Source organism: Cavia porcellus, unplaced genomic scaffold, assembly GCF_034190915.1.
Source record: "Cavia porcellus strain 051 isolate PalLab524CR breed Dunkin Hartley unplaced genomic scaffold, mCavPor4.1 scaffold_4, whole genome shotgun sequence".
Classification (NCBI taxonomy): Eukaryota; Metazoa; Chordata; class Mammalia; order Rodentia; family Caviidae; genus Cavia; species Cavia porcellus.
In genome coordinates this window covers 14,910,686-16,064,118 of record NW_026947487.1, presented here as the reverse complement: position 1 = coordinate 16,064,118, position 1,153,433 = coordinate 14,910,686, and the positions used below count along the sequence as shown (strand labels likewise).

Below are 1,153,433 nucleotides of genomic sequence, written 5' to 3'. Positions count from 1 at the left end.
TAATCAACTCAAAGCAAACTACTCCTTATATCTATATAGCATGGTCAGTATTTGATTTCATGCAATAGCAATTAATACATTTTCACTGCTACTCTATTCTCATAGAAAGTATTTGTATGCTCAGCTAGGTTCTATGATTTATATATTCTCTTTAGATTTATGACTATTAACTTGTTTTGCTTCACTTTCTTTTCATCTTTTCTTGTGGAGTGTATACCCAAATTTTTCTGCACACTATGGAATAAGGAATTGAATATTTGCTATAAAAAGGGGAGAACATCAATTAAAATTAACTTTCAAACGATTTTACAAGACATTGTAGCTTCCATTGCTGATTTCATACCATCATGCTGTGAAATCCAATAATGGTATTATTCTTTGTTCAGAGTGGTTTTAATTTGTTTTGCATTGTTTAATTTCAACATACATGAAAGTATGGACAGCAATTTTGAAAAGAACAAGAGCCATTATGGCAGTCATTGTTGATTTTCTTATTGTCTGGTTTTGAAGGCCTGTAATGCTGCCTTCATTACTCTGTTCTGATCAATTTTATACTATTTTGTTTTGTATGAATTTGTTTTGTGTGAAGATATAAACAACTATTTAGAATAAAACAAGAGACATTATGTTAGCCATTGAAGATGTCCTGTTGTCTTGCTTTGAAATCTGTTTCACTTATATTGTTTTCTTCTGATCTACTTTGTTCTGTTTTGCTGTTTAGTTTTAGTCTCTTTAAAATTTAAAAAAAAATGATTTTACAAAATGACCACACTTCTGTAGATTTCCATTGTTCTTTCATTCACAAATACCTATTATTTTCATAGTTCTGTTTGCCAAATTTTCAAGTAATAATTTTTCACTACAGTTTTATTTTATATTTCCTTAGTTAGCAATGTAAATTATGATAATAGATCCATAAACAGTTTAGGTTTCCTTTTTTTGAAGCATTATTTTACATCTTTTGGCCATTTTCTTTCAGGTCTTTTGATTTTATTTCAGTTTACATTTTTTGTTACAATTAGAAAATTTCTTTATAGAGCTTACACAATGACTTTCTAACAGATATGTGTTACAAATACTGATTATACCTTATCATTTTTAGATTTAATAAATCTATGAAAAAAAACTTATAATGATCAAGTCCAGCCATAGTTACATTTAATATTTCTGAGAAGACATGTTTTCTACCAAGATTTAAAATTGATTGTAAAACAGCTGCTCATAATTTCTAATTTTTAACAACTTTTCTATAGTATTTAACTCCTCTGTCCATGTGTGAAATTTACTGGTTTCTGGCTTCTCTCTAGAGAGCTTATCATAGTCTCTGATCCTATACTTCATTTTTACAGGCCCTCACAGTACAGTACTTTTTTGGTTGTGTGATACATTGTGAATCATATGCTATGTAAATATTTGTTTTATGTATAGTCTTCTCATATGTGATATATCCAATACAGAATGTGTGTAAGGTTTATGGTGTGCATGATATATATGTTGTGTGTATCTATGGGCTGACTTTCTGCTCAGACATTTTAAAACTAAATATATCTAGAATATATAAGTATACTTTTTCCAGGAAAGGCCAGAGATACAGTTTAGTTGCAAGGCATCTGCCTGGCAAGTGCAAGGTCCTGAGTTCAATGCTAGGTTCAAAAAAAACAAGGTTTCATTTAATTTTGTTGGATATTTTGGGGCATTACAAGTCAACTTGTGTGATTTCAGAAAAACAAAATATTAGTAAATATTCAGGCTATATAATCTGTTGCAACTGTCTGTCTACAAGCAGAGTTCTGGAATTATACAATATAAAACTTGGTAAACTATATCTTATAATTGTTTGTAAGTTAATGATAAAAATGTGCTCTAAAGGATATGGTGCAAATAAATATTGGCCTTCAAAGTGTTCATACATAACTTTTCCTTAAATGATAACCATTTTGTCAAGTTAACAGCTAAGGAACTCTTAATCTAACAGTCAAAGTCAAATATAAAACTCATAAAGTTCAATTCTCTAAATTGTTTTTACCAAAAACCCTTATTTATCAGAACATATTCATAGAAATGCCTTCTATCCATGATGCCCAATTGTCTATTTGCAACATTGGGAAGAGTGGGAACAGGAGATTTACAGAGGGAAAGAAAGTTTGGTCAGCCTCAGAGTGAAACATATTTCTCTTTTCATAGAATGAGAAAAATTTGAAATCCTTTGAATATGAGTATGGTATATATAGAAAAACATTAAAATTGCATACACAATTAGATATATATTAGAATTGGAAATACATATTATAATGATTTCTATTTTATCTTATATAAAGTTTTGTTTCTTTTACGCCTTTGCCTAAAGCTCCCTTAACTTTCTACACCTATCATGCTTTGGACACAATATGCAAAGTTAATTTCAATGTAAACTATTTTAAATAATTCATAGAAAAAATATTAGCAGTCACTATGTAAGTGACTCATATGAGATTTTGAAAGTATTTTTTAACCTTTTCATCTTCTAAATTGCAGCTTGTCTTGTTTAAAAGAAAAGCGTTTTCTTCCTTTCCTTTTTTTTCCATTAAAACTCTAAATGTTATTTTAAAAAGGAAATATACCATTTCAAGCAATTCAGAGATTCTAACTCTGAGGACATGACAGGGAAAAGTGATGTTCATTTCGTATGCAAAGTGAAAGATGAAATTTATCCACCTTGTTGAAAATTGTAAAAGAAGAAAAGGTTCTGAATGCCATAAAAATGGGAAAAAAATAAGTATTTTTATGAATTCATTGACCTTTCCATTAATATCATAACACAGCATAATCACTAAGGCTTTTAAATTAGCAAGGTAGCTCAATACAAAAGGATGGTTTGAGAAATCTCAAGGGCTAGTATTGCCAGAACAAGACCTGACACTAAAAGTAAAAGGGTAAATGAGAATCATGTTTAGTGATGACCTTTTGGGTCCCATGGCTGCTTATCATGTATCTTGTCTCATTGCCCTACTGTTGCATTTTGCCTTATTAAAATTAATTGTGTTTTATTTTAGATGTTAGAATTTTTAAATCATGGTCTTTGCTTTTGAGTGAAGAGCAACATTTCTCTTCTGTTACTGAAAATGCATGATGGTAACCAATTTCAATTATATAATTAAATAAATGTTACAAAAGAGATCTTGTTATTATTTGTTAGAAATTTATAAATAAAAATAAACTGAAATCACAAGTTTCTCTAAAGAAAAGTATTTGAAGCAACAAAATAATAATACAAACCAAGCTTGCACAACAAACGTATTTCCTACAATATACAATAAATGCGCAACATTTATGAAGAGGATTTTTTATATTGAATTCACATTTTCTAATCATTATACTACATAATCAGACATTACTTTGGTCATAAAGTTGAAAGCATCATTAGAATTGTTTTAATGGTTTATTTCACAAATAATTAGCTAGTTATTGGGAAATGTAATATTGAATCTCTGATGTAAAATTCAGTACATTGTATCCCTTTATAAAAATAATAGCTTTCTCATAATTTATCCACCTTGTCAAAGAAAACTGATATTTAACACATATATACAACTATTAATTGAACTAAGAATTTTATAATAATGTTTGACAGAGATGACATTGTGTATTTGTTGTGTACATATGCACAGAGTCTGTGCTTTTCATACTTATGACATATGGAAGCATTTAATGATGTGTTTTTTTCTTGATAGGTAAAAAAAAAACTGGGCAGAGAATTTTTATTCCTTGAAAACCTGTTAACTTGAGAACTGAGAGACATAATTTTCCTTTAAACCAGGCTACATTCAAATGTAACTGGTTTAGCAAGCATAACTAGAAGTGCCAAGGGAACCAAACACATGTTCACTTAACCATATATATTTGGTAGAACTGGAACCGAATTCAAACATTTAGACAGCACAGGCTGATTCTTTAAACTTCCCAACTGTCTCCGAACCTGTTACCTCCCACTCACTAGTCATTCTGTGCCGCTGCTTTAGTTTCACCTAAAGCCCAGCATTTTGAATGGCGTGTTATTCCTAGGAAGAATGCTTTATCTTAGGGTTCACCTTTGAGCTTGCAAGAAAAACCTCAATACAACTGAATTTTCAGATTTAAATTCTGTTACAGAGGAGAAATAATGGACAAGAAAAAGTAATAAACCAATCAAACTGCAAGCAGAGAGCACTATGATACAGCAATGTGAGGGTTTAACATTAAAACATAGTCAAACGTCCAAAAGTAAACACTTAAAATGATATGTCAAAGAAAAATTGATTGGGGAAACACAGCAAATGTGAAGGCTTTGAGGTAGAAAATATTTTGGAATGTGTACAGAACTGAGCAACAATGTGAATGTAGCCAAGTAATTTAAAAGGATAGAGAATAAGTTGAGGTTAGAGACATTGGCAGATGTTTTAAAGGCACAAGGAGATACTTGATTTTACTTTATTGCTCTTTAAAAGCCTTTGAAATGTTTTAATTATTTCATTAGAGCATGTTTGTTTACTATTTACTATGAGTCAAGCACTGGGTTTAATTTATATAAAGAATAATTAATGCTGCTGGGGAGTGAGAGTGGTTTATTTAAGAAGTGTTCAGTGCAGGCTCCCTTAAGAAAATCAGATTTGGGTAAAAAGTTGAAACTGATAGGTAGAGACAGGAAAGTCTATCACAAAAGCTGTCAAATGTGAGGATACCTAATGTATTCTGGGATAATTAAGGATGCCTGTGTTTCTGGATCAGTAGAAAGGGCCAATATAAGAGGGGCTCAGAGGGACCATGAAGAATTTTAAAAGCAGATAGCAAAGCTTAGAACTTTGCTTTAATTAATCCGAGAACTAAGTAGGCATGTTAGAAAAAGAGGTAAAATTATCTGATATTTATTTATTCACTTTTATCTATTTCTTTATTTGGTACTAGAGATTGAACCCAAGCCCTGTATAGTGAACTAAAACCTCAGGGACATTACTGATATTGTTTGCTTTTAGTTTTTGTTTCTTCATATTATGCTTTATATCTAGGAGATCCCCAGAGGCTCATGCCCTCATAGGTGAAAATTCTGGAAGGCAATTGCATCATACAGGTCCTATAGCTAATTTTCCTGGGCAGGGTGGAGCCTCACTGGGTAAGACAGGAGTTGTGATCTAGAAGAATGCATCACCCTCTCAGCTCCATACGTCCATTTCTGCTTCTGGCTGTCATGACATGAGCACCTTTCTTCTGCCAGACACCATGTATTCCTGCCTTGTACCCAGCAAAATGGGGACTAAAATAGACCTCTCTTCCATTAGTTTGTTTGGGTTGGGTATTGAAGCCCAGCCATGAGCAAGTGACTAAAATAGTTTGGGACAGGGTCTCTCTAAATTGCTAATTTGTCCAAGATGTGCTTCGATTTAGGAATCTCTTGCCTCAGCCTCTCAGGCTGCTTGGATTACAGATATGCATCATCACCCTGGCTGATGCATATTTTTAGAAGTTTACACAGATTTCTGGGAAAAGTATACAGCAAAGCAGGGAGGGTGTTTAGGCAGCTGTTGTAGCAATCCACTTGAAAATCTGGTGTCATGGAGGAATGGTGAAAGTCCAGTTTTTAATGGGACTTGAAAAGTGACACAAAATTATTTGTTGTAATTTGGTATACAATATAAAGGAAAGCAGATTTCTCAGTTGGAAACTGAAAAGGATAAATTTTCATTAGGTTGGTTGCAGATGGCTGTTTGAAGTAGGTTTCCTGATCTATGTAAGATCAGGAGGTGAGAATCAGATATTTTTTAATACTTACTAGATACCTGAGAAAATGTTAAGTATGAGATATATACTAATACGTCAGGAAAATGTTAGACAAGTAGGTGGAGATAGAAACCCATGTGAACACACATGAGAATATGCATAAACATGATGGTTGATAGTACATGAATAGTATCCCTTGAGATATCCATAAGAGCTTGACTTCCTATGAAGACAAAAAGACCATGCGCACTGCAGTCTGAAGGCAGCAAAAGCAGCAGACATTGGCAAGAGTGACTAGGGAGGTAAAAGAAAAACCCAGAGCAGTGGATCATAGAAGAAAATGATGGCTGTCACACACACACACACACACACACACGCACACACACACACACACACACACACACACACACACACAAACTGAGGAATGAGAGATTAGGGACTTTGTTTGCCATGACTGGCAATATTTTCATGAAGTTAGAAAAGGAAAAGTCTGATTGGAGTTTACTACACTTTAAACAAGATTAGGAGAGAAATTCCATATAGCACAGTGAGAAAACCTGATATTTTCCAGGACTTTTGCTCCAAACAGAAGCAAAAGATAAATAAACAAACAATAGATGGGGAAAAAAAACTGGATAGAAAATATTTGGTAATTTTAAATTTGTTTTTTTGAATATGAATAAACAAGAAATCTACAAGAGGAAAGAACTAAACTAAAATAACTTGATGAGAAGAAAGAGGTATGAATTTTTGGAATAATTTAATTCAGTGAGAGAGGATGAGATTTATGCAAATGTTTTGAGCCTGATTGGCTGCAGAGAGAATCAGAGGCAGGTTCTACGGGCACAGCCATGGTAGGTAGTTAGATATGATGATGGTGAATAAGGGGAATTTTACTCAGCTACCTTCAGTTGTCATAAAGAAATAAGGTCATTAATAAGATTGTATTTATAGAAAAGGTATCTGAGGCTTACGCAGGCAAAGAAGATATAAAACAGACACTTAGGTGATTAGGAGGTAAAGTGCACAAGGAGTTTTATCAAAACTGGGAACAGCCCAAAGATTGCATGATGTTTATTATGACTCCAAACTGAGACTAGTTTCCATGGTTGCCTGTTTTTCACAAAATCACATTCAGCTGAGTAGCTGGAAACATGGGCTAAGTGGATAAGTGGTTTTAATTGGTGAGGAGCTTTGTAAATAAAGCACAGAAAAAGCAAGAGAGAAGTAAGAACATTGTGATTCTATTGATCAATTAGAAAATTAATATAAGTTTTCAGGAAAATATATGATGGAATGACAAAAACAAAATTTTAATGAAGCTGAAGAGACATTGGAAACAGGTAGTTGCCCTGAGCTAGAAAGACAGAGTGTAATGTTTTGAGTACACAATATATTAAATAAAGTTCATGAATGGACTGATACTTAGGCAATGAAAATTTCCAGAACATGCTTGTGAAACTCACAGAAATAAACTCTAAAATGAAATAAGTAGAAGAAGGAAGTTAAGAAACTGAATATTCAGGTATAGTAAAGAGAAACTGAAATCACTGAAGAAAGCCATCAGAGTAGCATGAAAGAACCCAGCTCAGACATTTAAAATGCTGTTTCTAGGCGTGCTAGGGAAATAACAGTGGAGTCAGGGAAAGACTAAGAGCAGGAGCAGGTTGACCAGCAGTTTCAGTTGTGAACTGATTAAATGAGATAAAAAGGGCATAAGTATTCATCACCTGACTCCTATCAATGGGAATCAGGAATGTCGATGATCCGCAGTCTGGTTTCGATGGCCAGGGCAATCTCTGGGTACTCACAGGATAAGGAGTGGTCTCACCAAGAGCGTATGCATCCCTTGACCCTGTTGTAGGGATGCGGAATGTAGAATCAGGTCAGACGGTAGACCAAGCCAGATACCACAGTGACCTTGTAAATGGAGTTACAAGGTGGCAGGGTATAGTTCTATTCTTGCTTTTGTAATAATAGCATGAACTGATTTATTTTTGTCAAATCTCATTCTACCTGCACAGTAGAGGACTGATTAGAACCAAAAAGAAAAAGAGAGTGAGGGAGATCATTGTATGTCTGCAAATGATGGTATATTTTATGATGTTAAAATGAAAATAGAAAATGGGTTGAATATATAAATATGATATGTATTTCTATATAAACTATCCCTATGTGTATAGTCATCTATTCACGTATTTATATAGCCCTGTATATTCTTATATTATATTTATATATATATATTACTTGTTTTATATAATAGTGAAAGATTTAATATATAGCCATGAAAACTAAGTATATACTAATCTTTAGTTGATACAAAAAAATACTGTGTCAAAATTTTAAAATCTTTATTGAAACAAGATCTCTCATACTATCATTTATAAATGCATAAAAAGGTACAAAAAATAAAAGTACTAGAACTAAAATAAATAAAAATGTTTCAAGATGTATTATAAAAACTAGTCATTTGAATGTTGATTATTTCCTCATATCATGAATTAAAACACTGAGAAAATCTCTTTGCCCTGTTGAAAGATCAGATTTCTTCTAAATTTGAACCAGCACACATTTTTAGCTGGTACCTTCATTGCCATGAATCAACCCCAAAGGGTCTCTCTAATGTGCGGGACTTTTGCTGGGTCACTTCGTCAGTGCCATCCTCAGCCTTTTCATAATGACACTTTTTTAATTTATGTCAGTGGATTTGTCTTCACTGAAATCCTGTGACTGCATCCCTGATAACTCTCAAAGGCCCACCATCAGCTGTGTCTTCCATAAATCATCATATTTGAATTTCATGTTCATGCTATCACCTTATACTTCTTTGCAGCATTTTACTTTTTATGGCAATTCTTTCTTTCTACTATCACTGAAAAAAAAAAAAAATAAACGCAGCATAGATTTACCCGTAGGAGCCAAGGAGACAGCACTACTGTATATTTTGCTGTCTGAGAATGAACTGAATAACCAATGGGCAGTGAACTGCTTGATACAGGCTTTGTAAGAGGTTGATTATTCACTGAATGTGAAGCTCATCTGTTATTTATGTAGCAATTTTTAGACTAAAGAGCTAGCAGCAAAAACTGTACTGTATGCAATTACTCAAAGTTAATACACCATGATAACTAACTTCAATGCAAATCAGAAGTATGCAATTAGGAGAATGCCTGAGTTTCTCTCCCCCCCCCACCTCTCTCTTTTTGTGTGTGTGTTATACATCCTATTGCTGTGCTATTATTAAAACCAGAAATATAATTTAAGTAAGAAGGCCTGAATGAAATTTGAATTAAAATACTTTAAAAATCCTTTTTAGATATAAGCCTAAATATAGAGATAATGAGATCATAATAAATTTCTGGATATCTATTAAGATATTGAGTTGAAATAATTAAAATTAGTTTAAATGAAGTTTCCTGAAAATAGAGTAAAAATTCAAAAACTCATTGGAAATGAATACCAGAAACTTGAATTTTTTTAAGGAGCAGAAACTAGCAAAGTAGCCCAGACTTTATTAATCAGGGAGGCAGAAGATTAAATATAGGAAAGCATATTTTTAGTCATCCCAAAAATGTGTGAAGCAGAGTTTCTTCCAATGATGTGCTCTAGAGAGAATGATATTAGAAACCATCCATACAATTTCTCATAATTTTGTTTAACAGGATTACGTTCTAGCTATCAGCTCATAATAAACTAACATAATTGAATTTCTGTAACTTTCACTTATTTTTCTCAAAGATTACCATGTATCAACCCTTGATATCTGCAGCAAGACTATCCTTCCTAAAATCTAAATGCAAAAATACTTGAAGATTATAACATATTAAAAGATATAAAGAAGAGTCTGTGAAGATATACCCTATAATATACATTATTTTATAGGTCAGACAAGATTTTTGAAAGCCTGAAAGTCTTCTCTCATGTATATACATATATATATATATATATATATATATATATATATTTAAATTTTAAATCACATAATGCATTGAATTCAGGTTAGCCCCCTCAACTAACATTTTATGCATCAATCCTAACCTTTCCACAGATAACATAAAGGTTCATGCCTACGTACGGGGAAATCCAGAGATACAGTACTATGAGCTTCAAAGACAAATGTCATTTTATTATTCCAATACTTTCAAGGTTTTCTCCTTCGAATATCCTTTGTGTGATGGTTGTAACAGTTCTATGCCCCATTTTTATACATGAGAAATGAAGAGGGGAAAAACAGGCTTAAAATTCCCCCCTATACTTTACTGGGTTAATTTGGGTCACGTATGTTTTAATCATCAGAAGAAAGCTATATTGAATTTAGTCAGGGATTCCAGTCAGTCATTTACTATTAAGAGGATAAGATTTGTATTTAAAAGGATCCATATTTGGAGAAGAGTCATGACCTCATAAGCATAGTAGCTTCGCCATGATAGAGAGATTGAAGGTGTGTTAAGTTAATCATCCCACTATGCTTTCTACAACCAAAGTCTGACTCCATGTGAAGCTGTGTCATTAACTAACACATTATTAAATAATATAATAAATTGGTTCTTCAGTGCTTAATGTCTCTTTAAAATGACTGTCACTCTGAAGTATCTCTCTATTTGTGTGAATCCATAGCTTTTTAGTTCAATTTATTAGACTCCCATAATGCCTTCAACATATGTTCAGGCATTCATGGATTGTGATTGTACCACTGTGACCTTTAATTGTGATATATCACTTTTGACTAAGCCAAGAAATGTCTAGCAGATTAGTGAAACACACTGCTGGGCATCTTTCAGTCATGGTTGGTGTGCAGGTACCAAACTGATGGAGGAGCACCCTCCCTGACTTGGTGACAGGATCCAACAGCCTTGTAGCTAGATGGAATGAAACGGAAAGAAGGCAGATCTGATGCACATTTCTGAGGCTCCGTTCTGTTTAAGTGGAGGGTATCTTTTGCTCCCACAATTACTTGTGAATTTCAGATTCCAATTTCTTCAGTCATTAAACACAGACTTATAATACAGTCTTTCCCAGAAGCTCTAAACCTTCTGTTTCAAAGTAGTGCTACATCTGGATCCCTCTTGTTTTGTGGCATTCAGCCTCTTCCTCTGAACAGTTACTCAGTCCTCTGACAGCCATTGTTAAATTTTCTGCCTCTGATCTTAAAGCCTGCCTAATTTTATATTCTGTTCCTATGGAGGACCATAACCAATTTGTCCATCTCTATGTAGAAAATAAATGTTCTGTCCTTAAATTTTTTTCCATTAGAATATCACCTCCTTAAAATAATTTCTCAGTACTATTCTCAAGCTAAATTTTTTCCTCTGATAGAAATCTATAAATTTCCTCCACAGAAGTTTTTGTAAGCTATTAACTAATTAGTCATTCAAATAGTTGCTTCAGGCGGGTGCACCTCACCTGGCCTATTTTAAGTGTCATAAAGGCAGTGTCTTTTCTGTGTCCATTGCTGTGCCAGCATTTCATGCATTCACACTTTACTTAGATTTATGGAAGACAGGGATGACAGTCAAAGAAGAAATAAATAAATAAGGGAAAGAAAAAAGCAGGGAGGCAGGAAAGGACGTTTGGGAAGTAGGAGGAAGGGAGACTGTGACAGAAAGAGGGGACAACATTGATTCCCCATTGCACTACTTTGGGGTGGTAAGGAGATCACATTTACAACGATAGTGCATTAAAAACAGTAGGTAAGATTGATTTTCGCTGTATTCTTATTATCCCTCCATTCTGCTATTTTCACAAAAAGCAATATATTTGCAAATATTTATTGTTGGTCATTTCCATTTGATTCCATATTGCCATTTACCAATCCATTTCCAGGGTCTACTACTCTGTCTGTCTCCTCCTCCCAAAATGAAATGAATTGACAATCAATAAATGATCTACAATCTTTTGTATCCAGGGGATTAAATTGCCCACTCTGAAATTAAATCCTTAGTTAAATATTAATATGTGGTTTCTTAATCAAGTGGGCCCTCCGGGGTTTTCAGAGTGACTGAATGAGTGACGGGGCACTGTAACGTCCTACACTGCTTGTGTCCAGATTATCTAGTAGCCATCTCATGCACTGTGCATTTGGAAAGATGTATGTGCAGAACAATTTAATCAAGTTTCAGCAGGAGAAAATAGGGACTTAATTTTGCAACTTTGTTCACATAAACAAGTTGGTACTTTTAATCTACTGTCCCCTTCATCTGACACATAAACTTTGAGAAACGGAGCAGTAATGTTCAGAGATTAAGACGTTCATTATCCTTTTTGCTTATCTTTGGTGGCAAGTTTTTCTTTTCTTTTCTTTTTTCTTTCTTTTTTTTTTTTTTTTTGCCTCTTTTCAGGAGAAAATTTTCCTTGTGGCAAGCCTGTTTATTTCGCACAGAGTTCTTTTAAAGCAAATGTCATATGGGGATATCACCAGGTAACCTTAAAGCAAGGCTTTCTCACCACAACTTTATTTTATAGAGTGCTTTTTGTGGCAAAGCCATCTCAAAGCACTGTCAAAATTGGAAACAAAACAAAAGTCACACAGTCAGAAAAATCAATGATCTTTCAAATAATCCAAGATTAAATAAAATCAAACTAGCTTTCAGTTTAAACTCTGAAGCCTGCCAAGAGTTAGCTTACCTGAGAAGCCCATAGACACTAAATTCCAGACACTTTTGTTCCAATGGGAGGTAACCTCTGAGTAATAATTAATGATTTATCCAAAGCCTGAGTATACACTTAGAAAGATGTAGTGTTAGTCTGAACTAACAAACAGTGTTGTAAAATTGTAGAGTCTAAATATTTTTATAACAAACAAAAAAACTTTCTCTTTATTGTAGGGTTGTACATAATGCAATTTAGAAAGAATTGTCTCAGTTCCAAAGAGGCAAGCAAGTGTTTTTAGTTTAAAAAAAAAAATGTTGGGCCTGGTGGCACATGGCTATAATTTCAGCATGTGGGAGGCTGAGACAGGAGGATGACAGAGAGTTCAAGGCCATCTTGGGCTATACTCTGCACTACATAATGAGACACTGTCACAAAGAAAAAAAAAACAGAAAAAAAGAGCAAAAAAGCTGTTTTCTTCAGTAAAAACAGTTTTCTACATGCAGTGCAAAAAAAAGCAAAAAGAAAAAAACATTACTGCAACTTAAAGATTTGTTCATATGCTATTGACAATTCTGGAATATAAGCTAAACCTATAGTCCTAAGCTATAGTTTCAAAAAAAATCTAGTTTCTTTCAAACTAAATAAATTTTCCATAGAATTAAGTAGAACTTTATGTATTGCCAATAGGACCAGAATTATTTTTATATTTATATATTTAGTTACATTATTTGATCTGCATTCAGCAATATAGGTCTGTGGTAACTTAATTCAACATGAGAGTAGATAATAAAGAAATATTCATAACAGATATATTTTCTTTGAAACAATATTTTGCACAGCATAATACCACAACTTATGCAATATCAAAAGATATTTATGAATATGTTTGTGAGAATATTTTCATAATCAACTAATGCCAACATCAATAGCTTGATTCTTTTTCACTTCGTTGACCTGCCTTTCCTAATATTTCACTTAGCCATATATTATCTCCAGTATAGAATTGAATTTGTGGGCCAGAATTAGTTTAGAACTAAGTAACAGTTTCAAATAGTAATTTTGAAAGATACACACTGTGTTAGTCACTTTCCTATTATTGCAACAAAATACCCAGCAGATAAAATTTGAAACAACTTATTTGGGCTTACAGCTCTCTGAAGATTGAGTGTGTGTTTGACTGGATGTAAGGCAAAAGCTCACAACAGGAGGGCCTGGTGTAAGAAAGCTGTACATGTGTCCAGTAAGCATAAGCAGAATGAAGGAGAGGGGATAAGAATAAACACTTCCGGGTCACATCCACGTGGCCTGCCTTCAATCGGGTACCACTCCTAACAACAGCTTTAGCCACGAACTCATCAATGGCTGAATCCATTAGTACATCAGACGCACACGCTTAAATATTGAATACTCTCTCTCATATGAGAAGCCAAATGATAAATAATTTTAAGAATAAAATAAAATATGACTGACAAGAAATGGAGCTAGATCTTTTGCAGATGGGAAGGATACCAAGAAATGGAATAACAACAGAGAAGAAGAGGGGAAGGGAAAGTAAAAGAAATTAAGATGTGTTACAAACACACACCAACTCCCCACAAAGAGAGTAATCATTATGTGCTGCAAACAACTGCTATCAAAAATTTTAAAAATAAAAAATATAGGTCCATGACACAACTGCCTTTTAAAAGTATCAACCCATGACACAATTATCTTTTGAAAGTATGAGACTTTTGGGGGAACATCCTAGATCTAAACTATAATATAAATTTACTGTAAAATATTTGTAAATACTGTAAAATATTTTTATATGTGTATGTGACAGAGAATCATAATAAAGATGTCCAAATCTAACTGCCCTAGTAAATGTTAACTTACCGAACACAGGTAATTATGAATCTTGAATGGAGACACAGTTCTGATTTTCCAGTGAGTCCAATTAATTATAGATGTCTTTTTAAGAGAGGATTGCTGGTCAGGGACAGAATTAAAGACCTCACTGCTGGCTTTGAGAGTAAGGAAAGAGCCATGTGCTAAGGGATGCAGATTCTGAACCTCTAGAAGTTGAGAAATATAAGAAAATATATTCTTCCTTCAAGGCCCCAGTAATAATGTGATCCTAATACAGTTCAATTCTAGTCAGTGAAACCCATTTAGGCCCTGTGTTTTCTGGAGATAACGAAGCCACTAAGCTTCTAATTTTTTATAGTTTCATAATAGACTATTACAATTGCCTTATGAAACAGAATAAAGTGGTAAGGTGGTGGAAAGAATATCATGATTCCTATATGCTAGAAATTAAGCACTTTGCAGGAAAAATTTCATTTGCACAGTAACGCCAAGATTCTTATTATTTATTATTGTACCCATTTTACAGATAAGATTCATCTTACTGAGGGCAATACACAATTAAGACCTTGGATAAATCTTCAGAGAATTGGATTTATGTCCATATGAACTCATACTTTTATGACAAAGTACTACAGTTTGAGAATAGAAGAAAATTCTACAGATGTCCTCCAGTCTGAAGTACATTGGGCTTTTTTTCTTCCATGTATTTTTCTTAAAATATTTCAGATACAAATACAAAAAAAAATGTTCTAACTAGGAGGAATAGATGAGTCAGTGAAGGAAAACTGAGTGTAAATCCTTTGTTTTCATATGACATGTCCACAGTGAGAAATCCAGATCACTACTGGGGAGTGTCTCAAGATAATCACATTTGTGGTCAGCTCTTGTCCCCCAAGCAGACACTACTCTGGGGCCACATATTTCCACACTCCTCCAGGCATCTAAGTGGTCCAGAGCTACTCAACTCAATCAAACAGTTAAGGCAGTTGATCATTCCAGATCTCAAAATTATACAGTAAAAATATACCTCATCCTTCCTAAACATGGATTCAAAGAGGACTTACTGGTTTTACCTACATAGGTCAAAGAAATAGAGAAAGCCCTTCTGGGAACAGTGAGAAAGAAGACTGTACGTGTAGATGAATAATTTTGCAGATGGAAAAAACACTAAAATTTTACTAGTCCCTGATTTAAGTAGATTACAAAGATAAGGAATACTATTAATTGTAACTTCAATATTTTACTAATTTATCACCTTCCTCTTTGATTCCATCAGATGCCTTCATAGTGTATAGCAAATTTTTATGTGTCTTTCAGTGGACATCTTATAAAACTACTAAATTTATATCAAATATTATGCCAGATCCCAGACACAATATTCTTCAGAGAGCTGAATTTCTAATGCAGTTAAGACAATATTTTTAAAGTTGGTATTTTAAGTGACATGAAGAAAGTAGAATTTACCAATATATTTGGGTTGTCAAAGTACCAGTATTACTCTCTGCAGTTTCAAGAAATTAACGTTCACCACTTTCCAATTGTCAATATTCCATTTCACTTTCCTTAAGGCAGATGCACAGGATAAAGTTTGAGGATTAAACATGTTTAAAATCTGGTATTGTGTGCCTCAGTTTTTTCCAATTATAATACATTGTAGTTAACCATGACTGTGGCATGTTCCTAGATGCCCCTAAAGCCTCTGCCCTCACTCATAGCTGGGAGTTTCGACGGTTGACTGGGTCAGGGTGTGGGAATGAGAAACAACAGTGTCATCCTGGGATAACTCGTGTAGATAATAAAAGCCGCGCCTGAGGATGGATGGCATCAATCAGTAGGCTTCTGGATGGAACGTAGAGACAGAAAGAAGACAGGCTTGCTGATGCTGCTTCCTGCCGGCCATGCCATGGACTGTACCTCCTCTGTGGCGCCCTCTGCCATGCCCCCCTGCCTTGAAGCCAGCCAATTATGCACTCAAATGGCTACAAACTGTGAGCTGAAATAAACCCTACCTCCTTAACTTTGGGTGTCAGGCATTTTGTCTCAGCAATGAGACAAGTAATTAAGACAGATTTAAACCTCCTATTATGTGCTTTAACTTATTCCCAATATTATACAGTTAATCATATTCACTCATCAGTTTTCCAATTATATTTCTTCTATTTGATTAATTTGCTCATTAGTGTAATAATTGCTGATCATAAAAAATCATTTTCTTACCTCATTACCACAACATATAACTCCTGCTGCTTCCTTATCACTGTCTCTTGTTCAGGCTCTAATCACTTTACCTTGAAAATAAGTGTCCTAGAAATACTGACTCCATATATTTCAAAAAGACCGCAAATGATATAAAAGTGTATTTCATTTTATATGACTGTCCTAGGACCTCTTTTCTGGCTTCTTCTCAGGCTTCATAATTTCATTTTGATATACCTTTGAAGAAGGAGGGTGCAACTTTGACACTGAATTCCAATTTTCCTCTTAAAAATATTTTAAAATATTACAATATGGTGTTTATTCCAAAAATGTAAGGCTTATTCTTTTGCAGTAATAGAAAATGCTCATCCTTTAGATTTTCAGTCTCAGTTGCTCATCATACAGGTCCCACTCGCATTTCTAAACATTTTCCCCAAAACTGGCTGTACACATGAGCAAAATTCATAGTTGTGAGGCGCCCAGGCTTTCCCTCGCTGCTGACCAGCTGTACCTTGTTGTAATCTGTCTTTTAGACCACACACCACATGCAAATATGGGTCCGAGTCATCTGTTGAATTTTTTTTCTACAAAGCAGATTTAACTATTGTGATATGGTGTAGCTTTTATTTACTAGTAACACCTACCAATTCACTATATTGAATGTAGTTAGTGAGCAGTAACTATTTGATAGCACAATATCTTTCTAAGACTCTCTAGCATTCTCTAACTTTCTGCATTATCTGGACTTAACTTCCCCTCACTTCTCATCTGTTCTTGGTCACCACGTTGCTAGTTATTTATCACTGTGTCTATATAAAGAAACATACAGCAATAGATATAACACTAAGTATTTATTTTTAGAATAAACAGAAGTTAAAATTCAGTTTTTGACTCAACCATAGAAAGCAAAGCTCTGTGCTGGTAATCTTTTTTCACTTTGGGAGACTGAAGCAGAACTACTACGTGTTCAGGCCTACCTGGATAATTTAGTGATTTAGCAAGACCTAGTATCAAAATTTAAAAAAAAAATGAAAAGGAGGGGGCTAGGGGGTAGCTCAGTGTGAAGACTCTGGGTTCAGTTCTTACTGCCCCCCACACATAATCTCTATGTCCTGTGTATAAGTGAATCTTTTTATTTTTAACAGAATGCCTACTTATACTGTAGAAGAAAGCAATGTGATGGTTAATTTAAGTTCAGCTATACGTTTATGCAAATTTTATTTTTACACAATTTATTTCCCAATGTCATTGAAGTGTAGTTCATCTATAATCATATCCTTTATTTCTGCATAATCAGTATTAATTTTAGTATAGCGGAGACTAGTTCAGAAAGATCGAGCTTGCAAAATTTTGATTCCATCATATCTTATAGGCTGTGGTTGTTTACTTACCAACCAAAAAATGAATTTTCTATTTACTGAGTGGTGCCTTGGAAGATTGTTGCATATGGAAAAATAGTGATCTTATTTAGTAAGAACATTAAGTGGAGAATTATAATGTGGGTAAGTGTTCACTTTCTGACCAACTTCCATTCAGACCCACAGTCTAATTCTTCACCATGAAGAAAAAGTGAGGTTAATATGAACATATAGACAGCCCTACATGGCAATTATACTTCTAAGTGTATTTCAAGGAAAAGGAATTCCTGTATTTAAAAAAAAACAAGCTTTAAATATCTATATTAACTCTATTTGGATAGTCTAAAATTTAAGCTACATAAATTTCCATCAAAAATAGAAATCATAAATTACAGAAAGATATAAAACATGCTAATTAGACTAAAATAGGCACTGCTTCATTCAATAATATGTATAAATATCAGGAATGGTACACAATTTTGAGAGAAATTTGTCATACCCAATAATTCATATATTTTGATTCAATCAGTCACTAAAAATAGAAGATAATTAAAAAATAAAAGAAATATGAACTTAATTTATGTCAGAAGTCTGGATAATATTATTGCACATGGACTTTAAATAGTAAGGTGAGCTACTCTAACTGAGTTTTAGAAATGCCGATGATGTTCTAGTTCCTGGATCTGAGGTGCTACTGTTGATGGGAACGTGTTCAGCTAGTGGAAGTTTATCAAGTTCCACAAGGATATGCATGTATTTATATATACATACATAATATTCCAGGAAAACCTTAGAAATCTTAACTAATAGCTAACATCTGCTGCAACAGCAAGTAAAAACATTGAAATGATACCCAGAATTTGGAGGCAAATGTATTTATTTCAATGGGTACAGATCAGGATCATTCCCAAACTAAAAGGCCCTGATTTCGGGTGGTGTATGGCTTATATGAGATGAACAAACAGAAGTACAGAGAGGCAGAATGGCTTATCAATTGGTTCTTACAATAAGCATCGTTGTGACCAACTGTGCATCACAGGGAACTACCATTTCTAAGAAACAAAAGTAGCAGGAACTGAAACCAAAACTATTACCTGGCCAACAGACAGGGCTGGGGAACATGGAGCCGTGAGGGTTTTTCTGCTACACTACAAGTTATAATAGAAAAAGTATTCTGATTTTATTGCACACATCTATATAGTAGCTTTTCTTTTCTTTTGTATTTTCAAGGTACAAATAATATGCATGTGCACTACCGAGCAAAAGCTTTTCTCGGCTTCATGCGTCATGTACAATGTCAGCACTTCTAGGACAGCATAAGGAACTGTGTCGGGATGAGCTCTTCATAGGTCTGGCTCTCCTAAAACAGAGCTCTCAAGGAAAGTAGAAGCCTTACACACCCTAGTTTCGTTTGCGCTTGGAAAACATATATATATGTATATATATATATATATATATATATATATATATATATTAAAGATAACCTCCAAAAAGATTGGAAATACATGCAAAGATAATAAAGTCACCCTGAATTAAATCATGTAGCAAAGAACTATCAACATTAGCCACACTTTTATGTGGTTGTTTTAGAATTATTTTCACTCTTTATTTGTCCACTGTCCTAATATCAGTTCACAGACAAGGAGGCTCCAGAGAACAATGCTCAAAACCTGAGACTGCGCACTGGCATGACTCAGTGGAAGTACTGTACATCAAAGGTTCCTTCTGCAGTACCACGCAGGCATGGGAACATCAAAACAATCTCTGTCTGACCTTAGCTACTGGCATCATTAGCTTTGTAAGAAAAGTGTTTTATATTCTGGATATTTGAAATCATCCTATTTATAATATAACTCTTTTATGCATTTTCATGTTAAAAATGTCTGTTATAATAATATTCCAGCAAATATTCAGAGTCCTAATTCATTTGCTTTATCTAAAGAAAACATCTGAATTGAATCTGGAAATAAGGGCCTCTTTGCAAACTGACTCCATTTCATCTAAAGAGGTGGAGAGAACTAGGTGTGATGGATCAGGCTGAATCTCAGCACTCTGGGAGGCTGAGAGCAAGAGGCTTACAAATGGGGGCCCAGCCTAGAAAAGTCAGTGACTTAGTAAGAACCTGTCTAAAACGTAACAAAATAAAAATTTGTTTAAAAAGGCCCAGGATATGGTTCCGTGTGAAGGCCCGAGTCCTATCATCAGTACACTAGTAGCACACAAAAAGTGAAAAAAAAAAAAAAAAAAAGTATGTGTGAAGAAGCATTGTAACTACACAGCAGTGTGGCAGGCATGTCTAAAAGAGAGGAAATAGTGGCTGATGCAGAGAAAAAAATACATATTAATAAAAATATAAACAACTAAATCTTACTGTTTCTTCCCTAATGTTTTACATTATTAATTTCATTGAATCCCAAAACCATGCCTTTGACAACTTAGCAATAGTCTTTGACTTACTGTTCTCATTACAAATCAGCAAAGATTTCACAGAAGTTAATTGTGTTGCTAAATAGTACGGAGAAATGATTTGTAGGGCTGGGTTTACAATTGGCCAGAATGTTCAAGGCATTACTCTTCAATGATTCTAGTACCCTCATGAGACAGACATATTGAGTACCAGGAAAATACATGCTGTGTTGTGCTTGCAGTTCTTAGGACTGAAACAAAATTTCTAATTTCAAAAACTATTTCATCTTTGCTCAACATATTTATAAAAGTATCTTAATTGATTTCTCAACTAGTTGAGGTAGAATTCATGAATAAAAATACAAACAACATACACTAAGAAAAAATGGAAACAAATATGCAAGCATTTCCAGTCCTACAGATAGAAACTGCTGAAGACAAATTGAATACATAGATACTTAGTAAATAACTAGGTCAATTATTGTATTATTACATTTAATGTAGTTAGAATTAAAAATATAAGGACAGTAGGAGATCACTAAAAACTTCATTGAGAAAACATATCAAAATATTTATTAGAATTTATTTGCAATTAAAGAAAATAAAATGTTTTAAAACTAATAATAATAATTTCTAATAGCAACCAGCAATGACTTTGAAAATAATAATTTTAATGTTAGAAGAGTATAACCTAACATAAACTTTCTAAATATGAATTTATAATATATATAAATCCTTTATAACAAAAAGTAAGAATTGTCTTCCTAAAAAAACAAACAAACAAACAAAAGAATCAAATTATAGTGGTTTTCCTCACAAAAATGACCTTTTTTTGCCAACATTTCATAAAACTGAATATCAAAATCAACTTTAATATTGGGCCTTAAGGTAATGTATGCCCAAACATACTTATATCTACTAAACATTTTAAGTTGTCTAAAAGTGCTTTTATCATTTAAACACTAAATATAACATGAAATAAATAACATAATACTCAGCTGTTAGTCGGCTTCATGTTACCATATTGAAATGCCTAATGAACCTATAAAAGTTTTATTTAGCTTTCAGTTTTAGCAGTTCCAGCCCATGAGCAAGAGTCTCCATCAGGAGTGCTGGATTGCAATGGTGGGGAGCAAGTGGCAGAGAAAAACTTTTGCCATCATAAGCAAAGCAGAGAGAATCACTGCCTGGTCCAGAGTCTGAAAATCACAGCAGCGGCTTGACCTACTACCTGATGACCTCACGTTAGGTCCACTTCCAAAAGAGTGAAATTCTTAATGTTCTCAGTGACTGGATTAGTTATCCTTATTCAGGTGGGCACAAAGCTTTGGACTTTCCTACTAGGATCAGTCATCTTCCCTCAGAACAGGGCATGAAGGCAAATAAATAGATGAAAAGCTAAGTAAAGCCTACAGGAAAACTGTTCACATATGAGAAGTCACTTCCATAGTGTTTAGTCACATTCATCTTTTTATTCTATTTTAGGCCTAATTGTATTTCAAATAGTTAATATTTATTTGACAAACTGTAATTAACATACACATTATTTCATCTTTAATTTTTGTAATATTCCTCTCAGAGAGCCATATTACTTTTTCTCCATTTAACAGTAATGAGTATAATGGCTAAGGAGTGTAAGTTGAAAAGAAAAGGAAAAAAAAAATATCCAATAGTTTAACTCTCAGTGACCCCAAAGCTCACCAAGGAGGTGAAGTCTGAGCCATAAAGAAAAGTAGGAAATGGATGAAGTTTGAGTGAATTCAAATCAGTTGACAAGAAACAGCATAAAACCTGAAATTATTTATAGCCTTCCAACTGAATATTATAATGAATTAATATCTTAGAAAAATTAACTTGATAAGAGTCAAATGGATCAAAGTAGATATCAAAGAATACTCAAAATAACTTCATTGTTTCAGATGTGACATGATGAAAATGTAAATTAAACTAAGAAGGAAAAGGAAGGAACTAACCAATCACTGACTCACTAGAATAGCTCACACAATAGATAACTAACTTCATAAGAAAAAAATATAACGAGACAATGATGATTGATATTTGAAAGTACTATTTTGCTATATTAACATATTTTCAAGCTTAGAATATCCACTGATGTACTGTAAATAGCTACCAATATTGTTTATGTTCTAATAAATTTCATTGCTTTTTCATACATGGTTTATTTAATCACATTGTAATCTGAGGAGTTAATGGGAAAAACCTCAGATTTAATTTAAATTCTTGACAAAGGAAAAAGCTTTGATACAAAAGAACCACACAGAAGTTGAATTTGAGAAATGACTGAATTTTCAATATAGCCTCACTGATGATGAAAGTGAAGTCTTGAGTGTTCTATAGTTGTGTGAATCTAGCATTGGTATTAGTGTAAACTACATAATTATAGTTAATTCAGTATAGATTTCTAATTCTTAATACACATAGATGTCATTCATTTCCAAAGTACTTCACGAAATAAAACTATCTTTACAAACATTTTTCTAAATGTTATAAGTGATTATATATTAGCAAAAATGATCATTTGTTTGCCTTGAGGATTTTGTGCATTTTCTGTTCCTATCTGAGAACAGACCACTTGTGTGTGTGTGTTTTGTTTTTTTTTTTAATTTCCTATAGCTAGTGGAAATGTTTAATTTAAGTTGAAATCAATACTGATTATATTTGGAGTATATCTGTAGAACTATAGTATTTCCGGAACGTTGGCTCTGGCTAGGAAGTAGAGGATCTGTATTGTAATGAGGCAAATAATAGCATTTGGAGGCTTAGATGAACACTTCAGCGAGTCAATGAAATAAACTCACTTAGGAGAGAATCTTATCCTTCGGAAATTAGTGAAGTCAATTTAGATAAAAGATATTTTCTTTTGGTAGCTTAAAACTTCAGAAAGAATTTGAATTTTAAATTTCCCACAAAACACTGGGAACCATGAATTAACTTATTTTAATCTTTCCAATCCTGGCATCATATCAAAGTTGACTGCAGTGTTCCTTGCATTATATAAGTAAGGCACTTAGTAAACACAGATCCCATTTCACCTTAGCTAAGCAGAGAGCTCACTTTGATACAAACACAAATACTTACCCATTTTCACATGGTATTTTTGAAAGAAAATTCTCCCAAAGCACACAAGTTGATTTGCTTCTTTGCTTCTTTTCAAATTACTGTCAATAAAACTCTTTAAAATAAATCACTGATTGAGCTAGTGGGCTCTGCACATGTCCTCGTGTTTGGAATGGAGTAGAGGCCTAATTTATCCACCAGTCCAGTCCAGAAGAATGTAAGTCTGATTAGTCCTTGGTCCCCCAAAGTGAGCTTTACACAGTATACCTTGAGCACAAATATACAGTGTAAAGCAGAAACAAAAGCAAAACAAAACAAAACAAACAAAATTTAAAAAAAAATATGGCCTCCTATCTGAGAGTTTGCAATTTACTTTTTCATAAGTTGGTGACTTACTATAACTGATTCTGTGCTCACTGGCATGTTTTGAAATCCTATACTATAGAATTTTCAATGGAAAAAGGCAAAAAATCAAACTAAAAGAAAATTAGTAAAGGCTGGGGACATAGTTAAGCGGCTCCTGAGTTCAATTCCTGGTACAAAAAAATATAGATATAGATATAGATATAGATATAGATATAGATATAGATATAGATAGATAGACACACACAAAATTAGCAATGGAAAAAGAGTTTGAAGTCAGTTATGTAACATGGATGGCATAAATGAACAAATAACAATAAATATTGGGAATAAAGAAACTATTAACCCGTTGCCAAGGAAAGTCTCACAGAAGGTAGGGGGGGTACATGCTGAAGAGCTGCACTGAAGCGGGGAAAAGGAATCTTAGACTATCTCACCGCTGGCTTCTTCTCTGCCCAGGCATCTGCGGACAACTGATGAAACTTACTTCTCTTTCATCTTCACACTTTCGGCCTTGTAGATCTTTTTCTCAGACTGTATCCTGATGCTCTACCAGACAATGGTTTGCGGTGAGGATAGTTCTGAGTTTATCCTCTACAGCACACAGAGCTGACTTTAGACGGAGATACAGCTGATAGAAAACGCCAACAGATAATCCAGGTCAGCACATCCTCTTGCCAGCCAAGGATCCATAAATACATTTTGCCTTACTAAACTTGTCAGTCGAGACATTATCTTGTTGCATTTCTACCTAAGTTAGTGACACTAACTGCTACCAGATGCCCACAGCCTCTCTCCAAATGGGACAGAATCTCTTCCGTCACTGCACCAGTCCATTTGCAATGTTCGGCTCTTCCCTAGCTCAATCACAACCTCCCTTACATGTTCTCCAATTTAAATCTTGAAAAATAAGTTTGTTCTCTAACATTGCTTTGATAAATTGAAGAACACTGCAAAACGAATAATTAATTTAAAAATGTATAAAGATTAAAGCAAAGAAGAAAAGGCACATGGGTATTTCGGGTCTCACTTCTTCAGCTTGTCTTGTGCCATTTGCAAATTATTTCCTCCTGTGTTTCTATAAGCCATTTTTGCTCAGTCATCACACTTTAGTATAGGAGTGACTTAAATTATCATTCCACAAAGGTCGTGCGTCATTAGCAATCTAACCTTTATGTGATTGCTATATTCTTGTTTATATTTGTTAACTTAGGAGTAATATAAAGAATCCACTCTCTTTACACATGTTTAGTCTTTACCAAATTTTATGTTAGTAATTGTATACCCTCCAGATCATCAGATCTATCATCCCAACCTGTACATTAAACTCTTTACTGTACTGGTCAGTTTAAAACTGGTTAAGGGGAACTCTCTTCAATTCTATATAATTTGTACTGACTCTCCTAATGAACAGTATCCTATGTTGGGAACTTCAAAGGCTCTGAGTTGTAAAGATAAGAAACCAATATTTTGAAATGAATTATTATAGATAATAGTAACCAAAATTCCTCCAATTTCCACATTGACTCTATAACATACATATCCTTGTTATTGGAGAAATAACACCCACATATTGATTACTGATTTAGTGCATATTAAAGTTTAGAAAAAATCATTGCCTTGACATATGTTGTCACCTACCCTGTATAATAATGGACTTTCTAGTAGTCATTACATTGTCCACTAGATTTATGGTTGAATAATGTATGTTATAAAACCACAAATAAATTTGTTGGCACAAATATACTGCCATACTTATCATAGTAAGTGAAAATCATGGTAAGGAGGTATACAACCCCACGGGTACACTAATATCACAGTGGAAGAACCATTGTGAACTGTGAATTGCAAATTGTGAAAAGAAACACATATCCTGGGAGACAGAAATTACTATTCATGCCATGAAACATGATATTATATTAACATCACTGAATTGCATTTATACCTTTTTTGATAATCAATTAACCACATATCTATTGATCTATTTCTGGACTTATTTTTATAATGTCTGATTTTTATAGAATTACGAGTGTTAAAATTAGAAAGCACCCCAGCTTTTTAAAAATTATTTGTTATTGTAGTTCAAATGATCATCCATATAAATTTTAGAAAAAACTTGTCAATCTTGTTATAAAATTGTAGTAAAAATTTGACTGGTATCAAACTGAAGCTAAAGCTTTATATGACTAAAGAAATACACAAATAATATGTTATCTTTTAGTGTATAGATATAGCATAATTTCCAATTACTTTTTAAATTCTTATCATCAATAACTCTTAGTCTATAGCATGTGTTTGTTATAAATTTTAGATGCATACCTAAATATTAATTTTTTATTATATCACATGACAAAATCCAAACACACAATATCCCATGCCCAAAAAGCCAAAAATATACTTACAAGAGACTCATTTAATAGTTTTAATAGACTTTATGGAGAGTTCATGAAATTTTCCATGAAAACAATCATGTTTCCCTGGAATAAAGACTGTTTCATTTAAATTAAAGAATTTAGTGGAGTACTACTCTTTTATATACACTATCCAATTATTTAACAATTTTGTTTATTTCCTTTGATCTTTAAGAACAAAGGTTCTATCTGGTACTATTTCCTCCACATTGAAAAAACTTCCTTTAGTATTTCTTTTAAAGCAAGTCTTCGTAAAATGAGCTTTTATTTTCTTTCTTGTACCAATTAATTTATTTGACTTCTTCTTTGACAGAATTATATAGAAATAGGTGATACAGCTATAGATGTAGGTATAGGTGATATGGAATTCTAGATTTTATTTTCAGCTGTTTAAATGACTATCAACTATCTTTCGGACTCTTGGTTCTGACGAAAAAATTCACGGTCACCCAATCACTGTATTCTCATGTAGAGACTATTACTATTTTCCTATTTGTTTAAATTTTTCATTTTGTAGCTTTTAGAGTGTTAACTATGATGTATCTAGCCTTTTGTTTTCCTTGTTTGAAGTTTACTTCGTAATTTGAACTTCTTTAGTCTGCAAGTTAGTGCTTTGCCCATTTTTGAGTACACAGTTTTATATCTGAACGGCCCCGAAAGCAATCCCCAGTACCTATCCAGGAAAAACTGTAAGTGTAGTTTTACATGTTATTTTAATATTGAGTGGATTTCTTAGCTTCATTTTCCTCAAAAATTGTAAATTCTAAAAGCTTTCATCCACAAATTCCTCCCAAGTAACTCTGTGTGATTTTAAGCCAATGGAACATGACACTGATTTATCTTTGTACATCTTTTACTAAATAAATTTTTACTTGTATTTTAAATACAAACTAAAATTTAAAATAGGCTAAAGGCTAAAGAACCGTTAGGATTAAAAACGGAATCAATAATAAAACTGACCTTGCTATTCAAAAGTCAGTACTGCAAACAGAAAGGTAGAAGCACACACATTTTATAAAGCATATTCTACACCACTTTAATCATACCTAAGCCACATCTTATCAATCTGCTCTCTCACATTATCACACTAATTCCTTAGAAGAACACTGAAAGAGTTATATCGTTTCTAACGCTCTACCAAATAAAGTCCGCTTCTGTAATTAAGGATATGCCTGCTTTGTTAAATCTTTGACCAACATACTGAAATTGCTTCTCCTGTATCAAGTGACTGTTGTTGTTGTTGTTGTTTCGGTCACTGTCTGTCCCCTAAGCCCTGGCCCCGTGGTGTGGCCGCAGCAGCTGCCTCTTCTTCCCAGACAGACCACATGTCTGTCTGTCCAGTCGTCCCTGGGGTCCGTCTGCACACCTGCTGCACGTAGGAGCAACAGGAGTTCGCAGGTACTGTGCATCTTCTGCCAAAAACAAGTGGAGACATAATTTTGCTCCAGGATAAAATGTGATGAGGATAGAAATGATTTTTACTGGCTCCAAGCCCTCCCCTGTTTCCTCTCTGCACAGCACCGCTGCTGGCCTGCCTCTTAATTAAACCACACTTCGGTGTTCAGCCTACGAGAAGGAGCATAGCATCCTTTGCCGGAAAAGGGCCTGCTCGTTCTTTGTTTGCCACAGTCCTAATACGAAATATGATGAAGTTACATGTACAGTGCGTGACAGAACAAGAGAATTCAATTTCATTCATTCTTCCCACGAACCTAAAAATACTTGAAAAATCTGAATAAGACAGCACAAAATGTGTGTATTCCTTCCCTTTTGAAGTATTTAAAAACGTGAGTTCATTTCATTTTATAGTTCTTCTGGAAATACTTGCTAATTTTGTAAAGTAATACTTGGAATTTTGAGAAGAAAAACCAAAACACATTACACACAAACAAAAGATGTATTGTGATTGAGAACTGATAAAAAAATCTTTATATTTTCCTAGATGATGGGAGATATCCAAAACATGCTAATATAACAGTATATAATTTATAAAACACATACTTCCTTGAATTACAAAAATTTTACGCTTATTTAAATTAAAAAGGAGCACAATATATAAAACTCACTCTGTAATAGCTGAGCATTAAAAGTGGCAAAGGAATGTCCTTCCTCACTTATATATGTCACTTGTATCCTGAGAGATCAAATAGTGCATATTTTAGTATAGACATTATCTGTGTTATTAGTTAACAATCTACACGCAAATAATCATACTGTAAGCTTATTTGTGATTTGTGTGTATATTTAATAGAACATTTTAAAAAATAAGTGACCATCTCTAATTCTTCTTAAACACTATTATACTCCATTGTTTAAATGTTTTCCATTGTAATGCACACTTAACTCCTTTCAAGATATTTAATAAGATATGAAATATGTAGCATCATAAGATCTTTGTGCATATAATTTTGATTGTGTTCTGTTTTTGTATAACAGAATATTAGAAGTGTAACTAGAAACAACTTGGTTTGCTATTTCATACAGAGATATCATTAAGTTGTTCTTTGAATATTAATAATAACTTACAAATCTACTAACACTATTTGAGGTTACTATTCACCAGGCATATTCATAAATAGTATATTTATATAGTATTTTATTATTATGAATAATTTGCTTATTAATTCAATATATTAAGGTTAACTGCATCATCACATTTCTCTGAGCGAACTTTTTATTTCTTCTGTGAATTGGTGGTTCATATATTTGGCCTTCTTTTACTAGTATTATTATATTTGTTTATAGAACTAATTTATAAATTCTGTGCAGTCATATTTATTGCAAACCTGATACCTGTTAATTTTAAGCGCTGTTTATATTAAAATCTAAAATTAAATAAAACATCAAAATAATATTTGTGCAATTCTCTTTAAGGCCAACTTTCCTAGGCATACTTCCTCCATCCACAAAATGTACAAATATTTCCATTTTGTTTTGCTTTCTTTTTAGCTATTTCATAATTCAAATTTAGAATTTTTACTATATGGAACTTTTATTCTTTTGTCATGAAATGGGTTGATATTTTAATAGAAATTAAAAAGCCTAGCTCCATTTGCCAGTTCATTAGATATCTCTGTTCCTTCTGACTTGAATACACCAAAGAGTCTCTACACTTCCTTTTCTGCATTAATTTGTTGTTTTCACATTTAATACCCTGAATCTAAATGTATTTTGATAAACACACGTGAATTTTCCTCTCATTGTTCTTCCTGCAGTTTCCTAATATGATGGGTTTATTTTTAATTATGCTGCAATTTCAATTTTAGTTTAGTTTATTTCAGAAATAAAGAAGAGAGGTAATAGAGTTAATTCATTATGTGAATCTTATTAATTTTTTATATTTTTGACTTTAGAGTTAAAGTCATAAAGTAAGCATAATCTCATTTGAACTTTGTAAAAAACTCTATTGTGCACTCCATATTCTGCCCACTAATTACTGTTTTTCTCTTAAATGCTGTACTGTAGTAGTATAGGATTTTAAACTCTTTTTGAATGAACCTCCTATATTTGCTTAATTTGCAGTTAATAAGTAAGGTTTTTGTTAATAAATGTCAGTTTTCATACAATTTCAGAATAAATGCTTCCTACAGTGTATCTTCTAGAACACTAAATACAGAAAATTTCATCAAAATGGTGCTCTATGATCATAAGATTCTGGGAAATAGTATAACTATGTCCCATATATAATATTATTTTATTTATAAAATTATTTATGTACAAATATGGAGGTAAATACATTCAGGGCCTTGCTTAGGATTGTTTCATTCTGTTGACTATCATTATATATGCACAACACTATTATGCAATAATCTTATCTGTATATGACTTTGTGTATTTCAAATCCCTCTTTGCCACTTAACTTGTATCTTACAAAGTTATTATTTAATTTATTTGCTCAGCATAATTTGAAATTAATAGGGCACATTTTATAGGTATTATTTGCTTTAATATATACTATTTTCTATTGTATATTGCTTTCATAAAGCTGTTTGAAACTGTTTAAACAGAGTTTTCATACTATCTATAATTCTATTCATTTACTTGGAAGGTTAGTTTAAAAATTTATTTGGTATGTTATTTTGTAATTGTGAAAATTACTTGACAAATGATATTACCTTGTGATTAAGAGAATAATAGAAGATATTTTTAAAAACAGTATTCTGGCTATTTTATTTCCTGAATTTCCTATTCTATGATTTTTTTCCTGAATTTCAGTGCTAAATAATTACATTAAAAATAATATAATTCAGGTTTTTATTGTCTAATGACCAAGCTGAAATTGCTTTTTCTTCAAAATAATGAGATCCCCCTAAAATTAAATATTTTTTTTCAAATTATGACTTAACGGCTTTAATTCAGTCAAACTGGTCAATTTATCAGCAACAAAGATGTACACTTCCACTGAAACTAACAAAAACTCTCTATGTTTTTTTCCATGTTAGTCTTTTTTTCTCTTTTGAATTATAAAAAGCAAATATTGGTGAGCCCTAATATTTGTGCATAGTTTAAATCCTTTTAAACTAGCATTTCTTCTTCATGTTTAACTTGTTCAACTTTTATGGTGATACCTAGTTCTTATGTAATAATTTCACACAATAAATGGGCCCAGGAATTTGATCTTGAATTCTTGAAAATGATCATTTCCTCGTTTCCTCTAAACCCAAAAACTATCATGGTTTTTAGATGATGATCTAAGTTAATGTTTTTTAATTGATAACGGGCTATTTGTGATCATTTTTAAAAATACATGTCTCTTAAAATAGTTTAGAAGCTATTATTTACTAGAAGATTCATTGTTGAACCTAAAGAATAATGTAACTTCCAAAAGTAAAAACATTCTTCCAGGGTATAGCTTACATGCTGGGAACATTCTTCCTCATTTCTCTGATGATGTTAGTAGATAATAAAGCAGGAAAACTTCCATCAAGATATAACTCTGTGTCCTTGGATATAACAAAAACAACAACAAAAGAAAACGATCACTTTTCAAAATGGTAAATTGACTTTTAAATATATTTCTTAAATTCACTGAAGTTTCTGAACTAGAAATGAATAAGATAAACAATGACCTGTAAGAGAAAAATCAAAGACTAACAGCCACCGCTGCTCTAATAGGTGCTACTGCTGTTAACAAGCCACCTATATCCATCAAAAGTTGATTCGCAAAGATTGAACGCAAGGTCTCACCCCTGATTGAAATGAAATGTCAGCAAGGATAAGAGAAGAAAGATGGAGATTGTATTAAAAAGAGAATCTATGTTCAGAAATAAGCTTTGGGACATACAGGAATCTAAAATGGCATCTATATCCAGCAGAGCAAATTCATGGGGTCTGGAAAACTAGGTTAGTTTGTCTTTTTGAAGCACTTGTTGAATTCAGAGTTGAATCTGAACATAAATGGATTTAAAAGAAAATCCTTTTTATTGATTTTCAAGGTAAGATGACATATGAAGAAGAGAAGTAGAAAGAAAAAAAAATTGCTAAGGCTGAAATAGCTTGTTATTTTCTTCCTTAAAATTCTCACTCTAAGAATAAATTTTATATATTAACCTACTTTAAGGGTGGTTGACAGAATATCAAACTGAGAAAACTGACTATTTATTTCATTGATTACCACTGTCTTACCAAAATCAGTGTGAAGTTTCCTCAAAGAACTAGGATTAAAAGTCCCATTCAACCAGTTATTCCCATTCTGGGCATTTTCCATACCACAAAAATTTTCATGGAAGTGTGGAGAACTACCACCATGTGATATGTTACTGTTTTTAAAGCTACTATATTACTATTCATTAAGTATTGAAACTTTCAGTGACTGACCTTGTAAGGCCTCTTCACTTTCCTGTACATCATTCATTAACCCCACTCCTCTGCTCAACTCCTAGTAAGATTCATAGCAATCCTGTATCCTCTATGTGATTACATTTGAAATTATGTTGTAATTTTATATTTTGCTTAAATTGGCTAGCAGGTTGCATCCCTTTTGTAAATAAGGAATACTTATTTTATGCCGCAAATCAAATTCCACAAACTAGTAAAAATGTATTCTTTCTTTTATTTACTCATTTGGAATCTATATTCCCTGTTATTAAAACAACACAGAGGAATGAATGTACAAAAACAATATATATATATATATATATATATATATATATATATATAACATATTGTCTATCAGTTATGTGCTAAAATAGTAAATATTCAAAAGTATAATCATGAAATTCATGTTGGAATTTGAAACAAATCTGAATTCCACATAAGTAACATAAGATTCCATCTCACCCCAAAAAGAATGGTTCTAATCAAGAAATCAACCAATAATATGATGGAGGAGTTGTGGAGGAACAGGAACGTCTCTCCCTGGTTGTTGGGTGTGTAGACTAATGAAACCACTGGGAAAATCAGTGTGAAGTTTCCTCAAAGAACTAGGATTAAAAGTCCCATTCAACCAGTTATTCCCATTCTGGGCATTTTCCATACCACAACAATATATGTGCACCCATATTTCTAGCAGCAAAATTTGTAATAGCCAAATCTTGGAAATAACCCAAATGCCCTCCAACTGAGGCATAGATAAAAAGATGTAGTGTTTTTATGCAGTGTCATTCTATTCAGCAATAAATAAGGATAAACTGGATAGTTCTATAAGTAAATGTATGCAACTAGAGACCATATTCATAAGTGAAATACATCACACTCTTATGTGTAAATATCATACTGTCTTCCTAGAGTAAGACACTGGAAGAATGAAAAAGATCTAAAACTGTATGATAGATATTTTGAAAGAAAGAGAAGCTGCTCAAAAGGCAATAACAACTGGATGGGAAGAGGGAGAAAAGAAGGAAGGGGGAAGAAAATCATATATATATATATATATATGTTTATAAGATAGTTAAGATAATAATACTACTAATTTTTATTAGCTCATTGAAAAAAGCTGTGCTTATATGGTTTGATCATTTTGCATGCCCATATCTTATAATTTGAGCAACTACTTTGAAGATAACAATATATGATATATTACTAACCATTGTTAATCTCCTATTATGTTTTAGATTTCTGTATCACTGATTTTATTTTTTCTCTCTCTAAAATAAAAAATAAAATTATGCATACAAGAAAAGGGAAAAATAAAGGTACAGAAACAATTAGTTCAAAACATTAAAAAAAAAAACTAATGGTTGATATCTAGGAATTATGCACTGCGCTGTTTCAATCTTACAATTATTTCTTCTGAAATTTACATATAGAAAGAAATTGTATTTAATGAAAAGGAAATTAAAATAAATATAATTTAGAACTTTGACTGGAATCTGAAAATAATCTTAAGTGTTCATCTACAAGGTATTGTAGAACAAAGTTAGGGAATTTTGTTCTTAAATCTATTTTATTCACTAAAATGTGATTTTTACATTATCTATTTTAACTGTTGTAGCTTGGATCAAAAAAGTTGCTAAATATAAAAGCCCATTAAAATAACTGCAGCTAATGCTTGTTATACATTACAATGTTCTATAAACTTCCCTACCTTCCTTGACATGTATCATTTGAAATTCATAAAGTTTACTATTTTTATCATTATTGAATCAATCCCGCCAACCAAGAAATACATATGTGAATGTATGTGTAAGAGACAGAAAGAGAGAGAGAGAGAGAGAGAGAGAGAGAGAGAGAGAAAATGAATGCATACTTACTGATGATTGAAAATTTTGTTATAACCAAATCTTCACCATTGCTCAATGGGATGGAACTTCTTGTTATTTCCAGAAGAACTTTCAAGGTGCCTTTGCTTTTTCACTTTTTAATTTGTCAACTTTTTGTCACTGTGACCAAATACCTACAGAAAACAACAGAAAGGATAAGAGATTTATTTTGTCTCAGAGTTTCAAAGGCTTCAGTCCAGGGTCACCTCACTGCACTGTCCTTAGTGTGGAAGAACAGCTTGTCAGCAAGGACGTGGTGATGGTGAGATGAAGATCTCCCACCAGTCAGGAAGGAGAGAGACGCCAGAAAAGCCAGCACCGTGAGAACACTGTACAAACAGGGAAAGCAAAAAGAGGCGGTCCAGATAATGAGGACAAACACAACTGCTCATCAGCTCCTTATTAGACGATTCAAGCAGGGTATAATACACACAATAATGTGAAATTAAAGCAACATCCTTTTTATAAGAAATGATAAATGTACAGCTCTGAGGGAAGCTGCCCAAGTGGATTATGGGCTGTCCAAGTCAATGTGAAGAAGAGATGAATTTAAAAGATGGCAATACATCAAGAGCTAAATGGCATAGAAAATACCGTCTTTTTTATGTAAACTCAAACTACATTCAGTTTTATTTCTAGCAAAGTATTCCCTAGGAAAATTCTATTTTCTTCTCTCATACTACAATTTTTTACATTTTCAAAGATTCTTAAAATTCTTCCCTGGTACAAAAGACCATCTGTAATGTTACAGTTCCACTAACATTTTAAAATAGAATTACAGCCCACAGTGCCACAGATAACCAAAAAGCTCTGAGCATTCCACTGGGCTTTTACTTTACAATGAAATAAAAGTAAACTTCTACCTTTTTGTCTTCCCAAGGAATATGTGAAAAATGTGTTAAAGTGATATTAATTCAACCAATATGTGATTAATTTTCCAATTATTTATAACCATCATCGTCATTTACACTTAATTCACATTCTGTTCTGTGCTGTATAATATACACTTAGTGCCTCATCAGCTGTTTTTCTCTCTGAATGCCCAGAGTTCACTGTGTACAAGTCTCTAGAGTAAAATTTTTGGAAAAACAGATGTGATCAATAAGACTTTTTAAACTATGCACAAAAAAGAAAACCACAATGGTTTTTGAATGGTATCTACCAAAAGCTCTTATTTGTAAATAACCTTTAGTCTCAAAATTCACCTTTTTCTAAATTTGAGGTCTCAAAACAGATCAAAGAGACAGAGATTTGATTAGATTCTACAAAAGTAAAATCTAATAAGAAGGTGGGAAATGAGGAACTGTTATTTGTGATCATTTTTTAACAAAAATGAAAGAAACAGAGCTTTGCTAATATCCAACATATTGGCTAGAATTAATGTTTTGTCTTATTCAATGCTTCTGATGTACTCTCTAAAAGGCTGGCTTTTTATCCTTTAAAAAAGTTCAGTTTTATTGCAGATAACTTTTTGCAAATTTAGCATTCATTTTCACTCTATTACGACTTATTGCAGTTATATGTGCCCAATTAAGTAACTTGCAAATTATTCTATTTAGCTTTAAGAAAACTAACCCTCACCAACTGATTAAAAAAAAAAGAAAAGAAAAATTGTCTTTCTCTTCCATGCAAAATGAGTTAGTATTAAGTATACAAGTTTGAGAAAATAACAACCAAAAATGTCAGCATCAACAGATACTTAGGTGAAAACAATTGAGTAAAAAATGTCATTTCTAATATGCTGTCATTTGTGAGAACATGGGTGTGACTAGAGATCGTTACATTAAGTCAAATAAGTAGGACACAAAAAGACAAGTTCTGCATAGTCTCCCTCGTAAAAGATAAAAATCAATTTCATAGAAATTGAGAGCTGATTGTTGGTTATAAGAGGCTGCAGTAAATAGTGGATAGGGGGAGAAAGGGCAAGATTGATCCGTGGTCATTAAATCACATCAAAAGGAATAAGAATTTCAGGTATTGTACTGTATGATATGGCCACCATTTGTAATACTGTTAATAAGAATATACTGTATAAAATTTTAATGGTATGAAGATTTCAAATGTTGCATGATAAAAGTAATAAATGTTTGAGAAAAAACTAATCTGAATTAAACAATATACTATATATATATATATATATATATATATATACACACACACACACATTACATAGTCCTCATTAAACATATATGCTTCTTATTTTAGGTATCATTTGGAAATCAATTTAATCTTAAAAGGAAAAGAAAAATCTCATAAAAGGTGCAATAATGTTAACTGAAGCATTGTGTAATTTCATTCTAATGAAGTGTTGTGTAATTTCATTCTAATGACTTGACAGTGATTTGCCCAGATAATATTATTTTTAGTTTACATATGAGGAAAGATAAAGTTAGGGCAAATGAAGAAACTATATAAAGTCATTGGGAAAAAAAGTTTTTACTTAAAAAAAGAAGGTCCATATATGGGCAAATATTTTAAATGCTTGTCATTCTGAATATATAAATATATACAAAGCACATCACAGAGAATCAGTTCACAATTAATTAGTTGTCTTAAATGTAACAATATTTATACTATTTATCAAATAGGATTAAACTATAATATAGTTGAATATAATCATGAAGTCATCTAAACATTAAGCATATAGCCATCTTACTAATAAAAGTCATTTCAAAAACATTTATGAAAAGTTTACAGATGTCTATTCTACATACATACATTTCTGAAAATGACTTGAGAGTAAAATAAATATAAGTTCTCTCTGCACTGTGCTATTGTTTTTTTTTTTCTTTTAATATGAATAATGACATGTAAGTCTTCCATCTTTGGAAAGAAATAGTGAATGATATTTTATTAATAAATAATTTCCATCCCATAATGCCAGTGATGCATAAGACATGTTTGTTTAACATATTTTGTCTAAAAAATGCACCTAAATTTGATTTTTGATTAATAATATCCTTATTACAAATAATTTAAGTAGTAATTCAATGAATATCAAAATATATTTAAAAATGTATTAACAAGTCTATGATTTGTAACACTTGTTTAATTATAGCACAGGCTTATTCAGATATAACCCAAGAGAAAAATTGTTAAAAGTGGTTGCCTAGCACAGGTGAGATTATAACTAAATGTCACATGAAATTATATAGTAAACCAGGACAAACTGTAAAGTGGTAGCTTAGAGAGAAATTGTCCTTGGGGAAATTGTCTTTTTTAGATCTGTGAATATACTGCCTGTGCATCCTTGTTAAAATACATTCACATTCTTCCCCATGAAATAATTTTGAGATTAACTGCTAATCAACAAATGTCTTTTTTTCTCATTTTTCTCTATCAAATTATCATTTTAACTGCTTATTATGATTCATTATAAAACTTTAATTACTTATTCTACTGCATTCAAACAAAAATATGTTCTAAAGATGATTATTTTTATTAATACTGTGATATTCCTACTGAAATCTAGTAGGAAAATATAAAAAGAAGATAAAATGCTCTGTAAGATCAACCCTCCAGCATTTATTTACAATGCACCACTAAATAATAAATCTTTACCTAATATATCCTAGATCTCTGTGTAATGGTTCTCTGTCTTGAAACTTCATGTTAAGTTTCCCTTCAAAAATATGAAATAAACTGTTAATTGATCAGTAAATGCTATCACCTTGTAGTTTTTTATTTGTCCACAGCTGAATTTCTGAGATGTGGATGACTATTCCATCTGTCCATTTGTCAGGCTGACTGTGCTACAAATGATAACCCATTTAGAAAACTTAGCTCTGAGATTCAGTCTCACCTTACTATCTGCTTATGTTTAAATGACTAACATTAGGGTCATTCATAAATTTTCTTGATTCATAGATATTTTCTTAAAGTCCTCTTGAAAGTATTCAAATAGTTTTATATGTAACACTCTGAAATATAAAATGCCATATTTATTCAAGTAGTCTTGTAACTTTGATCTCTTTTTGAAGAGTAAAAAGAAAAATTACTTCATAGATATGAGCCATAGGTGTAAGATGCTTATGTTACAGTGTTTGCTTTACCCATGTAACAATTTTCACTTACTGGTTAAAGACAGTTATAAGAAGATTTTGCTACTAATCTTCAGTTATATTATTAAAACTGTTTCTAGTGGTAGAATATTTAAAAAATGAATTAAATTAAATTAAAATTGATATAAACTATTACCTAAAATTTCCAGGGTATTTGATTTGCTGCTAAAATAATCATCATTGGAAATGAAGCAGTATCGGTGAGTAAAATTTATCATAAAGATTAATTAATTTTAAACATAAAATTTTCACATGCAATCATTTTTAAGGAAAATTATGTTTCCTTTTTTAAACTGAATAAAACTTTAACAGATACAAGCTCCCTACAGAGTACACTTAAATATCTCTATGTTGATAAGCCTGGAGCAGAGTATTTACCACTTCCGTTTCTTAGAGGAATATCTTGACATCTTCTTCCTAAAATAAATTCACAAATGTGTTTCTCTTTCACAATTTACAGTGGAACTGAAGAAAGTTTGTCAATTTGTCCTTTCTGCAAATCATATTGATGCTGCCTGACCTTTTTAGTTATATAAATGAACAGTCACCATTGCCAGATTTTATGAAGATTAAATTACTTTGAACAAATTGCCTTAAATATTAGAGAATAATTTTGAATATCATGTATAATTGCTTAAGTGTTTTCTCATAGGATTTTTGATGCATAAAAGCAGTTTCTTGAAAAATAAAGTCTTATATAACATTTATCCAGTGCATAATTGCATATCATACAATATTGCATCTTATAATACCAAAATGTGGCAGTCTGATCACAATAAAGTTTTTATGGATGTTTGTTTTAAATCTGACATTTATTAAAGACTACCACATTATTATTTGTTAGTTAGTGCATCAGTCAGATTTGCATTGCTAGGACAAAATATCCAAAACAGCAATCTAAAAGTGGAGCAAATTATTTTGGACCATGGTTCAGAACATTTGGTCCATAGTCACCTGATTCCAAGGCGGAAATTTCAATGTAGAAAGTCATGGCAGAGAAAATTTGTTCACCTCCTGACAGCCTAGAAACAGAGACAGAGAAAGAGCTAGAGACAAAGGAACCAGTGACCAGATATAGTAACTAAGGTCATGCACCCACGACCTCTTTCTCCAATCAGGGTTCACCTCCTAATAGTTCATTCAACTAGAAACTTATCACTGGGATAGATGCCATGTTTGTTCCCTTATAATCCAATCACCTTTCAGGAATATCTTAATCCATTCAAGTTGACAATCAAGATTAGCTAGCACTCGTAATTACAAATCCAAAAAGTAATAAAATATTAGATTTTAAAATAACATTTTATTATATTACTTAGTCACATATCCAAATAACAGGAATAAAACGTTTGAATTTTAAAATACTGTGAACCTCATTCATTACTAGTTCAATGGAAGGCGAGACATTATCATAGCACATGATATGACATGATATTGCAACGTATCTGACAATGATTTTCAAAACTGTACTTATAAAATCTAAGTAACTGGTACAACTGTTTTGAAAAGAAAATCACTTTTGGAAAGTTTTCATTATTTTTGATTGACTTCACAATCTGAAGTGATATTTTGTTTACAACTTTCAGACCTTGGTTCCCTAATCTTCCTCACAGTGACTGGATGTATACAGCTCACTCATATACTTTCCTGCTCTGCAGTTATAGTTTCCTCTTTCTTTTTGGTCCCTCTTCATTTCTACTTCTATGAAAAAAAAATTTTTTTACTTCTTTTTCAATTCCCAGTGGTTCAGATATGTACTCTTGTGCTCAAGATTCTCCTTCTCTCCTCCATGTCACAAGATGGTAATCTCACCAACTATTATCCCTTCCACATCGCCAATCCTAACACTTTTTCTTACTCTTTTCCCCTCTTTTAATAAAGCAATATTAAAATCTATGACTATGAAAATTAATCAAATCCTAAACTATTATTTTATATTTTATGGTGGCATTTACTTTCTGGTAGATTAAGTTCTTTTGGGTAGCAGGAAGAAACAGTTTCATATGATGAAAGTTTATTGAAAGTAAGTCAAAACTATTTAGATTACTAAAAAAAAGCTTCTACATATCTACTGGTAGGCTTTGTGGATACCAGAAATCAATTTTGTAGAAATTCAGCAGCATTGGGACCTAATGACAGATCAGCATTAGAAGCAGACATTCTTTGCTCTCTTAAAACAAACAAACAAATAAAAATACTCATGAATCTGCTCAGATTTATAGATTTTTTTTGTCTCAATTATGTTCTCTTATAACTTTGTGAGTCTTTGTTATTAAAATAAATCCACTGGTTTAAATAACCATTGTTTAATCTAGTCTACATGCACTTCCCCATGAGCTATCTTTTCATGTTAGGCTACTGCATAATCAAAGCTCTTACTTTCCAGGATGTATATAATTTACCTTTGTTAGAGCTCCAATTGCTACTTAAGCAACTGCAATAGAACTGTGAAAAGAAAGCATGAAACATATATATGTAAATTCACTGGCTACTTTACTATAGAAAATGATTTGGAAATTGACATGGTACCCTAAGTTTCAGATAATTTATTTTTAGAAAAGCATTCATTTGACTTCTTTGTTTACCTTCTGTTACTGAATTACAGTTTGAGACTAAGTTAAGCAATTATTAAACAATTTTAAAAGTCAGAATGGTTCTGAATTAGCCAGTCATGGTGGTGCAGTGCTGAATCCCCAGCATTTGAGAGGCTGAGGCAGGATTTCTACAGCTCACAGCCAGCCTGGGCTGTATAGTGAATCGAAGGCCAGCCTGAACTACACAGAAAGACCTTGATTTTAAAAAAATGTTCTGAATTAAACTCTTTTTAATTAGTTAAAATCAATTTATTTGGGAATGTAGTATTTAAAGTAAAATCAGAAAGTAACAAATGTCCAATTCTCTTTCACAATGTCCAGAACAAAGATTCTTTGGTACAAACATGTTTACCTTAGACATATTTGGCTATTTAAGACACAATAACAAGGCTCTATTGATAATGTGACTGATTATTAAATATCTTTATTGTTTCTTACTCTTGAGAAAACAAAAAGGGCAATATTAAATCATTGTGATAAACATATGATCTTATTAATTTAATCTAGGCCTTGTCTATGCATCCTATTTACAAGATTCAAATTATTAATAGTTTCTTTGCCATTTTGGGGGGTGAACATATAATAATATTAAAACTGTCTTCCCCAACTCACCATCTAGGGTAGTCTATATAATAGATAGCTATTTTTGTCATTAAATCAAGACAGAACATGAAATTTAAATTATATTGGTTCAATAACTTTATCTTACTTGGAAAGTCAATTTTTAACAAATCAGATCTTTCCCTTTCTCAGTTATACTGCTGAAGAAATCTGATCTTTGGTTACGGTTGTGAGACCAAACTACATAAATGGAAGGAAAAACACCTGGAGTGAACACTTGGCTGAATTCTCTTCCCTTTCTTCATTTCAAATGTCAGAATGACTAATTTCACACAGAATTGCAAAGGATATATGCAACATTCTATTCCATGCTTGTACATCTCTTCTTTAAAAAAAACATATAAAGATGTTTCTTTTTTTTTTTTATAGCTGATACTGCGAAGCCTATTGATCATGCTCTGTATTCTTTCCAATTGGTCATTTTGTTATGTTTATATTTCACTATCCACAGTGATTCTTATGCTCCATGAAGAATATAAGATTCTTTTAGAGTGTTTATATGCAGTTTGCTTGTTTTTCTGAATATAGGTCATTTCTGTTTTACAGGATTTAAAATATATCAAAATAATTACACAATGTAGAAGAATATTTTGTATACTCCAGACTACTACACAAAATAAAGAGTTTATTTTTATCTTTCTGTCTTAGGTGATTGCTAATTACCCTGCAGTAAACGCATTTGCATACTAGGGAAGACCATGTCCCATGAAGACTCACTCTCTGACCTGTTTGTTTATGTAAAATGAGGGTTGAAATCCTCCCTGGAAGTCACAGGTGAATAGCAGAGAGAGACAAAGACTATGAAGGTGAATGAGTACCACATAAAAACAAAGAAACCTGACTTACTGTAAATTCCTTTGTATTTTGCAAGACATTAGTAGGGCTTAACTATTTGCCTACATAGCTCGTAATGTTTACTTTGTAAAAGGAGTTAAAGGCAAGACTGACGGATACGGACACAGGGTATACTGGAAGAAGTTGACATTTGTACTCTGCTCAAGAACTGTTTATCCTCAAATACATCCTTTGTGCTGCTGTTTGACAGGATACATGTGATTCTAAATTTAGTCAGATGGTGAGTTCAGACAGCTATCAGAATTCTTCATTCAGCTAATGTGGTAGAATTACATCCAAATTAAAATTAAATATGTAAGGACATAGCAGAATGAGCCATAGAAAATGAGTCTAACTGTGCTAATTGTTTCTTGCTTTATGGAGAAATAGTTCAATATTATTGTGAAAAATTGCTAGGATATCAGGCTTCGCAACCATCACTGTCTTCGCAGTCTCGGTCTCAGAAGCAGGCTTATATGTCAACAAAGAATTTGATCTACTGATATTGTGTAATCACCAGAATTATTAAATGATAAATATAAAATTCATAAGAAAAAGTTGAATAGTTAGGAGAAGATGGAAAGTTAACAGTTGAGAGAGAAATCATTATTTAAAGGTAGCCTTTAAATAATCGCACAGAATACCTGCACTTTGTGCTTAAGAATCAAGTTTTCAGATCATCAGCAATTAGTTTTGTCATAAAATACCAAAACTTGTTTGGTTGGTTGTATCTGTTTATTGGTTGTTTGATGTAACTGATACCCAGTCATATTTTTTCTGTGACATTTAAATGTGATCATAAAGTGGCTTTAAATTGGAAAGTGCTTGCCTTTTTGAAATTTTGCTCTCTGCTACAAAATGACAACATAGTGACAGTCTGGCTATAAATATACTATTGAATAAATCTGAGAATATGTGTTTTCAATACTAACCTAGATTTAAAAATAGACACTAAATACATACAAAAAAGAAAGAGAAAGCAAATAGCAGAGCGAGATGTACCCAGTCTTTACATTAACATTCGTAGCACAAACAGTTGACTAAATAAAGTCTAACATTTGATTCCACATCAGTCCTGAAAGTGTAGTTACTGGTTCATATGTCTTGCTTGTTTTGCAATTTACCATGATCTGAACATGAAAATTATTTACTGACACATAAAAAATATGAAACTTACTGAATAACCTTCATAAATAGCATTTCAGCTACTAATAACCTTAAGCATAACACAGAATATAAGACTAGCAACAAAATAATAAAAACTTTGCAAAGTGGCAAATACTCATCAATGTAATCATTAAATTTCATTAAAACTTCAGGTCAAAGTATTTACTTCCATGCAGCACAGAAATGTAATACATGCACACATATACATGTAACATAAAAAAGTTTTTATTTAATATCCATGATTTCTACTTAGTCTGACTTCAACGCTGTTATTTTATAAATTGATATGATCTCAAAAAGTTGGGGACAAAATTCTTATGATCTTGAAAATTGTCTTTAATTGTATGGATAATATTTAATATTTATATTTTAAAATGCAGAAATCCCAGGCCTAAGTATAAGATTAATTTAGCTTGTTATTACATAAAATTATAAAATGCAAGTTCCCAAAGGGTTCAGAAAATGAAAAATCTCTGTTTAAAGTTGACAGTTTCTTATGGAGACAGGAAACTAAAATCTATTGTCACTACCTTCAGGTTGTCCCAAAGTGCCCACCAACATTTAGTAGTTCTGTGTGCATAAAATCTTGTCAATAAGGCTTTTATTTAAAGAATAAACCGCTTTTGTGAAATAATAACTTATGTCTAAAACTATACATATAGGCATGATCTCGGGAAAGGAGCCAGGCACCATTTTGTGACTCCAAAGGCACCAAATTTGAAGGTTTAAAAAAAAGAGAGAGGGGGGAGAGAGAGAGAGAGAGAGAGAGAGAGAGAGAGAGAGAGAGAGAGAGAGAGGAGAGAGGAGACAGAGAGAGAGAAAGCCATTCAGTTTTAAAGTTGTCCCGGTACTATGTATGAATAAACAGCCAACTTGACGTCTGGTTGTTTTTCCCCTCTCTCTATGACTCAGATGTAGCCCAAAAATGCAGAACTTTTTACTCAGTTTTTTTTTTTTATTTCTCCTTTCTGTAACTTACAGTGATACAGATATATTGATTAAATGTTTTTAGTTAAATTTCTAATAGGTTTTTCAACATTTCCCTTCAGTATTTCTCTTTTAATCTTTAAGAATAAATGTGTCAGGGCTGTGGTTATAGCTCAGTGGCACAGTGCCTGCCTGGCAAGCACAAGGCTCTAAGTTTGGACCCAAGAGGCACTCCCACAAAAAAAAATTTGAAGTATCAATTTTATTTTAAAACATGACAGCTCCTGAGCCTAATAATTCAATTGATTTAATTTTATTAAATAAAAATTATTCTGTATCATTAAGTTACGAAGCAATAATATTATTAGTGCTCAATGATCTAATTTTTGGGATCACTTTTCAAAGTTCTGTTTAGATCAATACTACTCTAAGAATTTGTGTACATAAAAGTCAGTGCTGAATTATTCATCAGTGACATTGTTGCTTAACTCAGATGTTTCCAATTAAAATTTTGAGGCTTTTTAGTTTTTTATGTCTTCCTTGAAATCATAAAAATGAAATGACTATCAGATTATTTGTAAATCTACAATATTTTATAATTAATTTCACTCTGGGAGGCATGTATTTTAATATTGCTTTTTTAGTATAGTCACAATTTATTGCACCATGAGTTATTAAAGTATATGTAATTATATGATGAATGTGTGCAAATTTTTTAATGACAGAAATTCAGAGATTAAATTTAATTAATATATGCAGCATCTTCAATGTTTGGCTCTGGCAACTGTCACTGACTATAAAAGTGCTAGTAAGGTTTGTACCAGTAACTCCAGGAAGACCTTTTGAAGCACTTTGAGATAACCTCAAAACCTCTGACTTGAATAGTTCTGAACTCTAAGAGGAAAAGTAGAGAAGTGCCTTGTATGAATTGCCTTTTGATAATGAGTATGGTTAGATCTATAGAAGGTGAGGCAAGAAAAATGTAACTGAAAACTGCCATCCTCTTTTATGTCTTGAAGCCATATTCTTTATCAGATATAGTAGGAAGTCTAAATCAGATATGAGAACAAAGCTCAACAAATAGAAGACAGTACGGAGAATTGAGATGATTTGTTTCAGCTCTAGAACTGCTACATTTCTTTTCATGTTGAACATACACAAAAAAGGAAACAAAAATTCATGGAAATTGTGTTGAGAATATTTATATGGTACACATTCCAGTCTTACAAAAAAGGGTATTTTCCCATGGACTGCTACAATTCTAAAAATACACTGTTTTACAAAAAGTAATCAAATAGTCTCCAAAATAAGATGGCCATGAATCTGAGCTTCTAGTCATCATATAAAAATAACAACACATTAATGTGTTTGAGTCAACAAGAAATAAAGATAATTAGAATGCCAGCAGTTTTGAGAAGGTATGCATCAGACACAAGACAAAATTTCCAATTTTATTTTTCTATTGAATAGATTTATTGGTATATTTTAGATATACATTTTAATCATCTTCATCACAGATAATTTGTGTTATATGATGTATCTTGATTTCTTTCTTTCCCATTTCTTTCCCTCCCTTCAACCCCCTTTCTCCTCCTCATTACAAAGGCTTTGTTTCCATTTTTCTTTTTTTCCTTTGGTTTTTTCTTTTCCTTTCCTTCTTTTCCCTCTCCCTCTCCCTAGTTCTCATTCCTATTTGAATATTTTCTTCCTTTTTCATTATATCTATTATACTTTTTGGTCCTTATTTACACCTTTTATTTCTCACAACAGAGAAACAATGAGATATTTACGTGGTGTATACAACTTATTTCACTTAAAAGTATGTTCTCAGGGCTCGAGATTTAGACTGGGAGAGTAAGCGTCTACCTAGCAGGTACAAGGTCATGAATTCAACCCCTGGTACTATATATATACATTCCTAATGTATAGTCCTATATATATATATATATATATATATATATATATATTCCTAATATATGTATATATAATCCATTTACATAGAAATGTCACATTTGTAACTGTTTATAGCAGAGTAGTTCTCCATTACATATCAAAAATACACATCTTCTTTTTATATTCATTAATTGATGGGCATTTGGACCGTTTCCTAGATTTTGCTATGTGTGCTATGGTTTACTAAGTGTGCTATGTATCAGTGTGGTGTGAGGTTTCAAATTCTTCTGGAAAAATATCAAGAATGGGAATATATGGGTAAAATGAAATCTCTGGTTTTGAATTTTTGAAGAATCTCCACACTGATTTTCCAGTCAAAGTACCAGTGATGTTGAATTTTTTTCATATATTTATTTGCTGTTTCTATTTCTTCATTTGAGAATTGTCTGTTCAGATGTTCACTTTTGGATAGGGTCTTAAAATTTGGGGGTATAATTTTTTGAGTTCTTTATTAGACAATCTAGCTATTATTGCTTGGTTTGAGAAACAGTTGGCAAAACATTTTTCCCACTGTCTGGGTTAGCTCTTCTTTTTTTTGCGGGGGGGGGGGTGTTGTTCCTTTTACTGTGCAATTGCTTTCCGATAAGATAAGACCCCCGTTGCTAAGTCTTTGTAATACTTCCTGTGCAATTGAAGTTTTGTTCATAAAGTTTCTGCCTACTCCTATACCTTCAAGAGTTCTGCACACAGAAGTGGATTAATGATCCAAATATTAAAACAAACACTAAATCTGCTGGAATATTTTAAAATTTTAATTCCATAATTTTTTGCTCGATTGATTCTTTTTGAAAGAACTATGAGTTAGCCTTTCAAACATTACACATATATGTTTATTCTTTTATTTTTTTCACCGTTACTTATGGTCCATTCTTTCATTCATTACTGAGCCCTAAAGATTGAGTGCCCCTGGGGCTGGGGATTTAGCTCAGCGGCATAAGCGCCTGCCTTCCAAGCAGGCAGTCGTGAGTTGATCCCTGGTACCGATAAAAACAAAACAAACAAACAAACAAAAAAAGACAAAAAACAAAGATTGAGTGCCCCTTTAACTTTTAGCTTGTGGTTGCCTCCAATCAATGAAGGCATGATGGTTTTTCTTTTAATTTTTAGTTTTCATTATTACATGTTTGCCAGATGCAATGGTCACATTCCTTGGATAGAGATGGTACATGCCTATTTCCTTTTTTGTTCCCTGTCCCTCCTCTCCTTCTTCCTTTCCTCGTCTGCCTTAATCCCCCTCCATCTCTTGATCATTTTCCCCTTTGAAAAATATCTTTTTTCCACTTCCTTAATCTATATTTTATTTTACTCTTCATTCATATTTTGGTCTCTTATATAAGAGAAAATATGCAATATTTAAGCTTATATGTTTGACTTCTGTGAGGTATGGTATTAGTATATTGATTGAGATTGCATTAAATTTGTATTACAATTTTAGGAATATGAACATTTTCACTATGTTGGGTCTTCTTATCCAGGAGCATAGAATCTTTCCATTTTTGAATATTAGCTTCAGTGTCATTTTTCAGATTACTGTAGTTTTCAAAGTAGAGATTTTTGCTTCCTTTGTTAGATTGATTCCTAATATTTCATAAATTTCAATACTGTTATGAAAGATATAGTTTCCCAAAATCTCTTTCAGGGAGTCTGTTATTTGAATATAAGAACTTTATTGATTTTTGACTGTTGCTTTTGCATACAGCTGTGTGACTGAATTTGGTTATTAAATCTACAAGTCTTTGCAGTCTGTTATGTAGAGTAACTTGTCATCTGTAAAGAGTAATAATTTAACCTTTTCCCCCTGTCATTATTCCTTTTACTTCTGTCTCTCATCTAATTGCACTGGCTAATGCTTTCAGAACCATACTGAATAGAGATGGTGTTAATGTTGTCTTTTTCCTGATTTTAGGGTGAAAGCTTTCAGTTTTTTTTTACCATTTAATACGATATTGGCTGTTGGTTTGTCATAGACAGCCTTTATCAGGTTGACATAAAAGCTATCTATTCCAGTTTTCTGCATATTTTTATCATAAGTGGGCACTGAACATTGTTAGGTGCTTTTTCTTTTTCTTTCTTTTTTTTAAAAGAATGACTGTCAAGAAATCTACCAATAACAAATGCTGGCAGGGCTGTGGGAAAAAGCAACACTTCACCACTGGTGGTAGGAATGTAGACTGGTGCAATCACTGTGGAAATCAGTGTAAAGATTCCTCAAAAAACTGAAATTGGAAATCCCATTCAATCCAGCTATTCCCTTTCTGAGTGTTTACCCACAGAAAATCACAAATGTCATACTACAGTGATATATGTGCACCCATGTTTATAGCAGCACAATTTGTAATTCTAATCTTGGAAACAAGCCAAATGCCCATCAATTACAGATGGATAAAAAAGATGTAGTATTTTTATACAATGGAATGTTAGTAATAAAGCAGGATAATATTGAGGCTTTTCAAGACAAGTAGAGCCTACTTGAGACCATACTCATAAGTGAAATAAATCAAACTCACACTTAATCAGGGCTTTTTCTGCATCTATTGAGATTGGCATGTGATTTTTGTCTTTGGCTCTGTTGATATGATGTATTACATTAATTGGTTTGTGAATGTTCAACAAAAACTGCACCCCCAGGATAAATCTAATTTAATCATAGTATATAACCTTGATGATTTACTGCAGTGTTTGCTAGTATATTATTGTGGATTCTTGCCTTTATGTATATTAAGGAAATTGGTCTGTAGTTCTCTTTTTGGGGTGGTCTTTTCCTGTTTTTGTTATCAGTGTAATATTTGCTTCCAGAAATGACTTTTGGACTATTGCTCCCCTTTCAATTTCATTAAAAGCTTGAGGAGTAGATGTATTAGATCTCTAAATTTCTTATAGAAGTAAGCATCAGTACCTGGGCTTTTGTTTTTGTTAAGTTTTTGCTTATATCTTCAATTTCATTGTCTGAGCTTATGTTATTTAGAACTTTTGTTCTAGATTCAGATTTGGTAATTCATATGTATCTAGAAATCTGTCCATTTCTTCTGTATCTTCCATTTTATTATATTAAAAGTTCTTAAAATAGGTATTAATTATTGTTATGGTTGGTGTCTCAGTGTTCCCCCAATGTCTCATGTGGTCATGGAGGGCTGGCTTTGCAGGGGTGGTTAAATCCAGAGCTTGTGATGGATTTATAGTTCAATGCTGAGATTAAGGCTGTGAGTGCGATATTTGCCCTAGGACTGGTAGCCTGAGCACAATAAAAGGGACCAAAAGAGGGTTGCTTCTACCACTTTTATTGTCTTTGGCTGCCGTGAATTGTTCCCATTCCACCATGTGCCACCTGTCATGCAGCTTGCCAATTATAAATTAAAACCTCTACAAGCTCTGAGATAAATAAATGTTTCCTCCTTTAACTTCAGATGTCAGATATTTTGTCTGGGCAATGAAAGAAAAATAACTAAGACAATAATCTGGATTTCTGCAGGAACTGTTGTGACTTCATCACCATTTTAACTCCTGGGGCATGGATTTCTAACTTTTCTTTCCTTTTTTGATAACGTTGACTAAGGGTTTATCAATTGTATTTAACTTTCAGACAACCAACTCACTTCATAATTCTTTGTATTGTTTCGTTAGTCTTGTTTGCATTAATTTCTGCTCTGGTTGTGATAAGTTCCTCCCTCATATTATCTGTTGGCTTGCCTTGTACTTTTTTGTAGAAGTTTAAGGTTCAGCATGAGATTGTATATTTGAGCTCATTCTTTTCCTGTAGTAAAAGTTCATAATTACAAGTTTTATTCACAAGACTGCTTTCATTGCATCACAAAAATTTTGGTATGTTATATCAGCACTATCATTTAACTGCAGAAACTATCTAAATTTGTGTTTAATTTCATCTGCGACCAGTTGGTTGTTCAGGAGGGTGTTAATTTTCACGTTTATGCAGTTTTTGTGGTTTCATTTGCCATTTATTTCCAATTTCATTGCTCCAGGGTCTGATAATATGCATGAGATACTTTCAATTCTGTGGGATGTATTTTATTATTAGCTAATTTATGGCATATTTTGGAGAATATCCCATTTACAATATAAATTGTGATGGGATGGTATATATATACCCACCCATTTGTTTACATGTTTGGTTATCTTCTGGTTTTTGTTAATTTTTTGTGTAATTGATCTGTTTATGACAGTGGGTATTGAGGTCCCCAGTTACTAATAGTGCTTATTTGATTTTTTGTATCTGTTAATGTTTATTTTATATAGTTTAGTGTCCTGGTATTGGGCACATATATATTTATAATAATTATCTCTTCCTCTAAGAGTTTTCCCTAACCAAGTATGTGGTCTTCTTCTTTGACTCTTTAGACCAAATTTAGCTTGAAGTTTACCTTGTCTGCCAATAAAATAGCTACCCCTGCTTTTTTGTGGATTCTTATCCCATGAAGTATTGTTTTCAATCCTTTGATTTTTAGTCAATGAATTTCTTTTTGAGTTAAATGCATTTCTTGTGTGCAGAATATTCTTGGGTCATGTTTCTTGTTCCATTCCACCAATCTGTTACTTTTGATTGATGAATCAAGACCATTTACGTTGATGTTTATAACTGGTACACATTGGCTTATCCTTGTTATATTTTCTTTTGTCAGTTCTCTGTATTTCCCCTCTGTTTAACTAACTTCCTTGGTGGAGTTTTTGTTTGTTTGTTTGTTTGTTTGTTTTTCTTTCGTTCTTTTTTCTATTGATGTTCTTAGAATGTTAGTTGCTATTATCTTTTGCTAAAATATTCTTCAGAATGTTTTGGAGAGCTGGTTTGGTGGTCATGAATTTCTTCAGTTGTTCTTTGTCATGGAAATATCTTGTTTCTACATTGATTTTGAAAATTATCTTTGCAAAGTGTGTCAAATTTCTTTCATGAAATGAAATACTTCATTTCAAGCTCTCCATGACGTAATTTATGTTAAAGTGTCTACTGTGATTATGATGAGCTTTACCTTATAGGTGATTTGTTTCTTTTCTGTAACAGCTTTAAATATTTTGTTCTTATGCCCACTTTCTGGAATCTTTATTATATGCCATGCTGTACATTTATTTTGGTCATGGATAATTGCATTTCTATATTCCTCATTTACCTGTGTAGCAAATTATTTTTCGATGCTTGGGAAAGTTTCTCTCATTATTCTGTGGACAAGTTTTATACCATTTATGCTGCCTCCTGCTTTTTCATTGACTTGTCAATCTCATATTGTTCTTCTTTGCATCTACATGCAACTATTGGATTGATTTTCCATGCTCCTTGGTATTTTCATGAAATCTTTCTCATGAACCCAATCCTTACATATCTAGATCTAGTATTTTGTCCCCATCTTGCTTCATTTGCCTGCATATATCTTCTACAGAATTTTTAATCTCTTGAAGATCTGATTAAATCTGTCAAAATCAATCAATGGACTGATTTAGTAACCAGCAACCCTTACTCCTCTCACCTTTAATTCTAGAAAGGCAGTATGAATCAGTCCAATGTTCTAGATTCAGTCACCTCTAAGCCTCTCTGATCCCCCATGACTGCATGAGATTTGGGGGGACCATCTAGACACAAGCTATAACATTATTCAATTAGCAGCAATCATTATGAGCATCCTAGTCTCTCCTGCCTCATAATACTTTTGTTCACCGACCAACATAATCCCTTATTTTCCTAAGCCTTTGATTAATGCCTTATAAGCATTGCTGACCATACCTGCTCAAGCAATTTATTTTCCAAATTTCTGCTGTTAATTGTTAAAAACTAGCAACATTTAAAAAATAAATTTTAATTTTATAAGTCTTCACTGTAAAATTTAAACAAATTATAGAGATATCTTTTGTACTTCCTACCCTCACACATATGTAACATTTTACTTAACTAAAAGATTATCTGATTGACTTGAGTTCCCAAATAAGTAACTTTACAATGCACAATATTTAAATCTTCATAAATTCTCTTTTGTCTTCATATTCTCACTAGTATTGATATTCTGCTGCTTAGTATGGCAAAATTTTCCAATTCTATTTCTTTCTTCATTCCCTGGGAAGCCATTCTTTTAATTATCTCTGCAAATGGTAAAATATTTACCTGCAGCTTTTGAGTGGTCTCTGACTTTCACTTTCCTATGTTACAGGCTTTGAAGCATCTTTGTATGGCACTCTGATTTCTTTCTCCTTTCATTTTTCACTTCCAAAATTTTCAAGCAAGTAGTATGTATTAACTGCTTCTATTTAAACATTAGCTCTCATTTTTAAAGAAAATATAAAATACTTTGCTTTGAAGAATATGTGTATTTCAAAAATTACCAATTATTACCCTTTATCCTCATACTAGAAGTTCTGTAAAACCTTTCTTCCCTTAAAACTGCCTTTTGCATTCAACAATCCTTTAAAACAGTCAGAGAAGTGACTTAAGAAAAGACATAAAAGCAAAGAAATATCTGTATTTGAGAACATATACAACTTCAGCCCCAAAAGTTGCATGAACCAGCTGAAAGATTAAAGTGACATGTAGGGAAGAAGAGCAAACATTTACAAAATAAAAATCAGTTAGATTAAGAAAAAAAGAGTTTCAACCATGAGATGTCACTGTTTAAATACTTATTGTGTATGAAGAAAGAGATCAAGCTTTCATTTAACCTGGTGATTTGTGTATGAGTGAAACTGGAACAATTAGCTCAAATCAACAGACTGTGCAGTCATTACTAAGCTGGCTGTTTTCTTCTCTGTGATTTCAATATTATTGATTAAAACAGCAAACTAAAATGGATGTGAAGAGGCTTGTGAATGTGGCTAAACACAGCTGGAAATATGGTAGCAGTGAGTCATAAGAAAAATAAAACATTCAAATACTGTTCATGGAAGTATAAATGCATCAAACAACTCTTCACAGTAATTGATTACCAGCAATTAATAACATCATATCATACATAAGCATTCAGTTTATTCTGTGATTTTGAAAGATTTCTTTACAATTAAACAGAACAAGAATATCGTGAATAAGAATGAATTTTAGTAAAATAGGCAAAAATTTATAAGCCAAAAATGAGTCCCTTTTATTATTAGTCAACATAGAATATAAAACATAAATGAAATCTTTTGCTCAGTGATCAGGACATTGAAAAACAATGCCCTGAAACTTCTTGCCAAGGAGTATTTATATATAATTCTTTATTCATAAACAGAGTTATTCTGCACCCTAAAAGAAATAGCACTATTGATAAATATTAGCATTAGAATGAACTATTCTTAAAGAATGAATAGAAAGAGTGGCAAGATGTGTGTAAAGAAATACAAAAGAGGCAAAATTTGAAATCCATGCAAAATTAATCTATTAGTAGAAGGATAATAAATACTTGAATCAGTAATTATATATGCTTAAAATTGTACTTTAGGCATGAAATTTTAAATGCAAATAATAGAAAATAATTGTAACCTAGAACCTTAAAAATTTTATCAGATATTATAGATATCGTGTCTCTAGAATTTTTCTACTTCATATTGTATGTGCACTTATAGTATTATCTAGTATTATTTTAAGTGATACTGAATGTACTTCTTTCTTAGCATAGCTTAATACGAAACAATAATTTAGATGAATATATTATTTTCACATAAGATACTCATACACATTTTCTATAATTTATTGCAATAAAATATCTGTATATTTTTAAATGTATGTCTATACAGTACCTAAAATTATCTTAAGATGTAATTATGAGGAAAAAAGGAAGAGTGACTCTAAAACCTTATTTCCACAGATTTAATGAAACAATTAGTTAACAGGTTAGATAGCAAAGAACTGTAATTGTAACATTAAGGAACACATTTTAATTTTAATATTTGATATTTTCAAATTAATGTCCAATTGTGACTTCATGACAAGTTGAATTAGGTGTAATACTCAATTTTTTCATTATTTATTAATTACCCTTTATTTTCAACCACTGTTAACATTCTAATCTCTGTCATCACTAATAACACTGCTGCGTTTAGAAATGATTCTTAATATCTAGTGATAGGATAAAGTTCAGATGTCCTACTTGCTTGGTTCTATTAACCCAGAAAGCATATTGTATGTGACATTACAAGAGTGGGTGATGACAATGGCTGTAAAATAAATCTAGAAGCATGCATAATACCACGCCATTGGAGGACAAATAACATGAAATTTTAAAAAAATCGAAGTACTTCATAGTGTGATTTTTGTTTTCAAAGTCAACCCAGCATATATTTATAAAATAAAATCAACCTAATTTAAAGGTAGCCTTGAGAAGTTGTCCAAATGAATACACTATTGTATCAACTCCCTTCAAAATCTACACATTTTTACAGTCTTCATTTTTTCCTACTCAGACTTCTCAGTTAGTACTCTACTTTTCTATGCTAGAATTACACATGAATGAGATTTCATATTATTTTGTCTAACATGGAATATTTTGCCTATTTTGGCATTTCACATAAACATAACTATATAGTGTACAAATATGTGTGTATAGTTTGTCATTTTCAACTTAATCCTCTTGAGGTTCATTTAGTGTTTGTATATTTTTATTGATGATTGGTATTCCTTGTCACGATATATCACAATTCCTTTAAGAATTCACTTTACGGTGAGCAATTTACATTTTCCTAGTTCCCAGTTCTTGAGAACTCGTTTGTGTTCTTAATCTTTTGATCTATTACAGTGAATGTGCAGTGGTATATTACTAGAGTACAATTAAAATTTCTTTTATGCTGACTTACTTTGAACAACTTTACAAGAGTCTCTTTTATAGTATTTATTTTACAGTCTCTTACAGAAATTTTAAATTATGCTTGGTTATAAGTGTCCTTCATATATTTTAGAAAGAACTCTTTTAAATATCAGAATTACAAATATTTTCTGCCACAGTGTTTTATATATTAATTTTATTAATTGAATAGGCTTTGGAAAAGGAAATTATTTTAATTTTGAAAAAGTTCACTTATCAATATTTTTACTTAAATTTTGCTTAACCCAAGTTAACAAGAATTTTTTCTGTTTTCTACTGTAAATTTTGGTTCATCTTTTATATCTAAGTTTACAATCCAATTAATTAAACCATGTATACTTTTCAAGATACAAAGCCAGTTATATATTGAGATATAAAATTATATAACATATTCAAAAATATCACTTGAGTTGACTATTCTGTTCCCATCTCATGTTTTTGAAGAACAACTTATCATTTTTGTGTGAATATATTTGTGTCATCTCTGTTGGCATTTATCTTATAACAAATGTCACAGTTTCCTGTTTAATTTTATAGTAGTCTTAAAATCAGAATGTTTCATTTCTCCAACTCTGTTTTTTGTATGACAAAGTATGTAGTCTGTACTAGTTCACATTAAAATACTTACAGGTATTAGAAACAACTTGTAAAATTTTAAATCTCATACACACATACACACAGACATACACACCCCACAATCATTACTGTAATCACATGGAATTTGCAGAACAGTTAGAAGATAAATTTCATTTTGACTATATGGAAACTTCCAATTTATAAACATAGCATATGTCTGTGATATTTAAATTTATATGTCAACTTACATAATGGTGCCCAAGTGTTTAATCAAACACCACTCTGAATATTACTGTTATTCAACATTCAAAATAATTTACTCTTAGTAAAGTATATCACATTTCATAATATGTGTGCACCTTGTCCAATCATAGTAAAAGAATGACCTTCTCTGCAAAGAAAGAACTCACAGTGGTTCTTATACTCAACTCAGCAAAATTTTCCAGCACGACAGCAGCTTTGCATAGTGTTCAGATTTGCCAAGCCACAATTTCATCAGCTAATTCTTTGAAGTGAGTTAATTTATACAGATATTACTACTTTCTTTCTAGATTATCAAAAACATTTATCAGTGCTCACTCTCCCTCTCTCACTCTGTCTCTCTCTCAAGTATGTTCTTCAAAACTTACAAGAAAACAATTTATTTGAAACTATTGCAGGCAAATTTTAAATGTAAAATAATTTATGTGTTGATGTTATTTTAAGTTGCATTTTATCTTAATTTTCTTGTTGCCGGCATAAGAGGAACAAATTAAGTTATATTATTTTCAACTTGAGTAATTCTACTTTTTAAAATTACCTTGTTAATCTCATATGTTTAAGTAAATCACACATGATTTGTTTATGCTAGTGAATATTTAATGGGTAAAAATAGGGTAAAATATTTCTTTACTTCCCAATTGTATAGTATTCATTGATTTTTCATGCCTCATTTATAAAATTTAGAAAGCCTTAAAAGAAAAAAATAGTTATATACAATGCTACAAAAGTTACCAGAATTTATGCCAAGATGAAAGAGAAACATAGAGGCTGGGTATAATGGAAGTGGCCTGTAATCTCAGCACTTGGGAGGCTGAGAAAGAGGATTACTCAGAGTTTAAGGTCAACCTGGGCTACAAAGGAAATTTAGGTCAGTTCTTCTTAAGAAACTCAGTCTCAAAAAGACAAAGAAATGACAGGAGAGGAGAGGAGAGGAGAGGAGAGGAGAGGAGAGGAGAGGAGAGGAGAGGAGAGGAGAGGGAGGGAAGAGAAGAGAGGAGAGGAGAGGGAGAGAAGAGAGGAGAGGGAGGGAAAAGAGAGAAGAGGAGGGTGGAGGGGAGGGGAAGGGAGGGGAGGGGAGGAGAGGAGGGAGAGGAGGGAAAGGAGAGGAGAGGAGAGGAGAGGAGAGGAGAGGAGAGGAGAGGAGAGGAGAGGAGAGGAGAGGGGAGGAGAAGAAACCTGGAGACATTTGGTTCTATACACTGCTATGACTTTTCCAACACTTTAGTATACTAAAACAAAATAGGCAGAATCAGAACAATACTTCTGTAATAATTTCAAGCAGCTTCATTATATTTTCACAGACTTTTTAAAAATGCATTTCATCTGTATTAAAATTAAAATATTTACCAAAATAAAATATTTATCATAGAAAAGCACTCAAAAAAGAATATGTATTCTTTCAACTTCTGAGAACGTTCCAAAAATAATATATCAGCTTGATAAAAGTCAGTTATAAAGAAAGCACAATCTTTTTGGCATGATTTTCAAAGATGAATAGTCATCATCACGCATTCCAAAAAAGCAATGTACCACAACACAAAGAGATCAAAATAGAAAAAAGAAGTAAATAATGACTGTTCACACATCTTCTGTTTTCATCTGGTTTCTAACAATTACAAGTTCGTTGGAACTGGGATCTACAGTTTAAGACAGCATGTCACACACACTAGAGCCAAAATATCTGTATTCAAATTTCCTCTCTGGGACTCTGTGATCACCATTTGTTCTTTATGTTTAGCTTCTCTTTGCTTCAGTTTCCTTCATCTGTAAAATTAAAGCATTCTAATAGGATCATAATGAGAATTAAATGAGTTGTTATTTGTAAATGATTTAGATGAGTGTCATACACTTCTGAAGCTGTGTTTGTACATGTGTGTGTGCAAATGTGATGCATTTAAATACAATTTTAAACTTTTTTTCATTTAAGATGAAAGCATATTATCTTACAGACCTCAAGGCAAAAACGTACTTATCTGAAGAGTAATTCTCATGACCAATTCAAAAGTTACACATTTCATTATTAAAAAAAAAAGATGTTAACATTTACTTTACAAAACATGTTTATGTAAATGTTGTAATGAAAGAGGAACTTTATGAATATGTTTCATGAGTTAACAAAAAGCTAGGAGTGTCCATCAACAGTCTGTGTTCTTTCTTCCTGTCACTATTAATTACATCACAATTTTTACTTTTTAAAATAAGAGCTAACCTGCCACTTTCTCAAAGAAGTCTTCTCTGATTCTTTCTTCTAAGTTGGGTGCCTGATACATATCCTAATGAGTCAGATGTTCTTGCATTTATCTACTTCAAACAATTTTAATTAAATAATTATGTCTTAGAAAATCCTGTGATACTTCATGTTGTCTATCACTAGATTTTAAGCTGCTCCAGAACAGAAGCCTTAATTGTTCTAACAGAGTATGGCACAGAGTATCCCCAGGTCATTGAGAGGAGAGAGAAATTCTTTTTTTTTTTTTTTTTTTAGTAGTTGAACAAATCAGCATTGCAACAAACACCTCTTGTGTGAATGAATAACTGTACCTAAAATAAAATGAAAAGTTGTTATTTTTGAGTGATAAATCATTTAAGGATATGTTCCTACAAAGATGAGATGTTGACTTGATACTGTACTCTGAAAAGATTTCTTTGAATAACTCTCTGGCACATAACATTATAATTAACTTATCCTGCATTTTTAATGGTCATTAAAGACTGAGTGGTAGGTACAATGTTATGAGGATCCAAGAATCCTACAATTCTGATTTCTATTATACATATACCTTGTTTTAGTTATCCAATAAAATAGTAATCTAAATGTTGCTCTGAAAAGATTTGTAGGGGCCAGGAATATAGCTCAGTGACATAGTACCTGCCCAGCATGTAGAAGGTCCCAAGTTTGATTCTAGGTACCAAAAAAGCAAAACAAAAATTGTTTACACATTGTGATGATAATTCTTACAATAGGAATATGGTATGGGTGGGTCTTATAATTATTTAAGTCAAGGTTTACTGGTTAGGTAAGAAGAAATTAGACTTGGAAAAAAGTTTAGACAGGAAATTCTCTGTTTCTGACTTTGAAGATGGTGACTAAAAGTTTCAAAGAATACAGACAGCCTCTAGAAGCTGTGGGTAACAATTACACTTGAGTTACAAGTACAAAGAAAAGTTACACAGAGTTCAAATGAATTCTATTCTTGACCATCATTAAGCAAGTATGTTATGTTATTGAAAACATCCTATATATAAGCTTCAGTAAACTGATGACATAAGTGGCAAGAAAGAAGACTGCAAACAGGACTTTTCAACAGATACTGCACACGTAGCAGGTGTTGTACTGCTTATGCTTTGGTACAGGATGCATTCTGACTTGTTTATATATGGCCGAGGAAGATGATTTAGGCTTATGAATATTGAAGGATTTGTATGCTTCAGCATCAGTTGAACTTCATCATTTTTATTTCATATAATTATTGGATCTCTGCTACTTCGTGTGAAAATCACAAAGGGAAGAGAAAAATGATGGCCCCATTGTATTTTAAGACTGGATCTGTTCTATGTTTCTGTGCCCTTCTCTAAAAGAAGTGACGCTGCAGCTCAGAGTTTACAATGACAGTCCTATCTCTGTATAGTGGAACAACTGAAATTTTCTCAGTCAGGAAACGGGCACATGGGAAACCAAGTAGAAAAGGGCAAGATGAGGAGGAACTTCTGATTTTCTTCAGTAGCGCGACAGCTGCTGTGTCAGATTGTACAAAACTCCCAGAACACATAATGTGCTGAAAGCAATATTGAGCATCCGTAGTATATCTGAGTCCCAAGCATTACTGTCTCATGGTGCTTTATTACCATAATAACCTTGTGAATCATAGTAACTAACTCAGTAGGGCTCCTATACCGAATTCATTTTCATAATCTCTCTTGTTGTCACAAACGTGATCCGAAAAGATGCCAAGTCAGCAGTTCCTAACTGCTTATTAATACAGCACATTACAAACATTTATTTTAAACTTCAACAGATGTAATATAATGAAAGATTTTACTTGTAATTACAATTATGCTACCAGTTAATAATAATTGGGCCATTGTGCCTATATTTCATTTTGCTTTAAAGACAATTAGATCATTGCAAAAGTAGATAAACTCTCAGCAAGTATGCCTCTTAAAAGTCGAACGTAATCAAGGAAGACTAAAAAGTGGAGATGGCAAAAGCAACAAGTGTTCAACCATAAAAGTTAAAGGGATTTGGGGATTTAGTTATTGTAGTTTTGGGGGTGTTTGGTTGGTTGGTTTTGGTTTTTGGTACCAGAAATCAAACTCAGTACCTTGCACTTATGAGGCAAGAACCTGTACCCCTGAGCTATATTCCAGGCCTAGAATTTAGTTATTCTTAAAGAGAATGTAGAATTGCAAAATAAAAACCAAGAGGCTCAATATAATTAGTGGAAGTAAGAAGTATTGAAAATGTATTTTGTGAGTAAAAAAGATTGTTGGAGTCAATGAATATAGAAAATCATGTCAGTATAAGCAAGCTATTTATCAAGTTATACCACCAAATTTATTCCAGAACACAGTAAAAACAGGGACCCGCTCTGCATTAGAGATTATCATAATATCTATGTCCACTGTAATATATTTAGCTGTTGCAACAGAACTTACTGTAAATATGATAGCAAAATATTAGAATACACCAAATATTACCATGAGACATTCATTAATCAATAATTACACTTCTCTAACTATAAAGAACACATTTCAAAACTACCTCACAGTTTAAAACTTTTGAGCTCAGAGTGAAACACAGAATTTTAAATTGATTTACATAAATGATACTGTGATTCCACATTTAATTTTAATTTTATCTCAGTAAAAATTTATAATTCAATTACAAAGATTAAGTAATAGCTAATAGATACTTAGTGGCAAACTATCCGAAAAGTAGAAATGTACAATTTACAAAATGTACAATCTACAAAAAGATATGCAATAAAAACATATAATTATAAGTTTTGATAACTACTGAAATTTTAAAAAATGGGTAGAGGCATGTAGCGGAATAGCTCAGGGAGCAGATTTCAGAATGAGTGACGGGTAGTGAGAGCTCTCACAGACAGCTGTTACAGCTGAGGCCTGATTGCTAGAAAGCTAGTTTGATTGGAGTGCATTGGAGGAGGTAATTCAAGCCTGAGGATATGCACAAGGGTTTGAAGGTGCAGGTCAGTGTAAATTTAGCAGGTTGTGAGTGGTATAGAACACGGTTAGAAACAGAGGGAGCATATAGCTGATGGGAAATCTTTTAAGGCAAGTTAAGAAATTTATAATTTCATTTTAAATATATAGCAATGTTGTGAAAGTACTTTAAATACATGAAGGATGATAACAAATTAATTTTTCAAAAGGTCACTTCACACATTCTGATGCGATAGAACAATGAGGAGGAAGTAGGAGGCATAAGTTACACCAGGGAGATCAATTCTGAGGCCACGTAAAATTCTTGACGAATGAGGATGATTGCTCAGACTGAGAATTTGAAATCGAGTGTTTGGGAACAATATCCAGGCACTGAGTCTCTAAAACTTTACAAGGCATGAGAAACATTACACTTCCAATAATATAATATTATGCTTATTTATGAGCTTATGAACTTTTGTGTCCTGATTTTTGCACAGGATTTTAATGTATTTTTTATTAAGGATACAATTAAACAAAAACAAATCTGTGACAACTCAAGAACTTAGATCACAAAAACAAAAGGTGAGTTCACTAAAAGTGTGCTAAATCCATAAACAATGGGATCTTGAACCTTAACTAGAAGGGAAACAACTTTCTTATCAAATTTCTAGAAAATTAATGAAAGGAAACAAGCATACCTTCAGTTTACAGAATTGAAATATTTTGAAAATGTAAACAATCAAAACTGTTTAAAGTTGGAATAAAATAATTCTTGATAGTGATATGCAGTGAAAGTTTCTCTAACAAAATCTCCAAATGGTAAGATTGTGCTTAGAAAAGAGTGGCCACAACATCTTAGTTCTTATTCTGAGGTATTACGCCAAGGTTGAGGCAAATTCTTCAAGAGAATTAATTTTTAGCTTGTTCCATCTGTTAATGCAAATAGTCTCGAATTTATGCAGCACTAAGTCCAGGCGCTGCTTTTAACATACACCTTAGTCCATTTCGAATTCAAGCCAATGGTCCAATACTGAGAGAAGGTCAGAAAAAAATTATGCACAGAATCATCATTCCTGTCAGGCTTCTGCACACTGCACTGAAGCTTGTAACTGGTAATCTCTAATGAATTAACTCAATCCAAAACTACCTCTTAATCGTGTACAACAACAGCCTGAACATCAGGAAGACCGCAGTGGTGCCCGGGAGCTGGACATGTTAGAGAGACCAAGCGCTAGGCTCGCGAAGGGCTCAGGTTTGACTACTGACTTTGTGCTCATCAACATTTTAAGCTCGCCGAGCCTCACTTACCTGGTTGTAAAATGCTGACAGTACTGACTGAACATAGCTGTACTGAGGATTAAATGAGATGATGCATGGAAAGCATCATTACAGTGTCTGATGCATGATAAGCACTTAACACATAATGACTGTTTTTCTTAACTTGTTTCAAACAGAAAATAAAACTTATTTAATGTTGCTTCCAAAGGCTTGATGTCTGCAAAACTGATGCCTGTAAAGTCGCTGATGTAATGAAAGTGATCGGTAGCCAGGCATTTAAATGACAGTACAAGTCCAGAGACCAAGAAAGTAGATGGCAACTTACAATGCACAGCCTGTCCACTGATGGATGCAGCAGTTTCTGCAAAGTATCTGTCTGAGCAGTAGCAACCCCAAATGTTCTCTTCACTAAGGGAGGCCTAACAAAGAGATCTCAGCATGTGGGTGTTGGAGGGCTAGATTAATTCTGAAACGGTAAGTAAGGAACTCATACAAAGATGTAACAGTTGTGATTTTTCTTTCTCTGTTGATATTTTAACACAGATTCATTCATTTTAGGTACCTAGGAATTTCATATACTTATTATATGAAAGAACTGTACAAGAAAATAACTATACCAACTAGCTTTTGCTAATATTGGCAAAGAACCTGAACTACTCATTCGTTCTGAAAACCTAAAAGTCCTTGGTTCCCAGAACCTGAACTTTAACTCTATATACCATTTACAATTACTTTAACTCGATGTACATTTAAAGTACTTGGCTGCAGATTTCACAAGCTGGCTTTATTTACATTTTATCCTTCATTTACAAATAGAAGGACATGCAAGATAATGCAAATTCAAATTTGTAAACTCTGTATTTCAACATGCTTTTCTAAAGTAACATTATTTTGGAAATATATAAACTAGTAGGATACAAGTTAATTTGCAATAACAGACTGCAATTTTCATCCTTCTGTTCTACTAAGAACACCAAGAAAGGAATGAAATCCAAGAGTTAGGGTCAGTGTTATCTTATGGAGAAATTCGATTTGGTTCTCATCCAGCTGGGCTTGAGATCAGAATCATGGAAAGAATTACGTTTGTGAACTAAGGTACCACTCTATGTTATTTAATACTCAGAGGTAAAAGTGTCATCAATTCAGAAGAGTTTTCCCTCAATCACAGTAAATGAGGGAAAATTCAAACTAATAATCTTTAAACAAGTATAAATTTTGTTGTCTTGTTCATATTAATCTTGTGCGGGGAAAACTGGAAGCAAGTGTTTCTAAAGATACATTGTGATATTAAATAGTACAGCTAGCAGTTAGTGGTGCAACGTTTTCAAATTTTCTATTAAATACTTGCAAAGATCCCAAACATCCAACAAATTTTTTACTGGAGAGCCACCGAAATTCATTCAGCCTTTTATCAGGATGTGGGAGAAGTTTTCCCAAAGCCTGTAGAACTGAATTGAATCATGCAAATAGGTAAATTAATCAGAAGACACTCTGTTCACTCCATTTTCTGATTTAGAAGTATACTGTGAACAACTGAAAACTTAGACCTCTGACCAACCGTTAATCTGGTAACGCTACTCTGGTCAAACTCTCCGAAATTGCCATTGTCATGTAGCAAAATGCCTGAGCATTTTTCAAGTACAAAAAGTAGAGTGGAATATTGAATTTTGTGACTTTTTATTTTTCAAAGTAGTATGTTGTTGGAAAACAGAGCAACAGCACTGGTAAATTAATTACTCTGAGATCCCATATGCTGTATCCATACCAGAACCAGAAAAGCAAGAAAAATGGGCAGATGGAAGGAGTCGCACTTTGTCAGAACTTCATGGGTAAAGCCCTTAGAGAGTAGAAATTAAGCCATATGCTGGTACACGTTGACCTAATGTGTCCAAGTTTAGTTCAAAGAAGTTTCAAAAATAAATAAATAAAATAATAACAACGAAGAGATGAGATTTAAGCCAAGTGAACACCCAATATTCATTTGGTAAGAATTAGATTATGACAGAATTCTCAGCTTCTGGATCTGTTAATGGAGGAAACCCAGGATTGAAAAACAAGCTGTCTTCTCTATCCACTAAATCTTATAGCACAATAACTGAAGCAATCAATACCTTTGGTGTGACATTCTCGTAGTGCCCTCTACTGCCCTTCTGGCTAGCTTGGTGGCAACAGGGTGGATGGAAGCTGAAGATGGACGTTCAAGTAAGTACCAGGGGACAGAAGGCAGGTTAAAAATAGCAAGTAGATTTCTTTTTCACATGTGTTTGGCTAATACATTTATTTTAAAGCCATCGTATATCTTAAATGTAGTATTTCTCGTCTATTCCCCAGTCAAATATCTTTCACAAGTTATCTCTCAAAACACTGTATCCAGAGAAATTTTAAAAAATTGTTTTAGTCAATTATTAAATTATCTAAAATGCTTTCTAACACATAAAATAGTCCTTTATTTGATGTTGAGATAACAACTGAAAGGCCAGTAAATTCCTGCTTCAAAATCTTAACTGTGTAAAATTATGTTTCCATTGCAGATTATGGACTACAAAAGCAGTATTCCTCCCATTAACTGTTGACATTATGATTTTGTAAGCCATTAAATGATGCTATGATAGTTTTTATAATTGAGAGAGGGAGGGGACATAAGGAGAAGATTACAAAAAATAAAAATTTCAGAAAATTGTAAAGAAAAAATAAATAAGAAATAATGTTAAGTAAAACACAAGTGGAAACAAGTTTTTTTTTTTCCATATCACCACAATTATAATTACAAAACTAAACTGATACATCTCAGGAATTTAGAATGACATATCAAAATGATTCAGAATGCAAAATAAAGAATTATTCTGCACAAGTTAACATGTCATAATATTTTTAGTCAATTTCTTTTAAGAACATTCTGTACTTTGTCAATGTGAAATAATACTTAAATGATTCACAGGTTGATTTAACACTGAACTCATGACTGAATCCAGTATCACAAGTCAATTTTGTAACACAAAAGCACCATAGAAGATTGTTTTATTGAGGTTTGTTTTATGTCAAATAGCAGTTTAATATTTATTTTATAATAATTACAGGCAAAAAATAATGACAAAGTAAAAATAGCTTTTTATCTCTTTGTGACAATCATATAAATTTATCAATAAATATTAAAACAAAAGTTGAAATACACCAATTTGTTCTCTTTCTAAAACAGAAATGGTAAATCACACAAACACATAATTTGTTTTGTTCTATATTGTAAAGGTTATGTTTATACTATAAGCTGTGAATGAGATTAATGAGTTTTCTCAGCACAGTAAACCTCCTCCACAGAAACACAAGCTAAATTGCAATAAATCACAAGTTTATGTGCACGTATTTATGGGAAGAGAAAGATTTAGAGTTCCTCAGTAGAAAAAACCATCCCAAAGTAAAAGAGAAAATTATGGCTTCTGTAGCATAAAGGTAGATAAACTGGGGCAAGTTTAAAATTGTGCATTCAATACACTTGAATGATGTCAGTAATTTATTAAAAGTAATTATCAAGGCACAGTGTCATGTTCATACTTCACTAAAAGTGACAAAATGCTAGTTCAATATGTTGGTTACCTTCATATAATTATGCATGAAGACCAGTTAAATTAGAGCCATGATTTTCTACATTTCTCTGAAAACCCAGTAATGTTTTTACTTCCAAAAGAATTGTGTGATTTGATCTGATTCACTCATTGCAAATAACCTTTGAATTAATAACTCAGTTGTACACTGTATCATGAAGATAAATTCTTTTTATTTATTTTTTTAAAAAGAACCCACTAATTGTATTTGACAGCTTGATAATAGCCTGGTAATAAAATGATTTTATATATATATATATATATATATATATATATATATATATATATATATAGAAAGAGAGAGAGAGAGACAGAGAGAGACAGAGAGAGACAGAGAGAGAGACAGAGAGAGATTTAGTCCAAATTTTGTGGACAAATTGATCTTGAATAAAATTCATTTAAATATTTTTTATTAACTATCTATCTATCTCTTTAATTTGTTTCACTTTCCTAGAAAATTAAACTAAAATCAAGTACAAAAAGATAGTTTTGGTAATATAGATCCTGATGCTAAGATTCAACTAAAAGTTGCTCTGCCTACGTCTTTAAGAGAAAGATGTGCTATTAGAAAAAGTTAAAGGATCTTTCTACTTAGTATTTTGCAAAGAAAAATAAAACAATAGAATGTGCCATATATCTTACTTCTGAAAATGTCATTTGATCAGATCCAAACACAATGTGATGCTAAGGAAAGAGAAAATAGGGCTGTTTTGGAAAAAACTCAAACTCATTTCAAATGAAATATTGGTAAGAAATTTCTTGTGCTATTATTTAAATTTTTCTCTAAATTCAGTGTATCAAATATTTTATTGCATACATAAAAGTAGAGTAACATGACATAGAAAAACAAGGAGTTTCTGGAAATAATGTAAGACTAGGAGGTAATATAACAGAAGTTAGCTGAGATATATGATTCCTTTAGTTTTAAATGACAGAACGGTTGTCCAGATGATGAATAATAAAAGAGAAATAACTCAGTATCTACAAGGTGACTTTATTTAGAAGGAGGTACATTTATTAGGAAAAATGTCTACGCGAACAAGAAGTTAAGATAATCTTAGGAGTTCAGTTTATAAGTGATTTTCTTTAATGCTGTATGTCTAAAAGAACACTGAATAACATATAAGAAATGTTAATCGTATATATGTAAAATCACAGTCCATGTTATAAGTTGTAAACACTTTCAAAAAGAAATGTCAGTTACCAAGCTTTTTAAAGCATTGGACATAATGTCTGACCTTTGAACATACTATTTAATCATTAAATTATTTGATCTTTATTTTAACCTTTTAAAGATGATTTTGTTTTGAATTGAGTGACTTCTGTTACACAATAAACACTGAATTTTGCAAAAAGTGAGCTTTGCAGATGTTTTTTCAGATATATTTGAACTGATCTCTTGAGATCTAGGCCATTTCTTATATAATGAGTTGCTACATATATTTGAAATATCAGAAGATGTGCACAAGATTGCACAGGCTTTTCATAAAGTCTAACTTAGCATGCTGTCAAAATTTTAATTCTACACACACTGATTTATGAATAATCACATTAGATTTTCTTGATTTTTTTTTTATTTTAAACCTTGATCTAGCATTCCTGTTAGGTATATTTTTTATGGAATGTTAAACATTCTAAAACTTTAATACTTATAATCATATACAAATAAAAGATCATTTAATGTAAAATATTAAAACAGACTCATGATCTTGAATATTAATACATTTATACTTAGATGCATCATTGTTTACAATGGAGTTTATAAATGTGGTACAGTTTTGGCAAATTAAGAAAGTCACAGTAAATGCTTCATAAATGTTGGTGATAGTATATATAGCTTACAGATTAAGGAAAAAATTCAAAGTACATTACCTGTATTTCATATGGAAAACATGGAAATACTTATGAAATAAATATAATGCTCCTTGTATTTGTAATGAAGAATACTGCCTTATAATTTCTAGTTTTATACAGCTATATATTTTAGTATTAGTTGCTATGATGATCTTTGATAATGATATTATAATCTTGTTTTTTCTTTAGAGCCACTGCTTTTATTTATTTTAGTAATGGCTTTTTGAGCAATGAATATGAATAGAAAACACAAAAAGTATTAATAATTGTTAGATTAAAGTTACATTAATAAAATATTAATGATTGATGAGTTAAAATGCATTCATGTAATGTCTAGGATACTTATTCATGTACCCAGTTTTTATTACTTAATTTATGTATCATTTCATCATGATATTTATTCATATAAAAATACCAAAACAATTGATTAAAGACTGATTTCAAAGACACACACTATATATTGTGTAGGTAACTACTTCAAATACGCTTTTGAATGAGCAAAATGGCAGAAAAAAGACAGAACCTATATTTACAATATCAGTAACAGTGCTAGCAGACACATTGGACTGCTTGAAATTCATTCGATTTTAAAAAGGTGATTCAGGAAGCCAACAGTAATCAGTAAAATGATCTTTAATTGGAAAAAATACAAAGGAATTGCTTAATAAATATTTAGCTATTTTAAACCAAATATTTTTCCCCTGAACACATTAAGAAAAGGCTTCCTTGATTTCCCAAAAACATCAGACTTCTATCTAATGAAAGGATTTCCAAAGTATTCCTTCCCTCTCTTGCTACTAGACCATTCTGTCTTGTTTGGGCAAGATCTTTATAAGACATAAATCTAGGGCCAGGGATAAAGCTTAGCAGTGTGGCGCCTGCCTGACCCTTCCTGAGTGTGATACCTGGTTCCAAAAAAAAAAAAAAAAAAATGTTTTTTAATAACTCTAATACTTCTGCAATTCTCCAATAATATACTTTTTTTTTTCACTTGGATAAAAGTCTGACCTCTTACCGGGCTCTACAAGGACCAGTACAAACTGCACCTTGACTATCATTTTTCTGGTTTTCTCACAGAGCTGCTGGTCCTACTGCTTTCTTGTAGTGCAGAAAATGTATGTGTGAAAATCTGAGGGAGGACTCAGTTTAGATGATCCAATTTTACCATCAACATTAAAAAAGTAGAAGTTAGTCAAATGTATGCCTTCTTTATTCCTTCAGTCCTGATCAAGACATTGGCCTTGACTACACTAACACCCTACAGCCCTTCACAGTCTGTCTGCTTTAATATGTGTTGGCCTTGACAACCAAAATTAACACACGTTCTCAGTTCTTCAGTGCAGACTCAGTGATCAGGTAGACATTGAGGATGGAAGAGTGGTCAAACCTGCTTCTCCTGGAGGCACTCATCTGAGGCTATGAGGGCTTTCTTTGGAACCGCAACTTCTTGGGTTGCCAGAAATGGGTAAGAGGAAGATTCTCCTTCTCTTATGGCAGTGAATGGCTTTCCCAAAGCCTTCTTGGCTTTCACTTGGACTTTGGGAGAAGGTGCAACTTCTCGCTTTACTTTTGACCCAATCTTGTTGAAGAGTACTTCCCAAACTTCTTTACAACTTATCTTCTTTCTGATTATCAGATAAGGCTAATTCAATAGTGTTTGAGATTGTGGCAAGGCTTCTTCTGCTTCATGGAAGACTTTACCAGGTTCATTCAGGCACCTTCCTAAAGGGATTCACTTCTGCAACCCAAGCACTCTAAATGATTCTGCAATTTATCATTTTCACAGACCTTGCTGGTACATGCAATAATATTTGTAATACTACCTTCTATACGTTGGTCATTTATACTTCCTAACTACAAACTTTTAATAATATGCCATGATCCAAGAAACAGACTCTTGGCTGTTGTGTAATGGCTATAACCTGGTACCAAGATGACTGTCTGGTCCAAAGTCATCATTCAGTAACAAGTTTTAAATGATTAAAAGAATGGAGAACAAATATAATAAAACCTGAGGAAATAGTTCTTTGATTTCCTGAGTAGTTTGAGAGCATAAATGAAATTTCCTTAAATGAGTAATTTTCAGATCTCCAAATCAGAGATTTCAGCAATAGGGTTCAAACAGTCAGGGAAGTTGCAAGGAAGAATAATCGTGGCTGCCGTTAGTAGTGTATTCACATTCCTTAAACTGAGGACATCTTTTTAAATCTGCTTTAGTTCTTTAAGATCTGTGTTAAGACTTTTAGACAATGAGGTTCCTTCCACTTATTGAAAGAACAACAATAAAGTAGTATCTTAAGAACCTTGTTCCAAAGGAATGTGTTCAATATTCATAACTTTGAAGCAAATTTCAATTATTTTTTTCCTTTCAACTATAATTTAAAAGCCACTGGGCCATACTATATTCAGGATTTCTTTCCTGACAATTTCCAGCAGTGAAATTTTAATATGTAACCTTTCACCCGGAGAGTCATAAGCCTCAAGAGCGAAGTCACTGTATGCATGTATATAATAGTTACTGAAATTGCTTTCATATGTAAATTATATAGTAAATCCATACATTAATAACTGACTAAAATGAAAGATCTTCCCACCTTTGTTAAAATAAGGTGAAGAAATATAAGATGATAGCGTCAATTTTTTTTAATGTTTTCTTTTTGGTACGTGGGATCTATCTCATATTTCACTCATATCCAACTTCCACTTTCCTAGTCAGAAACTTATATGTAATAATGCAGATTAATAACTCAAACTATGGCGTTCATTACTTTTTTTTTGTTTGAAAGTCAACAGATGATAATCTTTGAGAAGTATAATTTTATCAAATACTTTCAGTAATTTTGTGAAGTTATTATTATTTGCAATTTAGAGGTAGCTCATATAGTCTAAACTTTGAAATCGTGTTCCTTACTACTTTGTTATTACTTCATTTGCATTGTTAAAACATAACCAATTCTAGTCAAGGTAACCAAGTTAGTAAACCTGTTCAATAACTATTCTACATAAACTTTTGAAAAGTTGGACCTATAGTTTTTTCCGTAAAGCAACTTTGACTCTAACACAGACGAATTGGATCTTATTTATGTTATTTATTAGCAAGAATATTTAATTAATTCAACAAATATAATTAAGGACTGAACTCACCAAATTGTATTCACATGTAGAGTTATAAGCACACACACTATGCATATATGCTCATCCACACACAAATATAAACGATGTGTTGAGAAATATATTAAAAATGATTCTCAGAAGCATTTATAAGGAATTCATTGAGGTAATGCTATGGGACCTCATATTTATGGTAGCAAAAAGATTCTGAAGAGAGGCAATTACTGAAAATCACTAATGATTATATGGCTTAAGGATGAGCTTTTAGGAAAAAAAAGATTGAAAAAGTCTAATCCACTGTAAAATAATTTTATCATCATTTTCTGCATTAAATTCTTGTGTGAGAAATACTGGCATCCACTCTGACCTAAGCCTACCATTTGAATGATATTACAATTAATCAATAGTTTTTAATTTTGTATTTTTTCCAAGGATTTCCTCATAGCAAGTACCTTTCCAGCTCTGAACTGCAGCTGAACGGAGCCTCATCCAGATGCCAAGAGGGTCTTCTAAGACACAAAACTGAAATGAGGCCAAAAGTGCCAGGACATAAATTAACGCTGCTGAGGTTTCCCACTGCAGTTGCCAGCACATCAAGCAGCTTCTTTGTGGCCAACAGACAGTCCGAGAGTGAAAGAGGTCCAGAGAGCCACACTCTGCCAAGTACTCAACTTCATGACCTCACCTCAATCTGCAAAGCCACATCTCTGTCCCTGGACCTGATAATGAAACGCAGCTATGGAGGAAGAAAGAGTAAAAGAGCATTAAATCTGACAGAGTCATTTTCTTAACTTCAAATTGAATATTATTTAATGATCAGTTCTCTATGTTTTAAACTATATAGAACCAAAATTCAATTTTTAAAAAATTTTACTTATGAGTTTAGGAAAAAAATACAAGAACAAGAGTGTTTTTTTCTTTCTCTCTTTTGTGTGTATGTGTGTGTGTGTGTGTGTGTGTGTGTGTGTGTGTGTGTGTGTGATTTCAAGACAGGGTCTCACTATGAAGTTCAGGCTGGCCTTATGCTCATTTTGTAACTCAGGATGGTCTTGAACTCACAATGATCTTCCTGCCTCAGCCTCAAAGTGCTGGGACTACAGACATGTGCCACCATGCCCTGCTCAGTAGATTAAAACAATAGTAAATATGCCACAATTTCCTTTTATAAATAAATTTTTGGTCTTTCAAAACACTTGTTATAAATTATTTGTAAGTCCTCATTTTGCATAGTTTACTTCATAAATTCAACCATAAGCAAGCTTTCTTCTAAAATATCATTATTGATTTTGATATTATGTCAAATGTTAATGAAATTTTAACATTATTAGTATAGAGCAATGCCTCAAAAATATTAAAAAGAGGCTGGGCACGGTGGAGAACACTTATAATACCAGAACACTGGCTACATACTAAATCCAAGGTCTAAGGCCAGCCAAAATTATAGAATGAGACCCTCACTCAAAAAAAATCTAAATAATAATGATAATATTGATAATAATAATAAGTAGTGAAATCAGGCTATACAGAGAAGTCCCCAATTAGTTTTGTGTGTATTGTGCAATGGGCATATAAGAAAGGTAATCTTTAACACGACATTTTAGTTATCTTCTAATTTCCCACATGAAGCCTCCAAGAGTGACATTCATTCTTTTCATATACATAATGTTTATTAATATTATATTGTGTACAAGACTGAAAATCAAAGATAAAGATAAATGCAATTTTTTTATACTGGGGATCGAACTCATGACGTAGTGCTTGCCAGGCAGGCGCTTATGCCACCGAGCTAAATCCTCGGCCCAAAAAAATACGAAATGCTTCATGAATTTGCATGTCATCCTTGCTCAGGGGCCATGGCAATCTTCTCTGTATAATTCCAATTTTAGTATATGTGCTGCCAAAGCAAGCACAAATATAACAAATATATAGTCTCAGAGGACAAGTGTTTCTGGATATTATTCACAAAGTTGGGCAAATATGAATAATACAGTGGAATAAATTCGGCTACAGAGGGAAATTCAGAAGTGTTTTGAGGCCAGAATGGGTAAGTAACAGTACTGTTTTGGCTGTTTGGAGATGGTATTAGTGAGCTTTCCCCATGCTGGGAAAAATAACCAATATACCTAACTTAAACAGTAGGAGGTTTCTTTGGCTCATGGCTTCAGAGAATCCAGTCTTAGGTGTTTGGCTCCGAGGCAGAAACAAGGGTGTGCTGGAGCAGGGCTGCTTAGTTCCCTGGCTGGGAAGCAGAGCGGAGAAGCAGAGCACCAGCAAGAGGTCTGTCCTCCCACAGTGCACCCCATCAGTCACCCCCTTCAGCCGGGCCAACTGAGCAAAGGGGGTGCTTACCTCAGGGGACTGATGCTGATGAATGCATCGCCCCCATGGCCCAATAACCATGCCAGGAATCTCACAAGTAAGCTGCATGTCACAAGGGTACTTCAGATGTTAGCGATTTCCAAGTAGTATCTGAAAGGGAAATAACATTTTGGTAGCCTCCAAATTAGAGGAATGTTATTTCACCCTATAAGTTTAGCTTATACACAGCCATAACACCATAAAGATAATGTAAATTTATACAGTTCACATAATTTCAGTGTGGCCAATGCATAGAAGTCATGGTAGTGAGAGACATGTGCAATAGAACCTGCTGACAGGAGGTGCTCAAATGTGGAACTGCAAATCAGGACTTTATTCATTTATGATTTGGTACTGGGAATCAAACTCAGGACCTTGCACTTGCCAGGTAGGTGCTTATATCACTGAGCTTTAACCCCAGTCCCTGCAAATCAATACTAAACAAGCACATGGATTTCTTTTATACATAGTGCTGTTTTGATCTCCTGCAAAGTGTTTTTGTTCTTTCACAAATATAAGATTCCTAAAACATATACAGAATTTGCTTTTTATCTTATTACTCCTAGGTTGAAAAGAGTTTATAACCTTCCTAGCACGTAACACATTTCCACACTCTCCTGCCTTTCTTTTTTAACATACCCATTAAAACATAAACATTTGCGTATTTATTGAGTGCCAGGTGTTATGTCACCACATGTCTAGAGTGTGTGATGTCCAAATATATCTGTCTTCTCAATTTTCTGTTATTTCTTTATGGTGAAGCATTATTGACATCTCTAGTTCCCCCAGTATGCAATAGCACACAAACTTCTTCTTATCTAACTATAGCTCAGGACACATTGCTCCTTTGTGTAGATGATAGGGCTCTTCTCAATTTGGTCTGGTCAGTTTTCTGAAGAACTACTCACATTTCTCTCTTATACATTCCTCTCTTCCCTTAGGGGAATCTGCCTTTCTTGTCTACATCGCAGCTCAGTCTAATTATTGTTTCTTCTTTTAAGCTCTTTCCTGGTGCCTTTAGGCAGTCAGTCCTACTCCTCAGTTTGCTCCTATGAAAAGAAATAATTGGCTGTCATTCAGAGGTCTGACTGATAGTACACCAGTACGGTGACTGGGGCTGGATTAAATAAACTTAACGGCCATTTCCAACACTTTATTACTTTTCTACAAGCTATTATATTTTCATAAACATTACCCACATCAGCAAGCACAATTACAGCTGAAGTTCCTAGATTTCAGATATTTGAATAAAATAAAATGATTCCTCATCTAACCTAACAATCATACTTTTTACTTTGTGTTAGAATCTTTTGTCTTTCAGAAAGTTGGCACTACATTTTGTATTGGATAATTAGGTAGCCAGATCAGTATAAATATATTAGTATTAAGTAGAGATATATCTATATTTTTATTATGCTACAATGTAGCAAATTAATTGGCTATGGCTAATGTAAAGTCCTACAAACTACATGGTTAAAAAAATGAAAACATCTTGTCTCACAGTTCTAAGGCCTAACATTTTAAAATAAAAGTATTGGGAGGACTAAGTTTGTGAAGAATAATCTGTTTGATACCTGTCTTCTGTGGTGTGCTGGTCACCTTTTGTATTGTTTGGTTTGTAGAAGCACCACGTAATATCTAGCTTCATTTTCATTTAAGCATTTCTGTTACATATGAATGGATTCAAATTTCCCATTTTTATTATAAGGACATCAGTTATATTAGATTAGAGAGTCACCATGCTCCAGTATGACCGTCTCCTTTTTTTAACACTTTTTTTCCGGTACCAGGGATTGAACTCATGAGCTCACACTTCCCAGGCAGGCGTTTGTGCCACTGAGCTATATCCCCAGACTCAGTATGACCTTATCTTAGCTAATGAAATCTGCTTATTTTTACACTAGGTAATATTTTGATGTGTTCATGTTTAAGAATTCAGCCTATAAAATTTGGGAGGAACACAGTTCAACCCATAAGACACAGACACGCTATTGTTTCATTGCTGGTATATTATTCGTCTAGGTAATATGCATCTATACTATTATGACATTCATAAATACAAACATGGTACAACGCTTTTCTATTCGTACATATTGTACTAGATAGATATATTCAGCATATTTTACATAACATAGCTACAAAATAATTGCTAGATCTATCATTACAAGAAAGACTTCATTGCTTATTAGTCTATTTCCACCAAAATAAATAGACTGATTTAGTTATGGAATTCTCTGAAATACTTCTCAAAACCAATTTTTTCTTTCAAAATTTTCTAAATAATAATTACTTAAAAGAAAAACCAATTGTTGTTAGAGTTTGTAAGATTTTAAAATTATCTAAAGCACTATGTTTGTCTAAAGAACAACTAAGTCAAAATGTTCGTCTAGGTAAATTTTCATTTGGACATGTAATTTAATACTATAACTTCAAAGTCATAATTCTATAATTATAATTTTTCAGGAAGCTACAATAATTAAACCTACTTATGAATGTAATACTATTGTTATATAAAAACTGTGAACTGAAAATATTTGTCAAAGTCCTATCAATACTGTTTCCATTTTTTATACTGGTAATTATTCCCCTAGAAGCAATTTTAAATACAGCATAAATGAACTAATATTGAATCTTATGTGTGTGAGTCTGTTTACATGTATATATGTTATCATTTGCAAAATTCTATTTTGCTAGATGTCCAAAAATTAGTACTCACATGCAAGCTGACACCATTTCAGAATAATTGAATGTTAAAAACTGACAATGTTTTTTCTACTTTTCTTTTATATTCATAAGCTGGGACTTTCATTTCCACATGCACATCAAACTGTATTCTGACTTAATCAGAGTTTGGAGGATGTTATGATTTACATCTAGATGTTTCCCCCGTCTCAGCACTCATAGGCAGAGCTTTGAAAAGGTCATTGAATTACGAGGGAACTACAGCTAAAAGTGATGTGATAAGACAGGAAAATGGTAGGATCACAGTGGATTATGACCTGGAACAGTATCATGCCCTGGTTCTACTATTTACAATCTGTATCCTGGGTCCCAGGACATGAAAGTGGCTTTCCTGCACACCGGACCCTTCTAGCATGACACTCAAACTTCAGAAACAGCCAAAATAGATCTCTCTTCATTTAAGTCGTAGCTGACAATTACTTTGTCCCAGCAAGAAGAAAAGTGCCTTAGATTTTACTGCCAGAGAATTGGAATCATTGCTGTGATGCTAGTTGACCAGATGATTCAAAAACCTTTGGAACTAGTTCACAGGAGGAGTTTGGTAGTTTGGATATGTTACCTAGAGAAGCAATCCTAGAATGCCATAAGCCAAGGTTGACAGGAGATTCGGATTAGAACTCAGAAAATCAAACTGGAACTCTGAAAATTAGATCAGTAGAAATTCTGCAGATAGAGGTCAGATATAGGCTCTCTCATTTGGGAACAAGGATTTGAATGGCAACTGGGCTACTGACCATGTGTGGTTTGCTGTAGCAGAAAATTTGCCTACATTTTGTTAATGTCCTAAAACTTTAGGAGACACTCACGGTAAAAGAATCAAACTAACCTGGCAGAGGAAAATTCAATCCACATTAAGGCTGTAGCATGGCTACCACTTGCCTCTTGAGGGAGATCTACTGTGAGAAGTAGTAAAAAAAAAAATGTAAATCTAACAAAGGTTTCTGTGTGGCAAGAAGAAGGAGCCCACAACGATGTAAAAGGGGAGAGTTTGACTGAAAAAGGATTAGTATTCTTTTTTAAAAGGTCAAATACTTTTAAAACAAGAGAATGGGAAAAACAGTTTGAGACAATGACATGAATCAGCAAGACCTCTAATTTCACAGGCTCCAGGTTTACCAGGCTATAAAGTTTCCATTTGAGAACTGAGCCCCAGAGGACAGTGTTAGAGCCACCTAAGGAATGTGTTTGCAGGGTTTTCTTTCATAGTACTCAGACATACAGGCACTCAGAGACCTCTGAAGTCATGGCCCAAGAGGGACTGGCTACTGCCTCATCTGGCAGCACAATTTGGTATTGTCCACATGTACTAGTTTTATAGACATGTAAAAGACAAGAGTTGTGGGTGTCAGGAAGGGTGAAACCCAGATTTCAGAAGAAAACCTGAAAGTCAAGGCATGTACTCATGGAAGGGCAGTACATAGAGAGTGAGACTGAAGCTAACCCTCAATGGAGACCACAAATGGAGCTGTACGCAGTGGCACAAACCTCTGATCCTCGCTACTGGAAAGACTAAGGCAAGTAAATTGTTTGAGTCCAGAAATTCAAGGCCACGTTTGGCAGCAAAATGAGATCCATCAAAAAGGAAACAAAATAAATAAATAAATAAATAAAATCTGGTTTTGTGCTTTATGTATATCAAGTGATTATTATGTTTATTGATACTCTTCAGAAACCATATTTTCTAGTTCTTTGTCATTGGTACTAAAAACCATTTTGACAATTACCTTGCAAACTAGTTAAGAGAACTACTAGCATAATAAAGTGAATCTCATACTCTCATGGAGTCTTCATAAAAAGGTTAAAAGCTTGAAATTTTTTCTGCCAATTGATGAATATTTTGCAAGTAATTTGCAAATATAGTTTTATAATGAATTGCACTATTGCTGAAATATAAAAAACATAAAACCATTGCTTCATTTGATAAACTTCCAGTAAATTCTTTAATTTGGGAACAAAGAATTTTTGATGCGCACTGATATATGTGCACGTTACTCTTTCTTCCCTTTCCTTCTTTCCTTCTTTTTGTTCTTACGACTTTCCTTTTCCTTCGACATTCTCCTTCCTTTCATCCCTTTCTCCTTCTCTCTTTTCTTCATTTTTTCCCAGTTTCTCCTATTATTCTTTAGATTTCTGTCTGCTTGTGATTTTAGCGACCAAAATTAAAAATATCATTTATTAAATTGTTTCTGAAGTTTTATAAATATTGTTATGTTAAAGCAAGCCTTAAATAGAAATGTTTGCATTTCAGAAATCAACTTTTCAAAAACTTTTTAACAACTGCAAGGAAAATATTGAAAGTAATTTTAAGTATATTCAAAGAGTAATTTTAAATGTCATTTTAAATGTAAAATCACAAAAAGTATAATTGTATAAAATTAATGAAGCTTATTTTGTGCATCAATAGCTAATTTTTAAAAATAAACTTTACATTTTTAGCTAATTTTTTAAAAATCCCAGCAACATTAAACTAATAATAATATTTTGTACCAAAGACCAGAATGATGAAATAACAGATCACAAAGAAAAATGAAATAATAGTAAGATTCTATTTAGGAAGGACTAATACCAGCTGATGGAAATTGAATCAATCACTAAACTGATTCAGCAGAAATTGATGACAGAAAAACTATGCACTTAAACACATTTTTAGTTCACAGAAAAAGGACTATCACTAGTAATGACACTTATAAGTAGTCATCAAACAAACATACTTAACTGTTCTATGTTCTAAGTGTTTGTCTTCTCAAATGCATATATTGAAATTAATCACCAATGGAACACGAGTGCAACATAAGCGTTCGGACGTGATTAAGTCACTGATGCCAGCTCCTCATCCATGGAATCAGAGCTCTCCTAAAGACAGCTGCCCAACTCTTCCCCATGTGAGGAAAGCGCAGGCGGCCTCCGGTGAGGAACAGGAAGCAGATCCTTAACAGGCTAACGTTTTCAGCATCTTCCACTTGGAATTCTTCACATTCAGAGTTTTGGGAGACACATTTCTGTTATTCGTAGGCCACAAGTTTGTGGAATTCTATTGTAAAAGCACACACTCATTAAGACAAACTAGAAGATCAGAGAGGAAATGCAATGTGCCAGTACTCTTTTGTGTCTGTGTGTGTCTCTGTGTGTGTCTGTGTGTAATTTTATTTGTACTTTTTTGATATATATATATATATAAGGATCACACTCATCATAGGGAGTTCAACCTGTTCATACTATATCTTGCTTCTTCTTTTTTCCCCTAATCTCCTCCCCTTTGCCCTCCTAATTTAGAAAAGTTTGTTTTCTTTCATTCTCTTTTTCTTGTCCCTTCTTTCCTCTCCACCTCTCTTGGTCCCTTTCTCATTTGAACATTTTCTGTTTCCCAGTATCTATTATACTTTTTGGTCTCTATTTATACTTTCTTATATCAGAGACACAAGGCAATATTTAAACACATGTGTCCAATTTATGTCACTTAAGAGTGTGGTCTCAAGGTGCATCCATTTAACTAGAATTATCTCAAATTTATCCTTCTTTATGGCAGAGTAGTACTTCATTACACAAGGAAAATATCCATTCACTGGTTGATGGGCATTTGATTTGTTGCCAAGATTTAGCTGCTAAAAATGTGCCACTATAAACACGAACATGACTAAAATACTGTCACAATATGTTTTTAATTCTATCAGGAAGATACCAAGAATGGAAATAGCTGGGCTGCTTCAAACCTCTAGTTCTAGATTTTCAAGGAAACTCCACATTGATTTCCACAGTGACTGCACCAGTTTACCACTTTCTCACCAGCAGTGGAAGAGGCTTCTGGTTTTCCTACACACCTGACAGCATTTGTTGTAGGTCAACTTCTTGATAATTGGCATTATTTCTGAAGTGATGAGGAATGTCAAGCATTGTTTTAATTTGCATCTCTTGAATAACCAGTAATAACATTTTTTTCTTATATTTATTTGCCATTTCTATTTCATTATCTGAGAAATGTATATTCATCTCAGGTGCTGACTTGGATTGAGTCCTTAAAATTAGGGAATAGATTTTTTTTTTTTTTTATTCTTCTAATGTTCTAGACGTTTGTCCTTTGTCTGAGGAACAATTGGCTAAACTTTTTCTCCATTCTATGTGCTGCTTCTTCACTTTGTTGGTGGTTTCTTTTGCTGCTGTTTAATAAGATGATATCTCAATTATTGTCTCTTTGTGATATTTCCCGTGTGATCATTTTAAATACAGATTTAATTCAATCCTGATCAAAATAGTAATAGCATACCTCACAGAACTAGAAAAAACAATCTTAAAATTCACTTGGAACCAGAAGAGACCTAGCATATCAAAAGAAATTCTAGGTAATAAAGGCAGAGCACAAAACATAACAATCCCTGTTTTGAAATTATACTACAAAGCTACTATGATAAAGCCAGCATGGTACTGGCAAAACAAAAAGAGCTCCAATGTTCAATAGAACAGATTAGAAGATGTAGAAACAACTCCAAACATACTCAGCCACCTTATCTTTTAAAAAGCAGTTAAATTCTTTTTCTGGACAAAAAGAGCCTCTTTAATGTACAGTGCTAGGAAAACTGGCTTTCCACAAGCCATAGATTACAACTAAGTCCCTGTGTTTTACTATGCACTACACTAAGATCAAAATGTATCAAAGATCTAAATATTAACCCAGTACTCTTTAGGAGGAGGCACCAAGCTTAAAGTGGCAGATGTATATATAAATTTTAAATTCAAAATTCTACAGAGAGACAAACATGTTCTAAGTTTACTTAAACCATAACTTTTTAAGAATTATAAAGAATAGTTTAAATTTAAATTGATGGATATTTATGCCTTTGAGTAAATTATTAATTGCTCAAAGAAAAGCAGTGTTAGAAAGCTCTAGGGTTCTTTACTCTTAAAAATATATTTAATTCCTAAATTAAAATCTATCTTTATTTACTAATTTTTGCAATGTTTTATACTTTATTATGGTAGTTCTTTGTTCTAAATCCTGTGAATATTTTAAACCACTGGCAATACCATAGAGTTGGCTTCCAAATTTAGGTAAGCCTCTACTCAGGTTTCCTGACAATCTCAAATTATCAAATACTCTGCTGAGGATTCTAATAAAGAGGTTGGAGGTTTAGATCAGAGGCATAAGTGCCTGCTTGGCAAATGTGAGGTCATAAATTCAATCCTCAGTACCTAAAAAGTTCTAGTAAAGATTGAAAAACGCAATTTAAAGAGGCTTTTTTTTTTTTTTTTTTTTGTCTTTTTCCTTTTTATCGGTACCAGGGATCAAACTCAGGACTGCCTGCGTTCAAGGCAGGTGCTTATGCCACTGAGCTAAATCCCCAGCCCCAAGGTGTTTACATTCTCTTTCCCTGCTTAGTGATCACTTCACTTGAGTCTGTAGCCAACCTTACAAGGGTAATGTTTCCTAAATGTTCTATAGTTTTTGTGTGTAAGTTCACTTTTAGCAGTGACAGTTTTTCACATGTCTCAGTAGTTTCCTTTCACCATGTCTTTTGTTGTTGTTTTGTGGTTGTTGTTGTTGTTGTTGTTTTCTGGGTAATAAAGGCAGGACAAAAATTGTAAACTAGGAAATTGTAAACTAGTGCATACATTTGTTATTATATGAGAAGTTTTAATGGCAGTGTGAATTCAGGTACTACCTAGTTTAAGTTTAATTTGCTTTTTTACGTAAAATTGACATTCAATGTTGCTTGTGCTTTCAGTTGTTTAATGGTTCAGGCTGTGTAGTAAGTAACTTTCTTCAGGTAAGGGCCTAACACAGAAGACAGATATGTTTTCAAGCATTACAATTCCTTTATGACCTCTAACTTTATTCAAAGCAGTTTTAAACATGAGTGCTATGTCAATTTTAAAGCTTATTTCTTAAAATCCATGTTTTTACCTTGTGTCTTTCCGGGCATATGAAATTAACACTTACAATTTAGTATATTCTCTTTTTTTCTGGTAAGTCTGTATCTTCTTTTTTTTTATTTTTGAACATGACTATGTGGTAAAAGTTTCATGAATAGTCTTTCCAAAAGAAAGTAGGATATTGCAGCATATTATTACTCAGTTAGCATGTCTGGAAATCTCAAACACTGGTTCATTAAATACTCTCTGAAATGAAATTTGTTCAGTTTAGTAAATAAACTTTGCATAAGTTAGTACTGAAAGCCATAGATTCTCTTGACAAATTAAATCCTTAATGGTACTATGGTACCGTATATGTGACAAACCAGACTCCTGAGATAATTTAACACATTTTACTCATATTTAACTACTTTTAACTGTATTTAATACATTGCTGGAAATCTTTCAAATATTACAATATTCTCTAAATGTGATCCAATCTTTAAAATATAAAATTTGAAATCAGATGTCATGTGCATTGTAACTATGAGTTATTAGAGGTATAATTAAGCAAACAAAAACTAACTAGTCAGGGGCTGGGGATTTAGCTCAGTGGCATAAGTGCCTGCCTAGCAACTGGCAAGTGTGAGGTCATGAGTTCGATCCTGAGTCCCCCCCCCCCAAGAAAAAAATGACTAATGTCTTTTCTCTTGGGATTGTTTATCTTAGATATCTAAGTTTATTTTTATAGTACAAATCAGCCCTTGAGATTGCTATAGTAATGGTCAAATTACAACCAGAGATGATATTTTTGAGGTGAAACAACATGAAAAGACTTAATTTGCCCAGAATGAGCGTGCTTTCTGTTTTGTTCTAGAAAGAATTCAAATACTACTGTTTTATTTGTGTTAAGATGTTAGAAGATCCTTACTAATTCTAAATTTGCATACTACCTAAAGATTTTAGCAATCCTCATTTGTTAGAAATATTATTATTGTTAATCTTAAATTGGATTTTAGTTTTCAAATTTCTAAGATCTTGTTGCCCTAGGTTATTGTATTTCTATATAATGCATCTGTATACATTTGAAATCATAAAATTGTGTAATAATTTTATTAATTCTGTGAACACTTATGCCTCTACGTATATCCTCTTTGCAAATGATTTTTATATTAGTCTTTCTCTCAAAGAGTTATTCTAAGCTAATATGGTTATATTTAATTCATAAATCTTTTCTCCCATTGCACACTCCTATTTCTTCATTTCTATCTACTCATTTCTTATATGTGTTGTTTTCCTGTGAAGGTAAACACTACATCTCCCTTCAATATTTGTTTCTCAATAATGGAAAGCAACAAAGCACTAATAATTTTAAAAGCAAGGGTCACATTTCAAAGGCCAAATCTTAGCTTGAAAAGTTGGCAGGACTGCTTTCTAGTTCTGATAGTCTATCGTACTTTAATAGTTTTAATTGCCTAATTATCTGTGCCAGTGCAATAATTAAACGTCTTAATGTTTCATTTTCTAGTACAGGAAGAGTTTTCCAGTCTGTGCTAGAGAACCTTCCACCCTTTGTTGAATATGAAGTTGAAGTTCTGTAATATAATCTTGTACTTTGGTGAACCAGCTCCATCTGTCACGACGTCACTTTTATTCCCTCCACCTCCCTCTTTACCCAAATGTTGCTTGTTTATTCAAGGAACACCTCTCTTTCTTCTTTTTATCTTTTTCTCATTGGCAGCCCTGCTTTTTACATCTATTTTTATACTCTTCAATAAATGTCTCTATGTGTTTGATTGTTAATGCCGGCAATAACTTCCTTTCTGAATCTTACGTGCTCCCCATGCTTCTGAAGTTTTTCTCTTCTTCTGGATCTTGCCATTAGCACCTCTCTTAATCTGCCAGTCTGTGCTGTGCTGAGTAGTTAGGAGAGAATCAATGCTTCTTTTCAGGCACTGACAGGAGGAACTGCCTTGGGCACACTCAGCAGAACAAGAGAGCATTAGGTCAACAACAATAAGAGGATTTAAAGACAACTTCTAGGTACTAAATTCCTACTTAGGAAATTCTATGATACATTTCCCATGTCCATTATTGAACAGATCAATCTAAGGGAAATAATTCTCCTGAGAAATGTACTTATAATTTATCTAAAAATTTTTAAACAATTTTTGTATACTGAATACAGAAGGCATTTCAGAAATTTACACATAGAAATATCATCATGGATATTCAAATAGTATTATTTTTGCATTCAAGATGAGAACTCTTAATTTCTAGTTCCCATGCTGGTTTCAGTCCTTCAGCCTATCCCTTATTCTCTATTTAGGTATTACCTACTTGTTCTAAAATGTTTAAACACTTTGCAAATGAAAATGTTTGGTTTTAGTTTTATTATAGGACTACAAAGGAACAGGAATCAAAGCCCCCTCCCCCCCGCCACCATGATGTTCATATTATAATCAGCTTTGGAAAATGAAAGAGTTTTAGCCCAGGCTGGACACTGTAGCTGGAAAAGCCTCAGCCAGAACCAAGGAGCCCAATCTCCCCCACCCCTAGGAATCTACCTCTGGCTCCAAACTAGTACCAATGGGCTACCTGTGCATCCTAATGCCCCCTCAGGCACCACCCCTAACCTAAGCTACATATAGGCCCCCACTCCACCTGTTCCACAGGGAGAGATTGCAGGGGGGGTACTGCGCCTCAGGGGATCAGGGGTATCTCTCCCCACATTCTCAAAATAAAACTCATTTATATTTCATACTTATCTTTTCAGCCACCGCTGGTCCACCACAGTTCTATCAGAAAACACTTAAAATAATTTTCTTCTCATGGCAGAAGACAATTTTCATGTAAGAAAATTGATATGCAAACAAAGCAAAAATATTTTTAATATAGCTTATTTTTTGACATAAATGCTTCTTCATAGTCCATGCTTTATAATTCCCTGAAAAACATTAAACTTAAATAGATTTTCCTGACTAATCCAACTACTCTTGTTCTTAAATACAATGTGTTTCAATAATATATCTCAACTGGTATTAACTATGCTACTGTTCCCACTTAATTAGTGATTAAGAGAACATTCAGATTTTTCTATGACTTCAGGCAAATAACTAAGAGTAAGACTTATAACATAAACCCACAAATGATCTAAAACTTTGATTAATTTTATGTACTGTAAGAATAGAATAGAGATTATATTTTTCGGCAGCTTTTTTTTTTTTTTTTTTACAACTAATTTATCTAAAGAGAAAGTTTTATAGGATGCAATGTTTAATGCTAACAATGTACTAGGTCAGGCACAAAATGTTTAATGCACCATATTTTCGTCATTATTTTACAGACTTGTTGAAAAACACTAAGAATATAATTCATTTGTATTTTCCAAAAGACTTTGATGAGAATTTTTGTAACTGGCTCAAATTAAAAATGATCTAGAAATAATACAGAATGAAAGACCGATCAAATAAGGATTTTGATAAATAGTGGGCATTTGATGTGAAATTGTTTTCAACAAAGTTTTCTTGATCAGAATCCGTATTAATATTCTCAAAACTCAAGATTTGACAACATAAAGGTTAAAATCTAAACAAGATAATATATATTTAGATATATTATGATAGATGTTTATACATCTTTTCTTTGAAACTGTTTTAAGCTGTTAATCTTACAGGAAGTTACACGGCTGTGCTATATTTCCAAACCATCTCTGTTCCAAAATAAGTAAATGAATTGAAGTAGTTTATTTAATTAACATGTTTATTGATGGAATTAAAAGTCACTTAACATATATGGGCTATGTTAAATCAAACTCTTTTAAATGAGTAAAGATGAACCTTTTTAAATGACAGTCAAGTCCGTGATCAATTCTAAAATTATGAATTCCTTAAGAAATTAGACTTATAAAGAAGATTATAGAGCTGATACCTTAAAGAACTAAACTATACTTAGTCTGACCAAAAGCATGACAAATCACTTTTGTGAGGTTTTGGGTATTTTTTTTAATTAATTAATTTTTTTTTTTTTTTTTTTTTTTGTATGTTCACTTGTATTTCTAGAAGAGGTTGAATAGTTAACTTTACACCTAAGCCAGTCTGAGCTGCGGGTTGGAGTGGTCGCTAAGCAACCTTACCAGGAGAACATTAAGTACCAGATTTTTCTCATTTAAATCTGCTTGAGAGCTCCAGAAGTGAGAGATTTTTATGGGCAGAACTTTTCAAGTTGATTTGGCTAAACTAAACAGGCTGCAATTTGTATGCCTGAAATCTTGTCAGATTGGCAAAAGCCGAAACAGAAATTGCTTGAAGAAATTATGATTACTGCTGTGAAGAGGATTTTTCTTTAAAATGTAAACTCAGTTTTGTTCTTAAATGAAAAGACATGGTTTTTAAGCACTGTAGAAACTTCATATTTGGTGTTTTGTTATTCCAGTCCCACTTGGTATTCTGAAGATATTTATTTTAAGCTAAAATATTATAACACTAAAATTAGCCCAAACCTATCTTAGAAGTAATTAAATGGGAAAAAAAAAACATTTTTTTTATTTAGATTTGAGCAGAAAAAAATTTCAATTACTAATAGGTTCCTAACATTAACAAATCAAAGGGAAGAATAAAATGTATATGAACAATTCTTTGATTACAAATGATGATTACTTTCCCCTTCTATTATGATTTTAAATAAGTATTTTTTGTTCAACTGTCTAATTTTTAACTATGTATGCATCCTGACTATCAGAAGACAATCAATATAATTATTTAAAAATGACTTATACTTTATTTTGAGGTTTATATTAATAGTCATACCATATATTAATTCAGAAATTCTTTCTTTACGTGAATAATAAGCTTTGAATAAATCTGATTTTTTAGTAAGTCACAGTTAACTAATGTTATTGTATATGATTTCACTGTATAAATATTATTCTTGTAATTATTTGGACCACATTAAAACGCATAAATATTAATAATGCATTCATTTTATTGTTAACATAAATTTAAGCTATTTCTAATTTGAAGATATTAAAAGCAACATTTCTAAAATATACTTGTATGTGTCTCCCAGTAAACTTGTGAAAGTACTTTGCTGTATATTTCACCAAATAGAAGTCATTTTATAATTTGCAATATACTAACAAATTTCTTTCCAAAGTATTTCTAGAATTAGCACTCCCAACATAGCATATGGGCCCCTCAGTTTTCCAAATCATCTCCTCGTTCTTTAAAATTGCATATTTTGCCTTCATGACAAAAAGAATGAGTTTTATTTAATGTTTCTTTTCTGAGATATAGTTTGGCAGATTGGTTTTAGGAAGGCTTAAAAATCTCTGTCAAGACTTCAGGTGTACCTGAGGTATTCTTTGTAATAGATTTTATTTCTCTGTCCTGTTTAAACTCGGCAGTGGTTAGTCAACTGTTGTCACCAGTGTAATGAAAGTGTCATTTCTGGGCACAATATTAAAAAGTCACCTTTTAGTTTTGTAATGCATGATGGGTCTCTGAGAAGTCAGTGCCTCAGGATGGGCAGATAAAACACACTGGAAGCCAACCACTGTTTATTAGCCAGTGTAGGGGAGGAGGTGGTGCTTTTCCTGCAAGAGCACAGAGGCTGTGTTAAGAATGGGCAAGTTTAATATCATAAAGGAAATAAACCAAGATCCATCCCCACTTCTGGATGCTAATCTCACTGACCAAGAGCAGAAAATTATTTCTGCATTCCAAAATTGGCCCACAAGACAGGCAGGGTAAGGAGAGCACAAGAGAATTACTGTGTCAATTTACAATTCCTAGTCCCCAACACATCCCCCTTTTGTTTTTGTAATTACAGGGGTTGAAACAACATTTGGTTATAATGGTCATCATCAAACAGCAAACATATTTTTAGAGGTTTGTGGTAAGTTCGGTTGCATCACCAGCATGAGAGTCTCTTGCATTGTCTTAAAGAGTTAACTTGTTGATTTCAAAATTCCTTACCTTTTTTCTTAATAACACTAATGCTCCTGGAGGGTTTTCTTCAATAGCCTGTGTCCCAAAGTAACTCCATAAAGCCATGCGTGCATTCAGCATGACTGAGAAATGCTGTTTTAATCCTGTAATGATGCTGAGAAGTCCTAAAATAAATTCTGGCCATGATTCCCTTTGAGATTAAAGTGTTAAAAATAAAGTATCTCATGCCATTTACTCTGATAAGTTGATGGAAAAATATAGAGTTAGACTAGTTTACCTAATTTAGCTTTTCTATAAAATTCTGTGTAAGACATCATTATAATCTAAAGAATTCCTTGTTTGGCTCTCACATTTAAGCAGAACTGTATTATAAACACAGCAAATCACAAGTTTTGTAGCTTGTTTGTTCATTTGGAGAAATAATGTTGTTTTAGTTACTGAGTGACAACATCTAGTTTTCTTTGAGCTTTTAATGTATTTTAAGAAATTTATCCGGAGTCTGAGAACCAGTGACATGCCCAGGCCACCATCAGACTGGATCAGTGAGACTCCTGCCTCTCCCCATGAGTCAGCATGGTTGTTCACTGACCTGGGGTAGAGAAAAGAAGACCACAGCAAGAAGCAAGCCCAGTCTGGCAACAGCTTTGCGGGATGCAGCCAGACTGGATCAGTCAGACCTCAGCCCTTTCTGGTGCACAGGCTGGCAAGCAAGAAGTATCAACACCCCCCACCCCACGCATAAGCAACCAGCTTATCCAAAGAATGTGATGATAGCTATGCTGTGGAGGTGAAATGCACTTGGATGCCTGTGGTGCTTTGGTGTTTCACTAACATTGCAGGTCTAGGCCAGTGGTCTGATCATAGGTTCAGAAAGCAGTGGTAGGCAGTTGGTATCTAGGGAGGAATCGCCTTCTGAGGGTTGCAGCAATTGTTGATTCTCTATGGTTTTGTTTTGAAATCCTATATCATTTCCATTGTTTTGTTAGGTTGAGTTTGTTTCTTTCATTATGTTAAATCTAATGGCAAGTGCAGCTATTTCAAAGATAGCAAGATATATTATGGTAGCCATTTTGGATTTACTATTGGCTTGTTTTTTTAAGTCCTTTATTGCATCCATTGTATTGTTTTCATTGTTTCTATTCTATTCTGTTCTGTTTGATTTTTACTACATCCAAAGTTATCGGCAGCTATTTTGAAGAAATTAAAAGGCATTTTTTTGTGTGTGTTATTTCTTATGCTTTTAAATTCTGACGTCTCAATTATGGATTTTCGCAAGGCTCCAGTGAAGCTAGACCAGTGCTCTAACACTGAACCATCTCCAGACCTGCAAGTTTCTGGGTATAATGTTTTCATTATCACTCAGTATAAAATAATACTTTCAATTGTGAGCTCTTTTCTGACATTTGCATCATTTGGAGGTATATTTTACTATTTCTAATCTTTTCTTTCTTTTAGATATTACTTTCAGATTTTTATTGCGTTTGATAACAAACAAATTATTTGAATTATGTTGAGACATTATACATAGACTACATATTGTTGAATTTGAAAATATGCTTAAATACTATTTTATCATTCAGCTCAGAGATAAATATAAAGGGTTGGACCAATGCATATACTTCTGTTCACCAATTTTTCCTGTTCTCAATAATTGAAATGGTACCAGTATATTTCCAAATATAAATCTATGTCTATTTCTACTTTTCTTCACAATTTTTACTTCATTTATTTCAATAAAAATTGTAAATGTTTCATTTTACTATCTGTCTCATGCTGTTTTGTGGTACATTTTTCAAATATTACTTCTCAAATAAGTTTATAACAAGAAGTGTGGCAGCAAGCGTGGCAAGAGTGACAATGACATACTATTTCTAAAATGTAAAAGTATACGATTGTGAGGTAAGAATTACACAGACAAAGACTTTTTCATGAATGTCATCCAAAAAGTTAAATTTTACTCTCGACAACTTTTCTTAAAGGAATACTAGAATTTAAGAGTTAAGAAACTTATTCAAGACTTTGGAAATTTGATAAATAAAATTAATGGACCAGAATAATAAATGATAAATATGTAGGTAAATATAAATAATTTCTAATTAATAGTTCTAAAGCAATGCTTCTAATTTAGTTGTATGTGTTCTTCTATCTATATACACTAATGCATTAAACACAGCAGTTGTTAAAAGATTTTGATTAAGTTTACTCACAGTGTAGGTAAGAATATCATATATTTCACAAGTTTGCTTCTGGAATATGACTGAGTGTATCTTGTGAGTTCTTGGGGGCAATGAATATAGTACTACCTCACTTCAGTAACATTTTTGTTTCCAAAAAATTCTACAAAAATTTGACTTTGTTTCCAAACTCTGCATTGGGTGACAAACACAACCAAGGTCATTTTTCCCAGACAAAAAGAAATACGGTCATCTTTTCCAAAATTCTAGAACAAATTAAGTTTGTGAAATGAGGTATCACTACAGACACAGGCACGCGTGCGCGCGCGCACACACACACACACACACACACACACACACACACACACACGATGTATATGTGTGTCTATGTGCATGTATAATCTTTGTATTCCTGATGAATAGATTTATCTAAAAGGTAGCACATTCTCAATGACTAGTATGTAACTAACTCATTTTATAATTAAACTGAATTACCCAGTCCATTTCTCAATATCAGACTCTAAACTATTTAATTCTGGTTTGATTTCCTGGGATATTACTCATGAAGTATAACTGATTGATATTAATACAAGAATTTGCAGACTTTTTCAGCTTCGAAACGTACTTGTTTATAATTTTTTAAAAACCTCAACACCATAGATAAGTATAGCTAGGTCAGGGAACTGAGAATTCCAATAATGACTAAAAATACAAAACCACACACATACTAAGGAAAATGCGATCTTGTAAGTAATGGAATCTTTGGGTGAACTCATTGGGAGAACACAAAAATTACTTAGCAAAATAATTGGTAAAAATTCTGTACTTTATGATTTTGAGATAAGAATAGAAACAAAGCCTGAAAGTGTTAGTCATGAACAAAAGAATATAATATAGTACAGCATGACATTGAAGAAAACAGCACAAAGAAGAAAAAAAAAAAAAAAACAGCAGTATTTAGAAGATTTAAGAAGAAAGAATACAGAAAGCCAAGCGGAGAAGGAGAAATTAAGAAATTCTAAATATTCTAATATAAAATTTACCCTTTTTCTAGTGAGTAATTGAAGAAATCTATATCATAAAGCCAATATATATTACTTAAACACTTTGTTTTCCTTAAGTTAACTCTATGGAATACAGGTTTTACTTACCCATCCATTTGTTCATGCAGTGAAACTATATTTTATGAACACTAATGACCAGACACCTGAGAACAACATAATGAGTTTCTAAATATTTTAGTATTTGTTTTGTGACCTGTAAAATAGGAAAAAAAATTTACTTCATGAGTCATTATAAGGATTAATTCAGTTACTTTACCGCAAATACTTAGAACAGCTCATAGAATATAGTGAGTACACACAAAAAAATGAGCTAGTATCAGTGATATGGATGAGCAAAATAATTGGCTAAGCCAAGGAATACCAGTGTGTACATAATAATTTTTGTTTATCTTTCAAAGTCAAATGAAAATCAAAAACTAAAAATCAGCAGCTGATAATTATGAGGGGGGAAAAAGGGTAAAAATAAGCATCCCGTCCGGTCTGTAATCTATTCACGTATTGTTTTCCCCCTTTTTCCTTGGGACAGTGTTCTAGTGACCGAAGAGAACTGTCACCTGTGTATAACATGTGAGTTTAGGGCCTCCTTAATCATACTCAAAATAATTTTATTCTTTGACAACTTATCTTGTAACACAGCCACTTTAATTTCCTCATATTGGGGAGAATAGAAGATATTCCAAAAATATGAGAGCATACAGATTTTGAAAGGAAACATAAGTGCTTCTTACATGAAGGAGCCCAAATATGCGATCCTGGTCAGCAGACATTATGTGAACCTCAAACCACTCTGTTAGGGAGTAAAGAATAAAAGTCATGAGCTTTGTTAATAATAAAAGGCTTTGAAATTATTCCTAAGTAGGTTTTAATTACATATAAGATGGCAGGGAAAGGGAAGAGAAACACTTGCTTTTTAGCAAGTGTGGGTTCTTGACAATATAACATAAGCATCAAATGTTCCTGTTGCCAAAAAGAAAAGAAAGAATTGCAAAATAAGAAGAGTAATGGAATTTTAGCAGTGTTGAGTTCAGGGTCCTGAATCTTAAATATGGTACATTTGGAAGAACCTATGTTATCAAGAAATTCCATAAAGTCTATTAGGAAAGGTAGAAGACATAATTATCCCTTTATTTTGTAATGCATCTTCCATTAGCAATTAGAGAATTCTGTACATTGCTCCAGCAAATGGTTTATATTACCTTCAATAAATAAGTAACTCTTCAGTTCTTTCGAGTGACTTTTTTTTTTTTTTCTAGCTGAAGTTTCTGATCCAAGCCTAGTACAAGATCATGTTAGTGCATTGTGTCCTAACTGGTATTAAAAACAGAACAATACAAACAAAACAAAACATACAAATATTGCAGAGACCTATTATTTTCCTAATCACATCCTTGGGAATGATCAGCTACACCCTTTCGTGTATCTATTTGCATACATAATATTCTAAAAGAACTGTGGTCATCTAATGTTAGACAGAACTGGCCAACTCCTGCTGCAAGTACTTAACAGCCTTAAGGAAACTCCATCAAATGAGCCAACCTGAAGTTAGTACTATCAAAAAAATGCTTATTCCTCCCAAGATGCAAAGAAAAAGATGTAAGATTTAGGAAACCGAGACTTATGGGTTCAAAAGTACGAGGTTTATAAAAACCTGGATAGATTTGGTCGTAAGTATTGATGGAAATAAGAGAAAATATTGACTCTCACAGAATTTGAGGGTTTCAAAACTTGGTCTGAAGAAAATGGAGTAAAAGAAAAAGAAAAATTCATGGCTCATACCTCGATTCCAAAGGAGAAACTCGACCATCATGAAAACAATTTAAGATAAGGGGAAAATAAACAGAAATTAGGAGCATTTTTATTGTTACCAATATTTTATCATATATAATTTGAGTTATTAAAAAGATAGGTTGGTCGCTTTTTGTAGGAGTGTTGGAATCTATAAAACTCTACCGGAAACATTTTTGATTTTGAAACACTTGGTGGTTATCAGCCTATAAACATGGTCATTTTGAAATCAATCTAAACATACAAAGTAGCTCAGAGGATACACAGCAAATGTTTTATATAAATTTTAAACACTGATTTAAACAACACTATTGATAATAGTGTTGAAATAAGTGACCACCTTCCAAGACAACTATTTGGAAGACATCATTTGGACAAAGAAGTTCTAACATAAATTATTTAATTTGCAAAATATAAAATTTACATAAATTTAAAAAACAGTATAAAAACAAAAGTATGAAAATATTCTTAAGATTTGTTTTAAATGACAAAAAAAAAATTACCGCTAAAAATAATGGCACTAAAATCTTAGACAGAATTCAGAGTATTTTAGTGGGGATGGAGTTATATCTTAAGAAATATATTTAATTAGACATATGGAGAGCCAGAATTACTTTCTCTGATAGTCTCCTTACAAGCATATCTCTAGCAAATTTATCTTGGAAAACTATATGAAAATGGAAATGGCATTTTTGTTCAGAAAGCCAGCAAGATGATACAGAAAAATGAAAGTTAAAAAATAAATTATGCTGTATCAATGGATTGTGGAAAGAAAATTAGCTAAATTGGATAAACGAATAAAACTAAGATCATGTCCAAACTCTAAAATGATATTCACCCTGAGATAAAAACAGTACGCAGTGTGGGACAGCCTCCTAGCTTGAGTGGTAAAGTGAAAATATAAAACGTTTTTCAAAAACAATTACGGCAATTTCACAGTCACTAAGTGAATGAAGGAAAAAAGCAAAATCTTCAGCCCTGCATGTCAGCTACATAGGGAAGAGCGGGTTACTGTGCCTGCCATGATCGCAGGTTTTACTCTATTACTGTCTGATATATTCGTGCATACCAAATAAGTATAAAATGATAGTAGATGACCCCCTGTGGGATTCTGTGCACAGAAAATAGAGGATGAATCAGCCCGAATTGAATTGTGTTTCTCTCTCCCACAGATAAATATTGCATACTAAATCAGTTTCAGTGTACTTGCATCGCTTTCCTTTTAGCTTAATATATGCAGTGTCAAGTTATTTCAAACTGAGTACCATTTGACTCTATGTACACAGTTTGTCTAAGGTAAAAATTGGAAACAATTTAAAGTATAATCAAATTCTCTTCCCACTCTGACAATTTTTCAGGAAACAGTGAGAAAAAAAAATCTGTGAGCTAGAACACCAATTTAACTGGTATTTCTAATACTACTTAATGGCATGAAAAAATCCTACCCTGCACAGTATAACAGAAACTACTATTATTTCATTTGGAGAATTCTGTACACTTAGGCTTTCTTTAGACACTATCTCAGTCAATTGGAATACGTTGAATTAGGTCATATTTTCCTGTAAGAGTTTCACTGTGAAACTATACTCCCTGAAACTATCTATGTATCTTGTACTGGAAATACAGTTTTTGTATTTTCCCTGTCCCTGAATTGTGTGTGTGTGCATGCATGTGTATGTAACATATGCACTTTGTAGTTAACAAGCAAGTAAAGGTCATTGTATATAAAGTCCTATATGGAGGACACGAATTTGACATGAATTATCCTATGATACAAGAGTGATTGTGACAATATGACACAGGACAGTCTATTTCCAGTAGGTATTTTAGCCTGCATCTAAACAAAACGTAAGGGACAGGAAGGAAGGAGATTGGTGACAACTTGTATAGAGATCTACATAGTAAATTCAATCCACTTATTTTGTTAGGACTTCAGATGGGCTGCGTTAGCAAAGAATCAGAAAAACAGTGGTTTAAAGAAAATGGATATTTATCTCTAGTGCAGACCCAGTTCCATACGGAAATTCTCTCATAAATTGGTTTATGATAGAGGTCTATGCCTTCTGCTTTATTGACTATCACCCTCTAGGAATAATCTGCCTTGAAGTAATATAAAATTTCCACATTGTTAAAGGGGAAAGATTGAATAAGACTGCATCATATTTTTCATTAAGGGAAAATTCCTGAATTTATTTAAAAATCCATTTAAATCAAACTGGTCAAGAACTAGGCTTGTGCCTCATTTACACTCAAGAATGATGGGAAATGCAGCCTTTAGTAACACAAGCTGCAGTCGGAGGCCAGAATTCATAGTAAACAATTCTAGCAAGCTTACAAAAATATCTATGCAATTGTTCTCTATTCTCTTTATTCTGGTAAGACTTACATTAATAACTCAGGTCAGGAACACTTCTGTTTGCAAGCAATTCAGTCCAAAACAAAAGCATAGGGCAACATTTGCTTCCATTTGCAAACTCTGGATCTGGTTACAAACACAGCCACACTCATCTTCTCGACACAAACACAAATGCAGAGATCTTTCCCCAAATATTAAAATAAATTAAGTTCATAAAGTGAGATACTACTACATATACTTCAGAAGAAGTGATATGACTATTTATAACACCACTTCTAAAGTAATATGCATTTGGTCTAATCATGATTCTAACACTTTTTTTTTTTTTCAAGAACTTTCTATATCTCATTTTTCTCATCTGGGAAAATGGGAATAAACTTGATCATTGTAAATATAAAATATATTTTGGATGCATGCACTTAGAACAGTACTAGTATTTAAGAATTCAATACATTTAGCATATAGTATCTGCTTTTCTGTAGTATGGTGAGTTTTATTTTTGTTTCTTTTAAGGCCTGTTAAAATACTTTTATTTTATTGAAATCCATATTTTCATATTACTATATAATATAAAACTAAGCCTGTGACTTTCAAACATTGTGAGTTTTAATAATTTCTAACAATTTTTTGTACAAATCATGACTGCATGAATAGGTAAAATAGTTTCATCAACTGACCTTGTATTGCATATATGTTAATATAATTTTAAATTTCAAAAGCATTGCATATATTTTTAAAAAGCTAAAACAGACTGTTTTTGACAACCAAAAACTAATAATTCTTTAATCTTTCACTTCAAGCATACCGCAATAATAAAGATTTGTGGCTGCCGACACAGCACAAAACAGCTTGAGGAATACAGCCGGAATGTTGAAGGCATTCTGATTAGGGTCAGATAGCATTCTGTAAATTATGTGGAGTATAAATTATAAGCAAGCATTAAACACAACAGAGCCGTGTCAAGTTACTGGTGTTCTGCATATGCACAGGGTTAGGCGCTCGTAGCAGCTTGTGCAGTTTGTGCTTGTGCATGCGAATGTACTGCTATCCAAGGGAAATGTTAGTGCCCACTTTGAGGGATCAACAGCGCCGAGATCTTATAACTAAGGACGGAAGAAACCGAACACATGTGGGGTAGAAAGAGAGGGAAGGGAAAGAGGGAGAATAACACGGTAAAGACGATTAACCATGTTTGATATAAGCAACTGTGGGTGTGAGAGAGGAAAACAGCAGCTATAAAATAGAGGGAAAAAAGAAAGATGGAGGAAAAGGAGAAGGAAGGGGAGGAGGAGGATGGAGAAGAGGAGCAGAGAGAGGGAGGAGAAGGATGAAAAACCTCATTCAAAAAGAGCCTGAAAACAGAGCCTGAGATGCAAAGCTGGTATCACATAAAAATGGCCTATTTTTTTCCAGATAGTGACTAGATCTTGAAACTCTTTCTTGTCTATATGCTCAATCAGAGTTGTAATTTGTGTAAGCCCCAGCACTATGGCGAATTCCTTAAGTATGTTAGCACCCCATGGGGTGGATATTTAGCTCAGCTTCCAGCAAGCACAAGATTGTGAGTTTGATCCCTGGTACACCCCCCCCCCAAAAAAAAAGGAATCTTCTTCATTTGCACACAGGTGTTTTCTACAGCTCGGGAATACGGTGAACCTCATTTCATGGTGCTTACATACAGTTCTTTTGCTATAGGCAGATCAAAATTGAAGGTAGGGCAAAAGTTAATTCACAAGCAGAGACATTTAATTAGTACACTAACATTTAAAATCTAGAGTCATGTAGTCCAGTTAGTCACCAGTCACAAATGTCTATTGAATATTATCCCAAACTGAGATGTTCTACATGTTCAAGTCACACACTGGATATTGAAAACTTAAAATCAAAATATATAAATTTTCAAACTGGCTACTATTATTGAAGTACTATATTTTGCTAATATTGATCTTATAATATTAAATCTCAATTTATTTTTCTTTTTATTTGAATATATACTAACAGGTTTAAATTAGATATATTTTAAAATTATATTTCTATTAACTAGACCTCTCAACCTTATAATTATATTGCACAGCTCGGTGTATGATCCAATGCACCAAAACACATAGTTGCAGTAACCACGTACAGTCTCTATGTAGGTGCCTTATCTAAGGGCTTTCGGGTACATACTGTCCAGCTTTCTTACTTTTTATACCACTAAAATCACAGTTTAAATATTTTCCCTTTTTTAGTTACTTTCTTACTGAAGGGACAAAACCCCCACGTCCCTCAGTTAAAGCTGGAGAGGTTTATTTTGTTTCACATTCTCAGCCCCTGGTCAGCTGGCATCGAAGCAGAAGGGCCGGCCGGAAAGGAAAGCTGCTCTGCTCAGGGCTGCCAGCTGCAGAGGAAGAGAGGAGCCGGAAGCGAGATTTACCCTTTAGGGAACTGTCCCCCTGGACCAGGCACCCCCTCTTAACAGCAAACTCACACATACTGGCTTGGGATTCAGTCACCTCCCAAAAACTCATCTGTGAACATGTCGGTTTTTAGGGGACATTTCAGACCAAATGGTAGGATTCTTTTACTAATGATAAAAGCACAGTTGTTGGATGAAAATCATAACTTACACTGTTGACCATCTAACAGTAGGAACAAAGCAAAGAGTTAATCGTCATGGAAAATTAGGGTAGCTGACTTACTTATGGCAAGGGTAGAATTTAATGTGTTTATTTGACATTAAATACCTGAGAAGTCAGTACTTGATCACCACGTCACTCAGTAGCAAGAAAGCTCTGCAGTAGGTCAAGCACTGTATTTCATCCATTGAAAGTTGCATGTTTGTTTTCCACATTTTACATCTTTTGAAATCAAGATGCATCTATGATTGATGGCATCCTATGATTTCTGTCCAGCAGATAGCATTGAGAAACAAATATATCACTGCCTGTGCATGAGAAGTGTCATTGTTATTGTGACATAAGACCATAACTAAAAGGTCTACATTGTCAAAAGCAAGCTATCTGAGAACCATCTGAAAAAGTCGTGTGTGTTCAGCTTCTTCAGAAAATACTTTCTACAGACATACCCTAGTAAGATGAGTGGAGCACCAGCAACAAGTCTTGTGTAACTGGTATCCAATCAGAGAAGAATGAGAAAACATAGAGCAGAATTCATCTATCATTAACTATTTGATGAGTCAGGGAAAAATATATTTTTGAATAAAAACCAGCATGTTAAAAATACCACGAGGAACAATAACTCAGACTTTTCATATAGAATTTAAAAATATCTAAATCAATTTATGTCATCTTTATTTCCCATTCTATATGATGGTATATGAAAACACTATATATGCATGTTTTATACATTTGATATATCTTTCAAAAATATAAAATTCTAATTTACAGTAAAGAACTTAATTATAGTTAAATAGGTTTTCCCTAAGGATATAAAATAACCATGACTTCAGTTTATATCTTCTTAGATTTAATAAACTGGAGAGCTTATACAGTAAAGTTTAATAACAACACATATTATTTAGTTTTTTAGTTCACCAACACTGTATTTAGAAAATTGTAGTAATAAATAAAAGTTGAATACATTATTGACTTCATCTTACTTGATCATATTTAGATAGCATTTATTGATTTTCTAAATATAAGAAATAAAAGTATAGAGAATTTTTCCTACCTGTTGTAATCCTTTCCTACTAACTTTATTTTTGTGTGTGTCCACGTTTCATTCCTTTACCTAGTTACATACATGTAAGATCCAGTCTTTATTCATAAACTATCAACAGTGCTTATTGACTCTACAAATGATTCTTCATTTCTACTTTTTTGAAATTCTGTTTTGTCACATTATCCAAGTATGTTTTCTTAAACTGTACTTATATACTTAAACTATAATTCATATACTGTTTTCCTTTATGTTGATTCAATAAACTAAAAACCCAGTCATGCACTTCACAAAACCAAACACCAGAGTACACCAAACTATGAGATTTACATATCATTCTTAGCTATTTTAATTCAAGTTTATATAATATGATTGATTCCATAAAAACAAGTAAAAGCAAATCAAATGATCCATTTTTTGGATTGCTTTACAATCACACTAGAGTCATAATCTGGTGTCTAACAGCTTTGTATTAAGTTCTGGAAATGTTCTAAAGCAAAAATGTTGTCTCAATCCTTACAGTTTATTTGGCCTTTGAAGTGGGAATTAGAACTTGACTATATTTGATTGCCTCCTCATTTTTTAGCCTTTCCAGCCAAAAGAATTTGTTTGGAACGCAAGGTCCTTAGAGTACGAGTCTTGCCACCCAGCACCAATCAACAGTAAATACCCAGATAACACTATACATTTTTTCTGACAGATGTATATTAAAATATTTTCAACTAGGTTTTCTTTCTGTCAAGTTTTACACTACTACTTCATCTTGCTAAAAGTAAATATCTTGAAATTATAAATTTCCTTAAAATGTGGTACAAAATACTGTAGGAAATATTCTTTATAGATGCTTCATATTTGTTGATCCAACTTTAACATTCAGTATTAAATAAAATTCTACTCCTGGGTTTGGTTCACTGGTTCATTAATCCTATAGCATTCTGATTTTTTCTTTGTGCATCTATATACAACTGCAAGTACCCCTCCTGCAAAGAATAGTCTGTGAAAGTTAAATATTATGAGATGTGTGTGTGTGTGTGTGTGTGTATGCTTAAAATTTTCTTTCTTTTTTCGTCCTTAAACTTCATTTGTTTGGTGTTACAAAGTCTGTGACTGGCTTATTTAACACCCTTTTCCAGCTCTGGGTTTCCTTGCCAACCTCTAATACAAAGCCTCAGGAGAGTGAAATTCAGTTTCAATACTCAATTCTCAGCTTTCTGACGACTATAGGTGGCCAAGAAACATAGTGGTGTTTGGTGACCCTAAGTGAAATTCTGCTAGCTGAGAGAAATATATAAAAGAAAGAAACATCCTTTGCTAAAAATAAATGCAAATAAAGACTTGGCTGATGTATCTGGCCTTTCGCACCCTTCTAAACCATGTACATAACTGGGAAAAGCACTCAAGAACAGTAAGAAATACCTTGTGATAATCAGGCATTGAAAATAAGGATAGTGCTAACATCATAAGCAGAGGAAGATTAAACACAGAAGAAGAAAAGTGACTCAACTGAAATATTAAACTTCTGCCCACTTTTAAGTGGACAAGCAGTTTATAAATACTGAAAAGGTACCTGTCTTAGTTACTCATCTCTGAGACAAAATACCTGGTGCCCAAAGTTGGGAAAGGAAAGGTTTATTTCTTAGTTTTTCGAGGTTTCAGTCTATACTCAGTTGGCTCCAAAGCAGGCTGGCATGGCTGGGCTGCAATTCATGGCTAAAAAACTGCAAGGCAGAAATGGTCAAAAGAGCCAGAAACGCCTTCTTCCTGCCATTACATCACATCCTGGCTCCACCCCTAGGCCAGTGTAGCACCCACACCCCCAATCCACGCACTAGACAATGAACCAGTCGCAGATGCATAATGCAAATGCATGAGATCTGGGGGCCACAGACATAAACCATGACAGTAACTAAAACTGTTATTGTTCCTTGACTGTCTTGCTACATGCTTACACATTTGGTTAGGAAAATGACAATGAGCTCAAGTGACTTCCAAGGGTTTCTTACACTGTATAAGCCAAGACTCCCACAGTGTCAGTTCCCCACATCCTTACTTTCATAGGCTGGTCCTGAATGAGAGGGACTAGATAACAGATGCTAGCAATTAGTTTCAAAGGTAAGGGGGTTTTCATACAAATAGTGAATACAAAGCAAATTCCATGCCTCATCAGACACAAGGAAACTAATGTGAATTGATTTTGTGTAGTTTTTCACAAACTGTCTAGACTATCATTTTCCAGGAAGAATCAGCAGGGATTACACCATACCTGTGCTTCTTAGTGCGGACACAAAAGGCACCAAGATGCATGGAGGAGCAATTTCCTGAGAGGTATTTACTACTTACAAAGCTTTCTATATGTAAGCTGATCACAGCCTGTTTTTCTCTTATTTATAAGTAAACTATTCCTACCTGATTTACTGCGCATAGAATTTTAGATTTGAATTTAAAAATTTCCTTCTGGACCAGGAAGATGTCACTCTGCCTAAAGTCTCTGTAAATCAAGATTTCAAAAGTTAAACTAATTCTAATCACTGGTCTAGTAATGTGAGTTTGGGGATGGAATTTAAGAGTTTTCTTTCATTAACCTGTAAAATCCTGTTATGTCATGGAACTTTTCTCAAACTTTTTAGCCCTTTCAGCCCAAAAGCTATTTTAATTTGTGTTTTGAAACTTTTTATAGCTTTGAAAAGTAATTTTCCCACATAACTTTATCTTTTTTCCCCAAAAATTATATTAAATGATTTATATCTTGTAAAACAATTGCATCTATTAACTTTCAATTTTTTCAACTGATATCTTTTATAAGTATTCTGGAATATATATACTTGGTTTTGTCTTCTAAATAGCTGATTCAGCCTTCAATTCTGTGCAGTCTGCTAATCATCTACTCCTTAGTTAACCTTTATTCAGTACTTTAATGTTTGCAACAACTTTAATTTATTCATATCAGTTATGTTATATAATCCTCATTTATTCATTTATTGGTTTTTGAAACAGAATCTTACTATATTGTTCAGGTTGACCTTGACCTCATTATGTAGCCCAGGCTGGTATTGATGTCATGGAGATTGTCTTGTCTCAGCCTTCCACATGCTGAAGTGATAGGTATGTGCCAAAACTGATTGACTTTTTTTAACATATCCCACTAAAGAATATTTCTGAGATTACTAATTAGAATTTACACATTTTTCTCTGTTATACTATCTTTTAGGATTCATAGTTTGTTCATACAATTTAGATGATTTCTTATTAGTTTTCTTCAAATATTTCTTAATTATTCACTGTTCAAATTCAAGTACAATCTTCATGATGTATCACTGCTGATTTGCATTGCAATTCCTGGATGCACATGTGTTCAAACAGAAGGACCAACTGTGGTTTCAGGGTCAATGCACAGTCTTAATGACAACCAGGTTTCCCTTTGGTGTTGTGATCTGCATAATTATTTCCTAACTAATTCCTAATTATGATTTTCAACAAGGTCAAGTATTTTAATAGTTTCTGTGCTTCATAAAGATACATATGCACCTCTAATACATTTGTTTTCTTATTTCAGGACAATTTGGAAGGCAGTCACCTAAGCTATGTTCTATCTTTTTCCCCCTCCAACAGTAAAAATGAGTCCTCACAAAAAATAAAAATGACCATTTGTACTCTTTTGGGGTGGTTACTTTGTCTTCCTGTGTCCTAGAACAGTCACATATAGCAGGGTTTTTTTAAACAATCATGTAAAATATACATGTTAATATCCTTATATTACTTTACTTTTACCCTAGGAGAAAGAAAAGACAAAGAATATGGAAAAGCTACCTGTGCCAACTTGAAAATTAGTCTTAATCATTTTAATTGAGAATAGGAAAAATGAGATAAAAGAAAAAAAAAAAAAAAGAATTTAAGTCCCTCCTTCCCAACTGGTACATTACGTTTCCTTTATTAGTAGTAACGTACATTAATGTGTACACAATTGTTTAAATTAAAGACAACAATACAGATTAAATATGATAAACATAAAATTTAAGACGTTACATACAAGCAAAGAGATAACGAAGGGCATTTGAATGATTTTTCCTAAAATGCTAGTAGGATGTTGTATGTCTGTTTAAAGTACGCTTAGAAGTGAAAGACTTTCTTATGCAGAAAATGAAAGACTTATAAACACAGCCATATAATTGTGAATGATATCTTATCTTCACAGTCTTTTTCAGCAAAATACATGTTTACTGTTTGACACAATGATTCAACTTTAAAAACTTAACCTATAAGTAGCTTCACAGGTAAATGTGAGTAAAGTTATATGACCAAAATTTTTATTATTGAAATATTAAAATATAAAATTACTATAAATAATGTAAATGTCCATAATTAGAATTATTTCATCAACTCTATATACATATATCAATAAATACATTATGTAAAATTCAGAAGAATGAATTATATGTACAGGTGTGAAATGATGTCAAAGATACATATATTTTGAAAAGTTCAAGGTCCACATTAGGTATACCATTCTTTACTTTCTATATGGCATTTTATATACCTACACATATAAATTTAGAGAAAAATTTTGAAATGTTTAACAGTGATTGTCTCTGAGAACAGATTCAGAAAACTCATAATAAGACATGGAAATAAGACTTTACAATCACTGAGCAATATTTTACATATATTGCTAATTTTATCATCTATATACAATTATTTGTTATAAAACATATACTTGTGATAACAGAAAAACAGCAAATATATGAAAATTATTATCTTCTTGTATAGTTAAAGTAAGTAATTTTAGGGTATTATATCCCTCAAAAGCTATATGTATGTATGCACATGTGTGGATATGCGAATGTCTGTGTGCCTGTATGTTTGTGTCTAATCATTTTCTGTGAAAAAGAATAATATGAGTAATTTAAAGTCTGGTTTTCAGATAAATCAAAGGCTACCTTACAATGTTATTCCAGAGCAAAATGCAACAAGTAAAATGGCCAATTATAAAAACAAAATTCTTAATATGTTTTATGTGAAAACTTCTTAAAAGTGTTATACATATATATTCCAGTTTTTCTGTAGTTTATGTGTACAAGTATTATTGTCCTCTTTTAGAGATAGTTAAATGAAAAATGAATTGTAATTTATCAAAAATGACACAAGTGCAGTATGCTTTGATTTACTTGATTTCCTGGAATTAAACACCATGCTAATTTTGTGTGGAAAGGTTTGGGAAATATAAGAAAAGACAGGCTTGATTCAAATAAGGAATACCATTTTCTAATGAATACCATTGTAAAACATCAAAGCAAGCAGTGGCTAGACCTTAGTATTTCAAGGGACATAATTATACTAAAGTACTTTCTGCTGTTTTGCTGAAATTCTAATTGAATGAGATATTCTTTGGTGATTGGCTAAATCTGATGACACTAAGTGAAACACAGACTTATATACTCATAAATGAGAGATAAAAGAGAAAAATGTTCTCTTGTGCTCACAATCATAATTGGAATTGTTGGTATTTTAAAAGTACTGTACAACTAGACTGAATGAATTAAGGAGTTGTGAGTGTCCACTTGTGGATCAGGTCAGCTCCAAGACACTTTCAAAGAATTGAGATTTTGGAGAAGTTGAAGCAGAAAGGGTTTTTGTTGTTTGTTTGTTTGATTCTGCTTTGTTTTTTGTTGTTGTTTGTTTGTTTTATTTTAATGAAGAAGAGAAGTAATAAAAGGGTACAGTGGTGTTTAAAACATCCAGCTGGTTCAGTAGGGGAAGGTAAATGTTGTCCCCATGGAGAGGGTTCTGAAAGTAAACATTCCTTTGTCAAATGTACCTTTTCCAGAGTAATTTATATGAAAAGAGGGTGGTATTAATATGCAGTCAAATGTATTTGGAAAAAAAGTCAGCAAAATGGAGAATGGTAGAAATCCGTGATGTACACAATGAATAAGAACTCATGTTCCCCAAAAGATAAAACCACAAACCCACAGAACATTTCTTGAGGATGTGGAAAGGACTGTGGTAAATTTTATTCTGCTTGTAAATAGGCATTCTGATTTATTGAGTTTATAGATTCTGGCCGATAAAAATAAATCTTGTTAACATTGTCTCTTCCTTCAACTAGGCTTAGGATTTTGTTTGTGTGTGTGTGTCTGTGTGCACACATTCATATAAATGCCTGTGCATGGGCAAGTTGGGTCACCATTAATTATACATAGAATTACATTCGGTGTATGCAGAGATTTATAAACTATACATGCCTAAAATTAAAAACCATATTTGTGACTATATGTATATAAAATTATATATACACATGCCCAATGCATGTAAACCTTTTTAGATTTTTTTTTAAAAAGAAGTTTCAGATACAAGCATATTACTTTAAACTAGAGAATTCTTTCCTCTCCTAACAACATTTTAAAATCAGGATATATGAAAGATCTTCAGAAGAATGACCCTTTGTTTTGCAGTGAAAGAAAATCTTCAAGGTTACCACCCTTGCTGCAAAATATCACAGAGCCTGTGAAATAAGAAAGTCAATATGTATTAAGCAAAGAAAGAGAAGAGTGTATGGAGAATGAACAGGAAACCAGTGATGAGGAAACGGCAGGGGTGGCTTGTTGAGCCCAGTGACCTTTCTCTGTTTTTAATATACTGAAGACTGTGCAGATCACCAAAAAGTATACATTCTCTAATTCTCTATTTTACTACATACAGGTAAGGATTTTTCTCTCCCGTTTCTCCTATTTAACTTTGGTAATATTCCCCTTGATGTTACTATGTTTGAATTTCAACACAGCGTAAGCTAAATAGGAGAAAATAAATATCTTGAAGTTTTTCCTAATGCTATTTATGGAACTCTTCAAGAACTGCTAGTATTTTTCCCCTAACAAGTAATACTATATGCAGTAAGGGAAATGAAACAGAGCTTAGAGTGAGTTTTGCAGCCTATTAAACATTTAATAAGTCATAAGACTCCATCAAGGTGTGGACTATTTTTTACGTATTACAACAGTGAGGGTCATTTCCCAATTTCAGCTCTAGAGAAGCAAGAAAGGTGAAAGTCACTGTGATAGAAAAATCAGACATAAAGTGACTTAGAATAGCTGATTAACTGTATATTTCATTCATTGAAATGAACTTTTGGAACTGAGTCATGTATGTATATAGTTTTGAGCCATTGACGACATGTATTTATTACTGGCACAAAAATCTTTAAATATTAAAGTGCTATTTCTTTTCCAGTGTCATGATAATTGTTTTGAGTCATTCGTTGTTCAAATCTGGAGATTGCAATTTGTCTTCTCTGGCACAATCAGGGACTAAAATCATTATAGCAAACACTGAACATAATCTGATAATTTGGCATACCTCCCACAGTCTGATTAAGAAGACGGGTTAATTTCACAGGGTGAAAGTTGTACATTTCAGTGGTAGCAAGTTTAGAAGATACACAGAAAAGGTATCACCTACCTCTTCTTTACTCCACCTCCCAAATCTAGTCGCTCTTCCTAGGTTTCTGTGAATAACAAATTTTTCAAATCAAATTGCCCTCCCATGTTGAGACCATTTGAGAGAGTAATTTCTAGGCTTCCGACATGAGGGGAATGTGAAATAATATATGAGTTATTTTTTACCTCATTATTAATTTGTTTTGGAGAAATATCAAAGCAGTACAAGTAGCTTCTAAGGCAAGCTCACTTTAAAATGAATTGAAAGTGCTGACACTGTTTGTTTTGTTTTTAGAGAACATATTTTTTAGGGGAAAGAAAGCTTATTGGGGGAAAGAGAGCTTCTGTTGGAGAGAAGTACAGACATGTCCTGAGTGGGGTTGCCTGACTGATACTATTTTGAGGACCCTGGAAAGCTTGGAATGAAGAGTTATGCTAAGGCAAGATCTTAAACCATGTTGAATGCATTTTACATATTGAATAACAGTGGTGTATGTGACCGAATAAATGATTAAATTTAATAAATACACTGTAGATTAAGGATCCTTTTGCTATACACTGACTTTTTAAATTTTTCAAATAGTATTAGAAGCATTATTAAAGGTCATTCTTCAGACATGAGAAACATAAAGCAGGGATTTTAAGGAATATTGCTGAGGTCCCAACATTAATATGTGTCAAAATTTCTCTTTAATCACTCTACCTATATTAAACAGAAATGTTAAGAATGTAAATGGAAGGAAATGCATTTTTAATAAATATTCTGATTAATGAAATCAAAGAGGAAACAGCATTAAGATAATCACTTTTGAGGCATGTTTTCTTGGATCCTTTGAGTTTCAATTTCTTCATCTCTGAAATGAAATTTAGGACAATAGCAACTGACAGAGGGAAGAACAATCACATAAGCAGACCTATTGTAGAATGACTTTAAAAATGGAAATGCAGTTTTGAGATTCCAAGGATTTGAAAACATTTTTATATATTGTCTTCATCTAAACCTACAATCAATAAAGAAAATAAATTCCTATTTTAAATGGCATTATATTTTTTATAAGCACATTCTGTATTCTCAGGGGAAAACATTGTTCCAGGTGAAGAATTTTAAAAACAATATAATCAATTGTTCTGCAGGAATTTAAGTCTTCAAATCTTTTGGTCATGCTCAAATGTTTTCTTACCTACTTCTCATAAAATAACAAAGAAACGGATGTTCATGGAAGATAATAAGAAACACACCTTCTAATTTATCTACCAATGTTAAAATTTCAAAAGCAATCAAAAGCACTCAAGTATATTAAGGAAAGGCCTGGGTGATTTCTTCAAAGGTCTTTAACCTTCTGAAAAGAGGACAAGATAAACTTTTTCTTAAATATAAGAAAAAAAGTCATTCAGCAAATAGATTTTTTAGACATTCTTACTGAAATAAGTTTCTCATCAAAAGTAAAAATGGAAACATCATTTTTTATATTACTTAAAGAAAAATATTAAAATAGTCACTGAAAAATAATTTTTCTACCTTGGAATGACTTGGTGTATGACAATAACTTACAAATTTAATTTTTATTTTTCTAATTCTGTATATATGTTCAGGCCTGGTAATTACTTTTGAAATTTCCAAAAGGACTCATTTCCGTCATTTACTCAGAATAACTCCAATGAATCTTGAATAAGACTTTCTGACAGACACACTTAGATATGAAACATCTTGCAGGATGATTGACAGATTCTCATTTATACACTAGAGCTTGAAAAAGTAGATGTCATTTTCTGGGACTGTAAACAATGAGTTTAAGATATTTAAAATTAAATTTCACTATCAATTTTTTATAGTCAGATAAATAAGTATGTTTATAAACTGGTTAATGAATAATTACTGATATTGTATTCTACAAAGGGGAGAATACAGTTTTTTACTATATATAATTTAGTTGTTGTTTTTTGTTTTGGGGGGCTTGTATTTTTGTCCCCATGTCTTGAAAGTATCTGTAGAAACTTTGCAATTTTTTAAGCACTTGCATTTTCCTCTTTTCCGTAATTGTGTTTAAAAATACAGATTATTTCAAAAGAATCAATAAGGTCAAATTCTTATTTATTTGCTGTATGTTCAAAATTTATACTATCCTACATCTTAGTACTATTTATTTAGTATATTAAGTAACAAAATGACTTACTAATCCCCAACATTAAATTTATACAAGATGTGTTTAGATAGTTTTCATACAAAAGAGAAATTTTTATTTTTTCTTTGATGTCTGAATCATCTAAAAAAATTCTACCAATACTTGCACTTAAAAAGTAACAAAGAAATTGTGATTTTTTTAAATCTGTCTATATTTTTGAGGGATGGAACTAATGTAAGATTAACCTTATGATAAGAAGGCATGAGATAAAGACATAAATGCAAAATAGGAAGTTTTAATTTTCACAGAAGTATTTGAGTGAGACAGATGAGCAGTCATAGGCTTCTGTGTCTCTTAGAAAAAAGTAGAAAAGCAACATGGATTCTGTCTTGAAAATAGTGTGTGTTGACTGTACATTTCCACTGACAAGACAGAATATCAACATTGCTATAAACTGCATTTAAGTGAAAGTGATCCTGTGGCTAGAGACACAAATGTGAAAAATTAGAAATACTTTGAGTAAAATATTTCTCATATTTAAAATGTCTAATATTTTATTAGGTGATTTTCTAAATCTGCTAGATACAGATTAGAAAAAAATTTTAATGATTAATATTCGAGGGATGAAAAAATGCATTTAAATTTATTATACCCAAGCAGATGATTAAAAAAAAAAAAATGCAAAAGGATACTATGGAGAAAGTTGGTGAAAAGTTTATATAAAACTAAGATCAATTATATAAACACTAAAGAGTCTCCTGCAATAATTAGCAGATCATTTTTCCTTGACAACCATTACTTAAAAGTCTCTGCCACAAGGAGAAATTCAATTAGGACTTGAAGCCCCATTGCCTGAGCAGCAGTCACACACACCTGGTCCCTGTCTCAGTGCTTGATGTTATCTACACGTGAGTGACAGAGAGTCCACAGCTAACAAAGGCTCACTCTGTTCCTGTCAGGAAGTCCTGGTATATCTCTTTTATTAGAACCCAAGAGTGTTCTCTGGAGAAGTAGAGTCCTACAGTAGGTAATGGCTTTTTCTGTTATTTAACCATTTACATTCTGGAACACAAGCAGATCTCTCCCTTTATCATGGAAATGCCTGCCCCCTTTTGGCCAAAACTCAGGAATTAAATTTACATTCAGAAAACACAAAATCTAATGGCTTCTCTTTCTCCATGTCTTTCTGTCTTTAATTATCTATCTGGTAGGTGGTTATCAGAGTACAAGAAAATTAGCATGATATGGAATTTCAGTTTCAAGAGAACTATCTTTTATTGTTACTCACAAGCAAGACTTTGGAATTAGTACATGATTTTAACCTCTGGACAAAAGAAAGGAAGAAAATATGTTCAAAGTAGTTCAAGCTTAATTTGCATGTTGCTTGCCATCACAGGGATATTACTTCTTCCTGAACTTAAAAAATTATAATAGCATGAAGCATAAGGCTTAATAAGAGTTCAAGTTAAATGTCAATGCTAAATATTATACTCATTTAAAAAATGACTTTCATACGCTAAAAGACCTCGCAAAATTATTGATAAGAAGAATAAAACATGCATCTAAAAAAACTCATTTTATCACTTGCTTTTGATATTGTGATCACTGAATACTGTTGTCCAAAAAATGCACCATTGAATATGAAGAAGAAAAATTACTTAGGGGCAAAAACAGCTGATGTAATCATGAATATGAATAATCAAAAAATGTCAAAGAGGTGAAATTTTCGCAAAACGTAGAATAACTGAAAGTGTCTGGTTGTTCAAATCCTCGCTTTTAACACTATGATTAGGAATGAGAATTAGATTGCAGTTCCTAGTGCAGAGAGAAAAAAAGCACTTCTTAGGTTTGCTCTGAAGAGGTGATTATTTAATCAAAAACATTTTGTTTACTAGCACTGCGTTTGATATCATTTTTGTAGAGAACAATTGAAAAAGAAGTAATACTTAAAAAAAAACTTACTGGCAAAACCTATAACATGTTGACAAAGCCATATCAGTATTTTTTAATTTTTAGTACAGTAATTTATTGATCAGTTTTAGTACACTTAAAGCAACTCACATGTTCAATTTCAAGTACTTGCCTTCATGATTCCCTGTTCTTTCTTGTGTTCTTGTGAAATTCAAACTTTACTTATTTGAAAGCATCCAGCACACACACACACACACACACACACACACTCACAAATCCATACACTGATCTTTTCACACATACACCTTGTACTCAGAACAGTCTCTCTTACTTGGAACAGTAAGAACTGGATTATCACCCTCATTCTAATTTACAGTGTTATTATCCAGAGCTAAACAAAATGGCAGGATTGGCCTATGGTTTCCCTCTGTTTGACTGGAATTTAAATAGTCTTCTTGTCCCTGACATGCTCTTTCTTTCAGCATTTAATATTACTAAACATTGAACTGTAAAATATGTATCATCCTCCTTTGAAATGTAAATCGTTCAAAAATATTTCTTTAAGATTTTCCAAACCAGGAACAACTTTCTTAAGGACTTGAACAAAGAGGCTAGAGTCCCTCCCTGGCATTGTCTGTGGGAGAGAATGAACTAAACTTCAGTGGTGGCCTTGATTAAAGTTGTGAGACAGCTTCTTCTTGTGAAGATAAGGAAAGTTTGCTCTTCCTGTAACTCAGTAAACAAAAATAGGCAGAGTAAACTCTACTCCGGAGCTTAAGAAAAACAAAACAAACTTTGTCTCAATGCGGTTTTCTGCTTTTCTCTCCTAAAGCAGTAAACAAAATAGTTTTCCCTGCATCATTGTTGTGGCTATTGCAATGTGTACTATGACAGAGCCAAATTTGTGGTATAAGAAAGTATTTTTGTGTGTGTGTGTGATGTAGAATGACGCCATCATTTATTATGCAAATTCCCAATTAGTATTTTTCTGAAACTTTTAGTTTATACCTAGGGATTTCTCTTGATTTTTATGCTGTTTTGAATTTATTCCTCACGTAGAACAATAGTAGCTCATATGTATCGAACAAGTATTTAAACTCCTTTGTACTGGGACCATATTAATAGCCTGGTGAAGTCCACAAATCTTTTTAGAAATAAAATGCATTTAAATTAATGAATTAAAATACATAGAGTTACAAAGGAAGTCAAATTATATTAAAAACAAAGGAAGTCAAATTATATTAAAAACAAAGATCAAACCCATTTAAAATTATATGTAGCAATATATTTGTTTTGTCACAAATTAATTACTTGCAGCTTATCAACAAAAACATAAACATGGTTATAAGTGATATTTGAAAATATCTACAACAATAAGAAAAAAATGTGTGACCTTTATTGATAAATATCAAAAGATTTCCAATACAATTATGCAGTTTTGAGATATTTTCATAACTGAAAGAAGTGTTAAATTTTCACTATCAAATAGTGACTAATCAAATAAATGCATTTTCCTATTCTTATGTATATAGATTTCCTAGTCAACAATAAAGGACCATAAAGAATGTTAATTCTAAATGAAGTATGCTGTTATGCTTCCTCCTGTATGCTATTCAAATACTTTATGAACAAGTCAATTGCTTTCAGTGGTATTTTTGCAGTATGAAATAGGTAGGAAAGAGCTCTAAGAAGGTTTCAGGTAGGGCAGAGAAAAATCAAGGGCCCCTCAGTTCCAAGCTGTTCCCCAATGTCTTGAATATAAAAACCTATAAGGCTTCTCCTGTAACACTATAAAAAGCTAGGTTTATTTGCATCATAAAGTGATAATACACAATTATCTCAAATGTGAGTTACTTTGCAGTCTCCCTGTTGCATAGAATTCTGTAATAATAATTTTAAATACATTTATAAACTTTACACATATACAAAATTATCATACTCTATCCCACATATGATTATTTTATGTTGATTAGAAAGTTTGACATTTTTAGATTAATAAAAAGATAGAAGCACAATTATTCTGTATAGTGTTACATTTAAAACCTTTTAGAAGCATTATATTTTACATCCATTTCAAGTTGACTGATTAAATTCTTCATTCTGCTTCATCCTGATACCAGGAACTGTTATCATTAATGATAACAATATAACTAACTATTTAAATGCTATTTAATCAGCTCTAATAATCATAAACAACATTTCCCTGACACATTCTAGATCTCAAGAATTCATTTTACAATATTTTCTGATGTTTTGGTGAAATTCCAAGCGTTATTTATTTGATAGCATCCTTCATTACTCAAAAGCAAAAGTAAAAATAAAGGATTCTATAATACAAAATAAAGGTAGAATTATTAATTACCTAATAATGGTTTATTAAATACAGGGACATAAGACATAATACATTTAATTACTACATATGCTGCAAATTCTATCAAAATTTCCATTATGAACCTTAATATGTTTTTTCTTCTGTATTTTTAAATCAAATTTTAAAAAATCTTAGCACTGAAAATTGCTAAGAGGAATATAAGCAAATAACTTAATCAATATTTATTATATCAATCAGATAAGCCTACCCACTCATTCCCATCAAATGTCATTATTTTTCTCTGAAAATAGAGTAATCTGGAAATATAAGATAAAGTTATCTCACAAATCATTGTCAAGGATTGACTCACCAACAATTAAAAGAACTGGCCAGTGGATTTACCTGTTTTTTCAACACTCCTTAGTTTGCTTAAAGCACAGTAGGGTTAGAGTAGAAAACCAGAGGGCACTTTTGGTACTATGGCCTACTCTGCAAACAAGAGCATTTTGCTCTTTGTGTAGAGAAATGAGGGTCTAGCATATGCATTTTGATGAGACCTCTCATATTACCTCCTGAACTAATTCTAGTCAATCCAATGGCAGTGTCTGAGGGGAAGAATTATTATTACAAAAACAAGCAAATAAAACTGCATGATAGTACTTTCTGTAGAAAACACTCCACTCTACCCTGTGACTCTATGACGGTAACAGTGATAAGTAAATAAAGGGGAAATGTTCCAGGGAAAATTACAAGACAGAAGCGTTTAGAGGTTCTTCTCAGGCAGACTCATTTACCAGACTGCTGCAATGGTTAGGTAGTTTTGGCTTCTAACATATCCAGAGATGTCACTCAGGGACTGATAGCATGCTCATCCTTAGACATTAGCCATGAAAAGTAAAATAAAGAGGAAGATAAAGTTCAGGAGGCTAGCAACAATTTATCCAAGGGGCACGTTGCCATGACAGTTGAGCAACCTCAATGCTGAGTACAAGAGCCGGGGCAAAGCAGGTGAGTGTAAGAGTGCACTCGTGTAATTCCAGGCCAGTCTGGGCAACTGAGACACTTACTGAGAGTATGTCTTGATACAAAAAATAAAAGATGAGGCTCAGTATGAAAGCCTTGGGTTCATTTCCCAGCAAGAGGGATGGGCAGACAAAAAGCAAAGGGAAAAAAGAGAAACAAACAAACAAACCAGCAAAACACTAGAGACAGTTCAACAGTTTTTGTCCTCTAGACTCTGGTCATGCCCTGATTTGTAATCATGCTGAGGTCACTGGCTTAAGTAAATCTTGACCTAACTCGTTTAAATCTGCATCTGTTACAACTATAATAACAGATGTTTCAGCGTTTCCAGTTAAGTGAGTTCAGAATCCACAACTTACTTAGACCTAAATAACATTGCATTAGAATTGTTAATTCAGAAACTAATATTTACTTTTACTTACGGTATCAGCATGGCTCACCACTTCATAAATGAGGCAATATTTGAGTTAATGATCTATGTAATATCTATAAATAAAATTTCAAAACTATAAAATGTACTGAAAACATCTCTTCCCTCAGTGGCATTTAATTTAAAGATATGATACTCACAACCCAATGACTTAGAGACAAAATTAAACTAAAATATTTGTATCCTTGATCTAAGAGGATCAATACAATAATCTATTATCAAAGGATGTAAATGAACTTACTATTGAAGTGTGGAACTTTCTTCATCCACATTGCTCTATTAGCTTTCTGAGAAGATGAATGTCTTTCATCTCATCAAAGTCCAGCACAGCGCCTGGAACACAGCAGGAGGTCATTAATGCAGTAATAAATGGGAAAAGTCAGTTTGTAGTAGACTTTTCCCTACCAGAGCCATTTCCCTTATCAGTTACTTACACATATGAGAAACTTAAATATCACCAGGGAAATTAGTCTTGTACCCTAATTTTCCTTAACTTAACATAAAAATGTCCAAATGCGTATTTTAAAATTTCATATCACTGCGGTATAATTTTTATATAAAGAAGCAGTCTACTAATGATATTTGCTTTGTTTTGTGGTGATGTTGTTAGTTCAAATTATTGAAGTCCTACTTCCTTTAAAATTGTACTCTAAAGCAAAATAAGCAGATTGTTTGTATATTAAAAAACACTGAAAATACAATTGGCATTATTATCAGTCAGAAAAAAGGGGAATGAACTAAAAAGGCTTTCCCTTTAAACAGATTTATTATTTAAGAGACTATCAAAATGTTAAAATCTTTAGTGACATTTTCCCTTTATTGGTCATGCCATTTGTTTGCATTCCTATACAACAAAATATTTTAAATTACCTTTTCCAGTTTATGTGCCTTTCTTCTACATGAGGCATACACAGTGTGATAAAGGAAATGCACGTTACATTTTATTTTAAAAGCAGCATCTTCCTTATGTGCAATAAGAAGTTTCTCTTTTTTTTCTTTTGAATTTTTCAGAATTGGAATTCATCTTTATATTTGGCAGAGTGGAGCCTCTCTAGACAGTTCAAAGTTTTCCTAACCTTCCAAAAAGAGACTGCTTACATAGATGTTGCAGGCCCTGGTAACCATCTCCACCTTTGCCCTGTTCATGTGTATCACTTTCCATTGAGTAACAGTCTATGTCATGTGACAGATTCTTTGGTTCCTCAATAAAGGCTCTGTTCCGATCTCAAATATTGCTTTTATAAGTGCAGTCTCATTTAATGAAACCATTGCCCAGGCCTTTCATTTAATTTCATAGAAAAAATAAAGAGAAGTTATCAATGAGAAATATAACCAACTGTTATTTTTTCTCTTATTCTTCTAGCAGATTAAAAGGTCACAGAGTTCTCTCTTGGTGTTTCTTCAATGTCCCCTCCCCACCACAAATGCCATAGCAATCACTTTACTGCACAGTGGATAACAAATCAGAAAATATCCTGCAGCACCTATCTTCTTAAAATCTTCAGCAGTGGCTCTGCACTTAACATTCTTTTTTTGTTCCTATAACAAAATCTTTCTCATTTCTCTTGTTTCTCTATCTCTCTGTGATTTCTCTTTTTCTGCTTTTCATTTGCTCTATTTCATAAATATTTATTTTTCAAACTCAGAAGGAAAATTGCAAACTGCAGAAATCATTCACAGCATATTTTCTTCTATGTAACAATAATGTTCATAACCAATGAGAACCTCCTACAAATACTGACTTTGAAAATAATGCAGTTTACTTTACATATATTCCCATACATACCCTTCACTAGTATTAACCTAAATTATCATTTCTTTTACCAGAAATATCAAGAACTCCCTTTCTAATTATTTTCCCTAAATATTCTGTGGCCTCATCTAATCTATCTTACATTTAGAAACCACAGAAATATGCAAACTAGAAAGTGCAAACTAGACATGCTCTGTATATATGCATATGCAGATGCACATTGAACTATTTTTCAAAGGATAAAGCCCAACATCCCTAAGATGGTCTTCAGTTTGTCCTTTGGTTTTATTTTGTCGTCTTCCATACAACTTCCCTGATAGCTTGCTGGATTCTAGAAGTCGTTGGTTTACTTTTTAGTTGTTTTAATGTAGTCAACATTTTTCCCATCATCGAAAGTTTTGGTAATTACTGATCTTATGCTAGAAATATTTTCTCCCTTTTTTTGACATACTTATCTCTTATTTTTCATTAAAATCTTAGTTCTCTTATGGCTTCTTGAAAGTAGCCTCTCTACCATGATATCTAATGTTAGAAGTCTTTACTGCATGTAGATAGAAGTGTTAGCCCTACCTATTCTTTGTTCATTTCAATATTATAATTCATAAACTTTTGCATTTTTTTGAGAAAAAAAATATTTACCTGACTAAGCCAGAAATTATTCAAGAGAATGCTCCTATATCTTTCAATTCTTAATTTCTTTCAAATTTTGCAAATTCTTTCTACAAGTATTGTGAATTTTCACAAAGAGTGCCTTTCTGGATTAGTAAATATTTACTGTTTTCATTCATAGACATTTCATTCATAAACATTTAACTTAATTTCTGCTCCTTAACCAACACAAATGATATTTCTAAAACGTAAACCTGATCTTTGTCCCCAGTTAAATTAGTTCAAAATTTCACAGAAAGCGCCTTTGAAAATTAGACAAAATATTTGTGGTAATAGAGTACATATATTTAAATATTTGAGAAAATAGTAGTTCCAATAATTAAGCTTTAATAAATTTAAAACATAGTACAAAGACTTGAATTCATAGTTCATAGACTAAAATTGAGAAGATTTTGGATCTAAGGTTTAAAGTCCATGTGGTATAGAAAATTTGTAAATGAGATGCACTGTTAGATTGTAGGCAAATTTACATTAATGAGTTTAAGAATGTAGGACTCTGAAAACATCACACAGCCGCATTTAAATAAACATTACTTATATTTTTTTTTCTTAGATCATAATACAAATCACTGAATAGAAGTTGCCTTCATTGGTTGTTGGGACATACGACCACACTTTGGAAACAGGTAGGCATTCTCAAGGATAGTATCAGCATTATTTATGGCACTGTTATTGCGTTCTTCTATGTTAATGATAAATACTTCTGGGCAACCCACTCAGGACACTCCTGCTTCTCAGGAGCTACTCCTATCCTGCTCCGTATTTTCCTAACTTAAAAAAAAAATAGATACCTTCATGCATTGTAATTTATTCCTGATTAAATTTGATTCTCCCCAGGTTTAATACAGATATAATAAAATACAGATTAAAGTATTATTTATAAAGAATATTTAATATATAATTTTCTGTTAGGTAGTAGTATATTTTTTGGCAAAAATTATAACAAAACATTATTCCTTGAAACTTATTAGATTCTACATTCTAATTGAATGACAAAAGATTTTCCTCATAGTATAACTTTCCACATAAACCCTCCATCTTTTACTTTCTCTCCATTCTGGTATTTATTTTCCCTACTCCCTAGTCAATATCACAATTTCTTATAATTCTAAAATAAATTGCTCTCTTACAGAGACCCAAACTTTGAAATTTTCACACTAAAGATATTGTTCTCAAAAGTATAGCCAGCACATTTACTAATGGGAAAACACTGTAAGTCTATTATCTCTTTTATTTAATTCTGACTCAGGGTTTCAAGCCTTACTGGACACAGTATGGTAATTGTAATAAAAGGGTTCTGTACATTTTCAATTCCACTTAATTCAAGAGATACTTACTCATTGCCTATTGTACTAAACGTCTATCACATGGGTGAGTGAGTGCTGAGAAGTATTAGAAAAAGGTATAACTTTTCATTTTGAGAATGTTCCTCATGCTAGGTGTTCCTTATATGAGTTAAAATAAAAATTAATGGTATTTGACCAAAGCTAGAAAAGAAATAAAAAGAACAATGCTTGTGTTCTGATAAGAGAATTGATGAGTAGCCCTTCACCCAGCGTGGCCTGGGCTAGCAGTTTCCTGAGAAAACAGTGATTCCAAATAGAATGGCTTCAGCAAGAGGAAAGGTGATATGAAGTAGTCTATTGTGTATGAAGAATTATGAGTGTGTTCATTGCAGCATGAGAATTGAGTCTGAGCAAGTAAGGAAAAGACTGATAATAGAGGGATATATATACCCACTTTGAAAAAAGAAACAAAAAGTATTAGCCAGGCATGGTGGCTCAGGCCTGTAATCCCAGCACTCAGGAGGCTGAGGTGAGAGGATCATTGCAAGTTCCAGACCAGCCTGGGCTACAAAGTGAGCTCAAGGCCAGCCTGAATTGCATAGAAAGACCTTGTCTCAAAAAAGACCAAAAAAAAAAAAAAAAAAAAAAAAAAAAAAAAAAAAAATAGAAAAAGTATTATGAGCTTCATGCAAGGGGAAGAATTTAAACCAAATATAATGAAACTGATAAGAAATTTTCAATGTAGATGCACAGCAAGCAGTAACATATGCAGTTTTGAAATGGAAACTTGATATGTGGGTAGAAAGTAAGGATCTAAAAAATATCTTTCTATAGGAATAAATTGATGCATGGCTATAGATACAATTACTTACCTATTGAGGTAAATGAGGCAATACATAAGGAGAACTTTAACTGTTCAAAGGCATAATTGTTAGGAGTACAAGAGATAGTAGCATTTTGAAACACCTTTAAAATGGCAAAAGAATTAAGAAAACCAAAAGCTGATAGTATTATAGAAGAAAAAATGACATTTCATGATGCCAGTATAGACAAATTCATTAAAAAAAAAAAAATCGTTAGAAAAAACACTGAATATGCATGTGCTCTCTAGTTATGTTTTCTAAACTATGTAAAAGTAAAAAAAAAAAAAAAAGTAAATAAAATACACAAAATTAAAGAGAACATACTTTAAAAGAGTAACTAAAATACAAAGCAATTATTTCTCTGTAAAATTGCAATATAACTGATTGAGGAAAATATTCCAGTAGAAAGGGGTACTTGCCAGCATGGAGAAGAAGCCATACCCTGCGGCCAGGCGCCAGCAGCCCAGAGAGACCTGGGAAGGCAGAGTGGCTGGAGGAGAAGCCACGCCGCAGGGCCACCACCACTGCGGGGACTCTGATGAACCGCCACCCCTGCATCGGAGGAACGCAGGTACCTAGTCTAATCTGCTACACGGAAGGGCTGGCAGTCAATGCACAAAGCACCCATGGAAATTAGAAGTCACACACTTGAAATTTCAGAAATGATAACAACTGAAGAAGTAATTTAGTTCTTACACTGTTTGGTTAATTTTACTTTTTTATGTCTGATGGTATGGGCAGCTATTTTGAAGGTAACAAGAAGCATTATGGTAGCCATTGTTAATTTCCTATCATCTTATTTTGAAGTCCTGTATCATTTTCATTGTTTGAGCTTACTCAGTTTTGCTTTGGTTGATTTTATTATGCCTGATTTGGTATGGACAATTATTTTGAGTTGATTTCCTATTTTTTTATTTTGAAGTCCTGTATTGCTTTCATCGTTTGTTTTGACTGACTTTATTCTGTTTTATTTTGTTTGTTTTTATTCTCTTTAAAATTAAAAAAAATTGAAAGGATACAGATGGCATGAACTAATATTCACAGATAATAAAATACTAAAGTTAAAAAATATTTTTAAAGCACTCAAAATTACCAGATAGCCTCAAATTAGAGAAAAAATGAAGTAATACTTTTACATCGAATTTAACAGAATTCTGCATTGCTACTTAGCTTGTGAGGGGATAAAGAACCCCCAAACATTGAAGACTGACAGAAAATTGATAAAAATGCTGAAAAGTTATTTGGAAAAATTTATCAAGAGTCAAACATAAACATCTATTTTGTTCTAATTTAACTTACAAATAGTATGGACATTTAGGAATAAGTGTAGTCATTTTGGGATTATTGATTAGCAAATAATAACTAAATGAAATGTAGGAAACATGTCTTAACCACTTATGTAAGAAATTATCATATATTCATATGAAAGTATATTTTTAGAAATGAAACATACTTTGCTAAACTTTATCACTAGGTTTGCAATTAACTAGGAAACATAGGCAAATATAGTGTATATTTTAAAATTATTTATAGACTTACTTTTAGAAGGTAAAATGTATATTCACGAAGAAGCTCCAATTGAACTCTTTCTCTTGACAGGTTATAAAAACATCTGAGACCAATGAGAATAATTTTAAGGTAGTTCCATAAAGAGATTGCTGGGAAATAACCCAATTTAAGTGAAAGAGAAGAATAATGGAAGCTGAAAATTTGGGGAAAAATTTCTTTTTAAGTTTTAAAAAAAGAGTTTGTTGGTTATTGTTTCTAAATTGATATTTGCTTTTATTTTTTTTCTTCCATGGACTCATATATAGGCCCTAAAGTAAAACTATTACCCAAAATAAGTATTTTAAGTATGCAAGTAACAAATTGGAAACAATTTGGCCAAGTGTCCCCTGGAGAATAAATAACGTTCTCTAGACTTTGATATACCTTTGATGCATTAACAATATGATTCCAAAATTATAAAATGGTTTCTCATACTATAAATTCATCTGCCATCTGAGAAAAAGAATGGTATCAGGGCAGAAAAGGAAGAATAAAACAGATATTTTAGGAGGTTTATTTGTGCACAACGTGTGAACTACATTCTGAGGATTCCTAGTAAAGACTAGAATATTTAATTTCAAAATCAAAGATTCTGTAAATATCTACAAACCAGTTTATAGTAATTACTTATTGGTGCTACAGCAAGTTACGTATTAATGGCATTCAATAACATGTATTTTCTTATAATTTGGGAAATCAAAGTTGACATGGTTCTCATTACACTAAGATAAAATTACTAGCAGGGTTGCATTTCTTCTAAAGGCTCTAAGGAAAAATTTCTTATCTTTTTCCATATTCTAGAGGGTTCCACATTCTGTAATTCCTTGCCTTTTCCTTATTTCAAAGCCAGCAGGTGTCTGTGGAGTCTTGCTCAGAACATCAACCATCTCTCTGTTCGAGTTGTATTAAAAACTTTAGGGATTAAGTTGGGTCTACTTGGGAAATCCGAGATTATCTAAACCATTTTGCAAAATTAATTTATTTTTGCCGTGTAATATAAAATAGTGTCAGGACCTGCAGATCAGAATTTGTCATTGGGGAAGAAATTTATCAATAGTATTTCATCTACTGTACACTGATCTCATATTTTATTTAAACTATACTTACTGGAGTAAAATAAATGTTTTTAAAGTTATGCTTAAAGGATAATTTTTGACTGGGATTTGTTAATAATAATTATATTTTATATTTTATATTTTGAAATCATTATATTATATTTTGAAATCATTTTTAAATAGCTTTAGTTTTGCCAGATATTACAGAACTTTGTATGAATTTTTAGGAAGGACATGTAGGGTAGGTAAATGGAATCAGGTAAGTGGATGTGTTGATGGGAAGAAGGTGACAATTCCCAGCTTTGGGAAGGGGAGATATGCTTTTTTTTTTTTATCGGTACCAGGGATCGAACTCACGACCACGTGCTTGCAAGGCAGGCACTTTTACCATTGAGCTAAATCCCCAGCCCCAAGATATGAAGAGGAATATGTTGTATAGATATTCTACCATCAAAATTTCCATGGGCACAAAGCTTCAACTGCTATCTCCAGCAATCATAGATTTTCAACTTATGTCATTAGAAGTTAATATTATGTAAGGAAAGGAAGGATGATAGCTACTAAAATACAAGTTCATTTGGGTTAAATGTAAATAATACTTCCAAGTTTTTGACCCTAAGTGCTCCCTGAGTGCATTAATAATGTATTTTTCTTTGCTTCAATTTGTACAGTGAAACATATTATACGTGAGATTAGAGAAGACTTCTCAATGTTACCTTACAGAAATTTTAAAATAATTTATTCTATGTTCACTTATTGTCTGTGTTTTATATATTAATGAATATGAAATTTATGATTTACTATTAAATTAAATTTATTGTTAATAATTTTTAATACTAAATTCTTATACACTATTATAAAATTACTCTAAATTTTAAAAAAACTTTTGTCTTTCAAAACTTCATTTTTACAGCCCTTTAGGGCATAGTTATATATATATATATATATATATATATATATATATACAAATACTTAATCCCTATGGACTCATATTAGAGTTAACAGTTTGAGCCTTGGGATGCAGGTTAGTAGGACCTACTAGTTAAGTATATCATAATGACATTTATCTGCATTAGCATAATGTATGACTCTCATTAGTTTATTTCTGTAACTTGTGGGCCTCTTAATATATATATATATATATATATATATATATAATTTATTTATTTTTTAAGTCTGCAACTTTAGGTCAATTTAAGCCAACAGTTGATTGTTATTAATAAAATTTTAAAAAATATTTTTCTCCTCTCCCACAGAGAATGAAGTTACATTGTAAAATACTTCATCACTTATATATATATATATATATATATATATGTATATTATGATTACATTTCTGTAATATGAATTCTCAATAAAATTAATTTTATCTTCTTGTTTTAACAGGCAGCTAAAATAGTATACTGCGTTTTGATAAAAAGTATTTCATTATTGATTTCATTATGGTGACCATTTACTTTGGATTTGTTCTTTTAAAAATGTATAACCAAAATGAGATGATTTTGTCAGTATAGTAAAAACATTTTAAAAAGCACAAGACATAATTATTTAAAACTAATTCCTTCACATGTAGTCAATAGATATGTTTTTATTTCTTATCTCCAAAAATGTGCAAAAGAGATTTTTCCTTTGAAATCATCAGGAACAAAAAAGTCATTTAAACAGAATAAATTTGAGACTCATATGACAAGAGATGATGGCGTGCATGTTGGGCAGGTGAACAGGTGTATATGTTTAAATATTCATACTGCTATTAAAGCTCAGAGTGTGATGAAAATAAATTCTACTAACTGGTTGTGGATCTCTAAAAGACACCATGAAATAACGTTGCAATGTTGTGTCTCGCATAAAAAAGGTTAATTCGTGTCTCAAAAGAATGATTTTGGTAAAGAGACTCCTTTACCAGAGGGTCTACTATTTTACCTGACATATTGCTTAAACCAACTGTCAAAGCAACTAAAAAGTAGTTGGAACCTTTACCCGCTTATACTTCAATGTGCTAGGTTGTTTTTTATGATATTTTACCTCAAAACATCAAGTCCACTCAATCTAGTCACAAAGATCAACGATCAACAAAATCTCTTCAATAACAGTGTTGCAGACAAAAAGCATTTCTTGCATTTGCAACAATATAACATTCATTACTTAGACAACATCAAAAAATAAATAAAAGCATGGAAAAATTTAACATTAAATTCTGAGCTGCAGTGTTTCAGTGTTTCAAAGTTATCAGTTGTTCCTTAATTTATAACAAATTAAAAACAGAATAAATGTTATTGGAAAAATTCATTAATTGTTTTCTATGCTGATTTTTGAGGAAGATAGGGGTTGTAATTATTTATATCCCAAATATTAGCGATGAGACATGACTATAAAAACTACAATATGTAACATTTAGGGCACTGACTTATTCATCAACTTGATACAATTCCCAGTACCTTTTAAACTGACATTTTATTCATTTTTAATTTGAATTATCTAAATTAACTTTTGGTGCTGCTGTGTCTTGACTCCAGGAACTCACATACACTGCTGTTGCTGTATCATTGAGCTACATCCTCAGCCCAATCTTTTGGATTGTAATAATGATTTCAGGACAGTAAGAATTAAAAGAAAATAAACTGAAAGACCAATGGTAGAAATACTTAAGTAATGTGCCTTTGCTTCTTTAACATTCAGTGTGTTCGCGTTTTCTCTCTCTTTGTCTGAAACAAGGGCTTTCTGTAATGTAAGTTGACACACGCTGTGTAATTAGACTGTGCGACAAGAAAGTTCAGATAAACACAGAGATATCATAGTCAAAGCCAGATGTCATGCATTAACATTGATGTTCTTTCATACTAGTTTCATAATTATGCCAGAAGAAACTGCATTTGTTTTTCAGTTTCAAATCATAGTAACCTATGAGTTTTTTGAACTAAATGGAAGAGAGGCAGAGAAGAGTGAGAATAAATCCTTGTAAACCAAATCAGCACATAAAAAATGTAAATTAGAATTAAATTGTGACTGTGCGCCTGCACAAATTCAAGGATATATTTTCAACCCGATATTAACTTGTCATTTACTGTGTTGCACTGAAGTCTACAGTAGCAGAAGTATTAGAGGTTCACACAGTGCCCATGGTGCATGCAAGACATGCGCCCGGCGGGTGTTCAATAAGGACTAATTATTGCTGGTGTTTCTTAGGCGGCTTTGGAACATTGTATAATCAATGGAAAAGAATACAAATTACATTAGTGGATTTCCTTTATTGCCTCTGGGTAAGGATGGCCAGGAGTAAATAGAGAGGGTACCCACCGACCCAGCATTGATAGAAGAGAACTTTCAGGAAAGCATGCCCAGCATGTCTATGTCAGGCTCCGTGCACTGCAAACATTCTCCAATCAGCTCTGCCTAAAGTAGTCCATGTCTCATATACCACACAGGCAAATGCAAGCTCTTATTCTACTTTTCTTTGACTACTGATAGGATAATTAAGACTACAATCAAAGATAAAGGAAAAAAATGTAAAATTAAAAGAATATTCTTTTGGACTGACAGTGTTTTTTGAGATAGTGAATGTACTGGCCAGGGTGACAGATGTCACTGGCTCTGGAGGGAGGAAGAGTCTTCCTTACTGCGAAGGTTGTTTACGTTCCTGGCTCTGTCTGTGATAGCATCAGTGTGATGTTGTGTTCCCTGTCTGTGAACAAATTGGCTGTAAACACATCAAAATAACCCAGATCGAAGACTCCCAGCTTTAAAAAAGAACTGAAGGACTTTGTTCCTCGTGGTGCTCTTGTTAAATTAAAAATATCCAAAGGATAAATGACACGCTACACCATTGGTTCTCAATTTTTGCTGAATATTAGGAACCTCTAGGAAGCTTTAATACTCCCACTTCCCAGGCTAGCGCCCATTTGATTATATCAGATGTGAAGAGGTGGGACTCACAGTATTTTCAGAGGTCTTCTTCAGGTCTATCATTTTAATGTAAATCACTCCAGTAAACTACTTTCTACCTGAAACCTCTATTATTATTATTATCCTCAACATCATTATTATTTTTATTGTCTTTCTGAGACAAGGTCTTGCCATCACAGTTTAGGCTAGCCTTGGGCTTCCTTTGTAGCCCAGGTTGGTCTCAAACTTGTAAACAATTCTCCTGCCTCAGCCTGCCAAGTGCTGGGGTAACAGGAGTGTGCCAGCACACCTGGCTAAACCTTTATTACTGATATATCCACAAAACCAAGACAAAATTGCATTACCTTCCCATTGGAGGGTCTGGAATTAGAGTTTTAGTGGGAGAAAGAAAGGATGTTATCAGTTTACAAATCGCCTACCATTATATCAGAATTGTTTCATTTCATATACATAATTTACATACCTCTAATACTTAAAGTTACTTTATTATCACAAATTATTCTTCCCTTTTTTTTTTTAAATGAGGAAATTGAACATTTGATAATTGACTCTAAGAAGGTCTCCTGACAAGCTGGAAGGTATCTACTTCTTTCTCTTTCACGGCATGAAATAATTTTACAAGAGATGAGACGTCTACACCAGGGTCTGTGACAAGGGCCAGGTTAGGGAAACTGTTCTATTAAAGAGAAATTACAGGACAAGAGGAGGCCAGCTAGAGTCCAAGTTGGCCTCTGGATCAATAACTTTCACATTTAAACTTGGTTTATACAATCAGGTGTCAATAATAAAAGTTTATCAGGTAATAAATTTAAAAACAAATATTGAAACATGAACATGAATTGTATGTTTAGTTTAGTTTTGTAAGTTTAGTATGAGCACAATATTAACTTTTTAGCACTTTCAATTTAGAGCAAGTTTATAATATGAAAATTGCAATTAAAAGCCAGATAGAATTCCTAAATATAAAGAAACAAAGTCCTAACTTTCTTATCTCAAAATGGAAGAGACTTATCTACTATGTAAATTGATGACTAGTGTGGTGACAACAGATGATGTGATATTACAGGAATACTTCCTCATGAAAATAAGTCCCTGAGTAGGGTAGTTGTATGTACATAGATATACCTCATTGTCATCCATTCTATTGAAGCAAAGAGGAAGAATAAAAAATTTTAACATTCACTCACATGAAAGAAAATAAAAATCCACAGACATCTTTTAATTAAGTCACTGTGGAATATCACCTCACAATACAAAATAGGCTGTGCTACTGTGCTAATTAAAATAAAAATCAAATGATATATTTTGTTTCTTTGACTTCTGAGTTATAGATTTAAAGACTTTTTTGCCAAAATATAATATATATGTACATATGTATATGTACATATATATGTGTACATATATATATATATATATATATATATATGTTTATTATTTCTCCACAACAAATGCCACATATTCATACCAATATGTTTTGACTGCAGGTACTTTAATAAGAATATACTTAAATATTAAAGTTGCTGATATTTTTGCAAAGCATAAGTCAGTAAATTATATTTCATTATTTAGTTCCTTCTTTGTTTTGCTTCTAAGAATTATTTGTGAAATCTATAAATAAAATGTAAACAAGAGTTATGGGTTTTATGTTACAAAATAATCATTTGCTCAGTATGTTATTTTAACATATTATGTAAAGTTTAAATGAGCAAGTTTAAATATCTAGTTACAAGCATATTTTTCTAAACTTAAAATATTTCCAAATATATTAAACAGCATATTCTAAATATCTACAAGAAAGTAGCTGGGAAAATAAATGACCTATGAGGACCAGCTGCTGGGATAGTAATCAAATCTGTAATATTGTGTCTTCAAAAGGAACCATGGGCTGCATACTAAATACCTGACATTATTTTTCCTACTCCCAGAGAGAATATGACTTTCCCTGCAAAACATTTAAATTGTAGTTTGTATCCAATGCACTCAGACTCTCAAATTGTTTAAGACTTTAAAATTTAATCAAGGGATTTCTTAATGGAAGCTAGGAAGAGCAACACCAGAAATACATTTGACAAAAGGGTAACAAATTTCTACTTAATTATTTACAATGGCCATATACAGCTACAGAGACAGAAAAGTAGTCAGACTCCTGTGCGTCAAACTCAGCTGTCTGAAGGAACAAGGACATCAATTCGTCCTCACACCATGCAAACAGTTTTCAAGATTGCATCTTGTTGATCTTGATGAAATTACAAGTACAGGATCTGCAGCGGCATGCTGGTAGTTTATGGCCACAGGTCACTCTGAATTGAACGTTTTCAGAGTACAGAAAGCCTGCTTGTCATTACCCGCATCTCATTTTGTCACCTGAAACATGCTTTTCATCATTGCTAAATACGAACATTTTTTTTGATTTCTCTTCTCTTTTTCTCGTCTCTATCTTTACATATTACCTTTTTAAGATAAAGCAGGCATGTTTTCCACAGAACCTAATATAATAGCAATACCAACATTAATTGATAGATTAAAATAACTTACCATAATAAAATTAGGCAAGGGGTTTTCATTTTTTTAACTGTTTGCTGAACTAAAGTCAGAGTTCTAATCAAATGTTTTATTCTTTTTGCTGGTAGCAAATATCCAATATCTATCATAGTTTTGATTATCCATTTATTTCTTCCACAAATGGTTGTCTGGGTTTTCTGCTACTGAGAAATGGAGATCACTTTTCAGACCATATCTTCCATCCATGAAATTTTCAGTATATATTTACTAGCCTTGATAGTCTTACATTTCACTACTAAAAAGAAAAAAATGGGTAAATTTTGTATTCATTTATGAGTTATAGGCTCTACTTCACTAAGCTAAACTGTCTAAATAATCAAGATTCTGATAATTTATATAACATGGGATACATACCTTCACTGAAATGCCTCAGTATATTTTGAAATTCATTTTATCTTTCATCTTTTGCCAGTCAAAAAGCTGTAGAACTTGTGTCATCTTAAAAGCAAGATGATACCAATGAGATACTCAATTTTGTGACAGATAAAATATAACATGTAATTATATTTTTGGTAGAACAAGTATATAAGTGCAAAGATTTTTGTTGTCAAAATTTTCTGTATGTTACAAAAGCATCAAGACATACAGTTGATAAAACATCTAAGTAATATTATTCCATCTAATAAAAAACCTCTTTTACCACATTCTACACAAGTGGTCACTGAATCAGTAAGACATTAAATATGAAAATATAACTCAGATGCAAAACTCAGCCTCTTTTTTCATTACCGTAGTCAATTTTAATTGTATCTTGCTGAAGAAAATAACAAAAGTCCTTCATGAAGTACACTTCATGAAGTTTAAATCCCACCTATCCAACTGTTAAACTTGATATATTTTAATATTGAGCTTGATAGAATGAAATTTTTTATACCAGATTCAACATTTTATGTAGAGTATATAAATATTCAGTTGTCATTTTCAAAATTGATTTTCAAGCAGTCAGAATTATTTTATGTTACTACAATTTCCTTTGCCACATTAACCATCCTGGAAATTCCATCTCTCTCGTTTTAAAATTTGCTGTAAGATAAAGTTTGAGGGAAAAAAAAGCCAATAAAATGAGGGAGACTCATTCACACAGGGTCCATTTTTGACTACACTCAGAACTTCAAGCCTTCTGTTATCCCAGGAACCCTCAGGAGTTTCCATTAGAATGAATGGTAGTACAAGATATAAAAACATAGACTTACCAAAAAATGATAGGGAAAGATGGATCATTTTATATTTCAAGAACTGTGCAGAGTCTGACACCCTACCCCACGTGCAAGATAACAATATGTTGTTAGCCTGCCACAAGATGACGCTGGAAGAATGAATGTCCTGGGTCAGAAACAGAGGACTTTATCACTCTGTTATGCTGTGTGGAGCAGATGGTATATCAGTTCTCTTTGCTCTCCAAGTGCTACAAAGTGGAAGCGTAGCTCAGTAGATTTGCTCACGGAAAGTTTATGTCTCGGCCGAAGAACACTGAGCTTACGGAAACCCTCATCTTTTAAAAGCACATACTTTGCCTCACTATTCTTGAGGAAGACTCTATCACTTCTCTACTGTCCACCAAAAAATTTGTCTTCGACTCTGGAGAAAAGTACTATTACTGTCTTTCTTTCTTTCTTTTTTTTTTTAATTAATTAATTTATTTTTATTTATTTATTTATTTTGTCTTTTTCCTTTTTATCGGTACCAGGGATCGAACTCACGACTATCTGCTTACAAGGCAGGCACTTATGCCGCAGAGCTAAATCCCCAGGACCTATTACTGTCTTTCAAAGCTGATTGTTACACATATTTCCTTGGAATCAGTACAAGAAAAAAGTCGATAGAAATGCAGAAATGAAATTCCATAGACAATTGTCTGCTAATGTGAATATGTGACATTATGCTTCGTTGTAACTGCAAGATTTCAAAATTAGCAGAAGCAGGACCACTGCTAGCATAATCCAAAGAAAGCCAAACTCTTCCCATGTGTTTCTAATTAAGGGTTACCAAAGCTTTCTATTAAACTTAGCTGAATTTCTATGGTTGTAATAGTCTTCTGGCTTCATGGCTGTCCTGGTACAGTAACAGGGTCAGTAGAACAGTTAGAAAAGGTTTCTAAATTGAAACATCCATCTATGTTGTATGAATTTTGTCCTAGTTTTAATTAAATTTTTCTGAAATGTTTTCAAAATTAATACATAGTTTTTGTTTTCAAATGTCATTTTTCTCTCTCTCTCTCTCATGCTCAGCTTGACTGTCCTGCAGACAAACACACAAACACAGGGGAGATTACATAAGACTGGATAAAAGGTAGAAACAAATAAAGGAAATGGTGACACAATGGCTAAGTACTCTTTGAAAATATGCTCAGAAAATTTATTATTATGTTATGATTTAATGTTACAATTAGTAACTAGACAAAGATTTGCTTTAAAGAAATAAGCATCAACATTGTACCAATAGAACATATTTACAATATATATAAAATCTTTAGAAGACAAAGGAAAATACTGCAAGTTGCAAAATATTGTGTTACAAAATGATGTGGTATAAATAAGTTACAAAAATAAAAGACATGATAGAACAAACCAATCTGAAAATTATGTACATGTCCATCTCTGTCTGTCTGTCTGTCTCACGCTCTTTCTCTCTGAGAAACATAAAAAGATTTAGTGTTGGTAAAATCCACAAAAGAAATAGTAATTTTTTTTTCCTTTGAAGAAATAATGTGTTAACAAATGGTTATATATTTATTACTTTGGGTCATAATTTACACATATATCTAGCACTCTGTTTGTGCCAACTGTTTCACAAAAGATGGGAGTGGAATCGGATTGAATTTGTAAACCTGACAGAGGAATGGAATAGTAGACATCTGATACTATACTACCTACTCCTGCAGACAAACACACAAGCACAGCGGGGAAAGATTTTTGTCATATTTTGTTTGTTTGGCTTACTCAGTGAAGTGGTTTCCACTCACTGATACTGTATAATGCTTAGCTACATCTTCCACATTTAATTCTAATTTTTGTCAAACAATCTATGAATTTTCTTAAACTAATTGTTAATGTGCTTTTTTTATTCTTAAGATGCATAGATATATTTTCTTTCCTTAAAAAAAAAAAATATATATATATATATATATATGAAAGAGCAAGAAAGTCACTTTATATACTACTATAATAATATGAAGGCATTTAATACATGTGGAATCATACAAATGGTGTATTTCATTTCTTAGCTAATAAAAATGCACATATTTTATTTCCTTCAAGAAAAAATAAATCAGTGCACAAAAATAATTCAGCATCTTTATCTACATTTTTTAATAAAAAATCTCTCTAGTAATTTAAAATTATAGAAATTTATGGGAAACTGTGTGCTTTTTTGCAGCATACACATACAGTGAGTAGTGTTCAAATCAAAAAGCATAACCATATCTTGTTATATTTAAATTTTCTTCGTGGTGCATTCAAAACCCTTCCTTTCTAGTCCATTTCAGAAATACATGGTACTTTCATTGTAATTCTTTAGATAGAATTGCAGTTTGAGGAATAGTTTCTTTTTATCATGGGGCCACTTTTGAAGCAATTGATGATTAGATAGCTTACTGTAATTCATCCTCTCATGTGATTTACTTGTACCATTGTATATTTATTCGTTAAAAATGACTTATCATTTAGATTCACAGCATCATTTTTTAAGTGGAAAACATTTTTGTAATCATTCCTCCCTATGATATCTCTATGCTACATTAGTTTTTAATAAAGAATAAGTAAAACAGTAAAGAGCTTGGGTTTCACCAGGCTGTCTACAAGGAGACAAATACTTTATTCATCGTTATCAGCTTAAAAAATGTCGTTTTAGATTAAATTAAGTTCTCCAAGAAAGTTTGGTACAGTGTTGATACTGTTGTACAATGCATCTGTTTTATGAACTAATTAATTATTAACCACTGGATTTTTAAATGAAAGTCTTACAAAGCTCCATTAATATTTCATGAAATATTTCTGAATTTTGTGGTATCTGATACGTGTGTTTCTTTCTCTGGGATACATGGATTATTGTTTTAAAAACACTCTACTAATAATACTTTTTTAGTATACTAATGTTAATTATCATTGGTTTAGAAAGTTTGAAGCTCAAATTACTACATCACTGACAATTTTTTAAATTGTAAAACTCAATAAACTATAACTAGATTTCTTTTTTCAAAAAATATAGAAATCAGTATCTGTAAAATAATTTATAATCCATAGAATTTTTATTTACTCATTTATTTCCAAACCTAGATTAAAATCAAGGCTTGTTTGATACGAATAATAGCTGAATTTAAAATTATTTTACATTAGGAATTTTTGGTTATACCCTAATATTTAAATCAAAATATATTTTCTATGCCATCATTATCATAAAATCACATATATTCGCCAAAAGTAGAAAGAAACTCATAATTAAACTATAATTATTTTTCAGTTAATGACATTTGTAGCTGCAAAATAGACTACATGTGTATGTTTATTAACTATTCATTACATAGAAAGATTGTACTCACTCTGAGGCCTTTTTTCAGAATTACAGAAGTAATGGTTGCAATTTGAATGCAGAAAATAAGTCATTGAAATTTATTTTCACTTTTACTTAATGATCATTTTTACTGGTCAATACATATGATGATAATAAAATATAAACCATTATTTTTACACTCAAAAATTTATATATGTGAGTAACTAGATTACTTTTTTAAAACATGTAAGTATATGCATATTTATGCTTGTGTATGTATGTTTGTATATATGGACTTTGAACCATGACTATATAGAGACATGGGTACATATATGATAATGAATAATCTTAAAACTTTTCTATGATTAATATGTTAAAAAATAGACATTCCTGAGCTTAACTGTTGTGTTACAAAACCAGAATGATTCCTATAATTAGTTCACATCTACGGGCACTTCCTTTCCAATTATTTCACAACTGCATTCTCTACATTTCTTCTTGCTTTTCCTGCTGGAAAAAAAAAAAGCCTATATTATTTTTTTATCCCTTTTTTAAACAGTAACTCAAAAGTTAGCTCTTCAAACTAGTGCCCTGATCCTAATACAGGAAGAAAGAAATGCTCTCTTTTTCTTCAAAACCTCAAAGTTATAACATTCACTCCCTGCCTTCATGCTATTTATTTTTACAACGGTTAAAATTCATACAAGTTTTTGTTAAATTCTGGATCTCTTTTATTGGGCTCAAAGTCCCCTGTAGGCAGAGTCTTATTCATTTTTATATTAATAAACGTAGTACAGTACTTAAATAGAGCAAGCAATAATATCCAAATATAGGATGAACTAAAAGAGCCACACAAAACATTGAACATGAGATTTAACAAAATTATACAGAGGTAACTGAGTTTGTTTTTATCTGTTTATATAATTTTATGTGATGGTAGTCACACAATTACATAAAGGCTAGACACATAAGGTATTCTGAAGTGCTTGTTAGAAATGCAGATTCTGGGGCCCTGTGGGCCTAAAATATCAAAATTTGGTGTCCCAAACTATACAGCTTTAATTAACTCCCAAATTGATTCCAATGCCCTTTTCAGTACGGAATAATTTTTAAAATACATTTCTGCTGATTTTAGAAATGCTATTAGTTAATAGATAATAAGTAGATTAGGATGTGAGATAAAAACTCATTGTGGTTTTTATAATGATCGGAGTTCAATTATAGTTTCATTGGTCAGTTTTAGCATGAAAGTGTGCATATAACATGTTGCTTTCTGGTTATACTCAGCAGAAGTCAATTAAACATGTATACTATGCTATCTATATTATATATATAACATAAACATGTAAAGTAAAATTACAGAAATAAGTAGACAAATGTTGAAACTTAAATGTTTCTGAGACATGAACTGATAGTATATGAAAAATATTCTCCCAACTCATACTTAAATCTGATTCAAGTTCTTAAATATAATTACAAAGATATGCTCTACAATTGCATGTCCAACAATAATGGAAAAAATATAACAATAGTCTCATAAGATTATGTTTACGCAGGAATATTGCAGATATTTTAGTTTGTGGAAGTACACTCTATAAGATTTTCATGACAGTGAAATTGCCTTACAATGTTTCTCAGAACATAGCATATTCTTAAGTAATGAAAGATTGAATGCATTATATAATTAATCGTATAATATAAGCTAAATATGCACTGTTTTCTTCACTTATTTAGTCTCTTTCCTCAATGAAATATATAATTGCAAAAGTGTTTGTGTTTCTGTGTGGAAATTCATTTATATACAATTTCTTTGGCCATATGGCCTCTTTTTAAATCTTTTGTCATCCAGATTGTATAGACTTTTACTATTGATTTGGCTTATCTAATTCATTTTCGGAAGTGAAGTGAGATCTCAGATTAACTTGACTCCTTCTTAAATGTATAGATTAAACGCCCCTTAATGTGTCTGCTCACATCTGGTATTCCAGATGTTTGCTGTAATAATCATGTGAAAATCAACACAGCATTTCCAGGGACACGAAAAACACTTAAAAATGAATGAAGGCAGAATTCTGTCCCTTTCTGTGTCTCATTTTCAAGAAACTGGGCATTCAGCCTTTGTACCATACCAACAAAATCCAGTGCACCAAAAACCCAAACACAGCTATGTCAGCCTTAAACAAAGGGCATAGAAAAAACCTCTGAATGATTTTTTTCTGAGTAGAGAAAATTTTTTCCTAAAACAATTACCAACAAGAGGCAATTGGAAATATTTCCTTTGTCATAGTTTCTGAATTTTCTTTCTTTTTAAATTGAACTGGGCTTGAGGGGCTGTGCTGTAGCTTGAGTCAGATGACACTGGCTAGAAATAGACAGACACATGGAGGCCAGCTGTAAAGGAAGATGCAAGCTGCATGCATCCAGGAGAGATACTGATACTAGGTAATTATCATATCGAAGGTAGATAGCATCAGAGAAGTGGTTAGCACCCGATGCAGTGGAGCACCATGAATGCTTCTAGTTGCATGTAAAGCACCTTTTTATGTTTGGTTGTAGGACAAGGTCTCCTAGTACTTCTTTATCAACAAATAAACTGAGACATACCATTTCTTTTTCAACTTACCTGAATTAATATCGAAAATTTCCAAAATTAATGTTGGCAGAAACTTCTGTGTTTATGGCTTTATAAAAGGAATACAGTGAAAACTACTAGGTAATTTTACAGTTACTTATATTTAGTAATAGTGTTTTGCATAAAGTCAAACTATAGTGTACAGTTGACAACTTTTAAATATTGTAATTTCATATTCTGACTTGTGAAAATGGACAGAAATAATCAAAATGAAATTAATGCTTAATAGTAAAAGTATAATTTATGATTAAAATAAACAGGGTAGCAGATACAGAATGAGGAATACACAATATTTTTTTAAAAAGCCTATGAAAAATAAACCTATTCTAATAGGTACTAGTATTTATTTGGAGTCTCAAAATCTAACATTATTAAAATATGTAAGAAATGATTGCTTTTAGGCCAGGTGGAACACTATCACACCATGTTATAGATATCTTTTATTCATTTCTGAAATCTATGCTAAAAAGCACATTGGAAACCAGTTACCTGTTGAAGTAAGCAATCAGTTCAATTCAGTTTAACACATATTGATATAATTGATAACTTGCCACACACTTTAATAGATATGATAGAAAAATCACGTATTTTATAAGAAATATGATTTGTAAGAATGGAATAGTAGTGGAAAACAGAAAACTTCATTTGGAAGTCTGATTCTGAGTCAGACCACTGTGTGCATCAAAGAGAGGGTGCCCAAGTACTGATAGTTATTAAAATATATTTAATACACATTCAGCTTCTGTACTGGTTAGAATTCTCTAAAGGAAGAGAATCAGTGGAAAATAAGGGAATTTATTAGGTAAACCTACATATATTACCAAGGGGGAAAGGACCACCAAGGCTATCTGCACTCTAGAAAGCTAGAGATTCCAGTAGTGAAAACAGAACACTGTTTCACACCCTATGGTGAAAAAGAATAAAACTGAGACTGAAGGATGTAGGATGCAAGCAAATTTATTTAAAATATAAAGGCAAGTGCTATGGCTTGTGTCTAGATGTCCTTTCATTGCCTCATGCAGTCATCAGTAGGGCTTTTCAGCCCTACTGGAGCTAGGGTGTGACACAGGGATTGATTCATGCTGCAACATTAAGCTTAAGGATACTATGATTAAGCATGTGGATTCTACTCACTCTAAGTAGCCTGGATAAGATACAAGGGACAGAAAGACCACTGTTTCTTCTCTATGACCCCCATTTGGTACAGCACCATGCATTAAAACAAGTCAATTATGGACGGAAACCACTAAAATCTGTGAGCTAAATATACCTTTTCTCCTTCAACTTTGGGTGTGGGGTATTTTATGTCAGCAATAAGAAGAGTAACTAAGAAAGAATTTGGTACCACAGAAGTGGGGGTAGTTGTGACTATACCTGGCTATGTAGCTCAAGAACTTGGTACTGGCTGGTGGGAAGATTTTGAAAAGGTTTGGAAAAATCAGAGCTGGAATGCTTTAGGCAATACTTAATGGAAAATTCTAATCAGAATTCAGAAAATCATAAGGTTACCTGATAGAAATCCTGCTGGTAAATATCAGGTCCTGGAGGTTTTGGGGGGAAGAATGACTTCACTGGCTATGCAAATCTAGGTGACAATCAGTGTTATGCCTTCCCAGGAAGTTTGTCTGTATTTTTCTTGAGCCCTTTTATACGTTTGAGACTGAGATTAAAAGTGGCAGACTAGTTAGTCTGGAAGAAGAAATTACAAGGCAGTCTAACGTTGAGCTGGTGGCAAAGCTAATATTAGCGGCTTTAAACCAGGTTTATGTTGAGAATCAAGAGCAAAGAACCCAGTAGAATGATTTACACATTGTGAGTTTGGCTAGAAAGTAAGCCCCAGGAGAACTGGGGGCTGCAAAGATAGAGCACAGGAGACCTTGATTGTTGAGAAGGAAGAGGACAGTAGGAAAAAAAACAAAATGGCATGAGGCAATCACAAGAAATAGCAGGACTATACCCTTTCAAACCTCAGAACTGCAAAAGTAAAAGACTTTGCTTTGAGAAGAGAGCCCAAGAGCACCATATTCCAGACTGGCAGATGGCCAGGGAAGTTGTTCCTCTGGATTTGGTTCATAGGGACTGGAACCCTACAGCCAAGAGACAAGGAAGCCTGGCTACTCTTCCACCTGGCAGCAAGCTTTGATGTCACGCACACTTTGCCAGCTTTAAATACATGAAGAATACAAGAGTTGTGGGACAGGAAAGCTTCCACCCAGATTTCAAAAGAAGGCTTGAGGCATCCACCAGTGTGCCCCAAAGGGTAGTATATGAAGTTGTGAGTGTGAAACCCAAGGTGCAGTGGAAACTCCAGAAAGCTGGCTAAGCCTGGAACATGAATTGTTCAAGGAAAGCTGAAAGGAGTGAGCAAAGCCAACCAAAGAAGTCATAAATGCTACAATCACCAGCACTGGCATAACGGCCTAGCCAGCCACGCCCTCTAGAGTTCACAACTTGCCACAGATTGCCAAGGAAACTAGAAGTGGACCTCTGGGATTTCATGGTTGTCCTGCTGAGGTTTGGTCTTGCTTTTTTCTTATTACTTGATATATCCCTGTTTGTAACATTTGGAATTTAAATGTCTATCTTGTGCCACTGAATGTTGAAAGTGTTTATCTATCTTTTCATTCATATGGGGCTTGCAGCAAAGACATTGCCTTAAATCTCAGAGAAGACTTTGAACTTGGACTTTTTAAGCAGTGCTAAAACTGTTAGGACTTTGGCAACTCTTAGAGAATTATTAAATGTCTTCTTCATAAAGGTATCTGCATGAGTCTTTGGGTAGCAAGGATAAATGTTATGGCTTATATATAGATGCCCTCCCTCCACCCCACAAGTCTCTTGCATTCGTAAGTAGAATTTTTTCTGAGGTGGCTGCATCTACATTGTGTTATGCTGGGATTGATTCATGGTGCAATATGAAACTCAAGGAGTAGGATTAAGCCTGTGAGTATCACCCCTCCTAAGTAGCCTAGGTAAGATATAAGTGTCAAAAAGACCATTGTTAGGCTGTTGCTTGTTTGTCTTCTCTCTTCTGCCCACCATGCACTATTTCTCCTGTGTGATGGTGTCTGACACACTTCCCTGCCTTGGAGCCAGCTGATTATGGATTGAAACATTTACAAATGGTGAACTAAATAAACCTTTCTTTCTTTAATTTTGGGTGTCAGTTTTTGTCTAAGCAATGAGACAGTGTAACTAAGACAGCAAAGAAGTAGAGCTCCTGCTAGCCTGGAGGGGTTCCTGGGCAAAATACCTGTGAACATCTCTGTCTGGGAATCTTTAAGGGGGTTAGAGGGGAGATCTGGCTCTACAGTGAGAAATACAATGTCTACCCTGCCAGCAACTATTTACATTTTTTTTTAGAGTTTAGACTATGTAATTCACATACGTTTTCCATGCAGGAGCCTAGTGGCCATAAGCTGGTCTCAGTAAGCTAAAGCATATCTATCAGATGCTTTTCTAAGAGCTCTATATGGTCCTGAGCAGACTTCACTGTGGGGCTGTTGTCTTTACTGCCTAGTGGAATCTTAAGTCTTGTTTCACTAAATCTTTTTGTAGTAGTAGCTCAGTTCAAGAAGATGGAAGCTATGAAACAAGAGAGATTAAGGATAAAGTATCACTTCAAAGTTGAAAGTTTGGAAACTTGTAGAGTTGGCAGTGTGAGTCTGAATGGAAGGCCAAAAAAACTAGAAACTTATGTCTGAAGATCATGGAGAAGACTGGAGTTCTTCCAAAGTGGAAGCATTTACTTCTTTCCCTGTTTAGTCCATCCAGGCTACGAGTCTATTATTGGTGTCACCACAGGCAGGGTGGATCTGTCTTCCTCAGTTTGCTGATCTGTATATTAGTTATCCACAGACACCCACAGACCTGTGCTTTACTGATCCACTAGGCATTTTTTTTTTTTTGGTTTTTGTTTAAAGAAAAGGAAACAAAAAAATACATGGCAATAAAAAAGGGTAGAAATAATACAAAATTACAGAAAAATAAATGGTAAGAAATCGCTATAACTAGTATAGTATAGTATAGTATAGTATAGTATTTCAGAGCTATCTATACTAATAAGTTTCTAGTTTTTTTTGCCTTCCATTCAGACTCTGGTGCAGCAGGAGCAACCATAAAGGAAATATAAAGAATATTCACAGATACATTAAAGCAAAATTTCCCATGTATAGCAAAAAGAAATGATATCCAGATAAAAGAGGCATATAGAATACCAGCTACCTACAACCAAAACAGAGCTACGCTTAGACATATAATAATCAAGATTCCAGAAATCTACCAAAAGAACAGAATATTAAAAGCATCCAGAGAAAAGAAGCAGATTACCTACAATGGGAAAATTATCAAAATAACAACAGACTTATCAACACAAACTCTTAAATCAAGAAGGGAATGGGGAGAAATATTCTAAGTCCTGAAAGAAAATAATATGCAACCAAGACTTATATACCTGTCAAAACTCTCTCTCAAAATTAATAGAGATCTAGAACCTTCCTCAAGGCCTGGATTATTTCGCCCCATGCTCTTCAAGATTTGATGGTTTGTGCTGAGAAGTCTGCTGTAATTCTGATGGGTGTTCCCTTGTAAGTGATCTGTTTCTTGTCTCTGACAGCTTTTAATGTTCTGTTTTTCTATTGGATTTCTGGAATCTTGATTATTACATGCCTGGGTATAGTTCTGTTTTGATTGTAGGTGGCTGGAATTCTCTATGCCTCATGCATCTGAGCATATTTTCCTTTTACTATGTTTGGGAAGTTTTCCTCAATTATTTCTGTGAATAGCCTTTTCAGTTTCTTTGTTTGCACCTGTGTTTCTTCATTCACATTCTTAATTCTTAAGTTATAGATCCTCTTGCCATCTTCCAGCCTTTGTATTGTTACTGATTGTTTCCTTGTTATTTTTAAGAAGTTTTGCCTTTTATGTTCCCACATTACAAATCTATCCTCCAGTTCAGATAATCTATCCTTAGTTTCTTTCAAGCAGTTATGCCAGCTTTCAATAGAGTTTTTAGTTTCCTGGAAATCTCTTTGAACCTGTTTCATGTATTCTATGTTTTCTCTATTTTCTCATCAAATAATTCTCCCCTTTTTTTCTGTTCTTCCATTCCACCATTTTTTCTTGGGAGGTGCTTAGCATTTCTTTAACTATTCTACTTATATCTTGCTTTACTTGGTTAAATACTTTACTTTTGAACTCCTCTATGAGGTCCTGAAGATATCGCTTTATGTCTATTGTGCCATGCCTGATATTGAATGTTTTCTGTCCTCATTCTTCTTTGCATTTACCTTTCTTAGATCAGTGTTCTCAGGATTGGGGACTGAGGACCCTTTCTTGTTGCCTCCTCTTCTCTTATTTTTTGTTCCTTCCATACAGGCATATATAGGAGGCCCAGTTTCTTTCTTTGTCAGTTTCAGTTTATCTGAGGCACGCTGACTAGGTGGTTCTTCCCACTGCAGTGTACTAGGAGGTACAGACCAAGGCAGCCTATGAAGGGCCCACCCCTCCAGGTCAGTCACCTTGCTGAAAGCTTCACTGCATTAGGATGCGCTGCCAGGTGCAGGACCTGGTTCGGGCTAGCCTATTGGCCCTCAGTCTGTGGTGTCATCCAGGTCAAGCACTCCCCAACAATCCCTCTTGAGAAGGGAATATGTGACTGAAGTCACTGCAGCACCCTGTTTCTGGCCAGTCTGCCTAGTCCCAAAATGTCCTCTGTTGGAGCCTCTTTGTCTATGGAAGGGTGGGTCCCTGTTCCTCTCACACACTGCAGGTCGATGCAGCATTCCCTGCCAGCTCTGCTCTCAATTCAGTTTGCCGATTCCCGTTCTCAGTGCGTTCACGTTTCTAGTGAGTTGAAACTAGCGGGCTATTCCATCTGTGCCGACTCAGGCGCAGCAGAGGTAGGGTATTCAAGCTGCAGGTTCCAGCTGCGACACCGAGACTTTAGCTGTTCCAATCATAGCACTGGGATTGCATTTCTGATTGTTTTCTCTCAGCTTAGTTCATTCCTGGGTCAGCAGGGTATATCTCTCTCGGCTTAGGACTCCCCACACCACACAATTCCTGGCTATCTAGCTGGCTATCTCAGAGAGCCTCTGTGGCTTCTGTTATCTATCCACCATCTCTCCACCTCCAAGAGTTAGTTATTTTTAACATTGCATTCAAAAAGTTACTGTGACACGAGATTATTTCACCAGGGACTTGTTTTGATATGTAACACAGCTATAGTAATATTATACTGTCCTATTTTAATTTTATGTTTCCTTTTCTTCCAGAAATATTCTCTATTACTCTGATCTTTTAAATGATTTAATATATTAACAATATCTTGTGAAAGCCTACAGTGTCTTTTCTGATACTTTGCCTGAAATGGTCTTACTTGTAGAAACTTTATCATTCATTTTATAGCTTCAATCTCTACCATCACTTAAATTATTTTATGGTAATCATTGTCCTAGAAAAAGCCATTTAGAGGTGACATGTATCAAAATAACAGGGTTGATATGTTAGTAATGTACACTTTACTGTCTACAGTTTTTCTAGGTTTCACTGAAATATAGTTATTTTGTGCCCTCCATTTTGTGTCATGAAACCAATGCTGTGTTTCTCAGCACTCATTTATTTGGCCCAGTTTACATGAACTGATTAATTTAGGAACATTTGATAGAATAGTTGTTGTCAAAATAATGCTACATAAAGAACACACAAACAGATTATTGAACGAAAAATGAACTGAAATATTTTTAAGTTCTCAGTGATGATGTTTGCAGCAAGAGAATTAAATTTCATGAAAATCAAGTCACCACTCTAAACTACATGTTGTAATAAAACCTGGAGAGAAAAATGTAAGTTGAACTCAATTTCTCAGACATCTCCATGAGTGTAGATTCACATCCTGCTGTTCTGCGAACAACTGCCATGCCTGGAGGGAACGGAAAGAATGCTGGCAGCTATTGGTAGATGGGATAAAGGGCTCAGCTCATTCTCCTATCATGAGACTTACATGCCATATGTTATAAACTCATACATTAAGTGGGCATAATGAGGAAGATAACACATTTTACCACTGCTTGCTTACAAAGTAAAAAGGATAACACCATTATATAAATTGCTTGTAATTCACTGAATGTCTTTTTTCTTACAAATCTTAAAAATGTAAGAAAACATAATGCAGAAAATATCCCAGTGGAATGTAAAGTGCATTGAACTTTGGCCTAAAATGTATTTTCACTGTTTTCTGTTGTAACTTGCAACCTGCATGCTGGTGAATTTGATTTTTAATACTATTCTTTGTGTATCTTTTTAATAAGGTAGAACAGTGCTTAGGAAATGAAGGTATGATGCCAAAAAATCTTACTTTAATAGGTGTCTTATTCATATAAATATGTTTAAATCGTATAACTTTGGCTTCATGTTAATGTTATTATTATTGTGTCCCTTATAAAATAGATATATACAATGTCTGGCATGGTTTAGGGTTTAAGTCAAAGAGTCAGTGAAAGCTTAACAGTTGATTGACAATTGGTATATAGGCTAGTCACAAACCAAGAATTCAGAAAAACCAACATCAGAGAAACTGAAGTGAGACTGTACTGGGTCAGGATAATGGACAACTGCCTTAAATGAAAAGGTAGCAAATTTAGCATCTCTTTTCTGTTACCTCTGCCAGAAACTCCATGGACAGCACTGGCAATGATAAATGATGTAAGGCCATCTAGAATGATATAGAATGATTATTATATCCTGAGATATAATATTATATGAGATGTAATATTAGAATGATGATTATTATATCCTGAGATATAATAGGAGATGTAATACTTGAAAGATAAAGAATGATTGTTATCCTGAGATATAATATCATAGGAGATATAATATTAGAATGATAAAGAATGATTAGTATGTCCTCAGATTGCTTATCAAACCAACACCATGTCCTTCATTTACTCATGCACTATAGACTATTAAATGAATTTTTAAGGCACTGAGTCTGTTTTCCAAAGAAGCTTAAAAGTCAAATTCAGTGCCTATGTGCCTATATAAGTAGAGTTAAATACAAAGAATGAAAGGTTAAAGGAACACTAAATGCACGTGTACATGAGAGGGACCAAATTACTCTAGGACTCCAGAAAAATTGGAGAAAAGCTTCCTGCAGTAGACAGATATTAAAGTGACCCAGAAGCAAAATATATCATGTACAGGTACAAATTCTCTATGATGTTATTATTATGTATATCTAAAATATACCAGTAAAATAAAAAATGCAAAGAAAAGCAATCCATAAATGAAGTGAAACATACAGATAGATAAGGAACAGATGCCAGGGAATACCATGGGAAGACAAGCCAGAATAAGCAATGAACATACTTTATTTTAGGGGAAAGAAGTGGTACAGGTGATGACATGTCGAAGAACAATTTGATTAATATTTGGTAGGAAGAAGTAAATAACTCATGGAAAATATTGAGAAAGTACAGATGTTTAGCCTTGTTCTATCAGATTATAAGGAAACACTGAAGAGAACACAATTTCATTCAAAGCTAATGCATATTAATGTAATTCCTAGCTAATGCCTGGCCATTGTGCAGGAGGTTATCTAGCTAAAATAAATTCCCCTGCTTTATAGCTTAAAAGGAAAAAGGAAGTCTCCAGGGGTTATATCTTCTAAGATTGTTCAGATAGTGTTATTTTTATGATAAGTTATTCTATTTGTGTCAACTTGAATAAGTTTGTGAGTTTTGTAAATATTTTAAAGTTTAGTCTTACATATAAAAAGTTAAAAATAAAATATGGAATTCATACTTAATATAACTGTTATTTGATATTTTGAAACTTTTATATCTCTTACAACATGGCTTTCTATTAACATGTGCTTTAATGGCTGATTATATATATATATATATATATATATATATATATATGAATATTTTTAAATCCAATTAAATGAACATTTCCAGATAGTAGATATAGAATGTAAATGTAAGTCAGTGAGCAGAGGGTAGAATCATCTACTTACTAAGATATCAAATACATGTAATAACCATTTACTAAGATAAAGTGCTTCATTTGGGTCACAGCTTAGCATGGCTGGTGGGTCCTGTGGTTTGGAGGCGCGGAGCACAACACATCCCAAATGGAGTGTGTGGCAGAACACAACCCCTGGCTCGTGACCAGGAAGCCACTGGTGCAGAGAAGATGGAGGTGCTACGGTCTCTTTCAGGAAAATGCCCTAATCACCTTAAGACACTTAGCTTAGCTGTGCCTGGCCTCTTAATCTCTTCATCACCTCGGGTGTGCCATTCTGAGGTCCAACCCTTCAACACTGGGATCACTGGGGGGCATTTAAAGTCCAAACTATAAAGTGCAGGGTTTGGGATCTCAGTATCGACTGAGAATGCTTAAGTTCACTTTGTATAAGTAAGAGAGGTGAAAATTACAACATTTAATAAGATACCAGAGATAGTTTTACAGCTCAAAACAGGGCTTATGAGGATTCCCATTCATGATAAAAGGAAATAAATAAGTTAACACTAAGTGGGGACTATACTTAGAGAAGATTTAAAATTTTAAAACTTGGGAGTGGATGGAAAAAGGCCTGTGTAAACCGGGATCAATGCAACTCTGGTCTAGGATTTGAATTAACAGTTTTCCAGGCGTCCTAGTTCATTCGAGCTGCCATAATAAAGTACTGTGAATCATGTTGCTTATAAACTACACAAGCGCTTTTCATAAGGATGTGGAATTTGAGACTTGCAAGAGCAAAGCCAATTTAGTGCCTGGTATAAGTGTCTACATTCTGACCGAAAAATGGCTTTTTTTTCTTTTTATCTCTAACATCTGGCAGAAGGGGCAAGTGAGTTCTCTAGGTTCTCTTTTTATAAAAGCATTAATCTCACTCATAAGAATTTAGTCTTTCTGCCTTAATTACTTCCTAAAAGTGTCATCTTTGTCTACTATCACCTCGGGGGTTAAAATTTTAATTTAATGAATTGTGAGGCATAAGCGGAGTGTGGTGGTTCATGCCTACAATCCCAGCACTCAGGAGGCTGAGGCAGGAGGATCCTTGGCAGTTTCAGACCAGCCTGGGCTACAAAGTGAGCTCAAGGCCAGCCTGAACTGCATAGCGAGATCCTATCTCAAAAGAACAACAACAACAACAAAAGATGAATTGTGAAGCATAACATATAGTAAGACTACAGCCACCAGCATCATTGTAGCAAAGTTTCAATTTGCTCTCACGCTGTGAGAACTGGCCATAGGTTGGGGCGTTCATATGTTAAGCAGAAGCATCAAAGGTGGGTTATGTAAAATAGAATACAATCTGTGCTCTAGTCATGCCATGGACCACTTGAAATGAACCTGAAAAGTTAAAATTCCACACAAAGAATAGAAAATAATATTATATTCTAAGTGCAATCAGTTATAAGAAATGAGGGTTTAATAATATGTATATTTAAAAATTATATTTAATTGAGGAAATCGTATGAAAATTTTGTTTCTGCAAAAAGTATATAAATGTGACACTATTAGATGGCTATGAAAATTTTATTATAAATATTTGAAAAAATATGACTATGAGAAAAAATATCAGGGTAAGACAAACTTTAAAAGCTGTAAAGGCATAGTCCATCATGTTGATTCAGTCAGATGGCAGGGTCAAGTACACTAGAGACTTTGCAAAATGCAAGATGAAATGAAGGTAAGTTTTCATAAATAAAGAAGTTGACATATCAGAGAAGATTTTAGGATTTAATAATATTAGGCACACCAGGATATCTTTTGAATCAGCTGTTCTCAAACTTTAGTGTACATTAGTATCTTCCTCAGCTTGATAAATATTCTAGTTGATGCACAAAATTTATATTTTTAACAAATTTACAAACACAGTATTGAAAAGCTAATTGGCTCTTAAACAAGCATTGGTGGCCTAATTGTTTGTGCTAAATAAGGGAAACTGGAGCCAAAATTGTTTGCTAAAGTAAGGAAAATTGGAATATTTGACAGAGACAACTGCCTGTACTTGTGAAATCGAGTACAAAACATAGACATGCGAGCCTCATGTTAATGCTCACGAGAAAATAATGTTAAAGCCTCAACAATGGGAGAGGCAGGGTGATCTTTCTAGCAGGTGCCCACCAGTCTTGCTTCTAACCAACTTTCACGTGGGTCCAAGAACAAAGAGTAGCAGGAGTACAAGCCCAGTATGGGTTCAGGAATTTATGTTTTCTTCGTTGTCCATAAAGCTGTCAGCAGAAGCAAATACTCTTAATCCTTTATCTTAGCACCATTCCTCTAAGGGATGTTGAGGTGCCAGATTAAATATATTGGACCTTTTCCATTCCAGAAGGTGAAACAATTCATTCTTACTGGAATTGGCATATACTTCAGATAGCAGTTTTTCTTTGCCTGCTTCTTTCTTTCTGTAAGCTTTACCATGTTAATACTAAGAGAATCTTGCTATTAAAAGGACCTCTGCTTTACAGCAAACTAATACAACCATTGTGGAAATCAATATAGAGATGTTTAAAAACTGAAGCTAGAAATTCCATTTGACCCACCAATTTCTCTTCTAGGTGTCTTCTCCAAAGAATTGAAGTCTTTATATTAGAGTAATACGTGCATACCAATGTTTATAGCAGTAAAATTCACAGTATCCAAAACATTGAATTGGCCAGGATGTCAATCAACACATGAATGTGTGAAGAAATATGATATTTACACCCAATAGAGTACTACTTTACCATAATGAGGATAAACTTGAATTGTGTTTGAAAATAGGTGTACTTTGAGATCATACTTTCGCTAAATAAATCAGATAAGATTAAATGTTGCATAATTTATCTTATATGAGAAAACTATAAATGAAGAAAAATGTAAAATACAGATAATAGGGACAGAAAGATATAGCTTTTGTAGAAGTAAAGGGGACCAAGAGACGGGAGGCGAAGGGAGGGGAGAGGAAGGGGATTTAAAAAAGAATTTAGATGTGTTATGTACATGTACCAACTGCCCATGAGGAATGTAATGATTTTGTATTGGTGCATATACTAACAAGAAATAAAAACTGAAAAAAAAAAAACCTTGTATGAATTTGCCTTCTACCACAGGATAATTTTTATGGCAAAAGATGTATGACACTGGGCTCCTAATTAGAGAATTCACTTCTCCAATATATTCCACAGTACACCACATGATTGACCCGGCAGACTGGAAGAATGGACATTGCAGGTCCCACTCTCAAGAATCTCAGAATAATATATATATATAGTGAATTTAAACACAATTTTTCTAAAAATTCATTGAACTAATTGCTTATATGTAGTTGATAGAATTCTCAGATCCTATAACCATGAACAGAAGTAGGATTGACTTATTTAACCATTAATACCAGAGATCTTCTTGGAACAAGCCTACTGATGTACATTTTGAAGAGAAATCTACCAGACCCAAAGACAATGTACTATTGGTCCTGACTGACAAAACAGAGTACATGATAAGCTCAATGACAATACTGAGTTTCAAACAGTAATTTATAAATTTTTACTTATTAAAGCCAGGATAATTTTACACATAAAATGTAAAATTAGATTATTTCCCTCCCTCACATAACAAAAGTAATGACAAAGACATGATCACTTAAGTGTAAAAAAGTAAAAAATTAACACTGGAGAAGAAAACTTAAGATGAAACCTCAGAATACAGAGCAATATTTTAAAGTGTGCACAAATTTGACTGCAATAATTTAAATTTTCCTAAGCAAGCAAAAAGATCACTCATAGTCCTGGAAGACAGTATTTACTGGGCATATCTAAAAACAAATATTTAAATATTTTTATTTTTAAGAACAGCTGCTGTAATAATAAGCCAATGATTAAATGATAGTTTAATGAGAAATTCATAATAATGTAAAAACTTTAAATAGAAAGAGCACAAAATCTAACATCACTTGTAACCACAGAAATAAATACTAAAATAATATTGGATGACGTTCTCACATTAAATAGGAAAATTTTGAAATATTTGACAATTTCAAAAAGCAGCAATTTAAAATTATCTCACACTCTTGATAAAGGTGTACAGTAACAGCAGCATTTTGGAAATCAATTTGGTCCTACCTACAAAAACTTAAGAGGTGTTGTACCATTAGGAACATACTCAGGTAATAAGTAACTGGAAACAAAATTACACTGGCTTAATCGTGCAAGGACTTTAGGTCAGACATGAAAATAAAGCTTATCTGGACAGGCAACAAGGGGTTTGAAATAGCAGCTAAAAAAAAGCCTGCAGGGAGCTGTCTTTGTTACTTTTCTCCTTGCTGACACAAAATACGCAACAAGTAAAGTTAAAAGGGAAAAGATTTAGTTAGCTCACCATTTGTAGAGATCTCAGTCCATGATCAACTGGCTCCAAGGCAGAGTGGCACAGCAGACGGGCATCACTGAGGAGGAACAGATGAGGGTTGGCAGAAGCAACAAGGAAAGGACCTCAACAGTGACTTTCTGCCCTTTTATCTTATTCAGGCTACTCAGGAAGGATAGCATTCATACCATTAATCCCAATGCCCTTTATCCTAGCATTGCAACATGAATCAGGGCCAGCATCACACACTGTAGATCTAGCCAGCTCTGAAAAAGTCTCACTTGTGACAGGATGAGGATTTGCAGGGACATCTAAACACAAGCCATAACAGAAAAAAGACCTATTTTGACACTCAGCCTTCCTTAATGTGCAGCAGGATCATCACCATCCAGACAAAATAAAGGTTAAGAATGACTGAGTCCTCACCAAAAGTTGGTGCTTATATTGCACTGGCCAGAACGTTATCTTAACTCAGCTACCTGCAACTCGTTACAAATAATGTTAGGCTTGAGAACAGTTTGCATTTCAAACTCTCAAGTTGATATTGCCACATGCAAAGGGATATGAGCAGTCCTGGATGAGCCAATCCTACAATATTTATTTCCTAGGCATGCATAATTCTATTATATACATCCTAATGCATGGCCACTCACAGTGTGTTCTGTTTCAGGTGAATGGAAGCAAAAATGCTACAAGTCTACAAGTCTAATGTACAGCTATACTGGAACAAAAGTCTTTGATGGGTCCATATGCAATTTAAAGTTTGAGAAACATTGCCATGGAGAAAAACCCCCTGAGGATTAGCGTATGATGTATTTTACATGCATTACCTAAAATTCCATCAATAACAGAATTCATGATGACTGATTTTGCTTTTAACAAACACTAGAATTATAATATTAAAGAGATGATGAATATATTGAATCAAAAATATGATACAATTTGTGCATATTTTTGAAAATAAAGCAATATATCTTATATATATCTACATATTATTATACGAAAGATATACTGTTGGAAGATGATCACCAGCTTCATATGAAAAATTGTAATTAAAAAGAAGATAGTATTCTTTTTATTATATCTTATAATTATGAAAATACTGAATCAAATATGGCAAAATATTAAGATTTCCATGTATTTCTATGCATCACCATCTGCAAAATTCTGCAATTTCAGAAATATTTTATGAAACATTGTGATGGTTGATGTCAGAATGTCCCCTCAAAGCCTCAGTACAGTCACAAGTGAGGCTTTTTCGGAGGTAACTGAATGTAGAGTGCATGATGCTGGACTGATTTGGGTACAATGCCAGGATTAAGGGCACTAGGACTGAGGGTCTGAGTGCTGCCCATTCTGAGTAGTCTGGATAAAATGTAAGAGATAAAAGAGCTACAGATTTAGTTTCAGTGGTGTAAGCACATGCCTGGCAAGTGTGAGCACGATATTGTGAATTTGATCCCTAGTATGAAAAAAAAAAAGGCCTGGTCATCCCTCGCTTGTTTGCCAATTTCTACTCACTATGAACTGTTTCTCATCTGTAATGCTGGAATGCCCATCTGTCGGGCCTCCTTGCCTTGGAGTCAGGCAATTATAGACTGAAATCTCTACAAACTATGATCTAAATAAAACTCTCTCTGACTCTCTGTCTCTCTCTGTCTCTCTCTCTCTCTGTCTCTCTCTCTCTGTCTCTCTCTCTCTCTCTCTCTCTCTCTCTCTCTCTCTCTCTCTCTCTCTCCCTACCCCACCCCCCTTGTACCAGAGATCTTAACTTTGGACATCAGGTATTTTGACTCAGCAATGGGAAAAGTAACTAAGAATTTTTTAAATATAGAATGAATACAGCTATTTTTATGAAGGGAGAGCAATGATGTAACTCTTTATACTGGTGATTTGTCCTTAAATGATTTAGCAATAACTGGGTAAAAGAATAAATTATTTATGAAGATTAAATAAATCAGCATCATAGTAATACTTGTAACTGATTTTTTGATAGTAACTCAAGAATATTTTTGTGAATCTTCAGCACTCTCCTGGTAATAAGAGTGGGAGAATTCAAGAATGTATCCAAATACGTGCATACATATTTATTACAAGCATACTTCAAAACTGCTAGAGATGAATGGAAAACATGTGTTGAAGTTGAAAATTATGCCTGTTTTGAAAAGAACTAATACCCTTGGACCTATCGGCCTTTCTGCCAGACTCTTGTCATCTACTTTTCTATTACTTTCCTTGACTTCCTCTCTGACATTTATTATATGTTTACCCTTTTCAAAACATTACATCTGCCTGGGAAATTTGCATCCTAGTTCTTGTCAAGATGCTTGTTTCATTTTTAGTATGCGTCTTTGTGTTTTCAATGTTTAACATTAGCATTGGAAATCACATATTGTTTTACAGTGTAGGAAAAATATCTTAGCATATAATGTTCTTGGACAGAAACATGTTTTGGTGATAAAAGGAGTACTTACTTGTATCTTTGCTGTTCTGCACTTTCATGTTTGTTAAACATAAGATAAGGAAACTAACAAGGAGAAAACTTCAGTGATATACTTGGAGGAGGCACACAAAAAAGGAGAAGAACCAAAGTTTGAAACAATCCCTATTTTTCTTTTCACTCTGTTCTCTTTCCATCTTTCACTGTCTTCAGACTGTCTTGAAATTAAGGCCAGAGACTTGCAGTTTCCTACTAAAATATAAACATTATTCCAACATGGCTTCGTGTATTATTCGTCGCCTTCTGCTATAATAATGAATGTCAAGATATCTGATTTTATGAGAAGGCAATGTCTGGCCTTTTGGCCATTTTTACCTATACACAGAAGTGCCTAAAGCTGGAGCACTCAGAGGATGATTGTGTATCTAGAGCTGGAAAACTTTTAAACTAGCAAATTAAAAAAAAAAATGAAAAAAAAAACCTAAATTGTCATTAGTTTCACAAAATGTATTTCTATTCCTAGGAAATGCAGAAGAACCACTTAAAAACTAATAAAACTAATGAGTGTTCAGTGAAATAACCAGATACCAGGAAACATACCAAAATAATAGCTTCTCCAAATGTCAGCAATAATCAATTAGGAATGCAAACACACAAAGAATTAAAAATAAAAAAGCTTTTAAATATTTGGGAATAAACTTCTCATTTCAAGAAAAATAAAATTTGCCAAAAACACCAAAGCAGTAAAAAGATATTTTAAAGGCAAGGCTATAGTCTGGATAAAGCTTGAGCATCAGCTGCAAGCAATGGTGTGTTGGAGGGTGTCTTCAGTACGAAGAGACTGGAATGTGACAGTACTACTAGGAAAAACAGCCTACTAGAGGTCACTGAGAGCATGGCTCTGTGACGGATTGAGGTGGTCTATGGGGAACCTCAGGTTAGTTCTCCAGAAAGTGGTTACTGCTGTTACAAAGCCTGAAGCTCTCTTATGACATTATTTCTTACTCCCATACATGTTCACACCATAATGTCATCTGCTGTTAAACCTTAACCCTTCAGGGCTACAAAAATAGTCATTATATCTTGGACTTATAGCCTCCAAAATTGTGCACTAAATAAATAAAACCTAAAATGCAGAAACCATAGAAACAGAGTAATATGGTAGTCGCCAGAGTTTGGAGGGTGGGGCATTGGGACTATGTAGATCATAGAATAGAAAATTTAAGTTAAACAGGAGAAATAAATTCAAGAGAACTATAATAATTCAAGTTGACTGGGGATAATAATATATTGTGCACTTGAAAATTGCTAAGAGAGTAGATTGTAAATGTCCTCACAGAAATGTGAAATAATGAAAGTTTGATTAATTGATGCATTCTCCAGTGTATATCAAAGTATCATGATGTAAAGCATAAATAGTTTTTCATTACCTATTTTTTAAAAAAGAGGATAAAGACTCATGTCAAATAATGAACACCAAAGTTCTTGACATATAAACACTTGTAAGCTATGGATGTGTTACCTTGTACAGTAAAGGAGACGCTCCAAGTGTGCTGAAGAATTTTGAAATGAGGATAGTGTTCCTAATTATCCAGGTGGGTACAATGTAATCATAAGGGTCTTTACAAGAGGAAATCAGAGAAAGATTTGATTATAGAGATGAGAAGCAGTCAGTGATGAGGACATGTATTGAAAACCTCTAAGGTATCATAGCTTCTAAAAACCCAAAGATCCAAGAAAGAGATTCTCTCCTGGAACCTCTGAAAGGAATCAGCCCTGTTAACGTATTGATTTTAGTCTTGCAAGACTGAGTTTAAACTTCTGACCTCCAGAATTCTAAAGAATATATTTGTGCTGTTTGAAATCACTGAACGTATAGCAATTTACTACAACACCAACAGGAAAAGAAATTTAAGCAGGAAAAGTACATTGAGATAAACCTGTTAAATAGGGTAAGCTTTAGATGTGGCAGAAACCCTATAGGTTGATGAGATTTAGTAAATTTGGTGGTGCAAACCCAAAGGGAAATATGTTCGCCACAAATGAGAACTAAGAATTACCATTGTGTAGATAGAGCCACAATTTAAAACACAAGTAGAAATTTAAGTAAAAGCCTAAGAAAACAGTGCAAATAAATGACCAAAATGATAGTTGCCAGATCTAGCATCAGTCAGTTAACAAGGGGCATCAGGTGTACATAATGCATAGATCTGGAGATGGGCGTGTCAGTCACAAGGAACACATTATGCCTTTCTAGCATCTGCAATCATAAAAAACTACATGTATTTAGACCCATATACGATATTACCATTGCTTTGTAAAATGCATACTTGGCAATGTTGATGGGAGTTAGGATGAAATTATGCTAATTCAAAGAAGGACATAATTATGAACCACACGCAGAACTCATAGGTAAAGCCAATATCAGAATTCAAAAGGGTGACCTCAAAACAAGTATATGGGTTAGAGTTCAAAACTGAATTGCAGCTGTCATATTGGAACCTGAAAGGGTAGACTAGAGCCTTGAGGAGGAGCCTCTATCTCAGGAGGAAGGCCTGGAGTTGCAGGTGTTTCAGAAAGAATGTCATTTTCATTCCTCTGAGTAGAGCATTAATCTCATATGAGAAAAAAGAATATATCAAATACATCAGTGTCAAACTATACTCATTGCCAAATTAATGTCATTCTGCTTTGAATTATGCCCACAACAGTATCAGTGATCTACTTCTAAATCACATAATGGAGAAATGAAGAAAACTGTGCAAACATAAGCATGCATATTTGCATACTTGTACAGTATTTGGTATTCTATTAAGGATTTGGAAAGATAATCTGGTATTAAGTACTCACATTTGTTTTCGTCTATAATATCAGTTTTAAAGCATAAAATGTTTGAGATAAGGGTGGTGTGGTCTTGTTAATCTGCTCCAAAGCTATTTCAGTGTCATGCACACAGTTTACACTAATTGGATTCCTGATGCATCTTTAAAAACTAATTTCAAAACACTAAGTAATCAGAGGCTTTGTCTTCAATACAAGACATTGCATCAGCAAAAAGTGTTTATTACTCAGCCACCTGTGTTCTGCACAAAGCAATTTAAGCAGACACAGTCCCTGCCCTGAGGAGCTGTCTAAAGCTAGTGCCATTGTACCATTTAAAGACTGTCACACAACAGAACTAACGGCAAACACAAACCACTAACGTTATTAAAAAATAAAAGCACCCCTCATAATGTGCTTTGAATCAGAAGAAGAGATAATATTTTCATATGAAAGAAAGTAACATAAGAATTTGGTAAATAATCAACATTTTTGACCAAATAACACATACTAAAATCATATTTAGAATCTAGAGATCAAAAATTAAAACACAAATATGATTTCTTGATTACAGTATATTATATATGGCATGCATATAAAAATGGGCTTTAGATCCTTTACTCTCTAAAACCCAGTCCTAATGTATTCTATTTTTTTTTATAAATTCCATTAGATTTTGACCTTCTTGAAGGTGGATACCCAGAGATATACTTATTTATGAATCAGTTTTCACCACAATCTCTGGCATAAAATACAGAGCTTACAGAAATGGTGAGTATGATTATGAAGCAACAGTATAAAATAGAAACAGAACAGATTTTCTATGAGAAGTTCTTGTTTATATTTTCTCCTTACCTAGCTCATTGTTTAACATTTGTGGAGGGTTTTGAATGCATTCAATTTGTTAGTGAAAAGGAAATATTACATGACCTTGGATTTTACTATCACACTTTTTTATATATTTTCTTTCTTTATGTTTTATCTTCTACAATCAAACTTTTTTTTGCCAATGGCAGAGAGTTTAAATAAATTTCTATTTTAAAGTAGTTGAGCACCTTTAGTAAAACCAAAACTATTAGATATGGCACTCAGAATTACTGCAGGATTCCAGGGACCCCCATTTGTAGACATATGAAAATAATTGGAAAAAATATCTCAGAGTTGTGGACTGTGGTGGCCTTGGAGAGTTATGATAGTATACATGGTTCTCAGGACAAACAATGGCCACTTCTTTCCTGCCTTATACAAGTGTTCTTTCAAAACCTAAAATTTACTTTTTCTCCAATGGGAAAATAAACAAGTTAGCACAAATACATTAGGATATTAATGGAATCTTTATAAATCAGTTCTAGACAAAAACAATTAGTGTATTTCCATCAAGCCATAGAATAATTTTGTTCAATAAAATTTAGAGACCAAAAACTTATAAAATTAAATGACGTTGTTAAAATGTATTTTAGAATGTTGATAATAATCTAAAACCAGATATGTATAAAATGAAATGTAGAAGAAATATCCAGCAGTTTCTGCATTTAAAGAGCTTTTTTGGCAAAGTAAGAATTATGAAGTACATTCAGTGAGGCCTAAACTGTTCAAGGAAGAAAGCTTTTAATAAAATTGTCCTGTAACATATAAGAAAGCTTTTTGTATATCATTTACATTGCCTGATATTCACAAGTTACGGAGTCATTTTAAAGGAGGTGGAGAGGTAAAGAAAGGAAGGGAACGGAATCAAAATGGACAGGAAATAAATGTTTCATTTTACGTTTTCTGTAATAGGTTTACTAATGAGACACATAACATCATACTCTGCAGAACTTTTAAATGGTAATATATTTGTAAAAACATCTTTGCAGATGATTTATTAAACAGCTGGGGAGGTTATGCTAGATTATTGGGATGGTCCTTATGCAATCATATGCACCCTTATAAAAGGAGGTAAAGTAAAGAAGAAATAGGAGAGAGATACAAAGACAAAACAGAGACCTGCAAATGCGAGGATTGAACTAAGAGGGAGAGTAAGACACCCTAAAAGTGATGAAAAAGCTTTTTCTCCCTAAAGTTGCTGGAGTGACAAAGTCCTGCCAACACTAGGATTCTGTTCAAGATGGAATACATCTTGAACTTCAAGCCTCTAGGACTGTTGAACAAATGTGTATTATTTTAAAACCTTAAGTTTGTTGTTTTTGTCAACACAACCGTAAGAACCTACATACCTACCTTCAGAAACAGTGTGAAGTTTTAAAAAAATTTACCGAATGATTTTGCTCCTTAGAATTATTAAATGCAGAACCTTTATTAAGGCTTAGTAAATTAGTCAATAAATGTCCATATTTTTGATGTATTCTCAGGCTGTTCATTATATCTTCCTTTAACTTCAGGTTTACACTTAAATTCTAATCCCACCTGATCTATACCATTGGCATATCTTCTTGAAATTCATTTTAAAAAAATAATTCTACAGGTCATTGAATTTTCCCATAAGGTAAATTACAGATATGTTTATCTAATTTTCTAATATCAGAATATAAAATCTAAATGTATTAGTTTTTATGCTCTTGCTGTTAGAACATATTTTCACAAATTCAGACGCTTCAGTACAAATTTAGTATTTTAATATTTTGTAATTTAAGAAGTCAAACACAGGTCTTACCAGAATAAAATCAGAGTGATAGTAGAAACAGTTTTCGTTCTTCAGGATTTAGGGTAAAGTCTTTTCTCACCACTTTTGTACACTCTGGAGTCATCCCACACTGCTTGGCTGGTCCCTTAGCTCTACCTTCCTGGCCAGCTGTGGCTCCAGACCTTCCCATGGTACCTACTCGCTGGCTCTCTGACCACAGCTGTGAAAGATTCTTCTTTGAAAGATACACGCGCATAGATTGAGTGCACCTAGATATTCCAGGACACTCTCATCCTAAGGTCAGTCAACAAAGTTCGTTCTCCATGTACGATCATATTTTCATAGGTTCCAAAGATTATGGGTGGACATCTCTTGGGCAACATTATTATGTCTAACACACAAACCTGCTGTATTATATATGCATTTATTAAACTATAAAAAACTAAAATACCTTGACCGATGGATATTTTAATTAATGTCATTCCAACACAAACATTTTGCATGTATTATTTTATTTTATCCTTAAAGCAATTTATAGATGACTACAAGAAAAATCAGAAAGTGTAAATGATTAGGACAAGGTTATTATAAAAATTGACCCTCTTTCAATTATATTATCTCATACATGAAAATCAGGTTCTCATCATTTAATTATTATGTGCTCAGATGAAACCATGAGTTTGTTGTTTTAAAATGCTGGGTGGGCTGGTGTGTACTTTCAGGTGGGGCTATAAAGATGACCTCCGTATTATGAAAATAAACCTGAAGAAAGTAATGTGTCTCACATAAAAATAATTAAAGTCAACTGCATAGGGCAATCAATGGCAGTTTGCAGAGGTAACTTGGTCTTTCAGAGCCCTCCTGTTGCTATACTGTGATGGCCATAATGCCCCTCAATATGCCTGCTACAAACGATTTATTATCCTTTTCATGCAAATATAGTTCAATATGTAAATGCAACTTCAAGGTCAGTACCTGTTTCAAAACAGACTGTTACTTTCTATAACTCTTATTTAGAACTTCTTGAATTGACAATGAAATTATATATCAAATTGTTACATGAGATTACCAATGTTTGTTTTATTTTTTATTAAGAATTGATATGAAAGCCATTTATTCACATTGTAAATTCGGATATTTGCATGTCCTGTAATAAGGGTCAGGAGAAATGTGTCAGGTGACAGTGAGATTCAGAAGCTGAGATTTATCAGTACTTTTACTAATTACCCAGAGACAAACCTAACCAATACACCTGACTCACTTTATAATGGTAACTTAATCATTTACTTACCAGTGCAGTGCAGTGCAGTGGGCATTTAAATTTTATTTAAATTGAAATCTCTAAACTTTTCTTAAAATGGTTTTAAGACGACAGTACTGTGATCCAGCATTAAAATTCTCTTTCACACTCAGAAAATTGCCTGTCACATAGGAAGCAATATAAATCAAAGATGGCAGAAATTCCCAAAATTCTTAGTATGAAACCCATTGAAAGCTGGGAGCTCATAGTTAATATATTCATGCATGATTAAGAATAAGACACAGATGCCAACTGCTATCAAAACAAAGTGTTTTGGCAGAATTTCAGAAAAAGCTGGTTAACTTTCAAAAATATTTAATTCAATTACAAAAGAAACAAAACAAGTATTTAGCCAAGTTGCAAGTATAGACAGGATAATCCTATTCTTTGACATGACTGAAAATTATACACTGAGGTTTAAGATTCTCACATGTAGTGCAGCTGGACATGGTGGCCCATTCCCGCAATCCTTGCACTTGAGAGGCTGATACAGGAGAACACGCATGAATACAGGGCCAGCCTAGAAGTCCTAGGAAGACTCTGTCTCAAAAAAAAAAAAAAAAAAAAAAAAAGAAAGAAAGAAAGAAAGAAAGAAAGAAAGAAAGAAAGAAAGAAAGATTCTCGCATATAGCGATGTTGGAAGATACAGATATGTATTAGAAATAGAAATATGTCATGATAGGTGAGTAAATGTCAATTTACTGAGTATAATTTCACAAAAATCTTCATACTCTGAAATTGAATTAGATATAGAATCAAATTCTGATTATAGTGGTTAACAAAGAAAGTATGTGAAAACAGTAAAACTATCATTAAATTCATAAAAATTGTTTTAAACTGGGTACAGTGGTGCACACCTTTCATTCAGGTTCCAGGAGGCTGTGGAAAACAATTTCTAGCTCATTTCGAGTAATTTAGGAAGTCACAAAGATGGTGTTTCAAAATATTAGTACATTTTAGAAATACATAAATAATCACATTCATATAGAGGTCTTGTACGTATACATGATATATTTTGATTTCGCTTTTCTTCCCAATCCCCTTTCCTCTCTTCAATCACTCTTCCCTCCTTACTTAAAAAGCTTTGTTTTCCATTTTATCATTTATCATATTTTTCTTTTCCCTTTCCCCATCCCCCACCCTAGTTTCTCTTTGCTTTTGAACAATTTCTTCCCATTTCACAGTATGTTTTATACATTATTTACTCTCAGTTTCTCGTGTCAGGGAGACAGTGCAATATTTACACATGTGAGTCCAATTTATTTCAGTTAAAAGTATGGACTTAAATTTCAGGCACTTACCTAGAAATGTCTCAAGTTTTACCATCTTTATGGCAGAGTAGTATTTAGTGGTATAAAAAAAAAACACATCTTTTTCCAAAAAAAATTTTTTTAAATGCTAAGGAAAAAGCTCAATGGAAAAACCCCAAGTTCAATCTCCAGTACTACTTGAAAAATTTTATACTGTATAATTATCAAAAATTGATTTACTATAATTAAGTGGTATGTAATAGTTAAGAAAAAAGTGACAAAATCAAGGTTAAACTTTCTAACTAAATTCCATCAGTGTTTCAAGGAATTGGGGGCTGTAACTCACTGACTTCTGCTTGGTGCTATTGTGAAAATCAGTGAGAATTTATCCAAGGAAAGATGGTCTCATGAAAAGGGAGAGTTCAAGTTCAACCATTACTGCTAATAGTATACAGCTGTAGGCATTAAGTTTTGATTTATTAAGTAAAATTAATTTTTTTCCAGAGGTTTATTGAATTGATAAATGCCCATATGATTCCAAATGTCATGTGCATCGGTGTTCAGAATATCATTTTAAAAGGGCCATAGTTTAGTTCTTTCAATAGCTAAAGAAACTGTTAGAAATTGTCCCATCCTCTGAAATATGTTTATTATTATTCTCAAGGACTTCTAGGCAGATACTGGGGCCATTTAGCATTCAATTTCCCCAAATTGAAAACTGTCTTTGGACTATATTCACTTCAACCGTTTTCTATGGCTCAGGAAAGGAATACTTCTTAAGCTTTGGAATTTATGCACACATCAAACAATTAGTTGAGAATGAAAGACTGCATATTTTGGATAGAGAATTGCATAGGTTTATCAAAGATTAATTACAACCAGCTATAACTATTAATTGCTATTAATATTAGTTATTATTACTCTTACTATACTTTACACTTACAGTCACTTTCTCCTCCCCAAAATGCTAGGGCAACAGAATTTGCTGGAAGAAAATCTTTACTTAACCCTAGTCAGAGGGGCCTCCTGTGGTTTCACATCTTGATCCTGTCATGCTTGTGTGCAAGGTGCTTTCACGACAGGAAGCAGGGCTGTAAGACAGTGGACACCTGGGCTGGGACTTCTCTGGTGTGCACTGGGACAGCTTGCTCTTCAGGGAGGTTCTGGACTCTCTGTTGTATCAAAACTAAACCAGACCTTACCCCCTGCAGCCAGCATCTATGTGTCCCTTAACACACTTTCTTTTCTGCAAGTCTAGTCACATAAACTAAGGAGAGGAGAGAAGCTTTACCATGGTTTCTTTGTAGAAATTAAAATATTAGGAACCATGTTGAGAAGTTTAGGAGTGGAGGAGCTTTATTAAAAACTATTTTTTTTTTTTTTTGGAGAAGGCATATCAGTTACATCAGTGTCTAGGGAAATATTTGTCAGAACATTTAGGCAAGTGTGATGAGGAGTAAAAGCTTTAGTTGGTCTTTATTCACCATGGAAGAACTGCATTGTCTCTTGGCTGTTGTATGATCCATGCCATCTTACCTATGCCATATTGTTTGAGGATAGTGCGTATTACTTAATTTCAGCGAATTTCTTATTGTCATCACAATGAATAGCAGACATAAAGTTACTAAGTTATATATCAACACTTACTGTATTAAAATCTGTAAACCTATAAGTCAACTGAAGTAGGTACTTGAATACCTATGCCAGCAAATCTTTGCTGCAAGATCATGAAATCTTCAGTGTTACAGATAAAGTTGATATTTTCTCATCCATGGGGTCCATGACACCTCCTTTGCATCCTTATCTCTCCATGTGTCCTAAAAAACTTTGTATCTTACTAAGTAACACAAAATATGTAGTATTTTCATCAATCCTTACAATTACATAACTATGTACTCTGAAGTTATGGAAACTTCATCTTTTCATAGGTATTATTGAGCTTGTGCCAAAAACTATCTTACATAGTCTTTGTCTTTTGTTTTTCTACTCTTTAAAATTATTTTATTTTTAGATAAATAATATATACATCAATTAAAACCTTTCTATATCAAAGATAGAAAAGTCATTATGAAAAATTGTGGCTTTGCTCACCTTACATTCCATACCTGCTTTCCAGAAGCAGCAACTTCTTTATTGTATTATTCAATAATTCATCAAAAAAACTCACCATTGCTGATTTCATTTTATTTAGTTTTTAAAATTATTTTCCTGATATTGTGACAGATTAATTTAAATATTAAATGTTTGAACTTTACTCTTCTTATACTTATACACATAGCAAGTGAAATTATTCAGAGTCGTCTTTTCAGCTTCTTTAGAGAGTTCCAGAATATTCACTAGAGTTTCCTGCTTAGCAGGATAGACAAAAGTAACTTTGAAGATCATAAACCGCCTCATACAACACCCTCAAATGAACATTGCCCAAAGTATGCCAGCCTTTTTATACAGCAAGGGCAAAATTTCTGGTTATATTGATTTGTCCGTTGCTCTTATTACCACTACTCTTGAATGCTTGATGATGATATGTGCAACTAAACTTCATAAAATAGTAGCATATTATTTCCTTTCTTATACATATTATTTCCTCACATGGTATAATTATTTTTACCTGATGAGAGATTCTGTTTTATGCTAATGCTTGCTTAAATTCTCCTACAGAAATAAATACCCCTTTATGTCAAATATATTGAAATTTCTATTGTTTTTTTTTTCTTGGAGAAATTTTTATTGGAATCCTTTGTGATTTTGGTATTTCATTTTCCAGGATCTTAGTTTCTTATATTAAAACTTCTCCATAAATTTGTCAAATTCCATGAGTCTCAGATGCTATAAACCCCACGCATTAGGTTCACTAATTAATGGCCATTAGAGGGACTCTCATCAGCCTACCTGAGTACATGTAGATGTTCATTTCCAGGTTTCTAGATTGTTTCTTCAGAGAAAATTGCTGCTGTATCAAAATGGCTGCTCCAAACCGGAAGCCAGTTAGGAAGGTCAGCAGAACCCTGCTCATTATGTGGACATTCCTTTAATCCTATTCTGTGCCCATCAGGTGTATCTTCACGTGAACTTGTGAAGAGGCTTCCCTACAAATTCTTTACAGGGGACATTTCTAGAATATTTGCTAGTGTTTCCTATCTGAGCACAACTGTTGAACCTTGTAATACAGATTTTCAGTCTTCTGCCTACTAATGACAATATCACCTATTTTATAATCTACTCACATTCTTGAGACTTTCCATGACTACAATATTTCCTATACTCCAGCAAATTTAAGAGTCAGATGACTGCTCTCCTTAGTTTCACTCCCATTTTAAGTTCAAAACTTCTGTTGACATATCTCTTACTAAAATTTAATTTTCAGAGTTTATATGCTTATGACATTTAAAAGTTCTTAATTGAAATGTTGCCGAGTTTCCAGAGAATCTGTAGTTAGAAACATGGGTTCGATTCACTGTTTAAGTCACTCTCTGCTTCTTTTGAAATCAGTTTCTCATTAGTGAAAATTTCACCCTAACTATTGTCCTCATTAGACTGAAATGCTCCTCATTTCTTCCTTACTGTAAAGTCTTGGTGATTTCATCTCCTAGGAGATAGACAGTACTTTTGTGCAGTGTCATGATCCTCAACACTGACTGTTCACCTAGTTGAGTATAACATCATCCGGAATTAGCAGTTTTTGTATCTGAAGCCACCTAAATAGGAATGTTATTTAAGTAGTGCAGAAACTGTCATTTTATTTACACTAAATAAACAACTCTTTCTCACAGCCAGTAATGGCTTTAAATCACTTATTTACCTACACAGAGTCTATATACTCTTTCTCCAAAGAACTTTTCTAAAACCTGTTCTGTTGAGTCTTTTTTGAAATCTTTTTGTTTTTGAATTTCTACAACCCAGTGGCTTCTCTTTTTTCTCTCAAATCTTCTTTTTGCTGCTTTACATGAGAAAGAAGATACTCCCAGCACTATGATGAGCTTCACAATGCATGAACTTGAACTGCTGCATCAGAATTCCTCCTATAACTAGGAGGAATGATTATTCAGCCAATTGCAGCACCAGAATTATATGAAGAAAGAACAAATTACAAGCTCTAGGTTAGTAACAAAAAGTATCATCTAAACTGCTTAGCATGAATCAGAGAAGAATTTGTTTTAATGAAAGCTACAGAAGATTGGAAGAGAAGTCAGCAGAGTAGAGATTACACTGAACATAAGCAAGTTAATGCAGTCTGGCCCTGAATTTTTAAGAAAGTGGAATAAAAATGAAATCAAGAGAAATTATAATCAATTCCTTAATTCTATTTTTAATGTTTCATTTCTCAAAAAAACCTGAATAAAATATGACTAAATGTTAACATATGATAAATTATATGAGAGGCATACAAGTATTTATGAAATTTTCCCCTACATTTTAATGCAGATTAAAATTTCTAACAATTTAAGAAAAGAAAGGACAATAAAAAATGAATACCAACTGGTACATCTGAGTTTGAAAGTCACATACATATTGCAACTTAGAGAACAAGGCTTATGGTTGTAAGTTTCCAAATATCAACCTAATGAGGATTTTCAATATACTCTTTCCTAGAGCACACTTTAGGATTTATCCCAATATCTGGTCCAAATTAGACCTTTTATCATAGAGATAACCTGAAAAAGACAAATCAATAAATTTGTATACAAATAGCAAATTATCCTCTATAAGAAAAATAACAACAGAATTATCACAGTTGTATAAAAATGGACCAAAAGTAATGGAGCAATATCTCTTTCCATGTAACAATATTTCTTTCCACACTATTCTGTAAAAGCAGATTCCATGACTATGTTCTACTCTCCCAACTCTTTATTTGTGCCTTGATATTTTTGTTTAAATTTTTTTTATGTCACACACTATTTCTGATGTATACATTTAAATGTCTTATAATCGTAAGATCATGTAGTTCGTAAGTCTTTTAATATAGCTTCTGGTATGTCCTTCTTAACATAGAATTTGCTAAACAACTGAGGATTGGAAGAACTTTTTTTTTTTAAAAACATGGGCTCTATATTGTCATTCTGTGTAGTAGTATCCCACGGAATGTACCTTGAAAATGATAGATGATTCCCTGAGGTGTATTCAAGAACTAATATTAAATGATTTAATCATTTCCTTGAAATATTGGCCCTTCTCTACTTTGGTGCATGTTCTGCTGCGGTTTATAAACAGCAGATGCTTAGATACTCTGCTGTCACCCAGGGAGCAGGTTTATTGTGTAGCAAGTGACACTTCCAGATGGTGGACTGGATGCAGTCTAGCAAGCTGTTGATGGAATGGCTGAGGATATGATGTGAAGCATGCATGGGCAGTCCAAATTCCACTCAAAATTATATATTAACACAGTGCTTTATACACTCAAGTAATTTGGACTTAATGCTAGGGTTCTCTATTAAGTTTGTAGATGTCATATTTTATCATTAACTCTGCAAATGCTACATCACAGTATTATCTTGTTGCTCTGTAGCACCTGATTCATTATCTGAGCTTGTATACAGTATTCACTTCTGTTTTACAAGTAAAAATTTGCCATATTTATTATATCCATGGATATAGGAGCTGTTTCTTTAAGACTGAGAATGTGTAGAACGTATATGCTCTAACCATAGAAAGCTATAGCTTTGTAAATCTTAGTTTTAGTTTTGAATATGTCAAAAGAATTACTCATGAACTTTTTTTCCAACTTTAAAGTACTCATTTTAAAATAACAATATTTCAATTTACACAGGTATTTGCATTAACATACAGACCTATAATAACAGACAAAAATATAAACACTGCTAAACTGAAAAAGTATGATTTTATAAAAATAAAGCCCAAAATAAATTATTTTATAATCTGTGTTGTTCTGAAACATATATAGCCCTGGAATAATTTCCTACTTCTTACCTATCTGCTTGGCATGAATGGGATTCTATAATTATCTCATGGCACACGCTTCTAAATGACTTGTATTGGGCAGTGTCCATGTTCTCACTAATTACATTGTTTTAATTTTCCACAACCAAAGCACTCAGACAAAATACCAATTTTATCTGAGAATCAGGTTTATCTGAGAATCTATGTTACTAATTACGCTGATAAAGCTATGCAGTGTAATACCATCTACTTTTGAAAATGAGCTCTGTCCCTATTTTAAAAAAAAAACTGTAAAACTAAAAGGAAATATTTAACATTAACTAGAACATATTTAGTTGTATATTATTGTTAAAAATTACTCTAAAATTATCGTGTTAAAACAACAACTGCTTATTATTTTAGTTTCTATGGTGAAGATTATGCCCATAATCCATCCTAGTCTTCTGGTTTGCATTCCTACCTAGACAAAATGGAACTGTGGGGCAGTTCTTATCAAGGCACCTGTAGTTGCCATGCTTTGTCATAGGGCTGGTTCTCTCTCATGGTTAATGATCCAAGAGAGGTTACAAAGGATATTCAATGAGGAAAACACAGTCTCCTTTTATCAGCTACCCTTGAAAAGGATATGGCAACCCTTTGCCATATTTTATTCCTCAGAAGGTAGCCCTTAACTTTCAGCCCTGATAAAGAAGAGCGAATTACAGAAGAACGTGCTTACCAGAAAGCAGTGGTCACTGGGGGCAGTGACAAATGATAACAACCCCAGCAGATTCTTAATTTTACTAATCATAATAAATATAGTTTTGGCTGCTTGTAAGTGTTTTTATTAAAGCAGAAATGTAGCAGGGCATCACTAAGGCATTTGGGTCTTAAAAATTTGGGAATAGTAACTCCGGAAAGGGTAAAATCTGGTAGCATTAGTGAAGCAATTTTCCAATTGCTTATAGACATACTTCTAACTATGAGGTTGATAATGAGCTGGTATCACAAAATTCTATAGAAGGAAGATGAAACTGTCTTTTTTTATTTAAAAAAATATTAAGATAAAAGAGTATATAGCAAAACAGGTCAGAACAGAAACTGTCTTTTGATAGGAGACAATCATATACCCAAAGGGAAAATGTATGCATATGGACATTAATGCACATATAGCTTTATAAAAAATAATGAAAAATCCATTTGATAAGATACCTTTATGTGATTTTTGAAATGATACACTAATTTAAATATTATGAAGCAAAGGAAACAAAATCTAGTACTGTAAAAGTTTAAAGGCTTTAAAACATATGTTTAATATTTATAGCATAAAGTTTCTAGCAAATTTAAGATTTGTATTGGTATTAATTTACTATTACTATCATATTACTATTATTACATTACTATGATTTTATTAACTAAATCAAAAACTTTTTTCTCTGAACAAGGAACAATGAAAAACAGATTTTAATCTACCTCTGCTTCATAAAAGCCAGTAATGAACTGGCAATGAGAATTGTCTCTGGTTTCCTCTCTTCGAGGTCATATTTTCTGTTATGTTTATGACTGCCATTCAAATTTTAACGTATATATTAATCATTCACAGAGTATAAAGTGAAGTTATTTAAATGCAGTTGAAAATTGAATTTGTTAATTACCATTTTAATTTAACAATATGCATAATATAAAGTAATTCAACAGGTTGATTCATTAGAAATATGTAGAAAATATTTGTTCACACTTTGTCCAAAATCAATATACCCACTTATACTGCAGATTAACACTCACCCTAATTCAAATAATCCTAATTACCATCTCATATCCAAGCATTGAAATAGAAGCTTATTTCTGATCAATATTTCATGATAGATATCTTTAATGATAGCTATTCATATCACAGCTTTTGTTTGTTAAACTGACATGAAAAATTAGCTCTGCTTTTTCTTGCTTATCATTTGCACTTGTACATGAACCAGATGGCAGTCAGAATAGGATAAAGGAATAATAAATGTAAGCCAGAGAAATTAAGATTGTTCAAAACAACATATCATTTCAAAGATATAAAAACCCTGATGGTTAAATCCTTTTCCTTTTGCTCCTTGCACGAGCTGTGTAATGCATTTATTTCCATCCACCTTTATTGGAGAATCTGTCCATTAAATTAAACCACGGAAATGCAGGGCAGATGAGTCTTCGTTCAGGGAACTAATAAGCCCACTAAGTCATGAACAGTACATCAGATGAGCTGTAGTTTTTCACCTTTCTTACACACCTGGGAGGCATTAAACAATTTTTGCTCTGAAGGGGACTTTTTTCCTTGTCCACTGGAAATACTTTTCTTCCACAGACTCTAAATAATGAGGCACTTTAAGGTAACTCTGTGTAGAGGGACTTGGGTAGCCGAAGTACATCACAGGATGTATGCCATTAGAAACCAAAGCTTATTACTTTGATGTGCCAAATGATGCCACAATTCAAAAATTCCTGAAGCTCTATCTGTTCGGCATGCAGTGAGAGAAGCAAGTGACAAATAAAGACATTCTGATACAGCCTTGCTGTCTCCACATCAAGGCCTGTGCGAAACAGCAATCTGCCTCCTCTGAAGAATTATTTTGAGACACTTGCGTGAGCATGGGTCCGCAGGGAGATTATAAATATGTCCTTATTGCATTAGTGTCTAGCTTTAATAGCAGATTAAATATAGTTAATAAAAAAGTTATTCTGACATAGATGAAAACTGCATAAGATGTTGGACTATTGAATTAAGAAAAGCAAAAGATAAAAACATCAGAGCACACTCATTTCAAATTAAATGTTAATGAGATAAGTAGAGCTATTATTCATATGTTTATATCATGTAACCCCTGCATATGAAAAACTGCATATACATGAAAAACTAATTTAAGTGAAAGAAAATATTTAAATTATCTTCAAATTGGTTAAATCAATATTTTTGTAAATTGGCCACATGCTACAAATAAGAAATTACCTTATAATTTTTTTACCAGAGTAAATGGGAAATGCTAAAATGCCATTTTCAAACAAACCTGGATTTTTGTAGTACAATTTAAAATGGGAATTCACTATAGTTCTGTGAAATAATTCTTACATTTTTAACAAATAAACCTATTAAAGAGGCAGGATGAACTGTACATGTATCTTTTAAGTTTGCTATCAATATTTGTGTGTGTGTGTGTGTGTGTGTGTGTGTGTAAAGATTAAGTTAAATACTGATAAGACTGAAAAAAGAAGCCCAGTAGAAACTCAAAAACATGCAGCTTCAATCTACATGTATTCATCTTCAAATATCATTTTAATACAATTGATTTCTAGTCATGTCATTAATAACAGTTTTAACATACTGCTTATATAAAAATTATACTGATGAAATCATCCTGAATTGACAGTTAAAGGCCTGGAATTAAATGTACTTTGTTCACCAATAACAAACAAAGTTCAGTGCTCCTTACTATCATAAGACTTTGGTGCAATTAGACATAAAAAACCTTACTTGTTCCTCCTTTATTTTATTTGTTTATTTATTTATTTATTTATTTGTTTGTTTATTTTTGGTACCAGGGATCAAATTCACATTTAAACATTTTAAATACACTGTTTAAATAATGGAAAGTGTTCAAGAGTCCTTAAACTTACTAATTAATAAACTTGAATGTCCATTTGGACTCTATTAATAGTTGCAAGTTGGATGTGGTGGCATATGCCTGTAATCTCAGCACTAGAGAGGCTGAAATAGGACGATTGTCATGAGTCTGAGGCCATCCTGGGCTACATAAATGCATTCAAAGCTAGCCTTCACTACCTTGAAAGACCTCATTTCAAAATAATTAAGCAAACAAATAAAAAATCAATATTCGTTGTAAATATCATATATAAAATTCATAAATGATTCGGTAAGTCTTGACCAACAGAACATACAAGTTCATGAAGCTCTTGGGGAAAATTGTGTCCAAATAAGGAAGGTAGAACTACAAAATAGCATTCCAAGCTCCTAGCATATTAACCAGGTAGAAAGAATACAATATGGACCTTTCTCATCACTGGATGCTAAATAGTAATATATTCACTTATTTATCAATACCATTCGAAATAACATTTGCAGAAGACTTCAGTGCATAAATTGTGTATCAGTGTGTTCCAAACTACCAATATTGTTGGTGACTTTATGAACTTCAACCCAAAGGACAGATCCTATCAAGTGCATTATGGGGAGGAATTCTTCTAGTTCCATAAAGATATATTGAATTCCTTAACATTTACTGTTTCACCTTTGAGGAGCTTTGATTTTCCACTTAAAAAATCAAAAGCAAGACAGTCATACAATTTTTTCTTTGATTGCCTTAGGAATAATAAATGACCTCATATAAACAGGAATTTTTCATTTTATTTTCTTTCATTCAATTTTTTTCTTAAAAATAATGATGTGCAAAAAGTTCTATAGGTCATATAACTTAAGTGTGCTAATTCGTCTCTTTCATTTGCAGCTTCTGGGCTGCATGTAGTCACTGTCTGAGACATAAAGGAAGCCCAATTGAAGATATCCTAAAATGATGCTGTTGGGCAGAGAAGCCACATCCTCAGTCGAAGTTTACCGTGGATTGACTCCTTAATATGTTCATAAAGTTTAACTTGGAGCCTTAAAGATAGGCTGCAAGAAACAAGTTCATCTTTTGATATTTAGAATTTTAAAAAGTTGGTATTTTAATGCTTTTAGAGCCCAGATTATTGGTTTCTCTGTCAATGTGATTGCTGATTGTAGGCAAAGATTGCCTTTCTGAGCAGTGCTATATTTTCTTCTTTATAGGACTGCAAAAATTATCATTTCTTGCCTAATCTCAGATTTTTATGTAATTTTGCTAAAACAGCAAAGAGCAGCCTAAACACATCATTATTCTAAATTTCTCTAACAAATTCTAGAAAACCACAGACGTCGTAAACATATGGTCTGACTGAAGTCATCAGAGGTGACAGTAGTACAAGTGTCTTGCCACATCCTAACATAAGACATCACCTTTCCAGTGAGAACTAATTCACATTCCGTTCTCTCGTCCTTATAGTAAGGCAGTGCCACATTATCTGAGTTTCTTTTGGAGTATATTTCCTTTTCTAAAGACCAAAAATTAGGGTAGTTTATGCCAGAATAATACGATTACATTGACATGAATTTGGAGTGAAGTGATGAGAAGTTTTAGGATACTTCTTACCACTTTAGATTTAGATACAGATAAAAAAAAAAACTATACTTGTAAGCAGGCAAATAGGATACACTGTAAGATGAAGGCATGCATTTTCTGATTGTCTCTCACATACAGGATGAGAGACTGGAGATTGGTGTGTATCCCTGGAATTCTATAGAGAAGCCAGAATGCCCTCTCTTTTTGTTGCTGTTTTCTCCTCTGTGCTATTGATTTCAATCATTTATCCACGAAGGGTCATTTTCAATTCATGGTTCAGCTATGGGAATGGAGTAAACACATGAGAGACAAGCAACTTTCATTGGAGCAAGAGATCCATATGTCCATATGCTCTCTATGCCTCATATTCTATTAATGATGACTTAGTCACTTGGCCACAAATTGCTATAGGTATGATAGATAGATGACTACTCAGTGAAGGAGCTGTTGAGACTGGTTCTTAGAGCATCGTTGAAAACTACATTTCAGCATTAGTCCTCTGAAGACTTGTGATTGCATATCACAAGATGGAATTGAACAAACACTCCTCTTGATTATGAGTTTACCTGAGTGAGTAGCTTGAACTACGACAGTGTCAATGCTGAATCAATGGGTCAGAGCATGCCAAGTCTTGCAGTCCCCCATGTATGCATTTTAGTTCATTTGCTATTAGAATTAAGGATAAATTCCATCCCAGAACAGTCACTGTGGGGTAACTAATCCAAACGGAGATACAGAAGCATGACTTGCACATCAAAATTGACAACAAATCCAGTCACATTCCAAAGCCACCCACTGACTCAACCATGGTTATGTTGGGGATAACGCTTCTCTCTGACTGTGCTTTGTTTGTTTTCCTGATACCAGAGTTGACCCCAGGGATCCACCTTTACACTTAGCTTGTTTACCTAAACTCCATGTTAGAGTCAGCTTCCCAAGGAAGCCAAAAAACAATGATAAGGCATATCACTCAGTTAACGCATAGATAGCATTACAGATTTCTATAATTTAGCTAGCTACTCAAGTACAAATTACAAATTTTGTACATGTATTTCTCTTCTGGTTCAAACTCATATTAAGATGGAAAATTTTCCTCCATAAGAAAGTTCATCTCATGACTACAGTGTCAAATATATTCCAAGCAAGGAAAACATATATATCTTCAAGCATTCCAAAGTATCTTCCAAAGCTTTGCTAAAACATACTTTTATATCGGTATCTAAAACTGTCTGCCTGATAGGTGTGAAAAAGAAAGCTCCTCATCACGTCATGCCAGAGTCATGTGATTTAGTTGGTGATGGTACGATCCTTTGCATCTGTGCTTCTTAGCCTCAGGTTTCAATTAAATGGGATGCAATAGTATCAGTGCACTGAATATCACTAAAGATTAAATGAGGGTGTCATTGGTCAGTCTAATAAACAATGCTTATAAAAAAAGAAATACACATACACCAAGGAATAGAAGGTTTATGAAGGTTTCACAAGAACAGAAAACCATTATCTGCTCCTTCTCTTTCCTAATGACAGAGTTCTAGGTGGGAGGTGTCATGGGACATAGGAGTGACTTTTCTTTTAAACTATGAGAAAGATGTTCCCCAAATTGTGTGACAAACAAAGGCCATAAATTCCTGTTGGTTGAAAGATAAACCTTCATTCTAAGTAGCTGTGCCATTTCTTTCCTGCCATTTCATGTTTTTCTTGAGTCAAATGAAGGCCAAATTTTTAATACATTTCTACACTACATAAATTACCATAGTATGTTTTGACCTTTTCAGCATTCCTTCTATAATTTGATTGGGCAGCTATTATACTGGCTTACTGTTTACAACATTTAACCTGAAAGGAAGAGAGATATTGAGCCAAACAAGCAAAACACTAAAATAACACAGAGATTTAATTAGAGGTATAATGTACTGCAAGTCAGGGGACCAAATGCCAGCAAGCTTGAAACTGCCTTGTGAATTTCTTGATTGACAGAGGCAACATGAGAAAGGAAAGGGGTAAGTAAAGTGAGGACAACCAAAACCATTTATTGGAACTATTTAAGGATCATTTAGATTTTAAAAATCCTCTAATATAGTACACAAAATGACACAAATGACTTTTAAAATAAATTCATAGTTAAGGAATGTGCAGTGGGCCAAGCTTACAGTTAGAAATGTTTAGATAAATAAGATTTAGCAAAAGAAATCCATCTGGTGAAATTGCTTGAGCACCTTAGAATGGACAACTCATTAAGTTAGGAATTGAGTGCAAATAAATATAAGTTTCAAGCAGCTAACAATCTCCAGCTGAGGTTACAGGCGATAAGTGTATACTGACAGAAATCCATCCAATTGTGTGATTTTATTCTAAGGACATACAGAAACTTGAATTAAGATACACAGGTGTTGGACAGTGCCATTAATTAAGAGCTGGATTTTGCCAGTCACATGGTAGAAAGACTGAGGGATGATAAAGCTGCGGTTGCTTGTAAAAGGCTTTTTTTTTAAGTGAGTGCTAGGAGTATGATGAATGGAATATAGTATATGAACAAGGGGAAGAAAATACAGTGAAAAGAGGATATATGGTGTTGAAAGGGGTGAAATAGAGACGAGCTGGGAAGTAAGTGTAATAGAAATGGCATAAATTTAGGACCGATATTTCTGGTGTTGAACAAAATGTAGAGCTTTTAGAAATGATAGAATTAAGTAATTTTAACGTTATGAGTATAATAGTGAGAAGATTAGTATTCTGGCCTGTTTTTCTACTAGCTAACTATATGACCTTGGCCAAGTTATAGAAACTCTGCTGTGTCTTTAGTTTTGTTTTCTTCATTTTCAGAATAAAAAGGATGAGCTAAATGAACCTTCTGCCCCTCTAGACTTTTAAAGGTGTTTTATTTTCAAACATTGCTCAAAAACTGCTCAAGGATTTCTGAGCTCAGAATACAACTATCCTATTTCAAAGTCTGAAAATTATTGTATATATTCCATCTGGTGTGCAGGAAGCATTCATATTTTTGTGGATTTGGTTTATGGTTCAAATTATGTTTCTCTCCATAAAACATATTACAAAATCTTAGCCATTAAAAATCTTAGAATATGATGTTATTTGAAAATATGATCATTATTACCTAGTTAATTTATTTTTTAGAGGAAAAAATACTTGAATATAGTAGGTGCTTAACCAATGTGATCTATGTCCTTATAAGATTGAATTATGTAGCAGTCAGAGATCCCTAGTGCCATGTGACAACAAAATCAGAGATGGAAATGATGTGACTGCAAATTGAGAAGCAATGATGGCTACCAGGAAACCACCAAAAATTCATACAAGGCAAGACTCAACAACCAATTCCAGAGGGATGACTCATTTATCCAGGACTTGTCTTCACCAGAATTGAAATGAAAGGAATTTGTATGTTTTTATCCATCTATAACGCATTACTTTATTAGATTTTAGTGGTCTCAAAGTTTTGGGGATCAGAGAATGGTGTCATTGAAGACAATTATTTAGCACACAGATTATGAGCATGAATGGGTTTGGAATTCGATTTTTAAGCACTGTATGTTAAATGGATCCCTTGTATATCTGCTTCACAGTGGTGTTCACACTCCTATGAGAATCTGTTGCTGCTGATCCTCTGACAGGAGCTCAGATTGAAAGGCAAGATACAAGGAACAGCTATAAACAGAAATGAAACTTCACCTCTGCTCACTTCCTGCTGTGTGATTGGTTGCTAGCAGACCATGGAACCACACCAGTGTGGAGCAGGTACCTGGTGCCAGGCAATGAACACACACAGGATGCACATTGCTTTCCGAGCTCTGCTCTTTTTGTTATACCATCTAAGACATACTTATCCATGTGCTTCAGGAATTAAGCAAGATTTAGTTTCCTAGAATGTAAATTTTGAATAGTGAGATTCATTTCAGATTTGTGAGTTAAATTACAACACATGTGAAAATGACTAGTCTCTCAACATAAAAGGCATTCAGAAATGTCATGCCTTATTATTTATTTTATTTGTGCCCAAATTTGAACTCCAATGAAGTTTTAACATAAAAATCCTTCCAAATGTATGGTTACCAAGTATACTTATAAATGGTAACTCATTATTTCTTTCTTTGTCTGCTAAGTTCTATGACTAACAATCCAAATACGACCTAAGCCTACTTCCCTTTCTGTAAAACTCTTAGTTTACTGTGGTAGAAGTTGTCTCATTATACAGCACATCTGCTTCAGCAAATTGACTGCTTTGAGAAAGGATGTAAACAAATGCCCAGGACGTCAGTGGGAGACATAAGGAGAGGCTCTGTTCTGATTCCTTTTCATTTCTAGACCAGTGTCAGTCATTGGATCACCCTCACACACCTCTTCAAGGAGGACACCGCGTGTGAACTGTATACCATTTCTAAAGTGGTCACAATAACATATTACATAGCATATGTTCTTCCACCATGTAAATCTGCCAGTCCCATTTCAAGTGGTAGTCACCAAACTTTAATATGAGTTTACCTGAGTAACTTGAAGTAAAACACTATTTATGACAACATAATAGGCCCAATCGGAAGAAATCTTGAATCTCTCACATATTTCTCAGATCAATTGTATCAAGATGTTCTCTTTTAGGATTCAGTCATCAAACCAAAAGCACCTGAAGAGCACATGTGCAGACATCACAGCTATCATTCCTATGAGAATTTCTACTATTAACTATTTGTCCAATTAAGTGAGCTATTGATGCTATACAGCCTTTTGCAGACTTAGTACACCCCAGACTCTGCCTGGATTCTCTACATAGCCAATATAAAATTCCTAATGAGGACACTCCAGTTAAACAACATCAACCAACAGATAATAATAATTTGTTTAAATCATTTAATTTGATGTTGATATTTTGTGCAGCAGCAGTAAGTGACCAGAGGTTTAATCCAAACACTTCATTGTGTTGACTGCAATTTTATATGTTGCAGAGAATTCCATAGCCTGTGATATCATGCCATGGGAATATTTCTTTTGTATAAACAAAAACTATGATAGAATTAGAAGATCTCCATGGTCACACACATAAGTCACTCCCGTTGTATGGCTTACATGTAGTGCAGTGTGTCATAATTATGTAAGTGTATCAGATATTCTAAATACTACCAAGAGGTGGCCATAGCAGAGGTAAGAAAGGCAAATTCACATGCAAAATGTACATTCTGCATGTTTAGTTTTAGTGAAAAGAAAAAATCTGTTCCCTTCAGGAGACTGACATAATCTGCCTGTCACTAGATGGTATCCCCAAGTAATAGTGCTATGTTCCAGAGCAAACACTGGTATTTACTTAAGGTTATTCTGCAGTAGATAATTCAGCTGTAATAGGCAACTCATAATTTTAGACAAATACATAGTTAACATCTATGTTATCATAGCTATCATACTCATTGGCTGATTTCCTAGGTAATTGGATGGCTAAGGAAAGAAATTTGCTCACATGCACACCACGAGTCATCCTGTCCACCTGGTTTCACAGAGCCTGCTATGTGGTGGAAGGTTACAGGTAGAAATTAAAATGAGACATGCAAACCAGCATAATTAGTACCCTGTCGATATGTTCATCCATTTAACTGTTCTGTAGACTTCAGTACCCCCAGTTGTTACTTCCAAGCAGTTATTTAACATACAGAATCCCATGCTTATCTATATTTGAGTTATCACTCGATGTAATGTGTATGACTGAATGTTTTGCTCACAGCTTTGCACTCTGACATAATTTGATTTTAGTAATGAATTTCAAAGCGACCCATGAGCATGGGTGTTAACTAGCAACAGCCCTTTTACTGATAATACCAACATATTGTGGTGCTGCATCTGTGAGTTTTAGGTGTTTACTTCCTCTGTAAATTGGTCAAAACTTAGGCTCCATAAGGACATAGCTGTGACTTGAAGGATAAACACTGACTAAACAGAAGTAAATGATGACTGAATCTGGACCATCTGTTCATTTAATTTATTTGTGTTTTCTAGATCTGCTTCAGCCTACTCCTAAATGTGTCACTTCAATCAAATATTCAATTGCCACACCACCTGGGTAACCTTATGACTAATTACATTCAAAATGATTTAGTTTATGGTAGAAAATTCTGGTTATAAAGTCTTTGATGTTCCCTGATCAATGCTAAGACAAACTCAAGGAATAAGATAAAAGTAGTTTTTGGCACATGTAGGAGGACAAAAAACAAAACAAATATACAACTCACAATGCTTTCCAATGGAACATACTCACTCCAGGACCCTTTAGCATTACCTTGTTTCAGGAGATTCAGCACAGGGTCCCTATAGAACAGTGACCTCAAGCATAATTTTGATCTATATATACCACACTACAACTGCAAGATAGCGTGCAATGAAGGCTGAATGCCTGAATCTCACTCTGTACTTAGTGTTCAGAATCCCCAATCACTGGTGTGGAGCTATTTTCTCAAGTTATGCACTAGCTCCACCCATGACACAAAGAAGTTGATCAAGTAGGATAGCTGTTTCTGGTTATGCATTGCTATGAGCAACAACTTATCTTTACTGCCGAGCAGTTTAAAATTTCCAGATTTTTAAAATCCTAGAAACTTCAGGCCATAAAACAGCTTTTCAGGCCATACATTTAGTATCTTTAATAGTGAAAACATATAATCAGGCTTTTGGTCTGATTTTTAGCAGAGTGTCTTCTGTCACTAAAGAAGTCTTCCTAAAGCCTACCATAGGTACCCTTGGGATTTGACAGTCTACCTTATATAAGCTGAGAATTAGTGTTTCACATGGTCTGCAAAGCCATAAAGTAACTATGTCACATCATTAAACATTTAATTATAATTGGCCTTATACTGTTCATTGTACTTGCCTTATACTTCAAGGGAAAATATAGCTATGATATTTTAGCACCTCATTTTACATAAAGATAAAGGAGCTCTTTCACTTTCAATGATGCCTACTCTAAATTTCATCTTAGGGTCAAATTGTCAAGCCTGTCTTCAGTCATATTAAGCAAAATCCCCTTGAAATGTGGAAGATTCTGTAATTTTTTAACAAAGAACTAAGATTGGTACCTAAGCATTTTATTGGTATACAAACATTTAATGTAGTAAGTGAGAAGCACAAATTAATGTACAGCAAAGATGGAGAAAAACACAGGTTTATTATCAGACTGGCTCCAGCTTCACGGAGTAGTAGTACTTGGGGTTAGATTTGGGACCTGCTGCAACTTCTACTGTAGTCAGAATGATGGAGCCTGGCTAGTCGTTAGCCCAAGAGATATGACACATACCTCTGTGTTTCCGAATGAGGCAGAGGAATTGACTGAGATCATGGCTTTCTACTGACCATGCAACAGAGACGGAAAGTGAAAGTGTGTGTATAAACTGAGTCTGTTAACATCTATGATCATGTGTAAATGTTATAAATTATAAGCACTGTATAAATTACATCTTTATATTATATTTTGATTTTACTATTAGATTACTCTTATTATATCTGGATGAATGACAGTAATTAGTATTATTTTTAATAGCCTATATATCAGGAATTTACAAACACTTTCTTTAATGCTTTGTTACAATAGTACATACATTATTTCCAGGTTAGAGAAGCCATAACTAAAACTCAGTGATGAAATAATATCCATTACCAGACAATCAATCTTTGTGATTCCAAAGTAAGTCTGAATCTAAACCCCACTCTTTTTCTACAGCAGCATGACAACTCAATGAATATAATTAGTAAATTGCTTCTTATTCATTGCTCTGTAGTATAAAATAGTGATGAATATGTATTGTGCCCCTTTAAAACCTGTAGAAAAAGTATTGGACACATTATTACTCCCACTGTACAGGAAAGAGATCTGATGCTCTACGAAGTTAAATATCATTTCTAAATTCATATTCCTGGAGAGCAGAAGATTAAAGAAATACTTATATAACCAATCTGAAAATTCAATAAGTCACCACAATGACTCCAGGAAACAGAAGCATTGTTAAAATGTGGTATTGCATGGTAGTATTGTTCATTCCTAATTCTCCCTAACTTTGTTATTTTAACTTTATTAAAAAGGAAGCAAAGCTCTATGTAAAGACACCCTAGATGATACTGTACTTCGACATCACTCCTATTAATTAAAAACCACAGAAAAATATAGAAAGTCCTAATGTCTAAGAGGTGAAAGATTCTATAATTTTTTCACAATGCCTGATAAACCAGTTTTCTCTTCCCACTCTAGTAACAAGTTCTAGATTAAACGGGGAGGTCTGTGGTAATAAAAAGTGCATCTGCAGCTTGGTTTTCAAGTGAGGCTTTCAAGTATGAGAATGTGCACCAGAGGCAGACAGACCTGGGATCTAAACCCTGTACTCACTTCATAACTATATAAATTAGGCTTTCCCATCTCCACTTTCTAATATGAAAAAATCTAGATCTTCAACTTGTGTCTTTCAACATTTGAAATAAGTTTAGTAGGTGCCTCATTCCAGATTTCTCACCTGGGAACTCTATAGCTTAATTACACTATTTTATACTCCTTTTTTATCATTTATACACTTCATAAAATACAAGGATCCATTCAATTTACTGTCAGTCCTCATATAGTCCCACATAGTTACACACTAATAAGGTTAACTCTCAGTTGCCAACTAATTAATTTGAAATTGCTAAATACTCACATGAACAAAATCCTTGTTTTCATCGTGACTCACTAAAAATGAAGCACCATTTAAGTTTCTGTAAAACACTGATTAATTATCTTTCGAAATAAGAGTGCAGGGATATTTAAACTCTTTGCATGTCAATAGGAGAGCATTTAACTCCAATTACTAAACTCAGTCATTTTATGGTTGAAGATAGAAAAAGAACAAAGCTCCTGACTATGAGAAAGGAGCAACAACACACAGGAGAGTGACCCTATTCCCGTTTTTGAGACAGCATGTGGAGTGTGATGCTGGGAAGTGAATGAAGTCACATATGGGGAGAGGCAACAGCTGTCTCCATAAAGCTTTGGCCTCCTCCTGCCCTCCATCCCAGCGGCAGACATGGTGGCTGATGGCTGCCCACCATGCCACGCTTTATAGTTTCATTGACCATGTAGTGAATGCCGACAATAGTTTACAAAAGAAATTATTTGATTCACTCAAGTTCCTCTGCTATCATTTCAATGTCTTGTATGTCCTTGGTTAAATGGTGCCCTTGTAAAATTGCACAGCAAAAAAAATAAAAAGAAAGAAGTGTTTTCCCTTAAACCAAATAGATATAGTGCTGCGATGCGAAATTACTGGAAAAAAATGAGATTTGGGGAAATTACAGTTCCTTGTTTAGTATGTACTGTGCATGCCCTACAGCTTTCCCTAACCAGTAGCTCCCAATTTCATTTAAATTGTAATGATTTCCTTTAAGGACAATTAAGTTGCCTAAAAGCAAAGCATGCATACTAATGTGGCAAAGGCAAGGCTCAGTGTAGAAGAGAGTAATAACTGTTTATTAATATGATAATTAAGTGTTAATGCTTAGCAACCTAATGATATCTGTTAAATAACTTACATTCTAGAGACAAATCCTAGCAAATAGAATTCTACTAAAAATAACGAAATGCAGCCCATGTAAAAATAAATGATGCTAATCTGCCATTAAATCACATATATTTTCTGATTTGCATCTCATTAGAAGGAAATCTTCCTATTTGTTCTTTTTTTACCAAATACACGAAGCCAGAATAATTATCCGTGTACATTTCAGTTTTTTATGCTTGTGGATGTTTATGTATTTTAAAAGGAAAGAAGTAATAGAAAGTAGAGATGAAGATATATACTATGTTAACATATCTTTTTAATGCTATCTTTTTAAAAATATACATATTGTAGATTTTCAAAGAAATTCTAAAATGAGAAGATAACATATACAAAGCAAGGTATTCTAAATTTTGAATTTTTCTCGGATGCCTCATTTTCTAGCCACAGTTCCATAAAAATAAATAATTCCATTTTCCACAGTATTATCAGATATTTTTCCTTCAAAATGTACTTCTGAATTTTAAGATGTAAACCTAATTCATTGTTATTATTGCTACTGATATATCAGTTTATAAATATATACATTTGAAAGTGTCATTATCTATCAATTCTTAATTTAACATAGTTTTAGCCAGGTTAAATGCTATGAGAGTAATCAGAAGTTGTTGATGGTTCCACAAAATGAGAAACAAGGTTTGCAAGTGCAATTGAATGAATAAGCTTTTTGAGCATCAACATGCTGCTTCCTTTTATAAGCTTTTGAATTCATTAATTTTTGCTCTCTGATCTTCATGCTGAACAATAGAATGATGAAAATATCTAACAACAGTCAGATTTCTAAAATCATAATGTTTACTTATTTTTGTACTGTCAGAAATCTCCACTATCACCCACTCATAAACTGAGTCCTTTGAAGAAAAATAGTTTTCTTATGTCCTTTCCAACAGTGATATCTGCAAATGCATATGAAGGTAGAGGAACCAAAAGCTCCACTACATTTATAAATGCAATATTCTTGGAACTTTTTGACCTAGGTCATACAACAATGTATATGAATTAGATTAAAGGTCAAACAAGTTAAAACAACAAATAATTTTCATGAGGATTGGCTGGAAGAGGGAGAAGAAATACAGTAGCCGAGGGGAAAAGATACAATTAGCTGCTTTTTCAAAGATAGAAAATACGTTTAGTGACTATAATTGGTTGTTCAGTAGTTTGTCAGGAGAGTGGTTGAAGATTAGAAGGAATGATGAAATAATAAAATGAGAAGATTCGATATTGCTAGCACGATTATACAATCCACAATAGTGTATAGATTCAATGTAATGTCCATCGTGATTAAAAAAAAATTTTTCTTCACAGATAATAGAAGAATAATCCTAAAATTACTATGTGACCAGAAAAGACCCCAAATAACCAACATGATTTTTGAGGTAGGAGTAAGGAAAAGAAAGAGAAGAGAAGGGAGGGGAAGGGAAAGGAGGAGAAGGGGAAGGGAGAGGAAGGGAGGAAAGGGAAGGGAAGAGAAGGGAAGGGGAGGGAAGAGAAGGAAGAGAAAGTTGCTGGAGGCTTCACATTATCAGACTTTGAAACATATAACAAAGCTTTACTAACTGAATTAGCATTGTAGTGGTAGAGACACAACAAAACATAGACCAGTGAAATAGAAAGAACATAAAGAACCTCCATATTAATCCCCAACATATAGCCAACTAATTTCTTAAGAAAGGAACTAAGAGCATTCACTGTAAGTCTCTTCAATAGATGGTGTTACCAACTCAGACATGCATATGCAGGAGGTTAAAATTAGATGCTTTCTTACATGCTAAAATCAAAATGGACCAAAGACCTAAATACTAACTCCAAAACTATGAGATTGCTACCAGAAATCATGAGGAAAAAGTTCAAGACATTGGTGTAGGCAATGCTTTTTGAGGTAAGATTCGTAAGCATAGATGGCAAAAATTTAAAAAAAAATAAAATAAAAAATAGACAAGATTATACCAAACTAAGTCTTCTGCAAAACAAAATAATTGGTGAAAATGCAAGACAACCTACAGATTGGGAGAAAATACTAGAGAACTATTCAAACAACAAAAGAGTTATATCCAGATTATATAGGAAATTTAAAAGAATTCAGTGTTAAAATGGGCTAAAGAACAAAACAAGATTTACAAATGAATAGCAGTTCATCAAAACTTCATTTCATTAAATACCAGTAAAGTGCAATGTGAACTACACTGAGATACCACCTCATCCTGATTTGAATGATTGTCATCAGAAAGGCAAAATAATAATAATGTTAAGTAGAGAATAGAAACTCTTACACATTATTACTGGGAATGTCAATTACCATAGTCATGAGAAAGAGTGTAGAGTATAGAGAATTCTTAAAAAAAAAAAAAAAAATGAGGGAAAGAAAGTGTTCAAAGGACACAACTGCAAGTGTGTTTAAGTGTGTAAGACAGATGACCATATTACTAAGTTTTTGTTGGATCATTGAACACAACTGTTTGCAGTCTCACTGTTTGAATGTCCACTTTGTATGCTTTGATACTGTGACTTGAACAACTATCTCTAGGATGATAATGTATAATCTATTAAATGAGGATTTCTTACTGTTTTTTTTTGCAGTTCTGTATTACTTGTACCCTTATACTGTTTTGCTTTGTTCTGTTTTTTTCTCTTTTTCCTTTTAAATAATTTTTTTTTTAAAAAAAGAGAATTCTTAAAAATCGACAAATGTAACTACAATTGGTTCCAGCTGTTCCATCATCGTTTGTATCCAAAAATAATGAAATCATTATGTCAAAAAGATCCTGCATGATCATGTTTCTTGTAGCATGAGCTAAAACATGACATCAACTCAAATGAACTTCTGGAGATGAATACGTCATAAAAATAAGCTGGTTTAGTTACACAATTAAAAAGTATTGAGTTGTTTAAAAAATGAAGTCCTGTTCTCTGTTGCAACACGGATGAGACTGGAGGTCATTATATTAAAGCACAATAAGCCAGATACAGAAGACTACTATCACACATTTTTACTCATTTGTGAAAACTAAAAAGTCAGTCTAACAAAAGAACTGAATGAGATGATCAGCAACCAGTGCAGACTAGGAAGGATAGAGTGAAGGGTGGATAGAAAAGACTTCAATGAGAGGCATAAAATACAACTATAATGATTCTTCTTTAGTGCAGTGGAACGACTACAGGTAAAAACAACTTACAGTGTTTTTCAAAATAAAGATAGGAAATTCTCAATATACAACACTGATTTGATTTTTGCACTATACACATACAGTGAATTACCATAATACATCCCATGAAGACAAATATTATGTCTCAGTCAAATAAGAAAAAAGGAGAAAAAGATGATGAAACAGGGTCCTTAGAGAAGTAGGAGATGAGACTTGAGTACAAAAGCAGACACAGATCTTGAAACATATATGAATACCTGTCTATAACAGAAAAATAATGGACTGAAATAATTGTATTTGTAGTTATAATTGGGAAATCTCATACTGAATTTATTCATATTTCTCAGTGAAATTTTAAAAACTTTGTTATCTAACCTTTTCTTTACTACAAGCTGTTTCACAGTGTTTTTCTACAAAACACTAAGCAGTAGAGTTTTCAAATACAGACTCACAAGCCCAGCTGTCATTATATTTCTTTAGTCTGCAGACCTCTCAACCTTGAAGGTTGTAACAGTCTAGTTAGTCTTTCCTGTTTCCAACTTCTGGCCCTAGTTATTGTCTTGAGCCTCTCTTTGGACCTCTAGGGTAGTAGGATATTCTTTCCTAGTTGGCCCCAGGTTCATCCCTTTGGCTTCCAGTGTAAACTATACTGACACACTGTGTACTGCTCTGCAAACTTGCCTGATAGTCATAATGTAACTGGAGAAAATTTCTGTCCTTCGGCTAACAATTCTTTTAGAAAAGGGGCATGAGTCCTGCTCCCTCTATTAAAGCATGCTAGACCTTCCATTTTTCTTTTTCTGTCTGACTTTGGCTATTCATATGGTATCTTTTATAAAATATAATAAAAAGGCAAGTAGGAATGTTGATTTTGCTATAAATTCTAGCTAGCTCTTTGTGCTGGAAAGTTTGGATTTTCATTAACAGTCTGAGATTTTTGAAGTCATTTGTTCTTTAATGCGTGTCTCATGAGCAACAAGTGAAAAAATAGAGCCTCTAGACACAGAGATAATAGTTTGAGTAAGCTTGATATTGAATAACTTGTTTGACTGCATGACTGAATAGAATAGAATTTTGTGTGTAGGATTTAACCACATAGAAGTAGTAAAAACAACAAACTCTGGGAAATATATAATGGTGGGATTTTCTATCTTTCATCTCAGAGAAAGCTAGAAAACTAGTAGATCTGAGCCAACATAATATATAACTCCAGCATTTTCATCTGTGTCCAATGGCCACACCCACGTGTCAAGGGTTTGTTAGAGAGAAGGATACTCAAAAGATGAGCTTAGTAAAAGATGCTAAGAGTACACAAAAAATTTATCCTTTAGTTACAAATATTTGTGTTATATTTTTGTGTTATTACCTAATCAGATTTCCTAATGTGAAAATTAGGGAAATGTCCCTAATTGAAATAAATTGCATGAACTCTCAAAGTGAATGAGGTAAACTATTTTAACTAGATCAGATTGAAAAGAAGACATTAGACAATACATTTAAAAAGCTGCATACTAGTAGGATCACCAAGGACATTTTGATTTTTGAAAGGAAATAAAGACAATAAGCTATTGATTTCAGATATCAAATAAAGCCTAGATATTTTTACTCAAGCGCCAATAGAAATTATCAAGTACTTCTGATAGATTCTATAACAAGGCTAGATACAAGTTAGTGATCTCAATAGAGCAAAGTATGAATTGATTTGGGGAATAGAGGAATTAAATAGAATTAGAGTAGGGGAAAATCCAATCTGTTTCATGCAGTAGAAGATTTCATATATAACAAGACAAACATAAACAGATGAACCTAAACCTCCCACCAAAATTATCAGTTTTAATTTTCATCTAACATGTGAGCATAAGCTTATGTATGTATCGTATGTGTATCCTTTCATACTGACTATACTTTACATTCTTAGAGGTTACTTGGCAAAACAAGTGGCAGCACCAAGTGGAGCATCCCATTCAGAACAATCAGTGAAACATTAAATTGTATGTACTGGCTTATATCTAGATATCTCCCCAAAACCTCAGGTGGCCAGAGGTGGGACTTTTCAGAGGTAGTTACATCTAGAGTGTGTGATGCTGTAATTAAGGATGCGACCCTGGAATTGCTTCATGGTGCAAAGCACCACGAGAGAATCCCCCCGCTTTGGTGTGAATACGAGTAGCCTGGATAGAATATAAAGGACAGAAGGAAGGTTGTTGTCACTTGCTGCTTGTGACCGCTTCTCTGCCTGCCTTGAACTATTCGTTCTCTGCGATGCCCTCTGCCTTGCCAACCTGCCTTGGAACCTACCAACTATGGACTGAAACCTCTATGAACTGTGAGCTACAATAAATCTTTCCTCTTTTAACTTTAGGTGCAGACCTCTCAACCTTGAAGGTTGTAACAGTCTAGTTCCATCTCAAGAGTGGAAAAAGTAACTAAGACATTTGTGCCTAGTCTAATAACAAAAGATTAGGGGGCGAAAGCCCTTTGGTAAGCAATACTTACTCCAGTAAGCAGAAAATTCTTGACATTTGTTTTGTATGTGTGCTACTCATAACTGCATTTAGACTAAAAGACATTCTTAACAACCCCACGGACAGGAGATGCAGGAGTTTATTGCTCTTGATTGCTACACAGAGATTAAATCAAAGACTAAAGAATTCCTTAGCACCCTTCTCACTATCCACAGTTGGAGATTGCATTCATAAATAAAATTTGACTGTGATTTTCTATCTTCATAGACTAGCAACCTATATAAGGATTCATTTTCAGAATTACCCATGCAGCAGAGAATTCAATGATAAGTATTCTATTAGTCAGTTTTCTTATTACCATAACCAAATACCTAACACTCACGATTTAAAGGAGAAGAGCTTTAGTTGAGCTCATGATTTCAGGGGGTTCAGTTCACAGTCTGTTGTCACCAAAGCAGGATCATCATGGTATAAGAGCACGATGGAACAAAGATGCTGAGTTCATAGAATGTGTAAAGCAGAACAGAGCCAAAAAAGGAAAATTTAAGGGTCTGTATATAGATCCCAAATTCACATCTCCATGACCCACCAAGACATACCCAGAAATATGCAGCTCCCAAGTCAAAAAAGTTGACAGTTAAGTTTCAACATAATTAGAACCAAAATGTTTATGATGTTACTCAGAACAGGTGAACCAAAGCTTAATGTAGTGCCGTACCCCCAAAATCAAAAGTATCATGGTCTCTGAAATCATCATAGTAAATTTGAAGATTTACCAAAAAAGACCAAATAAAGCAAAACAATTAAGTGCTTAGAAATTTAATAGCCCTGTTTAATAAATCAAGATTCAAAAATTATTCAAATTTAAACTATAGACATTCATTATGAGAGGACAACAGAAGAAATGAAAGACAATCTAGCCCTTAAATCGGCACTGTTCTAGAACTCTGTACCTGGTATGGAGTGCCAGAGTCTAAAGCACAGTTCAAAACCTGAAGATTAATTCAAGGTCTATAATTAGAACACCATGTGTGCCACCATCCCCTATAAAGAAAATTTTAAAACCTACAGTCTAACGCTGTGTTCAAGGATGGCACAGGAAGGTCCACCCAGTTCAGACTCAGGAAGCCTCAGCATGTCCCTGTTAGCTGCAATGTGTCAGATAAATGTCACTGAGCCACTAAGTACGTCTCGTTGTGTTAATTTGCTTCAAGGTCACAAAGCTCAGGTAAAGACAAATATTAATTCTTCCTGCTCACCGAAGTTCCTGACTTTAAGAGCTCCCTTTCAGCCCAGAACAAGTCTGCCTGACAACGTATGTCCCAGCTTATGCAACAATTCTAAAATAACCTGCTGTCATCCTTTTGTACTTCCTGCCTGAAACACATATAAGTGTCTGTTTAATCCCAAAAAGGGACTGGTGATTTGGATCTCAGTTTCCCCAGCCCACTAGCTCCCCAAATCCTTGATACCTGCCTGTCTTTCATGCAATTTGGTCCTGGTTTTTCCACAACACTACCATTATGAACACATACAGATGTACGCACACACACACACACACATGCACACACACACAGAGCACATTTTGGCAAAAGGGGAGTATCTCCTATCTAAAGAAAATGAATATTAAACTGAAGTAATTGCAAAGACTTCTAGTAAAGTGTTGTAATTTCAGAATCAAAACCTTTGTTTAAAGGGTCATTAATGTTTGTTTATTCACCCTAAAGTAAAAACTTCCAACCTCACAATTTTTCCACACATGTGATGCCTGCACACTTCCCAGTCAGGGAAGGAAACGAAGTAACTACACGCAATTGTTTTGCTTAGTGCTGAGTGCAAAGTCAAAAGCACAATCAAGAGATACGACAGTGAAGAGTTTTTACTTGTACCAAGTATGACCAGCACTGTGGCTATTGTCAAATCAATGTTCTTCATTAGGAAAAGAGCAACAGGAATTTTATTATACTTATTTATTTAGCAAAACATGTTTGGAATTGGACAAATTTCTGAGCAAGCTCAGGTATGAAGGTCACAGTTTAAGAAAGAAAGATAATAAAAGGAAAGGAAAGCTGGTGAAGTTCCTAACATGCTCAGTTCATGGTCACAGGCCACACATTCAAAACGGAAGCTTCGTGGCTTGCGTCTAGATGCCCTCCCCTGACCTCTGCAAAGTCTCCTGCCATCATAGCTTTCTCAGAGGAATCTGAATGTAGAGTGGGACAGACTCGTGTTGTAATGCTAGGATTCAGGGTGCTAGGATTGAGGGTGGTCATCAGTCCACTGCTTGATCTGGCACTGCTCTAATCCCAGGAGCCTGGATACAGTTTAAGAGGCAGAATGAGGCTTGTCTTAGAGCCCTGTCATTGCCTGATTTGCTGCCTGCTGCTTGCCATAAACTATTTCTCCTATATGTCAGCCTTCTGCCAAGCCACCCTACCTTCAAGTCAGCTGATTATGGACTAAAATTTCTGCAAATTATGAGTTGAACTAACCTTTTCCTCTTTAACGCTGGGTGTCAGGTATTGTGTCTCAGCAACAAGACAAGCAACAAAGATGAGCAAGACGGAGGAGCACACAATGCTTCTGGGCATGCTCATTCAGGGCCATAAAGGATAGGAACGCTCAGTTCCGCTGCTCAGCTCAATGTTATATGCCGACTTCTCCAGGAGTCCTGAAAGAATGAATCAGAATGGCTCAGTGTATTTGGGTGGTTTTCTGTAATTTCTTCCCAAAAATATTAACCAAAACCACCAGAAAAAAAAAAAAAGGTACATTAATGCCTGAGTGTCACAAAAGTGCCTTCTCAATCAGTTGTTAATAAATTCACTCCCATGTATACATCAGAAGAAGAAACTCATACAACCCACTCAGTACTTAATTATGAAATGAAAAACCCAGATTATCACATGCCTACATAAAGAAGACCAGGGCATGAAAAAATAACAAGATCAACAAAACAAAAGCAAACTTCTAAAACAATGCATATTTCAAAAGATGATAGGAAAAAATAAGTAGATTCAGAAAAATTGTTGAAAAATAATTTCAATTTTAACACGAAAGTAAAATGGCAAGAGAGGAAAAGTATCAGAGGACAATTACACTAAAATAGAAAACTTTTGTGTGAAAAAATATATTACATTTGTCAATTCACTCATTTGATAACCGCTTATGAAACGTTTGCTATGTTTCAGTGAATAAGACATCTTCCCATCCTCTCCTCCATTTGAAAATTGGTCGATTCAAAACTATGCTAAACATTTAGGCTTAAAATGCTATCATCACCAAGCATATGGTGCATTTCTGTAATGCCAACTACATTAGACTTATGACTCATGGAGATCATAAGTTTTAGTCCTGCTTGGGCAACTTAGTAACACCGTGTCTCAAAATAATAAAGTAGAATAAAAGTCTGGAAATGTAGCTGTTTGGTAGTGTCCCTGAGTTTGTTCCCCAGTACTGAGTTGCAAAGGAGAGCTTATATCAATGAAAAATATAGGAAAATGTCTATAATACCTATTAATGTTCAAATGATAAAAGTCAAAATTTTAGGTAAGAAATTCTGGGCATTAGAGGGAGTAGGGTAAAATCTTGAGGCAAAATACAGAAATAAAATAAGGAAAGAATCTCAATACTGAAAAAAATCTACCTAAACCCAGCAACTTGTGACGCTACAGATGAATTTGATGATGAGAAGGCTGGCAGAAACATTTCTCTTATCTCAGCAACATCTTCAAATTTCACTGCCAGGCCAGGACAAATGTCCAGGGTGCGGGCCTACGAAAAACTTCTGCTCCAAACAGGAGCCCAGGAAAGGGTGAGTGGGTGGGCACAAAGAAGATGCTTAAAACCTCAGCATGGAAGAGGAAAAGAGCTTAAGCTCCAGGGTCAGAGAAATCTCCTGGTAGGCTGACTGACGGGCTGCTCCCTTGGTGTGGCCAGTGGGCCCTGCTTCTGCATTTCTGCTCTCTGATGGTAGTCTCAGGATTTGAGATGCAAACTCTTGAAATAAAAGGTATGATGGCTGTGAGTTTAGTTTTCCTAACCTTCAATTTCTTCTTTAAAATAGAGACACCAATACTTACCATGGAAGTATTGCCATGCCACTGTGAAATTTCATTAAAATAACCATGTGAGGAACAGTGGGCATTCCACATGGGGAACTCACTAAAAGGGAACAAACTCTTGATAATGAATTTCACCTCTTAGTAACAAATATTAGTGTTATGTAATAATTCTTTTCTGTATGAATACTAGTCATGTTGTCTTTTCCTGAAAATATTAAGAATGCTAATATGAATATAACACCACAGCTGGTATTTTATTATTGCAACTGAGGGCTCTTTCTTTAGTCAGTTGTTGATATGAATACAATGTCTAGGACAAAATGCTTAAAATGAAGCATAATGCAAATTAATTAAACATTTTTTCTTTAGCAGTAAGAGAAAATAGATTATGTTTGACAAAATTTAAAAGGTATGAGAACTACCAGGAAGGATTATGAAAAATGTGGACTCCTCTCCCCACAGTTTCTGATTGGGGTCCTGGAGTATTTCATTCATGCCCACAGTCTCCCAGTTCTGTACTTGGGGTTCAGTCCTTGCATATAAACTGTTGAGGAATTAAAATATCTTCGCCTGTCTCTGAGTCAGCTATTTCTGGTTGAGCCATTTATTATGTCTTAAACTATTAATAGAGTTTAATATCCCTATCTTTACTCTTACTTTAATTCAAAAGGAAGAGACTTCTGCTGTAGGGAAGTCAATTAAACCACTCATTACTATAAATATGATGAAGGTCGAAATTTTTATATTACCATAACTCCTGTGAGGTACTGACAGGCATATTTAAATAAAAAAAGCTTAGGAGAATATGCTGCATCCAACTTCACAGGTGTAGACTGTTAGTAAATATCCATGTGAGGAAAATGATTAGTGCTAGTTCTGTGATGGGATGTCTCCACACACGGAAATGGTCTCGAATAAATTAAGACAGAAAAAAAAAAAAAAAAAAAAAAAAAGAAGTGAACGTAGTCAGGCGGCCAGTCAGGTTCCTGTTAGAGGATCTCTAAAAGCAAAGTCATTCACTTTGACATTCATTTGTTTGTTTGGCTATCCAAAAGCCATTAGCTCAATTATTAATGCAGTAAATACTAACAGGAGTCTCTACCATGTGTCAAAAAGGTTATTCTATTCTTGCACCAAGGCTTTTAGTGAATACATAGACTTCAATATTTTGATGAACTAAGAGAATAACATTGTTATTAAGAGGCAAAACTCACTATGATTGTTTTCTTCTTAAACCTTTTTCAAGTTATATTGAACCTCTGTCCCCAAGAAAAGCAAGTGAGTTAAAACTGGTTTTAGTTTTATGCTTATGAACCTCAGCCAGTTACACATAGATTATCAATTCATAAAAACACAAAGCCACAAAAGTGATTTCATTCTAATCTGTAGTTTGATTTGCTTATCAAAGGATTCACTCTGTTTTAAAGATTCAGGATTCTTTTATCTCCACAGGCTGTCTTGGAGAGGCCTCCAGGAAAAAGTCTTCTCACACATGTCCATTATAATTACTTACTAAAAGGCAAAAAAAGTATTTCAGAACACTCTGACATAGTAAAAAAAAAAAAAAAAATCATCTCTTTCTCTTCTCAGAATGAGTATGCCTAGAATTACAAAATGAGAATTAACTATGGTAAAATACATCTACTAAGCCAGCACTAGATCATATATAAAGTAAAATGGTATGTGATTGGTAAACTAGTTCTACTAATAAACTTGTAAAGATCTAGTATTCAGACTGTGAAAAATTATTGATACTGAACTAAATGCAAATATATGAGCACTTCTTTTAAAAATTCAGTGCCCGGGGAAATGCTTCTCCATTATTTCTGTAGGAAAATCCAGTTTGATTTATATCATCTTGACTTAAAATAACTTTTATGGGTCTGTAATCCAACTTATGTCAAGACTATTTTTGCTTAACTTTTTTTTTTTTTGAGGAAACTCACTTCAACAGTTTTTCAAGTATATAAACCTTACAAAAACTACATCGTCTGAGGAAAGCAGAAAGGGAACTTTGAAATGACCTCAAAGATTACAATGGCATCCTTAATTCAGTATAGTAAAACCAATAGAAAAAAAGAAAGGAAATGGATGGGGATACAGATAGCAGTCTTTTAATGGAAAAATATATAAGTTTGAGAATATATAGGAGAGATAATGACAGCTAGAGTGAGTGAGGCCTGACGGAGAGACAGCAGCTTTAATGACCAGTTCATGTGGTAATTAGAACTCCTGATTCTGAAAAAAGCAATCACATATCAACACAGAGAAGCTGACAGCTGGATGGTTGTGTGGTCCCTAAAAGATCACCGTTTTGATTATAAACAGTCTGTAATACTATCTTTTACAGTAAGTATGAGATTAAAACCTGAAAAACATTCATGAAAAGAATTAATGTGAAGGAGACAAAATTTTACAGACACCAAGTAGATGAGAACTCTTTCAAAAATAAAAATTCTGCAACCCAAGTGCTAGAAAGAATATAATATAAATAGTTTAGTGTACTTGGTGTTATAAAGAACGGTACAACATAGTCAACCCAATTTATTTGATCCTTGCATCCATCAAGTAAGAAAGATGAGAATAAAGTGATTCCTTTTTTGTCTGACAGAAATTGTTGATATTCAGAGATTAAATATTCAGCTTTGTGTTTATCTCTGTAAATTCCTGTCAGGGACTCTTTTCCTTTTAAAGATTATCTCTTCTCTCATGCTCTTTTTTAAAAATTCACTAATCTGTGTTGCAGTATGGAATGTTTCTATTTCGTGCGTGGAGCTGGTTTAGGCACGTAACATACCTTAATTCCTTTCTATCACCCTGTATCCCTTCCCTCCTCCACCTTCCCTCCATCGCTTGATCCCCTCCTTTTTGACAAGATCTAGCTCCCTACTTCATATTGTCTACATGTGGTCTCTTATAGCTTCCTTCTAGCAGAAAAAAACTAATTGGCCCTAGAATTATTTGCATATGTGTGGTAGAAAGCACGCTTAAAGTCATGCTGTCCCCGAGCCACTACACACTATAATCCCCTCTGAATTTTGAGGTGAGGAAATTTTTCCTCTTTTATTTCCACTGAACTTTCTGCTGAGTGTTGAGACTACTAATAAATTATTCCCTTCTTCCAAACTTCTGTACTAATTCAGAGGTGTAAAATGGTAGTGTTCAAACACTAACAGAAGTGCTAGAAAAAGCACTTCAGATGAGTATAAATTATTGTGACCCATGATCTTGGTAAGGCTCATGGAGGATAAGTTTCAGTTTGAGAAGCTGAGCTACTGGCTGTCTCTGACCCTGGACCAGGATGCAAGGAAGCCTCCACTTAGGAATGTGGCTACATTGGTGTATTCAACGTGGTGAGGAGTAAGTAAGAAGACAGGAGAGTTTCTTCTAATTGATGGACTTCCACCCAAGAAAACAATTACTTCAAGTGTGAGAGAATTCAAATTATAGCTATATTAAAAACTTAAATTCTTTGTCGTTGTATCTTATAAGCAGTACAGGATTGTAATACAGTTTGGGTCCTAAATGACCCTGTCATTTTTTACTTGAATCTACTTTTTTTTCCCCTCACAAAAGTCCACCATGCAGTTCAAGAAAATTCTAGCTTTGGGCACTAATTCCAACAGAAAACAGAAACAGAGAAAGAGGAGGAGAGGATTGCATGCCCAACTTTAAAGGACTTTCACCTACAGTTACACACACGGCTTCATTCACTAGCACACTAGTCAAAAGTCACTGGTTCCCAGTTCTTATTTGTAAGAAGATTAGTACATGCAGCCTTTATCTTATTGCTTAAACTCCAAATTAAAATTTAAGCTTCTGTTTTGGCTTCTAGAAAGACGAGAATGTACAGTGAAGACAAGCTCTACTGCCGTCACCAAGAACTTACACACGAACTTGTTCCTAGAGGAGTAATGTTCATGTATGTAATCATTTTCCTTGTAGTCAAAAATCTGAAAGTATCTAACTATTGTTTTTACCTTTTTCAAGAATGACTGATGCTAAAATATTCTTTGCAGCTTGTATTTGGTATTTTTCTTGCTTGTTTTGTTAGGTTTGCGGGACAGCAGTGCTCTGATCCTGTGTTTACTCTGCCATCTAGTCTTGTCAGCCTTCCTTAGTTTATGTCATTGTGTTCACTCAGGATACTTTCTAGTCTCAGCCACCTGAGCTCATCTCTCATCATATGGTTGTTAGGGAAGACATATTTATACAGTGGATTCATATAGGTTCCCTTATCATTCCAACAATGATGAAAACTATAAGAAGAGACTTTATACATTATTAATTTAACTGGTTCTCCTTGATTTTTTTTAAAGCACACAGGTTTTGTCTCCTGTTCAATCAAAAGCTCCTTATGGCATAAGTCTGTGTATTTTTAATTTTCTAAGCCACATTACTGATGTATACTCACATACAAAAAAGTGTTCATACTAATTTTGTGCAACTTGATATGCATGAATATAGAAATAAATATATATCTATGCCACACGCCTATCACCTCAAAGGTTTTCTACTATATTTTTACTATAGTTTGTGGTAAGAACACTTAAAGAGATTTACCTGTTGACTAAACTTTTAAATATTGAGGTATTGTTAATTGTAGTGTCTACTGGTACAATCCATCTCTAGGCCTGTCACTTCATATAATGGAAACTTTGTACTCTTCAATTAACAGTTGGTATACATCTTAGTGCCTGACAATCACCATTCTACTTTCTGCTATGTGCAGGATAATTTAAACGTGTCAGAAAGGTAGTGTCATATAGTTAGCATTATTTTTAGTTTTTTGAGACACCTCAGTACTGAGTTCCATAGTGGGTACACCAACCACTTTCACATCAGCAATATATAAGATTTCCTTTTTTTCCACATGTTGACAAATGTTGCTTAGCTTTGTCTTTTTAGCTTTGATGATAGTTATCCAAACAAATATGTGAAAGATGATACATCACTGTGGTTTTGATTTGCATTTCTCTGGTGATTAGTGAGCAACTTTTCATATACCAATTTATTGTAAACCCAAATATCTAGTTCAGCCATCCAAGTACTGTAATCCTCTTTCTAGTTTTTCTCACAATCCAAAAAGTTATATTTAATCTCATTGAGATGTTATTGGAATCCCAGCCAGTTAATTCCAATATACCACCACCAATTCAATCCATGGCAAGAGTAAAAACACCAAGACATGTTCCAAGTTAAGGGTAGCCAAGGGGTCCTAAGTCCAATCCTCATGAGGATGTGTGGACAAAGGCCTTGATCCTAGGCCTCTCCCAGCAATTATTATATTTTAAAGAAGCAGGGTGGCTCAGGGATAAGTGACAGTGAGGATGGTGGAAATTATATGAGTAACTTGAGTTGGCTGGCCAGGTGCAATAGTGGCATCTCTGTATATTGCAGAGATAAAGATATGCAGAAGGATCCATTTACATTATCTAATTAGGGCAGTAATGGAATTGTTTGGGGAGGCTCTTGCTTTAGTTTCTGATATGCAAACTCTTGTGCTCTGGGGAGTCATAGCCTCTTTCTCTTGAGGCTTCTACCTAGTTGACATTCCTGGAGCAGTTGGCTCTCACATCTCACACTCGCTCATATCCTGTACATATTCTGTAGGAGAACGCTATGCCAGGAAACAGGACTGTCTGTTGGCTTTAGAAATTACATAACAGTACCGTGGTGAGCCTTATTTGCAATGCTCAGAGCCAATTGAAGAGAGAAATGAAAGGCTTTTGGCCCAGACAAGACACTGTAGTCAGTAAAGCCTTGGAAGTGGAACCAAGGAGCTCCGTCTTCCCCACCCCTAGGAATTTACCTTTGGCATGAAATAAATACGAATGGGCTACCTGTGCATCCCTAATGCCCCCTCAGGCTCCACCTCAAGCCTAAGCTACATATATGCCTCCACTCCACATGTCTGAGGGAGAGATCACCCACTCTGGGGAGATGGCAGACCCCAGAGGGTCGGGGGTCTCTCCCCGCATTTTTAAAATAAGGGTCATTTATATTTCATACTTCTTATCTTTTCAGCCACACCACATTTCTATCAAGAAGGAAATACCCTAGCCAGCTTTTTACATATCAGTATAAGGAAATGAGTCTCCAACTAATCAAAGTCACAGTAATTGTTTTGCATTAAAAAGGAGTCACTGGAGTTGTCTCCCACACCAATTGGTTGTTTGAATTTCTTTTTTGGATAAATTTTTTTTAGTGCTTTCAACATTTTTAAATCAAATTCTTAGTATTTATGTAAGTGACTGTTAGGAGCTTCTGATTATTTTGTTTATTAACACTTGATCAGAATTATGACATGAAATCATTTTTCAGTTCAACAGGTTACCTTTACATTTTATTGATTTTTCCTTTGCTATGGAGGAAGGGTTTTGTTAGATACAATTCTATTTGTATTGCCTATGTTTTATGTCAAATATAAAAAGTTATTGCCAAGTCCAATTCAAAATGTTTTTTTTTTTTCTATATACTTTCAACCCAAGTTCTTGGTCTTTTTAAAAATCCATTTTGATAGGTTTGTTTTTTTGGGAATTAGTTTTGTATACATTACAAGGTAGGGATCCATTTTCATTCTTTTGCCAGTAGACATCCAGTTTTTCCAAAAACAAATGTTATTAAAGAGTGTTATTTTTCTATTTGATATTTTTGGATCTTTTTTAGAAGATCAGATACACATGAACGAATTTATTTCTGGAATCTCTTTTCTTTTTCACTAGTCTATATGTTTTTATGTTAGCATCATATTGCCATAATTTTGTATTGTATTTTGAAATTGTATAGTGAAAGTTTGTAACTTCATTGTTCTCATTTAAATTTGTTTTTTTTTTGTTTGTTTGTTTGTTTGTTTCTTGAGATTTTTGGAGATTCCATTAGAATTTTTTTCTGCGAAAAAATGAATCTGACAGAATAATTCTGACTCTACAGAACATTTTATCATCACTCATTCTTTAAATTCTTAAATGCAGGATATCATTGCATTTATTATGTCTTTATTTTTTCATTGTATTTGATAGTTTTATGTGTACAAGACTTTTAATAAGTATGTGTAGACCTAGGTATTTTCTTCTTTTTAATTCTATTGTACATGGTACAGAAAAGCAATTTTCATGGTTCATGTAATTTTTCTTAGTCTCAAACTCTATACATCTAAGTAAATATACAGAAGGAAAATATGTTTGCAGATTTTGAAAAAACAATAAAAAATTTATGAAAAGTTCATTCAGGTAAAATGAAGGAGAAAGTGAAGAAGATGGCAAAAATAGGTGAACTACTTCGGTTTCATGAAATAGAAGTATTTAGACCTTAGAGAAGTCCAGGATAGAGCAGCATTAGGATTAATGTAGAAAAAAAAAAAAACAGTGACAATCAACTTAAAATGTCTATATTACACATCAACTCAAAATTATTCATAATATATTACTGAAAACATTGTTAAACATGAGATTTCTTAGTGAATATAAGCAAGAAAATAACACATTTTTATTAACTGGTTTCTATAGCTGCTAATCAAACTGTTTTCTTTTAATGTGAGTAAATTCGTATCTCATGATTACATTAAAAGAACAAATAATGCTACCCCAATAGAGAATTTTGAATCATAATACCAAAAGAAAAACATCAAAATTATATTACTGGTAGACAAGCAATATGTAAATCAATTATGGTTAAGTAAACTTCAAGTCTCAATGATTTTTAGTGTAAATTATTTTATCAAACTAAAATATACCCATCACAACTCACATACCCACACACACCCACACATACTATATATGTATTTGTGTGTGTCTATGTATATATATATATATATATATATATATATATATATATATATCATATATGCTATTTAATTAATACTATCTGTGACTCCCTTGAGACTTATGTTTTCTTGCCATAGAACTGATGATAATACATAATAAAAGAATCTCTGCCATTTTGTGACATATGAGTAAAGACAGGCATTAGGAAGATCAGAGACTTGGACATGGTGCCTAGCTGAATTATTCAGTGAGGTGAATGTTAACTCTATGAAACAGTTTGAAGGCTATTAAATAACAATTCCTTCAGGAAGTGATACGAGATAAGTGAGATTTCTTCAATTATTTTTCTACCATTTGATTGTAACCCAACTTGTGTTTCCTTTTTATGTATAATCTCAGATTTTATGTTGAATATGTGTATTATCAATTATGATAATCGTATCATATTTGAGTGCTACTTGACAAAGGATAGCTTCAGTGCAATGCCTGATATTTACATTCTTTGCTACAGGAATAATAAGAATTCTATATTCTACAAAAGCGTGTTAGACAAGACTAACCTTATTAAACAATTAAGAGCTCTTGATGTGTTTTGAGAATTACAAGTATTAAATAAGATATAAGCAAAGTGAAGGAGAAATGAGATAACCATTGGTACCTTACCAGAACTTCACAATGGTCTACACAAAATCAAAATTTTTGTAAAATTAGCTATTTACTTAATGAAGGCTAACAAAGGTAGAAGACTTCGAAAGCACTGTATACTAAAAACTGAGACTAAATAATTTGGAAGGCATCTGATTTTACACAGTGGCAAGCTGTAGTTTGTCTATGACAGGTGTGATGAATTCACATTCCAGAGTTCAGATAGCCCTAAAAGGCAGACCTCAACATTACAGGATTGAAAAGTAAAGGTTACAAACTCAAGACCGATCTTGGTGTGGTTAGAATTTTAAGACACAGTCCAGTTCTATATACAAAACCTCTACTGTAACAGAAATGGAAAAATCTGACTAAAGAACAAATGATCCGAACCCCATTTGTCTATCTGTGAAGCTCTAACCTAGGTGTAGGTGTGAGCCACCAAGGCTAAAGCAACCATGAGAAAGACTCTCAGGCAAGCCTGAGGTGGCAGAATATCTGGAGCTTAGGAAGGGTCCTAAAGAAGGCATAGCTAGAGGAAATAAGGTAAAAGTTGGAAAGTGGGGGTGATGGCCGATATTTATCGTCATTTTTGTGCAAAATAAAGATCGCTGACTTAGACCAAAAAACAGAAATAGAAAAAGTTTTAAGATTTAAAAGAAATGCTAAAGAGAAAAAAAAAAAATGCTCAAGAGAACACCTATTTCAAACAAAGACTTTTCAAATCAACTTTATGGATCTTGACATATCTAAGCTGAGAATGAATAATTAACATTGTAATAGTGAAGAATTAAATTATGATGTACTTTGTAGTTCTTACAGACTTCAAGGGGCTATGCTAATTGTGATTTGGGACTATGATGTGCAAAAGAGACACTACGACATGACAACATCAGTAAATTTAGGGCAGTCTTCAAAATTTGAGTTGTAATTTCAAGCAAGACTGATCAGGACTTCATATAATGAAGGTACAATGCTAGAGAAAAAAGGAAGAAAGAGATACAAAAATTATATGAGCAATATTTGGCCTAGAACTATTTAGCAGGGGTAACTTTTATTTTAATTTTCATTATAACTTAACCTTCTAAATGTCTTTTTATACCTCAATATAGATGCTAATGTTTAATATTTATCATTATTATCCAACCTTGCAAATCTTCTTCAGCTCTACTCAGGCTTTCTGAGCTGAGGAAATCTCAGCTTTATAGTCATTAGTGATCATTATCTTTAAATGAAAATGTACTGGAAATAGCATCTCTTTTTTTGTGTCATTCTTAGGGGTAATTTAAAAATAAAAAGGGAATATTAATGTTGAAAAGAGCAGTATAATAGATGCAAAGCCTACTGAAAGGTGAATTACCACAGAAGGAGGTGTCTTTTTCTGATAACTTCATGTAAACTTTTCTTTATTTCTTAGCAGGTAAACAACAACAATAAAAACCTTGTACCTGCCATCTAAAACCAAGAGAATGAATGCCAACAAATAAAACATTACCAAGTGTCAAGTTTGTTCTCCATGGTTTGAAATAAGTACATTCTGTAATTGACAAATGAAATTATGAATAAATATCCAATTCATTCTTTGATTTACTACAATTTTCTGTGGTAATTTTGTGTAGTTTTTATTGTTTTGGTTTTGGGGGTGTGTGTGTGTGTGTGTGTGTGTGTGTGCGCACAAGGGATCCGACTCATCACCTCAAGATTGCCAGGTAGGTGCTTGCACCGTTGAGCTATATCCCCAGTGCCCTAGACTCAGGCTTATCAAAACCTTATAAACCTGGAGTCTTGCTCACTAGCTAATGCTTTGCTATTCCTCAGTAAACAGACCACCCAAGGATATTATAACTTTGTGGTACTCCTGAAATCTTGTGTCAACAGTTGATAAATAACTTTCTGTATTTAAAGCTTGTGGAAGTAACAAAACACTGCCAGACCTGGTCACAAGAAACAGAACGAGGCACTTCCTGTCCAGCTCCACTTAGACTCAAGCTATACAGCAGCTATTGAAGTGATGCTAATGCCAGTCTAACCTTCTCCCAGACCAACTCACCGCACCTACTCTGTCATAGTCATCTGAATTATGCTGCTTCTGTCAGCCCTAGGGTACAGTATGTATCAGTCAGAGACTCATTCTGTTCGTATCTCTCATTGTTGTGGCTCTTGAGGATTGTATGTTCCTCCTGCCCATTTGTTCCATTTTCAAATTAATTTAAACCTTTCTAGTTCTTTCTACCTTGTATAACCATACAGCACTGCATTTCAAAGGAAGCTCATTGTGTTCATAGGCTATGTATAGAAACCTCCTCAAACTGAAATCTGAATTTTCCCTTTCTCGATATTATATTTTGATGGGTCATTTGTTCACATTCACTCATAAGTTAAACTAAACTAAAGTCTTTGACATCATCCCAAGGCCTGCTCTAATGCTTAGCAATATGCATGTCTATTTCTATATGCATCAGGCTGCCTAGTTGATTTTAAAATTTTCTCCAAATTCCTCCAATCAGCGACCTCTATTGCCACTCTTGTTGGCATCTCATTTCTAACAGAACACTTTAAACTTTTTAAAATTTGAACTCATTATGTTAATTTCTCACTTCAACTTCTTATCCTTTTGTAACGTCATTTTAAATAGAATGGTACATGGTGAATGTTTCAGAATGATTGATTTTGGGATATATCTTTAATTTTGAGGAGAACATAAATGTCAGAGTGAATTTCTTCAAGTGGTAGAAATAAGAAATAAACATTTAATTTAATTTTTTTTTCAATAGAATAAAAAATATTAAAGTTCCTAAAATCTAAGTTATGGGATAAAGTGGGATTAAATGGAAATATTATTATTGGAATTAATCAAGAAAAGAAGTCACAATTAAAAGTAGATGTGCTTGCACACAATAAGATTTAAATAGATATCTGATATCATGTGAAATGCAATGCTGTACGGTTATACAGGGTAGAAAGAATTAGAAAGGTTTAAATTAATTTGAAAATGGAACAAATGGGCAGGAGGAACATACAATCCTCAAGAGCCACAACAATGAGAGATACGGACAGAATGAATCTCTGAGTGATATCATGTATATCATATTAAAATCTTAGACAAATGAAATTTCTTAGTTAGAGCTTACTGAAACTGACTCAGGAAATCAAAGAGAGACTGAAATTATCATAATCATTACTGATACTGAACCAGTGGCTGAAAGCGAATGCTCTACACACAAAGAAAACACACTAGGCCCACATGATTTGTGTTCCTCCACATTATATTGCTGATTTTCCAACTCCTAAAGCAAATATTCTGAAATAAAATTTTAAATCGGTATAATTTCCCTAAGTACACTTTCATCTTCTTCCATGTATGAGTCTGAGAAGATAAAATCCCCACTATTTGCAAAGGAAGAAAAATCAGGAAATTAACATGTTGAGCTGCAAGGTTGAGGAAATAGTGCTTTCCCAAACCGTTCCAGTTACTATGGCTCACAGCATGCACCCCCACACCTCAGTGACTGAAAACATCCGTCTTGCTCATGGATCTGCTACAGGGAGAAATGTCAGAGAATTTATAGAAACATTGTAAGGCATTATAGTAACCGAAGACTTGTGTTTTTAAAAGGCAGGAATGATAACAATAAATGAGGTGCAGACTTAGAAATGAGACTAAAAGAGAATAATCCAAAAAGATTTAGAATCTAAAAGTTCTACTCTTGATAAAAGATATCAGAGACAGACAGTTACCCAAATGCATCTGTGTTACCCTGCATTACAGACAGTAAAACATGTCATGTTTCCTTTCTTTAAGAATTCGTGACTGCTGATTCAGCCCCAGTTTGAGTTTGGAGTCTGATTGTGGTGAACAAGTTCAAAATTTTGAAATGTATATTGTAAAATGAATACAGTGTCACTGATGCAGTCATTTGCCACCAGCTGGAGTAGTAGCCAGTCCCTTTTGCATTTGTTAGCAGCTGTAGAGACCTCCAAGTGCCTGAATGGGGGGCCAGGCAGGCTATATCTCCTGAAATTCTAACTCTTTTGACTGCTATTTTTCTAAAGCATGGTGCCCTGGGGCTCTCTTTTAAAGAAAAATAAAGCTGTATTACAAATGGGTACAAATTCCCTATTATGAATATCACCAATAAAATAAATGTTAAAAACTAAAATATGTAACCATTTTTTTTAAAAGAAAAAGTCTTTCAGTTTTCTTTCTTTCTTTTTTTTTTTTTTTTTTTTGGGTGGGGGGGGGTACCAGGGCTCAAACTTGTGCTTGCCAGGCAGATGCTTAAGCCACTGAGCTAAATCCCCACCCCCAAGTCTTTCAGTTTTCTACCTTTGAATCTGTAAAGTGTGGAATCATGCACAATTCCTCTCATATCCTCAAGGTATCCTTTATATTTTCTACATATAAAGCACTTGGTTGTTGTTGTTTTTTAATACTAATCTTTTTGTTAACTAAACTCTCTTCTGCACCATCTTCACAGGCCCAAACTTTCCTGGAGCTTCCTTTCTTGCTAAACTAAAACTTCTAAAATAATTCAGCCATCGCATTTCCTCTTGATCCTCAACATGAATCTATATGAATATCCCCCAAAATTTCTGTGCTATACTTTCAATGTTAAGTTTCCTAGAAATTTCCTGTCAGTTTAATGAATCAGCTCCTCTTAGTCTCAGACTCCCTCAACGTTTCAGGACATGAGCAAAATGTAAGTAGACTTTTCACCAGAGTATAATACACTTGGTCTGGAGTGCAATTTCCAATGAAGTCCTTTTTCTACCAGAAATTTGCTAAACCTGTTCTTTTCTGCCTGCTTTTCTATCAGAATTCTGATCTTCTGGTCTCATACCAAAATTTCCAATCAAGCCAATTTATATCATTCTAGAAATGTTTCTCCAGGCAGAATTCCAAATCTTTTCAGATTTATCAAGCAAACCACTTCCAAGGTCATCTGAACAATATGTTCTAGTAATCGTAGCACAATGCCAGTACTCTGGTATCAAAATATGTCTGAGTTACATTTTTGTCAATAGACACAGCATATGATATCTACAACTTACAGAAATAAAGGTTTGTTTTGGGTCACAATTGTTGAGGACTAAAAATTATAAATCAAATCCAGAGGATGTCTGAGGCTGTCCTTGTCCTTCCCTGTAAGCCGGATTGGAATGTAGAAACTGTCCACTTTCTTCCAGTCACACTTGAAGCCCTACAACTAGTGATGTTGTGTGCTCACAGGAAGAGATAAGATCTACTGAGGACAACAAGAGTCTTTAAAGCAATGTAGCAGCGGTGGTAAAGATTTTCCTGGAGAAAAACAGTTTCCTTGTTAGCCTTTGTCTCATCCTTGCAAGAATGCTTTGTATTTTCACTAGCTCACCACCATTATCGCCCTATTGTAAGAAAAGTATACTTACCTTTGGAAATACATGTATATGTTGAATACTGGCAAGCTTGGAGAGTCTTTGTCTTTGTCTGTCCTGAGGTACTGACTGTCCAGCCCCCTTTTATGTATTACTGATTTGTCGATGTCTCTTATTTCATTCTTCACCACACCACTCAGGCCAGGTTCCGGACACACAATTTTTAGAGGACTTAGTCTACAGTCCCATTGGCTCCAGGGCAGGAGGGCGTGGCAGAAGGACATGACAGATGGGAACCTAGAAAATTACCTTCATGGTATGAAGGCAGGAAGCAGAAAGTGTTCAAGGAACAGGGAGGGAGATAAGCCCTTCCAGGTCATGTACTCAGGGACCCATCTGTTCCAAGCAGGCTTTACTTCCCAACATCATCCTATAAACTCATCGGTGAGCTTATGCACTAATGAGTATCAGGCCTCCATGATCCAATAACTTCCTGCAAGCCCCATATATTATCTCTGGAGTCTCTGATGGGACATCTAGATAAAATCCACAACAAATTGGTAAGTAGTGATGAACCCAGGTTAAGATACCTTCTTCAAGTTCCTTTATAGATATCGGTGGCCATGATTATCTTGTCCAAGTACAGACTGTTAAATCAGGATCCCAAGTCTTCTTATAAAAGAGCTGATTCAGCCCCACTCTTCTACTTCCTGTCTAGACAGCAGATGTCATGGCTAGAATTGGTGAAGTCATTTTTGGAGCATGAAGATTTGGTTCATAATTATTTGCTTTCTTTAAATCTTTTACTTCCTCTCTCTAAACAACGTGGTTTTACTCTCTTCCTTTTCTTGTTCCTCCATTCCTTTTATCCTTATTTAGTGTCATACAGGAGAAAAAACACAACAGGCCTTTTAAAAATTACTTTACCTAACCAACAAGAAATCCAGGATTCGGACTGGGGCCTAAAATATCCTTGGTGCTTCAGTCACCATCCGCCTTTGGGATCTTTGAAATGTGACTTTGATCCTCAATTGAATTCTACTTTCTGCACTGCAATATATCACAAAAGCATTAGAGAAGGTAAAAAGAGAAGGCGGTTTAGTACAAGGGAATGGCTGCTAAATTTGTCTCTTTTAAACTAAGAATAAACAGCTGCCCTTTGAGCACTATCTGTCACTGTTCCCCTACATTTTTATCAGCCAGAAATGTGCCACTGAGGCCACACTTAGATGGGAAGCAGTTTGGGAAATCAAGCATTTATCTGGGCATGTCGCAAAATCAGTCAGAATGTGGTTTCTCTTAAAAAAAAAAAAATAGACTGAATACTGAGTGGAGAGCTAACATGCATAGCATGCATCCCCATACCTCGAAATTCTGTTCTTTAGTTTTTAAATTTTGTGTGTAAAGCCAAAGTGATTGTAATGCTTTCAATGTAAACCAAGTTAGAAAAATGGATGTGATTTTCAAAGTAGGAAAAACAGTTTTGGAATTTAAGTGGCAACTTTAATTACTGTTACTTGTGGACCGTTTGGCAGATTTTTTAAAAGAGTCACATTAGTGTGTGGCAGTGTTCACATTGCCAGATTTATTTGCCTGTAAATCAGCATGCTAGCTAAATTTATTAAAGGACAGCTAGAATAACTTTTTCTAACTTTGCAGTGAAACCTTGAATATTATTATACTCTTAACACAAATGTCCTTATTATAGTTTCCTCCGGCGTTGAGCCATTTTGTTACCTCTTACAGCAGCAATAATTCTCTATTCCATAAAAAAATAGAACTTTACAAGCAGGAAAAACAGTTCCATAAATTAGGAAGAATACCTGCCTATTCCAAACAAGGCATTTCTTTCTTATTCATACTTTTGTGATGTATTTGTCTTGGAATCACACTTTCATTTTTCTTAAATTTACAGCTTCTTTTTTATGGGTCAAAAATTCAGTGAAAAGTTGGTTGATGCCTAAACTACCAAGCAGCAACAAAGGTATAAGAGAAATTCATACTTTAAGATATCTGTATTCTCAAAACATGAATCTCCTCCTAAAATATATTGTCTAGAATAAAATTTTTGTTTCCCACATGCTTTTTAAAAAATTGAATATAATGATTGTATACATTGCCATGGTAAATTGTGACATCTCCATAAATGTGCATATTTGTGAATAATCAAATCAGGATATTTAACATATCCATAGCATAGTTCATTTGTCAATTCTATGTAGTGAGAACATTCAAAATATTTTCTTCCAGCTATTTTGAAATATTCTGTAAAATATTGCTTGCCATGTCAATTTGCTGTACAAAACAGCACCAAATTAACACTGCCGAATCTAAGCTTTGCAGTCCTCCGCTGATCTCTCCCTAACCTGTCTCCCTGCCGCCCTCTGAGCCCCCAGTAGCCACTGTTCTGCTTCTATTTCCATGAGATCGGTGCATTTATTTCCCACATATGCATGATATCATGATGTATTTTCTTCCCGTCTATCTCATTTAATTTAACACAATGTCTTCTTGAAAGTACTGAGAAAATTAGAATAATTGTGTTCTACGTAATGGGAGTTTCTCAAGAGGAATTACTGGCAAGGTGGCTTTTATTACATTTCTATAAATTTAAGCATTTCACCATATATTTCGATCATACATCATAGTATCTCAAGGTATATAAAAATGTATGCATTTATCAGTGTGCTTCTCAGGGATTTTGCATGTATGCATATCATAGGGTTTTTTGTTTTGTTTTTTGGTACTGGGGATTGAACCTTGTGCTTGCTGGATAGACACTTAGGTCACTGAGCTATTTACCTAGTGGGATATTGTGTGTATAACAAATAGACACACACATGTGCCTGTAATAGGAAAATTTTCCTGTTGTTGTTTTTTTTTTTTTTTTTTTTTTTTTTTAGATCGAGTAATATCTTAGGAATAATATATTGTTTCTCCGCAAGATAAAGTCTATTATTAATCTAATTTTATCCATGATGATTGATGAATAAAATTAAATTGTAGAAACAATAGTATAGAAACAATAACAACAATTTGCATTTCAAAGGACACTCATATTTTAATTTTTTCACACAAAAGCTAGAGAATTGCATCATAAGAGGTAAATGCTTTTCATAATTTAAAGTTGAGTTATACAGTTATTCAGAGTCAGAAATAGACTCTAAGCATTTTTACAAAAGACACATCAATAAATAGTGCATGTACTGAAAATAACATTTATAGATGTATTCCTTTCCAGCATTTATTTTTCCCCATATGAACTGAATTGGATTCTACTATTCAGCTTATTAAATGTTAAGAAAAAAGTAGAAAAAATTCAAAATCACTTAATTTCTTCGAATCATGTGTAGCTTAAGAATTTAAAGATTATGAATATTTCTCTGTGATATAATGTAAAGACTATCTCTTGACAAAATCCAATAAGTATTTATATCTTTATAAATGTATATTTAATATAGTTGAACTTACATAATTTCTCTACAATTGGACCAGCTTCATTCATAAATATGAATTAAACAACTACTACATGCAGGGCCCAATTTGTAATCATTCATAAATAGATTTGTAGGAGGAAAAAAATTAAAATTAGCTATACATTTGTATATCATATAGCTCTTCAAAAATACAATGTTTTATGCTTTGTTTCTATTTCAACCAAAATGCAAAGTTAGCACTGCAAAGAACACTTACAAGACTTTCCAAAATTATACAATGATGGGGTCTCTTCATTCTACAAGAATAATCAGTCGCCCAGAAATATCTAGGTATTTAAGCAGATATTAGTGATAACATGTGTGATGTAATTTGAGTATTTAAAATTCAATAGGCAAAAACCTGTAATACAAAGCACAGTGGGGGTGGGATTAGTTTCTGTTAAGGAGCGAAGAGAGTAAAAGGGTAGTATAAATGAGAGGAACAAGATGAGCTTTTCCTTCAGGACATCAGGAAATGCTCTGGTCCTTATGACTGACTTAACAAGGTAGACATCCATAGTCTCGCTTGTTGAGAATAAGTAAAAAGGTCAATGTGCAGTCTCCATCACTTGTGCCTCAGACATTCTGAAGCAGTGTTGCAACTCCTCTTTGCCCCATCCCATTCCCACGAGTTCCTGCACTGACCCTAAAGTATGAAAAAAATCAACACTTGTTGAGTTATGTAATTTAGATTTTAGGGTTTCTGTTACTTAGGTTACTTACAACCTGACATGATAGCAAAGCTGTTCTGAGTCCAACAATAAATATAAATGAGTATGTCAAGAAAATAAGAGAGAAATTTACTTTGGTCAGAGTATGACTGAGGATCTAATAATAAAAATGAGTAGAGACTATATTATGAAAGTCTTTCTCATGCCTGGTAGGGAAACAATGATACTTAATTTGGTAATGGAAGTTATAGATTTTATACTGCAGGCTCAATCACACCATATGAAGATCAGTCATAGTATTACATAGAAAACAAAGACTGATAATCAAATGAATCCATTGTTCCATATTTTGAAGCAGTTATCTCTATTAAGTGGGTACCAAATTTTTTTTCTAAATGATCTTAATAAAAGACACAGATGAGATTACTAAAAAACAATTACACTGAATAATAGTTTGAAATAAATGCCAGTTATACTTACTAGATAATCAATACATAATAATTTTTTTTGTAAATATTAAAAGTATTTTATACTAAAAAAAGCATTTTATACTGTTGAACATAGGATGTGTTCACCTAACAGATCATCAAAGTCCAAAGCAAATTTAGGCAAAGACATAACAGTTTTCCCTGGTTATACTTAAAACCAATCTACCCATAATTTGTATACAGTAAGAGTGTCTGGTTACTCTCTGCTGTATAATACATATTAAAGGTTGCTCACGTCTCACATGGCTGTTGGCTTTGCAATGAAAGATCCTTACATTACAGAAAGGAAAACCTGAGGATGTAAAGCCTGGAATAGAAACACAGAAAGAAAAAAGGAAACAAGAAAGAAAGGAGGAAAAAAGGAAAGGAGGGAGGAAGGGATGAAAGAGATGGTACTCAGTGATTGGTAAGCAGTCACTTATAACACTGAAGACAAGTCACTGTTCAAACAACAGTAGGAAATGTGGGTGAGGGATTTTTGAAACTCAGGAAAAATGATACATGCAACAAGTTGGGAAATCATAAGAGGTGTGTTAATCTGTGATTGTGTTAGGGATAAGAGATAGTAAAACTACCCGGGCCCATGAAAATGTTACAGAAGTGACAAGAAGATGACCTTTGAAAGAGGACACTAGCAGCATTAGTAAATGTCAAATATGATAGAATGTCTAACATGCATGTCTCTCAGCCCCAGCACCTGCACTGCACAAATATACGTACAGCATCTTCACCTGTTAAAACTTCCCTATATATTATATACTATTCCAAGACCTCTGTAATAACAACAGATGATTAAGAAATATCATTATTAAACCACAGTCTACATGACAAAATGTACTCCTTTTTTTTTGTAGATTTGATATGCTTTAAAATTAGGAAAATGATTTTAAAATTCACCTGTGAAAAGTTTACTAATTTGTATATTTTATTCCAAAGAACTTTTGGGTCATTTTCCAAAAACAACAAATCGTTATTTGACTGCCCTTGGAACTGCTGTATAATCAACTCCTCTCCTTTGTCTTCATAATATAATGAGGATATTAAGACTTTCAGCATATCCCACTGTAATGACATATCTTTATTTTGATTTGAGTTAAACAAACTCATTTCCATAGGGAAAATCCTTTGCAAATAAAATTGGTAACTCACTTTAACACCTATTTGGTAGTTGATAGATTAGAATGCTTTAACTAATATAATCAACTTTCCACTTTCCAGAGATGCCATGACTGACTATATTTGTTTCCTACAGCTGCATAACAAATCTCAAAACTATTGATTTAAATCAACACTCATCTGTTAACTCATGATTTTGAACATCCGTAGACTAAGCACAAGGCTGTTTTCACCTGCAGGCTGAACGATTTCTTCAAGCCTGTTCCTGATGTGGGCAGCATTCTGTGCTTGTGCTTGGGGAGCCGATCGAGTCCCTCATTCTTGTGGAACGTTAGCCAAGGACTGCTGTTAGTCTCAGGAAGCCTCTCTTGAACCCTTGACCCAGGGCCTCTTTACTTTCTCTAACAACCGCCTTGGCGTTGAATCTCTTATTTGCCTTAAATCTCTCTAATTTCCTTATCAGTGACCATTTCCCTACTTTCAAGTCAACACAAGCATGAACCCACATGTGCAATTCGTGGATTACACACAGTATGTGTCTTGGGAGGGGCGGTAAATCTTCCCAGGCCTCTTAGCATCCTGCCTTCTCCAGAACAGCACGTATGTTGTACGTGCTGTTCCATGTGTTATAGGACGGTTAGCAGAACCTTTGTCTTCAGCTTGCTAAGCCTCACTAGGAGACAGTCACACCTTCCGCTCCAGGTGTCACAACTTGTCAAATGTGGCTTAGGGTTCAAAATTGCCTGAAGTTGAGGATCTCCGGCTACAGTCTTTTTCATTACATTAAACTCAGTGCAAAATGAAGAAATGCATAGCCTTGCGTTTTAAAAATTCCAGGCAAATATGGATTTTATTAATTTATTAATATAATTTTGTCAGCCTCTCAGACTGATTATTAAGAACACTGTGCCAACATCTGAACAATGCACATTTTCACCCACATGTAACAGCAGCATTGGTTTAGGTTTCAGTTGAAAGACGTCTCTAATAAATCCCAGTTCAAAAAATTCTGCAGAAAAGAGGCAGAGTTTTGGGAGTTGCGGAACTTCAAAGAAATTGGACTGTACTTAAAATATTAATAAAATCTTAGAGTCATGTCTATCTTTACGTCCTAGTTTTCCTTCAATTGGTTACAGATCTGCCACCTATGGATTTTTTTGCTACCCTCAACAGATTTATTTATATCTTCAACATGGAGAATTTTCAGGGTTTTAAGTTTCACAGTTTTACAACTAACTCTGTGAAATAGAAGTGTCTTTTATTAGTTCTAAAAAGTATCTTTTGTGAGTTTCTGGGGACAGCCTCTTCAAACGGCCTCAGATTCCTGAAAATATTCATGCCTATCTTCTCATATTTTCAATTTATGGACTTTGTAACATTCCTTCTTGACTCTTATTTTTCCGGGTTGAAGAGTTCTAATTTTTCTAAAAGATCACTACTGATATGAAACAGTTTTGCCTCCGTAATTCATGAGGCCTCTGCTTTTGTGACAAGAGGACCATTTGCTGTTTTAGAGCTGTGATATCAGGGCTGTGCAACGAAGAAATGAAGGCTATCCCAAGTGATATGCTAAGCCACTTCAGATGCCTTAAAATGGGACTTCATTGTCTTCACTCAAACGTAGGAATTATATCAACATCATTCAAAATGATAAAAATGTAAGATATAAAAGTACAAGGGCCTAATTACAATTTTTAGATGTGAAAGGCTCTGGTATATTTATTTATTCAAACTTTATTTATTTATTCATTTGAAACTTTTATTCATTGATTTATTCATTTCAAACTTCGAAAACTACCATTTAGTGACTGTTGGATCTGAGTATTTAGAAGCTGAAACACACACATGCATGCTCTCTGTTGGCAAACTTTGGTGCTCTTTGGTCTGGTAACTTTCATGCTCTGATTTGATGAGGGAGAGGTGGACAAAAATATTGACTGCATTTTTCTCACCCTGCCTAATCCAATTTTAGTAAGAACTACTAGGAAGCAATAGGTTGATGGTTTATGTTCTGTGATCATCTTCTGTGGGGGCTTTACTAAATACCGATATGTAGCCCATACCCCATGATGCTACAGCTCACTAAGGTTAGAGTCTGGAGTCAGAATGCTCAAAAGGAGTCATAGGTAATTTAATGCATAATGAAAATCTAGATGTGAATGAGGGATTTATGGCTCTGAACAGCATCGCCTAGTAAGCAATTGATTAGGAACTGATGACTTAATTTTAGTGCATTGCAGTGGACTTTTCTCATGCTAGCAATTTGTTTGCTATAGTTCCTATTAGTGGACATACTAATTTAGTTTCAGAGATACTGTGTTGTATATAACATTCCCCATTTAGGACTTTCTATGTCCAGTTATATTGTGATGATATATTTAAGGCAAAGTGCATAACATTTTTGTGCTGGAATCTGAGTGACTTAAATAAACAAGTTAAAAAAGGGATTTTCATGCTGTGAAGTTCGCAGGTTTCTCACTCACTCGTAGCATTTCCCCTGATATCTTTATTTATTTATTTATTTATTTTTTTTTTTTTTTTTTTTTTTTTTTTTGTCTTTTTCGTTTTTATCGGTACCGGGGATCGAACTCACGACTGCCTGCTTCCAAGGCAGGCGCTTATGCCGCTGAGCTAAACCTCCAGGCCCCCCTGATATCTTTAGATTTGATATACAAACATCATTTCATTCTCAAGAACATTAAATGATATGTACACATACAGCAGATTTACTCATCACTTTAGAAACATTATTTCTAAATAAGATTAGAAATAAGTAAAGAATTATAATCTCATAAACAAGTTTAGAAATTATTTTATTCACATCTCATCTGCTCTACCTTTTTTCATTTACTTTAACTCATTTTTTAAAATCTATAACCAATTGTTTTCTGATCTCTTCTAATCTTTTTTTTTTTGCAACATTGAATTTCATTGCAAAATACATAGTGGGTTTTGGTCTTACAGTTCTCCTATTCCTAAAAACAAATAAATGAACAACAAACAAAACAATATGTCAACATCTGTCCAGATTTTAGTAACAGAAGTTTTATTATGTTTTTCTTACTCTACACAATTCCGAAAACATGCCCAAATCCTATCTATTTTTGCACCCTACACAGCAGAAATAAATGTTCAAATTAGACTAACTCTTATTCCACTCTGGAGAGAAATTAATAGATATTGTTAAAGATCTTATTTTTTAATTATTTGATAATGCATCTTCATGATATTTCTCTTACATTTTTTCTCCAAATTCTTGATATTTGCCCACTTATTCATCTCTAATATTTTATTAAAATACTATCATTTAATTTTATATATATATAAAATATATAGAATATATATATTAGATATATGTATATTAGATATAATATATATAGAATATATATATATTAAAAAAAAAAATATATATATATATATATATATATGTTTACATAATGACCAAAAGAATGTCCTAATTAAGGATGATCATCAAATGTATCTGCTTACTCCACATTTCTCTACACATTTCGTGGGTATTAGTTTTAGCCAAATGTACAGCTTGAGTTTTAGCCTAATGTACACCATGCCTATATACCACTAAGCTTTCTAATAGACATCCAAACTAGATTTGATTTTTTTCACAAAAATGAAATATCAAATTCCTTTTACTTCTAGCATCTTGAAACAATGAATACCCTTTTTAGATGCAAAAAAAATGTTTTTGCTTTGCCTAGTGTTTATTATTTTACAATTACTGTAAAATGCTGCATTTTCTCTAAAATTATAGAAATATGATTGTGATTTGCCAACTTCTGAAGTCTCTATGATAATGGACACAGTTGTAAAATAAGAATTCTAAAGTAGGTAAACTTTCATTTAGTTAAGAACTTTCGGCTGTTACTACATGCTAAAGACACTATAAATCATTCACTTCTACAGAGATTATTCGATGCAAGAAAAGTTTGAAGCTTTCTTCTTTAAATATACAAAGGATCTGCTGCATTTTCTGGCTATTAAGAATTATTTCCAAAAATACATATTTTTGAATTGGAATAGCTCATACATAAAAAAAGAAGCCTAAAGTCAAAAGGTTTGAATATTTGAATATATTTGAATTTACCAAATATTATGTGCTAGCTTATGTAATAAACTGTTACATACATTTTATTAAGTGTAACTATCTAAAAAAATTGCTATTCTCACAAAGGGCTTTCTTAATATTCAAGATATTATATTTTATTTAGTTAAAAATTAGAACTCAAAATACATTGACAAGAATACAGCACAATTTTAGCAAAACAAAAAGAGTATGTAGGAATAATAGCAATGAAATTGAGGCAGAAATATCAAAGTACTTGCTAAATTTTGTCACCAGGTAAAATAGAAAACATTTGAACATTTTTCAATCTACTTGTGATATTCTATCATAACACACACTATTTGAATAGCAGAAAATTTATGGTGGAAAAGCAAAGAGGGCAATAAAATACACATAAAAATGGAAACTAAACTATAAAAATAACAAATACAAGTAGTTACATTTTTGAGTTTCTCTATCATGTTATTTGAACTATGTGGCTGTTCCTTTTGACAAATTTATCAATCAATAAATATCATATGCACAGTACTAGCTATTTTAAACATTTCCTTAAACATTGAGTAACTATCCTCTGAAACCAAAAATTTAGTGAAAGAATAACATGTAAGCTGAACATCATTTGTTAAGTCAATTGCCACAAATATGGAAGGCAGTCCGTTTTAAAGAAATAGCCTATACTCTGAAGTGATGATGAAATGATTTTGAATCCATGCTCTGTTATCAGCAAGCTGTATTAATTTGCCACGTCACTGTCTCTCTACATAAAATTGTTCATCTACAAAATGGAGATGTTCGTTCCTAGAGGTGTGAAGAGGGTTACTCAAGAGATGCTGTATGTGAAGTACTTAGTAAAGTGCCTAGTTTATTAGACATTCAAAACGTGGTTGCTATTGTGTTCAGTAATGAATAATTTTTCTAAAGGGTGAAGCAAGTGAGAAAGCACAGTAGGAAAGGTTTCAATAGTAAGATATTTTTGAAATGACATTGAATAATGGTGTTTATAGGCAACCTGTCCATAAGTAACATTAATTTGCTCAAAAGCTTATTTTGTTCCTGACCCTTTCAATCCCTATGCAAAAGGATATAACATAAAAAACATACAATTATGTTTATTTAGCAGTTACACTGGATAGGGAAAATCAAAATACAGTAAACTTTCAGTTTGTTTAAGAACAAAAATGCATCCAAAATACAAGTTCCAATAATGGATTAACAACTTTGAACTATCATCTAAGTTCTATCACCTGTGAATTATGAATTGCTTCAAATAAACTTTATTTACTTAATAAAATTTTCTAGCAAACAGCACGAGGAGTTACGATGCAGAGTCAGAGCTTGATTGGCTCTGAGATTCACCCTGAGGATTGGTGGATCACTCCACTGGGTAACAATGGGTAGGTCAAAGAGAGATGCCCAGAAGATCCATGACTGGTCCTTTTCCCCTTCTTCTGTGATACTGTTCCTCTGCTTATATCCTGGCTGGGATGATCTAAAGAACTTCTCTCTGCGATAGCCTTCCACGATGATGTTTCTTCCATGGAGCTAGCTGATAATGGATTCAGTGCCCTTAAAAATGTGAACCAAGTTACCTTTTTCCTTTATGTTGTGGATTTTGGACATTATTTTTCAGCAATAGAATAACTCACTAATAGAGATAATTGCTACCAGAAAAGAGAGGTCATAACTGTATCTGTATCTAATCACATGGTGCATACGCCTTTGAAATTCATTTGTGTAAAGATGTAGGCTAGAGAAAGTCTTATTTTGCGATATATAGAGCTTGATGGATGAATTTGGTTGGTGCTCAGAAGCCCACAATTCTGCTATGGAAATGCAGACAACCAGTAAAGGCTAAACTTACGAGGTTCACAATAGAAGGGAGGACTCTATTGGAGACCAAACTGAAGAACATAAGTGTGTATCGTCAAAGAGTTTATCTGTGTTTTGCCCGTGTCCAGGACACGTGTAGGACATAGTGCCAGGTTGAATTTAAAGGTGGTTAACTAATTGATCTGGCAGAGGATGTTTCAAGAGTGCCCAACATTTAGACAGTGGCATAAATAATAATTACTACTTTTAATCAAATTTATACTGAAAATTGAGGACAAAAGCCAAACAGAAACATTTGAAAAACTTAAATTTTATCCCAGATAGAACCGTAGTAAAGTTGGGGCCAAAAACAAGTTGGGGCTGAAGAAATTATGATCATTAAAAAGAAATAAAGTACACTATATAAGGACAAGTACAAAGATGCCTTTGGGGCATTTTAGAAATCAGCAAAACCCTATCCATCCCAGGATCAAACACGCAAAAGTATAAACCTTCCATCTGAATAGAGTCCCTGGTATCCCTGCTTGAGAAAGGTTTCATAGGGAACTGGTTCTCCAGGATTCATTTCAATTTTCTCAAACATCCAGGTGCTCAGAGGCTGCCGTAGTCCTGCTTGAAAGCAACCTGACTAAGGTACTTGCTGACAATAAGAGTTTGGCATTAACTATCTGTGGCTGCTTTTACCAGCACTAGAATGCAAGTGTTGTTGAATAAGGGAGTTCTTCCACCCAAACTTCAAAGGAAGACCTGAAGAATCAGGCAAGGAGCCTGTAAGAAGGCAATCTAAAATACCATAGCAGTCTTGGCAGAGGTACAGTAGTGGCACCAGAAGTCAGGGATGCCTGTATCTGGAACTTCTGCAAGGAAAGCATCTCATCAACATATGTCCCATTTACTGTACTTGGAGCTACAGAACTTCATGTTTGCTCTGGTACATTTTGGTCTTGCTTTAGCTGCTTCTTTTCTATCATTCTATTCCTTCCTTTTGGATTGGGGATATTTACCTTACAGCATTGTACCTTGTGATTATGAAACTGACCTGATATTTTTACAGGAATTCATAGCTAAGAATTTCCCATCTGTCATAGAAGACAAAAATCCAATTGGATTTTTGAAAAACGCAGCAATTATTGAGAGTCTGAGGAAAGTACAGTGTTTCTGTTGTATGAAGGATAATTGTATTATATTAAGTAAAATTATGAACTTATTATTGTCTTTGCTTGGAATTAAGTATGGTTTAAAAAGAGGCATTTTTTTTACAGTGGTGAGGTGTGGCAGTTAAATTGAAGTGTCAACAACTTAATTGGCTATTATATCTGCCTGAGGAATTGATGAACACACTTCTGGATAGTCTGGGTGGGTCATGTAAGGGTGGCCATGGGGTGCATGTCTTATTCCTTGGCTCTTCTACTGAGGCACTGTTCTCCTGTTTGATTCTAGGTTGACAGGAATGAAGAAGCTTTGTTCTGTAGTACAATTCTATCACAATGGTTGGAACCTGCAAATTAAGCCTCTCCTCCTTTAAGCTGTAGATAGCAGGAATTGTCTCAGTATAAGAAATCTGACAAGTACACATATTGATAGGTTCGAGATTAAAAAAGTGACCATCTCCTGATCCTTATTTCCATTTTATTAATTGTTCAGATCTGTTGTTAGTTTATTTATGAATATTTATCGCATTCCTAAAATTTCATTTTCTGAAACATAATTGCTGTCTACAAGGTGCCTAGGACTGAGAGAGGAGCTATAGGACATCCAAAATAAAAGAAGATAAAGCAGTATATTCCTCGCCTTTCAGAAAGTACATTCCCTGTCTTAATATCTTTTCTCTTTTTGTCTAGACAAAATATCCAAACCTACAAACTATCCTAAGAGGAAAGATTTATTTCCCCAACCGTTTGTAGAGGTTTCTTTCCATAGTGAGCTGGCTCCACGGCAGGGTGACATGAATAAAAAATAGCAATGCAGGGAAAAATACTACGTTTTAAAGAAGATATAAACTACTATGTTTAGGATGACCTTTGAACTGATTAAATAAATGCCTAACATCTCCAATTAACTTGTGATGAGTTAAGTAAAAGTTAAAAATAAATTAACATTTTTGTCTATCATTTAATAAAATGAAGAATGATCATAATGTGTTTGTGCATCTGTTATTGCTACGTGGTCATATTGGTATCTATCTGTAAGACAATTTGGAAATAAATTATAGACATATATATGACTGGGCAATCTCAGGTCACAATAGACAGATGCATGTATTTTAATTATCAATATAGCTTTAATTTTTCAGAGAAAAAATGAAATGTATGGGAATAAATTTCTTAATTTTTAACATATAATAATATAGCATAATTTTTATGAAAATTGTATACTAGGTCCATAATTCTAATAGTTACAATATAACACTCTCACCAACACTGATAAATAGAGTTTCCATAGAACAATTTCTATTTAAAAATACAAATATCGGTATACATATTTGTGCAAGTATGTTGTGAGATATAAAAAGCCTGAGAGTTTCTTGTTATTATACACTGATCTATTGAAGAGTAAAGTGGAATTATATAGAAAAGATGGTGTCAGAGGAAACATTCTGCCTGTATTTTACTGTTTAGATTTTTTCCTGCTGAAAATTTTGTGTACATTTTATAAAATAAGAAGGTATTTCAAGTTTTAAAAATCATTTTGAGAAATGAATAAATTTGCTGGAGAATCAAGAATATTAAGAAACAGATTAAATTTAAAGTGGATTTTAATCACTAGTGTAAGAAGGAACTATTCTTTTCATATCATACTAAATTGAGTAATCAAGTGTCTTATCTTGCTTTGTTAAAATGTTTGCAATACCTTTGCTTAAGTTATTGGAAAAAATTACTAATTTTCAGAAATGTAATGCATTTTATTAGGGATTTGAATTTAAATTGGTAGATTGATGAATTTAGGATAAGAAGTAGTAACTGAAACCAAGGAAATCTTATGGATATCAGAATTATAAACAGCAAGTATAGTATATACAGATAATGTGTTCTCAAATTCAAGAATAGTGAAAATATTAGTAAAAATGATCAAAATTGAGCACAACAAAACCCACATATGTAAATCATTGTAATATTTTAAAAGTAATTTGAGACATACAAATACCCCTATGAATCCTTTAAACTATAAAGCCCAAATAATAACTATACATATAATTTGATTTAATTTAATTTAATTTATTTTTTGGTACCAGGATCAAACTCATGACCTTGCACTTGTCCGGCAGACATTTACACCATTGAGCTAAATCCCCAGTCCATAATAACCATATATTTCAGAGAATTACATAGCTTAAGCATACATAATTCCTGATTTCTCATTCTAAGACATTAAAAGGCATTTGGAAGAAATAAACCATCTCCATTCTGGGGTGATTTAGGTCTCATAATCTGTAGAATGCTAGAAACCTGACAAACATATGTATTTATTTTACTACAGTAATCTGATTTGATCAAATTTATAATTCTGTGTTGCAACAGAGATGCATGTGGAATTTAGGACTGCTGGGTACCATGTGGCAGTGTCACACATGTCATGGATCTCGGCTCAACCTTGAAACTTAAGCAAAATCACAACAGGCATCATAGTAGGCTAACTTTACATTGTAAGTCGGCTGTCTACAACACGCAATGAGGTTTTAGATTTGGTTTTTGCTTAACAACACAGAAAGTTACTGTTATTAAAGATAAAATTACAGTTTAAAATTATGAATCTGAATTAAGGGACAATGTGAGAAATATCTGTGCACCAAATTTAAAAGCCAAATGATTTTGTTTTCAAATGAATCTGAAAACCACTGCAACTTTGTTCTGCATATTCAGGCTGCTATAGCAAACTGCCACGAGCTGAGTGACCAAACAACTGTTTGTCTCACAGTTTCACAGCTGTTTCTCACAACTCTGAAGACTACAGATTCTGTTTGGTGTCTGGTAAGGGTCCATTTCATGGCTAGTGACATTTTTGCTGTAAACTCTCCAGACAGAGATGACCATGAGTTCATTGGGGCCTCTTTTATAGGGACATTAATCTCATTCATGTGGGCTCAGCTCTCCTGATTCAGTCTCCCAAAGGTATTCCTAGTAATGTCACTTTGGGGATTAGGATTTCAGTCTCTGAATGAGGGGGAGGGGCTAAATTTAGATACATTACAAACGCCATCAGCAGGTTTTTCAGTATTTATGAAAAAGAGGAAGAGGAAAAGAGAAAAAGTAAGGAGAGAAAATAAATGGGTGACTGACTAGCAGCTGAGCCAACACACAGCAGAAAAGGAGGATTCCACCAGTTCTGGGTTGTAGGAATGTTTCCCTGAAAGTGCATTTTAAGAGGATAAACACCCACATCCTATGCAAATTGAATTGAAGAACAAGTAAAAACACACAAGACACTTAACTTAAGGTGTATGCAATTGATTCACGTTCTTGAACCACAATTTTGTCCAGAATCAGGTCACATGACAGCATCTGAGCCCCGTTTTACTCTATAGTTTAAAGCTAACTGTAAACATGGGTGGGTAGAACAGAGCAAACACCCTAACACACAGGTAAGAGGCGGTTTTGGATGCCTGGCAAGCAGAATGAAATTCTGCACAGTGTGAAGACATTAGAAGAACCAAAAGGAAAACCAGGCAAATGTAGGACGGGCAAAGAGGTAGACACAGACAATAAGAGGTTGAGCCCTGCTAGGTTAGGATGCTCCAGACTCCCCATCCCCGGGGGTATGTGCTTACTGCGCAGGGTGGTGGCAGACCCACCTGCCTCCTGTCTGTGTTCCCAACTCACCAAAGTCATTCACGTTGGCTTAGGGCTGGGTGGGCTGCTGGCAGCAATAAGGACTAGAATAAAAGAAAGAAGAGCAGCACCAGTGCTGCAAAGGAAATCCCTTTGGAGCCCGGGAGACTTGTTTGTTTTTATTGTTGTTTATTTATTTGATTTTGCTTTGTTTTGGCTTTGTTTCTCTTTGTATCTGCTTTTCCAAATATGAGCATGAATCCTTGCAACTGAAACAGAGGCAGAGAGATTCCATTTCTTAAATCTTTTCTTCAAAAGGCTTTGCAAATGGTGACACTTACCTTGAAGTGAATTTATTAGTTCAATTATAAGATGACCTTTTTCTTTTAATATTTAATTTCTGCTGAACAGTAAAGCAAAGAAAACTGCCTCTCTACTCAGATATTATGACTGATGACTACGTTTTCTGCCAAACAACAAGATGGATATCACTTTTCAACCTGAAGAAACGGGATAACTGGTATCTAGAGAGAGAGTGCAAGGAACCATGACAGAGCCCTAGGTGAGATTTCAAAGAATGTTTTCTGAACCACACATTTTAGATGCAAAACGATGGAAAAAATTACAGACGTGATGCACTTTTTTTCTTAAAGCAAAAATAATGAGATGACTGGAGTCTGTTTGAAGGGATGTCAGCCCAGGTGCTACTACATTTGTTCCGGGTAAATAAGAAAATTAATTTGGGGACTATATTTCTATATCTGAAATATACAGATTATACTTGCAGCCACTCATTGGTATTCAAAGGGGACAAGTCCTGGAATTTCTTCATAGATATAAAATCTTCAGATTTTCAAGTCCTTTATATAAAATTGCACAGAATTTGCAAACCACCTATGTACTTTCTTCCTTGTATCTCAAATCACTTTGTGGTTACTTGTAATACCTATACAATGTAAACTGTATGTTAACAGTTACAATATTTTGTTTGGGGACTAATGATAAAGAAAAAAATGACTGCATGTTTAATATACCAGACATTTTTCTGAATATTTTCCATCATTATTTGGTTAATATATGGAGGCGGTGCACAAGGATATGTTGTGTTTCCATATAAAAATGATTTCTCTGTTCAGAATTATTCCATGTTTGCTTCTAGTCTCTTAAAAATTGCTCTCATGATGAAAGTAAACAAAGACAGCAAATAATGTGAGTGCAAAGCATAAAGGAAGCTAATAAGCAAACGTGCAATTTCAATTAATTTTGGAAAATCAACAAAGAAAGCATATTTTTAGAATTAAATTTTTTTGAGAGTAAACCTAAAGAAATCCAAGAGTCACAAGAAGTCCAGGAGTAAAACAGTTCATTCCTAACAGGTACTCACAATCAAGGACCGGCTCTGGGAGCCCGGCTTGCTCTTCTGGGTCTTGTTCATCTCCACACTCAACTCAAGCTGAAACCAAAAACTAAATGGTACACTCGGAATAATTGAAGAAAAACTTACATGCATTCAAGGAGTAAGAACAGGAAACAATAGAAAAAGAGCCAACAGAAAATGTAAAGGAGACCAGAGATACAGCTCAGTGGCACAGCCTGGCAAGTGCAATCCCCTGAGTTCAATTTCTGGTACCAAACAAAACAATAAGTAAAGGAGTGCCTGGAATTGACAAATATGAGTGACACTTAATAGTCAAAGAATTACAAAAGGGAAGGTTTGATCTTCTCTACTGAAGAGTCTTGTTTAAGTAAATAATAAAGTTACAAAATTCTTTCTTTGCACCTTGTGATGCAATTATTGATTCAGAGATTCATGTGAATATCTTCAGTGACTGTCAGGATCATACGATGTCAAATCATCGATAACAGAGCATTCATGTAGAGCCCTTGCATCATCCTGCAGAGCATTTGGTATTTGGAAGGAAGAGTTCTCTACAGTGGAAAAGATTGTAGTCACTCCCTTAATAAAACTACTATATGCACCTCTGACATTACTGTTTCCCTGGTATTAATGTGACAAATACAACCTCACTTATGAACAGTTATTGCACAGAAAGTTATTTACTCAAAACTTAGTCACGTGCTACACGGTATGGTGGTCTCAGGAGGAGTGAGTGGTCTAAATTAAGATGTGCTGTAAGTGTAAAATCGTAGACTTTTGTACAGCATTTTTATAAAGAAGGTCACATATATTATGAACTTTTAAAAGTAGTGGTTGTATAGTGAAATAATGTATTGAATTGAACTGAAATTAAAATAATCCAAGCATGGTGGTAAGCAACCATAATCTTAACACCCTGAAAAGCTGAGGTAAAAGGATCACAAGTTTGAACCCAGGTTAGGCAATTTGCTTCAAAATTAAAACAAACAAACAAAAAACAACGGGTTAGGTAAAATATAGTTCAGTACAAAGACCCTAAGTTAAATCCCCAGTACCAGGAAAAACATATAAAACAATTTCACCATATTTTTTTTTTTGAAAATCACTATTAGAAAGTTAAAATACTGTTTAATGCATAAATTGTATTTTAATGGATAGGACTGCTATATATCCAATTGCCAATTTATAAACTACTGCTGACAAAATCAATTTAGTCACTATTAGAGGAAATGATTAACAAAATATAGATTGTAGAGAAATCCACCTATCTGTCTTAGTTTCTTTTTACTCCTCACTGAGACAAAATACCTGATGACCAAAGCTGGGAAAAGAAAGGTTTATTTCTTACAGTTTTTGGAGGTTTCAGTTCATACTCAGTTGGCTCCAAGGCAGGGTGGCAGGGCAGGGTCACAGTTCAAGGCGGCTGCAAACAGCAAGGCAGAAACCCACAAGAGAGCAAGACACACCTTCTTCCTGCCATTACATCACATCCTGGCTCCACCCCTATGTGGGTGGAGCACTGACACCATCAATCCAAGCACTAGATAATGAACCAATCACAAATACACAACGCAAACTCAAGAGGCCTGGGGGACACAGACATAAACTGTGACAGTATCCTAAATGCATTAGGAAGTTAAGGAGATGAAAAAAAAAAAAAAATAGAAGATTTTTAAGTAAGAAACTGAAGAAACAGAACAATAAAAGGCAATACAGCTAGACTGAATTTAGAAATGGGGGCAAAAGAAGTGGCTCTTAATTTTAAGTGTGATAATGATATTGAAGTTATATAAATTATCCATATTTGAAAATAATCCATATTTGAGATGTACTGTGATGTTACAGCAATATGGCCTACATCTTATTTTCAAATATTTAAGTATGTGAGAAAACTGGACAAAATATTAACTTTTAAATCTACGTTGAGGATTATTATATTTCTCTATAGAAAAATTATTTTTCCATTAAAAATGCAAAAGTCCAAAATTAGAGTCAGGTAAGGATTGTTGATGCTTTTGTGTTTTTCTATTTTCTATTTTATTGTCTTCCACACATATTCTACATAGAGATAAATACATATAACATGTAAACTTATAAAATGAAACTATAAAAGTGATTAGAATTCTTTATAGGTAAAATGTCTCACTCATGTATATGGATATTAATTCAATTCCTTCCTTTCTCCTTAGAGATGAATTACAATGGAAACATCAGAACTGATGTGATTATACTCATCAACATTCTGTCACTATTGTCAACAATGTATCTTTACTAATTCTATTTAAATAAAATTGTGTCAAGTGCTAATGAATATTAATTGGAATTAAAGCATCAAATTATGAGGAAAATAAATAATTTTATACTAACTTGCCAAATTTCTTCCTTAAATAGGTAACTTTATGCATTTATAAAAGCAGTAACATAATTGTACTTTAATACTACTCATCTGTTTTGTTTGATTTCATTTGAAATTTGCACTTCTCTTTCTCACTTTAATCACAAAATTAAATTTATGATTTCTAATTATTTAAGTGTAGATCAGCTTTAAAGGGGACATTATGATGGATTGTAGCTATCTGAAAGTGCAAAGATGCATAACTAGTTACAAATGGTAAAAGTTTCATAAATTTCAATAGTTATCAAAAAGAACACTTAAGGAAATGTCACTAAGTAACATTTCTATTGAATTAGCTACATTTATTGTTACTTAACTAAACATTGGATACTATTAAAATCCTTAAAATTATCATAAAAATTTGCCTTTCACTATTAAAAATATTGTGCAATGGAAACTTCATAAATGCATGCTAGTATTTCTATTTAGAAAGGCCACAGAGCCAAGTAGTTCTCCCTTTACATTATGTTTGATCTTGAATACCCCACAGGGTCACAGCCACCACTGGTTAACAGCCCCCAAGAAATGGATCTTAGAAATCAGCACATTGCAGCAAGCACGAAAAACCTGATATTAAAACTAACAAAAAGAATGCATAACAGGAATAGCTTATAATTTTGTTGCTTTTCTGAAATATTTATTTTAAAGGCTATAGATCATATATCATACCAACTTATTCTTGAATCTCTTCTAGTTATTATTTCTTTTCTTCTGCAATAATATAACTCTTTATTATCTGAGAAATAATTTATTCGAGTTACTTGTACTACTATCTGATAAATGTGATCATGTAAAACATGGCTAAAAGTATTTCATTCAAATAAGTTACTTGACAATACATTAGCCTTGATAATTTAAATAATATAAAATATTGCTTGATTAGTTTTTCTACTATGGTAATTTTGTGGGGTATGAACATTATTGTTAAATTTATGAAATTTGTGAAAAAAATATTACAGAGCAGGTCTCTGTGCACCTTTCTCTTTTCCTAGCATTTTCATTTTGATAAGCATTACGTAAAAAGTCCTCCAGATGGCACTGTTTACCATGGATAGAAATAATTTTAGCAATTTTTTAACTCAAAATGACATTCAACTGAGCTAAATAATAGTTATTTTATAACTATATATAGTAAATAGTATATATAATAAAGTGGGTTTTTCTTGTACTCAACATTTCTTCAGTATTTTTGCTTTGCTGTAAGTAAATGCTTAACCTAATTCGGCAAGTTTTGCTCATTTATTAGGTCATTATTGCCATTTAATTTCCAAGTTTCTAGAAAACACTAAACTGACCCAAAAATTTCAGAGTAAAAATATGTGATCTGTATCCTTTGGAGGAATTAAATAAAGTTACTGAGACTATGGTAATGAAGATGAGAAAAATCTCAACAACTAATTATACTTTTTTTTAAAACTTGTGCATTATCCCAGACTGGAATGGAGTTATAGACAATTTATTAGAATTTAAAGTCTTGGAAGCAAAAAAGGTTCTCATTGTCTACTGAAAGCAATTGCACTTTTAATTTTCTTATAATGATGAGCTTGCCAAATTAGATGAACAGCATAATCTAGGGCAGTCTGCCAGAAAATCTAAGGATGGATTAAATTATTTTTAATAATGAATTTATAGAATCATAAAAGTATGATATAACTTGAATTTTTCAACTAGATACATTGTACACTGCTACAGAACATATATTGCACAAAGGCCTCTCATATACATTGAAAACTTTTACTTCTTCTGAACCTAAAGATGGACACATATGAGGCAGTTTTATCTTTTATGACTGATTGCAGATTTCCTGTAGTTTCTGAAACTATAGAACATTTGCCTCTAATGATTATGAGATTTCTTTCTTCAGATTTCAGCATGTGGTTCAGTAACATTATTCCTATATGTACAAATGCAATCCTGTTGTACTTTAATTTTTGATTTGACAGATTAGAGACTAAGATATAAACGATGAAATAAATAAAATATTAAAATACACCACTCTACACAGCAGGGTTCTCAGCCATGGTAGTTTCTCCAGCCAGGTTAAGGTAACTGTTTGTTGCTCATGTTTTTATTTGTATGTGTTGGGAGAAGAGAAACTTCCTTCTCTGAGATACAGAATAATTAGCACCATCCCTGGCCTCTGCTCACTAAACACCAGAGCTCCCACCAGAACTCCTGCCGTGCTTCACTGTGGCAATCAAAGTGCATCCAGATACTGGTAATCACTCCTCAAAGGACAAAGCTACTTGCAGGTAAAAAGTACAAATATAAGCATTTGAGATTTTAGTTTTTCTTTTTCACAATTACAAAATGTCAATTAAATTATTACCACTCATAATTTAGTCTTTCGTGGATAAACTAATCAGGAATACAGTCAAGTGAGTGGTTGTTGGAAGGTAAATCTTCCATTGGTTACGACTTGAAGGTAACAGTTCTAAGAGCTGCTAAGGTAGCTCTTGAGAAATGATGGCAAAAGCAAGCTAGAGTGAGGTACTCAGGCTCCGGATTGGGGAAGTTGATCTTTATTTTTTTAAATGATCGTTGAACAATATACACCTTTTGCTGTATTGATTTTGAATTATGTAATTAGATTGATTTTGAAGTGTCTGTTGGAGACCCAGGTATTTTTTGGTGAAGAGGACTACAGGCGCACCTTTAACTCAGTGTCTTCATAAAGGCAACCAGCTCATGACAGGAATCCATCAACCCCCCACGTGATAACGGAAGGCCACACTGTGTGAAAAGAAGGAAGAATTCTTATAAACTGAAAATCACACAAAATGTCTCCTGTGCGTCTGTTTTCTTTCCTCCAGTCAATGCCTTCCACCTACATCAATGGTCAGACAATTCCACGCTGTTCAGTAAGTGCCCTAAGCCCCCTGATCTATGCAGTCCTGTCTTCCCCTGAAAGGTAACAGGGTCCAAGCAGATCCAGTCCCAGCTCAAGGTAAAATTGCACTTTGACTCTAAGCATCTCATTGCTGTGAAGACAGTGAAGGTAGTTAGTGTGTTAAGAGTGGATACATTTCTAGATCCCCTGAGCAGTCCTTACACTGAGAGAATGCTTACTATAAAATTAATTGCTCTACAAGTAAAATAGTAAAATTATTTCTCCTAAAGTTCTTTTTTCCACTAAGAGCCACGATATTTGGTATTTAAAATACCTTTTAGGTCTTTGCTGGTTCAAGTGTGATCCACAAATCCATACTCACCATCCTCTGAAAACAGTTTAGAAATGCAGGACCTCAATTGCCACCAAGATCTAATATTCTGAACCTGCATTTTAATTTAATAAGATTGGGGAGACTTTTATTCACATTAGTGCCTGAGAAAGATGAAATCAAGTGAAATTAGATATCCCCAAATGTTATTTAAATCATACAGTCAAGTTGAAAGTATTATTACATTTGCAATGCTAAGCTCAGGAAACAATCTAGAAGGTGGGAGCTTGTGGAGATAAGAAGAGAATCTGGGAAAAGGTTCTAAATTTTTTTGTGGGGTATTTTAATGTAGTAAGACTTTGAAATGAATTTTTGAAAAATGAATAGATTTACAACTTTAAATTTACCATTTATGTGTTTTACAAACATGTCATTCTTACATTTATTCCTACTCACTGTAGTATTAAGTTGAAGTATGACCTGGTCTGTAGGTCCTACTTACCTGTTGTAACATGACAAAGACCATTAATTTTCCTCCTAATATGATGAGGGAAAAAATGATATTCAAAATTAATTTTATCCTTTTCTTTCATCATGCTCATTAAAAATACCCCCGTTGATAAAGTTATTGTAGACATTAAATAAAATTTGCAATTAAACCATCGATATAAAACATACATGCCTATTTATTCTCAAAATCCAAACAGTATCTTAAATTTTTAAAGAAATGAAGATGTTCATAATCTTTTCAAAATTACCACAAAAATTTTGCTTATAGTACACAAATAATGTTCTTTCTCAGAAACTTTTTTTCCTATTTAGGATTCCTTATTAATTCCACCTATATTCCTTAACAGTATGCATTTTTTAAATGAATCCCACTTAGGTCATATCTTAGCTCACATTATTATTAGTGGTAGTATTATTATGGGCTGTACTGGGAATCAAACCCAGGGCTTTATGCACCAGATCTTTTCCATTGAGACGTACCCTCAGTCTTCGGTTTGCTTTAAAGCAGACCAGTATCTTTCCATTCAGCCACAAAGTTTCTCTGCACCTCTGCAGATACCACAGCACAGTGAATTCATGAATACCACAGCCCTATGATGAAGCGACAGTGCCTTTTGGGGTCTTTCAAAAGCTTGTGTTAATATACCCCTCAGAACAAGCTTTCCACTTAAATGTACATTTATGTGTGTATAGAGACGCACAATCATTGTAAGCAGGACACTGATTTAAATCTCAGACAAAGCACAGACTTCTTTCAAAGGGTAAGCAATCTGCATCTCCCCTACCTCCTGGGTGGTGAGCGGCATGGAGAAGTCAGGGCTGCAGAGGTCAACAAAACAGTCTCCCTGCTCATCCTGATTCCGGTAGGGGGAGACTGTTTGAAACTGGGTTCCTAACAGAGAAGAAAGGGATGTCTCTACCTGCTGTATATTTACTGTGTATGTGAACATTATGTAGCAAATTAAGCTTCTAACAGAGAGAGCTTATTTTTTTAAAAAGACAAAATATTATAGCGAGGCAGAAAAGAATAGGGAATGGAAGGTCTTAAAATGTTGCTTCAGATACTATGAAGTTCCCCTTATGATACTTTTTAGTGAGACTCTTAACAAAAGCCACTTTGAAAAATATTGTACTAGGGGCTGGGGATTTAGCTCAGCGGCATAAGCACCTGCCTTGTAAGCAGGTGGTCGTGAGTTCGATCCCCGGTACCAATAAAAAAAAAAAAAAAAAATATATATATATATATATATATATATATATATAGTACTAAATTTAATTTTTAAAAAATATTAGGATAAAAAACTTTCTAATCATTGTTGGGCAGACTTGGTTATGCTTAAAATGTGTTCTTCTATCAACATTTTTGTGTTTTTTAAATTGTAAATAGAAGTTTTTCCAGACAATGTGCTTGTTTCTTTATATGGCTAGGCATTTATTATTTATACAACTGAAACTCAAGTACATAACATCTGATATTATTCAACTCTTATCTACAAGAATAAGTATCATTTAGTTCCAAGAAAAATTTTTCGTATTTCACTTGAAATCACGACCTTAATGAAATTATTAAAATTTAAACATGATACATATTGGTATATTTTCAATTATAATAAAATCAATTTTCTCTATTTCCCAAAGGTATTGAACCCTACTGGTGATTTTGCAGATATTTATTATAAAATCTACACTCTAATTTTATGCAATCTGAAATCTTAAATAGGCAATAATAAAACCCAAGATTCAATATCTTCTTTATATAATAATCATGATAAAATAGTGGCACTGGCAAATGTCAGTTTATATTTTGGTAACTGTTAGAGCTACAAACCTGACATCTGTAATCTGTGAGTCATAAAAATACAGTAAATTGGTATAAATTTAGTTTAGTCATTCAAAAAGAATGAAGGTTGTCACCTGCCTTCCTTTGTGACTTGATCATCTTGGACTGTTTTTGTTAAAATATAAAAAGAAAAAAAAAAGATATTCCAAAGGAAAGAGCTAATAATAAATAGTGAAGCAAGACGATTAATCAAGGAGCTTACTATACTTTGCCAGTTTGCACAGTCCTAAAAGGTGTTAATTTTCTTTTTGGGGTGTTAAAATTCTGCAAAGTCATTTTTAAAAAAGTGATAATACACACAACCCTTCGCATTTTTACACCAACCCCAGAGTAGTACAACAGTCTAGTCTCTTTTGTAAAATGGGGACAATAATACCTGCTGTGACAGGAGAGTCCCTGTAATTGATTGATTAATGTCTGTTAGACACAATAAGGCATCTGGATTAAAGGAACTTAAGAAGTAATGAGCACAAAAATGTTTTTCAGTTACTACTCTGGTTGCAATACAAAACAGGTACATTGAAGTTGAAAATATTACTCCTGAAGTCCTGGAGGAAAAAAAGTTCATTCGAAATACTGTGGTATTTCGACAGTCTGTGTCTTCTATAGAGTGTGTAACTTACAGAGAAAGCTTTTACAAGTTCCATGTGAAGTGTAATTTCAGGATGTTGTGTGCTAACTAGAAAATCTCAAAAAGAATCCAATTAACAAACAGTTATGCTTAATAATTCAGCTTACTAAATGCCATTACATAACAATACTTGTTTAATGTATAAATAGAACGTTGTTTTTGAAATATAATTACATAACTCAACGTCTGCTTCTATATAAATGTTCGATATTATTTCTGTCTTCAACTAATAGACCAAAGGTGACCTAGGTTTACAAATATCCCATGACCTATTTAAGCAGCAAAGAACAGGGAAGCAATTTTACTATGGCCCAGGTGATTTAATTCCTAAAGTGCTAATCAGGTACAAGATAGATAAGAGCATCCTATGTCTTTGTTATACAAAATATGCACTGACAAAGAGGTATATGGATTACAAAGGTCTAATTGGAAACCTAATACATACACTGTATTGAAATATCTACAATGCATGTCAAATGTATATGTAATGTTTTATTTTACATTCACTGAATAAAAACTGATAAAATGCAGCTGGAAAACCAATACCTAGTCCCTTACAAAAGCTATTTCCTTAATTCATAATTTTACCCAAACAACTTTTCCTAAAAAGCACAGCAGAAGTGGATGGGAATAGTTCCCATACACATGCCTTATGTAGTGTTTTGAGCAGAAGCTTCAATTTACAAAAAAGGGTTAGGAATATGGGACTTTATATTTAACTTTCTTCTACCAATATTAATAAAATCTCCAATAACCGCACTCACTCAGAGTTTAGTTATCAGAAAATATGGCAAATAAGTTTCATCTACTGTAATAGATACAAGGAATTCTAATAATTTAGGTCTTCCAAATAAATACCTAGCAGACAGAATGCCCTGAGACAGTAGGTCTATTTCTACATTTTATAAGAATCTAGACATATCTCATTCTGGGGTTTTGACCTGTGGTCTAATTTACTTGAAGTCTGTTAGTAATAAATTTGATCATGGATTATTATTTTTTTTTCTCTTCTGTAATCTCCATCCTCTGTTCATACTAAGGTTTCGGGTTCTGCCAACAAGTCAACCTTCCCCTTAGCAAACAGAAATAATTCCACTTGGTAATGATGTTAAACAATTATCCCTAAACGATGTGCTCCCACTGTATGACTTTAAAAGGACTAAGGTACAATTAGAATATAATTGTAACATTTATGCAATGAACTGCAGTAGTTGTGCTGCTATATTTTTTGTAAATGTAACAGAATAATGGTTCATTTATTTGAAAATAGTCCAGAGCATAAATTAGGTGACAATTGGAGCAATATACCAGCTTTAATTGTAAAATTTCTGAATGGCAAAATGTGGAAAGATAAAAGAATCCATTAATTGACCCTCATTATTGTATTGGGAAATATTGTACTGTTGACATTTGGATACTACTGCAATCTCTTATTCTTTAATTTTTATATATTCTAATCATACAAAATATGATTAAAATAGTTGGTTGTATAAAAACACTATCATCGTTATTGCCTGATAGAAGGCTTTTATATTTTACATGTAAGGATTTGGGTGATATTGTATATTAACGGATTTTTACAGTAAACTTATCGGCCCAGTAAAAACAAAATTGTGAATATTCAGCTGAAGAAAACTTTAAAAAAACAAGGTCTTACATTTTCTTGCAAAGAAACTATACGAAACAATTATTTATTCAATATATAGTTTGGTAAGGCTTGGTAAGTGCTTTTTTAAAAAAACTTTTAAATGTCTAAAAACAAATGCTCACATTTAGAAAGAAAATGACTGTTTTACAAAAAAAGATATTTTTAATTATGCCATCAGAGTGCAAATATGAAGACCCTCTAATGCCCTTACATCCGAATACAGTATAGAGAACACAGAGGTTTAAAATAAATGTCCTTTACTCTTCCCAAGTTAGGACGAGTTATTCAATCATGCATCAAGACCTTCTCAGGCAACCTTTACAAGTTATTCAGAAAAATAAAAATTTCCCCAAGTGAACTGTTATGTTAACGCCTCAAACTTAAGTATCTGGCTTTTACCTAAAACCTTACACACACCGTCGCGGTTTACTGATTTTAAAAGATGGGTTTCACACCGACACTGCCGCAGGGGCCAGCGTTAAAGGTGGAAGTTAATCCCGTCCGGAGCCACCGCACCGGGCTCTGGAACCAAACTCAGCAATGTGTGAGGAGTGCTACCGCGCTGGAGTCGGGGAAATGAATTACATGGAAGGAAAAAAGATATTATAGAAGAGCTGGCATCAGCGGAAAGTGCAGAGGAGAGAGGAAGCGCTCCCAGCCCGGGAGCAGCTGCTTGGGACTCCTTCCAGCGCGGAGGCCGAGTTCGCGGCGCGGGCGGGCGGGCGGGCGGATGGCGGCCGGGGCTCCGCGGGAGCCGAGCCCGCCACTTGCCTTCCCGGGCACTTTCCACGCCCTGGCACGAACGAAGCCTTTGGACGTTCTTCCAGGTCAGGACTGAGACCTGCGCCTCCGCAGCGGACGTGCGCGGCCCGAGTCTCGCGGCGGGGAGGCACTGCGGCTCTCGCCCCGGTGCGCTCGGCCCCTCCACTCAGCGAACGCAAGTAGGAAACGTGCAGCACCGCAGGAACAGGCGCTCGGTGACCCCGCCCGCCCGCGGCGGCGGCGTTGGAGGCTCCCGAAGCACGCGCCGCCCCTGCTGGCCCGAGCGCCCGGCTCCGCAGCTCCCGCCTGCAAGCGCCGGCGCCGTCTCCCCACACCCCTCCCTCGCGGACCCTGCCGCGCATGCTCAGTACGCGTCCCGGAACCCGGCTCCCCCGGGGCCGGGATCACTGCTCCGGGTTTTCGCGGCTGCCGGGCGGCGCTGGGGAGGCGAGGCTGGGAGACAGTCGGCTCCTTGTTCGGTACCCCTCCCTCGGCGGGCTGGGGCCGCCCGCTCCGCAAGATGCGGACCAATCAGGGAGAGGGGCGGGACCTCAGTCGTCACGCCCTCCCTCTGGGCTTATTGAGAGTTATATCAAGAAATTCAGTTCAGAGAGAGGAGAGGGAGGAGAGGGGGCAGAGGAGCAGGCAGAAAGGGAGAGCGAGCACGCGAGACGGAAGGAGCGCCTGAGACTAAAGCACGAAGGAGATCACCGTTTAGGAATTTGTTGGGTCACTGTCACCCAGGAAAGCAGCCAGAAATTCAGCATCACCCCAACTCTGACGTTTTCTCCAAGAAGTTAGAGACTTGAACAGTATTGACATCAGATGGGAATGGTTGCTTGATGCTGTGGAAATACTCCTGAACTGAAGAAGTACAACTGGATGTTGTGTACGCGTGTTAAATACCAGAAGAGCCCAGACCCAGTGGGTAACACTGACGAAATGTGGAGAGAATGACTAACGACAAATCTGTGAATTTGTTCTGGGGAGTTGCTCATTTGCCAGCCCGAAGCCACACATTTTAGAAGGAGGAAACGTTTTGCTGCTTCTGATTTCTCCCCAAAGTGGTGCTACCAGATGCATGGCTTTCTGTGTTGGAACAGATCATTCCTAACTGCCGCATACGCGGAAAGGGGAAAGGTTGAGGCAACTAACGTAAGTGTAAAGTTTCGCATACACAATTGTAAATTCTGTGTTCGGATATGTCCTCGGTGTAGATGAGGGATGTTTGTAATTGGGCAAACGGTTGGGGCAGAGCTCTCCTGCTCGGCTGTATCTGCAACCCTACCTGCATCACTCTGCCGGAACTAATCGCGGGCATCAGCTACCGTGCAGTCTAATGCAGATAAGATTAGAGTCTGGGAACTGACCAGTCCTATTCAAGTAGGTAGTGCCTGGAGCCTTTGCACCCGTTTAAATTGCAGTTAGGGGAGCATGTGAGCAGAAGCCTTTTTGAGTGCACTATTGGATTGCAGTTATTTATGTGAAGCAAATGTTACTAATATAACCAGAGACCAGGGTTAAGAAACTGCATTTCTTTCCTGTAGAAAATATTGTGGTGTTCTGTGGAAATGTTAGCTGCGTTTCACTTACAATTTCAGCACTCTTTCACCTCTACGACAAGAAATCTGTATATTTCTACATTTTTAAAAGTTTTAATGTGTTTATGAATCTGAATGATGATAATTTGGCAAAAAGGAGAAAGCAGAGCAGGCTCTGGGTAAGAAATTTGAAGTCTTGGTATTGTGCTTTTAGGCAATAAGAATATGTAGTGGCCGGTGACTATTGCTTGTGATGCCGCAGCAGCATGTCCGGGTGCTCCTTCCCCAGTAAGACTGTATTAGAAGGCAGCTGAGGATCCGGGAGGGAAGAAAGAGCTGGTCTTTTTAGAAGAAACAGATGACTCAGTGTGGCAGAGAAGAAAACACATCGTATTTGACATGTGACAAAGCAATTAACAAGAACCATAGCTAAGCACTTAGGATTTTTCACTTGCACCTAAAGCAACTAAGGGAGGTGGGTTAGAGGCCAGGAGGTGGATAAGACAAGAGGAGGGGAGAAAGAGAGGTAGAATGCATGTTTTGAATTAGAGAGTATTAAAAAAAAAAAAAAAAAAAAGCAGATGGGGAAACATTGGTAAAAATAGCTGCTCTCTTTAATTCAAAAGTAGATAATTTCATTTTCTCTGGGCAAATGCAACAAGCAGGGATTTTTGGTGTTTTTTGTTTTGTTTTGTTGGTATTTTTTTTTCCCCACAGAGTTAACTTGCAAACAGTAACAGAGCAAACTGCCATGTTTACTAATATGCAGTAGAAAATCTGGTTGGCTGTTTTGTGATTGTGCTTTTATTTACTGAAGAATAATATTGTCTGTACGATTGTGTTGACAGTGGCTGTCTCCAAATAAGCGATGAGATGTAATGCATCCTCCAGCCCAGGCACACTTCCTCTTACAATCTGTGCATCATTCCTCAGTGGAAACCTTTAAACCCTAAAATCCAGGAAAAGAAAATAAATACATTATCATGGACCTAAGGGATTTTTACCTGTTGGCTGCTTTGACTGCCTGTTTAAGGCTGGATTCCGCAATAGCCCAAGAACTTATTTACACTATTAGAGAGGAATTGCCTGAAAATGTGCCCATAGGAAACATACCAAAGGATCTGAACATTTCTCACATCAATGCTGCCACAGGGACTAGTACCAGCCTTGTCTACAGACTGGTTTCTAAAGCTGGGGATGCACCTTTGGTGAAAGTATCCAGCAACACTGGAGAAATTTTCACAACTTCCAATAGAATAGACAGAGAGAAACTCTGTGCTGGAGCTTCTTATGCTGAGGAGAATGAGTGTTTCTTTGAACTTGAGGTGGTGATCCTCCCCAATGACTTTTTCAGGCTGATCAAAATAAAGATAATTGTCAAGGATACCAATGATAATGCCCCCATGTTTCCATCTCCTGTCATCAATATTTCCATTCCAGAAAACACTTTGATCAACAGCCGCTTTCCAATTCCATCAGCAACAGATCCTGACACAGGCTTCAATGGTGTACAGCATTATGAATTGCTAAATGGGCAGAGTGTTTTTGGACTGGATATCGTGGAGACTCCAGAGGGAGAGAAGTGGCCACAGTTGATTGTTCAGCAAAACTTGGATAGAGAACAGAAAGATACCTATGTGATGAAAATCAAAGTGGAGGATGGAGGTACTCCACAGAAATCCAGCACGGCCATACTGCAGGTCACAGTAAGTGATGTAAATGACAACAGGCCTGTGTTTAAAGAGGGCCAGGTGGAGGTGCATATTCCAGAGAATGCTCCTGTGGGGACCTCTGTCATCCAGCTTCATGCCACTGATGCAGACATAGGCAGTAATGCTGAAATTCGGTACATTTTTGGTGCCCAGGTTGCCCCTGCAACCAAAAGACTCTTTGCTTTAAATAATACTACTGGGCTGATTACAGTTCAGAGGTCCTTAGATAGAGAAGAGACAGCCATTCACAAAGTGACAGTGTTGGCCAGTGATGGCAGCTCCACTCCTGCTCGAGCAACTGTTACCATCAATGTCACCGATGTAAATGATAACCCTCCAAACATAGACCTCAGGTACATTATAAGTCCCATCAATGGCACAGTGTATTTGTCTGAGAAAGACCCTGTCAATACGAAGATTGCCCTAATTACAGTTTCAGATAAGGACACAGATGTGAATGGCAAAGTGATCTGCTTTATTGAAAGAGAAGTTCCATTTCATTTGAAAGCAGTCTATGACAACCAGTATTTGTTAGAGACCTCTTCTTTGTTGGACTATGAGGGCACCAAAGAATTCAGCTTTAAAATTGTTGCCTCTGATTCTGGGAAGCCCAGTTTAAATCAAACTGCCCTGGTAAGGGTTAAACTTGAGGATGAAAATGACAACCCACCAATTTTCAACCAGCCTGTAATTGAGCTGTCAGTTTCTGAAAACAACCGACGTGGGTTATACTTAACAACTATTAGTGCCACAGATGAAGACAGTGGGAAAAATGCAGACATTGTTTATCAGCTTGGACCCAATGCCTCCTTCTTTGATCTGGACCGAAAGACAGGAGTTTTGACAGCCTCCAGAGTGTTTGACAGAGAAGAACAAGAAAGATTCATTTTTACAGTAACTGCCAGGGACAATGGGACCCCTCCCCTCCAAAGCCAAGCGGCTGTGATAGTTACTGTTCTGGATGAGAATGACAACAGCCCCAAGTTTACTCATAACCATTTTCAATTTTTTGTGTCTGAGAACCTGCCAAAGTATAGTACTGTGGGGGTAATCACAGTGACAGATGCAGATGCTGGAGAAAATAAAGCTGTGACTCTTTCCATCCTAAATGACAATGATAATTTTGTGTTGGATCCCTATTCTGGAGTCATAAAGTCAAATGTCTCATTTGATAGAGAGCAGCAGAGTTCCTACACTTTTGATGTCAAAGCCACTGATGGAGGACAACCACCCCGCTCCTCTACTGCAAAAGTGACTATCAATGTCATGGATGTCAATGACAACAGCCCAGTTGTCATTTCTCCACCATCTAATACATCCTTTAAGTTGGTGCCCCTCTCAGCCATTCCCGGGTCTGTGGTAGCAGAAGTGTTTGCGGTGGATATTGACACTGGAATGAATGCAGAACTGAAATATACCATAGTGAGTGGGAACAACAAAGGCTTATTTCGCATTGATCCAGTAACAGGTAACATCACGCTGGAGGAAAAACCAGCACTTACTGATGTGGGTTTGCACCGTTTGGTGGTCAACATAAGTGACCTGGGGTACCCCAAGGCTTTGCACACACTTGTGCTTGTGTTTCTCTATGTGAATGACACTGCTGGAAATACCTCCTTTATCTATGACTTGATCCGCAGGACTATGGAGACACCACTGGATAGGAACATAGGGGACAGCAGTCAGCCCTATCAAAACGAGGACTATCTCACCATCATGATTGCCATTGTTGCTGGGGCCATGGTAGTCATAGTTGTGATCTTCGTCACTGTTCTGGTGCGCTGTCGACATGCATCAAGGTTCAAAGCCGCTCAAAGGAGCAAACAAGGTGCCGAATGGATGTCTCCAAACCAGGAGAACAAACAAAACAAGAAGAAGAAAAGGAAGAAAAGAAAGTCTCCCAAGAGCTCTCTTTTGAACTTTGTGACTATTGAAGAGTCCAAACCAGATGATGCAGTTCATGAACCTATCAATGGGACAATAAGCCTGCCAGCCGAGCTGGAGGAGCAAAGTATAGGAAGATTTGACTGGGGCCCCGCACCTCCAACAACCTTCAAGCCTAACAGCCCTGACTTGGCCAAGCACTACAAATCTGCCTCTCCACAGCCTGCTTTTCATCTCAAACCAGACACTCCAGTTTCCGTGAAAAAGCACCATGTGATTCAGGAGCTCCCTTTGGACAACACCTTTGTCGGGGGTTGTGACACCCTTTCCAAACGCTCTTCCACTAGTTCAGATCACTTCAGTGCCTCAGAATGCAGCTCCCAAGGAGGCTTCAAGACAAAGGGTCCCTTACACACCAGACAGGTAAACGAGCACTTTTACTGGTCTATAAGTACTGCATACAAGTGCCCAGTCAACCAGTATTAATGTGCCAGTGTGTCTATTGTTTTGGTCTAACTTTAGCTTAGTTCTAAAGAGGAAAAAAAAAAACTTGACCCCTTTTCTGTTCCTCTGGGGCTCAGTCAAGAATTTTTAGAACAGCTTTGAAATTTCTGAGTTCTGAGAATTATTTAACTTCCCAGTTTCCTTCAAATGGCAAAAGATGAAAAGAGGAAATTATTCCAAAGTGTCCCAAGATAATGTTTGCCGCAAAAGAAGACCCATCCTAATACGCCAAATTCTACTCTGGGGGTTTCCAAATTGACTGACTCAAGGTTTTCACATTACCATTTGATCTGAAAGTCACCTTCAAATCTCATGTTTTAAGTGATGTTTGAAGGTCTGATGTCAATTACGTTGGAGCTGTGGTTACTAAAGGGGTTAAATTTTTTTGGTCTCGAAACATGATAGTAGAATATCAAATGTACATCAGCTGTGAAGCACATGATTGTTGATAGATTGCAACTACTTGTAAGCCATATAGGAAGTCTTTTTTTTATTTCAAATTATTTTATTGTAATATAGTAAATTGGGTCTTTATTAGAAAGATTTTCAGTGTCTATAATGGCCAAATACTCTTTAAAAAAAAAAAAGTAAAAGAAAAAAAAAAGAAGAACAGGAATGCTTTCTTCCTAAATATAACTGATTTGTAGAGAAATAAATGAATCCATTGTAAATAGTCTCTCATCTTAGTAATGCATAAGTGATCAGTCATAACTCATTTTAAACTGTGAAATATACCATATGAAGAGGGATTAAGAAGTTGAGAAACTCATATATCAACCAAACCCAGAATTAGTTTTTCTTAGGTCTAATAATTCCTTGCTAATAAAGATTTAAATGCGGCGCTGTCTAATTTATTTCACTGGTGCTTGTCTGTTGCCACAAATCTGAATGTTGATAATAGCCTGTAGATGGCACTACGGTATCATGTCACTTGTGTTGGCCAGGTGCCCATCCTGCAGCAGCAAGGAAAGGGTGGGGGAGGGAAGGATCAAGCTGGTAGTGCAGCCAAAGATACCTTTTATTTAATGATGGTTGCTCTGGAGCACCTAGCATTTAAGTTCATTTGCTTGCTCTTTTGTGGTTAGCTCTCACCACACCAACTTTCTAGGATTTTGTGATCCAAGTTCTGTCTTTACTGGTATGGAGTCCATCTCTGGTGATGGCCCTTCTTTATTGTTAAAGAGCACATGGATTTCAGAAATTCAAGTAAAAGTGAATTAGATTAGAGAATTTTGACAGTTTTTGATGAGTCTTTAGAAAATTTAGAGCTTTTCTTTTCTGGGGCTAGGGTAGAGTGGGGTGTCTTATTGAAACTCTGTTTCACTCTTACCATCTATTTTTTTTAATTGCCAGGCACTCCTTTAAACTCCATGAGAATAAAGTATTTGTAAAAGTAACATTGACAATGAATCACACAGATACTCCCAGAATGCTAAGTATCATGCCAATTGATGTACAACTAAAACTCCACTTAGAATATAAATATCCAGAGCATTTTAGAAGTACATATGCTTAGAGTTTAAATGCACATTGTGAAAGGATATAAAATAAGTAATCAGCATTTAACCCTTAGCACAAACCATGAGATTATAAGACATAAATTGAATTATAATGATGAGTTATTTTCATGTTAGCTTTATCAGTATTTGAAAAGAAATTCATGTTTTAATATTTGGTAATTAACCAAGCTTATCAAAGATTGAGAGTTGTTAAATATGATAATAAAGGTATTTGGCAAAACTTAATGGGCTTAATTAAGAAGTTGCTATTTTAATAAAAAATCAGTTTTAGTGTACTTTTATTATGAAAGTTGTTTACAATATACATGTGATACTCTATGATTGGAAACATACTTTGAAAAAAACTAACCTGATTTAAAACTTTTAACATGCCATCTGACACTTGTTTTCTGAGGAAATGTATTGATATGCTTCTCACATCATCATTTTTTTCATGGAGCGTAATGGATATTAGCTTTGAGGTACAGACCAACTTCTTCTGATTTCTCCCCAATAGTTGAATTTATATGTGGTGAGGTAACATAAATGTTAAGTGCATTTCAGTAAAACATGGATAAGACCTTTTATTGAGGCTTAGTCATAAAGATACTTGTTCGAATGAGGTAATCTTTCAAATTGGATGTTGAGTAATTCTTTAACTGGAACTATCGTGCACTTTAGACATTCTTTCTGACCATGAGTCACTTTGCAGTTCTCTGATAGGCATTTGAGTGTTCAATATAGCTATAATTTTCTGTTATGATAAAGAGCTATGAAATAGGTTTCTTACACCTTGTAGAAATTTTCATGCTGCAAAGCGAAAATGGTAGTATTGGAGAAAAGGAATATTGGAAGTAAGGAGAGAGGTGACAGCAAGCAATATGTACAATTTTAGCAAAAGGAAGCATATTTTCTATGAACGAAGAACATAAATTATATATGAGCCTTTAAAAATGTTTTTCACTGAAGACGAGAAATGTTTCATGTATATGAAGATGTTTTAGCTAAGCTAAAAGCAAAAGTTGTTATTTTTGTCTCGTTTCCACTAGTGGCTTTTTATACAAAATGCATTCCTGAAACTATACAATTTTGAAAAAGTAAAGTTTATTATTGGAAAAGCTTTCAAAGTTATTTATAAACTAATAGTCTGTGGATATTTTTAGTTAGATGAGCACAAATGCAATTAGTGGTACCACTTTTTCTCTTTATGGTGCTAATTGATACGTGAGTAAAATGTAAGATGCTTTAGTAAAGGGTTACTCACTTATGTATGTTAATTTATATTATCTGTACAGTGAAAATATAATGTCTGAGAACACCCACACTATGAGTTTGTTTGTGAACCTGTTTTGCCTTATTTCTCCCCCCTTGCTGTTTTCTGTGGTTTCAACTTGCAATGAATGTAGCAAACAATTGTAAATCATGTTCCTCATTCACTTTGTCTTACTGTTTTCTTTTTCTTAAATATACCACATCTATCACTGAATTTTTGACAACTATTTTTCACAAATTTTGGAAATGCCTTTAGTATTCACAGATTGATAATTCACATTTTAAAGTAGAAGACTATATCTTAATACTGATTTTTAAAAAAAAGCAAGGTTTACTGCTCTAGTGTTAAGAGGATGATGGCATAATAAATTCTGAGAGGGCTTTAAATGCTACAGTTCATTGATGTGTTCGTCTAAAAGGAGAAAAGTATTATTGATGGTTATGATTTTTAAGTATAATGTTAGCCTTCAAATTGTGTAGCATTGCAGGATCATTTGGGACAGCTCTTAAAATGTGAGTTTTTGGGCCCCATCCAGAGATATTCTGGTTAAGTACCATTTGGTCAGGCCTGGACATTAATATTGCTGCTAATTTCCTAGTTAATATTGGTGCTGCTAGTTGAGGAACCGCACTTTGAGAACCTGCCTTAGCACGTTAGAACAGTACTTGACAGCCACGTTCCTTTTCGTATTTATCATGTCCAGCAGACCTGTTTTTGCACAGCCCAACTCTCAGCCCATTTATTGACAGCTGTTTTATTGTAGCTGGAGGCTTTACAGTAAGCTGTTTATTGCTATTTCCCAACTCAGCTGACAGCATTTGGGGAATTAATTTTCCTGGCCCCAGTGTGATTTTTTTCAAGGGGGTGGTAATAAATGAAAATGTTAACATAAAAAGTAATGATCTATTTACATTTGACAAGTTCTTCAAGTAATAAAACAATCCGAGAGAGTTTCACAAGAATCTGCTTTGAGTAAACAGTCATGTTTAATATTCTAAATGAAATGTTCATTTTATAGAGCTTAGACATCCTGACCTTAACTTTTTACAGTCTAGAATATTTGCTCATGTGTATATTTGTATATAAATTAAAGAAATTATATCTTCAAAATATGTATGTATGCTGTACTCAAGTGTTTACACATGCTTTTACAGTTAAAAAGGGAATTACTTCAATTCTAAAACACATAGAGAGACTACATTGCAGTTATGATTACTTTTCATTTTTGAATAATCCACTAAAGTCACTACTGAAGTGTTATTATGTCATGCAAAAAGCACAAAATCATCCCAGAACTGATACTTAACAGTAGTCAGAAAGAGAAATGCAACTGACAGGGAAGGGAGCAAATGTTATGGATTGTGAGCCTAACAAGAACTTTAAGATATTTTTAACTAGAAATAAGTTTTTTTTAAATCGGTACCAGGGATGGAACTCGCTACTGCTGCTTGCTTCCAAGCGGGCGCTTATGCTGCTGAGCTAAATCCCCAGCCCCTTAACTACCAAATTTTAAAGTGTGTGGATAGTGATGGTTAAACATAGGTGGCACATCATAAAAAATGCTCCTCAAAATACACATTACTTTAATAGTGTTATCTGTTGTGACTTTAATTTCTGCTCCTTGAGTAAGTGTACTAATGATCATGAAGTCAGTTTTGAAACTTTTAGGAGAAAGAAGAAACATAAAAACCCTAGCATATTGTAGTTTTTAAAATGAGACTGGAGTGTATCTATTCTAGTTAGTTGCATTTTCTCTTGAACATATTTGAGCGTCAAATATGTTTTTCATCTTGATACTTAACTGTAAAATTTAAGATATATTTTGCTATTTGTTCCTAATAACGTTAAAGAGAACTGACATGAAAGGTTGCTTTGACCTTTCTGTTGATTCCTGTTTTCTGTTGATTCCTAAATATACTTTGACATAAAAAATAGTTACTATACTTAAAGTATCTTATTCTCTTATTTTCAATTCTAGATTTCAAAACAATACACTTCAGTGTTTACCTTAGTTTCAGATGAGTCATCCTTGTGATGTGATACAACACACTTGTGCATCATTTGACTTACCTTGCAAGGCTAGGGGTGTAGCTCCGTGGTAGAGTGCTTGCCTATCACAGAAAAGGCCCAAAAGCTTAATCCCCAGTACTGCAAAAATCAATAAATAATCTTACACAGTTTAACTTTAAAATATGTTACATTCTTACATGTGCAACTCTTATTTAAATAATTGCTAGCTCTTATTTATTTTCTAATGGCACAAATCGCTAACATGTATGAAGTGGAAAGTAGAGAATTTTGATTTAATGCAAAACCACAGATATGAAGTGAGACTTCCTTTAATCAGTGGTGACTTATTTAAACTCAACATTTAGTTGTCATATTGAAGTTCATAAGATATTTATAATTACACCCAAGATAGTTGATAAGGCTTCGTAATGTATTATTTTTCATGTTGTTATGCTACAACATGAGATATGAAGGTGACACTTTCAAATTCACATAATAATTTCTTGTAAGCTTTCTTTTTGCAATATTTTCATTAATTAGGTGCTATAATTTTTTTTTGGGGGGGGGGGGTTTAGAATTTACCAAATGCCAAAAGCTACATTTCAACTGTGTTGGCCCAGATATGCCATCCTGTATGTATGGAATTTCAGAACCAAGTGAAATGTCTAGATTGTTCTGTCTTAATACTTCTCAGTTTGACTTTGCAAAAGGTGAGTTTTTTTTTTATGTGTAGGTCAAAACTGTAAATGTAATGGGCTGTTTATTTTTACTTAAAATTATCAGGGTAAGTTTTCTTTAAATTTACACTACTGTTCTCATGTAAAGGTTTCTTTATTAAAAGTATTAATTAGCCTTCTGAAGAGGTTAGCGAATCAGTTAATATCATATATGTAGCTTAATTGAAAAACAATTAAGAATTATAGAATGGGAATTTTTTGACACTCAATTTCACAGTGTTTTTTACATAATTTGTATATATCATGCTCCTAAAATTTATAAAATATGACTACAGTCCAAGGGCAGACATTAGTGAGAATTTAGAAATGCAGAAGGGGAAGAGGCATTCTCTAAAGTTCCATTAAGCTATAGCAGTGAGGCATTTTAATTAATAATGCCTGTGTCTCCTGGTTTTTTCAATAGGCCCCCTCACATTTGTGTCATACTACAGAAATAAATGCAAAAGTTATGTAAGAATATTATCTTTCACGTACATAGGGAGATATACCCCAGTGTTTAACATTTCATCAGTTGTTATTTCAGAAAACTGTTGTATCTGTCAAACATTTCATTTGGAAAGGAATACATGCTTTTTGCCTTTGTTTAATACAAACCCATTGGGCTGTCAGTCATCAAAAATACAGAACTTGAAAGTTATATTACTGTGATTGACATTTTGCTTTTCATTTATTTTTCTTTTTCTTAAGCCAAGATTAAAAATCTGAAATTTAAAATTCTCATATAAATTAGACAAATGTCCTACTTAAGAGTAAAGAGCAATGGTGAGAATAACTGAACAACAACTTACATTTTGCCGCTGTGATATTTTGTCCTATAGTTTTTCTCCTCTAGACAAGAGTGGCAGAATCAATAGGACTTTCTAAGATATAACTTTAAGAAATTCAAAACTTAAGGACATTTATTAAAGGATCTATTTTTGCTATGTACCCTTAAAAGTGACATTCAAAAATATTTTTTATTGATCTTTGACAATTTGATTGTTTCCCGTGCCATAAGTACTTACCAAATTTAAACAGATGCAGTTGGTACCACATGCAGTATTTCTAGAAGTAGGTAAGATGTGAGCATAAGCTAGATCTTTGAGGATTATATAATTCATTTTTATAGTCAAACTGTAATACTTATTCCTATACGTTTTAAAAAATGAAAGCAGAACCTTCCTACCTAAAACCACCACCTTTTAATTTATTTAGATTTTAAATTAGGTGAGCTATAGGGAAAATGGAAATGTGGGCATGTTTATCTTGTTTGCATAATATGTTATACTTAACACTCTTCCACAGTTTGTCTATCTGATCATCTCTGCATTTTAGTATTGCACTGGTTGCTAATATGAAGTCTCTAGGCCTTTTTCAGTCTGTTAGCAGTTGATTAAGAAACTCTAATCCCTTTTAGCATATTGAGGAACTAATGGGTTGCAGAGTATTTGGATCCTTAAGCTTCCATTGTAAATGGTATGAAGAATTGTCATTGAGCTGGTATTTGCATATATTTCTCCCAGTGTTAGTTACTTTGCTTCCTTTTTTGTCCCCCTAATCTTCAGCTTTCATCCTGAGAATATTTATTTTAGTCCGAAATAAGCATGCCAGTGATAGAAATTTGGGATTCACCTCCAAATGAATGCCATCACAGACAGGGAAGAGCTGGCACATTTTGCATAGATCTGTATGAACACAGTGAACCCTTCATAAGCTGTTAGATTGCAGGAAATCAGTGCTGAAAATTAAGTGGGGTTTTAAAGATTTGCAAAGTAGAGAGCTTTGTATAATGCTGGTATTGCAGGTGCCTATTAAATATGAAGTAAAGGCTTTGTAATACAACTAGCTAACACACTTCCCTCCACATTACAGTGATTTATAGCCTAGGGAATTAGTCTTGTCTCTTTTTTTTCCAAATGCAGAAACACTGGATATATCTGAAAGAATAAAAATCTTAAATATATGCCTTAAAATGGGCAGATTTTCTCTTTGATGATTCTAATTATTGAAGAGATAATGGGAGCCTGTCTTGTGTTGCTTCAGAAGCCGGTGGTCTACGCTTCACTTCTTAGGAGAAGAAACTCTCAATTGTGCATGCAGACTTCCCTCTGAACATAAATCAGATTAAAACTCCAGGTATCTAGAAGACTATATAACATTACCATAATGAAGAAGGCTGGGTACTGAGTGCTTTTATCCTCAGAGGAATTGCTGTGGATTCATTTCTCAAACTATATTTAGAATTTTTCTGTGCTTCATTTGTAAATAGTATATACTTGTAGCACAGCATTTCATTTCAAGCATGCATACTTTCATTATATTTAGCTTCATGACAATGTTCAGTAAATGCCTTGCAGTTCTTTAATGCTTAATGTCTTTGACTGACCCTTAGATAAAAATTGGTGGGAATTGCTATGTCTATTTAAAGTGAATTTTAAAATCCTGTATTTTTGCAAGTGCATAATCCTTGGGCAGCCTACAGTAGGCACAATGTCTGGTAGTCATCATAAATGATAGATTTTGAAAACAAAACATTGTTTCATGCAAGACAATAGCAAACAATTCAGCAAATGAGGCTTTTTTCCCCTCATTACACAGACCTCAATAAGAAGAATGGAAATACAGAAGAATTTATGAAATGCAGCTCTTTTAGAAGAAGAAAATGTTTTCTAGCTGTAGTTCTCTAGTAGATCTTTCTTGAGGAAAAAAAAAATACTGGTGTTTTTTTGGATTAGGAAAATGCAGCCAATCTGTGCCTCTGTGTGATAGCAGCTGCATGCTGAGGACATTCAAATACACAGCTACGTAGAATTCTGCAGGACAGCTTTTGTAAAAGGTGCAAGTGACAAATGGAGACAAAATGCAGTGAGTTTTGAGTTGTAAGCTGATCCCCCCTCCCATCATATATTCATGTCATTGAACCAATTTTCACGTTCTAAGTCTAGAATCACAATAGCCTTTCCTCTGGGTGTCCACTGGGAACACACCTGGACTGCCAACTTTTCTTTGCTCCTTTTGTTGTTATGCACTAGATGTTATTTGTTATACATCTGGTTTCAGAGTTTCTCAGTAAATTTTTAAATATATATATATATATAATAAAACCATATACAGTGAAATCATATATATATATATATATATATATATACACACACACAGACGTCTGTCTTGCTGAAAATAGCAAATCTCTATTTATTCTGACTACTTATGTTTTCAGATAATGTATCTTTCTGATGCTATTTTAGTCAGAGTTTCTCTTTCTGATGTCATTTACAAAGTTGAGGAATATTATTAGGCTTTGGTCTTCTAGGATAATAATGTTTGAGTGCATTTCCAACCCACTCAGATTTCTGATATTAAAGATGATAGAATTGATATGAAAACAAATTGAGAAAATGTATTTGCCTCAAATCTGAAGTGTCAAAAATGCATTATACTATAGTAAAAACAGGCAAAATATTTAATGTATTTTAGAATGTGAGCTCATTTTCTTTCTCGGTCCCAACAAGCAAAATATTTTTCCAAACAGGGGCAAGAAAATACGTTGAATCCATTGATTGATTTTTAAACATGGCAAAAATTAAGCAAAAGCATTTTGGCACCTAACATCTCTGTTTTAGACAGTTAAATTGTGCTTTAGGTAAGGGTTATTGACTTCTGGATGATACTGGGAGCAGCATTCCCTCGGGTTTAAGCTATTCCTGCTGGACCATCTGTTATTGGCAGGATTGTGCACTCTCTCCAGCTGAGGCAGGGTCAGCCCTAAGCAGATAGTCAGGATTATTCAAAACATAGTCTTGTTCCTGATGCTCTTTCAGTTGCAACTGGCTACTCTGACAAGGCAAACATTGGTGTATTATAATAGCACAATAATAAAAAAAGAATATAAGAAATTTCCTCAAAGGAAGAGACTTTGTCTTATTTATCTTTGTATACTCAACACTGAAACTGCCACTGTGGAAGACAGTGAACTTAGTGGACATTCAGTAAGTGCTGATCAAACCCAAGAGACTGGCTGATACTGGACTTACAGTTTACATAGCTATTTTTCGCTAGTTTGATCTCTGTAACAACCATATAAAGAAGGCACTATCATTTTTAGTTAACAAGGGCTCTTTCAACACTTAGAGACATTTATAGTTTCCATTTCCCTTTCCTATTTTTATGCAGCATTGTTTTCCAATCATACCACATTTTGTTAATATTAGGGTATGAGAAAAGAGTGAGCTAAATAAAGCAGAGTCAGATTCCTCCTCTTCCAAGCCTCCTCATTCATGGTTTTTATCTAAACCTTTTATTATTTATGTTACTGAGCAGTCACTTGTGAATATAATGATCCTGTACCTTTTAAATCCATTCAATAAAGATGTGTGTTTTGAAAGGAAAGAAGATATAGCATTGTTTCCCTTGATAGATGTTTCAGCCATCCAGACTAGAATCCAGTACAAATTCTGTAAGATATCAAAATAATAACTGAATAATACTTAATGTTCTATCTAGATACTACATTAAATTTTAGAAATATAAAATTGGTGCCTAATAGAACTCATAAAACTGTTTCATGTTCTCAAGATTCAAACATACCATTGAGATTATTTGTTCTATGTGATTCTTTTTCCAGCTGAAGAAATAGAAACTATGAACAAAGTTTACTATTTAGAGTAAGAAAACTGACTTGGTGAACTACTCTATAAAAAGTGTACGACATTATGCACAACATTTAGATGTATGAGGGGTCTTGATTTCTTTGTGTGAAATGGAGATATAATTATGCTGAATCCACAGAGTTGTCATGTGACCAAGTGAGTATCTGTAACAGTCTGGCTAACAGGTAGATACTAAGAAAATGAACTATTTCCCTATCCTGATGGCCACAGGATATCAGCCTGTCATGATAGAGATGAATGACCACATTCACTAGTGAGATTTAGTTTTGGTGGTTTTGTTGGCTCTTGTTTTCAGTATATCATTTTGATAATTAGATAATTTGTGTTTGACTGGTTTTAGTTTAAAATACTATCGTGTTTTGGTTTTTTAAGAGCAGCATCTGAGTACAGCATATGGGATATTTGGTTATGATCTTATTTCCTATTGTTTCATATTTGAATAATTATTTCACCTTTGATTTTGTATATTTCCCTATTGTATCTGTATGACACATTTTAAAGTTATTCTATTCTTTTTACTATTGTTGCTGATTTAGCTCCTCACCAGTTACCCATAGGAGCTCCAGTTGTCTGGGAATTTTTACCTTATGCATCACTCCTATTACAAAACAACATATAAGAGAGTGAATCAGTTTCACAGCCAGTACTTAACATAGCTGGAATCGTTTGAAACCTGCTGACTTTTGCTTCCAATTATTCCATAGGCTAGAAAGAATCCCTGTTGAAGTAATGGCATCCATGGTGTAATCAAACTCATTAAAATATCTTAGGGCATATGGGTTATATATCCGGGATTCATCAAATTGATGCTCAAAGCATAATACTCAATGATTTTTACTATTTTTTTTCTTATGTTAAAATAATGTACTTATGTACTGACAAGAGAATTGTCAATTCTACAATTTTATAACGTATCAGTGTATATAAAATAGTAACATAGATGAGATCTACAAATAGGAATGTAACACAATGTGATTGCACTTGAAAATTAGTTTTGTCAAAAGCTTGTGGCAGACATCACTTCCATTTGTTGGAGTAGCTGAAATCATCCAAGATTAAGTTTCTCACCAACTCTGGTGATGCATGCCTGTAATCCCAGCACTGGGGACTGAGACGAGAGTCATTGCAAGTTCAAGACCAGCCTGGGCTACAAAGTGAGCTCAAGCCCAGCCTAAACTGCATAGCAAAACTCTGTCTCAAAAAGAGAAAAAAAAGTTTCTGATTAATTTTTAAGTGGAATACAACACAGATTTACACCTCACACAATTGTCTATTGACTAAATAAGAAGTAAATACAGTCAAGTTTCCATTGGTCTTATTGTGACTCGTATTATATAAATATTTTAAAATTCTGGTGACCTTTGCTACCCTCTTAATTCATTTTAATTTTTGTTGGATTGGCCCTTGTTTTCATTCTGGTTTTGTATAAGACAATGCCTCAGTAAAAATACTGGACTTTAAAAGAAAACAAAATGACAACTATACTTGTTCTTTGAGCTACAAGTTTAGTAAAACAAAATCTGGGAAAATAACATGACTTCATTTAAATTCTTCCAGTCTTACACTAAGAATTCATTTGCATGTTACAGGGTCAGGTTACTGAGCAGAGCAGGCATGATGTGTAGATGTTTCCTGGGTACCAGATCACACTGAGGTGTTCACCTGCTGTAGCATGGCGTGTAATAAATCTTCAATAAATTCGATTATATCCTGCTATGTAAGTGCAGGCAAAATGACAGTAAAATATACTGTAAGTGGTAAAGCTCAGACTTTAAAATTTGAAGTTATTGTTTTACTTGAAATATATTGCATTACCATGACATGAATTACTATATCTATGTACTTTACATAGCTACATATTTGTTATTTATAGCTTAACATAAATTAAGATAGCTTAATCTGTGTTTTCCCTATTGGTGATATCTTCTGTTAGCTCTAATAATGAACAGTCTCATTAATTTCATGTTGATTCCAGCACAGATCGCCAATATTAGATACCCAATGAAGATAGGTATAGTTTCCGCATTGTACCTCTCATATCTCTTCCAAAATAGGGTTCACTTGGTTTTCCCTCTTAGCATGTTGAAGAATTTTTCTTACTAATGAAGACTTACTTAATATAAGTGTGACAATTAAGTGATATCCAAACTTATTATTAGACTAGTGAGCCATATTATCTTTTTTATTTTTTTTGGTACCAGGATCGAATGCACAACCTCGAGCTTACCAGGCAAGCACTTGAGCCACTAAGCTAAATCACCCGCCCCATAATGTTTTCTTTAGTGGGTATTAAAACTTATGCAAGAATTTATTCTTTAGTTTTAAATTTATATTTTTTAAATTATCTGATACACATACATGAAATCATCTACCAGCAAAATTTGTCATAGTGATCCTCTGATATAGATACAAATTAGTCATTTTTATATTGTATTCATTTGTTATGCAACACACATCTAATAAGTAATTGCTGTGCTTCAGGAATGGCATAAGACAGTGAAATTAAGATATTATATTTGCTGTCAAATATTCCTATGAAGTTTAGACTTTTCTTATTAAAAATACCAATGCTGTCTTACTTTTAAATTGATGCTATCATTACCCAAAGATATATTTTATAAATCCCCCCCCCCCGCTCTGCTCTTGGAGACTTGCTCTTTCAATGGATGCACTAATTGAATTGTGTGATCTATTACTCTTGTTATAAGTATGTCAGAATTAAATTCTTTTGTTAATTTAGAGTGATGCACTTTTTAATCCTTAAACCTCACACTTTCTTCAGACAAATGTGAATAAAATAAAATTTACAAGTAAAACTTCAATTTTTGACTCTCTGAGATTAGCATATTTGTCCTATTAAAAATAACTTAGAAAACATGGAACACATTGATAATGTTGAGTAATCACCCAAGTCAGAATAGTCAGTTGTTCTAAAAATGTAGTTTTACACGTGAGGGATCTTTTTTGTTTAGAATATTTTGAATCAGACAGTCTGAAAGAATGGTTCACTTTTCACTCTTTAGGAATGCATAAGCTTAATAGAGACATAGAATGTAAATATTATAATCTAATTGCCATAAATGTTTGGTTTAATTGGGTTTACCCCAGATGTTTTTGATTTTGGGAAATTCATTTTCCTATGAATATTTATTATAATATTTTAGGAAATCAGTGTAATGACATAAATATTGAAAATAGAGATTTTTATTATACATATTTTTCTTAAATTGAGAAACATGCATATTCCTTCCCAGTCACCATCAAATTTGATTTTTATTCAAATAACAAAAGGTTAAAGTTGCAATATATATTTTAGGCAAAATAGGCCATGCTGTGTTTAATTCATTCATTGCTAAAACACTACGTAGAGAATATTTATTTAGCAGGTTTCTCCAGATTTCAAAATCATTTTTAAATGATCTTTGTTTTTGAAAAATAATACATATAATGATGCACCTGCATGTACTTGTGCAAATGTATTTTAAGAGAAAGATCTGTACTGCCGGGATATGTAGTGTTTTAAGTGAAGTTAGATTACTTTAAGAACCATCAAGCTGGTGCCTACCTCTAAAAGGATCTTCCCAAATATTCTGTGATTGCTTAGACAACTACCACCAAGAAATTACGATAAGTAAATGAACTACAAAATTGGAATTTAATATATGTGAACTTCAGGAATAAAATGTGAAATAGTACTTAAACGTATCAATTAAAATATAGGTAATTTTCAGAAATTATAAATGAATTGACATGAGCAGTTATAAGTAAATTAAATTCATTGTTCAATAATATATAATTATTGACAGTGTGCTAAGCTATTTTAGAAATAAATGACAGGATCGAGTAAGCTTAGTAGAGTGTTGCCCTCTTTGGTGTAACCATTTTTCATAGATAGTCAGAAATGTGGCAGTTGCATAATTCTTCACAGTAAGAATATAGCTAACTTTTTACAGTATTCTGCATAACTTTAATTATTGCTTATTTTTCTTTTCATAAGTAACTAAGGAAAGCAAACCAATAGTGGCAATTGAAATCAATATTTTGATTTTTTCATACTAGCAGAAACTTATTATATCATATTTTCTCATTTAGTAGCAGGACAATGTTCAAAACATTTCTAAAATTTCATGTAACATCTAGAAAGTTTAGTCTGAAAACTAAGTGATTGAATTCACAATGTTTTTCATTTCTATTATTAAAAATTGAACTGCAGCTTTCCATGAATCATCATGTAGGAAGCATCATTCCTCGCCAGGTTTCCTCTTGCCACCAACATCCCTCTGGCCTACTTCTTCCAGTCATCAGCTGATATATCCTCAAACAGATCAAATCGTTGTAACATAGGCTTAAGAAAATCAAGTACAATTGAATCCCTGGCTCAGTGTCCACTGACAGTGGACTTGCAGTATGCCCAGTTAGTCCATTCTCCGTTATCTTGCATTAATGATGATAACAGAACATTCCTTTTCCCTTCTTTGAGATTCTGCCTGTTTCTACTTTCTGAACTAGAAAATTGGGGGGGGGGGTTGGTCCCAAATCAGAAATTACAAAACAAAAACTAAAATTTCAGACTATTGAGTTTTTGAGTTTCATTGGAAGACCATGAATGTGAAATTATTATGTAACTGTCATAATTTCAACAGTTACGATATATTTAGGTTTTCCTGTGGTGAGGCATTAAGATAAATTGAATATTTCAACAAATAGGGGCCAGGGATTTAGCTCAGTGGCATAGGCACTATCTTGTCAAGTGCAAGGTCCTGAGTTCAATCCCCAGTACAAAAAACAAAAAACAAAACAAAACAAAAAAAAATCAACCGTTTGCAGTTAATATATAAATATATGATAAAAATTTGTAAAACAGCGAAAACTTTAACTGATGATATCATTCATTCCTAGAGTAAGTCTTAGAAAAAGTTTAAATTAAATAATGCTTATTTATGTAAAACAGTTGGTTCATTCAAAGATAGGGTACAATTGGAAAAATAATATGAACAGCCAGAATTACCAGTCTATTGCTAAAAAAGCAAAATTGGAATTAAAAAACTGAACTGAAAATGAGCTGAAATAGCCTTCAGATATATACCTGCATATCAAATAACTGAAAATTGATAACATGAAATAAAGTTGTGCTTTGCCATGAAAGAACTATACATTCTTTTTAAAATACTGCAGCAACAAGGACTCATAAGAGGACTCTGACACCCAAACAGCGTGCCTGGAATCCTAACCCCGGTAACACCTCAGTCACTTCAGAGTCTCTTAGTTTGATTGTGTTTATTATTGCTCACTGTATTGTACTCTTCAGTCTTGTAAAAACTGTAGAAAAGCCCCGTATTTTGAGTGTTTCGTGGATGAAACATAGTAAAGAGATTATTTTACACTGTTGGTGAAGGGCTTTAAGTGTTACTGTGCAAGTTTGAGGAGCTTACATAAATGGAAAAGGTCTGGTTCCAGAAATGCCACATTTTGGCCCAAAATACTGTCTATTAAGGAACATCTTGTAATGCTTGTACCCTGAATGTGTTTTAGGCATTTCCATTTTCAAAAGGGCTAAAACTTAGACTTGAAAGATGAAGGATTCAAAGAATATTAATTCAGAAAAAGTTTTTCTTTGTATGTTATATGCTTAAAGTCTACCAGTAATATTATTCAAACACATGGTGCTAAAATGGGGCATTTTGAGTAAGTTTGTAGTCTCAAGACTGTGGTACTGGAGTTTTATTACATACTACTCATCAAGTACATTGTGTGGGTTTTCAGTACAAAACTATAAACTCAAGGAGTTTTTTTAGAGTAAGACATGAGTTTTCCCTAACTAAAATGTCATAACCAAAACAAGAAATGGGAAAGATATACAAAACTGCTTATGATCTAAAGTTTCATTTAAAAGAATATTTAAATAAAGTTGTTTTATTCTCTTTGGTAATGACCAATGACCAGTGACCAATGTAGTCATGTTGGCACCAAATCCAGATTTTAATCTCTATCCCTCAGCTTCTTTCTACGCATATTCCTTCAAGTGTGCACACTAAAGATCTATGTCCCTATTAGTCTTTCAGTAGTGACTGCCCCTGCATGCCTTTGTTTCTGGTTGTATTCAAACATGACCAATTTCAAATGTACCCAATTTTTTCAACCAGTTCTTTTCTTTTCCTGTGACAAGAATAAATGTCTTTATAGTATCAAAGAAAACGTGAGCAATAAATTTGTAGTGTGAAATTATTTAATCACTGTTTGAGTCAGTTTCCTCATCAAATGCTTGAACATAATCTAACTTTTGTGCAAGATTTTCTACTTATGATGCAAATTTTTCCTATAGTTTCAAAACAACATAAATATTATTACTAAACTGCATTAATCTATTATTGTGTGTTGACATAATCATATGACTCTATGGAAAAACTATACTTTCTAAATATTTCTTTCATGAATATATGTCATCAAGCAGCTCTAAAAATAAAATCACAAAATTCTTAAGTATTCCTAATGTATGTGGTAGCAAATTATGAAGCCTGTGAAGTCATATGAAGCAAAGAGATAAATTTGTGTCAGTTGAATACCCCAGGTATTTTGCATAAGCTACTTAGCTATTTGGGTCAGTAATTGGTTGAATGAAATATAAGCAGTCTCTGGCAAGCCGGGATGCTGGACAGGTCAGGATTTAAAATCTAGTGAGTTTATGGAACATTTGTCTGTGTGAGACATTCTAGGAACAATGCAGCAAATCACAGCTATTTGATTAATCACATCAGTTCTCTATTGTAAAAGTAGAAAGATGATGTCAGTGGGATGTGATTTAGAATTAGTTGCTTGCAGATTAATGAACTTGTATAGATTATGCTTTCCAATATTTTGCCTGGAAAAGAAATAAACTTGTTAGATATTTGAATGAAGCAGAATAGAATTAGAGAAATCTATGTAAAGGGAAAAGCTAGTCTTAAAATAATAAACTGGGTAATAGCATGTTACTGAAATTGAAACTTACTATTAAGTATTTTAAAATAATTAGTAATTACATTAGTACATAAAATGAATATACTTTTAAATGTACATAAAAACCTATGGCCAGAGTAATCTGCAGTACCTTCTGAAAAAAAGCAAATGGTTTCAGGAGACTTGGAAAATATTTTGGGCTTTGTAAGACGATCACAATATTCACTTTGGCATATTATCTCTTCATTTCTATAGACTCAGTTTGTAATGGTTTGAAAGCAGGATTCCAACACTTATCAGATAAAGACAGTAGCTGCCATTTACTTAATAATTATTGTGTGCCTGGTATTCTTCTCAGCACTTTACATGTATTGAGTAATCAAGTAAGACCTATCACTTTAATACAAGTATTATTACTACTGTTGTGGTATACTGCAGGAGAAGCTAAACAGTTGCTTCAGGTTACCATTCTAGGAAGTAGAGAATATTCCAAGGTTCCAACCTATGATTTCAGTATTCAAGATATCAGACACTTCCCCCTTAGGTACTAAGCAATACCCTTCTTTCACTGAATGTTTATTTAAAAAAATAAAGTTGTGTATTAGAAATAATATTATGCCAAAATAAATTTTTTGTGAAATTGATGATTCAGAATAACTTAAGTCTAGTTTATTTTTTTAAAACTTATTCAGTATATAAAGTTTGTACACAGATCATGAAGATATAACACAGATTCTTTACAGTTCACAATGAACATTCTCTGACAGGTCACAGTAAGAAAAGTAAACAGATTTGTATCTTTTAGGTCATGCAAATCAAGATGTTTTTCACAAACAGTAAATTTTATCAATGAATATAAAGTAATTATCTCATCTCAAAAATCGAACAGAATTTGTGATTATTCTTATATTTTATTCTTCATATTAGAAAAGAGATATACAAAGCAGAGAAAGGTGAAATATTAATGACAACAAATCTCAGTGCTCTACCAGACTCTGACAATAGTTTCCATTTTTTAAAAGCCTTTACTGCCGTCACCTTACCTAAATGGTTTAGAAGCAACAACGACCCTCCACCTCTGTAACCGATGAACCAACTAAAATCAGCCTGGGCCTTTCCCCAGTCCATATGCTAGGAGGACAAATCTGTTTGTCTGTTTAGCAATATGTATAGTAATCTATTTTACTATTGTTTATAACCTTTTCACCCTCATAAAATAGGACCTTCCACTTTTATTATACATAATCACAAAAGTTATTCAGTTGTATAACAACTTTATGAATGTATCATGTAACTGGCAGCTTAATGTCTTGCTTGCCTAAACCTTTAACAATATGTAGTAAAAATTTGCCAACCATATGTTGAATTTTAAATAGCCCCCTTATGCCTGAGAACTAGAAAGAGACATTGTAATAGTATGGCAAAATTATATTTTTCAGCATAGATTATTATAATGGATGCATTGTGATAAAACTACTGGGTGAGGGTGTTACAGATATAATTTAAGGTGAATTTGAAGCTTAAAATGAAATAAAATCATGAATGCATAAACTCTGCACTGCTTACATTTTAACTGTGAGAACTCAGTTTTCAATTTTTTTCTAAAGCTTGTTTTGAAATCTATTTTGATGCTGCAGAAATTTTATTATCTTGGTGATTCTTACTGACAAACATTACTAGGCAGAGATCTGTCCATTTCTGTTATAGAGAAGAATTGAACATATTAACTGAAGGTAGTTTTATGTTATTAATTAGACAACACAATTTGTTAAATGCACAATTTTAATTGACCATTGATATGAAAATAAAAATTTCACCTGTTTGTCAATAAAGTGAGATTGCAAGATTTCTTTTAATTTTTAAGCTAAAATGTTGAAAAGTCATAGTTTTCAGATATTAACTGAAATGTAACCATTTATGTTTACTTTTGACTGTGACACTTGCAGAAAATAGAAATCATTGTGTGGGGGACGTGGGAAAAGCTACATTGTTTGAGTCGGGATTAGAGAAGTACATTTTAAAAATGATATATCCCTTTTGGTGAAACTCAGATTTAATTAGACCAAACATAAAAACAAACGCTCCAATCTTACTTTAGCAGATTTTGGTGGAACACTTGCCAAACTGTTTTAGTTTTACAATAGGTTACATGTCTTCTCATAGAGAATTCCTAGTAGGTGGGGTGTGGAAACATAACCTCTGTTGTGCAATCATGAAAGCAAATGCCTATCTGTGTGGAGTTAGCTCCTAAAAATATAGCTAGACTTCCCCTTTATCTAGAGACTAAATATATATGGTTTTGTAGAAAATTAAATTAATTTTGCATTGACATTCTGGATGTTGGTGATAATTTATAGCGACATTACATCTATTGGTTATGATTGTAACAGGCAGTCCAACTTTAAGGGTCTTAAAGGGTCTTAGCATTAGAAATTTCTGCCTCCAGGAGGACAGCTTTTCAGCATGTTCATTGCTGTCTTTACCCACAATTACAGATTCACATACATCAATTTTTAAGCAGTGGAGGAATGCCGTGCTGATTCATGGGACTGAGCAACATTATAGTAGTGGAGTGAAAATTCTTTACTGGTGTTGTGTAGTGATGTGGTAGACAAAGTACATGGCACCATTTTCTAGTGTTTGCATTGAAAACGAAAGTGGAAAATGGCTATGTAACCAAAGGTGACATGATACTTTTCGTCAAATACAAATAACTTTTGAAGAATATCAAGAATTACCTTAATTGACTAGCCTAATATTGAGTGCAGCATATAATTTTATCCACTTAATTGTAAGCACTTTTATTTTTAAAAAATATTTCCAGAAAAAGAATGCTTAATTCTTGACTACAATAAGAAAATTACATTACATGAAAAAAGTATACTAGATGCAAAAATCCTGTACACCAAAATCTCAATTAAATTCACAATTTGCTTCATGAAATGTTCCCAAAATTAAAATATTTATCACTATTTTAAATGTTTATAAAACATTTTAACTTCAGTATATTTAAGACTCTACCAATTCCATTTTCTGGTTTTTATTTTTCCTTCTACATCGCTTGTGTATCATGTTTAGAAATATAGCATTATTTACTGTTATTGAGGCTGTGTAGATTTTTTTTTCAAATGATCTAAAAATCTTTACTTACCTCTACAGGAAAATGGTTATTTCCATAGTTGTGCTTTAATAAAATTATTTTTTCCAGGATTTTAGTATGATAAGGACTTGCATGTATTTTTATGTAGTGTTCTGATGGGGATGGTAATCTTAAATGTTTGACTGTGAGTTTTTTGATATGTCCCATATATTAAGGTAGACTTTTTTCCTTAATTGCATGCATTCTATTTTTAACTGCATAATATATTTGAATACTGTACAAAGATTAGCAAAAGGGAGCTACAGTGATATTAAAATGACTCACTTGATATCAACTTACAAACCCATATTACTTAGGTAATGACATTCTATAATTCACCATACTTTTAAAAGCTTGCTTTTTTAATTACCTCTTGAATCAATAATTTTCAAATAAGAGGATCAGGGCTGTACTGAATTTAAGATGCTTGAATTGAAAAAAGACATCACAAGATTGTTAATCATGCTATGTTTTAGATGATTCTAAAAGAATCTTTTGATTATAACATGACATCAAGATAGAATTGAAAAGTCTGTTAACCATAATCATGAAGTTCTAAATGCAAATAAAATAAAATGATTAAGTTTTTCATGAATTTGTTTCCAATTCTGGAAAGATTTGTAGCTTTTGGAATCTGTTTATATTTATTTAACTTTAACAAATTAAAGAATATTTGAAGACCTGTTTAGTTTTTAACATCATGAGAGAATGGTCAGATATGTTAATTTAGTGGAAATGTATATTTATTTTATAGTTAAGTGAATCAATGCATTAGGATTGTCAAATTCTTAAAGCACAGCATTGAGAAAACATAGCAACTTGTTAATTAACCCCAGTACATTTTTTCAGGGAAAAAAATAAGATATTCTTTGGCAATCACATGTTACATAAATTCTATCTAGTGTTCTTATGGCCCTGGAAATATACAACACCCACCACTCACACAGGTTCACACAAGGATGACTTTAAACACACACACACACACACACACACACACACACACACACACACACACACTGCAAATTTGGACAAGAGGAAACTCCAGTAATAAATTAATACATTTCTTTTTCTGAACATAATGATATTATCTCTGATGACGTTTTTCTTTATCTGAAAAGGTATGATGTAAGGCAAAGTGATGCTTCACAGCTCATGTTTTGTCACTAAAAACAGACAACATCTTTATTTGTGTGTGTTCTTTACATAGTCTACCTAATATTAATTGGCTTCTGGCCAAAAGAGTATGTGTTACTTATTTTGATCAATAAAAATCAATTTGGTAATTATGTAGATTGATTGGGTACTGGCATATTATGGCACTACTTCATTCAGCCAATGGGTGTTTGGTACTGGAATGGTAAAAAAATTTTAATTCATTTTGCCTGAATTTAGATATGCTTTTAGATATAGTAATATCTTGATATTTTAAAAATATGGAAATAAAACTTACAATAAGTTTCCCTGTAATGTTTTTGTGGTCTATATGTAAAAAAAATAACAATTATAGTACCTTTCATCTAGTCATTCTATAATTGTGTTCTGTTATTACCTTGCACTTTTCAAATATACCCTATTAAGTATATTGTTCATTATTTGAATACAAAGTCTATCTTTTCAATGACTATTTCCTAAGTAATTTGTAGAGAATGATCATTGAGTGGGTCCTCTTACTTCGCCAATCCAAAATAAGTCTTTCTTTCTTTCTTTTTCTTTCTTTCTTTCTTTCTTTCTTTCTTTCTTTCTTTCTTTTTCTTTCTTTCTTTCCTTCTTTCTCTCTCTTTTTCTCTTTTGTTTTTAAAAATCCTGTAGAAAATAAATCATTTACAATTAAAATTCATAAGGAAAAACTGACAATTTATATTTTGTTTCTAGAAAATGCCACATTTTTACATACTACAAATAAATTGTCATGTGCAACAATATGCTAAAAATGATAGCTATTACTAAAGATATCTCACTTATATTGTGTTATGATAAATGAATAATAAATGTAAAACATTTGCCATCATGTTTTCTATAGTACTATTAGTCTGTAGGTAGCATTTACAGTAAAGTATATTTGATTGCTACTATGTGAAATGAATTTTTGAAAATGTTATGGAGGTACTATATAAAGCATTATTATTAAAGAATTATAGGGAAAATTTTTCTGATTGCAAGCCTATAATTGAAAATGTTATTTAAATTGAGTACAATGTAGAATAGACAAAGAGCTCAATATAGCTAAGTATTTATATTTTGATTTCAAATAAAATTTTATTATGCAGAAATATTGGGCTCAAGAGTTGAATGATATATTTAGAAAATTTAAAATGTCCAAAATAATGTTGAAATGTGTTATATGAACAACTTATCAATCAGAAGTATTACTGTTAATTATTGGTAGAATTCTTTCATCCCTGTGATACTGATTTAATTTCAGTGAGAATTTAGTAATATACAGGGATACACCTTAATATCTATATTGCCAAAAAGTGTTAAAAACACAATTGAAACTTGTCCTTATTAAAGCAAATTCTGTAATCTATAATTTGAATTAAACAGTGAATATAGAAATTATTTTAAAATTTGTATGCAAAATGTGTAACATTTCATTTTTGGTTATATTTTGTAAAACATTTTTGGTGTAATCAATATGACTCTCACTTATGTCAAGCCAAGTATTCTACTATTTATTTAAATAGATATATAGCTAATGTATTTAGAAACATTGCACACATATAATTGTATATATTGTGGCTTCAAAATCTGTAATTATTCTTGCTTTTAAAAAGTAGTATATGCATTTCTTTCCACTTTATTTTTAATTAATTATATTAAGGATAAAATCCTTTACTAAATGTACTTTAAAATTCACAATAAAGTTTCTGAAAATGTTTTGTACAATGTGGAGACTTTGTGTTGAATTTGTTGTGAACATTCCTTTTATTCTTTTCTTTCTTTCTTTTCTTTTCTTCTCTCTTTTTTAAAAAAATTGTGCTGTGGTTCTAATAAGGAAATCTTCAAATGAGTCTTACTGATAAAATGATGTGTTAAGATATGTGGTTTGATAAATAAACAGTCCCTGTTTGATTTGGAGGATATTCACCTAAGTGACAAATTGCCCACACCTTGGAAACTTGTCCAAATGCCACCATCTGGGATTCCTACCCAGAGATCCCTAATACTTCAACATGTTCACTTTCTCCATTGAGATTTCAACAATCCACACTGTAACTGAAAGTTCTAGGCAGCAGAATGCAAGAACAGTGAAGCAATGTAGAGAAAGTATATGCAGGTCTGTTAGACACTTTTATTCTGGAGTTGCAGAAGTTAAACAGATACTTTAGGAATACAAGTTGGTGAATTTTCCCTTTGACACGCCATAGAGGAAAGTAAAAGTCGTCTTTCAAATATAGTAAATATAATTGCACGTCTCTGATCCAAACTGGCTCATTGAATTTTCTATCAAAAGTCAGATTTCTGGACTGAGGACCAGTCATGTACTACCACGGATCACCACAGAATTTACTATCAGTCTACAAATCCTTTGGGATCAGTCATTGGCATGTACCTCTATACTGCTGAGGAAGGATGTAATTGCTTATGCTATGTTTTTTGATTCTCTATGAAAAGAAGCAAGAAATTGAATTAAATTTATATATAAAATAGTCTTTCCATTTTCAGATTATTTTATTTATATACTTTTAAAAACACAAAACAAAAACAAAAACCGTGATGTAACTGAAACAATCCCAATTTTTTCATGTGAAAAGGGTGTCTTCATTTTGTAAGGATAGTCCTTGTAAGAGCCGAGATGAAAATTTAAGTGATTCTTTATGTAGAATGAATGATCAGAAATTGTTATTGGTCTTAAAGTTAGTCTAACCACAGATATTTAGCCCATTTTGGCCTATTTACTAGTTTTATTTTAGTTTTACTGATTTTTTTTCTCTCCTTAAAGAGAATTAAGTCCATTCAAAATCTGGTAGAATAAAAATATTACCAGTTTACTTTGAGGTTCTGCCATGACACGCAAAACAACAGCTCATCTTCCACCTATTAATTAAAATAATTTTCAGATGCAAGTGAGAAATGAAGACTAAAAAGAACAAGGCAAGAGGTTTTTTGGTATATTAGCTACATTTCAAAAAGCTAGGAATTACAAAATTTTTCTATTGGAAAGAAATGATTTTAAATATCATATATTTCCCCTTTGATTAGGTTTTGAAATTCACAGAATTTAATAGTATCCACAATTTCTATCCATTTCTGTCTTATTTTTTCATGAGATACAGTTCTTTGTCAAGTCCACATTTTATTAATAAATAATTCATATTTTGTCAACACATTAATGCATTACCTGATCATTTTTTTGATTTCTAAAATGTATGCTGATAGTAATTTAAAGGGTCACATATGTATTATGAGTCACATTTTAAAGGAAGCTAGTGATTTTTAAAAGAGAAGAATTGCGATGGATGAACTTATGCCCACTATGCGTATATTTTGCTACTCAATATCCCCTAATTTAGCTTGTACTACTAGTTTAACTATATGATCTCTGGTAATAAAGTCTTTAAACTTAGAGTTCTATATGTGTATACTTTTATTACCAGACATAAATACATATAATATGTATATTCATATGAATAGGATACATTTATGTACATATACACCAGTTATCAAAATATTACTTCTCTAGTAAACAATTGAAATTTGTGTTATTTGATACTATTAGTTATATTTTACAATAAAATTTTAATATATATGTTACTCAATACAATTATACAATGTGATAATTTTCTGTTTTAAACTTTTGCATTGACAAAAATTATTGTTAATGTTTTTATTAATGTAAGCATCATATGCTGAAGTATTATTTTACTACAGTTGATTCTACACCTTAAAAATCTTTTTTAAAAAACTATCACCACTTAATTTTTGAAAAGGTACAATTAAATATTTATTATAAACATGTAGATAAATTCAAAATTCTAAAGTGAGTTTAAATGTTTTATTATTTTATTATTTAAATGTTTTATTATTTATTTTTATTATTTAAAGTTTATTATTTTAAACTTTTTGATCACATTAAAATATTGTGACTAGTCAATAAAAGTTAATTTCACATTTCATTTTTTGATTGCCTGTATCCTGATATCATCTGTCATGTGACTTACACATCATATGATGTGTTTCACTTGCTACACTTAACTTTCTAAAGAGAATTTTTGTAAGGATAAAGTTAGAAGATGTGTATATTAAAGGAGATTTAATAACATGCTACAAATTCAAAAAACTTGACAGTCTTACTAGCATATATTATATACTTATTAAATATTTTGGATAAACGAAAAGAGAAGATTCCTTCTGACACATTTTTTCAATGTATATCTGTGACAATAATCTACGCTTTTTTTCCAAACAGAATTTCTAGTAGCCTGCTCATAGAATAAAATGCATACCAGGGTTAATTTAACATTTTGTTTATTCTTCCTTCTGATATATTTTCAAGATAGAACAAAGTATGTTCCCAATGTACTGAGAAAAATAACATTTAACATTTAAGTTTTGTCTTCTTATATAAAATTGGTACACAGCATTTTAAATTAACTGTGTAGTCATTATAGTCTGAAAATGTCATCAACTATTTCATTCACTATTTTCTGTAAGAATATATTTAATATCACACTGTTCTATTTCTAAAATATCAAACACAATACTAGAAAGAATTTCTGTTTTTATAAGCCTGTATTGCTTTCTTTGCATTAACTCATGTCTTGTACAGTTGTGTTGAGTTCTACAGTTAACTCACTTATCAATTCTAACTTAATTGATTAAACTAATAGGCTTTTCTTAAATATATTTATTAAATGCATGTATATAATAAGGTCACTGGATAATTACTTACTTTAACAATTTTGGAAATATTCAGTAATCTTAAGTATTTATATGATTATCAATGCAACAAATGTAATTGATATTTTAAATGTTTCATTGAAGACTAGGAGTTCATAAACTTTTTATGTTTTAGACTCTTTTAATGTCATTTGAAAGCTACAGGCCCTGGGGGCTGGGGATTTAGGTCAGCGACGTAAGTGCCTGCCTTGCAAGCAGGCAGTGGTGAGTTCAATCCCTGGTACCGATAAAAACGAAAAAGACAAAAAAAAAAAAAAAGAAAGAAAGAAAAGAAAGCTACAGGCCCAATCTCCACAAAATTTCATGTCTACATATATTTCTTTAAAAATTGCAAAATCAAATTTCTACTGACTTAATGTAACTCATCTATTAAAATCTTTGAGCAACGTGTTGCTCTGGGTTATAGCCAAATATTAAGTCATTTAACTTTCAATGCAACTCTTAATAAATATGCTTGCAAAATAGCTTGCAGTGTTTCAAATAAAAGGAATTTAATATTCTTTTCCCAGCACTCGCTACTTTTTTGGAAAATGAACTTTTCTTTGGAGCCAGTTTTTCTCATAATAGTGGCTAAAACCTAGAAAGGTTTGCTTCCTTATCTTGTGCAGTAAAAAATGAGGCAGTATGTTAAAGACATACATTTTGCCATGGGAATGAATACATTGATCACATCGATGAAATGTTCTTCATCAAATACATATAATTGTTCCTGTTAGCAGGAATGCAAATAAGCAGCCAGACAGAGCTAGCTAAATGGAATAGGACAGCTTTAAATTTAAACCCTGTTTGATGTATGAATATCTATGTATTAAATTTGATTTCTTTTTTTCTGTTTTGTCCATTGTTGTCAGATAATCCCTATGGAAAGACATGGCAAAGGTACAGTTGCCTGTGCATTTTCACATTTCAACCTAGATTTTGCCAGACACCATTCGAAGATAATAAAAACAATGTTTTAATTTTGCCAATAGCCTCACAGTTTATAAATTAATTTCACACGAAATAATGCTTGAACCCCACAAAGTATACATTTTTATTCTATTGCTGCATCTGTGAAAGTTAAAACTTAATATCTGAAACTCTTTCAGGGCACAGAGCTCTTATTTGGCTCAGCCAGAATTTTTAAATATTTAAACTTGTAACACTCACTCCAAGAATCAGGAGGGATCCGAAAATGAGTCAATCTGCATTTTAGAGACAATGAAATCACATGTTTTGCATAAGCATCCATCAAATGCAGTTGCCTAGAATTGGTTTCTGAAAAAGTACAAAGCTTTATTTTTACATTTTAAAAATATTTCTTACATATACAGAGGATATGTAAGTTTTGTCAGTACCTTTTCGTTATACAAATTTCCTCTTGCTCGATCAATGAAAATAGTTTCAAACTCAGAAAAACAATTTGATTTTTTGCTTTTATTTTTCTGTGAGTATACTACAAGAATTTAGATATGAGAGAAATTTCTTTCCTAAATCAGATTTATGTTTCTTTACTCACCTCCAGTTATAATTACTCTCTTGTTTGTAGATGCATCTCAGTATTAGGTCTATTGTATCTACTATCTTATTCAACAAATATGTATATCCTATACATTCTTTTGTTCATGAATTTTTCTCAGAGAGCCCTTTGGAGCAAATGTCTTTCTTTATCCTCCGTTTATGGATGAAGATGCTGAATTCAGAATCACTAGATGATATATTCAGTATTTGTTTAAGCCTTCCAGAAAACTATCATGGATTAAGTGGAAAATCACTTGAATGCCACTTTCTCTTTAAACAATATGGATTTTATTTTGTTTTTACGAGCTTAATGGAGTCATATTGTTTATATTTTATACTAAACATTTATTTTGTTTTGTTATTTTCTGGGTTTTTTGTTTGTTTGTTTGTTTTGTTTTTTTCAAATCAGGGTCTTATTATGTAGTTCACATTAGTCTTGAACTCTTATGTAGTCCAGGCTTACTCCTCTCTCAGCCTCTCAAGTGCTTCCCAGGAAGCCCAGCAACACACATCTAACGTGTACGATTCCATACTATTTGGAAAGTTTACCAAGTGGAGACATCATCACAATCAATTTAGAACATTTGTACCCCTCCAAAAGGTTTCTTGCACTCATGTATTGTTAAATCTCTGTTTTCATTCCTTGCCTCAGGCAATCAATTTACTACCTGTATTTTCTGGACATTTCACATATGCATACACAAAATCATATAAATAACATTTTATATGTTATTTTAATAATACAAGTCTATTTTTAAATGAGCACATTTATCACTGCAGTAATTAGTATGATAGAAACGTAATAATGCCTTCTTATGTTTCTAGGCACATGAACCATTTCTTCCTACAGCTTTTCTAGTCAACATAAATCTCATCTTGGCTTAAAAACTTCTAAAATTAAATAACTAGTCACAAACAAAACAAATTCTCATTAAAGTCAAGAGATATTTCCATTCTTTGCTACTTATTCTGTATCAGATTAGTTATACTTAATGATCTCAAAATACATACAAATAAACTGTACTCAAGATATTATTAAACCCCCAGGGAAATTATATTTATTGGGCATTCATGCACATTTTTGATAGTAGTTTAAATGTGCTTATTAAGATGTCCTCTCACAGAGATTTTTCAGGTGATTAAACTTGCTAAATTTCCACTGTGAATGAATTCAATAATTCTTCCTTGATGTATAATCCACTAGTTTTTGTTACTTCAAAAGACTTGTAATTAGTAAACATTCCCTAATTTAGTAAACGTCTCCTACTTTTACCAATTCCTTCTCTCTTATTTGCCTGAAATATTTTGATTTTTTTCTTTATTTCCTTCTGAATTTCAGCTGGTACTCTAATTGTGCTCATCATTTATACGAACATAAAACTTTTAAATTCTACAATAAACTGAATGAGTAGAAACAAGGACTCACCATTTCCTCTCAAATGTTTATAAAAATCATCAAAAATCAAGTTGAAAATGTCGAAGTATAGTTATTGAAGTAATTAAATGTTCATAAATGAGAAACAAAGGTAAAGTAACACATAATCCAAATTTTATTTTTTAATCTTACAGCATCTTTGGATTTGGGGGTGAAAATCTGATTCCACAATTGTGAATTTTGAGCAAATGTCAAGATGATTCTATTTTGTGAGCAAATATTGAAGAGAATGTGGGAAACAAGAACTAGCCAATATCAAAAAGTAGAATCACTGAAGATTCATGGTATCTATCTCTCAAGAATCAAGAACAAAATAATAATAGACATGAAAGAGGAGTTGCAGATCTCCTCATACTTCTCTGTCATGATTAAGTTTTGTCTTTGGCCTTGTTTTAATTATGAGACAATAACTTCCTGAGTGTCTCAGTGTTTGTAAAATCTGTAAAAAGTCATTGTGTTAAAAATTCTACAGCATTTATATGAGCACATAATGAGCAAGTACGTATTCATAGAATTGTGCCTAACATCAAGTAAATATAAAGTCATAAATAATATTGATAAAACTCCAAAAAATTTTGTTCTCCATGAACCTTATAAACTGGTTTTGCTCTGACATTCTTCTGTCCACGCACTTTTAAAAAGATTTCATCTTGATTTATGTAGTAGCTAAAACCTGCACTGATCAATATATATAAAATTTGGAAGTTACATTACTTCTTTTTGTGTCACTATATGACTTGAGTACTAGTGACACTGAAGTTAAATGTTAGCCTTGTTTGTCTAATGAAATCTGATTTAACAGCAATGTTTTGAGCTGGTTTCAGTTCCATAGAAATATAGACATAATTAGTAAAATGTCGTTTCCATGGGGATTTCACAAGACTTTCACATTGAAACTTTTAAAAAGCCTCTCTTTGAAGCTTCTATAAACTTACAACTGTAACTCTTCTCTTCAATTATTAGTTGTAATTAAAGTCCCTCCTTCCAGTTACTTTTGACTGATTATAGAAGCTTCCATTAGCTTCTTTTACAAACAAGTAAAAGTTGCATATGCTTCTGGCAGTGATTTAATAGACAGGATATTCACCTGAGTGACTTTAAAGGCACAGCTTTCCACTTAGAAGTAAGAAAAGGACTATCCCTCCTGTGATTGTATAACTTTGTCCTAATCTCTTGAGAATTTTGCTCTACTCACTATGAATTCTTCGCTGAAATTAGCCACCAATGCTTATTCAGCCTTCCTTCCATTGTAAATGATAGCCCACGGCCTTTCTAAATTCCCTTCTAATACCACTCTTTTCATTTTGCATGTATTTTTGTTACATCTGGATAAATATGTTCTCGCCAATTGGAATTCAGAGATTTTAAAAGCACTTACAAACACATGAGGCAATATATATACAGCCAAAAAGTATTATAAAAGTATTAAATATTTTGATTAACATGGTCAGTAAACATTCGGAGAAGACATTGAACCTGGAAAGAAATATGCCAAATAAATTTAAGTCAATAATAATATATTTATATGAATATCTGGATATAGATATATTTCTACCATACAATTAGCATTAATGCAATTAAGGTTAAAAGATGGAATGTATACTATGGAATGAATACATTTTAAATTCTTAATATGTCCTAAAAACTTTTAATCTCATTTTAAGGGTTTCAGTAATATTTTTTAGTTATAAATTGTCTTGCTTCAAACTCTAAAATTGATTTTTTAATTAACTTTTTGTTCGTTTGTTTTGTTTTTGACACAGTCTTGCTGTGTAGTTCAGGCTGACCTTGAACTCATGCAAGTTAGGCTGGTCTTGAGGTCACAGCAATCCTTCTGCCTCAGCCTCTGGAGTGCCAGGATACAAGAATGTACCACCACAGCTGCCCTAAAATTGATATTTTATTGACAAATGAAATTAGTGCATATTTGTCTTGCACAACAATATTGAAATTATATATATGCTAAATCAAGCTAATTAATATATTCATATCCCAGTTTTTACAGGTAAGAAATCAGAGTAGTAAAGCGACTTGTCTAAGTTCGTATCAAAAGTCAATGGTTCAATTCTCACAAGAACCAAAATTTTTGATTTAGGTATGTTTCTTTGTCATACAATTTCTTGAAGCTGATTAACAAGGTTTCAACAGAAAGAGGAGGGAAAAAGAGTACTCTTGAGAGTGGCCTGGCATAGGGCAGGCAGAGGAGACAGATCTCACATAACAGAAGGCAAGTCCAAGCGAGGGTGTTGATAGTTTCACCTGCTGAGCTTTTCAGGAAAGCAGTCAGACTCACCTGGGTAGCACGCTGATGGTAAAATTCAGGGCATGCATGAGAACTTTTTGGTGTTTCTGTTGTTTTCAAAGTTGGTTGTGAGAATGTTTTCTCACCTTTATGTAAAGTCATATTCCATTCTATTTTTAAAATGTTGAAATATTTATTAACAGTGGGAAAAGCATTCAAGATGGTGAGTAGGAAGACATGAAAGGAGATGTTTTATATTAATAAATTTTTCCAATTCATTCAATTATTCATCAAATATTTATTAAGAGTCTAATAATATCCTGGAATCTAGGATGAACAAGTTGAACAGGACATATTGTCTGTTTTCCAAGAATATTTTTCCTAAGAATATTTTCCCAAGAATATTTTTTTCAGAAGTGTACATTATCGCGGGAATCAACATTGCATACAGTGAAATACATTCAATACTTACTGTAGTTTTGTAATGTGGTGATATATATTTCTATCATTTGAGAAATTAGAATTTGTTTATATTAAAGCTTACAGGCTTCAGACAGTGAATTTTTGTCTTTATAAACTATTTTCATGGCATTAATCAAAGTATTAGTGGATATGCAAGCATCAAAATATATTTCATTGCTATGAGACATTCTGTTGTAAGAAAATACATATATGTAACATGGAAACTGAGGCCTGAGAACATCTTATGCAACCATTTCTTAGCCTGATCGTGTATAAGAATGCCAAGTGAAAGGTTAACTTTCATTTAACATTTTTAAATACTACTAGGAAATATCAAGAATTTAAAAGACATAGAAGACTAAGAAGCAATGTGTGTATTATATGAAAAACAAAAATACTATTTACAAGGCCTTTGATATGTTTAAAAATGTATCACCTGATCTTTCAAAACATTGAATATAAAATTGCAAAATAATTCATATCAAGAAAAAACATTTATTGGTAAATTTTATCATTTAATGTATTTGAGTACGCCATTCTATGATTAAGTTGCTAATTCACATTAAAAAGGTTTACTGAATACAGATCAAGCAGCATTTAAAAAGTGAAAATCCAAAGTTCTACCTTGGAAACTACCTTCTTGAATTCTGAACATGACAGATTAACTGTTCTATATCCTTGCTCTATTGAATACACCATAAGTATTTTCTCTTAAATTGCCAGTCTAAGTAAATTTACCATTAACAGGTGTAGTGGTCTTTGATTTGGGAAAAGTTAAACTTACCCTGCCAAATTATCTATGCATGCACTTATTAACTTAACAGACATTGATGTTTTCCATGATTGGTATCTTTGTGTGTCTCATTTTCAATGTCAGCATTTTGCTGCTTTAGAGAGATGAAGGATAGCACCACAGTATAGAAAAAGTCCTGAACACTAAAGGAGAAGATACCTTTCTTTATATAACTTATGAAAATTAGAATACAATTTATCTTAGCACAATTGACATATTTCATTTAGTGACACCATACATTACATGAGGAATATCTCACTTGACAATTAAAAACGTCTTTAAATTAAGGTAATTTCCTGTAATTACATGAATATCAGTCTCTAGAAGTCTCAAAATGTTTATTTAAAGAAACTTCACATCAGCTTCATATTTTTAGGTCTAGTAAAAATTTAGAAAAAGGTTTTAAGTTATAATTGAGAATGTCAAAAATCTGAAATGGATGCAGACAAATTTATATCATATACACTAGATATTTTTTATTTCTACCTAAAATTGAAATTTATTACTAAACTTTATCTAATAACTTACTTGTGAAATTTGTAAGAGTATTTTTAGTAATATTTTAATACAGAAATTCACTTACTAATCTGAAACAAATTGGTCTTTAAAAATGTGTGTATAGTTGATATAGTTGCTTTTTTCTCATGTCAAAACATGTCATTCTTAAATTTCATTACAATCAATAAATACTTGCTTATGATGTGATCATATTTTTATTTCCCACAGTTCTATATTGAGTATTATAAAGTCTGTGATGCACTTCCATAAGAACGTTCTTTGATCACTTATACTTTAAAAAAACTGAATTGTGTAGCTATACCATTTAAAGATGTTAGAAGGTCTTCTGCTGGAAATAGAAACTCCATCTAAGGAAACCCATCATCTAATCCTCACAGGTTATAGCAATCCATACTGTGTAAATCAAATCTATCCTCGGACACTTTGGTGCACATTTCTATACTTTGTGTTTCCTTTATCCCCAGGGGTTGAACAAGACATGAGGAAAGACAGTTATGATTGTTTTCAGTTACTGAAGAAAGAATCTTTTTATATTTGCTGGGAGGATCAGAGAGGCATTCTGTAACCTGGAGAGCTCCCTTAGCTCCAGGTTTTAAGTCATTGGGGTGTGTTTGTTCTTTTGTTTGTCTTTCAGAGCAGCTTGGAAAAGCATGACCATCATGTTCAGCTTTGATAACTGTGGGAGATAGGATAGATATAAAACACACTACAGAGAAAGACAGATGCTTGCTGTATTTGTATTGAAAAGTTTAGAAGCAAAATGTTCAAATGGCTTGAGTCCACATACTTTGAAACAAACAAAAAATAAACAGAAATACTTATAAATTGCGTAGCAAATTATCCCTCTTTTAATTATAAAATGTCTTATTGAAATTGGTCGTAATATTCTAGGCTTTGCTTTACAATAATACTGCCTTTCTTGTAGGCCGTAACAATTGAGTGTTATAAAGCAAATGAATTTTCCATATCTCGTTTACTAGAAAGCTAAGGAATAAATTTATTTTAGGATGTGGCAGACCAATATATTAAAAAAATAAACAATGTATAGCAGTAGTTAGAGTTATTATCCAGTTGATTTTCACTGGTGTAAAATAAATTTTCCTTTCATTTTTCACTTCATTCATCCTAACATTGTCCTCTTGTGATCAAATTCTGTTTAAAATCTTGCTACTCATGATGGTATAGTGTGCCATGAACCAAAAGAATCTGGATCATTAGAGAAACTGTTAGAAATGCAGAATTCCTATACTCACTGGATTAGAATCTGTATTACAATAAGGTTTCCATGAGATTAGAGAAAGATTCAAAATTTGAGATGAAGTATTTTATTGTAGGTATTATGTTACAGTAAAATATTTCCTTTGTAAAATTTTGATTTCTGTGATTAGATTGTTTTCTACCATATAAAATAATCAAGTTCTAAGTTTTTCACTTCATAATAACCCAGCATACTTAAACATAACCCAGAATAACCCAGCATACTTGAACATAAATTATTTTCAGATTATGCCCATCAAGTTACATATTGTTAAAGATATACTTCTCAAAATTCAAGAAACAGTGAGATACATAAACTCTTTTGAACAGCATATGATTTAATATTCAGTATTTTTATTATGTTTTCTTCAACACTAGAACACATTTTACTTTGTAAAAAATCTTAAATATTCGATGAAGATAAAAAATCTTAAATATTCGATGAAGATAATTCCAACTGTAGTTAAAAAATGAATATCAGTGGTAGAGGGTCACCAAAGCAAGGTTTTGCTGTTGTTTGGTGTCTTTTTTCTAAGAACATTTCAAATGTATGTTCCCACTATCATGTCTTTAAAAAGTCTTAGAAGTGTGAAAACATGAGCAAATGATTGATATGACTTTATCAATTTCATATTGTTAATTGCGTATGTAAAAATTAGTTGTTTTATGTTAAAGCTCATATTATAGCATACACTTATTTTATATATGATTTCTTATATGAGCTGAAACATGAAAATATTAATAGTTTCACTGTGGTACTATAATCCTGTTTCATATCATATCTACTCCACACACTCATGAAATCATATTTTAGTCTATTCTTATGTGCTTCTCTTCATCCTAATTTTAGCCACTTAATCACAACTAACCTAAAAAGTCCTTTGTTGTTTCATTTTAGCCAATGTTTTCTACTTGGACATCATTAATATATTAAGTATTTTTAATCCCAGAAAATATTAGTGAAGGACTGCCACTTCAAAGTGTGTATCAAGAACTTCATTCATAATAAAGCCTTCACTCAATAAGCATTTTTGCATAATAAATTAAATATTTTCTGGGCCATACATCTTTACCCATAAAACAAAGTTGCACTGACTTCTCAAAGTATCATACTGTATTAAATAGGAATTCGGAGCTTATAAAATATTGTGAGGCTGAACTTGGGGCAGGGGAGTGCTGGCAACTTCTGCAAGAGGGAAGAATTAGCTACTAAAGTGCTGCTGAGTGTGCATGAGAGTGTTAGAAGTCAGAAAATTGACCACTGGAGAATAGGCACTGTGTCTTGAAAAGAATGATCCCAAACTCATTTTGTGTTAGATTTTTAATGCTATTTCATTTATATTCTGCATTTAGTGACAGCATTTTGAGTCACTATCACATCCTTTTGGTGACTTCAAAAGAACAGGTCAATTACTTTGCCCTTACTTTCCAAAATAAAGCCACTTTACTCCAATTTTATACCTATTTATGGCACTGGTACACAGTGTAATTCGTTTAGGATTCTTATATTGAGTATGTTACACTGCCTCCATAACCTTGTGACTTTCAAAAATTTAAAAGTCATGTCATTCAAACTAGTTAAAAATTGGTGTTCAGCACTCTGTTTCTTGCAGTTGTATTCATAGTAATTTCATGAGTGTAGTTGAAAATCTCTGAACTTTTTCTAGATATGCCCCCTTTCACTGCTTGTCAGACTTCTGGTGATATAAATTTCCTCTATAATTTATGAAATGTTTTTCTTAATGATACTGATTTTTTACTAGACACTAAAACCAGTGACTTTTATAATTTTTATTCCTGTGAACCTACTGTATGTAGGGAGTTGAAAAAAACATTTGAACTGTTTGTAAGTTTGATTTACCATGACTGAAATTTCAATTATAAATCCACAGGAACTCCTTTTTTGACTTAAATTTTTTTTAGGGACCTGGACCAAAGCCACTGGTCTAGAAAACAAGAAGTATACTAATGTTTTTTTTATAGGGACAACTCCTAAAATGAAGGCCGAGCTGATAGTCTCTGGGTTCCTACGCATATCTCACTGTTAAATTTCACATTAATTTGAGATTGATTTTTGGTAATTAAAATCACGGCCTCTTGACACAGATTTAAAATGAAGAGCTTTAACTTTATAAATGATAACTTTTTGTGGCGCTGGTGTTAAAAGGTAACAATACAACATTTGGAGTTACTAGCCCTGAACATGAGCCAGCCTCATAATCTGCTTATCAGTGAGAAATGCTTAGGGAGTGTGAAATTCAACAAGACAAGCCAAAGAAAATTAATTCAGACTTGCCTCAGAAACGCCAATTGACCTAATCTCCCCAATCTATTAATTTTGAAGGTAGAGAGAGCAAGGGATAGAAAAGCCTAATGGGCAATCCAGTGACCAGGACATAGAAGCAGCTTACCAAGTCAGCACCTCTCATGGACACCAACTGGGAATTCTGAAAAGTTGTGGGATTTTTGTTTTGTTTGTTTTTAAATGAGCATAGGCCATGCTGAGACTTACAGATCAAAAGCAAAATCCAAATATCAATAATAAAAAGAGAATTATGGAATTAGAAGACATAAATAATGTGATGTATTCAGTGAATACAAATGGTGCTTGGAGTTGGACACATTCTGAAATAGAAAAATCATGTCTTCCTGTGAGCCATTGCAAGAATCTAACAGCTTCTTTAGCAGATTTGAAAATAAAAAAATCTTTGAATTGTAACACTTATAAAATGATACAATGATAAAAAGTGTCTTGTGAACTAGACATATAGCATGCAGACTGGTTAAATTAAAGTTTGTAAGCATCAGGCACTGTAGCTGATGCATTCTTGCATTCTCTATTGAAAATAATAAAACTGAATATATCTATAATTAAGGTGATGCAACTGGTATTTTAGAAAATATAACTCAGTAAAATGTCTCTCAGTATATTATACTTAAATCAAATATGCATTTGTTCTTTCATTATAACCCTCCAAGGTAGCAAACTGTACAGGAAAAATGTATAAGAAGTAATATTTGTTGGTAATATGGTGTTTTAAAACAATATCTAATTATGAATAATTGATCCTAAATACAAGTGGTGAATAATTGATCATAAGTACAAGCAACAGTCAGTGAATTTTAGTTTGGTGTTTTCTTGGGTGTCTGAAATACTGACTGTGGCTTTTCTAGCAAACTGTAGGTTTAAGTCAGTATCACAAGCAATATCTGCCTTTGTTCTACTTCTCTTATCTCTTCCTCTTAACCTTGATATTGAAATAGTTTAAAGAAGTTGATAGAAATAGATTCCCAAGAGGAGTAATGAGGGCACATCCAAGAAATTGAGCAGAAATAGTGTAGTCTGTCTTGATTTTTAAAATCACTTATCTCTAAAATAAGAAGTCTTAATTAGAGATGAACTAGTAATATTTACTTAATAATTGGTGAATTTTAAAAGACCTCTAGTATTGTGAGCTTCAAATCTGTATGAAAAGCATACAGTCTGACAAGCATAAAAACTAAATTTTATATCAATAATCATACTGGTTAACACTAGAAATCTGTTTTTGCTTATTATGGTTTGTTGGGACATAGTCTTGATTGGACCTATAATCTTCTTATGTTCATACTTATTTCATATTCATTTAGCATTGGTTCACTGAGTGGGATTTGGCTGATGTCCTGTGGATAGATTGCTATGGATAGAGTTAGTGACCCTTTTGGAAAGCACTTTCACATCCCTAACCTGGAATAATCCCATTATAACTACTAGATATGCAGATGTCCAAATCAAAAGGTGCATTTTACTTATGGAATTAGAGTTCTGAGTTTTCTGAAAGTGAATACCTTCTTTCAAAATTACCATGGCCACTGGAGAATAACAGTTGTGTTATTTTTCCATCTGCAAAATTAGTTTCGCTCTAATTTATAATGGTGAAAGAATGCAAACTCAAGACCGTACTGGGGCACCTTAAAACATTCACTCATACAATCATCTCTAAACAAATATTTACTGAGAAATTTTTATGCCATAACTATTCATTTGGAGACACAAGCATAAACAGACAAATTTATATTAAAGTCCCTGTTTTCATGGATTTCATAGAAGAACCAGGAAGAAATCTGTACAAAACTTTGCATTGTATTAGTTTTGTTTAAAATAGTATACTAACACATTTGTAAGCCAGAATATCTAATTATCGCTGTATGGAAATTCAGGAAAATCTTTCTCCATTGTAGATGGTTTTTGAAGAATATAAAGATGAAATTGTTTGTATAAATCTTTACTCAATATCTGGTACAAAGCAATCATACAGCAGATGTCACTTGCTATCTTAACATAAGGTTAAGGTTCTCAAATTAGCAGGATTTAACATGCAAAGGTAAAGAGAATAGTTATTTAGGAAATTACAATCCCGTGGGCAAAGCCTAGGGGTAAATAAGCTAGGACTGTTTTTAAAACTGAAGTATAACAATTGTATGACAGAATAAAATTAATAGAATCTTTAGGTCTCAAGTTATGATGAAGCTAATTATAAACTAAGAAAATGTAAAAAATAGAGCACAACATGTTAATGTGGGCTTAATTAAATACAGAAGTCACAAAAATAACTTTGGACTGTTAGAACAAAGAATTTGTATCTGAGACAATCACATGCATATCTCATTCATTTCTTCCAATGTATTATTCATTCCCATCTTACAGTTGAAGAATTAGAGACCTCCAGAAATAAGTGATTTCCTAAAAATCATACAGCTAAAATGATAAAAATGGAATTCTAACATAATTCAATTTGACCTTTATTGTCTATGGAATATTTTTGCTCTTAGTAGTGACATAGCCAAACTTTTCTAAGTGTATTCAGTGTTAAGATATGAAAGAACAGCAATACGAATTCAAGAAGCAGCCAAACTTAGTAACTAATGCACATACTTGGAGTACTCGGGGAGACTAAGGCAAGAGGATCACAAGTTTGAACTCAGACTGGCCAAGTTAGCAATTCAGGGGCACACTATCTTTAAAATACAAAATCCAACAAAGGACTAGGGATGTAACTCGGTATGAAGGCTCTGATACTGAAAAAAATTCAGGTTTCGCCACTTGGATTCAAATAATTGCTGTGAAATAAAGGGGAAAGAGCAAGATAGGGAAATATTTAAAGTAAAAAAAAATATATAAAATATTTAATTGTAAATTGTGTTAGAGTGAGAAAGGTTCAAAGTTGGCCTCCACACTTGACATGGGCAATTGAATGAGCATTGCTTCCTTTTGTTAAGCATGGGGCATGTATAGATGATTGATTTTAGGAGTAGACATTACAATTTGTGGGTTCAACTTTGGATGTGCTGACAATGAGACATCTAGATTATGCCCTAGCTGAGAGGTCTTCTGGAATAAAGTATGTCTTCACGTGGGAAGGTAAAAACGTGAGGACAATCATTACGTATTGGTGAAAAATGGGATTTGGAGCTTTGCACGCAACTGTGTAAAGGAAAGAAACGTCAGTATAGGAGACTGAACAGTAGTTTTTAAGGACTGTGCCGAGAAGCTAGATTAGACTTATGCATACTTAGAGATGGACAGAGGAATATCATGAGTTACGAGGTGTACATACAGGGTGAAATGGAAAGGGAGAGGGAGAGGGAGAGAGAGAAACTACAACGGCAGAATGTTACTATCAAATACTGCCAACATCTGAGGTGAAGCCTCTTTTAAGGCAAGTTTCAGCAGGATAAGAAATCTCAATCGCAGTTTGGAAACTGAATAGAAATGGAGAACGAATGGTAACAACTTTTGCAAGAATGTAGATTCTAAAAGGAAGGACAAGCTATAGAAGCTTGGAAGGGTAAAACATGGCAGGTGATTTTATTCAAAGGAATACATATTCTTAATAAGAAGTGATAGATGTGTCCAATGATTAAAAAGTTCAGGACTGAAAGTAGTAAATAAACATCCGAGACCATGTGCAAGTCTCTGAGTAGTCATAAAAATACTGCAGGATGTTTACTGATACTTGATATGAGCCGGGCACCATAATCATTCCACATATAAACCTATGAAGAAAAAATGATTGTGTCTTCGATTTTTGGGAGGAAGAAACTATGGCTCAGAGAACAATAATTTAGGGACCAAGATAATTTAGCAACTGCGCCGTCTTTACTATCTGAAAACAAATGTATATAGAAGATATAAATTTAAATTTTATTACATTATTATCATAAGAATAACGTCTTTATTATATAAGACAGATAAGAGTAGTTAAAAAATCATTGCAAAGTATCCTCCAGTGACTTAAAAAGGGAAATATTAATTATTTAAAATTTAAATATTAATATATTAAGAAACAACCCCCAAAAGAGAATTTAGCAAATACTGAACTATATAATGCTAAATAAAGGGCAGGGTAAATTATTATCATGTAATGTCTTGCTGTAGATGTATTATTTCTCTAGGAAAAGTGAAGCTCGTGGGCAATATAACTGAAGTACTCCTAAATATGTTTCTTTAGCCCTAAAAAAATTTCTTTTCATTTTCTGTGGTCTTTTTTTGAAACTATGTAAGAGACGATTTAATAATAATGATTTAGATAGTAGAATTATTTTTGTCAAAATCTTTAACATGAAAGAATCTTTTAGTTGAAGAAGAAACAAATGAAGAACAGGGAGAGAAGCATGTGCAAAGATACAGTCAGATCATCTGGTTAAGCATGGGGGACTGAACCTGAAAAGATTTATGGGGCATCAAGTAATTTGCTTTATGCTGGTAATAACTGCAACACCACTTATTCCTACTTCGCTTATTAACTTTCTCTGCATCACTGCTCTTTTGAGTTCATCTATCTTAATGAAATATCCATCTTGTGTCTTTGCTTTCTGCTTCGCATTTTAGACTTTTTAGGGGATTGAAACTAGTTTTCTCAGCTGGACACGCTCAGTAGCCAGAGGCCAACTTCTCTTCCAAGGTAGACTCCATGCAATTTCCCCCATTAGGCGTTTGTTTCATTGTCTACATGAGAGCAATAAACTTATCAGCTAGCTCAATCAAACACATCAGCTGGAAACATCTTCTTGCTGGGAATGAACAGACCAGTTTCAAAAAAAAAGAAAAGACAAACAAAAAGGTTTGCTTGAATCGTGTTGATAAAACAGTCTGTATCTGTTCAAACATTTTATGTTTCTTCATATCTGCATTTTTATTCATTTCTACAATCTAGTGAGTGCTGACATTTCATAGAAGTAACACTATCATAACTCTGGTTACAGTAAGTGAGAACGGGATTGGAAGCATGAGTCATAGGTAAATTTTGAATTACGGAGATCAGTATTTTTCACTCTATATCCAATTTCATTGATGCTTGCTTTCCATTCTCTACGTATGGATTTAGGTCTTTCTCAGTCACTGAAGGCGTTCTCTGAATCATAAATGGTAGGATCATTGCAGGAGTATATTGTGCAAGGTAGAGGCGATGTGAAACAAACATCGCTGATGGATGCATATATAAGATATTTGTGGCTTTTATTTGATTGGGGAGGGGCTTTTTATATCCAGGCTCGTTGGAAGCCTGCATATGGTTTCTGCAGATGGATGAGTTGGACCATGGCTGAGAAGATTGGTAGAGGAAAAAGGTCAGACGACTTACTATATTGGGATGACTTATTTATGACACGTTTTAGATTATAATGAAAGAAACTCAGCAAAGATCCCTTTATTTCTGGATAACAATAATTACTTTTCAACAATAGTAACAATTACTTTAGTTACTGAAGTGTTAGGTTCTTTGAGGAAGGTCATAAATTTATCAGGCATGATCATTTTATTTTCTAAGCTTACAGGGTCATTATGTACATGTCAGGACAAATTTAATGAGAGTTGTCTGCTTCTGTTTGTAAGTGTATATATCGTGCAAAAATGTCCAAAAGCAAATTAGCCTGCAACCTTTCGGTTTGTGGACCTGGCCCTTTATCGAAGCACTTTTAGCTTTGTTTAGATCAGTCAAGAAATAACTGTTTTTCTGACACAAAGGAGACTTTAATTTCTTTTTTAAATTTATAATGACTCAGATCAGTTTGGCATTAGATATCAGTTTGACATTAGACTTGTTAAACATCAATTTGACATTAAAGCAACAATAAATTAAAAGCCAGTTTGAGACAGAAATACATTTAGGATGGGTCATTATGCTGTTATCTAAGGCTATTGCAGAGGTCCTCTACAGAGTCTCACTCTGCGTTAGTCATTTTGCTTACCTAAGGAACACAGCTTCGGTTACTGCATCAATGAACAGATAAGATTACTTTGAACAGTTTCATAATTGACAGCATTCAGATTCCATAACACACAGTGCAGCATTCTTAGCTGAGCTTCCAAGAAATACTGTTTTAATAAACAACAAATTCCTCCATTCTTTCCCTCTCTCCACATCTATCTACAAATTTTCTAGCTGTTAACAATTATATGTTTTGAAATTATTATTTTATATAGCAGTACATAAGGCCAAGTTGTATGTATATTTGGAGTTTTGTGTACATAAGAGAGACATATAATTTCCTTATAAATTGTCTATGAATTTATATCCCCACAAATAAATATTAATCTTACTTTAATCTATGTTTTGTCATGCAGACTATCTGGTCTCTGAGGGTGTAGTTATATATTTAATTTTTTTCTTGATAAAATAAATAACATCAAATCATAGGAATACATAATTATAAATGATAAAAAATCGTAATTAATAAATGTGTTTTCCACTTTTAATAGTTATATTTGGAAGCAAAATCTGTCCTCTAAATGTTTGAAAAGACAGTTCTTGGTTTTGTACAAAATGATTTTTAAAAAAAAAAGCACAAATAATTCATGCATGAAACTTTACAGATCGAGCATCTTGAAGGAGGTTTACAGTTTGATAAGAGGGTGGTGGGGTTCTGTTTTATTTTTGTCTTTTAGCTGGAGGCATAAAACATCATTTTCTGCCGGTAAAATGTTCTCAGAATTCAATATTCAAAGCATATCCAGTCACACACTTCCTGCTGCCTTGCTAACCTATTTTCCAGGGTCATTTTCTTTCAAGTGCAGTTAAATTTTTTCTCTGTTGAACTGAAGTATGTATCGGAGGCTCATGGGATTTGACTTCACCATCCCAACTTTTATCTAGAGCAGGTAGCCTAAGTGAATTTTCTGTCTTGTGAAACTCCTGCAGTGAGAACGCAGAGGAGAAAATGGAGCTAAGTACTGACAGATGAGCCACAAGTTCCTATGCTGAGAATCAGGGTTGTAGTTGGAGAAAAATATATATAATTTGCTGATCCTAAAGGATATACCTTTCAAGAGTCTGAGCTATTCAACCCTATATTTTCTGTTTAATATGTTTCACAGGAAGGTGTTTTCAATGCCAGTAAGCCTCAGATATCCCTACTTCCATTATTTTTAAGTAACAAAGCGCAAAATCTATTTATTCAAGATCAGGGAGGGAAAAAATCTTTCATGTAGATGGCCTTCAGTCCTCTTTCCTGCCGTTCCAGTTTCTTTTTGGTCTATCTCTATAAGGCAACAAAGTTGACCTCAATTTTTACTCCTTTCAGATAGTTTTAAATAAATATGTCTTTTATGGATATTTTGAGTTTCCAGTAATGTAAGAACAAGATTCCAGAAACTTTGAGTGACTTTCTATTTTCCAGACTGAATTCAACTGCATGTGACTGAAAAGTTTGGAGTTTCTGCTTGGCTTTGCTTTGGTTCTGTGGTGTTTTAATTTTTTAAAATTAGTTATCAGTAAAATAGAGTAAGAAATATTCACTCTGATCAAATATTTAGGTGAACTGGCAATACCATCCCTGTATTAAATGCCTACAAAAACCTTCTGGATAGCTGGGCACGGTGGTACACACCTGTAATACCAGCACTCAGGAGGCTGAGGCAGGAGGATCACTGCAAATTTGTAGCCTGAGCTACAAACTGAGCTCAAGGGCAGCCTAAACTGCATAATGAGATTCTGTCTCAAAAAGACCAAAAAAAAAAAAAAAAAAAAAAAAAAAAAAAAAAAAAAAAAACCAACAAAAAATCCTCTGGAGCATAACCCATGTCATTACTTTGGTAAGTGCAGACCTCCTCAAATTTGAATTATTCCTACCACTGCTTATTATCCCATTGCTTGAGTTAATCCCCTGTTGCCATGGTTCATCTTATTGCCACCTTAGCTTTACTGATGTAGTTTAGCTACCCATTCACATAAGTACTTCAAATTTGCTGATCATTCTATAAGAAGAGAACAGATGTTACAAAATTTCCGTCAACTCTTGTGACTTACTACAGGCCATGTGAAGATCCGTGTTTAGACTGATTCTGGAGACCGTGTTTAAACTCAGCAAGTTTGTCTCTGGTCCCATCTGCCACAGAGGGCTGTGAGAACAACCATGCTGCATATAGTTGATGTACACTCGAGGTCTCGAGGACCAAAATAACAGTTGAAATGATCCTGTGGCAGCAATTGAAAGAGAAACTGATATTTACTGAGAATTTTCTGTCAGACAGATTCAAACAACTGAAGGATCTAGGATGTGTAATAATCCTTTTGGCTCCAATTTACTAATAAGGAGTTGAGATTCAAAATCTTGTCTGATGGAATAAAGCAGGTGAATGATGGTGATCATCACTTTTGACTATGCATCCCTTCCTTAGTGATTTGAGAACTTTTTCATCTTTGAGAGAACCCAGTGAAATGCAGATACCTCTAGTGATGAAGCCCTTCGGGAAATAAATGCCACTGTTCTCATGTATTGAAGTTCATGATGTGCCTGCCATGCTAGGTATTTCACATAGGTTATTTCATTTATCTCTACAATTCCCCAGTTTGCAGGGATATATCATTACCACTTTACAAAAGGAAAAAAAAAAAAAAAAGAACAGAAAAAATCAGGTTCAGTGGCTTTCAGTAAAGCATCCAAGATCACAGAATCAATAAATCACGAAGGCAAGATTTATATCCAGAGGGATAATTTATCAAATGGCTAGTCTCACTCCATCATTTAGGTGTTAATGAAAAGCCAGAATAAAAATGCAGGACTAGTGTAACTAGCGATAAAACAGTAACTACATAATTTTGCCTGGATTTAGTCCCTTAAAGTGAGATTGTAGACAGCTGTGTCTCGTGGATCAAGTTATCCAGTCTAATTCTGACATGTATGGAAGATGTGTATCAATTTAAGATGACATGGAATGAAAGTGATCGTCTCAGTGAACAATGGTCTGCAGCTGGTGTCCAAATGGTGCCACCAAAAGCACCTGCTCTAGAGGAGAACAGATCTCAAAGTCCCGTTCTGATAGGAAAACATGGTCTTTTGACTGAGTTCTTAATTGTTTTAACTAAAACATTAAACCTAAATGAAAGTAACGCAATCGGTTATTATACACACACAGATTTTAGAATATTGTAGCTTATATTTCCTAGAAAGTGTAATTTCCAGTATTTGACAAAGTCATGGTTGCCTCTGTTGTGACTGTGATCTTTATTCTTTCACACAGAGACATTGATCTGTTACAATGATGCTAAGAAATGCAAGTGTTGCCAGTATGAGTCAGATAATTTTTCTAGGGGCTGGGTTGTAGCTCAGCAGCATAAGAACCTGCCTGGTCATGAGTTCGATCCCTGGTACAAAACAAAATAAGTTCTCTAAATTTAAATAATTTTCTTGCCTTTTGTATATCTGTCTGTTGGGAAATGTACATACAATATATATTGCAACTATTTGTTCCACAAACATTAAACATCTAGTTTAATTCGGAATAATAAAATGAATCTGGACTTAACTCACAAAAAGGCTGGAAAATCATCAAAAGAGTTGTAGAAACTCAGAGAAAGTTGCTCTGCTCTTAATTACAGACTTTGAATGTTCATATACTGCAAGAATTTTGTTTGTTTGCTAATTTTGGTACCGGGGATCAAATTCCAGGACCTTGTACTTGTAGGCAGGCACCTGTGATGGCTGAGATTTGACAGTCATTTTAGGGTATTTTTCTCATGCATTTTTTCTCCCCTTGTCTTAGAATCACTGCACTCCTTTTAATACTCTTTGTATAAACATAGTTCACTCTCCATGTCTCCTCCTCTCCCTTCTATGTCACCATCTGATAAACATTCTACACCACCTTTTGCATCAGTGATCTTGACTGCAGCAATGTAAGAAGACAGCGTGGTGTTACGACTGAACAGAGGCCTTATACAGCGAAATCATTTCCCACTCAATTATCTTACACTTGGAAGTAGGGTGCACGTATACGGGTCTTGTCACAGCTTGTCACACATGTGAATGGGGGTTCCCACTTGGATAGCAAGTGATTTTATAGAGACATTGTCCGTGACAAGTTTGCCTTCATCAGATTACACTTCTCATTGAAATATGAGCTATTTCTATCTGTTGCTGTAAACCAAACAATTCGTTAAATCTTGAAATAGTGGAGATGTTACATAAAACTCTGGGAAACAGATATTTCCTTTTCCTTTTTTTCCTTGGCTGTATTACAAGCCACTGTGTTTCTGACTCTTTCAGGTAAATCCATATCATAATGCTATTGCTAACATAGTGGCTATAACATTAGAGAATCTATTTAAAGTTTGATCACAACATAATAATTATAATTATTGTGGAATCTTTGATAAAAGATTATCAGACATCATGGGCTTGGATGGTCAGCATTTTTCAAACACTGTTGAAACCAGATTCAAAATGAATAGATGTTGAAACTGGGCCTCAGTCCATTGTTTAAACAAGTGACTCAAGATGTTGATTTTTCTATTATAGAGGAATGTCAACACTTGTAAAGAAAATGATACTGACTTAAAACAAATGAGTCAGAAGACCACATCAAAAGCTTTTCTGTGGTTAAGTGAAAACTTGATGAAGAGTGGCTTGTCTTTTTATGAAGCTCACTTTGATTTTATGTACTAGTGAGTTACACAGTCTGTATCACAGACAGGTAATGACATTATTGATTCCTGTGTTAAATCTTGGAGCCTAGATCACATTATGATGTGAATATGATTATTATTCTTATCATTTTAAAATAAGGTAAACAATTCTTAAAATTTCAAATAATTTTCTGAGAGTCATGCAGTCATTAAACAACAGAGGTACACTAAATTTTGTATGGTGTTGTCCCAGATTTTTTATATTGTAAGCATTTCATTATATTGTTAGCTGCTTTACTGAGGACACACATAGTCTCTTAAAAATCAAATAATATAGGCTAAGTATTTTATTCTTAGTTTTTACTAGTGGTTTAATAAGTCTATTGAATTTTCTGAAGTTATGACTGCAAGATAAAGAATGGATATTATTGTAGGACAAGAAACCCTAAATAAATTATGCAATTCCTACTCACTGTTTATGCTAAACTTATATGGCTGCCAACACATGCAAACTCCCTTTCCAATGTCAATTTACCAAAGAAAAATATTTTCTATGTAATTGGGAACAATGACAAAGTTGTGATCTTGTAGGCAAATAAAATGCACGTAAACTTTGTATATTCACAGCAGACCATTTTATGTAGAGAGAAGGAGCTTTATTTTTTATTACCATTATAACTGCACATCACTGAATAGAAAATCACAACAAAATAGTAAAAAAAAAATCTGCCAAAACTCTTACAGTCTTATTGTTCAGTGTTTGTCTATGTGTATTTTAAAAAGTCATTTTAATTTGACAGAAAATATCAATTGTGTTGTGCTACCAAGCTAAAAAAAAATGTTGTAGTCAAATAATCTATATAAACTCATTAAGTTGTCAGAATTTAGATGCGTAGTAAAATGTATACATTTTGTCTAAAATGAAACTAAGTTTTCAAAAAGGGTAAGTGACTTGTTTAAGGTTAAAACCTTTCTGGAGCCAAGACTTCCTGTCGGAGTAATTTCACAGGTGGATCCATTCTCAGCTGTCACTTTGACACATGCTTAGGTTGTACACTGGAGGCTAGAGATGTATCGTATACTTAAAGACTGTCCTCCTGGAACTTACCCAGATCTAGTAAAAAGGAAACATATGTACATTGTCTGTTAAATGCTTATGAGAGAGAGATTTAACTCCATCCCCTGCAAATGCATATGTGTTTGCACATGATGACCTGGGATCATGTTTATTGGTATACAGTTTTCCTGACTACAAATAAAGAAAAGTGAAAACTAAGTAATTGATTATTACTGAAGAATTATATATTGTGAGCACTTTAGCTTAAAGTTATAAATGATCATGTATTTTTGACAAACATTATGTAGTGTTTACATTGAGTTATTTGACACAGCAAACTTCAGGATTAAAAAATAAATATCTTTCTTGGATTGCTTCTTGCAATATGAATAACTAAAATTAGAAAATGTTAGTTACTGTCTTCATGCCTTACTGGATAATCATAAGATGTGGATGTCAAAATGATTTGAATTTAGGAAATTTAGTGTTTGTTCATGATATTCTTATAGAGAACGTATTCAGTTTTTTAAAGATATTTATTTGTTAAATCAGCTCATAAATATTTTTTTGAGACATGTGTATACTGAGGAGTGCTCAAACAGCAATAAGCATCTCTATCTCGGCAGACGTTTGTTATTTCTTTGTAGTGAAAACACTCAATTCTTTCCTTTAGTTTTTTTTTTAAATATATAACACATAATTATCATTGGTAATCACCTTACTCTGCAATAGAAAATCAAAAGATACTTCTTCTCTCCACCTATAATTTAGTACCTGTTGACAACCTTTGCTTCATCCATCTCCTCTCCTATCATTCTCCTCAGCCTTTAGTAACTACCATTTATCTCTAAACTTCTATGAGAGCAAGGTTTTGTATTTCAAGGTTTTGTAGGTAGAACATAAAGTGATAACTTAGTTTTCTGTGCCTAATACATTTCACTTAACAGGATAAATTTCAACTTCTTGCATATTTTATAGATAATAGGATGCCTTCTTTTTTATAGTTTTGTGAGACTTCATTGTAATACACAAGGAAGTATCACCAGTGTAATTCATTCATTGCCTGACAGACTCAAATTCTTTGCTTTTCTGGTTATTATAAATAGTGCTGCAATTATCATGGGAGTGCAGAAGTCTCCTCGACATAATGAATTCATATCCTTCAGCCATGTCTCCTGAAGCGAGATTGTTGGATCCAATGGTAGTTCTAGTTTTCTAAATTTGTGAGGAAGCTCCGTGTCATTTTCAGAATAGCTGTGCTGGTTCACATTTCCACCATCAGGGCGTCAGAGTTTCTTTTCCTCCGTGTCCTTGTCAGCACGTTTTTGTTTTAAATAGCAGTTACTCTTACTAAAATAATGTCATATTGTGGTTTGATTTTTATTTTCCTGATGATTAGTGAATTAAATAAAAAAGTGAAACTCTTAGTCATTTGTATGTTATTTTAAGAAACATTTACGTAGGTCTAGTGTTCATTTCAAAAGTCAAATTCATATGAGGGTTTCTATTGTTGTTTTTTAGGGCTTTCTGTTTGTTTTGTTTTGCTATTAGATGGTTTTCACTCCTTAAGCATTCCAGATATTAACTAATTGTCAGTTGTGTTGTTTACAATTATTTTCTTTATTCGGTAGGTTATATCTTTCCTATATTGATTGCTGTACAGAAGTTCATCAGTTTGATATTATTCCAGTTCTGGAATTTTGAATGCTTGAAACACAGTGATAGTTAAGACATATCACCACAGTAATGTTAGGGCACATATTGCCGATTATCTTATTTACTATGTATGATGAAAGAAATTAAAATATCTAACCCATAGTCTAAAGGCATCTTCAAAATCCCATACAGTTTTTCAAATATGGGCTTATGAAAACTTTTTGAAATGTATACTTCATATGAGATTCACTTGGTCCAACTCCCTTAAGCATTGGTACACTGATACAATGAGTGAAATTTTAATTGAAAACGACAGTCTTTACTTTCATATTCTTATTGTTGAAGGCTGGTAATATCCGTATATACTTTCTTGCTTTTGATTCTCATCCATTCACATGAAGTTGCTACAGTAAGGAAACAGGAAAGCCTAGAGTAACTTACTTCTCTGGGTTTATAAGCCCAACTTAAAGTGTTGCTATGGATATATGGCAGCTAATTAATTGTCCTAACTACTCACCATCTAAATGTGGGAGAGCCAGTAGCAAATCAAGGACTGTGGAAGAACATATGAGATTTTGCCCATATTTTCTCATTAATTTGACTACTAAATTTAATGACACAGTTAAGAAAGATTTTATCTTTTAGTGATTTCCAATCAAAGAGTTATGCTTTTCAGTTCACAGCAGGGTAATTTTGTATTTGATAGACTGTTGTGTACTCCACAGCCTTTTCCCCCCTCAATTCATTATTACTGAAATTGTAATGTCTGAGGGTACCCACTCAGTTTTTTTTTCCCTGTGATGTACAGAAAGATGTTAAAAACTCTGAAACACTTCATATTCCCCACTCACTCGTGAGCTTTAGAAAACAGCCTTGAAGTACAGCCAATTTTATTTTCTGATGTAGACTCCTGCAGGCCAGGAACTAGGTCAAAGCCTGCTGACCTTCTGTGAAGAATTTCTTCTGGTATCAGTTAGGAAAGGCTTTTGATGGTTGTTCCGTGAGTTAGGAGTCCAACAAGTGGAAGTCAACACAGATTGTGGTATTTGCTATGTGGCATAAAAGACAGACTTATATAAAATTATTTTAAAACAAAATTCCCAACAGAATAAATCTAGTCCAATCCATCAAAATGTTGAAACTAACGTTTTGAAGAAAATATTTCAGCAAGTCAGATTCTTTAAAAGTCAATACGTACTGAAATACCTGTAATTCAGTTCAAAAAAACAATCTGACCTATCTTCAGACTTCATCAAACTTTATAATACAGAAATGTTAGTTTTGTGCACATGTGCATTATTTAGGATAGCTATTTAGGCCAATAAGCACTAATAAATGGAAGGAATAAAGCCAAGGAAAATTTAGCCTGAATATAAAAAATTAATAACACTAAAATTATTGGCTTTATAACTGCTTCCCAGAAGATATAGCAAAATTCTACTCCTCGTGTCATTTGAAAGGCTGACTTGAACAAAATACTTAGACTGTAGATTAGGCTGGCTAGTAAGTTTTGGCCCTTTCAGTTCCCAAGTGCTGTTGATTGTACATCGAATGTCACAATTACCACTTTGGAAAGTCCAGAGAAGGGCAAAACTCTTTATAATTCTCAGGGGGATTGAGTTGTTGCTATTATTATCTCTCATTTTTAAACTAATGGGAAGAGGCACAAATTACAGACATTTAGCCAAGGGAAATAGCCTCCTTTTCTATTATTCTCCTTATTAACTGCTAATTCCCCTCTCCCAACTCACATTAGCCTTGCCTGGAAGTCCCTAGGAACTAAAGTGTCTGGGTCCTGGTCTTCTCTACACTGTCAATTCTACAGTCAGCCCTGCCTGTGAGTCTGTGACTTACAGAAAGTTACCTACTCCTCTTGGAGCTCATGCTTAGAAAAACTGTAAGTGTCTTGGACTCTAAGGTAAATTGTGTTTAGATTGAGAAGGAAGACGGAGATCGAGTTGCTCAGAAGAGGCTGGAGTCAGAGGATGCTAAGCAAGGTGTTTCTGTCACTGAAAAGCTGGAAGCATGGAAGTTGCTGCAGAACAGCCAAGCAGACTTCTGAATAATTCATCCTTGCCCTACGCTCTACTGAGACCATATTCGTATTTGTCAACATAGATTATACTCTTATTGATTGCAAACCTCACATAGGCATTTCATTAATTATGAGATTGTCTGTTTGCATATGCTTTTTTTGTGAATTTCCTTGTATCTGAACAGAAATTTATAGGGGAAGTAAAATTAAAGAAAATTGTCTAACAATCGTTACTCATTCTGAGATCAGGAAGGGAATTGGCAATGTTTTCCTCTAGATACACAGCTTGTTCAATCATTTTATTCTGTTAATTGTACTGTGATCTGGAAGTGTGATAAAAACAACCTAGGATTTATTCTTTCTGAGAATGGTTCTACCTGCCTTATTTACTACTGTTGCAGATGGATTATTTGCAATTTCAAATAAATTTCCCCATGGTGCTTAGGTTTCAGATATGCTTAAAATATCTAAGTGACTAATAAAATTGTTTAACTGCTCTACGAAGTAGTTCCTAACCATATTAACTTGAAAGGTGTGATAATTCAGTGATACTCAAGTTCAGATAGGAATCCTAGATCTGACTCAGTAAATCAGCTTGTGCTTAGAGACTCCTGTGAACAGAAGTAGCCCATCTTAAGAGTCATCTCATCTGTATGATGCTTTTGGATCATTACAGAGGCAAATGTGAATAAAATACTGGATTAGAGGTGACAGACTAAATGTTGTCTTGAACATTGTTAGTCAATTGCAATCTTTCTGAGAAGAATAACATTGGTTTACATAAGTTTTTTATTTTTAATCAAAGCTCAAATGTGAAGAAAATTTTCTGTTATAGGTAAAGAAATAAATACGATTTTTGGAGTATTTATGTTACATTTTGTGGTTGTGGGTGATGACTTACTAGTTTGATTTCTAATGACTGCTGAGAAATGAATCACAAAAGTTTAGAATTTTCCAGATGGCAGAGATCCATACCCAAAGAGTCTCTCCAGAAATTTGTTGAGGCAAAACAGTTTGACACTGGTAGAAGTAGAAAACAAGTTCACATCAAGAATTTATTCATCTTTGTAGTTGCAAAGAAACCCTGAAAAAACTAATGAATGCGTAAAATAGAATAGAGAAATGCAGGCATGGTGGTGCACACTCATAATCCTAACAAAGGAAGGGCCGAGTTGGGAGGCAAGTTAGTTCTACAAGTCCCTCTCTCATTAAACAAAAATAAGCAACAAATGAACAAACAAAACAAGAAAGAAAAGAAAACAGGCTGAGGCTACTTTCTTTTAAAAAAAAGAAATATTTTCGGTGGAATAGTTTAATTTTTATTAGTATAATGTTGATTTTCTTTACACAATTAGCTACATTTTCTTCAGTGTTAGAATCATCTAATCAATGACTGATCTTTTTTAATTTAACTAGTGAATGATCAATTTTATAGAAATTATGAGGTCTTTTGTAATGCCTAGAAAAAATTTCACCACCTACCCCTTTAATATTTCTCCAGTTTTCTTTAAGATTTTGATGAAGATTTTTAAACGATTATTAAAATTTTTATTTATAAGGGGATAAATTAAACACAACAAAACAGAACAAAATAGGACATAAGAAAGCAATGTAAGGGATATAAATTTCAAAGCTAGATGACCTGAGATCTTCACTGTCTGTCATATGTCTCTGTTTTCTTCGAAATAGTTGTCCATGTCTTCACATACTGAGAATTCATACAAAACAACATAGTATGAAACTGATCTGAACAGAATGAGGAAGGTGTTTTAGGTCTTCAAAACCAGAGTATAGGGAAGTCACTAATGACTGTCATAGAGTCTCTCATTCTCTTCAAGATCGCTGTCCATACTTTCATGTACATTGACGTTCAACAAACAAAACAGGCAAGAGGAAGGGGTTGCTTGGTTTCCTGGGGTTCCAGGTCCCAGCATGAAGTGGGACCCAGTAAACACTGGTGGCTCCCGTCCAGGACCACCAGAACCTGCCACGCTCACAGCCGCTCACAGGGGGGAGGGGTTGCTTCAAGCTGTTTCTTTCTAATGAACTGACCATTTCACTGCCCAAGTTCTGAAATGGCCAACAGACCATAGAAAGACATCTCTTTAGGCGCCTGCTTGAAATCAACCACATGAGGAAGCTGCCGGCCTTGATTCAGGGCCAGTTAAACAAATTTTGAGACTCAAATAATTTTGTGTGTTTTAAAAAAGCTTTACTTCAATTTAGAGGGTCCATTCTGCTTTCTATGACCCCATACAGGTATTTCTTTCTTGAAGCCAAGCACTTATCTTCCTATTTTTATTTATCTCCTCATTGGTTGATCAGTTGAATGAGACAGAAATTCTGTGTTTCTCAGTTTGAGCTACTGTAACGGATCTCCAATCATTGGATAATTTAAAGGGAATTTCTTACAAGCCAAGAGGCTAAGGAGTTCAAGACAAATTGAGTGCCTAGTGAGGACAATTTCTGGTTTGGGAGAGCCTTTTCCTCACTTGGCTATGAAAGTGGGAAAGAAGAAGCAGGAGAAAGAAGAATAGGAGGAAGAGAGAAAGATGTTTTCTTTTTTATTTTTTATTTCTTCTTAGAAGAGCACTAATTCCATTCAAGAGGACTCTACTCTTACTGTCTAATCACCTCTCAAAATCCCTACCTCCAAATATCATCACATTAGGGACTGGACTTCAACAAGTGAACTTGCCAAGAACATAAACATTCAAGCCCTCAGGCCATCACAGTACCCATGCTTTGGGGCCTCTCATCCATTAAAACAAAGAGAAGCCTAAGGTGAAATTCAGCACTTAACAATTCTTGCTCTCAGTTTACAAGTTACATAAATCTTCAAGTCAAGGATATATAAAATCAAATAGGCAGTATGTTCTTTTACATTGTGTTATATGGTGCAGAATGAGCTTTCTTTCTTTCTTTCTTTCTTTCTTTCTTTCTTTCTTTCTTTCTTTCTTTCTTTCTTCTTCTCTCTTTTAACCTGAAACAAACACTAATATTTACACTCTTGTAACTTTTTTCTTAGGAATATTAGAAGATCTATTAATACCAGTTGTATAAATGGAATTTAAAAAGCTTGTATATGAGCTGCTAAAGAAAGGTATTTTAATTACCATGATTTAAGAAAAAGTGTTAAGATTTTGACATTCAGTTACCTTTGTAGAGTTTACGTTTAAAGTTGCTCCATCTGATTTGGCACCTAAATTTGCCGCAGATGCTTTATGATTTTCCGGTTTTAATTAATGTCAACCCCCCAGTTGCAGAGAGAGAGTTGTCTTATATGCCTGCCAGAGCCAAGACTGAGAGAATTATTCTGGCAATAAGGAAATGATGATACCCATTAAGGTTTCAAAGTAAAGTTTCAAATTTTCCAAGAATCTGTGTCTGTCAATGTGCTATATTTAAAGTTCTCTTTTGCTAAATGCTCTTCTAATCCTAGAGAAATGTACTTACTACATACTTGGCTAAAATTGATGACATTAAAAATATTATTTCTATTTCATTAAGTCAAGTGAATTACTTTTGTATTCCTTCACATTTCCTTGCATGCTAAGTTTTCTGTTCCATTTCCTATTGAAAAGAAATTATTTGCATGATTCCGTAGCTCAAAATTGATTCATGGACCTTCGGTTACCTTGAACATGGACCTGTTGCAATCGCAGCTTATCTTAGTAAATTGAAGGAGTATAAGCTACCAGAAGAAGGGAAAAGATAATTTTATTTAAGTAATTTATTTGAGCAGTTAGTATATGTATGTCTTAATGGCATAACTGTTTCAAAAATACATGAAAGAAAAGCTAAATATGAATAAATTTTCAGTTTATTAGGGAAGAGTTTATATATACATATACCTAGATATGACACATATAGATATATATGGATTTATAGATAGATAAATATATGATATATATATGTATATATGTATCATACATATCATAAAGAAAGACAAGAGACATGGTACACTTGAGATTGATTTATGCCAATGAAAAATGTTCATTTGTTCATTTAATCAATAAATATTAAATACTTACCAGGCACTGATAAAGTACAAGTATGCAGGTGATAATAGGAAAGATGCAACTTAAATAAATCAAAGAAAATAAAGAGGTAAGTATTTTCACATATTATCTGCAGAAAATATTGAATACTCTGGGGAAATATTCTAGAGAGTGAGAGGCCAAGAGTATATATTATAGGACTAATGTCTTTAAAAGTAAAATAAGTAGACATCTGAAGGATGGAATTGGCTAGACATGTGGGAATCAGGAAGCTGAATATTCCAGGAGGAAGAGGAGAAAAAACGAGGTGTGGAGGAGCACAGCTTGGTAGCCTGGGTGTCAAGGTAGGAATAGAATTAGTCACTTATGCAGAAAGAGATCAATATTTATTTTAATTTTTTCATTCAGATAAAAGAATTTCCTTTTGTTGGTTTAGAATGAGGAAAATGTTTTACTCCTCTTTGTACAGTTATTACAGTTTTGGATATTTCCTCTAGGGCATCTAGCTTCTGACAACAGTGAGTAATTCCTCAGCAAATATAGAGGAATAAAGGAGACAGGCCCTGGGAATTAAAAAGAGATTGGCTTTTTAAAAAAAAAGGAATCTAATGGAACACATCACACATCACCATATGTTCCAGAAAACACAAGAATATTTGTTTTTTATGTGTTTGATAATTACTGCTTAAGGTTACATATTTCAGTGCAAAAAAAGTGTTTTCGATGCCCTTCTCATTTAGAAATCTTTCCATGCTTATGTAATATCCTAACCTCTGCTACAGTAATATCAAGTAATCACTAAACCAAAGCCTTATAACTAATTTTAATGTATGAGAAAAGCCTGAAGCATTGAACTATTTCTGAAAAGCCTGCATGATTTAAGAATGATCCCAGAATTGCTTGAACCTGCTGGCCCTTCACACTGAGTTCCAGGGAGTTTCAGTTTGTTTCTGAAAAAGAACTGCTGTGAATTTATAAAGGCGAGTAGGTGAGAAATCGTGAAATACCCGATAAGCTGAGATAGGAAGACAAAATAGAAACTTGGAAGTCATTTATACAGAAAGTGAAACTACTTTGAAAAAAGATACATAGTAAGGGAATGCAATAAAAATTAGGAAAAAATAATGATTATAGGATAAAATTTCTTAACCCAGCATAAGTTACCAAAATGAGATAAAATCTCTTTTTGTTATTCTATTATGCGAATTTATTTTCTCTACTGTCATATCAAAATTATGGTTTGCCATTTTAAATATCCACTGACATACACTCTTTACTTTCTTACATTTATTTTCAATTCAATGCACTGATTCTGTTTAAATTGACTGCATAAAACAATAATTGCCTGGAGCCAATTAAATTCGGAAACTGAACCGTGTCTTAGGCATACAGGTGGTTAAGGGGAAAAGAGACAAGAAGAGGAAGGTTTGTCTGAAAAAGAAAACTAGAGGTCCAGGGGAGAGGGACAGGTTTGGAAAGTGTCTGAAATGCTGCACTGGGGCTGAGACACACCCACGTACAAGGCAGGGAAATCCTCCTAGACACATTTTAGAAAGTAGGCATTAATTCCTTGAGATCCCAGCATCAGGACTCGTACCAGCCTAGAGCTGTACTTACTAGGTATCAGACACATATCATCTCCCTTCTCATCTTCTCATCTCCTTTATTCTCACTTGTTGCTCGTGATTTTATAAGAAAGCCTCCCTCCAAAAGAGAGTTAAAGTAGTGTTAATCATGACTCTTTCTTCACATCTATTTATATCTTTACCTTTTCTGAAAGATACAAAAGGGCACCGTTTTGTTTTAAGGCAGAAGGATAAGACCCTATCCTTAAACAGAGTCAGCATTGCTTCCTTTATTTGAGGACATCAAGTGTTTGCAGCCACAGACACTTTCTTGAAATGGCTAGTTCTGTTGTATCTATGGGATTTTGATTTAATCAAAGATTTAGAAATGACCTGTGATCTATCGAAGAGATGCTGATTTACTATTCTTTTAAAAGTAAAGAAATGTTCAGAGATTTAGCCCGGAAAACATGTTGTTCATGATTTTTCTTCATCAGTAAGGTAAAATCAGAAGTTTAGAAATGTCTTCTTTAATTTTTTTTTTTAATTCTGAATGGTAGGGAGAGGCCTTAGGCACAAGTGGATTTCTGGAAGTAGTAGATTCCATAAATTTGAACTAAATTGTGTCAGGCATGGGATGCTGCCAAATTCTGATTCATTACTTCGCTGGTTGGCAGAGTTCCTTTTCCTATCAACAATAAAACATACAGGTTTATTCTAGGGATGTAGAATGTTCTCGCTTCCAAAAGTCCTCTAATGCTTTTACTTAATGTAAAATTTACAATTCTTAGAACAAGCATAACACAAAAAGTCTTACAAATTCTTTGGTTATAAGAAGATAAAATTTGAAGGAATTTCCAAAATATTATTGCAATTTCTCTCATAACTTGGAATGAGTGACAAAGTATCCTTCACTATCTTATAGTTCATCCATCCTGCAACAAAAATAATTAGCTCCCTTAAACAATGATAGGAGAGAAAGCTGAAAGCGTCTATACTACAAAGCCTTGACAATGAGTGTGTCCAGAACTGAGTGGAGACAACTCCTACACCTCTACTGGGTTGTGTTTCCCTGCACCTTTCCAAGGCCTTAAAAGCATGAAGTCCCTGAGCATAATAATATTTTTGTCTTCAGATTGTGATATCCCTCAGTTTTGATCATTGAAGAAACGAACTTTTTTCTTCTTCTAAGTTTTGAGCTTTGCAAGCTTTCAGAATAGTAGTCCCGTGATTAGCTGCTGTATGAAATGGAGTGCTGGATCCTAAGAGGCCTTATGGCTGTCACATTATAGAATTGTAGGATGAATTGAATAACAAAGAACTGTAGAATGCAGTAGAATGAATCCTGGAGGATCCCCTAATGTATGACCATTTCTTTCACAAGTAAGAAGTTGCAGCTATTGGTTGACCTGTAGAACCCAAATTCGCATTCACAGAGAAGTCTTCCCACCCCTAGAAGCTCATTAAGAGAGTGGTACAGTAGTCAGGAAGTAAGGTCATGTTCCTCCCTTTGTTACATACTAGTGTTTCTTACCCAGAAGAAATAAGGGCATAGATAAGTGGAAAGAAAATACAAATGTTCCTTTATCAGAAGTTTGAGTCCACCTCAAAAAGCCTAATCTCAAGAGAATTCAAAGGTAAAATCTACAAATGTGATTTTCATAAACAAAAAGCAGTAATATAAGTACTCACGTGAAAAGGGTTCCTTTGTAAAATAACCGAAGAGACCCTTGAGAGAAATGTAATGCTTCACTGGACTTTGAAAAATATAGAGGCTTCTTCTCATCTAAAATAGATAAAGAGAAATAAAAAAAATAGTATGAAGAAATAGTCACATATAGCACATGCTGAATTAATACATACATTAATTTTATTAAATCAATGGAACATAGGAAGCAATTGGCAGTGCATGGACAGGAGAGTCTCACAATTAAAACTGGTTAAATAAAGCTAATCTAGTTGCACCTCATAAAGTGAATTAAAAAGGATTAATTGCTAACTGTTTGCAAGTGGAAGAGAAATGGAAAGATACAGTCTTCCTGGAGATCTATTAGGTGAGTGAATCACTGGGGTTACAAAGGGCAAGGACTAGTTTTCTGTTTTCCAGTGGTTCAACTGGCAAATTAAAAACAAGGAGGCATTAGCTCTAAATGTTTTTTTTTAATTTATTTACAAATAATTGCTCTTCTTAATAAAACTTATAATTTTTCCATGGCATTCCTTTGCACTTATTTATGTACTGTGTTCAAGAATCACATGACTTAACACATTGATACTTATAAATTGAGCAAGTTACATGGTCATTAAAATGAATATGAAAGCCAGTGAATTTATTTGAGATTGACATTTGTTAAGCACATCACAGTTCCATCATTTTTACTAGCATTACAGTCAAAATATGGCTTTATAATGTAAGAGTCTCTATTAATTCTAAAACTTTTCACTTTATATGTAAAACTACATTTTGGGCTTAACTTTTAAAATTCAAATTATGTTTCGTTACTAAAGTATTGAAGACAAATATTCCTGCTTCTATATGCCTGATAAAACCTTTCTTTTTAAAAGGTACATATCAAATAACTTTGACACTAAATTCTGTTAGTTTGAATCAGGCTATTTGCAAAATGGGGATAAAATTATGTACGAGTTGGTAAGTATTAAGTAAGTAGTTTGTATAAAGCTTTCCAGCTACAAAAAAAGCTCAAAAAATTCAAACATTAGAAAGAGTATCCTTATTATTGCTGCCATTATGTACTTTTAAAGTTAATGATGTAAGATTTTTTTGAAGGAATCTTTCAAAATTATTTTTCTACAAAGAAGTAGAAATCATGCTTCCTTTGTGATCTTTGTGCCTAAATAATTATTACGAATAAAATGAAATTTTATGGCAATCAGCACTCTATAGTTGATCTGCTTTTTAACCGTTGGTTTGTTTTGTGTGAGAGATCTGTTTTGCTACATCTTTTTTTTTTTTCCCTTTAAAGTTAATGATAATGACAGGTATAGTAATGAATATTTAGCAATTGTGCTTGACACTACTTAAAATAAGACGCCAAATTTTCATCACAACACTCCACAAGATTTATATTTAGATATTTGAAATGTCATATAAAGTGTGACGTGACCAGGGCGTGAAGTGGACTCCCAGCCTGGGTGGTCAGCCACAGGAACCCACGACCTTGCTGTCCTAAGCTGGCTCTTTCACCCTTAGTTTGTTTGCTTTGTTTGCTTTTGTTTCTTAGTATATGTTTTTGTTTCTTAGCAGTCCAGTGATAGCATCCTTCCGGGGAGTTGTTACATGTGGGTTACACATCTTAATCCTTTGTGTATCCTTTTCTCCTTTCCATCTGTCTCTGCTCCCTTCTTCCATTTCTTGCAGCAGGTTTTCAAAGATCACAGATTCTACGTATCTATCTTGTATTTTTCTCCACGCAATTACTCCACGCAATTATAAAAGATTGGTGTCATAGAGCACATTAAATCAGGGACTTAGGAACCTAAGGATGATTTTAAAAAATCAGAGACCACAAACCTAGTGATGGAAATACACTGAAATTATATCCCATAGATGCCTTCCCTTATCTTGCAGTAGATGCTCAATAAAAGTTTGTTTTTTCTTTGGTTTCGCATTTGTTTTGCTTTTATTCCATGCTCAGCCACAAATGACAAGGTTGTACAAAAGTTCTATGTTATAGGTATGATATAAAACTTAACATATTTCTGCACTCTCCTGACACACACTGTCCCTGTGTGGCCCAGGTTGGCTTTGAACTCTTGATAAAGTGGTCCTTCTGCCTCACTCGCACAGCTAATGGGACTACATGAATGTGCCTGCACACTGCCTACGATACATTACTAAAAGACCTAAGTAAATTTGTCCATCTATTACATTCAGAGTTTTCCATGGCATTCCTTTGCAATTTAATATGTAGACCAGAACATTTGAGAATAGGAAAGTTCAAGGCCTTGATCAGCTTTTTCTCAAGGCTTTGACCGGTAAATAAAAATGTCTTTGTGACATATGTAAAGACTGTGGAAAAGGACTTCAAAGGACATGAAGGAAAAACATACTGAAGTAAAAAATGCTAAGCCTTAAATTTAAATGAATATGTTGATTGATTCAGAAAAGCGATGATTTTAAAGAGAATGTTGGCTTCTTTTTTCTCAGTCTTGTCATTTAAAATTAAAACTCGCACGGGTGTTCTAACCAAATGCTGGTTATTGCATATAACAAGGAACAACATAATTACTCTTTTAGTTTCTTTTTATTCCCTATGTCTCCCTGCACATGTGCATGCTTCTGTTACCTCGAATAGAAATGAGTGTACATCAGCTGTAAAATTCCCAAGAATATAAGAATCCCTATAATTGGTCCCTAACTGTCTGGGGAGAGCTGCTCCACACAAAGAAATGGTCTTGAACAAATCTCATTCAGGAGAATGATTCCTTCAAATCACAAGGAGGGAAAATACAAATTCCAATTAATGTAATTTTACAGGGGGAAGAAGACATGGATGATATCTTTAACATCCTAGAAATGCTTATAAATTCTCAAAGCTACTGAGACTTAGTGACTTCTAAGGACTTAAAGTATGTTAAAAAGATAGACCTGCATTTAAATGCTGATCTCAACTTTTCACTGGGGACCACTAAAAAGCCTTTCAGAAGAAAATACTGGGATCAGCAAAACATGAAATTATTATAGCAGCAGATTTTCTAGGTCTGCTTCATATTATATGTTTGGAAAGCACATTTGTTTAAGGCTATGATAGTTTTACCCTGCATGTAATGCACACTCATTGACTGGGGTAGAGGCTGGGAGAAGGACTGAGTGCTTTGGGAATGAGGTCACAGGCAAAAACAAAGGGAGATCAGTCCCAGAGCCCAGCTATTTCCTAAGAATTCGTCTGCAAAGGCTTTCTCCTAATACCCAATGAGATGAAAAATCAATACTATCATTATTTGTTTTGAAAAATTAGTATTAGACATGGAAAATGTGCCCATGAAATACAAGAAATGATGTTGTCAGTGAAAAGGGTGGCAGTTTTAGAAAACTCTCAGATTTCCTGACTTTTTTCCAAAAATCACTCTATCTCAATTATTATTGTTTGATTTAAAAAGACCTGATGTGGTACCCTCTTCAAGTCTATTAGCACAGGTGTGAAATTAACCAAAGAAGTCACTTTAAAGTGAGGTAGTGTGGATTCTCTGGGGACGGTATGGGCTGCCTGAACAGAGAGCAGGCGGTGCCGTGACTGCACCAACCAGCCTGTGAGTGCGGGCCCAGCAGCTTCATGTTGACTGATTTATGTTTGTCCAGTAAGCTCCCTGTCGTTCATTCCTCCTGCTCCATCAACACACCTGATGGTGAAAAATAAAATATCATGCTGGGCATGTAGCTCAGCAGCACAAGCACTTGCCTGGCAAGCAACAAGGTCCTGAGCTCGATTTCAGGTATCAAAAACTAAATAAATAAATGAAAAAAAAAATAAAATTACAGCAGTAGATTTGGGTAATTGCAATGATAAATCCATTTTATTTCTTAAAAAATATTAATCTCTCATTCAAAAAATGAAATTTCAATAGAAAGTTTAAGTGTTTTCAGCTGCTGAGAAGATACTAGATCTAAAAACAATGACTTTTGATGCCCTTTCAGATGAACTGTAATATTTGCAGACTACATAAAATGCTATAGGTTAAAGGAGATAAGCACAGAAATGGTCCATTAGAGCATCTTTCCTACATTGTTTATCTACTTTGCATTTATAAAACAGTTCCACTCACCTTTGGTCATCTGTATAAAAAATTCAGAACCACAAATGAATAACTAAACTTCAAAGAGACTCTCAGATCTCAGTTATTTCTTGACAAACTTGAATCTCACTTCCAAAATGGAAAGAATTGTGTGTATGTGTGTTGGGGAGCAGCTTCACTATTTACCTTATGAAAGTGCTTTAAAAACCATTGTTTTGACAGGAGTAGGCTTTCTGCAGACCACCTTTAATGAAAGAAAAAGAACTTGCCAGTTATCCACAAGCATTGAAAGCATTTTAGAAATGAAGACCCCTCCTAAGTTCTTAATGTAACCACTGCCGCTTCGAAATGTGAACAGTCTCAAAGATTCCTGGAAGGAGCTATTTTGGATAGGGTCATTTTCTTGATTCTGATGTTTCATGCATATTTTTGTGCACTTTACAAAATTTACTGAGCAGATCATGTTTTTCAAGCTTTCCATTGACACAAATAATGGAATGAAACCTGAATCAGATATCCATCATAGCAAACCAAGGACAATCATTTTGGTTTTTTTGGATTTGTTTTATTTTCAGTGTATGTGGATTCAAAACTGTACAGTTATATTCCTTCCTGTTGTAGGAAAGAATATATGACATGTGTGATATTATCCATTTCATGTATCATCACATATTTACATATGAACATCATATGTACTTTATATATATATTTAATCTTGCAACATCTTAATTTATAAAATAAATTAGCCTGAGCATGTAGCTTCATTACCTAGAATTTTGGCAAGAACTTTACTAAATACTAGGATCTTCTCTTATTAATAACAAGTGACAGAGAGTATTTACCATGAAATTCCTGGAAACATCTGAAGACTTTTGAATGTCATTTTATGTTGACTGAAATGGAACATGGATTATTTCCTCAATTACCTACCTAAATCATTCCGCAAAAAGAGGCCTATTAAATCTGAAGATTAAAGGCAAGCCAGCTTTATGGCAGACAAAATTAATTCTTAAACTTATTGCCTTGCAAGTTAAGAGGAAAAGACTTTCTGATTATAGATATTAAGACCCTATAATGTCATCTTTCAAAAGCAAGTGTTAATGTAAAATCATTATAAAATATGATTTTGGTGTCACTTTATTGATAGATATATCACATCTTCTGAAGCCTGAGAAATGTCATTGAGGTGACTTTCTGAAAACTTTAAGACTTCATTCATTATGCTAGTATATTTTATATGCTGTAAAAATACACAGTAACTATCCAGGACTAAGTTTCATTTGAGATGGACTAGATGAATTAATACTTCTCTTATTCTTTTTGCACTAAAGATTCTTGTTGCTTATCATGAATTTAAAGTTACAGGCTGTGCATTTTTGTGTATGACCGAAGCTTCGAAAAGCTTTTTCTGTAGCATCCACTGTTTTGCTCTACAGTACCTATAGTATAAACCATAGTGAAAATGATATTAATTTAATAGGATAAAATATGTTTTCCTGTTAAGCATGAATAATCTCTTTTTGTTACTGAGAAATCATAATTTATCTTACTTAAGACTCTTGAGATTTGGTGGTAATGAAAATTCCTCAGCTTCCCTACAATGTGAGAGGAAGGAAGAAAAATGTTGACAAGGTAAAATAATTAATTCAGAATACTTGGAAGAAATCTAAGCATCTTAACAGGAAGATTTTTCATTTACAAACATCATATTTAGCTTGTGTCATGGGTTCTTGAAGAATTCTAATTTTTGGTGCTTGATATTTAGACGAGTTATCCAAAGAGAGGTATGGATAAGCACAATGGGATGCACGTTGAGAAAGGAATTTTGGACCAGTTTTGCATCATATTATGGTATGTAAAATATTTTCTCGATAAAAATTAGGGAGAAAACGTATAATTTAAGACAACTTTCATTTTCCATGTATTTTTATGTCAAACATCAAAAGATGATAAGGTATCTGGAAGTCTGGGAATGTGTCCAGGTCCTAAGTCAACCTATGAGTGTTCTTATAAAACGGAAACATTTGTGTAATTCACTGTCCAAAAAGAAATCATTGGAGGAATTAAGTGGGTCCAAGTGGCAGGTGGTAGCTACACACTGACTGTCATGAAAGTTCTTAATCCAAAGAGATGGAATCATTGAGACAGCATTTCCCATTTCATCTTACTTTTTCTTTCTGTATAATGGAAATAGAGAAATACAGAACATTTAAAAGTACTGTTGGCATTGTTTTCTGTAACCCATCCCATACTGATTTTCTGTTATTAGCTTTAAAGAGTAAGCAAATGAGTCATGAGGACCACTGAATATGAGAGAATAAATTCTGGATAATATATTAGCACTCTTTAGTGGTAAACGATAAAACTTATTCATATAGGGATTTAGGATACTTGACATTTTATTCTGTGTCAATTTATTGTATAGCAAATTGTAATGTTTTACATATTTAATGCATGTACTCATTCCCAAATCTGTATTTATTTGTATGACTATTTTGTAAATGTGTAAATGTCTCATTAGTTGACTGATATGGTTCAGAGTTAACCCACTTATGCCTATAATTCCATTTTTGGAATGCCATAAAATTTTTCTTTTGAAATCCTTGTTCCTTGAAGTTTTCTTAATATTCTATATGAATTTATTGCCAAAAATCAAAACAATGTAAACTTTGGCATAAATTCATTTAGTTAAAAATATCAATGATAAATATATACAAGAAGCCTTTCTTTTTACCAAAATACTATTAATTAAAATAAAAAGTAAGAATGGAAAAACAATACTGTTCTTGGAAAACAGTTACAAACTTCACAAAGTTGTAGCATCTTCTTCCATTTTCATTTAAAACAGTTTCATCCTTAAATTTTTCTTTGGCAAGTAAACACACAATCATTAAAACAAATTAAAAATCTCTGTTGGAAATTATGTAGCAACCCGGGAAATGGGAATTGTTATTCTAAAGAGTTCAGTTTGTCTTTTCTCTTTGTATAATTTTTCGTCAGAAAATCTCTCAAATGTACCTTTTTGCCATTCTTAGACTAAAGGGAGTTTCCCTGTGATAGTTTTAAATGCTCTTTCGGGAGATTCACAACTTCATTCCTCAAAGGAAAAATGGCAAGCATGTCCTTTAGTAGTGTTGTTTATTCTTCTAAAATGTGTAAGTCCATAGCGCTTGTGACTCACCTTATTATCTACAAGTATGTGTTTCTTTTTTGATTCCCTGCTGTAGCCTATATTCAATGTATGTAACAGCCAATTAAAATTGAAATAAAATGATATTTTACATAGGATTTCAGAAGGAATTGTCACTGAGGAGGCCCTGTTTTCTCTCTTTTCTCCAAGACTCACCTGTTGTAGGCCTAAACAGGGCTACATTATCCATTTTTTTTAGATTTTTGCAATGCTCCTGAAGTTGCAAGCCTAATAGAGAAGGGATATGTTCTCAGAAACATCTCTCAGATTTTTTGCAATTTAAATTCTACAGATCTATTTTCTTTCTCGATAATTTGGAGGAAAATTTTGAGGACGACCGAAGGTTACTATTCAGTTTATTAATAAAAGCAAATGTACAAGATCTGAGAAGCCTGGTGTGAGATCCATGTCACCTCATATTCATCACATGAAGTCAATGCGACCAGAGTCATTTTTTTTTTTTTAAATAACTAACTGATGTAATACTATACAAAAGTCAAACCTGGAGCACAAAAAATGCATACAGTAAGTTTTTAATTATAAATTTCAAATTTCTTAGCATTAAATCCTCTGTGAACCACATGGGATTTTAAGGAAGCAGATTTTGAAAAATTTGTGGGACAGCTTAAAGAGTAAAAGATGCAAAAGCAAGTTATTAAAATGATTACATCCAGTAATGTTGCTGTCCAAGGTACCAACAATGCATTTATTGAAACATATTGATTTCAATATATTCAGTTTATATTTTAGAAAAGAAACATAATTATTTAATGTATATTTTTCATTTCATTTGATCACATAGAATTTATCAGTTTGTATTAATGTTTTATGAGAATTTCCTTTTCAGAAACCAACCAAATCTAAGCTCCTTACTGAGTCATTTATTCTTTCTCATTTTTATTTTAATTTACTTAATACCACTGTAAATTACCAAATCTTATCTTTGTTCTTTGTTTATCCTATTCTTGAGCACACACTATATACCACATACTTTTAATCAATAGGAAGAGAGAAGTGAACAAAGTTATCATTTTTATTTTCATTTAATATTCAAACATCACCTATGAATGGGACCATTGAAACTGTTTCTGTTTGTAAAGGCAAAAAACAAACTGTAAATTATATTTGCCAAATTACCAGCTTTTGAGTGAAAATACTTTTGAGCCCTTTTTCTAGGTTTTTGATGTGGAGGAATTTTGCTTTCATATTGAGACAATACAAGATCTTCTCTGAAGCAACTAATGGTGATAAATGGAGCCAGATAAAACTTTATTAAAATTGATGAATTTATTAGACCATGCAAATATTGTTTTTGTTTTTTAAACTTATAATACTAAACAATGATACAAGTAACTAATTATAATACAATATATTCTGACTTTTACATGTATCTATCTTTCTATGTTTTTATATCTGGGAAACGGATGGTAACATAACACATTATTATCAGTGTAGGACTGCCATAATGTTTCATAACCCTAATTGTGCTTGAGTTTTACCTGGAATTATATAAAATTTCAAATTCTATGTTTATAAATGGCAGGCAATCCTCACTGAAGACTTTTGTCACTGAATTGGCTAAATAGTCCATCAACAGACACTGTAAATAATTCTTGATGCAGAACAGACTCCGTGTGACGTGATCACAGAATCTGAAATGGTAAACACGACACAATGTCTAGGTTGAGAATCGAGATTCTGATACCTTATACATGCCACTGCTGTCTCCTGACCTTGCTTATTCCCACTATTAAACTTCTCAGTTTTTTCACTCTCCTTTCTGTTTTCCACTTGGAACCTTTTCTATTGCATTTCTCTCTTTGTTATTTTTGTTCATCTTCAAGAAAATGAATTCTTAAAAAATAAAAACAAAACAAATCTATTCTACAGTGTTTCTGTAGATTTAGGATTCATTACATTTAATCATATAACTTATTTTTCTTCTTTTCTCATTACCTTTTTGATGTCACATGATGTTCTGCAAAGATAGCTTGTCATAATACATAAAGCAATAAACAAGTAAATATTAAATGCAAAGGGAAAATTCAAAATTAAATTAAAAAGGTTCATACTATAAAAAGGATTCAGAAAATATTGCACATCCTGGCACCCAATGAACATATTATAATGTTTATGTTTAACTTAAACATTGATTTGGCCAAGATAATGAAAGAAATGAGTTGACCATCATTCATGATATCCAAAACATGTCTTTTTCAAAATAAAAATTGTTTTTCACTCTAGGGAAAAAATCATCCTCTCCTCTTCCCATAAGATCTTAGACTAAAGAGATCAATGGAGAAAGCACATTGTAATTAACTAGGGACTTTTAAGAAACATGAGTTTCTTAGTTATAGGCTTAAACTCAATTAAATTAGACTCTTTCGCGGTAGAAATCAAGAATTATTATTTAAAGCACTGAAGGTAATTATAAAATGCCCTCAGGTTTGAGAGCACCTGATTTGCTCCATTTCTTTGAGAAGGAAATCTGTTTTCTTTTGTTTTTGAAACAGTTAAACACAAGCCATATGTGTTTTCATTATTATTCCCAAGTTTTTTCTTCTTCTAACTGAATTGATTTGAATTGGTTTCTTTAAAGGGTCTTTGAATTTTCAATACACATTTTCTTCCGCATTATTCAAACAATGGGTTAACTTTTACCTTATTACTAACAGCTTTCATGTTGTACATTTTTCAGAAAAATCTAAGATATACATGGATTGCTACCTGTGACCATCATAATTAATGGTCAGTTATGGCAACCAAAGCTAGATACTTGTATAACTGAATTCTGGACCACAGGAGGTACATTTAATCTTTCAGGCAATATTGACTAAAAGTGCTCTTGTCATAAATCAGTAGCCACTGATGCTAGAAAGCATGCTCTTTTATGATTTAACCCTTTGTTAATCTCAAAGAATATTGTTGTTTTAAAATACAAGATCACGGGAAGTAACCAGAAAATAATACTTTCCATAGCAGAAAGGAAAGCAACTGATGGAATTAGCTAATCAAGAATGCATTTTGGATAAAGAAAAATATTCAGTCTTGTCAGGAAAATAATTCCAAACACCAAAAAGACTGCTTAAACATAATTCAGTTGGCTTAATCATTAACAGCCTGTCGTTTGTGACCAAATATAAGCTGATGGGAACTGCTTTGCAGTTAATGGAAGCATAATTACTTTATTTCAAAGGTTCACATGCAGAGTCAGACTGGGTACCGCAGAGCAGATGTCGAGCTATGGTGCAACCTGAACTTATTACCACGATTGCCTCTCAACTGGGTTGGGTAGCCAGATGTACAAGTTATACACTTTGAAAAGCAAACTGGCTAATTGTTGGGAGCTTCTAATTATAAAGTAATAGTAGTACATTTGGGTTATATTTAAGTCTTTCTTGATAGTATATATTGATAGTCACTGCAAACTCAAGAAAAGCTTATAAGTAAGTTTGTTCTTGATTTTGTTTATTCACAGAGAATTGGGAGGAAGGAGACAGAGAATTTTGCATTATCATGCTGCTAGTTTCATTGGTAACTTCTGTGCTGGAATCAAATGGGGAATTTGCTCTGATTGCAGTATCCAACTGTGTTGAATCTCTGAGCGATTAAGATGTGTTAAAAGCAGTGACGAGTCAATAAGGCTGCTCACAGATTCCAATGGCAATGCTCAGCAGTCAGAACAAAAACTAAATTATTTTAATGAAGCAAATTTGATTCACACATAATGTGACAGCCAATGTCAGAAGAAAGTCTCCCATTAGTATATTGGATGATTGTGCTACTAGTTGGGTGATGTGTCAGAATCCAACAAGGCTTATGCAAAATAAGACATGGCAGATGTCAGGGTGGAAGAAGATGCACATGTGACTTCACTGAGTTCTGCCCTTGAAAATTGCAGAAAGTGGCTTTTCCAGATATAGATATAGATATAGATATAGATATAGATATAGATATAGATATAGAGATAGATAGAGATAGAGATAGAGATAGAGATAGAGATAGAGATAGAGATAGAGATAGAGATAGAGATAGAGCTATAGATATAGATATAGATATAGATATAGATATAGATATCATCTGAATGATTTCCATCTTTATTCTGGAAGACCCACTTCCTCAGTCACACAGGTATACATGGACTTGACATTGTTTCCTATTATTTTACTTTGAATTGTAACTGTTTCACTTCATTTTGCAAAAGGGCTTTGTGTGGCTTGATCAAAATATTTACTAGCTATGATGTGTATGGGTCATTTGCAATACTGTATTAATATATTAGAACTGAGTTTAATAAAGTTTTGCCAAAAGATGACACAGGCTATAATGAAAGCATTAACAAGTACAAGCCATCATAATCATATTGTAAATATTTCATGCAACTAACCTAATTCACATAAATAATACATGTTATACATGGAGTGTTTGCTTTGTACCAGACAGTGTGTAAACAGTCCTAATATTTCAGCCCACTTGGCCATCCCTACTCAATGAAATAGGAGTGTATTATTTTGATGTCTATTAGTCAAATAATCTCACAGAGGCGATCTAACTGATGATCAGTTAGACTATCTGCCTATGAATCTCTGAAATACATTATAAAGGTAGGATTTAAAACTACTTCCAATGGAAAAGAAGTTCATGTATTTTTCATGCAGTTAAAGTGGATTTCTTCCCAGTCTGCTTAAAATTCTTACATCATGTAGGTAAGAAATCTGTCTCTCCCTCTCTCTCTCTCTCTCTCTCTCTCTCTCTCTCTCTCTCTGTCTCTCTCTCTGTCTCTCTCACTCTATTTCTTTTTCTCTCTGATAAATATTGCTTTTTTAACATGATCTATGCATGAACACTGAAACTAACACTAGTATCATGTTGTTTGTGGGCATTCCTTTCAGCTTCAAAAATTTTTAGAAAATTTTGACATGACACCAAACATTTTCTCTCCCTTTTGGATGTAATTTTGAGTTATGCTCTTTAATAAAAGCCAAGTAATCAATTATGGACAAAGCAGCTCAAATATTCCCTGTAGCTGATGACATTTTTAGGCCAAGCCATGTTTTTAGTAGCTGGAAGAGGCCACCAGTGAAGAAAGAATTTCCTTTCAAGCCTGTTATAAATAGCACATAAGGAGCTTTAGCAGACTGTGTAACAATAGCACTACCTCTCACAATTGCACACAGAGCTGAAACACTGCAGATAGGTTAAATGTTTTAAAATGTATTATAAGATTACATGTCACGGCAGCTGAAAGCCAATTTCCATTAAAACACAGATTAACTGTGTAAAAGTTGAGTCATCTCTATTTTGGTAACCCTCTTTATCAGCAAAGATAATTCATGCTATATTTTCATCCTTGTGATGCAGGCACGGAGATCTTTCCAAAGTTTTGACCTACAAAGTCACACTTGACAAAGCAGACTAAAGAAATAGTAATAGATACTCTGATGATTTCAGTGAGATTTCAACGAGAAGATTTGATTTAAACAGATTACCAACTAATCGTATTTCTTACATTCTTACCTGAATATGATTTGTCTTACATGCATCAATTCCTGACTCTTCATTGGCAATGCTAGAATATTTACTGAATAAAACAATTGTATGAGAAGTTCTAGCTTCTTACATTGCTATAATACTATAAAATAAATACACATTATTCATTTCCTGTCAACTTTATAGAGCTTTCTATTCATAACCATGAGTCTATTTGATGACAGAGAAAGTGAAGCCCAGGTATTATGATATTCTCTGTTATATTATCATTATTATTAAACATTTGTAAAATATAAAATTAATGTACAATTGTTTGTTCAGAATGCAATTTTAGCTTCCATTTCAAGAGATTAGATAGTGGTAGCTCTCTAAGATTAAATCTTGGATTTTTTTGTTTATTTGTTTTTGTTTCTGAGACAGGGTTTCACTGTGTGTTCCAAGTGGTCATGAACTCACTATGTAGTCCAGGTTGGCCTCAAATATGTGGTAATCCTTCTCCCTTGCCCTCCTTAAGATTAAAGGAATGGGTCACAACACCAGGCTAGCAACAGCATTTATATAGACAGTATTGCTAAGGTTTATTGTGCAGACAATGAAATACAAGGTGTTGTGCTCTCAAAGTACAAACAGTCTGTTTCCCTAAAATTTCTAGCTTTAGAATGACATGATGCAACAAACTCAAAGGATCAATCACAGATCTGTAATATGCTATCATCTGGAACATGAATACTCTTGAAGAGGAATAGGTACTCTGGTGAAGGACCAATTATTTCCCATTTTTATTGCTGCTACTTAAAGGGTTAATAAAATACAGTACAGGTGAAGAGGAAGAAATGGTGCCTGAGGAAGCTTATAAAAGACATATCAGAGACACCCATGCTTTGTTTTCCAAGAGCAGAAAATATCATATACAACAGTAGAACAGATTCCTGAAATCAGCTACCATCTCACTAATTGTCTCATCTTCTAAGAATGTATCTGAGAAATCTTAGAGAAAAATACGATAGCCCTACTTTCCACTCAACAAATGCACTATGATTCTCCAACTTGCATATTTGGCAAGTGTTTTTGCTTTTCCTGGACTCCTGACACGCATTTCTGGGTTCTTTCTGTCCATTCTTATTGTACTTGTTCCTCTCAGAACAAGTGTTGATATTTTTACATTTATGTGAGAATCAATGTGAGATAAATTTTAAAGAGAAAAGACAAAAATTCTCCTTATAAAATGAATTTTATGGGGGGAAATGGAAAAAGGTACAGAACGTGAAAACTGGCTCTACACGCATCACTTTAGGTATTTTTTCCTGAATTCTGAAGCCAAATATAACATTGAGCTGACTTTCACACATTCCCAGCACCTTCATCATCCTCTGTTTTTAAACAACAAATAAAATGAACAAAAACATTTTTAATAATATATTTCAACAATGAACAATAGTTTGAAGTTTCTTAGTTTGCTGTCTTGTAATCAGTGATATCTTCAATCTGAACACAATTTTAATGACATGAAAGCCTAATAAATCATATAATAGATAGTGATACAGGATCAATGAAGTACATTACTATCATTATTAGAGAGAATAGTTTATGATAATATTTCTTGCCCTGATATAATTTTGCAAGAATCTGTGCACTTATATATAAAGAGTTGGAAATTTTTTTATTCTTCACATTTCGTTAAGAACTGCAGCTTCTTTCCAGTTGCTATGGCAAAAAGTTCACTGAACACAACAGTTGTGTTCTCTCTCTCCCTTTAGTAATTTGTTGTTTGAAACAGAATTGCACATGCATTTGAATGAAGAGTTCAAGGAGTCTAACTGCCACCTAACACATTACAGATACCACTTTTGCATTGTTTTCAGTCACCAGAGTTCATTTACAGATGACTTGGCTGCTCCAGGGTATGTCGCTGGGTCTGTATTTGATGCTGTTTGACAAGAGTTTCCAGACCTACTGCGGCAATGAGTCATCTGACAACGTGACCTTTTACTTATCACCCGTGCTTTTGCATTAAAAAGAAAAACATTAAATGAAGAAAAGCTCATACATTTGGAAAAAATGCAAGAGAATATTATTTATGATAATAAGATTTCATTGACCAACTCTTCCAGGTCACACGCAATGCTTGTGATTCCGGGTCACCTCGGTGTGACCATGTATATAAACCATGGTGAATTAGTTTACCAAGAAGAATAACCTTGTCTGCATTATTAAAAAACTAATTCAGTGATAAAGAGTAACATATCACTTATTACAAGTTTGTGTTTTTATCTAAATAAAATGACTTATATTTAATAACCAAGGCAAGTGTACTGAATTTTAAAGATTTCCAGTGTCTGATCTTTGCTATGCTGAAAATGGAAAAAGAATAGGATATAAATATTAGGGCTTTTTAAAATTGAAACATTTTGGTCTACATTGGCTTTCACTATTAAATACAAAAAATTTGGAGGCCCTCTTAGAGAGTCTATGAATAATAATTTTATGAGAAGTTAGACTTGTTCATCATAAAATGTAATTATTGGTTATCTGTAATTTTAAAGTTTCAAAATTCAATTGATTCAAAGTTGTTTATTTGAGTCTTCAAGACCAGCTTTAATAAGATTTTGGTTTTATCTTTTCCAAAATCTTTCTGATTATGAATATCCTAAGTATTTTTAGGCTGTGAACATTCTTAAATATCTTTGGGTAGAAGACTTTCCCATCCCTCTTTCTGTTTAGAAATACATGAAACGTTCACATATCTATAAACTAAATCAATATATGAAGTAGTCTCACTCTTTCAAGTATTGCTGTTGGTTAATTCATTGTATCAAAAGTCAAACCTTTATTGTTAAGACATGTTTTTACTAATGTTTTTTATAACGTTAGTTTTCCACATGAGCAACAGAAGTGCCAAGACAGTCATTTAGATAAAACACAAACTGCCTGCCAGGAAATCTGGGTTTGTTCCAGTTCTCCTCTTAGGCAAATCTTTTATCTCTCTTTGAACAGACCAGGATTCTATAGAGCACTAAACTAATGAAGAGGGATAGTCTTTTTCTCTAATGTTATGGCATAAAATTTAAATTTGAAATTATAGAATCGTAGACTCAAAGACTTCCTATAGTCATGTACTTCAGCTTTTCAAGTAATTTAAGAAATCTACTTTGAAAGTTCTCTATGAGGCCACTTAGTCTCCATATAAATGCAGCCCATAATTTTTAAAGGAAACTTATAGACCAGGGGTTTCATTTGTAATTATTCATAAGCTAAGATCTAACGCTCTGTTATTTTTATTTGTCGTAACTAATTTTTGGTTTTGCATGTTTTTAACTTCAGTGCTGTATCTTAACACTGAACTACATCCCCAGGCCTTTTCTTATTTTTTTTTTATTTTGAAACATGCTCTTAGTCATTATACTATCCAGGCTTGTCTTCAAATTGTGATCTTCCTGCTTAACGGCCCAGAAATCTGGGATTAGAGACAAGCTTTTGTGCCTATTTTACCCAGTGAAACAAAAGTGGATTGGAAACATTTATCCAAATAAGGAATTGTCAGATTCTGAAGTAGTTCTTTTTCTTCTTGTATTCCAAATTTGTTTAATATATTGTTTTATGAAATCCTGTATTTTTTTCTTTCTGAATCTCATTCAGATTTTATATGGGCACAGAAGGCTTATACATAGTCTAGCTGGCACACAATAGTTTGCAAATCTTTTTTCTTTTTATTTTGTGTGTGATTTGAAAACCAAATCTGTGGATTTTTCTTTTAATGTACCTCACTGGAATATGTTATAGTTTAAATGCTAGTACACAAAAATTAGTGTTGCAGGGATTTAAAAAAGCAATGAAGATAGATTTTCTGGATATAATTGTATCTGTATATGAAGAAATGAATAGAGTTTTAACTAGAAAAAAAGGAATAGTATATTTCTTCTGTCTAAATTCGTACTTCACACTGAATTTTATTGACCTAATAATATAATAAAGATATAATAGTTTTGATATATTCTTTGTCAACCTTTTCTGTGGTCACACACCTAAATTCATGGTGTACATATACTTTTCACATTTTACTTTAAATTGCTGATTAAAACTTGGTGAAAAAAGGTAGATTTTTTTGACTGCAATAAAAATTGGTGTAATAACCCTATTTTATTGTTACCATAGAATGAAGATCAATTTTAAATTTCCAATTTTCTAATTCCCAGTACTTTCCTAGAACTTCCATTATATCTATTAGTCCATAAAGGAACTTGGCAGACAATTGAACTAGACTAGGTGTTTGAGTCTATAATTCTTGTGAAAAGAGAACATCTGCTTTCTGATAAGTTCCTGGGAGACATCTGACTCTCTTAATGTGGAAATCACGTAGTCAAGCATGCTTTTGGATGTGTGCACAGGAGGCAAATTCATACTGAAAGATGATGTATAAGTCAGCTTTCCACTGCTGAAATGGAATGCCTGACATATAAAATTTAAAGGAAAAATGTTTGTTTTGGCTATGGTTTCAGAACTTTCAGCCTGTGGTTGGCTGACTCTGAGGCAGAAACATCATGGCAGAAGGCCATAAAGCAAGAAAGCTGATTACTGCAAGGCAACCAGGCAGCAGAGAGAAAGGGAAGGAGCTTGAAAAGAGCTGTACCCTTCAAAAGCATGCTTGCAGCGGCCTGCCTCCTCAGCCCAGGCTCTGCCTCCTGAAAACACATCCAACTCATTCGTGGATTAGTCTGATGATCAGCTAGTGATGTCAATAGCCTTGCAATCCACTCACTTCTGTAGTCCCAGCTCTGAATATGGCTGAACTAGAGATGAATGCATAAGCCTTTGGGATCCACTTCATATTTAAACCATAACAGCTGTCTTTCATCACCAGAGCAATGATGAGTATGCATGCAATCACAACACTTGTTGGATCTGAAGACATATATTAGTCATATCCACAATTCTGTTTCAGAAGCAATAGTTAGTGGTAAAATCCTAAAGTTCACATCCTCTGCACTACAGTAGTTGGAAATAAAGTAGAAACAGAAAACTGTGTGAAAATAATATGAAATCATGGACTTGATGTGTTTGGATGGTATTTATTTTCCCAACTTCCTATGAACCCTCACAATACTTTCTTGCTACAGTATCTCGTAATCTTTATTAAAGCTTTCTTATAAGTTGTATTGTAAATAACATGTTTCTGAGATGCTATAGTGAAGTAAATTTTTCTTACCTGCTTTGATCTTAACTACAAATTGTAAGTTTAGAAGTCAAGATATCCAAAGTTTAGAAATACAAATAAAAATTAGGAGGATTTGCTCTGTTACATTTTGTATATATATATATATATATATATATATATATATATATATATACCTTTTAAATATAAGAAAGGATATTTGTGAAATATGCCCTTATTTTGCTTTACAATAATTGTGTATCCTCTGGAATGATAAACCAGCCATAAAGAGATAAATTATCTTCCTTGATTAGTGGACATAATTGTATTTTACAATGATTTTACAATTCAAAAGGATTCCTGTAAGAGAGCCATATCTCCTCACTACTATAAGCCTTACTTTGTAATAAATTATAACACATTGGAGATCAAAGGGACAATTACAGTTTAAAATGTAATTCTGTATTTCATTTTAAATTAGAAAATGTCTCAAACTATATGTAAATAGTAATCCATTTGATTGACCTTGAGCACATATGATTTTTTGTTGTTCTTGATATTTCTGTATTTTAATCTGTATTTTATTATTTTTTAATTAATGTCATCTATTTCTTTCACTAGAAAAGGTATCACAAAATTTTAAAACTGTTTTAGTAGCCCTTAAGCAATATAAAATTTTGGAGTATTTAATGTATTAATTTTAGATCTTTATATATGAACAAAAATGAAAAAGTACTTTGCTAGAGAATTAAGGATGCATATAAGATAATAAAATCAACTTAAAGTCTTCATTTCTTTGTTTTGGTGTTAAATTTTTATTCATATTTGCTATGTACCATTTCTAGCAGTAGAAAAGTATCAGAGATATATTGCAATACCCTTTACTGAAGAGCTGAGTGACTACATCTGTCTACTGTTTCTTTCTTTGTGTGTGCAGAAAGTAAAAATGTTCATTTATTATAAGAAAATGTAAGTCTGCTAGGCACCAAGGTTTTAATATTTAATTTTCTACATTATAAAGCAGACTCTTCTCTTCCCATAAATGCAGAAATGGATAAGATTAATTAAACATTAAATCATTATTCTTCATGAAAGAAAAGTCCATTGCTATTAGGTTTGATATACTTTCTTTCTAAGGTGATCTTTCCCAAGTCTTTGATTTCTTGCTGAAATTTTTAAAAATAATTAAAAATAAGGAATACAGTCATTTTTCTCCCGCATTTTTCTTACATTGTGGTGAAAGATTTTAATACGAATTGTGGATTGAATCCAGAACGGATAATTTATTTGATATCATCAGGTCTAGTACTTGTTCATTTATGTTTTCATAGAACTGTCTAGCAGTAAAAGAAAACATATTTCTTTCCTAGGCATTTTAGCTATAGAAAAGAAAAATACATTTACATAAACACAATCATATATTTGATTCTAAAGAAGAGCGAATGTTAGAGCCCTTAAAAGGTAATCATTTTGAGACTCAAGATTATGCTATTTAAACAAGTGACTCATATCTACTGTCTCATAAATTCATAAGGTAAAAAGTCAAGAAACATTGGGCTCCAGATATAGAGTTTAAGAATATTGGTTTGAAACACACACATATTTTTTCATGCATATAATTTCTATTATGTCTTGTTACCTTCTAACACATAAAAACTTATTCATAATTTGTTGCAATTTTAGAACCATAGGTCTAATAACCATGAATATAATTATAGCATTTCTAGATTCTCGTCATTGTAAAGAGATTTTCTTTTACTTTGTTCTTTTTTTTATTGGTTAGGCAAGGTTATTCTGAGTGAGATGATATACCCTTTTGTACTTCATAATGATATAGAGTAAGACTCATAGAAACATTCAACATGAAATAGAAATGTAACAAATTGCTGGTGACTATTATTAACGATAATGTTACAAGGAGAGGTTCTCAGAGTACTGCCTCTGACTTGAGATGAAATTCAAAAAGAAGAAACAAAGAGTTGGGGAGATGTTTTCTGTAGTCAAGCGAATAGTACAGGGCAAGAAAATGTGTCTGCTATGGGAAGAGACAAAACAATTAAGAGTGCAGGATCAAACTTACCTCCCTTGCTTCTTTTACCCTTTCTAATGATACGTAGAGTTACAATAAAACAGTAGATTCATGTACTGTTGAAGATTCTTTGGACAAATTTCAATCTCTCATCCCCCTTGCTTAGGAGGGGCCTCCTGTTGTAACATCACAGTAGAAGCTCAAGGTCTCCTAAGGGAATTTAAGCAGTGAAAGCAGATGTAACACCACCGTTTATCTTCACAAGTCTTGCTAGCAACAGACTCTACTTCCTCCCTTCTACACATTAATGAAAGTAAAAGTTTACAATGAGCAGTATAACCCAGGGATAAATGCCAAAGGGAGTACACAGGGCGATAGCAATCCCACTGGATTGTACGAATTAGATTCAATAAATAAATCAATAAACTGAGGAAGGCCTTTGTGGTATGCAACTGCCATAACTTTGACTAACCCTGCTGTGTTTTAGCACCAGGTCATGCAATCCCTTTGACACCATTTCTTTGACATGTCAGTCACATTTCAATAACTTTTCAGCATGGGCTTGTAAGTCCTGTCACTTCATTGACTTTGAATGAGACCAGTTGCTTATGAATGCAGCTTGAAATGTCAGTCAGAGATACTTGCATTGTGTTATCTTTGATTGGCATGTCTGAGAGTTGTGGAAAAATTCCAGCATATCCAAATGTGCTTCTCTGAACACTGAATATCTTTACATCAGTGTTTTGTCCAAGAGAACTGGCTCATTCATACCCACATGATGATGATCTCTTACTGCGGTGTTTTCTCTCACTACAGATAAGATGCATCCTAAAGTGATAGTTTCATGGGACTTGGGAATTCAGTCTGTTTCCAATTGTGATTCCCAGAAGCCTTTGGGACTGTCATTTAACTAATGGATCACATTAGCTGCCACCTGCAGAGCCTAAGAACCTAATTACTTTGATGAGAATACCTGTGTGATACCCTCCTACTTGGCAAAACAAGTGGTGCTAAAAAGATCTCCAAACATCTAGTTCATTGAAAAAAAAATTAATAAAAGCATCTCCTTGAGTAACAAATGCTAGACATATCACTGCTTTGCAAATTATTCTGTGTCCATAGTGCTCATGTTGTAAATATTGACTTCCTCACAACAGATGACATGTATTAATGATGTACATAGTAGTGCAATTATAAAAGCATGATTTGATACAAAAGAGGGATACATGGATATATATCTCAAAATACATAGGGAAGTCCACTCCAGAGTAGTTTGACATTCCGGCAGTTCCCACCCTTCTACATCACAAACCTCTGTCTGTTCCAGTCAGAGCATAACACACACACACACACACACACACACACACACACACACACACACACGCGCGCGCACGCGCATGCACACACGCACACATCTGCTATGCTCAAAGTCAGTTATACCATCTTTTAGACACTGAGTGCCCAAACTCAACCTAAAACGCATCTATTTATCTCAAAGTACCAATACTGCAATTAAAGTTGTATACTGAAATTTTAATTTAGACAAAACAAGCTTGTGTCTTAAAAGAAAGATAGAATAACAGAGCTTTCAATAGCACAAACAGTGCACTATGGTATGTATGTGTAGGTTTACCACCACTGTCCTAAATTCTCAAGAAAAGACTCATTACTAAGTTACTTTAAAATGATATCATCTCAAAGGAAAGAATGATTGTATTATGCATAGCTAGATCAGTCACAAAAGAAAAATATGGCCAATGCAATTAAGGACCAAAGCACAGAAATGTCTACAAAACTATGCACAAGCAAAATTTAACATCCCGAAAGTGGCCTTAGGCAGGGATGCAGTCACAGAACACCCTGTCAGCCTGTTCTTCCTCTAACTTCCAAGGTCAGCTGAACCAGTCTCTGGCGTAGCTGTTAAAAGCTGGCAGGGAAAAGCCACTTCCAATGACTGTCTGGATTTTTCTCCTTTATTTAGAGACCAAATTTTACTAATTTACTATTCATCTCAGGAAGGAATATATTTTCTAACATAAACATCTCTGAGTTCGTCATGGGGCAACTGTCATTAATATATTAGTATCTGCATAATTCCATAACACATATAACACATATCAAAGATCAATTGATTTCAGGAAACACAAAATCTTGATTGCCATGGTAATGCAATATCATAGGCTAAAATAGCTTGAGGGCACATAGAGATATTCAGAAAGTGCCAAAATTATATATCAGTTATTTAAAAATTCTGTTCTATGTCAGACCTATCTCTTATTAAGATAAAAAAGAAACTTGTTTGTTCTCTTTCTAGTGATGAATACAAGAAAACCAACTCCTTAAGGATCAACTAATTAATAGTGGGTCAAACATTTTGTGAACTATCCTAAACATCTTGTCATTATGTTTTACTTTATTTCTACAGTTAAACAACTGACCTAACAAATATTTTAAAAACACATTTGCAAATTGATGTTTCTGTTACAGGGACCTAGTAAATGCTTACTTAAAAGAAGTAAAGTTCCATTGTATTTTTGAATGTATAAGTTTACTAACAAGTCCATGCGTTAAGATAGTTAAAAGTGAAGTAACATCAGTATGGTCATCAAATTATATATTGTAGTGTACAAGCCAAATGGAGAGGTAGGTAAGATACTAGTGACATACTCTAAAATAGCTCTTATTCTTACACATGTCTCATCCCATGTCCACAATGACACTATGATTTTCTCTCCTGGAGCTTAATATTGCTTTCAGAAAGGGGAAAGGACAGAGTTCGCTTGCCTTATGTTTTTTTTTTTTCTCTCCTAGGCAAGGTTAAATGAGGAACTCTTGTTTTAAACTGTACCCTGCATACTTATGCAGGGTATAGGATAAGGATTAATGTTAAAGGATAAGGCCAGCATTACACTATTGCTCAGAAGTAACACTATCTTTCAGTAGACAGCTCTAACTCACATGCTCCAAAGGCACTGCGCTATATGGCATTGTAGGCTTAAAGTAAAACTGTAGCAGTCTTGGTGGTAAACTGTAGATACTGCTGATCTAGAAGAAGAAAAAACCGGTGAACATTGATGATGTCTACTCTGTATCAGGTAAAAATACTTTTCCTGTATTGTCCCATTAAATTCTCAGACAACTATGAACCTTGCGTCAGAAAGGAAACAGCCTACTAGACTTGTCCCCAAACCAGAAGTCCCACAAATGGCAGAAGCCAGGGTCTATTCTCCACATCCACCCCATGAGGCCTGGGTTCTAGTTCCAGGCTCTTCACAGACTGTGTTAATCTAAGTGAGATTACATTTGAAGGTGCTAATTTGGAAAGTTGTTCCTGGATCCATTTGGATTGCGAGACCAGCCAATCCAAAAACCCAGTGAGCTGGATCTAAATGCACTCTTGTCATCAACAAGAATGTATGACATAAAAGGGAAAGAGAAATCTGTTTCTTCATGCCATGAAGCCATCTTACTCCTCGAGGGTAAGATTTCTTGGATATCTTACGCTTCTGCCAGGTCAGCCAGAATCTAATTCAAATAGCAATGACTATAAGGAAGAGGGCAAAGATATAAAATCAAAGAGATTCCAAAATTTCCTCTGGTACCATTTGTTCTAATTTACTGTATACTTTTAGACAAGATTCCTGTCTCCTGTCTCCTGTTCTTCCTCTAATAATTCAATCAAAACAGAAGAGACTTACTTGCCTCCTTGTGAGGTCAATGATCTACATCAACAAATATGCCATAAAATGGAATAGCGATACACTAGTAGGTATTAGGTTATTAAATTTAATAAAGCATAATGTTGCTTGAAAATTGCTTTGGGTCTGTCATAAATTAATACTGGGAAGCTAACAATACGTTTATTGTTTCATTGCAAAAAACCTGATTGAGAAGACCCATAGGACCTTCCATCTTGTTAAATAATTAAATTTTAACATGCTTTTCTACTTACAAGATTGCAAGCTGATTGAGGATAAAGTGCAGGTTATTTACTTACTCTTATTTTTAAAACATACAAAATATTCCTGCATGCGTATTGGGAACTCCTCAAGCATATATTAAATTCTTCAAATGCATATGTATGTTTGCTACATCTATGTATTTGAGATTAGTATTTTCCTTGATTTTTTATGGATGAATAGCAATGTTAAAAAGTCTAGCAGGACCAGGGATATAGCTCAGAGGCCTGAGTTCCATTCCTGGTACCAGTCCCCCGCCCCCTGAAATCTCTGTAAGATCCTGTTTCCAGGTGATCTCAGTTTTACAACTTCTCTAATGATATTTAGCAAAGAGAGCATACCGATTGCTTATTTGAAAGGATGCATGTCGATTTGTTTCTTTAAATGCATGTAATCATGAAAAACTCTTATTCAGTCATGGCTACTTATGATAGCAAGCATTTTTTTTTTCCTTTATTCTTCAGATGAAGCATATTTTGAGAATTTAGATATTGTTTGGAGACATAAATATAGAGTGTCCCACTGCTTAATCAAAACCAATTTTGAGTAATAATATATACTAGATATACAAGTAATAAATACTTTTTATCTGTTCTTTCAAGGTCATTTGTAAAGTAAAAGTAAAATCAATATTTGGGGATATTCATAATTTCTTCTTTATATTCAGAACTAGTTAGTTCTTTAATACCTTACACTTTATTTAGATTTAACAGTAATGAGATGATCCAAACTCTCTCTTTAATTATATTCCTATCATTTAATAAACAATATTAACCAATGCTGGCTATAATAAAATTACTTTAGTAAGCCCTATCTGAATTAAAGAATGAAATTGGGCGTTCAGCTAGGGCTTATGCTCAGTGAAATAAAAGTCAACGGAAATTTTTCTCTTAACCAATGTGTGTGTTTATAAATGCTAGAAAGCATTATTTTTGTCTTAAGTATGTGAGTGAGTAGAGTGGTGTGGAGGAAGAGTAAGTCTCGTTTTGCCGTAACCCCATATATTGAAAGATGGAAAGAAGAGGCTTTGAGGGGTTACATTTGTCAGTATTTGGGTAGGAAAAATGCTACTACAAACATCCATCTGAAAGTACAGCAGTACTTATAAATTAGTTTTTTGCTCTTAGAAATATCCTTTGTAAATCAAGTAAGAATGTAAGGATGGGTGGGAAAACAATCTTTGCCGCAACGTCTACAAAAGTTAGTATATTTTGTTCTTCCAAAAGCAGAAGGCACAATCAATTGAATTTTCAAGGGTTTTCATTAATATATCAATAAAACAATGAAGGAATGAAAGAGAAAGCCTAATGCATACTTGAGAGACTTTTATAACTTTGATTGGCTCCGCACAATAACTGTTTCTAATGTCAGTAACAAAATAGCAACAGATTGTTTCTCTAAAAGTATAAAGTTGGTTTCATGTACAAAGTAATCTATATATTAAAAATAATATTGTTGATCCAATTACCACCTGAGCCTGGTTTGATGGAGCAACATTTCGCCTCAGAAGATTCCTTGTAGCAATACGTTTGGGTCAGTGCCAGCTCTCTCTATTGTGAAGTGAAAACCAGGAGACGCTTATTAAAGTCACTACTAGGAATAATCTAGAAATTATATGTAAGAGGTCAAAGAATTCAAGAGAACCTTTTCACAGACATCTGTACCATAGGAGGAAAATGTTTAAGCTTATATTGAAGTACCACAATTTATTTATTTATGCATTAATTTCTTTTATTGGTGTTGGGTTTGTCATATCTGTTATTAGTTATTCACTAATAAGAAAAACAAAAGAAAAAAAAGCTTATTAACGAAGAATATAGATCAAATAAAAGAATTTGGATAAAAATCTAGGCATTAAATTCAAGCCATTCTAAAATAGATGTGTGTTATCATTTAATGTACTGCTTCCAGTGTACACTGGTCATGATAAACCATATACCATTGAAGACAGAACAAAACAAAGAAAAAATCTGCATCTGAGGAAATTGAGACCCAGAGTATTTTCATGTCTTTGTAAAATCACATACTGTTATTTAAAGGAAAAACACAGACAGTGACACATCTCTTTTACTAGCAAATGTAAACCACATTTCCCTTTGTAGAAAAAGTTTTCTTTTGACACAGGAAAAGTCATATAATCTCTTATTAAGAAAATGCTATTCACAGCTCTTAGAAGTATTTTGCTAAGTATCAATTCTAAAGGGGATATATATGCGTTTGTCATTTCCTTATATTGCTGATAATATGTAAAAAATGAGAAAGTGTGAAAAAAAGTAAAGTAGAAAAGGCAAGAAAAAATAATTCTTCTATATGCTAATGGAAAGAAAGCCTGAGATACCACGACAAAGACACTGAAAGTTACCATTGCTCCAGGCAATAACATGTTGTAATTCTCTAGCAGAACGCAGAACAGATTTCCCCAACCCCAGTACAGAACCTCATGGGGCCTGCAGGTTTAACAGTTGCAAGTGACAGCTCAGGCTCAGTGTCTGCTTGTGGGACAAATAGTTGAAGCTTCCAAGAGAAGCAAGAATAGAAGCCTGTGTGTCCCACACTCCACATATAACCAACATAAATTATATTTGCAAATCTTTTAATGTATACTGATTCTTATACATCATACCAACTCTTTAATTTTAAAAATAACATTATATAAAGTGATACCCTAAAAGAGATGACATTTGATTCCCTATAGATTTATTTGCTTGTGACTGTCCCACCATTTTCCTTGTCATTAATTTATATCTTCAGAATCTTATAGCAGTGTCTGGTAGAAAGTCAACACTTGTTAAAGAGATCGATAGAATTTGGTTGACAAAGAAATGTTTCTTCTCCATGGAATACTGGCTCTGTTCCCATTTCCTCTTCAGTAGTGTAAGTAATTTCCTCTAAAATAAGGTGTTTTTCAGCTGTTTTTAAATGTATATTGGCTCTTTCTTCAAATCTATATTTTTGTGTCATTGACATAAGGGAAAATAATTTGAAAACTGAGTAATTTGAAACATGAGTGGTGTTGAATGTTATCAGTTCATTTTAGTAAATATTTAAAGAGGACATGACAAATGCCACCACCGACTATATGTTAATGAGGCCTAAACTGTGTCACGCTGGACGAAACAGTCCTGTGACTAAACAACTGATAGGATGTGATCTCACTATGTGAAAAGCATGTAAACAATAGTGAGAAAAGAAATGCATTTTTGTAAAGGGGAAAAGTTAGACATAATTATGAAGAAAATAATATTTTGAACTGAATTGAAGACTGAGTGTTGTAAATGATAAAAACAGCAAAAGGAGGGGCTGGGGATTTAGCTCAGAGGCATAAGCACCAGCCTTGCAAGCACGCAGTCCTGAGTTCAATCCCCAGTATTGATTAAAAAAAAAAAAAAAAAGCAAAGGACGAACGACTAGGTCGGTAATGCAAAGTTGTGAATGAAAGAAAAAAAATGTAAGGGCTCATTCCTAATCTCTGATTTCAGGGATAAGCTATGTAAATAGGTAAAGATTCAAAGTGTCAGCTTCCACAAGGGTTGTTCTGTGCAAAAAAGAGATACCTGTATTGCACATTTGATGAGTAATTGCATGTAGACCCAAGTAAAAACAATAATACACCTGTAAATGCCTTTTCTTGAAGAACCATGAATCTGCATTAAGACATTTACGTAGACGTTTATTATTATCTCTTAATGTATGGACACAGTATGCAGCAGAGTTTAGAAGACTTATTTTTAGTTCACATACTGCATACATTTATACACTTGGGAAACAAGTCATGTATACATGGAAAGTCAACATTCTTTATTTTAGCATACTTTCTGTTCTTAAAGATAGTAGGATTTTAGTAAAGAAGTAATGTATGAATTATAAAATCTGGGAATGACAAACATGTATTCAATGTTTTCTGCACATATTTATCTCTTTTCTGAAACAAAAAAAACCCAAACAATGGAAGAGTTCACAGTATGACACAAATGTCACTAAAGTGCTTAAAATTCAGTATTTCTAGCCCAGTTTGCTCATGCTACTTGATCTAGTATCTTCCTAATTATTCTTTTCCACCAAGTCCAGGCCACTCCTTTGTGCCATATCCTCAATGTTTAAAAGCTGTCTCTGGGAAATTTGGCATACACATTTCTAAAATGTATGAGTTTCTGCCTCTCAAGCTACGCTGCATCCTGTGACAAATCAGTGCCTTGCTCTAAGAGCTGTTCCTGCAATCTGGAGAAACAGTGAATTTGTGTACTTCCCTTTTTAAGCTGTTTGTACTCTCCAATTGTACCCCTTCCGGTGTCTATTCAAGTCTTTCCCTCCAGGACTCTTTTCTGTTCTACTTTATGTCTCTGCAGCAAGTTCTTCATTTACCTTATATTGATAATATATGCTAATATAAAATCAGAAAGATGTTTTATAGTCATTTTTAATTTTTAAAATGAAGTAAAACTTGATATGGAAATAACCTTTCCCCACTTGCTGAGGTAGTGTTAATTTTCATGATGCTGAGAATGAGGCTGTGTTGATTCTAACAAACCTTCTACAATGACTGCTTGCAGACAATGTGTAGCTATGTCATACATCTTATACTGGGTTAATATAGTAATGTCATATATTTTATTCCAGGTTGAGAACAACAATATCCAAATCCATTTGATTAAAAGATGATAGTAAAAAATCAATAATACTAAAAACAGCCAAAATCAACAAACAAACACACAAAAAAGAAAAATTAAGCTTCTAATTTTTGTAGCACTTTAGCCTCCGTGGATTTTAAAATGGAAGTTTTAAAATTTTCTATCTACTGAAGCCTTGTTGAAAGGGGATTCTGTTTCTTTCTTGATGTATTTTAAACATGATTTTAAAGTTTGTGTTTTACACCTGCCACTGCACAGAATATGTTTTAAATCTGCAGCACATGAAAATTAATAATCATATGATGCATGCCAGGTCATATAGCATTTTTAAGCAAATAAACTAATTTAAATAAGTCACTTGTTTTACATTTGGATGCTGACCCTAGTAAATTATGGTGACATCCAGAAAATTACTTATTAGGAAAAGAAATTTAGGACAAATAGGTTGTAGTATGAAGGTGTTGCAGTGCCATAGATATAAATATTTAGGAAGTTGATTAAATTTAAATTCTAAATTCAGGCCAATCTTCAATTGAATAACATCATATTTTGTTGCTTCTTGGTTTGCAAAAATCTATGGATACTTAGAAAGTTAATTCAAAGGTATACATGTTTAACTTTCTTTGCTTCCCAAAAAGTTGTGTTAATAATAGATTTTACACAGGAGAAAAAACATTGAGAGATCACTTTAATGAAATGCAGACAAACAAAATCCATTGTGCCATATGGCAATTATGTCATATAATTGAATGTATTACCAAATAAAATCGTCGTCTTATACATATCCTGGTTTTTACTATACGTGTCCAGTGTTTTTAGGCACTTTGTACAAGGTTGTTTGCCCAGATTTCCACAAAGCCATAATAAAACTAAATTAATGAAAAAAATTCTCTCGTTGCAAGAAATGTAGAAGATATAATCAAGCTAGCAGAGTGAACAAAAATACAGGCAATTTCTTTTCAGGCTCATTATAACTGCTAAGAGCTTGAAGACATTTAATCTAATGAATGCAGTGTTTGGTTTGATAGGTACCTCTTTGCAACCAATATCTACAACAAAGCATTCTGTAGTATGAATATTTTACTTCATAAAGAGAAAGTAGTTATTTTCTTACTATAAAGTGATTTAACTTTGACCATGTGAAATTTTAACTGCCAGTTAGGCTGCAAAATTTTATTGAGTTCAGACTATCAGTCTTGAATAGTTTTGAACATTTAACATCATTTTTCATTTATAGAAAGTATTATGTTTCTCTTACTATTTCATATACTATAGTCCTGACTATCCAGTCAATGTATTCCCATTCCTCATGGAAAGTTTCATGCTGTGTGCTTTTCTTCGGGACTCACAATGCAATTCTTGTGTTTGATGTGGATTATTTTCAACTCCTCCAATAAGTTATGTTTGAAATTTGACATGTTATGATCCAAAATCCTTTTTAATTTATACCCTTAATTAGGTCATATGAAGCAAGGTGCTTTTAAAAATCCAATGCATCTATTCATTTGTGAAAGTGGGCATTTATATTATTATTTCAGTTAAGATTACTGCCTACTTCAAAACTCCTGGTGCATTTAACAAGTGCAATTTCATTGCACGTGTATTTTAGAAATATTCAGTGTCATTTTTATTTAGGATACAAATTTTTGTTTTACTTTTTTCCCTTTCTTCGCTCTGACTTCTATACATCTCTTTTTCCTTAAGCTATTCTCCATGTTAGCTTGAACTGTAATGCTGTGTAATGCGTGTGGTTAGGTCTCATCTCAACGCTCTCCCCTAAAATTAAGCTAAGCTAGGCTGGACGTGAATCCCTCTTCTACTTCCATGTGGAAATGCAATTTGACTTTCTTAGTGAAGTTGGCACAGATCCTCCAGTCTGAAAGGGAAAGAGGACAATAGTACTTTTCTTTGGCAGGAGAAAAATATGCAAGAGAACACAATTAATTTCCTACTCTTGCCTTCAATGGCTCAATTCAGCTGGGCCCATTTAGCAGCATTTTCAGTGCCTTCCATGGAAAGGAAGACAGAAAAACAAATCTACAGATTTGCTACTCACCAGAGACAACTCACTTATCTATAGTCTGTCAAATTTGCCTCCAATTAGTGTCAGTAATACAAAATTGATCAAGATACATTTTCTCATGTTTTAAATGGCTCTGGCTTAAGATCATATCCTTAAAGTTCATATTCCTCAACTATATATTTCTTCCTTCGGTAATGAATAATGTAAAAGTATGATAATATAATGATGTGAATTTAATTTTTGTGGAAATGGAAATTCTTTGAAAGCCAACATTGACAATTGTTTAGCACTAGAGTTTCTACAGTGGGTTTGATGCTTTGATTGCATATCTGAAGTGCATCTGTTGTTGCTTTGGGTATTGTATGTACATTGAGTTCAGTATAGAATTTTGAATCACCCTCTTTCTTCACCTTGAATATAATGACTGAGATAGTATTTTCTTGTATATTTATTCTGTGGGGCTGTGTTGCCAACATGACTTGGTTGTTCTTAGCATCAATTTAACTAAATAAAATATCATTATATTATTTTTAAAATATATAGTTTGGGTCTTTCCATGAATTTCCTAATAGAAAAAGAAATACAATAATTTTTAGTATTGACCATCTAAGAGAAAGGGTTGAAAAAATAATGTCTGTGGTAGCCATATGATATCACTTCTCCCAATCATGCAGCACATGCAATCATGTTGGGAATCAGGCAACAGGAAGAGAACCAAACATATACCAGCAAATTAAAGTAATTCCGATCCCACTGCCGCTCCCACTGCTACTTGAAGTAGTTCCTAATATTTCGCTCCAACCATTCATCAGTTTCAGTTGATTTGCGTATATTTTCTCATTTAGTCTTTTCAAAATTACATAAGATGAGACCTGATATATTCCCATTTTGTTTGCAGAAAACAAGAGAACATTGATTTCAAAAAAATATGGGAACACTGTATTATGCAATATCCTTATTAGCTGATAAAAGGATACTTGGGGGATGTATTATAATGCAGCCAAGATCACTTACTTGGAAGTGACATCTGTATCAAAACTCAGACAGTACCTCTTGTCACAATGATTGAGCTGCACAGTAACTGCTGATATAAGCTGATATATCGTATTGCCATCCAGATACAAAATGAAAATATGTCAAAGACTTGATTTTATTTATTACTTAGTGAAGGAATCTATAAGCACATATTGCATCTAATCCAAAGTATAACCCAAAATGCATACTTGGATGCCAGAAAAGGAACGATGAAATAAATTGACATCTGGGAGGATAATCAATTGCATTCCACTCCACTTTGAAAACAGGTGTTGTTTGCATTACTAACTCTAGTAAATATGATTTATTCATTTTAAATTGTGAATTGCTGAAAATACTTTAAAGAATTACTTTCTTTTATGGAGCACTTTTATTATGGGCAAAAATTACAGAAGAGACACATATGAAGAATTTGCATTGAAAAGTATCCAGAGCTACAAGACATAGTATCTTTGTCATCTGTAATCCTAGAAGGATTGCTTAGGATGTACCTGTGCCTAGGAATTCAATCAGTATTGGCATATTGGCAAAACATCTCTGCCAGGATGCCCGAAGTCAGCTCCCAGTGAGGGGTACACTGTTCACACAGCGACATCCCAGTTATTACTTGTAGTAACCTTTGAAATCTCACCTCATCTTTTAGCAGAATCAGAGGCAAACTGTAAATCTAATTATTATTCTGAAACAAAGCTAAGTGCTTGATATATCCTACTGTAAAACAGCATATGAACCTAATGTTACAGAATATCATCGACTAATAGTTAAAAATTCACTAGTATTGAACCAGAGACCATAAAGATTAAGATGTGGTCAATCCAAACCAGCTCAAATTAATTTATGCTTTGTAACATCATTTTTCTATAATTCAAATTCTGTAGTTAAAATCTCTACAGAGCTTTAACAACAATCAAAATGGCACAAACAAAATCCTAAGAAAGCATAAGGATGTAACAGTGAGAAGGAGATAAACCAGATGGATACCAGGGCATCAGTTAAAATCAAAGACTTTTATAATGTTTTAAAAATAAAAAGCACTCAAAAGCAAGAATTTCTAGCACAACACCTGCCTGCACCATCTAGTTCCAGAGTTTGATTCCTAGTACAAGAAAAATAGTAAGAATTTCTACACAGAACCACTGTTCTCAGCTATACAGTAAAACAATTCAGGTGAATTTCTTGTTTTTATTTAGCACACTTTTTTTATACATGGACACTCATATTATTGAATTATTTGTTTCCTCTCCTAACTTTTTAAAAGATTTAAGTTCACAAAGATAGAAGATTACACCATTAGGTACTATTGCATCATTATAGAGCCGATTTTAAACATTAATTTTAAACATAATTGAGTTTCTCTACTTAATTTGATATTTATGAATACTTTGTCTTATAGAGTAACTGTGTAATATACTGCTTTAGATATTTTAACATTTTTCTGTTTTTCTTCATTTAAAATTCTTTCTGTAGCAAACTGATAACAGCTTAAACTGTATGACTGGAAGATGCCTCAAAGTGTCAATTGTACAAAATATATTTTTTACTTGTGAAATATATATCTTATAATGTGAACTTTGAGTTTGGTGTACTGTATACATTATCATTGGGGAGATATAGCCTCCAATGATATTAAAAATGATTCCTGGGAGGAAAATGAAGAAAATAGTGTTCTTTGTATACACAAAGTACAGATATATATGCAATATGCCGATGCACATTTTATCTGTGGTATTAAAATTTTGTGGAGCTGAAAATTAAGAAATTACATTTAAAAGGCGATGAGGAGCAAAATTTTAAAAAACAGAGTCTTGAAATAAAGGTTTTCTGTAGTTCCAAGATAATAAATGATCATGTAGTCAACTGACCGCACCACTTTTGCAACACAGAACCAATTGTTTTAACTTCAAGCAGATTTGCTCTTTTTTTTTTTTAAAACTTTTTATTGGTACCGGGGATCAAACTCACGACCGCCTGCTTGCAAGGCAGGTGCTTGTGCCACTGAGCTAAATCCTCAGCCCCTAACTTCAAGCAGATTGAACTATAACTTTTCTGCTGAGTTTTACTGAAGTTATGTAACATTCTCTAATTTGATTCCAAAAAGTAAGTGAATAATGTTTAGTTTACATTATAGGAAGCATTAGTTTTTGTGATGTTTCAAAGAGAACCCTTAGTTTTTAGTTTAACTCTATTCGGTAAAGAAAGTACAAATTGTTGCTCAAGTCACTGACTCCATTCTCATTGTCCTCCAGGGATTTGGTAGCCTACTCCAGCCCTATGGTATCAGAAGAAAACATGTTTTGACAGTGCATAAACTAATGTGAGGTGTTATTTCTGATACCATATAGGACAAAAGTACTTCCTGTACAAGATACTGAAGATAAATCATGTGGTTTATGGAGAATATTTCTTAGAGCTCACAGGATTGTGGTTGACATTATGAGACAAGGAACTTGAAAGTCATCTGCATTAGAAATGTATTCCACGGTCTAATGCAAAAGACCATATTCACCAATATTTTTGTGGTTTTAATTTGAATGTAGTAATATTTATGTAATTTAGATTGCCAACTGCTTTGATCTGTGTCACTATATCTGAGTGCTATATTCAGAATTGCATTGTAAATTTGAAATTAATTCCAACAAATTCAACCTGGAGGCACAATATTAGTGAGGAAATAGGAAGTAGGAAACAAAATCACAAAAAGTCACTTGTGTACTGAAAGACAAGTTAAATGTTAGTATTAGACCAAGATGGGACTAAGTCACGAGAAAAAGAAAGCTGTTACACATATATGCCATTAGCTATAGGGAGGTACACACGTTTTTGTACTATGGTCGAATTGTAAAAGATAGGTTATTTAGTTCTTTAAAACGTTTAGAAAGTATTTAGCTGCATCATTTAGGCTTTTAATTCATTGACAGAACCTGTGATAGTCTGTATACCCTCAGAACCACAGAAGGACAAGAGCAAATCAACTCCCTTTCCTAGAGGAGCTATGCGGCTGGATGTGAGACAGAGAGCAATGTACACAGAGAGGTGCTTACTTGAGTGCACCTGCTGCAGGTCACAGCTTTTTGGCTGCAAGCAGCAACACATGGACTTCGCTGTGATGCAGTGGTTTACATTTGGATCTTCCACCCCGTAGTGATGAGTCCCGGCCAAAGATTTTCTGCATCAGTTAAATCATAGTCACAACACATTTGCAACAAAAGTTTGCTCTGAAGTGTGTAAATACATATAAAGTATCTTAAACATCCTCCCTACCATACAAAAAGTTTTGCAAGAGTGTTTAATATTAGCTATCAGAAAATGATAAAAATGGTCTTCATAGTCATTTTATGTAGAATGTTGTGAGGAATATGGAACAGGGGAACGTGTGAAAGTTGGAACTTGCATCCAGCAAGCCTATAACAATTTAAGTGTAGAAAATAACATCTCACAGTCGTTCTGATTCCAAAATTGCACTGTTAAAATATTTACAAAAAATGTGCTTGTTGATAAGTTGAAAAATACAGTAATATGATGTATCAAAGGGATAGATAAACTAAATGCAAGTAAAAGTACATGTGATTTTCTTGAAATATATTTTCAGGCTATGGCAATAGCACAATTACTTAAGTAAAATTATTAATTTTAATATAAACCACAATGGAGACCTAAGAATTTAATTAATGTACAAAGGAAAAAGTTACACACAATCTGTCTGGTTACTTTTCTCTGGTTGCTGGGACAAAATACCCAGCACCCAAAATGAAGGAAGGAAAGGTTTATTTAGCTTACAGTTTTTGGGACTTTCAGTCCATAAATTAGCTGGCTGTAAGTCAGGGTGGCATAGCATTGGGTCAATACTTCAAGGCAGCAGCCAGAGCAAAATGAGAAGAGAAAGAACCTCTTTTTCTCTCTTATATTTAACATAGGCCACCCCCACACTCCAGGGCAGGTCTAGCACTCACAAAATCCCCTTGTCCTCCTCTTGAACAGGATCAGGATATTTACAAAGTAAGAACTTTGGCCTCCTGCTGAGTCTCTCAGTTAAATTTCTGAACTTCTGAAGTTGACACAATGTATCCATCATAACACAGACACCTTTTTGTAGCCATTTCATTTTGTTTACTTTTCCAGTGGTTTCATCTGTGCTGCTCAAAAAAATAAAAGTAAAAAAGGCTTTACATGCTAATTTCCAGTGACTATCCTGCACACATTTGAATAGTTTTAACTATATCTTTAGAATAGTAAGTGGCAAAATCATCTTGTGAATTTTGTATGGGTAATTAAAAATAAGTAAATGACAGTGAATTTTAAATTTCTTTAAACTTATTTTTTAATTGGTGATAGGTTCCAAGTTTAGTAACTGTTTTTATGCTGAATTATGACTTGGCTGGTGTTGATTATTTAGCCCTTGCTTAGCCCATATGTGTAGTTTTGCCTTTTGGTCTCTTGCTCATGTACCCTGAAAGCAAATGTTTGTTAATTTGCTTTATACAGCCTGAGGGATCACTTGTCTAAAAGAATAATGTAGAAAATTGTGGTGTGTTGTTATTGTAGAATGATAATGACTATATTTTAATTCTACATGTTACTAGACTCATTATTGCTTGTATCTTTTGTCAAGGGTTATGCACTTACTTTGACCTTTGTTTACTTTACAAAAAGTGACTTAGAATATTATACAAGGACACTTAAGAGAATTCAAATTTTACCTCATTTTGGTTGAAGAAATACTATTCTAAGAAGCTGTCTTGTTGAATTGCATGCCGTCTAGCAAAAAGAGCTTGAGATTCAGTCAGTTCAGGATTCATATTTATTCTGAAAGTCAACCATTATGCATAAGCCGACACTGTGTTGTAAATGCTAGAATACAGAAGCATTGGTTTCATGGGCTTTGCATTCTAGTCAGTGTCTATTGTGCAGGAATAAACTGTGTAATTTTTGATAGCAATGCTTACTATAAAGAAAATGAAGCATAGTAGTAAGATTGGAAAAGACTGGGGACACTTCTTTATTGACTAATTAAAAAATAAATATGGCCTTATTGACAGAGAGTTAAACAGACATATAAATAATAATAATAAATAATAATTCTTATTCATTTTCTTGGTGAGTTTATTGCTTCCATTCAATAAAACTCTGTTTCCTTACTTGAAAAATGAAGATCACACTAACCTTGCAGTATTGCTTTAAGATTGTAAATATTCTGTTTATAATCCCTGTGTACAGGAGGCCTTCAGTAATTGTCAATCATTTATAATATATAATGAAAACCTCACAGGTATATTGTCTAATTATATTTTTTCGTCATTTTTTTTTCAGAATTAAATTTTTAAAAAACGTCATCAAAAACTATGTAGTCACAAGTTTGTATTTAAATTTTAATTCTCAGTGGAAATGTAATGATTATTCTGTTTTCATGACTCTTTGCTCCTCTATAACAGGAAGAATGTGAGACCATATACTTTTTGGATATTTTCGGAAATTATTGTTCCCTGATTGCACGTCATATCCCTGGTTTACTTATCAGGGACTACCTCGTTTATCACTTACACAACTTCATGATGTAACTTTCAAAAATTATGTCTGTCTCTAATTTTTTTGTAGATGAATACTTCTGTATAAGTTACTGCATGGTGCGCTTGAACATATTATGATGCAAAATGTTTGCTCAGATATTGCTTTATTGTCTATTTTTTGTTAAATTCTTTCTTGTATGTATAGCGACTCCTCTCCTAAATTAAGCACTTGAAATCAAGAGTGTCTTTCTTTAAAATAGTGCAGGAATACAGCACACTAAATGAGTTTTATTTTTATAGTAAGTGTTTATTTGTAATGCTTAAATACAATGAGTTTGTCCCCAAACCAAATAGAGAAACATAATAAATGTTTGACCAGTTATTTTTATTAGCCTGAAGAACAGTCTTTATCTAAAATAAAATATTTTGTTATTTCTAAAATAGCTTGAAAGTCAATTTAGCCTTATTGGGGAGGTATTTTCAAATCATTCTTATGTCGTTAGCATAATAAAGACCATAATTTACTAGAGGCATTTATTTAAATGATTAGCATAAATATTGATTATGATTAGAATGCATCAAGCATTCTAATTTTAGAGAAATATTTTAAAAGTCAGTAATTGTCTTAGTTACTTTTTACTCGCTGCTGAGACAAAATGCCTGATGACCAAAGCTGAGAAAGGAAAGTTTTTGGAGATTTCAGTCCATACTCAGTTGGCTCCAAGGCAGGGTGGCATTGCAGGGCTGCAGTTCATGGCAGCTGCAAATGGCAAGGCAGAAACAGGCAAGAGAGCGTGACATGCCTTCTTCCTGCCATTACATCACATCCTGGCCCCACCCCTATGTGGGTGGAGCACTGACACCATCAGTCCAAGCACTAGACAATGAACCATCACAAATGTACAATGCAAACTCATGAGGCCTGGGAGATAGACATAAACCATGACACTAATAAAGGTTTGGGTGTGTTTGTGAATTAGTGAAGATGTCCAGACTTGGCCTGAATCTACATAAGCCTACCAACTGATGTCATTTGAAAAATAAAAGATGATAAACTATGTAATTAGGTTACATGACTGACTTATGGAGAAAAATTAATTCATTGGCAAAATAAAATTTCAAAATAAATTAAGACAATAGTTGGTAAAATAATACTAGGTTATGAGCCTAAACTGGGTAGAGAATAGAGAAAAGAGAAAAAATGATAACAATGATAGAAAACTCAATTTCAACAAGTTAAAAACGATGTGTTAGTTACTTTTGTATCATTGCTGAGGCAAAATGCCCAGCACCCAAAATTAAGGAAGGAAAGGTTTACGTAGCTCACAGTTTGTGGAGGTTTCAGTCCACAGTCAGCAGGCTCCAAGGCACTGGGGTGTGGCAGAGGAGCAACAATGGCACAAAGGGAGGAGCAAGGACTCTGTCTGCCCCTCATACTGTACCTAGGCCACCCCTAGTGGGGTGCCTCGCCCTCACCCGGAACCCCCACACTGAACCAGCCATCATTCACAAGCTCTGTAAACTCCAGAAGGCTGCCCACCACGACTGCGTGAGGCTTCCAGGTTTCAGATAGAAACCGCAATAGATGAGTTTTTTTTTTTCTTTCTCTCATTTTTTTTTTTCTCTCATGAAACAAAACCAATCTCTCTTTCTTTTATTTTCAGGTTTTTGAGAATTTGCATTGGGTTAAGTCTTGCTGAAAAATATATTATAAAATGTGCACATATCACTGTAGTGTGTATAGATGTTTCCCAGGTACTGGGGTTTGACTTCTCACATCATTTTTTTGTAAGTTTCAAGATTTTAATTAAAATTATGTGAATATTACAAGGCAATCATGGACTAGGGTGAAACTGTTGAAATATTTTTATAGCCTGTTTATAGTTTTGTTTTATAAGTCCATAGTGTAATGGTGTTTTTTCAACAATATTAATATAAAACATAGGGCATCCAGATAAGCTTCAAATATGTACTCACTAAAGTTATCACATATTTACACAAATTTATTATAATGTTCAATTTACCCTCATCCCAGTTACTTAATATAATGATTATATTGCATTTCACTAAAATTGTGAAATTATTTTACAGGAAATGACAATTTTCATGTTAAGCATGAGAATTCATTCAGTTTCTTCTATAGGTAATTATTTTTATGATAAATGTTTAATAGACTAAGTGCTATATAATATTAATGGATTTCAAATTTTCTTTAGATGCTATTTTCAACCCTGAAAATAAAAAAAAAATGAGTTGTTCAGCACTTTAGCTTGGGTCACTTTTTGAGCATCTGTTATGATTTAAAACATTATTAGTTACTTCTTGTGCATAATCTACAGTTCTGTAAAGCTGTGTTATCTCTTAATAGTTAATGATCTGTGTGTACCATTAAGTTATTTTAAACAAAAGTGGAATCTGAATCAGAAATGCATTACCATCAGTGCAGCATAATACAATTAAATTGTACACGGCCAAATTAACATTTCATAAAAGAGGAAATCATAACTGAGAACCTTTTGTTTCACTTAGAGATGATCTAATCATTTGTTATATTAGATACAGAAAATACCAAAACTACAATTAATACTTAGATAGCTTTGACACATTACATTCATCTTATATTTTATATAGAACACTTACTCTTTCAAAATATAACACTTATACAACTAGCAAAGACAGGTTTTTATCAAGTCTATGTTAGATGAGTGAACATACTGAGAAACAGAAAACACACATAACATGTACATATTAAATTTAATCTTCAGAAAAGATAAAATAAGCAAGCGTCCTGATTCTTACTACTTTGCAAGTGAAGGCACATAATATACTTAATCTACTTTACCTCTAACAGCATTAACTTGATTTTTATTTTAAAGAGAAAAAAGCATTAACATAGTAAAACAGTTTGAAAACAGTAACAGGAGAGTAATAATTAATCCATTGCATGTTGTTATCTTCATAGTACTTACACAGAGTACAAGACATAGACATAAAATATTGTCCAAACATTAGCACAAATCTTTCTTTTGAATGAACTACAAGAAACTAGCTGTATTATTATCTTACATTACATATATATTTTCCTTTTTTATTTTCCCTTTCTTTCTTCCTCCTTTCCCCCATCAGTTTCTCTTTTCTTTTGGACCATTTCTTCCCAATTTACAATATCTTCTATACAGTTTGGTTCTTATTTGCTCATTCAAACTCACACACTAATGAAACAATACAATGCTTACACATGTGAGTCTGACTTATTTCACTTGTTAATTATGGTCTCAAGCTGTGTCCATTTGCCTATTAAGTTTATCTCAAGTTTATCCTTCTTTCTGACTATATAGTACTCCATTACATTTTTAAAAACTTTTTTCTTTATCCATTCCTTCATTGGTGAATATTTGGGTTGTTTCCAAGATTTAGTCAAAAATCATGTCAAAAATCATAATGTCTTCTTTGGAAAATGCATTTTTTGCTTTGTTTTGTTTTTATTTTTGTTTTCCGGTACCGGGGATTGCACTCATGACCGCCTGCTTGCAAGGCTGGTGCTTATGCTGCTGAGCTAAATCCCCAGCCCCCTGGAAAATGAATTGTTAAAAATAAAAATTTATTTCCCTTCTAGTTAATGCTTATTGAGTTAATTTATGTGATTTTTTTGACGTGGGGGGCACAAGAGAATTTGTGGCTAGAATTGTTTATTTCATCATTTTCTGTCAATGGCTTATTCTTTTCCAGCAATCTAGAGTATGTCCTTAACTCTGTAGCCAAGAGTGTAGTTTTTATGTGCTCTGATTCTTAGGTTTTTATTTCCAAGGGTTAGAACGTTTTTAACTAACAGAGTTGCTTTGTCATTTTAATTTATGAAATTACTGACAGACTAAAAATAACTTCCTATCTTACCTAATTTTACACTTAGAACAAAAAAAATTTTCTGTCCCTTGTACATTTTGTCTGTTACCAAAAATGTACTGGCAATTTCACATCATCTTCTTTCCAAATCTATGTGTGATACAACTAGAGAAAAGGAACACAGACTATTGAATGGAGGAGACTGGTTTTAAAATAGTGAAGTTTCAATTTTGAAAAACGGTCAGTGGCCAGGTACGTGACTACAGTTGAACGGTAGCAGTGGGAGTAAAGAGACAAAGGATTTGTGTTCAAAACTAAGATTATTTTGTAGAGGAATTACATCTAAAGATCATTTTGGGAATGAAGATACAGTTTTATGTCCATGAATTGGAAATGGTCTAAAAGTGAGATGAAGTATTCTTTTGCAGACAGAAGGTTAATACTATCTTTCTGTATAACGAGATACGATTTACATGTTTAGTTACCTCTTAAAGTGGTCATGTTTAAATTATTGTGGCTTTGGTAGGGGTTAGGATTATATAAGGTTGTAAAAATAGCCCCTATCATTGATATGGCAAATCTAACAATGCTTTAAATATCCAAGACCCCATTAAAATTTATGTGACTTCATTATTTTCTCATGGAATTGTGAAATTTTTGAGTTATCATTAGCTCACTTCACAAACTCACTGGTAAGAAGTAACAGTTACTCTTATTAGCCTCACAGTTAATTGTCAAAAAACCAGTAAGACAGGCTGAAACCCTAGGATCCAGATTGTGGATGTGGAGCTGGAGGTTGGTTCTTTACAGGAATCGTATCAAATTCATGCACTTTCTTTTCAAGAGCTGAGAGGATATTGTGCTATGATATGGAGTTGGAGCAAGGCTTTCCTCTAGTATCCAGTGTGAGTGGCATTAATTGGGTGTAGATATTAGATTATCTTGGAATCTCTGATGTTGCATTGTTATGACCACTAAACACGAAGTGCAGCATAACTACTGTAATCTGACTGCAACTGCCTTTCTGTAACAAGATGCAAAGTTCTTCGCTTCGCTCTGCACATAACCATCAAATTGACTGTGAATTCCCTGCTCAGAGAACTGCAATGGCTCCCCACTGCCGACTCAACGACACACAAATTCCTTGTCAGGCATTTAAGTCCCTTTGCACTCAGCTGCTCTCCGATGTGTTGCACGGTGCAAACAAAAGTACTCCTTGCTTGTCCTACATCATCGCCTGTGAATTAACCCAATTTATACCAGTTGTGTTACTGTACACGGGTACTAGGTTTTCGGTAGAAGATTAGGAAAATGTAGAACAAAAACTATAAACTTAAAATTCTTTACTCTTCCACTACTTTAAAAAAATCAATATTAATAGCTAATTTTATAAATTTGATTGTATTGATTTAGAAATTTATGCTCCTCTAATGTGTATTTGTCACCTTTATAGAGTATTGTTTTGGTGGTCATCTCTGATAGGTATTTATAAATATAATTATTAAAGTGAAGTGACAAACCTAAGGCAAGAAGATACACAGCTTTTCAATTATGTCAGTACATTTACCTACATTCCCTCTGATGTAACTTTCCACCAGACAAGGACAATGTGTCCATTCTCCAATTCTTTTCTTAGATAAGTTGACATTTCATATTTGAATTCATGAATATTTTATTAATAATTGTAATTATTTTCATTATTGCATTTTAATATTTTTATTGTTTAAAAGTATCTTAAGTATGTATAACATTTGGTCATACATATAGTGTGACATTTACCCTAGTTATTTACTTAAATACTGTTTCATTATGACCATTTAATGATGTATGTGCAGCAGAAATATCTGTTATGTTCTTATTTTATCCTAATGCTTAGAAAAAATTTTCAGGAAAATATTTGCTATATTTTACTGCATATTTTGGGTACCATTGCCCTGTTTTTTAGATGATGAGAAGTAGAATTATAATGCTATTGCTTTCAAACAAATTTTTCTTTTGTAAATTAAAGGTTTTTTCTATCACTCTAATTTATTGGATAATCTCATATTATTTTAATTTTATCTGTCAATCAATATTTCAATTGTACAATGGGCTCATAGTACACTTTATATCTAATTGTCCAGTTCTAATTATAGCTTTCATTTTGTTCATGAAAAAATAAAAAATTTTATAATCAAATAATGTGAGGTTAAGTACAATTACTACATTATGTATCATTATCTTCAAAATATTTATTCAACATACAAGTGTGAAACAAAAAAAATTTGTCTTAAAAAGATTATAATATTGTATACATATTAATCAGTTTAATTTATACTACTAGTTTATCCTAATTTATTAAAGAACAAAATTTGAATTATAATCAGTATCCTTTTTCAAATCATGCTTTATTTTCCTAGCATGTTCCAGTTATTATGAATAATTTAATCATTTTAATTTAATATTTTTGAATGGCTATGTTTTATATTTGTGCACCATTACAAGCATAACTATGCTATAGATTGTAAACACAGTTTGATAATTTAATAGATGAAATCATTATGATTAGAAAGATTTCAATATTCCAATATTGAAAAGACACTAAAAAAGGGCTCTTGTACAGTTTTAACACAAAGCCTATAATTATTTTCATACAGAAACTCATAAGAATCAAAAGACCTACCGCTCTGTTCTGGTACTTCAGTATTGCAGTGTAAAACCTCCCTCTGTCTCTTATATTTTTTGTATTTCAACTGAAACTCTGATCTTTTAATATTGGAGAATTAAACTTGAAAGTGTAGCTCTCTAAGTTTTTATGATATGGAAGGTTCATTACACTCAGATGTATACTATGGTTACTATAGAAATAAGCACTTTCACAACGACTTATCAGTGGAATTTAAATTTTGTGAAAATTAAGAAATTTTCAATTATTGACCACCACTTTCTGTGGAGGCCTGACGTCACAGCAATGTTCTGAAAATTCTTCCAGGACGACTTTTATTATTTTTCTTCCCTGGAGATTTTTAAAATCTTTGTTTGTCCTGCTGCTTAGCAGCACTAATTGTTAAAAATACATTCGTGTTTTAATGTTTTGTCACTGTTTACTTTTTCTTTCTCATGCATTGCTATTTCCTGCAAACCGTGTGTCATGATTAAAGATCTTGCAGCATAAATCAAATGTTAAAAGTTAGTAGATACTCAGTCGCATAAATCCTCATTGAATAATATACACAGAAATATCACTTGTCATGTGTACAAGAGCATAAACAAATGATAATTTTACATATTTATTGTTGTCCTGTTGTGCAGTGATCTAAATTTTCAGTTTTCTGGATATACATTAGTGTACAAACATGATATGTATACATGTACTCAGTTATATAAATTTACATGTGTTTTAGCAAGTGATAAAAACATGAGGAATTTATATTTTACTTCATTGACACCTAAGGAACCTACTTTTGTATGTTTTTAACAAATTGCATTAATCATTGTATTGCATCAACTCTTACAACAAAAGTTGCAATGTAAAATCCCACAAGCTTGCTATTCACATATGAAATATATTCCTTGAGTTTCTTTATTCCCAGCTGTGCAGAAGCAGACTCAGTAAATGTCAATGGAAGGAAAATACACAGGATAAATGCAATTTTTGGAGTGCATGTTCTAGTTTATAATCACACTGCATCTAAAGTCTTTCTAGCCGAAAGCATGAATGAAAATGTGGGAAGTAGTGTTTGCAGCTTTGTTTTACGTGAAAAATCTCCTGGCTGGGTAGAAATGGCAAGGGATAAGCAGGAAAAAGAACAGTGCTCTAGGAACAGACAGACTCTCGTCATCAATTGTCCTGCCTTCTGCTGACTGGTGGCTTTTCCAGTTTAATGGCCATCACTAGGTGTCTGCACACACCCTTCGGGCACAAATCAGGCATTCAGTTCATGAGCCACTCTGCACTCTGGGGAAATTTTTTTGAGTGATCGAATTTCTTTTCTAGCAATTTCTATATTAGCTCTGTTTGTACTTTGTGCTGTTTCTTGAGAAGCCCTTTCCTTAGATATCCTGTGAACAGCTCGAAGTACTGATGTTCAACCTCAGCTAATAGGTTGAGGAGGAATGAGCTGCTTAAAGCAATTTTCAAGCGACCAAGCAATGACATTCTCATTGTTTGCCGATATTAGACAAAGGTAAGCCAAAGATTGTGAGGATGGGGGTGGGACTGTAAAGATAAATCACCAAGGCAGAAAAGACAATTAAAGGTCTTTCTGCAAGAATCTTTTGGTAAAGCTTAAAGAAGTTGCACCTTACTTTTTGTACTTACGTTTGAAGTTTCGTAAATTAACTCTTACTCTGATAACAGTTCTTATATAAATTTGATTCATGATGGGAATATTTTCTTGTTTCATAATATTTACATTAAAAAACATTGAGTGATTCAAGATATTTATGTTTCTTATATGTCAAGAGACTACACTTTGCATCCATGTTTAAGTGTGTTGCTTTCTGTACTATAAGTATCTTTAGCTTTAAAGAAAAAAAGCTAACTGATCCATATAAGATCATTATAGTCCTTGGTACATGCTGACATTCAGCAAAGTAGCTCTTTTCAGCTTTATTACAATGTTTCCTGTATTAATTAAAAGTATAATTAGGATTATAAAAATGAATAATCTAGTCAACTAATAAATTGCCAGTTAGCTGGTCGAAAGTGCATTAAAACCTTAAGCAAAACCAGGTTCATTAGACACTGCAAAGAAGCTTTAAAGAAGATGTCAGCCACTTCAGAGGGAAGGGCAAAAAAAAAAAACACAGACTTAGTGACATGTCTCCTCTAATGTTTCCTTTTATTTTCTTTTAAATATAGCTCAGTGATTTAAAATCACTGGCAAGAGTGTGTTTGAACCCCTAGAAATGTGTAATAGATGTTATACAGTGCCACAGAGCGTAGGGACCCATTATTATATTTCATTGTCTCCTTTAATACCTGAGGGTAAGTGCAGGCGATAGAACAAGGTGTCAAACTTACTTTTAACCTTTGCTGGAGGAAGAAGCTAGTTGAAGGGTTGAAAGGCATTTCGAAGTTATTATCCTTAGAGACTCTTCACTTCCTGTCCCTTTGCAGTTACTGAACACGAATGTTACACAGGCTTTGGTGTCAGCTGCACATACTCTGGTCTACCCGGTCCTGTTGTGTTCTCTGTGGGACCCTTCACCCGCGTGCCTCTGCTTTATGTAATTCATTGTAGATGAGTTGCTTTCCCCACTGTGCAGGCTAGTCACATCAATTGTGCTTTAAAAAAAATCTTCATTTCTGAATATTTATAAAAGTTATTTCTTTACGTTATTACATTTTGGATATTGTAGATCAGTTGCCAGACTTACTGAATGCATTACAATCCCTTAAATTGAATACAGAAGGTCTGGTCAGAAGTTAAAACGAAGTCATTGAAATTTACTTCATTTATTTGGATTTTTATGAAACACTGGCAGGTTTTCAATAGTCCTCTAACATTTGATTTGAATTACTGGTTTCATGTAGACCGTATTATTTGTTCGCTATATAGTATGTTTTGAACAGAATAGTTATTGGGAGCTGCCAATCTAGAATTTTCAGGCCACTTCTCCATCCTTTCTACAACAAATACCACAGTGGTGTACAAAGTTGCAGTGTAGAAATTTTGACTAATGGAAACTATAGTATTGATAGTATTGGCAACATTTTGATGTTACATTGAAATTGATTCTACATTTTAATGATTTTGTTGTTGTTCAGTTGACTGGAAGGATTGGAGTGAGAAATTTATAACTTGAATCTATGTTTTGTTACAAAATTTGAACTTTCAGAGGTTCAATGTCTGATCGTATTCTCACAAAGGATTGCCTGCAAAGACATTTAGTGAGACTAGTTTATTGCTGAACATCCATCTCCCTTGTAGAATTAACTTGGGCAACTAGTCTACCAAAACACGGAGTCCATTTGTTTTTGTTTAATTTTGAGCTACTTTTTCCATGTAAATTATATTGATTTTCTTTTTAAAAATTAAGTTTGGAAGTACAGTTTAGAGATACATAATGATCACATCTATCATATGAAACTTGTATCTATAAATTATATACTCTGATTCTTATTTTTTTTTTCTTTCCCATACCACTCACCTCCCTTCTGCCTCTCTTCCCTTTATTTATGGAAGCTTTGTTTCCATTTTATCTTTCACCATTTTTTCTTTTCCCTTCCTTTTACCCTTCTCTTTTACTTTTGTCCCTTCCCATTTGAGCAGTTTCTTCTTATTTCACAATATCCCCAAACAATTAGAATCAGACACCTCGGTGATATATGTGCATCTATGTTAATAGCAGCATAGTTCGTAATATTCAAATATTGAAAATAGCCTTAATGTCCATCAACGGATGAGTGGATAAAAATGTGGAGTTTCTTTTATTTGCTTTTTGTTTTTTTGCTTATTAATGGAGGATAAACTTGAGACATTTGTAAGTAAATCGGATATCTAGAGACCATACACTTAAGAGAAATAAATCAGACATACATGTATTATTTTCTTATTCTACAATATTCAGATCTCTTTACATATATTCTTAACAAAGATATTTTAATAGTCCATTCTCTGTCACTCAACAATTATATGGCTTCTTTATCAAGTAGGAGTGGATTATGCAAATATAAATTTTTGTTTCTCATGATCACATTTTGAATTATTCTTGTTATGTTCTAGAAATGTTAGCATTTGAAAACTATGAAAACTACGAAGCATACATTTTTAAGGTTAAAAAATTTAATAAGATATACCAAAATTCTAGATGTTTAGAATAAGAGATCTGTGAAATATTTCAGAGCTTAGTCTCTTACTTAACAGATGTGAAAGCTCACAAAACTTCATGAATCAGAGATGATGCAAGTACTTTGACATTCTGCCTTTAACATTCATTTATTGCATATCATTCTGTAAAATTACTTAATTTTGTTTTTAGAGTCATTTGTTTTCCTGTGGGGTTTTTTTTTTTTTTCTGTTATTTTTGCTACTTGTTAGTTTTAAATCTTGGCAGTGACTCTTTTTGAGCGTTTCAGTGCTTTTCTTTGGAGTCAAAATTTAGTTCTTTGTGAGAGTGATTTTTTTTGTATATATGAGTATGCATTTGTATGTTTAAGTCTTCAAGAATGGTTTTAGAAAAATCTACTTTAGTTTCTGTGGCCTTATTTTTAAGCTTTTATTTATAATTGTGGATAACTCCAGTTTCAGAGGAGGTTAGCTAATCACAATTAATTAGCATACTTTATGTAATTCTCTGAAATTCTTATCTGATAATATGCCTAACATTGGTAGATGTTTTAGTTTTTTGTTGGTTTTCCCTGTCTCTGTCAGATCTTGGAGTATAGAATTCTTTATATCAAAAACATATAACTGTTTTTTACCATCTTAAACTTGCATTAGTTCATGTTCTAGAATGTTAAAATTAAAATTATTTTTCTTTCTTTTTAGAAAACTTTACCTCTAGATCAAATGAACCTTGGATGAAAAATTTTACTCAATTGTAGATTATAAACATTTTTGTGCAAATTCTATCATGAAAGGCCTGTCACTATCACAGCAATACTGTACTCTTTTTCCCTGAGGGTAACTAGTTTAATAAATAAACTGTGTTTTCCATGTTATTGTTTTGTTTTGTTTTAATTCGATTTTTTTTTTTTTTTTTTTTTTTTTTTGTCTTTTTGAGACAGGGTCTCACTATGCAGTTCAGGCTGGCCTTGAGCTCACTTTGTAGTCCAGGCTGGTCTGGAACTCACAAGGATCCTCTTGCCTCAGCCTCCCGAGTGCTGGGATTATAGGCGTGAGCCACCACATCCGGTTTTAATTTGCTTTTATTTGATGTTTTAGTTTTAAATTAGAACTATGTGTATAGTTCATTTGTGCTGTAAGGAAGGAATGTTTTCAAACTGTCCGCAGTTTTTACCAAGTTAAACATGAAAAGACTTTAGTAGAACTTTTAGTTTACCACATATTTATATTTTGAAATTATTTCAAATATTTTTAGTTTTAAAATGTACTTAATTTTTAAAAAAGTGTGCCAGTCAAGCATTTGAAAATAAAAACAAATTACAGGAAAATAGTTTTATATCAGTTTTGCTTTTTATAATTTTTAATGTAATTTATTTTGGAGAACAATTTTAGATTCACAACCAAATTAAGAAGAGATCACTGTAATTATTCACGTATTTGTTGCCTCAAAACATGCAGAATCTCTCCCCCTGTCAGCACCCTACACTGGACTTCTACACACTTTTTATACTTATTCTTGAAAGAAAGGAAACAGTAACGGAGGAATAATGCAGAAACACAAAGTCTTCGACATTATTTTATACAGCTGTTCCACAGTATTTGTGCACCATACTGGTGATATGAAAGAGAACTTTTTATTTGTTCTTTATTTTGTCCTTTTTATTTGTTCATTAATAGCTTCCCTATGTAGATATTAAAAACATTCTTTTCTCAAAGTAGATTAACGTTTGTACTCTAGTTTCTTAAAAACTATTTTCCATAAAATAGTTTTGGCAAAAAGAAAAAGCTGTCTACTGTGTCCCTTCCTATCTTTACCAATATGAGTGTAATTGATAACAATGAATACTATGTTTAGTCTGGAATGATTACAGTTTCAGCTTTGGCATAGAAGAATTAAATTTGCCTTTAGCTTTTTTATTTAATTGTGGCATGTAATAGAGTACAATAATTCAAATTACAGTTGCTTTTACCTTCTTGTTATATAATAAAGTCAACAGTTTAAAATAAAGTATTGTCTAAGGCCTTGTTTCAGACTCACTTTGCTGTATAAGGGAACTCATAATTTGTTTATGGCCTAATCAGCAGGTGACAAGTACTATGATAGGCCTTTTTAATATATTATATTATTTAATTCTTGCAGCTAGGAACACATTACAGCGAACAGCAAAGAGAAAGATAATAATGCATTTAAAGTCGCACTACCATAAGTAGCAAGGGTAAAATTTAATGAAATACTGCTTTATTGACTAAGTAGGTAAATTCATCTGTGTCAAACATGTATCTTCAGCATTAACATAGAGATTGTCATTCTGGCTATTTTAATTTGATGTTAATAATTCTCTGATATTAACAATTCTTTCCTAGGAATTTGTGGTCTGACCCTAGAATTTCAATTAAATTACCATTAAAACATATTTTCTAAATTTGACAATGTTCTTAGGTAATTCATGCTTTTGTAAGTAATAATTTAGAATAATCCTAAATTCAGCTCCAGACTGTAATGGTTAACATGCAATCCAAATAAATTCAATTGTAGTATAGAGCGTTTGTTAAGAAACTCGGGAATCCTTGTTGGACACAGCTGTATCCCATGCTGTCTGCGTAATTGGAATGCAAGTAACACTTGATTGAATCACACACAAGCCAAAGACTAATGCATACTTCTGTGCTATTCATGCTTCAGTGAAAATGGTAAGAATGAACAAAACAATCTGAAAGGATATTTGTCATTTAGAAAAAAATGTTCTCAGGCTTTTAAATCAAAATATACATGTCATAAGGAGAGCCAAATGTTTCACAGTTTTCCCGTAAGGCAAGAGAGACAACTTGATTTTCATCTATGGGATACAGTTCAGTTCTTAAAATATTATGGACTCTTGATTTAAGTCTGAGATTTTGGCCAGATTCTGGAGCTAAGAAAATAAATTAGTAAGTCTACTGAAAAGATTGAAGCACTCTTAGTTCTAAAGACAGTATGTTAACATGGTTGGGTTTCCCTAAGATTTAAATTCAGAAAGTTTAAAAGATTTGGAAATTGAATTAATGTTCGTGATCTAGAGAATGGGATTCATATTCAAAGGAAAGAAGGAGAGAAGGAGGGTTGAAAGGAAGGAATGAGAGGGCTGGGGATTTAGCTCAGCGGCATAAGTGCCTGCCTTGCAAGCAAGCAGGGGGTCGTGAGTTCCAGCCCCGGTACCAATAAAAAAGAAAAGGACAAAAAAAGGAAAAAAAGGAAGAAAGGAAATATCTTATTAAATGTGTTTTTATAGCCAAAAGGAAGAAGAGAGACAAAAAAAGGGAATTTGGGGAGGAATGGAGAGGGCTGGGGAGGGAGGGAGCACGCAGCTGTGAATGTGACTCTCTTTATAGGTGACAGTGTTGGCAATCAGTTTATTTCTTGCTTTCTCAGTTACCAGTGTCACATCAGACTTGCTTCTTAAACTCATTTCCATCAACTATGAAATAAAGACAGACTTCAGGTTGGGTCTTGAATTCCCTGAAAGGTCCAGGTGTCAAAAGTTTGATCACCAGTTGCAGAACTCTGGGGGAGACGGAACCTTCTGCAGACCCGGCCTGGTTTCAGGAAGTTAGATCACTGGGAGAAGGACCTGAAGGGGATTCTGGCATGTGGCTTTTTCCTGCTTCTGCCTTTGCTTCCGACATGATAGCTGCCTTGTCAGGGCTCCAAAAGCAAAAGGGCAACTGACCTGGAATGAAAAATCTCTGAAATTGTGAGCCCAGATCAAAATACTAAACTACTAATACTTTACCTCAAGTATAGTCACATGTTCACTGTTGTAATTTTTATAGATACTATAAGTACTGTCTTATTCTGTTGCTGAACACTCAGAAAAAGATGTGACTATTTGGAGATATTAATGCATTTCTCAATTTCCTATGACAATATGCTAGCCACAGGCTAAAGAAATAGGCAAATTTTCAATTATACATTAAATGTATTGTTCATAGTCAGTAGGAATATATGGAGAGGGAGAATAGAATACTTTTTCCTTCTTATTAAACCAATCATTCCTTATCTGGCACCTTTCTTCTTCCAGTATCTTATTTTCCAATTCTCTAACTTCAGAAAGTAAACTTGCCAAGATAAATTATCTGAGTAACACTGAGTCAACTGAGTTAGGACTTCCATGCGAGCACAGGCCTGACACTGTGCCATCAGTGCGACAACGCTGCCTTTTCTCAGTAACCTCCAACAGGTATAATGGGCAGAGCCCCAGGCACGCTTGGTGTAACTGTGTGGCCGCTTTGCAGCAGAGATTGACTACTGTAGCTGGAGTCCCAATGCTCAATGTGATGGGAGCATCAGTCATCTAAAGACACAAGCAGGACGTGGTAGTTTTCAGTTAAAAATTTTGAGTATTTTACCTGAATTCCAATACCTCAAAGTATTTTTGTTTGCTTGGTTGGTTGGTTGATTGGTTGGCTGGTTTGGGTTTAGAGAAATAAGATTATATTTGACAATGTTAATTTTGCTATTTAAAAAAAATGGAAATTAAATTTTATTTTCCATTAACTGATAAAATTAAATGTCTCTTCAAGCTGTTTCTTTTGGGTGTCGGATAGGAGCAGCTAACATTTGTCTTGAAGGGATGTGTTCACATTTCCTATCAGTAACACCATATAGCTACTTAGTTTCCAAACTGCAAATTTTTTCTCCTCACCTAATAGTAATCTACAGCATTTAATAAGTGAAATTTTAGTCAGTATATGCATATGATGGCTGAGTGGGCATTATGAATGCGTAAGCAGTATGGGGAACTGATTTGTCTTGTGCACATTATGATGTTTCTGAAAGAAATTTAAAGATGTTATAAAGCTATGCATTACAGTTAGGGAGTAAAAGCTCTGACTCCAGGGCTATTTCTTATTGTGCTTTTTATGGGAGAAAAATGAAATAACACCGAGAGGAAACTGTGTGGCTTAGTGCTGCGGAGACGTGAACTTCAGCAATCAAGGTGTGCTACTGCCCTGGAAGCCTGAGCAGAGGAGGCATTGAAAGTGTCTCCCAGGCAGAGGAAAGACATGACAGGGGCAGGGAGAGTTGGGGTAGAGCAGAGGCTCAAATCCTAGGGGTCCCTAAAAAGGAGACATTTTGCTTTTTTCTCTTAGATTTTTACCTGGCATCTAAGTCTATAGACTTAATAGTTGAGTGCAGATTTACCAAAGAAATTAATAATCAACAACATTTTTTTACTTTGCCACAGATTTGGTACTTTTATTTATTTAACAGAGTGGAAAGCAAATTACAGAAAACAACAGTAATTTAGAAGTCGGCTAAGGTTTGAAGACTGGAATCATATATACGTACATACCATTTACATATCTAATATCTTAAATCTTGTTACTGTACTTTTTGTTATTTCTGTGTTTTAGAAATGATAGTAACATATTCTGCCTTAGAGTATCTTAGACAAACTCATGCAAAAATTATGAAACAATTTTTTAAAAAATTGAACCACATTAAAGTCCATGAATTAAAACAAAGAAATTTTACCGATGATAGTAGTACTTATTTCTTAGAAGTCATTTGTGAATTGAGACTATAAATAATATCAAGAAATAAAAAAGAACAAATTATCTGTGACATAACTAAGGCAAAGGTAATTTGCTTCCATGATTAGAACATGCCAGAATTTTCAACTATTGGATTCCTGGTATATTTTGTAGCTTTAATGCTTTTATGAGTGTAAACATTTAATTATGACCATCAGGCAAATAATAAGGATACAGCACTATCAGCTATGAGGAACTTAAACTCTAGTGCTTTTACAGTGTCATACAGTCCTCACAGAAAATTCTAAATCAACTCAAAGGTTATGGCTACTTCTCAGATTCTTCGGATGTAAGCTCAATTCTGCAGATAACAGAAAGAGAACAACATTGGCAGCACGTCCCACAAGACACAGCAAGCCACATATTGAACAAAACATGATAATATTTGTAGTTGGAATTTCATAATCTTCAGCTTTTGTTACTTATGACATTGTGAATTTAAGCTTGCAAAATCTACATACTATTAGCTTCATCTCTTGCATTTTTCATGTAGATTTTTGTGTAGATAAAACATAAATTATATTTTGCATTTCAGTTTTACGTACATATTTAAGTCATTTAAATAAAGAACATATGTGAGCTTAAATTCTGTTTCACCAAAGGGATGGAGAATTCATTTAAATTAATACTTGAGTTCAAACATACTATGAATTTATAAATTCATTGGAGGGAAAACAAAACGAAGCATTTAAAGAAGCACAGAAAGAAGAAAGAAGTTGAAACTGAGTCATCTCTTGTAGCCTTCCAACAGAACATAAACGTTTACGAAAGAATACAATGCAGTTCTAAAAATGAAGACACACTGTAGATCTCTAATGTCAAACAAGAATAATTTTGGTGGATTCTGGGATGAGATTTAATATGTAATACTGGTTCCATCAGCTTCTAGCTCTGACCTAGATCGGATCATTTAATCTACCTGTGACAAAACACATTCATTTATAAAACAGTCTGTCATATAGGCATTTATTAACTATAAGAGTTAACTATCATTATTTTAAAAATTGAATGTGTGAATACAATTGACTCAAGTCTTCCTTTGGTTGTAATATACCCTTATTGCAATACCACACCTTGGTTTATTTTTCAAAAGTTCCTCCGCATTTTAAAACTTCATTACAATTGTATACAATCTAAGCTTTGTGGCTAGTGAATTGTTCCATCAATCCTATTTCTTTCCCTTTTGATGATTTACAACATTTTTATTCAGCTTCAATAATTTTATAGATTTCCAATTATTATGGAGATTGCCACACATGAGTGTATAGAAAGTACAAGGAGAAACAGGTCTCATCGGTATTTTTGAGCTTCTCATAACTTTTGAATCCATGCTTTCACGGCCTGAAAACATATATTCAATAGTGAAAATTTACAATGTAATTCCACAGTGTTTTACAGATGAAGGTAACGTTCGTCTTGATTGGGAACTTAGTGAAAAAGCAGACGATTGGGTCTCACCTCAGAGGTAAAGCATCAGAATCTGACTTTTCCCAAGCACCACCAGTGATTCATATGCATATTAAAATTTGAGGAAGAATCCTCTCAATCACTTTCACCCACTGACATCTTCAGTAGTAATCATTTAGTCATTCATTTAACATGAAAGAATGCCTTAGTTTTTGTTTCCTAAAATCTTTCATTCTAATGATTGAGGTATATTATATAGAGGGACAAAGGCTGATTTTGAATAATCATGCTAAAGTCTTAGCACATAATAATTCCTTACTTTGGGCTACAAAAATTTTTGAAAAACTAAGAAAAATAATGTAAGGAAATACTAGATGGCTTGAGGTATTATTATATAGTACATAATAATTATTACTCATTTAACTACAGATATTAAGCACTGGCCCCATTAAAAAATGAAAATATGAAAATAAATTTATAATATGTAGTATTTTGGCCCAGTGATATCTGTAAGAACATTTGAAAAGGAGAAAAAAGGGATGAGTGTTGTAATGAAAGAAAGTTTAGGAAGTATTTTTAATTCTGTTGATTGATACCTACAGATTGACCCCAGAGCCTTTGCCCTGGGCTACATTGCCAGCCGGCCATTTATTTATTTACTTACTTATTGTTATGTATTTATTTGCTCAGTGGCTAAGATTTGAACATCTGATTCTGTAATCGATATTCATATTTCTCACAAATTATTTTTTAACCCGAGGTCGTTTTTAAAAATGATTCCTCATGCAATTAAAATATTTTATTTATAACAGACAAATAAATATTTATATTTTGGAAGAATTTTATCTGTCCTAGTATGATACATTTTATTTTAAGAATTAACATATTTTAAGAATTAAATATTATATAGAATTAATATATTCTATACTGATTGAAAACAGAGTGTAGATTTTGTATATCTTTATTTGTGTAAATTAATATAATATGTGAGGTTGGTTTGGGAAAAAAGAAAGAGAAAGAAAGAAGAAAATGAAGGAGAAACAAGAGAAATAAAAAACAGAAAGACATCTGTATATTCAACAAAGGTGTAATATATACGTGGAATTTGAAGTCAGTGCCATAAACTGCTATTTCTCTAATAAGGAAAAGAACATTGAAGTTACTGTCTTGACTTCTATTAGTAACTAGTAAATTTATTCAAAATTCAAAGAAAATATGATTTTGCATAATTAGACAACACATGTTAGTACTAAACTATCACAAAGGCTAAAAAAGTAATATTTGAATTGTTAATTTTGCACCCTCTCACAATATCCTACATCTTAGGAATGTGTATTAAAAACGATGCTGACATTAATTAATCAATATTTAGAAATATGTAACCTGATACAACCTTCAAACTTCCCTGCATGAAAAAACTAATTCTGATAGACAAAGTATATACAATCAAAATATGACAGAAGTGTTTGTTTAAATGCTTTTCTAAAAAGTAAATTGTATGATCGACCTTAATATCTTTTCTAATCACGTAGCTCCCACACTTAGTCTTCTTTCATGCCACAAATTAAATATAGTTCTATTGATTCAAGTATCAAAGACTTACACTGAAATCATTGACTTTCTTGCAGAGTTCTGTTCCTTGAAGTAAAAATAGAATTGTGTCTTTAAACTGCTCAGTAGTACTGTGAAAACATGTCTCTGTCAATGGAACAGATCTTGCAGGGGTTAAAGCTTCTAGTGCTAAACTCACACACTCTGAACTTGGATTTATTTATTTATTTTATTTGCCTCGATCCATTAAACATGTTTCCCCAATAGATGGAGCAGCAAATCTCCTAAAATCTCCCTAAGTCCTCCAGAGGAAGACCTCTTTAGGTCAGTCGAACAGAAGATTAAGCCTCATTAATTGAGATACTTAGATCATTGTAAGGGTTTTCTTACATTTTGCTAAAAGTCTGTTATTTTCTATCAACCATAATAAGGGAAAATTTAACAGACCTGAGAGAAAAAAAAAAAACCTGTTTTATCATTAATGAATTTTCTGTGTACAATATATCACTGGCATATATAGTAGATGCTTAGTGAAACTTGATGAATGAATGGGTGACCTGCAGAGGAGTCCTGATGTAAAACTGCATCTCAATTTGCTTGCATAATCACGTACAGGATCCGGATAACATTAAACTGCAATCTAAAACAGTGTGAGAATTTAAAGACAATGGTTAAGGCTAAGCATTAAACACACCATGACCTCATTGAAAAAAACTAGAGATAAATGTCACAAGAGCCACTCAAGCAGAAATTCTTGTTCTTTAGGCAGTAACTCTGAGAGACTAAAAAACCTTTATGAAATAGACCAAATCCCCTATCTTTCACATTGCACAGTAACAGCAATTCCTAATAGTGTGGCTCAGCAGCTTTCGGGCTGATCAGGCTATTTTGGTGCTATATCAAGAGAAAATTTTGACAGTCTTGGCTTGCAATTTAACCTCCTTCAGAAGTGTTACAATCTGGTGGAGGAATATCCATAGAATACTAAACGTCTACCTCGCTTTAAAACCAGCAATTCTTTTATAAATAATAGCAGTATTTCATGCATGATCCTCTTTTTGCTCTGTTGCTACAGAAGCAGCCAACTAGGCAACAAAGGAGGCAAAAGTAAACTAACATATTCCCAGTTCTCTTGGCATCACTGATGAAAATGTCTATGACGCTTAAGATGATCCAAAAGAAATAAAAAGAAAAAAACATGTTGGCCTGCGTTGTATAAGGAGAGTGTGTGTCACAGGAGGATGGGGCCAGGCAGCCAGCGTTTCCGATGAGAATAAAGCTTGGAGGGGCTTGTTTTACAGTGCTGAGGCACGCTGCAGCTCTCGGAGGCTAAGATATGAGCATTTAAAATATTTTTTAACACTCAGAACTTGCTTTTACCATTTATCTGCTAGTAATGGTTGAATTACTTGCTATATTAAAATTTATTTCTTAAGGAAGATTAGAAAGTATAAACCTTTCTCTCTGTAGATCAGAATAAAATGAGGTTTGTGACATATTTGTAAAATTGGAACTAAGAAGATTTATTCTTGTATCCTTTAATCTTTGCTCTCATGGAGCATATCAAATACTTTCCAAAGGCCTAAAACTCAGAAGCCTGATGACGAGTTCCAGCACACAGGTTTTCTGGGAGAAACAGTTCTTCCTTGACATACAGACAGTCTAAGTGTGGCACACTGTTACATACTATGAACACTAACTTCCAGCAGAAACTGTGGAAAGAGATTTCAATATTTGATAAAAGTTAACAGTTTTCCCGGACCTTATCTTTTTCCCAAAACATTGAAATTCTCCTCATGTCAATTAAAGGTACACAGAAAAAATGAGCACATAATAAAATTAATAATTCATATTACATTGCAATTTGTAGCACTGAATATTAAAATTTTGTTTTCTTCATAAAACAAGCTTATCAAGAGTAGTCTACACAACTTTTGCCTTTTCGTGTTCAGGTAATTTTATGGAGCTTGCATCTTTCATAGGCACTGGAGAACTGTCATACTTTTCTGGGTTTGGATCAGCTTGCAGTATTTTATCACTTGTAGTCCCAGTGGTTCTCGGTATCTCCAAGTTCCTTTGTCGTGAAGATTTTTGCTGGCGTCACTGCCTCTGGGGCCCTGTCGTCTTTTGTCATCACTGGCACTTTCCTCATTTGTATTGACAGCTTTGCCTCACTAAGTTTCTCAGTGCGAGATTTAGACTCTGTTAAACAGCCAGTGTCCACCTCCCATCTCAGACTTCTCACGACACAGCTACTTTCCATCCAAATATTGCTTCTGATGCTATCATTTTTTTTTTTTTTTAGTTTCTTTGCTTTTCTTTTATTTCTATTGGCCAATTACAACTTTAAATTATCCATTTGGTAAAGTATCCAGTAGGGTTATCATGGGAAGACAGGAAGCATTGAATTATATTCTTTAAAAGAAATATCAAGATTGGTCATTGATATTTAACTAGTGATTTGTTAACTGAATAGCTAACAGTAAAGTTTGTACTGTGTAATTGCATAGACTGTGAAGCACCCATGGTTAATACAGTATGGTAACTGAAATTTGAACCATGTTACGGGGAAAATGATATTATTTAAGCCATAGTAATTAAAAGTCATATAAGATATGTGCAAATAACAAACATGCATTTATAGATAATTTGTTATTGAAATATATGTTGTTTCTTTCTAGCCAAAGAATAATATCCTCTTAGATTATTTATCTAAAAGAAAAACACTGAGAGTTTAAAAAGGATAGGCTTTGTCTACAAAACTTACAGAAGTTTTTTACAGTATTAATATTTGTCTTGCCTATAAATGTAAACTACAGGTTATTCCAACTTTGTTATCAAAGGATTGCCTAGAAGATTCTTTTAAGTCAAGCATTTTTTATTTTTTACCTTAAGACTACCTTTTTAGTTTGTTTGTATATGTGATGAAATTGCAGATAATTTATTATTTTTCACTTAGGGTAATAAAATAGTAATATATATTCAGATGCTTTTCTACTTTTTACTGGTCATTTGGACAGATTAATTTTTTGTCAAAAGTCAAAGTCTGTTCAAGCAGTGAATGGAGTATTGCTTAATGGTGACAGAAATAGAAACTATGTTAAGTACCATGGCACTTTTTAATCAGATAAGCACACTAAATCAACTTAATCGCCCTATATGAGAAATATTTCTCCTAAGGTCATAGGTACCAATTTTTAGAAAATGAATTCTTTGTCTCCTTTGTTGGTATGGATTAGAGTTCCCAATACTTACTTGTTAACACTGTTTATAAGTGGCCAAAATTAATTTATAATGAATTGATTAATTAGTTCAAACAATCCCCATAGAAATACTTACATTTTATGTATTTGAAACTGGATAATGTAAGTGAAATTTAAGGTGCTCCTGTATCTGTCTATTTCTTCATATATTAGTGTTTTTTTAAGAATCTTCCTATAAGTACATAAAATTTTGATTCCTTAGAGGTTATAAAGCTCTTTATTTTTCTCATTGCAATATTCATAGATTACTATGTTTATTGTTTTTGTACTGGAAATTGTTCCATTGGGAAACTTTTAAATCTCAGATTTTCTTGTGCATTAATTTATTGGTACATTTTAATATACATAATGATCATATTCATAGGAAATTTGTCTGTGTATATGGTATATCTGATTCCTCATTTTTCCAACCCCATCTCCTCCAACCCCTCTTCCCCTCCATTTTCACAATGCTTTGTTTTCATTGTATGCTTCTACTATCATTTTCTAAATTGTTTTTTCCTTCCTTTCTCCCTCCTCCCTAGTTTCCTTTTCTGTTGAGCAATTTCTTCCTATTTCACAACACCCTTCACTGTTTCTTATTTCCACTTTACATTTATCATACCTGAGAAAAAATGTAATATTTATACATGTGTGCCAATTTATTTCACTTAAAACTATGGTCTCAAGGTGCATTCCTTTACCTAGAAATGTCTTACAGTTATCCATATTTATTGCTGAGTAATACTCTATCATCTAAAAAACCCTACTTTTTAAATCCATTCCATAGTTGATGAATATTTGGGTTGTTTTCAAGGTTTAGCTATCGCAAACTGTGCTGCTATAAACATGGGTGCATATATTGCTGTGGCACAGTGTTTTTAATTCTTCCAGAAAGATATCCAGGAGGAGAATAGCTGGATCAACTGGTACCTCTAATTCTCATTTTTGTGGAATCTCCACATGGATTTCCACACGGTGGTTCCACACTGCCATCAACATTGGAGAAGGTTTCATTGTTCTCCACATTTGCTACTGGTTGGCTTCTTGATAATAACCATTCCTTCTGGAATGAGTCAGAATCTCAGCATTTTTTAAACTTATATCTATTGAATGACCAGTATAACGGACATTTTTCATATATTTATTTGCCATTTGTATTTTTTCTTCAGAGAAGTGCATGTTCAGCTCAGGTACCCATTTTGGATAGTGTCTTCTCAACAACAAAGACAAGACAGGGGGATATCACAATCCTTGAAATTATCTTACAAAGCTACTGGCAATAAAACAGCATGGTACTGGTATAAAAAACCTGAGGAATAGTAAAACAGATTAAAAGATGAAAAAACAACATCAAACACACTCAGTCACCTTATGTTTGGCAAAAAGGTTAAACACATTCACTAGGAGAAAGCCTTTTCAATAACCAATGTTGGAAAAACTGGTTTTTCACATATCAAAGACTAAAACTAGACTCATATTTAATCACCATGCACTAAACTAAAATTGAAATGGGTCAAAGATCTAATTGTTAAAATGAAACACTAAATCTGCAGGAAGAAATCATCAGGAACTCCTGAAAATACTGATGTAGGAAAAGATTTCATGAACAAAATCCCACTCTGCAAAGATTTCATGAACAAAACACCAATGGCACAGGAAATAATATAAGGAATCAACAGCTAGGATCTCACCCTAGTAAAAAGCTTTGCACAGCAAAGAAACTGCCAATAGAGTGAAAAGACAATCCACAGAGTAGGAAAAAGTTTAGCCAGTTGTCCCTTGGACAAGGAACTAACCTAGAACATATCAAGTGTTAAAAATATCAGGAAACTACTGTAAATTACTGGTGTAAAGCTTCAATTTATAAGATAAATCTTATCTTCAAAGGAAAACTAGAAATGTAAAGTTTTCTTATTTTGAAACCTAATAGGTAGGCTGTTACTAAGATTTATAGTTTCTAATTGATAAAAAATGTTCCCAATATAAGTTTAAATGATAACACATACACTAACCAGTGAGGCAAAGGCATATTCATAAAATTTTAACCCGTGCCCTACATTTAGATGAAACTTGAGTGAGCTGGAAAATTAAAGCAAAGTAAAAAAGTCTTATAACTGAATTGTAAACACGTTTCAAATTTGTTTCTAGGACATGCTAATTAAATATAGTATGCCCTTATTAGCAGTTTCATAAAAGCAGTTTCAACAACAACCCTCTCTATTATTTCAGGACGGCAGGTCTCAGTATATCTTGTACAAACAGGATGTATATTCTGACATGTTGCATTTAAGGGGTCCTTTGTGCTTCATGCTAAGTTGTATACTGACCATTCCCTTGTCGATGTTCTTTTTTCTTATTGCTAGAGGAATGACACTCTTAATTAATTAAAAGGATAAAACAGTTATACTCATGAGGTCTTAAGGATAAAAATATTTATAATGATAAAGATATTTATAAGCTTAAACTTGAGAACTCATTCAAGTCATAATGCTATTATATTTCTGATATTACTGATATTTAGAAAGTTGATGTTGTAAACTTATATAAACCCTCTTTTTATAATAATACTGAAGATACCCATTTTGTAGCTATTATTTAAGGGTAACATAAGAATTTTCTTACTAGACACCATCAAATGACACCTAACTAGACACCTAACCTAGTTATGTTTCCAGGATGACTTTTTTACTATAATGTGATTAAAAATGTACATTAATTATAAAAACTGTATAAATAAAATTAAGCAGCGATTTAATTTTTTCCAGAATTAGCAGAACACAATATCCTTTTTATTACTTTTATTTCAACTCTATAATCTAATTTGAATAATCATTTGATAGACTGAAAATTTTCATAGTTATTTTACTATTTTTTAACTTTGCTTTACATTTAAGACAGGACAAAGAGAAATCAATATTAAAAAATAGTTTTAGAAGTTTATTGTTAATTTTTAATGAAGCATAGCAATATAAGAAATTTTGGTTTATTTAAGAATTTGTGAGTAGATCTGTGAGTATAAGTAGTTTTGAAATAAATTGACATGTTTACAGTAAGAAGTTCCATTGCTATATATAAATCTGTAGTTGGACTTTTTCCTTCAAAATGATTATTTATCGTGTTCATACCCCTTTAAGCTACCTTTCCGTAACCTGCACCTCCTCTTCTCATCAAAGTACACTCTACTCATTGCCGAACCCCCAAAACAAGCCCAGTGAAATCAGAGGGACAGTGCGGTGAGGAAGGCTCATATGAAATGATTCAAAGTATGCTGTGTGCATGCACAGATCTTCTGGAATGACCTCATTAATCTTTAGGCTGTAATAAATAATGTGGGAAAATTTGGAGAGGAAATAAAAACTGGATGTCTAGAATGAAAGATAACAGAACATAAAGAGATAAAGCAATTAGTGCACTTTCATCTTAAAATTTCAACTGCAAGTAAAAGAAAGTGAAGATGGTGACTGTATGATCGTATAAGACCTCAATTATGGCTCAGCCTCGCAAGTTCTGGGATACAGTCATGAGCCACCAGCCTTGGCTTATAATATATTACTTGTTATATGATGGTTTTTATTCTTTTTTTAAAATTTTATTTAAAGAAAGACTAAACAAAACAGAAAATTTGTTGAAATAATACATACATTCAGAGAAAAAGATAAACAGTAAGAAATCACTAGTTGATGTTTACATACTGTCCTCTTACAAACAGTTCTTCAACATGTAAAGTGGGAATTCAAACAGAGAGACTGCAGACAGTTTGTTCGACTGTCCAACAAAAACTTAGTAACATGGTTGTCAATCCTAGACACTTAAACATACATGCAGTTACCCATATCTTCATTTATGTTTAGATTAAACAAACTAAAGCTGGTTAAAATCATTCTGAACAAAGAATAATACTATTGTGAGATTTCACATCGTGGTACTCTGTGACCAGCACTGGGTACTGTAGTGTCTTTTTTTTTTTTTTTTTTAATTTAATTTAAAGAAATACTAAACAAAACAGAAAACGGGTAGAAATAATACATAATTTCAAAGAAAAAAATGAACAGTAAGAAATCACTAGGTGATGATTACGGATTTCTTCTTACAAATAGTTACTCAAGATAGTAAAGTGGAACATATAAAGTGGAGATTCAGACCGTGAGGTTGCAACGAGTTCTGTTCAACTACCCAACAAAAACTTAGAAATACGGATATCAATCATATACACGCAGTTATCCATATCTTCAATTATGTTGAGATTGAACAAACAGAAGCAGGCTAATATCACTCTGAACAAAGAATAATACTATTGCTGGGTTTCACATTATGACAATCCAGGATCAGCACTGGGTATTTTAGTGTCTCTTTTTCTTCAAAATATTTGTTCATTTCATCATGTGTCATGTGATCAGTTCTCATAAACTGTTTATAGGTTCTACACATGCATGAGTCTTAAACAAAATAAAGCAAGACAAAATAAAATATATTCCCATAAATACATGAAATAAAAAAAAATATAAGACCATTGTACAAGGAGTTCTACCATGGTTCCTTTGTTGTCTCTTGTTATCTCCAATAGAATTGGCTATATCATCAGACATAGTATAATTGAGTATATCAGTACATAACAGTATTAATAAAAACACAACTTTGTATATAGTATAGAACTTCAAAAACCAGCAGTTATCAAACCAGAATGTGCATCATAGAGTCTTGTCATCTTCAGTGTAGTTGCCTATACTCTCAGACTTGATACTATCAGTCATATCAGTTTTGAATAAAATCTTCTCTGTCTCATTTCTGTTATGCTCTTTTTTTGCCATCAGTTGTCTGCTTATCTTCTTCATTCTGCTTTCTGCTCCATTCATTGAGGCCTCTCTGCCACTGTTTCTGGAATCCTAGTACTTTTCTTTCTAGAATGCCCTGCAGTATTCTCTGTAGAGTTGGATTAGTGGTTGCAAATTTCCCAAGTTCCTCTTTGTCTTGGAAGCATTTTGTTTCTCCATTAATTTCTAGAGACAGTTTAGCAGGGTATATCAATCTGGGATGGAGGTTATTTTTTTCAGGGCTTGGAATATTTCGCTCCAGGCTCTTCTTGACTTGATGGTTTTTGTCAAGAAGTCTGCTGTTATTCTGATGGACCTTCCTCTATAGGTTATCTGTCTCTTGTCTCTAATGGCTTTTAATATTCTGTTCTTATATTGAATTTCTGGGATCTTGATTATTATATGCATGGATGTAGCTCTGTTTTGGTTGTAGGTGGCTGGAGTTCTGTATGCCTCACATGTCAGCATATCACTTCCTTTACCTATGTTTGGGAAGTTTTCCTTAATTATTCCTGTGAATAGCGTTTGTAGTTCCTTTGTACCCCTGCTTCTTCATTCACATTCTTTACTTTCAAGTTATAGATTCTTTTGTCATCTTCTAGCCTTTGTATTGTTACTGCTTGTTTTCTTGTTATTTTAAAAAAATGTTTCCCTTTCATACTCCCACATTGCAAAATTGTCCTCCAGTTTGGATAATCTATCCTTAGTTTCTTCTAAGCTGATTTGCCATCTTTCCATAGAGTTTTTAATTTCCTGGTGATCTCTTTGAATCTGCTTCATGTATTCTATATTTTCTTTATATTCTTCATCACATGGGTGGCTCCTTTTTTTGAGTTCCTCCCTTCTTCTGTCTGTGTCTGCTTGAGGGGTACTTACTATCTTTTTTATTAATCTTCTTATATCTTGCTTTACTTGGCTAAATATTTCACTTTTGAACTCGTCTACGAGGTCTCGAATATATCTCTTTATGTCCACTGGTACTGTGTGTCTGATACTGCATGTTTGCTGTTCTCATTCTCCTTTGCATTTACCTGTCCTGGTTCAGTGTTCTCAGGGTTTGGGGCCTGGGGACTTTTTGTTGTTGCTTCCTCTTCCCATCTTTTTTGTTTCTTCCAGGAGGCCCCAGTTTCTTTCTTTGTTGGTTACAATTCTTCTGAAGCATGCTAGCTAGATGACCCTTCCCACTGCAGTGTGCTAGTGAATTGCAGACAGGGGCAGTGTGTGCTGGCCCCTCCCCCCTGGATCAGTCAAGATGCTGTGGCCTGCACTGTATTACTTTGTGTCACCTCCCCTCTGGATCAGTCAAACTTATGAGGCTTCACTGGGTTAGTGTGGTTAGTGTGCGCCACCGCTGCAGGGACTTGTCCTCAGATAACCTATTAGGTCTCAGCCAGGTCATGTGACCCAGGCCTAACTCAATCCACCAATCCTGTTCAGGAAGGGAATAACTGACTGAAGTCACTGCTGCCCCTTGTACTTGCCAGTCCTGCAGGGACCCAGAATGTCCACTGGAGCTCCCCTTTCTGTGGAATGGCTCCACTCTGTCACACACCACAAGTCGATGCAGGCACCTCACCAGCTCAGCTCTCTGTTCAGTTCACCAGCCCCCATACTCAATGTAACTGTGCCTGCAGTGAGCTGAAGCCGTGGGACCTCAGACGGCTCAGCAAGTCACCTTGGGACCTCGGATGGTTGGCAATTTGCCTGCTGCGGCAGGAACACTGAACCTTTAGCTGTTCCAATAATAGCACTGGGACTGTTTGTTTGGTTGGGTCTTCTCACCTTAATTTCTTTTTGGGATGAGAGAATTCATCTCCCTCTATTTGGGGCTCCCCACTCTGTGTTATGTTGAATTTTAAGTTGACTATCTCAGGGAGCCTCTGTAGCCAGTTGTTGTCTACCCGCCCTCTTTGCTCCTCCATGTCTCGCATGACTCTGCTGGCTGCTGCCCGCACCAGGGACCACGGTTCAGCAAGGCCAGGCACCCCAGGCTGCTGAGCCCACCTGGTCTGCCGTGACCGCTGATCTGCAGCGCTGGTTCCTGCCCGATGATTTTTATTCTAAATGCCTTTTCAAATTTATTCCTCAGAAATCCATTCCAAGCTTCTCTTATTCTCTGTGTGTGTGTGTGTGTGTGTGTGTGTGTGTGTGTGTGTGTGTTTCATTTTTATCGGTACCGGGGATTGAACTCACGACCACCTGCTTGCAAGGCAGGTGCTTATGCCGCTGAGCTAAATCGCCAGCCCCGCTTCTCTTATTCTTATATCTACTATTTATCTAAAAAATTATGATCATATTGATTATACTACTTAACTGTTTTTTACCTTTTTAACCACCATGAGGCTTGAATTTTTGTCAGTTAGTTTCCTAGATTCTGATTTGTGGACATTTCCAAAGTGGAGTCTGCATGGCTGTAACAGAGAATTGTTTCTTGATTTATTGGACTGTTATGAAAGCTTTAGGTATAAACATGAGAAAAGGTTCTAGATAAAAAATATTGCTTTGTTTTGATGTATTAGTTTTATTCTTTTCTAATAAGAAACCTCAAAAATTAATTTATTTAACAGGTAATGAATTTCTGGTTTCAGGTTTCATACCTTATGAAGATAAATAAGTTATGGTTCCTGGTGTCAGGAGGCTTGAACTGTTATTTGAGGATAAAATACTGGGCAGGGAGAGCCATCCTACATGACTTATTTATGAAACCTTTCAAATTGGAGAGATTACTGAGAGAATATGTACAAGGTACAGTTACGCTCTGAGCATTCCACTCTGTGGCCACAGCATACTGAGAAAGATAGAACAAGATGCAGGACATTGGAGGGAAGAATCGAAGCAGGTGAAAATCATGAAAATTCTAGAGGAACAATGTGTCAGTTCAAATCCTCCAGCGGTGGCAGTCTCAGAGAAAGACTGCAAGAAATGTTTATCAAGAGTGCCTGGGAGGGATCCAGAAAACACAAGGGGAGCCTTGTAAGTGATACAGTTCTTCTACCTGGGAAAGAAGAGGTAGGAAAGGAAGGACGTTCGAGAGGTTCGAGACTCAATGCAAGCCTAAGAGAAGCGTGGCCAGGCTGTGGGCACAGCTGAGCCAAGAACCAAACACAGCACCCATTCCCTGGGGCCAAGGAAATCATGGCTTTAGTATTAATGGGTGGCCTGATGTCTGTGCTCAACTGGCTTTTACTGCAGGTCTGAAAGCAGTCTGAGTAGCGGATGTCCTTCAACTTCACCTTGCTTTTCAGAAATATCCAACAGAAATACACGCACAGAATATAACACAGGCAAGCAGCTGGAGTTAGACTGTAAGAGGTCAGAAGCCGTGATTAGGAAAGTGCACTGTATCTAAAGGTGAGGCACTGGAAAGTTTTAGGCTTTCATAGGTAACTGTCTCTTGGAGAGAATTATTATTTAGGACTGTATCTAATCCATGTATGTATGACACATTTTCAGGAGTGCGGCTTGCCTGCTCAACCCCACTTAGTGTCTTTTATACTGATTCATGTGAAAAATGACTTAAATGCTGATAGCAGTGACCGAGTACAGTATCAGGGAAAATACTTCACAGTGGAATCAAACCTTGGTGAAAAACATAAGACGGGAGAATGGAAGTCATGAGATTCTACATTTAAGTCTAGATTTTGTGAACAATGTTTTGTCACTCTTTCAGTCATTCTAAAAATATTTATTTTGTTATGTGTAAAATACTATTTTAGACTTCAGCGGTATGTGTACAACAAAGAAGAGGGTTTTTTTTTGTTTTTTTTTTGTTTTTTTTTTAATCCAAATGAAAGACCCCTTTTTATTGGAGTCCACATCTTAACGTGGTGAAACTGGGGGAAAATGTAAACGTGGTGTAAAGCAGTGTTGTGTGTTATGAGAAAACTAAACAGAAGTTGCAAGAGCAAAGACAGCCAGGGAGGTGAGGAGAGTAGGTGCTGCTTTCAGTGGGGCTCTCAGGGGTGCTCCATGAAGATGACTGGAAATAATCAGAAGACGGAGAGGAAGGGTCACAGAAGAACCGGCGTGGCCAAGCGCCAGGCAGCAGTGGTTCTCAGTCCCTAATACGCTGGGTGAATAGCAGAGGGAATCGTGAGTTTGGAGAAGACATGGTGGTGAGACAAGAGGGAACGAGTCCCCGGATCTCTGGGTGACAGTGTCAGGGTGCAGGACCCAGTGTCTTCTAGTCAGTGCCAAATTCAAGGTCAGATTTTGCACAGATGAGTGATAATTCCTTGGCTTCAGTCTATTCTGTTAACTGGAGGGGAGAATATAAGTGTGTAGATTTGGAAACTGGAAAACCTGTGAAAATCCTCATTTGTTGTTCAATAGTTTTCAGAAAAATTACTTTTTAATGAAATTTTATGATCATTTTATTAATAGTTTTTATAGAAGTTAAGGGCATTTTGCAGATGCTGAGCCATCTATCAAAAGTGCTACTTCCCTTCCTGCACTTTGGTTCCTGGCTGAGGCACGCTTAGCCTGGTCTCCCGACTTAGCACCCAGCACACACTCCCGCTGGCCATTTTGTGTTCCTGCTGTCCTTTCTCCTCGCCAGCCCTGACTCTGGAGCTTTGTGCTTCCTACTAATTTAAACTTTTGATTTCTCTGTAGCTGAGCTGCCATTTTCATGGAATTAGATTTCTTTTTCTGCTTCATTATACTGCTATTTGATTTACCAATTAATGATGCATGTTTATAGTTATTCACATATTAAAAGGGCTTAGCTCCTCATAAATTCACTGAACCATAAACATTATCACAAGTTCAAATGCCCTACTGTGCTAAACCGTTTTCTATGAACCTTCTCCCACGTAGAGAGGTTTACATTTATTACCATTTACGAAATATCTGTAACCGAAATAATGAAAGTAAATACAGTGTCTGGCATATGCTAACACTCAATATGTTTTTTAACACTCATACTATTACTTAGTGATCTCATCATTTTTACATAATGATTAAAGCAGATGTTATAAGTCGAATGCTTCAGATGATAAACATACTTGTTTATTTCTAATTTCATTTTAAAGTCGACTAAATATTTTATATGAAAATTAGGAGTGAAGCCTCAAATGTACATGTGCCAATGTACATGAGGTATATCAAAAGTTTTCATAATTCAGGAATACAAACATATTGTTACCTTTCAATATTTTTGTCAATTCTTTCCAAATCCTTTCAGTTTTTAAACCTATACCATTGAATAATAGGGTGTCACTGTTTAAATGTATTATAGAATATCAGAATTTTTATTCATAATTATAACTTTTGGCATTCAATTATTCTTTTCTCAATAAGAGAAAAAGCACATATAATAATTCAAACTTGATTAATTAGGTGAGATTTTTTTCCCTTTGTTATTAAGGACAACAATGAATATCTTTACAAGTTTCTGTGCTTTGTTTCATTTTCATACAAAACGTTGTATGTATTGGTTTATGTGAAACAATATAGAACAAAACAAGTAGAAATCGGTTGTCACAGAATTTAAGCCAACATGAAAAGAGAAGGAAAATTTAGGAGTCTTTCTGAAAAGTAATTATAATTAAGACTGATGACATTTTAGTCCTGCAAGAAGAACAAGTTGGTGCAGGAGAGAGGCTAGAAACCGGGGTGCAAAGACGTTTGAAAGGCTGGCTTCTCAATTTGACTCCCCCATGATATTCAGATTTTTAAAACCAATTTTCTCTTTAAAACAATTAATTGAATTAAGCCAAATCTTAGACTAGAAAAGTGAGAATTGAAAAATAGGGAACAGGTATGTAAGGGAGTGCCTTAGAGTTCCCTTGTATCCCACATACTGAGCATTAATAAAAAGCTACATCTGTCAGTTTCTTTCACTTTCTGTTTATGTCAAATAAGAATATTCCCAGCACTGCTGCTTCTCTTTATCTCACTCTTTCATAACTGACCTAAATAACCTTCCTCTTTATGTACCTACAAGAGGAACAATAATCTTGTTCCCTAAAGAAAAACAATTGTACTAGATTTAGGATTACTGAGAAGTTTGCAACCGAACACACTGTTCCAAGGAAAAGAAAACATGCTGATAAATGACAGATGAGTTGAATGATATTCCTTGGAGTCTTGAAATGGTTTCATCATTTGGCTATTTGCTTCAGAGGATTTTATTTCACACAAGGAGCTGCACTATGTTTTTCCTGATTCTGCTCACACCAGCACACGAAGGGACTGCAAACAGGAGTATTTAAGACAACTCATTTCTCCCCATTGGGACAACACAGGGCACCTAAAAACTGTCTGTGCTTAAAAAGAGCAAATCCTGTCTCCAGCCCAAGTTTACACAGTTTATGGTTAAGGGACCAGGGAATTCCCCTGCTTTTAAGTGTTAAAACAAGGGCTCAGGATGTAACTCAGTGTTAGTCAGCATTAGTTAGTGCTGGTTCCAACACCAACACCATAACAAAACAAAACAAACAAACAAATAACTCTCAAATGTAAAGATAAAGTAACATAATAAACTAGTGTATGTTAACACTGTAAGCCTCTTTCCATTCTACATTCTTTTATTTCAAAAGTCTTTTGCATATTAATCATTTGTATGTTTATATAATTCCTTTTTACTAAACAGATTATAAATCACAAAATTAAAGATTCATTAGACTACAACATGTCTTTTAATCTACTCTTTTATATTTCTAGAATTGAGTAGAATTAGAACTGTTCTGTAGCACTTAAGTTATTTATCTTGTAAAGAACATGATAAATCAGACTACTTCCTGAATGATACTTCCAAAAGTATCATCCTAGATTAGTTGAAGATAAAAGTATCCTTTCTTCTGTAACTTTTGTTACGACTAAAGAGAAAGAGACAAAGGGAGAAATAGCACGTGAGTGTATTTCAGCTGCAAAAACAACAAAGTTTATGCATTCCTACAATTCTTGGTGTGAGCAGCATCCATGCAGGCAGAGTCAGTGTCTGTTGCAGATGCCCCTCTCTGTTTTATAGATTTCTGTCTTCTCTCTGTGTCCTCTCATGGTGGAAGGCAAGAGAGCACTCTTCAGTGTTCCTCTTACAAGGGTACTAATCTCTATTTACAAGGGCAGCTCCTTGACACAAAAGGATCTACCTATAATTCTATCACGTTGGGTGTAGGATGTAATGTAAATTTTAATATAATTTTTAAAGCACGCATTTCATCTAAAATAGTCAAGACTTTCATTTAAGTGGTATAAAATTAAGGTTGTGGAACTTGGCCTGGCAATATGGCACATGCCTGTAATCCCAACACTCTGAGAGTTTGATGCTGAGAACTGCAACTTCAAGCACGCTCTGGAAAATGTAGTGACTGTGACTCAGTCTCAAAATAAGAATCACAGAGGGCTGAGAATATATAGCTCAAGCCAAGGCATTGGATTCAATCTCTAGTACTCATTATATAGATTAGATGGGTAAATATAGATAGAAAGGTACATACAGACAGACAGACAGACATGCATTACGGAGGCAGTAGTACAAAATTTCATTAGAACCCAGAAACATAATTCCTCAGGCTTTACCACTAAAAATTAAAGCCTGTTAAAGCAACTGCGGAGATGGACTTATAAAAGTCCTTCAGTATAGAGAAAATTAAAATATACATTCATTGGATGTGGTGCCACACACCTATAATCCCAGAACTCTGGAGGCTGAGATAGGTAGATTCCCACGAATTTGAGGCCAGCCTGGACTCCATACAGAGTTCAAATCCAGCCTGAACTACACCGATATATCCCATCTCAAAAAATTACTTGCATGTTGAAAACCTGCATGCTTATTATTTATTAATAGCAAAAATAATGGATACCTAGTTAGTTAGCATCCAAGAAAACTATTGAATTTCAAAAGTATGTTCTTTTAGAATTAAACATTTTGTCATACATAGAATAGTTTTGAATAAGAGACTGGTTAAAGATATTAAGCTATGAAATGTGAGAATTTAAGAAATAATTCCCTGAATTATTTTGCTGAAATTTTTTCTTTTAATCATCTTCTCCAACTTTATTTTGTAGCTTTACCTGTGTGTTGTACTGCTTTCATCAAAGTAGTTCCTGGTCTAATAGTTTTCTTCTTTTCCATTATATTGCTTGTAAAAATGCAACCGTATTTTCTTCCACTGTATCTCTCTTCCCACTTAACGGGTAAATTCACTTGGAGGTGATGAGGGGTAATCAACAGCAGCACATTCTGTGAGGAAATGCAGCACGATGGTGTTATTGTTCTTCATGGCCACCTCTGCATTTAGATGAGTTGAACACGTACATTTCAATCAAAGCAAGTGAGGAGTATTTGAGAACGTGAACCAAAACCAAGCTAACTTTTTGAATATGAATTTTCATTATTGCTGTTACATCTTGTAGACCAATATTCCTGTGGGGAGTTTTTTTTTTTTTTTTTTTTTTTTTTTTTTCCTGTGACAAGTATTTGACAAAATTTATGTGGTCGATTTTGAAGAGCCTTACGTACACAGTGGGCAATTTGACATTTATCAGGTATGTTCCATTACCATTCTTTCTGCTGAATTTTGGAACTCTAGGGCATTTATTTATAGAGTTTCATTATCACTGAAGATTTACTATTATTGAATAGAAAGCAATGTCAGTAAAACCTTCTATTAAAATTTTCTAGACCCATTCACCTTAGCTTCTCGTTATGTTTCACCATTCAATATTTGGGGCATACACAGCAATTCACAATTTTAACAAGCTGCTGTGTGATTATTCGGTGCCTAAAAGCCTGGCCTCACCTGCTATATGACCTGGATTTCAAGATATCAACTGAGCATCTTTAAAATTGGTTTTGTAGAACAAAACTGTTTTCTTCAAGATAATGAACAATTCATATCTATATGTGACCAATTGTTATTCCAATGTTTCCTTTGTTGTAAGATCAAAACGGTACTAAAATTATTCACCCTTGAGATTCATCTTCTACACACTGTTTAGATATTTCCAACAATAACAGCTATTTTTAATCAAATACAGATAATGAGATTTTATTTTTAATGCTACTGATCATTTTGATGTTTTATATAGTGGAACACATGCTGTTTGAAGAAATTTGGTGTATTAACCAGAATGTCATCACCAATTTTGAAAATACGCTGCATAAGACATTACCTTTTATTTCCTGGTTTCCAATATATAGAATTTCAGCCTCCTCTGTCAACAGTTTGGGACTGATACCTATATGAGTGTGGTACAGAGGAGTAAAGTAATAATGTTAACTCACTCACACAAAGCCTACGGCTGGCAACCTACAGCAAGGATAGATTAGCACAAAGAAAAAGTTAACACATTTATTGGACCAGTTTTTTACATGACAAGGAAGCTTTCAGAAATAAAGACACACAGATCCTGAGAAAACTATTTTTTATTTTATGGAAAAAGGTAAAACATAATTTTGTAACAACGTGATAGGAGAATAACAGTAGTTAATATTGCATGTTACTATCTTCACAGTAGTTGCCCATGTATTAGTTATGGGCATAAACTTTCTCCAATTGGTATTAACACAAACCTTCCTTTTCTATGAACTGAGAGACTTAGTAGTATAACCAGTATACATTCTTTCCCCTCTCCCTTCTTTCCTTTCCTTTTCCCCCATCTTAGTTTCTTTTACCTTTTGAACAGTTTCTTTCCATTTCACAATATCTATTGTGTACACTTTAAACCTTATTTACTCTTTCAATTTCTCACACCAGGGAGACAGTAAAATGTTTACACATGTGAGTCTGATTTATTTCACTAATGAGTATGGCCTCAAGCTGCATCCATTTACCTATAAAATCTCAGGTCTGTCCTTCTTTATGGCTCAGTAGTATTCCATTGTATAAAAAATACATCTTTTATATCTATTTCTGTTGATGGGCATTTGGGTTGTTTCCAGAATTAATATATTACAAATCACACTGCTATAAACATGGTTGTATGTGTATCTCTGTAGCAACTGCTGTTTTCAATTTTTCTGGGAAAATACCCAGAAGGGGAATAGCTGGGTGAAATTGAACATCTAATCCTAGTTTTTTTTTTTTTTTTTTTTTTTTTTTTGTTGTTTTTTTTTCTGTTTTGAGAAATCTCCACACTAATTTCCACAGTGGTTGCACCAGTCTGCATTTGCACCAACAGTGGAAAATGGTCCCCCTTCCCCGCCCCCGCAGCCCTGCCAGCATTGGTTGATTGCTTGTTGAGAGTCATTCTTTCTGGGGTGAGAGGAACTTTCAGTGTTGCTTTAATTTACACCCTTTGAGTGATCAGTGCTAAAACTCTTTATGGGCACACGCACCACAGTGAAGTACAAAAGGATGGGGTGATTAGGGAAACTGGCAAGCCTGTTTTCGCAGGCTTTTCTCATCTCTCTGTGCTCTTTCTTCTCAGCAGAAGGCGAACCCTGCAGACCTGCTGGGATGCGTTTCTGCCGGGCACTCAGGTCAATGTGTTTGCGGCTTGCAGGCGCCTCCCTGATTGCGACCCTTCTGGTGCCACGGTTTTTCAGTTTTCTTCAGATTTAGAGTACTCAGTCTGTGGAAGTGTCATATTTTGGAGTATTTTGTTCTGATCCCAAAAGAGATACCGAGATGTCAGCCCCCCATTTCATCTCTAGTAGAAAGAAAAACCTTTGTGTAAAGCTCTACGTTTTTCACGTGGAACCCCCTCACAGTGAGCTCGTTGTGACTTTCATACTTTTTAGATATTTATGAGCATGTTGAACTGGGGGCTTACTTAAACGTTTGCTTTATATTGAGCACTTTCTCTTAATTTTGTTTTTATATGCTTTTGATAAATTTGTTTCATTTCTATAGAAGAATTATTAAAAGTAAGCTTCCTAGACAAATATGAAAATTTTAGCTTGTAGAGATACTTCCAAATTCCTTCCACCATGCTATCAAGTCTCTACCAAGGGTGGAAATTATTAAAGAACTTATATATTGCTTACATTTATGCCGATTTAAAAACCATATGCTGTGTTGCATAGTGATACCTGTTTGATTTTTAATATTATCCAGTAAGTCTACTCTTTGATTTTTTGTGTGTGTGATTTGGAGGACAGTGATTTTTCATTTGGATGAGAAAATATCATTTCCAGTGGTTAAACATGAAATCCAAATCACCAAACTATTAAATCTCATTATTCTGCTATTACGTAATTGGGCTCTTCCTGTACCCTATTACATCTGGAGTTTGGAAGTTAGCAGGGAGGGTTGAATTTCTTTAATGAGAAAATTTTCTCAGGAGAAAATGTTTTCTGTTTGAGAAGTCAGCAAGGATGAAAGGAAAAGTCTGAGTGCTTTATTATTGCCGCAGTTCGCTTTTGTCTAAATAGATGGCAGACTGTGCAAAATTTAGACTCCTGATAAAAACAGACAAGTGTCCCAGACCTTTTGAATTAGAATCATTGCAGTGTGTGTGTGTGGGGGGGGGGGGGCTATAAGTAAATTATGCATACTTTGGGGAAAATATTAAAGAGAACTACTTTTTATGTAATTATCAGACTTCTCATTGAAGAACCAAATTGAAAAAAAATAAAACAAACAAAAAAAAAAGAACCAAATTGAAAAAATAACTAGAAATATTTGCTAAAGAGCACAATGTTTATGCAAAAGAAGAGCTATTAAGAGGCATAATTTCCACAGGAAACGTACATTAAACCTGAAAATAATGACTTTGGATGTCCCTGTATAACTTAACTGGTAGCAATTGGAATGTTTAGATGAAATGGGAAGGTTCTACATGAACAGTTGGTTTGCTTGCTCTCTGTGATCACTGCAAACAAGCACGGCAGGTGGCTTACTGAAACAATTGTAGGTCTGAAGAGGATAATTTTTTAAAATAGTGAAGGCCTTTTCCATGCAAACAGCAAGGTGTTAATAATTCTGGACTGAACAATGAGAAACATGCACTTCAATGATTTCAGAAAACTCACATCTATTGACAGATTTGAATGAACTTTTCTGGGACTCTGCAGAAGAAGGAAGTCTCACTTTTTGTTTATTTAAGTTACACTTGATAATATTTAACATCAAGGGGAGTTCAAACCTTGTGATTATTGCCTTTAAACTTTTGTTTTTCTTTGGACAGATATTCACGATCAAGGGATTGTGAATTGTGTCTTTTTACTTTAGCCTGTAATAAAAGTGAAGTAGAGATATATTAACCATTGGAAAGTTGTACATGAAAATATCTTACTTTATTAAAATACATTGTTTTGTATCAAAATGTAACAATTTAACCTGTGTATCCTAGTGGCAGATTTGGTAAAAATCAAGAAGCTGGTTCTCTACTCTGGATGTTGGAAGCTTAATACACTCTGTCAAAAGACTTTCTTGGCCTTTTTCTCGGTGTGACACCAAGGATGACATTTACATTCCCAAAATATTCTTACGAATGTGTCATGTGACCTGATTTTGATTATCCCTGAATTTTTTCTGCAAAATAGAGCAATTAACACCACAGATTCTTTATCAATTCATTTGCTTAAATCTGTTCCCATTAGTACTGTTTATTCTTAGTCTCTATATGAGTAAAAAGACACCAATTTAATTGGTGAAAATTTCCTCACAACAAATAAAAGTAATGATTTTTCTTTACCATAAATAACTTTTGTCATCTGTATAAACAAGATCAGAAAGCAGAAGGTCTATTATAGAGTGTGAACAGCACTAGGGTGAGATCAAGAGGCTTCTTCTCAGCATGGGCTGGGAAGCCAGGAAATGTACCAGACCGGCCTGCAGCTGGTCATGCAGGACAGGGGCACCTTATCCTAAGACTCTGATCCAATTAGTGGGTCATGATTTATGATATATTCGAAAATAAAATGTGAAAGAATTACAAAGCTGTATAAAATTCCAGTTTTATTTTTGGTTAGGTATAACTTCCTTCACCAATTACTACAAATGCAGGATGTCTTTTCAAGGCTCTCCTTTGCTGAGAGAGAATTTATTTTTGGAGAAAGTATATTTATGAATATTCTAGAAAAACATTAGAGAATGACTAAAACTTTAACATCTCTTCTCTAAAATTGGTCATACAAGGCAAATGTTATCAAATAGGTACCAATGTGGAAAATTAAGTGATGGTTTTTCTTATTTATCATATCTTTTTCTTTAGCTGGAGAAGCACTGATTGTAACCTAGAATATTAATAACACTAAAACATGAAAGATTTTTGTGACTTCATTTACGACTTTATTCCAAATTTTTTTATGCTTGTACTTCAGAATGTACATGCAAGAATGCATATGATTTTGATTCAGATTTAAGGATACATTCTCTTTGAGTTTTAAAATTGACTGAACTAATTATATGGCCTGTTTTTTTTTTTTTAATAATAAGTATTCCACTGAGTTGATGGGCTAAACATGCATTTATCATTTTCATTTTTAAAAGTTTATGGAAAACAACACTTGACCTGTGCATCATTAAGCATACATCATTTTAAAGTACATTTCTTATGGTATAGGTACTTAGTGAAAGAAATAATATCTCGTACCTTGATTTGTATAGTTTCTAGAAAGTCTGTGTTAGTTTTCACTTATCTAGCAATGTATGAAGCCAACTCATTATTTTCAAACTACAGTTTAAATTTTAGTTTTTCAAAAATATATACTGATTTTTGTTCCTAATCCAATGGCTAAATATTGTAATTAATATGCAACTTTAAAGTGTATTAATTAGAACTTTCATTTTTTCAAGACTAAAATCAAAGTACAATTGAAGGAATGAAATTATTTTTGTTTATATTAAGTGAAAGATCTCTACTTCTACGCCATAGTCTTTACAATTTTCATGTCAATTATTGAGTCAGTGTTTCTCATTTCCAAAACACTGGTGGGACTAGCTGGTATTTATCAGTGGAATTCTTAAATTTACAAATTAATCTTGGGCTAAAGCTGTACTAGTATTTGCTAAACCACATCATTAAGGGGTCATTAATGGAAATGTGTATAAGGATATTGGTTAATCTTCTTCCAAATTTGATTCTATCTCATTAAATTTTATCAGAGTAGAAATTCAGTTAATGTCTGAAACTAGATTTAAATTTTAGGTGGTTGAAAAATTTGAAAAAAAAATTTTATGTTTAATTTAAAGGGGACTACTTCACATATTATTTTAAAATTATACTAATAAAATAAGCATTATTTTGCAAGTGAATATTGCTAAACACTTGGACTGTACTCTTTAAAAATAGTTCAATGTGGCAGATGGGGTAAGGGGAACATTTACTTGATTTTCTTTTCATTCTGATCTGTCACCATTTAATGGCCTTACAATAAAAGAAGGATCAAATGCGTGATTAACATCATGTAAATATGTTTCACTGCAGTTTTCTGACAAGATTCAAAATCCTCTGAGTTTATGTGAAAGGAGTCATCCCAAGATTCAATGTCAGCGTAATTCCCCATGACAGCTTAAACATTTATCATTCTCTCTTAAATCAAGTGATCTCTTAGGTTTAATCTGATTCTCTATATACAGATACACCTATCAGTATCCAACTATTAATCTATTATCTGCTTATCTGGCTATCCTAACGTATTTATTATTTTTCTTTGCACAAGTACATAAATACACATACACAAAATGCGTATTTTTCCTTCTATGTATCCTCAGGGAGTGTTGAAATGTGTGCAGTTTGTTTTGTCTTATATTTCTTTAATGATACACAGACAATTGTGTGTAAGGTCACAAATTATACCTCTCAGGAACAGCTGAAACTGGAGAAAACATGAAGGGGAGAGACATTTGTTTTGATTACTAGACTCCAGTCTCAGTAGGCTAGGATTATTATAAGTAAAATTGATTTTGTTCATGATTTGATTTTAATCTAGTTTAACAGAATCATATCCTACAAGGAACAGATATTTAATTTAGTATATTATGATGAAAAGACTTCAATTCAGAGAAGTTTAATGCTTGATATGATAAAAGCACTGATTATTAGATTTTTTAAAATAGTCATTCCTTGTCATCCTATACAATTTAAATACTTTTCTGTACTCAAAATATTTATACTATATATAGAAAATATTATGGGTTCTTGTGTTGATACTCTAGCTGATTGTCTACGTAAAGCATAATAATTTAAGAATAAATAGGATTTAAAACTAGCTATACAAGTTTTTTTTTTCTTTCTGATCTAGAGAATTTTCACAGAAACCACTTGTCATAGAATGAGTTGGAGCTGTCTAGTTACAAGTTACAACTGTAAACAAGGGTCTATGGAAACCAATCTCCTGTAATTTTCCAGTCTACTGTTTTCCAATATCAAGGAGTTAGAACAGTTGGCAATTTTGTGGGTGCAGCTCAACAGAGGTCTCTAGCACTTTAACAGTTGAGACCAGATGGGACTATTTTCTGAGGTTAACGCCCAGGCCACAAGGACTAGCCAAGCAAAGAAAAGAAGTGAAGGGGAAAGTCAGCAGGTAGGGTAAAACAATTCATTTTCTATTTAATAATTTATGCAAAAGTTTTTCATCTATTTTTAATAGGCTAGACTTGACACTTTATGTCATTGATGGTATTTTCTACAACTTTGTAATATATATATATATATATATATATATATATATATTTGCATTTTAGTGTTGTAATAAATAGTAAGCCTATTCATTCTTTGTGTGTTTTGATTAAAGCTGTTTTTCTTTTCCTGTAAATAAGCAATCAAAGCTATCTTTCAATTCTATACTATTAATTCACTTCCAATTTTTTTCATGCAGACTGTACACACAATGTACATTTTAATATTGATTTTAAAGTGAGGAAATAAAAATTACACAAGACTAATAGGCAAATTAGAAAAGGGAGGGTGACTTTGTCAGACAGTACTAACTTTTTTGCTTTGAAAACAATATTAAATACTGTAGGCCTCAGGTTCATTTAATAAGGTAAATGGAACCTTAATATCTACTTGTGAGCAACATGGAATATATTACAATTATACAAAGTAGAGAAAGTCCTTGCCAAACTTAGGGCACAGTTGGCCCTTAGTGAAGAGTAGCTGCTGCTTCTAGTGTATGTGCTTCGTAGCTCCCTTAGATGATCCTTTTATGAATAGCACACTCAGTACACATAATACATAATGAATTCTTCGTGGAAGTGAGGTTTATCCCTGCTGGGCTGGAACACATTATTGCTTCTGGGAATTTGTCTAGAATTCTATATTTTCCTACATTGTGGCAACCAACAGTATTATAGGTAACACTTGATCTACCAGCTAAAATCCCAAAATGAGTATAACACAGACCAAAGCCTCCAGCCATCCTGCGAAGGATGGCTTGTGATATGAATATTGAATGCACCTGCTTTTCTTTAAACCGTTATGAACTTGAGGCTATTTACTCCAAGAAATCCAGCCTTCCTTGATTTGCATAACTTTACATAGATATGGAGTGGTAGTATGAGGATAATTCCACATTTTTGCCTCCATATTCCCGTTCCACTTTTTAACAGTGAATGTGGTCTTGATTAGAAAACTATCATGCACGTTTTCTGGATTACTTCTCTTAAAAAGGCGATGAATGCTGTATATCCTTTTGTTCTCAAACACATTTGGAAGACAATCTATATCATATTTTTAATTAAAAGTTGCATTTTTCCCCTCAGTTTTCTTAGGACACAGGTTCATTTCCAATATTCTTCATTTTAGAATAATTCTGAGTTCACTATATTGCTATATGAAATATATCTGTGTACAATTTTGCAGGCAAAAATAAAGAGGAATAGTGCTTTACAACCACTGCTCCAGATGTTGTACAGACTACACAATTGTTTTTGCTTCCTGATGATTATCTTTTCCTTCCTTTTCAACGTATATCTGCCTCTGCAAATGCGAGCTAACAATATACAATGTGCAGTATGCAGTCATACAGTGAAATAGCAGGAGATGCGCTTGCCTTTTATATTATCTAAGATGGTTAACATTGTGAAAAAGGAATCTTGCACCCTCGGCAAATTTCTCTCATACCGTTCTTGGGAACTGCAAAGGAGGCTTTTCTTTTGTTAGATGACTCAGTAGCACGCTTGTGCTCATTCAGATAAACGCTGGAATTTTTCCTGCAGTATGTGGAGGGATTTGAGACACAGGTCACATGCTTGAATGTGCTGTTTTTCTGGTCTTCTAATCTGTCTATCTAATCACTCCAATTTGTTGTTTATATTTCACTATCTATTTAGGGCAAATAATTTGATAGTGGTACCTTGGTTCCCTGTCACTTGGGGCTGGGTGAATCACTGTGAGATACATCACCCAAGCTGAATCAAGGGAGCACTCCGTGGGTCTAAACCTTATCAGGAATCTTTGACTTCCACCGGCTGGAGCTGCTAGACTGCTTCACTCCATCTCTTCCGGCCTCCAGATCTGGAGTAATGAGAATTCCCCTGCCGTTACTGCCTGCAAGTCCTGGACTGAGATTACATCAGTTCTTTTAGCCGGAGCGTTTCAGGCATTCCTTGGCAGGAATTGATTTCCTTATTTTGGTCCCTTTGCTTTTGGATTCTGCCCAAAAGACAAATTCAAGGAAGTGAATTCTACCCTTACAAAGTCTGTTGCAGATAATTACCTGAAAATGCTAGAGAATATAAGGCAATAGGGAGCTTGTCTGCCTTTATCTGTAAACCCTCTAAGAACATGTCTATATTGCACTTTTAAAAAATGCCTTTCTTCTTCAGAATTTGTTGAGGAGTAAAATACATGAAAAAAAAAATTAAAAAGGTAATTGATTTGCCTTTCAAATAGAGTTATTAAAAATATTTTAAAAGTTTAAGAGTCCTGAATTATATAACACAATAGTAAGTAAAATCTACCTGCATATATTAGACATTTAAATTTATATATGTGAAACATCTCATTTAAAGTGAATCCTTTCTTCACCAGTAATGATTTCTTTTCAAATATTCTTCTTGCCAGTTTTTAAGCCCCAGCTTCACTGAGTTTGAATTAACAATTATTTTACAAGAATAGACTATATGTATACAGAAATATGATCAAAACATTGTCTCTGCTCTCAAAGACTTCTCAATTTGTTAGACACAGTCAAATGAACAGAAAACCACTTTCTGTTAACTTCTATGATTGAAAGAAGCCCAGAGAACTGTGAAGAATCTCTGGGCAGCATAACTTACAGTTATAGAAAGAGGAGCTGGGGTAAAAACGCTTTCTGAAAGGGGCAGGTTTAACTTTTTGTTTTTATTGTTGCAAAACAACACCTCTTTTTTTCAAATTTCATCTGACGTAGTCTAACTGTAAATGACTGTAATAACTGTAATTAAAATATAAAAAGTCACAATTTGTCAGCTATAAAAAAGATAGCTTTATTTAGTTCTTTTATATTTAAAAAGTAGGACAAACAAGACCTGAGTTGCCAACAAATTACTCTTTTTTTTTTTTTTTTTTTTTTTCAAGTAAAATACTCTTAATTTGTTCCCAAAGATACCACGAGGCTCCCGGGTACAGAGGGTTCTAGTTTAAATGATCTTAATGGAAAGCATTAACAGAACACATCACAGAAAATTGAAACACCATTTTGGGTCACTTCACTATAAGAATCCTTTTTGGCAAGTGTATCATTAGGCAATTTTGTTTTTGGTCACACACCGTAGAGTATACTTACTGAAGCTTAGTTAGTACAGCTTAGAACATTTGGGCAATGCGGCAGAACCTATTTTTTCTCAAATCTGTCTTGCATGGGGCTGTATGGGTAATTGTAACATGAAGATATTTGTGTATCTATCAAGTGAAAAAGAAAAGGTGCAGGAAAATACAGTATAAAATACAAAATTGCTACACGTATATAGGACATTTACTTTTCAAGGAGCTTTTGGACCCAGAGTCGCTCCAGATGCATTGACTGTAAAGTGAATGTAACAACCTAGCACATGACGGTATATGGCTGCAGGTTTCATACGCCATGTATGCTATGGTGACACTAAATTCATTTAACTCTGTTTACATTAATAAATTGGTTTAGCTCACAATAACTTTTTATTGTTTTTTTGTTTGCTTGCTTTTTTGAGACAGAAACTTACTATGTAGTTCAGGATGGGCTTCAACTCACTCTGTTGCCCAGGCTGGTCACAAATTTATGACAATCCTCCTGAATCAGCCTTCCAAGTGGTGGGATTCTGTAATATTTTTATTTCATAATTTTTTATTGTTTACTTGGTTTTTTGTTTGCTTGTTTTAAAATATTGTTTTAAAGAGAATAAAATCAAATGATATAAAACTTAATAAAGCCACTAAAAATAAAACAACAAAAGTGGTAGAGGAACTCAAAACAAGATAATAGAAAATCAGTAATGCCTAACATAATGCTTCTTGTTATGTTCAAAATAACTGCCCATACCATCAGACATAATCAACCAAAATGAAACAGAATAAAACCAATCAAAATAAAACAATGAAATCAATATGGGAATTCAAAACAAGAAAATAGGAAATTGACAGTGATCACAATATGTCTTAGCTTCAAAATAACTGCTTATACCATCAGACATAATAAAATCAAATGAAACAAAACAGTGAAAACAATACAGGACTTCAAAGCAAGATAATAGGAAATTAACAATGGCTACCAAAGGCCTCTTGTTATCTTCAAAATAGCTGTCCTGACCATTAGACATAGGCATGTAAAGTTTATCAGTCAGTACAAGAACTAATTTGCTTCTTTACTTCAGTTGTCATCTTTTCAGAAATGTCAGGTGTGTGATCTCTGATGTCTACAATGCCTGCCTCTCCTGAACTTGTTCTGTGTGGGTTGGATTCCTGCGATTGTATATTGCTCCTTCATCTTGATATTTTCCTGTGGTTCTCAAAATCAGCCCATCGCTGTATCTCAGGTACTTCCTGTATTTGCTGCCAGTCTTTTGGTGCAGGAGATTGGGCTAAACACCTAGTTTCCTCACATCGGGGGTTCCCGGAGTAGTGGAGATGAATGAAGTGGTGCATAAATGCTCCCCAGAGGGCCGCAGAGCCTCGGGATGCGGCTACATCTCTGAGCTGCGGGTGGTTTGCTGGATCTCCTTGGTCCTCTGGCTCCTGACCTCTGGACATGGTTTGTTTTTTCCGGATGCAGATGCTGGCTGGGCTCACCAGATGTTTCCCAACTGCTGTAGTGGGGCCTTGGGGTGTGGCTTCTTCCTGTTAAATCCATTTCACAGGTTTGGTTAGGCTCTGATATTTCTTTGCTGATTATCTGTCTCTGTGACAATGGGAGATTAAGGTCTCCCATTACAACAGTGTTATCGCTTATTTCATTTTCCGTGTCTTGTATTAACTGTCTTACATAGTTTGGTGCTCCTATATTAGGTGCATCTAGATTTGATTTTCAAAGTATTTATGCTGTCTCCAGCTTTCTCATTGACCCCAATCAATATTATGTTATTCCTTTTTGCTTCATTTTGTAGCTATTGGATCGATTTCTCATGGTCTTTTGCTATTTTTAGGATATACTTCTTTTCATGATCACTAGCTGCAATTCTGTCTTCAAGACCTGAAATTCTATTCTTTCTAGTATGTTGCATATACTTTCACTGGAGATTTTAATCTCATGAAACTCTTTTTGTATCTGTTTCATGGATTCCGTTTCTCTCCTATGTTGGCCATTTTTTCTCTCCATGTTTTTCTAAGCTTATCTAATATTTTTGATTTTGAGCATCCTTTCTTTTTGTACCTGAGAGGTCATTATCCCTGTATAGCGTTTTCCACTTCTTTTTTCACTTCTGTCATTATCATTTCAGGAAGTTCCAGGGTTTGACTTCTAACTTTATCCATCTCATTGAGTTCCAGGCCTCTCCTGCGGGGAGGGGGCTGGGGGTCTGGGGCGCCTTTTTGCTTTTATTTTGTCTTCTTGGTTGATGTTCTACCATGAGCATAGAGGCCCCTCTCAAGGAGGAAAGGAGATGTTCTTGGCTCAGGAATGTCCTCCATATATAGTTGGTTCTTTATAACTAGCCAAGAACCTGCGTCTTCTGGTGCTTATTGTTCTATAATAATGTCTATGTTACATCCCAGAGATGTGCTGAGTATGGCGCCAATTTAGGTCTCTGGATGTGGGGCTTACAATGGTCTTTTGTTTGTAGAGTTTTCCAGGGTGGGACTGCTGCCCCTCACTGCTGTCTCAGGCACTTCCACTTATTGGCCTCACCGATTACTTCACCCTCAGAGGTATGTGGACATCTGTGGGCCTCTGGGCTGGGCTGTTGCCTCCAGGGTGCAATGGAGGAGGGTGCAATGGAGGAGGGTGCAATGGAGGAGGGTGCAATGGAGGAGGGTGCAATGGAGGAGGGTGCAATGGAGGAGGCCCAAATTGCAAACTCATTGTCTTCCAGCCAGCCCCATCATGGCCTAGAACGTGGATTCCCTTCTTCCAATGGGGCCGCCCCCCAGGATGTAATGGAGGGGCACAGAGTGTGGACTCACTCTGTGTTTGATTTTGAAACAGGGTGTCACTGTGTACTTTAGGCTGACCTTGAACTCACTATGTACCCCAGGCTGGCCTCAAATTCACAGTGACCCTCCTGCCTCTGCCTCCTGATTGGTGGGTGGGATTACAGACATGTACCAGCATGCTCAGCTACTTCATAATTTTTTTTACCTAATTTTAACACTTAATTTAGAGCCCAAACTCATTGTACAAATTATGAAAATACATCTTCTTATATCTTTATTTTGTATTTTCCATTTTTATGTTTTTGCTTTTTAAAGATTTTGGATGAAATTGTGATACAAATACATACACAGTAGCCTATATTATACCTGCATCAAATTGTCAATGTCATTCTCTTGTACCTTTGTCATTTCCTATGATAATTATGTCTTCTTCTGGAATTTCTCCTGTAGGTTTTCCTTGAATCTAGTTTAAATTTAGCATTATTTTTTAAGTGAGAGGAATATGCTCAGAATAACGATTAAAAAACTAGAGTATAGCAAATTCAAACACCAATAACAGTCCTTTATTATCATTATCAAATATTATGCATTATATGGTTACATTGCCACATATTTGTTCATACTATGTTTCCTTATAACAGCATCATCACAAACACGTGAGTATGCATTGTGCTGTGTTGTTAGGAGGACTAGAACTTCTCTAGTTGACAAGAATATCTCAGCTCTTGTACAATTTTATGGAACTGTTCTCAGACACGCGGGCCACTCTTTGCCAAAGCATTGCTATGTGGTACTTAAATGTACTCAGTTCTAGGAGGAATTCTAAAAGGAATATATTACTTTTGTCGTTCTATTTGGTTTAAGCCTGTGAGTGTTGATTTCACAGTGATTCATGGATAATAATTTAGGGAGAGAAGAGGAAACAGAAACTAAAGGACTGATTTAAGTGCCATCATGTTTCTGTTACAGTGATAATTATCAGAATTGTAATGTTAGCAGTGAGAATGGAAATAAAGGAACTGACAACAGAATCTCTTTAAAAAAAAAGCAAAAACCATATCTAGGTATTAGGGAGTTTTAGTTATGACAGACAGGTGAGAAAAGAATGGAAACTATCTGAAAAGTGTTATGACACAGCAAATTTCAAAAAAGAAACAAAAATGATAAATGTGTATGGTTTTAAGTTCCTAGATTTGAAGTTTGGCTCCTTTCCTTTATGATGTGATTATCTGAAGAAATAACCTAAATTTTCACAATTTTCATTTCCTCCTGGGAAATGAAATGGGAGTAGTAACACCTCTTTAGAGCAGCACTGCTATAAAAATGTTATGGAATGAAGAAGAGGAAATGCTAACCATGGATGAATGTTCTCCTTTGCCCCTGCGGAATGCCAAGCAGGCCTCACACACTTCGTGTAACTGACCTCATGAAATCTTTCCAGCAATCTGTTGAGACGGTTACCTCCTTTTATGACTTAACCACAGAGAAAGTCAAGTGATACAAGCAAGCTGCCTAGAGTCACAGAGATGATGAATACCACCAGTGGAATTCACCCAGGTCTCTGACTTGAGGGCCACACTCTCTCCTCACAGCTTGTACTCAGAAAATGATATTTGTCCTTTTACAAACAGTGCTATGCTTTGTGAGTATACAGTGAAGGTAGTGGGCTCTCATCACAGAAGAAAAACAAAGAAAAACAATAGATATCAATACAAAGGTGCAAAATGTTAGTATTATGAATGCTCTGTGCCAGGGAGGAACACTGAGAAGCTTTGATGAAAATCCCTTTAAAGTTGAAAACAGTGTGCATTAGAAAAATCAATGCAACAATAAAAATAAATGTACCACTCATTTAGAAATATCCTCTATTAAGGTTTCTATTATTGTTTGAAAAGGCAAATATTTGGAAAATTCACTTACGTCTTGAAAGATTCCTATGTTTAGAATCATTTTCCTGGGCTCTCTCTCAAGTAGCTCTGCTCTATACTCCTTCTTGTATATTTGGGGTCTCTGCTTAGACATCAGGCCTGATTTGACTGCCTCATGTGTGACCACTCTCCACAGCGCGCTGTGTTCCATACCCTCTGGTGGTATTCTTCCTAACTCTCAGAATTACTTGGCAGTAAATTTTGCTTTTCGTGACATTTTTCCTGTCTCTCCCCAGGAGAATATGGCACACAGGACAATGCTACCCAGCAGGCAGTGAACATATGTTACAGGAGTGAACGGGAGAGTTTAGGTAGTAGGACAAAAGTCTACTTCAGGTAAAGGTGAAAAGAACAGGAAAGAGAGAGCAGAACTATGACAGAATTTTGGTTCAGGGTTTTTTAGTGAGCTTGCAAGAGTTCAGATTCCGTGGACAACAGTTGTCTAAGGAGAGGGAGAAGGACACAGCAAGAATGTAAGTGTAGATGCAATTCCCTCATTTACGATATGGTTATCTAGCAAATTCCCCTTAATAAATTTTGACTAAAGAAATGTTGAAAGGCACTTTAAAAAAATCTACACAAAAACAAGTAGATTACACGTGTTGACAGTGATCAGAGAGTTAACATAGATTTGCAGTTTAGCTGTGTCCAGTTAGCTTCAGGATGTGGGTTTCTCTGGCTCCCGTGTACCTTCATCTCCAGCTAAAAGCCCTTTTCAAGGGTATGCGAATGTACAGAGAACTATTAATACAATTATTGGTTACTGTTTGCAGGGCAGAGGTGAGCCAGCCCTACAGCATTTCTATTTAACATGGCTCATAGGCATGCTGCCATTGTCCTCTGGTTAGGCATGTTCTTCAAAGCACGCAGCTCTGTTTGCTGTCATTTACAGCAAACTTGTGCGATGGGAGGAAAGTATGCTTTAGTTACAAGTGCAGTTGCAGCTCCCGATGTATCAGTGGCAGTGCTCTGGACTGGACCATGGCCTTGACGAGGGCAAAGCAGTGAAAAATGAGGATCGTGCTGAGTATAATGGAAACTTCAAATGAGATTGGGTTTAAATTCACAGCTGAAACTTGTATAGTTGGCACAAAAGAACCTCAGGTCAGTGTAGAAAGATAAGGAGTGTTCAATCATAGCTAGCAGTGACGCTCAGATACTGGGTTTGTGGCTCTCATTTAAATACCTGAAATTTTTTTTTTTTGATGATTTATGGTTTTGATGTGAGTGTGTATGTGTACATATAGATACCCAGACATGTGTGCACTGCACAAGCAAACTTGATTACATAGTGAGACACACAATTTCTAAAATCATAAAAATTCCCTTTCCCATAGCCTAGAAAACAATCTTTTACAACACATTTCAATAAAAAGAGAAAATATCAGGTAATATAAAATTTAAAGTTTTAGACATAATATTTTCTGGTGAATTTTCAAAAGCTAATGTTTTAGCAATTAAATTGAATATATAATAAAAGCATAAGAAAAAATCAATTTGTAATTTATAAATTTGTAATTACATAAGTTCACCATATAGTTATTTAGCAAAATAACTAAAAAACAACTGAGTCAGAAAAACAACAGCAACCTAAAAATGTAGACAACACAAAACAGGCTAGAAAAGGAAACACCACAGTGGTGTTGCTGGTTTTATTAAGTGCTGGGTAATAGTGACCGACCATTTTTTGGTGATTGTACTATACAAAAACTTAAGTGTCATCTTTATTTTTAGAGGAAAAAAAAAAAACTAATTTCTAACTCATTGGATAATTGAGCAAGAGTCAAATTGGTAATCACTTGTAGAAACATCATTCAAACATGGCTCTTTCTCAATTCACACTTCACCATTTGGTCTTATGTAATTTTTCTCAATGTATTTTTCTCAAAGTAATGTTATTCTTCTTGAATTAGTTTCTTTTGCACAATTTACAAACAATTACAGAAGGGTTATCAAAGAGTAAGCTTAATTTAATGCTAAGAATGAATGAAAATCTCTGAGACATAGAAAATACTTAGTAGGTCAAGTTTAAGCACATTTTATTTCTCATAGCCAACTGTGGTGCTGATACGTGACCTGTTTGTTCAACATTTGTTGTTTCCAAGAATTGTCATGCTGCGATTTCTCTTCATAGTCCTTTCCCTAGATCAGTTTCCAGTGGTTAAAAAGTTGCTGTTAATCTAAGAAAAAGATTAATTATAAAACCACTGTGCTTCCCTTTGCAGTTCTGTTGTTTATTTACTCATTCATTCAACAAATATGCTGTTATGAGTGGTAAAAATAGTAGGCTAAACATTGACCCGATCTTTTTAGATCCCAAATAATTCTATGATCAGGAACATAAATTTGTAGGCAGGTAATATGAAAAAGAAAAGTGGGCATTTGGGATCACTTTATAATTACTGAACAGATAGATACCTGCCAAACGTAGCCTGGTATAGCTGTGATTAAAAACTTATCAGTTGGTACCATGTATTGACATAGCACAGTATGATCTGAAATATAATTTTAAGGGAAGAGAAAATATCTTATACTTTTATTTGAAATTATTCATTTAAAAGATTAGCAATTTTTTCCCCACCAAAAATCGAACTCAGGAACTCATGTTTGCCAGGCAGGTGCTCAGTCAGTGAGTTAAATCTTTTGACCAGTAATTTGTTGTTTCTATGTTTTTTTTTTTCTTTTTGTTTGTTTAACTATGTAGTGAAAACACGTTTAGCTAAATTCTAACACATTGAAATCCATCATCTACAGATAATATTTTTAATATACTCCCACTATTATATATTGAGTTAGATAATGTGACAATGTGTAGAATTTAGGTGGTAATATTTGTCACTCATACTGTTTGTTAAGCAAAGTAAGAGAAATCTATTCATATAACAAGCAATTGGTGAAGACCAGTAATGGCCCACCTATGATCAAAGTGGGAAGGAAACTTTTATGAACACCTTGTACTGACTGTCAGGTCAATACTGTTGGCATTTTCCATTTCTTCACTGATGAAGGAAGATAACATAATGAGATACAGCATATGTGGCTATATTAGAAAGTATATGCCACTTTAAAGTAATGGCAAATCCTCAAATAATCGTTGCCTCAATGATATTCTTGCAAGACATTGTACAAGATATTTAAGCTTGCTGATCTCTGGTTTTTTATATATACAAAGAACCTAGTGATAAAAACATTAGAGAGCATCTGAAGTGTTATGTGAAAAAATATACATAATATTCATTGCATTGGTTTTTGCTAACTGATGTTAGTACTACAGCTACTATTTTATTCCTGAAGTCATACTCTGTCTCCTATACCTGCATAAAGCTTGTTCTATTGATGATATTGAATTGTTGGAAATCAGAGACAGAATTTTTTTTTCCCCATATATTTGGTTATTTGTAAGTAGTCATACTAGTTAGCTCGCTAGGCACCTTAGTAAAGGTCACACTTCTCTGTGAGTGCAAAATCAGTTTTAGAACCTCTTTTGAGATTCTACAAACCAGATTTTGGCTGCTCCGTGCCCCATTAACTCTGTTCACCAACAAATCAGCCACTACTATAAGGAAATTAGGTTTTAAATCGTCGATTTCAATCTGGAGAACACAGATCTGAATTCATGGGTAGCTTTTTTAAAGCTACATGAATTCTCAAATGTTAAGACCCTTATCAGAATAGCTGGTGTCCTGAGATAAGAACCCTTCATCTTCAAATAAGCCAGTCATCAACCAGAAATGTGAAAAAGACAAAACATCAAATGCACAGATATGACTTATATCTTATTCATCAAGTCTATGCAGTCATGAACGTAAGCCTATAAGATGAATAAATGAGTACGATCATTTAGGGAGGTGTCAAATTGATTGCCATGAGGGTTGCCTAGGCCAGTGATTGTGAACCTTTCAAGAGTTTTTCAAAGACAGTAAACAGCCGCTGCAGTATGCATGCCATAGGGTCACCCCACTTGTCTAGGGAATTAGTAAAGCACAGTGGTGAGTGTGTTTTGGGTCATGAATGCGTGACATTTGGCACTGTGTCTTGTTCCTGGACCCTTTCTCTCGTGCACTGTTGCCTACTCTACTTCCCAGCTGCTATGAACTAAACAGCTTTGCGATCCCTGTCCCTTCTGCCATGATGTTGCTTTCGCCTTGGAACCAACCCACTAACTATGGAATAACTGTCTTCTGAGACTGTAATCCTGGTTAAATAATTAAAGCCCCCTTTCTTTAACTTGAGTATTTTGGGCAGTTTGTCCCAGAAACAGAAAATTTGACTAATACAGGTAGTACTATAGCTATAGACTAAAATTTAGATTGTTCATCTTTGTCATTCAAATACTTATACAATGTATATAAAACTGTGTATGTGTTATCAGTACTGTTTTTAAAAATATGAATCTGTTTCTTATCTGTGAGAAGCAACAGTGCTGATGAGGAATGCAAAAGCATTCATGACAGCAGGTACCAACCAGGATCCGCATGCAGTTCTTTATATATAACTGTCGTAACACCCCAATTTCATAAATAAGGTGGCACCTTTATCCTCACTGAACAGAGAAAGAAAAGAACAGAAGGAGAGGTTAATGTTAAGGTTTCCATTCTACTATGAAGCCATGATTTATAGCTGGGTCTTGTGAATTCAGAAAATTTGTCTCCTACTAAGAGCAAGGAACTATTACGAGGTTCAGAGCCTTATTTTAATGATTCCCCAAAGACACGTTTGCATCAAGAAAACATCTTTATCTGTAATACTGAGCCTCTGTCCTTTTAGTATATAGAATTAATAATTTACTGTGGCTTTTATTGGGAGCAGCAATCAAACACAGAGATGCAGAAATAGACATAGTTATATACAGACAGATAGTATTTGGTCATCTAGCTAAATAGTACAGATTAGGGATTGAATCCAGTAATATAATCACATTTTATTAACTAAACCTTCAGTAGTGTTTTTATGTGTCATTTATTTTTCTACACAAACAAATATTTGTCTCTTAAATAAATAAATTGCAACTGTGACCTCATTTAATATATTAATTACTTATGAGAATTGGTAAGACCTAACATACAATATATACATTTCCACAATTTTTCATTTTAAAATAGCATTCAGTTTTAAAGATTATGCTAACAATCTGTATTTATGCATGCTGTGTCATAAGATAGTCTATTTGTGGTTTCTAATGATACTAGTAACATTATTTTTCTTAGAATATGGCCTCACCCTTTCATGGTGATCGAGGATACAAAATTCCCCTTGAGTCTCCCTTAAAATAGGGAGCACCGTGCATCAGTGAATGCTGACCAGATGACCAAGGAGTGTGGCCACACTATTTTCAGGTAGATCAATTTTTTTTTTTTTTTAATTTTAAAAATTGCACTAGACATTTCAGAAAGGCTGATACCTAAAAACTAGAACTACTGGGGCTGGAGATTTAGCTCAGCAGCATAAGCACCTGCCTTGCAAGCAAGCAGTCGTGAGTTCGATCCCTGGTACCGACAAAAAGGAAAAAGACAAAAACAAAACAAAACAAAAAACTAGAACTACTGATTCTTTTTACCATATGTCCTATGGTACCTACTATTATCGTATTTAATATTTTCATAATATACCAAAAACCTCATACAGTGAAGAATAATTTTAAGTAAATGTAGTGTTTTCCTTAAAAGGGAGGAGAGTCAAAATGGTCAGCTTTCTTTTATTGTAAGAAAATAACAGAGAAAGTGGATTCAAGAAGAGGAAACAGTGTTTTTGTTTTGTTTTGTTTTTCTTTCAGTTTTGGAGGTTATAGTTCGTACTGGGTTGGTTCTCAGCACTTTGGGCTGGGGTAAAGCAATACACAGGATGGAGCAGAACACAGCAGATCCACTGGCCTCATGACAGCATCAAAAGAGCCATCAAGAGAAAGGAGTAAGGTCCCACTGTGTGTCTGAGGGCACAAGTGAGGGAACTCAGTTCCCACACAAAGGGCCATTTCTAAAGTCCTCCTGTCTCCCAGCAGCCCTTTACACGTGGGGCTCTGGGAGATATTCCAGATGACAACATAGGGGTAAGCATAAGCAGCAATGAGATATTATCCACCACAGCAATGAGATATTATTCTCCACAAGAAAATGGAGTTTCGTAAATGGTCCTATTTTAAAAGGTTTTAGCAAAAATTCAACCCCTCAGGATACTTTTAGAGTCATATGTTTCTTATCCGTATGGTAAATAGAGATTTGCTTGTTTTATGGTTGCTCCAGCAAACACATTCACCGCTTACCCACTCCAATATGTATCTCTGAGTATTTACTGAATACAAATTAGAGTGCTGGATATTATGACAGATGCAAAGACATAAACATACCTGATTAAAGATTGTGGCTTTTCTCAGAATGAATTTGGTCTTGTTATTTCTACTTTTAATCTTTTAAGCTGCTTTGATTATAACAAGTTTCTTAAAGACATTAAAACATTGCAATTTTTTTCTTTTCTGAGGTGTTGAATGATAACACAGTAACTCTGTTAAAAAAAAAAAAACAACAATTGTGTATCCATGATAAGTACATTAGAAAATGTTTAAACAACACTAAAATTTTACCAATAATAATTTATTTGGCTTTTGAAATTACTAGTTTTGTCCTTTAAAGCTTTTAAATAGATTATTTTCAGACAGAAGCAGAGCGTTCAGGAGAATCTATAATAAACATCAAAATGCTTTTAAAATATTATGTGCAAAAGCTCACATATTTCAAGTTACAGTAAGCAAATATTTTTATCTCCCTTTTTCTCTATCTCTCCCTCTAACTCTGTTTCTGTCTCTGTCTCTCTCCGAATATATATTATGCTTTTAATTTCAAATTAAAATGTATCAAAATAAAAATAGTACAACATCAAAATGGTAGCTTTTATATGAATTATTATTCTAACAAAATGCGTATTTTCAGGTAATGTAAACTATTATATATATTTTGAGGATTTTGGTAATCACAAAAATATGGTCAAAAGAACATTCAACTTCAGTATTTTTTCTTCTCTTTTTTTCCTCTTTTATTTAACAGTATGTCTTCTACAGCTAGTTTTCTTTCTTTTTTCCCCAAGATGTATGCATGATGGAAAATCAGAAGTGTTCTCTGTCATTAATAATTCTTTAGAAGTTCCATAATTTGAAAATCTTTTAGAATTAGAAGATTATATTCACACAATAATCATATGTAGCACATAGTTTAGATGTGTATTCAGTGAGTTAATAATTTTACATTGTTTAGAGTAATGATTGGCATAAGGGTAAGTTCTAATAAACCAATGTTAAAGTGTAGTGGTTTAGTTATTCGAATAATCATGAACTTTGTTTCAAATATAGGCGTGAATAAATATCAGAATAATAAATACCATCATCTGCATCATCAAGATATGCAATGTAAATCTTTTGGCTGAAATGTCTAATACACATAGTATAAACTATTCAATCAGTAATACCCAAAGATTGTTTTTGTTGTTTTGATACAAAAAATGGAAGAAGAAAAATGCAATGTAAAGATAACTTCTTTGAGATACTTTATGATCTGGAAAATAAAGATATTCTCACTCTTTCTCTCTCTCTCTCTCTCTCTCTCTCTCTCTCTCTCTCTCTCTCTCTCTCTTTGTGTGTGTGTGTGTGTGTGTGTGTGTGTGTATGTGTGTGGGTGGGTGTGTATGTGTGCACATGTGCCTGTTCCTCTCTGACATTAGAGTAAATTCTTATATCTTCTACTTGTGTTTTAGTCTCTGTCCCTCTTTGGTATGGCTTGTGTCTGGATGTCCTCCCAAAGTCTCATGAAGTTATGTGGGTGGTGCTTTTCAGAGATGACTGAATCTAGAATAAAACTTCCTTTTCTTAATTTGGGTGTCAGGTGTTTTGTCACAGTAATAAGAGAAAAACAACACAGTTTTAATATGCTTTATGGTTTTTCTATGCTGTTAAATGATATTTCCCACTGAAGACTGCCATACCCTTCTCTCTTCATTCTGATACATTTGCTGTTTTCTGTCCTAAGTCCTGTTTCCGCTGTGCTATTTGTGGTTTCCCCATCCTTATGCTGCTCCTTTGAATTCCGAGTTTCCTGGAGGATGCAGCAGAAGTAAAGTTGTAGACATATGTATGGCACTTACTTGGCACACATTTTTGCACAAAGCATGGGCAAAAACTCCTCTTTCTACTTTTTACAAATTGGATAGGGTAACCCAGATAGAAATTCTTCTTTTCCTTTCTCTTACAAATTGTAACTAATATAAATTGTACTTAAATGATCTTTATTTTCCCTGCCGTGGTTTTTCTCCTTGCAATGTTTTCTCTGCCACAAGCTACTACGTAGTGCGTAACTGCACAGTTGTTATGTTTTGTTTTGTTCCGTTTTGCAGCGAGTGGGGCACATCTCTACACCACTGACCCTTTTCCAAGCTCTGATAGAAAGTTTGTCATTATGGTCATACGGGCTGCCCACAGAGACATCTGCAGTATAGCTCATTAATCCAGTCTAAAGCAGGACAGTCCACTGCTCTGCAAAAGGGTTTGTCTTAGCTGGAATCACATCCTCAAACCAGAAACCTCCAACTCTCTTCTGATCTCCCACTCTCTACTTACACCATCAAGAATTTACAAAGCTTAGTTATTTGTGCCCAATGCTTAGATGATAACAAATTGATATTTACATAAATTTGCATACAATTTATTTAAGTACCTCAGTTTCTCTTCTCCACATTCATCCCCTCCTCCTCCAGCAAATGTACACAAACTTCTACCAATCCCATTCTTCCTGCCTGGCTAGGTGAGTGTACTCTGATTTAATGTATGGTTTTATATTTTGTTTTGGTAAAGGCTGCTGCTGGAGCGATCTTTCATAATGTAAATGTGATCCTTTGTGTAAAACTCTGCATGGATTTTCAGTTACCCTTCAGATAACCTCCTAAAACCTTAACCAGTCTCACAAGGTGATCTGAGAGCTGACCCCTGCAGACCTCTCTTTTCTAAATTCTTGGAGCTCATTAACCTCTCATTTTTCTCCTCGCCTAAGGGCATGCATTTCCCCTGCCTGAAATCACCCCTTTGTAAAAGACTAAATTGTACTCTCACCTCAATGTCATTCTCCTAGGGTATCCGCATTGACCACCATGCCTGAGCTCTTGACTGTACTTGCTTTCAGTATCTTTTTAGTTTATTGCTATCTCCCAGTACATAACAACACTCAAATCATTATTTTGGAAGGTTAGTTTTCACTCCCACCATATCTTTCTTAGTTGAGTGGCTTTTTGTATGCCATTTAATTTTTCTGTGTCTTTCTTCCTTGCTGGGCTAAGTTATAGTAATATTTTATAATTTAAACTTTTCCTGGTGTACCTTAACACACCGTGTATTTTAACATTTATTATCTGAGTGTTTCCAAACAAAAAATTTTCAACTTTCCAATTAGTTTTCTTGTGTAATCTATTCATCACATCTATGAAATATGTGACTTAGCAAATAATAGGAACATTTAATGTTTAAAGAAGAGAAAAAAACTGAAAGATAACTCTTTTTGGTTTTGCTTTTTTTTTTTTTTTGTCTGCCAGTTTTGAAAGAATGATCAATTTTCTTTAAGCTTTTAATTTTTTTTTATTCAGCATTTTCACCTTTGCTTATAATTCTTATGTTGTTTTTACCCTTTCATATTACTTCAATTCTTCTTAAACCTTAGGGTAAAAGTCACAGATCTTTGTGGCAGACCAATTGACCCATCTTCTCAAAAAACAGTGTTGCAAAGATAATGAAAGAATCAATGAGAATTTCCTATTCATTTCCCTTGCTATCCCAATGTACATGAGGCTGGGTACTTTGAAAAAATGATTTTTTTTCTACCAAATATACTTGTCTATCATTCTTTAATTTCTGCCTCTACAAAACTCTAGGTTATAAACACAATGCAATCAAGTTCTTCATCATGGTCTATAGGAATATAGTTCTTCATCATGGTCATATGAGTCTATAGACATATAGGTTTATGGGTCTATAGGTCAATTTTGAGTAGGATCCTGATTTCTATCTGAGACTTGTTCTGCTGTGTCCACGTGTCCTGATTCCTCCACAGAATCATGTCTTTATTGTACTTCAAGTATTTAGACGTTTTCTAGCTTGCGCTCCTCCCTATTCCAACACATGCTCATTAGTAAGGGATACTTCAAGCTTTTCAATTTAAAGTCTCTTTTATATTGCTATGAAAAAATAAACAAGTATGGGTAATTTATGAAAACAAACAACAATAAAAACCAGTATGCAGTACCTATGTCACAGGTTTGGAGTCTAGAAATCCAAAGTGAATGGGTCCATTAATTCAGTTTTGATGAAGATCCCCCAGAGTGACATGAAACATAAACACTACGTGGAAACTGGAAGCCAGAGAACAAGGGAAGGCCAATCGTTAGTTTTTGTTGTAATACTCTCACATAATCCAGTCAAGTCCCCTTAAAAAGCACCCTAATGACATTAAAAGCCACCCTTCCCCACTTGATTACATAACCTAATGACCTCCTAACAGGGCTCACTTCATGAAGATCCTAACACACTTTAACATCACCACACTGGGAATGAAGCTACCAACACATGAGCTCCAGGGGGATAAATTACATCCACATCACAGCACTAGCTTAAAGCTGCCTGTCACTTTACTAACGTGCTTTTTTATTTGACAAGCATATTTTGAAGATAAAATAGCTTAACCCAAATACTGTACTTTGTTATTCTAAAAAATATTTTGGAGGGAGTTGTATTTATGGTTATGTTTAAACAATCTCTGAGCATAGTCTGACTTCTAATGTTACTGCATTTTCATGTATAGACATTAATCCAACTCAAAACCCAAGTGCAGAAATAGCATTTCTAATCCCCTAAAGATCTATATCTATTGCTTGTTGAGCTTTTAGCTGTATATTTTATTACTAAATCTTGACATGTTTGTATATGCTGAAGATTTCAATTAAAATAGACAGCAGGGTGATATCGAATCAATACTTGTTGTTTTATATCTAGGGAAAAAGAAACAAAATGAAATATGGAAATTATAGGAATATAAATGTACCAGGCTCTGCTGTGAGACATACTCTCCTGCTTGTCAGACAGACATGATTTTAGAGCAGGGAATTTGCTGGCTTCAAGAACACAACTTGCCACTTTCATTAGTTTTGTATCTTACACTAGACAGAGTCACTGTTCCAATCATTAAAGTAGCTATCCTAAGCTGCCATTAAGCTTGATCCAAATGACAGCATGTTTTAGAGATGCTTTGTACAATAACAGTAGTTGTATCTACTGCTTATAGATGAATAAACTTGTGATAACTTTATTATACAATGAGCTCTTCTTTTATTCAATTTGGAATAACTTTAAATTTCTTTCTTTTTTTTGTTTTTGTTTTTAGTACCAGGGATCAAACTCATAACCTTGTGCTTGCAAGAGAGATGCTTACACCACTGCCTTTAACTTTAATTTTCATTAGCTTGGCGAGTACATTATTATTAGTGATTCTCATAAATGTCTACTAGCAATCACACTGAAAGAGAGTCCTTCTTAGAACTGTGGAATCTTTGTAAGCATAAAGTACCAATATGTAGGAATCACCCATTTTTATTTTGGTAGAGTTGAAGTTTCATTTCCTGTCTGCTAAGAACTATGTGGAGAAACCAAAAAGATTAGAAAGATCAAAAAACCGCTCAGATATTCTCAAGAAATACTTTAGAATAAATGTTATCAGATCATGCTCTATTTCTTGCAACCAGGATTAGGATGTGAAATTCATCTGCGAAGAGCCATACCATAATGAAGAAAACAAAATGTTTTCATTTTTAAAACTAAGGTATTTCATTATTTTATGCCACACTGTGCACTCGACTTAGTATAAGCTTGAAATTCAGAATAAACTGAAGGAAATTTTGTGGTAAACATTTAAGGTCAACTAAATAACATTTTCATTCCCTGTGATTCCCACTGAATATACAATTGTTCACTCTGAAGTCATTGTCCTCTGAAGGCAAGAAGCAGAACAAACACTAACTGTTGGATGTCTTGTCTTGTTGTCTATCTGTAGAATTTTTAGCTGCTTGAAGTTCTTCAGAACATAGTAGAAAAAAGTATTTATGTTTACACATTTTGAGCATTCTCTGAATATATCATTTGCCCACAGACTCAGTTTAAATTTTTTAAAATGCTACTGTACCAGAATTTCTCAAATTGGCAGTTATTTCTTCAACTGGAACAGTAAATATGTATTTTGTTTTAAAGTTAACCTTGAAATAGAGATGTGGATACTTGGCAAACTATCACTAAGTGCTAGTGTTTTACTTAGAAGCACATGGTTCCTTTATAGTCATTCTCAGGCACCACAGATTTCTGCAAATGGTGTTAATATGCTCTTGATATATATGCCTACATCATCTGGGCTTATGCTCCACCAACAGTAAGGAGATGACTAAAATAATATGTCCCTTGAGAAACTGTTCATTACCAGGAAAACCTGACTGTGTTTCTGTAACGCTTGAAGTACGTTTGTCCCTATTTATGATAGATATCTAAGGATGAAACAATGTAGCAGTTGATTTAAAAAAAAAAATGTATAGTTTCCTACTCTTAGCAACGTGGTTCAAAAACACAATTCTATTAAATAATCAGGACCATAAAACTGATGTGTTTAAAAATCTTTTTGAAGGAGTATATTGGGCTTATGAACCAATTAATTCCGTGTTGTTCATATATTTTTGGTTTTTCACTTATGCATATGTTTTAGTAGGCACAGAGAGGACAGTCTAAAAAAGTCACCTTTCATTAAAAAAAGAAATACTTACTAAGGAAAGCTAAAAGTTAAACACAATAGACCTTTTAAATTTTTAAATTAGAAATAGCTGAGTATAATACACTCACAGCTAAAAAGTAATTGACCTTTCCAAGGTGATCACAATTTTTGGTTTTCTAAGGCTTTAAGGTGTTCACACCACACCACACCTATTCCACTCTGACTGTATCAGAATCACCTTTTCTCAAGTGTTATCAGGATGCTAGTATCTTTCAGAAGTTTTATTTTCAACTCAAGCTGTCATCTTTGCCTGTTAGCACAATAGCAGTCCCTCAGCAGAGGATGCGCTTCCAGGGCTGAGCTATGAACACCTACTGTGTGTTGTGCAAAACTGCGTCAGTCATTAGATAAGAAATATCTAGGAGTAAAGCAGAAGCCCTGCTTACAAGATGCCTGAAACCTAGTGAGGCAGGAGCAGGCTTTACTGAGTTTCAATTAGACACAGATAGCTTCCGAGCTGGCCGGCCTAGCAAAGCTCCATTCAGCATCTAGTTGTTCTTCCATTCCCCATGAACTGCTATTTGTGTTTTCCTATGCAGTCTGATTTCTTCTGTTGGCCTGCTTCTTTCTAGGCTGAGATATATATATCCGTGTGGGAGTAAATGTCTTGAATCACTGAACAACCACATGAAAAACAACAGAAGAGACAGGCAGCATGCTCTGCTTTGAGCAGCAAGGCTTTGTACCCTTCACTCCTGACAGTGCCACTTGAGGCCCTGAACATATGGGCAAGGGCTTTTCTTCAGAGCCACTTATGGCACATATACAAGATTTACTGTAGCTTCTTGGAAAATGCAGTGTTTGTGAACCACTTGGGAGATGGATTGATTTATAGATAGGGGAAAAATACACCCAGTCAAGCTATTAAACACTGGTTTCCATGCAATTTCTAGTCACCAGGATATGAGCAAAGAATTCTCATGTTCTACTACCAAATGAGCAAGTGTTCGAATCTTTTTGAAATAAATTGCTTGTCAAGATCTCTTTTAAAAATCAGTCAATTTTACTATTTCTGTTTGTAATAATACAATTTTAAGTTCACTGATCATAAATAGGCAATAAAAAAGTTATTTCTGTTATTTCAAGAAGGACTGTATCACAATCACCTTTTCTCAAGTGTTAATATTTCTAAATTGATTCTTCAAGGAAATCTGATTAATAAACTATACTGTGTTTTCGTTAGTAGATAAACTGTTAGCATATCCTATGTGCCTTTGGATAAATAATCTTTAACTATTAATCCATGTATATCCTTAAGTTAACCTTCCAATTGGCATTAGCATTCCCATTTACCATGCAAGATATTTTTAAAATCAAGAGACTTGGCTTTTGGTATAGCCAGGCATACATTAAAAAGCCACGAGCTTAGTGGCATGCTGTTAGATCTTGTTTTACTTAGAATGGTAATGTACATTCCCATTAATATATTTAATTTTACTAAATAGCATTACATTCACTTATCTGAATTTATCAGTGAAACTATCAAGAATACTTCATGGTGAAATTGTGAACTCAGGTTGATAGACAGCAAGGTTGGGAAAAAAACAGAACACTCATAGAGATCTTCTGCATGTCAGTTTCCAAAGAACAGAAGGAGGGAGCGTCCTTTGTACATAACTATATAGTTTGCATCACTTAACCTTTAAAGTGTTGTGTGATTTATTTATGTATAAGAAATCAAAATGAAAATGCCACTCTTTTCTATTGCAGATGTCATTCTTGCTAAAGCTATAATTAGAAACATACAACTTGAGTACATGGAAAATTTTTAACATAGGCGTGGCTTATGGGAAGAAAAAAAAAAAAGGCACATATGCCTTTCTGCAGGTGCTGCTTACATATAACTCTAAAACTGTATCTCCATGAAGCTTGTGTGCTACTTGGCCTTTGGAAAAAGGTGTTAGAATGGATGCCAAAAATCTGACTTCAAGAAGTTTTGCCCAGATGTGTAACCAAATGCCCATCACTGGTGTGGGCCAATTCCCCCACCCAGCCCTTCCTGGCTACCGCTTCCTATGTCAGGTGTGTGTCACAACCCGCCTGTGTCTCCAGTTACTGTGCAGACATGGCAGTCAGTCATCTCTGCACGTTGCCCTCATGAAACATGCTTTTGAGAAATGTGCTAGAACATATTGAAATTGTCTCTTCAGGAATCTAAATCACTTTGGTGACAAAGAATATATCTTATTGTCATATTAGCTGATTTGTAGGGTTTGTAAAATTGAACTAAGCAAATAAGGTGACCCTTACATATGTCACTTCTAAAGACTTTTGGGGGGCTCTTTTCATTTTGCCAAGTTTCAACAAGATCTTATTTCATCTTCATAAGTATACAGAGGGTTTCTTTAATATTTTCTTTGTTTTTGTTACCAGTATGAAGTCATAGTTTTTGGTACTTTTGATATAGGTTTCCTCTTTTATCACAGTCACTGCTATTTCTCTTTTATATTTATAGATTAAATGACTCATATACACTGAACATTCCCTCATAGAGTGAGCCCAGTGAAAAACTAAGTGGAAAAAAATAGATTCTCAATCTTATGGCACATGAAATATAGTGGAGCCACAGTTCTTACTAAAATACTAATCCTTAATTTGTCTTTGTTAATTGACTTCAAAATTTTTTTTACAAAAATTATCCTTTTTTGGCACAAGGATAATTTTTGGCACAAGTATTTACATGGGAAGTTTATTAGGTTTTTTTTGTTGTTGTTGTTGTTGTTGTTGTTGTTTTTTTTTTTTTTTTTTTTTTTTTGTCTTTTTCGCTTTTATCGGTACCAGGGATCGAACTCACGACTGCCTGCTTGCAAGGCAGGCGCTTATGCCGCTGAGCTAAACCCCCAGCCCCAAGTTTATTAGTTTTATTGAATAGAAGAAAATGTGTTTGCTAGAACAAGGTTTGTTAGTCTGTCTTTATCTGTTCGTCTGACAACATCTCTTAAGAACTCTTTCATGTAAAGTAGTATTAGTGTATCTCTCTTAAAGCTTAGTGTAACATCTATTAAAAGCCCACTCTGAAGCTAATTGCAAGAATGTAATCTTGGCAACATTTTTATAACTGCTAATGAAAGTTACATAGTAAAGGGATACTTTGTCTTATAATAACATTCTCAGAATTTTTTTCTTGACATATTGTAGTAGTATGAATAATAGCATGGGTCACTGGCCAATGATGGAATTGTAGCCGAGATGATGATATCTTACTAGTATAAACTAGGAAGTACTTTATATTTGGGCTGACTGGGATGAGTTACATTTAATTAAATAATCTATGTCTTTTGTTCTCTTTGACACATAAAACACTTCAATGTTACTCAAAAAGAGGAGATGACAATAAAGAAAAGTAAAAAGAATAAAGAAACATAACAAATACAAGTACAAAAATAATTAAGGAAAGCAATATTCAAAAACTGGGTGAAAAACAAAGATTGATTCATTTTGAAAAGTAACACTGAACCATAAAGTATTCAATTAAGTGTTAGTGGTAAACAAAATAAAAACAGAATAATAAAAAATTATTAATTGATGCTAAACTGATAAGATTTCCAACTCAATGGTCTAAGTGTCATTTACAAATCTAGAATAAAAAATAAAATAAAAATTTAGCATTTTAATTTGAAAGTGATTTGAGCTTTTTTCTTAAGCTAACAAAGTAGAGTTTTCTGTTTATTTATTTATTTTTTTTTTAAGTAACCCAGCTTCACAATCAAGTAAGGAAGCAGGCAACATAAACCAGAGTGGGAAGGGAGAGACAAACTTTTTGAGGCACTTTAAAACACCGGGTATGTTTGGCTGGACACTTTGAGCAGGGAAGCATTCAGAATATCACGGAGCATGCAGGAAGGGAGACAAAGACTCTGGTGAGACGCTGAGCAGGGCACTGTCTAATCCGACTGCCCACAGACTTGCTTAAAAATCTTAGTCATGCTGAGGAATAACTCAGACATTTAGCTAAGAACATCACCACACGGAGGTTTATGGTTCATTGTTAGGCAATAAAAATGCCAAAGACCCTTGTCAGTGTTGGAGATCAAACCTAACCCTTATTTTTGTTTCTAATCTTACTTTTCCCAGATTTCTGTCAAATCTTCCCTTCCTGGAGATCTGAATAAACTAGCCCTAGCTTCCCACTTCTCCATATTCTGCATAGTCTCAACATTTTGCCGTAATTTGTGACTTCCCACAGCATAATGTGGCCCTTCCGTTTCTCTCTGGGCTGCTTCCTTCTTTCTGTGCTCCAGCTCCACTCTGCCCTTCGCCTAGGAGGATACAGATTCAGCTTCCCAGTGTTTCCACCAAAAAACGACATTAAATGTTTCATATTTTTAGTAACTGCTGAGGGTTTGTGAGGTCATGCTCCTAAATTTCTTCTCCTTCACTGCCACCCTCTCACATCATTCAGACTATTTCCTCTGCCTTTCTGAAGCTCTGATGCAACCTGACATCAATGCCCTGAGGGAGTCCCTACCACCTTCGTGAATTGGCTCATATTCTTAAATTATTAATGTTCAGTAAGATTTAGTCACTGTTTTTTCCTGTCTCTGAAACTGTGGTGTAGAGTCAGCAGCCGTTGGAAGATCCCAAGATATAGGTTAGCATCTGCTATTCCATTTCTGATATTCCATTGAAAGAATTAAACTTGTTTTAAAGAGATGGCCTGAAGCAAGCTCAGGGCATAATTCTCCGGGGACTAAAGGAATGAGTGAGGTATTGCCCTTTGTACGTGGATGTGCATACATCGGGCACCAACACACGCTTTCACACACGTTAGAAATGCGATGAACACTTCTGAGAAGCACCAAGTATTCCAGGCGGAGCTGGCATTTGGGTGTCATTTTGATAGCTATTCAGAATGTGAAGTGAATTTCAATCTCTTCCCCTTAGTCAGATCATTGGAATGTTGTTACCGGGTTATATTTCTTACTATCTTCTGAAGCTAATAGTATTTTAAACTTTTGGGGGGAACTATTCTATTCTCTCTCTCTCTCTTTCCTTTTTTCATTGGTTTTCTCACCATTGGTTAAAACCTCAGGATAAAGAAATTTCAAAACACCCTAATTTCTTTATTCCCATCAATGCTGTAGCTGTATCCCTAGTAGTATATGTAACTCTGCTCTTTACTACAGTTCAACCCTGTACTTGGTGTCTTCCATTGTTCCCATTGCTGGTCTAGGGCTGGACCACTGTTACTAGGAGCTAATATTGTTAACTTTATTCTTCTTTCCCTAGATTAGGTAACAGTTGGCCTAAAAGAGTTTGAGGTAATTTAATGTAAGGTTTACCATTTCCATTTTGGAATCTGTTTGCCAGATTCAGCAGTACTCATGACAGTTCATAAATACCAGTATAAATACACAATCATGATTATTATGTGGGGAGCCATCCTGACTGCACAAGATAACAAATTTATGATTTTGTACAAAGTGCAGAAGAATCAAGAGACTGGTCATTAGTGGCTTTTTTCAACCACAAAATCAATCAACTCTTTATCTAACTTTGAATTTTGTTAGATCACCAAATACTTTCCAGACAGTTGAAGCCATTATTTCATTTCATTCAGCCAGTTTGGATGTGTTCCTGTTATTTGGCTCTGTAATTTCACTTATTGCATATTTTAATCTCACTTTATGTTGTGTCCTATAAATCCTATAATTTTGGTGAGGCTTTGGATATAACTCAGTGTCTCACTCACATACAGCAACCACTCTATTTATCCCTGAGTTACATCCCTGGTCTTATAATTGTTATCATTCTTATGATTATTATGACTATTATTTCCATGTTCTGTTTCTTATATGTTTAATCATTGTGTTTCACATTACTGTGCACTTTGTCTCAGAGAAACAAACCAATGAAAATATTCCTTTTTCCCTTTCTATAGCCTCCTGATTTCCAAATCTTGAACTTCTGAGTCCCTCTTAAATTCAAATCCTTCTATACCTTCTTCAGAAGGATTGCTTCAAGCTTCAATCATTTTTTAACATGGGTTGTTGCAACAGATACCAGTCACTACTCAGCTTCACATCACTTCCTCCAACAATTCAATTTTCAAATTGCTTCCAGGAAAAGTTTCTAAATGAAAATTTTGGCTTCTAAAAGAAAATCTCACCTTCCAGTTAAAAATTTGTGAGCATTTTTCTGTCCCCTGAGCATAAATTCTTTTTCACAACTTTTAAAGTATTTTTTCTTTTCCTTTACATTGACTAGCTAACTGCAGTATGAATACCATGTCATAAAAAATTCTGGATAAGGCTTGTTTTCTCACAAACTGATGGTTTCAATATACTCCATTCACATTTTTTTTTAATTTATAGGATTTTGTATACAAATTAGTTTTTATCTTTTAACATGTCAGGGCTTACCTTTTAATAAAACATTAAGTTTTCTCTATAGGTTTCCACAGTGTTATTCCACAACTTGTTTGGCATAGATAATCAAATTCCAAGAGATTACTTTCTTGTCTGTTTCTTACTAAACACTCTGAACTCTTGGAGCTAAGCACCATTTGTTATTGTATTTCCGAGATCCTCGTGGTGCCTGGTACACAGTAGACAAGCAGTGCTTGTCTCCCAATGAACAGTAATTAAAAATAAAATTGCTAATTCAAAGACAAAAGGGTAGCTCTATGTGACATCAGTTCAACTTGTAAGAAAGAAACATCAGAGAGCTAATTGTTTTTGTTTCCAATTGTCTTTTTGATTACACATGACCAGTTCCATGCTTATTTTGGTGGTTTTGCTTTTAAGTTAGATATTTCAAATGTTGCTTTGTGGTTTTGCATTGCGTTGCTGCTCTGGAATACACAAGTAAAAACTCAGTTGGGTTAAATAAGAATTTAAAGCACTAATGAGAAAACTGAAACTAAAATCTCATTTTAACCATTAAATATTAATTACTTAATATTAAAGGAATGAAATTTCTGGTTGATTAGAAGAAACAACACAACTTAGAGTGATCCCAGAATATGGTTTACTATGGTTTATTTTTGGCAGATAAGGTATAGCAATTATGAAAACATAGTAGGTCATGTGTTAACAAGACACGCATACAGTAATACCTTAGTTTGCTAATACTTTTTTTTTATTTTACCAACAGTTTGGTTCACAAACAGAAACATTTGTCAAAACTGTGTTTCTGTTTGCAAACTGAAAAACATGACCACAGTCATGTATCCCTCAAATACAGGAGCACAGCCATCTTTTCCAAAACTGTAGAACAAATTAAGTTCATGAATAAAAGTACTACTGTATTTTAAAATCTCAGAGACATAACACTAAAAAAACTCTTTCTCACTCATATAAATCACTTGCTTGTGGAGCACCTGTATCCCACACAGCCAGTCAGCTATCCAGTGTGACAAACACTCCTATCCTGGAGACGTACTGCTAGGACCTGGAGACTCAGCAAGAACTATAACACAGAGATGATGGAAAATTGAACATGGAAATTTGTAACCACAGATCCAAGCTGACGTTCTTCATTTTGATCATATTTAGTGGCCTAGAGTAATTACACGACTTTGCCACACTGTCAGGGAGTTGGAAACAGGGAATAACAGGATGGTTATGGAGCATTTTCTCCACTGACAGTCTTTTGGAAATGATATCTCGGCTCTGTTTCTAGAAATCCAGTTTTTCAAAAGTTAGAAAATTTCTTGAGGCATAAGAGACAGTAAATGCAGCACTTTATTTCTTTCCAGTGAGTAAAATCACTTTCATTTGAGACAAGATTTAGGAGACATTTCATATATATATGACAGTTATATATTATTTATATGTTATATATTTATATTATGTATATTGAATTTTATAAAGAATATTAAATAAAATAAATAAAATTTAAAGGCTGCAGTATACAGTACACAGCTTTGTTTATAACACAGAAAGAACTATTGTGTCATACAGAAAGCTCAGACTTAGTTGAAACTGACTTCAGACCCAACTGTACACTGTTGCCGCCCTGAAGCTATCAGGGGCTGCAATATGTTTCTTTTTCCTTCTCGAGATGAAGTTCTCCTCTATCTGAGCTTTATTTCTAGGGAGGTTGTTGCAGCACAGTGTTACTCATCGTCTGGCTACCTTTCCACCCATTCGGCTTTCCTGTATATCACAGTAGGTGAGGATATTAGGTGACTCTTATTAGTTAATGTATGAGTGTCTAGAAGAAGGCTCCACATTGAGAGTCATCATATGTGCATTTGCTCTTGTGATGGTTAATCTTGGCTGTCAAGTTGACTGGATTGAGAGTTGGCTATATGCCTGGTGAAGCACACATCCAGTGCATCTTTGAGGGTGCTTTCAGAGCTGACTGACCTGTGGATCAACAAACTGATAGAGTGTTATAGTCAAGGCTTGCAAGAACACTTATATACAGCATATAAAACTTATAGTATTATTTACAATGGTCACCAAGGAGTCAAGTACAAAGAAAGTGCAGGAAAACTGTCCAGAACAATAAAGACCTAGAAAATCTATCCAAAGGCCTGGATCCCATGGCAATAACCTGCATGAGTTCAGCTGAAAATCTAGAGCCCACAACAATGACTTATGCAAGTCTGTTTCACAGATCTATGCTGAGAAGGCCCAAAGGTCCGCGGTGGAAGCTAGAAAGTCTATGCCAGTGGGATGAAGGATCTGTGCCAGCAGGTTGTGGGCTGTGAACTGGAACCAAAACCTCTGTTCAAAGTAAGGGTCAGAGCTTCCCCCCAAAAATTACCACCTCCATCCTCAGTGACAATGAGGTCTTGAGCTCCTCCAACAATAACAGCCGAATTCATATCAGGAATCCAGAATGACAAGCTTCTGCTGGTGATCAAGTAGCACATATCTTCCCCCCAGACCAGGAATTGATGTTCAAAGAAAGGACCAGAGCTTCCCCAAATTGAACAGCAGCCATTTTCTCAGTAACAAAGTCCTGAGCTTCTCCAGTGATAACACCCGAGTTCATGTCAGGGAGGCCAGTATGACAAACTCCTCCAGGAAAACAACAGCTGCAAAAGAACTAAGAGCTCCAAACAATAACACTCATTTTGAAGAATTCACAATGCTACTCTTCCTCTCCATGTCTCAGTTTTATGCTGGCAACTTTCCGTAGGTGGGCCATCTGCATTCAGCACCACACTGGCCCAGTTCAGCTGGTGTTTAAGTTGACCACCATTTTAATCCATCACATGGGGGAAAAGACTCAGTCTGAATCCAGTCACCTACATGGCATAATTAGCAAAGAAGCAATTTTGCATAGGCATCTATGCTCAGCTACTCCTGAGCAGGTGTGTATGTGTGTGAGTGTGTTCATTTATTTTCTTATTGTGTGTGCTTGTTTGTGGGTGGCACTACAGATTGAAGCCCAACTTTTCAGACTGAGCTACAAACCCAGCCTTTGTTAAATTTTTATTTTGAGACACACTCTTGCTAAATTACTAACTTGCCCTAATTTGTGATCCTCTTGCCTCTGGCTCCAACAGTGGTGAGAGTTCTAGCTTGCACTGCCACACTAGCTTGAGTACATTTTTACTGTGCTCTGTTAGACTCCAGGTTCCTCAGCCTTTCAACACAGACTTTAACCAGTAACTCTCCAAGAAGTTTCCAGGACTTTAAGCTTAGAGCTGAATGCTTGCTCTCTTTCCTGGATGACCAGCTTCTTGAATCGCATCTGTACTGGTTTCCCTGGGGGCAGTTTGCAGATAGCCATTGTATGACTATATACTCTTTCATTCTGTAAGCCAATCTAATAAATTGTCTCTTGTGTATGTTTTATTGGTTATATGCTGCTGGAGAATCCTGGTTAATGCAATTATACCATACCTGCCTATCATTTCTGTAAGGATTTTAAACAGGATCCTTTTAAAAAGGGTTACCTGGGCGCCTTTTGACTTCTCAAGTTGTGCCTAATTAAAATGTTTGTTAAAGTAAGTGATGTGAATGATGTGGCCTGGGTCACAAGCCCAACCTTGGAGGAGGAAAGGATGGGTTTTAGTCAGACTCCTTAGATATTCGGAGACTGATGGAAGAGAAGATTCTTTCAATGGGAAATGGACTTAAGGGAGACAAAACAAATATCCACTGTGTACAGAATTTCAGTATAAACACATGCATATTGACTTGCAGTTGCACTTACGTGTAAATAAGGTATACTGATAAACTCTCATTTAAAATACTTTCAAATGCTTTTATAACTTCTAATTTACTATTTAAATGAAATTTATAATGTCTATGACCATTTTTCAAAATTTTTCAAATTTTTCAGAAAAATATGTCTATGAATATTTAATATTTTTACAAACACCAGTTATAATGGAGGTAATTTCAAAATGAGTACTACATGCTCTAATGAGCAAATCATGAAGAAATAGAGGTTTTCCTGATAAAACATTTTTATTATTTAATATTTAATTATTTAATCAAACCATAATTTATTTTTTTATTTATTTGCGATTATTTTTTCTCAAGATGCAAATATTTTACTAGTAGAAATAATTAGAAATTTCTTGCTTTTAGTATCTTTGCTAATCACTTCCCCTTTAGGCTGTACTACAAGTTTTAAATTAAGTGTCCTAGCCTATTTGGTGCCATCACTATTGAATTCTGGGTGAGATACTTTTCCATTTTGTAGACAGTTAACATTTCTTTCTTTTGTTCTTTCTTCTTTTCTTCCTTCCTTCTTTTCTTTCTTTCTTCTTTTCTTTATTTTTTCTTTTATTTATTTATTTATTTATTTATTTATTTATTTGGCATCTTCACATAGCAGGGAGGAGACAGGAGAGTTCTTGGGGATTTCTTTCATAAAGGGATTAAGCCCATTCATGAGGGCTTCACCCTATAACTTACCTACCCACCAATGTCCCTACCAAGTAATCCTATTACCCTGGGAGCTAGATAAATTTTAGAGGGAACATAAAAATACTTTCCAGAATACTTAGTGAAATGATTATTAAATTAATTACTCTGGACTTTTGAATGGTCCAAATGTCTACTTTTAAATAAATCATTAACACTTTACAATAACATTATTGTCAAGTGTTTTATCATTATGCCCTGTTTTCAGTAACATTTCTAACAGTTGCTTCTTCCCACATCCTTGAACCAATTTTTCTATTTTCTCAGTTGATCCAGCTGAGAGGTCTAAAAATCAATTTGATCTGACACTAACACCAAGTCTTCCAGATGAGATGTTTAGTCTTACTCTCTGACCCTACTTTAGACATCAATCACAAGTACTGGAGGCCTAAGATACCCACGCTTCAGTCTAATTTGGCTACAAATTTCCTGTGACTCCCCTCCTAAGTTTCCTTAATGTAGCAGTACAGCTTGTAAAACTCATAGAAATATTTTGCTTATTATTGTTTGTTCACTATAAAAGCTACGATGAGGAATGTAAGTGATTAGCCAAATGAAGAAGTAGACAGAGAAAGTGGTAGAGGATCCTCTAAAATGGAGACTTTTGTTTCTTTAGAATCAGAGTGTTTCACCACCACAACGCATGTGACATGTTCCGTAGCAAAAATTCTCTGAACACTATCTTTCACGAACATTCGCTCTGTGTGCCTGCATATTAACCATCTGGGGTGCCACTCTTCCCTCCCTGCAGGTGGTAGCAGGGGAAAAGGGTCAAGAATCTCATCATAGTTTGGGTTTTCTAGACAATAGTTTGTGATAGCAAATTATGAAGTTTTACCTCATTAGGGCAGAAGATTCTTGTCTTAGTCATAAAATTTCAAGTTATATAAGAGCTCTGTGTCAAGAATCAGGGCAAACGGGGGCTGGGGATTTAGCTCAGCGGCATAAGCACCTACCTTGCAAGCAGGCAGTCGTGAGTTCGATTCCCGGTACCGACAAAAACGAAAAAGGAAAAAAAAAAAAAAAAGAATCAGGGCAAACACCAAATATATAATCAAGATACTCTTACTCCCGCCAACACTCAGGAAGTACAAGGCTGTAAGGAGCCTCATGGAAAGATTGGTGGGAAAGACCAATCCTGTCATACTACTTATGATACTATAATATCATTAACAGTATGGAGAGAATGGATTGTCTGGATAGATACTTTTAAGTATTTGATTTATAATTTCATCAGGAAATTTGGTACAGTTTTAGTTGAAATCTAATTAAATCTGAATTGATAAATATGTACTTTTTTGGTCTCTACATTATCATCTTATAAGCAGTTAATTAAAAGTAATACTTTGAACATCATACTAGATTACGTTTTAGGAAATCTTAAGTACACACACATGTAAATGTATATACATATTTGGATTATTATGCTTAACTATAGTAATTATGTTTATAGTCACTTGATTCTTAATATCTCAGGTCTAAAATAGTCATAGAATACCTCTTTTTAAAAGTTTGACATTTCTGGCTATTGATGTTATAGTGTTTTCAATCCAAAAAATATTTATCTTTAGTTATATAAGGCTAATTTTATAATATTCCAAAATGATTTCTGTATAAGTACCATGCACTTTTCAGGTGTACTACTGGATCTCCTCCAAAATGATTTCTTGTACTGCCAACATCAAAAGCTATTTCCTTGGATTGTAGGTAAATTCTTGGTTCCAGGTGAAATTTGGTGCAATTTATTTTAAAGCACTTGTGATTTCTGTTTCTGTTCTAACAGACGCTTATTTCTTTTATACAAGAATTGTTATTTATGTTTTAATGTTAAACTTCTAGGAATGACTTGACTTCATCGCTTTATAAGTATATTCTAATAATTATAATCTTCCTCAGCATAACTCTTCTCATTTGTTCTTAAATTACCTTTTCATTATTTTTATTTCCAAAAATTATTTTATAGAGCAACATTCAGATTCTCTAATTACTAAGGAAAATATTTCCCCTCTGTTCATGTTCTGATGGGGTAAATAAAACTTAGTTGATCTTCTTTGCCATAAAGTCCCACTGATTTCTTGTTGTAAGATATTGTAATACAACCATAGCAGATTTTCATTTCTGCCATGGGCCAGTCCTGTACCACGACTCATGTGAGAACTTCTAGCCTTCATTCTTATTCTCTCAGGAAGTCTTGTTGGCACCAGAGAGGAGGTTTTGAAATATTTTTTTTTATGTGAAAGCCACAGAATAGTTCTTGCAGAAAGTATTTTTCTAGTAAACAGTCACATTTGCACAACAGAGCAAGAACTCTATTGTGTTTTCAACATTAACATGGAAATTTCTGTAAAATGGTATGTGATCATAACAAAATACCCTCTTAATTTTGTACTTATTCTCTGCCATTTTGGACCCTAGCAGTTTACAAAAATGCTGCACCCATGACTAAAAAACCCATCTTTAAAATAGCATTTTTTAGTATTTAAAAATGACATCGAACTTTTACATTTGTTCATAGGATACATATATTCAAATTACAGAAAGTAAACATCCCCAGGTTGAGAGCTGAACTTGTAAATGAAGAAACCAAGTCCAGAAACTATTGTGATATTGGCCAGGCAGGTGATATCACTGCAAGATTTAACACTGACAAGGTCCACTTCCAACACTACTTAACCTGGAATGGAAAAAGGATTAAATGAAAACCCCCAAACCTCTCCTGAATACATCCACATACCCCTGCCACCTGTGAAACTACAACCAGAAAATAGTGTAGGATTTTGTGGAAAGTTGAAGGGGATGTAATCAGGGATTGAGGGGCATTCTAAAGCTGCTTTTAAATAAGTCTGTGGGGTAATCTGAAAACTAGGTCCAGCAGCCTAGTGCTGGGTATATTTTAAACCCCAGTTTTAATTTACAACCTGTAATATAGTTTCCTTGGCAGTGATTCATAAATCTCCATTTCACCCGAACGACTGCTGCATGGTAATGGTGCTTTCTCCAGAGCAGCTTGTCTCTTACTAAGCCTGCTTCTCAGACCATGGAGGCTTCCGCTTGGAGAATACCACCCAGTGCCAGTCTTAACAAATGCACAGCTTTATTGAAAATGTGCTGGTGCTTCACATTGTTATGCAGGCCCATGGTCATTAAAATTTTATCATATAAACCCTGCTGTCTGCATAGAAGAGGAATTGAAAATGTTGGCAAGGGATGATCACATATTTTATCAGAATCTCCTGAAAGGGAAAACCAACATGTTTAGAGCAGGAAGGAACCAAAATAACATTGACTGTAATTTAAATATAACAAAATGTCAAAAATCCTGAAACTGACATTTATCTACTGCAGTTCACTTTCACATTTCCCTTGAATGTCTCAGTTTCCCAAAGTTGTATGACAGTTTGATCCAATTGCACATGATATGATTTTCATGTTTCTCCTGGAAAGCGGATATTAATCAAAGGATGCCACAGAGGTAAAGGCGGCACGCTACTTATAGCAGTGTTGACTTATCAAAGGCGCAGGAGATCAGTGTGGTTAGAGCTCTGTGTAGGAATAAAGATCTGAATGGCTGGAACCTGATTTAGCTAGTGTGCTTTAGCTTATGAAAGCAGATAAAGTATGAAACAGTAGGGGAAAAAATCCCACAGTACCTAAAATGTTCTCTTCAAATGCCTGTGAATTTTCCCAACAAAATGTCCCTCCCTGCAGTTGTGTCTGACAACATTTCATTGTGAGCGCTTTGTTTTTCTTTTTTGATTTAGGACAAACTGTGACTTTACTAGAATGCCCATATGCTGTTCCAATTTCGGTCAGTGGCATGAGTAATCATTTTGAAAAATGAAAATCTATCAGAGTTTTGAAAATATATAGGAATTGCTCTTTCTTGTCATATTTTAACATTTTATTGTTTGGAACAGTTTCAATGATTTATGTCCGTAGGTTTTCAAGGTTAAAATCAGAATATGGCCAGATAACTTTTTAAGGAAAATGTTGGATTAAAAACAATTCAATAATTATATTATTTTTTATGATTTTTGATTTTTCACAAAAATGTTCTAACTTGTGTTTGAGAAATAGTGATGGATTTCTTTTCATTTATCTTTTCCTCTTCAACATTTTATACTGTCATGGAGGTTGGAAAGGCATTTCCTTGATCCTAACCAAGTTAATTAATCAGTGTTCAAAATTACCCAGAGGTGTTTTTTTTTTTTAAATATTTTTCCTAACAAATCAGAAATTTATATTTTAATTTAAACTATATAGTATCAATATTATTTAACTTTATTATAAAATATTATATATTTCTTTAATCAGTTTCTGTTACTGAACAATATACAGTTTAATTATACAAAGTTTATGGGTTAAAAGCCAGATTGTCATGAATAATTACATGTGTTCCACTTAGAAATTGAAAACTATATGTCAGTTTTATAATCATTCAGCTAAATGGAAATTCTGAGAAAATATATTAGGAAGAGATGAAATGTGCATAATAAATGTATAGATTTATGATACAGGATAGAGTCATATAAATGTTACATAGATACACAAACACTACCTGATTTGCAGACATAGGAAACTCTATACTATACTTGCATGCCATCACCATATCAAAAATCTCTTCATAATTGAAGTAATTAGTAGTAATTAATTGATATTCCATTTTCCCTAAGCTTTATATGACGTGGAAGTCCATATAGAGCTACTCACATATGCAAAAATATAAATATATGTACTTGTACCCCAATAGCGACATGTATATACATAATCACATGTATGCAGACACCACTGCATACTGCTATATTTTACTGCCATTATGTTCATGATGTTGCGTAATTCTTTTCTGTATTGCTTACCTAGATTTAAAGAGTTGTGCAAATTATTTACATTTTCAACAGTGAGAGAGCAGAAATTGTATATTAAATCACATTTCTAGTAGTTAAAAAGATTCTTGAAAAGCTAAATTTTGATAAATAATACTTTACATAAGAAAGATAGACCTACCGAATGCCATGGTATTTTTTGCCAAAAATGTTAATCATGCTCCAGGGTAAGAACAATGCTAGTCTTTATTCCATTGTACATTGCTTTATTTTTTTCATTTCTTCTTTCATTAACTGAATGTGCTAGAAGATTGTCTATGAAAACCCATCGCAACTAACTATTAAAGCTCCTTTGTATAAATGACAAAAGCATGATCAATATGTTCAAAATTTAAAGGATTGTCCTTGGATTGGTACATATAGACAAATGGAATTTTACATTTTGTTACATATATGTGTCATTGTTTACATATGACACATTCAGTTTTGACTCACTGTTTCTTATTCATATAAACAAAATCACAATGCATTTGAAGTTTTAATGATGATTTTCTGGCAAAATAATTTCAGAAACTGACTTTTTTTCTGACTTTTGCAGTCTTCAGTGATTAAATAGTTTGTTTCACATTGCTGAATTGGAATGGATGTGAAGTGTTCATAGGATACTTAATATCCTGTTTCTTGAATTACTAGAGGATAATTCCTGGTATTCTAAATATTTCACCAATTCTTCACAAGTGATACAATTTTTAATCATTTCATATCACAGAAAGCAATAAAGTTGACAGTTTGTGAGTTGAATAATACAGTGATGTAAATTTAACATTTGAATTCAATACATTTTGATATATTTTAGCATCCCCTCAAGGTTACAATATGCCTGCCACAGAACCAGCCATCGTTTCCTCATTCCATTGTTCCACACAGAAATTACTCAAGCAATATAACATAATTAGTAAAACTTTAAATACAGCTCCAACATTTACATTTTCAGAGATTAAGAAAATTTCTTTTTGTCATTATCATATTATATTTGCCTATCCTTTGTCAGTATCACATCTATGATATATGAACTCAGGCTTTCTCTTAAGTTTGCACAAATACTTCCAGAAAGATCAATTATTTCTCCTCTGTTCTATTGTTACTAACTTTTCCTTGATTGTCTGGTACTATTGATTACTCTTAGGAGCAGTGATTTTTCACTGAAGAGACTCACAGCTCTGACCATGTAAATATTTTACTCTCTTGCTTCAACATTTAATAAAAAAGATAGAGGTACATTTTGGTGGCTTGTAATCACAGTGAAGAAACGAAGGCATCCTAGTTTTTTCTTGTGTGAAGGTGACTGTTATGGTCTCCTAACTATATATCATGTAGAAGGAATATCAAAGAACGTGGACAGAAAATCAGGGAAGTGACTTTAAGATTTCCTTAGAATCTCTAAATTTTTTTTTTAAATTAACTACTCATTACAGAAAGAATGAACTTGCAGTTTAGAGAAAACTTAACAAGCAGAATAAAACTATAGGCCAATATTAAACATCAGTGACTCAGATTTTTGTAAACCATGGAAACCAGACTTGTCTATCTGCAAATAGTACATGATTCTGACTGCTGCAAAGCAGGTTTGTTTGTGTGTGTAGGTGGCCAGGTCTTCAAACCTTTTCTCAGATACTTTCACAGAACAACACCGACTTGGTTATTTGTTAGCTACGATCTCAAATGGCATAGCATATATATATGCTATGATATAGCATAACTAGTGACACCCATGTCTCACAGTTTTGATTTCAAATAATGAGTAGACATTTATCCCAACAGTCTATTCATGGGTTTCACTCAATGCTATGTTAGTAACATGTATAATCTTCCTGATTTTTCATTTGCATCTTAGGACAGAAAAGAACGTTTTAATATTCAACAGAATTTTCATACAAACAACTCTGCCCTTTCCTGAGTTGGATTTATTTGTTTATTACATTGTCCTATTGAGACTGAAGTTTTAATTATCAAAGTCACTTAGCCTTTGCCCTCATGTCTGTAATGACTGCTGGCTTTTCTAACAACTTTCATTGCAAGCTTATGACTAACTGGAAATCCCTATTGGGGCAAGCAAATCTGTGGATTTAGATAGATATATACTCCTCTTGATAATACTTATTTAAACATTTGGAGGGAGTTTATTTCCTTTACTTACCATTGGCAGATTTCCGCACCCTCAAATGAAATCTGTGTGAAACTTCAGAAGGCTATCTCTTTGATAGCCATACTTTCAAAGATAACTTCTCTTAGTACTATAATAATATCTTCCATACAAAATAAACATTTTCAATGCTTTAAAAAGTGCATTAGCCAGGCAAATCCATCAGACATAAGTAATGGAAAAATAAACCAAAACATTTTAAGCAATAAAAAGTCCAATACATTGTAGAATTACATTATAAAGATAAACTAATGGACATTTGGGAGGGATGTGTTATGTGATTGTAGACAGGAAAAGAATGAAGAGTTCTGAAGAATTTATTACTATAAATTGTAGCAAATATAGGTAACTTTTAACTTTATTATATATATATATATATATATATATATATTAATTTTCAGAAATTGTTTACTTTCTTGTTTGTTTGCTTATTGCAAAATTATGGGTGCTTGAACCATAGATTGTAGCATGGTTTCATTACTGGTTCTTTTCTTAACACCTGCTTTCAAAGTTGTTTATAGTTGGAAGAATGGGAGGCAGCATTTCAGCTATCTCAGAGCTTTCTATAAATGATTCATTTTTCCACTCATTTGTGCTTTGAATACAAAGTTAGTTGGAAGCAAGAATTCTTTTTCTTTAGTTTGCTCTCAAAATGTCGTGTTTAAAACCATAGCATATAATTACAGGGCTAGTTATTCTAAGTTTCCTGTATCAGTGTATAGGAGTAGGAATAGATTACTGCTGGTGGCTTGTTTATAAGACTAAACTAATTTTAATAACTAGACATTTTAGAGTGCATATGCATTTGTTTATATTTTACTCTAAAAATGCAAAACACAGTTTGTTAAGTCTTAAGATAATACATTTACTCAATGATGGGAGAAAGATGAAAGGAAATTTAAATACATCTAGTGAGAAACTTGCAATCTTGAGGACAGAGGTATGTGTTAGCCAGCTTTCCATCACCAAAACAAACACCCTGAGACAATCAGCTTACAAAAGGTTTATTGTGGCTCACAGTTTTGAAGTAGTGCAGGAACAATGGGCCCTGTGTTTTTGATGTGTGAGGAGGCATTACATGATGGGAGTACCTGGCAGGACAAGATTATGCACTTTAGTCTGGTCTAGAAAACGTAAATGCGATGTGGACTTGGAGGCTCACTATTCTACTCAAGGTTCTGACTGCAATGCCCTAAAGACCTTCCACGAGGCCCCTAGCACCTCCTCCTGTGCTGCTATGAGGGACGAACTTTTAACACATGGATCTTCGGGATACATTTAAGGATCAAACTACAGCAAGGTGTTAAGTGAATACAGAGAGTGAAATATTCTTTTCACAATGAGAGCAGAAAGCACCCGTGGCAGATACATTCTGTTCACCTCAGGGAAAGCTATCCCACAACAGGAAATAGTACTGCGTCTCAAGAGACTTCTCCAAGTATCTGAAATTCCTAGGACAAATACCGTTTCTACCATGCCCATTTGTGCACACCAGTGGTGTTTTACACTTTGTTAGATCACAGTTCCAGAGCTGGGGAAGACACTACTGTCTTTCTTCACCTACTCCCTCACACTGTAAATGCAGTCTCCTTCTTACAATGGAGGCAAATGGCTAGGAAAAAAATGAATGGCTCAGATATTTTAAAGTTGGGTTTTTCCAAGGTTTTTGCTAGTTTTTACAATAATATGACAAGATGATAAAAGGGTTCAGAATTGTTTCAAAGCATTGATACATTGAGATATTTACTTGAAAAGAATGAAATGATACAGGTAAGAAAGAAACTTAAAATCTTTGAATTTGGGAACAGCGAAGGGAGAGTAATAAGTGAGTGCAATGAATAAGAATTATTATTTATGTTTAAATATTCTTGCCGGAATATTGATGTGTTTTCCTGATGGAAAAAGTGATGAGTAAGCACAGTTCCATAATGCGTATTGATCATTCAAAAGCACATTGCAAACTAAAAGACAAAGCAACTTAGTCAGGGCTCTTAAAACACATCCAGGGAATTGTGCCAGTAGAGGAAGCTGCTTTCTAGGGAATGGAGGGATGTATTAGCTTTTGAATGAACGGTTAACCACCGGAGAGCTCTTTTTGGAAGAGTTAGGGAGAGAAAAAAAAAACAGATTTCAAAAAAAGATAAATAATTCACCATCATCAGAAGTAAGACTGGTATGAAAGCCTATGCATGGTATTTTACAGAACCAAAAATAGAATCAAGTACTTGAAAATACTTTATTAATATTTTCAAGTAACTATTTTATGTTCTTATGCTTCTTGGTTTGCATAACCTTTCGCATATAAGACTCACGTAAGAACAAGCTACAAGTTACTACTCAATTCTACTCTTCTGGTGAGATTAAAATTTTCAAGAATTTTGAAATATTTTATTAAAATCATATTTTAATTTATTTCAGCTGAAAATTATGAGATTCTTAACAGCAAATCATACTTTTCACTCTTTTTTTTTTTTTTTTTTTTTGCATAGCCAGTGTTCAAGTCCAAATATTTACCGAATAAAGAAATTGAGCAGGATATGTTACGGGAGTTTTTAAAAATATGGAGGGCCTACTGGCTATTTTTAGAAACTGACCTGATTTCAGGCCAATTTGATTTTACCAGAATTACTTTTCCGATACAATTCAAGGATAACAGTGTATATTAAATTAATTAAGAGTAAGAATCTTTTAAGATGGCAAAGTATATTCTAGCTCTAATGTTTGTATTTGGGAGTAATCCATCAAAATTAAAATGCCTGTTATGCTAAAGTGTTAATGTGTACATTATATAGAGGTAGGATATTTAAATAACTTCACATGTAGATCAGAAATACGTTTTATCAAAAATTAGAAGAAAGTTTATTCAGAAGAAAAGTTCAAGAAAAAAGTCTGAAGATTGGAGTCTCATAAGTCTTGAATTCATTAATTTTTAATATTTGAATATCTTATTTCTATATGTACACAATTTAAAAAAACAGAATCATTGCATATAAATAGAGTTTTCCTGTTTAAAATGTAGGGTAACTGTCATGAAAATATGTTTATTATTTCTTAAAAGAACATAAAAACAAAAGAAAGTACAGACACGGTAGTTGCAAATTGAAAAAAATATATATATATACACACACACACACACATATATTTAAACCTTACCTTGCTCATTTTAGAAATTTTGAAATAAATGAACTGTGCTACAATTGACATGGAATAAAATACACATATTGAAAATGTGATTTGATAACTTTGAAACATGAATATATTTGTGACACCAGCACTATAATCACGTTCTTAGGCATATTAACACCAACAAAATTTTATTCAAATTACCTCAACCATTCCTCATCCTTCTAGTAATTTTAATTTACTCTTTTGCAAGTGATTGGCTTTTAATTTACCACATAGTAGTTATTGAACAAATGGAAATTAAGCAAATCAAAAATAAATTCATGGTCCAAAATTGTTCTTTACAGAACAGATAAGTTACTTAAATTTGACAACAGTGGTATGGCCGTAGTTTCATACTTTTTTCAATGAATACAACCTCAGAGACAAGAGAGAAAAGAAAGATAAAAGACAATCATCAATAATGAGAAAAACTTTGAGCACTCATTGAAAAGAAAGGAAACACATTCATATTAATTTTCTGGAATATCCCACTAATTAGAGCACAAATGATTTATTGGGTGTTTCATCCCATTTGACTAGTGTTTGAATAAGGATGTAACAGATAGCCTCTCTTTTCACAGAAGAACTTAGAGAAAATGTACTGCATCATTTTCACTCAATAATTTAGAAGGAGCAAACTATTAGAGTATGGTATCACAAGTGCTATACTTTTCTCTAGCAAAAACACAAGCATGTGCACACAGTTATGCCCAGGCATTCGCTATGCATTTTACTGATATAAAAATACCTATACACAAAACGCAAATATCATATTCTTCATTTTAAACTATATAACCAATTGATTTTTGCCTAATGCTTTTATTAGTTGATAGTAAATGAAAAGCGAGTATACTTGTGAACTTATTGTTGGTTCATATTATCACTTAAGTTGGTAAGTAAAACAGGGAAGATCAGTGTCTTCATTACTTTTCTCCTTGCTCAGACAAAATACCCCACTCTCAAAGTTAAGTGAGGAGAGATACATTTAACTCACAGTTTGTAGCGGTTATAACTCATAATTGACTGGCTCCATGCAGGGTGGCTTTGGGAAGGAGAACACTTCATCGGGCAGAATGTACAAAACAGCAAAGGACTTTAACAGCATCATCTCCCCTCCTTTATACTGTATCTGTATTGCTGGGATTAGGGTGGTGCCAAACCCATCAGCAGGATGATTTCAGTAATCACACTCCCTTAATCCTAGCGTTACGTCCTGTAGATCCAGTCCCTCTGAAAAAGCCCCACCTCTGGCAGCGTGAGGTTTTGGAGAAACACCTAGACCCAAACCATAAAATTCCACCCCTGAGCAACCAAAAATCCATGTTAAATCCCTTGTGTAAAAGGCATAAAAAGTCACAACAATTTTAGCATTGCAGAAAAATAAAAGCCCAAAGTCTCCTCTGGGATTTAAAGAAAATTCTTAGCTGCAAGCCCTTGGACAAATGAAAAGAAAGTGAACTATTTCCAAAATTTAATGGTACAAGATAGACATATTCCTTGCAAAAGTCAGAAACATGAGTATAGCAAGGAATGGGAACACAGCAAGAAGTCCTGAAGGGCAAACATAACAGCCCACAGTTCCACTTCAAGTGTCCCTGGCAATCTGTGACAAGTTGTGAACTCCAAAACGCATGGATGGCTCCATCCCTGTGGCACTGCTGGGAGCTGTAGCTCCCAGGGCTTCTCCCACACAGCTCGTTTACTGTAGTTTTCCTCAGGTAACCTTCTCACAGCTTCACACACTGCCTTCGCTGGGGCACACTACCTGGCCTCCCAGGCTTTCTCCCGAAATTTGGGTGAAAGCCCTTCTGGCCCTACAACTCTTGCAATGTACCTAACCCCTGCAGCATGTGAATGATGCTGCTAGCTGGAGCAGTAGCCAGGCATCCTTCTCTATCGGCCATAGGGCTTCAGTTCCTATGAACCGAATCCCGAGGAACAACTTCCTTCTACTGATGCCATTCTGGAATATGGTACTATGAGGATCTCTTCTCAAAGCAAATTCTTTCACCTTCGCAACTCTAAGACTGCTAAGAGTGCTGCCCTGCGACTTCTCATGATTCCTTCCAGACCAGCTTTTCTATTCTCTTATACTGTCTCAGCAATCAAGATCGCCTCTGTTCTAACTTGGCAGTCTACTGTTTTATTGGAGCATTCTTTCTGGACAAACTCACAACATTTAGAAACATTCTGCTGGGTTCTTCACTCTTGATTCACAACATGTATCCGGTTAAAAGCCTCCAACAGTGGCCATGCTACCACCTCAACATTAGATTGCTTTGAAAGTTCTTCTGCTAGATTAGTCCACTGCCTCTAATCTCAGCCTCAGGCAAAGTCTTTGCACATACGTAAAATGCAGACAAACTTTTGCTGACACATAACACACATTGTCTGGAGTCCAGGAGCCACAACAGTCCTTCCAGCACAAACCTCCTGAACCTGGTATTTATTGGCTTTCTGGTCTGAGCTCTGACCACAATCTCCCATACAGTACACAGTACAGTATATGGAGCCATTTTTAATTTTTCAGCCAAGATCTCTGAAATTTTCCAAACTCTTCCTACAAGCCATTCCCAAAGGCTTCTGATCCACATGGCAGTTATAGTCATAGCAACAACCAGCAGGGTGGCACATGGCAGATGGGCAGCTGCTATTCATGGCAGTGGAAGACAACAAAAGAACAAGAGACCATGTCATCATCTTTCTTTCACTTTTGTAATGTAGCTAGACTGCTTGGATTAGAGCAGTACAAAACCAGTCAGGGGACTGAATTAGTAGTTACACACCCTTAATGTCAGCATCATATACTCTAGAGCCAGCCACCTCTGAAAAGCCCTTCCTGTGATGTATGAGGCTTTAGGGACACATCTAGTCCCAAATCATGACAGTCTGTTTGAGAACTTCATACATTCATCAATGATATACCTCTTTGTTGGATCAGACAATAATTTTCACATCCTGGGTGAGTATTTTATCAGTTTACTTCTGCAATTTGCCCTGTAAAAACTACAGATATGACATATTATTAATTTTATCTTGCATGATTAATATTTTTTTCTGTTACCGTTTCCAGTATGACATGCAGTCTTTGCCAAATTTTTTAAAGGCAAGCTCCTCCATGATGGCCAGTTTCAAGTTACTCTTGCGTTAACTATGAATATGGACTGCAAAGGGAATGCACAGTGTAAATCAAAACAGTTGCCTCATACAAATTCAACAAACAAAAAATTCAAGAGATGGACAATAGTAAAAGAAATGAAACTTATTAAATTATGAATTCACATATATAATGTTCACAATAGTCTCATTTAAAAAACGACTCAACATTTCTGAAAAATGTCAGGTTTATTAACTGCTACACTATACTATTACCCATAAAGTTCCCATGATCTGGACGGAGAAACTCTAACCAATAGCCAGTGAATATTACAGTAGATATGCAACAGTGAAATGATGCCTTGCTTTTTAGGGATAATCTGGTTTGGGTCAATCCTTGTTAATTTAAATTTTCAGTGCATCATAGAATTTTACATATTTTGATCTGAATCACGGAGTGTTTTCCCATTGTCTGTTTAAATTAGAATAAAGTGATTTAAGGCAAATATCCTAAACAACTTCTGCTGGCTTTCTGCTGAGAGAATGTAGAGTAATTCTTGAGCACACAGAGGGATGCGGGTTTCATTTCCTGAAGTGCTGAGGCATGAAAAACAATTATGGCAGCCATAGCTACTACTCTTATTTCTCTCTTTTTCTCCATCTTTTTCTTCCAGATGAAGACCTTATAAAATGGAACATCTTACAGTCTGATTTGTTGTTAAAATAACATAATGAATTTTCTCTCTTAATATTTTTCCTGGTAGAGCACGTCTTTGCTTAAAATTACATTTAGATATGCACTCTCTCTTCTTCAACTTGTTTTTTTAGCAACTAGTTAAGCAGATTTCCCCCCACTTTTTAGTGCTTATAGTCATAGGAACAACCCCTGGGTTAGCTGCAGTGAGCCTCTTTTTCCAGAAGCTTGGGAAAGTTTGATCAAATCCAGGGATATATGTTGATTCAAAACCTTAAGCATGTCCACTTATTTGTTCAGTCTTCAATATAAATTTAGAGTTATTCACTTGTCTTCTTGCCTTCAGACAAATTGTGTTTTGCTTATTTGTTTCAAATTCTTGACTTTATTATTGGGTGTCATTTTGAGTATAAAAAGGATTCACTTCAAAAAACATGCCTGTTTTGTGTGCTTTTCTATCCTGGAAGTTGCTTATGTTAACTTACATAGTAGCAGTTTTACTGTAGAATTTCTGGTACCTCTTTGAAGTTCTGAAATTCTGTAACAATGCTAGTAGGATTTTTTTATGGATAAGGAAAAGCAAATGACAGTGGGGGAGAGAAAAAGTGCTGCGGGGACTGAAGCACTGATTTGGAACAGGTCTGGATCATTTTGTAGTTGATTCAGCAGTGTAACTGTAAACAAATGGTCTTCTAAAAGAAAAGCTCATTGCTAAAAAGGTTCAGAGACAAGTTTTCCATGACAGCCTCCCTAAACTCCTCACTAAAAAAGAAACGTTACAGTAAAACACACATTTCAATGTGGTTAAAAGTGGTTGGTTGGAAATAAAGAGCTGAAAGAGAAAGCTGCTTTGCGGTGATTGGTTTGATTTGGTGAATAAATTGCTATTTTCAGATTCAATTTGTATCAATCGGCAAAAGTCTGTACACCTGCAGAACCTGTCACACTCAGTATCTAGGGCTCTGATGCAGCCAATCTTAAACAATGGGTTTATATTTTGACAATAATTACACCTCCATTCCTGAAGCCTCAACACAGAAGAGGAGCCTTTGATGTCTGATCTTCACTCAATGCTCTTTTCTTTCTCTAATGGAAGGAACACCACCATTTGTAAATTTAGAGAGTATCACGAAAAAATGTGTCTCTTTGTTTTTCAAATAGCTGAGGCTGTTGAATTGCTCCAAAGATTCTTCTTTATTAAATGTGACTGAATACTGGAAGTGCAAGATGCTGTTTCCTTTAAAATAGTAAGGAAATTATAGCTGGGCTATTTAAAATGTCCAGTGTGGCAGGCTGAGTTGCACAGGTATTCATGAAAGCAGTGCACTGCTCCTGTCTAAGAAAGAACGAAAGTAGTGAGATGATGTTACATACTTTTCACCTTGCAAAGTGAGGGTTGAGGCACAGTAACTTAGTCTTGGGAGGGTTTGAGTGAACACTTAATTAAAAGACCATCTCCTCCACTACCTGTGTAATTAGAGGCTGGGCCATTCTTACCAAATGAAAGAATCTTCCATTCTAACACCCTCATGTGCAGAAGTTAATTGCTTTAAATTTTCTAAATGAAAATTTTTCTAATTGCTTTAAGTTATTACGTACTTTACATGGTGAATATTTTAAAAATCCAAGCGATATACTTAACAGGTGTTTAGATATATACTTTATACATACACATACATAATATATACATAGGTGTATATGTTATCTATTCATATATAGTGGACTTTTTCATTTAAAAATGACCTCATAATTAGTATAAAATTGTCACTTGTGCATTCTTAGTACATTCATAGACACATAAATTTAAACCCAGAGGTGTGAGAAAAATACATAATTTATTTCAATGATACTTTTCTAGTATCAAAAACTTTTATGGGTACTTGAATAAAATAAAGCTATAATACTTGTCATATAAGTATGGATTCAAGTATTTAATGATTTCTTTCCTCTATTACGTTCATTTATTAAATAATTTTGAGTGCCTAATGCTCAGGTACTATAGTACATGGAGAGGTAAAGCTATGAGTGGTGCTTGCAGAATTCCACTTAATCTTTTAAAGAGGACTTTCAGGTAGAGCAAAATACTATTCTTTTCTGCTAGTTGTTGTACAGTACAACAATATAAAATGAGCAGTTGTCTCTTGCTTCTTGAATTTGAAGCTTGTCTGCTGTTTAGAATGAGTTGTACACTGAATGACAAGAAATGTAAAGGGAGACTCAGGCTGTTTTTAAAAAAGGATGTGTTTGAATTATTTCACATAGAAAAAGAAAAAGTAAGACAATAGAAATGTCAAGTTATGAATCTCATATTACAAAGATATTTGCATTTAATTATATATTTTCTTTGGTCTTGAGTGTACCTCAACTTTCTAATTCATATTTTCATTGATGTTTTAATTAGTGACAGAAATTCTATAAATTCAGATTTTACAGTTTCAAAGCTCTGAATCAAGGTATGTTATATAGTTCCATATGATTTATATGAACAGATAAAAGTTACGTATTTAAACCAAACACATTATTATTGGTGCTAGGATTATTCTATTGTCATTACTCTGCCTCAAATATATTAAAACAGGATGGATTGATTTATTTGATCTTTTGTCAGATATTTGTTTACTGAGTGACATTATTCCCTGTGGGAATTTAGGTAGTATAGAAAAGAAATATGCCAACCATGTATTTTACGGCTTTGACTTTTCCGGTTGCTTTCCTGCTGGGCAGTCTGTTTGTTATTTTTGTTTTATACCTTTAAATCAATTGGGAAAGAAGGAAATATTGTAATTTATGTGCTACTCTGGAGATTCCTCTTCAGGAGCTGAGTTTTCTCTGACCCAGAGTCTGTTTGTTTATCAATTCAGAAAGAAATGAGTAATCCTTGAGTTGCTAGGAATTTAACAATAATTTTGCTTGTCAATATCCTGCAGGTTCTGTGGACCTGCAACTTGTCAGTAAGATGGCAGGTGGTTAGATGCGTAGGTGTTAGTTACACATAATATAGTCTAGGCAAACTGGAATAAGCATCTCACAGTCAAATGATTTCAAAATTTTCTTATTTTTGTCCTGTAATTTTCCCTCCACAGAAGTGTGTGGTTCTTACATTTCAGAAAAAAGAAACACACTTGATATATACACAAATTTAATATTGTATAAAATGCATCATTAAAATATATTAATAAAAAGATAATTTGAACCTATATAGAGAAAATGACCATACTCCCAAAACTGCTATACAGATTTAATGAAATCTCAATCAAAATACCATTTGCATACCTTAAAGATCTGGAGAAAACATTTTTTAAAATTCATTTGAAGCCAGAAATGACCTAGAATAGCAAAAACAATTCTGGACAACAAATGCATGTCAGGGAGCATCACAATCCTGGACCTGAAATTATACAAAAACGCTATTGTGATAAAATCAGTATGATATTGGCAAAGACAAAAACAAACAAACAGGCCTGTGAATCAGCAGAAAAGAGAAGATGCAGACACAAAGCTGAAAATACTCAGCCACTTTATCTTCGACAAAGGAGTTAAACATGTTCTCTTTAATAAATGGTGCTGGAAAGTTGGTTTTCTACATGTCGAAGACTAAAACTAGACCCATGTCTATTACCATGCATTAAACTGAAGTCAAAATGGATCAAAGACCTGAATGTTACAATAGAAACACTAAATTTAATGGAAAAGAAAATAGATAAAAATCTCAGAGTCATAGGTGTAGGCAGAGACTTCATGAAGGAAACCCAGACTGCATGGGAAATATTACAAAATCAACAAATTGAATCTAATTTTACTAAAGCTTTTGCACAACATAAGAGATCACCAACAGAGTGAAAAGACAACCCATGTAGTGGAAAAATATTATAGCTAGCTGTATCAAAGATAAAGGACTTATTTATGAAATACATAAAGATTTGAAAAAAATCAGATCTCCCCAAATCCAAAACTCCAACCCAAAAATAAGCATTTGAGATAAAAGCCTATTTCTCAGATGAAAAAATGTAAATGGCAAGTAAATAAATGAAAAACTGTTCACCATCACTGGTCATTTAAAATTTATAATTTAAAACAACACTGAAATTCCATCTCACCATGGAAAGAATGGCTATCATCAAAAACTCAACCAATAACTAATGCTGGTGGGGCTGCAAGGGAAAAGGAACCGTTCTCCTTTGTTGATGAGAGTCTGTACTGGGGCAACCACTGAGAAAATCTATGTAGAAATTCCTTAAAAAGCTAGGATTAGAGCGCCCATTTTATACAACTCTTCCCCTTCTGTGTGTCTTCCCAGAAGAATTACAAAGATCATACCACAGAGATATATGTGCACCCGTGTTTATAGCTGTGTAGTTTGTAATAACTAAGTCTTGGAAATAACCAAAATGTCCATTTTCCTAGAAATGGATAAAAATGGATAGATGTAGTATTTCTTAGCCACAAAGTAGTATTTCTTACTACTTAGCCACAAAGAAAGATAGACTGGAGACTTTTATAAATGGATGAAGCTCTAGACAATAAGTAAAATAAATCAACCCCATATTTGTGAACATTCTATTTTTTTTATTAATGTGACAAACAGAATGAGTAAATAAGTACATAAGTAAATATGTAAAATGTACAGTACATATTGTGAACTGGAAAGAAACTGTACAAAAGAAAAGACCAACTGAGATGAGTGAAAGATAGAAAGGGAAAAACAAAAAAATATATATACCCAAACTAGTTACCATAGTTATACAGCTAGTCTCTATTAATTCAAAGAAAGTTTTGTGTTAATATTGTTTGGACAAGGTATCATGCCTGTATCTCGTACTGTGAATAACTACTACAAAGACAGCAATACACATTTTATTAATTACTGTAACTGTCCTACTACCTGTTTTGAAAATATTTTTGTTGTTTTATTTTTTCTCTTTAAAATAAAAAAGATAATTTGACATATGTTCAGTATGAAATGCTAAAGATACAGAAAATCAAAGTTTTTTTGAGAAAACTTTGAGAAAGCATTTAGTATCTCAAACATAAAATCTGTCTTTGACTAAAGAACTCTCAGTGTGTGAAATGGAGAATTTAACCAACAGAGCAGATGATGAAATAAAAGCCACTTCATCCAGATTCCTTCGGATGGTTCTTTGTCCCAATTAACTGGCCAAAAGTGGAAACCAGTGGCTCCCTGTCAGGGCCCTGGTGCCTCCTTAATCCTTTCCTCTGACTCTGATCCTTTGCTCTCTCCTATTAAGAAATTTCTTTTCTGCCTTCCAGATCATCTCCATTGTTGTCTACTGTGAAATTTCCCTCACCCTACCATACTTTGAAGTTTATTTTTTACTCCTTAAGCATTTACTCAGAATCTAATAGAAACAAGTTAAGTTTAGTTTAGGGGGCACATCAGTGAAATAATGCATTGCATTTTCTCCATTAAATCATTACAATAAAAACAGGCAAATTGTAAATAACAAGGAGCAACTTGTAAAGATATTAAGGAAATTCTCCCAGGCAAATATTTTAACTGGCATTTTTTAAGGAGAGAAAGATTTTCATGAGAGTGTTACATAAAAAATTGTAAGAAAACAGCACTACGGATAAAGAGGCCTTTCAGGGAGATGCAGGTAGCTTATGGGAGCTGTAAATGTGAAAATGTAGGGAGGTTGGTAGTGGTAGTTAAAAGAGTGAGTGTGTGAAGTCTTAAGATTAGAAATGATCTTATTTGTCAAGTAATATTTGTTTTTAGTGGCAAAAGAGGATGCCGTAGTCATTTTGAAATTTCATAAAGAAAATTTATGATACTGGGCAGAATCCGTTATTGGGTACACCGGCAGAGAGACCAGAAGAAGTGGTGCTGCAATGAATGACAAGGAAATCTCTCATGTAGGTTGTTAGGAGAGAACACTATTCATATGTGGATCCTGATCACGTATAGAGAATGCATAACACAGAAGGGTTTAAGAAAGGGCTGGCAAATGCATGCTGAGTGTCACCGTGTCTACGGCTTACCCTTGAGCACATTACAAATCAAACAGGTCTTTTTGTGTCCTGACCCTCAGCTGTGGCTGAAGAACATAACACTTCAGAAAACCACTACCACTCAAAGAGAGGGACCAATGGTGGAGATGTTCTTTTGGCCATTAGTGAGATAAGATGGTTCAGTTTTTGTTTTTTTTATTTTTTTTTCTCATAAACTAATCATAGTAATGATTTTCTTAAATTCCCTGAGACTTTGCAACTTGTTTTGTAGGAAGTTGCTGCAATAGTATCATTTTATCTTTGGGAAATATTCAAGTTTTAATAATACTAAAAAAATAAATTGTTTAAATATGATTTATCTGATTTATTCTTCATAATTAGACAAAAATTAAAAAAATAGATTTCATCAGTAAATGTGGTCTACTGGGCACTTAGTAACTCATGGGTCCCTGTCTTTCTCCCTTCAGGGTCCACTTCTACTTGTACTAATCAGCCTTATCCTGATAAAGAAGAGCCCATTGAAATGTAAGGGAATATCAATGTGTGCAAATTTCTCAGAAATCAGATTTATTTAGATTCCCAAAAGTGATGGCATAATTAACTTAAACTACAAATTCATTTATAGTGAAACTGAATGAGCACTGAGATACCTAAAGTGTTTCGTATTGTTTAAATTATAGTTTTTGATCTGTAAGAGCTCCTTCTCTTGGAGCAGAGCTCACTTATGAAATCAAATTGAACTGTACTCTGTTTCTGTTTAACAGATCATGCTTCTCCCTAAATGAAATCATGCTATTTTTCATAACACTGGAGAGCAGAATGTTAACGGCTTCGTCTGGTCTATGTACAATTCACACTTGCCCATATATCAGCAGCTTCTCTGTACTCTAAGGCTATTTCAATAGCATCCACAGTGTTAAGTTCAGAAGTATTGGAGGTTGTACACTGATTGTATTGGCCTTCTGAGAGTGCTAGTAATGCTCTCAGAGGACAAAAAAATGCCTAGTAGAAAATATCATTGAGCACTTAATGGGTGCCCTTGGGTCCTATGCAGTAGGTGCTATTATTGAAAAAGACTGCAGTGCAGAAAGCACATTTTGAAGGCTTCTACAGTGAATTCTCATGTACAACCAACACATAAATGTAATAATATGAAACAGCAAATGCTTTTATATCAAATCAATATTTTATATGACACTATTGTTAAACTATTAGCTATAAAGCAAGTCAAATGTACTTATATTCTGATTTTGATAAGCAGTTACTTTGGTGATGTAATGGGTCAGTGAACTATTGGAGAGAATATAGGGAAAGTACAAATAAAATTTACTGGATTGAGACCAAATCTCATTTTGAAGAAGTTCATTGCTGAGCTTTATAGGAGATTCGTCTGATTGTAAAACTAGAGGTAAATTGGCAAGATGATGGGGAAAATGACACAATAACTTCCTCTGTTCAGAGGCTTTGAGCCAAGGCACTTATTTGTGAATCCAATTTATCAAATTCATCTCTTAAATTATATAGCCTGCTTTTCTCAAGTAGCTCAAATTGTTTTACAGACATTATCTCATTTGTCCTCATAAAGAGATGGGAAGTTGCTATTGAATGAATGCCTCATAGAGTGAATATGTTAATGAATGGAAATTTAATGTAAGTGTTTTTAATCCCTGCTGTATCACCCATTGGTTTTGGGACAATGGTAAGTTTACCTCTAATAGTTTTATCTTTTTCTCTAAACCATGGAGAAATATTCGCGCTTTTCACTTAATATTGCAGAAAGTAATGACAGTGATGTAGATACACAAAACAACTCTTGAAATTCTTTAGAGGACAATCTCTACATTTTAATAAACATAAAGTTATACTAACGCATGCTTAACTGTTTAATTAATCACATCACAAGACAAGATATATTTACAGTTTATCCCGATCATGTGAACTATGAAAAATCTGTTAAAATGTTAATTATTGCATCAAGCATTTATGATGAACATTCTGTATTGGAGGAATATGTGAAGTGAATTATAACATCACAGCTTTTCAGGAAATCTAATCTAACTAGGAAGTCAGACATGCAAAAAAGATAATGATCTACAACTTCTGCTACAAAATATAAGCCATGCTACTATAGATACAAGCAAGATTAATTTTGCTTGGTGGAACAAAGACAACAAACTATGCTGAAACAATCATTAGAAAAAGATCTGGGGTCAAAATATATATGGTTTGAAAAGTTAATCCTGTCAACATAACACCAAAGCTGTTAAGCTTTAGAACCTGGTCAATATGTTTATGTTTAAATTATTCTGTGTAGTTGAAAGATAATTGTAATGATGTTAAGAACAGTAGGATAGAAATGAGTCAAGAAATAGCAACAAAGGAGGATAAAAAAATAAGATTTGATGATTTCTACCCTGACTAACTGGACAGATGTTGCAACTATTGAACAAATACAAAAATAAAGAAAAGCAAGAAAGTATAACTTACCAACTATAACCTTTGTAAATTTTCTCATATCTTCCTGTGTTGTACGTCCAAATTATCATTTAAAAGTCAAGTCTTATTCTTCACCAAATTTAATAATTTCATGCATTTAGTAGATAACAGTGAGCCATGGAGGCCAATGAAACTGTCCTGGGGGTAGAAGGAAAAAGAAGAAAGAGAGAACGGAGTAAATTCAAGTAAAAGTTAAGAGTTGGTCCCCAAAAATCATGCCCATGAAGAAACCAGGAAAATATGGTAAATGATGAGTCAAAAGTAAACAATATTAAGCAAATGCAAGAAGATCTCAGTACATGACTGGTATATTGTTAAATGATTTAGTGAAGTAAAGGGAGCATTACTGGAATCAAAACTCATTTTAATTAATTAATTAATTAACTTATTTATTAATTAATTTTTTTTGTATTTGGGATCAAACTCATGACCTTGAGCTTGCTAGGCGGATACTTGTGCCGCTGAGCAATATCCTTGGCTCAAAACTCTTTTTAGAAGACCAGACATTGATCTTTGGAATTAATAATTACAAATTAACTGTGGAGTTTGCAGCAGTAGCTATATTATGGTAAAAGGAAAATAAGGGTAGACAATTCAAGAATTCTGAAATGTAGAAAAGGAAGTAGGATACAGCTTTTTGAAGATGTGCAAGGCGTACAAGAGGTCTTTCAACACCCGGGGTATTTTATCCCACTAACAACCTCAGAATGGTGAACAGAGGCAAAGGAAATTTAGCAAAGAGAATATCGCATTCCTAAATAAAAGAAGCAAGAAATTGGAAAGTTATGGCATCAAAAGTGCAGTTTGAAATTAATTGAACCACTTTTTCCTGCAGGATTGAAAAGAAGTTGTCCAGTAGTGTTTCAGAAATAGGCTACCCTCGGAAGGGTTCATTATGTGCGTGTGTGGGAAAGGTGGGAATCGGAGTACAGTGGTTGTAGCCCAGAAGATTATTCAGAAAAAGAGAAAGGAAGCAAAATAGGTGTCATTAAATAAGAGTGTTTCTGAGATAACAGAAGTAATATTCTCAAGGGAAATTCAAACTTCAGATAAGAAGAGAAATAGAAGGAATGTTCTGGGAGAGAAAATAGATTTTTTTTTCCTTAGCAAGTGAATAACAGTTCTAGAGGACCTCATCAACAAGAAAAGATACTGCTCATATAAAGGCAAGAGAGAGTCCAGCATGGAACTATACATGATCTACCCATGACAATTCCTACCTTTACAAATGACCAAATTTTTGTTTATAAATAAGGTACATCAATAAAAGAAAATCTTAATTTTAGTTAGCCTCAGAAAAGCTGTTTGGGGTCAGCATTCTAGCAAGAAGTATATGCTGGAAGTTATTATTAGTATATCCTTAGTCCTTTTTAATCGGGAAACATACATTACTTAGATTCAGTACAGGCAAAAGGGTTAGATAGTTCCAACTGATTTCAGATTTTAACAGAATCACACATAGTTTGATCTGGCCTTTAAGCCCTTAAATCAGAAGAAAACAAATATTTCTGAAGAACAAGCAAGCAGAGCTGGATTTCCAGGCCATTGGAGTGCACACTAACGATCAGTATGCACCCATGAGACCCAATACCCATTTCCCTCATGATGGTAACACTTTTCTTACTGTCTTAATCCACCTTCATGGACTTTTTTCTCTTAGCTGTCTTGTTACCTTGGATTTTTCATAGTCAAATTCAACATTCTTTTATTTTAAATCTGTTATTTTCTCTGATCCCAAAATAGTTTTTATCCAATACATTATTTATCATATTTAGCCTTTTTTTCTTTTATTATCCATGAGCATAAACAAAGGGCAACCAATCAGAGAGAAGCGAGTCTAATATTTGAATAATGATTATTGAATGCAATCTTTGTTTACATAATAGGTTACAGAGCTAACATGTGAATTTCCATGATTTTTAAATAACATATTTTTGTTCTAATTATAGTCTAAAAATTAAGAATCTTGATCTACATTAGACTCTGTGCAGTTTATAGTAATGAAAAAAACCCAGAAATGTTGGAAAACAATTATGTATTATTATGTTTATGATAAGTTTATCAGATAAAGCCATGTTTTTAAATAACATTTGATTATGAGGGAGGATGTGCCTATGCTATAAATTTAACATAACATAAGTTATAGAAGTATGAGCCATATTTTAGGAGAGAAATGTATGAACTTGTGAATGTGTATGTCCGTCTAGGCCTATATGATTATATTATATGAAAAGCAAGCATATCTTTAGGAAATGCCTAAGAAAAGTACAACAGAATTTTAGCATAGGTTATTTCTGAGAGTAGATTTCATAGGTGATTTATGTTTTCCTAATATGTTCACCTAGATACTCTAAAATTTTTACAGCAACCATGGACCATTTTTCTAATCATAGAAATGCTCTTAATAAAAATGAACACTTAGGAGATCACAACCATAATTTTGTTATGCCACAATTTTCATGATACACACATACTTTTGACACATTGTCAGTTTTTTAAATGAATACAGTTACTTCACCTGGTAATTGGACCTAATTATCTCCTCCAGGCCTAGGAAGTATGGCTTTTTTTTTTTTTTTTTTTTTTTTTTTTTTTTTTTTTTTGTGATGTTGTCTAATGCCAGCAAATTCACACCTAAATCCTCTACAATTGATCTTTGAGTGCTTTTATGATAAGATCACACTTTAGGATTTTCTCTACAGTGCAAAGCTTTAATCTTTCTAGATTAAAATGGGAGTATTTTTCTATTTTGAGTGTTTTAGCATTAATCACTTGACTAAGCCAAAGAGGGGTGTGCGGAACCATCCCAATTATGGGTCAGGAGTTGAAAGAATCAGAGGTTGTCCCTGCAGTTCATGAGACAGTAACAATGTGATTCACTAACCATTCAATTTATTTGTAGTCTTCCTGTTCATAAGTCCATGAATAATATTAAGTGAGTAAAACAATGATACAGAATTTTATCAGTGTTCATTCAACAGAAGAAATCTTGAGGTTCGTGCTTTCATTTGCTTTTTTTTTTTCTTTCTTGCATGAATCAATGATAAATTAGAAATAGTAATTAAATACTATGGTAATAACTTGCTTGTTGTACCCTGAAAAAGAATGTAACTCATTAGAGAAAATCTGGCAGCCAGGTTTATTCTTATTCTTTCTTTATTTTGCTAATGCCTACCCAGTAACCCACATACACATTAACTTACTACCTGAAATGTATGCACCTTTGTTCTGATGTAGCTACAGTACAGATCTTTAAATTTCATGATATGAAATAATAAGCTACTATTAATAAAAGCACTATTAGGTAAGTGTTACGGAGACCCAAATGTAGGCCAGGTGCTATAAAAGTTGATACACATAAATAACTCATTGGTGATGGTTCTTGATATCCATCTAACATTTCTAGGGTACAACTTTTATTTAGCAACTTCCTAAATGAGCTAAATTCATTTCATGTGTAATAGCTTAATATTCTGACATATAACAGGATTATATTAAAATTCTTTTAAATTAATTATTTCAAAATATTTCACATATTAGCTGTATAAACAATGTGGTGATTTCAACATTGCAAAGAAAGAAATAATATAAAAGAGGGAAGGAAAAAGAAAGGAATTTGGGAAAATAGAAATGGAGAGAGGAAACAGAGAGGAAGGGGAAAGAAAGAAACTAACTCTGCATAGGAAACTGCTCCAAGGAAGTTCCTAAGGAAAAATAAGAATACTTATTTTAATGATTTAATTGATAATTTAACTAAAATATATTCTCCCTGTAAATCTATAAGGAAATTTTACCATGATGTTTTTACTAAGCAAAAATATGGATTTATATGAAAATATTCAGTTATTTTGAGTACCGGGTAGCTAAGATATTAGTAGCTACATAATCTTATTTCCAAAGCAGAGAATGTCTAAATGTGAACACTTCTTTCAAAACCAAACTGTTTGCAGAGTATGGTGCCGCGTGCCTGTAATTCCACCACTCAGAAAGCTGAGGCAGTAGGATTACTGTGAGTTTGAGGCCAGCTTCATCTACAAAGTGAACTCAAGGTCAGCCTGAACTGCATAGTGAAACTCTGCATGAAAATAAAATAAAATAAAGTAAAAACTACTTTGTAGGATAAGTTCAGGAGGACCGGTTAACAATATGCAGCTCTTTAATGAGCCTGCATGACTCTAAGTTATTTAATTTATTGGTAGTTTTATATTTAATTTGCTTTATATTTTAGAAGCTTCTATTATTAATGTCTCATAAAATGTCTCATGTCTCATTACCTTGTTCTAGTGATGTTTTATACGGGAATACATCTCTTACATGACTGTGATGGGATAATGTACAAGGTATTTTATTACTGGCATAGCAACAATGCTTCTCAGTAGTAGTTATCTTGAATCTATAAAGATACACCATCAGGTAACTAATAGGATGCATTTTTGGAAACTTTCAATCTTCTAAGATCAAAATACAGTGTTTTATTTAAAAAAAAAACTATTCACCCATTTTGAAGTCAATTAAAAGTTCTTAGTGAATGATAATTTTATAGTTAACTTTTTAAAATATTTTCTATTGGATTTTATATTGCTATACTTACAAGATACAGAGATTTTTCTGTTCCCTTACAACTACATTGAATATAGTATGTACACTGAGTATAACGCCTAGTTTTTATGAATTATACCTATATTGGGCATTATTTTATCATAAAGTAGATTCAAATAATAGCCTGCTTAAACAGAGCAAAAAGAGTTATATGTGATGGAAAGATGCAAAACTATATTAAATAGAGTCAGAAATTGTAAGTTTTTATCTGCATGTTGTACATATGTTTTAAAAGCCATTTTCTTTTGTTTTGTTATAAGGAATTATATTACTCACCATTTAAGTTATATCATTACAATATATATCATACTGTCAGTGTAATTCTTTTGAGTACACAGAAGAGTAACTTGCCTTGAATAAGAACTAAACATCTGTTCTTTCTGGTTCAGAAAAATAAATGTCAAGTAGTCCTACATATTACTTCCTTCACTAATCCTGTCTCGTGCCAAAAGTGATGGATCTGCACTTGATTTACTTTCCTACAAATTGGTAAAGTCCAATAGAAATGTTCATATGCCCAGAGGTGTGTTTCTGTCACTGGGGATGAGAAATAGCTGCATGAGTGAGGAGTTGTCACAAATTGGGCAATAGATTCGCAATTAAGGGAAAAAATACTGGAAATAAAAAGGGGAAATCTATTAGTAAGGAGTTCTAAGGCCAACAGTACCTTCATCAAAGTAATAGTCATCATCACAATCTGTTATCTGGTATTTTATCGATAAGACTATAAAAAGACATTTCTGATATGGTTTACTATCATTCTCTTATCTTTTAAATGCACTTATTCTATTTGGAATTGTTGTGTTATCATGCTGTATGGCACACTGCAATGTAGCTTTCTGATCCACAGGCTTTGGAAGGCAACAAAAGGAAGATAAATAATTGAAGCCTTTCTCACACCCATTATACTTGAACATACTGAATAACGGCTTCTAATTTAGCTGATCAAGAAAAAAGGCTTTTGTCCCCTGCAGTTTGGGATTTGAATCTATATTATGTCTTAGCTAAAGGACTTTGAACAATTTATTAATCATTCTAGGCTTCGGTGTTCTCTTAAAACAGCAACAACCATCACAGCAATAATAATCACCTGTGTTACAAAAATGTGAGTTTGAACCATAATGATACATGTCAAGCTCTTAGTAAAGTACCTACCACTTATTTACACTTCAACAAATAGCTGCTCTTATAGGTGTTTTAATTAACCTGATTTACTTGTTCTTCACATTCATATGACATCAATTACTTGGTAAGTATGTAGCTTAGCAAAACAATATTAAAAAAAAGAGTTTCTATTTACTCTATGAAGAAACATATATGAAGAACTAGCAACCATACCAGGTAATTGAGAGTCAATACAAAAAGAACTACATTAACATGGAAAACCAAAAGTCACATATGAGTGGAATTTGCCAAAAAGCCCATTGAAATGCAGGGTGAAAGTGCAACATACAATAAAGCACACAAAAGAAAAATAAGGCACACAAATGAAAAAGAGTTTAACTTTCTGTTAAGCAATTAAAAATTCTACATGTTTTGAAGTAGTGGGGCGATCCAGGCTTTGCGTGACTTGTGTCATATGTACTTCTAGGGCTGCCTTTAAACAAAAATTACAAATTAACTAGAAGGCCTCCTGCAGGGCCTATGCAAATGTTGGGCCTTGATGCTTAGGTATTAATTTCATTATCATCCACATCAGTCTACCAAGGGAAATATGTACTGCATATAATGAAATGAATCTGGTGACCAGATTATGGACAACTGTGAAATTCTAGATTTGTTTAGAACTGTCTGTTTGGGAACTCATTATCAAACTCTGGCCCAAAGTCTGGCAGGCTTGAATTCATACAGGAACTTATTAGAAAGACTAACTAGGAAAGCTGTAACTCTAAATATGCTGACATAGAAACCCAGAGGCCAGCAGATTGTGCTTCTACAAGATTAGGTCACGGAGGTGTAAACTAAAGTTTGATAATCACTGCTTGGAGGACAGGAACTTAGCTGTTGATAGTGAAGACCTAATAGGCAATAGCACACTGAATTGGAAGGATTTAAGCTCATGATGGAATACTTAGCATTAGTCAGTTTAGAAGGAAATAGTTGATGTTGCAGTTACATCAACAAGTATATAATTCATGCATGAAAATATCTAAGAAAAAAGGACTTGACCAGATTCAGTACAAGGTGGATAGATGTATAGGTTTTAAGAATGAGGGCAGGTTTACAGTGAAAGTAAGGAATGGTCATTTGATGGAGGGAGAAGATTAGATTGATAAATGGAGAAAGATACATAACATTCTGTGTTGAATACTGACTGCTATATCAAGAGGATATCTAAATATAAATTATATAGCAGCCATGGGGTAAAGCTGACTGAGGCTGAATGCCAGGATTAGAAGTATAGAGTTAGTACAGATCCTGTTTAGCAATGTAAGACAAAACAATACATAATTGTGTACCATCTTCTCTTCAAAAAAATAAACCGACGATTTTATAGATTGTGCACTAGCTGATTTCTCCTTGTTCAAATTGTTGACATTGAAAAGAAATGTGATACAGTTCTTTTCCCAGTGGGTTGCTAATACCTAAAAGAAATTCTACTGTTGGTTATAGTGCTTTTTACTTCCCAGTAACTCTGAATAGGCTGTAGCAATTTTTACTGCTATGAACAATGTAAACAGAAACAGAATTTGTTGGGAACATTTCATTATTCTGCTCCATGTTATTACAGTTTTGTTTCACCCTCTTATTCTAAAATCTGTGCTATTATATTCAATCCTAATTGGGACTTCTAAATTTAATACATCTATTTTATTTATGCTTTTTTGGTATATGCATAATAAATATATTGGAATTTCTTGTTGGACACTAATATGAAGTTAGAGGCCTTCCCTTTGGGCAAAATCACTGAAGACTAGAAGCATTTTCGATACGCTAGCTGCTCTAAAAGCAGTTGCACAATACTATTATGCCTTTAATGATGTAAAAGCAATGTACAGAGGATTACCTAAACTATTCCCTAATCAGCTATTCTGTATGTTAGCAAAGACTCTTCAATAAAAGTGTCAGCTAAAGGCTCAAGGGCTCAGAGACTGGTCACAAAAATTCCTGATCAACACTTGCCAACATGAAGAACACAGAAACAAAATAAGACATCACAGATATGTACACAATTCTCATTAAAATTCCACTACACCCTGAACATCGTAGATAGCCAAGTACTTTGTGCTGAAATAGTGAATGGATATTATAAGCTCCTTCCTATCTATGCCCCGTTATTTCAACTGTGCAGGACAGCTAGGAAAAGAACAATGATTTTGTTTATGCCACAAATAATACACTCAAAAGTTTCTAACAACAGTAATGTTCGTAATTTTACAGAAGATTTACATTAAAACATTCTATTAAATATTTATAGTGAACTTTATATTTTAAAAATTAACACTTATAACCCTTATAATCTCACTCAACGTATTTTTAACTTCTTTTTCTTTTTGCACGTATACATAAGTACTTTTACACACTTATTAATGACATATGGAACTCAATTCTTATTTATACTCAAAATTAAATTTTAAATATTAGCAAATGTTTTAATATTCTACTATTATTATTTTGATAGCTGTATAATATTTAATGTGGTAACACCGCATTGATATTCTAAAATATATTTTCTCAGTGCAAATATTAGATATTGTTGCTTTAAGACATTTTTTTTCTGATTAGCTCTTCTGTCATTTCACATATAGAAAAATTATCCAGAAAAACAGTGTCTCAGAATAACTTTTGCTCTTCTCTGCAATATTTCAATATAATACATTCATATATGAGTGATAATGTTAGATAAATTGGAGACCAAATTAGTATCTTTCTTTAGAAATTTTCCTTTTAAATCATATAATTTCCTTTTGAAACTGAATTCTATATCATACACATAAAATATAATATTAAATTTCACCTTAAAATCATAATTTATAACATTACAAATACATCATAAGTAAGTTATTATTTACAGCTTTTAAAAATGCTATATTTTGCCAAGGATTTAGTTCAGTGGCACAAACACTTGCCTGTCAAGCGCAGAGTCCTGAGTTCGATCCTCAATACCAAAAAAAAAAAAAAAAAAAAAGTTATATTGCTAAAAATTGTACACATATATATCAACAAAATATAATATATAAGTAATAATATTCACAATGTAACAATGCAATAACTAAAATTTTTACACAAATAAATGCTTTTAGCTGCATGCTTTTGTAGAGTAAATGACCTTTATCCACCTAATACAATTAAAAGAAACATCACTGCTTGAAATACTGCCTCCACTGTTCTGTCTCTTTCTTGCTTATGGAGTTCTAAAGGATATTCCAGGAGCTATAATGGAAAGATCTTCAAAAATTACCAAAGATGGATAAATATATCTATTTCCAGATCTTATCAATTAGATTTTTAGGTTGAAGATGAGGATTTAGTGTTTTTAATAAATTCCACAGGTAATTGTTTTCCATATAGGCTTCAGAACCAATAACCAAGACTTCCAGAGATATGCAATCCCGTCTACTCTGGCTGGATATGATTTACACCCCTCTGTACTCTATCCTCCATGCTTCAAATAAACCTTATTAGCATACAGCCAGAATTAAATTATGGTTGCTTTTCTTCTCATAGGATCCAATTTTAATCCCATTGTCAATGATGTCTCCTATAGCTTTATGGATTTATCATATAACTTCTCTTAATTTAAGGGCATCCCGGATATGGGCATTACAGAAGTATATGTTAAATAAACAGAATTATATTACTTAAAGGGCAATGAAACACCTATTTTACTCTTTGCTTTCACTATGAGAATGTAAGTCTTACCTAATCGAATTAAATCCTACAATTTAAATATTAGAATGTACACGTTTCCACAGAAGCTACACCCAAGTGCACTTACTGATCATATTTCTGTGGTTTAAATTAACATACTTCCACTGCAAGGAGAATCATAGCCTGAAGAGGAGTGTGATGACAAGGAAAACAAGTCAGTCATAGCACAGGGAGTAAGCGGAATGCTTGAGGAAAGTAAAATTTTAAAATTTTATAGTGTGTAGGAAAGGTAGCTTACCAGTTTGTCACCTTGACCCTGGGGCAAATGAGGATGAAACACAAATAGCCACAGAGTTAGTTCAACATATGGCCAGTCAGGGGGCTCTTTCCTCTAGTTGGCAGAGAAGCCCTGAGCATCCTGTTTTACTCACTCAAACACGGGTACAAGCAATTAAAGTAACATGAGAATCATTTGCCTTCCATAATTCATGAGTACATATCCAGTAGGCAACGATCTCAGCTGTATTAACTTTTCCCTAGAACTGGCAATGCCGCCATCCCCGAGTTTTGCCTTTCTCCTTCGTGCTCACAGTGGAGGACAGTTAGGCCTCAATTCTCATCTAGTCTCCCATGGTGGTGTGATGGTGATATATGTGTGGAGGGGTTAGAAAAAAAAAGGATATTCTAAAATGCACAGAGAGAGTTGTACAGAAAACGTTTTATGTAGCAAACTGCTAACTAAACACACTTGCTCAAAACTTCAGACTATAAAAATCAAGAATTTTAAAAATGCAAATAAAAGAATACTTCACTAAATCAGCTCTTCCTTAATATTCTTATATAGTACTTTTTTCAAAGAGATTTTAGGTTCAGGGATGTGGGGCTTTTACTTAATCACTGGGAAAGGCAAATGATAGAAATATCTGTGATTCTTCTTGTCTTCATTTTTCAATATTTCCTGTAATTTCTCAACATAGTTTTTATACTAGAGGATAAACCCAGGACCTCAAACACTCTAGGCAGTGGCTCTACTACTGAACCTCATCCCCAGCCCTTTTGATATTCTTCTGTGACAAGGTCTTGCTGTACTCTCTAGGCTGGCTTTAATTTCACAATCCTTCTGCCTTAGTGTCCCAAGTAGCTTTGATTACAGGTGTGCACCTCATGCCTGGCTTCCTTTAAGATTTTAAATAGGAAACACCTGCACATGAGAGTGTCACCTTTTCTTCCTATGTTCATCTTTCCCCAGAGGGATCTTCATTTCATGTGCGAGGAAAAGCACTAACAATTTGGAAAGGAATATTTATTTATTTATTTATTATAGATAAACCGTGTGTTGCAGTTCTTTTCCTCCTTTGGAGAAGGAGAAACAATTGATTTAAGGGTTGGTTGGACAATTAATAACAAAGTTTTATTTATCTGTTATTAAGTGTCATGTATAACAAGGGCCCTAATTACAATATTACATAATCATCCCCCAAATTCCATGAATTCATCACAATATCTTCTGAATTATATGCTACAAAAATTGAAATGCAAATAGTTAAATAGCAACTACAAAATCACAAGTGAGTTACCAACCAAGAGAACTTGAGTCCAAAATGAAACCCACAGTAGTCTATAGGCAACTTAGTGGTGAAACATTTTGAAAAATAATTTTAAAATTATATTTTATGTAATGAAAATTCATACCAAAATGCAAGGTATAGATTTTTCTTCTCAAGTTTTTAGAAAATGGTAATTGATATGACAAATATAATATCATGAAAAAGTTTTAAATTTGTAATGTAGCTCCTAACCATACAATTTCATTAAGCATATATATGTATGTCTATGTCTACACCTATAAGTCTAGATCTACGTCTAGTCTATATCTATAAAGTTAGTTTTTCCTTCTGTGACCTACTCCCTTCTATGGAATAAATCGGGACCCAAATAACACCATCCTACAGCATAACATTTTTCACAGGCATTTTTCTCATTTCAGTTTCTCAAAAATATCATCGAAACTAATTGGACTCTAGAGAAGATTGATCAGAGGCTTGGTCAGGTCTATCAGATCTCCCCTGCTAGTAGATATGAATACATCCATCTGCCTTCCCTGGGGACTAATGGGATGGAGAAATCATGACAGATATTATACGTTCAAAGAGACTATTTTTAAATAAAGTCTCTTCCTCTTTATGCTATGCTCTAATAATGAGTAGCAATCACTAAGATAATACCAATAAAGTGTTACTTAATTTTGCAGTTATAATGGATAGAATAGCTAGTTAAATATCTTGGATATATCGTGACTAATTTTGCATTTGGGACAAACTCTTTGGCAGGATATGAGGTAATGAAAGTTCCTGCTTTAAGCTATATTGGTTCTCTTTTAATCTTCATTTAAATATTTGGATGTGGTATTGCAAAGTATGTTCCAACTCCAGAAATGCTGTGTTTATCTGATCATAGTGCATCCATCAGGGGCTGGTTACAATTAAGAGAAATGCCCATGGATAGAACATTAAAGTGTGAAAATAAACTTCTATAATTATTACTATCTAAAATAATATGGTGATACTATGTTAATAATCATACTTTAATGTGGATTTATAAATGACTTGATCTATTTTTTCTTTTTTTGTTCTTTAAAGCATTGCTTATATTCAAATTTTTGTTCAAAGTCCAGTGGACGGGAACAGAATTTGAACTTTTTTTCTGATCACAAAAAGATTCTTGGTATTTATCTAAAGTCATTCTTGAATGAATTTAATTATAAGGTTTATTTTGAACTATATCCTAGTGCTTTGAGAAGTATCTATGCTATGTGTATGGTTTTCTAAATCATCAGGCCTCGCTGTTTATAAGTGTGTGGGTGTAATGGCAAAAGAACCCCTGAAGGGAGCCAGTCAATCAGGCTGACGGGGAGGCCACTGCAAGCAGTCTGCCCAGGCCAGTGTAGCTCCATGCAAATGTGATTTTCATATTTAATAGTACAAGCAACAAGAGAGGCTCTATCTGCAAAGACACTATAGAAAGCTCCAAACATAGCTGGATAAGAATGAATGATGAGTAGTCTAATAATTAATATGTCATTTTCCAAACCATTCGTAATATTTCCAAATGGAGCCAACAACTTAATAAACCTGATAATTAAAAGTAGAGTCACATGATAAATCAATAAATAAGGACATTCTGAGGTTAACCAGCTTCAGAAAGGGGAACTCCTTTGTGAAATTGAATTTTTGAGTAAAGAGGTTTACTATGTCACTAATTTTATTTAAAAACAAAGCTGGAAAATTAATACTGAGATAGCAAACTACTAGTAAAGCAAAATTATAGACAGCAGATGTACTTGCCAAACAAATAAAACTATACTTACTATAATTGACAAATAAAATAATATAGCAAAAATGGTAATTAAAAATTAAAGAACTGGGTATCTTAGTCATGATTAATTGTAAAATTAGTTTTAGAGCAGAATAGTGACTCAAAAATTAATAAAATCAGGAAGAAAAATAGGATAGAAGAAAATAGAAACAAAGTTTTTGTAAATAGGGAGAGGACAGGTCTTGAAAAAGAGGAAGAGATAGGAGAAAATATAGAGGCAAGGCATATTATGTACTGGTTCCAATTCCCTATGATGAATGCCCTCATTATGAATACTAAAATGTACCAATAAAATTAATTTTAAAAATATTTGCTTAAACTGGATGTGATGGCTCATGCTTATAATCCTAGCACTTAGAAGGCTGAGGCAGGAAGATCACCATGCTTTCAAGTCCAGCCTGGGATACATAAATGACTTAAAGGCCAGCCAGCACTAGGTAGTGAAACCATGCATCAAATGAATAAATAAATAAATAAAATATTTGTTTATTATTCTTATTACAAAATGTATTTTTTGTATCCAACTGTAGAGTAAGCATTTTGGCATAAAAGCATTGATTTTCAAAGCAAGCATTTTGATATGAAACTTTATTGTCTGTTGTTTTGTGTTAAATGAGAAAAATATTGAGCAACATCAACTTACCGTAAGTAGCTTAAAATTCTATTCAAGAAATCTAAGTATGTTTCATATTTAAGTTCACTGACATTGAAATTAAATACTTAATGATAATTTTTTTTATGATTACTCTGTTGCTCATATTTCAGGAACTAATAATGTGGTTCCACATTAAAATCAATGTTTTGAATCTTTTACAATTTTTATTTCAAGAAATTCTGAAGACAAAGACATTCAATAGGGAAACCTAAACTACCTTATTTTCATAATATTAATGAGTTTGTTACTATTAATGTAACAATTGGGAACAGGGAACACATTTTATTCATATTACTTACCTAAATAGCTAGCTATTCTACAACAATGAATGTTATAAGTATACAATTTTGTACAGGAACTTTGAAGCATCATAATTGAGCTAAACAAGAATTTCTTGAGTATTTCTAAATGCTTAGAAGATTTATGCCATAGGCACTTGAAATGGTGGAAATTAGAATGTAGACAATAAAAAGTAAAAGACAAAAAAGCTTAGTTTATCAAACATGATCAGGTTTTTGGAAAACTAAATAGTTGTTCAGCTGAGCACCTGAGAGTCACTGCTGCCTGTCATGGGGAGCCCGCCTGTCCCCTCTGCTCCACCAGCAGTCCACAGCCTGTGTGTTCCGCCTGCTTCTCTGATCCCCTGCTGCTCTCTCTCTAGCTTTCAGTCACAGCCAAACAACACTGGTCCTAATTAAACCAAGGGGATTGACATTCTCTCCTAGGTACTTAGAATGCTGTACCAAGAGCATTCTCAGACCATGCCAGCTAGGGAACAAGACGCTGCTTTTCCCATTTTGGGATTTCTTTCTACCCTTGTTTTGTAAGCAGGGAGAATATAACAAACTAAACCTTGCATTCCCACCAGCACAGCAGAGCTCCCTCTTTTACACCTTTATGATTGTTGAAATAACTTTCAAGGACACAATTCAAAAAAAATAAATAAATAAAGATTTTATTGCACAATTTTAAGGATACATACTTTGGAAAATATTTTGGTGTTTTGTATTAATCAGTGTAGTCAACAGAAGCACACTGACTACATTTGAATCTTTGTTCAGACATCGAATTTCCTTTTATTTGTGTTAGGTGATTATAATAACTAGATTATTAACTCCATAGTTAGAAAATAAACATTTGATTAACAGAGATCAATTGTATATTGAACTTAATAGTTATGTGACTTCAGCAAGATCGTTTGACTCTCTAAGTCTTAGTTTAATCTTGAAAATATGAGCAGTTGCAATTGCTGTCACAACTGTCATTTTGTAATGACACTTGTCATTTTATAAATGAGGAAAGGATGTTAAGTACTTAGGAAACTGACAAATTCATACTAAGCACTCAGTAAGTGCAAATCAGTAACGCCAAGAATGATTTTCTAAAACCGAATATGCCACTTTAGAATCATCAGGAAATTAATAGTTTTAAATTTAAGAAAATATTTTAATAATCATTTTTAGCTTAAACCTTTCAAAAAATGTTGTGAATAAAAGTAATTGTTCTTGAAGTAATACTGAAATTCATTTTTAACATGGATAAAAATAAGAATGTTGTTAGTTTGTTTCTATACAAAGACCTGTTGATTTTTTTTTATGAAATTTATTTTTTCAGAAATAAGACTGATTTTTTTATGAAATTTATTTTTTCAGAAATAGGACTGAAGAACAGATGATGGAAATAATCTAAAATTATTTATTACTTTCGTCATTGAATTTGCTTAGTTGGAAGTACAAAGGATGCAGAGTTTGAAAGCACAGGCTTAGAAGCTCAAGTGCATTTGTTTTTTCTTCCTTCAGATTTTTTCTTGCCTCCCATCATTGTGAATATCCTTATTACTTGCAGCTGAGCATCTCAACCTTGTCTGATATCTCGGCTTAAATTAATTCTATTTAGAACTTACATGAACTGTGTCTGAAGGGTAAGTAGGAGTTTGTCAGACTAGGTAGAAATGAACAAAAACTATAATTTTAGCAAAGGCAGAGAGGTGGGAAAGAATCTAATTTGTGTAGGGAACAGAGTCTTCTAAAGGGTGATTGGGTGTGGAAATTGTTAACATTCTTGGGTTGGGAGACTGGCTTATGCATTGAAAATTGTCTCCTTTTAAGGACTTTATTGTTTGTCTTGACTTACATTATAATATTTGACGGCTGATTATTTTGTTGCCTTTTGCTTTGTTTATATCATAACATTGATAATCTAAGTTATTTCATTCTTTTTTGGTTGGACACTGGATAGGGACCACATGGGCAATAGTAGCAAAAATGTTCTGATGACAAACGCAACATAAATGGAAGCAGAATAACTAGGCTTTACTTATGACACTAGAGTGGGTAATTACTGGGACTTGGATCTGAGAATCGAGGAGTTGGTTATAACTGACGATATACACACCACTGCTAGACTGTTGTGACTGATTGTCATGTGACTGAACGTGGATCTGGTTAACTGTGGAGAAACACAACATTGCTGTATTTTGTTTTGTTTCAGTTTGGTAATTGTTAGGGTGAAAAAATAGTTCTTTTACTAAAATAAGAAAAAATTGTGCAGTGGGGGAAAGTACAGGGCTAATTCAAGAAGATATTGAAGGTGGTATATATGCAAATTTGAATCACATTAGGCAGTCAGAATGTGAGAGTTTGACTCTCAAGCAACTAAGAAGAGTAAAAAATAATGAAATATATTAGAAATTTGTTGACATTTAAGACATGATGCATTCTTGTACTCACCTATTAGTATACATATTACTATGTTTTCCTTAAATACAGAAATTTCTTAAACTAATAATTTCTAAATTATCATCTCTTAAACTTCTTGATTCTTCACTCAGGCCCTGTCACTGTCTCTGCTCATGAATGGACACCTGCTACTCTTGGGCCAGAATGATGCTTTTGTATTCTTAAGGTCTTCTCTGGATGGCTCTTTAAATATTTAAATCAAAATATAGCAATACCATTTTACATTATCAGTCTATAATATTAGTTGTAAAACGTATACAGTATGTATATCTGTGATTACAGGTAGTTTCAGAATAAAAGCTATCTAGCTGTATCCTCATTTTGCTCTAATATTGTATATAATCTAATCTAGATATTTTCTTTTTCTTTCTTTCTTCTTCTTCTTCTTCTTTTTTTTTTTTTTTTTTTAATTTTTTTTTTTATCGGTACCGGGGATCGAACTCACGACTGCCTGCTTGCAAGGCAGGCGCTTATGCCGCTGAGCTAAATCCCCAGCCCCTCTTTCTTTCTTCTTCCTTCCTTCATTACTTGTACCCTTCCTCGTTTTTTCCTTCCTTTCTTCCCTCCCTCCTTTTATTCATTATTTGCAAGTACATTACTCATTTCTCAACTCAGATAAAACTCCTACAACAACAGCTTAAAGAAGGAGAAGTTTATTTGGAGCACAATTTCATTAGTTTCAGTTGTGGTGACCGGCCCCAAGATAGAAATGACATGCTTAAAGAGCATGGCGGAGGAAAATTGCTCAACCTATAATGCCCAGAAAACAGAGAGAGAAGACAGGCACCCAGATCAAGAATATAGCCTCATGCACTCAGGGAGCCACCCGTTCTGACCAGGCCTCGCCTGGTAAAAACACTTAGAACTATGAATTGTTAATGGATTAATTCCCTGTTAAGCATAGCACCTTAAAAGGTGTCATCACCTTCCAAAATATTTACCTCTGAACACATGACTATTTTGGTGGGACATTTTAGATCTAAACTATAATGTAAAGTAAATAAAATATTAAATACACTAATGGAAAAGTTTTCTTTTAATATATACCAATTTTCAAGTTCCAATATGATAATTGCAGAGTAAGATTTGGTTAGTGTTTAAAAAGAATATTGAGTCTATTAAAGACTTTTCATATTAACCGTCTCTTCTGTCTTTAATCCCGTTCACACACCACTTTGAAACATATCTCTGGATCTGGAACCCACTCCTTTTTCCTCTCTTTTCTGTTCTAATTGAAAATGTAAACTCTGAGACTCCAGTAAAATCCTTTACTTTTGAATTGAGGATAAGACATTTGCTTACATTTTTTAACTTTTTCTATGTGACTAGGACACTATGCAGTCACAGGGACCCACACACATTTAAACAAACGCACTTACGATTTCACGATATTGTCCATCTGAGCAGACACATATATGGTAGTGTCCATGACCACTTCATCAAGGTTTATGGGCTCTCAGGATAAATATCAGCATGAATTATAATTTTGATGTTACTTCCCTCTTTCAAGCGCTCTCCCCTATCAGAATTGCTTATTAAAAATCTTTAAATGTCAGCTTGTCACTGAGCCTGTCTCACTCACCCTCGCTAAAATTGTTATCATTCATTTATGTGTGGCATTTCAAACTTTAAATAAGCTCCCCTGCTTCTCATTTTTATCCAGATATTCATAATTTAACATACCATATAATGTACTGACTTATTATGTCTGTGTAATATTATCTGTCTGTCTGTAGTTGAATGTAAACTCATAAGGATAGAAACCTGTGACCACTCTAAAATATATCCCAATTTCCTGGAAGTAGTAACATTCAAGAAATTGTACTGATCATTTTATATCATTGTGTTAATTCTTTTGTTCATTTTAAATTAAAAAAAATAAAAATCACAATTGGGTAGCACCCAAATTCACAGATTGATTTGAGGACTTAATGAGATAGATACATACAAAGTATGCAAAAGGTAAGGCCTCAATAAATGCTGGTTACTTATTTTAAAAAACGCACTGATCAACTCTGAGCTCACGAACTGTACTTTACATAACAGTTTTCTGTGCCTCTCATGGACCAACCAGAACTTTCACCTTGTTCTATCTTTTTATTAAATAAAGAGCTCTACAGTGTTAGAAAAGTCTTGTTCCTATTTGCTTCATCCATTGCATTTAGCTCGCTAACTTAATAGCAAATAATTCTGAAAACAATCAGCGAGGATAAGATACTGTCCTGTATCATAGTGAAAAGATGTTCTTCATCTTTTCTTTTTAAATTTCGTGGCCCAGTTTGACCTTTATAAGTCTACATTTGGCTCATTTATTTGGCTATTAAAGTTTGAATTTAGTGTACCAGACAATACCCTAAAATTAGTCATCTGGGTGATTGTTCTGTCTGACCTTGCCAACGGTTGTTTAATGTGAACCACTTTCCAGTGATTTTGCATAATGAGATAGAACTTAGAAGAAGGGTTCAAGAAACAAGGATTTGCTACAGGAGAGACCACGATATCACAGTTATTCTTAACTTCTTTAGGGTCACAAACAAAACCATACTAACTTTGTAAAATTAAACTGTAGAACTAAATATTGAACAATTCTCCTAGCATCCAAACTGAGATAAGATGGAAAAATGTGTGAGGGAGTTTTCACACACAAAACTATGCTTTCTGTTTCTCCAGCTCCCCCCCTCCTGTAGAGGCGGACACTCCTATGCACCAGCACTGAAGCAGAGCCTCGGACTCCAGGTGCATTTGCCATTTTTGGACTGTGCTGCCCTTGTTTCCTTAGCCTCAGCATTTTCAAAAAAACCTCACTTTGCCCGTGGTGCTTGTGAATATATCACTGTCCACCTCTTTTGCCTTTTGTATTTACCGTTGTCTTATGCTTCAGCGTTTCGGATGCCCTTGAGAAGCCATAACCAGCCTTTACATTTGAAAGAGTGCCAGCTCATTTAATCAGGCTGTGTTTGAGAGGCATGGATGAATTTATTCTATCTAACATTTAATAAAAAATAAATTAAAAATGTGACTTATGCCATGACACGCTTAGCATTACCCTTCTAGGTTTAAATCTGAGAGTTGTCAGGGCCCTCCCTGGTCTAGAAACTGACATGTTATCAATCTAGTGCGTGGGTGACAAGGGCTGTGATGTCTTCCCAAGGCTCTTGTTTAATAATTAATTTTTCATTGCCGGCATGTTCAATAAATGGATTACAAAACTTAAGCCCGTTTAAAAGGTTTTAGAAATTCATTATTAGTTTTAAAAGATGAATGCACAAATTAACCATCCCCTGATAGATGAGCCATACCAAATATAGCCAGGTCCTCTGTGGTTTTAGCCTATATATATAAACACACAGTGCAGAGAAGGATGAAAAGCCAGGGCAATTTCGTACATAAAGTCATTGAATCGAGGAAGCGATTCTTTTCAAAGGAGTCTCAAAAAAGGAGATCAGATGACAAAATTGGGCTTTGAACATTTCCTCTTTGCTGTCACCCTCAGAAGTCCTCTCTCATCCAGCCTCTGAACAGGCCGGGTGCCATTTCTGGAATCAGCACCTCAGCTCCAGTTTTTCCACAGAGTAATATTGTGATTGAAAATGAAAAAAATCTTATCACTGATAGCATCTTGATTTCCTTGATTACATTTCATTGCTTACTATTAAGCTGTGCTTGTCAGTTTCAAACTCAACAGGTTCCGGAATCCTTGGACTGTGGCTGTGTAAACTGCGCATTCCCTTCTCAGCTGGCTTCACCTTCTTCCTTTCCAAGTCACCAGGCATTGGCACTTTGTTCAGCCCCCAGATGTTTCCTTAGGAGGCTGTGCTGGTTTCTTTTTGCATTTGTGGGGTAAATCTCACCCATCTGTTGGAGTCATCAACAGTGGCCAGGTGCTGCTGTCTTCCCAAAAATCTGAGTCAGAATCCTCTGGGTCCTTCTGTCTGATTCCTAACTGCTGATAACCCTGACTCTTTCCTTTGTTTCCTGAACTGTACAAATGTTGATTCCTTCTCACAATTTTTCATAAGTATGTCACATCAGGACTTTCTTTCCCCTTTTCCTTATCCCAACCTTTTTACTTGTACCTTTACATTTCTAATACCTGATAAGCAATTACATGTATCAAATTCTCTGGTAACAACTACCATGATTTCTATATTTCCAACAAGATTGGTGCTGGAACAAGAACTGTAGAATATCAATCAATCAATCAATTTGTCTACTAATTGGTAAGTCCAATTTGTCTACAGATTCTACAAGGACTTAATTCAATTAAACAGTTATAGAATTTTTATCTATTTAATCCTTGGTAATCAGAAGTACTATACATATATTTATACTATTATAATATTGATAATTATTTTCTGAATCAGATTTTTGACAGGTTACGTTCCAGTTTACTAACGTATTAATTACTTTCTAGTTTTCCTATGTTTCTTTCGAATTTTAAGCCAGTGTGTGAGAAAGGAGTGTATTGTAGTAGGTACATGGAGAATTTCTCTCTCTAATAGCTGCCCTGCAAGAGAGGGAGTATGCTATTATAGTCTCACTCCTGAACCTTCACACAAATGAGAAATTCAGAAAAAACCATCAGGTAAGTTACCACCTCTCACTAATTTCTTAAACCAGTAAAAACCTCACTGTGTCACATTCTTGCTGTGGCCGTATAGGAATGTCTCAGATTATTCTTAACAATGGCAGAATTGTGTAAGTTTTCTCAAATGAAATTAAGATGAAGGAACCATCTCTAAATACATAAAGAATGGTTGATGTTGCTTACGTATTTTATATGCAATATCCAATATAGTTCAGAAAAGTAATTATTTTCCCTAGTTAATCATTGTATATAGATACATAGAAATTGAACTCAGGACCTTGTGCTTGCCAGGCAGGTGCTGGGCTGCTGAGCTGTATCTCACCCAATATATGTGATGCGTAAGCCGGGTTCTTGCTGTAAGTCTCACCCAAGCTAATCTCAAACTCCAGTCTTCCTCCTTCAACCTCTCAAATATTGATATCACAATCATTCTGGTTTTTTTTTTTTTTTTTTTCTTGTCTTTTTGAGACAGGGTCTCAATGCAGTTCAGGCTAGTGTTGAGCTCTCAGAGATCCTCATGCCTCAGCCTCCCTAATGCTGGGATTATAAGTGTGAGCCAGCACACCCAACCATCTTTTTGCATTAGTACATGTTTGTAATTCATACAGTTTACAATCATCTTGTGGAGTGGTAACATGTACGTATTACAGCTTGCTTCTTGTTTTTAAAAATCCCTTTCTCTTTCCTCCTCCTCCTTCCTTTTCCTCCTCTCCATCTGTCCTGGTTTGTGTACTTGTTGAGGTTGTCTTATCTCACATCTAGGGTTTACATTAATTAGGAATAGTAGGTTGCTGTACTGGGCACATTTTTACTATTTGTCCCCGTCCCCTCCTCCTCACCCTGTACCCTTGTTCCCTTGGACAGCTTTCCTATTGCAAAGGATCTGTCCTCCTAATGGTGAAATTTACAGGATGATTTTTCTTTGCTGTTCTGTTTTTGGCCTTTTAATCAGTTCAGTCTGCTGGTATGACTAGTCCAGGCTTGCTCTGGGTTTTGTATCTGGAATTAGTCATTAATTAGCCAGTATTTTTGTACCACCCACTATAATCATCTAAGAATGTCAGGGAGTTGTGAAGTGGAAATCGAAACTAGGAAAAGCTCTGCCGTTTGAAGAGCTGGTCTTTCCACAGGACTGTGGAGACAGTATATTAAAGAATAAACACATCCTGTCACAAACAATTGACAAAAGTCAAAGAGAAGACCACTGCTTAGGTAAGAATCAGATTGTTCACTGCCAGGAAAACAATTATATTTCTGAAAGATTTGTGTGAATGTCAGTTTACCACACTTTTAATGGAGGGAACACATAGTTTCCCCAAGTAGATTCCTATCCTGTCCTTGAAACAGGAACATTTCCTCCATTCCAATCCCACTGCAACAATAGGGGGTAAAGCCTAATCTATTCAGAAAGTAACTGATGATAAATGTATCAGTAGAGAAACATTTGATTTTGTTAAGAGGATATTTTACTACCTTCTTTTGATTTCTCAGGTTATAATCTGTTCACTGCTGGATCAATCAAAAGTCATACATTTATGTTTAGGCTCATAATCACTATTTTAATATAGTTCTCTAAAGTTTTGGAGTTTCTGACACTATTTTAATCATAACATTAGGCAAAAATATTTATTCCATTTAAAGCAGATTTAAAAACTCAATGATTTATAATGTATGATTATAATTTAAAAATATACATTTAACAATCTGTCATTTCATTCCTTCTGAAACACTGAGCATTGGATTCTATCAAGAGCTATTCTCCATCAGTTTTTATGTCACCTTTTCCTCTCCTTTGTTTCCATTTGTATTTATGCTAATGAAACTAATCCTTTAATGGAAACAGTATTATTTTCTCTTAAGGAAATACTTTAATTTCTTCATGAAAATATTTTTCAGTTTACTTCTGAAATAAATTATTTGAATTTTGGGGGGAGTTTTATTTGTTATTTGTTTTCTTTTTTTTAAATTTTATTTAAAAGGAAAAACAGAAAAAACAAAAGAAAACAAAGTGGTGTAAGGGTGCAAGTAATACAGAACTACAAAACAAAAACAAACAAACAAAAAAAAACCAATAAGAAATCACCAGTTAATAGATTGCACATTATCATCTTAGAGATAGTTGCTCAAGTCACAGTATCAAAGCATACAAAGTGGACATTCAAACAGAGAGACTGCAAACAGTTGTGTTCAATGATCCAACCAAAAACATTAATATGGTCTGCTATTTAACACCCCTAAACACACTTGCAGTTGTATCCCTTAGAGCACTTCTTTTCCCTCTCTTTTTTACAATAAAATTTACACATTTTGGGTTTTATTACTCCTTAGTTCTTATTACTTTTTTTTTGGAAGAGAATACAGTCAAATATGGCAAAACAAAGCTGTCAGTCAAAACCAAGGATAGACATAGTACATGATGTAAAAACAGAGTACAAGTCTCATTCTTTGTGTTCACTTAAGTTCACTTGAGTTCAGATGAGAATGCTAGTGGGATTGAGAAGCAATTAGATGGCATTGAAAATTTAATTTGCAAAAAAACCCAAAATAGGCATGCCAGTTTATTAAAGAGGAGTAAGGCAAAATTATGCTTAAAGGTAATATAATACAAAAAATAATTTATTTGAAAGTTTCTCTCTCTCTTTATATATATATACATATATATGTATATATATATACACACACATATATATATACATATATATGTATATATATACATATATATATATATGAAAGTTATTCTTACATATCTTCCTACATATCTTCCTAACAATATCTTTTCAATTGCATATGCAGAATATAGTTAATTTTGATAAGATGATAGTAATCATACACTTTGTCTTGACATAAGTGATCATAGCATCAAAAGATTACTAAACTTCCCTTGTGTCTACTACAATGAGAAAAATGTGCTTTTATTAGTCCTTTTCTTTTTTATAGTGTTTAGATATTTAGTAGATTATTCTTATAGAACTGAAATTACAACTACTCGTGTATTGTAGTTCCTCCTTGATTCTGCCATATATGTACAGATAAACTGTAAACCAAAGACATGATTCGGGCCTATTTTCTAGAGAAGTGAAAAGAACATATAAATAAACTTCAGCCCCGCCTACACATACAGTTGGAAAGTTGAATCATACTTAAAAGCTGACATACTTAAAATGAGCATTAATATTGTTAATCTTCATCTAAGTCTCTGGAAAAGAAAATCAACATTAAACGATAATAAAAAATTCAAACTTCAGTGAGTGGTAATATTCATTATCTACTTCCATAAATATCCTCTGTGGTGAATTTGCTTTTGTCCTGACAAAATAATTTTCTGTTATAAATGTGAATTTTTTGTCACTCATGAAATGGAATGGGGAAACATATTAGTTATCTGTTTAAAAACAAATATGTAAATATAAATAAATGCTTGGTATTTTAGTATAAGTCCACTTTCACACATCGTCCCTCTTCAGAAGCATGAATTCTCTTTGAGTATGTGTGTGTGAAAAATTGCTATCAATTTTGCTTGGCACTAAATTTTTCTTTATACCGATTTCTTTTGTTTCTTACATTTGACTAAATGTTATGTCCTTCTGAGGGAAAGATAGAGCTGCGGGACTATGATGACAATACTGTTACTCGAATTTTCATCAGCCTGGCCAGCGTTAAGGCTTGGAGCTTGTTGTTTATAAGTGTTTAAAAAGTACTGCATTGCAGAACTTTATTGTCCAGCTATGCCTCATATAGAAATATACAAGATTTTTATTTTAAGCTCCTTCACTTTAGCTATTAATTTCATGGAGGCCCTCACTGAACTGTCATTCAAAAGTGCTAACGGAGCTAAAAACTTGCAAACAATTATACAAAAGCCCAAACAAGCAAACAAAACCAGGAAACTCGCAATACTTTTTCCATCTAAAGTAATTATCTTTTTAGCTATGAAAATTACTGGTACATTTATAATAGTGTTACCTCCTGATAAATATATTTATTTTTTTTACCAATCTTTGATATGTGATACTTCAGAGTGTTTTATTCTTTTTTTTCCCCTAAGAAAATGGCCTAGGTTTGTAGCAGCCCAGTAATTTTGAATTGTTGTACAATGCAGGTAAAAATGTAGCCTTCTTGCTCAATTTTTTATGTCCCCATTGTGCTAATGCTTCCCTCCGTTCTTTAATATTCTGTGAGAGTCTGAGGAAGTGGCTGCTATACCAAGTGCATAGTCAATTAGACCCTCTGTCACATGAAGTGTGAACGTAAATTTTAACAATAATTTAGATATCTAAAATAATTCACAAGTACACAGGATTGTTAGTTCATTATTCATGAATACAGTGATTTAGAACTGAAGCTGAGATGAAAGTCTTTCTGGTAAAGAGGTTGAATAAAAAAAGACTTAGGGGCATAGAGTAATTTCATAAAGTGCTATTTCTACCATCAGGAAGTGGCATTCATTACTTGATAAAATTAGTTGAGGGATAAATTTTATTCTGTTTCTCAAATAAATGTATTTGTAAAATCACAGGAAGGGAACCATTTGAAAAATAAAATTAAATTGCACTCTATTTAATAGTTGCGGTTCCTGTATTGAAAACTTGTCTATTCCTCCTCAAGACTGGCAAGGTCATGAAATAAAAAAGACTGAGATATTGGCACAGACAAGAGGACGTGGCGACATCTGTCACTGGAGCTCAGGACATAGCTTCTGTCTACTAAGACAACAGTGACGTTCTGATTTTATTAAATCGTGTGAAGTTTGGGCTGGCAAGCTATGAAAATATCTCTAGATAAATTAGCAGGTGATATTCATAAACTATGGGCACGGATTTAAAATATTTTGCATTCTAATTGTTCTGTGTTCTTTTTATTTCAAATGATAGTCACAATCAATTGATGATTTGTAACAACTTGAATATTTATACCAGCACTTATTTATCATGATTGAGAAACAAAGATCTTTAATTTCATCTTCCTAAAATCTTCCTCACTCATGCATTATCTTTGTAGTCTCATTATAGTGCATCAACCAAATTTGTCACCCACGAGAATTTATTTTAGTTTGGATATCATTTGTTTGTCCAGACTGGCTTCCCGTAATCTTCTTTGGAATTACAATCAGTCACAAAGTTTTGGATAAAGTTCTCATTATTGCTCTACAACTAATGCTAAAACTATGCACAAGTCATTTTATGATCCTGGACGTTCATCTCATCATTGAGAACAGATATAGGAATGGGTGAATATTCCCATTGGTCCACATCTGAAATTATAATTCACAATAACCCTTTCCTCATTCTTTCATAGTTTCTTCATTTAAAGTGCATATGGGTAATACTGTTTTTGTTCTTCTTTCTAACCATTTTTGAGGACTCAGTACTATATAGAATAAAACTCTTTAATAATGAAATTCCAATAAATGTCTCAAAAATCTCTGTCATCCTTTTGTGTCTTGGAATGTTATACCTTGTCCAAATTCATTTTGAGCATATACTTCACAAACTGTCACCTAAGAAAGAATTCATTACATGAGTTCTTTTAAATTCCTTTTTCTTAGGGTTTGAGGGTGGACCAGGAATGGGAGACAATTGCATGTGACTTTCATTGTATGAACATCAGACTTGTGCTCAGAGGTTATCTTTGAGATGCAGAATTTTATTTTTATCTATCCAATAACCAAATCCTCATGATCTAATCTGTCTGTCTACCTGTCTATCTATCTATCTACTTATTTATTCTCTGGTAAGTTTCAATCTCTAGGAAAAAATGGTACTTTATTCAGATTTTAGAAATAAAATGTTCATTTGGAAATATTTTTGAAGGTAAATTCATGATGTTTTGGAACACATTCTTAATTTATTAGGAATTTTTAACTAAAATATTCATTTAAAATTTTAACTCACTTCTCTTGTTTCAAATCACACACACACACACACACACACACACACACACATATACATATATATATATATATATATATATATATATTCCAGCCTCTTCAGCTGTATTATTTAAAAGAAAAGCACAAAAAATGTGTAGCATCTCTTCCAATTGTGATGTGCTAGCATCACAGTTTTGAGATTATGCAATCCTTTGCAATGTAAATCCCAGCTAACAATGATTAGGTTGAATTAAAAAAAAAACTAATGAGGGCCATATTATCTGACTGTCTTTTCATTTTGTGAATGTATTAGTATAATACACATTATGTAGGTTATTGAATGTGGTAATTCACTAGAAAAGTGCAAAACAAGGTCAAATTGGAATGCAGATGAGGTTGTAAACTTTTAAAAGAGTCAATAAAGCAATTAATGTATCAACAGCATGTGCGATTAAGCAGTAATGTAATGATGCCACTGATCACACCAGGGTCCTCTAGTGTTTATAAACAGGCAGGGAAGCTAAGTTTGTAGGCATTTCACATGGCTGCTGCAGAAAAATACCACCATTTAACCTTGGAACAATTAAATCCATTTCAAATATTTCCAAGAGACTCAAAATGTACATATATGAAACAACTTTGAATGATGAAACATCCAATGTATAAATCAAAGCCATTTTAGTTTATTTTCTAAATTATAAAACCAGTACAAAACATTGTAATATATTTAAGTAAAATTGAAGAGTAGAAGTCAAAATGTCTGTTCTTCCCACTATCTGATAGAAATTAGCCTTGGTTAATTATTAAGTTTAAAGTATTCCTGTCTGTGCTATGTATTCCTATACAATGTAAATGATACAGCCATGGTTTATTATATAACATAGATATTATAATAAAAATCATTGTTCAGCAGATTATTTCTCTATATCATTCAGTCATGTTTTCTTTTACAGTTAATTTGGAATACTTCATATATTGCAGCTAAAACAAATTATTTGGTGGAACAGTTTATGCTAATGCTTAGTGCATTTAAACTAGCTTAATGTTTAGTGTATTTGAAAATATCTTACTACATGTTTTTATGCACTGTAAACTGTCTTGGATTTAATACCCTTAAAAAACTGTTGGAAAATCACTATTGAAGGTCATTACACAACGTTTTAAAAGAAGCTTAGTTAATTCAAATTCCCAGAATAAAAATATGCACCTAAATGTCATTCCTTTCAGCATTAAATCTGTAAGTGGACTACTTTGTATTTGGACTTCATTTCCAAAATGACATTTTAAAGGAATATCAAGTCGTCCTGAATTCTATGATCCAAATAAAGGATATGTTATTCAGTTGCATTTGTTTTTTCATGATTATTTATTCAAAAGAAAAGACAGGAAATTCTTGTTTCCATTTTGCCCAATGTGATGAAATGGTCTTACAATAAAATAGCCATTATGTATGTTTGTGAAGTTTTACATCACATACGCAACTAAGAGATAAGATGTAATGTCTATTGACCTCTGGTTGTTTATGGCTAGCATCATTTTTCCATGTATTTTTTCACAGATTGTATACAGAGTGCTGCACTGCACTGAAACTAAACTCCAACCACAATATGCAAAACACACAGTTGCACATTCAAACAACTATTTCACTAATTTATATACTTTTGTAGTTGAAAGATGATAAGCTACTGTCAGTCACCTTGTAGCTTTTTTTCTTTAAATAAAACTTGAACAGCACAGCAACTCAGTATTCTGTATGAATTGTGTACTTTCAAAAAATTGTATCTGTCATGCAAGTAAATTATGTTGATAACTGACAGGAATCAAAAGAAAACTATAGCTTATGAATTTTCATATATTCAGGGCCAAAGACCCAACTCTAGACTTGCTAGCACATAAAATTTTAAATAATCTTTGAGGAAAAATATACATAATATATTGTTAATTATCTATAAAATGTACTACATAAAATGGCTATTATATTGTCAGATTATGAGAGCAACCTGTGTAATATAATCTGCCATTATTTATGTTAACTTTTATTAACATTTTTGTAATTATTTAGGGTCTGTATTGTTCTAAATGCCCAAATGTATTTTTTTTTCTTTCTTTAATAAAGGTAAACTCTGTTGAGCAGGGCTGATATTGAAACTATAGTAAAAAAGACAAAAATTCTGGTCAAATTCTTAAAAATCAATAAACAAATGCATATAGAATCCAGACAACTTCATCTTGTACTAATCACATATACAGCATGTAAAAGATAAATTTGAGATATAGTGAAAACTATATAATACAAAATAATATATTAAATCAATTGGATACAGTTTTTCAAGAATGTGATGGTAAAACTGAGATAGGAATGAACCAGATAATTATTAGAAGAAATAGTTAGTAAAAAATGTAAATTAGCTAGGACAGATATTTTGTTGGCAATTTGGGTAACAGGCAGCAGCCATCACAGTGGGACCAGGAAAATGAGCTAAACGGGGCTGCACATAAAACCAACCCTTGAAAACAATGTGGAAGCAGTTTAAAAACCTAATTATTGTTAAAAACAGAAAAAATAGTCTGTTGTATGAAAATATTTATATTTTTTTTGCTAAATGAAGATATTTAATGCTATTTAGTAAAAACCATTTTGATGGTAAATTTTAACTATAATTTAATTATTCCTAGTTCCCTTATGTAGTCAGATTTTCTTTTTATTATTTACGTTCTTGAGTCCAAGCAATACTCATGTTAGACTTAAAATGTTGAAAAATCTTAGCATTGATCAGATCCAAGTATTTCCTCTTTTCTAAATGTGAAAAACAAAAGTTACAAAATTTAAATGACTTGTTCTGGGTCAAAGCATTGATAGAAGAGACCCTAGAATTCACATCTAAAGAGGCTCAGGCTGTCCCTCCCTCCAGTACAGACAAATGTCTCACTAACAGAAGAGGCGGCAAAGTGTTAGGAAGTTAGACTCTCTATCTCCTAATAGCTTATGACAATTTTATGAATACTTTAATGACTGAGAGGAATAGTTCTTAAAACAACTCTGATAAGGGGCAAACACTATTCCAGTCACTTATAAAGTACATTAAACACGTACGTTTTTGTTATTCATACAGATACGTGGATTCTGAGTTAGTAAACGTTTCCTCAGTCTCATGTTGAATAAAGTTAAAAAGCTATTTACATCTGTCTTCATGAAATTTTGAATTTTGTTACTTAGTTTAAATATTTAGTTTTACAATATGAATACAAAAAGGGATATAAATTATGCACAGGATATCTACAATGATGAATGTTTGTATCTTGCTTGAATTGTATTTAATTGGAATAAACGCAAAAAGTAGCTTTTCAATACAATGTCATATTTATTTTCATTACATTATATCAGTGAAAACAAGAGTGAGTATATGAAGTAAAATTTTATGATTTATTTTGCCAAAGTACACATTAAACTTAGGTTTTAATTTAAGAATATTTTAGAAGCCATCTGCTGTATCTCTAGTCATTCTGAGAATGTAATCAGTTTCCAATTACCTTCTCAAAAAGAGAAGAAAGTAAGCAATGAATAATCCGAAGACTATTTATATTTGCCTAATTATCTTCCTATTTTCTTTTTTTCCTAAATTTTCTCACATAAACACCTCTTCTACACTCACTTTTTTCATGCTTAGGAAATGAACCTGTCTTTCTTTTTTAAGTGACCTAGCTTCTAAATGCAGAAGGAAAACAAATATTTCTATCATTTTAAGTAATCTACAGATTTAATTGTACAAAGCTACATTTTAAATTTTGATAGATTTTTCTTCTTTAAAAGTAAGAAGATCTCTGGTCAAAATCTTCAGCATTTAGAAAAAGAATGAACTCATGGGAATAAAAAAAGCCACACCATTAATAAACAACATGGGGTCAGTTTGTTTTTACTGCTTTATACGTGACTCTAAGGTAACAGGGTAGGTATCACCACACACGTGTGCTATTTATGTCTCTGTCATGACTGCACTAACTCTGCAGGATTACCATCTGTGTTATGTCTAAAATTAATACCAAAATTTTAAAGTGCACCTATGTAGAAAACCCACAGGAAGTCAGATTGGTGTGGAAAAAAAAAAAAAAAGAAAAAGAAAAAGAAACCACAGTATTATAAACAAACAAGAACAAAAATATTTTGGCTCTCACATTAGAAAAACATTAGTCTTTCTTCATATACAAGCTTTCGTCGTCCCTTAGGGATTCTGCTCAGTTTCTATGTTATTTTCAGGGTTCATCATTCCTTTGTTTTAACATGATGCATTTTGTGACTGGTTCCTTAACTAAGCAGAGCTGCTATCAAAGTGCTTGAGTTCACATCCAGTGCACTAGCTGTAACACTCCACAACAACTCTTCAACTTCCCTCTCTTTGGACCAGTGTGTTCACTGGCTCATCCTGAAACTACAGTTGATGTCTAGGGAAATGCCATGCATCATTTGGTTAAGCTAGGTTTCACATTTGTCCTTAAACTGACCAATAGGCAAAGAATATGATTATATAGATTGGTTAAGAAGTGTCTTGGTTACTTTCACTTTTTTCTCATTGCTGGGACAAAGCACCTGACAGCCAAAATGAAGAAAGGAAAGGTTTATTTGCTCACCCTCTGTGGAGGTTTCAGTCCATAATCAGCTGACTCTAAGGCAGGGTGGCACGGGACTGGGGCAACACTTCAAGGCAGCGCCAGAGCCAAGTGGAGAAGCAAGCCTCTTCTGCTCCCTCGTGTTGTTCACAGGCCACCTCCACACCCCAGGGCAGGTGTAGCACTCACACAATCTCCTTGCCCTCCCCTTGCCCAGGATTAAGATATTTACAAGTAGGAATGCTGGCTGCAGGCTCTCAGTTGAACTTCTAAACTTCTCTAGTTGACACAATGTATTAAGCAAAACAAGAAATTAGTGTCCCCGGATTTGGGCCAACTTTTGTAAACTCTGACAATACCATCTCCAATAATGTGACTTATTAAACCAGTGAAAAACTATCAGAAGTACATTCATGGTGATAAAAATGAAGGGAATTTTTTTTTTTTTTGCTTTTTCTGGTTAAATGGTTTTATAAATTTTTTTATGTATAAATACTTCATATTTTAAAAAGCTCAATTACCATCCATCAGTCCTGTATTATTATGAAGTAAAAATGATAGTGAAAGTTATTTTTATATTTAATATTCAATGATATTTTATAAATTAAATTTTTAAGATTGAGAATTTTTATATTTTCTCAAATAAAAATGTAGAAAACATTTAATATCAATATTATCATATTCAATATAGAAAATATTAACTTCATACCTTATGTTGCAGTAATAATTTTGATTAAATATCTTTTAACACCATATATAACATATATAATTCTTATTAAAGATGATTTAATATAAAACTATTGGTACTACATTTTTTCATGGAGGTTCTTTTAAAAATAAATCTGTAAAAAACTCCTCTAGGTAGACCTGGTAGCCCACAGTTAAAATTTCAGCCCTCAGAAGGTTGAGGCATAAAGATTGCCACCCTCTGAGGCAGGCCTAGTCTACTAGTGAGTTCTGTTTCAGTCTGAATTGCACAACTTGGCTGTCTCAAAAGAAACCAACTAACAAAAAGAGAATGTAGCTATATTTTATTAAATATTTTTTGTAGCTTGTAGCTTTTTTAGTAATTTTTAATTTTTTAATTTGATGGTTTTAGAATTTCTAAAAGTTTAATGCCACTAGGTTTTTGTATTAATCCAGGAAATATTTTCAAATCCTACCATATGCAGTATTTAAACGAAACATTACGAACAGAGAAAGTAATATCATTCTTCCTTGATTTCTTATTCTGTTGCAGAGACAAACAATAAACGCAACAAGTAATTGAATATCAATCATTTTATGTGCCAGTAAGAAATAAAGGGCACTGGGGCTGGGGCTGGGGATTTAGCTAGGGGCATAAGCGCCTGCCTTGCAAGCAGGCAGTCGTGAGTTCTATCCCTGGTACCGATAAAAAGGAAAAAAGACAAAAAAAAAAAAAAAAAAAAAAAAAAAAAGACACTGACTAGATAGAGAACAGGATAGTAGGTACCAATGAAATCTGAAGTTATAGCAGAAATGAAGAAGAGGAAAAGGAAATAAGTAAAAGGAAGGAATCTTTAGGTAACCAGGGGAAATTCTCAAGATTTAGGGAAAAGTATGGGTACCATGACCCAAATCAGGAACACCCTTGTGATTTAAAAAACCACAAAGGGGAAATTAGCCCATATTCTAAGCATTGAGCTTAGAGTCAGCAGAAACCAGAACATGGACCAGCATAGGAGAGCACATGCAGGCTTCAGATTCCATTTAAAAGAACCTTTTGTAGAACTTGCAACCAGAAAGCGCTGTGATATGAGAAATACGTAGTATGTGTTTGAGGAAGACTATCAGGATTGCTGGATTGAGAACAGGGATGAATATACAAACATTTATGTGTTCCCATGGATTCTCACAGCTTTACCTGCATTCCCTCGCCTAAATTCTGACAACAACCCTCTGAGGTAGACACTATTTTTACTCCTAATTTGTACTATGGCAGTAAGTATGAGTGAGGTTAAGTGAGTCTTTGATGCTCAAGCAGCAGAACCAAGTGTTACAGTGTAGGTGTGGCTGCTTGACCATAATGCCTGAATTTGAAACCGTGGTGCAGCCTTTCATGCTGTCTTATCCAGCCACCGATGCACAATTCATTAAGACCTGGCCAGGAGACTATTGGAAAAAGGTAGTGCAAATTTAAGGGACAAAACCAATCATTTTTATTTTATTAAATATTAATTTTTGAAAAGCATACTTTTTTAAATAAAGCAAATAAAAAAGACTTTTAAAAATACAGTTTAGGGCCAGAGATTTAGCTCAGTGGCATAAACACCTGCCTGGCAAGCGTGAGGTCATGAGTTCATTCCTCGGCAACAAAAAAAATAAAAATAAAAATAAAAGTAAAAATACAGTTCAAGGGAGAATATGAGAAACTTTTAAATTAGGAAACACACTATACTTACTTGTGGTTAAGCATCATAAAGTTAAACATGAATATGTTACTATAAAAAAGTAAATAATTTATGGCTTATGAAATCTAGAGGATACTAAAAATTAAATAGTAATGTACTCAGAAAAAGCTTAAATGAAAGTCTCATAAATTTGTTTTCAATTATATTTAGGTAAATTTTTGACTGCTCATAAAATATTAATATTTGTCATACATGTGTAAGCATATGGAGTAGAGTAAATACCACAAATGTTTAAATGACAATTTTCCCCTCAAAGTTGCTTACTGAATATACACTATGGCAACTTTCACAAGGTAGAAGATTTTTTCGTGCTTTGAAAACTATTTTCTGTCTTCAAAGTTGTATGTACGTGCTATGACACTCAATTTGAAAATTGAAATGCTAGGAATTACCAAGGTGATTTTTTAGGTCACAATTTTCTTTATTTTTTAAATAACTCCTGAAGAATTGTGGCTGTACTTTTAAGGGGCAAACTTTTGCTGCTTTAATGTTTGGATCCATTAACACAAACATACACACACATTCTAAGCATTTTGTAAGTGTATAATTTGTCATGAACTACAAAATCTCACAGAGAAATGCGACCAAAACCGTCTTTTGAGGAATATCTACTTTAATACCAATAAAGCGATTGAAATTCATTTAATGTTCTGACTTTATTTACTTTCATCAATTCAGGCGTTTGGTCTATTTATTTATGTAAAATAAACTGAAACCAAAGGAGAAAAACATAGTAACAAGTACACTATAAACCCTTAATCAATCAACTAAATGAAGAGACTTACTGTTAAAAGGATTGTAAACCCTAACCTGTCTGATCTCAAAATTGTGATCTTCTAAAATATGTAACTTAAATGCAAAACCATGAAGGACAGAGTTCAATTCAAATAAAATTAAAGGAGAATGTAAAGACGTTGCTTGATTTGACTTATGTAAGAGATATAACAACGAATTTAAACTTTCTGATAAAGAATGGGAGAAAAAAAGTCATTTTTCCTGACTGCTTTGAGTAGGAACACCTAATGTTGACTTGACTGTCAGAACATCCATATACATAATTGACAAATACAAATAACATTTTTTTCTTACAAACTGTTCAAAGGCAAAGGCTAAATGAAAATTTCACTCTTGAAAAAAAGAACAAACAATAAATTTTAAATGTAAGTTAAGACAAGACATTCCCATTGTTATTTAAAAATTTTGTAAGATAATTTTGTTGAAGTGTTTTTAAAAATAATATTGTAAGGAATATTGGAGAATGTAATTATAACTTTCTCTTTTCTGGAATTTCTGCTTAACCCATATGGACCCTCTGACTTTTCATATGGCAGGCTTTGAGGAGAGCAGAACTCTAAGTAGACCAGTTTCTGTAGAGGTACTAGACACACTATTCAAGGCATTTCTGGGGATGAGGAACTGGGAGGCAGGTGAGTAGGGAAATATCCTTATTGGGGATAGTTTTATGAGAGGCATGTTAGACAGTTTTCACACATTGTACAAATTTAATCAAAGCAGAATTCACTACTTTATAAACAAATATTGGATTGTAATATAGTTTCCTATGTCCAAATACATACTTCTGTTATATATGTTGTGCACATTTGGCTATATTCAGTGTATCTTAGGAGCACACTGTACTGGAAAATTGATATTTTAAGGAGTTAATATTAAGAAAGTGATTATTTTATTAGGCATTTTTGCTAGTAGTAAACACATTACTATTGAGATAAATTCTGTTGTTATTCTTATCTTTGTCAGAAATCATAGATCAAGACTCGTGTTAATTTTCAAATGTTCATGTTTCAGCTTAAGAATTTAATGATGTTTACCATTTACAATATGAGAAATCAGATACCTGAATGAAAATATGCTCTATTCAGATAGTAAAGGCTTTACCTTGCAATATATAAATAATTTAGTTCATAAGGAAACCAAATAAACACTTTTTTCTTTTGTTTAAAAATTATATAACACCCAGGGAATTAGCTCAGCAATATAACTGCCTGCCTGGCAAGTGTGAGATTGTGAGTTTGAGTTTGATCTCCAGTGTGTGTGTGTGTGTATATATATATATATATATATACATATATATATATATATATCTTTTTGATCTTTGTGGTATAATTTATATTGCCATTAGTCTTTTTTAACCATATTTTGAAAATATGGTTTATGAATTTTATATATCCCGTTAATAAACGAAAGACATAAAATATGGCACAGTTTAAAATAGTCTGTTCATGGCAAGACACATGGAATTTACTTCAATAAGCTTTGCACCAAGCCTGACTATGATGGAACAAATATAGCTGGAAAACAGCTTGTAACCAATATGTGTGTTTTATGCATGTTTTGTTTATGTTGTTAAAGATTTATATAGATACTCACCTTAGTGCTCCCTACTACTTCAAAGGTATTTTTAGAAAACTTATTTAGCAAATATTTAGGAAGCACCTACTAAATACCAAATAGAAAATAAATAAATAGCCCTAAAAGCAAGCAACCTAGGTGTCATGGCAGTGCCTATTCTAGATACCAGAAGAATCACAAGTGCCAATTTGAATCAAGATGTTGCTTCAAATAAATAAATAGATAATACATAAATAATAAAAGGGTTGTGGACTGAGGACATAGCTCACAGTAAAGGGTCAAATCCCAAATACTTGAAAAAAAATAGATACAAGTGTTACAATTTTCAAAAAATAATGAGCAATGAAGTTTTAATTGTGTGAGTATACAAAAGAATATATTACTATGAGTTATTCAAAGGATAGTAGTTCAAAAATACGAAATATGAAAAAGGAACCTTCACGAACCTAGATTACATAAAATCAAGAAATATAATTTATAAAAAGTAGCATTATGGTAACCATTGTTGATCACCTTGTATTATGTTTTTACATTATCTATTATGTCCACCCTTTTGACTTGACCGATTCTGTTCTGTTATGTCACATTTGGTTTTACTCTCTTCCAAAAAAGTAATAAGACCCGTGGGACCAATAAAACCCAAAATGTGTAATAGTCATGGTACAAAAGAGAGGAAAAGAAAGTGCTCCAAACTATATAACTGCATGTATATTTAAGTGTATAAGATAGAAAATGATATCACAGAGTTTTATTGGATCAATGAACAGAACTGTTTACAGTATCATTGATGGAATATCCACTTTACAAGCTTTAATTTTGTGACTTGAACAACTATTTCTAAGATGACAATATGTAATCCATTAACTAGTGATTTCCTACTGTTCATTTTTTTTCTGTAAATCTGTATAACTTGTACCCTTTCCCTGCTTTTTTTTTTTCTTTTCTCCTTAAATAAAATTAAAAAAAAAAAAAAAAGTAGCATTCGGTGGCCAGGGATACAGCTCAGTTGCGTAAGTGCCTGCCTGGCAAGTGCAAAGTTCTGAGTTTGATTCCCAGTACCAAAATAACCAAAAAACAAAAAAACCCTCAAATTAAGATATAGAGGATGTTTAGAAATTTTCAGAAGATCGTATTGAGATTGAACAGATTAAAATCTGTGAGAAAACATATTAAGCAAGCACATGGATATTTTTCTTATTTTAAGTGGGAATCCAGTTTAAGTAAATGGGTATTTAATTCAGTTTTTTCTTTATAAGATTACCTTGTCTCACTGTTGAGAATGTACGTAAGACTTGAGTTACTGAGAAATGGTGTGTGTTGCAGGATGTGGGAGTTACATATGTGAATACATGTTGTGTTGTGATTAAAGTCACCCCTTGTGAATTAGATGGGCTGGCATGTATGGTGTAGGTTTTGAATGGCTCTAGTTTTGGAACTTGAGCAACTAAATTATCATGTGTTGTGAGCTGGGAAATGAGATGTAGAACAAGCTGATTGGAAGAATGGAAGTTAAGATAGGTAAATACACAAGTTAAATGAGGATCGCTGTCACATATGTACACTGGTAGCAATGAGAATAGAATATATCAGTTCGAGAAAAATAATGGGAAAAAAAGAATCAATCAGAGCCAAGGTGTGAGAGGTGTCAAGTCAGTGGTTAAAAGGAGAATGAGATAGGCAATAATGAAGCGGGCAAAGGAACACTGGAAAATAATGAGCACACGGCAGAGTGAGCAGGGCCAGAGGAGAGAAAAGAGAAGGAGGAGAAAAGAGAAAAGGTTGGGAAATCCAATCATGCTGTGCTCAGCTGAGCAAAATGAGAACCGAAATGTACCCATATGATTCGAGAACCATAAAAATATTGGTGGTTTTAGAAATGCAGCTTTCTGAAGTCATGAGGGAAAACATGAGATCGACTTAGATGGTTCATTCAAGCATTTTGAACATGATTGAAAGAAGAGAGATTAGATGTTATTCTGAAGATGACCGGATTTGGTCGCTTGTGTTAATACGAGTTACTGTTGACTGTGGGTTGTTGGGAGACTGCCATCGAGTGAAATGCTGACGATTCAGAGAAAAGGCTTTGAGACAGTACAGGCCGTAGAAAGGGCTAGAACGCGGTCCTTTCAACTTTCATCGGAAAGAAGTGTGTTTCCATCATTGTTAAAGAGCACGATATAAAAAAAAAAAAAAAAAAGACCATGAAATGTACAGACTGTGATAGTAAACTGTGAAAGAGTATTGCCTGGCCATTTTCTCAGTAAAATGTGTTAAAAGGCTTGCTTTTTCAATGGACTTCATATAAATTTATGAATATTGACTTACAAAACTGAAGGAGTTATCTAACTGTTCTCACATGTAGCTTCATGACATGGATATATTTTGAGAAATGCATTAGGAAATTGATGCAGATATCACAGAGTGGACTTGCACAAAGCAGGATGGCTTTGACAATACCAGGTGACATCATCTCATTGAGATCTCTGTCATATATTCAGTCTGTCATTGAGTCAAATATTGCTATGTGGGGTATTACTGTGTAGGAAAGTTTGCCTGTCGTTCATATTAGTAGGCATTGCAAGTCTAAGAAACATAAAGATTGTGAAAACTCTTGGTTTTATAACTATTTTTTGTGTACATTGAAACCTCTTTTGTGTAGACTGAAACCAAGTCAGTATTTGCAACTTGTCCGAAAAGTTCTATCATTATATCAATGCAAGACAAGTAGATAGTCAAAGTAAGAATAATGAAAATTTCTGTTATTGTTCACATGTCAAAAAATACATTCTTTATGAGTTTGGCATATATATATGTATATTTCTCAAATGAGATGAAAGCATTCAGAATGTGCATTAATGTTTAATCCGTTAGCCACAAACTTACCTAGGAGGAATTGATAAATATGTTTTATGTGGAAAAAGTAAAGTAAGAATTTTTGATAATCTCATATAAATTTTATTCTATAAATATAAATATTTGCACAAAGATGCCTTTCAGAAACTTATGATATAAAATGTTCAGTAATAGTGTCTGTTTTTCTTGTAATCATGCAAAAATTGAAATAGTTTTAATTTGATAGATGGACAATGCTGAGAAAGGAGAAAGTTAGTCCTCCTATATTCTATCTTTGATTTTTGAAGCTGATTTACCACAATGGTCATACAAGAGCAATCTGAAAATAACCATTTAAGTAGACTCCTCCTGAAAATAATCATTTAGGTAAACTACTGAAAATAATTGTTTTCTTATGATCAATAGCAACAATAAAAGCAGTGATACCACTCTAGAATTATTAAGAATAATAATTGAACAAAAAATCAATAGCCTGAAGGTATATATTTAATATATCACTCTCAGGTTTTGGAGAATTCCTTATATTTAGGCTATGATAAAGATTTAGAGTCAAGTACTCAACAGATATGAACAAATGCCATATTTTTCTTACGATTATCAACATATATCTGTGTTAAGACTTTCTTCAAATACTGCAATTTTGTTTTTAAAACTAGGGTTATTTTATTAGATGATAGCTATGATGATAACATAGCTTTTCTATGGTAAATCTGGTGTCAGGGAGTATTTCCAGTTGAGGAGATCAGATTCCAGCAGAAGCACTATTTCCCAGCACTTCTTTCTGCTAGAAGCTGAGTTCCTAGTGGAAATGTTGCTATGATTAGGATGATCTGAGGTGCTCTGGAGAGAGACCTTCTGCTCTGTTACCATTCAAGCTGGAGCCTGCTATGACAGTTGTCAACAGTGCCCTTTTTGATGTCTCCCAGTTGTGTTCCATTTAGAATAAGCACTTAAAGAGACACCTGCCAGGAAAGCCAGAATAGATAAGCTGCATGATTCTGGCAAACATATGTAGACAATAATAGCCCTTTCCTACCTTGGGCAATGACTTAATAAAGCCTTTAAGACAACAGAATCTTAAGTAGTCGTCCTTTTTGTTGTTGATGAGAAGGGGGGAGATGGATACCAGCATCAAAACTTTCTTTGTGTGCCTACAGCTGGGATCTGGGCACTGCCATGTTATCCCGCTGCTATGATGCTCCAGCCATATGCTCTCATTTATACTCCAGCCTATGATTCAGGATGCAATGCTTGTGAACTTGGCATAACGACTGTCATTACTGTACTCTAAACATCTTGCAAGCCAGATTTGTCTTCTTTCTATGAAAATTAGACAAGATGTCCCAAGTGTCAAATACCTACATGACATAAATTCTAAAGTCAGAATTGATTACCACACAAGAAGATCCAAATAATATTTATTAGATTAAGTAGTACACAGGGAAAACAGTGATCTCAAAAATTAGTAGAATAATAAGCAAAATGATACATGCTAAGCCTATATAGGTCTCTGGTTAATAGAACTCCTTTACACATGACTAGTATGATGATTCAGGGTAGAAAGGAGTTCATGCTCAGATTTGGGGAAATGTTTCAGTAGAATATATAAATGAAATAGGTGCCGATTTTTTTTTTTTTTTTTTTTTTTTTTTTGCCTTTTTATCGGTACCAGGGATCGAACTCATGACTGCTTGCTTGCAAGGAAGGGGCTTATGCCGCTGAGCTAAATCCCCAGCCCCTAGGTTCCGATTTTTAAGAGAGATGTGTGATTTCATGATTTTGTTTTCTTCTCCAGACTTATATAATGAAACATGGTAATGTAGGTTCAAAGGTAAGCAAAGACAAAATCAATTCTTTTAACTCCCCTAAATATGAAACGTGTCCTGTTTCTGTTGATTACAAATAAAATGTAATATCCTGGACTAGGTATAGGTCATACAAATGACAAATTACAGCTTTTATTTGGTTTTTCTACTTTCCATGACTTCCAGCTTAAGAGACCTTCTTCAACCTTAGCAGTATCTGCCTTGCCTAAATATTGACTCCTGTTGTCCATATTGGTCTTGAGCTTTGCTGACTTTACTAATGCGCTCTTCCAATAAAAAACATTGTGTATGGGTATAAAGTGTGTGTTTTACAGAGGAATATGTACGGTTTGTTCATGAAAGATGTTTTGAAACTCGAATTATTTTACTGGAAAAATTCAAGTTCTAATAGAACAGAATAAATGAGTTTAAAGAATTTATGTACAGTCCTCTTCAGATCCTACACTTAAAAGAGGCACCTAGCATACATTTAAATGCATCTGTAGCTCATCTAGTTTGACTACTTCTAAATGACCTTGTAGTATACATTGTAGCTACTATTTCCTTAAGAAACACTAAATATTTTTCTTCTAATAGTTTAAACAAATAAAGGCTTGTAATTTAAAAACAATTTTTCAGTGAAAGAATTTTAGGATTGAAGGCATCTATTCATATTAACGGAAAGAGATACTAAACAACAGTCTCCTTGCATGTTTTTGCTCAAAGCAGAAAATAATACTGTGTACATGCCTGACTTTCAGAAGAAATATTTCCACAGTGCCTCATTTCTCTTTTCCAATCTCAGTTCCTTAAAAAAAATCCTCTTCTTATAGACCACTTCATGTAAGTAACTATATCACACCAATTACCAAATTGTTCTTCCACATATTTTCACTTAGATAAGTACTACTTATCATTCATTATAAAGTTGCTTTTGGAAGGAGATGATAGCATAACACTACTTACATAAATATATTACTTCTCACCATACCATGCTGCAATTATTTCTGTTCCTTCAATGTACTGAGATCTCATCAAGGTCAAGTGTATTATTTTTGTATTCCTTATATTTTCTTTAATTCTTGGCATATAGTGTGCACTTGATAGGTTTAGTAAATGAGAACTTTATTAAATACAGAAACAACATGTGTGCAATTCTAGTTCTTTTTTCCCTTTACTAATCTATATCTCTTTAGCATTGTTCTGAATAACAATGGTCAGCAGCAAATAAGAGTCTTTGAAGTTTTCAGAAATGATTCTCAATTTGCTGCACTGTTGTTATCCTGTATCAGCAAAATGGTCAAAGTAGTGTTCAGTTAGCAGTGCCTTATGTCAATAGTTGTGTGCACTTTGGCAATTTACCTGAACTTTTAAAAAATACAAAATGAAAATAATATCTTTCTACTCAGTGGCATGGTTTTGAGATTAACTGATTAGTTAGATTCGGCATTTAGGCTAAACCACGTCTATCTAACAAATAGTATTTTGTCAAGGTTAACCATTAGTATTGATTCTTAACGAAGATATATTGAAACAATAAAGCATTATATTAGATTATTTCTCCCTCTCCAAATACTGTATGCCTTGAAAACTTTTCAAGGTAGCAAATTCTATAATATTGAAATAACTCTGTTAAAATTTACTAATTTGAGACTGTATTGTTTTGCTTTCTGAAGCATGGCTTATCTGTATCTTATGTGTTCACTATGAGTTCCCTGAGGATAGACACGGATGGTTTGTGCTCCTGGTGTAGATATGGACTTTTTAATGGAAATTTTAAACCTGCAATTTTCTTTATTATTTTAGTGTCACAATTAATACCCTCAAAATAAACAAAGTAGCAAAAGCCTAAGTATTTCTAACATCAGACAGGCTCTTATTAGTGTCATGTTGGAAGTCATTTAAGTACTATGTGGTTAAAATTGTCTTATTGAAACCAAGTTATGTCATAACACTGCTGCAGAGAAGGTGAATAGTTCACATTGTACTTAATGTTCAGTCGTTCATAATTAAACTTCACAATATAAAATTTTGCTAGACAGCTGCTTTAGACTTCTAATTGGCATAAGACCTGAAAAAATCTTTATATGTGCAATTTGCCATTTATAAAAGGGTTTTCTTTCCAAAATGTGTGGTGAGGGTCAATTGTTTGAAATTAGAAAGATATTGTACTACAGAAACAATGTGTTGAAGAAGTTAGGTACTTAATCTGCCCCACAAACAATCTGACTATAAATTACCACAAGAAATAGTTCTATCGAGTGTTACTAATGCATAACTATTATGTGGAAAAATACATCCATAAGTTAAAAACGGAATGTTAAATCTGCCTCACCCTCACTTCTAGACTATAATTTTCCCATTTCCTTGCTTCTTCTGTAATCTTGCTTTTATTCAGATGGAGTTAAGCCTCCTTTGTCTCAAGCCGATTGTTTAAAGCTGAAACTCAAACATGGAAGGCATTGACATGACTCTGAGAAAGGCTTATAAGTATAGAGGAAGGAAAATAATGTGATTGGATTATAGAAATCAACTGAAATTTTCCATCCCATAATTCTTTGCAGCTATTTCTTTGCATCAGTATCCTTCAAAGTGGGAGCATACTCTCCAGTGGCTGTCACAGGAAAATCTCTGAATCTCAAGTATCTTTTTATTAAAGATAAGTTATAAATTTATCTTTATGGTATGTAACACGTGGATAATACGTATCTCACTAACGGGCAGTGTGGTCGCATCCTGCTTTCTGAGTTACACACAAAAGCATTCCCAAAAAGTACAGAAAATGTACAAGGGAAGAGAGAAGACTCCAACATTTGTAACACAGAAGGCTGGGAAGTGGTGTTCTTAATCACACATTTGCTTTCATTGAAATATAGCATGTTCTGGTTCCTGCAGTGCTGTGAAATGAAATGGCAGTTGTGATATTCATGTATGACTAGATATACCATCAGCAAGTATACATGCATCCCTTCTCAAATAGATGCTATAAAAACAAATGTAACAGGCCTGGGATTTGGCTCAGTGGTGTCAGTGCTTGCCTGACAAGGGCGAGGTCATGAGTTCGCTCCCTAAGACACACACACACAAAACAAAATGTAATAAAAGCAAACATCAGGAAAACAGCATATCTACTGCTTTAATAATGTACTTTAAAATACCAACTACTACTTCTGATACAGTAAGAAGTAATGCAAAAATTAATTTATGTAAGATATTTAAAATCAGATGGTAAATCATTATTCTGGTATTACTGATAAATTTTATCAGAGGTGGGCATTGTACCTTGATAGACTAGATAAAAATGAAAATGCATAAGTATAATTAAAATGGATAGGTACATTTAATATGTTTATCTCTATAATCAACAGAATTTGAAATCCCCGATACAGGCCACCATCCTGATAGCCTCTTTTTTTCTTTCTGTGAGTTTCCCTTATTACTCTTCTCTTCCATGCTGTACATCACAGGTCCAGTCTTTCTCATTTATTAGTTGAATATGGAACACAATTTGGTCTCACGTGCTTGTCTTTTAATTAAGTACTATTGGTGTGAATTCTTGTTAATTGTTGGTTTGCTTTGTTCTTGCTTGTATCAACTTTCTGGGGAGCTCTGGTTTACATTGAGTGTTGCTTCCTGGCTCCAGTGAAGATCCCACAGCCTACTGGCACAGATCCTTCATCCTGTGGGCATAGACTTTCTAGCTTCCACTGCTGACCTTTGGGACTTCCCAGCACAAATCCATTAAGCAGACTTGCATGGGTCTTGTAGTGGCTATAGGCCTCTGTTTGGCTTTGGGGGTCCATTTTCATTTTGAGATCCCACACAGGATATTGCATGGGATTCAGGACCTCAGTTGGATTCTGTGGGGTCTTTAGTATGTGGAAAGATTTCTTGTACTTTTGTGTTTGACTCTTTGAGTGACTATTATAAAACAATACTATAAATTATATATCAAGAATTAAATTGTTTTCTTTGCAAACACTGACTACAACATAGGTGGATATACTAAATGGAAAAGAAAAAAAAATCCCTAAAAGTTACTTGGCTATTTATCTAATAGAGGAGGAATTTCTACACATACAGCATAGAATGAAAATACCCCCAAACTAGTGTTCTACTTAACTTTACTTCTATGTCTTACAGCATTTTAAAATACTTGAGAGAAATAAAGGCAAGACAAGCACTTGTATGAGTCAGAGTTCAGTTTGATTAGAGTTGCCAGTGATTCAAGTGGGTCTTGAGACTCTTCAAAACCAGTTTCAGAGTTTCTCTATCAACATAATAAAGATTAAAAATGTGTCAAAACATTCTTGTGAAAAAATAAATGAGATAGTAACCCAGTATTTTCAATGGCTATATTTGGAAACTGCCATAGATCTGAATAACTGAGCCACAAGTCAATTATTTCAGGATTTATTTAAAGATATTCTCCAGTATTTTGAGGGAAAAAAAAGAATCAAGAAGTGCTATGCAAATGGTCTTGTGGCCATGTATTTTTAATCCTGGTGCTCTGTGTGCAGAGATAGGTGAATCTTAAAGTCTAACCTGGGCAAGATTTAGGGAGGGGCTTGTTTCAAAATAAAAAATGAAAAATTAGCTGGGAAAATAGACTTAGTATGAAGATTCTGAATTCAATCCCTAAGATCCAAAAGACAATAAATAGCACAAAATATGATGAGTTAGGAGGAAAATTCATGTCTAAAATGGAGGAATGACTGTTAATATGTAATTTATATAAATTAATCTATGTTATCTTTAGCATTCAACAGTAAGTAATAGTGTAAAGTACAGAAAGGTCCACAAATAAAATAAGCATACAAAGATAAAATACTGTTCTTTTTTTGTCTTTTTGTTACAGTCTCACTATGCAGTTCAGGCTGGCCTTGGGCTCACTCTGTAGTTCAGGCTGGTCTCTAATTTGCAATGATTCCCTTGCCTCAGCCTCCCAAGTTCTGGGATTAGAGTCGTGTGCCACCACGCCCCACTTCTAATGTTCTTCTTTTACCAATATTTATATGTGTGAATACATTTGTTTAGATGAACAATGATTGCACTGCTTAATACAAAAGAGAATCCAGATTTCAATATATCTTAGTAAATTTATTTATAGAATTGGAGTGATTATCTCATGTGAGTATTTTGATTTCTTGCATGTAGCGGATACCTCTGTGTGCATGGGTTTGTAGTATACGCATGTGTGTGTTTGTGTGTGCTAGCAATACATTCAGAAGGATTTATCAATTTTGGAATGGTATAAGTTAGACTGGGGAATAAATAGTTGTAAAATCTCAACTAAATTTCTTTCTTTGTTACTAAAATATTTGTGTTAAATGGAGGTAACACACCTAAAATAGTTACAATAGCATTCATTATATCAAGATCATATGTAATGATCTGGTTTTTTTTTTTTTTTGGTTTAGCATAACATTCTATAAAAATAGCTTGAATTTTAACATAAGTAGAATTATGCTTTATGAAAATGTGAAAGAGCAAAGAGCTTTTCATTTTCACTTCCTTTAACTAAATATCTGTAGAGATCCTAAAGTCTCTGGGATATAGTATTGGAACTAGATTCTCTCATTTTATCATTCTTGTTTTTTTCCTACTCTTCATCAGGACAAACACATGTTCAAGGACATATTTGAAGGTTAGAATTTATGGGCTGTGTGTTCCAGTGAACATTAGATTTGCAGTCATTGAATAAATTAGTTTAAGCAATTAAAAGAGACACCATATAAACCTTACACAAGCACATAATGATGCCAGGAGGCAGTGATATCCTTGGGAGAATATAAATCAAATAATCAGAATAAGATTTTATTTTGGTTCCTTTTCAAAAATGCAAGAGAGAAAGAATAAACTTTTCCATGCATTCATCTTTCATCTTACTTAATGTCTTTCAGGAGACAGGAAAAATGTGGTTTTATGAAAGGGATTTTAAGGACACATCAGTAAACATTATTCTGAAGGTTTGCATTTAGTTTTGTTTTTATTCCCTTGCATATTTTGGACTGCTGTTTGCATAATAAGACCACTGTTATTTCTAGTCAGTCCATGGGCGATTACACAGATGAATAACACAATTGTGTATCTTTGTGATACACATTATTGTAATCTATGAACCTGTCCTGACAATTCTTGGCACTGATGATCAGTGAATATTGCTACAGAGCGCAAGATGACAATTTGAGTTTTGTACTGCCATTTAAGAAACAGAAAAGAATAAAAACACACATACAACTTGTACAAATATGCTTCAAATATGCAGTGCTTTGATTTGAAAGCTGAGCTTATGCATGGTTGCAGATCTAGACAATTTGGCCTCCTCTGATCAATATCTATGACTTGTATGGCTGACACAATTGCTCAGTGATCTGCATAGATGGTCAAACAATTAAGCTGACTGCGTGGGCAGTAATTTTGACATTGACCGTCACAGGCTAGACATAAGGATTTGGTATAGGTCAACCCCTTTTCCTTTTCCTTTTCTTTCTTTCTTTTTTTAAAGTAAAAAAATGCCCTCAGAGACTGATAATATAATGGAGGAGAGAGTGGCATGGGGAATACTGTAAACCTCATTGCCCGGAGCACGCTTACTGCCCTGTAGAAATGCTCAGTCCTTTGCACTGAAAAGGACCTAGAATGAAAGCTCAGAAAGAAGCTGGTTGTGTGCTAGAAATAGTACTAACTTCCCTTTTAAAAAAGTGTTTTAATTTTTTCTTAAGGGCTGCCAAAAACATGACTCATAAGCCTGTTATTCTCAGAATGCATGTAAACCTGCATAATACTGCACCTTTCAACAAAATTTTTAGGTTCTTCTGCAGTGAAAATTATGTGAGCATAATAATCATCACACTATCCCTAGTGTTATGCCTAGATTTTTTGAAATTCTAATCAGAGTTTCAAAAAGCATCAACCTGGAACAATTTCTCTAGGTGTGAGATGAGCTAGTTTCCCTGTTAAAGAGTATATAAGGCAAGGTTGCTTTTCTATTTCTTATCCTTTAAAAGAGTTTGCATTTGTGATTACAGAAAATAAAAAAGGAGAAATCCATCTAGAGTAATATATATACACATACCTTGGAATTACATCCAAGGATTAAAATGTGGTTATCACTAATATGATTATTTTAAGACCTGTGATTTTTCTGGGGATGACTTTGGTATAAACCTTTACTTTCAAAAAATAAAATGTAGCTAATTATGTCTCAAATCTATGCTTACATATATATAAATAAATATATATATATATATGTATGCATGTATATTTCATATAAAATCATGTTTATTCAAATAATTTATCCAAATAAAGAAAGCCTATTAACTGGTAAAATGGGTTTAGTTTCTATAATTAGTCCAGTATCTTTCCATGAAAGTAAAATATTTTGATAAAAATCCATTTTTGAAGCTTTGAGTCTGAATTATTTGCAACAAATTCTATAAAGGAAAATCAACGCTTGTTACTGGTAAGCGGTACTAAAGGGAGGATATTTAATTGACGTCCTTTATCATGATTCATATGGAAAAGTACTAAGCAAAAGAATCAGACTGAGGTTTCTTAATCACATTATTGAAATTCAAGAGTACACTATTCTTTTATCTTAACAGTGTTTTATTGTGAATACAAGCTCTGGACTATAGTGGCCCACTTTATTATTATGAGAGATACATACTTTTTGTCATGAGAGGTAAATAATTCATCCACACATTAATCTATGTGTGGGAATAGGGACTAGATTTGCTGATGGAATCAGAGAGTCTGGTCATTAGGAGCTCACCTAGAGGGTCTACCCCCTGACTCCTTCCTCTCTCAGTTTTCTGACGACTATGACCTGGGCAGCTTGTCTCTAGAGCAGGCCCTCCCACCATCCCATTTCAGTTTGGAGCAAGCCCATTATGAACTAAATCATGAGCCCAAATAGGCCCCTTTTCTGTTAAATTGTTGATGTCAGGCATTGTGTCTCAGTAACGAATAAAGCAACTAATACAATGCTTCTAAATGTAATAAATGGCAATAAATTTTGAAATGGAAAGTTTCTACATAAATCACTTGCCTTTTTGAAATACTTTCCTTTTTTTTTTTTTTTTTTTAACCTGGGGTAGAACTCACAACCTTGCGCTTACAAAGCAAGCGTTTATGTCGCTGAGCTAAATCCTTGGTCACTTGCTTTTTTTGGAAGGGATTTTTTGGGAGGGTGTTTTTAAAGTAATGGATTAATACAAATAATGATTAATGGATTTCATATTGCTTCATAGAAAAATATGAGACTGAAAATTAGGAATGTTGTAAATGGTTAGAATAATTGGAATCAATAAGTATTCACAATAGCAAGAATAAAAAGTTCACTTTTAATGCTGAAATAATCATTAGCAGCTTACTGGAGTAATATGGAAGTAAATTACCGTTGTACATCTTTTAACAATCTTTGTTTCATTTCGGTAAACAGAATAGAGAACTACACTCTCAGGGTTAAAGTGAAGAAAATCCAACTGCACTTGAAAGGACTCTCTGTGCAATGGGCAGATTTTAAAGGATATTGTTGGCATTGCAGTTGGCATTGCAGCTATGACAGTGTCTTCATACAGGGCATTTAGTCATTCCTAGGGCCTTTTCTCTGTGGAATGAGGATAATGTATTTAAATGGGCTATTGAAGAGTTAGAGATCATAGATATGGTTTCTAAAATATAATAAATTATCAAAGTAGTATTATGTAAATATCACATTAGAAGGAAGTTTTTGGTGTTGTATACTGGCATTTGTCCTTGGACTAATTTTAATCAGTGATTTTGACCTACATATATAGTTTATGCTTATCATATTTTTATTCAATACAAAGCTGAATTGATTGGTAATATACTAGAAGACTGACAGAATCAGTGTTGAAAATCCTGACTGATGGAAGCAGGATACTTAAGCCAACTGCATGAAATAAAATTTTGGACTCAGACCCAAGAAACCAACTAGAAGAACCAAGGACGAAGGAGACATGATTTGACAATACCTCATCATAAGGACTTAAGGACTCTTAGTTGATTGTGAGTGGATTATGAGTCATTCTGTAATGAGAATGCCAAGAAAAGCTAATGGAATTCTGGGCACCATTAATAAAAGTACACTATACCAAACCATCAGGGGCCGTGCACGGTTCTCTGCACTGATCAGAGCAGCTGGAAGTTGGACATTCCATTTTTTAGGACATTGTAAAATTAGAAAAGGCCAAAGAGATGTCTAGAAATGATGCCTTATGAGGATAACTAGTGCAGTGCGTTAAGCATTATAGTTACCTGTAGGTATTTCTGACTTTTGCAGGGAAGAAGAAATAAGTTTCTTTTAAACTTTTTTCTGACAAAACATAAGATTAATGAAGGTTATATAAGCAGGTAAATTTGGATTTTCTGTAATGAAGTAACTTCTTTCTAAACTGAACTGTTAAAAATGGAATGCTTTCCCTTATGAGGTGGTAAATCTCTTGCCAAAGTAAGTGTTGAAGCAGATGCTGAATGATCTTCTGTTAGAACTGGATGAGAGACTCCTCCAATCCACAAACATGTGCTGAATGCAGGCGGACTACCAGTGCCACAAAACTGATAAACAAGAACACTAAATAACGAAATCTAAAAATAGTCATACGTTCCAGGGTGTAAGATAGGAGCATCATACTGTAAACCCTCTAATTACCCTGTAAATGTGAAATTCTATTAAGTTTTAACAGGTAAAATTGAAATAATGAAATTAAACCCTTGATGCCAAGAAAGTTTAGTTTGATCACATGCTTAGGAAAAATGTTGCATTTTAATATTTATATTGTTTTTAGAACACATTTAGTATTATAGTTATTGATCTTATATATGACTTCTGTCACTAATAAAATATGTACTAATGTCTCAGTATTTAGAAAAATTGTATTACATTGAAGTCTAAAGAACTTTGTGCAGTGATGGAAATATTATCTTTGCTGATCAATATGATTGCAACATGTGTTTTCTGAGCATGCTAAATCTGAAGTGCAAATGTAACAAACTAATTTTAAAATTTTGTTTATTTTTTAACTGAAATTAGTTACAAAGGCAAGTAGTAGTATGTTTAGCCAGTCCTTTGAACAACGAGATTAATTTGATACTATCATAAATAATTTCATTTAATAAGGACATGTATGAATACCTAAAGGAGCTATTTGTTTTTATAATTATTAGGACTTAGATACGTGCAAGTATTTTGAGTAATTTTTTTCTAATATAACTTGGAATTTCTTGTCTTTGAAGCGTGTAGATAACCTGGGACCTGAATCATCATCTTTTTATTGTCAGCTCAGTAACTGATTTGGTACAGTCCTTCAGGCTTAATATTTTTCTTTTATATAAGTCTCCTAAATGAGACATTGAAGTTTTCTATTTTGTTCATATACATAACTTTTATTTTATCACTTTACTTATTGCCTTTTCATTTTATCAGCTCATGCCTCCTGATTCTGTTACTAACACCTCTATACTAAAGATTTTCCAGGTTTTTATACAGTTTCTGTCTCATTCTTTCATTTTATCACTGAGTTCATTTCTAAAAAATCTACTAGATGTGCACTGTGTCTACAAACCGTTGTGCCCCCATGACCTTGCTGCAAAAGACGCCAGGCTCTAAAATTATTGTGAAGTTTTCATCTCAGTATAAAAGCAGCCTAAATTTTTTATCTTAAACTTATAGACTTACCAGATAATACTTGAATCTACTGCTTTCTGATGAAACTGCTTTTAGTTTTGTTGCTACTCTTTCTAAAAACTTACTTTAATATTTCCTAGTGAATGATTTTATTTTCTCAAGAAAAACCTCAGTATTGACAGCCCCCGTGAAATATATAATTTATAGCCAGCAGCAGACAGAATTTGATGTATGCTTTTGTATTTGACTTTGGCTCTGTTCATGTAAGGAACTGTTTTTACACATACTTCCTGGTGCATCACTTCTTTCTTATTTGGGTTAGTACTTCTGTTTGTTATAAAAAATTTTGATGTTATCTGTTTGACACTGGAAACAATTTAAGCAAGTGAAATATCAGGGTAGTCACTACTATCTCTATTTGCTAAAAGAGAAAATTGAAGCTCAGAAACCCAAGAGATTTGTCCAAGACTCTGTGTATCAAATTATACCCAAGGAAGACGAACTCCTTTTCTCTTGCTTAAAGCTTCTAATACCCTTGTAAAGAAATAAGATGAACAATGTAAACATACATGTTACACAGTATTTAAAGCATACCATGCAGTTCAGTTATATTCTCATTCATTTGTTAATTTAGCAATAACAGTAATTTCTAAAAGTTTTAGGTAACCCAAATTTAATTGTTAAAGAGAGAAAGCACACTTTGACCTTGAATTTCCAATTCCGTTAGGTAGAGGCCTTTATGTGTAAGTATTCATATATCTGAAAAACATTCCAGGTAAAATTTGCATCTCTTTTCACAGGTTTTAATTCTCTTTAATGCGTCAACTACATCTGACACATCAGAACGTATCCTATTAATATGGTAATGTTCTCACCTTTGCTGTGTTATGAACATAATGAGTTGCTGTGATTAAAAATAATCATCCATTCATAAGCAATACTATAAATAAATTATAAAGCCCTCTGCAATCGATTAATAATAAATTTCTGATCACGGGTGTGATTGCCCTGAGGAGGAAATGAAATAAGACATTTTAATATAAATAGGAGAAATAGAGATTTATGAAAGGTCATGGTTAGAATGTTTAAGCAGGTTGCTTTTTGGGGTGTAGGGAGGAGGCTGCAATAGCTTCAAGAGTGTAATCTGGAAGACTTCCTAAGCATATGGAGTGGTGAGAAAAAGTGGCATAGAAATGCCAGTGAGGAAAGAAGAAAATTGGATAATTCGGGGGAAAATCCTGGGGGAAGGGAAATGCCTGAAGGAAAGAAGCGAGAACAGATGTCTACATGGCCATTGTGGGATTTTTTTTTAACATCATGAGATTATTTTGAGTATGCTTTTTAAAAGAATAAGCTCCTGTAATAGTTCAAAAAAGGGCTGAACTGGCTGGAATAGTTAAAGAAGGTTTTATGTAAAAGCATTTCCAGTTTCAGCATATTGATTGAAGTAGATTTTAGAATTAAAAAGGCCCAATAATGGGTAAACTGGAGTTTTTCATTTTATGTGCTGCATGCCATCGCAATAATTTTATTTTATAGTGTCCATTATTTCCCTTCTGAATGTTAGGACATTTTACAATGTCTTCAAGAATTCAAGTGTTTTCTGCCTCTCATTTCTATAAAGAAATATTTATTTTTTTCCAAATTATGCAGAAACTTATTTGCTTGTTCTAATTATTTAATGCATTATTTCTAATAAATGAAAAACATATTTAGCATTTCACAATTGTAACTGTTGATTTTTTGGTAGCTGCTACTGCATACTTCTGCAGTGCCCTTGAGTTTACATGAAATCCAGATCTTTCACTCAAAAAATTTTACAACATTGACCTTGTATTTACAAGGTACACTTTAACCTAAAAGAATATTTATTTGTAAATGCTTTTTTCAAAAACTTGAAGGGATATTTTTGTAATGACATGTTGTCTATCATTCTGAAACTTAACAGAAATTTTGCCAAGAAAGAAAAGAGATTAAATAGAAAAATTTTCTTATTTTGGAGATTTATTAGAATCCCAGAAGATAACCTTTGTGTCTCCCAGGAAAAAATTTCATTGATGATTTAAATTTATATATTAACATATAAATAAATTGAAGCAAAATTGCATAGTAGACTCTATTGCTTTGAAACAAACATTTTAAGGAAAAAAAAAAAAAAACAGAAAACAAGTAGACAATTTGACAGTGGCCCAGTAAGCCAGGGGATATACCAGCTCCAGGAAAGAAGGTTACACTCCTTTGGTTGTTGTTCTTCTTTACTTCTCCTTGCTTAAAATGTGCTATCATTAAAATTCATTTTCCTGTGTTTATTAATCCTGCTAGATTCTTTCTGTCTTCATTTACTATGCTTAGCCTGTCTCAGAGGAAGCAACACACAAAGCCACAGAGAGAATCACTCCAATGGAGCTTAATCTATCAGGTACCATTTTATTCTCCAGAAGGGGCAGAGAATAAAATCTCATCACATGTCTGCTTACTGCTCACCCTATTGTCTATAAAAGGATTTGTGTTGCCCTGATATTTTAGCATAACCTGCTGCTATGTTTGCATCACTTGTTGATTTTATACAGCAATAAAACTCATGGATTATCAACACAAGAGATGGAGGATTATCTTCTTAAATCTAACAAATATACATTGTACGCACATCATTACTCGGAGTTTTTGTTTCCTTATAGCCTTAATGTGCTACTGAATGAAAAATATGAATAAAAAAGTTGTGCCAAGGAAATATCTAATCTGTTATATCTTTTCTCAAAAAACTTCTTGCTTAAAATTGGTAATGTAGAAAAGACATAGAAGAAAATACTGCAATTTTAGGTTAATGAAATAGATCCCTGTGTGCATTGAATTGTGTCTAATCAAACTAAGTTTTAACACACTCTAAAAGAGGAGCAAATGCACATCTGGAGTTTTTATATTTTGACATATTTGTCCAATAAGTGCATTTTTTATCATTATGTGTATTTCATATACATCAATAAACTTAAAAGCAAAGAATTTAACTCCAACCCGAGATTCACCCACCAAATCAACTTAGTTGAGATCTTAAGTTTCTGATGAGAACAAATTTCAGGAAATACATCATTTGCCCATTAATTAATCAATTAATTTTTCATGACTGATTTTTAATCTGCACACAAGTCTTTATTAGGTTTTAGAGCTATATAATTAAAATAGAACTCTGACTAGCCAGGAACAGTGATACATGTCTGTAATTCCAGCACTTAGAAGGCTGAGGCAGGAGGATTGCTGTGAGTTTGAGGTCAGTCTAGACTACATAATGAATTCAAGGCCAGGCTAAACTATATAGTGAGACCCTGTCTGCAAGGAAAAGAAAAGAACAGATAACTAAAGAAAATAAAAGAAAACATCTGACTTCAAAAAAAGCAGTAATTGTAACATCAATGGGTACAATATTATGGATTCTGAAGAAACATTGCTTATAATCTTAATTACTAGTTCATGTAAAATCTAAAGACATAAATAAAAATATAGCAGTGACTTTCATTATTTCTTTGACAGAATTTAATTAACAGAAAACCAATTTTTCCAGAACACACTGCAGCCTTTGAAATTTATTAGACTACTTGTTCATTGATTGAATTCTTACCATAAATTCTTTATACAATTTACAAAATTACTGGAGAAAAAAAGTAGATAAAACAAATCCAGATGTATAACTTATGTGAGGTCAACAAGCACTTTGATACACACAAAGTCCAGTGACATGGAATGGCTTTGAAATGTTTAATTATGTGTCACTGTTTAAAATTAAAACAATTCTTTTGTGTTTATTTTCTTTTAAACTACACCTGAAAAATGTTCATAAGACACTGACACCTAATTTTGGCTGATAATCAAAACTTCAGTTTATAAGTGAATGTATTTTTAAGTGAATACAAGGTCACAGAAGCATATTGTTTTCAGTTCAGTTGTAAAATTATAAAGAGTGACTTTAATTGATGTGAATCAATTCACAAACAAAACTTTGAGAAAATTTCCTGAGAACTTGTACTCTATTTTGCTTAGTGTTAGTATCTTTTCCTAATAATTACAGTTGGCTATTAAAAACATGGATTTGAACAATGAAAATCCACTCACAGTGTTTATTTTTTTAGATTTGTGAGAATTTATTGAAAGAGAACTTTATCTATTGGGAGGATGACAGTATGCAATATAGCAAATATGGGTATTTCTTTCTATCTTGTCTTTATAATATTGTTCTCGTTGTTATATTATGTTCTGATTAATTGTTTTGCTTTATTAAATGTTCTGTTGTGATTGGTTTTACTCTGTTTTGTTTTGATTTGATTTGCTATTCTGATGGAATGGAAAACTATGTGAAGATAAAAAGATATACTGTGGTGGTTACTGGTGTTTCCTAGTAACCTGTTTTGAAGTTCTGTACCAATTTTGCCACTTTGTTTTGATTGGCTTTGTTCTGTTTTATTTTGTTGGATTTTATTATCTTTAAAATACAATAAAACTAAATATCATAAACTAGAGATACTGAAACAGTTTGGCATGTCATTAATGCAGAGAATACATGTATATAATAGTCTATGTTATTCCATAGACTACTGTAGTTACCATTTATCAAAAAGCTACATATGCAAACTCTTACTTACCATACATGGCACCATTCACAGCGTAGAAAAATGTAAAGTTGTAAAAACACCAAAGCTAAAAAATTGACTCTAGTACATACTGTAGTAGAGTACTAATTGTATAGTCCTGTCTTGTTATCCCTGAGGTGAGTTTGAGGATTGAGTGCTATTTTAAAACTTTGTGGTGCTAAGAATCCTGTGAGCCTGAGTGATTCATCTCTCCAGTAGACTGCCCCTCACAGCAGATTTTCACTGTACATAATAAATATAATAAACAAAATAAATGTCAATCAACTTTATGTTATCGGTGAGGCTTTGGTCTACAGCAAGCTAATTGCACTTAGTGTGGTGTATGATAAAAATTATAGGAAGACTTTGGAATAGGAGTGTTTTTGAAAAGGATTCCAGTGACTCCAGGGCAGACCCAGAGCCACTGCCAAATGCCCTAGTCCTTGTCACACTCCAGGAGGAGCAGAGGCGGCTGTGCCCGTCTCCAGTCACCATCACTGGAGCCCTGAGCTTCTCTAGAAGACCAGCAGCTGCTTGCAGCCTCCGCTCTCAATCCTGCCTGTACTAAACCAGGCACCACGGACAGCAGCACAGGAACCAGTGTTTAGGAGGCTTCCCATTGGTTGTACCTGTCATTGTAAAGACATTAAAGTAACTACACTGAGAGTTTTAAGGAAAGCAAGATGTTTCAATGTAAGAAATGTACACAGTTTTATCATCAGAATGCCACTAAGGAAGATAATGTTTTCATAACCTGATTGTCATAAAGGAGTATAACCCAGGAAATATCTCCTCAGTGTGGAATTTAGAGAAAGTGTGATTTCTTGATGTTGAAGGGAAAGGGTGTGTGGGCTTTCGTGTTGGAAGCACGGATGAAGTTCCAAATCAAGGCAGTGAATATGCTAAAGACAATAACCATTACAAAAGCTATTGATATCATAGTGACTTTCCACATAGTTACTGGTAGAACTGCCAGTATCTTAAAACTAGGAAAAAGAAAAAAGTTTTAGTGCGCACTCAGAATTCCAAACGCAACAACACTGTCTCTACCACGACTGAAAGTTCCCATCTAACTTACTGCATATTGCTGTGGGCACGTCCCGCCATATTCCAACCTGCCTGTGTGGGGAAGTGATGGAGGTTCTGACAGCCAAGGCGGAAGAGAACACAGCAGAACAGTGAGAAAAAACATGAACTGCAATTATGGACATTAAGTCCACAGGAGCCCTCACTGCCAATGATGGCCTAGCGAGGACAGCAAAGAAGAACATGAGGAAAGTTACGTCCCAAGGTCAGCAATATTAACATGGCCACAACCACAGCTATCTCTATAAACACACTGAAAACCCCAAATAACGATTAAAGTAGAGATAAAAGCAACTGAAATTCTTTTTTCCGGGACTAAGTGGCACAGGGCTCAGTATATATCTGCTTACCACCTGTACTATCACCTGGTCATCCAGTAACAAAAAATGTCCATGAAACCCTACCAGTACAATGTGAACAAAATTTTTAAGATGGTGTATGAGCTTCCTTTTTTCCTCTGCATTGTTGGAGACATGACTACAACTATCTGCAATATCTGTGTAGCATAAATTTTCTTTTGGATTTAGGTAAAGATGCCTCTTTTGGTAATGGCGAGCATTTTTAAGGCTGTTTCACATTGTTATTTTTTGCAAACACGTTAAAATTATTTTATAACTGTTCAAGTTAATTTTTAAAACTTTATCTTTAATTTTAATGAAATAATTTAAGAAAGTTAACCTCTACTGCATGACCCTTAATTAAGAATGTAAGTAGTGTTTTTTGAAAGTTCTACTGGATACTTCAGGGTTAACTGTTTCATAGTATTCAGTGATTAAAGAAGTAAGAAACTGTTTCCATTAAATTAAGTGAATTCAGAAACCTAGCAAAACTTTTGACGTAGAGTTTCAAGCACTTTAGAATATTACGATGATTTTTAGCTTATTACAGCTCAATGACTTTATGGAAAGATGGGCATAAATTATTATGAGGTCGCTTTCCAGGAGAACATGGCAGACAAATAACAGCAGCCACAGAGGCTCTCTGAGATTACCAGTTTAGAATCCAGGAGCGGTGCCATATGAGGAGTCCTATGCTAGGGAAGATGTACCCTGCTGACCCAGGAATGAACTAAGCTGAGAGAAACCAACTGGAAATGCAGTCCTGATGCTATAAAGGAACAGATAAAATCTCAGTGCGGAAGCTGGATCCTGCGCCATTGGAAGCCTCAATTTGAATTTCCTGCTGCCGATACTGCGTCCCAATCTGCACGGCAGGGAGAGAGACGCACAAAAGCTCTGAGAGCTGGAATCTGCAAACCAAATGGCATTGAGAGCGGGACTGGCAGGGAGCCCTGCAACAACCTGTGGAGAGTGAGAGAAATGGGAACCCTTTCATAGACTAGGAGGCTCCAAAAGAGGACATTTGGGAATGATCAGACTGGCTGGAACAAGACACTGCAGTGACTTTAGTCGCATATTCCCCTCTCAAGCGGGAGTGGTGGGGAGCACTTGGCCTGGTGACGCCGCGGATTAAGATCCAGTAGGCTAGCCCAAATCAGGTCCCTGCGCCTGGCAGTGCACCCTAGCAGTGAAGCATTCAGTACGTTGACCTGGAGGGGCGGGCCCAGCAGAGGCTGCCCAGGTCTATGTCTCCCTAGTACACTGCAGTGGGCAGGAACAGCTAGCCGGCAAATTCAAACAAACTGTAACAGGCAAAGAGAAAAAAAAAAAAAAAAAAAACTGGGCCTCTTACGGACGCTTGTATGGAAGGAACAAAAAGTATGGGAAAAGGGAGCAACAAGAAAGGGTCCTCAGTCCCCAATCTTGAGAACACTGATCCAGGAAGGGTAAATGCAAAAGAGAATAAAGACAGAAAACATGCAATATCAGAAACGGTATCATAGACATAAAGCAGTATCTCCGGAGCCTCATAGATGAGTTCAAAAATGAAGTATTTAATGAAATAAAGCAAGAAATAAGTAAAATAGTTAGAGAAATGCTAAGCACCGCCCAAGAAAAAACAGATGGTGGAATGGAAGAACAGAAAAAAAGGGGAGAATTGTTTGATGGAGAAAATAGAGAAAACATAGAATACGTAAAGCAGGTTCAAAGAGATTACCAGGAAACTAAAAACTCCATTGAAAGCTGGCATAACAACTTGAAAGAAACTAAGGATAGATTATCATAACTGGAGGACAGATTTGTAAGGTGGGAGCTTGAAATGAAAAACTTCTTAAAAATAACAAGAAAATAAAGAACAATAATACAAAGACTAGAAGATGATAAGAGGATCTATAACTTAAGAATTAAGAACATAAGAGAAGAAGTAGGGACTCAAACAAATGAACTACAAAAGCTATTCACAGAAATAATCCAGGAGAATTTCCCTAAAAGTTAAAGATACTCAGATGTATGAGGCATACAGGACCCCAGCCACCTACAACCCAAACAGAGCTACACACAGGCATATAATAATCAAAATTCCAGAAATCCAATATAAGAACAGAATATTAAAAGCTGTCAGAGACAAGAAACAGATCACTTACAAGGGAACACCCATCAGAATTACAGCAGACTTCTCGGCACAAACCATCAAACCACTAAGAGCATGGGGGGAAATAATCCAAGCTTTGAAAGACAATAACCTCCAGCCAAGATTGATATATCCTGCACAACTGTCCCTAGAAATTGATGGAAAAACAAGGTGCTTCCAGGATAAAGAGGAACTAGGGGAATTTGCAACCACCAGTTCAACTCTACAGAGATTACTGTGGGATATTCTAAAAATGAAAAATACAAAGAATCCAGAAATAGTGGCGGGGAGGCCACAATGAATGGAGCAGAGAACAAAATGAAGAAGACAAACTGACAACTAATGACAGAAATAGAACTCAACAGAAATGAGGCAGAGAAGGTTGGATGGTAGGAATAGCCATTTTGGAGAAAACAAGACATCATAATAGGTAGTGCTGATTTAATATCCTCTTGTTTTGAAGTCCCATCAAGCTTTTGTTCTTCTGTCTCCATCGGTTTTAACGTGTTGTATCTTATTGGATTTTATTATACGTGATAATATAAACAAAAACTTTTACAGACAAGGAGATTATACAGAAACCATTGTTATTTTCTGTTAGTTGATTCTAAATACCCTGTAATACTGTCATTCTGTTGAACGGTTTTACATTGGCTTGATGTGTTTGACACTACAGTACACGAAGTTATACCCAAAGATTTTAAGGGAAGACACATTATGGTAACTACTATTATGTCGAAATTATCTTGTGGTGAAACACTATTTTGCTTAAATGGCTATGTTTTGACCTGCACTGTTTTGTTGTTATGCCCTCTTTTTTTATCTCAATCTCCTTTTAATTATCTACTTTTTCATTTTTATCCTTTTAATTAAGGGCAAATAAATAAAAATAGCAGGATATATTATAGTAACCCACTTTGATTTCCTATTAACTTGATTTGAAACTCTGTATTGCTCTCACCATCTTGTTTTGACTGATTTTCCTCTATTCTCTTATGCTTGATAGTACCAAGTTTGAAAGTATAGGCAACAACTATGAAGACAATAAGACTCATTGTGACGCCATTCTGGTTGACTATTATCTTTGAAAGTCCCCTCTATATGCTTTAATTTTGTAACTTCAACAACTATTTCTAAGATGACAATATGTAATTAACTAGTGATATCCTACTGTTTATTGTTTCTGAAATTCTGTATAATTTGTACCCTTTTTCTGTTTTTTTTTCTTTTTTCTTCTTAAATAAAATTAAAAAAAATATTATGAGGTCAAAATATGACTTAAATTAGTAAATTTTAATTGATATTTTTATTATGGACAGTTTACCATTGATCAAATATCTTGGGAATGTGTTTTTATTTATTGAGAAAATAAATTTATGCAATGTTTTATAGTTGTCAAGACAGATTTATAGAAATGAGTGATATAAAGTATCATTTGCTACTGTTCAACTTTCAAATCATGGGGATTTGATGGGCACTGCCTCTTATATGCACCCCGTGTTGTATGAAAATAGCTATATTAAAAGAAGTTTTCTGGGGTTGTGGGTTTAGCTCAGCAGCACAAGTGCCTGCCTGACAAGCACAAGGTCGTGAGTTTGATTCCCAATACAAAATAAATAAATAAATAAATGAAACAAATTTCTATCATGATCTTTAGAAATACCTTGTGATTAATTCCAGAAATTTTGTATAGGAGGCCATAAGTCTGTTACTCAAAGTATATCAACCTGTGTTCTCTTATGTTCTTACTTCAATATGTGCTAACATGCAATCAACACATTTTTAAGTGATCATTTCAAATTAGGTCTTAAAAGTGAGAGAATTAGAAAAAAATGAATTTAGTGTAGAAAAAATGAATTTAGTGTAGATATGACAACAAGTTTTCAAAGAAAAACTATGATTAGACAAATAAAATGGAAAATTTAAATACTTCATTTCCGAGAAAAAAATGTCTAAGTATAAAGCACAGCATGACGAATCTCTGTAGAGAGAACCACCTCCTCACTAGCGTGGGTACTCAGCTGAGTGACACTTCAAGGGAATTCGGGAGAGCTCCTATTTATGTTTAACTTAGTTTAAAAACAGCAGCAAAGCTCTGTTCCAAATATAGAAATGCTCTCAGAATAGCTAGCTCATTTCATGAAAAAATAAAAGAACAAAACTTTTCAAAAATGCATCAATGAATAGCATTTACTTGGAAGGGTATGAAAATGAATAGAGATTTATTTTGTAAAATCCTGCATAAGAAAACAAACATGAGTCCTAAAAATATGATCTGTTATGTAGTATAAGATGTGATCCAAATATACAGCAGAGGCTTAATTTTTTTTTTTAATTACAGTGAAAGTCGCTTTATTCCTAATACCTGTCAGAGTTCCTAATACTGCCCCTGACTTCACACTCATGCCATCGTTCTTTCCACTTTCAAAGACAGTTCTGGGAGACATCTGCCACATGTTTACATGGTTTGGTCATATGTTTGATGAGTGGTGTTGCCTAGTGTCATTCAGTGGAAAGGCAGGCTCATGAAAACGTTGCAGAGTGTCTTCATCCCCCTTATTTACCAGATCTGGCAACTTGTGACCTGGCTTCTCCAAATCTGAGTGCCATGAAAGTTAAACTTTTAGATTAAGACATTCATTTAGCCATCACTGGCAACCATAAATGACAACCAGAAAAGAGGATTTCCAGACTCTTTCATAGAGAGGCAAAAATGATGGGATAAATTGTAGTTGGAGTTTCTTTGGAAAGAATTAAGGCAATATTTTCTACTAAGATAAATACTTTTAATTTAAATGTTTATTTTCAATCACGTGTCATATATTTATAAAATTGAAACCACTCAAATCAGCATTACTGATTTCCCATTTCATTCTATTTTATCTCTAGCCTCGCAAAATTTAAGATATTCTGTGAAGTAGACAATCCTGTATTACTGCTACTCTTAGATATATTTGGTCATCATAAGCAAGTACCTACTTTATCTTTTTCCAGATTGTGAAATTAATCCTTGAATTCTATAGTTTTCATCCACCCCACCTTTTAACTCTTAATTTCTATGCATTCCATTTCTAATGGTCAATATTCAGGATTTTTCTCTTTATTACATGCTTTCATTTCAATAAGTTGCTGTATTTCATCTATAAAGCCACAAAGGGTTGATACTTTTCAATTTTTAAAAGTTTTATTTAAAGAGAAAAAAACAAAAACGGTAGGAGTAATACAGAATTAAAAAAAATGAACAGTAGGAAATCACTAGTTAATAGATTACATATTGTCATCTTAGATATGGTTGTTCAAGATACAAAATTAAAGCATATAAAGTGGACATTCAAACAGTGAGGCTGCAAACAGTTCCATTCAATGATCCAACAAAAACTCAGTAATATGGTTATGTATCTTATATGCTTAAATATACATGCAGTTATATCCTTTAGAGCACTTTGTTTTCCTCTCTTTTTTACAATGACAATTACACATTTTGGGTTTTATTACTCCCACAGTTCTTACTACTTTTTTTTTAAGAGAATAAAACCAAATGTGACATAACAAAGCAGAGTCAGTCAAATCAAAAGGATGGACATAGTACACGATGTATAAAAGCAGAATACAAGGTGATCAACAATGGTTACCATAATGCCTCTTGCTATCTTAAAAAGAATTGCCTATATCATCAGTTATAATAAAATTGAACAAAACAGTAAAGAACAAAACCAATAAAAGCAAAACATTGGAGACATTACAGACTTCAAAAAAAGATAATAGTCAAACCAGAATGGGCACCATAGTGATTCTTATTGTCCTCAAAGTTGTTGCCTATACTCTCAAACTTGGTACCATCAAGCAAAACAAAATAGAGTAAAATCAGTCAAAACAAGATGTTGAGAGCAATACAGTGTTTCAAATCAAGTTAACAGGAAATCAAAGAGGGTTACTATAATATATCCTGCTATTTTTTATTTATTTTTCCCTTAATTAAAAAAAAATAATAAAGGAGATTGAGATAAAAGATGATATAACACAATTTGTAATAGCCAGATCTTGGAAACAACCTAAGTATCCATCAACTGAGGAATGGATAAAAAAGTTGTGGTATTTTTATACAATGGAATACTACTCAGCTATAAAGAATGATAATATTGAGATATTTATAAATAAATGGCACAGCTTGAGACCATACTCATAAGTGAAATAAATCAAACCCACAAGTGTAAATACCGAATAGCTTCCCTAGTGTAAGAAATGATAACAATATATAAACGTATATGGTAATCATGATTCCTCATTATATTGCTTTGAAACCTTATAACGCTTTCATACATTAATTGTAATGGTTTTATTCTGGGCTGTTTGATTTTATTGTCTGTGATAGTATGAACAGCTATTTTGGAGAAAACAAGGCATCATAATAGCTAATGCTGATTTAATATCATCTTGTTTTGAAGTCCCATCAAGCTTTTGTTCAGTCTCTATCTGTCTTAACATGTTGTATCTTATTGGATTTTATTATATGAGATAATATAGGCAAAATCTTTTATAGACAAGGAGATAATATAGAAACCATTGTTCATTTTCTGTTAATTGGTTCTAAATACCCTATAATACTGTCATTCTCTTGAATGGTTTTACATTGTCTTGATATGTTTGATGCTACAGTATACGAAGTTATACTCAAGTATTTCAAGGAAAGAGACACTATGGTAACTACTTTTATGTCGGGGTATCTTGTGGGTTGATATTTTTTATCCTCATTTAGAGCTATGGCCAATACACCTATTAAAAAAAGACAAAGTAGTAAGAGAAATGCATAGCAAGTTTATTTAATCAGTCTTATGAGGCACGGCAAATGTCAGAAGTGTCCAAAGACTCCAAGTGTCTCCTTTGTGCTTTTACACAGTGACCTGAGGACAGCCATGCAGAGATGTGATTGGATGAAAAGGATACGTGTGATCCAATGGTATGTGAGAGATTAAGTGAGGAAACCTAGCAGAATATTCACACTCTTCTTCGTCTCTCAGTTGAAGCATTTCTTCCGCTGAGGTCAGAGTACTTATCCATGGGCCAGTATAAGAGAAAAAAGCAGGGAAATGTTAAAACAATAATTCTAATTTTTAATGCATGACTTTGGAGAAAAGGAGCCCTAGTTTCTCTAGCTCACTTTGAGGAAGAGGAGCTGTACTTGATAGGACTTGCTTTGAGAGTGAATCATGGGTGAGAGACAGGGGAGCAAGTGTGGGCCAAGGAGACTTTGGTTCTGGGGCTGCCTCTGAGGCTTTCTAGTGTTCTTGGTTTTACAGTGAAGCACCACACTTCGTGTATCATTTTCTGGGCTTCAGTACAATCACACAGTCATACTCCAAGGTCAGTTTTAGTGTTTTGATTGAATTTGTTTCTTCTGCCTTCAAGCGGGAGAAAGTTTTTTATCTTGCCCAGAGTTTTGTGTGTAGTTTTTCATTTTTGAAACATAAGTAGTATTTCTCATTTTTGAGATGAATATCTATATATAATTATATACAAGTGGTATATAACAAATGTTTTCTCTATCTTATTAATTTTATCATCTTAATGCATTTTGTAAATTAAGAAACCTCTGACTTTTTACTAATAGCAAATTTGTATTTTCCTTCCATGTTAGTTAGCATAACAAAATAACATAGCCTGTCTAACCTAAACAAAATACTTTATTTCTTAGCACATTCCTGGCATTTAGACACAAGAGAGTACCAGTCTGGTTAGGTTCTTTGAGGGCTCTCTTTCTAGCAGATGGGTGGCTTCCTATTTTTGTCTTTGCAAGATAGAAAGAAAACTATGTAGTGTCTCTCCTCATATGGGGATGAATCCATATTGAGGGCCACCCTCTTATACCTCATTTAAACCTCATTCTCTCGCAAAACCCATGTGCAAGTACCAAAGTAAAATATAAATGTTTTGAGTAAGGGAGACACAATTCTTCCAGTGACAACTTTGCAGAAGTATTTAACACCACCTTCTTTTAAAAGAGGATCTGTTTTTTTGCTTCGTGACATCCTGCCTTTACATCTATATTTGCTTTCTCTGTTAAAAACTCCAGTGAGGTCACAGATTCCTAATAAGCTTCACATTTTCAGGTAATGTAAACTTGGAAGTGTAGTACTTTGTTAGAAGACTATCTTGTAAGCTCAACAAAAGTAAGAGTAACAAATAGAATTCATTGCAGTTACCTATATAATTATGGTCGGAGGATTATGCAGCTTATCAGCACATGTCAGAAAGATGTTGGGATTTTAGTTGCAAGAAGTCTCAGTATTAGTCCATAGTGTGATGTGACTGCCAAACTGCAAATGCAATTTTAAGCTACTTTAGTCAACATACAGCTTCCAAAATAAGGGAGATAAAAACCTCACTATATGCTTTATCTAACTACAAAGCATTGTTATATTAAATTCCGAATGCTACATTTTAACGATATATATTAAGGTAAATCAAAACCAACCCTTTTATGTAGACTCCATGGAAACAGAAAATTCTTTCTAAAGAGACATGGAGTTGTAATTCAAAGCTTCAAATTCCTCACAAATTGAAATAAAATAGCATTCCAAAGAGGGGGAAGTCCCTGCTTTCTTGAGATATAGAAGACAATGGTGGCCTATCTAAAAAAAATCTAGCCTTTTGGGGATATAACAGTCAAATCTTTACCTAGTTTGTTTAAATTAAAATTATAGCTTTTTGCTATTACATCGTAGCAATATTTTTAAAAACTTAATTTAAGCTTCATTACCATCAGTATCTTATTTATTAATAAATTCACTTTGGGACCACTCAACAAGTCACTTGCTTTTAGTTATTTGAGAGATGGTAGTGTTTGAAGTTGATAAACTTTCCAGAAACTCTTATATCACACAAGTATCCATATCTGAATGTCATCTCTTTAATCAGCACATGCTGTCTGTTTATTTTCTCATTGCTAGGTGCCTGTATAGGTTAATAGGGATAACTTCCTGGGCTACAGTAGCGAAGCCAAATTGTTATAAACTAGTTATGAAGCCAAGCTGACTACTTGCTAAACTTCTTATTAAACGATGTTAAACACTTTATCATTTCTTATACTGATTGACCTCTAAGCATCTAAAATAGGTTCAGTTACATATTCTCACAGATGCATCTGTCTTCTTTAAACAGGGCTCGTAAATGAATTAATCTTTAAGGATCTAATATAATAAGACTCCTTTTGTTCTGGATTATATTTGGGGGAAATATTGCCTTGCATTTAAGCATACATGATACTTGATGAACTTTAAAAACTATAATATGTGCTTAAAAGAGAAATGGTAAATCTCGAAAATGTTTCTTTTTCTAAAACCAATTTTAGGGAGGCATATCGCTGATCATTTTGTTCGCTTATATCATTATATTCTTTCTTATATTATAATACTTTTAGTGCTATAGCTAATAAACTTGCTCATTTGGAAAGTAAGTTTACCATCCCTGGAAATCCTGAAATAAAGCTGAATGATCAACATTAGGTTGCCAGATATCCATGCTCTACTGGTGAATTTTAATGACCTCTTACTTCTACTTTTTTATATTATTTTGGACCTTTGGCTTCAAAATTAATCAGGTCATTGATAGTGACATATTGAGAAAAAAGAGGTAGTCACAGTTTTGATTTAAGACTTTTGATCTGAGGGAGAACACATTTAGCAGGAGGGTTGGAAAAGTTCTTGGTCTGTGAGAAACAAGTGATACGATTTAGCTTTACTGTTTGTGCCCAGACCATGAACAGGGTCTACAAGCTGAGACCTGCGGCGATCTGTATCTCACAGGCTCCTTTCAAGACACCAGGGGAGAATCCCGATTTCCCTTTGCCAGTGTGCTATGGCACCGCGGATATATGTGATAATTTGATTTGATACTTTTCCTGCAACCACCTATAAAGCAGATCTCTTATTTTCACCCTATCTAATATTTAGACTAAAAATATTTTAAGAGCAATGCAACGAGTGGAGAGAAGTGGGCCAGTTTGAATCACCATTTCTGTAGTTGCCGGCAGGTTGGGATTGTGCAAAGGACTAGTTTTTCTTAATATTAGTACAAATGATGGGGGAAAGTAGTGTTTATCCTTGAGGAATGGTGAGATTGTATATGTAGCATGTGTACATATGTGTACCTATATGACTGCATATGTGTAAGTACATGTATTTAATATATAAATATATGTATAAGCTAATGCATATGCTGAAAATAAAAATGTGCTATTTATATATTTTAAGTACATATATCAATATCTATATATCTAAATATCTATTGAGAGAGAAATCATAATGTCAGACAGTATGAAGTAAAAGAAATTGTAGATTTTTTTTTTTGTCTTTTTCCTTTTTATCGGTACCAGGGATCGAACTCACGACTGCCTGCTTGCAAGGCAGTTGCTTATGCTGCTGAGCTAAATCCCCAGCCCCAAAATTGTAGATTGTTAAAATAGAAAACTATGCTATTTTAAGATTCCATCAGCTCCTGATATTGGTGTACATTGCTGAACTTTCAGGCTTATCTAATTAGAAGTTCCTTCTCATGATACTGTGCACTGATCAAATTTAGTTCACTGTCATGTGTCCCTAGTTGTCACATGTCCTTGAAATTTTCGGTGCTCTGTTGAACTACAGAATTACTTTATCCCAGTTAGAAGCAAAGAATAAAGGTAAAGGTGACTGCTATGTTTTATAGTAACTGAGCAGGAAATAGGATGTTTTACTTGGTCTTCTATGACTCAGATCCCTCATTCTCTATTTAATGTAATCTGTCTCAGTAAAATTTTGGACTACTAAGCACAATTACTGTAAAGAAAGCACTTCAAAAGGTGCTACAGGTCTAGTTTGTTGGTGAGGGGAGTGGAAGGGACACATAAGGACACAGTGTAGCACCCACCTCTCACTGTTAATACTGAGTATGCAGTAAGCTTGTCATGAGGAAAGACAAAAAAAAAATACTCATTGAGATAAGGGGAAATAACTTGCATAATTTTTTGTAATAAGTCTAATCAATGTGCTACTTACTGAGAAATTTTTGGAAAAAAATTTGGTGTGTATATGTATAAGAAGCAAACAAAAATTGCAATAAAGTCTCATGATTCAGAGATATTGTGGATGTTCCATTCTCATTCAACAAATATTCTTGATTGTGTACTTTTCCCAGGTTTTATAGGCCCTGGGGATACAAATTGTCTGGGCACTTGACTCAAGAGAATGTATAGTAAATAAATACAGCATTCTAACATATGGCTCAATGCTAACATTTTCAGGTGGAAAAATTTTAAAAATACATTCTCACATATGGACATTTTTCTTTACAAATAGACCTTTGTACAGATGACTGCATACACCATGTATTTCTATGTGTGTATTATGTACACATATTCTAGTTTTAACTTTAAACTCCTTACTCTTCTGAGCATGTAGGTGCAGTGTATACCTGTAATCATAACTAAGGTCAGAGATTGGCAAGTCTGAGCCCAGACTGGACAGCTTAGTATTTTAGTAAGCCCTGTCTTTCTAAATAAAACACAAAAAGGCTTTGAGCTGGAGCTCAGTGAGAAGGTCCTTGATTCAATCCCTAGCACCTGAAAAAGAAACCATAAATGTGGCAACACCTTGTGTCGCTTCCTTCCTCTGCACTGGGAGATGAGTAGACAGGAAGTAACGTAGGGTACAGTATATAATTGACTGCTTTTAAATCTGTGACCTTCAATTTAATACTTTACATTTCCTGGCCTCACACTGCGTTTATTCTCTAAGTAAACTATTTCACTCTGTTGTGAGGAGGAGTTCATTTTTCAAGAGATGAATCAGAAAAGCAGGAGAAAAAAAATCAAAAACTCAGTCTAGACCACCTATGATATCCTAGGTACTTTCATGTATTTGAAACAAAACATCAAACTGGATTAATTTTTAAGCATATTTATGAAGCTGTTCAATAACACCGATGTGGGAGATATCAGCTTGAATAATTAGAACAGCGTTACCGTTGATGAGGGAATTTGAACCTCACTGTACACACGCACAGAGAAACAGGATTTGTATCAATTATTGCCCAAGGTGCCTTGCACAACACTTGGTGCTTTTGGTTATATCCTACCTTGCACAATCAGCACCCTGCTAATTCTTGAAGGGGAAACTGGCCTGTGTATATCCACATGAGAGGTTCATCTCTACACGTGTAAGAGAAGTAACTGCAAAATTCAGAGAAATAATTTACAGACTTGAGTTGCCAGGCCTTTGGTAAAGCCAGCTTGTTTAATTCAGCACAGATGCTCACCCCTACTTTAGCAAAATCATCTCTAGTAACAGATGAAAATTACAACACACCCCATGTTTATTTTATAGGGAGTGGATTAACATACAAATTTACCCTCTCCTTTGAAATTTTCTTTTAAACAGCTAGATCCCTGCAGGCACTTAGAAGATAGAAAGTGTATCTACATATAAAAAGGAATTGGAAAATCGCTGCTGTTTTCAGGACCCTGTGACCTTCAAATTACCCTCTGTTTAAACAAATGCTCTAGAAATTTCAATGAGGCAGATGTAGATAGCACCAGGAATCCTGTCCTTCTTCCTTGGAAATCTGTCTTTGGTGCCTTCACATCTGCCCCACTCTGAATACAGATTCCCAAGGAGGCCGGGGCTCGGGGAGAATGTGTGCTCAGGGGTGCACTTTTTTGTTCTTTTCCTTCCAGTTCCCACCTCCAATTTTTAAAGTGATCAGACAGGTTGATTATACATTGAGAATCAGATTTTAATGACAATTTCATTTGTAACTGCAGTTTAATTCTCATTTAAAGTTAGAATTCCAATTATGTCATTATCTACTCTTTCTGATATGACTCAGAGAAATCTGCTTCCTTTGCTTCACCTTCTAGAGACATCTTTCATTCCTAGGTATCTGGAACACTTGACTTCTTAGCATGCTTACATTGTTTCTATTTATCTTAACTGTGTTTGTGTTACCCTTTGCCATCATGGTTAAGTGAGGGGTGTATATTTCTAGTGCATTGAAAAATGAAAAGAGAGAGGAGTAAGTCAATACTTAAACCGGAATCTTTTACTGCTTTGAAGCTTGCCTTCATTTGTTTGTGTGTGCTCCTGGAATGGAGGTTTGATTAAGCTGCTTAAGTGCACACTGCCCTATGCACTGCAGCTTTACAGGGCGAGAGGGAAGACGTTTAACCCGATACACACTGAGAGAAATAAATTAAATAATAGAATTCAGTATTTTGTTTTGTTGCTTAGAAGCCAAGGGTTAAATGTATCTGATAGAAAATTCACATTCAACCAGCTGTCCTTAGTAAGAGAAAAAACAGATACACAATGGGAAAACCTGTCCAATGCCGTATGACAGATGGATAGATAGCTTATGGAAGCAGAACTGTTTGTTGTTAAGTAGTCAACTGTAAGCAACCCACGTGGCTTTATTGTTTTAAAAAGTCCACACGCTCACCTGTCTTGAATGTTTATTTGCCTTGTCAGGGTGTTGGCAGGGCTGACCTGATATATTTTTAGCACAGTATATTTTATGTAGAGATACCTTTTGGTCACCTGTTTTATTTTTTAATTCTGCTAAGCATTAAATGAAAAGTATTTTCTTTAGTATATAGTGTTCAAGGACTATGTATAAAAAGAAGAGAATAGTTTCCTTGAAGAAAAGCTATTTTTTTTACTTAATAATATTAAAAGTTAAAAATATTAAACAAATCCCTTTATAGACAACCTGCAGTTTATAATCCTTGGCATTTTACATAATTTACCTCAAATCTTTAGAAGACTTCTGCCTGTTATAGTTTAACAATAGTGATATTACAGGTGAAGCAATTTATGTTCCTAAAGGCTAAATTAATCTCACAGCTAGTAAGTGATAGAATCTGGGTTCAGGTCTACTACGGCACCACCTTGAACATTACTGATCTTGTCCAGTCTCAGAGCAGTGCAACGTTGGCCAGGTTACTACTTGCATGAGAAAATCTGTTTTCAAATCTTCCTTCTGGTCTTAGTCCTTTGCTACATGAAATGTCAGATACAGGAAAGAAAACCACCAGCTTCTGAAAGAATTTTGTAAATTAAGTGCAGCACACAGAGACAAAATGTAGCTATAGCTGAATCTCATTTTGCTCCCCTATTGTTATTTTTTCACTATATGCAGCATCTAATTTGTTACGTACTGTGGTCCTTTGATAAGCAGTATTGTTTTCTATTTATTGTGATAATCTTGTTTAGTGAGAAAAATAATCCCCCCATAGTGATCTTTAATAGTGAATATGCTGGTAAGGAATATAGGTCTCAATGTCCAAAACATTTCTATCTTCTGATTTCTTGTCAAAATAGCTTAAAAAGCATTTTAATTCTGAGTTTTAAAGCGTTTCTGTGTTTTGTGTGTGTGTGTGTTTTTTTTTCCTGTGTACTCATTTACTTAGAATTGATTGCAGGTAAAATTGTGAAATACAGAAGTTCTTTCTTATTGCTAGATCTTCTGTAACCTGCCAATATGACTTTCTCCTTTATCTTGTTTCTCTACTTACTTTTTGAAATCTCTATTCTATTTCTTGTTTCTTTCCAACTAGTCAGCTAAGATATGATAGTTGATAAAAGATTAAGGCTCTGCATCTCCCAGCAGTATTTACATTTTAATGGGGGTCTCTTACTGATCAAAAAAGCCTCCAAGATGCAGAGGAATGAATTCTAAAGGTAACAGACGGAGAGATATTTTTAGATAGGAGCATCTGGCTTGCCCCTCTAATCACATCCCATAAGCTGCCTACTCCATTTATTTGTAAGACCTTGGCTTTGCTGTTTACAGTGAGAAGGTTCGCTGTAATTGCACATGCTTTTTCAAAGGTTTAAATCCTGTTTTAGAGATGGTGTGACACTGGTACCTCAATATTTATTTTCTCTCCTACCTCCACATTTTTGATGACTGAAACAAATTCTGAAATGCTCTTTAATGATGATGTAAGTCCTTGAACAAAATGAAAATCTGTTGTTTTAGTATATTTGGAAGAAAATAATTCAGCTGTCACAGAATGAAAGACTTGTCTGAGAATGCCACCTTCCCTTCACTGTGTTGTGATGTACACCTAACAGGGAAATACCATTTTGGATAAATGCTAGTGTTCTCTGAGGAGTAATAAACAGAATCCATACTAAAGTGCCCAGAAAGCTTATTTTCTTGTTTTTTTTTTTTTTTTTTTTTTTTTTTAATTCACCTGCAGAACACTCTTTAAAACATGTTAAACCAGGCTAGTTTGTGTACTCATTTTATCAGCTGGAAGAACTGAAAGATTAAAAGTAAGTTTTTCTCTGAAGCATTGATTTAGTATACATGCTTGATTAAATTGGGTGTTTTCATATACTCACTTTCTATGCAAAATGAGACACCCTACAAGGTAGTTTCAAACCTAAAATGCTGAATAATTTTCCAAAGCCTTAGTAATTAAATGTGATGATAATGCATTAAAATGAAAATGAATTACAGGAGGCTTTCAAAAATGTTCTTATGGTAAAGAGATGAAGAAACATCCTGAAAAGCTTGCCCGTTTCATTGGGTCATTTAATTAGCATCCTACTATTTTTAAATATAACATTACTTTTTAACATAAAATTAGCATTCCCTACTCAATTTAATATTTGTGTAAAACTATCTAATCATTTACCTATTTCCTGTTTTACATTATTAACTATTTGATTCTGAGTTTGACTTTGTATGTTGGAGCTTATTATTGAGGACATTATTTTCCGTGTTAAGCTTTTTATTTTTTTAATCCTGCACCATTAAATATGCTAAAGAAAGAAGATGAAAAAGACATACATGTGAACAGTAAATACAAATTCTGCATTCCCAACTTACTTTCCAAGCAGAGATATGAATAACTGTAAGTAGTTTAAAACAAATACAATATCTCAAAGTAACTCAAGTTTTTGAAAAATCTTTAAGTGTTATTTTGATTTACTGATTAATTATTTATCACTAGCAGTCATTTAAAATTTCTACTGAATACTAGGAACTGTACTGGTATGAACTGCATCAATTTCTGAAGTCCAAATGAATATTAACATTTATTAGTCTGGGGATAACCTGTTCCAAATACGTAAGAAACCGATTTAAGTCAATATCATCATTGCTTTCTGCCTCACACAACACCAATTTTTGAAAGTTTCTTTGAAATTTGCTTTAGCCCTCACGAACTGCATCTGATACACCTTGACAATTGTACTTCAGTAACATCTTTCACATTTTTTTAACATTCTTCAATTTCTCTGCCATATTCTATTTTCTCCTGCTAGGTAGTTCCAATAGTTATTTGATTTTCTCCTTTCATCCAGCGCTTTCTGTTCAATACTTCCAAATCACCTTGTTACAAAGCATGTCTGATTTTGTTAGACTTTCACTGTACTGCTTTCCACTTAAAGCATGAGCTCATTAGCCTGGGCCTGCATAATTCTGTGCACTTTCACCCTCAAACTATCTTTTTAATCTCGTCCCAAATATCTCCCTTAAACATAACCAGTTTCCTAGTCAAATAAATGAGTTAGTCCTTCTGCCAATAAATAAATAAATAAATAGTACCTCTGGAAATGTGATAATGCTCTTTCAATCTAATTCAATTCTCTAATCCTTTCAAATCCTTGTTCATAAATTCTTTGCATCCACACCTCCATCCACCACAAACAAAAACAAAAATAAGAGATAGCAATATATTATTCTTTAAACTCTTCAACGCTCCATCTTTGCTTTTTTTGAGGTAGTTACATTTTTTTTTTTTTTTTTTTTTGTATTGAAGTAACCTGTATGTGTCGTAACACTCATATGAAGACGTATTTTTTCTTTTTGGGTGTAAAAGCAGGATAATCAGGTAAGATATACTCTGTATTCATTTTTGAAATAACAATCATTTTTTGTTCAGTAAAATTTATAAAAAAAATTTACTGTGTCTGACCACTGGTTTCCTCATCTGCAAAATGGGGACAACAATTTATTATCACTGCTGTCTTCACAGCTAAATAAGGTAACAGTACATGAAAGTATGTTAGCACAACTCTGTTTATTTTGGAGTGTACAAAAACATTGAGGTACCAGCATCACACTCTCTCATTTTGGAGTGTACAAAATGATTAGGTACAGGATGAAAGTTTGAAAGTTCTCTGACCCGGAATCTTCCTGCCATTGAATCCTCTCCTGCTGCTGTGCAACCATCTGCCTGCAAAGAAATATTTTGGAAAAACAAACTTGCAATTGAACACACTTGAATTCTATGAAATAAATTAAATCTAGCATGTATTACACTGCTAACATTTTAGCTCTGTATGCTAATACATTTTTCTAAATTTAATTTATCTTTACTTTAAAATCAAGGTTTATTTTGAAATTAAGGAACAAAGATTCACAGCCAAAGTACAATGTATTTATTTAACAAATATTTTGTGAAATGTGTGTGCTGAACTTCTTTTTGCCAAAAAGTATAATATTTTGAAGATTCTTGAAAGATTCATACTGACTATGTAGTGTCCCATTTTGGCTATGAAAATCCAATGAGGATTTTCACTTGTAGAAAGGTCAGAAATAGAAGAAGAGATATTTTTTCCATAGGATCCACAAAGACTTTATATTTTTGAGAAGCATAACCACTTGTGAATTCTTCAGGTTTCAAAAGCTCTTATAGGATAGAATTGTGTATTTATGGGACTCATGCTATGTTCCATTTTTAATCAAGTATTTCTAGTAAATATTTAATACCCTAATATATATATATATATATATATATATATATATATGTATATCACTTTAATGGGCATTTGGTATGACATCTTGGAAAATATTCTAAAGGTAACAAATTGGACTTCATTTGACTAATATTGGACTTCAATATATACTTAGTGTAAAATTGTAGTATTCTTTGTTTTTTATATGGTTTCAGTATAACTTAATTATATTGACCCTCCATGCATGCTTTTTGAAAAAATATTTCTTAAGAATTGTACTTTTACTGAACAGGTACAGTCTTTTTTCTTGTCATATTCCTCAAAAATGTAGTATCAACTATTAACAAAGCATTTACATAATACTGGATATTACAACTAACACAAGGTGACAAAGATATGAAAGATTATGCATAGGTATTTTGTGCTACTTACATGATTTTATATAAGGGCTTGAAGGTTTATAGCTTTTTAGCACTTATACAATCCTTGCAAATATAAAAGATTAATTACATTTACTTAGTTTTCCTCATCACTGTAATAATAATCTGCTTTTTAAAATTGTATATGTTTACGTTATAACGAATTTATTTATCACATGTTTAAAAATTAAGTAAGTATTGGTGATCACAAAAAAATTATGAGAAAGCTAGAGTATATTTATTGAGCATACATTTGTGTAAGAAATGTATTGTTTTATTTGGTAAAATTAGTATGGTTTTGAGCTGCTCTTAATTATCTGTAGTAACATCACCATATACCTTTCACAAACTCTAAGCTTACTAAGTTGTGTAGATACTTTTCAAAGTGATTTAATAGTTATTGTTTCATTAGATTCTCATAGTAGTTCTGACGTATAGACATAGAATTATTATTATTATCTTCAAATAAAAAATGAGTTTCTGAATTTTTAAGAGATAGACTCAGGATAGTGCACTTTATTGTTAAGGTGGCAAAAAATAAGTCAGTTTGTTGGCTCTGTAAATTACATATTTACTTTTCTCAAACAAATTTTTTGGTTCCTGAAAATGCCATTCAAACCAATAAAGCTATTCTTTTATTTTCTTTCTCCCTATGTCAACATATATTAGTTGGTTGAAGTTTACTCATATTCCAGATAAAGACAGAGACACAGACAGAGACAGAGGTAGAGATAGAAGTAGAGACAGAGACAGAGATGTAGAGTTGTAGAGTCGTAGAGATTTGTAGTACAGAGATAGAGATGGAAGGCTGCTGCTGAGTGCCATCCAACAGAAAGACAGGTTCTGAAGAGCAATCCTATGTGTTCTCATCTATTTTATTTACTAGATCTGGCAAAAAGCAAATTCTGGTCTTCCTCAAAGTCAAAATGGCTATGAAAGGTAGATGTAATGAATTGATTCAGAATATCAGAGCCTGACAGTGAATCTAAAGAGTGTCCATGAAAGAGAACTTCCTGAACTGCTTTCAAAAGTGACAAGAATGACGGGACAAGTGTGCTCAAAGCAAAGTGGAATATTTTTAGAGAGATTACTGAGAGTTCCTTTCACTATAATTTTTAAGCACTCACTTATATTTTTGTTTTTTTTTTTACCTCTAATTTTATCATTAGTAAATTTCTTTTTTTTTAAATTTTATTTAAGGAGAAAAAAAAAGCAGAGAAAGGGTACAAGTTATACAGATTTACAGAAAAAAATAAACAGTAGGAAATCACTAGTTAATGGATTACATATTGTCATCTTAGAAATAATTGTTCAAGTTACAAAATTAAAGCTTGTAAAGTGGACATTCCAACAGTGAGACTGCAAACAGTTCTGTTCAATGATCCAACAAAACTCAGTGATATCATTATCTATCTTATACACTTAAATATACATGCAGTTATATTGTTTAGAGCACTTTCTTTTCCTCTCTTTTGCACAACGACAATTACACATTTTGGGTTTTGTTGCTTCCACAGTTCTTATTACTTGTTTGGAAGGGAGTAGAACCAAATGTGACATAACAGAATAGAGTCAATCAAATCAATAATAGATAATGTAAAAGCATAATACAAGGTGATCAACAATGGTTACCATAATGCCTCCCGCTATCTCTAATAGAATTGCCTATATCATCAGTTATAATAAAATTGAACAAAACAGTAAAGAACAAAACCGACAAAACCAAAATATTGAAGACATTATAGGTCTTCAAAAGTAGATAATAGTCATCGAGAATGGGCGTCATAATGAATCTCACTATCTTCACAGCTGTTGCCTAAACTTTCGAACCTGGTACTATCAAGCAAAACAGAATAGGGGAACATCAGTCAAAAACAAGATGGTGAGAGTAATACAGGGCTTTAAATCAAGATAATGGAAAGTCAAAGTGGGTTACTATAATATATCCTGCTATTTTTTTATTTATTTTTCCCTTAATTAAAAGGATAAAAATAAAAAAGTAAATAATGAAGTGGAGATTGAGATAAAAGAGGGCATAACAGCCAAACAGCGCAGATCAAAAATAACCATTTAAGCAGAATAGTGTTTCACCACAAGATAATCCTGACATAAAAGTAGTTACCATATTGTCTCTTTCCTTGAAGGCCACTCACTATCATCAACCATCGTAGTCATGGTTTATAAACCTGTTAATAATGATACTGTATTCCATTTGCTACAATTTTCTTTTAATACTTGGATTTATTTTCAGGAGGGACTTATTGAGTTTTGGTTGTTTCATCTTTTCTTTTTCTAGTTTTATTATCAAAGTAATGCTGACATCATAGATTTAGAAATAATATACTCTTTTATTAAGCATATTCCTTAACATTTCAAAGGTAGTTGAGTTTATAGGCATTGAGTTTTACATAGTAATTTTTCTATTACCAATCTGAATAATCTGTTATTATGTCACCTTAATTCCTGCATTTTTTTTCTTGACCCACATAGGACAGACTTTTATACATCTGAAAAATGAATGAATTCATTTACTCATCAAAGAGTGTTTATTTTATTTGCTATTTTTTCCTAATTCACTTTATTTTTGCCAATATATAAACTTTTTGTCTGTTTTTCCTAACTTTGCTTTTCTCTCCAATTAATTTACAAGGAAACTGTTTTCTTTAAATGTTGAGACAATGTTAAATTTTCAACAAGGATTTTATGTGCAAAAAGTCTCAAAAGTGCTGATCTGAGATACTCCGAACATTTTAATGTGCTGTATTTTCCTTTGGTTCGTATTGACTTTTAATTTTCCATTTTGTTTCTTTGAAACATGGGTTATATTAAAATGTGGTATATAGTTTATTGATATTTGAAGATTTTCCAGTGATCTTTTTTTACTTTTTTTTAGTACTTTAATCCCACTGTGATTGGAAAACATAATTTGTGTATGTTACATATTCATTTTAAAAGTTATTTTATGACTCAAAGAATGGTCAATCTTTTTACATGTATCAGGCATATAAAAAGGGTTATATATTGAGCAATTTGTAATGTGCTATTTAAAATCAATTACCTTCAGTTTATTATGTGTTAAAGTCTACATATGTAATAAATTTCAACTTACCTTTAGTTCAATTAGTTTTTATTTCATGTTATATGAAATTCTGTTAGTTTGGTACATAAATGCTATTTTTTATTCATAATAATATTTCTTCTCTTGAATAGTTTGGTGTGTAAATGCTATTTTTTATTCCTTACAATATTTCTTCTATTGAATTTTATTTTGTGTGCTATTACTATACATAGTCTTTCTTTTTAATAAGTTAACAGACTATATTTTCTAACTTTTCACTCTAGGTCTCTGTGTCTTTTATACTTAAAGTACATGTCTTGTATTAATTATATATTGCTTTTTATTGCTTATGGAGTTTTTTGAGGTGTGTTGGTACTATTTACATCTAATGTGATTATAATAGGTTTAAAGATATCATCTTGCAATTTGTTATCTATTTGTCCCATCTCTTTTTACTTTCCTCTGTTTTTCTCCTTCAGTGCTGTTTTATATTGATTACTTTTGATGTATTGTTATATGCATTGCTGCAGCATTAACGCTAATGTTTCATTCTGGTATGTTATTGGTTGCTTTAGAATTTACTCTAAACAGCTGTGACTTGCCACCTTCTATCTCCAAGTGACACTGTACCCATTCACATATAGTACAGAAAATTTCTAAAGGTATACTTCTGTGTCATAAATATTCTAAACATCAGTTTTATCATCAGAAAATATTAAAAGTTAAATTTTATTTACTTTTTAATTTGGAGGGGTGCATTCACCAGAAAGTAGAGCAGAACCTCTATAAATTTCCTTCTAAACATAAGAACTATGAATAAATCTTTTTCACAGTCAGGTCAGTTTGTCCATAAGAGCTTTAGAACCCTAGATAGTAAAGAAAACGAATATGTGAGACAGTCTCAAAGTAATCACACCTTGTAAAGACACAAAAGAGGACTTCCAGAACAGCTTCATGCGACAAAAATAATGGCATACGTGAGTTCAAAGAAAAGGCGAGCATTTTGAAAGGCAGTGCTCATTTTTCTTTAATTTTATCTTACACAAATTTATTTATTCATTCATTCATTTATTTATTTTTGTACAGGGAATCTAACTCGTGACTTTGCACTTGCCAGGCAGGTGCTTTTTTGATCACACCTTTGTATTCTGAAATTTCGGAAACCATTCTTTAAACATTCTGGCTTTTTCATCACCTCAAATTACTATCAACATAGAAAAAACTTACTGGTTCTCTGAAAGAATTACTGACACACAGTATAATGTTTTTGAACAACAACATATTTTAGTGCTGAGATGATTGTAACTAGAAATTCAGCAGGAAAAATGTCTTTTCTCTCGTGATGTGTCTTAGAATAAGTGTTAGCAAACTATTGTATGAGTGGTTTTAAATTGAACAAGTTTTCACTAAAATAAAAGAACTAGGGCATTGAAAATGGGATTAGAATTAAAGGGAAAAATAGAATACAACATTTTTCTGCAAAGCATTACAATTTTTTATACAAAGGTTTAAATAGGCTGAAATGCTTGCAAAATTGTATGCATTTCCTCGTCTATTTCAGCCTTTCTTACAAGCACACTTATTCTTCATTTCCACCAAGCAGGTATTGTGCTTCATCAGAAAATAAAAAAAGACAATCAATGTTCAAAGTCAAGGAACGTAATGAAAAATCTTCTTAAAGAATGTCTGAAAAGAAGGTTTCTTGGTTACTTTTCTCTCATTGTTGAGACAAAATACCTCATGCCCAAAATGAAGAAAGGAAAGATTTATTTATCTTATAGTTTTGGAAGTGTCAGTCCATACTCAGCTGGTTGCAAGGCAGGGTGGCGTGGCTGAGGGGAGCCATTCATGGCCACGGCAAACAGCAAGAGCAAAAGGGGCACAAGACAGAAAACATACCTCCTCCTCTCCCTTAATTGTATGTCAGCTCTCAATCGTATGTCTGCAGGTGCAGAGTTCACACTGCCAATCCCAGTGCTAGACAACAACCCAATCACAAACGCTAGATCCAGCTGCCTCTATGATTGTGCAAGACTTGGCGCCACCTAGACACAAACCATAACATTTCACCCCTGGCACCCAAAGACTCGTGTACATCCTTCATGCAAAAGACATTTAGACCATCTCCAAGAGCTGCCAGAGTCCTCATCGTTTCAGCACTGCTGAAAAGTTCAAGTCCCAAGTGTCCTCCGAGATCTAAGGCAAACTCTTAGCTGTAACTCTATGTGCAAATGAAAACAAGTTAAACCCCAAAGTTAAACCCAACAGGTAACGGCACAAGATAAACATTACCATTCCAAAGGTACAAATGGAATGCAAAGGACTGGAACCAAAGGAAGTCCAAAATCCAGCAGGGCCAACATTAAGTCCTGGAGTTCCATGCTTAACATGAAGCAATCTGGTTGTGCACTCCAAAGTCTTTGAATGAGTCCACCCCCATGGCACTTCCAGGGCTGTCAGCTCCATCAGCTTCTCTCTTAGGCCCACTCTGCTCAATCCTTGCAGCTTTCCTTAGATCATCCACACTCCTGGCTGTTTCAAACTGTTTGAAGGTTTGGCTTCACCCTCACAGCTTCACATTCTGCCTCTCAGAGGCACACTGCCTGGCATCCCAGGCCTTCTGCATTTAGGGTGGAAGCCTTTTTAACTTCAGAACTCTTTCATTCTCCTTGCACCTAAAACCAGCACCACATGGATGATGCCAAGGTCTGCAACCAGCCAGGCTTTCCTCTTTCTTGGGTGTAGGGGTCGGGTGCCTAGATTGCTTGGCATTCTGAACCTGATTGTGAAGAGCAGCTTCTGTATGCTGCCGCCATTCTGTAATCCGGTGTGGCTACCACCATTTTGGAAGCTCCTGTGGCCCCTGCTGCCATTCTGCACCATGGCACTCTGCAGCTTTCTCCTCCGAGAAAAGTCTTTTACTTTTACAGTTTTGAGGCTGCAAAGGGTAGAAATCCACTGCTTCCTGGGTTGCCTGCAGGCCAACTTTTTTATCTTTCTGTTCATGCTCAGCAAGCAAGGTCTTAGCTCTATTTGTGTAGTACACAGCTTTCTGGTCAAACTCACACCATTTTGCACCATCTTGCTCTTTTGCCCTTTCTGTCTTGCCGCTTGCCACTGCCATGAATGATTATCACTCAGCCATGTCACCCTGTCTTGGAACCAGCTGAATATGGGCTGATGCCTCCAAAACTGTAAGATGAATACTTTCTTCCCTAATTTTAGCATCAGCTATTTTGTCTCAGCAATGAGAGAAAAGTAACCAAGAAAGAAGGTATACATTAAATAGAAAAGCATTATAAAACAATGCATAGTTAACTCCCTCATTTTCAATCATTGTCTGGTTATGTGGCTATGTGATAACTACTCTCTGTAAATAACGTTTCTGTAGTCTTGGAGTAATCATTTTTATTCTTAGTTTTAACTTAATAATGTTCCAGTTCCAATTTATTTAGATTTAAATTGAAACTATTTCCTTAGGAAATAATTACTGCATAAAAAATTATCCCACGAGGTTTTCCTTTGTTTACATTAATATGTCCAGAACACAAATGTCCAGAACAAATACTTATTTTAAAATATAATATTTGGGCCAGGGATTTAGTTCAGTGGCTTAAGTACCTGCTTGGTAAGTACAAAATCATGAATTTAATTCCCGGTACCAAAAACAAAATAAAACAAAACAAAACAACAACAACAACAAAAAACCCACTGTAGGGGGCTAGGGATACAGCTCAGTGGAACAAGAGCCTGTCTGGCAAGTGTGAGGTCATGAGTTCAATCCCCAGTGCCTAAATAAATAAATAAATAAAAATATAGTATTTGACAGTGCAGTCTTTATTTATTATATTTCTCTTGTTTTTTCAAAAATAGTACAAAGTAGTATAAGTAAGTTTCAATTAATGACTTAAAATTTTTAAAAAAGGGAAAAACATTGTGTCCACATGCATGTAAAATTATTATCATACAGTAACTCATCACATATTCTTAAATCAATAAATCTTCCCTTTTGAAATAAATAATCTGCTATTATATTTTAAAATAAAGAACTACATTAGTAGATATTTCTAAATTATATTGAATAATGAATGCAAATTTTATAATTCTATCAGAATTATCTTGCCTGTGATAGAAGAACACATGGAAGTCAAGTGCAACATATTTGCATAAATGTTATTTGTATTTAAATGGAAACACCCAAAATACAAATGTTATTCAGCTCACAAGAAAAATAAAAACATTCTTTATTTAACTAAATGAAATTCTTGGCCTTTCTTAACTCGCCCAGGGATGATATACTTATTTATGTGCTTAAGGTAAGACAGAAAAGGAGGAAAAGGTGAAAATTAAAAAGCAAACTAGTTTTATGGTTTTTTTTTTTTTTTTTTTTTTTTTTTTTTGGCTTTGAAATACAATGTTAAGATTTGGTTTTCAGCATTTTAAAAGCCAGTTTTTTGGTACCATTTATTAAAGTGGCTTTCTTCCAATGAAGGAATTAGATCTGTTTGCCAAAGCTAAGGGGATTGACTTGTGTTTGGAGCTGTTTCTGCATCTTCTCACCTTTTCCATGCATTCTCGAGTCTGCTTCACTTTCGTCTTTGTCTTTGTTTTTACCTGTACCATACTGCTTTTAACACAGAGCCTTGTAGTATAATTTTAAGTCAGAGTTTGTGATGTTCCCTGCTTTGCTTTTGTTTCTCAGAACTGTTTTTGCCATTATAGGTTTCTTGTGATTTCAAATGAATTTTAATATTGTTCTCTAATTCTGTGAGCCATGCGATTGATATTTTGATCAGGATAGCATGAACTCTGTGTAGTGGCCATTTTCATTATGTTGGCTCTTGTTATCTAAGAGCCAGGTGTGTCTTTCCATTTTCAGGTCTCCTTTTCAATTTCCTTTTTCAGAGTACTGTAGTTTTCAATGCAAAGATCTTTCATTTTCTTTGTTAGACTGATTCTTAAGTATTTTAATGGTATTGTAAAAAGTGTGATTTTCCTATTTTCTGTCTTAGTGAGTTTGTTATTTGTGTTCATGAATGCCATTGATTTTTGAGTGTTAACTTTGTATCCAGCTACAAAAATGAATTTTGTTATTAAATATGAAGTCTTGTATAGTGGATTTTTTGAGTATCTTCTATGTTAGGGTATCATGTCATACACAAATAATTATAATTTAACTTTTTTCCTGTCTTTATTCCTCTTTCTTATCTTTTTGCTCTGGCTAAGATTTTCAGAACTTCATAGAATATAAGTGATTACCATGTTCCTGATTTTAGAGACCATGTTCATGTTTTTCACCATGAACTTAACTAAAATCAGAATGGATCAAATATCTAAACACTAAAATAAAAACACTAAATCTGCTGGAAGAGAGAAAAAGTAGAAATTATGAAGACATAGGTATAAGCAAAACCTTTATGAACAAAACTCACATCACACAGCAAATATTATGAAGAATCAATAACTGTGATTTCATATTATTAAAAAGCATTTGCTTATCATAAGAAATCCCCAGCAGAATGAAAAAGACAACTCATAGAGTAGAAAAAAATTTGCCAGCCATTTCTCTGATGAAGGACTAATCTCTAGAATATATAAAGAACTCAAAAAAATTTAGTCCCAATTTTAAAGGCCTAGTCCTAAAATGGTCTTCTGAAATGAATCAACATTTCTCAGAAAAAGAAATACAAATGACAAATAAATATAAGAAAAAAATGTTCAATATCACTGGTCATTGGAAAGTTACAAATTAAAACAATGTTGAGACTCCACTCAAATTTAGAGAAAATGGCTAGTATCAAGAAATCAGTCAACACCAAATGCTGTCAGCATTTTAGGGGGAAAGGACCCCTTCTCCACTGTTGGCGGAAGAGTACACTGGTACAGTCACTCCGAAAATTGGTGTGGAGATTCCTCAAACAACTAAAACTAGAGGTTTCATTTTGCTCAGCTATTCCCCTTCTTGCTATCTTGCTGAAAGATGAAAACCTCATACCACTGTGATATGCCTGCGTTCCCAGTGGCACAGGTAGTTATACATTTTGGAAACTGCCCAAACATCTGCCATCTAAGGAGTAGATAAAGAAGATATGTATTTTTTTCATATAATGGAGTACCAGTCAGCTACAAAGAAGTTCTTGAGACATTTGTACATAAATGGATGTGCCTTGAGACCATACTTCTAAGTGAAATAAGTAAGACAGATGTATGCATATTGCATTGAATCTCTGTGGTAAAAACCGACGGTGCAAATAAGGACTAAAACGTATGATAAATACCGTGAAATAGGAAGAAAATGTTCAAATGAGAAGGCGAACTAAGGAAGGGGGAGGGGAGGAAGAAAGGAAAAAGAAAAAAGTGAGAATAGTTGGAAAAAATGGAAACAAAGTTTGGTAAGAAAGGAGAGAAAGGGATTGAAGGGGGAGGACGAAAATGGGAAAACAATCTAAATGTATTATGCACAGGCACAAAATTCCTATGATGAATGTGATCATATATGTGTGTGTGTGTGTGTATATATATATATATATATATCTTAATCACACTAATTAATTAAATTATTTAAATAAACAACAGAAACAACAAAAGACAGTGACAGTAAGAGTATTTCCCACATGACGTTAGGAAATGACCAAAAGGTAATAAGGTAATAAAAATACCTTATGATCAACATTTCTGTAATTGACTTTGAGAGCATTAATACCATTTTATTACAACATAACAATTATTTTGAGTTAAAATTTGTTTGCATTTTTTTTCTTAAAGGCTACATTACAATCACAACAATGTGCTCCAATTAAACATCTGTTGTGAAATAATTAGGCACAATAAAATGTGCTTTTTCATCATTTCACTGGAGTTAATAGTAATTTTTCACCCTAACAGAGTTTACTTATTTATTTTATTTGTCATGTTTTTATATCACAAAGTAGAGGAGTTTATTAAATTAAAACTAAATAATTTAAAATTACTTTGCAACATAAAAATAAATTTAAAAACAAGTGATTAGTGAAATGTAAAAAACACAAACAAGAAACTTGAAAAGAAATTTCAGAGAAAATATTATCATCAAAAAATAAAATTTCCTCACCATACAGTTATTCTGATTTTTGCTTTATCTCCTTTTACTCATATCTCTTACTGGGGTTTTATACTTTTTGTGCACAGAAAATAAATTGATGAAAATCGTTATACACTAGACAGTTTAGTGAATCGTTGTAATGTCATAATTACCAAGTGATTCTACTGAGTCAAGGCCAATTTGAGATCCTGAGCTACAAAGAGGTTGAATCACACTCTCCAGCTCAGTCACAAGGAGGCAGTGTCCAGGCAGAGTGCAGGTGCCTCAAGTGGTATTTTTCTATTTCTCTGTTTCTTTTTTAATCAATGGATTTGTATTTATGTGAATTCTGAAATTTTAATGCTTTTTGGTAGTGTGATTACATATAAATGGATCTTTGTCTTTTTCTCTTTGCTTATCTAGAAATCAGTGTTTTATTTTACCACAGTTATTTCTGCCTACCTTTGTTTTAATAAAGTTAGTAGATTTTAAATGTTCCATGTAGAAACAAATGTCATGTTTTGAGCTATTTAATTAGAGTAGAGGCAAAGTAATACAAGTTTTCTAATTACTATTTACAAAATCTAAATTGCATCATGGAATTCTGAGATTTGATTGATGACATTTTTTCTTGCCTTGTTTGCCTGATATTCAAATTGCTGAAGGTCTAAACATAAAAACTGAATATTTTCCTTGACAGGAAACAACTGAAAAATATCTGTTATCTTGATAATGTGCTTTTATAAATCTTACCTATAGACCAATGAAGACATTCTTACTCCCAACTTAGATACTGCAGCCTACTAAATATGATTTATTACAGGAACAATAACAAATCTTGAAATATTTTTCTCAGAGTGTGCTAAATTTGGCTATTCTATTTGGGTTATAAAAGAACACCAACTACAATGTGTTAACATACACTACTGATAATTAATCTTGTTAGCATTTTGTCACTTCCTGTTGAGATTTACAAGACATTTGCTTACCTTATTTGCCTGAGAACCTGAGAAAGTTTTCCTTAAATGATTCTGTAAAATCCCTTCAGATACAGTACTGAACATTTGCTAACATTATTGATAAAAGACATTGTAGATCTCAGATGATTAATAAAAGCAACCTTCATAAAAGTGGCATTTGTTTTTCTGACCAATGTTCAGGTAACATAAGAAACCACACATATCTCAGGTATATAGCACAGGACTTATCAAATCAAAATGTTGTTTGAATTTACTGTAAATTTGAATAATTAGTGTTTTTTGTGTGATGATGTATAAAGCCCAATATTTCTAAAATCTTGTGTTTAAATATGCTTCTTATATAGGTCAAAGAATATTTCCTTGTAACTCAGAACAACTAATCACTTCAATTGTTTATGTATCAACATGTAACACCTTATATGCATATTTCTATGATAGTATAACCTCAGAATAACTATTTTAACAACTGTTTGTTGACTGAATTTTTGTGAACTAATGAGTATTCCAGAAATGTGTTGTGTACATAATTTTTCCATTTTCATTTTATATATTCTGAATTTGCAATATGTAATTTAAAAGAACCTCATAAATTCATATATATATATATATATATATATATATATATGAAACTAGATTGTAAGTTTTTCTCTAAATTTTTCAAAGTAAGAGATGTAGCTTATGTTTTCATGAGCAGGAGTTAAGAGAGTATTAAATTAGACTGCTATATCAGAAAATATTTCTCTGCCAAAGTTTCCCTTTTCAATTCATTTCCCTGTTTTTTTGTTTGTTTTGTGCTGTTTTGTTTTGAATATTCATTTGATTTTGCAGTTATAGTAGAAATCAGTTTGAAACCAAAGAATTATGAAGGATCTCAAAAGTTCATTGCTTAAAAATGATTTAGAATCGAATGCAACTGAAAGAGTGTTTTTAGCTGACTCTGATACAGAGGAAGAAACTTAGACGCAGAAATGCTAAGTGAATTTACTTTAATATTAAATACCTAGCAAGTGGCAGAGCCAAGATTTTTACTCCAGGCTTCAACAGCCTATGAATCAAAAGTGCCCTGGTACTCTTTCAAGACAGAAAGATCATGAATTATTCTGTAAGGTATCCAGAAGGACACATCTACAATTTCCTTCCTGTGTGAAAGCAGGTACTAATATTTGTGTCCATTAGATGAGTGATTTCTCCCTCACTAACGTCTGACATGCCTCATTTCTGGTAAAATCAAAGTTGAATTTCAACCAAGGAAGCAGAAGCATATATCCATACATTAAAGCACATACATGCATTGTATTACTTTATCCAAGTCAGGTACATACTTGGGGGACCCTCTTCCTAAGGGTACCAGAAACAAATTGCATTAGAAACCAACTAAGTGATAGCATTTTTATATTTGATATATTTTGTGCATTTGTGTGTACAGTTGTGTGAGTTCTTTTTTTGTGTGTCTGAATTTAAAGTAAAATTAAATAATCTACATATTGTATATAATTCACATTCTCTTATACAGTATAAATACAACACAGACCATCTAATTGACCATAAGATTATTTTTCTGAAGATCTTTACCTATATATATATATTTTTTTTAATTTTTTTTTTCCTTTTTCCATTTTTCAGTATCAGGCGTTGAACTCACGACTGCCTGCTTGGAAGGCAGGCACTTATGTCGCTGAGCTAAATCCCCAGCATCCAAAATATTTTCAAATCACTGAGCAGGGCCAGCTGGTTAGGTTAGTTTTAGTCTTTTCTTAATACTTGTTCAGGTATATCTCATATATTGTGAAACTAATTTTATATTCCTTACTTTTTACTACATGGTTAGCTCATCTTTGAATATTACATGAACAAAAGAAAGACACAAGTTAGCCTTTATAATGAAATAGAGCTCATAAGTAAAATATAAAATATTTTATTAATAATGATGCAATATTTACAAAGCTCTAAAGTGATCCTTTTGTTGGAGTAAGGGAGATGGAGATGATAGTCCGGTGAGCTACAGTAAAACAGAAACATTGCCTGATGGGAACAGAAAAGACAGGTTTCCCTTCTGAAAATTTTAAAACCCTGAGCACATTCAGTGTGCACTGACACTTAATGTATTGTTCAAGTATTTCCTGCACATCCAATTTTTATGAGAACCTTAAAAGGCTTCTTGTAGACAATTTAATCACATTTCCTCTGACCACTTGTGCGTGTGCTTCCTACGTGGAGGTCACTGTCATAAAAGGAAACTTGCTTGGTTTCTCTGCATGACTGTCAGATTTGTGTTTGGAAGGAAAGACAGGAGATGTGGAAGCCTGAAAAGCACAACAAAGCAGTTCACACCGTTGTACTGCTGCTTGCCAGGGCCTGACCTGTTAAAGTCTTTAATGTGCACGAAATACAAATTTTTATGTCTCTACCTTGGCTCTAGCTTCTTACCTGCCTTATAAAGCAATTAACAATCATGATCATTAATACGTGGATATTAATGTTCATAATTTCTGATGATTTGGTAAAATTTTCAGGCTTTGAATTTTTCAATTGCTTTTGTACCAGGTATCCTGTATTTATAGTTTAAAATTGTATGAAATTCAAATTGAACTCTGAAGCAAAAAGAAAAATATCCTTGCAGGGTCTTACTTTCCAGTTGTAAATAAACTTTAGTTGAAGTTTTAACTGCCCCTGTCACTAACAGGAAATAGGAAAGTATTAGATCAAAACTACTCTGCTAAGACTGTATTTTAGAACAAGAACAATGGAAAAAATAATTTTTGGTCATTTTGTGAAAACTGCTCAAAATGATCCTTAACATTACCAATCATGTAATGTTTCTGAATGACCGTAACCTTGAGCAGAATACTAAATAACGCTACCTGCAGGTAAAGCAAAAGTTCAGAGAAGAACACATTGGTTTGAGCCAGTATTCTCATAGTCTGTACCACAAAAACATCATTCAATAACAGGAACACTATTTACCTCCTGCACTTTTTATGGTGAGTAGCAATCCTGTGGATTATGTAGCTAATCAGAACAGAGATTCAAAATCCTCATTTTAACTGAATGATTGTCAGTGAGCAGTGTGCAAATATATGCTTCACTTTGCCACTAGCATTATTGACCCAAAAGCCCACGCTCTTATCCATAATTCAGGAGCTAAGATGAGTATGAGAGCTCTTTCACATTTCTACCTATTCTGCTGCCAGGAATTAAAAATAATATTGTGTGATACAGCAAAGTTTCAAAATCCTGTCTCATATTCATCATGATGTCCTATTACATCCTTTATTGTGAAGGGTAAATAAGACCAAATATATATATATATATATATATATATATATATATATATATATATACTCAATCATCCAAAAAAGACATCAAACATTGCCATTATAAATGAGCATGTGTATCTATGTGTGTGCAAATTTTTATGGTATTGAACAAAATTTAAACTATGCAAAATTTTCTCTAGGATTTTAAATTTTCACATAAAAATTAAAAAGTCTAAATTAATGAGTCATTTAATTTTATAATGAAGCTAAGATTTATGAAGTTATATGTTATAAGGCACCTAGACATGAAACAATATCAAAATGAAACAAGGAAATTAGGAAATATTCCTCTAAAAGATTACAATTTGTTCTATGAAATTTGACTGAAATATGTTACCAGTCTATTTTTGATACCAGAAGTTTCTAAAGTTTTGCATATAATTTTTATAAAAGAAGAAGCAATCTTCTTTAGTTAAGACCTAACCTGATTTTAGGTAAAAATAGTTAAACTGACATATTTATGTCCTATGATTCATTTATTCCAGATGAAAATTATTCTCCACTTAAAAATAATTTTTTTTTTAGCACAGAAAATGGTAGTCTTTGTTTTTGTTAACTGTATCAACTATGCCTGTAAAACTGTATCCTACTTCTCCCCTATACATACATTTCATGAACTGTGGAGAAATAAATCCAATTCTTTGCTTGACCTTTGTGTCTTAGACTTTTCTAGTGTTTGCAACAAAATATCTTAAGATTGAGGACATATAAAGGTACTTGTCACAAGTAAGACCCGAGAAGTCCAACTCAAAGGTATCAGCACTATCTGACAAACTTGCTTTCTCCTTGAGAAATAGCACTTTCCTGCTGTGACTGCTCCAAGGGAAATGGAGATTCCTCAGACTTCCTTTGACTAATCACCTCTTCAGGACCCCCTTATCATTACTGTACTGGGAGTTAACTTTTAACACATGCATTTTTGAGAAACACAAACATTCCAAATATAGAAATATGATTTTAGATTTCTTCTGTATTTTTATGGACTCTTTTTGCATATCAAAAAAGTGAAGGATACTTACTTGATAGCTCATGCCTGTAATCCCAGTACTCTAAGAGGTAGAGGCAGAGAGATAACAATTAAACCAAGTGCAAACCCTATCAGGGTAAGATCATATGTTAATGAAACAAAAATAACTAACATAAAATTAAACAAAAAACAACACAATAACATAAAAGGGGCTGGAGTTGAAACTCAATACAGAGGCTCCGAGTTCAACCCACAATAGTTCAAAAAGAAAGTCTTTACTCTTGTAAAATGGGAATTATAGATTAGAATATCAAGACCTCTAAAGCTGACCTGCCAAGACTCCATGGCAAGCACCAAATGTAGTGAACTGGGAAATAATCCGTGGGTTAGGATTTCCAGTTTAGTGTTCTTTCCATGTGGTTAGGTTTGAAAATAATAAATATTACATATGTGTTACTTGCCTAACTCTCTGTCCTTACAGTGATTGGCAGGGAAGCTATCAGAAGGATATAAATTCAAATAAGACCTAAGATTAATGAACTGTATTCTATCAATAATGATTACTGTGGCTACTTATCTTAGTTTCTAACAAACATGCATTGAGTAGGTCTAGTGGACTGAATTGTGCTCCACTCAAATTCATTTGTTCATATGTGATTGTAGTTAGAGATTTCGAAAAGGAAATAACATTAAAACAAGGTCATTTGGTTGGCTCCTACTTTAATATGATGAGTATCATTTATAAGAAGAGATTAAACTATAAATATATGTAGAGTAAAGGTCATAGAGGGGTGGAGGGAGCCACCATTAAACCAAGGAAAGATACTTCAGAAGAAACCAATTCCATCAGTGCCTGGATCACTGATTTGTAATCTTCCAGACTTCGGGAAAAAAATTGAAAACCATTTATTCTGTGGCACTTTGTGACAGCATTTCAGAAAACTACACTAGACACTATGCATGCTTTCAAAACTTTATTTACAGTGACACTCACAGGTGAGATTAAAACCTAGTCATTTCAGCTTCAGTGGAAACGTGAACACTGTATCTATAGTTGAAGACTGCTATTTTCCTTGGAATCCTGACCAACCGAGAAGGGAAAATAGTGGTGCCTGGAAATCTCTTATTAACAAACTGTACTGTTACCCTAACACATTTTCCCAGTCTAGTTCCCTAAAGCTTCCTATGCCTTACTGTGAGATCTCTTAGGAATCATTTTAGGTTATGTTTTACTGATTATGTGCCTCTAATTCCAAAAAGAATGTAAGCTCATGTGAAGTAGAAACTCTACCCCCAAACATTTGGCCCAACAAATTATTTGTGCAGCACACACAAATTCATGGCCAATGCTTGTGGTATTACCCTGAAATCTCTTCATAATTTGCTCTGAGTACCTAGACTATGTAACTGGCTGACTTGTTTATAACAGTCTTATAACATGATCTTTTAAACACTCTGATAATTAAAAATTTTTGGATGGTCTCCAAGAGAGACTTCCTCATGCTAGTGTTATTATAGTGAATTCTAGAATGGCAATCCAGGTGCTTGATTATAGAGATCATCCTAGTACCTACAGCTAATTAACATAGCAATACAAATCTTAATCCGTGAAGCTTAGAAGTAGAAAATCCAATTAAGCTGATGTGATGTTAATAGTGAAACCATAAGAAGATTGGACTGAGAGTCCAGTGACAGTCCCAGCATCAATTTGCAGTATCTGTGAGTGGCCTGGGTGGTCAGTGAAATGTTGTCCACACAAGGCAGTATTACTTCTATTGCTACAATGCAGTCAGAATTTTTGGCCATTATTTCAAATATTTTTTTAACTTTTAAAGAAGGAAGTTACTACACAAAATCCTATCTCATCCAGGTGTGGTGACCCATCCCTATAATCCCAGCACTTAAGATACTGACACAGGAGGATCGCCTGAATTTGAAGCCAGCCTGGGCTGCAAAGTGAGTTTAAGGCCAGCCTGAATTACATAGTGAGAGCTTGTCTCAAAATAAATAAAATAAAATCCTCTGTCTGTCTGTCTGTCTGTCTGTCCCTCCTCCTTCTCTTCCTCTTCCTCCTCTTTCTTTGTAGACACCGTGTATCAGACTAGCAGGGAAAAAGAGGGATTGCAATCTGGGAAAATTAGTTAATGAACACCAGGTGCCTCCATTGCTAGGACATGGCATGTGTTCAAAGGGCATTACAAATCCAAGTGAGAAGACTTATTTTTATATTTAAGCTTATTATTTTGATTAGTTGCATTTCTCTGGGAAAATATAGTTTGAAAAACAAAGTAAACTTTGGAAACATAACAATGTAATGCAGATATTGCTTCTGTCATTGCCATTTTATTCAAATGATTATGTGTAGATAATAAGTACATGAAACCTTGCAATGAATGAATTAGTATTAAATTACCATAACCAGAGGCAAAGATTCATTTTAAGGAGCATCATAGAAAATTGCTAGGGAAGTATTTTATGCTATTACCTATTTATTTTATTACATGCTATTGTATTATAACACATTTGTATATTATAAATGTTTTGATAAAGGAAATATAAATAATTTAAAAAGCAAAAATATGCTATTAACAGGAGACATTGAGAATGTAATAAGAATAAAAATAGAATGTATAAAATCAATTTGACAAGGTTAAACAGAGGATCAACAAATAACAATTGAAGATCACATAAATATATCAAACACTCAGAAAAGAACAGAGAATGGAACTAAGATCTTTATATTTGGGAAAAAAGGTTTGGATTCTAGTAGTAGGACACTTAAAAAGAATACATACTAAATTCTTAAAATACTAAGTGAATATATTTCAGGGAAAACATTTTTGGATGTGTGTTTCATAAATGTAGGAGAGACACAAATATAAATGAAAGCTTTTAGGACACTGATCATAGAAAAGTGAGTTATTTTCACCATCAAAAGCCATTTGATTTTTAAGAAGAATATTTCAAAATCACACTTTCAGTTCTCTGAATGAACAATCATCTGCTATTAAGACACAATATCTCACAGCTTTTTAAACAGATACTTAAGAATAAAATGGAGAAATAAGCAGTGTTGACAGAGAATAGTTTTAAATTTCATTTTTGAGCCATATATGACTTTTGGTTTATGATTTATGTTTTTCCTATTTCCAAATTGAAAACTTCAGATCATTTGCTGAGATATTTAATGTTATGTTTGCAAAGACAAGGTATATATTTGTTCCATTCGCCTATGTATTCATGCTTTTTGTTAGTCCTGAAAAGTATTAAAAACTTGTATTTTGTATCCCAGCATGCTCATTTGCCCTGTGAGATTCTGCCTTCTACTAGTCCAAATCCTATTAACTGAAATAATAATGTAACTATATTAGATAACTTGAATTTCTAAACATTCTAATTCTCAATAAAATATCTTTATAATGTTGAATATATATGTAGCTATTTCTATTTTTCTTTATCTGCATACTTGATGCATATATGCTTATGTCTGTATGCTCTTTCACAAAAATATTAATAATGTATGTACTTTTTATAGTTTTGAGGCTGATTACACACATTTCCATGTTACATTTTGACTTTTTTAGTACATGATGAGATCTCCTGTACATATTCTTCAATTTGAAGAGTTTTCTATCACCTTTAAGTACAGGTAAAATCCCACTTCAGGTTGCACTACTCACTACATAAAATTCTCACCTAAATTCAGGCCTAATTTAAAAATGAGTTGACTGAGAATATATACAAAGTGCACAAATATGGTTTTACATTTCTTTTCACAAAAAGCATGCTTAACTATGTAACATTTGAAAACAATAAAAAATAGGGAAAATAGTTTAAAACTTTACTATATTAAAAACACTACTTCTGTCTGTATTGAGGGATTCCTAAGATGAGTTATAAATATATCTCAGAATATAATATTGGCAATTTGAGTCGATGAAAGCTGAGTGGCTTACGAATTACAAAAGATGTTTTGAACCATGCACTTTCATGAGATAAAAAAGATTAATGATTTACCTAGAGATTGATTGCCCCAACTGAAATCTCACTAAAAGAAATTTGAAGAATTTAAAAATAATACAGGTTGAAATTAACTTTGAATATGGCAATGAATAGGCAGTATTCAGATATGCTGAGGATGTAACAAAATTTAGGAAGAGCTGTTTCAGGTGTTAGGCATAGGGGATAGCTTTTCACCCTAACACTACTTTCTTGTCTTGGGCCTCATGTTTCCTATGTAATTCTGCACCAAAATAAATGTCCTTTTGGAGTCTGACATCAGAATTGAAGCTCACACAGGAGATCTCTATGTCTTTAAGCTTCTGAAAAACATAGTATTTTTAAATTGTCTTAATATTTCATAATATGTTAAACATTGGATTGATATTTCCATGATATAGGTTACAATTAGTACAACAAAAGAATTGTAGTAATAAATTGTCTTTGTTATCCCTAGAAAGCACTTCACACTCTTTAGTAAAGCAGTAGGACAGAGCAGCGGCCAGAACGGGGCCTCGCAAGCACACCAAGCCTCTGCATCGCGGATTTTAAACAAATGACCTTGATGGCATTCAACAAATTATCATTCGATTGCTATGTATTCAGTAATATTTTATATTAAAATACATGCAGGTTGTAAACATTCTACTGGGTAGTGATGAAAATTTTTACAGAAATATATCTATTTACCTATCTATCAATCTAATGTATAACTATGTCTGGCACATAGTAAACCATGTTACTTATGATAGAAAGTTTTTTTTAATTTTTACATGATTATTAAAATAGTCATAATCATACAGAAGTACATGTTCTGGATTTGGGATTTAGCTCAGCAGTGTAATAAGTGACTTGCCTGGCAAGTGCAAGGTCCTGAGTTCAATCTTCAGTATTAAAAAAAAATAGAAGAAGAAGAGAAATACATGTTATGTGTCTTGGTTAAAATGAAGTCTTTATAATTCAACTTATAAAATAAAAACGGTTGAATACAACATTTCTGTTTTGAAACAAAGTTTATGTATAATTATGTACATAATTAAAAAACATACTCTTTTTTTTCTCATTTCACTAATTCTGTACAGAAAGATTTGTTATATATAAGTAGCTATCAAATCTGTGCCAATTATGCAATTGCTTATGTGTATTAACCAGGTGTAGCATAGCTTATAAATTCTGTGAATCTGAAGAAGTCACATAAATCATACCTTTATCATATTTTCAGAAATTTGGTAAATTTTTTTGACTATCTACTCATCAGATACTAATTTTTTTAATTTTTAAATTTCTTTTATTTACCTATATAATGTTAGTTAGGTTATTAATTTGAATATTAATAGTCTTGTCTGTTTCATCCTCTTGTAACTATTCTATAAAAGAAAGTTATAATGAACAGAATACAAGTTATATTATTTATTAAACAATGATGTAACACTTTTTAAAGATTAAACCAACCAATGAATTAGGAAAGCTGAGTACTGCAATAATAGTAGTCTTATTAGCAATATACTTTTCTAAAGGCGAACGTAAGGGAGATGAATTTTGATATGCTCTATTACATGAAGAAAAGCAAACTGTAAAAGTGAGAAGAAATGAGCTCCCCTGATCTAATAAAAAGTGGCAGATTAAAATTATGCCATAGTAGTAATAGGAGCAGATTACATTATAAATTATTATATCAATGACAGACAATTACATTCAGAACTTTCCAAGCATGAGGCAGTGATAATGTTTGTCTAACAACAAAGTTAGTCTAACTGAAAGCCTGGGGAGGGTGTGAACATAGGGAGTTACTTCCAGGTGACTTGCTGGGCGGATACTGTGTCTCCTATTACCTTCCTGCGTCACATTTCTTATAAAACCATGAAAATGAAGATAGAAAATGCCTGCACACACTTTGAGTCAGCGATCCCGCACATGTAAAGGCAATTCAAATGTACTATCTTTCCCTCTTTCATAAATTGGAGTGAAGGAGATATATATATATATATATATATATATATATATATATATATGAAGTCAGGCAAGTAGTTCAGGAACTGAAGAATTAGCTGATAATTTTTTAAAGTTTAAATACGACACTATATTTTCAGCTAGATTTATATTTTTAAATATTTGTGAGCAACATTAAGTGACAGTTTGAAAAATTTATGTTTATATCGCATTGAACTTCTGCAGCATTTAATCAGTGCACAGTTAATAACAAGATTAACTGTTAGTTTCACTTAGGGAATTTTTAGTGCTTCAATACAATAAATTGAAAAGATAAAATGATTAATCTCTACAAAAACAAAATAAATGTTGATATTAGCTATACAAGAAATAAGATGACATAATAGCTCATCATCTCATTATTATAGCCTACAGCTGATAAAATTTACTCAAATATTTTGTACTCTCAGCAATGATGTTAACCATTTGACCTTAACTATCCTATATATACTCCAGTTATGTAGAAGCTGCCAGTGATGTAAACACTTGCACATCTCTGACCAGTTTAAATATCTACTAGAACAACTATTCTTAGCATCATTTACAGGCATACAGTTTTGCTAACCACTCGTTTCATCTTTGCCCGGCTGCACTCAAAATAGGCAACATTCACATAAACACAAAAGGAGAGCAAAACTAAAAGCATTATATTCCTTTGTGGTGTGATATTCTGTAAGACAAGACATTATGTTTTGGTGTGCTCAATTCTCCCAGTGAAGTTTGAATGTGCGTTTTGCTGCTACTCATACAAAAAACATAAATCCTTTACATAAGTGTATTTGTATACATGTAGCAAAGATGAGATCTATTAGGACTTCCAGTGTAGTTGATGCTGGCTTTATATATTCTTCATAAAAATAAGACTACTTATCTAAAACATGAGGACCACATGGAATGGATACAGTTCTTCACCTTGGATTGTCAACTGGAAAAAGAAACAGGACCACTTGAAGATGAGAGTTACCAGTCTTATGTGCAAAGCTAATCTGGCTTTTACTGGGTTTTTTTTTGTCTTTAAAAACTTATACTGCTTCTATGTAAATACAATCTCTGTTTTAATAGCTACTTTAATTAAAGTTAGTTAAGAATATTGAATTTTAGAATTCTATCCAGTATTTCCAACTTACTCAGTTTGGGCATTTGCCAATGATCTAACTGCTTTTGTTAAAGTTTCTCTGTTTAACCAAATAATTTCCCAGCATTAGTCTGTATTCCAGGATTAAGTTTTGCAGGTTAATATATTTTGAGGAAAAGTAAGAGCTATGTCAGTTCATCAAGGATATATTTTTGAATCTTTATGAATTTTGAAATTCAGTGTAAGCATTAATCATCCTCAATCAAAAGGGAAGCCTCCATCCCTAAATTCTGAGAGTCACTCCAGGATTTTTATGTAATGGTAGTTTTGCAGAATATAATAATAAGCTTATAATCTAGCTTCACTGTAATTTCAGAGGCATTCATATGAAGAAGAATTTTTAAAAGACTGAATAAAAATATACAAATATTCAGGAGGCTATTGTTTTAGGACGTTTTTGATTTTTGAAGGGAGTTACTTTTTTACTATGAAAATTATGGCTCACTGGAAACAGGCATTCACTCAATAGAATTGATTTGGAACACAAAATGCAACATAATTTTCAATATATCCATGCTACCTAAGTGCAAAAGGCTGCATAATTTTACATTACATGGGTTGAGGATTGAGGATTTGTGTTTGTTTTTGCTTCTACAATTGCCTGTAAGAAAAGATGATGAATTATGAGGTGGTTACAGGCTTTAATTTTTTGATTGAGTGGATGTATTGTATTTATAGAAGGTCATTCACTCCTGCAGGGAAGGTTGTTAATATAAGAAGTTATATGCTGAGGTAAACCACCACAGTCAGATGGTGAAATCCATCATTCGAAACTTGTTTAGGAACATGCAAAATACACTGTAAATTGACTCTCTCACTTATACGGGGCTTAATGCTATAAGTAAGGAATTTTCAGAAGGTTGGTATAAGTGTTCTGAGGAATAGTTACAGTCATAATACAACTAGTTTTTCCTTTATGTAACTGGAGACCAAAACCATATTCAGATATCTCCTTTCATTCTTTTTCTTTGAAAGTGCAGATGAAAATATTTATTGCTGTCATTTCTTAGTAAAATTTTTAAATAATCATGTTAAAATAATTGAGTTTTTTAAGTCAAACGTTCCAAGTGAATGAAAACAATGTTTGGATATTTAGGTTACTGTCTTCTGAATAATACTGTGCCAATATTCATTCTTTGCGGGGTTATAAAGGTAACAGATAGTACATCATTCAGATTACTGCAGAGATAGAGACATTATCCATTATGTGGATACCTTCAAGGAGAGTAAGAGTATGAAAAATATTGTTCTAAGTGTTTTTTTTTTTATTTTGTGTCTTAAGAGTTTTAAAATATAATAAGGAACAGTAATGACAATATTAGTATTAATATTATCATTATTTAATTCAAATAATTGCATTAATTAAAAGAAATTGACTTTGTTTAATCACTCACATCTTTCACACTTCTCTACATCTAATTATTTCATTTGAGTTTCTTAGTCATCTTTCTTGACAGGCATAAAAGGGGTTATTTTACCCAAGGGATACTGGGCCTCAGTATTATGATACCACGTGCCAGGGTTTTAAATTAATCAAGTTTCCTTTACCAGCGCAGCACTCTAAGGACGTTTCCTCCATGTAAGTTGTTGATACAATCCCAAATATTCATTTTTTTCCAACTAGCCATGGCAATTCTGTGCCACTTTATGTATGGCAATGTAATATATGGTTGCACAACAAAATCAGAAATTGAACTGAATTTACTTGAAAACAATCTTAATAATGAATAACCTGCCAGTATCCATGAAAATTATGGGAAAAATAGAATCAAAAACAAACATCATGTCACAAAAGAAATGCTTGTTAAAGAAGTTATAGTTACTGTGAATTCAGATGGAAAAGAAAACTAAGCAAGGTAAATATAATGATTTAGGTTTTAAATGTATGGAAGTGTGTATATTTAGCCAAAATTACTTTTATTTTGATAAATGAAACAGAACAGTTGGTTCTGAAGCAGAAAGTTTGATATTTTCATATATTAATTATATAGAAAAGAACTGAAAATATGAAATTGTTTGATGTTTTCTACAGAATAATAGCAAAAAGATACAATAACTAAAAATACAGTTTAAGGAAGCACTGATTTAAAAGTATTTCCAGTGGAAAGGGAACACTCAAAGATACTGGAAGGAACATAGATATTAAAGACTGGGAGATTAGCATTATGCAAGATAAAACAGTGACTCCAACAGGCAATTGCCCAATACTAAGAAAGTGTGTATCATGGTTTATGTGGGTGGCCCCAGGCCTCATGCCTTTGCATTAGGCATTTGTGATTAGTTCATTGTCTAGCGCTTGGATTGGGGGTGTGAGTGCTACACCAGCCGAGGGGTGGAGCCAGCATACAATGTAATGGCAGGAGGAAGGTGTGTCTTGCTCTCTTGCCTGTTTCTACCTTGCTGTTTGCAGCCACCATGAACTGCCGCCCCACCGTGACACCCTGGCTTGGAGCCAACTGAGTATGGACTGAAACCTCCAAAAACTGTAAGAAATAAATCTTTCCTTTCCCAACTTTGGGAAATAGATAATTTGTGTCAGTAAAAAATAACTAAGATGGTGGGAGAATAATTTTGGAGTCTAGGAAGATGGAAAGGGAAGGAGCACAGTACTCTAAATGAAGTCAATGTGCAATGAGAGAACATGTCAAATACACAGTGTTCAAAATGCCAGTGAGTTAATTACCTTACGTTCTGTTGAGACATAAAATATATCATGTGGCCACAATTCACTTAATTTTAAGTAATTGGCAATTGCTATACCTTTGTTTCCAAAGACTAGTGATATGCAAAAATAATAACACAAGGGAAATAATTTGATGGTTAGGTTAGTGTTACAACTCACGAGTAATGTCAAGGTAAGTGTCATATCTCCAAGTACCAGCAGAGAATATTCTCTGGGCAAAAGGGAAATAGAGTATAGTCAAATGTATTTTAAAATGATCAAATCCCAGTTCACAAGTCTTTTAGAAAATATATGACAAAACTGTATTATTATTTAGACTTAAGTGCATGTGAAACAAGGAATATTTAACAGTCTTATTATGCCAGTGTAGAAATAGTGATCATCATTTGATTCCTAGGCACAAGTTCTCCTTTGCTACTTATTTTAACAGTGATTATAAAAATTGTTAAAATGTTAAGTTAAAATCTATTCATTTTATTTTTATGTTAGTAATGCTAAATTTGAAAAACTGTTTCCCTTTACTTTTGTTGACCTTATCTTCAAAAAAATTGTAATAATGTGCTGGGTATGGGTAGCTCAGAGGGAGAGGATGTACGTGAGTCTCCAGGCTCAGTCTCTAGCAAAAAACAAACAAACAAACAAACAAACAAACAAATGCAAAAGCAGTTTAAAAAAGTAGTTTTAATATTATGTAATAATAATTGTATACAATTACAGAGGTTGATGATGAAAGCTTTTTTGTTTTAATAAAGAAAACATAGCAAAATTAACACAATGATTTCTTGTATTAAAGTATCAAAATAAAGAGAGTTAACACTTGAGTTTGAACTTAAATTGAAACAGTGACAAATGAGGGATTTCTCCATCCTCTTTCACTTTATACTTGGTTTCTACAAATTTCTGGGCACACAGCTTACTTCCTCTATACTGTACGAGAGTCTAGTAACTTGTACAGTGCTGTGTCTGAGTCCTGGAAAACCCTACACTTCAATTTCAGGTTCAATCACCAAATGAAATTTTCTTCTCACCCTCTTATTTTCCATTTCTTAATAAACATTGGGCAAGACTGACTCCTCTTTGAGCATAGCTATTTACAGTTCAAAACACAAGACACAGGTCATCCTAGATTTGTCTTTGTAGTATCTAAGGCAATTACTTCAGTTTCCCAATGTATCAATAATGCAGGGGAGAAAGAATGAGGTGATTGCAGCCTGTATGTATGGAAGTCTCGAGAGAAATGGGATATAGTAGGGGTCTATTTTTAATATTTTATCATATACATAATGTTAAAGAGAAAACACAAAGTTTGAAACATGCATAATTGTCCATATAAATAGAGGGTACTATTACTATTTTACTAAAGAGAGTTAATCTTTTTAAACTTTTAATTGGATTAAGAGGAATCTTCTGGTAAATCCTGTCTTGCATCCATACTGTTTACATTGTATTTTCATACTAAAAACCTGTCGCATTTATGTACACTTATTTTACAGTAATGCACAATGGATGTCAATAAAATACATGTCACACCAACACATTTATTAGACTGGAGCTAGTTTGAGATAGTTTCTAAATTTCCATCAAGTCTGTAGTGATTAGTGTGTCTGATTATTGTAATCAAATAACTCATTGTCAGTTATGTTTTCAAAAGAAATTAAAATATAATATGGTGAGTTATTTAGCTCAAGCTTTACAAGAATGGGAAAAACTAAAATGACAAATTTGTCATTTACTATCATGTCTTTAAAAATACATTTATAAGGCATGTGGGTCCCGCTTTTACAGGCAACATATTCCCAAAGGTTTTGTTTTCAGGCAGTTCATTTAAAGTGTGTTCTTGCTTATACATGAAGAATAAATTGAGCAAAAGTTGTTGCCTTGCCTAAGTTGACATCAACATAAACCATCAAATGAGTGGATAAAGCTTCCAGCAAGTGAAGTGTGTGTTTTATTGGTTGGTATTCAATAAACAAAATAGGCAACTGAAGTAAGGGAAAGAAGTACTGACTTAACTCTTCATTTGCAAGCAGTTTCAGTTTAATGAGCAGAGGAAAACAAGGTTTTCTTATTTTTATGTGTATTTTATACATCCTGTTTCAGTTTGTAAATATTTGCTAAATGCGCCCTGTATTAGGGTATATGCATATATATGTGTGTGTGGGGGGAGGTGTTTTTCCCTTCGTAGGCCAGCTTCCTTTGTTGTGTTTAGCTATTTATTTTAACAAGACTGTGAACGAATCTCTAACTTCTCCATGCTGTGGAAAACTCACTAGAGAATAAAAATGGAAAGAATGCTCTGTATCTTGAGAAGATATGTACAATGTCAATTAACGTAAAGATGTAAAGTACAACTTAGTGAAATTTATTCAAACTTTGCTCACAGTCATTTAAGCAAAGACATCTAAGTTATAATGGTAAATACACATACAGTTGCTGTATGTAGAATCATATTTTGGGCATACTGAAATGTGTATTTTTCAGAGTATTTGATTTCCAGTTTGTCAGACTCTCCTTTTAAGCTGATGATTTAGAATATCTAATTAGTTCTTTGAACCTCAAAGATGCTGGGAAGGGGGCATTTCTGGCTGACTAGACAAAAGGTGTATTCAGTGATTACATTCGAATATTGAATTAAACAGTATTTTCTTAAGGTTTCGTTAAAAGTGCATTCAAGGGGGAGTTTGTCCCTTCTTTTAAACTGAAAAACCATCTGGCTTGAATGAGCTAGAGGATTTAAATCCAGTCCATATGTAGATCTTTATTGCTATTCTCTTGCATGTCAATTATTAAAGATGATTAACACTCTGAAAATTTATAATGTAAAATGTGGGATGGAGAATATGTTTTAATATGTCGTTTCACCTATGTCTTAAAAGAATTTTTATCCTGTCATTTACTAAAATAAAACACATCACTGATTGAGCTCTAAATATTTCACTTTGAATCAGTGTCTCTTTTAATTTTTCCATCAATAATACAAGTTAAGAATAAATCTCCAGTGTCCCTCTCAACTTTAATATTCTCTGGATGAGTCAGCCAAAGAGAAAGAACTTACCACAAATCTTTGCTTACAGGCAAAATTTTCAGTCAGATTCCAAATCTTAGCAGAGTTTCAGTGCCACAGAGGGAGAGAAAAAAGATGTAATAGAACTTAAAAAGAACCAAGGCTGAACAAAGGCAAAGAGGGACTTGGAGCTACTAAATTCAGTATCTGAACTCGGACTCCTATGAATTATTCTGATTTCCTGTTTCTTTTTCATGTTCGGTCTCAAAAGAAGACAGCTGCCTTATCCAGTTGCTTCCTTCCTCTCTAGATCCATAGAAACTGCTGGCCACCATAATGTGGAGAATGTCTGAGTTTGTTTTTTTTAAACCTGTCATGTAACTTTCTGGGTGATTTCAAAAAGCTGGCCTTATAAAATTAATTTAAAAGCACCTTTTAAGACAAATAAAAAACCAGCACAAATTATTTTTAATGTTCTCAATGTCTGTCCATTTTAAACTTCTTGGTAGTCAAATGGTAAGAAATTTGTACCACATGAGTAATCTAATAGAGTATTTTCTTTTAATCCATTGAAAAAGAGAAAAATTACACTCGGTCACATCCTAATCATGTAAAGGTGGGGGTAAAAGCTGTTTATAATGAGCTTGAAATTGTATAGTCTTGTACAAGATCAAAAAGAACCATACTTCAGTGGTATTAAATTTTAAATTGAGACAATATTCTGTATATGTATATCTATACAATATATGTACATATTCTACAATATTCATCTTCATTTGGAAGTACATCAAAATCAGCATTATTACTAAGATAAATGTTTTATGAAATGTTTTTATATATTTTTTTAATCATAATGAAACATCATTCTCCTCCTCCAAGTCTTAAAAACTGTCATGAACTTATATATTAGTGTTTCCTTAGCTGGAATAAATACATTATTGTAATATATCATTGTAATATTGCAATCCAACAAAGTGCCATCATTCTATTTTTTCTGAAAAAATACTAGATAGAAAAATAAAACAAATGCCACTATCAACTTCTGTTATTTTCAGATTTTATTCTTTTCCCATCTATCCTGAAATTTTAAAAATTATATTTACATATGCTGATTGAGTACATTTTGGACACATGATACATTAAATATGCTGTCATCTCTCTAATGACAAGATTATTTCCTATTTTGTTTTTAGCTAAAATATTATAAAGTGATTGAATGAATAGATGGATAGAGGAATGAGTGCATTTATTTTGGAGAATCTTCATAAGATTTAGAATACTTAATATATACTTCTTGCTAAAGTATTTTATCATTGGTTACACTTCATATTCGTTATTGTACATTTGCAAAAAGATTTCTCTATAAAACATTTCTGGTTTTTTTTTTTTATACCTCCTTTCAGCAGGGGAAAGGAGGACAAATCAGAGAAGTGTTAGTGATCTAGAGAGCCATGTAGGTGTTAAAATTCTGTGACTTGGGGATTAAGAGAGAAACAGTAAAGTTGTTTTGCTGGACTTATATTAGTTTGGATCTTGGAGACAAAGAAGACAGTTCAACAGACAATTCTACTAGCAGCGACTACATCATCAAGCATTTTTCTGTTTTTAAAAGTATGTTACTTCAAGGATGCTTTGCATAGTTCTATAAGAAGAAACATTTTAAGAGATTAAAAGTGAACATGTTTCTCATAAGCTTTGGTTTTGTTCCTTAAAATACACAGAACTCTAATTTTAAAAATAGATTTTTAAAACACTCTAGCCTTTTACACATTCACAGTTAGATTACAGATTTGTAGAATTCTCATCCAACATCACCACTATTACTTCATTTAGTCTGGTGTTCCTGATTTTAAAATACTTTAAAAGATACTGGAGGCACCAACTCATGTTATAGAAAAAAAGGAGGTATTGTCGATAAATATCAGAACTTTGAGTACTTTTCTATTTGTGAATAACTATAAATGGAAAATGAAAGCTAAAAATAATAATTTAGTTTTAATTGAGTAATACATATTTGGAAAACATCAACAGAGAAAGAGTAAATGATTATAAAGGGAGTATTTCACTCCCTTTACTCACTAAAAATTTTAGACCATTTTAATGAATGTTTAATTTAAAGTTGATTTAAAAATTACATTGAATTTCAGATAGATATAAGAACATCCTTAAGTATATACTGCATTTTAGCTTTGGAGAGGCTAGTGAGTACTTTCTAGAATATTCTGGAACATCAGTTTTGGTAAAAACTATTACTTTGAATGTTATATATTTTCACTTAAATTTAGATGCTGTACACTTTGCATAAATCAATTTAAAATAAAAATAGAATTCAAGAAATTTAGAAGCATTTGAAACCATGCATTCAAAGTAGATCTTATTGTTTTTAGCATTCAGTAAGAACAAAAGTATATTTTCTTCTCTTGCTCTTGGTATAGACTATTATGGACACAGGCTCAAGCTTCAGGGTCAATTTCAAAAACTTCTATGGTAAAATAAGACTGAATTTATTTTAGAATTTGCCTTGAAAAGGCATATTCAAATAACTGGAAATGCCTTGAATTTTAAACTCACTTTAAAGCACTCTAGATTTGAATCTTTGAATTTATTACTCTATTTCTTGGCTGAGTTGCAGACTGTTGTTTCTAAAGCTTGACATGTGGATTGCCAAAGCTGAAGGTTTATTTTTGGAAGTTATTTTTTTCATGATATTAAGACATAATTGAAAATTGAAAGTTTATGTCTTTACCACAAATATTTTAAAAATATGAGTATAATTTTCAGTGAGACTATTTTCTCAGAAGCATTTAAAATTTAGGACACGTTTCTGCTGGACATTGCATGTACTTCATATAGTATCATGTTTATATGTAGCACACTTATAAATTTCTAAGTATTATATGTTTTGTAATTACGCTTATGTTTTGGGATAAAATATGTCATGAAATGTTATATTCAAATCAAAATTAATGAAGCCAGTTTATTAAATAAACACTTTTTCAATGCAAATATATGTAGTTATCTCCATGAAGTCTTTATTCATAAGTGTATGCTTATGCTTGTGTATGTGCTCTATCAAAAATGTAATTTTCACTTGGCTGCCTATACAGAGATATTACGTCATAGAGAGCTCATCATTACCTACATCTTGAACTCACACCCATCTGAGGATCATATATACGTTTTGAATGCAGTTAATAGAATATGTTGCAAATTGTATCATTTTCTGTGTAAATTCAGTGCTTTTACTTGACATTCTTTTGGAACTCTTTAGAAATTTTAACTGATTCAAAAGTACATTGGTTCACTAAAATCTTTTCCCAGCTTGTGGGTTTTCTTTTCACTATGCTGGAGATTTCTTTTGACATGCAAAAACTTTTTAATAAGAAGTGGTCCCAGTTATTGATTCTGGGAAGTATTTCCCGTGCAGTTTGAGTCCTATTCATGAATTCTCTACCTACTCCTATGTCTCCAAGGTTTCTACCCAATTTGTCTTCCAATAGATTTAGCGTTTCTGTTTTAATATTCAGATCTTTGACCCATTTAGATTTTAATTTAGTACATGGTGATAGACATGGGTCTAGCTTTAGTTTTCGGCAAATGGAGAGCCAGTTTTTCCAGCACCATTTATTAAAGAGACTGTCGTTCTTCCAGTGAACCTGCTTGGCTCCTTTAACAAAGATAAGGTGGTTGAGTGTGTTTGTAGTTGTGGTTGTATCTTCTAATCTATTCCATTGATCTTCAGCTCTGTTTTGATTCCCATACCATGTTGATTTTACTACTGTTGCTTTGTAGTATAATTTCAAGTCAGGGATTGTGATGCCTCCTGCTTTGTCTTTGCTGCTTAGAATTGCTTTTGCGATTCTAGGTCTCTTCTGGTTCCAGATGAAATTTAGGAGTGATTTCTCTAGATCTATAAGGTATGTTGATGGTATTTCTATTGGGATTGCATTGAATCTGTATAAGAGTTTTGGGAGAATGGCCATCTTCACAATGTTTGTTCTTCCTATCCATGAGCAAGGGATGTCTTTCCATTTTCTGAGATCATCTTCAATTTCCTTTTTCAGTGTATTATAGTTTTCACTGTATAAGTCTTTCACTTCTTTCGTAAGAGTAATTCCTAAATATTTCATTTTTTTGCTTGCTAATGTGAATAGTCCAGTTTCCCTTATTTCCCTCTCTGTGGTTTTGTTGTTTGTGTATAGGAATGCTATTGATTTCTGAGTATTGATTTTGTATCCAGCCACATTACTGAATTTATTTATTGTATCTAAGAGTCTTTCAATGGAGCTTAGGGGGTCTTCTATGTAGAGTATCATGTCATCTGCAAACAATGACAACTTAACTTCTTCTTTTCCTATCTTTACCCCTTTTATTTCTCTTTCTTGCCTAATTGCTCTGGCTAGTACTTCCAGTACTATATTAAATAGGAGTGGTGATAAAGGACATCCTTGTCTTGTGCCTGATTTTAAAGTAAAGGTTTTCAATTTTTGGCCATTTAGTATGATGCTGGCTGTTGGTTTGTCATAAATGGCCTTTATTATATTGAGGTAAAGACCATCTATTCCAATTTTCTGTAGAGTTTTTATCATGAATAAATGTTGGACCTTATCGAAGGCTTTTTCTGCATCTATAGAAATGATCATGTGATTCTTATTTTTGGCTTTATTGATATGGTGGATTACATTTATTGATTTGCGTATGTTGAACCATCCTTGCATTCCTGGGATAAATCCCACTTGGTCATGGTGTATAATCTTCTTGATGATTTGCTGGATCCTATTTGCCAATATTTTATTGAGGATTTTTGCATCTGTGTTCATTAGGGAGATCGGTCTATAGTTCTCTTTTTTAGTTGGGTCTTTCTCAGGTTTTTGTACTAGAGTGATATTTGCTTCCAGGAATGACTTAGGAAGGATTGCTTCCCTTTCAATTTCATTGAATAGTTTGAGGAGTGTCGGCATTAGGTCTTCTTTGTATTTCTTGTAGAATTCTGCAGTGAATCCATCTGGGCCTGGGCTCTTCTTGGTGGGTAAGGACTTAATTACATTTTCAATTTCAGTAACCGAGATTGGGTTATTCAACAATTTTACTCTTGTCTAAAACATATAAAGAATTAAAAAAAACTCAGACCTCCAAAATTCAAAGATCCAATCCAAAAATGGGCATCTGAGATGAATACGCAATTCTCAGATGAAGAAATGCAAATGGCAAATAAATACATGAAAAAATGCTCATCATCATTGGTCATTAGAGAAATGCAAATTAAAACCACACTGAGATACCATCTCACTCCTGAAAGAATGGCCAGGATCAAGAAAACCAACAACAACAAATGCTGGAGAGGCTGTGGGAAAAAAGGAACTCTCCTGCACTGTTGGTGGGAGTGTAGAATGGTACAGCCTTTGTGGAGGTCTGTCTGGAGGTTTCTCAAAAAGTTGGGATTGGAAATCCCATTTATTCCAGCTATTCCACTTCTAGGCATATTCCCAGAAGAACTGAAAGCATCATACCACAGGGATATATGTGCACCTATGTTTATAGCAGCACAATTTGTAATCGCCAGATCTTGGAAACAACCCAAGTGTCCATCAACTGAGGAATGGATAAAAAAGTTGTGGTATTTCTATACAATGGAGTATTATTCAGCTATAAAGAAGGATCGCATTGAGATATTTATCAATAAATGGGCGCAGCTTGAGACCATACTCATAAGTGAAATAAATCAATCTCGCATGTATGAATACTGAATAGTTTCCCTAATGTAAGTAATGATTCAAATATATAAAAATATGTGATAATCATGATTCCCCATTATGTGGCCTTGAAGCCTTATAAAATTTTCACTTATTAATTAGAAAGGCTTTATTCTGGGCTTCTTGATATGAAAATATTTGAAGCTATAGTATATGAAGTTTTATCCAAATATTTTAAGGAAAAGGACAGACACTATGGTAACTACTATTCTTTAAAAAAATTATTTAGCTATTTCTTATGTTTATTTTAATTAAGGGAAAAATTTAAAAAATTAGGATATATAATAGTAACTCTTTTCGATCTCCTATTAACTTGTTTTGAAGTCCTGTAATACTCCCAAGATCTTGTTTTGACTGATTATACTCTGTTCCATTCTGTGCGATAGTAGCAAGTCTGAGGGTATAGGCAACTAATTTGAAGGCAATAAGATTCACAAAGATGCCCATTCTAGTTTGACTATTGTCTCCTTTGGAAGTCCTGTAATGTTCACAATGCCTAAGTTTTATTGGTCTTGTTCTCCACTGTTTTGTCCAACTTTATAATATCTAATGAGATAGACAATTCCTTTTAAGGAAACGAGAGACAATGTTGATAACCATTGTTAATAACCTTGTACTCTGTTCTACATCATGTGCTATGTCTATCCTTGGTTTTGACTTACAGCTTTGTTTTGCCATATTTGACTTTATTCTCTCCCCCCCAAAAAAAGTAATAAGAACTAAGGAGTAATAAAATCCAAAATGTGTAAATTTTGTTGTAAAAAAGAGAGGGAGGAAAAAAAAAAAAGAGCTCTAACGGATATAACAGCAAGTGTGTTTAGGTGTGTTAAATAGCTGACTATATTAATGTTTTTGGATCATTGAACACAGCTGTTTGCAGTCTCTCTGTTTGAATGTCTACTTTGTATTCTTTGATACTGTGATTTGAGCAACTATTTCCAAGATGATAATATGTAATCTATTAACAGGTGATTTCTTACTGTTATGTTTTTTTTTTTTGTAGTTCTGTATTATGTGTAACCTTACACTGCTTTGTTTTGTTTTGTGTTTTTCGCTTTTTCCTCTTAAAAAAAAAAAAAAGATGAGACAAAAGGAAAGACAAAAAAAAACAAAACAAAAAAAAAAAAAAAAACAAAAGTACATTGGTTTGTCCATTCTCAAGTCTTATTACCTAGAATAAAAATTAAATGTACCACTGTAATAAGAATTTTAAGAACACTTTCAGTCAATCTATTCTGGTTTGTGTAAGAAATTTCAGTTTTAGTTTTTCTTCTAGGATATAAAATACAGTGTAATTTAAAGTGCATGGGAAAAATTGGAGGGATTTTATATCTGTAAATGTTACAATGAACTTAAATGATCTGCCAATGGCACAGAAAAAAGCCTGTTATTTCACTCATTTGCATATATTCGGGCAGAAGTTATCTCTTTTTAAATGTTGGGGAAATTCCAAAGTCCTGCATTCTTTGCGTCATTTATTTGAAATGCAGAACTATGTTACAATATGCAAAACAAACTGCATTAAGAGAGCTTTGCTCAAGCAATATAACATGTAATCCTTTGTAATTTAAAAACTTTCCATGCAGCATTGCTCTTGTGAAATGACTTCACAGTAAGGTAAAAATACAAGAGTTAGATGGAACAGTGAAGACATTATATGGTTTAGAGTATTAGTATTTGAAGTATACTTTCTGAGGAAATTTTACTTAAATGTGTACCTATTGCAACAGGTCAAAGGAATTGCTAAAACTCTAATATAACTTCCATGAACATTTAAGGAAAGGTGTTATGATGGTCACAGAGAGAGTTGCAATCTGTGATCCTTATGAAGGTGGTTTTTGCCTTGTTTTTCGTTGGTGAGTAATGACCTGCAATTACATCCAGTTTACCTGGATTAATTTACAGAGGCTGGTAGTAACTGCTTATGAAGCAGTTTATAGCAGGATGAGAGAAAACATATGGACTTATTCCTGTATTTATTTATTTATTATTTAGCAAAATTGAATTCACTCTCTTATGCCCAGACCCTTAGCACCTTCATCAACACTCTGGCGTACTTAATGTGCAGTTCCCAGATATCTGTTCTATTTATTGCACACTTAGAGGAAAACTGCCTAGTAATTCTGTAACAGACTGTTACTGTTAAGTTCTTCATTGGATTACAAAAACTTCTACAAAAATATCCCCTACTTTCCCCTGGCACTGGATATACTGAGTAAGAGAGGTAAAGGGCAGTGGACAGTAGTCCTCTCTAAAGTAGAATGATTATTTGTTTTTCAACTGTATCTCTGTTGCTTGCTCTCTCTTGATATCTGTCTCTTTATCGGCATTTGTCAATAGCCCCTTAATAAAGGCTTTGAAAGTCCTGCATAGGAAATAAGAACTCACATTCTCATTAAACAGACAGTAAACTGAGTTTCTAAGACTTTAGAGTAACTAAAATATTTGTAGAAAAGATGGCTCTGAAATACTACTTAAATTACACACTCTACGAGTAAGGTATTTCGTGGTTAATGGTGCTCAACACCTATACATTTTATTAAATTGTTAGAATTGCTAGAATTGTTCAGCCAGTCTATGATAGAGACCATTAAATTTGGAATCCAACATACATGTGGGACTTCCAAACAAGAAGGAAAGTTTCACCATATGCTTTAATTTAGAACACTATTAATTTGTTCAGAAACTTAATTCCACACTCTTAGAATTTTTTTCTGCAATTCTTTTTTCCTGTATATGATACTTTCACATACAGTTGCTGTTTACAAAAATACTGCTTCTATCTATCCAACTACTAAGTTGTAAATTTAAATAACCATTACACTAATGCTTTGAAAATGACCAACTTGTAGCAATGAAGTGCAGATTAAAAATGTATCTTTTTATCTGTTAATTTCACTTGATCTCAGGGAACAATTTGAAGAAAATCAACTAAGCTATTTAATGGCCTGTGTCAAAGACTGTGTAAAATCATCCTTTGTTTTCTCATAAATCCCACCTGAAATAATCAACTCTGTGCTGTTCACTGAGCAGTGACTACCTGCATCTGGCTAATATCTGTGCTAACAGAGGTGAAAAATGGAAGGTTCTGCTAGAACAGAGGTGAGAAGGAAGTACTTTTGAGGAGAAGAAAGTAGAAGATCTATCTCTAAGGAAGATAGATTTAGGAAGAAGGGAGCGGAAAGAATGATTGTGCAATGCAAGGAGATGCGAAATAAGGTTGTGAAAACATGAAAGAGAATTTTGATGGAAGCAAGCGTAATTATTGGGGTTCTGTTTGTTCCCATTGCTTCTTTTATTGTTCCCAGTGTAAATACAGCCTCAATCTACAGCAAGAGTGTGTATTATTTTTGTGGTAATATATGTGATACAAATTGTAGGTCTTGGAAATGTGAATGTTGCAATCAATTCATTTAGTGGGGACCAAAAATAAGAACTAAAAATTGATTTGTCAACCAGAGATATAAAACCAAAAACAGTCGAATTTAAAGCTTTTTAAAAGAATTGTAAAAACCTTTCATTTCCTTTCTGTTCCCTTCAAAATATCTGAAATACCTACTAAAGCTTGCTGGCACTGTCCAACATGCTGAGAATAAACTGTCAACAGAAGTGCATATTTCTTTTTGAAGTGAAAGAAGGCAAAAGTTCCGTTAAAGGAGGAAGAGAAGCTATTTAACCATCCCCGCCGTAGGAACAAGGAGACCATGGAGTCCCTGGACTAGAAAGGAGGGGATACATCTGAGGAAATCAGAAGGGGCCTAATACACACAGGGCTTCTTTACTTCTGAAGATGCATGCGTTCAATATTTGTAGTTACGAAAACCTTGCAAAAACTTACTGATATTCTGGTGAAGGGAATGTAACAAAATTGTAAGAAAACCATGCTAATTCTTTCATTGTGTTTGTGAAGTGTTTACAAAATCAGTAAAGGTTCAAAAGAAATAAGGAAAATACAGATGCTCCTCATCTGAAAGTGAAAGTATCCTATGTTTCGGGGTATTGCTATCTTGAGTTAAAAATACTTAAAGAAAAGTCAAACAATCTTAAATAATACTCATTACATAAAATATACATTCCCTGTTTCCCTTGTATTCTTTTAGATTTATCTTTTTTTCTTACTTTACATAAGTAAACTGTATCTTAAAATTGATATGTAAAGCACTGTGCAGTGGAGTAGCCAATGAGATTTATGTGGGATGAGATTATTGCTAATTAAAACTGATGTGTATGGTAGCCTTCTACATTTCTATGATCTGGTTAGATCTTTTGGCTTTAAAATTTATCGCACTACATTTGCTTTTTAAATCAAAATACATATGACCATGCTGGACATCAATGAAATTCAATAAGCAATTTCACTTTGTATTATAGTTATGATTAAAGATGATGGAACAATAATCCAAAGAAGAAGGTTACGCCAAACATTTTACTGAGGAAGCGCTAAGAACAGGTCCAAAGTTTTCTGATTTGAGAGAGATTAAGTTTTGGAACATTAATGATTAGATAAGTTTATAAGAATGTAAGTTAAATATGTGTTATGATATAATAATCCACCTGAATATTCAGTTATTTAATTGTCTGTGGATTAATAAGGAATTTCTCACTTACATCTGAAAAGGTATTTCAGTTAGAAACTGTCGATGTGTACATCTTTGTCATAGTGATAATCACCATTGAAGGAAACATATTTTGAAGAAGTGCATAAATTTCATTCAATCTAGTCTCTCATTTTAATAAAAATCTGCATGGCTACATGACCAGAAAAGGTATTAGAAGAAAGAAAAGAGTATGTAATATTTTTGGAGATGAGTGAAAATAAAAGGCAGGGAAAAAGCTCAGGGCTGTATTAAGTTAGCCAATGACCGGAATTGATCACTGAATTAGTGATGTGAAAAATAATTGGTGGCCAAAAAGAGTAATTTCAGTGATGTGAAGGTGGAGGAAAACCTGATACAGGCAGATTTTCCAAAGATTTTGTGGCAAGAAGTTGGATACACTCCATATAGGCAAAATTTATTACTACAGAGTCCTTTCTGTAAATGTGATATTTTATTAACTTCTAGAATTTTTAAATCAAAACTTTCTTAACATATTATAATTCTTAATGAAAGGAATCCATAGTTTATTAAGATGGCAGAATAACATTGTAGTGGGAGTTTTGAACAAATAATATTTTTATTTAATGAAGCCTATTTCACAAAAATACATGGCTATTGCCTCTATAGTGATTGCAAGCATTTTATAACAGTGCCATTGATTTTTAGCAAACAGCTTTGACTTTGTAAGAAGGTAGGAGGAGTAATAAAATAACAGGGAACTCTGCTGCCACACTACAGTTGGGGGGAAAATGCAAAGAAGTCCTTTCTTTAAGCAAAGAAAACAGCCGTGTCTTATTTATGTTATGCGATTTTGCATAAACCTTTTGTTGGTTTGATTTTTTCCTCTTGATATCATGACTATGAAGTGATTTCTTAAGAATTTATGTCAATAACGAAAGAGCTAAAATACCTGCTTATGTGCCAAGAATGAGTGGGTATTTCTGTAGGTAGAGAATAACAATTTTCTCAGGAAGTACAATGGATGTTTTAGAGAAGCAAGATTTATCTACCTATTAAAATACAAGCTATCTGTTGCACGCAAAAGAAAGCACCAAATGGATTTTAAAACATAAAAAAATTAATCACAGTGATTCTCATTTAATATGATTGCTGTTGTTGAGTTGTGGACCTTTCAAGTTGGACTTTCATTATTCCTTGTGATATTAAATCTGATTTCCAAACACATCTTAACTATATTTAATCACAGAATCATTCATACTAACTGACAAACATTAAAAATCTTTGGAAAAATTTTGAAATAATTTAAAACATATCTTTCTGTTTAAGCAGCAAATCTCCTTAAGGTAGACACTTTTTAAGAAGGATTCAGGATTAAATTATTTTCCTCTAACCATCTTTTGATCACAAATATCACAAATATCATTTATGTTTTTTTTTCTTTTTTGCTTGGATTCATAGATTTATAAATCCCAGAGGCAAGTTACATCGTAAGAGTCCAAAATTCTAAAAGATGAGGAAATAACTGTTGGTTAAAATTTTCTTTTGGTGTTATTTACTGTTCTACAAGGAGAAACTGAACCAGAACTAGACACAGGAGGAACTTTGGGGCAGTTTCTTGTTGGGATGAAGCACTTGCCTGGGTGTCACTGTCCTAGTCCAAATGTGGGCATTTTGCTCAGAATGTATATTGCCTTGTGGATATTTGGAGATAAGGAATTATAAGTGATGAACACCTTTGTACTACCACTGTTAAGAAAGAGTATATCCTGGCAGGCACTGCTATATTAAGTTTAATTCTCTAACTCTTCATCATTGGTTCTGTTATTGTATCTAGTGAAGTATGATTTCCATCTACCCTCAATTCAGTCCTCACACACTCCATGGTTGATTGACTATCAAACTGCCCACAGCTTGGGGCAATTCACCTCTTTGCCTACGTAGTTCCTTCTGTCTTACACATATCCAAGACCATGATTCTCCCATTAGCCCATCTCTCAAGTTTTGGCCAATGAATTAATACCAGGAATGTAGCCATTCTCTCTCCTCTATCCCTTATTAAACTGCATGATTTATACATAACACTTTTATGTATCTTTGTGGTTGTTTCCATGCATGATTTACCTACTAAACTATGAATATTATAGAAACTAACCGTCATATTTTGGTGAGGCACTAAAATCCTTATGTAACATACACTCAGCAAGTGACTAATCATTAAGCAAATTAAATAAAATGAATGAATGAACAGAAAACAGCAGGTCCCATTAAGAGAAATATAGCAAAATAGAGACAACCATACCTTTTTACTTTGGAATGGTTTTTTGGGCAATTTTTATTCTAATAAATATTCAAATGCTCAAATGTTCACATATTTTTGAAACTGTCTTTCATATCTGATAAAAGATTATTTCTGCCCATTTGGAGAGGGTTTGATTAGATAGTACGTAGATTATGGTATGTGAATTTATACAGTATTATGCAGCTATAGGTCTCTTACAGGTGCAATGATAGTGTGACACATCAGTGAAACAAATAACTCAGAGTGTGACGGGTTAATAAAGAAAGGGAGGGTAAATGCTGAGGGAAAGCTATCAGTTTGAGAGAGGACTTCAATTCTCAAAATTGTCTCGTGGCCAGACAAAGTAGTCTTAACCTTAATCCAGAGATTTAAAATTCTGTCTGGACAATAGAATGACCTGTGTGCTAAAAACCTAGTTGTGCCTAAGCTCTTAACCAGATGAGGTGGGAAGCCCAGGCACTGACCGTACTGAAAGGCACTCTGGGGGACTCTAATATATAACCAGGGTGAAACCAGGAACAAGGGAAATGGGAAATGGGAAACTGTTTCTTAGCACAAAATTTCCATAATATATGGGATTTTAAAAAGTATTAATTGGCTGGAATATATATATAAGAACAGGATGGGACAGAATTGAGAGATAAAAATGTTCAGAAATATCATGGATGATCTGTGGACCAATTTTTTCAAGAAAGCTAAAGACGAAGTCGATATTTCTATAAAAGCCATTTCAGTTAATTATGTAGTTATTCAGCAAACAGGTACATTCACAGAATTGATATTAGCAAAGTAGCCCTTTCTAAACTACACATAAAAGTTACTTAGGTTTCAAGCGGAGTTAAAATGTAGAGTTCCTAAAAGAGATAAGTTTTAAACAGAATTGAAATCATTTTTTCTGTGGTGACAACGGGAATAAAACATTTTTTCATACTAAAAGGCTTTTAGGGTGGTTACTGGGTTTAAAAGTCATGGCTTCCTAGATACCATATAGCTATTTATTTTCAAAGTAACTGATAATTGAAAGCTGTAAAATGTAATGATAGCTTTTAAAAACATATTTAAACATGCAAAATGGTGCTTTGTAAAGAAAAAATGCACCGAATTCAATATATTAAACTTTAAAGTTATTTGCTTTTAAAGAATGTATATTTTTGATATTTTTTCATCTAGATGGGAAAATAGCATCTTATTAATGAAAGAAAAATACAGCATAGTAGTTCCAAATAAATAATTTCTTCCTGATAGACAAACATATGTGTACCATTTCAATGATAAGTGTCTTCTGGAAGGACTATAGTATCTTTTTATTCACGTGAAAAACTTAGAAATTATAATACCATGCTTAATGAATGGCCACACCAAGGTACTTATAAATATTCCACGACTTGACTCTAAGAAGAGTTTTTGGAAAGAAAGACATGAGAAAATGTGAAGCAGATAATATCTTATTGTCTCAGGAAAAATTCTTGGGAGGAATATGAAAAGTAGCCATTTTAGTATTTTCATGGGAAAAGCCAGGATAATTTAATAGCTTATGTTTTATAATCCACATTCATTATCAAGAGAATTATTTAGCTACCTTCGTTTTTAAAATGTTTTCTACTTAGAACATAAAAGAGGACTAATATTTTAGGACTCTAAATTTTAAGTTGAACAGTGTGGTCTATGCTAGGTGTACCATTTGTGAATGCAGATTGTGTGTTAGAGAAGAATATAGGTGATGTAGAAACACAGATTTGGTAGGTTTGTTTTCCTTCTGACTCCTTTGTAAGTGGAGATAGTGATACTCATATCAGAGGTTAATATTTGTATAATACACGAAGGATTTAGCTAATATCTCCCACAAAGAGGAGAACTTTTATCTACTGATGTCATAAATACATAAATACTTTGAAAAGAGTAAAAAATTAACATAACTCAATCTAAGTTTCTTCACTTTTGGTAGAAACATCTTGATAATTTATCTTGACGATTTGTTTTACCTTTTTGATAAAGGCTTGGTATTAATGCATGTATCTATGAGTGGGACCCTCATAATGGCATTCCATTATTGGGCTCACAACCTTGTCTCTCCGTGGACACTCGAAATGTGGAGTAGTTTGTCACCATTATTTGGTAATCTCTTTCAGTGTAACTCACACAACAAAAGTGACATTATTCCTGTCACTCCTCAGAAATGTCCCAGCTCTGCGGGTTTCCACATTCAAGAGAATGAAGAAAATCATTATGAGGTATGCCATATCTCTACAGAGATCATGCTAGTGCTGAGCGTTTGTAGTTTTTCTCATGGTATTAGGAACCCTATGCTAGCAGCTATAAGTATTTTCTTTGTTGGCCTGTGTTATGGTCATATTTCTATACTACTTCTTTAAAGTAGCTTTAAATAATCTTAGGATTAAAAAAACAATGATAATCTTGGATTATCTTTTCGTCTTGGATAATGGTCCATCTACTAAATACATGCTCATGGAACTGAATAAGAAGTTTTAATTTTATCTATTTTGAAGAAAGTTTGAGTAACTCTCTTTTGGGTTAAATGTTCCTGATTAATATATATTTATTAATTGAGTAAAGGATATGCATTTTATTTATTGAAATAAATTGTTGAATTTTCTCAGTTTCTGTGCTCAGAGAAGATGCAAAAACAATGTTATTAAGTACGACATACTTAAGTTGTAATTTACGTTTTCCTTCTTAATGACTTTTTCTCTATTTGATCTATTTCCTGCATGTTTCAACTTAAAATATGATCCATTACATTTTTGAAAAAAAGGAATTCATCCACAAGAAAATGTGTAAAATTTGTATTTTTTATTGGGATGATTATTCCACTATTAATTACAGCACTATGGGTGGATATAGAATCCTACCATCTATCATTCTGTTTTTTTTAAAACTTGCATTAAAACTATACAATATAAATTTTGCCCCTAATGTACTTGAGGAGGTTAGTAGATTTATATATATTCATGTTGTGCAATGGAAGAAGATCCCCATTTTTAAGAAACTATGCTTTAATAGTTACATCTAAACCAGGCATGATGATGCACACTTATAATTCCATCACTCAGGAGACAGGCAGGAGGATTTCACACGTTTGAAGCCAGCTTGGGCTGCATTCGAGGTCAGCCAGAATTACAAAGCAAGATTCTGTCAAAAAAAGAATTAAGTCTAATATTAAAACATATATTTTACCTATTTTCTATAATCATAACATGCAGGTGACAAACAGATAATGTACATATGTGTGTTTGTATCTGCATTGCATTTTTTACTGAATGTAGATTTTTTAATCACCACTCCCTTAAATGTATTGAAGAGTTTTTATAATCACTAACAGTAAAAGGTTTTGTCATAGTCTTTGCCTTTGCCATCTAGAGGAATCTCCTATTTTCAAAAGTTCCTAAGTAATGTACATTGAAGAAACTATTTGATTAATACAAACTTAAGTGGTAAAGCAAGTTCTTTTGGAATAAATTAAAACTTGATACTGTGTACTGTTTCAACCTCTAACTCATATTTTTCTTTTTCTTTATGTGGCTATAAATACTCAGAAACTTAATTTTAATCTTCAGCATTCTTTCTTCCTCTTTTGTTTTTACTTTGTCTTTCTCTTCCTCCCTTGAAGTACTAAATCTTTTAAAATGTTGAAAGAACAGTAGCTGTTTAATTTTTTCACCTGTCTTCCGCACCGTCTATGATTCAAGCATCCAGGACAATGGTTTCCCTCTATCAATAAACCTTAGCATACTAGTCTTGACTTTATGGTAAGACAAAAATTTTATTCATAAAAGCAGATTTGAGTAAGTCGTAACACATAAGATAATCTACCCAGAATGTTGTGGATGTCATGGAACACTAAGAAATTCTCAAATTTCTACCAGATATGGTGGGGCACCCCTGAAAAACACCGCACTCAAAAGTCTGAAGGGGAGGATAGCAGAGCCTTCGAGGCCATCATACATAGTGCATGTAAGGCCACCTTGAAGCACACAGAGACCCAGTATCATCAAAAATCTAATTTCTGAGAATTTTATGTTTTTAAATTTTATTTTATCAGTACATTTTTAAAAATTCATGCATTTTAAAAACATCTTGGAGTGTTGTACATTAACAGTGTCTTAAAATCACTTTCCCTCTCACTCCTTCCACTTCTAGTTGCGCTTTTTATTCTGCTGATATTGCTTATCTTAGTTCATATTGGTGGCCTGTAGCGTACACTTCCACTGAGATGAGTAGGACCTTGTACCTGGTGCATCTTCACTCTATTTCCTCCTCCCCTCACGCATACCTCTCACCCTTGGTTCCCTTGGCCTCTTCCCAACTGCAAGAGATCCATTACTTTGTCTCTGTCTACTCTTCCTTTATTCTTATCTTAGTTTGTACTTTGCCTTATTCAGATGAGATATGACATACGGTATTTAAGTTTGTGTGTCTTATTTAATTCATGCAAATTATATTTTCTAGATGCATACATTTTCCTAAAATGTTTTAAGTTTTTCCTCTGTTGGAGTCAATAGTATTCCATTTAGGTAGCTAGAACAATTTCTTTTGTCCAGTTGCCTGTGGATGGGAAAATAGGCTGTTTCCAGGATATAGCCATTATGAATTGTGCTGCTATAAACACTGATCTGTGTGTACCACTACAGAATGATGTCTTAGATTCTTTGGGAAATATGCCTCCAGGGGAATCACTGGGTAATATTTCCCATGTACTCTCATGTCGGTGTCGCTCCCGGCCGGCAGGAAAGACACACGACAAAGTCTGGCTGTGTGCAACCTTGCCTTTATTTGTCTCCGCGTGGGCCCCGCGAGGCCTCCTCTCTGCCACCAGTCCTTTCTCGCCGGTGGACTTTCTCTATCTCTCTCTGTGCTTTCTCTCTCGTGGCGGGAGAGGCATTCACTTTTATAGGGCAACAGTAGCCAATCAGTTCAAAGCGCGCGATGCGGGCTGACTGGCTAACATCAGTTGTTGCTAGGCAGACTATCTTACAGAGCGGGTTGTTTAAGTCGCCAGCGCAATCAGGGGGCAGGAAGCAGGCGCCAACTTGGCTCACTCGATGGGAGGGGCAATCTAGCTCAGGCTCCGCTCCCACCCACAGGCCCTACGTCCGCCAAGTAAGGCGACCGGCGTCGGCCGCGGCTCCCAACACTCTCATATTAATATATTCTCATGTAATCTACATATTAATGCTATGAGGAGTAGCTGCATAAACTTTTTTCTCATTCTGTAGGTTGTCTTTTCACTTACTTATTGATTGCTTTTCTGTAGAGAAGACTTTTTTTATGATATAATCCCATGTGTTGACTTTTGCTGTTATTTCTTGTGTGGTGTGGGTTCCATTTAGAAAAAATTTCCTACATTTATGTCTTCAAGTGTTTTACCTATTTTAACTTTCGGTATGTTTACTGTTTCTATGTTAATGCTTAGATCTTAATCCATTTTGATTTTAATTTAGCATATGGTAGGAGATACGGTCCAAATTCAATGTTCTACACACAGATAATCAATTTTTCCATCGTCACTTGTTGAATATGCTTTTAGACGTTTGTCAAGGATCCACGAGCTGATTGTGTTTGGGGATGATTCTGTATCCTTCGACTCTTGCCCTTGATCCACATAGCTGTTTAGATATAATACAAACCATTTTTATTGCTGTTGCTTTGTAGTACAGTTTAAAGTCTGATTCTAGAAGGCTTCCTGCTTTGCTCTTTTTGTCCAAAATTGATTTAGCCTTCTGGGTCTCTTCTGGTTCCATAAGAATTTTAGGATTGTTTCCTCTAGCTCTGTAAAGTGTGTAATATGTATTTGGATTATAAGATTTCATGCTAAAGCATACTGACTGAAGTCCATACTCCTCACCAAAGCTCTTTGATTACCAGTGGCAGTTTGGTAAAGATATTATTTATTGAAGACTCTTTAAAAAATCTTTGCAACAAAGTTATGAAGTTAGTAAAAGAGCTACAAATAATTTTCTATAAACAATACTTTCCCTTAAATCTTATAAAAACACAAAGCATGAAAGGGCTGTTTATACTAAAGTTTTAGGGAACTTGAAGAAAATGAAATGCAGACTTCTGGTTTTGCTTTATATTATTACTCTGTCAGAGAAGAGTGGAAATAAATCTGGTTTGCCATTTAATAAGTTTAGAAAACTTTCATTTTACAAATTTGTATTTAAACATCTCACTTGAGAGTCATTGAAATCTGAATGTTTGAAAACTATATTACCTATAAGATTTTTTGAGTCTGTGTCATGTTAAGTGATGATGCTATCAACATATACATTTTGAAGCTGGTGGTCCACCTTGGAGTATTTCAAGGGCTTTCTATGGATGGTCTCTCTTCACTTGCATCTTGTCCTTAGATACTTTAATTTTCTTTTGATTGTAATACAGTATATATAATTTTAAGAATTTTATTTTTACTATATACAGAAATACACTGTCTGGGGCTGGATTTTAGCTCAGGGGCATAAGCACCTGCCTGGCAAGTGTGAGGTCATGAGTTCGCTATATATATATATATATATATATATATATATATATATATATATATACACACTGTCTGGTTTGTTAATACTTTTATTTTATTAGTACATGTTTGTAGTACATGAAGTTTATATTCATCTTGACAAGTAGACTCGTGTACAGACACAGTTCTTCCTTCTTTAAACATCTACTTTGCCTTCCTGCCCACCTCCTTGCCTCTATCTCTAAATCCCCATCCTTGTTTTCATTCAGTTTTATTACCATTGTTACCTCATATGTCTTTCATATGGTGCTTATTCACTGTGGCTCTTTCTTACCTGTGCATGGCATATTGGAAACTGTCTTACTCCCCTCGCCCTCCCCTCCTTCTCCTGCTCTCCACTTCCTGGACTCCTTCCCATCTGCAAAAGATCTCTTTCTTTGTTTCCTCCTACCCATCCTTAATGTTGCTCTTTGTACTTTGCCTTATTCCAATGAATGTACCACACAGAATTTACTATTATACGTCTGATTTATGACCCTGGACATTATATTTTCCAGGTGTATCTATTTTCATACAAATTTCTGGAATTTATCCTTCTTTATAGCCAGGTAGTGTTCCATTATGTGTAGATTCCACATCTTTAGGTTTTCCTCTGTTGATATACATGCAGGCTGCTTCCAGGGTTTAACTTTTATGAATTGTGCTTCTGTATACAATTCTATACATATAAAACTATAATATGATGTCTTTAGATCTTTTGGGAAGATACCTAGAAAAGGAACAGGTTGGCCAAATGGAATTTCTATTTTTATTCCTTTGAGAAATCTCCATACTTATTTGGATAATGGTTGTACTAGTTTACACTTAGAGGTCTATAAAGCATTGAGAGAGAGTCAGGGTTTCTGTATAAGTACTTAGTATTTGTGCATCAATAAAAAGTGGCTAACTTTGCTACTCAGTTTCTTAAAAATTATTAACCTGGTGTTAGTCATTCTTGAATACTATTAATGAGAAGTAATTAATCTATGACGTACAGAGATAGGAGCTGCAGTGTCTTTAAAATTATCTTCAAAAATTATCAAATCTTGTAAATGTATGCATTTTGTAAAGTTTTTTCTCAGAAGATGTACTACCATTCTTTATTAATGTTAATAAAGTAACATGGAAAACATTCGTTCTGCCTAACATAGAGAGATTGTTAAATGTATGAAGCTATATTGTTGATAAAGTCATAGTCTGCATTAGGTAATATTCATTCATCTAATGTAGGTTATTAGATGTGTTCTGTGGCCATAGATGCAAAATAAAACAAAGACTGTTGGCACTTACAAGATTTCTAATCATTATTAACTTATCCTTCTTGAGCTATCACTGGTAACTTATGCACAATTAGTGCTCAATTACACAGATATGTTAATATTAGTGATTGAAATGTTCTTGTCTCACATACTATTCTAAGCACTTTATATATCTTGAAATAATTCCTCTAATCAATCACTGAATATAAAACATGTGATAATTTTATGTACTGCTAGAGGAAAATGCAGTCAAGCAAATGCTGGCAAGTGCTTATTTATGATTTAATATTCACCCTGCTTCGGGATATGTTAGAAAAGTGGAATGTTTCATAGTTGTTGAAATACAGTTTATTGAATCCTGATAACTTCCCATTAGATAGGTATATTTTTTCTTCTTATTTTATAGCTGTGGAAACTGAGTCATGGTAAGATTTTGTAATTATTCAAGTTCACACATTCATTAACAGTTTGAAATGCAGTGGATAGCTGCATGAGTTAGTAGACTGTAAAGGGAAGGTGTGGTATTGTCTAAGGAAAAACAAGAGAGACAACAGAAGGGTTGGGGAGGTAGCTCAGCAGCATGAGCGCCTGCCTGGCAAGTGCAGGGTTCTGAGTTGGATTTCTGGTACAGACAAACAGAAAGAAAGAAAGACAGAAAGAAAGAAAGGAAGGAAGAAAGAAAGTAGGAAGGAAAGAAAGAAAGCAGGAAGGAAAGAAAGAAAGGAAGGAAGAAAGCAGGAAGGAAAGAAAGAAAAACAAAGAGAAGAAGATGAAGAAGAAGAAGGGAAGGAAGGAATGAAGGAAGGAATGAAGGAAGGAAGGAAGGAATGAAGGAAGGAAAGAAGGAAGGAAGGAAAGAAGGAAGGAAAAAATAAAGAGCAAGCAAAAACTTCTTTGACAGTGAGGGTCACAGAGACTACGTATTCCCATTGCCTAAGTCTACAGTGAACCCAGGGGAGATGCAGATGGAACAGGTCACCCCAGGTCAGAGCGCTGTGGGCTGTTCACAATTAGACCTTGGGTTTCAGTCTTGGGACATAAGAAGCAGTTTTCCGAGTAAGTATTTAGGAAAACAGTTCATTTCTGAAAAGTTTCCCTTAAATTATGGTTCAAATGAAGTGTAGGACTTACTCCACTATGATGCATAAATTTTATTTTCCAGAATCCGTTCATCATGTGATACAGAACCCTATAAGAGTTAAAATAGAAACACAGAAAGGAAAAAAGTATGGTGTTTTCATACCCTAAATTTACACCGCCTTTTACTAAACATCTTGATTAATACATTTAACGTCAGTTTCCACCTATTATAACCCATTTCTTTAGTCTACCAAACAGCATAGCATACAGATGGGTAGCGCGTTCAGTGTCTGTAGTCTTCTGCACGTAGGAGAATGTCTCTTAGCTATTGGAATTCACACAAGACTGCATCTAAATCTCAGTAGCTGTTTCTTGTCACTTTTTTATGCTTGAGCTAAAGAATTTTTACAAAATGGTTTAGTGTTCAGTATATGAATTTTTGAGATAAGACTTCTCTTGTAGGGAAGTAATCTGAAAATCAATGTCAGAAATCGTAGCTTGAAGAGTTAGGGAGATTGGTGGACGGTTAGTGTGAATTTCAGCTGCCAGCCTCTGGAAATGCAGCAGTTGCTGTGAGTGTGAAATTCATAGGTGCAGATGGTTGATTAAGATATGCCAGAATGGGCTACAGCTATAAATCACCCCTGCAAAACTGAGAAAACCATTTGGATGGGGGAAATATTTTTGACTTTTTAAAATTGACTATATAAATTTATAACATAAGTTTTGTGGGATTCATAAAGGTGCAATTATCATCAATTTGATGAAATTTCCAATCATGTCAAATGTTGTGATGGCAATATTTAATACATTAAAAATACATTAAATGGTGATAAAAGGATGGCATGGGAAGTGATCTAAAAAGTATTCAGTTATCACTATTACTATATGACATTTTATATTTATAACCTCAGTTCTGGACTAGAGGCTTCAAAATAAATATAATACCTCCTGTTAAAAACAAAGTTATGAGTGAAAATTGAACCTAGCTCACCAATCATGAGGACACAGCCAGAGTTCAGGGTTTGCATCACAGTCTTGGCTCTAAGATTTAAATAATAGCAACAGGGGCAGGCACAAAAGGAGAACATTAGACCAGGAGCGGTGGCGCACACACGTAAACACTGCACTTGCGTGGCTGGGGTATGAGCACTGCCATGAGGTGAAGGCCAAACCTTTCCCAAAAAAGAAAAAAGCGTATTACTTTCAAATTTCAAAGATAAATACATTACAAAAGAAGAAAGATGTAAACCCAAAATGTGCTTTGTCTTAGTTTTATTTTGGTTCTGTCTTATTTTACTTTTTGTTTTCAAAAACATTTATGTACCAAACAGGATTTAGTAAGTAAATATTATTTTCATATAAACATATTCTTATTTTGGCTATATTATGACTATTATACCATATGCTTGCATTTTTTCTATTCCTGGTATACTGGGAGACCATATTAACCAGTGCAGTTAGCTTTAGATAAATATATGTACTCAGGGCGTAGGGTTATAACTAGTATCAGCTTATAAATTTAAGTAATTTCTGGGCATGTTGGTGTATACATGAAATCTCAGCACTCTAGAAGCTGAAGCAGGACAATCAGAATCACAAGTCTAGGCCAGCTTGTGCAACATAGTGAGATCAAGGCCAACCTCAACTACCTAGTAAAACCTTGTCTCCAACAAAGTAAATGAATGAAGAATACATTTAAATGATATATAAGTAAATCATTTTACAATGTCTAAAAATTTTATGTTGAATATTTGGATATAACAATTATTTTTAAAATGATATAGTTTCACCAATAACTCTATATTAGTTCACAAATTACTTTACTTTCATTTTCTTTCTCCAAATTAACAGACCTTTCTTGAAACTCCAAAAGAATTAAAGCATATAGGCAAGGATACAATTTCTCCTATGCACATTGTATTCATATGTTCTTGCATACATAATTCCTAACATAGAAAATTATTTAAATTCCTGGTGGCATACACTTATCCTCAAATATGCAGTGGGTTAGCTGGTGTTGGTGTATACCTGTAATGCAAGCACTGTAAGAGGCTGAGTCAGAAGTATTGCAAATTCAACCTTAACAGGGACAATTTAGCCAATTAGGGAGAAAAAATAAATAAATAAAAGTTGCTATGTAGCTGAGTGCAGAGGCCTTGGGTTGAATCCCAAGGACCACATAAAACAAACAGATTGCCAAAACTGATAAGTAGAATGTTACTTTCCAATTACTGTAAATGACTGCATACATAACAATAAGTAGCAAAAAACATTGGAAGATAGTCTGGTTCACTCACTGTGTATGTAACATTTTCTACTACTTTGTCATATAAAAGTCAAACTCTTATCTCACCAAATAACAAAGAATGTCCCTTGTGAAATAGAGTTTTTAGAGTTAAGTTTTCATGTATCCAACAGTGAAAATCAAAAGTCTGTACTGTTTCATGTAAGATCAGCCTTTTAAGTATTAGTAAATGATGGTACAATTACCATCATTCTAAAACAGTATCTAAGAAGTGTCATAATGACTGGTTGAAAACTCCATTTGATATGAATATGTCAAGTATAATTTATATTAAAAAGAAAAAAGATTTTTGCTGAATTTATTTAAAGTAGTTGTTGGGCATATATTATTTGCTAAGTAAGCATATAAATTTTAAATAAAGACTCAAATAATTTATAATGTTAGCAAATATACATTTCATGTATCTGTCATGATCTATAGGAATTTTTTTAAAAACATGAATATTGAATTCATACTTTTGAACAATTTTCAAAAAGTTTAAGACTAATTTTAAGGGGAATGTAAGCAAATATAAAAAAATTAGTGTCTTTGTTTAAACTTATAAGACATACTTCTGCTGATTAAAGAGAATAGTTTTAGTTTTTACAAAAGGGCCATATATACATACCTCAAATCAAGTAAATGGAGAACAAAAGTCAGACATTCTTTTCTCTTTTTCTTACCTAAAAATATGATGTTGAAGTTGTCTTTTGAGGGGAAATAAACTGTCTATTACTTTTAATAGTAATATGGAAACCAGTCTATGATTCATAAATTAATAGTTTCTTCCTGCATTCTCTTTCATTTCACTCTCCTGCCCTCTTACCTCTTTCTTTCATTCCTTTTACCAGGACATGATTTTAGAGTCAACACGATGTGTTAAGCATATTACGCTGAGAAAGCAGACGTACTTTGTTATGCTTCATCTCTTGCAGTCTATGTACACACATTTATACCAATGTTCTCATAAAGTGTAAACACTGCTAAAACAAGAGATGTTCAAAATGCAAAAAGAACACATAATAGAAGCAATTTACTCTCACATAGGAAAAATATAACATTAACAGAAGACTTGAAGTCTACCACGTGAAGTTACAGAGTGGGGTGTTGTATGGTGGTAAAAAAATTCAAATTTTAAAAAGCAGTGTATGTGAAAGCCAAGTATCAAAAGAAGGTGCCAGAGATTAGAGAATAATCTCTATATTCTGTATCTTCTCACTTTACATCTCATTCTTGGTTCTCATTAAAAGACCTCAAATCTATAGTAGCTACTCGACTTCACATTTCTAGTTAACCTAACATCTACATACAAATAACAGCAATCACTAAATAATGTTTTTAAATATACATTTAATATAGTTGGTTCTGCTTCTTGGAAACACTTAATTGTAAATGTTTTCATTGCAGATATGCATATTTTCACATACATTCTGAAAAATTAGTGTTTGTTATATATAATTTATAAATGATTTAATTCTGGTATATACTTGTACATCTATGTAAGGATTCATATTTTATATTATGTATAATAATCAACAGCCTCATTAAAAGCAGTGTGTATCAGTGTTGTTTTGCAGGGGCTTAGCAGACATACTTTAATTATGTGGGTGGACTTACGAATAGGTGCCTTGGAAATTCACAGAGCAGTCTTTAGGTACATTCACCGTATTCTAGCAACAAGTCAGTTATCAAATTTTCCACTAGCTCAGGATTTTTTTCAATTAGTTACCACTGTGTAAAGATGGACCATCATCTTTTCTTTTCTTTCTTTAACATTTTTTTACACACATTGCTCCTTTTTCACCCCAGAGCAAGTGGGCTTGGTTGTATTCACAGGAAGATCTGCATTTGACAAGTTTGTTGATGGTGTCAGCAGTGGTCGCGGGCATGATGGACAGCATCAAACCTTGAGGTGGCCCATCTTCTGCTAATTAGTTGTTTGAAGTCACTCTGTGTGCCACAGGCAGAAGCTTATCTGACAATGACATCTTTACGATTCAGAATGGCAGCTGTGATGCAGCTGTTTGTGGAGAGAACAGAGTGCACAAAGAGCCTGGAAAGAGCCTTTCAAACAAGTGACAAAGGATAGTACCCTTTCACTGAGGGATCAGAAGGCACAACAAAACTACGCAAAGGTGAAGTGAAAAAGGTATAAATCAGTATGCATTGGATGAACATGGAAGCCAAATACAACAGCAATAACTTATAACAGCTGCCTAACAAGTAGTTTTTAAAACAATTAAAGTTACACGTTCTTGTGATTAATGGAGCTTATGCATTTGCTTATAGAATTAACACAGATGTGTTAAATAGATTCTTAATATTTTATATATTAATTATAATTTTTATGCATATATAATAGGACTTATAAATATGTTGTAAACCGTAGAGATCCTAAAAGTAAAATAGATTTTTGGATGCTTGGCATAACATTTATATGTAAAAAATATATATATTATTATACTTAATAATAATGTGTAATGATTATTACAGGAGGGCTTAGATATAATCCACTTATCACCATATTCAGGGAGAATTGTAAGTGGAGTCATGGCTTCATATCTGTTCCATAGTACACAAATTTCTAGATAGAAGTGGAGGATGCTGTATCTATCTTAAAAGCTAGATATAAGATTGATAATGAAATAGAAAAATAATTCAGATAAATATGAACTATATAACTTCAACTGCAACTTTGAGCATTAACTTTAAATAATTTTGAATTTTAAAATGTTAGAATGTGTTTAGATCTTATTTAAAAATATATGAAACTACATAAACCACTCTAAGTATTGCGAACTGATTATGTTGACTTATTTTTTAATGTTTTCCTCGAGATACAGGAGATCCAGAGTGGATGTATGTCAGAATAAAATAATGCATTGAATTAATTGAATAAATATTAGATCATAATGAATACGTTAGACGGACATTTTCTCTTAAAATGCCACTTACCAATTTTGGAATTTAGTACAAAGAAACCTGGCACATCAGAATGGTATGCATGAGAAAGGTAGGTTCTGGGACCAACAAAACAGGAAATTCCTGTTTTTCAGGGCAAGGATGGAATCAGAATTTGATTTTTTTTTAGATTGAATTCAATGCAGTTTATGTGGGTACAGACAGAAGGACCGATGGACGGACAGAAGGACTTTCAGGATGATCAGCCATCTGCAGATCAGCAGAGATATTTTGCTTTTATTTTTGAATGGAAAGAAAGAGAATAAGATAAGTTGCATAGAATAGAAAAAAAGTTTAGAACAGAGAAGAATGGATGTAGAAAGAGAATAGGTCAGAAAAGAAAGAGAATAGGTCAGAAACGATTATTATTCTCCGTGACATATAACGTAGCTAAGTGTTATTATACTTAACTTTTTTCTTAGGTGTATTCGTTTTAGAGTGTTGCGTTATTAAAATACTGTGTCTCGGGGTGGTGGTGGGGAGGGTCCATCATTGTGGGTAAAAATGCAATGTTTGAAAGCCACTGTTTAAAAGTATCTCACAATTATCATTTAGCGTTTATCAGGTACTCTTCAAAACACACTTTGATTGTATTAGCTGAATTAACAAATTCTCTGGGTAAAATCTGCTACAGCTACTTTTTTACAATTGAATAAATGAAGATACAGAACAATGATTTTTATCAAGTCACTCAGCAAATAAGGGGCTGGTACAGAATTCAAACCCCAATGGGTTGTGCACTGAGCCACTAATCTGAGGTCTCTGACAGATATTGTGGTGGGTCTAGGATTGAAAGTAACCTCCTGACTTTCAGTGTAATATGATTCTGTTCTACTTCATCAGTCACCTCTACTGTTGGGCTGAGTCCCAGTCCTAGGTCAGAATTTACTGACCTGTGTTTTGTGGATCGTTCATCTAGGCTGAATGAGGTTAAAAGTTCTACTCTTGGTATCTTCCCTGGTTGATTCAGAAGTGGGTTTACATAAATTCATTTAACACACTTAATCTCTTTACATTCACTTAACCTACTCATTTGTAAAAGCATTTGACTAGAAAATCATATTCAAAGAATGCCTGTTCCACACAAATCAAGTTGGAGAGTACTGGCCTAGATCAGGAATGATATCGTAGGTCACATGAATTTTCTAATGTTTTAATCAGGACACTTGAAATTTAATTAGAGTAAGTCCTCATTTTTAAACAAGATGCATATCAGAAAATATTTTTTTTTAAAAAGGACGCACCTAATGTCACACTGTGTTTATGTGCCTGTGTGTACTGTTTTTCCACACATATATTACTAAGAAAGTAAGAGATGTGTTTTAAAATTCCCAAGTAGTCAGGTGTGGTGACACGGGCTTGTACTCTCAGAAAATGGGAGCAGAGGCAGAAAAATTGCCATAAATTCCAGGTCAGTCTTGAGTACCTAATGAATTCACTGCCAGCTAGAAGTATATGTTGAGACCTTTACCATAAATAAATAAGCAAACAACAAGTAAATATTCATGGTTGCATATTGTTTTTTAGACATAATAATATACCCTAGCATATTTTAAAAATGAATATATATTTTAAAAACAGAAGCACAAGAACTTTCTTACAGAGACTAATGTCTTAATATTTTTGGCATTGTTACCCACAAAATTTGGTCTGCTTGTTTGTTTTGTTTTATGATACTTATTCTGAGTATGAATAGTACTTATCATGAGTATGATATCTTAATTTTCTATTTCTGCCAATATTTTAAAAAATAAGATTGAAATGACATTAATTTTTCTAGGTTTAGCCCACTTAACAAAAAAAGAAAGGCCCAAACATAGAGACATAATAACATAATTACACAGACACTGCTCAATAGAAAAGAATAATACATATAGCTATGTTTTGGATGCCACGTAACTCCAACCTCTTTTTCCGGTAATGTATGATCCATATATACGTGGGACATTTACTAATCTGACTTTTCAAAATGAAAGACGTATAGCCAAAAGTCTATCATGTGAATGTCAGGTACTGAATTTGTAAGTAAATGAGTGGATTCAGATTGGCAACAAACATTAAGATGTAGCTGCTTTGATTCATAGGATAAGAGAGGGGAAAAAAAAGTGCCCTAAAGGATACAACAGCAAGGGTGTTTAGGTGTGTTAAATAGGTGACCATATTAATATTTTTTATTGGATTACTGAACACAACTATTTGCAGTCTCACTGTTTGAATGTTCACTTGGTATGTATGCTTTGATCCTGTGACCTGAAACACCGTTTCTAAGATGATAGCGTGTAATCTATTAACTGGTGATAGCATACTGTTTTTTGTTTTTTTGTAGTTCTGTATTACTTGTACCCTTACACTGTTTTGTTTTGTTCTGCTTTGTTTTTCCTTTTAAATAAAAAAAGAGTGGAAAAATCATTTACGTATTGCTACATTTTAATTCATCAAAATTCCACATTGTATGTTTACATTTTAATATTGGAATAAAATTGCTGAAAATAACACAGCACACTTGTATTTGAAAATAAATTTGTTTTGTGGCTGCAAAAGATGAAAGGCTTTCAGTGCCCACGACTCATATTCTCCTAAATCATGTTACTCAGTGCCAGACTGAGAAAGAGGAAAACAAAATGCAAGTAAGGCTATGAATTCTAAAATAACGAAGCTCACACATTTAACATACACTGCACACTTGAGGTTAGCTCAAATACTGGAACATGGCTTTTTTAAAGTATGCTTTGAAGAAGAGTCTTACAGCTTTTCAGTATGATCTCATAGGATAACACCTCCATTCTATTTGTATAATTTGTTTCTATATTTTTGGGTTGGAAGCTAAGTTGCTTTAAAGTATAGTCTCTGATTGAATTAACTCAATTTTTGACTTTAGAGACATAAAATCTACCAACACTAATGGGAATTTTAGAATTTTAGTAAATCTGTTGTTTCTTACAGTGTATGAATCCATACTGTTTTACAAACTGTTACAGGGCTGTTGTTATATTTTCTTTTTTTTTCTTTTTCTTTTTTTTTATAGTTTTTTTTTTTTTTTTTTGTCATTTTCATTTTTATCGGTACTAGGGATCGAACTCACGACTGCCTGCTTACAAAGCAGGCGCTCATGCCGCTGAGCTAAATCCCCAGCCCTGTTATATTTTCAAATATGGTAGATAGATTGTTTATTCAATCTTGGATCTAGTTTTATAAGACTTTTAAAAAGTTGGAACCATGAAAACATCTTAACTCATCCTGAGAAGGAGCAAGCAAAACATTTTATAAGCCCAGTCCTGACTCAGAATGTGTTTAGAAAAGATTATATGAAGTAGTGTCTTCAATAAGAAAAATACTAATACAACAAGGAGAACCAAATTTCAGTAGTTTTAAAAAAGGATAAATTGTAGTAGTATACAGTGTGGATGATCAGTGCTATAATTAGGTCACCTGCGTTTGTTAACTGACCTTTGTCAAAGCCAAGCTCTTGCTTTATCATGAAGACTTGGGGAGAGAGAAGGACATTATATTTCATAAGTACATTTCAAAGATTTTGCTTCCAGGTCTCAAAGAGAAATTGGTCTGGAATATAATACTGTCAAAAGTACTTATCAGACAATGAAGAATAGAGTTTATAATTACATGCTCTTTGGATTAAACTTCAGAAAGGAGAGAGAGAGAGAGAGAGAGAGAGAGAGAGAGAGAGAGAGAGAGAGAGACAGAGAGAGAGAGAGAGAGAGAGAGAGAGAGAGAGAGAGAGAGAGAGAGAGAGAGAGAGAAGGAGAGAGGGAGAATGTCTGTGTCAAACTTCAGAAAGCTTTTTCAAGCTGAGCAGCAAAATGTTAATCCTGCCTTACTCAGCTTCCATGACTGTGTGTTTGTCACAACTGCAGAGCTCTTCTTTTAAAGGAGTGATTTTTACTGTATGCAAATCTTGTTCAACGAGCCTGCCTTTTATAAAAAGGCAGATGGGGAAAATGTCATCATTGACGTAGAATGAAAGAATATGATCAGGAGGCTGTGGAGAAAGGAAAAGTGAGATTATAACCTCACCAGACACAAGTTCCTTTTTCTTCTTTGCATGGAACACCTAACATCTTTCATTAATGTCAAAATAATTCATAAGTCTAACTATTCTGATATCAGAATGCTGCTCAGAAATACACATACAAACCACGGTTGCTTTAGATAACAAGGTGCTTCCTTGAAGAACTTTTTGTTTACAAAATTTTTAGGAAAAGAGAAGCTGTCGCATGAGGAATAAACATGATTAAAAACCCACAAACAAACAAACAGTTACACGGAACTGCTATCCTCAAACTGCCTGTACTCACTGCCTTATGGGAGCACAGTCCTGCTTTGCTTTGTTTTGATTTTATCTTTCCACCACAACTGGTTTAGATAGGTAAAAAACTCATCGTGTCAGCAAGAGTGAAATTTGCTTTTTGGGACCTTCTTCTTTCTCAGGATGCCACAGTACAGGGACAGAAAGAGAAAAGAAAGCGGCCTCAGGTTGACAACTATCTGAATATTTAATTTGGGAACCAGACTGTCTTTTCTTGTAGTAGCCATGAGACAGCAAAGGCTTCAACACAGAGGAAGTGACTGGGGCTTGGGATGCAGGTAACTAAGATCTCCAGGGAGCAGCATGTTTTATGGGTCTCATTAACAGGATTCAAAGTCTCTCCCCTTCCTTAGTCACTTCACTGAAAATATAGAGGCTCATTTGTCAGCACCCATAGGCTTAAACACCACAAAACCAATTAGTCAACTCAATATTTACCCTGTGGGGCTTCCTCATGACCTTGAGAAATGTGACAAAGGACGGAGCAAGCAGAAGTTTCGTGATAAACCAAAACAATTTGTTCTGCTGCATGATAAAAAGAAATGAAATGAAGAGAGCTAGATATATAACTAGTTTAAATAAACCTGATAAAGCTCGTAACTGTTTTGTGCAGCCCTGGCCCAGGATCCGGAGTTGATAGGATTATTTCCAAAAGACGTGAAGTATAAAACAAAAGAGGCCTTTATTCTGAGAACACGGAGAGAGATAACCGACCCCCCCACCACCATCACCGATGGAGTCCGGCCATCTCTCTGGCGGACACGTGGTGTGGGGGGGTATATAAGTAGCCTAAGCTTAGGGTAGTGCCCCAGGCCCATTAGGGATGCACAGGTATTTCATTGGCACACGTTTGGCACCAGGGGCAGATTCCTAAGAGTGGGGGGACATAGAGTCACAGCTAAATCTCTAGGGGCCAGGGAGGTTCCGGTTCCTGGCTAGTGTCCCTTCTGGGCCAAAACCCATTCACGGACTACTCAGCCTCCACACTGATCAGGACTTTGTCAATAAACTTAACCCTGTTACTTACAGTTCTCACCACATTTATTTTCAATATGATAGTGTATTATAGCTACCTACTCGATTACACCCGGTTGATAAGCATGCTGTAAGCTTTATATCTCAACCAGCACGGGGGGGGGGCAGGGGGAGACAATCCGAAGAATATGTTTCCTAACCTGGATTTATTTTCCTGCAACCTGAAGATGACGACTCAGTTCTGCATTGAGCTTGTGATTCTCACTGGCAAAACTTCTCATGCCATTTTTATTTTTAGTTCTGTGGCACAATTATAGAAAATTGTAGGAAAATCACGGCTTCCATAAAGAGGAGCCCTGAATGGTTTTAAGAAGTCCTAAATGTTGGGAAAATATTCAAAAGCCATGTAATACACTTATTAGTTGGGAAAAGCAGATTAAAATTTGTTTACTAGAAGAATGAAGCAAAATAGCAAGAGAGTGGCAGTTTGTCTCTTGGCCTTTTACTTTCTCTTCCTGGTCACTGCCAAAGTCCCTTTGCCTTGACTGCTGTTAAAAAAAAAAAAAAAAAAAAGCCTCTTCTAAGACTCCCTCTCTGCAGAAACCTCCTCTCTGTAAGTCAACTGCCTGCTTTCTGAGTGTGTAGCAAAGCCAGGATAGGCAAAAATGCAGGTGATGACTGACAATTTAGAGTAGCTGATCTCCCACAGCCTTTTCACTGAGCTCCAAGTGAATAAAATGAGTCAGAGTAACAGTCAGCAGTTTGCTAGCTGAGTTTAGGAAAGCCATGACTTCTCAAATACCACAAAGTATGGGACCAAAGTCAGAACATTTCTTACATCTTAACAAATCATTGATTCTCATTACCCATATAATCATCTTTTAAATTGAGTGATATTATGGCTCTTATATCTGCAACAATTGAGTTTTTGAATATTTTTCTTATGGAGAAAAAAAAAATTCACATTCTGTAGTTAAAAGATTTAACAGTATATACATCCTTTTACTTCTAAGTCAGTGTCTAATTTGTTTGCAATATTAGGGATGCTGTGAAATAACGATATGAATATGGAAGTTATATTCACAATTCTTACATGATAGTCACTTCCAAGAATATTTTAGTGATTAATGCATTAGTATAATTATAACTAACTCCTCAGTATATTAACATGTAGTATTAATACTTTTAATGAATCATTTTAATATGAATGCACTTTATATATGAGGTCATTCTGTAACTTGCAAATCTATATGTTCACCATTTGAAGGTTTCACAATGTATTTTCTAACATTCCTTATTACATAAATATTCTCATGCATTCTTTTCCATTAATGTTTGCTAAAAAATAACTGCTGGAAAAAAATAGAGCCTAGCATTTATTTTTCCAGGGCAGAAGTCTCCTCTCTGTTTTTAATGCATGAGCAGGCGTTTTGGTTCATTAAGCTCAGTGGCACTAATAGTAAACTAAAGAGGAATGAAAGGGAGAGAACTGAAATACCATCATCCCGCTAATGATACTGAGCTGCTCAGGTTTGGGAGCCTGCCCAGACATCCACTAATAGACAGCACGGCCCAGGATGTGAACTTGGTGTCTGAGTGCCGCAACTGCAAATCTAGGGAAAGTGAACTGTTGGAAGAATGTCTGGAATGATTTAAGAAATTACTCAGAATTACAACCCGTGTGTGCGTGTGTGTGTGTGTGTGTGTGTGTGTGTGTGTGTGTGTAGCTTTATTTGTTCATAGAAAGGGGAAGAGAAAAATAATAGAATAGCAACAGAACAGAAGAAATAGTGGAAATGGGAAACATTCAGTTACCTCAGAACAGTGATGAATAAGGTATCACAAGGATATGTACATCTCAGAATGTAAGAATTGGAGCATATGCAGATACCTCAGGGTCAGTTTTGTATTAAAGCATTTAGCTCTTGTTAATCATTTCTGACAAGTGTGCATTTTCTTAAGACAGGACTAGAATACATCATTCTTCAGATCCGTATTCTTCTTCATCAGTGCTATTTTGGTTTACTAGTACTTTATTATGATAATTAGCATTATTACTTCCTTTATAAATGTATATTTTTGTTCCCAGTTTACACCCGCCCATGAAGGAGCAAACAGAAATGTGCCCTTTGAAACTGAAGGGAAGAAAACAGATTCTCTGTTCAAATTGGGCTTCTGCCCAGTTTGAACAGAGAATCACTCAGCCAGTGATGGCAGCTTTCGTGGCCTCTGGCTAACACAAACTCCTCAGTGGCCTTTCACAGCCACTTAGAATCAAGTTCCAGCAGGCTCCGTGGAAGCTGCAGCTGCTGATACTGAAGAACACCTATGTGGCCCTAGAAACACACACTGGCCCCTTTCAGATTCTAATTCTGTTTGTGTTGCGCAGAAGGGTGGAGCTAGGTAGAAAGGGTAGCTCCTCCTACCCATTAATTCACCTCTTCTCTTACTCTCAGAATGAGATGGAACTTTTGGAAATTGCTCAGGTATGCTCAGAAAAACAGAATAGGAATTGGAATCAGTGATAACTTTGCCCTTTAAAAATACACGAAGCTACACACAGAGAAGAACTTTTCATCAGTGTAATAGTCCAACAAAGGCAAATGAATCAACAGAACAGAAACAGTAAGAAGGTCAGCTTGATAATTGTACCTGAATTCATACTGAGCATGTAAACGTAGCTAAAGAATTGATCCATGGTTAAAGGTTTTTGTGCTAAGGGAGTTTGCTAGGGAGAAAATAAAATCCTATTTTCTTTTACTATACCAAGAAGATTCCATAGGGACAGGACATAGAACATATGGTAGAAGTGGGGGAAAAATCCAGTCCTTAAATAGAAATAGCTTTTAGATTAAGCAAAGAGTTTTATGAGAAGGAAAAAGAAGCTCTTTCTGTTCATAGTCCAGCAGAAATCTCCATTTACTACCAGTCTTATTATAATTCCTTTATTTTAATTTTTATTTCTGTATATATCAAAATAAATACAGTAGACAAATTAAGTATTCTTTCCAACTAGGGGGCTAAAAGGTCTTTACAAAACTAAAAGCATCTTGTACTTCTGTAAAGTCACCTAGTGAATTGCAATATTAGCTCATTTGGCAATGAATAATCCTCCTTTCCCTTTCTGACTGTTGATAGTTCATTCAATAATAAGCTCAAGAAGTTCTTGTTTCTCACAATATGCATAGAAACAAAAATTTTGAAATTTAATGTAAGCGATACTTTGAAAATACTGTTTGATAGGCATTTTTGTCCTACATTTTACATCATTTGGCTCATTCAAAGTAGTCTACTTAATTAAGCACACTCTTTTTTATAAATTTTTATTTAAAGAGAAAACAAAACAAAACAGTAAAAGGGTACAAATACAGAATTTCAAGAAAAGAATATATAGTAAGAAATCACTAGTTAATAGATTACATAATGTCATCTTAGCAATAGTTGTTCAAATTACAAAATTAAAGCATACAAAGTGGACATTTAGACAGTGAGACTGTTAACAGCTCTGTTCAATGATCCAACAAAAACTTAGTAATATGGTTTTCTATCTTACACACTTAAATATACATGCAGTTATATCCTTTAGATCACTTTCTTTTCCTCTTTTTTATAATAACAATTACACATTTTGTGTTTTGTTATTCTCACAGCTCTTACTACCTTTTTTTTTTTTTTTTTTTTGAAGAGAATAAAACCTAATGTGACAGGGAGCTGGGGATTTAGCTCAGTGGCATAAGCACCTGCCTTGCAAGCAGGCAGTCATGAGTTCGATCCCTGGTTCCGATAAAAAAGAAAAAGATTAAAAAAAAAAAAAAAAAAAAAAAAAAAAACCACCAATGTGACAAAGCAAAACAGAGTCAGTTAGAACAGAAGGATGGACATAGTACATGATGTAAAAACAGAATACCAGGTGATCAACAATGGTTACCCTTATGCCTCTTGTTATCTTACAAAGAATTGCCTGTATCATCAGGTATAATAGAATTGAACAAAACAGTACAGAACAAGACCAATAAAACCTAAACATTGGGGACCTTACAGGACTTCAAAAGAAGATAATCAAACCATAATGGGCATCATAGTGAATCTTATTGCGTTCAAAGTGGTTGCCTATACCCTCAAATTTGATACTATCAAACAAAACAGAATAGAGTAAAATCAGTCAAAACAAGATGGGGAGAGCAATACAGGGGTTCAAATCAGGTTAATAGGAAAACAAAAAAGCTACTATAATATATCCCGCTATTTTTAATGCACACTCTTTTAATATTCAATTTAATATATACAATTGAGTGGATTATTTATGTACTATACACAAATATATTCTTAGGCACTCTGGTGATAACTAAGTATTGAGTTCTTAACTTCTAGTTGCACATTTGTAGCTTAGAGAGAGATCCTACACACACATCTATATTAGAACCTGGTTTGATGTGTGTGCTCTAAGACACATAAAATGGAACAACAGTGGAAAATAAATTTGACTCATGAAGACCTATCAAGGCATGACTCATGGACGAGGAGATTTTGACAAAGCACCAGAGAATCGTAGAAGAACTATCAGAGAAATAGTTCATCAGCAAAGAGTACTGAGGGGTTGTACAGTCGGGGAAAACAGAGAAGGGTCCCAAGCAGAGCATGAGGGCTCTTTGAGACATTGTGATACAGTAGAGTGCCTGCACTATGAGGAGAGGGAAATTTTATCAGAGATATGACTTATGAATTGTAAACTAGAAATAACATCCCACTTTTTTGAAATAATCAGCAACAGCATACAAGAATTTAATTGTTTAAAATTGTCTTTTCTTGTTGCTAATAATTCACAGAATACCTAAAGAACTTTTTTTCTTTCATGAAGTGATTTGCTAATAGAAGAGGAAATAGAAAAGATAAACATTTTTATCAATTACATTCATATGACATATCTCTTTTATTCTTTTTTGCCCTTCTACAAAAGTTTCCATTTATTTTTTTCAGTTTAAAAAATTTTTGAATAACGTACATTAGCTATAAATGTTAATAGGATTAAATTTAGTATTTCAACACACATATATAACATACACCAATCGAAATCAACTTCCTTTTTTCCAACCTCCATCACTTCCCTTCTTATCCAATGTTCTACATTTAGATAAACATTTAAAAAACAACTTCAATATGTGAGAGGTAACATTGGATATGTGACTTTCTATCTGGTTTATTTCACTTTACAGAATTCCTAGTTTCATTTATTGTGATGCTAATCCATGATTTTACTCTTCCCTTTGGGTTGAATAGTATTTCCTTGTGTATATATAGTGTATTTTCTTTATATGTTCATCTATTGATGGTCACTTAGGTTGTTTACATATCATAGCTCTTGTGAATAGTCTCACAATAAATAAGAAATCTCTTTGGTATGCTCATTTCATGTTTTGAATATATAAGTGACAAGAAGTGACCATCCTTCTACCTCAAACACGTGAAGACATTGTAAATTTGTTCACCTATACAAACTCATTTACTTGACTTATGGTCTTTTTAATATCAATATGAAGGCATGAATAAAATACTATAATGAAGAGAATTTAGTCTAACTTTGGGGTCTTTTTCTTGTGATTTCTTTTTACTTCAATCATTAAAACTAACATCACTACCACCAGCCTATTTTTCCAAAACAAAACCACAGATACCACTTTAATTCACAAGAGTTTTTCAATACTCTAAAGACATTACATTGGGCCCAATACTTTGGGCCTTCTGGTCAGTCGAAAATGTTATTCTCACACACAGTAAAAATCAAAGACAAGAGTAAAATAAGTAACAACATGAGATATTGTATTGTACTGAGGGAACACAAAGAAAGAGCAGGTCAAATAACCTGTAGGAGGTGATATTTAAGATTTGTAGAATGGAGAGTAGGAATTCACTACATGTTTAGGTAAGAGTAAGAACCCTTAAATCAGAGCAACAGACCAGAAAGGAAAAGTTAAGGTAGAAGCGTTTAGCTGTACAGAGAAGCTCGGCAGCTGCAAAGACTGAAACAAGCTTTCCCAAAGAGGGGCAAGGAGGTTGTGTTCTGGGAAAAGCAACATCAGAAGAACAACAACAAAAATAAAAATAATCTAGGATAATAAATTTGATATATTTAAAGTTCTGGGTTTCTTTTTATCGGGATTCCCTTATTTCTATAGTAATCTTACGTATTTCATTGCTGTCTCATGAGATGAATTATTAATTTTGCATATCACCAGATATTAGTGTTTCATAGAAAATGCACAAAAGCTAAGTAATGAGACAGATGTTGCATGGAACATAATTAGAAAAAGCCGAGCTCTAATATCTTCAGTCAACAGATATTATATGCCCCTTGTTACAGAAAGAGAGATAGACTATTCAAAATGTATTGGATATTAGATGATAGGATGTTTGGAACAAAGATACACAACACATACACAAACATGCACACATTAGTACTAAATAGACATTTAGTCATATACCTACCACACTATAAACAGAATAAGAAGGTGACATAATGCACAGCCCAAATCATTCCATAACTTATAGCTGCACTCGAGTTTCATGAAATAGTTAAAAGATTATCTCCACTGTTGGAAATAACAGAACACTCATGGAGGAGGTGGCGTTTGATCAGAGCATTAGAGAAAATGTAGATGTATATAAAGAACTTTCCAGGAAGAGGGAACAGCATGGATCAAAGTTCGTCTGGGGCTTTAGGGGATGGTAAGGAGACCTGGCTAAAATGAAAGGACAGTGTGTGTGTTGAAAAGTGAAGATGAGAAAAACGAGAGAGGGTTTAATATTACATAGATGCTAAATGACACTAAACGTCAGGGTAAGGCATTTGAAAGTCATTCTCTAGACAGTTTGAAGTTGTAAGCTTGTAAAAGCTAACATCATCACAAGAAGGGAGCAACTTTAGGACTTCATGATATCTACATTGTTTATTTCAAAGTATAAGGGCAAAGAGTATTACAAATTGAGGTGTTTTATTAGTGACAATTTTAGCATATATGTATCCATATTTTATATGTATATATATGTACGAACATATATATATATATATGAACATACTGCATATGTTCTTATATATCCATGTGTATATATATATATATATATATATATATATATACATACATATTTTTCTAGTACTGTCAAATAAAGAGACTTGTTTCTCATTAGTTTGTGTCACAAGAGTATTGTCTAATATCTTATATTGTAACCAATGAACAGATTGCCTTTGATGGCCTGTTTTTTGAACATGCTTTGATGGCTTTCAAAATTAAACATGCTTTTCCCAGTTATTAGCCTGACTGGAGGAAAGCATACCTACATGCACAGCATTCTGATGGCAATTTCATGCTATATATTCTAAATTCAAGCAAGATTCCAACAATTCTCAGTACATTCAGATAAGTGCAGGTTACTCATCTTCAAAATGGAGTGGAAGCAGATCCAGATCCTGATGAATGAGAAAAGCCTGGAGGAAAGAGGGAAAACATGAACAGCACTGTGCATCGAGTGTTGTGGCTTCAGTCTTCTGACATTTCAGAGCAACAGGCGCATTCTGACACACTCTGACAGATTGTTTGGGGAGCAGAAGTGCATTCAGGAAATGTAAGCCACACTATGAAAACCAACAGTTTCAGTTTAGAGAAGAGTAAAATATTTTTAGATTTTTAAAAATGTTAACCAGAGTTTCTTAGGGATTCTTGAGATAAATATTACTTTCATAAATGATTATGTTGCCACCAAGAGACTGTCTGAGGAATCAATATTCCACGCAGACATACAGACAGAAAAGTACTTGTTTTTTTTTAATTTGGCCTCTTGGCTTTCTGGCCAAAATAGCTTATTTGCAGCAAGTTATGATTTAGACAAGTATAAATTTGCTTTTAAGAGTAGATCATATTACAGACTGCGATGTAGCACAGCAGCACAGCTCCTGCCTGGCAAGTGCTAGATTGTAAGTTTGATTTCTGGTACTAAAAAAAAGCCAAACCAAACCAAAACAAAAAAGTGAGTGCATCCTATTACATACAATTTAGCAATTAATGCATAAAAGGCTGCTAAATGAAGAATAGGCCATGTATTTTTAAAACATTATCTTAGATAAACCCATAAAATTATTTCTCTTTACCTTCCTGTAACCTTAGTGTTTCCTCTCCCATATTGTTTCATATTCATACATTTCATTTTTGTCCCACTTGTACAAATTCAAAAATTATACCTTTAAGTATTATACAAGACATTGAGAAATAATGCTACAATTTTAGGATGAGAATGTAGAGAGAATATTATATAGATAGATATTTAGATATAGATAGAAACATAGTATAGACATAAATATTATTTTCCCAAGTCTCTTTAGGAATAGTTTTAGATATTTATCAGTGCTGCTTTTAGGAGAACCTTTTCAAATAACATACTTTAAAATTACCTATTGTTATTTGTCCTCTGTGTGCATAAAATCATTTCCTAAATCATGAATCAAATTGCAAACTACAATGTTTAGAAAATAGTTCAACTAGTATTTTTTAATTTTTAATAGATATTACTTAAATGACATTCTAGTTACTACTAGATAACAAGCTATTATTTTCAGATATACATGAAGTATTTTAAAGAAATGTCCAATTTACAACTTTTTTTTTTTTTTTTTTGTGGTACCAGGGATTAAGTCACAATCTCACCCAGGCCAGGCAAGTGCTTATACCACTGAGCTAAATCCCCAGCCCTTAAAACTGTGTATTAAATGTTTCCAGTTTATAGAGGAGACTGCTGAGATATAGAAAATTATAATAATTTGTTCAAGGTAAAATAACACAATGTTTTAAATTGTAGCCACAGAAACCACAATTTGCAGCATAACATCATATTCAGGGTCATCATGAATGCATAGGCAATAAGCTATTTATTTATTTGATTTGTATTGAATTATTATGATAAAAGAAAAAACAAAGTATTCTCAATGTCCCTAATTCATATGTGGTGCCCGTGTATGTGTGTGTGTGTACACCTTGGGAGTTAATTTTTCTCATGTTGTACAAAGAATCCTTTTGTCTTTTATAAACCAAAAAAGTGATTAGAAATTGACACAATCAAATTATCCTTATCAGTACTAGAAATAATGAAATACAATGCACCTGATGAAAGATACTTGATAAATTAATTTTTTCTTTAAATAGTTACTTTTCAGTTGAGCAATAGAATTACTTGTTTTTCTATTATTTATTTGCAGTACCATGAAGTTTCCACACACTTTCTTGCATAGTTATTAGTTTTCAGGTACCGAGAGGAGACCAACCTATATGAAAGGCACTTGTTTTATCCTCCATCAATTCTTCTCTTATTTTGGAGTTGTTGCTGTCACAAGTGATGATGTCTGATGTTGGACTTCATAGAATGATTGTACCCATGGGCTTCATAGGCAGCTAGCTGTGTTCGGCGTCTTGTGGACATTAAAAGTAATGCTCTTGCTATAGTTTCCTAACAAACTACTAGTGCTATAGTAAGTACTACGAATTCAACCAGGGTTCTATCATTTTTCTTCTTACTTTGATTTATTCTTTAATACTTCAATAGCACAAAGCAGCCAACCTCTTTTTGTTCTGTTCACTACAGTCATGCATTGAGTTGAGTGCTTTGCAGCTATTTTTCCTTTAATAATAACATCTCCTTTATATCCTATATCCTGGAGCACTTGGGGTTTTGCTCATATTCCTTTTGTTTGTCCTTTGGTTGCAGGATTTGTTTTCATTCATTTGTAATAAATGTTTTTGTTTTTTTCTTCTCAAGTCAAACAACTTAAATTATCTAAATGTGTTAGTAAGTTCTAGAGGATGTCTTATTTCATTTCCAGTTCTGTTTAATCTAATAGTACTAGGAGTTGTACAATTTGTGGTAAAACTAATTTGGATAATTTTTTATTCAATTAGCTTTTGATGTGTTGTCTCACAAACATGTTTTTGAGTTTCTCTTTCATGTTTCCTTGCTATCTCTAGGTGCAGGTAAAATGAAAGAGTCATTGTTCGTGAAGGACCTTTTAGTTGAGATTTTTAAAATGAACAAGGTGGAAAATGGACTTCACTTATATTCATGCTACTGACTCATAATTAATCTTAAATTGCAGCTTGATATTTGGAAGTGCATTTGCTTCTTTCCAGATTTGCTATGGTGCCATTTGTGGGGTTGTGTTTGCGAGTATATGTCACCAAGAAGGAAATGGACAATGATACTTGGGAGTCCAGCACTGGGCACTGCAAGTAGACCCAGCAGGTTCCTCCTGCTGAGCCCCCTCTTTCTTAGCAGCTGTTTTCAATATAAGAATGCATTTCAGCATGGAGGCTGTTCTACGACTGTCACCAAAGCAATTGTATACCAGCTGTAAAATTAGCTTAACGCATGTACTGATTTGTTCTTCTACCATCCTAGGGAATGCTTCCACTTAGAGTGTGAGCTCCTACTATTCAAAATGACAAAATTCATAATAGGAAAAGCATAACAATCATGAATAGACATACTATATGTATAGATATTTATGTGACTTACAAAAATCACGTTCATCATATTTTTAGATTCTCTCACAGAAAGTCTTCTAAGGGTCTGTATCCCTGAATGACTATTCCACAAGGCAGAAGCATAGCTCTCAGGAAGAGCCGCAGTTTCTATAGTGACGCTTCTTCCTTGTTAAGCTCAATGGCAGTGTACAACACTCTCAAGTTATCCATCCTCTTTTGTGCATTCCTGATTATTTTCTGTGAATGCAATATCCTGTCCAATTAGAAGTGGACATTCACTAGTAAAGAAAAGGGAAAATTACTAAAGCAGCCCTTCCTGTGTTCTTGCTTGTCTTATGCTCTGATCTTCAGCTAATGTTCTCTGCTTTGTTACACTCCAAACCCATCAACATTTCTCCACAATTTCAAATGCTTTTGTTTCTTATCAAATATCTTTGTTTATGAATAGATTTTTCTTCATTTCTCTTTGTAAGTTCTAGCATGAAAATTATGTCAACAGTTCCTCATTGTACATTTAGATCCACGAAAATTTAGTTAATACTGCCTCTCCAACCTTGTACCTTGCATCGCATGCTTAAAGACAAAATAAGATTTTGAAGGCCCAAATATGGAAAGGTTTTCATTTTGTTTTGAAATTTGTACCACTTCTTTTAAATTTAGCCTTTTATTTCTTTTATGTTTATTTATTTTTTAACTTTTTGACAGAGGGTCTTGCTCTGCAGTTCAGGCTGGCCTTGAGCTCACTCTGTAGCCCAAGCTGATATGGAACTCACAATGATCCTCCACCCTCAGCCTCCCAAGTGCGGGGATTACAGGTGTGCACCACCACACCCGGTTTACCTTTATCCTTTAAAACTTCGATTGTCCTTACTTACCTCACTCATTCACTCTTTGTATCCTCATTTTACCCGTTTAGAACGCAGTCATTTTTGGGTCTTTCACTATTTCTGCAGATATTTTGGAAGGTTTTAAAAATATTTTATTTTGAAGACTGATGCCAAATTCTGATTAAAAAAAAAAAGAGTACTGAATTAAAAGTTTTGTGTTCTCTAATTTTTTGGTCTGTGTTTAGCAAGTTTAAATTTTGTTTTAGGCACTCATTAAGGTGAAAGAGATGGGGGAGTCACTGAAATTTGGGAGTGGGTGCTCTCCTTACTGAGTTCAGAAGAACAGAGTGCCAGAGAAGGTATTTTAATTCACAGTAGCCACTCACCACGAAAAGAAGAAGGATATAGTTTCTGAGGAGTTGAAAATATGTTTTTCTCTATGAGCATCAAACGTCATGTACTTGAAAGGAGAAGGCCAATGAAGATGTGTTTCTCTACTAAGGTGCTGGTTTAAACAGAAGACTAACTGTAAGATGCCTACAGGTAAAACTGGAATAAATGAGATCCAATTGCCCTCACAAATCTCTGAAGCTTAAAATGGGCAGAAATATACAACATTTTCCCAGTAGAAGCCTCTAAACCTGCTAACTGAAACAGGTGACTCCAGGGCTTTAGGTCAACTGATATTCTCTTGTTCGCTTGCCACTTCTGATTCAGGATTCTTTAATATGAAGCACCTTTGGGAAGTCTGAGAGGTTTAAGTGAAAACATTTTACAGGAGGGTGCAATCTAATTTTACTTTTATTTACCATTTTATAAAAATGCTTCTTATTACTTTTATTGTTAGGAAACTATATTTGTATTGTCTTATTCAAACTATTTGCATCAGTGTGGTAGGTTTCAGTTTCATATATATATTATAAGAGGATTACAGTATGGAAGAAGGAGCCATTTAAAGCCTCAAGATTCATTATCTAGTGTTTCAAGGAATTTCAGGACACCATTATGCAGATAAGCAAATTTAAACCATTAGAAACAATATCACTGTATTAAGTAAAATAATACAAAACAATCACATTTTCTTTACAGTAGTGTTTTGATTACTTCTGTTTAAAGCACTGTGATCTTTAGAACTCTCTTCTTTATACTTATGCTAAAAGTAACTTCTCTGACATAGTACCTTTAATCATTACCCACTTCAAATTTTATCCATAATACTCATCACTATAGAGTATATAAAAATCTCAAATAACAGAAAACATTGAAGAAGCTGACATTTCTCAAAACTTATTTCCATAAAAGTTTTATCTTTACTGACTTAGTAATGAGGAAAGTACTATATTTTAATTTAGAATCAAGAAAGAACATTAATAAAAATTGATGTATTGTGGTTTTTTCACCCTTACTCCTGAGGCAAGGTTATCTTTTATGACATATTTCCATCTTAAGCAGCAATAACTGAATATCTGACCTTAGCTATAGTGTAACCTGTAGTTAGACTCTTATTTTTATACTATCAAAGACTGAAACACAATAACTGAGTTTTTCTTAGTCTCTGATTCTTGATTCATAGTATTCACTTTAATTCACAGTTCAATCTAATCAGTTTTGGTCATTGATTGAAATAAGTTCTGGCAATATTTTAGTGAATGATTTTATTAACTTCTGAACACTACAGTAACCATGCTAGGTATTTATAAAAATTCATTATCATTCATTGTGCTGGCAAGAGAAAAACAGAGCTTACAATGCTTCATAAATTGTTTTGGTAGTTGGCAGTATCTTACTTTAAAAATCCAACTTCAACTTTTTATAACAAATAGGAATATTAGAATTGGCTGCCTTTCAAGAAAATGGTGAAACTTTAGGGGCTGGCACACTGCCTGACACATAACATCTGTTTACAGTACAATATTTAGGGAGAATGAAAGTACATATTATGGATACCCCACTTTATTACATTAATGTTGTTATAAATTCTGGTATAAACAAATAATGAAGGGATAATTGACTCTTTAGAATCTATAAAGTGCTAAAAGTTTTTAGCAGTGAGATATCAGTAAGTTCTACTTTTTGCAATCTAAAACAATAAACACTTGGCATTATATGGGAAAGACAGGGTAAAACATGATTCTTGTAGTAAGTGTGAGCTTCTCTCTGGTTAACATTTAAAAATACATGGTGTTGTTCTCTTCACTGAAATTAACATTGAAATGGTACTGCCCAAACTGTGTTAGGTAGGAAAGGAGCAAATGCTTACAGCAGCCTGGTGCCCTATGATCTGCATGCTTTCTGTACTGGCATCACGTGTACTCACTGAGAACACACGTGTTGATGTTTACCCAACAGCAGGATGCACAGTCTCCCTCCAAAATACTTCAGAAAAAAAAAAAAAACAAAATGTGCTTGACTTCTGTGGATAATTTGTTAGAAAATGCATGTGGATCTATATCTAATAAGAAATTAATTTTTCACACTCTCGCATAGAGTTCTATAACCAGACTTTTACACAGTGGGTTGTGATATTGTAATCCCTCATTTATGAGCCATGTGCTTGAATTATGGCATTTGAATTATCAAAGTCATCACGCTGTTTGAATGCCTCTGGCATTGTACTTGAAAAAATATATATAATTGAATCTAGTTCCTTTAGGGGAGATGTTGATACTGTCCCTGTAGGTGGTACAATAGATGTTAGTTAGTGGCTTGGAGCTAATTTGTTTTATATTCTGTGTATTTAAAAGCTTCAATCTTTCAACAAATACCACAATTCTAATAAATTCTCTCTGTCTCTGTCTCTCAGTCACTTTGTGTCTCTCTGTCTGCCTATCTCATACACACACAAATACATAGCACACACAAATACAATGCATGTGAGTGTTTTCTCACATATAAAATACACTGTGATGGACAAAAATTAATTTAATGAGGTCTAAAGTTTGAAATATTTTAACAGTTTGATAGATTGATATTTAGGAGACCCTCAGTCTTAGTTAATTAAAGCATACTTATTATGTTAGCTTAAAAACATATTTCTAATATATGTTTTACTGATAACCTACCAGAAGTCAGATATTCCCTAGTTATCTTCACTTATTTCTCATGTAATTCTTTATAATATCTCATATAATTCTTTATATTATAGTTATTAACACATGATAGCTAAATAAGAAAAATAAATGTGGAACAGTACTGCTCCATCTTGTCTTATTTTTATTACTGATTGTAGTAAAAGTATACAAAGTATATTTATTTTATCCATATGAAATATGAATTATAATCAAAGAAATATTTGACAGAAGCAGGATAAAGAAAAGCTCTATGTTATTGCAGTAATAAAGACAAAAGACTTTTATGTATAGTGTTCAACACGAATTAATGCTAATGACAAATATAAATAGAAAATCCATCTGACCTAGATTTTCAGTGAAAAGAATAAGATTTGGAAGGTTAAACTGATTTAATCTATTGTAATCTAACACGTCTATATTGCTACTTGAAATGATAGTATTCTTTAACATTATGAAATGTTCAGTTTCAATATCAAGAAGTTTACTTATTTGACTAGTCATATGTGATTTAGCCTGGTCAGATCATATTGAAAGTTTTTGCATTCAATTCTGGGCACCAAAGTTTTAAGGATGATAGTTAGAGCGCATGTAAAAGAATAAAACTTGGACAGAAATAATCTGATCACCATTTCCTGTGGCAACTAGGTGTATTTTATCAAGAAAACTAGAAGCCTTGGGAATCTGAGAAATGCTATGTTTGTTTTATATGTCTTCAGATTTAAAAAGATTGCCTTGAGAAACTGGAGTGAACAAAATCTACAACTTTCAATAGAACCTATGTGTAAAGATTAAGAGAAAAGCCTGACACATTAAAGAAATAATCCTTAGAGACAGGAGACCTGTCTTACAGTGGAACAGGTTGCCATGATAAATAATGAGCTTCTTTTTCTTAGAAAACCATTTTTCTCTTACTAAATTATAAATATACTCTTTATATTTCACTATTCTCACATTTTAAAGATTTAGATTTTATATTGCAAATGTGGAATGAAATAATAAGATGTATATTTAAAATATATAAATATCAGTATTTGTCCAATTAAATCACTTCTTTATTGTTTATAAATATGATGTGACATTTCAAAATAGGCAATTATAAAATAAAATAACACTAAGAAATTGTCTTATCAATATTATTTGGTTACTAAAAACCAATTTTAGTGAGACAGAAACTTCATTGACTTTTCCTTTCTTAATTGTCAAGGCAATGTTTCCCAGAAATAATGGGGAAAATTTTATATGATTTAAAGATTACTTTAAGATTTATCTATATGTACATTAAGGAGTAGATATTAAAGGTTAGTACCTAAATTTTAGACTAATAAATTAAGAAATAAGAGGCTAGTTCATCTTTATAATTATCCATAAATAAATGAATGATAACTTTCTATTTTTTAATTAGCCTATATGTTGCCATCATCCTTTCCAACAATTCAAGCCATTATCGGTAAGTTTTGCTGCTCAGACATATTTCTTATTTTACTAGAGCATGTTCTGTGAATATGTGATAACCAAAAAGATTAAAAGATCAAATTGGTTAATATTTCAATGCAATTAATTATAAAGACTTACAAGTTAAATCCCACAGAATACGATCCCTAAACTGAAATCAAATATCATATTATCTTTTAATGACCTCACTGAAAAATATGATATAAAGAAAATGGAAAAATGGTGTTTTAAGAGGACTAGTATAGAAAAAAAAATTTAAAAGACTTTCTAAAATTATTAAACTGTATGTGTTCTGGAGTGTTTGAAGTGCTATGGTTTTTATTCCTAAGACTACATAGTTTTATAAAGAATTAAAACTTCTCCAAACATTATTTTTATGCTAATTATAAATTTGAAACAAAAGTAAGAGCAAATGTGATCAAATTATTTAAGCTTTATCTACCAAGTCAAGAGTTTAAAGGGACATGTCAAAAGTCCAAGTAAAATTATGGAACCTTATGTTCCTTTGTGAACTTATTCACTAACTCAATGTACAAAACTTTATTTTTCAAAGCCTTGTAATAAAATACACATCATGAAAGTCACATTTTGTCCTTTTAATGTCAAAGTTTTATAAAATGTTAAGAAACACTAAATTTTAATACTGTCTTCACACTTGGCTAGTACTTTTAATAGTTTTGTTACAAGTCCTTCATTGAGTTTCTTCAATATTTAGTATTATTTAAGTAAGTGCTGTAAGATTTCAAAATCCAGTAATAGCTAAACATGATGAAAGAATCAAAATACAATTTTAAAACTATGCTAGAGATTGTGCAGAAAGAGTTGTTACTTGTTCTAATCGATGCAGAAGATGTTAAATGGAGATAAATTTTAATTTGTCTATGGACAGATGAAAAAATATCAGAGTTCAATGAATGTAGAGCAAATTTTCCAACAGAAGGATGAAAAATCTATGTAGATGACAGATGACTGAAAGGAAAATAGTTTTGATTTTGTATGTGTGAAGCAGTTGGGCTGGTGAAGGAGCTGCTTTGACAAATGTACAGGTATAGGCGGACATGCGGACAGATGACCACTCTGCCTATAGTGTGGACACATGGATGAAAGAAAATTCCAGTGGAGGAGCAGTGGGCAATATAGTGGCATCATGACTATATTACATGGATTCTTAAGTTCTGTGTTCAAAGTCGCCTACGTGTGATTAGAAATTAGACATAATCCAGTTAACTGGAAAGAGTTACCCTCTATGAACCCCGACATACTTAATTTTGCTCTCTTTCTTTCTTCTATCCAAAAAATACTTTTGTGTTCTTAGTCTATCATTTGTTTCTAGGAAAAAAAAAAAACTAATAGAGCACAAGTGGGTGTTTGTGTTATCTGTAAGTGTGTGTGTGTGTGTGTGTGTGTGTGTGTGTGTGTGTGTGTGAAGGGTGTTGCAAGAAATTTCAAACTGAAGTAAAGGGAACAAAGACTTGACCAGAAACTAAATGTTTATTATGCTGTAGCTGCTGTTGCATACATGCTGGAGCGTAGATTTATACAACAAATTTTCAGTTGTCCATATTATATTATCATTACTCAAAGTATTGCAGTTAGACACAGTGTGTGGGCTGGAAAGATAGTTGGAAAAGCAGACAAGAAAAAAATGGGAAATGCTACTCTTCACAAAGAGCTCTTTAAAAAAAATTCTATGCTCCAATATCATGCTAATAGTAAATCGTTAAATTATTTATTTGATCACTCTTCAAAGAGAGGAGAAAAGCCTGTACCCATTTTCTTCCCTAGAAAGTTGTAAAAATTAAACTGTATGCACAGCATTGGGCCCCTTATAAGTGAAGATGATGATGGTGATGATGATGATAATGAAGGTGATAATGATGGTGATGATGATGGTGATGATATGATGATGGTAATCAAGACTGATAATCCAAGGACACTAGGGAAAATTCTCATATTTTTCCTGATATCACAGCATTAACTTTGTGAACTCTTGATATTTTTTCCAAATGTTCTATCTTGAGTAAAAGACCAGAAATACAATGAAGGATATCTTATTGAATTATGACAAACAATTTTAGGTTAGACCTAGGAAATGCACAGGAAGTATGATTATTTTCAATAACTAAATTTGTGCGTAAATCTTGGGCCAGGTGTATAGGTCAGTGTAAAGTATTTGCCAGGAGTATACAAGGCTTTGAGTTCAATCCCAAAAACTGGGAGAAAGACTTTAATGTGATTTGATTGATTTGAATTCAGTATACAGTTAGTTTAATAATAGCTATTTAATCATATATTTTATTATCCCACATCATTACATATTTGTTTATACTACCTTATCTCATATAAATCATTATTGTGTATTTCTCATACAGGGTAATGCATTCCTCATAGAGACTTATGTTTTGGCCATCAACACTAAATTTATTAGTAAGATAAGTAAGCAAAGAGTATTCATGTAATAAATATCTGTCCACCAAATAAGATGTGTGACTTATTTTTTCCAACTAAAATTCATTATATTCCCAACTCCTGTTATACTTTGATGTCATATGTCCCTTAACTATTGTACTTAACACATGCGTTTTTCACAAGCAGATTTCACATTTACTCAGGCTTACGTGCATGATATACATTCCTCACAATATGACAGAAAAATAGGACAATTACCCTCTATAAATACGTAACAGGTAATTTTTAACATTTTTTCTTGCACAAATATTTATATAAAATATATAAAAGGAAGGTGTATTGGTATAGCTATAGATGGATACATCACATCTCTTACATTTGTAAGAGAACATGAAATCCACTGCTAATAATTATAAATGATTCTAGTATCCCATTTAATTGTATACTCTCTTCCATCAAATTTTGGTGATGACTGCAAAAAGTATTGAAATTTACCATATAAAAAACAATAATTGTAAAAATTATAGTATTTTTTCATGGTTAAATTACCTAATTTGCCCATTTGTGCTGTTATCACAGGCTACCATTGAATTCAGGCATGTTAAATTTGTACTGCATATTATATTTTAGCAGCAACCTTAGGAACCCATTATTAACTGTCAAATGTCACATTAGTGACATTTGAATGACTCATTTTATTTTGGCACTTATAACAGTAAATTTTAGAGGAAAATTTTAATTTATCAATTTTAAAAATATTTGTTATCAAGCAATCATATTTCTGTGAATATATATTATAATGTGAATTTGTAAATGAATCATAGTCATATGAATTTAAACTCACATTTATTTATCACTTCACAAAAGGAACGTCAGTCTTTTATACATGATTTTTGAGAGAAAATTAAAATTTGAAAGTGAAATAAAAATGATTTTCAGAATTTTTTTCTGCATAGGCATGAAACCCAGGGCCTGGCACACAAGCACTGTATAAACACTTAATTGTGAATTTGTTTTCAAAAAGTTTCTAATACTTGGTAGAGTCACAAAATATTGTATACTTGACTGCTTTAAAATTATTTGAATTATAAATGATTTTTGAAAATAAATTTTGTAATAGCATCAATTAAGTCATCAATGATAATAGATTGATATAGATCCCGTGATAATACATTTTGGATCTATTTTTCAATAGCATGATTTAATGAGTTGTTTTTCTTTCAGTTTCCAGTTATTTAGCACACTTGATTTTTCTAGGCCTTTTTGCAGATCTCACTAAATATACATACTTCGCTTTTATCTTTTGCCTCTTACACTTCATATTAAAATATTAAAGTACTCAGTACAACACGCAGCAACCCCCCTAAAGGTTATATGTATACTTGACGATAAGCCATTAGGAATTTTAAATATTTAGATACCCAAATATCATTCTATGGTATCATTGAAACAATTTTTTTTTCTTTTTTTTTTTTTTTTTTTTTGTCTTTTTCCTCTTTATCTGTACCAGGGATCCAACTCATGACTGCCTGCTTGCAAGGCAGGCGCTTATGCCGCTGAGCTAAATCCCCAGCCCCGAAAACAAATTGTTTTGTGGTTCTGCATGCGTAAACATCATCAGAGAAACCATGCATAATCATTAGGTATTTACCTATATAGAAATTGGGAAATAGTTTAATGGGATTTTAGCTTAAATGAAGGCCAACTGTGAGCAACACTTACTTTGTCACAGATCCTAGGGTACTGAAAGATAAAGGATCACACATCCCTTGGTTTACTCTGTTTGAATTCATGAGAAAAAGTCTCAAAAATCAATACTAACAGAGGGATCTAACCCAATTAAATGCTGAACACAAAAAGTTGACGCATGAGAAATTCATTTGGTCATGACAATAAGCAATTTAAAACAGATCTGGATGCAATATTCCATTGCCAAAGTTAATATCCATTGTCTCAGGATATTGTGTTCTGTTACATTTGCTAGATTTCAAAACTGATAGAACTTTAGTATTGCTTATAGTATGATATCTATGTACATACAATAAAGCAAGTTTCCTCTTTTCCATGAGATACTATACTGTATTTCCCTCAAAGTTGCTCTCTTCTTGTAGGAAATTCTTAAAGAGATTTTTATTAAATAAATATTGTAGGGGTGCATTTAGTATTTTTTCATTCATTCATGGTTGAGTTTCTCTTTCTTCATATTATAACAAAGCAATCTGCCAAACATTGTGAAACTTTAATATTTTCATGTAGAAGTGAGAACATACAAAAATGTCATTTTATGAAAAATATTTTGAATTAATGAAACAACAGAATTTAGAAATTAGTCTTCAATTCTGCATGCATCACATACTTTTCCGGTTCAATTTTTTGAAACAATAAAAGCGTGCATCTCAAAGGATTTTTTTAAAATTGACCATTTAATATTGCTACACATTAGTTCAGGGTGCTTTGAAACCAATGGAACATTAGCTGTTCTGTATTTTCTAATGCTTCTAATCTATAGGAATGTCACATTATTTAACCACTCCAATAAGGAAAGACTCAAAAGATATTCTTCTTTTCTACAGATTTTATTTATTTAAACGAAACCACTGAGTCATTTTGGTCATGAAATCATTGCAGATTGCTACGGTAGCACATGAAGACCTGTTTAAATTTATGAATAACTTGATTTCATATAACAAATAAAGTACAGCATTCTGTGACTGAATGACCTCTTATCATGTAATTAGTATTCTCCTGTGAGGCAGATACACCTGGATACCTGAAGTGATCTATGAGTGGTGGTAATGCTCATGGTGGAACGTCATGTCCATGTGATGTGTCCAAGGATGAATTATTTTACATTAGCAATATTTAAAAATGAATTTCAAGTCTTCTGCTATTTCTTCAAGCTACTTAGACCATTTTTAAGGTAAGAACTAAAGTACAGAAATTATGAATGTGAAGATTCTATTTCAGGAGCACACACTGTCAGTATTTAATGTATCTGTAAAATCAATGAAAAGCACTTTCTTTTAAGATCATGCCATATTTCGTGGTTTTATATTTGTCCTCTTTCCCTGGCTCCATCTTCCCCCAGTTTTCCACCGTGTGACTGAGAATATGTGTTGGACTTTGTTTCTTAACACTTTTGTTCAGCCACTTTTCTTTCAGTAGTACTTTCTAGTTAATTGATCATTTTCAAGTTTATTTACACTTTTAAAAAGACACACAAGATACTCTAGTCTTTGATCTGACGGATGCTTCCTAGTTTAACTTCTGAAGTAAGAACAAGAGAGGCTGGCTAGATACCCACACAAAGGCACCTCAGTATCAGAGAGAGGGATAATCGTGTGGCCTTGAGAGGGAGGAAAAATAGGAGTGGTAGACTTCAGAGAAAATGTCTTTGTTCACAAATTTTGAATAGACTAAAATATGAAAAAAAGAAATATTCTAAGTGTCCAAATTTATTTTGAAATTTTCTATTTGCAATACAGTAAAAATTATAAGAAATCATGCATAATTACATCACTTGATTAATAAGTTTAATGATAATGACAATTTAAATGCGGCTTTCATAGACTTTAGAAAAAAGTAAATTTTGTTTACTTTAGTATTTAATATTTGTTTTTCATCTCTTTTTTTTTTTTTTTTTTTTTTTGAGGGAAACGTGTATGGACTTAGTTTCAGTAATCAAATGGCTTTGTAAGTTTTTTTTTTTTTTCCCTAGTACTAGGAATTGAACTCAGGATCTTGTGTTTTCAGGCAGATGCTGTGCCTCTGAGCTATATTCCCAGTCATCTGAATGAATTTATGAATAAAGAAGTTTGAAAAATTTGCCCTTGTTACCAAAACAATGCAATGTACTATACAAAATGTTTGTAGTATATTCTCTAAGGTTTTTGCTTTCTGCCTTAAAATGTAACTGTTTTCTTTTAATTTTTATTTTTTATTAGTACATATTTGCAGTACATAATGATTATATCCCTTGTGGTGAATTGGTTCACATCCATAACACATCTCAGTTTGTTTTACTTCTCCTTTTCCCTCCCCATCTCTTCATTTCTTGGTCCCATTTGCAAAAGATTTACTTAGAGATTTGTTTGTACAGGGGATTAAACTCACAACCTCACTTTTGCCAAGTAGGCACTTACCTCCAGCCTGAGGTTTTGTTTTGTATTATTATTCCTTTAAATATTCTTTAGGGACAAAATTTTCCTAGGAAATGTTCTATATGTTTTTGTGTAAATTTAGTGTTATTTTAATAAGCAGTTTTATGATAGCTTAACTCTCCACTGTATTTGGTCAACAAAATCTCATGAAATTGATTTCTTGATATTTTTAGCGAACACTTATGAAGCAATAGAGCTTCTTCCACACATTATCACAATTAATCCTCAAAATCCAAATCTGAGGTGGATACTATTATTACCACTGTTCCATTGTGGTATTTTATCACTGTTTTAATGTACTAAAGCCTAGAGAGATTAAGCAACTATCTACAGCTATCACACTTGGAAAGGAAAGTACAGAGCCAACATTAGAGTTCGTATAGTTTGGTTTTCGATCTTATTTTTGGTCTGTTTTTCCTAAATCTGTGCGAGTTTGCTGAGCAACTGAATTAGCCTCTGAGTAGGAATGCTGGTATGTGTGAATTTCAATCTGAGACAGATTAAGCATTTTATTAAGTCGGTTTCTTACTTGTGGTGGGCTACTAAAAACAAGCAAATGAAAAGTTATATTTTTCTCAACTGTCCAAAAATATACAATGAATATTCTCACTGTTTAGTTTTTCATTGATAATTGCTTCTCACAATGTTCTGCCTTGTGGCCATTGATTCTGCCAGGATATGCTTGAGAACAATGAGATACAGAGGAAGCAGCAAACACATGTTAATTGAAAATCTTCAACACGGCAATGATGAAAGCCATTGGGGATTCTTTCCTGACGGAGAGTAGCTCGTTTCATAAATCTTGACTGCTCGTGTTATGGGATATGGAAATAATTTCTGTTAGCAAATTATTCCATCTTTTATATTAAAAATTACTGACTTTAAGGGATTTGCAGAGTAGTTGGAGAGAAACTTTTGGAAAATTCATTACAATCGGAGTGACAAATGAAATTAAAGTTATAGGCAGAGAGGATACCCTGAATATGAATGAACCAATCCAATGTGGATCTTCTGAATGGGTATTTTGAAAGGAAAACCCTCAACTGAAACTGAGTGCCTTAATAAATTAAAAAGTGGCTTTCATTACCTTGTTTCCTTTGCAGTCAGTTTTAAACAGTTAATGAAAAGGAAAAAACAACAAATTTTTTTCACAGCTATATAGTTAAAAGGAATCAGAAGTAAAAGACACCTAACAACATTAAATACAAATAAGAGATTGATATTTAATAGTGATTTGGGTGCAAGTTGCCTAAAAAGCAGAATAGTGGCATTGCCTGATCTGGGATGCTGATGTGGGGACTATAAATGTGCCCTTCTCTATAGCAGGAAAATATGTGCACGGTGAACAGAGAGAATTTTTCTCTTTAATTCTCAGAATTGCTAGACATAGTGTGCTTTACAGCTCTACACGTACTTACTCTAAATGCATGCTACTAAATAGATGCTTTCCTGGCCTACATCAAAGTTTTTCAGCAATGTTTCCTTTTGTGTGTACTCTCTTTTGAGCTAATAGAACACCCACTGTTCATGAAAAAAATGCTTAGGCATACACAACTCCTTGCTCTAAAGATTTGTAGGTATTAATAATTGAGGTTAGAGAACATATTATTTAAATGGCTCCAAAGCTAATGCAAAAGCATGCGAGCTGCGTAGTTAACACTGTTTGGAGTAATGTTACTATGACTAATGATGACATCTTGCTGCAAAGTTGAGTACAAAACAAACAATAGATGAGAATGCTGAATTCACAACTGCTTCTAAAATTCTCCTTTTGTTCATACTTTTATAGACCTCCTTTAAAAAAAAAATGAGTATTGTAAGAGAGAAAAGAGAGGAAACAAAAGCTCATAATAATTTTCCCCACAAGTACTTTAATCCTTCAACTGGATTTTTTTCCTTGTTCTGTGACTTTTGTTAATGATAGAGTAAAAAGTATAATATCAGCACTATTTCACTTACTTAAAAGCAGTGCTGTTTTATTTATTTGTAGAGACATAAAGCTCTGGAAAATATTAAACCATTTTTCTAAGAAATAAAATTAATGGGTGACTTACATGTAATGGAAACAATATGGCCCACTGGAGGCATTTAGTGTCCAGAGTGGGATAGCCTTTGACTGATTAAGTGGGCAGACTTTATTGACTACATTATTAAATATGAAATCTATTAAACTTAAGTATAACCTTTCCTCCCTTCAAATGTTAACATCAGTGCCCGTGCGAGAGTAAAACTCATGACATTTAGAAAAGAGAGAGAATCAGATGAGATTTGCCAGAAAAAAGACATATAAATAATTGAATAGTAATGTCTGTAACAATGCAACTCTTTTAGTTAATGCATAACAAAATATTTCTGTTTCCTGATCAGGAAAAGTTTCTAAACAAAGCTTAATCAGCTGTTCCTTACGTGGTGAAATCACAGTAATTTTGGAAGCTTCCTTTCAAGTTCTGATTCACCTCCCTGCATCCCAAGGGCTCTCCATGTGATTGCCTTGCACTGATATTTATGCTGGATGAACTCAACATATAGCACTTACCACAATATTATCCTTCCTTAGGTCACAAGAGTGCCATCTTTCAAGTGCATTTGGGTGATTTTCACACCACCCCGTATCTCACCACCACTAGAGATACCTCTTCTTTTTCAGCTTACAAGGAGCCCACTAGATTTGTAAATACACTTCAGCAAGTCTCCATAAACATTTCTTTTCCCAGCTGGGATACCAGTTCACGGGAAGAAAAGTCAGTGCACTGGAGTGGGATAAATTAGTGCGCTGGCTCATAGTACCAGCTCCACAGCTGTGTCATCATTTCCTTTAGGGGTCTAGGAAAATGTATCCTTTGGCGGCTGATATTCTTTCTGTTATTGTTATCTATCCTCTTCAGAGGTGTAAAGAAATGACCTTTCCCCTGGAAATGCTAAGCTGCTTCTTTCAGAGAGACTGCTGTTCCTTCTAAACAGACAGCCTCTGTTACACTCTTCTGAAGAATCTGCCACTGCAGTCACAGGTAAAGCACTTAGCAGGAAGGAGACGGTGGCTTGAGTCTCCAAGGCAGGCTCAGTCTCACAACGGGGCACTGGGGTTTTCCACTGCCTCAGCGCGTTCAAGCTGCCAGAGTGCTTCTTGCATGCTGATATCTTTAGATAGCAAGACCTTCAATGTCCTTGTTTACATTCTTAATGTGAAGCTCTTCTCTCTGCTGAAACTTTACAGGCTGACAGCTTTGGAATTTGAATTTTTCCATGTCTCTTCAGATCAAGGACGGTGGCACTGACAGGAGCTTCCCATACTGACTCACATTAGCTTTCTTAAAACTTAGGCTAGAGCCAGTTACCAGCTCTGTTCACCAGCAGGCTGGGCCTGGGATAAAGATAACAGGTCTGCCCCAGTCCATACGGTGCAGAGCAGTTTTGTACTAGGCCCTGGAGCATACTCTCATGTATAGTTGGATAAAGTCAGGCCTTGTTGAAAGAGGGTTCATTGAAATAACTGAAGGTTGGGGGGGAGGGGGAGATTCTCCTTTTAATCACTTACTGAAAGCAAATGGCACTTAGCACAGATACTGTAAGAGTGATTTAAACTTTGGCATTGTTTGTAATGGGAACTTGTTTACTTTGAAAATCTTGAAAGTATTGCTCTTTTCATTCACATAACATTAAATGATTGCCACACTGCTCAATTTCCATATGTTCTTCTTTTGTAACCAATCTACCTTGTACTGAAATAGACTGAGAACTTAAAATATAGCAGGCTATAATAAATCCAGGCTAAGGATGTCTGTAAATTTTTTAAATGTGAAAATCATTACACTGAAATGTCTTTGTGCTTCTATGGATTATAACAAAGCCAACTTTTTTTATTAGAGGAATGTATTTCCCTAAAGACGAACAGTTACAAAACAATGAGCAATTATAGTACCATGACAGCAGAATATATCTCACCATATACCTTCCTCATGGATTTTATAGATGTTGTGTGGTGCTGGAGAAATACCCCAGGGCCTCCTGCATGCAGGGTTTTCACTTTGTCACTGAGCTGTAGCCTCTATAGTTGCGCCTAGACTGAAATTTTTTGAAAATTAAATTATTATTCTTAAAATGATATCACAATCAAGTTAATATTACCAAAAGAAAAAATATTCATTTACAGTTAGTTTACTACAGATTATTTTGCTAGAAACAGTTGCGAATAGGTTCAATCACCAAATTTTTTCACTAAATTTGCCTACAAATGCTTTATGTATGTACCCCAAAACATATGCAACTTTCTGCCACTGAGCATTTAAATACTGGCCTTAAAATTAAGTTCTCGTGAGATAGTACATAAGATAACCCTGCCTAACCTAAATTTTATCCGTAAACTGAGTTTTAGACTGGAATGTTATTCAAACTTTGTCATTTCAAAATCCTTGTCACTCTAATGCAAACATTAACCAAAATTATATAAAGATATCCCAATCATAAGAAACTATGAATCACGATATTTGTTTTCTGCACCAAAAAGAAGAGATAACAATCTTGAAACAGTCCTGAGTGTAGCTGAAGCTTGGATGTCTCATTAGTGATTTGGCTATGCAAAAGTTGTTATGTATTTGTATTTTCTACTTTTAAATACATAAACTAGCATGACAGCACTTTCCTATTCTTTATAAAAATCATGTTTTATTAAGCTCCTAACTGCACAAGGTGGGCCATCAGTGAGTGTCTCTATTTTAAAGAAATTTTCAAAGTGATTGGGTATTCAGAACACTGAGTGGTAGACTTCCCAAAGCTCGTTTTCACCAGTAATTACCATAAAATATTAAATAACACTACACAGTGATTATGTAGACGTAATAAAATTGGTATCTGAGGAAGTGGGAGCCAGAATGGGGAGCGCCTGATGAGGCATTGTCTGCACCGAGGCAGGCCTCTTAACAATGTGAAACAGAAATCAATAGAGGCCGAGCAGTTTGTGCCTAATCAGAGAGGCGGACATGGAAGTAAATAATTGCAGTATGTGAGAACTGTGAAAAGACAATAAAGTCTTTCAGCTTGTCTCACGGATATTGGTAGAGTGAAGGGGCAATACCTTAAAAATATATTAAAATTGAGTTAATTCTTTAAAAAGCAAAAGATGAGTCAGACAAGAAAGAAGAGAGAGCATGAAAAAAAAATAAGAAGAAAAAACGATTCTATGCAGAGGGGAAGGTAAATTCTTTTGTAGGTTTAACGTATTAATAAGTTGGTAGGGCAGAGCTCTGTGGTGTTACAAATGAGCATTAAAAAGGAAAGTCAAAGAATGCAAAGTTGTGTGTCATGCTAAAGAATCTGGCCATTTTATCCTTATCTTATGATGACTTCCCCCTTGCCCCAAGGCAATACTGCCTATTGATTCCTAGAACTTCTCAGCAGCTGTATCTTCAGACTTTTTCTTATTCATTACTTTTCAGACAGGTTTCTCAGCGAATTCTAAATTTCCCAGGCTGGATTAGAATCTTTGATCCTCCCGCTTCAGCCTTCCAGACAGCTGGGATTATGGATGTGTGCTACCATACCTGACTATTTTAAGCCATCCTATGAATCAAATTTAAAGTGCATAATAGAGCATTTAAAAGTAGTGGCCCAGTTTTATTTTAGGTGCATAGAGCTGTCCTACAAAATACATTCTGTAGGAAAAAAAATAACAAAATAACAAAGCAGATGAAAACTAAGAAGTCTGCCATGTGTAAATTTTAGGAAAAAGCAGGCATAACTTTGGAAATTTATTTTTCCTTCTAGTAAAAATGCAGCTTTAAAGGAGCATTAACTAATTTTATTGGAAGAAAAATTCTATGCATTCTCTATATTCTGGCCATCCTAAACTTTTGATGGTGTGATGCTTCCTGAGTTTTTAGGTATAAGATAAAAGATAAGAAGGTCATAGGCAACTACTTTGAAGGCAATAAGATTCACTATGATGCCCATTCTGGTTTGACTATTATCTTCTTTTGAAGTCCTGTAATGTTTCCAATGTTTAGGCTTTATTGGTCTTGTTCTGTACTGTTTTGTTCAATTTTATTATACCTGATGATATAGACAATTCTTTTTAAGGTAGCAAGAGGCATTCTGGTAACCATTGTTGATTATCTTGTATTCTGTTTTTACATCATGTGCTATATCCATCCTTTGTTTTGACTGACTGCTTTGTTTTGTCATATTTGGTTTTATTACCTTCCAAAAAAAAAAAAAGTAATAAGAACTATGGGAGTAATCAAACCCAAAATATGTAAATTTTGTTGAATAAAGAGGGAAAAAAGGTGCTCCAAAGGTTACAATGCAAGTGTGTTTAGGTGTGTTAAGATAGATGACCATATTACTAAGCTTTTGTTGGATTATTGAACACAACTGTTTGCAGTCTCACTGTTTGAATGTCCACTTTGTATGCTTTAATCCTGTAACTTGAAAAACTATTTCTAAGATGACAATATGTAACCTGTTAACTAGTGATTTCTTACTGTTTTTTTTAATTCTGTATTATTTGTACCCTTATACTGTTTTGTTGTTTTTTTTCCTTTAAATAAAAAAAAAAAAAGATAAGAAGGTCAATAAATAAGGACTTTATATTTGTTTTGTCATACTTTTGGGGGCTTTGGGGCAAGAACTATAGACAAGACAGATATCATGCCACTAATTTTAGAGGAAAATATGCTGTATCTTCACTGTGTGAATTATAGTTCCAAAGAAATAATTTGAAGATAAAATGGCATATGAAGGTTTCATCTTTGCCATATTTTTACCTATCATGGAAATACTATTTAACCTGAAAATCAGTTATGCAGTTGTACTGGATGGATATAAATAAATAATGAGCGACAGAAAGAGAAAGGGAGACTAAAATGAAGGAGAAATTTGTTGAAACTTTTTTATTGCATACTTTTTTATTAGTACATATATACATTATAGGAAGTTAGCAATCATCTTCTTGTGGAGGTGGCACATGTATGAATACAACTTGATTCATTTTTGATCCCCTTTTCTCCCACCTTCCTCCATCATCTAAGCCTCCTTTCCCCATTTTTTAGTTTATTGATATAATCCATCTTCATGTTTATATCAAAATGTTTACATTCATTCAGGTTTTTTTTTTTTTTTTTTTTTTTTGTCTTTTTTGTCTTTTTCCTTTTTATTGGTACCAGGGATCGAACTCACGACTGCCTGCTTGCAAGGCAGGCGCTTATGCCGCTGAGCTAAATCCCCAGCCCCCATTCAGGTTTTTGGCATCCTATATATGGCATATTTTTATTGTATTTATTTTACCTCCCTTCCTCTTCCACCCTTAGTGAGAGGGAGCACTTCCCATCTACAAGATATCTATCCCCTCATTTCCTTCTATCCATCCTTTATTGCGCTTTTTGTTTATATACTGCATTACACAAAATGAGAACTACTTAGCATTTAATCTTGTGTGTCTGTTTCTCAAGTGCATCCATTTTTCTACATGTCTCAAATTTTTCTTTCCTTAGAACTCAGTAGTATTCCATAATGTATGATATCTCAGTTTTTAATCCATTCATCTTTGCTGATGGATATGCAGGCTGATTCCAGGTTAGCTGCTTTGAATTGTGCTGCTATTACTACTGGTTTGCATGTATTGCTATAGTGTGATGTTTTTAGCTCTTCAGGAAAGACACCTACAAGGAGTTAACTGGGTCATATAGGATTTATAATTTTATTTCTTTGAAGCATTTTCATTCTGATTTCCACAGAGCTTGTACTAGTTCACATTCTGACCATCAATGAAGGAGAATTCCTTTCTTTGCCATATACGCACCATCATGTATTTTTTCACTCCTTGATTACTACCGTTTTCTGGTATAAGATAGGAACTTAGTGTTGTTTTAATTTGCATTTCCCTAATTCCATAATGTAATGAAACATTTTTTTTCTATATTTGATGGCCATTTGTACTACTTCCTCTCTAAATGTCTATTTATTTCACTTATCTATTTCTTAATTGGGTTGAAACTTCTGATACATAACATAATATAGGTTTGAATTAAGATATTGATACGGTAATATAAATAACGCTTATATTTTTTCTCTAAGTCTGGAAGTTGCTGATCTTAAAAGCATGGTTTTCTGCATTATTCAAAAAGTCTGTTTTTTCAGACTTTTGTTTGTTTGTTTAATTGGTACCAGGGATCAAACTCACCACCACGTGCTTTCAAGGCAGGCGCTTATGCCACTGAGCTAAATCCCCTGCCCCACAGACTTATTTTTGTGTCATAATATGATTTATATCTCAATGTCCTCCCAAAGCCTCATGCAGTTTTAGATAGGACTTTTTCAGGGATGACTGTATCTAAGTATATGATACTGGGATTAATGGTATGTAATCAGTACATGATGAATTGGTTGCTACCCTAATCCAACAAGACTAGAGAGACTACAAAAATGCCAGAGAAAAGCCCTTGTTGCTGTTTCTGCTAGTGGGGAACGTGAACTGTTCTTGCCTGTGATTCACCTCTGCCAACCCTCCAGCCATGAAGTCAGCTAATAATGGGCTGAAAACTCTACACACTATGAGCCAAATAAATCTTTCCTCCTTTAATTTTTCATGTCAGGTATTTTGTCTCAATTATAAAAAAATAGATAAGAATTTAGCACCCCAGTGTATATTTGTGTTCCTACTGCCTTCATAAGTTAAAAAAGATTATCTCCAACTTTCTCACATTTCCCTTGGTGTGTGGTATAGTTTTATTTTACACTCTCTAAGATGGTGATAAAAACTCCTATTTAAGCTAATCTATCATCTGTCAAGCCTGGCTCAGTGTGTTAGAAATTATCAAAGCGGTATCACTTTTTTATGTTTCTATTTGCACGCATGATAGTAGTTCATACATAATTTATTTATTAGTGTGGAAGGTCAAAGGCTTGAAATAAGGAAATCATCTGGTCTTGAATTTGAAAGCAGAACAATGTTAAGATGAATCCTCACATACACAAACAATTCTTTCTCCATTTATCTCTCTGAGAACAGAAATAGATTCACATTATCATCACTTTTTAAAAATTTATTATTTTATCTATTTCATTTTTATAATAATTTCACAGTATCTAATATTTTCTTTCAATAGACCCTATGCATGATAAAAATTACCTTACTTTTGCTCAAGTAGACCAATGCACGTGTGTGATTTATGTTCTGCATATATATAAATATATATAATTTACAGCTCTCTATTAAGGGAACAGGAACCAGTATACGAATACATTATTCAGCAGTTTGGATTTATAATTCACTTATTTACCTCATACAAATTAATTTTTGATTGTTTGGTTTTGGTCAAAGAGTTCAGTTAATAAGAAAAATAAAAATATCTAATCTGTAGACTTCTCATAAAAGTAAAATTCATATAAAAACAAAATTTCCCATATGCACATTTAACATGGTGCCCACAGTAATAACTAAATAAACGTTAGCTATAATTTTCATCCTTGTTAAGTGAAAAATTGTTAATATTTCTTTGACTAAGAGTCTGGAGAATCAGGGGATGAGTGAAGGCTACAAAAGCATAATTGTAATCTTGATAACGGTGGTCCCATCACAGCAGATTGGGAGATTTGCACTTTGTCAGCACTCAGTGCATATTAAGGAAACAATCAATCAAGACATGGTGACAACACAGCGATTCCTAATCCATTATTCATTTCTGAAATACTGGTTGCAAGGCAAAGGTCTATATGCTCGAGCTGATTCACACTGTATCACATGTACTGCTTTGTGCTGAATGACAAGAGCTACTTTCTACTCATGGACTAAGTCCATGGGACTGTCAAATAAAACTGACTCAGAGACCTGGTTCAAAAGCACAGGCCATCTTTTCCTTTTCCCCATCCCAGTTGGCCTTTCTTTTTCAGCAGATGCTTTCCCTTTTACAGCAACTATTGTACCTTTTTGTCTTATTTACTTTCTTTAAAACTTTTAAAAATAAATGAATAAAATAAATATAATTAAATTTTTTTAAAAGCACAGGTCAGTCATCTCCCAATTAACAATTGTAGTGCACCACTAAACTCACATTATTCTTTTCATAATTTCTTCTTACTGTGTCATCTATGAAGAAAAAATACAAATTTGTTACTATCTAAATTTCCATACCCCACACCTAGACTTTCATTAGGACATATGACTTTCAGTTTATAACATACACAGTAATGTTCTATAAAGTTACTTTGAAATTAGAACCCATTAACACTGAACTATTGCTTCTGGAGGAAATACAAGGTTAGATTACTGAGAAAATCTTATCAATGCTTTTTCACATTTTTTCAAAATTTAATCTATTTTGTGCATGTTTCTGTGTAAACATACCTTGCTCCATCCATGTTGCTGATTCATTATACTGATCTATAGCCTATGGTTTAGTATGTCCTCCTTAAAGTGGATCTGAAGCATTTTTTCTCTATAATGTGTGTCACAGGCTTTTTATATTTAGAAAACAGAAGTAGCACTTCAGCACCATTTTGGGCCTATTTTGAGCAAAAAAGTCACAAGCAAAATAAAAAAAGAAAAACCATAAGAGAAAAATAATGTCACTAAATATGCTGTACAAGACATTCACTTAAAACATGAGAATTGATTGCTCTTTTTTTTTTTTTTTTTTAAACTTTTTATCGGTACTAGGGATCGAACTCACGACCACCTGCTTGCAAAGCAGGTGCTTATGCCGCTGAGATAAATCCCCAGCCCCTAAAACATGAGAATTGAAACAGGAGCGTTGCATTGTCTTTTTCAAACTCAGCTAGAAGCTGTCAGGTGGTAAATTTTTCAGAGGTCTGTGTGTGTCTGTGAAGGACCTCAGAAGCACAGTGAGTTTGGCCTTGAGATTATGAGAAAATTTGACACAGGAGTATGAAACTTCTTTGATGATGAAGAACAGTCCTATAAAATTATTCTTATTGATAAAAGTTTATATTCTTAATCTAGGATACAAATAGTTCAGAGATGATTTAAATAAATATATTAGTGGCAATGATAAGAATTTGTTGGGTAAATATCATGTCAGGCACTAGACTAAGGATTTTAGGTACAATTAATGATTTTTACACTTTCTTATAGAGAAAGAAGACAATGAAACACCTTAAGCCAGGCAGGCAGAAGTTCACTGGCCAGTGTAAGACTATGTGTGAGTCCACAGATTGTCTCTTCACCACTTCCCACATAAGGAATGCAGTACTTCTTTGGGCACTATTAGGCAGTCTTAGTGGCTAGAAAAATAGTACATTCAATTCCTGTGCTCTTTTGATCTTTGACTTTCCTGTTCAGGCTCTACTCTTTTAAAATTGCTATTGAAATGTAAATTGGCACTTGGCACTTCAGGCTGTATTTTGTTTCTTTCTTTCTTTTTTTTTTTTTTGGTGACAGAAGTTCAGGCTGTCCTTGAACTCATGTAGCCCAGGTTGTCCTTGAACTGCAGGCAATGCCCTTGTTTCCTCCTCCAAAGTGCTGGAATTACGGGTATGTACCACCATGACCAGCTTCATGCTTTGTTTTGTAAGACATATTTTTTCTCAAATTTTGCCTATATAATAATTTCATATTTTCTCTCAATATGCATTCAAATTAAAATGTCTCCTGCATCAGTCACATTCTCAAGATTCCATTGTAAGTGAGTTTGGATATTTCCTGTATAAATGTGGAATACAGTGACCTAGACCATTTCCTCTAAGCCACTTATTGCATAGTGAGATTGGACTGAGAATGGAATGCAATCACATTCTAAAACAGTTTTCTTGGGGAAACTCAGTTGACTTGTGGAATGATGAATTGATAGATTTAGACACATTCACCTGATGAATGGCTTGAGGATGCTGGTTAGAGAGACTTCTCTAGCTCAAAGGCATTCCTGGAGATCTAAGAAAGAAAGGGGAAGGGCAAGGTAAGAAACAGAAAATAGGTTGGGTTTGAAAAGTTAGGAAAGGGAAAGGACTTGAGAGCAAAAAAATGGGGACTAGAGTTGGTCTTGGTTTCTTTAATACCCTTTCTACCACAGCATTATCTTTAGGCCAGGGCTTTTTCAAACAAACCTAGAATCTCTCTCTTTACTGTAACTGACCTTAGATATTGACTGATAAGCAAACTTGTTCGCAGCCTTTATCTGTTGTCTTCCTAGGGTATATACTGAAAAACAGAAGAATTTTTAAAAAATGCTCTACTAGTTTCTCTCTACCCAAAAACAATTTAAAAATCTCATTTTTTGGTGTTAATCCTATATAGGCTAATATTTCCTAAACAATAAAATATAATAACTATCCAAAGGGCATTTTTATTATATCACTATTTTAAGCAATCTAGAGAAAATTTAAGGTGCAAGATTGATATTATATGAAATAGCATGCTGTCTTGTATCATTTATTCCAAAGAACTTGAGCTTCTACAAATACTGATTCTGCCGGGGTGCCTGCAATGGGTCCTTAGCAATACCAAGGAAAAACTGTATTTTGTTAGAGTAGCCTACTCAGACTAAAACCATGCTAGGGATTCCAAGGCAAGTTAAAAGATCCATTTATCACTGGAGAAGTGAATTCTAAAGTAGGTTGCATGAATAGAGCATAGTCAGTGTAAAGATGGAGGGTAGGAGGGGGAGGGTGGTGGCAATTGAATGTACCTCAGCCAGTTTTACTCCAAACCCTTGAACCTTACTTGAGGAAGTTATACCCGTTTCCTAGGAATTTTAAAACATTTTTATTGGTACACAATTCATTTTACTTTTCTTTAAAAGTCACTCTTTGTCTCAAGTAATTTGTTCTTTGAAATGTTTCTTAACTCCTCAAAGTACAAACATTATTAAATGTCGAATAGGAATAGATTCATAATCAGTAAATTTAGGCATACTTGCATTTCATAGAGCGTGTGAATCTTTATGGTACAGTAAGAAGTTTTGTAATACATAGAGAGAAGCTTCTTTTTCCTTCTTAATAGGTTGAAATATTTCTAGATACTAATGCTTTTATGGCCAATTTCAAAGGAAAGTTGTCTCAGGCCAGCATGTGTTTCAGAAGAGCTTCTCAAATGCTTCCTGTCCTTTGTTATACTTTGTATTTTTAAGTTCTTTGAAAGTAGGTACAGTTCCTCATATTTAAAAAGAATGTTAGAAGAACCTAAACTAGAATCCTGGTGGTTTAATTTGACATTTCTTTGAAAACATGCAAGTTGGCAAAAACAGCATTTCCTCAAGGAGATTCAAAACTTCCCTTCAGCAGAGATGGGCTTGTCTACAAATACACTGTTTCAAAGCAGTTACCACTGTGATAGAATTTGAGAAGAACACAGTGCCCCACATAAGATATCTGAAAGATCAGCTGGGTGTATTTTCAGATAGAAGCATGTCCTATTGCAGCTCTCTGCCTTGTTTGAACTGAAAGTTTCTAATGTTTTATTTCAATGTATAATTATATCAGAATTTGCAATGATTTGCAAATGGAAAATATAATCAACAGATTTAGGAAATGGACCATCAGAGTATAATTTTATAAATTTTATAATTTATAAAAGGAAGGAATTTTATTATCTTTTTTGAACTCACTCTCAGGTTTACAATAATTTATTTCAAATAACTTACAGATCAACGTAAGTGGTAGGCATTCTCTTCTACTGATGACTTCTATTATGCTCCTTTTTAAACTTTTTTTAAACTTTAAATTAAACTTTTTTATAAATTCTATACATTACTAAGAAAAAAATCTAAATTTTTCTAGAATGTCATGCTCCCGTTTTAGTTTAGTTTATAACATTTGTACATTACCAAGAAGAAAATCTCCTGTTTTAACTTACTACTCCTGTTTTAACTTAGTTTACAATATATGTACCTTACCAAAAAAATAGTCTTAAGTTTTCCTATGATGTCCTACGAACATCCTCAAGCAGGCAAGATTTCTGCATCTCAAATTCTCCATCATTACTGCTATTAAGTCTTCTGTCCCATTAAACTGAAGAAATGAATGTCACTGAATTCTGTGTCTTATTTAGTGATAGTGACAGCAGAAATATTGGCCTATGTATTATATATTATCAGAATATTAATATGAAAAATATAAGTCCCTATATATTCAATTATTGTAATAAGCCTATGATGACATCAACTACAAGTGTATACTAAGAATTCTAATGTATTATAATGCTAAATATAGATAATGCTATAAATAATATTCATTAATAATGGTATTATGAGTTATCAATAATAAATAAAAGAAAAAATTTAACTTTATATATGTACATATTTCGAAATAGAAATAGAATAGAAATTGTGTCCCCAAAGTATTATGAAAAGACTTGAGTCCTACAGTACATTACATATTTTGACCTTAGATCACTGACTAATACTCTGACGTGAAAATAACTCAATTATACTTCCAAAGATTGCTATTATTACATCTTGATTCATGATGTTTTAACAAAAGCCAAAAAGAAATTTTTGTCCTTGTTGGTAATACAAAAAATAATCACATGTGATCTGTCACCTGAAGATATCCTGCCTGGTCTTGGCAAAGGCAGAGGTGAAAATTTGAGTTTCAGAATTTACAAAGGATAGTAGCTATTTTTAAATCATAAGTATTCCACAGTTCTAACTGTATATTCTTTTTATTAAGCTTATTAATTTTAAAATTATGTTAAGCCAAATAGCAAGAGAAACCATATTTATGATAAAAGCAATACAACTTATAGTTAAAATATTGCTTGCTTTCCTGGCACTGAATTTTGGAGCTATGTTGCAATATCTAAAGGAGATTTGTGTATCTTACAAACTTTGGGTCAGATATGAGAGTATGAGATATATTAAATAAACTGAAAACACATACATGTCACAAATAAACACACATAATATATACTTAATTAAAGAAATATGTTTTCAAAAGTTATGTAGAAGTGAATCATACCTTTTAAAATTATTATAATGATAGTTGGAAGATAAAATGTTATATAATTAAATTTATCATAGGAAAAATGAACCATATAATGAAAATTAGACACATGAAATATTATGCAATTTTTTTCTTGAAATATCACAAAAACTATCTAAAAATTTTAAAAATTTTAAGGTCTTAGAATTCAAACCATGTTATATTTTATCTTGTAGGTATAATTTCTAATATTTCTTTATTTTCCTCTCCAAGAAATGGTGGATTTACTTGAATTGTGGAATCTGATTAAATTACCATATTTTTCAGTAAACAATTGAAATATATGGTATGGTGTGTGTGTGTGTGTGTGTGTGTGTGTGTGTGTGTGTTTGGGTAAATAGGAGAGATACTGATAGAATGCCTAGAGAAAGATCTTTTTCTTTATCATATCAAACTTTCCTATTTTTGTTCTTATACACTGCATCAGAATGAAATTACCGATAATTTTTTGCAAAGTATGAAACTTTTGCCCCATTATCAGTTACTTAGAATATGCTTTCCAAAATGGAAATTCATTTTGATGGAAGGAGACTGTAAAGAGGATGGTGCATAATTATTTCTATTTTAAAAGAAAGAAATAACAAGACATCTAAGCTAATTTAAATAGTTAAGAAAATAAGAAAACAAAGTAAAATTTGTGTTACTTGTACAGTATTTATAATTTGAATCATCTTTCTAAAATGAAGTGCATAGGAATATTATTTTAGCAGAACAGCTTATTTTCCATTTCTATTATTTTAGGTGTGTAATAAAAACATCTGATTCAGTATGCAGGGTTGAAGAAATATTTTTCTATATCAGTCAGTTCAATTGGATTCCTCTAAATTATATAACATGTCAACAAATGGTTGTTCCTTTGACATTTTCTTCAGTAGAAAAAAGAAAATTAAATTTTATTTCTAAAATATTTTGCATGTTTAGCAATACTCTTCCCAAGTTATTTAAAAATCATTCTCTAAGTATATATCCAAGACTATGTAGCTACCAAAAGACTTTTTCTCACTATTAGATACAAGCTAGATTTTGTTTCTATCTTTTTTCCCTTGCACTATCCATACATTTCCACATTTTAGAATAACGACCACAAAAAAGTATTAATGCCCATCTTTTTGATAATCTGTATTGCAAGAATTCTCAATGCCTGGATGGCATTACCAGCTATCATTGCCCTAATCTCCACTTCAAGTAACTAAATACATATTTACCAACTTACTCTTGACACATCCCAACTGTGTATTCATATGATAAACAGTAACAACATAGTGTAAATTGATGCCATAACACTTCATAATTATTATTGTTGAAATGAATCCCCAAACCAAAAGGTACATTTACAGTACACATTAAAATTTCAAATCTAAACATTTTCCCTATATAGGGAAATTGGTTTATAATTTATGGCAAGAACATATCTAAAACTTTTGAACTTTCTCTTAAAATTCTTTTACAAAGTGTTCTAGAAATTCAAAACCATAAATATGACATCTGTGAATCTATACAAATATAAAAACACCATATGAATTTCCTTTTTTGTTTTTGAATAAATTTAGCTTTCAAAAGCAAGGCTATATGAGGAAGGACAATATATCTATACCCCATTCACCAAAAACAAAAACATCTCCATAAAGTAAGATTGTTTACCAAATAGTCTCTATTTCACTATACTGAATATACATCATTCATAAGCTGTTTAGGTTATATAGTCTTGTAGACTATCACGCCATTTATAATGTTTGCTGTATTTCCTTCTTATTCCTTTAAAACATCTAGTGATTCAATACGGAAACTAAATTTGTGTGTTATTCTTAAGACATTTGGAAAACAAAATAAAATAAATAATAAAATAGTCATGCATAAATTTGGATTTTGCTCTGAACTGATTAGATTGTAATCTATTTTAAATTTTTCAGATACCATCCGCTTCATATAACTCTCTTTCCCTCTCAGATATTCTTGAAAACCTTTATTTGGAAGTACACTACAGCTAAATTTTAGGGTGAAGTCTGTTTCTTCTGCCATGCATTGGAGACTACTATATTTTAGGTAATTTAAATGATAACTTCACTTTATATAGGATATTTCATCAAAAGAACATTTGCTGACATATGTTCATATATGTTCATTTATGATCCAAGGGGTGACTTTGAGTATATCTTGATATTGTTCCTTGGGTACTTTAGTTGACAAAATCTACTTTGTAATTTCTAGAAAATGCCCTACTCAAGCGCTTACAGAACACTGTCTATCTAGGAACTGGCATGTAGCAACTTGCAGGCACTCTTTCTCCTTGTGAAAAGGGGCCATCTATGTATCCTGTCTCTCCGTGAAAATGAGCCATGTGCCATGACTAAACACATTAGTGTCTGGGAAGAGAGTAGATGCTGTTTGAGGAATGAAAGGCTCAAATTCAGGAGTGAAAGTGAGAAAGAAGTTCAGTGCAGTGGACATGTAGGACGTTGGTGCTAAACGTAGCAGAAGTGGATGCCATGATGAATGACACAGAAAATTTCCAATCCATGCAGACTTCGTGATTTCGATATGTTTAGATTCCAGTGTGTTTACCAGAGACTGAGCCTGTGTGTGCACACCCTCGAATATGCATATGCGAGAGCAGGCATGACTACCTTTCTAATGAATCTGGTCTTCTCGAAGAGGCTCAACCACTCAAAGGATATATTTTTGTTAATGATGTTAGGAGGTTTCTAATATTTGTGTTTCTCCATCTGTCTCTGTGTATGTATAGAACACAAAAGCAGTGAATGCACTAGCACTCCTACGTGATGAAGGTTGAGTCAGAATTGTGTTTACTGAGGGCACACACCTGCACGTAGCTGGCATCTCAAACCTGGGGCTGCATGAAGTTCACTGCAGATTGTAATTGATTTCCTTCCTTCAGTCAACTTTACATAGATCAAGAGTGAAGTGGCACTTGGCTATACACACTATCTCAGCAGCTGCAATTTTGCTGTTGCCTGTCACACGGTCCTTCTGTGGTTTCACAGAAGCTGGGCATGTTTCTGAATTTAATTTTGAAACACTAACCTATTCCTCCCTGTACATCTGAGTCAGGGAGACATCCCATACCACTGGCTCTGACAAGAAAATTGGCTCTTTTACCATCATCAAATCTGTACTGTTAAAAGTTTCAGCTTGTCTTTAGCTCAGAAAAGAGATGGGATGTCCTTATTATAATTTGATGAAAATATCAGGTAATCACTGTGACTACAACAGATCAAATCTTCAGTGTTGATTCTTTTGGAAGTATCATATTAAATCTAGAAAAGCTGCTGAAAAAGAAATTCGGGCAAGGAAAGAGGCAGTAGAAATTATTCTTCTCAGTACAATTCAGGCTCCTTTAAAGAACTATGATTTGAATCACATTAAAATCAATCCATTGTAAGTACATTTAGAGATGATGCAAGGAAAATAAGTTCTGTTTTGTTGGTGTAAATCTTAAGGATGAGGTCATACCTAAACAATTGTGTAGTAGGCACTACCCTGAGACATTATGGTAGCGATAAGATTTGTGGTTTTTCAAAATTTATCATACTAAAAGTAGTAAAAAGGAAGACCCAACATAATTTTAAACGTGAAGGTGAATGGAGCTACAGGTGATGATCTGACAGTGTCACACTGGGGGCTACGGGAATTCGTGGTAGTATTCCTGTACGGTTTCTCTGCTTCTAGCTGCCAAACTCAGAATCCCAGAGCTGCGCTAGCTTTTCCTCTCCCATGTCCTCACTTCTGTTTTTCTCCAGCATCTGTAACTCATCACTGTGTAATCTCTTCACATTTTCCATAGTTTCTACTGAGTCTTAATCAATATTCTGCTTAAATTTAGTGAAACAATTTATCTTCCAATGTACGTTACTAAAAAGACAAATAAATCAATAAAGAGATATTTTTTTAGAAGACTTCAGATAAAATTTCAGTTCTATGTTCAACCCCACGTAGGTAGGATTCCGTGAGGTATAAACACTGGAGTGTTTTCATTCATTTTTGTTAAAATACTAAGTTTTGGTTATTATTTCCTTAAACTAAATATATGTGTTTCAAAAGAAAGCAAACTGGCCTCATAGATTAGATATGTTAGCTACAATATAGTTATTATTATTGTTTATATTGTGAAGTACTGATTATGAAAACAATACAGAATATGTGCTATTTAAATAGCTCAGACATTTTTTAACCTATGGCTAATTCTTTGGTCTGTTTCTAGATCCTATGTTAGAGAAAAATAATTTACTTTCAATAGCACATTATGCTGTTTTAATTTGCACTACTTAGAGTTCACTTAATTAAACATATGAAAAACAGGCATATTGAGGAAGGCTCTTAATTGTCATGCAGCATACATAGCATAAGATCCTTGATTTTTTTCCCCAAGTGTAAGATGTTTGTCAAGAAGACTTTTATATGTTCCTATATTTATGCATTCCTTATTTAGGGAGCTGCAGGCTATTGAAGAATTCATTACCGTAATTTTGTTCTGCTTTTACTTTGAAACCTTCTAAAGATATTGGGCCTTTAAAAATATTTGGATATGATTTTATTACTTAAATTTAATCATGTTCCGTTTTTAGAAAAATAAATTATCTTAAAAAATTAAGACACTTTATGCCAGAGCTTTCTTAAGCTCATGAAGCAACAATTACATGAGAATCCAGAATGAGACAAGCCACAAAGGTACTGTTTTCAGTACCCAAGTGGTCTCTACAAGGCAGAGTATCTAGGGGGTATATTTTCTTTTAACTTGACTTCATTTCTCCCTAATTAGTAGTATGCAATGTACCATTATGATGCCTGCTTCACCCTTTTGGTTCCTGCACCGCCCCTCGGGGATTTCCCAGCTGTTTTGCTCTCCTGTTGTAATTGAAATCTTACTTGTTCCAGCCTGTAATTGATAGTGAACCCAACCATTTTATGTTTGCCATGCAACAGATGTACAATAGAAACACTCAAAGTAGCATATGGAAAAACTGCGTTACTAGAGTGCAATCAAATCTATTCCTATATCACTAATTTCTTCTTTAAATTTTAGGGTTTTCTCCTTTTTACAAGTACATTTTGCTGCATAAGTTAACACTAAAAAATGCTTCTTCTTTAGGATTATTATATGACTTCACCTGTGTAGTAAAGACTACACAGAATAGGGTAGAGTAGTTAACACAAAAAAGAGATTTCTCTGCATACTTTTGTCAAAGTTGGCTATCAGTTTTATTCCAACATTTCACTTTGCATAAGCATACTATCTCCAAAAGTAAATTAGGAATTATTTAATTTTTGAAGTAACCATATTTTTAAATTTTTTGAATATTTACAAATGTAAAATGAAACTCTAAATCAGAAAAATTACATGTACATTCAAGTCATACACTTTGCTTCAAATAGGAATATTTATAATGTCATAAAAGTGTTTGAGTAACTGAATTTCATATAGGATATATGTTGTAAACAAATTATTGTGCTAAATATTTGCTAATATTGTTAATAGATTTTTGTATGGGTTTGGGGGGTCTTAGTGGTTTGCTGAGTGAAGAAAGAGACAGTATGAACCAAGCAGGGCAGAAACCAGATAACTCACCACATCATGATATCACCAGCACCTTTCCAGTATGGTGTAAAATGACAAATTACACTTGATACTAAGACTTTGGGCAACTATTTGAGAAAGCATGACTCAAAGGTAAAATATGGAAAAAAAAATTGGTTTCTATGAATCAGGAAGTGTCTTGAGTGAAAACGGCATAATTCCCTGTGCTTTTTTCAAGTTTTATTAGAATTCCAGCCTATTTTTGAAATGTCTGATCTAGAGTAAGAGAAGAATAATTGCAAGTGTTTAGAACTGCGCTAGTACAAGAATGAGGATGTAAGTCAAAGCTTTGAACATTACTGAAGATACGGAAGTATAATTAGCTGAGGCAGAGGGCTAAGTGTCTGATTATATGAGAGACATACTTTTGAGAAAAAATATTGATGATATATCAGTGAGAATGGAGAAACAGGATACCCAAGTCACAGATAAAGGACACAGGTAACACCATTTCATGGTAAGACGTTTCAGAGGTATGACTGGCATGGCTTTCTGTCATGTCCTATGAAATGTGAGAGAAAAGAACAGAAGGAAAGGTTCTAAGTAGCTGTACCATGGCTAACTGGACCTATTTTAACAATAGTAAGGAAGAAAAGATGATAGAGAACCAGAATATAAATTTGGGTGGTTAAACATTTGAGTGCTTAAAAAGAAATTTAGGGCCTAATATATAGGAAATTTTGTTGCTATATCGAGATATAGGTTAGTAATTTTTTAGAAATAAGAATTTCAAGAAAGAAAGGAATCTTGGGCCAGAAATATGGCTCAGTAGCATAGTGCCTGCCTGGCAAGTAAGAGGTCCTGAGTTCACCTCTTGATACTTGATATGAGAGAGAGAGAGAGAGAGAGAGAGAGAGAGAGAGACAGAGACAGAGACAGAGAGAGAGACAGACAGAGAGAGACAGAGACAGAGAGAGACAGAGAGAGACAGAGAGAATGAGAGGTAGAGAGAGGAATAAATTGAACAAAAACAAAAAATGATTGTTGCATATAAATGTTACACATATTTAAATATATGACGTAATTTTTATGAGACAGCATTTTTAACATAAATATTTAAATTCATAATATTATTTTAAAGTTTGTAATGCTCTTCAAAATGTTTGTATAAAATACATTAGAAAAATCATTAAAATTTTCATTATTGTATTTTTCAGTTTACAAAAATACAGTTTGGATAATAATTTGAGGGATTTTTTGTACTACTTCAAAATGCATTTGCTATGACTTTTTGTTCTGAATTATTCAAATAAGTGCCATCATTTTAAATGTGAGCATTTCTTTGTTTGAATAAAGTCTGTTACCAGAGATTAGCACATCATACATTATAAGCAGAACAGAAGAGTGAATTGATATAAATAATTCTCATACATTATATTTTCCTCACTGAGAAAAAAAATAGAAACATAGCATTTATATTTAGCTGTTTGTAATAATACATGGTTACAAACACATTCTATTTCACGTGTAATATTAAAATACAAACATCAATATGAGTTTTATGTACTGTAGTTCTTCATGCTAGTATGAAGAATTGTGTTAATATTGGTTTAATTTTAATGAGGTAGAACAAAAGATTGTAAAATATATCAAGCACATTTTAGTTATTAATATCAAAGTAAGTTTCCTCTTGAAAATCTGGTTATCTTTTACATTACTCTTAATGTGTATATGAATATGTACAAAATGCTTATTTTATTTAAAGTAAATTCAGAACATATTTTTTAAACCTGCACAAACTGTAAAGATTTTTTAAAAATATGAATATTTTCAAGATTACAATAAAATACTTCAAACTTTAAAAGTGTCCAGTATGGCTTAGAAGGCATTTCTAATCAATGTTGTTTAAACAAAAGAAGAATATGAAAAAAAAAATAAGTGACATTTCAATTAGACAATACTAAAGTTTATAGAAAACATAAAGATGAGAAAAAACTATGAAATTTAATATTTTATATATATTATTTACATATATATTTAGAAAGCTTGGTCATAGAAATGAGTAAAAACTTGGAAAATTTGGCATAGTGCGTTAGTTTCATTATAAAATGTTTATGCTCTAATTTTAGCAATTAATATTCCTATTTACATTTCATCAACACTTTGTATTCAGTTTCATTTATACCATCTTCCTAACACTAATTGCATTTTCTTGCACTCTTTGCTTAAAATGGGAAAGCAGCTCTTCAAATCAATTCCCAAAGTTATATATGTGGCAATCATATTGGGTAGCAAGGTTTTGCAAGGCTTGTTTTAATCTTTTTGAAAGATATTTGGCAAAAAATTTGAAAACGTCATTGCTACACACAGGTGACTTAGAATACTGCTGTTCACAGAGACAATCAAGTGAGCATATGGATGGCAACAGGACGATTTGTAAAGGATTCTAGAAAGGATAAGAGCAACCATTTCTGTTCACTGTCCAGTTTTGCTGTTTATCTTTCCTATTACTTGTAAAAAATGAGGACTATGTCAGTAAGAGTATAAAGGAAAGGAAGAGGAATCAGGCTTTTCAATGCAAAGATGTCAAGACAAACACATTTTAAAGATGGTGCAGTAATCAGTGGTTCTGAACAGCGAATTTTGAATTAGTCCTCTCTGGGTCCATTATGCATTCTTGCCTCTTTTGGACATGGCATTTATCTTTCTGTTCCTCATTTCCCTCTTTGTAGAATGAACCCATCTTTGGCACTTTCATTAGTAAGGCATAAACAAGTTAATACTTTGAAACTTTTAAAAAAGCACCTAGCAAACCTGAAGTGTTATGTAAATATTTATTAGATATAAATTACAATTGTGCTGTTGCTTATTTGATTTTTCATATCTGTTTATATTTGTCTTATATAGCAGGGTGCTCCTGTATTTGGTGCATGCATATTTATGATTGTTATCTTTTCCTTTTGAAGTTTTCCCCTAACAAGTATGCAGAGACTTTATCTCTTTTGATCCTTTTTGAAGTTCACATTGTCTGCAAACAGAATATCTGCCCCTGCTTTTTTTCCCCCTGGGTTCCTGTTGCACGGAAGACTGTTTTCCATTCTTTGACTTTTAGTCTGTGGGGTTTTGGGGAGTTAAATGTGTTTCTTGTGTACAGCATATTGTTGAATACTACTCAGCTATAAAGAAAGAAAAGCTTGAAGCTTTTATAGGTAAATGGATGCAATTTGAGACCATACTCCTGTGAAATAAATCAGATCCACGTGTGTAAACATCATATTGTCATCCCAGTGTAAGAAACTTAAAAAATAGATAAGATTCAAAATTTAAAATAGATATTTTAAAATGTGAAAAAGCTTCTCAAAAGGAAAAAGAAACTGGAATGAGATAACAGAGAAAAGAAGAAAGGAAAAGGATACATATATATATATATATATATATATATATATATATATGTATGTATAGAGAGAGAGAGAGAGAGAGAGAGAGAGGTTAAGATAGACTAATAATTTCTATTTAGTTCAATAAAAAAAAGGTTTGAGCCTATACTGTCTGATTAATTTTTTCATGCTTGTATCTTGTAATATGAACAAATACTTTGAAGAGAAAAATTAAAAAAATGTTTTCATCATTATTTTGAAATCTCCTACTGTCTTGTTTTGAAATTTTGGATCTTTGTTTTTATGTTTTTTTTTTCTTTTTAAGAAACATTCTTTTATACTCTAAAAAGACTTCAGATTATCAGTGCCATTTTGATGGACTTCATTCATTCAAGTGGCTGCTATGCTCTTTATTCCCATTTTACTGTCCTGCTCACTACCGTGGTGGAAAACAACTCACCATTGTAACAAGAAAATGAAGCTGGAGACGGAAATGCATAAAGACTTATTATTTCAATCATTTCCTTCCTATGGGAGGCTGATCAACTATTTCACCTCTTTGTGTCTGTAGCCTCAATTTTAATGAGATTTATAATAACACCTCTCATAAAATTCTTAAAGAATTAAATGGCATAGAAGTGTCAAATATACAGAGCAATGTCCAGCTCAAAGATTCAGCTGGATTATCAGTTTCTTATTTATATAAATACGATGTATACAAGTCCATTATACAGTCATTACATGTTGGAGTGTTTTAATGTGAATACCAATAAGTGCCTGTTTATCTGTGTGTGCCTCCACCTCTGTATTGATTGGTGGTATTATTTCATGACAGAGTAATTCATTCTTATACTTGTAATTTTACTCTAATGTCAGAAACATTGGGAAAAGAAAATCTTTGGTCAGGAATTCGCCCTATGTGGCTTCTGCCCTCCTTTATTTCTGCTGAAAATTTTGACATCAATTTTGTTTGAATGTAATGTGTATTTTCCTTTACAAGTGATTCTTTCCCTTTGGAAAAAAATTGCAGAGAAAATTAAAATAATTCATTTTTGAAAGATTTTGGAATTAAATTAGAATAATTAAAAACAAAAATTGTCAGCTAGCAAGACCTTAAACATACTAGCTGAGACACATTGACTTTCATAATTCTGGCATATTCTATGAACTAGCAATTGCAGGCACAAGTTCATTTGCCACAGAAATTTTCACACAGATTCTACACAGGGAGTCTCATTCATTGATAATGGCAATGGATCATGAGGATACTGATTTTTAGAGCATATTTGACTAGGATTATGTGCTAGATATTTTCATAAGCACTTATTCTGCATGAATAGTTTTGCACCTTTGGCTAACTGAATGAGCAGACTTTTTTTTTTTTTTTTTTTTTTTTTTTGTCTTTTTCTTTTTTCTGGTACCAGGGATCGAACTCACAACCACCTGCTTGCACGACAGGTGCTTATGCCGAATGAGCAGACTTTTAAGAAACAAAGTACTGAGTCTCAGAGAAATGACTTTTCCCGGATATCTCAGCTAGTCCATACAGGATCTAGAAATCAAGCCAAAGTAACCTAATCCAAAACTTTCCTTTTATCTGTCAGTTATAGCAAGAGGAAATTCAAAAGCTAAAAAAGTTGTTAATTAAGGATAGATTTATTCCAAAACATTTACCCAAAATCCATGAAGAATTTGAAACTCTTTTAGACACTAATGAGGAAAAAAAGTATACAAAATAGGATGAGAACTGTGTCTCCATCTCACCTGGCTCGTTTTCTTTAGGTACAGATAGATAAATTCGTAAAAACTATTTACTAAGATAAAAGCTGGTGTAGATGTCCATAAAATGAATTTATTTTCTATGAGAGTCAGGAAGATCAGGAAATTTGATAGGATGACAAGAGGAGGCGTCGCTCTAACACTGAAGGAGGCATATGCAAAGTTTCATAAAATATAGATGAAAATAATTAACTATGAATGAAGTGGTAAAAGAAAGTTGTAAAATTTACATAACAAAAATATTTATGATATATTCCAGTCATCAGATCTATTCTGAACGATTGAGAAGACCTCAAGTCAGACTGTTTTTTTCCCTTTTTTCCCCCTAAGAAATGTTGTGCCATGAAGGACTGGCGAAGGTTATCACACAATTGACTTTTCATTTTGACTTCAGTCTTCACTACTATGGGCAATATCACATTCAAACAAATACAGTTTCTTTCAACTCTGTTTCCCCATGTGATTAAATATTTTCTCAATTTTATTCCTATCTACTCTTTGCACAGCTGTTTTCTTTGTTTCTGATCTTTCAACAAACTCAGCATTACTTTCAAGCTCAAATCTCAGTGTTTCTCACATCTGGAAAAAGGAATGCAGGTTCTTTTATATTTAAAATTGATATGCTTTTGATTTTGAGCCTTTATCTTGAATCAAATGCCTAATGTCATTTTTATATCTTGCTTCTTACAATTTGACTAAATAACTTTTTTATTGTTTAATGGATTAGGAGACAGTCAAGCTAAAAGCAGCCTTCTCTTTTAATTTTATAATACATGGATGCTTCTTAACATTTTCTGTGAGTAGAAAAAAGATTCATTTATTTTTAAATTCATGAATTCAAATATTTATAGGCATCGTGGTTTGAAATATATCATTTGTCTTTATGGCTGGATGGTTAAGAGGGAGGGCACATTTTGTAGCATCATAGCAAACCTCAAAGAAAAGTTAACCCAGCATATAACACAGATGCAGCAGGAAAACATAGAACTGTGGGTCATTTATCATTTTGTGTTGTGACCTTTGCTAAATCTACTAGCAAATTCTGTGTTATTGAATCACAATGACAGGGCCAAATACAAATGTCATGACTTTGCTGTGTTCCCCGGTCTTGCCATAGCACCATCACCATTTTATATTCCCTTCCTGGGGACACTTTGGAAGATTTAGAGGCTTTCAACCTAATCTGACTGGCTCCATACAAACAACTGGAGCTTTGCCAAGAGCAGAGCTTGCTTATGTCAACAAGGCAGCCTCTTCCACGGGGGAGCGCCAGCCGGGTATGCATGAGTTCTGGGAACAGCCATGAATTAGCTTTATATGCTCCAAGAGGCAATTTCCTACAAAAACAGACTTCAAGAGCTGCCAGAGGAAATTGTTTCCCATTGGAAATAGGTCTAGCTGGCAACTGTTTTTAGTGGCTATGTCAGTTTGGTAGTTAGTCCTTAGAACTCACTATTCCTAACTTTGTATTTAGTTTCTCCACAGGAGCAAGCCTGGTTAACACTGCACACATCAATATACTTTAGTAAAGATTGTGGAGCTGTGGTTCTGTGATGAATTATTTAAGTTATTATTTTTTAAGTTTTAGCATTAGTTAACCAAACAAATGTTTGTTGCATCAATTGACAGAGTGCTGCTGATGTAATTTAAAAGTGGGCATTCTATTAAACAGGACTTCCAATTTCAGAGAGGCACAAAGCTCTATGTAATTCATTAGCCTTTTGCTGAAGTATTAAAAGGAACAAGAAACTTCTTAAAAACATGTACTTAAATATTAGTTGCATTTAAATAAGGGTTATGAATTTGGACTTTGCTTTCCAAAAAGTACAATAGTTCAAGGATCAGCCAGGAAGTCAACTCTTACATTCACTACCATGTAATAAGTTGGAATCTTACAACAATAGGTAGGACCACAATATATGCTACTTTTTGTAGCTCCTATGAAACAAAGTTCTAAGGATTTGATAGGATTTGTCTTCATTTGGGCTTCTATATTTATAAATAATTGATTTAGAAATGTAGTTTGGGGTACAGTTTTGCAATATGTATGATTTAAAAGTCTATAAAACAAAAAACATCAGATTTGGGAAAATAAATAGGCAAAAAATGTTGAGAGATCTCCAATGTTTAAAGGTTATGAGAGTCAAATTACTGCAAAGGAACAGACTTATAATGGTTTAACATTTTCACTCTGAATATGTTCTTTTATTGTGTAAGAAAAGAAATTTTGCTATCAATTTCATTAAATGTAAGTATTTGTGAACTCATTCTTAGCCTTTCTTTCAAATAGCCTAAGTCATGTATAAGTCATTTCTATCACTGATCATTTGCTACCCAGAATTCCTACACAACAAAAAGGATTTGTTGAAATTACAAATTAATGAAAATGATTTCTTACTAGTAGCTTTAACCTAAAGTCAATGGCTGTATGCTCATAAAGTCCTAATCTGAAAACATTGTTTGATATTACTTGCCCATTCCATTGTGATCTCTTTTTTTATGTAAAGTCATTCAGTTAAATCTCAACTATTGATATAAATACAGGAAAAATATATAAATCACTAACTACTCACTCATTCACGCATGTAAAAGTTAGATGTGAATGAAGCAAAATAATGTTCTTGACATCGTAAGGAAACCAATGATATTAAAGAATGTAAACCTTCAATGTTATAGCCCTAACAGAAAAGACACAGGAAATAAACGAAAAAGTAGAATGTGATAGTGACCATGGGAGGGACACAGAGCATGTAAGCAGCTCATTTTGGTTGGGAGGAGGAAGGAGAGAAGAAACAGGAAAGGAGAAGGAAGGAAGGAAGGAAGGAAGGAAGGAAGGAAGGAAGGAAGGAAGGAAGGAAGGAAGGAAGGAAGATAAGAGAGGAAGGAAGAGGGAGGAACAACAGGCACATTGCTAACATTTCTCTGAGAAATCGGTGAAGCCTTCAGAGTAGTCTGTTAGAGCAGCCCAGCTCTCCTTTAGTAAATGTACTTGGCATTAATGTACAAGGTATGCTTGGAAGCGAAAAACTGATTGGATGGAAATTTACAGGTAGAACGTATGATTCAGTGGAAGGACAATGCAAACAACAAGAAAGGAAGACTGAGATACCAAACGATACAAGGATGGATTCTCGGATAATGTGAAGAAGCAGCACATTAAGATTCTGGGTCAGAGCACTTTGGGACACGTTGGTTCTATTAACAAGTGCAGGAAGAATGGAAAGAAGATGCGAGAGTAGAAGTAAGTTCAGCTTCTTGTGTGATGCTACTGGTGTAGCATCCAGAAGGACGAGGACAGGAGAAACATTTGGTAATCATTTTGTTTTAGTGATTAAAAATCTCTGAGTTGATATTTACGACTATATTTAACATTGCAGGCACAGAAAAAATATATTTTATTTTTTTCTTATGATTTATGAAATATATTTTCACAAATAGACATTATAACTTAAAATTCATTCAGTCCATATACAGAAAACTGCATAGAGAATTTGAAAAATGTGTAAGCATTAAGTGCTTTCATTTCTGAATAGTGCGTACACACTTAAATATATACATACATACAAAATATTTATACAGCATATTTACATTATATATAGATTTGATTTTGGATGTGTCTGAAATATGTCAGTAATGATAATATTAGTAACATCATTATTAAAGGTAAAATTTAGGGAAAAGTGATATTAGATAGTTAAAACATTTGTTTCTCCAAAGCCTTATAGATACTTAATTTAACTCAAGGATATTTTAATCTGTCAGTGATTATCATTAAGTATGTAAAACAAAACCTGAGTATGATTTTATATGTCATACATTTGTTAAAAGTTATTTTTTGAAAATAATCAAACAATAAGTTTTCTATTTATAAATTTAAAAGAAAATTATTTTATATATGAATTTGAATTTTTCTTCCTTTACACTAGTTTTTTTCCTTAATGCATTATTATTGTATCACACTGACTTCTTTTTCAATAATTAATCAATTACTATCATTCTTTTTTATTTTAAAAAAGGTAAAACTAAACAAAAAGGAACAAAGCAGATCAGAAGAAAACAGTAAAAGTGACACATTTCAAAGCAAAACGACAGGGGATTTACAGTGGCTACCATGATGTCTCTTATTTTCTTCTAAATAGTTGTCTATATCTTCACACACAACAAACTCATACATAACAAAATAGTATAAAACTGATCAGAACAGAGTAATGAAGGTGTCATTGCAGTCCTTCAAAACCAGACAATAGGAAAATTAACAATAGCTGCCATAATGTCTCTTATTCTCTTCAATATAGCTGTCCATACCTTTATGTATGTTGAAATTAAACAATACAAAACAGACTAAAATCACTCTGAACAAAGATTAGAAGCATTACTGGATTTTACAACATGATGATAGGGAATTGGCAATGGATATTATAATTTCTGTTTTTCTTCAAAGTAGGTGTTCATTTTATCACCCATAATATAATCAAGTCTCATAAACTGTTTAGGAGAAGTTCTAGGCATGTATAAGACTCTACATGTACACCTATCCTTTCTGCATTAGAGGGAAAAACAAGACAAATCAAACAAAATGAAACAGATTACTAGAAAAATAAAAAACAAAAATGACAATAGCAAAGAGCCCAAAACAATGATGATATAGGCTTTCCAAACAAGGTGATAGGAACTTAACTAAGGTTGATATTTTACATAGTGATCTCCAAGAGTTCCTCAGGTCACCAGACACAACGTGCAAAACTGTTCCAATCCTATGAACGTTAACTGCTTTGCTCTATGAACTTACAGAATTTGTAGCACAATTATCTTAGCTATCCTAAGTATCACTCTTTAATTCTGAAAATTGTACAGGGTTCCTCTATTTTGATCTGGACCTAAAATGCACACACATCTTTGTGAGAGAACAAGGAATGTACTTGAAATATTTTTCCCATAACTTTATGTGTCCTGGAAAATAAAGTAAAATATAAAGAAACATGTAGATCTTTTAAGATTTATTATTCCACCAAAATTTTTATACTAGTTCTTTGCCAGGAATCTGACCCTTTCGGCAGTGTTTTCCCAAATGGCTAAGGTCATATTCTTATCCTGAGGTAAAAACACATGATTAAAAATTTCCCTCACAGTATACTAATATGATGGCTCACACTGTGAATCCAAAGTTGAAAGCCAGCAACTCATCATGACAACAATTGATTTGGACACATCTTAATAAGCAGGCTCATTTCTCAGGCTCAGTTTCAGTTGGTACTTCAAATGAAATTCTGTTTATGCAAATCGAATAGAGGTTAACTGAAGAACAGGCTCCAGTGCTGTGTAAATTTCCTCAGCCTTGCTTCTTTCTGTTTTTGTATGGCCTCTATCTTCTCGTCTCTGGAATCATTTCCTCAAGCCAGCTAACACGCACAAGTAGGAGATAAGACTTACGATGCTTGTCACAGCTTGCTCTCATTTTGCAATCCCCTTGTGAAACCTCCAAATATAAAAGATAAGGAAAACAATGCCTGTTTAGTGCAGTTTAATTCTTAGGAAAGACTGATGTCCAAAATCTATGCTTCATACTTTTTAATTTATCATTTTGAAGAGTTTTTAAGCATGAAACACAAAGAAGAAATAATAGTACACTGCTTGGGTTAAATACCTAAGGAGCACCACATGTCTGTAAGAACAGAAGGGGCACTGTGGCTCAAGAACTGATGTGCCCTTTTGTAGAATGCCTTCATCCAGAGGGAACCTGAGTGTACATAACTCATAATACTTTTCAGGTTCTTATAGACTATGTCTGCAGCCAACCATATTATAACTCTCATATTCCTGTATTGTCTTGTACTAGAGAACTTTGTTTGCTTATGGTGGAAGATTTTTTCTTTTACATATTTTCTATTAAGTTTTTTACTTTGATATCTGCACTTAAGGCACCAAATTTGTGATACATACAATTTACAAAATTGAAAATTAACAAAAAGTAAGTAGTGTTTATCCTTAAAAATATACGTGCTATTTTTTTTATGTCATTCTCATCTTCTCTTTCCAGATCTACCAATATTTTGGCAATTGTGAAAAATAATGATCAGTGTAACTGTTCACTTAATGTATTTTTAGTTGACCTGTATTTATTGGTTATGAGAAAGTTGAAGACTATAATTTTTTAAATTCAAAGAAGGAACCTAGCAATTTTATTGTATGAAAATGGATAATTAGGATAACAATATCCCCAATGGATCATATTTTATTACCTAATCTCTTGATCTTTTTTCATAATGTGAATATAATGCTTTTAAATATCTGCATAATTACTTACAAATATATATGTTAATATTATGTTCATTGTTCATATTACATTTTGTTAGAATATATTTACAACTTTACGAACTCCAAGATGATGTTTATATCTAAAAATAAATTTAGCATGACTTTATCATTTTTAAGCATTCAGTAATGAAGGAGACTTACTGGCCACTGAAAAACCAGCCACTTTCTTTCTGCAGAAGTGCAACAGCCTCTAATTTTTCAAGTCAAGTCAGACTATGTGGAATCATGAAGCTGTGAGCTCAGTCTGATCAGCCACTGTTCATTTCCTCTCACATACAGAGTCTTACCTCCATTGCTAAAATTTGATTCTAAATCTATGCTACTAGTCATTAAAAAACAAAGTGCTCCTTTTATTTGATGTTTGGTTTACTTTGAAAAGTCAATTAATACACTGACTTTGTATACATATTGGTAAGAATCTATCTGTGATAACTCACAGTAAACTTACTATTTTGTTTTGCTGTTACTGTGCTGTATATTTGTTTCTTTAGCTGCAAGTATTTTTCTGGTTTTATTTACATTAAGGTTTTATTGATGTTTTTGTAATTTTAGAACTTGACTGAGCCAATTTATTGTTTGTTTTGCTTCCCTATCAACAAACTGAAAAAAAAGGTAATAAAAAGTTGGAATGATTTCCTGTTCCTTTTATATAATGTTTAGATGCGTTAGCCTCAGGGTTGAATACAAACATAAGACATCTGAATAAAGATTTGGTAAGTTAAAAATAGATGAAAATTCATGATTTTAAAATAAATTATAGAACATAGGACTATAGAACAAAATCTAGTGTTTTTCAAGATTCTCAAAAAGGTAACTTTTATTTTACTTCTTTTTTTAATAACCAGGCTACAGTGTAACTTGCAGACTACAAAATTCAGCCTTTCAGTAAACAGTTAGTATGTGTTTGATAAATGAATACTACCACTAAAATGAAAAAAATTTTCATGATCTTCAAAATTCCCTCCTGCCAATTTGTAATTTACTTCTCCCCCAATCCCAGTCCATCCCATGGAAACCATGGATCTCTGTTCAAATTTTTGTCTTTCCAAATGTCATCACAAAGAGAATTTTGGGCTGGGGATTTCCCTCAGAGGTTTAAGTGCCTGCCTAGCAAGCGTAAGGTCATAAGTTTGATCCCTAGTACCCAAAACAAACAAACAAAAAACAAAAACAACAAAATAGAGAATTTTATAGCATATAATCTGTAGATTTTGGCTTTTATTTTGTATAACTTTTAATAATTCCATTTTAAATTACTTTATATGGCTGTTTATTACACCTAATAGAGACAAACTTCATTATTGAACATGTATGTGGGAAAAGTATGCCTTTAATATATATATAATATATATATATATATATGTAATATTAAAGGAATATAGATTCTCCTTCAATAATTATTATTACTGACATAGATCCCACTATAAAATTTAGGGGCCAGTCACAGTCCCTTTAGTGCTTAACAAATTGTTGACATGTCTTTTTTAAAAAATATTGTTATTGTATATCTTCTCACTGCCTGAAGTTTCATTATTTTTTCTTAATATAACATGTTTATCTAAGACAAATCAATGTTTTACGGGCATTCAAATTAATTTACCTTTGTTCAACTGTTGTAACACAGACTTTTTAAAAAGAGTGCCAATTCTTGGGTGATCTATGATATGTAGCATTGTTTATAGGTGCCAAGTGTTTATTTTGAAAAGTCAATTAACACTTAGACTTTAAATACATATTGGTAAGAATCTATTTGTGATAACTCGCAGTAAACTCACTATTTTGTTTTGCTTTTAGAAATGTTACATCATTAGAATTTTAGTAGTTTTTATCTTGGTAGTGGTTACCTTAGTGCCATTCCAAACTTATTTTGACTTAGCTATCATCCCAAACTTTTGAAGTCCCACTGTTTCTTGATTAAACTTGTTGTGTGAGATTACTGATTTTTAACTTGTGACTTTGTTTATCATCACATTATCCACATAAATTATTAGCATTTTAATTTTTTAAACTTGGTAGTGTCTTTTATTTTGCCCTCCCGAAATTTCCTCAAATATTAATTAAAACGTTAGATCGATTTAAATTCAAAGTGGACTTTTGAAAATTTTTATCTATAAAGAAACGGGATAGAGGATTATTTTATAAAACATAAAGAATAACAGCTTGCTTTTTGTGCTTGTGAGAGGCTTCTTATCTCTTGTTAGTAATGCTATGGCTGCAGGTATCCCATGGGAATTGAGTGTCAGGAGCTCCTGCTCTGCTTGTCCCCAAATACTTATCTGTGCGTTCTTATTCATTTGTTCAGGTTTAAGGCACCTCCACTGCATAAACAGAACGTTGACCAAATATTAATTCCGACTCCCTTTCGAGCACACAGCACAATGGGAGCGTAAAGGCAGCCGTGGTGGTGCTCAGGCGTGGTGCACAGGGACTGGCTGCTGCAGCTTGCTGCTGATTCCTTTCTTCACTCCACGCTGCCTAGCTGTCAGCATGTCCACCAGCTCCACCCTGAACATACAGCAGACTTGCCCGTCTTCAACCACCACAGCTGTACTTCTGCACTGATACCTGATGCTTACAAGGCACTTGTGATATTCTTTACTTTTACTATTACCTTGCCGCAGGCCTCAGTGACGCAGTCCCCACTGCCTTTCTGAAGCCACTGTCTGCTGTTTTGCCGTGAGTTTGTTGACACTTATTGCTGTTAACTAATTACCACAAACACATTGCATTGGCGCGACGCAAAGCTAACCTACCTTATATCTCAAGAGGCTGTAAATCCAAAACCAGAGCAAAGTCAACAAAACTTGCCTTCAAGATGAGTCATTGCATCACGTGTTTATTTGCCTTTCCTTGCTTTGAACCCTGGCTGGTGAGCCCTTCTCCTCCTCCCTTCTCCTCCTCCCTGCTCCCCCTCCCCCCTCCCCATTCCCCCTCCTCCGCCCTCTCCCCTCCTCACTCTTCCCCCCTCCTCCCCCTCCTCCTCCCTCCTCTCCCCTCCCTCCTCCTCCCCCTCCTCACTATTCCCCCCTCCCACCCCTCCCCCCTCCTCCCTTCTTCCCTCTCCTCCCTCCTTCCCTCTCCTCCCTCCTCTCCCCTCCCCCCTCACTCTTCCCCCCTCCTCCCCCTCCCTCCCTCCTCCTCCCTCCTCCCCCCTCCCTCCTCCTCCCCCTCCTCACTATTCCCCCCTCCCACCCCTCCCCCCTCCTCCCTTCTTCCCCCTCCTCCCTCCTCTCCCCTCCCCCCTCCCTCCCTCCTCCCTCCTCCCTCTCCCACCCCTCCCCCCTCCTCCTCCCTCCTCCTCCCTTCCTCTCTCCTCCCCCCACCTCCTCCCTCCTCCTCCCTTCCTCTCCCTTCTCCTCCCTCCTCCTCCCTTGCTCTCCCTCCTCCCCCCACCCTCCCCCTCCTCCGCATCGCAGCACCCTCCTCCCTGCCCTCCCAGCCTCTCCTTAGCCAAGCACCCGCTACCCCGCATCACAGGCAGGTGTGCGCAGGGCTGTGTGACACCTACATGATCCAAGGTGACTCCCTCATGTCGCCACCCTTGGTCACATCTGCAAGGCTCTCTTTTTGCCACAGGAGGCAGTGTTCACACCCAGGGATGAGGACCTGAATATTTTAGGATTTTTCTTTTAATCCATTGCGCTGTTTGGATTTCTCTGCTGAAACCAAAACATTCTTGAACAAATGTAGCTTTTTATAGTTTCAGAACTGTTTTTATTTTGTTGTTTTTACTCCTTGTACTGAAAATATGAGCCTTTTGTCATTATTTAGGTGTCTTCTCAAAAGACATCTATTTGAAGAGGTAGCAGATCCTAGATTTAAAAAAAAAATCTTCTCACGCCCCCTAATTTTGTCTGTATTCACCCCCAGGCTGCCCTAACCTCCCCACGCCCTTGAGACACAATGCCAACATCACAATGTAAAGGAGAACAGGTTGATTCTGGGCACATTCATTCCATGTTCAGCAGAAACAGGGTAACTGAGAAAAATGACAGACGAAGAAGAGTTCAGTTCATGGTATCAGGAAGCAAAGAGAGAAGGAAGGAGCCCAGGAGGGAGCCGGTCATCCCAGGCGCCCCGCAGCCCAGCAACCTTCCCGCAGCCCAGCAACCTTCCCGGGCGGTCAGGGCTGTGAGGTCACGGATGCACTCACGAGCCAGCATAGCAGCGCCGTGACCCAGTCGTCTTCCAGCTTCATGCTGGGGAGCTTCAGAGCTGAGCTGAGCAGTGGCCTGCATAACTGACGACCTATTTTACTTATCGAGTGCCTCTGCGAGCGCGAGGGCGGGGCCTTTATCTTGGTGGTTAACACATTCCTTGGATTTTCAATATTTGCAAGAAGTCAGAAATTTCTTGAATTTATATTGAGTAAACTAATATGTAGTTCCATTTACAGAGACAAGTACACTGATTTACACGTGTTAAATAAATTGTTTAAGGTTGCAGATCTGGTCTATTTTTCTACACTCAAAGTCCACGTACTTGACATTACATTTACATTCGATGGAATGAACTTTAAGAAAAGCTTTTATTCTATGAAACAAACTACAAGAAAAAGCCACACCACAGAAGATATCATTCACAAATTTTAAGGAATCCTAAAATTTTGTGTGGTTAAATGGAAAGTCATTTTCCTTTTCTCCTGACCTCTTGCCATTTTTTCACCCATTCCATGTCCTTTAGTAAATCCAAATTCGGATAGTGATTTATGTAATCTTTGAAAAAATTGTATAATAGGATCCTTAATATCCAAGCTATCTATCATACTAAAAATGCTAATGAAATGTTAAATATCATCATACTCTAGATAGTTTTAACAAAATATTTAGAATGTCTCTGGGTTTTAGTTTTTAAAGAATGTAATTTTATATATAAAATGCTTTATCTTTGTTATTTTTTAAAAATAAATATTAACAATTTATCAAATGACTAATTTGGGCTAATATGCAAAAACATAAAATGACCTTTTTAAAATAAACTTCTTCTATAATTCCATGTAATTCCTGATTTTTGGGGCAGCACCATTTATTGTATCAAGCTGCTTGTCTATCAGTCAAATTCTCAAATCATTTTGTTCAGGTGGAGGAGCACCTTGAATATGTAAGGAAATAAGAATTTTATAGTGCTGATTTTGGTTCAAACAGTACTACTTTTATCCTTGGAAGTTTTGATTTAGTAAAATATAATCCCAAACAAACTTGTATTATGCTTTTTAAAAAGATATGTAACACTATACATTGGCATTAATTAGGGTTCAAACAATAAAATATACATCCAGTACTAAGAATCTCCCCAGAAGGTTAAGAAAACAATGCATTTTCCAAAGGAAACAGGAGTGTTTTGATTTGTACAGCAGTAGCCCAAGGAGAATGAAACAAGCTGAAGCCATTTTGTCTTTCACAGTTTTTGGATGGGCTAGTACCTTTGCAATTAATCCAATGAAAGAAGAGTATACCTGTGTTCTTACCAATAAACATGGGAAATACTTTTTTCTTAAATATCTCATACTTTGTTTTCAATTTACTGGCTGTGCTGATAAAGGAAATATATTGTAAACAAACAAAACATATTGAAAGTAAAATGATAATTTATTTTTATTTTTATTTATTTATTTATTTTTTGTCTTTTTCCTTTTTATTGGTACCAGGGATCGAACTCACGACTGCCTGCTTGCAAGGCAGGTGCTTATGCCACCGAGCTAAATCTCCAGCCCTAAAATGATAATTTATTTAACATAAAAAAAATTTGCCGAGTCTCTAATGTATGCAACTTTATAAATGTTACATTTAAAGTAGAATAAAAAATGACAGAATATATTTCCCATTTTAACTATTTTATTATATTCTTGTATTTATTTTACTGAATATAATTATGAATTACAATTTCTAAAACAAAAACTGATATGTGAAATATCTGTTTAATTAACAAGATGGTTTTATACTCTAATTTATTATCACTCCCTATATGAAACTTATATGACAGTACATATTCATCCAAAATTTAATGAATTTGATTGTATTTATTTACTATATATCTTTTGGAATTAATAATAGTGATTATAACATACCTTTTTAGGTTAATAATAAAGACAAATACAAGTTAATAACTTGAAATATCCAGGAAACCATACTCAGATGAATCTGTTCAGTATAGAAGTAGCAGTGAATAATGTCTACTTTTATTTATAGATATAACTTTCAAAACATGTCACAAATTAAAAATAGTATATTCTTTGTGATTAAAAGTTTAAATGTCTGAATATTTTTAATTTAAAAAACACTTACTTTAGTTTTCAAGTAGCTGAAACGGAAATGCTTATTTCCTTAATAATTTTAGACAGATGTGAGAACATGCTAAACAACTGAGTTCTGAATTCCACAAAAATATATTTAAAAATTATAGCATACATTATACATAAATTGAAAATCTTAATACTGATGTGTATGGTGGGCAGATGTGGTTTTGTGTTGAAAGTGAATCACACTGTATAATTAGTAATACTTAAAGAAAAACCAATGGATCACTGAACTGAGTCATGCTGATTTATACTGACAAGTTAGAAATATTTATACAGTTTGAGGCGTGAAATACAACAGAAAGGGAAACAACTTTCAATATTTTAGAAAGTAGTATTCACATAGACTGCGACTTTACAAAGAGTAGTCAGTTGACATAAATCAAATAGACAAACTCAGTAAAATAAATTTGTGAAAGTAAACGTGCAAGTGGAAAGCAGTATCTCCAGGCAAAATTAACACGTTCCTTAGCTAAGTCTTCTAGACACATTGCTAATTATAAACAGTTATGGCATTAAGGCACTCTTGGAACTGAACAAACCACAAGAATCCTCAAAAAAGCATATAAATTTCTTATAGAAACAATTAGAAGTTTTTATTTTTAAGTTTGGTGGTTTGGACACAGACTTTTTGAACTGCCAGAGTAGAATGACCTACTAAAAAGCTCTAGTTTACTTACTGGGCCAAATTTATTTCTTCCTTTTAGAAAATAAATGTTCTGACTTATTTTCCTAAGGACGCCATTTAAAATACTGACTTTTTCTAAGCAAACTGACTAAGTAGTTGGTGAAGATATGTTGTGCCATTGCAAGTGAAGTATGACCCTTGTGGGTATTGCTTCTCAGAAAAATCTCAGAGGGATATAAAATGGTCCGTTTAGCTTATGTTTATATAAACCTTATTACTCTGTAAGATTGAAAAAGGCATAGCTACTGTATTTCCGTGATTCCGTTTTTCTCTTGTTGCCTATTACTTTCTGATCCTGTGAAGTACCTTAATTTTTTCCTGATCCAGAGGTCTAAGAAAGATCTGATGGGAAAACATGATTGCATTTATTTATCTAGTGCAAGATACAGCTTTCAGTTGTACATAAAAATGAAGATGAACATATACACTTTTAACTTATAACTTTATAATACAGAATTCAAGGTCACTACGAATAAAAAAAATTTTGCAAGATGCATGTAACTTAAAACAGAACTTAACTTGAATTTACACTATAACTAGAACTTGATATCCATAGTTATGAATATGATAATTCTATCAGAGGAGTAATCTATTATTATTCAGTGAATTCAATGAAGTACAGAAACTCTGAGGTATCAACAGAAAAGTTTAAAGGGTAAAATGTAAAACTTGAAAAGCTATCTTTGGGGCTGGGGATTTAGCTGAGCAGCATAAGTGCCTGCCTTGCAAGCAGACAGTCATGAGTTCGAATCCCGGTACTGATAAGAAGGAAAAAGACAAAAAACAAGCTATCTTCTTTTTATCTTGCAATCATATCTAATGTAGAACAAAGTACATTCAAATTACTATGTTAGAATTATTATTATTTGTAGTAGTATTATTATTATTATGGGTAAATTTTTGTCATTGGAAAAGCAAATAAGCATTCCAAGTTGAATGTCTACAAAATAGTTTACTGGAACAAGTGGATATTGAAATTTGTTCATTACTCATAATTTTCCTACTTAGCTTAAAACTTTCTTACCTTGAACTATTTTTTCTTTCAATAAAGACTAACAGGTAAGCATTTTTTTGTTTAAAATGACTATAATTCTTTTTATACTAAATCATTTGTTTATCTATGCTAATGAATTAAAATGAAGATCAATTATGAATCTATACTGTAAAAGACGTGATGATTGCCCCTAATTAATTCATTGCTAAAGATTACCTGAACACCTAATGAGAAAAGTTTATCTTTAATGGATTATTTTCCAATAAGAAACTTCACATCTTATTATAGTACAAATCCTTATATGTAGCCAATCTAGAGAGCACAATGGATAGGTAACAGAATCCAAATGCTTTTTCTAAGGTCTTGTCAAGTTTCTTCATTTTAGTAAGAAAAGAATCAAACGAACATTTTTCTTCCTCACCCACAGTTACCTTGGGAAGAAGCAATTGGAAAATTTTATGATGGAAAAAAATAAATCAATCAATGCTCAAGTGGAGAGCACTGCTGAGACTGGTTACCAATGGAGTTTGACAAACTAGTGGATCAAGTAGCTTTGTTTTCTTTGTTTAAAATACTGACTTCACAGCTAAGAACTTTATCTTTCTTCTGCTCAAATGGAGTAACTGATGATCTAGGCTTTGTTCCCTCAATAGACCCTAATATGTAGGGGTTTTTGGGTATGTATGATGGTGCCCATTGACACCCATTTTAAATTTATTTTAAATGTTTTGGATTTTCATGTGAAATAAATCATCATCACTTTCTGACAGGAAGCATCAGTTCCTCTTCTGCTTTTTTCCCCCCCAGATATGTTAGTAATTCCAATCTAAGTGCAAAAATTGGTTATTAACTAGTGCATCTTACATGGCTTAAATTTTTCATGTTCCTTTCCCTGATACTGTGACATAATACGATTTTATACTTAATCATTTTCTGTTTATTCAGCACAATTTAAAGTTTTATTCTAAAAAGACTACCTAGTCATTTTCAGTTTGCTCTAAGAAGTTGTATTAAGAAGTTTTATTGTTAAAAACAATAGGGTTGGGTATATATCTCAGTGGCACAGCGCTGCGTGGGAGACACGAGGTGATGAGTTCAATTCCCAGTACCAAAAACAAAACAAAACAAAATGTTCAAAATTAGAGTGGAAGTAAGTCTCCCTTATTTTAGAAACATTATCAAAATGTTTTGAATTTAGAAAGTAAACAAAAAAATCTAAGCACCATTTAAATATAGTACTACAACTGCAAAAGGACATTTTGGTGCTGCTTGTTTTTACATGTATTTTAATTAAAATACGTGATTTGTCATGTGTGCTACGTGGTGAATCTGCCCATGGCTAGATAATAGAATATAATTACATGTTTGAATTTGTAAAACTCAGATCTTAACAAAGAGAATATGATGAAACCAGTCAGATTTCAAAAATTTGTTCTGAAAGAAAATGTTATTAATACAGAAAGAAAACTGAGACTATCCTTTCCAAGTGGAGGAAATTCTACGTATTTGATATTCAGTATCAGTGAATTATTTGAGTAGACTTACTTTGATCTCTAGTAAGACCATTATATGGAAATTTGAAAATAATTCTTGGGATTCATCATTTATCTGCCCCAAAATGAAATTCAATTTACATGAACAATAGCATTGGTAGATAATTACTGGAGTGATTTTCTTTAAAATGAACAAATATATCACAACGATAGCTTGTCAAAATAAAAACTATTTTATGTGCTCATTTAACGTCTTTTATGTAGTATAAAAAACACAATTAAGAGCATAACAAACGGTTTAGTAACTAGGCTAAGTTTTCAACAATGTGTCAAAGAGAAAAAATACATTTTACATTATCAATAAACTCATACTCTTATTTTTCTTTTGCAGACTGCTTTTTCCTAGCCCAAATATAGGAAAAGGTAGGCGCAACAAGCAACATTCATCATTAAAAAGTTACAGAATTCCAAAAGTTGGTATTTTCTCAACACATAATCAAGGAGTGTTCTCTACTATTCAGTAAAATAACATCATATTTTTATATGTGCAATACCACTAACACACCAAAGTTCAGAAAAACCTGTTTTGTTTAGGACAAAATGTTTTTTTTTAGCTAACCAGAAAGACTGAACATGTTTGTGAAAATGTATCACACCTTTTGAAATACATACAGAAGGATCCATTCTTTCCAGCATCTACACAAACACAGAAACACTCATGTTAAAAATATTGTACATCTATGTGTGTATGTAAGTGTTTGAGTTAATGACTAAGACAGAAATTTATGCATATTCACATATTCTGTGGTTCCAGTTGTTTCTATATCCCACTTGATCATTACCTATAGATCTAAGGTAGATTTAACTTTAGTTTATTTTTATAAGCATCTTTGCTACTTTATCTAGGTCAAGAGCATGGTGGGCTGGAAAGGTATGCAAGTTGCCCTGATGTATATACCTCATTCTCCAGAGCTAACATTCATGTGAATTAGAATAAGTTACTTAATTCCTCACACCTTAATTAGCTGGTTTGTTAGATGTAATTGCAGTCACAAGCATACAGGGCTGTTTCGTGGAACATGTGTGCTGTATGCAAAACACCTGTCACAATGAGTAGTGATATTTAATAAACTTTTTTTTCTAAACCTGAAATAATGCCCTGCACAGTAATTGCATTGTGCTAGAAAGAGTTATGCCATTAGGAGGAAAACCCAGGGTAATATTTGTTTTTAATTTAAAAAGTTTAATGTTTAGAACTAGTGTGTCTGAAGCTGGTTATTTTAGTCAGAGCTCCATAATGGCCATTTGGGTATTCACAGCCAGAGAGATAAATTAAAAGCATGTTTTTTCCTCTATTAATGAAATGAACCTTTTTCCAGTTGTGGGTAACTAAAAGGCTTACATGATTGTCTAATTCAATAAGTATTTATATGAAAGTATAACACTTTAAAATAAGAGTGTAAACATTTAATACAAAGCATAGTTATGAATTTATAGGAACACTTTACAATATAATGTGCTAGATACCACAATTTCTCATAGACTAAAACATTTACTCATAACTGCTTAATGCATTTCTACTCAGGAAAATTATAAATGAAAAAGAATAATTATGCTACAAAGAAACTATAATTGTTGGAGCTTAATTTTTCACAATGATGATTAGCAATTACTATGGCAATAGTTACTAAATAGTTTCTGAAACAAATCATTTTTGGGGAGCACACTGCCTTCTCATTAATACATCTTTTAAAAAAATATTACTGATCTGGGCAATGATGCACACCTGCAGTGCAGCACTTGGGATGATGAGGCAGCAGGAGTCCAGTTTGAGGGTAACCTTGATAACGTAATGAGTGGCTACTAACCACAGAAAAACAGCGACATCCTTATCAAAAATCAATACATAACCAAAGATGGTTTTAACTACAAAGTACCTTAAAAACTTCCACAAAATAGTAAATATTGATATGTCAAAAGCTAATAGCCTCAGTGACCATTTTATACTATGACCATTCTCTACTATGTAGAGAAGCTAACAATTAGTGGTACCTGTATATTTTACATTAGTGCTACGTTTATAAATCAATGTAATTGTATTTTCAAAGCTATACATTTCTGGTAGCTCATCATTTTCTCCACTTTTTTTTTTTTTCTGTTGAAATTTTAAGGGTGTGCTTTAGTAATAGCATTTGCTATTTTCTTAAATTTGACTTTTGATTTTTATTTACACCACTTTTATGCAGTCTGGAATATTTTGAACCTGAATCTCAGTATTTTGTATTGTATAAATTTTGATCTTTTTTTTTTTTTTTTTTTTTTGGTACTGGGATAGAACTCATGACCGTGTGCTTGCAAGGCAGACTCTTATGCCACTGAGCTAAATCCCCAACCCCTTTGTGATGTATAAAGTAGCCGTCTTTATTACCACTTTAAGGGGATGGAGAAATGAAGTAAGATTCATTTTGTACATATATAAGTTCTCCACAAAGAATAAAATTAGTATTCAGTAAAAAATTGAGTAAAAATTCAAAAATAGAAAAAGGAACCAATGAAGGATATTTGTCAGACAACATGGCATATGTAACAAAAATCAACCACACTTATTAAATCCTGGAATAATAGGTAAAGTCTATTCATTACTATTTTTACAAAGCCCTATTCATATGTAAATTTAATTTCAGGTTCATATTTATATATGATAATTACTTATTTTGATGCCTGTTTACTTTTGTGCTTTCTTCTTCATCCATTTATACATTCAACAAATATTTGAGTGTTAACTATTCACTGGGATTTGTGTGTTCATAACTTCTGGTTTTAATATTTGAGTAAAATAGTAGGGTGTTTCTTTAATGCAAGTCTCTGGTGCTCATGATCAAGTCTGACACTCAGGTTTTTTTTTTGTTTTGTTTTGTTTTTTTTTTTTTTTTTTTTTTAAAGTGGGAACTACTTTAAGAATTCTGAGAATCAGAAAGCCTTGTGTATTGGTTCCATTACACCAAAAGCGTCTGGCCATGGTCAAGATCATCTTCTTTATTGACAAGTGAAAAGTGTTGATGAATATGAAAAATCAATATACATAAGCATCACTGACTCCATTTATCAATGCTCCTGTAAGAAAATGGGGAAGTAAACAGTTGTAGGTAATCAGCATGTAGGGATGAATTATATTGATTGTCTGCTGGATGGTCTTCGGGAGACCTACCACTGTTTAGGCCCTCTGCAGATTGACTAATGGGACACAAGTAAACATAGATGGGGGGTAGAAATGGGAAAAAGAAGGTAATATTTAACCCAAAAGAAAAATAACACACCTAATAAACTTCTCTTTAAATATTCCCTCAAATAATGATTCTTTATGGGTGGTGACCTAATCATAATTTAGTCCTTTTGGTGTGTTGCTGCTCACAGAAGCAAGATTCCATAGTTTCACTCTTCTGTTTCATGGAACCCAGTTGCTCTCTTTTGCATATACTAATTTAATCCCTCCAGGCTCCATCTGTGCCTGAGGCTGGGATATCAGAATAGAAATGAGTTGCTCGTAGACAAGTTAGATACATTTTTATGCAAATTATCTCTTACTCAGTATGATCAGAGTATATTAACTCGAGTGTTTGACATAGTGATTTATCAATGTCAATAATATGTCTCTTAAATATCAGAATCCTCCTGACCCAACAGGATTGCTTGGAGTGATGGGTAAATTGTAGAGACCTTCATACTACTTTTTTTCTTAGATTTCTAATTTAGTATTAACCATTTCTAGTTTGATTCATTATACATTAAGGATTTTGTTCCTGTACCTTATTTTTATCACCTTTCTAATTTAAAAAATGTTATAATTATTTATAGTTGTTTTAAAGGCTTTTCTCATAAGGAAAATACTGAAAGGAAAGGAATAAACTAGAGGAAAATATATGAAACTTTTATTTTACTTTATGAGTTATTTTAGTTTTGTGAAGATTTAATTTTGATCTGTAGGGAGGGAAAAAGGGAAGAAAAGAAGCAGATGGAGACAGAGAGAGTGAAAGAGGATACAAGGGCGGCGAGGAAAGGAAGAATCTGGGAACTGACCTATTGAGTAAATATATTTCCAACTGGAAATAATGAGATGTTGGTGAAATATTCTGAGTACAGAAAATCCAGCAATACAATGAAATCTATGATAAGAACATTACATAAAATATCTTTATTATTTATTTCCCTCCTGACTTCAAAAACTTGACAATAATACACTTGGTATATAAGAAGGTGCCTGATATAGGACCACAGGGGCCTCATTAGCAGAATTTTAATGCAGTGATTTGGGGCTTTGTGTCAATTAGTGTTTCTTTATGAATTAACAAAAATACCTCTTTCCACTTGCTTTCCTTTCTAGTAGATGTAAGACCCAAGAAATTACGGGCTAATATTTAAAATTAGTACATTATTTTGAATCAGTATTATGAATATGTTTATGTTCAATTTTAGTAACTTCTTATTTCACTTCCAAAATAAACAAAATTTTATTTGTATACAAACAGTATGAGGCAAAATATCTTTCGATCCAACTATATCTATGTTAAAATAGTATTCAATGGAATTCTAATCAGCTCTCAAAGTTACCACTAAAATATGTATTATTTTATTAACAGTATTAAACTGAAAGATGACACAATAAAATATATTAAATGCAATTATATGTTTAATATTTTTTTCAGTTTCCTCATTTATAAATGAACAATCTTTATCTTACAGCATTGTTTGGCAACACTATACACTACTCTTCGTTTGAACTTTCATACCATTTTACTTAGGCTTAATGTTTTCCCTCAAGGTAATAGTTGTTATTTGAAAATATTTTACCATGATTTACCATCTTTAAATTTTATGTAGACACTAATACTGTAGGATAACAAACTTTTTTTTAAGTAACAGGATCATTACATTGCCCAATCTAGCCTAAATGCCAGGGTCAAGTTAGTGAGTCTGCCTTTCTCAGTCTTTGTAGTAGTTTAGACAAATAAGCATGCTCTCAAAACCTGGCTTACTGTAAGCTCTTCTAAAAAGACACAAGTACAGTGTATTTCACTTACCATTATGGTTTTGAGATGGGACTGTTTTCCTCCAAATGATTCAAATTTGTCTTTTTTTCATAGCAGAGTAGGTTACGTAAAGCAGACACAAAAGCTTAAATAGCACATTTTTTTTTCTCATTTAGAAGAGTAAACACATATAGTTTCTCATTTAGAAGAGCAAAATAAAAGATAAACCATAGTAAGTAGGAAGATAAGTATTTTTCAAAGTGGATGGGAATCAAGAGATGCAGGGAGAGGAAGAGAAGGACAAGGGGTCAATAAAGGAATTAAGATGTGTCACATATACTCCAACTCCACACAAAGAGTATAAATATTATGCTTTGCAAACATGTACAAAAAGTAATGGAAGAGGATCAAGAGATTGGTGGATTGGGGAAAGAGGGAAGGGAAAAAAGGAATTAAGATGTGTTCTGTACACGCACTAACCCCTCCTAAGGAATGCAGCTAGTATTTATTATACACAAGTACTAACAAAAATAAAATGAAGAAGTATAGTGTATTAAATGTATCATGACTCACTCAAGTGCTTAGTGTTGTCTAAATGAAGTAGCATAAACAATAGTAAAAGCTCGTGCCTATTGGATAACTATCTTTAGCAACAAAACTAACCTGTAAGACTCTGATATAAAATAATATTGAAAGTTATGGTATATTTTTGTTTTTATTTCTTATTATGGAAGAAAAGTGGCTGGAGTGTTCTAACTTCATGCTGCTAAAATACTCCATAAATCTGGGATTCAGTACTCCACTAAACTTGATATTTGAGTGTGTTAGTTGAGTTTATGTCAAGGAAAATGAAAAGTTAAGTACCAGCTTTGATAATTTTCTAATTAAGTATATATTTGAGAAAGAGAGGACAACATTGAGAGATACAGAATTCTGAATAAATTTTAGAGCAGAAATTGATAGAAATAATTGTGTATTTTATGAAATATATGACAAGTATTACTATTTATTATGCATATAACAACTACTGATATTTGATAATTAAATTGATTGAGTTGTGGCTGGAATGTTACTATGCAAGCATTGTATTTATTTGACTCATTAAAAACAGCACACTAGGGAGCATATTATTATCCCAATCTTATATGTAGAATCTGAAAAGGTGATGTTTTTCACTTAATTTTAATTGGAAATGATGGAAAGAATTCATATATAGCAGAGGTATAACAAACCCAGAAAGAGTACTCCTAATATTTACCGTAGCTTTTAAATTATATTAATAAATACATGTGGGTTGTAGAAGCTGTGTATAGAGTTGATGACTAGCACTTTGTTTCCATAACAACAATGACAAAGGTAAGCATACATAACCATGATTATACTGGGCAAAAATGTTCAGCAGATGGGCTTATTCCAAAATAGTAACCAATAGTGTGATTCCTGTTGGCTAGTGGCTTGGACATTTAAGTTTTCCATGAGATATAGTTACATGAACTTCAAAGTGATGAGTTAGTGAACATTAGATTGTACCATGAGGTTATTTTGTATTTATTACTAAAGTTCCAAACTGCAAATTTTCTGGTAACACTGAACCACCAACAGTATCGAGCCTCACAAAGAAAAAGCTAAATCAAGTTGTATCTGAGATTTAAAAAGAATGTAACATAAATATTATTTCAGGAAGGTTAATACATTTACAAACACCTATTTGTGTGGTTTCTTTTATTGCATGTTAATAGAAATACTGTGTTTCTATTAACAAATATAGAGACAAAACAAATTCTGAAATTTAGTACTCTTTCCTGAAGCTGACCTATTAAGAAATACCGTGTTTGCGTAAGAGACATACTGTCTGTAGCTAGAACCTCATTTGGCAATTCACTGGAGAAGTCATTTTTTTCTATAATTGATTGATGGTTTGCTGAGGAAAAGAACAGTGGGTTTTGGGGGGAAATGTCATAAAATAGAAAATAAATATGAACTACTGTGGTATTTGGCAACCTTTTATCAACTCTGCTAAGCCAAAAGGGCAGTCTGCCAAACCTCAAATGCAATTGCATTGTATCCAGTCTGGCTAAAAATATGATAGCAAAATAAGAAAGAAAAAACCAGTAGTGTCATTTTAATGTGAGGAAAATGTGAGGGTTAGACTATTTCTATATTTATATCAAAATACTCTAAATACTATCATTCATTTATAGAATGCAAGTGGAGCGAAGGTTTGGCTCCAGTGCCAGCAGGGCAAGGACCTGCTTGGTGCTACTTGGCTTCAGTGAACCTGCTGCCCAGCCTGTGCAACATACGGGGATTAAAATCTTCACCACTCACCTCTTCTCAGAGATCACATCCATATGTCTGCTTCTATGGATTCATATGAAAGCTTATTTTTTATTTAGTTTTCAGTTCTGTCTTTCCTGAAGTTATCTTTGGTACAGGGCTATTACCGCTCAACTTCCTAGCATGTTCTTGGATCCTAAATTATTTTTAAACCTTTGCTAATGAGTATCCTGAGTAAGTGTTGCTACAGAAATAATTCTCTTATTTTTCAGTTAGGGCATAAGAATTCTCCAGAAATGTGCTACATATTCTGTAGGACTTCGTTCTATGTGTACTCTGGGAAATACTGCAAAGCCAATTTTTAAAAACTTGGACCTATTTATTTAACACTGAAAAAGGTAATTCTATATGTTAGCACCCAATGAGTCATTTATGGGTCTAAAGGAAAATAAGTGAACATTGTATTTTAAAATATCTCTTAGATATCTGGGAACATGGATTGACAGAAGAGGATACGTTTTTATATCCCTATCAAACTACAAATCTCATGAAATCCTTATGGTTATAAGTGTAGCAAACATTCCATCTTCAAGGACTGTTTTTCTGGTCTTTATGCAATCATTAGTAGTCCTCCCTTTTATTCTCAAAATTTTTCGAAATTAGGCAAGTGTATATTTTTTCATCCAATTATAAGAAATACAGGAAATCACTACATGCAGTACTTTCTACAGTTGAATTTCTTGTCATTATAACTTTTTTTTAAAGTTCTAGAAAACTTTGGGATGTGTCACACCACAGATTTTTCAGGAAAAGATTGTAACAGTTGTCCTATATGAAAAGTATATGAGCTATGATAACTAATTTGCCCCTTAAAAAGATAATTCCAATTCGTTAATAACATAGCCTTTGAACGATAACCAGGTTAAGAGGGATTTTCATCATATAATTTTATGTATTACTTTGTTTAATTATTTTCTTTCTTTTGAAGTTTGGAAAGGAAAATGTAAAAGACAACTAACAACTGTATTGTAGTGTTTATATAACCCGTTATTTTTAAAATCATCCCGGTCATCCCATCCAGAACTGTTAAAATGATTAAATCTCATTCTTAAAATTAAATAAGGTAAGAGCCATGCAAAGTCTCATAAAATATGTATGTTGCCTTTGTTTATTCAAATGAAAGATCACATTAGTTTTTGATTGTAGTGGCAGTGGAAATACAATCTTATGATCTAATTATTGGTAGTATTTAGTAAAATAGAGCATTCAAAAGGCTCTTGTATCAGATATCAACTTTAGAGTTGAATTACTTAAATATTTGTTTAAAATACAATGTAGTAAACCATAACATTTGACTAGGGGGAGAAAAGTGAAAAATTAGATGCATATAAGTAAATTAGATAGTATTTTCTCACTGAAAAAAAAGTGGAGTCTCATCCCCAAATACATCTATTACAGCAGGATTTCATTGATTTTAACCAGGCAAATGGCTGCTTGTAGCAAAATCATGTTGTGGTCACTCAGCAGTCCCTGTCAAGCTCAAAGCTGAGCTGTACAAGTAGCCTCTGGCACCCAGTGAGCCAGAGACAACTGGTTATTACACCAAGCAAATCACACAGATCACTTAACAGCATGTCTGTCTCAGTCAGTTGGAAAGCACCTTCATATTTTGTGGATTATTCTACAAGCCAGCACAGTTATGCCACACTTATGTCCAGATACCATTTAAAATACTACGCAAAGGAATATAGATGGCAGCTCGTTCTCATGGGTCAAATTATCTGTAACATTATCCACACATTTTTGCACCCAGCAGTCTCTAAACCTGTTTGCAATATGCATATGAAATGAATCATTATTGTAATGAAATTCAAAATACCCTCCAGTAATGGAGAGGAAAGGAAAATAAAATAAAAACCTGCTGCCCTGGTTCTCCTGAGAGCCAAAAGGAAAGGATTGCTTCAGTGTGCAAGTGGCTCTGTGATTTTGGAGACATTCTGATGAAGCTTTCGGGAGTGGGCATTCGAGAGGGTAGGCGGTCTCCACCAGGTCCTCACAATAGACACTAGCGTGCTGTGAAAAATCACTCAGTCTTGCTGTCCAGAATATTATGAAATTGTGCTTGAAATTAGTAGTAACTGAAAACAGAAACTTGTTTCATTTAGCTCTTGAATGTTACCTTTTGAACTTAACTATTACTTTTGTTGGTTGTTTCAGGAAGGATATACTCAACATCTCTGCATTTAATAGATTTTCTATCAGGCCAATTCTAGAATTGTAGAATTGTCTATTGATAGAAAGAGGAGGAAATAAAAAGTGCTCAGTTTACGGCAGGGGACTTGAAGCTGTATACATTCTGATGCCCTCTATGGAAAGGGTTTCTCCTCTAGAGATGCTGACATCACAATTAATTACACCAGTTGTTGCATAGCAAGGGAATTCAATCTTGCCCTTACTGTATACTCAGAGGTGATCTCGTTTGTAAACCTGAAGTCTTAATTTTAATAAATTGAATTCTAGGCGTTTACCATTAACTAGTAAAGTTTTTGGACTTTATCAATTGATGACTAAATAAAACACAGATCTGTTAGAGTTTCAAAGCACCTCATTGCATTCATGGAGGAAAGAAAAACTCTTATCTATCAGTACCATTAGAATGGTCCACCACCACTCTGTTTAGTTAGCAAATCACCTCTTCTTTTGAAATTACTAGGAAAATAATGAAATAAAAATGAAATTGTAAAATCTGACACATGCTATTTTAGCATTTTTTTTGTTGTTTTACAATGCTGTGGAAATCTTGTTTTGTAAGTCACATGTTAATAAATTTTTATTGTATACAATTTTTAAAGTTGGATGACACTGGTGTAAGAAAAATTGAGTAGTTTCAAATTTTATAATACTTTATACACATGGATATTCTTTATTTCAGATTTAAAATACAGTGAAAAGTATAACACATGCTGTATTTTTCAACTTAAAATGTACATTGTCATTGAGAAGAGCATAGAAAATATGAAATTATATCTCTGATTTCTTAAAATTCTTACAGTAAACTAAATGAATAATCTTAAATTTTATGTAGTAAAGATAGTTTTTGTATTGCATTGATGTTCATTTCTTTAAATGTCTTTTATGACTGAGTAAAATGTGTAACCCCCCTAATTTAAAAAAGTAAAGTGTTCCTTTAAAAAGTTTTATCTCTGTGAAATTTTGATATTTAAATGTTATTAGAAGTTTATGTTGGAAAAATTAATTAATAATAATGGGAATTAACTTTAAGAAAAGATTAAAGTAATAATTCCTCTAGGGAAATAATAATTAAAACTGCATGTATTGTTGACCTGTTTAGAAGTTGATTTACATCAAATTTTTTCAAGACTTATTCAAAGAAACTTTTGTAAAAAAAAAAAAGAAAGAAAGAAAGAAAATTACTTCCTCTACATGTTATGACAATCAGATATTGAGCTTGTAAATAAATCTTCATGTTATTATCCTGTCTTGTGACATGGTGAAATGTTTAGACATATGTTATTTAAATAAACCATAGTTTCTAAAATTTTTATTGTGCTTTTACATAACTAGTAGAGAGAGAGAGGCTATATGGATTCCTTAGACATAGTATTGTAAATATTTTCAGAACCCACAGGACTTCTTTCCACTTGCTTAATAATACATTGTAACCTTCAGTGTTTAAAATGTACTATTTTTAATGATGTACATGTTTTTGAAAATATACATGTACTTTTTTGAAGATTAAATGTATTTTTGAACTTATATAAATACATTTATATTCTTGAAGAATATGCGTTTTAATTAACATTTAAAAAATAATCCAAACAAGCATGCTAATTTTGAATATTCATGAAATATATAACATTTTTGTGCTTGTATTCAAATATTTGTCTGTAGGAAGCACTACTTGATTTTAAAAGCATTTTTTCCTTAATCCTCAACTAAATAAAATGATAAATTCTGACACTGTGGTAATTTGCATAACAATTGGCTACAAAAAGTAATTCATTAATATTCAATGAAGCTCTAATTTGCACAATGCCTGCAGCAATATGTAAACTTCATTTTGCCTTAAGATGGAAATTTGTTACAGTGAGTATAATTTTATTAATCTCAATAAGAACTTGATTCTGTGACCTTGAGGATGTCTAGACTTTTGTCATTCAACACACAGGAAAAAGCAAATTAAGTTACATGTAGTTTTCAGTTACATATAGTTTGAGGTATTATAATACTATATAGGGTAAAGAATCCTCATTATTCAGAAAGATCATATCGCTTAACCTTCACTAAAGTAATTCCAGTGTTTTTCAGTTCGGTTCACAAATTGAGTTTACTAATACCTACTGAATGTCTCTTGTATTTTAAGTAACTTGTGGACTTCTGGGAATGTATACTGACCAGTGTAGACTGATCACCTCCTAGAGTTTTAAGACTAAATTTTGGGTTAAGAAAAATTAACTTGTTGTGAATAAGGGTTGAAGTGCTCCAGATGCATTCTTCTTTGAGATAAAGGGAAAGGTAATATTTGTAATAAGAAATAATCTTTATCAAGTACTTAAGAAATGCCAGGCACTTTTCTAAGTGTATAGTATGTGGAGTATTATCTCATTTAATCTTTATAACAAACCTAGAAAACAGGTACTATTATGATTTCCATTTTTTAATAAAGTGAGCTAACTGAGAAAAAGACCATAAAAAGAGTAATTTCACATATAAGGTGATTTCTAGAATCAAGGTTTGATTTTTACCAAGATTTCCTGGCTAGATTTAAATGCACCAATGCAGTTCAACCAACATGAACATGCAGTAATACAACTTTCTGAAAAACCTCCTTCTAAAGTTTTCAGACTGGCAAAAAACAGTTCATTGACTCATTTGTTACACAAGTATATTCTTGAGCAGCTATGATGAATCTATTACAGACATTAAAGATTTGTCGGTTAGTAAGTTAAAAAAAAAAAAAAAGCCTTGTAATCTGGCTTGTAGCAACTGCTTACATGCAGTTGCTGATGACAAATGATAAATGCCTGAAGACATTAATGCCTAGAAAACTCTCAGGTAGCAGTAAGGAAAAGGAAACGGAATAGTGATCTACAGTGGGGTTGTAAAAGGCTAATTTTAGGTTGTGTCATTAGGAATAGCTTCAGTAACTTCAATGAAATAAAGCCTAATTCTCGCAGTCACATGGGGAAAGACTTCAGGCAATAAACAGACAGATTTGTCCTATGGGGAAGTGGATAAAAAGCAGTGTTGAGTGAGACTAATGGAGGATTTTGATTCCAACAGATAACTACAGTTTTACGTATAAACAAATTCTACAGCCACTCAAGGAAGCAGTGAGATAAGTTAGGAAATTCCTTTTTCTATCTAGATGAGTAGGTCTCAGATGGTATACTTAGGGAGACGTGTTAAGTTTCAGCTTTATTTAAACAATTTAACCAACAAAATTTCCCAATGGATTGGAAGGCAAAAGCTATCAACCCAAACAGGTAGTTTAAAATCCAAATTTCAAAAATATTTGTAAATTTTCTAAACTTAATTCCTGATTATTAACAGAAGGTAAGAAGTTTTCAGGAGAGACAAAATTTAAGTCACTGATTTTCCTTACCAGATATTGGTGGTAGAATATTTTAACTGAAACATTACATTAACTATGTTACGGGGCCACTACACACATACCATGTTTGGATATGCTTTATCCACTGAGAATGAACTATGAATGAAATAAGTAGTGATCTCTGAAGTTCTTAGCAGATTATATTGCACGTTACTGCCTACTAAGGGGAAAGTAAGTTTATTTCATATTGGACACCTTGCTGGCATACTTGGCCATAGGTCTTATGGTTATGACTCACCACGATGATAAATTATTGGTGCTGTTCCTCCAAAGCAGAATGAGCTTTTTAAGTGTGATCTCTATGTGTCAAATACTTGTCAATATCATGATACTTGTGATGGCTAGCTCTTCACCATGGCTTACTTACCTCTTCATTTTAGTCAGTGTGCTTACTTACCTTCTTATCCAATTGCCTGAGTAATTAACACTCATATTTTCCAAATTAGCATAGAGCATTCATGGGCATGAATGACAAAGCTTCTAGATAATGAAATAGTTTACATTTGTAAAGTATGGTTATGAAACATATAAAAGAAAGCACAGTCAAATATCCACTTTAACAAAGGGAATAGGCCCAAAGTAGGTAGCATATAACTATAAATTAGGTACTCTCCTATCTTAGTCAGGATTAGTGATACCCTGTCTCAAAACAGAGACATGCTGACAATGTAGCTCAGTGGTAAAGTGCTCCTAAATTCAATCCCCAGTACTTGAAGGAACACAGATTATGTAGGCAAAGAATTCACATAACACAGAATTATTTCTCTAACTTTATGCTGGAGTACTCACTTCAATGTAGAAGTACAAAAGATATTTTCAAATGTGCTTGATACTGGGGATGTGAGAAAGTTAAATGCATGAAAGAGGCCTGAGACCTATCAGGCAGCCGCCAAGGTAGAACTTCATTAGACAACGCCCTCCTCTAGGAGAAGGCCTCTACAGCAAAGAGATCATCTGAATGTGTCCACTTTACCCAAAGTTAGAGACAGCCATGCTTTCATAGTACAGTTTTCATGAAAAACCTGAACTCTTTTTCTCTAAAGCATGAATCCTTCGTCTAGGTTCAATGTCAGTGTACAATTACACTTGGTAACAGATATGATCATGTGCCTGGAGAGAAAGGAAGGTGAAAGGAAGCCACTGCAGTGCCTCCTCCACGGGAAGCGTTTCATCCTAGCGAGTCAGTCACAGGCTGTGAAACTAGTGACGTTTAGGATGTTTAATGTCCAAAAACGAGGAGGAGATAACAGTTAAATTGTACTAACTAGTGGGTTTGCAAAGATGGCCATGGATTTCACAGGGTTGTATTTATGTTAATACAAAGGAAAGATACTACTTTAATATCCGCATTTTAAAAGCTAAGCAAAAACTATAGATTTTCGTCGACCTCTCAAGAATGATTTCCTTCTCCTTTCCTTTTTCCCTTTATTATCTTGCTCTACAATCTTCTCTCTCTTCTCCTTTTCTCTCTTTTGATTTCCCTTTCTTTCTTACACACACACACACACACACACACACACACACACACAAACACACATGCATACACACACATGTACACACAGTATAATGTCAATGAATGTTTCCAGCATGTAGATAGCTAAAAAGAAGTTGCAGAATATTGAGACTAGTGAATAAGGCTAGAGAAAGGCTCCAATGAGAATCCTAATGAGGAAGTAACATTAAAGATGCTGGTCAGAATCAGTGTTTTATGTCTATATTTAATACTGTGTATTAAAAGAAAGTGTGTGTGTGTTTGTTATTTAAATACCGTGCATGTTCTTAAATGTGATCATGCCATGTTGGATTTTCCATTGTATGCAAATGAAACACCTGTCTTTATGGTAGAAGTTCACGTAGAATTAGATACTTTGTAAGTGTACCATACTTTTTATTCACTAGAACATCCAAACTCGCTTGATGATTTGTCTCCAAATACTATTTATGAATAACTTTTAAATTAAAATTTACATAGTCTAGAGAGTTTATCACTGGATTATGATGTGATGTTCTATTATAACTTTAATAAATGTGAAGCAGTCAAAGATTAACAATTCAGTCATGATACTGTGGTAAAGAGCTAAGTTTTATTTTAAGGAAAACCATATACTTTGTTCATTATATGGTAAAAAATAATTTGAAATAAACATGTACTATTGTCATATTGGATGTTGAATACTGCTTTCCTGTAGTTTTCCCATGAAGTCCTAATAGACATATGAGCAGGCAGCTGTTAAACTAATGGGAGACTAATATTTTAGAACACTTAGAAATTAAAGTAGTACTCATTTTACAAGGCACAGCAAAAGTTACTAATCTGCAAATCCCTGTAACTAAGAGAAAGACTTTCAATTATTCCGCAAAGTGTGGTACTACCTCCTTGCTGATTTCTTTGTCTACATTCCTAACTTTTTCTCCATGTCTCAACATAGGATTAGGTTTTACTGACAGCCTTGAAATTCACTAATGAGCTATTTTGTTTCATTGCTTGATGTCTTTTCAACTGTTGTAGCTTGTACAGAATTCTGTTCCTTACAGCTCGTATCTGTCTTTAAAAGTCTTCTTCTGCCAAACAAATTAAACTTGAATTTCTCTTTATAGTCTTACCTAACATTCATTTATTTCTTGCACTGTTAATTATTTCCTTTTTGAACTAAAACTTCTTTTACTTTTACTTTATTTTTATCTTAGTAGCACGAAGCAGTATCACTATGTGGTTACAAATTATCTCTACTAGGCTTTGTCCTTCTTGAATTAAAGAAATATTTTATATTTATTTTTACAAAAAGTATGAAAAGTCAATGCATATCAATTGAATTAATTTCCTATAGCAGAATTATATCTGGAATGATACTAAAATAATCTTTGTTAATTTTATTACTAATGTATGCATGATGGGAACACTGAATTATATTTGTCTTTTCTTAATATCACCCAGAACTAAAAACTTGTTGAACTTATTTAAAATTTCAAAAAGGAGAATTACAACTTGTTTGAGAACCCTATGTTTACCTGCAGTAGACTGTTGTGTTGTTTACTCAGGGGCTGTTGACTGAAGAAAGAATAGCTGGCCATAAACAATATCAGTACATTCATGGTCACGTTCTGTGACATGCTGCTCCATAGTAGGCTCCTTTGCTTTACAGAAAAGGAGACAGAATTACTCTTCCCCAGACTCTGTGCACCCTAGAAATGCCAGGATACTATATACAAGTGGACCTGGCTAAGGAAATGAACCTCCTTCCTACATTTTCAAGTCAATCAGGAATGAGTCATGATAGGTAAGTGCTAGCCATCTGCAGATGAAAGCCAGAAGTATCCCATAGATGAATGGGTGGAAGTGACTGGTGGAAAATGACACTCAAAACCATGCTGATTTTTATAGAAATACACAATTTAAGTGAAAGCTGAAATGTTTGTTCTGTTGAATGAATCTCTGATTACCTTGTTAATATTGCTTATGAAATGGAGGCAGGAACATGCAGAGAGCCATCCTAGTCCATTAGTGGGCAGCAGTTACTGCTTCCCAGAGGAGAGAAGACACAAATCCTTCCACAGGCAATGAGCAAGCACACAAACAAATCAGTGGGGAAAGTAAAAGGGTGCACAGAATTCAGTGTGTGTAGTAACAAAGAGATGCTGTTTTATAACCACACTAAAAGTTCGGTTATGGAACGAAATGCATGCAAACATTCCCTCTGTAATGAGCCGCTTTAAACTGACAGCATTACATGTGTTTTATTATCTTTGCAAAACATTTTTATTGGCTTGATCGGCAATGAGTAAACACAGGCCACTTCCTTTGCTTTATCATTTGGATGTGAAAGCTCGTCTTATATGGCTATAACAAAAGTCACAGAAAGGCAGAGGCTCAAGGCTCAGCTAGTCAGGCAGCCTTCCATAGCTAATAATCTGTACGTGTGTGTGTGTGTGTGTGTGTGTGTGTGTGTGTGTGTGTGTGTGTGTTTGATTTAGTTTTATTTACAAAACTGTTTCATTAGTAATCTAAGGACTGAAATTTAACTGGGATTTATTCACTCTAAATTTACTAAAAATACTCTAGATGTAGTCTTCAGTGCTGTGAGAACCTGGAATTCAAAAAGGATCAGGGATGGTAATAAAGTCAGTGCAGTCTTCTATATTGCTTCACTGCTTAATCAAGCCCTTGACAGTGCAAAACATACACATGATGAAAAAGAGAATTAACAGGGTGTGCCACAGCGTCGACGGCAGGAGAGCTGAGGTCAGGCAAAGTTGAGCAGCCGCTGTACTGCGAGCCATGCTTGCTTGCAGATCTGAACTTTAATCCATAAAGACTCTTAAAGCCTCAGGTGAAGGTTGGCTGATAATGGTGGCTGTTATCCTAAGGAACAGATGGCAACGTGAGTGACACCTATAAATGTGCAGGCTGGGTTGCTTCAGTGACAAGATGCTAAACCCTGCTGGCACTGATGTAAAAAGACAGGTGTCTTGACACAAAAGGAACTATCAAGACTCTGCCTCTAACCATGTATAACAGAGGAGCAAATTCCTCAAACCTAAGTAACCGTAAGGCTAAACTGGGGTGCGTTAGTACGGAAAAATTAAGGTCTTTTCCCTTCAGATTTCTTAACCCTCTTAATTGCTTTCTTCTTTTACGATTTCTCTCCTTCTCGTCCTTCCTCCTAATTATTCCAAAAATATACCATCTAATAGTACATTCACAAATTGTAACACTCTAAGTTTTGGGTTTTAATGGGTTATAGATTTATGTGAAAAAAACCTTCTATTTATTTGTAAGACCAAAGATCAGAATTTTTTCTTTGATGTAAGACTGTGAAACTCTTCTGTTAGCTTTATGTCTGCTGTAAGGGTAGTGTGAAGTTAATCACATACACACACGCACACACACGCACACAAACATACCATTTATTATAATTGTAATTAGCAATGTCAGGTTTAGAGATCATGTGGCCAACAGGGAAAACACAATAGTGTTAAAACAATTTAACAAATGTACTTACTATAAATTCCATTATCACTTCAACAGATTACTTGTTTTAAAAGGTATTAAAGCTAATAACATTTAATCTACTTGCTTGAATGTAAGAGCATTTTTTGGAAGCCAATGAAAATAAAACTTCAACAATCAAGTACAGCAGCTGTTAATTCTTTGGCACAATTCTTCTAAAAGAAATTAAATTCTAATAGCCAACTCCTCATATCCTCTATTTCTTCCCCTGCATTTTAAATGATATAAATTTTTCTAAAGGGAGAGAGAAATATATCAGAAAAATAAACTATCTTATAATACCCAAATTAAATGTTCTGACTCTTGTAATGAGTAAATAAAAATATTATACATGTTTACACACAGCATGAGGTTCATTTTGTTATATTTCAGCGCCATAGTAATGGGACTGAATGGCACTCCTAGAGCCAATGTAGTATTGGTATTTAGAATTAATTACACCTTAGGCCCTACTTCATTTCACCTGTAAAATCAGTGATCATTCCCCATGTGCTACTACGCTGTTTTCAAGCAAATTATTCTAGACTGTCTAGTCTTGCAATCTATACACAGTAAAATGAATTCACTATACCCACTCTTGCAGTAAGTCTAATATTTGATGAATGAATACAGAAGGCTCCTGGCATGCACAGAGTTGAGTTTACTAGTAGGAGCCCACATTCTCCCAGATGCATCCTCTTTGCATGGCAGATGTTTGTGAACTAAATGTAGGCATAAGTTCTAGATATTCTGATTGTCATATGAAAAGGAATAGTAACATACTATACTGTGAATTCTTTATATATTACAAGCACATTTAAAGAGTTAAAAAATGCAATTTTCCTCTTTTTATTAGTTTTGTTTCACATAGGATCCTTCCATGATGAAGTCAATCAACAAAATAAGAAATATTCTTTATTATTTACCTATTAAAACTAAATTATTTCTCAATTATATTAATGTTTCATGTAAACTTTAATGTAACAACATATTTTGTCTAAAATCTTTGAATACCATATTTCACCTCTTTATATTTTGCTGTAAGGTCTATATACATGTCTATCAATGATTATATATATATATATATATATATATGTATACACATGTATATGTAGTATATATATATGTGTGTGTGTATGTGTATGTACATATAACATGTATAAGCAAAATAACTTTAAATTTTACCCATAACACTAAAACAAATTTTCGCAAGTATATAGTTTAGAATGTTCTATAATGTATATATCATGTTTTTTCTAACTTCATAGAATTAAATGCATATGTCTTTTACGTTTATTAAAGCTTATGTTCATGACATTTTCAATGGGTTTAACGATGAGTTTATTTGCTTTTATAGATTAAAGCAGACAGTTCTCTAGTACTATGGAATACTTCATATAATCCTGGAATTAATCTTGAAAGTGACAGATCAACCAATAAGAAAAGTATTTTTAATGACCACATCATATATCTTAGTAGGTCCTTGGAGTTTTGCAAAGTAAAATGTGCAAAGCACTCTGGTGGAACAAAGTAAGCATTTTAATTAGTACATTATTGTTTTCTTTATAAAATGCATACCCCTTTAAAATCTTTAAGACTCTTGCAACAAATATCTATTGATTTTGGGTCAGTGAAACAAAGATTTTTGGTACATAATTCAATATATTTGGGAACGAACTGATACACTATAATATTTACTTTGTAGAAAATTCCACATAATAGGACAGGGTCTGAGAGTACAGATTATGTATGTTTAGAAGAATGTTATAACAAAATATTATCATATGCATACGTATGAATCTAAAAATCTTTTAAACTCTGCAGTTTGTAACTATAATGTTTCCAATTGAATAAAAAATATTTTACTGGAATATTCACTAGGATAACATAGTAATGAATTCCATTCACAACCTATACTTAATTATTTTCATAAAACACTACTTGAGTTATAATATTTTAAATAGTTCATCACAAATGAAAAACTTGAAATGATTGTCAAACATTAAATCTTCAGTATTTTTATGAAACAACGACCATGATTTTGCTGAACTTACTTCTCTATGTGTTCATGTGCAAATGATCACTCATACAGATAGCAGAGTAACGACAGAAAGTAAAGTGATTCCATCTACCGTATAATAAATCCAGAGGGTGGTGTAAGATGATAGCTAACCTCAGACAGTAGCTTTTGTCTTAATAAAGGTTTGGAGCTGGAGGAGGAGAATTTGCATAGTAATCATAAATTGCCCACTTAGCAATTGTATTTGTGTGTTAACTTTCCTTCATTATTTTTGATTGATTATTTATTTAAATTTAACTCCCACAAGGAACCTGTACTAACTGGCTAAAATAATATACACTTTTTAAAAAATTTTGGAAGTTGTTCTTATGAGTCAAACAAAACATCTTTTTAAGATTTTATATAAAGTTCCATAGACTAAACATTTGCATAAGAATTCCTAGCCACATGCATACTTACTATATATGAGAATAATGTAGAAGACTTGTAGGGCACTTGTAAAGCAGGAGATGTTTTCGATAAATAATACAAATGGCTTTTCATACAATAGGCTAAAGATAAAATTTTCTGTAAATACTGTTGGGACTGTAGGTTATTTAAGCAAAAATACTAAATAGGCCCCTACCATACACCATAAACAGAAACCAGTCTGAGCTAAAGAATCACATATACAAAATCAAACTACATTTGAAGAATACTTTCTCTCTCTCTCTCTCTCTCTCTCTCTCTCTCTCTCTCTATATATATATATATATATATATATATATATCCACATAATAGGACATGCCTATAAATACACAAAAATTATAAACTATGCCAAAAAGACTAATGTGTTATAAGAAATGATAATCTTCTATATGAAAAGTCACTAAAAATCAGTGAAAAGTCAAAGTAGAAGATATTTTCCATTTTTCAAACTTATAAATAATTTCTGGCCATACTATATATTGAACTCCTATGAATCAGTAAGATTACAGAAATAATCCTTTGTGGTAAAAATTGATAAAAGAATACAACAGTAAAGAAGTTGTAAGAGTACATAAATATATGAAATATGATGGCACACTATTATCATGGAAATGTTGATTATAATCACCATGACATGCAATTCACATACATTGTATTTTTGACTAAATAACTTCTAAAAGGACAAGGAGACTGCATGAGACTTCAATAAAATTCTAATTTGTTGAGCAAAGAATAATTGGAAGAACCATTAAAATGATAGCCTTACCCAGTAAATACAATACAACTCAACCAACTGTCCTTACTATCTGATATGAACATTAGAAATAATCTTGGTTTACAACACTATTATTGGTTTAGAATTTAGCTCTACCCAAAAAGGCATATTTCTGTACTGAGAAATGCAATACTGTCTATTGTTTATTTTGGTTACTTACTAATTTAATAAATATTGATTAAACTCCTGCTATACGCTGGATCTTCCTGCAGATGCTGAGAATATAGTAACAAACATTAGATAATTTCTTTCCCTGCTGGAGTATACATTTTAGTAGGCTGACCATGAAGGTGAATAAATGTTTGCACACATCTCCAGCCAAATTTCACTTCACTGAATTAAGCCAGCTCCTCTGGGCCTGAATTCCCCACAATCCCCAGGAATTTCATGAGAACTGAACAGCATCTATAAACTTCTGGGCTCAGATAGTGCACAGAGAAAGACCAGAAATGGGAAACGATTGTTTAAAATGTTTCTAGCAAGTTCAGGATTTCTGAGCCTACATGAAGAGGACACCACAGAAAGATCTTAATAATCCAGTGAATTTTTAGAGAACCAGTAAAGAAAACAAGGATGCTACATAGAATACAGAAGATAGTAACTGTTTGTAAGTCTAATAAGGGTTGGTATATAAATACAGACTGCTGAAGGGAAGTTGAAAACTCATTTTTTGCTTTACTAAAGGGGGAACAGAAAACACCCATTATCTATTTTGAAAACTGATAACAGTTTTGGTGCTAAGTGTAGGGTGGGTTTTGAGCAAAAAGACTTTAACTAGAAAAAAATCACTGTAGAGAGATTAATGGCATACTGTGTTGAGATGCCCAGAAAGTAAAATTTCAACTTTGCTTGATTGCCAAGAAAAGGCTCATTTCAGTATGCCCTGAGACATCAGGCATTTGAAACAGAAATCCTTTCAGGGTTAATAGCCTGGCTAATAGAAACTGGAAGCCTCCTGGGAGGTTGCCTAGAGGTGGGAGCGTGATGACCACGGAGGCGAATAGACGTTTGCACACATCTCCAGTTGGCCAAATTTCACTTCACTAATTTTCAGTCAGTTCCTCAGGGCCTAAATTACCCACAACCCCCAGGAATTTCATGAGAATTAAACAGCATCTATAAACTTCTGGGTTCAGACGGTGGCACCGAGAAAGACCAGAAATAGGAGACAATTGTTGTTCAGAATGTTGCTAGGAAGTCAGGATTTCTGAGCCTACCTGGAAGAGGGCACCGCAGAAAGATCTTAAAAATCAGGTGAATTTTTAGAGAACCTAGTTCTAGATGTTCTAGTTAAACTGGAAGTGGTATCTCTAACCCTACTTGAGTGCTGTTTGCCAGGAAAGGAATTGACCATTGATTCTACACAATAACACTGCAGGGAGAAGTGCAGTGGGATGAGTTTGGTTTCCTGGGATTGTTTCAATTTTGTTTTAATCTTTCCTTTGAGTTTTGAAAATTTTGTCTTGAAGCCCAGAAAAAGAAAGAATAGTGTTTCTGTCTGTACCATGGGAGATACTAGGCTGAAATTTCAACGTGAAATTGAAAGTGAAATTTAGTGAGCCAGCAACAATTCCAAAATTTTGTGTTAAAACAATGGAGAGATGCTAAAACATACCAAGCACCATGTAAGTGGATTTGCCTACCACTCATTTCAACATTCGAATTCTAATATGCACTGTATTATTCCAATGTACAGATGAGGAAGGGAACAAATCGCACAATATACCCAAGATTACTAAAGAGCAAGATAATACAAAGGTATTTACCTTAAATATTTTTGGTGTCTTCTTTCCATGTTTTTCCATGTCTCAAACATAAGTCAAAATGGGGAAAATAAAAGATTGCCTATTATCAAATTCTGTTTCTTTATCTTTGAATAAATTTTTATTTTTTCATATTGTATTAATCACACAGACTTTTTACAAAAATTATTAGAGTGCCGTAGATAATAAATAAGGCATATATTCTACTTGAGAGTAAGTAGTTAGAGCAGTTGGTCCCTAACTAATAATTTAAGGGGAAAAAATTCACTTCTAGTGATTCAGAAGGGCAGCTAGCTTTTAAAAAATGTGTTACCATTCTGCATTAGTCAGTGCTTAGCAGAGTCGGATGAAAAAGAGTACAAACATCTGTCTGGGGACTGGAAACTCAAAAGATCAAGACCCATGCAAGTCCATAAAAGGAGACCAAATTATCTGTGAGGGGAGATTGAGAATCTATGTCAGAAATACCCAAGGGCCAGTGCTGAAAAGGTGGAAGGATCTGAACCGGAAGGCTGAGGGATTTGCAGTGAAAACCAGAGAGGATGTCCAAGATGAAGAGGGATTAGTGATCAGAATATCCTACTCAAATCACTATGCAAATTACTCAAGTGAAATTTTCCTCATTATAAAGCTAGACTTGCCTTCCTGCAGTAAAGACCAATTGAAAGAGCAAGGCTGTTGATTCTGTTGATTGAGGAGACCTAAGTAGATGGCTTAAGCTGTAAATAGTGGAAACCTTAATTCAGTCTGACCGACTTTTTAAAAATAAGTCACCAGATGCAATACTCAGATCAATGGCAAATCTCAGATCAATGACTCAGTAATGTTACTGAGAATATCAGAAATTCCTCCCTCTCTCTGATCCCATTCTGCAAGTTTAATTCTAAGACAAATGGCTGCAATACACATTCAAGCAATACTTTGGATAGCTTTATTCACTTGCACAAGGAGTCCATAAAAGCAAACTTTCTGCAAATGTGAGGCATATGTTTTGTTTCTGTTGGGTCAACTTGTCCCGCAGTAGGCTGGTTGTATACTGCTTGTGTGATGCATCTCATTCTTGATTGGATGCAGTCTCTATGGCAGCACCACACCTTGATCCTCATAAAGATTTATGTTGTAGAGCTGGAATTCTGACTAGTTGCCCTTGATGAATGTGACTTGTCATAGCATAGGTACATACCATCAGAAATACTAGGGTTCATAGTTACAGGAGGGGAAATGGATAGTGACCATCAAATAACTTGTGGAAGCAGCAGCAGCAGCAGCAGCAGGCAGCAGGGAGCAGAGCAGAGCACAAGAGGCCATCTGCATCTGCATTGTATAATTCTTACCCGAGCTGTTATCCCATAGTTATGTTTAGTGGCATACCCAGCACGTGCATGTTGACCTGTGCTAAGTCATGGCTACATAACTGTATCCCACTATGCACCTGCACTCGACAAGTGGGGTCACGTTCTCAGGAGTCCTGAGACCCCTGAGCTTTGAGCAGTCTGAGTGATTACCCACAGCAATACAGTATACAGAATACACCTTAAAATTTAGAAACTGTTATGAACAGAAATGTAGAGATAATTATAGTTTCTGAAAGTCAGGAAAGAGCAAGAATGGATGATTTTCATCCTGGAAATAAGGCAATGGATAAATTTCAGGAATATATGCTAACGAACTCATTTGCACAAAAATGTTATTTGTGGTCTAAATTGTTTAGTATTGATATATGTCAGAGTATAGATCTTTTTGTTCATTATTTGTTTGAAAAAAACATTTCTGCAAATATCTGTAGAAATGTTTTAGATTTACCACTCTTTGAAGAAACCCCTGCATGAATTAAAGTAAGAACATGACTTTCACAATTAAAAGAGACATGATCAGTGAGAACTAGATTCAGCTGCACGCAATGAACACACAGGGTGAGTATCAGAACATACTTGTCTAATGAAGCATAGTCCAGAGTCTCTGTATTGCTCTGTGCTATGACCAGAGACTGAATCCAAATTATTTGCTAGTTTTTTTTTGTTGTTGTTGTTGTTGTTGCAAGCCCTTCTCAAGTTCTAGAATATCTTTAGAGCTGCCGACTGGAATTTTCATTTCATGTAATCACAAGTACAAAAGATTGAAAAAGATGAAACCAATTCCTGTTAAAAAAATTTTTCTGAGATCTCTGATGTATTTCCTTCGATAAACCCATTGGCCTCAAGTTTAGGCAACAAGTAATAGCTAGATGGAAATGAGTGACACTGGCAGGCTTACATTTTTATCTGTGGCAATTTTCCAGGCCAAAAATCATAATACAGTTACTGAGGAGGAAGACAGGAATGCCTGTGGGAGTAAACAACTAGAGTCTTTGCAAATATATAATTATATCTCTACTATTGGTGATTGTGATCCAGCTAAGTTAAACCTAAATGATTTATGAACTCTTTCTCAATTACATAATTTCATTTGCCATTTTGAAAATTGAGGTTTATTCTGTTAATTTTGCAACACTTTGATAATACTGAATGATGTCCAGCGTTATATTAATCCTTTACAATGAATTTAAATTAAACCGGTACATAATTTTTCATAGTTAAACAATATTAGAGTTATTCTAGCCAGGCTCAGTGTTGCATGCTTGTAATCTCTGCACTTGGGAGGCTGAGTCAGGAGGATTGCCATGAGTTTGAGGCCAGCCTGGGCTACCCAAAAGAGTAAAAGGCCATCGTATATTACATTGTGAGACCATGTCACTTAAAAAAAAAAAAAAAAAAAGAAAGAAAGAAAAGAACAATATTTTAATACTCTGTGTGGTATGGAAAAAAGTAATAAAATATACAAGGACAAGAGAAAAGATGGTGTTTAAGGGTCTAGTATATCAAATGGAAACATGTCACATTGCTAATAAGCATAACAAAATCATTTTCTTCAATTTGTTTCTTCATTCCATAAGTATCTGGAGTTTCAGTGTATGTCTGATTTTGTTCTGCTTGTAAGCACACTTGAATGAGTTAGAGTAATAACCATTGCAGCATAAATATATTCTTATTGAGCGCTGGAGTTTATGATTTTGGAAGGTAGTGCTATTTGTTAGTTTCAGTTAGTTTAATTTCTCCCACACTTGATGTCACTGCTGATTACTTATCTGCCTTCAAATGATACTTCAGAAGTAATCCCCCTCTCATGGCCCAAGCTAAGGCACAATCTAGATCCAGGATTTTTTTAATCTGTTTTCTTGGCCATATTTCTAAGCCATAACTGTAATGGTCAAAGCTAGGGGAAAAAAGAAATAAACCAGTATAGGAAGTTGAAGGTAAGCACCTTGGGAAACAGACAGAGGTAGTATGCAGAGTGAAATCCATGGGCAATCCTGTATTTGATGGGTTGTCAAAGATGGTTTGACTCTAGTTGTAAAATAACCTTAATATTTCAGTGAAACTCTGCATTCTTACAATAGGAAAACCAACTAAAACACAGACATGTGCAATTGTTTAGATTAATTTACATTAAATGAGCCATAGCTGCAGAGTGGGCCATTAATTTAGAAATATTAATAATATCCATTACTCTGTGACAGGAAAGAAAACCTATTTATCTGACTGAAGTTATGTGTAATTACTTGTTATATGACATGCTTCTCTACTTGAGCTACTTTTTCTGAATAAATTCTAGAGCTGTGCTGTCCAGTGGATTACGATCTGAGGCACAAAATGACCACCTGTACACTTTTAAAATTTCTAGTTGCCATATTAAAAAAAGAAAAAAGAATGGAAAAATTAATTTGTCAAATGTGTCACTTAATTTAATTTCATATATCTAAATATTATTGCAACAGAAAATTAATATAGAAATATTGAGGTGTTTTAAAATTTTCTTGAAATCTAACTCATATTTTACACTTAGAGTACCTCTTCATGTGCACTGATCACCATTTCATGATTTCAATAGCCACATTTGGTCATTGGCTACCATATTGTGCAGCTCTTTTATTGAGATGAACATGATTTATAGCTGATTTAAAAACTATACAATAAGTCTGTGACCTGAGATCCAGCTCTCCTTAACTCTTCTTTCATGTTTAATTTTTATTTGACTAGGAAACTAGCCATATTAAGATAACTTTAACAAAAATATGGTAAGCATTTTTGTGTGAGTAAATATTTTCCTAATTTTTATTTGAAAGAAGTGATGATTTTTAGTTTCATAAATATATTGAATGTAAACTCCTACTAACAGTTGCAGTTGGTGAAAGAGTAAAATTAGGTTGAAAAGAAGGTAAAATTAACATGGAACCCGTGATAGATTTATACTGAGACAAATGGAGACATTTTGAAATCTCAAATCTCCAAAATCAGAACTTTATATTGAAATATACTTGAACTAAAGAATTAAAATGTCTTATTTCATTACTAGTTCTTTTTTCTATAAGGGTAATACATACAAAATAATGAGACAAAAATGTTTAAGACAAATTTTCAGGGAATACATAGTTGGTTGACTTAGTCCTGTATGTAGCCATTTCATTCTAAATGAATTATTACATGATTTAGTTTACTGAAATACTTTAATACATACTAAAATATTTAACAAAAGTAAGGTCATCAGTTATATGCCAGTTTATTAAAAGAAGTTTCATTTTATTACTCATTTTAAAACATAATGCATTATTAGGTTTAGGGTTAGTGTTTTAGTATGATCTATAACCTATATTATATTAAGTTATAACCCAATATTAGGTTAGAGTTATATTATGATTCTAAATCTCAAAAATACTTTTAAATTACGACATCAGTGCATATGTTCTGCCACTTTACCATGTTATGTAAATCACTAAAACCTTATGTAGCCAAAAACTACTTTGTTTAAAACCAAATATAATGTGAGTCAATGTGTACTTTAAAATTTTCTTTTCCCAAATGTTTAATTTTGTTGCCAAGGACAAAATATAAGTGATAAGCTAATAAACTCTTTAGAGACCAAGCCCTCACTAATTATAATTTCCTGTGTTGATTTCTAATTTCTTTATAACATCAGTAACAGTTTTAACACCTTGTCAGGCATTCAGAAACTTCCATCTGTGCACTGTGGTGTATTCATGAAATAAACCCATCTGTAGAGTTGATTAAGTATTGGACTGAATCCATGTTTTGACTTTAACCGGCAAGAGGTAAATCCTAGTACAGTTGTATCCCGTGAGGAAAGAAGGTGGGGTGACTTACATACATGGAACAACAGACCAAGCATCATTTTCAATTTGAGGGTTTGCTATTTCATTGTAGTTCAACACTAATTTAAATCAATCATATTCAAATTTAGCATGATAACTTGGCCCAATTAGTAGTAAGATACGTTTTTCATTATTCCATTGGAGGAAAAGATGTATCCATAACTACTTCTGTCCATTTTTGCACTACTTGCTATTGGCTGGTTCATACAACTGACCTTTCGTAACAGAAATTAGAAAGACATTCTCTCACTATACTTATTCTCTTTGGCTTAATTTAAACTACACAATTACTGATTCATGTTGTTGCTTCAGGTGAGGTTCTATTAGTCATTTAAACTGCCTATACTGTAGGTTGGAAAACACAGAAGTAAATTAATTCAGTCAGTGGAAGATATTTCTTGAGCACCTACTATATACTAAATAAAATTCAAAGTACTAGAGGAAAGCACTGAGTTTTAAAAATGTATTTTCTTGATGATGATTTTTATATTCAATAGTAGAGGAGATCTAAGAAAGAAGTGTCTATGTATACATATCCACACGGGTGCACACACACACATATCTGCATTACAGTGGAGGCTCATAGTGTTACAGAGATTCACATGACAATAATGTTGACCAGGAAAAAGAGGGATTCGGTTTTAAAAACAGTGGTTTTGAATGTCACTGAAGAAATTGCTTTTGAGTGAAGATTTGAAAGGGAGCAGGCTGGCCACAGCAATGTCTGAGCAAGAAGTTCTAGTCAGAGCAGCTGGTGTGCTTTGGGAATGGCAACTGAGGCGGGGCTAGGCTAGTCAGCCAGCAACTGAGATGGACCAGCGGCCTCTGCCTCTTTAATCCTCTGAACAGCCTGGGGCAGTCATGCTGCACACTGCAATGGTCAGAAGCTATTCTTAGTCCAGTGTAGGACATGTGTTTGGAAATATAATTTTTAAAATATAATTAAGAAAATCAGCTTTGCTTTCATGGTCCACATATCTAAACTGAAATACTGCTTAAAAGAGTGGAAATTGAAAAAAACAAGGCTTTGTACTTACTGTAGAACATGAATAATTTCAGTGCAAAATGAGTCAAACAAAAACCTCCAAATCAGGAATGATACGTAGGGAACTCTCACGTACACTTTTGAGTCATAAACTACTGAAAGGAAAAACTGAAAATAAACCAAAGTTAGACGCTTAATTTATAAGAAGAATGCTTTGAAAACTCAAATCTTGAATGTACTATGCTATGAGGAAATGTCAAATAAATTCAAACTGATTTGTTTATACTTTAAATAAGATGCCAGGCAAGTACAGTGAGGTCCACATACAGGGAAAACACTTAACGTTAACAGAAAAGACCTCATGAAGAACTATCTGGAAGTTAGTCATACTGCTGTATTAAAAAGAAAAAGAAATGTGTAGATCTGAATTTGAGTCCCAGCTCCACCAGTTGGTACCTCTATAAATCAGTAAATTCTACATAACACTCACTGTCACCATTGGGTTGCTAGGAACTTGTACTTTGAATTTACATGCAAAAATATTTTGAACATTTATCAAAATTACTAGGTACATAATAACATATTGGAGTTTCTTTAATATCTATTGGCGATTCCTGCATAATTTCCAACTTTTTCAATTAGCTCTTCAATATTCTTTTCGATTCAATTCAATACACATTGTGTGAAGGTACAGTTATCACAACTAATGCAACCCCAGCAGACTCCTACTAGCTTTATTTCACCCTCAAAAAGGTCCATTAACAATAATAAATTATATAGATACTATACCTAAATAAAAAAGCAATATCAAGCATATGAAAAATGTGTACTACATACACAAGCGCTTCCTGAGATACTGATACATTTCTTTATTCCATGTCTTATTTTTTAGAAGTGATCCCTTCTAATAATCAGACCATGCTTTGTCATTTTTAAAAGAAACACTCTGTTGGTTTCTAATCTATAAATCAAAGCTGCAAGGTAAAAGGATTTATTTTTTTTGCTTTGTTTTGTTTTGTTTTTTGTTTTTTTGTGCAAAGCATTAGCAGTAATCAGCATAAAAATAGGAATTTAATCATCATGCAGATAGAATCTCATAATTATAAAGTATTTCAGTGTAATATACTTGGAAAATAATGTCCACATTAAATCAAGTGGGAGACAAGCTAGTTGATGGGCAAATTTTCCTGTTTTTCCAGGAGCCAAGAATCCAAAGTCAAGTAGATAAAACAAAGCAGTTTGATTGAAGGGGAATAAATATGAACATTGTCTACAAGTTCAAAGGACATGAATAGTTGTAATTATACACAATAGAATTACCAGCCACAATGTACTGATTTTTCTTGAACGTAGGCCACTTTAATGCCTAGCTGACAATAACAATACGTCATTTGGGGGATTGTAAGTCACCTTTAGGGATTGCTCTGAAAACTCTGGGGCTGAACAATACTCAAGTGTTGGTCCCTTCACAAAGCACAGTGAATACACAGGTTTCTTTTATAGAACAAGTAGGACTAAAATATAATGACAGTGCATTATGTTTGGCACAACAGTCTCAATCTGTCCGTTTTATATGCTTTGGAAATATGGTAAATACCTTTTAAATTTTGCTGATGAGTTCCTCTAGAGTAAAAAATCTAGTAGATGAGCAGGCAAATAAGTGATTCCATCATTTCCTCTCGCTTTCTTCAGCATAATGATTAACCATCTGTTTGGGAGCTACTTTCTTCCTCTCATCGCAGAAACGGATTGTGATTCACACAGGGACAGTGCCAGTGTGCTAGGGCTGCAAGGTGGCTTTTTATTCCACCAGGTAAAAAACGGTGTGAGTCACACAATGACTCTCATAATAGCAAGTCTATCTCCTGTGACCTTCAGTCCTCATGGGTCTAACCAAAGAGACTCAGGAAGAGTCTTATTCTGCATCTTGAAACAGATTATTATGAACATGTTTGGACATAATTGTCTCATTTCTAAATGGAAAAGTTAATGGAAAAATAGAATAGATACAGGGAAAATTATTCAAAATATCCTCTGTGGTCCAATACAGTTATCTCTGTGTGACTGTATATATTTAAGTTAAGTCTAATTAAATTAAATAAAATTAAATTTAAACATTTCATTCTTAGTCATGCTGGGAACTTTTTACGGTTCTGCAGCCACATGTGACTGGAAGCTATTGCAATGGACAGCGCAGATAGAGAGGATTTCCATCACTGAAAAACTTCAGTCAGAAAGTGCCAACGAAACATGCCATTTTTTTTTTTTTTTTGTCAGTAGTGCAATGGGAACAATCACATATGATGGACACAGCAGCTCACTGAATTAGAATCAGTCATCTGGCTTAACAAATACTTCTTATTACCACAAAAGTGAAATTCTACAAGATATGTATTTATTTTAATATATTCATGTTTAATCAAACTGAACTTACAGAAGTTGTCATCCTTTGTAATCAACTAAATTTTAGTGAGTGAAGTTATTTTTATTAGAGGTTTTTCCCTGCCTTACTTTTGACCAAACATTAGGAATATACTTATCAGTAATAGACCAATAAAGGTGATTTCCATAGGCTAGGTATGCATATTGATAGTCTAGGATATGGATATTTATATGTTTTGTAATTCTGTGTTAAAGGTTAAATATTTGATATTTGAATGAACAATTAAAATATTATATGTCTGCTTTACAGTATTTGACATTTTTGCAGTTTTAGTTTATATTTTTCCAAAGTTTTTTTGTAACTATATTGACCCTCCTTTATAACATTTAGAAATATCATTATACAACAAATATTAATACCATATTAGTGTCACTTACATGTGACTTACATAATATAAAGGTAAGAAAGTAAAACTTGATATAATGTTTGTGATGGGTGTGAATTTCTCATAAAGCTCAAACACTAAAGTTACAATTTATTATAAAAGAATAACATAGCTTACCAAATAAAAATATGCAAAAGTAATTTTATAAATGAATAAAAATAAGTAAGAAATTGTTCGTTGACCTGTAAACAAATTCTGTTGCTGATAATAAGCCATGACTTAACTTTGTATAGTAAATTAACATTTCAGGAAGCCACATAGTATAGAGGTTTAAGAATGTACGGAGACATGATTTCCCTTCTAATTGTAGGTATCTGGAGACCACACAATATGATTCTTAGGACAAATTTGATCAGATTTGTGCACGATACATCCTGTTTTAATAAAGCTGTTGTACTGCATTTTCCAGGCGGCTTCTTGTATTTATAGCTGTATTTCTAAAGCTGATGTAATATATTTTTCAAATTCTTTATACCAGAATGTTGGCTACCTTATGATTTGTGCTCATAAATCAGTTGTTCTATGTTTTCTGTGGAGTTTTAAATATACATAATTTAAATCCTAATACTCATTTAGGAATAGAAAAGATAGTTTTAAAAAAATTCCTCTCTTTCTAATAAATTTATCCATGATCCTATCTCTGTCTTTCTGGAAATACTACCTTGATGTTAACTCCCTATAACTATTGGGTTCCCCTTTCAGAAATCATGTAACAATATTTTTTTTTATTTTGCATTTTTAATTATATGAGAAAATTGTGTAAGTCATAAATAATAAACTGAGAATTAATGAATAACTCCATTTCACTTGTCACTTTAGGTATCAAAAGTCAGGGTTCAGGGCCTGGGATACAGCCCAGCAGCACAAGCATCTGCTTGGTGAGTGCAAGGTCATGAATTTAATTATTAGTTTAAAAAAAAAACCCTCAAAGTCCAAAAATGAATGTCTTTAGAACTGACTGAACAACCAATCTTCTTTATCTAAATTCTATACTGCCTTCTTCCCTAATGGAGGAATTATTACCTGTGAGTTTTTGTCTCGAGTTCTGATTTAGTGCAGAGAAGATGGTGTTGGTGTTGACCTGTAGCACTTATTTTGACTATAATAGAATTATTGCTATTGCAATCCATAGAGTAGCATCCGCCATTTTTGTCAAAAATGTAATATCCATGAGGGCAGGAAACTTGGTGGGCTTTTGCTAAAAAATGTATGAAAAAAAGCTATCATCTTAATTATTGAGACAAAATACCTGATACTCAAAATTGAAGAAGGAAAGGGTTTATTTAGCTCACAATTTGTGGAGGTTTCAGTCCATAATCAACTAAATTCAAAGCACAGTGTCATGGAACAGGAGCAACACTTCATGGTGGAAGAAACAGCAAAAGCAACAACGGCAAAAAGTGAGGACCACATGAAGACTCTGTCCCTTATGATGTATGTAGACCACCCACCCAAAGGCAGGTATGGCATTTACACACATAATCTCAGCATTGGACCATGAATCAAAATCTGCCTCCAAAAAGTGTCTCAGTGACTGTATGAGGGTTTGGGGGAATATCTAGACACAAACCATAATATTCTGCCTGTGGCTCCTCAAAGACTCATGCACATCCCTTTATGTAAAAGACATTTGAATCCATCTCTAAAAGTTGTCAAATTTCTAACAGTTTCAGCATTACTGAAAAGTTAGAGTCCCAAGTCTTCTCCAAGATGTAACACAAACTCTTAGCTGAAACTCCTGTACAAATGAAAAATTAGACACTTCCAACATTTAGTACCACAAGATAAACATTACCATTCCAAAAGCTAAAGGCCTAGGAATACAAAGGAATGGGACCAAAGCAAATCCAAAATTCATTAAGGCAAGCATTAAGTCCTGTGGTGCCATGTGGAGGATTTGAAGAAATCTGTGGTAAATTGTGAGCTCAAAAGGGCTTTCTGGTCTTCTGGAGCTCTGATAAGAATCTCCTGTACAGAACTGTCTAAAGTGCTCCAGCTCTATTATTCAGGCAATATCTCTGAACCTTTCTAAAATCTTCCTACAAGCCATTCCCAAAGCCTCTTGAATCACATGGTCAGGTATAGACACAGCAATGTCTTCCCTTCTCTGGTACCAAATTCTGTCTTAGTTACTTTTCTCTCACTGCTGACATAAAATACCTGATGCTCAAAATTAAGGAAAGAAATGTTTATTTAGCTTACAGTTTGTGGGGGTTTCAGTCCATAATCAGCTGACTCCAAAGTATGGTGGCAGATGGAAGGACACAAAGACAACACTTCTGGTGATAGAAAATAGCAAAAACAACAGAAACAAAAGGGACAGAGCACATGAAAACTCTTTCTGTCCCTCGTAATGTATGTAGACTACCTGTCACGAGGCAAGTGGGCTCTCACACTTATAATCTCAACACTATAATGAATCAAACAGAAACTCTTGAAGGCTGCCTCCAAAGGTGCCTCCATGACTTCATGAGGCTTTGGGGGACATTCAGACACAAACCATAACAGATGGAAAGGAACAAATATCTAAAGGAGAAAGGAGGAAAGGAGGGAAAGAAGGGATGGGAAAAAGAAAAGAAGGAAGAAGCAAAGAAAGAGATTGCATCCTTTTGCAGCTCAAAGCATATAAATGATAAAAATTAAGATAAATACTATGTCAAAGTACAAGAAACGCAATAGAGGTATCACCTAGGGTGAGCACTGAAGAATAAGTAGCGAGTGATTCTGATGAAACTAAAGTAACTCTTAGTCAGGCCCATTGCGTTTTGTAGTTGAGATTAAGAACCAAGGATTTACCAGTGATCATTTATATATCTGAAAAGCTTATTTGGTTTATTGGAAGGGGTAAAGTTTGGATTTTATTCTTGAAAGGCCAAAGAGGGGAGAGTTTGCCAAGAGTGAAAAAGAGTAACACATGCTGTCTCACACAGTTATAGCAAGGACAACTTATTGAGGAGCAAGTCTTGTGTTGAATTACCTTGTGTTTTTTTTTTTTTTTTTTTTTGCTTGTGCTCCGATCATGTGGAGATGTCCCTTTGGCTGAACCATACAGAAATGAGAGGGCAGGAGGGCTCTCTTGAAGCTGCCTAGAAAGGTTATCCTATTTGGTCTAAAGCAGGTGGAAAAGGGCAAATATCCAGCACGTTGTCATGGATTAATCTAGACATGATGGTGATTTCATTTTAGGTCTTGAGAGTACTACTAAAACCTACAGATTCTATATGCTATTAAGTTTATTCTTTAAACTATTTGCCTAGTAAGAGTTTATGGGTGGTACCCTTTCTGACAATGTAAGGACTGAATATTGATTCTTCCTCTTTTCCTGAGGTATTTGGGGCTTTAGTTCCTGATGTAAGGCTCCACAATTCCCGATTTGCACTTGTATATTTCACTCAATGGATATTCTCTTTCAAAATACTACAGAATATACAAAATGACTACTGTTACTCCATTACCTTATTTCAAAAGGATGTAACTCTTACTTACATGCCTCATTTGAGCTCCTACCTTTCTTCTCCTTAGCAAAGCTGTGTTTAGAAATTTCAAACAATTGCTTTCGTGCAGACCTCTCCATTGTAACGATAAGGAGTCTGACCAGATGAATGATCAGTGAAGTTCTCTGGCATGCTCCAATTCAGTGGTTGTATTTCATTGGAAGATTATCTATTTGAAAGCTGATGTTTGTTGCAATGATCATTTAAGGACATGATCTTCAAAAACACCATCCCATTTTAACTTCAATCACAGAGTGATGTGATCTTATTGAATTTATAATTGCAAATCCCATACACGTGGTCTTTAGGTCAACTTTTAATAGCAGCAATACATTTTGGTTGATAGAAAGGAGTGTAACCACACTCTTATTAACGTGGCTCCAAGAAACCTAGAAGATCAACTATTTGAAAGTGAAAAAAAAATACAGCTATTAATGAAGCTGGAGAACTTCAGATTGCTTTCCCAAATATTAATTGTTCCATATTATCCCTACTTTCATTGTAGTGCTACAGCCAATTAAAGCATCAAGCACTTAACCTATACTTGTGAAAAAAAAAGTAGTTTATGATGGGTGTAATCATATTCCCACAGGTCCAATTATCTCAGTGGGCTCCCAATTAATCCAGGGAGTTGTTAAGGCCTACTTTTAATTAGGTCTTCTCAAAGAACAATCTTTTTTTTCATATTTCATTTTATTATTTCCTTTACTGGAACGCTGCAGGGTGGGAATACTACTTTGAAATGTACTTGCTTGTTTGATGGTTGGTTGAGATTTAATAAAGATGATATTTTTAACTAGTGTCTGCATCTAAGTAAAGATACAAATGTTACGTCCTTTCCAATGAAAATTAAACTCAAATACCTACAAATTGATATGAGACACTTTGTGTTTATTTTAACATTTTTTTCATTAAATCACTTTGATCTTTTGCTTTATCATCCAAAATGTGAGAATCAACATTTTTCTATTTGAGTTACCTGTTAACTTTATAACCTTTAAGGGCCTTAATTTATGCTTTAAATTTAGTTATTAAAAAAAAAAAAAAAAAAAAAAGACCTAAAGGAAGACATTTGATCCCGAATGGCATTTGGACTGTTAGCATTCCTCCAGGCCATAGGAAAAAACACTGAGGATAACAGATTGCTTTGTCAGCAAGGAGTTTCATTTTTATTTGATTTCTGCTGGCTGCTTACACTTTTGCATTCATTTTATAATTCATCAAGAAAAATCTTTGAAATTATAAACTAAAATCTAAAATTGTGACTTTCTAGCTAGATTTTTCAGCTTTTAAAAATATTGTTTTATGTGTGAATAGAACTTTCTTTTTAGATTTGGAAACGACACAACTTCACAGGTGTGGAGTTTCCTTTGTTATAGGCTGTGTCTCCTTTTCACTAGTACAGGGTGTTTTTCCTTGAAGAGGAAGGGAGTAAATAATGCCATCTTTAATTTATTAGCATTATAGGAATTTAGGAAGTTAGGTTTATGCGGACTAAATTACCTCAAAAGCTTTACCTAATTGTAAGGTTGACTCTGAGATAAACCACATATTAAAACACCAACGTTTCTATTTTTTGTTTGGAAATTTGGCTACCTGAGATTTAAATTTAATCCAATTGCTCTCATGAGTTATGTCTTTAATTGTGTCTACCATTGCCATATGAGGAAATTTTCTACCTTTAGTTGAGTTATATTTTCACAGAATATCAGTGAATTATAGTGATCACAAGTTTGAAAAATAATCTAGGATATAAAAATATTTGGATAAAAACTTTGTACTAAAATTATTGTTTCTTGAAACCATTTCAAATGATAAACTAAAACTGACTCTAAAATTGCTGAGCGTTCATTTTTTAATTTGTAGTAACTATCATGCATTATTATTATATATTTCAAGTATGTCCACTGTAGTAGACAGATAGACACAGGACTCACACTTGTAATTTGCAGTTCCAGCTGTTTCAAATTTCTTGGAATATTTATAAGGCTTTCAAGAAATGATTATGGAAGGAAATGAGAGGTAAGGAAAACATTATTGCTCTTAACTGGGTAAGATTGCTGCATAAACAAAATTACTATGATATTCTTTTATATCTTCATGGTAGGGGAAAGATGTTTTGAATAGAGTTTAGACTTTACTTTATTCAGATGGAATTTGTGGAAAATTTGACCCTTTGCTGCTAAAGGGTTTAACATAGCTCTTTCTTGTAAGGTACCTACAATGTTCTCTAAGAGAAGTTTAAAACAATTACTTGGTACACTGATATTAGTGGAGATACCAATTTTATACTCCCGTTGGCATTGACTGAAAAAAAACTCATCTATATATCAGAATCTCTCGACACCAAGACTAACTGAAAATTGCCTGAATAAACATTACATCAGGCACCATTCAGGTTGATGTGACTCACAACTATTCTCATGTGAAACAATGGAGGATTGCCAGGATGTTGCTTAGTGACCAAGAAATTCTAACAATGGAATTTGTGTGAAAGAAATGCACTTAAATAATTCCTAAATTTAATGTGTCTGCATTTCCCATATAAAACTTGTTCTTTGATCCTCTGGGACACCTTGTCCCCAGACAGCACTAGCACTGTATGCCTCAGTGATTCTGCAGCTTTCTTGATCAAGTATCTTCAGAACAACACGATTTTTTCTTTATATAAATTTCTACTTCATTTAAATTTTAAGCTCTAGATCAGGCCTAAGACTCCATTCATATACAAAGATTTTAAATGTCTCCACTCAAATTATTATGCTTACCCTATATGGCTTAACATTTTGTTTTCATATAGAACCCTACTACAGAGTTAGTGACAGCTACATTAAATGTTCAAAAATTATCATATTGAATGAAACCATTGTGTGATTCCTTCAAACTATGTAACAGTAGCTGTTATCAGCTGCTACACATATTACTAATGAGATTAAATTCTTGGTTTGCTTTGGGCTTACTATTTTGTACAATAACCTTCAAGTTATGCAGGTCCACAATGACTGAATCATCCCAATAACTGAATCTCCCAGACACTTGGGATTTAGAACTTCAGAATATTTAATGTTGTTTTGACTTACTGGTAAACTGTTTTAGTGTTATTTTTTTCCATCTTTTATTTCCTTCTCTTTTCTTCGCCGTTTTCCTCCATCCCTCCTTCTTACTCCTATTTTTCTTCTCTTTCAAATATAAAATACTTTCCTTTTAAATCTACAATAGTATAGTTCTGCTTTCATTAGAATTATCTACCCACTCCAAAATAGAGTATTAGTCTGGGGAGGTTTGATATGACCAAATCTAGAGGTACTGTATTATGTTTCTTTTCCACTTAATGCTTATGTATGTCAAAAATGGGATATAATAGATTATATTTTTGTGCCAGAGAGCTCTTTGCCTTCTCTGAACAATGACCTTTGATATTTTGACAAGACCAGCCATAGCCTGGTGGATCACTCTTCAAAACGTTCTCAGAATCTGAGAGCACCAGCCTCCAGTAACCATACTTGCTACTGTGATTTTATTAAGTCTATTATTCCTTCCTTCTTATCCCCTTCCCCACTCCGCCCTTCTCGCCTCCTCTTCTCTCCTCTCTTTCTTTGTAATTCTTCTCTAATTCTTTGCTTCTATACTTAGTATGGGCTTCTAGCCATGGTCTGTTTTTCTTGCTGTAACAAATCTAAATGTATTTACTCACTGTAATCCTCAGCAAGATAGATCTAACTACAGCCATATTTCTCTCCTTCAGTAAAATATATTTGAGTGAAAATAAGAATGATTTCAGTGGTGAAGAACCTGCTGACAGTTTCAGAAGATGTAGTACGCAGTCCCTTGACCCTGTTGCTTTGGCCATATGTCAGCCCATGGCAGAAACGATGGTGGCTGTGAAGACCCCCAAAAAATTAAAAATAGGGACAATGGAAAATATTCAGTCACGTATCCCAACGTGCTTGTTAAAAGTAAGAACATGCCATATTACCTAACTTCCCCCAGTCTTTCTACTTTTTAATTGGTGCTACAAGCTGGGTTCCAAGCTTTCAACACACAGATGCCTTTAATGATACTCTAGATTCAAATGATAAGAATTCTGTATAATATATGATGTTTCAATTCTAAAAAATAAACTTTCTAGCCTATTTTTCAACATGTAGATATTCTAGGAAGTCTTCAGCTTTTTAAACTGGCTGCTCATATAGAATAAATAAATGAGAGAAAAACTTAATAGGAATTTAGGTAAACCCTAAGCATGAATTTTCAGTGCTATGTCACTGTTGCAGTTAAAGTTAGCCCCTAGCAAGCAACCTGAAAATGAGGCAGTGGCTTAAATAATACAATAAAATAAGAGCAAAGTGAAGCAAAGTTAGTTCTAAGTAATACTCTCAGTCGGTTATTGCAGGTTTGAGGGTTACAATGCTCCCTGAAGTCATTCAAAGATCCAAGGAAAAGGCAGTTCTGAAAGTTTCAAGAACGCTCTATCCCAGACAAAAAAGAAACTGCTTTGAAGATTTCACACGCAAGTTGGTCCAGAAATTAACAACATGACTAAATCTAGTTGAAGAAAATATTGGAAATTGTAGCCCTTAAGGGTGAAATTTGCAACAACAATCTGTTTTTTGCAAAATAAGCACAGAATGTGTCCAATTAGCAGCATCTACCGCAATCCCTTGAAAAAGAAATAATTTTTAAAAAGTATTTGGTTCAGAAAGAGTCTATAGAAATATCACATAAAGGCAGCTGCAAGTGCAGACTGTTATTTAATCAAAGATTATGCTACAGAAGAGCTAACTTGTTGATCTCGATGATATCAACATCAAAAGGTATGGATTCACATGGCAATATCTTCTTGTAAGTAAAAATGAACAATAATTTGTCATTAATGAAATTCTTAAGATTACCTATTCAGACATTTTAGTTTTACATGGGAATCAATTAAATGAGTTAACTCATAGTTTACAAGAGACTCACTAGTTTTAACTCTCTCATTTAAGATCCTTCCAATTTTATTTTCATTGTTTCTGTTATTATTGTGAGTTTATTCTTTGTTAATACCTGTTTGCCGTATTTAATGATTGCACGTATCATGGGTAGTTTGTACATATATGTAACACATCTTAATTCATTATTTGTCCTCTTCCTTTCCCATTTCGTTCTATTCTTTCCAACTCTTAATCCCTTTCCTATTTAAAAAGCTCTATTTTCACTTTTTTTCATTGGCCCTCTCTTTTCTAATCTTCTCTTCCCTTTCAATCTTTCCCTTCCTTCCTCCCCCCGTTTCTTATTTCCTTCATTTGGAAAGGATCTTCCTACTTTCTATGTTATATTTGGTAAACATGTCCATACTCATCTCATAATTGTTATAATTTATTAATTATAAACATTATAATAATTCTGAACTTAAAAGTGACCTTTTTATTAGCATTAAATATACATATATATATTGCTTTTCCACAATATGTACTTAATTTCAAGTTGTAAATTATGTCATGAGTTTGAGGACAGCCTTGGCCACATAGGGAGATTAAAGTCAACCTGAATTACATAGTGAGAATTTTGTCTCAAAAAATCCAACAGATTTAGTTAAATTTCAAACAATTTCACGCCATAGGCAATATCTTCATTTGCCTGAACAATGCATGTCACTTTCTCCGAGCCTACAGCAGATCTTTGATATTAATCATATGACTACAAATACCATGAGCAACGTATTAGAGGGAGCTCTCCTGGGGGCTCAAAGAATGCAAAGGAGTTGGACAAGTACAGAAAGTGACTCCTAAGTGGAGAGGCCTCCTATTCCACAGCTATTTGGATATAGGAGTTTGGAATTCAAGCGTCCAGGACAATTTCTTTACTCTTTTTTTTTTTTTTTTCTTTTTTCTTTTTTTGGTGCTAGGGCTAGAACCCAGGACCTCATGCTTGCCAGGCAGGCTCTGCTGAGCTAAATCCCCTAAACCCATGCCAGGGGAATTTCTATGCCTGTCATGTTCACATTCATTAAAATCTTCATACTGAGTTCTTTTGTTTTATGTATCATTGTTTCCATGACATTTCTAAATACAGGGTCTATACTACTTTTATTTTTTATTTATTTATTTATTTATTTATTTATTTATTTATTTATTTTTAGTTCAGAGGTTAACGAGATTCTTCCACGTTCATCCCCCAATACCTTAGATTTTGGTAAGATTTTATCATTTTTTTGCTTGCTTGTTTCTTTTTATCTAGATGCTGTTTTTTACTTTAAAGAATGTTAAGAAATAATAATCTGCAAATAGTGGACATTTTAAAAACTTATTACTTAATTCAATAGTGTTTTACAACACAGTGGAAAAATGTCAAACAAAACTAGCCTCTAGTCATGGCACAGCTGCTTACTTAAAATAAACAAACACATATGAGGTCTGTATGTCAGTCCCTTTCCTAACTATGCCACTTTCGGAACAAATAAGGCTGCTCTAAATCTCAAAATTATGATAGTACACTACCTGGGTGTCGCAAGCACTTTTAATATCTGTGGGTACCAGTTTTCTTCTCTGGAAATAGAATTATATCTATGTAATGAGAATATTGTGTTAATTATAAAATATTAATTTTACTTTCACAATTATACTAAATATAATCTTTGAGCTTAGCAATTTTTTGCTCTATGGATTAAAATGATTTGATATTAATATTATAATTTTCAGGTTTATTTGAATATTGACTTTCTATGAAGGAATCAAAAAGTAAATATTTCCAAAGTGATTTACCAGTTGAGTACGCTGAGATAAGTAATGTATCTAATTCATTCCAAAATGATAAAATTCATATAATTTGCTCCATTTTGATTTCTTTGCATAAAAACAAATTCTAGAGTTTCTAGAATTTTATTAGTTCTTACATATTTCAACTTTTGTTTGAATGTCAACATTTATATACTAGATTACATTCATAAATGTATATATGTAATTTCTTGCTTAGTCTGAACCTTTACAAATAAGAGAAGTCAGTGATCCAGCATGATTTATAATCATGAACTAGCTTGTATTAAATTACTTGCCTTACTTTTCAATATAAGTTGTTATATAAATTACCATCCATACTAATTTTATCTGTTTGGTGCACTTATTATATTTTTATAAAATGATTTGATTTGTGTTATATGGGATTCAGGATTTCTACAGTATACATAGGTTAAATTTATTCTGAAATCTTTGTTTAACCACTTTATAAAATTTTGTTGAAAGCTCTGAACTACAAAATTTCCTTCAGAAAGGAGTTCATGTTTTCTCACTTTCTATAGACACACATACACACACACACACTTTTATATCAGAGAGAATAAAGGAAAACTCAAGAAGTGTGTTAAATAAATAGAACAAATTTAGAAAGAGATGAATGATATGATGCTCCCAGAATTACAATGAAAGGCATGATTAATTTAATTCTTAGAAAATTAATGCATTTCTAACAGAAGAATATTAGGAGTCCATACTAGTGTTATTACAACAAAGTTTGTATCACAGTGATTTTTTACCACACGTATTTCTTTGACACTGTTTTGACTGTGTCTTTTATCTCAGCAAATTATCATATTTTGTACCCTTTGTCATAGTACTTAATCAAGTACGCTATCTATCATTTATCTCAGTGATCTGAACCAATGAGTGAAAGCAAGCTGTTTCACATAGAACTAAGATGAGAGTGAAAGATGACAGGAGATGTGCACAGTGTGCTCACAAATATGGTGAGTGTTTAAATTATTTTAAAAATTACACTAAGAAATGCATTGCCATGAATCTCCTTGGCTTTGGATACTTACTGCATCATTTTTACCACATGCTGACACAGTTCTGGAAGTGCTTTCTTCATGAGTGTTTTTAGTTAGCTGCGTGGCTGCATTGACGTCGTCAATCAATTACAAACTTTTATCTTTCATTGTCACTTTTAGGGAACAGACAGAAAATGCAGAGTGCCAGAATCAGTGAATAAAATGGCTGAGGACACACTGTATATATTCTCTAAAACAGGAATTATTCAAAAGGGTTGATCGACAAGGTTAGGAACCATGATAATGATTTATTTTTAAAATTCTCACAATAAAAGTATGACATTATTAATTCCCTTCACATACTCAAAATACCCCCTTCATTTTTAAAAGACTAATTCCATAATTATTGACAATGTGTTTTCTTGTCTTATAAGTTTTCTTTTTTGAATTTAAACCATCACTTTATTCTTTAATCACCTGTTAGAAAGAGTAGCACCCAGTGAAGAACTTGCTGTGATCACCCTCCCCTCCAATGAAGGCCCTTTGAGTGAGGCATCTTGAGTGAAAGACATTAACTTCTTTAGTTTTATTTTACATGGAAAATTACACTCACATATTTGTAGTGAGAATCAACTAAATTTGGTGGGATTATATGGGATACAAAAATATTCAAAAATACGGTATTAACACTGGAGAAAAACATTGCTAAATACTTTGTAAGTTACATCAATAGATTGCAGTGAATTTCTGAAGCTCTCAAAATGTCCCTATGTTAACCTTTATATTTGATTCATAATGAATCAAAGTTACTAGCTTTTCTTGTGGACTCTAGGATTTATGTCTCAATCTCGCACTTTCCCTTGTCTTCTCTTGCCCCATTTACCTCTTTGAGAAGTCCATTTGGGTATTTCAAACATGTTAAAATTAACAAAGTGAAATATTCAGTCATGCCATTTAAAAAAAAGTGGTTCTCCAATGATCTGCATCTCAGTGAGGTTCCAGTACCTGTGTAGTGAAGAAGAACTCTGGTTTCCCTTACCTTCCTAATCTACCCACCTTGTATGGGGCCCTTAGAGCCTTCTGCTTCTTTCTGTTACAGTGGTGATTCCATGTCAAGCCAGACTTCATCACTTTATTCCCCACTTCACATTTTTGTTATAGTTTATTGCACGCAAAGCAATACAAGGAAAATGTAAACATGTAAGTGTAGAAATGCTTCTCTCCAATAAATATGCAATGGTTTTCTCTAAAATCTAAGAAATACTCAAAATGTTACTAACACTCAAGCCTAGCCACGTATAGGACACTGCTTAGTTTTTCCACTTTGTTCTCTTGCCCTTCCTGCTCACACTGCTTTAGCCACCGGGGCAGTTCCTCACGGAGCTTGTTTAGTACTGTGTCCCTGCCACTCTGCTGCCTTGGCTGTATTTCTTTGAGATATTTCTTTAGTAAAATTTTCTTTTTGTTCACATTTAGGCCTGAAGTTCATGCTCTATATGTAGTCTTTCCTTTGTTCCCAACTATATTATCTATTCTTATATTTTCATCAGAGTTTTTCTACCCAGTTCTCCTTTGAAACTCGTATTTTCATTCCTTGCTTGCTCATTATCACTGGCACTAAACCATACGCTCCCTGAATCCAATATTAGTTTCCCTTTCCTCTATAGAACTGTCTTGTAGATTATCAACTGTGAGAACACTGCTGGAAATGCATTGTCCACTGTGGTGGCCAGCATACCATGAGACTACCTAAATTTAAATTTAAGTTAGTAAAAATTAAACAAACTTAAAAGCCTGGTGAGGCTGGTAGCAGCCACATTTGACATTGCAGGTACCTCACACTTAACTGAAGTGATAAAAGTTCTATCTAACTGTGTTCTTTTGGAATAAACAGCCTTTCAGTCACCTAGCAAATTGATGCATCATTCTATGGCATGTAATTATTAATACAAAAAAGAATTTTTAAAATCTTAGATTGGCAAATGAGTCCTGATATTTTGATTCTTATAGTAAGGCAAAGAGATTTTAATAGTAGAGACCTTCCAAATTGCTACTGTTTTCACTGGGTTCTTTGTTTATTTTATTTTTTTTTTTACCAATGAATTATTGTTTTGTGCCATCTTGACATTAAAGGACTTAGATTTATACATTACAAACCTTGCTCAATTCTCCCAGAGAAAATTTCTCTTTGAAGTTATTGGGAGATCCAAAAAGAAAAAGGAGATAGAAGAATTGAGCCAGAGGGCAAAATGTTATTCCTTTTCATGTATCTATAAAATGAAATAAAGTATATTTGATGAATTGCAGTCTATTTGCTCTGCTTCAGAACTCACAAGATATCTATGTTTTTATGAAATATAGATGCCAAGGAAACTAGAGACCCTGCAGAGGGGGTAGAAATGTCGGAAGGCAGAGTGGAGACCTTACTAAAAAAATGGAGCAAAAGAGGGAGAATCTCTGGGCCACTGTTAGCTGCTCGTTACCACTTAGTGGGCCATACAGAACCGAAGTGCTGCCTGTGCTTCTGATAATCATGCCATGAAAAATCTTATCAATGTGCATGTGTTATAATTATGAGTGAAATACTTCTGACCTCAAGAAGTTTAAATATTAGTTTAATGGGAATATAACCACATTAGTTACCCTTCTGTTAATGTTTTATGGTTACATCTATGGTTACTTTATTTTTATACTTATTTTGAAAATTTCTGTCAAAGACTCTTTGTATTTATTTTAGGCAAAACTCCAACAGTTCCAAGTCTTCATCCATATCTACATCACCTTTGTGTTGTCTTCACACAGTCACATAAATGAAGATCAAGGCTCTGTGTTTCAGAAGCGGTCCCTTCCCCCAAAAAGGTGATAGAACTACCCTCGATTGAACAGAACTTTGCTTGAATTGTATCACTGGAATCAGAAAAAGAAATAAACAGTGCTGTGTCTCAGTTGCACTGATGAACGTCAAATGTATATGAGGTTCAGAAAGACCCCCCACTTATCTCTCATAATATCTGAAAGGAAGATATCATCTCCTATGACACGACATAGATGAGGCCACATCGTGGTGACCCATTGCTTTCCCCCTGCCCCAGTAGGCATGGAATCCACAGCCTATCTTGGGAGACAGGGAAGAATGAAAACCTCTGCTTCTTTGGGAAGGCAAGTATCAGGGAAGCAGGACTATAGGAGAAGGTAGGACAGCACCCTGCACCTCTCCCCCAGCTTTCCCCCAACTGCTCCTTGGGGATTTCCTGACCCTGAAGCGTTGAGCACAAGATCAGGGCCTCAGCTAAGCAACTGGGCTTGCAGCCCTTACAGAACAAAGCCCTGAGGAAGAACTGTGACTCATCTCTTAGGTTAGTCACAGATGGAAGATGCCCAAATCGGGCCGTAACAGGCAGCACTGAGTAGATTTACATTTCAGATATACATAATGATAAAATTCATGATAGGAAATGTGTTCCTGTGCATGATATACCTTGAGAATTTTTTCTCCCCTTTTCCCTCCTCTGACTCCTGATCTATAAAAGCTTTGCTACCATTTTTCATTCTGTTCTCTATTTTTCCATTTCCTTTCCTTCCTTTCTTCCTCCTTCTTTCTAGTTTTCCTTCACAATGGAACATTTTCTTCCTATTTTCTAACATGAGATTTATGTAAATCATGACCTGACTAATATTTCACGACATCTTCTCTTTTTAAATTTAGGACTAATTGTGACTAATGGCAGTGAAAAGGCATCTCTCTTCACATCTTTCTTGTTTCAGTAAGTTAGTGAATTAATTTCAGGACTGGCTTCATGGACAGGCAGACCAGGAGTGTGTGCTGGGTTTTAATACTCAATGTTTCCATCTTGAAATTCTCTTAAACAAAGAGCTCTCTATTGTAATTGACACTGAGCCTCACTGATCATTTAGTTATTCCTGATTAATTTAACCTGTAGCAAAGTTAGTAGATTAGTTTTAAAGGGATCTCTTCATTCTCCTTTTCCAACTTCCATATTCCATCAGGCTTGAAGATTTACTTATACACTTCCAAAATACCTCGTAAAGCCTCCTTTCTCCATCCTTGGTGTTGTGTCTCACGTTAGTTCTCACCAGGGCTATTGTAATCATTTGTGTTCTGTTTTTGTACTTTTGCCTTTTCACTGGTATTAGTCATAAATTTAAAGCAAAAATATCATCAACATTGACCGTTTGTTAAGTGGTCTTTACTCTGGGGTATACTAATTTTTGTAAAATTGTTTTTCTGTTCCATATGTGTTTCCTGAGTGCATTTTTAAAAAAAAAAAAGTAAAATAAAAGTGATAATACAGAATTTTAAAACAAAATAATAATAAACAATGGTTAGTATATTGAATATAGTTACCTTCAAAGTAGTTGGTCGGGACTGAGGTTAGCTCAGTGGCATAAGTGCCTGTCCAGCAATCATGAGGTCTTAAGTTTGATCCCTGGTAGCAGCAAAAAAAAAAAAAAAAAAAAAAAAAAAAGTTGCTCAAATAGTTCCCATATTTAATGCATTTTATTGTTGTCTGGAAATTAAATCATTTTAAATATAAAACTATTTTATTAAAGAATATTGACTATTTTTTGATAGTGATGTTTTCCCTCTTTATCCAACACTGAATGATCCTATTTATAAAAAAAAAAAAAAAATGTTTCTGTTGATTTACGTACGAGTGTGTTGGGAGGCAGAGAGAGAGAGAGAGAGAGAGAGAGAGAGAGAGAGAGAGAGAGAGAAGGCATCTTTTACTAATTCTTTCTGCTTATTTTGACACTTTATCTTCCAAGACTTTTATTTGGGGGCGGGCAGGAGGGGGCGGGTAAAGGGGTGGTCAGAATCCAGAGCTCAGATGAAAATAATGGGCCAGTGTCAAATTCCTGTGATTTTGTATCAGTAGATTTTTGACTCCTAGTTCATTCTATTCCCCCTCAAAAGCTTGAACTGAATGACAGTGTTGGAAACTAGACGTACACAGCTGGTAGCGAGTAGATGTTCATCTACTAAGCACTGACATTGTTGCAGTTTTAAACATAGTTCATTTTCACTACAAAATATGTTAAAGACTTCTGAATTCTGATTTTGAGCTACTAGTAGGAATGGGAAAGAAAGCTTTCTATAGCAGTTAAGGTAACTGATTTTGACATTAAGTTGAATTCAGATGCTACCAATGCGTCTCTCAAAGATTATGTCCCTTGAGTTCTAAATCAGTTTTCTTTTGGATAGCACCAAATTGTGATGCTTAAATCATAGAGTTGTTCACAGAATAAAAGAATTGCTGGAAGATGGAAAGCATTTTAGAAATGATTGTGGATTATGTTGTAGCTTACGTTCTACTTATCACAATATGGATTCAGAGTGTGCGGGTGGATTTTGATCATCCTATCATTGTAACTGATGGTGGTCTACAAAACTGAAATAACTTTAACCACATCAAGTTGTTGTTATAAATTGTAGACAGTGTTCCCTTCCCTTCCAGCACATCATACTGTTGGATACAGGAGTTGGAAAAACTGAAGCTCTTCATGCTGCTGAGGAGTAAATAATCTAGCCGAGAGGTTCATGTATGTGTGTGTCTACTGTTGTGCAGTAATACATGAATTAAAATTTATCTCATTAGAGCTGTACCAAAAGACAGATTCATATTCAGATTCATATTAAAAGCTTCTACTTTATATCCTAACCTGTTGATATTGTTTTGGGTTTCTATAACTCCTAATATTTGTTTAAATTATTGCTATTGTCTTATCAATATGCATTTTATAAACTAAGCTTTCCTACTTTTCAAAGTTATAATGTTTCAGGATACAACAGCAATTCCAGTTTTTGCTTGAATGTGCATTTCAATACCACTAACCTCAAAATGTGAAGGCTTAATGAATTGACTTTAATGGTTTCTTTACCTCCCTAGATGTTTCCTTTATTTTAATTAGTGTACAGTACTATGTGCTGAACTGCATCGAAAAGTTCACAGCATGGATGCCTATCGTCTCCTTCTAATTACTACATAATGAACTAGGACTAACAATGCAGTTTTAAAGTTTACACAGTACAATTAGTAATTATCATCATCATTCATGAGTAAGGAATTTTAAGGCTTCCTGAATCTCTGGCAATATGAACAATTAAGGTATTTTATTTTTATGACACATATAAACACACATGTCTATATGTATTTGCAGATGTGTAAATATATGATTGGAGAATAAAACAATGAAAAATTTATTTATCTGACAGAAGTTACAGTTCAAATTTAGTATATTCTCTCAAATGTAATGAACATTAATGGATCATCTGTCCATCATTCTGGTCTGGAGTTGTAACAATATATTCACTTTGGTCACAATTAAAGTTCTCTAAAAAAAGATTTACAGTCATGCCATGTATTTAACAGATTTCATTTTTGTTTTCCAACGTAAATCCATATCCATTCAGAAAATCTTTTTAAAGTTGCTTTTACATTTTGATATTTCACAAAACAAGTTGAGAAAGGAATCTAATAAATGAAAGTTAGACGCAGGACAATCCCATTTAGCAAACACAAGAATTTAGTATACAAAATGATTAAATTTCGTGCTTTTCTAAAAATAGTCCCATAACATTAAGCATTATTCATTATTTCTTTATTATTCTCTTTATTTGATTTCTCTAACATACTATTTTGAAAAATTTGCCTTTTTACTTAAAAGACATACAAATCCATTGAGAATTCTATTTATCTGGCATCTGTATCCAAATTTTTTAATAATTTGCATAAATAAAAATATTTTACTTAATTTAAATCAAAGAAATATTTTGATACCTTTTATAATTGCTCTTATAACAAGTGAGTATTTTATAAATTGAAGAGATCTATTGTACATATGAAGGCTACAATTAATAACAATGTATTGTATATTTTAAATTTCTGAGAGATTTTAAATATTCTCATCAAAAATAAATTTATCTTACTTAAACCACATTTTCATATTTGAAAATTATTTTTATTCTTATTAACACTATTTTTAGACGGTGTAAAAAAGGACACTAAAAAGAAATATTTCTGTCTGGTATTTGCAATTTAAGTTATCAAAGGAACAGACATGTATAAAAAATACATTATAACACAAAGGTAAGATCAAGTCACAGAGAGAGAAGAAAATAAAACAATAATTTTAATGAATATGTAAATAATTTGGAAGGGGTACTGAAACGAATTGATTAGTAGTATTTCTCAAAGGGGAAAAGCCAAATGTAGACTAGAGGAAACATTTAAATTTTAAACAGAAGCTTATTGGGAGCTAGTGAAGGATCTAAGGGAGGATTAATATGCTTGAGTAAAATAGAAATGCTCTGTATGTTAACAAATCCTAATCATTTCTTGCTGTGATAATTAATCAGACAGCTAAACACTAGCCACTCACCTGATTCAAAACATAAAATTTTACTTTATGTGCAAAACACATTTTTTTCACGCACACATTAAAAATATATACAAACTCTCACTGGGAATGGGAGAAACGCTCAATAGCTGTTTTTGTGGAAATAATTATTATTAATTTAAAGTTAGCTTACGCTAGACAGACTGTTCGCATCCTGCTTCATCTAGACACAGCCACGTGAGGAGCAGAGGTTGTCAATGTGTTGGTGGAGGCTTTCCCACTGTTTCCGACAGCTGCTTAAACCAGAAACATTTCAATCCTATTAATTCAACATGAAAAAATCATTAGCATTGTACTGAGCTGAGGGAACCAGCTCACTCCTGCTTGGTTGATCGCTCACGTCAAATTAGAAAACCTCTTGCTCAGGAGCAATTTACCATTCCTTGAATAAAACATATTATTCTGATCACATTTTGAGATGATGCTCTTCTTGTTTGTGTTAGAAGCCCTGGTGAATTAAACTCCAGAATGAAATTGCATGTCAGGGTTGGAGAGGGAGAGCTTTTCTGTCATTCATTAACCTCATCAACGACAACACTGAATCCTTTAATTGCTGAAAATGTTTTAGCCCACTTCTTGCTCACAACATTCTTGTAAATGTGGTATTATTATTCCCCTTTCCCAGATAAAGAAACTGAGCCATAAAACAAAATTTCCTAAGTGCATATAATTAATAAGTCATGGAATTGAAACTGAAATTAGAATCTAGGTCATCTGACCCTGGGACAGGTGGCCATTTTATATAGATCAATGTACAAATACAAAATAAAACAAAAAAAATTGAGAAAAGAATCCACAAACTCTTCTCTCTGAGATATTTACAAGCAATCTCATTTTATTCCTGGAGGTGAAGAACTAGCCAGTAAATGCCAGAGCTAATATAAATTTGAGATGCCAGATTTATGAAAGTCAATATACAGGGTCCAACAGGGACTCGAAGCAGTATTTCCTTTCAGCCGAGCACTCTGCCCATATTTACTGTGTGAGAATAACATACTGAGCATAGTGTGATTTTCTTATATATGAATTTCCTTTTAATATAAAAACAGGATGGAGGGATAATACAATATATATTGGACATGTTATGCAGCATTGCTCAATATGCAAAGTAAAACAATGGGATCATTGAATTTATTTTAATTAAGCAAGTACTAGAGGTATAGAGTGTCCTATGACTGCACTGGGTGTGTTGAATATTAGGAAGCCAAGTATACTACTTAATATAAGAGGATAGCTGCATGGTTTTAATTTAGTTTGGTATTTTTTTAAAGCACCTTATTGGTGTCCTTGATAACCATGTTTCTTCAGAATCCTGCTTTAGTGTCCATCAGCATAGTTTGAGTTCTAGGATCCAGATATTCACTTGCTTAATTGTTTCATAAATGAAAGAACAACTTTAGCTATCTCAGGCAGGTTTATGCATAGAGACATAAAGTATCTTTTTTCTATGATGTATTCATTGAATAGGATGAAAGCAATAAATGTATCTCCCACAAGCTGATTGTCCTTAAAGATTGGTTTATGGTTTTGAAGCTGGGAGACAAAGATGAGAATTTTGTCTTGCAAATACAGGACTCTCTCTTCTAATCACTGAGCAGGGAGAGAATTTCAACTTACACATGAATAATACCAATAAACTTTGATACCTTATAGCTATTTCTGCATGTCATGGCTTTTCTCACATAACTTCCCCATTATATCTTTTTAAAAACGTGTCCTGTGGATGTACATGTGAGCATTTTTCTTTTCCAAGTAAGTCATTTAAAAACAAGCTTATATTTAAGCTCTATCTTGTGACTTCAGTTGCTTTCTATTGACTCTCTTATAGAAGTTTTATTATTAATTAATTTTAAAATTATTTCTTTCTAATTTAATTTTTCATGTTTGATAAAAACTGTACATGCTATTTTGTACAATGCACTATTCTGAAATACATGTGTATAAGATGAAATTGGCTTACTAAAGTAATATATACATTACTGACATAATTTTTAGGGTGAAATTTTATAAAATGTACTCTTTCAGCAATTTTCATCATACAATATATTCTTATTAACTATATCCACTCTGTTGTATCATAGATATCCAGAGTTCATTCCTCCTGTATAGCTGAAATTTTGTATCATTTAAATGATCTCTTAAAAGTTTAATTCAATAAAAGTTAAATAAAATATTATTAAGGTAATGAAATGAAACATAATAAAATAGCATTGATTGAATTATTTAATTTCATGAGATCAATCCTTAGCTTTTGCAACTTTCTGTGTGTTTTCTTCTTGTCTATTTATTCATTTATTAGAGACTGAAACTAAGTCCTTCTACATTCCTAGTCCTTTCTACATTATTTTTTAAATTTTGAAACAGTACCTCCCTAAATCACTAAATTGCCCAGACTGTGCTCAAACCTTCAAGGCTCCTGCCTCATTTTCTCACAGTGCTGGGATTACAGGTGTGCACTGCTACTCTCAGCTCCTTAAATTCTTTGTTTTTTGAAAACAGGAAACACATTTAGTGCCTGAGAGTTTAGTAACAGGTGCTACACCACTGAGCTACATCACTGAGTATTGTTGCTAACATGAGTTCTTGACTTTAGTAATAATGGAATTTGAAATGAAGCCCCAATTTATAGGAAAAGCTTTAATTAAGTACGAGAAAATGATGTGGGGCTTTAGTCTGAGGAGTTGACAATGATCTAATTGACCCTGAACCAAAGAAAGAAAGAAAACAATGTAGAAAAGTATTCCAATTTGAGCAGTGGAGGAGGTGATACTCTGATCCAGGGAATCAGACTGACCCACCCACAAAAGGTGTAGGGTAGAATCTAAACAATTCCTGCCTGCTGGGCTCAGGTTGATCATTATCTAAATCCTGACATCCTAACTTTGTAATCCTCATGTCTTAAGGAGTGGCAGCTTTCCATGAAATGATTGCTTGTGGTGGTTTCAATCACAGTCTTTTTCTGAAAACCAAGTGAACAAGGACTACAGATTTCTGGGCCAAGTTTAATGTTCTTGAAAATCTCTTATCTTGCTCTATACATTCTTGAAGGGAAATGTGATTGTGTAAATTCAGGGCTAAGGATATTATTTTGCCAACCTGTAGATAGTCACCCCCCACATGATTAATATACCTACGTACAGTTTTTGAGAAGGGATTTTACCTGTAGTTTTTGTGAAATAAAGTAAACAAAATGGATGCTAATCTTTGTTCTCCTTTTAGTTATCCATTGGAAGGTTTAAATGAAGAACTGGAATTTTTAACAAAGTAGGCTTTTAATATCCTGACTGCCTCATAAGGAAACCAAATCACATTTCTAAGGAGCAACAGGTGATTTCACCTTAGGGTGAAATCTGAGTGTCCTCAATCCTACAGTGGACTATGTCACCCTGAGATCTGAGTGTCCCCAACCCTATAGTGGACTATGTCACCCTGAGTGTCCCCAACCCTATAGTGGCTATGTCACCCTGATGTGTTGATACACCAGCCGCACTGGTTCCTCTCAATCACTTAGTGTAATTTCTTCAGATATAACCTTGTTCCTTCTCATGTGTCATTTTCCTAAACCCAACAGATGATCCTATGACAGAAGCTGTACAGCAGTCTAAGGCAAGATTTAAATGGTGTAAATAAACATGAGATCTGAAGAGTCTGTAAACTTCTGAATTCAGTTGCAAAGATGAATATTTCTCAACTATTGGAACATAATGCTTATGACTCTGAATTAGATTCTCAAATAGATTTATGAGAAAGAAAGCATCAAGAATCACAGTCTCCCAACCCTCTCGAGCTACATAGTGAGTTCAAGACCAGCTCACTAAGTGGCATAACAAGACTTTCTCAGTGGGGGGGGGGGGGGAAATCACGATTTTGTGCAGAGTAGAAAAACAGATAAAACCAAACTAAGTAGCTAAATGATTTTAAGGTGATAAAAATAAGTAAGTGAAGAAAATATGTGTTTATTTCTCGATGCAATGTACCTAAACAATTACTTTTTGATGAATGATGCAAATAAAAATGACCACAGCTTTTGGTTTTTAAAAATACTTTGTTAAAGTTATTCAGTAGAGGGCAAGGATTTAGCTCAGTGGTTCTAGCACTTGCCTGCTAAGTGTGAGGTCGTGAGTTCAATCCCTAGTAACAAAAAAAAAAAAAAAAAATTAAAAATACAGTATTCAATAAACCCATCTCTCTCTTGCTTATTTTATTATGTAAGGTACTGTCTACTCCAAAATCAAACAAAAAAAAATACAGGTTCCAATTCATCTTTTCCTTCCTTTTCTCATGAATTTACATTTGCTATTGCTTTAGAAGTTCAACGAATGACCCTAAAAAGTCGTCAGACAGAGAAGGTAGAAGCTCAAATCAAGGGAAAACATCTGGGAGACTGAGTCAGTAATCATGTCTTTATGAAGAAGGCTAGTTTTTACATGACAAATTGAATCCAGATAGGTTAAACAAAGTATATGTTTCAAAAGTGGAATTTCCGTGAATGCAAAATGAAACAATATTCTTTAAAGCATCTATAGATAAAAAGGACCAATTCAACTATTGTGGGTTGCAATTCATTCTTGAATACTTTGAAAACTGTTGTAGTGACCATTTTTCAATTTCTGAGCCTGTATTCCTCGTGCTCAATGTTTTACATTGTAAACCATTTTTAAAGAGACTCATATTAATTTGTGAGAAATGATACCATCATAGCAAATCACACAATGAAACTAGGCAGTTTAGACAAGAGAATTTTATTTTGCCACAAAACTTGAGGCCAGCAATCAAAGCTCAAGGCATGTGTGTGTCTGGTTTCTCCCTATGCCTTTCTTCTACACTTAGAGTCCTGTGGTCACTCACTACACTTGAGCACCCTGATATTTCTCTATGTGTCAAATTATGCGTCTCATAAAGATAACATATAGATCCTACTCCAACCACAGAGTATCACTAACTTAAAATCTGTGTGAAGATCCTGTATTCAAATTCTGAAGTACAAAAGATTGGGATCCAATAGTAAATATATTAAATTGTTATCATTTGATATGTTTAATAAATAACATGACTATATGAATCATGAATATATGAATCAAAATTTTAATATATTCAACTCTCTTAAACTATAATGTACCATATATTCAAAACATTATATATATTTATATATATATATATATATATTTATATATATATATATATATAATTTCTCATCTTATCTTTAAAATTACTGTATGGCAAGTTAAGACTAAATTTACACATCAACAAATATCAAATTTAACCTCTAAACTTATTGTTTCATCAACAATAACTTCATGATAACCAAAACATTTCTATATATAACTATACTAAATGACTTGTGATTCCATTAAATTGTTTTTGCCTGAACTTTAAATCTGAATATTTATATACAGTAATATGCATATCTAAATGTTTGTAAATATATGTGATATGGCATATTCTTTCATTAGTGCACAAAAGTATCATCAATCTTTAGTCTATGAGACATTTTCTGATATGAGATATTTTCTTCAGATATTTTATTTATTTGAAACTTTTCCATATTCAAATAGAATGAGATTTACTTGCACACGATTTTACAAGTGTTTCATAGTTAAATTTCATGCTAAATTTTAGAGCATCTTGGCAGTGTTTTGTGTCAAATGAAGGTAATGGAATAGGCCTGAGATTTCTGAAATGCTCTAATTAGCTTATACTCATTTGAAGCTTCAAGAAGTCAATAGTACAATCTGCTGCAGATATACTGTGCCACGAACAACTTTTGTCTGACATTTTGGGTTCACAAGGAGTGCCTAGTACTACGTTCATGTGAATAAACAAAATATTCTTTATATTTTAATCATATTAATCAAAATTTGCATACATTTTGGGCCTAGACATATTTCAGCCTCAATCAAAGCAGCCTTAAAATAGGATCCGGGGCTGTGTTAGTGAAGAGAGACTGTATTTGGTAGTTGTTCAGAGCATAAGATTTACAATGGAACTAATTTGAATTTTGGTTTTACTGTACCGAAAGTACTAAATGGTAGAGAGGCTACTTATTTTTCTTCCTCTTTGGAAATAGACATAACATATTTTTCATAATCTGATGTGACAAAGCAAGAATATGATACAGGTAGAGTATAGTTAACATTCAGCGTATAGAACTTCAGGTATTTGTTTTACCAGATATATGTTTCAGTTATACTTCAAAATATTGCAACTATGCTAGGTCAATATCAATTAGTTTTGATATCTGGAATAGAAAATAGTGTGTCAAATGATTGGCAGTTATCTACAATTAATTAAACTACAAAATCTGTGAGTATTGTCCCCATGATTGCCTTCAACTGACACATAACCACATTTAAGTACAGTAATTCACCAGAAGGATTTGAAAAGTTCAATGAACATTATATTTATTATAGTGCAAGGGACCATACTGAATCTACCAAATACATAAATATATAGGAACATAAATTAAAATGTTTCTTTTTATGAACATTTCCAAAATACAATTTCCAGTAGCTGATATTGATACTATAAAAATACACACAAGTTAGATTAACAACTTTATACTCTGCAGAGTGTTAATGTTTTTAAAAGGATGCTTTTAAAACTACTTCTTACATACAACTACCTCTTTCTATATATAAACTACTTCTATATATAAAACATAATTAATTTTAAAACTCCCATCTGCGTATAAAAGTTAAAACACCATACAACTGCACAGATTTTCTGGAGGAATTTATAGAGATCTGTTTAGAGAATTAATTTGTAGCATGTGAGCAGATATCCAATAATTTAGGGAAGGAATTCTTGGCACCAGGCTTATACTGTGTATGTTTTCAGTTACTGTATTAATAAACATCCATCAAATATGATTAGTGTGTTGGAAGGTGATCTAAATAATTAACTAGAGGTGACTGAGTAGCACTTTCAGAATTTGAAAATGGAAAAAGAATAGTTTGTGCTTATACCTACTAGAAGTGTAAGGGGAAGTTGCAAGTTTATATCTTATTGATGTCAGAGTTAAAAGGACAATGCAAAAAACAAAAATATCCCAAAGAGAATAATTATGTAAATGAAAACACTCCCCGATGACGAGGTTTATAAAATTAATTGTAAAGGATATATTTTATTTTAAAGGGAAAAATAATGAAACAGTTTAAAGCAAGTTAGTAGGAAATTTACAACAATTACTACATTGTGTATTATTGTCTTCATAGTAGTTATTCAGAATATAAGATATAGCATGATATCCTGTCCAAACAATATTAGCACAAACTTTTCTTTTCAATGAACCAAGAGAAATTAGCTATATAGTTATCTTAACTACCTTGTGTATAAATATATTACTTTCTTTTCCATTTCTTCTTTTCCCCTTTCCCCCATCACAGTTTGCCTTTCTTTTGAAAAGTTTCTTCCAAATTCATAGTATCTATTATATATTTTAGATCTTACTTACTTGTTCAGTTTCTAAAAACTAGCAAGACAATCTGATGTTTACACATATGGGTCTGATTTATTTCACTTATGAGTATGGCCTTAGTTGCATCCACTGACTTATAAAAGTCTCCAGTTTATCCTTCTTACAAAAACACATCTTTTTATCCATTCCTCAGTTGATGGGAATTTGGGTTGTTTCCAGGATTTAAATATTACAAGTTGTGCTGCTATAAATATGGATGCACACATCTTAGTGGTATATTTTTAATTGTTCTGAAAAGATTCAAAAGGTAAATACCAAGGTCAAATGGCTATTTCTAGTTTTTAAAAGAATCTCCACACTGAATTTCACAATGGTTATGCTACGCTACACTCCCACCAACAATGGAGAAGAGTTCCTTTTCCCTATAATGCCACCAGGATTTGCTGTTGGTTAATTTTTTGACGTAGAGCATTTTTAAGGTAAGATTCAAAACCACCAAACCGTGTCTCAGATGTACATAGCCACTGGGGTTTACTTTGCAGCCTGCAATGTTATACTTGTTTTCTCAATAGTATTAACAAACATCTGTGACTGCAAAAATTTTACTTAATGAAATATATCAACACACATCCATAAATTGTAAGTTTCCATTCAAATAACATAGATGGGTGCATCACATTTCTCCAGAGGAACACATTTAATATAAGATTTATTATACATCCCTTGAGATTATATAATGGGTTTATTAGGTAGGCTTGAAGGATCAGAAGCAAAGGAATCCCAGTGACACCTGCAGAATCAGAAGCAGAAGAATCACTGGGGATATAGCTCAGCGGCACAGCACCTTCCTGGCAAGATAGGTCCTGAGTTTGATTTCTGGTATGAAAACAAAATAAAACAAAATAAGGAAGGAGAAGGGAGAAGGAGGAAGAGAAGGAGGAGAAGGAGACGGAGACAGAGACGAAGAAGACGAAGACGAAGATGAAGAAGACGAAGACGAACAAGGAGAAGAATCCACAGTGGCCGAAGGTCCAGGAGCATTGGCAGCAGAAGATCTGGAAACTTACTGGCATATTTGTACTCCGCTGAAGAATATGCGGTGAGAGACTGAAGAAATTGAAGACAGACATCCAAAGGCAATGGCAAAGAACTTTGTAAAAAGGAAAATACCTCTTTCCTCTTTCTCATAGCACTTTTCCAAGCTTCAGTACTATTGGTTGATTCCGCCCATTTCTGACTTGTAGATTCTCTCTTGGTTGGCTGGCTTACATGCCAATCATCCACATACACACCCAAATTGTGTGAATCACCTAGGTAGTTTTTAAGTCGTATCACAATGTTGACAACCACAACTAACTAACAGAGTATGTGCGTAAGTTTGTCTAAAGTCAGCAGCAAAAATTAAGTAAATACCAGCAATTTTTATCTCTAATAAAATGGAGATGCCAGTTTTCAAATAAGCCTGCCCTAAATTCAATGACTCAGCTCTGTGTTAATGATGTTGGAGACACAGGTACTTTAAAAGAAATGATGCAATCAATTGTTATTCTAGTAAGAAAATACAGCAATGGAAGCACTTAGTAGGAATTTAGGTTTTAAAACTTTGGCTTTAATAAGACTCTAGAAAATAATTTTTGACAAATTAAATGAGTTATCTTTTGGCACGGTATTTAAATTTTTCTTCTAATTCTAATAGAAGTAAAAATTGAATTACTTTAGATTATTTTCCAAAATTAATGAGTTCTACATGCACAGATATAGACATATTTAAAGTAGTTATGTACAGGTGTTATGTTTTATAGTATATCACAAGTAACAGGGTGTGTTGTCCTTTAAAAAAAATGTTGCCTAAATAAATTAATCAGGAAAATTTTAAGTTGCATTTTATTTTGAAGTTAAAAACATAATTTGATATAATAATGAAGGACATAAGACATTATTTTCGGTTTTTTAATGTAATATACTATTGCTTATTGTGGTCCACACATGCCGACTTTGGTACTGCCCACAAAAAATAACAAAGCGAAATCAAACATTTTACGAACTATAGCAGACTTTATTTAAAACAATACAGTGCATGTAATTTGGTTTAAAATTGATACAAATATTTAAAATTATATTAAAGAAAAGTGTGGAAGAGAAGTATGTTAAAAATATGACATGTAACTTAATATTATGATAATACTAGCTTTGATTTGAAGTATGGAATTTATAATATATCTCCTTTGACTTACTTTGAGTCTTACTGCTGGGGAATCACTGAAACTTGATTCTTTTATGAGATATGTTTATCTTAACTCAGTTCAAAGTGAATTTCCTTTTCCTTTTCAAGCAAGAGCTCATATTGAATGTTCAGTGAGACTATAATCCATCATTTTGTGGCTTTGGAAACACATTTATTATAAACATTATAGTCTACAGATACTTTTCATCTTTATTGTGTAGGAAACAATGTATTATTTTATTAGGTTAATAACATTATATAGTGTATCATTTGAGTATGTGATTCAGGAACTCTATCAGTAAAATAAATAAATTCAAAGTTTAAATGCTTAAAATAATCCTAAAAAGCCATCTGTGTTTTCACCAGAGCATATTCAGACACAAATTTGATACAAACTGTCTAACTTCAATAAGAATCTCATATATAACCATGAGGCTTGCACTAAAGGAATTCTCTAAGTTTCTTTAGCAGGTAATCTTAGTATCTCAACCTTCCTGTTGAAAATCAGTGAACCTCTAATCCAAGTTTATGTGTCTGATTGCCATCATCATCTTTTCCATAGTCTTGAGAAAACGTGTCATTGTCTTTGAGTCTTTTCTACACTTAATGATTTTTAAATTAACATTTAACCATTCCTCCATAGTGTTACATCCATTCATTCTTTCAACAAATAGAGTATGCCCCCATCTTAGTCCCTGTGAGATTAAGAATATACAACACTGCCATAATACAGACATATATTCCCACCCTCATGAAACATGGATGTTAGTAACCATAAAGCTGTAAAAGTGTGATTGTGATGACTCCTATCTGATGCCCTGGAAGGTTATTTAAAGAAATCCAGCCCCAAGAAAAAAGGCAGGATATTATTTCTCTGGAAAAAGATGCACAAGCTCATTTTTTTCTAAAATTGAAGGTACTTTTGTTAAAGTAAAGGATAAGTGAAATGCTTCTATGACTGGTGAAGAAAATTTCTAATAGACACCATTGTAGTATATATTTTTAAAAAACAGTGACTTTCAATAAAATATTTTTAAATATGCTATGAAAGGATAAAAACACATGTTCAATAACCAGAGTATTAAAAGTAAAATTGAGAAGAGCAAACAACAAAAGAGATTTGAGAACATGAAAAAATGCATGTATAAAATATTGTCAAAAGAACTAGATTTTCAATGCACAATTTTAAAATTTGTGCAACATACAGAAATATCTCTTCATTGGCAGAGCTGATGGTGCACACCTATAATCCCAGCGCTTAAGAGACTGAAGCAGGAGAATCACTACAAATTGGAAACTAGCTTGGGTTATAAAATAAGTGCAAGGTCAGTCTACACTACATAAAGAGACTGTTATGGTTTGAGAACTGCTGGTCAACTTAATGCCAGCTGGGTTACATCAGGATGGCATTGAGTGAAGATGCTCCACCTGAGGGAAGTTGCCAGGATAAACAAGTGAAGAAGGGAGGTATGGAAGATTGAGGCGTTAAGGAGGCATTGTGGGTTGTCCTACGAGTTGCTGTCTGAGCTGTTGGTTCTCCTGGAAAAGCTTTGGTCCTCAGTTTGAGCATTGCTTCCTGGCTCCGGAGGGGAAGACGTGTGCTGCTTGGGTCTCCAGGATGAACTCATCACGCTGCTTCCTGGCACATACCCGACTGTGCTTGTCCTCGGAGGAGCTCAGGGCCTCCTTTTCGCTGAGGATGGCTGTGGTGCCTTCCAGGATAGCCCTGGTCTTTGTTGTGAGTGTGACTTCTCGGCTCCAGTGTAGAACCCTCATCCCACTAGCACAGCTCCTTCATCCTGTTGGCATAGACTTTCTGGCTTCCACCGCTGACCCTTGTGTCTTCCTGGCACGTATCCGTAAAAGAGACTGGTGTGAGTCCTTCTTGTGGGCTCTGGACCTCTGGGTTGGACTTGTGGGAAGCACTGTCCTGAGCTCTGGGTTTTTATCTGGGCTCATGTGGGACATTGCAGTGGGGTTTAGGCTCTTGACTAAATAATCTATGTCTTTGGTAGATTTCTTACATTTTCCTGTGTTAACTTCCGGTGATCATTATAAAAATATTATAAACTCCATGTGCTAATCCTAGTTGTTATCTGTGTACAACCCATGACTACGACAGACACCCTGTCTCAGACCAAAAAAAAAAAAAAAAAAAGAAAAGAGAAGTAATCTCTGTTGAAAGAGTACAGCATAGTACAGCAGTAATAGATTACTATCGATGGCTAAATATGTTCAAAATTTAAATGCATTTAAAAGAGTGATATGATTATCATTCAGAACACTTTCATTGAATTTCTGTTTCATTATTCTATAAGCATTGTGATTTTAGGAATTAAGGTGACTAAGATTTTATGCCTTCTGTTCTTAACCATCCTGTAGTCTACTAGCCAAGACAGACAAGTACAATAGCCTGATCTAGTGCAACACATTGAGTGATCTGATGAAATCCTGATCAGGACAGAGGACCATCAGTGCATAAAAAGTCAAAAACTTCCAAGAAACTTTTCTTGGATGATTTACTTCTTGGTCCTAAATTGAATATATAGTTTACAAAAGGTATTTAGGCTGGTGATTAAAACATGTCATCAAGATAATAAAAGGTAATTTATGGAAATCAAGTGGTGTAATTAGGAAAATCAAAAACTATTTAGGCAGCAACAAGATTATTGGGAAGGCTAAAATTTTGGCAAAAACTAACACTTTAGGATCAGATAACAGAAAACCAATGAAGGAAGTTGAGAAATAAAGAGCAGGAAAGATGAAAATTACTACAAAGTGGTGCCAAATGTTTTTCTTTGTCAAAAATCCTCATCTGCAAAGAATAGAAAACTCTGATGGCTGCAAAGGACAAACAAGATAAAAATATACAAATAGTAGATCACTGTAAAAAGATTTTGTTTCCAAAATTAAATCACTATATTCTTGGTTATTGGATAATTTAAAGATATTCCTAGTATGAAAATGACACGGCAAGAACAAAAATGCGAGGCTCAAATCAGGTGAATCTACATAATAATCAAGCATAGAAACTTTTACTTATTGATAAAATGGAGAGTGACTTGTTTACCAATCCTAAAATAACATGATCAGTTCAGAAAGATGCATAACTTGGTCTCATTCTTGGTTCACAAAAAGTGGAATTATGTTCAGTGTCTTTATGGTTTTTAAGAAATAATATTAGCGAATGATTGTACCTTTTTTATTTCAGTAGATTCTCAGTCATATGTGGCTGCTGAGTTACATTCCTAATTAGTTGAAAACTTGAATAGTAGTTTACTGTTAAATTAAGAATTGAGCTTCAAAGAAATTTAGAATATTAAGTGGAAAGTACTGAATTTAAATTAAAAAAATTAAACAATTTAAAAGTGTGAAAAATCTAGTTTGAAGATTATTAAAAATGTAGAGAATTGTATTAATGATAATTGAAGAATAAGAGCATAATATGAAAGAAAGAGAAGGGAAGATCAAATTTCAAATCAAACAAAACCTCTTGTGAAACTTAGAGGTCTCATTAATTGACATGTCTGCATATTTCACAGACCTAACAGTGCTGAGAACATAGCTTAGTAAGAAAAAGTAACTTAGAAGCTTCAGTGTGCAAAGAGGATTAAGGAGAGAAGCATCAATGCCTTACATTTAAAATAACGCTGAAAAATTGGAGTTATCAAGGAGCATAAATATGAAGCTGAATTCTATGCATATTGTATAGTGTAAAGGATGGTTAGAAACACAGAGATGCTTTAGGCAGAATAGCAGAATTCTGTAAATATCTAAAGGCTTATCATGGGAAAATGAAATTATATTTTTCCTTTTTTCTATTATATTGGATGAGTAAGTATAAATTATGATGGGGCTTATGTTAAGTTAATATGAAATTAGGGAAAGTATATTTGACACACACCAAATGAAATAAATTTATAACACTTATAACTGTAAGCCAGATTTTTAGCTATTAGTGTATCCTTTGCCACCAGAGAATTTTAGAAGTGTTTAAAAAATACAGTTCCATAAATTTCATAGTTTGTTTCTTAAATTAAATCACAAAATATGTTTCTCAGTACTGGAAACATACTGGAAGAAATGAATTATTTGAGTGCACTTTATTTTGCATCTCATTTACAATAATTTCAAAATCCACCAGTATTTCTGAAAGAAAGAGAAAGGTAGGATGAGAGGAGGAGAATAATTTAATTTTACTAGTCATATCTATATTTTAACCTGTGTTTATCTATGTGCACAGGTACAGAGTGAAATATTTCATAAAAATAAATTCTGCTCATTTAATTTTCTTTAAAACAGCATTTTATAACAAACTCAATAAGGATTATTTTTACTTCTTGTATATTAGTTGCAGCAAATATATTCTTCATAGTTTGTTTTTAGAGAGATAGAACCTAAAAGGAAGACAGCAAACAATAGAGGATTAAATTTAATTGTTAGGCAGATGACAAAACACAAACTAGTCTCTTTTAAAATATTTGGAAGAGAACAATGTTTACAGTCAATCTCAGATGGGGGGTGTCATAGCAGGCTGCTGGTTATCACTGAAACTCTCTAAACTCTACACCATCACAGGTTTGGATGGTTACAGAAGTTTAAAACCTCCAGGTAATTCCAGTTGTGAACAAAACAAAATAAACAAGTAGACCAATAAATAAAGTAGAGGTTTCTTGTTAGAGAAAATTAATTGAGTGCATTTGAGGTTACCAGCAGTCTCTAAATGCCAGATCAGCTGATAACTTTGATTAAATTTTTTCTAGTCACCTTAGCTTTCCAAATATTTTTTTAGCACATACTGTACTCCAAGAATTCTTCTAGAAATCAGATATCAACATAAATAACACTTAATTTAGAATATTTGACATTTGAGGGAAAGAGTTCATTCAAGCTTCCTCCAGAATTTCAAGATTATTTGGAAATAGTTTTGTGACTAATTGACACAGATGTACCACCAAAGCCTTAGACATCTAACTTTCTCAGAGATGAGAATATTTATCTGAAGCCAGGAGAAACACAGCAATTTGGTTGGTTTAACTCTAGGGATTTGAAAATTCAAATTCTTGTATCTTTTAACACTCATATTATGCTTGTAACAAAACATTCATTAGTTAATAGTCAATTTGCCGGAAGAGAGGATTTTGAATGCTTGCAGCCTAAGGAAATGATAAATGTCTGAGGTTATGTATATTGCAATTATCCTGATTTGTTGATAACACACTGTATACACATTGGAATGCCAACTGTATCAAACAAATATGTGCAATTTCTATGTGTGATTTAATAGTAAAGCTATACAAGTACATTAAATAAAGCCCCTAAAAGATTTACTTTCTTCTTATTGCTTTCTGTGTTTATGTCTTTTATCACCTAATGACTTTTTAAAACATTTTCTTCACATCCTGTAACTCTTCATTAATTTAATGTTTGTGTGTGTGTGTGTGAATATTCCTTTCATCTGCCACTCTACTTCTTTCTTATAACAACTCTTACTCTATTTCCTGAATTCTCATAAAACATCTTTTTACCTCCAAATCTAGTTTCAATTTATATGATCTTGTTATGGTGGCTATTTGAAATTTTAATCAAAGAAAATCCAATCCTTAATCTTCTTCCTATGCTGCTGTATTTATTCTTTCTCTCTCTCCCTTTGTCAGAAAATTTGTGAAACATGGCAAAATTTTTTAAAACATAAAGACTAGCGGTTATCCTCTCCTGCTCACTCATGTGGAGTATTTCTGATTCTCATTATGTTCATTTATTTACTACCCTTAATTTTGTAGAAAAAATAATAATGGAAATGATATTTATTAATACATATGTAAATTCACTTTTTCAGAGAAATATAATTGCTTTTTATCTTGGCTAGTTCTGTCCTGTTGTGATGGGAAAATAACTCCCAATCTGTTAGATGCCAGTTATGCCTCATTCTTGATCTCCCAACATCAAGGGATGAAGTGCAAAACAAAGGCGAAAGCTAGGAGAGTTTTATTGGAAATAAAGACAAGAAGAATAGTTTCTGGCCTTATAGGAGGAGTCCTGACTAGGTGGCAAAGATAACTGTCAATAGTACTTTATACAGCAAATTCCCAACATGGGTCAAACTATCATCAATCTATAAGACTGCAAATATATTCCTTCATAAGCATGGCTGATGGTGACTGAATAGGGACACAAGGCTCAAAGCAATGGTAAACACAAAGAACAGGGGTAGTCCTGGAGAAGGGCGGGAGTTGGGTCCACGCGTTCAGTTGCCACCTACCTATGTGTATGATGCCTAATTCAAGCTCACGGGACAAGTTGGTGCTCATTAGAGTATAGTCTCAAGCTGCTGTGAATCTCCAGGGAGGCTTTAGGAGTCACTATTACATCTCCTTTTGGATGTCTGGACCCCTTCAGTTGCACCGCCAGCCATAATTTTAATGTCTTCATCTTCTGTGTTGACTTCTTTGAGGACCTAATTCCCCTCCAACTGCATACTAATTTCTAACTTAGCTGCCTATCATACTGTGTTAATTTGAAAATTCATTATCTGTCTCTGACTTTTTATTGTCCTTTAAGCCAGGGTAATATTATTGGTTGCTTCATTGGTTAATTTGAATTCATATGAGTATTGGACAAATGTCCGTGTTATAATCTTATGAGAGTTATAATTGTATTCTCTCTTAAAAGTCATCCTTTCAAAGAAACCACACTCTATTCTAACTCTCTGCCAAACTGTACAAAATGTAATCCCACAGAATCAAATAGCTGTGGCTTGGAGGTAACTGAAGGAAAGAGGGTGTCAGTGATGGATTATATAAGACTTTGTTGAAAGTTTAACTCTTTGACTTGTATTCTGTTTAAGAAGGCATGTGAAGAAGTGCCAAACTGACAAATTGAAAATAACATTCTAGCTGTGACTTTGACAGGAAACAGGTCACAAGTAGAGCAAGGGACTCAATTAAAAGGTTATTGCACTAATTGAGATAAGAGGTGATGATAACTTAGACCATCAACTAAGTAAATAATAGCAAATTAGGATAATTAAATCAGATTTTTCATGTCTTTTGAAAGTTGGGCCAACAGAATTTGCTGTGTTAAAGAACTAAATGTGAGAGAAACCAATAATTATGAGGAGACCTGTCCCAAACACTGGAATGGTGGAAGCATTTAAGTAGTGTGTGTGTGTGTGTGTGTGTGTGTGTGTGTGTGTGTGTGTGTGTGGTGCAAGTGGGTATGTGCAAACTTCTTTGCATGTATTTGTCTTTTGAAGCAATTGCAGTATTTAACTGGTTATCTCATTGATTAATTAGAATTCAGGTGAACATTTGACAAGGACTGCATTAAATTTCTGTACATGGAGATTTCAGAAGAAGTTACCTACTATGGTTTATATCTAAAATGTCCCTTCAAAACTTCATATGCTCAGAGGTGGGGCTTTTTGAAAGTGACTGGATCATAGGGATGTGGTTCTGGACCAAGGTGGTATGATACTGGTTTAGTCCACTGATGGGTTTATAGACGAGTATGATGTTGAGAAGTAAAGTCTGGTGGGAGGAGGTGTGTCACTATGGGCATCGCCCGAATACATCTGTAAGTCTCCTGCCTGGAATGCTCCTTACTTCCTGTCTGCCCTGTACGAGCTGTTTCTCCTCTGCCCTGCTCTCTGCTATGCTGTCCTACCTTTGTGTCAACCAACCACGGACTCAATCTTCTACAGACTGTGAACTAAAACAAACCTTTGCACATTTAATATGTGGGTAGTTTGTCACAGATTTGGGAAAATAACATAGACAACACTATCCCAGAAAAGAATTCTAGGCTAGACGAAGAATCATTAGCATCTATATGGTATGTGTATCCCAAGCTATTGCTGAAATATACAAAGAGCATTCAAAAGAAAACAAAGGGTCCTTAAATTAGAATTTACTATATGAAGAAAGTCATTTATCCAAATATTACCACTTGTGTGATAACTGTTGGTCTTGGCAGATATTAAGGAAGCCAGAGAAAATGAAAAGTCTTTTAGAGAAAATAAAATAAGGCAGAGGGTGCTGACTGGGGCTTATTGATACTGGAAACCTGAAGACTGGTTGATTGAAAGTCAGAAATCTTCTACTGAGTCCTCATGACTCAATACAACTGAATACAACAATTATCTTTTTATTTGGCCTGGAAATAAAGGTAGAAAAGGTTTGCAAGAGGGTGATAAAATAAGCATTTGTTGACAAACTTCTGACCGCTACGGGACAATTTCTGCAGAGATTGTGGTTTGGCTTTCTGGATTGCAATGCAAGTTGAAGTTGTCATATGTGGTCTGGCCTTTGTCACTTTACATCTTCAATCTTTCACAACAGATAAGCCTGGGAAGGTTACTGTGAAGATTATTTTGGCTTGGAATTGAAAGGTAGAAGATTGTTTCGCCTGGAATTGAAGGGTAGAAGAGGTTGGAAATGGGTAACAAGACAAGCATTTGTTGTCAAAGTTCTGACCTTTATGGGCAGTTGCTTCATAGATTGTGGTTTGGTGTCCTGACATGCTATGAGGACCGAAGTTGTATTGTCATATGTGGTCTGGTTTTTGTCATTTGAATCATCAGTCTTTCACTGTAGTAGGCTTGTAGTGGTCTTTGTATATTTTTCAAAGTGCTTCTGATCCAAACTAAACTTGTCTCTGGAAGGACACAGCGCATATATATATATATATATATATATATATATATATATATATATACTGTTGTTGTTGGCTTATTTAAATAAAAAGTGATACTCTGGTTTCTCTTCAGATCATATAAATCTTTGGCCTTTTAAATAACACTTGATGTAAGTCACAATCAAATGAGTTGTGTAAAGATCCTAAGTTTTAGATTGATGGAAGGGTACATCTAACTAGCAGGGAAGGTCATTTGGAAAAAATCAAAACTATTTCTAAAAGGAAAGATTAAAAACACTCTGGACATAGTCAACATCATGGTTGATCATCTTTGCCAGTAATTCAATTTTCTGCACTTGTTTTTCTCTTTCTTTCTCTCTTAATGCTATGTTGTCACCCATTTGTTCTCTAAATCTTACGGCCTTCTTTAAACAGTAGCTTCCCATTAAGGAAAGTCCAGTACTTCACATTTTAAAGGACTCTGGGTGGCAGGAGGGTTCTTACAAGCCCTCTGGCACAACTACTTTTAAAACCTTCCAACGTTGCTCGGCCTTTCCCGCTGGCTCCTCTGCTCCAGGTTTCCAGGGCCGCAGCTTTTCATTAGAATTCTGGGCGTGCTGCGTCGCGTTGGCAATCTTCTTCTTGCCTTTATCCCTGTGCCCTTCCTTTTACCCCGTTCTCCTTTGCTGCTGCCTGCCTCTTTCCTTACCAGCTTCTTTTGCCATTTGACTTGCTTCCTGGTCTTCTTTGTCTTCTTCCGTTATGATTTATGATTTTGCCTTCCTCCTTCTTTAGGCCATCTGCTTCCAAGTAAACTCCTTCCCTTAAATTACAGCCAGTGTATTGACTTAACTACTTGACTTCATTTGCAATTGAATTTTTAAATCGAGCACTGAAATAACTCTCATTTGTAATTATTTTAAACACATGAAAATCCTTTAATATAACTTTCTTATACTGTTTCTCTGAATTCATAAGAATTAATGGTGTGCCCTTTTTGAACACTTCATTCTGAAAATTTAAATTAGAAATAATTGTGCTTTTCTTTAAAGTTGATTTTTTTCCATAAAAAAGTTATTCCTTTCCGACTCTGAGGAGTCTTGCAACATTTTTTTTCTTTAATAATAGGAGAATTAGACATGAATAGAAGATTATGTTTAAATGAGGCAAAAAAAGAATCAGAGAAATAGAATATTTGTTATACAAGTTCAGTTATAGATAATAGAAAAAAATACCAACTTAAATACGACCCAAATAAAATTATGATGAAATTTATTATGATCCAGTGTAAGCGTGCTTTGCAGCACAGTGACAGAAATTACAAGTTTACAAAATCAGGACCAGAAGTCTTTGTTACCATCACTTTTGCTTTATTCTTTTTCATTCTCCCTATATTTCTTGCCAAAGAAGCAATGGTACTTAACTAATAACATACTGAGCGCATTAGCAGATAGTGAGTCAGATACCCTTGCAGAAGGAATTTGGAGGAGAAAAACTCCTAAACCAACTAAATCCAATTAGTAGTTATTGCGAAAGAAGCAGTGACACAATTAAACGGGATCTCCAGAGAACACTATTTTCAGTGCTGTCCGTTTAACTTAACAACAGACATAACCTGCTTGCAATTTAGTTTTTTCACTTATAAAGCAGATTAACTGTACCTGCCACATAAAATGAGATAACTAATAACTGATATTATGGTTGTCAAAATAAAATGTTAAATGCAGTCCCATTCTAGCACAAAATTATTGTAGATTACATTCTCACTTGCTATACTTACAGGTGGGATATATACTCTCATCTTTAAATAAATACTTAAATATCCAAGCAGTATTTGGCACTTAATACTATACAGCCATTCACACATGGATAACAGCACTGGCAAATAGCCAGGATTATCTGGGTCACCCTAAGCACTGTAGAAAGTAAGGAGGGTATTCAGTCTTAGAGTAAAGTGTATTTGGATAATGGCTGAAGATAAATGGCACCCCATAGATGAAGCAGTAGTAGGTGTCCCTTTGGGGCCTGTGTTCATGAATTTCTTTCTGCAAAAAATGATTAGAAACCACAGTAAAGTTATAAATTGGTGGTTCAAATCTTTGGAGGTGTAGATGCGAGCAGCTGTGCAGCAGAACACTGGGGAAGGGCAGAGGGAAAGAGAGAGGCTTCAATATTTTCAGGATTCATTGGAGGATTTATTTACTGACTAGGTGTGTATGATATTGGCTACGAGCAACCTAGCAGAGGTATGAGAGTTCCCGCTGTCAGAGTCAGGATAATTTCTGGCACTTTAAGAGAATATTGCCTGATAAAATGCAGTGAGAATGTTTTAAAATATAAAGTCCTCTCTAATTCCAAGTGTTTCTATCTGAATAGGCATAGAACATAAATTCCGCCACACTGCATTAAGACAATACAAAATATATTGTGAATCTAAGATCTCTTTTATAATTTAGTTAGCTTCTCAAATGCTGTCAGTTATATTATACATTCTATAAGTGTTAATTGATGACACAAAGCACTCTAGAAAAAAATCTTAAGTTTTAGATCAAAAAGGCCTTGTAAGATTCATTATTCAAAGGTAGTACTTTCAACAGATGATTAGATACAGGCAGTGCTATCATAATCAGTGAATAATAGATTGATACCTTCAGACTCAAATGTGCTATTAGGAAGTGGATCCTGATGAGAAGAGATGGGTTAGTAGGGTTGTAATACAGCAGCATATATTGTGTCTTTGGCTCCAGCCTTCTCTGCTGCTTCCTAAATGCCATGAGCAGCTTTATGTGACATGCCCTTCTGTCACGCTGTTTCTGCCTTTGAGCTAGCAAACAACAGACTGAACCCTTTGAAACCAGTAGGCAAATAAACTACTCTTATAATATATGGGTGATAAGTACTATGCCACAGTGATAGAAAAACAGCTAGTATATATCTTTAACAAGTAATAATGCATGATAAAGAAAAATAACTGGAGATATTTAATATACTGACTTGCAAGACATATTTGATCTCAGCACACTTCATGAGACTTGGTTTTCAGAACTCCATTTCGGAACCATAATTTTATTGCATTGTTTTTCCACAGTGAATTATACGTATTCCCAAATTATTAAAACGTCATCAGCACAGCCTGCACAACAACAACATGGCTTCATAAATACTTCATTGAAGCATTTGAAACTTCCATGGACAAATACTTTTTATATTAAATTAATGCTAATAGTTACAAACAGAAAATTTTGACAATCTTTTGCATAAATGGCTATTTTAGGCATAAAATAATGACAGGTACACAGTTCTCAAAAGCAGCATAAAAAGATGACAGTATCTATATGTACCCTAATTATTTGATAACATATAATAGGACAAAAATGATCAGTACTTTTCTGTGTTTGTATTTCTGTAAATAGACTCATTTCTTATAAAGTATTCTCGTCGTATCAATATGCAGGAATAAGACATTTAAAAACTTCTGAGAAATTGGTTCTAACAAGGATTCACATTGTTCATGCATTGATATACGTGCTTTCTCAGAAAATATGATGATGAACAATTAAGTTTCAGATGGAAGATTTAAAAATAATTACAAAACTTTTGCTTCATTCTAAAAGGGATTTAAAGATGACTTGCCAAGTTAGGAATATTTAAACATTATAATTGATAAAACTCTAGTTTATTTTTATTTTTAAAGTTACAACATAGTATTAATAACTAGGAAACACATTAAAAAGTTCCCAAAGAAACTAAAAAACAAAAACAAAAAAAAAAGGCAAGGTAAATTTGACAAAAAATAAGCCATAGGCATATGCGAGAATAGCATTCTAGATATAACAATATGGGTCCTGGAGTAGGACCACCCTAGTCATAAATTTGAACAAGTTTGGGGTTTCTGGAACCTAAAGTATATGTCACTTGGAAGAACCTCTGCAGAAATAAATGCTATTTTTGAAAATCTCCTAGCAGTATATTACCATGCAGATGCGTGGCACTGGCATCTCTCCAGACCCTGGAAGAGATCTATTCAAGCAAAGAGCTTAAGCTTCTTAGCTTAAGGGCAATTCTACCATGAGGTAGAGCTGATTGAATTTGTGAGCATATTGGAAAGAAGAATATTCAATAAATAAATGGTGAATCAGCCAAGAAATGTTAGAATCAGAAGAGTTCCGGAAGTGAATCCCCATTTGAGAAGTGCCATAGAGAAGAATCATAGTAATAGATTTGATGGTACAGAAGAATGGCCTGTGTTATGAGATGGGTTTATTTGGCCAATTCAGAATCTTGTCAGCAGTTGATTTTTTTATTTACAAAGTCAATATTCATTTAATTTTTTTTCCTGAGCTCTGACTCCTTCCTTCTGCATCTCCTCCCACCCACCCTCTGCTTTCAAGATAATAAATATACAGAATAACTCAACCTTTCTGGTCCCTTCTTTATTTCTTATTTTAAATAATAAGTAAGCCTTAATTGTGTATTTTAATTCATCTACACCTGATTATTAATTATCTTTCTGAAGGCATTTGTAAAGAACTAATATACTGACTAGGTAACCCATATTTTTGGCTTTCGCCAGGCATAAATAGCTACATTTTTGTAGCACAGCTTACGTTAGCAGATGTTTTGCTAATTTTTTGGAGAAGAAAAAAATATTTGCTCTAAATTAAGAGACCATGTTCCTGTTTTGAAGGAAAGTAAAAAACAAAACTACCCATAAATTTTATATATATATATATATATATATATATATATATATATACCTTTTCCTAATGCTTTGAACCATTTTCCTGATTTTCTCTGATAGAATTGAGGGTGTTATATACAAATCTTTATTTTATGACTTCACAATGGCTCTATTTTTTTTAGTGGTTTCTAAATAACTCAGATAGGAATAATTCAGTATCCTTATTTTGTTTTGTGAAATATTTTAAAGGTTCCAAGTGTATTTTCATGCTAGTATGCATGGAAGCAGAAGAAACTGTCAGAAAAAGGGAACAAACCATGAATGTGAAATGTAGCCTTTTTTAAAATTATATCACGTCTGAAATATAGACACTAATGCACATCCACATTGATGTATTGGGTTTTATTATGGGTTTATCACTGCATTTATTTGTCTGGTTGTTGTTTATTGACACCTTTATACTCTGAGGAATCAGATAATGACTAGACTTTTTATTATGGAAAAGTAGACTTATAGAAACAGATAGCAGATTACACACAGAGGCATGCACAATGATGAGTTGTATATGTTTATCATCCATACTGAAACATCTTACAATGCCATGTAAATTAGAGTTAGAGAGTTGAAGCCCAATTATGAATTATGTACAGCTTAAGAATGCTGTAAATATATGTTGACTACAAAAATATTCACTCCTTTATTTTCTCATAAACAAATATCTCATTATTATGTTTTTATTATTAGTCATCCATTTTTGCCATGTACGTGAAAGCCAGTTAAGCACATAACTAACATTAATGATACACAATAAACTTGTGAGATGAGAAGAAGATATTGATCATTTTGACAAAATAGTTCAACAGTTTGTATTTGAAATAAAATACATTCATGATGGTAGAAATTATACATGTTTGAGACTGTATAGTATATATTAATTTAGAATTTTGGCCATAAAGATATTATAAAAGTTAGATTTTAAAGATTATCTATGAATAGACAAACAAACAATATCAAGTGACTGATTATTTGGGCAATCTATGCATGTGTTTGTGTTTATGCTCAGATGTACTGATTTTTTTGTCTTTCCATTTGGTTAGTCATATAAGAAAGTAATGTCTTCTTAATCTTGCTCCCTCCTATAATAGCAGTATGAGTACTGTTTATAGACAAGCTCGCTCAGTTTTTGATGTCTTTCTCTGACCATGACCCTTAATGTGTTCACATTAAGAAGAGATAGCAATAATAAGTTTTTAGAATTGAAAATGTTTTCAATTTTCTAAAAATAATCAGTTTCCTTGCTTTGAAAGAAAAGGTGATGTTTTTTCTAGAAAATTCACTTAGAAGTAAAAAGGAGTCTTTTATATGATTGAAGACCCCTTATCTTAACTACTTAACAGAAGCCACAAAAATGGCAAAATTATATTTTTACTGTAGCATTCAACACATATTCATAATATAATCTCCTTTTACTGATGTTGTGATAAAAAGAGAGTATACACATATGTAGGTAAGTCAGGTTAAATAATTTTCATTTATTGTCAGTATCAGTATTTTAATAAAATACTGCAATATGGACTGTGAGTTTATTCTCCATTCTTAAAATATCTTAAAATAAGATTCAAAGAAATATCTTTTTATATGCAAAATAAATAACATGTAATTTGGTAATTTCCTTTGAATTACAAAGCACTGGTATGCTAGCTAGATATTGTCTAATATTCTAAAATATTTTTCAAATGATAATTTCAATCATATTGAAAATAAATAGGATTCAAATGATAAGGTACAAAGTGACATTTAGCTGGACCTGCTCTGTGTCTATATAACACAAAGATAAGATGAGATGTAAGGGCTTCAACAAGTTCTATAGATTGCTTATTTAACATAGACTTCCCTTACCTCAGTGTGGTTTCATTGATATTATTAAATGGTTATAGAAGTCACTCAAAATTATACACACCAATGAAAAAGACAAATAGTTGAAAACAAATAAATAAAATCCAATTTAGTTTGAATTCTCGTAGTATAACTCAAGTAAGCTTAAACCTCAATTTTAGAGATTCAGAATGAAACCCTGCATTCATTCACAAAATTTCAAATACTGTAGTAAGCAGTGCAGTTTCTAAGATGGCTTGAATTTTGGTTGATTTCTTATTGTTATTTATAAAAACAATTTTATTTTGATGATATTTGATTATCAGATTTTTACTCTTCTTTCATTAACAATAATTTACAATTAAGGGGCTGGGAATATAGCTCAATGGCTCAGCACTTGCGTGGTAAGCATAAAGTCCTGAGTTTGATTCCCAGAACAACCACAACAGCAAAACAAGAAATATAGTTCAGTGTGAAATCCCTAGGTTCAGTACCACTAGTACTACTAATAATGTTAATAATTTACCATTAAACAGTAATTTCACAGCAATGTGCAGTATGAGAATCAGAACAAAACTTGACAGGAATAGCATTGCAGGGAGAAGAGGGAAGTTAAATAAAGACTTGGATCATGCAGAGGTTAGCTGAGCAAAAAGAGAGATGCATTTTCCTCCCTAGCCCTCTCACATCTACTCTGTCAATGGGGCAGAACAAGACTAGAGTCTTAGCAAAAAGGAGTGGAACACTGTAGTCACTTATCATGGCAAACGCATGTATTCAGCGAAGACAAGAAATACTTACAAATAATGAGCCACTACAGAGCTAATCTGAAAATATGCAAAAAATTCCAATATTGGAATTTATACATGCTTTTATTGTGAGATAATATTGTGACTTGCTTGGAGAGAAATGCAGTTACTTCAAAGAACTAACTGGGGAATAGAGAGTGCAAAAGAAAGGAAATCTCAAGGATAGCTGAGAGAATACCATCACCATTAATCTGATTCTTTTTATTTGTCTCCTATGAGAACAAGCACTTTTATTCAGAAAATCTGTGTCATGAGATATAAACATTTTTTTTTACAATACAACAAAAATAGACAATGGGTATTTTGCTATCTTTTGTGTTTGAAATATTTTGGTTGGTCAACATGTTTAATAGAAATTCATTCTCTTTTCAGATTATTCAAGAGTGACCATACAATTCTTAAAAATTTCCAAAAGAAACTTTGAAGACCTGATGTGTAAAACCTTAGTGTTCCATTTAGAAACATACTATTACTGAATACCCAACACATTCACTGGAGGAAACCAAAAATAAACAGATTAGATTAATTGGCAAAGAAATCTAGCTCAACTTGTTGGGTAGTCTGAAAGATATATTAAATGCCATCTTTTTATAAACACTTTTTCCAAATTATACTGAATTTAATTACTTAAGATTGTCATTAAGGGTCTAATTTGAACATTTTGTATACAAATGTATTTAATATATGACATTCTAGTTTATACTGGAAAGAACGATTAGAAGGGTGCAAATTGTTATATGCACTAGAACATATAAGGTCATGTATACAGCAGCAATATTGCACAGTACTACACTCAGAATTAACAAAAGACAAAAAAAATTGACTGGTCTTTTGAAGGTAACATACACAGTATAAAATAATTGAAAATATTATCCAAACAATCTCATCTCTAAAGCTTGGTATTGTCCATTTGCCTCCTAAAAGACAATCATTTAAAATTTTAATCAAATACATTTCTGCTTACAAATTTATTAAATTTTCATTTCCTTATGCTATTCATTCTTATTTTTAAATGATTACGAATCTTCAGGTTTTGTGTAAATTCTTTCTGAAAAATCAAAATTCTGAATTCAGAGTTGAGATTAGTAAACATTTTTATAATTAACCTATCAATGCAAATTACTCTCTGCAAAGCAATTGCATGAGATCTGGGTTTATTTTGTTCATTTATTTGTACTTTCTTGAAAATTTTTCAGTTCCATGTAATAATTACCCTTTTCTCATTCAGTGTGAAGTGGCAAATGTATTATATCATATAATTTTAAGAACAAGAATAATACTTATAATACAATCAAAAGGACATATTCATAGAAATTCTAAAATACACAAAATAATACAGTTCAAAATTTCAACCAAAGTATTCAAAATATTATTCAACTTTATATTTTCCTAGTAGCTGCCTAAGACAGGTTAAAAATTCAGTTTCAGAGTAAACATTTTAGTTGGATGTGGTGGCACACAGCTGTAATCCCAACACTTGGGAGGCAAAGGTCGGAAAATTTCTGTGAGGTGAATGCCAGACTGGGCTACAAAGTAAATTCAAGATCAGGCTGAACTGTAGCAAAACCCTGTTTCAAAAGGACATAAATAAATAAATACATAAATGTAAAAACTTTTGCAGTACTCTCTATTTCATGATAGAGGAACATAATCAAGGAGAGAAAAAGAACTTTATGATCTGCAAAGGGATTCTGCAATGTTAAAAACTCTGAAACTGGAGTTCAGAGACATAACATAAAAGTAAACTTGCTATTTGTGAGTTTGAGTCAAATATCAGCAGAATGTCGCTGTCTAATGCAGAAGCCAACAAGGGCTAAAAAATCATGTAAACTTTCTGTAGCAGATGTTCTCAAAAACTGGTAACAATCTGTAGATTCTAGAAAGCTCAAGGCTAAGAGTGTAATCAACTCAGATAATATGGCCATAGATTTTAAGAATGATGCGTAATTTGTGGTAAAGAATGAACATGTCACAACAATAATAGTAACTCTAACTTTTCATTATTTCTGAAATTTACTAACTTACCCAGTGTCCACTAAACTTGAGTTCTGTAAACCTCTATGTGAAACAAAAACAAACAAACAAAAAACCCATGAGAATTAGATAATTTTCTTTTTAAGTAAGAAATCTACCTAAAATTTTTGCTTTTTTCACTCAGTGGTGCTCAAGAATAAGACTGAAAATAGACTCTCAACATCACAGACTCCGTATGACCTTTAATAAAAGTAAGCGCCGATAGCTTGGTTACTGTTTGTCAGGTTAATCTATTTTGCAATTTTCTTCTTCCTCTATACACACACTTCTTCTCTATAAAAAGTCAGTACACGGACTTGGAAAAAACAAACAAATGTGATTTTGAATCCGTGAAGCCTATGGTCTTAACAAATATACTTCAGAGTACCATGCATTTAGCATCTATGTGTTATAATTGTATTTCTATGTCATTATGTATGCATCAGGGTTATAATAAAGCAATATATATATATATATATATATATATATATATATATATATTTCCTGGGAAATTCTCCATTGATTAATAATATCCAATTTCTTGTGTGCAAAACCTACTGTATATTATTGTTGGTATACTTGGAAAATAATGTTCCCTCTCTTAACAATCCAATGTCCTAATCCCATTTACATGGCAAATGAACTTTAAAATGGTGACAAATTATGGAATTCAAGATGGGGAGATTACTTTAGATTATCAGGGTTGGTCAGGTTTAATTTCAATTCCCTGAAGCTGGAAGATAAAAGGAGAATAAGAGCGTGGGAATAGAAAACTGGCTGTGGAGAGGCAACCCTGTGCCTTTCAGTATCGAGATAATTCCTGTGAGCCAACAAAACAGTCAGCCGCAGGAAAATGGAAAAAACAAGGAAACGAACTCCCATATCCTTAACAATTTGATATCAGCTCACTGAGACCTGTGGCCAACTCTTGACCTATACAAATGTTAGATAACAAAGTATTAGAAGTGGTGGACTTGTGATTTCACGGCAGCAATACAAGCAATATATCATATCAATGTTTCAGTAGATATTTGTTTCTAAAAGTAGAATTACTAAAAAATAAAAAGAAAGAAAAATTTAGGCTTTAAGTGTTTCGGGTGTTTATAAAGACTGCTCTTTGAAGAATATACTTATTATAGTAAAAACTATCATAATACCAAAGAGCATTGCCAACATGCATACAATATTATACACTTATTTCTTTAAAAGTTTTGTGGCTTTGGTTGTTTTGTTTTGTGTGCCCGAGCAATCATACTCAGAGCTTCATGCTTGTCAGGTAGTCACAGTGCCACTGAGCTATCTCCCTGGCCCATTCTTTAAAAGGTGAAAGTTAAGTATTATTATTGTTTATGGTGCCAAGAAATGCAAGCATTCTGTTTTCTGCTGAAGCTCAAAAGAAAGTCAAGACAATTGCTTCAAAATAGCAGTAAATAACAGAACATTTAAATGTTCCAATAAAATGTGCAAAATAAGATCTATATGTTAATTTTCAGAAAGAATCGTAGAAGATTAGAGTTTCAGCTATATATTAAGTGGAATAACATTCAGTCTACAAGGTTCTTGGGAAATGTTGTAATGAATAATGTCAAATCAAGTAATAATTATTTATTTTCTTATTAAACTTGTCTTAAAGATCTGACATATATATTACCCAATATATTTTTAATCTCTAACTTTTAAAAAATACAGAAAAATACTCTGATATTTTAAAATCTCTTTGTGTGATAAATTGCATTTATTTTAAATAAGGATATACTTCTTTTGCTTATGGTACTTAGGTGATTTTTCTTGCTTATCTATGTATTCAGATAGGCATGAATATATTGATGGATTGTCTTCATTGTAATTCTTGGTGAAAACTAAACTTAGAATATGATGAAGACATTAATATTTCTCCTTGGCATCTGGTTATTATCTATATATCTTTCTCCTAAAATGCTTATCTCCTGTGGAGAAGACAGTTCTTAAATTTATACCATGAGGTCCATCAAGTACATACTCCTTCTCACTCTCCAGGATTCCATTAAAATTTTCCTATTCTATATGACAGTCCTTAAGTCCTTTTCCCTAAGAAAAAGTAAATTAGTACTGGATATTGATTTTACCATATTATCCCTGTGCCACAACATGTATTTTAGCACTCATATTCAAAAGTTCTTGACACAACACAATATATTGACAGAAACTTTTTCAGTCACTAAAAGAATAGGTGTTTTTGTTTGATTATTCATCTCTTGTTGATAAAATAGTTAGAAGGTTACTTATCAAATCACATTGCTCTTATTTTAATGGCTCTTAATTCATATGCTTACCTAGAAAATGATGCTTGAAATTTAATTTGCCTTTAGAAAAATATATCTATTTGGTTGAAAAAAGTCATATTAATTACCACAGATTTCTCCTAGATAGGCCAAAACTGTCAATAAAGCAAATAATTATCTCTGAATACACAGGAATAACTCTCTTTGATTCACTTGTGTTTATTATTGAGGGTAAAAACAGCATTTTAAAATAACACTGAAAAGTATATTCATGAATATATTTTATTTGTAAAATAAAATTTGAAAATAAAATGTAATAAAATGTAAAAATTGATCATTTGTAAAAATGATCGATTTGATTGTGTAATATTTTACTGTCCTTCAGAGTACCACAGATTGCTAAGTCTGTAAATGTAAATAATGGCAGTATAGAAAATATTATGTTATTTCACAGTAGATTGGAAAAAAAATCTCCTTCCAAGAAGTTGTTCAGTAAATCAATTGTCAAGCCCTGTTTTCTACCCGCACATTTTGCTATGTATTGCAAATGAAAAAGCCTGAAGACTGTCTGTTGGCTTAAGCTTCCAATCTCAATTCTGATCTTGCCCCTGAACCCAGGCCTTATTTAGAAATGGCATGTTTCCCTAGGGTTATGTAAATACATCATAACTACTATGACACTTAATGGGTGGCATAATTACATCCCTAAACCAAAGTCTCAAACATTTGATTCAGTGTAGAATGAATGAGTGATCCTTATCAAAAGAGCAACTGAGTGTCGTGCATTTTGCTGCTGGGTATTACCTTTGAATCCAGGAATTGTTTTGCCCACGCACCACTTTTAGGCCATGAGGCCTGTGTTTTATTTGCATGTTTTATTCTCCTATCACTAAAAGCAGCACACATTATTTGAGTGAGACACTTATACTGAGGCATCCATGAATGCTCAAAAGTTTTGCATATTATTCATGTGGAAAATGATTCCTTAGCAGTGTATATTTAGAGATCTTTCTTGTGCTCTACAGCTGAATATTACCTTATCAACTTATCAGTAAGATACATTTATATATCAGTTTTTAGTTTTCCATAGGTTTCTAGAATTTTTTCTGAACACAGTACCATGTTTGTCAAAATTGTACGAAAGACACACCTTTCTGAACTATACCCCAAAAAGGGGTTACTTTGTATATATCAAAATTTAAAATAGGATTTATGAATTTTTAATTTAATTGAATATTTCATTGTAAATAATTAAGTAAAATTAAACATGTACAAGTAATTCTACTATGAATTAGGTGGAAATTGATATTTAGAACTTGGAATGAAGATAAATGGGGAGAATAATCTTCTGAAATGAGCAAAAGTTATTTCCTGCACATCAAGTAGAGTATATTGAGTCCTGTAAATATTTTAAGTGAAACATTGATTGGCAGATTCATACAAAGTGATATATTCAGAGTGAATTCAGTATTAATTAATAGCTTGTAGATAAATTCCTGCCAAACATCCCCTTATATACGAAAGATAAGCAAATGACCTGAACAGTGCGAGGAACATGTTTCTTTTCTGTGGCTGCTAATTTGTCATCCTTGCAATCTTGATAATCTCTATGGGTTATTTCCACTGATGAGTTAATTAGTTAATGTTTATTATCTGAATTTAGTAAAAGAGCCTATGTAATCTCATTTATCTCTGTGTTGATCAGCATGAATGAATAAAAATGATGAACATTTCTCTGCTAAGGAAGGGTGAATTAAGCTAACACAAGTTCATTTTAAATTACAGCACTAGAGGGTTGCAGAAGCTTAATCGCTGACTTTGTGTATGGCTATTATGTCACTTAGTTTTTTTCTTTTTTTAAGTATTTCATTAATACATTGTCCTCTCTCCCACAGTGAAATAAGAAGACAAATATTTAAACAGTCAGTGAAACTTGTATGATTTTCAATGTGACAAAATTATAAGCCTGTCTTATATGGCAATGGCTTACATTTTAAATCACATTATTGTCATATGTCTTATTTGAGGAAAAATGGTATCATGCTGAGTTCTTATCAGTAGTATAGTCTGTATTACTAGGGCGTTGCTAAAATTAAGGTATTTGTTGGAGGAAGAACTTCAGTTTGTATTAACTGGAAAGATTACTCATTTTGATTTGTCCTTTCTCAGGGTTGACCTAACCCTCAGATTCTGCATATCTTTCTGAGGGCTCAGGATGCTGACCCCACATCAGTCTGCTGACTCCAACTCACACTAAGTATTAGTGGAATCCACTGGGAGCTACATGTCCTCCTGCACTGATATTCTTGTCTTATTGGAAAGCACTCTTGAACATTTAACCAAGCTGACACTTTTAAAACCTTCCCTGACAAATAATTAATTTCTTGCATTTTTCTGATTTAATTCTGATTTTCAACCCTATGTTGAATGTGATCATGATGAATAATTAAAATGTATCAATAAAATTAATTAATTAAAAACGTTTTATTTTCAAAGTTTTATTGACTAAAAAATAAAATCAATGCCTTTTTTTTCTTTTTCAAACAACTTCACAGCCACATGTTCTCATGTGATTTTTAATATCTGAAATATTATGCGACAATGGGTTTTTGCATATGTTAAAAATATAACACATAAGATATAATAGATCTTACTATTCCACTGCTATAATAACTGCCAGTCATTAGTGTTGAAGGCTGTAATAGTTGTTAGATACTTGTTAATCACTTCACATATATTTGTTGTTGCTGCCCTAGCAAAAACCTTGGGAATTTAGCAGTTCTTTGTTCTGTTATGTGAAAGAAAATACGTTTCAAAGATTTTAAGGAATTTGTCCAAATTTGCACAATTCAGAAGTAGCAAAATATAAATTGGAATCTGGTATAGACTGACTAAGAGAAAGTTTGAAGTCAGAGTCCTGAATTTAGGTTATTATCTTTGTATTCTTGTTACCTGCTTTAACCCTTTATTTGTGTGGGTGTTCAGAAGCTGACAATGCTAATGTCACAAAATTTCATGGCCTTGTTTAAACTTGCAAGTTCTTAAGCATTTGTAAGTGAAATTATTTCTTCTAAAGAATCTTTCCCATCCTAATAATACTCTAGTCTACACATTTTAGCCAATATACTTACATTTATCATTTACATAATATTTTGCTGTCTTTGGGGTTCTAAGTGTACTTTTTATTATTCCCCGACCAAAGTACTTCATTGCTTTTCAGTTACTTGAGCTGTGATCAATACTTGAGGAATAACTTCAGAGGAAACTCTCTAGAATCAGATGGTTATTGGGCTGAGGAAGTGTGGCCATGAGACAAAGGAGTTTCCCTTCAATGAAAAACAATTAAATATATTTATGACATATAAAATTGAGTTTGCTGTTTTTCTCTTACATTTGTAGTTATTTATATAGTTTATTGAATTAATTTCCTTTATGTTTTAATTTGTCATGCAGTTTTATGTTTTTTATTTCCCTAGATTAACAGGATGTTCTTCTCTTATATTTCTATATTTCTCTATGTGGAGAAAGAAGAGTGAAAACTATACTTTAGATATTATTTCTATATGCAATATATTTTCACAAATAATACACTGATTTGCTTAGAAAGTTTTAGACTACCTAAGAAATATAAATTTATTTTTGGAAAATGTCATGTATTACTCCAATCCTCCGGCAATTTCAAGCTTTTCTTAGTAAAATTGATGAGGTAAACTTTATTTAGGTTTGACAGAGGATTGAGCAAATTTTTGTTTTCCTCTGGTTAACTGTATAGTATAGGAGAAAGTCAACGTAAGCAACAAGCATGTTAAATCAGTGCACATTTAAGCTTAGAAAAAGGTGTTAGCGTCCAAATTTGATTAATGCTAGCATGCAGAACAATCTTTCCCATGTCACCTATAAACATTATTACAATAACAGCAGTTTACATGCTACATATTTTGGCTTTGTTTTCCATTTTAGAAAATAATGTCCTGGCATACAAAGGTGCTATGTATAATATTCTTATGGTATAAAATTATCCCAAGAAACCTTACTCATTTTTATGAATAAAAGGAACTGAGTTATCCTTTCATAAGAGCTTCATAGTACAAATCATTACTATAACTTTAATTCTTTGAAACTATTTCTAGGAAAACTATTTTAATAGAGGGTACCTGCACATTTTACAGCCTTACATATAATGGGATGTTAAAAGTCAAACAAAATTTGCAAAGTAAACTAAATCTTATATTTAACCAGTCAAGAGCACAAATTAACACAAACTGTAAAATAATGTGTGTAACACTAGAAATGTATTTTCTATTAACATTGAATGTAGTATAATATTCAGCCAATTGAAGACAAGCATAATTTAAGACAGTCTAAATAGAAAAACAGCAAGCAAATTTTTTTCATTATGCCATTTGCATTTTCTAAATGAACATCTACAATGTTGTTTCAACTGACCCTGTTTCCATACAACCTGCTTACTATAACATGAGCTTGGTTTCCAAGCTTGGATACGTTTTTGACTGTCATCTGATTTGTTGTATTATAATTATTTCCCATACAGTAATTTATAAATGAATTGATAATCCTTCTCGCCTCTTTTGCCTACCAATTTTTTCATTTACTTTAGTTTTCTCAAGTGCCAGAGGCTTGCTTCATTGCTGTTTCTTTGATTTTACATTTACAAAAGGATGGACCCAATTAAACTTGCTTTTATTTAGACTCTTAGTAAACTACGGATGATCCCTGTAAGGAAGAAATATTACAAAAAGAAAACAGCCCGCGGTAGTGTTTAGATTTACAGCACATATCAGTTTAGCCTCAGGCATCTAAACTGTCTGTTGCATATATGATATCTATTTCGGCTTTAAAAGAAGTGAAGGCATGTTATAAATTTTAACGATATTGTTGTTTTATATAGGTGTTTTGTTTTGATACCAGGAATCAAACTCAGGACCTCTCACTTGCCAGGCAGGTGTTGTGCCACTAAGCTACATTGCTAGCCTTGTTTTATATATGTAATAATTTCATTCATAAGTAAACATATCAGATTTCTTTCACAAGCCTATTGTTTTATCAAGGTTGGTATTGATCCACAGTTTTGTTTCTGCATCAGTGTTACATGCCTGAATATACAAACACATGTTTTGAAAAGTGCACTTTTAATTTTGCACTAAGAAACAGTAACAAGGAAGCCTAGTCTACTGTTAAAAGTAGTTCAGACATTCTTAGTTTTATAATATTTTATTCCTTATAAATTAACTCCATACCAAGGAATGAGAATGTTTGACTATAAAAATTTTTCTTAATTGAATTTCTTTCTTAATTTTGACTGATATATCTGTCCCTCAAATATATATAGACTGTCTTGAGCATATAAATAGTCTCTTAATCCTCTCTACTTCTGTGGATAGAAAGGTGAGTGACACCAATAAAGAATTAGAAATGATTATTTGAAGATTTAGCACAAAGCTTAATCTATTCTAGAATGTAAATATTGTTTATTAGGTCAATTGTTCAAATCCTGGCATATTGAGCAATTAATTACATAAACAAAAGGATATAATCCATTTAGTTAATGCACAGGGAAAGCCAGAGAGTTATTTGTGGTATCTTTGTATGAGCCAGTTTGAAGGACAATTCGCAGAAGGAACTAATTGCATTGTTTCAAGTGGAGATTTTATATAGAACTATGAATATTCAACCAAAAACTTCATGATGATAATATGCATTACACAAATGTAATAAACTGAAATATTAAAAATTTGGGCAATCTTTACCATTACTTGTTTTAAGGAATTTTTACTACTAATGATAACTAAGTTGTTTTAATTTATGTTAAATGCGCAATTTCAATGTATATTATCAATTTTTCCTGGAAAACTACAGAAGTTAATAAAATCCATATAAATGTGTATGTACTCCAAGTATTTTATTTTTTCAAAAGTATGTTATTATTTCAACTCCTAAAAAAATCTTATCCCATCATAAGAGACAATATTGAAGGTACAAATATTTAAATGAAATTCACATGCCATATATTCTACTTTCACGTCTTCTCTTGAAATACTGGAAGTCTTCCATGTTCCAATATTTTTCTCTTTAGTTCTTTCATTCATTGTATTATACATTTGTACATTTATTTTTCCGGGCTTTATGAAAATGTATTTGACAAATAAATACTTCATATATTCTATTGAAAAATAAAAATTGTGAATTGTACTCCCTGTACATGATTACCAAAGTCATGCTGCATGCCCGTCACATCACACACCAGCAGTTACCTGGTGGAACTGTGTGTGTAGAGTGAGGACGCTTAGGGTGAGCATGCTTAACAAACTTCAGGCACACAATAGAATTTACTGTAGTCACCTTACTGTACACCAGAACTGCAGAAAGCATTGGTCGTGAGAAACCTACACTTTACAGTCGTTTTTCCTTTGCACCTCTTTATGCTTCTCGTTTCTCATACTCCCATTTCCCGTTGAGTGCTTGTAGGACTCCTGCTCCTGACCATTCTAGATTATGCATATTTTTGTTGATTTAAAACTGAAAGATTTGCTTTGTATGTTTCCTTTTAATTATCCTTAGTGACAGAAATTTTAGTGCTAAAGTTTTATTTTAAGAGTTTCATAATTTCTGCCTTTCCTTTTTGTACTTTTTAAAGCAAACTCTTTCTTAAACCATATACAGTACACATTCAAGAATACCATGAGAATTTAAGTTTCTTTCTATTATTAAACTTCTAATTGTTGTGATTTGAAAATGAAACATCAATTTTAGAGCCAGAAGGAATGGGAATATTTTGTGGATAGTACATTTCTCCATTTAATGGATATTTCAGCAACATCAGATCTGAGTATTTGTGCTTTTTCCAGTTTTCTAACTTTGAGCAAGTTTTTCATTTTAATAGATGTTAGTCTCAGCATCTGGGAAAGGGAAATAACAAGGGAAATTTCACAAAAAAGGCATTATCAAGATTAAATTAAAATGTGCATGATATGGAGCATATAGTTAGCCAGTGTTAATAAAAATGTTCACTATTTCACTTGTGGCTTGGATTATTATTACTGTTACACAAAATATCAGAGAAATAAAATTCAGCTTACAAAACCTAAGAAATTATCTTCTGACTAGAAAGAAAATAAAGTTAAACATCAGTAGTCCCAAAAATCAGTATCAATTTAGGTGCTGATGAAATATTGTGAACATGCTTTTAAAAGAGCACAGATTTATTCTGCACATTCATAAATAGTTCAAAAGAAAAGGCAATCATGGTAACCAGTTATTTCATGGTTACTTACATTCTGATAAATTAATCTCAGAGCACTGGCAAAACGCATGTATACATGTGTGCATGTATACATATATTCACACATGTATGTATAAATGTACTCATACTACAATAACTTGTAATATATGTAGAAATATATACGTAATAATTATATATAAACTGTGGTTTCTCACAGCAACTGATATGCAAAAACTTGGATGAAATAAGTGTGCAGCAACCTCTCCAGAAAAATCGTATTATTGACTGAGTCTGATGCTCTTCTTTATTGTAAGAAATTTCAAATAAATGTTTAGTTTAGTTCAGGTTATAAAATAACTATATCTATTTTTTGTTTTCTATTGCATTTGTTTATTCTAGAGAAAATCTAACATAAAAAGCAGAATTCCATGGAAGATTTAAAATATGTAATTGAAGAAAAAAAAGAAACTAATTTCATTTGCTATGACAGTAAGGATATATGTACATATTAAACTGTGTGTAAGGAGAATTTCAAAGCATGAGGAAGGATAGAAAATAACTTATCAAGGTGCACAAATATTTCCATTATAAATGCATTTTTGTACAGCTGGATGAGAATCTTGTGCGACATTGACAGCATTTGACAGCACATGTATACAATTCAACGTTTGATAGAGCAAATAAGTTTATTTTATGATCTTATCCTGATTTACAAAGTACACTCAGACTTTTTCCTTTTTTTGAACTTCAGATTAATCAACCCAGAATTTTCAAGCTGGAGTTGGAATCTTTCTTCTAGTTTATGTTTCTCAACTGTGATTACTTAACTGTGAATTTTTGTGGTCCTTTGAGAGATTTCAGTAAAACAACAAAGTTCTGTGTGAGGGGTTCAGACTGCTCCCGCTTTCCAGCTCATCCCTCTCAAAACTTTGCAAAGCTTAGAATGCCATGTTTTGTCAATGGCTCATATTAGTTTTAATTGCAATTATTTCCTAAGATGCCTTGTAAAATTAAAGGAAGAAGGGAACAGAATGACACAGGTCTTTTCTGCAGGCCCTCTTGTCGGCTTCTGTCTCATTATGTTAACAATCTGTCGAGAGAATGGAGTCAGATCTCGAGAGCAGACTAGATTGATTTACTTTACAGGCCTTTCTACCCAGCCTAATTATTGCATTACAAATAGCAATTCTTTCACCTCATGAAGAAGCACTTTGATTAGTGTCTGCAGTACAGGTGCCGGGGTCTGATTACGGTAGGTGCATGTTAACTAGCTCCCTGCATCACAGCCTAGGACTCTAAAGCACTGGAACAGAAACGCATGCTTTGTTGTGCATATTTCTGAGGCTTTTATATTAACATGTTTAAAATAACTATGGACAGTAGACAATGTTGTACTGGCATTTTTTCTTTAGGTAACAACAGATACATTACACGCATGATTCTTTCATTAAAAATCATCAGCCTAACATCACTTCTCAATATTAACCTTATGTTCAAGGTCTGATTAAATATTTTAAATCTGATGTTAGCAACAAGTGAATATAGCATGTATAGTTGCTTCTTGTAGTTGCCTTTAGCAGTAGATTTTTGTGGCTGACATAAAAACGTACCACAAGCTGGATGTCTTAATGGAAATTTATTATATTCTCACAACTCCAAAGAGAAGTCTAGAATCAATGGGTCTGCAGTGCCCAATGTCTTCAGGGTGCTTTAGGTGAATTCTCTTGCGTGTCTCTCCACTGGCTTTGCAGCTACAGAAGCGTTTCTCATTGCTTGGATTGCGGTGCCCTAACTCCAGTTTCTGCCTCAATCGTTGCATTGTCGTTTCCTCTCCATGTGACTCTTCTATGCATCTTTTGTAAAGGAAACCTGGCATGAGAATTAGGACCAACCTGTCTAATTCAGGATGACTTCCTTTAAAGATACTTAACTTAGTTACATCTGCCAAGACCTTATTTTCCATGATGATTTCATTCACAAGTTCCAGGAAATAAGATCAAGCCATAACTCTGTTGGAATCACCATTCAACCTACTAGGCTTGACATGCCAGTTGTCAGTGTGTTTAGCGATTTGTCACATACTCGCTCAACATTAAACAATTACTTTCTGTCACATTAATTAAAAATTCATTTTAAAATGGAAAATGGACATTAAAAGTATGAAAAGTAGCATTGATCAGTGAAAATAGGATAAAATATTTATTTGTAAAGGGAAGAGTGTTAATCACAGAAGAACTACCCTAGTAGTATGATAAATAAAAGTGATGAACTACTTAAAAAATCAAACAAAATGCAAATATGTATTTGCAATTAGCAATCATATGATATTTTATCCCCTCCACAAACTTCTCCTAACACATTTGACAATGGCCAGACATATAAAATTACTTTCATAAGCATTTTTATGTAGTTAACTGTCCAAAGGACATTCACACTGTTGTGTAAGTATCATCAACTACCTCCAGCGGCAGGATTGTGGCTCAGTGGGAAAGTACTTGTTTAAAATGCATGATGTCTATGGTTCCAGCCACAGCACTGTAAAAGTAAATAAATAATTTAACTATCTCCATAACTTTATAATCTTCCTCATCTGAAACTCCCATTCATTAAATAATAGATTTCCATTCTTCCCTGTTCACTGGTGCTAGAAACAGCCATTCTATTTCCTCTATGTGGTTTTGTTTTTGCTTTAAAAAAAAATCAGATACCTTATATTAGTGGAATCATATATTATTGGTTCATTTGTCTGCTGTATTTCTCTTAGTGTATGAAATAAATTTTTAAGATTCATTTGTACTGCAGCATGTGTCAGAAATGTTAAGGCCAGATAATATTCATGCATATATCACATATTGTTTACTATTCATCAGTAAATAACTTGGGTTCTTTCTATCTTTTGACTATTATTAAATAATGGAATCTCAAATATGTTGAGCTGCTATCATTTATTTGGAGTATAAATAAGAAAATATGAATATAGAATCACATACTAATTCTGTTTGGTGTTTGTAGAAACCACAATATTATAGAGATGTTTTTTACTGTCATGATTAATGATGGTAATACTTTTTGGAATCTGGTGGGTGGAAGCCAGAGATACAACTAAACATTCTACAATTCATAGGACAACACTATCCCTCATAAAGAAAGAATAGTACTATTTGATTCAAAACTTCAATAATATCTCTATTGAGAAAACTTTCTTTAATGAAAATTTAAATTAAAAACTATGTTGGTGGTATTTTTTTTCTGTTATACCAATACTCTCAGAGAGGTCAGAAATGTTACAGAAATTTACTGTGGAGTTTTACCCACAATACTGCAATCATGTGACTTTGTAGAATACAATTTTTCTAGCAATGTGCGAGATTAAACTTTCTCTTTTGTGTTTACTCTATTCATTATCCTCTCTGTGAGAGCTGCTAGTCAGTTGCATTACTTTTCCTATCATTTTTTGTCGGAATGGGTAAATTTTAGAGAATATGTGAAATCATGCAGGAACACTGCTGATACTAATATCCTAACAGTATTATTCATTTTTCATTTCCTAGAAAAGTGTTTAAAAGCATCTAATTTTCTCTTACTTAGCAAATAAAGTAGACATTGTGACCCTTCAGAATCTTGAAGGAAATATTTAACAACCAGTCATTAGTAGAGAATCTACTTAATCTAAAATATTTAATTTAAAACGTATGCTGGTAATAAGAGAAATAACTTGGTAGTATAGAGGATCTGTGTGCGCATGGAACTCTACAGTTACAGCTGCAATGAATTCACAATGTCTGTTTCATTGATGAAGAAACTGATATTGAAGGAAATTAATGGGTTCCTCAAGGGCACTCAGCTAATGAATTCTGGAACCAAGAGCAAAACTCTGCTCTGCGGTCTGTAAAAGCCTCTTTCCTCTATTTGGCGAGTACACAAACATCTGAGGTTCAAACTGCATTTTACAAGTAAAAACTCTGAAAATCAAGAGGTTTGATGTGGCAAAACTTGCCAAACATATCAGCCACTAAGTGCAGTTTTCAATCTTGTATATTTTCTTATTACAATTTTATTTCAGTCTATGAATCATTAAAATCTTGGTCACCTGCTTGGAGATCCCAGATATGTGATAGTTCATAACCACACAAGTCCTGTCTGCCCAGGCAAACAGTGAAATTTCTTCTCCAATATAAAAAATAGAGGCTGATTTAAGTCATTTGGTCTATAGATTAGAAGTGAACCAGTGTGCTACAAACATTTGCCTGCGCAAAAGGAAAATTACATAGTGTATCATTAAAGCAACTTGCAGAACAATCTAGTTTTGCCATTAGAAAGATAATTATATTGCACAACAAGAGTGATGGTTCATGTAGACATACATTGGAAGAACCAATGAATGAACAAGGCATAATGCTCTTTATTTACAGGAAGTTTACAGAATATTTATTTAGTTTCACATTGCTATAAATATGAAAATTATTTTAAGATGTTCCTCTACTTTTTAAAATAGAAGTGTTTGCATGAATAAAAAGAACAGACTAATATTGCATTGTTTTTTATAACAAAGTTTGAATATTTATTAGAACAAAACAATGATTAGTGAGATATTGAGTTGTAACATAATGAAGTTTCAGTGATCATTAATTTTGTGCAATTGAAAATTACCCATTTTTTCAATGTTAATCTCAGAAAAATGATTTTTTAAAATTCTACAATATTCACATGTCACCTGTAGCATAATTCTAATTACTAGTGAATTTTAATCAGCACATGATGTACTGCTCTCAAATCACCAAACATGAGTTCATATAATTCATTAGTTCATATAATTTTCAATGTAATAAAGATTTTCAAAAATCTAAGACAGATAACTTGCTCAATCTGGTTCTTCATTATATTCATGTTTTCTGAGTCATGATAAATGTAATTATAATGACTAATAATGCAAAGAAAATTATGTACTGATTACTTATTAATATTTATTCTCAGAATGTAAACCACAATATTGATTATTTAATAACATAAAAATATTAAAATAGTCATGACAATAGGATATCAACTATAAAACCTAATAATTACACTACTATTATGCTAATTACATTTACGCTTCCATTAAAACCCAGTTAAAGGTATTAACACTGCCATGAATTTTCAGTTTTTGTTTTTTTAGCTAATATTACAATCAGTTAAGAAATATCTTAGTAAAACAAAAAATTATAGAAAGGGCACTTGTGTCCCTCGGGATCCAGTTAGGAAAAGAGAAGTCATATTGAATACTTTAACAGAATTTTTCCATGTAAGTTAAGTGGCAAGAGATATTAGAGTACTAAAAGAACAAAGTGGTGACACTGGAAACACTGACATTGAAACTGAGAGGAACAACTAGATCTTATAGCTAACAAATAAAGAGAAGGAAATATCGAAGCTGGGTGGTAGAGAGGGCACCCAGGAGGTGGCACCTGATCATAGAGAAGAGACCCCCTGGTCACTGTGATCTCTTACGAGTGAGCGGATCATAGCCTAAACAGAGATGGAATCAACCACAGAAGCTTACGTGGGGCCTACTAGGCTAAAGACATGATGTCAATAGTGCCTCTTAGGAGATGCGATAGATCGGAGGAATAGAAAGAAGCTAGAATCTAGAAAGAATTATAACTAAAACCAACTTTCACAATCTGAGTAAAATACTGTTAGTTGGGTGACACGATTAGGAGCTGACGCAATCACCCTTTTTTCTAAGGTAGATGTTCTGTTGCATAGCTCCTCCAGAAAGCACAGTCTCAAGCAGCAGTAGGTAAAGAGGAAACCAGATGAAGCAAGTCTGCCTGCCATCCAGACTGCTAGAGTTGCATACTGGGAAAAACCAGGAAGCGATCAGCATTTATGTAATTCAATCTCAGTATCTTCAGGAAGAGACTAGTAGACAAGATTTGGATTGAAGTACAATTGCTTAATACTTAGAACAATTTCTAAAGCTAGTAAGTGTATCTGAAACAATTGCTGATTGACAAAGCGTAGTGTTATATACATCAAAATTACAGTCACATGTTACAAATCATTATTATTGACAGGTAATTTTAAATACCCATCTTTTAGGGATACAGTAGACACAGATCTTTCAGGGATACAGTTGATATTCATTTTATCTGTTCCTGGAGGAACTTAAGTTTTATATTTAGATATACAAACTAGAAACACTGTATTTTAGTTTCTAGCTTTAAAATGCTTTCACACAACTAGTGACTATTTATATAAATATGTCATCATTAAAAAACACATAGTCAACTTAGCAAATACTAATTAAGCCCCTCCATATGCAAGAATGAATGACAAAGAGTTGATAAGATGGAGAAGCTTCTAAGATCTATGGCATGTATGCATATTTACATTCCCACTTGGCTATTAACTTTTAGTAATATATGACCTAAGACATTGTTTAAATTCATTAGTTATTATACAGCAATTCCACGTTTTGACAGGAATTTTTTTCCCTTTATGGGTCGTATATACAACCTACCGTTGCATTTGTGTGAGGGGAACCACAAATTAATGCCTGCCGTCACCTGAGGGTGTCCCTGATGCAATCAATATGAACCAAAATACTCTCTTGAGGAGTAAATGCAACTTCAGTCGTGTGATAATGTTTTTCCCTTAACTGACCTTATAAATTAACTTGCCTGATATTTTAGTTTAGGTTGATTATCTGACAACCCCTTAGGCCAGTGCTGTGCACAGCCACTATTAACACGGTGTTTATGCTTTTGGAAATGCATTTCTTGAAATCACATTATATGTAAGATTTTATTACTGACATCCATTATAGAAAGATGCTTTGCAGTTTGAGTTGCAATGTCACCCACAGATGACTTTGTGTGTTCGTAGAATATTTTCAAGTGATGATATAAAAGCACTTTGAAAGCAACAGGACTTTAACTAGATTTATCAGTTGGGATACTCTTATGGGAATATTATGTACTCTAAGCAGCAGGACCACCAAATGCCACCTGCAAAATCAAATTGTGTTTCTTTCACATTTTCTATGTATTTTAACATTGTCATAGATACTGTGCAGCTAGAGATATGTCAATGTGTTCTAGTCTCCCTTCTAAAATTGTTACCTGGAGCATTACCATTTGGCATGTAAACATATCTTCCAGATGGAAGCTCAGTTTCCTAAACACTACTTTGATTTTATGTTACTAATAATAAGATGAACTAGCCAGACCCGTTTTATAATGTGTTTGTTGTCTATCATCACATACACAGATTACATATCTAGGTTTAGCAGGGCACAATTCTAACTATAAAGCATGATAGAACACTTTTAATTGTTCATGAGAAAATTTTATATACAGTGAAAATTTTACATCTCAGTTGAATGTAGAAATTTTAAATTTAAGTAAAATATGAGTAACATTCTGAAATTATGTTTTAAAGCAATTTTATTACCAAGTGTTTATTTATAATTATTTGATCACCATAATTTATAGCTCCTTACAAATCCCTTCTATTTTCTGTGCCAGTAAATATCCTATAGACATCCTAAATGAAATTTTAGAGTAATATAAAAAGCTTACTGGAGCAGATAACAAAATTGATAAATGTTTGATTGAAAGTTAAAATCACAAGAGTATGAAATATTTATGAAAACAAGTATAATAATACAGCTTTTGATATAAGCAGAAAATAGTTGGTGTTCCAATTGCAGATGAAAAAATTAATACATTTAAATATTTCCTTTGAATAAGATGGAACCTGGCTTCAAATCTGGATTAAATTTGTACCCTTTAGTATCTGGATTGGTGTATCTTAAATAGTATACTACCTTGAATTTTCTCTACACAATAAATAAATCCACAATGGAGATCCTCAGTTCTTTTAAATTTCTATATTACATGTTATTAGTATTATTTATTGTTTCATACTGGGTAACTTGTCTTGAAAGCATGTTTGTATCCTTCTCCCTAAACTGTGGATTCCTTGTTATATTGGTAAGTGTACTTCCTCAGTACACTACAGTTTCATGTTGGGGATAATGTGATTACAGTTAACAGTGTAGAACTTTACTCTTCTTAAGGAAAGATTATATATGGTTATCTATCTGTATATAATAGTACCAAGACTGAAGTATATTACGACAAACTTAAAGGTAATTCTAAGTGTAAATGAAACATCTATGATATCTAAGCTATGCCATTATACCACAAATAAGCATATTTTCATGAAACATTTTGTGATACATAAAGTTGAATGGATTCAACCAAATGAACAGTTCTTCCATATTGGTTTATACTTACGTTGTCATGTACGTTGGCCATCTTGAAAATGATAGTCTATATGTTTTGTAGAACAGAATTAAGTTTTAGAATATTGCTTTTTATTGTTACCTACTGTATGAACTTTAGTCAACAATTGGATGTTGGACATGATTTTATCATTTTATCTCCATTACTTTTTGAGTGTTTTACTGCAAATGAAAAACAATTAATTACATAAAAGTCTTTAAAATCAAATATACTTCCAGCACAACAACCCTAAGAAATATTTCTCTACTTTTCAATATACATATGATGATTATGGAAACATTTTTTTCTCTGAAATTCAAATATACTGTGTATTGTATATATAGGTATAGTTTTAAGTTTCCTTCAAGGCTAAATAATGTATAATTCAAAGTTACTGTTAAAAGGTTAAGAAAATAGGTGGAGGCGTTCATAAAATAAATTTTGATGTTGCTAAGTATTATTTTGTCTTCTTGCTAATGATTTGGACAGCAGTGAGTAAAGTTATAAACAGGATTCAGGAGCACAATACTTTCCAGCTCAATGTGACCTAGCAAGTTTTGGATAAGTGATAGCAGACTACTTACACTTTGTATATACCCAAATAGTGTGCAGATTTATCCCAAGTGGCACAGCACTTTTCTTCTCCAGCTTGATTTTGTTTTGTGCACACTTTTAAAAGAAAATAGATAGCAAGTGGGTTTTTTTTTTTTTTTGAGAACAAGAAATAAAGGTATCATGATTTTAGGTAGTATGATTATAATATGAAATTTTTAAAAACGTAATTGTTACATTTTAAATTTTTCAGGACATTCAGCATATTTAACGTATATAATACATATTTTCTCTCATTTTTATTCCTTTCTTAAGAATTCTAATTTCATTTAGCATAAAATATGTGAGTTTATTTTCAAAATGATGATTATATTGATGAAGTTTATTCTTCTGAGGTATCAAGATAGATATTAATTTTCAGATGCAGAAGCATGTCTATTTAAATTTCCTTTATTGCTTATCAAATAATAGGTTAAAATAATTAGGAAAACTGCTGCAAAAATATTCTAAAAACTTTTTAAATTTCACATCAACAAAATAGAAGAGGATGAACATTTTCCCAATCCACAGGAGCAGATATTATTTGCATATTTTAAACATTCTGTTAGGACAGGAAGTCAGTGTTTTATTATTCTGGTTATTTTAATGAAAGTACACAGCATTTCGTACTATTTATATTCAAAATATGTTATTTATAACCCAAGAGAATATTAAAAATAATCAAAGCCTGCATGCACTAAGTCTGAAAGACAAAGTCCATGAGACTCTTGCTATAGTTCACCTGGTTTTATGGAGGCCAGTGATCTTGGCTGCTTGGTAGCATCATGCTGTTTCCTAGGGTATTCTAATGTCACATGGAGCAGTTTCGACATATAATTCCACTGGAAATATTTACTGTTTGGAAAGAATTTGAGAGAAGAAAAAAAAAACAGTGAAACTCATTTCTGATGCTGAATTTCACACTCATCAGCTGCAATATTTTGTCATCTTGGTTTCTACTTTTGTAAAAAGATTAAATTTTCCATGGGATACCTTAAAACTTAAGTGATTTTTTAAATTGCTTTTTCTGACATAATCACTAATGTGTGAATCTTTCATTCTATGTCAATAATGTTTTACTATCTTTTAAGGCTTTTGATGTGTCTGTTATATACCTTAAATATAAGCTTGAAGGTAAGTGATGGAGGTGACATCCTAACACCAAGGAAATGTAACCATCCACAGGTTGTATTTATATTTATTTAAAGAATAAATGGATGATCACTAGTCACTCTCAAATTGCAAAATCTATTAAACCTTATCTAGATTAGCAGAGTTTTCTTCCAACTTTAAAACTAGAAAATTCTGTATAACCTGTTGCATATTTAGAATTTCTTAAATTACCTACCACCTATCTGCTGTATTAGGAATTTGGAATATGTGACACAATAAAAATAATGGTATTTCATCAAGTATATATATAGTTTGATCATAAAATAGTAAATAAATTTGTACTCCAAAATCATTTAGAAGGGATAAAACATTGTGCACAATTGTTACTTGTGCAATTTATTCCTTTGCGGAAATACAGGTCACTTTCACTAGCCAATATATCTACATTTATTTGTGTAGATTTTATGTAGTCCAGCTCCACAGCCAATTTGCTCATCAAACATTATATTTGTGTTTAATTTTCAAAGGATGGATTTCGTCTAATTGAAAAGATAATACGTAAGATACATGATGAGGGACAGTGGTCACAAAAAAGAAAGGAGGAAGGAAGGAGAGAAGAAAGAAAAAGAAAAGGAAAGGAGAGGAGAGGAGAGGAGAGGAGAGGAGAGGAGAGGAGAGGAGAGGAGAGGAAGGAAAAATTCAGCGAAAGCCCAGTCTATGCCCTGCTTTTGCTCTAGTGAATAGCACTGTTTTGCCAACAGCTCCATCTGCAGCCCAGGGACAGGTTGTGACTCTTGCTTAGGGATAAGATTATAAAGAATGTGCTCTCAGCTTGCATTGTCTGTTAAAATTTTATCTGAAAGGCAGCATTTGAAGATACCTTTTTGAAGTTAATTTTCTAGCAATGTCAGGTTTTGTACGATTGCTGAGAATGAACTGTGGGCTCTGCCAATGGAAATTCGTGGGGAGAGAGAAAGAAAGGAAGCAATAACTGTTGCTGAAGGCCTATAATCAAGCATAATAAACTCTTCAGTCAGCTGTTTAAATAAATACACAGCAAATTAATTTTTACCTGAAAAAATTGATTTATGTGAGCATTTCCCCTCTAGGAAGGCAGTTTCTATACTGGCGTGTACTCAGTGTTCATTTCATAGTGGTGAGTGGAAACAGTTCGGTTCACACTGCCAATGCCATAATTTCAGTAGTTTGTCAAATATGTCCTCCTGGCTGTCGTGTTGTCACCACCGATTCCACATTTAAAAAGGTGGGTGGAAAAGACAGTTTAACCAAGCTTTAATGTATTTTGTATTGGAGGTCTCTACTTTTGGAACACTAGAGGGCTGTATAAGTCTTTTTGTTTTGTTTTGTTTTAAGTAACCTTTAAGGATGCTGTAATTCCTAAGAAAATAAAATTCATATAATAAATTAAAATAAAATTTTTATAATGTACCATGCAAGCTAAATTCATAAATGTTTCATATACTCGTGGCTGGATACATATATGTGTGTTTTTAATGGAGTTTATTTTCTAACATTCTTAGTACACTTGAGAATGTCTATTCATTCAGTCTTTTGGCCTTCTGTGGAATCTTACCTTGATTTTTGAATGACCTTGGACACAGCACTTAGATACTGTATTATTATAACTAATAGATATCTAAGGAAGCACATTAGCTGTATGATGCAAAAACAAAAGTGCATGTAGTTATAATGAATTTGCCACAATGTATCCCATATACGTATGTTCAAAGGGCTGTGGGAGGCTAAAATGAGATTATAGATGGGAAAATACTTTGAAAATATACATATGATATTTAAATGTATAATAGACATATTTATTGCTATTGATTAAATTTCCATTGATACTGAATTGTGAAGACTGGTTTATGTAATATTGATAATTAGATTAGGTTAAGAAATTTTAATTTAGGAAATGATGGAAAACCACATTTCAGGGAAGGTTGACTCTTTCAAAGAATTTTTTTAAGTCATTGATAGAGTGCAATCTACACTTCTTTTTGTGCATGAAATTAAGACCAAGATATTTTTTTCTGAGTAATCTTTTATAATTCATCAGTTTTTATTACAAATTATGAGACTTCTGCTTATATGTTTATGAAAAATATATAACATTTCTGCACATAATTGTACTTAAATGCTCTTTAAAAGCATTTTTATTTAAGGAACCTAAAAACATATCCCTAATACGGTCTCTGTTCATCAAAATTCAGAAGAATTGCTGAGATAAGTTAATATACACAAACAAATGACACAAGATCTAAATAGGTTACTTATTATAAAACTGAGATACTTCACTGAGGTAGTACAGTAATACAATGTAAACACCAAGCTTCTGACAAGCTTCTGACATTTCCATGATGGCGAAGGAAGATCCATCGAGTCAAGGAAAAAAGCAAAGACGCCAATAGTTGTGAAACACCATGAATGTGATAGCTGACTTACGAAATGAAAGCATGAAAAACATAACATAGTTGATAAAGACACGCATGTTAGAAAACACCTCTGCAGTAGGGGCAATTGAGAGAAAGATCTGGAACTTCAGTAACAAGGAACACCAATATAGAGACGAAAAACACGGGCAAAGTTTTCCAGGCAGGAAAAAAGAAAAGAAATATCAAATTCCTCATAGTGTTTGTTTCAAAATTAAGATTGTAGAACTTTTTCCTGTGTAATTAAAATACAGGCAAGAAGAAGCAAGAAAGGCAACAGGAGAGTTTGAAATTTCATTTAGCATTTAGTTTTGGAAAAACGTAATCAGTGTTTCTTATAAGAATTAAGTGAAAAAGTTAGGGAGCAAAAACGTGTGGCTTCCCTTGAGTCCTTGTGTCTATTACTTCATTCAAAATGTGTTGGACAAGTAACAGAAATTACAGTTCTAGAAGTCAATAGATTTATAGTTGTGCATGACCAAGAGGTGGCTGAAAATTTACATCTAGAACAGAAAAGAAGTAAAACTAAGTAAGTGAGCTCTACACAAAATGACAAATACCAATGTGTACAACTCTGAGGATATCTAAAGATATAATAGCAAAGGCGGCCACAAGAAATCCATTTGCAGGGTCTGGAAAAAACATTACTATGAGAAAAAGTAACATAAAGGAGTAAGACCAAGCAACATCAATAAAACAGTTTTTAAAACTAGTTACTTAGAAACAAAAGAAAAAAAAAACTAGTTACTTTATTTTCAATTGCTGACAGGTGAAAAAACTATCAAAAAATCTCAAAGTAATTCATAAATAATATTATTTATTATTTCCCTAATATTTATGGGCTTAAGTGAAGCATGTTATTCAATTTGTCCATATAAACAAAGCCCCCTTTATGGGACTAACTCCCAAACCTGCTTTTCTTGTAATATAATATTACTTTCATGGGTTAACATAGTTTGCTTTGCAAATACCAAAAACCCTCTCATGTCACTGCATGTGATCAATCTACATGGCTTTTTGTGGGTAAAATTAGGACCAAGACTTTTTTTCTGAGTAGTCTGTTATAAATTTCCATTTCTCTGTATTCAGTCTTCCTCTCAGATTTGCATTGGAAGTTATAATTAAAACTATGACAATCTGTATTGCAGAGAATTTTTATAAACCTAGTGATGTTCATTTGCTGGTCTTGTGCCCTGCCTGGAAATGCTGCCTTTGAAGGATAGAAGAATAGGGACTTTAGAGAAAAAGAGCTGTCTGTTCAACTCCTGTGTCTGCCACTGGTCAGCAAATTATTCACCTATGAAATTATTTACTTGGTAGTAAGTGTAGAAATATATAAAAATGGTTTTATTACAACTTTGAATTTTCATAACATAGAAATAGTACATAAAATCACTGTATATTTTCTACAAGATACATAAGGTCTACTTTACTCAACCTAAGGAGAATTTGGCATTAAATCATTATTTTAGTTACAAATTTTTATTGAGGTACAGACTAACAATGTGAAATATCTTCTTCGAACAACTTGAAATATTGCTGAACTGATGGCATGACCTTAGGGTATTAAATAAACCAGTCAGCTCGCAGTTACAAAATTTACCTATCGATTTAGAAGACTACAGTAAGTACCACAGGTAAATATCTGCTAATAAATGAAGTATATATCAGTTTATGATTAAGTCTATCTAAACTCATTTCTTGGACATGACATGCAAAGCTATTATTTTTCTGATATAAATATATGATATAATATGATTTTAAAGGGCCTATTTTCCCATAAGATAGAAATTAATATTCAGTGTAAGAAAATCCCTTTTTCTCTTCTTTGTGTAAGATTTTTATATGGATTATATTTTTTCCAGGCAAAAATTTATGCCAAATTACACACAATGTGTACTCTACATACAAAGCAATGTTTCATAGAAAATTCTTTTTTAAAGTTTTTGAGGAGGTCCAGGATTACCACTCAGCAGAACAGCACCTGCCTGGCATGTGCAAGGTGCTAAGTTCAAGTCTCAATATAAAAAAAAAAAAAATATGCAAGTTAAGAACATCTGTATTCAGTGGTTCCTATTACAATAAGTAATTTAATTATAATTGCTCCTGAAAAATATTAATGATAATAGTAGACACAGAAAGTATGTGCATACATGTACGTGTGTGTGACTAGCTAAAGTGAACTAAACAGTTATTAAAGACTAACACGGACATTTTAAGTCAATAATTTTGCAATCACATTTTATTTCTTCCTGATAATTCTCAAAAACTACTTTGAAAAAGTGCAAAATAGTGACAATGATGACCAGAAGCATGTGATATTACTTACAACATTAATTTTAGGGGCATAAACATTTATTTAATGTACAGTATATACACAATATGCATAAACAATAGGGAACAATTACTTAGTAAAGATTACAGCTTTATGGATGTAACATGGCAACCATAATTCCACTTGCAAACTTGGGACAGTCGATTTTGGATTCTAGCGTGTCCTACAAAATTTGTGTGAGCCTGTTTCCTGTTATTATATAACTACTAAAAAGTCATACTCTTCATGCTGCTTCCATACAGAACACACTGACCTAAGTTCAAAATTATATATATGTATAACATTCATATATTTATATAAATTTCATATAGATATAAACTTCATATAGATATAAATTTCATACATATGCATGTGGAAAAGAATGTGATAATTTCTAAGGAAAAAACAGTGGTTATTTTATTTGGGAGGTAAAGACAACTTGAATTATTAGGCCAATACTGTTTGATTGCTGCTGGAGCTACTTCTTTCGCTTCTCACATGGCCACATGACAGCATTTCAGATTTGACTCATAGTAGAAATTTTCTAAGATGTTTTAGAGTTTGTGCAAATATTTTCAAGGGGTTTATTTTCTTATATTGATAAATAAAGTACAGCAATAGGTAAACTAAAAGAGAAAAGTCAGAGGTGTACAGTGATAATTAAAGCACAATAGTGCCCCAGGGATTTCCTTCAGAGACCAAGTGCAGCTTGGCAAGTGTGAGGTTCTGAGTTTGATCCTGGTACCAACAACACAATGCTCCTTAGTGGCTAGAATGTAGGAGTTTGTAAAATATGAAACTCATTTTTTTCTTGGGATTTTGAACACTTAAGATATTTCCCAGCTCTGACTATATCAAAGAACTTTTAAAATTTTTTATTACTTCAAATTGTGTGAAAAGTATTGTACTAACCATTATTAAATTAATTCTGGAAAAATAAAAAGGTCCTTCCCTCCATAAGCATACATACTTAGACATGATAACGTATGAATTCAAGGTATAGAATCATGAAAATTTATTTGCACAAAATGATGTTGGCAAGTTATTGTTTTAAAAATGTATCATAAGAGTTTCTATACTTAAAATATCTCTGTAAAATGTATTTCTTTCGAGATATTTTATGTACGAAACAGGTTTGAATTTGAGTTTGTGTGATGGCTAAAATTGGGTTAGATGGCAAGGAGAAAGAAAGGTGATTAGCTTATTTTTTATGATATTGACCAAGGAAATGCAGTTCACAGTTGAGTTTAAACTCAAGCTTTGCAAGCACACCCTTTGATTTTACACCTGGAACCTACCGTTTCCTGGCAATTCATTCTCACTCAAGAACATTTTACTTTGTATCCTGTTTCTTCATCTGTAAAAACAGAATGACGGCACCTATATCACACGGTTGGTGTGAGAATAAATGAAGTGAAGCCTTAAACCACAGTGCCTGCCAGCGTAGTGAGCGCCAGCTGTTCCCATCAAGATAGGAGCTGTGAATGCATCCACTGGACTGAAGCAGAGGATTGCTATCGGAGCAAAATGAGATAGCGCGCTCCCTGAGGTTTAGTGTTTAGTGTGAAGGAAAGGCATTGGGAACACTTGGAAATTTCTCTCAATTTTTCTGTAACTAATGCCTGTTTGCTTCTGAAGCCAACATGGTATTGTATAGCTCCATTGAGGACAACAACTAATGAATGGTGACAGGCAAGAATTGTCAGCTAAACCATGTAAATTGACAGTGTGTCGGGACTAAACTGGTGTTAGGCAGAGAGTTTTTGAGTGCCTGCTGGGCAAAAAGGAGAAAAATAAGACGAATGGGAAGTGCCTTTTAGGGTTGCCATCGTCACTAAGGCTTCCTTTATCATGAGCTTTACAAGCTACCCACCTTGTGTGCCATAGCATGTTGTAGCATTGTATTTAAATGACAACTGCCACTGCAAGTAGATTAACAGGCATCTATCCCTAGAGGCACTATAAATGTTCTCAGCAAGCCTCTGCCATTTGTTTCTAACCACTCTGTGGACTAATAAAAGCCAGAGAAAGCAAGAAATAGGGCTGCAATCCCATTCTCTTTGCAGCTGCTCATGCAAGACCAAAGTTTTCCCTGCACCTGAGATGCTTGGCCATGCAGAGTTATTTTTCAAGCTGCCTGCGAGAACTGAATAGATCCTACCACCAATAGTTTTCAAAGCTTCAACTCTAATACAGCTTTGGAAGTAATTAGATAAAGAAAATTAATTCCATTTGGGAAGACATAAAACATTTCATTTGGAAACTGACATGAATAAAATTATAACTATGGTAAACATAAAATATGAAAATCTACAATTACAATACATTCTGACTTTAATATTTCCATACAAATTAATGTTTTGTTAACTCTCAATACCGTACACAGTAGCCAGGAGACCAACACAACAATCAGAGAGAAAGATGCTCTTTCTGTGCAACGCCTTAGGGCAGATCAAAACTCTGAGACTGAGCTGGCATGAAGAAAATAATCTACAAAGAACAACTAAATCTCTACAACAAAGTGAGTGCAATTGGGCATCCCCAGTCTCTTTGTCTCTCTCTTTTTTTCTCTTTAGATAAAAATTTCAATGTTAGGTGAGGCATGGACGGATTCAGAGATGGAAAAGCAACACAGACACAGATACATATATAGACTTGGAGCGGTCACACATTTTTCAAAAAAGACTGTAGCACCCCAAGTATGAAAAAGTCATTACTGAGGAACCCCAAAATTTAGACATTATGTAGTGATGGACTTCCCCAAAATCTTTAATTGTTAAAGAGCTTTTCACTAGATACATAATAATGGAATCTCGCAGGGCAGGAATGATTAAGAAAACAAATATCTAAAGTATTTCACGGTGAAATAATGGGTGAAAACCAAGTGAAAACACTGGTGTTGATCTGTTGATGCTGACTCACATGCCGCTTGCTTTCTTGTCTTCTAATTACATGGAGATAAGGTTAGAAAACAGAAGCACCATAGGAATTAAAATGAAAATCAGTTCAAATCCCAAAACTACTTTTACTATTCCTGCCTCTCTCTCAACAGGTAGATAGATAAATAGATAGATAGATAGATAGATAGATAGATAATTACATTATTTTTGTCTGATGAACATGCACTTAACTTCAATGTAACTCCACATATATTCTTAGAGTACCTACTATGTGCCAAGCATTGTATTGTACTTCTTTGTAATACAGCAGAACATGTGCTCTACAAGGGAACTGGAGACAACTGGAATCAGATATCAAACTTACCAACTGCACCTATATTGGAAGGGAGGTGATTTTCAGTGAGACTTGATAGGCAGCAAGTAAACAGTAATAAAAGTTAGAGTTCCGGACAAAGAAGCTAATGTGTCAAAAGAGCCAAAAGACAGAAGCCATGTGACATGTTCAAATCAATAACTGGAATCCAGAAGAGTTGACATTTAGAGAGAAGAAAAGAGACCAGAGAAATGTGATGATACTGGAGAGGCAGAAAGATGCCACATAAGTCACAGGAAACGGGAAAATTTCGGAATATTTTCCAAAAGAAAAGGAAGACATTCTATCACTGTATGGAAGAAAGTAATTCACATGACCCTTGTTGTGTGACTAAAAGACTGGATTAAATTAAGTTAGTTGTTCACATTTGCATCGCTCTAAATATCTAACAGCATATTATTTTCTTAGTACTAATGAATATTCTTACAACCATATAATGGTTTTGTTGAAATGAAAAATTGAACCATGGAATTCTTGCTTAGTAATATGCTGTCTGGCAATTATAAAAAATTAAAGAAATAAAGCACGGGTTTATTTAATGGAATATAGAAATAGTATGTATAGTGTGGGAGATAATATTATTATAATTTTTACAGTGTGCGTGGGAAAGTTTGATTGTAGATGCCTGTGATACCTGCCCTATTTTTGCAATGAATGAGCAGTTGCTGGTAATATAAAAATTTGACACAGAATAAAGATAGCTATGGTCCCTCAAACTGTGCTAGTTTTCTAAGACCTATATGATTTTGATTTCCGAGAGTCTTATAAAATAGTTAGGTACCAGTACATCCGTGGTAATGTGAATCTGAAACCACATTGTGAACTATAATCACAATACTTTTTAAATATCTTTTTTATTTTTACAGTAAAGATGAAAAGGTTTAAACACATCTTTAAGTCATGCCATTAACAGATGCTCTTTTGTGTGTTTCCACAAAGGAAGACGATTAAAAATCAAAGCTTTAATTCAAAATATTTTTATAAAGCAAAAGCAAAATATAAGAATTAAATAGCTTCAGCTTTTCTAAAATGTAAATACTTCATATAAATGTAAAAATACACTACTGTGAGGACCTAAGAATAAAAAGAAAATATTCTGTTACCTGTTCTTTCTTGTATCAATGCATATTTATTATTGATGCATACGTAATTTTGAATTTTGATGTGTTAATTATTTTTCTGTTTCTCATTCATATTGAATAATATTGAGCATAAAGAGAGTTTACAAGCATTATATACAAATTTTCATATTTTCTTGAATTGGAAGATTTTTTATTTCTTTTGTTTATTTTTATTTTGGAAAGTTTACATTGTTGATACATGTATGCACTGCTTTTCATTGATAGTGACCTCTGAATGCATTCAGAGCTTCCAGAACTAATGGAGTGTCTTTAATCAAAGCAGGGAATTATAACGGACAGTGCAATTTTATGTTACAACTGTAAACCTTGAATGAAAGTGAGACCTGAAAAAAAGTCTTTGTACAAAAACAAATTGTAAATTATCAAATGTTCTTAAAACAAAAGCATTACAGTGCACATGAATACAAGTGTTATATTTAAATTTACAATACTGAAAGTATTTATATGTAGATATTAACCCAGATAAAATATTCAGGTCATCTAGAAAATAAACCGCACAAAATAATAGGCTGCACAATTAGTAGATTGATTTATTTCCTTCTAAACTGGGAAAATCTCATTAATCTTTGCCTCTTCAAATGAAAAGAAACTTTTGAAATTACCAATAAATACTATGCCCATCAATTATAAACTGAGAAAACACTGTGTCAGCATGTAAATAATTGTGTATCTTCTTTTTTCACTAGGATTAATTTCATAGAAATCCAAGATGATGCATATAAAACTGAAATGTTTCTTTTCAAGAGTATGAGTCACAAATGCTGGTATCAATTTTCATAGTGGTCTTGCAAAATTCCTTGCCAAGAATCCATGGATTTAAAGTGTGAATCTAAACTTTTAAACACATATACTTCTGAGGAGTCTTGAAAGTAACAAGAAGAAAAAAAGAAAGAAACAAAGAAAAAAGGAAAGAAAGAAAGCCATAGAGGTCTCAGTTATCATATTTTTTAGTAATATTAAAGAAGATGTTATAATAGCAATTTAACTTGATGACTTATCCCATGAATCATCTGCCTTTATTTAAATAGAATTTTAAAAAGAACACCTAATTAGATGCATTCGAGTCACTGGATATGTAATTTTTAAAAGCATTTTTCTATAAAAATTATAGAAATTGTTCTTTTCAACACTGGAAAGAAATCTGTGCATATTATCACAGAAACCAATTATGTTTCCATATTCCTAGATAACATATTTAAATGATCTGTTGAGGATTTGCTTTTCAAATTAAATTACTGTAACTTTAACATTGCTATATTCATGTAAAGTGAAGGCTTCAGATACAATAAGTCTAATCTAAGCCTTTCTCTTTATATTTCAGAGAAATGCAATAATTTGTAACAAAAAATTAAGCATAGCTGAGAAGGTTATATTAAGTTCACAGGATATTATAATCTTTAGCCTAAAAGCTTCAAAAAACCCATTATTACAGCCTGTGCTTCTGCTCATATGTGTATGGGCTTATGGATGCGTGTGTTATTGGACTCTGCAAATGCAATTGAGTTCAAACTTTTCCAGACTTTAATTCTCACTAGCTTATATCATAATAATTTAGTTAAGTATATCATAGCAGGAGTAGTATAGCATAAATTTCCACAAGTTAGAAATTACTAAAATATTATTTATAAAACTATTAAAAATAAAATTTTCTCACAATATGAACTTTATTTATACAGCAATCAAAAATTCGGCAGTAAATGCATTTAATGCTCAAAGAAATAAGATTAAGTTTTGCTTGAAAAGATATACACTATATGTGTATTAGTAAAATGTAATCACACGAAGTTGTTGGGATGGATAGGTTAAATATAATGAATATATTTCTTAAATTTTTATTCTAACTTGTAATATACATCCAGTCACCCAGCTTGTGATACCAGGTCAAGGCCTTCCTTCTGTGTTCAGTGGGAATTCTCCCCATCTTTCTTGCAAAAACATCTGAAATAACTATGACTTTTTAAAAGACTTCTCATTTTGTAGTCTAATCTGACCTTGAGCTCCCTGTGTAGCCCAGGCTGGTCTTGAATTCACAGCAATTTTCCTGCCTTGTTACCAGAGTGCTAGAGTTACTGGTGTGTGTGTCACTATTGTGAAGAGAACTCTTTAGAGTTTTTCTACTCTTTCTCTGTTTTTCTAGAATGGTTCACATCAATTTCAGCAGAATTTTGTAGCAAGTTAATCATTTAACTTATCTTCATAGAACTGTATATTCCTTTTATTTTCATTCATATTCCTATCTGTATTTTCATATTATTTCACATAAAAATAAGTCAGGTGTTTGCAGTGGAATCGCCAGACAAATGAACAGATTGGTAACAAAAAAACTTCCCCGATGTGAGCACTGACATTCTACCTGTGGATGTTTGTGTACATAGATAAGATAGCCATGGTGCCTTTCCGAATGTGACCTCATTCTGTACAGCACTCTAAAGTATTCTATAACATTAATCAATTAATTGTGAGTCAGGTTAAGGAGATTATTCTACCATACTAAATTGTGATCATATTTCTTGATATGGATTCTGACCTTTATGCAAAACCCACAAAGATTCATATAATATGCAAGTGCTAGATGAATCTCCTTTTCATGCATATACACAAATATTTGTAAATATTTTTATATTTTAATGGATATGCTTATATATCAGATTAATACCTAGCCAAGAACGCTAAACAGCTGAGTGGTAAATAGAGTTAAAGAACTCCCCACTTCCCCGTTGCTAACCCAGTTATTTATGTAACTTCTTCCTAAACACTTTCTCTTACAAAATAACTCTTCTCCATATAAAGAAACACCCTTCCTAGCTGACAATGTATATACCATATGCTTTCCATACCATTTTAGCTATATATTTGGGTTTACAGTTTAATAAATTACTCTTTTAAGCGTTTATATCTTTAGAACAATACTTAGCCAACAGTAGTTATTATATAAATAATGTTTATGTAAATGTTCAAACACACTGAATATATATAAAATCTAAATATATAAAATCCTTAAAATCTTGTGTGTGTGTGTGTGTGTGTGTGTGTATTCAATTTGGGTTCGTGTACTTTAAATTAAAACTAAATATTTTTAAGTGTTTTCCATTCTTAGAATAATGTGGATAAGATCTAAATGCTGTACCATGCACTTCTGAAATTCCTTTTCTTAATGCACTAATTTACATACACATTTAAAAGCACACGATATGCCACAGAAGTATATCTAAACATTACCCATAATTTTAATTACAATCTTGATATACTTTAAAAATAAGTCACATTAAAAAATTAAGGCTAAGGGAATCAAGAGCGTAAACTAGGATTCATTTTATACAGTAGTTCCAGGAATAGATGGGAAGGGAAATGAGAACTGAGGAGAACGTTTTCAAAAGTTTCAAAATAATAGTATTATAAATACCACTTTGGAAAATTCTGTTCATGATTAGTGATCTACAGTGAGGAAGAAAAATTAGCTTTGCTAATTGTTGGAAAATTCAAAATACTTTTTAAAATATATGATTAAATGTAAACTAAACAAAGGAAAGCCAATTATCATTGAAACAAAGATTAGCAATATATATTTCAAACATTTTTCCAAAACTATACATTCTGCTTATTTGCTGTTTAAAGATGTTTATACACAATTTAAGCCAGCTTATCTAGTATTTGAGAGCTTTAAAAATTAAAATTCTGATTTATATAACTTTAAAAGCATTATTGACAAGTGGCTTTTTATAAGTTAACCTACACATGAATTTCTTCTCATTTCTATGTACTTAAAATGAAGTTTCACATTGATTATGTGGCATTTATAAAAATTCTATTATCTAAAAATTGCTGTCTGGGCATTGTGTTTATGGTTTTCAAAATTGCTTTATAAAGAAGTTAAAATGACAGTAACCTCCATAGCTGTATACATATAAATGATTTTTTTAACCATGGTCAATCCATTAACCTTCAAGGCATTCCTGAATCAGTAGGTATGTCTGCTTGAGAGTGATGTAAAAGAATCTATAACACACATGCTACTTTTAGTATTTGGATAATGAATCAATATTGACATGTAAGTAAATGTTAAGATCTTTACAGTTAAAAACAAATATGTAAATTATTTTAAATTTGCTAACTGCAAAATGAATGTTTAACAGAAAACAGGTCTTCTTAACATCAAGTTTATAGTTTCATGATTTTACCAATTAGAAGAAACAGTCTGAAAACCAAGACATGTGGACCAAGTTACAGAATGGGAGCAGGATATGAAGATGTATTTATTTCCTTAGTTAAATGTGAGGTCATCCAAGAGATAGCTATAAAGATGATACATATTATGAATTTGAAATTCAGAAATAAATTATTTCTTAGAGCAATGGTTCAATGAGTAATCCAGGTTCACCAATAACTTGTCACGTGATCTTAAGTGAATTTATAATATCTCCACCATTTTCAAAGTTTTACATATACTTTTTTTTTTTTACTTAAGAATCATGGACACTATTATCAGCATATTTAATGTTTCTTTGATATCTTTATAGTATTTCAAAGAATTTGTTAATACTGATTGATAAAACAACTAACATAAGCTTAGTCCTGCTGAATAGAGTTTCATTAGTGCAATTATAGCTTATGTTTCTATTAGACTGAGAGAATTATAATGCTTTTTGTACTGATAAGTTATTCAATTAATCATTTTAAAATGCAAGGCAAATAGTTCCTATTTTACAAAAGTACCCACATTAGGGTGAGAGTTCACTTGAGAAGCCAGCATGAAATGAAAAATTTTGAAGTTGTGAATTTTCATGCTGTGAAGATTGAAAACAAATATGTAAAACAAATAGTACAGAAAATGGCAAAATACACACCCCTTAAAAAATTTGTACCCACAAAATAGCAATGATTTGTGAGAAATAAAATTCTCCAGACGCAGCTCTAATTTGGTATATTATATAGGTAGTAATTGAGCCATCTCTTGGTTTGCAGGAACTTTAAGGTAGAGATGAAAATTATGGGAAAGAAATCCAAGAAATCCAACTTCTACTTCTGCAAAGAAAGATGCACAGTGCTTACATGGTTTTCAGAAAGGCAAGATTTTCTTGTCAAGGGACTTATCATCGAAGCTGAGGCATTCTGGAACCTGCTCTTACATTTCTGAATATTACCTCTTTACTATGCAAGGAAGTAGTATTCGCTAAATGCTAGCTACAGAGTCAGGACTAGATCCCTTAAGTCTACTTACTCATTCTACAAAGTAGACACCATTATGGTCGATTTAGGGAGAAGGCACCTGAGGCTCAGTCAAGTCACTGGTTGCTTTGATACCTGAATTATTCTAATTAAATGAGTAAAAAGTTTGATTTTGAATCTAAATCTAGATCCTGAATGTAGCCCTGTATGTACAGCAAACGTGCTGGCCACTTTACTTTCCAGGTGATAAAAAAGCATTTATAAACAGAGACATGCAATGATTTTCATGGTGGTTATCTGCACAATTCTTTGCAAAGTCTATTACACTTTCAATTTAAAATACAGATACTACATTCCTCTTGAGTAACTAAAATATTCCTCAAAAGTACATGACAACAATGTTTTTCATTTTTAAGATGAACTCTTGGGATAAAATCTAAATCATTGGAGAGACAGAAACAGCCTTCTGGGAAAACAAAACAAACAAAAAGCTCAGCCCTTTGCCAATTTTTTGTTGAATTTTATTCTTTAACACACAGAATGAAAATTGATAAGCAATTTAAAAATGCAAATATAGGCTTTTATCTTAATATTTTTATTTTTACAGATAAGGAATCTAAAGCATAATAAATATTGTTAATCTCACACAATCCCTGTCTTATTGACTGGTACTAGTGAAAAAATAAACAAGACTGGAATAGTAAATAAAAATGTAAATTATGTGAAGAGCTAAATTAAATTATTATCAAGACTGATTTAAAATTAATATACCAAAAGACGTTACTATAAAACATGATGATATTTAATGTCATTTCCATTACTCCACATTTTTATATTGAAACTTACTTTAGATTGTTATATGATTAGAAAAGGAAATTTGTTTTTTGAGTTTCTTTAACATTTGAAGTATTCACAGAAATCAATTTAATACTAATTAAATTAAACTAAATTATATTAAAGACACATTTATTCCAGTAAATAATTAACTTGAACTCAAATATCACCATATGTGGTAAGTTAATAAGAATACTTATCTCTTCATCCTACAAATTCTTTCTTTGTGATTTTCTTACTCTTCATTTAATTTAGTATTTATTATCACTTGTAAGATACATTTGTATATGGAACATTTATGAAGCTGCTTTCAACTTCTGGGTCCCATCTCTTAATTAAGACTTTATTTCAAGTGTCTTTTTTCCTTTCAGTCTGTATTTATTGAATATCTATTGTATGCCACACTTTGTATAAAGAGTATACCGCTGATCTTGGTAGCTTCACTGTTAATCTGTGACAGACATTTAGCTAATGTATGACTTACGGTATTTTATTTCAAAGTAAATTTCATTTTTTTAACCTACTTTATTGCAACATTCTATTAGATGCTACTAAAGCAGATGGTATAGCACCATCTCTCTCACAGAATTTATTTTTCAAGAAGATGACAGATTTTTAAAAATATATTGATTAGTGTTAGATGAGAAAAATGATGCAAGGCTATTAGGGAATGACTTTGGAGGAGAAACTTGAGAATCAGTGCCGATGAGGTGGCCAAGAAAGTCCTTTCCAGACAGGTATCTTTTGGTTGAGCACACAGCCCACACAGCTCTATTTCTTCTTATGGAAGAAGAAACCAATTAAGAGCTTTTAAACAAATTCTCTCCCCTGCGCTGTAGTTTGAATACGTATCTCCAGGAGGTTCATGTGGTAAAGGCTTGGTCAATAATGGGTGGTTTTCCTGGGGGATGGGGAAACCTTGAAGAGTGAAGTCGGACCACTGAGACAGGCCCTTGATGCTTCCTGAGGCTGCTTTCTGCTCAGCGTGAGGCTAGCAGCGAGCTTCTCCAGCACTCTCCACCTTGATGCACCGCTTGGTACCAATACACAAGCAACAGCCCAACCAACAGAAATCTCTGAAGCCGGAGCCAAGGTGGAACTCTCTTTCCTATAGACTGATTATCTTAGGTGTTCGCTATAGCGATGAAAAACTACACAATCTATATGTGGTTTTCTCATACATACATTATGCATACAAAGGGTAGCTTTGGTTAGAAGGATTTTTCAGCAGGATTGAAATGATGTTTGTAGCAAAGCCTAATAAAAATATGTGTATCCCTTATGCTCAAAATATTGTCCTTCATTTCATGTAGATGTTCAGGCTGCTTGTTAGGAAATGTTGTGACCCCTTTGAGAACACTGACACCGTTTCTATCTGCCCGGTGCCGTTCACACAATTTCAGTTCACTTCATTATTTATTGTTCTGTAGGACAATAACAGAATAATTGGCTCTGTAAAAATAAAATGAAATAAATGGAAGGCCATACAATTTAAGTTAGACAATTTAGACATAAAACACAATTGCTGAGAAACTGATTTCTTTCAGGAGAGAAAAGTGCCAGAGCTTCTGCTCTTGTTTTCAGAATTGTTTTTAGATAGTATATATATATATATATACTTTCTCTCTCTCTCTGTTTATATATAAACAGAGAGAGATAGAAGTATCACTACCTTCAAGCTTTTTTTTTTCTTTGTGCTTCATATGAATTATTAGCTAACTTTCATCTCTATAGGTGAAACAATGTGTTTAGATATACATGGTATAGTAAAGATTCCATTTGATTACTGTAAATAGAATAATTCAGAGTGGTAAACACTGAATCCAAAACCAGTTGTAGGATGAAACTGAACAAACCTCCAAAAACAAGAAAAATATTTCTTTCTCAAATATGAAAATGTTATGCTTATGAAACCAGTTACTGACAGTAGTGGAACAGAAATTATTAAAAACAAATATGAGACTACAAAGTCATACAAAAAATAAAACTTGTTAAATACTCCAGATGCAAAAAGAAATTACATTTATTAACTCTACCTTTTCATTGAGAGTGATCTATCATACTAGATTCTCATATATTTATGCAAAGAAGTGAGGTAGAAACAAGGTGAGATTGTTCAGAGAAGGAATGATTTTTAGTAAGTTGTTCCTCAACTTTTAATCTATACATATCAGTTGCTTCAATTATATTTAAAGGCTCTGTACATATCTAGTATGCTCCATAATACCATCTGTATTTCCTCAAAAAATTTCTGTCTCATTATGAAACACATCAGTCTGGTTTGGAGGTCCTTTTCTTTTAGGACTTGAAAAAATTCTCTCTAAGCTCTCATTGGCTTAAGGGTTTGTGTTGAAAAATCTGCTGTGATTCTAATGGGCTTTCTTTGATTTGTTTCTTTTCTCTAGAAGTTTTTGATATTCCGTTCTTGTGGAGAATTTCTAAAATATTGATTATTATATACCTTGGTGTAGATTTATTTTGTTCCTGGCTAATTGGAGTTCTATATGCTTCATTAATCTGCATGTTACATACTTTTGGCGAACCAATGTGAAGACAGACCAGCAGACCTAGATGACAGGATTGTGGTTAGTGATCATGAAAAAAATTATGGGACCATGAAAAACTAATTCAACAGTTCCAAGATGATGCAAAGAAGAACAATGTAATATTCATTGGGGTCCATAAAGAAGGAGATAGCACAAATGACATTACAAACCTGTTCACAAAAGTAATAGTAGTAAATTTCATTATGAATTGCTTGAATCAAACAACTGGGTGGCTTGGATTCATTACTTTTTGAATGAATTAATGAATATTTGAATTAATTTATGAATGAAATTTGGATGATGTATTAGTCAATGATTAGTAGAGAAACAGATATAACTTAAGATACACAACTGTATAAGAAATTAGAAGATTGGCTTACAATGGTCAGCCACAAAGTTGAATAAGGGAGCGTGCATGGGGGTCTGCATGCTAGAGCTTGAAGGGTCCCAGCCAAGGGCTGGAGCTTACTGCAGAGTCCCACACAAGTCCGCATCAGAAGGCTGATGGATCTGCAGTAGAACACTGAAGAATCTGATGGAAGGCTGGGGGTCTACAATGAAGACTGAAGATTCCCAGGAAGAAGCTGCAGAGTCTGTGCCAGAAGCCAGGAGATGACATCCAAGCTGAAGGTGAAGACTGGAACTCCCCCAGAGAGGAAGCAATCAGTCCCTCCTCATTTGCATTTAAATGTTTGCAGGCTGCTCCGCTGCGGGTGGGTGTAGCACTCACACCATCTGCCTGCCCTCCTTTTGCACAGGATGAGGATATTACAAACTAGGGACCCTGGCCTCCCGCTGAATCACTTAGTTAAAGTTCTGACCTTCTCGAATAGACACAATGAATAATATTCTAGAAGGGTAGCTGCTTGTGCCTAAACCCCAGGACACAGAGCTGATGAGTCACTTAGTTAGGAATCTAGACTTCTCAAGTTGACACAATGTGAATGAAGTTTGGATAAGAATAGTAAAAACCAAATATCGGTGTTTCTATGAAAGCACTATAGGAGTACCACTATGCATATGTTATTCAAGAAGGAAGAGAATTCTTGTGGCACTTTTCCTTGTGCCTAAGAAAGATGAGTCAGGTAGAGAAGTCAAACTGTCAGAAGAAAAACGTGCTTCTGTTTTCACCTTTACTGAAAGTCAACCAAAAATTTATATGTCATGAAAATTGTACCATTAATTATGAGAAGGTTTGCCCAGTGGTTTTATTATATACTTGTCATTCAATTTTATAAACTCTTCTCAAAGTAGGAGCAGAAAAAAATAATCAACGTAATCTGCCTTATTTAATGTGGGGCCGTAGGAATTAAAATTAAAGCATCTATAGAGACATGAAAACAAAAAAGTAATTGAATTGCTAAGCTCTTAAAACTCATATCTTTTTAAATCATTCAGTGGATTTTATTTCTTGTGCTTATTCCACTGTAAAATTAGACATGCAGAGAAATATATGATTCTTTGTGTTTGCTATTGGTTATAAATCTTTAGAACAAGCTTAGGTTACATTTATTTAAGACTATGCTTCACAATCACATTTGTAGTTTTTTTCTCCCAATACTTAGTTAATATTATATAGACAGATATTAAGGTTTATTTAGTGTGAATCTAATAATAAAACACTGTACATAATACTAAATATTCTACCTTTAAGAAATAAATTAGGCGGTTTGGAAAATATTGGTTTTCTATGGCATGAAGGATGTCAAATAGCCTCATTTGTAGGTAGAGACAATTCTAGGTATTATAATTCAAAAGAAAGAATGATATCTCTTAATTAATAAAATGCTATAAATTTTGTATTCCTAAACTATGACCCATGAACTCCATAAGTAAAGTACCTTAACATTTCTATGAATCTTTCTACATATGTGCTTATTTATACACATTGCCTAAGAGATTTCAATAAAACCTCAAAAGGCACCAAGGAACAAATTAAAAGAAAGTCACAATATTTAAGACTAGTAAAAATATCCATTTTGTAAAGTACTATTTTATTTTTGCAAAATTTTATTTGTATTTCCATTACTCTGGGTATTTTATAAAACCTGCAAATGCTTGGGAATAGTGAAACTTAAAAATACCGCACTAGCATATTTGTGAGTTCTTTACAGTTTGCTGAGAATTGTTCTACGGGCAGCAATGCTGATGTAACTTTTTCTTTCTCTTCCTGGCTCCTCCTTCCAAGTTCTTTCTCTCACAGTCATCCAGCCTGGCAGTCACCCAGGCACAGGCATTTTGTGCTCACTGTTAGATCCGTTTCATCAGCTTTTTCCTTTAACTTTCTTTTTTATTTTTATTGTTTTGCTTTATCCTTCTCAACTCTTTAGATTAAATGAGCTAACAGTTGCTTTTCATATCTGTAGATAGATCTAATATTATTTACATTTCAAGTCTAAAGCTAACATAATGGGCTGCGTTCTTTATGACTCCTCCTCTATTTGCTTCCTAAGTATATGTGGGTTTCAAGGGAATTTTTTATGAACTAAGAAGCAAGCAATAATAATTTGTCTATCTCATAAAATTGGTATAAAAATAAAACATTTTTTACATATCAAAGTGTATTTTGCAAATATAGCAATTCTAAACAAACATCAATAAATTTCAGGTCTTCTAAGGAAGTAATTAATGAAACGTGAAAATCCACTATTCTCCACACTGTCTAATAAAAAATAATGATCGTTCATATTAAGAGCATTGAACTGTGTATTTTATTTCTAAAATGTGACACACCTTTGAGTAATTCTGGAAGTTACCAATCTTACCTGGTCAAAATTATTGAACTCTTTCATTAGAAGAGCAAGAGATGTTGCATCTTTCCAGATAGTACAAAATGAAAAGCCTATCTTTCAACTTACTTCTGAGATTTTCTACAAATGGGGTCACATTACAGAACTCTGGCAAAATAGCTTTAGGAGGCTGCTTCGAGTGCATGCAAAAGATAGAAAACCACAGAACATCAGGAGCCAGCTGGAGGGACCTGTCTGTGCACAAGGAGTGCACAGGCCGCTGAGCCAGCTGGAGCTGGGAGCAGACATCTAGCCGGCTTCCATCTGGACTGGGCACCAGAATGTCCTTGCTCCCTCTGCACTGTGGAGCCCTCCCTGGCTTTCTGTATTCTGGTTCCCTGGCTGTTACCTTTGTACCCTGACCAACAGCCTGTTCTATATTTGACCTACTCGGTTTTCTGGCTCTGACTTCTGGCTATGCCCTTGTTGCCATGACTACCAGCCCTTGGTTTTGACTCATCCTGGCTTCTGGTCACAGCTTCTGCACTCACACACAGCCAGGGGATCAGTTCCTAGCTATGAGTTCATTTACATCAGTATTTGTACACTGGCTTCAGGCCTGTAATTCAGCCATAACTTAGTTTCGCCCCTTCTAGTATGAAGTCTTGGCCCAGGGTTTCAAAAATGGGCCTGAAGAATGCTTCAGCTTGATTATTTGGTGCTATTTGAGTCCTGTCCATGTCTTTCTTAGTGAATGGTTTGAAGAAGCATCTCATAACTCACCCTTAGTGAGAAATAATTTTCTACCCTGATCCCCTATCTCTCAAAGCTATAAGTAGATCGATCCTTCCAGCACTCATTTAGTTACTTTATTTTGATGATGCAAATGTTAGCTTAAATAAACATGAGATGTATTTCAATAATTTGATTTAAAATCATACTGAGAAATTCATATAATGAGAAAGTGGACAGTATTAGACATAAGATGCCCATATAAATAATAGTGGGACTCTGTTTTGTGTTTCCATGACATTGTTAAAGATAACAACAAAAATAGAGCTAAGAGAGTCCATAAGGCAGAAATGATGTGTATTGAGGACTTCAAAGAAATCTTTGCAGAGGTAGAATGTGACATAAATCTTAATGACTTGGCAATAAGTTGGGCAGAGAATTTTGAAACTTAATAGCAACTACCAAGATAAACATAATAAAGGAAAAAATATATCATTAGTAAAATGTGGTGTATTATTTTGAAATAAATTAATTTTTATTTTGGCTAGATGATATTATTAGTATGGACTATTATTATGTCCTGTTAGTGTAGAAAATTAATACGAGATCAAAATTTATTGTTAGCCTTGGTTTTTCCACCGGGGGTTTCAAAGTTTGGGCAAAGGTCACATTACATTACATATGGACTAGCAAGACATTGTTTTACCTCAGGGTTTTTTTTTTTATTATTATTATTACAGTGAATAAAAACCAGGAATGGAGTCTCAAGTACAGAATGAGGCTTTGCAAGTGCTCCAGTTAAGAGGTTCCTAAACAAGGTATTAAGGGAGCTATTATAGAAGAAATACAAAACAGGAGACACATGGCCTAATGTGAAAATAGTACAAAATGAAAATATTTAGGCCTTTGTTATCTCTCTAAGCATATTATTTTATAGGTCACTATTTAACAGATTCATTTCTTAAAAATTTTAGAAGTCAAAACATCATCTGTTTTAGTGTTCCTAACTTAAAGATGTGTCAGAATCACTTCAATGCTTAATTCTTATTTCTATTCAGTAATAATGAGTGAGGTGATTTGATTTTTATTTGGGGGAAAAATCATTCTACTTGAGAAGACATGTGAGTATTTCTGATTATGAAGCAATGGTATCCACATTCCACCTCCAGCTTTCCTTAAAGTCATAATATCTTGTGTCTGGTGTTCTTTTGACCTGATGATATTGCTACAAGTTATTTTAATGGCAAAACAATAAAGAGAATGTCTTTCTTGTCCTTAGCCCAGCACAGATGAAATTACACAGACTGTAAATGGCTTCATTATATATGCATGTAGGCAAATTATTCAGAAGGGAATTTCAATAAAAGAAATCTTGAACGTGATTGGGAACACTTTTCTAATTTTTTAGTGGAAATTATGGTTAGCCAATGAATATATAGTATAGTACATTGTATTTTTAATATGTCTATGGGACCAGTGAAACTATTATACAGTTGTCTGGGTGGATAGTTTCAGTGTGCCTTACTAGCAGAATTATAGTTGAAAGTCTGTGGTTCTTTTTTTATCTTGCTCCAAGCTCCATGGTGTTCAGCCAAGCAAGAAGGTCCAATTACCTTCTGAGATGACTCCTCACTCCAATGAGCACTGTGGGGTGCAGTGTAACAGGAGAGTCTGGTCTCCTGTAAGGAGATTTAACATATGACTCTTTTTAGACAACACTCTGTCTAGAAAGGATCTTGTGGAATCTTTAGGGCATGAACACAGTTCTAATTCACAATAGAATTATGAATGATAGAATAAATGAGAGTCAACATTATATTTCAAAGAGGCAGGCAATTGTAATTTTAAATTTAAGAATTAACTTTTTTTTTTTAACCTGGAATCTCTCTTTGAATCTAGTTCATAAGTCAGGAGACACAGTAGTAATTTACAGGCCAGTGAATATACAAGCTAAGGTATATGCAAATAAATTTAAGTAACATCCATCCATTCTTTGACAAAAATAATTAAATTTATTTTAGAATATAAATGACTTCACTGTGATAGCAAAGATATTTGCACTGTTATGAAAATTTTCATCTTAATTTCTCAAATATCTATTTATCATTCAGGACCAAAGATAAATATCTGCTCTCTTCCCCATGGCTTTCTCAAACAGTGCTAATTGAGTAGCATCTTTCTCAAATGCTGTCAGTCTGTCACAATTTTTCCCTCACATTTAGGGCAATTCTGTTGCCTTTACCAATACAGAAAAATAGCAATAGCTAAAGGAATTTCTTTTTTTCCTTTTATTTTTTGGCTGTGGAGATATTGTTATTTTAAATATCAAACACTTTAGTGTCCCAAGTTATATCATAAATCAATGCCATATACTAGCTCTTCAGGAACAAAGCAATTTCCTGGTGTTTTGTTTAAACTCAGATTACCTAGGTAGGCTCTAATATTTAGATATTTCTATGAGACTATTTTGTCATACTGCTATCCTGGAAAATAGGAAAACTGGCAATTTTGAATTGTGTTACTTAACATTATATATACCACATTGTTACTTTTTTCTCTTTAAAGTTCTATAATTCCTGGTTACAGAAAGTAACAGCAACTATAGGAGTGTTCCAATTCACACTTAGTTGTCTTAGCCACCCATTCTCTGCTTTCTGTATTAATTTTACAAAGTATCATATTTCAAAACTGAAATATTTATGCTCCCCCTTTTCTCTTATTTTATTTGCCCTCCAGCGGTTTTCAGCTGGAGATGAGTAGACAGGAGCTCCACACCAACTTCTTTCTTGGCCTCTTGGTTCTTCAGCTTCACATCTATCTTTTGCCATTTACCTTGCTCAAGCAGGTCTGACGGTTGTTGTGTGCCCTTCCTGTGCTAGATGCAAAGCCGCAGTGTTTTAAATCAGCAATATAAATCAGCAGAATTGTCTCACTGTTTGATACTTAACTCTTATTTTATGTCTTTGAATCTTTATTTGCCAGTTTTACCATTTTTTACAGGTTTTCATTCTTTACCTATGAGATACTTTCATGCATTAACTGCGGTAGAGCAAAGTTAACTTTATCGTACCTGTTCCCTAATATACATATGGTTATTTTTCATCTAGTGATGTAAATAAAATGTGAAAATATAAACCTGAATGTATCACACCATTAATTCCCTGTGAGACAATAAGCCTGAGATACTTTAAATTTGACTTGGATAATACTCCAAAGAGAATACACACTAATTAAGAAAAAGGTGATACTTCTGAGAGTATCACCTCAAAAAAGTTTCACAAATAATATAAATCAATCACAAAATGTAGTTTGCTCAGAGTTCCTGTTTCCCTTTCACCACTTGGAGATTTAGCATGTAATTCTCTGTATAAGATTTATCTTCTAGTGTCAGACTGTATATCTGTGTATAAATTTATTAGGATTAGGAAGAACTTAACTATATATGTGTGAGGATAAAATTGTGAGCCAATTTGGTTACTTTATTTTTAATGTTTTCATCTGAATTACTGGCAAATTATGATCTAAGGATTGGTTCAACCATGCCTTCATGGTCTAACCCAGATAAACAAGGGCAAGCCTCAGGGGACTTCTCAGTAGGCAAGCAGTTTTAATTAGTAAATGATCCTGAAACTGCATATTCAAAACAAACTATTACTCAGCAAACAGTATTGGTGTTGCCAGAAAGAGTTCTCATTCACAGCTTGTGAAAAGGCAGGAAGCTTTAGGGAGAGCTGCTGATGGGTGATGAGAAGTGTCACTTAAAGTTAGTTCCTGGAAGAAAGATGAAAGTGAAGGACACTCATCCTCCTGGCAGTAGGGCTCATATCAAAGTGTCAGCTTTCAGAGTTATCTCAATTTTGCAGTTCCATTGAGGGAAAGGAAAAAACTCAGTTAACTTTCTACAAGAAATAAGATTCTTCCTCTTGAAAGAGGCATTTAAAAAAAGCAAGAAATGGCAAAATAATTAGAATATAGTTAAACCATCATGTCACTAAATTATAATCTTCAAAAAAGACTAAAAAGCAAATTAATTCAAGGATTTTTTTTTGCTACCTTTTTTTACAAATACCAACTACTACATTTATTTTTAGCTGATATCACTTCTGTAAAGAAAATTAACATGTTTAATACTCTACATGAATTATGTTTGAGATTTCATTATTCATAATTATGGATAATATATTGAAAAATAAATGTATTCATTAACATATTTGTATTGTGCAACATTGAGGCGACTTCTTCATTTGACATTAATTAAAAATATATATTGTGGTATTACATTTTGGGTCCCTACATAAAAAATACTTGAGAACCACAATTTTAAGGAGCGGAGATTCACTTTGTATAGATCTGGAGGCAGGGAGGTCCAATACGAGAAGACCTACATTACATCTGCCCTGGACTTTTTTTAGCTGTGTTATGCCATGGCCCATGAACAAGATAGGGTAAGAGCTCTAACCCACAGACTCCAGTCCTTTTATAATCAACATGAATCATTCATGAGGTGGAGCTGCCTCACGTTAGGTCTCACATTCCATCTCTGTTGCAATGAAGATTAAGTTTGCAACACATTCTCTTGGGTGTACATAAGCCATAAGAGACACCAATGAAAATACTTGGTTTTTGCCGCAATGAGGTTTTACATGCCAGTGCATTGAGTATTTGAAGTTATATATGAGTATATATATATATATTAATCATTTGATTAAATTAACAATTAATGATCATTAATCATTTGATTAAATTAACAATCACTATCTAAACATATTGCATATTTTCATTCCCCTGATCTAAATGATGCTCAAAAAGAAACTCAGGATAGGAAGAATTGAAAAATACCTGAACTCTGTCTACTATATTTGGCAAAGACAACTTCTACTTTTGTGCATGGAAAAGAGTTGATGATGAGACATTTTGATAAAAGTAAGTAATCTCACATTTTCAAGGACCTCTTACCAAGCTGGAAGGTTTTTCTTCCCCCTGTATTCTTAATTATCGTAATCTTTAACCTGTTTTACTTGATTATTATAGTATTTTATACTTTTTTACTTATTAAAAAAAAGCTGGTTAAAAAACAGAGAGATTGTAGACATTCATCTGGCTCCAAATGTTGGAAAGATTAAATATCACTTTTCAGATGGTGCAACTTAGATTCCACCGGCAGTTAATTGTTGTGTTTTAGCAGCAAGCGAAATAATGGCGTCTTTAAGTGTTGCCATCATCAACTCTAGTTACTTATTACATGCCAGTCTTTTTGGCCACTTGCACATTTACCAGTCTTAGGTAAAAATAAACTAAAGCACACAGAAGCAAACCTTTCAAATCATCTCACCCACCTTTTGGCAAAAGTCACACTACATTTTTAATGATTCAATGGGTGGAATTAAGTTGAGAACAGAAGATAAAGACAAAGAAATCAGGACAAGAGGGAAGGAGGCATGGAAGGCAGAAAAAATACAAAAAATGCACCAGGATGCATGTGTTTAAAATTGGAGAAGAAAATTAAAACCTGCTAAAGAATAAGCAAACCCCTTTGCCTGTGCTTCTGTTTCCAAACACAAAAATATAAACACTGTAAAAGGAAGGAAAAACCACATCTTACTACATTTGGTTTCAAATATTTCAAGGAAAGTTTTAGCATGGTTATTTCTCGACCAGTTATAGTCATTCTCAAGTGGAGCAATGGTCCTTCCCAAGGTGTAAAATGGAGAGAGAATTAATGTTGAAACATGATGGGTCTGATGGCGTTTTGTCTCTTTGTGGATGAGCAGTGCATGCAAGACATACGCCCTTGGAGCTGAAATTCTGAGATAATCAATACTATTTTAGCACACTTACAATGGTTGGCATGTATTTAAGAGTAAAGCAAACATGAACCTGTCAATATGCTGCTTATAATTAGAACGTTCCCAGTTTTTCATTGCATTGGCCATTTACTATGTATTTCATTATTTTCTTAAAATCTTTTTAGTTTTTACATCATGAGTGACAATTTAGGTTTTTTGTTTTATTTTCAGATGGAGAAAGTATAACACAAACAACAAGCAAGAGATCTGACAATTAGTATTATAAATTATGATCCAGGTCTTGGCAGTGAGCCTTTTAAAGTCTATTCTCCTTTGAAGAAAAAAGTTTTTCCTTAAGTACTATTTTGAAGAATATGATATTAAATACAAAACTATTGTATTGAGAGGAAAGCAGTAAGTGGCTGAATATGTTCTAATCCATTCTTCTTGAATAGCAACATATGATTTCACTAGATCTGGGAAATCAGAGGTTTCACAATATTAGTGAATCATTATGTAAAATCTCATGAAGAAAACAACACATATGTTACAGCATAATACGTAATTCATTGACTACACAATATATTCTGAAACTACAATGCATATATGCACTTTTAAGAAAACATTGCGAATAAACAAATAGGTATTTAAGCTATGTTTATGAGACATAATGATTTTAGCATTTTGAATTATAAGATAATTCACATTAATTGTGTGAAGAAGAGATAGAATTGATTACTGTATATACACATAATCATGTGTATACTAAGGAAGGGCATGGAAATAAAAAGTAAATTAACCAATAAATGATCATGACTCAACATTACCCTTAAGGATTGCTTATTCTATAGCTTAAGCAATGGTCTGGAACAAATGAATAAATAATCTTTAAATTCTAAATGTATCCCTTAAGCTAAAATAAATGGGTTTTTATTTTAACCTGAGAAATGAGAGTAGATATAAAAATACTTACAAGTTAAATACATATCAAAATGTTTCTTTTTATGGCATTCATTATTTTAAAGTGAAAGCAAGTTTTGCCTTTAAGTATATTGCATAATATTCATATTGTTTAAACAATTTGTCTCATGAATGTTTCCCCCAACTTAAACATATACATATAAATAACATGAGGATATTCAAACCACTGAAAACAAAAATGTGGCATGAAAATCTAACCAAAAAAAAAAAGATTTTCCAAATGGGTTTCTTTCTCAAAGCTCTCTTGTGGAGGTTCTGGAATATTAAGTATTAGATTTACAATAAACATGACATTAGATAATTCATGAAAGCAGTAACATTCTGCATTTATAATCATGCTCAAAAGTTTGGGGGACTTTCCCTCCTTCACTGGCCAGACAAATCCCACAGCACCTATTGCAATGACTTCTTAGGATTTTAACACAGATAATATCTATCCATCTACCTATCTATATTACCTATCTATAATGTACATATACTGGATTCCTAAGGACCACTTCAATGCTGTTTTTCAAATTGTGAAATATGGCAAGAAAATGAAAATTTAGTCACATTTGCAGTGAGAAATGGTATAGACGTTAAATTGGGAAAAACTATCATGTGACACAACTCAGACCACCAAGGGACTCTGCCTGCCAGTCACCTTTCCTGAAATGTTTGAAGCCCACGTGAGAGTCCCTCATGACTAAGTGAAGTGACTCTGTGTGCATGTGGCAGATGCCAGGTGCCTTCTTTGCATTTGTATTATTCCTTTCCCTAGACACAACAGATGAAGTGGTGGCTCAGGCCAGGGTGTTTACTGAAGGAGAGCTGTGGGAGTACTCACTGAGAGTGAAACTGGTGCATACAGAGGATCCAAGACCTTCCAAATATGCTTGGAACTGGAGTAGAAACTCATGTAATTGGATATAATATTTTAGATTCATTAATCTCTGTCTTCCCTATTCTGGACCCTGCAGCATGCCAATGAATTCTAGTATATAATGCCCCATAGCTCAAGCGAAGCAGTGTCATCAAAATGCACATAGCACTTTGCTTGAGGAAGTTCACTACTGATGTTATCTTGTTTGTATTCCTCTGCTCTGAATTGTTCTTTGGTTGCTGGAGCTAATTGTTCTTCAAATGATCAAGAACTCTTACTTGCTTTTTGGGAATTTAAGAAAACAGGAGTAACTCTCTTGGAATTCAGCAGGTGAATGCAGGTGAATGGTCAAATGTCATTTTTTTTTTTCTCTTTCAGAAAAATAAAATACATGGACAATGTATCTAACATCATTAAAAATTCCAAACTTGGGGGCTGGGGATTTAGCTCAGCATAAGCGCCTGCCTTGCAAGCAGGCAGTTGTGAGTTCGAGCCCTGATACCAATAAAAAGGAAAAAGACAAAAAAAAAAAAAAAAAAAATCCAAACTTGCAATTTTATAAATACTGCTCTACATCTTGTCAGAATAGTCTCCTGAGAATGAAACACTTTTTCCACTCTTGAATGCAGAAGCTACATTCAAGAGAAGGCAGAAGGAGGGATTTTAAAAATCCTGAATAATGCGCTGAGGCAATGCATGTGTCTTCCATTGTGCACTACGTGCCAGAAGGAGTCACTTTCACAGTCGGAGAATGACACTTAGAGTGCTTATTAAAAAATGAAAAGAAAAAAAGTTTTGAACAGAAACTAATTTTTTTTGTTCCCAGAACAAAGTATCTAACTAAATTTGTTTTTCAAAGAGTAGCCTGAGTGTAAAGAGGGAACTTTTCTAATTAAAAGGTAATTCCAGAAACCTCTGATTATGCCTTAAGTCTACTGAATATGGAAATGTTAAGCCTTCTTAGTAATTAACTCAGTTCACTAGAGTTAGGATGGGCAGGTCTCCTCACTGCTAAGCTTTCGAATTTCACTGTGAGAGCAGTGGGTCAGTGGGGCTTCCACCATGGTGCTTGTGGGCACAACTGGCTTTGTTCAGGAACAGCCCAGTCCAGTCAATGGCCTGCTGACAAGTGTTCGACTTCGGTTTTACTCTTTATTTTCTCATTTCCTTTCTCTTTTAAAATCCTTCATTTGTTGTGCCAACATGCCTGCTTTCCTGGCACACCTGCTTTCTTCCTTAGACGGTGTTTGTTCTCTCAGAATCAATTGCGAGCAGCTTGCAACCAAATGCCTGATTAAAAAGTTAGCAGACCTTGAGTGCAATTACTTCAGCTCTCTAGCACTCAGGCGTTAAACCTGGTGTTAATTGTTTCCCATTTTTGTAACGATCCTTATAATAGGATAAAAGCAAAAGAGATCATTTCTTGCAGTTAAAACAGCAGAAAATGAAGACATTCACTCTGATTAATCATTGTAATATGAAATTAAAGGCAATTAGGAGTAAATACATTTTAGAATATTTTTTGATTCCAGGAAATGTCATCATTCCTGTTATGTCAAAATGTACCTATCAGTTATTACTTGACAAAATATTCACGTAAGGAAGAAAATTATGTGAGATAAACTTTAAATAACTTTAAAATGCTTATATTATTTAGGGAGTATTATTATTATCTGAAGGGTTTCATGAATACAGATGGTGGATAAATACAGCTTATGGTGTATTATCAGCTCATAAGCAAATCTGTGATGAAAGAAAGGAACAAAACAGACACAGCCTTCTCAAAAGAGGTATATCTCCCCAAAAGGATCTCAGGGTAGGCCCTGCAGGCGGAATTTCAAAAGAAGGTATTGTCGTGATAGGCAGTATCAAGACAATGTGTATTTCTTTTCAATATATTAGACTTTTAGTCCCTACAGTGAAGCAAGATATAAATTAAATCTGGAAGATATTGATTCTGATTATCCTGACCCTGTCTATCTAGGCCTATGCTATCTGTGTGTGTGTGTGTGTGTGTGTGTGTGTGTGTGTGTGTGTGGTACTGGGATTGAACTCAGAGATTTGCGCATGCTAGGCATGTTCTCTACCATTGCACTATATACCCAACTCACTTTTTTTTTATTATACTATATAAAAGAGAAAAACATTCAAAATAGAAAAAAGAAACAGTATAACAATGTAAAAAATAAATATTTTATGCATGTTTTAAGCTAAGTGTTATTATGAGTTAAAAAGTTTAAAATATATTTTAAAAACCACTAGCTAAGGTAAATTTACCATCAAAGAAGGAAAAGTCCTAGGTTCAGTGTAGGTTAAGTGTGCAAAATCTAGAGTAATAGATAATAACATCCTTCCAGTTCAATTCCCATTCAGTCACTCACACCCAGAGCAAATTCCAGTCTTGGGAAGAGTTCCAAACAGGCAGACAATTTTTATGTTTATATTTTTTACTTAGTTTCCTATGTTTAGATGCGTTTATATACACAATCACTTACCATTCTGCTGTAAATGCCTGCAGTATGCAGGACAGTAACATGCTATGCAGTTTTGTAGTGAAGGACCACGTGTGTGTCCCGCTCTACCATCTAAGTTTCTGTAAATACAGCATGGAATGCTTGCATAGTGATGAACTTGCCTAACGACATATTTTTAGGTTGAATCCCTATTGTTAAGTAGCACGTGACTCTATTTTCCCTAACCTTCTTTCTTAGCATGTGTCCCCCACATTTACACAGTAATCTGATATTATACATTCAGAAATATCCATTCCATGAACATGGATACTTGAGATAGTTTGATCCTACTTGATTCTATTTTTCTTAAGAAGTAAATATAACTAATAAGTATCTAGGATGAGGTTAGGAATCAAATAATACAATTAATAAACAGGATGAATTGAAAGTTTTTCATATACATTGCTAGAACAGATTTAAATTCCAAATTGTTAATGTCAATTCCTTCTTTCATGAGACACACTAACAGAATAAAGGATTATGGGTATGTACAGGGAGGGAAGGTATCCTAATACAGTGTTGTTTCTTTGTACAAAAATCATTTTTTTTCTGTTTCTGGGAAATTATTATTTTTTAGACATATTTGAACTATTATTGGTTAACTGACATGTTTGATCAAATACCCTAAATAATGAAAACTTTCTAACATTTAATTGTACTTTTCCTTAAAGTATACATGTGTAAATAATTGTTAACTACCCTGATTTAATTGAAAATAACACTCGAGGCTAGCAAATAATGCATTCATTTAAATGTTATTTTATATTTGCAGTTTTAAGTACTTACATATAAACTTTAGGAAATTTTAAATATTTATTCAAATTGCAAGCTTATTGTGATTAAATTTTAATTCAGAAGATAAGTTATACCATATAAGTTCCATTTACTGTTGGAAATTCTGTACATTTTATTCTGCTACCTTTCCCTTTATATCTAAAACAAAAATTAGAAGGCATTTCTTTGCACATATGTTAGATATTAGGGTCAAGAAAACTTTCTAGTGTTTATTCTCTTATCTTCAAAAAATCTATTTTTAATGGTTTTGGACGTTTTTTCTACATCATTTGCCCACATTTGAAACATAATATTTGAGAGGGTTTTACCTCTTGTAAAAGAACTAAATGCTATTGAGTATAACTTAATATTTTCTAGTTGCTACCTACACTTACAGAGGATATTAAATACAGAAGCTCTTGACATATGTTGGAATTCTATATTTGCATTCAGGGAAAATAAATTACTCTCAGTGCACAAATAACTGAGATTGGTGACTCAGTAATGTTTTCAAAGGCAAGGTTTAAAAGCCACAGGGCAAGTAGCGATTATCACTGAGATGTAGGAGTGAATTTTGTTTCAAATATCAGGCTCAAAATCAGTGACTGATGCACTAATAGGTGAAGTTTTTCATTTTGAAATAAAGTCCTCTACTTAGATTGTTCAGAACAAAGACTCATTTACCTAAGAGAAAAATCTTACTCATCTTTATTCCAATTGGGTTTTCTTTTCTTTCTTTTAGGATGGTAACAAGGACTCTGATTATAGCAGTGTGGAGTAGTTACTACATTTTTCAAAGCCATAGGGATTTCAAATATATTTTCATTCAACTTAACAGGACATCAGTGTTTTATAATGCTTAGTAAACTTACAGCAATATTTTGAAAATATTTCCATATCCAAATGTTTCTGTTCCATGTATGTTGGAAACTTGTTTTCACAGCTTTTTTAAAAGATATTTTTAATTCAAAACACCTTATGAGGCCCATCTCTACTCATTTCATTCTCTCATATTATACTACCTACATTATTATTATGATTCCAAAGGAACATACCTTTATACCAACTGAAAATAAGATTGAGGGTGATCTTTAAAGAAATCATGCAGTTGATGAATATTGTCTTTCATAGTTGACTTTGTTCATAGATACACTTAATAACTGTCATTTCTCAAACTATTTTTGAACTCTACACTTATAATGATTCTCCCGTGCAGTTTTTCAACTACTGAAAAAACTATGACGAAAGACTTTCTAATCTCTCCTTTTAAAGTGCCATCATTGTTGAGCGTGGTATCACATGCTTGTAATCCCAGGGCTCAGGAGACAGAGACAGGAGGAGCACCTCATGTTCACAATCAGCTTGGGCAACATAGTTAGCTCAAGGCCATCCTGGAATGCACAGTGAGACCATCTCAAAAAGCAAGATGAAACACCCAAAAACTAAAATAAATAAATAAAATTTAAAAATGCCATTGTTCCTGAGAGTTGTCTTTTCTTTTATTCTTTTTTAAAATTTTATTTAAAGAGGAAAAAAAAAAAAGAAACAGAAAAAGGGTACAAGTAATACAGAATTTCAAAAAGAATAAACAGTAAGAAATCACTAGTTAATAGATTACATATTGTCATCTTAGAAACAGTTGTTCAAGTTATAAAATTAAAACATATAAAGTGGACCTTCAAACAGTGAGACTGCAAACAGTTGTGTTCAGTGACTCAACTAAAACCATTATCTTACACACTTAAACATACATGCAGTTGTATCCTTTAGAGCACTTTCTTTTCTTCTCTTTTTTACAGTAGCAATTATACATTTTGGGTTTTATTACTCCCACAGTTCTTAATACTGTTGTTTTTTTATTTCTTTAAAAACTAAGATTAGTTCATTAAATGCAAATATTTGACATTAGAAGCTATCCAAAATAATATTATGCAAACTCAAAGTACTTCAAAACAATAAACTTTAAAAACAAAAGGCCTTTTAAAATTTAGTAGCCTAGCTGCAATAATGTATAGATTAGTATGTATATAATACAGAGAATACATGTTGGATGAAATTTCTATTAATTTAGAAACTTTTTGTGATTTTATAATAGCAGTTATATAATTCTGTAGTCAGTGAAATAGTGTTCCTAAACAAATAATTTTTATCATCCGATCAAGCTATAAATTACACAGAACTAAACATAGCCAATGAAAAGATTGTTTTTTAAATGTAATGTGTGGTGTCATTAATTTAATGTAATCTTATACTTAAATTTAAACATTCTCATGTTCAACTAATTTTTGATTATTCTGTTATTATTTAATAATTCTTATTAATAGCCCCCAGCATGATCCATATTTTTACACTCTATGAATAGGTAAATTTTGTTTGAATATATGTATAGTATGTCTCTATTGATGTTTATGAATGTTTTGTAACATATATTCCTATACTTATACATGTACATGCATACATCCAAAGATAAATGCGTGTATGGTGTAGGAATATTTTTAGTTTCTTAATTTTTACTAATTTATGCTGTAACAAATAAATGCGACTTGAAAATTACATATTCTTAATTGAAACTTTTCAATTCCAAACAATATTTTTATTGATGACCTTTGAGAAAACTAAAAGAAATCATTATACAATGCTTGTCTTATTACAAACTTTTTTTCAAAAAAATTACAAAGAACAAATTATTTATGTTTTCTTATGTGCCTTGCATATGTAACAATTTGCTGTGAAGTTACCCCATCTCATATCTCTATCAGTCGATTTTTTCATTGCCTGTTATTTTTTAAATGCATACAAGATTTCAGATAAAAATGCTGAGTGTTTATTTTGTGTTTACTCTGCTCCTACTGCCTCTATTTTTTCTCTGTGAGAAATCTAGGAAAAAAATTCTAGAACGTTAGTCAAAGAACCCAGAAGTGCAATATTTGCCCAGTGGTGGTATGTTCTGAACTTTAAGCTCAGATTTCTATGTCCCATGTGCATACTTTGGGTCTCAACTACTGTTTTGCGACTCTTACCCATAGTTCACTTCTCTGTGTGACCTGGTCCCCTCCCTAAGCGATGAGGAGGATTAAGTCCTTCAACATGATTGCGTGGGTAGTTTCTGTGCTGCTGATAGTTTCTCAGCTGTCTCCTCGCATCATAGACTAGAAAGATACGCTGCAGCAGCATCATTTTTTCCCTTTTGCTTTCTTGCTGAAGATGTGACTAATGGTTCAGAATTAATTGTACTCCATGGTGATAGATATATGTACCATAAGCTAGATTATGTTTGTACTCCTTTATGGTTTCTAAAAAGTTTTAGTGCTTCATTTTATGCTACAAAAATAAGAGGAAAAGATTTGCTAAATAAAACTGCAAGGTCCGACACAGAATCAGCTGAAAGATGATATCATATTTCAGGTGTAAATTAATCAACTTCTATGAAGAGTTTTTAGCCATGTTGTGTATAATAATAGCATTTCTTGCCGATTTTATACACAGATCGTCTCTTATATTCCTACCCATCCAATGCTGTTTTGTTCTCTTTGAGTAATGTGATCTGTATTCTAAAAGTGTGAGTTACTGTCTTTCATTCTTACAAGGTAATTATGATCTGGTGCCTGTTTAGCAGTAGACAAGGGAAGATTAAATTGGGGTGTGTGTGTGTGTGTGTGTGTGTATGTTTTTTACACTCTTCTGAGTGAAGTGGTCATAGTCTGAAGTTAATTATAATATATAAAAATGGGACTATGTCCCCAAAATTATCACATTAAAATGTTTTTAATCTAGAAGTTTTATTTTATATTGTGAATGATTAACAAAAAGAATGCTAGAGAAATATTCTTTATATCTTTTATTGATTCTGCTAAAGCTAGCTGAGATGAATCATTAAATATTAGGCGTCAAATGAGACTCTAATTCTGTTACCATTAGTGACAGTGCTGGCACATATTTTTCAGTCATTCGGCATTATCCGAAGAAAAGCCCCCTTGCTTTAAGACTCCATGTAATGTCAGCGACTTCTATACTGACCTAGTAACAGTGAGAATTTAGTACAATTTATAATTAAATTGCCACAACTTCCATGCATGCTAATTTTGTAAATATGATAAGGGCAACTTACTTCGTCACATGGATTAGTTTGTACTAGAAAACTAGATAGGACAGGACTCATGCCAAGTTATTTCTTCCATACTTCTGTACATATAATTTATAGATGCAAAAATTCTGCTTGTAATTCAGGAACAGCTGCTCCTGTTAAATGTAGTCATTTTGTATTTTGTATGCTCAGATAAAGGACTGTATTCCTACTGGGCAACATTTAACTGTGAGAAATAGGTTGAAGACATTTTAGATAGCACAGTCTAAATAAGAATATAAGAAGCAACATAACTAACAATGAAGACAATTTTTAATCCTTGCTTTGACTTTTGAGGAGACCTGAGAGTGCGATGATGTTGCCAAGCACATGGGGGAAACTAATTCAAAATATTTTCTTTTTCTCTTATATCTCAAAGGGAAAAAGATGTTGTAGAAAGATTCTTGTTTTATGTTTGCTGCAAATTTTTAAATTCAAGCACTCAGGCTCACCCAAAAGGAATTCAAAGAATGTACTTCTCTCTGAAGTTTACTAAAGATACTAAAGTTTTAAGAGAAGTGCTACTTAACTTTTGCTCAGATTATATCACAATGAAAAGGAAATAAAATTACATTATGCATGTCACCATGTGTCATTAACATATATCCCCTTATCATGGAGAGACTTAAGAAATATTCAAAGTACTTTACAAAACACAGAAAAGCATATAGGTCACTAATGTGTGAGGCTCATTTCAAAACAAGTATGTTTACAAACTAAAGTAAACAAAACAACTAAGTTAATGTGATGTTCTTACATACATTTGAGGAAAAATAAGCTCCAAAGTAAACATGCAGTTGGGTAGTAAGTGCGAATGAAGGATGATAACTGTATCCTCAAATGAAGCAATTGCTAGGCAGCAGAAAATAAATTGGAATGAAGAGCAGTAAGTATAGTGTAAGAGAAGACATCTGCTTTCCCTAAAAATACCACTTGAATTTAAATGACCACTTGTAATCTGAAAACTAGTCATTCTTTATGTAACATTGCTAAAACTAGGAATTAAAGAAATAATTTTAAAGTTGCTAAAAAGTTTCCTTCCATCACCTGTGATCAGTGACATTGCCACCCATCTTTCTCAAACATAAAATATATGTTTCCAAACATTCAAAAATGTAAACATGAAAGCAAATAAACAGAGGCTGACAGTAGTAGAAGGCTATTTATTGTATATCATTTTGCTACTTCTAAAATAGAAAAGGGATCTGCAAAGTCCTTAGACAAAGAACTTTTCCCATGGGAAAACTCCTTACAAGATGGACACTGGTATTATATTACTACATTATTTGGTTTAGACTCTTTCCAGAAATCTTTTACGTAATTCATTTTCATTCAGTAAGCATTTGTCAAAAGCTCGTGAAAGGTCAGGAGTTCATTCGGCACAAAACTTCCTGCTTTTGATTTTATCAGCCTTTTTTAAAAGGTTGGTAGCTTTCATCTGTAGCCACATGAAAAGTAATCAACCAAGGATTCACCAAATTAACAGGTATTCTGCATTTGCATCATGAATAGTCTATTCTGAGAGACTCTGTTAGTCTTCCATTCTTTCATTATTCTAGTTTCATAAATTGATAATGGATTCCAATTATTTTGTCATACACTCAAAACACATTTTTCCTCCTTTTTTCATATTTCTCTTCCTGGGTCATTACTGATTAACCAAGTGAGAGTGTCTAGTTCAGAATCAGACCTTGATTAACCTGAAACAATCAGGAGAGAGAGAACCACGTTCTACAAAGGTGACATAACTGCTGGCTCAAAGAACTAATGGAAAGTACCTTAATGGAATCCTATTTTTTTAAAATATGAACTTTCTTAGAACCTTTGTGATACAATTTCTATCTTTGTTATCAATGAATTATTAGTAGCTAGAGCACTATCTCGCATATAGTTGGGCCTCAAAATGTATTTTCTAAATGAATAAATTAATGAGAAATATTAATGGTGGGTTTTCATTTGGATTTGTTGCAATCTATAAAAACAAGTCACTTATCTTTATCTTCTTCTCTGAAAAAGTGTAATGAATTAAAATATTAAATACTTAACTGAATTCCAGCTCAAAAACAAAAATGATATATGTATGCTATATTAGTGGAACCATTTAAGTCTGATTACTTCTAAAAGAGCATAGGAAAGTAGTTAAGCTTATCAAATACAATTAATAAAATATCTTCTTATAAAGTAAATACATAGTCAAAATTTTTAGTTTATCCAAGCTCAGAACATTTACTTTCATATTGAAAAATTTTGTATAATTTTATTCTCCAGAATTTCCCTGTTCATAGTAAAGGTACATGTTAAATTTTAAATACTATTTTTCTTAAATTAGAAACGCAGAATCCTCTCTTAAAATTTATCACTCAGATTCTCATCTTTCAAAATGTAAACAAAGTATATGTATATTGCCATGGTTTATGTCTTTGGCCCCCAGGCCTCATGAGTTGGCATTGTGCATTTGTGATGATTTATTGTCTAGTGCTTAGATTGATGATGTCAGTGCTCCACCCACATAGTGGTGGAGCCAAGATGTGATGTAATGGCAGGAAGAAGGTGTGTCTTGCTCTTTGCTGGTTCTTGCTTGCTGTTTGAAGCCACCATAAACTGCGGTCCAGCCATGCCAACCTGCCTTGGAGCCAACAGAGTATAGACAAAAACCGCCAAAAACTATAAAAAATAAACCTTTATTTTCCCAACTTTGGGTTTCAGGTATTTTTGTCTCAGCGATAAATATAAAGTAACTAAGACAGAATTTGGTGCCAGGAGTAGGGTCCTTTGCTGTGGCTATACCTGACCATGTTTCTCAAGCGGCTTTAAAAATGGCTTGTGGACAGAGTTTAAAAAGGTTCGGACATGTCGCTTAGATGCATAAAGCTGGAGCAGTTAGGCTGTTCTATAGAGGAGATACTGGTCAGAGCTCAGGAGACCAAAAGGCTGATAAAAAGCCTGATGGTAAACACCAGATTGAGAGATTTCTGCTGAAAAAAAGGACTACATTGGTTGTTGGACTCCCCATAATGTGTGTTATAGGTTGGTAGAAAGTTTGTCTATCTTTTGCTCATGCCCAGAGACTTTGCCTGAGCCTGAGACAAAGGGCAATGGACTGATTAATCTTAAAAAGAAAATTAAAAATCAATCAAATGTTGAGTCTGTGGTGTGGCTATTGTTGGGGATTTTTAGTCAGATTTATGTTGCAAATCAAAAGCAAAGAGCCCAGCAGGATAGTTTACAATACTGTGAGTTTGGCCAAAAGGAAAATGTCAAAAGGGCTGTAGATTATAAATACAGAGATGAGATTTTAATTGCTGAAAAAAAAAAAAAAAACACAGATAAAAAGATGGCCCCGGCGCATCCCAGGAAGGGGTCCCCACCCTGTGCAGCCTCACTGCAAAGATAAAAAATTTGCTCAAGAGGAAAAAGCTGCAGAGTTCCATGCTCCAAAATGTCAACAGAGGCCACATGAGGTTCCACAATGGCAGCAAAAAAGCTTTTCCTCACAATCAGGTTCACAGAGCCCAGCAATCCAGGCAACTGACCCCTATAGACGAGAGAGAAAAAGCCTGGCTACTGCTCCAGCTAGCAGCAAACCTTGGCAACATCCACATGGTGTTGACTTTAGGTGCAAAAAAAATGCACAACTTCTGAGGGTAAGATGGCTTCCACCTCAATTGCAAAGGGCCTGGGAGGCCAGGCAGTGTGCCCCTGAGAAGGCAATTTATAAAGATATAAGGGTAAAGCCAAAGGTGCAGTAGAGACCCCAAAAGTTTAAAAAAGCCAACAACATAGATGATCCAAAAAAGCTACAAAAAGTAAGCAGAAAAGATTTAAAAAGCAAAGCTGCAGCAGCTGATATCCCTGGAAGTGCCATGGGGGTAAAATCACCCAAGCCGTTTAGAGCTTATAACCAGATTGCTTCAGATGCTGAGCATAAAACTCTAGGACTTAATGTTTGTCTTGCTGGATGTTGGACTTGCTTTGTTTCCAGTGCTTTATATTACCCTGTTTGTAACTTTTGGAATGGTAATGTTTATCTTGTGCCTTTGCATTTCAGAAATGTTTAACCTTGTTTCATTTATACAGGGGTTACAGTTAAGAGTTTACCATAGATCTTAAAAGACACTTGAGACTTACTTTTCAACAATGCCAAAACTGTTAAGACTTTGACAACTCTTACAGGTGGACTAAATGTCTTTTATATAAAAAATGTACAAGAGTCCTGGGGGCCAGGAGTGAAATGTCTTGGTTTACGTCTGTGACCCCCCAGGTCTCATGAGTTTGCATTGTGCATTTGTGATGGTTCATTGTCTAGTGCTTGGCTTGATGGTGTCAGGCTCCACCCACATGGGGGTGGGGCCAAGATGTGATGTAATGGCAGGAAGAAGGTGTGTCTTGCTCTTTGCTGGTTCCTGCTTGCTGTTTGAAGCCATGATAAACTGCCATCCAGCCATGCCAGCCTGCCTTGGAGCCAACTGAGTATAGACGAAAATCTCCAAAAACTATAAAAAATAAACCTTTCCTCTCCCAACTTTAGGCTTCAGGTATTTTGTCTCAGTGATAAATGTAAAGTAACTAAGACATATATATTAATATTAGTTATCCTTAAATTGAATATACATAAATCTCAGTAAAATGTGTTCTTTGAGAAAAAGCAAGCTAAAATTATTTCTAATTAACATTTTGGAAAATATTTGCATCAAATTGTGCTTTCCCATCTACAGATTTTAAGTACCTTCAGGATGATTTCTTCTACGTACATGTGTGTGTGTGTGTGTGTGTGTGTGTGTGTGTGTGTACTTGAGCATGTGTGTATATGACAGAGACAGAGTGAAGAGAGAAAGGGATAGAGAAAGAGATAGGCAAAGCAGGAGGCAGAAAATATTATTTACTGAATTATAAATCAAATGTTCATTTTTTGTACTAAAATAAAACATAATATGGAAATATGAAATCTCAATGTAATTTTGTATTGTATTATAGCTGGCTGGTGTATTTACAACGGTTAATTTAGAGATGCATGTATATTTTTCTTGATCTCAAAATAATGAAAACAGAATTAGAGCAATATTTCTTTGAAAATAGCCATAAGTTTCTGCAAATAAAATCATGTTTTATTACTTAAAAACTATTTATCTATCAATTATAGAAAATCATTTAGGCTTATAATTTTCAACCAAAAGCTTACTTTTAATATCATAAACATTGAGCATATTTACTGTTGTAATATTTAGTTTAGTGCTATATTTCTGTACTTGTGTTATTTGAGGAGCAAGCAAAGGCTTTTAATTGCAGTGACTAGAAAGCTAAGTAAAGGAAGTAATGTAAGAAGTAAGGAAAGAAAATTAAAATAGAAGAAAACGGATTGGAAGATCGTTCGGCGTTCTTGTTTATTTATCATGTGTCACTACTTGGATACTTAACTTACATATAGTCAGAAAATATTTTGTCTTGATTCAGATAAAAATAATCTACCAGAAATAAAAAAAAAAAAAGAGCTGGGGATCTAACTCATCAGCCTCTGACTAAAAGCGCAAGGTCGTGAGTTTGATCTCTGGTATAAAAATAAATAAATAAATAAAGTACTTAAAAAATGTGATTCAATTAAGCAAAATCCTCACTAATTTGATTTCCATAGTTTAAAAATTATATTTTCATGTCAGAAAAGAGATTTTTTTTTTCTGTTGGGTGAAGAAATCATATCTTTAAATGTAGCCAAATGTTGATAGATGTTTAAAAAGGTGTGGCTTTAAGTTTAAAGAATTATAGCTGCCTTTTATTGACTATCTACAATATGTTAGGTACTATATCCCAGGGATATTTGTACTTTTATATATGTTGATCTTTAAAAAACTTCAATCAGAAAGGCACTGTTTTCTCCCTTTTTCAACGTCAGAAATTCATTTAAAAAGAAAGAATCCTGCACTGGGCCATTTCTAGAGATAAAATTTTGGAAATCAGAAGACCCATTCTAGCTTCTTATTTGGCTCTTTTTAATTCAGTCTAAAAAGATGAGTTGAGTCTTGAACAATACCCATAGCTCCTGATTTTTAAGAATTCACTGCATTCTTTTGGCTGCATTTCAGTTTATTCAAGTCTTCTTATATCTGACTTGAAAGTTTAGATATTTTGCGTACGTCAATCTTATGATGATAAATTAGTGATGGATCTTCTTGATCAATTTGCTTCACACCATAACATTTGTGTACCAATTCTTAGTCCACATGCATCACCAACCCTACCTTCCTGCAGGCTGATAAATTGCAAACAATTCTGCCAATTAAGTTTTAAACATCTTTATGTCAAATTAACTAAGAATTATTTCCATAAGGCACAGTAGTTTAAACATTGCATTACTCTGATTTACAGTCTCATTGAAATAAATTACACTAAATTTATAATCTTTCATATTCTCACTTTTAAAGTGTTAAAGAATTACATAGCATAATATATATGAGATGGAGTCTAATAAGCTGGTTTTGAAATAATTTTAGGGGGAAAATGCTTCATGTTTTGTTCTCAGTATAATCATTGTCCCAGGCATACAGCTGATGCTCAACAAATAATTGTACTACTGGCCAAACTTCAGACTCCTGCATTACAGCATAACTTATACTGCAAATTGGGATTCTTCTGGAAAAAATATATATAGCATTTATGTTTATAAAATATCATAAATACATTTTTTCCTTTTCTGTTAATCATACTCTCCTTAATAAGTTTTGGAACTCAGAAAAGTTTATAGAGATTATCCATTAGTTCTCTCTTAGGACTTCCCTTTTTTACTCACCTGATTTGTAAGTAAGAAAAATCCCTACGGAGATATTATCAAATATACTTTAAAATCTGTAAGCTCTTCAGGAGGAAGATCACTTGAAAAATCATGTTTGGACAGTTTGTTCCTTAGTATTTACTTGATCAAAAATGATACTGATAAGATAAGGGCACATTAAAAGAAAAACAAAAAGTGTTGTTTTTGCTTAGAGGACTAAATTTGTATGAAAGAGGAAAACACACTAAATAAAAGGGATAATGTGACCTTCCTTACACAAAGAGAAATACATTTCTAGTATTATTTGACTTGGTTTTTTTGTAGCACTCACGTAGGCATGTGTCAATGCCTTTGAAAGGGAATGATGCTCGTAAGATAGCTGTGCATGAAGGTGAAATGTGCTACCATAGAGGCAATTAGAACCGTTTATGATTATAGTTTATGTGATGTTAGCATCAGTTCATTAAAAATGTACTGAACTATCAACTCATTTCACATAGGTCATTGACCAGCAATAAATTGATATCAGCTCTTCTCCATTATGACTCTTAGCTGAATTTGAACCAGTGACTCATAGAAAATAGGCTGTATCTATTGTCAGTCTGTAAAAGTACACTTATAGCTGCAGTACAGTTAGCGATTACATGTGTTTCCAACGGCATTTCTGTCTCTTTGAAATAAATACAATCAGTAAATTGTCTTGAAAATCACACATACTGGGTAATAGAAAATGAATATATTATACATTATTTCGTATTTACATTTCATTTACAAATTTATAAATTCATGATTTTCTTCAATCTGAATAAAACTGATCACACGTGAAATGATGTTAAAAGATTTTGAGCTGTCAAAGAAGAATGAAAATTAGGCCCAGGAGTATACCACAGAGTTTCTACTTGTGTAATCCTCTAAGGCTAAAGTTTTCACTCCACATTTGCTGTATTCTCATATTTCATGGATTGTTCAGATTAAGGAACATTTACTGAGAGAATTAAACTTTATGTGCTGAAATACACAAATTTTTATTATTAAAACTAGCTTTTATTGAAATAACCATATAGGCACTTTAGTTCACCTCTAGAACTGATTTTGTACAAACAGACTCCGAAGTATAAACACCTTCCGACTGTAATATGCTGTAACCAAAGACTGGTATCTGGGCCACTGGGTAATAAAAATTTACTAATTTAATCTCTCTCTCTCTTTCTCTCTCTCTCTCTATCTTTCTCTCTCCTGTATCTCTATCTCTTTCTCTCTGTCTCTAGCTGTTTCTGTCTCTCCTCTGTCTCTTTTCTCTCTCTTTTTACCTCTCTCTCTCTGTCTCTCTCTCTCTCTTTGTCTGTCTGTCTCTGTCTCTCCCCTCTCCTGTTTTTCTGTAGTCTCTTTTCATATATAATAATTGCAACTTCACAGAACTTGGTGACTTGAAATAATAATTTTACTGTTCATTATTGGTTTAAATATATCCACATATGAAAGGCTACCTTAGAAAATCACATACTGATGCAAGGAATATATTGATTGCAAAAATTACTGTAAAAACTTCAAGTAAGCCAAATACCTGACCATTCAAAATAATTGAAATGCCATATTAGGTATTCACTCAAATGTATGAAGCAACATATTTGCACATTTCTTTGTATTTAGATATTGCCTATAAATTTGTCAACTAGTATAAGCATTCTTTTTTGCCCTTCTTATGACACTTTTGAAAGCGTTTTTATCTGTTTTTGTGATCTTACATATATAAGATGTACAGTCTTTTTGATTATTTGCTGGTTGGGCACTACCCATCCAATGACAAATACCAAATGCTTGTTCTTGGTTTGTTCCCAGTCTTACTTAATTGGTTTTATTCGGTGCCGTTTCTTGATAGTTTATTGTGCATATTTATCGTGTCCACTAGGCGCGCACGCTTTGCCAGGAGGAGTGTTAACTGGCCTGTCCTGTGGTCTCTTTGTAGTCGCAGCGCCGTGTTACGTTTCACCTCCCCGACGGCTCCCAGGAAAGCTGCAGTGACAGCGGGCTGGGAGACCACGAGCCGGTGGGTAGTGGAACCCTGATCTCACACCCTCTTCCTCTGGTTCAGCCACAGGACGAGTTCTACGACCAGGCCTCTCCAGACAAGAGGACTGAAGCAGATGGCAACTCTGACCCCAACTCCGGTGAGTCCTTTTAAAATTCTCACTCCTGGGAGCTGCGGTTTCTTATACATTGGGGTGATCTGCGATGCACATTAACAGATATTGTCTTCTGGCCTTTTTGTTGTTCTATTATTGAAATAAACCGATGATAATATGGTTGATATGTTGACTATTGAGTTGTATATCTTCATTTTCTGAAGCACTGAAAAATAAAACCATGACACAAATATAAGGAAAGTATTTTTGTAAGATATCCTGGTATCAAACATGGTGTAGTGTAAAAGCACATATTTTAGATACGGTATGATACAGTTAAGTGTAAAATGGCAAGTGAATATTTTATATATATAAATGTCCTGTGGGAAACTGTTTTTCAGTGAACACTTTAGAGGAACAACAAAAGATTAACTTGTATTTAAAATAAGCAGGAAGACAAAAGATAATTATTTTGTTTTTCTTCTTTTCTTTTCTTTTCTTTTCTTTTTTTTTTTTTTTTTTTTTTTTTTTTTTTTTTTTTTTTCCTCTCTGCTTGGGGTTTTTGGATGATTTGTTTTTTGTGTTTTGACCACGTTGTTTTTTTTTTTTTTTTTTTTTTTTTTTTTTTTTTTTTCTTTTCACAATCTTTATTGTTCGCACATCCACACAGGAATTATTGTCTGTTTGAAATAAGCTCTGTAAAATCACTTCTTCCTTGACCTGTGGAATAAATCTTAAGCAAAGGCTGTCTACTGCTTCTTTAGTCATATTCCTCCTACCACTGTCTCATCCACTTTAATTAAAAAAAAAAAAAAAAGGAACAGTTGAAACCTATAAGGACCAGGCCAGACTCATGATGATAATGGTATTTTACTTACACTGAATGTTCTTTTTTTTTCTAACAAAGCGATGTTGATGCACGTTTGGGACTAATGGGTACCTGAGAAATCTGTGCATTTTCCCAATGGTGCTGTGATATTAAAAGTTATGAAGGGAAATAAGTCAATAGTATCATAAGATGTCATCTGAACTGAAAATGTTTAAAAAAATTAATTCATCTTTAATCTTCTTCCAACTAGTTGCCTAAAATGAGAAATGGGATTAGTATGACTTTTTAATAATTTCTAGCTATTTAGACTCAGCTGCTTCAGACAATAAAGTAGCTCTGACATCTATGATTGAAGTAGGAATATTAAGAGGATGTAGAAAGGACAAAAAGGGCTTTCATAACTAGTCCTGAGTCTTGGTGTTGTTTGACTCTCAGGGTTTTAAATTGATTCTTTCTATCAAAGAAAGAGAGCTGTTGTAGGTGTTTCTCCTTTCTGCCTCCACCAAACATGGACCGCCCAGCATCTCTGCCGGGTTCCAATGTGTAGCCTTAATCTCACAGGCAATAGTTTATGTGTGGAGGTATGTTCACATCTTCTTTCTCCTGATGTTTACCCTTTCTGGTAGTTGTTTTGTTTCATTTTATTTTGTTTTGTTTTGGGAAGATGTAGGTAAACTTAGGAATTTCTGTACAAAATATTGGTTGTGTAAGAATATAGCGAAGGCAGATTGTATCCAGTGCGTCAACACTGAATTTGGGAGATCAGGACATCAATTCTCTTTAGTTTCTTGACGTTGATTTGTATAAGCACCGCTGTATCTTAAGTATTCTCACTGATTCAGACTTCCCTAGACTGTTGTGGACAGGTTAGAGTAGATAGGATTTAAAATAGCTCTTCCTATACTGTTACTATATTCTGTAACTCCAATTTTAAAATAGCACTTATTTGCCTTAAACTAAGTCTGGAAACTAGTCCTAACCTGCCTTTTATAAAAGTATATAGGAATGGTTGAATCCTCTTATCTTGGGGCCTTAGTCAAAACCAAGTAGAAGACTCACATTTAAACACTTTGGAATAAATTGTTTTAGGAAATGTCTATACAATTCAACAAGGCTATTTTATAGAACTATAGACAAAGTAGTTATGATATGTGAATTTCTAGGTGAAGGGTTTATACTTGCCTCAGACAGTGTTTGCATTATTTTTAGCCAGAATAATGAAATATTTTGGATGCACATGCATGATGTCAGATGCAATAAGTTTATCCAGTGGGTTTCAAAATTTGATAAACATATTGGGTCCTTGTTAGTTACTTAATTGAATTAGTTGTTTTAAAATATTCAGCTGGAAAACAAAAGCAGCATGTATGATTTATTTACTAGATTGAAAAAAAAAATGATCGCTCGTTCTATATTTTCTGTGTCCTTGCTTTGTCTATACTGATACAGGGCCAGGTGAGATGTACATTAGTATAGAAACAACAAAAGCAGAATCAATGTATATGTGCTATCACTATCAGAGCAGCTGTTTATACGCACAAATTAATGTTTGCCTGTTGACACATGGAAGGAATTATACATTGCTAAGGGCAAATTCCTAGAAAATAAAATTTAGGCTTAAGTGAAAACGTGCACTTACATTTGTATTTTAACAAAAATGTTTTTCAGATTGTATTGATGAAATTCAAGACAAACAAATGCAGGTTTTATTAAAACTTTATAGCTGAAAATAACTATGTAGCTACTTTGATTTTTTTTTTTTCTTATTGTGGTTTGTAAAAAATACTCTAAGAAAACTACAGTACAGTTTAGCTGTCATTTCTTAAAGGAAATGAAGTCTCTAAAGAAAATACATGTTTGAGGAAGACAAGAAGTAAATAAGAATGAGATGCAATAAGCACGTTGATGATTGGTGAACTGAGCCAGACCACATGAACAGACAAGTTATTTTAGAATAGAAATCATTTTTGGCAATTTTAAGCCCACACTTAGAGAAGACCATATTTGAGTCTTCCCATCACTGAAGAAGAGAAAAAGAGAGCATTTTGCCTGGCTCTCAAGGTAAGTGTGATTACATTGCCATTGGCTAGAACTTTATCCAATGTATATGTAGCAATGTATATTGCTACTCACAGCATGACTTCTCAGACTTGGGCAACAGCAGTGGCCCGCTGCCAACTGCAAGACAGAAGAGGTTTTAAAACTAAAAGAAAAAAAATACAAATATACTTTCAATACTGCTTTAAGAGCTCCCAGAATTTGTACGAATCTAGACATTTACAGAAAGATCCAAGGGATGGCACAACATGCACGCTCTAATGTTTAAGCCAATCTAGAGACTTCACACAGGAGAATAGCAGTCAGTGAAAGTCTATAAGCCAGGAAGATGAGTAAGATCAGGAAATACGAAGCCTTGAGGTTCCTTGGTACTTAGCAGTTTCTTTGACATCTAGTAAGATTTGAAAATTTAACCGTCTTCATAAATTTCTATAGTAGAATGAATTTCGATAAATAAAAATGTAGTAAGAAATTCAAACTAAATGCTCCTTGGACTAAGGAGAACACCCTACTTTGTTATCTTCAAATATCATAGTTATATTTTGTAATTAATTTTGAGGAACTTGTGGAGTCAATAGCAATCACCTTGATTTTTACATTTCAGTTCTTTTCACTGTCTTCAGTTGGAGGGTTTCTGTCTGCATTCTAATAAATTTTAAAGAGTTACTAAGTAAAATAAATTATACTTAAAAATCCCTATTTTTAATAATATGATACTTATTTTAAAAGATCATTAAAAGTGAACACTAAATTTTTGAAACTCGAATTTAGGATAGATTCTTACTTCTGAAGACACATACACACAAATTCATACACTCAGTTGTATTGGTATATAACACTCTTTTTTAAAATTCCAACTTCAAAAACTGGATTTTTTTGCATAAAATATGTACAATATCCAGTTTTTGAAAAGACATGTAAATTATGGACATATTTAAGTGTACTATTATTAGATATGAAATTTCCTGTTAAGGACTGTGTGCTAAGGCTCGGTTCCCGGCCCAGGGCACTATTGGGAGGTAGCAGAACCTTTAAGAGACGGGGCCTAGTGAGAGGAAATTAAGTTTCTGGAAATGTGCCCTAGTAGGGAATGCTGGGACCACGACCTTTTCCTATCTCTTTTTCTCCCTGGTTTTTATGAGATAGAAAATTTTGTTTTACCACATGCTCTTAAACATGGTGTGCTGCCTCATCCCAGGTGTCAAAATGGAACACATTTAAATAATCATAGACAGAAATCTCTCAAGTCACAAGCCAAGTAGACATTTCCTCCTCTATAAGTTGATGATCTCAAGTATTTTGTCATAGTACTATAGAGTAACACAACATGCTAAGCTGAAAATAAGTGAAAAGTAAAGTGAGGAATAATAATAGGTTATCAGACTAGGATATGTGATCACATATGACCCTTTGCCACCTATTCACATATGCATGTTCCTCATCTTTAGAACATCAAATCTCCATTGTATTTGTATTCCAGAAATGTTGTCCCCAGCATCCTTAATTCCAAAGTTTCGATACCATGTCAAAACAAACTAGTAAATTCTGATCCTTTGGTAATTTCTCCGTTTAGATGTACACTGTCTTGTTTGTACCAGTCATTTTGGACGTGTTCAGAAATATTGCTCATACCATCTTTCTATGGGAAGGAAAAAAGGATTCTGTAAGGCTGTCTCTGTACTGTCCTGTCCTGATGCATGGAAAGGTCTGTTACTCTCTAAATTCTTGTTTCCGTGGGTTCTGCCATAAACTCCAGCTTCAAATACTTTTCTTTCTTGATTTCTCTGAGTCTTACTCAACCAACATAATGCAAACTTGCTCGGTTTCATTCTTTACTTTTCTCCTGTTCTCAGCCAGGAGAAAAGAAAGCTTTTAGCATGTAGGGTTGGTAATACTGTTGTTTAATAACTTCATATCTCCGTCTCTATTAGTCAGCTTTCCAGTTGCTGGGAAAATACCCAACACTCACAGTGTAAAGGAGGAGGTGGTTTGTTTGACCCATGTCCTCAGAGGTCCATTGGCAACTGATGCCAAGGCAGAAATGTTACGGCGAAAGTGCTTGGTGGGGGAAGATGGCACATTTCACAAGACGATGAACCAGAGTAGAACAGCACCAAAGAGAAAGATGCTGGGACCAGATATAGCCATGAATAAAGTGTCTGATTAAAAAAATACAAAAGGGAAACACACACACATTATATGAAGGTGAAAAATTTTAGTATTTCAAAAATATTTCCATGCAATATTATGTTAAGTTGTATTTCTGCTAGTTGCTATGATTATACGTCATTCTATTAAAGTTTGCTGTGTGGATATGAAAATGATATAGATATCAATTTGGCACAGTATGGCCAGGCCTTAATTTAATTTTTGGTTGATTAAATTCAACTATTACTTTTCAGAAAATGCTAGGCACGTAGCTGATTTGAATATCAGTTCACAGAATGAACTGGTACCCACAGATGTCTCATAATACCTATAATTTGGTGTCTTTTCTCAATATTGTAAAATAAGAAAACAGTTGAGACAAATGTAAAAACAAATATAGCCTGGATTTAAAAAGATATTTAAAATTGTTATTTAGTTTATTAATAGTGACGATGAAATTATAGTTATGTAGGATGATAGTCTAAAATGTATTGAAACAGAAGTATCGTGTTTAAACTTTAATTTAATAATATTACAACAAAATATGATCATAATGGTGATGGTAAAGCTAGATTAATCAGTTAAACCTTAGTAGTTGTTGCGGTATATCTATTTTGGTGGTTATTATATTCTCTGAATTTTTGCATTTTTAAATTCAATATGTGTTACACATGAACTCACGTGTTATATATTTTTCTTTTCTCTTTTATTTTGATCCAAAACTATGGTTCACTTTATGAAAGTTTAGGCAGACATTTATATATATATAATGAATCTCTTTTATGCATGTAAGTGTGTTTCAAATGTTGAAGATTCCAGTAAAGAGAAATTTTTCCATAATTACACATGTATTTTTAAGAACAGATCAGAAATTGATCATTGTTTTCACTAAAGAACTTTAAAATACAATAATTTTTCAAAACTTGTCTCTGAAATTTAGCAGTAAAACATTTTACTGGAAACAGAGTTTTTCTGTTTTTAGGGCACAAGAGAACAGTTTAGGAAAGGACAAGAACTTCTGAGAGCCTAATAACTACTATGTACGGTGTTCCAGGCACAGTAAAATCCGAGAGCACGCTAATTTATCTGCACAATAGATAATGTGTGTGTTCAGCATTTACTTCACTAACATATTTATTTAATTTTGCTTTTTACTCCAGGCAAAGATTTATTCCATTCCCAAACAGCAGTAAATCATATTTCCTTAAGAAGTTAACTCATTAACGTGATCACAAGCCATTAATTCTACAAAAATAGTGAAGGGATTTTCTATTGAAGTTTGTTATTTATTAAATATAAGTAGATTGAGGAAAGAATTTCACTAATTTAAAATCAGACAAAAACAATTATATGATCTGATCAGGAATAGGTTATTACCACTAATTCAGAATTAAGTCTTAATCTTGTCTCATTGAAAAACAAGAATAGAGTTATTTTTATATCTAATATGTCTTCAGATGTTATTTAAAAGGATTTTCTGCTGTTTAATCATGTGTATAATTACAGATTGTATTTACTTTGTAACAGCTCTGCCTGTTACGGATTTTGAATTTACCTGAACTTAGTTATGAGTCTTATCTCACTAAGTATATTTTTGGCATGATTGTGTTTTTGTATAATATTTACTGAAATTTATTTACCAGTCAGGAATTGTAAAAAATGTTTTGATGTAGAATTCATAATCTAACAAAAAAACTTTAAATCATATAGGGTTGAAGTGTAAGCTGAAACTCAGAAATGCAGTGTTGTCTGTAACCGCTTAGTGAGAGCTGATGCAGCCTATGAAACCAGGAGTGTCTGACTCCACCTTTATGCATTTATTACACAAAAAGCGCTGTGTGATGGAACCATGTTTTATCGCAGTGTATGACAAAGCAAAATCATCTTTGGTATTGCAATTTAAATAGCAAAACATTAATATATTAAGTTGAAAAATTTAAAGTTAAATATTAAGAAGTGATGTAGTTCAGTAGTTTATTAGGATGAACAACTTGTAAGAGAAATATTTCTGAAACTTTTGGGATTTTTTAAATTTTATTTTATTTGTTTTATGACTTTGGTAGTAGGTTAAAGAAAATTGACTAATTTAATTGTCACCCAATATAGCATTGTTTTACAAATAAGAAGAAAATGAAGTGACATAAAAAGACATAAAAAAGAAGTGCTATTTCTAAAATTCCAAAGATTATCAAAGATAAAACCTATAGATATATATGTTACCTCAATTATTTTCATTAGAATAGGCTGTTCTTATCCAAATTCTTAGATTTTTCCTCAAAAGCTTATGTATTATTATATTGTTGATTGTTGTTTCTCTGTTAACTTCGAAGAAATATTTGTTTACTTCTGTATTCTCCATTCATGGCAGTATATTGCATATATTCATTAAGCAATATTTGTTAACTTAATTAATAAATCGCTACTTCCAGAACACAAAAATAAAATCAAATTGCACATGTTCTATTAAGATAAAACTAAGTAAATGAAATCTGAAAGTTAATATATCATGTTAGCTACATTATAGTTAGTATTAACTTTTTGTTTTCTCTATATTTCTTATAATTTAACAGTGTACTTAAAATTACATTTTCACTTTTTAATTAAGTAACATACATGAAAACTGCCTGAAATAGAGCTGAAAAGAGATCCTTAACATGTTTTTATATATCAAATATAATTTTTGTGAAAGTTTTCCTTGCTATTATATATAAAGATAACCAAATGCACATGCTTAGAGAAATCAAATATTTAAAGGATTGAGCATAATAGACACGCAATCATTTTGAAAAAAGTCAAGTCAATAAAATAAAAACCTCCACAAAACTCCAGAAAATATAAAGTTTTCTATATAATCCCATAACCAAGACTTCATGCTAATCTTAACCTGCTAGAAAATAAAAATACTGATGTTAATATACTTCAAAAGATAAACAGAAACTTGACTTTTGTCACACTATCATATTAAATACTTTTTGAGAATCATTTTTGAGTAATGTCTTTGTAAGTATTCTGGGTTGAGAAAATTTTGCAATTTTGAAGAAAATTACTCAGCGTCTTCATAGTGTAATCTGCTGTATTTGTCTCCTTCATGGGATTTATAATCACTTCAAGATGATTCTATAATAGTAGCCCCTGAGTTGATGAACCTACAATGCCTAAGAGAATAATACAGAAAAACGTAACCAGTCCTTCCGTGGTTTGAGGTAAAGGAAAATGAAGGCTTAGAGCTGTGTAAGAAACAACTTGAGGGGCCAGGGATTTAGTGCAGCGGTTCAAGTGCTTGCATGGTCAGTGTGAGGTTGTGAGTTTGATCCCCAGTACAAAAACAAAACAAAACAGAACATAATTTGTTTAACTTTGTGTAGTATGAGATTTTTAATATTTTGTCTCATTAAATATTTTAAATAAACTTACAAATTGTAAACGTTTTCGTATGAACTCTACAGAAGACAGAATGTCTTCTAGTCTGAAAACATATGTATTAGAAACCAAATATACATATACTTATCTCTCATCTATTAATTTGTGATTGCTGGGTAACAAATAACCACAAACAAAACAAATGAAAACACACAAGTATCTCGATTTCTATACATTGAAAATCTGATTATGACTGAGTTAAGTCCTCTGCTATGAATTCCACAAAGCTACAGTTAAGCCATGAGCCAAGCTGCACACTCATCAGACTTCTGTGGGAAAGAATTCACTTCCCACATCATTCAGTAAATTCACTTTCTGTAGCTGTAGGATAAGAACCCACCATCTGTGATTTGTCTGCCACATCGATTTTAAGATCATCTTGATATATCTGATCACTCTAATTCCTTCAATCTTTATAGTATTAATTCATTGAGTAATAATGTTTCTGTTAACCCTGCAAACACTCCTGCAAATTCTCCATTCCAGGTATTGTGTCAGGCTCTGGGAATTAACGTTAAAACTGAGACTCTGCACACTCAAAACAAATCTACAATTCACCGCGAATCATCTCAATCTGAATTCTTTGATCTAAGATCTGTCTGTAGGTTTTTGAAAATTTGTGAAGTTCTTCTATGTTTGTTTTTGGCCATGGACATGGTATGAAAATTATGTAAGCCATAGGAAGAAAACAAATAATATACAGAATAAAAGTACTGAGTTTTACAAGAGTGTATATATTGAATACCAAAACATTAATTAACTGGGATAAATCTAATGATAAGAATATAGAAATATATTTTAGCATAGAGTACGTTTTTGTATAAAAAGTCAATATTTTGTAAAGTAATACTTTAAAAAAGTAGATCTGATGCAGATGAAAAGGGAGAAATACTGGAAGGTGGTGGAGAGGAGGAAAAGGGAAGCAAAACTTACTAAAACCTGTAGATGTAGCAACTCCCTATAATAAATGTAGTACGAATGGATTTCAAAGTGACATGGAATGAATAGAAATTATCGAAGTACGTAAACTGTGCATGTCTGTGTGTGTACATATATATATACGCTATACATGTGGTGTCTTCATATTATGAAAGACATGTGAATTGGAGCAAGGAGAGAAAATTTAATCTCTTTGAAATGTATGCAGTTATTATTAGCTCAACCACTGTCTTGTAGTATGTGATTCCTAACTTTTAAATGGGATTACTATCCTCTGAGAATAGTGTTATAAAATTATAGAGCTTGTAGATGTTCAATAAATGGTTGTTGTTAACTGCTCAGATGAAAATAAGTGGAAGTGGATTAAGAGATAAATTAGGACCTGATTTTTAATAATGGAAAACGAAGATGTGTTTTAGATAAATCTAGAAGATCCAGGAAAGATCAGGAAGATCCAGGAAAAAAAAAAAAAAAACTGACATCACTCAGATTTTATTTTGTATAATTTAGAAAACTACACCATCAAATACATTAGAGAATAAATGAGGAAAACTCAAGATTAAGAATTTGCATTTTTTTATTTTAAAGGTTCAGTTACTGAAAACGTTGAATAAGTAGTGATATGATAATGAGTCAAAGCTAAAACCTGACAACACAGAAATGTTGAATGCAATTTCTACAAGTAAATGTAAAAGCTGAAAGACAGAAGAAATTCAAGAAGTGAAATATGGTAAACTGTATCATTTAGGTAAAGCAAAAATGGGATTCAGGCAGAAACAGACTACGAAATTAAGAAGTTCCTTTGAGAAAATTATTGGAACACTATTAGGACAATTGAGTGCAGTACCCAGATAGCTCACTGTAAATCTGCAAGATGCTGTAGCATTGTGATTTTCAGTACAAACTGTGGAAACTAAATGATTCCAGGATTCTAAGTGCTTGACCTCATGGCAGTGGGAGCATAAGCCTTTAGTACAGGATTAGATTAGGGATACTAACACTTTGACTTGCCACTACTATCCATTGGTATAGATGTAGGAGAGGCAAAACATACACCTTATTCAACAAAAATTTTAAATTTAAAAAAATTAACATGGTGAATTTTGAATTTAAAAATCATTCATGTACCATAGACAAAGAAATTAATTTCTCAAATGTATTAGTTTCAAATTACAAAATTTTATCTTTATATTCTTTTCATGTCAGTTTTCAAACTTACCATATCTGATAGAATCTTCTAAAACTTTATATTTTACTGAAGACTAATAAAAGTTGCATAGTAGAACATTTCTGATTGCTTTCTTTATCATTCTTAATAATTATTTGTACATTATTTTAAAGTATTCATTAAAATACTATGCCTTGCAGTATATTTTCTTTTATTACTATTTCATTTCCAAAGGTGGCACAGTAGCATAATTTTCTATTACATAGTGTAGTTAAAAGATTGCTATAAACCCAGCAGCAGCACAGACTTTCTCTTCTGCAAAGGATTGTATCTATCAATTTGAAGAATAACTTGAAAAGATAATCAGGTTTGAACATTAATTTGTTTTGAAGTATAGAATTTATTAGTAGTGACCTACTATATTTGAGCTTTTGAAGTATCACGTATATAGTATGTTGAATATTACAGTAGGAAAATGTGTGGGAACAATGTGCCTCCTAGTGTAAAGTTGGGGTAATATCAGCTGTCACTGGTGTGCTGCCTGGAATATCATTTCCATAGCTGCTGTCATGTGATTCATTCCTTAAGGAGCTATGGGGAGAAATTGCATTTATTGAACCCCAATGTGTAATCTGCCATACAGGAGAAAAACTATTCCTTTCTATCTGTGTCTATAATAATTTGACATTGTTAAAAGTAACAGACAAGTAGATACATAAATCACTATAAAAATAGGAAATTTACTAATTTCAGTTATTTGTACAAGTGTAAAATTAACATTTATGTTCTTCAACATCAAATTGCACCACAAAGAATAATGGGAATAAATCACCAATAAAGATTTATAATCATAAAATGAAACTAAAATATTTCATCTTTACATATATCTATAAGGTAAAAATAGAATTAAAACAAAGCTATTTTAAACTTTTGAAGAAATCATTACGGTCTAAAATATTACAAACTTATCTGAGTGCTATTTGATATGCATTCTGTCAGTGGATTAAGAATCATGCAGTTTGTGCAGCTGACAGCTACCAGGTTGCACTGACTTCAGGCTGAACTAAACTTGCCAGCTAGACTATGGCATCACCTGTTAAACTTGAATTTTGTATAAACAAATACTTTAAATCTTTACTGTATTTTATAATATTGAAATATTATTACATCCTTTTCAATATGTGGGACTTCAACTTAAGGATTATTATACACATTTGAAATTCAAATTTAAATGGCCATTCTGTATTTTAACTGATAACTTTGCAATTTACAGTTGTTTGCATGCCCAGAAAACAATTGAACTTCAACATTTTAAGTTTAATCATATTTATATCGAACATAGTTGCTCTAGGTGGTCCAAAAGCTGTGGATGATTGTTAGACTGATTAATCCTTTGCTCTAACTATGGAAAGATGATTTTGATGACTATCTCTTTTGCTTGTTGCATAGAATTTCTGGTAAAAATTTTTGATTCATTATTTTGCTTGTTTAATCTTCATTTTGATACATTGGATTTTAGAATTTTTATGACTACATTCACTTTCCTACACTACATTTGCATTTTAAATCTCCCTTTGATGTCAGAATCCAGCCACATCTAGATCTCATCTCAACCCAGAATAAGGTTATAAGAGAAGAAAAAAGAAGAGGCCGCAACAGATTGAAATTAAAGGCTCGGTCACATGTCCTAAAAAGTGTGCTCATTTAGAGAATTAAAATACCTTTAAAGACATAATAAAAATGCACATGGTAAAGTGTGTCTAGGGACAGAAATATTTGGTACATAGCACGCATCTTTAGTTTTCCAGCTTGCCTGTGGGCTGGTGACTCTGTCCCAATTAATTCCATTATATAAAAAAAGAACATCGGAATTTACATCATTAATTTGTCTTATACATTACACTGAGTTAATGCAACTTTTAGAAAATTGTTCCAGATTCATACTCAATTCTTCAATGACGTTAGCTATCATTACAAAAATTAAGGTCAAATTAGACAATTATCTGAGCACCTTCTTTGGCTTAAATTCTGGCCTCCTCCTAAACAATATAAAAGGAAAGTTAATTGAGACTTGTCCTCCATATATTCCAATTTCTTACTATTTGGTTGAATAAATATAGGCATTGTTTTGCTAGTGTAACTTGAATCATCATTTTAATTCTTGAACTCTTTACTTAATTTGCATAGACAAATTTGCTTAAAATTTATGTGATTTAGGATCAGTCACCTGAAAACTTACATAGATTTAGTATAAAAGAAGCTTTGAGTCATAGCTCAAGAGTTAGGGCTTCTCAAGATTGACCAAACCATCTACGAATAGGTTTAGTGGTAAGTGTTGGGTAAATCTGAGAAGTACAAATCACAATCAAATAATAGTCTGAACTCCTAGTCACGTTTGAATTTTGAACTTTGACGATTTAGTGTTATTGTCCAGAAACCTTTTTATTTCTTACTAACGTACAATAATATAACTAACAGTCAGATTTGCAAAAGACATTACGCTATCTTATGGATAAATTCACCAATAAAGCTCTGAAAATCAGCCATATAGCTACAAATAAAATGGCAACTTCTACTTTACGTGAAAATTGGAAGGAAATAATCAAACCACAAACTTGCTAAATCATAAACATTGGTTTCCCTGATTTTTAATTTTTTTTTTTATTTTGACATTAACAAGTACTTCATCATAGTTGAGTATTACACTAAATTTCTTCCATTAGAAATACCACAAAAAGTCTGGAAAAGCTTTAAATTTTTCTCTGAATGAAAGAAATCAGCCAGGCATATAGATAGCTCAGCAGAGGTCATGAGGTTTTTCCTTGGTTTCAGAAAAGAATAAAAATTAAAAATAAATGGAAAAAGAGGAAGCATGTTATCGTTCATGTTTCATGAGATGGACTCTGACTAAGCACAAGGTAACAATTATGAAAGTCTATCGGAGGACTAATGACACACAAAGCAGTTCCACTAAACCAGCTCAGGGCTGGGAAAGGCATCGTTCTATCCCAAAAGTCCTGGAGCCTCATTGAAATGTTTTCTCACAGGCATAGGAAATATAGTGTAAATTAAGTCAAATAGAGTCCTCATTCAGAGGAGGATACTGAGTTGTGATTTAAGCTGCTTAAGAAATAGCAGTACCTTTGGGAATCTCTCCTAAGTCGTAACTGTTGTGCGGTAGCTGATTATGATTTAAAATAAGAAGTTCAGGTATTTTGAGCTAGAAATACAGTACTCCACAGGAAGTAAAATCTTGACATAATAAATATAGGCATAATAAAAAAGGGATAAAAATTGGCCTATAGACTATCAATTTTACGTCTTGCTACCAAAATTGGAAGACTTTTCAGTGTTTTACTTCATTTATTGTTCAAAAAGGATATAACGTATGAAAGTGTTTTATTACCTGCAAGGACCTAGAAACATGTGCTTCGGAAGCAAGCAAATAGCAATTGACGCTGACCTTGTAATTTCTAGTCGTGCTGAGAATTGTGAAGTCTCAATCCTTCCTCTCTTTCTGCCTCTGTTTTTGTCTTTCCAATCAATTGTCTTTTTAAGATGCTAAATGCAATATATTACAATGCTGTATTACCGATTAAAACTTGTGAAGAGATTTTTTATTAACTTTCTCTTTTCAAAAATAAATAATTGCAATGAGTTTTAAATGTAAAATCGGGTAAGATAGGCATGAGTATGACAGTTCAGGTACTTTTGAATAAAGTTTGAATTTCCCTAATGTTCTGGTTTTTTTCAATGCCAATTGTATTAAGAATATATGCATTTTCATAAGAATTTTCAAAAATAATAACATCATCCTCTGCTGTTTTTGTTCTAGTAACTCCTCATAAATTATTGATTTATAAATTACAGTAATAGATATTTCACTTATAGTAATGAAAACCTGTAGTGAGATTAAATTACTATAAAAAGATAACGACAAAAGAACACATCCACTTTTATGATACAAGACATTTAAGTTAACAAAATATTTATATTTATAATAATTTACTTTGTATTGTACTCAAAATGCAATTGTTACAAAAATTGAATTTTGTTTGTTACTTGGGGCATAGTTTTCACTTGCCATATGTCTCTGAGTTGCTTATTTGTTCCCAAATTAACTGCCGGCAGACATTTCAAATTTGTTGGTAGAAAATTTAATAAGTGATGTTTCCTTTCTCTTTGCACTGAACTCCATGAGCAGCTAGACTATTGTGGTTCTTTTCTTACACACAACACTATACTCACCCCTCTACAGCACATCACCACACTCAACAACATTGCTGGTGTCCACCCAAACTGCACCTCTAATTTGCTATGCCCCAAATTATGGTCTCCATAGCATGAAAATGCAAAAAAAAAGAATACCTGGGGAGATCTGTTTGCTAATCTCCTTGCTGCAAGTCAAGAATCTGTTATATAAACATCACTTTTGTTTCTTTTTATAGTGACAGACACATTTTTTCCTTCCCCTCCCCATTCAAGATGCTAATTTTGATCCACAAAATCATTCAAACTTATTTCCCAATTATTTTAGGAGCTATGACTTCCTTTTCTTGTGCTGTAATGATATGGAGGTCAAATACAGCAGAACGCCTAAAGAGGCCCTCGGTTTGATTTGGAGGCTGTGTGTTGCTAAGGGTGTCTCTTGCTCAGAAGAGGTTGACAGAACTGTCTTCTATTAGCCTTTAGGGTGAGGTTCAAACTCTGTATATTCCCTTTGCCTCTTTCCTAGCACTATTAGTTTGGGGAATTGGAGGTTTGAGTGAATGATGTGGTTGGTCCTCTGATTCCAAGCATCTGGAACAAAATGTTAACTACTATGTTGCCTTTTTGTACCAGTAAAGCAAAGCTATTAACTTGATATTAAAATCGAGCTTTTTCCTTCGGTAGTTTATTATGAAGAATTATATGTAAGTCTCAGTATGTGAGGCTTTGTAATTATTTTTAAAATCAGCATGGGCTATTTAAAGTTTTAAACTTTAAAATGTTTATCTCAGGATAATAAAACCAGTTTGTACAGGTTATACAATAAATTGAATGTATAAACATATTACTTTATTAATTCTTTTAAATCAGTTATAGAAATTCGCATCCCCATCCCCCGCCTCCATATGTATCTTGTGTTAAGGAAAACAGACTACCATGAAACAGTATGAAATGCTTTCTGACGCACTCTTCCCACAGGAGCATGCTCTTTGCACACTGCATTCACTCATTTATTCATGTATTCAGTTAATTTTCTGTTTACTCCTTGATTCGCTTCGTGATTTTTTGTTGAACATTGACTGTGTTGCGCTATTTCAAGAAGTGTTTTTGTAAATGTGCTGTATTTTATTATGCTTTTCTTTACATTTTTTACCTTCTATGAAAAAGATGATAAATGTAGAATGTGTAGTCACACAATAATAGTTAGATTAATTATGCAGTAGTCATGCAAATGTTCAACTTAATTACTGAAAAATTCCTCCAGTTTTATTAGGATTTATTGCTTTATGATAGACAGTAATCTGCATAATATTCTATCTGGCAGATGTTTAGATTTTGGATTTATTTTCCAGTAACCAATCCAATCAAATAAATTTTGAAGCAAATTTATTAGTACCATGTGGATACAGAAATACAGGTGTATATTATGACATTCCAGTGTGTTTATGTGATATAATTACTCATAGCACAAAAATTAGTATTAACTTTGAGGGATTGTAGTAATTTTTTCCTGAGATGATTTGACTTTGTGTTTATAATGAGTAATTCATCTTGTAGGGGCTTTATAATGTTTTACTTTGGAGGACTGTAATTAGTACCATATGTTTAATTAAATAAAAACTCAGGATACTACATAATTGATAGCACAGCTTGAACTTTAGTACTATGTCCATTTATTGAGAATTTACAATATAGTGGTGCTGTGACAGATTCTCTGATGAAATCATTTTATCTTCACAACTTTATGAATTTTCATTTCATATACAAAATAGAGGCCGTTAATTGCTGCAAAGTCATGATGCTAATGAAAAAGTCTTGAATGTACCTTTCAACTATTTAACCACCTTGTTTCACACTCCCTAAGTGAATCTGTTTTGTATATTAACATTTTATTTTTAATAAATAATTTCTAGTGAATATGGAAACTTGCCAAACTTGCCAAACCAGTCAGTTTTGAAATGGAAGAGTAGGAGCTATAATCTCAGATTAGCTATTAACTAAAGGATTTTTCTTTCTCAAATCACAGAACACAAAAGGACCACTATAGTCTTATTATAATATATATATATATATATATGTAACATATGTATATAGCATATATCTTATTACAACATAACTTTAGCATGTTTGAAAATAACAATAATATACTACCTTTGATTTCCTTTTAACTTTTGTTTAAAATAGTTAGGCAATTTTGATATTAATTTTTAAGCTGCAGGTAAAAAGAGAAATTAGGCATCCCAGTTTAAGATGACATACCTAAAAAAATCACCTACTTGACATTGCTATTTTTAGCAGATAAAAACTTTTAAATTTGAATTCCAATAAATGATGAATATTTTTATATATGCCATAAATTATCTAAAACATACATATAGTAAAGTATACCTTATTGTTTATTTGAAATTCTAATCTTGGAACTAAATGTCCTATATTCTTTCTAGCAAATACACATAGTACAAAATATTATGTCTTTCTATTTTAAATTTTATTGATAATGGATGCACATGAACTGGACCATCACTAAAATGGGATTAGATATAAGACCTTCTAGTTCATATTAACTTCCTATAGAAGCAAGTAGGTTTTACATCAGAATTCTTGACCATTCTGGTCATGATATTTTGCCAAAACATTAGTCATTCAACCTTCTTATGAGTTTCTCCTATTGGAATGGAAACGTCATGGAAATTCTGTTGAATTTTGAGTCTTCAGTACTTAGAGTAATGGCCAGCACAGAGGCAACCGTCATCAAAGGTGTGCTGAAGAAATCAGTATGTGAATAAAGAATATAAAAAGTGCCTCAGAGAGGTATATTAGGAATGTTAAGTGTATTCTGGAAGGAATTATGTACATGTTTCTTAACGCTGATGAAAGCATAAAAAATATTGTGTTGACTTTTTGCCCAAGACAGTAAATTTTCCATTTATTCTCTGTCTGTCATCCTAATAATTCTGATTTTGTGTGAGAAAAATAACTGAGTGGGTGAGAACCTTGTTCCTTGTAAACTCTAATCCCAAAGACCACTGATAGATGAAAGAGATGCCTGCAGCTTAAAAAGCTGCATGAATGCTTAAGGCAACTCTTTGATTTCTGTTTCACTGCCCCAAACTGCATTTAAGATCCTACAAATCTTGGCAGACCCTTGAGGAGGTGAATGCCCCTGATATCCAGAGAAAGGAAATCAAAAAAGTGAGCTCAGCCCATGTTGCTGTTGTATCCAATTAAAAATTAAATTCCGTCCCCCACCCCACAAAAGTTCCAAGCACATGACAGGTTAATCCTTACTATTCACACAGAATTACAAAAGAAAAGCAATAGTAATCCAAGCCAAATCCAATATTGTATCACATTATTTTTTGAATTATCAAATGTAGTCAGATAATGTGTGGAAAACACATTTATTCATTGGGCAAAACTGGTAAGTAAATAAAAAAAGCCTTAAATAAATAATCAGAGTGCCAGTTTTGCTGAATAGTCTGCCATGTGGACATTTCATTTACTGTTTAGCTGAAAGCTGTGCAGAACAAAGAACAAAGCCAAGCAGCCACTAACTGTTAAATATAAATGAGGGTTTATTGTTAAGCCCACAATTCAGCCTTTTTAGGAGATGGTTGAAAAATCATGTTTCTTTGTTGTTTCCCCCTTTTTATTCTTTTTTCTTTCAAAAATTCTTACCCTTTGTATATTAAACTGTGAAATATTATAGGAAACACACTTGAGGAGTCCTCTGTACCCCACAAGGTGTTATACAGACACTACTTGTAGATTTTCACTGTCATTAATATGCATTTTCCCACAAATCCAGTGAGTTTCTCCTAGAATACCAAAAACTAGGTCCCTTTTGTAATAAATACTATTGTGACCAAGTATTTGTTCAAATTTTTAGAAAATATTATAAAAAAACAAAAACAACCCATAGTTCATACATTTTGGTAAATTTTAACAGTATTTATTTAATATACCATAAGTGTTAGGATGTTTAATTTTTTGGAATAAGAAAAAAAATTAGAGATAATAGTATATGTAGTGATTAGAATAACTCACTTTTTCACAACACCCAGAAACCATAAATTGCTTTCTTTGACCAATATGTGATTATCTAGTTTAGTTAGAATATTGTAGTTTTATCTACAAGAATGTCTTAAGTTTGGAAAAAAAAAGGAGAAGGGATATAGATGTTGTTTCTCCAGCAGATATTACTGGAGAAAACTATACATTTAACACATTATTAATGGATTTTTTTCTTTAAATGATACAACTGAAGAACATTGTAGTTTGGGTTTTTGTTTTGATAATTATTCTAGCAAAAAATCAACTACTGACCTGGTAATTAATACTTCTGAAGATTTGTATTAAGAGGAAAACGTGCTAATTTTAAGCATCATTAAATGCATAGACATTAACATGTACAGAGAAACATTTAATTTGAAAAAAAAATAATTATATGATCCTTTTAATGAATTGATGAAAACAAATCTACACACATGCAATGATGTACCCAGGTATATACATGTTTAAAGTATTTTTATAATATTTTCATTCTTCAAAGAATATTTATGCTACAAAATATCATATGTTAAGTCAGGTACGTTAGAAAAAAAAAAGATAGATTTTAATCTGTAAAGAAATATCTACATTTGAAGAATGTCAGAGAAAAACTCTGAGCGCAGAAAAATAGGCCAACAAAATCAAAGAAAGCAAAAGTCAACAAAGGACCTGGCAGAAGGAAATCTGAGAATGAGAAGAATGGGGTACGGCCGCCGCTCACTTTGTGGAACTGTATTTAGTGAAATACCTGAGACAACTCAAAATATAAACAATTACATAAGAAGTATATGTGTATTTATAAATACGAATTAAAATGTCCACCACTAAAAATAGGTAAAGTGCTTAGTTACACCCACATCTAATTGAAGAGCAAGTCAATTGCTCCCCAAAGTTTAAGGACATATTTATTATGGCCTTATGTTCTTGCAGTGATGATTTTTTTTTAGTAACATCGTGTATTTCTTTGTTGATTTTGTACTGAATAAATAGATAACAGTGTCTTAATTTATGACAAGAGTTATATAGACAACTAAAGTAAAAATAAAGTTATAGGTTATGAGTCAGTGCTATGTTTCACAAATAGAAAATACAGGTGATGAAGAAAGTATCATTTATAATAATTAAAATACATTAATTACATTCAGATGTTCCCTAATATTGTACATATAAAATTAAAGGTATCATTTAAGGTATGCAATTTTCATATTTGATAATATATCTGTGAAAATATTATGAGTGCACATTAAATACATTCAGTAGTTTTAAGTGACAAATATTATTGTAAAACATTAATGGAAGAAATCCCTATTTTATGAAGAATATTTTTAAGTTTGAAAAGATGATGTTGAATATAATTAAGGAATAATATTCTCTTTAAATTTGTTTTAAATATAAATTGACACATAAAATTACGCAGAAGTATGAGATAACAAGGGATTATACTTTCAATTCAAATTGATTATAAATGAAAATGTTAAAAGTTTTTATTATTAAAAGTTAAAATGCATCTAATCTCCTTTCTATCTTTAGTTTTACTGGTTTCCTAACCATTTGGTGCATAGTCAAAACTAATACTAAAATAATAATTAGTTATATGAAAACCTTTACCTTTATTTTCTTTCCAAATTCACATGAACTATTTTCTTCAATGTGTTCTCAAGGTATTTCTGTTTGATAAAACTTTTTCTTAAAATGTCAGCACAGATAGCATGCTGCATGGTTTAAAATATTTGATTTTATGCAATGATATACTGATGATCAGAGCCATGAGATAAAAATCTAATATTGCATTTAAAAAATACTTTTCCAATAGGTCATTGGCTTGTTTAGCTAATTGTTTTGGCACTAATTTGAGGTTAATTTCATATTTGCACAGTGATACTAGTATATAACAATATTGTTTGGAGTAATCAAATTAACAAAATAACTGCACTTGTACCATATTTAAATAATCAATATAAAATATAATTCTCTAGCAGAAAGTACTGAAGCACATTTTTTGTGTATATCTATGTGTATGTTTTTAGACAACAGATAAAAATTCATTTATGAATTATAAATGCACTTAAAATGTTAAATATTACTTTCTAAATAGAGAAGTATATTTTGTGTGAGATATCTCTCAAAATAATTTATACCAGTAGAATTTAAGTTCAAAAATCATTTCACCTAGCTTCAATGTAAAATCTTAAGATTATATATGTGCAATATATGCATTATAAATAAAATATTAAAGCCTGGGTTATAAAGATACTACCTATATATGATGATATTTTCTTGTGACCACATAAAATGTACAAGTGAATATTATTTACTTTCCTGAGAAGTATTTATTTATGAAACTGGAATTATATAGTGTTTCTATGTGTGTGTTTCTTTATCTCTGGCTCTTCTCCTGTCTTTCATTTAAATTTAGAATAATTTAAAATATCATGAAAATAATCTTAAAGTTAAGTGTTCTAAAGTAAATTACACTGTTTCTTGGGATTTGTGTATAACTTTAGTTTTGATATGTGAACCTAGGTGTAAATAAATTGTTAAAATATATAACAATATACAAAGTTAGTTCCTTTAAACACGTGCACATATGTATACACCACACATTCTTGATTTGTTTGTCTGAAATATTATTAAGCATTTGATTCCTTTAACACAAAAAATAATTTCTAGTATAACCTGGATCTCAATGTCTATACTAATATCCATTAATTTTGATAAAATACGAAGCGCAAAACATGTATGATCATGTAATAAAAAAGGTCATTAAATTATTGTGGAGTTACCTAGAAAAAAATTCAATGCAAATAATGTTCAGTCTAAGTTGGATATAATACGCCTTACTTCCAGGATATCATAGCTTAGATTAGATTACATTAAACATCCTCAGAACACATGTTAGGATACAATGGCAAAAGGCAACCTATATAGATGTTAGGATACACGGCATCCAAGGCAACCTACTTTTATGAATTGTTGCATATGTTGTGTAGATTACAGAATACTGTTCTTAAATTGAAAAAAACGAAATGATTATATGGGTACGTTTTGTACGATGATAAAGTAAAACAAAATTGAACAGTAGTAAATCTGACACTTTCTGTGCTGTACTTACAGATAATATGTAACAGGCTCTATTCTTAAATTCTAGTAAAGCAAGCAAAACATGCATTTTTACAAAATGCTAAAAGAAAAACATGCAAATACACAGTTATTTGAAAAGTTATTTTATTGCATATTTATCTTTTATCAACTTACCAAAACCAGGACAATATGAGTTTTTGTTATCTAAAACAAATGTTGTTGAAAATCAGGTAGTATCATTTATGAGGCATAAAACTAATCTTGTCTTTAAAATGTCTCTTTGAATCGTAAAACTGTTATTCTGATCAAATTATCCCATTTCATGTTGAACATTAAGAAATTACTCTCCCTTCTTTAGAAGTTTTCTCAGATACTCAGTGCTTTGTGCCTGACCTATTTATCCTGTAAACTAACCAGAAGTGTTCAAATGAACGGAAGGTGTTTAATTCCATTTCTATAGTGTATATTCTGCTCATTTGTGCTTATGCAGATTGAGATTTATCAAAGACTCACAAGAGATAGAGATAGAAATACCAATGAAATATCTTCTCAAAATTGAGGTAATATCAAGATTTGAAGCGTAGTATTATATCAGTTGAAAAGCATACCATAGTTAAATATCAAAATTGAAATCCATTTTTCAAATCTGTCTTTAATAAATTTTTAGGAAAGTATATTAGGGCAAAATCAATAAAAAAGTAGTACTTAAAACTTGTGTTTGACATTTTAGCTCCCTAATAAATACAGTCTAAATTGTGAATACTCACAAAATTTAAATGAAAATATACCATTTCAAAAATTGTTAATTAATAACATACTTAAATAGTTTTTCAAGAAGCAAATATAAATCACTCATTTTCAGATGAAAACTTCTCTTTGACAAAATACTGTATAATGAACCTGCTGAGTGATATACTTTATCTTTAAAGGTTTTAAGTATTCATGTTTAAGCAGTGTAAATATTTCTTGTTTTAACTCAAACTTCTCTTGTAAAAAAAACACGTTGAAAGGTTGTAATCTTTTTTCTTTTAAGGGATATATATATATATATATATATATATATATATAACTCATTTTCTGAACCCCATTAAGTATAAAATACAGATATTATTTAAATACTGAGCTGGGAAAACATTACCAAATGAAAATACCACACACATATAGTCTGTGTAATGCAATAATTTAAATAATAAAATATTTGTAAATGTTTATAAAGGTAATTATGCCAAAGAAACAACTAAAGATTTGAAGTTAAATCTAATGAGATAAATAAATTATTTGACTTTAAATTGTTCACTGGAAGTAAATTTTACCAGGACAGATCTTATTAAACCCAGTGTTCCCTTAATTATATCCTACTTTGATTATCAGCATCATTCTTTAGAGCAGTCTTACAGATACATTACACTAATCAAAGCTACTTCAATTTAGCAATAAAAGGTAAATAATTACAAGGCCAAATACATGGGTTCATTCTCTCTTGTTTGTGATGAGGTTCTTATGAGGCATTTATAGAAGATCTAATAAGATTCCCTTTTCCCCTAAAACACATTTTAAATTTATGAATACACCCCTAGTTGTTTAATCTCCATTAATGTGTCATGTGCTAAACAAATTTAAGCAAGCACAAAATTTTGCATGTTTAGATTAATTAAATCATTAAGTCTGCAGTTGTTATGCTGCAAATACCCATTTGGCCCTGCTGAATTTATTATCTAATATCTGTGGGCACTGATTAGCAGTTTTGCTCATTATTAAACTGAACTTGTTTCATAAATCAAGGCCTTAAAACATTATTTAACATGGTTGTTCCCTGAGCCATTTTTAACCTTTTTGGCTCAAATGCTCCATTTAGGTTTTTAAAAAGATAAAGATGTATTAATTTCTTAAGCATAATACTTAATAGAAACTATTACAGCATTGAACTATTTTCCCTAAACTTATTACTTCAACATATGATCTACTTTTATTTTTTTCACTTAACATAAAGTTAACTAAAACACAAAACTATAGTGCAAACAAATTATGTATGATTCTGTTTTTGTATTTCACAAAGTGTTATTTGAGGAAGATGAATCAATGAAAAAATTTCTTTTACTAAGGGAATGAATTTTTAAATGGTATATATACAGTTCTGTCACATAGATTTCAGGTATCTCTGTTTATTACTAATACTTTGAATTACCTTTCATAATATAATATTACAATCTAAGGATATCTTTAAAAGAATTTGAGTCATCCATTTAATTATAATTAAATGTATATATTTAATCACTATATATATATGTATATATATATATATACATTTAATTCACATATATAATTCTATACCAAAAGGCCACAAATAGAGTAGACCCTTAACTTATGAACTCAGTACATTCCTGAGGGCTTGTTCTAGCTCTAGTCCACAGCCTTCAACACATCTCTGTATACAGATCTTAGAGTCCTCAGAGAGACACTGGCACAGTTTCTCAGATAAATCCATACAGGAAAGGATACTGTGATCTTCCTTCCAGAACTCTTTAAGGGTTAGATGTGTATCTGAGACCATCTGAAAGCAAAAGCAGCCAGCATTTGGATAACTTAGGACTTTCGTCCTAAGTTAAAACTAAAATTCTGGTCCTAACCCCGGTTGTTCATATGTCAGAGCTGTCGTAACTTAGGGGACCACTTAGCAGATAACTAGCTATATGTACTGCATAAAAAAGAAATGAAAATACAATGCATCTGTGTTAATTACCTTGCATATGGGTATATAACATTTATTGTATATGTAATTATATACATGTGTGTGCAGTGTGAGTACATGCACACATATAATCATTTTCTTTTAATTATACATATATATATATATATATTAAATTTATATAAAAAGGGACAGATTAAGATGAAAGAGGACATAACAACACAGGACAGAACAGAACAATTTAAGTAACATAGTGTTTCACCACAAGATAACCCGACATAACAGTAGTTACCACAGTGTCTCTTTCCTTGAAATATTTGAGTATGCGTTCGTATACTATCAAACATAACAAGACAGTGTAAAACCATTCAAGATGGTAAAAGTATTACAGGGTATTTAGAACCAACTAACAGAATTTTAATTATATTTTTAAAATTCAAGAATTCCCTAGAAAACATGAACAACATCAATTTTTACTGTATTCACTAAGCAATCTCTTGTTAGGAAGTGAGACAGAAAAGATAAATTTTAAGGAAAGTTTGATATGTAATTCTTTCTTTTCTGAACAAATTAGTATGTAATTTTAATCAATGGTATTTTTGTAAAATAGAAACCCCTATACAAAATAGAATTAAATTTTTCATTTCTTAGATTTCAATATGGGATGCAAAAATGTAAGTTTTTTAAATCATAGGAATGCCGAACATTCTTTTTAATGTTCTATACATTTCACTGTTACATGAGCATATTGATTAAAATAAGTATTTCTAAATGTTTATTAGTGCAGTGTCTCTGGCACAATATGCTGAAATTTTTTTTTTTTTCTGATTTGTTTTGTCAGAAATATTGCCTCAAATAAATGGTATGTGTCTTGAGAGAGATGTTTCTGGTCCTCCATCAAAAAACTAGTTTTAAGCAAGAGGAGAGACAGAGAGACAGATAGACAGAAAGACGAGACAGAGACAGACAGACGAGAGAGGAAGGGACCATTAGTTTTTTACTATGTAATTTTATTAGGCTCATCTCCTTTCTCAGCTTCGGTTTCCCTCACTGCAAAATGGACATGATAATTTATTTTTAAAAAGCATATATTTGCATTTTATTTTCAACTTTTGTTTGAAAATGAAATTTATATTTTATTGTTAGTAATTCAAATGTTTTCACTTTAAAACTGAGACTAAATTAGAAATTGCTACTGCTATAAACTACTTTAAATTCTTTTAAGTTAGTGCTATAAAACATGGGAAGAGAGAGATATCTCTTCCCTTATTCTCCCCAAAGAGAGTTGATGCTCTTATTTCTGCACTTCATTTATCTTACATCATCAAAGTGGGAATTTTTTATGTAAATAAAGTATCCTGCTGCTACCTAAATTTTGGCTGTCTTAATTATACTTTGTACTATAAGGAAATTTCTATTGTCCTAAAAGTAAAAAATTGAATATATGTTTACATGTTTTACTCATATAAATTTTCCATTTGATAATTTTATGGAGGTCTGTACTCAATCTTGGCATTTGTTTATAATTATGGTCAGATATGGTGGAATATTAAGCCCAGTATGGTCATCAGGACAATATTATTGGCATATCTGTTTCCCTCTTGTGTCACATCTTTTAGTTCTATTGTTCTGACTTAAAAAAACTGTTTAATACTTCTGTCACTTCTTAATTAACTTAGTATTGAAAACCTGTTCTCAAGTAGGTATTTTTGTAGTTATTTGGAATGTTAACATTAATAAGATAATAATTGTTTCACTTATGTCATATCATCTGTGCCACAAACACCATTAATCCTAGAAAAAACATAATTAAAAACTATATAGAATATTTTTAAAAAACTGTATAATATTAGTTCTTCCATGCCTCAAATTCTGATGAGTATGATACTATTGTAGAGAAGAATTTGGTGCCACATGGAATGAAAGTATATAATTATGTCTGTTTCATCACTTGAAAGGTTATTTCTTTCTTCTTGTTATTCAAATGGAAATATAATTAAAAACTGGAGCAAAAATGAAAACATTCTCCCACCCAACTTCAAATAGAATGCTAACAATAAATATGTACAATTCAGCTACTGATTCATGATTGTAAAATTTTAGAAAACGAGTTGGGAGAAGTTATGTGTGAAAGAATGATCAAAGTGTATTAAGTGCATGTGCAAATCCGCCAACTAGTCTGTGTAACCAATGTGTACTAATAAAAATGTGGGAAAATAATTATTCTGATTCTCAATGCATCATAAAATACATGCAATAATAAAGAAATCCTTCATGTATTTCAGTGTTTTCTCTGTTATACGGGAATTTTGATACGTAGAATAATACATAAACTTGGTCAAAAAACAATATGCTTTACAAGTATGGTGACATCTGATTTGGTTTTAGACTGCTAGATCTACAACTAAGCTCCTTTCTAGGGGAAGAATATATATCATAAGAATTCTAAGTCATATTTTCTTTTCTTGAATTTATTTTTATCAATTCATCTTTCAACTTACTGCATTCCATGACTTCAAAGTGCATTGTTTTAATTTTGTTCTTTATTCATGTGAAAGCATGGTTCTCGTAACTGATACAACACTAGAAATTACCTTCTGTATTGAAAAGAAGTAGTAGTCAAGGTTTTTTTTTGTGATTGGATGCATATAAGCACCATATCTAATAAGATATCAGGAGGAAGTCATGAAATATTACCTGCTCTTGATTGAAACATTCAGATTTAGTAAGGATTCCAGTCCAGTAATATAAATTTAAGGATTCATGATTCACTGTACAGTTGAAATACAGTCTTTCTTTGGGCTTTTGTTTTAGGGCCATTTTTAATCTTCAAGTACAGGAAAAAGTAAATAACCAAAGAATGCCTATTTATGTGTAAAATAATAGAAAAACAACATATTCTATGTTGATTAAATTTTTTTACATTCATAAAATTTTTCTGTTCTCTGCCATCTAATTATCATACCTGTCCATATGCTTCATTTTCTAAGCAAACATTTTCATATGATTTTTTTTTTTTTTTTTCTTTTTGTACTGGGAATCAAACTCACAGCCTCGTGCTTGCCAGGCAGGCGCTTATGCCACTGAGTTAAATCCTCAACCCAGAAGTGATCTTAATTGTTGAAAAACAATAATTACTATACTATTTTATTTCTGTCTCCTTATTTTCAGTTTTGAATGCTTTTTTTTGATATTTTTGAGACAGGGTCTCATTATATAGTTCAGGCTGGCTTTGAGCTCACTTTATAGGTCAGGCTGGTCTCAAACTTGCTATGATCCTCCTGTCTCAGCCTGCTGCGTGCTGGGATTATAGACATGTGTCATTACACCGTTTATTTTGAAATTTTTTTTTGTAGCTCCCCTATGTTGATACAGAAATTAAGCTTTATTTGCAACACAAAAGAGAAATAGGTAAAATAAAAAAAAAATTAAAATAACCAGTTAGAACAGAAATATATGTATCTACAATAAACAAATACTTGGAATTTCTTTCCTACACTGGACTTTCAGAAGTAAAATAAACTTCGTGGAAGATTAAGGAGAATTAAAATGTTTTTGAAAACTACTGTAAATTCCTGTTATCAGTATAGATTAAACTAATCTTTGTGTTTTTACTGTGGTATCTTACATTGAAGATATATTACATTCCAATAGCTTCGCATTATGAAAATTTCTGACCCATCAATTAACAAGTATTGAAGCCTGAAAATATTAAATAGAGTATTATAAACTTTTCCTTTCTGCCTCCTTCCAGTTCCACTATTTTCATTAGAAGCTTATTACAGAAGTATAGGTTAATAAGGACAGTGATTTGCTCATGTTTTATATCTGGCATTCTATAGTCAGGTGTAGTAGTACAGGCCTGTAATCTCAGCATTCCAGAGATTGAGGCAGAAGGACTACTGTAATCCTTCTAGACCAGTGTAGGCGCCATAGTGAGTTCAAGGTCGGTGTAAGCTACATAGTGAGACCATGTTAAAAGAATATGTATATGTGTGTGTATGCATATACAATATATATATTATATATATAATATATATATATATATATATATATATATATATATATATATAAGAGAGAGAGAAAAAGAGAGAGAGAGAAAGGGAGAGAGAGAGAAAGGGAGAGAGAGAGATTTTATCTTAGTGAACATAAAGTATTGCTGGTTGACTGACTGTTATCTGCCCTTACTGAGCAGTTTAGTCCAATCATTATCAGGGTGCACATAAAGTATCATCCTACTGTACTTATTTGTACTTCATTTGTTGAGAGATTTTTAACTAGAGAGAGACTCATCTCAAATTTATTTTCCTTGAACTTCTCTTTCAGTGATGTAAAGTTTATTAAATAGTTAACCTCCCGAATACAATACATGTTTTCAGTTTTGTTTTTTCATGGTCATACTTTCAGGAGATAACAGTTCTGTAACAGTTGCCATGAGGAAAATACTTATTCATTTCTGATGGTATTACTTAATATTTAAAATACTCAAGCTATCATTTTGAATATCTAAATTGTTATTGTTTCCATGAACACACTCCCTGTTTTAGTTTGCATTAAGATAACTAAGCTGTCAGAATTTTATATCATTTCAGTAATTTAAGTTCTATGAATATTACAGATTTTCTTTTCTGGCTTATTCAAAATTCATTGTTGTTAGATGACTACAAAGTAAAATATGTTTTGGGCCAATTGTTATTCTTATGAGTCAACTCTTCTTTCTTTGAATCTTAAATTGTAGCTGATCATTATTTGTTACATGCTAATTGATTTCTATTTAATTTGGCTTCTCTCTGCAGTGCAGTAGATCAAAGTACTTGAGAATCCCAAAGTTAGGTTTTGCCCTTAGTTTTTCTTTTTAGATAACACCATCTGTGAATAAATTTTAGTTCTTCTTGGATCAATTTTCCATACTGCTGTTTTTCAAATGTGACTAATCATAAGCCAAATGAAATATCAGAAAAATCTAGATTTACATAATAAATTTCTTTTAAGCCAAGAGTATTATTCAAGAATAACTGAATACAAAGAGTTGCATCAAGTAAATGACATTTGAGTAAATCAGCATATCAAAGTTGTTTTATTTTATGTGGAAAGCAACAAAGTAAGTATAAAATTAAAATGCTTAGGAAAAAGTAAATAACAGTTTATAACTACATGTCTTCTAGGAATTTAACACAAAATTTCCATGGAACTTTTAATTGAACTACATATAAGGAACAAATTTCTGTTTGGTTAACTTAAACAAAAATAAACTTGTAATATTAAATAATGAAAGAATAAGTAACATATTGTTTTTTTTTTTTTTACCAACAAATGAAGAGTGCCTATTTTCTGAGTATAATTTGTATGTTTTAAACAAAATCATACTGTGACAGTACCTAGTAAACATTTTAGAGTGTGCTATATTTAAAAAAGTTTTTCTTAAGCTATATATTTTATTATACTTATTTATATTATGTATTTGATGAAGTGATAATAAATCAATATAAAGAAATAAATTGTACAAAAATCATATGAAAAGTAGAAATTTTCAATCTATAGAGGTTTATAAATTATACTTTGTCATTCAAATTTATTTTTAGAATTTCAGAATGTGAGCTAGAAAAGTATATTTTAATAAAGACGATTTTCAACCTTTACAATTACTACAACAGGCAACAAAAATAGTAAGAACTACTTTCTTGATGAATTGTATATTCCAAATCACTTAACTTTCAACAATTTTCAGAAAATTGTAGATGTACATTGAATTCATAGTTCCTTAAATGTTTCCTCATTTTCTGCTAAACAGTATGTAGATTTCTTAACTCTAGAGTTATATTTCACATTCTAAATTTCACTGGTTGAATAACCAAAGAGCTTGTGGTATAACATGAGTTTAGATAACTTTGTAATATAGAGAATTTATGTTTATTACATTTAAAGTCTGTAGAATTATAGGTGAGGACAGTCAAATTAAGAACTTTGAATAGATTCAAGAATTTCTTATCTTACCTTCAAATATGAATGTTATCACATAACAAACAATCACTATGGAATAAAATCTAATCCATTTTGTTTGGTTGACTAATATACTATTTTTAAATTTACATTTTAATACAGCTGTAATACCATCCTACAATTTTGTTATAATGGACAAAACTTGTCTACGAGTTCATTGGTGTCTTTCCAGTAGACTGGCTCTACAAATCTTTACATATTTTTAAGGATATATGTAGGCACGTACACACATTATTTAAGGACATACATGGAATTCTCCAATTAACTGAGTTTAAAGAACAGGGCATATTTAGACTTTTTTTTGCTTGAAAGAGGAAAAGAAAACCAACTACTAAAGCAACTTTTGATAGTTTAGGAAAAAGTGGACACAATATAAAGTACATTTTAAAAGAATGAAAGTAGAAAAGAATATTTGAAGTCTTCACACACATTGATTATTAAGGAGTTTAGAAATCATCTTTTGTTCCTCATCTTCTTTCCTTATAAACAGTGGGAACTTTTCAAAAAATATTCTCATAACAATGTTGTACTCTCTATTTTATTAGATCACTAAGCTATATAATTAAATAAAATATGCCATAATGCAGTCTGCATTGAATTCCATGAATTATATTTTAAAAACCTACTTTAATCAACTTTAAATTGAATCTTTAGAAATTGTACACTGGATATCTTTCTTTAGTAAACTTAGAAGTCAATGGTGAAGCATAGCAGATTTTAAGGCAAAGAACTTATTTAGATATTTTTGTGTATAAATTTTAATTCTTTAATTTTTCAGAATTTTAAATATATGCCAAGTCTGTATTACATATGAATAAATTATATATATATATATATATATATATTTACACTATTTGGAGTATTATATATGAATAAATTATATATATATATATATATATATATATATATATATATATATATTCTCTCTTTGGAGTGAAAAATAAAATAAAAAGTAATAACAGTAAAAAGCCGATGGGCAAAAATTGATTCATAAATGAGAAGGTGGCATTCATCTCAATGCTCTTATTGGAAACCTAAATCTCAGTAAATTTGTAGCCTAAGGATACAATGGGCTTAAAGGATTTCTGTCTCTGAAGAAAAATTAGAAGGCCTTTGAGGTAAGGTAAATGGAAAAGGTTGTTTGGGCAAATGTGGAGCTCTAGCACTATTAAATGTTAAGCACCGTCAGGGGTATCTCAGTCATTAATGAGAGTGGCATGTGGGAGATTGTTTCAAGCAAAAGAAAAATTATAGATGGCTATGTGAAGGTGGCCCAAAGCCATAGGGAAATCATGTCAAGCAAGAAATGATTTTTTACAAAGTTATTGTAAAGAAAAACTGAAGAGGTTGCGCAGTGTTTCACAGTGTCAGGAAACAAAGTGGCTGCCAGAGAAGGAAAGCAGGGTGGTGTCCTACAGGTGAGTGGATCACTCAGAGGCAGTCAATCAAAAAATGTGAGCCACTAAAGGTGTAATTTTTGGGGTGCTGTTCTACTACAACTATGTAGCATTCTTGTCTTAGTAGGTTTTGTTTGTTTTGCTTTATTGGTTTGTTTGTTTCAAAAGTTACTTTTATGAATGATTTTATAACACCCAAGTTGTTTTTGTTTCCGGCTAATTTCAGGTGTATTGCTATAGAATATTTTTCCACAAGGAAAGATCACTGAAAAACAGGTGCAAAACGTTTGTCTCTGACCATAATGGAAACCTGAACACCATACACTGCACAGAATACTGTATTTCCAGGCAGATGTGTTATCCGGCAGCATTAGGTCATCTATCTGCCAATTCTGAGAAATACCCAGGTATTCTGAGAAAACTGAAAGAAGACATTGATGTTCTCCCAGCTGGAAATGCGTAATGATAAGAGCGGTCACATAAATTTCATGGGTACTGCAGTGAGTTTGCCTTTCTAGTATTAACACATCATTACCTTTAAGTTTTGTTAAGAAATACCTCCAAAGATGGTAGCCCATAAAGATGATATGTAAGATTTGAAAAAAAAAAGGGGTTGGGGATTTAGCTCAGCGGCATAAGCACCTGCCTTGCAAGCAGGCGGTCGTGAGTTCGATCCCCAGTACCAATTAAAAAAAAAAAAATGGTGTCATTTTTAAGTATGTGTACTTTTGTATTATGTTCTACTGTTTTTAATTTATACCATAGTCTAAGCTGTAGTACACCAATTACATTTTCTGTTTTTGCTTTAAATGAGCTATGCTAATCTTGTAGGAATTATGTTATAGTTCAATCAATAAAATCCATTTACTTTAAAAACAGAAAGATATGTTGGAATTTTAAAATGAGGCTTTATTAAAATTTTCTTAAAGTTACAGATTCCATTAAATAGGACCTTTGATTTATTTCAATATTTGCCACAGAAAACTGTGAGCATACATGTAATAATTTTGCATTAGATTTTGTTTCGTTTTGTATTGTTTTGTTTTGGTACCAGGGATCAACTCATGAACTCGCACTCGCCAGGCTAGCACTTACGCCGCTGAGCTAAATCCCTGATCTGAGTTAGATATTTCTAATGCCATAGTATTTTTCAGCTGGTCCCATCAAGGTGTGTGGGGTGGATATTATATCATACAATGAATCAAGGAGAGCCTGTGTCTTTTCCTTAATCAAATGGTATGATTAGAAAATGTGGTCTAGGCAAAGGCTTGAAAAATGCTGAGTAGCTTGTTCTGTTCTAGTGCTAAGAATTCTGCACCTTAGTACTGAGAAGAATGAGCCAAACCATCCAGCCCATGCATGCCAGCTCAATCCACACCTTACCCTGTATTGTAGTAAAGGCAAAGAGATATATACCTAAACTGCTTTTCTCAGGCACAAAAATTACTTCTTTCAAAAACAGTCTGTAATTTAATGTCAGAATGTTAGCTAATACATTTCCCTAAATCTTCCTCTATGTGCAATGCCTTTTTGATCAAATTTTTCATGCTTATTCTGATGTTTACTATGTTTAATTCATTGGTGTGTATTTCTTCTCGAGTCTATTGGCATACCTAAGTAAGGCAACAAGGCATTGTCTACTGGGTAGTTAGAAACTGTGTGACCTTACTCTCAGTTGAAAGTGCTTTTTGTTGATCTTGTTCTCACCATAGAATTTTTAAATAAGAGGTCTTTGTCTGATGTAGTTTGGAATGCAGCAAACAAAATCACCAAATTACAATAGAGCTGAACCAGGATAAATCACTCAAAATGGACTCAGCTTGCAGCACAGGTGTTGACCCCAAAAGAAAAGGAAAATTCTCTCTTAGTCCTCTTGTCTTAGGTCAGAATTGGAACTAAATTTGTCAGTTCTATATTCATGTGGTAAGATCATTTCTTCACCTCTTCATTCCACAACGTAATTCAATATAATTATTGGTGCTTTAAAGCAAAAAGAGATCTGAAGTATCACAGGCCACTTCTGAGGTCACAGAAGCACAAGTGAGGTCATAGGCAAGTCCTTTACCAAGAGTCAGCGCCGCTACCTCTTTATTTTTATGGCAATACCACTATTTTTTAAGAAAAAATAATATCTAGTCAGGAATATTAAAGGGACATGATTTCTAAACTTTTTATGTTTTTAAGAGATGAAGTATTCCTGAAAGCACTTTCAAAAATAGATTGGCAAGGCAAGAAGAGCCCTTGAATCTTCCTGAGGAAATCTGGGCAGGAATGAAGATACGGATAGACAGATAGAGAGATACACATTTAAGTTAATTAAGACCGATTGTACCAGACTATGCGAAGGGATAGTAGAGGTGGAAGCTGTAGTGAAAAATCATCTTATACTTCTTACTGGTACAGTACAAGGGCAGTGTACCATGTACAATAAGAAATAGATCCTAAATCCAGTAAAAGATAATAATGTCCATTTAATCAGGTAAATAATCATCTTCCTATGACATATTTTCCACTTTCATTACCTTAATAACTACATTCCTACCACCTGATTACCTTCTCAATCTTATTGATGCAGAATGATCAGCTCACTGTTCCATGAAGAGTTCTCATATTCCAGGCTCCTAAACTACTGGCTCTGCCTCACTGTACAATCCTCTCAAAATTCACGTGATTTCTTTTTTTTTTTTTATTATTTAAAGAAAAAACAAAACAGAAAAAGGGTAAGGATAATGCATGATTTCAAAAAAAACAGTAAGAAATCACTAATTGATAATTACATATTGTCCTCTTAGAAATAGTTTTTCAAGTTACAAAAATAAAGTGAACATTTAAACAGCGAGACTGCAAACAGTTCTGTTCAACTACCCAACAAAAAGTTAGTAATATGGTTACCAATCTTGCACACTTAAACATACATGCAGTTATATTCTTTAGAGCACTCCCTTTTCCTCTCTTTTTTACAATAGCAATTACACATTTTGGTGTTATTACTCCTATAGTTCTTATTACTTTTTATACTAGAGACCCAATATGATATTTATAAATATGATTCTTATTTATTTAACTAATGAAGATAGCCTCAAGTTGTCTCCATTTGCCAATGAAGGCCTGAAGATCATCCTTTTTATAGCTGAGTAATATTCCATTGTATAAAAATACCACATCTTTTTCATTCACTCTGCATTTGATGGGCATCTTGGTTGTTTCCAAGATTTAGCTATACAAATTCTACTTCTATGAACATGGGTGCACATATATCACTGTGATATGACCTTCCCAGTTTTTATGGGACAATACCCAGGAGGGGAATAGTTGAGTTGAATGGAACTTCCAATCCTAGGCTTCAGAGAAATCCCCATTCCGATTTCCATAGTGGTGGCACCAGTCTACACCCCATAAACAGTGGAACAGTGTTCCTTTTTCCCAGCAGCCTCGCTAACATTTGTTATCAGTTGATTTCTTGATGGCAGCTATTCTTTCCAGAGTGAGATGAAATCTCAATGCTGTTTTAATTTGCATTTCTCAAATGACCAGTGATGATTAACATTTATTCATGTATTTATTTGCCATTTGTATATCTTCATGAACTGTGTGTTCATCTCAGATGACCATTTTTGGAGAGGGTCTTTGAATTTGGGGGGCTTGATGCTTTTTATTTCTTTATATGTTTCTGATATAAGTCCTTTGTCTGAGGGATTGCTGGCTAAAATTCCTTCCCATTCTGTGAGTATTCTTTTCACTCTGTTGATGATTTCTTTTGAAGTGAAGAAATTTTTTCATAATATGAGATCTCACTTGTTGATACTTTGAAGTGTTTCGCATTCAGTTTGCATTTAGTTCATGTATTCTCTGCCCACCTCTGTGTCTCCCAGAAATCTACCTAACTTGTCTTCCAGTAGATTTAGTGTTTCTCTTTTACTATTTAGGTCTTTGATCCAACTTAGACTTTAGTTTGGTGCATGTAATAAGCATGGATCTAGTCCCAATCTGTGGCATATGGAGAGCCAGTTTTTCCAACAATATTTATTAAAGAGGTTATCCTTCTTCCAGTGAACATGTTTAGTCCCTTTGTCAAATATCAGGTGGCTGAGTGTCTTTGTAGTTGTGCTTGAATCTTCTAATCTGTTCCATTTATCCTCAGATCTATTTCTTTGCCAGTGCCATGCTGATTTTATCACTTTGTCTTTGTAGTATAATTTCAAGTCAAGAATTGAGATGTCTCCTGTCTTGCCTTTGTTGCCCAGATTTGCCTTTGCTATTCTAGATTTCTTTTGTTTCCAAAAGAATTTTAGGAGTGTTTTTTCTAGATCAGTAAGGTATGTAAGTGAAATTGGGTTAAATTGGGTTTTTGGAGTATGGCCATTATTCACAATGTTCTTCCTAGCAAGAGCAAGGAATATCCTTCCATTTTCTAATATCCTCTTCAAATTACTTTTAAAATAAGCATAATTTTCAGCATATAGGTCTTTTACATTCATAGATAGATTCCTAAGTATTTCATTTTTTAAGATGCTATTGTGAAGGGAGATATTTCCATAATTTCTCTCTCTGTGAGTTTTTACTTGTGTACAGGAATGCTTTTGACTTTAGAGCAATGACTTTGTATCCAGCTACACTGCTGAATTTGTTTATTACTTCCAGTAGTCTTTTAATGGAGTTTTTTGGATCTTCCATATAGAGTATCATGTTATCTACAAATACTGATAATTTAACTTCTTTCCTTTCCTATCTTTATTCCTTCTTATTTCTCTCTCTTGTCTGATTACTCTGGCTAGTGTCTCCAGAATTATATTGTAGAGGAGTGGTGATAATGGACATCCTTGTCTTGTTCCTGATTTTAAAGTGAAAGCTTTCAGTCTTTGTACAGTTTGTCATAGATGGCCTTTATAAGATTGAGGTAGACATCATGTATTCTGAATTTCTGAAGGGTTTTTGTCATGGACACGTGTTGGACTTTACTGAAAGCTTTTTCTGCATCTATTGAGATGACCAGGTGGTTTTTGTTTTTGGCTCTCTTGATGTGGTGTATTACATTTATTGATTTGCATATGTTAAACCATCCCTCCATTCCTGGGATGAATCCCACTTGGTCATGATGTATAATCTCCTTCATGATTTGCATTCTATTTGCCAGTATTTTATGGAGAATCTTCGCATCAATGTTCATTAGTGAGATTGGCCTATAGTTCTCCTTTTTGGTTGGGTCTTTCTCTGGTTTTGTTATCAGCATAGTACTTGCCTCCAAGAATGATTTAGGGAGGATTGCATCATTTTCAATTTCACTGAAGAGTTTAAGGAGTATTGGCATCAAGTGTTCTCTAAATTTCTTGTAGAATTCAGCCATGAATCCATCAGGACCTGGGTTTTTCTTTGTTGGTAAATTTTTAATTATGTTTTCAATTTCAATAGCTGATATTGAGTTATTCAAAATTGCTATATCTTGTGGGTTGAGCTTTGGTAGTTCATATGTTTCTAGAAATCTGTCCATTTTCTCTGTGTTTTCCACTCTGTGTGATTAGAGATTTTCAAAACAGGCATTCGTGATCTTTTGAATTTACATGAGATCCATAATAATTTCCCCCTTTTCAGTCCTTATTGTGCAAATTTGGTTTTTTCTTTCTTTTTCTTGAAAAGCATAGCTAGAGGTTTGTGAATTTTGTTTATTCTCTCAAAAAACCAGCTTTTTGATTCATTTAGCTCTTTTTTTTTAAGTTTCAATTGCATTGATTTGTGCTCTAATCTTTACAATTTCCTCTCTCCTATGAGCTTTGAGTTTAATTTCCTCTTCTTTTTCTAGAAGCTTGAAATGAAGCATAAAGTTGTTTATTTGTGCTTGTTCTATTTTCTTAATAATGACGATCTTTTGGGGTATAATTCCCTCTTAAGACCATTTTCATTGCCTCCCACAGATTGCAGTGTGTTGTTTCTGCATTTTCATTGAATTGTAGGGATTTCTTTATTTCTTTTTAAATTCCATCTGCAGCCCACTGGTTGCTCAAAAAGTTACTATTTAATTTCTATGTATTTATACAAGTTTTGCTATTTTTTGCGATTAAATTTTAATTTCAGTGTGCTATGGTTGGATATTATGCATGCAATATTTTCAATACCTTTGCAATTACTTAAGAAAGTTTTATGGGATAATATATGGTCTATTTTGGAGAATGTCCCATGTAGAATGTGTATTCTGATGTGGTTGGGTGGAACACTCTGTAAACATCTACTAAGTCCAGTTTCTTGCAGGTATGATTCAGTTCTATTATTTCTTTGCTGACTTTTTGTCTAATTGATCTGTCTCTTTTTGACTATGTGTTAAGGTCACTTATTATAATTATGTTTTTGTGTATTTGGTTTTTCATGTCCATTAGTATCTGTTTTATATAGTTTGTTGCTCCTGTCTTGGTGCATATATTTTATAATTGTTCTTCCTCTTGAATTTTTCCACTTGGGGTATATAGTGACCTTACCTCTTTTAATCATTTTAGGTTTGAAATTCACATTGTCTGCAAATAGAATAGTTACTCCTGCTTTTTTCTGGGTTCCTTTTGCGTGGAATACTGTTTTCTATCCTTTGACTTTTAGTCTATGAGTTTCCTTTTGGGTCAAATGTGTTTCTTGTATACAGCATATTGTGGGATCATGTTTCTTGATCCATTTTGTCAATCTGTTTCTTTTGATAGATGAATTGAGCCCATTTACATATGAAATCACTGATATGTACTGGCTTGACTTTGCCATGTTGTGCTCCTATTGCTGGTTTCCAGCTTTTTTCCTTTGTTTATTTTCTTGTCCAGCTTGGTGATTTCTTTTTGTTGTTGTTCTGCAGATTGCGGTCATTTTTATCTCTATCTAGCAATGTCTTTCAGTACTCTTTATAGGTTTGGTTTGCTGGACATGAATTCCTTTAGTTGTTGTTTGTCATGGAAGTATCTTATTTCTCCATTAAATTTGAGAGACAGTTTTTCTGGGAGAGACATCTGAGAGACATCAGTCTGGGTTGAAAGTTGTTTTCTTTGAGGGCTTGAAATACCTCACTCCAAGCTGGTCTAAATTTAAAGGTTTGAGCTGAAAAATCTGCTGTGATTCTAACAGGCTTTCCTTGATAGGTGAGCTGTGTCTTTTCTCCAACAGCTTTTAGTATTCTGTTTCTATGTTGTATGTCTGAGATCTTAATTATTATACATCTGGGTGTAGATTTATAATGGTTCTGATTATTTGGTTTTTCTGTATGCCTCACTTATTTGTATATCATATATTTTCCCTATTGTGGGAAATTTTCTGCTATTACTCCTGTGAATAGTTTAGTTATGTCATTTGCATTGACTCCTACATCAACACTGATGACTATTAGTATTACATTGTTTCTCTTGGCATCGTCCAGAAGCTGCGCTGCTGGATTGTCATTTCATGCTGATTTGTTGTTTTTGTAAATTTTACCCTTTCATGATCCCTATCTATGATCCTGTCTTCAAGGTCTGAAATTCTATCCTCAGGTTCATTTAAATGGTTTTGCCAGCTTTCAATAGAGTTTTTTGTTTCTTGGATATCTTTGAATTTGTTACATGGATTCTGCTTGTTTTCTGCATTCATTCAAATCAATCAATTTCCCATGCTCCTGTATTTTTTTTAATGTATTGCTTCACTAGCTATTTTGAGCAATTTATTTACTAAGGTTGTTATTTCTGTCTTTACATAAGACATTATTTCTAATTTGATTTCCTCGATAGCCTCATGGATTTGTTTACTTCATTAGCTATATTTTGAGAGATTTCTGGAGCTATATTTTGAGAGAGTCCTTTATTTCAATGTCACCTGTAGTTGCTTCTGATGGACTAAATGTTTGAGATTGCTTTTTGCCTTTTCATCTTGTCATTTTCACCTTTTGGGTAAATATTTAGTCTTTCAATCTCAACAGTCTCAACTGTCCATAGTGTGAGTTTTGGGGTCCTACTGTGTGGTTGAAGATTGTCCAGTTGCTGAGTACCATGATGTAGAGGAGAGGTAGTTACCTGAATTCCTTCTACCTAGTTAGCTAGCCTAGCTAACTAGGCTAGAAGCATTGATGTAGGTTGACTCTTATTTCCTGCTATTTCTATGTCTTCAGGTTATTGCAGGTCACCAGATCTCCCTGTCTACAGTGTTTGTGTCAGCTGAGGCCTTACTATGTCACTGGGGGGTCTCATAAGCTCTTTTAACTTTCTCCAAGTTGGCAGAGGCCTTATTGACACACTCCTCAATTTGTCTGATGTTCTCTGTATGGAGGAGGGGATTACCCACTCTCTTTCCAGTTTCATAAATGTCTTATAGTTGGAGGGAGTTTCTCTTCTGCTCCTATTTATCCCCTGAAGACCTCTATTTTAGGGGCATACTCACCACACTGACTGGAGCCTGCTGAGGTCTTCTGTTTGGGTGAGGAGTTCCTGAGTCTCCCATCCATTCTGCACTGTAATTCACTGTATTTCAATGTTCTGGGAGAGGGGCTGGTTTCACAGATCATCTCCAGTACTAGGTCCAGGAGGTGGGTGGGTTCCCCAAGGAACAGACCTGCAGTGGCAGTCCAAGGCAACCCAGGCCTGATAGGGTGGCACACATGTTCCTGCAGAGGGGCAGGCCTAGTGATGGCAGTCCCAGAAGTCTAGGTTGTGCTGGGGTGTCCCAGGTGTTCACAGCCAGGAGAGCGGCAGCAGTTCCAGGCAGTTGCTGGGGTATCTCAGGTGTTCCCACAGAGGGGTGGGCCCAGCAGTGTAAGTCCTAGGCAACTAGGTCTTGCTGTGGCTTCTTAGGTGTTCATAGCCAAGGGCTCATGTGGTTTCTTAATCAAATTCCTCTGTACAAATGGTTTTCTCTAACTGAGATGGATTTACCACTTTCCCTAATGTATAGAATTTTATTTTCTTTATTTTAAATATCACATTCTCCTCTCCTAGTTTGTTTCTGGTTGAGTTTACACATTTTCTCTCACATTCTTGAGAGATGATAACCAATTTAGTGCTCATAAAACTTCCTTGTCTTCAATCCTGAGCCTCTAATGATCAATGACCATATTGCATTTCTTTCTATGTCAAATACCATGCCTTGCATATATTTGGAAATAATTACATGCTGTTCAAACTGAAATTAATTACATATAGGCAGTTTTTACACTGATAAAATATTATTTAGAACTTTTTTCTTGAGTTTGAAGTGAGTTAGAGAAATAGGAAAAATAGAGATTCAAACAATAGTCTAATGAATCAGTTGAGCCTGAACTAATACCTGAATCAGTCACTCATTTAAGGATTGAATGATGATAGCTCACGCAATTTCCCCTGTCAATATAGGGCTAACTTCCTGGGTATAGTGTCACACATCTATATTTGCATCACTCTGGGAGGCTGACAGAGGAGAATCACAAATTTAATTACAGCAGGAGCAATTTAGCAATTTAACAAGATGTAGTTCAAAGAGACAAAAAATGAAATCGAGAGATGTAGATCAATGCAAAGGCTCTGGATTCCATCCCTATTACCACCCAGAAAACAAAACATAGGAAATAGTTTGTTCTTAGGAAATGTGAATGAAATTGAATTACCTTGGTTTTTGGAGTATAAACTGGAAATTGAGTATAAACTGCACATATTTTAATACAATTTCTTTGAGATATTTCATTCTGATTCAGTGTGTTCTACTATAATTGTATATGACAAAATTAATAAAATTTGTAAAATGATTTGTGAAATGAATTATTTCATCTCCTTGACTACAATTGTCTATTTTGTCAGGTAATTGGAAATCACAATATAACCTTTTTTTGAACTTCAAAATACTTCAGATTTTAGAAGTTTCTTACTAGTTTATACTAGTTGAACAGTGCATGCCACTTAAGTAAGTTCTGTTGAGTAATTAGAAAATCTACAACGGTTTTAGTGTTTTTTACTTGAAAGATGTAGATAATGGACACTTACAAGATAGGAAGCCTAAGTGTGGAAACAGACAGACTAAAAGAATCTAAATTGTAACATTAACCCACATTGTGTAACCCACGTGTAGTAACTCACAGTTAAATAAAATGAAAATTATAGTGCTTATGGTAACCATCATTCCACACACTGAAATAGTTGGTAAAATGATTTTTAAATTTTATTCTATAACATGAAGAAATACAAAATCTTTGACAAAAGTGTGTTTGCTTCATAAAAGAGTTATTTTCCATTGAATATTTATTTATAATTCACACAATTGATTATTAGGTAAAATGTAAACAGATAATGAAATAAAAAGTTTTTGAAGATTTTTTTTTACTTTCATTTTAAAGGTGTAAAATTAAACACAACAAAACAGAGCAAAATAGGTCATATGAAAGCAATGTAGGAGACATGAATTTTAAAGCTAGACAACCTGAGATCTTCACTATCTATTATATTGTCTGTTTTCTTCCAAATAGTTGTCCCATGTCTTTGCATACAGAGAATTCATACAAAACAATCTAGTATAAAACTGATCTGAGAGTTCCAGAGGCCCGGGGCCTGCAGTAAGTGCCCAGAGCACTCTGCCCGAAGCCCAGACTGTTTGGGACCCTCCGTGCTTCCGGGTGCAGTGAAATGGCTAAGTGGGTCTGAGGCGCCTACATCCGCCTCCACATTCCTGCTGCACTCAGAGAACTGTGAAGTTTCCAGCAAGCAGGCAGGTGCACACTATCCCCAGAGCCCAGCCTATTTGGGACTCTTGCACTCTCTGGGTGCAGAGTGAGGGCTGGGCAGGTCTGGGGTGCCTGCATCCGCCTCCCTGTGTGTCTGGAGGACTGTGGATCTCTCAGCAAGCAGGCGAGCATCACCAGTTCAGAGGCCCTGCGGCCTGCGGCCTGCGGTCAGTGCCCAGTGCACTCTGCCCCAAGCCCAGACCGTTTGGGACCATGGAGCCTTCCGGATGCAGTGAAGTGGCTAAGTGGGCCCCAGGTGCCTATATCCACCTCCCCATTCCGGCTGCGCTCAGAGAACTGTAGAGTTTCAAGCAAGCAGGCTGGCGCATAGTGTCCTTGGAGCCCAGCTTACCTGGAACCACGGAGTTCTAAACAGGCAGAAGAGGACCACTGGTTCCAGAGCCCAGCAGCCTGGGAGAACTGGGTGCCAGAGTCCCAGGAGCTGTGAACATAGAAGGGGATTTCCAACAGACACTGAGGAAGCTTTCAAATAACACTTGAAAAACAGAAATATAGGAAAATGACAAAACGAAAGACCAAATTACAACCTCAAACCTCCAGCCCATCTCAAGAAACCCTAGGAGCCATATATATAGAAGAAAATGTATGCCATACACCTAAATATTGGACATAATAGCTACTGAAATAAACAAGCAACTCCAGGAAGCTTTACAGGAATTCAAACTCGAAATAATCTCCCAGGTAAAAGAAGAAATGATAAAAGAAATGAAAGAGATTCTGAATATGTCTAAAGAAAACACAGTTAAAAAATTGGAGGAAATAAACAAAAAGATAGGATGCCCTGAAGAGCAATATAAGAAACAAACAGAATACATAAAGCAAATAAACAAAGATATACAGGAAATAAAAGACTCCACTGAAAACTGTAAAAACCGCCCCAATGAAAGTGAAGATAGAATTTCAGACCTTGAAGACAGGATTGCAGCTAGTGAACAGGAAAGAAAAGATCTTTTAAAAATAACAAGGAATCAGGAGATAACAATTCAATGACTGCAAGATGGTGCAAAGAAAAACAACATAAGATTGATAGGGGTTAATGAAAAAGAAGGGGACAACATAAAGGATGTCAAGAGGGTATTTAGAGAAATAATAGTTGAAAATTTCCCAAGCATGACATCAGAACCAACATCAGGTTCAGTGAAGCCTATAGAACTCCAAATAGTCATAACCAAAATAAAACTACACCCAGACATATAATAATCACCATCCCAGAAATCCAACATAAGAATAGATTATTAAAAGCTTTCAGAGAGAAAAGACAGATCACTTATAAAGGGAAACATATCAGAATCACAGCAGACTTCTCAGCATAAACAATAAAGTCAAGAAGAGCATGGAGTGAAGTATTCCAGATCCTAAAGCAAAATGATTTCCAACCTAGACTGATGTACCCTGCAAAACTATCATTCAAAACCAATGGTGAAATATGATACTTCCATGACAAATAACAGCTGAAGAACTTCATGAACACCAAGCCAACCGTACAAAAAATATTGAGAGACAGTTCAGATACACACACACACACACACACACACACACACACACACACACAACACCACTAAGCAATTAAACAGAATAGAAAGATAAAGATTCAACAGCAGAGAGATAACATGTCAACAATAAACCAGCATATAACAGTTATAACCATTAATGTAAATGGTCTCAATGCACCAATCAAAAGAAACAGACTAGCAGAATGGATCAAAAAACAAAATCCAACCATATGCTGTTTACATCTAACCCAGAAGGATACTCACAGAATGAAAGTCAAAGGATGGAAAACAATACTTCATGCAACAGGAATCAAAAAAAAAAAAAAGCAGGAGTAGCCAATATGTTTGCAGACAACTTGAACTTTAAACCAACAATGATCATAAAGGACAAAGAAGGTCACTACATACTAGTTAGGGGAAAACTCCAAGAGGAAGAGATAACTATTTTAAATATATATGCACCAAACTCCAGAGCACCCAGTTATATAAAACAACTATTAACAGAAATGAAAACTCAAATTATCAGTAACACAATTGTAACAGGACACCTTAACACACCTTTGACACCAAGGGACAGATCAACCAGACAGAAAATGAGCAAAGAAATAACAGAACTGAATCACACCTGTGAACAAATGGACTTCATAAACATATACAGAATGTTCCACCCAACAACATCAGAATACACATTCTTCTCAGCAGTACATGGGTTGTTCTCTAAAACAGACCATATATTAGCTCACAGAACATATGTAAACAAATGCAAAGGAGTTGAAATCATCCCTTGCATGTTATCAGATCATAGCACTTTGAAATTAGAAATTGATGATAAAAGATACTGCAAAAATCCCACAAACACACAGAAACTGAATAACACTATTGAGTAATCAGTGGGTCACAGAGCAAATTAAAGAAGAAATTAAACAATACCTACAAGAAAATAAAAATACAGACACAACTTACCGGAATCTCTGGGATGCAATGAAAGCCATCCTCTGAGGAAAATTTATTGCACTGAGTTCCCACATCAGGAAAACAGAACAAATACAAATAAATAACCTGAGGCTACACCTCAAACAGCTAGAAAAAGAAGAGCAAGTCAAGCCCAAAGCCAAAAGAAGGGAAGAAATTATAAAAATTAGAGCAGAAATCAATGCAATAGAGACTAAGAAAACAATCCAAAGAATCAACGAATCAGAGTTGGTTCTTTGAAAGAATAAATAAAATCAATAAGCCCCTAGCCAACCTTATTTAAAAAAGGGAAGAAAAAGCTCAAATTCATGCAATAAGAAATGAAAAAGGTGAAATCACTACAGACTCTACAGAAACACAGAAGATCATCAACACCTATTTTGAAAACCTCTACTCTCAAAGGTTTGATAACACAGAAGAAATAGACAGATTCCTAGAAACATATGAAGTACCAGAGCTACATCAAGAGGATGTAAAACTGCTGAATAACCCAATCTCTATTAATGAAATTGAAAATGTAATTAAGTCCTTACCTACAAAGGATATCCCAGGCCCAGATGGATTCACTGCAGAATTCTACAAGAAATACAAAGAAGACCTAATGCCTACACTCCTCAAACTATTCAATGAAATTGAAAGGGAAGCAATCCTTCCTAAGTCATTCCTGGAAGCAAATATTACTCTAGTACCAAAACCTGAGAAAGACCCAACTAAAAAAGAGAACTATAGACCAATCTCCCTAATGAACACAGACGCAAAAATCCTCAATAAAATATTGGCAAACAGGATGCAGCAAATCATCAAAAAGATTATACACCATAACCAAGTGGGATTCATCCCAGAAATGCAGGGATGGTTCAACATACATAAATCAATAAGTGTAATCCACCATATCAATAAAGCCAAAAGTAAGAATCACATGATCATTTCTATAGATGCAGAAAAAGCCTTTGATAAGATCCAACATTCATTCATAATAAGAACTTTACAGAAAATTGGAATAGATGGTCTTTACCTCAATATAATAAAGGCCATTTATGACAAACCAACAGCCAGAATCATACTAAATGGCCAAAAATTGAAAGCCTTTACTTTAAAATCAGGCACAAGACAAGGATGTCCTTTATCACCACTCCTATTTAATATAGTACTGGAAGTACTAGCCAGAGCAATTAGACAAGAGAGAGAAATAAAAGGGATAAAGATAGGAAAAGAAAAAGTTAAATTATCATTGTTTGCAGATGACATGATACTCTACATAGAAGACCCCCTAAACTCCATTGAAAGACTCTTAGATATAATAAATAAATTCAGTAAGGTAGCTGGATACAAAATCAATACTCAGAAATCAATAGCATTCCCGTACACTAACAACAAAATCCCAGAGAGGGAAATAAGAGAAACCACACCCTTCACACTAGTAAGCCAAAAAATGAAATATTTAGGAATTACTCTTATGAAAAAAGTGAAAGACCTATACAGGGGAAATTATAATACACTGAAAAAAGAAATTGAAGGTGATCTCAGAAAATGGAAAGACACCCCATGCTCATGGATAGGAAGAGCAAACATTGTGAAAATGGCCATTCTCCCAAAGCTGTTATACAAATTCAATGCAATCCCAATAAAAATACCATCAACATACCTTATAAATCTAGAGAAATTACTCCTAAAATTCATCTGGAACCAGAAGAAACCTAGAATAGCAAAGGCAATTCTAAGCAGCAAAGGCAAGGCAGGAGGCATCACAATCCCTGACTTGAAGTTATACTACAAAGCAACAGTAGTAAAATCAACATGGTACTGGAATCAAAGAGCCAAAGATCAATGGAATAGATTAGAAGATACAACCACAACTACAAACACACTGAGCCACTTTATCTTTAATAAAGGAGCCAAGCAGGTTCACTGGAAGAACGATAGTCTCTTTAATAAATGGTGTTGGAAAAATTGGCTCTCCATTTGCCGAAAACTAAAGCTAGACCCATGTCTATCACCATGTACTAAGTTAAAATCTAAATGGATCAAAGATCTGAATATTAAAACAGAAACACTAAATATATTGGAAGACAAATTGGGTAGAAACCTTGACATTGGGGTAGGTAGAGAATTCACGAACAGGACTCAAACTGCACGGGAAATACTTCCCAGAATCAATAACTGGGACCACCTCTTATTAAAAAGTTTCTGCATGTCAAAAGAAATCTCCAGCATAGTGAAAAGAAAACCCACAAACTGGGAAAAGATCTTAATGAACTCCCCCTCAGACGAGGGACTTTCGTCTAAAACATATAAAGAATTAAAAAAACTCAGACCCCTAAAATTCAAAGATCCAATCCAACAATGGGCATCTGAGATGAATACACACTTCTCAGATGAATAAATACAAATGGCAAATAAATACATGAAAAAATGTTCATCATCATTGGTCATGAGAGAAATGCAAATTAAACCACACTGAGATTCCATCTCACTCCTGAAAGAATGGCCAGGATCAAGCAAACCAATGACAACAAATGCTGGAGAGGCTGTGGGGAAAAAGGAACTCTCCTACACTGTTGGTGGGAGTGTAGACTGGTACAACCCTTTGTGGAGGTCAGTCTGGAGATTTCTCAAAAAGCTGGGATTAGAAGTCCCATTTGTTCCAGCTATTCTACTTCTAGGCATATTCCCAGAAGAACTGAAAGCATCATACTACAGTGATATATGTACATCTATGTTTATAGCAGCACAATTTGTAATTGCCAGATCTTGGAAACAACCCAAGTGTCCATCAACTGAGGAATGGATAAAAAAGTTGACAATGGAGTATTACTCAGCTATAAAGAAGGATCACATTGAGATATTTATCAATAAATGGGCGCAGTTTGAGACCATACTCATAAGTGAAATAAATCAATCTCGCATGTGTGAATACCGAATAGTTTCCCTAATGTAAGTAATGATTCAAATATACAAAAGTAGGTGGTAATCATGATTCTCCATTATGTGGCCTTGAAGCCTTATAAAGTTTTCACTTATTAATTGGAAAGGCTTTATTCTGGGCTGCTTGATATTATTGCCTGTCATGAAATGAACAGCTATTTTGAAGAAAATAAGTCATCATAATAGCTAGCGCTGATTTACTATCATCTTGTTTTGAAGCCCCACCAAACTATGGCTCTTCTGTCTCCATTGGTTTTATCATGATGTATTTTGCTGGATTTTATTATATGTGATAGTATAAACAGAAATTGTTATAGGCAAAGAGATAGAAACCATTGTTTATTTTCTGTTAGTTGGTTCTAAAAACCCTACAATGCTTTCATCCACTTGAATGGTTTTACACTGACTTGATATGTTTGAAGCTATAGTATATGAAGTTATATTCAAATATTTCAAGGAAAAAGACACTATGGTAACTACTATTAAAACTGGTTATTTGGTCGTGAAGCACTAGATAGCTGAAACTGTCATGCTTTGACCTGTACTGTTATGATGCTATGTCCTCTTTTATCTCAATCTCTTCCTTACTCATTGAAAAAATTAGTTATTTTTTATGATTTTTTTAATTAAGGGGAAAAATTAAAAAATTAGCAGGATATATTATAGTAACTTATTTGATTTCCTATTAACTTGATTTGAAGTGCTGTAATACTCCCACTGTCTTGTTTTGACTGATTAGACTCTGTTCTGTTCTGTATGATAGTATCAATTTTGAAGGTATAGGCAACTACTTTGTAGGCAATATGATTCACTATGATGCCCATTGTGGTTTGACTATTGTCTTCTTTGGAAGTCCTGTAGTGCTTACAAGGTTTAGGTTTTATTGGTCTTGTTCTCTACTGTTTTGTTCAACTTTATATTGCCTAATGAGATAGACAATTATTTTTAAGGAAGCAAGAGGCATTATGATAACCATTGTTGATAACCTTGTACTCTGTTTTTATATCATGTGCATCCTTGGTTTTGACTGATAGCTTTGTTTTGCCATATTTGACTTCATTCTCTTCCAAAAAAATTGTAATAAGAACTAAATATAAATAGTAACTCTTTTTGATTTCCTATTAACGTTTTTTGAAGTCCTGTAGTACTCCCACGATCTTGTTTTGACTGATTGGACTCTGTTCCATTCTATATGATAGTATCAAGTTTGAAGACATAGGCAACTACTTTGAAGACAATAAGATTCACTAAGATACCCATTCTGGTTTGACTATTGTCTTCTTTGGAAGTCCTGTAATGTTTACAATGCCTAAGTTTTATTGGTCTTGTTCTCTACTGTTTTGTCCAACTTTATAATATCTAATAAGATAGACAATTCTTTTTAAGGAAACAAGGGACAACGTTGATAATCATTGTTGATAAACTTGTACTCTGTTCTACACCATGTGCTATGTCTATCCTTGGTATTGACTGACAGCTTTGTTTTGCCATATTTGACAGTATTCTTTCCCCCCGCCAAAAAAAGTAATAAGCACTAAGGAGTAATAAAATCCAAAATGTGTAAATTTTGTTGTAAAAAAGAGAGGGGAAAAAAAAAAAAGAAAAAGAGCTCTAACGGATATAACAGCAAGTGTGTTTAGGGGTGTTAAATAGCTGACTATATCAATGTTTTTGGATCATTGAACACAGCTGTTTGCAGTCTCCCTGTTTGAATTTCCACCTTGAATTCTTTGATACTGTGATTTGAGGAGCTATTTTCAAGATGATAATATGTAATCTACTAACAGGTGATTTCTTACTGTTATTTTTTTTTTTTTTTTTTGTAGTCCTGTATTACGTATACCCTTACACCGCTTTGGTTTGTTTTGTGTTTTTCTCTTTTTCCTCTTAAATAAAAAAAAAAAAAAAAAAAAAAAAAAAAAGAACTAAAGAGTAATAAAACCCAAAATGTGTAAATTTTGTTGTAAAAAAGAGAGGGGAAAAAAAGTGCTCTAAAGTATACAACTTCAAGTGTGGTTAGGGGTGTTAAATAGATGTCCATATTAATGTTTTTGGTTGGACCATTGAACACAACTGTTTGCAGTCTCACTGTTTGAATGTCCACTTTGTATGCTTTGATACTGTGACTTGAGCAACTATCTCTAAGATGATAATGTGTAATCTATTAACTGGTGATTTCTTACTGTTTTTTTTTTTTTTTTTTTTTTTTTTTGTAATTCTGTATTAATTGTACCCTTACACTGCTTTGTTTTTTCCTTTTAAATAAAATTAAAAAAAAAACTGATCTGAACAGAATGAGGAAGGCATTTTAGGTCTTCAAAACTAGACAATAGGGAAATCACTAACGGCTGTCGTACAGTCTCTCGTTCTCTTCAAAATAGCTGTCCATACTTTCATGTATATTGAAGATCAACAAAATAGGCATGAGGGGGAGGGGCTGCTTGGTTTCCTGATGCTCCAGGTCCCAGCATGGCATGGGTCCCAGTAAACATCAGTGGCGTCCTGGGCTGCCACAGCCTACCATACTCAGAGCTGCTCACCAGGAGGGGAGGGGTTGCTTCAAGCTGTTTCTTTCTAATGAATTGACCATTTCACTGCCCAAGTTCTGAAATGGCCAACATACCATAGAAAGATATCTCTTTAGGCTCCTGTTTGAAACCAACAGCATCAGGAATCTGCCAAGGTCAGAATCAAGGGCCAGGTTTTTGAAGATTTTAAAAATGTATTTTAATTGAAATATAGTTACACCTATTTATGGGACACATTATTATTGTGGTTGGATGCATATATAAAATGGGTAATGACCAACTCAGAATAGTCTGCCTTTCTTTTTTTTTTTTTTTTTTTTTGTCTTTTTCATTTTTTTTTTTTTTTAATCGGTACCAGGGATCAAACTCATGACTGCCTGCTTGCAAGGCAGGTGCTTATGCCACCGAGCTAAATCCCCAGCCCCTAGTCTGCCTTTCTGTATATTCAGATGTTATCATTTTTATACATTTTGAACCTTTAAACTCTGGTAGGCATTTTCAAGAGTGTTATTGTTAAGGAATGATATCATTCAGCATCAAAACTATTGCCACCTTCTTTTCTACTTTGCTATTTTCCACGCTCTCACCATTTCCACTTTCCTCTTTCCTTCCAAATGGTAGTGACTTTTTCAACTGAACACCCAAATACATTTCCTGAAATCAGTGCCTAATCTCCAAATAAAAACTGCAGAATATTCACAATTCTCCTTATGTTGATGCAAATATTTTGCATAAAATGGAAACCACAATAATCCCATTCCAAAAGTTCACAGTTCCATCATTTTCCAAAAGTTCAAGTTTATTCCAAGGTTAAAGGGAAAATTGTAGCTGAGAACCTCTGCAAAAGTAATTTTCAAAAAGTTGCATAACCCAAGGTACAACAAATAGCACAGAGTACACATTTCCATTTTAAAAGGTAGGAATAAGGAAAAAGAAAAGATTAGGACCAAATCAAGAGTGAAGTTCAGGAGCACAGCACTTAGTCCTACAGTTTCTGTAGCTGTTTATTGAGTGTCTGGCATCTGGGGCACATGGTTTTATATTGTGGGTTTCAGAGGGCTTGGGCTTTGCTAATTGGAGCCCACATGGCCTCTCTCTTGGGCTGGCTGCACTCACAACCAGGAGCTTTCCTATGGGGACATTCCACATTCTTTGAGTCACCAGCTTCCCAGTGTTCCATCGCTGCTTTGGCTGCATTCTCAGTTTCATACAGTCCTCTCTCAGGAGCCTTTTAAACAGTCATCCAGGCCTTTCTTTGAAATTTCAGCGGAAGCCTACCTGATTCCACAACTCTTGCATTCCACTTACTGGTACAAGTAACCTGATGAGGACAAAGCCAAGGTCTGCCACCAGTGTGAGTGGTAGCCAGACCCCCTTACATCTACATCACAGCAGCAGGAAACTGAGTGCCAGCATTGCTGAGCATGATAAAATGGACATTGGGGAGATACTTCCTTAGCCTTCTCTTATGAAGCAAGATACCCAGAGACTCTCTTCTAAAATGAAGGGTTGATACTTTTGTACCTTTGAGGTTGCCATGGATGGAATGTCCCAGTACAAAATAATTGATTTCTTTTTTAAGGGTGGTAATCTCTTTAGCAACCACACCTATATGACCCAAATTTATACATGATTTATTTGGGGACAAAATTTATGTATTTCAAAAATTTCTGCTCTCTTCTTGGTTCCTAAATCTGATTGTAAATCCAAAGAAAAGTGACAGGATTACCTCTTACACAATCTAAATATTAGCCTGACCTGAAATTTCATAGAGGATTATGTTTTGAGCACAATGAGGGCTTGGAAAATATTAACAAGGATTGCCAAATGTGATGGAACACACCCATAATCCAAGCATCCTGGAAGATTTAGGCTTAGCAAGTTCGCATAACAAAATGAAAATTATAAAATAAAAGGCTTGGCATATAGCTCACGTGAAGGTCCTCATTTTAATTCATAGTGCTGATACAGAGAGAGAGGGAGAGAGAGAGAGAGAATTGACAGAAGATTTTTATCTTTCAAAGATGTTTGTGATGAAATCAATATTTGTGTCTTCTACTACTTTTGAAGAAGAAAAGGTCTATCTATTTATGATTTCCTGCTTGCATATTTCTGACATTGTATTATTGATGCCATTTTGACTAAAGAGTATCAGTTTGGAAAATTCCCAGAATTTAATAGTACTTTCAGCATTAGAAATACTTCAAAGTTTTTGTTTTATTTTGTTTTTCATTTTGTGATGCTAAGGATTAAACTGAAGGTCTAAGTTGTATTAAGCAAATGCTCTACCACTGAGCTATGTTCACAGTCTTTTTAGTTATAAGACAGGATCTCACTAAATTCTCCAAGCTGACTTTGAACTTTTATTCCCACTGGCTCAGCCTCCCAAGTAGCTTGCATTGCAAGTGTGTGCCACTGAAAACAACATGAAATATAATTTTAAGTAATTGCAGTGAGCATGGAAAGTCACACAATGTCTTTCAATTTGTGTTAACAAAGGTTAAAAGAGCAAATCTCCTTAGAAGTAGCAATTATCAGTCAACTCACTGATATTTTATCCATAATATGAAATGACTAGCTCCCTACATGAGTGAACTATCAGTATGATTATTTAAATGGGTTAAATTTTAACTGATCCAAATTGCTCTCATAGGTGCCATCTAGGTGAAAGCATAACCTTTTTTTCTAACATAAAATGTAACATTTCAAAATTATAAGGTAAGCAATTATTTTTAAAGAAAGGAACACGCTCACTTCACAAATGCACAAATACTAAAATGGAATAATAGATTAGCACGGCCACTGGTAAAAGATGACACAAATGTATAAAACATTCCATACTTTTGAAATTATTTTATTAAGAATTTTAATCAAATGAATAGATCTTTACTGTTCTTATCACACTGAAAAGCAAAAATCTGAGTTGACACATTTTAATTTAATACATAATAGTAATTGTTATGATTTAAATCCAATATCCCCTAAGTCCATGTGTTCAGAGGTGGAGCTTTTAAAAGGTGAGTGGATCCTCGGGACTTTTACTCTTCAGTAAATGTGTCCTAGGAGACTTCACAGCTGAGTGGGTCGCCAGGAGTTGGGCACTGGTTGGGGGAGGATTGTTTACCTGTCCTGCATTTTCTACTCTCTCTGTGCTTCCAGTCACCTTGAGGTGAAGACACTCTTTCTGTCATGTCCTTGTGTCATGCCATCTCTCCATTGGAGCCAACTGTCCAGGGACCAAAGTCTCTGAACCTATGAGCCAAAATAGTTTCTCAGTTGGAGGTATCAGGTTATTTGTTGTAGTGACAAGAATGTGATTAATATACAGTAACCTTTTTAGTACGTGAATACACCTCATGCCATCACATGGTGAATCGCAAGTCTACAATATCACAATAGAGTTTATGCCCACACCCCCGCATAAAAGATATAATTTTTGTCATTTCAAAAATTCCTGATATTTTTCTTTCTTATTATGATAAATGTGAAATGCTATATGGTTTGGTCTCAAGATATTAACGAGGATGACTTCATGTAGCATAGGATTCACATTGGCTTTCCAGAGGAAGATAATCAGTTTCAGACTTACTGAAAGAGGATGTGGAATGAAATGGATTAATTGATCCTGTGTTCCATGACCATATAAACAGTCATGGTGACTGGAGGGTGGTGTAAATTTTGTCTTATCATATGGTTCTTAGCATAGCTTCAAGTGGTGCTCATTCATACCAGAAAGAAAATGAACAAAAAATGCCCGCTGCCATGGAGTTTTTGGTTTTCATAGCAACACCTGGCACACTTCACTTTCCTGGCACATGAGGACTATAATTCAATTTCTATTGATGAAATTGAAATCCTTTAAGGAAATCTTACAGTAATTAAATGACTCTGCTTCGTGCAGAAATTTTTTTCTGTTTTTGAATTTGAAGAAATGTGCTTCTCTTTACCCATCTTTTGTCTGCATCTCCCTTCCAATTTAAGTGTGTTCTTGTGAGAAGTAGAAATAAATGCTGTAATTAAAAGCATTTCTGATAACATTCTACATCAGGGAATTCACTTTTGCTGTGGACAGTCTTTGATACAGAAAACACACAACAGATGGCATGTTTAATGCTAATCTCCTTATTATTCACCACCCAATGTTACAGGCACATTCACATAGCAAACTTCACATAGCAAATAATTATGGACTAGGTTTAATGATCACGCTATCTTGAAGCCTATTTTAGCCTATTCATTGAATGATACTGACTTACAGTGACAATGGAGGTTTTTCTTGTCTTGATTTGCTTCAAAACATTTATTCTGGAATTCTAATCAATTTTCTAGGTAATCTATTTATGCAGTTTGACTTTTCAGTTCAAAAACACAATTTTGTTGCTTTTATTTGCCACAACTATGAATCATTACTCATTTTTAGGGAAAAGTTTAGTAACTGATTATATTTGAAAAACAAGAATAAGTGAATGTTATAAATGAAAATATTAGAGGTTCATAGATGTAGAAATTTCTGTGAAAGTGAAGTCTGGAGAAGTTGCAACAAACAAATCACAGGTACTGGGTACCACTCGCTCAGAACTACTGCCTTATTCTCATTAATGAAGAAAATTTCATCTCCATGTTCTTTTGTTCTGGCTGTTTTCAATTACTTTCAATATTAGCTTAAACCTATAGGAGAAGAATTACTAAAATTGACATGATGCTTACTGAGTATTAAACATTATGTTTAATAGTCTTACAGTTCATATAACATAAGAAGTACTCACATAACTTGTACACTGCTATGGTCCTGTTACATTCATGAAGTTGTGCGTTCATTAGCATTATCAGTTTTAGAACAATTTCATCAATACAGAAACAAATCTGTACCTATTAATGAACAATTTTCACCTCTATCACCCCTCTGTATGACTTAGTATTAGCCAATACTTCACACTCAATGCAAGGTGTAATGACATTTTCCACACAAGCATTATGGCAATAAAAGACCTATATTTGTTTAGCAAGCATTTATTGAATATTTTCCAGGTGCCAGACAAAATGATATGTAGTAACAATAGACAGCTAAATAAAACACTGGATCCTGTGATTTAGTTAGAAAGTAATTGCATAAGAACTACAGTTATGTATGTGAATAATTCTTAGAAAAATGAGAAAAAGTACTATAGCAAAGGCATTTGAAAGTGATACATAATTGTAAAAGAACTTTTGATTAAATTCGCCTAGAGCAAGGGAACTGTAAAGTTTAGATACAAATCCTATAACAATTATTTATTAACATTTAATGACAATATTTATTTAATACTCATTGCCATGGTTCATATAAATCTAGAATCCACAGTTTTGAAGATGTATAAGTCTTGATCCTGAAAACTTGAGAGATCAAAGATACATTCTAAGAAAGATATTTGAGCACCTTTAAAACTTTTTTTTTTCTGAGTTGGATATAATTTTGACTCTGGAAATATTACCAGGGCTTTTGAAATTATCCCTGGTACCAACTCACTTAGTATATTCCAATAAGATTTCTCATCATAGTAAGAAAGCATTTACATATTCACAAATTAAGATAAATTTTTTGTTTAATACTTGAGAACACAGTGCACCTGATAGGTTTAAAAATTAATTGTGCCTTTCTCACTTTCCATCCTTTTATCTATGTTCTTTTTGTTCTTATCAATTATCTGAGCACTCTCAGTGTACCACGAAGTATATTTGCTTATTCAGTTAGACAGTCACACTATTTCAAACCCTTTTTATGAGATAAGCATAAAGAAACAAGTACAATCTAAGTAACTATGTGTCCATTTTTATCACCATATTTATTATTGTGACAATAATTTTGACTGATCACTCTCTCTCATTCCTTCCATCACAGCATGACTTCAGATGTCCAAGTTCACAGAAAAATTATTTCTATAGATAACCCATTTGCCACTCCTGCACTGTATTTCTCATGACAGTCATTTCTTGTTCATGCTTTTGACCTTCAACAAATTAATGTGGCATTTTTTTGTTTGGTGATGATTTAACATTGCTGGTCCCTGTAGCAATAATTTTTCCAGTTTAAAGTTTACCGTTCTGCCTGCTGATATAGTTTCATATATTTATATGAAGTCATTTTATGTAGTAGATTTTATGATCTCCATTATGGAACACTTACTTTGATTTATGTATTTATATCTTAGTTGTGCTTAATGGGTATTGCTGAATAAAACTGGTAGGATCATCAATTTCAAGGGAGAGAGTTTCCTATTTATTGCACACACCAAAACTAAAGACAAAGCAATTAAGATACCACGCACCCGCAGAAGAGAGGGATTTCCATTAAATATTCTATTTGTGTGGTTATTAAAAAAATAGGAGAAAGTTGATCCTGGTGGCCCCAGACTCTACTAGTTGATCACTAAATCTTGCTTATCTATTATGTTTGGGGCACAGAGACTCTCACTGAGGTATCTAAAAATGGTGGAGGGTCAATGGTTGAATTGTGTTTCCTTCCCTTGCAAAGGTAGCAAAATAATATTCAGCTCTGTGAGATTAAAAAATCAAATAGAAAGTTTGGCTCGACATGAGAAGAGAAATGATACCAGTTGATAGAGAAAGATGTCATCTCAGGTGATTCCCTCAGTGCTTACTGAGTTATGTTACCTCATGTTACATGATATGATCATTGTTGATTTATTATTTAAACAGTAACCTATTAAATAATAATTTATGTAAATGATAAATTCATAACATGACATATTAAAGTTATCTTTTAGAAGCCACCTTTACTTTTTTTCTACTTAACTCACTAACTGGTGGAGACAGCAATTAGCTTTTAGGTTTTGATGCTGGATTTTCTTTCTTGTAAAATATATTAGTCTCTATTTGAATCATTTTATAGCATTGTTTTGGAAGTTACTAACCTAAGCGAAATTTCCACTTTGATTGCTCAGTAGACATTTTGAAAACTTGTCCAGGCTCTACAGCAGGCACGCTACAAGTATTTTCCCTCAACTACATTGCAGTGTGAGACATTATTAACCTAACTTTAAACATTGAACAGCAGCAGCAATAACAAAGTGTTGTTCACAAAATTTAATTTATCCTAAATCAGACAGCAAATATCTAATCTCAAATTAGCAATCAATGCTGACAAGTCTCACAAAGCTGCAATATCCCTGAATAGATAGCTCCACCTTCTGAGAGGATGACAGTGTAAGCTTAGGTTGTGGCTGGGGATTTAGCTCAGTGGCATAAGTGCCTGTCTGGCGATGGTGAGGTCATTAGCTCAAAGTTTAATGTAATCTTTGGTGGAATGAAATTTTAAAAATTGCCTAAAAGAGCATTTTTGTTTTACAAATATTAAATAGCATTTGTTCATTTGCTTCAGTGATCTTCATGTAGCATATTAAGTAAATAAATAAAATACTTAACATATCAAACTATCAGATAATCTGTAACTCTTGATAGATACATAGTATACACTTTACAGAGACAGGTTTTTGTTTGCTTTTCTGGTACCAGGAATCAAACTCCGGACCTTATCCTTCCTGAAAGGCGATATGCCACTGAGCTATATCCCCAGCAGTACAGAGACAGGTATGAATTTTCATCTCAACCTAATCACTCATTATGATAAAAGTAAAACATCAGAAATTAGTTTGTGATCATTTTTGCACTTTTCCCTTGGCATCAGCACTTTAGAAAGCAGTAAATGTCTGGTGGGAGTTTATCAGCTGAGCCTACAGTGGTATGCCCTATTTTTCAACTTTTCATGCATCTGTCACTGTCTAGGTTTTAGCCAAGTTGCTGAGCATCAGAGTCTTCTCTCAACAAAGTGCTAAAATCCATAACTCTGAAAACCCTCTTTTAACCAATAACTAATGCTCTTCAACTGAAGTGGAACTGAAAAACTTAACAAAATATGAAAGCAATCCCCTATCAGTGAACCTGGCAGCTTCTATTTCAATTTCTTTGGGGATTCAAAGGTAATAGAAATATAGATATGAACAGTACTCCCTCTGCAGTTTATTTCAGAACTGCAAACTAGGGTCAATGACAAGTTTCTGGAATAGATGTCAGAGAATATGAAGCTTCCTGGCAATATAAGTGTTTTATGCTCTGTCTTGATTTGTATATTAGTGACAAATATTTTTCATGAAACTATTTTTACTTTTAATTGACTCTTTGTTAGTAGACTTGTTTGCTGACAAATCATTAACAATGATTCTGATCTTTTTTTTAACAGGAGTAAACTTTTGTGAAATTAAATAAGAGCAGATTATTTTTAGTGAGTTTGTCAATTTCTGGAATATATGATGTTTTACTGATGCGACTATGTCTTCACTATATGTATGCATACAACAGCATACATAAGGATGCATATACACACATGTGTATGTATATATGTAACATACATACAGTTTGATGTTACTTCTTTTAAAGTAAATATACATGTGAAAATGATTTTAAAAATACAATTGAAATGATGTGCAATGGTGTGTGGTAACTTTTTATTTTAATTACCCATGAAAGATATTTATCAATTCCATCGTAAAGTACTGCTTTTACTTTTTTATAGCTTGCTTTCTCCTAGGACCTAATTCTACACAAGAATAGAAAATTGAAAAGGAGGGAGACTGTGGCAAAAGTAATTGATGTCCCTTTCGGTTTTCCCCTAGAGAATGCTTCCGCAATAGCTTAAAGTCTCCTGATTTAAGTCTCACAGTTTAACTTGTCAATATGTAATTATGATTCCAAAACAAAACGGGTTACTTTACATTTGTGTTGTGGTGCTGTCTCGCTGAGTGAGGAAGAACTGGCTAGAAGAATGCAATGTCTCATGAGCAGTTTCTTATTTGATGATCTACTGGGGTTAGAATTCTGACTGTGGCTACTATCTTTAACAATTTTAAGCAAGATTCCTCCAGAGGTTCTATAATAGCTATAAAGGTTTCAGTCCATGATCTTAAATTTGACTGCTATGATATTAAGCATTGTAAAAGAAATATACACACATAGTTCTCTGTGCATAAAATATACACATTAATATATCAAACAATCAAATCTACGTCCTTCATTTATAATTAACATTTTTGGATTTTATATTAATTTGAACTTCTGGAGGAATAACACCCTCAAAGCGATAAAGCATTTATATTTTAATAGTTGATTTGGATTAACAAAATGCTTTTTTACCTCATTTTGATTAAAAAGTAAAGGCTAACTGCTTTGGGTTGTAGAGAAAATGTGTCTTTTACCTTTTATCTTTGCTGTGATATTTTTTACCTTTTCTACCTTATGGCTAAGGCTAAAGTAAAGTGTTTAGATTATGTATTATAACCTCACAACTCTATCCATGTGTTAGTGTTCAAAAACATACAAGTAAGGTACTTACTAAGCAGCTACTACCTACAGCCTTGTAAACAGTGTGGAAGTTACATGGTTTGTTCTCTCATGGGGCTTGTCTAGTGAGCAAAGTAATGTCACGTATAATTTACCAATAAAAATTTAAATAATTTCAATAAAGAAAGCTACAGAGTATTTTAAGACTGAAGAAAAAAAGAATCTTTATATAACTGGGTGTTGGTGGTGATGTTTGTGAGGAAATCACATCCATACTGGAGGGAGAGGTGTTGATGGATGAAGAGGATAATGTACAGTAGCAGAAAGAGATTAGAAGGCGTGGGGGGAAGTAAAGAGAAGACATACTTGAAAAAGAAATGAGGACAGTTGTCTTGGAGCCCACTGAAGAAGAGACTGATATAGAGCTCTTTTAGGGTCTTGTGGTTCTTACGGCTTTTTAAAGTTAACAATTATTGACAGATTTTAACGAAACGTGAATGGAGCTGGGTGTGGAGCAGGACTGAGGGAAGTTTTAAATAGTGAAAGTGACATTTCACTGTAGTAACTGGATAGACTATGGTGCCATTTACTCAAGTAGGAACCATTAAGGTTATAAAAGACCCTTGTGAGAAATAAAAGTGGCTCTGTCAGTGTCAGAAATCAAGAGAGCACTCACATCAAAAATATAAATATGAGAAAAAAAAAACTCAGCTGTGTTTAAGCTGCTCCTTATTTTTCTCTCAAAAGAGTTTAGCCACAAAATAATCATTTAAAGATACAGTAAGGGCAGCTTTTACAAAGCACCCAAGAGCAGAAGCCACACTAGAATTTGTGTAGTGGTAGAACAGAAACTGTAAGGGTTAGGTCTTTATCAAAGATATGTGTGGAAAAGGAGAACTCTGAGGTAGTTACATGCTGTTGACTGAAAGAAATTATTTCTGGAAATAAATATGATTTAATCTGTTCGAAAGACCCATAAGACAGTGAAAAGTTATAAGACAGAGAGATTAATTTAGCAGCAGTATATTTACAAATGCTAGAGGGTTTGGGGACAGAGAAGCCACAAGAAAGATTAATTAACAAGTATTTCATTTTAAAAGAAGGATGTGTAAATATGTGTTGGTATCTTGTATGTCACCAATTCAAGATTATTCTCAGAAGATTTCAGCCTTCTCTGTATATTAATAGGCTACACGTTTTGAGCAAGGCTGAGAGGCTGACACTGTAAAGAAAGTAAAGAAGAAAACTGAGATTGTGGGAAAAGGAGGCAGAGCAGATGAGGAAACGGAAACTCATTGGAAACACTGACTGTAAGGAGGATACACAAATTTGACTGAAAGCCTGATGTAATTTTTGGTCCACACAGTTGACATTCTACCTGAGACTGGTGACCATAAATATATAGCTAAGCCATGATAGTTACTGTGATTTTGCCCCCTATAAACATAAAGGACAAATTTATTAAAAGGTAGTGTTTTCTTGGTTAATTTTCCCTATGCATACAAGGGCAAAAAAGCTATTGACTAGAGAGAATTTTCAGATGGGGTATAGAATTTTAAAACTAAAGTTAGTGAGAGAAACACCTGCACATTTCACTGTTTTATGAGCTCAGAAGATTTATTTAGTCATTCATTGTTGAAATTTTCATTTGTAACAGAATATAAAATAGTTTTACTGGGATATCTCAAAAAAGATTTTCATACAACACGTTTAATAAGAATAATTATATTAAGACAGCAATCTTTAGCAGTTGTACTGTCAAGTATAATGAGAATGGTAGCCTGGACTACAGCTGATATGTAGGATGGAAAAGGCAATTGTTTCTCAAGGCAATAAGGTAAAAAAAAAAAAAAAAAAAAAAAAAAAAAAAAAAAAAAAAAAAAAAATTAAACACTTAACAAAGAGCATCACTGCCATTGAGATGCTATTTTTAGCCTAAATAAAGTCTGCTAAGTCTTTGACAATGTTCTTAAATTTTCTCATACTATCCAATCTATGACTGTTGCAATTTTCTATATAAAGTTATATAGGCAAATCACCCAGAAAAATCTACAAATACCAAGCAAAGGGTTAATGGTTTTTAACGTACAAGTACTTGTTACTCATAAAGAAGATTCTATTATGATACTGTTTCATATAAGTGATAACAATTCACAGTAGATGCGCAGAGGTCCAGAATTACATCAGAATTTCAGATATAATGCGTAAATGTGGTATTTGTGTGGGGTAGCCTACCATATCACAGTGAATATTCTGTCATATAAAAGAATTAAATTTTTGTTAGGCTTGGTCTGATAGATTGTTACAGATCAAAAATTGTTGCTTAAATCAGTGATAACATTTTGTTTCTATTATGTCTGAGATTACTGCCATGAATATTTTAAGGATTAATTCTAATATTGTAAAGTTGTATTTTCAATTATTGAGTACTTTATCAGTATAGGTTTCATATAGTCTAGTCAATCTTTCCTTTCTAATTTGGGCTTATAAAATTCAATCAGAGAATATTATTATTATTATTGCAGTATAATAAAATAGCCCCTTTATATTTAGGATATTTATTTGATTTTGAAGAGTGATTATTTCAATGTATTCTCTAACATACAAATGAAATATTCTTAATTTTAATTTTTTCTTATAAAGATACCTGTCATAGTTGAATTTTGTTTTCATTATCTACATTTCTCTATTCAGAATCCTGACTTTTCCTTTTCTAAAATCCCATTTGTCCTTAGTGTGCTCATTATAAATCTCGTCTTCTAATGTTTAATTGAATTGCCACACAAGATAAGAGATGTTTCATATACTGTTTTAAGAATACATAGAATCCTTACTTTGCCCATTTTACTCAGTATTAGCATTTTGTGTAATACCATAATCAAGGTATTGGCATTGATATAATCTATATGGTTTATTTATAACTCACTAGTTTTACTGATTCTTGCCTGTATGTGTGTGTTTTTGTGTGGTATGCATTCAGTTTTGTGTCATTTTTTTCACTTGTGTCATTTTTTCACATACACCAGAATAGTCTAATCCTGAAGTTTCTGTACCACATTAAACTCTTTTACTGTTTTTCATTCCTTACATATCCAAAACCTGCTAATTACTAATTTGTTTTCATTTCTTGAATTTTATCATTCCAAAACGTTTTATAATAGAAGCATACAGCAATCTTTTTTATTGGCTTTTTTCATTCATTATGATTCTCTGCAGATTTTGCACATCTGAATAGTTAATTATTTTTTTATGTCTGAGTGATATTCTTGGTAATATCAGTTTATTGAATCATTAATTCATAGGACATCTGCAGTCTTTCCATAACATACCTATTAAGATGAGAGCTGCTAATAGTTTTCCTCAAATGTAGTCAAGTTGGGGAGTTAGCCCTTCAAAATATGAATTTGATAAAATGTATATACTCACTTGGTAACAAGCACAGGAACACAGCAAGTTAGTTTATGAAGGAATTTTTAAGGCTTAAGATACAAACTAGAAAAAAGGAAGAGATGGGATGATGGGTTGAAGATTTTGATAGATTGTGAAACTAGTTTCCAGAGAGACTGTATCATGTTATATTTTCACTATAAATCAACAATAATCCCATATCTCCATCTTCTTACCTGCATTGATGTTGACTAAAACTCATATGCCATCATCAACCCATCATCCCATCTCTTGTCTAGTAAACTTACAGATGCTCTTAATGTTCTTCATAGAGTAGCTTGCATACTACATCTTCACATGGAAAGAGAAAAGGTCTTCCTTTTCTACAAGCACAGCCAGCATTAGTTGACTATGGCCCCACCAATATGATCTCATTAACACCGCCTAATAGTCTTCCTCAAATGTAGTCAAGTTGAAGAGTTAGCCCTTCAGAATGCGAATTTGATAAAATGCATATACTCACTTGGTAACAAGCACAGGAACACAGTAAGTTAGTTTATGAAGCAATTTTTAAGGCTTAAGATACAAACTAGGAGAAATAGACTATAAGACAGAAATTTATTTGTCAAATTAAAATATGGTTCCACATTATGCTAATGTGGTTTTGCATGTTTGTAGTTAGTAAGAATGAAAATTTCCAGCAGAAACCCTGTTAGCACAACTTTTCCAGTTTTCTAAGATGACTATTTGCCTGTCACATACTTTTAAAGTAAAAGTAAAATTGGTAATGCCTGGTAAGTTTGGTTGCAATTTAAAAAGGTACTTGCTACAGTGATGAAGAAAACTTTGTGTTGAATTGTTGACATTGGTGATAAACTGAGTTTCACTAAAGCCTGCTCTAAACATGTTTTCCTAACTCATCATGCAAAAAAAAAAAATAAATAAATAAATAAGGGCTTAAGAGGTCTTTGTAAGGGATCATGCATTTGCATTGGAGCACCATTTGTTGAGGTCAAGACTATTGATTTATTAGCAGAAGGATGGATTTTTTCAGTGTTATAAAAATAAAACACATTGAAATAATAATTGAAGGTCACTCAAAGATTGACATTCTGGTGTAATGGATGAAGGAAGAAAAAAGTAGACAAGTGTCAAGGGAAAAGGAAGCTGAAGAAAAACAGTTTTTAACCACCCATGCAGAACACCACACCCATTCCTTGCATTTTTACTCAGATCCAGTCTGAATGTAAACTCTTCCTTTATAAGCAGACATTGAACTCTGAGAAAAGATGACAGATGTAGGTTATATCATGCCTTTTGTCACCCAACATGGAGCTCTTCAAATATATACAAACACACAATTAATGCATTTTCTCATTAGTATGAGATCAACTGAAAAGCACTGATTAAATAACAGTTTTTCTTTAGGACTGTTTGAAATTCCAATAAAAACTAAGGATTTTTTAAAATATAGAAGTTTTTTCTTTACTATTTCCTTTTCTTTATGAAATATTATTATTGCAACCACATTTTCTAATAAAATCCCAGTGAAATTCCTGTGTTCTTACTATACCTTTTCACAGATTACTAACTGCGTTTTGCTCGTATGACTGTGATATATCTAAAAAGCTTCCATGGAAGTTTGAAACACTGAATTTTACTCATGGTGTGTAAATTAATTCATCAAAACCTTGATATAGACTTTTATATGATGCCATCTAAAAACAATTACTGCATTACTAGATGCTAAAATTATGACCTGATTGACCATGTATTTGGGGCTTTAATTTGTTTTCTTATTTTTAAAATGATTGCACCTCACAATTAATAGTATATCAAGTCACTTTGCTATGTCAACTATTAAACACCTGAAAGTCAATACTGCCATTAGTAAGAGAAATGCATATAAAAGATACAGGAGTTTTGATGTATTTATTTTGTATCATTGGGATTTCCTTTTATGATTGATATATTATAGAAGGTTAACTAAGAGACTCAGTAGGGAGCCATGGTCCTACTTTATAAATATCCTCATTCTATGCAAGAGGATGGCGCAGTGATTTTGTGACTGCTACACTCACCTTGGGGGACAGAGGGTGGCCTGCATACAATATAAGAGAAGATAAATTTCCCCCCACCCCTGGGTTTTTGTTCTTGCTGCTTTTGCTGGCTACTGCCCTGGACTGTTCCCCCTGTGCCACCCTGCCTGGACAACTTATTATGAAATGAAACCTCCACAAATTGTAAGCTAAATAAACCTTTCATTCCTCAATTTTGAGTGTTTGATATTTTGTCTCAGCAACAAGAGAATAGTATCTAAGATGTGCGCTCTGTTGATTTGAGTTATGAAGAAAGGAAGCTACAATCTACTCAGACTTTGTTGCTGTTTCCATGTTAGGCAAAGCACTGAACAGCAAGTAAACAGTAAACAAAAATAAATGAGACAGCATCGTGCTTTTTGATAGGGAGGTAAAGCTGAGTTAACATCCTTGGTTTTCTGTGGAAAATGGACGGTCTTCCAAAATTTTATAGATACTTATGGAGGTCTTACATCCTTAAGGTTGATCTGTTTCCCAGAGCCTCTACTTATACAAAGTGAAGCACCATTATTTTTTTGACTTCCTCAAGAAAAACATTATGTCAAAAACTTTTTTTTGTAATAATGCACAGTGGCCTGGCTAGAAATATGAAGAGAAGATTAAAAAGTCAAAAAACTTCATATTGAATGTTATAATTCCATTTTTTTTGAAGTATTTTTAAGGACTCTGCATCCTGACATTCTCTCAGGGCTAAAATCCCTCCTTTAGTGCCTGATTCTCACACTCTCTAATGTTCTTCTGAGATATTGTCACTTCTTCCTCTTTCCTGGAGTAAATCAACAAACACACAGACCAACTGTTTCTTGTTGGAAAAGACAGGTAAAAGGTAGTCGAATATTTCTGATTCTTAACATCATTTTCTAAAACCTTAGCTATTCCTAAATCATCTATTTTTATCCTTCAGAGAGCATATGACAAATCTTAAGACAATGAATAAATTGCCACTTTACTTTTATATTCTGATAGACCAGTGTTCTTGAAGCAATTCTTGTAAATACAAAGACATATACCTGAATATCTGCATGTTTTCTCAAGAAACCTGTCTGAGCCTGGGTTTTTGCGAAGATGGATGTCATTTTATAAAATTGTATTTTCACACAAAAATAATCTGTGATTAATTATGAAAATACTGAATAGTGAAATTGCCTAAAGATGAGATCACTAACTACACAAGAAGTACATAGCTCATGAGTCTCTGATGGAGATAAATTGGAAGCTCTCTCTGTACTGGCATAAACAGCTTCTCTGTCAGTCTGTCATCCTCTCCTGTTTCTGTCAAGCCTGTCTGAGAAAGTTCATTCCAGGGTCTTGTTTCACTGCACTTTCTAGACTTTTTATAGCGCTTATCTTTATCCTATTTTGGAAACTTTAAGGGCAAATTCACTCCTAAAAAATAAGTAACACTTTTCACAAAACCAAGTGATTATTCTTCTACACGTAAATCCTAACCACTATTTATTTGCATGTTGTTATGTTTGCAATATACGGGAGAAAACAATGGAGAAGATGTAGCAGCAATGTTAGGTTACAATTTCAAGACAGAAATTTACCAATGGATACAATTTAGATGATTTTAGCACCAATCAAACCTGAATGAGTGTAAGGTACTCAGAATGTGCACTTATGGATTTGTAACAGTTAAAAGATTATGTGCATATGTTATAACATTGTATTATACTTTTATAGCTTCCTAAATGAATATTCTCCACATGAGTCTAGAAAGAAAAGAAAAGTTACATCTATGTGTTTGAATAAAACCCTTTTGTGCATTTATGACCCCCCAAAAAACAGCCTTGAAGTATCAGAGATTTGAAAACAAAAAAAGACACATAGTAGGTGCCTGATGTATCTTCACAAGTTTAATTTTATATTTGCATTTCTGACATAGATAAAAGATGTAGAAAAATTACGTTTAGCAGATAATCCCCTATTGACTCTACTTCAGGAAAAAAAGAATGTGTTGGAACTTCAGCAGCCAGACAGAATATTTTATGAAGAATACACTAATTTTAGAGAGGAAACAAAGTAGCTAAGAGAAAAAAAAAAAAAAAAAAAAAAACCACATACCATTCTATTTTAAAGACCTTGTGTTTTCTGATAACTTCTGATTTTAGTCAGTTACCTTGCATTTTTCTTTTACCTGTCTTTTCTTCTAAAAACTCCTTCTAACAGCAGACTAGAATGTCTAGGATTACTGGTACTACTGGTAGAAGTATCAAAATCGCCCATAAAAATATTGAAGCAAGAGTTCATCACCAGTGTTGCTTTCAGATCTGCTACCTTTTAGATTAAACCTCTTCTGGTTTATTATGAGCAGCAAAACATTTTTCCCATTCCATAACTCTTTCTTTACAGTGAACTATGTACTAAGCACCTTTTATTCCCTAGGAATCACTGGCTAGTGATAGACAATGTCTTTTGCAATGTAATATGGTAAGAAAAAAATGGATTTGTCAATAACAATAACAATAAACTACGGAAACAATACTTCATTTGTGCAGGTGCCCTGATGAAGATAAAACTCTGTACTGTGACTGTAAAGAGAAGCCAGAGGACTAGTTAGGCTGCCAGTTTAGAATGACTAGATAATCACTCCCTAAAAGTTACATGCAAGCCAAAACTTGAGCACAAAAAGATGAAGAGTGAGAGGACTGTTTTGCCAAAGAGCTGTGACTAAATACCAATCTGTGAAACATCATGAATACTGAATGAACTTGAGTCCAGTAGAAAACGGAGTAAGCAGAAAAACAGACTCTGGACAGATCATGCAGCTACTTGTTCTGAAAATGTGTTTAAGTAAATATGTGTGTATTCCCTTAATTTAATTTTTGGAGGTTACTGGAGATGGAACCACCTTTTGCACTGAGCTATGTCTCCAGTCTCTATTTAGTATTTTAAAACAGGATCTTGCTAAGTTTGCCATGCTGAAACTTACAGTCTTCTAGCATGAGCCACCAGACCCGGCTTCAGGTTTTATTTAAAACCCAAAAAGTCATTGTGAGGTTTAACACAGGGGAAAGACAAAGTCTGATATATAATTTTGATGGATCACTCCAGCTAGTGTGAAGAATTGATTTTTAAGAGGCCATTATAGAAGCAGGGAGGCTAGGCTACCATATAGAGCAGAGGCCCAGGCAGCAGATGGTCCTTTTGACTCATGTAGTAGAAGAGAAAAACTAAAGGCTAAGTGAATTTTCAGGATCCACTGTGGAGAAAACAAAAACATGACTTGGTGATAGATTGGATTTGTCTGTGTACAGGAAAAAAGGAAGCGTGCTCAAGATAAAAGTCAGCTCTGGCCTCACAGCGTGGTAGACCGTGATACTATTAGGACTGGGAAATGGAAGTGGGCGGGGACCGCTGGATGCAGGAGATGATGAGAAAAATAACAAGAATACTGCTTTGGTTATAAAATGGTCCATGAGCATGTAAGACAACCACTTAAGACAATGTGTCTCTGCTGTCTAATTCACCAGGCTTTAACAGTGTTTGCAGAATCTATGAATGTTAAAAAACACCACAGAAGTTAATGAATTCAACTAAAAAAGCAAACCTTTAAGTGAGACATAAATCTGAATTTTGTTTAGAGTACTACCATACTCTCCTAATATTCTCTCTGTATATATTAATATGTACCCTAATGTTCTATATTCACTACTGTGTATATGGTGTTAATAGTATAAATATATATTATCTAGTATGTATAGAATATAAGTATTATAGCATGTAACATCAGATACACAAATATACATACAGATCCAACCCAAATTTTAATGTAAATAAATTATATAAACTGATTTTATTTTATTGTTACCAATAGAGAGTGGTTCCTTGTGACTCAATTTCTTACCTACCCATCAGCCTACTCAAGGAAGACACTTTGGTATGACTACCTATATATACTACGTCTGCTGTACACCAATCAATTTGTTTCTAAAACTAGATGTTGTTTAAAGGTTTAATAATCTGTGAAACACAGAAGACTGTATGCTGGTCTCTGGAAAAACACACTGACTTCTGGATTTATGTTGTGTGACACTCAACAGGTAGATTACAGAGGTGACTGGGCAAAAAGTAGAATCTATTATTTAGACAAAGTAGAAGTCAACTAAGGGGACCTAAAACTTTTACAAGATGTATGTTCTCAGAAGCAAAAATAACTTGTGTTACATTTTCCCTTTCAAGTATCAATCCAAGCTTACCATGCAGGACATTTTATTAATTGTCCAATTGTGTAAACTGACAGTTATGATGACAACCAGATCTGAATGTTTCTTCATTCACTGGGATGACCAACGCAGGTGAGCAGTTTAGAAGAAAGAGAAGAGCCACCTACTTAAGAGATCAGCAGGCTAGAAAGACATACACCAGACCCAGTCATACACAGAGTGAGACAGGAGAGGTGATGCCTACAGACCAGCTCCTTGCAGTGCATTGGATGCCTAAAGCCAGTGGATTCACTCCACAGCCACATGGAGGTAGAGCTTCATCCAGACCACCCTGTGTGCTTATGGAAGTACCCTCTTCTAACCTTGGGTTTGAAATAGAGAAAGCAAGGGAACTGGTCTGATGTGCATTGGCACTTGAGTTCAAGTGGAGCAGGGGAATATACAGCAAGCTACGCCAGTGCATAGGGACAGACGTAAGTGAGTGCTGGCAGGGCTCCCTATCTACAGTACAGAAATGCTCCTGGTAGAAGGCTGATTCTTACGGCGTCTGATGGAGCTCAGACAAAACACTGTGTGCACAGAAACACTTGTTTTGAGACAGAGTAAACTTGATATTGTCAATTTTTAATTTCTTTTGCTCTCCTATTATTTGTAAAAATATAATGATAATTTGTTGTACATGTTAAAGTAGTTGAAAGTGTAGCATGGTGAGTGGTTAGAAATGATCTTTGTTTCCCATCTTTGACTCATATCAGTGGGTTTCAAATTCATTACCCAAAACAAATACAGTTGCAGGTTTCCACTCAGCCCTAGATGATTATTACTAACTCTAATAATCAAATCTTCAACATTTTGTGCTCTTCAGCTCTTTGAAACACAAACGAAGAACTCCAAACTAATACCAGGTAATATGTCTCACTTCATTGACAAAATCTTTCATTTGGTTTATAGAATTTTAGTTCCTTTCATTACAAGTAAAAGCAATCTTAGGAGCAATTTATAGAAGAAGCCATTTGAACCTTTGCCCTGAGGAGCTCTGAGAGCCAAAATTTGCATCTGACTGCCTGCACTGAGAGCAGTCTGAGGGGAATCCAACATTTTCCAGACTGAGCCCATACTCCCGCATCACTGAGTTCTTTCCCTGTTAGTGCCTGCCCTCGCTGCTTGAGGTGCTGACTTCGCAACTGCACCAGAGGAACTCACTGTGGACTCTGGCACTTTGTGTAAGTTTCAAGGAGGGAAGAAAGGTTTACTTTCTCTCTTTTTTTCTTTTTCTTCTCTCTCTCTTTTTAAAGATTTTGTGTGTGCCAAAGAACAAGAGCGTTTAGGAGTATTTTCTCTTTCAGCAACTCTTTAACTCTCCCCTTGTGAAATACCTTTCTGTGTACTTTGCAGAGAATGGAATCTCACTAGAGGTCCTCTGAAATGACTTCTGAAAAGATAGAAGTGAAGTGCGGAACTACTTCTCTCTTCCCCTTACAGGTAGCTGCAAAACAGAGCAATAGTGGTTATGCTAAAATTTTCATGCCAGGGAAGATGGTTTTCAAAGCATATAATCCTTATAATGTGTAAAGTGATTCCCAAAAGGCTAGTCTTTTTAATTAAATGGATTTTTAAATGAAAATAGGTGTAATTTAGAAGTAAAAGTGAAATAAACAGTGACCTAGAAGGTTTGTTATCCTCCGCTTCTTATTTTATCTGTGGTTTGGTCATATTTCTGATGTTGATCTTTACAAGCAATTGTACCAAATGTGCATTGCTGTGTGTGCCCTTGCACTTTTTTTTTGTTTTCCTAGCATCTCTTTCCCTTTAGATACTGGTTACGTCCTTAACTTTTACAGAAATCTAAACTGGTGTGCTTTTATGCTATTATAGTAGCATAACATTTTCTTTCTTTCTTTCTTTCTTTCTTTCTTTCTTTCTTTCTTTCTTTTTCTTTCTTTCTTTCTTTTTCTTTCTCACTTCCTTTCTCCTTCCTTCCTTCTTTCCATCCTTTCTTTCAGATGTTCCTTAACTTTTAAAAATGCTTCTGTAAAGAGATCAGAGGAAAGTGTTTGCTACTACAGTACAGGTTGTTACTAAAGGCATGGGGACATAAATCACTGGATCACCATGACATGATGATTTTAATATGATCGCATAAGAAGCATGTTGCTCTCACATTAATTTCCTGTTTCAGGAACATCTGTAATAAAAAAAAAATCCAAAATGTGATTTATAAAAGAGATTACAATTTCTATTACATTTTTAAGGTCTCAAGGAATTTGTCTTTTGTATTTAAAAAATTTGAAATGTTATCTCTGGATTAGCCAAACAAAGTCTTTTTAAAAATAATTCTAATTAAGCTTTTCTGATTTATAATTGCCAGCTGCTATTACAAAATAGGTAATCAGATCAATAATGCTTTGCATGGTTTATACATGAACAAAATATACACTTTCTGTGTCTGCTGGCAGATTTTCTTTCCTCTTAGATTTTTCTCTAATCCCATTTGACTTGGAAAGGGTTGAATATTCTTCAACAGTATTTGAGTGTCTTTCATCCATAATCTTATTGCTGGGATCTTTTGTAATTTGTAAAGCAAAATTAAAATCGACCTGTAATCTGTTAAAACAGTGCTAAGCACTCCCATCAGCCATTATCTCTGATAACTCCTATATCTTTGTGAAAAGGAAAAGCTCTTATGTATTGATTTTAAATAAAGAAACATAGCTGCTAGCCTGATTTTACCTGTCAGCACACTGAGGTACATGGGCTTTGTTCCCCCTACTTTGTAGTTGCCCTTTCCTTGTGAAATAATTACGCTCTTTTGTTTCACATCAGCATTGTATAACTTGGTCATTGTTCAGAATATTTATAGTTTGTGTCTTTGCCTATATTAAATATGTATATTACCTGAACAAATTATATATGACTAAAAAAGGTAAAATTTTGATTTTAGGATGTTCTGTTTTATTTAAAATTTTGCAATTTTAAATTACAATTAAAATGTCATAAAGAAAATTTTCCTGTACGACTTAGTCAGCATGTTGCGGCACCTTTTGCAAAATGTAATCTGCTGGTTATTGTGGTAGAATAAATTTTCAGAAAATATCTCATGTGCTTTCTTTTATTTTCTAGCTATGTAACCTTTGGGTTGAGTCTCTAATTCTAGCCACCCAAATGATATATCATATCCAGCCCAATTCTGTTTTCAGCCAAGATTGCCTAAGAGATTTACAGCTATGTGAGGTTGGAATATTAGCTAGTTTGGTTCTTGAGTGACTTTGTGAAGAACACTTGGCAAGAGCATGTAAACTAATAAGAAACAAACTTTGTTTCATGCTAATAGAATTTAAGAATTTTTATCATTTAAAACCTAACCATCTTGGATAATAAAGTTTCAGACTAATTCATGGGTAGAAATTATAATCTTAATTCTCATGGTAATAGGTTCTATGAATATCTATTACAAAGTTTTCAGATATAGTTTTTTCAGTAACATTTTTGATGTCAAATTAAGAATTTTCTTAAAATTCCATCCAGCACTGCACATGTCAAGGACAAAAGTAGATGAAAAAAATAAGACAGTAGAATAATTCTTTAACACAAGGAATTGTGTTTGTTACTGTAATTCAAAGCCAGAGAAGATTCAAGGTCAAGACATCTCTAAAGTGTATGAGGACAATACAGACCAGCTTCTCCAGCAAAGGTTTTGTAACCTTCTTGAAAGGTTGGCTTATTATTATTTTATGTTCCTTTCTGAGGTTCAGATGTCAAATATCTTCAAAAGATTTTCACAATGTTATTTATCATCATTGAATAATGTGTAAATTTCATCTGAATTTTACATTAAATTTTACATTAAAAACATTTTATAATAAATGCTTTATAGTTATTATATTTTAAAAGACAAGATTAACTTCCTGCTATTTTTGAACTGTGTGATGTAATCTATAAATGAAGAAAGTTTGAGTAGAAAATTATTAATGATTCTGTACCTAGTTTATACTAATATTTATTTCTTACACTCATGTCACTCATATTTTGGAAAAGATATAGTACTGCTTATATTATAACACCACAAACCATATATATATATATATATATATACTAAGCCATATATATGATTTTTATATATATGAATCATATATATGATTTTTGCATATTCAATCCCTGATAACAAAAAAAAGCTTAATATTGGCAGCCATTGCTTGATTTTGAATGAAATCAATTCATTTAATTTATATATTTCAACAGTAGTAAGAAAGAATAAAAAAGTATTTAAATTTTTTTCATATTATCACCACCATTGCATGATAAAATGAGCAAGGGTTTATAAAATTGCTACTACTTTTCAATGTAAGTGACTTGGTAGATCCACTAATTATATTAGAGAATCAATAAAAGAAAATGCTTATTCTGAAATTTCTTTTCTCCTCAATCAAAATAGATAGCCTAGTAGAGACCTGGAATATATTAAGTATATTTTAAATGGACACAGAAAACTACTCTCTGTTCACATTCTTCACATTTATTTTTCTCAGCTCAACATTTAATTTATTACATGCCTTTATTTGCTAATATGTTACTTGCATTTTTCTCCCACTTTCTTAATAATCATTAGTATCTAAGATTGGGTAAATATGTCAGGCACAAAAGGTTAAAACCACATAGCTTCTTTTATATGAAAAACCCCAAATGAATAATTTAAAGAGCAAAATGAAAAGGTAATAATCAACAGAGAGGTAGAATTTTTGGAGAAAAGAAGAGGATGTAGAAAAGCGAGAGGAAAAGGGAAAAATAAGGGTAAAAGGATCAAAAATGGTCATGATTAGATATATAGAAAGATAGGTAGATGTCAAAGCAATGAATTTTATTGTTATGTATTCCAAATATATTAATAATGAAATTTTGTAGAAATCAGCCAAAAAAGAGAAATTCTATAATTTTATGTCAGTTATTCGCTAAAAAGACATTCTGTACCATGTAAGTAAGTCCTGTCTTTCAGTGATTTAACAGTAAACTAACAAAGTGTCTGTTTATCAAAGCCTACTCTTTTGTACAAATTACATGCATTGTAATTACTAATTCACTTGAATTCAAAAGAAATCCACCATGACATGTTTATATACATACGTATGTAGTTAATGTCTATGTGTCTTTTTCTATTAACATTTGAGGCAGATTTAAAAAATATTATTGTTTTAATCCTTTGAGAAAAAATTTTTAGAACTACTTTCTCAGAAAAGATCATCTTATTTCACTTTTGATTGATGAAATAACCCTTCTTTAAAGTTGCAACAGAGAATAAATTAGAAATATAAAAATCCTAGTTAGAATAATGTTCAGAAAATAAGCGTGTGGATTATTTTTTTTAAAAAAAACAACTTACTTTTAGGGCTTAAAGAGTACTTTTAGGTGTTTTTTTTTTTTGTTTTGTTTTTTTGTTTTTTGGTTTTTTTTTAAGTAATTACTACTGATCAGCAATTATCTTGGCTTCTCTGGAAGGGTGATTGAGATCCTAAAGTACAGAACAGAGTTATAAACAATGTTGTGCTCTCCTCAGTCTGTCTTGGACTAACCATTTCTTTTTTTGAAATGTACTTTTGACATAGCTTATATATTTTAGGAGCTTTGATATAGGAAGCAATTTAGAACTAAAGGCAATTTCATTTTTTAAAAAAGAGAATTTTCAGAAACCTGCACAAGAGTCACATACACTCTAAATGAATGGAGTAGAATAATTATAGTACTTATCAGTTATTATTCTCTATGTGTACAATAACTTTATGAAATACATTTAAGTAGGTCTGGATTTATATGATGTTGACTGAAATAGAAATGACTACTAAAGTTATAAAACTGGGAAAAGGCAATCAATAAACAAATGTAGTGATAGTTGGCACTGGAGAACATCCCATTTGATACTTCCATAAATTTTCAAATGGTTAAACACAGAATCATCTGGAGAGTCATTCACTTAAGCACATTTGTTTTGAGATTAGTTTCTCTTATGTATAACGTCTCTACACAACAACAGCGACAACAAACAAGAAAAATCTAACTCTTCAATTTTCAAAGGATTCTCTGATGTAGAGTCATAGGTCCATATCAGTAAGAATTTTGCATTACTCTGTTAAATTTATCCAACAATTTAATTTTACCAGGAAATAATCATCAGTTCACTCTGTCAGTAATGCATTCCACAGTTATATAATGAATTCCAGCAACACACAAGGAAACAAACTGGGAGCTGAGGGTCCAAGGATGCACGGGGAATATTCTACTGTTATGTTGGGTCATCCTTAGCATTCTTTTTAATTAGTCTTATAATTTTTAGATTTGAACACACTTTTGACCAGTACAGTTATCCATCATTCTTTTTTACACATGATTACTGGTACAAAGGGACAGTGGTAAAAATAATTAACATAACAATGATTTTGTAATTTTTTAATTTTCCTCAAGAAAAAATACCTTATTAATTTAAGTATCCCTACCCTATAGTCAAATTTTAGCGTATATTCAAGGCAAGATTGGCTATGCTAAAAATGAAGTAGGAGCTGGGCTATACATTGAATCTTGTCCTTGACTATAGTATTAATTTAGAAGTTACTGGAACTATGCTAGGCAGACAGCTACTTTGCACAAATTTTGGTCGTCTGCATCATTACTGAGAGTTCAAGGTGAAATGCAATGCTTAAAGAAAGGGAGTAAAGTAGGATGGGGATAGGGTGCAAATATTTAGGCAGGCAAAGAGTACCAAGCCTAGACTACTACAGGAAAATAACCGACAGAGTCAGGTGATAGGAAACTTCACATTCTATCTAGTTGTATCCAGTTTATAGATACAAAAGTATTTTATAGGTTAGGATGGGGTAAAAATTGAGAAGCCAAGCATGAATATCGGTAAATTTGACCAGACATTAGGTTCTTACAGGGATATGTTTAATACTGAGCCTTGTCATATTGTCAGGAACTACATAAAAGCAGAAATTAGGGTAAAAATAGGCCTTCCACAAGATTGGGGTGGGAAGTGAGTGAGATCAGACTGCTCAGATAAAGCAGATACCCCAATTACTCTTTGGAGAAAGAACTTCACTGAAGGGTGCCAACCCTGAGACGATCTGAATATTAGAATTCTTTGTGTTTATCCTGTTCATAAATGAGTTTCTTTACCTTTTATTATGCAGTAGTAGATAACATAAAAATTATTTTTGAAAGATAAAATTTTCCTATAGCATGCACTTAATTCTCTATTCAAAAAAACTCAATAAGTTGGCCCCTAAAATTCCAAACATATATATATATATATATATATATATATATTTGTTTCACTTTTGTAATGAAAAATTGTTCCACTTGATTTATAACACAGAAAATTTTTACAATCTACACGTGTACCCTGAGAGTCGATCGTAATTTTGCAGTTTAAATTAACCAGAGATTGTTTTTCAACTGTTTGATAGAATTTCCATGTCATTGGGGCTTCACTGTTTATGTCTGTACTATCAGTTAGACATAGACCATATGGAGAATTTTTTAAATTGATTTGCTGTCACTAGGAGTCTGGCTTAAATTCAACATGGTTCTAAAAGTCTTTCATTTCCTGTCAACTCCTTCCTCCCAGTTTCCCCCTACATTGCCACCTTCTTTGTAATTCTCTCTAATAAGGGAAAGAAAGCCCAGGGCCAGCAGAAGGACAGGTTATTTCAGGTGCCCTTTTGTCTCCTAGCAAGCAGTGCTATGAATCACATCTTCTGCAGAGAGACACACTGCTCAAGTGTCTCTCTGTAAAAAATAAGTCTAGTTTCCCTTTGACAGAGAGGACTTAAATTGCATATGGTCCTTTGGGATCTGAGTTCCAAGGTCATTTCAGAGTGGTTACATTATCACATCAAGGTAAAGACAGTCTTGTGCAACAAAAAATAAAGTATTCGCTAGTAGGAAGGCTCTAATTCCCTTAGAAAATGAGAAATTAAGAAAGAAAGAAAGAAAAAAATAACTAACTGCAGTGACCCTGAGCTGGAAACTCCAGCTGACAAGCTTTTGAAGTAGATTAACCACATATCTGAAAATGTCACGAGTTTTGCTTTTCCTCAATTGAGAGTAATGTCAAGGGGCTAATCAAACAAGTTGTAGTAGAGAAATCGAGGATATTAGTCTGGAGTATCATTTGTAATGTCGTAAACATTCAGAATACAATGTCTCTCTAGTGTGTTCATGAATCATTTAAAGGGATAGAATGACTGTTCTTTGATAAAAATGCCAGGCTATTTAGTCAGCATCAGTGCTCTGCTCTCAGCAGTTTCGTGTTAGTTAAGAAGAGGTTTAACAGCAACAAAAAGCCAAAATAGCATGCAGCATAAACAAGATAAAAATTTATTTTTCCCCTATATATGCATTCAGTACTGGTACAGCGATTCGTGCTGCCATGGCACAGCTGTCTTTGAAGCATTTTGCTTCAGAATGCATTGCTTCTAACCAAAGGTCCAAGATGGACTTTTGATAAACCAGGCAAAAAAGTGATGGAGAAAATGCAGAAGTCCCACAAATCCCATTGATACTCTGTTAACAATTCATAATCCAGTATATTACCACACTATCGAGCTGGACAATATGTCTTGGTGGCCGCATCACCAGCCAAAATATATGTCGTTGTAAAACAAGAATGAGAGAGAGATTTAAATAAAACATGAAGTTGGTGTATTTACTCTATTTCTGAAAATCTTCATGCAATATTAATACTCCTAATGCAATATAATACCATGGAATTCTTTTATATGTTATCATACAGAGTATGTATGCCATATAGTTTGTGGTTTGAATATAGCAAAGGGATTTTAGTTTCTGTGACATTGAATTTTATTAATTGTGATATTCTACTACTAGAATTTAGCTTTTAAAGCTTAATTCACTCAACAATTATTAAATACAATCAGAACCAATTCAATTAACAGTAAACAGATAAGAGTATAGATTTTATATTTCAATAAACCTAAAGTTAACATTTCCTGTATTATTCTTTATACTGCATATTCAAAAATATTTTGGAGGGCAGGCAATGTAGCTCAGTGGCGTGTTGCCTGCCTGGCAAGCGCAAGGTCCTGAATTTGATCCCTGATTAAAAAAAAAAAAAATATATATATATATATATATATATATATATATATATATGTTTTTTCAATTTCAAACTTTTATGTTTCCTTTTTGCTACATACATAAAACAAATTTATGAATGGAACTTTGTTTCTTTTTTAATTAATATTGTTCTAAATATGTTCTTTACTTTTAAACTTCAAGAAACATAACACTACTATCTTCATGAATTTTAGTAACATTTCCTATGTACCTATCTATTCCTTCTATTAGTGTCAAGCAGGAAGACAGCTATTTTTATAGGTAACCCTAAAAACCCGTATGATTTCAATCAGCTCTTTAATAGTCAATCATTTCCAAAGTTAATTTTTGCTTTGCACACCGGTGTGCAACTGTAGTTCCAGTTACATGAAGGCTGAGCCAGGAGAATACCTTGAGCTCAGGAGTTCAAAGCCAGGTTGCCTCTGAGATTCTGTTTCCCAAACCAACAAAGCTATCACCACTCAAAAAATTGAGATTGATTTGTTACATATCCTCTAATCACTCCTTGCTAAAGGGTACTCGGCACAAGTATTTGAAAATGTACTTTATTTCTTGTCAAACTGAGATTACAGATCCATGCTTATACACAACAATATCTGTCTGTGCATTAATTCACAGGTTTGCAGAAAAGTATATTTCAGTCTATTTTTAAATACTCGAGTCTGACCAGCTTAAGTGAAATTTAACAAATTTCTGAATTCCATTACTTCTAAGAACTGTTTTGTTTTTCTGAAATGTGGTCTTTCCTGTGTTGCACAGGAAAAACTCAAAATTTCTGGTTTCAAACCAGGCTTCTGCCTCAGTCTCCAGAGTGGGTGAGACCACACTGAACCCGATGCTTTCAAGAACTTCTGACACATTACTATTCATTGCTCCTTCGTACAGGGAGCGTGATATGAAATAAATTTGAACACAATTATTCTTCTCTGAAACAAATAATTTTATAGAAAAAGAATTCTTTGGAACATTTCAGGCAATAGTGAAAATTGCTAACTGATATATAGGTGTTTGCTTTGTACACTTATTAAAACAAATCGCATATTTAGTATATAATCTGGATCATAAACTATCTGAAAGAAGAGTCCACATAAGAGAGGGTAGGTATCTATGCTGGTCAGATCAAGGTAAGCATATGTCTGAAATATTGATTATTTCTCTTTGGTGAATGTTTTCAAAATAGTTTGTTTTAACTTTTTGAAATATGTAGCACACTGTACATTTAAATATCAAAGCAAAATGAAAACACAAAGCAGTAACAATATGAACTGTAAATGAAATAATAAAGTACTTAAACTTTAATAATAAAGTACCTTAAATACAGTACCAGATCTGATTTATCTAACAACCAGTTCCTTTAACTAACTTTATCAACTGTTTCCTCTGTGTGGAAAATCATGTATCTGTGGGTTTTTCCCCCATTTCACTAGTTAAATCAAAAGCAAATTCCTAAAATGTAATCCTCGTACTTCTAAAGTTTACCATGTAACATTAATGATGCTTGGTGCTGCCAACACAAAGTAAGAACATCATTCACTTGAAGTTCACATTGTAGAATTGAATTAAACATTTTTTTTTACACTAGGTTATCAGAATTTATGTTTTTGCTTTGTTTTCTGAGGTAGACTGACACTGTGCAGAACCAACCTTAATTTCTCTTGCCTCATCTTCCCAGTTCTGGGATCACAGACTTGTACCACTGCACACAGTAGAAACATTCCTTCTTATATATATATCAAAACGCACACTGAACAAAGAGTTCTGAGTTGTAGAAGAAGTTTTGGTTTTTGTACCTGTTCAATAAGTTTTTAGTTCACCAAGTTCAGACAAAAACATGCACAAATGCCACTGACTTAAACATTTATGTGCAAAAAATAGGCATCTCATGATACCAGAACTCTAACTCCCTTTACAAAACCAAGTCTGTTTTAAGTTGTTGCACAGAACAGGTTCTATTTATATTTAAACCAGGGAATTCTGAGTGTATTATTCTAAGTGACTAGACATTTCAAAAAGCAGATACTCTGAATTCTGGTTTCCTAAGTAACATTGGAGTAGCAAGAAGACTGAATTTTTCTTAAAGATGCACTGAAAAGTAAAATTATGGAACGTTTCAAATGCTAGACATGTTTAAATGTTGTGATGCAAAACTTATGCATAATTTATAAGCTTTACTTCTGATATTCAAAAGTCTATCTATAGTCCCAAATATTTCAGTTTTTAAGTTAGCAACTAAAAAATTAATAACTTCTTAATGAACTTGATAAATAAGGAAGGGGAAAAAGTGAATCCAAAGAACCAAGAAAGAAGAAATGAATGGTTAATAAGCTATGTTAATTAATAAGTGAAAATGGATTTAATTTAGAAAACAGAAAAAGGCCAGAGTGGTAAAATATATGTGACACTTGTAAATTTACATGTGTAAGCAAAGGGAAAAACAAAGCAGTAGCAATAAGAACTATAAATGAAATAATAGAATACTTAGCATCTTAGTTTAACTTATAAGAATTTGTCTTTAACAGTCAAAGTAGAAATTCTGTAAATAGAAAAAACCCAAATATCAGAAGGGTTGAAGCTGGCATTATCAAGGTTCCATGGAATTTGGATCCAGCTTCTGGGATAAGCATGTCTGGTTCCAGAACTTAGCTTTACGATTGATTCTTCAAAACAAGGCAAATGTGGGAACTTTTTTATTTTTGTTTCTGTTTGAGACAGAATCTTGCTGTCAGGCTGGTCTTGAATTTATTCTGTGACTCAAGCTGGTTTCCAGTTTACAAAAATGATTCTGTTACATCCTTCTGAATGCTAGAATTACAAATCTGTGTCATTATATCTGGCAAGAACTGGAAATTTTCTTATCAATAAAATGGTGACAGCAATATAATCTAATTAGTAATGTTTCAGTAAAAGTTAAGTAAGAATATTTATAAGGTACCTACTGTAATTTAAGGACTATAAAGTGTGTATTTGCTGTATCTAAAATGATAAGCACTTATCTTATTTTGTCTATTTATAGAAACCTTCCCCATTATTACCTAATGCAATAAAAAAGAGTACAGAGGCAACAAAAGGGTGTTTTAAAAAATACATCTACAACTATGAAAAATATTCCAAATGTTCAGGTGTAGGACATTTTAAAACCTCAGTTATAAACAGAAAAATATTCCATATAAATCACTCAAATCATTATAATCCAACAAAATCTCATTAAGATATATATTGATTGCATGTATATATATATCTATCTTATATGTATCTGTTTTATGAATGTGTATTTATATATCTATATCTATATCTATATCTATATATATATATAGATAGATAGATAGATAGATAGATATATGTATAACTATATGTATATCAAAACTCCATAAGAAACTTCCACTGCAACACAGTATTGTTTTTGCAGTAGGATAATATGAATTGCAATGATTTTACAAAAGTTAATCTACCATTCAGGAAATATGTTTCCCTCTAAATTAAGTATCTAAATAAAAAGAACACTTTGAATCTACTCTTCATTCTTAGTCACATTATATTTTAATAGAAAAATATATTAATGATAATATTCACCAAAGATTAAATGCCATTAGTTTTTACAATTTTTGGTTATTTGGAATTGTTTCTTAAATATAAAAGATAAACACAAGTACTATTAATGAGTCATGAGAAAGTAATTTGTCTTTGAAAATTAGAATTACTTTTCCCAAAAGTTGGACATCTAAACGTGGAAAACACTATAGTTACTTCCATCAGAAAATGGCAAATCAGCACCAAAATTTCTTAAATTCTAGAAAAATATTAAAATGTTAAAAAAGATAACAGAATTTCTAATTTTTAATAATGGCTTTAAAATGAGTAAGAGTTTGATTACAAAGATCCAATATTATAAAAGTGAAAATGTCTGTTAACAGACATCTGTTAAGATTTTGCTTGCCATAACTCACTAAACAATGAAGAAGATATAATTGTTCCTCTCAACCATAAGAGGGAAAACATAGACAATAATACACAAATACACAAACATGCAATATAGACCTTCTGCAATTTAGTGTTCCGAACAGTTAATTTATAATTATCTATATAGTTTCATGAATTAACTTACAGATTGACATACTCTTTTGAGTCGCTGAATTGTTTAAAATAGTTATTCTGTCTTATGTACTTAACAGTATCAGGTTATATATAAGGGGAATGGGAATACTGCTGTTCTGTGTAATTTAGTTTACTATAAAAATTTTGTTTTTAATTGACACATAATACCTAGAGTGTGTGCTGTTTGAGATACAGGCCTAGAGTGTGTGCTGTTCGACATACATGCATTCTATGAAATAATCACATCAGTTTAGCATATTGATCATCTCATATTTATAATTTCTTTGTGGAAAAAGTGTTTAAAAACCCTCTATTCTATGTATTTTCAATATTGAATACAACAACATTATCAGTCATAGCATAATGGAACACCAGAAATTTTTCCTTCTTTGAACCTGTAAATTTGAACCCATTCCTTTTAAAAATTATAATGCACCTGTTGTACATAGTGTTTACATCCCTGTGGGAGATTGGTAGGTGTACACAGTCCTGCCTAATGTCTTTTTCATTCCTTCCCTCATTCCACCTTCTCATCTCATCTGTTAACTCCCGTCTCTTTGAGAAAGATCTGTCTCTGTCCTTCCCTTTATTGATTTTTTGACATCTATCCACCCTGTCATCTGGTAATAAGTATTGTACAATCTACTTGTTCAAGATCAACGTTTTAAAATTTCACATATGAGTTGTATAATGAAGTATTTGGCTTTCTGTGCCTAGATAATTTAACCATGTCTTTCAGTTTCATCTGTATTGCCACAAAGGCAACATTTTATTATATTTTATGTTAAAATGCTATCCCACTTATCTATTTACATCCATACCACATCTTGGCTATTTTCAATAAAATAAAATATCCCTAAACAACTTCTGATAACAATGTATCAAAGATAATAAACCATATGGCTATTATTTAGATCTCCTTTGTGCAAAAATTGTGAAGTCATGTACATGACAACTTTTATTTGTTATCAGAATTAATAGGGAATACTATATTTTAAAACAAAAGCAGGGAAGATGGATCGAGATTCTGATCAATACTAGAATTAGCTCCAGAAGTAATCACCTTTGTGCCCATAAGAAAATCTGCTCTCTGGTTCAATGGGAAAGTATGGCAATGTTAATGAAAAGGTCAATTTAATTATCCTTTTTCTCCCAAGAATTGCCTTGTACACTCTGTTGATATGAACAAATAAAGAAAAAGAAAGTCAGTTATGTAATGGAGACTATATCAGTACTATTTTGCTTTGTTTTGTTTCCCACTAGGGGATATGATCCCCTAAAATTAAGAATAAATGCTACAAAGGCACTCTTGGCTCCGCAACATCGCACACAAAGCTTACAAGCCTTATTAAGCACTAAGGAGTGTGTAAGGTGTTTTTGACAATTGCTACTTACATAGCAAATAAATGATTAGTTTAGAAAGATAGAAAGTTCCTGATGTAATTAGGTTGATGGCTGAAGCAATTATAGGAAATTAAGTGTATAATTTATAAAATTCTAAAAGCTAAATTTTATCAGCTACAGAAGAAAAACTGATACCACATCACTTCCTTCCTTCCTTCCTTCCTTCCTTCCTTCCTTCCTTCCTTCCTTCCTTTCCTCTTTCCCACTTTTTCTTTCTTTTTCTTTCTTTCTTTCTTTCTTTCTTTCTTTCTTTCTTTCTTTCTTTCTTTCTTTCTTCCTTTCTTTCTTTCTTTCTTTCTTTCTTTCTTTCTTTCTTATTTCTTCTTTCTTTCTTATTTCTTCTTTCTTTCTTCTTTTCTTTCTTTTTGAGAGAGGCTCTCAACTGTGTACTTCAGACTGGCCATAAATCCTTACATAGCCCAGGCTGGCCTCAAACTTAACCTTGATCCTCCTGCCTCAACCTCCCCATGTTTGGAGGTTACAGGCATGTACCACCACACCCAGGTAATCAAAGTAATTCTAAAATTTACTATATTTCTTGAAATCTTTTTATAACTAATTTGATATGCTTTGATTTTATTTATTCAACCCAGAGAATGAAACTCAAGAAAAGGGTTAATAATTATCAGATCATTATATTTTGGTACATATAGGGAAAAATCAAATATCAAGATTTCTCAATAAAACTAACCACTCTTCTATTTGTCTTTATTCTAAGTAGAAGAAAAACAAACATAATAAACAGCATGCAAATAACATGAAAGAAATGATATATACCTTATATTTCTCTTATTTTGTTCAATGTCATATGATTCTAAGTTACTAAATAAGTTAAAGGGCACTTAGTCTTGATTAAAACACTTTTATGTCCATCTGTATTTGATGAATGGCCAGTTATTTGGGTTGGTCAGGTAGTAGTGAGTATGTCTAAATGAAAATGAGTTTCTTTTTTAAATATAGTTTTATATGAATATATGTATAAAGTTACCCTTGTTAAAGTTAATTGAATATATTTGATAAATTCTGAAACTTATGTAAATACTGTATATGTCCTTCAGTCAACATTATAAGTTTAAATTATCATTTAATTGGTGTGGCAGATGTATGTCATTAACCCATTTTTCCTGGAAATAGAATTCTGGATCTAAGAATTGTGATAGAAACTAGAACTACTGCTGATTTAGAGGACTTACTCCTGTGGTTATGAGAAATTGGGGCTATTTAAAATGTCATTAAGAGCTCTGTGTATTGTAAGTATGGAGTTGTTTGTATCTGAATAGGAAGGAAATTATTCAACAATTGTGCATTAGTAATTCTGCATAAAAACGATGCAATTGAAACATGATAATGTGCTGAACTTGCGTGCATTCAATTACTGGAGAGGAAAGATGGGTCAGACTATATGATCTTCAGTACTAAATCCAGGCACCCCTGGAGGCTGTGATGAGGAGCTCAAAATCAGCACCCAGTATGACTCTGGAGTAACCTGGGTCTTGATTATTTCTTCAAGGAGTTAAAATTATTGTGGTACTCTATGTCCACATTTAATTTTTATTTCCATCTTCTAGTGAAATGAAAGACTGATATGTCACAGATTTTCATAGTCTAACATAACATTTGTAAATTATTTAATATTCTTTAAAAAAAAAAACATTTTTTTTAGATAGAAATGCCAAAACAAAAGTTAAAATGTTGAAGAGCAAGGACATTAGTTTATCTCTTCTGGTCATAGCACCAGGATTCCATTTCCAGTTGGTTTCTCTCAGCTTAGTTTGTTCCTGAGTTGGCAGGGTATATCTCCCCCTGATTAGGACTCCCCACACCGCACCATACCTGGATTCTAAGCTGGCTATCTCAGAGAGCCCCCGTAGCTGCTCTTATCTATCCACCATGTTTTCAGTTAACAGTTCACACAATTATGTATATATATGGGCTTCTTCTAATGGAAGGTTGCATTTTATGTCTATGATTTTGGAGTGCAGCATATTATTGTGAAAATTTTAGTTGCTTTAACTTCTGTGACAGTGATTATCATATGTACCTCATTTATTTTATTAGTACCTCATTTATTTTATTAGTAAGGGATTTCTAGAGAAAACAGAAGCAACAGATGCATATACATAAATGAGTCTTATTTTAAGGAACTGAGTCATATGTCTGTAGAAGCTGGCAAGTCTGAAATTCCTAAGACAGGACAATAGACTGAAATCTGGTAAGAGTAGATTTTTATAGTTTTGAGGAAGAATTTATTTTTTCTTTCTGAGAAAATTTCAATGAATTTTCTTAAAATCCTCAGTGGATTGGATGAGGTCCACCCACATTGTTGAGGGCATATTCTTTTGATTAAAATTAGCTCTTTACAGTTGTCAAGCACATGTATAATGTCCATACTACAGTATCAATTATAGTTTGGTTACTTACTGAGTGCTATACTCTAAGCAAATTGACACAAAAGGGTAACAATTACACTTTTCATTGATAAAATCTTCTGGCCCCAAAACTTTAAATTTATAGCCTGGAAATATTTGATTTTTTGCAATGATACTATAATTGGAATAATTTATTTGAGGATTATTATCAGTCCTAACCAAAACTTTTACATCTCCTTTCAAGATTTTTCATTTATAGTTTTCTACACATTTCTCGGCACTTGTCTTTAACTAATTTTACCTAGCTATGTAAGCCTTTGAAGTGCAAACAGATATGTGAAAACAAAGTAATGGGACATATATACCCACTTCTTTGGTTTAATAATAAAGATGACTCCAGTTCTTTCAGGATTTTATCTGTAATTGAATACTTACTCTGTAATAGGTTGAGTAGTGTACCTGTAAATTCTAATCCAGTTGGGTTGTCAGATTATGAAAAACTATTTAGATCGAGATTCTTTGCAGAAGTGATTTGCTATAATAAAAGCATCTTGGGGTGGGGAGGCCCTAATTCTATGCCTGATGTACTTACCAGAAAAAAAGAGAGGCTTGCTGGAGAATATCGGGCAAGGACTCAGAGACAGAAGGGAAGGTACCCTTGTAAAACAGAGATGGATATCAAAGTTACATTATAAGAGCTGAGCAACACCAGAAGCTATCATAAATTTGAAGAGATACAGAAGCATTCTTCTCTTGAGCCTTCTGAGCAAAAATGACAATGCTAACACCTCTGTTTTGGACTTCCAGCTTTGACAACAGAAAGAGAGTCAACTCTGCTTTTAAGCTTCCTGTTACAGTAATTTCATATGACAATCCTAGGAAATGATCACACTCTCCTTACTTGACAATTGAAGTTTCTGTGCTTTGGAAAGGAAAATGACATTTTTCTCAGAGAAATCTTAGATGACTTGTGTTAAATTGAATAAAATGTGAGAGGGAGAAAACATGGTGGATAGATAAGAGCAGCTACGGGGGCTCTCTGAGATAGCCAGCTTAGAATCCAGGTATGGTGCAGTGTGGGGAGTCCTAATCAGGGGGAGATATACCCTGCCAACCCAGGAACAAACTAAGCTGAGAGAAACCAACTGGAAATGGAATCCTGGTGCTATGACCAGAAGAGATAAAATCTCAGCACCGAAGCTGAAAACCTTGCCTTTGGAAACCGCGATTTGAATTCCCTGCCTCCGCTGCTCCATCTGAATCAGCACAGCAGGGATAGAGACACGAAAGCTCTGAGAGTGGGAATTGGCAAACGGAGTTGAGAGCAGAACTGGCGGGGAGCCCTGCATCAACCTTTGGTGAGTGAAAGGAACAAGACCCCTCCACAGTTAAGGAGGCTCCAACAAAGGACATTCTGGGACTGGGCAGACTAGCCAGAACAGGACGCTTACAGTGACTTCAGTCACATATTCCCCTCTGAAGTAGGAGGTCAGGTGGGGAGGACCTGACCTGGGTGACCCCGTGGACTAAGACCCAGAAGGCTAGCCCAAACCAGGTCCCTGTGCCTAGCGGTGCACCCTAGCAGTGAAGCCTTCAGTAGGTTGACCTTGAGGGGCAGGCCCAGCAGAGGCTGCCCAGGTCTGTGTCTCCCTAGTACACTGCAGTAGGCAGGAACACCTAACTGGCATGATTCAAACAAACTGTAACCCACAAAAAAAGAAACTGGGCCTCCTAGATATGGCAGTATGGAAGGAATAAAAAATATGAGAAGAGGAGGCAACATGAAAGGGTCTTCGGCCCCTAATCCTGAGAACACTGGTCCAGGAAAGGTAAATGCAAAGGAGAATGAGAACAGAAAAGATGCAATATCAGACATGCCACCAATAGACATAAAGTGATATTTCTGGAGCCTAATACATGAGTTCAAAACTGAAGTATTTAATGAAGTAAAGCAAGATACAAGTAGAATAGTTAGAGAAATGCTAAGCACAACCCAAGAAAAAAACAGATGATGGGAGGGAAGAACAGAAAAAAAGGGAAGACTTGTTTGATGGAGAAAATAGAGAAAACATAGAATACATGAAGCAGGTTCAAAGAGATTACCAGGAAACTAAAAACTCTACTGAAAGCTGGCATAACAACTTGAAAGAAACTAAGGATAGATCATCTGAACTGGGGGACAGATTTGTAATGTGGGAGCATGAAATGAAAAACTTCCTAAAAATAACAAGGAAATAAACATCAATAATACAAAGGCTAGAAGATGATAAGAGGATCTATAAGTTAAGAATTAACGTAAAGGAAGAAGTAGGAACACAAACAAATGAACTACAAAGGCTATTCACAGAAATAATCCAGGAGAATTTTCCTAATTTAGTAAAAGGTAAAAATACTCAGATGTATGAGGCATACAGGACCCCGGTCATCTACAACCCAAACAGAACTACACCCAGGCATATAATAATCAAAATTCCAGAAATCCAATATAAGAACAGAATATTAAAAGCAGTCAGAGACAAGAAACAGATCACTTACAAGGGAACACCCATCAGAATTACAGCAGACTTCTCAGCACAAACCATCAAATCATGAAGAGTGTGGGATAAAATAATTCAAGCTTTGACAGATAATAACCTCCAGCCAAGATTGTTATATCCTGTACAACAGTCCCTAGAAATTAATGGAGAAATAGGTGCTTCCAGGATAAAGAAGAACTAGGGGAATTTGCAACCACCAATTCAATTCTACAGAGAATACTGCAGGACATTCTAAAAGAGAAAAATAACAAGATTCCAAAAAACAGTAACAGAGAGGCCACAATGAATGGTGCAGAAAGCGAAATGAAGAACACAAACTGACAACCAATGACAGAAAAAGAGCTCAACAGAAATGAGGCAGAGAAAGTTGGACATAATTTCTAATATAGATCACCTAGATACCCTAATTTCAGGGAAAAATAGAGAATAGCAGACAGAGTGGATCAAGAGATAGGGTCCTCTGAGAGGCTCTTTATAAGAAATATAATTAGACTGAAGAAGGTTATATGGACCAAAATCAAACATGAGAAAATTGAACTTGATGTGATAGTGAACCAGAGAGTAATAGGTGTAACTAGACCAGTATATATGGATAGGTTGAACAGACAGGCATTAAGAAATGAAGAAATATAACTAGAAATCCAGCCCAGGAGTGAGAAAGTTCAGAAACACTTAAGTAAATAGCAGATTGCCCCCCCCCCAATACAAGTCCGTGAGCGTTGGGCAGACCCCAAAATACCAGTTCATTCTGGGGGAGTAAAAGGCAGGAATAGTCCTCAAAAAAATCAGCATAAGTTACAGCTAATAGTATATCAGGAATTAAAACCCTTATTAGTCGCACCACTCTGTTTGGTTGGAACTCGTTCTGTCCTAGTTTGTATACAAGCATTGGATCTGAGGGGGCACAGACAGCTGTACATTGCATAGGGGACATCTTTAATTCCCTATTAACTCAACCAGGATCCATGTACGAATTATACTGTTATATCATGACTGATCTTAGTTAAATCTGACTTGTTTGATTGCTGCTTATTATTGACAGATTTTATTCAAAACCTGTAAGGTTGATGGCAACAAGTTGAGAGTACAGACAACTATACTGAAAATGACAATGATTCACTACAATATCCATTCTGATTTGATTACTACTTATTTTTTGTGGCTCTATACTATCTACAAAGTTTATTCCTGTTAATTCTGTTATGTACCGATATGCTCAATTATACTTTATCTGATAATATAGCCAATTCTGTTGATGATAACAAGAAACAGCACAGTGACCAGGATAGAACTCCTTATACAGCAGATTTATGTTTTTTTTATTTTTATAGGTCTATAGGAAAAAGTTTAGCTCTGCCTTGCTTTGTTATGTTTTTCCCTCTAAGATAGAAAGGATAGAAATACATGTTAAGACTCAAGCTTATGTAAAACGTATAAAGAGTTTATGAGCGCTGATCTGATGACACATGATGAAATGAACAAAACTTTGAAAGAAAGAAAGTGGCACTGCAGTAGCCAATCCTGATTCTGGAGAGTTATGATGTGAAATCCAGCAATATTATTAATCTTTGTTCAGAAGGATTTTAATCTAATATGCTCTGTTAGGTCTCAACATAAATGAAGATATGGATAAATGTGTACATGTCTAAACGCATAGGATTGATAGCCATAATACTTAGTTTTTGTTGGATAGTTGAACAGAACTGTTTGCAGTCTTCCTGGTTGAAATCCCATTTACATGTTCCACTTGTGTACCTTGAACAACTGTTTATAGGGGGACAATATGTATATATGAGCTAGTGATTTGTTACTATTTCTTTTCTTTGAAAGTATGTACTATTTCTGCCTGTTTTCTATCTTGTTTTGTCTTTCTTTAAATAAAACAAAAAAGTAAATTGAAGAGAATTTTGGATGCTATCTCTGTATGGAAGAATATCCTGTTTTGGCACTTCTCTCCAAAGTCCTACATTATAGGAAAAGTTCGGTATGACTAAGGCTTCCATTTATACTTCAGAAGGACAGGTTCAAAATACCACATCAGTTACACTAAATTGAATTCCACTGAATATCATCAACACTTTTATCATGTCCGCTTTGTTTTCTCAAGAGAATATACTGTCCTTATGTGTGGTGTGCAGTATGATTTCCTCTAGAATACATATGAGGAACTGAGGCTGACAAGAGGGTCTCTCAAGCTGTGTTGACCAGTTTAGGACTTCATGCAATGAAAGACTGAAAGAGCTGATCTAATTAATAACAACAGTAAAGCAAATAATTAAGAACAAAGTGTGACCTTTAATGATTCCTTAATTTATTACTGATACAAAATGAATTTTAATTACTCCTAATTGTTTACTGTATATCCAAGGTTTGACATAAGTATAATCTGTCCCCCCCCCCAAATCTTCAGTTACTTTTGATAGTAGGTACTCTCCTGGGAATCATTACTAAACACTCTTACACAGTAATCCAAATATGCAAAGTTCTCAAGGCCTTTTCTGACAACTATCAGCATAAATGTACATGAAATTTTAATTGTGTCCTAGATTGTTTCTAATATAAATTTATTCTTGATTGCTTTTAGAAGAACTTTAAACTGTGGTTACCGCATAAAGTTTAATAACTAATTTTCTAATATTGTTCATGCAACACAAATTGCATTTAATTTACATGAATATAATTGACAGTTTGCTATGTGGCTAAAATCAAAATTCATTTCCTTCTAAATTTTGTGAGTTTGAAAAGCCAGTACTACCGTGTTATGAATTCACATGAACCTACTACATTTTGTTTTCACAATAGATGCTTCATGAATATGCACATGAGTATAAACAGTTCTTATTTTTAAAAATTGGTATATTGTTGCACAATTATTTTTAAAAACTATTGTTCATCCAATATTAATAATTGTGTGAACTTTAGGTTGTATCACTTTAATAATCACTTAGAAGTGAATTTGGAAACAGCATAAGGCAAAAAGAGTAGTAAATGCTAAAGTTTTACTATTCAAGATATTGATTATTTATATATTACTGTGAAGAGAGGGGAGGGGAGGGGAGGGGAGGGGAGGGGAGAGGAGGGGAGAGGAGAGGAGGGGAGAGGAGAGGAGAGGCTTAGAAAAGAGAGGAGAAGAGGGGAGCAGAGAGGAGGGGAGGGAAGGGAGGGGAACAAAAGTGAGAGAGAATTTGAATTGAAAATTTTGCAATTCTTGTCACCAGAATTTTGCTGAGTAAAAATTTCAAGGGACTTTATAAAAGTCTTAAAATTCATTTCCAAAGAGTAAATTATATTTATTTTAACTGCAGATAGTACAAATTTTATACTATTTTATTTTATTTTATTTTATTTATTTATGTATGTATGTATGTATTTATTTATTTATTTTGAGACAAAGTCTCACTATGTAGATCAGGCTAGCTTTCAACTTGGTGTGTAACCTAAACTAGCTTTGAACTGACTGGGATCCTCCTTGTCCTGGCCTGCAGAGTGTTGGGATTATAGACACTCCACCAGGCCTGGCTCAAATTATATACTTTATGTCATTAGACTGATACTAGAAAAATTGTGTGCTTTTTAATAGAATTTTAAATAAGTTTTTCTTAGTATAAAGTACTTAACTACTTAGTGCTTAACTTTTTTATATTTAAAGGATAGATTTTTTGTCTTTATGATACTTAGTATATGTGGTTTATTTGATAATTTTAATTTCATTTTTCTTAATAGTTTGGGAGTAATGAGACACTCATGTTGAAAATTACATCACTTAGCAAAGAATAAACTTTTGTTAAATACTTTGCTGAGAGGAACCCCTAATATTCTCTAGAAATAAGTGTAATCTACCTTGAGCCTAAAGTGACTTCATCCCACATTGATACTGAATTTTACGTGTTAACTTGGCAGGCTCAAGCTACTAGTTATTTAATCAAACAGTGTTTGGTGAAAGCATTTTTAAATGAGATTTTTTATTTAAATGAATATACTTTCAGTGAAGCAGATCAAACTACATAATATGAATGGCCATCATCCAATTATTTGAACATCTTAATAGAAAATTCTTGACCTCCCACAAGGATGGAGCAAATTTCCTTTGAAATTGGGTTGTAGCTGTTCCTGGATCACTAAGCTACTTTCCTGTTCTCCAAAATTGGGATTTCCTTCTATGCAATGTATCTTCTGTCGGTTTTCATTCTCTGGAAAACCCTCATTAATACACCATGACTCTGGAAGGGCTAGAAAATTAGTTCAGTAAAAGGCTGCATTCTAGTAAAAAGTCACTTCCTTAAAGTTTTTAGGTGTGGATGATCTTTGGTTTATATTTATATATAAAAATCTTTTGAAAGTATTAAATCATTACTTCTAGGCAATAGATTATTTTTGCTCATTTTCCCACTCCTAATTGCTTTCTGTATACATATTTTAATAGCTATTCCATCACCTTTCTTTCTGTGTCCATGAATAATGTGCAGAAACTAAAGGGACAAAACATTAATTAGTGAAAATATCAGTGAAACATTTGTATTGTCTGAACATCATTAGTGTGAAACTCTTTTAAAGTGTCTTTGTCACTGACTTAGACAACCAAGGTAATTCTAGAGATGTATAAGAAAAAAAATCTGCACATTACCTTCTTGTATTCATATATTGTCTTTTTCATTTTCCAGTGGTCCAATCTGCCTCGTAATAATTCACAATGAATTAATTTAAGGTTTTGTGTGTGTCTGTGGTATGTGTGTGTGTTGTACATGTGTGTTTGTTTAATGAAAGTTTTGCTGGATAGATTTTAAGATGAACTTGTGATAAAATGTTTGTCTCTCTTTAGTCATGAACTACTCAAGGCTAGAAGACTTCCTATTCAGTGATTGAATGTGCCCTGAATAAAAGGTTTACTTTAATTAAAACAACTGTTTGAATGACTTCTGTGTTAATCTTTACAGAATAAACACTAAAGACTTTTCAATAGTCTGCAGACTCAACATAATTTGGCCCCTGGCTCCCACCTTGACCTCATCTGCTCATAGGACACCCTGATTTCCCTCTGCTCAAGCACTATAGGCTTCTTTTTGTTCTTCAAACATGCAAAGCAAATTCTGTCTGGAATGTTCTCTCTGCAGATATTTGCATACCAAACTCCTTCACTTCTTTGAGGTTTTCTGTTTAAATGTCATCTCACTTCTTTTATGCTAAGAAGTATCAGTTGAACCTATGTCTCTGATTCAAAATTATCTCAAAATAGGCAAAGTAATTCTATAAATAAATATAAGTATATATAAATGCAAATTAAATAGTTAATGTGAATTGTCTTGATAGATTTCAAGTTCACTCCGAATGAAACTCTCTACCTACCAAGAACAACACACTGCTCACCACTTACTGGGAATAATGCGCTGTCAGGTCAGTGAGGAGCCCTAGACACTCAAATGTGCTTGGAGCAGGCCTTATGATCCATGGGAGCAAAGCAACTAATGGTTCTCATGTGGACAGATACTGCAGTTATGAATACTTGAGTCCACTCAGTACACTCTTGCAAAACACAGCCTACACATTAAGCCATCCTTGTGTTTTCTAAAGTTAATATTGTATCTCTGTTATGCTTTAAATCAAACCATTTCCCCAGATTCTCTGGGTTGTCAGATATCAGAGTTTCAGAAGGTGATGGATTGTGCAAGCACTGCTCTTATCAATGGATTCATCAGTTGAGGAGTTCTTAGCTGAACGTGCTATTGGGGAGAGGAGAATCCCTGGGAATGTGACCTGGAGTGGTATATTCTAGTCCCCAGCGCTTCTCTTCCTCTCTCTGTCTGTTTCCTAATTGCCATAAAGTGAGCAGTTTTCTTTCACTATGTACTTTTAGCATGCTATTTCTGGCTTCTACCCAACCAGCCATGAACTGAAACCACTGGATCTGTAAGACAAAATAAAACTTTCATCCTTTATGTTGTGGGAGTTGAATATTTTGTCTCAGTGATGGAAAAGCTCACTAATGCAGTCTGTTCATCAGACAATAGTGTTGAGAGCTAAATATGCAAACTTCTGTACAGTTTTATATCTGTTTTTAAATGCCCACCAAATTCGATGTTTATGAATATTTTGGGCACATTTTCTATTATGATAGAAAAGTATGACCTTGTAATTCAAAAATTCTTATTTATTCAACATGTATGCTTTTTAAAATATTACAATAATACATCACCAATTTCCATGAGTTGTATTTATTCATTTTAAAATGATATGCACTAACTTTTTTGTGATTTTGTTAAACTACTACTTATAATTCATTCATGTATTAGTTTAAACTTTTAAAAAAAGTATCAAGATTTTCTGGGGCTGGAGTTTTGGTTAGTGGCATAAGTGCCTGCCTGGTATTTGCATGAGATTGTGAGTTCTATCCCTGGTACCAAAAAAAAAAAAAAAAAAAAAAAAAAAAAAAGATTTTCTTCACTTATGTTCAGTGGCAGAAGTCATACTGATGATAGGAAGAGGAAATTTCTCTTTGAGTGTTATCTGTTTATCACAACAGAGGTTTGAGCTTTTTTACAATTGAGAAACATTTAAAAGATGATCATAAATCAAGAGCAAAACCATGATTTTTCTAAAAATCCAACATATTTATGTTGAAATACATTAAACAATTAAATTCCTGGTCATTTTTCTCATCATTATTATTGTGATTAACTGACAATTACATTCTGACTTACATGGTATGAATGAAAGATGAAAAGATTAGCAGTCATAAGATCTGGTTCTGGTCTTCAAACACTTTGCTCTTTTAGTGTGTGCTCAAAAGACTTATTATATATAATGTAGAAAGAGGATTTTTCCTGAAAAAGAAATTAAACAGTAAATATTACAGAAAAAATCGCTTAAAATTGTTTTCTGAACTTAGGACATACAGATACCTGTGGCATATGTATGCACAGGTGCCTAACACGGGAACTTAACGATACCAATTGGCCACTGATTCCTTTAATGCTAGTATTACAAATAAGCTACAGTGCTGCAAAAATACAGTATAGTGGACATTTTGACTTTCTTGCATTGTGTTTTGGGAGGTAACTTCTCCCTCATCTTATTCCAACTCTGCAGTGTAGTGAGTCTTGAAGCAATGTCTGGGAGAAAACTAAGAGCAGGTTATGCAAACCATGTCAATCAAAGTCCTTCCTGAGTATTATTTTACTTTGAATGTGTATAAAAGAGACACTTTTCTGAGACTTGAGGTGATAGATTTTTTAGATCATAAGGGTGAGCTTCTTATTGGTAACTTTCTGATTCAATCAAGTTTGGTCTGAAATTTTGGAACATCGTATTATAAAATAAATTGATACTTTAAAAATAAAATACTATTAATTGTCAAATTTGAGTTAATTCTTATCATCACAGTTCTTATCTGTGAGTAGTTAATGGACAAACTAAGAAGAAATATTAGCTAATACAGCAAACATTAGCATGTAATTCAAGGAAAGCTTTAACCTTAATGTTTGGGATCATTTTTGTATTAAAGAAGTTACAAAAAGATTCAGTTTCTTTTTGTTTGTTTGTCTTAAATTTCACATTTAGTTAAAAAGACAATCTTACTCTATATTTAAGTCAAGGTCTGTTGGTAAGAAGCTACAAAGGAAAACAGACTAGAGATACCCAAAAAATGTTTTAAAACATTTTTCACATCTAAATAAAACATTTAATTTGATGGTTAACCTGTTTTCTACTTATAATGGTGCATATTCATGAAAAATAATGTAAATGTTGCTTTTACCTTTTTCTTTAATTAGAATGTCAAAATTTTAGCAGTTCATTGGTTTGGTTTCCTTTCAGCTCACTTAGAAATTGAGCAGAATAGATCAAGGAACATAGAATTAGAGAGCCATTTAATACTTTTCAGGCCAGGTGTATATTTGTAAAATAAACTGAGAAAAAAAGTGAGCCATTAGTTTATAATAAAATATGCCTGTCAGGTGTTACTCTTATTTTTTGTCACATTGACAATAGTTATTTTTGAATTTGTTAAAAATTTCAGAATGTGTTAGCTTTGATGGTAACTGCATTCACTGCCAGTTATTTTGGGTCACTTTAAGTATACAACTTACAGGAATGTATTCAACTACAGTAATAGTAAAAAAGAAGTCTATATGAGAGAGAAAGGAAAAGAAACATACAAATATTCAGTTAACTCATCTGTCCTGGCCTGAGGATATTTTCTTCCAAATTTATGTTCAGAACTCTGATTCCTAATGTGAAGGTTATAAGATGAGGCCTTTGGAGGGCATAACACAGGTAGGAGTTTGGAGCCTTCATCAGTAGGATTAGGACCCGTATAAAAAGTACCCCAGGGAGCTCTCTTGTGCTATTTTCATCATTAGCATACAAAGAGTAGTTGACCTTTTGCAGTATCAAAAATGACCTCACCAGTATCTGAGCATGCTGGCACCCCATCTCACTATCCAGACTTCAGAGCTGCAAGTAAGTGCATGTTTTCTGTAACCTATCCAATCTGTGAATATTCATTGTAGAAGCCTGAGAATACGACTGTACCCTAAAACAAAGACAATTACTCATCTTTAGAAAATTGGAGTTTTCCTTTCTCTTGACTTGCACAAAAGTAATTACCATAACCTTCAGGACTGGAAAATATCTGCAGTCTTGATAGAACTGGGGCAGGCTGAACTTTCAGTTGTGAACTTAGCTGCTTCAGTCTATGAAAAGTTGAAATTTCAGTATGCATTAATGAAACTAGTACTGCTAAAAGTACTAGTAAGGAAAACAATTGAATAAAACAACTTTAGTTGTTTTTTGATTATTGTGTTATTTTCAGTTTTATTTTCAAATTATCTTAACTGTACGCTTTCTTTTTCCACAATCATGTGGTTCGTAGAGATCTTCCAAAATTGACCAATCATACTATAACTGAATTTGATGAAATAAAATGAGTATATTTTAGGTTTTTGTTCTTTTAATGACTTCAAATTTTTAGTGTTTAATTAAACATGGTAGATTATACAGTTAATCATTCCGGAATAACCAGGCGAAAACTTATCCAGGTGGTTTAAATTTATTTTACTTAAAGGTAATATAGAAAAGAGTGGGTAGAGGGCTGAAGACCAACATACTCACTGAGGCCTGATCCATGCTGTGCTGGCTGCATCCTAGAGTTGGACAATCCAAAGTCGCACTGAAGCCACAGCTGCCGATGGAGAGTCCATAAGTCCAGGGCCCTTGATGGGAGGACACAGCGCAGTGTGGAGTGGAGCCAAAGTGGAGAGCTTTATTGGCTCTCAGTGAGTATTGGAAATTGGGTCCCTGGGCCTTGCAGAACAGCTGGAGCTGCCTGGCCACAGAGAGGACCATACACCTGGGCACCAAAGCTGGGTGTCATGCAGTTTTCTGAAGAGGCAGGATGCTGATCTAGACATGAAAAAACCACATCAAGCTAGAATCTACCTCTGCAAAAGCAGGAAAAATGCGAGTGGAGTGCTGGAGCCCTACGAGTTCACTGAGACTGGCCTGTGCTCTGCGAGGAGCACCATGGAGTCAAGCGATTCAAGGTCAAGCTAAAGCTAAGGCCGCTGGTAACAGGAATTGTTGAGTCCCAAGCCCTTGGCAGGAGGATGAGGTGCAGTGTGGAGTGGAATCAAGATGGAGAAATGCATTAGTTCTCAGGAGTGCTGGAGATTGGGTCCTGCAGCTCCTGTCACTGGCTGGAGGACATCTTGGAGTTGTGCAGAGTTCAGTGCTGCAGCAGCAACAGTTGGCTGCCCCAGGCACAAAAAGGACTGGTGGGATCTGCTGGGGCTGAGCTATGCCTCTGATTGGGACCCAGTAGCCAGAGACAAAACTTTCATGACACTGTGACATCCACAAGGTACAGCCTAAGTTGCTAAAGGACTTTGCAGGTGAACTGGCTCAGGGGCTTGGGGCTAGCCTGCACCATCCCTGCATCACTGTGTGTACCTCAGATAACAGCAAATTGGGGAGAGCAGCAAAACCACGGTCAGCATGCTTTGGAAAGCCCCTAAGCAAAACGGAGGGGGCCAGAGATCCCAGTACACTCCTCTCTGTAAGAAACCAGAAACATGACAAGAGATAGGAAAAGAAAAAAAAAAAAAAAAAAAACCTCAAGCTGCTAACCCTGGGAAAATAAGCACAGGAGAGGTAAATACAGAAGAGAACCAGTGCAGTAATCATTAATAATTAGACACAGCATCAGCAGACATAAAGAAATACCTTTGTGACCTCATAGACAAATTTAAAACAATACTTATGATCCAAGTGAGGCAAGATATAAAAAGATTAATTAAAGAAATGATAAGCCTCTCCCAAGGGAACACAGATGGAAGAATGGAGGAACTCAGAACTCAGAAAACTCATTCTTTGATGAAGAATATAAACAAAACCTAGAATACATGAAACAGATCCAAAGAGATTACCAGGAATCTAAAAACTCCATTGAAAGCTGGCAAAAATGCCCTGACAGAAATTAAAGTTAGCCTTTTGAAACTTGAAGATTTATGATGTGTGATAGTGAAAGTAAAGAGTTCTTAAAAGTAACAAGGAACCAGAAAGAAACAATTCAAAGGCTAGAAGATGACAATTTATAACTTAAAAATTTTAAATGTGAGCAAAGAAGCAGGAGTAACCACAAATGAACTACAAAGATTTTTCACAGATATAATTAAGGAAAACTTCCCAAGAGTAGGAAAAAGAAATGATATCCAGATAAATGAGGCATATAGAAATCCAGCCACCTACACCCAAAACCAGATTACCTACAAAGGAAAAATTATCAAAATAACAACAGACTTATCAACACAAACTCTCAAATCGAGAAGAGCCTGGGGGGAATAGTCCAAGCCCTGAAAGAAAATAACCTCCAACCAAGACTGATCTACCCAGAAAAATTCTGTCTCAAAATTAATGGAGAAATAAGATATTTCCAAGACAAGGAGGAACTGTTGGAGTTCAGGGCCACCAACCCAATCCTACAGAAAATACTGAAGGACATTTCAGAGAGAGAGAGAGGAAAAAATACCAGGATTCTAGCAACAGTGGCAGAGAGGCCTCAGTGAACAGGCAGACGGTGGAATGAAGGAGTAAAGTGGACAAATGATAGCAGAAGAATAGAATAGCAGAGATGAGGGAGAAACAGTAAGCTATAGTCTTTAATATAGATTAGTTAATATAGATTAGGTAATATTGATAATATAATCTTTAATATAGGTTAGATAGCCTTGATACACTAACAAAAAAGAAACACAGGCAGAGTAGATTAGGAGGCAGTATCCATCAAAATGCTCTAAATAGGAGATACACTAAACCATAAAGAAGGTTAATAAACTGAGAGTCAAAGATGAGAAAACAATGCTATATGTGACAGGAAAGCAGAGGAAAATAGGCACAACTCGTCCAGCACAGCTGCAGGTAGACTGGAAAGCTGTAACACTTTTGGCAGAGTAGAACTGCACAGCTGGAAGGAGGGACAACCTTGTGACTTTAGCAAGTAAAGTACAGCTCAAGTTTAAGCTCAGGGGTAAAAATGTTCAGCAACACTCAGATAAATAACAGTTTGGCCCCCTAATCTAAAAACTAAAGAAGCTAGTGGAACCCACAATATACAAAGCACCCTGAGAAAGGTAAAGGGGAGATATTGTCTAAAATAAAGAAGGCAGAAGATATTGATAATAGTGTATCAGGATTTTAAAATCACAGTAGTCTTATCAATCTGTTTAGTTTGATTATATTTTGCTCTGGTCTATCTTCTCAGATTTGAGGGCACAGACAGCTAACCCAAAAATAGCAGGTATACCATGGTAACTATCCTCAATTTCCTATTAACTTAAACTGAAACCCTGTATTACTTACATTGTCTTACTATGACTGATCTTATTTGAAGCTGGTTTCTTAAACCGCTGTTTTACCTTGACTGATTTTCTTTGAATTTGGTATGCTTGATGGTGACGAGCCTAAGAGTAGAGGCAACCACTCTGAAGATGACAAGCTGTAATAACATACCCATTCCAGTTTGATTGTTAACTGCTTTTGAAGTCCTACAATGTCTCCAAAGTTGTGTTTTTATTGGCTATGTAATGCCATGTTCAATTAATATATGTCTGATGATGTGGACAACTCTGTTGAAAATAACAAGAGAAAGCATAGTAACTACTATAGATCACCTAATATTGTGGTCCTATATGTCTTTTTCATTTCATGTTTTTCTAGGAATTTGTATTATTGTCTTGTTTTGATCTGTTTTTCCCTAAGATACAGAAAAGATAGATATACATGTAGAGATTCACACATGGGAAGAATTTCTATACTATTTACGGGAACAGATTATATAATACATGACATAATGAACAGATACTCTGAAGAAGAAGAGACACTAAGAAACCCAATGCTAATTCTGTAGCATTATGATATAAAATCTAGCAATACTATCATTCATTGTTCAGAGTGATATTAGTCTAGTCTCTTATGTTCAATTTCAGCATATGTAAAGATAAAGACAGCTATTATGAAGAAAATGAGAGACGTTATGGTAGTCATTATTGACTTCCCCAAAATCAGGTCTTGAAGACCTAAAAAGTCTTCATCATCCTGTCATGATTTGACTAGTTCTATAATGTTCAGTATATATTCAATGTGTGTGAAGATGGAGACAGCTGTTTGTAAGAAAACTAGAGACAGTAAGATAGACAGTGAAGATCTCCAGAGGACTTGCTTTGAAATCTGTGTTTCTTTAAATTGTTTCCTTATGAACTGTTTTGTTCTGTTTTGTCATGTTTAATCTTACCCTCTTTAAGATAAAAAAAAAAAAAAAAAAAACAAGTGTATAGAACAGATAATCATATTACTAAGTTTCTGTTGGATCATTGAGCAGAATTGTTTGCAGTGTCATTATTTGAACGTCACTTTTTAGGCTTTAATTTTGTAACTTGAACAACTATTTCTAAGATGACAATATGTAACTTATCAACTAGTGATTTCTTACTGTTTATTTTTCTGAAATTCTGTATTATTTCTACCCTTTTTCTGTTTTGTTTTTTTCTCTTTAAATAAAAAATGTAACAAAATAATGTGATGGTTAAATAAGTGCATCTTGCAATGAAAAATTAATGGCATTTAATCCATTTAAATTTGGTGACATGAGGGCAGGAGTTTTAGCTCAGAATTGTAAGCACCTGCCTGGAAAGCACAAGGTTGTGAGTTTGATCCATGGTACCAAAAAATAAAAAAATAAAATAAAATAAAATAAATAAATAAATAAATAAATAAATAAATTTGGTGACATGGAAAATAAATGCTTGGCAACAGGCAACAGTATTTTTTTTTTAATGAAGTTTTGGAATACTGTACAAGATTGATAAAGATAAACAGATTTTATAAGTTTTGGTTCTTAACTTTAAAAGATAAAATTTAAATTTGACACGATTAAATTTTGTGCTTTTTTGTTAATTATAACTCTTTAGTATTTCTATGTACAGAAAAATGCACAAAATAAAGCACAACTGAAATTTTAGGCATATACCTCTGTTTGCCATCTTATAATTTCAACAATGCATTTATTGTCTTCAAAATTGCATGTTTTTAAAATAAGAATCTTGGTTTCCTCATAGATGAGGTACATAGGGCCTATATCACAAAACAATTTAATACATCTTAAAAATAAATATGAACCAAGTGTTTATAAAATAATTATACAAGGTCTTTAACACTATTTTTTAAAATACCTAGATCCTTTTGAATTTTTTGGCTTTTCCTAATCAACTTTATAGGATATTGAACAAATCTAATGATTAATCACCAAAAATGAAAGAAATTCATATTCTTTTTAAAGGGATACACTCTGTGTTAGTAGAATATTATCAAAATTACTGAATGACTAAATTTCACAAAACTACTGTGTGATTTACTCTTATTCCTACTCTTAAAATTACAACATTATTCTTCACTACTTTTAATGATTTATGCATTGTTCATTCTTTTCAAATAATCTGTGTTGGCCTTTCCATAGAATGTAGAACTTTGAAGTTTATGTGAACCTACAGGGTTCTTTGTAGAGCTGTTTTTTAAAAATGTATTAATTAACTTACGTAGTTTGACATAAATTAAATATAATTGCTTCCTTATATTTCATGTTCAGTGGGATTATGCCACTAAAGATCCTGCTTTGATTGCTACAAATTTATATCATTTTAACCACATCTTTATATTATAAAGGAAATTATTTATAAAAGTTAAAATAAAGATAAAGAACACAGTATTATGTGCAAGTATGGAAAGGAAAACTTTTATCACCTTCTCTAATTAATTTTATGAGCATTTTCTGAATTGTTTGATAGATATAGATATAAAGATATAAGACTCATCATTTGTTTTTAATTATTTATATTCAACAATTTTCTTTAAGAAAACTTGTTCACATTGTTTCTTGCTGATTTTGACCGTTAAAATGACTACTTACCAGAATTATTTGACTAATGCTTTCAAGTCTAACTAAAACAGAATTTAAGAATATGGGCACGACTGACTTCTTTTCAATTATTCTCTCAAGTAATTAGTAAACTTAAAGACAAAGATTATTAATTTATTATGAGTATCCAAGCAGCTTTATACCTTTTTGGTAATCATTATATTTAATTTTTAATAAGCATAAATCGTGATATAGATAAGGATGCTGTGACTTAAGTATAAGAAAATAGGAAGGGGGTTAAAATTCGATAAAGGAATCGGTTAATAGTCTGGAACATGATCATGATATCTGGAAACAGCTGGTGTCCTTTTACCAGCCCCTTCAGGTGAATGCCCTAGTTTTGTGCTTCTCTGCCAGAAATAACATTAGAAGCCTGGAATCGCAATAGCATCAAACTGTCAGAGTTCTTGTGTAGTATACAGGTGGCTTCTTTGCTCTCATGAAAATGTGTTGCTAAGACCACAAATAAATCTTTAAACCTCATAGATGTTTTTAGTCATGTGTGCCTTCAAACTACTACATCTTAGCCCTAGTTGAAGAAGTTTTGAAACTATAGTGAGCTCTAATGTTGTTACTGAACTCAGAATGAGGTAATATCCAGTCAAAAGTACTGTAATAGCCAGGCATCTCTAGCAGGTAAGAGAGAAAGAGGAGGAAGAGAGACTGAGAAAGTGGAGGGGGGGGGCAGTAGGTGTTCTTATAACATGGGAGTAAACAATTACCAAATGAGACTGACCAAATATTTATCTATTTTGAAAACAAAATAATGTTTCAGTTAATTGACATGAGCTCTTTCAACATTTAAATTTTACCTTTCCCTATAGCTCACTTAACACCTTAAATATGAAAATATAGAGAATCTGCTTGTAAATATTTTCCAATCATTTTTGCAGTAAACTATGTGATGACTCACTTTAAGGCAATGTTTAGGCATAGGACATTTGGTTTAAGAATTTCATTTTGAAAAACACATATAAATAATGTATTTGATATACAAAACAAGAAAACCACGGATTTAGAGGAGGCGTTTTATAAAATATATATTTTCCTGGCTCAAATCTTAATTTGTCCCTTGATTTTCAGAAGATATTTTGCATTGGATGTATCTACAAAACAGAACAACTCTCCAGACAACTTGCAGTGTAATTCAAAACAGAATCAGTCTCTTAGAAGTGCTATTAAAATTTTATGTAATACTTTCCATTCTTTAGCATAGATTGTTAGTAGTAAAGAATCTCAAGTGAATGATAAGCGTGCATACATAATAAGATTGATTCTTGAAAGTTTCAAAATTCCTTATCCTCTTATTTATTCTTTTTGCTTTAATGTTGGTAACAGTGCTTTTAGCTGCCAGATTGAAAACAATGATTTTTAATCAGCTTTCCATATATGTTTTAATGAGCACATCAGGGCAATCCATTGAGAGTCAGTGCCGATAAAGCCTGTTACTTTCTTGTACTTGTTAGAAATAATAGGATGCATCCTTCTAATATTAAAAGGAAAGCAAGGGTAGAGCTCTACTTGTGGGTTTTCATTTGTCTCTTGCCATTTAGAGCAAGTCTTACCACAACTTCCGTGTGAATAAGGCAAGGTTGCCAAGAAACCTTGGAACAAAAGAAATCAAAGATGAACAATATGTTTAAAACAAAGCAGGGAGCTTTGTTTGTTTCTATGTTTCCTAATTTTGAACTGTTTGAAGTTATTATTTAAAAAAAAAGATTATTTTAAAGACACTTACTTCTACGCTACATGGTAATCAGCTTTGAGAAAAATAATGAAGATTTTAAAAAAATGAACAAAAAATAATAGACATATATAAACTTTTTTTAACATCTGAGCATGATGGTATGGTAAGGGAACAGCTACAAACCAGTGGTAAAAGTAGCTAAGTTTCATACAAAGTTCTGAAAACACTGTAAAACTTAGATTAGTAGCATACTTCAAAAGTCAGTGTTCTCCCAAAAGAAACTTCCCAGGACTGTAATGCAGGCTACATCAACAAAGGACTTAGTGACACTCTTTAACTGGATAAAACATTTTATTTCCTATCACCTGACTGTGTTATTGACACTAATTTTATGTTTTTATTGAATCAGCAGGTGTGTGGAAATAGATATTACTAATGAGCATGGAGGTTTGTCCTAATTTCTAAATAACATTTGTTATGATACTACACTGATGAAGAGTAGGAGATGACTTTTCATTGTTAATATTATAGTTCCCTCCAGGAAAGGATAAAAACCCACAGATACTTAATAGATAGCATAGTGATGAGAATCTAAAAAGTAAAGCTATAACTATGGAAATAATTTATCTCCATGCAGAGATATCTGAAAGCACAGCAGTAAAAGCGATGTAATGTACAGTGTTACTAAGTCAGCATTAAGTTTTCATCTCATTTGTGATGGTTGCAAAAGATAAGCCTTACACTGTCTAAAAATAATGAAGTCTGAAAGGTTAGCCACTGGGAATACTTGCCACAAACACATAATTTCTCTTGCTCTGACAGGATTAATAATTTTTTTCATAGACAAAAGACCTTCAAAACCTCAGGTAATAATAGAAGAAAGTCAGAGAAGCTCTAAAGAAATTAACAGTGCGCTTTAGTTTCAAACTGTAGGTAAGAAAGTAATTGCTTAATAAAGTCTAGTAATAGTGATTACAATATAAAATGATATTGTTATTTGATCTCACATGTAAGAAGGGAATTTATACATGTTATAATGTGTCGAGTAACACATGTATTTATAACTACAACTCATAAAAGTTTTGTATCACTGAATTCCTGGAAAAGAGAAATTTCTTATTTTTTGCTTTTTTACTAAAACAAGTGAGTTTTCTCACAGCGTGATGATATAACTTCTTTCCAGTGTTCTTTACTACCTTCTGTCCATTTTGTATTGAATTGTGTGAGAAACTTTTGCCTTAAACTTTTTTTCTGTAACTATGGTATTTATTATGTTTTTGTGTCATCAATATATACTAGCTAATCTGTAAAAGACACATTAAAAGAAAAGCACCAAACAAATTTGTCTGATCTACTAGATACTTTCGCATATATCTGGAAAAAAACATTAAAATGTCTTCAAATAATAAAAATATGAATTGCTTTAATATTCAGTCCCAATATGGCTAATTCAACATTCTAGACATAATCAGATTTCATTACATCCAAGCAGTGTAGTTATTAGTTTTTGAAACAAATATGATTTACTAATATCCAAACAAAGAGACACATGCTTTTTTGTTGTTCAAATAAACTTCATAAAAATAGTAACAACAAAGTTTCACATTTTCCCCCCAAAATAGTTCATTTTAGGGCAGTAGATTTTATTTCCTTAGCTTTCAGTAATATTATTATTGTCATAGAAATTAAGCATATACCTAGAACTTTCCAGTTCCCTTAAGTGGAGAATCAGTTTGCATCTGAAGAAATAGTGCATTTCAAGTCCTTTTCAACCTGTCAGTGTTTGAGAGGAATTAACTTTAATATCCTTCCACCTTGTGAAATCTGACACTGAATTGTCCCACGTTTCCCAGAGGCCTCTCTGTGTAATTAGTCAGTGGATTCACTGATTAATTACTTAATTTTTATGCAAAATGCACTTGATTTATTATATACTTGAGAAGGAATGGCAGGGACAGGTCCCCAGTAGTTAAAGGAGATTAAAGTAGGTATTTCATTGAAAGTTATCAATTCCTGGAACTGTGCAGGAAAAGGGCAACTCAAAGTTTAACAGTTTTCCAAATCAGATTGACCTACTTGGAAAATTAACTGCTTACAGGTCTTTTGTTGTTGTTTTTGTTGTTCTTTTGATTTTAGGAGACAGGATCTTTTTATATAGCCCAGGCTGACCTTGAACTCACGATCCCCTGCCTCAGGTTATTTGTAAAAAACAAATTCTGCTTTACTAACACAGTTAAGTGGCAGAACAATGCATCTGTCTGAAAAAGTTCAAGAAAAAAAAAACCTTAATTCTCAGTAAAAATGTCATGTCTTTTAATTTTGTAAATCAGTGTAGTTTGACCTTTTAAAAAAAGTAAGACCCTGTCCATCATATTGCTGCTTATTGCTGTGCTAAAGCAGTGCTTCTCTACATGGATTTTCTCGTTCCTTGATCAGTTACTCTGATGTAAATAAACGATACTTCATACAGTTACACCAAAAGTATTACTGGCTTAGAACGAAGGATGATTGTTTCCTCTTGACTAGGTGCTCACATTTTATGGTGTAGTTTAGTAGCTGGTAAAGTGCAGCTGAAAATTCTACTTCAGTTACTTGGGAAAACACACTTTAGCAAGATGCCAGTACTTTGTTCCTGTTTGTACAATTGCACCATCTTAGGAGCTTCCTCAGTAGAGTAGTTTCCTTCTGTGGGTAATTGAGTGACCTTGTGCTGCTGAGGAGGGATGCCAAGTCAGTAATGGAAGGCTCCCCCGTGAAGGGACTGCTGAGAGTTTCATCGCACAATATAACAGAGCCGGGGTAGATCTTTCAGAAATTACAAAGCTGGCTCCAAAGGGACCACACTTTCACTTCCTCTGCCATTTCTGCTTTTATATTTCTAATTCTAGTCATCTGAGAGCTGTTGAAACTGGAGGAAAAATAAAAGGTATTTCTCAAGGGTTATCATCCTTTCCTTTAAGAATGAGTTCTGTAGCATTTGGATAATTGATTTGCTTTCTATAACAACTTCTTTGGCCATTTTACTTTAGAGACTATAACATAATAAGTCATCCATGAAATTACTTAATTTGATTTCTTTTAATGTTTATTCAGAAATGCTTTAAATTGTCTATTTATACCTGAGCAGTATAAGCCTGATTACTGTCTGATAATTGTTTTAAAATAATCTATTATTTCATGTTTTCTTTTTAGATTATTTATTGATAGATAATAGCTACACATTGCAATGAAACACAGTGAGATTTTGGGATACATTTTTATGTTTTGTATTTACCAACTCAGGATACTTAGGCTATATTCTCAAATACTTATTATTTTTTTGTAGTAAGAACATTCATAATCCTGTTTTCTAGCTATTTTGCATTATGTAGTTCACTTGTACATATTTACACATTTGAGGCCACTCATTCAAAATGTATTTAAAAATGTAGAAAGAAAACCAGTTTTCTATAAACAGATTGAACCATGTATGTCTTCTTCAGAACAGTGGATTAGCTGGTTTAAAAATTATAAAAGTCAGGAATACCAAAATTTTCACTTAGAAGTATCAGAAATATATTCAGATAAATATCTTGTTTGTATCACATGTATACAAATAAAAAGGTAGGAGTGCAGATAAATTTAGAGAAGACTAGTCACCTTTAGGTCAGAGTGGTGGACAAGAATTTTGTCAAATACTAAATTAAAAAAGAGATGAAAATTCCCTATATTTTAATTTAAAGAAAAACAACATGAAAAAGTTTGCTGGCCTGGAAAACAACAAAAATAAATAATTATTGTTCTCTTTTTCCTCTTCCTCCTTCTTTTCTTCCTCTTCTCCCTCTTCCATCTCCTTCTTCTCTTTGCTGCTTTCTTCTTCTTTTTCTCTTTCTCTTCTTCGTTTTCTTACCAATTTGAATAAAAAAACATCCAGTTACATTTCACCCTGACACTGGATTTGGAAATTAACTCAGCGAAGCATGGAATAGCCTTTTTCTTCACTGCAGTACTGTGTGTATTCAGTGATACATTCACAGTATTTTAGGTCTATTTCTTGCACCAAAGATAATCATGCAAATTTATCTTTGTATGCAATCCAATACACAAAATTACCTGATTCACAAAGGTTTTGCTTCTTTTGAAAGTTAAATTTACTGTGAGATATTCAGAATGTGAATCTGTTTTCAACTTGTGGTGATGCTAAATTTGATATCATTTTTCAGGTGATTGTTATTCTGGCAGAGAAAAACCAAGGTATCAAATGTGATTGGTGTGGCCATACTCAATGCAATAAGGATTGATCTCCTAATTACTCACAAGTAAAAGAACAGATATCGATGAATTAGTATAAATATCTGTGACCTAGAAGAAAATGTGAATCTGTGTGTGTGAATGTGTATATGAATCTGTGAGTATTCATCTGAGGTTACAAAGAGACAAACAGAGAAACAGACACAATTAATAGGACGTTTCAAGAAGTTTGTAAATAAACCTAAGTACACGGACATTTAAGTCCGTCACCTATTTTAGAACTCTAGTTCAGCAAAATTTCTAAACTTTGAGCTGTGCAGAATTTCTCTTTTGGGGTATCTTCATTTTGACAATGATTAATCAAAATATTTGCACAAAGCACACTACTCTTATTTTCATTTTCTGTTAGCATCACAGGATCAAAATTACTGTACACGGAACTTGTAACTCAAACTTCAGGTATTCTCTATGTATGGTTATTCAGCTTAAAATTATATACTATTCCTTCTACAAAAGGATTGCATTACAAAGACTCCACTTACTAGAAGTTCTTTCCCTCTCAATAGAGACAGAGAATTGGCTTTACACACACAAAAACTATTACTTATTTTTGTTGAGGACCAATTATGTCTAAGCCTGGTACTCAGCCCTAAAACAATGACAAGGAATAATGTATGAGATAATGACCCTTCTCAATAAGGAAATCAGACCAATTAAATATTATATTATGCACTTAAACATTGGGAAACTTGTATGGTAAAAATGCAAACAAATGGAAATATTTAAATTATATTTAGGAGCCTACCATATAAAGATTAAGTTGCATGTATTGACAAGAGAAATCACGTCCAGAATAATATACAATCTTATCTTAGAGAACAAAGTTGATGCTTTAGAGTGTGCGAGTTGACAAGCTCCATTGTGAGTATGCTGATTTCGAAGGATCTTTGTAAGAGGCCAAGAAACTATCTGACGGGTAGTGGATTGTATGTTGTTAGCAAAAGCCACATTATAACAGCTTGAAACTTCAAGCAGGTAAACAGTTAATGTAGACGAATGTTTTAAAGAAACTCAGCTTAAAGCAAGAGTAAGTGGACTTAAAAAAGGGGGTTTTGTTTTTGTTTTGATCTACTTTGCTTTTACATTGTTTGTAAAAAGCAAATGATTTCGACAAGTGTATTGTTTGGAAGGGAAGTGACAGAGAAGAAGCGAATGTTGAGACTGAATAAAGGAGGCACACTGCTATTTCTTGGAAGGGAAAAGGAAGCTGAATACGTGGTGGGAACAGAATTGCCAAGAGTCTGCCTAAGGTTAATGGGAGTCACAGGAATGCAAGAGGGGAGGAGAGAGAGTCCGGCAGCTTACAAAACAGTGACAAACTCTGGGAATTCTTTACTGATGACAAGTGCTTCCATAAACCATATATCCTTTGAAGAACTGGAGGAACCACTGGAGACCAGGGTTTAAAGAGAATACAAAAGTTCTTTTATTTTTTAAAAATTATTTTTATTTTTCCATGACATTTAAAGATATTAACATATGTTCATAATACATAATAAATATGTCCATCTCAGAGTATTGGTGCGTCTTGGTCCTTTTGCGTATTCCCTCTACCTTGATGCTGTATCTGTACCAGTCACCACAGTCTGTTGCTGTTTGCCTTCACCTTTCTTCTCTTCTATTCCTTTAATTATTTATACTTTGGGTTTATCATGAAAGACAAACTATGTGATATTTTCAAAATAGTTATTATAGAGGAGGAGAATTACAAGAATGTAGTAAAAAATAGTGTCTAGCACTTCGGAGGGTACATCTGCTGTTAGGACTATACATTCAGAGTCCCACGAACTGGTGAAACACTCACATAGGCATTTAAGTTTTGTTTGTCTGTCTGTCTATTTTATCCAGTGTTTGGGACTGAGCCAAGCGTCTCATTCTGAACTAGAGTCCTGTCTGTTCTTAGTTTTTACTTCGATACAGGGTTTGCCTGGCGTGGGACTTGAAATCCTCCTGCCTCAGGCCTACAGGGTGGTAGAGATGCAGCATGTACTATCATGCTCTGCCCCAAAGTCCAGATATTGCTATAAATTTCCTCAGAATAGTGTAAGATAAATTCGACTCAGAGCAAAAGATGCCACTTTTCAAGTTGTCAAATCCTCTATGCTTCTTAATTTCTAATATATCTCATTTTGAACTACATCGTACATTTGCTCATTGGCAGAAAGTCAATATTATCACTTCAGTCTTTCTACATGCCTCAACAAAGCCTGAGCTAATCCTTTAGGAGATGAGGTGTGCTAATCATGTTTACTCTTCTTTCTTTCCCTTTCAGTTTTCTTCTAGTAGCTCTATGTTTTCATATTTCTTTATGCTACCTTGCTAGACTAAATTATAATTAAGGTTTTCCATTAGCTCTAATGTTTGAAACCAGTCTTGAAATACACCAAATTAGCTGGAATCCTCTTTAGAAATTGTCTTTTTTTAATGTCTCATTTTATCTTATAAAGATATAAAGCATAGTGCTTATTAAGGGGGTTCAGTGTGATATTCCACTGTGCACGCAGTGTTCACTGATCAAATCCAACCCTATGTCCGCCCGCCACCCCACCTCCACGGCCCTTCTCGAAGCCCCAGCAGTCACTGCTTTACATTAAGGGCAGTCACGCTTCCTTCCTCCTCCTTTCTTACCCCTCACCCTTTCTTCCACCCTCCTTCCTTCCCTCCCTTTCTTCCTCCTCCTTTCCTCTCTCCTCCTCCTTTTTCTTTTTTGGTTCCATTTATGAGAGAACATGCAATGCTTGCCCTTTTGTGTCTTCTTTAACAAAGTGTCTTGAAATTCCATTTGTTTTGCTGCAAGTGAGGGCATTTCACTTTTGCTTATCACTAAACATTGTCTAATTGTGTACCACATTTCACACATGCATTATTTGATGTGGTCGCGTTGCTTAATTGTGTATCGTATTGAAAATAGCAGCATATTGAATGCAAACATGAAGCTATCACTTTGACATGCCAGTTTCCTTTCTTTTAATGTATACCTCCGAAGTAGAGAGTTGAACTATATAATAGATTTATCTTTATTTTGGGGGATCGTATCTATACTGTACTCTATATTAGCTATAATAAAATATATTCACACCAACAATGTACGAAAGTTCACATTTCTCCACATCCTTTCCAGCATTTACAATTTTATGGGGTTTTTTGTTTTGTTTTGTTTTGTTTTTTAATTTTATTTAAGGAGAACAAGAAAAAAATATCAGAATAAGGGTACATGTTATACAGAATTTCAGAAAAAAAATAAACAGTAGGAAATCACTAGTTAATTGATTTGATTACATATTGTCATCTTAGAAATATTTGTTCAAGTTACAAAATTAAAGCATATAAAGTGGACATTCAAACAGTGAGACTGCAAACAGTTCTTTCAATGATCCAACAAAACTCAATAATATCACTGTCTATTTTATACACTTAAATATATATGCAGTTATACCATTTAGAGCACTTTCTTTTCCTCTCTTTTGTACAATGACTATTACACATTTCGGGTTTTATTGCTCCCACAGTTCTTATTACTTTTTTTGGAAGAGAGTAAAACCAAATGTGACATAACAGAAGAGAGTTGGTTAAATCAAAAGGGTGGACATAATAGATAATGTAAAAACATAATATAAGGTGATCAACAATGGTTACCACAATGCCTCCCGCTATCTCAAATAGAATTGTCTATATCACCAGTTATAATAAAATTGAACAAAACAGTAAAGAACAAAACCAACAAAACCAAAATTTGGAGACATTACAGGTCTTCAAAAGTAGATTATTTTTTTTTCTGATAGCTGTTTTTAGCTAGTGAATTATATCTCATTGTAATTTTGATAGCTATTTATATGATCATTTTTTCATGTATTTGCATTCATATTTCTTCTTCTAAGAAGTCATGAAATCCTCAAAGCTCATTTCCTTTCTTTATTTATTGTCTTTCCTTTACTTCTTCATGTAAGTCTGAATGACCAAGCACATTAATCATTATTTATCTTCAGTTGGTAAGGAGCTCTGAAAACTTTGCACATCAATTGTGGCTTTGCTGCTTGAGGTTGAAATCAATATCTATATATCTATATCTGTATCTGTGTTATGTCTATGTCTAATCTATATTTTAATTCCAAATGTTCTAAATACTGTATTAGGAATTTTGTTTTACATTTAGCATCTATAAAAAGTGAAAAAGTTTCTTTTTATTACAATGATAGGTGGCTTTTTTTTTTGTTTACAAATAATCAAGTCCCAGAGAGTGATTCTTTGAATGATGTTAAGTTGAATCACTGTGTGTATAACATAGTCCATGCATATATATATAATTCATATATATATGCACATGTATATAAACTCATCGGAATCCTAGTTTAGGCAAAGCTCTCTTCTCAGAACCCACATTAAATGCTGCGTAGTCTGAGTTATTGTCATCTGTAACAGTGTCATCCACTGACACTTTTTCTCTTTTTGCCTGTGTTTTTCATTAGCTTTCTGAAAGTTATTCAAACTATTCATAAATTTTTCAGGTCTTAATCTGTAAAATGGTCATGACAGTCTACTGTTACACAGAATTGCTCTGAGTACCAAAGGAGTATTTTTTACTATAATGTGATGATAAAATGTAAATGCCTTGCAATTGTCAGTTAGAACAGTGATGATGTTTAAGACAGAGGAGGACAATAGGAAATGATGGAACATTTCACAGAAAGATATGCACGAAAGGAAAATGGAAGAAGGAGTTAACTTTCAACAATGCTAATGATTTTTCCTGGACAAATTGTTATGACTTCACCTTAGCCAACCTTACTGTAAGGTCATTTTCAAGAAACACACACTGTAACAAGCCAGGGAAACACAGTACCTTCCATACTAAAACTGATTTTAAAGGAGTGAGCTAGAATGATACAATGATATTATGCTGTCTACCAGTAGCCAAATAAGAACATGGTATTGTATGAAGTCTGTGAATATTGTAACAAATGACCATAAGCTCAGTGGACTAACATAAAATTAAAAAATGAAAACAATCCTATCCATTTCCTGCCAAAGTGCCAGACCCAGATCCCTGCAGAGGCATCAGGAGAGATTGTGATGTCTCAGGCAGCTGCTGCTGGCACCACTTGGTCCTGGGTTTGCAGCTGCATCACTCTCCTCTCTGCCTCAGCGGTCACATAACCTCCTCCTCTTCTTTCCATGTCTCTGCTGCGTATCTTTCATAGAGACGTGTGATACTAGATTTACATCTCACCTAGATAAAACAATATTAGCTCATCTCAAGATTCTGAATTTACTTACACCTGCAAAGACTTCTTTTCCAAATGAGGTCACATTCACAAGTCCAGGAATGCTAACACAAACATCTTTTTTGGGGACTTATTGAACCTCCTTCTGGTTTACATAGGTTATGTGATGGATATGCTTCTAAAACATTGGTATTTGTAGTTACGTTTTCTTCTTAATACAAAATCAATACTTAATTTGAAATCTTAGTCAAATTTCTTCCAACAGATCATGACTTTACATCAAATTCCCCTTTTTCAAAACATTATATGACTTTGATTCTGTGAAACTAACTTTGCTTCCACATCATAAGTATTTACTTAAAATTTGAAGAATTTTTTTGTTTTCTTGTTTGACTCAACAATATTCTTTGATTATGCCCTATATAATGTATCTTAACTTAGCTTTCAAATAGTTTCTGATATTAGTAGTTTTTAAAGTTCTCTGTATAGTTTTTAAAGTATAGGCAGGACAGAGAAATATATTATTTGCAGTAATTCTTAAAAAATGACAAACAGATTTTTATTCCAGTAATATAATATACGTTAAACTTAATGTATATTTCAGAAAATTCATAAATTTACACACATTAGCAAAATAGTATGTAAAAAATGCGTGTATATACATAAGTTCATTTGCAGATGTCTTAAGATTACAGATAATCACGTATCTCTAAATAATGTGCTTATTGTGAATTGTTTTCTATATCAGTTTTTTCTTTTATTATTTAGTTTTAATTTAAATTTGTTTGTATCTGTCTAGGCCATGATGCTTTGTTTGTAATAAAAGCTTTTAATAGCCACTCTTATTTTTCTAAAGCAAGACCCATCACCCAAATAAACCTCTTTTGAGATAATTTTGCATTTTATGGATTCAGTCACATGGTATGTTAAGCTAAGAATCTGTATATAAAATTTCCCCTCATAACACATACAACTGGGGCTATTTTGGTACCAAATTCTCTACTCTATAGTAGTCTTTACTATATTTTCACTTGCTGTAACAGTGTCATTGCTGTATGTGAAAGGTATTCTCTTTGGACAATTTTTTTCAAAATTGAAATTCTGTGTTATCCACCTATGATAGAATCTGTGTTGCTCATAAAAGCAGTTTTCTTATTCCATCTTCAAAGAGGTGACTGCTTTTTGAGTGAGTGGCAGAGAGTACAATTCTGCATCATGTGGCAGCAACTGCCGACCTCATCATGGCCCATTTCCTTTCAAATTGTGCAGGGAAATAAATGATAAAAAAATGTGAAGGAAATGTTTCAGAAACAATCTTTCATGTTTCTAACCACATTACACAACACATGGAAAGGCTAATATTGTATTTTATCTCAGTTAGTGTAACTCATAGCCATCCTTTCAACAGAGGGAAAAAAGATTTAAATGCAGGTCTTGGTTTAATTTAGAATTGATTGCTCATTAATCTTTGGAATAGGTATGCAAGCTGTCTTCCAAATGAAAGGGAGGCTGTTGGCTGCTTACCTAAACCCTACTGTGCTGTTTTCAATTTGTTTTTCCGTATGATATTTAGTCTTTCATTCAGTGTTTAATACTAAACATTAATGGGGGAAATATTGCTTAATGAGCGGTTGTGTTGGGCAGAATGCACTCAAACACGCCTTCTTTGCAAGAGCGTGCCAGCTTGTGCCAGTATTTAGAAAATGTTATTAATCAGTAAGCATTTCATTCTCTTCTACCCCAGAAGACAAGGGTTCATCATGTCATAGAAACATGCCATTTCCATTGGGATATGAATTGAGACAGTAAAACATAAGATACCTAAGTACGTTATTGTAGTTCAATTACTACAAAGCACACGACCCATTATGGTTCATAGTGCTTTTGTGGTGAATTTTATTAGCATGGAAGAGTAAACAAAATACAAAGATACGAAATTCTCCTGCAGATATCTAGGAATTGAGGAGTACAGTGTTGAAAATGATCAGCTAAGTAATCATACACCTGATAAATCAGTTTTAAAGGCAGCAAGCAGTAAAAAATCATGTCTGTTCCCAGAGAGACACTTCTGCATCACAGAAGTGATGTTTCATGTGACTTTGAACTTTCATGTTGATTTGGGGATATTGCAGAAAAACTCTGCGGTGAACAATACCCCTACTTTCTCACCCAATAAAATTCCTCAAAAAATATTATGGAAAAATAGATGCATTTTATAGAATTCAGATCATTCTTTTCTTCTACTGAACACAAAAGAGCTAAGGAATTTCAACAATAGTGAGAAAGCCCAACGTAAATGGAAGAGAAGAGAAAAGAGTTGCGTGTCTAAGAAAGTCTATTTACAGTGCCATTTTATTTTACAGTACTTGTTGGTCTGAGAAGTGGCAAAGATGGTAAAAACAAATAATAATATTTAGGTACAAGAGAAACCCAAATCCTGTTACAGCCACCAACCTAAATACAGTGAAGATATCAAGGCAAAGTGATCCTTCTCATTATGGCTAACAGCCAGGAGAGGACAAGGCTATGTTGCTTTTTTGTACTGAACTTATGGAGCTGGCTGCTTTGACAGCAAAGGACAATTTGAGTAATAGGAAATAGGTCAGTCCAAAAAAAAAGTTTATTTAGTGTAATCCCTTGTCAGTATAATGTGGAAGATTAGTTTCTGATTAATGAGACTGCCACCGGTTAGTCAAATAAAAAGCAAAGCTCAGAATTAGTAAAGCTAGACATCCCGGCTTTGCCCAGTACTTTCCAATAATCTGAAATTACTTCATTCTGAAAAAAAAATCAGAAAACAATTGCTGAACAAGACATATGTTCATGTGAATATGGTATTGTTTTCTGTAAATACGGACTTCAAGTCTCTTTAGGCATTATCAGGCTCAAAACCTCTTATGGGGAAGAGAACTGGCTTGTTTTTTGTGTTGCTGACATAGTGCCTAGGGAAAGGTCTGAGCATATGATACACACATGTGAAGAGGACTCACCAACCCTTAAAAATCGTAAAGTCAAAAAGGCCTTAGGGGTTTTCTGGACTATCTCATTTATTTTTCAGATATGAAAATTTAGGCTCAGACAGTTTAAGTGGCTTACTCAAGAATGTACTATTAATTAGAAGCAAACCTGAGATTACAACAGTGCTTTGAACCCTTCTTGGTTGATGATCAGTTTGACTGACCCAACATTTTTCCCATTTTCAGTCATGTGTTATGTACATCATTTAATTAATGGTGAATCTACCTCTGTAAATATGGCTGTACGTATTGATTAGCTATAATAACATGCAATCTCCAATGGAGGTTTGACTAGGTACCTGATTTTTAAAGGGATTTACATCTAGTAATTTATTTAATCCTTACCTGTGGGAGCAATGCATTATCTACTACTTTTCAGAGTAACATACCAAAGCAAGAAGAGTAGAAATAACCCTTCTAACTCCTTAGAGGTCATATAATCAGTCAACTTTGCAAAGCATCCTCCTTTCCCCTAGTGGAGTCCACAAAGATTCTCAACCTCTATATTACACAAAACACCCTGGCTTTTCCTCAGGAACACCAAACATTTGTGTTATGCCACATTGCCAAAGTCCATTTTCTTTATTTAAAGCAATTTCACTTCAGGGGTTCAGTTACTCAATTTTGCCCTTGTGTCTTTTGTAGGATTCTTGTGTCCCAATAATCAATTTACCCTGCTTTCGATTCCTTCTATGCTGTTTCAATTTCTTCTATACAAAACAGCTTAAAATTGAATTAGTCCTCCCACATTGAATTTCTTTGTCTTTCCTTGCCTTTCTTAGCAACTGCATTGCAAAAGTCCAAGTTTTGAGTGTACACAAGTCAAGATTCCTATAACCAACTGCTATCACACTTACACATGCATATTCAAAACATATTCATCTCTCCCTCACACTGATGTAATTTCACAACCTTAAGATTTACTTACAGAGTCAATAACTTGTTTTGGTTGGCTGCTCACCTCTAGATTGTAAATAAGCTAACATTTTTTAATCATCTAAAGTGAGTCCTTTGATTAATTCCTGTTTAAAATTACATGTGGAAAATGTATTTCTGTTTTTTCTCAGTTTTTACGTAGGAGAGAGGATTTACAATGCAGGGTTAAGAATTAATTAGTTTCTAAATTTCTTTACACACATTTTTGAAACTATTGTACAATTTTGACTTTCTTTGATGACTTAGAAAAATGAAGTTATATGGAACATATTCATATTGTTGAAAATAATGAATACTAAAATGTGGAACATATCTGTTCAATTTTCCATTCATTTGTTCATATGTGAATCATTTTTTCTGTAATTCATACTTCAAAATCTTTTTATTTTGACACAAAATTTTACAAATACAAAGTTACTTAAAGGAAAAATAAATATTTTTATCGTAAGTGCAATGTTCATGAGAAAAGGATGTTTAACTTTTGATCCTGAGTTCAGTCTTTGGTCTGATTTCTTGAAGGTCAAGGATAAAAGAGAAATGGAATGAATTAGGTAACTGTCATTTTCTATTAAAGGAAAATACGCCAGTTCACTAGGAGACATGTGTCCTTTTTCAATGTTGAATTCAGGTTGAATTTCATAGGAGCTTTTAAGAAGTGCTTTGAGGGACACGATAAATGTTGTATTTCTTAGCAAATTTTTAAATTACAGAGATGTCAACTCCCCATGTTGAATATAATCATCGTGTACTGAAAACATATACTAATAAAAAATGCCAACTTCATTGAAAAGCTAAAATCCTAATAATTGTCAATGGTCCTCAAAGTTGTCTTTTATCCCAGAGTTATACAGCTCAAATGTGTGGCATTCCAGTGATCTCACTAGATAAAAGGATCAAGTTTAAATGAAGTATACTTGTATTATATTTCTTGTTCTGCATTGATTTACTGAATCAATTAGAGAAATCAAGTGTACCATATGTCCCCTGAGCAGTGCAAAGTGCTTGTAAGGTCATACTCAAAATACACATTTTTATATTTATACTTCATTTTAAATCTTTGACTTTTAGTTGAAAAAAAAAAACTTACCTAAGTTAATTGACACTGGAAATACACAATTAAATGACATTTTCTGTTACATTGCACACTATACTGTATTTGCAGATATTGCAGTGAGCATGGAGACTTCTTGTGATGAGATGAATGGCATGTTTTAGTCCTTGCTGGTCACATAGTGTCCCTGTGACAGTGTCCCCTCTTGCCTCTGTGGGAGAATCAACTCTAGACTGTGGAACAAATGCATAAAGCTGGAGCAGGTCTGCTTTTAGTAGTTTGTGAAGCTTTGTTATAGTGAATACCATTTAACTTAATTCATAAGCATGTGATAGTAACTACAGATAAATAAAAGTTTAACAGAGAGAGAACTCAAAGCATAACCCATAGTTCTTTTTTATGAGAAAGATAGATTTGATCATGTCATGAATAGGTAAAATCACACACACACACAGAGGATTCAGAATCACACACACAGAGGATTCAGAACACACACACACATACACACACACACACACACACACACACACACATGCACATACACACACAGAAGGTAGAGAATGGATAGCTTTTGCGGAGTGCCATATAGTTCCCAGTTACCTTACATATGTTTTAGGTATATAGCCAAAGGCATAAAGACAAAATATTTGGTAGAACAATACATAAAAAAACTGGGCCTACTACAATCAAAATACTGAGTTACTGTCAAAGAATATATAGAAAAATATAAACCATGCTACAATGTCTTACTACTCTATCTTGTTACATGTACTTTACCTCCAATTTAGCACCTAGTTTGTAAAATATGATTAAACCGAGCATGGTGTCACGTGTCTGTGATCCTAGCTGCAAAGAAAATTGAGGTACTATTGTCACAAATTAAGACCAGTTTGGACAACTTAGTATAACTGTGTCTCAAAGTTCAGCTAGAAAAAGGGCTGGGGCTGTAGCTCAGTAGCTCAGTAGAAGGGCATCCCTTGGTTCAATCCTATTTATTGCAATAATAATTCAACATTTATAAATGCAAATATCAAAAGCTACAGTGCTACTTTAGCTTTTCTGTTTCTATAAAACAAAATTAAATAATGTAATTACATGTACATTTTCTACAAATACAATTGGTAGGATTAGCAATATTTAGTTGTTACCTTTACTGAAAAGACCAGTAACTATTACACCACCTGGAATTACCACAGAGAAGCATCTTAATATGTATGCCACTTGTATCCCTTACATGTCAAATGTGTTCTTGCTATATAAGATTAATATATTGTGTCATGTACTGGAGGTTGACCCAAGGTATTACTCTCGTTAAGCAAATGGTCTGACAGTGAACTCTATCAACGGCTAAATGTATGTTCGATCAAGTGAATTGTACTATGAGGGAAAATAAAATTATATTGAATTATTATTTTATGGTGATTAGAATTAGTAATAAAAATAATGTTAATTGAAATAATGTGTGATCTGCTACAATGTATAATTGTGTTATTGTTTTAAATTTTGCCTGAATATCATAATTTTATCCTTTTGAAAGTCTTATTTAAAAATTAGATAATCTTCAGAATATTTTAAAGAAAAGAATTTGACTATTACTATTTTTTTAAATGTTGTTATTATATATGACATTCAAATAGTCATGAATTCGTTTCAACAGCAATTTAAGTTTTATCTCTTATTCTAATACAATATCTGTCTTTGTGAGCAGAACGTAACTAGTTAATATGAGTAACGTGTTGACATATAGAAATACCTTTATTTATACAAAACTGGACCTAATACAAGGTCTTGAGGACAATTCTGCACAACTCCTTCCTGAATCCAGTGACTTTTATTCAGTAGCCGAGTTACTCACTTTAGCAAAGGAGTGTAAAGGACCAGAAGTGAGATTGGTGATGTTCTGTACAGCACTTGCAACATTCCAGGTATAATCAGGGAGCTAACATGGCTTTATGATGATAAAAACACTCTACTTATAAATCAGAATGAGAAAAAATAGATTTTGGGGCCCTGAGTTTAAACTGAGACAAATGTCTCTGTATGAAATGGACTATTACAGGTTTATCTTCAATTCATTTCAGAAATACACTACAGTAGACCAGTGGACCAGATAATCACATATAGTTGAAATTGTGAACGATGCAGTGTAGCCATTCATTGCTTTTACATTATGTAGCAGGAAGAAAATTGGTAAGATTCAAAATGCTTGTAAATAGCAAACTCTCTGAATAGAGGTATCCTGAATGCTTACTAAATAAGACCGTTGGAGCTTTGCAAAATCACAAGATTTTCTCAAGTCTGCCACAAAAGCACACCCAAAGAAGAACTTCTTTGGAATTAAAATTTCAATTCTATAAAATACAGTTTAAATTTTAAATAAAGTGCTGCCTAAAGCATCTCCTACCTATGCTCAGCAACTCTTTTTGTATGCCTTTCTTCTTAATAACTTCATCTTTCCATTCACTAATTTTTAAACCCAAATATTTGATTTATTCTGTAGGCTCACTGTCCTTCTCTGTCTCTGTATAAAGATATGTCCCTGTATCATGTCTCAATTCCACTGCTAAATTAATTTTGTATTATCAAAATCATGTTTATGTCTTTGGAGCAAGGTGAGTAGCCAAATATGTGTGGCTAATCCAAGAATTATATTTTATTGGATTACATCAGAAACTTGCTTGGGATATGCCAGGCAGCAGTGTTTTAGCAATCAATTTGGGAACTTTGATTAAGATTTCCACACTGTATATGTCTAATCAAACTTTCGTTTAGACCTGTTTAAGTCTAAAAATATAGGATCCATGTTTTTTAAAAAGATAAGTTTCCATTCAGTCTTAATCCACCCTGTGATTATAGCTACTTATTTTACTTCTTAATATCTGGATGGAACTCAGGGTCACAGAATGGAATTTACCCAAGAATTGTTGATTCAGCTAAAGCTAAAATGCTTTCTCAAGCCTCTTTTTGCAGTTAGTGCTAGTTATTGCCAGGAAATAATTTTCTGAAACTGAACTCTTAAATCTAATCTCCACTTGATTGAATTAAACACACATACCTGAAAAAAAAGAGAAAAGATAAAAAGTTATCTCATTGGAATACTATTAAAGGCATGACTGAACCGTTTGAGGTAAAAATATCCCAACTGCAACTTATTTCAAGGGCATGGTCGAGGATTTTTTTTTAGTAAGAAAGATTACACATTTGTATTCTGACATTCATTTTATTGTTTTCATTAAAGCCTGAAGAATAAAAAACCAAGAGAATATTCAGCTCCACCTGATAAGATTTTTTTTTTTTTTTTTTTTTTTTTTTTTGCTTAAAGATGACCCCAACCTGTAGAAGATGATTTATGAAATCACAGTTTTCATTATTGGACTTGGTGCTGACTGTGTTGTTTTTGATTGATGGGCCTGTAGTTCTTGTCTTCTTTTGTCTTTAGTAGAGAACAAGGACATAAAAACACTGCTAGCAACTGAAATTATGTAAAATGTGACAATAGTTGGGGACAGGTGGTCGGAAAGAAAAGTGAAGGAGAGCATTAAAATAGCTTAGCCACAGTAGACCATAAACAGGTATTTTGGGTTTTTAAAGTAGATTATTATTTTTAAAGAAGATTACATATGGCACTGCAGATGTATACATTTTCCATTGCAATGGAAGAAAATAACATTAGAAATGAAAGAAAGGGACATTTTATACACCATGGTATATAACATGTTCTAACTGACAGAGAAGAGCATCCACTATTCTTAAATAAAGAGATAGCAGATTAATCTGTTTATATATAGTATATATAACAATGGGTGTGAGGGTTTTTTTTTTGCAAGAGCTAATAGATTGCCATTTTAAAATTCAGGAAACTTTCGATTATGTTAAAATGTCAAATATGAAAAATCTTATATTTGTATATACAAATTATATATGAGTGAGTTCATTAAAATAACTCAAAATTATATAGAGATATTTACAAAGAGATGGGATAAAACTATATAGCAAAGGCCAAGTGTGCGGTAGCCATGGATATTATACAGTTTCTCTCATAATTACAGTATGCAAAACATTGTCATTTCCTTCCTCTGAAATATTTTATTGTGACTCTTAGGATCTCACCTCACTTAATATTTGGTTCCTTCCCATTTCTCAAAGTAAATGTTATGTAATGATTTAAAATTCGTATACTATATAATATGCAATAATTTATATATGATTATCATAATCCATTTATTAGTGATTAATAGCTCCCTTCTACTTTGAATGCTCTCATATGCATATAACTTTAATGCATTCATATATACATTCTGTTGAATTAATTACTTGCCTTGTATGTTTCTCTAAAGGTTCATTAGGAAAGAAGGCAGGGTGAATCTATGCCTACATATTATAAATGTTTTAGGTCCCCTTTAAGAAAAAAATATTAACTTGTGGATGAAAAAATTACTCAAGAGTGTAAAAATTAATTAGGATGAGACCGAGTAATAATTCGTAAAACATAAACTTCACTAACTTCATTATAACCCCATCTGCATTACATTTCAAAATAGAATGGATTTTAAAACCACTAAACATGAGTAAAACCTGTCAATTAAATGATCTGTTCAACTAATACCACCAGCACCATCATCACCACCATCACCTATTCGGAAACATTTACCTCATGTCAGACACTCTGCAAGGGCTTCCCTTAATTATCTCATAACTTAATTTTACAAAGCATTTTATAGATAGAACTAATATGCACGAAGTTTAAGTAACGTGCCCCAGGACATGCAGGTTACTAAATGTAGGAAACAACCATTCTAATCCAAATTCTTCGAGATTTAGAATTAATGAGATTAAATAGGATAGTATACCAAAATGAGAAACAAGAACTACTACACAAAGTTATTCTAAATATTTTCATATGTATGCAAGGAGATATTTAATTTTATTTTATTGTATGTTTCATAAGTGCTCCAGAAATTTTAATGTGGAAAATTTAATATCAAAATCATTTGGGATCTTAATGCTGAGGAACACTGGAAAATTCAAAGCTCAACACAATTTTAAGCCTCATTGACACCATTTATCCTGTGAGTTTATCAAAAGAGTAATCTTCTTTAATGAGCAAAGGAAGTACCAACACAACAAATTTCTAGAGATCCAAATATTGTCTACTTGTTTATAGCGAATGAAGCTTTAACAACACTCCAGTGAAAAATCCTGAGGCCTATGTGAAATGTGTAGTAATTCATATTTACATTCCCTTAAAAAATCAAAGACAGTTCCTCTAAAAGTAGAAAATTCAATGTAAGGGTATTAAAATTATCTATTTTTCCAATGAAATTAAGCAATTTAAGATTTAGCTGCTTTATAAATTATAAACACTTATTAAATATTTATGTAAGAGATAATTTATTTTTAAAATGAAGTATATTAAAATGCTACCCATTTAGGAACCTGATTAAGCAAATATGCTTTGAATTCAAAATATCATAATAATAAAATATATTCATAATTGATAGACCTTACACAATAGAAAAAGACCTTGAAATCTCATTTTTCAAAAGTTTCTGCTGAATTGTACTCAGAAGAAAAGAATAGACATTAAAAATTATCGGGGCCTGATAACATGGATAAGAGCAAAACATAATGTTTCTTTGAATCTGGGTTTCCACTGGATGGAACTTGCAGCTGCATTCACACATCCTAAAGACATGCCAGAAAACCTCCAGAACCACTCCAGGAGGGCAACCCCATGGAATATGCACATGCAGGGTGAGTGAAGTGTTTTCAGGGGGATCAAAGGTAAAGTCTTTAAGTGTAATGATTTTCTTTAAATTTTACGTTCTCTATATATTTTGATCCCACTGAATATTCTTCTATCTTCTCGTCTCCCAAAATAAAGTAGTTTCATCGCATAACAGAAATATATTTTCATAAAATAAGTTGGCTATCACTACATCTGTTACCCAGTCTTGCCATAGTGCTCAAGCATGAGAGAAATGATAATCCATAGGCCAGTACAGCGGATGGCACTGGATAGCAGGTTTTTTGGTTGGAACACTTTTGAGAATGTCCCTGAGGTGTCAGAATTGCCTACTTATTTAGTGTTACTGTGAAAAGCTGATGAATTAACTATCACAATTTTGTATGTTCCAGATACCATCTGTGTTTCAACGTATGTGTCTACTTTTCCTTATTTTAATTATTAGTCACTAAAGCAAAAGTAAAGATTAGCAATCTATTGTCAGACTAGTACATCGTTTTAGGTTATTTTTTATTGAGGTGATATTTGTTCAACATTAATAATTGTAAAGTGAAAAATTTGATGGCATTTAGTACTTTGGCATTTAATGATATTTAAGTACAACCATCAAATCCATATAATTTTGTAACAGTTTTTTTTTTCTTCCATAATAAAATCCAGCATCGTTTAAACAGTTATTCCTGTTTCTTCCGCTCCTGATTCCTGTCAACTACTACCCATATAATTTCCCTTCCTAATGTATTAGGACTTTTTCAAAAGCAAATCATTATTTTATCTAGATGAAAAAGTTTTCTGGCATTATTATAAATGAATGCATCAAATAACTTAATCTTATGACAAACTTAAGAACAAATTGAAGCATAAAGTTTAAAAAGCTTGCAAAAGAAACATAGGTAACAAATTGGATATGGTTAAACCCTACTTAGTCTAAACAATTATTGGTGGGCAGTCTTCTATCTCTCTAGCAGACATAGACCCAGCTATGATTTCATTGAAAATGTAGATGTGTTACCACTTAACTGATCCTAAAATATCACCCCCACAAATACACATACGATCAAGAAACAGAAAATAGCCATTTACGTACATACAAAGAAGATAAATGAGTTAGACTGGGAACAGAAGAGGGCTACAGGATGAAGGAAAGTCTGTATCTCCCTCCATGGAAAGTTTAAAAGAAATTATTATTTTGTGATTTGTCTACCTTTGTTTTCCATACTGATCCTTTGCTGAATAAAAATGAATGAAAATGTGTTTCAGCTTAAATACATTTTGCCTTAAGGAGCTTCAGACAGTTTGAACTTGAAATGCAGCCCGTGAATGAATATTTAATTTCATTTTCCTTATAAGTAAAGTCGAATCATTTTTGCAAGTCTGGGGGTGACAGTTTCAAATTTCAGCTCAGGCAGGCAATCAACAGAGAATAATATTACAGCAGGGGAAAAAAGTTGGTGATTCAGTAATGACATTTTAATGTTACAGAGCAGAGTATTGGTATAGAAATTTGCAATCCCTTGTGATAGCTTTCTGTTGACTTAACAATCAATACCATCATAACAATAAAAATATGCAAGTCTCTAGCTATAGGCAATGCCTAAGAATGAGAACTTGTCCATCATTTGTTACAACCTTCCAGGTTTTCCTATATAGCAAAGTATTTTCTGTGCATTTAATCTGGTCTCATAAAGCAAGGCATTTAAAGGTATTGAAAAACTATTTCTTCCTCTCGGCTATTATTTATTAAAGCAAAGACGGTTTTTATAGAACACTTTTCTATGTTAGCCTCTAAAGCTAATTTGCATTTTTATTTTAAATTCAAATAGCTTCAAATGCAATAGACGATGTTTCATCATCATTAAGCATTTATTATGCTTTCTCATTGTACGGCGCCACAATGCTATAATCAGGATTTAAGACAGCCCATTAGAGTAGCTGGCCTATAACCTGATCAGTGACCGCGAGGCGGACTCCAGCCCACTCAGTGTCTTTGCTGACTGAGTTAAGGAATAATGACTGTTCGGTCTGATCTTTTCTATTAATGATGTTTATAAATTGATCCTTCTTGTGATCCATAATCATTTTCTCAGTTTTGACATGTTTTTCTGTTTCTGGGGAACCTTAAAATAAACTGTTATTAAGTCCATCTATTACGGGGGGAGAAACAGCAGTAATTTCTGATTTTTTAAAAGTTAGATGTAGGGAACTGTGATCATAGAAGTTTTTCCAGGATTTTCTGGTACAGTTTAACTGTGTCTATAAACAAACGTATAGGCCCACAAAAGACAATGTGAAAATTGGATCTCTCCCCTCCACCAAATGCTTCTAGGCAGTATTTTTCACCTCACAAAGGCTTATAGTAAATATCCCTTTGCCAAGGACAGGAAAGATGTTGAAATATGATTTCGGCCTGCAAAGAATGCATGATTGATAACCAAAACACTTAGGAGTATTGAAAATTTAGTGTAAAATCACGGATAGGAGGTTGAACCTATGTATGTACAAGTACTGTATCAAAGTCCAGGTTAGTCTATTGCTCTAGTAAATGCATATCATGGAAAACAAAAGTAGAAATAGATTTTGAATGATGAATAGAGTTATCTCAGGGTAAAAAAGGTAGGAAGGGTACTCTAGAGAGCATTCTCAATGTTATATCAATATCAAAACAGAGGGTATCTATAACGTGAGAGTTTATGATATGATTCGTGGTTTTGTTTTAGAAATACGATGTTGCTATGTAGCACAGTCTGGCCCTGAACTCACAGCATTTCTCTGTCCTCAGCCTCCCCAATGCTGGGATTATAGCAAACACCACCACACCTGGTTTATGACATGACTTGATGGGTTTCTGAAGATAAACTTGGAACAGAATTTTTAAGCATCATTTTTGTTCCAGTGAGGAATTTAAATTTGTATTGAACCAATTAGTGGCCACCAAAGGTGTGTGTAATTTGTTAAAAATTATTCTGGGGAAATCAACAGTGAGAATGAATATTTATGCGGCGTTGTGCTTTATAAGCATCACCTTCTCAGACCTTGCAGTGTGTGTGCAAAATTCTATTACCAACAGGTGCAGTTCACAAATTTGCTCCTTATCCAGTCTGCTGTTTGTAGCATGCAGTTATGCACTACCTATTGTGCTAGCCATCACTCCTTCCATCCTGGAATTCTTGACTCTGCTGAAGTCTAACCTTGTTGATAGTCCCTGTGCTTACTGTTGAATGTACTAAGTAACAAAGCACCGAATACTTCAAAGGCTTAAGACAGTTTTCTTTCTCCCTATTCTCTGTGTTGCCCTGGCAATATTCTACTGGTTTCAGCTGAGTTTATTCTTGAGGCTGCGTATACCTACGTGGACTTTGTAGTTTATGACGGCCTTTCTCACATATAGTTAGAAAAATGGACTTCAACCACTGGAAGGAGAAATCATACTGTATAAGGTTTTATGGACATGAGAAGACTTAAGACTGAATAAGTAGAAACGCCGTGCACAAATATCAAAAAGTATTTCAAAGGAAAGCAATGTAGCTATTGGATAGAATAGTCACCATATCATCTCAAAAATAGGAATCAGCTGAAGATTTTCTAAACAGTGATGCATTATTATCTGTGACCTGCAAGGCAAAACAAGACTGTAAGGATGATAGCCACGCTTGAAGAGAGAAGGAAGGAAGAGGGTCTGTGTTTCTGAGGCAGCGATGAGGTGAGAGTGTCCGAAGAACAGTCAGTGAGGGACAAGAGGAATGGGGTGCGCTCAGGTTTACAGTTAGGATCCCTTTCAGTTTCTGGACGTTCTGGGTTTTGTGGTAAAAAACTAAACTTCTTTTTCATCACTTCTTATTCACAATGTGTCCGGTTTGTTTTTATTTTTTTGTTTTTTTAATGGTTCTGGACATCAAACCTAAGTGCATGCACATGCTGTGCCCTGTCATGAGCAGCACACTCACACACACACACACACACACACACACACACACACTCATTAGTAGTTTTTTTTATACAGATGATTGTGTTTCAGAGCTTTTTGCATAACAAAAGCTTATGTAGTTTTGGCATACAATGAGGAGTCAATAAATATTTGCAGTTTAAATGAAAGGAAGCAACATGAAAAAGTTGAAAGTATCAAGTATTATATTTGCATGTTCTTTTAAAAATATAATAGCACAAACTTCAAAAATATATCTTAATCATAAAAAACAGATGACGTTTTTTATACGTATCCTATTATACAGAACAATATTTCTGTATAGAAATATAATAGAAGTATAATAATGAAACTTTTTCCATGGTCATGTTAAAAAATTAAATACACATGTGTACTACAATACTAATACAAAATTCAATATGCTAGTGTGAAATTAATTTATACTAAAACAATTATTAGTTTGTTTTACAAAAAAAATTTTACTTCAGTTTCGAACTTGTAACTGTTTAGTCGCTAAGTACATTACCAATCTCTCACAGACACTCCTGAGTACCATAATGAATATCAAAATTGGACACAGACCAAAAAGGGGGGGAAGGAGCAAACCGGCTAGTGTTTGTCACCCGTACTGTATAAAGCAGGCCTTACTGTTCCCTTGTGGGTGACCAGCACTCTAACTCCAGGCTACAAGGGCACCGTAACTTTCTCAGATTTTATGAATTTTCTTTTATGTCCTTCTTTGTTTTTCTTCTTCCTGTTACACGATATGTTTTTGTCTGGAAAAAATAACTTTGTCTTGTTTCTTAATCCTTCCCACATGAATAAATGACTCAGTTTATATAAAATGTATGTCCCTCACTTAAAACTCTCAAAACTAAATTTGCTCTATTAGAATGGAGATTTTTTTGATGTTTTATGTATATGACCAAATTAAAGTCTCCTTGATATTTTCATTTATCCTAATTTTGATAAGCTTGCAAGACATACAGCTATGATGCTTCCCCATTGAGAAACTGACTTTGTAATGATAGGTAAATTTTGCTGAAACATGTACACCTGCCATTGTGATAGAACTGTTTGAATAAAGAAGGAGACAGTATGGTCACTTGGAGAAAATGAGATGGGAGAGAAATACTAAAACTCATAATGAATGGAGGGAAAAAGTTGTTAAAGACATTCTACTCTTTTCCCTGATGCTGCTTAATGAAATTTCCTCTGAGACAAGAGAGTATTTGACATTTGAGAGTCAGCAAAATGTTTAATGATGATTCACGTGATGAAATACTTTACAGTCAGACTACCTCATCCCTGATGAAGACACAGTGTGCAAAACCTTGACGTTCAGGAATCTCCTAGTCAAAAAGGAGACACTTTTCTCAGAGAAAAGCAGAGCAAAGCCTTCACAGGTAATTTGCACAATGACTCATTTCAAAATTTCAATTAATCTGCAGTGAAATATTCATTAAAAATGTACATTTAAAAAGTTAAACAGGGCACAGTGGGCCGCACTTGTATTAGAAACAGGAGGATAAAATATCCAAGCCCATTCTGGAGAATACAGTGATTTAACAGTGTAAAAATTGAAAGAAGTTTAAAAAACTGGAAAGGTAGCTCGAAGGCCCTGGGTTCCAATACAGGACTGAAAGGGGAGTGGAACATTTTATTTTTAGTTCCTCTTGATTTGGTTCTTTGGTTGAGATTTCTTAGGTTTTTAATAAAAAAATATTTTTTGTTATTTTGATTGGGATTGTAAATCTGTATAATGGCTTTGAAAGTATGGCCATTTGACTGCATTGGTTTTGCCTATCCAGCAAGAAGGGATGCATTGCCATTTTCTGATATTCTCGTCAGTCTCCTTTTTCAGAGTGCTGTGGTTTTCACTCCCGATGTCTTTCACTTCCTGGTTAGGTTTACTCTTAAGCATCTCATTTTCCTTGATGCTATTGTGAAGCATACTATTTCTCTAATTTCCCTCTAACAGTGAGTTTGTTATTAGTGTATAAGGGAGCTACTCATTTTTCACTGTTGGCTTAGTATCTTACTACACTGCCAAATTTGGATTTGGATATCAGATCTAGGAGTGGTGGAGTTTTTTGAAACCTCTACGTCAAAGATGATGTCATCAACAAATAATAATGATTTCATATTTTCCTACCTCATGCCTTTTTATTCCTTGCTCTTATTGTTCTAGCTAATATTTTAAGAATTATATTAAATGCCACCGGTGATAGCAGACACTCTTGTCTTATTCCTGATTTAAGAAGGAATTATTTAGTAAGCTGGTTTGTCATAGATAGCTTTTACCAGATTGAGATAAAGATCTTTCATTTCTATCTTTTAGTGTTTTTATTGCAAATGGAAGTTGGATCTCATCAAATGTTTTTTTCTGCATCTATCAGGAGAATAATTTGATTTTTGTCATTCCTTCTGTTTATGTGGTATATTACATTTATTAATTGACGTGTGTGTTGAGCCATCCCTGTATTTCTGGAATGAGTCCATAATCATGATGTGTGATCTTTTTAGTTTTTTTTTTTTTTTTTAAAGAGATTAAGAAAAAAGAGGACATACTAAAGCAGATCAGATCAGAACAATGCAAGTAACACAGCATTTTGCCACAAGACAACCCATAATTAACAGTAACTATACTATAATGTCCCTTTCTTTGAAATAGTTGAGCATGGCTTCATATATGATAGTATTAAGCATTAAAAAAAAAAGTATAAAACCATTCAAGAGAATGAAAGAATTACACGGCTTTCAGAACCAAATAGCAGAGAATGAACAATGGCTACTATATTATCTCATTTTCCATAGAATATTTGTTTATATTATTACACATAATAATATCCAATAAGATATAACAGGATAGAAACACAGGCAAAAGAAAAACAAAAGCATAGCAGAACTTCGGAGTAAGATGATACTAAATCAGCTCTGGCTATTCTAAAGTCTTCTTTTCTTTAAAATAGTTGTTTATACTATCACAGATAATAAAATCGAACAAACTAGGATAAAAGCATCCCAACTAATGAATGCATGCATTATAAGGCTTCAGAGCAATGTAATGTGGAATCATGATTACAATAAACTCTTATATACACTTACCATTTCTTAAACTAGGAAGACTGTTCAGTATTTATGCCTGTGAGTTTGATGTATATTGCTTATGAGTATGGTCTCAAGTTGTGTCCATTTATTTATTAAATATCTTAATGTGATCATTCTTTATGGCTGAGTAGTACTCCATCATATGCAAATACCACAGCTTTTTTATCCATTCCTCAGTTGATGGACACTTAGGTTGTTTCCAAGATCTGGCTATTACAAATTGTGCTGCTATGAACATGGGTGCACATATATCACTGTGGTATGATGTTTTCCATTCTTCTGAAAATGTGCCTAGAAGTGGAATAGCTGGAATGAATGGGACTTCCAATCCCAGCTTTTTGAGAACTCTCCAGACTGATCTCAACAATGGCTGTACCAGTCTACACTCCCACCAGCAGTGCAAGAGAGTTCCCTTTTTCCCCACAGCCTCTCCAGCATTTGTTGTGTGTAGTTTTCTTGATCCTGGTCATTCTTTCAGGAGTAGGATGGCATCTCAGTGTGGTTTTAATTTGCATTTCTCTGATGAGTAATGATGAACATTTTTTCATGTATTTTATTTGCCATTTGTATTTCTTCATCTGAGAAGTGTGTGTATTCATCTCAGATGCCAATTTTTGGATTGGATCTTTGAATTTTGGGGGTTGGTTTTTTTTTTTAATTCTTTATATGTTTTAGACAGAAGTCCTTTGTCTGAGGGACGGTTCACTAAGATTTTTTTCCCAGTTTGTGGGTTTTCTTTACACTATGCTGGAGATTTCTTTTGACATGCAGAAACTTTTTAATAAGATGTGATCCCAGCTATTGATTCTGGGAAGTATTTCCCGTGCGGTTTGAGCCCTGTTCATGAATTCTCTACCTACCCCTATGTCTTCAAAATTTTTACCTAATTAATCTTCCAACAGATTTTGTGTTTCTGTTTTAATATGCAGATCTTTGATCCATTTAGATTTTAGTTTAGTATATTGTGATAAGCATGGGCCTAGTTTTAGTTTTCAGCATGAGAGCCAGTTTTTCAAGCACCATTTATTACAGAGACTGTCGTTCTTCTAGTGAACATGTTTAGCCCTTTATCAAAGATAAGGTGGTTGAGTGTGTTGGTAGTTATGGTTGCATCATCTAAACTATTCCATTGATCTTTGGCTCTGTTTTTATTCCAGTATCATTTTGATTTTATTACACTTGCTTTGTAGTATAACTTCAAGTCAGGGATAATGATGCCTCCTGCCTTGCCTTTGCTGCTTAGAATTGCTTTTGTATTGTAGGTCTCTTCTGGTTCCAGAAGTTTTAGGAGTGATTTCTCTAGATCTATGCTGTATGTTGATGGTATTTTCATTGGGAATGCACTGAATCTGTGTAACAGTTTTGGAAGAATGTCCATTTTTACAATATTTATTCTTCCTATCCATGAGTAAGGGATGTCTTTCCATTTTCTGAGATCCTCTTCAATATCTTTTTTCAGGGCATTATAATTTTCCCTGTATAGATCTTTTACTACTTTTGTGAGATTAATTCCTAAGTATTTCATTTTTTGGGGGGGGTGTTAGTGTGAAGGATGTGGCTTCTTTTATTTCTTTCTCAGTGATTTGTTGTTAGTGTATAGAAATGCTATTGAATTTTGAGTATTGATTTTGTATATAGCTACATTGCTGATTATGTTTATTATATATAGAAGTCTTTCAATGGAGTTTTGAGGGTCTTCTATGTTGAGTATCATGTCATTTGCAAATAATGATAATTTAACTTGCTCTGTTCCTATCTTTAACCCTTTTATTTCTCTCTCTTGTCTAATTGCTCTGTCTAGTATTCCCAGTACTATCTTAAGGAGGAGCAGTGATAAGGGACATCCTTGTCTTGTGCCTGATTTTAAGGTAAAGGCCTTCAGTTTTTGGCCACTTAATGTGATGGTGGCTGTAGGTTTGTCATAGATGGCCTTTATCATATTAAGATAAAGACCATCTATTCCAATTTTCTGTAAGGTTCTTATCATGAATGAATGTTGGACCTTATGAAAAGCTTTTTCTGCATCTAGAGAGATGATTGTGTGATTCTTACTTTTGGCTTTATTGATATGGTGGATTACATTTATTGACTTACGTATGTTGAATCTTCCCTGCATGCCTGGGAAGAATCCTACTTGGTCTTAATGTATAATCTTGATGACTTGCTGCATTCTGTTTGCCAATATTTTATTGAGTATTTTTACATCTATGATCATTATGGAGATTGGCCTGTAGTTCTGTTTTTTAGTTGGTCTTTTTAAGGTTTTGGTGCCTGAGTAATATTTGCTTCTGGGAATGACTTAGGAAGAATTGCTTCCCTTTCAGTTTCATTGAAAAGTTTGAGGAGTGTCAGCATTAAGTCTTCTTTCTATTTCTTGTAGAATTCTACAGTGAATCTGTCTGGGCCTGGGCTCTTTTTGGTAGGTAGGGACTTAATTACACTTCAATTTCATTAATAGAAATTGGGTTATTCAGCAGCTTTACATCTTCTCGACCCACCTTTGGGTCGAATTCCAAAGGAACTTCATATGTTTCTAGGAATCTGTCCATTTCTTCTGTGTTATCAAACCCATGAGAGTGAGGTTTTTGAAACAGATTTGATGATCTTCTGTATTTCCACAGAGTCTGTAGTGATTTCACCTTTTACATTCCTTATTGCATGAATTTGAGCTCTTTCTTTCCTTTTTTTAATAGGTTGGCTAGTGGCTTATCAATTTTATTTATTCTTTCAAAGAACCAACTCTTTGATTCTTGATATTTTGGATTGTTTACTAGTTTCTGTTGTATTAATTTCTGCTCTGATTTTTATAATTTTCTGCCTTCTTTTGGCTTTGGGCTCGACTTGCTCTTCTTTTTCTAGATGTTTGAGGTATAACAACAGATTGTTTATTTGTATTCATTCTGTTTTCCTGAAGTGGGAAGTAAGTGCAATAAATTTTCCTCTGAAGACATATTTCATTGCATCCCACAGATTTTGATAAGTGGTATTTGTATTTTTGTTTTCTTGTAGGTATTGTTTAATTTCTTCTTTAATTTCCTTAGTGACTCACTGATTGTTCAAGAGTGTATTATTCAATTTCCATGTTTTTGTGGGGTTTTTGCAGTTTCTTTTATCATTAATTTCTAGTTTCATGGCACTATGATCTGATAACATGCATGGGATAATTCTTTTGCATTGAAATAAATATGTTCTGTGTGCTAGTTTATGGTCTATATCAGAGAATGTCCCACATGCTCCTGAGAAGAATGCATATTCTGATGTTGTTGGATGGAGTACTCTATATATGTCTACCAAGTCCATTTGTTCACAGGTGTGATTCAATTCTGTTATTTTTTTGCTGATTTTCTGTGTGGTTGATCTGTCCCTTGGTGTCAATGTTGTTTTAAGATTTCCTATTATAATTGTGTTATTACTAATTTGACTTTTCATTTCTATTCATACTTGCTTTATATAGCTGGGTGCTCTGGAATTGAATGCATACATATTTAAGATAGTTATCTCTTCCTCTTTAAGTTTTCCCCTACCAGCATGTAGTGACCTGCTTTATCTCTTAGGATCATTCTTGGTTTGAAGTTCACATTATCTGCAAACAAAATAGTTTCCCTTGCTTTTTTTTTTTTTTTTTTTTTTTGGTTCCTGTTGCATGAAATATTGTTTTCCATCCTTTGACTTTCAGTCTGTGAGTTTCCTTTTGGGTTAGATGGGTTTCTGGCAGACAGCATATGGTTGGGTGTTTCTTGATCCATCCTGCCAGTCTGTTTCGTTTAATTGGTGAATTGAGACCATTTACATTAATGGTTATAACTGTTATATTTTGGTTTATTGTTAACATAGTATCTTTCTGCTGTTGCATCTTTATCTATCCATTCTGTTTACTTGTCTACCTTGCTTAGTGGTTTTTTTACTATGTGTATCTAGACTATCCTTCAGTATTCTCTGTTGGGTTGGCTTGGTGTTCATGAAATTCTTCAGTTGTTATTTGTCATGGAAGTACCTTATTTCTCCATCCATTTTGAAGGACAGTTTTTCAGGGTAGGTGAAAATCGTTTTTCTTTAGGATCTGAAATACTTCACTCTATGTTCTTCTTGACTTCAGTGTTTGTGTTGAGAAGTCTGCTGTGATTCTGACAGGCTTTCCTTTATAAGTCATCTGTCTTTTCTCTCTGACAGCTTTTAGTATTCTACTCTTATGTTGGATTTCTGGGATGGTGATTATTATACGTCTGGGTATAGTTTAAGATCTTGGTTATGGCTATTTGGAGTTCTGTATGCTTCACTAATCCTAATGTCAGTTTCCATTCTCATGTTTGGGAAGTTTTCAGCTAGCATTTCTCTGAATAGCCTTTTGATATCATTTGTGATGTTCCCTTCTTTTTTGTTTATCCCTATTAATCTTATGTTGTTTTTCTTTCCATCATCTTTCAGCTGTTGAATTGCTATTTCCTGATTCCTTGTTTTTTTTTTTTTTTTTTTTTTTTTTTTTTTTAAGATCTTTCCTTTCCTGTTCACTAGCTGCAGTCTTGTCTTTGAGGTCTGAAATTCTATCTTCATTCTCATTGAGTCAGTTTTGACAACTTTCAATGGAATTTTTGATTTCCTGTATATCTCTCTGAATCTGCTTCATGTATTCTGTCTGTCTCTTAAAATTGTTCATCCAGGGATTCTATTCTTTTTGCTTTGTTCCTCTAATTTTTTAACTGTGTCTTCTTTAGATGTGTTCAGCATCTCTTTCATTACTTTTATCATTTCTTCTTTTACCTGGGGGATTATTTCTAGTTTGAATTCCCTTAAAGCTTCCTGGAGTTGCTTCTTTATTTCAGTTGCTATTATTTACAGGTATTTCTGGTATATGGCATAAATCTTCTTCTATGTACATGGCTCCTAGGCTTTCTTGGGATGGGCTGGAGGTTTGAGATTGTATTTTGATCTTTCGTTTTGTCATTTTCCTATATTTCTGTGTTTCAAGTGTTTTTCTAAGGCTTCCCCTGATGTGTTGAAAATCATCTCCTATGCCTTAGGCTTCTGGGACTGAATGGACCCGGACAAAGACTAATGCCCTGGAACTCACTTCACCTGCTCTCAACTTCCGTAATTGAAGAAGCTCCCTCGGTGTAATCTACTCAGGCTGCAAAACCTCCCAAGGCTAGTCTAGTGTGGTTGGGAACTGGGCAGGTCCTTGAGCTCTGGGCACAATGATTTTAATAAGTCTCCTGAGGCTCGGGATGGGGAGCGGACTCACCCCAGCTGCCAGCTTAGTTTCCTGTTTCCTGGTCATGTGTGTTCTTTTTGATAACTTGCAGTATTCTTTCTGCCAGCATCTTTTTGTTAACTAATTTTATTGTTAGATTCTAGATATACATAGCAATCACATTAATCATAAGGAATAATTTAATTTAGGATATAATTTAATTCTTCTTTTTTCTCCCATCACCCTACCCTGTCTGCAATCCCTCTTCCCCTCCCAAATTTTACAAAAGCTTTGTTTCTGTATTTTTCTTCTTTTCTTTTTCCTTCCTTCCTTTCACATTTACCCTTTTGTTTAAAAATACTTAGTGATTCTTTTCCTATAGAAATGTTACTATTAATTGAGTCTTTAGAATTATAATGATAACCTTAAAATATTTAGAAATATAAGTCACTATATTTCACATTAGGACATTAGCAAATGTTTCCTATCATTGTTAGTATCATCCAAATAAACAAACATTAAGTGGAAAGAGAAAAAAAAACAAGCAATATCTTACTTGTTATTGAAATGGAGGTACTAAAATATATCATATATATATATATATATATATAGTAAAGATGTTTCGATACAGACTATAGTAATAAATTAGAAAGTAAGAGTAGAAAAATTAGAAATTCCAACAGTATGTGATAGCTTTGTTGAATATTAATTGCAATCTGATAAATAATAATAAATAAATCAAGCTTCATAATGTAAAACTTTTATCATTTCAGATTCTGAATTATACTAAAAATTACTAGTGATCACCGTTTTCCCAATAACTAGTTACATTTGCTAAATGGTTTGCATGCAGTGGCCCCTTAATAATATTTACTCATGACACATTTTTTTACAGTCTTATGTATTTAAAATAAATAAATAAAAAGAAATCTCTTAACATAATCTCTAATTCTGTCTATTAACTGGAAAATGATGGAGCTGTATTCTTCTTTATTGCTAAATAGTAAATTGTTACATATATATTCATTTTCTTTATCCATTCGTTATTGCTCAGATAGATGTTAAGGTTGATCCCTTTCCTCGGCTATCATGAAAATGATTTCCCTGTACATGAGAGCTCAGCTATCTCTTTGACATATCAATTTCATTTCCTTCAAATACATACCCTGTAGTGACATTGCCAATTAACATAATAGAAAGGTTTGTGGCATGCACAGGAATTACAATCAGAAATTATTATTATGAAAGTATTTTGTCACCCATTTTATAATTTGCTAATTATATCTAATCTAATCTAATTAGAAGAAGAGGGACTGTTAGCATATTGATTCCTTTTAGTGATTACTGCAGTATTCACTCAGCATATTTTTATTAGCTCTACTGTACATTTTTTTGGTATTTTTAGTATTACTTTTTTCTTCATATGCTTCTAATATACTTACTGAAAATAAGAAATAAGTGCTTAGAAGGCAGGTGCTTATGCCACTGAGCTAATTCTTTGGCTTTTGATTTAATCTTGTAGTAAAACTATGCTTTAATGATTAGGAATAGAAGAAAGTACAAATTACATAGATCATTTTAATATTACCTGTCCTTATCCCCCCTCTAATATTGCTTTTCTTTAAATTTCAATTTTGATTATCACATTTTAAATATGATAAATAAAATGATAAGTCAAAATACAAAGCTTATAAACATTTTCCCAGTCACCAAATAAAGATATAAACTTCCTTTTTGTCTCTGATTCAACATGGCTTTTAAGCACTTGGGTCTGACATTCCATTGGAAAACAAAGAAACAATGATGAAAACCGAAATGTTCCTTCAAAGCTTAATTCTACTTGCTGTTCTTTAGGTGAACTATTGCCTTGTGATATTTAAGAATGACATGCTATATGTTTAAATCTAAAAATTGCTGTGGTCGTGTGTTTTTTATTTTGTTGATGGAAAACAACTCTGAATGTAGCTGTAAGAAAGTTAAGAGCCAAATTCAAGGGTAAGTTATAAGAACTAATGTTTCCAAAGTCAAGATTGCTAATATTTTTCTAGTCTTTAGCTTTTTTTTTTTTTTTTTTTTTTTCTGCTATTGGGATAAAATACTAACATTTAATGTTACTTTTCTTTATGTTTTCAAGGCTTTCCTGTTGGAACATTCATTTGATATGATGGAGATATTTTTATTGTTATAGCATAATCTTCATAAAAAGGTCTATAATTATGTGGTTGGGAATAACATAGGTTGTTTTCATACAGTAAACAGATGATTTTCAAGACTATGTAAGGGAGGTTGAAATATACAGTTGTTAATGAAGAGTTTTCTCTGTATTTTTGCCCATGTTTACTCAATTTAGAAAATTAGGCTGAGAGTATTAGGTTTCAAGTTTAGGACAGCAAAATGTCAAAAACAATAAACGTGCTTATAATAGTTTTCTTGTACTCTCAACACTTTGTTAGCTGTTGTAAGTCCTTGGTGCCATGGAAGGGTCAGCTGTGTGTCTGATTAGGAGGTCTGAATTATCACTCAAACATTACCGATGTTTAAAAAAAGTCTCCTAATTCTTTTCCTTTTCAAGTTTGTCATTAACGTATGGGTTTTGAAGCAAGAATTCTAACAATCTTCTCATCTTGCCCTGACAGCTTGAATAATAGGAGAAATGACTGCTATTTTTTTATCATAAATTCAGATTTATGTGTACTGTGACTTTTGGGCTAATGAAAAACCTAACAAATTATATTCAACAAGTCAAAGTATGTAGCATTCGTAGAATGCATAAAAACTGTATTTTTGAAAAGTAGATGATTTATTGGTATTACTTTTTTCTTCATATGCTTCTAATATACTTACTGAAAATAAGAAATAAAGCAATTAAGTGTCAACATAAAGCTGAAGAAGCAAAAGGCTAGTCTGTGATTTTCACAAGTCAAGAGGAAGAAAATCAAAATAATCCATGAATTATGTGGCCTTTTGAAAAACACAACTAATCAGAGCCAATCTTGGAATAAATGTAAGAGAGCAATAAATATGTCATAAATGAATAATCCCACACTATTTTGGGATTTTCATTTAAAAACTTCTGCTTTTTTGGCCTGCATTTGCTCTTGTACTATTTGTACTAGTACTAGTACTTGTACTAGTATTAATTGTACTATTAAGAACTTAATTGCTTGTGATATGAGGCCATGTTAACTATTAAATAAGGGATGTATAGTTAATTGTTAGTACATATACGTAATTGTAACTTATTGAGGAATTATTGACATTATGTTCCATGTTATTTCCATAATAGCAAACTTATGGAAACCTGTATAGGCTACTACGATGCAGATGTTGACAAGAGATAACTGTCATGGAGCGTATTTAATTAGTCCACTAATATTATTTTTAAATTCCTAGCACTGGAAAGGTTAGAAATACATGCCACGCTGCAAGTGTACCAGTGGGTTAAAGTCAGCAGTGAGAGAAGAAAATGAATATACCAGTACAAGAAGCCTTTGAAGTACATAGGAATGTCATTTTAGTACAGTGTAGTTATTATCTACAAGAAAATGTACTTGAAATATTCAGGATTTTACAATTTTTAAAAATATTGTGAGCACTGACCTTTTGCATACGGGTAACAGGGTCACTCTACCACAGTTCCATAACCCTACTCCCTTTTATTTTCATTTTGGGACAGGGCCTTGTTAAGTAGCCCAGGGTAGCTCAAATTTGAAATCCTCCGGATTGAGACTCCTTATTAAAAACAAAACAAAACAATGAAACATTTTTAAGTTTGTGATAGTGGTAGATAGCAAATTCACGCATGCTAGGCAAGTGCTCTGACATATTGTCCAGCCCTAGTAGCACAACTTTAGTTTAGAATCATAGGCAGAGAGTGCAATAGACTAAAGGATATCAAGCTTACTTGGAAAGCATCATTTAAAAAAAATACAATTACATATAGAACAAGAATTAGATTTCAAATATGTTAACCTCGGTAACGGAGCTCAAATTTTCCAGAGTGTGTGTGTGTGTGTGTTTGTGTGTGTGTGTGTGTGTGTGTGTGTGTGTGTAAATAGATACTAGAATGTTCGTAGGTTACGGAATATAAAAATAATAAATACTGACTTTTAAGATATAATAAATACTGACGTTTAAAAACATATTTATTGTAAGTCAGACACAGTCTTAAAGAGCTGAAACATGAAATCCCAGCCAAAAAAAAAATGTGGATAAGTTTCATTATGCCTTCTTTTTGTGTGTATCTGTCTTTATTTTGTTTTGCTCTGCAGTACTGGGCATCAAACTCAGGACCTCCTTCTTGTCCTGTGGCCCCTACCCCTTGCCATTACCACCCCCAGCCAACTCTGTTTTATGGAAGAAGAAAGTGAATTCCAGAGAAGTTGAGTAATTTACCAAAGAACACTCAGCATGTGGCAGAATCCGGCTTCAGAAACAAATGATCAAGTTGCAGAGCAGGTTCTAATTATTTAAAGAATTCATGAGTAGTGCTTTCTGAAGTGAAGGAGGCTGAATTTTGAGTGACGCTTGGGTTGTGAGATAGAAATGCAAATGCTAGGGGAGAGAGTCTCCAGTGTGCTCTCAGACCAGAGCCAAAGCAAACATTATTTTCTTTACAATGCTTTGCTTCAAGAGGAGAGGTTTTGGACTGATCCTCAGAGATGTTTGGACCCGGAGATGTTTTTGGCAAGCAAACATGATTGAATGTCTGCTGTTTCCAAAGTACAGTGTTGAACAAAATCACCGTGATATTAACTTGACCAAGGCTCTCTCTCTCCCAGTTACTATCTGGCCTTGAAGGAGGTGCCATTGAATAGAATGACAGCTGAAAACACTTAGCAGCATTTATTGTTTTATCTGAGATAATTGATTCCAGCGTGAGCAAATATAATTTCTTTTTAGTGTTCCTCAAAGTGTTGTCTGTTGACACCTGCATGTTAAGTACCTCAGATAATTTTCAAATATATTTTCTTGGTCCTAACTTGAATTAGAAATCAGAGTCCCTATAGGGAAGAAAGAAGAATCACTCCACTTTGCCCAGATATTTTCATATTGTGCTTTTGCTTACTTTTTAATACAAAAAGTTTCCATCACCTGCACTAGTAAAATTAGATGATGGATGTCTATATACTGCTAAGGAATGATTGTAAAAAGATTAAACGTGTACTATGTTGTCAACCCCTCCTTGTTCCACTTCTGCCCATGTTCTCTCCTTCAGTCTTATAAAACACACTGACCACACTTCATAAAACAAATAATTATTCGAGTATATACTCAACTGTTTACAAGCATTTTTACAGTTATATTTTGCTTTTTTACAAAAAACAGTCTTGGTGTCTAATTGAGTATATCAGGAACTTTTTACATCTACAGTAAATTCTCTTATTGCACTCATTTAAAATTTTTTTATGTGATAGATACTTTCTTGAAACCAAGCCAGTTCTCCTATGGAGTGTAGAACATACCAGTGTAGACATGATATACATTCCAAAAAGTCACTTATTATAATGAGTTTTAACTTGTACAAATATCTCTCTTTTTTACTCTAAGTATAAAATTTATTTTTTTTGATCTGTGTGGCTGTGATGAAGACTTAAAATATTTATTTGTCTTTTTTATTATTAATTGGTACAATTTAGATATGCATAAGAATCATAATTATCGTAGGAAATTTTCAGCTGTACATAATATATCTTACTTCCTTGTTCCCATTCTCCTCTCCTTATCCACAAACCTTTGTTTTTGTTTTATCACTTTCACTTTTTTCCTTCCCTCCATTACTCTTTCCTTTTGAAAAATTTCTGTTTCACAATATCTATTGTATATTTTGGTTCTTACTTACACTTTCAGTTTGTCACACCAAAGAGACAATGTGGTAATTACGTATGTTTGATTAATGTGATATATACATGTATCTGTACAATGTTATATTTACATGTGTTTCTTAGGAGTATGGTCTCAAGGTGTACCCATTTAGCTATAAATGTCTCAAGTCTAACCTTCTTTATGGCTGAGTAGTACTCCATGGTATAAAAAATACATCTTTTTTCTCCCTCAGTTGACAGACTTTTGAGTTATTTCTAGGACTATAAACTCTTCCGGTATAAACATGGGTGCTTGTATGTTGTATGTTGTTATGATATTTTTTGTTTTGGAGGAAGATATCAAGAAGAATAGGTGGATCAAATAGGACCTCCCTGGTCTTCGTTGTTTGAGAAATCTCCACACTGATTTCCATTGTGTACATGAGTCTTCACTCCCATTAACAGTAGAAAAGTACTCTTTTCCTCACAGCCTTAACAGCATTTGTTATTGGTTGATTTCTTGATGGTAGTCATTCTTTCTAGAGTGAAGTGGTATCTTGTTGTTGCTTTAATTCAAATGACAAGTGATCCTGAACTTGTTTTCATATATATATTTATTTGCTGTTTCTACTTCTGATAAGTGCCTATTCATTTCAGATGTCCATTTATAGACTGAGCCTTTAAATTGGGGTGTGTGACTTTTTTCAATTCTTTGTATGCTATATATAATAGCCCTTGTTTGAAGAACAACTGGCTGAGTTTTTTTCCCACTCAGTGGGTTGTCTTCTCACTCTATGGTTGGTTACTTTTTCTGTGCAAAAGCTTTTTAATAAGATGAGATCCCAGTTGTTGATTAATTATAGTATTTCCTGTGCAGCTAGGCTTTTGTTCATGAGTTTTGCCTTAACTTATGTCTTCAAGAGTTCTTTCTATTTTCTTTTCTAGCAGATACAAACATTTTTTATGGGCTATGAACCCGTAATTTCTGGATTCTACTTCAGCTAATGAAAGATAGCCACAAAGACTTCTCCATGTGTGCATCTGTATACACAAACAAACAAATCAAATTTAGTAATTCTGATATGCAGTGAAGATATGTTTATTCCTTCATATGTATGTAAAATCTAAGATAGTTATTTCAATAACTTAATACTTTTTTTGCAAAAGCAAAACATTATGTCCATTATATTTCTGTTATATTATTTGTCAGGCTTATTCATTTGTTGGCTATATGAGTGTTACCTATTCCTACTGTTTTGTTGCATGATGAAATCTTTCAGCGTGTCAGTCTGTTAGTATCTGTTAATAGAACTTCCAGCTTGAAAAGCTGACATCTTATTGTTTCATACAATGTTAAAAACACTCAGAGAGACAATTCATTGGCTAAGTATTTTAGTGGCCTAATTCTTTAGCCAAATAATATTCTATACCTCTGAGTCTAGTAGACAGAATGTTTACGTTCCATTTCTTTTCATTAATTTTAATTTCTTTCCACATTGATACACTAATATGTTTTAACTCATGAGTCTTAAAAATGAAACTCAGTCAATTATTCATAGTGTTCATGGTCATCACTGCCATTTCCATATTGTAATCCCTGCTAAGCATATGATGCATATGGCATCATAATTATCAAGAATTAATTATAGGATATATCACTCTGTAGTTGGTGAATAGCTGAGAAACAAGTGTCCTGAGCTAGTTTTCATAAATGTTTCCAACTTTTTCTAAATCAGTGCTTAGCACTGAACATTATTAAATATATTTTGAATGAATAAAGAGCTGAGTTTTGATGATAAAACAACATTTATATGCCATAATATATACTATAGTACTTCCTGTGTTTGTAGAAATTCCTCAGTAACAGAAACTACTTAGGTTTATTTGAATTCAATCTGCTTTTTTCTGTACAAATTACACTTAGGAGTTTAAAATTCTTTTTAGCCAATTATTTAAATTATCACCATTCTGCAACAAAAGTGGATAATTTTCCCTTTTAAAAAATAAAGCTGCTTCAATTATTATTGACTACCATATAAGGCTGCATACATACTAAGTTAATTAATATAACTATCAATTTAATAATTTTATTATTAGGGATCAAACTATGAAAACAGTCCTACTATATTAACTTTGGAAGTTTAAATTAAGGTTATAATTTCTTGCTTTGTCTCATAAAGGAATATTTGTTAGGTATTATATAAATCCTACCAGAAGATATTTAACAGACTATGATGAAACACAATTAAACTTTTCCTCCAAATAACAAATACAAAATTCATGACAAGTCTACAAAGATCATATAATTGTAATTTTACTTTATCAGATTTTCTTCTGAGTATTTGCTTTTTTCCTCTCTGCAGGAATGTGCTCTAATATAGTTACTTAGGAAATATATCAATGATTTAACTTATTTATTCCCTGATATTTTAGTGTAGGTGGCATTGGAAGGTCACTGAAGAAGTGATGAGACCTCATTCTTAGGATATTTTAATGAGGCAGAGTTTCACTTCATTAATAAAACATTCATAAGCACTGAGTTCCAGGATCACCCTTAGCTCCAGCTCGGTCACGTTTTTCTTTGTAACAATGTATCTAATTTGTTGCACTAATTTGTGTATATTTCATGTACTCACCAAAGAATTTTTTTTTTAATTTGATCATGACCTTATTATTCAGAGCTTAAATGTAAAGCATAACCTTTTCTCCTCAAGTAGTGTCATGAAAGGTCACATTGAGTAGTACAGCAGATCAATGACTGTCACCCCGAATGAGGCTTCCACCAGCTCTAAGTGGCACCTGGTGGTTATTTATAGCACGGCCAGTAAAGCCATCTATCTTTACTGACAGCCTGCAGTGTTACTAACCCAGCATCATGTTTTCCTCTAATAGTACTTGCAAAACAGCCACCTCTGTGCTCATTGTTTTATTCATCCTTTTACTAAACAAATATTTATATAGCCATGTATAAAACATAGACCCATTCGACCTGTTTAATTCCAAGGGTAAGAAGGATCAGCAAGTTATCTCCCTACCTTAGAAAACTTTTAATATGCTCCCTTTATTGATTACAGAAAATGTGATTAGTATAGGGACATGTGTATGAAAAGGCAAGGATGACAGGGAAAGATCATATTGCCTTAGAGAGGAAGATAAGTGTAAATACATTTCTGCAGATCAAGCAAGCTAACACTGAATAACATAAACAAGTACTATCACAGTAGTGTGTGAAGAGAAAGTCTCTCTCTTCTGCCGTGTTTCGTTCTAGGATATCTGCTAGAGAGCTTCTTTAGCAGAAGATCTTGGCATGAATCTTCTGCCTCATTTCATTGATCCAGATTAGATTTTATGTGTTCATTTGAGAACTCAACTTTATGTCCAGAATGATGACAAGGACATATGGTTTGAATCAGTGCTGCCTGAGTCAATCACTTTGATATAAGGTGCATAAAATTGGAGATGTGACCTACAGTGTGCATTGTCATGCTGTGAAATCAGAGCCTGAGCTACAGAGGGAAGGCACCCAGATACAAAAGCTTCCTACAGGGAAGGGAAAGGAAATGAATGTTTCTAACTAACTGATAATTATCAAAAAAGTACTACAAATAATTTTAACTATAAATAAAAAGCAGTATAAAGCAGACCAATGTATCATAATAAAATGAACTGAGAAAGTGAAAATCAACAAAAAATTGCATTTATATGATATTTTAAATGAGCTAAACATTCATTTCTTTAGGTATTTCTCCCAACAATTCAAAACAAAGAGGCAACCAGATTCTTTGTGTTATCTTATTATTGAAAATACAGCAATTAAAAATTAGACAACCATAGTTCTCAATGTTTTACTTGGAAACCAACAAATAAGTTAATTCACTAATAATTTGTATTCTTTACTGTGTCTGAGTAAGAACGTACTAAATGTTTGGTGAGTACATGTACACACACACACACACACACACACTTCTTATACCAAAATCTATTTAGTTTTCCGAGTAGCAAATTTATCTGAGAATTTTAATAAAAGCCAGGTTCTCATTAAATCTTCCTGTTATGTTCCAAACCAAATGATCCTTAACTGCCATGCACAAGGAGAAACGATAGATTAATCAAATACAATGCATAGATCTAGGTGCTATAGAAGTTTGTTTTCATTGAAAAAATACAAATGAAAGGCTAAGGAAATAGTCTTTTGTGAGAATCAGTAAGCGTGCTTAATGAGTTTCAGTTTCAGTTTAAAATAGATATTGAAGAAAAGCTAAGACAAAGCCTATAAAACTAATACCTCAAAGTGAGTGAATATTTCTTTTCTGTCAACTCAGGACTTAATTAGCTAAAAGAATTTGTAGGCAAATCCAAAGACAGACCGTGATTTTGCAGCATAGCCTGAAGCAGGATACATGCTGAGCAAAGAAAAGACACTCTAAATGTTGACCAAGTAAATGAATTTTCCCAGATTTAGTCAGGAAAATGTTATGTGCTTCAGTTTGTTTATTAGGCAATCGTTAAGCTATAGTTGAAGACAGATGACAACTCTATTCCTTAAAACATTCCATTCATCTATCACTTTTTCTATAGAAAACAGTTTAACATCAGAGTTGACCACATAAAATCAAAATGTATGGCACAGCATTCAATGTAATAAATGTGAACATTAAATCATGTGATATATCTTATGAACTGTCCCCACAGAACATTGCTTTCTGTTGACACCATACCTACAGAGTTAGCAATGATCAATTTGGTAGAGAATTAGGAACATTGAATAGTTTACAAGCAGACACGCTGAGAGCAGTACCAAATGAAACCTTCCAACATGACAGTACTCAGACATAGCCAATCTACAGAGAAAACACTCTCGTGAGCATTAAAAGGATTACGTTCTCATGATTTTGGTAAAAGGTAAAATTCTGAAGAACTCATGTGGTCATAAAGGTACTGATATCCTTCTGCAATAGACAGATGTTTGGTGGCCCAGTGGATGACCCAGTTTTACCCATTACACCCAACAGTCTCCTTAAGAGGTCAGTGCGTAAGGACCCGAATACTTTGTGTTTAGAGGACTTGGGATGAATTACTAACCTATCCAGTTACTGAGGGTTTTACAGATAATTTTTTTTAATTGGAGGAGAATATGTTTGAAAATTTTAAGGCTGTTAGTTCACAATGTCCTTGCAAGCAAAAAATAGAAGTACATGATTATGAAGAGCTCTCTATGATTTTCTCTATATGCATGTATTCAATGGGATCAACAGAGTTGTGCTACAAACCAGGCAGCCAATTTCTTCATGGGATTTGCAGTGGAGGAAGTATATTTAAATACTGAATATGTAATTGCATGTTGATAAAAATTATGCTGGAAGAGTTTTGCAGTAAGAGCAAGAATCTAAAATCTTAGTTCTGAAGAAAGCTGGTTTAGTGATTGGACCAAGAACAATTTTGCAATACCAATCCATATGCAATGTATTAGCATTGGCAACCAATCAAATCAAAACAGGAGAGAAACACTGGAGCTAATTGAGATAAGCAAAAGTGTAAAATAGAGCTAAAGAACATTTAAATTTAGTTCCAACATAGCAACCTACATGCTAATTCTGTAATTTAAAGATTTTTAGTTGGGAAATTATACTACTTATCAATAAATAGACAAATAATATGCAATGCAGCTAAAATGTAGTTGTGCACACACACAAGTAATTCAACTTGTATACAAACTAGTTCTGCTGTAATTGTCTATGGGAACTAATTAATAAAACCATTTTTATTGGTTTGTTTTTGTGTTTAGTTTGAAATAGTTTTCTATAATACAAGAACTCAGTTTTATTTTCCTCAAGATAGTTTACCAGCACTTTTTATGCCAGCAAATTTTATTAAATAATTGATCATTTTCATAAAATCTAACCATTTGAGTTTCATACATATATACCTATACATAAATTCTGATGTATATGGATATGTAAATAATTCAGCTGTATTTATGCAAATTCTCTACCAATGCAATATTAATTTTATTACAATATTTCTTATGGAATTTTCTCAAATATGTCTTTGTTTTCTGTTATTGGGTAGTGTTTGTCATTTATTTTTCATATAAACTGCTTTTTTATATTTGTGTTACAGAATCATTCATAACACTCATATTTCTCTTCATGATATATTACTGTTAAAAATGTTTTGTGTATACATTGTGGTATTTCTAGCATTTGGTTTTCTAGAACATTCACTTTGGGTCATATGTTTATCCATTTACGTACTCAGCTGTTAATTATAAATCAAGTTTGTTAACACCCAAATTCTCTTTGGAATTTTATTTGAATCTTGAAAGTCATTTCTCCCTTTGAACAATTCTTTATCACTGGCTGTGTTTAGTATTTCTCTGAAGTTAACTCTCTCCAGTTAACAAGCTACGTAGGTGAATTTTTATTGGTCCATGTTGACTCCTTGGAGCTCAGGAATGGTTAATGCAGTTTTCCTAGTGTCTGCAGTATGAACAGTTAAAACCATCCCCCAAGACTCTGTGGTGTTAAAATAAATATGAGCTCTCAGTCCTGAAGCATGTTAGAAGCTGTGACTCTTCACAGGGCAGCTCTGGCTGTATCCCTTGTGCCTCACTTGGGGACTCCCCAAGAGCTTCCTGGGCTGGAAATCTTTCTTGATTCTTACTAAAGGGGTCCCAGTCCATGATGTACATGTTTAACTACCCAGGTTTTATCCATGATCATTGTCCTCATGACATCACACTTAACTATCCATCAGATTCACTCAGGAGAAACAAAAATTGGAGTTGGGAGTAAGGACAAATTAGATGATCAAAAATTTACCCAGTATAATCACCACTGACACAGATTTGAAATGGTAGTTCATTTTTCATAAGAATAAAATTATTTGATTATTCACAAATAAGCCGGTGCCCTCATGTTATATAACCAACCCCAAATTATATGATATGAACTTTGACAAAGGAAAAGTGGCAAATAATGGAAAGGTGTATTATTATGTCAATATTATAAATATACAAGACATTATTCAATTTATAGTCATGATTAGAATATAAAGAAAAATACAAGGAAGAAATTTAGTGTTGGTCATATGTATAACTACATAAATACAAATGAAAACTCCCTACATAAATGGAAGTTATTCTTTTTTTCTAAACAATGTAAAACTAAATGTTAGAGACTCAGACAAATCTTTGAGAAATAATTGCCTGTCATCTACATGTATACATTTAAATATTTTTAAAGAAGTTTATAATATAATAAATTATATAATTCGCTCATAAATACAAAATCCTGTAACTATTCAGCAGATATTCCAAGTGTGAAATTAACCATAAAAAAATCTCTGGCAAGGCATCTTAGCAAAACATGAGAATGATTGTCAAAACTTTTGCTAATGTATATATTTACTGTTAACTTGTTTATTACTATAAAACAGTATAGCATGATATGTTAAATGAGCCTTTAAAATGTATAACAAAGATATATTAAGTGTAACTAATAGTTAAATCAACTAATTTTGTGAAAAAGTTTTACATATATGCACACCATTAATGGTTCCATAGGATTTTTTTTTAAATACAAGGCATGTCCGTAGGATTAGATCATTTTGAAGTCACATTAGTAGCTAAAAATGCAGTGATGCATGATTCACTTTGTCTGGTCACACACATTGTCAGTATCAATTTACCTCATTGGTATAAATTTCTGTGTAAATTGACTGGTCAGTTTCTGAAACACACCGTAGTATCTACAGTGCAATTATCTCTCAAATGGAAGATTATTAAATTTATGACAATATTTATAGCAATTCTCTAACTCCAAATACACGCTGAAACTCAATTAAACCTTTATTTTCTTTTTCCTAAATAGTGGTCATTAGTTGAGAAATTTGGTATTGTTTAAAAACGATATATAGATTTGATCAACTGCATTCATTTTTTATACATTGACATATAATGTATTTACATTAAAATCATAGATTTTAATAGTATAGATTTGATCAACTGTATTCATATATAATGTATTACATTATTAATCATCGATTTTAATAATGCAGTTTTATTAGCTAAAATAATCTTTGAACACTTCTGTTTTTACAGTACCTTGCTCTACTCTCTATATATTGTATAAGCATAATTTTATATGCACATATACATTCATACATTCTGTGCTTTTTTCCCAATCCTCCCTCAAAAATGTTAATTTCTGAGTTCAGTGCCACCAAGTCTTATTTAATGTTAGATCTGAATTTAAAGCTCACTGGGTGATATTTGCCTGTTATAAGTGTACTGAAAATGTCTGTTGAAGGAAGACATTTAATAATTTATTTTAAACAGCTCAGAATTAATTTTGTCAATTAAATGGTTCATAATCTCAAGATAAATCATTATTTCAGAAAAAATAATTATAAATAGTAAAATTCTATATGTCTTTAAAGGTAAATTTTAATTAATAGATCATGAAGGAATTTTTAAAAAGGATTCATGTTACAATATTATTTTATTAGCATTAGACATGTTTTCATGGCTTAGCGGTCTTAAATTTTACCCAAGCTATGCTTCAAGTTTTCAAGAATACTATTTGTCAGTTTTGGACACTTTAGAATATATCGCTTCACTTTCTGTTTTTTGTTCTTTCAAAATAGGATAACAAAGTGACAGAGATCAGTGTTTTAAAGTTGATTTTGTGAAAACATAAGTAACAAAAACTGCAGGTATATTTTATTTTTAATATTGTAATGGATCTTTAAAGGTTACATGTGTACATCTCAACACTCTTTAGTCAATAAATAACAAATATTTGCAGTGTTCAAATATTACAAAGCACTAGTACATGATTTATTCTGTTTGATTTTTATGAGTGAATAAGATGTTCACGTAATTATGTTTTTCTACAGACAAGACAGCAAAATCTTAGAGAAAATTAATGACATTCCCAGCACCAAAGTTGGAATCCAAAGCCACATGTGAATTCAAATCCCTTATTCTTCCCATGACATGAAGCTAGTGGTTTTTTTGTTGTTGTTGTTTTGTCTTGTTTTTAGCTTTTTTTTTTTTTTTTTAATTGCAGAAACCAGTTTTGTGATTATAAAAAATTCTTGGCACTGGGTAACTATTCTGCATAGGTGTCTGGGGGAGAGTTTCTCAATACAATGACAAGAAAGCTAGAAGATAATTGCAATTTAATCACAAAATCTATTCACATTACATCTGTGGCATCAAAGATTGCCAAGAAATACGCTTTTCTAGAATTTATTTCTGAATCACAACCTTGAAGTTTATTGTAAAGAAAACATTGCGTGAAAACAGGACCTTGTCTGTTATATCTTATTATACACATGGATATCAAAGTTAGTTTTATGAAAGACAGATTTAAAAAAAAAATAAAAAGAGTGTTTCTCCATTTTGGGGTGTCTGTGCACAAATGAATATACTGGTGATGATAATTTCCCCACTTATCTTACTCTTTGCAAGCTGGTAGTAGCATATGTATGTAATAGGAACTTTTCTCATCGTGCATTGATGAACGTTCTTGTTGTGGTGAAGGCTTAGTACAGATAAATTTGACTCTCTGTACTTAGTACTCTAGAAATCCCTTCAAATAAAAAGAGTGCCACAAAACCCCCCCTTTTTGATCGTAATATACTCAAATGTATAATTTCTATGCTGATATATACTTAGGTCCTATAAAATGGAGGTGCAAATAAGTCAGAACAAAAGATGATTCTGGGTAGTCACTTCATTAAAAGAATTTTGTGAGCAGTTTGAAGGCAAATGTAACATTGTTACTCCTCTGAACCACCCAGACAAATCAACATTTTTAAAAATAGACCATGTGCTGTTCAGAGCACGAGTCATAAGGAACAGTTTTGATCTAGCACCAGTCATACTGTTTAGATTCTTCATGATAGCAAGTTTGTACAGTGTTTCCAGGCCCCAAAGCAAAGCACTGCAGGACTCAGCTTGTGTGGGAGGAAGTGGCCACCCACTGCAGGGAGTGACAGCTGGTAGTACTTGGAAAATTGTTACCACAGGAGGACACACTTTGTTAGCAACATGAAAGGAATCTGCACCCATTTCATGCTGCTCATTTCAGTGACGCAGGTTGGGGTTGTAGGTTGCCCAGAAGTAAGGGTGATACTTATTCCAAAAGTAGTGGAGAATGCTCAGAATCAACCGAATGTGTGGAAGATTAAACAAGGTAGAAAAATAAGAGAGAAATCATGCCATGATAATAAACCTTCTGCTGATCCTGAAAAAGAGCTACTTTTTTAGATCCTTGAAGTTTTCGAGCCAAATTATGCTGCTTCTTGCTTTCAGAACCTAACTAACTCTATTTAAGGAACGAGTGCATCCAGTATCACATGGGTTTTCTAAGTCCTCGCTAAAATTTGGTTGCAATTTTCCAGGCACTTCTTTCTAGGTCTTCCTGCAGCTCATTGTGCAAGGATGACCCACTTCTGATCAGTGAAAAATTAGGGGAAGTCTGCTGGAAAGGGGCCCTTTGTGTCTGGGAAAGAGTGCTTTCCTGGCACAACGGACAGCTCAGACTGCTTTCTCATGTTATTTCTGTAACTATGGAATCCACAGAGGGACGCTGGCCTGACAGCTATTAGGTTAGAAGACCAACTTCCAAAATTAGCCCAGTAAAAAGTAGCAAGGGACTAACCCTTGATGACACTGTCGAGGTGCTCTTCCATTATCTTTTTCCAATCTCCAACCATTTTCTTCTGTGGGTTATAAATGCTTTCTAGTTTAGGCCACAAAGGTCTCCCCACTATTGCTTACACCAGAGAATATTCTAACCTACCAGACTTGCTCTTTTATCTAAAGTAAGTGAAAAGTGAAGTAAGTTAAAGGAGACAATTAGGGCTAATTGTTTTTGTTTATCACACTGTTAATTAATTTGAAGACTGCATTTGTATTTTGTTTTTCATTACTGTGTGTGTGTAGACACACACAGTATACATGTGTATGTATTTCCATGAATGACTCGTGATTTTTATCTATATTTCCTTAAATGTCTTTGTTAATGACTTTTGCTTTGGTTATCATTCAAACCTCTTAAAGAAGTAGAGATTCTAGGTTTAAGTTAATTTAAGAGATGGAGTAGGAGGAGGTAAATTATGATTGTCAATTACTTTTTTAGAGAGAGAACATTTGTAATTAGATCTACAATTAACTTTGAATAATTCAACAGTGTGATGTGCTGTTGAAATGAATTTAACAACACAGATGTTTTAAATGACAATATATCGTTACTCATAATAACCCCTTTGTAAAATCTCATGATCATGTAAGGTCATTTAGAGAGAATTATGAGTTTATGCATAATAAGTCAATGCTTTTCAATTTAAGAAAATGAATACAGCATGATTTTTATCACCTCATATTTCCTGGCAGCTAATTATATACATGAATCCTGTAGAATGTAGATTCATGTTTGTTTCACATATTATCTATATTGATAATAGTAATAATCAACTTTTATAGAAAATATTATGTGCCAGGCTCTGTGCTTTGCATATCAATTCTTTTACTCTTTACAAGTACCCTCAGAGATAGTTATTATTATCACATCTTTTCAAATGAGAGAACAAAGGCACAGAGAGGCAAAGTGATTTGCCAAATGCAAGACAGCCAATAGTTTGAAACAATTCAAACCCAAGCTATCTGTTGGATAATTATCTTCTGATCGCTCTAGTATGCCTACAGTCCATCTCATAAAAACATAAATTAAACATAAATTCCCATGAAGATTGGATCATAGTCATATTTAATGCTGACTGAGATTTATGTTTATGGAGTGTATGCTGTTAAGTACTTGTCTTAGTTACTTTTTACTCATCGCTGAGACAAAATACCTGATGCACCAAGTTGAGAAAGGAAAAGTTTATTTCTTACAGTTTTTGAAGGTTTCAGTCCATACTCACTTGGCTCCAAGGCAGGGTGGCATGGCAGAGCCACAGTTCAGCAAGCAGAAACTGGCAAAAGAGCAAGACACACCTTCTTCCTGCCATTACATTACATCCTGGCTCCACCCCTATGTGGGTGCAGCATTGACACCATCAATCCAAGCACTAGACAACGAACCAATCACAAATGCACAATGCCAACTCATGAGGTCTGGGTGCCACAGACATAAACCATGACATTCCACCCTTGGCCCCCAGGACTCATGTACATCCTTTATACAAAAGACATTTAGTTCATCTCCAGGAGTTGCAAAAGTCCTAAGAGTTTCAGCATTGCTGAATAGTCCAAGTCCCAAGTCTCCTCCAGGATCTATGGCAAACTCTTAACTGTAACCCCTGTAGAAATGAAACAAGGTTAAACATCTCTGAAATGCAAAGGAACAAGATAAACATTACCATTCCAAAAGTTACAAGCAGGGGAATATAAAGCATTGGAAACAAAACAAGTCCAACATCCAGCAGAAGGAACATTAAGTCCTAGAGTTTCATGCTCAGCATCTGAAGCAATCTGGTTGCAAGCTCCAAAAGCCTTGGGTGATTCCACCCCCATGGCACTTCCAGCGATTTCAGCTCCTGAAGCTTTTCTCTTAAATCCTCTCTGCTGGCTTTTTGCAGCTTTCCTTGGATCATCCATGTTCCTGGCTTTTCCAAACTTCAGCCTGATTTAATTACACATGCATTAATATTTTCAATTTAGCTCATATAATTTAATGCAGTTACATTTAATTGGGATTACAAATTGTCAAATGTTGTAACATGATTGAAACATCTGATGTATAACAATAACTCTACTAACAATTTTATAAGAAAACAATATTTTATTTAGGTTTAATAAAACAGTAACTTATGTAATATTAATAACCTAGAGTGTTCTAGTGTCTTGTGAAAAAGTCTTTCTGTTTGGTGCGAAGTGGATGCAGGTAAGTAGTGATACAGTTCTATCGTTGCACCTGATAATGGATAGAATTAAACTACTACAGGAACACATCATTGAATGTGAAACTTTTATTTTTATTTTTATCAAGATATTTGGATATTATAATGGAAGTCAGTTAAGTTGCTAGAAGATTTGTCTTAGAGAATTTACAAGACCTTGTAAGATGGAAAGAGAACTCAGTTTTCTGCAAAGAATAAGCTTACTGGGGATATCTGAAAACTGAAAGAAGAAGCAACTTTAAATTAGATACAGAGGGGGAAAAGTGTTAATTCCAAGAACAATTTTTTAAAAATAGCAAGAGAATAGTGAGGAGACATTGCAAAGGGAGACTAGGAGGAGGACTGAAGAGCTGGAATTCAGGGACAGAAAAGAGCTAGGGGAAGCCTGTCTAATGCTAATGTTTCCTAAAAATGGTCAAGTTGCAATTTACAGTTTCTTAGTGAAAAGTAGATCTTAAGCCTGTTTGGGGGGATTGGAGGGAGGCATAACGCTGCACAGTTTTTTGCTGAGCTGAGTCTTATTCTTTCTTGATGGAGTCAAAACATCCTGAGTACATGTAGCAAACACATTTATAGCATTCATGTTCATCTACTTTGTGCAGACATAGAAAATTAAAGATAACACAATAAGGTTAAAATGGGGAGACCTACTACTAGGAAAATGAATAAATATGCATAAACTCTTGCAAACTGCAAAAAATATTACAACATTTTCAAACAGTCAATATTGGAATTGATGAATCTTACCTTTGAATATATGGTGCCTTAGATTAGAAAATACAGCAATTATAAGTTGCTTATGAATTTAATAGTATAGTAAAATATCATGATAAAAATCTTTATAAGGAAACATATACATATATATATGCATATATATATATATATATTAAAGAAACATATATTTTTAAAGTTATTTTCAAACCACAGTGACAGCAGGGTATGAGAAAGTAATTAGCATATTTTACACATCTACTATGTACCAGAAAGCGAGCTTTATACATATGGTCCCTTTTAGCGAACCAGCATGTACTTGCTAATCTTGTATCTAGAGAGTCTCTACAACCAACAAATGCTTTTCTCTGTGCTTTCCACATATAGTACTTGCTCAGTGAAAAAAGCAACATGTTATGTTTTGTGATTTCTTATCATTAGAAATTTTACACCATTCATCACTTCCACCATTTAGCAATCTTTCCCCTGTTCTAATTTGATTGGTTATATTTCTTTTCTTTGTTGGATCTTAGTGTGTCAAGATGACATGAGCTTGTAGGAAAAAAAAAAAATGTGAGTGTTCACACAGTCTTGATTTTCTTTAGGATTGCAAAGAAACTTACTCCAGGAGAATCTTGTTAACATTTCCTGCTGAGAGCTAACTAATGTTAAATCTTTAGGGTCTACAATTTGAGACTTGGGGAATTTCAAACATGAATTGAAAAGGTAGAAAATGTAGGTTATGCTAACTCTGAGTCCGTCAAGCCCATGATCACTGACTCATACAAAGGATTCGAACTTTATTATTTCAATCCCACTTTCAACTGTAACTATATAAATAATTCCATTAAAATAAATATGTGCATATTAAACAGTGCTTGTATTTTATGTCTTTCTTTTGTTTTTGTGTACTAGGAAATTGAACTGACAACCTTACACCTTCCAGATAAGTACTGTGCCACTGAGCTATATCCTAGATCCTTGTATTTTATACTTCAAAATTATCACAAATGATTAAAATAAAAATCTTATTCATAAGCCCCAACATATCTATAGTTTGATATGTTTTTGTCATACATTTTCAGTTTAATCAGTATTATCTTGAACAAGTAGTAAATGTCTATTTGTAATATTGACTACATGTAATTTTTCAACATTTTGATTCATCAGCTATTAAGTACACAATTTACCTTATATTCTTGAATACAATTAAGAATACAATATACCTTGTATTCTTCATTGCAGTTAATACTGTTCTATACTGCTTCAGATCAGCATGTTACATGAAACAAATGAGTCTATTAGATCTTCTATCTTTTAAAGAATTTTATCTTTTGAAAGCACGCCTTGCTACAGATTCCATTATATGAACCCTAAGAATTAAGGGCCAAATTCTCCACTTCAGAGAGGCATGGGCTATGTGTTGTGGACTATGTATTTTCAAATTCAAATCTCATAATTACATGGAAATAGATCACAAGTTGACAAGAATGAACTGTATGCTTGTGAGGTGATAAAATTTAGTCATTATGGTAAAAATACTCATAGATTATGGTGAGTGTATTATAATTGTCACATTTGACTTCTGAAAAGTCAGATGTTAAATAAAATTAAATGAGTGAGTAATTCATTCGGATCTTAGACTATTTGATGGACCATACATGTTTATGATTGGCATGCACATATCAAGATTAAAGAATTAAGGATTCTATGTCATTTATTAAGATTGTAATGGCAACATTTGATAATGCCCAAATTATACAAACATATAGTGATCCACATACCTTTAGAAGATTCCAAGCTGGATGCATGTCTTTTGTGGGTATTAAAGGAACCAAAGTTTGCTTTTTTCTTTGTTACATTGTGAAATAAGCTTTACTACTCTCCAAGGAAAATTCAAACTGTGCATTTAATAAAGATATTAATAACTCAAGCTAGAATTCTCTTCAGAAAGCTGTTAAGTGGCTTTAGATATTTTTTGTAGGTATGAATGTGAATTGAATTGGTAATCATAATACAGAGTGATTTTTGAAGAGTTCAGCGTTTGTCATTTATCACATTGGATAGAGTAAATTACTGCTTTGTAAAGTGAATCCTAATACATGCATTTTTAAAAAGTCATTGATAGAATTTTAATAGTGATATACAAGTTTAGTTTCAGTATGCCTCTACTAGTACCATTTATTCTAATAGTTTTCAGTGCTAAAGTGTAATAGCTCTAAATAGCTTACAGTCTATATATATGTGTATGTGTGTGTGTATACCAATACAGTGAATAAAATGTGCATTCACTATTATATTTCTCAACAATGTGTGTGTATATATATATATATATATATATATATATAGTAAGACTGTCAAAATATCATCCCTATGGCCTGTTTTTTATACTTTTGAGTTTGCCTGTTTGTAGCATTTTATTAAAATATTGACTGAGATTCTCTTCAAAAATTTTCATGTTAATAATAAAAAATCACTTTCACCTGACTTAAAATCTTTGAATTTTAAAGTGAATTTAGTTAAACAGTCACAGCTTAGTATTTCATACTATATGTGTAGCTATAACTGTCAATAGAATTTCCAATCAAACAAAAACTTTAAAATGTAGATAACAAACCATGAAGGGTTGCATGTTAGTGGCCATATGCTGGTGTTTAAATGTAGTAAATGTAACTAGAAATAGAGAATAAAATGCAATAAAATAATATATTCATATTTTACTGTATTCTCTGAAATGAATCAATGCACTTAATTGAATTAACAACATCTACTTTAATTATTTTAAAATACAAGGGATATAAAGTGCTTGAGCCTTGTATATATTCCTCTCTTACAATTTTCCAAGATTGAGAAGATTCTAAATTTAACGTGGACATAAAAAGTTATTAGAAAATGTTGTTAACTGGAAAAAAATATTTTTAAAGATGGAAAATTTCTTGAAAGCTAAAAATAGAACTCACATATGACCCAGCTATCCCATAACTGAATATATATAGAAACAGAATTAAATCAGCATGTCAAAAGATACTCGCACTCTCACATTAACTACAGCGATATTTATAATTCATGATGTAATATTTCTAAGTCCATTAACACTTAAGGAACATGGAATACTATTCAGCTATTATGAAGCTGGAAATCTGTCCTTTGCAAGGACAGCATGGACCTGGAAGGCATCATAATAAGTGAAATGAGTCAGGCTCAGAGTGACAAACATTACATGACATAATTCATAAGTGGAATCTAAAAACATATGGTATCAAAGAAATGAAATATATTAGTTACCAGAGACTGAGGAGAGTAAGAGAAAAAAATAAAAGGAAAGAAGATGGACAGTGCATACAGTGTCATTACGTGATGGAAGAAATACTTTCAGGTATTTTACGAAACAGCAGCATGAACATAATTTACAACAAAGCATTATGTATATTAGTGTAAAAGAAAAATTTGAATGCACTTAACATAAATAATGTTAAAAGTTTAAGGTAATGGATATGCTAATTACCCTGAGTTGGTCACTGCCTACTTATACATCACACTGTATTTCATAAATACATACAAATATGAATCAGCCAAAGATTTTGGAAAAATGAAAATATTGGGCCAGGAATTTAGCTCAGCAGCACAAATGCTTGCCTGGCAAGTACAAGGTCATAAGTTTGATCTCTGCTACAAAAAAAAAAAAAAAAAAAAAAGAAAAGAAAAAGAAAAAAAGAAAGAAAAGAAAATATTTACACATGACTGCCTATGTTTATCTCATCAGTAACTATGATGTTGGACAATCAACGAAACAAAATAGCTATAGTTTGCAATGCAATTTGCAATTTTTTTTCTGACAAATATGAGCTATGTTTCTACTTTAAATGAGGAGAAAAGTTACATAATGAGACACAATTTTGAAAAACAATGAATTAATTAATATATTGATCCAAAACATTTTTTCTTTTCCTCTTTTACTTTGTCCTCTAACAAGTGTAGGGCGCTCACAGGAAGCGTTGGAGCCACATTGCTAAGGTTCCAATTGTTTCACCTAATTACCATGAACATTTGGGCAAGTCATTTTACATTTGTTGCCTCAGATTCCTCAACTGTGAGCAGGGATAATAACAAATATCTTTTTAAGGCTTTTATAAATATTAAACCTGTTAAATCTCTTTGTTAACTAATGAAAACAATATAATATATATGTTAGTATAATGTTAAAATGAAAATACTGTATTCCAGTTTTCAGGCCTATCAAAGGCTTTCAGATCTACAAAATGATGAAATTGAAACTCATTAAAAAGAATTAAGATGGGCATGGCGGTGCACACCTGTAATCCCAGCACTTGTAAGGCGGAGGCAGAGGAGGGGAGGATCATTACAAGTTTGAGGCCAGCCAAGGCTACAAAGTGAGCTCAAGGACAGGCTGAACAGCACAGCCTGTCTCAAAAGAAAATAATAATAATAATAATAATAATAATAATAAATAAGTAAATAAATGGAATTAAATTTATGCCCAACTTTATTTTTTGCTGATCCTTACAGCAAATCTTAAAACAGCAATCTTCTTAAAAATTTTTTAAAAAGAAAAAGAAAAAAGACTAGTGGCCCTACAAGATCAATTAACTGGAATTGACTGTTTTTAGCTAAACTTGAAGAAGCTGAGTAACTGCTAAGATTGTCTTTTTTGCTTATTTCACAATTGGCTCTCTTTGTTGTCAAGGTAACGATTTAACAATCACCTTTTCTTCCCCCACCAAAAAAGGCAAGTACAAAGTGAACAGTCTTCTTAAAACCAGAGCTAAAAATACAAAATAGAAAACATAAACTGATTCTTAAGTGCAAGTAGCATTTTTTAAAGCTCTCACAAGGGTTCTGTGGCTCTGTTTCAGAAAGTAAGGACTCATTTCTCTCTGGCAGGCAGAATCTTCAAATCAGGTGTTAGCAGTTAAACAATAAAGGCTGTCTTTTTTGAATGCTTACTATATACCACTACCATGATTTATGAGTTCTATGCATTTATTTAAAAATTTAAAATGCCCTCAATAATGTGTGAAATTTAGACTCATAGATGGAACATCCATGCCAGTTCACTTGGGAAAAATCAAATAGCATTTAAACCCAGTAATAAATTTACACCATCCTTAATGTAACACCAATGTGACTTTCTAAAGACTTTTTTGGATTTTAAGGCTTGTGCTTCTAAAATACCACATATATCCTTACCCCTACCCAAGATCCAGAATTTTCTCTAGTTATTTATCACATTCCACATATTTTGTTGTGTTATTGTTGTTTTTCATCACAGAGAATTGATAAGTGTTGGTATGCCTTTAAGTGAGATCCTACTTTGTGAGCTTTTCTTCACAATTAAAATTGACCCAGATTTTTGTAAATTGTCATTACTTTTCAGGAATATTGCACTTTTCAAAGATGCATTAACACTTTCAGATTTCCAGAGTATTTTACTGATGCTAATGTTCTCAGGGAATTGATTAATATGTCCTATAAAGTTCCTACACTTTGGGGATTAAGTACTACATAAATATAGCAAACCATGTGTTAGATATGCATATACACTAAAATTCAACAAAATGTATAATTCTGAGCAGTAAAAGAGTTCTTCGGTCAATTATGTTATATTTTATTTTACTGCTTTTGCTTTTCTAACCTGTGACCATTATTCAGGTCACAGGTGACACGACTCATACTTACAAGGGTGAGTCATGTATTTTTAATTTAGAAACTGTTATACTAATACAGAAATACTGTTTATTAGTACTTTCCTAATCATTTAGTAAGAACACATACATTTCTGTGGAACAAACGAACAAACAAATGAAAAAAAGGGATGAGTAGATAAAGGTAAGAGCTGGCTTTGTGTTCAAGAATTTGTTGGAGACCACTATAGAAAGGAGACAGATTCTAGAAAGACAGATAGACGGTGCAATTCACAGTATCATTAGCTTTGAAAAATGATGGAAGCGGCTCTCTTCATGAAACCCTGTGGATACATTTATCAGCTACAGCTACAGGAGAGAAAATGTCCAGGATGGAGGAAGATTAGGAGTACGGCAAAAGCAAGAAAGTGAGAGGGACAGACAGACAGACAGAGACAGAGACAGAAAGAGAAACAGAGCGAGACAGACAGGCAGACAGAGAATGAGAACATGATAGTTGTGAAAGAATGAGAAACCTGTGAGAAAAAAAAAAAAAAAACAACAACAAATAAGCGTCATGAAGTAATTGATTGTTTTCTATGAGGTGATATGAGATATATTATTTACAAATTTTCAGTGCACTATTATCATCCTTTGAAAGAATATTTTATTATGACTTAAAAATAAGATATAATAAAAATAGAATAATATCAATATCTACTTGGCCATATATAGCTAGTCAGACAAGAAACAGAATGAATCTAGTCTGAAGTATTGATACAGTTTGTCGTGTCTCTCTGTCCCCTCTCCCTTATTCCTCTCTTTCTTTCCTTCTCTGCTTTTCTTTCTTACATCCTATCGTTTTGAAACTATTACCTTCCATAAATCAATATATTTAGATTATTTGTATTTAAGAAAGTATATGATAAGATGGCATAATATGCTTTTGTCATAGCAAAATGTTTCTGTTTTGCACAAATGAGAATTACGGTTTTTATCTAGATGTCCCCTCAAAGCCACTTGTGTTCTGTCACTATCCTTAATATCAACTGTAAGGCTGTATCAATTGTGGAATTTATAAGTTAACTATGAAGCACTAAGGAAAGAAATTGCAAGTGAATTTAAACAAAATAGAAACGCAACAGTCTTACAATACGACTGTGAATAAGAATCACATTAGCCTGACTGCAGATTATTTTTGACCCAAATTTCTTTAGGGTGTGTATATAGACACACATTCATGCAAAATCCACATTCATATGTGAACATATAAAGGGGTTTCTCAGAGAAATCATCTCCATTTACACCATGATTTCATAATAATAGCTTTGCATCTATTTTGGTCAACTTTATTCCTTGAACTCATTTTGGACACAGAGTGCCCCGATGTTATTAGATGTGATAGTAACTTTACATAGTGAAGCACTTGTGAGTCACACAGAGCAATGCTATCCCTAGATTTCTCCATAGAATTGAAGTGCTCACAATTTTGTCAGCCTGTGCCATTGTGAGATACTTGTACATACATCACATAGGTAGCTGAAGTTCACTACACCACTGCATAGACGACTTTCATCCTCCATGTTTTATCCATTACTTTCTTCTAGTAATGAATCTAAGTGATCAGTAATGTACTTAGCACTTGGGAGGCAGTGAATACATAGGATTTCCATTCTCCTTGTACTGCAAGCAAAATATATATTACAGTGAGAAGTATGGCATGATGAATCTTGAAGAACTACAGCATAAAAATAGGTTAATAATTATTTGGCAGTATTAATAATTTCATTGTTAAGTGAGTCAGAGAAATGGCACTTATCTACCTTACATTTTAAGAGGCTCAATCAGAATTTTCTATTGAGAAAAGTGTAGGTCAATAGAGAAGAATCTGAGATGGGGGGAGCTTTAACCAGACTTGTGGGAGGGAAGGCATTGAGAAGTGGACTGTTTATTGATTTTTGAGGTAGCTAATTTGCCCACAGACAGAGAAAATATGTGTGAAGAAAAAAAAAATTCAGGGTGAAGGAAAGACTTTTGACCTTTCTTTGCTGAAATAAGATGGTAGAGTGAGAAAATGTGAAAAGTAGCCGGGTGAATTTTGAAGAAGGTAGTGGGCAGGTTTTGAATGTGTTAAACTTAAGGCATAATAGACACACAGCTGGTGATGTAGAACAGGAGGTTGCCTGAGTAAATCTGGAAGGGCAGCAGAAAGAAGCAAAAAGAAAACATAAATAGGACTGAATTGGCCCTTAGATAGAACAGCAGGAAGATCATTCTTGACATTATAAGAGTGGTTTCAGTGAAAGGAAATAAGCTTGGAGACTTACAGGAATGGCTTCACAATTGAATAGAATACATTAGATAAACAAATAGGCATTTTGGTAAAAAACAAAATCAAAGATTTCAAAATCACTATCATAAAAACATATCATCATTAATCCCTAAAAATATTTTCTCACCCTTCAAACATACTTGTCTCATTTCTCTTGCCCCTCTCTGGAGTAGTTCTGGAAGTCCTCTTTTTTAAGTGTGTGGTTAGTTGTGCTGTGTGCTCCCTTGATGTCTTCAGTCAGCTCAAATGCTTGCCTTTCATTGCTATTTTGACTCTGTGAAGAGGAGGCTCCACAGTGAGGGTCCACAGTGCCGGACCTGGTGCATAGCGTGGGTGAGAACACAGGGTTATGTTTTACTCTCCTGCCTTTCTGCTGGGTGGCACGCAGCAGCAGCACTTGCTGTGTATTTTATCACACGACACGAGAGAGGACTTACAGAGCTCCTTCACCAAATGGCAACAATGATGGGATTTGTTCAAAGCTCGGGAGGATTTTGAATGGTATTAATGGGAATATGTACAACATCACTGTAATAAATTATTTTCATTTAAACATTCATCATACATTTGATAACTTTTTGCACAGTCTGTGACTATTTTTTGCTAAATATAAAGGCAAAGAAATATTAACCAGGATGAGATTATGGATCAAGAATTTTGGTTTCTGTTTTCTTTTTCTGATTGACATGATCTATTCAAGAGTAAAACATAAATGAAATAGCAGAGTAGGATAATTGTTAAAACAGTGTTCCTGAGTTATTGACAAAGGATGGTATCTAGAGTATCACCTTGGACAAAATGACAATTCAGTGATAGAAATTGGAGAAAAGACAATAGATGTGCACATAGATGTAAAGTAAGTAAATTGACTTGTAGATGTGAGATATTTTTCTTTCTAAGAAAATTAAATTGTGAAGTAATCATTAAAGAAACAGGTTGGGGTAAAAGTACTGGATGTTTGAGAAAAAAAAAAGAAGTTATAAAACTTCTAGTGAATATTCTAGACACTCACCTATGAATGGAAGATTGTTACAAAAATCCACTAGAATCCAGGAGCAGTGGTTGTCTTTATGGAGGAGAACTTGTAAGTCTGAGGATTGGTATAAAGAAAAATAAACAGTTTAAACCATTAAATGTGTTCTTTTAATGCTGTTTGCTTCCTTTATGTGTGCATTTTAAAATATATGCAAACACCTTTTGGAGAGTAAGCCTTACTTCCTTTGTAAAGTACTTCTGCTGTATTCCTTGGTTATAATTGAAGAAACCTACCCTGTTAGATCATCACATTTTATACTAATTACCTTTCAATAACTAAATACCTACTTTTTATTATGTTAGGAATTTTTCCAGGTAAAGAAGCATCTTTTTATTAGACTGTTTTGTCATGAGCCCCTCCACAATGCCGGAAGCAGCCAGGAAGAAGTGGTGGGTAAGTGAGTGAATCATTAGTCATCTCAGTTACAGTAACATTTATACCAAGTTGTGAATAACCTCATGCTTATGCATGTGTTACAGGACTGGGTCTGAAATACTTTTTCCAAAATGTATTCCCCAATCTTTTATATTAAGTTCAATTGAGACACATAATCTATCTCCCTAGCAATTTTCAGTTTTATAACTATTATACAAACTACATTCTATATTTGTGATTTTTAGAATGCGTCCTTGAGTGAACTGGGGTGCTTCTGAAGAACACATTGACTCTTTACATTAGACTTAATGTCAACCTTTCTTCATTTACCATATCTTAATGACATTACATAAGAGTCAAGTGATTTGATTGCCTTAAGTTTATATGAACTTATTGAATTAAAAATGTTAACATATTTTAATACATTTTATTGATCAACATAAAAGAGATTTTACTCAAAGCTTATGCATTTGTTTTATTAAAATAAACATTGGCATTTAAATTAATCATTAACAATGAAGGGAAATTTGATTCTTTTAAGAATAGTTTCACAAATGAGAAAAAAGAAATACAGTAAAGGTAATGGAAAAGCCTACTTCAATATTTTTTTATTGTGCATTGGTTAGTTTAGGATAAGCAACTCATATCAAAAGCTTTTTGATATGAATAAAACTAAGCAGTACACTACTTACCTTAATAGTATAATTATTTTGAAGTATATAAATCATACTAATTGAGCTGTCACATATACTTATGTCTTACTAAAATTAATTTTATATGTATTTAACTACCAATTTAGTTGTAATGCACAGCTCCATTTCTTAGTCCAAATCATTACAAATATTTAAAATCAGAGTATGACAAGATGTAAATGATCGCTAATGTATCTCTGTAACCTCGAATTTGTTAAATTAAGTTTCTGGATTTATTAAAATATGATAGTTCCATGTAAAATGTATTTCATCACTTTAATTCTGGTCATACCAACATTTTTTAAAAGATCATTCAAGGTTATCATCTTCATGCTGCTGATTTTCACAGACTTCCATTTTCCCAACACCGCGGTGTACATCAGTGTTCTCCTTGCTATTAAATCACTCAAGTCACATTTCACTCAAGATGAAACAGATGTATAAAATGCTACTGCTGAAACTTCACTTTCTACCAGATGTTCAAGAGAGGCTAATATGCTTTCACCCTAAATATGGCTTAGTTTTTCTTGAGCTATAGAAAATGTATATTAGATATAGATGATAATGACCTTAGTGAAGCTTGTTTGCTGGACTGGAATGAAGACACTGAGAAGGTAAATTCAATATATGAAATACAGAAGAAGTAGAAGCTAGAACTTGAAATACAAAAATCAAATTTCTCGAAGACACTGTGACATTAACATACTTATTTTGCAAATTCTTCTTTTCCACAGAGTACTACCCAAATTTTGGGCACTGTGGTCAAGTACTTTCCTGCCAATAGTACCCTTGCGATCCATCTTTGTCACAAAGGGAAACGATTTGTTTCTTTAAGCATGTCCAAGCCTTTGATTACTTCTATTACCGCACAGTGTATATCTGGCTATTACATTGTGCAATTTTCCTTCATCATAGACTTGGCTGCTCCAGGTTGAGCACATCGTACTGTGTCTTCTAATTCCAGTAAAGTCAATTACATAAATCTTTTGCTTTTACAAAATGTTCTTTAGCACACTGGTTCTCTCATAGCAGGCAGAGCTAAGCCAAAGAGAGCTGTGGAACCTTTTCAGGTATAGCTGTGTTCTGCTCAGCAGGTACATTTATTACTAATGGGTAAAATGGTCTCCTTTTTTAGCTACATAATGCCTCTGAAGCCTTCCTGTTTTCTGGTTATGATAGAGGTTGCGCTTACACTGAGAGAGGAAGGTGAATGCCATTGATCACACCATGAAGCTGCTGCAGGAGCACTTTTTTATCATTCAGTTTGCTTCCTAAGACAGTGACTGTGTTTGTCTTAATGTGCTGATTTGCATTGTATTCTGGGGTCCCCTCTGACTTAATCACTTGAACGTACTTGTTAGTTTGTGTAAACATGCATAACAAGAAAAGATTCCAACGGTTTTGCTTTCATATCTACAAAATAAATATTTGAACAGAATGAATGCCATTGATCACTTTGGGGTGTGCAAGGTGTAATGAATGTACTCTGAAATTCTGGCATCAGTTGAATTTAAATTCTTAACACTGATGGATTGTTTTGCTTCTTTTTTCCCTGAGACTCGTATATTAATAAATAATACTAAATTGTGTGTAGATTCATTGCTTATTTTGCCTGACAAAATATCCTTTTGATATAATCAAATCAAATCAAATCAATATCCTTTTGAAATAAAGACTAACTGCACCTTTGAGAAAAGCAAGAGGGCTTGGGGAAGGAAGAGAAGACAGTATCTTCTGTCGTGTCTAAGACATGCCTTTGTCTATGAACTGTATTTCCATGGTGCCCATAAAAAGGAATAGACTCATAAATTCAGCAACTTTTTTTTTCCAGGCATTTACCTTGTTGCTAATGAAAGTGAGATTAATGAACTGCTACTACAAACTTGAAGTTGGTAATACAAATGCAAAATTCAGGACTGGGGATGTACCTCAGCCACACGGTGACTCCCTGGCAAACATGCGATCATGAGTTTGATTCCCAGTACAAAAAGAAAGAAAGAAAGAAAGAAAGAAAGAAAGAAAGAAAGAAAGAAAGAAAGAAAGAAAGAAAGAAAGAAAGAAAGAAAAGAAAGAAAGACTGTAGGCGTCTTACCAGACTCTCTGGGTATTTGCTTGGATGTCTTTGTTTCTGTCTTGTCTCTCTGTTTCTCTCTCTCTGTGTGTCTCTCTCTCTCTGTGTCTCTGTCTCTCTGTCTCTGTCTCACTGTCTGTCTGTCTCTCTCTGCCTGTCTCTGTCTCTCTCTCTCTCTCTCTCTCTCTCTCTCTCTCTCTCTCTCTGTCTCTCTCTCATCTTTCTCTAATTCTCATTTTGTGGTCCTGAGGTCTATTGTATAATTAAGTGGTTAGGTATAAATAGAGAAGAAAGAAAACTGATCAAATGCATATGACATGTCCTAACCTATTCTTTTTTCTTGAAAAACTTGAAATACTGTTTGACAGAAGGAAACACTGAACTTCAATACCTGAGGGAATTCATTTTATACTCTAGAATGTGAAGTACAGAATAAAGCTGGATGTTTATACTCTTAAATCTCTCAGTAGCAAAGCTTATACTTAAGAGGTAGCTCTCTTTGCAGATTTTCACATAGGAGTTGATTAATCTGTTTTTTCCTCCTGAATTGCTAACATAAGTCTGAGCCCCTATATCTATGAGTGCATGTCTGTAAGGCATTTTATTTGGATGAAATGTTCAACTATTGACATCACATTTTCATTTATTTTTCCCTTTACAGGTAAGGAATTGAATTCTTTTCTTTCCTATATATATATATATATATATATATATATATATATATATATATATATATATATTTTTTTTTTTTATAGGTACCAGGTATCAAACGCACGACTGCCTGCTTGCAAGGCAGGCGCTTATGCCACTGAGCTAAATCTCCAGCCTCAGAACTGAATTCTTTTTACTGAACTCTTCTTATAAAATAAAAGAGTGTAACTGACACATGTAGATGAAATGACTTGCAAGATTCTAAATGCTTTACCCTTTGCTTAAAGAATGTAAGGCATTAGAAGTTTTCAGATACTTGAATCATATGCTAGCATTTCCCAAACTAATCTACACATTAGAACCATCTGCTGATCTTTAGCATATCCCAAAGCTCAGGCAGGACATACTAAATCACAGTCTCTAAGGATGAAATGCAGACATCAGTATTTTTGAGGTTCCCTAGATGACTCAAATATGAAGTCAATTTGGCAAACCACTGTCATAGACCAAGATGTGACTGTGGATGATTTGAACTATAATGTGCAGCTCTCCTGATTGTTCTGCTTAATTTCATCCTCAGGCAAACAAGTTGTTTTTAAACAAAGTTCTTAAATGAATATTGTTTCCTGGCTTATTTTTTACTTACAATGAAAATTTGAACTACCAAAGTGAGCACTGTCTTTTCAGTTTAAAAACTTTGTGTATCTCTGTAATCCAATAATGTAAAATACGTATGTTAAAAATTGGAGCTAGCTCTTAGATTTTATCATTTACCCCCTGTTGCACTATTCTGCACAGATGTTTCTGCATAAAACAATAGTGTATTAGTAAAGGGGCTGAAGGAAGCATGGTCTGTACCATTGCCAATTTTCACAATGTAAATACTCCCACTGTGACTGATGTCACATTAACAATTGCCAGCAAAACTGCTGAATACTTAGCGATCAGCTGTTGCACACTGATACAAATTTGCTCCACTACACTACTGCCACAAGTACTCAGGAGGAGAGGTAGTTGACAAGAATACACTGAGGTCTCTGGTCACTCAGTTATCTTTTCACTTGGGGGCCAAATCATTCAACTTTATAATCCTATGTTTTTATTTATTGAATGACAAAAGAAAAATTAGCACTACAGGTATAATTTTCTTCACAATTTTCCTGGCAAGTATGTATTGCTCAGTATAATTGATGTGTCTAAAGTAGTTATTTATTAATTCTCAGGACACTGTGACAACTTTACTCATGCAAAATAGCAAAGGAATTAAACAGAGACATAAAACAACAAATTCTTAAAATTATAGGCATCACACTTGTATTGGTTTAATGCTATGATATCTTCTAAAAGCAATTCTTATTACTATCTTCTAATTAATTCTTAAGTTACAATTCTTACATTAAACTTGATAGTGCCATGAGTTTTCTGTCATGCTAATTCCATTTGTATATTTTAAACAATATTTGTAGTATTTGTATTTGATATATATAGCTGGAAGTCATTAGTTGTCACAAGGCCTAACCGAAAAGTATTGGAAAATCTGCATAAGTCATTACTAACATTTTTTTTTTGAAGAGCTGCTTATGTGGGCACAGGTATTTTTTTTTAAGTATTAGAAGAGATATGCTTTAAAATATTAATTGTACTGAAAGCATTTGGCTGAGATTTTTTTCTCATGGTCAATACTACTTTAAACAATTTTTCTACACTTAATAAAAAACATAATTTTTATTCACTGAAGTCTGAAAAGAGTAGAAATTACCAGTACCCCAGAGGAACTTGACAATTAATAAGTATTTTTGACTAGAGGTGATTTATTTAATTTTGATATAACTGAAAACTATACAGAGTTTGCTAAAATATAGCAAATGTGATTTATAATCTCAAATTCCACATGAATGAATCACAGACTGTATGAGTCTTTTAAGAGGTTTAATATGCTAGCGACATAGTAGGAACCGACTCCTGATTAATTTGTTGTAGTACTGTAAGGACAACCTCTTGGGGAGGCACTTAGTGGCAGGATGGTGGGGGATATGGAAAGTCTCCGTTATTAACCTGTATTAACCTTCCTTGTTTTTACCTGGATAACTTTTTTTAAATCTATAGAAAAACCTTGGCCAACTCCTATTGTGGGGTTCTTTTCAAAGATGTGAATCTTATCAGTATTATTTTTAAAATAATCTTATCAGTATTATTTTTAAAAATTGAAGAAACAAGGTGACTGTAGGGAGAAGCCTCCGGTATTGTCACCTGTGCTGAGATTCTATGATGAGTAGGATGGTGTCACCAGTGAATGTGCTACATGCTGCAGTAGCTTAGGCAGTTCTGCAGGTGTTGAGCTTAAGAATTTGTAATCTGCAGCTCCTTCTGTCTCTGTCACTCAACAGCTGTACCTGTCTCTACTGCTGATTCATCTGTGTGACCTTGGACAAAGTCACGTAAAACTCCGGGAATATTCATTTTTTTTAAACAATAAGATGGTTTAAATTTAACTACTTGAGAGTATCACTAATAAAACACATGTGGAATGCTTTTCAGCTTCTGAGAAAAAACTTTCAGGCTTTTTATACACTGTTCTTGTTGTTAAGTTTCTTTTTCTTAAATCTGAGATTCACCAAAAACTGACAGAATTTTGTGAAAATTTACCATTTCCCTTTACAATTATTGATATTCTGTTACTACCATATATAAAATTCTTAATGTAAGCCATACTGATTCTCCCATGGCTTCCTGTATGTAAGACAACTTGGCATTGATTAAGTTAGAAGAGGTAGCAATTCTGCATTGAGTATTTATGCTTTGTTTATAAATAATAAAGCTGCTTTCCTTTCTTTTTCTTATCTGTTTGGTTATTTAAGTTACAATTCTTATATTAAACTTGATAGTGCCATGAGTTTTCTGTCATGCTAATTCCATTTGTATTTAAACAATATTTGTAGTATTTGTATATATCTAGCTGGAAGTCATTAGTTGTCACAAGGCCTAATAGACTCAAATGGTATAAAACAAAAACATTAAAATGGTATTACTGATTTTTTTCACATGATGTGGAACAAATGTCATTTTCCTTTCTGGTTGTTCCTTCTCATTCTTTTATCTAGAACACAGATGCCTTTTAAATACACAAACTGTAACTGTTAACTAGATGTGAGATTTAGATAATGATATTGTACATACGAAAAATAGTTGCACACCTCCTCACCATATTTTCCTGAGTTATGTATGATTTGCATAATCCATATAAACATTAAAGGATTGAAAGGCAAGCCTAGAACTAAATATATAGAATCTAGAATCTGATGTGATACACATAAATTTATTAGATGCTAAAACATCAAATAATAATGCATAGCTTTAAGCACAATAATACATTTTGTCTTTCTGTGTATTAGGAAAGTGAGATACACTGGCACTAAAGCAACTGGAAGTTGAAATAGTAATTTTCAACTGACTTGCCAGTACTTCTCTAAAAACAAATCCTTTTCATATCATGGTTGTCATTGTGGTTGTCATTCACTTAGTGGTTTTTACAATTTTAAGTGCTCCGGACTTACATAAGTGTATCAACCCAAAGTCAAAAGCAAATAGTAAAAGCCCCTTTTTAAAAACATTCAAAATTTATTGCAATCATCAGATTCCATTTTTCAGTCTTAAATGTTCATTTGTCTATTTTCATCCTAAATCAAAAGGCTGTCCATCCTAGATTTCTCTGCACTATTGCATCAGGTACCAACCTGTAATCAACCCAGAAGTAGAATCCTGTAAGTTCATATAATTGTGTGACTCAGAAGGTTGGATTCCTATCCTCTGAGTCTAGCTCTCCTCAGGGATATGATTCAAAACAGGTTTAATATTTTCTTTCTAAAATATGAAGTACGTAAAAGTTTCCCATCTAGTTTCAAATATAAAGAGACAGCTGTGAATTATATTATCATTTGCAAGAACAGGAAGTGGAAGGGTTAGGTTCTTCTAGAATTAAAGCTTCTCTCCCTCCAAAAGAGAGAGAGAAAAAAGGTGCCAGTTGTATTGATTTCATTTGAGGGCCACATGTGTCATTCTGTGACAGGAATTTGTACTACATAGATAGTAGTCTCGCTTGCAGAATGCTAACGAAGAGGATACTTAATATTCCAATGTAAAGTTGAAATGAATTAGAATCATTTAAATTTTAAACTAATTGGTTAGGTGTACTTTATTGCAGTGATATTATTTTGATTTGGAATTTTTGAGACAAGATCTCACTATACAGTTCAAGTTGGCCTTAAATTTACTTTATAGCTTATGCTACCTTCAAACTCCAGGAGATCCTCAGGTCTCAGCCTCCTGAGTGATGTTATCACAGATGTGTGCTGCAACACGCAGCAATAATCTTATACAATGTTTTCTCATGAGCAAATCTTGGAAGCTCACAATTTTAGTGTGTGGCAAGTTTGCACTGTCTTAGTGTTACTAAGACAGTGTTTGTCTTTGGGATAGTAACAAAAACTGTCTTAAATCAGATTTCTGATATAATCAAAGTTCTAACTTATTTTATTGTTGGTGTACAAACCCTAATTACATCTGGCCAGATTTCTAATTACATTAGGCATGGATACATTAAATTCTTCATTTTATATTTAGGGAAACAATGGAGAAAGTCACAGATTGTGAAAGTGAAGAAATCAGCAGAAGTCAACACAATGTAAAAGTAGAAAATGATATGATATACCCTCAATACTTTGTTTCAGCTGGAGACCCTGTGATATGCAAAGGAAACAATTTCCTGTTAAATTATTAAATCATGTTTTATGCATATAATATTATGCCATAGCTACATAAAACGTATTTTCTATTTAATTTAGATATAATTGTATGTACATCCATAAAAACAAAATTCTGACCTAAAATAAACTAAAGTAATATATATATATATATATATATATATATATATACACACACATGTATATACATATTCTATATAAAGTTGAATAAAATGGCAATAAAATAAAACAACTATTATGTATGATTTTTAAAAATCTGATTCCATTTAGAGATTTAATATTTTCACTACATATAAGATATCATCCAAAAAAAAAAAAAAAAAAGATATCATCCAAAAAAAAAGCTTGGCTGGCTTTTGTGTATGTAGCTGTGTGTAGGATATTAAACAGAATTAATTAACAGACAAGTTTCCAAATTCTTAGAAACTTGAAGTGTAGAATTGAAATATATTTAATGTATGTGCCATTTCATAGCCTTTTTTTCTACTGCTACAAAGATGTAGTAATTTTTATAGAACATTGATTTATTTCTCATGGTTCTGGATGCTAAGAAACTCAGATGTTTGATTTTGCAACACCCTTGAGGTAACTAAGTTCTTTCCTAAATAATAGCATTAATCCATACATGAAAATGGAACACTTACAACTTAAATTTAAAGTCACAACTTCCCAATACCTTCACAGCGGCAATTAAAATTCAAAGTATATTTTTAAGTGAATGTTCAAACAATGACAACTAACAAATTAAATCAATACAGAACAACCTGGTAGCCAGATGAATTAAATAATTTGAGGCACATTATTCAGGGTACAGAGCAGACAGTTTTAATAGTGACATGTGTGGAAATTGAGCCAAAAACAGTGCATCAAAACTAAAGGAAGACGGTGTGACATATCATTGTATGTGGTGTGATAAGGGAGCTATTGAAAACTCAGGACTTTAAATTTTTAAAAATCTCGACATAACTCATTGTTTGACAGCTTTCCTGTAATTTGCACACAACTGAGGCTATTTTAAATTACTGACTGGCTCTCACATCAGACATTCTAATTTAGTTATTATGTGGTCACTTTAGGTACTGGAATTTCTAAAAACTCCATACATAATTTTAATGCACATTAATATTTAAGAATCACTGACAGAAATAAAATGCATTTAAAATTGATACATTTGAGAAGTGTTTTTTTATAATCTAGCTTTTAAAATTTTTTGTTTTCTTCATTGAGTATAAATATAGCACATTATTTAACAATAGAAACAAGCTCTACTTGGATTTAAAAAGCAATATGGGTTACTTGGTTTGTCAACAGCTGTTAGCTGTATTCATTGGAATGGTATGTAATATTAAATGTGAACATACTGAAGTATTACATATTAATGAAGATAAATGCAAAACTATAATTTATTTTAGGAAATATTAATGAAAATAAATATTATAGGAAATATTATTTTAGGAAATATTATCAATGAAGATAAATTCAAAACTACAATTTATTTTAGGAACACTCAACTAGCATTTATATGTTATGACTTCATCCATACCAATTTTTTTTTGAGACAGGATCTTGCTCTGTAGTTCATGCTACCCTTAAACTCATTATGTCGTTCAGGCTGACATTGAACTCACGGTGATCCCTGTGCCTCAGCTTCCAGAGTGCTGGGATTACAGGTTTGTGCCATCGTGGCTGCCCAGTGAACTTTAGAAACTGAAATAACTGCTTTGGTTTATATGTCATAAAGTAAAAAGCACAAATAGTCACACTGCTCATTAAATGAGGGAAGTGATACCTAGTGGGAAACTGGGTAAGTAACACATTTAAGAGATTTAACAGGTGTGGAGGTGCAGGCCTATTATCCCCACACACCGGAAAGGAGAAGCAGGAGGCTAGGAGTTTGCGCCCAGCCTGGGCAAATTACTGACTCAGTGAGAACCTGTCTCAAAATAAAAATACATAAAGGCTGTGTAAGGGCCCTGGATTTAGCTCAGTGGCATAAGCACCTGCCTTGCAAGTGCATGGTTGTGAGTTTGATCTCCGGTACCAAAAAAAAAAAAAAAAAAAGCAAAAATAACAGGGCTGTGTAGATAGCTCAGAATGAAAGCCCTATATTCAACCTCAGTAATGCAAAAAAGGAAAAACTGATAAAAATGGGGACCATAGTTTTTGTAATTTCTTCAAATAATATCTAATTCATATTTGGTAAAATGATAAAGTTTGACACAGCACCCATGTGTTTGTCATATTATTCTTTATTATTTTCTGTGTATTTAACATTTTCCCTTGCCAAATGTATGATTTTTTCCAAGTCTACACTCATTCAAACTATTTAATAATGAGTTGTGAGTAATATTTGAGGAAAAATAATTCAATTTGAATAGATTAGGGCCTATTTTTAGCAATAATACTGCCAAAGGAACTGCAAAAATTGGGATCCATTAGTCTTCTCAATATTGAGTTTTAATGCAGTAAAACTGAGACAAAGAGAAATTACCACGAGTTGACTTGGGTTTTAAATTACATTCTTTTGGGGCTGGGGATTTAGCTCAGTGGTGTAAGCACCTGCCTTGCAAGCAGGCAGTTATGAGTTTGATCCCTGGTACCAATAAAAAGGAAAAAGACAAAAAAAAAAAAAAATGTTCTTTTAAGACTTAATTTTTTGTTTGAATTTTCCAGAGAATTTTTGTTAGAGACCTCTACGAAGCAGCTCTGAGCAGGATTTAAATTTAATTAATTGGCTTTCTGTGAGTCTTGGCGATTGGAGCTGATCATAGAAGGTGAACCGCTATGAATCGCTGGTCCTGGCTGAGGCCTGTACTGGCCTGTGAGGACAGAGATACCTCAAAGGGCAAGACAAGGCCACAGCTGTGGACACTCTGGCTCCAACCCCAATTAACAAGGTAGAGACTGCAGCTGCAAAGATTACTCCTTCTACCATGTTTTCACAATAAGACAGTACAACTAAATTAACTTGACTCATGACTGGAGATGCCTTTGAAGTGACTCCCAAGTCCTGCTCATGGCCTGCACTTTCCTCACTTTCTCCACCTTTTGTCCTTGGTCCTAATATAAGTGGACTGATCCAGAGAAGCTTTTGTCTTAACCCTCAGACTCGCGAGCTTAATTAAAGGGTTTTGACCCTCCTGGAGCCCTAAAAAACATACAATTTGTCTCTTTTTATTTCACTTCCACTGTACAGTCGTTTGGGAGATTAGGGATCTAGGTCAGGACCAGATAAATTTTGAATTTTCTTTATTTTTTTAATGTTTAACCATCAGATAAAGAAGCATTATATTTAAAACATTATCATAGTGTGAAAATATACCAGATTATGTTTATTTACGCATATTAAGAATTTGTTGCCGGATAGGTATGCTAAACTATTAAGAGATGTCTGTAGACAGTTGGAAAGTCAGTGAACACTCAGTTCAGAAGGTTGAGGTATATCTATTAAGCATTTTCAGAATTTCATAGATCATATAAACTGCTGATGTTGTAGGTAGGCAATGATAATCTTTTTGTCCTTTTTTTTTTATGTGTAAGCTTTCATAGTTTGGCCTTATATTGACTATATTTTGAAGATAAATGATAATGTTCCTGAGCCAGCGGCACTTTGCTGTGGTATAGAAGGCCAATCACTAATGATAGAGATTGTAAAAAGAAAGCTCACTGAGGAAGTGGGCACTGTAGAAAGGGAGAAGCTGGCCTCTAACCTGCCTCCCGGAGATGGGTCTGAGAATATTTATGGATGAGCTAAGGAATAAGCAAAAGTGATTGTCGGTTAGGAAGTGAACAGTGTCTCTGCATGTGTAATCCAACTTCATCACATGTTACTCTGGCCACAAATCAAAGACTGACCTACACCTCTAAATTGATGATTTTTAAAATTAACTAAGAACAGTTACAAGAAAGCAATTTCAGAAATTAATAGCAGATGATTTGTTCTGTTTCCTCGTTGGTTTAAATAACAAAGGTAAAATATTACTTCAAGTGTTTAATACTGTCTTCTTAGTGAAACACTACAAAAACAAACTGTCTATTATGAATGAACAAAAATTACATTTTAGCCTCACATGCAATTTTACTTTAAGTATATAGAGTGGTAAACATCAATGTGCCCACTCAGCATTACGTATGGATTCAACTTGGATCTAACTGGCATTAAATAGAACATATTCATATCTGTTTATATTCTCATTCTCAAAACTATTGGGAGCCTAAGATGCCACTCAAAATAAGCTAAAACTACCATATAAGAATTTGTCCTTGCATTCTTGAAAATGAGAGTTACAAAGAATGTTTTTAATAGAAATCTGATTTGTATTGTGAAAAATGATTAAAAACATGTTACTATGCATGAAATGAACACCACTGAGGAGAAAACTACTTGCAGGTGTTGGTCTTCACTTTACAATGATTGTATCTCAGCAACAAGAAAACGGATTAAGACAACCAGGGCACAGTAGCTACCATCAACTACAGTACACTGCAAACAACTTGCATTGGATAGCTTACTTTTCATCTAAACTAAGCTGTTTAGTAAGTTAAGGGTATGAAATATACATTTCAAATTGTAACACTTTTTATTATTGTAATTACTATTATGGTCAACTTTTTTGGTGCTGAATGTTGAATCCAGAGCCTTCTCCATGCTAATAATGTTCTAAACAACTCGGTTATCTCTTGCCTACTCACAGTATTTTCAGCACTCAGTAGACTGAACATCAGATGTAACCCCGGCATCAGTCAAGACACATCTGTATATGAATGAGAAGACAAAGAACCCATGTCTTACATTAATCAGTGCCAGAACAAGAATGATAACTTACACCAGGGTTAAACAGACTCAAACTAAGTAATGTAAATATAAGATATGTTAGATAATTTTATGTCAATTATTAAACTTGTAATTAACTAAATTTTAATAGCCTTTGCTTTTTGTACATACTCAAAAACATATAAGAAGAAAAAATATATATGAAAAGAAATTTGGCAAACATCTCTGAAGGATGTTTTAAAAGTCAAAGAAAATTAATTTAAACTATTTTAAAATGTTCACCAATTAGAAAATAATTTTCATTGTTTCTAAAAGGAATTGCATCATCAATATAGAAATTTAGTAAATTTTACAACTATGCATCAGCTATTCATCTCTTTGAGCTAATTTACAACCTTAAATTTTTCATTTCCTGCTTCTTCCCTAAAGTGGTGCTCACATTACGTTTTCCATGACAAGAGACACTTCCCAGTGATCCTCTGACCTGTACTCCACTTCCCCTCCTGCAGAGGTAGCTTGCTCCCCTTCTTACCGTTACTTTCAGTGACACTTTTAATGGATAAAGAGCTCTAATATATATGGTTCTTTGGTATGCACCCAGTTTGGCCATGATAAGATAGGAAGAGTTTCCCCTTAATATTGCTGCATTTTCCAGATCTGACAATATGGGAGAGGTTAAATTTTGTTTATGTTTTGGGTAGAGAAAAAAGAGACATTTCTATAAACCTTTTATTAACATCATAGGATTTTTATAAGAAGTGCATCCATAAATGCGCTTCAGTATTAAATGTGCTGATTAAACCTATGATAGTGAAATATCAAAATGTGCTAATTTTTTCCCTCTGTTATAGCTCCTTATATTTTATTTTATCAGATATAAACATTTATGTACTATAAGATTTTTTTTTTTTTTTTTTTTTTTTTTTTGTCTTTTTCCTTTTAATCGGTACCGGAGATGGAACTCACAACTGCCTGCTTGCAAGGCAGGTGCTTATGCTGCTGAGCTAAACCTCCAGCCTCAAGAATATTTTCTTAACTCTTACTCAGAAACTGACTACTTATCTCTTTAGAAAAAATACAATCCTTTAAATAACACGTCTTTAGTGGCTCTTTTTTTAATCCACCGTAGTGGACATGCAGTATTTTTCTTTGTACCTAAATCATGAGACTATCTTTATTATCAATGATCAAAAATAACCTTGGATGGTTTTTGCTTCCTAACCATTAAATTTAGATGTAAAAAGGTTACTATGTTACTAAAGTCTTAATTATTATTTCAACAGTATTTTTTTATATTTTTAATTTTATGAGTTCTTGGACATAAATATTATTTGATAAATATTATCAATTAAATAAATTTCAATTAGGACATTGATTGAATTTTTAAATTTTTAAACATTTTCTTAAATTAGTAGTGAGATAGCGATCAGGCTCTATAATTACTACATAGTGATATATCATTAGCAGTAATTCAGGCCTAAAAGTGTTTTTAAAAAACAGCGATAACCAATGTAGAATCGATTGGGGTCCTAATTTGAGAGTCTCAGAAGGAATTTGATCAGCCCAGCTGGGTTCTGCTACCTCTGCAGAAGCATGGCTGCTCCAAAATGACATTTCCACACATATCCCCATGGTGTCCACAGTGATTGGGGGATTACTGGGAAGAGGGGCTTATTTAATTAACTTCAAGAGTGTTTATGTTAGCGCAGTTAAAAGCCATTCATCATTATAATAGGCACTGGGAGGGCCGAAGAAGAACCAGTCAGCCTTTAAAAAAGCTAGTGATCTCCTGGGGAGGGAATGCAGTGTTGGCAATGTGAAAGAAATGCTAGAAAACAACGTCACATATAGACTCTCCCTACACAAAATGCATTCGACAGCTAATGGCCGCTTATTTTATTGAAGACTACTTTACATAAGGACTGAAATTTGCAATTCTCTCTAAAAGGAGAGAATCACAAATGTATGTATGTTGCAATTATACAGAAATGTAGAGGAGTCGTGTATATGGATAGGCATACATCTGACCTTAAGATAGGAGGAAAGAACATTATGATGGTCGACTTAGCCAATCTTTTAAAGTAATTTAGATTATTATATTGTGTATATTAGTGAGGTTTAGTGTGATAATTATATAGGTACATACAGCACACGGTAATAGATCCAGTTTCCTTGTATTCACTTTTCCCCTCCCTCCTAACTTCTGGTAATCACCATTCTATATTCAGGTCAAAGTTTAAAAAATGGCACACATGAAAATGGACATGTGATACTTAAATTTCCGTGTGGCTTATTTCCTCGAACCTAATGACTGTGGTCTCAACCTTTTTATTCTCAAATAACAGAAACATTTGTCTTTATGCATGTATAATAATTCGTGTGTGTGTGTGTGTGTGTGTGTGTGTGTGTGTTTGCACATGTGGATACTTTTCTTTATCCACTCCTCCATTAATTAGGACCTAAGCTGATATCATGTCTTAGCTCTTGTGAATCGTGCTTCAATAAACATAGAAGTGCAGCTTTTTCTTTCTTATGCCAAAGTCACTTTCTTGAATATACCCAGCTGGGATAGCACAATCATTTGGTGGATCTACTTTTAGCTTTTGGGTGCTTCCATACTGTTCTCCATAATGGCTCTACTAATTTACATTCCCAGCGACACAATATGAGAGTTACTTTTTCTCTGTATCCTCACCAGCATTTTTTTTTTTTTGGCTATATTGTTACAGGGATGAAATAATGTTTCATAATTTTGACTTTAATTTCTCTAGTAGTATGAGTACTTTGCAATATGTATGTCTTCTTTTGAAAATTGTCCATTCAGATAGTTTTGAACCATAATTTTGGAGGTTGGAGGTTGGGTAATTTTAAAAATCCTTGTGTAGCATGGATATTAATATTTTGACCGACAAATAAATGGCCAGTATTGTCTTCCATTCTGTAGGTTGCAGGTTCACTTTCTTAGCAGCACAAGGCTTTCTTTTTATTTTGATCTGTACTGTTGTTTCTTGTGTTTTTGTGATTGTTTCCAGAAAATCACTGACTGTGCCAATATCTCAAAGTATGTCCCTTATGTTTCATGTACTACTTTCAAAGTTTCAGGTCTTTATTTTTTTAAATTTATTTAAAGAGAAAAAAAAAACAGAAAAAAGGTACAAGTAATACAAAATTTCAGTTCAAGTTATAATATGAAAGCATACAAAGTGGACATTCAAACAGTGAGACTGCGAATAGTTCTGTTCAATGATCCAACAAAAACTCAGTAATATGGTTATCTATCTTATACACTTACATATACATGCAGTTATATCCTTTAGAGCACTTTCTTTTCCTCTCTTTTTTACAATAACAATTACACATTTTGGGTTTTATTACTCCCACAGTTCTTATTACTTTTTTTTTTTTTGAAGAGAGTAAAACCAAATCTGACATAACAGAACAGAGTCAGTCAAATCAAAAGGATGGACATAGTGCATGATGTAAAAACAGATTACAAGATGATCAACAGTGGTTACCATAACGCCTCTTGTTATCTTAAAAAGAATTGCCTATATCATCAGTTATAATAAAATTGAACAAAACAGTACAGTTTCAGGTCTTAAATTTGTGTGTTGGACCCATTTGGAGTTGAAATTGAACAGAGTGAAGATAAAGCTAAACTTTCAGTCTCCTTTGAGTACGTATCCAATGCCCCCCAGCCTGCATCCAAGATGCAAGCTGCCCTTTCTCCAGTGTACCTTTGTTATGCACCTTGGTGATAGTGTTTGGTTGGATTCTTGACTGTTCTGTTCACTTACCTTTAAAATTATTTATATACAAGTAACATGCTCTTTTAACAGCCATGGCTCTTTAATATATCTTGAAATTGTATTGTGATGCATCTAGCTAAGTTCTATTTGATTAAGCTATTCAAAGTCTTTTATGCTTTGTTTGAATTTTGGGACTTCTTTCTAGTTTTGTGAAGAATGCCATTGATATTTTCATGGAATGCCCTGAATCTGTAACTTGCTTTGGAGAACATAAAAATTTTAAGGATATTAATTATCTCTTTCTCTAAATATGGGAGGTCTTTCCATTTGTGTGTATGTTTCTTCAATGAATTTTCATCATCATCTTGTTATTTGCTTAAAGGCATCTTTGAATTCCTTGGTTGAATTCATTCTTAGATGTCTCATTTATTTTTTCTAACTGTTGTAAATGGCACTGCTTTCATTATTTTTTCTCAACATTCTTGTTGTTATTACATAAAATGCTAGTACTCCTGGGCACAGTGGTGCATACCTGTAATCCTAGTTCCTGAAGCTCAGACAGGAGAAATCCAACTTGGTGGCCAACCTGAGAAACTCAGTGAGACTCTTTTTCAAATTAAAATTTTAGAATGGGGATTTAGCTCAGTGGCTCAAGTGCTTGCCTTGTAAGTGTGAGGTAATGGTTTTGATACTTAGTATGAAACAAACAAACAAACAAAATTAAAATTTATAAAGGGGTGTAACAAACAGCCTGAGTTCAATCCTCCGTAGTAAACTTAAAAACAGACAACAACCATTGTGAAAAATCTCACAAAACTTATTGATTTGATTTTAACATGTTGACTGTTACCCTACAACAATACTAAATTCATTTGTTAGTTCTCATAGTCTTTTAGTAGAATATTCAGGGTTTTCTCTGCTATAGTATTGAATCACCTACAAATAGGAGTACACTGTATCATTTGAGATTCTTTCTTTTTATTTCCTCTTTTATACGTAATTCTGCTGCTAAAAACTTCCAATACTCTTTTGAGTAAAAACCATGAAAGGGAGTAAGCACCCTTGTTTTCTAAATAATAGAAATATATTCAGTTCTCTGTTCACTAAGTTTGCTGTGAGTTAGTAACATACAGTTTTCATTATGTTGAGTCACTCTCCTCATATAACTAATTTATTTAGATATTTTATTATGAAAGGATGCTAAATTTTAACAAAGAACAGAGCAAAAGTAGGTGGAATAGAAACAAAAAACACAAAACTTTAATGAAACAGTTTTTTTGTTTGTTTGTTTTTGTTTTTGTTTTTTTTTAATAAAATTGACAAACTTTAGCTAGCCTACTGCAGAAACAGTGGGGCACTGTTCTGCCATAGAAAAAGATAAACTTGAATTATTGGGAAGAAAATAGGGAAAACTAAGCCCATTACATGAAGTGAAGTGAACTGGAAGCACCAACTTTAATATTGTATGTTTTTTCTTGTATGAGAAAGCAAAAATATAAGGAGCAAAATAAAATTTAGATTACATGCAGTAGGGAGCTAGATATTTCTCTGACAGAAAGGGGATAAAAAAATATAAAGAGTGGAAGGAGGGGAGTGAAAGGGTTTGCAAAAAAAATTAAAATGTATTACATATACCTACAAGGAATGCAAAATTATGTACCACAACATGTACAAAATAATGGAAGGGGATCAAGAGATAGACAGAAGGAGAAGGAATGGAGGATGTCAAGATAATGAATGGCATCTTAGAGAATATTCAGTAAATAATCACTTAGGAAAAAAAGCTGTGTTCACATGAAGCAAAGTTGTTCTTATGATAAAACTCTTTAAAATGACACCATAGAAGCTGAGGTAGAAATACAACTTGAAAGAATAATGCGGACTTACCATTTCTCAATGTCTACATTAGGTAAATTATATTAAAACACAATCTCTAGAGGCAGTTCTTCAGAATATTATAAAATAGTGTTCTAAATTAGATTTATGTTCCCTAAGTTTCATTCTGCAAAATTTCATTCTTTTTTATTCTTCAACACAGATCTGGCTTTAGAAATACTACTTTTTTTCATGCTGAGAGTATAAATTGAAAAGAAAAGAAATTATACTTTTTAAATGAATGATAATAGCCATTGCTGTTTTTGGCTATCAGAAATTCTGGGATAAAATTACATAAAATATAGATTACTGTTTGATGACTTTGACAATTGCATAATTCTGCTTGAAAATGGCGTTGGTCACTACTTGGTTATGTCTGTTCAAACTCTTGCTCATTCTTCTGTACTGCTTTCTGCCTTTTTATTAATATAGTACGGCTCTTTCTATGTCACTCTGAGTGTGCATTTTTCCTTGAAAGCTTCTGCAAAGCCCTCTTCACTGGCAGTGTGCTCTGCCTCCTCTCATTCTCCACTGCTCTTTGCCCACATTGTGAGAGCTAATATCCTTATCACTCTTTATCTTACTTAGGTAATTACTTTCTCAGGTGCATAAGCATGAATGCTTTTAAAAGCAAGGACTCTTAAATAATCTTTAGTTCTTACACTTTATGTCGTCGGCACATTCATCTTATATATAGTCAAGTATAGTTTGCTGATTGTACCAAAATGACAATTTGTTTATTGTGATTTTTTATTTTAACTACCTGTACACAATCTAGATTTGGTAATACTTTTAGAAGTTTTAGATTAAAGTAACTGATGGGTGCTTAACTTTTCCAGGATCAAATCTGGCCTCCTATGTATTTTTACTTTTTTTAAAAAATAATTTTTGAATCAATGAATGAGATTATTAACAACCTTCCATTGCGGCCTTCACATTTTATATGACATTTCTCAAAACAATGTTCCAGTCTTTTTTATAAATTCACACTCATAAAGTATTGTTAATAGACTATCATGTGACTTTACAGTCTTGAAATCACAAAGATCACTTATATACACCTACTATAATTACTAATCATAGGAAAATTTGTCTTAAATCTTGAGTTATATATAAATATATCATATTTGTTAAAATGAGTGTATTATACCTATAGAATATGATATTGGTGTATAAGAATGATAAAATGAATATATTATATATTTTAGACTATTCAGCTTGATACTTCATTTGTCCTAACTAGTTTTCTGAAGACTTATGTGAGGTGTACATGGAAGCATTATATCTTCAGTGCACGGTTAAATATTATTTACTCTTATGATTCTGTGAATCTCTGAACACTGGAACTTTCTACCTGTGACACATATTCAGGGAAGAATATTGTACCTCATATTTCCATCCTAGAAAAATTTTAAAATTCCAAATACATTTTCTACTGAATGAATACCACTTCTGCACCATTAAGTAGTTAAAAATCCAAGCATCATGAGTGGGTGAAACTCAGGCTTCCTGGACCACACTGGAAGATGCCCAAAATCTGGGAATGTCAGAATAGAAAACTACATGTGTATCAGTATTACCCCTCAAGCTGAATTTGTATTCTTAAATATATAATAAAAGAAAAGTGAAGTAAGAAGGCAGATAGAAAGACAAAAGAATAAGAACTAAATAAAAGATGAAATAATCACTGGAGTTATAATACATTGATATGATGCATTTAATCATGATATGATGTTGAATTTCACTCTTCATTTCCTGGCACTGTGTTCAAACACCAGTAGTTAACTATACATTTAATACAAAAACACCTTGAAATATGGTTTGTTTTTTCTTTTTCTTTTTCAGTTTCATTTGGTGTTTTAGAGAACATTGTGTAAGCTCACTAGAAGGGGAAAATGATATTATCGCCCTACCTCTTGCTGAGCTGCATTAAGAGCACTGTCTAGCCTGCTGCATTTCTTGATATCAAAGCCTCATTCTGCTGGAGGCTGGACCACTGATTGAAACTAAGAAGGGATTGGAATGAAACGGGTAACCAAAATGTGGCTGATTGCATGATCACCCGTTGTACAGTTGCATTTTTTTAGACTTAAAGGAAAGTTTTCAGCATAAATTAATCTCTTGAAACATATTTACTGACTAGATTTTATGTCTGTAAAATATTATCTGAAATTTTAAAACTAGTAGGCAGCAAATGCTTTAGCTTTTTTATAAAGAAGGAATTTTCCTCCCAGCTGCACTTCTTAGTATTTTCTTTTCTTTAGTATGATACTATTAATATGTAGTCTAATTTGCCTTTTGTTAGCCCACAATTAAATCTCTGTCCCAGTTTCTTTGATGTAGTATTATCAAAACTGCATGTGATTTAATACATATTACTACGATAGGACTGTACAAGGAATTTCAAAGGTTTTCTTTTTACAGTAAGATTTTTAACCTGTCCTCATCACTCAGTCTCTTTAATCCTCGGATTAACCTAGCTACTCTTCTACAGATCTTTTCTTTAAAAAGTCACAGTGTTTTTTTGCTATGTATTAAAGGGACTAACAGACTCCAATCAAGGCCTGGCCCTGACAATGTGAAGTACGGCTTTCACTCAGTTTATCTCCCCTATGCATGGGCTGTACGTGCACATTCACTGCACACAGTGAACAACCATTTTCCGGGTGTGTATTTGGAGTACTGTGCTATGATCAATCAAACAACTATACTTCTAAAGCCATTTCTCACAAAATGATGCAAATTTCCACCATTAGGTCATCCAAAAATACATATAACTTAGACTTTCACATTTCAAATACACCAATTTTCTAGACTTTATGTCGTTTTATATTGAGAAATTCCTTCCTAAAGAGTCAATAACTAAATTTCCCACTACCATTTTATTTTCCCTTTTTTTGGCTTAGAAGAGAAGAAAAAGGAACCTATTCAGCAAATATTACCTAATTAGGAACTAATTATAGTGTGAAAACATTGTTTAAGGCATAAATGACTATGATAAAGTTCATATCTGAGAAAGCAATAGGATTTTTTGTAGTACCCTACATTGGGTGCTACAATTAACAGCTCAGGTGTAATGTTACCACAAGATATTTTTCTATTATTTGAAAATGTCTAGTGTATAGCTATTTTCTAGATACTTTCAAGCGGATCTAATTGCATTTCATGGTCCTTCCAGCGGTTAACTTACTTTCTTAAATATCCAGCTTTTACAAATTACATATCGACTTGCTTAATTTCAGTTATTATTTATTTTAAAAATTCTAGTCTGTATATAAACTTATCCTAGCCAAGCATATCTTTAAGCTTTTTACTGTTGTTCTATTACATTCATTGTGCTTTGCATATCTTAAAAAAAAAAAAAAACTACTATAAATGGCAGGTGGTAAAAAGAGCTCGGTCTTGATTACCACATGCAGACTTATTTCAGGACAGAAATTTAATGTTAAGAAATGAGAAATACAAAGCCTCTTAATTTATTTGAAAAAACAAAAATTAACAGGCATACGTGACATTCTTGGGAAAAGCTACATTTGTGTGGTCAGATTTCTCTTAGTAAGAATCATATGTGGTGATTATTTTAAGCTGTATTTCTTAAAGTTTTACCACCTAATTATGAACTGAATATCATTTAAAAGCCTAATATTTGCAGTGATTTCATTAAACTAATTCTGATTGCATATGTTCAATTGGTTCATGTTTAAAAATTGTGAGAAAAATTTGTTTTGAAAGTTAAAATATCAGAGCTTTACAGCAATTTTTCTATATGACTTAGAAAAATAAGATTTCATAAAATTTAAGAATTATTTATGATTTAGGTAAGTGGGTGTATCCTTTTCATCTTAAATTTTTGTTAATTATGCTTTATCCTAGGGAAGGAGATGTTTAAATTCAGTGTGTACACATTCTCACAATCAAAATGTAAGACCAATCTAGCATGTTTAGAAAGCAAATAAGTAACATTATTACATTAAAATCTAAAGTTTGGTATATCTTATGGAATTTCTGAATTTTTTTTCTCCTATCCGGTTTATTTATTGAGTGTGCTATTGATTTCCAAAAGCATTTTAGCTCTTTATTTGAAAACAATATTTTTTCAGAATATAGGAAGAAAAATTAAATAATCATGTTTTTACAGTCTATATAATTTTAGATAAAATATTTTTAACATTTAACTATCTCCACAACTTTAATATTGCTAAGTGTGATAAATAATATAATCAAAATAAACCTTAAGATATAATTTTTAACCATAAATCAAGAAATCGTTTGTTTCTTAGGTAAATCATAATGAAATTTTATTCTCTTGCCTTACTTTAACCTATAGCTGGTAGCATTGTTGTTATATGTGTCATAAAATTCTCAGCATATATCTTTTAATAAATGTTATATACCCAAACTTCTAGCCTTTGATGATTCTAGTATTTTCTAAGTACTTTTTCTCCTATCTATTCCTATGAAATTCCAATCATACTTTTTTAACTACATCATGATACATTAGAATAAATTTAGAAATATCTAGTAATTATCTTGATAAAATACTCTGTAATCTGTTCTCTTCTCCTGCTGTCCCCTGCCCTGCCCTCCCCTTCTATTCTCCCCCCCCCTTTCTTTGGTTTCTAAGTGTGGATTTTGCATTTAATATTAGGATTAAGTGTTAAGCATAATTTATCAAACATTAGCAACTCTTTTCTAGAGAATTAGCAGCTGGACTGTGGAATAAAATTTTGCTAATGGAATTTCTCGTTCAAACATGGTAAGATTAAGATGATTAACATAAAACATGTGCCCTCAAGTGCCTAGATGCATGTACACATACGTATCACTTATGAAGTCTGAGTATTTGTCTTTTAATAGCTATTAGATGTAAATATACTAACTTTTATTTTTACGGTTGGATAAATGCTTATTTTTAATTGCTTAGAAAGACAAGTTTATAGGGAATGTCCAGAATGTATAATATCTAATTTATTATGAGAGTCTATTCCATGAAAGGTTATGCTTAGAAACTGGCATTACCAACACTTACCAAGTCGCTAGGCAAGCACTGAGCCACTGCACTATATCCCTGGCCCCCCAAGGTTTTAAAATAAGCATGAAAAACAAAAAAATCTAACTGTGGTTTTTACTTCATATACATGTGTATATTTGCATGTGTATGTTCATAAACTATCCACAAGTTATTAGAGCCATGTGTTTGTGTGTATGTATTTTTAAAAAACAAATAAAAAATAAGAATAAAAATGATGATACAGATTTCAAACAAAATAATAGAAATTTGACAATATGTAGCATATTGCATCTTCAAAGTAGTTGTTCACATTAAAGATTAGGGCATGAAAACAATGATCAAACAAGCAATGAAAGCACAAACTGTTCTTTTTTGGTTAACTAACAGATTAGTAGTATGGTTGTTATATATAACAATCCAAAATTCGATAAATGTGTATTTTTTATAAATATACTTAAAGATAAAGCCCCGTTAATATCCCTCAAAACACTTCCCAACGCATTGAACACACTTCTTCTATCCTGCTTGCCACTTTCTGAAGCACGTGGGGAACTCCTCTGTCAAGGTATCTGTAGTTATGTTTTCCTGGCTGTGTCAAGGTCCTGAGTCTACTTAAACTTTTACCTTTCATAGCAGTTCTATTCTGGAAAGAGCCAAAGGTCCCGTGGAGGCAGATCCAGTGAATAAGGTAGATGAGGACACACTGTCCTGCTGATCTTTCCGTTGCATGGCCCTTGGTACCGCCATTTACTGTATTCCTAATCATACCCTTGTAAAGTCACTCATGAAAATGAAAACTTCTATACTCACTGAGAAAAACTGTAGGGAAGTTTCCTTAGTTATACTACTAGTCTCTGTTCATCAAAAAAAATTGTTTGTTCTTTTATTGTTTATAATTTTTTATGCCTAAATCTTATAAACTGAGCAACTACTTTGAAGATAACAATAGACAATATTAACCATTGTTAATCTCTTTATGATGTTGTTCTGAAATTCTGAATCATCATTTCTGTTCTTTTTTCATTTCGAAATTAAAAAATGAATAATCTGAAAAGAAAATTACAATGCAATTCCTTTTACAGTAGTATCAAAAATAATAGAATACTTAAGAATAAAAAAATGATGAAGTGAGAATAAAACTGAATTCAGCAATTACACATGTATGAATATTTTTAATGAAAATGAAACTTGCGTGTTGAAAAGATAACTGCACTTCCTGAAGTATTATTCCCAAATTGTCAAGGTATCTAGTCAACCTACCTGGCCATCAACAATAAATGGAATGAAAATGCGGTATATCTATTCAACTAAGTAACATTCAGACATAAAAGGAAAAAAAAAAAGCAATCCCATTCATGAAAAGCACTTGGTAATATATACACATATCTAAACATCACGTTGTATACTTGAAATATATACAATTTCTGTTCATCAAATATACAACAAATCAGGGGCAAAATTCAATATGTTGTAAACATAGAGTTAAGTAAAGCAAGTGAGTGAGGAAAATATTCATTGTAAAACATGAGATGATTAATGTACAGAGAGAATTACATGGAAATGAAAATTGCATATGGTTAAAGTGTATGGATATTTTAATATTCATATACATTGCAAAATAATTGCCATAGTCATTGAATGATGCAATTCTTTCAATGATGCTAATATTTTCAAAACCTTGAGATCACCAAAATTTAGAATTATTTTTATCAACACAATTAACTTCCCTTGGAGCCAGTACTGGTGACACATGCCTATATTCCTAATGCTTGAGAGGCTGAGGCAGGAGGAAGCCAGGCATGAGTTCAAGGCCAGCCTGCACTACATAGTGAGGTCCTGTCTTAAAAACAAAACAAAACAAACAAACAAACAAAAAAAGAAAAGAAAAGAAAAGAAAAACAATAACCTTTAGTGAAATTCTCAATGTAGGTATAACATACTTGGCTCCAGTTCTCATAAAAATCCTTTCAAAATATCTTCTCCCTAATGCATAGCATTCTTGGCAGAGGGGGGAAAAGTCTTATTAGGAGAAAGCAAAAGTAATTTTTTTTTTCCTTGTGAAAGGCTTCTAACAGTTTAAACTAATAACTTCATTTCCTGTGCCTCTGAGCAACAATATGTAGAAGTTAGTCCTGCTAAGTTATAATTAGACATATAGGATAATGCTAATGATGTCTTACAACTGATGAAATCAGTCTCAGCCCTGTCTACCAGCTGATTACCATGGAAACCATTGCTGGCCAACCAAGTAATTCTGATCAAAAGGAATTATTATTAATCCTCCTAGTATGTGTTGGATAGGGATTTGCACAGCTTTTGTTAAAGTTTCTTGTGGAAGCTGAAAGGTCCAGTAAGGGTAAATATTAATGTGCTGGAGAGCACGAATGGCTTAGTCTCTGTGGGGCACAACTGGCTCTCAGTAAATCAGATATTAACAGATTATAGGATCAGCCTTGCACTACCCAGGGATTAGAGATAAACAGGTGAATTTGTGGAGGAGAAAATCATGTCTAAAGTTGAATTAACCAAGTCATTGCCTGTCAAACTGAAATTTTAAACAAGAAAACAAGAATGTGCAAGGAATTTAAAAAACTGTCCAACAGCTAGAGTAAATCCAAGAAATCAAGGATTTTTTTACTACTTACCTTTACTACATCTTTATCTTTACTTATGCTATTGCTTAAAATTTCAGAATTGAAAAAAACAGACTACATAATAAATATTACTAAAGATTGAAGACAAATTGTACATATGTGCATGTGTGTACATGTGTGTATGTGTGTGTGTGTGTGTGTGTGTGTGCAGCGTAGATTTAACCCACACAGGCCCTCAAAAGAGCCCTGGTGCTGTTACACTGTGCTGCACTCCAATACCCAAAAACAGACTTCTACATAAAAGAACTGTCATGCACATTTATATCATGTAATGTTGTTTTACAAACTTTTTGCTTATATATCCAGACAAAAAAAATACATGATAATTGGCAGTATTAGTTACAGTAGAACATTTAAAGTTCCTTTGGCGTGCTAGGTTTTTGGTATTATAAGAGGCAGTAAACCAAAACTAAAAGGAACATAGAAACTGATTTATTCAGAACAATGAACATAAAACTTTCAAAAATTTAATACCATTCTAAAGATATTTTCAGACTTAAAAAGTTATACTATTAATATATTTATCAATGATAATCTCCCCCCAAAAATATCATGTTTCTTGGCCCATGAATGAATGAAACTACTTTGATGTGTTTGCAAGATGTGTGGCATTGTCTTAAATCTATTCGGTTTATAAAAGAGAAGATAAAACTAAAACAGTATTTTCTGAATTGTTTCTAGCTCTGGGGGCCCATGCTTCTTGTGTATTTCCTCTGTTTTGGTTTTCTGATATATGAAGTGTCCTCCTCCCACCCCGTTATATGGCCATTCATGGAGCCTTTGCTTGAATTGACATTTGTGCCTTATAATCTTTGACTTGTTCTGATGAAATGTTTTAAGTAAAGCTGTGTAAACTGAAAAAGGAAATATGCAGACATATGTGAAGTTAAGATCTAGCATTTGTGTCTTTTGCTAGCTTAATAAATTCTGATCTGAAGGTGAATTGTGCCTTCTGTATGCATTTTCTCCTCACTCTTCCTTCTGTTACTGCTCCTCCTCTTCCCTCTGGTTTTTGTTTTTATCAAAGTTTAAATACAGAAAACCAGAAAAGAAATAATATTATGATGTGCAAATAAATGTTACTGTTTGATTTGGGAGACCAAATGTTTCAATGCTGAATTAATCATTTATCACTAAATTAATATGTTAATATTATCTTGAAAGCTTATCCAAAAGGATTTAGAAAGATGAGACTAAATAACTAGAAAATGAAGTGAAATTATAGTTTAGTCAAGTAATAGTTTTTAGTCTGGAATTTAAGATTGACTTAAATTTTTTTTTTACATATATTTATAATTTAACCCCATTATTTGGAAGATTCGCATTCATAGTTTCCACTGTATACTTTCCATTGAAAAGAATGCTAGTCAATGAAAAGATAATAAGTGGGAAAATTGTGTTCTGTGCACTATAGAAGAAATCATATAGGATCGGGAAGTACAATGTGCCTGCATCTTTTTGTGGTGAGAAACATTGCATGCGAAGTTATGATATGGAGATAGTCAGATAAATTTATCTAAATTTTTTTCAGTTTAGATTAAGAGTCCAAATGGATTTTTCTTCTTGAATAATGGTATTCATTTTGGTATTTGCATACATATCCTGGCAACTAGGTGTAATGTCATGGTATATAAAGAAATGGTTTTAAGATTTATAATGGAGAAACTGTATAGTGGAAAAGAAATGTAAGATTGAAAAGTCATAAAGCGTATATTGTTTTTCTGGTTTCATAAATAGCTCAGTATTTTTTATTATTTGCCAACTATCATTTCTATTTTAACTCATTAAAAGCCACAGTAAATTTAATATGTGTGTAGCAATAAAAATATAAAAGTACTATCTTAATGATTATTTTTGTCCTAAAACTTATTGTGAAAGTAATTTATTAGCTTTGCAAGCTGTCTTTTCATTTAGAAATTTCAAAATAAACTACTGAACTTGGAATAGTCTATTCATATATTTTTTGAAAAATGTTTCAGACAGTTACTTAGGATTAATCAAAATGTTATAGCAATAGAATATGTTTACAATACTTTACATTTTACAACCATGTTTAAGAATAAAAACACACTTTTCTGTTTCACTGTCCTTTAAAGTGACAGCCCCAATAATTCTGTTCCCATCCTTTAAGATAGAGAAATCTTACAAGTAAAAAATCTAACATCAATCCCTGAAATTCCTTCTGCTTTAAATATGCAAAACTTGTCTATGGCTTTGGTGCATATTTTTTGAGACACAGGCAGTCCTCACACTTGTTAACATAGCTTGTCTGTCCATATACATAAAGTATGCAGATAACATACTTCACTTGCTGGTGAAGCAACATCCAAAGACTGGTTTTAACGTTTTTAGAAATGTAAATGGAGTGTATGGTAGAATGGCAATAAAAAAGCAATTTCATTTAGGAAAACTCATTTCTTAGTATATATCCTGTGAAGGGATATTGTTTGATTAAAATAAAAGACATTAAAATTCAATAAAGACAGAATGATCATGGTTGAAGGAAGTTGAGTCATTTTGAAGTTAATTATGCTTGTGGCTGATCTTGTGGCTGCGTAGCTGATCTGTGTAATGTAAAATCTGCACGTTTGCATGGAGCCATATTATGAAAACAAGATAGCAAAAGTCTCTGTAAGGGATGCGGCTGCGGAACACAATGTAATGAGGAGAAGTAGAAGAAATGAGGCTTAGAAAAGATGAAAAACAATATGAGAGATCTTCAAAAAGTATATTTTAGACATATTTGTTAAAACACTTTGATGAAAAGACATAAAAAGGTTTTAAAACCCAGATTGTAGGACTTCCTGTGTGTTGAGACCCAGCTCCCTATATCCTATGGCTGTTGTGTATGCGTTCTAAGTTGACCTACACCTGTCTGAATTTAAATTTTCTCATCTACAAATTAGAACTTATGATGTCTGCTTTACATATGTCATGCTGCAAAGATTATAGGAACATTACATACATTATAAAATTAACATAGTTTAAAAGTCAGTATTGGTACAAATAGTATTTATAGTATTTATGCATTTTACAATATAATATAAACAAGATATTTGTTACAGAACAATATAAATAAGATATTTGTTACAGAAATTTATTTGACTTGAGCCAGAAAGCTCAGTGGGATTTCCTGACATCAAATAAAAGAGGTTGATAATAAATTAAGCAATGGCCTAATTTCATTTGGCAATGACTATACATTTTCACCTATAAATAAAAGTGGCAGTGACTTCACTGTTAATCTTCACACTTCCTGGACACACACACACACACACACACACACACACACACACACACACGGGAAATTCTCTGAGATAACCTTTAGCAATTGAACTGCACAATACTCCCATCCAATTTTTGTGCCTCTGACACATTAAGAGTGCATCCTTTCAGCTTGCATGTTAACAGTCATAGATGAGCTGTCATCACGTGCAGAAAAAATTAGTTTCTCTCATTTGTTTACTGCACAAAACTACTCAGCAACTAAATCACGTGTTTAAGGATGCTTATTGATTTTTTTTGTTAATATGACTAGGTGTCAGTTGTGTGATGAATGTTTAGAGTACACAGCAAACTTTAACTTGTCCAACAATTGTGCACAGAGAAATCAAGCATAAAGTGTGGGTTTCCATTAGCTTGCAAAAAAATGAACTGAGGAATTTCATGTAAAAAGGATTTCTTCTAGCCTTTTATCCACTCTTCTGACATAATGGCACTGAGCCCACTGTTTTAGGGAAACAAAACCAATTTGAACCTCATGAAAGCCAGGAATAGCTTCAGGGTAGTTAGTGAAAAATGAGAAAGGATGTATGGGGAAAATTTCGTATAATTTCTGAGATGACCTAAGGCTTAATATCAAAAATAAATTTTATGAGCAGTACCAGGAACAGTGAGCTCTTATTTTGAAGGATAGCTCTAACTAGGGTTTGTCAATAACAATAAAATGGCTAATATAACAAATGTGGCAGCTAATATTTGTTAAATGTTTACTGCAGACAAGCAGCATACTTTATGCTTATTTATCTATATTTGTGTTTATTTACACTTAAGGTATACTTCATTTATTGATGTATCTAGACATGCTGAAAGGATTAAAGTTATGACAGTTTATTTGTATAGCTATATTTTATTTTTAAAATGTGATAAGAACATAAGTCTACTATTCAGGGAATTTTCAAGGTGTAGTTCAGTATTATAAATCATGAAAGCTGTAATGCTACTTTTGTATTTTTTTTGTTCCGGTAAAAACACTGTCACATTATTAGTCACATTTCCTAACATGAGTAATACCTGTATTGCTTAAATTTTCATTCCCAGTATATGCAGATAAGAAGGGGCTATTTCAGGTGAAACTTGGCTGAATTATGATTATCACTGATTTGAAGATGTCTGATCTGGCTAGAAATCAACAATAGGAATGTATGAAGGATGAAAGGAAGCTGTATGCTTATAATCCAGGAGGAGATAGTTGTTTTATTCTATTGATAGTTATATTTTGTATAGATTTTCAGTATTAATAAGTTTCTTCATGATTTTGAATTTCCACTGGGCCCATTTAATTTTGTTTAGGCTCAATCTGTCTATATTACAGACATGTTGGATATTTGGAACCAAATGTTTCAGTGTAGGGAAAAACTCCTGTCTTTTTACCATTCTCTTTGAATATTCATAGCTATCTTTTGTTTGTTTGTTTGTTTTTTGTTTTTTTGGTTTGGTTGGATTTTTTACTAAATTAGCTTCACTGCTAGTATGAAGATAATTTTGCTGTTCTGGCAACCTGATCTTGTTCATATAAAGTGTTTTGCTTAGGAGCTAAAGAATCACCAGGGCAATTTTTAAAAATACAAGCACACTTCTTATTGAATTGTTACATTTTTTTTTTAGGTTTCTATATCGTGTATACTTCACAAACTGAAAGATCCTACAGAAACCTCACTCAGACTAAGAAACAGAACATCCTAACATCACCAGAATCCCACTACGAAGTCCCTTCCAGTTTTCTTTTGGACATGTGTTTTAGTGAGCATATGTATAGAATTATTTTAGGTATATACTTAAGAGTTGGGTTGTAGAGCATATGATATGCTTTTTCTCAGTTTTAGCAGATATTGCCAAGGCAAGCATTATTTCAAAGTTCTTATGCCAATTTACACTTCCACCCACTAACTCTGAGATCTCTAGTTTTGTTACATCCTCACCAATGATAGATATTTTCATTCCTTTTCATTTAGCTATTTATGTTGGCATGAAAACTGCTTCAAAATGATTTTATTTGTGTTTTCTGAATTGCTATTATCATCTTTTAGCACTGAGTTTTTGACTTGCACAATTAGAATCCCATCATTTCAAAATGTATGTCAAAAGCAACCTTTGTTTTCTCTTCTTGTTTTTAATAATTAGATATGGCAAGAGTTATCATCATTATTGTAGTATTAACTGCATCCTAGCTTTACCTGTCCCATCAAAGGGAGTGTGAGTACAGCCGGGTGACTGTGGCTCTGTATCTGTAGTTTTTTTTTTTTTTTTTTTTTTTTTTTAAATTTTATTTAAGGAGGGAAAAAAAAGCAGAGAAAGGATACAAGTTATACAGATTTACAGAAAAAAATAAACAGTAGGAAATCACTAGTTAATGGATTACATATTGTCATCTTAGAAATAATTGTTCAAGTCACAAAATTAAAGCTTGTAAAGTGGACATTCCAACAGTGAGACTGCAAACAGTTCTGTTCAATGATCCAATAAAACTCAGTGATATCATTATGTATCTTATACACTTATATAAACATGCAGTTATATCGTTTAAAGCACTTTCTTTTCCTCTCTTTTGTACAATGACAATTACCCATTTTGGGTTTTGTTGCTCCCACAGTTCTTATGTAAAAGCATAATACAAGGTGATCAACAATGGTTACCATAATGCCTCCCGCTATCTCTAATAGAATTGCCTATATCATCAGTTATAATAAAATTGAACAAAACAGTAAAGAACAAAACTGACAAAACCAAAACATTGGAGACATTGTAGGTCTTCAAAAGTAGATAAAGTCATCGAGAATGGGCGTCATAATGAATCTCACTATCTTCACAGCTGTTGCCTAAACTTTCGAACCTGGTACTATCGAGCAAAGCAGAATAGGGGGACACTAGTCAAAAACAAGATGGTGAGAGTAATACAGGGCTTTAAATCAAGATAATGGAAAGTCAAAGTGGGTTGCTATAATATATCCTGCTATTTTTTAATTTATTTTTCCCTTAATTAAAAGAATAAAAAAAAGTAAATAATGAAGTGGAGATTCAGATAAAAGAGGGCATAACAGCAAAACAGCACAGATCAAAACATAACCATTTAAGCAGAATAGTGTTTCACCCCGAGATAATCCTGACATAAAAGTAGTTACCATATTGTTTCTTTCCTTGAAATCTTTAGTATAACTTCGTATACTGTAGCATCAAATATATCAAAACAATGTAAAACCATTTAAGAGAATGACAGCATTGCAGGGTATTATAATCAACCAACAGAAAACGAACAATGGTTTCTGTATAATCTCCTTGTCTTTAAAAGTTTTTGCTTATACTATCATACATAATAAAATCCAATAAGATACAACCTGTTTAGACCAATGGAGACAGAAGAACAAAAGCTTGGTGAGACTTCAAAACAAGATGATACTAAACCAGTATTACCTATTAAGACGTCATTTTCTCCAAAATAGCTGTTCCTATCATCCAATCTTCTCTGCCTCATTTCTGTTGAGCTCTTTTTCTGTCATTAGTTGTCAGTTTGTCTTCTTCATTTTGTTTTCTGCTCCATTCATTGTGGCCTCTCTGCCACTATTTCTGGATTCTTTGTATTTTTCTTTTTTAGAATATCCTGTAGTATTCTCTGTAGAGTTGAATTGGTGTTTGCATATTCCCCTATTTCCTCTTTATCCTGGAAGCACCTTGTTTTTCCATCAATTTCCAGGGATAGTTGTGCAGGATATATCAATCTTGGCTGGAGATTATTATCTTTCAACGGTTTGCATCTGCAGACCCAGTGAACTCAAATTCAATTAGCTGAAATATTTGAAAACAATTATGTCCACAATGAACATGTGCAGGCTTTAGCACCATGAAAAATTCAGCTATCTATGTAAGCATTTGCATTGAACTGGACAATATGAGTAGTCTAGTGATGATTTAAAATCTATGGGAAGATATACAAAACTTATGCACAAATGCTAGAGCATTTTGCAACGAAAGATTTAAGCAAGCATAGCTTTTTTTCCTATAAACGTGAATTCTAGAAACAATAACCCTAGACACCAAAATACAACAGTATAGGGACCTCAACTCCTAGCTATATACCAAAAACAAAACAAGCAAAAAAAAAAAAAAATCCACAAAATAACAACCATTGTCTCATCAGTTGAACTTGATTTCAAAAAGTTTTCATTATGTATTTTTACAAGTGACAAATTTTAAATTTATTAATATTAGTTATGGAGAAATAGGTATAAAAATTCTAGCACACAATTCAGTAAACTATGTTCATTTAGTTTTCTCTCTCATAATTTTTCTTTGACTTCAAAAAGCTTACAGTTGTGTTTTGTTTATGTTTTTAAGCAATCCAGAGGGAAAGAGGCAAGACATGAATTATTTTTATGACAACACTTACAATAATTTAATGAAACTAAGGCACATACTGTGTTTATACAATCAATTCAATAAGGAAAAAAGTAAAATTAAAAATTTTTCCTGCATTTTAAAGAGAGTCAGGACATAGGAAGTAGAATTCAACAGTCAGGAAAACTAGAGTTATTTTTGAAACTAAAAGATAAGTTAAAATTTATATGACACTCCACTACTAAAAGATTTTGGTTACTGTCTCAAATCAGTGCTTGCTCCTTTAGCAGAATACCTTTGAGTGGACAATGTATAATAATCACATGTTTACTTTTTTCCTAATTTAGGAGCCTGGTAAATACAAGATCAGTATGCCAACTCTAACAAAAGCCTTCATGCTTTGTTATATGTGGCCAAAGGTGGAGGAGGAAATGAGAAAAAGAGGCCAGATTTCAACCTTTTGTAATAGTGCTGAAGGATCTTTTCACCTCTCAGAGGTCCTATCTCTTGACAGGGCCACAGAGGCAATCCAATTTCAATATTAGTTTTGCAGCAGACAAATATTCAGACTATAACAGCAAATCACCCTGTGTTTAATTTAAACTTAAAACACTACAAAACCATAAACCAAATGTGAGAAAGTACAGTAGATTGTGTTTTATTCTTATGATTATTACACATTGACTTTGGTATCAAAATATTTTGAAAAATAATGACTTGACTTTGCTGAAATCCTAATTTTGTGAAACATATGAGCTAATCAAGTAAAGAGGAAGGAAGAGCTCCTATCAAGAGTTGCATTATAGATCTAAAGGCTGAAAGCACTACAGAAAAAGAAAGAAAAGTAATTCTTCACGAAGACTTAGTCCTGTTAAAATTCACAACTGTGGATGTATCTGCACTTCTGGTATCCTACAGAAAATTTCTTTTCTTGGTTGTTTAGTTATTTATAAATATCTCCTGAATGTTAAACCAGAAAACTTTTTGGAGCTCATCAATAAAGCCAACCTTTTATTATCCTCAGGCAATATATATCTCTGATCTCTCCTTGTCTTAATGGATTCAATTTTAATAAATAGTACATGAAACTTGATTTGCTGTATATAATATTAAAATTTTAGTGTGTAAGTGAACATTAAATGAGTTAATCTTACAGGAGTTATTAATACATTTTAAAGCATTATCACTGCTTTAACATATTGGAGACTTTCATATACCAAGTTGGTTTATGAGATAAGAAAGCAATTAGTATGTTACCAATGCAAATATTATGATAAGACTTTTATACTGAATTACCCGCTTTGATAAACCCTGGTGGTTTGCATTTAATAACTGACTTATAGGCTCTAGATAACACACTAAATCCCACAGTGGACATGACATTAAAGGATTCATACATTCTACTTTACTTTTTTTTTAATGTATTTTTACTTAAAAGGAAGTAGTAGATAGAGATATGGTTGTCAAGGCTCAAAAGTTAAGTTTAATTTAACTCTTTAAATGGTGAATAATTTGCAAGCTACCCTTTCACACATAGTTGCTATTATTCCCTCCACCATACATTATATCAAAATGTACTGAAAAACATTAGCAGTTCTGGTAGCTGCCTGATTAATTCTTTTAAACTTAATGTGATCTCTTTGGAAGGATATTCTTGACCTGTGATTTTCAAACTTTTATTTATCCTCCCAATCTTAGACCACACTTCCATGGGAACCTTCACAGATTTCAATGTAATCAGAATTTTCTTTCTTTGGTCTCTCCCTGCATATTTTTCACATTGAATTATAATTGATTTAACATATACATGACTCTCCATTTAATAGACTGAGAATGTGATTGAAACTCATAGTATTATAGCTAGAATATAGAATATTATGGAAACTTCCAAAAAACTTTTTATTTTTATTTTTACCAAAAAATGAATGTATGGATTCACTAGAGTTTAATACTAGGAAGTGGCTTAGACATTAAATTAAAATACCTCAATGGCTGTTTTCAATGTATGCGCATATTTTAAAAACTACATATATTCTAAGTTCATGGTATTAAAAATATTTGATGACGACCACATGACCTCCATGGCCTTGTTCATACTTGTATCTAGGAAACAAGTATTGGTCCTCGTTATGTGCCAAGGATCACATTCTGCTAATGATGTAGCACTGGAAAGAAAATTTTTCACATTGTTACTTAAAAGCCTCTACATAATGAAATAGATATGTGATTTATAATTTATAGGAAACTCATTGTCCTTTGAATTAAGCTTATAGGACAATTCATTTGAACCTACCTTCCAAAAACTAAAATTTGAATATGAATAGGAAAAGACATTATCTGAGATTTTGCATTTCCTGTGTAAAATTCAGGTGGTTACTGATGACACAGTGTCTCAAAGAATTGTTTATTAAGTTAAAGAGAATTAAGAGGTTTACATGAAGATCATGTCCACAGAAATGAACTGACATCATCTGTGATCAGTTAAATTTTTTACAGATTTTGATAGAATTCTTGAATTTTTAATAACATATGAAAGAATATCTTGATATTGTATGATTATATATATAATCACTGTCAACTAAGGTGACATTGGACCCAATTCTAACTGTTATCAGCATTATCGTATTGAACTTGTAGGTGTACAAAACTAATTACTGAAACTTGATCAGGGATAATATGTGACTATTATGTTGTTTTCTAGCAAAATTGTGCAAGCAAAGGGTTCTTGTTTTTTGGTACCGCGGATAAAACTCATGACCTCCCATTTGCCAGTCAGGTGCTTATGCCCCTAAGCTAAATCCCAGCACAAGCAAAAGGTTCTTTAATACCAATGACATAAAGAACAACCTAGGGATGCCTACTTAGTACTCTTTATTAGGATTGCAAGAGTGATAATGCTTATTTGATTAACACAGTTGTTTAGTATTTTATTTTCAATAGAATGTACAAATGATCATCTATAGCATTACAATCAAATTGTAACATTATAGTAGATTGTCACTGGACTGCCTAACTACTACAAACCAATTAAAGGAAACTTTCAATATGAAAATTTACATACATTTGCATAGATACTTAAAATAAAATGCTTTTTTGTAACACATACATTTTTATGTTACCATGCAGGTATTATTTTCTGATCTCTAGATTTAGTTATGAAATGGTTCAGACAACGAGGAAGATTTTCATTAGTGGTCAATTGTATTTTAGTTAAGAAAATTGCTATGACTTCATTTTTACATGAAAGTTACTTTGATTTTAAAAAGCTTGATAAAATATTAGAAAAGTTTGGTTAGTAATAATAAACATGAAATTCTAGAAACTCCAAAGACATTAAAATTAAATCAATAATTAACATTTATTGTTTTAACTAACATTTGACAAACTTATTATTGCAAGCTAGTTTGATAAATTTAGTTGATGAAAAATCCCTTTGACACTTATTAAACAGGTTGATTAAAATATATGTGCTTTGTCTTTATTTCAAATGACAGTTACCTGCTTAAGCACCCTTTTCACCTTACAGATTAATAAAAACAAAAGTGTGTTAACATTCCTCTTGCCCCAAGACTGACACTCACATGATTTACGCTATGCAGGATTTTCCAAGTTCAGAGTTTAGCAAATTAGGCATCATCCTGAGGACGCAGCTGTATCTTCCTGATGTGCACAATCCACGCCCTGGGAACAATTGAAATACCTTTGGACCCATGTGAATCCCTCAGATCAGTAGGGAGCTAGCTAGCAAATAACCATTAGACCAAATTGTATTCAGCATTTTCCCCTCATTATAAACACGCTGTCATTTTTGTTTGCTAACGACCATTCACAATTCTACCTTACTTTCTCAGATATCTCCATTTCTGTTTATCAGTAATGATAACACTAATAGTGAAAGGGCCCAAAGAGATGAAAAGGGCCCAGTCTTGGGATTTTTTTCTCTAATATTTCATGCCCCAATTTTACTGTCTTTTACATGGACTTTTCTTGTTCTTTCTCTTCTAATTTTCTGTAAAGTTTGATGAAAAGTTATAGGTTTCCTATCACCTTATTATTGATTTTTATTGGTAGTTTATATTTACTAATTCCTTGTATACCTGTAGTTTAATCAGGTCCTGGTCTAAATTGCTCTCATAATGAAAAAATAGTATTTAAATTGTTGGTAAATGTTGTATATTGAAAAGCTTTAAGGAACTTAATAATTTTCATTAAAATAAATTTCACTCAATGATACTAGGCATATTATCATATTCATGGTAAAATGTGTGTGATTATTACTTTGAAATTATCAGCTTTTCATTGCAGGTAAATGACATCAAGCCTCATGCATCATGTTATTGTAATTTCCTCCAGACAACTTTAAGCATCTTTGTCCCCTGACACTCCTCAGTTAGGACTCTTAGTTAGTCATCTTCAACAGGATTATTGACTTATCATTGCCATGTATATCACTTAGTTCAACAGCTCTTTTTAGTCAACATTTGTCTAAAAATAAAACTTTAGATAAGAAATCTGATCTTGTCTATGCTGCAATGTTTTCTTACAACAAATAGCTAGAAATCACAGGTCTAAATAAACTTAATTTAATTTCTATATATAGACAACTTTGCACAAAGGAAAAATTTGTGGCATTAAATCATTAAAACTAAGCAATAAAAATCTCACCATTTTAAGCATCTTTCTAGTGAAAATATTAAAATGAAAACAGTAAGTGTTGTGGTTAATAATGGAAACCAACAATATTATAAATCTACTTACTAGATATATTGGCTTGTCTTTCCACTTCTGTTTTAACAAATGGTTTACGAAACTATGTCAGAGAAAATGATGAGACACGAACCCTAAAGAATGTCAGAAGTCACTGAAATGTAATCACCTGTGTTCTTGCAAATCTTTTCCTTTTAAACTCTCCTCTTATTGCCAGGGCACTTGAAATAACCACTGGTTTGCCTGCAGATATCTTGGTTTTGAAATACAAGACTTTCAAACAAAAGCCTTTTAAATCTACTTTGATTTTGATAAATACTAAGTCAACACATAGATGTAAACACTTGCAGGTTTATTGCAGCACATACTAGTAGTAGAAAATGGTAAGTTGAGTAGAAATATATTTTTAAAAGCCTTACAATAGTCATTGTTGTAAAATATACCCCTATATCTGTGGGCTTCACATACAGCTTATATAAAGTGTATTATTCTTAACGTAAAAACTGAACAATTTGAGTGTGTGAAATGTAAATTTGAATTTTAACTCTGCCACTAGCTGGCTTTGATTAATTTATTTAATCCTTATGTGAGCCCATTTATTACACTGTAAAATAAATTGAAATCTAGTGTTTAACTCATAGAGTGATATATTAATTAATCAAACTAACAGAAAATAACACTGTTGTTTCTCACACATAAAAGGTGCCAATGTCTCATTAATTTATCAAAATAAACTCAAACTTTACTTCTTTGAATACAGTATACGGTGGGTAGTGGGGATTTATGAAATATAGACCCCAATCTGCCTTGAATGGAAAATTACTGTTTCATCCTTTAGGACCTGTGTGCTATGGTTCACACCAGATTTCTTCACAAGCAGCAGTTGGTAAAACGTGGTGTTTCAGTTGTACTGAAAATCTGTGCGAAGATGTTTAATGAACCAATAGTTATCACTGATGTATGGAATAGCTAAACTGCAGATTTGCATACTTATTGGTGAACATATGTATACCTGCATCTCCCTGTGTCTTTGGAATTAAAAGTTAAAACATTTCTCCAACTTTGGAGGAAAGCTCTTTTGTACCGTGGATATTGACCCTTTATGTCACTGCTGCCCTTAAGTCAGTCTCCAGTACAGTATTTGTCACACTGCAATTCACATGCATGCTTCATTTCAGTTCTATTTATTCAGCAATATGCCAAGACTGATACATGTTAATGAGAAAAATAAATAAAAGACACTTATTGTTTATCTCAGTTAAGAGCAAGGTGAAGAAGCAGGGAGATAAAACCTTTTCACAGAACTTTGTCATCACCATGGTGTTCTTTAGCTACAACCACAGTCCAAGACCTAGTTGTTACTTAGTATATGTTTGCTGAATGAATAAATAATCATACTATGTTACTATTCTATTGAATTGATTCAACAATATCCTTAAAAATGCATCCTCCACTCTCCCAGGAGCCAAGATTTGCAGGGGTGAGCTAGAAGGGTTAATTTCTCTCATTCTTACATTAATTCTACCTAGGTTTATTCTTAATACTATCCAAATTTATTATTTCTATTGATGTAAAATGGTGCTCTTGACATATATGAAGAGAAATACTTAGGTTAATGTGCAGTGTGTGGCATACTATTACGTGAAAGCTTCATTGATTAGTAAAAAATCATAATAGTGTAAGCCAGAATTTGTATGGTAGTTTTCACGGTGTGTTTAAAGAAAGGGTAATATATATTTTTCTGAATATTTGTTAGAATGTATTACGTTCTTAAAAGAAGGGAACTATTTTAAAAGCAGAGAAAAAACTTCAACTTTAAAAATGTAAAATTTGAATCCATCTATATACAAGCATTTTTTGGCTACTTATGATGTCGTACCTAGAATCCTCTGCCCTGGTACACTTACGGACTGAGTGAGTTGATACATAGAAGGTAAACCCTCAGTAGTATTTGCATTCTCATTAGCAAGCTTTGCAATGGTAAAAGTGATCCAGTTCCTAGTTTGTCTAACTGACCTTTGTTAAATTGTCCTTGAGTGTCAGCAGCACTCACTGCTATGCCCTTGTCTGCTAGTGATGTAAACGGGTTGACCTCAGTCTTAAGAACTTTTAAAATAACCAGTCATTTTTTTCCTCTCTCCTTTTCTTCTTTAGCTGCAGGCTATTGTTCTATATCCTTCTATCTTCTGACATTATGAATGATGTCTTTGCCTCAGTCTCAGGGTTACCTTGAAGATATTTATAGACCAGGTTCTGATGGCCCTGAGGGAGCTCTTCAGTTTGTACTCTTCAAACTCAGTGTTTTGTATCCTCCAAACTTTATTCCCCAACATATTTTTTTCTGGCTAAATGTCCTGTATTTTTCTTTTGTGAACATTCTTTTTACTTGCTATGGTTGCAAAACATAAAAACAAAGCAGGAAGTACAAATGAAGAAAATCAACTCACATGAGCGATTTTTATTGTTCACATAGTCATCATTTACATGTTCTACTTCTTTTATTTATATTGTTTGTTCTTTAGGAAATGCCTAATGCTTTTTTTTTTCCTGTGCATTAAATTCTTTTGTGTACATTCTTATTAATTTCTCTTCCTTTCTGCAGACATGTAATTCTTTAAGTGCTTTGTTTACCTACTGCCTGAGATACAGTCTTAAATTTTTCTAAATTCAGAGTCAGCATTAAAATGCATCACTGTATGAATGTATTTTACCAGGAAGCAAATAAGAGGCAGTATGCTTTCTTTCTTATGTCAGTTCTCTGTAATAACACTGCATGTGCAAAACTGATTGAATCACACTTACTAAAACAAAAGCAAAATTTTCTTCTGCCTCTTCAGCATTTGCTTTTAAACTAAGATCCTAGTGCACACCATAAAAATATGGTTATTAGTCCATCAAAAATTGAGTCGTTTTGTTATAGATTTATACTAGTTTTGTCAAATGTAAGTCTTTCAATGTCAGGACATAGTATTTTAAAGTTTTAATATGTGTCATACAGTTTGATTTGAATAATGCTACATTCTTTCATTTAAATGATTGATAACCAAGAGCTGAATTTAATATTACAATTTATAAAAAGCAAAGAAGACTATCTGAGAATAATTTAAACCAGTTAACCCATGTATTCAATCATTCAAAATTTATTATACGAAAGCAATTGGAAGGGTATCAAGAGATAAGGGGAGAGCGGGGAAAAAAAGGGGTGAAAGAAGGAATGGAGATGTGTGCTGTGCAGTACACAGCAACTTCCATTCCACGTATTGCAAATTGTACCAAAAAAGGGCAGGCATCAAGAGATGGACAGAGGAAAGGGAGGTGATAAAAAGGGGTGAAGAAAAGGAATTACAATACATTGTGTACATGTGCGAACTCTGCATATGGAATAGAGACATTATATACCATTTACACATATTAATAAAAAACAAAAATTATATGCTTGTGCTGTACACACACAGGGAGGCACAAACACAAATGCACACAGAACCCTCTCTCTGGTTTTTTGTTTTGTTTTCTGCTTTACAGATAGAAGTGCTGAAGTTAAATTCCAAATAATCAGAGTGGGAGGATTTAACATTGGATTGTGTTTGACATTTCACTATGTTCATAGACAAAGAATTATTAATAAAAAACCATAGTTGTAATGCCTGTTGTGGTGGAATTCAGAGTGCTACAGTTGTATACGTATTTTGTTTAATCCTTTGTCAGAACCTGAATCTGCCTCCTGTGGAACTGAAGTTGACTCAAAATGACTGTGCAAGGTTTAGTAATCTTCTCCAAAAACATTCATTTTGCTTCTTAAGACTTTAATTAATATAGCCAATACAGTCTTTACTAATCTGAGGTGTTTTTTTCTGGTATTTTGTGTTCTTTGCGTGTAATGCATTTTCTATCCTCTGTGGAATGTGGAACAATACCAAATGTTTAGAAAAAGATTTTCTAGAAACCTACTTTACCATCTAATATATAAACTGGCATCCAAAACTTGTGATGAGTTTTCCAGAAATTGTATCCATATCCAGTTTTTAAAAATACACTTAAAAAATTTTTTTTTAATTTAAGAGGAAAAAGAGAAAAACACAAAACAAAACAAAGCAGTGTAAGGTTACACATAATACAGAACTACAAAAAAAAAAAAAAAACATAACAGTAAGAAATCACCTGTTAATAGATTACATAATATCATCTTGGAAATAGTTGCTCAAATCACAGTATCAAAGAATACAAAGTAGACATTCAAACGGAGAGACTGCAAACAGCTGTGTTCAATGATCCAAAAACATTAATATAGTCAGCTATTTAACATCCCTAAACACTTAAAACTTTAAAGAGAACAAAAATATCAAAATATTAGTTCAAAAGTTTATTTCATATTTGATTATTTTAAAAATATATGCTAGTTTTGTAAAAATGTAAAAAATATATACTAGTTTTGTAAAAAATGTAAAAATATATGCTAGTTTTTAAAAAATTATGCTAGGTATCTGTATGTATAAGTATTGTACTTTTAAAAAGATCAGAAGATTTTATTTCATTGTTAGAAATAGGAATATTGAAAGTTTGAGCCTTTGTGTTGATTAATATAGCTGAATGAAATGTGATGTAAAAATCCCAAAACTCGACTGTGGCTACTACCTGGGGATACATCACAGGAGTGATTTAGCTCTTGTTGAGTCATTGATAAACCACACTTTTAAGAAAAACATGTAGTTAGGGTCTAAAACAAATTATATTTATCATCCAAAAATATGCATCAAAGAAATGAAACTATTCAGTGAGGATGAAATTCAATGAGAAACAAGGAAGCTGTACAGATTGTAGTCTTGGGCTGCTGACGTCCAATCTGCAGTGTGAAAAGAACAAACTTTCATATCCTGAACTAATACAGAACATGTGTCTAAGTAAACCAGTGAGCTCTTAGTTTCCCAAACGTGTAATATGGTTAAATGCATATGAATGGATGGGCATTCATGTACGTGTAAATGCAAATGAAGAAAAGGCATAGAGATACATACTACATCAATAAGACAAGAAATTTCTGAGATTACTATGTGAATTTGTAGTCAAGATTGTGGTAGATAATCCAGAATAACAGAGCATCTAACATTTACGGTAGTAGTTCAGCTTTGTAATCAGTATTTATATTAAATAATTAGCTCTAATAGGTTCATTACTTAAATGATTATGTCCATCTCTATTTTAATAATTGCTTGTTCAAAATGTATCTTGTGATTTTCTCAGCATAATTTTGTGTAGAAAGCATTTCAATATTTTTCCCTCAGTTTCTGATTTATCATTGTAACTATAACTTCCTCTCATTTGTCTTATTGTATTAATATATAACAAAAATTACAGATTTAAAATTCAGCCAAAAGTCAGAATTTATCACATAAACTAGGCAGTATTTTTAACACAAGACGATATGATAAAATGCTTAGATGATAAATCAGATTCAAAAATTGTTTTAGATTCCACTTGTGCATTTCATATGCAGGAAAAAGATATATGATATGAACTTTAATAGGTATTCATGTGATCATTTATTAAAAAACATATGGTTTATAAAGTATGATAAACTTTAATAAAATGCTAGTAAAGGGCCATGGATTTAACTCATTGACACAAGTGCCTGCCTGGCAAGTGTGAGGTCGATACTTTAAATATAAATATAAAATAAATATAAATATAAGAATAAAATGTTAATAAGATGCAATACATTAATTAGCATTAATTTGACTTTTAATGAATGCCAGAGCATATTTAGTTAAAATTTTTATCTTTATTTGATACATTTTCATACATATTTTCTACGAATAATAAAATTTATGGGCATGAGCATCTAATATTACACACCTTATGTTTGGAAACCAAATGAAAGAAAACTTAAATGTACATTGGTCAAGGTTTAAGCAGCAATTTGGAAAGTAGAATGTTGTATTAAAATAAATTAAAGGTTATTTTAGACTATTACCATTTCAATGGAAATCCCTGTCTAGTTGTGGTTTAAATTCTTACCTATAATTTAAATATTCTTTAGTTGAAGAAGTATAATTAGAACTAAGGAGTCTTTCTGCTCTCATTATGTCATATTAACATTTCTTGGTCCTAATTCTCTGCTTGTTGCAGAGGATGATTTTTTTTTTTTTTAATGTGGTGAGTTCACTGGCAAGACTAATGTAATGTTCCCAATTCCCTTCTGAGTAAAATTCCCTTATAACAGTCTATGATCATTTTTTTTTTCATTGCACAAGCTAAGAAATTACACCTCTTGTTTTGAGTTTGTTTTTATTTTGTTTTGTTTCCCTTTCTTTTTTATCCATCCCTCCCAGCTTCTCATACATTACCGCATGCCATCATGATGGACTTACCTGTAATTTGTTAGACTACAATGTTTCCATCACTAATTGCATTTCAGATGGATGAAATCTTCGCCAATTGTTGCTGATTCAATTTGATGTAGATTAGAATATTTAATGAGTTCAGAACTCATTCCTACCTTGTCAAGAAATGACACATTAACTAGACTTTTTCAGATGTCTCTCAGAAGTCATGGCTCCCCTTTAGCCCATTTATATTTATTTAAATTTGTAAAATTCATTCTTAGTGGTATTAAGCCACATAAAAATCATTTCTTTAAAAGTCTGTCCATGAATACTCCATGTAAAAGTCAGAACAGGTAATTCTAGTGACCTGAATTTATACAAACCTGGTTGATTTCTTCATTTCAAAAATATAACTTATAACAATATTTCAATAAGGGAATTATAGGACAATTATCCATCCACAGACATTTTCCCTCTCTGTGTAAGTAGCAAGGTCTTCATATTATTATTATTACTATTTTGTAGCAAGGAATAGACAGGAATAGATATAAAATATCTGGAATATATTGAAGCAAGTTGTATAATACAATATTTATTGTTCTTTTGTATCTAAACAAGTATCATAAAATGATGAGCATAAGAACATTTTAAGTTTTGCATCTTTCATTACAATTATACAAAGCAGTTTGTGCACTAAAATATTATTTCTCCATTTGTTTTGATTGACCACTGATGTGCTAGTTAGCAAATAAACTATGATTTTATATGTTGTGTTTTGGTATAATTGCCAAGCACCACTCATAATGTTTGCAGATAGCTATTTCTTTACTTTCCAATGTAAATAATTTTGGGTGATAGTAATTTTACAGATGTTGCTTAAATCTTAAAGAGAATTAGGCCAATAGATAGATAGATAGATAGATAGATAGATAGATGTGTTACTTACACATTCAGAGATATTTCCCTAAATGAAAATTGTGTAAATTGCTAAATCTGATGATAATCTCAGGTCACCTTTTTATTTTGATGGTTTTATTATTTTTGTTTGTTTTTTATTCTAGTAATACAAACTTTTCACCGGTGGACAAGGAATGTGATAATAAAGCTGTTTCAACAATTTATAATGACACTCCTGAGAAAACTAGGAAATTGGAAATGCTGTCACGAGCTGTAGATGCTCAAACTTAGTTTAGGACAAATTTACAATTTTGGGTCTTTTGCTTTTATAAACAATGAAATTTCAAGGTTCAAGGATAACATCCAGGCAGATCACTTTATGTTTATGTTTGTTGTCTATATTTCTGACAGCATGTTTGAAACTCCCAGAAGAAATTATTTGTCTCCTCAGGGAAAAAAAAAAAAAAAAAAAAAAAATGTGCTCTCTAAGACGTGTTCATATGGAGTTTTTGTTTCTTCAAAAATTAAGCAAAATGCTATTTTAGCATTGATGTCCACTTACACTACTCATGAAAAAAAAAGTCTAGGACCTCATCCACATTTTATCACTTGAAATATGTGGCTTTATGTTCTGTGACTCATGGCTCCAATTTTGATAACAGTTGACTTTCTGTGTCACTGAGGATTTTTTGAGGTGCATCTCCTAACAACTTCTCAGTGTTCTCACTTGGTCATTCAGTGTTAAAGTCATCCCAAAGGCTCTGATCTATGAAAAACAAAAGCCAAGATTTCCACTTTCACTACTTCAATAAAATTCTGAGGATGAGCTCTACCATTTTGTTAATTCATTTGACATCCACCAGTAATCAGGCTGCATTGCTACTGGGTAGATTTCCTGCATGTCTGAGCCTACACCACGTGTGGTGTCACCACAGGTCGGCATTGTGAAGTCCCTTTGTCAAATTGGTGAGCTACTACTGATTTATAGTCATGTGAGTGCAACTTTGGTTTCTTAAAATAGTGTTCTCCTTCAGGGCTTTAATTATTCTAATTTCAGACATTTATAAAATGTTAAATTAGATGTGTGGGACAACTAAAATAAAAATGTATCTGAGATCTACTGAATATTTAATAGAGTTTTGTGGTCTTGACAATGAAGTGATGTAAAACTTGTAAGAAATTTTGTGTTTGTATTTTGTAATATTATTATTTCTCTTCCTCGCCTCCATAGTTTCCTGCCATGGACTAGTAATATACACTTTCCCCTGAACACATGCACTATTAACTATCATTGAAGGGCAGGAAGGTTCATGTCACACATCTGTTAGAGTGTCAGAAAAATTAAATGAAACAAGTACTTTCCTCCCTCAAATAACAATATTTATTTAAAAAACGCTGGTACTCCCTAAAGTAGCAGTGCTTAAAATTTAATACCAAGATTTTCCTTTTACTTCACATCTGGTAGTTTTTCTGTAGCCTAAGATTTGAAGGGAGAGGAATAAAAACCCCTTCCATTAGTCAGAAAATATTTCAAGAGTTGATATTCAGACATCTTTTCTTATGCATTTTATTTCTTAGAAAGGAGACGAAGTATTCTATGATCATAAGGGAATTTGTAATCTTAGTATAGGAAGGTGATAATCATATTTAGGGCAATTTTACATTGTCATTTCGATGCATGAGGTGAGGTCAGAATCGTGTGTCTTTCCCTTCCCTTTGTTGATTTCTAACATCTCTCATATCTCTATTTAGTTTTCTTAATATTTAGATACTATTTGCCTTTGTGATAGTATATTTATCTTTCATTCTTCTTAATTAACTGAGAATGATAAGGGAAAAGTTGCTTCTCAAGAAAGGCAGAAGAAAACAGAGAATTTAAGTCATCAGTTCAGGAAAAGGAAAAGTCTGTGATAACAAAACAATCTGACAGTTTTATATATTGTTTGGACACCTCCTAGCCAATTAAAGTAGATGTATTTGTGGGCAGTGGGAACTGATAAGCCATAGATACTACCTATGAAGAAGTGGCATTTATCATAATGTAGACAGAATTGGACATGTTGCCCCACAGTGCATGTGATCAATGAATCTGAAATGTTTTCTGGTACAGATGGATTTTTGGAAGGCATTTTGGCAAATACTATTTCCATAAGACTCTCCCAGGATTTTAGTTCATAGCACAGTTATTTGCCTTTCAGTAAGAAAAGTGTAATTAGGGAATTAGAGGAAGGAAAAAGAGAAGTAGCGGATTATGTTGGAGGAAGGCCAAGTTTGTTTTTAATATTTAAAAATAACTTTACTCAGAATTGCTAGTTCTTTTATTTAAATAATAAGAAAATATGAATATATAAATATATAAAATATATTCGTAGTTTCCTATATATATTTTAAAATTTAATTCTTATATATATATTTAAAATTTAATTTTACTTATTTTATTGAATTCTATGCAATTTCTTTCTTTCTTTTTTATTTTGAAGGTTATAAAATACAACAGAACAAGACAGTACAAAGCCAACTGAGACAGTATAGTGAAATTGTTACAGCAGGTTACTGGGGTAACAATAATAAGTATCACGGTATATCTCATTGTCTTCACAATAATTCTTCTTTCAGTCACGTATAGCAAAATAAAATGAAATACAGAATATTATAGAATTTGTCAAAACAGAATATTGAATAGAGCAGTACCATTAATCAGAATAAGGCAAAACAGTAATAAAAATATTTGCCTTCAAAGATGTTAGAAGAAAATCCCCTTTATTTGCTATATTGCAAATAAAGTCAATCTCCCAAGAGATGCTCAGATCTCTGGTTTCCATTTGCTAACAGCGGGTACGGGAAGTGGGATGTTTGACTTTCAGCCTGTGCACCAGTAGGCTCACTGCTGCTTAGCAGGGAAGCAGGCTGCTTGCTTGGTTTCCCAGCACTCTCAGCTCTAACATGGCGTGGATCTCAGGAGACCCTGGTGGTTCTCCCCTGGAAGGGCCACAGCTGGCCACACCACAGCCGCTTACCAGGCAGGCGAGCTGGTTGCTTGGTTTCTGAGCACCCTAAGTTCCAACACGCTGTGGATCTCAGGAGACACTGCTGGTTCCCACCTTGGAGGGGCCACAGTGTGCCACACCACAGCCACTTACCAGTGAGGTCAGCTGGTTGCTTCCAATTTCATCAATTATTTTACTCACAGTTTTAGAATTGAAGTTTTTATCTACTAATACCATATAAATGTGAAATGTATAAATGGAAAGCTAAGGAGAAGACAGCAAAGGAATTATGTGAAACGTATTTTGAATGAATATACAATTTAGCCAAAATGATATCCATTAATCTATATGACCATTATACAGTAACATGAAGTGTGGAGAAAAATAAAAAAAGGTACAATTAGAGATGGTTAAAAGTTATATATATATCTTTCTCTGAGCAATGTGGGTTCTTTTCTCAGTGCATTGTCTTTTTTTTTTGTTGTTGTTGTTGTTGTTGTCTTGCTTATATAAGTCTATTCACTGATAAAAGGAAGTAGATATCCATTTGGCTTTCTTTTGAGTCCATAATGCTTTTAGTATTGGAAATTTAAATCCATTTCTTTTCTCTGAGGCAAAATAAAAAGTATGACTTAATATTCTTCCAAAGGTAACAATAAATTTTACTGAGAAGAATTATATTAGCCATTTCATCACATGGGCTTATCTCTTGAAAATAATATGTCCCATTTTTTCTACACTGCTTATTAGCAGCTTCTAAAACCTGAAGCCTTCAAATTTGCTTAAGTCCTGGATTTCATTAACCATTTTCATAGGCCACACACCAAGCGAAGATGTTTGTGTTTCCATAAAGTTAAAACAAGACCTACTTAATGCTGATTAGAAAATAACCCATGTCTTGTGTTTCCATAAAGTTAAAACAAGACCTACTTAGTGTTGATTAGAAAATAACCCATGTCTTTTTGACAGTGATTGTTATGTCACACATTCTGTAGAGAGACAAGAAATTGTCACAGGGAACTCCTATTCTTTTAATTTGTTCCATTTATACTACTAGTTTATTTTGTTGAAAAGAAAATTTTGTGATTATATTTCTTTTAAGAATCATTTTGGTTTACATGCTATACTTTGAATAACTACTTTGAATGTTTTATAATACACAGCATCATAACTATTGTTATTCTCCTATTATTTGGCTATGTGATTTTGTTTTATTTTTTACAAAATAAAAGAGGGGTTTATTTATGTGACGAATATAAGGCTAGCTGAAGAGTTTTTGTTAACATTTTATAATAAGACACTACTTTATTCTGTAAGAGCCAGGCAATATGACATATGCCACAGTTAATAATTTTTGTAATGAAGTCAATATCTCCATGATTTGGCAGAAAACCAAACCCATTTATTTGTTTTCATTGAAGCTAAAAAATAAGAAAACATGAAAGCCAAGTTGATCAAATCTGTTCCAAAATGTAAAGTGAAATTTAAAGTGTTAGGAAGGTGGTGAGAATAAATGAATTACATAAAATCTGGGTCTAGTTTGATTTTTTTCCTTTCAATATAGTACTTTGTTGTTCTTTTAAAATAGATGTGTTTTCCCTTTGAATTTTTAGGTGCTTCTTAAAATAAAATGGCTGTTTGAGTTTTATGTAGGAAAGAAACACACACACACACACACACACACACACACACACACACACCACTCTCAATTACACACACCTCATGAGATTACCTACAAAAGAGACTGAACTGAGTCAGTGAAGCAACGTCAGACAACACTTGAGTTCAACTACTGAGAGATGCCTCTTGTCCATTATAATCAGGAGCTAACTTAGACTATGAAATCAATGCTTTCTGCTGAATTTACTGCTGCTCAAACTGAACAAGGTATTTTCAAATTAAAAAATGAATGAAAGTCTGAGGATTCTTGGAAGGGACATTGTAAAACAAATATACCTTTTCACTTGGTTAGTAAATTTATGATGGATGGATATAAGAAGATTAGTAAAAGTGCATGACAATAGTTTTTTAGGTACAAGTTATTTAAAATTCACAAAAGCTATGTCTCTGATATGAATACAATGGGTATATGGGAAGTTAATAAAATATAGAAGAAGTAAAATGAATGAGAATAATTTTCAGTTTTTTCCTTCTATGATCCTTTGTCTTGTATCACTTTAAGTAAAACATGTAGGTGTCAACTCGGGGAAGAGTGTACTTGGAATTGCTCACACAATGCTTGTTAACAGTAACAAGCCTTGTTAATCCAAATCTCTGCAGACGCTGCTGAAAATATCCTTTTGTGCATAGGTGCAGCACATAATGAGCCTATTCCCTGTGTGTGTTTGTTTAATGCAGCCAGTGCCTTCAACTCTTCTATAAAATGTTTTATTAGACATCCAAAGCAATTTGCGACATCCAGCCTCTAGTTCATTCAAGCTTATGCTAAATTATTTTTACTCAATTAACAGAAGAACAAAAATAAGGCAGGGGCCAATGAGAAAGGAGCAAATAACCATGTTGCAAGCTTTTTGATACTAAGATCGGTTTGGAAAGTTGTTAGTCTGAGAAACAACATACCTTAATAACTTCCCTTGACTGACTGTGTTTCATATTAATGATATAAATTATCCATTCACATTAAAGAAAAAGTGATTTTTAATATTAAAAAGATGTTACTTAATTTTATGCATAAATAAAAGCTACAAGATACCTATCAGAAACAATGTGACAAAAGAAATAATAATAGTGTATCATTTCCAAAAAAGGGGTACATGATAGAAATATCTGCCTTCCCCTTATCTATTCCCATCAAAGGCTAAATAGCATAGGATGCTTGTTATACGTATTGTTTGATACAATTGCGTTATATCTAGATTGTGGAACTGGTTTGTGGCTTTTAAGGGAGAAGTAATTGCTTGACAGTAGTCTCCAGGATACTTTTATTTCTGCTTCTTGAAAATTGGACACCTCTTTTATTTAAAAACAAAAACACTGAATTTTGACATTCCTGGCCATATTTTTAAATAACCATCTAGAACAATATTGAAATAAAACCATTCAGTGAAAGTTAACCTTATATTGTAAAAGTTGTCAGTAGGTAGGAAAATAATTAGATTTCTTATAAATAACATAGTAAATTAATATTCCTCACTACCATCACGGTGTCTAAAAAGAATAGCCAGGTATGGAGCTCAGCATGAAGGCCCTGAGTTTAAACCTCAATGCCACCAAAAAAAGTTAAATCAGCTTCAATTTTATAAAATTATTCACTAACATTTAAAGGAAAGGCAGAATGTAAAAGGTAGTTCTTTAAATGACTGCAGCAAGGAGCAATTATCAATCAAAAGGAAGATTTACATTGATATGGGATATAGAACTCTAGAATCATGGATGGAAAAAAACAATTTCTTGTTATACAAATACTAGTTGTATAGGCAAATTGTAAGTTTCAGAGATTTAAGGAACAAATAAAGTAAAATGTAACACAGATGAACACTGTTTTCTAAAAAAATACTATTCCGGGGAATAAGAGAAACAAGCGTTAAAACTGTAGAACTTAAGTATTTTCTTTAATAATTTCATTGTTTGGGGAATTTATATATTTTAAATCTCTTTTTATTGATATGTTACATTTCTGAGCCAGAAGTGTTCTAAACCTTTGGTGACATAAAAATAGAAACAAATAACTTACAATATTTCAGGCTCCTTAGGAGAAAAATAATAAGAATTTTAACTTTCACCCAGGTGGCAGACAGTAAGCTTGTGAACAGGAAACAATTATGTATGCGAAGCCCGCTCTTACTGTCTTGAGAAGGTGGTGCTGGTATTGTTCTCAGTTCCCTTCTTACCTTCTCAAACTTAGTAGCGTTTTGTCTTGTGGGAGCTAAACTGCTCCTCAAGAAGGCAAGAGTGAAGTAGATGGAGTTTACAAACATCATCTTATACTTTCTAGGACATTGTAGACATTGTAGTTGTCAGAAAGTGATGTGGACAAAAATGCAGTCTCCAGCACCAGCTGCAGAAAGTTCAGCATCACACTCAGGATTTTGTATAATTATTGATTTGTTGAATTGGTGTCTTTGCCGACTACAAACCCTTTCAAAATATATGAACACGATACGGGTATATATGATAGCAGTATATTACGATATTAATTCTTATGTGAAGAACCACAGTTTCTACAATGTAGTCTTATTAAACGTCAGATTTTAGCATGAATTTGATTTTTGTTTTTGTTGTTTTTTAAATAATAAATACAACAGCAATAGAATAGTGCTTTTATATTTGTGTTATTGTAGTTACAGGTATAATAAATGCAAAGGGTATTTTTTCCTCCCGGAAAGTTATAGTTTATTACTTGTCATACAAGTTAAAACTCTAAATTTAATTCCCATTGTGAAGCAAGCTTTATCCAGTCATCTCAGGAGAGCGAAAAGGTGAGCTAATCTCATTCTTTGCTGCTGTCACTTCTGTTGTTAGGTGACTACTGGGAACCTTAAAAAAGGATTGCCAGGTTTAACTGTGTAAAATATTGAGCGGGCATATGTTTCTAGTAAGCAACTGGCACAATGAGAATTGTTTGTAAACCAGGAGGAGTGTGATGCTGCTGGATGCTGTAGATGGTCCTATTGGACATCTCAAACTCATGAGTCAGCCATAAAAAGTGATAACTTTGAGTACATGGATCACCTCGGAATCTATGTCTAGACTTAAATGTTATTACAATAACTGAATTTTGTAAACAGTGAACTTCAATTTTCAGGATGCCTATAAATACAGCTCTAGTTTTTGTGCTAGTTATAAATTAGGGAGACATCTTTAAAAGAAGAAATTATGAAGCCAGAGAATTAGTAATGATTTTTAAATGTAGATAATGTTGAAATGTTAATATTGTAAATTTTGAGTCAAAATAAAGATGAGAAATTCTAGAAAAACACTTTGCTAGTGTGTCAATCCAAAATATGCTTTGATAGAGAAAAAGTGAAATAGTGCAAAAACAAATTCAATACTTAAATCATACATATGAAGCTAGACTTGAAACCTGAAAGTACTTAAATCATGTTTAAATGACCAAGAAATTCATAGCAATGGAGCATTATGTTAAAGACGCTTTGTGTTGAAATATATTTTATGTTAAACCTTACATTTATTTTCTCATATTTATGGTTATTCTTGGCCTTCTGGGTTTTTTGCATTTATTGAGTTTGTGTGGTTTTCAAGCATTACGTTTGTCTGCTTCCAGTCACCCCCAGATGCATTCTCATTTTAATCTCTTCCTCTCCCTCCTTCCTTTAGCATTCCATTCCTTTGTGTCTTCTTTCCTTTGCATGGCCTAGTACTCACATATAAAGGATTTCATAGTGTCTACTTCTCTTCACCCTATCTCTCAAATATGTTTCTATACTTAAGAATTAGGAAGATGTTTTTCTGTACCTGTCAGGAAAGAAATTTCTTTATCCTTGAAAATTCTAAAGGCTAAAACTTATTAACTTAAACAGAAATAGTAATTTTGAGGTAGGCAAATGCTTTCTGTTTAATTCGATTTAATATAAACCTATTTAGTGATTTGATTTACATAACTTTAATAATTACTTGCTGAGAAAAAAGACAAAAATATAAGAGAAAGAGGAAGAAAGGAAGAGGGGAATAAGAGAAAACTGAGTTTTGTATTAGTTATTAAAAACTCACTGTGATCTATTGAATCTGATTTTATATTTTTTAACAGTGTTCAAAATACTGAAATATGACATGCTACTTGGATACAATTTCATTAAGTACATGTAATTTAAGGATGTAAAGAGAGCCTCTGAGGGTTTTTGTTTCAGCAGCTTAGAAAATGTTCAGTTCTATTTTAAATAGTCGGGAATCTCAGAAATACTGAAACCGATGAATTGCAGTTCTTAATGTCAAATGCTCAACATATTAAACTTTGATGTTAAAAAAGAGTGACGACTATAGGTTATGTTTCTAATATTGTGTAATGAGATAGAATACTAGCAGTTCCCCTTTCAGTGCGGTATATGCATCAGTGAAATGTTTAAAATGTGATATGTTGAGCTGCTTCAAATTAGGTTTTACCTCTATGGAAATCTGAGTTCCAGCTACAGCAACAGCATTGAAGAATAAAAACTTCCTGCATGGCCAGGTGGATATGAATGCTGACCACGGGAAGACCATACAATTGGCTCCCCCTGCCACAGTGTTGTAGAATAAATTTAGAATAACAAAGAAGGTTTCTCTGTTAGTCCAAGCCTGTGCCCTTTATTGAACAAGGTACTTAGCATGCAAGGCGGAGCACAGATTAAAAGAAAGTGATTTCATCAGGGAGTGTTCCTCGGCCTCCCTGGGCCATTTTTTTTCAGACATATTTCTGCTTGAGCATATTTATTAGTGCCTTTTTCATTTCTATGTTGGTATTGCTAGCATTTTAAAGGTGAAAACTTTCCCACTTCCGAGGAGAAATAGTGAAAGTCGTTTAGTCATAGAACACAAGTAGTTGCAGTGGGAAGGCTTTAGCTTCTAATGCTTTGTAAGTGTGTCTTTTGGCCTATAAGTGAGATCTGTGCTTTGTTTCCACGATGAGTTTATAAACTGTGTTTTTGTAAGTAAGGCATTACTTTAAAGCTGCCTCTTGGGTACTTCTTTTTAAACCAGTATATGGTTTTGCTGAATCAGGAAAAAATAGAAAATTCTCTCTAGCTAGAAATTTCTTCCATATATGTGTAACAAGAATTATAAGATGAGAATATTCTCTTGGCATTTCTGTATAGGCTAGTTGTGTCATTTTACTGTCATTAATGCTTGATTTTTGTGACTATTTTAGTTACTTGTTTTTATTTTGTACCTTCTCAGATGCTAGTGAATCAGTGGTGGGGAAAAAAACATTTTTGTGCTCATTTTAGGATTTCAATTACAAGTCACTTGCAGATTAGACATACTAATTTAGAGTACTTAGACCTAAACTATGGTCCTAATTTGTGCAGCTGCTCGTCCAGGGAAGATAGATGTATGTTAGTCCCTTTGAGTCACCAAGTTTGTCACAGGTAATAGCAGATAATAATAACCTTCTTGAAGTCTTAAATAAGCTCAATGAAATCAAGAAGCCTGGGACAGCATTTAACTTACTGTATACATAAATAGATAATAGTACTATTTGATGTGTGTATACAGTCTATCAGTAATAGGAGCAGTTTTTATATGCTACCAAATTTACTGCGTGCATCACATGTTTCCTCAAACCTCCCTGTATCGCTGTGTGCTGTGAGTAGGCATTCTGCTTTATAGCTGAAGAATCTAGAGCTTAGGGCAAGAGTTTAATTAAAACTCACCCAAGTCTCGCAGCTGCTACTTGTCAGACAAAGACAAACCAGTTCAGTTGATCCCAAAGCCCACTGTGTTCATCACATGCTTAATCCAAGACTTGTTCTTGAAGAAGCCATTTTATCACTTTTCTTTCTCCTGTTTGAGAGAGAAACATATTATACCACTTCTGTCCCCAACCCTGCATTCTGAAAGCAGAACAGGCAGCTAACTTCCTCATAAAAATAGCATTCTGGCAACCTAACTGTGAAGTTGATCTTGGCACTCTACTATTAAAATACTCTTCTGTAGTATCACCCCTTCCCTAACTCATTCCCTTCCAAACCTGTGTCCTTAAACATAAAGTCTCCATGCATCATGTATTCTTAACTGCAGAATTGTGAGGACTAAAAGAAGACACTAATAATTACTCTGGTTTAACACACAGAGGTTAGCTTCATTACAGAGGAATAAGAGAGAGGTCATCCGACTTACAGAACTCCAAAGTTTAAAATATATGATATATTAGGAAACTATTGATCATCAACATTCCACTATAAATGGACATATAAACATTTCTCTCCTAAGGTTAGAGTAGAGACACTACAATCAACACAGCTTTCAGTCCGCAACTCAGTCACCATCTGTAACTGGATAATAACAACTTCCACCTCTCCTTGCTCTTTCCTAGAAGGGGAAATGAATAACTGGCACTTTCTCCTTAGAACATTTAAGTAATCTAATTTATGTTCAGGACATCTATGGCTAAAGGCATTTTATGTTTTCATTCAAAGCCTTCAGTCAGTGCCCATGTACACAGCCCTTGTATCTGGGAGGAAATTGCGCAGTTTGAAATGGTATGTTGAATCATAGCTAAGTATTTCAGCAAAGGAAGATGCGTTTATAAATCGTAATGCAGATTTTACACCCACAACAACCTGAGTTGTTTGCAACAGTTTCTTATTGCAACTAACATCTTGGGAACTGACTGCTAAGGAAAAAATAAAGACAAGGGAAGAAGTGGTAGGCAAAATATTCCCTAAAGTGACTTGAACTAGGAGAAGAGGGGAGAAAAGCAAAAATCAAAAATAGATATGGACAAAAAGGAGTGATATGATTGGATACACATGGTACTGCGTTTTAAAATTTATTTAAGGTCAGCAAGCTTGATGAATTAGGTAGCTCATGTTTATCATGTGTGTGTGGTCAATGTAGTTAACTTACATATAAATGGATTTGATACTAGAAAATAAAAGGAAGTAGGGAAAGGAAGGTAATTGAAATATGTTATGTATGTATGCTAAATCCCTAGAGAGAATGTAACCATTATGTGCTGCAAACATGTACCAATAAAAGTAAAAAAAAAATCCATGAATATAATATTTAAAATGAATGAAAAATGTAAATAAGTGAATGGAGGATGAATCACACAAAATGAAACATGGTTCAAAGGAAACATATCTAAAGATCATACAATTTCAGCTAACCAAAATTAGACAGGTAAGGGGAAAAGGAACTCACCTGCACTGTTGGAGGGAGTGCAGACTGGTACAACCACTGTGGAGGTCACTCTGGGGGTTCCTCAAAACCCCCATAGGACCTCCTATGATAGGAGGTCCCATTTGACCCAGCTAATCAACTTCCAGGCATATTCCCAGAAGAATTGAAAGCATCATACCACAGTGATATACGTTCACCCATGTTTATAGCAGCACAATTTGTAATTGCCAGATCTTGGAAACAACCCAAGTGTCCATCAACTGCAGAATGGATAAAAAAGTTGTGGTATTTTTATACAATGGAGTACTACTCAGCTATAAAGAATGAGCACATTGAGCTAATTATAAGTAAATGGATGCAACTTGAGACCATACTCATAAGCAAAATAAATGAAGCTCACATAAATGCCATGTAGTCTCCCTAGTGTAAGAAATGGTAAGGGTACTTAAGATACAAAATACTTAATAAATACAGAGAAAGGATAAAAATTTGCTTAAAGGGGAAAAATAGTATCCCAGGGAAAAGGAAGAAAAAGAAAAACGAAGGGAAAAGAAAAATATCTAAAATTATTTAAATTATTTAAACACACTATTGCTAAGTTGATTGTGCTATAAAATCTGTAAATTCTTGGAACAAAAAGTTAACATTCAAAGTATTGGAACAATTGTGCATATTATTGTATGGTGATCTGAGGAACTCTTGAAGATCATTATGTAAAATAACAACCCTAGTTATGCTCCTATCACCTTGTTTTGAAGGCCTGTATTGTCAGTGCTTTGCGTTCTTTGCTATTGTTATCTATTTGTCTTTTTTGTTTCATGTTTTTCTAAGAATGTGTTTTGTTTTGTTTTTCCAATACAGAAAGGATAGGTATATAGGTAGAGACTCATACATGCATAGAACTCCTAAACAGTTTATGAGAATTGATTACATAATGCATGATGAAATGAACAGCTACTTAGAAGGAAAAGAGACACTGTGGGATCCAGTGCTGATTCTGTAACGTCAGGCTGTGAAATCCAGCAATACTATTATTCTTCTTTCAGAGTGACTTTAGTCTGTTTTGTATTTCATACATGAAGGTACGGACAGCTATTTTGAAGAGAACACGTGACATTATGGCAGCCGTTGTTGATTTCCCTGTTGTCTGGTTTTGAAGGCCTATAATGGCTTCATCATTCTGTTCTGATCAGTTTAACACTATTTTGTTGTGTATGAATTCGTTGTGTGTGAAGATATGGACAACTATTTAGAAGAAAACAAGAGACAATATGATAGCCAGTGATGATCAGCCGTTGTCTTGCTTTAAAAATTGTGTTACTTACATTGTTTTCTTCTAATCTACTTTTATTATGCTTAGTTGTACTCTCTTAAAAAAGAAGGCCACTGAAGATAGAAATACAATTGAAAATACTAAAAGCTTCTTTTGGTCCTTCCTCTCACAAACCCTACTAAAATAGTATAGGAACATTATAGCAATAATAATTGCACAGTGAATTTCACTATTATATTTAAATTAATGATTCATGCATTGTCTTTTTCTTCCCTTTATTTTTCTTCTATACTTACCTCAGTATTTTTAAGATTTCATTTTATTTACTCACAATCACTTTTTAGACCATTATTAGCCTCCTCATGAACATAATTTCATAAGAAGAGTTTTACTTTGTTATTAAATTTACATAATTGTACTATTAAATTTTCACTTTTAGAAAATGGTTCCTTCCCTTGCTATTCCCACCTTCCAAAAATCCTAGAAAGGAAACCATGTTTCCAGAAATATTAGACTCTGCTCATCTAACATTTCTGACTGACACTCATTTCCTTCTATATTATTTCTAAATAAGAAGCTCGAGTCTTCCATGGGTTTCTGTCACTTACACATAAACAAGAATCAGCTTTTTCCCCCTTATTTACCAGAATTAAGCTAGAAGGAAGCAATTCCTCCATTTATGTCTACTTTCTAAGAGATAAAATTGACTTCAAGGCAAGCTTTAAATTTTATCAGATGTTCTGCTTCTAGATAACTGAATGTCTTGCAGTTTTCATGATAGTTAATGCACCCAGAAGCACTGTTAGCTTTAAACTGAATTAGAAAAGCATTTGCCATTTCATAGTCATTTTGCTAGAATATCTGCTTCTATCTTTGCTTCTCTACCAAGTGTTCTCTTTGTATACTTGCCTGGAAAAAATAAAATAAAATCCAAGCAGCTTCCATCATCCTTTGTCTATTCATTTTGCTCCAAATCTTCCCTCTTACTGCTATAGTCCAATAGGACTCAAAGTAGGGGCTAAGGAATCCTGGGAGTGTGAAAGATTAAAACTCTTTTCACAATAAATTGAGACATTCTTTGCTTTTAAGCTTTTGTTTATTCACGTCTGGAGAGCTTGCCAGAGGACACATCAGGTGGGATACCTTTGTTGTTCTGATCACTAATGAGACTGTGTGCTTTGTACTCTTGTGTTTCAAATTTTTTCTTTTAATTTCTAATTAAATGTAAATAGATATAACTAACATATACAAAAACTCTGTTTCGTCCTTAGTATTTTTTAAATAGTTTAAGCAGCTCATCAGACTAAAATATTTGAAAATATTTCTCTAGCCCATATAGTGTTTCACCAAGTAATTTGCTTAAAATTGAAAGTTTATTTTGCTTACATATTATACTCAGAAAAATTACAATTGTACAATCCTTTTCTAGAAGTGCTTATATCAGCATTTTCTATGGTATTTATCTTAAGAGTTTTAGATACTTTTCCATCATTTTTCTTTTTTGTCTAATGCATCTGTTACACCCATGGAAGATTTTATGCCAGTGGATAAGGTCTGTTTTTCATTTAAAAAAGAGACACTTATATTTATTTTAAGAAGGGATATTAGTAGTAGTATGATTTAAGTTAACTGCCATCATTTTTTGTTAAAATTCACAAAGCTTAATATTTGGAAAGTTGATTTGAAATATATAAAGATGTAATACAGATTGATATTTACACATGACCTATGTCATTATTTATATCCATGTGGTAAACAACTTGTATTTTTCAAACATTTTGTTTATTGTTATGCTATGTGCATTTTGCATGACAGAGAGGCATCATTATTTCAATTGAAAATACTGAGAAACAGAAGTTTCCAGCAGAGGTACATTTAACATATTACACATTTATATGGCATGTCAAGATTAATAAGAATTTGAATTTATAATAAAATTAATAGTGACATCTTTGCTACATCCATTAAAACTATTTAATAAATCAAAGATCCAGGTCAATTGACAATCACATTGTGATAATTATGGTTTCAAAATCTTACATTAGGATGGATATAAATCTTTAATCTAAATTATACTGACATTTACTTTATGTAACCAGTAATAATATATTATAATGATGATGGGATAGATATTAGTGGTGTTAATAAATGTATTTCTCACAGAAGCTTTCATACTCAGTTTTACTTTTAGTAAATAAATACATGCAAATAAGATAAACCAGAGTCATCTGAACTATAAAGACATTTTTGTTTATTTAATAAGAACTTTGCCCATTTTGAGATTCAAAATTATTTTAATTGAAGTTTAATGATGTTATCAAAGGCGGAAGTGATTTCAATTCTACATTGTCACCTTTTTTATCTTGTCACTTAGTTGCAGTACAGTTGTGGTATTATCAAATATCACATATTAGCTGTGTTCAAAGGCAGAAATAGTCTCTGAGAAAGACAATTTTTCATTTATTAATATCTTCAAAAAGAATAATGACTTATGCAGACCATCCCACAAACTTCTTATGTCTCCCTGTCCAGAAATGGTTCACAGGGTCATTTTCTACCTGATTTTCAGGTAGAAAAACTACAAATCAAGTAATTGATTTATTCCCCTCTTTGCATTTTTGGGCAGGACACTATTTTATCAGGAAAGAAGGGAGTCATTTATGTTGGGAGATCATTAGCTGTTGCCCCAGTAATATTTTAAATGCAAAGACATCTGCAGGATGTCCTGTAAGATAATACTAGGGAAGAGAAAGGCATGGCAAGAGGTAACACAGATTCTAAATCTGTAGGGAAGAGGCAAAACATTAGCCAAGTTAGGGCTCAAGAAATATATGGGGCCCTAAATGGATCTCAATAATGAAGTCTTGTTTTCATTCTATAAATTATAATTGTTAGAAGACAATTATAGTACTTTTGCTTGTGTAGATTTTAAGATACAAGTAATGTTAGGATTAACTAGGATGACATGTAGGCTTTGTGGTACTACTGTACTAAGTTAACTAAATACTTTTATAAGTTTGTGATTTCCCTACGTGTTTAAGCTAGTGCCAAGAAGCCACGTCATTTTGTTTTTTCTTGTTTGTTTACCAGAGTGGCAAGATTCTTTGCTACACTCTGTTGGAATACTTTATCCATGGCTAGTGGGCTCTTCTTAACATCTAAAGTTCCAAAGAATTGAATGTGCTGGATAGAGTCTTGAGATTTACAGGGTTATGGTGTTTTGTTTTTTTTGTTTTTTTTCCTATGAAACTACTTGTCAAGTTGAACAGTTAAAATCTAACATTTTTATTTCTTAAAATTGTGTTTGCCATATGTGCATGGTTAAGACTGTATTTTCTGCACAAATGTGCTTGACATTTAATGAATTTGTCAATTCCTTCTGTAACTGTGGTCACACTTCAGCCCACATGTAGAATCAGTATTTCATGAGTTTGACTCTAGTGCAGTTAATGTGGTTAATAGTTAATAGTGATGAGTTAATAGTAACAAAGCTGTGTCTCTTACCCCCTGCACTTTAGTACTGCAAATATAATTTTACAATATTAGTCAGATATAGTCTAACTCATTTATGTGGAGAAAACCACAATTGGAATTTAATTGTTAACTAAGATAAAGGATTGCACATTTTTGTGTTACATAGATGTAACTTAGTACATATGTATAGCATTTTATTCAGTTTTATTTTTTCTAGGATTCAAAATTATTTTTCTACTCTTCATCTAATTTCATCTGCTCTTAGGATTGATATTGATTCGTATCAATGTGCTTTACCCTTGCAGTGATTAGCAGAGCTGTTTTAAGACCTGAGAGCACTTAGGGGATTATTATACATAAAGTGAACAGACTGCACGACAGAAGTATGAAGGCAGAACAGTACTTTCTTTACATTCATCTGTTGTTCTGATGACCTATGACAGCAACAACTTCCTGCAGTGAGAATGGAGGAGCAGGCTGCCTTACCTGTGCATGATTGTGAGTCTGGGAAATTGGAACTGCGTGAGCTTGTGGGAGTAGTGGTGCTGTAAGACTGCACTGGCAGCACTAGAAAGCCAGTATTTTCTCTTCAATACAATTGGAAACACAGAAAATAAAACTATAAGATACGAAAGTATAACCCAGGATCTGATGCTCACTCTTTCCCACTTATTTAAAAAAATTAAGAATATATATGCATCTGAACTGATTAATGATTTAAACTTGATGTGGGCGGAGTTTACTGAATAACAGTTGCATTCCTTTTTGTTTATAAAAATCATTTTCTAAAGTATGCGAAGGAAAATTGTGATTTGATCATTTTAACTGCATCTGGTTTTATTAATATCCTAGAATCAAATTTGCAAATGTCTTGTAGATGTAGGTGTACATCTTACCTCAGGAGGACAGTGAGCTGTTTTCATATTTATTTACATTAAATTCCATTCTGATTTCAAACAAGTATCAGTGCATCACGCTGAATCTTTTTTTTTCTGCTTCCTATTTAAGCTCTCTCAACAGAAAGAGGAGGGCATCTTTATTCCTACCTAAACTACGCAGGCAAGACAAAGATAGAGACTGACCTCAGGCTTAATGTGCACATTTTAGAAGTACTTTTCTGGCACAGGAAGTAGCCCAGCTTCATCCTGAGTGAGCTAATTGGTGTGCCTACTTTATACTAGTGAATGACCCTAGGAAGAGACCTATGCTGAGTATTTAGGAAAGAAAAATAATTGACCACTCATGGGGCCAGATTGTACTCTAAAAACCTTCAAATACATCCTCATTTATACACCTAAGGTATCTCTGTGGGATGAAGGTTATTATTTCAATATTTATAAATAAAAAATACAAAGCAAAAATAAGGTTCCAAAAAGCCTGACTTGTCCAGTGATCATTATTTGCATGTAGTAGTACCAGGATTCAATTACAGACATGTCTAATTCAAAGAACAAAGCTTTCCCACTGCACAGTTGAGTTCAAAGCTCCTGTTTTAATGAATAGTGAGATCCATTGCTGCTCTCCCCTTGGCAGCATAATCAACAAATCTCGCAGCATGCAATTAAAAATTATTTTGTCCAGATGCATGCTATCTACACACTATGTATCACCTTTGTTACTAGTTTTTTTCTTCTCCTTCTAAGTTTTGTTGCATTAAGCACATTTCATCTGGAAAAAAGTTAACCTAGCATACTTCAATAATTTGCCAGAAATGCATTAATATTAATTCTATAAATTTCTACATTGGTACTAAAATGTTTTTAATTATGTAAACTTATATGTTAACTTAAGGAGTCAATTTAACATGCACTTATAAATTATCTATAAGCTTTTCTATTTTCAATATACTTGAAACCCAAATTTAACATATTTATGAGAATCAATAAAGACAAGAATAGGAAAATGTAAGGGGGATATAGAATTTTTAAGTAGACAGTGTCTAATTAATTAAGATATCTTTAAGTCTCAGTGGTCTTTTATTATTTCCATGATTGCAAACCTAACCCCAAGAGCACATTATTTACAAAAAGAAGTCATAATTACTCCAAGAACAGAATATCTAAATACTCCCAATGAATGCTTTTAATATAATTTAAAAGCAACACTCTTTAGTGAAAATATTACTTTTAATTTTTGTATGTTTTCTAATCCAAAAGGATATTTTCTTTCCTTTTGTTGAGATGAAAATTGAACCCATGTCCTCATGTATGTTAAGCATATGCTATACCACTGACCCACATTTCCAAAACCTAGAAGACATTTTCTTTACAGATATGTTCCTCATTTTTATTTTCCTTAAAGCATGGGGTACAATATCTGCTACTTCATTACTTTCTAGTCTTAACTATTCTTTTTATGTGATATATGAATTAAATCATGTAGCATTATGAAAACTCATTTTTCGGTTCTGTGAAATAATTTTAAGCCACAGTATTTTTCAGTTTTGAATAATTCAGATTACCTGCAATTAATATATAGCCACTATTAATTTTAACATTGGAGCACATCTCAATTGTGTCTTCTCAAAAATCCTGGTTATATATTTCACAAAGAAAGCATCTATAGTAGAGGTTGCTATGAGCAAGAATAGTTATTTTACACGAATACTTTTCAGTATGATGTGTTTGTATGTGAAGCTATTATCCAAGTATCTTCCTGTTTCATGAAAAGTGAAACAAGATGCTTTCATGAAACAACTACTAATTAATTAGTTGAAAGCTTATCAGTAAGTGGTAACAAGGATGCATACAGGATGCAGTCGTACACAGACACATAAAAAATATTTTTAAAACATTCTTTCTTATGGTTTATTATTTGTTTAAAACTAAGGCTCCATGCCTCGAATATATTTCACCTAGTGATTGCATATTACCAGTCAGTTTTTTCTGGGGGTAGATGCACTGTCTGTATTCAAAGTATGTTTATGACTCCAAAAATAAATGCATATATTTTATTAGAATATTGAAATTATTGACCCAAATGACTTTGATTTCAATGGATGGCAAGTGAATGATCCACATCTACATGAATTTGTATGTGTCAGTTACATTTACTTTTTAAAGCAGAAATGGTAATGCTTGTTATACAACGTTAACCAAACCTAGGCTCCAAGATTCAACTGTCTCTCATTTTTTCACCGTGATATAGTTTTAAAAACATTTATCTTGTATTGGGACCTGTATTACTGTATTTCTGCTTTTCTTAGAAATTGAAAAGCTTGCATGTACCTGTACTCACAATCATATATATTATTTACTATTACAATAATTGTATGAGATATTACCATTGAAATAGATGAGAGCAAAGTGTGGGATTAAACTGAGATTCTCACTATAAATTCTGTATCTCACTGCAACAGACCTATCCTCATCCCACAAATCTTTATCTCTCTGTCACTGTCTCTGTCTCTGTCTCATCTGATTTATTCATGATCATGAATACAAACAAGCTGTATATTGGGATTTTAAGGACTTGTGCTGATGAGTATTAGCAAAATTTGAAGCAAGTGTTTGCAATGAATTGAATGGCACTTAACTGTTTACAGTGAGCCTTAACTAAGGTCTCCTTGTTAGAGTGAATACTTATGAAGTCATTTCATCTCATATTTGAAGGAAACTGCTGTGACTTTGTCAGATGTTAGGTCCTCAGGAATAGACTCAGTTATATTCTTTAAATAATTAATATTTTATTGAAATAATCACTAAAGAGAGAGTTGAGAGGAGCTCTGTGAAAATCAGGAATTTCACGCACCCCTCTCAGAACCCTTTCTAATATTCTGACACTCTACAAAAGACAAGAGACCTAAGAACAAGGCATGTGATCGAGTTTCCAGGATAATTCTGATTCTGACATCTATCCCTAAGCCTTCTTTTCCATTATGTTAGCTTTAAAACTAAACTAGATAGATGCATTTTATATACAAACTCAGCCTTCTTATCAGACTTTCTCTGACAATTTTACTGATGTTTAGCACCTTCAATCAACTGAAATACTTTTTGTGAAAATAAATGTTATTTCTTTTTAATTGCTCTTCTATAACATATATGTGAATCAAAATATACTAGAGCGATGCTTTTCAGATGATAAGAATGCCAAAAATGTTTGGCAGATAATGAAAAGTGTAATGAAAGTTCATAATTCATAATAATATGATATGCAAGCTGATATGAACATTTCATTTTGTTTTCTTTAATGCACATTTTTTTTACACCACAAATGTGTAGTGGTGTTTAGTTTAAGATAAACCAGACAAAATAAACAAAGAATTCTACTGCTAGAAAACATTTTTCTCATAACATGGATATACTGTCTGGGTTCTGTATGAACTCATTCCTTTTATTTCAAAAACCTCTGCAGATGTTTGTCCAGTCATAATCTTTTTCTATACATGCATAATCTTCAAGAAACTTCATCAATTGTATATAGAATGGAAAGATTTAAGATTTGTCCATTGCCTTTCACCATCCCATAATAAAATCACTATAAATGCAAACTTTTATTGAATGTGTCACTAGCATTTTAATTTATTTTCACACATGAGGACTAATATTATGTTTACCTTTCCCAGTGTATGACATTGTACAAACAGGACAAGAACATAGTATAGGAAAGAATAGTTTTGGAGTAATAGTCCCTTGATCGCTGCCACTTTTGGAGTTTCTCTTTAATTGGCAGACTAACAGAATTGTTTATTACATGTGATAGTAATCTTTCCATTAAGGTTTGTTACAGCAATTTGTTGGCATTCAGTATAGAATAGTTTCATTTTCTGCTTGTCAATGAGCTTCATTTATTAATCATGTGGTATCTCCTATATATAACTTCATTTAGAAAGTAGCCTGGCATAGTTCTATGTGCACACTGCATGCACTATTTCACTTTTTTTGTTCCATTTCTCAAAGTTGTATATTAATTTAAACATTTTCAATTTAAACTGAAACAGCAGAAAGTCATTGACCTTCTAAAGATGATAGTCCTTTTTATTTTGTTTTTAATTTTTATTTTTATTAGCAAATACTTACAGTACTTATTGACTCCATGTGGGGAGTTGGTACATGGACAAAGTATATCTTACATTCTGCATTTTCTCCCTTTTCCCATCACCCTTCCTCCATCTCTTCGTCCCTTAATTCAGTATTTTAAATGAGCAGGAAGCTTGAAAATTTTCAGTCCTTCTTCATGGTTTAGAAAGATGATGTCAATGTAAACGTGTTCCAGCCACCCATAAATAATCATATTTGATTCTGCTATGGCCACATGTTTATATTATAGGTTTTAATGTAATCGGTTATATTTGACTATAAAGAAAGAGGGCACGAAACATGGTCCCAAACATTGTTGGACTTTTATTTTTTCACATTTGTATAAAAATAGATAGGTGTATTGCTAGGCCATGATATAAATAATTACTAACTGCTTTCAGAGAATTATGATAGAAGGATAGCTTCTAATAAAAAGATAGCTGAACACCTATATTTCTTAAACTAAGATAACTACTTCTGTATTTCACCAAAGAAAATCTGATACATTGAGTGCTATGAAAAGCTAACTTTACAATTGACCCTTGAGGGCAGTGACCTATAGAAACTTTAGAGTCCTTTTCTACTCACTCATGAGCTCATCATTGTATCCTGATAATCACAGTAGTCTTCCAACTGGACTCACTATCACCAGATCTCTGATCATTGAGTCAACTTCCACATCTTTTTCTTTGCTCACAGAGTTTATTGTCTATGTCTAGATGTCTTCCAGAAGCCTCATGGCATTATAAGTGCATCTTTGGGGAGGCAAATGGATCATGGAGAGGTATTGAAGATACTCATCAGTGAACTAATCCACTGACGAGTTTTACAGCTAAATGTGATGTTAGGAGTGAAGCCTGGTCAGAGCGGGTGGGTCACTGGGAGAGAGCCTGGAAGGATCTATCTCTCTTCTCCTTTGCTTCCTGATGCCCTGCCAGACGCACTTTCTCCTCTGTCATGCTGCTTGCATTGGAACCAGGTGACTACGCACTGAAACGCCTACAAACTGAGTGAAAACAAACCTCCCTTTTAAGCAGGAGTGTTGGGTATTTTGTGCCAGCACCAAAGCGGTAACTAAGACATAGTGATTTTTTTTTTTTTCTTTGCTACATGTTTTGGTATACATGATCTTTACTTTTGCCTTAGGGAGTGGGTACATATGCTGAATACATTTTGAGTCTTTTTATTCCCTTTCCCCTCACCAGTCACCTCCTCTCTATCACTAGATCTCCTCTTCTCTCCTTGATTACTATTAAGATTATTATTATTAAAAGTATATGTTTGTGCCGTATGAAGCTTACATTCCTTGAGAGTAGTAGTCCACTTACCTGATGCATCTCACAACATTAAGTACCGTTTTCTTTGGTCCTTCTTCCCATACTCTGCCTCCTGTTTCCCTTTCCCATTATTAAAAGATCTAATTGTGTTTCCTTTTATCAAACTTACATTTTGCTGTTTGTTTGCACTTTAGATTATTCAAATATGCTATTTAAGATTGCATATTTGATTTATTTCACTTAAAATCAAGAATACTTCAAGAATTCTTGTATACGTGTGACTATAGGTGAACATGTGCATATGTCTATGTGTGTGGACAGAGAGAAAAAAGACAGTGACTGAGTCGTATTTTTACTATAAATTGAGTAATTTATTTGAGTAACCTGATTCCATATCAAGGCATATTGGACAAGGATCATTTTCATGACAGTCATAAACTGAGCTCTTTCAACTGAATACACGGTAAATTTTTTCTCTAAGACTTCTACAGTATAAGCTACCTTCAAGCTGTTCATTCATTTATGAAGGTTTAGGTTTGGTTCTCTGAATTGGGGGAAAATTGCAATTCATGATACCAAGAAATGAGCATAGACTGCTTGTCATGCAACACTGAACTTGTGAATCTAACCTGAATATATAATGTGAGTTTCCTAAATTCAGTGGCAAGTTCCTCTTTTATGAAATCACTGAAGCTCGAGGCTCTATTAGACACACTTGTTGACACTCGCTTGCTTTAAAAATGTACCTATTCACGGAAGAAAATGATAAAACAGACAGAGCATTTGTAGAGTTTAACAGTATTTGGAGCCTCCTAGTTACATTATGCAACTCTCATTAGGAACTTTCAAGACACTGACATGAAGAATATAATTGCATAGCTTATCAGCAGAAAGTATAAGATAGTACAAAACTTATTTTAAATAGATTCTGATCACTTATTGTAACACAGGTCTCATAAAATTGTTAGATGTTAGTAGATGTTATTTGGTTTCCATTTTCCTGATAACAGTTTATATCATACAACATTAGACTAAAATTGAATAAAAAAAAATTAATGAATACACATAAATGTTAAAGCAAGGGATAACACTGATATAATGATATATGGTACTTTATAATGATTATGTAAGTAAAATATAAAATAAAAAAAAATCTGGTTATTTTTCCATTTTATCATCTACTAACAATAGGTTTGTGGAGTAGTGTACTTGACTCTTCTATTCATTGATATAATATTAATTTATGTAACAATATAGAAACTTTGGGGGAAAAAAAGGAAACAAACTGCAACCCAAGATATAAGATAACTGCTGTGTGGGTGAAGTGACAATTACGAAGCTAACTGTAAGAATACACAAGCTGTCTGTCTAATGACTGTCATGGCCTCTGAAGCAATGTTATGCATGAGATGGTCATATCACGTCACTGTGTGTCCCTTAGTGTTTGTTCTCTACCCAGGAATTCCTAATTATTCAGGAGATTAGAATGTGATCTAATTGCAGGGTTACAGGATGATCTCTTTTTACAAGTTTGGGGAAAACACATGGAGCTCCATGAGATTAAAAAAAGCTCACCTGCTATCTCAGTTAAAGCTGACCCAGGCTGAATCTACTGTGCTTGCAGCGCAGGCACAGGATTTAAGAGGCCAATAAATCATCCCACTGGGGAATGCATTTTCTTTTGGATTAGTATTTTCAAACAAGTTATGTGCATTTTGCATAATTGAATTTTTGCAAAGTTCTTTCTTTTTCTTTTAATAGAAAATGACCTAAAGATATTCATTTGGGTGTGAATACTTGAAAGCTATCTCTTGTTGTTGTCTTTGTTTCTCTATTTCTAAAAATCAAAATCTGACTATGAGAATACAAATAATTCTGTGACTGTGAGGATGATAGCATTTTCTTCCTAAAAATTCACAAGGAGATAATATTTAAGCAAAATGGGTTATTTTGAATGTCTGATAAAGTACTCACTTAGGTAAGATAAAATTCATTATCTGGGATAGAACTTTCATGACTAAAGTCATTGACTTCTTTTTTGAGTCTGCATGAAACTGGAAGATTAGCTTCTAGGAAGCAAAAGCAGATCAATATGGCTCTGCTTATCTGATACTACATTTAGAACCCTCTAACTAGTCAAGGGAATTGAAGTCCCCCTACCAGCTAAATTTCAACTACACAAAGAGCACATAAATAGCAAAGTTTTAAGTCTCTTTTAGTGTTCTACGTTCACATACAAGGAAGGTGCTTTATAAACCATTAAATTTTATACACAAATCTCAAAGCTGTTTGGTTAAAATTTTATCTCTGAAAGTATGGGAAAATAAACATTTGAATGACTTAAAACTAATTTTTAAATTGTGTTAAATATTTTATTAGAATTTCAAATAGTCACTCTTATTGGTAAATCAAAAGAAAGTCATATTTCTAATTTGAAACAGATATTAAAGATGGTATATATTAGAGATTAAAAGATAAGAAATGTGTCTCATGATGATATTTTAAAGATAGAATGATTAGATGGTAAAATTTTATTCACAAGAGAAGGACAATTTTCTTTTGGGTGACTGCACAATAGTCATTTTATAAATGTGTGTTTTAAGAGGGTAAACAAATATGAATAAGAAAACACATTCACAGAAGAAATGGAACAATATAAACTTAAAGAAAAATTTAAATGATTTATCCTGAAATATTTTAGCATGTGATAACATAATAATTTTTATTGAATGCTAATATTTTCTATAAAATTATTTCTTATGAATGAGAACTGATTTGTATGTAGGCTTTAGTGTCTAAATGGCTACATCTTTACTTGCCTAGGAAGGATAGCCTTTCTCCAAGATATATTGATATGATTACCTGTCCCTGAAAAAGTACTTCACTATAAGCAAATTTTATTTCTGCTATAATTCTCAAGAGTATAAGCATAACATAAAAATTATAAAATGGAATATAAATAAAATCTTGAAGGCTTAGGTACACACAAGGTTGAGAGTTTAAGGAAATGTTAAAATATATTAGTTAAGAGTTTTGGAAAAAAGTATTCAGTTTATCAGTGAGTAAGCTACAGTACTCAAAATATTTAATATACATAACTGTCACCTAAAATGGAAATATTATTTCCTTAGAATAAAATAAATTTTTAAACATTTGAAAGTCACTTAGATCAAAGGAATAAACATTTTCTTTTATTTATTGGCAAAATAATTGGTTTACAGTACACTTCATAAGCTTTCCCGATCAAAAATAAAACTTGTAAGTCTTTAAGATACCACACAAAACCATTAAATATTATTAAAAATTTCTATGTAGCAGTTTTGGAGGTACTAGAGAAAAAATTGACCAAATCATAAATAGTTCATTAGCTATATTAATCTGTATTAATTCAATAATGGAAAAAATAAAATCAGTTCAATAAAAGTAAAAACATTATTTAAGATACAGTAATTCTATTTGCATTATAATGCTTAAGAGTGTGAACATAACAGAAAAATCATGTCCTAGAAGTATATGAACTGATCAGCACGAGCAGGGAAAAAAAGCAAGACCCAGCCCTGCACGTATGCTGCCATTAGGAAACTTACTTCCATCAGGTAATACGTATGGACAGAGAGAAACAGCCACATATGCCCTCTGTGCTACAGGCCACCAGAGATGCTTACTTACTGTGAGCAACCAGTGAAGGCTGGGAGGATCGCACAAACATGCACCTATGGCTATATAGGAAGTCCCTGTATAGCCCTATAGGCTGAGGGAAGAAGCAGCCCTGCCACTACGCACCCTGGCCATTAGAGAAGCCTCAGCATAGCCACACAGGTCTCAAGAAACTTGCCCCAAACTCCACTGTGTCCCTGGGATTGCCAAGCACATTCCCTTACACTACAGATGGACAGACAATGCGGGGTGTACATGAGAACTGACTTGTTGGGAGGAATCTCTAGGAAAGTATCTTGACAAAGGAGCAAAAGGCAATCTCAGACCTCGAGCCCACACAGAACAATTCTGAGAGACATAAACATGGAAGAAAATGAAAGTTACAAACCTGGAATCTCTGAAAGGATAGAAAATGAAGTGAAGAAACAACTTTATAAGGCTATAAAAGTAATCAAGTCAGAAATAATATCTCAGTTAAAAGAAAAATCACAAAGATAATGAAAAATTGCTGAGCATATCTAAAGACATACATAAGAAAGAGGAACATCAGAAAATGATAGAAACTTATAAACAGTATAGGAAGAAATTACAATGCATGAAGCAGATTCAAAGAGATATGCAGGAAATTAAAAACTCCATTAAAAGCTAGAAAAACTGCTTCAAGAGACTGAAGGTAGACTTTCAGGTCTAGAAAACTGGATTGCAACTAGTGATCATGAAAGAAAAGATCTTTTAAAAATAAGGAAGTAGTAAATAACAATTTAACGGCTACAAGATGATGCAAAGAAAAGTATTTTAAGAGTGATCTGTGTCACCTTCAAAAGTGGGCATCTATTGTAATCTCAAATACAGAGTGCAGTCACCCAAGCTTTCCTCTAGCTTTCCTCACAATCCAAAAAGTTATATTTATAATTCCATTGAGACATTATTGGAATCCCAGCAAGTTAATTCCAATCTACCACCACCATTGAAACCCACGGTGAGAGTAAAAACACCAAGGCATATTCCAATTTAAGAGCAGCCACGGGTCCTAAATCCAATCCCTATGAGAACATGCAGACAAAGGCCTTGATTGTGGCCTCTCCCAGAATTTATTATCTTGTGAAGAAGCAGGGTGGCTCAGGGATGAGTGACAATGAGAATGGTGGGAGCTACATGAGTAACTTGAGCTGGCAGTCAGGTGCAACAATGACATCTGACATCGCTGTATATTGCAGAGATAAAGATATGCAGAAGGGTCAATTTACATCATCCAATTAAGGTAGCAATTGAATTGTTTGTGGAGACTGTCCCTTCACTTTCTGATATGCAAACTCTTGTGCCCTGGGGAGTCATAGCCTCTTTCTCTTGAGGCTCAACCCAGTTGACATTCCTGGAACTATCCGTTCTAACATCCTGTACATATTCTGTACAGAGAATACTATGCAAAGAAACAGGACTGTCTGCTGGCTTTAGAAATTACATACCAGCACCTCAGCTAGCTTAATTTGCAATGCTTAGAGCCAATTGAAGAGAGAAGGAAATACCCTAGCCAGTTTTTTTTTTTTTTTTTACAAATCAGCTTAAGGAAATGAGTCTCCAAATAATCAAAGTCACAGTAATTGTTTTGCATGCAAAGGGAGTTGCTGGAGTTGTCTCCTACAGGCATCAACACAAATGGCATAAAAAGACCATTTACAGAAGTAATAGCACAAAACTTCCCAAACATGGTAAAAGGCCCTGGCATTCAGTTACACAAGGAATGCAGAACTCCAATTGGCCATAACCAAAATAAATCTATACTCAGACATATAATAATCAAGATTCCAGAAATTCAGCCCAAGGACAGAATATTAAAGACTGTTAGAGAAAAGAAACAGATCGCCTAAGAAAGAAAACCCATCACAATCATGGCAGACTTTTCAACACAAACCATTAAGTCAAGAGGAGCTTAGAGTTGTTTTTCAAATCCCGAAAGGATACAATTTCCAACCCAGATTGATGTACCTTGCAAAAATGTCTTTCAAAGCTGATTGAAAAATAAGATACTTTCATGATAAAGAACAACTGAAGGAATTCAGGGCCAACAAACCAACCCTACAAAGAACACTGAATATTCTAGAGAGATAAAGATTCCAGGAATATCAGAAGGGAATTGCCAAACAGGAAAGGCAATTGAATGAAGGGAAAAAGGTGGGGAGCCTAGGAGGATGGCTGGCAGTGATGAGCCAGTGCATGCCAGTTGTAAACATTAATGTAGATGGCCTCAATTCACCAATAAAACAAACACATGAAGAGTGGATCAAGAAACAAGGTCCATGAATATGATGAATACAATAAACACATTTAACTCAAAAGGAAATTCATAGATTGAAAGTCAAAGAGCCAAAACAATGTTCTATGCAACAGGAATACAGAAAAAAGCAAGAGTAGCTTCCCCATCAACAACAGAATGGATAAGAAAGATTGTATTTTCATACAATGGAATGCTACTAAGCTATAAAGAAAGAGATAATCTCGAGGTTCTTATAGGTCAATGGATGCAATTTGAGATTATGCTCATGGGTGAAATATTTCAGACTGACCCTAAGGGTCCACATTGTGATATGTGCTAAAGTAAAAAACTGAAAGAGTTAGTGGGATCCAAAATATACAATAGATGTTATGAAAATGAAAGGGCAGGGAATGTAAAAAGGAAAGGTTGTGACTGTAGTTAATTTCCTGTTTTGTTTTCAATTTCTATATTGTTTTCATAGTTTTGTTAGGTTTGGTTTTATTCTGTCTTGTTCTGTTTGATTTTACTGATGTCTGATGGTATTGGTAGCTATTTTGAAGAGAACGGGATGTGTTATGGTAGCCATTGTTGATTTCCTTTTATAATGCTTTAATGTCCCACTTTGATTCTTTTGTTTTGATTGGTTTTGTTTTGTGTTATTTTGTTTGATTTTATTATGGCTGATGACACGGACAGCTATTTTAAAGAAAAAAAAAAGGACATTATGGTGCCCACTGTTGATTTCCTATTTTGTTATGAGGTTTGTATCACTTTCATTTTTCTGTTCTGATTAGCTTTATTTTGTTTGGATTGGTTTTATTTCTTTAAAATAAAAAAGAGCAAAAAAACAATATATCAAATAATAACAAATGCTGTAGTGCTGCAGAGAAAAACGGAATGCTTCTCCACTGCCAGTTGGATAATAGATTGGTGCAATCACTGTGAAAATCAGTATGGAGATTCCTTAAAAAACTAAAACTAGAAATTTCATTTGACCCAGATATTCCTCTTTTAGATATGTTCCCAAAAGTGTTTAAACATATCATATTACAAATATATATGCATAGTCATGTTTATAACAGCAGAATTCATAACAACTAAATCATGGAAGTGATCTTTATGTCCATCAACAGATGCATGGATATAGAAAATGTGGAATTTATGCACAGAGGAGGATTATTCTGCCACCAAGAAGAATAAAGTTCAGTCATTTTCAGGAAAATGGATGCATGTTGACACCATAACTTTAAATGAAATAAATCAGATATACAAGCTTAAATACTGCTCTTTTTCTCTCATATGAGAGCAACATGAATGGTAGATAACAGGAAATTGGGAGATAGGTTTTGTTCAAGTTCAAAAGATAGAGGAAAGGAGGAGAAAGAGAAGGAAAAGTGGATGAAAATCAGAATTAATATATCCTATGTATGTACCAGTTCCCCCAAAAGAATGTAATCAACATGCAATGAAAACATGTCCTTGTAAAAACGAAAGAAAGCATGCACGATCCATCCATTTCTTTAGTGTGAAAGAATTCATTGTATTAGCAAGTCAATTATGTATGGGAAATGTATTGTCATAGCTTATGTCAGTGGCCCCCAAGCCTCATACAATTATGCATTTGTGATTGGTTCATTGCTTAGCACTCAGATTGATGGTGCGAGTGCTACACCCACCTAGGGGTGAAGTCAAATATGATATAAAGCAGAAAGAAGGTCTGTGTCTCTCTCTTGCCAGTTTGTGCCTTACTGTTTGCATCTGCCATAAACTGCGGCCCCACCATGCTACCCTGCTTTAGAGCCAACTGAATATGTACTGAAACCTCCAAGAATTGTAAGAAATATACCTCACCTTCCTTCATATTGGACATCAGGCATTTTGTCTCAGTGATAAGTAAAACGCAACTAAGACATATATCTTTGCTTTGAATGGCCATGGATAAAAATTGAGATACATTAATTTTATGATGTATTTCACTTGTATGTTTGCTAAAATGTTATTGCAATAATTACCTTCTTTCTAAAGAATTCCAACAGATATGACTGACATCCTGAGAGGGGAAGGCTCATTTATAATTTACTGGATATCAGATTTGGAGAAAGAGTACTCTTGTCTGTTTAATTCATTTAATTATTGTTTTATCAAATAAGTCTTGGTACCAGACACCAGACAATTGGATGTGAAACAGAATGCTGCATTGGAGCTCTGAATGTAAACCACAGAATAATAGCAGCAAAGGAGATTTTGTCCATAAACATAATGAGCACAGAGGAAGTAGAAAGACTTTGGAAATTTATGGGAATTATAATACTAGTATAATTTTGAGATACATTTTAAGGACAAGTAAAGAGGCAGTCAAAACGAAGAGACTTTTGTTGCTTAGTTGGTTGAAGAAAAGAAAACTACAACTGATAATGTGCAGTCTGAAAAATTAAGACAAGAAAAAAAGATACAGAAAGAAAGAGAAATGCTTTACATCTGAGTTTTGTATTTTGGTTTCATAAAATAATCTAAGAAAATCATTTCTCAAAAATAGCATATTAGTCTTGGAATATAAAACAGTAAATGGTTATTTCAACATTGTTAATTATAGACATCAATTTTGTTTTTTAGAGGCCATGAAATTGATGTTATGACGTTTTCTTGATAAAAAACAAAAAAATTAAAAATTAATAAAAATACAGCTTCTGTCATTATTACCCAAATTGAAATACTGAAAAATTATTCCACATGACAAAGTTGTGTTGGTAATAACCTTATAATAAAGTTTTATCTGTGTCTGTTCTCTGTCTAGTCTTTTGTTCTCAATAAGTTAGTATTAATAACAGTAGATGATTTCACCATATAGCAAATATACAATGATGTTTGAGGCTGCCTAATTCTTTCATAAATTCAGAAATAAGTAGCCCCACACACCGTGATAATTACCACTATGGTATTTCTATGACACAATAATTTTGGGAATGTATTTGCAGATAGAGATAATTATATAATTGATCTATAATGGATTGATCTGTTTAAACATAATGGCAACTAATATTATTACAGTTTGTTATGTATCACAAAATAAATCACTATATTAAAATTATGGTTAGTAAATTCTCATTTTATTTGATTATATTTTTATTTTTGAGACAAGGTCTCACTCTGCAGTTAAGATGGGTCTTGAACTCATTTTGTAGCCTAGGTTGGCTTTGAACCCAAAAGGATCCTCCTGCCTCAGTCTCCTAAGTACTAGGATTACAGTCATATGCCACCATGCCTGCTTCATTTTACTGATGATCATATAAAATATTTGTCTAACTTAATGAATTTTCAAGGAAAAAAACCCAAGACATATTTTATCCATGTTAGTAAAGGATGTTATGTGTTGGAATGAAGTAGGAATTTTAAAAGGAACAAAAGGTACAATATTTAACTTTTAAAAATAAAACAAAAATCCAACTTTCAAAAATGAAAACAGTAATTCCTTCACATAATAATCTATTCAAATAGATTTAATGTCAGTTTTGTAAAATAATGAATATTAATGTTAAGAAAAATGCAAAATGGAATAGTATTATTCCTTGAACAGTGTTAACACAGTACTGTTTGGGACTAATGGGCAATATATATCATCATTGCAAAAGGTGCAATTTGTGTATGTGTAGAAGAATTGTATGGACGATCAAGCTGATATATTACCAACATTTTTGACTCTAGTTAAAAGATGCCTTTCTTCACCTGCTTTATCAAACATATTTGTTATGGCAAAACAGAGCAATATAGTTGTAGCATCTTTCATTTCATTTAAGTGCCTGTCAAGAAAAGTCTTTTCCATAAAATGATTTCTCTCAAGATTAGCGTATTACTTTCAGAAGTTTTAAACTTGATTTTGATTTCTATTAAACCTTATCAGATGCATTTGAAACCACTCTTAGAATTAAACTGCAGACGAACCCATTTAACTTTACTTTGACAATGGATTAAATATATTAATCCCACAGTTATAATCCTCTAAAAATTCATGACAAGCTATCACTTTAAATTAGTAACTAAGAAAAAAAGAAAATGTACAAGAACTCTGAGCAACTGTTGAAAATATCATCATAAATCCCATTAGCTATTTCTAACAATTTTTTTTTTGTCTTTTTCATTTTTATCGGTACCAGGGATCGAACTCACGACTGCACACTTGCAAGGAAGGCGCTTATGCCGCTAAGCTAAATCCCCAGCCCCCCATTAGCTATTTCTATCAGTCACAATTTATGTGGGGGGCTTGATCACCCTGTAGTTAATTTGCTGGACTTGGGTAGAGACTTTGATGGGGTCAGTGGTTGAATTACTGGTTTGAAGCAGTGCTACTTTGGACAGTATGATAAAAGGATGGAAATAGACATAAAAAAATATTAAATGGACTCAATATGTTTTTGTTGGCCTTTTTTCTTTTCTAATAAAATAACAAGTAACAGTAGATTAAAAATGATGAATAAAAAATGATGAAAGAAAAAATATATATAACTATATAGTTCAAAGGTACAGCATGATTTTTATACTATAGATTTGTAATTTTGAAAACAAACAGTGTATTTTTATATTATTTTCCCTCACCAAAAGGGCATTTATGTGAAAGGTTGGATTTGCGGTTTGTTTGACTAAAATTAATTTCATTTTAAAATTTTTATTAGTATGTTTGCAGTGCATAATGATTACCTTCATTTTGGGGAGTTGCCACAGGTACATAACACAACTTAATTCTTTTTATTTCCCCACCCCTTCTCTCTCCTCCCTTCACCTTTTGGTCCTCTTCTCATTTGCAAAGGATCTATTTCAATGCATGCATTCAAAATCATATTTTATACCCCAATGTATACATAAAAAAGAGATTTTCTTACAAAACAAAGCAAACATTGTATTGTATCCATTATTAAAATTTGTAATGCATGTGTGGTGGAAGTATTACCAACTCCACAGGTTCTTGTGGCCTGTCTGGAGAGATGCTTTAGCGCAGAAATGCTTTAGTTGAGGCTTTCATTCTTATATTGGAGCACAAGAGAGAAAGTCATATTCCAGAAGGCAGGGACTCCATGGTGGCCCACAGAAAAGACAAAAGTGTAAAGCTTCCGTGGCATCTGTGGGGACGGGCAGTGAGCCAGTATCTGAATATCTTCATACACTGAACTGGAGCTGTAGTTGTGCTCTTCTTTGTTGTGTCTCTTCATTCCAAGCATTTTGCAGTACCATCTTGAGTCTCCATTTTGGAATGTGATTTTTATATGCTAATGAAGCAAAGGTAACTAGAGAATACTTTCTGTTCTACCCCTACATTACTCCTTGATCCCTGGAATTTACCCCTTATCCTCTGGGACAGTTTCTTAATTGGTTTTTGAAGCAGGATAGGTCACTGTCCTACCTCAGTGGTTTTGATCTTGTTTTTCATGGCTCTTGGTCACTCTGCTGACCACATTGTCTTTGAAAGTTGAGCTGACTTCATATCCTCCTGTTTCAACTATGGTCACTTAATTTCATAACCTGGAAGGCTGGTCCACTTCCTTATTTTTTTTCTTTTATCCTTGACTTTCTGCTATGTCTGTTGACCCTATAAGACTGAGGGCTGGTCTAGCTGTATTAGAAACACTAACACATTTATTTTAGTGTTTTTGTATGGTTTCTTAAACCTAAAATTTTTTTCCTGGGAAATATAAACAAATTCCAATAGAAATCTCTTGTAAAGTTAAATTTATTCAGTTCTTAAACTATGCAAATTTGTATTTCTGGGACAAAAATTCAAAGTATATAAATATGTTAAAAATAAAAGTCAAGCATTCATCATATAGTTGTGATAGACAAATAGAAAATTCCTTTTCTGTGCAATGATTTATATCTTAACATTTTCTATAAATTTCCTGTTTTCAAAATTACCAGGTGGCCTCTGAGCAGGGATATTTCTATTTGAGTAGATTGATTTTTCTTTGATAATTCTGTATGAAATCTAAGGCCTCAGAATAAATACGTTTAAGGTGGAAAAATAAATAATTGGTTTATAAATTATTAAAATATATATTTAAGGTAGATAATAAAGCAGGAATATTTAATAGTAGTCACTAATTACTTATTAATATGAATGAACAACTAGCCTAGTATAAACTTTACATCCTCAAAGGGTCGTTGCTCATTTCCAAGGAAATATAACAATATTGCTTTTATTTAGAAAACTTTTATGAAGTTTGTGGTGATAATGGTATCATATGCTATTATGAGAAAAATAAGAATTTGGACAAGTAGAATGACATAGAAATTCCTGGAAAGTGAAATATAGTTTTTAGCTCATAAACAAAACCCTATCACAAATAAAATGTTTATGTTATTGTCTTCATAGTGAAAAAAAAAATACAGCTCCACTGGCTTTTTGCTATTTTGCTGATATCTACAGGTCAAATGATGGCTCTTTTGTCCCTTAGAACTGTAGAAATAACTATGTAGCATTCAAAATTCCTGGAAAACAACTAAACCCAATTAACACATTGACTTTGATGTGTGCCATCCTTCAAAATGACATTGTATTTCGCCTGAGGAGAGGTGATGTTTCTGAGCATTTCAAAAGAAAAATGAACACCAGTGATTTAGATTTTCTTAGAAGATAGGCAATGAGATACAGTGCTTTTAAACCAAAATTATAAAGGTGAAAAATGAGTGAAGTAGTATCAAAGGCCCATCTACTTATCGGTTTCTGGAGCATTTATATAAAGGTATATCATTCTGTGGCTCACTGCATCTCATTATTCTTATCAAATAAATATTCATAGTGTAAATGACTTTCCATTAAAATGTCTAATTGGTAATCATAAATTAATCTCTGAAAATATTTCATGTAAACTATATTGTGCTTTTTTAAATGTATGATGCATGTTTCTCTATATACAAAATACTTAAGCACATTTCATTATCTCTAAATCATATATGAACATTATCTTTTAGTGAAAGAAAAATCAGAAATTCACACTCTTGAACTACAAGTGACAGATAACTCATTTTATTTCTAAAAATAATTTTTTTACAAAATATGATCTACTAAATTATCAGGTAAGTAAGTTCATCCCAAAGCATTGGAACATCCTTGTAACTGATTTAACGGGAATGTCCTATGTGTTGGCTTCTATTTTACAAAAATTTTAGTACCTAGAAAAGTAGTAATTGATAGTTCTTTCCTTATTTCAAGTAAGATATTTTTCCCCCACTCAACATAGCAACTCTGTTGTCTCAGTATCCTGCCAGTCTTGACATTAATGTCAGTCTCATTTCTGGGTCTCATCAGTTATCTTTCTTTACCCATGGGCTATTTGGCCTATTCTTGCTAATTAGATTCCTGTCAAAGAATTTGACCTATCACTACACACTGGATTTGAATTAGGGTCATTTTAAAGAAGTACATTTGTTTTCACAGTGAATTTAGAAGATGAAAAGTTTAATAATTAATAGATTTCCTGGGTAAAGAGTTCACTTTTAACCATGGCTGTGAAAAAGAAAGGTTGCACTATTTCTCTTCCATTCACCTACCCTTTTTGATCTTCATATAATAACCTCTTTTTAGAAGAAATTATTGGAGTGTCTAAGTGCACCCTTATGCAAGAATCTATGCCAAGTCACAGGTTTTCTTTTTTCTTCTTCTTCTTCCTTTTAATAATTCTACTCTTATGCATCCTTATCACACTGAATTTGCCCTTGGAATACGCGGGAAAGCTCTAAGTGAGGGTTTAATTATAGCCATTTAGAAACAACTTTAAAACTCCTGTCTAATTTACTGCAGTTCCAAAGTAGAGCCTGGCTGAGAGTTTCAAAACTAATAGATAAGATGCTTACAATGAATTTGTACAGTTTTAAATTCTTTTCAAGGAGAATGAATAATCTTCTATAATTAAAAATCACATGCAAAGATCTAGCTTAGACTTTTGACTCTTTTCCTTTGACTTCGTATTTGATTGCCTAGCTTTATGCTTATCTTTCCAAAGATGGCTGCCAAATCAACTTTTAAATGGCTCTGATTTAGGACTTTTTAAAAAAAAATTCTTGTATTTTGTTTTTATTTTTCAGAGAAACTGCTTTAGCTCATAAAAAGTCAATGTTACTGAATATCAGTGTTAAAATTGTCTTTCAAAGTATCACAGGAATAAAATTATTTTAAGTTATTTCTAGCCCACATGGAAACTATTTGAAGATTTTGATAGGTTGTCCATACTTAAATTTTTCTTGCTTGAATCTGTCATATGTTTTAATCTATTAACACATCACTGTAAAATGAATAAGTATTTACTTAATACTAAATACTAAAGTCACTTTCTTTCACCAAATAAATTCTTATTTATAAGTTATAAAATATAAATCTGTCTTTTATAGCAGAAACTTAAAGATCCAGTTGAATTAAAGAATAAAAACATTATTCACGAGGGAAAAAATCTCTCCCAAGACAATGGTTTTAAAAAGTGAAATGTTTTCATTCTAACTTCTTAAAATCCAATTTTAAAATCATCTTTTTATAGAAAATTTTAAAATCTGTATGTTTAAGTCTGAGATGAGATGAACAGGTAAATTGTCAAGCATTACGAACACTCTAAGAACACTTGTATGTATTTTTTTCTGGTATTTGAAGTGAACATTTCTCAATATAAATCAAAGTTAAATTTCTGTATCTCATAATAAAAGAGATTTTATCATTATCTATCAGACAATAGGGGAAATGTGATTTTCTTCCCTTTACCAAAATACATTCTTCATTGCCCTCTCTCTACAATATGTGTCATGTATTATACACTATGTCAAAATGCCCTGTTGGTTTGTATTACTTCTGCCTTATCTCGAGTTTTAATACTGTATCGCTTGCAGTTGTTTCAGTGTACTTTCCTGAGTTTGGAAAACAGTATATACTCTCTGGTCCTGTTAACAGATACCTTTTAAAGGTTTTGACTTAAAATTTTAAATAAAAAGCAATCATTTTATCTAGTTTGTGTTACTATCCACTATTGGTAATTGTATTCATAACTCAGTGTAAGAAACTTAATATAATCCTCATGACTGAGATCTATATGAATGTGGTAAAAATTGTTTATGACTAAATAGCCATTTTGTCCTGAAAGTAATCAAGCATCCTTTTATATATTCTATACACTAATTTCTGAATTTAACTATATGTTTGAATGACTTCTGATTTCACTAGGTCCATATGTATTTTAAATGTAATTTCTCTTGAGTGATTTTTTTCTGTTTTACTACTAAGAAAATAGCAACCGTGGTTTTCTCCATGTAATGGCTTTCATACACAGAAATGTCTATGTGTAATTTCTACATCTCAGCTATTATCTCTCCCTGTCACTCAAGAAAAACTACTGGAACACATTCAAAGAAAGTAAAACATCATGTGATACAAATGTATGTTTTTCTGAAAGTATAAACTCCTTAAAGCTTACACTCTCTTACCTAACATTCTTTACAATATTAATTTTAAAAACTCATCTTCCGCTATCACACTGCTGGTGAAATCCATTGTGTTTCTGTTCCAAAACTCTTCTTTAGAAGTTGAACTCAGCTGCCCACTCCTCCTGCCGTGCTCCTGTGATGTGCAGCACACATGGCGGGACAGATGGCCAGAGAGAGGTATATTATCCATGCTCAGGCAGCAGTTTCTCTGTGCATCTTTACGATTAGCATATGACTTTTCTGCCCTTATTTTCTTCATCTGCTAGTGTTAAGCGAGGTGCTCATATCTGTTGGGCAGACTGTGGGGATACTTCTTGCTAAACAGTTATGTAGGGTTTGCCTATACAGTGGAAAATTCAAAGTGTATGTTTTCTGCATGGTCTCCCTTGAGAGATAAAGGCCATATATTGACAGCTTGAAGGTGACTTGTCTGGTGAACTTCTATCATCATCCTAATTCAGCAGCAAACTGCAGGTTCACAGAAATGAATGACCTATACTACTTCCCTTATCTGCTAGATTTCCAAAAATATGAACCTTACATATTGCTCTCAGCAATGAGTAAGACATTCACTCCAGGCTTAATCTTTTTATGTGTTAGTATTCAACTGATTAATATGTACATCCTTATAGCACATGCTAAAAACTACTAAAATAGCAGTTTTCCTAGCTTTTGCTTCTTATGTAAAACTTAATAAATATTTCTTTTGGAATCATAAATAAGATACAGATTCAAAATAGCAATTTTTAACTTGAAAGTTTGAAATGAAGTGGGAAAATTATAAATTAATTCTAGCACAGCCTTAGTGCAACATCTAAAAACAGAGCCTAATATTGTTTATAAGGTTTTTAAATTTAACTTTGAAAAATTCACTTGTCAGAGACTCGGTGACCTTTTCTGAAGAATTCATTGTGAACATAGATAGCTTTAAAAATACTCTAAAAGTGCTCATTATCCCACTCTTGGAAATATAATTTTTCAGACAGAATATCTCTGGATACAGGCAAGCAATCACCTATCACCAGCTAAGAAGTTAACAACTATAAAATGAACTCAGGATGGATTATTTCTCACAAAAATCAGAGTTCAGGCAAGATGGTATAAAATAGTAATACATCTTTGAAATGTTGAATGAAAATAATTCTAGTACAGTTTGTGTGATTAGATAAATTTTTATTTGACCACACAGTTTATACTTCTCTTCATCCTCAGGGCTTTTTGGCAAAGCTAATCCTGAAAAGAGGAATGGGAAATGTAACCTATAGTCTCCTTTTAAAAGAATTTTCCTTTCAATCCACAATTTAAGTATTGTTGAAAAACGTTTTCTAAATAGAATTTAATCAGTTACACTAATGAACAGACTTGTATCTTTGGAGTCAGTTTGTCATAAAATTGGAGCTGTTACTGAAATACTAAATTTAAAAACCTAATTTGTAATGTTGACTACACCTAAAACCACAGAGAGTAAGAAAATTGGAGGAGGAGAAAAAAGTATCAGGCAAGAAAGCTTAGGTGAAAATTGCTGGACATACAGATACCAGAAAGTAGGTAACAAGAATTTTATCAGTTCTTTCTAAATTGCATAGTCAAATTTTGAAAAGATGAGATGGATATAATTTTATCAGTCTTCTTTTGTAATATTTCTCATCTCATACTATCACATTTGTTTGTTTCCATAAATGTTCTATCACTTTTGCTTCTCCTTTATTATAGAGAAGCAAAAGATTTTCCAGCTAATTCCCTCTAAATCCTTTCATATCATTAGCTCTATTTAACTGGAGATGCATCAGTGGACAATCAGTTAGTTAGCTTACATACTGAATTATGTATAGACTTTGCTTTTTGCATCTGATCTCATATATCTTCCTTTTTTAGACTGAAGATATTTCTAGAGGGAAATCTTCATTTGCTTTAGTTTTTATTTTTCATATTGTAAAATAGTAGTTTCCCCTGGGTTTGCTGGAGCAGCAGGGATCACCCTTCTAGGGAACTCGTTAGAAATGTGGCTACTGACTCCTGTTCCAGACTTTCTGAATCTCACACGCAGGGGTGAAACCTAAGAATGTGAGTTTACCCTGCAGGTGATTCTGGGCCTTCAGTAATTTGGGAACCATTGGCTTAAATCACGCTTGTGCACAGTGAGAGTGTGCCCACTACATATGACACTAAGCGTCATATGACTGTCTCACATCTCTCTGAATTGAAAACCAACACTTCTGCTTCCATTGTATTTTCTGGCCAATTGTGATGGCTGCTCACAAATGACAATCTGACTCCAGTAAGCACTATACTTCTTTCTCTGTTACCTGCTGTCCAGGTCATCTTGGTTAAACTTGCTTTTAGCAGCTTTGTAAGCATAACTACAGTTCATTATTTTGCTGCTGCTCAGAATTAAGTATAACAGAAAGCCTGTAACTGATGTCATCAACCCAGAGAAGTGGTTGAATATTTAAATGTTAAAGTAGCAATAGTAAAATCATTTTTTTGGTAAATCTTGTAAATGTGTAGCTATTTGCTAACCATTTTAATGTAATTCTAGAAGCATCTCTTGAGGGAAGTCTCTTCAATAAAGTTTTTCTTTTTTTTTTCTTGTCTGATGATATTCCTTTTTTGGAGGGGGGTACTGGAGATGGAACTTACAATTTTGCTCTTGCTGAGCAGGCACTTATGCCACCAAGCTAAATCCCTGGTTCTAATGATATTATTTCAAGAACGTGTAAGGAAAGAAGCTTTCATATAAAATTCTTTCGGATTTTATGAGAATTTTTCTCAACTCTTATATGTTTTATTCACATATAATTAAAAATACTTTTTGTTTTCATTTTGCTTTTCAAGAGAAATCCCTGTACCTATCTTTAAAAAAAAAATGTGCTTTCATGCCAATATTAGTGGTATATATAGTACTTAAATCCCCTATCTGTAAGAATCATTGCACTAAGATATGACATCAGTGAAATTATATAATGGTTAAAAATTACAATTTTAAGATTGAATTCAAGAACAGTCAAATGTTGTTGAACAGACAAGCGGCTGAGAGCTTGGTCCAGGTGTCAGTGATGCTAGTGTGGTCCAGGATTTAGTGCAGTGGATGTCAGTTCACTTCAGCATTCAGAGCACGGAAGACTCCTGTCTCTAGGACTCAGCCTACAATGCACATCTTCATTTTTCTGGGGATGTGGTAAAATGCAGGAACAGTGTGTGTGACTCTCTGTACTAACACAAGGTTAATATGTTAGATTTTCTGAATCAATCTTGATTTATTCTATTTTGGGTAAATTTTGAGACCTAGTTTCTTTTCCATTTGTGCATGAATGATTCTGTATTGGACAGTCCAACTTCATGACAAGTTAGTTATGAGGATGAACCACATTTGTTTGTGTTTGGTTTTCGCTTTTGAGTAAACTGAACATCTGTTAGTCATTGAAAGGATTTGTCCCTGAATGGGAAGCTGTAGTGCAGTGGTGGGAAGCCGGGAGGCAAAACCAAGGGGCTCTATGTTGAGGTCACCTTCCCGGCCCCTAGGCAATTTATCTGTGGCGCAAAATGAATTCCAATGCATCAGTAATGCCCCTTAGGCACCAGCCCAGCCCTATGCTATATGTATGCCCCGACACCACACCACGTGTCTGGCAGAAAGAAAGCCAAACCCCGGAGGTCATGCAGTCTCTCTACACATTGTTAAAATAAAGGCCACTTTACTTTATATTCTGTTTTCCAACTGCACTGAAAACTCTTTCAGTCATCATCTCTATAGTACTCACAGAAAACTAAAGTGTGATTTCTTTTAAAGTGCTTTGTGCAACACTTTGCCCCTGCTAGACATACACTTTATACGATAGAATAATAAGCTAATCTACTTAATGTCTAAGCCAAGAATGTACTCCTCTTTGGCTAGGTTTTTTCATATTTATGTTACATGTATTCATCTCATATTTCTTCTTAAATAATAACTCCATAAACTATTCTGAATTTTTACCTTTACTTTCTTAATTCTATCTGCAATTTAGTTTGTATTTTTGCATTAATTTATGTGCACAGTAGAAAAATACTGCAAGATGAAATTTAAAACTGTAAAACACAGTCACCATGTATCAAAGAAGCAAATTTCTGCCAGTTTGCCCGATATTTCCTATTAAACTCATATTAATATGTTGGGGTGTTATCGGGTGTTGACCTAGATCCCCAATCTTTTAACCAAGTGTACGGCAGAGGTTAAATAAAAAGGGACAAGTTGTATGATTTTTTTAAGGCTCCAGGAGGATCAAAACCCTTTAGTTGAACTGGTAACTCTGAGGGCTAAGTGAAAGACTTCTCTGGATCATTCCACTTTTATTAAGACCAAATTCAAAGGGCAGAGAGACTGAGGAAAGTGCAGGCAATGAGCAGGACCTTGAGAGTCACTTCAAGGACGTCTCCAAGTCATGAATCAAGTTAATTTAGTAGCACTGTGTTATCATGAAGACATGGTAGGAGTGACACTGCAGGAGTAATCTTTGCAGCTGCAGTCTCTACCTTGTTAATTGGGGTTGGAGCCAGAGTGTCCACAGCTGTGGCCTTATCTTGCCCTTTGCGGTATCTCTGGCCTCACAGGCCACTACAGGCCTCAGCCAGGACCAGTGATTCACTTACTATGAATCAGCTCGAGTCACCAGGCAAGGGTCTGAGGCCTAGGACAGACTCACAGATAAACATAGAAAGCCAATTAGTAAAATTTAAATCCTGCTCAGAGCCAGTAGTCATCTCCAACAGGGTGTTAATTGGGAAAAGAATGGAAGGACAGATCTTCTACATATTGTTTTCTTATTATATAGAACAAAGAAAGTTAGTAGGAACTACTAAAATGACACAAAATTAATAGAGAACAGTTATAACAGAAAAACATGTATTCACTGGAAGGATAGAAAGCAAAAAATGTTGTTCAAATAAAAGTGCAATGATTAAATTAATAATAGCATGAGGCTATTTCCAAGAAACTTGGTGAACGATTTAATGATATCCTATCAGGAAGTGCATGAGTGATAATATAGAATCACACACACACACACCCCAAAAATTAGAAATTATTTAACACCTATGGCAAACGCTAGTAACTTTTAGTTAAGTAGCTATACCGTTAACAATAAGATTTCTGTTTTATTTTAGTAATAACTTGGATTTTTAATAGAAGATCATGATTAGACACTTTAGGATCTCTCACAAATAATATTTAGCAACTTTCTTCAGTTTATCCAAAATTGTCAGTAATTTGTAAATTGTCAGCATGCTGTATGGGGAGAATCATCATTAGCTGAGTCCCTGTGGACACATTCTTTCATTTCTTTAATTCCCCTCAGTGAAAACATTAGCCTTGATGTGCTTTGGTGTTTTGACCATTTTTTTTTTTTTTTGCCTCAAAACTACTCTGACCTTTCTGTCCTCATCAAAGAGATGTATGTTATTGCTCAGCAAAAGAATATACTCGATTTTATAGACATATACCCTCTAGTTAGGGACAGTTTAGATTTAGAAGATGAAATGCCATTGAAGCTTGTAGTCTTTCTGATAAAAATACACCTAAGTGTATTTTGAGAGGTGCAAGTTGGATTGGGTCATATTGCAGAAAAAGTCTGGGCACAGGAGCCCAAAGAATTGACAGGAAATCCATCCTTCATTTACTAGTTGTATGATTTGGGACAAATTACTTACAGAGTCCTCACCCAAAAAAAAAAAAAATCAGAATAAAAGTCTCTTTTCTTGAATTGTTGTGAAAATTGAATAAAATAATGTTTAATGTGCCAAGTTCAGGGATGGAAACCGCTGTTCCCTGTCTACCTGTCACCTACAATCTAAACAAACAAGAATTCCCTTCTATCAAATTTCTGAAAGTATTATTCTGCCACTTTTAGCTCCTCTTTGATTTCTTTTAGTTTTTCCTATATGCCTTATGTGTTTTGTCAAATACATATATATCCCTTGTTCTGATCTCGTTTCTTCTTCTCTGCTCCACAGATAATTTACATAAAATGAACCCATTAAAAACTATGTGGCCCAATGAAGATGAATATTGACTTTATAATACTGTATCAATGAAATACCAAATCTAGTTAAATGAGTGTAAATGTTTGAATATAAATCGCCTAGCTTGTTCCTTCCATAGATCGTGATGATCTGTGTAGTCAGTAGCTAATAGCAGCCCCTGCCTACCGATGACAGTGTGTGGCAATCTTCTGTGGAGAAATGAACCTAGAAAACTATTATTCTTTGTACAAAACTCATCAAGGAGGTCAGCAGATGATTAAAACTTTTGCCTTCTCTGTTTCCAAACACATTAATAAATGCATTACATGAAACATTTTATCCCCTTGAGATAAACAGCTATTTTTATATTAATTGCTTTAATTAAGTTTTCTAAGATCTTATAAAAAAGTACCAGAAACAAAAACTAAAAGTTGAGCCTCCTGTTATACCATGTGAGTACCCACACAAAGGGGACTTTCTGATTTGACAGGATCCAATAATTAATTGCTTCCATATGCAAAATACAGCATCCTATTCTTACATAGTTTTCTTTTCCTGACTTGTTGCTGTTGATTCTAAATAGATACTGGTAATTTTTAAGGACCATTTGTTTTTGACATTATGTGTTCTATGTATGCTGTCTTGAATAAGTGCTTCTGATTAAATGTATGCACACATAGACTTCCTTTCTTTATGATTTGTAATAAAATACATTCAACAGAAGTTACCATCACAAGCATGCTGAAATAGTCAGGATTGAGTATTTGTATTTCTGTGGAGGTATGACTAGTCTTCTATTTCCTTCCTGTGAAACTGAAAGTCTATGCCCCTGAAACAGCAATTTTCCAGTTAATTCTCCTATTGGCACTGGCAGCAACCTTTGTACTTCTGTGTTCTATCGGTATGAGCTGTCTTGTCTCTTCACATAAGTAAACACACATTTCATTTGTCTTTTTGTTATTAGCTTAATATCCTCATGTTCACTATGTTATAACACTTGTCAGAACACTGACAAGTTGCGTTATGCAAACACAAGTCTTGCTAATACAACCAACCACTATTATTTATGATTTTCCCCTTTGCAAATAAAGCTGCTATATGAATATATAACTATCACTGTCATATTTTCCTTCATTCCTTGGATGTGTACTCAGAGAATTACATTTTTCATTTTTTTAAAAGAACTGTCATCTGTTTACCTACCATTTGTACCAGCCATCTATCTTAAAATTCATCATTTGTAAAACGATAAATTAAAATCTAATATTCTTTGCTCTCTACGTTAATCTTAACATCGAATCAGTGATTGTGTTTTATATGCTGTACCTTTCCAACAATCTTGATATTATCCTGCTTATAGAGTAAATTATTTTGTACCCAGAACAGTACAATTACCTGCTCAAGAGCTTGTGCCACCACCAATGGATATTTCTTGCTTCCAATACATTTTTATGTATTCCTGCCATAGAACCTTTCTATAGTGCAGCACTGATGCCGCCATTTCTTTATTTGACATTAAAATGTATCCCCACTTATTTTATAGCATGGACAATCAGAATTGCCTTGCTTAATGATCAAGATTTGTCATTTTAACCTCTTTTACCAGCATATTTCTACTAAAAGAATCACCACACTTGGGGCCTAACGAATGTGAATTACTTACATATTTCCTTCACTTTCTACTTTCTGATTTTCTTATTAAGGTTTGTTTGTTTGTGTGTTTGTTTTTGTAGCAGAGATCAATCTTAAGACCTCATGCTTGCCAGGCAGGCACTTATGCTGCTGCGCTAAATTCCCCACCCCTTTCTGATTTTCTTGCACGCATGCCCCCCCACACACACACACACTATCTAAATGTTTTTAAATCTACTTTCTGTTTCAACCAAATGCTTCATGTCCTCTAAGCTCCAGTTAAAATTCTGAAACTGTCCCTGGTTTCACGATTTTATTAAACATCTCCAAAACCCGAATGCCAATAGCATTTTATTGATTTTTTGTTCTATAGTCTTTATCACTTTCTATCTTTTTCAATAGTTATTTATGGATCTTAAATTTTGTACAAGTTTTAGCATCCAAACTAAAACTTCAGGGCAGATTGTGCATGTGATTTTATCTTTTCATCATTTCCAGTGTGTAACAGAGCCGCACTTGCCAATAATGAGCAATCAATACATATGTTCAGGCAAAAATGAATCAACAAGTAAATTAATGTAACTATTGTGGATTGTACCAGAGTTTATTATGATTCTTTGAAAGTAATGATAGCTTTACATTGCTAAGCAAAAAGAAAACAGATGTTAAAGTAGGTCTTGTATTTGAGTCAGAAAACCACAAATCTTTTAGGCAAACTAAATGCAATTTTTCTATTTATGCATTGAGGACAGGAAGCAAATAAACCAGACTTTAGCTTCTTAAATATGTCTTTGAGGAAAAGTTACAAGCAATGAAAAAGGATTTTTTATTCAGGTGTATTTTTTTATTTGATGGTTAGCACCTTGTTTGTTGTTACCTACAAAAGTAGAAATTTGATCAGTTTAAAATAAATCTGAGATCTACCTCAATCTTGTTCTTCTAGTTACACTTTCATTTTATGTTGAAAGCAGTTAAAACTATAGAAGAAAGCAGTGACATGTTTAGTTTTTTTCAAAATTATGCATCATTTTCATGATACTTGATTTTGCCCTAAAAGAAACTTAAAATACATCTGAATTCTCATTTCTTGAACAAAGGGCAGATCTTTAATTAATTAAAGCAAAAAAATGCCTGATATCCATTGACACACTTTTTATAGGAACAGTGAATGTAGAATTTTAAGTATATATTCTGCTAAATTATATGTTTTGAAATAGGAAGACTGTATTATCTCCAAGCTTCCACTAAAATTACAATACTAAAAGCAAGTCAACTGAAAAAATAGCTAAATTAATTCCTTTATTTTCCCCATGCTGATTAGCTTCATTATTGAAAGATGCTTCTATAAAATTATTAACTAGAAAACAATTTGGAAATATATGATTCATGAAATTTTTTTCCCACTGTAGAGGTCATTTTTACCACTTCTGCATTAAGTTTGAATTCACATTACTTTATTTTTTTAAAAAAGAGTATTTTATACAAACAGAAATGATGGTCTTATTAACAAAAGAGAATATTCATCAAGGATCAATTGACTATTTCTGTGTTGTGATCAGTACAGTTACTATACAGTGAAATGTTTGCCAATTTACTCATGACCAAAGAAACTGAAAAGGATATAGTTTAAGAAGACGGTTCTAATTCTGAAATGTAAAGAAACAGTGACAGGATCGTACACTGTCAAAAATAGCAAGGGTGATTTTATTCAAGATAGTTTAGGGAAGAAACAGACTCATTCTGCTAAAACTAAAGGGATGAATTTAAGGATAAGTATTGAGAAGCTTTAGCGAGGATGTTGTGTATGTAATTAGGACATCTGTGTTGGCTAATTGTTGTGTATGGAAGCTAGGTTCCTTTTCACCCACAGAGGATGGAAGACTAGGATCCTATTTTCTTGATGAATCCTCTGCAAAAAGATAGCTTCTAGGTGCTTGAGAAAAATATATGTGGTTTAAGAAGATTTATGACTCAAATAGCCAGAGAGAGGATTTCCAATTGCAAAGTGTTCAAAAGCAAATGCTAAAAAAATGGGACACCAAAAGCCTATAGTGAGAAATAAACCCTGGTTCAGGCTTCCCTAAACTGAGAGGAGTGTTAGGCCCTTGTTGGTGCTGGGGATGGAGCCGAGTGCTGCATGGACACTAAGTACCTGCTCTACCTCTGAAAAGCACCTTGATCACCTAAGCCTTCTTGGTAACAGTGAATATGTACTAACAGCACTTAACGAGCCTTGCCAACAGGTTCTTTACTGTACTTTTCATCAGAGAATTCTGGTGACAAATGTTCTTCCAGAGAACATACTTTACTGCTGTTTCCCGGAGAAAGATTGTTTCTAGGATTTCGGCAAATAAAATGTTATTTCTAACAGGTTAGATAATTTTAGCATCTTCTCTTTAAAAATTTTAATACCGATCTTTCAGTAAGTGTTATTTCTTTTTTTTCTAATTTATGGAAAGCATAAATAAAACAGAAAAAGGGTAGAAATAATACATAATTTCAAAGAAAAAATGAACAGTAAGAAATTGCTAGTTGATAATTACATATTGTCCTCTTACAAATAGTTGTTCAAGTTACAAAAGTAAAGCATGCAAAGTGGACATTCGAACAGAGAGACTGCAAACAGTTCTGTTCAACTATCCAACAAAAACGTAGCAGTATAGTTAACAGTCCTATACACTTAAAGATACATGCAGTTATCCATATCTTCATGGATGTTAAGATTAAACAAACCAAAGCAGTCTAAAATCACAAAGAATAATAGTATTGCTGGATTTCACATCATGACACTACCAGATCGGCACTGGGTACAATAGTGTCTCTTTTTCTTCAAAGTAGTTGTTAATTTCATCATGCATTATAAGATCAGTTCTAACAAACTGTGTATAGGTTCTACATATGCATGAGTCTCTACATACATTTCTATCCTTTCTATATTAGAGGGAGAAACAAAGAAAGACAAAACAAAGCATATTCCTACATACATATGAAACGAAAAAGTCAAAGCCACAGTACAAGGTGTTCTATAAAGGTTATTGTGTTCTCTTGTTATCTTTAATAGAATTGTCTATATCGTCAGGCATAGTATAATTGAATATAGCAGTACATAACAATATTAATAAGAACAAAACATTGTAGATACTGTAAAACTTCAAAATCAAGTAATAATCAAACCAGAATGGGTATCATAGTGAATCTTGTCATCTTCAGTGTAGTTTCCTAATACTCTCAGATTTGATACTATCAATTATAGCAGCTTTGAATAAAATCTGTAAATACCAAACAGCAATCTAACAAACCAGATTTAACTATGATCAGTCATGGTAAAATAGTATGAGTTATACAGGACTTCAGCTTAAGTTAATAAGGAATTAAGGACGATTACCATACTATATCCTGCTATTTTTGGGATAGCTGTCTGTGCCCTCAGATATAGTGCAAATAGACAAACTGGGACAGAAGATACTCTGTCTAAACAGAGAGATGTTAGTAATGTGGGTTTTAAATCCTGATACACTATTAACTATATCCTCTGCCTTCTTTTTTTAGATTATTCCTTCCCTTTCATTCCCCCAGGGTACACTGTGCATTTTTGGGTCCCACCAACTCCCTTAGTTTTTAGATTGAAGGCGCAATCTGCTATTTACCTAAGTGGTTCTGAACCTTCTCCTTTCCGGACTTCATCTCAAGTTGTATTCCTTTACCTACAAAATCTGTCTGTCCAACCTATCTGCAGGTGCTGGTCACATTGCCCCTATTACTCTCTGGCTCTCTGTCACATGGAGCATTGTTCTCTCATATTTGATTTTCAGTCTGTAAACCCTTTTGCAGGCTAATTATATTTCCTATATAGAGAATCTCAATGGTTCCCCGCTTCCTGATCTACTCTGCTTGTGTTTCTTTTTTTCTTCTCTTTTCTTCTCTTCTCTTCTCTTCTCTTCTATTTTCTTTTCTTTTTTCTTTTTCTTTATGTATCAAGGCCATCTATATTAGAGATTATGCCAACCTTCTCTGCCTCATTTCTGTTGTGCTTCTTTCTGCCATTAGTTGTTTGATTTTCTCCTTCGTTCCACTTTCTGCTCCATTCATTGAGGCCTCTCTGCCACTGTACCTGAAATCCTAGCACTTTTTCTCTCTCTAGAATGTCCTTCAGTATTCTTTGTAAGGTTGGTGGTCGCAAATTCCCCCAGTTCCTCTTTGTCTTGGAAGCATCTTATTTCTCCATTAATTTCTAGAGACAGCTTTTCAGTGTACATCAATCTGGGTAGGAGGTTATTTTCTTTCAGGTCATGGAATACTTTGCTTCAAGCTCTTCTTGATTTGATGGTTGAGATTTTGATGTGTCAAGAAGTCTACCATTATTTTGATGGGTTTTCATTTATGGATGATTTGTTTCTTTCCTCTGATGGCTTTTAATATTGTGTTCTTATATTGAATTTCTGGGATCTTGATTTTTATATGTCTGGGCATAGCTCTGTTTTGGTTGTAGGTGGCTGGAGTTCTGTATGCCTCCTATATCAGAATATCATTTCCTTTTCCTATGCTTGGGAAGTTTTCCTTAATTATTTCTGTGAATAGCCTTTGTATTTCCTTTGTTTTTACTCCTGCTTCTTCATTCACATTCTTTATTCTTAAGTTATAGATTCTCTTGTCATCTTTAGCCTTGTATATTTGCTGCCTGTTTCCTTGTTATTTTTAAGAGATTTTTCCTTTCATGATCACACATTTCTAACCTGCCTTCAAGTTTTGATAGTCTATCTTTAGTTTCTTTCAGCAGTTTTGCCAGCTTTCAATGGAGTTTTTTATTTCCTGGTAATGTCTTTGAACCCGCTTCATATATTCTAAGTTTTCTTTATATTATTCATTGAATGCTTCTCTCCTTTTTAGTGTGCCTCCATTCTTCCCTCTGTGTCTTGAGAGGTGCTTAGCATTTCTTTTATTAATCTACTTATGTCTTACTCTACTTGATTAAATATTTCACTTTTGAGCTCGTCTATGAGGTCCCAAAGATCTCTTTATATTCACTGATGCCGTGTCTGATATTGCATGTTTGCTGCCCTCAGTCTCTTTTGTATTTACCTCTTCTGATCAATGTTCTCAGGGCTGGGGCTTGGGGACATTTTCTTGTTTCTTTTTCTTGTCATGTTTTTGGTGTCTTCCAAACAGGTTTATAGAGGTGACCCCAGCCCCTTTCCTTGTTGGTTATGGTTCTTCTGAAGTTGGCTGGCTAGGGTTTTCTGCCCTCTCCAGTCTGCCATTGGTCACTGAGGTGCAAGCAGGGGTGGTATATGCTGGCCCCTCCCCTCCAGGTCAGTCAACCTGTGGGGGCCTTCACTGCATCAGTGTGTGCTATGCATAAGGAACTGGTTTGGGTGACTTCTTGGGTCCTGGCCAGAGGCCTGACCCAAGCCAAGTATACCCCACCAATCTGGTCTGGGAAGGGAACAACTGACTGAAGTCACTGCTATTCCTTGTACCTGCCCGTCCTGCCTGATTCCTAAATGTGTATCCCCTTCCTATGAGAAGGTCTTATCCCATCACTCACCACGGGTAATGCAGGTCCCTTGCTTGCTCTCTTTTGGGCTTACCAACCTCCAACTTCAGCATGACAGTGGTCCCAATGAGTTGCAGCAACAGGAGTTCAGTCAACTTGTTCAAAGCAGTAGCATTTGGGTGGCTCAGTAAGTTGCGGCTATAAGTTCAGGCACTGGGGTGAGGATACCGTGGCTGCTAACTTTAGCTGCTCCAGTGGTAGCCCCAGGACGGAATGTTTGACCAGTTCTTTTCCCTTTAGTTTCTTCCTGGGTCAAGAGGATCCATCTCCCTCTGTTTTGACCTCCCCTTGTTGTTTTATTCCAACTTCTGAGTTGTCTGCCTCAGGAAGCCTCTGAATTCTGCTGCTTATCTATCTTCTATCTTGGTTTGAAGCCAAGAGTTATATCTTGCGGGATCACTCCCGCACCACCTCTACCATACACTATACTCATTAAGTAAATAAAGATGAGTAGCTGTTACTTTTAATTTCAAGCCCCTTATAAAGATTTCAGCTTGTTTGTTGTAGCCAAAGAGACTGACTATATTCTTTGACTCATTTTGCAGTATAGTAAAATAATAACAGAAAATAACTTTATTTGAAAACATAAATGTGATTATGCTTTCTGACACAGCCTGCTATTTTAAAATAAAAAAATTAACAATGCAAGAATGAAGAGAACCCTGTCTCTGTACCATCCATAAGTTGATATTTTCCTAAAGAACAACAAAATGTAGACCATACCTTGGCTTTTCTTTTTACCAACTTAAACTTTGGTTAAAAATTAAAAATTAATCTGATTCTATTTTTATGTTATAAAGTACTTGTAGACAACAAAATTATATAAAATGATTTGTCAAATTGATACACAGAAACTTTTAAATATTCCTGATTTATACTGAATAAAGTGAATTAGCAAGTACAGTGTACAAATTTAACCACAAAATCTTCTCAAATAATTACCTAAGTGTCTACATAGTTGTAGAAAAGGGCACAGATGTTCACTCTTTAAAAACTTATAATTAAGACAAATATGTGCACTGCAGATGTAGCCATTTCTAAGACTAGTAAGCACGCTTTTAAGCACATCCAACCCAAAGAGAAATCTTTTGAACTTTCTTACTTTTACTTCACAAAGCAAAATAAAAATTTAATCACAAAAATTCATCATAGTTTAATCACTACAATATTTGCTAAGTAGCTATGTGTATTTTATAGCCTGTACTGAAATTAAATCATACTATGTAATTCTTCATGCATTGCTTCTGAAATTTATCAGGAAGATGTATCTAATTTGAAATCAGAGATGCTGTGTTTATAAGCTGAATATAAAGAAACATTTGAAGACTAAAGCAAATTAGTGCACATTTATTGAGAGAGGAAGGGTTAAACTTTTGTATTGACAAGACATTGTATAATTTGAACATGTATGTTGCTTTACAAATGTCTTGAATATATTGGGAAATAATTTAAAATTTATCTGTTAGTGAAAGGAACACAAACCTATGTAATTTAAAATTAATTTTTAGAATAAAATTTTAACTCATTTGCCGAGCTAGATATTTAGAATGCTCATATCTTTACAAATAAATTTAGATTATCTCTAAAATAAATAGTGCATTGATTTTTCTCTTTAAAACTAAACTGCTATCATTTTCTTCATTTTTATAACTTCAGATATTTTTCATTTACATTTCTTAGTCTAAAACCCACTTTAAATGTTCAATTTGTGCCTTTATAAGTATATTTACATCTTTACATTTGATTACACTTAAAATGATATAGAATTTCAAGTTGACATCTAAGGATTGTGGAAAAGTTGTGCGCAGGTGGATTTCATGTCTTTTGATAGACTGAAAGCGTTATTTCCATTCATTTTTAGTCTGCAGAATACTCCGGATTGTCTTTCCAAATGAAATTTCAATAGATTCTGTTCAGAACCACTTCAGTGGCTTTATCTTCTCCCAACATGGTGCAAAAACCTGAGCAACGCAATGCTCATGAGTGGTGGGTACTTCTTCTATCCCGGGTAATGTACTCTCAGGCTGTATCCATCCAACATGTGAGATACTGTCACACCCTGCAGCTTCCCATGCTTGCCTTTTCATTTCATTCCACAGAGTTTTAAGAAACCTTTATCCTTTCACTGCTCACCTTTCAACCCCGAATTTCTCAGTTCAAATGTGATATTGCAATTATTCTGTCAAAAATGCACTCGAGAAATGCTTCTTTGGAAAGCAGAGCTTCAGTTTTAAGATTTAAACTCTTATTGTTGTTCCAACAAATATTTAGATATGAGGCAGTCTTTTGGGTTTACAAACAGATATGGATAGATTTAAAATAACTGTTTCTTGAATTGCACATATTGTACCTTCTATTATAAAAAGATGTAGACAAAAACCCTGTTATATTTATCACTGTAAACGACTTGATTCATTGGATATTTTTGGAAATAATTTGAAGTGCATAGATAACACATCAGAAAGATGTGAAAGCAAACTAAAATGGAAATGTTGATGTTGATTTTGGTTTGGGTATATATATATATATATATATATATATATATATATATATATTAGTGATATTGAAGAAAATGACTTGCCAAAATAAATAAATGAAATAAAAATGTTGATTTAGCCCATAAGAAAATGAAAATTAGCTCTGTTATATGTTAGGGTTGATATCAAAAATAGAAAATAAAATTATAAATAGTACAATACTTACTAAACATAACCACAGCTAATGATAACTGCTGAGGTTTGCTGGAATGCAATAGTGATGATAAATTATAAAGATGAGTATTGATTTTATACGGTAAATGTGACTCTGATGAATCAGGATAATTTAGATGTTATTTCATACACTAAAGAAGTACATTAAGTTATAAAGAAATAATGCATATTGAGCTTGTTATTTTTTATTTTACTTTATTTTTTCTCAGCCGGTGCTGGGGATCAAACTCAGGACCTCAAGGTTAGCAAGCAGGCACTTATGCCACTGAGCTAACCCCCAGCCCCTTGAGCCTTTGTTATTTTTATCAGCTAAGATATACTGGATAGTTGCTCTACATTAAAGAGCACTGAGAAAGTCTCTTTAAGAAATTATGAAAAGCACAATGCTCCTTTCCCACTAAGAACATTGGATTAAATTCAGTAAATAGTGTACTCAAATATAAAGCAATTAAATAGTAGTCAAGATAATAGAAAGATCAACCATGGAAAAAGTATTTAAAGTGCACAATGACTTAGTACAATTGTCTAAAGTGTACATTGACAGTACAATTGTCTTCTATATCCTTCAGTCTATTAGTCTGCTTTTCAATCTGTAAATATGATTAATTTTATAAGTTCTTAAAATATAAATATATGATTCTAATGCTGGAAAAATAAAAGTGGTAAAGAGATGAGAGAAAGAGAAGGAAATTGAAATGTGTCGCATACATGTACTAATTCCCCACAGTGAATATACTCATTATGTGCTGCAAAAATGTACTAACAAAAGCTTTTAGCTAAAAAGAAATGCTGTTAGAGGATTTTTAATTTTATTTTATGAAAAAAATCATAGCAATATAATGGGGGAATAACAATATTGCATATTATCATCTTTAAAGTAGATGATGTATGAGAAGGAATAAAAATTCTCCAAATGATATCAGCACAAATCTTTATTTTCAATGTACCAAAAGAAATTTGTAGTATAACTACTTTGTATATTTTCTCTTTCCTTTCCTCCCTTTTTCATTTCCTCCACCCTAGTCTCTTTTTACTTTGAACAATTTCTTCTCATTTCAATATATGTATTGTACATTTTGGACACTGTTTCAGTTTCTCACAGCAGGGATATAATATAATGTTTACACATGTGAGTGCAATTTATTTCACTTATGAGTATTATTTCTAGTTTCATTCATTTAGCTATTAAAAGTCTCATTTATATTGTTTATGGCAGAGTAGTACTCCATTGCATAAAAGACTAATTTTTTTTCTCTATTCTTCAATTGACAAGTATTTGTGCTGTGTGCCTATAAACATGGGTGCACAGCTATTAGGCAATTTTAAGAAGTTACAAATGAATTTGAGCTACCATTTTAAAAGGAAGCTGTAGACTGATTTAGGAAGAGTTGAAAGATTATAATGAAAGACAAAATTAACAAATTCTTTGGAAAAGTTTATTTTAGAAAAAAATTTAGGTAACAAGCACATTTTAGGAGAGAAATCTGTGGCATTATGAGATACATATATAAAATTAGAGAATTATTATTAGAATATATATTTTATAAACCTGAAAAGTTCATATTATAAAAAAATTTGAAGTAGGAAACATTTTAGGTAAAAATCTGATCCTTAGATTTTATAAAATTGGGGGGAATTTTCTGCTAATTTGGTCCTTATATACTGGTGTAATAAAATTCAGAATAGTTAAAATTCTCATCTCTTTAAATTTGTTCTAAATTTTGATTAACATGCAAATGTTATATAAATTCCTGAAATAAATTGGTGTAAATTTCTAGGCTGTCATGTGTATTTTGAGGTATGGTCTATTTCAGTACTTATGCAGAGTTATTACAGATGAAGTAAGGGTGACTAGCATTTTTATCTATTGTTACTGTATGTGTAGATCCTTAAAACTTCTCTCTTCTAGTTATTTGCAAATTTTTCTGGCTGCCTTATTTTTATTTTATTTTATTTTAGGTACCGGGAATCTAACTCACGACCTCGTGCTTGCCAGGGCGGTGCTTGTGCTGCTAAGTTAAACCTCTGGCCAAGTTACTTGCAAATTTTAATACAAATTTATTGAATTATATGGAACAGAAACATCATACTGTTCTCTATAAATACAAATAATTTTAATGTGTCAATTAAAAGAAACCTTATTGAGGAATAGTGGCACATGCCTGTAATTCCAAGACTCAGGAAGCTGAGACAGGAGGATTGCAAAGAATTCAAGGCCAGCTTGAACTATAGTGAGGCCCTTTCTTAAAAAAAAGAAGAAAGAGAAAAAGAAAGGAAACCTTATAAATCATCTAGATTCCTTTGGAAACCCTAAAAAGTAGTTATATTTTCTTTGCCTGGTTTTATCCCCTCATTTTGATTTGGTGAGTCCTAGTATTTATAAGGTAGAGGAAAACATTTCTAACTCTGCTAGGTACATTTTACATGACCTGGAAATTTATAACAAAACACAGAGTGATAATTTTTAACTGAAAAATTGTAGGTATGTTCAGTGGAGCTGCACCGGCTGGCAAGCACAAGGTCTTGAGTTTGATTCCTAGTGCCAAAAAAAATTAAAAAAAAATAAGTTTGAATAATTTTATGAACACCTTCCCAAATTTTTCCTAGGTAAATATAACTGTTCTATCTTAACAATAATAGCTTGTTTCATAATAATTAATTAAATAATCTATTTATCAACATTTATAAGAACATTATTGTTTATCAAATAAAATATTAGTTACTGAGGACAAGAATCAGAGGTAAAGCAATATTCTAGTTGAGATGTTCAATAAATCCTTGCATTTGCCATTCACATATCTAAAAAAAAATCACTTCACTTTTTTTTTTTTTCTATTTTTAATTTAGCAAGTCCATCATTTCTTTTTAACTATTTCTTCCAGGTTATAAAAAAGTGCAAGGAGTGTGTGTGTGTGTGTGTGTGTGTGTGTATTCTGTATATGTATAATTATCTATTAACTAAGCACATTTACAAGATGAAAAGAACACCCAATCAGAAGGACTCTCTTTCTAATGCGAGTACACTAATTCCTTCTTGCATTTGAAGTCACATTTTCACAGCTACTCAGCTTTTCCTGGTTTGAGGTATCTGGTGACAATGTGCCAGTTAAAATACTACCTGCCTGCACATGTTGACAAGTGTCAAAGGGAGAGTTCCAGCTGTTTCAAATACACCAAGATGACTCAGAAATACCTGTCAGACTGCCATGTTCTCCAGAGGTGACACATCAGTTGACTACAAGAACCATTAAATGACATTCCTCCAAGAGAGAACCTTGTCATTCTGTTACCTGCCTGCTCTAGGAGCCTCATTTTTGCCAGGTGGTGAGCAAGAAAATAACATGTAGAAGGATACTGAGAAAATGTAAGGGAGAGCTGGATCTTAACCCTCTGGCGTGGATACACATGGAGAGAATTGAAGTTGGTGTTATTCCCTGAGTGTTATTGCGGAGGAAGGCCTTTGACTCAGAAAGGCATCTCTGAGGACCCACTCTTCCTTTCTGAAGCCAAGAGGGGCCTGACGGAATGAAGGAATGGCAGGGCTTGTGAAAACCATCTCCAGAGGCTCTCTGCTTTTGAATTTGTTAGTGTCACAGCCTCTATTAGATCGAGATCTCCATTCACAATGGCAATTTTACAATTATGTTCTTTACTGTATTCAGCATAATCTTTGCATCTACTCTGCAAAAAATGTGTGAAAATTGATCTGCATCTCACATATTTGAAGTATGTAGCAGAATCTACATATATTTTCTCCCATTTTTTCTTTCTTATGTAGAGATCATTTTTTTTTCATCCCTTAATCTGCATCAGGGCTACCTATTCTATTTCATTCCATTTTCTATAAATGCTAGTAATGTATTTATAACTGTTAGAAAATTTGGCAATTTAATGTAGTAGATATAAAAGAGATATCCCTAATCCATTCAAATACAACCTAAATATATTTGTCTACAAAGATTGCTTGAAAAATAAACTTTTACAAAGTAGGATCCTAATTCATTCAGTTACTATAAAGAAAAAAAATCTATATAAAAATGGTCAACTTTACCAGTTACAGTCAATTTTCAAGTTCTGATGATGAGAGGCTTGCAAGGGCTACAGATTGATCATATACTCATCACCAGCCTCTCTCTAGCTCCATGACTAAATGTCTGCGTATATGTAGACAATCAAATCAAGGTTTATTTATCAACTCTCTCTACTGTATAAATGTCTTGAAATGAAATAAGCACAAAAGTAAAAAACAAATGAAAAAACAAACTTTGCTTCTTTAGAAACTGCAAAAGTTATAGGCCCAACATCATTATGCCAAGTCTCACTGTGTGTTCACGGAGACATGTACACACTGACGGGGGGGACAAATGCATTATGGATAAAGAGAATATGTTCACATGTACAAATATAGTCATTCATATTTAGGTACATTTTCTCATATGAAATTCAAAAAAGTTGATCTCTGCCATCTGGAATTTATGCATTTTCTGTAGAGTTGGGTTTGTATCTATGACATAAGCTTAAAGGAGTTGGAGTATCTTTTCCATAATTTCCCTTGTTTTTAATGTTCGACTTCTTGGGAAGTTTTCAAAAAGCATTATTTTAATATTAAATCTTTAGGTAAAACATTTCTGTATTATAATTTTAAGGTATATCCTTTTATCTCTGTTGAAACTGATAATCATAGTTCTGGAATGATTTCTGGCTGCATGATAAAGTTGAATGCTTTAGTGGATGATTGTAATCTTGATTCTCTTCTGGCTCTGGCTCTCTGTCTCTGTATGTACAAATCTATATTGTATGTTTAATGTAGCCAGTGAAGATAAACCAAAATTTGTTAAAATAATAAGTAAGTTAAATCAAAAGAAATTTTGACTTTTCAGTTAGATAAAGAATTACAAATATAAGAATACTTAGCATATTATCTTTTTTGCAGATGAAGTGAGATATAAGGTAGATAAAATATGTGACTTGTATAAAGTGTTGTTCACAAGGGCTGCAATGAAAACATGACGTAGTCTTTTAATTATGAGTTTAGCTGCAATTGTTCATTGATAACCAACTTTCAAAACCACACACACACACACACACACACACACACACACACACACACACCTCAAAAGATATGACCATCTGTGCACAGAGGTTTTGAGATAATAGAGATGTTTATAAAGACATGATTTCATCAAATATCTTTCACTCTCAGAATCACAGCCAGGTATCTGTAATGTTGTGATCCTGAAAATGAACCCTCAAACAGAAAGTACTAAATAAAATAACTTTGTCTAAAAAATTTCCATTATATACATACATGTGTCTCTGGAAAAAAAACTTTGATTAAATCGGCAAACTAAATATTAATTCATGAAAGATTTTAAATTAGCATTAAACTATGACTATTCTTTCCAATTGAAAGATGCATTGATTAATTATATGGATAGATAGTAAAAGTAATGCATATTATATTTAAAATATGTTCTTGTGACATCTGGTGTTTTAGCAAACCTGATTATTATTTTTTCTGCCCAAAATCTTAACCAGCACAATTAAAACAAACATTTTTCTACTTTAATCAATAGTTTATCATATTTAAGTTACAAAATTAAGACATTTTCTGCTACATTTACAAAAATAATAATTTTTAAAGATAATATTTCATTCTTCAGCTAAGTGGGTATTTTGGATCGCTGCTCAACCACTGACCCAGACAGTGGTCACTGCACATAACCACACACATTTTTACTCAGCAAGTCTTATAGCAAGCAACATTTTAAAAAATGTGATGTGTTAAGCAATTTTAAAGGTTAAACTTATTTTAAAAGATATTTCCTAACAATCAGTGCATTTATAACTTGAATTTATGTCATATTTTTACTCCCTCCTTGAGTATAGCAAGCATCCTAAAATATAATCCTTAAATTATTTCAGAATCTCAATTTTAAAAACTCACCTGTAATATGAACACTGACACTGAAGAAAGCAGTTGAGTGACACTTTAAAAAAGAGAGAAAATCTTATTCAGACAACCACCACAACAAAAACTAATGACATAAATGATTCATTTATTTAATTACTATCTAATTAAATCACATTATCACATATTACTAATTCCATGTGAATACTCTCTTTGCATGGTCCTGAGTACATTTGCATTAAAAATCATTAATCATTATTTATACAAATTTCATCCACATAACATACCTACACAAATAATGAGAGCAATGTACTTAAACTCCCTTAACCAGAATTATTAGACTAATACTTATTTTACTGCCAAAAGACACATTTTAACTGAGTAGAGGAGTAAAGGGGTATGATTATGAGATTAGGGCACAACTCTTCCTGTTGGCTGAGTAAAGTCGTTGCTGGGCTGCAGATCCAGGCTGCTTAGTAGTTAGCAGTGATGCTTTTGTGTACAGTCAGTGCCCCCACACTAGGACACACTAGGACCATGCTATTATGCAGGTTGCCTCATCAACTCTGGGATATGTGAGAGCACTTGAGGAAACACAGTGGTCTCCACTTCATTTGCTCTCCGTAACACATTGTTCTTAGTGGTTTTCTATCAAAAATTAGCTCAGTTGAAAGAAGCAAGGGCTTAAAAGAGCATTAGGTGTTCAAGCAAATACTGTATTGATGGATAGGTAATTTCTTGAAATCCAGTTCCTCCAACCTCAACATTTGACATATTAGGAATATACTGAAGTTAAACAAAAGCATTTAACATTTATTTCAGTGCACCTTAAATTTCATTCCTGCTTCAGTGCAATTAATCATGAGGCTTAGCATGAGCAATGCCAGTTTTCAGTGATCTTTGGATAACCTTGTATTGCTTTCAGTTTTTTAGTGTACAATAAGTTCAAGTCACATGCATTACTTATAAATGGAAAAAATGTAAATGCCGGCATAAAAGAAAAGCTATTTTTAAATATGATCAAATAAGGATTGTAAATAAATCCTTAAACTACTTGATGTTTCTTTTAATTAATATTCCTAAACACATAATGAGGAAAACCTTTAAGTTTTAAATTTGAATTAAAAGTCAAACTGTGTAAGTAGAGTTTGGTCGCACTGCAAGCCAAAACATCCTTTGAGAATCATGCTTTATTAAACACTCCCCATTTCGGCTACCGGTGTGAGTTTCATTTTGCATATGGTGACCTTGCTTTAGGATATGGAAGTTTGTTATTAAGCTTAACACTTGTTATCAAGGTGGACGTCAACTTTTGCAAAACAATCCCTATCGATACATTTCTCATTTTAGCAGCATGTCTTTTTAGCTATCACACTAATATCCAGGGCATCAAACAAGGACATATGCAAAGCAGGATTCCAGTTCTCGTGCAAAGGAGACTCTGTGGAGCACATCTGCTTTGCAGGACTGCTGAGGTTATAGGAACTATTTTTAAAATATCTTTAAATGATGTGGAAAAATAATTCGAGGCTTGTTTAGCTATCTAGATAAAGGTATTCTTTTATTTTCCTCAAGGAAAAACATTTGGTGTACAGAGGAGATGTTGACTATGTACACCAAATGTTTTTCCTTGAGGAAAGAAAAATTTTTAAAAAGAATACCTTTACCTAGGTAGCTAAACAAGACTTGAATTGTTTCTCCATATCATTTAAAGATATTTAAAAATAGTTCCTACAACCCCAGCTCATGTTCATGTGCTATGTTCGAGTGTTTAAAGGTGGACATTTTAGATTTTCACCACAATTACATATTGGTATAATATACTGGTATAAAGACATATTGGTATAACTACGTATTGGCATAACCTTAGAGGTTATATATTGATTCTAAAGACTGAATAACTGAAACGTCGTCCAAATGAATAAGCCACACGGTTCAGTTTAAAGATAATTTTTAAGCTATGTTTTCATTTAATCCATATTTTTCTGTTTTGACACCTTCAACTCACAGCACTAAAGCACTAGCCTGGCTTTGTCCTCTCTAGTAGATTTGCCACTGTTACTACAAGTCCCAGTGTTTCTCTTGGAAAGTAATTCATCTTCATTGTTTCTGTGCCGACAGGATGGAACCTGCTTACAAATTTTACAGCTAGCAATACTTTTTATTGTTGTGCTGAAAGGGCTCCTGAGGGCTTTCTATTTTATTTTTAGGAACATTCTGAATGTTTTTTCCTCTTTATGCTATACTTTTCACTATTATGAGTGATGACCTTAGAATACTGGGGAGAAAAACTCCAGCACCCACAAACTTGAACTGTCATAAATGCAATCCTGCAATACTTTTTGTATTGCAGCCTCTACATTTTAACTGTGTTGAAGCTAATGAAGACTATCAGCAGCTGGTGGGATGCAGACAGTTCTTCACACAAAGAAGCCTTCACTGAGGCTCAAATGTCTCAGCTAAAAACAAAGATGCAACGATGACTATAATGGGTTCCTTGTCTTTTAGATACTGAATGAAAATTTGTGACAAATGAAAAGGAATGTATTTTATAATGAAACTATGAAATCAGAACACTCTGTTTTTCACAGAAATGGTGGCCTATTTAGTGTACTATTTTACTCCTTCAAAACTATTTAATTCCAATTATAATTGAAAGTAATCAAGAAGTTTTTTTAAAAAGAAGAAAAAAGCTAATATAATATGAAGATGAATGCAATGTGGTGTTAATATTTAAATATTAAATATCTATCTATCAATACCTTGGGAGAGGTCATTTATTCTCATATGAAAAATAGCTGGACCAATAAAGCAGTTGCATATACAGACGAAAACTAATGATAGGTAAAGAATAGAAAGATACAATACACTTCTTTGTATAAGGGAGAAACATTCACATAAGAACCCTGTTGCAAAATCAATGTTTATAGTAGCATTAAAATTCATTTGTCAATTAGGTTTTGCAAAAGAATAAAAAGCAAATTCAATCTTAATCAACAATTCATAACCATGATACACATCCTGAAAAATAGTTTTCTATATGTCTTTATTGCTGTTTTTATAACGAGAGTTTATAAATGTACACTATATAAATGGGACCTTACCTCTTTTAAGCTGTTTTTAAATTTACAAAAGATGTCTTTCATCACATAGCTATTAATAGTATCCATAATTTAATATAGTGAAGAATGATTTTTGGGTTTTTATTTCTGTGTAACAATAGTCATATGATATCTGGTAAATTAGCTATTTTATCTATTAGTTTATTTCTAGACAAAAGTTCTTAAAAATACAAAGAATAATTAAACTCTCACAAAACTGTTTTACTAAAATAAAACTCATTATGTTTTTAACACTTACTAAAAATAGTACTTTTCTAATTAGTTTTGTTTAAATGAAAATTATGAAATAATTTTCTGCGTACAGGTTACAAAAATGTAAAACTATGTCAAAGTATTATTTTATGATGGTAACCTAACTGAATTTTGGTAAGGAATTTAATTATATTGCTTGTACTGTATTAAATTTTCATTAGAATTACAATTCATGTTGCACTACTAAGTGTATATTACTGATTAACATTTATTTTATTTTATTGTCTTTTTCCTTTTTATCGGTATCAGGGATCGAACTCACAACCGCACACTTGCAAGGCAGGCACTTATGCCGCTGAGCTAAATCCCCAGCCCCCTGATTAACATTTCATACTAGTTATGGAAGGAATCCATGTATTCCATTTACTTTGATAATAAAATTAAAAATCTTGTGAACTTTCTGCATTAAGAACTTACTGAGCAATATTGAAAAAACACGTTAGAAAGGGTAGGATACAGATTACATTTAAAGGATATTTGTGCAGTCATCCAAATAAAAGTGTGTGTCCCATGATGAAGTTGCTGGTGGCTCTCTAAATTGTGTATCCTCAGTAATAGAGAAATTGTTAAGAAAACATATAAATAGGTTTTAATTGAAGAATATCCTCATCATCTAATAACCATTGATTATAATTGTTATTCTTAATGGTTAATCTTGCAAGGTTGAACCTTTGAATGAAGTTCAGCAGCTTAGAATCTTTATTTATCCAGTTAAAGACATAGCTATGTTCATGACATGCCTTCTTCCAGGAAATGTCCATAAATAGTTATATAAATTTTGGATTTGAGATGGTTTGAATGGCTTAAATTAATTGAAAAATCATGTCATTCATTTTGGCTTATTTAGTTAATCTGGTTAGACATTGTTTTCTCTGCCTTCACCCAAAGAATGCATTGTTTTCCTAGTAAAAATCTCTTCTAGGATTTTCTTCCATGATATTGCCCTTGACGATACTTTCTGATTCAGATTCAGAAACTGCAGTTTCACTGATGATTTGATTTAGAAATTTTATTTTCTTTTGATTACACTGCAGTTCTTTCCATTTCTTCTAATAGATTTCTATTTCTAATATTTATTCCCCACATTTCTCTTTTTTCATTGGGAGCTTACCCATTGAACAAGCTTCATCTTGATGCAACCTGCTTTATGACAGAATACATGCATATATTTCTCTCTTAACTCCTCTAAAATCGAAATCATACACTCCCTAGGCATACTAGCATGATTTAGAACTAAAATTCACCAAAAGTGCCACATTTAGAGACGGGACCTAGTCAAAGAGTGGGCCACTGGAAGTGTGAGTTGGAAAGGTGTATTTTAATCTCTGGGTAATCCTTTCTCTCTCTGCTTCCTGGGCACCATGTGGTGAACAACTTTCCCCTGCCTTTTATTCTATTGTGCTCTTCTGCTTTGAAGACAGTAAACCATGTAGTAAATCGGTTAAAACCCGGAGCCAAAACAAGCATCTTCTCTGTTAAGTTTTAGGTGTCACATATCATGTTTAATGAAATCTAACCAATATAGAAAAATTGGAATGAGGATCATCAATTGCTTTGACTGTACATAACCTTGTGGTTTAGAAAATTTTGGAATGGATTTATGGGGTGCTTTTAAAGGTAATATTGAGTCCTGACCTAGATCCCCAATCTTGTAAATGAGTGAACGGTGAAGCTTAAATAAAATGAGACAAGTGGTATAATTTTAGAGCTGCAGGAGAGTCAAAACCCTTTAGCTGAGCTCTAAGACAAAGTCTTTTTTGGACCACCCATTTTTATTAGGTCCAACAACCTAGGGCAGGGAAACTGAGAAAAGTGCAGGAAATGAGCAGGACCTTGGGAGTCATTTCAAAGACTTCTCCAAGTAGTAAGTTATGCCAATTTAGGAAAACTGTCTTATCTATGGGATGACATTTATGCTTAGGAGTGTGACTACAGGAGCGAAATTCCTTCAGCTGCAGTCTCTATTTGCTTAATTAGTGTTGGAGCCAGGTATCCTCAGCTGTGGCCTTATCTTGCCCTTTGAGGTATCTCTGGCCTCACAGGGCCACTACAGGACTCAGCCAGGCCCAGTGACTCATAGAGGTTCACTTACTATCAATCAGCTCCCATCACCAAGCAAGAGGCCGATGACTGGGACAGACTTACTGTTAAACATAGAAGGCCAGTTACTTAATTTTAAATCCTGCTCAGAGCCACTTTGTAGTGGTCTCTAACAAGGTTCACGGAAGGGGGCCAGAGAAGCCCTAGAATTCTATAAGCAGAGTACACAGAGAATGATAGGCGAGTGTGGTTGTAGCTCAGCATCCCAGAATGCCAAGGGAATGCTGAGAGTAAAGAACAGGCTCAAGGAGTTTCAGTGGTAACCATGGATTGTTCTGTAAACTGGTCTGGATGTGATGTGTGTTATTCTGTGGCAGCAAATTTATCTTCCTTCTGCTTGTGTCCCAAGATTTTGTATGAGGCTAAATTTAAAGGTGGCAAACTAATTGGTCTCATGGAAGTAATTTCAAGGCAGCCCAGCATTTAGTCTATGACATGGGTACTGCTGACTGCTTTCAGATAGATCTGCAATGACAATCAAGAACAAGTTACAGAGGTAAGTAATTCAAAAAATCTGCAGTTTCATTAGAAAACAAGCACATACAAAAGTGGGTAAAGCAGACCTGACTGCTAAAAATGTTGGCACTAGAAAGCTAGTGCTTCTAGTGCTTTAAAAGTAGTTGGTACTTGAACAAGAAGAAAGATGCCTTGAGGACATCTTAGGAAGTAGCAAGACCTCACAATTGAAAAGTCAATGATGGAAAACTGTAATTCTTTTATTTGTGAACATCTGTTCATTCCGGATTCCCTATGAAAGTCAATTTTAATTCAATCATCCAAGTACTCATTAGCTATTGTAGCCATGATGCAAAGGAGCCAAGCTACTGATTCAGCCAGGCAACCTTGACTTTAACTGTGTGGTTCTGGCTCTTCACGCATGTAAAATGCAAGTGTTACAAGGATATAGAAGCTTCCATCAAGATTTTACAAGAAGGCTTAGTGGTCTATGCATATGTGTAACAGGGACACCATGCCTGCCAGGTGGACCTGAGAGTGTGATATGTAAAGCTGTGAGCATAAAGTCAGAAGTGCTTTGGAAATCTCAGAGTGTTGGAGACACTAAGACTGTGTATCATCTGCTAAGTTATGCCTGTCACCTGCTATGAATAGCTTTCTTCAGCTACACCATCCTGTCATGTCATTTATTCCTTGAAACCAGCTGCCCTTGTACTGAATTTACTAAAGCAGGATCCAAAATAAAGTTTTCCTCTTTGAAGTTTTAGAGATGGAGTATTTTGATCCAGAGACAGGAAAGCTGTCTAATACACATATGTTGTGCATTCCTTTTGTCTTTGGATATGTTGTAAGTTCTGGTAGAGTTAAAGGATGTAACTTATTTATCGTGTCTAAGTCTTCTTTATCCCAATACACTGATATTGAGAAATAGAATTGAGCCTTAGATTACATTATTTCCCAGCTTGCCTCTCAGATCTTGAAATCACTAATCTTGCAACCTGAATATATAATTATATAGGTAGATACCAGTCTCAAAAAAGTGTAAGCAGTACATAAAGACAGTACTGTCATCATAGAATGTGGAAATTATTATACAGAGTATTTCAGTCATTGAAAAAAACTTCATATCATGTAGTATCTGCTGAGCATATAGTATTTGTTCAGTGGATAAAAAGTGTGGTTTATAATCCCTACAGAATCTTCTTTTACTTTTAGGAAACAGTTCTTAAATAACTCTAACTAGACCCAATACAACAGTTGCTACGGCCCTGTTGTATCATTTTTACATCAGCACTTTGCCTAACTTGCCTGAAGTTACATAATTATTTTAATAGAGTATTAAAATTCTTAAAGTGGAGAAAGGAAAAAGTACTGCCAAAGAAAAGATACACTTATTAGTGGAAAGACAAACCAAGTCCATTACTACTGTAGATTAGGGAATATTGATGACAAATGTGTCTGTGTCCCAGGTGATGAATAATGAAATCAGGGCTGGAGGGAAGAGGGCATAGAAAATTTATTTAAAAAATTAACAGTGAGGAAGCAGAGCTTCTGCTAACTGGGAAGGGTCCTGAGAAGGATACCTTTGTCTAGGGGTTTTTACAAGGTTTACAAGAAAAGGGAATTCAGGCCATTATGCAAGTGGTGTCTTCTCTACACTCAGGACACTGTATATATAAATTTTTTTAGGATCGAGTCTACAGAAAGCCCATGCAGTACCTGTGCAGGGTGTATACCCTCGAGCCAATGACCTGCCTGGACATACTCTGGAGAGGTCTCTGACAACCACCAGAAATATGATAGATGTTTTTGTAAGCTCCTAGGAGGGTGGTAACTCAGCGGGCTCCATTTTGAGCTTCCCACGTCCACTTTTGGGCTGCTGTTCTGACTGCCTAGTAAAATTTTCCTGTCTTAGTATGAAACTTCTTAAAAGTTATATAGAAGAGATTTTGAGGCAGTAAATCTTGTTTTATCAAATACATGACTTGAAAAAGGAAATGTATTGTGAAACCTTGTGCTCTTGTCAAACGGTGGAAGAGCCTGATTCATTTAAAGGAGTGGTTTCCAAGTTAACATTCAAAATGCTATATTTATATGAAGATGCTTCAGGGATTCGCTATAACTTTAATTGGCATCACAGTTTTATGTTTTTTTAATGTGGTTTTAAGTCTGTAACTTTAAAACTACCCACACAAACATATTATATTTGCAAGCCATTAATATATTATATTCCTCAATACCTTTACTATTTTTCAGATTAGTTGACCTTTATTACCAAACCTTTCAGTATAATAAAATACATTTATTCTGATAAAAATCCCCTTAGCCTTTACTGTATGTTGATTTCCATCATTTTTCATCAAATAAACTACGTTTTACTGCTTAAAATATTTGAAAATCTATGCTGAGAGTGCCACTTGAGATGGACACTCAGAAAGGCACATTATTAGTCAGAGGGACATCAATTTGGAATCTATCTTCTACTGACATTTTCTCCTGAGAATAGTGCAGAAGGTATAGTCAATTGTCATTATTTTCAGTAGTTATGTTGTATTAAGTTATGAGGAACACTGAATTAGCCAATACTGAATTATTGCTCCTTGGAGAAATACAAGGTTAAGACTTTAGTCTCTGACTTTAGTTAAGACTGAGTCTCTGCTCACAATATTTTCATTAAACAATCAATATATAACCTTGTTTTATGGGTGTTTGTGTTTAAAGACACCTCATTTAATATATATCATTGATTCATTAACATTGACTCAAGGGCCAGAAGTGTCATAACTCAAATCCAAACAGAGCTGATCTAACACATACCTTCTTACTTTTTGTTTTTTGAATAAGGCACAGCACTGCCCTTTGTTGCTAAAAGTACTAGAGACTTCAGTCTTGTGTCAGGGAATCATGTTAAACAACAAAATCACAACCAAAAAAAAAAAAAAGGAAGAAAAATAAAAAGCAAAGGGTACTTTTAACATTGAGAAAACTGAAAGAAAAGGTAAAACATTACCTCATTGGAACTTCAGCTATGAACATGGTTAGGAAGGACTCAAATTTTCTATCTATACACATGTTTATGAATGACTGCAAAAGAATGATCATTAATTTTAGATTCGATACATTTAGCAAGTAGATGAATTGGCAGATAGAGAATCTATGAATAAAGAATTAGATCAAATGAAAAATACCCCGTGAGGACTAAAATGAAACATCCATTGGGATTGAAATTGTTACTAAGGTGGAAAAGCATGGACACCAAGTTACACAGTGCCATTAGAATGAACAGTGCAATTTACCTTCAACTTGTATTCCACACCTGTGAGGTCCTCAGCTAGAGGGTACTGATGTCACCTAGGAGCTTGTTGAGTGCAGAAGCTTCATCCTCACCAATCTACTGACTCAGATATGCATTTTAGTAATTTGAGTCCATGTTCATTTTTCAATGGTATGTATCATGTGCTATAGTAAATAATCTGTAATTGGCAACGCTGCCCTCCTTGTTTGAAAAAACAAAAATTGACCAAATTCATGTGATAGTTCTGAATATGGTCTCATATCTTATGAATATATGGCAAGGGGAGCCATGAGAGAGGGGTGTTTTTAGCATGGAGCTAAATCAGGCTTCTTGGGATGAAAGCCTAAAAGTATGTCTACTTTTCATCTTTTTGGATAGTTTTAAATTCCTTAGTATACATTTTTAACTGCTATCACACTTTTTCATTTTTTTCTTATCTCTATCTTAAAACTTTTGTCATGTTCTGCTATTGCTTACTTTAATTATACTACAAAAGTGACCATTTTTTATAAGAAAATGATTTGCAATTGATAGGAGAAATTAGATTTTTAAAATACTATTTTCAAGATTTCTTAAACTTCACAATTTTCCTCAATAAAAGGAAAAAAACAGCAAACAGAAAAAGTCACTTTCGTTTCTGATGCCAAATGAGTATCTTTAATGTATCCTTACAATGCTAAAACATTTTATTTCCACATTTAAAAGTGATTATGGGAATATTTGTCTTTTTTTAAATATGTGAGAGAAATTTCCAAATGCAAAATAAATGTCTTAGAAAATCAAGCATAGTTTGATGTTGAAATTTTTCAATTTTCTTTGTCATTAAAAAACATATAAAGTCAAACAAAGCTCATAATGCACATGACTATGAAAATAAAAGAGGCTCATAGAAAGGGGAAGGCGGATTGCTGCTCTTAAAATACCACCAAAATTACTCAAAACAAAATATTTGTTCCTACCTTAACAAGGAGTTTTATGGACTGCTAGATTCTAATAAGAGATTTTCTTTCTTGCCAGTTGTTTCTTCTATTCTGACTTCGACCAGGTAGATATTTTCCGAGCAATGCCATATTTACAATTCTCTGTTTACTAGCCTCTGGAAACAGATGAAAATATGGTAGCAAATAATTCTGTCTTCCATATAGCGGAATGTACATAAAGTGTGAGACTCAAATTCAGGCAGACTCCAGAGATGGCTGGTTTCACGTTGTGAAAATGCTGCATTATGTTTGTGAAAAAATTGTTGCATTCAGTAAGCACAAAAGAATTGTACTGACTTTAGATTATTGCTTAACAGTTTAAAAGCTTTTCATGTATATGTTAAGAGCAGGTGTTATGAGTGTGTACTTTGCACCAACAGAACTTTTTAAGAAGTAGTTTATAACTGAGTCAGAGATATGTGTTGAATGAAAAGTGACATAAACAGCTTTAACAGTGTTCTTATGTTTGATTTTCAGCACCCACAGACACACTGCGAGAAGTTGTCTGGGTTGGATGTTGATGTATGAACTACCTACTTCTTGCTAGCAATGAGCATCTCTTAAATTCTAATTTTTAAGTATGCTCTTGAAGTTTAGACGTTAATAATTTTATTTATCAACGTTTTCTTGCCTTCCAGGCTTTATAACACTATTGATTTCAGTGTCAGTGAATCATAAATTTTTTTTGAGGGTCACTTGCTTTCTGCCGGTATATTAGGGCAGATTCTGGAAAAATGTACTGTAAGGAAACTATACTTAGATCACAAGAAAAATCAAAATAGAGGAAGGGGAGGGAAAGGATTTTATTGAATCTGGGATCGATAGTATTTGACCTTATCCAGCATTTAATTGATTGGCTCTTCAAATCTGTGAAATGGAAGATTACGCTGCCTGTTAGGGAGGCAGTTTTACAGCCACTGCGTACGTCTGTATTGACCATAGCAGAATTAGGTCATAGTTATCATTCCATAGATAGGTCAGAATGAAGAGTTCATTTAAAATTTTCGCAGAGGTGTAAGTTATCAGACATTTGTGACAATCAGTGTCTTGTAGTTTGAAACAGGAACCCCTTAGAAACACTTTCAGCTGTTGTCTATAACACATTGTACAGGGTCTGTGACAACATGGTTGTGTCAAGTAATAAATGTTTCCGTGACCTAAACTTCTTAGTTGAAGCCCTAACTTCCCATTTGGAGACGGGGGCCTGTGAGTAATAAGGCTAACTGGGGGTGCAGCAACCGGCCAGAGATTCACGTCCTTTTAAAAAAGGGCCGCAGAGTGTTCACTTCTCTCCCTCTACATGAAAGCAAAAAGAAGCCCTGTGAATGAACAGAAAAAAGGTAGACACCGGCGGCCATGAAAATAAGCCTCAGCATTCAGCTTACTCACTAGCACCTCAGTCATGGAATTTCCACCTTCCAACAAATGCAAGAAATAAATTTCTGTTGTTTGAACCACCAGCTAGTGATATTTTGCTATAGCAGCTGAAAAGACAAATGCAGTTATACTGAGTGTATAAAAGATCAAGAGTAAGCCAGGACACAAACAAATGTCTCAGAAACCTTTGAATTAGATGATTTACAAACAAAAGCACAAAGGAAATGTCTCGAGTTGGAATGTCTATTTGTGATTAAACTTAAGAAATTCTACTGAGACTGTTTCATTTTACAGCATTGTTGACAACTATAAGGGAAAAGATGTAGATGCATCTAACATAAGACGGAATGCGAAATGTGAAGCTGGTTTATATTTTGCATTTCATTAGAGTGATAGTTTGTAATAAACTACAGCTGAGAAACTATAGCTTAGAGTTCTGCTCTAGCTATTTTTGAGTTTTCTAATCTTATGCATGCCAGTCAATCATTTTAAAAAATAATTTCTTCACATGTAAAATTTAGAAATAACTATATGGCTTTTGTAATAATTAAATGAGGTAATATGAACTAACTTGTCTCACTGGCTATAACTTATTAGCACATCAAAATACTTAAATACTTGAAATTCTGTTATCATTTTACCATGATTTCAAAAATGGCAACTTGTTTAAAGAAATTACTATATTTTTTCTTTAAAGATAAATAAATAACCCTACATGCATTGCCTACTTGATATACACAAAATCTAATTTCTCTAAAAGAATAAAATAATAAAATACATTACTGGCAGATTTTGATAATGTTAGCAGTAGACTTCTGGCATGAAAATATAAATGTAATCAAATAAACATTGTTACTAGCTCCTTTCCTGATACCATTGTATTCCAGAAATCTTCAAGTGAGCTTTCTCAGACAGCTGTCCTGTACATCCACCAAACTTCATTTGTCAAAGACAATGATTTTGATAACTGAACTATGAAGTAAGAGAGTAAAGGAAATCTTGTAAAGAATAAATATACTATACAGAATGGAGAAAGTTCTCGATATATCATTAAGGCTGGTAAAGTTATTACTAATATCTCATTATAAATGTCAGAGTTTTCCCCCATCGGTTACATAATCTATCCTTTTATATGTAGTTGATCTTATGTGGAACAATGTACATGGGAAAAGATTAGCAACGAGGTTTAATAAGAAAGAAAATAATATTTTAGTCTATAACATTTTCTAAATCTAACAACAGAGATTTTATAGTGATACAATGGATAAAGTCATATTGAAGCCACAGACTTGTCAAAAGAAAGAAGAAAGGATCTGAAAACATTTGAGATGGTCAGTCTGATTCTGCTTGAAGCATAGATACAGGAAAGAAGTAGATAAGTAAGGAGATTCTTGAAGCAATTACAAGAGTCAGAAGTGGAAATGATGAAGTGTGTAGTTTGTATTTATGATAAAGATGTACAGATTATGACTGTGCACTCAAAATGGGGTGTACGAAATGGTAGTTATAGAAAATAACTGCAATATTTTATAGCAGAATTAATTTTTTCATTGATTAAGAATTGGAGAAAGAAAGCTGAAGCCACATTAGATTATAATAACAGAAAAAAGTCTAAGGAAGTGGAATCTTTTGAAGTTGCATGTATTTGATGTCAAGATATTAATCATTAGAGAAACTCAGTGGTACTGATCGCTGTTCAGTATCCTGTGGGATAACAAAACTCTTGAGAATGAATAACAGTGACATCAGAAGAGAGCTTTAAGATAATATGCTTTTCAATTCAAATTAATAGTGTCTTAAGGACAAAAATGTTCAGCTATGCTTATAGAGATGTAATTACTTGAAGTATGCAGTGTACAGTGTTGAGAAAGTAATATTTACTACAGAGTTGGAAAGATGAAGGTTTGGGCCGGGAGTTAAGGAGTTAATTTTAAGATATGTAGACTTTATGTCATGGATGAGACATCAACTCAGATTTACTTGATGTAAAATGTATCCAAAGGTGAAAGGCTACCAGGACTGGACTATATGTTATTTTGTGAATACAGATTATGTAGAAACTGTAGGATCAGATAATATCAATGAGCACATACAGTAGGAATTGGCTAATGCCGGTATCTTGGCAATGGTTAACATTTAAGTGTACAATACAGAAGGTTTATAAAAAAGGGGAGAGGTTCAGTGAAGTTAACATGAAAGGACCAAGAGTGTATTATTTTTAAATCAAGGATTAAATTTTCACCTATACAAATGAGAAACTGGAGCTGGGGATTTAGCTCAGTGTCACAGCTTCTGCCTGGGAAGCGTGAGGCTGTGAGTTCTATCCCGGGTACCAAACGAAACAAAAAACTCAGAAGCTGATGCATATTAGAAACAAGTAATAGGGTTTTTGTGGCACTAACCCTTCTAATCTTGCAAGACCTGAAGTTTCCAGGGCTTTCATTCTTTTAGCTTAAAATTGGTGTTTACTGTTGTCTCTTTTCTATTCACCTATTTGGTAGAGCTATCCCTACTTAGTAAGTAGCTATCCCTACTTACTAAGCCACATAAAGATGGCACCATTGCTCGTGGAGCCTAAGGTAAGCATCTCTAACTCCTGTTGCTTCAAAGGCCATGTCTGCTCTCACTGGCTGCTGCTGCAGGCATAGGTGCTTGCTAGCCCTGGCACACTGAGTATGAGGAACGTGGCAATGTGCTCTTGGTACGCCAATGCCAATACTATTTTTGTCTGCTCCAAAGCAGATATATTCCAATGCTAATTCATAGTTTCTGTCTCCTCCAAGGCATAATGCTACCATCTGATATAAACTAGGAGGAAACTCCCTCTCCCCTTCTATCCATTGGGTGTAACTATGTGCTCTTTATATAGCAGATGTTTAACAGCAGGACCTTGTCATTGGTGAGATAGTGGGAGCTATCTCACCAATACAACAAAGACAAGAAAGTGAAAAATCCAAGTTGTACTTTAAATCATCTTTTCCGTCCAACAAACATGGATTGTGTTTATGAATTCTGTTACTCAACAAATATTTATTGAGAGCCTGCTATGTACCAGGATTTTTCTCTGGGAAACACTGCCTGCTGGTTGCCACAGGAAGAAATGGTTTCCTCACTCAGCTAACCTTGTCCCTCCTGGCCCATGGGTTCCTGTTTCTCAAACTTTTTTAGAATTGTACCACTGCAGCTTCTGAGGAAGAGATTTCATGTTAGCCCACGAAACAATTACCAGTCCTAATGTGCAGATATGTTTGAAGATTGCTTTATGTACCTCGCTTGTATCTGAATCATATGCATGTGCATAGTTAAAGACCCAGGCTGAAACTGTAGGGAACATGGAAAGAGGATATTTCTGTGTGATGCAGGACCAGTACTGTAGAAAGAATCAGTGTGAGGGGCTGGGGATTTAGCTCAGCGGCATAAGCACCTGCCTTGCTAGCAGGCGGTCGTGAGTTCGATCCCCGGTACCGATAAAAACGAAAAAGACAAAAAAAAAAAAAAAAAAAGAAAGAAAGAATCAGTGTGGCTTCTGGCAAAGAAAATGTAACTGCTGACTTGGGAGTCAAATGTGACTTCTGAAGAATAGTAAGGAAATTAATAAGAATAATAATAAAATAGAATAATAAGAGGGGTGTCCATAGCAAAGATTTAAAAGAGGTATACGGAAGTGGAATGTATTACTTTTTAAGGTGTGGCTCACTAGAGAAACCTGGTAGCAGAAAAGAAATGTAAATTTTCACTACGCAAGCATTTCAGAGATACAATGAGTCAGGACACGCAGTATTATTCTTGTTGTTCACTTGTAGTATTTGTTCTTTGACACAAAGTAGTTATCCAACCTTTTTCCAGTGGAGAAAACTTTCAGGCGGTGAATACTGAGGAATAGTTTGTCTGTGTGCTGCAAGTGTTGAGAGGGTGAGAAAGATGAGGGAGGATGAGGGGAGAAGTCAGTGCTGATGATGGAACAGTGGGCTGGAAGTGAGCAAGACCCGAACCCCAAAGTGACCAAAATGGATAGTAGGAAAGAAGCTAGGGATAAGAAGAAAAACAACGGCTATATTATTTTTCTGAGGGAATGATAAATGAATATAAAAGAGATAAGATGAAGAAATCAAGGGCTTCCATATTTTCAATTAAATGCAGGTGATATCTTTTTCCGAGAATCAAGGGTTTGGGACTGGACTGAGGCCTGAGGAAAAGCAACCGTGTTGAAATGTGTCATGAGTCAATAAGCAATGATTAGAGGACTTGTTGAACAACACTCCAGGTCAAGTTGAGGTTGAGCAGCACAGATTAGTAGAAGAGCCTGTCAGCACCAGTTTCTCAGATGCTACAGCAATAGCTGGCAGCTTAGGAGAGAAACAAAAAGAGACCACAGATGAGGTGAGGCTTCTGTAAGGTGGAGAATTAACCAGGTGAGCCCCACAGAAGGTCAGAGGTACAGGCCTCGCAGGAGCGCCAGAAATGACTGCCCAGAGGGTAAAGGCTGGCCAGGGCCAAGGGAACATGGAGAGGGGTTAAAAAACTAGGAAATAGGAAGTGACTAAGGTTCTTGTGAGTTCCCTTTAGCATGAAGAATACTTTCACTGTGCACGAGAACAAAGCCGCGTTGAATTTGTTTATAGATAGTTTCAGAATTCAAGTTTTTGGGTGGATGTGCAATTTTGAGTGTAGAATTGGTTTTTCTTACTCTGCCGTTTGTGTTGGTTTCTAATTTTTAGTTTGTATAAGAGTAAAAAGCCTGAAACATTTATATATTTTAAATACATTGAATGATAAGGGAATCCTATTTGTTAAATATATTTTTTCGTCTAAACAGAACAACTCACTATTAAAATTCAAGCCATAAATGCAATACACTATTGCATCCTATTTTTGTATTACATATGTTCAGAAGCATGAATACATTAAAATATACTTGGTATGCAATTGAACCAGAACTTTAATATATTTTTCTTCAGAGACATTCTTAAATTTTCTATGTGAGGTACATTTTATAACAACATATAAAATTTATATAGCTGATTGTAACTTATAATTGTAATACACAATGCATTTTGTTATAAAAATGTGTTATTTTGACACAAAACCCCTCAGGGCTTCAAAGAGTTAATGTACCACCATAATCCTAAATTTAATACAATGGAGTTATTTTATTTGGGTGAAAATTAGCATTTTTATCTTCTCTATTGTTGATTTTTATAAGCCTTTCTGGCTTATGCATTTAAAAAAAAAACAATAAAAACATTGCTTAGAGTGTTTGTGATTCATAAATTTCTAGAGCCAGGAGGTAGTAGATATTGGTCTGGGTTAATTTCTCATTGTACAGAAGTGTACACAAACTGACACACAGCCAATTAGTGCAAAAGCTGCCTCTGGAAGCAAAGGGCAGGAAACCTTACCCAGTTCTTTCTTGAATATAGTTTGTTTTATCTTTCTCAACAATGAGAAGATTTTAGAAAGAAACTTTCTCATTTATGTATTTCCATAAGTACCTTTCTAAAAGCTAAGGCTGCTTCCCCAGCCAGGAACCTAGTGTGGAGCATTACTGTCAATATCCCATTGTGATGAATGCATTCATACAATAGTAGCAAATCCTGATACTAGTTCAGAAGATTTCTTTTCTCATAAATCAGCCTCTTTACCCTGTTTTCAAAACTGAGGGAAAAAGTTTCAGACTGCATGCAGAAGATTATTCCAACAACAATATTTTCTACAGTCTCCTCATACACTCAGTTCATTCATAGGTGGATTTCTGTAGCCAAAAAATTTCCTTGTCAAAATGAAAGAGCATTTTTAGTTTTCCAGTGTTCATCATGGAAGATAACCAAAGATGAACAATAAGAAGGTTTATAGTTCTTGCTGTTTGGGGTGTTTGAAAGCAATTAAGAAATGCTTGCTGTTTTGTTCCTACTTCAAGAAAAGGAAATGCTCCATATTAATTAAATGCACTTGGCTTGGTTGTGTGTGACAAATAGAGATGTGCCAAACTGCCTGAGAATAATTTGGGTCATCAGCAAATCACTGTGCCTGCCAGTTTGCAGACAATTTCTAGTCCTTGTGGTCTGTCACATCTCTTTCTTTTTAGCTATTTACCATCTGATGAGTGAAAGAGTACACCAATTTGTTTCCTGGAAAAATATCTCCAGTTTCATTGACAGTTCTTCCCCCACCCACTTTTTCTGGTATAGTGTACCCTCTAAAAAATATGCAAATTGTTCTCTAGAATCTTTCTGCAAAACAAGGAATGTTGTATAGTAAAAGTGATACAAATGTTTTAAAGTATGCCTTTTCGGCTGTATCGTGAAGGGATGCAGAGTGTTTTCCTCAAGGCACTTTGCAAGACACTTAGAGGCTGTGTCCGAGTGTGGACGCTGGACATCTCTGAGGCTTCAACAGTGGGCTGGTGTCTCCTTCTGTGAAGAAGAGCCAAGTCAGCCTTATGCTCTCTAGTTTACAGGAAATTCAGGGTACACCTTTTATTTACAAACAGGAAACAATTGCTAAGACAGACTAAAACAGCAACTGATTAATCAGCATGCAGCCTTCATCTTGAAGGGGTTTATTGCCTGGCCCTTCTGAGTGTTCAGGAGATTGGCCTTGTGTGAGAGAGATGTAGTGTGGAAATGCCTTTGATGGCTCAGTGATTGAGTCCATCATGCTTTGTAAAGGGACACGGCTTAGTTTAAGCAGCCTTGCCTGATAGAACACAGAGGGTACATGGCTGGAAAAAAATTACCTCATTGTAGCTCAGTGCTGTGGCCCTTTGGAATAAAATGAGAGAAAAACTTGCTCTGGTACTTCTGCTGATAAAATTCTCTTTCTGGAACACAACCAACCCCAGCATATATCATCAGAGAGAAATAAAACAGTCAAAAACTTGTATTCCTAAATAGGCCTGGAACATCTTGGCAACTGCTAAAGCAACACAAATAAGGAACAGCGCCCTAGTAGCTCGACCCTTAAATTATGCAGCTGTTCATTACCCGAATTATACATCTCAGGCTGCCCTTTGGAAAAAGGCATAGAGCACAGAGCTGGAACAATCCCTGAATTATAGAACAATAAGAAAGACCTCCTAATGTGTCACATGCATGTAGCAGAAGATAAGAAAGGCCAGCTTAAGTTCTTGGCATTTTAAGAAGGCAAGCAAGCCTTTGAATTCCTGCAATTCATTTGCATTTTTGTGTTACACAAAGCATTCCATTCATGTGTCTGCAGTCCTGTCCTCTCTGGAGACGTGCATGTGTGTTTTGGCTTAAGCTGCACTGTATTTACAAATGGGACCCTTAAGAAACATGAATATCCACAGCAGCAGGCATACTGGGGAACAAGTTAGGACAATATTAGTATCACACAAAATAAAGGCATCGTAAAAATGTCATCGAGGAGGTAAAAGGTAGGGCTCTAAAATTAGTGCTGCATCTTTGTTGGATTTTACATTTTGGAAAACAGTTGCACCTACTCACTAGTCAGCTTAAAACTTGTGTTGCATATTTGTGTATTTTATTGAAAGAAGATTTTCATCTTTTTCACGATGCTATACTAACATTAGTTACACCTGCGTTCACCTCTTGTGTTCATGTGTGAGTGCCATACTGCTTTTGGGCCAGAATAAGTAGATTTAAAAGATTTTATTTTTTTAGTCAGCTATTAATATTTGGATACTGACACTTTGTGTGCGCTTTCTTATTTAAATTAGAGGAGCAAATTAAGTTAAGATTTTCTTTTGGAAGAAAAGTTGGTGATGGCATTAGACATTCTTTACATAACATTAATAAAGAAGATGTGATAGAAGTGAGCATAATTGGACACAATAGAGATGATTTCAAGGTTTATTTTTTGTCATTCTTCATACACTCCACTCTTCCAAGCCTAGTATAGTAGGCAGAATCCCTGAAACCATAGCATTGTCCTAATTCCTGGAGCCTGGAAATGTGTTACTTTATGTTGCAATTGTGTTGTTGCATTCATAATTTAAGTTGTAGAACCTACCTAGCTATGTGTGCCATTGAAAGTAGAGGCTTTCACTAGCTGGAGACAAAGATACAGACGGAGATTAGACGGAGGGAACATTCAAAGTGTGAGAAGGGCTTGTAAGTATTGCTGGTTTGAAAAGGGAAGGAACAAAGCGTCCAGGAATGTAAGAGACCTTAAGATGCTTAGGTAAGTTCCAGCTGACAAATAGCAAGTAAATGGTACCCACAGCTCTACCACAGACACTAAAAATCAGCCCAGAAATGGAGCATGTTTGCAAGGAGATTCATGCCCACAATTGGTAGAAAGGAGCATTATGCTGCCATTGCTTTGATTTTGACTTCGTGGAATTCTGAGTGGGGTGCCCCACTGAGTCACTCTGAAACTAGACTTTTTGACAGAACTCTGTGGTAATAAATGTTGGTAAGTCACCAACATTTAGGTGATCCAATTTACAACAGCAAATTAAAAAAAACGAATAAACATTTTGTTTATTTTGATACTAGAAAATAAACCCAGGGCTTTCACACTACCTTCTCTCTAGGCTTTTATACTATTGTATTATTATTATTATTTTTTTTTGAGATACCATCTCACTAAATTCCCCAGACAGAATTTGAACTTATGCTCCTCCTGCCTCAGCCTCCCAGAACACTAAGATCACATGTGTTTGTCCCTGAGTTAGGTTCTTACAGCATTCTTTCAGAAATTTGGCTTTCTTGGGAACAAGTGCATTTTAACGATTATTTTTATTGATATAATTAAAAAGTTATGTTTTCCTATTACAATCATAGACCTGAATGAGGTTGTGGATTGCTTGAGTGTGTATGTGTTTAAATTGTTTCTTTGGAGAGTGAAAAATTAAGAAATTCCTGTACACTAAAACTGTAACAGCTCAGCAATCTGTGTTTTAATGACTGATAAATGAACTCCAGAGAGAGACCAGAGGATTCCAGTCCTCATTCCCCCACAGAGATATCTTTGTGATCCAGTCAAGTTCTTTCAACTTCCTGTTCCACATATTCTTCATCTGTAAAAAACATAACAACAATAGTATTTATTTTGTTATGGGGAGTAAATTCATTAATACATGTAATATACAGATTACAGTAAGTGCTTTGCAAACATTAAATATTTGATGATTCTTATAGCTGCCCATATTTGTAGTTGTAAATTTTTTTTAAATCTTTTTCACCAAAAACTGTTTAAAATGGGAATTGTCATAATTTTAAAATTTTGCTAACATACTCAGAAATGTAATTTCTTTTTAGGCTGAGAAGTATGTTCTTAAGTAATGCTGAGACAGAGTTATATAGAAACTGCTTCTTAACACTGGATACTTGAGAAAAATCCATGTGTTATGATTAGTTTTAATTCCAGTGAGGTGTGAGTTAACAGTGTTAATAAAACCTCTTTCCTTTCTAAGAAATGCCAAGTTTCACTCTGAAACTCACGCAGACAGCATGAATGAGCCCACAGTCCCCACCCAGTTGAGACCAGAAGAGGTAAAACTTCCCCTTTCCAGTTTTTCTAATGTAAACCAAACTCATCTAACTGAGGTGGACACTTGCCCTATTTTAACTGCCAGCCCATACAGCTGCTGGCAGAGCATATGTAAACACAGACTTCAAGTGTGCATATTTATGTCTCCCTGGAGTTCATGAGCTGTAAGCTCTCCCCCACTCTGCCTCTGTGCTGCCTGACCATGCCCTCCTTTTAGAGATTTACAACCATTGTTATACAAAATTCCCGAGCCTCTTAGGGCAGCAACTGTGTACCCCAGGACACGGGAGATATAAGATGTTTGTTTCTCTTTGGGTCATTTGCCCAGTAAAAATAATCAACAAAGATAGTAATTAAGTTGTTCTTCAGCTGTGCTGTGCATGAAAATCATTTGTTGAAACATCGGAGACCTGAGGTGAGGTTAAGACGCAATGCCAGTAATCACTGCTGCACCTCCTGGCACTGCCCATTGTACAGCAAAAATAAAAAAGAGAGCTGTGTAAAATTTTAATAATTATCTTTTAAAGCAGAAAAGTTGTCATCTGTGAATATGGGCGATAGACATAGGAGTTTGATGTCTGCTATTATATAAGGACAGGTGTAATTAGGACATAGACCTTTATTTTAAATGATTTTCCTTGAAATAAAAGAAAAACCCCATACATGTTTGGGATTTGAGTTTTAACATTAATAGGTGCACAAAACCTTGTAATAAAACTATCTCCAATTATTCAAATTTTGTTTAAAAATGCTTTTCTTACTTATGAACTTCCCATAACAAATTTACAAAACACACAAGTGATCTCATCAAGTCATCTGACCTATACATAGAGTGGGCAATTTGGTAGTATGTGACTAGAGCTTTAAGTAAGAATTTCCATGAAAGTTCAGTCATATAAGCTTAATGATGTGAATACTCTTACAGAAGAGTAGTACTTGACCATTGCATAAGAGTATGACTGTCATGAAGTGTGGGCCTGTGACTCAGATGGCAGTGACATAGTCTTATGGGGTTACCAGTGTACATGGGCTTTACCCTAGACTGAAACATTATTATCTGCTGTATGAGTATAGCTTATGAGAAAAAATAAAATTAAAAGGAATAAACTTATTTCACAGAATTCAGCAAGGCTGAAGTGGCATATATTTAGCAGCTCTTCACTGAAGAAATTCTTTAAAAGTTTAGCTATCACTGTACATTCATTCTGTAGCTAATAGCAGAAAAATGTAAAATAGAGTAAGTTTCATCTGCAATTCAAAATACAAATCTACCACTGACATTCCACGTCCATTGGTTTGGGGACAAGTAACACTGCAGAAATATGTCACCATGAAAGCTACCCCGCCTAGAAAAATAAGATCTTTCATGTCTCTCAATTCTACATTTTTTCCTATATGAAAAAATTTACTGGGATAAAACTATTTGAGGGAAAAGAAGAAAGGAAAAGAAAGAAAAAGCCCTGTGGACTTTTCAAGCATTGGCTCTTCCTTGGCAAGTGAATTTTGGTTTTGCAACTATAGAATTTAGTTTGAAGAGTTTGAAAACAGTAAGTCATCACACTATTCACTTGAGTGATTATTTGTAATTACTGTTAGTCTTTAATTTGAAGGAAATGATACAGATGCTTTGGCTTAAGAAAGCTCATGTCTCCATACCTCTTCCCTCAGGTAAAATTGCCCAGGGACAGTGCAGGAGGACCCTCATGTCAGTGCGCTGTTGAGCTTTAGGAACAATAGATTTTTAATACTTGTTGAGAGAGTCGGCTTCAAAGAGAATTAAAAATGTTATGCCTAGAGAAACAAAAAAAAAAAAAGGAATAAAGTGCATTTTTGATATGATAGAAGAGATGAAGGAAACCAAAGAAATGAACTAGAAGCCCAGAGTTGCTGCAGCATTCCCTCTTTTTAAAAAGTCTCCATTTTGCTGTTTCACTCATCCACAGTTGCATGTTCACAATTTCATGGGTTTTTTCCCCCGTAAGATTATAGGAAAAGGAGGACAGATAAGTTTTGTCTGCTTCTTAATGTAAATCAGAGCATGCATTTAGCAAAATAATATACTTGCAACATGATGAAATTGCTCACAAATTTATTCTGAGTGTCTCATTATAATCCAGGTTTATTATAGTAATAATTTTCAACAAAATATATGTGATGTGAGAAGCAATTAAAATGCTACTTTTATAAAAAAAACTAATTACTAATAAATCTAGAATGCAAGAGGACTGAGATCATCTCTAAATTTTAAATTAAGCAAAAAGGTATAAGAAGATTTCCCTTAGGAGAATACTTATGCAGTCGTTGTCTCATTACTACAGAAATAAGAAAGTAATACTTAAGTAGAAAGTAGTGTCTTCCTGGGTATGTTTTAGTTCACCTGTAGTCAAAAAGCCATAATGTCCATATTATGAAACAAAGCTTTGTTTTCTCTCTTTCAATCTATCACACTTTTAAACAAATACATCTGCAAAAAAACTCAAATCTCCTGAATTGAAAAGATGTGCATGTTTATAGTGAAAGATTCCATTAAAAATCTCAAATCCTACACTGCCAGCAATCTGCCACTGTTACACGTTCTGGCTATTTGGAATTCTCATGTTTTTCTGCCAGTATGAAAATCAGTGTTGTGAGATTGTTTATTGCTTCTTATTCACTGGTGTTGTTTGCTTGGCTGGTTGGTTGGTTGGTTGGTTGGTTTTGTTTGTTTGTTTGTTTGTTGTGTTTACACCAAGGAATCATTCTGTTCTGTGGAAACAATGGGAGCTTGAAAAGATAGAATGTTTTCATGTCAGAAAAATTAAAGTTATAAAAGAGATAGATTTCCAGAATTAAATTAGAATTGAAGAAGTCAGTTATGTGCACATCCATCAGCCCAGTGGTCAGAATCTCATTTCCACTGAAGCAAACTTAGCTGCAGGGCAGATGGAATTTCTAACACAGAGAACCCCACCACGCACGCACATCTTTCACAATGAATTATACTGTGAAGGAAAAGCTCTCACCTGCCATTGAGTATAATATCTTTAAAAAATGAGTTCCTTCTCTTTAAGAACATAGTTACTAAATTTATAAAATAATCCTAAATGTTGATCAAATTAAATATTAAGATGCTCGTGAATGGACTGATTGACTTTGTCATGCCTGGATTAATGTAGTTCTGGTGCTGATGCTTTCATTTCTTGCCACTCTAAACCTTGTTTTAATTAGTTGTCACCAAAATATTTAAATCAGTATTCAGCAGTGACATTATGCTAAGTGATGTTTAAACATGTCAGGAAAATGTTGAAAAACATGTGATTCAATAAGACTTGATGTGATTTTGTCTATTAACTTAGTCACGTAATAAAGAGATTTCAAGGAGTCAGAAAAGGCGAGAGAAGTGGCAACATTAATTGGCCACCTACATGGAAATCACTATCAAAGATACACCATCAGTTAGTGTAGCGTTTCTGCTGTTTGTTTTACCAGGTAACCTCAGATGAGTTAACATCTAGTAAGCATAGTTAGAAATACGGAGTAAGTGTTGCAGTGCAATAGCTTAAGTCTTGGTATGAACCCAAGCTGTTACACAGGAAATGGTCACACTCAAGTGAGACAAGCTTGCCTGATGCCTCCATCATTATGGCCTTTCAGGATGGGAAATTTCTAACTACAGGCCAATCAACACTAGATACTTAAAGAAAGTCTCTAAATTTTCCAAGGATAGTTTATTTTTATATGCACTTGTATTTCTCTCCAAAGGCCAAAGTTTGGAAATAATTTTAAGAGTAAAGTTTCTAAACAATGCCTATTGAGAAAAATATCATAGTTATGAAAAAAATCCTGATTTTGACCACATGCCATTTTCAGTTTTTTAAGAACGTGATTTATACATGATATTGAAAATATACCAAATTTTCTTAATGGTGCACTCATATGCATAATTGTGACATCTTTTATTTTGTATTTAATTTTAATGTGTATTCAAGTGATCTTAAGCTTTCTTTAAGATTAATAATATTCCCCAAATGAGGTGGCTTGTGAGATTAAAATTATCTATTTTTTTGCCAAACATCTTCCATAGCTGAAAAGTATAGTTTTATTAGGTTATTTTAATTTTTAAAAGTTTTAATTTACATATAATGTAATATATTAAATCAAATTATTTGTATTTAGTTGCTAAGAGATAATACATTATTTGGAGTCCAAGAAAATGATCTTTATGAGGTACAAGAAACAATATTCTATGCTGTGTTTGGCAAAACAACCACAATGTAGTGTGGTACCTATACCAACTTTGCCACTGGGATTTTGTTTTGTTTACACTTTTTTTTTCTTTTTTCTTTTTATCGGTACCGGGGATCGAACTCACAACCGCCTGCTTGCAAGGCAGGTACTTATGCCGCTGAGCTAAATCCCCAGCCCTGCCACTGGATTTTAAAAACAAAATTATATGAAAGCATCACAAATCACCAACATACCCTTCATTATATAAAACAGAGAAATATATAAATTTTTAAATTCAGCTTTAATGTAATTATATGCAAATAACATATCTTTTTATCTTATCAAAACTATAAGAACATTGTTTTTCTCTTATGTTATGTTTTAAAAAACCACCTACAAGCTGTTTTGTATTAATATATTCTTTTTCTTTTATCAATGCACATTAAGCTACTTATAGACCATGATCTCTGCTTTTAAAATAATTGACAGAGTTGTGCGTTTTCCTCTTGTGCATTCACCCCTCTAACTCAGCTGATCTACTCTGAACTAAATAACCCAGGCCATATTGGATTTACACTGGGGTTCTGCACTTAACACCTATTCTTACCCTTCTTCTAGCAGTCCAGACAAAATTGATAAAGTTATTATATTGTTAAGTGATGCTGTAACCCATGTGTGTAAGCAGTGAATTCCAGCAGTCTTTAGCTGCATTCTTTTTCTTTCTTTTTTTTTTTTTTTTTATTTAAGGAGAAAAAGAAAAAAAAAAAAAACAGAAAAAGGGTACAAGTAATACAAAATTTAAAAAATAAACAGTAAGAAATCACTAGTTAATAGGTTACATATTCTCATCTTAGAAATAGTTATTCAAGTTACAAAATTGAAGCATAGAAAGTGGACTTTCAAACAGTGAGAGTGCAAACAGTTTTGTTCAATGATCCAAAAAAAAAAAAAAAAAACTCAGTAATATGGTTATCTATCTTATATACTTAAACATATATGCAGTTATAACCTTTAGAGCACTTTTCTTTTGTACAATGACAATTACACACTTTTTGTTTTGTTACTCCCACAGTTCTTATTACTTTTCTTGAAGAGAGTAAAACCAAATGCGACATATCAGAACCGAGTCAGTCAAATCAAAAGGATGGACATAATACATAATGTAAAAACAAAATACAAGGTGATCAACAATGGTTACCATACAGCCTCTTGCTATTTTAAGAAGAATTACCAGTTATAATAAAATTGAATAAAATAGTAAAGAACAAAACCAAAGCATTGGAGACATTACAGGATGTTAAAAGAAGATAATAGTCAACCGGAATAGGCGTCTTAATGAATCTTATTGTCTTCACAGTTTTGCCTGTACTTTGGAACTTGGTACTATCAAGCAAAGCAGAATAGGGGAAAATCAGTCAAAACAAGATGGTGAGGGCAATACAGGACTTCAAATCAAGTTAATAGGAAATCAAAGTAGGTTAATATAATGTATCCTGCTTTCTTTTTATTTTTTCCCTTAATTAAAAAGATAAAAAGAAAAAAGTAAATAATTTTAAAAAAGGGGGGTTGAGATAAAAGAAGGCATAATAACAGAGCAGTGCAGGTCAAAACAGCCATTTGAGCAAAATAGTGTTTCACCAAAAGATATCCTGACATAAATATAGTTACCATAGTGTCTCTTTCCTTGAAATCTTTGAGTATATTTGTATACTCTAGCACCAAACATATGAAGACACTATAAAACCATTCAAGAGAATGACATTATTACAGGGTATTTAGAATCAATGAACAGAAAATGAACAATGGTTTGTGTATAATCTCTTTGTCTATCAAAGTTTTTACTTATATTATCATATATAATAAAATCCAATAAGATACAACCTTTTAAGACCGATGGAGACAGAAGAATACACGTTTGATGGGACTTCAAAATAAGATGATACTAAATCAGCACTAGCTATGATGATGTCTTGTTTTCTCCAAAATAGCTGTTCCTACCATCCGATCTTCTCTGCCTCATTTCTGTTGAGCTCTTTTTCTGTCGTTTGTTGTCAGTTTGTTCTTTTCATTTCGCTTTCTGCTCCATTCATTGTGGCCTCTCTGCCACTATTTCTGGAATCTTGGTATTTTCTTTTTTTTAGAATATCCTGTAGTATTCTCTGTAAAGTTGAATTGGTGGTTGCAAATTCCCCTAGATCCTCTTTATCCTGGAAGCAACTTGTTTTTCTATCAATTTCTAGGGACAGTTGTGCAGGATATATCAATCTTGGCTGGAGGTTATTATCTTTCAAAGCTTGAATTATTTCCCCCCACGCTCTTCGTGATTTGATGGTTTGTGCCGAGAAGTCTGCTGTAATTCTGATGGGTGTTGCCTTGTAAGTGACCTGTTTCTTATCTCTGATGGCTTTTAATATTCTGTTCTTATATTGGATTTCTGGAATTTTTATTATTATGTACCTGGGTGTAGCTCTGTTTGGGTTGTAGGTGGCTGGGGTCCCGTATGCCTTGTACATCTGAGTATCTTTATCATTTCTAAATTAGGGAAATTGTCTTGGATTATTTCTGTGAACAGCTTTTGTAGTCCATTTGTTTGTGTCCCTACTTCTTCTCTTATGTTCTTACTTCTTAAGTTATAGATCTTCTTATCATCTTCTAGCCTTCGTATTGTTGCTGTTTTTTGTTGTTGTTGTTATTTTTAAGAAGTTTTTCATTTCATGCTCCCATATTACAAATCTATCCTCCAGTTCAGATAATCTATCCTTAGTTTCTTTCAAGCTGTTATGCCAGCTTTCAATAGAGTTTTTAGTTTCCTGGTAATCTCTTTGAGCCTGCTTCATGTATTTTATGTTTTCTCTATGTTCTCCATCAAACAATTTTCCCTTTTTTTTCCATTCTTCCATTCCACCATCTGTTTTTTTCTTGGGCAGTATTTAGCATTTCTCTAACTATTCTACTTATATCTTGCTTCAGGTCATTAATAATTTCATTCCTGATGATATTCCTGAAGAACATCATTCCCGGAGATAGCGCTTTATGTCTACTGGTGCTGTGTCTGATATTGCATGTTTCTCAGGTTTGGGGGCCGAGGACCCTTTCTTGTTGCTCCCTCTTCCCATGTTTTTGTTCCTTTTATAAAAGCAAATATAGGAGGCCCAGTTTCTTTCTTTGTCAGTTACAGTTTGTTTGAATTGCGCTGGCTAGGTGTTCCCACCCACTGCAGTGTACTAGGGAGACACAGACCTGGGCCTCCTATGCTAGGCCCGCCCCTCCAGGTCAACCTACCAAGGCTTCACTGCTAGGGTGCACCTCCAGGTGCTGGGACCTGGTTTGGGCTAGCCTACTGGGTCTTAGTCAGCGGCGTCATACAGGCCAGGCACTCCCCACCAATCCCTCTTGAGAGGGGAATATGTGACTGAAGTCACTGCGACAATCTGTTCCAGTTAGTCTGCCTGGTCCCAGTGTGTCCTTTGCTGAAGCCTCCTACTCTATGGAAGGGTCCCCGATCCACTCACTCACTCACCACAGGTCGATGCAGGGCTCCCGGCCAGTCCCGCTCTCAACTCCATTCACCACTTCCCACTCTCAGAGCTTCCATGCCTCTCTCCTTGCCATGCCAATTGGGATGCAACAGCGGCTGCAGGAAATTCAAATCGCAGTTTCCAGTGGCGCGGGGTCCAGCTTCTGTGCTGAGACCTTATCTGTTCCTGCTGTATCACCGGGAATGCGTTTCCAGTTGGTTTCTCTTAATTTAGTTTGTTCCTGGGTCGGCAATGTATCTCCCCTTGCTTAGGACTTCTCGCCCGGCACCATTCCTGGATTTTAAGTGTGGTTTCTCAGAGAGCCTCCGAAGCTGCTGCTATCTATTCGCCATGTTCTTGCATGTCTCATTTGTTTGGAAGGGCTATTTCCATCCTGTACCCATTACTACATATAACTGCTTGTCTTTAGCAGTGACCACTGTCCATAGAACATTAGATAATGACTCTCTATTCTAGTTGCATTTTCCAGTGTGTTCTCTCCCAAAAGTTAGGTCATTGCTGTTTATTCTTGGGAAGCAAAAAATTGCAATAATCTGGTCTTCAGAAACCAGACTTCAAACACAGATAAGCCCCCTGCAATTTATACTAATATTTTACTGCCTTATGAAGAGCAAAGATCTTCTTGTTCATTGTTAAAAGCTGTAAAAACTATCAGGAAAAAAGGTTGCAAGGTCAAACCACATTTCACAGAGAATTTTTTTTCTGCCTAATTCTGTGGCTAAAAGTATAAGTTTAGGGGAAAGACATCCCAGGGTTTAAATCTTAGCATGGTTGCTTATTAACTCAGCTCTTTCGTGCAAATTAGTGTCTCTGAATTTTCACTTTACTAAAATAAGAATTAAAAGTCCCATCTCACAAGGTTATTGAGAAATAAATAAGATAACGAATGTCACATAGTTGGAATGGTGCCTGGTATATAATGGTGCCTGCTACATAATGCTCAAAAAAATGAACATTTTTTTTTGTTTATACAGTTAGTTTGTTTTATGTTGGTGTTCCATGTTATAATAGCTAATGTTATTATCTAAACAAGCTAGCAAAACTGGGAGACATATAAATATTAAATGGATCAAGCATGTACAAAAGGTCATAGCAGACTCTGTTTTAACAGGAGATAAGTAGGACATAAGAAAATTCACAAATATCAATTGAGAATGGAAGAATTAGAATACAATAATTCAGTATTTTGAAATGAGTAAAAGTGAGTTTACCCTTTGGGTAAGAGTGACTGCCTAATGATTTCTCTTATATGTATTGCTGGGCAAACATATAATAGTATCAATGCTAATAATAAGAATTTCCTTAGTGTATTTTTTTCTTAAGCTATGATGTGATAAAGCAAAACAAAATAGAAACAGAATAAAAGGGTTCAAAGTGAATCTAGGTGATTTTTAATCCTAATCATGTATATATTGCTTTATGAAGTTTTGGGTGAATTTTTGTTATCCTTTTACATTGTAGATTAGGTAGATAGCTGTATAAATGGCTACCTGGGGAGCAACTCACTAATATAACACTAATGAATGGAAGTTTACTGGAAAACATTACATTCTTGCTTATGGGGTTTGTTAAAATAATAAGGTTATTCTTACAGTATCTAATTACAGACTCAAACATGGAAGTCTATGTTATTATCTATTCTTCATAAAACATGAATTTTAAAACCTAAATAATAGACATTTCATTGAAAGAATATAACAAGTAAGTCATAAAGCCAATTTATCATATGATGTAATCTGATCAGGAATCTTGTTAATATTAAGTCCAAACTAATTATGAAGGTTTGTATTATTTCTTCAGTGAAAAAGAGCAATTATACATAGAGTATATGAGGTTAGGGCAACAGATTTATTTTTATGGAATTTGCTAACACAATTCTAAAGGCCAGCAAATTAAAATTCTGCGTGGTAGGTTTCAGTCTGAAGGGAATTGTGCTATAGCCTAAAGGCAGAATGCCCAGTTCCATCATGGCCTCTCAACTTTTTTCTGTTAAGGATTTCAACAGGTTCAGATGAGGCCAATGACAATATTGAGGTAATCTGCTTACAGTAAAGCAAAATGGTTTAAATAGTAATCCTATCTAAAGATTAGCATTATCGTGGCATTTTTCTTAGTGTTCAACAAAATATCTCCTTTCTCTGTTCCAGCTGAGTTAGTTGATAGATAAAATTGTACTTCATAGGTTTCAGTACACATTTTTCAGAATTGAACATTTTTTCATTCTTTCATTAACTAGTCATTGTTATTAATGAAAATACCAAGCACCTAGGCCAGTAATTTAACAAACTTTTTCTTGATGCCTATTCTAATCAATGTAATTAACTTTCAAAGTCTTTTGGTCTGGCTGAGGCGGTATATAGCTCACAAGGTAAAGATCTTGCCTAGCATGAGAAAGATCCTTGTTTCAGTACTCAGTACTGCGAAAAAAAATTCAAAACTCTTTTAACAAGAAGACTCAATTCTATCAATGCTTTATCTTTCTATTTTAAAATAATATATTTTAAGACTAAACGAAGAAGCGAAATCAGAAATAAGTATCTTTATTTTTAGATAATTTCATTTAAAATTTTCTATCCACATTAGTTTTTTTTTTTTTTTTTTTCCTTTTTGAAGTAGCTGATCCTTGGGAACCCCATTTTATACTCAAAGAAAAAAAAAAGAAGAAGAAGAAAGAGCCTTCTGAATGGACAAGTTGCTTGTGGTTTGTGCTGTGATGAGAATGGGCCCCTGACAGTCTGATTTCATGGAGACCAAGTCTATAACTTTTACCTCAGAACTCACTGGTGTAGCAAAGGGAATTCCAGATTTGTAATGCCTTCTGCAGTTAATGTCTGGGACTGGATTTAAGTTAAAATCTCTCTCTTGTCCTTTGTCAACCATTGTGAGAATATTACACTATTCTAATTCCTGAAAATCTACACATATATGCTTATTTCTCTTACCCAAGTTCTCAATTCTTTCATTTTTAAATATTACCATGCATGTAGTATTTTATATGGAAAGATGTACAAGTCAGAAAGTGTTCCTTGTCATGAGAATCTTACATATTTCCAGCTCTCTCATAATTAAGTCTTTGAGGTTGTACATGCCACCTTTAGGTTAAATATAAACCACACATCTGTCAACATCAATGTAAGAGAGCAAATAATACCATAAATGCTGAGAGCAAAACTCGAACTGCATTGAAATGAGTTTGTCATCTCAATGAACAGTGACAAACATATCCCTATTTAGTCTGTATAATAGCAGAGATGATAAGTGCATACATTTTGAAACATAATTCTATATATAAACCTTAATTTTGAGCTCTGTTAAAGAGCATGCACTTGTTTAATGCGTGTTGCTCTACCCACTGTAAGCTCCTTTTGCTGAAAGTGAAGTGATTCTAGAAGCCACTTTTCCCAGGCTGTAAGCCTTACATAACCAGACCTCCCCTGAGAGACCAAACCTTCCTGCTTTGTAGCACACAACTTACCTCTGTCAAAGAATTTATCACTTTTAATGCAACTCACTCATGAGAATTTTGCATCCTCTGAAAGTCTGTGTTCCCCCAAAGCCTGGCACTCAGGTCTGTACACTTAGTGTTTGTTTGAACAAGTGAATTAACCTGAAGGGATAAATCAGTAAACAATTGGCAAGCTCAGATGACTGTAGAATTATGACAAATCACAGGAGACTGCATGTGTAAAGGGGGTTGGCAACATTCTCTATAGACAAAATGAAAGTAGCCATGGCAAAGCCACTGCCATGTCTTGTGAAGAGTAGGCTGAAGGCTTTGTTCTAGAGTGGCATGTGCTCCATGTCCCACACTGACTTCTTTTCATTTGTGGATCCCATCTCCCTTGAATGAGCACAGCAGCATCACTTCAGAGTTGAAAGTGACTGAGCACTTCTAAATGCCTTGCAGATTTGGAAGGTACTTCTTTCTAGGAGAGCCAAGGAGCATGGCATGCCTTTGAATCCTCTTCTTTGTGAGACCACTTGGGCACAGCCTTTGTTTTGCTGTTTAGAAGTCACCTGCTGGCAAGTTAGAGTCTCTGGTATCCCCCTCGCTGCTCACTCCCTTACTTGGCACTTGCCCCAATGTGCATCCCATCAACGATGATCTTTTCTGCAGTGCCAAGCAGGCATTATCAAGTCCTCCCTCCTATTTCTCTTTGCCATTACATTAAACCATTAAATGTGTACCTCCAAAATAAAACATAGGAACTAAATAAATATATAATGCTTCAGGTGAAGTCTTGTAGCTTTCTTGCCAAGGAACTTGGTATTCCAGAGTGTCCATGTAGAGAAAGACTGGTTTGTTTACTCATTTATTGCCACTAAACTGTAATCCTCATGGGGCTATGCTGTTTTCCTCCTGTATTTCCTGTGCCTCACAGACTGTGTCTCACTGTCTGAAACAAGGAGGGGATCAATACGGATTTGCTGAAAAATAAACCTTCTGCCAACTCATTTAGATTGGTCATCAGTTTAAATAAGTTTTTCATTGAATCTTAACACATTTCATGCTATTTTTAAAATTTATTTCAGCAAATCCGCAGAGAATTCTGAATAGCTTCTGTGTTATTTCCTAGTGCACACAGTCATGTCCAGTGAGAAATTCCTGCAAGTGTTAAACCAAATACAGAGATTTATTGTAATTATTTACTTTTCCTCTGGCACTCATGTAGTTTGGGGCCAGAGGGTTCCCGTAATAGTATTTCAATATGTGTTGGCCAAGCTTCATCCTTTTCGTTAATGGATTTGCAGAGCCTGGGTTTTTCCCAGTGACAATCAGATGTGACTCAACTTTAATTTGAAAAGTCTCCTGTGTTATCTGGAAATTATGAAGTCTTGTTTATCTTATATTGTGCAAGCAATGTAAAATTTTGTCTTCAATACTAAGCATGTCTCAGGGTGCACACATATACCTATACACGCTTTGTTTTCCCAGCACAGATTAAAACTTTGCATATAATAATTATTTACTGACACTGAATCAAACAACTTCTAATCAGGATCATCCCAACTATAATTTTCTCTTAAATAAGAGAAGTGACTTTGTGAGACATCATGTCAGACATAAATAAAATATCCCGTAGCACTCATTTATTCTCAGCAAAATTCCCAGCCTTCAGATGTGTGCTTCATTAAAAAAATGTTACCCTGTTGCTTAAAGTACTGTAGTCAGTTTAGCAGGCTTATGGGAAGCCTGAATGTGATGAATGCAAGCCGTTTGTACTTGAACACATAACATTCTATGGGTATTTGTTTTATACAGGATTGTGTTGTTATGTGCAGGTTTTCTTTCTTCAAGTAAAACTAAGTCTTGAAAGCTTTGGAGATCCATACTATAACACAACTATACCACAAGAATCTTTAAAAATTTTTTTTTTCCTGGAAGTTATTTTGTCCTTTATTTTTTCTTCAAAGGCATTTTTTTTTCTTTTTGAAATTGCATTTTCCTCCTTTTGAAGAATGGAATGTAAAGACAAACCAAGAACTGCAACAAACCTGTCCAGTGGGTTATAGTTGAAGCCCAGTAGGTGTTGGCAGGGAGGATGAGTGTCTGAAACATGGTAAATATGCAGCATGCACACGAGCTTTTGGTGGGTGCTGAATTTTGCCGTAGGACATGCTGAGGCAGACACTTGCCTAGACAAGTACTTCTAAATATGTCACTGTATCAGCAGGAAGCAGAAGATCTCCCTTCTATTTTTCAATTCTTAAAATGGGACCCTCTGAGCAATTACTTGGTGAATTAGCAAGCATCCTGAATAAACATCCAGTGCCAAGCTGTTAGACTAGAGAATATTAAAAGCAAAGCAAAATAGAAAGAAACTATAGAAATAAGCACGGGGATGACTTCTACATGCTTCCTACCATGTACAAGCGGTGTGTAAGAACACCAGTGTGACACAGTGCAGTGCTCTCAGGCATCCTTGCTATCTAGCACTTACAGAGTGTTTTTAATCCACTAATTGGCTTAAATTCATTTAATTAACACTGGAAAGATGCAGTTTAAGTGTTTAATAAAATGTTTATATTCAGAAGAGCTACCAGATGTTTTTCATTATAGATGCTGCAAAGTAATGCATCCTTTTCCCCTCCTGAAGCTACAGCACTTTCTTATATTAAGAAATACCTTTTTTGCATCAGTAAATTTTGGCTAAGCTCAGACAAGAAAATTCATGTTTACAGTGTCTTCTTTATGATTTCAGAAAAATCTTTTGTTTTCATACTCTCCATTCAGCCTACCTGTCTACACTTACATTCACATACAGAGTCTATAATGCAAATGTGTACACTCAGGCACACCCTACTGTATCAAGTACTGAGAAACAGCAGGGCATCCTTTGTTGTGTAAGGGTTAAAAAGGACCTCAACATAGTTTATTAAAAGCTCATTCCTTGTATTAGCCCCAGGGAAGGATGTTGGAGAACATCATGAATCATAGTGTCCTTCTACAACTGGACACATTCTCGTTATTGTGCTATACTTTCTCAAGGAAAACAGATCCTGAAAAACATTTTAAAAAATAGATTTCTTAGGGTAACTTGACTTGGAAATTTGAGGCGGTAAGGAAAGGTGGCATCATTAGTTGAAATTACCTACTTGAAATGAATTTGTACCTGCAATGACTAAACAGCTCTCAGAATCAGTACACAGCAACTTTTTTAAGTAAAGCATTTTAATCTAGCTAGTCTACATCTCAGCAAAAATCAGAGTCTGCTAACCACACAGTCGTGTAGGCAACTATGACTGAGGGCTTTGATTCAAGAGTGAAATTATAAGAGTACTAGAATTATACAGGTTTCTTTTGTAGTGGTACCTATTTCAGTTAATGATGTATGACTTATGATATGAATTAGAACTCTTTCTTCTTCCACTACATTGTTTGGCATTTCCCTAAATTGTTTGGCAAATCCCTAAGTTCAAGATAAAGTGAGTATATGGACTTTCTGAAAAGAATTGTGCTTAAGCTTATTTTTTTTTTTTTTTGTAAATGAGAAAATAGCATAGTAAGAATCATGAAAAATTTCTTACTGAACAAACCATTTTTAAAAGGACATCTTGCACTGGTTACTTGAAACTGAAATTTAAAATATTAACTGATCTTTTGTAGTGCAAAGACCAAAATAGGGCTTAAGAAATATTTTTTAAAGTTATGTTCTGGTTGAAAAAAATAAATGTTCAATTTTTAGAGATAGTTTGAGAAAATCTGCTATGATATTTCTTTGAAAGTCAGTTCAAGATCATTGTCTGAGGGGAAAGAAACCACATCTCGACTATAGAAATCATTCTGAAACACTAAAGTGCTTACCCGTGCAGCTGCTGTCAGTCACACTTGTCACACTCAGGGCCCGTCCTCACTCCAGGCAGAAAGCCCATCTCAGCTAACTGGATCAGTTGGGAAGAGTGTGAACCACTCCACTGCCCTAAGACACACAGATGTCAATACTCATGCAGGCTGAGTGCTCTGTAGACATGAGAACAACTGGGAGGGTTCTGATACACAGTGATGATAGATCATAATATCACATTGTAAAGATTCTGTTTTTTTATATGGAAAATAAAACCACTGAAAAACGATGTATTACCCCCCCCCACCTCACATGATAATAATATGTTGCTAAGGCATTACTTGTTTTCATGATATATTTCTTCAAATATTGAGAAGGTACTCATGAGTTTAAATCATAGGAGGCCTTTGAATCACAGACCAGAAACTCTGTTATTTGTGGCTGGAAAATACTCTCTGTGTGGCTTTGATAATTTACAAAGAAAAAAACAGAATGAAAGTAATAAATGATAATAATATGGTAAAGAATTTGGTTCAATACCTCAAAAATTATTTTGCAGGGATAAAACATTCCTTCCTTTGATGACACTGAACCTAAGAACATTAAAAACTGATTGATGAATTTTATTCAAAAACTAATTTAAAAATCCTATATTCATTTTTGATACTTAATGGAATGTTTAAAGGGTCAGTGATATTTTATTTTTAACATTGATATTTAATAAGTAAAGGCAATTAATTAGCCATCAGATGATATCAAATCAACTCCAAGGATGGTAGAAAAATACAAACATTTTTATCAAGATTAAAGGTACACAGAAGAATAAACAAAATTAAGGTCATTCCTGGTTTCACAGCTTTCTATTTTGTTTTGATTTTGCTTTTTGTCTCTTTGAGACAGAGTTTCAACAGTGCAGTTCAGGCTGGCCTTGAACTTTGTAGCTGAGGCAGGTCTCAAACTCACAGCATTCCTCCTGCCTCTGCCTCCCAAATGCTGGGACTACAGGCAGACACTACCACGTTTGGCCCTTTTTTTTCCTTTTCATTCATTTTCTTTTTATAATTGAGATACATTGGTATATATCATTCATTTTATTTTTATAGGGCTAATACACTGTTTTCATTGAATACGTTTGTGTAGTTGGTTTCTGATACTCAAGATAGCTTCTGATGAATCTGGTGTTACCTTTTATGCAACTTTAGAGATAAAGGAGGGAAAGCCAGGAGCAGTGAGGTAAGGTCCGATGTCCCCTGCCTCTGATGCCACAGACGCTTGATAATGGGTGCTCAGAATTGCGTCCCCAGGCCTTTACCCACGCTCTCTCTTACAAGGCAAAATTTTACCTAGGTACATAGATCGATCTTTTATTACTCCTGGGTTAATTTTATAAAAAGGAACTAATGTGGTTTAAAAGAAAAAAGAGTTTAAAAGACTCATTTCAAACAAAATATATCTTAGGTGTCTCAGAATTCAATCCCAAATTGTTTCCCATTTGTGGAAGTCAACTCCTACAAGTCAAAATAAGTGACAACTATTACAGAGACAGACGTATAGTCTGTCACTCCCCTCTCCATCAGCTATGTAAGTCTGCAGCTTCAAGGTGTGGAATTAGAGGTTGACGTTAGCCCAGGTACCGCAAGCATTGTTAGTTCAAAAAGCTCAGAGCATTTCACGCTGGTGTGTGGGTTGCTGTGGAAGGTTTTTCATTAGCATGTAAAGCAAACTTAACATGTATTGCGTTGTCAGAACTTCACTTTGCATGGTTATCGCAGTTTTATAAATATTTCTAAGATTTTTTTCATACAGAAAAGCATTCAAAAATATTTTTCAAAAGATGATTGGATGAAGGAAATAATTCTGCCTGTTTGGGGCAGGAAAAAAAATGTAAAAAAAAAAAAAAACCACGGCTTTTCCCTTGAAATAATTTATGGTCTTATTTTTTCAGTTTTTTTACTAGTGTATGTTTGCAGTGAATAATGATTACAGTCACGGTGAGGGGTTGGTACATGCACATTGCACGTCGCAATTGTTCTCTTTGCCCCTCACCCTTATGGTACTGAAAACAGGGGGTCCATTTTAAAGGTGCAATGCTTGTTCAGGTGAGAAATGACACAGCTGTGAAACCGAGGCATTGAGTTGAGCTTGAGAAGGTGAGAAATTTTGTTTATAATTTTTTTTTTAAGCCAGAGTCTTACTATGTAGTCATGGTGGATTTTGAACTCACTACCTTACCCAGGCTGACCTTAAACTCACAACCCTCCTGCCTCAGCCTTCCCAGCACTGGAATTATAGACGTGTTATCATGCCGGGTATTTGTTTTATAATTGTAATAGTTTATATTTGCTTAAATTCAGTACATTCATTTTTCATGTCTAAAGTTTTTAAACTGATTTTAGAATTATTTTGCAACTAATTTCATCCATAGTAGTATAATTATTATGAATTATACTGCATCATGCATTTATGAAAACACTCTTTTATCAGTGAGTGCCTTTGTAACATAATGGAGAAGATGTAGCTGGTGTATCAAAGGATTAATGATGAGTAAAGTGAGAAAATTGGGAAACCCATATCAACAGAAAAATTGTGGAACTACATACTTGTATATGAGGAAGCACTGGTACTTAGTAGTTCAAATTTTATCCATCCATGCTCAAGTTTAAACCACATGAAGGTGTAATCAGACTGGTAAGGGAGGAGTATAATTTTGTTGTCATGGTATTTAGAGCAGCCCTAGCTGAAAAAGTGAGAAGCAATAGCTAGCAAAAACAAGTCTATCAGAGTTTTCTGCAGCAGAAATAACCAAAAACTAGACAGAGGTTTGATAGAGTAATGAGAAGAATATTGTAGCTGAGATGTATTTGAGGTAAAAAATAATAATAATAAGCCACTGTTCCTACCCCGTATCTGCCCAGGAGGTGGGCACTGTGTGCCAGTTTAGTTGCACTGCAGTGTAATGAAACCCTGTTCAAAGCTATTTCATTCTAATCCAGTCAGACTCCAGAGACACAAGATCATACATTAATTTAATCCTGTAACTTTTCCTCAATATCATTTAAAAGTACTTGTTTTTATTAATAGCAACTAGAATCATTTGATTTAATGTATGTGAATAAAATCTGAATGACCTCTCATAGATGTATTGCTGGCTTAAAAATGTACAAGCAACAGTGAGTCTACAGAAAGACATACCGTGTATGATTTATACACACAATCATCGTTCCAAGTCCCATTTTTAGAAACAAATTCTGGAATAATGGAAATGAAGGCATCCTCTTATCTCTGAAGCCCTTCTTATTCAAAATAAGTAAATCAGACATTTAACCTTGTCAGTGCTAATTGTGGACTAGACTGACATTGTTTAACTCAACACAAATATTGTCTCTGCCCCTAAAATAACTTTTGCTTCTTGGAAACTTTTTTTCCATCTCAAGGGCTAAAGACAATTCACCATAAGTCTCAGAGACATCATAACTGCATTTTAACTATGACCCGTGGACCTCGGTGCAAACAGTTTACAAACCTACAAATGAAATTGATCCTTCTCATCTTGCCTCACCAAAGTCTACAACTTCCAATGCTGGAGTGAAATGGCCACTTCCTTTTCTAGGTATATAACCAAAAGCAGCTAGAAAACACTGTAAAAACAGACATCAAATCTGTATTACAGAGACTCTCCATGTTCTATTGTCTAGTATGTGAGCAGTTCTGTAGATTTTAAGTGAAAGTTTTTTCTTTCCTTCCTATTAGTAAGTGATATGCCTATGAGTTATGAGAGGGAATGATATTTATAAGTCAATATAGAGATATCGATGTAACAGAATAAGAATGAGAATCATTAATGCTCTCTCTCTGTGTATGTGTTCAGATATACTCACCTTTAGCATATGAAAACTTCTAAGGAGAAATAGAGTTGTTTCATGGCAACTCTCTGTCTTCCAGTCACTAGAGGAAGATTAATATAATATAATGTAATCTGAATAATATTGGGTTACAGATAGCATATGTCTTTGTTTGCAAAGTTGTTTTGATTATTCTGTTTGCTTAGGAAATGTAACTTTCTGCAGTCCTTGCTTTGCAGTCAGTTTTTCTGAGTCATCTTCCCCTGGCTGCTGTTTTCTCTTTGCCAGGATATTTATTACACAGAATGATCAGTAGCTTGCACAGGCCTGTGAGGCTTTGCCACTTACGCTTCTACTTTATACTGGTAGTGTTTATTTTAACTCCCATTATTAATCTAAACTTAATGTTTTCTGTCATCAATAGAGATGCAATTTTGTTTGGGATTAGAAACTCTAAATCCTGACCTAGCCCTAAACAGTTGTGTGATCTTTGCCAAGTCACTTTGTCTCCATGAATGTGGAACAGGATGAGGTGAAGGGAAGTGCTTTCTAATGTCACTTGGATACTTCCAGCATATCTAGTTTTATCTACAATATTCACTGATTTATCTATTTTCCTATCTTGTGAAGGAGACAGAAGGTCAGGATAGCAGATTAGAATTGTGTCTGGCAAGGTCACAATGATATTCTCCCAGGTGCAACAGAATAGCCAAACCTTACAGGTTTCCCAAGGTCGTCAGAGTTTGTCATCTTATTTTATAGTACTCTTTTTTTTTTTTTTTTTTTTTTTTGTCTTTTTCCTTTTTATCGGTACCGGTGATCGAACTCACGACTGCCTACTTGCAAGGCAGGCGCTTATGCTGCTGAGCTAAATCCCCAGCCCCTTTATAGTACTCTAATAGTTCTTCTTTAGAAACAATCAAAAGAGCTGAAAGCAAAGCTAAGACAGAGAGTAGCAACAGTGTAACTATTTTATGGAAGGAGGCTGTGTCATGGGGATACACATGCACTTAAGTGCTAAAACTTCAACTACATTTTTTAGAGCAAGGTTGTGCAACAGAAGAAAGGAAGCAGGTAAAATGCTGCACGTGACTCTGCAGCTCTTCTTAGGAACACTGAGCAATGTCCCTGAGTAAAGTGCCATAAACGGTATAAGTGCATCTTCCCTGGGTCCCTCGGACTTCTTAAAAGGTGAGCATCCTGACATGCGTGAGTGAGCTTAAAGGTAGTTTTGAGTTTACCTGAATTTTGCTTGAAGCACACACTCTAAAACTCCTTCAAGATGTGATGCAACCATAGGCCTAAAACAGTAAGTTCAAAGGAAAACAAAACCAGTAAGAATACAAAATAAAAATCAGTTTATCTGAAATCCTCCACACTGCCCATAAAATATATGCTTTGGAAACAACACTTCAAATTATAAGAAAGAAGGCTATGTAATAAATTTCTTCAATTCCTTAGGAGGAAATCAAACAGTTCTCTGTTTCAAGCAGGTAGTTCTGCTTTGTTAGTGAAAAAAAATGATTTTTTCTTTTCATCTTACTCCTTGTGCTATGAGGGGGTACACACATATATTTCAATTCCTTGTTGTTGTTTAGAAATGAATCACTCTCTGGGACTGTTTCTTCATAATTGAATCATAATTGAATCATCAAGTGAAAGTGGAAGTATTCAGTTTAAATGTAACTGGAAATTTCCTTTTAAACATAACACTAAAATAGTTCTTTTCCTAAAGATGATTTTTGATGGTAAGCCAATTGTTCTGGAAGTATATCTAGGAAGTGTAAAGATACGCTAAATGGTTGTTAGAGATCAATTTCCTTATTCATCTACAGAAACTAGTTATAAAACCCAGGGGAAGACCAGCAGGCACAAAGACCTCGGATTTTAGGTGTCTTGATGAGTCATTCAGTATATCATAATTAACATCTGCACTGCTATTCTTGTCAAGAGAGGAAAGCACTGAATATGTTAACGCTTGGAAATGCAGTAATTCTCTTTTCTGCTTATCTTAATAGTTCTGTTAAAACTGTATTTTTTCTTTTAAAAATGGAAATTCATATTGTACGTCAATTCATTGTGGAGGAATTTTCCGGTTATGTGTGATAGGAAGAATTGGAAAAAAGGAAATCAGAGAATTTTACTAGCAAATAGGATTTTGCAGTCTGTCTGGATGTGAAATATATAAGGATTTTGGTCAGTTTTTTTTTTTTTTTTTTTTTTTTTTTTTTTTAACCATGTAGTTAAAAAAAAAAAAAAAACACAAGGCTTAGACTACATATGCATATACCAGTGAATCTAAAATATTCATGAGAGCAAATTGTGAAATCATTGGATCCAATTAAACACTTTTCCTGGAGTATATGACTTCCAATACATATAAAGCAATATTCTTATCTGAAAATACAAATTCTTGAATTAATAAGGATTCTATCTGCAGTCATCAACAAGTCTGCTGCTCAATAAACAAGAACTGAGGCCTGTGCCTTGTTCTCTAATGATATAAAAGAAGCAGATGGCTTGAGAAAAGATGTGTCAGTGCAAGGTGGTAAATCATAAACAGGAGAGAGTGCCAGCTTACCTCAAATCCAGTCTGCTGGAAAGTCCCTGAAGCTCTGTTAGTGCTGTCATTCGATTTGAACTTCACTGTGTCAGAGGCTTGATTAATGTGCTTGAGCACTTTAGCACTATGTATGACGAGCCGAGCTGTGGCCATCTTCACAATCAATATTGATTGTCCCAACCAAGATGAACATAGGTCAATTCATAACTGTCACTGCAATGATCAGAGAAAGTGGGAGGCTTCACTTTTGTCTAGTTCATTTTGTACATTTGTTAGGAACTTGAATATTTTCACCCCCAAAATGTTTTCTCACAAAATTAAAGAAAGAAATTAAACAGTGAGAAACAAAACAAGAATAGCCAGTATGTCCTTCAGGAAAACAGCAAAACTAGTGTGATATCAATTCTGAATAATAATAGTAATCCTCACACTTCATGTGTTCCCAAATGTGGGCCCGTGTAGGTAATTTAGATCATGTTTTCAGACTCAGTCATGCTGTAAATGTAATAAAGTTGGTGCAGCAGAGCCACACAGGCCTAGAATAGTCTTTGTTAACTGGCACCAGCAATTTACAGCAGAGTCAGGAGTGCTGAGCAAGAGAACACATAGAGAATGGATGTGAGGAAGAAAAGAACTTACATGAGTTACACTTACTGTGAGAAAACTTAAGTGTCCTAGAAAAAAGAAGCATGAAAAAGCAATTTCAGATTTCATAAGGGTGAGCCAGGGATGTAGCTCAGCGGTACAGCACTTGCCTGTCAAGCATGAAGTCATGAGTTCGATTCCCAGTACTAAAAAAAAAAAAAAAAAAAAAAAAAAAAAGAAACCAAAAAACAAATCTCATAATGCTACAGAAAATACAGATTCATCATTTTTAGTATGAGCCACTATAGAAAGTAGAGTTTTGTTTTGTTGGTTTTATTAAACAAATGTTTTTCATATTTGTAAATAAACTGGTCACCTATGGTTAGCATTTTAAATAAACAAACAAATGAAAATAAGTTTTAAAATCATATTTTGCCTAAACACCTCAGGGGTTCAAATTAGACGGTCAGCCAAACCATACCCTTTCCAACAGGACTGGCTGCTAAGAAAGTAATGAAGGCCATTAGCCAATGTACTTCATATAAATACAAAAGTGTCCATTTTACACTCCCCTTTCCTCCTACTTATTTATTTATTTATTTGGATTATATCTATAGAAATTTGATCTTTATATTAGAAAAAAAGAAACTCCCTTGTCAATTTCAGTTTATTTTAAAAATTAAAAATGGAATTTTTATTTTACTTTATTTTTTGGTACCAGGGATTGAAGTCCTGACCTTGCACCTGCCAGGCAGGCGCATATTTCACTGAGCTAAATCCCCAGCCTTAAATGGAATTTATATATATATATTATATATATATATATATATATATATATATATATATATATATATAAAAGAATCATTCATCTTTATCCTATCACATATAGTGTAATCTAATGCCAAACTATCACCCAGTTTAGAGGTATTTCTTTGCTGTATTGCTTTATTCGTAAAGAACACAAAGGTGTTCTTTCAACTCTGTGTATTGAATTTTAGAGAGCAGACTGTAATCTTTCCATACATTTATAGTTAATATCTGAAGTGCAGTTAGGCAAAAATGTATAGCAATGCCTGGTGTGCATCTTACACTCTGCTTAACATGTAGGTAGCTTAGTAACTTTAGAGAACTGGATGAGTTTTAGTGGGTAGAGTAGTAATTACTATATCAAGAGCAGGCTTTTCATTTATGGTAAACACACTGAAAGGGAAAACAATACTTGATTCAGTAGCATTGCTTAAATGGAAAACAATCAATTAATATTTGGTAATCTCAAATCATCATTTCAATCCAATAACCTCACATTTGAATATGATCAATCATATCATATTTAAATAATGTAAAGTTTGAGGAATATAATTAATATTATATATCTGTATGAATTAAAATAATAGTTTTAAAAGATAGCCATAAGATAGATAGATGTCATCTATCTATAAGATATATGAAATATTCTATCTGCTGGAGCTGTACTTATATTCCATGCTGAAGGGGAGAATGTTTTAGAGTATTTCAGCCACATAAAAAATATTCTTAGCAATTGATTTTGAATCAAAACCTTACCAGTTGTTCAAGACAACTTAGCTTTATAAATCTTGTCGAAAGGTCAAAGATCTCAGAACCTTTGACTGTAATCTAGATTAAAAATAAAGGTTCACAGTGTAGTTCACTTTTATTAGAGAGAAATGAACTGACATCCTAAACAGTATGGATACTATTTGGCAAAGTCTAGCAGTCTTAGGATTTTATTGATGTGGTAGACTGAGGCACAGGGATAAACTAATAACTCAAAAGTAGAATCAATTGCTTTCATCATATTTTACTGCATGAAGTGAAACATACAGAAACTGTGACTCCAAATTTACTTATCAATTTTACTCCCATGAATCTGAATCTACTTAACTTGTTTTGTAATATTCTACATGAAGTGTTAAGTATACAAGCACAGTACTTCAAAAATGTTTTCTAAAATATTTTAAAAGATTATAGGGTATTCTTTCTCACTATCACACTTTTTTGCAACTCACAAGATTGCCCTGGATTTTTAAATGAATGGAATTCCAATATATTATCCTAATAATTGGACTAAATGTTAGGCGGTATTACATGTTTACCACATCTGTTCTTGTCTTTTAAAATTATTTTTCTAAATTTATGGAAAAACGAGAAATTGTGACATGTCATCCTGATCCAAAAGTACAATTACCATTTTCATATTCTTATTGTTTTTGTGCTTTATGTTCGGAGTTCCTACCACTACAGAAAAGTGATTACTAAAGGCAGGCAAGGGTAGGGGAGATGGAAGGAGATTGGATAGCAGACATTCTTGTCTTGTTATTACAAATTGCCCTGCTTTAGTACTCAATGATTTCCTGCACAGACAGTTTACTTTTTTTCAAGGTTCCAGGTGGTTCTCATCCTGAACTGCCAGGGCCAAGGGTTGTGATAAATGCCGACATTTTAACCTCCTTTCTTTCTTCACTAATGTTTTCAGGGGCCCACATGACATGCAGTCCTTACACTAACACCTTCAGTTAATCACCTTGAGTGTTGTCTTTTACATGTTTGAACACTGAAAGTTGCCTACGCCAGGCCAGACAATTGGCAACCATGCTTTCACATAGTAATTTGAGGATGCCTCAAAGTTTCCTCTGACTCAAAGTCACACTCATCTGCCTTCCATGTGTTTGTGTTGCAGAGGCTCTAAAAGTGTCTCACTGAAGTATAGATACTCCTCCAATGAGGAACACTTAGACTCTTAATAATTAACAGCATAATATAGGAAAGCCTATCAGAACAGACAAGTCTGTTCAACAGCGAGGTCATTTTAATAAGTTTAGAAAAGAATAAAAATAAATTAATAAGGAGGAACAGACCTAGATAGGAAGTAAGTCTCATTACCCATATATCTTCAGAAAAACTTATTGAAGTAACACAGCAGAAACATAAAGTTCCTTAGAAAAACCGTGTCAAATTTTTCTTTTTTAAAAACTTTCCTCCTAGGTATAGAAATTACTATGAATTTTCATTATATATATATATATATATATATATATATATATATATCAACCAATTTCTTCTTAACCTGAGATTTTTTAAATTTTTTACGTTTTTTTTTTTTTGTCTTTTTCGTTTTTATCGGTACCGGGGATCGAACTCACGACCGCCTGCTTGCAAGGCAGGTGTTTATGCCGCTGAGCTAAATCCCCAGCCCCATGATTTTTTAAATTTTTGATTATCACACACTAACATTGCACAAATTGTTTCATCTCAGTAAAATGATAGGTAATTATGTCTTATTTTATAAAATATACAATAAGAGTGACAATAATTGTTATGTGAATATGTGACAACATTATATCTAGTGAGTATATGGGACTAATAGTCGAACTACTAATGAAAAAGTAAGCCTACTAAAATAGTTTAACTTATTTCATCAAAAGATAACAGGTCATGATTGGCAATAAGCAGACCAGAAAATATTGGAGAAAATCTCAACCAAGTTTATACAACATTATAAAATGTTCGTGGAGCATTTATTATTTTTAAAAAGAAACTTATCTTTCAGAAACCCATATTAATGAAGTAATTTTTCTGGATTTGCAAGGTGTGTTAAGAGATAAATATGCACTTTAGATTGTAATAGGTAATCCTAAGCATCACCCTGAGAGGGTAAGATAATTCTTATAATACTCTTTTATACAGGTAATTTTCAATAATAGAATAATCATATTTTAACACAGCTGGGAGAATCTTTCAAGTAAAACATTGTATTTTTTCACCATTAAAATAGCTTTCCTTTATATAAATCTGAGTTTAAACACTGAATTTCACAATGATATTATATAAGCATTCAATAATATGGCATATTAGCCACTTTAAAAATCACCATTCCCTTTGAAAAACAATCACATGTTTTATTGGTATAAGATAATATAGTCATAAAGAATATATTTTAAATTTTTTTATCAGTACACGTTTGCTGTATATATGATTACATTTGTTGAGGTTCATATACATAACACATCTTAAGTAATTTGATTCCCCAATTCCTCCCAGCTCTTGGTCCCCTTCCCATTTGCAAAATCTCTAAACCGCTTTTACGTTTTCAATACTTTGTTAATCAATTTAATGCTTTTAAATATCTACCAACTTACTTAAACACACTTATGCAAAGTGCTACATTCTACACAGTTACTAGAACTGTGCTTCAGAATAATTGGTAGTAACTATTGTGGCAATTTGGGGATTTAAAGCATTGTTTTGTTATATACCCTGTAAATGTAAATTTTGTAGGAGGAGTTAGCAACTGTTTGTCATGATTCAGTGGTTTGGTGGAATACAGGAAGCTGTTTAAATATGTTTTGTTTTGAACTAATCCTAGCTGCTTTGACACCAGAATAAGAAGGGGAGTATTAATGTTTTTGAATGTTGATATTTTGTCTTTATGAATATCCTTAAGACATTCCAAATATGCATGAAACTTCACTGTGAATTTTTAGCAACATTTATATGTGTATCACTATTGATAACTATTTTCTTGAGAGAAAATATTTCTTACATAATGTTTATAGTATGATTTTAAGTCAACTCACTGATTTGGGACACAGTACAAACTTAATCTATTTATTTTTCTTTCAACAATACCTAGTAATTATCTACAGTGGACCAGGCCATCATGACAAATTTTGAGGATATAGTTATGAAAAATCAAAGTCACCAACTTAGTGGTACTCACATTCTGATGTGAGAGATAGACTATTAGTAAATGGTGATGAGGGCTATGAAGAAAGACAAAAGATGGTAAGGAAATAGAGAATGAGTGAACAAAGAATATTTTAACAGCCTCAGTGTTAATCCAATATAGTCACCTAAGGGGTTCTTCTAAGAATATAGGTAGACCCGGAGGGGAAGGTGATGTAATGATGAGAGCAGATATGCTTTGATGATGGAGGAAGAAACCTCATGGTAAAGCACGGATGACCTCGAAAAGATGAAAAAAGAAATAGGAATGAATTCTCTCTTCTGAGTTTCCAAAAGAAATCATCTTTGTGGAGATCTTGACTTTATCCCAATGAAATTTATTTCAGACTTTGAGTAGGAGGCTACATATACTCTGTTTTAATCATTAAGTTTGTGATAATTTATTATAGCTCCATAGGATACTAACACATATATGTTGCTTCTTGTTAGAGTTTGAAGACTAGGCTTTAGAAAGAGTAGGAGAAGTGAGTCCTCTAAGGAAATGATAGTGATTGGGACTATGGAATTTATGAGGAATTTTGGTAGACTAAAGGACTCTTATGGTGATGTGTATGATTTGGATGAAAGATAAGATTTTTATAAGTTTTCTATTAGTTAGGAACAAATTACCACACATTTGGCAATTTGTAGTAACATAAACTTATAATATCTTCCCATCCACTCAGGAGTCTATATGGGCTTCTCATGCTGATGGTCTCTCAAGGGTGATTCAAGGTGTCAGCTGTAGGACTCTGGTCTGGAGGTTTCGAAAAAAATTTTTTGCTTCTATGTCATTTGGTTGGTAGAATCCAGTTTCTTGTGGCTATACTGAGGGCTCTGTGCCCTGGTGCCTAACCGAGGCTGCTCTCAGCTCTTAAAAACTGCTTTAAATTACTTTCCTTTTGGTCCCCTCAACTTCAAAAAGAAACCAGATTGTGCTTGTTCAAAATCTCTTTAATAAAAAAGTTACTGATTATAACTTACAACACCCATGAAATTTCTATTGTCCTAAAATTTTAAGTACTGCTGTGATGTTATATTAAGATAGTTACTAGTTTTGGAAATGTCTACAAGAGAAGCATTCTAGTTTTCTGGTTGACAGGTGTCCAGGATGACTACTTCCCCTACTCTGCTGAATTTAATAACCAGCGGAGCTGAGTGCAATATATAAGATTAATAAATTCTGAGAAACAGATTCGGACACTGGAAAAATGTAACTATTGTGTGGTTTGGAAATATAAATTATAATTTTAATGTTACTGATTAGCATGGACTCATATACTGACATGGCCTCTAGGAGAAAGATTAAGGGTTGGACTGATATACTGGTGAATCACTAGCATATATATGATAGGTAAAGTGATATTTTGAGGGCTCATATAGGGAAAATATAAATAAAGTGCCCTGAGCATTCCAACTGTTAATGATCTGGAGCAGGTCATGGTGGCATCAAATGAAGCTGAAGCTGCTATTGGTGATGGAGTAAAGAAATCACGAAATGTGACAGCACTGGAGATTGAAAATCCTGAGGCCCCACCTAAGCACACTGGATCAGGGTTTCCTGATAGGGCCAAGCAGTCTGCGTATTTAAAAGCCGGCTAGTTAATTCTGAGAACTTTAGACTACTGGGAAAAGAGGCATAAGAGCCTCTTAGAGAGTGATACAAATCCTCAGTGCCCTTGCATCTCAAACTGCATTCTTGGACACTAACAACAGCATTATTTGATGATTTTTTGACAAATACAGGAACACAGAATCCAACTCACACTTACTGACTCATAACCTGCATTTTAATAAATTCTGTAAATGACTCATGCATATATTAACATTTGGGAAGCACTAAGATATACTATATTTTAATTTAAAGTAATGCAAAGTTAGGAACATGTGTAAAAATATATATCATGTATAAACATATAGCTCTATACCTAAAGATGGCATTGACTGAAGTTGACATTTTATTGTTTTAAAATAATCCATCAGACATTTTCAAAATACGTAAGTTATTGTGTCATTAAATCTTTGATCATTTAATTAAATATTTTCCTTAATTTGCCTGATGGTTAAAAATTACCTCTGACTATTTCCTCTGAAGGCTGAAAAGTGGAGCCTGTGGCCCAGAATGCAGTAGCAAACATGGCCTGAGTGACAAGTGTGTGCTCCAGAAAAGTCATCGGAGATCACTGGACATGAACAGCACAACCCATTCCAATTAAGTATACTTGGAATGTGGGAAGCAGAGGCCACTGCGTAAAGGGAAATTACTTCCCAACACTGAATACTGCTGGCTTGGATTCAGACAAGCAACTGTTCCCTTTTTAAGAGAACAGAAAATGATATAGGTTGTTTTTCTGCAATTTAGCGTGGATTTCATCTGGAAACTGAACTCTGAAGAATTACTTCATTATTTCATACTTTAGATTTGCTCTTTAAAAGTATTTCGGCCAAATAAATATCTTTCCTTTTCTAAGAAATAATTCCATTTGCAAGAAATAGAGTAATTCAGGACATATTACTGTATGAATGAATTTTTTTAAATGCAAGACATCAAACACTGTTTAAAGAGACAGTGAACTCTAAAAAAAAAAAAAATATACTCTGCTATAATGTAAATAAGGGTAAGCAATTTGGACCAAATTTAAAAGTTAGCTTAAATAATCAATGAGAGTTTATCTCATTAGACTATTGTCATTAAATTAATTGCAAAATAAAATATTAGTACTGAAAGCATGGCAAATAAATGAAATTATCAGAGAGAGTTTTGGATTTTTTTTCCGGTACTTAGCATCAACAGATGAAAAAAGATCTGCTGGTATTTATGCAACGCAGAAGGTGAAAGATATATAAGGAAGTGCTCTCCATTCTTTGTGAGCTGTAAAGTCTGTCCAAATAGCAACATCCTTGCTGGCAGAGAGTCTGTTGCCTCGGTGGCCATGTGTTATTGTACTTGGACTCTCTCCATCTGCAAATGTTGACTTTTCATCTGTGACCAAGAAAAAAAAAATTGTACGAGGAGCATGCTAAACATTTAATCCTTGTTTACTTGTTAACCAAAGGTTTTGTTAAATCCTGTTGGTGTGGGATTTCATGTTTATTTGTTTCTCAAGGTGACTAGATGCATTCTCAACGTTGTGCTTAAATATGAGCTACAAAGTAAAACTCTGATAAAGGCATTAGGTATTTACTTAGTGCTGGAAATATGTGTAGTTATTCTAAATGTAATTCCACATTCTAGAATCTTAATGGAAAACAAGTAATAAAATCAACTGACAGAACAATAGGTTTATATTTTTTGCCATGTCTCAGGCTTCTCATTAGTAAAATGAGAAAAACTTGGAGAGAAAGCTTGAGCAGTTTGGTTATCAGATTATAAGAATGAAAAACAAAGGTGACATTTAAAGCATAAAAGAATGTACAGAGGTTATCCACTGAAATCTGTTCTTTTTTTTCTGAATTTATAGATAAAAAGTAGATGCTAACAAATATAAAATTTATTTATTAAAATTAAAATTAAATTATCATTATTCTGCAGCTAAACTTGCTTTCTGTCTTAACCCTGCAGCAGCGTTCATGTCATTTAAGATTTTGGATTGATTCTGATTTTAGATATTCCAGCCAATTTTGAACCTGAAGAAAGTTGACTCAAAAATTGTGGAGGAAATGAATGAATGAATGGAAAATATTTCTCCCCAAATTATAGCAATCCCTCAGTACCTGTAAAGAAATGGTTCCAGAATCACTTTTACCCTCATACCAAAATCCATCTGTACTCAGTTCCTTTATGTAAAATGAAGTAGTGTTTGTGTGTAACTTATGTACATTCTCCCAAAATACTTTAAATCATACATAGAGTCACTGGATTGTTAGCTTTCAGTTTCAGTAAGAAACACCTGAGATAAACATTTTAAAAAGAGGAAACGTTTATTTTGGCTACCAGTTTCAGAGGATTCAGTTCACGATAGTTTGGCCATGTTGATTATGCCTGTGGCAGCACAGTACAGCCCAGGGGGAATGTGCAGCCGAGAAAGACGTTCACCTATGACAGTCAGGAAGCAAAGAAAGAGAGAAGGGACCAGAATCCACTGTGCTCTTCACCCGCTTCCCTAACTTCTTTCCAGTAGACTCTACCTAGACTCCTAAAATATCCATCAACTGCCAATAGTTCAGAGGCTTGTGACTAAGTGTCTTTAATGCAGGAGCTTTTAAAGGCAATTCCACTTTCAAATCATGACACTTACAATAACTAATATGATATAAAAGTCTTGTTAATAAATGATACACTGTTGTTTAGACAAAGACAAGAAAAATTTATACATGTCAAGAATGGACACAATTTTGTAGAATTTTTTTGAGCTATACTTGCTTTTAGTCTCAATTATGAAGTGTCAATTTTGTAGACATATTTCTATATTTATCTTTGGATTAACACTGTCCACATCACTCCACATATATGATTTCATAAAATAATCTCAGTTACAATGAAAATGAAATTCCTATCCTGCTGTTGTTTTTTTTCTGTATAATAAAAATAATAATCCTGCTACTTACTGATATGTGATATTCATTTGAAAGTATTAGACATAAAGTTCTCTGAAGTAGGAATGGAGTTTTTGAATGAAGTGAGAGAGAAGTGCTAAGTGATCCCCCAGTGTCTTCTTCAAAGTCTCCTTTTTGAAATTATTTTTTATTATGTTCAGGTTGTTAGCAAATTAAGCCAGTTAAATTTTAGTAGCACACAATAAATACAGAACATAGCGTTTAAATAGTGAATATTAAGGTGTCTGTGCAGTAAATCTGCTTCTGAAATATTTTTCCAGAGCAACATAAACCTCTTCCTTTACCTGCTATTCAAGTTAATTCACAAAAAAAGATAAGATGTCATTATGATGTTATATAATCTTTCCCATTTTTGTTTCAAAAAAGTAAAAGGAAATGAAACAAATTGAGGGTAAAAATGAACTTGTGAGAATGCTAAATTTTGTTATATCAGTCTCCTAGAGATTCTAAAACAAATGAGTGATATTTGTGTCTCCTTGAAATTTTATTATTAGCTTTGGCAAATCTAAATTAGCAGAAGAACCCTTCATTTTATGGTGTTTGGTGATGTACAAGTGTTTGCATTCTGCACACTTGTGCTACTGTAAGCTTTTGGGGAATTAGTATCAAAATTGGAAATTAGGAATAAATATTTTTAACAAAATTACTTGGTATGTTCTTAAATAGACATCATAACATGGCAACCAGATGTGTGTTCCATCAAAGAGGAAAATTTTCTATCATAAAAACAACACAAACTCTTCAGGTGATGTAAATTTGATCAAAAATGATAAAATGGCATATCTGTTTTACAATTTATTTTGGAACTGTACTTAAACTTATTTTGCTAACATTAAAAATTTGAAGGAGAACTTATTCTCTCAAAACATCAAAATACCAGACAATATGAAATCTAACTAGGAATATAAACGGTATCAGAATTTTTTTACACCAGTTCCAAACTTTGGAGTTAAGAGAGTATCAAATAATCGGGTTGAATAGCAACTGGTAAACAGACCAGAAGCTTCTTGTTAATAACAGGAGTGAGTTAATCAATAAAGTAATAATCTGACTTCCAGGTATAATACAGTGGAGTCAAGGACCACTGAGATATCTTTCCACCTAAGTCTAAATTGAGTTTCATTAACCTGGTTTGTTTCACATGCCAAGACTGTGTCTTTAAAAATCCGTGATACAGGTAGCTTTCTGACAGCCATTAATTCCTAAACTTTTGGAAAAGATTTGCTTTGATTTTTAAAAGAGAAAATCATTTGCACAAAAATGGAGAAATACTTGGAGATATACAATAAATATCAACACAGATGACTTTCTAGAAGCTTTTCAACTGTACTTTTATTTTTGTTTCAGTTTTCAAATGAAAACTGCAAACTTTTGCAATTTTATAGGTACTTGTGTCCTCGATACATTCCAAAAACAAGAATAACAAGCCTCAGATTGAAGAACGTAAAAAGAAACAAATTTGAACTTTAAAAATATTCATTAATCACACACGGTTGCATACACAATGCAACCTCCATGTCCACACTTTACACATAAAATCTCAAGAAGTCTGTTAGAGCTCTAACACAGTGTTATATCTTACATGTGATATGTTAGGGGGTCAATAAGTACTTGTCAAGTGAATTATGAATGAAAATTGCTTATCACCTAAGGTAGAATTGTAATGAAAAACTTACTTCAAAGAATAATTATAATTCATTGTACACTTAATAGCAAAATTTCCCTTATATTTTAGTGTTTTAATATTGATTTGTATGAATCATTTTCTATCACATTTTAGAAAGGCCACATTAAATGTCAACAAGTTTTAAACAGTGCTTTTTGAAAGGACCAGATACAGTCAGTGACTCTAAAAATGAGAAAAATGAATTACAAACTGGTCAAGAGTACTAGTCTATAGTACTAGTCAATACACAACGGACTGTATATGAGCATTCATAGGACAGGGAGTGCCGTAGGTAACCAGCAGAAAGAAAGTTCCCTTTTAATAGTAATGCATTACTGAATTAAAAATTATTGAATTAAAATTTTTGTTTTTCTTCCTATCAAATCATAACACTGACTATGGAAGAAGATTAGAAAATAGTGTTAGTCTTAAAGATAAAATTCCCTCCTTAAGTGTTTAGCTTTTTCATTCCTATTATTCATTATATTTCAGCTACTGGATATTTATTTATATATGCGCCCTAAGTTTAATATCATTTCCAAAAATAAGAACATACCAAGATCAAGTAAGTTATATTTGCTAAGACATTTCAGACTTTAAAATACAAGACTAAACTGATGTATATACCTGTGTTTACATTGTTGTTTTTGATTTTCATTTTAATGCTTCTTGATCTATTTTTTTTTTTTTTTTTGGTCCTGATCTGAGGACAGTCATTTTCCTTATTTTGAGCAGCAAAGTCCATATCCTATCCACTTCCTGTCTAGAGGTGTCACTCCAATGAGTCACTAAGCATCACTTTAATATGATAAGAGAAAACCCTGGGTAATTTGAGACAACCCACAGGCCCCGTGCCTGAGAAATTATTCAAACTACTCTATGCAAAGAGAGCCCTGACAACCTCACTGACTCCATCCTGCTAGTTATATATCAACACGTCCAACAGTTTCAGTTTCTTGGTTTTCTGCCCCCCACCAAATCTTATTGTGTGTGAATTTGTGGGAGCCTTCTTTACTTTAAAAATACCACAAAAATCGTTTTTCCTAGCTATCCTGTTCAAGCATCACAAGTGTCACTGTGTGAAGTATCTGAGGATGAATCTCAGTTTCACACAATTGCCTTTTTAAAATATTTAACTAAGAACTACAAAACTTCTATCAAAATCCTTCACGTTTATTTGTAAGAAGGAATTATGCACCATATAATTCTCAAGAAGCAATTAATATTCTTTATTGGAAAGACACTCATTTTGCATATTAACAAGTTTCCTAAAAAACTTAACCATCCGTGTTTTAACTTGTCAGTTAACTTTAAGAAGAACTTTAAGGAAATGGAAGACATGATGTGACTTGGAATAAAGCCTCTGTTACCTAAATCAGTTACCTACCTCCTATTCCGTCACAGTGATGCCTTTTTCTTTCCATTCTGTTCACTGCTCTAAAGTTAATTGTTTCTCCATATAGACGGCAACTCCATAAGGATAACATGGACATCTGCTTTGTTAACTGCTATATTCCTGGAGCCTGCCACATGGCAGTATATACTGCATGTTCAGTCAACTTTTATAGAACATTTGCTCTTGGTTCTAAGAGAAAAACAATATTGTACTGTATTTGTTAAAATGTGTCAATGCATCCAACGTAAGATCCACATCTTAGATGCAAACAAATCACTCTGGACCCTTGGTTTATATATAAGTAAATATGATGGCTGTGTATATTGGATAAGGACTAATTTAAAAATAACCTTACATAGTCTTTCTTTAGTGTATTCAGTAAACCCCAAAATGACTGCCATTTCTGGAGTAGCTAATAATGTTTACCCCATTTGGAGATATTAATAAGAAAAGAAAAGCAATGAAATAGCGAAAGTAAAGATTAAGGGTTGTTTTATAGGCTCCAGGATATAGTGCACAAGAAAGTGGTGATAATTTGATCTCCACTGACGTCAGGAGGGAGTGAATATATTTAACAGAAGTTAGATGATTCGTTTATTAACTGTCACAAAGTATTGCTGAACAAAGTATTTTGCTGTTGAGGAGCTTTTGGTACAAGGCTTGTGAAATCAGCATCTTGTATTATAATTACTTAAGGTCTGCCTTTAAGTGGGGGATATCTTTAATAATTCTCAGAACATGTTCAACCTCATAAAATTTTAATTAACAATTAGCATTGTTCATAGATCATCACTAGTGCTTTGCATTCAGAGGGAATCAGATGACTGATAAGCCATCTTCTTCTCCACCAATGAATACTCAATATAGTTGTGGGGAAAAAAAAAAAGCAAAAATTTGTAAGTATACTAAACATCTCTCAAATGACAAAATGGCATCAAGGTAATGATTGAAAAAGCTCAGGAAATTTGTTACTCCCCATAAAGGAAGATGTGTGAAAATTTTCAAGCTGCTTGCACTATCTGGACCAGTATAGTTAGGCATAGCTATGGAAGCCACCCTGTGGTATGAGAGACAGAAGCTGACCCTTGGGGCATCACTAATTAAAAGAAAACAGGCCAGGCAGAAAGCACCTTTTAAGCCTGTGATCCCATGGCTTTGAGTGTAGATTGGTTTGAACAAACTTTGCTAACAATGTGGACGCAGAGACACTAAGTATACCAAAGCAAACCTAAAAGTGAGAAATTAGTTTGAACTTAGTAGCCAGATTATAAAGGGCAGGAAAGACTCATAGGCAAATTTAAATGAAATATCCAAGGAAGGAAGTATCATTAGAGATTTGTAAGAGAAATAGTTTAAAGTAATGAATGTGTGTTTAAACAAAATAAAACTTTGCTTTTGAGACTATGGGAATATATGTCAGACGGGAAGGAATTTTTAGGTCATTCTCAAGACCAGGCTACTAGCTATAAAAAAAGCTGTAAAAAAAAATCACTTTAAAATAACTATATATGAAATAGTGCACCTTTGCTATGCATTTCTAACATCCTGTGTCTATTCAGACACTGGCCAGTCTTTGCCATCGATCATTGTCTATCACAACAGGAATTTTTTTTTTTTTTCACATATGAGAAATATTAGAATCACATATTAGAATAACATTTAGACAAATAAATGTGAATATAAACTGTCTGCAGTTACTGGACATTTAAAGAGAACTGCTAACATCGCTTTGGCAAAGATTTAAATTTCCACAATTATTTTCCACTTATTTTATTTGTGATCTAGGCAAACTTGCAATATGCTTTCTTCTACATTGTTTTTCTGATGACTCTCTGCTTTTAAAAATGATTTATGCTTCAGCCATTCTGGTTCATCCATTTAAACTCATTCGTAAAATCAATTCTTAATTGCCAAGCTATCACTTATCACTTGGCTATGTAATCAGAGGGAAAAAATACAACAAAATGATCCTAAATAAGTCCTTAACGATCAGGTCATTTTTTTTTTTTTTTTTCTGTAAAGGACTGATTTCTTCTTTTCATGAAATCAATACTTTATTCCTGAAATCCTGGTTAAAATGCATGCTGTACTGGCAAGCATCAGGTCCTGAGTTTGAATCCTAATTCAAAAATGTGTGCTCTAGGTTGTCTACATGAAAAGAAAAAGAAGAAAAACTTTATGGTGGTATTTTCCCCTGAATGTTAGACTCCCGATAACTCAGGTATACACTTTGAAACCTAGAAACTAGTTCAGCCTATAAAGAAAAAGGCTGTCTTTGTGGGAAAGTGGTTTCTTTATTTACTTGTATCTGAGACTGCCCAAATGACACTTAATGATGATACTTTATTTAAAATATTCTTTAGAATTTTTTTTATTTTTAAAAATTGTAAAATATTTTTATATACTTTTCTATATAAAAATAAGAACCTATACAGAGAAAAATAATATTGTATCTAACCATCTAGAATTTTTTTTTTTTTTTTTTGGTCTTTTTGAATCAGGATTTCACAACGTAATTCAGGCTGAATTTGAACTCCCTTTGTGGCCCAGGCTGGCCTCAAACTCAGAGCCATTTTCCTGCCTCAGCCTCCCAGATGCTAGGATTACATGCCTGTGACACAGTGCCCAGCTAGTTATTATTGAGGCAGTATTTCAAGTAGTATGTTTGTTTTGGGCAACTGTGACATTTACATATACTTCAGCATTACAAATAGATTTTTTGACTTCTCATATTATTCCATAAACTTAAACTTTTTGCCTGAGAGTTAATTTTAAGGACATAAATCATTAATAATTTTATGCCATGGAAAGATTGAATAAAAATTGTTATATCCATTTACCCATATGTGTCTTTTTGTCTATCTTTCTGTGTTTCTGGAAACAAAAATGGAAGAAAAAAATGTAAGTCTTTCCTCCATAAAAAATGAATGTGCTCACTTTTGTGCTAATTTTACAGGGATGGAAATAATACCTCTGAATTGCTTAAAAGTGTGTCAGGGAGAAAAAAAATGTCATTGCCAATGTACTTTTTCTTGAAAGGGATAATATTAAGTAAAAATTCTGACCACTTTCCTTCTTACTTGGTCTATCTTTTGTCCTTCACAGATGGACCTCTGGGTCCCCGAGGATTAGCAGAAGCTACAGAAATGTGCACTCAGGAGTGCTTGGTTTTGGGTCACTCTGATAATTGCTGGATGCCTCCTGGTTTGGGGCCATATCAACACCCAAAGTCTCCTCTCTCAACCTTTGCAACCCAGAAAGAATGGGTCAAGAAAGACAAGCTTGTGAATGGGCACACCCTCACCAGAGCCTGGAAAGAAGACAGCAACAGGAGCCAGTTCAATGACCGTAAGCAATATGGCTCCAATGATGGCCATTTTAATAATGGCAGCCACATTGCAGACATTCCTCTGGCAAATCTGAAGTCCTATAAGCAAGCAGGAAGTGCGATGGAAAGTCCTAAAGAACACCAACTCTAAGACAAGGCTGTATGGGACCTGACAACTTTAACTAAACAGACATGCTAATACCGTGTGTGTCAGAGCTTTATGTATTCAGTAGATCTCTACAACTATGCCCCTTGTAGCAGGGATATCCATCACTTGTGTTAGTACCATGGAAGATACAATGTTTTGCAATATAAGAGAGAAATTTGTTCTATTAGCCATGTGATTCTTGTTTACTAGAATTGATTAAGCTCTCCAGAGATCTCTCCATTGTGCAATTTATTTTTATTATTGCATTTTATTTTGACCCTGGACTGCTGCTATGAACAATAAAAATATGCATTTGGAGAGTAAGAAAGTTCATGGATTAGAGTGACTGACAAACATATCCAGTTATAAAATTGTGCTCTTTTGTCATTGATTTATGCTGGGACCGCTATACTTGACATTATACTTCAAACAATACTTATAAAAGATAAACATTGAACCTATTGTGCTGTTAACAACATTAGTGGACACTTGTAAGTCAATCAGTGTTAAAATATATGTAAATAGAAGCAAGTTATTATTAACTACTTTTGTGTACTTATAGCGTTCACCTAAAAATGTTGTAGCATAATTCTGTGTTTATGATTGCTTCTTTCCTTTTTTTTCCAATTTACTTCTTTGTTGTTATTTTTGTTGTTTCTTTGGTGAAGTGTTTCTGCATTAGTAATCTGTCTGGACACACTAAATTTAAAGCATTTTAAACACCTGTATTTAGAAAAGGTTCAAAATTTTCTTTTATATGATAGCTTACGATGTAGAAATTATGTAAAAACAATAAAGAATGAAAAACTGGAAAGATTTATACAAAGCATAAAAAGACTTTTGCAAATGCTTGGAAATTAAAAGCCTAGTTTTTGGTATCCTTTTTTTCAACATAGGCAAAAATCACTTAATTTCTACTATTAAGTGAGACACTAATGGGAAAGTATTATCCATTGAAAGTGCTATGATATCCTATATTTGTCATTCATGCAAAACTAATATATCAAAATTAGAATATATTGAAGAAAAACCACTATTCAAAAATAGCTTCAACTGGGCAAATGTGTGTCTGCAACTCCGCTGAAATGACAGAGTTTGTGTTGATCCCCATATACAATACTCTTGTTGTAACATGTGTTATTAGACCATAGCCACAAAATATTTAATGTGTTGTGCCTTCATGATGTAACAGAGCATTCTCCAGGTAGGGTAGTTGGGGGAAATAAAGGGATAAATCTCTAATTATTGCTGTTTAACTGTTTGTTATCATAGTTGGTCAATGCCTGGCAGGTACCAGCATTTTGTCACTTAGGTCAAACCAAGAGAGTGACAATTAATGTTAATAAGATCTCAGTTGCACGTGCAAACAAATCCAAATTTGAACATTCTTAGGAGGTTTTTGTTAAGGCATGACAGATGATTTAAACAAATAAATAGCATGCAACAAAATGTCTTTAATGAAAGAAGTGAAAGTTATAATGACACGGTTCACCATCAGTTTAAAAGTTAAAAAAAAAAACAAAAAAAAATTTAAAAAAGGTTTGCTAATCCGATAGTTAATTTGTTCCTTCTGAAAATGAAATTTCTTTGTAAATAGCAGTTCACATTTTTCCACAGTATAATGGAAAATAATGGGTAGGGGTGCATTGCTTATTGAAGTACATTTTTGTCGGTTTGTGAGGGGTGTTTGATGATTTGACAGAATAAATATCTAAACAATTATCCTTGTTACTGCTTTGCCAGTTCTACGTTATTTACAATTATTCAGCTCTTGCAATAAATGTTCTGAATTCCTGATTGTAGTGTGTTAATTTTTGGTCAACATCTAGCGTGACTATTTATGCTCTGATGGCTACATATATGCTAATAAATGAACTTTTATTTACAAAGCAAAGAAAATGTGTTGGGGTTTGAGATCTATATTCTAAAACTATGATTCCAAGTTAAGTTAAATCCCTACAAAATCATTTTCTGAGGAATTCATGGGAAAAAGTTGATTCCAGTCTAGTTAAGATTCATATCAGTTTCATCAAAGTAAATTCTAAACCAGGCACTGGACAGGTTACACTAGTTGGTAACCAAGGTTATCATTTTGATTCTTTATATTTTTAATGAGATTTCACAAGGTGTCTTCTTACTTACTTCATTGTTGCACAACACAGATGTCTGTTCTGGTACTATGGCCATTAATCCAGAGACAAAACATATATATATTCATCATGTAGTAACCAATTCATATCAATGAATGTTCGAGTTTTAAATGGGATCAGTAAATCTGACTTCTACAGTATTTTGAGCAACTGTGAATCAGGACTCAGAAATCAGAGGCTGTAGAGGGAGCTGTATATGTTTGGATCCCCGGCTTGATGTGACATCCTAATTGCAATCCTGGATAAACCAGACTACCCAGTTGATCTGAAACAACTGTAGCTCCTCTCTGCTTCCCCCGCTGTACAAAGACACAGAATGAATAAATACTGAAAAGGGGCCATTTTGAAAACAAAAAAAATAGAGTATATTCATATACATTTTCTTTCTCCAACTTAAAAAAAATGACATAATTCAGTCTACTGTGCTTAAGAGAGAAACTCAAGTAGTTTTTTCTTTATATTTTTTCTTTGCATAAAGAACTACAGTACTCTCTATAAATAGAAAGTTTGAAAAATGAACTCCTCATAGTTATTCTCACAATCGTTCTTCCAAGAAATACAAAATCTATTCTTATCACAGCATTCAGTTATATGCTTTGTAAAATTTTAAGAGTGATAACACCATAAACCCTGTTGAAGAATCTGCTCGCCATATATAACAATCCTATTTTTAAAATATAATTCACAATTTAGTATTGTACAGATATTTAATAATAAAAATCATCAATTACCTGGAAATCAATGTCATTTGCATTGCCTAGGACAATGCATGTATATGAAATGTTTAAAAATAATGAGCTTAGAGGAATTGCTGAATAATATTATTATACAAGGACTGGGGATATAGCTCTGCGGCATAAGCACCTACCCGGCAAGTGTGAGACTGTGAGTTCAATCCACTGAACCAAAAACAAAACAAACTAACAACAACAACAACAACCAAAAAAAAAAAAAAAAAAAAAACTGTATTGGTCAGGGTTTTACTAGAGAGAACAGATAGAACCCGCGATATGCAGAAACAACAAGATTGGCTTATGATAGTCACAGAGTCCGATGAGGAAGCGTGCAGAGGTTGTCTATGCACTGGAGCCAAAGGATTCAATCCAAGATCTGGAGTTCACCCTCGTGTCTTTGTGCAAGTCCACACCAGCAGGCTGATGGGTCTGCGACAGAAGGCAGAAGGCTCTGCCTTCTGAAAGGCTGAAGAGTCTACGCTGGGAAGCGTAGAGTCTGTGCTGGAAGCCAGCAGGCGAGCCCTAAACCAAAGGCGAAGACTGGAGCTTCTCCCAAGAATGGCATGGATTTATCCTTCCTCCTCGCCTTTTATACCTCGAGGTGATAACCCCCCAGGGTGAGTCTTCTTCTACACCCTTGGGTGTAGAATTGCTAAACCCATTTACTTAGCTTCTAACTGTCTCAAGTTGACACAATCAATCAACCACTAGAATCCACCCCTTGTCAACTTGGCACCAGACACATTTCTTTCTTTTTTTTTTTTTTTTTTTTTTGTCTTTTTCCTTTTTATCGGTACCAGGGATCGAACTTACGACTGCCTGCTTACAAGGCAGGTGCTTATGCCGCTGAGCTAAATCCCCAGCCCCCCAGACACATTTCTTTAAACTAGTTCCAGATACACAAACATGCATATAATTGCGCCTAACATGTTATGACTGTCCTTCATATAAACGGAAACACAATAATTCCCCTGCCAAAATACACAATGTAACTTTTCTTTGGTTGATTTGTTTACTCCTATCAGTTTGTAAACTTAACATTGTAACACAAGTTTAACAATTCCCAAAACACAGCATTACATCTAACATTATGTTACACTGAAACCATATTTGGGGATAAATAGTAATCATAATCCTTTTTTCTGTAACTGATACCTGATACAGGGACGTAGCTGGTATTTAGAACTTCCTTCTTCCACTACCCATTCTGTATTTCTCTGGCCTTCAGCAAGCACCTCAGCAGGTCTCGGTTCTTTCCCCGGTGGAGTGACCCATACTTTCATTCCTGAAGGTTCTGGACCACTTGTCACTTTGTCTGGATTAGGTTGCTGTAATTTTCCATTAACCTTAATGACAGGGCATGGTAATACTAAAAGGTGCCCTAAGGAATCTCCTGCACTCCATGTATATTCTTCCTTTCCTCCATTGTGGAGTAGTAGTCCAACTTCCCCTTGGTAGTCTGGGTCAATCACCCCTGACAACACTGTGACTCCCTTTTTAGCTTGTTTCCTCAGAGACACGAGGAAACCAAAATGACCAGGGGGAAATCTTAGCTTCCAGTTCAATGGTACCATTGTCGTGCTTCCAGGTATAAGCCTTCCCCCCTCTGTAACCAAAACTTCTAGTCCAGCAGAACATGAAGTCATGGGAACAGGAAGCAAAAATTTTGTTAGTGGATCACTAGGGGTGATGGTGAGTGGCACCATTCCTACTTCCACCCCTTGATTCCTGGACCCATAAATCCTGGCTATGGGAGACACAGTACCATATAATGGATGTTGATTCAAAGCATATACAGCCTGTTGAAGTACTTTACCCCAGCCTTGCAAACTATTGCCACCTAGCTGGCATTGTAACTGTGTCTTCAAAAGGCCATTCCATCTTTCTATCAATCCAGCTGCTTCTGGATGGTGAGGGACATGGTAGGACCAGCGAATTCCATGAGCATATGCCCACTGTATCACTTATTTAGCTGTGAAATGTGTTTCTTGGTCAGGGGCAATGCTATGTGGGATTCCATGGTGGTGGATAACGCATTCTGTGAGTCCACGGTTGGTAGTCTTGGCAGAAGCATTACGTGCAGCAAAGGCAAAGCCATATCCAGAATAGGTATCTATGCCAGTGAGGACAAAGTGCAGTCCCTTCCATGATGGAAGTGCTCCAACATAATCAACCTGCCATCAAGTTGCAGGTTGATCACCTTGGGGAATGCTGCCATATCAGGGACTCAGTGTTGACCTCTGCTGCTGGCATGCTGGGCATTCAGCAGTGCCTGTAGCCAGATCAGCCTTGGTCAGTGGCAGTCCATGTTGCTGAGCCCATGCATACCCTCCATCCCTGCCACCATGGCCATTCTGTTCATGGGCCCATTGGGCAATGCCTGGGGTGGCTGAAGAAGGAGGTTGGCCACTGTCCAGAGAAGGAGTCATCTTATCCACTTGATTATTAAAGTTGTCTTCTGCTGATGTTACCTTTTGGTGAGCATTTACATGGGAAACAAATATTTTCATATCCTTTGCCCATATAGAGAGGTCTATTCACATACCTCTTCCCCAAATATCTTTGTCACCAATTTTCCAATTATGTTCCTTCCAAGCTCCTGACCATCCAGCTAGACCATTAGCTACAGCCCGTGAATCAGTACACAGTCTCACATCTGGCCATTTCTTCTTCCAGGCAAAATGTACTACCAAGTACACTGCTCGAAGTTCTGCCCAAACACTTTTCCAAGACAGGTATACAATTAAACTTATAAAACAGAATGTGATCTGCTGAATAATCATTTCTCTACATAAACCAACATTTTATATGTGCACATATATTATATAAACTATATATAAAATTGTACATATATAAACCATATAAATTACACATAACTATTACATATATAGTGGTCACTCATTAAGAGACAATTAAGTAGCCATTTTGCTAAACAGATATGTTTAATAAACCTCATTCAGAATCGCATCTTTCATTAGCTAAAACTAGAAATACAGCTAAGGCCCAGAGTGGCTCCAGTATTTATTAAATTTTTGAATAGAAGCCAGGAATGGTTAATTATTATTAGTGAGAAGTTTTGGCAGTGAGAAATGAAAGGGATGCCTTGTTGATCTCAGTTCTAGTATGGATTATAGCCTGTTACTTTGCACAAAGGCAACCAAGCTATCCAAAGGAAGAGTGGGGTTGTGACACTAAAAATGCTTCATTGTTCTGCTATTTTTAAAATAGAGCTGATCTTCCCTCCCTAAAGAGATCTCTTTGATTTGTTCTTTTAAGAGAGTGCTTCCCAGCACTTCCAATGCTCTTAAAGTCACAGAGATCACATGATAAATTTTCTAAACACTCTTCTTTTTCTTTCACAACTACCAATACAAATTTTAATTAATATCAACAAGAATTTTTGCTGTTAAAGAATAGAATTTATCTTTATACTGTAATATTTTTATAAGTACACCTTACCATGATAGGATTTTCATTCTATTTCACTCTTATTCATTTCCTGAAAAGTATAAACTAATGAATACTCAAAAAATACCAATATTTTACTATCAGGATGCTATTATCATGTGCTTTTTTTTTTTAATGTCTTTTTTTTTCTTTTTATCAGTACCAAGAATAAAACTCATGACTGCCTGCTTACAAGGCAGGCGCTTATGCTGCTGAGCTAAATCCCCAGCCCCTATCATCTGCTTTTAAACATTAAATAATTTCTATTTAAGGACTCGACATAAATATTTTGGTTTTACTGCTTAGATAGCTTCAAGGTATACCACACTGAAATGAGTTCTGTTCCTCTTTTTGTTATGTTATGTAATGTTGTTATTGAAGCTTTATAGTAAAATTTATCTTCTTCAATAAAGTATTCAAATTTTCTCACTTTTCCTTTTTAATAATCTATTATGTCCTCATTAACATATATAAATTATTACCGGGCTTACTTGATTATGTGTACTTAAGGTCACATATTCAAAGAACGTTGAGCTACATGATTTTTCAAGTAATATTATGGAGTTATTTAAATTAGCAATAATCACGCCTAGGATAAACCTCATTTGGATGTGATACTGTCCTTGACCAAAGCTAAGGGTTGTTTAAATTAAAAATTGAGAATTTAAATTCTTCCAATTTCCTCTGTTCTAATCATAGGTGTTTTGTTTATTTTTCACTTTCAAGTCCATCATTAATATTGGCATCATATATAAAACATTGAAAAAAATAACTGAAAACAATAGAAAAAAACTTTACCAAAACCTCTAACAGTCACGGTTTTCTGCTGTATATTATTTTGTGCTACTCAGTGAAATCACAGTATATTTTCTATTTAATGACATAATAGATATTGCCCTTCAATAGAATATTCACATAGCCAATTTTAATAGACCTTATTCTAATAGATGAAGTGTTTTTGCCTTATTTCAAGAAAAAATGAAATTATTTATACTACTATTAATTTAATTCACCACCAAAGTTTATGCATATACAAATATATTTCAGTGTCAATAAAACTGACAGTTTGGCCTTGCTGGTAGCGTCAGAACTCTATATTACAGGCTCATAAAGGAACCTTTCTCTTCCTGAACATTCACTTCTCCTGGTGTTCTCAAAACCAGAGTAACTTTAGTACTTCTTACCTCAGTTTCATTTCATCTCAGGCTTCGTTGTTAATTTCTCCTTTTTTGTAACATGTTGGAATGTCTTTTGAGGCTCAAGACTCAATTCCAAGACTTCTTTTTCTACTCTACACTCTGTCTTCTAGGAAGTTTACCTAGTGTCACAAATTTAAATTCCTTCTTCATGCACCCAAATGTACATTCCAGTCTGGATCTCTTGACCACACACCAGAATTTTTAACCCCAAACTGTAATTAATATCTACCTAAAACACACACACACACACACACACACACACACACACACACACTGTATCTAGTCATTAAACTTTCAGTTAATAACACCTTAATCAGTTAAACAACTAAGTTTGGTGTTGTCATATAGTTTTTGTGCTTATATAGAATACCTCTATCTTTCTGGCCAAAATTCAAAATTCACCCAATCTAATCACTGCTAATAGCCACTCTTATTAGTTTGAGGTGAGTGTCACCGTCTTTTTTCTTGATTTTTATGCAACTCTCCTGCCTGTTCTCCTTTGAGCTTTTTTTGACCTTTCCTCTTTAATCTATTTTAACCAGGTCTGTGTGTCCTTTTAAAAGAATGGGCAAGCTAGATGTTACATTTCTCTTTATACAATAATCCAGATTCATTTTTATTTTGCTTTATAATTCCACATAAAAATAAAGCCCTTTTGTCACATAGTACCTCTTTTCTTCAATGGCCCACATTGCTTATTTCATTCTACCCTGCTGTTCCTCCACATTCAGGTACATGTTTGCCTCAGCTGGCCTTAGTTGTATTTCTGCAGTCTAGTTTTGCTGGAAACTGACTTTCTGCAAATCCTTCTTTCCTCTCCTTCAAATATTAGGTTAAATGTAGTTTTTACTCTTGAGAGCTATACTGAGCCAATTATTTTCTATTATGAATAACTATAAATATAGATACATTGATATATCATCATTTTAATCATCTTAATCAATAAATAGTATAGAGACCTTAATTATATTCACATTGTTATTGTTATCATCATTTAGTTTCCAAACCTTTTTTTATCACCCTTGTCTATAAATGCTAAGGAATATGTTGCCATTTGACCTACCATCTATCTCTGGTAACTTGACATCTACTTTCTGTCTTTAATAATTTGCATAATACTGAGGTATTTCATATCTGTGACAAATACAGTATTTTCCTGTTGTGTTTATCTTTTTCACTTAGCATAATGTTTTAGTCACTTAGCTAAACTAAGATTCTCAAGGTTCAGCCATTTATTCTGCAGTATATATCAAATCTTTCTTTTAGCTGGAAAATATGTGTTTATATTTTTGTATTAATTGACTCACTCTTGGATAATTTCTACTATTAAACTATAGATTATGAATAATGATGCAATGAGCATGCATGTAAGGATATGTCTTGTCAATTTTGGGGGGCCATTTCCTTGCATGTATGTGGTAACTGTATATTCAGCTTTGTTTTCAATGCTAGGGATCTAATCTAGGATGTTTCCCATGCTAGGCAAATGTTGCACCACTCTGTAATTTTAGCCTTTGAAGAAAAGAAAATTGATCCCTTAACTACTACCCCTGTTTTATGTTATCCCCAGCAAGATATTTAAAATTCAAGTTCTTCACATCTTCATGAATATTTATTTTCTTCCTTTTTATAATAACCTTCATAGAAAGTGAGTCATGACACTTCATTTTGGTTTTGATCTTCATTTTGGTAATGCCTAAGGATACTGAATATCATTTCATGTGATTATTAGCTATTTCTATATATTCTTAGGAGAAATATTAATTCAAGTCCTTTAACCACTTTTAGTTATTGTCTGTTGTTGTCTGTTGTTGAGGTACAGGGCTACTATATAATGTGGAAATTAAATCTACACCACACTCAACATTTACAAAATTTTCCTTTTTTTTTTTGTAGGTGATCTTTTAAATTACTTGATAATATTCATTTATATAGAAAATTTTTAATTTTGATAAAGTACAGTTTATCTTGTTTCTTCTTCCATTGTTCATGTTCTGTTGTTATACATGAGCATTCATTATCAAATTCAGGATCCTGAAGATTTACCCCTATATTTCTTTTAAGTGTTTTATAATTTTAGTTCTTATATTAAGGATGTTGATCCCTGTGGTGTTGACACTTGTGTATGGTGTAAGCTAAGGGCCCAAGTAAATTCATTTACATGTTGATTTTATTAAATGCCTTATTTTTATCTATTGAGATGTTCGTTTTCTTGTCATGTTTGTTCTTATTTTCTCTTTTCCTGTTTGGTCTACTTTTGTGTTTCAGGTATGACATAGAGTGATTTTTTTCCTTATGTTGAGCCATCCTTGTATTTCATGAATTTTCTTTCTAATTTAATTATTTCCTTCCTTTTGCTAAGTTTAAATGTGTTTGCTTTATTTTCTTTCTCAGGATATAACACTAAGTTATTAATTTAGGAGTATTATTCTTTTATACATTTAAATTTATAAATTATGAATTAAAATTATAACTTTCTCCCTGAGCACATTACATTTATCTTGTAATTTTAGAATGTTGTATGTTCATTGACCATCCTTAAATACTTTCTAGGTTCTTTGTGAATTTTCTTTGATTTATTGGATGTTACTGAGTATGTTTTTGTACATATTTGTGAATTTGTTATGTTTTCTACTACTTTCAACTTCTATTTTCATTTTATTATAGTTCCTTTTCAATCTTTTAGGTGTAAGATTGATTTATTTCTAGGAAGTTGATGTTTTTGGAGAAAACAATGATTCAGGTATTGATGTCAATTTTATTTTTGTTTCACGTTTTCTTCATGGAATGTTTTTGATCTCTGTATCTCTTGGAGTCTGTAAACTTCATTAATTGTGTCATGCGATCCCTAGTTTAATAAGTAATTGCTTCATCCTTGACATTTCAAAACTTCAGGAAATTGTGCTAAGCTCTGTCACACTGCTGCAGTCACGCCCATCTCCGTTCCAGTGCCTTCGACTTCCACCAGAGTTATGCTAGTTGTGCTTGGTTTTGATTGGCTAATGTTTAAAAATATTTTATTCCAACCAAAACAAGGTTACAGATGGTTTAAGAAAAGCAACATGAATCATGGGGGGGGGGGGGCAACCAAGAATTAAGGCAAAGAAAACATATTTATGCGTGTATGAAAAAATATATATCTATGTCACAGACTCTACATACTTTCAAAGAATGGGCCATTTATTTGAGTCTGAAGCCACTGGCAGCAAACAAACAAAAAAAACCCAGCAAGTGGACAATTAAAACTTGCCAATTTCAGTGGATCACATACAACTTTTATGATTTCTTCCAAAACTTAAAATTAAATGTGTCATTAGTAACACACTTCTAAAGAACTCATATTTTTGAGCTGTAGCATTGTTTTGAGTAATACTGTGGGTAAACCAGGAATCTCACTATATAAATTATATAAAATTCTACATAAAATATTTATCCTACTTTATTTACAGTAACATTTAAACGTGTTGTTATACCTCATGTAAGTAAACCTGTCCCCATATTCCACCCTTTGAAAAGGTAAACCTGTAGGTTGTACCACCAAATTCCTCATTGCTCTTCACATCTCTTTTCTGTGCAGTGGAAAGGATACATCCACCAAGGAAGTCTTAATTTCAACAGGAGGACATTTTTTGTGGGAGAAAGGCTGAAGTTGCTGGTAAGACAACTGTGAAACAAAACAGTACAAATCCAGGTTCAATGACATTTCCTTCTCACCCACCTTGGTTAAAACATTTCTAATGAAATTTTACTCAAGACCAAAGACAAGTCTTCTGGGATATGACACAGATTATAACACATAATTGAAATCTTTATTGTCCTCAGTGCACATGGCTTAGATGAATTTTAGTTGTTTGACAATATAACACAGTATGTAAAAAATAAATATGTATACTTTTGGTTAAAATATTAAGAGCTTGATCTTTAGAGTTACTAAGTGACAAAGCCTGCCACACACATTATGAGACAAGGTAAAATTTCCAGAGAAGATCTACCTAGCTGCACAATTTTAAGACTAAAGCTTATTTACATGGAAACCTATTTACTTTCTTTTATTGTTCTACAACATGTAAACATCCTTATTTACAGTATGCTTTGTATATATATTAAAATTTTTCAGAATTATACCTTATGAAGTATTTATTCCATTATCAGTATTGTTCTAAGGATTTAAATGTATTAATGTATTTAAAACATCATGTACTTACTTTTCAGTATAATTGTCATTGGTATCACCATCTTACAGATGAGGAAATTAGATACAAGGAAAATAAAACTACTGTGCAACATAAAATTAGCAAGCAGCAATATCAGCTATCTTAGTTGACGGTAGCACTCAGGCTTTGAAACTGTAGAATACCACCTCAATAAGAAAAATACAAACACTTTCTTAAATCTGGGACTGAATGATAAAACTTCCACTAAAAAATAGAAGTAAAATTATTTATTAGTGATTTAGAATGAACATCTCTTCCCTTTAGAATTTGGTTTTACTTTCATATTCATATATATATATATATATATATATATATATATATATTAGATATATGATAGATTATTTGTGAACCTTAGGAAAAGAAAATGTAGTACAAAATGACACGTTTCCCATGATTATATTCTATTACATTGCTAGGAAAGCCTGCTGAAGTTCCTGCTACTGAGTTAAAATATTCATTGTCTTTTAAAAGGGCTAAATCACAACTCCATCTTTCTAAACTCACCTTCTATTCTTTCCTTAACAAAATCAGGTGAAGAATAAAGTGAGACACATATAAGACTTTGATTGCTAATGAACAGGGTGTTAAATTGAGACCCCAAAGAGCCTGTTAATTAATTTTAGCTAAGCCTGTTTTCCTCTTGTCATGGAATTGCAGTTCCCATTGACAAGGGAAGTTGCATGCTCACAGGGAGAAGAGAATGAATTTTCCCAGGAAATTGGAGAAAGTGATGTATGAAGCTTCAAAGCACAAATGCTCTCTCTTCCTGCATCACCAAGGTTGATCAACTACTCTTACATCTGCAGTTTTACTATTCAAATGGAGAAATACTTCTTAATTTGACAAACAAAAGTGTCAGATTACACATATGAGACAAATTACTTAAAATGTTAGGGTCATACCATGTACTTTGTTAATCTTCATTTTCCCGAAGGAAAGGCCGATCATATACTTAAATGTTAACTCTCCATAGCTCACAAATCTAGAGCATGCTTCTTTGTAATGCAACGTACTAACAAATGATGTATAGTATTAAATATAAAAATTCATTTAGGAGTTGTTGAATAATATCATTCAAAAACCTTCACTCTGTGAAAGCATTTGCAAAGGGTACCTGTTCATTTCCTTATTATATGCTGATCATTAATTATTTGCTATGGTTTAACTATTGACAATAATTACACATCAAATGCATAGAAAAAATCTGCTATTTTATGTGTACACAGTAACCAGTATAAACAAAACAACTAACTTACATTTCTTCAAAAAAACATAGATGAATATCTGATCAATGAGTAAAGTGCTAACCTGTTAATACACATACATATGTAAACTATCAGCAAAATAAATGTATACACACTTCAGGATATGACTGCTCTAATAAATGTCTGGAAGCTAATGGCCAGGACTTAGAGCACTTCTTATAATTGTAGAGACCAAAGGTAACTTGTATTGATCTCATGATGTCTTAATAAATTTAGTATTAAAATATACAAATTTTTTTCCTGATGCATACATTTTTTGGCAGATTCTCTCTCTCTCTCTCTCTCTCTCTCTCTCTCTATATATATATATATATATATATATATATATATATATATTCACATAAAAATAATCAAAATATCATATACGATATAAAATATGATGTATGATGCATAAATATGGAGAATTATAGTATATACTTCTATATTTTTATTATTTATCTATTAATAAATTATGTAATTATATTTGTGTCACACTGGTATTGATTATACAGTTTGAAAATACTAAGCAAAGAAGATCATCTATTACAAATAACCATTTCTCACTGGAATGCCATTCAAACTACCTAGTGCAAACTAAATATCATTAGAAAAGGGATTGCTTGCAGTGTTCTTTCTAGGGGTTCAAGAATTAATTTCAACTTAGGTAGTACAAAGCAAAATGTTAACTGTTTGGTTCATGACTGATGCCTTCAGAAATTTATTGGTAGTGGAATTCCTTACAATATTTCAATATTTATTATAACTAATACTTTTTTTAAATTTGTCTTTTTTATTTTTATCGGTACCAGGGATCAAACTCACGACCGCCTGCTTGCAAGGCAGGTGCTTATGCCGCTGAGCTAAATCCCCAGCCCCTATAACTAATAATTAAACAAGGAAAAGGATTTTTAGTTTATAAAGTCTACTTAAGGAGAAAAATTTAAAGGACATGAAGGCCGTGTATCTTATCAAATTGAAAAATGTCCATATTCAGTACAAAATCTGGCATTTATATAATCAACACAGTCACTTTCCAATGAAGTACAAAGAAGAGATTCATAATATTAAATTCACAGATTTATTATGAAGATTAATGAGGTGATTTACAATAGTTTAGATTTATAACACTTTAGAACAGTTTAGTCCATGGATTATCCTAAAGATTTTTTGGAACAATTTATTAACAGTAGCACTGTATTGTAGTTCATTTTAAGCATCTTTTGGTTACAAAATAATTAAAATACAGCAATTCTACAGATTACCACAAATGAATTGTTCTTTAGTCCTATCCCTACATATTAAGTGGCACAACATCAATGTATTATAAACCCAAATATCGAATTCAATCATCCAAGTACTGTAATCCTCTTTCTAGTTTTTCCTCACAATCCAAAATTATATTTGTAATCCCATTGAGACATTATTGGAATCCTAGCAAATTAATTCCAATCTACCTCCACCAATGCAACCCATGGTGAGAGGAAAGACACCAAGACTTGTTCCAAGTTAAGGGCAGCCAAGGGATCCTAAAACCAATCCTCATGAGGACATGCAGACAAAGGCCTCCATTGAAGGCCTCTTCCAACATTTATTAGCTTGTGAAAAAGGGAGGTGGCTCAGTGATGAATGATAATGAGGATGCCAGAGATTACTGAGTAACTTGAGCTGGCTGGCCAAGTGTAAGAATGTCCTCTCTGTAATTTGCAGAGATAAAAATATGCCCCAAGGATCAATTTACATAACCTAATTAAGGTAGCAGTGGAATTATTTTGGGGGGGCTATGGCTTCAGTTTCTGATATGCAAACTGTTGTGCCCTGGGGAGTCCTAGCCTCTTATCTTGAGGCTGCTACCCAGTTGACATTCCCAGAGCTATTTGCTCTAACATCCCGCATGCTCAATCCTGTATTGTGGAGAAAACTATATGAGGAAACAGGACTGTCTGATGGCTATAGACTTTGCACATTAGCTAGCCTTATTTATAATGCTCAGAGCCAATTGAAGACAGAAGGAAATACCCTAGCCAGCCTTTTACATATCAATATAAGGAAATGAGTCGCCAAGTAATCAAAGGCACAGCCATTGTTTTGGATTCAAAAGGAGTCACTGGAGTTGTCTCCCACAAAGTGGAGATACTGTTTGCAAAGAATTGCTTCACATTAGCAGCAAAATAAATATAGCTGTATCCTTTTTATCCCCCTTACTTCCATTCTGCTGAAAATTCTTCCATTTTCTAAATCTATGTCTTTGAACATTTGCAGACATGTTCTATAGTTATTCTATTTCTATTCAGTGTTTTAGTCTACAAAAATTCAAGAGTTTTCTTAGGTCAATTTAGAATATATAAATGAATTGGGCAGGAAACTAAAATTTCTTTTTACTGAGATACCTGGCTTTTTGGTCACCATAGATATTGTAGACCTGGAAAATATCAGATATTTCAAACTTTCAACTGATATCTCCACTTCATAATTTAATCTGAGCACTCTCTTCCTTTTAAAATATAGATATTTAGAATGAACAAATCAGTTATTACTCAAAGTAGCTAGATGGTTACTTGTCAGATATTCTTTTTTTTTCCTGGGCAAATATTTAAAGTGACTTAAGTCTCTGCAATTTAAAACATGCAATATACAATATAAGATAAAAAGAAAATCTTTCTTATTCTCAATTTGTAACCTGCATTTTCTGTTTCTTCCACTTCACAATCTTTTGAGAGGCCCATAACAATCCTTCAACCTACCACAATATGTTTTGCTGACTCCTTATTATCCAAAAAAACTTATCTTACAAAGTTCTCTTGCTGAAATTTATGTACTTAAATTAGGTGTCTAATCTTTTTTTTTTTATTTAAAGAAAGACTAAACAAAACAGTAAATAGATATAATATATACTTTCAAAGAAAAAATAAACAGTAATAATTCACTAGTTGGTGTTTACATATTATCCTCTTACAAATAATTGTTCAAGAAACAAAAGTGGAACATTTAAGTGGGAATTCAAACAGTAAGATTGCAAATAGTTCTATTCAACTATCCAACCAAAACTTAGCAATATGGTTATCAACCCCATACACTGTAACATACATACAGTTATCCATATCTTCATTTTATGTTGAGATTAAACAAACCAAAGCAGACTAAAATCACTCTGGACAAAGAATAATACTATTGCTGGATTTCACATCATGACACTACAGGGTAAGCACTGGGTACTGTAGTGTCTTCTTTCCTTCAAAGTGTTTGTTCATTTCATCATCTGTTGTAAGATCAGTTCTCCTAAACTCTTTATAGGTCCTATGCATGCATGAGTCTTAACATGTATTTCTATCTTTTCTATATTAGAGGGGGAAACAAAACAAAGCAGGACAGAACAAAACACATTCGTATAGCTCCATAAAATGAAAAAGACATATAAAATCTCTGTACAAGGAGTTCTACCATAGTTACTGTGTTGTCTCTTGTTATCTTCAATAGAACTGGCTATATCATCAGATATAGTATAATCGAATATATCAGTACATAACAGTATTGATAGAAACACAACTTTGTAGATAGTGTAAAACTGCAAAAACAGGTAGTAATCAAGCCAATACCAATGAGTATCATAGTGAATCTTGACATTTTCAGTATAGTTTTCTATACTCTCAGATTTGATACTATCAATTATAACAGTTTTGCATAAAATCTGTTGATAACAAACATCAATCAAACAAACCAGATTTAAAAGATCAGTCATGGTATTTCAGTATAAGTTATACAGGGCTCCAGATTAAGTTAATAGGAAATTAAAGATGATTACTGTGCTATATCTTGATAATTTTGGAATAGCTCTTGGTGCCCTCAGATCTAGTGCATGTAGACAAACTTGGACACAATAAGTTCTATTTAAGCAGAGTGGTGCAAGTAATATGGGTTTTGATTCCTGATACACTATTAACAATATATCTACTGTCTTTTTAAACACTGTTCCTCCCTTTTCACTCCCCCAGGGTGCACTGTGCATTTTGGGGTCTCACCAACACCTTGGGTTTTAAATTGGGAGGGGAACCTGCTATTTACCTAAGTGGTTCCAAACCTTCTCCCTCCTAAACTTGATCTCTAGTTGTATTCCTTTACTTAGTAAAGCCTGTCTTTCCTACCTATCCTCAAATACTAGTCTAGTTCCCTTTATTAATCTCTGGTTTCCTGTCACATAGAGCATTGTTTCCTCATATTTGATTTTCAGTCCATATACCCTTTTTCAGGTTAATTATATTTCCTATAAAGAGCATCTCGGTGGACCCTACTTTCTGATCTAGTCTGCCTGTGATTCTCTATTTTTTTTTTTAAATTTAGTCTATCAAGGTCTGTATTAGAGATTATAGCCAATCTTCTCTGCCTCATTTCTGTTGTGCTGTTTTTCCATCATTAGTTGTCTGTTTGTCTTCATTTCACTTTCTGCTTCATTCATTGAGGCCTCCCTGCTGCTGTTCCTGGAATCCTGTTACTTTTCTCTCTATGTAGAATGTCCTGCAATATTCTCTGTAGAATTGGATTGGTGGTCACAAATTCCCCCAGTTCTTTTTTGTCTTGGAAGCATCTTGTTTCTCCCTTAATTTCTAGAGATAGTTTTGCAGGGTACATCAATCTGGGATGGAAGTTATTTTCTTTCAGGGCTTGGAATACTTCACTCCAGGCTCTTCTTGATTTGATGGTTTGTGTTGAGAGGTCTTCCATAATTCTGATGAGCTTTCCCTTGTAAGTAATCTGTTTCTTGTCTCTGACAGCTTTTAATATTCTGTTTTTATATTGGATTTCTGGGACCTTGATTATTTTATACCTGGGTGTAGTTCTGTTTTGGTTGTAGGTGGCTGGAGTTCTGTATGCCTCACACATCTGAATATCATTTCCTTTTCCTATGTTTGGGAAGTTTTCCCTAATTATTTCTGTGAATGGCCTTTGTAGTTCCTTTGTTTTACCCCTGCTTCTTCATTCACATTCTTTATTCTTAAGTTATAGATCCTCTTATCCTCCTCTAGCTTTTGTATTGTCACTACTTGTTTCTTTGTTACTTTTAAGAAATTTTTCCTTTCATGATCCCACACTGCAATCCTGTCCTCCAGTTTGGATAATCTATCCTTAGTTTCTTTCAAGCAGTTTTGCCAGCTTTCAATGGAAATTTTAATTTCCTGATAATCTCTTTGAACCTGCTTCATGTACTCTGTTTTCTTTATATTCTTCATCAAACAATTCTCCCCCTTTTTTGTGTTTCTCTATTTTTCCATCTGTGTTTTCTTGAGAGGTGCTTAGCATTTTTTATTAATCTATTTATATCTTACTTTACTTGGTTAAATATTTCACTTTTGAACTCATCTATGAGGTCCCAAAGACATCTCTTTATGTCCAGTGGTGCAGTGCCTGATATTGAATGTTTGCTGTCCTCAGTCTCCTTTGTATTTAGGGCTGGGGACTTTTCCTTGTTGCTTCCTCTTCTCTTTTTTTTTAAATTTCTTCCATACAGGTGTATATAGAAGGCCCCAGTTTCTTTCCTTGCTGCTTAAATTCTTCTTCTGAAGTGCACAGGTGCAGCATATGCTGGTCTCTCCCCTCCGGGTCAGTCAATCTGTTGAAGCCTTCACTGCTTAGTGTACCCCACCTGGTGTAGGGAATTGGTTTGGGATAACCTATTGGATCCCAGCCTGGGGCATGATCCAGGCCAAGTACACCCTACCAATCCCATTTGAGAAGGGAGCAACTGACTAAAGTCACTGCTACTCCTTGTTCTTGCCAGTCTGCCTGGTTGCAGAATGTCATCTATTGGAGCACCTTTTTCTGTGGTCCGGCGCTGACCACAGGTCAATGCAGGTTCCCACCAGCTCAGCTCTCCATTCGGTTCACTGACCCCCCAACCTCAGTGTGACTTTGTTTCCATTGTTTTGAAGTGGTGGGATTTTGGGCAGCTCTGTAAGTCACAGCTTCTCGAGCATGGGTGCTGCAGTGGGGGCACTGAGCCTTTAGCTATTTCCAATAATAGCACCGGGACTGTATGTTTCATTGGTTCTTCTCATTTTATTTTCTTTCTGGATTGAGAATATTCATGTCCCTCTGTTCAGGACTCCCCATGCTGTATTATTTTGAAATCTATGTTGACTGTCTCAGGGAGCCTCTGTAGCTGCTGTTATCTATCCAGCAAATTTTCCTGAACAAAACTAGGGGTCTAATCTTTAAACCTTTATTTCCCTCAAAGTCTCAGCAGAATTTCACATCTTAGAATACTCTGCTCTTACTTTTGAAACAAGAATCTCTTCTGGGTGGTGATTTGGGTAATGCTTTCCAATGTGTGTTACAATCCCTGGATTCCAACACCAGTATCACAAAGCCAACACATTTTCTCTTAGAATTTTCTCATAAGCCTTCTAAGTATCTTTCTTTTCTTTACTTTCTTTGAAAACTTCAGTCTTTTTTTAAAAATATATTTTAAATGTTGTTGCCCCCAATTTTTTCTCTCATTCTACATTCTATAACTGATTTCATTACAGGTGATTGTTCAGTTACAAGTGTACCAATTCTACAAATATGATTCAGTACTCCATCCTCCATATCAGATCTTCATAAATAGTGGTGCCTCCATTCATGAATTCAGTTCACTCTATGATTTGGATCATAAATGAAACTGATGAGAAATGAATCAAAATTTCTCATTAGTTCAATACTGAACTTAACCAATGAATTAGACTTCATTCTTGTTAAACTCTGTTTGTGATCAGAATCTTCAAAAGAATCAAGTTTGTGAACTGAGGTACCATTGTTTGGCAAATTAAATAGTCAACACATACTTCAAGTTCATTTCTACCCAGCTCTCCAAAGGCAGCTTTGAGTTAAAGGTTAAATTTGATGCTTCCAGGCTTTGCCTGCATCAAGAAGAGATGCTGAAATAAGAGCAACTATGTGTCTGATCAGGCTATGTTTAGCACTAGAGCACAGTTAATGCTGCAGTAGTTGGTAGCAGGCAGCATTCTGGAACAAGCCACCCCAGGCAAGGCAAGGTAGCCCATCATGCTAAGGATGAGAGGTAGTGTAACAGGCCTTTCCATGACATAATCACTAAATCCTCTGAGAGTTTGGAAATTGCTTGGTACAGAGCAAATATGGGTCATTGACTAAATCCTAACTGATCCAGGCACCATGCCCAGATAGTACTAAAGTGTTTTTATCTCCATGTTTTTTTGAAGACTTAAAAGTGTATTCTACACTAGTAACCAGGATAGTTTATCTAAAATGAAATCTATTTGTATCACTTTCATTAAAAATCATTCAATAATTTTTGTATTACTCTCAATCTAGAAGTTCATGTGTCTTAAAATAGCTTGCAGATGCTAGTATATTCAGCATTCTGATATATATATATATATATATATATATATATATATATATATATATATCTCCAGTCTCTAGGTACTGCAAAACATGTATAACTTACTTGGTCTTTCTGAATGAACTTCTTTAAGTGTCTGGAAAACATCAAGCTGTTTTTATTCTTCTTGAGCATTGTTCTTCTTGATTTTTGCTTAGGTATCACTTTCTTTTCATTTCTCCCTGGAAAACTAAAACCTTCTCACACTTCAAGTCAAAACATTAGAAAATAAATTTCAAGAGAAAGGCTTTTCTGAATGCTCCTGGGTATTTAGGTGCTATGTGAAAGGGTTTTGGCCCAGACAGGACTCTGTAGCCAGAAAAGCCTCAGCTGGAACCAGGAAGCTCCTATCTCCCCCACCCCTAGGAATTTACCTCTGAGGTCAACTTCCCCACCCCTGGAAATTTACCTATGGTGCCAAACCTAGAACCAATGGTCTACCCATGCATCCCTGATGCTCCCTTAAGTTCCACCCCAAACCCAGGCTACTTACATACCCCTAGTGCCAAGTATCTGCCAGAGAGAAAGCCAGACTCAAGCGGTCGGGGGTGCTGGTTCTCTCTCTCTGTGTTCTCAGAATAAAGGCCTCCTTTGTTTTATACTTCTCATCTTTTGGAAATCATCCTATCATTTGGTGCCATGAATCAATTGGCAGGCAATTGACTCCTGAGACACACCCGGTTGAGTCACCAGCCTATTCGAGAACTGGATTAAATGCTGCCGCTCTTCTCTCCCGGATCTTAACCTGTCACCATCCACCCGCACTTAACACCTGCCAATTAATTTCAGGTGAGCACTCTCCGGAGAATCCTTGGTGCTGGGTTCCACCCCAGGTGAGTTTTCTCCCCTGTTGGCGTGGGTCTGTGATGCTTCCATGTCCTTAGGACAGCCCAGGGAAGGGTCTTTCTGGGCAAGCCTGTGTCCACAAATCTCCTGTCCTTTGGGTTCAGATAGCCCAAGGCAGAGCTTTTGGACCACCCACACTGGGGGGCCCTCACTTCCCTTTAGAGCTTCAGACTCTCATGGGCACAACTGTTACTGACCCCACATGGATTCCACTTGTACATCTCTCACTGATGACAGGAATATACAAGTTTTGGAATCTTACCTGCCATGTGGTGCCACAGAACAAGTGACAGTTTGCCTCTGGACCACAGCTTCTTTCTTGCCTGAATGAGTTATGGGAAATGTGTTCTCTAACTCCCAAAAGATACCTCTACAATGCCTAATTTCCAATTTACATACTCTTAAGATTAAAAGCACCATAAAAACTAGGCGATTAACTTTTTACAGCCAGAAGGTCTGGCCAACCTATCCACTTAGCAGGGATCGTTGGCCCGGGGAAGGAACATTTGACCCCTGCATTCTCAAAAACCTCTATGATTTTTGCCAGGCCAATGACAGGTTGATAGAACTCTCATACTTCAAGGCCTTCCTGATTGTGAGAACATGCCCATCTCTCATTGGGTCCTGTGCTCCCACCCAAATACTTTAAGCTAGCTCTGCCACGACCCAAACTGTTTTTTTTCTCCTGTCAGGATATGCTCAACGATGTTCCTCTGGTCTTTCCTTGGCCACTGTCTGCCTACCCCCAAACTCATTCCTCTCCGTTACCTCCTGCCATGGTTCTGCCCTCCCCTCCCCCAATCTCTGATTCTCTCAGCAGTCCTGGTCCCTCTGCGCCTCAATTGCCTTCCACGTGTGACCATTTTCCTCTTTGTCTCCCTGGACCCACAACTCCCAGCAACTCTAACCACTCTGTTAGCGCTTCCTCAAAGTCTCCAACTCATTTTCCTGATAATTCTCTGACCTCTACAGCATTCTGGCCGCCCACCCACCATACCCAATCTCGGTTGTTGTGCCCTTCTGGCAACCGCACGATTGTTTTGGCTTGTGCAGGGAAAGGTTGCCATGTTACAACCCTCCGCCACGTGACAGGGTGCCTCCATCTTGGGACAGATCTCACGTTCAATGGGCACCCCTTTGTGGCTCCTCTTGTGAACAGCCACCCTGTTGTGGTGCACATGATGCTTCATTGTGCTGCTGACAGCAATTTTCTCACTGCAAAGCACACAGTGAGAGGCCCTCTGCCTGTTTCCTTGTCCTAGGGTGACTGGCAGCTGCTCTGTAGCCGCTCTAGAGATGATTGCTCACATGCATCTACTGGATGGATGGCTGCCCAATGGCCCTCTACTCCTAAATCTTCTCCTCAGGCTCTGCTACCACTTCGGGAGCAAGCTGGCCCTGAGGGACTGGTAAATATATATGTGTCTTTCTCCTTTTCTGATTTACCCCAGACTACGCATAAATTAGGTATCTTCTCTGTTGACCCACAGAATTATATCAGGCAATTTGAATTTATTAATAATTGTTATGATTTACATTTTAAGGATGTTTATGTGGTTCTAAATACCACTCTCAGCTCACAAGAGTGAAATCAGCTGTGGCAAGCAGCTCACGAAGAAGCAGACTGCAGGCATAAGGCAAACACCGCTGATCAGACCCTGGGCCTGTAGCTGTGCCAGAACAAGATCCTAACTGGAAATATCAGAATGGACAAGGTTCAACAAAATTACATAAGATGATTGAGTGTCTGATTGTGGGCCTTAATAATATTGCTCACAAACATACTAACTATAACAAGCTTTTAGAACAGGTCCAGGAGGCTAATGAAAACCCGGCTGTGTTCCTAAATCGGCTTCGGGAAACCTTACATAACTATACTAATGTAAACCCAGACCTCATGAAGGGATGATTGTTGTTAACTCTTATTTTATTTCCCAATCTGCTCCTGATATTCATGCAAAATTACAAAAGGTTGAACATGTCCCTCAGACTCCACAAGGGGATCTACTTAAATTAGCTTTCCGTATCTTCAACAACAGAGATAAGGTTCAAAAAGAGGAGAAGCAAATTCAAAAATTAAAGTTTGCTAAATATCAGTCTGACCTTTTAGCAGTGGCACTCAGAGCTCCCAAGACAAGAAATCCACAACAAGGTGTGGTTGTCCAAGTCTCGCCCGGACCATGCTTCAAATGCAGCAAACAAGGACACTTGGCAAAAGATTGCCCTAAACCTGGCATCCCTCTAGGACCCTGGCCATACTGCAACCTTAAAGGGCATTGGAAGAGTGACTGTCCTAGCCTCCAGTGAGTGGGTAAGCCATCCTCTAATCCCTCGCCCTTACAGGAGAGTTCGTCAATGCCAGATTCTTCGCTGACTGACCTGCTCGGACTTGCTGCAGAAGACTGACGGGGCTTGGGGCTCACAGCCCCTACTCCGGTAAACTTGTCAGAGCCCCGAGTATCACTGAGACCTCCAGTGAGACATGGGGGTGACTTACAGTGTACTTCATGAATTTTCAGGACCTTGTAGTAAGTCCTTGATTTCTGTTGTGGGCATCTTTGCAGACTGGGCCTGTCCCATGTAGATTCCAGACTCTTTTCTTTACCCATAGCTTCCGAGTAATCCCAACATGTCCCACACCCCTTTTAGGTAGAGACCTTCTTCAAAAGCTTAATTTTTCCTTCACTTTCTCTCTCCCCACAGCCCTAATCCTCTAAACAGCCTCAAAATGTGTCACAAAGCCATTCCTTTCCCTTCTTCCTTCTCTGGTTGACCCCATGGTTTGGGACACATCTAATCCCACTCTGGCTACACATGACATGCCTGTTTTAATTCACCTCAGGGGTCCCTCAATTTTTCCCTGCATTCCCCAATACCCCATACCTCCCCAGTATTTAAGGGGGCTTAAACCCATAATTAAGTGGCTTTTAGACAACGATTTTCTTAAACCTACCCATTCACCCCACAATACTCCCATTCTTCCTGTTCTCAAGCTTGATGGGTCCTATTGCCTGGTACAGGACCTTAGGGCAATTAATAGTGCTATTACCCTGACTCACCCAGTCATGCCAAATCCCTATACCATGTTCTCTCATACCTCTCCCTCCACCACTCACTTTACATTTATAGATCTTAAAGATGCCTTCTTCACTATCCCCCTACACCCTGATTGCCAGAACCTCTTTGCGTTCACATGGACTGACCCAGACACTCTCAGGTCTCAACATGTACTTACTTGGATGGTGCTTCCCCAAGGGTTCAGAGATAGTCTCCACTTCTTTAGTCAAGCTCTTGCTACTGACCTCACAGAATTTGATCTCAAACCTAGTGTTCTCCTTCAATACATAGACGACCTTCTATTATGTTCTCCATCCCATATGTTAGCCATACACCATTCAGCCAGTCTTCTTAATTTCTTTGCCAGGCGTGGATACAGGGTCTTTCCTACTAAAGCCCAGATAGCCTCCCCAAAAGTCAAATACCTAGATCTTGCTCTCACCTCCACCACTCACTCCATCACCTCAGATCGTAAGGCAATTCTTCATGATCTCCAGGTGCCCACAACTAAACAGCAGGTTACATCTTTCCTAGGTTTAGCTAATTTCTGTCATCTCTGGAATCCTATCTTTGCAGCCCTAGCTCAACCCCTCTACAAGGCTGCTAAGGGTCCCTTATCAGAGCCCCTGGACCCTACTAGGCTCATACATGTCTCCTTTCAAAAATTAAAAGAGGCTCTCCTAAAAGCTCCAGCTCTTACCCTTCCTGATCCCACCCAACCTTTCATCCTGTACACTACTTGTCAGAGCCACAACGCAATAGGTGTACTAGGACACAAAAAGCGTCCTTCTTTTCAAGCAGTAGCTTACTTGTCAAAACAGTTAGATCACACAATAAAAGGATGTGCTTCTTGTCTCCGAGCTCTTGCAGCTGCAGCCCTCCTGACACAGGAAGCTAAAAAATTTACATTAGGGCAATCTATTACAGTACACTCACCTCATCACCTACGTGACCTTATCTCACATAAGGTGCTGCCTGCCCTAATGACCCCTTCTCGCCTTCAACAGGTACACTTAGCTCTCTGTCAAGACCCTTGCATCTCTACTGCAACTAGTGGTCCTCTTAAGATAGCCACCTTACTTCCCACCTCAGAGGGCCATCCTCACCATGACTGTATTGAGTTCCTACAGATGACTCCCACCCCATTCCCTCACATCAGTAGCACACCTCTCTCCTTGGCCTTTGACACATGGTTCATAGATGGCAGTTCAACAATCACAGACAACCAAAAGAAGGCAGGATACACAATAGTTAACCAGTTAAATGTTATAGAGGCAAATCCACTGCCACCTGGCACCTCGTCACAGAGGGCAGAACTTATTGCCCTTACAAGGGCTCTTATACTAGCAAAAGATAAGATTATAAATATACACTGACTCAAAATATACATTTAGCATTCTACACTCTTATACCTCTATCTGGCAAGAACAGGGTTTTATTACCACTCACAGAACCCCCATCATTAATGCACCCCTTATCCTTAAACTTCTAGAGGCAGCCTAACTTCCAAAGCAGGCAGCAGTTACTCATTGCAGAGGACACCAAAGCTCTACAGATCCTATTGCTCAAGGCAATGCCTTTGCAGACTCACAAGCCAAGTTAGCTGCACAAGGTCCTGCCCTTCTCATCTTCTCCCGTTAGTCCCAAAGTGTCTACCTCAGCCCAATCATTCACCAGAGCAGTTACAGCTACTTCATAAACCAGGTTACACACACAACACTCAGGGATGGATTTGTCAGGGATCTAAACTTGTTCTCCCACATAAACAGGCCTTAGACATCATCACTAATTTACATAACTGTTTTCATATAGGATCACAGGCCCTATACAAACTCTTAGCCCCAACAGTCACACACCCTTTTCTAAAAGCTATCATTCTTAAGATTACTCACACCTGGGATCTCTGTGCCAGGACCTCTCCTCAGAGATTTATGGCACTCTCTTCCTTTCCTACCCATTTGTTTCAAGGACACACTCTTGGTCAGGACTGGCAGATATATTTTATACACATGCCCCACCACAAGACTCTCAAATATCTTCTCACCTTTGTTTGTACCTTTTCAGGATGGATAGAAGCCTTTCCCACAACCAGGGAAACTGCTGATGTAGTTAACCAAAGTCATATTACAAGAAATCATTCCAAGGTTTGGTCTACCTCAGAGTATTCAGTCAGATAATGGTCCCACCTTTATTTCTTAGATCACTCAACTGGTATCCTTGAGCTTACACATCACCTGGCACCTACACATCCCATACCATCCACAGTCCTCTGGAAAAGTAAAAAAGGCAAATGGTCTCATAAAGACACACCTTGCAAACTCACTTTAGAACTACACCAACCTTGGCCTCAACTTTTGCCCTTAGCCTCAGCCAAGCTCAGGGCACTTCCCCAGGCTCCTACCTTCCTAAGTCCTTTTGAACTTATGTATGGCAGGCCATTCTTACTCCACAATCTTCCTACTCCCCAAAATCTCCCTCCCCTGGCTGACTATGTCCCAGTCCTCTCCTTCCTCTGACACCTGTTGTGACAACATGCTGATCTCTGCCTTCCACAACCCTCTAGAGAAGCCAAACCAGGTCCTCCCATAACCCCAGGAGATCTAATTTATCTCAAATGTTCTAAATCCACAGGACTACAACCAAGGTGGAGTGGCCCCTATCTGGTCTACTTGGCTACCCCTACAGTGGTCAAAGTTGCTGGACTCCCATCCTGGTTTCACATCACTCAGACTAAGAGGTGCCCTCCCAGCCCTAAATTGGATCACTCTGAGTGGTCATCTCATCTTCTGTCACCCACCCATCTCCATTTCATGAAGGCCTCGCAGCCACAGTTAACAGGCTAAGTTGTGTTTTGTTATGCACTTTGGTTTCCAATTTCTTACATTCTATTAATGATCATTTTTACAGCAGGACTCTTGACTCATTTACTTCCCAAAGACTTCCACATCATGCTTAAGATAATCTTCATAAGGTTCTATGCGATGACTGTCATCGTTCTTTCTACCCTCAGCTGTCTGGTTAAGCGTGACATCCCTGAAAGCCTAAGCTCTTACCTTCCCTATACTTGTACAGCCACTGCCTTCCCTACTCACTCTACTTTTCCCAGTTCAACTCCTGGACGGGAGACAAGTTTTACATACCTACCCTCTTAACTTTTATGCTTTCAGATGGGGGAGTACTCACCTCTTATAATATCATTTCTCCTAACCTCACACTTAATTTTCAGAATTCTACCTCACCGTGATATAATGACATGTCTAAAATCATGTGAGTTTATTAAGGCACCTTTCCCTCTACCTTACCTGGGTCCTTAAATATGACAGTGCCATGTCTCCTCATAACATCATGTCTTTTTCCAGTCTAACATACGTGCATTCACCAGTGAAGTTGTCCTGGCTAAAACACCTGGCACCAGCATCTACCTGGGCATCAACTATCACCCCATCGACTCCCCTAGACTCCAGTACAGTGCCCTCTGACAGCAGGAAGTAGTTAAAGAGAGAAATCTTCACCCTTTTTCCTAATAATAATAATCATAAGATGGGATAGAAAGGGTTTTGGCCCAGACAGGATTCTGTAGCCAGTAAAGTCTCAACTGGAACTAGGAAGCTCCTATCTCCCCCACCCCTAGGAATTTACCTGTGATGTCATCTCCCCTGCCCCTGGGAACTTACCTATGGTGCCAAACCTAGGACCAATGGGCTACCTGTGCATCCCTGATGCCCCCTTAGGTTCCACCCCAAACCAAGGCTACTTACATACCCCTGATGCCATGTGTCTGCCAGAGAGAAAGCCAGACTCCAGCTGTCAGGGATGCTGGTTCTCTCTCTCTGTGTTCTCAGAATAAAGGCCTCTTTTGTTTTATACTTCTCATCTTTTGGAAATAATCCTATCACTGTGGACCATATCATAACACTTAGATTGTATTTTAATTACCTATTTACTTGCTCATATATTTTAGACTCTAAACTCCTTGTTAAAAAAGTATTCTGTATGTTATTTAACTGTTGAATTTTTTGAGCCTTAGACATAATAGAAGTTCAATAAATGTAATCTACAGATCTTTGTCAAATCCATTCATGAGTGTCTTAGTTACTTTTCCCTCATTGCTGAGACAAAATATGCAGCACCCAAAGTTAAGAAGAAAAGATTTGTTTCATTCATAATTTGTAGAGGTTTCAGTTTAGAGTCAGGTGGCTTCAAGGCAGGGTGGCAAATGGCGGAGATGCAACAGTTCATGGCATCAGAAAAAACAAAAGCAATAAAAGCAAAAAAAAAAAAAAAAAAAAAAAAAAAAAAAAAAAAAAGTTGGGCGAGCAAGCCTCCAAGACTCTTTCTCGCCCTTTTAGTTTATCCAGACTGCTGAGATCAGGGTGCTACCAATCCAATCAGTGGACTTGTCCAGTAATCACCCACCCTTAATCCCAGCACTCATTATGCTAGCATTATTTCAGTCACAAACTCTACATTTAGCTACTGCCAAAAAAGCCCTATCTAGAAATGCATGAGGCTTTGGAGAGGCATCTAGATACAAACCATGACAATGATTGCAATCTAATTATAATGTCCTATACAAAAAAAGTAGTGCTTGAGTCCTTGCAAATAAGAACATTGGTACTATTAAGAGTATTTAGAAGACAAACCCAGTGTTGGTTGTAGAAGAATTACAAGGCATTATGAAGGTATTAAAGGCATTATTAACCAATTTACAATTACTGCTCTGCTTTCTTCTTTGATATCCCATGTGCTTTAGATTTTACTTTGTTTTTCTCTTTTTTTCTATTTGGAAAAAAAATAGAATGCATTTTTACTCAGAGTGGCTTTAGACTTCCTTCCCTTTGCCAGGCTGAAGCTGACACACAGAGTCAGGAACAAAGGTGATTGTTCCTTTAGAAGGCAAGTGCTATGGAGAAATTAATTAGTATTTTCCTTGCCCAGGTGCACTCCTGTGCTCTCTTTTAGTGCATTATCAACAACATTAGCAAATTAAATTATAATCGTCAATTTGCTGGCTACTCCCACTACCTGGGAAGTCTATAAAAATAGAAATTGAGTCTATCTCTGTGCAATAGCAAAAGCACTATAAAATAAAAATTTTCAGCTATTGGCTCATAATATACCCATCATTTAATACATACATAGTGAAAAATGCATACTAAAACTCTTGTGCTTCTAAAAGCAGTAGAATTTACTTTCCATAATTAGGGCAATGATTTATCAGAACTTTTAAAAGATGTGCATAGAAAAAAGTTTGATTAAATAGTTCTTAGTTATCATTTCTTTCAACTTGTTCTAAAATACATTAAAGTATCACATACGCATAGAGAGATATACCAGGAAAGCAGTTTGAAAATAGAGAAACCAAAGCAGAGAAGAAACACTCAAGGTTATGTATGTCTCTTATCAGTGTGCTAATTCTGTTGGAAAAGTACTTTTAATTAATATGACAATAACACGAACATCGAATTAGTTTATTTCAATCTGACGTTAAAAACAAACTGCTCAAATTTGTTCTTTTCTTGATTCCCTCCTCTTCAGCTTTGTATTGTACCATAAAGGATTCAAAGACATTTCAAAATTTCAAATTCAAATATAAATTGCTCAAGAATTATGCAGAATTGCTAAATGGCCCTATAAAATATGATAGTTGAGCTGTGAATGTGAAAAATATACTCCAATACAGTTGTTCAAAGTTTTATGCATTAAATAATGTATAGTGAATTGTCAGTCATTTTTAGAAGGTGCATTTTATTTAAAATACTAGAAGATGTTCCATTCAAGACAGTAATTTAGACTTATTTAATACTCCAATATTGAAGTGTGATGCTTAGGTGGGAGACAAACTATCATAAATTTACCAAGAGTTTCTCCTCCTGCCCGAAGTAGAATCTGAATTTTAAAGTTTTTAAAGCTGACAAGATCACAAATATGGGCTTTACAAACATATTCTGAATTTTAAGGCTTAACATTTGATTTTTGCTTGGGAAATGCTTTCATTTTATTCTTGTAAGGTTTATCTGAGAGCAACACTGACTCATGCAGATGTGAGACAATGTAAATCCAGTGACTAGGACGAGGGGTTTAGCTCAGCAGCATCACTGTTTGGTTGGCAATCATAAGTTCATGAGTTCAATCCCTGGTAAAAATAAATGAATGAATGAATGAATGAATGAATAAATAAATAAAAATAAATCCAGGACTAAGGCAAACCCAAACAGGGAATGGTTATGATGCCATTAGGACCTAGAGTTCGAGAAACTGGCGTGATGTTCAATCATTCTCATTTCCCTACCTCCACAAGAGAGACAGTGGGACCATGAATGAGGACAGAAGTTAATTTGAGCAAAAATGGTTCCAGGAAAAATTGGTTCTGCAAGAAAAAAAGTAGTTTTTCTGGATTCTAAGACTATATATTTATAAACTTTAAAATTTTGCTCTTTGTTGTGTGATAGTCATAAGTGATATCATCAAATATTAACAAGATTTTATTATTTAGTACAATTTGGCTTAATTGAGCTGTATTAGAATTTCTTCCCTTTCTGGTAAATGGCAGTAATGGGAGAAGAGATCATAGAGGAGAAACAAAGAGAATCCTGGAAGATCTCTGTATATCCCTACAGCAAAAGAAAATGAGGATTAATTTGTTGGACTAGAAAATTATTGCTAGGGAATCTTTAGAAATAGTAAAAACAGTAAGCCTATGAAGTATGTGCAATTTTCTGCTACACATAGAATTGTAAGCTTGGACTGTATCATCCTGTTACTAAAGAAGAGAAACTACTCTTGTTGATGAATCTGGGAAATATAAATACTTTGATTTATACATAATATAGCTTCAGCAAATTTATAGTTTTGAACATTCATGCACTTCTAAATAATTATACTCCAAAAATGTGGTTAGATATTGAATGTTAGCAAATTGTATCATTTTTCTTAAGGACAGAGTTGTATGACAGATAGTACTATGTGGGGATAGATTCCCCAAGAACCAGTCTATTTTACTGATGCTTTTCTGGTCTGAATGATTGGATACCATATTACGTTTTTCATGGTCATAGTCTTGTATATCCATGTAATGCTTGTTGTCTCAGTGTGGATCAGGACACATTCTTGTTTGAAAATAAGCTGCACTTTTGAATTTAAAGTGTTTATTGGCAGACAAAATGGGAGAAAATCCTTTCCCATAATTCACTTCCTTCATGTCATACATCTTTCTTTCCTTCACCATTCTTTCATTATTCTTACTAGAAATTTCATTTTTTAGGAAAACATAAAATGATAGTGCGGTGCTACTGGTGAAATTTGTACACTGAGAACATTTTCAACAGACCTTGGCTTCCCGTGATAGTTCAAAAACCAGAGTTTTAGAGATGTCTTGCTGTGGCTGTCTGGTCAACTCACTCTCATCAAATGAAATGAGGGAAAAGTCTTTGCTGGGACTCTCTCTGGTCCACAATGGGTTATAGACATGGGGGGGGGGGCAAAAGGGGTCATATTAGGAAGGGACTTAGATGACATTAATGAAATCATATGCTGAGTGACAATTCAAAAAAACTAGTCTGTAGACATCCTTCAACAAGAAATGCATCTTCAACAAGAAATGTTTGTGTTAGAACACTAGTCTTAGTGCTTTTTTTCACATGCTGTGGTCAAACATTTCAATAATTGTCATTGACTAATCACACTACTTTTTTCTTCAAGTGTAATAATACTACAGCCTGTTTGTATGATATTGATTATTTAAATTTTCATTGCAGTTAATGTCTTCAAACCTATACTCTGCCCATTATTTTATTTTTTATGGGCTGCTGCTGCATGTAAAATATTGAAAAGGTCATCTATAATTACTAACTCCCTCTGGCTTTAAATTTTCAATAGCAAAGCAAAAAGAATAGGAGACAATCATGTAAAGATTATTTCATTTAAAAGAAGATGTTCACTAATACAAAGTTAAGAGTACAGATGCTTAATCATATGAAGTATACATACAGCTGAAGAAAATTCTGAATTATAAGAGTTATCTTAGATATCAAATTCCATATTCATTACATTATAATTAAGAATCATATCCCACCAAAATAAAATGTTTGAACTTATTAATTTAATATTTGAAAAATTTTAAAGGAAAAACAATAAAAACAGACTTATAAAATTTTAATTTTTTGTTTTGTGTTACTATGCTTTTATCCATAAAATATTGATAAATGATCAGGTGATTATATTCTTTTTTCAAAATGAAAACTAAGTCAGCTATTACTTTAATTTGTGCATAATGTTCTTCATGGTTGCCATCTGGTCAAGTTTCAAAAGAGCTTCCTACCTTTCAACAAACTGTAGTCTTAGTGTTGTAAGTACAAACAAGCAAAGTGTCTTTTTGATCACGATGCACATTAGGAACACCACTTTGCTCTAGAAATATCTTCTCATAATATTTCTGTTCAACTGACTGCACATGGTTCTTTTTATTACTGAGACTGAACCAGGTCAATAAATTTTGAACTCTGTGCTTTACAAGAAAATCAAACCATTATTCTGTAACATATTAATTAAGTTAAACTGAGGTACTTTTAAAATTGTTCAATAAGAAAAACTTCATTTGAGTATGTGCGCCTAAAATATAATATTCACAATAGTCATACATAATAAAATTGCATATTATGGTTCTAGCTCAATTTTAATTGCAGTGAATTTGTGTTTTCAACTTTTGTTCTAAATGTGACAATAATTGACTAAGTTTGATCAGTTCCTGTTATTCTAAAATATTTTTCTCACATAATAATGAGCTATTTCAGAAGCTATTTCCTGATGTTACTCTCATTTCTGTATGTCTTACTATGTTCACTACTGAAATAGGTATTTTAATAGAAGGGGAGATATGCGTAAAGGAGACATTTGTCTGGAGGACATCTGAAACTGTTTATTTTCTGGTTTACTTAATAAAAGGATATGTTGATTGGATGTAGGTACCTTGTTTACAAGAGCACAATGTCAAAGGATTGACCATGGTACAAAACCAAAACTCTGAACATATTGAACTCCTTTACCCAGCACCATCCTAATTATGAAACAATCAACATTCCATGCTTAAAACTACTGTCACTATCACAAATATTTGATTACTTATAAGAAGCAACTCTTGTGACTAAAATATATAGACTGATTTTTATTCTGCTTTTTTAAATTTTATGTTTTCCTCTCAGATCATAAACTTTGAATCATTTTTATCTCCTTTGTTGTCCTACCTGATATATTATGCAGTGCCCAGAATATTATCATTCAGAGAATATTAAAATTAGAATTCATGCAGCTCTACCAATTTCTATGCATTTACACCACTAAAACTTCAAATATAAAACTGTACGAGATGTAAGTGGGGAAAATAATGTAATTAACGGTTAATAAATGAGTCTTTTTAAGAATGTAGTGTCATAGGTAGAAAGGCATAGAATCTGAATTCAGAGAAATATATTCAAACACCTGCTTACTACCCATCATTCATAAGTTATTCAACATTTTCAAAACACTAATTTTATGCATCTATAAGAGAAATGATCAGTATACTGATCCTATGGGGTTTCTGTAAAATTATAAAATGTGTGCATTAAAGACATTTCACACCTCATATTCATAGAGGGACTCAAATCTGTAACTATTTCATAAATATACAAAATTTAAGATTTGGGGTCAGGGATTCAGCTCAGGGGTATAAGTTCTTGGATGGCAAGTGCAAGATTATGAGTTCGATCCCTAGTACAACAAAAACAAAACAACAACAACAAAGCATTAAGGTTAGACCAAACCCAAGAGAAGTTCCTTACATGACCCAGGCCTTTAACAAACTGCAAAACTTGTGAGAGTGTAACATTTTTGTTACACATTGTTTATTCTTTTCATTTTAGTACAGTTCCACTTTTGTTTCTATTTCCTTCAATAATTATTATGCAAAATGTTGCTTGTTTTCCATAGGAACTCTGTAGTTCATGTCAAGGTGTGCAAGAGGAAAAAGGAAGCATAGAGGGTTAAGCAAGCAGATACAAGAGTTTTTCTGAATGCTTAGTTGACACCATGTGTGTTGATGAGTTTCCTTTTGTGGATGTAACAAACAGCCAGGCAATGGAAATCTGATTTTTTTTTTTTTTTTTTTTGCTACATCAGAGAGAAAAAAAAAACAAAACAAAACAAAAAAAAACTTTTGCTGAGAAAAGCCTTTTTGTAGTTGCATTTATAGTTTAAGGTTCATAAGACTAGAGATAAAGAAAAAACAAGGAAAACTATTTTAATTTGTGTTTGGTACAATTTTTATTGTGCACTTTTTGGATATATTTCTCCAAATTTCCTATGCATCAAAATACACTTAATTTGAGGACTATGAATACATATTATTATTATTATTATTATTATTATTATTATTATTATTGTTACTGTTGCTCAACAGCATTTGTGACAGTGCTAATAAGTGCATTAAGATGTATTCAGTGCTCCCCCAGATCTAGTAGCTACTGATTCCCTTTCCCTAGTGAGACAGTGCCCGGTTATGCACCTCATTGTTTCTTGCAGTTGCACAAGAATATTGGGATAAAAAGACAGCAAAAGTAAGAAAGTTATAATCATAAAAAATCATTTTGAACATTCCCTTTATGATGAAGTTTATATTAGATAGTTTATATCTATCAATTTGTTCCATTTTTATAGCAACCTTCTGAAGTGGAACTATTATCCCATTTAACAGAGGAGAAAATTGACTTAATGTATCCAACATTACACAATCATTTCATTAAGAATTTAATCAATGGCTTGGGTGGAGAATAAAATGAAACTACTGACTAGGTATTAGTTAGTGATAATATTAATCTAAAAATAAAAATTAGCTTTCATTCGATTGTTCTCTTTACCTAGACTGCATGTCAATGTCATGTGAGTTCACCAAGTTACTTTTTCTAAGCAGGAAATCAACATTCAAAACGAGTAAACTATGTTTAATGATATTTCACTCCCTCAGTAAAAAAAGCAGAATTGTCAATCTCTTTCCTATTACTTTAACAGCTTTGGGGGTTTTATCTTGAAATTCTGTGGGCTGCCTTGTTAACAACGAGTTGAGTCTTATAATTTTATGTCTCTTGGAATTTTAAATATTCCTTATTTTTTAATTTTTTAAATAGAGAAATTTGAATGCAGTGATTGTTTATAGAGTTTAATTCAGTTATAGATAATAGGAATGTCTTTTGTAAAAAGTATCATTATATTAAGCTGAAGGTGGGCTTTGTTCTCTTGATAACTTTTTGACATTGAGGCTGCCAAGAGAAGCTGGATTTGTATTTTGAATGCTTAGAAGTTGGGACAACTTAAATAAGGGAAATTTCAAATATCTCATTGAGACATAGCAAATTCTTTCATTGCCTGAAGCAGATAAATGGAGAAAAAAAAAGAGGCTGATTTATTTGAGTTTTACTTTGAAACCTGTTTTAAATTTGTAATCAGTGAATGTTTGTATATCAGGAGTTTTAAGGTTTAATAACATGATTAACTGAAAACTACTAATTTGAATGTTGTTGAAATAGCAATATTTTCATTTTAATTTCTTTAACATTGTCTGTAACCTGGAGTTTTAGAAAGTAAAACCTGAAAGTTTATGAGTTCATTTGGTAAAATTATCCCTTGAGGGGTGCACTATAAAAAAAGTTTCCCACACTTTCTTTCAATTTGTTATGCAGGTAAAATTAGATAAAACTGGTTTTCTCAAAACTCTTAAAGAAAGAAAATCATCACAAGATGTAGACTGAAGAAGAATACATGATAAGGGGAGAGGACCATGACATCTCACTTATCACTTTAAACCCACCATTATTCACCCTGTTTTATCCCAGCACACACTGAACAATATATGGGTTGTGAGTTAATTCTCATATTCAAGTGTAAAAATGAAATACATTTTATGAAATACCACATGTGGCTACATGTGGTACCCTCTATTTGATATTTTTGTTATGTATACTGTACTTCATTTTATTTAGAATTAAATACTGATCATTATTACCTACTGAACTTCATGGTATGCACTGCCTAAGAATTTTTTTTCCTGTTGCTATTAAAAGTACACAAAATGTATAAATTGTTAACAGAAAACAATGATAAAGAACTCTGGCAAAATGGAAGTGGAACAAAAAGTGGGGGGTGGTGCAAAGGAAGGGGAGGGGCAAGGAAGGAGGCGAAAATTAAGATGTATTATGAAAACATACCAAATACTTGAAATGAACATAATCATTATGCACTGCAGGCATGCACTAATAAAAATATATTGATTGAAATTGTAACATTTCATTTCTACTCTCTAATCTTAGAATCTTAGAAATACTTGACAGCTAATCTTCACATCTTTGTTAGTTCCTGTGTCTTTGTTGCTATTGAAATGAAACAGAAATGAAAAATGTGAATGCAAAATGGAAAAAAAAAAACAAACCTTCTTCCACGTCTTCGATTTTTGAAATACATTTTCAACAACATTTACTAGATCCACTTATGGTTGCACATTATTCCATTTCCATAACGCAGAGAAAAAAATGAAACTATATAAAACGGCACACCCTGCATAATCCATTACTACATAGATTATAAGGGTTTTTATTTCAATACTGAAACAAGGCCATAATACTTCAGGATATTTATTGGTGGAGAAAATATGTGAGACTTGTCATTCAACTTGTAAGACATAGCGTCCTTCAATTTGCAATCTAAATAAAGTCAATTCTTCTGATCTTTTCCTTTTGCAATAAAAATGACTTAGACCAGCACTTTGGGCAACATAATTGCCATTCACAACTGAATCATTAGTGTCAGCTCTTTCATACAGAACTCACTTTCCCTTGTTGAAAAGAGGAGTGAATAAAGGCCCAGGCTTGTCATCCTCTTGCAGCCCCGTAACAACAGCTACATGTCAACCCTTCATAAACTTGAGATAACTTGCTAAACCTTACATCTCTTTGGATGCTGGTATACCTTTCTTAAAATTCATAATTATGAAAACAATGTATACCTCTGATGCAACTAGATCCATACGTCTTATTTCAGAGCCCAGAGCTATAAAAGTTTTACAATTCTATTTAATTTTTTGTGGAGCTGAATAGTGTGGAGGTAGTGTCCTTAACTTTAGTTAATAAAGAGCTGGTGCGTTCAGGCTTGTACACTTGTCTAGGATATTCTTAATATTCATCACATATTTCACTTCTAACCCTCCCTTTTCTTCTCTGCCACTTTGCTTAATAGCTCTTGGAAACTCTATTTGAAAATGCAGTTGTGTTTGCATTTGATTTCTGTGGAATGTCCTTCTCAGATCTGTTAATTCTGAGAAACCTTGCTAACAAATCCATTTTGGTAACCATGTTCAGAGGAGAATTTTAATCTCTAGTTTTTCACCTTATCTTTCCATTTTAATGGTTTACAGTGTTGACTATTTACTAAGTTTCTTTCTTTCTCTCTCTTTTTTTTTTTTTTTTTTTTTTTGTCTTTTTCATTTTTATTGGTACCAGGGATCAAACTCACGACCGCCTGCTTGCAAGGCAGGTGCTTATGCTGCTGAGCTAAATCCCCAGCCCCGACTATTTACTAAGTTTCTACACATCTGCCATTTCATGTGATAAAATGTGAGCTTCTCTGTAAACCTCTTAAGGTGGCCGTGGTCACTGGGCTAAGCACACAGGGTACAGGTACAACACCCTTGGTTTTCATCACAAAAGTATATTAGATCTGGAGAGACTGGTGGCTTCTGCAATACAGGAGACAGTGTAGGAAAAGCCCAGTGTAGGAAAGCCAGAGACCAGCCCCTCCCATTGTGGCTGTTGGGATCCCAGGGAATGGCACAGGAAGACTGGTGGGGAAGTCAGTCACACAGCAGGGCCCACAGCCTGGGCGCACCTGATGGACAGGTGGGACTGGCAGCATGAAATTGCCACAGGAAGCAGTAATAATGTGAGTCAGTTAGTAGTAAGTGAGGTGAACTACCATTGTGCTTGTGAAGAAAGACACACTGAATAGAAGCAGGCATGTGGGGGCTCTCTCTCTCTCTCTCTCTCTCTCTCTGGATCTCTGGATCTCTGTCTCTCTCTCTTCTCTCTCTCTGTCTCTGTCTCTCTCTCTCTCTCTCTGTCTCTTTGTCTCTCCCCTCTCTCTCTTCCTTTCTCCCTCTCTGTCTTTTTATTTGTGTCTTAGTTACTTTATGCTTGTCACTGAGACAAAATACCTGATGCCCAAGTTGGTAAAGGAAAGGTTTATTTCTTACAGGTTTTGGAGGTTTCAGTCCACACTCAGTTGGCTCCAAGACAGGCGGGCATGGCTGGGCCGCCTTTCATGGCGGCTGCAAACAGCAAAGCCAGAACCAGCAAAGAGCAAGACACACCTTCTTCCTCCCACTACATCACATCCTGGCTCCACCCCTATGTGGGTGGAGCACTGACACTATCAATCCAAGCACTAGACAATGAACCAATCACAAATACACAATGCAAACTCATGAGGCCTGGGGGACACAGACATAAACCATGACAATTTGTTTCTTATCTTTTTTGCTCTTTTCTAAACAGCAGGGGAGAATTCCATCCCCAGAAAACTAATTTCATCTCCCAAGGACCAAGTTCAAATAATCCCCTTTATTCTTTCTCTTCTGACCTCTTCCTTTATTTCTCAAAGTTTGTTTGAGCATCCTTTGTCCTCCAGGCTGACTTCTACTTTCTTTTAAATTATCTTTGTTTCATCCACTATCTTTCTTAAATTTTCCCACCACAGGGTAAAACCGTGTTACCAAGAGGAAACACTTTGCATAAAAGTTTCCAGGCTATGATCAGCTCTGCAATATAATTATAGATTTTGCTCCTATGGTTAAAAGTGCAGAATTAATAGTTAGTACACTTTGTGAGCTTCTAAATTGTGCTTGATGTTATTGTTATCCCTAATTATACTACTTTAGCCAGCATGTCATATCTGCTTTAATCGATTGTTCTAACTTATGTAACAATACTGGGAAGTTCTGGGATAATAACCTCATCACATCCCACCACCAAAGGACATGGAACTGAACCAAATAAATACCAACATCTCATTCTTAAATAGCTGAAAAGGCAGGATCTTAGAGCACAAGCTTGCACACAGAAGACATCTCTGAAAGACAAAACTTACCCAGAGAGGCCTTGATACTAGTGATAAAGCTACCTACAAAAAGTTGCAAAGATTAACACAAGAAACAAAATAAAAATTGTTTAAATAGAAAATAACAAGATACAGAATCAAAATACAATCTCAGAGCATCAGTACATCCAGAACAAGTCCAGGAGACAAGAAGATAGAGGAAAATGGAAGACACACACATAACATTTATGAAACGATAGCAACTGAAATAAATAAATCTATTAGACTATAAGAGAAATCAGATGAGAAATAATCTCACAGGTAAAGAAAAGTCAACATTTGTAAGGGAATTGTGCAAAAAAAAATCTAGAATATGTGTAGATAAAAAATAGAAGATGATAGGAAGAGGTTGGAAATAATGAATGATCAACATAGGAAAGAAAATGCATGGAATGGATTCAAATAGACATCCAAGAAATTTAAATTCCATTGAAAACTGGCAAAACCATTTGAACAAAATAGAAGACAAATATTCAGACCCTCAGGATAGGAACTTGGATAGTGACCATAAAAGGAAAAATCTCTTGAAAATAACAAAAAATCAGGAAATAACAATTCAATGCCTGAAAGATGATGTGAGGAAAATAATGTAAGAATAATTGGTGTCAATGCAAAAGCAAGAGTCAACAGAAATGACATTAAAAAATAATTTGCAGAAGTGATAGCAGAAAATTTCCCAAGCACAGGAAAAGAATCTGACAAACAGATAACTGAAGCATATAAAACTCTAATTAGTCATATCTAAAATAAAACTACACCCAGGCATATAATTATCAAGATCCCTGAAATTCACTGTAAGAACAGAATATTAAAAACAGCTAGAGGAAAAGAAACAGATCACCTTCAATGGAAAGCCTATCAGAATCACAGCAGATTTCTCAACACAAACCATCAAGTCAAAAAGAACTTGGAGTAAATTATCTCAAGTACTGAAAGAAGCCAACTTTCAATCCAGACTGATGTATTCTGAAAAAAATATCTTTCAAAATTAACTGAGAAATAAAATACTTCCATGACAAAGAACAACTGACTAAATTCATGACGACCAAACAAACACTACAAGGATACTAAAAGATAATTTAGATATTGATAAAGATGACCATAATTCAAAGAACAGCAACAAAAAGAAACCACCAAGCAAAATAAGCAATTAAACAGAGGGGGAAAGTGAGGAACAAAGAGCAGGAAAATAACATGACAAAGATAAACCAATACAGATCAGTCATAACCCTCAATGTAAATGGCCTCAATTCAAGAATCACAAGAAATAGACTGACAGAATGGATCAAGAAACAAAATCCAGCAAAATGTTATATACAAACACTTTTATCTCTAAAACAAATTCATAGACTGAAGGACAAAGGATGGAAAACAGTAATCCATGCAATGGAAACACTGAAAAAAGAGGAGGAGCTATTTTGTTTGCAGTCAGCATGAACTTTAAACCAAGAATGATCAAAAGAGATAAAAGTCACTATATAATTTTTAAGGAAAATTTTCAAGAGGAGGCTAAAACAGTCATAAATATATATACACTATATATGAGAGCAACCAACTATATGACAAATATTAATATATATGAAAAACTGTCTATTGATCTGTTTACTTCATGTCAATTTTCTGAATAACTTATTTCTCTCTAAAACAAAATATTTAAAAAGAAAGATTATATGTATTTTATCAGAATCAAATCTTTTTACGTATTACGATCCATGTTCGAGTTGACTGAATCCAATACACTTTCTTTTTATTTTTTAAACTTTTTATTGGTACCAGGGATCAAACTCACAACTGCCTGCTTGCAAGGCAGGTGCTTATGCCACTGAGCTAAATCCCTAGCCTTCCAATACACTCTCTTTTCTTCTGGAAAATCCAGAATATAAATTCAAAATATGCTTGAATCAAATGTGGAAGCATCAGTGGAGCTCTATTGGATGGAAGGAGAGGACAAGTACAATCCAGCTGCAGAAAGTACTTCAAAACATGAGAAATGTTTCCTTACTCAGAGACTGTCAGTTACATTAGTGGAGTATAATTTGGCTTGCATTCTGTGATAAATTCATGGAGAAAGTTTGTCACTAAAAAATCTGCATTTCATCTTGAAAGTTATAGCAAAATATTGATAGACTTTTTACATTATATGGAGAATGGGAAAGAAAATAAATTGAGGTAGAAAGATAGTGGCAGGATTAATTATACAACTCATCACATACTTTAAAAACTTACAGATGTTGTACTGGTTCTCTCCCATTGCTGCAATACAATATCCAACCCTTTTTATGGAAAAAAGTAAAATAAAACTTTATAACAAAATAATAGGAGAATAATACTAGTTAATAGACTGAGTATTGTTATCTTTAAGGTAGTTACTGAGAGTACAACATGTGGGCATAAAAATGCTCCAAATAATAATTGCACAAATCTTTCTTTTCAAAGAACTATGAGAAAATAGCAGTATAACTATCTGGCATTTTTTTTTTTCTTTTCCCCATCCCAGTTCCTTTTTCCTTGTGAATAGTTTCTTTCTATTTCAAAATATCTGAAAACTCTTACAGTTTCTCAAACAAGGGAAATAATACTATGTTTGCATATGTGAGTCTGATTTATTTCGCTTATGCAGCAGAGACATTTTTTGGATCATGATTTCATCAGTCCATGTTTGTATCTAATGCAGAAATATCATGGTTGAAAGGCATGGCATGCCTATCACCAAATACTAAACTAAAATGGCTCAACGATCTAAATATTAAAACAGAAACAATAAATCTGCTGGAAGATAAGGTAGGTAGAAATCTTGAAGACATAGGCAGAGAATTCTTGAACAAAAATCAAATTGCACAGGAAATAATTCCCAGAATCAATAAATGGGATCTCATCTTACTAAAAAGGTTTTGCATGTCAAAAAAATTTTTGAGTGAAAAGAAAATCCATGAATTGCGAAAAAAAATCTTAGTCAGTTGTCCCCCAAAGGACTTCTATCTAGAACATATAAAGAATTTAAAAAATTCAGATCCTGGGTTTCCTGCTGGGACCAGTGAGTCGGGTAGGCACAGAATCCAGCCCCAGTCTAGGGGAACTCTCTTTTTCGCCTGGAGGCCAGTGCAGTTTCCTGCCAGGACCAACCAGTGGGGCTTAGGCAGGGAATCCTGCCATGGGAATCCCGCCCCAGTCTGAGGGAACTCTCTTTGTTACCTGGGGACCAGCTCGTGGTTTCCTGCCAGGCTCAGCCAGTCAGGCCTAGGCATGGAATCCCATCTCGGGGAACACTCTTCCTCACCTGAGGGGCCAGGCTGAGGTTCCCTGTGGGCCTAGCCAGTTGGGCCTAGACACGGTCTGGGGGAACTCTCTCCCTCACTTGGAATAACACTTGAAGCTCGAAATACAGGAAAATGACAAAACGAAAGACCAAAATGCAACATCAAACATCCAGCCCATCCAAGAAAGCCTAGGAACCACATGCATAGAAGAAAATATATTCCACATACCTGAAATACCTGAAATAACAGTAACTGAAATAAATAAGCAACTCTGGGAAACCTTAAAGGAATTCAAACTAGAACTAATCTGTCAGGTAAAAGAAGAGATGATAAAAGAAATGAAGGAGATGCTGAACATATTTAAAGAAGACACAGTTAAAAATTTGGAGGACCTAAACAAAAAGATAGAATCCCTGGATGAACAATATAAGAAACAAACAGAATACATAAAGCAGATGCAAAGAGATATACAGGAAATAAAAAACTCCATTGAGAGTTGTAAAAACCGCCTCAATGAATGTGAAGATAGAATCTCAGATCTTGAAGACAAGATTGCAGCTAGCAAACAGGAAAGGTAAGATCTTTTAAAAATAACAAGAAATCAGGAAATAACAATTCAAAACCTGCAAAATGATGCAAAGCACAACAACATAAGGTTGATAGGGATAAATGAAAAAGAAGGGGACAACATAAAGGATGTTAAGAGAATATAGTAGAGAAGTAATAGCTGAAAATTCCCCAAACATGAGATTAGAAACTGATATCAAGATCAATGAAGCATATAGAACTCCAAATAGCCATAACCAAAATAAATATACACCCAGACATATAATAATGAACATCCCAGAAATCGAACAGAAGAATAGAATATTAAAAGCAGTCAGAGAGAAAAGACAGATCACCTATAAAGAAAAACTTATTGGAATCATAGAAGACTTCTCAGCACAAACAATAAAGTCAAGAAGAGCATGAAGTGAAGTATTTCAGATCCTAAAGGAAAACGATTTCCAACCTAGGCTGATGTTGGCTGATTCCTACCTTGCAAAACTGTCCTTCAAAATTGATGGAGAAATAAGAAACTTCCATGACAAAGAACAGCTGAAAAAACTTCATGATCACCAAGCCAACCCTGCAAAGAATACTGAAAGACAGCCTAGACACATTTAGGGGAAAAAAAGCACTAAACAAAGCAGACAATTAAACAGAGCAGAAAGATAAAGATGCAACAGCAAAAAGATAACATGTCAACAACAAACCAATATATAACAGTTCTAACCATTAATGTAAATGGTCTCAATGCACCAATTAAAAGAAACAGACTGGCAGAATGGATCAAGAAACAAAATCCAACCATATGCTGTCTACAAGAAACCCATCTAACCCAAAAAGATACTCAAGACTAAAAGTCAAAGGATGGAAAACAATACTTCATGCAACAGGAACCCAAAAAAGAGCAGAGTAGCTATTCTGTTTGCAGATAATCTGAATTTCAAACCAATAATGATCAGAAGGGATAAAGAAGGACACTACATACTGGTTAGGGGAAAACTTCAAGAGGAAGAGATAACTATCTTAAATATATACACACCAAACTCCAGAGCACCCAGTTATTTAAAACAAGTACTCACAGAAATGAAAAACCAAATTAGCAGTAACACAGTTCTAACAAGAAATCTTAGCACACCATTGACACCAATGGACAGAGCAACAGACAGAAAATCAACAAAGAAATAAAAGAACTGAATCGCACCTGTGAACAAATGGACTTAATAGACATATACAGAGTATATCACCCAACAACCACAGAAAAAATATTCTTCTCCACAGTACATGGGTCATTCTCTAAAATAGACCATATATTAATTCACAGAACATATTTAAATAAATACAAAAGGGTCGAAATTATCCCTTGCATGCTATCGGACCATAGCACTATGAAATTAGAAATTAATGATAAAAGATACTGCAAAAATCCCACACACATGTGGAAACTGAATAATACACTCTTGAGTAATCAGTGGGTCACAGAGAAAATTAAAGAAGAAATTAAACAATACCTACAAACAAATGAAAACACAAATACAACTTACTGGAATCTGTGGGATGCAATGAAAGCTGTCCTCAGAGGAAAATTTATTGCACTGAGTTCTCACATTACGAAAACAGAATGAATACAAATAAATAACCTGATGTTACACCTCAAACATCTAGAAAAAGAAGAGCAAGTCAAGCCGAAAGCCAAAAGAAGAGAAGAAATTATAAAAATCAGAGGAGAAATCAATGCAATAGAGACAAAAAAAAAAAAAAAACGAATCAAAGAGCTCATTCTTTGAAAGTATAAATAAAATTGACAAGCCCCTAGCCAATCTTATTTAAAAAAGGGAAAAAAAGCTCAAATTCATGCATTAAGGAGTGAAAGAGGCGAAATTACTATATTCCCTATAGAAACACGGAAGATCATCAACACCTATTTTGAAAACCTCTGCTCTCAAAGGTTTGATAACACAGAGGAAATAGATTCTAGAGCATACAAAGTACCAAAGCTAGGTCATGAATATGTAAAACTACTGAATAACCCAATTTCTATTAATGAAATGAAAACATAATTAAATCTTTACCTACAAAGAAGAGCCCAGGCGCAGACGGATTCACTGTAGAATTCTACAAGAAATACAAAAATGACCTAATTCCAACACTCCTCAAACTATTCAATGAAATTGAAAGGGAAGCAATCCTTCCTAAATCATTCCTAGAAGCAAATATTGCTCTAATACCAAAACCAGAGAAGGACCCAACTGAAAAAGAGAACTACAGACCGATCTCCCTAATGAACACAGATGCAAAATCTTCAATAAAATATTAGCAAATAGGATGCAGCAAATCATCAAGAAGATCATACACCCCGACCAAGTGGGATTCATGCCAGGCATACAGGGATGGTTCAACATACATAAATCAATAAATGTAATCCACCATATCAATAAAGCCAAAAGTAAGAATCACATGATCATTTCTATAGATGCAGAAAAGCCTTTGATAAGGTCCAACATTCATTCATGATAAGAACCTTACAGCAAATTGGTATAGATGGCCTTTACCTCAATATAATTAAGGCCATCTATGACAAACCAACAGCCAATATCACACTAAATAGCCAAAAATTGAAGGCCTTTACTTTAAAATCAGGCACAAGACAAGGATGTCCCTTATCACCACTCCTATTTAATATAGTACTGGAAATACTGGCCAGAGCAATTAGACAAGAGAGAGAAATAAAAGGCATAAAGATAGGAAAAGAAGAAGTTAAATTATCATTATTTTTAGATGACATGATACTCTACATAGAAGATCCCCAAAACTCCATTGAAAGACTCCTAGATATAATAAATAAATTCAGTAATGTAGCTGGATACAGAATCAATACTCAAAAATCAATAGCATTCCTATACACTAACAACAAAGTCACACAGAGAGAAATAAGAGAGGCAACACCCTTCACACTAACAACCAAAAAAATTTGAAATATTTAGGAATTACTCTCACGAAAGAAGTGAAAGACCTATAGAGGGAAAGTTATAATACACTGGAAAATTAAATTGAAGATGATCTCAGAAAATGGAAAGACATCCTTTGCTCATGGATAGGAAGAATAAATATTGTGAAAATGGCCATTTTCCCAAAACTTTTATACAGATTCAATGCAATCCCGATAAAAATACCACCAATGTACCTCATAGTACTCAAGAAATCACTCCTAAAATTCATCTGTAGTGAGAAGAGACCTACAATAGCAAGGACAGTTCTAAGCAGCAAAGGCAAGGCAGGAGGTATCACAATCCCTGACTTCAAGTTATACTACAAGGCAACTGTAGTAAAATCAACATGGTACTGGAACCAAAACAGAGCCTAAGATAAGTGGAATAGATTAGAAGATACAACCACAACTACAAACACACTCAACCACCTTATCTTTAATAAAGGGGCCAAACATGTTCACTGGAAGAGCGACAGCCTCTTTAATAAGTGCTGTTGAAAAAACTGGCTCTCCATATGCCAAAAACTAAAACTAGACCCATGCCTATCACCATGTACTAAAATAAAATCTAAGTGGATCAAAGATCTTAAGGTTAAAACAGAAACACTAAATCTATTGGAAGGCAAATTGGGTGAAAACCTTGAAGTCATAGGAGTAGGTCAAGAATTCATGAACAGGACTCAAACCGCATGAGAAATACTCCCCAGAGTCAGTAACTGGGATCGCCTCTTATTAAAAAGTTTCTGCATGTCAAAAGAAATCTCCAGCATTGTGAAAAGAAAACCCACAAACTGGGAAAAAATCTTGATGAACTGCCCCTCAGACAAAGGACTTCTGTCTAAAACATGTAAAGAATTAAAAAAAAAAAAAAAATCAGACCCACAAAATTCAAAGACCCAATCCAAAAATGGGCATCTGCTGCCTTGCAAGCAGGCAGTTGTGAGTTTGATCCCCGGTACAGATAAAAAGGAAAAAGCCAAAAAAAAAAAAAAAAAAAAAAAAAAAAAAGAAAAACAAACAAACAAAAAGAAAAAAACCAAAGAGTTTCCCTAGTGTAAGAAATGATAAGAATACATAAAAGTTTGTGGTAATCATGATTCCCAATCATAATGGTTTGAATTCATATAATGTTATCACATTAATTGCAATGGTTTTAACCTGGGTTTTTCAATTTTAGTATCAGTGGTAGTACGGATAGCTATTCTGAAGAAAACAACACATCATAAAAGCTAGTGCTGATTTAATATCATCTTGTTTTGAAGTCCCATCAAGCTGTTGCACACCTGTTTCAACTGGTTTTAACATGTGGTATCTTACTATATTTTACTATATGTGATAGTATAAACAAAATTTTTTATAGGCAAAGAGATAATATAGAAACCATTGTTCATTTTCTGTTAACTGGTTCTAAATGCCCTGTAATTTCTTCATTCTCTTGAATAGCTTCAGACTAACTTGATATGCTTGATGCTATATTATATGAAGTTATACTCAAATAATTCAAGGAAAGATGCACTATGATGACTACTATTATGTTAGATTATCTGGGGGTGAAACACAGTGATGCTTGAATTGTTCATTTCTGACCTGTGTTGTTCTAATACAATGTCCTCTTTTACCTCAATACCACCCTTTTTAAAATTAATCTATTTTTACTTACATTTTTTCAATTAAGGGGAAACTAAATTTAAAAATAGCGGAATATGTTATAGTAACTTTTTGTTTTCCTATTAACCTGATATGATCCCCAGTACTACTCTCCCCATCTTGTTCTGTCAGATTTTACTATATTTTATTTTGTTTGATAGTATCAAGTTTGAGGGTATAGGCAACCACGTTGAAGGCAATAAGATTCACTAAGATGCTCATTATGGTTTGACTATTATCTTCTTTTGAAATCCTGTGAGGTCTCCAGTGTAGGTTTTATTGGTCTTGTTTTGTACTGTTTTGATCAATTCTATCATACCTGACGATGTAGGCAACTTTTAAAAAAAAATAGCAAAAGGCACAATGGTAATCATTTTAGATTACTTGGTATTCTTTTTTTACATCATGTACTATGCCCATCCTTTTGCTCTAACCGACTGTGTTTTGTTTAGCCACGTTAGGTTTTATTCTCTCCAAAAAAAATAATAAGAATTGTGGGAGTAAAAAAACCCAAAAACTGTAGTTGTTATTAAAAAGAGAGGAAAGGAAGGTGGTCTAAGGGATATAATGGCATGTATGTTTGAGTGTGTAGGATGGAAATCCATTTTACTGAACTTTTGTTGGATCATTGATCGGCACTGTCTGCAATCTCATTGTATGAATGTTCACTTTACATGCTTTAATTTTATAATTTGGACAACTATTTCAAAGATGACAATATGTAACCTACTAACCAGTAATATCTTACTGTATTTTTTCCTTGAAATTTTGTATTATTTACACCCTTGTACTGCTTTTTTAAAAAAATTTATTTCCTTCCTTTTTTTTTCTCTCTTTAAATTAAAAAAAAAAAAAAAATTCAGATCCCGAAATTCAAAGACTCAATCCAGAAATGGGCAACTGAGATGAATGCACACTTCTCAGCTGAAGAAATACAAGTGACAAATAAACATATGAACAAAAATTTTAGCATTATTGGTCATTACAGAAATGCAAATTAAAGCCACGCTGAGATTTTATCTCACTTCAGAAAGGTTGGCCAGAATCAAGAAAATCACCAACTGCAAATGCTGGAGAAGCTGTAGGGGAAGGGAACCCTTCTACACTGTTGGTGAAAGTGCAGACTGCTGCAACCACTGTGGATGTCAGTCCAAATGTTCCTCAAGAAGCTGGAATTGGAAGTCCCATTTTATCCAGGTATCCCACTTTTGGGCATATTCCGAGAAGGACTGAAAATATACCACAGTGATATAAGTGAACCCATGTTTATAGCAACACAATTTTTAACAGCCGAATCTTGGAAACAATCTAAATACCCATCAATTGAGGAGTGCAAAAAAAAAAAAAAAAAAAATGGAGTACTACTCAGTTATAAAGAAGGATCATATTGAGGCCTTTATAGGTAATAGGATATGACTTGAGACCATACACATAAGTGAAGTAAATCAAACTCACATTTGTAAATACTGTGTTGTCTCCCTAGTATAAGAAACTGAAAAAGCAAATAAGATACAAAACCTTTAATAAATACTGTAAAAGTATAAAAAAACTGCTCAAAGGGGAAAAATAACTCAGAGAAAAAGAGAAAAGAAGGAAAGGAAAAGAAACAAGACATAAATTTGTATATATACATTTAAGATAGCTAAGATGATTGTACAACTAATTCTGTTAATTAGTGAAACAAAATAACATTCACAGGATTAGATCAATTTGCATGTTAATCTAAGTAACTCTTTTGAATATAATAATGAAAAATAGCAACCTTAATTATGTTCCTACCACCTTCTCTTGAAAACCTATGTTGTTATTGTTTTGGGGTCTTTGCTTTTGTTATTTATTTGTCTCTGTTTTTTTTTTTTTTTTTTTTTTTTTTTTTTTTGTGTGTGTGTGTGTGTATTTTACGTGGTTGTGTTTTGTTTTCCCTCTAGCACAGAAAGGATAGATGTACATGTATAGGCTTATAAATGCCTAGAACTTCTCCCTAAGTTTTACAAGAATTGATTTTGTTACATGCAGTGGTATAAACAGCTAATTTCAAGAAAATGAGACATTTATGGTAGCCATTGCTGATTTTCTATTGTCTTCTTTTAAGTTTAATAATGCTTTTATTCTTTGTTTTGATTGGTTATAGTCTGTT

The 1,153,433-nt window shown here is 33.5% G+C and overlaps 1 protein-coding gene, 2 long non-coding RNA genes and 4 other non-coding genes across 15 annotated transcripts; 1 reads left to right on the top strand and 6 right to left on the bottom strand.

The window, feature by feature from the left end:
- Positions 1–70,236: 70,236 nt before the first annotated feature.
- LOC106025186 (uncharacterized) lies at positions 70,237–73,915 on the bottom strand. Its single transcript, XR_001198771.2, has 3 exons — positions 73,718–73,915; positions 72,801–72,920; positions 70,237–71,187 (listed from the first exon to the last, which is right to left on the bottom strand). It is a non-coding gene; the product is annotated as an uncharacterized LOC106025186 (long non-coding RNA).
- On the bottom strand, positions 72,255–72,361 carry LOC111753886 (U6 spliceosomal RNA). Its single transcript, XR_002788655.1, has one exon. It is a non-coding gene; the product is annotated as a U6 spliceosomal RNA (small nuclear RNA).
- Positions 73,916–231,612: 157,697 nt separating the features above from the next.
- Pcdh9 (protocadherin 9) lies at positions 231,613–1,105,196 on the top strand. 9 transcript variants are annotated; one of them, XM_063246820.1, is made up of 5 exons: positions 231,613–232,142; positions 233,377–236,547; positions 548,176–548,277; positions 771,995–772,196; positions 830,266–836,635. In XM_063246820.1, the coding sequence occupies exons 2-5, from the start codon at positions 233,512–233,514 to the stop codon at positions 830,406–830,408; spliced, it is 3,483 nt and encodes a 1,160-aa protein (XP_063102890.1). In that variant the 5' UTR covers positions 231,613–232,142; positions 233,377–233,511; the 3' UTR covers positions 830,409–836,635. The 9 variants fall into 9 exon arrangements, with proteins under 9 accessions (XP_063102890.1, XP_063102888.1, XP_063102887.1 ...); XM_063246818.1 differs by lacking the exon at positions 830,266–836,635 and adding an exon at positions 1,103,029–1,105,196 and having other exon boundaries at positions 231,614–232,142; positions 772,121–772,196; XM_063246817.1 differs by lacking the exon at positions 830,266–836,635 and adding an exon at positions 1,103,029–1,105,196 and having other exon boundaries at positions 231,614–232,142.
- LOC111753849 (small nucleolar RNA SNORA2/SNORA34 family) lies at positions 290,637–290,773 on the bottom strand. The gene has a single exon (XR_002788627.1). It is a non-coding gene; the product is annotated as a small nucleolar RNA SNORA2/SNORA34 family (small nucleolar RNA).
- On the bottom strand, positions 822,788–822,926 carry LOC111753850 (small nucleolar RNA SNORA2/SNORA34 family). Its single transcript, XR_002788628.2, has one exon. It is a non-coding gene; the product is annotated as a small nucleolar RNA SNORA2/SNORA34 family (small nucleolar RNA).
- On the bottom strand, positions 852,577–852,708 carry LOC111753862 (small nucleolar RNA SNORA40). Its single transcript, XR_002788639.2, has one exon. It is a non-coding gene; the product is annotated as a small nucleolar RNA SNORA40 (small nucleolar RNA).
- Positions 1,080,541–1,087,049, bottom strand: LOC134475567 (uncharacterized). The gene is made up of 3 exons (XR_010046735.1): positions 1,086,995–1,087,049; positions 1,085,655–1,085,714; positions 1,080,541–1,080,706 (listed from the first exon to the last, which is right to left on the bottom strand). It is a non-coding gene; the product is annotated as an uncharacterized LOC134475567 (long non-coding RNA).
- Positions 1,105,197–1,153,433: the final 48,237 nt, after the last annotated feature.

Bases quoted from the DNA above. Each gene is read 5' to 3' on its own strand.
- Pcdh9 (XM_063246817.1), top strand. From the start codon at position 233,512: ATGGACCTAAGGGATTTTTACCTGTTGGCTGCTTTGACTGCCTGTTTA. The intron at 236,548-548,175 runs GTAAACGAGCAC...AATCTCTTTCAG, and splicing joins GTCCCTTACACACCAGACAG to TGTAACTCACACAACAAAAG. The intron at 548,278-771,994 runs GTATGCCATATC...GTCTCTTTGTAG, and splicing joins ATGAAGAAAATCATTATGAG to TCGCAGCGCCGTGTTACGTT.